The following is a 1,153,433-nucleotide window of genomic DNA, read 5'->3' on the forward strand; positions in this document are numbered from 1 at the left end:
GAGACCGTGTCTGATTGGCCACCGAGTGACCAGCGCATTATGTGATTGGACACAATGCCCTTGGAGACAGCGGCTGATTGGATGGGAGGAGACCGATTTGTTGATTGGATGGGAATTTTAAGGGAAGCTGGTCGGTGATTGGACGCAACCGCCTTAGAGAGCACAGTTGATTGGCTGCCAAATAATCGGGCACAAAAAATTAACAAATAGGAAAACAATAAAATCGGTATTTCAATTTAAATCGGAAGAATGTCATGCCTAATCTGTAGCAAAGATACTAGTATCCGCTCTAGTATCTTTGATCTGCAGTTCCTTCCTATTGTAGAAGAACCCTGGCCCAAAACAACTCCATTCCCTCCACATTCCCTCCTAGCCCACTGAGTTATTCCAGCACTCTGTGTTTTTTATTTAACTCTGAAATTGAAGATAGACATAAAGCTGGAGTTACTCGGTTGGACCGGCAGCGACTCTGGAGACACGACCTTTCTTCAGACTGAACTGAACTCTCGTCGGTGAGAGTACTTGCGCTTGTCTGAAGAAGGGTCTCGATCCAAAATGCCACCCAATCCCAAGCCGCTGCCCGTCCCGCTGAGCCGCCTCAGCCCCCCGTGTCCACTTTCAACTCTAGAGCTAAACAAAAAACACAGAGTGCTGAAGGAACTCAGCGGGCCAGACAATACCCGCGGAGGGAATGGACCAGGAGCCGCCATGGGCCAGGGCCCCCCCCCTAACAGGAAGGAACCGCAGATGGTGCCATCCCCGCAAAACGCCAAATAATTCTGGGAATGCTGAGGTGAGAGGGTGAGAGAGAGGGAGTATGAGAGCGAGAGGCAGATGAGATGGGGAGTGGGAAAGAGTAAGTAAAGTATCCTTTATTGTCATTGCGCGCGAGAGAGAGAGAGGGAGGGAGGGAGAAAGTGAAAGACAGAGATATGGCAAGAGAGGGAGAGAGAACGAGAGATGGAGGGGGAGAGAGAGAGAGAGAGAAATGGAGGGGGAGACAAGAGAGGGACACACACACATACACACACAGATAGATAGATACAGAGATAGATAGAGGGATAGATACATAGATAGAGGGATAGATAGATAGATAGATAGATAGATAGATAGATAGATAGAGAGAGAGAGAGAGAGAGATAATAAAATAACGTGGGTGAATGACTTTACCTGCACACCAGGAATAAGCCCATGCTCGCGGTCAGGAGCCCTCAATGACAGTCAGTTAAGAAATTCTCCCATTAATTTTATTCAAAGGAACGCAGCGTCATTAATACTTGGTCAAAACACAATTACATTTACTGAGGAATTTGGATCGATGTATTGATGACACATTGTATAACTACGTGTTAACTACTGGCTGTTAACAAGTGCTAACAGTGTTAGTTAACAAATCGTTTTCGTCTCATGGCTGGTGCAGCGGTGACTCATTGTAACAATTATTCATGGTAGTTTTTCTTTTAAATCCGTATTTAACAACTCTGACTCCTAGTACAGAAATTGGACATAAACTGGAAACTGAAAAGTAGGGGAATGCCGTCCCCCTGCGTACCGCCCCATTTCCACCACTGGTATGTTATATGCTAACAGAGTATCATGTGTCATAATGCGCTACAGAGTCAAGTGATGCTGAATGCATTGAATATTATGCAGTAAATTTATCAATGTTCGATATACAAATTTTCACTATGCCATTTATTTCTTGAAGCACATCTTTAATTCACAGAGGTATTTTTCACTCTCAGCGCCCCTCTCTGTTGTAGAATATATTTTACTTACTTGCATGTAATGCAGTTTATCCAGCGTTGACTACTTACAAAATTTCAGATAAATAAACAATTTCCACAGCAGCATCACGTGCATTTTACGAAACGACTTTGCAAATTATTTAACAACCTCATTATGCATTTACAATGTTAGCCCGCCAAATTTCGCACAAATGTAGATGTAAAACAAACACATCAACATCGTGGAGTTGTGGTCGGCGGAGCTTCCAGCCGCAGTGGCGCTGACATTATCATCGTGGAACCTGGGATTTTTCGCCGAGGTCGCCAGTGTTGGAGCTCCGCCCAGCGTGGCCTATGGACTTCGGGAGCCGTGGTCTCCGGTAGGAAGTGGCCGTTTCGGAACTCCAAACCGCTGAGAGTGTTCTTCCAATGCCGGAGATCCATCATTCTGGCGAGAGGGCCTGAAATATCGGGCTGCCGTAGTGGCGACTGCGGAGGCTTCAATAGGCCCCGACCACAGGTGAACAATGAGGAAGAGGACTGAACTTTGTTGCCTTCCCTCACAGTGGGGAATGTTGATCCCGCTGTGGGGGGATGTTTTTTTATGTTTAATGTTAAATTCTATAGTGTTGTGTTTGTCTTATTTGTGTGCTGCATGGTAACTCAAATTTCACTGCGCCAATTGTTGTATGTGACAATAAATGTCCTTTGTCCTTTGTCACTGCATGATGGGCCTTTTCTTAATGAATATATTATATAAATTTGCTTGATGACAGATTGAAAGTTATTCCGACATTAAGGAAGTAAACATTTCTCAATAGGGGCTATTTCTCAAGGATTTATCATTATATTCTGTCTAAAAAGGCTCTCGGCATCCATCAAAATATATTATACAGTACAGGTTCAGCAGAATAAAGAAGAGATCAGACACAATATAGCAGACAGGTATGATTGCAGGTTAATCTTTAAAGGAGAGCAGTCCATATCAGATTACTTATGTATAAAAGACAAGGCATTACATCTGAATATGTCAGAGGAAATCTACACATGGAGATGACAGCTCCACGCAGCCATGACATAACAGTGTTCATTTCCTACAGATCAACAAGAATTAATTCCCTGCTATGTTAGTGGCCATCAAAGTGATTATATCTTGAATTTCTATTCCACCACGTACATCTAAACAACTGCAGACGCATCTGTTAACTCTCATAAGCAATGATCTATCTTTTCCATTGTAAACGGCAGCATTGTGAGAGAATGTTGTAATCTGTTTGAAATCCCCAAAGTGGGTTACTGCCAACACATACATATTCCTGCTCTTAATGTCACTTCTTTCAACAAAAGAAAGCAATTTAACTCCATGAAACTGCATCTGCACGGTAAATATAGATGTAGGATTCCACACGTTACTGCTGCTGCTCGAAAAGTTGTTTTGTTTATATTATTTTACATGCTATTGAAAAAAATAATGTTTAACTGGGAAACATGAGCTCCCCAACACGACTTCTAAATTCAAAATTAATATAGCGCATGATGCCACCAACAGAATATAAGCACGACAAAACAAACTTTTAGTTTCATTTATCGATCAGTCAGTTTTTGCAGTACAAATTAGGCAAGGTATTCTGGATGAGGAAGGGACCTGACCCAAAACACCGCATATCCTACAATGATGCTGCCTGACACGCTGAGTTACTTTGTGTTCATTTTTTGGTAATTAAAATGATTATTTTTGTGTACCCTTCGTGTATCCTAGATTAAAGTATCCAGCAGCCAAGACACACAAAAAGTCAAGGGCATATAAAATGATGAGAAGAGTAAGAAGAAGAGAATGCTGCCAACCACACCCAATTGAGGTGTCTATGCAGCCAATCATTCATTCATTAGAAGGCTAAAACATGAACTTAAAGTGCCTAAAAACCAATGCACAACACCGATCAGCACATGATCTCAAACCTCCATAATAAAAGCAATCAACTCAACCCGCATACAGGTTTAGATCAAAACATAAAGTTTCGCTCAATCCTCTCATCCTGTTTTCATCCAAAATTATCCACCATTTCACATATCACTATCAATGAACTCAAATGCTTCCTGCAGCCATCAGGCTAATAAACACTACAACCTCAAATAAGCTCTCAATTACAATAGACTATTATTGTTATTATTGCACTACTATTGTTTGTTTTTTGTGTGTACGTATGTGTGCGTGTATGTGTATATATGTGTATGAATATATATATGTGTGAAATATATATATATATATAATATATATATATATATATGCTGTATATGTGCGTGTGTATATATACACACTGAAATTTTGTTTCTCTTGTTTATTATATTGTTTACAGTGTACTATGTACCTGGGGCAAGATGGCGGCGCGACCGGAGTTCGCAGCGACCTCTCCCAGTGAAAGTTCAGTGTATTCGTGGATTTTTGGAGCGAGTGGTGTGTACGAAGAGTGTGTGTCGGAGGAGTGTGTGTATGTGCGTAAGTACGAGCGGCAGGTTCTTTTAAAAATCGGCAGCAAGGCTTCTTGTTGCGACCTTACCCTATGGAGCGTCCTGGAGGAGCTGAGACTTCTGCGTCGCGTAGGCCCACAGAGGTGCGCAGGCCCACGGAGGCGCGCAGGCCCATGGAGAGCCGCTGCACCCGCACCCGCACCTGGAACAGCGCTGGTGGGGAAACATCGCAAGCGGTGTAGTAGAGGGCAGAAGCGGGGGAAACACGCAGGAGCCTACGCTAGGCTAAACGCTAACCCTCACAAACCGGCAGTGCCTACAGTCATGCTGGCAAATGTCCGCTCCCTCGACAACAAGATGGACTACCTCAGAGCGTGGAGAGCCTCCCAACGAAGTGTGAAGAACTGCTGTGTCTACATCCTAACGGAGACCTGGCTGAATCAGAACATCACAGACGCTGCGATCCAGTTGGAGGGACTTATGCTATACAGAGCTAATAGAGTAGCTTCGCTAGCTGGCAAGGCAAGGGGAGGGGGACTGGCTGTGTATCTGAACAGATCATGGTGCCGGGATGCTGTGGTGATTTCCACTTACTGCTCACCCCACGTGGAGCTAATGACTGTGAAATGCCGACCTAACAGCAGTCTTCATAACGGCTGTCTATGTACCACCGAGCGCGGACGTGAAGGATGCTATGACAGTGCTCTACAACAACATCAGTGAGCAGCAGAGGGAACATCCAGATGCTTTCTTCATGGCAGCTGGGGATTTCAACCAGGCAAGTCTTACATCTGTTCTGCCTAAATTCTACCAGCATGTGAACATTGCAACCAGGGGGAAGAACAAACTAGATCTGGTGTACACCAACATTAAAGATGCATATAAAGCAGCCCCCCTCCCCCATATCGGCAACTCTGACCACTTAGCGGTCATGCTCACACCTGCATACAGACCCAGGGTGAAACAGGACAGGCCAACGGTCAAAGAAGTCAGAACATGGCCACAGGAAGCTACGGCAGCACTACAAGACTGTTTTGAAACCACACAGTGGGCCATTTTCAGAGAGGCAGCAACAGATGACAGTGGCATCAACCTCCAAGAATATACAGAATCCGTCATCGCATACATCAATAAATGTATTGAGGATGTAATGGTGGTAAAAATCATCAGGAGGCGTGCCAATCAGAAACCTTGGCTAACTGGGGAAGTGTGTTCCCTACTGAGAATCCAGAATGCGGCATTCAAATCTGGGGACAACGCAGCATACAAACTGGCAAGGGGTAACCTATCCCGGGGGATCAGGGAAGCGAAGAGGCTGTATGGACAAAAACTCAATAGCCACTTCGCAAATGACAAAGACACACGTCGCTTGTGGCAGGGATTTCATACCATCACTGACTACAAGCCCCCCCCGCTGCGGATATGCCAAAACAACCACTCCCTACCAGATGAACTGAACGAGTTCTATGCACGGTTTGAGGTTAAAAACAGCACCCAGACACGTGCACTACTGCCATCTCCCAGTGACCAGTCGCTCAGGCTGTCCGCAGCCGGAGTTAAAAAGGCCTTTGCCAGCGTCAATCCACGCAAAGCTGCAGGGCCGGACAACATTCCTGGATGCGTTTTAAGAGACTGTGCTGAGCAACTGAAAGATGTCTTCACAGACATTTTTAACATCTCACTCAGCCAGGCAGTAGTGCCCAACTGTCTTAAGAGTGCCACCATCGTCCCTGTCCCGAAGAAACCAAACCCAGCCTGCCATAATGACTTTCGACCAGTGGCCCTAACACCCATTGTAATGAAGTGTTTTGAGCGACTAGTTATGCAGCACATCAAAAATAGTCTACCTGCCGACCTAGACCCACTGCAGTTCGCCTACAGAGCCAACCGATCCACAGAGGACGCAGTCTCAACAACACTGAACCTCGTATTGTCACATCTCGATCGGAAAAATACCTATGCCAGGATCCTCTTCATAGACTTCAGCTCTGCTTTCAATACAATCATTCTGCAGCAGCTGGTGGAGAAGTTGGAGCTATTGGGGGTTGATGCTGGCACATGCAACTGGGTCCTGAATTTTCTGTCGCAACGGCAGCAGACAGTCAGGGTGGGCAGTAGGACATCAAAAACCATAGCCGTGAGCACTGGCTCACCCCAAGGCTGTGTCCTAAGCCCCCTGCTGTTTAGTCTGCTGACACACGACTGTACTGCCAGACTCAATAACAACTTCATCAACAAGTTCACTGATGACACAACAGTGGTGGGTCTCATCAGTGACAATGATGAATCGGTGTATAGGATGGAGGTGGAGCTGCTCACAGGTTGGTGCAAATCCCACAACCTCATTCTTAACGTGGGAAAAACTAAGGAGATGGTGGTTGACTTCAGGAGGGCGGGGAAACAACACCATACACCTCTGCACATCGACGGAGCTGATGTGGAAAGGGTCAGCAGCATGAAGTTCCTAGGACTACATCTGTCTGATGACCTGACGTCCACGGCCAACACCACAGCTCTGGTCAAGAGAGCCCAGCAGCGACTACACCCTCTCCGAAGACTACGTAAAGCAGGCCTCCTCACTACACACCTACGGACTTTTTATAGGGGGACTGTCGAGAGCACATTGACCTATGGCATCACTTCCTGGTTCGGGAGCTGCAAGGCGTACGAACGGCACCAACTAGACAGGATAGTGAAGACCGCCAGCAGGATTATTGGTGCTCCACTCCCCTTCCTGCTGGACATATACAGGAAGAGATGTATCAGCAGAGCCATCTCCATCATCAAAGACCCTTACCACCCATTGCATGACATTTTCTCCATCCTGCCATCTGGGAAGAGGTACAGGAGCATTAGCTGCAAAACCAGCAGGATGCTCCTCAGCTTCTTCCCACAGGCTATAAGACTGCTAAATGGACTTTGCCCCCTGCCAAGTATCGCGCACAAACCCCCAACCTGGACACACTGCAGCAGAGCCACTGTTGTGCCGCTGCCGGTCGGAACGCCTGTTGAATGTTTAGTAGAGTGTTAAATTTGTTCATGATACATGTATTTTTTATTTCTATTTATTTTTCATGCACACTGAATGGACACTGGTTGAGCAACGTTTTTCTGTTTCCTCTGGGTATGCGAATACTCAGGAAATGACAATAAAGATATACAATACAATACAATACAATACAATGTTTACATATTCTGTTGTGCTGCAGTAAGTAAAAATGTCATTGTTCTATCTGGGACATACGACAATAAAACACTTTTGACTTGAAATGTTATAACCTGCTGATGCAGGCCATTCTGCACCAGGAGAAAGCTTCCGACTTCTTGGCTTTTGCCTCAAGATCATAATCTCCACAATCCATTCTTTTTCACTCTCCAATCTCTATTTTTTTGTCTTATATTATATGCAGCTTTCTCTTACAAACATATGATGGAGTAGGAGTATAATGTATTGCATTTGCCCAAGTGTCCTGTCCAACTTTTGTTTTAGTTGTTTTCTGCATTTCATGGGCCACAGAACAAATGCATTAATGCTGCAGTAATCCAGAATGCCTTCCTGAAACATGGGGATAACTGTGCTTTTGCAAAATACATCAACACGTCAAGTTGATGTGCATTCTTCATCACATTTTTTTGCCAACATTTTATTTTGGGAGGGCTTTCAACAAGCAAATGATGATTGACAACAATCAGTATAGTTGGAGCAGCTACACGTCCATTTATTTGATGTTGTTAAAGTGGCAAATACTATAATCCTCGCATGCTTTACACGAGCATTATCAAACAAAAATTAATGTAATTTAAATGGTTTGATATCAAATTATGGAAAGCTCATTCATGTGTGTAGTTTTAAGGAGAGTCGTAAATAAGTAAAAAGAGGAGTTGTGGCAGAAAGATTAACAGAAGAGATTAGGATCTTGCCAGTGATGAAACAATCACATTTGCGCATGCTTATAGGCCATTCTCACAGGGCGACTTGACGCAAGATGTAACCAGAGTGAAGTGGTCGTGGTCTAGCACGATATCACACGATATAACGGGGGGTAGATAAAGAGTTCCCACGGTACTCGGCATTTCTGTTATTTGTGCGAGTGACTTGTCCGTCTCCCGAGCTTTTCCGTTAAATCTTGAATGAACATTGTGAACTGTGAAGTGTCACGTGGCACAAATGATGTCACTTTTTTTTTCACACACTATAAATATCCTCCCTTGGTTGAATTGGCTCATTTGGAGACATGCCTGTACTAATGCCGTGACTTTACTGCAGAAAGATGCCACATTACTTAGACGATGTTAGTTGCGCCCAAGTTTAAATTTCCAACGTGTGTTTCAGAGTAAAGAGTCAGCGCAGAATCCTTGATAATCAAAAACTGTCTGAATCAACAAGTTAGACACAAAATGCTGGAGTAACTCAGCGGGCCAAGCAGCATTTCTGGAGAAAAGGAATAGATTCCATTTTTGGTCGGGACCCTTCTTCGGGATGATTGTAGGGGGGAACTAGAAGCAAGAAAAGACCGGGACTAATCAGAGCCAACAACAGATGACCTCAGCAGGGTATTTTGAGGAGGGGTCCCGACCCAAAATTCCGCCTAACCCTTTCCTCCAGAGATGCTGCCTGACCCACTGAATCACTCCAGCACGTTATGTCTATATTTGCTTCCCTGATAGGCCAATTGTTGGCTAGGGATAGTGTGATCCCAAGAAGGAACCATCGTTGCAAACCTTGGACTGGTTAACCGACATTTACTGCATGGGGGGGGGGGGGGGGGGGGGGGGGGGGGGGGGGGGTGGGGTTGCAGGAGGAGGGTAGGCGGGGGAGAGACAGAGAGTGTAAGTTACCTAAAATTAAATGTTTCATAGTGAACACAGACACAAAATGTTGGAGCAACTCAATGGGTCAGGCAACATATCTGGAGAAAATGAACAGATGGCGTTTGTGTCTATCTTCGGTAAAAACCAGCATCCGCAGTTCCTTCCTGCACAATGGATCTCAATGTCAGTCTCTGACTCCCATTGGCAGGCCATTCGGCCCACAGCCCGCCCAGCGATGACTAACCCATGTCACAGGGGGATGGTATGAAGGCGGAGTTAGACAGAGCTTGATTAATGTTACGGATGGGGAATGGGCCATAATATGGCCAGGGAAACGCTGTTATTCATGACGCCCCCTCCGCCCTTTCCCAGCTGTTCTCAATCACACCCCTGGCCACACAAAAATTTATACTTTAAGAAGGAATACACGGAACATTTAAACTCAGAACGCTTCTAACAGAGTGAGCCATGTGAGCACTTTGATCATTCTCCCTGTATTTGCATTTAACAAAATAGTCGGAAAAAAATGTTTAAAAGTGTTCATACTTTTTGCTAGGCCTAATTGGACCTTACCTCTGCGAAAATAGTCTGATATTCGTAGGTGAAATGTCACCAACAATAATTGATTCTATTATTAATTGACTAATAATTGACTCTATTAGTGGAAAGATGCAATTCTGATCTAATATTATCAATGCCTCTGTCTTTGGAAGCAACACCAGCAATTTATTAAATCTGACTACATGCGGCACAGTGGTAGAGTTGCTGCCTCACAGCCCCAGAGAACGGGGTTCGATCCTGAGCATGGGTGCAGTCTGTATGGAGTTTGTATGTTCTTCCTTGACCGCGTGGGTTTTCTCCGAGTGCACCGGTTTCCTCTCACACTCCAGAGATTACAGGTTTGTAAGTTAATCGGCTTCTGTAACATTGTAAAATTGTCCCTGGAGTGTATAAGAATAGGTGGTCGGCGCGGACTCGGTGGGCCGAAGGGCCTGTTTCCGCGCTATATCTCTAAAATCTGAAGTTAGGTAATGTCTAAAGGAACTGCAGATGCTGGTTAATATGCACAAAAGGACACAAAATGTTGGTGTAACTCAGCAGGTAGGTCAGATTTGGGAAGAAAAACATAAAAAGCTGGAGTAAGTCAGCGGGTCAGGCAGCATCTCTGGAAAAATAGAATAGGTGGCGATTCGAATCGGAACCCTTCTTCAGACATCCTAATCGGAATTGAGTCTGAAGATGTGTCTCGTCCCGAAACATCACCTATATTTCTCCAGAGATGCTGCTTGACTTGCTGAGTTACTCCAGCTTTTTGTGTCCGTCTTTGGTTTAAACCAGCATGTGCAGTTCACTCCTTACACGGGTCTCTGGAGAACATTGATTGGTAGCGTTCCGGACCCTGCTTCGGAAAGGCATCGATCGCTAGTCAGTGAGGACTCCGAGCTGTATCTATCAAAGAAGTACGTGAAAAATTTCTCACGGACCATAAAAATGCGGGACCTTTCAGTAAAGTCCCTTTTAAAGATTATAGTTATTTTCTTAACATAACTCATGAATACCTTGATGTCCATATGCGGTTACAAATCTTTATTTTTTAAATTCAATCCCACAGAAGACAATTTTTACTCACCTTCTGTCCCCTTTGTCCAGCTTCCGGGTTTGCAGGAGTTCCCACGGTAAACGCAAGAGTTATTACGGATATTGCACTGTCCACTACGTCCATATAATGTTGCAATGTTCAACCACAAGTGTACAAGTCACTCTTGGAGAAATTCAAGCTTGCTTGAATTTTCTCCCGAGTCACCAAGTTAGCGCCACGGTGGTCCACGGTGGTCCACGAATGCCGTATGGTTATCGCACGCGGTTCCCACGATGTTCAACTCTGGTTAACTCTTGCGTCAAGTCGCCCCGTGAGAATGGCCTATTAGGAGGATACAGTTGTTGAAATACTGATAGTTTGGAAGGTTATAGGGAATGTCGCTGAGCTAGTCCCTGTTCATAGGGCCCAGCGGAACATAGCCTGGAAGGGGGAAGTCACTGAGCTTTTTCATTTTTCAGCTTGAAATTGTACAATCTGGTGCATCCTGTAGCAAGTCTTTTAACTTACACTTGAATGCAATATTTATGCTTTAAATTGGATTAGCTATGAATAAGGTTAGGCTAAATTACATTCCTAATTACATTCCACAGTAGAGCCAGGTTCTGATCAACAGGTGCAGCACATGAATGATCTTAATGCATTCATGTATGGAAATCAGATGATAATCAAGCACTTGGCCCATGTTGATCAACCTGGGTCTCATTGCACACCTGGTACTACTCCTGACCCTGACTCCAGTTGCATATCTTCTCTCATTCCTGACCCCGAGTTCAGCCTTACACCTGGCCTATTCTACCTTGAACATAGCTGCTTACCTGCTTAGGTTCCCAGGGTTGAACACTCCCATTGTCCCAGCTTTGACAGCACACAAAGTACTATTCCAGACCTTGACTCGGGATGCACACTTGGCCTTGTTCCTAGCCCCTCTCCACTGACAATATATCTGGCCCACACATAAAGCCCCATATCTGACCCCCTGGACTTAACCTGTATCTCATGCAGTAATCTTTTATGGGGCACTTCACGGACCAAATTTTGTATAACCAAATTTGCTACATCCATTGGCTTCCTTGTTATCTAACATGCTAGTTACTTTGTCAAAGAAGTCATGAATTGGTTGAACACAATTTCTCATCCATAAAATTACACTCACTCAGCTGTATAAGTATTCTGTTACCATTTTCCTAACAAACTGTCCTGAAGTGATTTTCACCCCCAATATTTTCAGTATTTTGCTGTCTTCCTCTCAGCTGGGACTTTTCCAAAATGCAAAATCCTATAACAATATATATTTAAGCAATAATATTCTATTTAATGTGATCTTGAGAGTACATAATATTTTCTGTGGTATTCATAACACAACAATGATAAAAAAGAAGGTACACAAAAATGCTAGAGAAACTCAGCAGGTGCAGCAGCATCTATGGAGTGAAGGAGATAGGTAACGTTTCGGGCCGAAACCCCTTCTTCAGACTGATAGGGGGTGGCGAGGAGAAGGAAGGGAAAAGGGAGGAGGATGAGCCCAAGGGCTGGGGGATGGGAGGAGACAGCTCAAGGGCTAGGGAAGGAGAGGAGACATCAAGGGCTAACAAAATTGGGAGAATTCAATGTTCATGTCCGCTGGATGCAGGTTCCCCAAGCGGAATACAATGATAAAAAAGATCTTTGTTTTGATTGCACCTACCAACATGTATACATTATTATATTACATTTAATATGTACCAAGGGCAAATTTTTGTTCCAATGCTCCCCATTCCCAATTAATTTTACATTGAAGTGATTGAATTCCAAGTGAAGTTTAAATGGCATCAGAAAAATAAAACCTCCGGAAAGGATGATATTCATTACATGGTTGGTTGGAGTCAGTATCAGCACAATTACTATATTAAACTTTGAATCTTCAGATGTCCTGATTCAAGCTAAAACTAAAGACAAATAATAACCTCCTCACACATTCCCCTGCAAGTATCCTTGTCACTCTTTTAAAATATGCCCCTTCTTTGAACAAGCTCTTAAACATCGCATCTGAATCCGTTTCCGTCTTATTACACTCCTTGAGGATGTTTATCTACGTGTTCAATTAATAAAACAACAAGATTGGGGACATTTCTATTCAACCTGTCAAAGGGATTTGCGGGGGGGAGGGGTTTTAGAACTAGTCAGTGAGGTAAACAAACATAATAGTTGAGTGGCAAATGACAATAGTGCTACCTTCCCAATATTTAACTGAAGGAAATAATGGGCTATCGAGGCTGTATGTTGTGATAGACAGCCTGACACCTTGCATGTTATTTTAATATTACACTTATCCCATCCTCCTGGATTTTCCAGATTCATAAATTAAGGTTTTGTCAACTAATTACAAATCAGGCTAATTACAAATCAATAAAAATAGCCAACTCTGAAACACGAAGCGCTGACCATTGAGATCCAGACATCACGATCAACTGGCCTCAGTTCCCCGCTCACATCTGACAGTGCTCTCTGTCTGAACCAGAGGCTGAGGAGCATTTTTGGAAGTGGGGAGACTGAGTAGTCATGCATCACTGGCCTTGGGGGTACCCAGTGAGGCAGTGGAGCAACCTAGTGGGGGGAGGGTGTGGGAGGGGGGGGTGACCCTCCTCCCACAGTAGGGACTTTTTGAAATTTGATGTCTTAAAATCATGTTTTAGTGCATTGTAGATGTGTGATTTCAATGTTTTTTGTTTGAAGTATTTTTAAGAGGTAACTTTTATAGAGGTAACTTTTTCCACAAAGGGTGGTGAGTGTATGGAACAAGCTGTCAGAGTAGGTAGTTGAGGCAGGGACTATCCCAACATTTAAGAAACAGTTAGACTGATACATGGATAGGACAGGTTTGGAGATATGTGGACCAAAAATCAGGTAGCGTAGCTGGGACATGTTGGTGTGTCTGGGCTAGTTGGGTGGAAGGGCTTGTTTTCACACTGTATAACTACATTATACCTCCACCATGCATGAATGCTTCAGAATCAAGTGGTCGAGTTTTATTGCCATATGCATAGAAACAAATAGGTGCAGGAATAGGCCATTCGGCCCTTTGAGCCAGCACTGCCATTCAATATGATCATGGGTGTTCATCTAAAATCAGTACTTCTTTCCTGTTTTTTCCCCATATCCCTTGATTTTGCTAGCCCCAAAGCTAAATGTAAGTCTCTCTTGAAAACATCCAGTGAATTGGCCTCCACTGCCTTCTGTGGCAGAGAATTTCACAGATTCACAACTCTCTGGGTGAAGAACGTTTGTCCTCATCTCAGTCCTAAATGGCCTACCCCTTATTCTTAAACTGTGTGACCCTTGGTTCTGAACTCCCACAACATCGGGAACATTTTACCTGCAGTTACAGTAAGTGAAAATCTAGCAGGCAAGCTGGATGCTTTCTCCAACCACCTCCATTTGAAGGCCACTAGCTTCCACCTCTTCTACCCAGTACTTGGTACCTACTTCCAGCAGCCACTGATTGTCCTCCAGGATGCACCAAGCCGCAGCCTGGTCCATGCTGATCACCAGGCCGATTCGGTGCAGAGACTCTCAAGGCAGCTGCGCAATGCTTCCGACGCCTCCGACGGCCCGGGACTCTTGCACTGAGACTGCTCCATGGCCGGAGCTGCAGCGAGCGACTCGCAAGCCCAGCAATCACTCACCAGCCCCGGCACCCCGTCTGCATCTGCCCTTGCTGCTGCTGCTGCTTCTGCTTCCATCCCTCCCTCCCACCCTCTGCCTCGGCTCTCCAACACCCTCAACCAGGTTGCTCAGAGCACAGCAGTGCCTCGTCCAAAGCCGGAGACATTGAAACATGTCTAGCCAAAAAAGTGGGGGGGGGCTGCAGCCCCCCCGTTTCCACTGCCCATGTATCTCCCTCCTGCCGCTCGCTGACCTCACTCATGTCAGCCGCTTCCCGCAAATCCTTAAATTCCGACTGCCGCCGGATGACACTCATTCACTGCCCGGTCCGTGTCTTTCAATGTAAATTTGCATGGCAACATAGTTTGGAGGTGTGTGATGGTTCGGTCAAGTGAGAATAACAGAGATTAAGAATGCTGCTGTCTTGTCAACAGATGCGCACACAAGCAGTTGATATTAGTTTTGAAATTCTCATTGATTACAGAATTTGTTACGACAGAGCGTGAGAAATTTGTGATCAGCGTGAGAGCATGAGAATTGGGCAAAATGCATGAGTCTCACGCTCAATGCGTGAGAGTTGGTAGCTCTGATATGGTGCAAATTTATCAGAATAACTGGTACAAAAATGGTAACATTCATAGGTCGCACGGAGAATGCTTCTGACCCCTTGAAAATAAAATGTAATAAAATTGTATTTAAAAATTGTTTATAGAGTCATACAGCATGGAAACAGGCCTTTCAGCCCACTTGCCCATACAGACCAACATGCCCTATCTGCACTAGTCCCACTTGCCAGCATTTGGCCCATATCCTTATAAACCTATCCCTACCCATGTACCTGTCCAAATGTCTCTATCTGCACTTCACACTGCCTTGGTGAGGCCACTAGCATAAATAAGAATCAGTCTCACCCTGGCCACTCCCTCTTCTCCCCTCCCTCATCAGGCAAGAGGTGCAGAAGTTTAAAAACTCATACTCCAGATTCAGGGACAGTTTCTTCCCAGTTGTTATCAGGCAACTGGGAAGAAACTCATCCTCTCACCAGCTTGAGTGTGGTCCTGGCCTCCCATCATCTTGAAGACCTTTAAACTATCTTTAATTGTATTTTATGAGACTTTACGTTGCACTAAATCATACCCCCTGTATCTGTACATTGTGGACGGCTTGATTGTAATCAGGTCTTGATTGTAATCAGTCTTTTCATTGACTGGATGGCACCAAACCAAAGGCTTTTAGTGTACCGAGGTGCACGTGACAATAATAAGCTGAAGTAAACTAAACATTGTGATTGTACCTGCCTCAACCACCTCCTCTGGCAGTTCGTTCCATATACCCACTACTCTTTAGGTTAAAAAAAAAGTTGCCCCTGAGGTTGTTCTTAAATCTCTCCCTCCTCACCTTATACATATGTCCTCTGTTTCTTGATTCTCCTACTCTGGGTAAAAGATTCTGTGCATTTACTCCATCTATTCTCGTCAAGATCTTATATACCTCTATTAAACCACCCCTCAACCCCCTGCTCTTAAGAAATAAAGTCCTGGCTTATCAACCTTTCCCTATTGCTCAGACCCATGAGTCCTGGCAATATCCTTGTAAATCATTTCTGCACTTTTTCCAGCTTAACACCTTATTTTCTCCAGCAGAGTGACCAAAACTGAACGCAATATTCCAAATGTGGCTTCACCAATGCCTTGTACAACTGAAACATAACTTCCCAACTTCTATACTTGAGCTGGCACTGTGTCATTTCTGAAATCCTACATCTTTGGCCAAGTTCTTGGTTCACTCCGAATCTGGCTTTTGTCAAATTTTGTTTGACATTTCTAAACCATCCTACTGTATTGAAAGCATTGCAATACATTACACATTGTTAAAATCTTTTTTTTTTCACCAGTGAATTTATTGCCTGGCTTGAATCAGAATACTATATACATTAAATTTTGTTTCACAACACTTATTAAGTGTAGTTCTGGATCCAATTGTGGAATGGCTATGTCAACAAGGAATTGTTTGATGTGAGAATATGGTCATGATAACGTGCTTCAGGAAATAAAAATGCAGAAAAAAAAAGGTTTTACTTTGTCTATTTTTTATCGAGGAATATTTTTTGAATTTCTGATGATGATAGCTGTGGATGATGATAGGATTGGTCCTCGAGTATGTGCTAAATTGGAGGATGGATGGCTCAGTACAACAGCATTAAATAGAAATGTAGAAAATATATTGGGAACAGGTCCTTGGGGAGAGAATTTGCAGGCCAGCTGGTTAGAGTTCAGGACCAGCATGTTCCAATAAGGATGAAAGAAAGGATAGCAAAGATCAGGAACATTGGATGACAGAAGATATTGCAAAATGTATTCGCAAAGAAAAGGAAGAATATTAATATTTGGAAAGCTGAAATTGGGCAAACCACTTGAAGAATATAAAGTACGCAGGAAAGAACTTAAATGAAGAATATCAAGATCTAAAAGAGGCCATAAAATGTTCATGGCAAATGAGATTAAGGAGAATCCCAAGGCATGTTATATGTTTATGAGGAGCAAGAGGGTAGCAAGAAAAAGGATAGGTTCATTCAAGGACTAAGTTGGGAATTTATGTGTGGAGCTAGAGGGCAGTCCTGAATGAGTGTTTCACGTTGGTTTTCACCAAAGAGAAGGACATGGATAATAGTGAGATTCGGGAGAGGTATGTTAACATTCTAGAGCATGTTGATATTTAGAAGGGGGAGGTGTTGTGTCTCTTAAAAATCATTAAGGTGGTTAAATCTCCAGGGCCTAACAGAATCACACAATACAGAGGGAGGTAAGGGGGGAGATTACAGGTGCCTTAACAGAGATGTTTGTGTCTTCTTGGACCCCAGATGAGGTGCCAAAGGACTGGAAAATAGCCATTATTTTCAAACTATGACGGGTCCTGACCTAAAACTTCATCTGTGCTTTACCTTCCACAGATGCTGCCTGACCTGCTGAGTTTGTCTAGCACTTTATATATTTTGCTCAAGATTCCTGCATCTGCAGTCTCCTGGGTCTCCATTGATGTATTGAGTCCTGTATACATAGATGGATGAATGAATGAATGATTGAATGAATAAGTTTATTGGCCAAGTAAGTATACATTCAAGGAATTTGCCTTGGTGCTCCGCTCGCAAGTAACAACATGACATACAGTAACAATTAAGAATGACACATAAAACATTAAACATTAATAATAAAACATGACTGTTTAAACATGTGAATGAAATAAAATACCAGGGCAAAATGAGGCTACAAACTTTTGGTTTATTGAGTAGAGCTACTACTCGTGGAAAAAAGCTGTTTTTATGTCTGGCTGTGGCGGCTTTGACTGTCCAGAGTCGCCTTCCAGAGGGAACTGTTTCAAAGAGTTTGTTGCTAGGGTGAGAGGAATCAGAGATGATCTTACCCGCTTGCTTCCTGGCCCTTGCAGTGTACAGTTCTTCAATGGGGGGAAGGTTGCAGCCAACAACCTCCTCAGCTAATTGGACGATTTGCTGCAGCCTCCGGATGTCGTGCTTGATGGCTGAGCCAAACCAGAGCATGATGGAGAAGGTGAGGACAGACTCTACAATGTCAGTACAGAATTGGACCATCATTACCTGTGGCAGATTGTGTTCCCTCAGCTGCCACATGAAGTACATCCTCTGTTGGGCCTTTTTTTCTGTGGAGCCGATGGTGGCCCCTATTTCAAATCCTTGGAGATGATGGTTCCAAGGAACTTAAAATACTCCACAGATGTGACTGTGGTGTTGTTACTATGCTGGTATAACTTCTTTACATCGGAGAGACCAAGCACAGGCTTGGCGATCGCTTCACCCAACACCTCCACTCAGTTTGCAATAACCAACCTGATCTCCCAGAGGCTCAGCACTTCAACTCCCACTCCCATTCCGAATTTGACCTTTTTGGCCTGGGCCTCCTCCATTGCCAGAGTGAGGCACCTCATATTTTGCTTGGGTAGTTTACACTTTTTCCCAAACCCTCCCCACATCAGTCTGAAGAAGGGTCTCGACCCAAAACGTTACCTATTCCTGCTCTCCACAGATGCAGCCTCACCCGCTGAGTTTCTCCAGCATTTTTATCTACCTGTGGTGTTGTTGATGGTGAGTGGGGGGAGGGGAGGGGGAGCTCTCCTAAAGTCTACTATCAATTTCACTGTCTTAAGAGCATTGAGCTCCAGGTTGTTACGAAGGCACCAGGATGCCAGCTGTCACTTCCTGTCTGTAGGCAGATTCCTCCTCATCCTGGATCAGTCCAATCATGGTTTTGCCATCCGCAAACTTCAGAAGCTTGACAGAGGAGTCGTTGGTGTAGAGCGAGTAAAGGAGAGGAGAGAGTACACAGCCTTGCAGTGCTCCTATGCTGAGGGTCTGCGGGTCCGAGATGTGCTTTCCCAGCTGCTTCCTGTCTGTCAGGAAGTTGGTGATCCACTGACAGAGGGGTTCAGGCACAGCCAACTTGGAGAGTTTGGAGTGTAGTAGTTCTGGCAAAATGGTGTTGAATGCAGAGCTAAATTCAACAAACAAAATCCTTGCATAGTTCCGCTGGCGGTCTACATGCTGGAGGATGACGTGCAGGCCTGGTTGCCTGTGCCATCCACTGATTTATTGGCCCAGTATGCAAACTGCAGTGTCCAGCAGGGTGTTTGTGATATTTTTCAGCTTGGCCAGCACAAGTCTTTCAAGGGTCTTCATGACTATAGAAGTCAGTGCAACAGGCCTGTAGATTTTCAGCTTTCTGTCTTCTGAACAGCATTGCCTGCTGTTTGATGTTGCTACATGTGCAGTTGCCTCAAGGACATGGAGAATGAAAACAGAACAGGCTGGAGCAAGCTGTGCACACACAGATACCCAAACACATTTACTGATTGAAGTTCATATCCAATTTTTTGTTTAGGACATGAAAACAAGATGTTATGCAATAGACTTTTCCAGTCTTTGCACATGAAGATTAGAACTTCCCCAGTCAATGTTAGGAAGTAAATGAATAATTTCTTCAAAGCTCTTTTGAACTTTGGTTAGGCTACATTTGGGGTATTGCATGCATTTCTGGTTGCCCCATTACAGGGAAGACATGGAAGCTTCAGAGAGGGTGCAGAGGAGGTTTGCCAGAATGCTGACTGGACCAGAGGGTTTCAACTGCAGGAAGAGGTTGGATAAGCTTGAATTGTTTTCACTGAAATATTGGAGGTTGAGGGGAGACTTAATAGAAATATATACAGTGCATTCAGAAAGTATTCAGACCCCTTCATTTTTTACACATTGTGTTACATTACAGCCTTATTTTAAAATAGATTAAATGCATTTATTTTATCATCAATCTACACACAATAACCCAGAATGAAGCACTGAAAACAGGTGTTTCGACATTTTTGCAAAGTAATTAAAAATAAATAACTGAAATATCACATTTACATCAGTATTCAGACCCTATGCTATGACACTCAAAATTGAGCTTAGGTTCATCCTGATTCCATTGATTATCCTTGAGATGTTTCTACAGCTTGAATGGAGTCCACCAGTGGTAAATTAAATTGATTGGACATGATTTGGAGAGGCACATACCTGTCTATATAATGTCCCACAGTTGACAGTGCATGTCAACCAAGCTATGAAGACGAAGGAATTGTCCGTAGACCTCCGAGACAGGATTGTGTCGAGGCACAGGTCTGGGGAAGGGTATAAAACAATTTCTGCAGCATTGCAGGTCCTGAAGAGCACAGTGGTCTCCGTCATTCTTAAATGGAAGAACTTAGAAACCACAAGGACTGTTCATAGACCTGGCCGCCCGGCCAAACTGAGCAATCAGGGGAGAAGGGCCTTGGTCAGGGAGGTAACCAAGAACCCGATGGTCACTCTGACAGAGTTCCACAGTTCCTCTGTGGAGATGGGAGAACCTTCTGAAAGGACAACTGTATCTGCGGCACTCCACCAATCAGGCCTTTATGGTAGAGTGGCCAGACGGAAGCCACTCCTCAGTAAAAGGCACATGACAGCCCGCTTGGAGTTTGCCAAAAGTGTTGTTTTCTCTGGTGCTCTAGTCTGATGAAACCAAGATTGAACTCTTTGGCCTGAATGCCAAGCGTCACGTCTGGAGGAAACCAGGCATCGCTCATCACCTGGCCAATACCATACCTATGGTGAAGCATGGTGGTGGCAGCATCATGCTGCGGAGATGTTTTTCAGCGGCAGGAACTGGGAGACTTGATGAAAACCTGCTCTAGAGCATTCTGGACCTCAAACTGGCGTGGAGGTACACCTTCCAACAGGACAATGACCCTAAGCACACAGCCAAGACAATGCAGGAGTGGCTTCATGACAAATCTGTGAGTGTCCTTGAGTGGCCCATCCAGAGCCCGGACTTGAACCAAATCGAACATTCTGGAGGGAACTGAAAATAGCTGTGTATCGACGCTCCCCATCCAACCTGATAGAGTTTGAGAGGATCTGCAGATAAGAATGGGAGAATTATCCAAATACAGGTGTGCCAAGCTTGTAGCTTGTAGAAGACTTGAGGCTGTAATTGCTGCCAAAGGTGTCTCAACAAAGTACTGAGTAAAGGGTCTGAATACTTATGTCAATGTGATATTTCAGTTATTTCTTTATAATTATTTTTCTAAACACCTGTTTTTGCTTTTTTATTATGAATTTTTAATTTTTATTATTGTAAATTGATGATAGAAAAAATGAATTTAATTCATTTTAGAATAAGACTAACGTAACGAAATGTGGAAAAAGTGAAGAGGTCTGAATACTTTATGAATGCACGGTATGATTATGAGTTGCATAGATCGGATAGACAGTCAGAACCTTTTTCCCAGGGTGGAAATGTCCAACACTAGATGGCGTGGCTATAAGGTGATGGGGGGGAATGTTTAATGGAGATGTGCTGGGTAATTTCTTTACACAGAGGTTGGTCAAGGCCTGGAACACATTGCCAGGGGTGGTGGTGGTGGCAGATACGATAGTGGCCTTTAAAAGGGCTGTAGATAGGCACATGGAAGTAGAGGGATATGGATCATGTGCAGCCAGATGAGATCAATTCAGCAAAGCTGAACTGCGTGGCACAAACATTTGGGGCCGAAAGTCCCGTTCCTGTGCTACACTTTTCTATGTTCTATGTATGCTTAATTAGAGAATTTTTAGAAAGTTGGTTTTGGCACTTTAAATTACTGCAACAAATAGAATTCACTTGAATTCACTAGAAATACAGCAATAATACATTTGTCAGTGTTGGGTTAAACTTGTTTTCTTTCTGTTTAAATTTTATTTTTGAAGGTGAATTTTTAGATTCCCACTTTGTTCATTTTTGATTATTTAATCAAATACTTTCAGTTACCATATTGCACGCATAGCAATTATTGGTGTGTTTTTAGAGGTCTTTTGGAAGAATCAATTTATTAAAACACACAACTTGAATGAAATTAACAATGTAGGAAGAGGCTGAAATCTACTTTAGAAATAACATGAGAAAGCGCTTGATAAAATACATCTCTTGATGCTCCTGAGCACACCATCACTGATGTAACCTGGGTCATTGAGTGTTTTTGGTCTTTCAACATCAGACACTCTCACCCAGGCGAACCAGCCATGGTTGATCAGACCACGACTTGTGTTCAGGTGGCATTTTCTCCTCCCCATAGACCTCCTCTCCTGATCCAGAGCCATCTCAAGGCTTTCTCTGCTGCCTCTGTGGTGTTCTTGATGGCTCTTCTCCTCTCCATTCCATTGATGCCCAGGGCACTCAAGGCTTTGTAGAGCGATTGCCCTGCAAAACCTCTACAGCCAATCTCGATGGGCATACACCTTGCCTTCCAGCCCTGCTTACGGCAGTCTATGACCAACTTTTTGTACTTGGTCTTCGTCCTCTCATGGGCCTCCTCCAGACGGTCCTCCCACGGCACTGTCAGTTCCAATAAGATGATGTTTTTGATCGCCTCTGAGACCAGGAGGATGTCTGGCCTCAGGGTGGTCGTGGCAATGTGCCGTGGGAACTAGGTCTACAGAAAGCTGCCAGCCCTGCACAGTCGCCAGGATTCTTGATGGATTCCTGGCAGCTGCACTCCGGCCTTCACGAAGGTGATCATCTGGGTGGTGGGGCGTGCTCATCTGCAGCTGCTGATTCCCATGCTGATGGCTTCTGCAATGTGATTAAGAACCTGTTCATGACGCCAGCCTTAGGTCAGCAGCTCGGGATGTGTTCCAACGTCCCCTTGCCCGAGCATTGCAGGCAATCTGGAGATTCTGCTTTGCCCCAGATGAAGAGGCTTGATGGGCTGGATAGGACGTCATACACTGCCTGGACCAGGAACTTGATAAGCTGTGGTTCAGCTTGCCAGAGCTTAGTCCATGTGACTTTTTGGTTCATGGCCTGCTCCCACCTTGTACAGGCCCCCTGTTGCCTCAAGCCAACCGGTCTGTTGGCCCTCTCCTCCTCCACCGCTGCCCACTTCCTCCTGGACCAGTCTGTGCATCTCCTTCCCCATGGCTTTGTCAAACTGGTGAGTAGCGAAGGTTCCCAGACCAGCTCTTCCCCAAGTCACGGCTCCCACCAGGACTCTGTGGCTTGCAGCATGGCTTCGCCGGCTCTCCACATCCTCCTAGTTTTCACCTCCACCCCTGCCTGAGCCACCTTGGGGTCGCTGAAGTCCCTGTACAGCGTCACCTCTCTGGCCCGAGTCACCTGAAATCACCTCGGGGTGGCTGGAACTGCCCAGGAGCCTTAGCAGCATTGCCCTTTACGGAAATAACTCCACATCTGCATTTCATACTCATATTTGGTTGTCTATTACCATTAGTCATTAGCCTTTGATCCGTCAAATTGGGGTGTTCATCCTTCCCCCCCTCTCGGGCACCCATGGGGGTATGTTTCCATGAGTTTATCTAGTTAATAAATAATGATAAAGTAGAACAACTCATTACAGAGAATGTACCAACATACAAGCAATCACTTTTAAGCTGTTTAGTAAAGTAATTAACTTGCTAATGAAGTAATGTATCCTGCCCAAATTGCTCAATATACATTCTTAAATGTACTGCAAAAATCAATGCAGAACCTTAAAAAAATTAAATTCAAGTGCTAAGATAAATATTTCTAAACAAACCACAATAATTAGTCACGCCAAGTCGGGCTTTTACTTCCCAATTTATTATTGTGGCTGCTTAGAAGGTTTCAATCTATGGTTGAAAATCCAGATTTTAATTTTGCATTAAAATAGCATAGGGCAGACCATTGTATGATCACATTCATCATTGAGCTGCCATTTATTCTCCCTGGCTTTACACTTAAACCGATTTTTATCTCCTTAATTACAAACCAAATCACACTGAAAATTGACATGTTACTGGACAAATCGAGCTGGATCTGTACCTCTGCCAGCTATGGGCCCCACCTTTACTGGGCCAAAGGTGGAGGGAGTTTTGAGATCTGAATTGAGTTTTTAAGACTTCCAGGGAGACTTTGGAGGTATCAGAGAAAATTCATTCCTCTACTAGGGAGTATTTTATTAACAAGGGTGAGTTAATTCCACTTCCACTTAGGTCATGAGATGGTAGATAATAATAATAATAATAATAATAATAATAATAATAATAATAATAATAATAATAATAATAATAATAATAATAATAATAATACACTTTATTGTCATTGCAAACACCTACAACAAAATTTCAGGTGCACTGCCTGAGCCGAGCTCCAACGTATGTTAAATAATAACGACAATGAAAACAGCAAAAATGGCAAGAAAAATATTGTCAGGTCAGAATGTTGTGGTGTGTGATTTGATGGACCTGTAACGCTTTCCTGAGGGCAGAAGGGCAAACAAGTGATGTTTAAAAGCAAGGGGCGGGGGGGGGAGGGAGAAAGGGGAAGGGGGGATTGTGAGGGTTACCATGTTCATTGCTGTTGACCTGTGGCCTGGCAATGGATGAGGCCTAGGACTGAGAGGTCAGTATGGGAATGGGAAGGTGTATATAAGCAAACTGTACAATCTGAAGTTCAAGATAATCTTTAATCGGTACACATAATATAGCGGTACAGCAGATTGTTAGTTGCTAGTTCATCGTTACCGCTTCCAAGACTGACCAGTATAGGAAGTGGGTGTTAGTATGAATCATACAGTAAGGTGGGGTTAGTGATGCTATTTCTACTATGATTGGTTCACATGCAATAACCAATCTACAGAAGAGAAAATGGTTAGCAACCAGGAGATCCAGTAACCTTGACGGACCGAGTGCAAATGTTCAGCGAAAAGGTACCAATGATTCCAATTAACAGTAAAAATATCTATGGCAACAAAATATAACCACTAGAGCTATTAATACCCTTAACTGAACTACAGGTGCACAACCTTTTATCCGAAAGCCTTGGGACCAGACACTTTTCGTAATTCAGAATTTTTCGGCTTTCGGAATGGAAGATTTTTAGCGTAGATTTTAACGGCTGGCGCAGTGGTAGAGTGCTCGGCTCATATCCGCAAGGTCGCGAGTTTGCGCCTCGATCCCGGCAGTTACTCGATCGCGAGTTTGAGCTTCAATGTAGTTTTTTCTTGCAGAATATGAGAGAATATGGAGGGTTAGGCTGGGATCATTCTCTGCGAGATGATCTTAGTGCGGGAGACAAGTGTAGGAGAGGTGTACTGACTGTGTGGGCAGAACTTTTGAAGTGATTGCCCACCATTCTCAAAGCCGCTGTGTCTCCCTGTCCCTCCAACTCCAGAGGAATCCGCTCCTCGATGGGCCGCTACGGCGACAAGTGGCAGTTCGCCCACAGCCCGAGCTGTGGCCCCTCATCCACAACCCGGGTTCCTCTGGAGTTGGAGCGGGGCTGGGCTAGAGTTGTTGCTGGCTGTGAGTCTCTGGGATCTCCGTGCTTGCAGTGGGCCTGGGGGTCGGTGTCCCGATGAGGGGGCACAGCTCGGGCTGTGGGCGAACTGCCACTTGTCGCTGTGGCGGCCCATCAGGGAACGGCTTCTGGTGGTCATGACGTCTCTCAGCTCCTGTCCAGGGGGATGGCCGGAGATGTCAGGACCAACAAGAACCCGCTCCCCGATGGGCCGCTACAGCGACAAGTGGCAGTTCGCCCACAGCCCGAGCTGCGTCCCCTCATCCGCAACCCGGGTTCCTCTGGAGTTGGAGCGGGGCTGGGCTAGAGTTGCTGCTGGCTGTGAATCTCTGGGATCTCCGTGCTTGCAGTCAGTGTCCCGTTGGTCCTGACGTCTCCGGCCACCCCCTAGAATGGAGCTGAGACTGGGAACTGTACCGCCCTTGCCCCCTCCCTCTGCAACTGCAAACAACCCCACAGTTCCCAGTCTCAGCTCCTGTACAGGGGGGTGGCCGGAGACGTCACAGCCCGAGCTGCGCCCCCTCATCCGCAACCCCAAGACCAAGACGTACTTTGCACACCATCAGCTTCTGTCCCTACGGGGAGCGTGTTCCTCTGTAGTTGGAGCGGGGCTGGGCTGCTGCTGGCTGTGGGTCTCTGGGATCTCCGTGCTTGCAGTGGGCCTGGGGACCGGTGTCCTGTTGGTCCTGACGTCTCCGGTGACTGGCACTGACCTGCTGGCAACTCCGACGTGAAGACAGTGCAAAGCCCCCGCGCCGGAGCAATGGGCGGGGAGCTGGAGAGGGGAGGGAAGGGGTCACACACATGGCCGGGAAGCAGAGGGGTGTAGGTGGGGTGAAACTGAAGGGAGCGCCAATCTGCTGCTACCTGCCCGCTGAGTTAAAACGTTCCCACGCAAGACTGTGTATCGTGAGTCTACCGTGGGAACTTTTTTAACTCAGCGGGCAGGCAGCAGCAGATTGTCAATTATTAACCCTCCCGCGCAATATACCCTCACCTTCTCTTTTATGAATGGGGATTTAGTTCCCCTTTCTTCGAGGACCGACCGGAGGTTCCGCTGTCACCTCTGCGGGCCGCCCTCGGTGAACGTCTTCAAGGACCTTTTTTCAAGGACCGAAAAAATGTCGCTATTCGGAGCTTTTCATTATTTGGAACTTCGGATAAAAGGTTGTGCACCTGTACTACTAAATATGGGATATAATTCTAACCCATGAATGGATGTTAACATTTAATGCCCAGTTCCATGCTTTTTCTAATATAGTCTTTTTATGTAATGCCTCTTCCATTGATTATTCATGGATTATGTCTTAGCCTTGTTTTATTATTGCCCTCCAATCAGTATGCAGTGTTGGAATAATGAGTAGCTCTGTAGCCCCAATACCGCTTTAACGCATTGTCGCTGTCACTCTTCCTGATTGTTAGGTCAATCTTTCCAGTTATTTCTTCTCTTGGAATGGTTAGTGTCTGTCTTTGATTGAGATTGGCCATGTGAGCCCTTGGATGTTCAAGTTGTGTCCCGGCAGGGAACAATTCTCGGCCAGGTGCAATACAGTTCAGGGTATGACAACAATGGGCTGATGTTGCCACATAATATTTGCCTTGTGAAAATGCAATGCTGGTGAAAGAGGCATTAGTTTTCATATCCACCATATATCAACAGTCAATATAAAGTGTGCAATCACTATTCCGATAATGTATTATCCTTGAGATCTTTGACAGGTCTGGTCTTCCTGGTTAACTAGTGTTCAAGCTAATGGATAAGTGCAGAGTGCTGCTTTTTGGGAAGTCAAAGCAGGGCAGGACCTTCACAGTGAGAGTTCGATTTAGCTCTTAAGGCTAAAGGAATCAAGGGATATGGGGAAAAAACAGGAATGAGGTCATGATTTTGGATGATCAGCCATGATCATATTGATTGGCGGTGCTGGCTCGAAGGGCCTAATGGTTTGCTCCTGCACCTTTCTATGTTTTAATTATTCTAATGGAGTGTTGTGGAGGAGAGCGACAGTGCAGATACATATTTCCTTGAAAGTGGTGTCACAAGTAGACTCTGTGGTCAAGAAGGCTTTCAGCACTCTGGCCTTCGTCAGTCAGAGTATAGAAGTTGGGAGTGCTATAGCAATATTCAAAATACACTTGGACAGCTACAGGGATAGAAAATGTTGAGAGGAATCTTAGTAGAGTTGGACCAAAGGGCCTCTTTCCGTGCACATTACTCTGTGATGTTAGCTCCTCTATGTGGACTGATTGTTCTGCCGTTAATGGACTGATGGCATTTCCTGTCATAGTTTCTGTTTTAAATAAGAGAATATGTATGGTTAGATACTTTGGCTAGGAAGTTATACTATTAGACCCTACAACTTATCTTTATATTTGACTGGGTGGATCTCAATATTTTTTCATTTTATATGGTTCTACTTTGCATGATAATTGTAAAGACCTGACAAAGCTTTAATAATTATCCGAGTGAAGACTCAATTACTTATAGCATTGTTGGTTGCTTCAAGGCCTTCAATAAATTATTGTGGGTATCACCCTCTCCCTCAACATCATTCAATGGATCATATGCGGATATGGTGAATTCTGGTGATATGCTTGCTTCTTTTTTTGATAATTAAATGTTATAAATTGCACATGCAGAGAAAAAAAATTCCCAACGTAAAAAAAGATTTTTCAGTGCTCCTTTTTAAATACATTAATTACGCAGTTTAGTTTAGTTTAGTTTATTATTGCCACATGGACCAAGATACAGTGGAAAGCTTTTTGTTGCATGCTATCTGGTCAGTTAAAAGACTACACAGATGCTCCCCGATTTACGATGCTTCGACTTACAATATCTCAACTTTATAACGGTGCAAAGGCTCGGCAATGGCAGCGAACCGCCCGTCACTCCCGGTCATGTGATCGCATTATTTTAAATGCATTTGCGACTTGCGATATTTTCAGTTTACAATGGGTTTACCGGAACGTAACCCCATTGCAGGTTGAGGAGCAGCTGTACATGATTACAATCAAGTCATCCACAGTGTACAGATACTGGATAAATTATATAACATTTGTATAACATTGTATAACATTTAGTCAAATAAATTCCAATTAAAGATAGTTCAAAGGTCTCCAACGAGGTAGATGGGAGGTCAGGACTACTGTTTAGCTGATGAGGTACGGTTCAGTTGCCTGATAACAACTGTGAATAAATGGTCACTGAATCTGGAGGTATACGTTTTCAAACTTCTGAATCTCTTGCCTGATGGGAGAGGGGAGAAGAGGAAGTGCCAGGATTGCTGACATTGAGGGAGAGGTTGTTGTCATGGCACCAGGTTTATGACGTTCTCAATCGCCTTTCTTATTCTCACTAGACCTTATTTGATATCTGGCCCACTATGGTTGTGTCATCTGCAGAGTTATGAATTTAGTTGGATTGGTATTTGGCCACACTATCATGGGTGTATAAACAGTCTAGAAGGGTTCTGATAATGCATCCTTGCGGGGCACCACTGTTGAAGATTATCATAGAGGATGATTTGTCACCTATCGTCACTGGTTGTAGTTGATCATTCCAAATTATTACCTCACCTTAGCCTTCAATTATACCTATCTAAAATTCATGCACAAATTTGTCATTGATTTGTCACAAATGTACCCATGATCTTTTGACTTCAGCATGTTTGTTTAAAAATCATTTTCTCAATGGACAATGTGTCAGTGCCTTGATAATTTAAATAGCTCACTTTCTCCACAGTCACATATATAATTTCATGGTAAGCTGTTGTCACTTAACTATATGTCTGAATCCTCAGCACAAATTTGCTATTTGCTTGTTGCCTCACTTGCACCATTTACACACTCATTGCACTATCCTAGACTTATGCCAAATGTATCATCTAATGATCGCCTTTTGAGCTTGAGCTTTAAGGTGATCTTCAACTAATTTGGAGATCCAGGAATATATTTCTGGAGTCCTCAACCAGGTAAAACATGTTTTCATTATTATTTTCAATGTCTTCTATTATTAAGTCTTTCATTAGAGATTCTAGTAATTTCCCTACATTGGCCATTTGTAGCTCTTTTTTAAACAGCATGGTCATTCCAGTAAAAAGGAACAACTCCAGTTCAATAGATTTTTTGGAAGTTGTTAACAAGATCATTCATTATCACTATTACTACCTTTTCCAAAAAATCTCTGTGGTTCAATTGGGCCTTGTCATTAAACAGAAGGAAACTTTCATCAGTTACTGGTTTCACCCACTCGTTTATTATTTTGTTTTACAAATACGTATTTTTTAGTTCCTGATTTTCACAAAATACATAGTTTTCTGGTATATTTTGGAAACTGCTTTGTGGAGATACAAAGTAGTTGTTAAATTTCATTGCCATTTCATGTTCTCTATTATAAATTCCCCTTTCTCTATTGGTAGGGAATCTACCTTTGGCCTTGTTAATCTTTTCCTTTCCATTCACAAAGCCAGCATTCTTGTACAAGAAATTAAAAAATAGGTAGAACTTCACACAGCTTGAGGTCTCTTTGGAAAAACTGAAAACATTTTAGAAAGACTTCTCCTTAAATTGTTAATTGAATTATTTAACTCCTTTAAGTAACGTGAAGTTGAGAAAGGATGTTTTTTTCTTATCTCCTGGATTATTAGTGATTTAATTTTTTTGTCCTCCCAATAAAGTTTATGATTCCTTGTTATTTGAAAAAAAACGTTGGCTGAGGAATTATGAGAGGAATTAACGTAATAAAAAAAACTGACTTTCAGACAATGTAGACATGTAATACTTTAATGAATTTAGAATTACCACTGAACAATACCAAACATATTAATTCATGTTGTGTGATCGAGAACAATTTCTTATCTGTGGCAGAATTAAAACTCCTTCTGTTGAAGCTTCATTGATTTAAAACCAGACACTGTAACATTGAATTTTGACTTCAAGGCCAAATTTTGTCTTTAATTTCCCTTGGCCATCAAGAAATCCATACATTACAATCTTTAATCTTTATTTTCTAATTCATCCCAAAACTGGACATACTGACAAAAAAAATGGGAAAAACTTCACATGCAATTTAGGCCATCTCGGCCCTACAAGTCCATGCCGAACAAAAATTTTTTTTTCCCCTTAGTCCCACCTGCCTGCACTTATTAGCCAAGTATGTTTTGCAACATACGAGGAATTTGATTTGCCATACAGAGAAAGGTTGAACAAGTTAGGGCTTTATTCTTTGGAGCGCAGAAGGTTAAGAGGGGACTTGATAGAGGTCTTTAAAATGATGAGAGGGATAGACAGAGTTGACGTGGATAAGCTTTTCCCACTGAGAGTAGGGAAGATTCAAACAAGGGGACATGACTTGAGAATTAAGGGACTGAAGTTTAGGGGTAACATGAGGGGGAACTTCTTTACTCCGAGAGTGGTGGCTGTGTGGAATGAGCTTCCAGTGAAGGTGGTGGAGGCAGGTTTGTTTTTATCATTTAAAAATAAATTGGATAGTTATATGGACGGGAAAGGAATAGAGGGTTATGGTCTGAGCGCAGGTATATGGGACTAGGGGAGAATACGTGTTCGGCACGGACTAGAAGGGTCGAGATGGCCTATTTCCATGCTGTAATTGTTATGGTCATATATGGTTATGGTCATACCAATAAAAAGCAACAAGACACAGACAATACATTTTAACATAAACATCCACCACAGTGACTCCTCCACATTCCTCCTTGTGATGGAAGGTGAAACAAAAAGTTAAATCCCTTCCCTTCTTTGTCTCACACAATCGGGGGCCTTGAGCCTTCCGATGACGGGACGATCTTAGCTCCCATAGCCGGCGGTCGGTTCATCCGTGTCGGGGCGATCAAGCTCCCGCATCGGGTGAGATCTCAGCTCCCCAGCATTGGGCAATCACACCCCGGGTCAGGGCTAGTCGAACCTCATGCAACTTTGGAGCTTCCCGACATCAGTCTCTACCCGAGACTGCGAGCTCCTCGATGGTGAAATCCGCAGGACGCAGTTGGATCATTGATCCCAGGCTAGGGATCGCAGGCTCTGTTGGTAAGTCCACGGCCCCGCAGTGGAGCTCAAAGTCAGTCTCGAGCAAGACTGCCAGCTCCATGATGTTAGGCCGCAGAGCGACCGGAGATACGACCCGGAAAACAATCACATCTCCGGCAAGGTAAGAGATTGAAAAAATTTCCCCCGACCCCCGACCCCCGACCCCCGACCCCGACCCCAGCCACCACCCCACCCACCCCCCACATAAAACAAACAAGAGAACATTAACACAAACTTTTTAAAACGCACTAAAAGTAACAAAAAAGACAAAAAGACAGACAGACCTTTGGCGAGGCTGCCATCGCTGATGGTGCCACCTGGTGATTGATTAGGAGACTAAAAATTTGTCAACTTTGAGGAATATCTGAGGTAGCAAGGCTATTAAATATTCATATTGTTCAAATCAGTTTAAAACCAAAAACAGACACAAAGCTCGCAAAAAGAGTAAAACATACTCATTCAAAAATGAACATTTCGATCAAGTCAAGCCTGAAACAATGCCCAATCTTCAATAAAAAACAGATACTTATTAAAATGTGCGCTTTTATGCATACACAAATTAGAATGAAATATTACTTTCCTGGGTTAAACATGACAATTTAAAGCACAGTAATGCACAGTTCAAATGCCAAGAGTGTTTAATTGACATGCACTGTGTCTGGAACAATGAAATTCTTATTTGCTACAACTTCATCAGCACATTAATGCAACACTGCAATAAATATGCAATGAAAAATAATACGATAAATTATCAGTTACATTAGGTAACCATACCATAATGGTGCAAGCCAAAGAGCATGGTGCAATTATTTACAAAGTTGAGGTAAGATTGTAGTTAGGGTTGTGTAGATTGGATCAAATGCTGGTTGAAGGGAAGCTGAACCTGGACCTAGTGTTCTCGGGCTTCTGTATTTCTCGACGATGATAGCAGTGAGGTGAGAGTGTTGTCTTCGATATTAGCTGACTTCCTGTAGATGCCTTTAATAGTGGGGAAGTCAATACCAATGATGGACCAGGCATTGTCCACCACTTTCTGCAGCCTCTTTCATTTTGGGGCTTCTGGATTACCAAACCCAGCTGTTTGAATTGAATAACCTTTAATAATCCTTTACAGGAAATTACAGTGCCACAACAGCTTCAAGACAGACATAACACCACACATTTCCTCAGATAGCTTCAATACTTAATAAGTTAAAATACAATGAATGAATACTAAAAAAAAATCCAAAATTATTTTTGTGCATTATAAAACCTTATAGCAGCTGGTATACAAGACTTCCTATATCTCTCCGTTTTGCACATTGGTGCAATCAGTCTCTGACTGAAGATGCTGCTCTTGATCACCTTCAGGGCGTGGAGTGGGTGAGTGGGGTTGGTCATTATTGAACCCAGTTTGTTCAGAGTTCTGGCCTCTGCCACCTGCTGGACCGTTAGTTGCTCAGCCCCGACCACTGAGCCGGCCTTCCTGATCAGCTTGTCCAGTCTGTTTTTGTCCGCTATGCGGGCGCCTTCTCCCCAACAGGCCACAGCAAAAAACAGAGCACTGGCCACCACTGAATGGTAGACACTGCACAGTAGGGGTTGGCAGATGTTGAATGACCTTAGCCTCCTTAAGAAATACAGTCGACTTTGTCCCTTCCTGTACACCGCCTCCATATGACTCTTCCAGTCCAGCTCACTGTCAAGCTGCACACCAAGGTACCTGTGGTTGGCGACCACCTCCACCTCAGTGCCCCTGATGGTGATTGGTGTTGGTTGAGTCCTCCTCCTCCCCCTCCTGAAATCCACAACTATCTCCTTCGTTTTTGTGGTGTTGAGATGGAGGTTATTGTGTGCACTCCACTCCACAAAGTTGTTAATTGTGTCTCTATACTCCTCCTCATTGCCCCCTTTGATGAGGCCGACAACAGCTGTGTCATCTGAAAATTTCTGCAAAAAGCAGCTGTTGGTGTTATATTGGCAATCCGCTGTGTAGATGGTGAACAGGAATGGAGCCAGCACAGTTCCTTGTGGAGCCCCTGTGCTGCTCAGGATGGTGCTTGAGACATTGTTCTGTAGGCGCACGTACTGTGGTCTGAGGAAAAGGTAATCCAAACACCACAGTACCAGTAATGGATCCACCTTCATCTTCTCCATCTTCTCCCCTAGCAGTCGGGGCTGAATTGTGTTAAAGGCGCTTGAGAAGTCAAAGAATGTAATTCTTACAGATGCATCAGGGATGTCCAGATGTGTGTACGCCCTCTGCAGCATGTAAATAAGGGCATCATCGACACTGATGTTGGGCTGATATGCAAACTGTAAAGGATCCATTTGAGTTGACACACTAGTCCTGATGTAGGAGAGGACAAGTCTCTCAAATGTCTTCATAATATGTGAAGTGAGCGCTACTGGTCTGTAGTCATTGTGGTGAGTGGGATGGGTCTTCTTTGGGACAGGTACCAGGCAAGATGTTTTCCACAGCCTTGGGACCTTCTGTAGACGCAAGCTCAGGTTGAACAGGTGTGTTAGAATACCACACAGCTCTGAAGAGCAAGTCTTCAGTAGCCTTGGGCTGGTGTCATCGGGCCCCACTGCTTTCCCTGGCTTCAGTCTGTCCAGCATCATCTTGACCTGAGCAGTATGAAGAGTCATAGGTGGGACTGGTGGTGGAGTAGGAGGTGGGAAGAGGGGACTCCGTGCAGGTGACATCTCAGGAGTGTTGGAGAGACTGTGATATAACAAGTCAATATGCTATCCACTGTACATGTAGTAGTTCCATAGCGTATTCGGCAACATGCCAAATTTCCTCAAACTTCTTAGAAAATAGAGGCTTTGATGAGCTTTGTGATGGCTTCAATGTGTTGGGCCCAGTAACCTGAATCTGTTGACTCCCTCCACTGCCCTCCCGTCAATCTGGACAGGTTCATCAACCTTTGGCTTTCCCTCCTAATAGCTTAAGGAAACCTTTAAATTTTAAGGCTTCAAAGCAAAGGATTCTGGAAGTTTACATATATTCAAACACCCCTGGTGCCTTCAAGGTTCAATATCCAATCTACTCACAGTGCCAGACACCTGGGTTCAATCCTGACCCCAGACCCCATTCTTCCTGTGACTGCGTGGGCCTCCTCCGGGTGCTCCGATTGCCATGGCAGCTCCATGCAGGGTGAATCCTGCCACTGCACCTGGTCTGCATTTCCTTCTCCAAATCCCAAAGTTAGTACATTAGATTTTTTATAGACATGGGTTTTTTTTGCCTTTGAGAATTTCCCTTTTTTAACATGTAGAAAAACCTGGAGAATTGAATGCAAAGAAAGGTGAAGGAAAAGATGTAAACTTCTACCAGATTAATTCATTTCTTCACTGAAATCTCCATGCAGTTTGGGCCACTTGGCAAAACAGAAACTTAGCCTGATAGTGGAATTACCATCCCAAGTCAGAATGGCCTCATAAACCTGCTTTGTGTAGCATGCATCACCAAACATTGTCATATCTGGCTGTTACTTCTTCGCCTTAACCTGTTATCCAGTGAATGCCACCGTGCTCTGAAAGATTATTGTCTAGTGTTTATTTACATATTCTTCTAACATTTCCATCTACACTCTGCCTACTCATCTTAACTTTCAAATTACCCCAAAGATTCCCAGTGACCTTCTGGGTGTCATTTAAAGAAGCAATATCAAAAAAGCTAAAACTCCACAAGGAGTTTAAACATTGGTTTAAGTGACAACTCTGTTCTTTGTTGTTCTACAAACAATACAACATAGCTCCACTTGTTACTCAGCCCCCACCTGGGTCACCACCGTAAGATTTTCCATTTGTAGTTCTATTTTTTTCCAAAATTCAATTTAATGTAACTGAGATGACTTGTTGGTAATAATAATACACCTTTTTGGCTGAAGATACATAAATTATAAGTGCAACATATTTTTTTAAAAACCTAGATCCTGTACAAAGAAGGAAAACATAACAAAGATGAGTCAAACTCTGTTCCTCGATACCACAGAGACTTGCCTTTTGAATGACAGTAGAGTGGTCTTTTTCCCCCTGCTGCATTCTGTTTTTCTGACAATTGAGCTATTGTATCCCTTCACTCAATTGTTCATCTTTAGATTTTATACTGATCTGGGTCTTGTACTTTGTCATAAGTAACTTTGAATTCATAATATGAAATTTAATTCCCCAATTTTTTTCTCTAACTTCAAAGACCATTTCTTACGGTACATTCCTTGCAGATTTAATTACCCCATATTCTGCACTCTGGCCCTTTCAGTCTGCCAATTTTGACCATATTCCTGCTTCAGCACATTCTTTGTAGTTAACATAGTTTTAATTTTGTTGCCAATCATTCTTGCTTCTTTACCCTACACCGTGTCAATATGCTTTACATATGCTTTAACAATCTTTTGAAATGTTATGTCATTAAAAAATTAAATTGATATATATCAGAAATATGTAGGAAAGGACTGTAAATGCTGGTTTAAATCAAATGTAGACACAAAATGCTGGAGTAACTCCGTGGGACAGGCAGCATCCCTGGAGAGAAGGAATGGGTGATATTTCGGGTCGAGACTCTTCTTCAGACTATCATATATCAGAAATATATCGACAAGCTTGTTTATTTAAGATGCTACATGTTACCTCTTTTAAGTTACTACTACACTGCCCTACCTTCAGAAACATCTTTGAAGAACTATAGCGTCTTTCTCTGGCTATAATAGTGATGATTCATAAAGATAAGTATCAGGAAGTTTGGGTTCTCCCTACACACATGGATGGAATGCTGAATTCCCAAACATCCTGACAGCTGGTTGTGAAAATGCAGCAATTCATCAACGCTTATACTGGGAGGGGAAATCTTCTTGAATAAAAATTGAGTTCTCCTTCTCTGATTTCAAATGGGAACACGGCTGCAAGGGATTACGAATCATAATTTTAGTTTATTTTTAAAATGTGGGTGTTTTTAAATGATTTTATGTTGTGGAATGGGGCATTTACTCAGCTTGTTCATATTGCTGACATTGTAGGAGAGGTTGTTGTTTTGACACAATGCCAATAAGCTCTCCATTTCCTTCCTGTACTTTGTCTCATCATTATTCATGGTTTGGCTTGCCCCAGAGGTGTCATCTGCAAGCATGTAAATAGAGTCAGAGCATAATATGGCCACACAGATATGAGTGTATAGCAAGTGGTCATAAGGAAGTGAAAATGCATCCTTGTGAGGCACAGGACACATTGTTGATGTTAATTGCACCCAGGAACTTGCAGCGCAACCATCTCCACTGCAGCACCATTGATGCAGACTGGAGCATGTACTCCACCCCTCCTGAAGTCGATGACCAGCTCCGAAATTTTGCTGACATTGAGATCTATCTCCTTCCTGTATTTGGCCTGTCATTGTTTGACCTCTAGTCCACTATGGTGGTGTCATCTGCAAATCTGTAAATAAACTTAGACCGGACTCTTTAACTTGGACAAGTGTGAAGTTTTGGACTTTGCAAAGTTAAACCAAGGCAGGACATACACAATGAATGGCAATTACTTTTCCATGTGTTGTTAAATAATGAGTTCCCGTGGTTCGAGTAATGTTGTTCCCTGAAAGTGGCAACACAGATGGGTATGGTTGTGAATAAATCATGTGGCATATTTGCCTGCATTGTGTACAAGTGTTGAGATATAATGTTACAGTTGCACAAATGTTGGATACACTGCACTTGGAGTACTGTGTGCAGCTCTGGTCACCACACAACAGGAAAGATGTGATTAGGATGAAAAGAAGATCCTGACAAATTCACAGGAATGGTGTTTGGATTGGAGGCCTTGACTTATGAGAGCCTGGAGAGGTTAGATGTGTTTCCCCTGAGAGAAGGCTATGCAATGACATGACATAGGATATACATTTATGAAATAAATAGGATAGCCAACATTTGTTTCTCATGGTAGGGTGTCTAAAACGAGATACAGGTGAGAGGCAGGGGTTTTAGAATGGATTGAATGGGAACGGGTACATACATTTCCTATTTCATGCACATATAGAGTTCCAATTGTTCCAATTATGGGAGGCTCATGAATGAACAGAGGTCATAGAAACATAGAAACATAGAAATTAGGTGCAGGAGTAGGCCATTCGGCCCTTAAAGCCTGCACCGCCATTCAATATGATCATGGCTGATCATCCAACTCAGTATCCTGTACCTGCCTTCTCTCCATACCCCCTGATCCGTTTAGCCACAAGGGCCACATCTAACTCCCCCTTAAATATAGCCAATGAACTGGCCTCAACTACCTTCTGTGGCAGAGAATTCCAGAGATTCACCACTCTCTGTGTGAAAAATGTTTTTCTCATCTCGATGCTAAAAGGTCAAGGCCATTTTATAAAAGCTTGCATTTCCTAGAAATGAGGTTAATAGTTTAAACCCTGAAACAATTAGACAAAATAGTTCCTTCGTTCTTTGATTCCACAATATGGAACGCAGCCGCTGTAGTACCTTCAATATTGAAAAACCATCCTGTTTATTTGATTCTAGTTATAATGACAGTTTTTACAACGTTCTCAAAGTCGAACTTCAATAGCCATTAATTATCGGAGACGATTTGGAGGTATAGCCTAATGCACTCACGACAGCAAAGATGAATCTTCCAGATGTCGTTTCTTGATTAATTGTTTTTTTATTGAAGTAATACAAAACAAAGAAATAACTCATAACTTTCCGTTCTTAATCGCTGTACCATTTACCATATAAATCACATAAAAGCTTCTTCTTATAAACGTATGTTGTCTCGTGACGTGTGTGTCGTGATGGAACCGGAAGGTTCCAACCGGACCGGAATCCGACCGGAAGGCACTGCAGAGGGTGGGTGAAAATTGCCCAACGCATCACCGGTTCCACGCTCCCCTCCATTGAGTCTGTCCAAAGCAAGCGCTGTCTGCGGAGGGCGCTCAGCATCGCCAAGGACTGCTCTCACCCCAACCATGGACTGTTTACCCTCCTACCATCCGGGAGGCGCTACAGGTCTCTCCGTTGCCGAACCAGCAGGTCAAGGAACAGCTTCTTTCCGGCGGCTGTCACCTCTACTGCCAATCCCCCAACGTACCTCGGTGACTGCCAATCCCCCCCCCCCCCCCGGACACTTATTATTTATTTTTTATTCAAATCGTTTGCTATGTCGCTCTTCAAGGGAGATGCTAAATGCATTTCGTTGTCTCTGTACTGTACACTGACAATGACAATTAAATTGAATCTGAATCTGAATCTGAATGAAGGTAGAAAACTGTTTCCCCTCATTCTCCAAATTCGCTAAACTGAAATTTCTAATCTGCGAGTCTGCACCAGACTCCTCCAACAAAGGAACACACCCCTACTACGTATCAAATCCCACCTACAAAAGTACAGGCAGATAAAAACTAAAACTAAAAATATCAGGCATGATAATAATACTGACTTAAGCTTAATACACTAGTAATGGCAAAGATTCAATGAGTTGTCATTAGCTTTCATGTAGCAAGGGCTTAACAGAGTTATAGAGAGAGCATGGAAAGAGGAGCTTTGGCCCATCAAGTCAGTGTCATCCATCATGCATTGCACTAATCCGATTTTACTCCACCCACATCCAGTCAACTTCCTTCTGATTCCCACTCACCTACACAGTTGGGAAAATTTGCAATCCAAATTGCCTACCAACCTTCCCTTTCTGTGCTGTGGAAGAAAACTGAAGCACCCAGGGGAAATTTAGGCAGTTATGAGGAGATTGTGTAAATTCCAGACAATATGTCAGGCAGCTGCCCTCCAAGCTGCACTACAATGCTTTGAATTATATTGTGGACCTAACCTGGAATATCTCCTGCTTTCTTCACAGCCTTAAAGGCCTGTCCCACTTAGGCAACTTTTTAGGCGAGTGCAGGAGACTCTACACTTGCCTCATGATCACCACATGTTCGCTGGTGGTCTCTGGTGAGTCTTCTTCATGGTCACGAGGAGTTCCGCATTCTGGGAACTAGTCTGGTCCTCAGTATGTTGGAAATCTTTCTGCGACCAAAAAAGTGGTCGCCATGGAGAAAATCGATACTTTTGTAGTCGTAGGTGCAGTGGTATTGGGGTCGCCATGCAGTTGTAGGTAGTTGAGGTAGCCATAGGTAGTTTTAGTTAATGCTGACTGGGAATTTTCATTGGCTCATTGGGGGGAAAAAAAATAAGCACGAGTTTTCAGAACCAAGGAAAACTGACCCTCTCTCCCTGTCTCTGCCCCTCTGCTCTCTGCCCCTCTCTCCTCCCTGCCCTCTCTCTCTACCACCCCCCCCCCCTCCCACCCCGTCCCTCTCTAGATGCACCTGCGAGGTTGGAGCTATGCGTCAGTGGATAGGAAAAGGAGGGGGTAAAAGGAGCCAATGAATAATATTAATATAATATCAAGGGGGATGGTTAATGTTTGTGTGTGTGGGGGGGTGGTTAGTGTGTGTAGGGGGGGGGGGGGGGGGTGGTTAGTGTGTGTGTGTGTTGCCGCAGGCCTCCCCCCCCCCCCCCCCCCCCCCCACCCGCAACTGCGTGTTGTGGGGACGGGTCCCAACGGGTCCCCCTTGGTCTAGTAAAACATAAAATTCCTGATTATAAATTACCAATTTCATCTATACTTTCCAAAATCTTAAATACAAACAAAATATTGAACATGTTATAATGCATTTTATGAACATTAGTGTTCTCTCAATGTGCTTGCTTTCCATATTAGTTTAACATGCTGTACATGGTCCCTTTGTGCCTATCACAGCAATGGGGGAGGCACATGCTTGAACCGTAATTCCACAAAGAGCTCACACCCAAGAAAGTGCAGATTTAAACTACTGATCTCCAAAAAGAATAGCTACAGTCTGGGAAAGCAGACTGTGGGAATGAATGAAAGCTCTGCCTGAGAATTAATGGTGAGAGGAGAAATCCTGACATCCTGAGAGAGGATGGGACGTCCAATTACCATAAAGCCTATTGGGATTTGCACGGGAAATGGCAGACAAAGATGTTGAGATCTGTTGGATGTAGATGATGTTGCCTTGAGCAAAAGCGCCTGGACCTGATGGTATACCCGGTCGTGTTCTAAAAACCTGTGCAGACCAACTGGCTGGAGTTTTTACGGACATTTTCAACCTCTTACTTCTGAGGTCTGAGGTTCCCACCTGCTTTAAAAGGGCATCAATTATACCAGTGCCCAAGAAGAGTAAGGTGACGTGCATCAATGACTATCGACCAGTGGCGATAACGCTTGTGGTGATGAAGTGCTTTGAGAGGTTGATCATGGTGCAAATCAACTCCTACCTCGACAAAAACCTGGACCCACTGCAGTTCGCTTACCGCCACAACAGATCAACGGTGGATGCGATCTCGCTGGCCCTCCTCTCCGCTCTGGACCACTTGGACAACAAAAACACATATGTCAGCCTGTTATTAATTGATTACAGCTCGGCATTTAATACCATCATCCCCTCCAAGCTGGTTACCAAACTTGCAAAACTGGGTCTCTGCGCATCCATCTGCAATTGGATCCTCGACTTCCTCATTCACGGACCACAGTCTGTGCGTATTGGTGGAAATGTGTCAGCCTCGATAACAATCAGCACGGGAGCACCTCAAGGATGTGTGCTCAGCCCCATGCTGTACTCACTCTATACCCATGACTACGGTCATGGTGCGAACTCCATCATCAAGTTCACTGATGAAACCACTGTTGTGGGGCATATCACTGACGGGTGAGTCTGAGTATAGAAGAGAGATCGAGCGACTGTCCATATGGTGCCAGCACAATAACCTGGCCCTCAACACCAGCAAAACAAAGAAACTGATTGTGGACTCTGGAAGGAGTAGGATGTGGACCCACGGTCACGTTTATATCAACGGGTCGAGGGTTGAAAGGGTCAAGAGCTTCAAATTATTGGCCGTGCACATCTCTGAAGATCTTTCCTGGTCCGAGAACACTGATGCAATTATTAAGAATGCACATCAGCACCTCTACTTCCTGAGAAGATTACGGAGAGTCGGTTTGTCAAGGAGGACTCTCTCTAACTTCTACAGGTATACAGTAGAGAGCAAGCTGACCGGTTGCATCATGGCTTGGTTCGGCAACTTGAACGCCCTGGAGAGGAAAAGACTACAAAAAGTAGAAAACACTGCCCAGTCTATCATGTGCTGTGACCTCCCTTCCATTGAGGGGATCTATCTCAGTCGCTGCCTCAAAAAGGCTGGCAGTATCATCAAGGACCCACACCATCCTGGCCACACACTCTTCTCCCCGCTAACTTCAGGTAGAAGGTACAGGAGCCTGAAGACTGCAACAACTAGGTTCAGGAATAGCTACTTCCCAACAGCCATCAGGCTATTAAACTTGGCTCGGACAAAACTCTGAACATTAATAGCCCATTATCTGTTATTTTCATTTGATCACTTTATTTATTCATGTGTGTATATATTTATATAATGGTATATGGACACACTGATCTGTTCTGTAATCATACCTACTATGTTCTGTTGAGCGGAAGCAAAGCAAGATTTTCATTGTCCTATCAGCGACACATGACAATAAACTCTCTTGAATCTTGAATCTTGAATCTTGTATAAATACCAGAGCCCTCCTCATCAGTCCTTGAAAAAAAACAGTTCACTCCTTTACGGTTGCTGTAGAGTTCAGTGAAGCACCTCTCCGCTCCTGCAGATTTTTGCTGAAATCGACAAGCTACAGTCTCACAATTGACCGAACTGATGGGATCAGTCTCAGAATCCACAGAGTCACAATGATGTTGTGGCAAAACAACCAGCAATGACAAAACAACAAGAAAGTGTAGATCCTACATTTCAGATAAAATGCCACTCTGCTAAGGGACGGAACGATAATGAATAAACCGAAAATAATTTCACGCTCGGTAAATCTGAACCTGACAGCCCATGAGGAAGAGAAATCCGCCATTCTGCTGATGGGCCAAGTAACTTTTGGACTGGGCAGACAAAAGAGTCAGGTTAGTGAGGTGTGCCCATGACACTACTGTCTTACCTGATCAATGTTTGTGTTACTGTTTGGCTGCAAGGGGTCTATCTAAATAGGAGGGAGAGGAATGAGCAATGGCTGTTACTGAATGCCAGAAAGGATTGCTGGTATATTTGTGACCATAAAATTAAAGCAATAATTTGTGAATTAGTTTCTCACCTTCACATAGCTAATGATGGTGTGGTGCCCCTTTCTCCATTACAGTATATTTGAAAGTGTATAGCATTTTGATGTGAAACTAGTGTTACCTTCTGCCAAGTACCTTCTCTCCTTCAGGATCACCTCTCCTCAATCTCATGTAGACTGTCTAAATCCGAGAGCATGCTTTTTTGCCTGTCCTGCCTATCGTGTTACCGCGAACACAAAGCACCACTTTGTGCAATTCATTGCTACGCAGGTCCCTTTAAAGGCTGGAGTCACAAGGCCATGACAATATAGTTACATATAGTCAGTTGCACAAAATTACTTTGAAACATAATCTCAAAATGTGCCATGCCAAATATAGCAGTGTTTGGATAAAATAAAGTGCCTGTGCTGTGCAGGACATTTTCGAGTCAAGATTTTCAATTTGTCGGCATGTCTGCTTTAGCAGTTTGTGGGACTGATAAAGATTCCAAGGCAATATCTGAAATAATGATTATAATCATTTGATTATGACCTGCCTAATATTCTTACATGAATCAACATCAATACCAAATAGAATTAGTTGCTCATTCATTCCAATTCTATTTTTGGAAACCTGCTGCTTACAAGAGTGCTTCTGTGTTTACTTATTTAAACAGCATAAACTACAGTAACTTGTATCTGAAGTACTTCTGGATGTTTCTTAGATACAGAATGACGTAAATACAGAAGTGTATGAAGGAATTTCCCTATCTCAGCATTTGGATCATTTCAATTATGTGATATTAAATCAAAAAAATAATTGCATAATCATTGACAAAAGATTCCCTGTAGGCTGCACCAGACACTTTGAAATATAAAACATCTATAAATCTCATAGTTGATAACTATGAGTGTCAAATCAAAGGTGAACTATCCATGTCTGGATGAGTCTGATCTCAGTTGATTTTAAGAGACCTGATCATGAATGTGATGTGGGAAATGACATAACCTGACACTTTATAAACTGTTATCCCCTACTTTCAATTTCTCCATCTCTGCTGCATCTGCTCCCAAGCTGAGCCTTTCCATTCTAGGACATTCGATATGTCCTCTTTCTTTAGGTAAATGTGGTTTCACCCCTGCTGCCATAGATAGATCCCTCAATACGTCTTTTCTGTGTCCCGCAGTTCTGCTCTTGCTCTCCTTCCTCCCAGACGGAACAAGGATTCCCCTGGATCTCACTATTCACTCCACTAGCCCCTGCATCCAACAAATTATTCTCTGACATTTCTGCCACCTTCAACGTGATCCCACCACCAGTCACATCTTCCCATCCCCACCCTTTTCCGCCAGCTGCAGAGATCGCTCCCCCCTCAACTCCTTGGTTTACTCATTCCTTCCCACCCACTGTTCGTTGGGTGAAAACGAGCAGCTGATGCGACGGGTGGAGGAGGGATAGACAGAGAGGGAATGCCGGGGTTATTTGAAGTGAGAGAAATCACTATTCATACCACTGGGCTGTAACATGCCCAAGCGAAATATGAAATGCTGTTCCCCCAATTTGCATTTAGCCTCACTCTGACTGGAGGAGACATCGGACAGAAAGGTCAGTGTGGGAATGGGAAGTGTCTGGCAACTGGGAGATCAGGTAGGTCCAGGTAGCAACCAGGAGAGTCGCGATCCGAAACATCACCCATTCCTTTTCTCCAGAGATGCTGTCTGACCCTCTGAGTTACTCCAGCTTTTGGTGTCTATCGTCGAGGTGAACCAGCATCTGCAGTTCATTCCTACACAACAGAACAGTACGAGGAGCGGTTAATGTTAGAGGCTGCTCACTAACCTCACTATGTCCTCTCTAGCAATAAATAAATATAATTTGGTTATCGTATTATTGACTACAACCACCCGTTTAAAATGACTGCTCTTTAAATCTCAACCACTGGATATTTGCCTGGAAACATATTGCATGTTTTCGTTCAGTGAGATAATTCAATTTTAATAGACTGACGTGTTAAATCCGGCGCCACTTCACAACAAACTAAACAACCTATAATTTAGGATTGATAATAAAATCCCCAAGACTATTTCACATATATAATTCCAGCACAACTTCACACTGAGCTATCCGTGATGTTTAAAGGGGCTGGCATCTGCCCTGATCCGTTGTTCGGATAAAACACTGTTTGAAATAATTTGAAATTTTGAAATTAATTCTTGTAGCCTAATGTACACTTTGGGCTAAGATTTGATCCCTGCACAAAGCACAATGTAACGGAATGTAATCTCGATTAGCATTCTGAGACTCTCTATATAATGGAAATGATCACATTCAGCCCTTCGAGCCAGCATTGCCATTTTCCTCCACATATCCCCTGATTCCGTAACCCTAAGATATTTAAACATGGGAGGCTTTTTATAGTGAAAAAAAAACTGCATGGCGTCATTTTTACCACGTGATGATTTTTCCACACGTCGGTAGTCGTTGTTGGCTCAAGAGTAACTTGGGAGAGGAACTTGGTAACTCGGGAGAGGAACTTGAAACATCACAGAAATGAGAAGTAAACGGCAAACATAGCCATACCCGTGGGAACTCGGTTAAACTCTTGAACATAAACTTGGAATCTCTTACACAACCACGAGTCTGATTTTTTCTTTCACTCGGGGTCACTCGTGGGTCAACTCGCACCGCGAGAAAGGGGCTTAATACGGGACAAAAACAGGCTCATCAGCCCACGGGTCTGTGCTGAACATGAAGCACCCATTTACACTCCATTCTACCACTATTACCATTTTATTCTCCCCACCTTCGCACAGTTTACAAACCCATTTCCAAAATACCCATTCTCCAGATAGCAAGATGTAGAAATTGTAAGATGTGCCAAGAAATAGGATCTTTTGCATCTGATTTTTTTTTTTTTTTGCATTAGTCACATATAAAATGTATTCTCTGGTTACTTTGAATTGTTAGCACATATTTACTGTTGAAACTTCACTCAATGGGAAACTGGGCCAAGTACTCCATGTCAGTATTTGCAGGTTTCGATTTTCTGTCATATTTTACTTACATGATGAGGTTGTCAATGAAAACAGATCAAAAAGGTTGCAACTTACAACCTTTGTGATCAAGTCACAATAAAATGAAGAGTAAATCACCCAGAAAACAGTGCTACTCGTGCATGGTTTGATTATAACGATGCCTGGCTGATTTTTGTGGATAGAACACAAAACAAAGTTTTTCACTCCATGTTGGTACACATGACAATAATAAGCCAATACCAATACCAAAATGCAAATTTAGGAAATGGTTTTATACATAAAAATGCAATCCCTGTCATTTTCTTTGAAAAAAAGTTATCAGATCTTCCCTGCTGATGGGTAGACCACAGATCGGAGATTTTGCCCAGGGCGAAGGTGAGGGGTCTGTGGTCCGTAAAGGCGGTAAACGCCTGGACCTCGAGAAAATACAGAAAATGTCTTATAGCCAGGTACAACACCAGGAGCTCACGGTCGAATGCACTGTAATTGCATTCGGGAGCGCGCAGCTGGCGGCTAAAAAAGGCTAGCGGCTGCCAGCGGCCGACCACGAGCTGCTCCAGGATGCCGCCCATAACAGCGTCCGAGGCGTCCATGGTGAGAGCTGTGGGAGCGGTGGACCAACATGATAGCATTGGCCAGGGCTGCCTTGGCTCCCTCGATCGCTGCGTCTGCCTCCGAGGACCACACGAGGGGATCTTATTGAAACATAATATTATTAAGGGATTGGACATGCTAGTGGCAGGAAACATGTTCCCGATGTTGGGGGTGTCCAGAACCAGGGGCCACAGTTTAAGAATAAGGGGTAGACCATTTAGAATGGAGATGAGGAAAAACATTTTCTCCCAGAGAGTTGTGAATCTGTGGAATTCTCTGCTTCAAAAGGCAGTGGAGGCCAATTCTCTGGATGTTTTCAAGAGAGTGTTAGATTGAGCGCTTAAAGATAGCAGAGTCAGGGGATATGGTGAGAGGGCAGGAACGGGTACTGAATATGGATGATCAGCCATGATCACAGTGAAAGGCGGTGTTGGCTCGAAGGGCCAAATGGCATACTACTGCACCTATTGCCTTTGAAGGAACTGCAGATGCGGGTTTAAACAAAAAATCTGGAGTAACTCAGCAGGACAGGCAGCATCTCTGGAGAGAAGGAATGGGTGACGTTTCGGATAGAGACCCTTCTTCCTCGTTTCGGGTCAAGATACCGAGGTATACTGAGGTATACCTCGAAGATAGACACGAAAGGCTGGAGTAACTCATCGGGATAGACAGCATTTCTGGAGAGAAGGAACTGGTGACATTTCGAGTCAAGACCCTTCTTCAGACCCACTCCTCTCCAGAGATGCTGCCTCTCCTGCTGAGTTACTCCAGCTTTTTGTGTCTATCTTTGGTTTAAACTAGCATCAGTGCCTTCCTACACCTTACTAAAATCTATGTGGTACAAAGCCAAGTTAATTTTCCTAATTAACCCATTCTCTTCCAAATTAAAGTAAATATTATCCTGAAGAATCCTCTCCAAGACAAGCTTCCCTACCACTGACATGAGGCTCGCCGGCCCTGGATTTTCTCTACTTTCCTTAAATTAAGGAACAAGATTAGTTATTCTCCAGTCCTCTGCGATCTCACCGATGGCTAGAGAAGCCACCTGCCTTTGTCTCTTTTTAAAACGGAACTCACTGTTAAAGTTGAAGGTTTCAATATGTTTCTGTTCTGTCGGAGCTTTAGTCAGAAGCCAGGTCTGATTGATGTAGAATGAGGGAGGTAAAGCTGGCAAAAAACAAAAAGCAAAAAATGCTGCTTGTGGCAACAGCCTGTGGATAGAGAAACAAAATCAGTATTTTAGGTTGATGAATTTAGTTAGAGTAGTGATGAAAGGTCAATTATATGATCTGAACTGTGTTCTTCTCTCACCACAGAAGCTGCCTCAACTGCTGAGTATCTCCAGTGTATTCTGTTTCCAACTGATAATTATGAACATATTCAGATTTTACTAAGGCTACCAACTCATACAGAGAGTTAAGAATGTCAACTCAGATATCCTTGGCTTTCTAAATGTGGGATAATCCCAGATAGCTGTGACACCTTGTGGAATGGAGCACCAGGGTGCTGTGGATGTGCCAGTTTCAATCAAAACCAACAATTCCAGTCAATAAGCAGTCACAGTATTTGTTGGCAAGAGCATTTTCTGTAGCCCTTCGGATGATTATTCAGTGTGCTCTTCCTGTCTCTGAAATCTCACAGGTCATTATTAATACAATTGGTTGACCTTCTAAGCTACAATAAGTAAATAAGTGCCGAAGGCTTGGTAGAGTCTGAACATTTCCCTAAATGTATGCTGCAGGGTCAGTTAATGCTAATTTTCTTCCTTGGAGGCTGCATGGAACATACTAATTCTACAATATAATACAAATATTGGTAGATCTCCTGCCTTGCAGTTAAATAATCACTGCATCCATTATTCTTCAATGATATATACAGATAGGATTAAAAAGACACTTAACTGTCTGCTCCTGCTAGGAACTTACGAGAAATAGTTTCTATCCCTGTTTAAGATCAATATCCATTTCTGTCCTCAGTCTCCTCGATTGTGAGTGAGGATAAACGCAAATTGGAGGAACAGCATCTCATATTTTGCCTGGGCAGCTTACAGCCCAGTGGTATGATTATTGATTTCTCTCATTTCAGGTATCCCCGGCATTCCCTCTCTATCCCTCCCCCACCCATGTCGCACTAGGTTCTCATTTTCACCCAACAAACAGCTCACAATGGCCTGTTTCCTTTACTGTAATGGTATGACACAAAAGTTGCCGCTGATCGTCATTGGTAAAGAAGGTACATCATTGTTACTTTTTTGTATATTTTTCATTCATTGTTCTTTACCTCTCCACATCATCTTCTATATCTCTCATTTCCCTTATCCCTAATCAGTCTGAAGAAGGGTATCGACCCGAAAGGTCACCCATTCTTTCTCTCCAGAGATGCTGCCTGTCCCGCTGTTATTCCACCTTTTTGTGTCTATCCTTGGGTTAAACCAGCATCTGTAGTTCTTTCTTGCACAATATTCCTTTCAGGTTATGTACCTTAAAAGATAGAGTATTCATCCTTGACAATCTCTTTTCTCGTCGTGGTTTGTAGCTGGTCAGTCAGTCACAGACAGTAAATTAAATAGCCTAAGATAGACACAAAGAGCTAGAGTAACTCAATGGGACAGGCAGCATCTCTAGTGATGTTTTTGGTCAAGACCCTTCCTCAGACTGGTTAGGGATAAGGGAAACGAGAGATAGAGACGCTGTTTTTCGTGTTCTTTTTCTAGGTCTGCACAAAATTTGAGAGTCTTTAATTTACAACAGAAGTCTTTAATGCTTTACTCAATGCTGGCAGCAAGACAAGTCAAAATGGCTGCACACTCACACACTGTCTACAGAAAGGTTAAACTATATACAAAACATCTCCCTTTGTCCTGTGCAGTGCCACCTGCTGCACAGGAGGAGCAATGGGTCCTCCCACCACACACAGTCCACCAAACATCACATTCCCCCTTTCCAGTTTGAACGTCTCCATTTAGCTGGACCTTGCTTCATTCTTTATTTCCAGCCTCTTTTGCGTTTCACAACTCTTGCTAACGGCTCAGAATCAACACTTTTCCTCAGTTCTCCTTTGAAGAGATATCAGTATTTGCTTTATCTGTTTGCTGTTCCTTCTCCACTTGACTGTAGTTTTTCTCGGCGGGCGTCAGCGTTTTGGATGCGAACGCAATTGCTTCTTCCTTGCCGTTTGGCGCCGTTTGTGAGATTACTGCTCCAAGACCAGACAGCGATGCATCGGCGGCCAGCGAGATTGGCTTTGATGGGTCATAGTGGACCAAATGCTTCTTCTGGGCGAGCATCTCCATCAACCTGGTGAATGCATGGTCACAGTCTTTGGACCAGTGCCATTTGACGTCCTGTTTTCGCAGTTTATTCTCGCACTTGATATGATATGATATGATATGCCATTTATTGTCACTATACATGTACAGTGAAACTGAAAGCTGCTCGTACTCAGTGCATACATACAATTTAGCACAAAAAACAAGAAACAGAAAAAAAACAAAAAACGGAAGAGAGATGGGGGGGGTGAAATAGGTGCACAAATTCTGCGGCGCTACATTCATATATACATATATACAGATGGAAGTCCGTGTTGGGCAGTGTAGTCAGTGCATGTGTGAATTTGAATTTATAGTAGATATAATTCTCGGAAAGCAACTATTCCTGAGTCTGTTTGTCCTGGATTTGATGCACCTATAGCGCCTTCCAGAGGGCAGCAGGTCGAACAGTCCAAACGCAGGATGGGAGCTGTCTTTGATGATCTTCTTTGCCCTGCTAAGGCAGCGGGAGGTGTAGATGTCCATCAGGGAGGGGAGAGGGCAGCCAATGATCCTCTGCGCTGTCCTGGTTACCCTCTGAAGCCTCTCCCTGTCTGCCATGGTGCAGCTGCCATACCATGCTGTAATGCAGTATGTCAGCAGGCTCTCGATGGACGAGCGGTAGAAGGTCAGCAGCAGGTTAGAGTCCAGGTTGTGCTTCCTGAGGACCCTCAGGAAGTGCAGCCGCTGCTGAGCCTTCTTGATGACCGCTGTCGTGTTGTCCGTCCAGGAGATGTCAGCAGCGATATGGACACCGAGAAACCGGAAGGTGTTGACCCTCTCCACACACTCGCCGTTGATGTGTAGGGGGGCTAAGTCGGTGCTGTGCCTCCTGAAGTCGACAATGAGCTCTTTTGTTTTCCTGGTGTTCAGAGCCAGATTGTTTTCTGAGCACCAGGTTGTCAACTTCAGGACTTCCTCTCTGTAGGCTGCCTCGTCTCCCTTCGAAATAAGTCCGACCACAGTAGTGTCGTCAGCAAATTTGACGATGCGGTTGTTGTTGTGGGCCGGACTACAGTCGTAGGTGTAGAGACAGTATAAGAGGGGGCTTAGCACACAGCCCTGTGGGGAACCGGTACTCAACCTGCGAGTGGAGGAGAGGTGGGGGGCCGAGTCTCACAGTCTGGGGCCGGTTGGTGAGGAAATCCTTTATCCAGGCACATGTGACAGTGGGGAGGCCGAGAGTGACCAGTTTACCTATGAGAATGTCCGGAATGATTGTATTAAAGGCTGAACTAAAATCCACAAAGAGCATCCGGACGTAGCTCTGCCCCTGCTCCAGATGGCTCAGCACAGAGTGGAGAGCTACGGTGATGGCGTCTTTTGTGGATCTGTTTTTGCGATAGGCGAATTGGTGGGGGTCGAGGTCTGGTGGTAGATAGTCCTTGATGTGCTGGAGGACCAACCTCTCGAAGCACTTCGTGATTACCGGAGTGAGGGCCACAGGACGGTAGTCATTAAGGCTGGTGATGGTAGACTTCTTCGGCACAGGGACGATTGTGGCTGATTTTAGGCAGGACGGAATAACTGCCTGGGCCAGGGAGAGGTTGAAAATTCTGGTGAAGATGGCAGTGAGCTGGTGGGCGCACGCTTTGAGCACCTTACCAGGTACTCCATCTGGGCCGGTAGCCTTCTTGGGGTTCACTGCCAGGAGCACCCGTCTGACATCGTGCTCCGTTACAGTGAGTGGAGTAGTACAGGAGCTAGGTGGGGGTCGAAACAGGGCTGTAGCAGGTGAGTGCTGCTGTTGTGATGTTTCAAAGCGGGAGAAGAAGCAATTTAGCTCTTCTGCCAGCGGCGCACTCAGGTCTTCTGACTTTGTGGCACAGCCTCTGTAGTTGGTAATGTCTTGTATGCCCCGCCATACCTCCCGTGTATTATTGCTGGACAAGTGGGACTCTATGCTCCTCTTATGGTCCGCCTTGGCTTTTTTAATACCACTTTTCAGATCGGCTCGAGCAGCCCTGTACAGAGCTCTGTCACCTGACCTGAAGGCAGCATCACGGGCTCTGAGGAGTGTGCGGACCTGGCTGGACATCCAGGGTTTCTGGTTTGGGAAAACCCGTATATTTTTGTCTACAGTCACATTTCCGATGCAGAACTTGATATAGTCCAGCACCGATTCTGTGAGAGTTTCCAGATCCTGGTGTTCGAATATGTCCCAGTCTGTCTGTGTAAAGCAGTCCTGTAGATTGGAGAGTGCATTTTCAGGCCAGGTTGTAACAGATCTTATGGTGGGCCTGGCACTGCGTCTGAGGGGGGTGTAGGCTGGAGAGAGCAGGAGGGAGAGATGATCTGACTGGCCGAGTTGGGGGAGGGGGATGGCTCTATACGCGTGCTTGATATTGGTGTAGACATGATCCAGCGTGTTCACCCCTCTAGTAGAACACTTGACATGTTGGTAGAATTTCGGCAGTACAGTCTTCAAGTTGGCCTTATTAAAGTCCCCTGCGATTATGTGAACACCTTCGGGGTGATCCCGCTGCTGTTCGTTAATGGTGTTCAGCAGGAGAGAGAGCGCCTTGTTTACATTGGCGTCAGGTGGAATATACACAGCCGTGACAATCACGACTGTTAGTTCTCTCGGTAGAAAAAAAGGCCGGCATCTTACAGACATGTACTCGAGGTCAGGGGAACAATGATTGGCTATGATTGTCCCGTTGTTGCTCCAATTCTCATGCACGTCTATACAGAGACCCCCTCCCCTGCTCTTACCGGAGTCTATAGTCCTGTCCCCGTGGAGCAGAAAGCGACCTGCTAGCTGCATGCTAGCATCAGGTATCCCCGGGTGAAGCCAGGTTTCGGTGATGATCATAATACAGCAGTCGCGGACATATCGATTTCCGGCGAGTTGTACTTCCAGGTCATCCATTTTGTGAACCAGTGATCTGGCGTTGGAGAGATACAGGCTCGGTAGAGGTGGCTTGTGTGGTCGATTCCTTAGCCTTAGCAAAGCTCCAGACCTGCGGCCTCGCTTCTGCTTCCTCTCCCTCCTCCGTCTGCGCCGCCTCCTAGACCCGACAACAATCCACGGGGACCCCGGTGGTCTTGCTATGTCGCCCGGGATGTTATACTTGCGATGGAAGACACCCGAAACCGCAGTCTGGCGCTGGTCACCGATATCCGCGATATCCACGAGGTTCTGTCGGGAGTAGCGGGTGTAGCGGGTGTTCGCAGAACCGACTGCAAAGACGTACACGGACAACACAACGTACACAAACAACAAAAAAGAGCACCGAGTCCGGGAGCCGTGAGCCGCTGCGACCGTGCGCGCCGCCATCTTGGACCCATTTCCTTGTTGACCATGTTGCAATCCGTGGTCGATGACAATGCCATAATTTATCTATCGTAGATCAAGGCATTCATGTCAAGCTTGAAAGCATGGATCCAGTCGATGGCGCACAGGGATGTACCTTCTTTACCAACGACGATCAGCGGCAACTTTTGTGTCATACCATTACAGGAAACGGCAACAGTGCATTTGCCTTTTGTGGGAATGGACTGTCGCCGTATCTGAAAAGGCGGATGTTGGCCGGTTTCAATTTTGGCGATCCGATCCTCTCCCAGATGCCCTGACCCACGAGCGCACAGCCGCACCAGTGTCCACCTGGTACTGTAGATCGACATTCGAGACCCACAGCGAAATCCTCATCTTGTCGGCGATCGTAGACACACTGAGCACTTCTATAGGAATGGTCTCCCTGATTTGGTCGACTGTGTTTTGTGCTTTCTTGCCCTTTCTCAGCTTTCCTACGGATTGACACACTGCCTGGAGATGACCTTTTCAATAACATGCATAACAAACGGACTAGATATACGGGCACTCGCAGTGATGATGAGCAGTCGAGCTGCACCGGTAGCAGGGTTTCGATCCACCCCCCTCAGGGGAACGGCTCTTCTGAAACTGTCCACCTTCTCCGGATTTGTTCTGGGTCGATCAACTGGTATCTGGCATTGCGGACGAGTCTGACGAACTGTATGCACCTCCTGAGGGAGCTTCAACGCTGTTTTGTCGGCCATTTTGTGCAGTTCTTTACTTAGCAGCTCGGCCATCTCAGCACACTGCAGCACATTCTTCAATGAGGCGTTCGATTCCTTGAGAATCGCCTGCTGGATGAATGTGTGCATGCAGCCCATGACCAGTCTATCCTGCAACGCATTGTCTTGGCACTTTTTGCAGCATTGAGTTTTAAAATCACATGCCTTTGCCTTGGTGCGAAGTTTGGCAAGAAATTTGGTGATCGATTGCCCTTCCTGTTGCACCGTCTGGTAGAAATCAAGGTGAGCTGCAAGGAAATTTCGACTTTCTTTGAAATGCAGCTGCAAAGCCGTTGTGATTTCAGCATATGAAACTTCAGTTACTTCTTCTGTAAGTAAATTTTGAAGCAGTGCAAGAGTTTCTGGAGACATTGATGAACACAAGAGAGCCTCCTTCCTCTGGTCAGTCATAATTGCCATACTTTCAAAATAAAACTCAGCTCGCATTAAATACGACAACCACCTTTCTCGCTCAGGATCGAAACGATCGAATTGCCGAGACATGTTGGTTTGAGTACTCTACAGATTTTTGTTTTAATCGAAAAATAGGCTCTTATCTGGGTCTTTTGAGCAATCTGAAGTATCCCACTCCTGCCACCACTTTTGTGTTCTTTTTCTAGGTCTGCACAAAACTTGAGAGTCTTTAATTTACAACAGAAGTCTTTCATGCTTTACTCAATGCTGGCAGCAAGACAAGTCAAAATGGCAGCACACTCACACACTGTCTACAGACAGAAAAGAACTATATACAAACATCTCCCTTTGTCCTGTGCAGCGCCACCTGCTGCATGGGAGTAGCAACGGGTCCTCCCACCCCACACAGTCCACCAAACATCACAATGATGTGGAGAGATAAAGAAGAATGAAAGAGAGGAACGATAAAGGAAACAGGCTGTTTCTAGGGTGAAAATGAGAAGCTCATGCGACTTGGGTGGGGGAGGGACAGGGAGCCAGCATTTGCAGTTCCTTCTTACACAAATTAAATCGTGTTCCACTAAAAATTGGTGTTATCATTGAGCATCCCATTAGTGCACATGGTTTATTTTAATGTGTGCAGTCATTAAAATCTATCAAGTGAACTGCAGAAGAGTGTACTTGTTATGCTATTCTTCTTAATTAGCATTTGTGTTCGAAGATCTTCAAACTTCCTTTCGGTTTTAGTCCCATTATCCTGAAAAAGGAGCAGTTTATGAGCACCACGATGAGAAAAAAATTTTTATCTTTAATTTAGCATTGTGTTCATCTTTGTGCTCCCTAAATATTAATGATGAAGTTGCTCCTCACTTCACAAATGGTGAATGATGACAGAATCATTATTTGCTGAAAGAATCATTTGAAATTAAATGTTTAATCAACTTGACGCCAGATATTCAGGGTCACAACGATGGTGCGATATCAGAGATCTGATATGCGATATCAGTTAACATTCTGCTATAGATCCTAGTTCACACGTTTACAAAATGTAAATTCATGAGGAAATAAATATTAATAAAGTTGATGAATATGACAACAAATTGTGCCATTATTTTTGTAATTAAAAAATGAATTGAAATAGAGCACAACTTTAATTAAAACCAAGTGAAGTTTTGTCGAAGGATTAAAGTTCCCAGTGGATAATAATCCAAGCATATTTTCAGCAGTCAAGTTTCAATTATTTTTCTTTGGAACATGTTAAAATTGTGTTTGCATAGCTACATTTGTAATTCATTAAACGTTTTTAGCATAAATGCTGTAGAAACATATGATATTACTTGATTAATGAAACGCTTGGAAATGTATCCATGGTTAGTAGTACGATATTGGTCGTGCGGGTGTGTTGTAATCTGCCTCCAAGATTCAGTTCCTTCCTCTCCGTGGCGGGGAATATATGGCTAACTAGGTTGTGCCATGCATTTAGTATAAGCAAATAAATAAGGTTTACAAAGGCAGCTGTTAAGTTGTACATCAATTAATTAATATCTCATTTATTCAGTTTTAGACAGACACCTATCTGATAATTCTTTTGTAAAATTCTGAAGTACAAAACTGAACTACAATAATAGGATTAAACCTAAACAGAAATATTTCAAATTGAAGTTGTTCAAACTACTATAAAATGGCAAAACATTTGACATTGCATAGCTAAATTTGATTCCATCAATGCAGAAAAGTAAAACCACAAACTCAGACTACTAACTGAGAATTATCGATATAAGTAAGCAGAATATAATAAAGCTTCCTCCAATTCAGTACAAAATAAATTAATATTTGGGAAATGGTATGAGGCAGGGATATTGTATAACAGGCCCACTTTTGTATCAGTCATACTACCGGAAAAATGTGCCTTACTGATTATAACTCATCTTATCTAGAAATTGGAAATTAGTAACAACAAAGCCAAATGCAGTGACTAGTGGGGTGCCACAAGAATCAGTGATGGGACCCTAGTTATTTACAATATATATATATATACAATTTAGACAAAGGAATTAAAAAATGTAACATCTTCAAGTTTGCGAATGACACAAAGGTGGGTGGCAGTGTGAGCTGCGAGGAGGATGCTATGAGGCTGCAGGGCAACTTGGATAGGTTGCGTGAGTGGGTAGATGCATGGCAGTATAATGTGGATAAATGTGAGATTATCCACTTTGGTGGCAAGAATAAGAAGAATCTGAATGTCAGATTAGGAAAAGATGCAATGAGACCTGGGTGTGCTTGTACATCAGTCACTGAAAGTAAGCATGCAGGTACAGCAGGCAGCGAAGAAAGCAAATGGCATATTTGCCTTCATAGCGAGAGGATTTGAGTATAGGAGCAAGGGGGTCCTACTGCAGTTGTACAGAGCCCTCGTGAAACCACACCTGGAGTATTGTGTGCAGTTTTGGTCTCCTAATTTGAGGAAGGACATTCTTGCTATTGAGGGAGTGCAGCATAGGTTTACCAGGTTAATTCCCGAGATGGCGGGATTGACATATGATAGAAACATAGAAACATAGAAATTAGGTGCAGGAGTAGGCTATTCGGCCCTTCGAGCCTGCACCGCCATTCAATATGATCATGGCTGATCATCCAACTCAGTATCCTGTACCTGCAGTCACTCCATACCCCCTGATCCCTTTAGCCACAAGGGCCACATCTAACTCCCTCTTAAATATAGCCAATGAACTGGCCTCAACTACCTTCTGCGGGAGAGAATTCCAGAGATTCACCACTCTCTGTGTGAAAAAAGTTTTCCTCATCTCGGTCCTAAAAGATTTCCCCTTTAACCTTAAACTGTGACCCCTTGTTCTGGACTTCTCCAACATCGAGAACAATCTTCCTGCATCTAGCCTGTCCAACCCCTTAAGAATTTTGTAAGTTTCTATAAGATCCCCCCTCAATCTCTTCTAAATTCTAGCGAGTACAAGCCGAGTCTATCCAGTCTTTCTTCATATGAAAGTCCTGACATCCCAGGAATCAGTCTGGTGAACCTTCTCTGTACTCCCTCTATGGCAAGAATGTCTTTCCTCAGATTAGGAGACCAAAACTGTACGCAATACTCCAGGTGTGGTCTCACCAAGACCATGTACAACTGTAGTAGAACCTCCCTGCTCCTATACTCAAAACATGGATTGACTGAGCCTATATTCCCTGGAATTTAGAAGGATGAGAGGGATTCTTATAGAAACATATCAAATTATTAAGGGATTGGATAGACCAGATGCAAGAAAAATGGTCTTGAGGTGGGATGGATCCAGAACCAGGGGTCACAGTTTTAGATAGACAAAAATGCTGGAGAAACTCAGCGGGTGCAGCAGCATCTATGGAGCGAAGGAAATAGGAAAGGTTTAGGGCCGAAATCTTTCTTCAGTCTGAAGAAGGGTTTTGGCCCGATACGACGCCTATTCCTTCGCTCCATAGATGCTGCTGCACCCACTGAGTTTCTCCAGCATTTTTGTCTACCTTCAATTTTCTAGCATCTGCAGTTCCTTCTTAAACAAAACGTCATGGTTTAAGAATGAGGTGTAGGCCTCATTCAGGACTGAGATGAGGAAAAACCTTTACACCCTGAGAGTTGGGATTCTGTGGAATTTTCTGCCACAGGAGGCCAATTCACAGGTTGTTTTCAAGAGATAGTTAGATAAACAGTGCATTCAGAAAGTATTCAGACCCCTTCACTTTTTGCATAGTAATTAAAACGAAATAACTGAAATATCACATTTACATAAGGATTCAAACCTTTGCTATGACATGTCTGTGAATGTCCTTGTGTGGCCCAGCCAGAGCCCGGACTTGAACCCAATCGAACATCTTTGGAGGACCTGAAAACAGCTATGCATTGATGCTCCCAGAGCTGGATTTACCACTAGGCTTCATAGGCTGAAGCCTAGGGACTCAAAATCTAGGGGGCCTCCGGCCAAGGCAGGACTCGAAATTAACGGTTGCCCGGGTGCCAATGGCCACCTAACATCCCGCCGGGCAACCTAAAAGTTGTGTAATTTAGCCTGGCTTGGCAAGCACCCGGGACACCTGCCATTCATTGCAATGCGTAAAAAGAGTTGAGATAATGTATTATAATTTTGCTGCATATCATGTCTTGATTGGTGAATTGGTTTAGTTTATTATTTTATTTGAAGCAGAAATAATATGTGAATGCTTCATTGAGCATAATTCCGACTGGTAACTACACACTTCGTCCGAGCACATTATCGCACGCATCATGCAAGTATTAAATGACCACCTAAACTGTCATTTGGCAACCTAAAAAGCTGCCACGGTTGCCCGGTCGACAACAGAGGAAGAAAAGTTAAGTGAGAGCCCTGCAAAGTGTATAATATTTTTGACTGTCATAGGCCTTTCTTACATATGCTGTCACAACGCACTGTAATCTCTAAACAACCCTTCAGTCATTTTCCTTGCCCTACATTTCAGAATAATATTGTTTTAAGCCGATAACTCGACATTAGCACTCGCAATAAATAAATAAATAAATAGCGCAGCTTTCCAGACCCTTATTTCATTGGCCCCGCTCGGCTGCAAAACAGTGTCAATCTGGTGGACTCTTCCATCTTCCTGCAGTTGTGGGGGTGGGGGATTGGGAGGGGCCTCACAAGTGGAACAGCCTAGGGCCTCTCTTCATCTAAATTCGGCACTGGATGCTCCCCATCCAACCTGACAGAGCTTGAGAGGATCTGCAGTGCAGAATGGGAGAAATTACCCAAATACAGTTGTGCCTAGCTTGTAGCGTCATACCCAAGAAGACTTGAGGCTTTAATCACTGCGAAATGTGCCTCAACAAAGTACTGAGTAAAGGGTCTGAATACTTATGTAAATGTGATATTTCAGTTATTTCTTTTTATTTACTTTGCAAATATTTCTAAACACATGTTTTCGCATTTTTCATTTATTGTGTGTAGATTGATGATGGGAAAAAAATAATTTAATCTATTTTAGGATAAGGTTGTAACGTAACAAAATGTGGAAAAAGTGAAGGGGACTGAATACTTTCTGAATGCACTATAGCTCTTAGGGCTGACAGAATTAAATGATATGGTGAGAAAGTAGGAACGGGGGACTGATTTTGGATGATCAACCATTATCATATTGAATATACTTGCTCGAAGGACCGAATGGCCTACTCCTGCACCCATTTTCAAGTGTCTATGTTTCTATGAAATATACCATACAGTTGATATTGGATGGTATGAAATGGGTGGTATTACAAATAGTGAAGATGGTTGTGGAAAAATTGCAGCATGATCTTGATTGGTTTCCCTGGTGGGCTGAGGAATGGTTGATGGAATTTAATACGGAGAAATGTGAGGAGCTGCACTTTGGGAAGTCTAACATGGGCAGGAACTGCACAGTGAATGGTAGTGCTCTATGGAGTATTGGAGAGCAGAGGGATCTAGGATTCCATGTACAAAGTTCCTTGAAGGTGAAGTCACAGGTAGATAGGGTGGTCAAAAAGGCTTTTGGCACATTGGCCTTTGTCAGTCAGAGTATTGAGTATAGAAGTTGGGAGGTCATGTTGCAGTTACATAAGACATTGGTGAGGCTGCATTTATAGTATCATGTTCAGTTCTGGACACCAGGTTACACTAAATATGTTGTCAAGCTGGAAAGAGTACAAAGAAGATTTACGAGGATGTTTCCTGGATTTGAGGGTCTGAACTATAGGAAAAGGGTGAGTAGTCTGGGACTCTATTCCTTGGAATGCAGGAGGATGAGGGGTGATCTTATAGAAGTGTATAAAATCATAAGAATAGATCGGGTAGACACAGAGCCTCTTGCCCAGAATAGGGGAATCGAGGACTAGAAAACGTAGGCTTAAGGGCCTGTCCCACTTGGGTGCCATTTGCACGTTATTTACGCAACATCATTTACACGTCACGACGCACGACGTGCACGTTGTGACGCGCGCATGGCGTGCATTAACCGCGCATGGTGCGTGGTAACGTAGGCAGTGACGCGCGGTCGCGCACGCCACCCCAGGATTTTGGGATTCACAAAATCTTCGCGCGCCACCTGTGTGACGCGCAAATGACGCCCAAGTAGGACCCAAGGTGAAGAGGAAAAGATTTAATAGGAATCTGGGGTAATTTTTTCACACAAATGGTGGTGGGTGTATGGAACATGCTGCCAGAGAAAGTTTAAAAATATATATTCAAGAAGTAAGAAATGTTGGTTTTTATTAATTTACAATTTTTAATAATGGAAAACTGAATCTGTGATGGATCTTTAATTGTTTTTGAATGTTAGAAACAGCCAATCTATTTGATACTTTCCCTCCCTCTGTCATGCCAGGTGATCTGCTCAGTGTCAACTTCACCATGGAAGTTTATCTGTCATGTAGCAATGTTACAAAATTTTGAGATTTAAAAAATCAAGTCTGCAATTTATCCCATCAGATAAAGCATAACAATAAGTTTAATTTGACACTTAATTCACTTTCATATCTCAAGTAATAAAAAAGTTATGGCCATTTTCATACTCGGAAATTAGCATCTTGTTCCCTATTCATTTTCTATGGACATAACAAAAAAGCTGTGATCGTGGACAGTCAAAAGCCCATAACCTTCTTAAAAATTAAGAGAACTGAATGAAATTTTCAGTTATCATAGATTGAAGCATTCTGAAACAAATATAAAATAATCTTACTTGGATGACCTGAAATTAAAGCATATAATTAGTTAGTTACCCAATTGTAGCTAATTTCAAACTTCAATTACTAGATCTAAACATCTATCGATTTCGTAATAAATGATTAACATTTTTAAATAGCCCAAGTGTCCAAATAATATTCACAAATAATTCACAATAAAACATGATTTTTAAATCTCATTTACATCAATGTATAGGCCAAATGGAAGGAATTTAGTGTTGTATGCTGTAAATTAAAGTCAATTTAAATCAGCTTTCTAGTGGGTTCCTGTGAACGCGCTGGTTTATAACGTTCACATTGCGCTAGATTTGTGCCCTCAAATGCCCAGAAAAATACTGCGGGATATAAAGAGCCCAAAATGAACTACTCGCTATAGAAAACTTTAAATACAGGGTTATATACAAGCCCCATTTAATGTAAAAATAAGGTACATACCTTTAATTGTTTGCTTTATAAAACCCTGGGGCTGCGAGAGGTTGCGGGTTGAGAGAGTGATTTTTAAACTACTATAACTATTATACAAGGCCATAAAAACTAATAATACCTTTTGCGACGGGGTCTTTCAGCGATTTTCCGTTAATGATTTACTAGGCTGAACATTTTCGATTGCAACAGCCTAGTAAAAATCGCGTTTTAAACCCGCCCCCTCTAAACAGTGCCAAAATTGCGCACACGGGGTAGGGCAGATGCTCAGCCACGATTCAGGTAGGTTTTGTAACATACCTATGTCATGTACTGCAGGTGAAAGAAGTTGGCGTAGGAATGAAGCCAGTCAGTACAAATTCTTGGCCATTAAGAAAATAAAGAGAATTGAGAAGTGGAAAGTTTAGGAAAGGAAACTAAAATAAATTAGATTCTTGTATCTGAAGGCATAGAACAATTAATATCAAAGCTGCACCAGAGGCCAAAATTAAAGCGTGCAGTTGCCTTTGGGCATTGTTGAGCTGAAGGAGGTTACAGAGAATATAAGAACAAGTCAATAGAAAGTTTCTGAACACAGATTATAGTTTCAGTATCCAATGCAGGATTCTAGGATTTGGTTGTACTGGAATAAGTATCGCACCAGACCTCATTAGGTTTAATGGGAGGGTGGGATGAAGAAAGATGAGAGGTTCTACTAGAATGTATTGGAATGGTTAGCCTTAGAGCTCAGCGACTTCAGTAACAAATCAACTGATCAAAGAGTGCAAAGTTATGTTACAGTGTTAGAAATAGGCAATCATTTTGATATCAAGCATCACAAGGGATGAAAACAGTCTATTTCGTTTTCAGTATAGGATCGGCTCAATAGCTTCGGAATGGAAGTTTTGGTACATCAGGAAACAAAAGCACAGTCTGGAGAGAAGAGAATGCAGGAGTGATAAATCCATTCCACGAAGAAGCTGGTGATATATACCAATATTTTGCTTGATGTCTAAGTTGTCAAAGGGCCATGAAGGTTTCTGAATGTCCCTGACATTTAGGGATGCACAGAAACCTGTCATTGTTGGTAGGCCAGATGCAGGGAAGATATTTGCACTGGCTTGGAAATTCAGCACTACTGGGTCACAGTATCAGGATAATGGGTAAGTCGATTGGTACTGAGAAGAGGGAAAACATCTTCAATCAGAGGATTGTGAACTTGTGAAATATGTTATCACAGAAGGAGGCCAGGGCACTGAATCCATTTGAGAAGGTTAGATAGATAGATTTCTAAACAGGCATCAACAGGTTTGGAGAAAGAGCAGGATATTCAAACAAGGGGACTACTTGAAAATTAAGGGACAGAAGTTTAGGGGTAACATGAGGGGCAACTTCTTTACTCAGAGAGTGGTAGCTGTGTGGAATGAGCTTCCAGTGAAGGTGGTGGAGGCAGGTTTGTTTTTATCATTTAAAAATAAATTGGATAGTTATATGGACGGGAGAGGAATGGAGGGTTATGGTCTGAGCGCAGGTATATGGAACTAGGGGAGAATACGTGTTCGGCACGGACTAGAAGGGTCGAGATGGCCTGTTTCCGTGCTGTAATGGTTATATGGTTATATGGTTATATGATATGGTACTGAGATAGAGGATCAGAAATGACTGTTTAAATGACAGAGGGGAAGTGAAGGGGCACGTCTTAATCCTGCTCTTATTTTGTTCTGTTTCAATGATAGCAAACATTTTTTTAATTAAATCAATTTAATTAATTAATTATGATGAAATTACAAAATAAAATTGCATTAAACTACTTCAAAGAAAAACTTTGCTTTGATTCAAGAAATGCTCATGCCTCTCTCTCTCTCTCATAGCAAATTATTTCCAGGTAAAATAACACTACGCAAAGCAATTATAAACATATTAATAAAAGTTCATTTTTCAAGAATAACATGTAAACAAATGTACTAATGCTTTATGTATAAAAGTGACATAACAATACCAAATTGCAAAACTCACGTCCCCATTAATTCCTACACCAGCACCAAAGCAACCATTGGTGGAGCAATAAAACCGATATTTTTCAATCTGCTATCTAATATGACCAGCGACAGTAGAAAAGTGGAATGAATATTTCATTAAAGTAATCATAAGCCCTTTGCAGATGTGTTGAGGTGTTTGTGTGCATCTGCGTATTTGCATATATATATTGGATTTACTAAACTAAGTGCGACCCGTTGGGTCCCATGTTCACACGGGAGGGCTGGTCCCCCAACGCAATATTCCACCTCTCCACTAATTCCAATATTAGGGGGGGGGGGAGAGCTTTCTGGAGCGCTAGTATGGTATTGTGGGCTGAAGGGACTGGTTTCCAGAGGGCTAGTATGGACATTGTGGCCCAAATGGATTCTGGGGTGACAGCTCAGTCACTCAGACCTGATGTGCTGCAGCTAACTCACGGCTGATGGGCGAGCAGTTGACTCACGGCTATTCCTTGAAATTCCATTTCAAGCAGGGTACAAGGCCACCAAATTCAAATGCGTTTTCCTACCATTTCAAGCAGGGTACAAGGCCACCGACTTCAAGTGCAGTTTCTTACCACTTCAAACAGGATCCAAGTCCACCACACTCAAGTGCAGGTTCATGCCACTTCAAGCAGGGTGCAAGGCCACCAAATTCAAATGCAGTTTCATACCATTTCAAGCAAGGTGAAACCACCATGAAACCACACAAAACACACACCACACTCACAGTCAGTAGACATTCAGTGTGTTCAGTTGATTCACAGCTCAGACAGAGTTGTGACCTCTCCCTTCCCCATTTTGCAGAGACTAAGCCACACCCACACTTCCGGGTTTTATAATCCCTCCCCCTCCCACCAGAAGGGGCATGGCCTTCATGGCGTGATTAACTGTAGAGAGATTCTCAACATTTTTTTTAAAACACTAATTCTAACACTAACACTCCCTTCCCCATTGATGCAGAAGACTCAGCTGCACCTGATGAGCGGAGGGGTTTGATAAGATGGCCCTCCTCACAGCCATAAGTGCATGGCGTTTTATCTAAATTAACAATATAGAGATTCTCAGGACATTTTGCATACCACCACCAACAGCACTTTTGCAGTGCATTGATTCAAAGAATTACCACCACCACAGATTTGCGGAGGGGCATTTTAAAAGATGGCCCAAAATCACAGCCATTTGCAGTGCAGCATTTCAAAGCAGTTACCACCACCAACAGCCATTTGCAGTACAGCATTTCAAAGCAGTTACCACCACCAACAGCCATTTGCAGTGCAGCATTTCAAAGCAGTTACCACCACCAACAGCCATTTGGAGTGCAGCATTTCAAAGCAGTTACCACCATCAACAACCATTTGCAGTGCAGCATTTCGAGTAGACATGTGTTCAGTCTTATTCACAGCTCAGAGAGACGTTACCCTCTCGCTTCCTCCATCTTGCAGAAACTGAGTGATACTTCTGGGTTTTATAGTCCCTCCCACCAGCAGGGACAGCAGGGAGAATGTCAACATTTAAAAAAAATTAATAACTGTTTTATATTTCATCGATGGGAAAAATCCTCTTGTCCTGCACAGCGGAGGGGGACTCTGAGTAAGTGGCAGCGTTTTTTTTTTTAAATCATGAAACAGAAAAACCGGAAGTGGTCAAGATCTTACTTTTCGCAATATAGATATTTGATTTGATTTGATTTGATTCAATTTATTGTCATTGCCTTCAATTAAGAGCAACGAATTTCTCTTTCCCTTCCAGTCATTCAAAAAATTAAATAAAAAAAAACACAAAAACACAGGACACAACACAAACATCCCTACAGCGGCACCAAAGTTCCCCACTGTGAGGGAAGGAACCAAAGTCCAGTCAACCTCCTCACTGACGTTCCCCAATGTTCACCCGTGGTCGGGGCCTCCCGAGCCCTCTGTAGTCACCGCTACAAGCGGCCCGATGTTCAGCTCCAAGAGGCAATCCCAGGTAAGGCCTCGCCCGCTCCACAATGTATCGAGGGAGGGGGGGTGAGGACGCGACTTGGATAATAGCCGCATCCTCGCCAGGAAGCGACTGAAGGATGGTTTCCCCCTTACCCTACCCGCTTCCTCCAAATAAAATATTGAAAAAAAATTAAAAAGCACACTGTAACCATAACAAAAAATAAAAAAGACAACCAGACTGTGGTCGGAGGCAGTCAGTAACAGCGCCACCGGATGTCCAATCTATATATATATATTGGAAATTTATATATATACTATTTATATATATATTGGATAGGTCAATAACCAGAGACAACTGGATGCTGTCCTAAATTAGACTAAGTGAAAAGTGCAATGCTAGCATTATCAACTTACTCTCAGCAGGCTATTACATGAATCAGCAGGCTAACTTTAAATTCCAGTCAAATACTCAGTTATTTATGCTCCCTTTTAGTTTGCCCATTTCAATCATTGAAGACATTTCTGGGGTGCATCTTTCTGGCTGTAGTTCCAATCATAACATACTTTTAGCGATTGAAGTCTCGCCCTTCTATACATGCACTGCTGGACACACAGATCTGAGACTTACTGAGTGACAGACAGCAATGCATCCATCAATGTTCTGTGGGGCATTACTGCTGTGATCTCTTACCAGATTAGTCCTATCATAGGATCAGCAACCCCAATAGGAATTCCATGCTTGTGGATTAAAAGGCAAAGCAGAATATTTTAAAATAATTTTACTTGTTTAATTGCCTTTTTTTTTATGTTTTGTAAGTATTTATTTATAAGAGATACATGAATGTTTGAAAAAAGTATAAACTGACAAAGCTTAAGTACTAATAAAGCTCTGCTAATCCACCTAGGCTATCCCAGTGGTCTTTGATGTAGACATTCAAGCACGTAATACCTTTCTTTTCGTGTCATGTGTCGGAAAATTGGTAGTCATAAGTGAATTGGCAATAAGACTACTTCTGGGTTATTTTGCACCAGTCCAACTATTCAACTGGACACGTCATTCCCCATGGCTTGCTCCTTTTATAGCAAACATGGGAGATGAGACAGAGGAAGTGCGTTGGACAGGTTATTCTGAGAGTGCAAATTTGTGAGCTCAGTTGGACTACTAAGTTTTAATACATGGTGCTGGTTTTGGGCCCTGTAAATCTTATATTCAAATTCCATCTTTTTTCCATCAACTAATCTCACCCCAAATATGGTACCAATGGTCCACTCATTCCACCCCCATCCAGACAGAGAAAAAGACTGAAAGATGTATTCAAATCCTTGAAGAAATACAACACCTCCACTGACTCTTAGGAATCTCAGGCCTTTGCAGCTAAAAGTGAAGGAGGATTCAGGATGACAGTAACAACCTACAAGCCATATACTGGGAGCACACAGACGCTCTGTGCAAGTAGTGGAATGAGTGCACTATCTTACAAAATACCAACCTTCCAAGTCACTAAGTCTGCAAGAACTGAATTCCAAATGTGGAATAAAACAGTTATATGGATGATTTATATGATCAGCCAAGACAAATTAGAATCTGAGAGTTAAATTTACAAGATAATAAAACTACACATTAAAATCTTTCACAGTTTTGTGAAAAGAATATAATTAGTGAAGCCATATTAAAATCCCATAGTCAGAAGGGGGGAAATTATTATATGGAACAATTAATAGAAATAAATGAAACAAACAGAGTACTAAAATAAGTGGTTTTGGATGCAATATAATTTTCTTTAATTTTATAGATTACTAGACTAAGTGGGACCCGTTGGGTCCCATGTTCACACGGGAGGGCTGGTCCCCCGACGCAATATTCCACCTCTCCACCACTTCCAATATTGGTGGCCAGTGGGGGGTGGGGGGGGGGGGCTTTCTGGCGCGCTGGTATGGGTTCTTGGGGTGGCAGCTCAGTCCCTCAAGCCTGATCTGCTGGCAGCTCACTCACGGCTGGTGGGATGGCAGTTGACTCATGACTACTCCTTGAAATTCCATTCCAAGCAGGGTGCAATTAGTGCCTTTCAACTTCAAGCCAAAGCACCCAATCCACCATTTGCAGTAAGTAATGCCTTTCAACTTCATGCCACCATTTGCAGTAAGTGGTGTATTTCAACTTCAAGCCACACCCAAGCCATCATTTGCAGTAAGTAGTGCCTTTCAACATCAAGCCAAAGCAACCAAGTCACCATTTGCAGTAAGTAGTGCCTTTCAACTTCAAGCCAAAGCACCCAAGCCACCATTTGCAGTAAATAGTGCCTTTCAACTTTGTCAAAGCACCCAAGCCATCATTTGCAGTTATTGCCTTTCAACTTCAAGCCAAAGCACCCAAGCTACAATTTGTAATAAGTAGTGCCTTTCAACTTCAAGCCAAAGCACCCAAACCACCATTTGCAGTAAGTAGTGCCTTTCAACTTCAAGGCAAAGCACCCAAGCCACCATTTGTAGTAAGTAGTGCCTTTCAACTTCAAGCCAAAGCACCCAAGCCACCATTTGCAGTAAGTAGTGCCTTTCAACTTCATGCCACCATATGCAGTAAGTAGTGCCCTTCAACTTCAAGCTAAAGCACCCACGCCACCATTTGCAGTAAGTAGTCCCTTTCAATTTCAAGCCAAAGTACCCACGCCACCATTTGCAGTAAGTAGTGCCTTTAAAACTTCAAGCCAAAGCACCCAATCCACCATTTGGAGTCAGTAGTGCCTTTTCTACTTCAAGCCAAAGATCCCAAGCCACCATTTGCAGTAAGTAGTGCCTTTCACCTTCAAGCCAAAGCACCCAAGCCACAATTTGCAGTAAGTAGTGCTTTTCAACTTCAAGCCAAAGCTCCCAAGGCACCATTTGCAGTAAGTAGTGCCTTTCAACTTAATGCCAAAGCACCCAAGATGCAATTTGCAGTGCTGTGCCTTTCAACAATGCCACACCCAAGCCACCATTTGCAGTAAGTAGTGCCTTTCAACTTCATGCCACCATTTGCAGTAAGTGGTGTCTTTCAACTTCAAGCCAATGCACCCAAGCCACCATTTGCAGTAAGTAGTGCCTTTCATGCCACCATTTGCAGTAATAGTGCCTTTCAACTTCAAGCCAAAGCTACCAAGCCACCATTTGCACTAAGTAGTGCCTTTCAACTTCATAACAAAGCACCCAAGCCACCATTTGCACTAAGTAGTGCATTTCAACTTCAAGCCAAAGCACCCAAGCCACCATTTGCAGTAAGTAGTGCCTTTCAACTTCAAGCCACCATTTGCAGTAAGTAGTGCCTTTCAACTTCAAGCCAATGCACCCACACCACCATGTGTAGTAAGTAATGCCTTTTAACTTCAACCCATTTAACCCAATCCACCATTTGCAGTAAGTAGTGCCTTTCAACTTCAAGCCACACCCAAGCCACCATTAGCAGTAAGAGGTGCCTTTCAACTTCTAGCCAAAGAAACCAAGCCACCATTTGAAGTAAGTAGTGCCTTTCAACTTCAAGCCAAATCTCCCAAGCCACCATTTGCAGTAAGTAGTGCCTTTCAACTTCATGCCACCATTTGCAGCAAGTAGTGCCTTTCAACTTAATGCTAAAGCACTCAAGCTACAATTTGCAGAAAGTAGTGCCTTTCAACTTCAAGCCAAAGCACCCAAGCCAGCATTTGCAGGAAGTAGTGCCTTTCAACTTCAAGCCAAAGCACCCAAGCCACCATTTGCAGTAAGTAGTGTATTTCAACTTCAAGCCAAAGCACCCAAGCTAGCATTTGCAGGACGTAGTGCCTTTCAACCTCATGCCAAAGTACGCAAGCCACCATTTGCAGTAAGTAGTGCCTTTCAACTTCAAGCCAAAGCTCTCAAGCCACCATTTGCAGTAAGTAGTGCCTTTCAACTTCAAACCAAAGCATCCAAGCCACCATTTGCAGTAAGTAGTGCCTTTCAACTTCATGCCACCATTTGCAGTAAGTAGTGCCTTTCAACTTCAAGCCATTGCCCCCAAGCCACCATTTGCATTAAGTAGTGCCTTTCAACTTCAAGCCAAAGCACCCAAGCCACCATTTGCCGTAAGTACTGCCTGTCAACCTCATGTCACCATTTGCAGTAAGTAGTGCCTTTTTAACTTCAAGCCAAAGCATCCAAGCCACCATTTGCAGTAAGTAGTGCCTTTCAACCTCAAGCCAAAGCAACCAAGCCACCATTTGCAGTAAGTAGTGCCTTTCAACTACAAGCCAAAGCACCCAAGCCACCATTTGCAGTAAGTAGTGCCTTTCAACTTCAAGCCACCATTTGCAGTAAGTAGTGCCTTTCAACTTCAAGCCATTGCACCCACGCCACCATGTGTAGCAAGTAATGCCTTTTAACTTCAAGCCATTTAACCCAATCCACCATTTGCAGTATGTAGTGCCTTTCAACTTCAAGCACACCCAAGCCACACCCAAGCCACCATTAGCAGTAAGAGGTGCCTTTCAACTTCAAGCCAAAGAAACCAAGCCAGCATTTGCAGTAAGTAGTGCCTTTCAACTTCAAGCCAAAGCTCCCAAGCCACCATTTGCTGCAAGTAGTGCCTTTCAACTTCATGCCACCATTTGCAGAAAGTAGTGCCTTTCAACTTCAAGCCAACGCAACCAAGCCACCATTTGCAGTAAGTAGTGCGTTTCAAAATCAAGCCAACGCTCCCAAGCCACCATTTGCAGAAAGTAGTGCCTTTCAACTTCAAGCCAAAGCTCCCAAGCCACCATTTGCAGTAAATAGTGCCTTTCAACTTCATGCCACCATTTGCAGTAAGTAGTGCCTTTCAACTTCAAGCCAACGCAACCAAGCCACCATTTGCAGTAAATAGTGCCTTTCAACTTCATGCCAAAGCACCCAAACAACCTTTGCAGGCATTGCCTTTTTACTTCAAACAAACCATATTTTCATTTTCAAACCACATTAAGGGTACTCACAGTTATCTAAACATTTGTTCAGTGTTATTCAGAGCTCAGAGAGACGTGACCCTTGGCTTCATCCATCTTGAAGAGACTGAGTGAGGCAAACTGGTTTTATAGTCCCTCCCCTTCCCTCCAGCAGGGGCAGCAGAGAGAATGGTGATTTTTTTTAAAACATTAAAATCTCTCCGATTTGTCATTGTTGGGAAAAATCCTCTGCTCGTTTAAGGCGGTGGGGGGTTCTGAGTGAGGTGGCCAAAAATGACGGCCGTAGGTGGCGGCGTTCTGTCGGAAATCGCAGCACAGTGGGCCAAAAGCGGTCAAGATCAGAGTTTTAGTAATATAGATGGAACTGTTCCTGCAGATAAAAGTATGGAAAATTAAAAACAGAATGAAGAGAGAAAACATGGAACTACATATTTAACATTTTAAATGGAAAGGAGGGGAAATTGGTTGTCCCAGAGAGTTGTGAAACTGTGGAAGGTAGATAAAATTCTAGACTAAGGCATCGGACAGAATGGCAAAAGAGCAGGACTGTTATATTGAGAGAGTGAGTCAACTATGATAATATTGAATGGCAGAGCAGACCCTAGACCCAAATAGATTTCGCCTGCTCCTATATTCCATGTGCCCAACTTTTATGTTATTCAGGGCAATACTGGTAGTGGTCTGACCTCTTTGTCTCTTGATTCTCATTTTAAATTTCATACTCAAGTTTCTGGAGTTTGGACATGTGACATAAGTAAGAGCATGAACAATGCCTGAACTTTGCCGGTGACATATCTTCCTTATTTTATGTGAATCTGTCATCCCCTGTGGAAATGAACAAAAAACAAATAACTCAAGCCAATTGTGGAAAATTAGATGTCCTTCAGTCATTTATGTAATTGAATGAATGAATGCATGAATCTCTTTATTGTCATTGCACATGGTACAACGAAATTTAAAAGTCAATCCCACGGTGCGATTCACAAGAGTAATTTTAAATATATAAGAAAAGGTAAAAATATATACTTAGATTTACAGATACAAAATTACAGATAGCAGCTGAGGTAGAACCATTCAGTTGAATGTGAGTGTTATTTCTTATTTTGCATTGTTAAGTTCACGTATGGCTATGGGGTAGAAGCTGTCTCTGAGTCTGTTTGTGTGAGTTTTGAAAGACCTGTACCGTCTGCCAGAGAGCAGCAGGTGGAACAGGTTGTGTCCAGGGTGGGAAGGGTCCTTCAGGATGTTGGCTGCCCTGCCAAGGCAGCGAGAGCTGAAGATGTCCTTCAGGGAGGGCAGTGGGCAACCAGTGATTTTTTGTGCGGTGTTGATGACCCTTTGAAGGGCTCTCCTGTCCACTGCAGAGCAGCTGGCATACCATGTGGTTATACAGTATGCCAGCACACTCTCGATGGAGCAGCGGTAGAAGGACATCAGCAGCTTCTCCTCCAGGTTGTTTTTCCTGAGGACCCTCAGAAAGTAGAGTCACTGCTGGGCCTTCTTGACTGCTGTGGTGGTGTTTGTAGTCCAGGAGAGATCCTCCGTAATTTGTGTGCTCAGGAATCTGAAGTCTGAGACCCTTTCCACACAGTCCCCATTGATGAATAGGGGTTTGGGGGCTGCACTGTTCTTACGGAAGTCTATGATAATTGCCTTTGTTTTTGTGGTGTTTAGGATGAGGTTGTTGTCTGAACAGCCGCTGCCAGTCTTTGGACTTCCTCCCTGTAGGCTGTCTCACCTCCCCCTGAGATACGTCCAACCACAGTCGTGTCATCCGCAAACTTGACGATGGTGTTGGTGGAGTGGGCGGGGGCACAATCATGGGTGTAGAGGGCGTAGAGGAGGGGGCTCAACACACAGCCCTGTGGGGAGCCGGTGCTGAGTGTGATGGGAGTGGAGAGGTGATGGCCCAGTCTGACGGTCTGGGGGCGGTTAGACAGAAAGTCCTTGATCCAGGCAGATGGGTTGGGAGAGTCTTAAATCCATGAGTTTGGTGACCAGTCTGCTGGGGATGATGGCATTGAAGGCGGAGATAAAGTCAATGAAAAGCATCCTCACATAGCTCCCCTGGTGTTCGAGGTGGGTCAGTGCAGTGTGAAGAGCAGTGGCGATAGCATCCTCAGTGGACCTATTTGCTCTGTAGGCAAACTGGTGTGGATCGAAGGTGGGCGGGAGGTTGGCTTTGATGTGCTGCTGGACCAGCCTCTCGAAACACTTCATGATGACTGGTGTGAGAGCGACCGGTCGGTAGTCATTAAGGCCGCTGATAACAAGCTTTTTTGGTAGTGGGATTATTGTGGCAGACTTCAGGCACGGTGGGATGATGGATTTGGACAGGAACAGGTTGAAGATTTTCGTGAAGACCTCGGAGAGTTGGTCTGCACATTCCTTCAGAACCCTTCCTGTCACGCCATCCGGGCCGGCAGCCTTCCTCGGGTTCACCGCCCTGAGCACCCGCCTCACTTCATGCTCCTGCACAGTGAGGGTGTAGTTGTTGTTGTTAGGGGCTGGTGGGAGAATGGTGACGAGCTCTTCTGGTTCTGCCTCGAAGCGAGCAAAGAAGCAGTTCAGCTCCTCTGCCAGTGATTCGTCGCCGTCGGCCGTCGTGCTGTTGCTGGGCTTGAAGTTGGTGATGTGCTTGATGCCCTGCCACACCCGCCGTGGATCGTTGTTGTTAAAGTGGTCCTCTATCTTCCTCTTGTGGGTCGCTTTGGCATCCCTGATGCCTTTCTTCAGGTTGGCTCTAGCAGCGCTGTACAGGGCTCTGTCGCCAGACCTGAAGGCGGTGTTGCGGTCCGTGGATGTGTACTCCTCCAAGTCCTGATTTCCAAAAATGTCTCAGTTTGTCCTTTCAAAGCAGTAATTGACGTTCATCTAGGAGGTCACATATAGGAGCTCAAGTTTATGCAACAGGATAGCTACCATTTAAAAAGAGGCTGGCTCTGCCCTGATCAATAATGACTTTACATTTGAAACCAAAAAAAAATCCAGATGCTGTACAAATAAAAAAAAAAATGAAAATTGATGGAAATACTCAACTGGTGTCACATCTGTGGGGAAAGAAACAATGGACATTTCAGGTCAACCTCTTTCATAGGAGGAACTTCCAAGCAAAGGATTCATAGTTGAGTGTTTCTATTATTATGTTGTTTATACCTCTTGTTTGATGAACAGTGAATTAGTGTTCAATGCACTTCACAGGTCTGATATTGTTTGAGAAAAGAGGAATCATTTAACATCTAATCTAGATCTGACTTAGATAACGTATCTTGTAACTGTGGCCTTCAGCACTCCCTATCTTATCTGGTTAAAGTCACTGATTTTAAACATGAATACAAAAATAAATGTATAAATGTATAAACTTTAATCACAATTCTCCAAGACAATACTTCTATAAAATCTGTGATCTGCAGCTCCAAATCTTATCTTGATAATGAAGCTATTTTTTAAATTGAGATTAATCATTTTCCAATTTTCAACATCTCTTCGAAAGCCTATCCCCCTTTATGGCATATAAATTAAATCACAGAACATTGGCACATTAGGTTACATAATACACAGGCATGCCTGACAGGGTTTATGCATCGGTTGTGCAGCTAATGATGGCAATTCCTGTACAAAGCAATTTTTAAGATATAAATCTCAGGCCCCTGTATGATAGAACCAAATAAAGCAGGTCTCTCGTCCTTTGCAGCCCATCAAAAGGGGCACACTTACTCTAAAAAGTGGTACAGTGCTGCTTCAGGTAGTGCAGTTGACTGACCTCTCTAATATCATGGGTTCAGTTCTGCATGAATGGAATATGCATTTAGTTTAGTATAGAGATACATTTCAGAAACAGGCCCAGAGTCCATGCTGACCAATGATCCTCACACATTAACACTATCCTACGCACACTAGGGACAATTTGCATTTATACTTTGTGTGCTCTGTGTGCTCTAGTTACCATCAACAATACTTATCTTTTAACCCCTCTGACAGCAATATATACACACAATCAGATTGACCAATGCTGTCTTGATGAAGTATGTGTCATTCAATGGGTAGACTTCCAGCCCATTGACTTGACTAATCTTCTTGTGGAATTTGCTCATCCTGAGGAAAATATTAACAGCTGGTGGAGGTTGCTGGGGCAGGCAGCATCTGTGGAGTGATGTTTTGGGCTGAGATCCTTCTTTAGACTGATGGTCCCAACCCAAAATGTTATCCACTTCCCTCCACTGATGCAGCCTGTCTAGCCGTGTTTCTCTAGCAGTTTATTTTTTGCTCAAGATTATAGTCTTTTGTGGTTCCAATAGCATTGTAAGAAAGGTGGATGAGCTTAGAGTCTGGATAGACACCTGGAAGTATGATGTTGTGGCGATCAGTGAAACGTGGTTGCAGGAGGGCTGTGATTGGAAACTAAATATTCCAGGATTTCGTTGCTTCAGGTGTGATAGAATTGGAGGGGCAAGAGGTGGAGGTGTTGCATTGCTAGTCAGGGAAGATATTACAGCAGTGCTTTGGCAGGATAGATTGGAGGGCTCATCTAGGGAGGCTATTTGGGTGGAATTGAGAAGTGGGAAAGGTGTAGCAACACTTATAGGGGTGTATTATAGACCGCCAAACGGGGAACGAGAATTGGAAGAGCAAATATGTAAGGAGATAGCAGAGATTAGTAGTAAGCACAAGGTAGTGATTGTGGGAGATTTCAACTTTCCACACATAGACTGGGAAACACATTCTGTAAATGGGCTGGATGGGTTGGAGTTTGTAAAATGTGTGCAGGATAGTTTTTGCAGCAATACATAGATGTACCTACTAGAGGAGGGGCAGTGCTGGACCTCCTGTTAGGAAATGAGACTGGACAGGTGGCGGAGGTAAGCGTTGGGGAGCACTTCGGGTCCAGTGATCACAATACCATTAGTTTCAATATAACTATGGAGAGGGTCAGAACTGGACCTAGGGTTGAGATTTTTGATTGGAGAAAGGCTAACTTTGATGCGATGCGAGATGATTTAAAAGGAGTGAACTGGGACATTTTGTTTTATGGGAAAGATGTAGAAGAGAAATGGAGGACATTTAAAGGGGAAATTTTAAGAGTACAGAATCTTTATGTTCCTGTTCGGTTGAAAGGAAACAGTAAAAATTGGAAAGAGCCCTGGTTTTCAAGGGAAATTGGACATCTTGTTCGGAAAAAGAGGGAGATCTACAATAATTATAGGCAGCATGAAGTAAATGAGGTGCTTGAGGAGTATAAGGAATGTAAAAAGAATCTTAAGAAATAAATTAGAAAAGCTAAAAGAAGATATGAGGTTGCTTTGGCAAGTAAGGTGAAAGTCAATCCAAAGGGTTTCTACAGCTATATTAATAGCAAAAGGATAAGGAGGGATAAAATTGGTCCATTGGAGAGACAGAGTGGACAGCTATCTGCAGAGCCAAAAGAGATGGGGGAGATATTGAACAATTGTTTTTCTTCGGTATTCACCAAGGAGAAGGATATTGAATTATGTGAGGTAAGGGAAACTAGTAGAGTAGCTATGGATACTATGAGGTTCAAAGTAAAAGAAGTACTGACACTTTTGAAAAATATAAAAGTGGATAAGTCTCCAGGTCCTGACAGGATATTCCCTAGGACATTGAGGGAAGTTAGTGTAGAAATAGCCGGGGCTATGACAGAAATATTTCAAATGTCATTAGAAACGGGAATAGTCCCCGAGGATTGGCGTACTGCGCATGTTGTTCCATTGTTTAAAAAGGGTTCTAAGAGTAAACCTAGCAATTATAGACCTGTTAGTTTGACTTCAGTGGTGGGCAAATTAATGGAAAAGATACTTAGAGACAATATATATAAGCATCTAGATAAACAGGGTCTGATTAGGAACAGTCAACATGGATTTGTGCCTGGAAGGTCATGTTTGACTAATCTTCTTGAATTTTTTGAAGAGGTTACTAGGGAATTTGACGAGGGTAAAGCAGTGGATGTTGTCTATATGGACTTTAGTAACGCCTTTGACAAGGTTCCTCATGGAAGGTTGGTTAAGAAGGTTCAACTGTTGGGTATAAATGCAGGAATAGCAAGATGGATTCAACAGTGGCTGAATGGGAGAAGCCAGAGGGTAATGGTGGATGGCTGTTTATCGGGTTGGAGGCAGGTGACTAGTGGGGTGCCTCAGGGATCTGTGTTGGGTCCTTTGTTGTTTGTCATGTACATCAATGATCTGGATGAAGGTGTGGTAAATTGGATTAGTAAGTATGCAGATGATACCAAGATAGTTGTGGATAATGAAGAGGATTTCCAAAGTCTACAGAGTGATTTAGGCCATTTGGAAAAATGGGCTGAAAGATGGCAGATGGAGTTTAATGCTGATAAACGTGAGGTGCTACACCTTGGCAGGACAAATCAAAATAGGACGTACATGGTAAATGGTAGGGAATTGAAGAATACAGTTGAACAGAGGGATCTGGGTATAACCGTGCATAATTCCTTGAAGGTGGAATCTCATATAGATAGGGTGGTAAAGAAAGCTTTTGGGATGCTAGACTTTATAAATCAGAGCATTGAGTATAGAAGCTGAGATGTAATGTTAAAATTGTACAAGGCATTGGTGAGACCAAATCTGGAGTATGGTGTACAATTTTGGTCCCCCAATTATAGGAAGGATGTCAACAAAATAGAGAGAGTACAGAGGAGATTTACTAGAATGTTGCCTGGGTTTCAACAACTAAGTTACAGAGATAGGTTGAATAAGTTAGGTATTTATTCTCTGGAGCGCAGAAGGTTAAGGGGGGACCTGATAGAGGTCTTTAAAATGATGAGAGGGATAGACAGAGTTGATGTGGACAAGCTTTTCCCTTTGAGAATAGGGAAGATTCAAACAAGAGGACATGACTTCAGAATTAAGGGACAGAAGTTTAGGGGTAATATGAGGGGGAACTTCTTTACGCAGAGAGTGGTGGCGGTGTGGAATGAGCTCCCAGTGGAACTGGTGGAGGCAGGTTCATTGGTATCATTTAAAAATAAATTGGATAGGCATATGGATGAGAAGGGAATGGAGGGTTATGGTACGAGTGCAGGCAGGTGGGACTAAGGGGAAAAAAATTTGTTCGGCATGGACTTGTAGGGTCGAGATGGCCTGTTTCCGTGCTGTAATTGTTATATGGTTATATGGTTCCATCTTGCTCATCTTCTTAGATTTAGATTAGCTGTTCTATGCCATGTCTCACAGTTTGCTGCACACTGCAGTGTTAGTAACGTTGCTGACATCCCATCCTCTAATTTTCCTGATAAGGATTTTGTTTTGTGAGCTTGTGGTTATGCAATAATGCCCATTTAAAGTTCGTGCAGATTTGTTTTATTTACAAGCCCTTTCAAGTTCTCTTTATGAATTTTAAGGCCATAATTTAGAATTGCCAAGAAGTTTCACTGATAAAATGTCTTGGCCAAATTACTCGTTAAAAAATATGTGATGGGCACATGATAGGTAGCTAGACTGAGCATAGGTCCCTGCTAACAGATTTCCTCAGGGCTACGATGTTAAGGTCAATGATTTCAACTCAAAATACCATAAAAAGCAACAGTGCAACATCATGTCCATAACATAACAATATTAATGCTCATGAAGCCTGTATAGGTTCTCCAAGAACAGTGTTTTGTTACATAGTTTTAGATGCTTTGAGACAAATTTCAATTGGTTGAACACAAACTCAAAACCGATGCTAGGGTCGGGTGAGCGAGCGTATGGAAGGGCAGTGGGATATATCTCCACTTCTTTCACTCCTTCGTTAGTTCTGCAGGGTTTTCCTTCTTTCTTTTTTGTGTTTTTCTTGAAATTCTTTCTTTTCTTTCTCTTTTCTTCTTTCTTTCCCTTTTTTTCTTTTTCTTTTTTACGATCTAGTTATTAGTTCATAAAATGTTAAAACTGAAGCAATATAAAAATTGTATAACTGTTATGTCGATCATTCTCTCTTTGTACAATTGCTTCTAATAAAAATAAGTATTAAAAAAAAATTAAATGAACAATAAACCTATTGAATAACACCTCATTGAATAACGTCTCATAAACATCACAAATGTTATATGTTCGAAAAGGAGTAGGATGAAGTAGTGGTGGCGCCATCGAGTGTGGCTGCCTTGCCTGCAGCTGTCTGTCCTTTCATTCATTTTGTTATTTTTAGTCTGTTTTAAAGTTTGTTTTTCGAGGTCTTTTAGTCTTTTTTATGTGGGGGAGGGGGGGAAGGGATTCAAAGTAATATTAGCAAATTTGCAGATGACACAAAGCTGGGTGGCAGTGTGAACTGCGTGGAAGATGCTATGAGAATGCAGGGTGACTTGGACAGGTTGGGTGAGTGGGTGAGCAGATGCATGGCAGATAAATGTGAGGTTATCTTTTGGTAGCAAAAGCAGGAAGGCAGATTATTATCTAAATGGTGTCAAGTTGGGAAAAGGGGAAGTACAACGGAATCTGGGGGTCCTTGTTCATCAGTCAATGAAAGCAAGCATGCAGTTACAGCATGCAGTGAAGAAAGCGAATGACATGTTGACCTTCATAACAAGAGGAGTTGAGCATACGCGCAAATAGGTCCTTCTGCAGTTGTATAGGGCCCTAGTGAGACCACACCTGGAGTATTGTGTGCAGTTTTGGTCACCTAATATGAGGAAGGACATTTTTGCTATTCAGGGAGGGCAGCGTAGGTTTAGAAGGTTAATTCCCGGGATGGCAGGACTGTCATAAACTGAGAGAATGGAGCAGCTGGGCTTGTATACTCTGAAGTTTAGAAGGATGAGAGGGTATCTTATTGAAACATATAAGATTATTAAGGGTTTGGACACGCTAGAGGCAGGAAACATGTTCCCGATGTTGGGGGAGTCCAGAACCAGGGGCCACAGTTTAAGAATAAGGGGTAAGCGATATACAATGGAGACGAGGAAACACTTTTAAACATGGCACTGACGTGCAAATATGCCCTAAAGGAGATGCTTTTTCACACAGAGAGTTGTGAGTCTGTGGAATTCGCTGGTTCTCTGGATACTTTCAAGCGAGAGCTAGATAGGGCTCTTAAAGATAGCGGAGTCAGGGGATATGGGATGAAGGCAGGAACTGATTGGGGGTGATCAGCCATGATCACGTCGAATGGCCGAATGGCCTACTCCTGCACCTATTGTCCATTGTCTATTGTCAGACATACACATACACAAACATATACATACATGCATATATCCATACATAAGCCACATACATACATACATATGCATGCACGCAAACATACATATATACAGTTTATAAACAATTATCCAAATTATATGTACAACGCGAATATCACACTGTGTCAATAAACTAAAACTTAACCGTCATCACAGCCCTTCCTCATTCTTATACCTCTGGAAAATAATTTGTTTGCACTTCTGAAACTGTGCTTTGCTTGACTTCTGCATCCAAATCATTCCACAATTTCACCCCGCAGATTGAAATACACATACTTTTCATAGTTGTATGAAGACAAAGTTTCTTTAAATTAAACTTTCCTCTCAAATTATAATCACCCTCCCTGTTAAAGAACATTTTTTTGTGTATATTACCTGGTAGTAAGTCATGTCTTGCTTTATACATTATTTGTGCTATTCATTTCTACTAGATCCATAAATTTCAAGGCATTTGACTTTAAAAACAGAGAGTTGGTGTGTGCATGAAATCCAACATTATTAACTATTCTTATGGGATTTTTTGCAGTATGCATAATGGATGTAGGGTGCTTTTGTAAGTGTTACCCCATACCTCCGCACAGTAATTTAGATAGGGCAGTACAAGTGAACACTAAACAATGTACAGCACATTGTGATTCAGAATGTGCCTTGTTCTTCCCAGGGCTGCAATGCTCCTTGCCAGCTTTGCTCGTACATGTTTTATATGAGGTTTCCAGCAGATTTTGTGTTTTAATATCGCACCTAGAAATGTATTTTTATATACTCTTTCTATATCAACATCATCTATCCTCAATTGTGCCTGAGTGTTTATTTTACAATTTCCAAACTACATAATCATTGTTTTGTTCAAATTTAATGATAATTTGTTTCTGTCAAACCACCTTTTTAATGTTCTCATTTCTGATGTGATCTCCTCCAAAAGTTGCTGTAAATTCTCCCCAGAACAAAATATATCAGGTCAAGTCAAGTTTATTCGTCACATACACATACGAGATGTGCAGTGAAATGAAAAGTGGCAATGCTCGCGGACTTTGTGCAAATAAACAACAACCAAACAAACTACAAACAGAATGGAACAGAATCACATATTATTTTACATATTAAATATTGTGGGCGGAAGGAAAAGGGAAAAAAACAGCACTTTTTAAAAAAAGCAATAGAGTGGTACAGTAAAAGTTAGTCCCTGGTGAGATAGGAGTTTACAGTCCTAATGGCCTCAGGTACGAAACTCCTTCTCAACCTCTCTGTTCTCACAGCATGGCAACGGATGCGTTTGCCTAACCTTGGCAGCTGGAATAGTCCATTGCAGGGGTGGAAGGGGTCTCCCATGATTTTATTAGCTCTGGAGTTGCACCTCCTGATGCATAGTTCTTGCAGGGGGGCGAGTGAAGTTCCCATAGTGTTTGTTCGGCCAAACGCACTGCTCTCTGCAGAGCCTTCTTGTTCTGGGCAGAGCATTTCCCAAACCAGATGGTAATATTTCCGGACAAGATGCTTTCCACAGCCACTGAGTAGAAGCACTGGAGGACCCTCGGAGACACTCTGAATTTCCTCAATTGCCTGAGGTGGTAAAGACGCTGCCTTGCCTTACTCACAAGTGCTGCGGCGTGTGATGACCATGTCATATCCTCAGAGATGTGGACTCACAGATATTTAAAACAGCTCACCCTATCCACAATATCCCCATTTATCCTCAATGGTGTGTACGTCCTCGGATGTTGTGCCCTCCTAAAGTCCACGATCAGCTCCTTAGTTTTTTTGATGTTCGAGAGGAGGCTGTTGTCCTGGCACCAGAGTGCTAGATCAGCCACCTCCTCCCGGTAGGCCTTCTCATCGTTGCCTGAGATCAGGCCCACCACCACAGTGTGATCAGCAAACTTGATTATTGAGTTGGAGCTGAACCTAGCCACACAGTCATGTGTGTACAGGGAGTACAATAGGGGGCTGAGCACGCAACCCTGGGGTGATCCTGTGCTCAGGGTGAGGGACTTCGATGTATTCCCTCCCATCTTCACTACCTGGGGCCTGGAGGTGAGATAGTCCAGGGCCCAGGCACACAGGGGGGTGTTGAGCCCTAATTCCAGTAGCTTCTCGGCCAATCTGGTGGGGACTATCGTGTTGAAGGATGAACTGAAGTCTATGGACAGCATCCTCAGGTAGCCCCCCTTCTGGCTGTCAAGATGAGAGAGAGCGGTGTGCAAAACCTGGGAGACCGCATCGTCCGTGGATCTGTTCGGACGATATGCGAACTGTAACAGGTCCATGTTGCGAGGGAGGAAGGAGCAGATGTGTTTCTTCACCAGCCTCTCAAAGCATTTCATGACTACCGAGGTAAGGGCCACCGGACGCTAATCATTCAGACAGGCTGGGGAGGCATATCAGTATCGTCCACAAATTTAAAAAAAATCAATATTTTTGATACTCTACAAATATTATTTATATACAGAATGAACAATTTAGATCCTAATACTGACCCCAGAGGTACTCCACAGCAATATCCAAGCATGTTGATATACAGGGCCGGCTCTAGGCCGATTGGACCGATGTTTCCAAATTGGGCCCCGCGCCCAAGGGGGGCCCCGCGTTAATTTCCCGTATTTCATATGGAAATACAATTCGCTTGGGACGACAGATAGCACAATGGGCTAAGAGTTCGGCTGGCGACCGGAGGGTAGCCGGTTCAAATCCCGCTTGGAGTGCATACTGTCGTTGTGTCCTTGGGCAAGACACTTCACCCACCTTTGCCTGTAATGGAATGTTACGGCGGCAGGCGCGGGCACACCGCGACGCCCTGTGTCTCCCTTTCAAGGGAGATGCTAAAAATGCATTTCGTTGTCTCTGTACTGTACACTGACAATGACAATAAATTGAATCATTTCATTTCAATGCATTTCGTTGTCTCTGTACTGTACACTGACAATGACAATAAATTGAATCATCATCATTTCAAATAAAGATGAAAAAAAATAATTCGCCATATGGATTTTTACAAAACTTACATGATTTTTTACATAGAATACAGGCGCTGTACGCTATCAGACACAAACGATGTGTTAACGACTGTAGCACTTGTGTTAACAAGTCGTTATCCAATGCGTCATCAATGCATAGATCCGCATTCCTCAGTAAATGTGTAATTGTGTTTTAGAAGAAGTATTAATGACGCTGCGTTCCTTTGAATACAATTCTTGCGGCGTCATTAACACTTCTTCAAAACATAATTTTGAAGAAGTGTTAATGACGCCCCCTACACATCAACGGCGAGTTTGTGGAGAGGGTCAACACCTTCCGGTTTCTCGGCGTCCATATCGCTGCTGATATCTCCTGGACAGACAACACGACAACGGTCATCAAGAAGGCTCAGCAGCGGCTGCACTTCCTGAGGGTCCTCAGGAAGCACAAACTGGACTCTAACCTGCTGCTGACCTTCTACCGCTCGTCCATCGAGAGCCTGCTGACATACTGCATTACAGCATGGTATGGCAGCTGCACCATGGCAGACAGGGAGAGGCTTCAGAGGGTAACTAGGACAGCGCAGAAGATCATTGGTTGCCCTCTCCCCTCCCTGATGGATATCTACACCTCCCGCTGCCTTAGCAGGGCAAAGAATATCATCAAAGACAGCTCCCATCCTGCGTTTGACCTGCTGCCCTCTGGAAGGCGCTATAGGTGCATCAAATCCAGGACAAATAGACTCAGGAATAGTTGCTTTCTGAAAATTATAACTATTCTTAATTCAAATTCACACATGCACTGACTTCACAGCCCAACACCCGGACTTCCATCTGTATATATGTATATAGCGCCGCAGAATTGTGCACCTATCCCCCCCCCTTCTCCCTTCTGTTTTTGTTTTTCTGTTTCTTGTTTTTTGTACTAAATTATATGTATGCACTGAGTACGAGCAGCTTTTAATTTCATTGTACATGTATAGTGACAATAAATGGCATATCATATCATATCATATCATAATTGCATTTTACTGAGGAATGTAGATTGATGCATTAATGACACATTGAATTTCTTAAAACTCACCATCATGAACAAAGATCTTATAGCTCCGCTATAGGCTCTTTGATCATGAGTAAGAACTTCTTCTTGGTCTGCAGCAGGTTAGTCATTCAATTTACCTACCGACCCACGTTGTGTCTCTCTGTCTTTCGCTCTCTCCCTCCCTCTATCTCCCGTGAGCTCTATCTCTCCCGTGCGCTCTATCTCTCTCCCGTTCCCCACCTCTCTTTCTTGCTCTCTCTGCATTCCCGGAATCATTGACGTTTTGCGGTAGACAAAAATGCTGGAGAAACGTATCGGGCGAGGCAGCATCCACGTAGCGAAGTAAATATGCAACGTTTCGGGTCGAAACCCTTCTTCAGACCCGGCTATTTCCTTCGCTCCATAGATGCTGCCTAACACCCGCTGAGTTTCTCCAGCATTTTTGTCTACATTCGATTTTCCAGCATCTAAAGTTCTTTCTTCGACGTTTTGCGGTGATGGCTGCATCTGCGGTTCCTTTTTGTTTGGGGGGGGGGGGGGGGGGGGGGGGGAGTCCTGGCACGTGGCGGCTCCTGATAAGTGATATGTTCCCTACGCGGGTGCTGCCTTGCCCGCTGAGTTCCTCCAACACTCTGTGTTTTTTGTTTGGCTCTGAAGTTGAAGGTGGACCCCCCTGTGTCTACCTTCAACTCCCTGCCTGTGGTGGCTCAGCGGGACGGGCAGGGGCTCTGGGGAGAGGATTGCGGTTCTGGTCGAGACCCTTCTTCAGACAATCACAAGTACTCTCACCGACGAGAGTTCAGTTCAGTCTGAAGAAGGGTCTTCTCTCCAGAGTCGATGCATTGCCTGGCCTGCTGAGCTAGTCCAGCTTTTGTCTATCTTCAATTTCCAAGTTAGATAAACTTTTTCTCAAAATTCTCAAAATGTTGTAACATTGCTGGAAAATGTACCTGCATCTTGAAGAGCTGGTCATAGACTGCCATAAGCAGGGCTGGAAGGCAAGGTGTATGCCCATCGAGGTTGGCTGCAGAGGTTTTGCAGGGCAATCGCTCTACAAAGCCTTGAGTGCACTGGGCATCAACGGAGTGGCAAGAAGAAGAGCCATCAAGAACACCACAGAGGCAGCGGAGAAGGCCTCGAGATGTCTCTGGATCAGGAGAGAAGGTCCATGGGGAGGAGCGAATCTCACGTGAACACAAGTCGTGGTCTGATCAACCACAGCTGGGTCGCCTGGGCGAGGGTGTCTGATGTTGAACGACCCGAAACACCCAATGACCCCAGGTTACATCACTGATGATGTGTTCAGGAGCACCAATAGATGTATTTTTATCAATCTTTTAATTCGATTAGCGCCACATATGTTGATCTGTTTGATCTGAAACCATACTGACTGCCAGTCAGCAATTTGTGCTTCTCAATGAATTTGTGTAGTCTTTCAGCAAATTGTCTTGGAAAATTGGGAAATATGGAAACAGGCCTTTAATTTGTGAAGTGGTGTCTATCCCCAGTTTTATATAAAGGTATAACTTTTGCAATTTTCATTTTGCTTGGGAATTTACCAGTTAGAAACGATGTTCCAGATGTGCGTCAGTTGTTTTGGAATATCATCGATGACTTTCTTGACTATTGTCATGTCAATTTCATTCCAGTCAGTAAAGTTTTGTTCTTACATTTATTTACAATATTCATGATATTGTTTTCTTCTACTGCTCTAAAAAAAGTGAGCTTGGATTTTTTTCTCCATAATTATCATCAGTCCCCTCTTTGGGTGTCTCTGGATCATTGATTTTTTCTGCCAATTTTTGTCCCATTGTTGAAACCACTAACCACATCATCCATATTATTTATGGTCTTATCTTTATCGATGAAATTACTGAGGGTAAATTGAGTTTCAAGATCCATTTCTAATAATACTGTTTAACACACTCCATATACCTTTAATGTTTAAGAAGGAACAGCAGATGCTGGAAAATCGAAGGCAGACAAAAATGCTGGGGAAACTCAGCGGGTGAGGCAGCACCTATGGCACGACGGAAATAGGCAACGTTTCGGCTCGAGACCCTTCTTCAGACTGAAGGAGGGTCTCGACCCGAAACGCCGCCTATTTTCTTCGCTCCATAGATGCTGCCTCACCCGCTGGCTTTCTCCAGCATTTTTGACTACCATATGCCTTCAATGTTGTTTTTATTTTTATCTAATACTAGACCAAGCGCGGACCCATTGGGTCCACCTCCCCCAACGCAATATTCCACCACTCACCCATACACGAAGCAGTATTCAGTAAAAATGGCGATTCCAGCCCTGCAAGTCACCCCCAACTGCACAGGTGCGGCCGAGGGGCCCGCACTGCGCAGGCGCGAATGCCATGTTCAACTGCGCATGCGCGGAAACTGGGCATGGCAACCCTCCCCCAAACATGGACCCGTTGGGTCCCCAATGCAATATTCCACCACTCACCCATAGCCTCCAACTGCGCAGGCGTAGCTGACGGGCCCCCATTGTGATGCCAGAGAACCCCGTTGTGAGGCGAGTCAAAATGATGATCACAAAATGACGGCGGGCCCGGCAACCCTCCCTCAACTATGCAGGTGCGACCGGCAAGTTGGAGCGCGACTGCCAATTAATTAAGTGAATAGAGGACCCATGGAGCCATTTGTAAAATAGAATGAAACCTACCCATGGAGCCTTTGGGTCCTTGCTGTGAGGCCAGGCAAGTACATGCAAAAAAAAAGGCGATCTGAAAACCGGCAAAGGCCCCAACTGCGAAAGCGCGGATACCAGGCCCACTGCGCATGCACGGGGAGATGGCATCATTTTGCATCACTGCTGCATCACTGGCACCATTTTCAATTGTGACGTGGCTGACAGGTCTTCCCCAACTGCGCAGGCACGGCCGGCAAGTGGGAGCGCTGTATAAAGTTAATTTGAGTTTTAAATGTCAATAACATGTACAAATATAGCATCAATCTGAACAAAACTTGGCTAATGCACATCGCAGGACAATAGTGAGTAAGGTGGGGCAAAAATTGTAGAGCTAGCGTGTACATTTTTGGAAGAGTTTTGGGAACAAACAAGCAAACGAGATGAGAGTTTAAGTAATATATGCATCTCACACAAAGGGTGGTGGGTGTATGGAACAAGCTGCCTGAGGAGGTAGTTGAGGCTGGGACTATCCCAATGTTTAAGAACAGTTAGACATGTACATGGATAGGACAAGTTTGGAGGGATATGGACCTAGCGCAGGCGGGTGGGACTAGTGTCGCTGGGACATGTTGACCGGTGTGCGCAAGTTGGGCTGCAGGGCCTGGTTCCACACTGTATCACTCTATGACTCTATGACCTAGGTTCAAAAACTATAATCTCTTATGGCAAGGAGACAAGACTATGTGTATGATTCTAGGCATGGTCTCCCTGGAACTCTATATATGCAGCAAGCCCTTTAGTTTTACATTCCCAATAAACTAGTTTATCTACAAGCATATTTCCTTGTGGACAGGAAACAATGCAGCAAAACGCCTGTATATAATTGATTCCGTCCTGACCCCCTTTAATTTTTTTTTTAATCAATTAGCAAGACTAAAGGAAAATCCTTCCATCTTTTACTGGATAAAAAAATATATAGATTTGCCGAGGACTACCAAAGGGTTGGAGCACTAGAAAGGCAAGATTTTTTCTTTAATTTTCCAGCAGAAAATGAAAAAAATATGGTTCTAACTTACAATGCATAAATTTCACGACAAGGACGTTTTTTTTTTCTTTTGCATTTTGATTTAGTTAACAAAGAATTGATCAGTAATAAGCTTGGTTTGCTCTAGTTTAACATACACAAACTGGTGTTTGGTTATATGCTTAGGGAAATTAAACTAGGAATTAAGAGCTTCAGTACTATAACCATGATATCCATTTAATCTCTAAATCAGCTTTAATCAATACAAATGTCTTTGAACAATATTACTCTCGAGAGGAACAAACACTGTGCAAGAGTCAGGGTGTGAAACCAATGACCGTTTGGAAGTTAAAGTGATATAAAGCTGATCTAAGTTCACAGATGATTGCAGTTAGAAGCCAGAACTGGTTTAATATTTCTCAGCAGGAGCATTTTGATTAACCCAGTTGGGGATAAGTTTTGGATGAATGCGACTGTTGAACAATTTTTCATTTTTTGATTTTAAGTATAAAATGAAAGTATGAATGAAAATAAACTGAAATAAATTGCTTTAGAGCTTGATAAGTAAAAAACAATTTAAAACAAACTGATGCAAACAATAATATTAAATGCATTATGTGACCATATATTAAACTGATAATATGATACCAAAGTAAAAAATACAAAAGTTACTGGACAGACTCCACAGACTTTAAAAATATGTGCTGATAAAATGGCTTTAGAGAAATACTGGTTTAATCTGTGGTAATGGAGCAATCATAACATGATTCTTCCAGCAAAAATCAAATAGCTGGAGGAACTCAGAGGTCATCTGAAGCATCATCTTGTCCAATTTCCTTCCATAGATGCTACCTAACCCATTGAGTTCCTTCAGCCATTTGTTTATTGCTCGTTTCCAGGATCTGCAGTCTCTTTGTCTCCATGATTCTTCCAGTCTGGTTCCTTGAGAAACGACCTCATGTCTTGACATGTTTCCTTCACAATGGCATAGTTGAACAGCTGGGGAAAAAACATGTGCTCAAAACTTCTAAAAACAAGTCATTAGTAGGAATATGTTGAGAAATCTACAGTTACTGTGCTAAAACCAGCAATATATTTCATAATAAGACTCCAACGATGATGCAGGTTTATTTAGTTTAGTTTAGTTTAAATATTCAACATGGAAACAGGCCCCTTGGCCCACCGAGTACATGCAGACCAGTGATTCCCACACATTAACACTATTCTGTGCCCGCTAGAGATAATTTAAAATCTTACCAAAACCAATTAACCTATGAACCTACATGTCTTTGGAATGTGGGAGGAAACCAGAGCACCCTGAGAAAACCCATGCAGGTCACGGGGAGAACGTGCAGACTCCGTACAGCCAAGCACCATGGCCAGGATCAAACCCAGGTCTCTGGTGCTATAAGGCAGCAACTCTACTGCTGCGCCACCATGACGCCCTATGCTATGTATTTTATGCTATATATTTTTAAATTGTATAAAAGCAGCCGAGCTTCCTTCTTTTAAGGCCTGCATTCCCGTTTATGGTCCACATTGTTTCACTGTGGCTTATCAATATGGTGGCAGTATTATCAAATCTGAATGATGATGTCACTACGGCATATCCATCTTATGCACACTGTGCACCATAAGATCCCAATCACTTTTACAGTTGATATTCTCAGAAATCAATCCCACGCTGCATAAAAATCATACAGTAGAAATGAATTTAGTCAGAATTTTGAACCTGTTCAGAAAGTTTTATTCGGAATAATTTCCCTAATATTTATAACATCCTATTAACATATTGTTTTCATAATTCACAAGTTCAGCCAGACCCACTGGATTAAATATTTTACAACAAAGATGACTTCAAGAAACAAAGGAACACACCTGTTTTGACAAGTGAATAAGAGGTATTTGTCAAGATGTGCACAAATTAAAAGACAGTGCCCAGCTTGTAGAAACAAATCATGGAAATTTACCTTTGTGTGTGATTTATAAAGATTAATCTTTAACCAGGACTATTGCATGATCTCCAATCTCTTTTTGATAATTTTGATTAGATAATTAAATCTGACTACATTTAAATAAATGAAGGGGTTCCTGCAGTGAATGATCATAGAAAAGAATGAGTGGTACAAACATACAGCAGTGTGAGAATAAACAAATCATGGGTACTCCTTGAGCCAAATGTATTGATAGTCATGATAACATGGATGCAAAAATTCCCTTAATTGATTGAAATTTATTTTCTGTTGATTAAGTTAATTGGTATTTAACTTATGGGTCTTTATAGTCTTACATGCTTACACAAGCACACACACGTGGTCGTGTGAGTCACCAGTTTCAAGTTCCTGGGGAAATGTGTTTCTGATGGTCTATCCTGGGCCCAGCACGTTGATACAATCATAAAGGAAGCCTCTCCTTTCACAGAAGTTTGAGAAGATTTGCCATGTCATTATTTACTATATTGGACTTCTACAAGTGTTGAGAGCATACTGATTAGTTGCTTCAAGGTCTGGTTCAAAAATTCAAATGTCCAGGAACAAAGAAGGCTTCAGAAAGGCTGCAGAAAGCCCGGAAAACACTTGCCAGCCCAGCAAACACTCACCAGCCCCGGTAAAACACTCGCCAGCCCCGGCTCCCTGTCCGCATCTGTCCCTGCCACTGCTTCTGCTTCTGCTTCCATCCCTCCCTCAGCCATGGCTCTCCAAAACCCGTGGCCCATGCAATTGATATGAGTTTTGAAATTTTCGTTGTGAGAGCGTGAGAATTTGGCGAAATGCGTGATTCTCACGCTCATTGGGTGAGAGTTGGCAGTTCTGACTCAGTCAATACTCTCTTCTTGCTGCTACCATCAGTAAGCTTTTGAGAACTGTCACCATGAAATTCAGAAACATCATCCTTCCTCCAATCATTAAGTTCTTGAACCACCCTGCATACGCCAAATAAAGGGCCTGTCCCGCTAACGTGACTTTTCAGCGACTGTCTTCGACCTTCAAGCTCGAGGGCACTCGCCTGAAAAACCTTGAGCTGGATTGACCGTCAGCGATGAAACCGCGAGCTGGGTCAACCATCAACGCACACACACACACACACAAACACATCACAAAGCTGGGGGCCAGGGAAAGCGGGGGAGCGCTGTCTGAAATTCACACCCGCGATGAACAGGAAGGTAAAAGACGGCTGGCACAGTCTATGATAAGTCCTTTCGCGAGCTGGCGAGGGGGGGGGAAAGAGAAGGGGAGAGAGGGGGAGAGAAGGGGAGAAAAGGGGGGGAGAAGCGGGGGAGAAAGGGGGGAGAAAGAGTGGTGGCACTTTTAAGAAGCCAGACAACTATTAATAAAGTAAAGCGGGCATTTACCGGTCGGTTTTCCTTGGTCCTGAAAACTCCACTGAGCCAATTAAAATGCCCGGTCAGCAAAGGAGGTTGCTATGGCTACCTCGACTGCCTATAACTACATAGTGACCCCAGTCCACTGCACTATGAGTTCAAAAGAACCATGCCGACCAATTTTTACTTGCTGAAAAATTTTCAGCATGCTGAAAACTTTTCCTCAACCAAACTGAGGCCGTGAGTATGTGGGAACTTCCCTCGAGCATGAAGGAGAGTTACAGTGACCTCCTAGGACCTCCTAGGACCACAAGTCGACCATGCTGCGGGTTTGAGTCGTGTGCAAACTCTTCTAAACTCGCAAATTAGGTTGCCGCAGTGGGACAGGCCCTTAACAACTCATCGTCAGCAACGAACCACAACTGACTTTACATAACTGTGGTTGCTCTACTGTGCTTTACACTATCATGATTTAGAATAACAGATATTTCTCATATATATTTTGTTTGTTGTAGTTAACATGCCTGTAATGCTGCAGCAGGCTCAGTACATCATGGACTTTTTGGGTGTTTATTTTGGTGTTTACAAATTACTATGTTTACTTATCTGAGGTACTGCTGCAAATAAGAATGTCTTTTGTTCCATTTTGAGACGTGGCAATAAAACTCTTGATTCTTACCTTCTTATCCAGTGCATATGACAAACAAACAACTTGACTCTTGACCAACACACACAAACATGCTATCTATACAGAACCATGGAGTATAGAAACAGCCCCATCAAGTGCAAACTAATCATCAATATTGGTTTATACTACCCCTATACCAATTTGATTTTTTCTGTTCTCCACATTTGCATCAGTTCCCTCCAGATTCTGCCACTCATATGCATACAAGGGGCAAGTTACAGTGGCCAAATAACTTGCCAATTTGGCTACATTTGGAAAGTAAGAGAAAATTGTGCATCTGAAACAAACCACTCATTCACATTGGAGCATCAGCAAACTCAAGGCAGAGAGCATTATATTGAACCCAAGTCACCAGAACTGTGAGGCAGCAGCTCTTCTAGCTATGTCATGGTGTAATCCTAATCTAATCTTGATGATTAGTATGATTAATCAACTCACAGACTTTGTGACAACTATGCAATACATAAACCTTTATCACAGTTGCTGGCCTGCAGCATCCAATGTTCCAGAATTTATTCTCAGCATGCATTTTTGAAAGCATCCGGCAGTATTATATGTGTTTAACATTGGATAAGCCACATAGATTCCACCGTATAGTGCCGCCAGCAATCGCAGCCTTGCCAACGGTCGGTCTGTCTGTCTTTTTGTATTTTTTGTTATATTTAGTGTGTTTTAAAAAGTTTGTGTTAATGTTCTCTGGTTTGTTTTATGTGGGGTGGGGATGGGGTTGGGGGAAACTTTTTTTCAATCTCTTACCTTGCCGGAGATGCGATTGTTTTCAGGATCATATCTCCGGTCGCTCTGCGGCCTAACTTGATGGATCTGACGGCCTTGCTCGAGACGGACTTTGAGCCCCACCGCGAGCGTACCATCGAAGCCTACCATCTCTTCCCTGGGATCGACGCTCCAACTGTGGCCTGCGGATTTCACCATCGAGGAACTCACAGTCTTGGGTAGAGGCTGATGTCGGGAAGCTTCAAAGTCTCTGGAGGTTTGACCAGCCCTGACCTAGGGTCCGATCTCGCCCGGCGCAGGGGAGCTGAGATCCCCCCGATGCGGGAGCTTGATCATTCCGATGCGTAGGGCCCGACCGCCGGCTGCGGGAGCCAAGATCGCCCCGTCAACGGAAGGTTCGAGGCCCCCGACCGCAGGAGAACAAAGAAGGGACGGGATTGACCGTTTTCTTTCGCCTTCCATCACAGTAAGGGACGTAGAGGAGTCACTGTGGTGGATGTTTATGTTAAAATGGATTTTGTGTGTTTTGTTGCTTTTTATTGGTATGACTGTATGGCAAATCAAAATCCTCATATGTTGCAAAACATTCTTGGCTAATAAAGTGTGATTATGATTAGAGGCTACTTATTCCTGAATCGATCAATCAACGGTTTCCACATTAACATTGCCCCCTAATTAGAATCTTTTGAAGCTGCAACATGATTATTGGAGGTTTGATTATATCCCAAATATATTAATTGAATAAAAGAACACATGACCATTATCTGGTTGAAAGGTAACAGTACACAAATTGTCAAGAATTTGGCTTCATCTTGACCTAAATGCCAAACATCTGAAAAACATTAACAGGAAAGAATGTCGAGATTCAGATAATCCAGTGATTCATGGGCCCAAGCAGCAGCTGCCTAAGAAAGTCACACTATTCTAATTCCATGTCCCAATTGACTAAAGTAATCTTTAACGATTTAGCATTGCACACGGTATTAAAATGTCATTAAACATCAGGCATTAATGTCATGTGATATACTCAGTTTTTAAATGACGCAACTCTTTCTGGAGAAATATCCTCCATTGGAGGAGCTTCACCAGGCTTTCATTGGTTGCAATATCTCACTTTTAAATGACCCCTGCTCTCATTGGGCACATGACAGGACTACATGGGCATCCCAGGTAGTTTAATCACCCACCAGGTGTTAGGTGTCAAATAGTTGTAGCAATTCAACAATGGACAGTTCGTATATTTACATTCAAATTTTTGTGTTAAGTTTGGGTAATTAAAATGAATAGTCCCATCTGATTTTGTTGTACAGATTGTCAAAACCTACTATTTTCTCCATATCCCACCTCACATTTTGACACTGATACAATATATCATAACAGTGCCTCATTCCTTCTAGTTCATCATTCAAAGATATTAATACTTTGACAACATTTGACAGGGCCCTAGTTCATTTGTATTTGACAACCAGACATTCAGCGGTGTTACTTGGAAGCCATTAAAAGCAGGAATCTATGTGAATTCCCCAGTCGTGAAGAAGACACTGACCTATTGTTGAGCTGCTGCAGCTGTCCAGACAGACCAGATTTGATTTGCAAATCTCTTGGTTCACAAACCAAACTCTGCATGAACACTTAACAAATCACCAGTTAGCTCAACTTATTTCAAGAAGAATCACAAATATATTTGTGGTCTAGACTGTACTGAGTGGCTTATTTCAAATGATTTACGTAATTTTCATTTGAATTATTCGTTATGATAAGCATTGTTGGTTCTTCCTTATTTCTTCCATTTGACCTGCATTGTTGGCGATTCTGACTTTCTAACAACAGCTGTTGCTGCTGCCAAGATTTGTTTAGTTACAAGTTCAGACTGATGTTAATCCAAAGTAAAATGAGTTGAATGAACAAACCCAGTTTTGTCAAATGACTATTGTTATTTAGCCACTGTTAGTCTAGTAAAAAAACATGTTTTAAAATAAATACTGTAGACCCTCATTATAACGGGCCATTCGGGGTGGGGGGTGAATGGTGTCTGTCATTGCCAATTATACATTATAACCGAGCAAGGTATTGTCATTGTATGTAGTTGAAACAGAATAGCAGATGATGGTTAATGCACAAAAGGACACAAAGTGCTGGAGTAACTCAGCAGGTCACTGGCGAACATGGATAGATGACATCTATACCCATTTCAGACTGATTTACTGCTGAGTTATTTCAATACTTTGTGTCATTTCATCTTACAACTAGGCGCCATGCTGCTGGTCTGCACAAGCGAGCCCTTCTTCACCAGTTGACATTGGCTTTTGTCACGTCTTACATTGTGGTCCCTGGTAGTCAGCTCTTTCTTCAGCTGCTGCCAATGACAGGACGTGCTCGAGCACCATGTGGCTCCCTCCCCACTCACCTGCCGCTGCTTCCAAGGTGGAGTATGTCGGCGACTCTGGTGGGGGGAGGTGGATAAAAAGGATAAGGAGGAAATGTTGCCTTAAACCATGGCTGTGGAGGCGGGGGTGTACATTTGGAAATTGTCACCAGTGTGTAAAATAGTGCAAGTGTGTGGGGTGATTGCTGGTCGGCACAGACACACAGTAAGCCAAATGACCCGTTTCCACACTGCCTCTCTAAAATCTACAGTCTAAATTTGAAAGTCACCTATCCTTTTTCTCCAGAGATGGCGCTGACCTGCTGAATTACTCCAGCATTTCGTGTCTATTTTTAACATACTTCATTGTCTTGCATATGAAATTGAGTCATGGTCATGTGAGGAGACAGACTATCTGCAAAAAAAATGTAGACACAAGAAATGGCAGAATCTGTTTGCAAAGCTGTCCTTTTAATTTCAAACTGATTACTGCGTTCAATGGATATTAGAGCAGATATTCTGAAGACTTTTCTTGTTTTTAAATATGGCTGCTACTTCCACATAGTTTTATAACCCTTGAATAATCCTTAACAATGTTTGTGAAAATCAATCACAATTGTGAAGATCAATCATATAACCATATAACCATATAACAATTACAGCACGGAAACAGGCCATCTCGGCCCTACAAGTCCATGCCGAACAACTTTGTTTCCCCTTAGTCCCACCTGCCTGCACTCATCAATCAATTTAAGGGATTCTGAAAAAGGACCTTTGATTTGGCCTGACATTTTTCTCTCCACAAAATGTTGCCTTGAACCATTGAACCATTCCAGCACTTACTGTTCTTATTATTGTTATTTGTAGTTTTGTTGATTGTGACTTTGAAGTGAAGAAAATTCATTCCTACAAATCTTCTATTGTTTCCCATTGGCCAATATTCCACGTCAATTGTAGGTTATCAATTCTGTACAAGCCAACGTCATAATTTCTGGGAGTTTGTTAATGTTCTCCTGATTGTTTTTCTTTCACAGCAAAGCTGCCACTGAATGAAACCCCCCTGCTTCTTCCCAATTGTTATTGGTTTATCCACCACTGACTAAAGCTAGCTACATGGTACTACAATCAATAACACATCAATATCTATTATTTTGCCCATAATGAGCAAAATTATTTGGAAAGGCAGGACAACACTATGAAATGTTGGCATAGTTAATAAAAACAAATTAAGGAATATTGAATGAGACTGCAGTCTCATGGTAAATGAGAAATACATTCTTTATTTAACCATTTGATTCAAGCAACTTTGTGTGCTATCAATCAAGAAATTCCCAGTATCATTGATCTTTGAAGCCAGCAGCAGATGGCAGTAATGAGATGCCACCCCTCCCCCACCTTCCACCCAGCATTCAGGAAAGATTTGCAAACACGGCAGATTTGCAGGTGGTGGGTGGTGTAGAGAGGTGAAGCAACAGAGCTGATATGGCATTGTAGGTAGGGTAAAGTGAACTGACAATCTTTTTTTCACCCAGAGAGTTGTGAATCTGTGGAATTATCTGCCACAGAAGACAGTGGAGGCCAATTCACTGGATGTCAAAGTCAAAGTCAAAGTCAAAGTCAAATTTATTTGTCACATGCACCCGAAGGTGCAGTGAAAAGAATTTGCCAGCAGCGATTCACTTAAAAAAAGAACACACAATACACAATAGAATTTAATACAAACATCCACCACAGCATTCTTCACTGTGGTGGAAGGCAATAAAGTTCAGTCAGTCCTCCTCCTTTGTTCACCCGTGGTCGTGGCCATAAACCCTCCGTAGTCGCCGCTACGGACGGCCCGATGTACAGGCCGTTTCGTTGGGATGATCAAACCTCAGACGTCGGGACGATCGAACACACTCCACAGCTTGGAGTGCCCAAATCGGCACTTTCCTACTGGAGACCGCGGCTTCAGGATGTTATAGGCCCCAGGCTGGCGGTCAGAGCTCTTCTCCGGCGATCCCCGGCAAGGGATCCCAGACTCTGGATGGTAAGTCCACGCCTTGCCCGCGGCTTGAAGCTCCGCAGACCACAGCCCCATTGTGCCAAAGTCACCAGGCCAGCGATCAGAGCACTCCTTTCTGGCAACCCACAGCAAGGGTTTGCCCGCTCCGCGATGGAAAAGTCCACGCTGTGCCCGCGGTTGAAGCTCTTGGGCCCGACTCCGGGAAAGGCCGCTCCGATCCAAGCTGTTAGGCCGTGAGAGGCGAGGCAGAGAAGGGTGACTGAATAACGGTTTCCCCCTTTTCCCCCCCACACCACCTCTCACACAAGACACATCGAGAAACACCGGAAATGTATTAAAGGGAGGGTTAGATATAGCTCTTAGGGCTAATGGAATCAAGGGATAGTTAGAGATTGGTAGATATTGTGGGGATTACAGAGACATGGCTGTAGGAGGATCTGGGAACTGCATATTCAAGATTCAAAATTCAAGAGATTCAAGAGATTCAAGATTCAAGACAGTTTATTGTCTATTTAGGGTCATACGTCCAAGATTCAAGATTCTGTTGGTGAAGATTCAAGATTCAAGACTGACGATTTTCACTGTGGAGAGATAGTTTATTGTCTATTTAGGCTCATACGTCCTATAGAAAGGACAGGCAGGTGGGCAGAGGAGGTAGGGTAGCTCTGTTGGTGAGGGACGAAATTCAGTCCCTTGCGAGGGGTGACATAGGGACTGACGATGTACAGTCGCTGTGGAGAGAATTGAGGAATTCTAAAGGTAAGAAGACACTAATAGGAGTTATCAACTGTCCCCCAAACAGTAGCCTGGATATAGGGTGCAAGTTGCATCAGGAGTTAAAATTGGCATGTAACAAAGGTAATGCCACTGTGGTTAAGGGAGATTTCAATATGCAAGTGGACTGGGAAAATCAGGTTGGTTCTAGACCCTAAGAAAGGAAGTTTGTAGAGTACCTCCGAGATGGATTCTTAGAGCAGCCTGTACTGGAGCCTACCAGAGTGAAGGCAATTCTGGATTTAGTGTTGTCTAATGAACCAGATTTAATAAAGGGATCTCAAGGTAAAGGAACCACTAGGAGGTAGTGACCATAATATGATAAGTTTTAATCTGCAATTTGAGAGGGAGAAGGTTAAATCAGATGTGTCAGTGTTGCAGTTCAACAAAGGGGACTATGGAGACATGAGAGAAGAGCTGGCCTGGGGGGACTGGAAAAGGATCCTAGCAGGAATGACAGTGGAACAGCAATGGCAGGAATTTCAGGGCATAATCCAGAAGATGCAGGATCAGTTCATTCCAAAGAGGAAGAAATATTGGCTGACAAGGGAAGTTAGGGATGGAATAACAGTGGCTGACAAGGTAAGTTAGGGATGGAATGAAACTAAAGGAAAAGGTGTATAACATAGCAAGGAGTAGCGGGAAGCCACAGGATTAGGAAACTTTCGAAGGACAACAGAAGGTAACAAAAAGAGCAATACGGGGTGAAAGGATAAAGTACGAGGGTAAGCTGGCCAAGAATATAAAGAAGGATAGTAAAAGCTTATTTAGGTATGTTAAGAGAAAAAGATTAGTAAAGACAAATGTGCGTCCCTTGAAGGCAGAAACAGGTGAAATTATTATGGGGAACAAGGAAATGGCAGAAGAGTTGAACAGGTACTTTGGTTCTGTCTTCACTAAGAAAGACACAAACAATCTCCCAGATATACTAGAGGACAGAGGATCTAGGGAGACAGAGGAACTGGAAAAAAAATTGCATTAGGCGAGAAATAGTATTGGGTAGACTGATGGGACTGAAGGCTGATAAATCCCCAGGGCCTGATGGTCTGTATCCCAGGGTACTCAAGGAGGTGGCTCTAGAAATTGTGGATGCATTAGTGATCATTTTCCAATGTTCTTTTGATTCAGGATCAGTTCCTGTGGATTGGAGGGTAGCTAATGTTATCCCACTTTTCAAGAAAGGAGCGAGAGATAAAACGGGGAATTATAGACCAGTTAGCCTGACAACGGTGGTGGTGAAGTTGCTGGAGTCAATTATTAAAGAAGTATTAACGGCGCATTTGGATAGCAGTAAAACGATCGGTGCAAGTCAGCATGGATTTATGAAGGAGAAATCCTGCTTGACTAATCTACTGGAATTTTTTGAGGATGTGACAATTAAAATCGATGAAGGAAAGCCAGTGGATGTAGTGTATCTGGACTTTCAGAAAGCCTTTGATAAAGTCCCACAGGAGATTTATGGGCAAAATTAGAGCACATGGTATTGGGGGTGGGGTAATGACATGGATAGAGAATTGGTTGTCAGACAGGAAACATAGAGTAGGAATAAACGGGTGCATGTCGGAATGGCAGGCATTGGCGAGTGGAGTGCCGTAAGGCTCGGCGCTGGGGCCACAACTATTTATAATATATATTAATGATTTAGATGATGGGATTAAAAGTAACATTAGCAAATTTGCAGATTACACAAAACTGGGTGGCAGTGTGAACTGCGAATAGGATGCTAGGAGGTTGCAGGGTGACTTGGACAGGTTGAGTGAGGGCAGATGCATGGCAGATGCAGTATAATGTAGATAAATGTGAGGTTATCCACTTTGACGGCAAGAACAAGGAGGAAAATTATCATCTCAATGGTGTCAGATTAGGAAAAAGGAAAGTGCAACGAGATCTGGTACACCAGTCACTGAAAGTAAACATGCAGGTTCAGCAGGCAGTGAAGAAATGTAATGGCATCTTGGCCATAATGAGAGGATTTGAGTATGGGAGCAAAGAGGTCCTTCTGCAGATGGACAGGGCCCTGTTGAGACCACATGTAGAGTATTGTGTGCAGTTTTGGTCTTCTAATTTGAGGAAGGACATCCTTATGATTGAAGCAATGCAGCGTAGGTTCACGAGGTTAATTCCTGGGATGGCGGGACTGTCATATGAGGAAAGATTGGAAAGACTGGGCTTGTATTCACTGGAATTTAGAAGGATGCAAGGGGACCTTATAGAAATATTTAAAATTATAAAAGGACTGGACAAGCTAGATGCAGGAAAAATGGTCCTAATGTTGGGAGAGTCCAGAACCAGGGGCCACAGTCTAAGAATAAAGGGAAGGCCATTTAATACTGAGATGAGAAAAAACGTTTCCACCCAGAGTGTTGTGAATTTGTGGAATTCTCTGCCACAGAAGGCAGTGGAGGCCAATTCACTGGACAAATTTAAAAGAGAGTTAGATAGAGCTCTGGGGGCTAGCGGAATCAAGAGATATGGGGAGAAGGCAGGCATGGGTTACTGATTGTGGTTGATCAGCCATGATCACAATGAATGGTGATGCAGGCTCGAAGGGCCAAATGGCCTTCTCCTGCACCTATTTTCTATGTTTTTATGTTTCTACGATATGGGGTAAAAAGCAGGAACAGGGTACTGATTCTGGATGATCAGCCATGATCATATTGAATGGTGGTGCTGGTTCGAAAGGTCGAATGGCCTACTCCTGCACCTACTTAATATCTTACTATGTTTCTAATCTTGAATTAAAATATGATGAGGAGATCAAAGGACGAGCAGGGTACTTTACCAATCAACAGAGAATGGTAAGGAGAGAATGCAGGGCCGAAAGATGTAATTGGTTAGATCAGCAATCAAGAGAGAGTTTAAATGATGAAGACAGATTGCAAAGAAAAAAAACAGAAACATTGCTGTCAACTTCAGATAGAATGCCAAATGAAATATCAAGGCTAGAATGGGATTGTTAAACCCTTTAAGAAAAATAGATAGGCGTGACCATGGGGCTTAAGTAGAGAATAGGCCAATAGTTGGGAGTTATGCATTATCATAAATGATTAAGGAACAAAAATATTAAAAAGAGGAAATTGGATCAGAGAGAACGTACAGCAAAAGGTTTGGGATATGGTTGGAGTTGGGGAGGGGAAATTGGCAGCTTATAGTAGCAGAAGCTTTATATGACGGGGAAACAGTCTTCCTATTAATAACTCAGAAGCAGCATTACAGAAACTCAGTCTAATAGAAACATAGAAAAATAGGTGCAGGAGTAGGCCATTCGGCCCTTCGAGCCTGCACCGCCATTCAATATGATCATGGCTGATCATTCAACTCAGTATCCTGTACCTGCAATCTCTCCATACCCCCTGATCCCTTTAGCCACAAGGGCCACATCTAACTCCCTCTTAAATATAGCCAATGAACTGGCCTCAGCTACCTTCTGCAGGAGAGAATTCCAGAGATTCACCACTCTCTGTGTGAAAAATGTTTTCCTCATCTCGGTCCTAAAAGATTTCCCCTTTATCCTTAAACTATGACCCCTTGTTCTGGACTTCCCCAACATCAGGAACAATCTTCCTGCATCTAGCCTGTCCAACCCCTTAAGAATTTTGTAAGTTTCTATAAGATCCCCCCTTAATTTTCTAAATTCTAGCGAGTACAAACCGAGTCTATCCAGTCTTTCTTCATATGAAAGTCCTGACATCCCAGGAATCAGTCTGGTGAACCGTCTCTGTACTCCCTCTATGGCAAGAATGTCCTTCCTCAGATTAGGAGACCAAAACTGTACGCAATACTCCAGGTGTGGTCTCACCAAGACCCTGTACAACTGCAGTAGAACCTCCCTGCTCCTATACTCAAATCCTTTTGCTATGAATATCATAGCCTAATGCTAATATCAGCCTAATGCATTTGTCCGCTTCCTCGTTTAGCTGTAGGTAGTCTGAACTCTGAAAACCAAGATACCCAGTATTAAATATAAATCAAGGACTCAAATGCAGTTTTGGACCATAATTTAAATATTCCCTCAAAAGCAGAGACATGTTACATAAACTACCCCCATGAAAATGAGGGCAAACATGTACATGACAGAATGAGCTCACATTACATGAATTGAAATTTCTTATCCCGTCATCCAAGCCTCTTCTGTGAAGGTGGGTGAATGTTTATCCTTTTCTTTCCCTTGCTAAGTGAATCCTTATCATTATTTAAAAGAAATATGATAATGTGTAAATACCATTAGAATTTATTTTTTCGCTTTGAAGCACACAAACAATTACAGTGATATTTGACAAATGGACAAAGGCAGCAGCTCTATTGTGCACAACATCAAAGATGACGAGGGAAGTAGTGGGAAAATGGGCCTAATGTGGGCAAATGGGATTAGCTTGGCATTACTGTCGGCATGAACAAGATGGGCCAGAAAGGCCATTTCTGTGCTTTACATTTCTATGATTCTGTGAGGCAAATAACCAGGTAGTCTTTTCTTATGTCCATTGTGGGAGGAATTTTAACCAGAATATCAGATTAAACGCTCTTCCCTCCTTTGCTTTCGGTCATGGGATATGAGGTTTCATTCCATTCACAGTTATAAATGTCTATAGGCTGGATTACCTACGATTAATTTCTATATTATCAGATATAATGTTTGTGATACAACTATCCGTAATCTTATGTTCTGGATTTGGGCTGAGGGCTTGATAAACTGACCCCCAAAGCCAATGGGTTGGTGGAGTGGAAGATAATCCTGCTCTCACATTGAGAAGTAGAAATTACTTGTGCAACATTTATAATTCTAAAGGACCTTGATCACAAAGTATGACATTGTACCATTGTACCATCAGCTGTTTAGTTGCAAATTCTTACCCTTAATAAAGGGGAGTAGCCGGTTTGAAGAGGCAGGGACAGAGTTACCAAGTGATATGTGGATACAGGTGGGGTGAATTGGCAATCACCAATTGGGTGGGGAGAGGAAATGTGGACTTGGCAACAGCGGTTTATGTGATAAGTGGAGAACAAAAAGTTGCAAGTAATGGAATCTGATTGAAAAGGAAGGTGAAGAATGGAACTGAACCTGGGGTGGTGGCAGATAGAAATAGCAGAGGGTGAGTACGGGGTGTATTGTGGGAAGAGCGTGAATCCATAAATCTATCCTGGTACATCCCTTTTATTGTTGGCCAAAGCCAATTCCAATTGCCATTTAGCTCAGGTGGAGGATGAGCTAAGGACATTAGAACTGAATGAGCTTATACTTGAGATCCAAGACTAATCATGCTACAGGTGCTGTAATGTAGCCAGGTTGCTGCACTACTGCTACAGAGAACAGTTGAAGTTGCTGGGAAGCCACTCAGCAAGTTAGCTAAATATTTAGCTGAAATTAAGCATGTGTGCCTATCTGTTGATAATTCCACTGTTGCATATTTATCCATGTAGTTTCAGAAAACTGATTACTTACAGTATAACTATAGGCTTGATATGTTAGAGAGCCAAGCAACATCTTCAGATCTGTTTTACAGAATTAAAGCAATACATGCCTTCTTAATTTCTAAGGTCATCTGATTCTGCATAGATCTCTGAACCAACCTAACTTTGGCAGGTTAAGTTGCAAACATAACCGCGTTTATAAAGTCTATAACTTACATGCTTCCCATTTTTTTACAAACAGGGCAGTGCAGAAAATTACTTATTTGCACTGCAAAACTGGGATCCTTATTTGTATAAATAAGCCATTAGGGCATTTGAAATTTCATTCATCAAAATTCTGTTTCAATATAGAGCAATGTAGAGCAAGTATCTCTATTGAGATTCTAAAGATAGGTTTAATTGGGTAGTGCTCAGAAACATCAACACTCCAGGCCATGTAATCTGCAGCGTTTATTTCCACTTGTTGTCAATGACATTGAGTTCAAGCAAGTATCCAACATGAAAATGCTATTGTGACATTAAGAAGAAACAAACACAATCACAGTTTAGTATCTCAGAATGCATCTTAAGCATGTTACAGGAATTGACTTTTAGTGAGACAAACATATTTTCAAATAACAATGGTGTGTTTATTGTTTGCTTCACACAGAAAGATTTGTTAATAAAATGGCTGTTCTATTAAGGAGTACACCAGGACCTTGCATTACAATCCTGATACTGACTCCCATGGCTAAGCATGGCTGAAATAAATGCAGAGCATTATTAGTTTTATTCAGACATCCCTAATGACAATTGGTGCAGGTTAATAAGGAGTATAATACTTATTAAAGTATTGTCTTTGAAGTTTGCCAGTGCTGGGCAAAATAAGTGCCAGACCTGTTCTCAGTTCTTTTGACACCACTTTCAGTGAGGCAGCCTGTGCAAATTGGGCTTCTGGAGCTTGCGCAATGCTTCTAAACATTTGATCATCATACCGTTACCAGAAAAATTTTAATGAGCCTTAAATTGTGGTTCCAGTTGTGCCTCAATGCTTTTGTTTCCGGCGCCCACACTGAAGTTCAATAATTATTCTAAACCTTAAATGGAGCTGAAGCCAATTTGTCCCCCAACGATCTTGCTAACAGTGGTACTGTGGGGATAATAAGGCAAACCAGCTTTGATTCAGAGCAATGCACGCATATAATTCATTATTTACAAATCATAATATGCATTTACCCCTCCGATACAAATTGACAAAGCACACTCCCTACAATTTCTTGTAGTTGTAGGAACCAAACCTCAAACGGATAATTATATGCTTTTTGAAGGAATTTATTTACTCTAATGGATTTTTTCTTAATTCTTCCATATTTTATCTTGGTTTTCAAGTTAATACAGTTATACGTTTACAGAAACGTGGAGAACTGAGCATGTAGCAAATTTTGAAGGATGACTGAATAAAGAATATTTAGCAATGAAAGCTGAAAATGCTGGCAACATTCAACAGGGAAGGTCGTTTTTTGTGACAAGAGAAACAGTGTTAACATTTCAGGTTGAAGACCTTTCTTCAGAACTATGAAAGTGAGAAAACAAGTTAATATTTTCTTTCCACAGATGCAGCCTAACCTGCTGAGTATTTCCAGCTTTTTTTGTTCATTATTTCAGATCTCCGGCGTCTGTAGTTTTTTGATTTGTAAGTATATTTCGGAGATGTGCATGCACAGGACATTATAATTCCAACAACAAAACTTGAACATGGAAATTCCATGTGCCCTTTATCAGACCTTTCTGTATCATTGCAATGATCTTAATTTCCTGCAGAAGGAAAGAGACAGTGAGTGGCATTAATTATGGTCTTGCTCTTTTGTTATCAGTATAGCTGGCTGATTTAATTATTCTTGTGTTGACTTATCGTAAACTTTTTTTGAGCTGGCATAATATAATTGTTATGTCAATATTGATGTAATTTAATCAGTGTATTCACTTTGTGTAGTTATTTATTATGAATGATAATTTCATATACTGGCTATTCTGGCAAGAATGAAGTTTTATATTAGTTAATGATATTTTCTCGCTTGCTGCCATTGCCTTGATTATTATTTTCTATTCTATTATAAAGCTCATTATTTGGCCATGACTGTGTTCCAGTTTGCAAGATGAGATTTTAATTTATGTAATATTGATTAGAATTTGAAAACTAATCTAAATAGTCAACGAGGGACAAGGAGCGGCAATCATTGAAATCTGTGTATTCAGACAGACATAAATTTGAAGAACCTGAAAAAGTTATTTGTTCATTTCCCACCACAGATGCTGCTTGACTTGCTCAGTTCCTCCAACAGTTTGATTTTTTTTCTCTTTATTTAGACCGATTTTTAGTTGATTTAGCTTCTCTTTATTTGGTTTAATTGATAAACGTCACTTTCTTTTTAAAATTGCTTCAACAGGGCTGGCTGACAAGAAAAATAGACATGGCATCACTCTGGATGATGCCGATACAACCTCTTGGACAAACAAACCTGGAGCAGGAGCCATGCTGTCACGTGGAAATTTGCACGTTGCTCTGATCGCTTTAGCCATTTTAATCCTTTTTTGGTAACTTAATTGCACTTCAATTCTGCCGTATACCTTATAGCTCACTTCTAGCTCAATTCTAGAACCATAGTAACACAAAATAATGTAACAGTTTATACAGTCACAGAGTCATACAGTGTGAAAACAGGCCCTTTGGCCCAACTTGCCTACACTGGCCAACGTGTCCAAGCTGCCTGTATTTGTCCCATAACCCTCCAATCCCTGTCCTATTCATGTACGTGTCCAACTGTTTCTTAAATGGTGGGATAATGCCTGCCTCAACTACCTCCACTGGCAGCTCATTCAATTCTGTTCTTCCACCACCCTTTGTGTAAAGAAGTTACCTCTCAGATTCTTATTAAATCTTTTCCCCTTCACCTTAAACTTATGTCCTTTGGTCCTAGATTTCTCTACTCTGGGCATCTACCTGATCTTTCCTCTCATCATTTTATACACCACTATAAGATCACCCCTCATCCTCCTGAGTCCCGAGGAATACAATCCCAGCCTACTCAACTTCTCCCTATAGCTCAGACCCTCCAGTCCTGACAACATCCTCATAAATCTTCTCTGTACCCTTTCCAGCTTGACAACATATTTCCTATAACTGGCGCCCAGAACTGAACACAATACTCTAAATGCAGCCTCATCAACATCTTATACAACTGCAACATGATCTTCCAACTTCTATTCTCAATACTCTGACAGATGAACGCCAATGTGCCAAAAGCCTTCCACCATCAAGGAACCATGCACCTGCACTCCTAGATCACTCTGCTCTAAAACACTCCAGCACTAGAGTCCCACCATTTAGTGCCAATGATGGACACTCACTTTTGAAATATTATTTTCTTTGATTATTTAGTTATTCAGAATGTGATGCAAAGAAGATATGGTAGAACTATGTAATTTTATTACAGTGCTTTAAAATATTGATTGTTACAAAGCTTCTTTTCATAATTATTGCTGTAGTGGATTAAAAATGTGGGACCCATTCCTGCTTAAAATAAATGAAATTTAATGCGTATGATTTCACATCACTATCTTCTTCACCCAAGTGCAACTGCCTGGATCAATTAAATTGAAATTTAGCTTTAGTTCCTAAACTCATTTTAGAATTTGTCTGCAGCATTACCTCTGTTCGCTCTTATTGACATTCCATGGATTTTTCATCTCCTTTTAGAACATTAAAAAAAACCGTAGTATATAGAAACTGGCCCTTCGGCCCACAATGTCTCTTCTGACTAACATGTCATATTTCTGCTCACAAATTGCTTTTCTCCTTTGATTGGTCTTCTTTTGTAACACTGCCCTTTGAATTGATACCCACTGCATTGGCAGCTTTTCATGCACGTCCTCTGTTCATCAATTTCTTTCTTTGATTGGTATGGAGCATGCTATCTCAATGGGAAGCTAGTTTAATGTGAGTTCCGAATGAAGTGCAATATAAATGTCCAGACTTGATCAACTGGGAAAGTGAGTAAAGAAAAAGCAGATGGAATTTAATGCAGACAAATGCAAAAAATGATGCATTTAAGGAAGTTAAACCAGGGTAAGATATTCACAGTCGAGGGCAGGTACCTGAGGAGTATTGGTAAACAGAGAAACCTTGGGGTACAAGTACATAGTTTTCTGAAAATAGGTAAGATGACGAAGAAGGCATGTTACATACCTGCCTTCATCATACAATGCATCAATACAAGAGTTGGGATATCATGTTATACAAAATGTTGGTTAGGCCGCATGGAGTCTAGTAGCCACACTACAGGAAAAATGTGAATCGGCTAAACAGCATGCAGAAAAATTCACAACGATGTAGCCTAGCTTGGAGGGTTTGAGTTATAAGGAGAAATTGGAAAGGTTGGGTCTGCTTTCCATGGCGCAAATGAGCCTATGAGTGACATAGAGGTTTCAAAAATTATGGTGCAATATAAGGGGTATCAAAAACTGGATGGTATAGATTTAAAGTGAGAGGGAAGAGTTTTAAAGGGGATTATTTTCACACAATATATTTGTATTGGGATGTGCTTCAGAGGAGATGGTGGCGGCAGGAACAGAAACAACATTCATGAGACGTGTTGCTAGGTACTTGAATGAGCACAGCATAGAGGGATATGCTGATGAGTGGGATTAGTATAGAAATATAGACCATTTACGGGCTGATGAGTGGGATTAGTATAGACATAATGGTCAGTATAGATGTGGTCGGCCAAAGGGTCTGTGTCCATGCTGCACAATTCTATGACACAAGAAACCATTACTTAAACAATATAGCTGGAATGGAATATACAAGATTCAAAAAATCATATGACCCCCCAAGGACATATGAAAGATACTAGAGATCAGAAACAAAAACATTTTGAAGGATACTAGAGATCAGAAGCAAAATGAAGATGCTGCAAATGCTCAGCAGGCCAGGCAGTATCTGTGAAGATAGAGACAGTTAACGATTCATGTGGCATTAGATCAGTATTTTTTGAAGCATGACTAGCATTCAACATAGCAGCCAAATAATACCCAACAAAGCCCTAGAAGCTAATATGACAATACACATATTTGTCGTACAGAGCATGAAAACACTTCAATCTTCAAGGAATTCTTAGCCAATCCTAATTTGAGTGCTGTATATGAATGAATTTGAAGTATGCTCATAATTAACATATTTCTTAAAATCAGTGAGATAACGTTAAATGAGGCAAAAACCCCTTTTGTTCATCTAAAACCCAATGTAACAGGTCCTCACCGCCAGTTGCGGCCTTTGCACAATTTCAGACCGCCATCTTTTTTTCCTTCCACATAATGGGGACAAAACGGCTCCATGGGTAAGTTCCCTTCCATTTTACAGCTGCTCCGGACCCGCTGGAAGGGAAAGGAGCGGCACCAGGCCCGTGGGCAGGGAGAGCGCAGGGAGGGACAGGAGCGGGAACCGGGACAAGGAGTTGTAGCTGGTGCAGGGTCCGAGTGCGCGGAGAGGCCGTGCCCACAGGGGAGGGAGAGCGTGGGGAGGGAAAGGAGCGGCACCCGTCACGGCCTCGGCCGCTCCCTCCCATTCCCCAGGCTCCGCGCCGCTCGGCCCATCCCCCATCACAGCCCCAGCCTCAAGTACAATTTCATCACCGACGTAGAAGAGAAAACGGGGCCGGCGGTGTTTTTCAGCGAGATCCTGAGGAGGTGAGGAGGGAGAGTGGAGGCATTGAGGGAGAAGAGGTGGTAGGGAGGGAGATGAAGGGGGAGTGGGGGAGATAGGGAATGGGGGATAGAAGGCTAGGAGGGCAGTGGGGGAGGTGAGGAGGTAGAGTGGGGGAGTGGATAGGAGGGAGATCAGGAGTGCGGGAGCAGGGGGATAGAGGGAGAGGAGGGGTGTATGGAGGGTGTATGGAGGGTGACTGAGGGTAGGGGAATGCATTTCCTGTAAACTACTGCAGCCTAATGATGCAGGAAGCTCCCCCCGGCCACCGACAGCCCCCTCCTGAAGCCGTCCCACAGGCAATGATGGTTCAGCTTTATACTGCCATCATAGAGTCTGTCCTCACTGTCTCCATCATGGTCTGGTTTGGCTCAGCCACCAAGGATGACATCCAGAGGCTGCAGCGCATCGTTCGATCAGCCGAGCATCATCTCGCAGCGCACCATTCAATCAGCCATTGATGAGGGAAGGTTGGCAGCAAACTTCCCCCCATCAACGAACTGTACACTGCAAGGGCTAGGAAGCAAGCAGGTAAGATCATCTCTGACACCTTTCTCCCTGGTTACAAACTTTTTGAAACACTTCCCTCTGGAAGGCGACTCCGGACTGTCAAAGCCTCTATAGCCAGACATGAAAACAGCTTTTTTCCACAAGCAGTAGCTCTACTCAACAGCCAAATATCTGTAGCCTCCATTTGCTCTGGTATTTTATTTAATTCTTCACGTGTTTAAATTATAATGTTTTATTTTTAATTGTCTACTGTATATCATGTCGTTATTTGCGAGAAAAGCACCAAGGCAAATTCCTTGTATGTATACATACTTGGCTAATAAAATGTATTCAATTCAATTCAATTCAATTCAAAATATTGAACCAGACTGAATTATATACCATAATGTGTGGAAGCTACAGTTACCTAGTTATAACTATGCCATATGTGCTGTTAACTCCTTTAATCACTTTAAATAATAATTATAATGTTCAAGCCAGTAACTTCTAATGTGGAAAATGGAAACTGTTTTTGATGATATGCAGTTTTCTACTGTTGAGTGATAAAAATATTCAAGAAACAAGCATTAAGGATTGCTCAGGATTCTGAAGAGCGTTGATACAATTTGTGCTTGTACGAATAGATGTGCAGAGTGCAAACAGGGCTGATTCTGCTGTGAAATTAGTTCTAGTTAATTATGAAAACATATCTTGGTGTCTGATATATTATGAGAATGTCATGTTTATCATAATTCAATGATGGGTCTTCGGAACATTTTTGTTTAGAACTATTTGTTCAGATCTTTCTGAATGAACCAAAGGACAAAGGCCAAAGGACAAAGGCTTAGGACAAAGATTGGTATTAAAAATGTGAATTGTTCATAATTTAAAACGTGTATCTGACTAAAATAATCTCTGCGTTATAGCTCAAATTCGTCTGTGACGAAACTGGCCTAATAGAGTATTTTACACTTGTGGAGAATGTGCACAAGATGTACAATCTTGAAATATGTTGGATTTTACTAACTTCTTAATTATGTTAATGAATACAAGTAGAGCACAGTATGTTGGTATTTAGAGAGATCTGAAAGGTTACAATGGAACAAGCAAGAAGGTAAAACTAAGGACAAGGTCAAGATCAACCATGATATTATTGAATGATGAAGCAGACTGAAGACCATTCTTGCTCCTACTTTCTCCATATTCTTCTTTTCAAACTGGTTAAAATGAATAAAATGGTTAAAAAATATTCATCACATTTAACGAAACAAATGCCAAGATTGGGATGAGAAACCAAATTTACTTTTCAGGCCAATTGGAAATGGTGTCCTATTTATTCCGAAATATTAACATCAGCAAGTCCTCTGTCCCATTAGGTCTAACTTGTCTAACCTGTTCAAGATTAACAAATTTATTCACGTTCCATATTTTCACTATATCTGGATGACACATTTTCATTTGAATTTCCCATTTAATTTCTCTTAGATTGGTGACCTGTGAGACAGCAGCATTCCAAGATATTTTTCTCAGTTTCTTGGTCTCAGCATGCCAAGCAATCTTCATGTTCTACAGAGAAGTATATCTGACTTTACCTATTCTGACAAATTGTAAATGCAGTCCTACTCAAATATTCATCAGGAAAAGGCTGAGTAAAACAATTGACAAAATAACAATTGATTTTTGTGGAAATCATTTCCAATGTTTCTCAGTAAATAATTTTCCGATCGTTACTTAATGCATGTAAATTTGTTCATTTTAACACACTCTTTGGTCCTTTGTGAACAATAGAATTAAAATATTTGATTCTCCCTACATTTTTGATCCAGCCAGAAATTTTTGGAACTGGATCATGTACTCCTACCCTGGACTCTCTTCATTGTCAATGACAATGCTGTCAGCCTGCTTAATTCTAATGAATAGATATGTACTGTAATGCCTGTAAATTTGCCAAGTGTCCAATTCCTTCAGGGGCACAGGGTTCTACTCTTGTGTTAACTTCTAGATGAATAACTATGAACATTTCAGCCCATATAACTTTTATGCATTGAAAAGGAACAGTAGAGTTATAAATTCCTTAAAATATGTCAAATATCTTTCTGCTTAAAGCAAGGAAAAAATAAGTCATTTTCCATCTTGAGAATTTAGCGAGCGTATGTGTAAGATTATTACCTCAAGAGTACATTCATTTTCTGTTCATATGGCATTCCCTGAGCAGGAACAGATGCACATCGGGTTGATCTCAGCTTTGATTTTCAGCATTAAATTTTTATTTTATGGTTCCATGTATACAACAAGAAGAATCACATAAACAGAAGTATAACTAGATTGCACTCAATCATAAACAGAATTCTCGTGGGATAAGCAATGTGTTAAAAACATACTGCTAAGACAGAACACTTTTTTCCAATAAAAGGAAAATTGATACAGAAAGTTGTGATAATGATGCATGTATTAAATGGTTTTAGTGAAATGCTGAAATCTTTAGCATTTGGATTTCCCATGAGACCAGTTCAGTAATGCTCTAACCAAAACAAATATTCAACTTTCTGTCAAATGTTTCATACTTGTAAACCAACCACATCCTCACAAAAATGCAGATTGTTTTCTTAAAGCCTTCCATTAGTGCTGTGAATCGGAAACCTAGACCTGACAGCAGATGCAGCAAGGATACAGGAAGGAATCCCAGAATGATCATGGCAGAGGCACTTCATGTTTTGTTTATAACTGAGCAATAAGTTGCAGATACCTGCTGAATATGGCAAAAGAGTCTGTAGTTTTAAAAGGATTTAAACTGGGGGCAGGTGGATATCCTGGGAGAGAAAGGGTTGGAAATGTGATGGAGTGAGTGGGGGTTACAATTAGAAGATGAGGAGGATTAATTGGGAGGGGCGGGGAATGTGTTCAAGACAAACAAAGAAGCCCAATGGAGGACAGTAATGACCTCTGCGCCAACCTCAGTATGTTTTTACAGTATCCCTTTGATGGGTACATTTAAGTTATGTATAATTAATTATGTACATTTAAGTTATGTAAATAATTACAGGAAAGTATTGGCCTTTTGGCCGATTCTTAGGGAACACAACAAATGAGTGCTTAATCTTAAATACGTTCTTCAATCCCTGTATTTGTGTATGCAAACCAAAGCCTTATCCAGCGCTCACTGGCTATTAGGGGAAGTGACTCAAAATCTGCTGATATTCTATGGTAACCCAACCGAGTAATCAAAGAGACATTCGCCTGGAATCATTCTGCAATTAATATTATCTTCCCCCACCTCCACCAAATCTCAGTAGCGAAGCTCTAAGACTTCTCCATCCAGTGAAATAATGGGTCGCCACTACTTCACAGGACAACCCCTGATGATCAAAATATCTAATGCTCATGTGGAAATAACTGCATGCAAATATGGAGAAAAATGTACAGTCCAGAATATGGGGTACCACAGGAATCCACAAAGTGTCATCAGCAGCCACAACATTGTCCTCTGAATAAAATTACAATCATACAAAATTAATAAACTAGATGAACTCAAATAAATGCGAGAATCGCTATTTGCAAAGGGGAAAGGAGTTATTCCTGTTTCAGGTTAAAAAAAAACCCATTATTTTTTGCCTTATATGATTATAGGCTGTAGAATTTACACACTTATGGTGTAAAAGCAGCTCTTGAGCCTCAAATAACAAATGGGTTATTTGGGCCCCAGAAGAATAAATATTTTTCTTTTGTACACCTAGTAAAAGCATCAGAGAATTAAAAATCAATCAAATGAAAAGTCAAGAGAATCATAATATGTGATTTCTTCCTAGTGATGTGACCTCTTTATAGCCTTGTACAACACTTTAAACAAAGACAGCTGACATCTCTCATTTTGTCTCTGGGAGGAATTATTTAATATTTCCCACAAGTATGGACCTCTTTTACAGTTTATCATAATGTATATAATTTACATTATTGCAACTTGAAATGTGCATAACTAAAAAATAATCAGTTAACTTAGCCTGAATCTACCACATTGTGAAAGAAAATACAGTTAATTGAGTGAATGGTGATAAAAGCAATCATCCTTATCTATATATTACTATAACAAGGTTTTTCACATTTCTCACAAAATATATTGAATGAACAGTAAAGCTGACAATTCTGCCACAGGCTTAATAGACCTTAATTCCCTACAGTGCCTCACTCTACAGCAGGACGTAACAATCAGATTATTTTGTGTGCTTTTTATAACCGTCATATTGCACCCAAACACAATTTATTGAGCATGTACCCTCATGCAAGGCAGATAGTACTTCACTGGATTGAAAACTGGTTTTGTTTTCCATCTCTTTTGAATGATAAAGCCATTGAAATGGTTTCACATTTGTAAATTATTTACCCACTAATGGACACATGGATCACAGTCTAACCAAATTGAGCAATGGTTGGTTGATGATGAATGGGTCAGATCAAAGGTTCCACCCATCAATCATTCAACCCTTTCAAACTAGCACAATATTACTTATACATCAGATTCATAAATAAGACTAAAATCCAACTACCCCTGCACTTCTGAAATAGAAGCTGAGTTTAAAAGGAAGCAATATGCAGTCCTAATAAAATACCTTTGATAAATTTAACAACACTTATTTACAATATTTTCTTGCCAGTAGTAATGTCTTCCAGTAGACAAGTGACCTGTAATCTCTGACTCAGAAAGCAGGTAACAAAATCATGTAACACTGGGTGTTAAAAGAAACAACCAAAGAAACTGGGATCATTGAACTAAAAGTGATCTAAAGGTAGTTAATGACCCAAACTTTTTCCAGTGTTACTTCTGAGTTAACTTTACGATATATACTAGACCAAGTGCAGACCCGTTGGGTCTGTTCCCCCAACGTGCGGTTGTGGGGGGGGAGGCGGCATGCAGTGTCACACACTAACTATCCCCCCCTCCCCTGCACTCACGCTAATTACCCCCCTTGATATTATATTAATATTATTCATTTGCTCTTTTTACCCCATAACCACCCTATCTACTGACGCATAGCCCCCAACTTGCAGTCACATCTAGAGAGGGGGGGGCGGGGGTAGAAAGTTAGGGCAGAGAGAGAAGGGGCAGAGACAGAGAGAGACAGAGACACAGAGAGAGGGGCAAGAGGGATAGGGGGGTGGTGGAGAGAGAGAGGGTGAGAGTGAGGGGGAGAGAGAGAGGGGGGTGAGGGGGAGAGGGGGGGAGCAGGGAAGGGGGGGAAGAGGGTAGGGGGTGTGGAGGGGAGGGGGTTTAGGGGGGGAGAGGGGGGGGGAGGGGAGGGGGGAGGAGGAGGGGGAAGAGGAGAGGGGGAAGAGGAGAGGGGAGGGAGAGGGAGGGAGGAGAGGGAGGAGGGAGGAAGAGGGGGGGAGAGGAGAGGGGGGAGAGGGGGGGGGAGGGGAGAGGAGGGGGGGGAGAGGAGGGGGGGGAGAGGAGAGGGGAGAGGGAGGGGGAGAGGGGGGGGGGGGAGAGGGGGGGGGAGGGGAGGAGAAGAGGGGAAGAAGGAGAGGAGGAGGGGAGGGGGAGAGAGAGAAGGGAGAGGAGAGAGAGGGAAGGAGGAGAGGGGAGGAGAGAGGAGGAAAGGGAAGAAGAGAGGAGGAAAGGGGAAGGGAGGGGAGGAGAGAGGAGGAGAAGGGAGGAGAGAGGGGGGGGGGACAGGAGAGAGGAGGGGGGAGAGGGGGAAGGGGGGGAGAGAGGAGAGAGGGGGGGGAGAGGAGAAGGACAACCAGAGGAGAGGGGGGAGAGGAGAGGGAGGGGAGAGGAGAGGGGGGAAGAGGAGAGGGAGGGAGAGGAGAGGGAGGGAGAGGAGAGGGAGGGAGAGGGAGGGGGGGGAGAGGAGAGGGGGGAGAGGAGAGAGGGGGGGGGGAGAGGGGGGAGGGGGGGGAGAGGAGGAGAGGGGGGGGGAGAGAGGAGGGGGAGGGGAGGGAGGGGGGGAGGAGGAGGGAGGGAGAGGAGAGGGGGGGGAGAGGAGCGGGGAGGGGGGGAGCGGGGGGAGGAGGGGAGGGGGAGAGAGGGGGGGGGAAAGGAGGGGGGAGAGAGGGAGAGGGGGAGGGGAGCGGGGGAGGGGAAAGAGGAGAGGGGGAGAGGAGGAAGGGGAGAGGAGAAGGGGGGAGAGAAGGGGGAAGGGGGGAGAGGAGGGGGAGAGGAGAGGGGGGGGGAGAGAGGAGGGGGGGAGAGGACAGAGGGGTAGAGGAGAGGGAGAGGGAGGGGGAGGGGGAGAGAGGGAGAGGGAGGGGAGAGGAGAGGGGGAGGGAGGGGGAGAGGGGGGAGAGGGGGAGAGGGGGAGAGGGGGAGAGGGGAGGAGAGGGGAGGAGAGGGGAGGAGAGGGGAGGAGAGGGGAGGAGAGGGGAGGAGAGGGAGGGGAGAGAGGGGAGGAGAGGGAGAGAGGGAGAGAGGGAGAGAGGGAGAGAGGGCCTTTTTACTTCAACCCAAATCCAAACAACCATTTGCAGGCAGTGTCTTTTTTACCTCTAACCATATTTTCATTTTCAAACCAGATTAAGGGTACTCACAGTGCTGTAGATATTTGTTCAGTGTCATTCAGAGCTCAGAGTGACAGAGACTAATTGACAGAGCTCCATCTTGCAGAGATTAATTGAGGCACACCACTTCCTGGTTTTATAGTCCTTCCCTCCCCCCTGCCGCCAGTGGGGGCAGCGGAGAGAATGGGGTATTTTGTAAAAACATTAATATCTCTGTCATTATTCATCGACGGGAAAAATCCTTGGCACACATGCGGCGGAGGGGGGCTCTGAGCGAGGTAGCCAAAAATGACGGCCGTAGGTGGGCGGCGTTCTCTTGGAAATCGCAGCACAGAAGGCCAAAAGCGGTCAAGAACAGAGATTTAGTAATATAGATTGCAGCAATGGGACAGGTTTGGAGGGATATGGGCCAAGCGCAGGCAGGTGGGACGAGTAGCTGGGACATGTTGGCAAGTTGGGCTAAAGAGCCTGTTTCCACACTGTATCACTCTATTACTCTATGACTAATCAGAATTGACCTGCTCACTAACTTTCTCTTCTCCTGATTTCTTGAATAATCCAGATATGTGGGGAAATTGTTATGAAAGAAACAGATGTATAGGAGCACTAACAAAACTGGTTTTGTTCTAAATGGAAAGTGGGTGACATTTAATATGATTTTTGACAAATTGCAATTCAGAATTTCTGCTGTTTTTAACCCAGTGTAGCAGCTGTTATAAGTAAAAATCTAAGCTGAGGTTCAACCCAGGAAGGGATGAGGCAAAATGAGCACATATTTAAGAGACCATTAGTTTTAATACTTCTTGCAGTTGTGTGATGGAATGTTCCCATTCTTTTTATTGTGGAGAGTAGATAGTTGATAACTTATAGCATAAAGAATATTTTCATTCTATTTTCTCATAGTTAAACGTGTCATCAGAGAAATGCAGGAGCTTTCGATAAGATCCCAGGCAGACACATCCAGAAAAGGAGAGCTTTGTAAAATCATGACGTGTTCAAGGCAGTTACCAAAATTATCTGGCTGGGCTGGAGGGACTTGGGCAGGATGGATGTTGAACAATAATGGGACTGGGATCAATGTCTAATTGTGGAAATTCACATGTGTAGTTGAGAAGACATTTAACTAAATTGGAAAGGAGTGAGAACATTACATACTTCTTGGGTATGTGCAAAAAAGCATTAGGTGGAAACAGGCTGTTGAAGACAGTAAGGAAGACAAATATTGTTTAGATTGCATGTGGATAAATGCACTAAACGTCTTATGAAATGTTAGTGAGCTATAGGCACAAATCATCTTATGGAACTATCACACAATGGTGACTTCATAAGAAAATGTGTGGAGGAGTGTGTTCCTGCAAAACCATCCGAGTGTTCCCCAACCAGAGGCATTGGACGACCCAGGAGGTCTGCATTCCTCTGAGCACCAGATCTCGGGCATTACGGTCTGGCGATGCAAAGTCATACATGAAGTCCAGGTACGACCATGATAAGGCCATCAAAGAGGATAAAAGAGACTTTTGCTCTAATCTGGAGGATGATGCGGATTTTCGACAGCTGTGGCAGGGCTTGCATGCCATCACTTCCTACAAGGAGATATCAGGGGACAGCTCAAGTAACAGCAAAGTATCCCTCCCAGATGACCTCAATGCATATTATGTTGGCTTCAAGAGGGAGATTGCTGATGTGCCTTCCCAGGCCACCATAGCCCCCGAGCTGCCAAAGGATAGTGGAACAAGGAGGGATCTCCTCCCAGCAACACCACCAGCTTTGCCATAGGAGATCTCTCTCCTGAGGGAGTCTGCACTATTTCCTGAGCCTAGAAATAGTGCTGTAATTAACAAAAGCTGTGGGCATGAGGGATCAGGGCAAAGGACTGTGAACCCCGAAAGGACAATGGAGATAAAACTGGCATCTTTAAACGTGCGCAGTGTGAAGAACACTGAGCAATGTGTCAATGCCTTTTGATACCAGGCCAAAGTCAATGCCTTTCCAAAAATGTGAAAGGACAGGTGAGGTAGAAGTCAAAAGAGAGTCTTTCAAGTAGTGATGACTCGTAAAATATATGTTATTTATTTTAACGTAAGATGTAGGGTGCATTTTAAGATTGACGGAAATGACATTTAGTCTCATCCATAAATTTCACCGCCTTTAATGTCACATTGCATCATGCCTTTGCGTCAATTTTGGTGTAGTCATAATAATCAGAAAAATTAGGTTTCAACTTGACGAAGAAAGTTGTTACTGAAGCATTTTTTTCCAATTTCATTTTAATTTATTTTTTAATTTATTAGAAGCAGTGTACAAAAATATAACCAGTGACATATGACATAATAGAGTTATTGTACAGCTTCAATTTTAATTTTTAGCTAAAATTAAGAGAAAAGAGAGTGAAAAGCAAGAGAGAGAAAAAGTGGATGTGCAAGGACAGAACCCATAGACTACCAAATTGGTGTAGCCAAAGAGTGAGTAAGTAAAATAAATCAGAAAGACGTAGAGAAATAAAAAGATGATATACCTGACTCGCATTGTGTTGCACCCTACTATCCGTGTAATAAATCAATGAATGGTGTCCATGCCTTCGAAAAATGCTCTGGTTTTTCTGCTAAGACAAGTCTAATATTTCCAAGATGTAGCGTCTCAGACATGTTTGTAATCCACATTGTAAGAGTATGGGCAGATGTATGTTTCCAAAATTTTAGTATTCGTTTTTTCGCCATTATCAGACCATAATTGAGGAAACGTCTTTGAAATATTGGTAGCTCAGAGCAAGCTTCTGATGTTCCTAGAATAATCAGTTCCGTGTCGGGGTCCAATTTTGTTTTTAATGTTTTTGAGAGAATTTGAAAAATTTCTCTCCAAAAGTTATGTAATTTTATGCAAGAGGCGAAGGAATGTGTTATAGTTGCTTCTTGAAGGAGACATTTGTCACAAATAGGAGATACATTTGGAAAGATTATATTCAGTTTAGACTTTGAATAATAAAGTCTATGCAGTATTTTAAATGTAATTAACGAATGTCTAACGTTAATCGAACAATTGTGCATATATAAAAGGTTTTCTTCCCATCTGTCTTTTAGAATTTTTAGGCCTACTTCCTCTTCCCAGTCTCTTCGAATTGCTTCTGATGATGGGATTTCTATTTAGAATATAGAATAGTTTCTTTATTGTCATTGTAACATGAACCATGTACAACGAAATTTAAAAATGTCAGCCAATCAGTGCACCATTCAAACATTTCTAAAAGCTAACGATACAAGATAAAATATTAAAAGATAAACAACTAAAATAAATATCATGAAAATAGCATGCATAAACACCCAACCCTCCATCCTTCTGTCGATTTCACAGTGTACCACAGTCCCTTAGTATGTATCGCCCCTGCGTTACTTGGCGGCTACATTTAGTGCTTTTATAGCAGTGGGGTAAAAACTGATTTTTAGTCTGTTCGTCCTTGTCCTTGTAGATCTGTACCGTCTGCCTGACGGCAACAGTTCAAACAGGGAGTGTCCGGGGTGGAAAATGTCCTTTATGATACTCTGGGATTTTTTGATGCAGCGGGAACTGTGTAAGTCCTCCAAGGTAAGGAGAGGGCAGCCGACAATCCTCTGGGCGTTGTCAATGGCCCTCTGGAGCGCTTTCCTCTGAGCCGCTGTGCAGCTGGTGTACCACACGCATACACAGTATGTTAGTATGCTCTCAATGGAGCACCGATAAAAGGACAGCAGCAGTCTCTGAGTGATGCTATTCTTCCTGAGCACCCTCAGGAAGTTTTAGAAGGGTTTATACAAATATGATGTTAAATTGTTTGACTCTGAATTTCTTTTCATACATTCATCTATTATATCTGGTAGCAAAGTTTGGTAGTCTTGGGTATATGATTTCAGATAGTCTCGAATTTGAAGATATCTGAAATATTGATTACCTTTCAGGTGATATTTCGACTGTAATTCCTGAAATGAGAGAAGATTTCCCATTTCGAAAAAATCTCCAAGTTTTTTGATTCCTAGTCTTTCCCAATATGTAAATGATTTATCTATAATAGATGGCTTGAACAAAGGGTTATTGGCTATTGGTGAAAGAAGATATACATTTCTTAATTTAAAAGTTGATTTTACTTGTCTCCAGATGCGTAAAGTGCTGTGAATAATCAGATTTTTATCATATAGTGTGTTCTTCAAATTTGTTGGAGAGAAAAGAATTGTGCCTATATTAAAAGGCAAGCAATCTTCTCTCTCCATTATTAACTGTTGGCACGAGTTGGCCAGCCAGTAAATTACATTTTTAATATTCGTTGCCCAGTATTAGTATAAGAAGTTGGCGAGAGGCAAACTGCCTGTTTCTTTGGGTTTACATAGATGCCGTTTATGAATTATATGTGTTTTATAATCCCAGATGAAGTTTGTAATCAGAGAATCAAGATTTTTGAAAAACATTTTAGGAAGATATTCAGTATTGATTGAAATAAATGCAGAATTTGTGGGAGGAAGATCATCTCTATAGCATTTATTCTGCTATTAGACGCAACGGAAGTGTTTGCCAAAATTGAATAAGAGCGTTTAATTTAGTAATTAAAGGCGGGAAGTTTGCATTGAATAAGGTTTATTTTCTGGTTACCTGAACACCCAGATATTTGAATTTTTCTGTAGCTATTCTGAAAGGGAATTTTAAAAGATGTGTTGGCTCTTCAGGTTTTATTGACATCATTTCACTTTTGTTCCAGTTTATTCTATCTTGAAAAGGAGTCGAATTTCTCTATAAGATTTAATATATTTGGAATACTAGCTTGAAAATTGGTGATATATAATAATACATCTGAATATAATGATATTTTATTATTGGAGTATTTAGAATTATAGCCGTGAATGTTCGGATGTACTCTTATACTTTCCGCCAGAGGTTCAATCGCATGGGCAAATCCGATTCAGATACAGCACAGAGACAACAAAAATCAGTTAGCATCTCCCTAGAAGAGCGACAAAGAATATGAGCAATAAATAAATATATTTACGTGCATTCAGTCATAATAGTGCAATTATTTTTTCCTGCTGGAAGGATTGGCAATCACCGAGGTGCAGTGTTGAGTAATGTAACAGCTACAGGGAAGAAGCTGTTCCTGGACCTGCTGGTCCGGCTTCCTGGACCTGCTGGGGTGATAATGCACATCCCTGTCTATTGCCCCTGGCTAACTGGAATTTAGGAGAAAGTAAATGGTTAGTCATTATTCTGGCAGTCGGCATATCATATAACAGTTTGATCCATGATATAATATTTCCTCCCATCTGAAATTTTTGCAGTACTGTAAAAATATATTTCCATTCTACTTGGTCAAATGCTTTTTCTGCATTTAATGAATTAATTGATGTCTTTTTCTTTGGTTCTGTGTGAGTACATTATGTTAAAAAGGCGTCTCAAATTATTAACTGAATGTCTATTGGGTATAAACCCCGTTTGATCTGAGTGTATTAATTTATTAACGTATTTACTTAATCTTCTTGCCAAAGTTTTCGCTAATATTTTCTGATCCGTATTTAACAGAGCGATTTTTCTGTATGATCCTGGGTCTTCTAGATCTTTATCTTTTTGGGGTACAAGTGTGATAGTTGATTCAGCTAGTGTTTGTGGTAGTGTCTGTTCTTTAGATGCGTATGTATAAAGGTTGTATAAAAGCGGAAAAATTACCTCATTTTATAAAATTCGTTACCAAACCCGTCTGGTCCTGGTGTTTTGTCATTCTTCAATGAATTAATTGTCTCTTCTATTTATTTAATTGAAATCTGTGCTCCTAATTCCTCTTGTTCCAGCGGACTAAGTGTTGGAAGTTTACAGTTATCAAGAAAGTTTGTAATTTTTTTGCCTTTCTGTTGATGTTTTGGATGTATATAAATTTTGATAAAATTGGGCAAATCTTTCATTAATGTCTTTTGGAAGTGTTAACAATTCACCTTTATCTGATTTTTTGGATAGTATGGGCCTTTTCAACTTTTCCTAACTGGCATGCTAAAAGTTTGTGTGGTTTGTCGCCGGATTCGAAATTTTCCTGTTTTGTAATTTGAAATAATCTGATAACTCTTGCAGATAGAATTTGATTTAGCTTAAATTTTAATATTGCTATCTTGTTATGTTTATCTATAGTCGGATCAATCGCGTTTTCTAAGTCACGTTGTCTTATCTGTAATTGCAATTGTTCCGTCCTGTTCCTTTTATTTTGATATGCTTGATATGAAATGATAGAACCTCGAATAAAAGCCTTAAAAGAGTCCCATAATAATGAGGGTGAAATACCTGGGGTATCATTGGTCTTAAAAAAAAGTTCCATCTGTTGTTTTAAATATTTGCAACAATCTGGATTATTTAGTATTTGAGGGATAAACCTCCAGAACGATTTTTTATTAAACATTCCTTTTAGTTTTAAGGAGAAGGTTAGCAGAGAATGATCGGAAATAGTACTATTATGGTATTTGGTATTAATTGTGAAAGATATTAATTTAGTGTCCACTAGAAAATAGTCAATACGTGTATAGGTTTTATGTACTGATGAGTAAAAGGAGTATTCTCTTCTGGATGGGTTAGCAATCCTCCATACGTCTGTTATATTTGTATTTCTTTTTTTTTAATTCTTTTTTTTTAATTTATTATTATTATTTTTTTAATGTTTTGTTTATTTTATTATAAGTTAATACAGTACAAAACAGTACAGTGGAACCTAATTTTAGGTGCCAACTATGTCATACCGTAATCGATTCTATGTACAACCTCTACTTTTAAGTTTTGAGAAGGGAAGTAAGACAAGAAAAAGAAAACAATAGAAAGGGGAAAAAAGAGGAAAAATAGATGGTAGAGAATAGAAAAAACATAAAGTGTTTATATATAAAATAAAAGAAAAAGTATAAAGTAGAAATAGGAGAGAAGGCCCCTTAAAAGAGAGATTTTCAAATCTTTATTCGGAGATGTAAATCTATCCACGGCATGAACTGAAATCAGCAATCTTTATGGTACCGCTGCATCACATGATTCCAAAAAGTCGATGAAAGGAGACCAACTCCTTAAGAATTGGTCATATTTATCTATTAGTTGGAGTCTCATTTCTTCAAGGCGTGCTATGTCCATCATATTCCTAATCCACATTTTAACAGTTGGTATGGTTGTATTTTTCCAAAATTTAAGTATCAATTTCTTTCCAATTATTAACCCATAATTTAAAAATACGTTTTGGTCTTTATTTAAATTGATATCTTCTACTATTATTCCAAATATAATCCATTCTGTTTTAGGTTCTATTGTGGACTTAAAAAGCTTTGTAAATATATCAACTATATCGCTCCAAAATTTATTCAACTTTGTACATCCTACAAATGAATGTGTTATATTAGCGTTTTGAAACAAACATTTATCGCATCTGGGAGAGATGTTTGGATAAAATTTGTTCAACCTCGTTTTTGAATAATATAGTCTATGTAATAATTTGAATTGAATTAAATTATGTCTTGCATTAATAGAACAATTATGTGTGATCTGGGACATTTTGTTTTATGGGAAAGATGTAGAAGAGAAATGGATGACATTTAAAGGGGAAATTTTAAGAGTACAGAATCTTCATGTTCCTGTTCAGTTGAAAGGAAACAGTAAAAATTGGAAAGAGCCCTGGTTTTCAAGGGAAATTGGACATCTTGTTCGGAAAAAGAGGGAGATCTACAATAATTATAGGCAGCATGAAGTAAATGAGGTGAAAGTCAATCCAAAGGGTTTCTACAGCTATATTAATAGCAAAAGGATAACGAGGGATAAAATTGGTCCATTGGAGAGACAGAGTGGACAGCTATCTGCAGAGCCAAAAGAGATGGGGGGAGATATCGAACAATTTTTTTTCTTCGGTATTCACCAAGGAGAAGGATATTGAATTATGTGAGGTAAGGGAAACTAGTAGAGTAGCTATGGATACTATGAGGTTCAAAGTAAAAGAAGTACTGACACTTTTGAAAAATATAAAAGTGGATAAGTCTCCAGGTCCTGACAGGATATTCCCTAGGACATTGAGGGAAGTTAGTGTAGAAATAGCCGGGGCTATGACAGAAATATTTCAAATGTCATTAGAAACGGGAATAGTTCCCGAGGATTGGCGTACTGCGCATGTTGTTCCATTGTTTAAAAAGGGTTCTAAGAGTAAACCTAGCAATTATAGACCTGTTAGTTTGACTTCAGTGGTGGGCAAATTAATGGAAAAGATACTTAGAGACAATATATATAAGCATCTAGATAAACATGGTCTGATTAGGAACAGTCAACATGGATTTGTGCCTGGAAGGTCATGTTTGACTAATCTTCTTGAATTTTTTGAAGAGGTTACTAGGGAAATTGACGAGGGTAAAGCAGTGGATGTTGTCTATATGGACTTTAGTAAGGCCTTTGACAAGGTTCCTCATGGAAGGTGGTTAAGAAGGTTCAACTGATGGGTATAAATGCAGGAATAGCAAGATGGATTCAACAGTGGCTGAATGGGAGAAGCCAGAGGGTAATGGTGGATGGCTGTTTATCGGGTTGGAGGCAGGTGACTAGTGGGGTGCCTCAGGGATCTGTGTTGGGTCCTTTGTTGTTTGTCATGTACATCAATGATCTGGATGAAGGTGTGGTAAATTGGATTAGTAAGTATGCAGATGATACTAAGATAGGGGGTGTTGTGGATAATGAAGAGGATTTCCAAAGTCTACAGAGTGATTTAGGCCATTTGGAAAAATGGGCTGAAAGATGGCAGATGGAGTTTAATGCTGATAAATGTGAGGTGCTACACCTTGGCAGGACAAATCAAAATAGGACGTACATGGTAAATGGTAGGGAATTGAAGAATACAGTTGAACTGAGGGATCTGGGTATAACCGTGCATAGTTCCTTGAAGGTGGAATCTCATATAGATATGGTGGTAAAGAAAGCTTTTGGTATGCTAGCCTTTATAAATCAGAGCATTGAGTATAGAAGCTGGGATGTAATGTTAAAATTGTACAAGGCATTGGTGAGACCAAATCTGGAGTATGGGGTACAATTTTGGTCGCCAAATTATAGGAAGGATGTCAACAAAATAGAGAGAGTACAGAGGAGATTTACTAGAATGTTGCCTGGGTTTCAACAACTAAGTTACAGAGATAGGTTGAATAAGTTAGGTCTTTATTCTCTGGAGCGCAGAAGGTTAAGGGGGGACCTGATAGAGGTCTTTAAAATGATGAGAGGGATAGACAGAGTTGATGTGGACAAGCTTTTCCCTTTGAGAATAGGGAAGATTCAAACAAGGGGACATGACTTCAGAATTAAGGGACAGAAGTTTAGGGGTAATATGAGGGGGAACTTCTTTACGCAGAGAGTGGTGGCGGTGTGGAATGAGCTCCCAGTGGAAGTGGTGGAGGCAGGTTCATTGGTATCATTTAAAAATAAATTGGATAGACATATGGATGAGAAGGGAATGGAGGGTTATGGTACGAGTGCAGGCAGGTGGGACTAAGGGGAAAAAAATTTGTTCGGCATGGACTTGTAGGGCCGAGATGGCCTGTTTCCATGCTGTAATTGTTATATGGTTATATGGTTATATGGTGTGTTCATCAGATACTTTTCCCATTATATTTGTAATTCTTATGTACGTATTTAAGAGTTCACTGGATTTTGATTTTGTATTATATCTCTTTTGTTGAGCAAATTTATTGAGGTATTGATCCAAAACACAATTGAAATCTCCCCCAATTATTAGGTTTTGCTGGGTGGAATCTGAAATTATGTTCAAGATTTTATTAAAAAAATTGTGGGTTGTCAAAGTTAGGAGCATAAATATTTACCATAGTAAGGTGGGTAGTATATATCTTCACAGAGACTATGACATACCTCCCATCTTTGTCTGCAATGGTGTTTTTATGTTTAAATGGTATGCCCTTACGGATTATAATTGCAGTGCCTCTGGATTTGGAGAGTTAGGAGGAGTGATATATTTGACCGATCCAATTGGTCTTCAGCCTGGTCTGAGCTTGAGCTTTAAGATGCGTTTCCTGTAAAAAATATTATGTCAGCATTAATTGATTTTAATTGGGCAAGAATCTTACCCCTTTTAATTGGCTCGTTAGCGCTCCTAATATTCCAGCTACAAAAAGTAATTCCTCCAGTTTTCTTCAGAGGGTCGTCTTGCATTATACCTTACATGGGTTCCCTTGTTTCAGATGGTGCAACACAATAACTCAACCTTCTGGGTGTTGGGTGGGTGCCCCCAATTTCAGAACTTTAAGGTGCCATATAAAGAAAAAGCGAAAAAGGTGCTAAATAACATAAATGATACAAAAAAGCAGTATTTAAGTATTCTGTGTGAAACACCCACTGGTGGGAAAATTTGTGTGATCTACCATAAGTTTAAATCTTATTTAGCTCCTCCCCTTACAAACTAATATTATAGAAAAGAAAAAACAGGCCAGAACCGGATATTATGTGCACAGAAAAAACAACAGAACATGTACTGTAAGTAGTTCACCTAATAGGTTGGACTAAGTAGGTATTTATTATTTAAATGCTGTATTTAAATTAAAGGAAAACGTTTTTTTACTTATTAATAATCCTGTGTTAAACAGAGGATTACATTTCTAAGAGGATTACATTTCTTAACTAGGTCTAACTAAGTGGGTATTTACTATTTAAATACCTGATTTTAATTAACAAAATATCATACTTATTGGTATTCGTATCTTAAACTCATACTCGAATGAAAACCATCTGGCTTGAAGGGGTTAACTGAAAACTGAAATCTCCGGCCTGCCTGCCCGCACAGCGAGTCTCACTCTCTCTCTCTCACTGACTCCTCCCATCTACAAGCTCCGACGCCTCTCTCTCGCTTTGGCCTGGCAGTTTCTGGAAGCTCCAACCTGCCCCCACGAATAGATATTAAACATATTTTTGATATATACCGATACAATGAACATTGGCTAGAGGTCATAAATCTAGAAGCTATTCAGTATTAGCTTTAAAGAGGAACGGATTGGTATTAGGTTATAACATTAGGTTTTAGGTTAACAATTAATAATGGTTTAGTACGATTGTTAGTTTTTTATGTGTTAATGATAAAATTATTTATATAATTTGTTAGTAGATTATTACATTCCCATCGGTTTAATTTGTTTTCTATGCTGCATAATTCATGAGTCTTGAACCTTTTTTTAGTAAACACGAGGGCCTCAGCTTACATTCCAATGATAAACTGGTCTAGACATAAGCACGTGCGAGTTTGTCGGCCATCTTATTTGAAACTTTTATATATCTTTTTATGTAAAAAAACATATTCTCTCAAACTACCCCCTTATAAATATATATAAAAGGTGTACATTAAACAAGCGGTTTAGCTCACGGGTTCAGTAACCTTGAAGCTTACAAACTCCACCTCACTGACTACAAAGATGCCCTCATTGCTGCAAAATCTGCCTACCTCTCTTCCATATTCACCGATCCCTGCCTAAACCACAGAACGCTCTTCTCCACATTGGGCAACCTCCTCAAGCCTCGAGCCAACACTCTCCCTACCTCTACTCTGGATCTCTGCAACTCATTCCTCCACTTTTTCGCTGATAAAATCAGCACCATCTATCAATCTTTATCCCCTGTACCCGACACCCCAGCATCTACTCCACCACCTACCAAGGCCCCTCGTTTCAACATCTCCACTGACCTCCTTACCCCTCCTCCACACTGCTTCCTCTCCCAGTTTGACCTGGTCACCCCTATTGAAATCTCCAAACTCATCAGCTCTTCCAAACCCACTACCTGCTCCCTCGACCCTCTCCCCACTCCCCTGCTGAAGTCCTGCCTCCCCGTTCTCTGCCCCTACCTCACTAATCTCTTCAACTCCTCATTGTCCCAAGGAATTGTCCCCTCCGCTTTCAAAACTGCTGCTGTTACACCAATCTTAAAGAAACCTGGTCTTGATCCCTCCTCTCTCATTAACTACCGCCCAATCTTAAACCTCCCCTTTTTTTCAAAAACCCTGGAGCGTATAGTTGTGTCGCAACTTCATTCCCACCTCCTTGCGTATAACCTACTTGAACTCCTCCAATCTGGCTTTCGCCCCCTCCATAGCACAGAAACTGCTCTCCTCAAAGTCCTCAACGACCTCCTCACCTCTGCTGACACTGGTTCCCTCAACATCCTCATCCTCCTCAACCTGAGCGCAGCCTTCGATACAGTAAACCATAACATCCTGCTCACCAGACTCAAAGACCTCGGCATTGAAGGCTTTGCACTCAGCTGGCTCCGTTCCTACCTTTCCAACAGATCCCACCATCTCTCTCCACAACCACACCTCTGCTACAGCCACAGTCACTCAAGGCGTTCCCCAAGGCTCTGTACTCGGCCCCCTCCTCTTCATCATCTACATCCTCCCCCTTGGTCGGATGCTCCGCCACTTCAACCTGGACTTCCACTGTTACACTGACGACACCCAGATCTACCGCGGCACCAAATCCCCCCCACAACCCCCCCCCCCTCTCCCATATCAACTCCTGTTTGTCAGCTATAAAAACCTGGATGCAACATAATTTCCTCAAACTCAACAGCGATCAGACAGAATTCCTCCTCATAGGCTCCAAAGTCACACTCAGCAAAATCAATAACCCCACTCTCACCATCGACGGCACCACTGTCTCCCCATCTCCCCAGGCCCGCAACCTTGGCGTGATCTTTGATTCCACCCTCTCCCTTGAGCCTCACATCCGCCATGTCATTAAAACCTCCTCTTTCATCTCCGCAACATCGCCAAACTCAGACCCTCTCTCACACCTCCCACTGCTGAAAGACTCATCCATGCCTTCATTTCCTCCCGACTGGACTACTGCAACTCACTTCTCCTTAGCATCAGTTCCACCTACATCAACCGACTCCAACTGGTCCAGAACGCAGCCGCCCGACATCACCCATACCAAATCCTGGCATCACATCACTCCAGTCCTCAAACATCTTCACTGGCTTCCCATCTCCCACCGGATTAACTACAAAATCCTGATCCTCACCTACAAAGCCCTCCACCATCTGGCCCCCCCATATCTCACTGACCTCCTCTCCCCCTACCAACCCTCACGGTCCCTCAGATCCACATCAGCCGGTCTCCTCTCCATCCACAAGTCCAACCTCCGCAGTTTTGGGGGCAGAGCCTTCTCCAGGGCAGCTCCCAGGCTCTGGAACTCCCTCCCCCAACTGATCCGCAATTCCGTGTCCCTCACCATCTTCCAGTCCCGCCTCAAGACCCATCTTTTCACCTCTGCCTATCCTTAGCCCCACGTCCCCCTCCCTTTTCATCTGTGCATTAATTGCCTCATATTGTGTTTTGTATTGAATTCTGTATTTACTTTGTGTACTAGTCATGTCTCTACTATTTATTTCATTCCCCTTACATGTTTTTCCTCTACCTGCTAAACTTTTGTAAGGTGTCCTTGAGACTCTTGAAAGGCGCCCATAAACAAAATTTATTATTATTATTATTATTATTATTATTATTATTATTATTACTAGTATGCATTCAGTAGACTTGCTAATCAAACAGAGCCGTGGCATTCTACTTATCTTTTACCATGCTTTTTTTAAAGTCCTGGGCATATTTGAATGTGGCTTCTGGGTCAATAGATAAATGCTTGAGCCTTCATATGTGACCCTCAGTTTGGCGGGATACATTATTCCATATCTCAGGTTTGGAATGTCTCTAAGAATCAGATGAGTCTTCGTAAAAAGGGCACTTTTCTTCACCACCTCTGCTGGATAATCTCTGAAGCATCTTATGTTTTCTCCTTCAAACATCAGGTTTTTCCAATTGTCACTTTCTTCATGATGTCTTCAAGAACTGCTATGTCATTAAATTTCAGGATAATCTGTCTTGGTGAAGCTCCAATCCCTGAGCGTGCTCTCTGAACTCGATGTGCTACATCAACTTTAGGTCTCTCAGACAGATTGAATACCTGTTGAAGTAAGTTGGCTGTCTTTTCCAGTTTCCTTCCCTTCTTTCACTCCAACAATTCTTAAGTTTTGGCATCTGGACCGGGCTTCAAGATCTAGGCATTTGTCAGTCATTCTGGCCAGTTGCCCAGAAACACGGTCTAGGTCTTCCTTCATTCTTTGCATTGTATCAGACATGTCCGTAGTTGTGGCTTCCAGATCTTTAATAGCTTTGTTTTGTTTTTTTGAAGTGAGGAGAACACGCTCCAACTTTTTGCTGAGATCTTCTTCAACCCGTTTGATTTATTCTTGTAAATCGGCATTTACTTCTTCAATGCGATCATGTAGAATATCGATTTTTTCACAAATGTCCTTATTCCCAACATCGATTCTTTTTTTCTAACTTTCTCAGCTGAGTAGTCAGCTGATTAATCCGAATCTCACCAAAGTCCTTTGCCATAGTTTGTCTTAAAGATTGTACTTGTTCTTTTATATTTTCATCCATAGTAGCAATAAATCCTTCTCCTTCACATTCCTCCTCAGATTCTTCAGGGGTTGTTTTCTATGACTCTTGAAGGACCAGCAGTCTGGTTCTTGGTCTTGTCTGCAGTACAGCCGGTAAATTCCATTTGTTCATTTAAAAATACCGGTATCCCGTCGGTGTGCGGCGATTTCTGATGACGGCACTCACGCAACGTCAGGTATCTGCTGGTGAGTATTTATGAATCAGTCCCGTTTTTCCTTTCAGGCTTTATAGCACTTTTTAACGCATTTCAGGAGCGGAGCTAAAGCGGGCGCCTGCTTCCTACTCCATGGCGCCACCGAAAGTCCAATTTATTTTCATTAATAGATATCTAAGGACTAATTGACATGGTACTAGGTGACATGCTAAATTTGTGTTAGGACCTCACTATTGTGGGCCATATATTGTTGGATATTGTTGGTAGTGACCAAAACAGATATTTAAACTGCAGTTAAAAAAATATACTGTCGAAAACAAAAGTTGAAGACAATGACTAATTTGGAAATCTGAAACTGTCAGATTATTCACACCAATAACAACAGCAGAGCCCAGTTTGGCCAGGATTCTTTGCATCATGCTGGGGTAACTGTGGATTGACCTAATTGATCCTGCATCATCTGACCTGGCACAGAACCCAAGATCCTATCAATTTCAGGGGGGATCAAGAGGGAGAGTGATGTAAATTTTATTTTGTTAAAGTACTTTGCTTCCTCGTTGCATTGACTTGTAGAGCAGATATTGCTTGTGAAACAACATCTTTTTTCACCAGCCACTTTCTGTTTTCTTCCCCTAAAAAGGGATATTATAACCATATAATAACCATATAACAATTACAGCACGGAAACAGGCCATCTCGACCCTTCTAGTCCGTGCCGAAGACATAATCTCCCCTAGTCCCATATACCTGCGCTCAGACCATAACCCTCCATTCCCTTCCCATCCATATAACTATCCAATTTATTTTTAAATGATAAAAACGAACCTGCCTCCACCACCTTCACTGGAAGCTCATTCCACACAGCTACCACTCTCTGAGTAAAGAAGTTCCCCCTCATGTTACCCCTAAACTTCAGTCCCTTAATTCTCATGTCATGTCCCCTTGTTTGAATCTTCCCTACTCGCAGTGGGAAAAGCTTTTCCACGTCAACTCTGTCTATCCCTCTCATCAATTTAAAAACCTCTATCAGTCCCCCCTTAACCTTCTGCGCTCCAAAGAATAAAGCCCTAACTTGTTCAACCTTTCTCTGTAACTTAGTTGCTGAAACCCAGGCAACATTCTAGTAAATCTCCTCTGTACTCTCTCTATTTTGTTGACATCCTTCCTATAATTAAGCGACCAAAATTGTACACCATACTCCAGAATTGGCCTCACCAATGCCTTGTACAATTTTAACATTACATCCCAACTTCTATACTCAATGCTCTGATTTATAAAGGCCAGCACACCAAAAGCTTTCTTTACCACCCTATCTGCATGAGATTCCACTTTCAGGGAACTGTGCACAGTTATTCCCAGATCCCTCTGTTCACCTACATTCTTCAATTCCCTACCATTTACCATGTACGTCCTATTTTGATTTGTCCTGCCAAGATGTAGCACCTCACACTTATCAGCATTAAACTCCATCTGCCATCTTTCAGCCCACTCTTCCAACTGGCATAAATCTCTCTGTAGACTTTGAAACTCTACTTCATTACCCGCAACCCCACCTATCTTAGTATCATCTGCATACTTACTAATCCAATTTACCACACCATCATCCAGATCATTGATGTACATGACAAACTACAGTGGACTCAACACAGATCCCTGTGGCACCCCACTCATCACTGGCCTCCAACCTGACAAACAACCATCCACCATTACTCTCTGGCATCTCCCATTCAGCCACTGTTGAATCCATCTTGCTACTCCACCATTAATACCCAACTATTGAACCTTCTTAACCAACCTTCCATGAGGAACCTTGTCAAAGGCCTTACTGAAGTCCATATACACAACATCCACTGCTTTACCCTCATCAATTTCCCGAGTAACATCTTCAAAAAATTCAAGAAGATTAGTTAAACATGACCTTCCAGGCACAAATCCATGTTGACTGTTCCTAATCAGACCCTGTTTATCCAGATGCTTATATATATTATCTCTAAGTATTCTTTCCATTAATTTGCCCACCACTGACGTCAAACTAACAGGTCTATAATTGCTAGGTTTATTCTTAGACCCCTTTTTAAACAATGGAACAACATGCGCAGTACGCCAATCCTCCGGCACTATTCCCGTTTCTAATGACATTTGAAATATTTCTGCCATAGCCCCTGCTATTTCTACACTAACTTCCCTCAATGTTCTAGGGAATATCCTGTCCAGACTTGGAGACTTATCCACTTTTTTTTAGAACAATATTCTGCAAAAAATTGTTGGATGATAGCCCTCAAAGTATTCCAGCTTTCAGTAAATGTGGATACCTCAACCACTGTGGCGCTTATTAAAATTTTAGTAATTAAATTGGACAGAATATTGATTCTTCTGGCCTGTGTCAGAACCAAGATTAATGGCAGAGGTTTATTTGGGTTGAAGACCCAATTAATTCATAAAGACATACACCCATTAAGCAAATGTATAGAATAAAAAATAAAGGCATAAATTATTTCTGCAATTAAATGTGAGGAAGGTACTGTATAAAGGATTAAATAAATTCCAGCTGTCATATTGTAAAACATTAAGTAAGGTCAGGAGAACCAAATTCAACATATTTCACATACTTCCTTAGAAAAATACCAGGTCTAATGGTGTCATTTATTATTGTATATCATTTTTATTTTCCCCCTCAGTGATTTAATTTCTCTCATGCTTATTCATGGAGATTCCATCACTTTGTTACTCAGCATTTTCTTCCAGACTTCATGTGTGGTCTAACTGACTTTTTCCTTCCCATTTTATTTTTATATCCATGCTTTCTTTTAATATACCATTCTTCATTTCAAGAATTCAAACCCAAATGCATTTAATTATTTTCTTACCTAGAATATTCCTGCAATATCCTCCCCATGGATACAGACAATCCACTGACCGTCTGGAGCAGACACCCGCAAAGCAACGCTGCCAGTGGGCACCAGAGCAATCTACCTTGTGCAACAATTGACTGAGATAGCTAATTTCGGATCAGATCCAAGAAAAAAGTAAAATAAAAAATGGAGGGCATTCATAAAAGCATAGAAACATAGAAAGTCGGTGCAGGAGTAGGCCATTCGGCCCTTCGAGCCAGCACCGTCATTCAATATGATCATGGCTGATCATCCAAAATAAGTACCCCGTTCCTGCTTTTTCCTCATATCCCTTGATTCCATTAGCCCTAAGAGCTATATCTAACTCTCTCTTGAAAACATCCAGTGAATTGGCCTCCATTGCCTTCTGTGGTAGAGAATTCCACAGATTCACAACTCTCTGGGTGAAAATGTTTTTCCTCATCTCAGTCCTAAATAGCCTACCCCTTATTTTTAATAAACCGTGACCCCTGGTTCTGGACTCCCCCAATATCGGGAACATTCTTTAAGGTTATGTCGGTTTGCTGCATCTGTTAAAGGGGACATTTATTCCAGGTATTTTCATCACAAGATATGCTTACAAGCATTTTGATTTCAGGGTTAGGGTCGGGATCATCATCTTAATCTGTTCTCTTTGTAATTTGCCTTACTATTTTTTCCACAATGCGTAATGAGTGGACAATTTAACCGGACATTGCATATTTTGCCATATTTTATGCGTTTAAGGATATCTAAAGTGAAACTGGTGTTTCTACTGGAAAATGTACTGAACATTTCTGTCCAAATTTGCCTGCAAACAGGTCATGACACAAAGACCATACCAATCCTGAGACATAGAACATAGAACAATATACGACAAGAACAGGACCTTCAGCCCACAATGTCTGTGTTGATCCATGATGCTAAGTCTATCACTTATCTACCTTCACATAACGTAGAGCCACAAGAGATGGGGGAGATATTAAACAATTTATTTTCTTCGGTATTCACCAAAGAAAAGGATATTGAATTATGTGAGGTAAGGGAAATTAGTAGAGTAGCTATGGATACTATGAGTTTCAAAGTAAAAGAAGTACTGACACTTTTGAAAAATATAAAAGTGGATAAGTCTCCAGGTCCTGACAGGATATTCCCTAGGACATTGAGGGAAGTTAGTGTAGAAATAGCCGGGGCTATGACAGAAATATTTCAAATGTCATTAGAAAAGGGAATAGTCCCCGAGGATTGGCGTACTGCGCATGTTGTTCCATTGTTTAAAAAGGGTTCTAAGAGTAAACCTAGCAATTATAGACCTGTTAGTTTGACTTCAGTGGTGGGCAAATTAATGGAAAAGATGCTTAGAGATAATATATATAAGCATCTGGATAAACAGGGTCTGATTAGGAACAGTCAACATGGATTTGTGCCTGGAAGGTCATGTTTGACTAATCTTCTTGAATTTTTTGAAGAGGTTACTAGGGAAATTGACGAGGGTAAAGCAGTGGATGTTGTCTATATGGACTTTAGTAAGGCCTTTGACAAGGTTCCTCATGGAAGGTTGGTTAAGAAGGTTAAACTGTTGGGTATAAATGCAGGAATAGCAAGATGGATTCAACAGTGGCTGAATGGGAGAAGCCAGAGGGTAATGGTGGATGGCTGTTTATCGGGTTGGAAGCAGGTGACTAGTGGGGTGCCTCAGGGATCTGTGTTGGGTCCTTTGTTGTTTGTCTTGTACATCAATGATCTGGATGAAGGGGTGGTAAATTGGATTAGTAAGTATGCAGATGATACCAAGATAGGGGGTGTTGTGGATAATGAAGAGGATTTCCAAAGTCTACAGAGTGATTTAGGCCATTTGGAAAAATGGGCTGAAAGATGGCAGATGGTGTTTAATGCTGATAAATGTGAGGTGCTACACCTTGGCAGGACAAATCAAAATAGGACGTACATGGTAAATGGTAGGGAATTGAAGAATACAGTTGAACAGAGGGATCTGGGTATAACCGTGCATAGTTCCTTGAAGGTGGAATCTCATATAGATAGGGTGGTAAAGAAAGCTTTTGGTATGCTAGCATTTATAAATCAGAGCATTGAGTATAGAAGCTGGGATGTAATGTTAAAATTGTACAAGGCATTGGTGAGACCAAATCTGGAGTATGGTGTACAATTTTGGTCGCCCAATTATAGGAAGGATGTCAACAAAATAGAGAGAGTACAGAGGAGATTTACTAGAATGTTGCCTGGGTTTCAACAACTAAGTTACAGAGATAGGTTGAATAAGTTAGGTCTTTATTCTCTGGAGCGCAGAAGGTTAAGGGGGGACCTGATAGAGGTCTTTAAAATGATGAGAGGTATAGACAGAGTTGATGTGGACAAGCTTTTCCCTTTGAGAATAGGGAAGATTCAAACAAGAGGACAAGACTTCAGAATTAAGGGACAGAAGTTTAGGGGTAATATGAGGGGGAACTTCTTTACGCAGAGAGTGGTGGCGGTGTGGAATGAGCTCCCAGTGGAAGTGGTGGAGGCAGGTTCATTGGTATCATTTAAAAATAAATTGGATAGGCATATGGATGAGAAGGGAATGGAGGGTTATGGTATGAGTGCAGGCAGGTGGGACTAGGGGAAAAAAAATTTGTTCTGCATGGACTTGTAGGGCCGAGATGGCCTGTTTCCGTGCTGTAATTGTTATATGAAATTGTATTTGGTTCACAATAGATGGAGCAATATGTTTAGTTGTGGTTTCCTTATTTAGAAAATGATATATTTGCCATAGAGGGAGTGCAATTACTGATTACTGGGATAACGGGACTCCCACATGAGGAGAGATCTTTGCTCCTGAGCTCAAATTGTCTCGCTACAATGATCAACGTACCATCTGCCTTCTGTGTGTGCCTGCTATATCTGCAGATTTGCCCTTAGTGATTGGTGTACAAAAACATGCAAATCTGTTTTGTACATCATCACTTCCCAATTTAACAACACTTACATAATGCATTATCTTTGTGTTTTTCCTGCCAAAGTGGATTCATTTCACATTTATCCATCTAATACTGGATCTTCCAGGTTTCTGCCTCTTGCTCAATCTATCCATGTCACCTTGAATCCTCTGCATCCTCGTCACAGTTCACACTCCCTCCTAGTTTAATGGCATTGACAAACTTCAATATGTTATATTTTATTTGCTTATCCAAATGAATAATGCGTAATATAAAGTAACTGAAGTGAAAGCACTGATCCCTGCAGTACTCCACTAGTTATTATCTACCATCCGAAGACAAAGATCTCTTCATTCCTCCCAGAGACCCAAGAAAGTAGATGTTGGAAGATTGAGCAAAAAAACAAATCGCTGGACGAACCCAGCAGTCCAAGCAGCATCTGTGGAGGGAAAGGATAGGTGCCTTTACGGTTAGGACTGAAGAAGGGTCCTGACCCAAAATGTCTGCAGCCTATTCTCTCCACAGATGCTGCCTGATTTTCTTCAGTGTTAATTTTCTTCAGTGTTTTCATTTTTGCTGGTTATTCCTACTGTTTCCTGTCTGTCAGCCAGTTTTCAGTATATGCTAATTACCTATCCCCCTAATTATTATGCTCTGTAAAGCTACACACTGAATTTGCATGTAGAACGTCATTAAAGTCTCTCTGGAAATTTAAGTACTTCATTGGGTATTGTCATATGTTTATTATTGTCAAGGTACAGTGAAAGGAATGTTTGCCTGATGTCCAGTGAAATTTTGCAATACATGAGTGGAATATACAGTATGTTCCTTTGTTTTCTGTTTCACTTGCTTCACACACAAAACTAGTCGTATTTTTCAAGCACCATTTCTTTCTCAGAAATCTATGTTGTCTGATCTCTTTGATATTTTCAAAATGTTCTGTTATTTCTATATTAGCATTTCTTTTTAAATTGCAGATTTCCAGCATATGCAATTTTCCAATGGAAAAAAACCTTCTTAGACATGTATATTAACATTTCCTTGGAGACTATTGAGGGTGGGTCCATTCCCTTTTGCGCAATGTACAACTCTTTTTCTTGGCAGTGCAAATTCATGTGAACTACTGTCCAATTGTTATATTTTAGCAGTCCAGTATGGGTGTATCCTTTCATTACTAGTCTGCTGTACATCTGTTTTCCATGTCAGTCCAAACAGAGAGTGCAATTCCCTAATGGACCATCTGTTATTTGCAATATTTGTGTATTGTGTGTTCCTTGAGCTAAAGCTTTAAGGGCCTGTCCCACTGCATGAGGTAATTCAAGAGTTCTCCGGGTTCTCCCCTGATTCATGCTTGTGTAATGTACGTAGGGGCTCGTACGAGTAAAAAGTAACCAATTTTTTCATCACGAGTATTTTTTTACTCGTGGAAATTTTTCACAGTGTTGAATAAAAGGCACGAGTTTATCAGATTTCCCGAGTACCTACCGTTACTCGTATGAGCCGCTACGTGACATCCATGGGCTCCTACGTACCCGCTACGTACATTACACGAGTTCGAATCAGGGGAGAACTCGGGAGAACTCTTGAATTACCTTGTACAGTGGGACAGGCCCTTTAGAATTTCCTGTTTGGAATTCTAAGTTTGTTGGTTTTCTACTGTTAATATTATAGTCATCATGAGATAAATAATATTTGCTGCAGGCATGACCAGGAGTCCTGAAAACATTGTTAGAGTTCAGATCATGAGACTGCTGGAAAAGTACTAAGAGGGTGGATCCAATTGTCATGCCCACTAACTCCATTGATGCAAACAGGCATAAATTCTGCTGAGGGTTTGTGGATTCAGAGTTAAAATTACCATACAATTCTGTGGGGATATTAGAGATGACTCTAAAACTGGTCTAGAACTTGGAGGGGGGGGGGGGGGAGTTAATTAATGACACTATCACCATTACTAAAGAAAGAGGAACTCATTAATTTTGAATGAGGTTCACTTAAAGCAAGCCAGGCTCAGTTTCCTGCCTAGGGCTTTCAACTAACAAAGCTTGGATTAATGCTCAGCTGAGGGGAAAGTATGAAGAGAATATTGAAATCAATTGAACAGCATTATGAAAATCAACTGATTTGCTGGAAATAAGTGAACTCCTGCCAACCAGAAATTAATCTTTATTCACCACCACAGATTGATTGAGAATGGAGCTGCTGCCAATTGCACTCAACTCTCCACTAACTTCAAGGAAATCAGAATGATTGGAGATGAACATAACCAACATGCTCCTTTGGCACCAAAGCCAAATTCCACCATTAGTGTTTTTATTGACAATATAGTTACTGTGAAAAATTATGACAAGTTAAATTTAGAGATCCCTTGTCTGAATGCGCAAAGCATGAAACATTCATAAAAAGTTGCATACATCAATGACACAAATAAAGACAAATGGATTTGGTTTAATAACCATTACAAATACATGGTTGCATGGTGACCAGGACTGAGAGATAAATACTTCAGGATGTTAAGAAAGCCTATATAAAATGAAAACGGTAAGAGCAACCTAAATATAAAGAATTACTAGACTAAGTGGGACCCGTTGGGTCCCAGCATCACACGGGAGGGCTGGTCACCAAGCCAATATTCCACCTCTCCACCAATTCCAATATTGCTCGCCAGTGGGGCTTTCTGTTATGCTAGTATGGGTGTTGTGGGCCGAAGGTACTGGTTTTCAGAGGGCTAGTATAGACATTGTGGGCTGAATGGATTCTTGGGCTGGCAGCCAACTGCTGCAACGATTCTAAAAGCCAAGCCAAGGCAAACAATTTGGCAGCAGCCACCCGACAACCAAAATTCATTATGTGAACACAAACTTTTTTTATAAGGCAAGGCAAACAATTGGGCTGCAGAGACCTGACAACCAAAATTCATTTTGTGAACACAAACTTGTTAAAAAATGCGAGGCAAACAATTGGGCTGCAGACACCGGACAACCAAAATTCATTTTGTGAAAACAAACTTGTCAAAAAGGCGAGGCAAACAATTGGGCTGCAGACAGCTGACAACCAAAATTCATTTTGTGAACACAAACTTGTGAAACAGGCGAGGCAAACAATTGGACTGCAGACAGCCGACAACCAAAATTCATTTTGTGAACACAAACTTGTGAAAAAGGCGAGGCAAACAATTGGGCTGCAGACAGCCGACAACCAAAATTCATTTTGTGACACACACTTGTTAAAAAGAGCGAGGCAAATAATTGGGCTGCAGACACCCGACAACCAAAATTCATTTTGTGAAAACAAACTTGTCAAAAAGGCGAGGCAAGCAATTGGGCTGCAGACAGCCGACAACCAAAATTGATTTGGCAGAGAATGAGTGAGGCACGACACTACCTGGTTTTATAGTCCCTTCCCCTGCCGCGAGCGGGGGCAGCAGAGAGAATGGGGAATTTTGTATAAACATAAATATCTCTCTCATTTTTCATCGACGGAAAAAAATCCTCTGCACTCATATGGCGGAGGGGGGCTCTGAGCAAGGTGGCCAAAAATGACAGCCGTAGGTGGCGGCGTTCTCTCGGAAATCGCAGCACAGTCGGCCAAAATCGGTCAAGATCAGAGATTTAGTAATATCGATATGAGTGTTGGTAAGGACATATCCTGATTCAGAAAATTATGAAATAGTACCAGTCTGTTGTGACTTGTGAACTGAGGCACTCGCTGGCTGAAGCTGGTAGATATAGAAGGTCTTTAATCCTCATATACAACCGTTATTGGTAAGTTTATTTTATGTTTTCTATACCATTTTGAAGATCAGGTGTTTGTACACCTTGTTTGGGAGCCGCAGTTGAATAAGGTTTAAGTGTAATTAAAGTAATTGGAAACCATTTGAAAGTCATTTGAAAACATTCCAGGAAAGGTATAGAGGATATGGGCCAAACACTGGCATATGGTACTTGCTAAGATGGGGCATCTTTGTTGGCATGGATGAGTTGGGCTGATGGCCGGTTTCTGTGATATATGATTCCTTGACATCAACGATGGAAGCATCAACTATCTACTTTAGGCATTATCTTACTGTTTGACTACCTCCTGCCACTGCACGCCTACTGCTCTACTATATCTTCCCCATTGGGTCGTGGAAGGCTATTATCCAGCAGTGAATGAAACATTTCTGCTGCAAGTCGAACATCTGTGATCTTGTGAATCAGTTTTCCTCTCGCCATTGGACATGTCCCTCTATCCTATTAGAAACACACAACACAGACAAATAAATATAATTACCCTCTAATATTTGTCTCATTGATTTAACTCATTTGTCCTTACCTCACCTTCCACAAATATTTTCATTGTCCATCCTTCTCTTCCCACCACCACGTCTGCAACTTAAAGCCACCATTTTAATCTCACTTCAGGACGAGTCTTTGACCTGAAATGATAACTCCATATATTTTTTCACAAATGTTGCTTCACCTGCTGAGTGTCTCTAGCATTTTCTGTTTCTATGTCAGATTACCAGCTTTTATAATTATCTCTGGCAGGAGAAATATTGTTGGAAAGGTTACATGTTTCTGTGTTGTTCCCGTGAATAACTAAACAAATAAGCCACTCAGAACATATAAAATATGCCATGTTAAAGTAAGTTCATAAATCTTGCATGTTAATTTGAAAGCGTAATTACACTATTTTCTTTTTTAATTTGCTGTTAATTATATTTTATTAACAGGCTGCATTGGGAGTTGTCGTCCTGCTCATTTGACCCTTTTCAGTGTATTTTTTATTTCCTGTGTCTAATTTTAAATGAACTATCACTATCTTGAGGCTCTGGCTATTATGACACAGAAAAATATATTCTATTGAATAATATTGATACTAAGTTGTGCAAATAAATAGTCCCGCACATCTCCTTTAAACGTTCTCCCTCTCACCTTAAAGCTAAGCCCCCTAGTCCTTAACATTTTTACACTGTGAAAAAGGTCTGACTGTGTGGAGTTAGATAGAGCTCAAATATAGCGGAGTCAGGGGATATGGAGAGAAGGCAGGAACGGGTTACTGAATGTGGATGATCAGCCATGATCACAGTGAATGGCAGTGCTGGTTCGAAGGGGTGAATTACTGCACCTATTGTCTATTGTCTATCTGAGCTTCTCATAATTATATATATTTCTATCAGATCTCCCTTCAACTTCAAAAGCTCTAAAAAAATGATCCTAGTTTGTCCAATTTCTCCTCTAATACCCTCTAATCCAGGAAGCATTCTGATGAAATACTTTTGCATCCACATCAAAGCATATACCATCAAAGTGTATTATCTACTGCCGCCAAATGCCTCAGATGATAAGAGATTAAAGAATTAACATTTTTAAGAAAGATTGAAATAACATTACATCCACACAATCAGACTAAACATATTAAAACTATCCAATTACATTTACTTACCTTTTAGTGAAAATCAACAACCCCATTCAAATAAATGGACCTCATTAGATGTGTTAGCTATGGCTGGCATAGACTTCATATCTGGCGTATCAGCACAGGACACTGGAATGACCCTATATCAATGGCAGGTCCAGAGGTAGGACACGAGATCAGATGCATGTCTGACTTCGAACATAGTGATGCATGTAAAGCAACAGAATTTGCTGATGCACATACTGTAGCGATGCATAGCTTCCAAATGGATACCATCAGCACGTGGCTATAAAGCTAACTTAGCGGCTTTATAGCTAGCAACATTTGATAAAATGAATAAAAAGCTGTGTCCAACATCCATTCAGAAGCTCAGAGATATTAACCATGTGACAACTCTTAAGTAGTCAGTAAGCTTACAGCTAGAAAAGTCTGGCTTACAAGCCATTAGCCATATTTTGTTATGCATAGCAATGGAACAACATTACTACCTCTGCATTGGCATTTCTTAGTGTTTGACCATCTCGCAACACATCGTCTAACATATATTCTTATCTGTGCAATTCTTAATACAAAGTACTTCAAATGCCTTGGAAATAAAACAATAACAGAGACATGCAAAAAGAGTTAAATGTGTGTCTGAACTTCTTTACTGTCTTTATTGAGAACCTAAAATGGGTGTATGCTTGCAGTGGTTTACAAATCCAGGCAATGTTTTACACAATCAACGCATAGGACAGACTCCAAACAAAGTCATGAAGATGTAATCAATTTAAAAAAGCGTTGGCTCCTGAAATAGAATGGCTGTAGGGTTTTGCTTATAGGATGGAGCCAGAGCAGATCCGAGAAACACACAATTGGGTAGTGTGGAGACACTATTTTCAATTAACAGCAGCAAATTAACATTCTATTATTCAATTAACATTCTATTAACATTCAGCACCACAATATACTAGCATTCCACCCTTACTATCAAGCTACCCCTCATTCCATCAGTACTATCAAGCTAGGGGGTCAGACCTGGTTCAATGAGCAATGCAGGACATGCTAAGACTAATTCCAGACAGCTAAAAATGATGTGCCAATTCGAATGTAGAACTGCTTGTGATAAAGAGCAAAAACATAAAATAGATTGAAAAAAATACACAAAATGTCAATCAATCAATCAATCTATCCATTTTTATTCATCACATACACAATAAAGTACAGCGAAATGAACTTGCCAGCAGTAGTACAATCAAAAAAGAACACACAATACACAATAAAATTTAACACAAATATCCACCACAGCATTCTTCACTGTGATGGACGGCACAAAGTACAGTCAGTCCTCCTCCATTTTTCCCCCGTGGTCGGGGACATAAACCTCCGCAGTCGCCGCTGTACAGGCCCTCTCGCCGGGATGGTAAGTCCCGAATCGGCGCTTTCCTACCGGAGACCGCGGTCTCAGGCGGTTGTAGGCCGCTGGCTGGCTGTCGGAGCTCTTCGCTGGCTGTCCCCAGTGAGGGAACCCAGGGTCCAGATGGTAAGTCCATGCCGCTCCTGCGGCTAGAAGCTCCGCAGACCGCGGCTTCAGGACATTGTAGGCTGCAGGCCAGCGGTCGTAGCTCTTTTCCGTGGATCCCCGGCAAGGGATCCCGCTCCGGATGTTAAGTCCATGCCACGGCCGTGGCTAGAAGTTCCGCAGTCTGCGGCTTCAGGATGTTATCGGCCGTGAGCCGGTGATCGGAGCTCTTCTCCTAACGAGGGGTCCCAGGCTCCGGACGACATGCCCACGGCTAGAAGCTCCACAGACCATGGCTTCAGGATGTTATAAGCCATGGGCCAGCTATCAGAGTACTCCCTTCTGGCGACCCCAGCAAGGGCTCGCCCGCTCCACGATGAGAAGTCCACGCTGCGCCCGCTGCAGAAACTCCGGGTCCGACTCCAGGAAAGGCCGCACCAATCCATAGTGTTAGGCTGCGAGGGAGGCAACATGGAAAAAGTTGCCTCTCCATGGAGGAGCTGACCAAAAGCGGTTCCCCCCCTTACCCCCCCCCCACCACCCCCCACACAAGACACACTAAGTGACATTAAAACATACTGAAAAAAACAAAAAAAGTAGAAATGACGAACAGACTGCTGGCAGGGCAGCCGACTCGCAGTGCCCCCACCGAGTTAGTCCACCAAGTGCAGGACTAACTCAGCAGGTCAGGCAGCATCCTGGAGAACATGAATGGGTAATGTTTCGGGTTGGGACCCTTCTTCAGATGTGACCAAAAGGTTGAGGAGGGCAGAGCTGTAAATGTTATATATACGGATTTCAGCAAAGTATTCAACAAGGTTCCACATGATACGCTGCTCTGAACGGTTAGATTGCATGGGATCCAAGGGGAGATAGCTGAATGGATTGAAAATTGGCGGAATGGAAGGAAGCAGAGGGTGATTGTGGAAGGTTGTCTCTCGGACTGAAGGCTTGTGACTAGTGGTGTGCCTCAGGGTTCGGTGTTGGGCCCATTACTGTTTGTCATCTGTATGATTTCGATGAGAATGCACATGGCAAGATTAGCAAGTTTACAAATGATACAAAAGTGGGTGGTATTGTAGATAGTGGTTGGATCTCAAAAATTACAGCAGGATCTTGATCAGTTCACCAGATGGGCTGAGGAATGGTTGATGGAATTTAATACAGAGAAATGTGAGGTGTTGCATTTTGGAAAGTCTAACATGGGCACAACCTACACAGTGAATGGTAGAGCTCTGTAAAATGTTGTTGAGCAGAGGGATCTAGGAGTGCATGTACAAAGTTCCTTGAAGGTGGCATCACAGGTAGATAGGATGGGCCAAAAGGCTTTTGACACATTGGCTTTTATCAGTCAGAGCATTGAGTATAGAAGTTTGGAGGTCATGTTGCAGTTATATACAGTAAGACGTTGATGAGGCCGCATTAAGAGTATTGTGTTCAGTTCTGGGCACCATATTATAGGAAAGATGTTGTTAAGTTGGAAAGGGTGCAGAGAAGATTTACAAGGATGTTGCCAGGATTTGAGGGTCTGAACTGTAGGGAGAGGTTTAGCAGGCTGGGACCGTATACCCTGGAGTGCAGGAGGATGAGGAGTGATCACATAGAGGTGTATAAAATCATGAGAGGAATACATCGGGTGGATACACAGAGCCTCTTGCCCAGAGTGGGGGCAACCAGAGGGCATTGGTTTTAGATGAAGGGGGAAAGATTGTATACGAATCTGAGGGGTAGCCTTTTCATGCAAAGGATGGTGGGTGTACGGAATGAGCTGCCGGAGGAGGTAGTTGAGGCAGGGATTATCGCAGTGTTTAAGAAGCACTTAGACAAATACATGGCTAGGATAGGTTTAGAGGGAAATGGGCCAAAAGCAGGCGTGGGATTAGTTTGGATGGGACATGTTTGTCGGTGTAGGCAAGTTGGGCTGAAGGGCCTGTTTCCAAACTGTGTCACTCCATAACTGTACCAGCTGTCTTTCACATGTCCAGTTCTCTTCTTCAGAGGATTTAGGAATCAGCTCACATCATGTCTCTCAACAGTCTCTTTATTCATTTTCTTCATAAAGTAGTTAAATACAAACTGGCTTGTATCCTCCGCATTTCCATCTACTCCCTCCTGTAGTAAACATGATTATTTTACACAGTTACATTCCTCTTGTTATTCCACTAAGAATGTGTGAACCGCAGTTAAAACTCCCCCAAGCAATTTCTTCAAATCTAATAGTTTCAGTTTCTGCAGCCTCTCATAATTCATATGCTTAATCCCACTTATTAATTTAATCGTCCTGAGCAGCCCCATCTCCATTGCCTTTCTTATTATTGTAATCCATGCTGTGCACAGCAATATCAAACTCGATCACTTCCACACAATCTACAATTGCATTGCTACCACATGCTACGATGAAGGCATTTCCACTTTAGTCTTTCACCTTGTGAGGAGCAAAATACTACTGTGCAACTTCTAACATGCATATCTTACATTTATTATTCTTTGGCAATTTCATGAATTCACAAATTTCCACATTATACTGCAATTGTCATTCAACAGCTTAGCAGTTGCTGACACACTGTTAAAATCAATTTTGTTCTCTCCAAACATCTCTTCATCTGGACCACTTTCAAATAGCTGTACCTTTAATTGGCACTGGAGTGGTGCAGATTATGTTTGTCATTATTCATCATGCACCACAGAATTAAAGTATCTGATGCCTCAGATACAAGTTAGTGTGATTGTAGTTTTGCGATTGAACATGGAAACAGGCTCCTTGGTCCATTGAGTTCACACCAACCACTGATCACCCATTTTCATTGTTTCTATATTATCCCACCTTCTCCTGAGACACTAGGGACAATTTTACAGATACCAATTATCCTACAACCCCTTTGGGAGTGCCTGGAGGAAACCTATGTGGTCACATGGACAAAGTGTAAACTGCACGGACAGCATCTGTGGTCAGGCTCAAACCAGGGTCTCTGGCACTGTCAAACTGCAGTTCTATGAGCTGCATCACAGAGCTATCCCACACTTTCAAGACTGCAAATGTTCATATTCAAAAAGGTGTTTCCTGTTCCTTCTCCTCAAGGAAGGTTGCCCACTGGGATCAGATATAATTATGAGCACAATTTTCATCTATGTGAAGGGTGGGGAAAAGGTGTTACAGTACTTGTGTGCTGGGCAGGTAAGGGGTGGGTGATGGGGGCAACATCCAGGCACTTGTGTAGTAGGTCAGGTTATGGGGTCCATGGTAGCTGTTGGATGGTGAATGGTGGATGAAAATCAATATCAATTTAAAGGCCTCAGAAGTGTGAGCTGAACAGTAGCACCAGTTTCTGGGGATTGGAGGTTTAAATGCAGAATGTAGGTGAGGTGAGGCCAATAAATTCTCTCCTTGTTCTGAAATCAGTGTGTTTGCTAAACAAATGTTTACCATTAAATGTTGGCAGTCAGGTAATAAAATATAAAATACTTTATTTCTTTATTCCTTTATTACTTAGAGCTCAGGAGACTTATAGATATGTACAAAAATTGTGAGCAGTTTTTTTTTTAATCAAAATCTTTTTTATTTAGTTTTCAAGACATAACAAAGTGCAAAGTTGTCCATTTGTTACAGACAGAGTGTACGAAAAGAATAAATAAAAACCAACTTATGCCAACATATAACAAGACAACAACAATAAAAGAAACACGAGATACCTAAAATAATCCCTCCCCAGTCACTGCCAGTGAGCATATGCAAATATCAGCCTGTCACAATAATAATCCACGATAAGTGAATGGATAGACTGTTAAGCTGTTAAACTGTACTTGATGATCAAGCATTTACAAAACCTGCAATGCATTTAACAAAAGGTCCCCACGTTTTCTGAAACCTTCCATTTGAATGCTGAAGCGAGTACCTGATTTTCTCGATCTTTAAGCAGGACATGATATCTGTCAGACATTGTGTATGAGTGGGCGGGGTAGGTTCCGTCCACCTGAGCAGGATTGTTCGCCGAGCCAGAAGAGAAGCAAAAGATATAGTGCGGCGTTTATCTGCAGTTAATCTAACCTCCTCACCAGTGACCCCAAAAAGAGCAATTAGAGGCTTTGGTTCCAATTTGATGTTTAACACCTGGGATAATGTATGAAAGACCTCTCGCCAGAACTTATTAAGTCTGGGGCATGACCAATACGTATGGATAACAGAGGCTTCAGAAATTTTACATTTAACACAGAATGGACTAACCTCAGGGTAAAAAGTAGATAATTTGGCTTTTGAGATAGGAGCCCTATGTACCACTTTGAATTGGATCAGACAGTGACGAGCACATAGAGAGGTGGAATTAACCAATTTAAGAATGGAACTCCATGTATCTTCCGAGAGAGAGAAGCCCAAGTCTTCCTCCCATGCTGCCTTGAGCGCCTTAGATCCAATATCCTGCCATATAAAGCTGAGCCAAGTCTATTCTGAGATGGGTTTAAAGAAAGAACTGTATCAACAAGGGTTGTGTCTGTTGGCATAGAAGAGCTGGGCAGTTTATAGAACACATAATGTCGTGTTTGCAGTTATCGAAAAAAATCTGACTGGAAGATTTGTTGCTTAATTGTTCAAATGATGCTGCAGTGTTACCCATAAACAGGTCCTTGAAGCACACAATACCCTTCCTATGCCATTCTTTAAAGACATGGTCCTGAGTTGATGGTTTAAAAAGGTGGTTTGATGCAATAGGGCTCAGTAGAGAAAATTTATGCAACCCAAAACATTGCCTGAATTGAACCCATATCCTCAAAGAGTGTTTCAAAGAAATCATATGTATGAATTCATTTGCAGGATAAATGACTCTAAACATGTAATTATTGTTGCCTTGTCAAACATAAGGGTTAGCATTGCAAGTGCACAACCTTTTATCCGAAAGCCTTGGGACCAGACACTTGTCGGATTTTGGACATTTTCGGATTTCCGAATGGAAGATTTTTAGCGTAGATTAGGTAGGTAGCGCGGGCGGCTTGAAAAGTCTGGAGCGGTTGCCTCCTCCCCGGAGACCGGGGAATCATTGTAAATCATTGCTTAAATGTTAGTCAGTTAGTTTGGAGGGATTTTATGTGGTGGGGGGTGGGGGGTAAAGGGGGAAACTTTGATTCTTAGTCCCCTACCTGGTCGGCGACTCCCAACATCGCGGAGCTGGGGGGCTCCGTCTGGCCGCGGGCGGAGCCGGTTGGAGCTCCGACCCCGGCAACTCTACCCCTGGCTGCGAGGCGCTCCAAATCCAGCGCCGCCCGCGGCCGGACGCCCGCAGCCCCAGCTCCGCGAATGTTGGGAGTCGGCGGCCACAGCGCTCCGGAGCTTACCGCACGGCGACCCGGTAAGGCATTGCCCGCTCCCCGCTGGTATCCCAGCGCTGCGACGCCGCCGACTCCCAACATTCGCGGAGCTGGGGCTGCGGGCATCCGGCCGCGGGCGGCGGTGGATTTGGAGCGCCTCGCAGCCAGGGGTAGAGTTGCCGGGGTCGGAGCTACAACCGGCGCCGCCCGCGGCCGGACGCCCGCAGCCCCAGCTGGGAGTTGGCGGCCACAGCGCTGCGGAGCTTACTGCACGGCGACCCGGTAAGGCATTGACCACTCCCCGCCTCTCTGACCAGGTAGGGGACTAAGAATTAAAGTTTACCCCTTCACCCCCCCTTCACATAAAAGCCCTCCAAACTAACTGACTAACATTTAAGCAATGGTTTACAGATGTTTAAGTGTCTCCCCGGTCTCCGGGGAGGAGGCAGCCGCTACAGTAGTACAGACCTGGGTTGACCGTGGGTCGTTTCGGGTCAAGTTTGGCGCCAAATGCGAGATTTGGTGTGCAGACGACATCCTGGAAAAAATGGCCGGTTTTCGGAGTTTTTCGGTTTCCGGAACTCCGGATAAAAGGTTGTGCACCTGTACATGCTATGAATCCCAGGTGTGGAGACACAGGTATTGTTGTCTTGTTGTAGGACATTGATCATTCTTTTAATCTGGATTTTGAATTCATGTATTGTGGGGTTTTTTTGGGGGTTTTTTTTAATATATAATTTATGATGCATTTAGAAGTGATATACTAAGATTTTATATGTATTTTATGATATTTTTTTTTAATATGCAATGCATTTTTATGTAATGTTGCCCCTTGTCTGGAACTCGATTCCGTAATAAAGTTTATTAATATTATTATTATTTAACCACTGGATTTTTTACAGATTTAATTGAGGGGAGTGGAAGTGAGGAACCAAGTAGTACAGATATGAACATATTATCATCTGTGTGTAATTCCATGGCTGCCCAGTCAGGGCAATCGGGCTGGCTGTGAAAGAAAGACCAAAATACAAGGCAGCGCAGGTTAGCAGCCCAATAATAAAAGCAAAGGTTTGGGAGAGCCAGGTCACCAGCAGTCTTGGTTTTTTGAAGGTGGGCCTTACTAAGACGGGGTCGCTTACCTCTCCATATATAGGAGGAAATAACCAAGTCAAGATGGTCAAAGAAGGACCTGGGGATAAAAACCGGTAAGGCCTGAAAAAGGTACAAACATTTTGGTTTTATTATCTTTGAATAGATCCTTGTGTTTCCTTGTAATGAAATGCCCAAGTATGAGAGCTTGTTTTTTTCAATTTTGAATGGCAAGTTGGTAAGATCCAAGGGTTGTACTTCACAGTTAATGGGAAACAGTTCACTTTTTCCAAGATTTATCTTATAACCTGAAAATTGACCAAAATTATTGAGTAGTTACATAGCAGAATGCAGAGTGGTGCCTGAGTTTGAGACAAAAAGCAAAAGGTCGTCAGCATATAGTGAGACCTTATGCTGTGTACTGCCCCTCCAAATACGGGCTATGTCCTCACAGCTGCGAAAGGCCATGGCAAAAGGTTCGATGGCCAAGTCAAAAAGCATGGGGCTCAGAGGACACCCCTGGCGGGTTCCACGATGCTTCGAACAACTTGGACAACTGGGAATTAGTCCGAACTGAAGCTGTGGGATGCGAGAATAGTAACCTGATCCATGAAATAAAGTTTGTCCGAAAACCAAATTTGTCCAGAACAGCCCATAGATAGACCCACTCAATGTAATCAAATGGTTTTTCTGCATCAATAGATATGACACACTCAGGAACATCCTCAGAAGCAGAGTAGACAATATCTAATAATCGATGTATGTTAAAGAAGGAATGTCTGCTCTTAACAAAGCCGGTTTGGTCCTCAGATATAACAGTAGGGAGGACATTCTCTAGTCTACGAGCTAGACCCTTAGCTAATATGTTAGCATCCGTGTTTAGAAGGGAGACGAGTCTGTAGGAGGCGCATTCGGTTGGATCTTTACCTTTTTTGGCGATAAGAGTAATACAGGCTTCGGCAAAGGATGGAGGAAGAGAAACCTTGTCTGTAGGATTCAGATAGAACAGAACACAACTGTGGGGAAAGGAGTAGAGAGAACTTTTTAAAAACTCTGCCGGGAAGCCGTCAGGGCCTGGATATTTGCCTGATTGCATTGAAGAAATGGCTGAAGCTATTTCTGCCTGTGACATCCAATCATTTCCTAAAATGTAATGAGAGTTTGGAAATATTTAGACATAGAAACATAGAAACATAGAAATTAGGTGCAGGAGTAGGCCATTCGGCTCTTCGAGCCTGCACCGCCATTCAATATGATCATGGCTGATCATCCAACTCAGTACCCCGTACCTGCCTTCTCTCCATACCCCCTGATCCCCTTAGCCAGAAGGGCCACATCTAACTCCCTCTTAAATATAGCCAATGAACTGGCCTCAACTACCCACTGTGGCAGAGAGTTCCAGAGATTCACCACTCTCTGTGTGAAAAAAGTTCTTCTCATCTCGGTTTTAAAGGATTTCCCCCTTATCCTTAAGCTGTGACCCCTTGTCCTGGACTTCCCCAACATCGGGAACAATCTTCCTGCATCTAGCCTGTCCAACCCCTTAAGAATTTTGTTAGTTTCTAAAAGTTCCCCTCTCAATCTCCTAAATTCTAGAGAGTATAAACCAAGTCTATCCTGTCTTTCTTCATAAGACAGTCCTGACATCCCAGGAATCAGTCTGGTGAACCTTCTCTGCACTCCCTCTATGGCAATAATGTCCTTCCTCAGATTTGGAGACCAAATCTGTACGCAATACTCCAGGTGTGGTCTCACCAAGACCCTGTACAACTGCAGTAGAACCTCCCTGCTCCTATACTCAAATCCTTTTGCAATGAAAGCTAACATACCATTCGCTTTCTTTACTGCCTGCTGCATCTGCATGCCTACCTTCAATGACTGGTGTACCATGACACCCAGGTCTCGCTGCATCTCCCCCTTTCCCAATCTGCCATCATTTAGATAATAGTCTGCTTTCCCGTTTTTGCCACCAAAATGGATAACCTCACATTTATCCACATTATACTGCATCTGCCAAACATTTGCCCACTCACCCAGCCTATCCAAGTCACCTTGCAGTCTCCTAGCATCCTCCTCACAGCTAACACTGCCCCCCAGCTTAGTGTCATCCGCAAACTTGGAGATATTGCCTTCAATTCCCTCATCCAGATCATTAATATATATTGTAAATAGCTGGGGTCCAGCACTGAGCCTTGCGGTACCCCACTAGTCACTGCCTGCCATTGTGAAAAGGACCCGTTTACTCCTACTCTTTGCTTCCTGTTTGCCAGCCAGTTCTCTATCCACATCAATACTGAACCCCCAATGCCGTGTGCTTTAAGTTTGTAGACTGCTCAGAAAGTCATGCATTACCTTATGATCTGGTTGAGATTCTGAAGTATAAAGCTGGGAATAAAAGTCTCTGAAAGCATCATTAATTTGCAAGTGATCCGAAGTGAACTGGCCTTTTAGCATGCATATTTTAGAAATATTCTGTCTCGCTTTAGCACCTTTAAGTTGATTTGAAAATAATTTGTCCGTTTTATCTCCATATGTATAAAACATGGCTTTATTTTTTTAAAGTATGTGTTCAATTGAGTGAGTAGTGAGTAGGTCAAATTTGGTTTTGAGTTCCAATCGTCTTTTATAAAGAGTTGGATTTTGAGTTTGCGCATATTGCTTGTTAATTTCTCCAATTTGATGAGCAAGATCTAAACGGTCTTTACTGGATTTCCGCTTCATTTGAGCAGTGTAAGATATGATTTGCCCCCTAAGGTAAGCCTTAAGGGCATCCCATACTATCAGGCTAGAGGTTTCAGGGGATATATTAGTGGGAAAAAAGGCTATCTCTCTTTCCATAAACTCTACAAACTTATCATCCGAGAGCAAAGTTGAATTGAATCGCCACTGCCTACTCTTTTGAGGGAGATCTGGAAGGGACAAGGCCAGAGCAATAGGGGCAGAATAACAGAATACTCTCGTAGTCACAGGAATGAACCAGGGGTACAAGTTGGTTATCAAGAATGAAATAGTCAATTCTAGAATACGTTTGATGGACATGTGAGAAAAATGAGTATTCCTTATCTTGTGGCTGTAAAGAGCACCACACATCACAGACACTGTACTGGGAGAGAAAGCCTTGGATGAAACAAGCTGATGTACTTACAGTACTGGGGTTAGTAGAGGATCGGTCTAAAAGAGGATCTAACCAACAATTGAAATCACCACCGAGTATAAGAGTATGTGTTCAGGTCTGGAAGTAATGAAAATAACTGCTCGAAAAAGCCTACATCGTCTACATTAGGGGCATACACTTTGACAAATACTACCAGTGTATTGTATAATTTTCCAGTCACAATTACATACCAACCAAACTTGTCTGAGATCACATTATGTGGCTCAAAGGAAATGTTCTGGCTGATAAGGATTGAAACTGGCTTTAGCCTGAAAGGAAGCGTGGAACCCCTGCCCCACCCAACCTGACAAGAGACGGCCATTGTCTGAGCAACGGATATGAGTTTCTTGTACGAAGGCTATTTCTGTTTTGAGTTGTTTAAGATGTGAAAAAACCTTTCTTCTTTTAACAGGATGGTTTAAACCTTTGACATTCCAGCTTACTAGCTTTATGTAACCACATAACTACATTCTAACTACGTAACTACATAACTACATTCTCTGCCACAGATGATAGTTGAGGCCAGTTCATTGGCTATATTTAAGAGGGAGTTAGATGTGGCCCTTGTGGCTAAAGGGATCAGGGGATATGGAGGGGGTATGGAGAGAAGGCAGGGATGGGATACTGAGTTGGATGATCAGCCATGATCATATCGAATGGCGGTGCTGGCTCAAAGGGCCGAATGGCCTTCTACTGCACCTATTTTCTATGTTTCTATGTTTCTATGTGTCTATCCATGCATAATAAATAAAAATGTTAAGTTGTAATGTAAATACAATGAACCTAATGGCCGGCTGAAAACGAAGCAACAGGTTAGTGCAGATTGAAAATGACTAGTGTGTAATGATGTGTTTATATAAATTGCTAAAATATTACTGGCAGTGAGCAGTTTTGAGCCCCATATTCAACGAAGAATATGCTAGTGTTGGAGAAGGTCCAGAGGAGGTTTACGAGAATGATCCCAGGGATGATTGGGTTAACATATAATGAGCGTTTCACGGCACTGAGCCTGTACTCGCTGGAGTTTAGAAGGATGAGGAAGGACTTCATTAAAACCTACCAAATATTGAAAGGATAGTGTGGAATCTGGAGAGAATATTTCCACCAGTGGGAGAGTCTAGGACCAGAGGTCATAGCCTCAAAATAAAAGGAGATGAGTAGGAATTTCTTTAGTCAGAGGTGAACCTGTGGAATTGATTGACACAGAAGGCTGTGGTCGTGTTTATTTCTAAGGTGGAGATTGATAGAATCTTGATTAGTATGGGTGTCAAGGGTTATGGGGAGAAGGCGGGATAATGGGGTTGAGGGAGAAAGATAGATCAGCCAAGATTGAATGGTAAGTAGACTTAATGCACCGAATGGCCTCATTCTGCCCCTGCAACTTATGAAAATCGTGAGGCGCAGAGATAAAATGAATGCCTGCGGTTGTTTTTCCCCCAAGGAACGGGAATCAAAAATTAGAGAGTTTAATACAGGGGTCAGTAACCTACGGCCCCTGGGCCAAATGCGGCCCATAACCCGAAATCTTCCAGCCCGCAGGCGGATTTTTTTTCCCGTAATCATCCAGCCCGCCGGGCGCCCTGAGCAGCAGCCAAAAGATCCGAGCAGCGGCCGAAAGCCCCGACTAGTGGCCAGGTTCCCCAACTAGTGGCCGAGCTCTGGTTGTACCGCATCCTGCGCAAATCCACTGGCAGGACCGCAGACCTTCTGTGAACACGTTTAAAAATAACTGCAGATGCTGGAAAAATCAAAGGTAGACAAAAATGCTGGAGTAACTCAACAGGAGAGACATGCAAGGATTGCATGAGGCTGCCTCACCCGCTGAGTTTCTCCAGCATTTTCATCTACCTTCTGTGAACACGTGATTTGATGCCTGCCATCCTGGGCGGGATGGGGGCGGGATCCATGTGTACACGTGATAGATGTGGCCCTCCATCTGCTCACAGACATGCATCCCGGCCCCTATGCAGAACAAGGTTGCCGACCCCTGGTTTAACATAAGACGGAACCAATTTAAAAGGGCCCGAGCGGCATTTTCAGGCAAAACAATTAAAAAAATTAACTGGTTATACCAACTACAAATCATTTCACAGTATGGAGTGAGTTTTGGAGGTGGGTGTGGTTCTGGGTTGGTAAAGAGTGGAGATTATTGGTTAGGAGGGCACGTAGAAAGGTTTGGCTATGTAATGATGCAGCATTTGGTTTTAACACACCTAACCTTACCCCATATTCCAATCAATAAATATAAAATGCCTTAAAGTGCAGCGACTGTGGTGCTAATGGTGCAGTGGCAGCAACTGTGGCAACTTGGTTGGCAGCAGTGTGATGATGGTGGCTTCCACATTGGCAGTAGCTGTGGTGGCAGTAGTGGTGGCATCAACTGTGGTGTGATGGCAGCAGCAGCACTGTTGGCAGTGACTGTGGTGGTTATGGTGGCAGCGGCAGTGGCAGGAGCAGCTGGGGAGGCGTTGGCAGCCCAGCATGGAAGTGAAATCTGTTATATAGAAGTCTGTAAAATTGAGGGTTTGCTGCACCTTCTGCACCATTCAGGTCAATGTACAGGAGAATCTGGATGCCAAGTCCATTGTTGCATGAAAGAAGAAACACAGCTAGTGGGAAAGAAAACATATGGTGTACTTGCCTTCATCATCGGGACATTGAGCAAAAGAGGTAGGAAGTCATGTTGCAGCTTTATGACGGGTTAGTTCACAGTTGGAATGTTGTTTGCAGTTCTGATTGTACTATTACAGGAAAATGGGTAGATTTTGGATAAGGTGCTTTATAGACAATAGACTATAGTCAATAGGTGCCGGTGTAGGACATTTGGTCCTTTGAAGCAGCACCGCCATTCACTGTGATCTTGGATGAACATCCAGAATCAGTACGCCATCGTGCTATTTTCATGATATTTATTTTAGTTGTTTATCTTTTAATATTTTATCTTGTATGTATCGTTAGCTTTTAGAAATGTTTGAATGGTGCACTGACTGGCTGACATTTTTTAATTTTGTTGTACATGGTTCATGTTACAATGACAATAAAGAAACTATTCTATTCTATTCTATCTCTGCCTTCTCCCCATATCCCATAACTCTGCTATCTTTAAGAGCTTTATCTAACTCCCTCTTAAAAGCATCCAGGGAATTGGCCTCTACAGCCTTCTGAGGCAGAGAATTCCACTGATTCACAACTCTCTGTGTGAAAAAGGTTTTTCCTCGACTCCGTTCTACATGGCTTACCACTTATTCTTAAACTGTGGCCTCTGGTTCAGGATGCCCCCAACATCAGGAAAATGTTTTCTGCCTCCAGCTTGTCCAAGCCCTTAATAATCTTATATGTTTCAATAAGTTCACCTCTCATCCTTCTAAATTCCAGAGTATACAAGCCCAGCCACTCCATTCTATCAAATATGACAGTCCCGCCATCCCTGGAATTAACCTCGTGAACCTGCGCTGCACCCTCAATAGCAAGAATGTCCTTCCTCAAATATGGGGACCAAAACTGCACACAATGCTCCAGGTGTGGTCTCACCAGGGCCCTGTACAATTGCAGAAGGACATCTTTGTTCCTATACTCAACTCCTCCTGTTATGAAGGCCAACATGCCATTCGCTTTCTTCACTGCCTGCTGTACCTGCATGCTTACTTTCAGTGACTAATGAACAGATCTCGTTGTACTTCCCCTTTTCCCAATTTGACACCATTCAGATAATAATCTGCCTTCCTGTCTTTGCCACCAAAGAGTGGATAACTTCACATTTATCCACATTAAACTGCATCTGCCATGTATCTGCCCACTCACCCAACCTGTCCAAAGCACCCTGCAACCTCATAGCATCATCCTCACAGTTCACTGTTCATACAGCTTTGTGTCATCTGCAAATGTGCTAATGTTACTTTTAATCCTTTGAACTAAATAATTAATGCATATTGTAAATAGGTGCGGTAGGGTTTCTGCCTTACAGTGCCAGAGACCCAGGTTTGATCCTGACTACGAGTGCTGTCTATATGGATGATGTACATTCTCTGTGTGACCACATGGGTTTTTTTTCCAGCAGCTCAGGTTTCCTCCCACACTCCAAAGAGATACAGGTATGTAGTTAACTGGCTGCTGTAAATTGTCTCTCATGTGTAGGAAAGAATTAGTGCATGTTGTAGATTAGTGGCTCATGCTATGAGTCATGCATTTGTAGTTAAGCCCACTAGATGGTTACCGTCGCGGTCTGCTGCATTCCGTTAGTCTTAAAGTGAACTCGCAAGTGAGAACTTGTGTTGCTTGTTCCTAATAAACTCTATATAACCTGACATGGTGTGAGGCCATTGTTATTACAAGGACTACAAGTCAACATGGTGTCAGAGTTTACGAGCTCATCCTTCGATTGATTATATTGGTTTTATCTTGGGGTTTTTTTTTTACTACGATTATGGTTGCTGCTCCCAGGAACCCAGAGGTCTTGGTGTTTGATGCAGACCTTGCAGACCGATGGCGTGTGTTCGAAGAAGATTTCTCAATTTACATTGATGCAGCGTATCCAGCTGCTGCCCCTGCTCTTCGTGCATCAATTCTCCTTAACTTAACAGGCACTGAAGCTGCTCAATGTGCCAGAAGATTTCACTATGCACTGGCTGGATTGGATGCTAATGGTGTACAGATTCCAGCAGAGTCTGACCATGATCCTGAATGCCTCCTACGTAAATTCCGACAACTATGTGAGTTACAAATTAATGTGAGAATTGAACGACATCAATTTTTCTCAATGCATCAAAAACAAGGAGAACTGATTGAGCTATATGTCAGTGCACTGAAGCATGTCACTAGTCGATGCAATTTTAGAGAAATTCAAGATAGCTTGATAAAAGACCGCTTAATACATGGCATATTGAATGAAAAACTATGCGATGAGTTGTGATGAGAAGTTGACCTGACTTTAGAAGCTGTCAAAAACCGCTGTAGTATAGCTGAGTTAACCAATGCCCACATTAAAACACTAACACCTTCTGCTGCTCGTGAAGTCAATGCAGCCAGTGTGTCTAATCAAATTACTGCTCGCCCGTTTCAGGGGCCCGTTAACAGCCCAAGATGGATTGCTGATTACTTTAATTGTGGCGGTTCACACAGTGCGAATGGTGCCCTGCATTTGGAAAACTGCAGGTTTTGCAATAAAATAAATCATTTTGCGAAATGCTGCAGATCACGAAACAACAGATTTCAAACGTGACAGTCTGTCAACACGTTAAACCAGGATGAATATACTAGCTCCCAGTTCGCACACACAGATGGTGACAGCACATAGATTAATGTGAATGCTTTGACTGGTTCAACGTCCAAGCTGGATCCAAAGGGCGGACTGCTCATTAATGGCAAAACTCTTTATCTTAAAGTTGATAGCGGGGCTCGCTGTAACACTATTTCACTGGCTGTCTTCCAACAGCTACTAAACATAGAAACTCTAACTCAGCCGACTGCATCACTTATCTCTTTTAATGATGCAGCATTGCACCCTATCGGCTAAGTAAAGTTACGTTGCCATCTCAACGCGCGTGACCACATCCTGGAATTCTACGTGGTATGCGAGAAGGTGGTTTTACACATCACATTTTAACACAATACAAGAATTTGTTTAACGACGAGCTGGGCAGGTTGCCTGTGAGATACACGATTACTATTGACCCTGAGGCGATCCTAGTTGTCCGTCCAGCTCACAGGACTCCCCATGCTATGCGGGATCGTGTACAAAGTGAACTTAACAAAATGGTGGCTCATGGTGTGATTACTCCCGTAACTGAACCCTCAGACTGGGTCTCCTCAATGGTTATCACTACTAAGAAGAATAAAGATGAGATACGGATTTGTATTAACCCCAAGGACTTGAATACAGCAATTAAGAGACCATATTATCCATTGCATTCGGTGGAAGAGATTGTGGCGCAGATGGCCGATGCAACTGTATTCACAGTGCTAGATGCCAAGAGTTCATTCTGGCAGATTCCACTGGAACATAAATCCTCCAAGCTGACAACTTTCAGTACTCCGTTCGGATGATATAAATTTTTGAGAAGGTATAAGTTCTGCCAGTGAAGTGTTTCAACAATCTATGGAGCAATTGTTTGCCGGATACCCATGCTCCATCGTAGTGGATGAATCCTCATTGATGGGGAAATGATCGAGGAACAAGACGTCAATCCAACAAAAGTATTGAAGCGTGCCGAGGCCATCCATCTCAAACTTAATCCCAAAAAATGCAGATTCAGAGTGAATGAAGTAAAATACCTATATACCATATATTTACCAAGGACGGCCTGAAAACTGATCCAGCGAAAACCAGTGCTATTAATGAACTTCCAGCACCCACAGATGTGCCCAGCTTTCAGCGGTTCCTTGGCATGGCAAACTATTTGAGCAGATTCATTCCAGATTTCAGCGAAAAATCAACCCCATTGCACCATCTCACACACAAAGACTCTGCTTGGACCTGGCATGAACAACAACAGATGGCGTTTGACACTCTAAAATGGCAGATGTCGGCCACACCTACTCTAGCGTACTTTGATCTTAGACTGCCGTTTAAACTTACACGTGACGCCTCACAACATGGCCTGGGCACTGCATGCCTTCAAAATGATGGGCACGGCAATAAGCCTGTCGCCTATGCCTCACGCACCATGTCTGACGCAGAACAACGATACGCCCAAGTCGAAAAGAGTTGTTAGCGGTTGTTTTCGCCCTGCAAAAAGTTCAACAATTTCATCTTTGATCGCACTATTACAATTGAAACCGACCACCAACCACTTATCAGCATTTTCAGTAAACCCATTCATAACTCTCCAGTGCGCATACAACGGATGTTACTACAACTTCAAAAATATGACATCGTCCTCACATACAAACGTGGAAAGGATATGCACCTGGCAGACACTCTTTCACGTGCACCTCGGAAGACCTGCGAGGATCTACCCTCGCAGGATGATGACATTATCGTGATGTCCGTATCCTTCATCCCTTCATCTTGGATGGAGGACCTGGTTGCCCACAGTGCCACTGACAAGACCCTACGGTCGCTAACTTCTGTCATTAAGCGGGGCTGGCCAGACAAGCACTACAACGTTCCATTGTCAGTCCAACCTTTCTTCCCTGTTCGGGACGAATAACTGCTACTAAAGACGGAATTTTTTTAAAAGGACACAAGGCCGTAGTTCCTGTTTCGCTGCATCAATGGTATTTTGACACTGTTCATGCAGGACACCCAGGTGCTGAAGCCACTGTCTCATGGGCAAAAAGCATGTTTTACTCGTCTGGCATGGTCAAATACATCAATGAAAATGTGGCAGCATGTGCTGTGTGCAATAGCATGGCTCCACATCAAAAAAAGCAACCACTTCTGCCACATCCTGTACCTGCGCTCCCATGGTCTGCAGTGGCAGCTGATTTATATGAATGACACGGCAAGCAGTACCTGGTGCTCGTGGATTCGTATTCAGGATGGTTCAACATTGATTTTCTCAGCAGCCCACTTCCAGCGGAATGATTTTGAAATTATCTCATGATTTTTCCATCCATGGATCTCCAGGAAAGCTGTTGACTGGCAATGGCAGCCAGTTCACCAGCCAACAATTCAGAGAGTTTGCCAGACGCTGGAATGTTCACCACATTACCAGCAGCCCTGAGTTTCCACAGTCTACCAGGCTGGCTGAACGGGCTGTCAGAAGTGCAAAACAACTCATGGAGCGCTCTCACAGGGCCAAATCTAACATATTACTGGATTTGCTCAACTTACGCAACATTTCCCATTACCCTGCCTTGGGTTCACCTGCTCAACGATTATTGTCAAGGCAGACCCGTACCCCGTTGCACGTAGCAGAGCAAACGTTAATAGTAAGATTAAACGAGAACTTACCAGTTTGAAGTTTGATCTTTATTTTATGAGGAGTTACGATGAGGGATTACGTGAAGACCCCGTCCAGCACGCATGCGCAACATTCTTCAAAGCAGCGGTGTGAAGTCACAGACAACAGTGGATGAAATAAACATAGTAAGATAAGAAGAACTAGGATACCAGTTGACCTTTATGATAGAGGGCGGGAGCGGAGGGCACGTAATCCCTCATCGTAACTCCTCATAAAATAAAGATCAAACTTCAAACTGGTAAGTTCTCGTTTAATCTTACTATTTTACTTCGGTCACGTGAGTGACTACGTGAAGATTTTAAAGATCTGTGATTTCATGCCGTGGAACGAGTCCATGCTTCACTCACTGCCTTAGTTGACCAGGGGAGGAAGTATGTTATCATATTCAGACATGAATAATGACAATAGTAACCTCCCTTACCCGGGAGGAACTATGAACAGAACTTAACATAGAGTTTGTAAATACCCCCCCATCTGGCAATGGGTTAGTACTAAATGTGTGGAAAATTGCTAGATTGACCATCCTGCAACTGCTAGGATGTGGTCCCGCTAACTTCCATAACCCTGCTGCTGAGGTTGTTACAGCCTTGGTGGAGTGATTTGAAATGTCAGTATTTACTACTGTATAAGTCAGACCCATGACCACCTGAAGATGGTCGGAAGTGATACGTTCTTTTGAGGGTAGATGTAACTAACAATATTGCTAGTTCAGAGTCTCTAGGCTCTAGTGATCTAACATTGTGGTGTAGATGTGTGACCATACATAATCGAAGGTTCATGGGATATGTGAACATCTAGTTTGAGATCTGGTGCCCCTGGTCTATACTGCTTGACTAAGTCAAAACATAAGTGTTATTTAGTCTGCAGATATAATCATCCTATCCAGTCAACGTTTATGTAATGACTAGACCCGTAGTGCTGCATGCAGAGCTATGAGCATAACCGCTTATAAGTGAGTTAGTCCAAGGACAGGGATGTAGCTGGAGCCCTTCAGCGAAGCGACGTAGCACAACGTTAACACCCCGTATCTCTGCGTCCCTAGGCCTGGGAGTGTTCGAGTTGCAGATTTTCTTCATAATCTAGAGCTCAGAGGGTGACCCCTCCAGAGTGGATTCTACTCCTTTCAGCCAGTTTGATGAAGCACTTAGGTATGGTAGACGACACTTAAGACATCATGATTTGTCAAGCCCTCATATGAGCCTGAACTACAAGACGTCAGTCATCCATGCCGAATATGTAATATAATTGTAAAAACTAATACCTCCCATCTCCTTATGAGGAAATATTGATATTTTTTGGTGCTATCCCTGCGATCTGCAGCGAGCACGTTCATGGTTTTTTTAACAACTCCAGATGCAGGAACAGTCTTCTCAATCTCTGTAATACAAAGAATTGATTATATCATGCTGAGGACGGTTTTCCACATCACGGCTAGACCAATACTTGTGTCTATAATAACCATATATGGTTCTATCATTCCCCACATTAGTGGGAACCATGGCTGGCTAAGCCCGGCAGGCACTATAAAAATGCCTGAGGCGAGAACTTGCTGAATTTTGCAGACCCGTCTGTTGAGGCAGAAATGGACGAAAACATAAAAGAACATTCCTCCTTAGTGTAGCTAGAATGTAACGAACGCTACCGATCTGCCACATATTTTCCACTGGTGATTGAGCTTGGATGCAAGTTTCTTGGTCTTTAATGTTCACAATGTATTTTAATACTTTGCGATCCAACACCCATATTGTGTACCGTAATGAGTTTGGGTAAACTATCACCAGATATTTTGACTTGTTTGCACCTATGTAAATAACATTTGCCACCACCGAAGTGTATCAACTTGGACTAGAGCATGCAGATTAGGCATATTCGCATAAACCTTTAATCCCCAGAATGCACCAAGTGTCTATAGGTAGTTGATACCATGTAACTGAGGAATTGGTAACTCTACCATCCACATCTGTAACTAGATGGCATGAGCAATTTCACATCCTGAACAACAGCATCAGTTTGTAATTTAATTAAAGATTTACTGATTTAGTGGAATAGCATAGAGCTGGTAACAATGACCACATGGTACTTGAGTGCTTACTTCTTTTGCATGCTGTATAGTTCTGATTGTGCAAAGGCCTAAATAGCACAGCTGTAAGCCAATTATACTTGATGAACAGAAGGTTGCTTGATCAGTATTGTTACGGGCTTCAATTAATTCCAATCCCTTACCTCAGGGCGGAGTCCCAGACGATTAAATAGAGTTAAAGGTAATCCCAATCATCAATAAATTCAGTTGGTATCAACTTAAATTTATCTGGACAGATGAGAACCCAATTTCTCAAATGGGTTTTGTGGCTGATACAGCTAATTTAGCAAAAATACAATGTTTAATCTCATCCAGATAGTTCTTAACAATATTTTTAAAACTCTGAGCAGCCGAAGCACTCATTTTGTAAATAACCTGGGAACTGAAGTTAGCCTATTTTGCAATGTTTTAACTGTATCATTGCCCCATCCAGTTATATTTCAGATATTTCCGGTGCCCTGTGAATGAAGCTGACCCCATGGGAATTATTAGTCATGAAGTTTCAATGTCTATACAGCACATGCGAGTTGGGCTTGTTGATAATAAACAGGCCTCATTTGTCATAATAGCGAGCCTGCCTAAAGAGGCAACTCCAGCCATATTCCTAGACTGTCTCGCTTGTACTGTGCAGTTTAAACTATCTCTTCCAACCTTCTTGTCCACAACCCCACGTTTCGGAAAGAAGCAGACCCACCTACCATCATGGTTACCGGTGGCTTTATGGTAAGCCCAAAAGGCCCCCGATGCGGGTTCGAATTCCATCCTTGATTGGGTCGTAGGGCTGCTGGTGTATGTGGACCCATGTGGACCCATGGTAACTCCCAGCCGGCACCTGTTCCTCGGACATGCTTCGAATTCAGAGTCAGTTGCCATCTGACTCATCGCACTCACCTTCGCAGAAGGGAGTTTTGTAGGCAGCCCTGAAAAAGGTGCTGCCACAGGCTCTCGAGGAGACCTGCGCTGATATGGCCCTCCCTGGCCAATTAGGATGGGTAAAACGTCCGAGGACGAACCCATGTCTGAGGGTCCCTCCTGGCCTGACTTCAGTCTAGGCCTTTCAGTCTCCTGTTTTAGCTCTTACCCTCCTCGGGCAGCCGGAGTCTGAATTCGCCGCCGGCTACCCGCTCTTCTGCGGTCCTAGCCGTGTCTTCCACACGGTCCCTGTAGCTGGGGTGTCCCCCAAGCACGGTTCTACCCACGGTCTTCCACACGGTCCCCGTGGCTGAGGTTTCCCCCACGCACGGATCTACCCGCAGCTTTTGCACGGTCCCCGTAGCTGAGGTTTCCCCCCAAGCACGGTTCTACCCGTGTTCTTCGCAAGGTCCCTGTAGCTTGGTTATCCGCAGTCTTCCCACGGTCCCTGAAGCTGGGTTTTCCGTGGTCTTCCCATGGCCCCCGAGGCTGGGTTATCCGTAGTCTTCCTGAGGTCCCTGAAACTGGGTTATCCCCAGTCTTCCCACGGTCCCTGAAGCTGGGTGATCCGTGGTCCTCCCATGGCCCCTGAGGCTGGGTTATCGGCCGTCTTCCCGCGGTCCCTGGAACTAGGTTATCCGTGGTTTTCCCACGGTCCACGAGGCTGGGTTATCCCCATTCTTCCCACGGTCCTTGAAGCTGGGTTATTTGTGGACTTCCCACAGTCCCTGAAGCTGGGTTACCCGTGGTTTTCCCGTGGCCTCCAAAGTCGGGTACCCGTGGTCTTCCCCGCGGTTTCGGAGACTGGGTTACCCGCGGTCTTCCCCTGGTCCCGGAAGGCAGGTTACCTGCAGGCTTCTGAGGATCCATGCTCCCCACAGCCAGGCTTCTTCCTGCCGTCAGCATTCCCCACGGCCCTTGTAATTGGGACCTAAAATGCTGGCAAAACTCAGCGGGTGCAGCAGCATCTATGGAACCTTGTAGCAGGGATCCTTGCGGTGTCGGGAGCCAGGATTTCCCCTTTGAATGCTCCCTCGGTTTGGGGCTTCCCCCGAGCCGGCATGGCTTAGTAAACGGGTTTTCCCCGCGATTCTGTGGTCGGCTTCGGATATCCCCGCGGGCCCTGATAAAGGGCTTCCCCGCGATTCTGTGGTCGGCTTTGGATATCCCCGCGATTCGCAGCCGGGATTCCCTCCCCCCCCCCGGCGGTCCCTGTAGAAGGAGCCGGGTGGCAAGTTAAAAAACTTACCGTCAGGTCCTAGCTGTTGTAAGCAGCGCTCCAACAGCCTGTCGTTTTGCACAATGCGAGAGACGATATGACGCACATGCGTGCTGGACGAGGTCTTCATGTAGTCACTCACGTGACTCCGAAGTAAAATCCCACATGTCTTTCATAGAAACATAGAAACATAAAAAATAGGGGCAGGAGTAGGCCATTCAGCCCTTCGAGCCTGCACCGCCATTAAATATGATCATGGCTGATCATCCAACTCAGTATCCCGTACTTGCCTTCACTACCTTTCCTCCTGATCCCCTTAGCCACAAGGGCCACATCTAACTCCCTCTTAAATATAGCCAGTGAACTGGCCTCAACTAACTTCTGTGGCAGAGAATTCCAGAGATTCACCATTCTCTGTGTGTAAAATGTTTTTCTCATCTCGGTACTAAAAGACTTCCCCCTTATCCTTAAACTGTGAGCCCTTGTTCTGGACTTCCCCAACATCGGGAACAATCTTCCTGCATCTAGCATGTCCAACCCCTTAAGAATTTTGTACGTTTCTATAAGATCACCCCTCAATCTTCTAAATTCTAGTGAGTACAAGCCGCATCTATCCAGTCTTTCTTCATATGAAAGTCCTGACATCCCAGGAATCAGTCTGGTGAACCTTCTCTGTACTCCCTCTATGGCAAGAATGTCTTTCCTCAGATTAGGAGACCAAAACTGTACGCAATACTCCAGGTGTGGTCTCACCAAGACCCTGTACAACTGTGTAACGTTCCACACTCCATAGGGAGGGTTCTGGTGAAAGCCGATGATTGGTGGAAGCAGACTAGAGGAAGCAGCTGATTGGGTGCAACCTCAGGTTAGCATTTCTGCTTTCTGGTTAAAGTTAGAGTGCTTTAGTAAAGGTACAGTGAGCTAAGGGTACAGTGCTTTAGTAAAGGTACAGTGCTTTTTGTTTATATAATAAAGGTGCAGTTTAAAGGTCAAGAGGGAGCAGCTGTTGTGAGTCAGATACCTGCTGATTTCTCCCAGCAGTTTCTATTGTATTATACTTGTATCGGATCCAGGGTAAGCCGGGAGAATGACAGCCAGAGCAGTGTACTGTTCGGGATGTCAGATGTGGGAGGTCATGGTGTCCGATGGCCCTCCAGACGTCCACATCTGCACCAGGTGCAGCGAGATGGGGCTCCTAAGGGACCGTCTTAGGATCCTGGAGCAGCAGCTCGATGACCTCTATCTGGTCAGGGAGAGTGAGGAGGTCATAGAGGGGAGTTATAGGGAGGTGGTCACTCCAAAACCACGGGAGAGAGACATGTGGGTCACGCTAAGGAAGGGCAAGTGGCAGAGGCAGGGACGAGTGAGTACTCCAATGTCGGTACAGTTTGGAAATAAGTACTCCTGTTTGAGTACGGATGGGGGTGACAGCCTGCCCGGGGGTAGCGAGAGCGGACGGTCCTCCAGCACAGAGACCGGCCCTGCTGCTCCTGAAGGTAGGGACAAAAAGAAGAGGGCAATAGTAATTGGGAACTATTGTTAGGGGGTCGGATAGGCGATTTTGTGGACGCAGTCGGGAGACCAGGATGGTGGTCTGCCTCCCTGGTGCCAAGGTCTCGGACGTGTCTCAACGCATCCAAGATATCCTGAAATCAGAGGGAGAGGAGCCTGAGGTCGTGGTACATATAGGTACCAATGACATAGGTAAAAAAAGGGAAGAGGTCCTGAAGGGAGGATTTAGGGAGTTGGGAGGAGAGTTAAGGAAAAGGACCAAAATGGTAACAATATCAGGATTACTGCCTGTGCCACGCGACAGTGAGAGTAAGAATGGAGCGAGGTGGAGGATAAATGCATGGCTGAAAGACTGGTGCAGAGGGCAGGGATTCAAGTTTCTGGATCATTGGGACTTCTTTTGGGGAAGGTGGGACCTGTACAGAAAGGATGGGTTGCACTTGAACCCGAGGGGGACCAATATCCTGGCGGGGAAATTTGCAAAGGCTACTGGGGAGACTTTAAACTAGAATGGTTGGGGCGAGGGACTCAAATAGAGAAAGCTAGTAGACAGAATGGGAGGCAGGAAGCAGAAAAGGGAAGCACTCGGGCACAAGAGGAGAAAGAAAAAAAAGGAAATAAACAGAGAATAAGAGGCGGGGGGTTTCTTAAATGTGCATGTTTTAATGCTAGGAGCATTGTAAGAAAGGTGGATGAGCTTAGAGTCTGGATAGACACCTGGAAGTATGATGTTGTGGCGATCAGTGAAACATGGTTGCAGGAGGGCTGTGATTGGAAACTAAATATTCCAGAATTCCGTTGCTTCAGGTGTGATAGAATTGGAGGGGCAAGAGGTGGAGGTGTTGCATTGCTAGTCAGGGAAGATATTACAGCAGTGCTTTGGCAGGATAGATTGGAGGGCTCATCTAGGGAGGCTATTTGGGTGGAACTGAGAAGTGGGAAAGGGGTAGCAACACATAGGGGTGTATTATAGACCGCCAAATGGGGAACGAGAATTGGAAGAGCAAATATGTAAGGAGATAGCAGATATTAGTAGTAAGCACAAGGTAGTGATTGTGGGAGATTTCAACTTTCCACACATAGACTGGGAAACACATTCTGTAAATGGGCTGGATGGTTTGAAGTTTGTAAAATGTGTGCAGGATAGTTTTTTGCAGCAATACATAGAGGTACCTACTAGAGGAGGGGCAGTGTTGGACCTCCTGTTAGGAAATGAGATGGGACAGGTGGCGGAGGTATGCGTTGGGGAGCACGTCGGTTCCAGTGATCACAATACCATTAGTTTCAATATAATTATGGAGAGGGTCAGAACTGGACCTAGGGTTGAGATTTTTGATTGGAGAAAGGCTAACTTTGATGAGATGCAAAATGAACTGGGACATTTTGTTTTATGGGAAGTATGTAGAAAAGAAATGGAGGACATTTAAAGGGGAAACTTTAAGAGTACAGAATCTTTATGTTCCTGTTCAGTTGAAAGGAAACAGTAAAAATTGGAAAGACCCTGGTTTTCACGGGAAATTGGACATCTTGTTCGAAAAAAGAGGGAGATCTACAATAATTATAGGCAGCATGAAGTAAATGAGGTGATTGAGGAGTATAAGGAATGTAAAAAGAATCTTAAGAAAGAAATTAGAAAAGCTAAAAGAAGACATGAGGTTGCTTTGGCAAGTAAGGTGAAAGTCAATCCAAAGGGTTTCTACAGCTATATTAATAGCAAAAGGATAACGAGGGATAACATTGGTCCATTGGAGAGACAGAGTGGACAGCTATCTGCAGAGCCAAAAGAGATGGGGGAGATATTGAACAATTTATTTTCTTCGGTATTCACTAAGGAGAAGGATATTGAATTATGTGAGGTAAGGGAAACTAGTAGAGTAGCTCTGGATACTATGAGTTTCAAAGTAAAATTACTGACACTTTTGAAAAATATAAAAGTGGATAAGTCTCCAGGTCCTGACAGGATATTCCCTAGGACATTGAGGGAAGTTAGTGTAGAAATAGCCGTGGCTATGACAGAAATATTTCAAAAGTCATTAGAAACGGGAATAGTCCCCGAGGATTGGCGTTCTGCACATGTTGTTCCATTGTTTAAAAAAGGTTCTAAGAGTAAACCTAGCAATTATAGGCCTGTTAGTTTGACTTCAATGGTGGGCAAATTAATGGAAAAGATACTTAGAGATAATATATATAAGCATCTGGATAAACAGGGTCTGATTAGGAACAGTCAGCATGGATTTGTGCCTGGAAGGTCATGTTTGACTAATCTTCTTGAATTTTTTGAAGAGGTTACTAGGGAAATTGACAAGGGTAAAGCAGTGGGTGTTGTCTATATGGACTTTAGTAAGGCCTTTGACAAGGTTCCTCATGGAAGGTTGGTTAAGAAGGTTCAACTGTTGGGTATAAATGCAGGAGTAGCAAGATGGATTCAACAGTGGCTGAATGGGGGAAGCCAGAGGGTAATTGTGGATGGTTGTTTGTCGGGTTGGAGGCAGGTGACTAGTGGGGTGCCTCAGGGATCGTTGTTGGGTCCTTTATTGTTTGTCATGTACATCAATGTTCTGGATGAAGGTGTGGTAAATTGGATTAGTAAGTATGCAGGTGATACCAAGATAGGGGGTGTTGTGGATAATGAAGAGGATTTCCAAAGTCTACAGAGTGATTTGGGCCATTTGGAAGAATGGGCTGAAATATGGCAGATGGAGTTTATTGCTGATAAATGCGAGGTGCTACACCTTGGCAGGACAAATCAAAATAGGACGTACATGGTAAATGGTAGGGAATTGAAGAATACAGTTGAACAGAGGGATCTGGGAATAACCGTGTATAGTTCCTTGAAGGTGGAATCTCATATAGATAGGGTGGTAAAGAAAGCTTTTGGTATGGTTTCAACAACTAAGTTACAGAGAAATGTTGAATAAGTTAGGTCTTTATTCTCTGGAGCGTAGAAGGTTAAGGGGGAACTTGATAGAGGTCTTTAAAATGATGAGAGGGATAGACAGAGTTGATGTGGATCAGCTTTTCCCTTTGAGAATAGGGAAGATTCAAACAAGAGGACATGACTTCAGAATTAAGGGACAGAAGTTTAGGGGTTACATTAGGGGTAACTCCTTTACTCACAGAGTGGTAGTGGTGTGGAATGAGCTTACAGTGGAAGTGGTGGAGGCAGGTTCGTTGGTATCATTTAAAAATAAATTGGATAGGCATATGGATGAGAAGGGAATGGAGGGTTAAAGGGCTATCTCACGGTGCGACCTGAAGCAAGACCTAACAAGAGTTTAACATCGTGGGAACCTTCTGCGATAGCAGTACGGCATTCGTGGACCACCGAGGACCTCCGTGGCGCTGACGGCAGGCAGTCGTGTGACTTGGTAAGGTCGGGAGAAAATTCAAACATTTTTGAATGTCTCCAAGAGTGTCTTGAGCAGCTTTGCAACATTGTATGAGTGCAGATGCCAGTGCGATATCCGTGCGATATCCGTAATGACTCTTGCGAGTACCGTGGGAACTCCTGCAAACAGCAAACCCGGAAGTTTGACAGAAGGGACATAAGGTGAGGTTAAATAAATATATTTTTTACTATCAGATTGATGTCTGCAACTCTTCATTAACACATCACTACAAGAGGGATGTCTCTAATGTTATAATCCCTCTCATGCTGAAACACAAAATAGTTGGAGGTGAAATAATCACATTTTTATTCTTTTTCATTTTTGAGTGTTGCTGAGCTATTGTACTCTCACTTGCTGAGCTAATGTACTCCAGAAGTTTGTGTCTCTTTTTGTCTGAAAGCAGTTTCTAACTGGAGGAACTCCGCGGGCCAGGCAGCATCTACAGAGGGAAATTGACAGGCGAGCCTTTCCTCAAGCTGCCTTATCTCTCTACACCCCCCCCCAACTGCCACCCACACACACAAATGCTGGAGAAACTCAGCGGGTGCAGCAGCATCTATGGAACGAAGGAAATAGGCAACGTTTCGGCCCGAAAAGTTGCCTATTTCTTGTGCATGTGTCGGAAGGAACAGCAGATGCCGGTTTAAAGAGAATGAGTAACTCGACGGCAGGCAGCATCTTTTGGGAGAAGGAATGGGTGACATTTCGGGTCGAGACCCTTCTGATATGCTGCTTGTCCCGCTGAGCTACATGTTGTGTCTATCTTCGTTTTAATCCAGCATCTGCAGATCCTTCCTGGCCGAACCCGATTGAAAGATGAGAGGCTGGGCGATAGAAATCATTAATTGAATTAAATAACTAGATACCTGTCTAATCGTATCTACAGGATTGGACAGGCTAGATGGAGGAAGAATGTTCCCGATGTTGGGGGAGTCCAGAACCAGGGTCCCAGTTTTACAGTCTACCGTGGGAACTCTTTAATTACAGCGGGAAACCTTCAGTTTCCCAGGGGGTCGGGACGGGACTGGAGTTGGGAGGGAAAGGTGGGGGAGTCGAGGGAGAGGAGGGGGAGACAGATGGGGGTGTCTTCATTTAGTGGCAGTGGGTGTCTGTCACTGAAACAGGCAGGTGAGATTTCACATTCACCTTGTGTGTGCCTCTCTCTCTCTCTCTCTCCCTCCCTCCCTCCCTCCCTCTCACACAGGCATGAATGGATGAACTCTGCGGGCCAGGCAGCATCTACGGAGGGAAATGGACAGGCGACCCATTCTTCAGGCTGCCTTATGTCTCTCTGTCCCCCAACTCCCACCCACACACGCGAATGCTGGAGAAACTCAGCGGGTGCAGCAGCATCTATGGAACGAAGGAAATAGACAAAGTTTCGGCCCCGCTGCACCCGCTGAACCCGCTGATTTTCTCCAGCATTCGTGTGTGTGGGTGGGAGTTGGGTGGAGGGGAGGTGGGGGGGGGGGGGGGGGAGAGTCATAAGGCAGCCTGAAAGAATGGGTCGCCTGTCCATTTCCCTCCGTAGATGCTGCCTGGCCCGCGGAGTTCATCCATTCATGCCTGTGTGAGAGGGAGGGAGGGAGGGAGAGAGAGAGAGAGGCACACACAAGGTGAATGTGAAATCTCACCTGCCTGTTTCAGTGACAGACACCCACCGCCACTAAATGAAGACACCCCCATCTGTCTCCCCCTCCTCTCCCTCGACTCCCCCACCCTTCCCTCCCAACTCCAGTCCCGTCCCAAGTTCGGTCTGTGAAACGCAACACGCCAGCCCCGACAACCAGCCCGGTGGTCAGTCCTTTGAAGATAGACACCAGTTGCTTGGAGCAACTCAGCGGGACAGGCAGCATCTCTGGAGAGAAGGAACGGGTGGTGTTTCGGGTCGAGAGCCTTCTTCAGACTGAAAGTTTCACCTCTCAGTAGATCATAAAATAACACAATCATCACGGTCAATGTGAGACACAGTCTTTATTCATATTTGACAAAATAAAAAGACGACTTCTTGCACATATTGAGAGAAGGTGCATCACACCAAACAACATTTGTCTAAAAAAACACAGATTATTCTTCAGCTCATTAAAGAGCTCGGGTGAAAAAAACCAATATAGTGTGTGACAACAAAGTAACATCATTTGTGCCACGTGATTAACTACACTACAGTCCACGATGTTCATTCACGATTAACGGGAAAGATCGGGAGACAGACAAGTCACTCGCAAAAATGACAGAATTGCAGAGTACCGTGGGAACTCTTTATCTACCTCCAGCTATATCGTGCGGAACTCTTACTGGACCACGACCACTTCACTCGGGTGACATCTTGCATCAGGTCGCACCGTGAGATCTAGCCATTATGGTATGAGTGCAGGCAGGTGGGACTAAGGGAAAAAAGTTGTTCGGCACGGATTTGTAGGGCCGAGATGGCCTGTTTCCATGCTGTAATTGTTATATGTTATATGTTAGTAGAACCTCCCTGCTCCTATACTCAAATCCTTTTGCTATGAATGCTAACATACCATTCACTTTCTTCACTGCCTGCTGCACCTGCATGCCTACTTTCAATGACTGGTGTACCATGACACACAGGTCTCATTGCATCTCCCCTTTTCCTAATCGGCCACCATTCAGAACCATTTCATTCTGAAGAGGATCAATCCAGGTTGCAACAGAAGCGTGATGTTCAAAAGAAATGGTTTGATAAGACGAGTAGGCCTCTGCCACCATTGACCAAAGTTCAGGTGGTCCGCTTACAGACTGACAAAGGCCATGACCGTATTGTGGTGATTTCTGGTCTCGCTTCGGAGCCATGCTCGTACATTGGTAGAGCCGATGGGGGCACCTACCAATGAAACAGACAACATCTTCTGCCTGTGTTGAAGCCAATCCCTCCTCATTATTATCTGGATCGTACAAGTTCATTTTAATCTACATCTAGTGACCCTCGCATTCTCTTGCCTGCACAACAATCCATGCCTGTGACCGTTCCTCTGTCTGTTCCATCTTCGCCTGTGCCACTGTCTCCTGCTTTGATTCCAGAGGCGTTGGCCCACTCCCCCATGGCGGTGAAATCACCAGCTCTGTCCCCGGAGAAAAAGAATGGAGATGACCTCTATCGTGTTTGCAGGCCGGTCATCATGTATCTGGACTATGTTTGATTTTACATATGTCTGTCATCAGTTGTGATATTTGCTTTGCTTAATTAGGGGTGTACATTGTTATTGATTCTTTAAGAGGGGGGATGTAGATTAGTGGCTCATGCTATGAGTCATGCATTTGTAGTTACGCCCACTAGCTTGTTAGCGTCGCGTTCTGCCGCATTCTGTTAGTCTTAAAGTGAACTCTCAAGTGAGAACTTGTGTTGCTTGTTCCTAATAAACTCTATATAACCTGACATGGTGTGTGGCCAATATTATTACAAGGACTACAAGTCAACACATGGGTAATCACTGATTGTTGTGGACTCGGTGGGTCAAAGGGCCTGTTTCCACAATGTATCTCTAAACTATACTAAACTAACGAGTTGTCAGTGCCTGAATCGGGTTGTCAGGGGTAGTGATGGAGGCAAATATTATATCTTTTGTATAAGTACATGAATATGCAGCGATTGGAGGGATTATGAAGCACATGCAGGCAGAAGGAATTTGATTCATATGGCATCATGTTTAGTACTGAAAGGTTTGGTTATGTGGTGTATTGTTCTGTGTTCTCTGCTTCAACTCTTTTGCTCCAAAGAAAACAATTTCTCCAGTCTGACGTCTGCAACTCTCCTCAGCATCTTGACATCCTTTCTCAAGACAGTTGATCAGAACTGTACGTAATATTAGAGGCCTGACCCGAGCTTCATAAATGTTCAGCATACCTTGCATTTCGACATAATAATATATTTTAATGTATTCTTGTTTTGGTCAAAGATTGAATGTTCTGTTGCAATAAGCACTTGCCATTTATTTGGTGCATTCAAATGAGAAAAAATACCCTAAGGTGCTTCACATTGGAATGAAAATTGACACACATTTAAAATGAATCGCTGACTAGATTCGTAGATTTTCGGAAGAGATTTTAAGATGGGCAAATAGGATGTTTGAACTTTGGTGCAATTTGAAGTTAAAGGATCCATATGAAATTGCTTTTGCCTCAGTGCAATTGTTATAACAATCTCAGACAGGTTTCTTCAACTTAGCCAATCAGCCTGGAGCATCAAAGATTTAAATAGATCAGAGAGAATCATTATCATTGTCAGGAACCTCCTGTTGAAATTTACAAGAGCAGACTCAATCGCTTCTTATGATTGAGAAATTCAGCTTGCAACTATTGGAAATCTGCAGACTATCATTATTCAAATCTGCTGTTCAATGAATGTGTGTATCATTTTACAATAAATCATACATATATTGATAAATATATTTTCTTGCATCAAGTAAGCTGAGAGATGTCAATTATGGCCATATGATAAAATCAACGAACCAAAGTATGCCACTGTGAATTTTTTGTTTGTAATTTTCATTTGTACAAATATTTGTTTATTTTTGAAAAAGAGAATCTGGTCCATGAAGAATAAATTTACCTGTGTAAAAAAATTGGGATGTGAATGATACATAAATGAATTACAGCAGGTAGAATCGGGCACTGGAGGAATGTATTGTTAGGACAAAGATTTCAACGTTAATGTGCTGGAAACTGGGAGACAATGCAAGTTGGCAAGAATTGAAGTAAAGGATGAAGGGAGCTTTGTGTGAGTTCCAGAATTTCAACTAGATTGGTGTTTATGGAGGACAAAATATAGGAAGCCTGTGAAAAGTATGAAATTGAACTTTGGCTATAATATGAATGATATAAAGGCCTGAATGGATAATATGGTAGTAAATAGGGATGTGATGTTTACATTTGTTTAGAGCTGGGTCAATATTAATAGTCAATGTAGGTTCTATATGAGGAGCGATGTTTGTGAAATCAGGGCAGAGGTTTAGAACAGACTGCCAGCAAGATTTCTGGAGAAACCATTGGTATATCTTTAGATCATATTGCCAAGCAGTATAATGTAAATTAAGAAATAAATAATGCTCAGCATATAACTTCAGGGTATACTGAAACTAATAAAATTGGGTTAGGAGGAAAGTCTATTGTTAGTGATGCACAGACAGCGGTGAAGCAATTAGGATTGCAACATGCCAGGACAACCACACAGTGAATAACTAATAGATAGCATAATTCAATTGTTTTTTTTAGATGGCATGGAAAGCTACAAGAGATAAAGAAACATGCTGCAAATGCTTTGGTCAAGGAACAGCTATGGAGTGAGAAACAGAATTAAAGTTTCATGTCAACAATCTTTCATTAGGAGACGAGAACGTGGTGCTCTAATCTGGAACAAAAGATAAACTGTTGGAGGAACACATCAGCTCCAGAAGCATCCATGGTGCCCTGACTTCATCTTACCCTTCCCCATCATTTATTCTCTCTCTCCTCTTGTCTCTATCTATCATGCACCACCTGTCATCTGTCAACTCCTGAGCTGGAGGGGAGACTAGACTAAGTGGGGACCTGTTGGGTCACAGGTTCACACGGGACACCCAACGCAATATTCAGCCTCTCCACCAATCCAAATATTGGGGGTCGGGGGGGGGGGGTTGTGGGTCAAGTCAAGTCAAGCACAGTAAGTGCAGGGCCAACAATCCATGTCAAGTCAAGTCAATCCATGTCAAGTCAATCCATTTCAAGTCAAGTTAAGTCAATCAATTTCAAGTCAAGTCATGTCAAGTCAATCCATTTCAAGTAAATCAATTTCAAGTCAAATGTCATTACATTTCCATTTTGCATTGCAGTTTCAAGCACAGGGCAGGCCAAACAACTAATTGCATTGTCATTTCATTTCCATTTTGCATTGCAGTTTCAAGCACAGGGCAGGCCAAACAACTCGTTGCATTTTCATTAGGGACTAACAAATCATTTATTGCAAGTACATTGCAGACTCACAGTTCAGTTGATTCACAGCTTAGAATAACAGTTGTGGCCTCTCCCTTTGCGATCTTCCAGAGTGACTGACTCACATCCAGGCATCCGGGGTTTCATAGTCCTGCCCCCCCCCCCAGAAGTGGCGTTACCTTCATTATGGTGATTGACAGGCAAGAGGACCAATCAGCTGATCTCAAGATTTTTTAATCATTCATAACATTTTTAGTTTTCATTGATCGGAAAAATCCTTGGGGCTGCCACAGCGGAGGGGACTGTGAGTAAGATTGCCAAAAATCATAGCAATATATGGGTAGCATATTTTTCTAAAATCAATTAACAGCGCAGACAGGAAGTGGTCAAGATGAGACTTTTAGTTATATAGATGTTAGGTAGGCTTTAACTTTATTCCTTGCAGTGCTTAGAAGTGATCTTGTAGAGGTGTAAAAGATCATGAAGGAAATTTATAGGGTGAATGCACGGAGTCTTTCACCCAGTGGGGAAATCAAGAACCACAGGACAAAGGTTTAAGGTGAGAGGGGAAAGATTTAATAGGAACATGATGGGCAACCTTTTTCACACAGCGGTGAGTATAAGGAAGGGGCTGCCAGAGGAGATGGTTGCGGCAGGTACTATAAGAATATTTTAAAGGCATTTGGACAGATATGTGGATAGGAAATGTTTAGAGGGATATGGGTCAAATACGGGAAGGTGGAACGAGTGTAGATGGTGCATCCTGGTTGGCATGAACGTTGAGCTGAAGGGCCTGTTACCGTGTTCTACAACTCTATGATTGTAAACAAGCAATGATTAACATCTAAAGAAATAAAACAAAGCTTACATGTTATGTATATTCCTTTTTAATATTTAACAAAAACTCAACAGGAAGCGTACTCCACCTGTGGTTATCAAGAGGTTAAAAGCACCATTAGATTCAAGGAAATACTTTAACTGTTGCTGATAAAAATCTGGAAGCCTAACGAAAGGGAAAATATCAGAATTCTGCAAAATGATGATGAAGGAATTGATGAGGATAGGGAAATTAGAATAGTCTAAGCTGGGAGAAACATAATAACAAACTGTACGAGTGTCGATAGACTTGTAGAAATTAAAGATTAGCTAATGTTAACATGAACCCCTTATTGATTGAGAGGACAATTTACAGTGGATAAGGAAATGGCAGAGAAAATAAGCACATATTTTGAATCTATCGTTTTATATGTATGAACACACAGAAAATCCTGTGGAAATAGTGCAAACATACAAGTCTAGAATAAAAAAAGACATGAAGGAAATTAATATGTGAAAGATTAGTATTAGAGAAATTAATGGGGCTGAAAGGCAATAACCCCCTTAATGACCTACATACTTGGGTTTTGAAAGAAGTTGCCTTCTTCCAAAATCCATACATTCTGGAATATTTCCATGGATTTAGGGTAACATATTTAACTCCACAGTTAAAAGAGGGAGAACGAAAATAGGAAACTGTACACCAGTGAATCTGACAGTTGGATAGTAAAAACACAGGAATCAATTATTCAGGTAGTTGCAACAGGGCCACTTGGAGATAACAGGATTGGTCAGAATCAACATGAATGTGTTGAATTGAAAACATTTGACAAATCAGTTTTTCTCAGCTTGTAACCAGTGAAATCGATTAGGGCCAATCAAATCGATTTCAAGCATTGTTTTCACTCGAGCGGGTTCTATGTTACCTCCTTCGCTCCATAGATTCTCATCCAGTTTCTCCCGAAGCTCCATAATGCTGCTGCACCCCTAGTTTCTCCAGCTTTTTTGTGTAACCTTCGATTTCAAGCATTCACTCGAGTTCTATGTTATCCTGCCTTCTCATCCACTCCCGAAGGAAACCTATGTGGTGATAGAGGGAACATGTACTTGTACTCGGTGTCTACTGGTCCATGTCCATATCCACTGCCCTATCTTCATCAATTTTGCAAGGTGTCCTGTACGGCTGCCAGTCCTGCCACTGTCCGTTTTTCACTTCTTTTCACTTCTTTTTTTATTATTTTTAGTACATTAAAAGTGTGTAGTTGGGGGGTCTAATCTTTTTATGTGTGGGTGGTGGGGGGAAGGGGGAAACTGCTTTTTCAAGTCCCTACCTTGTCGGAGAAGCTGCTTTCCTCCGAGCAGCAACTTCGACCCGTCCTCTTGGCCTACCGGCAGGGCCTGGAGCGGCGTTTCCTGATGGGACCAGCCAGAACCTTGGCTTCAGCGGCGGCACAGCGCTGGAGCGCTATTGCGGAGCGGACGATGCTTTGCCTGGGTCGCCGCACTGGAACACCGGTATGCTGGGGACCGCCGATAAAAAAACATCACGGAGCTGCGGGTCTGTGGAGCGGCCAGCTGCGGGGGGCAGCGCTGACTTTAACATCGCGGAGCCTGGGATCTCTCGCTGAGATCGCCAGTGGTGGAGTTCCATCCAGCGCGGCCTGTTGGCTTGGAAGTCGCAGTCTCCGATAAGGTTGCGGCAGTTCCTGGCACCCCATGCCGCTGAGAGTGTTCTCCCGATGTCGGAGCACCATCACCCAGCGAGAATGGCCTGGAACACCGGGCCTACGTAGCAGCGACTGTGGAGGCCTCAATAGATCCGACCATGGGTGGACACAGGGATGGGACTGGACTTAGTGCCTTTCCTCATAATGGGAAGCATTGTGGGGGGATGTTTTTATGTTTTAATGTTAAACTTCTTCTTTATTGCTATGTTGTATTTTTATTAGTGTGCTGCAAGGACATCTGAATTTCCCCTGAATAAGGGGATTAATAAAGTATTTATAATAATAATAATAATAATTATTATTATTATTATTATTATTATTATTAATAATAATAATAATAATTATTATTATTATTATTTTCTTAGTTACCTCCTCAAAAAACTTAAGCAAGCTAATCCTCCGAGTTAGTTCCTGCCTTGCCAAGTGACCATGTGTCATGGTTCTGAGAACCTTCATCAACTTTCTTACAACTTGTTGCAGATTTTCAGTCAAGAGTCACCTGCATATAATTTTCAGCCTTAGCCCAAATGACCTTTTTGAAAAAGCTACTAAGATTTCTGGTCATACTGTAAAAAATTTACTTTGACTATCAAGTAGGTCGCTTTGTTCAATGTGTATGTTACCAAAAGAGGCTCAGTCATTCATGGTTCATGAGTGCTTTCTTTGTACATGAGAGTCACTTGAAACAGCTGAGTATCAGAAACTCTGTTGAAAAACTACTCTACCAAAGAATTTAACTACTTCACTATTGGATTAACTCTACTTGGTACAATCATTGTCTATTTGGATTACTGTAGCTGTGGACAAAAAAGCATACCAATGCCTCTACTTCCTCAGCTGATGAAGGAACTTCAGCATGTTTCCAAAGACGTTTACCAAAATCTACAGATGCACAGTCGGAAGCATACTATTGGGTTGCATCATCGTTTATTTTGGAAACAGCATTCCCAACGCTGCAAAAAATTAGAGTTGTGGATGTAACCCAAAAAATTAGAGTTGTGGATGTAGCCCAGTCTATCACAGAGGCCAGCCTTCCCACCACCAACTCCGCCTTTACTTCACAATGCCTCTGGAAATCAAGGATATTTTTCACCCCAATCATTGCTTCTTCCCCCCTCATCAGACAGAAGATCCAAAAGCTTAAAAGTACGTGCCTCCAGATTCAGGAACAGCTTCTTCCTCCCTGCAGCATGGTGGCGCAATGGTATGGTGCTGCCTTACAGCACCAGAGAACCGGGTTCGATCCTGACTAAGAGTACTGCCTGTATGGATTTTGTACTTTTTCCCCATGACCTGTGTGGGTTTTTCCCTGGGTTCATCCCACACTCCAAAGACGTACAGGTTTGGACTGTTCGACCTGCTGCCCTCTGGAAGGCGCTATAGGTGCATCAAATCCAGGACAAACAGACTCAGGAATAGTTGCTTTCCGAGAATTATATCTACTATAAATTCAAATTCACACATGCACTGACTACACCGCCCAACACGGACTTCCATCTGTATATATGTATATATGTATGTAGCGCCGCAGAATTTGTGCACCTATTCCACCCCCCCCAATCTCCCTTCTGTTTTTTGTTTTTTCTGTTTCTTGTTTTTTGTGCTAAATTGTATGTATGCACTGAGTACGAGCAGCTTTCAGTTTCACTGTACATGTATAGTGACAATAAATGGCATATCTATCTAGACTAATTGGCTTGTCCCTAATGTGTGTAAGATAATGTTACTGTGCAGGGATCGATGGTCGGTGTGGACTCGATGGGCCAAAGGGCCTGTAGTCTCTCTCATCATCAAATTTAGGGCAGCACGGTGGCGCAGCAGTGGTGTTGCTGTCTTACAGCTTCAGGGACCCAGGTTCAATCCTGACTACGGGTGCTTATCCACACGGAGTTTATATGCTTTCCCTGGGACCTGCTTTGGTTTTCTCCAGGATCTCCGGTTTCCTCCCAAACTGCAATGACGTATAGGTTCCGTAGGTTAAATTGCTTGGGATAATTGTAAATTTGTGTGTAGGATAGTGTTAATGTGCGGGTATTACTAGTCGGCGCGGACTAGGTGGGCTGAAGGGTCTGTTTCCGCGCTGTATATTTAAACTGAAATTAAACCTGTCGGATGTGATGGAAGAAGTTTATCTGCCCCCCTCATTGACCATCTGCACCCAGGGATTTTTCAGTGTTAATAATCTTAAATATCTTACACCACTCTCATTTTTTATGTCCATAATCAAATGGTATTTATAATAGGCAATGAATATGATATTGCCCGGTTGACACCTTGCTGAAAATTCTGACCGACGCATCATATTAAAAATTGAATTATGATAAAAAATATGACTAGCACTGAGTGTATTGTAAGTGACATACTCATTGGAAATTACTGACATGCAAACTGAAATTCATGTCTAGATTTGCCACTTGGGAGCAGTTCATCTGCTATAATGTATCATGCATAGTGTAAATGGAATATTGCCAAGAGAAATACAATGAACATTACCACCTGGTAGGTTCCTAATTTTGATAGTCCTCCCAGGAACAAATGAGTATTATAATTAAGAATTTAGCTAAATTAATTTATTTTTCTACATTTTCCTTTGAATATTAATTTATTGTATTGATAATTTATTACCGATGAATGCCCATTTGATGTTGACATACTTTAGTCCCTGGGAGAAATCCCAAGAATAGAAACTTGCAAAGTGAAAGTTCACATTCTATTTCTCAGTGTTTGTATGACAATCTATAATATATTACCAACAATTAAATGAAAATGTTTCTGTTTATTTTGTAAAAGGAAAGGGGGTGAAGATCATGTGTATTCAACTTTGACTGTTGAAAGTGAACAGTTTATCTTTACAGCATGATTAGCCACATCTGTCAATGTAGCAGGACTGTTAGGCGTTATGTGTTGCAGGAGCAACACAGCTTGCAAATACTTTTTACTATACTGATGTGTCCTTTTTTTAAACAGTGACATCTATTTAAAACAGGCCAGGGTTTAGACAAAAAGGATTGTTTGATTTAATCAATGTTATCTGAGCATGGATCTTTTCTCTTCCAACACCACAATGTCAATATCTTACTTGAAACCTGATTCCATTCAAATCACTACCATCCTAGTTTGGATTCATGGTTCCCAACCGATCCTGGTAAAAATGGTCATGCTTATGTCCCTGGTCAATTCGTCCCTTCCCACCCAAACCACCACCTCTCCGGGCACTTTTCCTTGCAATCGCAGGAAATGCTTGTAGCTTTACCTCCACCCTCGACTCCATCCAAGGACCCAAGCAGTCTTTCCAGGTGAGGCAGAGGTTCACCTGCACCTCCTCCAACCTCATCTACTGCATCCGCTATTCCAGGTGTCAACTTCTCTACATCGGTGAGACCAAGCGCAGGCTCGGCGATCACTTCGCCCAACACCTCCGTTCAGTTCACACTAACTAACCTGATCTCCCAGTGGCTCAGCACTTCAACTCCCCCTCCCATTCCGAATCTGACCTTTCTGTCCTGGGCCTCCTCCATTGCCAGAGTGAGGCCCAGCGTAAATTGGAAGAACAGCGCCTCATATTTTGCTTAGGTAGTTTACACCCCAGCGGTATGAACATTGACCTCTAATTTTAGATAGTCCTTGCTTTCTCCCTCCTTCCCCTCCCCCTTCCCAGCTTTCCCACAAGCCTACTGTCTCCGCCTCTTCCTTTCTTTATCCCGCTCCCCCCCGACATCAGTCTGAAGAATGGTCTCGACCCGAAACGTTGCCTATTCCTTCTCTCCATAGATGCTGCCTCACCCACTGAGTTCCTCCTGCATTTTGTCTCCCTTTGATTTTTCCAGCATCTGCGATTCTTTCTTAAAAATGCTTATGTTTAAATCCTTTCATGGTCTCAACCCTCCATATCAATCCTGACACAGGATTTTAACCTAAACAATCAAGAATTATGCTAATAATCCTTGTGCCTAATGCTGTAAATAGTTTGATCTTAAAACCAAGCCATCTCCGCATGAGGGTAGACCAACCAGAGGCAGTGGCACAGTGACATACAAATGCAAGGAAATGATTTTGAGCATGTTTCATGTCCATGTTTACTGCAGTCTCACGGTATGGGTCAAACATAGGCATCCACTCTCAACATGCAAGTCCCCACTTCATGCAACAAAGACAAAACAAATTCTAGGTAGGGCACTTCAAAGTATGGTTCCGGGGTACTGCAAATGGACAAGTTGGCTGTGCCTTGAAGAACATAACTGCTGGATTGGAACTGTGGCAGCTCACTTGACCTCATCCTCACTAATCTACATTTTAACGTTGCAACTGTCCGTTGCACCTTGGTAGGAGTGATCACAGCACAAGTTTGTGTTGAGATAGTTCTATCAGTATACTGACACATGTCAATGTGCTGTTTCATAGTAATATTGGGGTAGACTCAGCAAAACAGTCAATATCACAGCGTGATAGAATAAATGAGCACACAACAACCGATCGGATCAGCGCTCTGCTCTATCTACTTAGTAATAATGGGGCACAATGAAACAGCTAACTTAAGGAAAGGCTCCAAGACTGTGTAAATCAAGCGCATGATTGCTCAAGCACCTGCAACCACTTTAAGCTGCGTGTTGAAATCCATCTCAGATTCCTCCTGAAATCTCCACTGTTACGAAGTCAGTCTTCAGCCAATTCAATTCAAGTGATGTTTAGGTCATTCAATCCACACTTTTATTTTCGTAATTGCTGCGCTGAATCTGCACAAAATTATTGGAACAATAATGCATTTCTTCATTATAGGTAACAATAGAAAGCACAAGCAATTTTAACACCATAATCACTCAAGCTTAAAAGCCTTTGAATCTCGTGCTACTCACAATACGGAATCCACCATGCAAAAATATTACAACCATCTTTATCCCAAATAACTCGCATTTTTATCCCATATAATTCACTGATCTAGATTTTACAACTGAGAAACAGTTCAGTGCATCAAGGACAAATGCAGTATTTTTTTTCATTAGATTTGCTAATTCAATGCAATATTAGTTCTTAATACAGCATTTACTTCAACAAAATGTTTTTGAAATAGAGTCATAGAGTGATAGAGTGTGGAAACCAGCCCTTCGGCCCAACTTGCCCACACTGGCCAACATGTCCCAGCTATACTATCCCACCTGCCTGCGCATGGTCCATATCCCTCCAAACTTGTCCTATCCCTGAACCTGTTTAACTGTTTCTTAAATGTTGGGATAGTCCCAGCATCAACTACCTCCTATGGCAGCTTGTTCCATACACACACCACCGTTTGAGTGCAAAAGTTACCCCTCAGAGTCCAATTAAATATTTTCCCCTTCACTTTAAATCTATGTCCTCTGGTCCTCAATTTCCCTAATCTGGTCAAGAGAACCTGTGTATCTACCAGATCTATTCCTCTCATGAATTTATGCACCTCTATAAGATCACCCTTCATCCTCCTGCGCTCCAAGGAATAGAGACCCAACCTACTCAACCTCTCCCTATAACTCACACCCTCTAGTCCTGGCAACATCCTGATAAATCTTCTCTGAACCCTTTCAAGCTTTCCTATAATGTGGTGGCTAGAACTGAACATAATACTCTAAATGCTGTCTCACCAATGTCTTACACAACTGCAACATGACCTCCCAACTTCTATACTAAATACTCTGATGAAGGCCAATGTGCCAAAAGCTTTTTTGACCACCTTATCTACCTGCGACTCGATCTTCAAGGAACCATGCACCGGCACTCCTAGATCTCCTAGCTCTACAACACTCCCCAGAGGCCAACCATTCATGATGCAGGTCCTGCCCTTGTCCGATGTCCCAAAATGCAACACCTCACACTTCTCTGTATTAAATTCCATCAACCATTCCTCAGCCCACCTGGCCGATTGATCCAGATCCTGCTGCAATCTTTCACAACCATCTTCACTATCTGCAAAACCACCTACTTTTGAATGATCAGCAAACTTGCTAATCTTGCCCTGTATGTTCTCATCCAAATCATTAATGTAGATGACAAACAGTAATGGGCCCAGCACTAAACCCTGAGGCACACCATTAGTCCAGTCCGAAAAGCAACCATTCTCCATTGCCCTCTGCTTCCTCCCATGAAGCCAATTTGCTATCCATTCAGCTATCTCTCCTTGGATCCCATGTGATCTAACCTTACAGAGCAGCCTACCATGCGGAACCTTGTTGAATGTCTTACTGAAATCCATATATACAACATCTGCAGCTCTGCCATCATCGACGTTTTTGGACACGTCTTCAAAAAACGTAATCAGATTTGTGAGACATGACCTCCCACGTACAATACCATGCTCACATTCCCAAATCAGCCCTTGCCCATCCAAATGCCTGTATAACCTATCCCTCAGAATAGTAACTTTCCAACTACAGATGCAGGGGCTGTCCTACTGCAGCGACCTAATCCGTGAGTTCTGGCGAGTTTGCCCTCGACTCATACTCGCAGAATGGTCGACACGAGGTCCTATGAGATCTTTGTAACTCTCCTTCATACTCTCCTCACGTACTCGAGGCCTCAGCTAGGTCGTGGTGCATTTTTCAACATATTGAAAAATGCCTGCGAGTAAAAAATGGCCGCCATGGAAAAAATCAATACTTTTTTACTCATAGGTTTAGTCGTAGTAGGTTAATAGCATGTTATTCATAGGTAATCGAGGGTAGTCGAAGGTAATCGAATGTAGTCAAAGGTAGTTGTAGATAGTCTTCAAAATAGTCAAAGGGTGGTCGAAGGAGATCGAAGGAGGTCATTCGTCTTCACTCTCCACTATTCGGAGTCCAATTTTCCTGATGCTAGTCGAAGCTAGTCTTCAACATAGTCGAAGGAGATCGAAGGTGGTCTTCTACATAGTCGAAGGAGGTCTTCAACATGACATTTTTTCAAACTCTCCTAAATTCTTCTAAACTTGCGTTTTAGGTCGCCACAGTGGGACAGCCCTTTTAAGCATTTTCCTTGAAACCCTTCTTGAATTGAGACACATTTGCCACCTTCCAGTCTTCCGGCACTTCTGTTTTTAAGGACGACTAGTAAATTTTTTTATGGACGACTCACAAATTTTTTTAAGGACAACTCAGAAATTTATTTTCATAGTTTAGAATCATAGTCTCTTTGTGTTTAGAATCCTAGTTTCTTTGTGTGAATTTTAAATTACATTTTATATCCAATATGTTGTTAAGTTTTTTATGTGAAATTATTAAAATCGATATCTTACCATTTACATTAGGAAACAGACCTATAGATTCATTAACTAATGTGTCATACCCATTTCTCCTCTACCACCTATTTTCCTTCCTGTGGCTTCACTATTCACAGTTCTTCTGTCCTTACCTCACACGTTTTGTCATTTAATTTCTCGCCTTTGTCCAATCATGTGCCCGTTAGAAACCCCCCCCCCACACATGTGGCAACAAAATAATGATGGTTGATGACACGGAAAATTGTTTAATGACTCAGTGGGACAAAGATCAGCTGGAAAGTTGGATCAAGCAGTGACATATAGAATTTGATCCAGACAGGCATCAGATAATGCATTTTGGGATATGATATACGGTTAGAACATACAGAGTAAATGGCTAGGAGCACAGAGAGACTGTGAAGTTGAATTCCATAGCACCCTGAAAGTGGCAATGCAGATGGTCAAGGTAGTGAACAGTGCACACAGTGCTAAAGTAACTCAGCGGGTCAGGCAGCATCTCTGGAGAACATGGATAGGTGACGTATGAGGTCTGACCTCTTCTTCAGACTGATTGCGGTGTGGGGGGCGTGAGGAGAGAAAACTGAAAAGAAGGAGGGGCAGGCAGGCAGGCAGGCGAGTTGCATGTGGGTTCAATTGAGTGGGGACTTTGATAGGGAGTTGATTGGACAAAGGCCAAAGATGAAGACACAAAAGGTGTGAGGTGAGTGAAAAATACATTTGGCATGCTTGCCTTCATAGCTTGTCGCATTGAGTATAGTGTTGACTATACTTTAGACTTTAGAGATATAGCGCGGAAACAGGCCCTTCAGTCCACTGAGTCAGCGTCCACCAGCAATCATCCCACACACTAACACAATCCCACATACTAGGTACAATATACAATCTACAGAAGTTTATCTATATTACTAAAACTAAGATCTTGACCGCTTTCTGACTTTCTGCTTCGTGATTTCCAAATGAATGCCGCCACTTTCGGCTGTCATTTTTGGCCATCTCGCTCAGAGTCCCCCTCCGCTGGATTGGACCAGAGGATTTTTCCCATTGATGAAAAATCAGAGAGTTATTAATGTTTTACAAAATGTCGCCATTCTTGCTGCTGAATGGTTATAAAACCCGGAAGTGTCATGCCTCACACAGTCTCTGTGAGACGGAGGAAGCAAGATGGTCACGGCTCTCTGAGATGCGAATAACACTGAATGCACGTATACTCGACGGTGAGTCCCCTTGATGTGGTTGCAAAGTGTTTGGCAAATTGTCTAGGCTTTTAAAGACAATTTCAGAAAATGTGTTTGTTGCTTGCAAAGTGTTTGCCAAATTGTCTTGACTTTTAAAGACTTTTCAGAAAATGTGTTGGCTGCTTGCAAACTGTTTTCCAAATTGGCTTGGCTTTTAAAAACTCTTCAGAAAATGTGTTGGCTGTTAGCAAAGTGTTTGCCAAATTGGCTTGGCTTTTAAAGACTCTTCAGAAAATGTGTTGGCTGCTTGCAAAGTGTTTGCCAAATTGGCTTGGCATTTAAAGACTCTTCAGAAAATGTGTTGGCTGTTTGCAAAGTGTTTGCCAAATTGGCTTGGCTTTTAAAGTGCTTGCAACAGTTTTCGGATGGATAAAGCCCGAATAAACATTTTATTAGATCAGGACTGTGTTTAATTGCAAAATTGGCGCTCATCCCGTGACATCCGCTTAGTGGCAAGATGGCGCCGATGACGTCATTTCCGGTTAGCAGCCAGATTGCGCTGAGTGCGTCATTTCCAGTTCATAGCAAGATGGCACTGACTGCAAAGGGCACAGAGAGAAGACGTCATTGAATAATTCAAAAGAGCTTACTGCTCTGTCTATGGTGAGTATGTTTGTTGGACGTTATTTAAAGCACGTTTTTGCTTCAGCAGCAGCCTTGACAGGAGGATTTAAACGTTTCAATAATTCGGTTTACACACTGTATGTTCATCACGTTCTGAAGTTACTTGGCATTTTAGTATTGGTTGTGTGTGAGTGAATCTGTGTGTGTGTGTGTGTGTGTGTTTGTGAGTGAGTCTGTGTGTGTGTGGCTGTGAGTGTGTGTGTGTGTGTGAGTGTGTGTGTGTGTGCGTGTGTGTGTGTGTGTGCGTGTGTGTGTGAGTGTGTGTGAGTATGTGTGTATCTGTGTGTGTGAGTGTGTGTGTGTGAGTGTGTGTGTGAGTGTGTGTGTGTGTGTGTGTGTGTGTGGGTGTGTGTGTGTGTGTGTGTGTGTGTGTGTGTGTGTGTGTGTGTGTGTGTGTCTGTCTGTATGTGCCTGTGTGTGTGAGTGAGTCTGTGTGTGACTGTGTGTCTGAGAGTCTGTGTGTGTGTATAGGGGGGTTGCACGTAAGGTCTCCGGGTGAAAGGCCTTGATGAACGGAACTGCTTAACCCATCTGGAGGACATTGCGGCTTCTGGTATATGTTGTTAATACACGAAACGCATACTTTCCTGCCTGTTAAAAAACGCCAAAATGGTGAATATTTGTGCTGTAAATATTTGTGGAAGTCAGGGTAACCGTGAGAGACATCTATCCTACTTCAGAATTCCAAACGTGAAGAGAAATGGAGGTAAAGAGAAGCGAGAGCTGCAAGGACAACAGCAAAAGTGCTTGGCGAACATTGGCCATGCAGATATTGAGATTGAAAATTTTGGGAATTATCTTGATTCCTTTGGTTTCAGAAGTGATAAATCTGGCTGTAAAATTTTTAAATCGCCCATGGTTCTGAAGTGGGTTTTTACATGCAAACAGAAAACGCTTCTGAAGGTAAATTTACCATTAAAAAATCTCCAGACTAATGAATGGTGTATGGAAAAGTAAGTTTTCTATCATTATGCTGTTGAGATGTATATTTTGTCAAATAATAAAATGTCCTGACAGCTTAAACACCCACTCGCTTTCAATAGGATATTGTCAATTTGCTAAGGTTGATTATGTCCAATTAACAGCTAACAATTATGCCATTCCTTGGCTTGTATTTGAGTAAAATGTAATTCAAAACCCACGTACAGTTTGCGATTTTCTTTTAAGGATACTGCCAGCCCACCAGCTGTGAGTGACAGAACTACCAGCTCACCAGCCGTGAGTGTCTACACTGACAGCCCACCAGCCATGAGGAAGTGAACTGCCAATCCACCAGCTATAAGTGACTGAACTGCCTGCCCACCAGCCGTGACTAAGTGAACAGCCAGCCCACCAGCCATGACTAAGTGAACTGCCAGCCCACCAGCTGTCAGTGACTGAACTGCCAGCCCACCAGCCGTGAGTGACTGCACTGCCAGCCCAACGACCGTGAGTAAGTGAACTGCCAGCCCACCAGCTGTAAGTGACTGAACTGCCAGCCCACCAGCTATGAGTGACTGCACTGCCAGCCGACCAGCCATGAGTAAGGGAGTATGGGGCCATGAGGGAGGAGCTGGCCAAAGTTGACTGGAAAGATACACTAGCAGGGATGACAGTGGAACAAAAATGTCAGGTGTTTCTAGGAATAATATAGAAGGTGCAGATCAGTTCATTCCTGGAGGAAGAAAGATTCCAAGGGGAGAAAGGGACGGCAATGGCTGACAAAGGATATCAGGGACAGTATAAAAATTAAAGCAAAGAAGTACAATGTAGCAAAGATGAGCGGGAAGCAAGAGGATTGGGTAATGTTTAAAGAACAACAGAAGATAACCAAAAAGACAATACGGGCAGAAAAGATGAGGTATGAAGATAAGCTAGCCAAGAATATAAACATAGAAACATAGAAAATAGGTGCAGGAGTAGGTCATTCAGCCCTTTGAGCCTGCACCGCCATTCAATATGATCATGGCTGATCATCCAACTCAGTATCCCGTACCTGCCTTCTCTCCATACCCCCTGATCCCCTGAGCCACAAGGGCCACACCTAACTACCTCTTAAATATAGCCAATGAACTGGCCTCAACTACCTTCTGTGGCAGAGAATTCCACAGATTCACCACTCTCTGTGTGAAAAAAGTTTTTCTCATCTCAGTCCTAAAAGACTTCCCCCTTATCCTTAAACTGTGACCCCTTGTTCTAGACTTCCCCAACATCGGGAACAATCTTCCTGCATCTAGCCTGTCCAACCCCTTAAGAATGTTGTAAGTTTCAATAAGATCCCCCCTCAATCTTCTAAATTCTAGCGAGTACAAACCGAGTCTATCCAATCTTTCTTCATATGAAAGTCCTGCCATCCCAGGAATCAGTCTGGTGAACCTTCTCTGTACTCCTTCTATGGCAAGAATGTCTTTCCTCAGATTAGGAGACCAAAACTGTACGCAATAGTACGCTTTAAGTTTGCATACTAATCTCTCATATGGGACCTTGTCGAAAGCCTTCTGAAAGTCCAGATATAACACATCCACTGGTTCTCCCTTATCCACTCTACTAGTTACATCCTCGAAAAATTCTATAAGATTCGTCAGACATGATTTACCTTTCATAAATCCATGCTGAATTTGTCCAATGATTTCACCACTTTCTAAATGTGCTGCTATCCCATCTTTAATCACCGACTCTAGCATTTTCCCCACTACCGATGTTAGACTAACTGATCTGTAATTCCTCGTTTTCTCTCTCCCTCCGTTTTTAAAAAGTGGGGTTACATTAGCTACCCTCCAATCCTCAGGAACTACTCCAGAATCTAAAGAGTTTTGAAAAATTATCACTAATACATCCACTATTTCTGATGCTACTTCCTTAAATACTCTAGGATGCATCCTATCTGGCCCTGGGGATTTATCGGCCTTTAATCCATTCAATTTACCTAACACCACTTCTCGGCTAACCTGGATTTCACTCAGTTCCATCATATTTGACCCCCGGTCCCCTGTTATTTCCGGTAGATTATTTATGTCTTCCTCAGTGAAGACAGAACCAAAGTAGTTATTCAATTGGTCTGCCATGTCCTTGTTCCCCAGGATCAATTCACCTGTTTTCTAACTGCAAGGGACCTACATTTGTTTTAACTAATCTTTTTCTCTTCACATATCTATAAAAACTTTTGCAGTCAGCTTTTATGTTCCCTGCCAGTTTTCTTTCATAATCTATTTTCCCTTTCCTAATTTTACTTCGGAGTCACGTGAGTGACTACGTGAAGAACCCGCCTCAGCACGCATGCGCGGCATTACGTTTCAGCAGGCAACAGCGGCAGGCGGGAGTTAGGCTGGGGAAAAAAACAGCATTTGCAGTTCCTTCCCAGCCCTCCCGCTACAACCCTGAAAGGAAGCTAGGTAAGTCTTACCTTCAGGTCAACAGCGACTCGTGTCTGTTTGTTGCTCCAGGAGGAGCAAAACAGCAGAAGAAGCGGCCCCCGTTGGACTCCGGGGAAGGAGTGTTCCGTTCCGCAGAAGGGGGAAAGACGCCACCAGGACCACACACGCTGCGGTCCACGGACAGAGAGCTGCGCCGGTTCCATTCCAGACGTAAGCGGCCCCCGTTGACTCCAGGTAAGGAGTATTTTTCCGTTAGGAGTATTTCCATTTTACGGAAGGGGGAGAGCGCCATCAGGACCGCACACGCTGCAGTCCATGGACAGGGAGCTGCGCCAGTACCAGTCCAGACGCAAGCGACCCCCGTTGGACTCCAGGTAAGGAGTATTTCCGTTTTATGAAAGGGGGAGAGCACCACCAGGACCGCACATGCTGCGGTCCACGGACAGGGAGCTGCGCCGGTACCAGTCCAGACGCAAGCGACCCCCGTTGGACTCCAGGTAAGGAGTGTTCCGTTCGCGGAAGGGGGGGGAAGATGCCACCAGGACCACACACGCTGCGGTCCACAGACAGGGAGCTGTGCCGGGTTCCAGTCTAGAAAACACGGGAGTCAGGCGCTCCCGCTAAAGAATGTACTCTGGGGTCGGTTTAACTGGCAAAGGAGAGTTCTTTACTTGTTCCAACAGCCAAGAAGAAAGAACAGAACAAGACTCTCCAAGAAACCTGTCCCCAGCTCGGCTCCAGCAGACAGGCGTCTCATCACAGGGGGACAGAGGGCGGTAGGACCGCCAACCCGGCGCTCCGCCATCCCCGACACCGAGCCGAGCCCAGTTCCACTAGCGCCTGAGCAGCGGACTGGATGTCAACAATCCGGCCGGTGGTTCCGATTCGTTGGACGGGGACGTCTCACCGCCCGTTTAGGGCAGAGACAGCCGCCTGAGCCACATGGAACGGCTCGTGGAGCATAAGCTCCAGCGAGACTTGCTTATGGGGAGCAGTTTCGCAGAGGGAGTTCAGGCACTCCCTCCACAGTGCCTCATGCACTGGCCATTGCTCCTTCCTCATATAAGGACAGCTTTGGCGACCAGAGCTGGGCTGGTCAAGAAGAGGGGCACTGGCTGAACGCATGAGCTACAGGAACAGGAAGAGCTGCTGGGTGTGGCCGCTATGTGGTTTCACCACGAGCGAAATGGCTTCAGTTTCAACTGATGGCCAGCCTACTACCTGTCTTTTCCAAAAAACCTCTCCAAGACAGGTAGCCATGAGGCGTTGGATTTATCACGCCACCCCTAAATTGCATTTACTCAAAGTGCCCGCCATTATTGGGGGATACATTGAGCAGCGCATTTAACCTAAATGTTTTTTAAACATGCATTTGATACCTGACGTCGGCTATCATGTCCACCTGCTCATTCCAGAAGGGCAGGGTAGTATGGCAAAACACCTGACCCAAATGTTCAACGGTATACCCTATAACTTCTCTAGTGAAGTCACAAACCTGCCCTCAATCTAAAAAATTAACAGGATTATGAGAATGCCGACCTCACAAGCATAGAACCTGCTACCTGGCATTTACCAAACCAGACCTAAAAAACTGAACGAAGTGTTCAAACTATTCGGCACAAGAGGGCAGAGTCTGGAATGAGCACCACACAGAATACCAGACAGCAGTACCTCTCCGCGTCCACCAGCGGCGTCTACCCCAAGGTACTGGTGAAAGCTCGGGGCCTGCATGCCAAACCCGTAGGTTTTAGACCACGGCCCAGAGCAGGCCCCAGGGAAAATGTGCCACCCCCAACAAACATCAGCCCTACAAGAATAAGGAACCGGAAACCAAAGAAAACAGCAATAAAGACAGATAAGTATGGTTCCTACCACCACATAAAGGTGAAGGGTTGTACTAACAAGGGGTGGGTGAATCACACCTGGTTAGGAAGCTATCACTTTGGGAGTTATATACAATATCTTGCCACCAATCTAGCAAGCACCCCAAGGGGTCTACCCTCCCGCGATGGTGAATGTCACACCATCATTGATAAACCACTTAAGTATTCACCAGGTATACCCATTCATGGGATTTGTAACTACTACCATGGGACCAAGGATACTTTATGGTAGACATCAACCTTGAGATGCATACTATTCAGTACCTTCTCATATAAGTTTCGGATATACCGCAATTACCTGGATGAATTAACCATGATGAGCATTGCGGCATTTAAGTCTAAGCTATCCAGTATCAACCAGCCCTGACACTTAAGAAACATCCGTCATGGTATGTCTATATATTAACGACACACTATCCTGTGATACAGCGTTAGTTGCATTAGATACTAACTTATTTAGCGGGCATTGCCATATATCCAGATATTACGTGACCATCCACAACTTGTCATCTGGTATTCATTAAGACTATCAGTTTTGGTAACATTAACCACCAATCAACTACGTGGCTAAGTATTGGGTAGTAGCAGCATTACCAGCTACTGAACATTGTACCTTTCCTATGAGCTGAGATACTAGTGTTCAAAACTTATCCACACCTGTGATATGGGGGCATATGGATTAATCTGGAGTGTTATCATGGAATTATCGGCAGGAAGGATTATGGTTGTACTCTTCCACCTGTTTTGAGTAACATCTTATGTGTCCTGATGTGTTACTGAGCTTGTAATACTTAGTGCCTAGGCAAATTGACTTAAACATGTTATATATTAACTTAATTCATTCTAGTGAAGCATTTGCTCAGTAACCCACCAAATTTGCATGTTCATTTACAAGTTAACAATATCACAGTGGTGGCATATACCAAACCACTTGGGCAGGGCACATCGATATTAGGTGACAATTTATTAACAATTGGTAACCGTATGTCGTCAAACATATTTGACCATCAGTAACCTCACCTATCAGGTGAGCTAAATACTGTAAACATACATTTAAACCAAAAATATTTGCTGGAATTACTAAGCAATATGGACACCAGATGTCAATTCCTTATATCCAATCAAATCACCGCGTATTAACTTACGTCACATGAAACCAATTTCAAGGCGGCGGCTATGGAGACATTCCCACGTATTGAAGGGTGGGGGGAAATCTAATCTCTAATTTCTCCTTTCCTTCTACCTCTTCAATAGGTACTACGGCTTCATCAGTCGGGTACTACGCAAATTACAGTGGACCAAGTCCGCATGCATGGTTCCCAGTGATCCTCGATATGGTCATTAAAAGGATTGCAAAATTGGGAAGACCACTGCTGTGTTTGGATCAGCAGCACTATCAACCTGATGACAGCATTCCGTCGCATATCCTAAGGAACATACCTAAGGAACATCAAGAAATGGGACACTGTTTTTTTCCAAAACATGAATAACACATTCAACTACAACAAAACTGTACTGGAGCGCCTGGCAGGTCTTCACCACAATGAAGGAAATGTTCTGTCAGCCTACTCAACTTGGGTACCGCTCACTGGTGATCAGATACAGGAGAGGTATATTCAGTCCATTCCCCAGAAATAGGTACACCCAAATTGGTGTGTCAGTGAAACCCTGACGTACCTTAGGGGATGATCACCAGCCAGGTTACTCACCCTGGAACAGCCTACCCTGAAGATGGACATGCTGGTGGCCTTACATCAACACAAAGAGCCAGTTCTCCCATCTACTGCGATGGGACAACATGGTTATGACACCAGATAGTGTCACATTCCCATTCAAGGGTTGGCCAAACAGAACAGACCAGGAACATCAGGTCCAGTCATGAAATTCCGGGCATACCCACCTGAACCACGTTTTATGTGTCATGACCCACTCAAAGATCTACATCGACACAGTAAAGAATACCGAGGGAGAGGAAAAAGCCTTATGGGTCAGCCACAATAAACCTCTTGGTCGGGTGACGAGCTAAACTATCTCTAGTAGCTCAAGCAGGTACTGAGAATTGCTGGAGAAAATACTAACGTGTATAAGTCTTATTCCACCAGGACAGCTCCCACGTCAGTGACTAGAGAATGGAAGATCCTATGGACCTCATCCTGGCTACTGCAGGTTGGTCCAGGGAGTATACGTTCCAAACAATTTTTAACAAACCACTGACAGAACCTGTATCGTTTGCAGAAAAATAATCTGCAAAAAATATATAATTTAAGCCCGGGGGAGCAATTGATCTTGTTGTTGTTAATAACACCATTATTGTTTTACAAACAGATTCATGGTTGATTACGATAACATCTTCCTCCCTCGAATTACTTCGGCAGCGAGTGAAGTATGAACTGTTACACGGTTTGAAATCACAGAACTTTGAAGTCTTCACGTAGTCACTCACGTGACTCCGAAGTAAAATATTAAGATTAAACGAGAACTTACCAGTTCGAAGTTTGATCTGTATTTTATGAGGAGTTACGATGAGGGATTACGTGCCCTCCGCTCCCACCCTCATTATATAGATCAAACTAGCAAACTGATGTCTCCTTGTCTTACTATGTTTACTTCAAATAACTGTGTCTATCTGTGATTCCACACCGCTGCTTTGAAGTATGCCGCGCATGCGTGCTGAGGCGGGTTCTTCACGTAATCCCTCACCGTAACTCCTCATAAAATACAGATCAAACTTCGAACTGGTAAGTTCTCGTTTAATCTTACTATTAATCCCTTTGTCCTCCTCTGCTGGACGCTGAATTTCTCCCAGTCCTCTGGTAGGCTGCTTTTTCTGGCTAATTTGTATGCTTCATCTTTTGTTTTGATACTATCCCTGATTTCCTTTGTTATCCACGGATGCACTACCTTCCCTGATTTATTCTTTTGCCAAACTGGGATGAACAATTTTTGTAGTTCATCCATGCAGTCTTTCAATGCCTTCCATTGCCTATCCACCGTCAACCCTTTAAGAATCAATTGCCAGTCTATCTTGGCCAATTCACGTCTCATACCCTCAAAGTTACCTTTCTTTAAGTTCAGAACCTTTGTTTCTGAAATAATTATGTCACTCTCCATCCTAATGAAGAACTCAACCATATTATGGTCACTCTTGCCCAAGGGGCCACGCACAACAAGGCTGTTAACTAACTCTTCCTCATTACTCAATGCCCAGTCTAGAATAGCCTGCTTTCTCATTGGTTCCTCTACATGTTAGTTTAGAAAACTATCCCGCATCCATTCCAAGAAATCTTCTTCCTCAGCACCCCTGCCAATTTGATTCACCCAATCTATTTGTAGATTGAAGTCGCCCATTATAACTGTTTTACCTTTGTTGCATGCATTTCTAATTTCCTGTTTGATGCCATCCCCAACTCCACAACTACTGTTAGATGGCCTGTACACAACTCCCACTAGCGGTTTCTGCCCCTTAGTGTTTCGCAGCTCTACCCATATATATTCCACATCCTCCAAGCTAATGTCCTTCCTTTCTATTGTGTTAATCTCCTCTCTAACCAGCAATGCTACCCCACCTCCTTTTCATGTCTGTCTATCCCTCCTGAATATTGAATAAAGCAGGATAGTAAAAACGTCTTTAGGTATGTGAAGAGGAAAAAATTAGTTAAGACCAAAATTGGATCCTTGAAGTCCGAAAAAGGTGATTTTATTATGGGGAACAAGGAAATGGCAGATGAGTTGAACAGGTACTTTGGATCTGTCTTCACTAAGGAGGGCACAAACAATCTTCCTGATATAGTAGTGGCCAGAGGATCTGGGTTGACAAAGGAAATAAAGGAAATCCACATTAGGCAGGAAATGGTGCTGGATAGACTGATGGGACAGAAGGCTGATAAATCCCTAGGGCCTGATGATCTGCATCCCAGGGTACTTAAGGAAGTGGCTCTAGAAATTGTGGATGCATTGGTGATAATTTTCCAATGTTCTATAGACTCAGGATCAGTTCCTGTGGATTAGAGGGTAGCTAATGTTATCCCACTTTTTAAGAAAGGCGGGAGATAGAAAACTGGGAATTATAAACCAGTTAGCCTGACATCGATGGAGGGGAAGATGCTGGAGTCAATTATAATAGATGAGATGGCCGCACATTTGGATAGCAGTAACATGATCGGTCCAAATCAGCAAGGATTTACGAAGAGGAAATCATGCTTGACTAATCTCCTGGAATTTTTTGAAGATGCATCTAGGAAAATGGACAAGGGAAAGCCAGTGGGTGTAGTGTACCTGGACTTTCAGAAAGCATTTGATAAGGTCCCACATAGGGGATTACTGGGCAAAATTAAGGCACATGGTATTGGGGGTAGAGTGCTGACATGAATGGACAAGTGGTTGACAGATGACTATCTAAATGGTGTCAAGTTGGGAAAAGGGGAAGTACAACGGGATCTGGGGGTCCTTGTACAACAGTCTATGAAAGTAAGCATACAGATACAGCAGGCAGTAAAGAAAACGAATGACATGTTAGCCTTTATAACAAGAGGAATCAAAAACAGGAGTAAAGAGGTCCTTCTGCAGTTGTACAGAGCCCTAGTGAGACCACACCTGGAGTATTGTGTGCAGTTTTGGTCCCCTAATTTGAGGAAGGACATTCTTGCTATTGAGGGAGTGCAGCATAGGTTTACAAGGTTAATTCCTGGGATAGCAGGACTGTCATATGCTGAGAGAATGGAGCAGCTGGGCTTGTACACCCTGGAGTTTAGAAGGACGAGAGGAGATCTCATAGAAACATAGAAAATGGGTGCAGGAGGAGGCCATTCGGCCCTTCGAGCCAGCACCATCATTCATTGTGATCATGGCTGATCGTCCCCTATCAATAACTCGTGCCTGCCTTCTCCCCATATCCTTTGAATCCACTAGCCCCTAGAGCTCTATCTAACTCTCTCTTAAATCCATCCAGTATAGAAACATAGAAACATATAAGATTGTAAAGGGCTTGGACAGGCTAGAGGCAGGAAACATGTTCCCGATGTTGGGGGAGTCCAGCACCAGGGGCCACAGTTTATGAATAAGGAGTAAACCATTTAGAACGGAGACGAGGAAACACTTTTTCTCACAGAAAATGGTGAGTCTGTGGAATTCTCTGCCTCAGAGGGCAGTGGAGGCAAGTTCTCTGGATGCTTTCAAGAGAGAGCTGGATAGGGCTCTTAAAAATAGCGGAGTCAGGGGGAGAAGGCAGGAACGGGGTACTGAATGGGGATGACCAGCCATGTTCACATTGAATGGCGGTGCTGGCTCAAAGGGCCAAATGGCCTACTCCTGCACCTATTGTCTATTGTCTAAGTGAACTGCCAGACCACCAGCCGTAAGTGACTGAACTGCCAGCCCAATAATCTATTCATTCCATCCTCTTCCCCTTCTCTCTCACAGTCTGGCACCTGTTTTGGGCAGAATTTCTGGCAGTTTCTCAGCTGCCAGCCTGCCAGGTCCGAGTGACTGTACTGCCAGGCCTCAGTGACTGAGCTGCCTGGCCTCAGTGACTGACCTGCCAGCCCAAAAATCCATTCGGCCCACAATATCCATACTAGCCCTCTGGAAAGCAGCCCCTTCGGCCCACAACACCCATTCTAGCGCAACAGAGCCCCCCCCCCCCCCACGCAGACCCCCCCCCCACTGGCCAGCAATATTGGATTTGGTGGAGGTGGAATATTGCGTTGGGTGACCAGACCTCCCGTGTGATGCTGGGACCCACTTAGTCTAGTTAACCTATAAACCTGTACATTTTTGGAGTGTGTAAGGAAACCAGAGCATCCAGAGGAAATCTACATGGTCACAAAGAGAACATACAAACACCACACATTCCGCACCTGTAGTCAGGAACGAACCCGGGTCTCTGGCGCAGTGAGGCAGCAACTCTACTGCTGCACCACTGTGCCCCCCAGCCCATGCATTCAGCCATTGATCAGTAACATTCCCTTGAAATGGATGAGAGATATTTGTATTGCTATATGCCTCCTTAAACAATGGCAGCAGAGATCACATCCAAATGCCACAGCTGCAAGAACTTGATAGGACACCAAATGAGAATACTGCATTGAAACCAACATCACAGGTTTGTAAGTGGCTCAAAGACATCATGTAATGTCTCACCAAAAACATACAGATTTTGACAAGGAATGCTTTAGTAAAAGTAAAAACCAGTTACTGGTGACAGCATTGTACAATTTGGTGACAGAAAGTGATTTGATCTTATATCAACTCTAAATGTGGTTTTGCTTCTTCGATGGCATTATAAGTGAGTAAGTTAATCTCACTTGCTTTTGGGAAATGCTACACCAATCACTGTTGATGAAATATAGTGTGTGATGAAGCTTGAAAGGAACAGATTTTGGATGAATCTGAATGGACATTGTAAATGAAAAAAAACTGGAAATAGAAATGAAAGGAGAGAATGCTGGAAACACTCAGCAAGTCAGGCAGCATTTGTTAAAAGAGAAGAAGGTCAATATTCCAGGTTAACAACCCGTTTTTCTGGTCCATCCAGGTGCATGTTCTTCAAGGTGAGACTCCAGGATGTTGTGTTGCCTCCCTGGTGCCAGGATCCAGGACGTCTCGGAGCGGCTGCACGGCATCTTCAAAAGTGAGGGGGAGCAGCCGGAGGTTGTTGTACATGTTGGCACAAATGATATAGGTCGGAAGAAGAAGGAGGTTCTGCAACAAGAAATTGTGGAATTGGGGAAGACTGAAAAGCAGGACCTGCTGGGTAGCAATCTCAGGATTGCTTTCCCTACCTTGTGCCAGTGAAGGTAAGAATAGGAAGATAGCGGAAATTAATGTGTGGCTGAGGAGTTGGTGTAGGGGGCAGGGATTCAGATTTCTGGAGGCAGGGGTGACCTGTATAAAAGGGACGGGTTGCACATAAACTGGAGGGGGACCAACATCCTAGCGGGAAGGTTTGCTAATGCTACACGGGAAGGTTCAAACTAGAATGCCAGGGGGGGTAGGATCTCGTGTAGGACAGAGGCACGTGAGAGTCTAGAAGTTGGTACGGAGGATGGTGTGGGATAGGTTAGTGGACAGAATCGGCCGGTGAAAGGCGGAGAGCGAAGAAGGAGGGTTGGTTTAAACTGCACGTATTTTAATGTAAGGGGCCTGATGGTAAGGCAAATGAGCTTAGGGCATGGATAGGTACGAGCGACTGGGACGTTGTAGCCATGACTGAAACCTGGTTAAAGGAGGGACAGGATCTGCAGCTCAATGTTCCGGAGTACAGGAGCTTCAGGAGAGGAGGGGCGAGGGAAAAAGAGGAGGGGGTTGCATTGTTGGTTAAGGAGGATGTCATGGCTGTATTCAGAGGTGACATTACTGACGATTCGTCTAGTGAGGCTATATGGTTGGAGCTGAGGAACAAGAAAGGGACAGACCCCCGAATAACCAACAGGAATTAGAAGAACAAATGTGCTGGGAGATTGCAGACAGCTGCAGGTCAAATAAGGTTGTTGTAGCAGGGGATTTTAACTTTCCCAATATAGATTTGGAAAATCACAGCATGAAGAGTTCAGATAGGGTGCAATTCCTCAAAAGTGTTCAGGGGTATTTTCTTAAGCAGAATGTGGAGGCCCCCACACATGAGAGGGCAACTCTGGATCTACTATTGGGAAATTGGAAAGGGTAAGTTAATGAAGTGTGTGTGGAGGAGCCTCAGAAATCCAATAGTATAGAATGGTGACAAGATAAATCCAATCCAGAGCCAGTAGCCAATAAATTGTGATTGGTCTCACTGTTGCAATGACAATACAGACATCAGAAGCATCATCCATGCTTTTGGTTTTGCTGTTCAAGGAATGTCTGTCATTTAAGTCAGTGCTGGAAGAACAACCTTGGTGACAACAATGGGGAGAGGCCTATTTGAAGCATGTTGTTACACTGCTCCAATATTTTTTTTTGCAGAGGCTTAAAGAAAACACCTGGAGGAGAATGTGGCTGTCAAAGCATGATCTTAGATCTATTACTATACAGATTGTTATGCCAAATGGGCTGCCATGTTACCAGTTTGGCTATAATTTCCAATGAGACCATGACGTTATGGAATCTTTTTCTTGATCAAATAAAACAAAGACAATTAGCAGCTGCAGGATAAATATTCAATGCAATGCAAGTAGACTGTTAATCACCATTGTGACCTCACTGAACAGCCTTCCTGGTTGTATTGTTCTGATATCTATGGGTGTACTTGACTATTCGTCCTTATTTGGGCCATTGAAGGAGTGCCAACAGGCTTGGTAAATGGGAAGGGGCTGGTGGTTAAAGCAGCATTCAATCTGATGAGATTATTCAATATACAGCAGGTGTTGGACATTAAAACTGACAGCAGCAGTGTATGGACAATGAGGAATGACAAGCTTCACAATGACGAACATGCAAGCATTCATATCAGGCCTCTCAATTCTGTTCTACTAATTAATACGATAATTGTTGCTCTGATTGTAACGGCATTCCCTCTTATTCACGGTTTATCAAGTATCTATTTGCCTCAGCGTTAAAGCTTTGCTTCCACAACTCTGAGAAAGACAGTTTAAGATTGACAAGCTCCTGGCTGTATGAGGGAGCAAGGCAACTTCACCTTTGCTCACTTTCTAAACAGCATTCCTCTTTAAATAAGGAGACTAATACTGCACAAAGAACAATGTGATCCTGCAAATGTCCTATGTAACCCTAGCATAACCTACTTACTTTGTATTCAATTTACCTAGCAATTAGTGATAACATTCTATTAGCTATCCCAATTACTGTCCACTATCCCAATTACTTGCATATTATCCTTTTGTGAATCAGGTAATAGGAAGCATGGATTCCGCCACATCTCAGAGCAATGTAGTTTCTCATCATATAGGCGATATGATTTATTTATATTTCCTGCCAAATAAGCGATTTTCCCTTTTTCTCACCAGCTTCACTCATTCAATTAAGTATTCTGTTCTAAGTAAACCCTTGATGTATTGTTTGGCTAATATTGATTGGGAAATGAATTGGAAACTTTTTGTTTTGATCTTTAAGAAATCCCTTGTAAACTCTCTCTCTCTCTGTTTGAATGCTGAGGAGTCTATCATGTACTAGCCTTCTTCTTTCTCCAGTGGAGTCCATGTGGCTTAATTAATTAATTTCTCAGGAATCACTTTCCGTCAAAGCAGCTGTACTTATTTGACCCGTCTCATTATGTTGAACTAACATATATTTCAAGCGTACCCACCCACACTGCTCACTCCTCCTGGCTAGTCAGGCTACCGTTCCAAATGGGCACAATTCCGATTCCTGGAAAGAATGCCTATTCTCTGCAACCTTATAAAAAATGGGTTAAATCACGATAATATGGTTGTTTTTATTGATTAATATGCATATCACCATGTGATGTCAGGGAGTCAGGTGGTCGAGCTTGGGATAGAAAGGGAGTAACTGTAATGGTGTGGCTGTGAGTTTGTGTGCAGGGAAAGAAAGAAGTGGTTAGCAGTGTCTCTGTCAGTAAGTGAGACCTGATGGCTGGATGGAACCAGTTATAACTCTCATTTCACAATGTTTCAAAAATGGATCCACTCCGTCTTTAATATCCCCAGTTCTCTGGTTCTTCTTGCAATGCTGCATAATCTTTGCAATGTTGCTTCTTGCTATCAGCTTTGATACCACATGCTGTCAGACATGCCCTGAATACCATCAGAACTCCTATATGACACAGGGCTCCTTGCGGCTCTCATCAGTGTTTTAAGATCCTAATCTGAAAATTTGGATGCATATTACATATTACCACACATCTTTCTTTCCAACTTCTCTTTCAAACATGTGTTTTCCAACAAAAGTCACTGAATGATTAAACAAATTCTGCATGTTTTGTGTGCAACACCTTTGAGTGCTGGAATCCTGAGGTTGCAGCTGTTCACCTAAGTGTTAGGAGCTGCACAAGCATGGATAGGATGTTTTTCAGGCATATCTGTAACCAAACACGGCATTATTTAAAAACTAAATGTATCTCTGCCATTGCATAAGAATCTTAATAGAAGATTACAACCCTTCAGCAATTTTTAAGACCAGCACTTTGCTTAACACAATTGTAAGATTCCGATTTCAAAGAAAGCGAATTTCTCAATCAATTTACCAGTCAAAGTGTGCTCCATCTGGTGGTGTGTCTATGAACAGTTAAAAACTATCCTGGATCAACTCTGTCAGTAACAAATGAGAGTGGAATTAAAGTCTTTAATTCTCTCACACTGAAGTAACCGGACTTTATGAAGGTTTGTTTACCTACCATGTCTGGATATTCTTCATTCATGCTTCTCCTTAAAACTATTTCACACCCCATCTCCACAACAGCAAAAAAATAAAGTCTGAGGGAACATCTCTGAAGAGAAGGAATGGGTGACATTTTGGGTCGAGACCCTTCTTCACACGCCTCCCTCGACTCTGTCCAGGGATCCCGACAGTCCTTTCAAGCCAGGCAGAGGTTCACTTGTACCTCCTCCAACCTCATTTACTGCATCCATTGTTCAAGATGTGGATTCTTGTACATCGGCGAGATCAGGTAGGTTCAGGCAGGCTGAGCGAAGGTGTTGTTCCCAGTCTGTGTATGGTCTCGCCGATGTACAAGAGTCAACATCTTGAACAACGGATACAGTAAATGAGGTTCCCTGGACAGAGTCGAGGGAGGAGTCTGAAGAAGGGTCCCGACTCGAAACATCACCCATTCCTTCTGTTCAGAGATGCTGCCTGTCCCGCTGAGTTACTCCAGCTTTTCGTGCCTATCTTCGGTTTAAACCAGCATCTGCAGTTCCTTCTTACACAAGTTCTGAGGGAAACTCTGCATCAAATAATGCAGATATTTGAAGGGCTTAATATTATCAACTTAAGCTGTTTACATATCTGCTCTAAATGTTTTGGTAAGCAGTTGGTGTAGGTGGCACATTGTAAACTCAGTTTTGTATCTTTGAATTTAGAGACCAAACCACTGAGAAATCTAGAATGTTAGCATTTCCTTTTCTTCTGGGAATCTCCTGTTAACCCTCTAATCATAGGAACATTCTTCAATCATAAATTCAGAGGACACATATCCATATGGCTAGAGGAAAATCCTAGCTCTCTAAATATGAGTGTGAAAAAGGTTACTGTTAGAATTTAATTCAATAACATTAGTCATCCTACCTCAGTAGAATGTTTCTAAGCGATGATTCATTCATCTTCCAATGAATATTCGATAGGAGATTGGCAATAAGGGGAAACAAACATTTAAATCAATAATTGCCAAAACAGGGATCTGAGAGTAAAAGCCCTGTCCCACTGTACGAGTTCATTCAAAGAGTTCTCCCGAGTTTGCTCTGATTCGAACTCGGAGATTTAAGGTAATGGCCGCTTGTCGGTACTCGGGGCTCTCATGGACATTTTTCAACATTTCAATGAGTCTTCCCGTGCTTACCTGCCGTTAGTGAGTCTTCCCGAGTACCTGCTGGTAGCGTTACGAGCTGCTAAGACGTACCCGCTACGTTCATTCTCTGTGCTTACCACGAGTTTGATTTTTTTAAAAGCTCGAATGAACTCGCATCGTGGGACAGGGCCATTATAGTCATATAGTTATACAGCACAGAAACAGGCCCTTTGGCCCAACTCATCCACATTGATCAAGTTGTCCACTTGAACTAATCCCACACGCCTGTGCTGGCCCCATATCCCTTCAACCCTTTCTTATCCATGTACCTGCATAAATGTATTTTAAACATTGTAATTATACCCACCTCCACAGCTTCCCCAGACAGCTCATTCCATATAACTACCACTCTGTGTAAAGAGGGTGCTCCTCATGTCCCCTTTAAATCTTTCCTCTATCACTTAAACCTCTGCCCTTCTGTTTTAGACACTATTATCCTGGGGAAAAGACTACATCCAATCACCTTATCTCAAGATTTTATATACTTCATTAAGGTCTCCATCATCATTAGTAACAATTCCCAAGAAAATATCCTGTTCCTCAAAATAATTGACATTCTAGGAGCTAAATTCAATTTTCCATAATCCTTAGTTAATCTATCAGTGCTATCAGAGTTTAACACTCTTTGCCAACATTACTATAGACTGTGTCTCCCCCTCTTTCCACACCAAGTTAAAAGATAGAAACAATGTACAAAGTATAACAATGTCATTTATTTACAGTCTTTCATGGAGCTTGTGTGTACTTATTGTTCTATATTTAAAGAGGTTAACAAATAGAAGCAATGTACAAAGTATAATAATGTCATTTATTTACATTTTTCTTAGAGCTTGTGCACATTTTGTAAAGTTCAAAATTTACAGGGGCACAACAGAATACAGCTGCAATAAGAAAATAATTTAATTCACTTCGTCACTACACATTAATAGCTTTAATTATCATAATTAACATGGTTTAAACCCTTGCTATAAAATGGCGTTTCCTCCAATTTATCAGCAAAAACACTACAAAAATGCCATCAATATAATGGTCTGGCATAGTCACTTTATTATCAATATCAAAATTTGGGACTAATTCAGCTTCAGCAAGGAGTGTAAAAGAACACACTGTGCTAAGGATACCTGAATATGAGGGGTTAACTAATAAAGCTAATAAATATGGTTAGTTGAATTCCAAATGACAAAGGCCGTGTACTGTTAACACAATAACCAATCAGATCAAAATTGTAATCCTACTCATGAACAGATATATATAATTAATCAATAAATGGCAGGTGAAGGCTCTATGAACATAATCATCGTTAATGATAAAGTACAACAGAAGGAATCCTGAAACTTTATAAAGATCGGTTAGCCACATCTAAAGTCTTGCATTCAAATTGGGTCATCACACTTTTGTAAGGATATGGAGGCTAGGGATGGTGTAGCCAAGATATATTTGGAATGGTTCCAGTGAGAAAGATTTCATCCCTAAAAGCTGAAGGGTTCTTGAGCAAAACACTAAATATTGGAGTAAGTCAGCAAGTCAGGCAGCATCTGTGGTGGGAATAGATAGGTGACGTTTTGGGTCAGGATCCTTCTTCAGACCAACAACTGAAGGGTTTTGTCAGGGCCATCAAGCACCAGGCCTAGCATAGATGATGCAAAATTATACACAGAATAACTGAATTCTAGAGCCATAAAAAGATAAATAAAAAATCAGCATAACTGTTGCTTCAGGGAGACCTAGCAAAATTAAAAATGGAAATCAGGGGGAACCTTATCCCGAAGCATCATGACTTTTAGAGCTACAACACAGACACAAGTCCTTGAACCCATTTCATCCACACTGACCTTCAAGATTTCACCAATGGGGGCAATCATTTCAACCAAGTAAACCAATGCAGGAGTTTCTCACAACAAATTTGGAAGCCCAGTGGTCTTCAACTCTTTTATTGGTGGCCTATGTTCCTAAAGATAGAACTCAATTTTTGCTGATGTTGACACCATGTCAGTTCCACTCTAGAGATAATAACCAGCCTCTACCCTCAAGCAGGATAATCTAGACAATGTTCAGATATAAATAATAAGTGGCAATTAACATTTGCACTATAGGCATTAACAATTTCCAACAAGAGATTCTAATGACTTCCCTCTCATATTCAATGATGATATCACTGTTAATTCCCATAAAAAGCATAACCCTCAAGTTACCAGTGATCTGAAAATAACTGGAACTGCAGAATAATACCAAGGTAAGTGACTAAGCAGTTAAGTGACTAAGTATCCTGTAAGAGTGGTGAACCTCTGGAACTCTCTGCCGCAGAGGGTAGTCGAGGCCAGTTCATTGGCTATATTTAAGAGGGAGTTAGATGTGGCCCTTGTGGCTAAGGGGATCAGAGGGTACTAGACCAAGTGCAGACCCGTTGGGTCTGCTCCCCCAATGGTGTGATTCCCCCAACCCAATATTCCACCATGCACCCATCTCCTCCAATGGAACTGAAGCCGTTGCCAAATGTAAGTTTCCAGCACTCCCCTGCCTCCCTCAATTGCACCTCCCCTGCCTGCTGCAGCAGTGAAAAGTTCAGTGTTCCTGTCTTGCAACATTGTTTCGAAGTGTGTTGGAAGCTGATAGGAAGGAGCAGCCGTCAACGAATCAAAAGGCAGGAAGGGATCCGTACTGCAGGCGGACCTCGGATGGATTTGAGTTTTATATATATATAGATGGAGAGAAGGCAGGTATAGGATACTGAGTTGGATGATCAGCCATGATCATATTGAATGGCGGTGCAGGCTCGAAGGGCCGAATGGCCTACTCCTGCACCTAATTTCTATGTTTCTATGTAATATGCAATTCACCTCTAGACCCAAAACCTTCCCATAGGTCTGAAGACACAAGCTCTAATAACACCCAAGCAACTTCACATCAAGGACCAAGCAGCCCATGAAATTGTCACAATACAATAAATATCCACTTACAATCAGTATCCACTCCCACTATGAATTCCATTTGCAGTGTATACCATCAAAATGATCGATCACAGCAGATCACTCAGGTTTCTTGGTTTGCGCCTCCCAGGTCTATAATTTTTGCCTGATAGAAGCACTAGAACAGCAGATGAATTTGTACCATAACCTAAAATTTCTGCCATCACAGACTTAGAAATTCATTACTATTTCTTCATTATCATTTACCTGGATAGCACACAAAACAAAGATTTTCACTGTATCTCGGTACATGTGACAATCATAAACTAATACCAGACATGAAGAAATGGCACAGAAACTGACCCTTTAGTTCACAAAAACCATGCCAAACTTTTGGTCGACCCATGCTAACCCCATTTGTCTGCATGAGTACTGTACACCGCTAAGCTTTGCCTATTTAAGTGTTTTAATAGTTTAGTTCAGTTTAGTTTAGTTTGGAGATACAGCACAGGAACAGGCCCTTCGGCCCACCGGGTCCGCGCTGACCAGCGATCCCCGCACATTAACACTATCCTACACACACCAGGGACAATTTTACATTAACACCGTCAATTAACCGACAAACCTGTATGTCTTTGGAGTGTTAAATGCCCTCTTAAACATTGTCATTGTATCTGATTTCACCATCTCCTTTGACAGCACATTTCTGATATCAACCATTGTGTGTTAAATCTTATCCCTCAGATCCCCTTTAAAACTTCTTTCCCTCAATTTACACCACTGCCCTCTTATTTTTTTGATGCTTCTCGCATGGGAAAAAAGGTTTTGACTATCTATTCTAGTTATGCCTCTCACAATTTTATATACTCCCACCGCTTTACCTCTCAGCATCCTTCCCTCGAAAGAAACCAAGCCCACGAGAACAGAAAAGTATGTTATATTGAAAATTATATTGCAATCTATACGAACACAAGAGCATACACATTTGTCTCAAAAATCTTTGGTATAGCTCTATCTTTCTCAGTGCTACTATTCTGGTGATGTTACATTTATTTCTGTCTGAATCTTGATATTTATGGTGGCATTTGGAATACTGGCACTACGTTTCAGCCCGGGATTAAGTCGGTGACAAGGTCATCAGGCAATATTTCAGAAATTATGCACATCAAGGTCCATGGAAACACTCATCCATCTTTACAAAATACGTCACTAATGCAGACCACATACAGATTTGGGACGATCTCCAGATCAACACATGACAAAGACCAGGGCCGGATTTAGATGAAGAGAGGCCCTAGGCTATTCCACTTGTGAGGCCCCTCCCAATCCCCCACCCCCACAACGAGAGGAAGATGGAAGAGTCCACCAGATTGACACCGATGTGCAGCCGAGCGTGGCCAATGAGATAAGAGCTGGAAAGCTGCGCTTTTTATTTATTGCCAGTGCTAGTGTCGAGTTATCGGCTTAAAACACTATTATTCTGAAATGGAGGGCAAGGAAAATTACTGAAGTGTTGTTTAGAGACTACAGTGCATTGTGACAGCATATGTAAGAAAGGCCTATGACAGTGTCAAAAATATTATACAATAATATGTGGGTCTCAAAATGAGGCAAATAGTCTGAAGTTTGAGAAGCACTATACTTTAATTCCTCCCGGTTCAGGGGAAGACGAAACCAGGAAAAGATGGCACCCAAACCCTGCCTTTTATACCCTCCGGCTAAGGACCGCCTCCGGACTGCGCCACTCCTGTGCCGAGGGGTTCGGCAGTATAATGGCACGACCCTTAGGAGCCGCCACAGGACCCCCCCCCAGAACCAGAGGCACAAAACGCACCGGCGGGCGCACGACCCGGCCGGCCCGCGTGCGGAAGTCAGCAGATCCCGGGGCTTGCGGGGGCGTAGGTGGAGGGACAGGTCGAGGGACCGGCGGGAGGACAGGTGGAGGGAGTCGTGAGGGGGGGGCGCCCTCGGGGCCGAGGTTGAGCAACCAGCACCGGCTGGTCAATGTCCAGGTGCGCCGGCTTTAGACGGTCAATCGACACGGCCTCCGGCCGGCCCCCCATGTCCAGGACAAAAGTCGACTGCCCGTGTTCCAGCACCCAGAACGGGCCCTCGTACAGCCTCTGGAGTGGCGTCCGGTGGGCATCACGGCGCAGGAAGACGTATGGGCAGTCCGTGAGGGCCATTGGCACGTGTGGGCGAAATGTCCCATGGCGGGACGTTGGGACGGGTGCGAGCCTGCCAACTCGCTCGCGAAGGCGTTGAAGGGTGGAGGAGGGCGTTTCCTGCTGCTCCGGCGCCGACGGCACGAACTCCCCGGGCACTGTGAGTGTCGACCCATACACCAGCTCCGCCGATGATGAGGCCAAGTCCTCTTTGGGAGCGGTCCGGATGCCCAGCATGACCCACGGCAACTCGTCCATCCAGTCCGGGCCGGTGAGTCGTGCCTTCAATGCCGCCTTCAGCTGCCGGTGGAACCTCTCCACCAGACCGTTAGCCTGCGGGTGGTAAGCCGTGGTGTGGTGCAGCTGCACCCCCAGCAAGCGAGGTGAACTGTGGCCCCCGGTCGGAGGAGATGTCCGCCGGCACCCCCGAAGCGAGCAATCCAGTGCGCGGACAACGCACGAGCACACGTAGCCGATGAGGTGTCAGCCAACGGAATGGCCTCCGGCCACCGCGTGAAGCGGTCCACCATGGTCAAAAGGTGGGTGATGCCCCCTGGACGGTACTCCAGAGGCCGTACGAGGGCCCGTTCCGGGTGCTGGAACACGGGCAGTCGACTTTTGTCCTGGACATGGGGGGCCGGCCGGAGGCCGTGTCGATTGACCGTTTAAAGCCGGCGCACCTGGACATTGACCAGCCGGTGCTGGTTGCTCGACCTCGGCCCCGAGGGCGCCCCCCCTCACGACTCCCTCCACCTGTCCTCCCGCCGGTCCCTCGACCTGTCCCTCCACCTACGCCCCCGCAAGCCCCGGGATCTGCTGACTTCCGAATGCGGGCCGGCCGGGTCGTGCGCCCGCCGGTGCGTTTTGTGCCTCTGGTTCTGGGGGGGGTTCTGTGGCGGCTCCTAAGGGTCGTGCCATTATACTGCCGAACCCCTCGGCACAGGAGTGGCGCAGTCCGGAGGCGGTCCTTAGCCGGAGGGTATTAAAGGCAGGGTTTGGGTGCCATCTTTTCCTGGTTTCGTCTTCCCCTGAACCGAGAGGAATTAAAGTATAGTGCTTCTCAAACTTCAGACTATTTGCCTCATTTTGAGACCCACGCACTACACCAGGCCCGTACGAAGCTTTTCAAAAAAGGGGGGTGGAATGGCAGGATTACAAACATTTTATGTGAAATAAGTGCACGCAGCACATATCACAAGCGTGAAACTCAAAGACCCTTGCGGTCGGGTTCCAGGGCAGCGGGCCCTGGAAGTTCTGGGGTTATAGTCACTCTCTGGTGCATTCTGAGCCTTATTTTGGAGCATTTGTGCACCAGATTTATGACCAATATTTCAGAAATAATTTTGGTTGAGTCAAGAGTAATGAGTGATTGGGCTCATTGTTGTATACATTTTTTTAAATCAAGAATTGAAGCTGTTGTAATCAAGTTGTACTGTAAAATATTATGTAAAATGTTACAAAGGAGGATGCAAACACTGCAAATAAAATACTGTAAGTTTTTGCAGTAAATAAAACCTTTTTTTTTGTGTGTTGATTTGATTGCCTGTTACTGTTAGTGTGTTAGTGTGTGCACATTAAAAATATGATACAAAATGAAAGTACAAAACTATGGAATTCATATTTATTCTTTAACATTTTTTTTATCCGGTGTCTTTTATGTACACACCAAAGGAGTTGCAATGGAATTTCATTGCACAGATGTTTGTGCAATGACATTAAACGTGTTCTATTCTATTCTATATTTTCAGTGTTGTTATCGAGGAAAAGAAAGCAGTTCCAATTATTTTATATTATTCATATGGAGGAGAAAATATAATTGCTCTAAAACCTACCTTAATTTTGCAAATTCACAAAAGAAAATCCCCTTTTCCATCTCCCCCTCCTCCTTCCCCTCCCTCTCCCTCCACCTCTCTCCCTCCCCATTTATCTCTCCTTCCGTCCCCCTCTCTCTCTCCCCCCTCCTCCTCCCGCTCTCTGTTTCGCCTCCCCCTGTCTTTCTCTCTCTCTTTGTCTTTCTCCCTCTCTCTCAACCCCCACTTTCCCACTCTCACATCCCCCCTTCTCTCTCCCTCTCTCTCTCCCCCTCTCTATCCCTCCCACACAGCGAGGCTCTGACTCCGCACCGCAGATGCCGCAGACACCGCAGCCCCACCACCCTACCCCCTGCCTGGAGAAACGGGCACTCCTGCAACGCAATATTCCACTACTTGCCTGGATTAGACACCTAGGATCTTTAGTAGTTACGAGGCATCGAGGTGATTTTGTGGAATGCAAATGGAGATCTGAACCCACTTTGTTGCACCGGACCCCAATAAGCACCAAAACAAACAGTGTCATTATGAAGAAGTTGCCTTTTAGGGGCATACAGACATCTGGCACAAGAAGCTGGCTTCAAACCAGAGTAATGTGAAGCTGCTGTGCTGACTTTACAATGGGAGAGGAAGTGATCAGTACTATCACATAGGATTCAGATGTGGAATATGAAAATGGATCATATATTGAGTGCTGAGGAAGATTCATTGAAATATTAGAGAAACAAGAGAATGGAAATGCTGAAATCCCCAGCAACAAACAAACTGTTGGAGGAAATTAGTGGGTCAAGTAGCACCTACGGAGGGAAATGGACAGACCCTTCGGCATCCCAACTTGCAATGTCCTCTGTCCATATTTCTCAGTCTGAAGAAGGATCCCGATGCAAAATGCGTCAATCCATTACCCCCATAGATATTGCCTAACCTGCTGCATCCAGTTCTTTAATTGTTCAATGGTGCTTTCCTTGTCACATGTGCGACTGCATAGTGTAACTCTTTTTGCATGTTTACACGTGCAGGTGCCACCATGTTTGGGTCTCATTTCCAAAGTCAAAAGTCCGGTACGCCCACAGACTTCATCTACTGGAGCAGCTCCCAATCCAGGTAAGCCCCAGTCTCCTGCAGGCCCTTCCTCCGTCGCCTTCGAATGGATCAGTCTGCAAACCAACATCCCTCTCCTCGCCTGGCCATCTTTGTGTCCCGGGGTGCCTCCTGCAGCCAACCTTGAAGGCGCTGGAGGCATTAGCCCGGTTCACGCTTCTGCCGGCCCTTGCTCCTCGTGGCCGATGTCACCAGGGGCTCCCTCCTCATCGATTCTCCGATCTTTGGGGGATGAGTAGTGTCCGGGCCTGGCTGCTTCCCTCGACAGCACGCAATCGGCCGAGCCTTCGGAATCTCCGGATGAGTTCCCATTTCCGCAGCAAAGGCACCTCGGGAAGGCTTCTACTGTGCGGCACCCCGGGAAGGCACTTTGTGTTTCACTCAAAATTACATTATCTGCAGCTCCTTGTGGCCCGATTTCCTCCAGCAGTTACTATATATTTCATGAAGGTAATGCTGGGCATAACATCTGGCATGCTGACAAATTGCAAGAGATTTGAAGGAGCACAGAATACTTCATCTCCAACCTTGTACAGGCAATCATGTAGATCATTATTTCCACTCTGGAAATGGTATTCATACCTCTGCGAGCCAGAGTTCATGCATTCATAGATTGAGCTGGTTTCTGTTTCCATGTGGTTTATAAACAAGTTATTCAACATCTTCATGCTTCTATCATGTTTTCATTAATTGAATAAGAATTCTGCTTCCTGTAACCAGAGCAAATTGGTAGAGTCATATAGAGTTAGCATGGAAACAAGCTCTTTGGCCAACATGTCAATGCCAACCAATTTACCCACTAGGCTAGTCCCATTTGCTTGCATCTGTTTCATAACCCTTTAATGGCCCATTTGTTTCATACTTCTTTTACTATCCGTATACACCTGTCCAAATGTCTTTTAAGCATCATAATCGTACCCACCTCTACCATTTCCTCTGGGGCTAGTTTCATATACCTCCACTATCTGTGTAAGAGTGAAAATTGACTCTCTTCATCGTAAACCTATTCCCTAGAGGTTTAACCCACCTCTTGGGAAAAAATGACTGTGGCCATCCATCTTATCAATGCCCATCACAATTTCAGGTCATCCTTCATCCTCCTTCTGCAGTTGTACTAGTGAGACCACACCTGGAGTATTGTGTGCAGTTTTGGTCTCCAAATTTGAGGAAGGACATTCTTGCTTTTGAGGGAGAGAAGCGTAGGTTCACGAGGTTAATTCCCAGGATGGCGGGACTGTCATATGTTGATAGAATGGAACTGCTGGGCGTGTATACTCTGGAATTTAGAAGGATGAGAGGGTATCTTATTGAAACATATAAGATTATCACGGGTTTGGACAGAGTAGATACAGGAAAAATGTTCCCGATATTGGTAGAGTCCAGAACTAGGGGCCACAGTTCAAGAATAAGGGGTTAGCCATTTGGAACGGAGATGAGGAAAAACCTTTTCACACAGAGGGTTGTGAATCTATGGAATTCTCTGCCTCAGAAGCCTGCAGGGGCCAATTATCAGTATGCTTTCAAGAGAGAGTTCGATAAAGCTCTATAAGATATCAGAATAAGGGGATATGGGGAAAACGCAGGATTGGGGTACTGGGTGTGGATGATCAGCCATGATTACAGTGAATGGCAGTGCTGGCTCGAAGGGCTGAATGGCCTACTCCTGCACCTATTGGCTATTGTCTATTCACTCCGGGCGAAACAGTACCAACCAATCCAGTTTCTGTCAAGCCCTCCGTTCCTTGTGAATGTTATCTGCACCCTCTTTGGCTGAATCACATTCTTTCTACACTATGGTGGCCAAACTGTACACAATACTCAAATGTGGTCTCACCAACATATTTTACAGCTGTACAATGACAGCCTTACACTCAGTGCCCTGATTGATAAAGGCAAGTGTGCCATATGCTCTCTTTACCACCCTGTTTAACTGTGTGGCTGACTTCATGGAACTCTGTACTTTGCTATTATGAGAGAATAGGGACTACTCGCTAGGGGTGGTTTGGTCCTCCTTGGGACCAAGATGAATCCCCTCCCCCCAGGAATAGACAGTTGGGACTTGGGAGTATATTTTCCCCCTAAGTATACTGAAAGTAACAAGAAGAACATTGGCCATAGGGAACAGGCCAGGAGTTAGCACAGAGATTCAGTGGCTTTAACTGCAGTTGTGCCATCTGGGTCAAGCTTTGGCCTAGGGCGATTGCCGTTGGACTGTGGATTCCACACATGCTAAATTTACTCAGGCAAATGTTCCTTGTGTTCATTCATCATGGATATTTCCTATTTCTCTGAACAGCAGGTCAACTCTTCCATTCCCAGAAAAATTAAAATTTAGGTCTAGATTTCATTTTGGACCATATGAGTCATGAGATTGCAAATATATGCTCAATGTGAAATATTGCAAAGCATATTTAACATTTTTCATTATCATTTATAAAAATTATCTCTACAAGCATTCAGGTGGGGATTCAAAATTAGCATAAGAGAGAAGTGCAGCTCAGTTGGGCAAAAATAAGAAGTTTCTTAGTGCAAGAACCTAAAAAAGATGAAAGTTTTAACTGCTGCACTTTTTGCTAACATTTCTGATGCTGGATATTAACGGTTGACATAATAATACAATTAGCATTTTGCACTCCCCTGCTTAAAATTTCATTAACATCATATGCAAGTTGCGTTAAGAGTAAAGCAATGCTCCTTTGATGGAAATGATACATTAAATTATGTAGGCCTGTAGGAGAGGTATAGAAATACCTTGATGGTAGCTTCTGTAAGCAATCAATGCAGACTAATGATGCCATGTTGCCATGTAGATTTGATAACCTACATGACAAGCAATGATACACAAGCTAATCATTGCAGCTTAAAGGTGCAATTCTATCACCAATGCTTTCAGCAGGACGAAGCTCACTCAGTGAGCATCTAGGTAATTACAAGTGCATGATTTCTGGTCACAATATAAAGAACAAAAATAATCTGCACCTCTGGGGAATGGAGAGAGAAGTAAATTAAAAGATTTCCTTTCTACAATCAGGAGAATTAAAAAAGGCACATACAACAACAGGAAAATCATTGTTAAAAACAATCTATTGGATTTCTTGCAGGCATATAGATGTGTGAGAAGTGAGATGGCACAGCAATCTTTACTGTCTCTACTGAGCAGCAAAAGCTAGGATCAGCAATTATTGGGTCAAGCAGAGGAATATGGTGAGTGCATCTGTTGGAAATTTGACTGACCTTTGTTGAAAATAATCCCATTCTGAATGAATTGTTCCCTCTGCAATTCCTGTTCACTCCTTCATTTTTCATGGACCACATACTTAAATGTAGAACTGTTCTTTTTTGAGTTAGGTATTGCTGGAATCCTTTCTTTTTTTTGAGAGGGGGGATGAGGAGTGGCAGAATGGAACTCACAGTAAGAAAAGGGGGAGGTATAAGCAAAAGAGTCAGTAGCACTACCTGCACGTGCAACAAAGTGGGCAAACTGGAGCTGCAACAGACTACATAGAGGGAAAGGGTTTGATGGCAGGAGATTCTACCCTCCACAAAGAAAAATCTTCCTACTTGTCCAATTCCATTGTAGGGTACTTGGTGTTAAATGTTCGCCCTATTACGCTGTCTGCTGATGTTGCTTAGCCTGCTTAATCCTTCCAGCATTATGCTTTTGTTTTGTATATCTTTTACAAACAGATTTGTGAAAATAATAAAGATATGAAATTATATAGGACATTGGTGAGACTACAGCTGGATGTCCTATATAGGTCCGGTCTTCCTACTTAAGGAAGGATATTTGCCATAAAGCAGTAAAAAAAAAAAGATTCACCACACTGATTCCTGGGATAAATAGATAATCCTATAAAGAGAGATTAAGCAGACCGGATATGTATTCTCTAAATATTAGATCGGAGTGATCTCATTGAAACATACAATATTTGTATGCAGCTGGACAGGATGAATGCAAAAATAATATTTCCCCTGGCTGGAGTGTCTAGAGCAGTGGACACTGTCTCAAAATAAGAAATTGGCCTACCAGGAACAGAGATTTCACTTGCTACTTGTTTTCTTCTAGTCTATCTATGTTCTCTTGCAATCCGTTAGTGAAATCATTTTTCATCTATTTATCAAATTTAGTATAACCATATAAACCATATAACAATTACAGCACGGAAACAGGCCATCTCGGCCCTACAAGTCCATGCCGAACAAATTTTTTTCCCCTTAGTCCCACCTGCCTGCACTCGTACCATAACCCTCCATTCCCTTCTCATCCATATGCCTATCCAATTTATTTTTAAATGATACCAATGAACCTGCCTCCACCACTTCCACTGGGAGCTCATTCCACACTGCCACCACTCTCTGCGTAAAGAAGTTCCCCCTCATATTACCCCTAAACTTCTGTCCCTTAATTCTGAAGTCATGTCCTCTTGTTTGAATCTTCCCTATTCTCAAAGGGAAAAGCTTGTCCACATCAACTCTGTCTATCCCTCTCATCATTTTAAAGACCTCTATCAGGTCCCCCCTTAACCTTCTGCGCTCCAGAGAATAAAGACCTAACTTATTCAACCTATCTCTGTAACTTAGTTGTTGAAACCCAGGCAACATTCTAGTAAATCTCCTCTGTACTCTTTCTATTTTGTTGACATCCTTCCTATAATTTGGCGACCAAAATTGTACCCCATACTCCAGATTTGGTCTCACCAATGCCTTGTACAATTTTAACATTACATCCCAGCTTCTATACTCAATACTCTGATTTATAAAGGCTAGCATACCAAAAGCTTTCTTTACCACCCTATCTATATGAGATTCCACCTTCAAGGAACTATGCACGGTTATACCCAGATCCCTCTGTTCAACTGTATTCTTCAATTCCCTACCATTTACCATGTACGTCCTATTTTGATTTGTCCTGCCAAGGTGTAGCACCTCACATTTATCAGCATTAAACTCCATCTGCCATCTTTCAGCCCATTTTTCCAAATGGCCTAAATCACTCTGTAGACTTTGGAAATCCTCTTCATTATCCACAACACCCCCTATCTTGGTATCATCTGCATACTTACTAATCCAATTTACCACACCTTCATCCAGATCATTGATGTACATGACAAACAACAAAGGACCCAACACAGATCCCTGAGGCACCCCACTAGTCACCTGCCTCCAACCCGATAAACAGCCATCCACCATTACCCTCTGGCTTCTCCCATTCAGCCACTGTTGAATCCATCTTGCTATTCCTGCATTTATACCCAACAGTTGAACCTTCTTAACCAACCTTCCATGAGGAACCTTGTCAAAGGCCTTACTAAAGTCCATATAGACAACATCCACTGCTTTACCCTCGTCAATTTCCCTAGTAACCTCTTCAAAAAATTCAAGAAGATTAGTCAAACATGACCTTCCAGGCACAAATCCATGTTGACTGTTCCTAATCAGACCCTGTTTATCTAGATGCTTATATATATTGTCTCTAAGTATCTTTTCCATTAATTTGCCCACCACTGAAGTCAAACTAACAGGTCTATAATTGCTAGGTTTACTCTTAGAACCCTTTTTAAACAATGGAACATGCGCAGTACGCCAATCCTCGGGGACTATTCCCGTTTCTAATGACATTTGAAATATTTCTGTCATAGCCCCGGCTATTTCTACACTAACTTCCCTCAATGTCCTAGGGAATATCCTGTCAGGACCTGGAGACTTATCCACTTTTATATTTTTCAAAAGTGTCAGTACTTCTTTTACTTTGAACCTCATAGTATCCATAGCTACTCTACTAGTTTCCCTTACCTCACATAATTCAATATCCTTCTCCTTGGTGAATACCGAAGAAAAAAAATTGTTCAATATCTCCCCCATCTCTTTTGGCTCTGCAGATAGCTGTCCACTCTGTCTCTCCAATGGACCAATTTTATCCCTCGTTATCCTTTTGCTATTAATATAGCTGTAGAAACCCTTTGGATTGACTTTCACCTTACTTGCCAAAGCAACCTCATATCTTCTTTTAGCTTTTCTAATTTCTTTCTTAAGATTCTTTTTACATTCCTTATACCCCTACTTATTGTAGATCTCCCTCTTTTTCCGAACAAGATGTCCAATTTCCCTTGAAAACCATGGCTCTTTCCAATTTTTACTGTTTCCTTTCAACCGAACAGGAACATAAAGATTCTGTACTCTTAAAATTTCCCCTTTAAATGTCCTCCATTTCTCTTCTACATCTTTCCCATAAAACAAAATGTCCCAGTTCACTCCTTTTAAATCATCTCGCATCGCATCGAAGTTAGCCTTTCTCCAATCAAAAATCTCAACCCTAGGTCCAGTTCTGACCCTCTCCATAATTATCTTGAAACTAATGGTATTGTGATCACTGGACCCGAAGTGCTCCCCAACGCATACCTCCGCCACCTGTCCCATCTCATTTCCTAACAGGAGGTCCAGCACTGCCCCTCCTCTAGTAGGTACCTCTATGTATTGCTGTAAAAAAAACTATCCTGCACACATTTTACAAACTCCAACCCATCCAGCCCATTTACAGAATGTGTTTCCCAGTCTATGTGTGGAAAGTTGAAATCTCCCACAATCACTACCTTGTGCTTACTACTAATATCTGCTATCTCCTTACATATTTGCTCTTCCAATTCTCGTTCCCCGTTTGGCGGTCTATAATACACCCCTATAAGAGTTGCTACACCTTTCCCACTTCTCAATTCCACCCAAATAGCCTCCCTAGATGAGCCCTCCAATCTATCCTGCCAAAGCACTGCTGTAATATCTTCCCTGACTAGCAATGCAACACCTCCACCTCTTGCCCCTCCAATTCTATCACACCTGAAGCAGCGAAATCCTGGAATATTTAGTTTCCAATCACTGCCCTTCACTGATCGCCACAACATCATACTTCCAGGTGTCTATCCAGACTCTAAGCTCATCAACCTTTCTTACAATGCTCCTAGCAATAAAATATGCACATTTAAGAAAACCCCCGTCTCTTATTCTCTGTTTATTTCCTTTTTTTTCTTTCTCCTCTTGTGTCCGAGTGCTTCCCATTTCTGCTTCCTGCCTCCCATTCTGTCTACTACCTTTCGCTATTTGAGTCCCTCGCCCCAACCATTCTAGTTTAAAGTCTAGTTTAAAGTATCATCTAGAAATTCTAGAATTTTACGCCGGACCATTTCAAGGCCTTTATTATACAATTAAAATAAATCATGATCCTAGTTAACTGCCAGTTAACCATCCTTCAGTCCAAACGATATATTTATTCCAATTTACTTTCCAATCTGCCCGTAATCTCTTTTTTTACATGGGGAGTCATTCTGCCATTCACTTTTCTTTTGTAGGATTTGTTAAATGTCTTCTGAAATATCATGTATGATGAATCTACTGCATGTATTGACTTCTTCTATTAACTCAAAGATTTAACCATATGTGTCAAACATAATTTGTTTTTAACAAAAATATAATTGTTCAACTTTGCTAATTCAAACCTCTATGCCCCCACCCCGTCTATTATTTCTGAAATCTAACTGCCCAGTCCTTATACAAAATTCTGACTGAGGTTTTCTCATTTATCTTTTTCTAAACCTCTGGCACATCCCCTGTATTTTGGGGCAAATATAAATTTCCCGTCCCACTTCCATCACCAACGTAGGATGATTTCCTGTTGTCTAATGTGATTTATTTCCTTAAAGTATAACCAGCCTCTTCAATAGCTTCTCCTTATCAATTTTCACTCACCATTAACTTTGCTATGTTGGCTTCCATTCAAAATTTGACAAATCGTCTTCCTTTGTCAGCATCAATACAATACAATACAAAGTATTCATCAATAATTCCAGTTAATTTCCACATTTATACCTAGATTACTTCTTGGTCCTTACTGGCCCACTGCATTTTTCTTACAATTCACATGTCCATGAAAGACCTTGCTCTCTTAGCTGGCATTCTAGTATCATATTTTCTCTTTGCCCTCTTCCCTCAGTTTACCAGAGTCATCATGGGTTTCTCTTGAATTATTCATTTCACTTGCTTTCTCCCAGTTCACCAAACTGAAATGGTATCTCTACTCATCTTTCCATGATTGCTGCTGAACCTGCTCAATATCTCCAACATTTCTTGTTTTTATTTATGCAATCCTTGAGCCATAACAGTTTTATGTGCCAAATGTTCATCTACTGTCAATTGATTTATTAGGTCTACTTGGCCGATCTCGCTCCTCAGAGCCAGATCTAACAATGGACCTCTGCATAATGGACGAAAAGCCTACGTACAAAACATAGAAACATAGAAAATAGGTGCAGGTGGAGGCCATTTGGCCCTTCGAGCCAGCACCGCCATTCATTGTCATCATGGCTGATCGTCCCCTATCAATAACCTGTGCCTACCTTCTCCCCATACCCCTTGAGTCCACTAGCCCCTAGAGCTCTATCTAACTCTCTCTTAAATCCATCCAATGACTTGACCTCCACTGCCCTCTGTGGAAGGGAATTCCACAAATTCACAACTCTCTGGGTGAAAAAGTTTTGTCTCACCTGTCTTAAATGACCCCCCCCTCCCCCTTATTCTAAGACTGTGGCCCCTGGTTCTGGACTCGCCCAACATTGGGAACATTTTTCCTGCATCTAGCTTGTCCAGTCCTTTTATAATTTTAAATGTTTCTATAAGATCCCCCCTCAACCTTCTAAACTCCAGTGAATACAGCCTAGTCTTTTCAATCTTTCCTCATATGACAGTGCCGCCATCCCAGGGGTCAATCTCGTGAACCTACGCTGCACTGCCTCAATCACAAGGATGTCCGTCATCAAATTAGGAGAACAAAACTGTATACAATACTCCAGATGTGGTTTCACCAGAGCCCTGTAACTGCAGAAGAACCTTGTAGATGGCTTATGCATGCAACCTATAATGTAGCTACCTCAACACCACTAACCACGCCCAGCCATATCAGTATAACTGTGATATCCTCCCCTTGTTCCTTCCTTTTGGTTCCAGTAAGCCTGAAGACTAGATGCAGTCAGTGCTGGGACGTGTGTGACATGTGCTTTAATAAAAGACTCAGTAAAGGTCACAGTGTGTCAGACTGGACTCCTTTACATGGTGTCAGAAGTGGGATACGAACCCACGCCTCCAGTTCAAGGACTTCCTTTTCGGCACCAGGTTCACTGTCGAGACGGATCATCAACCCTTGGTGACGATCCTCAACAAGCCAATCCACATTGCTCCAGCCAGACTACAGCGAATGATGCTACAGCTCCAGTGGTTCGACTTTCAGATCGTTTACAAGAGGGGCACTGAGATGCATGTGGCTGATGCGCTGTCCAGGGCCCCCCGGTCCTCCTGTGACAGACATCCCTACGAACAGGAGGACCTGCAGGTACTCAACGTCAACTTTGTTCCTTCGAAGCAGCTTCAGTGCCTGGTTGAGCACACCGCAATCGACCCCGACCTGCAACAGCTCGCATCTGTCATCCAGCGCGGGTGGCCAAGCAAACGGACTTCGTTGCCAGCTGGTGTCCACCCTTTCTTTCTGGTTCGCGATGAACTGGTGCTCCGGGACGGAATAATCATCAAGGGTCACAAGGTGGTCGTCCCTGCCTCCCTGTACGACTCGTACTACACCGCTGCCCACATGGGGCATCCCGGAGCTGATGCCACTGTCTCACATGCCCAAGAACAATACTATTGGCCTGGCATGGCAAAGTACATTAAGGCCCGTGTAGCCTCCTGTCCTGATTGCAACACTCTTGCCCCACATCAGCAGCGCCAGCCGCTTCTGCAGCAGCCTGCTCCTGCCATGCCCTGGTCATCGTTAGCTGCGGACATATTTGAATGGCGTGGCAAGCAGTACCTAGTGTTGGTCGATTCCTACTCGAACTGGTTCGAGGTAGACCTTCTCCCTGCTATCACCTCTGAAATGGTCATCAGTAGCTACGCCGACACTTCGCCACTTTTGGGTCCCCGGTCCGCTTACAGACCGACAGCGGCCGTCAGTTCACCAGTGCAGAATTTAAAGCCTTCGCTGTGAAGTAGAACTTCACTCACTACACCAGCAGCCCTGAATACCCGCAGAGCAACGACCTGGCTGAGCGTGCTGTCCGCAGTGCCAAGAACTTGCTTGAGCAGTCTCGTCTCTCCAATGTTTACTTCTACCAGGGTCTGTTAAACCTTCGTAACATTTCCAGGGACAGCACCATGCGATCCCCTGCCCAACGTCTAATGTCCCGCGTTCTTCGCCCACCGATGACGATCACCCAGCAATCCCTAGTGCCCAAGGTCCTCCAGCCTGCTGCCGTCCAGCAACGGATTGCTCAAAGGCACGAAGCACAGCGCTGCTCTCACGACAAGTCCTGCCGCCCTCTATCACCACTACTGCCTGGCCAGGTCGTCCGCATGCAGACAGCCACCAGATTCTCCCGACTTGCAACCGTGGTTGCGGTGGACAGTTCACCGCGGTCCTACTTGGTGGACTTTGAGGGGACTATCTACCGCCGTAGCCGTTGGCCAGCACCTGTTGGCCGTTAACGAGCCTAAGCCTCCTCCTCCTCCGCCCGCTTTCTCCTTCCCGGCTGTTCCTGCTCCTCCTCCTCTTCTTTCGGGTGGGGAGGGTGAGGGTGCCATGCGCACTCGCTCAGGTCGGATTGTCAAACCTCCAGACCGTTACGGTGATTTCGTTTAAATTTGCAGGTTTTGTATAACCACCTTGCCAACGTCATGACTTCAATTTTTAATTTTCTAAGGGAAGGGATGTAGATGGTTTATGCATGCAACCTATAATGTAGCTACCTCAATACCACTAACCACGCCCAGCCATATCAGTATAACTGTGATATCCTCCCCTTCTTCCTCCCTTTTGGTTCCAGTACGCCTGAAGACTAGATGCAGTCAGTGCTGGGACGTGTGTGACATGTGCTTTAATAAAAGACTCAGTAAAGGTCACAGTGTGTCAGACTGGACTCCTTTACAAACCTCTTTACTCCTGTACTGAAATTCTCTTGTAGTGAAGGCCACCATTCCATTAGCTTTCTTCACTGGCTGCTGTACCTGCACACCAACTTTCAGTGACCGGTGTACAGGACGCCCAGGTCTCGCTGCACCTCCCCCTTACCTAACCTAACCCCATTGAGATAATAATCTGCCCCCTTGTTTTTGCCGCTAAAGTGGATAACCTCACATTTATCTATATTATACTGCATCTGCCACGCATCTGCCCACTCACTCAACCTGTCCAGGTCACCCTGCAACCTCCTAACATCCTCTTCACAGTTCACACTGCCACCCAGCTTTGTGTCATCCGCAAACTTGCTAGTGTTACTCCTAATTCCCTCTTCCAAATCATTAATATATATGGTAAACAGTTGCGGCCCCAACACCGAGCCTTGTGGCACTCCTCTCACCATTGCCTGCCATTCTGATAAGGACGTGTTCACTCCTACTCTTTGCTTCCAGTCTGCCAACCAATTTTCTATCCATGTCAACACCATGTGCTCTAATTTTAGTCACCAGTCTCCCGTGCAGGACCTTATCAAAGGCTTTCTGAAAATCTAGATATACTACATCCACTGGCACCTCTTCATCCATTTTACTTGTCACATCCTCAAAAAATTCTAGAAGATTAGTCAAGCATGATTTCCCTTTCATAAATCCATGTTGACTTGGACTAATCCTTTTACTGCTATCCAGATGCCCCATTATTACCTCTTTAATAATTGACTCCAGCATCTTTCCCACCACCGAACTAACTGGTCTGTAATTCCCCGTTTTCCCTCTCGCTCCTTTCTTGAAAAGTGGAATAACATTAGCTATCCTCCAGTCCACAGGAACTGATCCTGAATCTATTGAACATTGGAAAACGTTCACCAATGCGTCCACAATTTCTAGAGCCACCTCCCTGAGGACCCTGGCATGCAGACCATCAGGCCCAGGGGATTTATCATCCCTCAGTCCCATTAGCCTACCCAATACTATTTCTCGCCTAATGAAAATTTCTTTCAGTTCCTCTACCCCCTTAGATCCTCTGTCCTCCAGTACCTCTGGGAGATTGTTTGATTGCCTTCAAGGGACCCACATTTGACTTTGCTACTCTTTTTCCCTTAACATATCTAAAGAAGCTTTTACTGTCCTTCTTTATATTCCTGGCCAGCTTCCCTTCGTACTTCATCTTTTCAGCCCGTATTGCCCGTTTTGTTTCCTTCTGTTGTCCAATGAAAGTTTCCCAATTCTCTCACTTCCGGCTACTCTTTGCTGTGTTATACATCTTTTCTTTTAGTTTTATTCTATCCCTAACTTCTCTTGGCAGCCACGGTTGCCTCCTACTCCCCTTAGAATCTTTCGTCCTTTTTGGAATGAAATGATCCTGCGCCTTCCGGATTATGCCCAGAAATTCCTGCCATTGCTGTTCCACCGTCATTCCTGCTAGAATTCCTTTCCAGTCTACCTTGGCCAGCTCCCCTCTCATGCCTTCATAGTCCCCTTTGTTCAACTGCATCACTGACACTTCCGATTTAACCTTCTCCTTCTCAAATTGCAGATTAAATCTAATCATATTATGATCACTACCTCCAAGCGGTTCCTTTATCTCGAGTTCTCTTATCATATCTGGTTCATTGGACAACACTAAATCCAGAATTGCCTTATTGTAATGGAGGTCGGCTCCATTACAAGCTGCTCTAAGAATCCATCTCGGAGGTATTCTACAAACTCTCTTTCTTGGGATCCTGAACCAACCTGATTTTCCCAGTCTACCTGCATATTGAAATCCTCCATCACCATAGTGGCATTACCTTTGTTACATGCCAGTTTTAACTCCTGCTGCAACCTATACCCTACATCCGGGCTACTATTTGGGGGTCTATATATAACACCAATTAGTGTCTTCTTGCCTTTACACTTCCTCAACTCAATCCCCAGTGACTTTACCTCATCAGTCCCCATGTCTTCCCTCGCAAGGGACTGAATTCCGTCCCTCACCAGCAGAGCTACCCCCCCTCCTCTGCCCACATGCCTGTCCTTTCTATAGGATGTATAACCCTGAATATTAAGTTCCCAGGCCCGATCCTCCTGCAGCCACGTCTCAGTAATCCCCACAATGTCATATCTACCAACCTCTAACTGAGCCTCAAGCTCATCTACTTTACTTCTTATACTTCGCGCATTCATATACAATACTTTTAATTCCTTACGCATCTCACCTTTCACATCGATCCCTATTACATTTGGCCATAATCTCCTATCCCTTTGTGAGCTTCCTTTCCCATTAAATCTGGGGTTATTAACTATCCCTTTATTCTCTTTCCCTTTAACTCCATCCTCGACTATCCTTTTTGACACCCCACCCCCCTTATTCAGTTTAAAACCACCCGTGTAGCAGTGGCAAACCTGCCTGCCAGAATGCTGGTCCCCCACCTGTTAAGATGCAATCCGTTCCTTTTGTACAGTTCCCCCTTACTCCAAAACAGATCCCAGTGATCTAAGAATCTAAATCCCTGCCCCCTGCACCAGTTCCTCAGCCACACATTCAGGTCCCATATCGCCCTGTTCCTGCTCTCCCCAGCACGAGGAACTGGAAGCCAACTGGAGATAACCACCCTGGAGGTCCTGCTTTTCAGCATTTTTCCGAGCTCTCTAAAGTCACGCTGCAGAATATTAATCTCCTTCTTTCCGACATTGTTTGTGCCGACATGCACTACCACTTCCAGCTGTTCACCACCCTTGAGGATTTTCTGCACTCTGCCCATGACATCCTGGATCCTGGCACCAGGGAGGCAGCACACCATCCTCGAATCCCATCTGATGCCTCAGAAACCCCTGTCCGTACCTCTCACAATGGAGTCTCCAACTACAATGGCGTTGCCTGACGTTGGCCTCTTTGGTTTTGGCTCAACAGCCCTTTTTGCTTCGCAAGCCAGTCCGCCGCTCAGTGTGATAACGTCTTCTGTCCTGACAGCTTCTAAGTGGGTGAACCTGGTCACAAGAGGTACAACACCTGGGGACGTTTGCATTCCATGTTTCCCTTCTTTTCTCACCGTCACCCACCTTCTTTCTTCCAGTACCTTAGGTGTAACAATCTTACTGTAGGACTTGTCGATGAACATACATACATGTCAATGAAGCTCCCCTGAACATATTTCAGAAATCCTTCCACTTTTGTTCTTTGCTTTTAATATAATCCAAATCACATCCTCCTTCTGTCGATTTCACAGTTAACCACCTCCTCTAATCCTGTAAATCGCCCCTGCGTTCGCTGGCGGCTACATTTAGGTGCTTTTATAGCAGTGGGGGTAAAAACTGTTATTTTAGTCTGTTTTCGTGCCCCTGGTCCTTGTAGATCGTGAACCGTCTGCCTATATTGTCTGCCCATTTTAATCCAATATTTTCAAGGAAAAAATATTTTTGAATTGTGCCCATTTAGATCCAATATTTTCAAGGAAAAAAAATATTTTTGAATAGCTTGAACTCAACCAGCATTTATAATTAAAGCTTGGTAGGTGTCAGCAACGACAGATGCTGCTAAATCAATATACTGGTTAATCAAGAGTCAGCCTTGGTACTTCCTTGACAAGTTCTAATGCTGGCCTCCACACCCTCTTAAATGTCAGTTATTGAAATGTTCCAGTTTGTGAGATAACTAAACATTTACTGTAATTTGTTTTAACCTTCTTAATTGTAACCTCTGGAGTAAATAGATGCCAAGGTTGAGAGTATATTTTGTAGCAAGAACTTTACTTCAACTGTTCATTAGAATAAATTTACCCAGGTTGGAATAAAATTGCACATCGCCATGAATGATATAAAGTATTGCAGGAAGTGTGTGATGGCACATTCCAAACAAAAGACTTCTAATATATTTTAGAGAACACACACAATTTATGGTGTTTAAAGACGTGAATCAACTACATTTTAAAGTGTAAATAGACACAAAAATCTGGTGTAACATATGACAGGCAGCATCTCTGGAGAGAAGGAATGGGTGACGTTTCGGGTCTCAACCCAAAACGTGACCCATTCCTTCTCTCCAGAGATGCTGCCTGTCCCGCTGAGTTACTTCAGCTATTTGTGTCTATCTTCAGTTTAAAACAGCTACTGCAGTTCCTTCCTAACATTAAAAAGTGAACTTGTTTGAAATATATAGTTTAAAAGGGTCTCGACACAAAACCTCACCCATTAATTCTCTCCAGAGATGCTGCCTGTCCTGCTGAGTTACTCCAGCTTTTTGTGTCTATCTGTAGTTTAACATTGTTCCTTTCATTGATTTATGGGTCAAAAAAGAAAAGTTCCTCAATGCTATTTAGTGATCCCTACTGGAAAAAGCTTGTGTGGTGTCAAACAAGAGCAGAATTGGCATAATCCGATCAGAAATGTTGGAATCACTCAGTATATCAGGCAACATTAACAGATATACTTATTTTGGGTCGATAGTTTTTCATTCAAATGGGAAGATCTTACTTATGAACAGTTTTTAAGCATGTGCAGACACAGTCGGAAGTTTGCTGGTTCAAGCCACACTCCAAGAAATGGGCAGATTATTTAGGCTGAAACTTTTGGACCATTTTGGTGTGAGGTGCGATCTTTTGGATGAAAATTTTAACTGAACCACCACATGCATTTGTAAAGTGAATATGAATACTCTCATATCCCCTTATCAAACAATTTAACCATTGCTATGCACCCACTATTTAGTGCCACGTGAGAATACATCCCCCCCCCCCCTCCAAAAAGAAAATATATTTTCAATTGCTATCTGTGCAACTTTCATATGATGTTTACCTACAAACTGACCGACACTGCATTTTTTTTTAAATGTTGCGCTGTGAATTATTTTAGAACATTGGGGAATGTGAAAGAAACACTGCAAATTCTTCCTTATTAAAAAAAATGGCAATGTTGATTTCTCAAAAGTGACTTGTTGTTGACAATTCTTTGTGACATGCTTTGTTTAGAATAGTGATAAATCTTTTAGCTGCAAAGCATAGTCCTTTTTCCTAACATGAGGAAGCCTGTTTTATATCTGCTTTACCACTAATCTCTTAAGGTCAAAATTGTGCTCATAAGCCTCAATCATTCTTGCATTTGTGGTCACCCCAATATCTGTGGGTTGCTATGTCCAGGTATACTTAAACCTCATATGATCTACTACTTCCAGCTACCATACTTTGTTCAGTAGACCACAATTAATCAGAAGTGAGAAAAAAAAATTTTTAAATACCCCTGATTTTTCTCCTGGGTTGGTCATAGCATTGGCTTATTTCCTGATGAATCAAGAACAATTCCATTGGTTTGAAAAATTGGAAAAAGTAGTAGAATAAAAAGGAGAAAGAAAAAGAAAGTGACCAAATTCATGTTTTATTTAAAAAAAATCTCTAACAACAAATTGGTAGCTATAAGAGGAAGGCAATTGCTTCAATTGGTCCCTTTCTGGGCCAAAGAGATCGAGTTTATTTTCGGAAACATTGATTTTGCATTAAATCGTATTAGGTTAAGTTTCAGCTTTAATTTTCTGTGGAATGTTTAATGACAATTAATGTGCCATTGCAATAACAATTGAAGATTACTATATGATTGAGAGAGCTATTATTTTTGCAAGGCCAAATCATGTTGGTACCAGTTTCAGTTTTATACATTCCTAATGGCAGGGAACATTACTGCATTGCTTTATTTTTCTGTACCAGTCCAACTCTATATCTCTGTGTTTCACCTCCTCTATTCTTGTAAGCATCAGGAAAGGCAACTCCTTTTCAGTCAATGCATTCAGATTCAACATCAAGTTATATGGGTCTGAAGAAGGATCCCAACCTGAAACGTCACCTATCGATGTTTTCTAGGGATGCTGCCTCACCAGCTGAGTTACTGCAGCACTTTTCACCTTTTTTTGTAAACCAGCATTTGCAGATCCTTGTTTCTTCAAGTTATACATTTTCAATTAATGGACCAGATATTGTTAGTCCCAACCCAATGTCCAGATTCAGCATATGGCATGCCCACACACCTGCACATCCGAGCTGAATGCAAAGAGCTAATCAGTGTCACTCTACACTCGAGTCAAACAGAAAGTTCTGAATGCTGACTGGGCTGTGCACAGTATAGTGTAGAAAACTGCTTCACGAATATCCATTACTGGGTGTAACAGAGGACAGCTGGAGAGGGAGCTTTGCCTTCTGTCGAAAATATCACTCATTTTAATAGTTTTTAATTTCTCTGATATTCACAGATTTTTTATGCTTTTCCTGTTGAAGTAATTAAAAATAAAATTAAAAACATGTTCTCAACTCCAAGGGCAAAGGTTTAATCCAGGTTTTCCTTCCACATTTCAAAGATATGCTGGTAGGTTAATTAATTAACTGCAGTGAACTACCCCTCGTACTGGTAAAAGGTCAAAAGGATTAAAGAACAGTTGATACACATTTGAGAGAATAAGTTGCAATGATACAGAAGAAAAGGGGAGAATAGGACAGATTGATCAGGAAACTTGGGATATGTTTGTGTAGGACTCTGTCCAAGTTATGAAACAGGCATTAGAATGTTGCGATAACATCACTTTGCAGAGTAAGGGAGCTAATGCCTTGTATGATGAAACAGTCAAGTCTGGTGGCAACAAGACTTGGATGATGGGTGAGTAGCTGAAGTATGGACTGAGTTGGTGAGGTTATATAGGTTGAACCAGGAGTTCCTAGAGATGGCACAGCTATGTGCTTTGAATCTCCTCTCGGGTTCATGTATAACATCAGTTCTGAGTAGTCTGGTTTAGTTTGCTAAAGAGCGGTTTGAAGACAGGAAATGCAGAATATAGATTTTAAGCAATTGCTTCAGTCTTCCCATTATTCAGTTGGAGAAAAATTCTGCTCATCCAGTACTACAAGCAGTTTGATATCTCAGAATATGTGGAGGTTTATGGGAGGCAGTGGCCAAAGTAGAAAAACACTTTATCTAATGTTATCATGTATATCACAATTAAAGCTGGACATATTTATGTGAGGCACTGGCAAGGATGACCTGGCATTACTAGTGAACTTATACAACTTATGGATGGTGATGGCGAAGAAGAGCATGTAAACAAGAAATAGAAAGGTAGATCTAAGGAGAACATTTGAGAATATTGCATTATGTATCAAACATTACAAGCTGGACATATTTTAATTTGCAGGTTATTTTTGGAATCTTGTGGCTGTCACATGAAAAACTTCAAAGAAACTGTGGCAGTGTGTGGTACATTTCTGAAGGGTGCTACATGTGCAGAGGTGGTGCAAGCCAGGGAGAGCATTCATGTAGTGGAGCTGTTATGCAGACTGGTGCTGGTCAACAATGTGCCCAATGTAGAGTAACATGGAGTGATGTGTTGCTCTGGGTGTGTGGTGTGAGAGGAGCAGCAAGTTAATGGAATTATTGGAGTTTACAGAATAAAATGTCAGTCTGTACCTTCTCCACACCTAATGGAATCTGAGATATTGTCTCCGATAGACACAACATGCTAGAGTAGCAGCAGGTCAGGCAGCATCTCTGGAGAAAATGAAAGTCTGAAGAAGGGTCCCGATCTAAAATATCACATATCCATCCCCTCCAGAGATGCTGCCTGACTAGTTGAGTTACTCCGGCGTTTGTGTCTGAATTGTTATAAAGAAAATAGTAAAAGGTTATTTTTTATTACATTGCCTCGGATGTTGGCCTCCATGGAACTCCCTGTTGGAACCACTCTGTGTTAGCTCCCCAACATGACCAACTCTTCCACAATTTCCACGGTTGACCACTAAGGAAGAGGAAGCAGGAATAAGCAGAGGCAGTCAAGAGTGATGAAATGAGAAAAGGAAGAGAGAAAGTGGGAAAAGGAACTGAAAAAGAGAAAGGGAAACAGAAGGAGAATGCAGAATACAGATGAGAGATAAACAGAGAGAGGCATATGCATGGAGAATTTAAAATCTCCATGACAATGAGCCCCTTTGCTTGAAAACTTGGACTGAGGCTGGTTTTGCTGTCTGTTACATGGCCCTGGATGAGGGCAGCAATTCCCAGCCCCCCCCCCCCCTTCATTCTTGTTTTTCTCTCCTGCCTTTATGATCTCCCCCATCTCTTGCTTCCCTCCTCTCCTCTTTATTATCCAACCTATTTCCATGTTTCCTTCTTATGATCTATCCTTTTCAACTCTCTACCTGCCTTACTTCATCCTTATTCCTCCTCACCTCCACCATCTCTATTTCATCGTCCCCATCTCTTAATTTCCCCCACAGCACATTTCCCTCTGTACCTTCCATTTATCCTCCCTACTGTACCATTCACTTCCCTTTCTTTGCATCAAGTGCTTTTTCTTCACTTCAAAACATTGTCACACCTAACCCTTTTAACATCCACATTCCTCTGCCTCACATTTTCCCACATCGTCTTATCCTCTCCTCCCCCTTCTCTCCCTCGTTTTTTTTTTATCCCATCCCGTTTGCCTAATCCTCACTCGTGTCAACAAGACTCCTTTGGTCACAGTCTCAATTCTGAGACAATAAGTCAAAGGTTATAATTGAATAATGTCCACGCAGTTATTCATTCATTCAACTTATTCATGCATTCAATAATTTTAGTCGCAGTTTTGGAAGAGCTATTCTTGCTGATAGTCCAAAAGATTTAAAAAGATTCCAAAGCAGATGTAAAAGGACACACCCCTCTGATGTGGTAGCTTTTCTAAGCTAACACCAATCATTCATCCAAATGCTTTTAGTAGGATCCTGCAATAGGCAAAGTGACTGCTGACTGTGCCTGCACAGCAGTAGATTTTGCACTTCAAACACATTCATTACATGTGAAATGAGATGTGGAAAGGCACTAAACCACTACCAGTTTACTTTTGAGAAATGGGTGACATTTTAAAATAAACATTGTAATTATCTTCCACAGCAGTTCTGGAGTGGGGGTGGGGTGGAGAGAACAGCTCTGTGTTCACAGGCCGCTGCTGCTGGGCAGTCATGCATTAAATAGCGCAGCAGGTCTTTAGCAGTTCCATGAACTACGTTTACTCACTTGCTACCAGTTCATCCGCCGTCCCCTTTAAATATGTGGTTCGTAAATGTAACTTTAAATCCAGATAGCAAGCGAAACTGTTTGCAGGGAAATATTGACGCGGGCCAGATTTACCTGACAGGAATACATCGTGTATAGAAGAAATGATTAGGGATTTGACGTGCTTCTCATTTCCTTCCCCGGCGAATCACACACGATGATCCAGTCCGGGCTTTGCCTTGCACCATGCTCCTTTGGTCTGAGAACATCCAGAGACGGAGGGGTTTTTATTCCGGGATCTCTCTATTACTCTGAGGTCTTAGTCTCAGCCTGTCCGAGTGAACTTCACAGACCGAGCACACATTGGGATTTCATGCACACACAGGATCCATGAGGGTGGCCTCTGGTCGCAGTTCTGCATTATCCAGACTATATCGGTCGAGGAGATATAGAGGACTTCTTGCCTTTTTTTTCTAAGCAAACCGTTCTCAGACAATATATACATGCACAAACACCGTAACCAACGGCCGGGGGGCATATAGTGGAGATCAGCGAGCGCTGCCTGGAGAAATCGCCTTCGTCTCTCGGAACTGTTTGGACTTTACCAGGGAGTTCGTCAGGGTTTGGGCTGGGAAAAAAAAAAAGTGGATTTTCAAGATTAATCTGCACACACCATGTCCTGGATTATTGCTGTTGTGGCGGGGCTTTTCAGCTTGACTGTGCTTTATGATTCGGTTGTGGCTGATGCGAAGGGTCGAACCTGTTCTGAGGTGAGACAAGCGTACGGTGCGAAGGGATTCAGCCTCAGTAACATCCCCTACCAAGAGATCTCGGGTAAGGACACTTTAAACCTCAACAGTAGCTCCACGAGAGCGCGGCCAATTTGCGCACTCGGAATGGTCCAGACTGCTTCTTAAGGTGCATTTCAAGTTGGAGCTTTGTTCAGTGTTTAGCCGAGGTTAATCATTGTTGAATAATGCAGGAGGTGTAAGACATCCGCTTTCACTACCTGGGGTCCCGAAGGTTCGAATGATCCAAGTTAACTGAAAAGACTCGTTTAAATCTGAATTACAACATGGGAAAAAAAACAATACATTTTTACAGCGGTAGGAATGCTTTTCCAGATCACGGCGTGGTTAAAAAAAAGCACTTCCCAGTCAACAACTTTTATTTTTCAATTTATTAGATCAAGGAAAGGAATCACCCTTTAATATGCTATTAAATCTCAAAACCAAAGCTGAGCATATGTAATAAAGAGCTTTTTTTTTTGCCATTACTGGAGGGCATCGCTGCTGTAATCTAATACTTCAAAATGCATACAACCTTGCTACTTAGTGATTAACTGGAATTAGTTTTATTGAAAAGGTCCTCGGGATATTATTACACACAAAGATTGAACAATGCACATATTTTTATGTTGTAGTTTGGGACACATAATGTGCCGATAGACCCATTATGAGCTGATCAGAAAGTACCAAAGGTAACATTCTCCGAGAGCAAATATCCCCCCCCCCTCCGATCTTCATTGTCCAGTAAAAAACAGTAGTAGTTACAACAAAGTACTAAATATGCAATTTTGTCCAATGGTCAGAGGCTTAGCATATAAATACATAATTGTCACAGTGAAATTCATATGCGCATATGCAGAAACGATGTTTGTTGGTTGTCTCTGAGGAGTCTGAACTTGCATCCAACATGCTTAATACACAAATGCAAAGCAGGAAATTTGTATTTACACTTGTTGAGAATTGAATTTCCTCTCTTATTTAAACCTGATTACAGTTCAAAGGTTTAACATAAGTCTGGCTTAAATTAGAAGCGATGCTTCTACGATTAGAGCTGGATTTGGAAGGGAAGTAAATTATCTCATTTAATGAGCATTGCAACAGAAGTTAAATAATATAAATCAAACCAGAATGCCTTACATTTTGATCAATAATTTTTTTATATAGAAAACTATTTGTGTTTTTAACTTTAGTCATTGAACAACAAACACAAGTATCATACAATAAATTTCTCAATTGCCTTCTAAATATATTGCATAAATTAAGTCGTACTCTTAAGGTTTATTTATTTTTTACTTCCCAGGCTTATTTTCTAATTTTGATCAGAATTTATTTGTAATAGTTTTAGTAGAATCTCGTGAAAATGCAATGTTGTTACATTTTCTTAGAACGTCTGTGGATCTGTGCCATTCATATTTCCAGAGGCAGAATAATCTTAATGGTTGTGAAGCTGCTTTCCCTTTCCATCGGTTTCATTCACCATGTACTCAGACTATTAAAATGTTGGCACTGAAGATGTTTATTCATCATGTTGATAGCTTTCCAAATATGAGCTCAGAAAACAAATTATATCCAACTGTTGTAGGTGGAATAATTATTGTTTATAGTCAAGGGTGATTGAGGTTTATGGGGATCAGGCAGGAAAGTGTTTCTGTCAAAGATCAGATCAGCTATGATCTTACTGACAGGTAGAGGAGGCTTGAGGGTCCACAACACCTCTTTTTGCTATTGCATTTGCTTTTTGGTGCTTGGACCTTTTGGACAGTATTTGTGAAAATCTAAGCAATGCTTGTTTTATATACATGTTTGCATGCAATACAGGCAATATAAGTTCATTTTATTATATTAAAATAAAGGAAATACAGAAAACTTAAACGTAAACATACAACAAGGAAACAGACCCCACAGCCCAATTCATCAATGCTGGCTTAGATGCCCTATCCAACTGGTCCCATTTGCGTGCAATTGGCCCATATCACATTAACCATTTCATATCCATATACCTGTTCAAATGTATTTTAAAAGTTGTTATTGCACCTGCATAAAACGAGTTCCTATGACAGCTTGCTCCATATACTCACCATTCTCATGTGAAAATGTTGCCCACCGGTTCTTATTAAATCTTTCCCCTCTCAACTTAAACCTATGTTCTTTAGTTTTTGATCCCCCTACCCTTCGAAAAATAATTTGTGCATTCACCTTGTCTGATCTGCTCTTGATTTTTATAGTTGTAGTGAGTAATGTCAAATGTTCCTAATTTTGGTTTGGGCTTGTGTGTAGATATTGGAGTTCACCATTTTTTAGCGTGCTGAATGTGCTGATAGCCACTTTGACAAGAAAAATTGAACAGAAACGTACTAACAATACAAAGGCATTTTTCACACTGATTCGTGCATGAAAGTTGGATCTGTGCATTTCCTGTCAGGAACATATTGCAAAGCTCTTGCAGAACATCAACTAAGTGCAAGATTTTTAAAGAACTCCTTTCCTTGGCAGCCACAAACCAGCTGCAGAAAATCTTGCAAGGTGAGGGAAAACATGAAAGGAGAAGCAGTAATCTCCAATGTGCGTGGCCATCTCCAATCCTCTGAGTTCTGTGTCTGGAGTTTCTCCACAGCTATGGACTGATCAGAGATGCTGCGATCATCGAGATAACATTCAGCGATGCTTGAGCATGTGGATTGAACCTGGAAAAGGGCTTGGGAGGCCAAAAGTGAAAGATCAGTCACATCAGCATTTAATTTACATCTTTTTATTTGATCTGCCTTTGTTTCTTTTTTCACTGTTCAATAAACAAAGGTCATATTGTTTGTACCTTTTATACACCAGTTTAATTTGATTAGTGACTGCACATATGATGACAATGTTAGCTGCATTATGCACAATTATGTATCAAAAGGAGAGGCACATGCTTCCAATTAACAGACAATCATCTACTGTATCTTTGGAATCATCGTTAAGAAATACATCTTACCTATAAATGTCCATTTGATGAAAAAATGTCCACACTTCTTAGGACTTTAATAGATTCCTTTTCTGGTTCATTACAGGTAACATTCATAAACCTGTTCACAAGATTTTTACCGAAAACACAATTTGACCTTCAATCTGTATGATGAAAGTGGCAGATAAAATATAGGTCAGAAGTATCACTGGAGTGTCTTAAACATCATGATTCCCCATGCTAATCCAGGCTGCGTAAATTATTTGCGTTAAGTGGCTGTTTCCTGGTGGTAAATAGAGAACTGAGCAGTTATCATGTTTTAATTATAAGTATTTAATTAATGGAACTGTACAGAGCTAGTCGAGCGGGGGAAGGAGGAGGAAGGGGGAGGGGGGGGGGGAGGGGGAGGGGAGGAAGGTGGGAGGGGGGGGGGGAGGAAGGTGGGGAGGGGAAGGGGTTGGGGAGGAACATCTCCAGGACTGCTTGGAGCCTGATGGTATAACCGGCCGCGTTCTAAAAACCTGTGAGGACCAACTGTCTGGAGTTATTATAGATATTTTCAACCTCTCACTTCTGAGGTCTGAGGATCCCACCTGCTTTAAAAGGGCATCAATTATACCAGTGCCCAAGAAGAGTAAGGTGACGTGCCTCAATGACTATCGACCAGTGGCACTAACGTCTGTTAGTGAAGTGCTTTGAGAGGTTGGTTATGGTGCACATCAACTCCTACCTCGACAAGAACCTCGACCAACTACAGTTCGCATACCACCACAACGGGTCAACGGTAGATGCGATTTCACTGGCTTTCCACTCCGCACTGGACCACTTGGACAATAAAAACACCTACGTCAAGTTGTTGTTTATAGACTATGGCTTGCCGTTTAATACCATCATCCCTTCCAAGTTGGTTACCAATGGGCACGCTGAGGGAGTTCCGGGACCGCTGGGCTCCGCAGGGTGTTGAATGTATCGTCAATAAGGATTGTAACATAGTTGTATAGTAGTTTATTATGGATATATGTTTGTATTGTATTATGGTGGTGGATTCTGGCTTGTTTTATTGTAGTGTAAATATTATTTTTTAATAATTGAATACATTTTTGATAACAAAAAATTACGAAGCTCACGGAACTGGGCCTCTGTGCATCCCTCTGCAATTGGATCCTCGACTTCCTCATCCACAGACCACAGTCTGTTCGAATTGGAGGAACCAATTCATCTTCAGTAACAATTAGTACGGGAGCACCTCAAGGCTGCGTGCTCAGCCCCGTGCTTTACTCACTCCATATTCATGACTGCGTAGCCGGTCATAGGGCGAATGCCAACATCAAGTTCGCCGATGACACCACTGTGGTTGGCCAAATCACAGATTGGGACGAGTCAGAGTTTAGAAGTGAGATCGACCGACTGACCAAATGGTGCCAGCACAACAACCTGGGTCTCAACAGTAAGACCAAGGAACTGATTGTGGACTTTAGTAGGGGAAGGACCTGTTTATATCCTGTTTATATCAAGGGGACGATTGTGGAGATTGTCAATAACTTCAAATTCCTTGGCATGCATATATCAGAAGATTTTTCCTGAATCCAGCACAACGATGCAATTGTAAAGAAGGCACATCAGCGACTCTACTTCCTAAGAGGATTACGGAGATTCAGCATGTCGAAGAGGATTCTCCTAAACTTCTACAGGTGCACGGTAGAGAGCATTCTGACTGTTTGCATCGTGGCCTGGTTCAGCAACTTGCACGTTCAGGAGCGAAAAAGACGACAAAAGTTGTGACCACTGCCCAGTCCATCACTGGCTTTGACCTCCCCACCGTCGAAGGCATCTATCGTAGTCGCTGCCTCAAAAAGGCAGCCAAAATGATCAAGGACCCACACCATCCTGGCCACACATTTATCTCACCACTGCCATCAGGAAGAAGGTACAGGAGCCTGAAGATTAATGTCCAGGTTCAGGAACAGCTTCTTCCCCACAGCCATCAGGCTATTAAACACAACAAATAAGCTATGAGCTCTGAACTTCAAAAGACTATATTATTATTTGTTATTTCCACTATATTTGTTATTTATTGAACTTTTTCTTTTTTCCCCCGATATATACAATGTTTACATATTCACATATTCTGTTGTTCTGCAGCAAGTTAGAATTTCATTGTCCCGTCCGGGACGTATGACAATAAAACACTCTGGACTCTCTTGACTCTGGATAGGATCTGCGGATAGACACAAAATGCTGAACTAATTCCGTGTGGCAGGCAGCCTCTCTGCAGCAAAGGAATAGGTGACTCTTCGGATCTAGACCCTTCTTCAGATCCTGGGGATCTGCGGAATTTTTATTTGATGACACCAATGTTCAAGAGGAAAATAAAATGTTCAGGCGTTTTTGGAACACTCGATTGGTGAATCTATTCTGGCATTTCCTGTGCATTCTATGGATCAGATTTGTTTCTGAATAGTTTAATCCAGCAAAACAAAAATCAAAAGATTAACATATTCTGAAGACCAACCAATTATAAAATTATAACAGTACTGTGACAACAGTATTTTTTACTGAGTGGACCCTAGTTCAATTTCTGCATGGGCATCATAGGGAGGGGGGGGGGGGGGGGGGGTGCATCAAGGGAGATACTATATATTGGGGTCCAACATCCCATAGCCACCAAAACCTGCAAGAGATTTCAGCATGAACTGTTTTATAGCACCCAACATTTTTATCATGTTTTCTGATAGGTTGCGTCACTGAAGGTAGAACAGATTAATATGTCTGCTTCCATTTTCTTTCCTTGGATGATTGGTGAAACATTTACTTGCACCCTCTATCCGCAAAGCCGCCTTGTATTATGAGCTAATAATGCCACAGAAAGGACAGCAGGGCAACTGGGTCCATGGCAAACCAATGGTGTACAAGGCAAACTCTCCTTTTAACCAATGATGTACAACTGAATGGTTCTGTATCAAACTCAGATTCCCAAAAGAGTAAATGGCCTGTCCCACGAGCATGCGGCTGCATGCCGCAAGCGCGAACAAACCGGAAGCGGGGGCTGCGCGGAGGTCGAGTGATCCCCGTACAGGGCCTGTCCACCAGCATGGGACTGCATGCGGCGAGCGCGACCAAACCGGAAGCGGGGGCCGCGCGGAGGTCGAGTGATCCCGTATAAGTTGACGTGAAGTTCAAGCGAAGTCTGCGGGGAGTTCGCGCGTGATGTACGCCGTCAAGATGCTGCGTACGCCGTCGAGACGCTGCTCACGCCTGTCGTGGCGGTGCGTACAGCCTCAATGCGGCTGCGGGCCGGCAGGCCGTTGCCGCGCGGAATTTTGGACAGTGTCAGTTTTTCGGAGCCCCACGCGATGTCGGGACCAGCTCCGCACAACTCCATACGCATGCTCTTGGTACCGGCCCTTTAGAGGGGAAAGAAACATGAAATAGAACTGAAACAAGAAAAACTCTGAAAAAATTAACATTTCACACTTCAATCAATTTACGATATTTTGGCCACAGAGATTGATTAGCATTGTATTGGCAATGGTCACATTATTAAAAGGAAGCTTACACTATTAATTATGAGCCTTGATTTTATGTGGTGAGTTTAATGGTCAATTAAAATGTAAACAGAACAAGTTTCTGAAAATAATGGAGAGACTGAGGATGAGATGCCTTTTGCATGAAGTAGATGAGACACTTAAAATCAATCAGCAAATTGTAGAGATTAGAAACAGACAGTATATGTTTTGCAGGTTTTTTTGCACCTCTCCTGAACTGTCTGTTAGAACCCACTGTCATTATTTCTATAGCCCCCACCCCCTCAGGCGAATAATCAATCTACACAACGTTTCTGTCAATGATGTCAGTGCAGTCTTAAACATTTTAAAAAATGGCAACAGCAGTTTGAGGCCATTAATTTTTTGATTTATAATCATCTATTGTAATGTTGCTCATGGTAGCAAAATCAGTAAGGAGCATCAATGGGAACTTTGTCTCTTCAGCTGAATAAAACATTTAGAAAGATTTTCCCTTTTAAAAAAACTTTTAAGACCCAGAATTTCCTTTTTATGTTAAAATGATTTCCAACAATTTTATTGAATTTGTATTTTCTAGAAAGGTATTATAATTTGTACATGCTGGTCTTCATTGGTCAGTGGATATTGTAAAAATAGAGAACTGGTTATTAAAAATCAAACATATTAAACATTGGTTTCATTTGTATTCACAAACTATGCCTATGAGAAACATGTAAAAAATATTGTACGGAAAGGTTGTGAAAGAGGCAGTTTACTTCAAAACAAACTGACTCATTCACAACCTTTGTACAGTAGTACTGGAGTAACTTAGCAGGTCAGGCAGCATTAGTGGAGAGAAATGGATCGACAACTTTCTGGGCCGGGTTCCATCTTTAAAACTGGAAGATAGATCGAAAGAGGATGTAGGGCAAGAGCTGGGGAGTGATGGGTGGATCCAGCTAAGGAATGGTTGATTCTATTGTTGGTCTGTTCATTTCCCTCCATAGGTTCTGGCTATTTCCCCCAGCAGTTTTTTCTTTGTTCAGGACTCCAGCACTTGCAGTCTCTCATGACCCTGTTTTGAGTTTTATTGAGAACTATTTCAATGTAAATGAATTTTTTTTAATCGAATCATCATGTGGTCTGCATCGGCTGAGATAGAATTGTTAAAATCTACAGATAATGACATAATCAAAAACACTCACATTCCAGTCAGCCTCTCTCCTCTCCTCTCCAAACGGGCAGAAGATACAAAAACCTGAAACTACACACCACCAGATTCAGGAACAGCATCTTATCTGCTGTTTATCACTCTTCAGCAGACCTCTTGTATTCTTGCTCTCCCAATCTACCCTGTTGCAGCCCTTTGTCTGAAATTTCTCTGCAGTTATAACAATATACCTATATTCTGCACTGTACATGGACTGTACATGCACTATTTTTCTCTTTTTGCACTACATGTTGCACTTGTACATAAGATGACTGTACTTGTACATTCTATGATTTGGCTAGATATCATGCAAAACAATTATTTTCAATATTTCTAGCTAAACTTGGCAAACATAAATCAAATTACAAACACTAATTAGCAGATCTCTGGACTAATTAATTATTAATTCCAGAATTTAAGCCAAAAATTAGAAAATGCTCAAATTCCAGTAGTAATACATTCATTGTTAAAATATGGAGAAATGCGAGAAGTTTGCTAACAGCATATATCTTAGTATAATAAAGACAAAAAATTGTATATTTGCAGACAATAAAAAATAAGAATATTTTTACTAATATTTCACCTTAATTTGGGTCACCCTTTTGTTTACCTGGAGTCTTGTATACATTATTTTTCCAACAGTTGTTTTCTCTAAAGTTGCATTAATTCAAATTCCATCTATTAAAATATATTAAGTTTGATAGTGTATCTATTTCATGTATTGAAATAAAACATAATGTACAATGAAGGTTGTCTTGTAAAAATATTATAATTTAATAATTCTGTAACATTATCAATATAAATCCTGTGGCAATCTAGAATTTATAATGTAAAATTGGGAAGATGGAGAGAATTGAAAAGGATTTTCAGAAATGACCCCCTAAATAACAGCATTGTATAGAATACCTATATAAAATAATGTAGTTCACAATTTTCCAGTTTTAGGGGGCATGAATTTTTTTAATATCTTGAGAATGTGGTTAAAAAGTCATTGGCTAATCTGCTGCTGGGCCAGAAGGAGGCCCTATTGTGTAGCTGGCAACTGAGCTACTGTGTCAGTTTATGGGAAATAATTTCAAACCAGAACAGATTTATAGTGAACTAGACCAAGTACTCCCCCAACGCAGCTGTCCCCTACTTATAGCCCCCACGGGAGGTGTGGGGGGCAGAGGGGGGAGGGGGGGGGGGGGGGGGGGGGGCAGAGAGGGAGGGAGGTAGGGTTTGAGGGGTGAGGGGGTAGAGTTTGAGGGGTGGGGGGGGCGTCGTCACAGGGGAGGGCTGGTTCCCGAATGCAATATTCCCTTGCTCCCAGCTAGCGGCTCCCGGCTCCCTGCTGCAGGCTCCCCCCAATGCACCTGTCCCCGACCCGTAGCCCCCCACAGGAGTCTGGCTCCAGGCAGGGCCTGAGTACGGGGGGGGGAGGGGTCATCACTTGCAGCGTGAGCAAGAAGATAGCGGGCTGTTTTTTCAAAGTCTTTTCAGATTTGTGAACATTTTCATTAATAACTGGAGAAATAAAGCATGAATTTTTTCAGCTAATGCGATTTTGGACTCCAGTGGTAAAATCTATACCGGAATATGTAAACATTTAACCTTTAGTGCGTCATTTTTTCGAGAAGATGTGATTTTCCACAAACAAACACACACACAGCCAAGATCAGATGTTTAATAGGTACTAGACCAACCCATTGGGCCACGTCCCCTCAACGCGCGGTTGTGGGGGGGGGGGTGAGGTGGGCGGCCTGCACTGTCACACACACACCAACCACCCCTTACTCACATTGGAGTGGGAGGAGGGTGAGGAGAGGGGGGAAGGGGTGGAGTGGGGGAGATGGGGGGGGGGGGAAAGGGAGGGGGGCAGATGGGGCAGAGGGAAGGGAGAGAGAGAGAAGAGGGGGGAGAGACTGGGGGAAGGGGGGGGAGAGAGAGGGGGGGGGGAGAGCCAGGGGGGAGAGATAATGGGATAGAGGGGGGAGGGGAGGGGGAAGAGGGAGGGAGGGGGGGGGAGAGAGTAGAGGGTAGTAGAGGAGGGGGGGGAGAGAGGGGGGAGGGAGGAGATCTGAGGGGGGGGGAGAGGGGGAGGGGGGAGAGAAGGGGGGGGGAGGGGGGGGGGAGCTGGGCGAGGGAGCGGGCTGTGAAAAGCAAGCGGGCTGTGAGCAGGCGACGTCACTCGCAGCGCGTGAACACAAAATGCAGCCATTGTGACGTCATCACCTCATCAGCCAAAGCCAGCCGAATTTCTAAGATTTGACATTTTTGAACATTTTGTTTAATAACTGGAGAAATAATGCATGACTTTTTCAAATAAGACAATTTTTGACTTCACAGGTTAAATCTCTACCGTTAGATAAATCTCTGAAATGTTACCGTTAGAGCGTCGTTTTTTCGAGCAGTATGATTATACACACCCACACTCACACACCCACACATATCCAAGATCAGAGTTTTAGAAGTAAATAGATGTGATATGCAGAGAATGATGTTGTTCCAAATATCAGAAGTCTTAATATTTTGATGATTATTGTTGATCGAAAATATTATTGTACAAAGATTACTTCCACTGCTAACATTAAATATTTTTGGATATAATGGTACCATAATACAGAATAGTGAATGTTAATGTGAATGTCTGTTTTATGGAAATATTTAGTTGATAATTTTGCCATTTATAAGCTAGTTAATACCTCTTAAAGTTATTTTAAATGATAGATGCAATGTTACAGAAATTATGTTCAATCTTTTGAATATTAGTTTAATAATATTAATTGCAAAAACAAGATGAGAAGGACTGGGGGGAAACTTTATAATGCAAATAATCCTTTGCAAATTGTAAATTGAACAGAGGATGCCCTGTTTAAAATTGTCATTTAGGTTTTCTGACAATTTAGTCAAACAAAATGATAATTGAAGAAAGACATAAAGTACTGGAGCAACTCTACCGTGTTGCCACTATGCCACTTTATATTTCTGCAAGGTGATAATTGTGATTTCTCCTAGTATCAATGAGCGCAGAGATTGTGGCATCTAATTTCACAACCTCCGGGAAATTGATAAAAGTAAATTCAAATACACTAATAAGCATACCTATATATTTTTCCACTTTATATATACTTTAAACGAACTGTAAATGGAGATTCTGTGCAAACTTCTTGAAGATTTTCCTGTGAAATGGCAATAATACCTTACTTAATTTGTAGAATACTTGAAAAACTGGGAAGTGTGAATATCAGTATGACAAAATCCCTTTTCTTGGTTGGTAATAAGGTAAACATTTTAGTTTTGCTAATATAAGGGTTGTACGTGGCCTGTTGAAATGGTCAGAAAGTTTTTGGTAATGATTGTTCAGTGTTCAATGTCATTCGCACTTTCTTAAGGAATGTCTCGGCCTTGTTGCAAGGAGTCATTGACTCTTAAAGTTGTAAGTAAAATTTCCCACGCAAGTGCTAGACTACAACCCTGCTAGAATAGTCTAATCACTCACTCTTGACATTCAGTAATATTTCCATTGCTCAGTTCTCCACTATACTGGGGGATTACCATTGATCTGAAATTAATTTGGACCAGTTGCACAAGTACTTTGACTTGATTCTTCAAAGCTTTTCTATCAGAAATGTCAGGAGTGTGAAGAAAGACTCTTCACTTGCCTGGCACATGTAGCTCGAGCAATAATCAAGAAGCTTAGTACCACCCAGAACCAAGTGAATTGATGAGAGCAGGGCAGTACGGCCTATGATGAGGTCCCACATTGTAGGCTAATCTGGAAGGATATTAGGTGATATCCAAAGTGAGGTAGTTATTTGGATTCAAGTTGGTGGAAAGAGTCCAAAGTGTAATTGCGGAAGTTTGGTAGCAATGTTACAAAATTTTGAGATTTAAAAAATCAAGTCTGCAATTTATCTTATCAGATAAATCATAAAAATAAGTTTTATTTCACACCTAATTCACTTTTATATCTTCAGTATTAAAAAAGTTATGGCCATTTTCATACTCGTAGATTAGCATCTTGTTCCCTATTGCTTTTCCATTGAGCACAAAAGCTGTGATCGAGGTCAGTCCGGTAGGCGGCGCGACTCTGGTCAGCAGCGGCCTCTGCAGCCTGTCCGCGTTTTTATTATTTTTTTGTCTGTGTTTTTATGTAGTTTTTGTTATTTTATGTTGGGGGTGTGTGTGGGGGGGGGGGGGGGGGGGGGTGGGGAGTGGGGGGGGGGGGGAACTTTTGAATCTCTCCCTGCACTGGAGACCCGACCTTTGCTCGTCGGGTCTCAGCTGTCGTTGGGGCCGCAACGAGGAGCGGCCTCCAACAGGAAGAAGCCGGGGACTCAGGTGCCGACTCACCTCACCGTCGCGGAGCTGGCCGAGACCGGAGCGGGTGGAGGAGCGCTGCCGCTGCCGCTGCTGCTGCTACTGGAGAGTCGGAGGCTGCTCCCTGGAGGGAGACCGCTTTTCGGGGCTCCTGCAACGCCGACTTCTCCCGCCCGAGTTGCGGGGTCGAAGAGCTCCTGGAGCGGGGCCTAGCACCACTGCCCCGCGCGGCTGGAATGGCCGCGGGACTTTGCGAGCGCACACCGGGGGCTCCAACATCAAGACCCGGTGTGCGACCTCGCACCACCCGGCGTGGCTTTAATGGCCGCTGGACAATCGCCATCGCCAGCCGGGGGCTTTGACTTTGACTCTGACATCGGGGGGGAGAGAGTGCCGTGGAGAGATAAGTTTATTTGGCCTTCCATCACAGCAATGTGATGGATGTTTATGTAAAATGTAATTATGTTGTGTCTGGGGTCTATTTGTGTGTAATGTATGGCTGCAGAAACGGCATTTCATTTGGACCTCCAGGGGTCCAAATGACAATTAAATATACTCTTGATACTCTTATCAAAAGCCCATAACTTTCTTAAAAATTAAGAGAACTGAATGAAATTTGCAGTTATTATAGATTGAAGCATTCTGAAACAAATATGAAACATCTTACTTGGATGACCTGAAATTAAAGCATATAATTAGTTAATTACCTAATTATAGCTAATTACAAAATTGACCGTTGTGACGGAAATAGTAATAAACACCCAGACTGCCTTGAAAATTCAAAAATGTGATATTCTCAAGATCAGAACTTTAATATTATTGTATAATATGCTGCAAGTCCGTAACAGATAGGTAAATAAATTACAATTTCTAGCAATAGACCAGGTCTTTATGGAGAAGATCAGTTGCTAACTGGTACATTGGCATATCATAATCAATAGCATCATCATACTCCTCAGATTGTAACCAATAAGCAACTCTGTACACCTTGTTTTTCCTCAACTTTTTAATTTTGGCATTGTAAACTACACATTTTTGCTCTTCAAACCACACATGACATGGCTTTCTGCCCACTACTTTCCCATTAACAATGTCCTGTAGATTCAATTTCTTAAGAAAATGATTTTTTTTTTTTAATAGCCTAAGTATCCAAATAACAAACTAATCCCATTCACACAAGGATTCACAATATAACATGATTTTTAAATCTCACTGTCATGAATTTATATCCCAGATGGAAGGAATTTAATGTTTAATTCCCATAAATTAATCGAGAAACATCCACCCAAAATATAATCAAATTATTGTTTTTTGCACAATACATGTGACTTGAACTGTTGTGAATATTTAGTTTAAAAAATAATGATCAAGGAGAGAGAGAATAACGCAAAATATAGACAATATTGGCTTATCTAAAAAAAACGGGCATTTTAATCATCTTGCTTCTGGAAAGTGATCGATTGGAACGTTGCATTTGCGGTGAATTTGAACACCATATCGGCAGGAAAAACACTGCCGGTTCGTATGGGGCCCAAATCACATTTTCGCTTATAGAGGATTGATAAAAGTCATCCCAAGAAGCAAGTTTATATGTAAAATAAACGACTTACACCGTGTTTTGTCCCGTACTTGAGATCCGTCACGTTGTAGGCGTTGAGGGCGTTTGAAGTCACTTTTTATTTTAATCCAAAGATTTGGGCAGGAAAATTGTCGCGATTTAAAAACAAAATAGAGCTTGAAATATAGCGTGAAAATCTGCCTCCGACAGTCTGGAGAAAACGGCATTTTAATCCCGCCCCCCCCCCCCCCCTCAAAGACGCCAAAGTCGCGCACATGGCCTGTGGCAGAACTGCAGCGCCGCTGAAGGTAAGTTTTGTAACATCGCTAAGTTTGGTTTTCTGTTTGGGGACCCAGAACTAGTGGTGTGCCACAGGATCTGTGCTGGGTCCACTGCTGTTTGTTATTTACATTAATGATTTGGGTCACATTTAATGTTAACCTTGTTAGTAAATTTGCAGATGGACACAAATGCTGTCTGTCCCGCTGAGTTACTCCAGCATTTTGTGTCTATCTTTGATTTAAACCAGCATCTGCAGTTCTTTTCTACACATAGTAAATTTGCATATTACACCAACATTAGTCGTAGGTTAAACAGTGGGGAAGGATATCTAAATTTACAACAGTATCTGGATCAGATGGGAAGTTTGGCCAAGTAAAGTCAAATGGAATTTTAATTCCGCCAAATGTGAGATGTTGCACTTTGGTATGTCAAACCAGGCCAGTACTTGTGTGGTAAATGGTAGAGCCCTGTCGTGAAACAGGGTGTTGTGAAACAGGGAGACCTCGGAGTACCAGGACATATTCTGAGAAAATGGCAAATCAGTTGAAAAGGGTATTTGATACTTTCTGGGATTATGTCCAGGTACTCCTAGATCTCTCTGTTCCACAACACTGTTTCACAACAGGGCTTTTTCATTTACCTTGAAAGTACATGCCTTCTTTGGGAAGGGTATTAAATAAAGTTGGGACATCAAGTCATTGGTGAGATTACACTTGGACTGTGTGCAATTCTAGTCATCCAGGTATAGGAAGTATGTCATTAAGTTGCAAAGGGTGCAGAATAGATTCATCAGGATATTCCATGGCCTTGCCGAGCTTGAGATATAGGGAGGGATTGGATAGGCTGAGAGTTCTTTCTTGGAATGTAGAAGGCTGAAGAGTGATCTTATTGAAGGATACAAAATAATGAGTAGCATGGATAAAATGAACACAGTCTTTTTCCCAGGGTAGAAAATTCTAAAACCAGAGGCCATAGGGTTGTGAGAGGGGAGCAATTTAAGAGGAACCTTAGTCGCAACTTTTTCTCACGGAGGGGAGTACACATCTGGAATGAGCTGCCAGTGGAAGCTATGGACGTGGACGCAATTTCAAAGGATACTTGGACAAAGATTTGGGCAGGAAGGGTTCTAAGGGAATACGGGCCAAATTAAGGCAGATGGGACGTGTGGAAGGCCAACTTAGTTGGCAGAGACAAGTAGGATCAAAGGGCCTGTTTACATGCTGCATAGTTGTATGTTCCAAATGGCTAACCATATTTGTAGATGTTTGCTCTTGGGATGCAAGCATTGCTAATAAGAATTATTTCCAACCCTGTCTGAATAAAATATGCGGCGGTGAATCTTCACTTCGTGTTGCTGCCTTCCTTATTTTAACAAAGTCCCTATAATGGTGTAAATGTCATGGTAAAAGTAAGATCCCTAATGCATCTTTTTATTTTGTCTCATTGATTGATTGATTCTTCTGTATTAAATGTACTGAAATTCACAAGTAAGCCCTATGGACTGCTTCTCCTTCAATGTGCTTGCCTAAAACATGGTCATTTTCATTGAAACCTTCAATGTTCACTGCTGAGAAAGACTCACAGCGCTGGAGTAACAATGGGTCAGGCAGCACCTCTGGAGAACATGGATAGGTGACATTTCAGCTCGGGTCCTTTCTTCTGAGACTGAAGAAGGGTCCTGATCCAAAATGTCGCCTGCCATGTTCTCTAGAGATGCTGCCTGACCCACAAGTTACTCCAGCATTATGTATCTTTATTTGTAAACCAGCATCTGCAGTTCCTTGTTTCTTCCGTATTCACTGCTATCCTGTATGCAATCATTTCCTTGCCTTCCATTCACTCAGCAGGTCAAACTAGGAATTAAATACTAATTGTTAAATGGGGCATATCCAAGATGTTTTGTTATCTGAACCCCTGCTGATTAGTGTCCTGTGATTTAGTATAAATATAATAAATACAAAAAGTTTGTTTTAGTTTAGTACTGTGAAAAACTTAAATGTGTTCCTATTTCATGAATGAAAGATAGGGCTTTTAGTTGTGCATGCTTCTCACCATCTACAAGAATGCAATTGCTAATATATAGCACCACAGTAACAATTTGATGCCTTACAGCTTTTATGTCCCAGTTGTCAAAATAATTGAAAATGTCCAAATGTGATAAGGTTCACGCAGAGAAAGCCAGGATGTTTTTTTTACAGGAAGTAGGACTTGCTTATAAATTAAATTGACAAAGTTATTTAGTTACTGGAAGAAGGACAGCAGTCCAGAAAACTACTCACATTTCACTGGCAGAGGTGTTTTTTGTAAAGAATCCATTTCCCATTGTCATTACCTCCCTGGTGTAAATTGGTTGTGCTGAATAAGTAAAGTGGAGGTGGTGAAATCACACTTTTAGAGAGACTTTTTCCCACTGTCCATTTTCTGATTATTGGGTTGATGCATTTCCAATTTCTGTCCCTCAATATATTTAACATTTTGAGGAAAGTGTTTCTAAACTAAGCCGTTTCTTTACTTAGAAATAAGTCATCAGATTTCTGAAGAAGGGTCTCGACCCGAAACGTCACCTATTCCTTTGCTCCATAGATGCTGCCTCACCCGCTGAGTTTCTCCAGGGTTTTTGTCTACCTTCGATTTTTCCAGCATCTGCAGCTCTTTCTTAAACAGCACAATATACATCTATTACTTCATCAGAATATTACTTATTCTTCATCAGTTTCCTTCTTTGTGAAGACAAACCATGGTGTTACACAGTATTGAAATAGCTATCTATAAATTATAACAATCCTGTTGTACAAAGATATTCATTCAGCTTTGGTCAAAATGTTAATTGACGCATCAACCTTTAAATCTAGAAGTCTGCTAAATTCAAGCCATATGGGCCTGTCCCACTTAGGCAACTTTTTAGGTGACTGCAGGAGACTATGCAGTCGCCACATGTTCGAGGGTGGTTGCCAGGGAGTCGCCTTCATGATCGTGAGGAGTTCCCGCATTCTGGGGACTAATTGCGGCCTCATTATGGTCACTACGAATTTTTCAACATGTTGAAAAATTAGTGGTGACTTGAATGAAGCCGCCACAGAGAGTAGCGAGAATTCTCGTGCCGTAGGTCGGTCGCCAGGAGGTACTAGTGGGTTGCCAGGAGGTTGAAAGTTCTCGTAGGTTCTCGTAGTTTTGTAGCCGGTGTTGACCCGTGAATTTCATAGGCTCATTGGGGGGAAAAAACGTAAGCAGTGGTTTTCAGAACCAAGGATAACTGTCTGGTAATGTTAAATGTCCGCTGAGCTTCACAACCATGTATCTCTGGTTTCTTAACAGGAACAGCTCCTTCCCCACAGCCATCAAGCTATTAAACACAACAAATAAGCTATGAGCTCTGAACTGCAAAAGACTATATTATTATTTGTTATTTGCACTATATTTGTTATTTATTGAACTTTTTCTTTTTTTCCCCGTTATATACAATGTTTACATATTCACATATTCTATTGTGCTGCAGCAAATAAGAATTTCATAACGAAGGAATGGGGTGTGAAAGGTGATTAGTTTTGGAGTCAGATAGAAGTGGGAATGAAGTTATTCTTAAGTATAGATGTCAGAGATTTTAAGTTCATGTATCTTGTCTCAGAAGATATTAGAGAGAATAGGGAATAGGCAGGGGACATCATCCTTGATGATATTTCCATGATGGAACGCATCATGGAAGGTCACTTTATTTTTCTACAATGATGGTTTCCTTATTAAATGGAGCCTCCAGCTTTTTTTGGAAGATTCCCTTGGTATCCCTGATGGTCTTGTTGATTTCATATTTGGCTGCAGAGCGGAATCATCCTTCTTGAAAACCTTTATTATGGACGTTAGCACATAGTTAGTCTCCCTGTTCATCCAAGGTCTAGTTAGGATAGCCCCTAATTGGCTTTGTTGGAACAAAGTCGTCATCACATTTCTTAATGAAACCACTGATGACTGAGGTATACTCACTCAGGCTGGGTGAAATGGACTTGAATGTATTTCTGTCCTCTGACTCAAGACAGTCCTGAAGTAAACCATCAACTATCTCAAACCACTGATGATTTACTCTTTTAGTTGGTCGTTGCATTTTAGCCTGTGTCTCTAAGCTGGCAAGAGCAGCACCAACAGATAATCAAACAGGTCAAAATAAGGGCAAGGATTGGAGCTATAGGTATACTTGATGATGGCGTAGCAGTGTTAACACCCTGCAAGGGGCAGGAGACATGCTAAAGGTGTTTGACATTCCAGAAGTTGGCTTGATTGAAGTAACTGGAGATGATGAATGGGGCATCGGTGTTTGCTGACTTAGGAGAGTTGAGGATCAAATGTAATTTGTTCATGTCAGCTTGGCATTGACTTGTGGTAGTATGTGGATTGCCAACAATATGATAGAGGTGAATTCTCTCTGTAGATAAAATGGACAGCTTTTTATGATCAGGCATTTCAGGTCAGGTGGAGCTGAAATGAGCCAAGACTGTCACATTGGTGTACCACAAAATGTATTGGAAGGAACTGCAGATCTGGTTTATACCGAAGATATACATAAAATGCTAGAGTAACTCAGTGGGTCAGGCAGCATCTCTGGAGAATAGGAATAGATGATGTTTCTGGTCGAGACCCTTCTTCAGACAGCAAAATGCAGTCAGATTCAGTCGAAGTCTTTCTCTTTTCATTCTTCCCCAAGGTATTTCTATGATAGTGATTATGTAAGTAAATAGTTTGTTCTTGTTTTCATTCCGTTAAATTTTTAATAAAACTTTAGTTTTTTTCCCAATGTCATTTCCTCTCTTCCACTTCTACTTGCTTCTAGTCTTCACCAATAAATCTAAATCCTCATTGAGCTTTGATTATAGTCTCAATTAGATATTGGTTGAAGCAATCCTGATTACCAGATCATGGCTGCTTGCTGATTAGTTTTAGAGATACAGCATGGAAACAGGCCCTTTAGCCAACCGTCCACAACGACCATTGATCACACATTCACACTAGTTCTATGTTATCCCACTTTCTCATCTAATCGTTAAACATGAGGAACATTTACAGAGGCCAATTAACCTACAAACCTCCATGTCCTTGGAATTGGGTTACTTGCCGTCATAAATCCAGTACATTAATCAAATTTAAAAATGCTACACAATTGGGAGAAACACGAGGACAGGAGGAGACAATCTGCTTAATGGCAGAATGTTGAACAATAATGTAATGGATATAATGTTTACAAATTAAATTTTAATGCATTTAAATGACACTGAACTACCTGAGAAAGCAGTTTAAGGACTGCAAATCTTAGTGTGTTTCTGAATCCCTGTTGAGACTAATTGAAGCAAGACATGAATAGAGCTGTCATTGCAGCTGTTGGACATCTACATTGTATGTGTGATAGTAGCCCATGTGTACAAAGTCTATGCTGCACATCCTGTTCCCTTGGGAAATGCTGAAACATATTTGGATGTCAGACTATTTGGAATCATCAAATTATTTTTTGAAGTTAAATGCAAAGAAAGCAACTGGTTAACAATATAGTGCTACTTTCTTTAATATTCCCAGAGGTTTACGTTTGCATATTGTCCAATCAAACTGGCATGCAACATGCTGACAGTCATGTACAATTTGGGACTTTTTAGTTGGTAGTATTGCATAGTGTTTCTTATTCTTCTGTTTGCTCACTAATATTTGTGAGCAAACCGCCATTCAATGTGATCATGGCTGATCATCCCCAATCAGTACCTCGTTCCTGCTTTCTCCCCATATCCCCATGACTCCGCTATTTTTAAGAGCCCTATCTAGCTCTCTCTTGAAAGCATCCAGAGAACCCGCCTCCACTGCCCTCTGGGCAGTGAATTCCACAGACTCACCACTCTCTGTGAGAAAAAGTGTTTCCTCGTCTCAGTTCTAAATGGCTTACTCCTTATTCTTAAACTGTGGCCCCTGGTTCTGGACTCCCCCAACATCGGGAACATGTTTCCTGCCTCTAGCGTGTCCAAGCCCTTAACAATCTTATATGTTTCAATGGGATACCCTCTCATCCTTCTAAATTCCAGAGTGTACAAGCCCAGCTGCTCCATTCTCTCAGCATATGACAGTCCCGCCATTCTGGGAATTAACCATGTAAATCTACGCTGCACTCCCTCAATAGCAAGATTGTCCTTCCTCAAATTAGGGGACCAAAACTGCACACAATACTCCAGGTGTAGTCTCACTAGGGCTCTGTACAACTGTGAAAGGACCTCTGTGCTCCTTTATTCGATTCCTCTTGTTATAAAGGCCAACATGCCAACTGTTCGATATTTGTGTTTGTATATAATAATTTCAGACGAAGGCCGCTGGACATGATTAAGAGGGCTTGCATTATTCATGTTTATCAAGGCCAGACCTTGACTGCCAATTAGAATACTGGATGAATAGATTGTCATTTTCGGAAAATAGCCTTTTTCTCAGGAAACAATGTCATGGATAAGCTAAATATTCTACACAATCTGATCTGCAATACAAAACTATGGAATTAACACTATATTTAAATGTCATGGTTCGGACATCTATAATTATTGTCAAATTCAAGTAAAACAGCAAACAATAATATTTTGCTTTTCATGTTTCCTTCATGGTTTATAAAATCAAAACAATATCAAAAATATAAATTTTCCTTCCATTCAAATATTCTCATCCAGAGGCTTGTCATTGTCATTGTCTTTAATGTGAAATGTGAAGATAGTTTAATCTCTTTTGAAACTTATTATTATGAAATTATAAATTATAAATTATGACATTTTTGCATCTTTTGTATTTCTTGAATATGTCTGCAAAATATTTTATGTAACCAGAAGATTTTGTTTTGCTTAAACACAGTAACTATATTCAGTCCAACATTTAGTGGCAGAATTTGCTGATCTTACAGCTCTTAAATTAGTTGTGTTCAATATTTCACTTATGTGCTTTATTATAGATCCATGCCCAATATAAATTAAACACAGCTGTCTCAGCCACCATATATAAACATATAAGCAACAGCAATGTTTCACTTTTTATGTGTGCATGTATGTGTATATATCTATTTACATATAGATGTAGATGTCCAACTAAACCGGAAAGAATAATTCTGAGGGTGGCGGATAGGATCAGCGTATGGGGGGGGGGGGGGGGGGGGGGGGGGGGGGGGGGGGGGGGTGCAGAAGAGGATCAAAGTTCCTGAGTGAGGCAAAGAACCATAATTTTTTACCTTGTCTCTTTGGTCTTATTTCAACACGACGATACACAAATAAGTCACTCAGATGAGGTATCAGGCAGTAAACAAAATGTTATCTTTAATGAAGTGGAGTTTTTTTTTTAAAGGGGGAGGGGCTGTCCCACTGCGGCGACCTAATCTGAGAGTTTATAAGAGTTTGCCCTTGATTCAAACTCGCAGCATGGAAGTGGCGGCGCTGTTAACAGCTGCGGCTCGCCTGCAGTCCGTCTGTCTTTACTTTTTTCTGTTGTTTTTTTTTGTCTTGTTTTGGTTAAGTTTTAGTTTGTTGGGTTGTGTTAGAGGGGGTGAAACATGTTCTCTGTCTCTTCCTTCGGGGGAATGCGACTTTTTCGTGTAGTATCCCCCTTCTTTGCCTCCGTCTGCGCTGAGGCCTAATGGCGGAGCTGGCGGTCTCCAACCTGCGACCGACCCCGAGGCTCCGGAGGCAGAGCCAGCCAGGACTTACCAACGAGAGGCTGGCTATCTTCGGGGTAAGGCAGCGGTGGCCCGACTTGCTGGTGCGGCGTTCTGGCTTTCAGCGGCTGCCTGGAGCTGATGCAGCGGGGCTCGGAGCTGAGACTGCGGGACCCGGAGCTGGGGCTGCAGCCTGGAGCTGGGGCAGCTGCCCGGAGCAGAGACTGCGGGACCTGGAACGGCGACTGCGGGACCTGGAACGGCGACTGCGGGACCCAGAGCTGGGGCAGCGGCCTGGAGCTGGGGCGGCTGCCCGGAGCTGGGGTGGCGGCCTGGAGCGGAGACTGCGAGACCTGGAACGGCGACTACGGGACCCGGAGCTGGGCGGCGGCCCGGAACGGAGACTGCGGGACCCGGAGCTGGGGCGGCGGGACCTGGAACGGAGACTGCAGGACCCGGAGCTGGGGCAGCGGCCTGGAGCGGGGGCGGCGGCCCGGAGCTGAGGCTGTGGCAGGCCGTTTCGGAGCGGAGACGGCGTTCCGGCTTTCGGCGGCGGCGACATCACCACGGAGGTCCGCTGGTCTGGGGAGCGGCATCTTCAGCCTGGATCGATCTCCTCAGCGCAGAGGGAAAACAAGGAGGGAAGAGACGGAGACTAAGACTTTGCCTCCATCACAGTGAGGATGTGCTTGGTGAACTCACTGTGGTGGATGTTTAATTTGTTTACTTTGTGTTTATTGTATGTTTTGTTATTATTGATTCTGTGTATGACTGCAGGCAACATAATTTCGTTCAGACCGAAAGGTCACGTCAGTGGAACAGGCCCTTAAATGGGAATGAAGTGTTCATACATGTGGATGGAAATTCAATTGCACAATATTGTTTTTTTTCATTAATGCAATTCAAAACTTTTATTCTTTCTGGAGTGCAATGCAATTACACAATCTCTGGTTCATTTTGCATCACTTTGGAAGTTTGACTGACCACTTCTGGAATGCCTTTATATTGGGGCACATCGGATAGCAACACATAAAATTATTAAGGAATGGGACAGGCTAAATGCAGGGAACATGTTCCCGATGTTGGGGGAGTCCAGAACCAGGGGCCACAGTTTAAGAATTAGGGGGAGGCCATTTAAAACTGAGATGAGGAAAACGTATTCACCCAGAGAGTTGTGATTTTGTGGAATTCTCTGCCTCAGAAGGCAGTGGAGGACGATTCACTGGATGCATTCAAAAGAGATAGAGCTCTAGGGGCTAGCAGAATCAAGAGATATGGGTAGAAAGCAGGAACATGGTACTGATTGTGGATAATCTGCCATGATCACATTGAATGGTGGTACTGGCTCGAAGAGCTGAATGACCTACTCCTGGACCTATTGTCTGTGTATCTATGTACCTTGTGCAACACGTCTTGGATTTGAAATGTTATATTTCTTTAGTAAACATGGTTTCCCCTCCCTACTGCCATTGATGGATCCATCAGCTACATCTCTGTGTCCTGTAATTCTGCTCCTCCCCCCTCCCTCTCCAGACAGAACAAGGATAGAGTTCTCCTAATTCTCACCTTTCACCCCACCTTTCACCCCACTCCAACACATTATTTTCCAACATTACTGCCACCTCCAAAGTTTTCCCAGTCGTATTTTCCCCATCCCCACCTTTCTCTGCCTTCTGCAAAGACCGCTCCCTCCGCAACTCCTTGGTTTACTCATCCACACAGACCACCCCACCCTCCCAGGCACATTACTGTGCAACTGCAGCAAATGTACCACCTGTCCATATAACTCCTCCCTCCATCCAGGGACCCCAGTAGTCCTTTCAGGTGAAACAGAGGTACCCCAAACCTGATCTACTGCTTTTGGTGTTCCCAATGTGGCCTCTTTCACATTGGCAAGAGCAAGTGTAGACTCGGCAACTTGCGCTTGTTCTGCCAAGGCCTGTTGGATCTCTCGGTTGTTAACCATTTTAACTCTCCTTCCCATTCCCATACTGATCTTTCTGTTCTGGGCCTCCTCCATTGCCAGTTTGAGGCCACACGCAAACTGGTGGAAGCCAACAGCTTGTGCATTGAATTATTTAATGTTAGCTAACTAACCTACAAACAACCCCTGCTTTCCTAGTGCCCTCCCCATCCATCATTGTTTCCCACCAGGACGCACCCATTTCTTCCCTTTCTCCTCCCCTGGTACATTTATTCTTTCCTCTGGCTTATGTCTGTGTGGCCAGGTACAGTTAAGTACAGTGCCCACGTGATCATTAAGTTTGTTGATACCACTGTAGTCAGCCAAATAAAGAACATTGATGAGACAGAGTACAGAAAAGAGATTGGGAACCACTTGTCATGGTGTCAGAACAAGAACCTAACTCTTAACATCAGCAACCAAAAATAATTTGTGAGCCTCAGGAAGCAGTGAGGTAGTGGTTAAATGCAACCTTGCTTCATCATCAGAGCTGTTGTAGAAATGATTAACCAATTATCGAGGCATCCATGTTAGCAGCAACCTAAATGACCCTCTTGCAATGATGTGGTGATGTACAGTAGAAAGCGCATCAGCATATTTACTTTCTTAGGCATCTGAGAAGATTCAACATGTCCACAAGAGTTTTATTAAACTTCTGGAGATGCACTATAGAAAGTATACTGATACGATGCATCTCTGCCTGCTATGGCAACTGCTCTGCTCTTGACTATCTAAACCTGCATGGAGTAGTGAACAAAGTCCATTACAGACGTATCACTTTATTCCTTCCAGTCCATCTTCACTGTGTGTTGCATCAGAAAGACTGGAATAATTGTCAATGATCTCTGCCACCCTGGCCATTTCCTTTGTTCTCTTCTATTTTCTGGGAGAAGGTGAAGGAGCTTGATAGTTCGATGTTCAGACTTAAGATCAGTTTCTTCCTCACTGCAATCAGACTCCTGAAACAGCTACACACTTTACACCTCCCTCCTGGAGGTGCTGCCACATACTGTTAATCTTAACTCTATTTTATTCTGTTACTGCGCATTGGTTTTAATATGCGCGACTTCAGATTGCACTATAATCTTTCCACAGTTCTGATATTTTGCATTTGTCTTTGGATTTATTGATGTATCTATCATTACCATGTATACTATTTACTCTGTGAACTTCATGCAAACAAGGGGTTTTGGTGAACTTTGGTGGATTTGACAATTAACGTCTGATTAAATGCCTCTCCAACTAGAATATCTCTTACAGCAGCAACATTCCAGTCCACATTGCACCTCCCTTCTTCGACAGTGGTTTTGGTTGTGATGTTTTCCGTTAGTGTCAATGGAAACAATGTACTGGCAACTTGCATTTTACGCAGCGATTACACGCTTGAAAAGCAGCCCGTAAATCAAAAAGCTTGTAAATCAAACACACATCAGGCACCACTCGCAACAATGCTGCCATACTGTGCCAGGCATAATAAATGTGAGTATTATTCCGAAAATAGGAGTGCGTAAATTATATTTTGGTAGTTATTAGACAAGCGCATTATTTTTAAAAAAAAGCGTAAATCAAGTGTTCGTAAACCGAGAGGTGCCTGTATTGTAATTTAATTATTAGCCAAGTATTTATTCAATCAGTAACACTAGTGAAGGAGACAGACATGGCAGTTTAAAAGCTATCGTGGATTGGAGTTTTAGATACTGGTGGCAACAGTTGTGAATCATGCTTCAATGTACCAAATTTTGCATAGGGATAACAGTCGCATATGAATTATGATCAGAATCTGTTCACTGTATGTGTATCTGGAGGGCATTAGACATCTTCCATACTCCAGGAATAAAGATTAGGTTGTCTTTTCATGGGGAATCAACTGAGCTGGGACACATTGCTACTCTTTGTATAAAAAAATCTAGATTTTGAACCTCGCATAATAAGCGGAATAACCTTGTGCTGCAAATTGATCTGCTCTGGAAGTATGAGAGACAGCAATATTATGGAAACATTATAAATTAGCAACCTATTCATATTTACTTTATAAAATCTAAGCCTTTTGCTGCCTTTGTGGAATGAAACTACTCGCACGGCCTGCCATTGCATGCGGAAAAATCCAGATGCTTTCATTTGGAGTATGAATTGCACAGGTATGTAGTAGTCAGCTGAGGCTTGGATAGAATTGATAGACTAACATAACTTTGACAGAAGTTGAAATTGTGATGATAAATTGTATTTTATGACATTCACAACTATAGCAGAAGAAATTAATCTTTAGTTTCCTGTCGAGAGATATGACACCAGAAGCTGAGAATGAAGAGGATGATGCAGAGTGGCCGTGTGCTTAAATTATTGAACTGTTACTTCAGAGGCTTGGAATGACAAACCAATGAGTTCACTTCTCACAATGGCAGCTCTGTGATTTATTTCAGTTAATTAAATAATAAGCTGGAATTTTAATGAAAATGCTGCTTTGAAAAATAGACGACCTGATCATTGTTCTAAAAACCCACCTCCTTCACTGCTTCTCTGGTATTTTAATAGGTCAAGAGCCGAGTGTTTAATAAGCAGCTGAACAAGCTCATTAATGCAAATGCACAGATAAAATATAACAATCAAAAACATTTAATAAAATTAAATACTGTAATACTGGGTAGCCATAATATTGCAAAGAAAAGTCGTTAGTGCAACCAAAGACACGGTCCATAGAAATTAATAGTTGTTGAGGTTAGTGTTGTGCAGTATTCTGAGAACCTGATGAATATTGTTGAACCTGGTGGTTACGGTTTTCGGGCTCCTGTACCATTTTTCCTAATGGTAGGAGCGAAATGAGAGCTTGGCCAATGTGGTGTGGGTCATCAGAGATAAGCACTTCCAGGAACATGAATTTATTAACTCTCAAATGTTTGTATTTAATCTTAGAGATACAAATGAGAAATACTCTCAAATAGTTTCCCAATTGGGAAATGCTGGCATTTCCTAAGATCTTATGCAATCAGTGAACTTCATCGTTTCAGATATGTAAAGATTACAAATGCTTTCTACTGATTTTGATCACCATGAATATTTCCATGTATACAATGAATCATTTATTCAGGTGGCATGGAAGAGTGGACCTGGAGGTACCAAGCAAAATTTGGTTGGAATATGACAAATTCTTTGTAGTTGTCATCTTCTCTATATGCAGTCTTCATCATTGAGGATGACTTGTTCCTGCAATGATTTGAAGAGTGGCAGGAGTCTGAATAAGAATACTTTTAAAGTGAGACAGCCATTGAACATGGACAAGAACAAGGTCTTGGCCTAATGATGAGGTCCAACGCCATCCGAGACCAGGATATGCTGCATTGACAATGTTCACACAGTTGCATGCAAGGATGTATAACACACCTTGATCACACATTAGGGGAACCAAGAACCAAAGGTCATAGCTTTAAACTGAGAGGGGAATGATTAATAGGAACCTGAGGTGCAACCTTTTCATACAGCAGGTGGTGGGTACATGGTATGAAATGCCAAAGGAGGTATTTGAGATGGGGATTATAACACAACGTTTATGGAGTCATACAGTATGGAAACAAGCACTCTAGTCCGACTTGCCCATGGGACCAAGATGCCACGTCTACACTAGTCCCACCTGCCTGTGTCTGGCCAATATCCCTCTAAACCTTTCCTATACATGTACGTCCAAATATGTTTTTAAATGTGATGTTAAAAAACATTTGGACCGGACATAACCTCTAAACCCATGGAACAAATGTCTCTAACGTTGCGTCTAAAGCCACTGATATTCTGCCTCCACTGTCTCTTGCCCAAAAAATCATGTCTCATGTTCAAGTCCAAAGCTAATGGGAATAGCTTAATCTCATAAAGTTCTTCAACCAAGTAGGCATGTGAATCCCACTGCTCTTAAAACCACATGGCCTCAAATACTAAACCCATGCAGTCATTAAACTAGTCTCTGCCATGCTGTCATAAAGTCTGCTGTACTAAAACACATGTGGACATCTTGGAAGTATGCTTTCACTAAATTTACTATTGATCCTGAAAATCAAAAGCACTCCAAATAAGACCATGTTGCAAAAATCCAAACACAAGAAGGGTCTCGACCCGAAACGTCACCTGTTCCTTTTCTCCAGAGATGCTGTTTGACCCGCTGAGTTACTTCAACATTTTGTGTCTCTCTTTGGTGTAAACCAGCATCTACAGTTCCTTCCTATCTCCCCCTGAAACCCAACAACCGATCAAATCTACTCAGCCTTATGCACTGCCTCGAGGATATAAAGTGTTGGATGGCGCAGAACTTCCTCCAACTAAACAAGAGCAAGTCTGAGGTCATCCTACTCGGCCCCTCGGACTCCATCAAAACGATAGCAGGCAGTCTTGGAAGCCTAACCTCCTTACTCAAACCGCACGTCAAAAACCTTGGAGTGATATTTGACTCCGTATTGAAGTTTGACAAACAAGTCAATGCTGTGGTAAAAGCTAGCTTCTTCCAGCTTCGCACGATAGGTAAAAGCAAACCATTCCTCCAATTCGACGACCTTGAACAAATCATCCAAGCATTCATCTCCCGCCTTGATGACTGCAACTCCCCATACACTGGCATCAGCCAATCATCCCTGTCCCGCCTGTAATTGGTCCAAAACGCCGCAGCGAGACTTCTGACGGGTAGCCGTAAAAGGGACCACATCACCCCGATTCTGGCCTCTCTCCACTGGCTCCCAGTATGGTACAGAATCATCTTCAAACTCCTCCTATATGTATACAAAGCCCTTAACGGGCTTGCCCCCACCTAAAATTCTTCTAACCCACCATTCTACCTCCAGGTCCCTCAGGTCGGCTGACTTGGGGCTACTGACTATCCCGCGGTCCAGGTTTAAGCTCGGGTGACCGCACTATTGCGGTTGCAGCACCTAGACTGCGGACCAGAATCCCTCTTCTCATCAGAACTGCCCCCTCCATCGACTCCTTTAAGTCTAGACTTAAAACCTATTTCTACTCACAAGCGTTTCTTGAGGTCCTCTGAGGGAGCGCTGTATGTATGTTTTTATGTATGTATTGTTAGATCTGTGTACCATTGTATGTAGCACGTTAGTACCTGCACTGATGTAAAGCACTTTGGTCAACGAGAGTTGTTTTTAAATGTGCTATAGAAATAAAATTGACTTGACTTGACTTGATAATATTGACAGGGACTTTCCCAGTGTAAGAGGCTTAGACAAGGAATAATTTGTTAGGTGTACTCAAGAGAATTTCTTGAAAGAATATGTGGATCGTCCAACTCAAGAAGGGACCATACTGGGCCTTGTACCTCAAACAAAACCCCCCTCCCCCACACACCCACCCAACACACACAATCCCCCCACAACCTCAACCCGACAACCCCCCCCACAACAAATCCCCCCACAACTCCCCCCCGCCCCCACAACAACCCCCCTGCCCCACGACTCCACCCCTGCCCCCACAACTCCACCCCCTGCCCCCACAAGCCCCCCCCCGCTCCCACACACACCGCCGCCCCCCACAACCTGCCACCATATATCCCTCCCCCCACTCATACACCGCTCCACCCCACAACTCCTCCGCCCCCCCCCACCCCCCCTGCACACACACCCTCCTCCCACACACACATTCATTCTCCCCCCCCCCCCCCCCCAGCCGTACCTCCCCAGTCACATCCCTCCTCCCCCCTCCCAAACCTCTCCTGCCCACAAACACTCCTCCCCGGCACACACCCCCCTCCCCCACACCCTTCCACCACACCACACTCTTCATCCCCCCCCCCCCATCCTACGTCTCCTCGTCCACACACACCCCTCCTCCCCTCCCACCCCACACCCCCCTGCCACTCACCCCACTTCTCTCCCCCCTCCCCTCCCACACATGAAGAGGAGGGGGAGGGAGTGCTCGGGTATGGGTTGCGTTGGGGACCCAAGCCGCCCGTGTGACTGGGACCCAACGGGTCCCACATAGTCTAGTGCAGATTAAAAACAATGTGTAGCAATGGAAAAAGTAGGACAACTTAAGGATAATGAGGGAATTTGTGCCTGGATGTACTTAAGGTACGGAACAAGTACTTTACATCTATATTCACCAAGGAGAAGGACATGGATGACAGTGAGATTAGTGCAGGATATACTAATATGCTTTGGCAGTTTAAGATCAAGAAGGAATTGGTGTTGGGTCTCTTGAAAATAATTAAATTGGATAGGATCCCCGGGCCTGATGGAATCTATTCCTGGTTATTGAGAGATTGCAGGGGCCTTGGCGAAGAATTTTGTAAGGTTTCCAGCCATAGGCAAGGTCCTGGAGAATAGTCCACGTTGTCCTTTCCTTGAATAATGGAAATGAGGATAATCCAGGAAATTGTAGGCCAATGAGCCATCTATCACCCATCAATGCCTATCTCACCCCTGTTGTTATATTTTTACTGTGTGCCTTTCCTCTACACTCTGGCCTGATGCATGGTCTCAACTCTAATGTTGACCAGCCACTTTCCTCCAAAGATGCTGTCTGATCCTTTAAAAGATGGGAGGATAGAAGGAGAGAGAGAATCGGGGTAGGACCTGAGATATGTGTATACTTTGGCCGCGGGGGTGTTCAGAGGACATGTGTGGGAGGATGTTAATTCTATCCTGCAGAGCCTGATCCCTTCCATTTCGGACCATCTTACTGTTGGATGAGGACCTTGCTCTGTCAAAATTATGTGACAGCTGATGTGCAGCTGCAGCCAACATTAGAAAGATTTGCACACAGGCATATTCCACTTCTCAAAACTGGAGTGGAAGTAAGTCATCCGTGATCCTGAGGGAATATCTAAGAAGACTGTTAAAAAAACTGAATATTTCTTAGCATCTGCTGAAACGTTTCTGCAATTTCAAGTTTGCTGTAATTACCAGTGAGGATTAATTTATAGATATCAAAGTGCAAATTAATTATTTCTGCGGAATTAATCTTGTACCTTAAACTGCGGAGATGAAAATCAATGCTCCATATTTAGTGTTCATTATAAATATTCATATTTGTGATTTAATCTTAGCCTTAAAAAAAAACCTGATGTGTGTCCAACATTAATATTAATTAAACATGATTAACAGCTTTTTGTCAGCAATTCAGGAAGAAGCTGCAGTACCTGGATCATTTCAGATATCCAGTATTTGAGGATAACAGTCACACAATAACCTACATTACTGCTATGAAAATAAATCACCAGTCAAACAATTGTTTTCACAATCACAATGTTTCTTGTGCTTGATAGGTGCAGGCACAATGTTTACATCTACCAAGGGCAAAAAGTGATTTTAGCATTGCAATACACTTGGATGTGATTTGTGCAATCCATTCCTTCTGCAAATTCTTGTAAGGCAAGAGATCAAGGAAGATATTTGTGCCAAACGCTCTTCAATTTTTGATGATGAGCAACGCCCACCTATGGTGCAACATATTCAAAGTCGTACTACAAGATGTGCATAATTTCTAAAAATATATAGACACACTTTACACATTGCACACTGTGTACTTTGCATTCCTTGTTTAAAAACTAACATCCAAATAATAATGCGCAATGCGTTTTGAATTATTGCTATCGATTTGCTATTTACATCCATTCGATATCCATCCATCCACCCATATAACTATAAAACTGATCTTGGATGTGTATTTATTTATTTATTTTTTGTGTGTGATCACATCTTTTTGAAAAACTGACGCGGTAACGGTAACATTTTAACATATTTCGATAGAGATTTATCCCGTGGAGTCCAAAATCACCTCCTCTGAAAAATTCATGCTTTATTTCTTGAGTTCTTAATCAAAATGAAAAAAATCTGAAAAAACTTTGAATCTAAACGAGATGGTCTCGCTGATGACATCACAATGGCTCTGCATGCTGCAATCTTAGGTCTGCGTGCTGCCGTCTTGGACCTGCACGCTGCAAGTGACCTCCCCCCACCTCTCCCACCTCCCCACATCTCCCTCCTCCCCCCATTATTCAAAAGACGCAGCACTCTCACCTTTCCCCCTCCTCTCCCCCCTCTTCTCCCCCTCCCTCTCCCCCCTCCTCTCTCTCTCCCCCCCTCCTCTCCCCCCCCCCCCCCTCCCCCCTCCCTCCTCTCCCCCCCCCCCTCCTCTCCCCCCCCAAAAGACGCATCTCCCCCTCTCCCCTCCCTCTCCCCTCTCCCCTATCCCTCCTCTCCCCCCCCCCCCCTTCTCCCCCCCCCCTTTTTCCTCCCTCTCCCCCCCCCCCCCGTTATTCAAAAGACGCTTGGGGGTTGCTGTCTCTTGGGCCTCGCTTTCTCTCGGCTCCTCGATTGGCTCCGCTCTCTCCCCCAGCCTCTCTCCCCCAGCCTCTCTCTCCCCCGGCCTCTCTTCCCCAGCCTCTCGTCTCCCCCCCTCCCCCACCCACTCCCTCCCCTCCCCTCTCCCCTCCCCTCTCCTACCCACTCCCGGCCTCTGACCCCCCCCCCCCCTTCCCCCCCATTTTGTAAAAGGAGCGATTGAACAATATTAATATAATATAAAGGGGGGTGGTTTGTGTGTGTGTGTGTGATGCCGCAGGCCGTCCCTCCACTTCCCCCCCCCCCCCCCCACCGCAACCGCAACCCGCACGTGGTCTAGTATAATACGAAAATTCTCATCTTGATTCTATCTATCTATCTATCTATCTATCTATCTATCTATCTATCTATCTATCTATCTATCTATCTATCTATCTATCTATCTGTCTATCTGTCTATCTGTCTGTCTGTCTGTCTGTCTGTCTGTCTGTCTGTCTGTTTGTCTGTCTGTCTGTCTATCTATCTATCTATCTTTATTTGTTTGTTGTCCCAAATGATCTGGGACCAACGCCAAAATGGTACATGGTTTTTGCACCACCTTCAAGATACAAGGGAGTTTATTGTCATGTGTCCCAGGTAGGGCAATGGAATTCTTGATTTGCTTCATCAACAGTATATAGTAGGCATGAATAAATACAGAACAGATCTGTGTGACCATGTACCATTGAATATATACATGGACTGGGCAGTGTTTACAACTTTTTGTAGTCTTTTCCACTCCTGGGCGCTCAAGTTGCCGAACCAAGCCACGATGCAACCGGTCAGCATACTCTCTACTGTGCACCTGTAGAAGTTCGAGTGAGTCCTCCTTGACATACCGACTCTCCGTAATCTTCTCAGGAAGTAGAGGCGCTGATGTGCTTTCTTTATAATTGCATCAGTGTTCTCGGACCAGGAGAGGTCTGCAGAGATATGCACGCCCAGGAATTTGAATCTCTTGACCCTCTCTACCATCGACCCGTTTATATAAACGGGACTATGGGTCCCCATCCTACCCCTTCCAAAGTCCACAATCAGTTCCTTGGTTTTGCTGGTGTTGAGAGCCAGGTTATTGTGCTGGCACCATTTGGTCAAACGGTCGATCTATACTCTGACTCATCTCCATCAGTGATTCGTCCCACAACAGTGGTGACGTCAGCGAACTTGATGATGGACTTCGCACTATGACCGGCTACGCAGTCATGAATATAGAGTGAGTACAGCAAGGTGGCTGAGCAGGCAGCCTTGAGGTGCTCCTGCGCTGATTGTTATCGAGGCTGACACATTTCCACCAATACGGACAGACTGGTCTCTTGAACGAGGAAGTCGAGGATCCAATTGCAGAGGGATGCACAGAGATCCAGTTCTGAGAGTTTGGTAACCAGCTTGGAGGGGATGATTGTATTAAATACCGAGTTTTTGTTGTCCAACTGGTCCAGAGCGGATTGGCGAGCCAGCGAGATCGCATCCATCGTTGGTCTGTTGTGGTGGTAAGCGAACTGCAGTGCGTCCAGGGTTTTGTCGAGGTAGGAGTTGGTCTGTGCCATGATCAACCTGTCACCTTACTCATCTTTGTCCTGCGGTCGTTCCTATAAAGTTTTGTTCAGATTGATGTTATATTTCACAAGAAACTTTACATTTTTTAACTTTAAAATGTCAAGATTTGCGAATAAATTCTTCATTCTGCAGCTATATCTTCAACTATGACTTCACTATGCTACATTGTTGCAATCTCGGCACACTATGTCCTGCCAGGCTGCCAGCACTAGAAAGTGCAATGGCAAGCTACAATGTTGCTATCTCTTTTTATTTTAAATCCTGGCAGCATGGAGGGAGGGTGCATTTTTAAAAATATTTTAAGTCACAGTACACTGAATTTTGAATGAGGCAAACTGAGCAGCCCCTGTGCAGTTGGGGGCTATGGGTGAGTGGTGGAATCTTGCGTTGGGTGGCATGGGTTGCGTTGGGGGAAACAGGTGAGTGGTGTGCAATATTGCCTTGGGGAACGGGTTGCATTGGGGGACCAGGTCTCCCGTGGAGGCTATGGGTGAGTGGTGGAATCTTGCGTTGGGGAAACAGGTTGCATTGGGCAAACGGGTGAGTGGAGTGCAATATTGCCTTTGGGAATGGGTTGTGCTGGGGGACCAGGCCTCCCATGGGGGCTGTGGGTGAGTGGTGCAATATTGCATTGGGGGACCAGGCCTCCCGTGTGACAGGGACTCAACGGGTCCCAGTTGGTCTAGGAACTATTAAAAATCTGATCTTGTATGTGGATGTGTGTGTGTGTGTTTATTTGTTAATGTGTGATCACATCTTCTGGAGAAAACGACGAGCTTATCTGAAAATTTCAGGCTTTATTTCTCGAGTTATTAATGAAAATGTTCAAAAATGGTTTTTACTTTAAAATCATTCCTCAGAGCTTCCAACATGTTTTGATACAAAGTTGCAAGACAGGAATACTGCCAGCAACACTCTGAACTTTTCAGCTCAATGGCATCTCACAGCAAGTGCACGCGACATTTGCAACAATGTTGCCATCATAGCTCCTGGCAGGAGAGGAGGGGGAGGGTCAATTGGTATTACAATTGGGGATTGATATATATTTTTTCAACTCAAGTGCTGGGTGAAGCTCACAAACTATCATTTTTGCTTAGGAGTGCTCGAATCTTACCTTCGGCAACGGGTTGAGTTGGAGGACCACACCTCCCATGGGGGCTAAGGGTAGGGGATGGGTGCATTGGGGAAGCAGACCCAACGGGTCTGCACTTGGTCTCGTGTAATATAAAACTATACAGTTGCATCACCAACAGCATTTTGGGTATCCACACACCGCAAGGACTGAAGCAATTCACAAAGTCAGCTCTCCACCACCTTATCAAGGGTAGTCAAGTATGGGTAATTATATGGTGGCTCAGCTAGCATAGCTCTAATGTTGAATTAATTAAACAATGTAATTCATTATTTACCAAACCATATATATTTAGTAAATGATTATAAATTTAGCTAAACATGGATCAACTTTTTCAAATTCACTCAACTATAATGTTGCAGTATAAACCAGAACCATAAATGTAACAGTACGTCCCTGGAACAGGTCGACCCAATAAATGATTTCAAATACCTTTTATATATAACGAATCCAACAAACTGCTTTAAATTTAACCATTCATGGGTGTGAATAAAATGTCACACACATTTGACTTGTAAGGGTAAATTTTAATCCCATCATCAAATGGATTGACAGTAATCACTGCATCAAAAGGCGTCATCAATGACCACTCTACCCTGACCACACTCTCATTTCATTTCTACCGTCGGAAAGAAGGTATAGGAGCCTGAAAACTGTAATGTCCAGGTTCAGAAGCAGCTTCTTCCCTACAGCCTTCAGGCTATGAAACACTGCAACCTTCAAATAAACTCCAAACTGAATAGATTTAGTGCATTGTTTTTGTCTTTTCACTAATATTGTTTGTTTATGTTCTTTAATGAACTTTATTTGTTGTTTATTGTGCTGCAGCAAGTAAGAATTTCATTTTTCCGTTTCGGGACATATGACAATATAACCCACCTGACCATCTTGACTTCTGAGCCTTTTCATAGACCAATGCACCATGAGGATGGTACATTGGTGCTGCTGATTATACAGCTATCTTCTGTCTAGTGCCCTGGGTTTGATACTAGTCTGCTTATGGTATCCTATATTGCACGTCTCCTCTTCATTGTTCTAATGAATTCCAGCAAAGGTGACTCTAACACTCCTGTACATTATTATCTCATATCATCAAAATGAAGTACTAAGCCCACATCTAAACTGGTTGTTTCTGAAGAATTTGAAAAACTCCCGTAACTAAAACAAAACTGGATTGTTCAGTGCTCCAAACATAAACTGCTCTGCATTCCTTGTCACCTTGAGGCTTTCACCCTTACCATCCCCTTTCCATTCCTTTTGTGGTGGCCTCTGCAGTCTTTTCCACAAGGGACATCATCTATCACTGACATTTGCCACTCGCTCCCTGTAGTGAAATAAACCCTTGTAAGCAGTCTCTCGAATTGCCAGCACTACAAATCCCTGTATTTTGCAAACGACTTGTATATTCTTTAATATTCATAAAGTTGTACAATACAGAAATTAGCCCTTTCAACCCTCCTCGTCTGTGTCGACTATGATATCTATCTGTTCTATTTGATTGCATTTGCCTATATCCATCTTTGCCTTTCCTATCTTTTCTTGTAGAAGGTATGTTCTTCACTAGCACTCCTAAGTTCACCATGCTTTGACATTTAGGACCACTATCTTTGTGTTTGCTATTGTTCAATTCCACCAAAAGCTTTCAGCTCCACAATATTTAACTTTTAGCGAGTGTGAAAAAGGGACCTGTCCCAATTTTCCAGAGATAATGTCGGACTGCTGAGTTACTCAGGCAGTATTGCTTTTTATGCTGATCATGATATTTTCAACTGATAAGGAAGGGACTAATGCACTATTGGTAACTCTTGCAAGTAAACATATCTAATTCCATCTGTTTGCTCAATAAAGCCAGCACATGATTCATTGGGAAAATGCAGGAATCTGTATTAAGATGATACTAACCAAACATTTCAAAGATTAGGCAATCGAGTAGAGTCAGTGTGGACTATGATGGGGAAATAGTGTGAAAGATTTGTGTGAATTATTTGAGGATATACTAAAAACATGGTGGATTTAGATTTTCGGAAGGCATTTGACAATTAGAGTTCACTGCACAAGAATTCTGTGGGGTTGGGACTAATATATCGTAGTGGATAAGGAATGGCTGATCAATCGAAAATAGAAAGTTGGGAGAAATTGATTATTTTCAGATGGATGAAGATCATGGGTGGGGACAACTATTTATGTAAGAAGTAACTGCAAATGCTGGTTTAAACCGAAGATAGGTACAAAAAGCTGGAGTAACTCAGCGGGGCAGGCAGCATCTCTGAAGAGAAGGAATGGGTGACGTTTCGGGTCGAGACCCTTCTTCAGACTGGTAGGGATAAGGGAAATGAGAGATATAGACGATGATTTGGAGAGACCAGAACAATGAATGAAAGATATGCATAAAGGAAACAATAAAGGAAACAGGCCATTGTTATCTGTTTATGAAGGAACTGCAGATACTGGAAAATCAAAGGAACACAAAAGTGCTGGAGAAACTTAGCGTGTGCTGCAGCATCTATGGATCGAAGGAAATAGGCAACGTTTCGGCCCGAGACAATGCCTATTTCCTTCACTCCATAGATGCTGCCAGCACTTTTGTCAGGCCATTGTTATCTGTTTGTAGGGTGAAAATTAGAAGCTAGTGCGAGGTGGGTGGGGGAGAGATAAAGAGAGAGGGAATACCGGGGCTACCTAAAGTGAGAGAAATCAATATTCATACCACTGGGCTGTAAGCTGCCCAAGCGAAATATGAAATGCTGTTCCTCCAATTTGCATTTAGCCTCACTCTGACAATGGAGGAGGCTTAGGACAGAGAGATCTGTGTAGGAATGGGAAGGAAGTATCCAGCAACCGGGAGATCAGGTTTTATAACTCAACTATTTATAATCTATATTGAATATTTGAATGTAGGGACAGAATATAGTAGCCAAATTTACTGACGAGTCAGAAATAGGCGCATTAGCAAGTTGTGAGGAATATACAAAGCATGCAAAGGAATATAGGGTAGGCTAAATGAGTGAGCATTAAGTCAGCAAATTGACCATAATGTGGAAACATTTGTGGTTATTCATTTTGGAATAATGAAGTGAGATGATGGAATATTGTGGTACAAAGGCATTCTAGTACATGAAAAACAATGTTAGAATCAAATACAGCATGTAATTAGTAATTTAGTGTAATTTAGTTTAGTTTAGAGATACAGCATGGAAACAGGCCCTTCGGCCCACCAAGTCCGCGGTGACCAGCGATCCCCGTACACTAACACTATCGTACACACTAGGGAAAATTTACAATCTTTATCGCAACTAATTCACCTACAAATCTGTGCGCCTTTGGAGTGTAGGAGGAAACCCAAGCACCCGGGGAAATCTCATGCGGTCACTGGGAGAACGTACAAACTCTGTACAAACAGCACCTGGAGTCAGGATCTCACGTGTATCTCTGGTGCTGTATGGCAACATCTCTCCTGCTGTGCCACCGTGCACCACCATGTAATCTACTGAAATATTGGCCTTTATTTCAAGGGTTTTGGTATATCCCAGTAGCAACATTTTAATGCAAAGCATTAATGAGTCCGAACCTGGAGTAGTACACACAGTTTTGGTCTCTAATATAGGAAGGATGTCTTTGCAATGAAGACAGAACAGAGAAGGTTCTTCAGGATGAAGACATTAACGTACAAAGGAAGTTTGAGTTGGGTGCACAATAATCTGAATATGGAAGAATGGCAGGTGATCATATTAAACATAGAAGATTCTGTGAGGAATTGTCAGGGTGAATGCTGAGTGAATGTCTTCCCTTGTGGAGGTACCATGAATTCTGGCATTGTTTCAGAATAAAGAATTTCCACCTTTAAGGGTGGAAATATTTTTCGTCTGAGTATTATAAATATTTGAAAATTTCTAACGAATAACAAACTGCTGGGGAAACTCCATGGCTCGAGCAAAATCTGTGGGTAAAATGAATAGTTAACATTTTGGTTCAGCACCTCTCAGGGAGAGGAACATCTTCCAGTATGTCCTGTCTGGAGACAGTTAAAATGTTGCACAGTTTTGAATGAGCATTTCAAGATGATACCTTTCACCCAACCCAGCCACACACAGATGCTACTTATCCTAGTGAGTTCGTCCACCAGTTGCTTTTTGCTCCAGATTCTAGCATCTGTTGTCTCTTGTCGCTCTTTAAAATTCTCTGCCCAAAAGGACTGTGTAAGAGGAGTAATGTAATAGATTCCAGGTGAGGATTGACAGAAACTTAATCTACATGGGAGTCAAAAGGTGCTGACTGGTCTTGACCTACTCTATTGTCTTTTAATGACCGTACGTCCTTACAGTATTCCATTGGGAACACTCTACACTTTTTTGTCCTTACAACTACAGAAAATCAGCACTAATATCAGTACTATTGTATGTCTCGGGGTCAGGCATATCTGTGCAGTATGCCCTGTCCCGTGACATTGAAAAGACTGGGCAATTTTGAATGGGCATTTCAAGGTAATATGCCTTCCATAACACCCAGAGGAGGCATGCTGCCTTGGACAACCATGCAACTTTCAGCTGCCTCTCCTCTGGCACTCGTGTGACCCACAGTTTTCTCTCTCTGTGGGTGTGTTTCAAAGTAAAATGTTTAGAATAATGTCTTGTTTGACGGTGCCCATTCTATAACCAGAGAAATATAGAAAATAGGTGTAGGAGTAGGCCATTCAGCCCTTCAAGTCAGAACCGCCATTCAATATGATCATGGCTGATCATCTTAAATCAGTACCCCGTTCCTGCTCCCCCCTCCCCCCCATATCCCTTGCTTCCTTAGCCCTAAGAGCTAAATCTTTGATGCTTTGATGGCACTGATAAAGTTTGAAAGTTGCAAAACCTCAGAATGTACTTGACTGAAATATGCTATCAGAATTCTCACAGTACCTTTCTAAGGAGACATGGCTAATTACGCTTACAGACAGTAAAGTTTTGAGCATCGGTGGTCCTTCTGTTCATCTTCTGCTTTTCATGATCCATCCATTTCTCTGTTTGTTGTCCTCATTTGGGACCACAACAATATTCATATTAGGTTCAGATTACTTTATTGTCATATGTGGGCTGAGGAATGGCTAATAGAATTTAATGCAGATAAGTATGAGGCGTTGCGTTTTGTACAGGATATTCGCAGTGCACGGTAAGAATGTTGTCGAGCAGAGGGATTGGAGAATGTTGTAGAGCAGAGGGATTGGGGAATATGGGTACATAGCCCCTGAAAATTGAGTCACAGGTAGATGGGGTGGTAAAGAAGACTTTTGGTGCATTAACCATCGGTCAGAGTACTGAGTATAAAAGTTGGAGTGTTATGTTACTGTTGTACAAGATATTGGTGAGACCGTATTTGCAGTATTGTGTTCCGTTTTGGTTACTCTGCTCTAGGCAGGATGTCATTTAAGTTGGATAGAGCAGAGAAGATTTACGAGGATGTTGCCAGTACTCAAGGACCTGAGCTGGAGGGAAAGGTTGGGCAGGCTAGGATTGTATTGCTTGGAGCACAGGAGGCTGAGGGATGATCTTATAGAGATGTATAAAATTACAAAGGGAATAGTTAGGATGAATGCATAGAATCTTTTACGCAGGATAGTGGAATCAAAAACCGGAGGACAAAGGTTTGATGTGAGATGGGAAAGGTTAAATACAAATCAGAGGGGCAACTTTTTCACAAGATGTAGTGTATGTGGAACGAGCTGCTAGAGGAGGTAGTTGAGGCAGGTACTACAACAGTATGAAAAAGACACTTTAAAAAATATAAAAAACACAGTACCCTAGATGGAAGGACTGTTCAGAAGGCTGATAATAGATGCTTGGAGTGTAGGTGGACTCAATGGTAGGAAGTCTGGTCTTTGTGATGGACTGGGCTAAATCTCCAACTCTCTGTAATTTCTTGCGGTCTTGGCCAGAGCTGTTCCCAAACCAAGCTTGGATTCAACATGATAATAGGCTTTCTATGGTGCATCTGTAGACGTTTGTAAGAATCATTGGAGATATGCCAAATATCCTCAGTCTCCTCAGGAAGTAGAGTCGTTGGTATACCTATTTGGCTGTCACAAACATAAATCATCTTAATTGTATACAACTCAGATTTTTCACCCATTTCTTCTGCCACGATAGTCTCCAGCCTTTTTTGTGAGTTTGGGAACATGCAATAGACTGAAAACCCCACAATGAGGGGCAGAATAGGAGTTGGAGACCCTGTAAATTTGGGAGGCACACGCAAGGGTGGAGGACAGATGCAGGAGACAGAGGCCCGGGGGTTTAGTGACAAGCCGCACTTTCAACTCCTCTCATTGTCCAAGTCCCTCGATATTCTTCCCAAATTCTGCACTTCAGCTCAACGATTTCAAATAATCAGTAAAATGATGAGAGGGATAGACAGAGTTGACGTGGATAAGCTTTTCCCACTGAGAGCAGGGAAGATTCAAACAAGAGGACATGACTTGAGAATTAAGAGACAGAAGTTTAGGGGTAACATGAGGGGGAACTTCTTTACTCAGAGAGTGGTAGCTGTGTGGAATGAGCTTCCAGTGAAGGTGGTGGAGGCAGGTTCGATTTTATCATTTAAAAATAAATTGGATAGTTATATGGACGGGAAAGGAATGGAGGGTTATGGTCTGAGTGCAGGTAGATGGGACTAGGGGAGAATACGTGTTTGGCACGGACTAGAAGGGCCGAGATGGCCTGTTTCCGTACTGTAATTGTAATATGGTTTATATTATATCAGTGTGGTTGATCCATGACAGATCGTTGGTGATATTGCCTCCATAATCTCATACCAATGGGGAAAAAGCTGGTCTTGAATCTGGTGGTACCGGCTTTCAAGCTTTTGCCCAACAGGAGAGGGAAGCAGAGAGAATGACTGGGGTGCGTGGTCCTTGATTATGTTGGTTGCTTTCCCGAGCCAGTGTTCAAAGATGAAGTCAAGGTAGAAAGGCCATGTCAGAATTCCATCTACCTGTATATGGCAATTATGCCTTTCTCTGAGGTTCTTTCACATTTCTTTGGACACATCAACAGGAGAGGGAAATGTGTTTGTCTCAGCGCCTGAGTTGAAGATTTTAAGAAGCTAACTCACAAAAAGCACAGAAAGTGGAAATCATTTTCTGAGTTATAACTTGAAATATCTTACACTGATGATCTTGTGACCTATAAATATTGAGTTTCTTCTTTGGGTTGTGAGGGTTAGCTAGTAGTACTGGTCTGTTGTATGATTGTTTGATGTAAATGACTGGATATTTTGCTCTGAATACATAGTTACAGTGCAAACATTTGAAATTATACTGTAACAGCCAGAATAATATAAAATCTTCAGATCATTCCAAGCAAAGAGATTGAAATTTATGCTCTAAACCCGAAATGCAAAGCTTGGGTAGTTTATGAACATCATCTTTACATTAATAAATGTTCCTAACTTGGGTTACAAAATAGAATATACAGATTGTTAAAGTATCTCCAGTGAACAATAGGGAATGCCTGTGGTAGAGTGGGAGAGAGATTAAATGACAACAGGACTGATTAGTGCCAGGTAGTGATGAGTTAGCAGTGTAATAAAATCCTAGAAGTGAAAATGTACACCAGTTAACTGAAGCTACTAAATGAGTTTGGAGGAATGCTGGAAGTACTGATTATTTGAAATCGTTGAGCAGAAGTGCAGAATTTGGGAAGAATGTCGAGGGACCTGGACAATGAGAGGAGTTGATTGTGCGGCTTGTCACTAAACCCCCGGGCCCCAACTCCTGCATCTGTCCTTCACCCTTGTGTGTGCCTCCCAAATTTACAGGGTCTCCAACTCCTGTGCTGCCCCTCGATGTGGGGTTTTCAGTCTATTGCATGTTCCCAAACTCACAAAAAAGGTTGGAGACTATCGTGGCAGAAGAAATGGGTGAAAGATCTGAGTTGTATACAATTAAGATGATTTATGTTTGGTAGTGCGCTCTGACATGAGAAACATCAGTGCACAATGGTATTGACAGATTTTTGTGCCATTACAGAGAAGCATCAGACTAAGAAGGAGATATTTATTTTATAACCTGAATAAAATGATTCTTTGTGTTGGTTAACGGAATCTAACTGACGCTTATTAAGTATATCATGTACAAATATACCAGTTCAGAGCCATTCTCCCAAATATATTGAATGGGTTACAGTGTTAATATTGGGATTATTTCATGTCGTTTATGGCTGATTTAAATAGATTAGTTTTGGTGACACTTCCCAATTTCCTCAAGCTTTTCTGTGAAGCAGCTAAAGTATAATAGGATTAAATTGCTGCTTGCTTGTTTTGTTAATCTAACCATTGGATAGTTTAACTGTTGACATCTGTGTCTATTATATTGGTTGTTTAAATATTTAAAGTCATAAAATACCCACATAATGATATGGGTCCTTCGGCCCAGCTCGTCTTTGCTGACCACTAAACACCTATTTACACAAAACTTATATGAACTTATTTTCTTTTATTCTCCCTGCGTTCTGATCAACTCCATTTTCCTTCACCTTACCCAGATTCTACTTATCATCTGCTCACTAGGGTCAATTTACAGTGGCCATTTAACCAACCAAACTGGTAGTGGCTGGTGGCTGGAGATTTTAACAAATCAAATCTCAAGAAGGTCATGCCGAACTTCAACCAACACATCACATGTGCCACCAGCGGGGAAAGAACATTGGACCACTGCTATACGCCATTCCGGAAGGGCTACAAGGCCATTTCACTCCCTCCCCTAGGAAATTCTGACCACACTGCCATTTTCCTGTTGCCGAAGTATAAACAGAAGATAGTTCAGGAAGCGGCAGTGATGAGGGACGTAAAGCGGTGGTCCGACCAGTCAGAGGCCATGCTGCAAGATGCACTGAGCGATGTCGACTGGAATATGTTCCAAGCAAGTTCCAGTGACGTCAGTGAGTTCGCGGAAGCAGTCACGGACTTCATCGCAACAATAACCGACAACATCGTCCCCACGGTAAGGGTAGGCACCTTTCCGAACCAAAAACCCTGGGTGGACAGGTCCGTTTGTGTTGCCTTGAATGCTCGCACCGCTGCCTACAACTGGCCTGGCATCCGGAAACATGGACGTCTACAAGGTAGAGTCCTACTGACTGCGAAGCGTGGTGAAGGGAGGTACAGGGACAAGATGGAGTCACAGATGGAGCAGCAGGACACCAGACGCCTGTGGCAGGGGCTATGGACTGTAACCAACTACCGGAGCACCCCCCCCCCCCCCCCCATCCACAAGTGCTGGCACCTCCCTAGTTGATGACTTCAACTACATTTACAATCGTTTCGAGACGGGCAACATCACCCCAGGTCTGCCGACTAACGACAATACGTCAGCGGGCTGGCTTTCGAAGCTGAAGGGAGAAATGTGCACATATTCTCGTTGTCCGAGCACGACGTGAGGAAGTGAACACGAGGAGAGCTGCAGGCCCCGATGGTATCTTGGGGTGAGTACTTAAGTACTTAAGTCCTGTGCTATGCAGCTAGCTCCGGTATTCAACCTCTCCCTGGACAAGTCCATGGTCCCTGCCTGCTTCAAAAGATCCATCATTGTACTGGTACCTAAAAATGCCTCCCCAGCCTGGCTGAATGTCTATCGTCCGGTGGCCCTCACCTCGGCAGTCATGAAATGCTTTGAGAGGCCGGTGAAGAAACACATCTGCGCCTTCCTCCCTCGCAACATGGACCGGTACAATTTGCATACCGTCCGAACAGATCCACGGACGATGCGCCCTCCCAGGTTCTGCACACCGCTCTAACCATATAACAATTACAGCACGGAAACAGGCCATCTCGGCCCTACAAGTCCGTGCCATGCTCTCTCATCTTGACAGCCAGAAGGCTGTTCATAGGCTTCAGTTCAGCCTTCAACACCAATGTTCCCACCAGACTGGCCGAGAAGCTACTGGATTTGGGGCTCAACACCCCCCTGTGTGCCTGGGACTTCCTCTCTGCCAGGCCCCAGGTAGTCAAGATGGGGGGAAATACATCGAAGTCCCTCATCCTGAGCACAACATCCCCCCAGGGTTGCGTCCTCAGCCCCCTACTGTACTCCCTGTACGCACTTGACTGTGTGGCTAGGTTCAGCCAACTGGATAATCAAGTTTGCTGATGACATTGTGGGAGTGGGTCTGATCTCAGACAACGATTAAAAGGCCTACCGGGAGGAGGTGGCTGATCTGGCACTCTAGTGTCAGGACAACAGCCTCCTCTTGAACATCAAAAAAACGAAGGAGCTGATCATAGACTTTAGGAGGGCATATCCGAGGAGGTACACTCCATTGAGGATAAATGGGGATACTGCGGATAGGGTGAGCTGTTTTAAATAACTGGGAGTCCACATCTATGAGGATATGACATGGACATCACACGCCACAGCACTCGTGAGTAGGGCAAGGCAGCGCCTTTACCACCTCAGGCAATTGAGGAAATTCTGAGTGTCTCTGAGGATCCTCCAGTGCTTCTACTCAGCGGCTGTGGAAAGCATCTTGTCCGGAAATATCACGATTTGGTTTGGGAACTGCTCTGCCCAGGCTCTGCAGAGAATAGTGCGTTCGGCCGAACGCACTATGGGAACTTCACTCTGCAGGATTTATACATCAGTAGGTGTAATTCCAGAGCCAATAAGATCATGGGAGACCCCTTCGACCTCTGCAATGGACTGTTCCAGCTGCTATGATCAGGCAAACGCCTCCGTTGCCATGCTGTGAGAACGGAGAGGTTGAGAAGGAGTCTCTTCCCAGAGACAAACTCCTACCTCACCAGGGACTAACTTTACTATACCATTCTACTGTTTTTTTTTTTTTTTAATTGCTGTTTTTTCCCTTTTTCCTTCCTCCCACAATATGCAATATGTAAAAGAATATGTGATTCTGTTCCATTCTGTTGTAGTTTGTTGTTTGTTTGTTTGTTTTTTGCACAAAGTCTGCGAGCATTGCCACTTTTCATTTCACTGCACATCTCGTATGTGTATGTAACGAATAAACTTGACTTGACTTGACTTGACTTGCACATATTAGGGATGTGGGCGGAAACCAGAGCACCTAAAGGAAACATGTGTGATCACAGAGAATGTAAACTCCATACAGAAAGCACCTTAGGTCAAGATTGAACTTCACTCTCTAGAGCTCTAAGTCAGCAGATCTGCTAGCTGAACCACGGTGTTGCCCAGTTGTTGTAATTTTTGGATGATCTTCAATTTTATGCCCTGTTCAGCTATAACAGCAACACTTGAATGTGCTGGGTTGACCATTTCAATGTAGTGGCAGTGGTAGATATTGAGCAAGTGAACCATAGCAAATCAAACCAGGTCTCCACTCTATTAGTCTGCTACAGGGTGGTGCCCTGGATATAGGTCATTACCTAAATGTCAGAAATTAATTTATGATTTCCTGCACTAAATCCTGAAATTGTAGTAAACTCAGCTTCTAAGTTCAACCACTTTAAAATTAGTGGAACTGAATTTTGGATATTTAGTTTAGGTGTCCAGGTATAAATTTATCTTATTGATTGGAAAGGAATAATATTTAGCATTGAATGGCTGGACAAGGATGTTAAATGAATAGTGTTATAATTTGCACCACACTGGGCCACAAATGGTGGGAAATGCATCCAGTAAAATGTCAAATATACAGCTTTTACACCAAAAACTCTCAGGTTTGGGGTCATTGTGTGAATTCAGAGATCCCAGGCTTGCTGGCTGAGCGCCTGGGGTAATTTTCAGCTGTGTTCCAACATTGGACTCTGGTAGTTGCGCTGGAATATCTACTGTTCAGCATGTGCCAAGTTGGAGTTGGAACAGGAGAAACAAGCTCATGCACTTGATGGATAGAAGAGCCTGGAGGTAGGAAAATAAGTAAGGGTAATTTACATTGTTGGAAGTAAAGGACCTGTCTCACTTTCACGGCCTAATTCACGACCTCTGCCAAGTTTGCCCTTGACTCATACTCGCAGCATGGTCATCACGAGGTCATAAGAGGTCGTAGGTAGGGGGTAGCAGGCCGTAATGCCTGTCATAGGTTCTCATGGCATCAAGTGGGTCGGGGCGTTTTTTAGTAGCATGATGAAAAATGTCTACGAGTAAAAAAGGTCGTGAATTAGGTTGTGGAAGTGGGTCAGGCCCTTAACAATACTCGTTTACTGTTTTTTTATTGTGTAAAAGTGCTTTAAATTTGTGTAATATTTTAAAAGTGTTGATTAATATTTGTTTAAATGGTTTCATATAATTTTATTGGATTTAAAACATTTCTAAATGGACAATCAAGACTGTTGATTGAACATCTTTGGCAACTTTGCCAATTGTGAAATATATTTCCGTTGTTGTCATCGGTGAGTTTGAAAGCAAGCAAGCTTTAATAGTGCCATCGTTTCCCCTCCTGCCCCTTGAGGCCCTTCTCCTACCAATCAATCTCATCCTGGACATCTCGTATTCCATCGTGTCCCGCGAGAACACTCTGTAAATGTACAGGCTATAAGAAACGAGAGATGGAGAAAAGCTGTCTGACACCCTTTAGTTGAGAGTTAAAAGGTCTAGCGAGCCACAATGATCACAATCCAGTTATAAGATATGCTCCAAATAATCAACACAGTTGAGTCAGGAGCTGTTAAAATGAAATGCGTTGAACACAAAGAACAGTGCTGGGAAGATTTTTAATCTGTGTGTGGGTTGTGGCTCGTTTTGAATGTGTTATTCCATTGAAGCTGCTTTCTCCACGTGGTTAAACCATGCAAGGTATGTGTTTGGTCGCCAGGAATGTACTTTTGAATGTATCACTTTGTAACATTGTATACAACTACAGACAGGAGACGGGAAGAGGGCTAAGCATTGTGTACACACAGGCCACCTGGGAATGGGCAGTGTGAAGCATGATCCGAGATGGAAGAGAAAGCAGAAATTACCATTGTTAATGCAGCAGGATTTTATTTTAAAACTAAATCCTCTCAGTCACCAAGTATACTGCAGTCAATGAAGATTACCTGTTCAATCAGCAGATGGATACTGAGACAGGAGCTGCAGTCATGCAAAAATGTTCAAGTGCAGCACCAGAAGTCAAGCTTCAGTGGATCGTAAGCGGGTTGAAGAGTTGTGTGTGCATGCAAGATTCAGTGTCTGGCATAGAGGGAGAGAGAGTAAAGAATGTGTATCTTTGTGTCAGGCTCGGATAATCTGTCTACCTTAAGTAAAGGAATTTCACCACATAGTAAACAGTAGGTCAGTAGTTTTTAATAGTAAGATTAAACGAGAACTTACCAGTTTGAAGTTTGATCTTGATTTTATGAGGAGTCACGATGAGCGATTACGTGAAGAAGAGCCTGTGTCTGCGTGCGCGTCAATCTTCAAAGCAGTGGTGTTAAATCACAGATAAAAAGAAGACCTGAGAATAGTAAGATTGTGAAGAAACTAGAACTTCCATATGATGGTATGAGGGTGGGAGCGGTGGGCACGTAATCGCTCATCGTAACTCCTCATAAAATCAAGATCAAACTTCAAACTGATAAGTTCTCGTTTAATCTTACTAATTTACTTCGGAGTCACGTGAGTGACTATGTGAAGATTCCAAAGCTGTGATTTTACGCCGGTTACGAATCCAGGCGTCACACACTGAATGGATTGACCATGGATGCATGTAATCATTAAAGCATTCAGACATTACGTAGTTAAGTAAAGACACTGGTGCTTTAAATGAAAGAAAAGTTTAAAAAAAATAGTTACCCCTCCCAACCTTGGGGGGAAACGAAGGGACAGAACTTAAAATGGTACGTGCAAACACCCCCAGTCCGGTTATGGGTTTGTTATAAAACCGGTGGACCATTATTTCATTCGTCCATCCTGCAGCCACTAGGATGCCGCAAGGGGGACATCCATAGCTATTGCTGCCGACGCAGATGTAGCCCTGGTGGAGTGAGATTTAACCATATAAATGTTTACTCCTGCTACCGCCATTACCTCTTTCGACCATCTGGAGATGGTTTGAGTTGACACCTTTTGGTGTGTTTTTTTTTATGGCTGATGAGGACCGATTGTTCTGAGCCTCTGAGGTTCTCCGTAACTCTCAGATAGTGGTGTTAGTATGTTACCACCCACACAACCGTTGGTCCTCTGGATATGCCAAGAACTGGATCTCCATCCCTGGCATTCCTGGCCTGCTCTGTTTTATCAGGTTCCTGATTAGGAATGTTATGTTGTTCATATTGGTGGTCATGTAGTCCAACCGTAGCTTTTGCAGTGTCTGGACTCTTTGTCAGCATACCACCTTCAGGGTTAGTTATAGGCGGTCCCCACTGTCAAAGTAGGGTTAGTACCACACTCACATCCCATGTGTTTGTGTACCTTGGCCTTGGAGGTCTTAAATTGTAAATTCCCTTCATGAATTTTGTTGTAAAGGGGTGCGTTCCTATCGGACCGTGCCCTGCTTCCGGCATCAGATAGGAGGAGAGTGCTCCTCTGGCACTATAGATTGCACTATAACTTTGTTTATAGTTATAGTACAGAGTTGATAGGAAACTCCAAGACATCCGTTATCCGAACTGTACAGCAAGGGCTAGCAAATCTGGGAGAATTCAACGTTCATGCCATCCGGACGCAAGCGTTTGGTTGCTTGCGTCCAGATGGCATGAACGTTGAATTCTCCCAGTTTTGCTAACTCTTGCTGTCTCCTCCCCTTCCTTAACCCTCGAGCTGTCTCCTCCTATCCCCCCGCCCTCGGGCTCCTCCTCCTCCCTTTTTCCTTCCTTCCCCCCCCCCCCCCCCACCCCATCAGTCTGAAGAAGGGTCTTGGCCCGAAACGTCGCCTATTTCCTTCATTCCATAGATGCTGCTGCACCCGCTGCGTTTCTCCAGCATTTTTGTGTACCTTGGAACCTATATATGTTGTGCAGTAAAAAATAATCACGTTGTTATCTGTTTTTTAAAACCAGATCTGAAATTAGATGTTATTGTCATTTTGATCAAAACACAAGAGTAAAATTACCAACATGTAACTGGTCCACAATCCCTTGTTTCAGTAAACCCAGACCCACCTACCTCCATGGCTACCGGTGGTCTTGTGGTAAGCCCAAAGGCCCCTGATGCGGGTTCGTTTTCTCTCCTTGATTGGGAGTAGGACTGGTAGGGAGTGTGGATTCCATGTTTCTCCTGACCTCTGCTTGGGTCTTGGTCTGAAAACCTCATCATACTGAGCCTGCCTTGTAGGACAATTCTGGCCATAATTCTGAGTCTGCCTTGAAAGACGACTCTGATCATATTTCCGTGCCCAGCTTTCAAGCTACCACAGGCTTCAGTGAACTGCTTACCCCCTATGGAGGTGTGGGGTGTGTTGTCGCCTACTGATGAAGTTTTGCTTGTTGTTGGTACCTTGATTGGTCCGACAGCTTTTTCTTCCTTCTTCTGGTCTTACCTGAAGAGAGGATTCGGCGGCTGGTTTCTCCAAAGTCACCCTCATAACGCTGTTCCCTTGCCGGCATTTGTGCGGATATTCTGCCAATGCTGTCTCTTGAGGCCATATGCATCAGCTTCAGTATGTTCATACTTTAATTCGAGATCAATTACCTACTGATCACTCACACTCCCCTCCACTGAGAGTGAGATTTGTAGGCAGCCCTGAAAACAGGTGCTGCCGCAGGCCCCTGAGGATACCTGCGCTGACATGGCCCCTCCAGCGGGCCTAAATGAGATTCTTGCTTTGGGTCAGACTGAAACTGACCATGAATGCTCCTCTCCTCAGAGCAGGAGACATTTGCTAGATCTCTATCCAGGGAAGCACCCAGTGGAACCTGGATGATTGCAGAAGTATTTATTTTCTTTTGTGCTTATTATTTATTTTATGTAAAGCACTTTGGTGTCAATGCAAGTTAACTTAAACAGTGCTATATAAGTAAAAGTTACTTACTTGCTTCCTTTCTTCTGCTTGTCCCTGGGAAGGTTTCCCCCACCCTGCTTTTGTACTCTGATTCAGAGTGGTTTCTTCCATATGTACTTCCCCCTCCAATGGGGAAGACATTGGGCTGCCCCATTGTGCGAGGCTCCCGGCACGGTACTGCAGTAGGCCCGGGCTGACACCTTTAGAGCAGGTCATTGTTGGAGCAACTTCTCCAAAAAGTTGCTCCTATGTGGGAGAGTCGTCCTCAGATGTTCTCTGTTGAGGGAGGGTATCCCTTTACCCCCCCCCCCCCCGGACTCATCTGAGTCAACGGGTTGGTTTGACTTGCGGGTGGTTTTTCCCATACTGCAGGACCACCAAAGGAGCTCCTCCTCCTGCAACAAGATTCCTGCCGGTTCTGCTGGCGCTAAATGTCGGGAAACAAGACCGTCGCCCGCTACTGGGAATGCTGCGGTCTTCGGCAGCCGACTTCCCCGCGGACCGTCACCTCGACATCTGGGCCCTGAAACTAAAAAAAGCTTCAAGCCCAAAAAAACGCAGGTAAGCGATTCAACTTCCCTTACCTGCCCATCCTGACGGACTGAGAGGACACAGTGCCTGCCAGTCCGTCGCGCGTTTGCGTTCAGACGTAATGACGCGCACGCAGATGGACGGCCCTTCCTCACGTAGTCACTCACGTGACTCCGAAGTAAAATTACACTGGTATCTCACAGATTGAATTTTGTTATAATTTATATCGCCGTGTCCTTTAAAAGGGCGAAAGGTGACATTTCAAGTAGGGGATTAGAGCAATAAATGAAATCAATGATGTGAGTTACAATTTTTTTAAATTATTGATTTTCAATTTGAGTTTTGTTTAGCAAAACATTGCAACTGATTTCAACAGATCTAACTTGGGAAATAAGAGTTACACTGTTGTACATTTCTTGGTTTTAGTGCACTGACATCAACAATTTATATGCGTATAGAATTTTGAATGCTTTGAAACTCATTCATTGTTGGTAACACTAAACACCATGCTTTTTGTCCATTCTGCATACACTAGGCTTCTGTTTTCAGCAGAGTAAATGGTTGGGAGCATATTTCATCCTTTCAACACCGGTGGAGTTTTTTTTTCCATTTAATTTATCCACAAATTCAGGCTCTTGCACTCTTTCAAACTAATAGTGTGATCTCAATTAGCTCTCCAGAGTACTTTTTCCTGAGCTTCAACAATGTTTCAGCACTACTGTTGTTTATTGTTTGTTTTTTAGCGTGTGTGTATATATAATATGTATAGATGTGTGTACTTGTGAGTATGTGTATATATACACACTAAACATTTTGTTCTTTCATTTATTATATTGTTTACAGTGTACTATGTTTGCATATTCTGTTGTGCTGCAGTAAGCAAGAATTTCATTGTTCTATCTGGGACATATGACAATAAAACACTTTTGACTCGCGACTTGACTTGACTTGACTTGACTTGACCAGTATTTGAGATGTTTGCACATGACTAAGGAGGTTGTTGTTGAAATCTGTCAACTGCTGCAATCAAAATCTCACCCACAGAACTGTACAAAGCCTGTATTGTCAGTGGCTGTCAAGGTGATTGTGGTTGTGAATTTATAAGCATCAGGCTTTTCTTGTAAAATTCTGCTGGAGATATTAGCGACATACTGCTGCACAAGCGAGGCATGTGAAGCTTTCTCAGCAAAGAGAGATAACTTACCTGTAATTTTATTCCCTTTTGCGAGAGACACGATGGCAGAGACATACCTTTATTTGGAACATTGTGAGCAGTATTGGGCCCCATATCTGAGGATCTGCAGGTGTCAGTGAGGGTCCAAAGGAGGTTTATGAAAGATATTGGGGATGATTAGGTAAATGGATGAGGATCATTTGATGGGTCTGGGCCTGTACTCGCTGGTGTTAGGAAGGATATGGTGGGAAATCATTGAAACCTAGCTCATGAAAGGCCCAAATAGAGAGGACGTGGAAAAGATGTTTCCAGTAATGGGAGAGTCTAGAATCGGGGCACAGCCACGGAGTAAAAGGACACACTTTTTACAATAGAGATGAGGAGGAATTTCTTTAACCAGAAGATTGTGATTCCGTGGAATTCATTGCCACCGATGGCCGTGGAGGCCGCCATTGGGTATTTTTAAAGAAGAGTTTGATAGGTTCTTGATTAGTAAGGACATCAAAGGTTAAGCAGAAAAGGCAGGAATATGGGATTGAGAGGGAAAAATTGACCAGCCATGATTGAGTGGCAGAGTAGGCTTGATGTGCTGAATGGCCTAATTCTGGTGCTATGGTGTGTCTGCAAGACAAAATTTATGAACATTAAATTGGCCAACATCAATGATCTTATGATTCTGGGAGTAAATCCATATTCTGATTGAAATCCTGGTAATAGACCTCTGAAAATATGGCAGCAATCAAGACTTCTTATGTGGCAGCCAGAAACTGTGTTGCTAATAGATGTTCTGTAATGAAATTTGGAACACTGTATTGTGTGTGATTTCTCCGTGAACACTGATATCAAATTGTTTAAGAAAGAACTACAGATGCTGGAATAATCGAAGGTAGACAAAAATGCTGGAGAAACTCAGCGGGTGAGGCAGCATCTATGGAGCGAAGGAATGGGTGACGTTTAGGGTTGTGACCCTTCTTCAGACTGATGTGGGGGTGGGGGGAGTGGGAAGAAGAAAGGAAGATGCGGATACAGTGGACTGTGGGGGAGCTGGGAAGGGGAGGGGAAGGAAGGAAAAAACAAGGACTACCTGAAATTGGAGACGTCAATGTTCATACTGCTGGGGTGTAAACTAGCCAAGCAAAATATGAGGTGCTGCATCTCCAATTTGCAGTGGGACGCACTCTGGCCATGGAGGAGGCCCAAGACAGAAAGGTTGGATTCGGAATTGGAGGGAGAGTTGAAGTGCTGAGCCACTGGGAGATCAGGTTGGTTAATGCGAACTGTGCGGAGGTGTTGTGCGAAGCGATCGGCAAGCCTGCACTTGGTCTCACCGGTGTAGACCAGTTGACACCTAGAGCAGCCGATGAAATAGATGAGGTTGGAGGAGGTGCAGGTGAACCTCTGCCTCACCTTGAAAGACTGCTTAGGTCCTTGGATGGAGTCAAAGGGGGAGGTAAAGTGACAAGTGTAGCATTTCCTGCGATTGCAAGGGAAAGTACCAGGGGAGGGGGTGGTTTGGGTGGGAGGGGACAAATTGACCAGGGAGTTACGGAGGGAGCGGTCTCTGCGGAAAGTCGAAAGGGGAGGAGATGGGAAGATGTGGCCAGTGGTGGGATCCCGTTGGATGTGGCGAAAATGTCGGAGGATTATCTGTTGTATGTGACGGCTGGTAGGGTGGAAGGTGAGGACAAGGGGTACTCTGCCCTTGTTATGAGCGGGGGGATGGGGAGTGAGAGCGGAGCTGCGGGATATAGAAGAGACCCTGGTGAGAGCCTCATCTATAGTCGAAGAGGGGAACCCCCATTCCCTAAAGAATCAGGACATCTCCGATGCCCTGGTTTGGAACACCTCATCCTGGGTGCAGATGCAGCATAGACGGAGGAATTGGGAGTAGGGGATAGAGTTCTTACAGGAAGCAGGGTGGGAAGAAGTGTAGTCCAGATAGCCATGGGAGTCAGTGGGTTTGTAGTAGATGTCGGTCAGTAGTCTGTTACCTGCGATGAAGATAGTGAGGTCTAGAAATGGTAGGGAGATGCATTGAGTGCCGGATGGAAGTTAGTGGTGAAATGGATGAAGTCAGTAAGTTCTGCATGGGTGCAGGAGGTGGCACCAATGTAGTCGTTAATGTAGCGGAGGTAGAGTTCGGGGATAGGGCCACGGTGTGCCTCCAACAAGGATTGTTCGACGTACCCTACAAAGAGCAGGAATAGCTGGGGCCCATGTGCGTGCCCATAGCTACGCCTTGGGTTTGGAGGAAATGGGAGGAGTCAAAGGAAAAGTTATTGAGGGTAAGGACCAGCTCCGCTAGGTGGAGAAGAGTATTGGTAGACGGGGATTGGTTGGTTCTGCGGTTGAGGAAGAAACGGAGGGCTTTAAGACCCTCCTGGTGGGGGATGGAGGTATAGAATGACTGGACATCCATGGTGAAGATGAGGGAATGGGGGCCTGGAAAACAGAAGTCATGGAGGAGACAAAGAGCATGTGTGGTGTCTTGGACATAGGCAGGGAGGGATTTGACCAGGGGGGATAGAATGGAGTCGAGGTATGTGGAAATAAGTTTGGTGGGAATTTATGCTTTTTGGCTGGCTTCCCACAGTGCGTTTTTCAGTGTCGGGTAATATATGGGTGATTTGGCTGCTCTGGTTGAATAGCTGGTCTTTCTATGTTTCTATGTTTCTATGGTGGTGTGTGCAAAGTATGGACTGTGAAATAGTAGAGATGTTTGCAACCATGCTGAATGTGGGAGGATTAGAGGAAGCAAATGAATGTTAAATACAAATGAATTGAATACAAATGTATTGCGGAGACAGGTTGGGATGTATTAATGGGTATGATTTGTGCTTGTGGAACAGTTGGTAAAATGTGACACTCTGATGTAGTCACTGATCTTGACCACCGACTGCTATGTGGTCATTAAACAAGTTCCGACTCTACCATGAAATCAGATAATTACACGTTGACATGTAACATTTGCTTGGTTATGACTGCTGGATGTCCACTATGAGAAACCATTTACTGTTTTTCCAGTTTTAACAATAATTCTCTGGGTAGAAAATCCATAAAACAAGAAAGCCCAAGGTGAAGATGAATTAAATGAATTCAGTTTGCTTTATGTGAGTGCTGTCTGAATCTATTGTGAACTTTATGTACTTCACCTTCAAGCCATTATATCCAGCACATTATTTTATTAGTTGCACATTGGTCCTTGCTGGAATTTTGTATAGACCACGGTGTGTTGGCATAACTCAGCGGGTCAGGCAGCATCTGGCGTGGTGACAGGAATGGGTGACATTTTGGGTCTGGACTAATCTTCAGTCTGGATAGGCAACGTTTTGGGTCCTTTGACCCTTCTTCCCACTGAACTTCTCCAGCATGTTGCATTTTAGCGCCTGTGCTTTATCACTTTGACGGTGAATGCAGCACTCTCCTCCTCATCACGCCCACACTAGCAGGTTTTCTTTTCACCAAAATGGGTTGATTGGAGTTCAACCAATGGAGGAGTAAGTTACATTCAAAAGATGGACACTGTTTTGGATCAGTTTAGTTATGTGTTGCAACATCTTCGCCATGTTAACCCTTGAAGCTTTATTTTTGTCACCGGTAAATTTTTAATTCCGCTGTGTTCTTCATCCCCCACCTACCTCACCCCAAAACGCAGATAATACTGAAAGGCTTTGTGATCTCCAAACAGAGTCTTGTGTATGATTGTTTTTGCTTTGAATTGAATGGTGATACCTACTTGAGCTTGTTTTCAATGCAGGTGAAATATGATTATTGCTTCAATACAATGTATGTACAATGTGTGATATATCTGTGTTAACACCTTTCCTTGACAATTTTTAGAGCGTAACTCAGAATTTTTTAAGCGGCTCATTTGAACGGAATTTCAACTGCCGTTCCAACAGATTAAAAGCTTCACTTCTATTTCATAAAGCTCGTCAACTGTAATTATTACAGTTCTGATATGATCGCCCATGAAGCTTGCTGGAGCAATAGATGTCATGGTGTGATTGATAATTCTGCATTATTCATATATGTTGGTAAATTGATTTCGTTGCATGAACAATTCCTTTGATGAAGATCCTGATGTCAATATTTGGAAACAATCCTAGTTTTGGTCTAAAGTCAGTTTTATTCTCATTTGTATACATCCGTCGTTTTAAATACCTGTTTATGCTATTTTAAGTTTATTTAACGTCTTGATTATCCTTAGAACCTGTTCTTTCATATCTACCTGATAAGCAGTGCTTTGGTTTATAAAATTCCTACATTTGTTTCTAAATCTTTCCCAGGTCTCATACTTTCTTATCACTGGAATATCATTCAACCCTATAATTTTCTAAGATGTCTCATAGAGTCATAGAATCACAGAACTATATGGCACAGAAACAGGTCCTTCGGCCACCTTTTCCATGCCAACTAAGTTGGTATTTTGGTCTCAACCCTTTGTCCTGCATTTGGCCTATATCGCTTGAAACCGTTCCTATCCATAAATCTATCCAAATGTTTTTTATAATTGTAACCGCTTCTCCTCTCTCCAATTCTAGCCTTTTAATCATGTTTGTATTTAATTGATCCCATGTTTTGCTTCACGTGCTGCATTTTCTCCACTTCTCTACCCATTTTTCATCCTTTAAAAAAATATATATTTATTTTTATTAGCTGTGTACAAAAGTATAAACCGCGCCATATGACATAATACATTTATTGTACAGCTTCAATTTAAATTTTAGCTAAGATGAAATAGAAAAAGAGAGAAAGAGCAAGAAAGAAGGAAAATGAAAGAGAAAGTGAATGTGTAAGAATAGAACCCGTAAACTACCAAATGAGTGTAGTCGAGAGTGGGTACGTAATAGAAATAGGAAAAACGTAAAGAAATAAAAAGACAAAAACAGAAAAAAAAAAGTGTTGATATACCTGCTTCATTTCTCTCCCCACCCATCACCCAGTCCGTAAATCGGTTTAATTCCGAAGTTGTGTTGAACCATACTATCCTTGTAATGAATCAATGAATGGAATCCATGTCTTCGAAAATTGCTCTGATTTTCCTGCTAAGACAAGTCTCATATCTTCAAGATGTAGCGTCTCAGACATGTTTGTAATCTGCATTTTAAGAGTTGGGGCAGATGTATTTTTCCAAAATTTAAGTATACATTTTTTCGTCGTTATCAGGACATAATTAAAGAAACGTCTTTGAAATATTGATAGCTCAGGGCAGGCTTATGCTGTTCCGAAAATAATCAGTTCGGTATGGGGGTCCAGATTTGTTTTGAATGTTTTTGAGAAAATTTCAAAAATTCCTTTCCAAAAGTTATATAGTTTTATGCAAGAGGCAAAGGAATGTGTTGTAGTTGCTTCTTGAAGGAGACATTTGTCACAAATAGGAGATACATTTGAAAAAGTCTTATTCAGTTTAGTCTTTGAATAGTAGAGTCTGTGCAGTGTTTTGAATTGGATTAAAATGTGTCTAAAATTAATCGAACAATTATGTATATATAAAATAAATTTTACCCATATGTCTTTGGAAATTTTTAGGCCCAATTCCTTTTCCCATTCTCTTCTAATTGCGACTGACGATGGAATTTCTATATTTAGAAGGGTATTATACAAGTATGATGTTAGATTGTTTGACTGAGTTTCTATTCATATCTTCGTCTTATATATCTGGCAGCAGAGTTTGGTAATCATGGGTATATGTTTTAAAATAATCTCGAATTTGAATATATCTAAAATATTACCTTTCAGACTGTATTTCGACTGTAATTTCTGAAATGACAGGAGATTTTCCATCCCGTACAGGTCTTCAAGCTATTGAATTCCTAGTATTTCCCAATAAATTAACGTTGTATTGATAATGACGGGTTATTAGCTATTGGTGAATGAAGAGATACATTTCTTTGTTTAAGAGTTGATTTTACTTGTCTCCAGATCCGTAAAGTGCTGTGAATAATCGGATTTTTATCATATAGTGTGTTCTTCAACTTTGTCAGATAAGTACATAGTCTATTACATCATTACTGTCTTACATTTTTAAAATGATAACATTGACAGTTATTATTACATTGTCTCCAATATTTTTTACATTTTTCTTCGTTTTTTTTTTATAACTAGATAGAACTAAAAGGATAGGTGAAATAGAGGGAAAGAAGAGGGAAAGAGAGGGGGAAAATAAAAAAAAAAAATAAAAAAAAAAAAAAAAAAAAAAAAAAAAAAAAAAAAAAAAAGGAGAGAGGGGGGAAAAAGGTAATTAAGGAAGAATGGAAAAGTTTGTTTAAGTTTAAAGACATCATTCGAGATATGTTCGTATATTTCAAAGTGTAGTATTTCATCCAATCTTTAGTCCGGGTGCTAGTCAGGTTCCTGTGCTGAACTATTCTGACCCTTTAAGTACTCAATAAAAGGAGACCATGTTCCAACGAATAATTCCTGTTTGTCCAACAGGGCAAGTCTAATTCTTTCCACGTTTAAGGTCTCCGTCATTTCTATAATCCACATTCTGATTGTGGGGGCCGTAGGGCCTTTCCAAAATTTTAGGATTAATTTTTTTCCTATTATTAAACTGTAATCGATAAAGTTTCTTTGTGTTATTCTAAGTGTTTGATTTAATTCTAATATTCCGAGTATTATTAATTTTGAGTTTGGTTCCAGTTGTGTTTTGGTTACTTTGGATATTATACTAAAAATATTTACCCAAAAATTTTTAATTTTTGTACAGCTTGTAAACATGTGCGATAACGTAGCTTCTGAATGTTGACATTTATCACATATAGGTGAGATATGTTGAAAAATTTTATGTAATTTTGTTTTGGCGTAATGTAACCTATGTATTACTTTAAATTGTATTAGAGAGTGTCTGGCGTTTAGTGAACACTGATGTATGTATTGTAAACTTTCTTCCCAAGTGTCTTTCGTTATTACCTGATTTAATTCTTTTTCCCATGCTTGTCTGTGTAAGTCCGTCATAGGGATGTCACTGTCTAATAAGATATTATATATAAAAGATATTAATTTTTCTGTATTAGGATGCTTATTCCAACATTCGTCAAGAATCTCTGGGTTTCTATTTCGAAAGTTTTTAGAATTTGATTTAACATAATTTCTAAGTTGAAGATATCTGAAATAATCATTCCCTCGAAGTCCATAAACCTGTTGCAACTCCTGAAATGTCAAAAAAGAGCCTTCCTTGTAAAGGTGTCCCATATTTTTAATTCCATTATTCTTCCATTGTGTAAAACCCCCGTCTAAACATGAAGGCTTAAACAATGAATTATTCACGATTGGAAGAGAAAGAGATAAGTTATCTAATTTTAATGTATTTTTTAATTGTTTCCAAATTTTTATAGCACTAAATATTATAGGGTTTTCCCTGTAAATTTTCTTGTTTAATTTGGACGTAGCAAATAATATCGAACCAATGTCATAAGGCATACAATCTTCCTTTTCCATTTTTAACCAGTCTGGTTGCTGGTCTATTTCTCCCAACCAGAAGTTCATATTTTTAATATTAACTGCCCAGAAATAAAACAAAAAGTTAGGTAAAACCAAGCCTCCATTATTTTTTGATTTACACAAGTGTCTTTTGCTTATCCTATGATTCTTATAATCCCAGATAAAATCATTAACAATAGAGTCCAATTTTTTAAAGAAGTTTTTTGCCAGGTATATCGGAATCGTCTGAAAAAGGTATAATATTTGTGGTAAAAAAATCATTTTTATGGCATTAATTTTGCCAACCATTGAGATAGGTAATGTTTTCCAGTATTGGATATTCTTATGTAATTTATTCAATAATGGAGGGAAATTCGCTTTAAATAATGATGTATATATCTTAGTTACGTAGATACCTAGATATTTAAATTTTTCATTTACTACTTTAAATGGGAATAGTTGTATTATCTGTTTGTTATGTTCCCTTATTGGCATAATTTCACTTTTATTCCAATTTATTTTGTATCCTGACAGTGCACCAAATTGGTTTATTAGTTTTAATAGGTTTGGGATACTAATTTCTGGTTTAGTGATGTAAATTAATACGTCATCTGCATATAAAGAAATTTTATTCACTGTGTCTTTAGTGTTATACCCATATATTTCCGGATGCCCCCTAATTCTTTCTGCAAGTGGCTCAATTGCAAGTGCAAATAGTAATGGAGATAACGGGCATCCTTGTCTACAACCTCTAGATAGACTGAATTTAGATGAAAGTCTTTGGTTGGTAAGTATTCTAGCCGTAGGATTTGTGTATAGTAGTTTTATCCATGTGCAAAATTTCTCCCCTAGCTGCATCTTTTCCATCACCGAAAATAAATAAGGCCATTCGACCTGATCAAATGCTTTTTCAGCGTCAAGTGAGATTATTGCTAAATCTTCATTAATAATTCTCTTGGTATATATAATATTAAATAATCTTCTTAGATTATAATATGAATACCGTTTCTGAATAAAGCCTGTTTGGTCAGGGGGTATTAATTTATTTATCACTGTACTTAATCTACGTGCTAGTATTTTAGTTAGTATTTTCTGGTCTGTGTTCAGAAGTGCAATTGCTCTGTATGATCCCGGATCTTCCGGATCTTTATCGGCTTTAGGAATAAGCGTTATTATAGACTCATTTAAGGTGTCTGGGAGTTTCTGTTGAGTGTAAATGTAATCATATAGTCTTTGCAAGCGTGGGCTCAGCAGATCATGAAATTTTTTGTAAAATTCTGAACCTAGACCGTCTGGCCCTATTGCCTTACCATTTTTTAGAGAGCCAATAGACTCCTCAATATCCTTTATCGTAATTTCCCTTTCTAATAATTCTCTATCATTTGCATCTAAACCTTTTAAATTACATTTTATTAAAAAATCTGCTATTCCTTCTGGTTGTGCTACCGTTTTAGTTGAATAAAGGTTATGATAGTATTGTAGAAATCTATCATTTATATCTTTGGGCATTTTTAATAATTCTCCTGTCTCTGTTCTAATTTTATGAATTATTTTTTCCCCTTCCATTTTTCGCAACTGGCGTGCTAATAGTTTTTGTGGCTTGTCTCCAAATTCAAACTGTAATTGTTTAGTTTTTTGGTAAAGTTTTATTACTTGTTCTGAGTACATTTTATTTAATTTATATTTCAGTACAGCAATTTTATTATGTTTTAACGTAGATGGCGTTCTCGCGTTTTCTATATCTAGTAACTTAATTTCACTTTCCAGTGCTTGTTGTTTAATCCTGTTTTCTTTATTATAAAATGCTTGTGCAGAGATTAATGTACCTCGAGCATACGCTTTAAACGTCTCCCACATAAGGGAAGCAGGTGTGTCAGGGTTGTCATTTACCTCAAAAAATATTTGGATTTGTTTAGTAATATATTCCTGGCATGATCTTTCATTCAAGATTTGTGGGTTAAGTCTCCAATATGTTTGTTTCTCGGACATTCCATTTAATTTAATCATAAATGTTACTGGTGCGTGATCTGAAATTATGATGTTGTGATATTTTGAATTATAAATAAATGGAATAAACGTAGAGTCAACTAAAAAGTAATCTATTCTTGAGTATGATTTGTGTACTGGTGAATAAAATGAATATTCCCGTCCGGTTGGGTTTTCTATTCTCCAGATATCCTTAATATTAGTGGTATTAATAAATGAATTTAAAAATACACTTGAATTGGATTTTGTTTTTTTTTGCCTTGATGATCTATCTAAGTATGGGTCTAATGTACAATTGAAGTCTCCTCCGATTATTAATTTGTATTGTGCAAATTCAGGAATTTTATCAAATGTTTTGTTGAAAAAAGTGGGGTTATCGAAGTTAGGCCCATAAACATTTAGGAGGATCACTTTTTCTCCATTTAACTCTCCAACCACTATTATATATCTGCCATCCATATCCACTATTATTGAAGAGGACACAAAAGGTATTCCTTTACGAATTACTATTGCTACTCCTCTTGACTTGTGGGAGAAAGAGGAATGATATGATTCGGCGATCCACTTAGCTTTAAGTCTATGTTGAGATTGCTTTTTAAGATGTGTCTCTTGAAGAAATATTATATCTGTTTTAATTAGATTTAGGTGTGCCAAAACTTTACTTCTCTTAATTGGTTCATTGATTCCCTTGACATTCCAACTACAAAATGTTATTCCCTGACCCCTTCTTGTCATGTTAGCATCTTGCATATTGCATCTGAGGTGGTCTATAACCGGGCAGAAGGAACAACACATAGAATCTGACCCTGCTCCCAAACCTCAGATAGATGAATTTAAATTCGAATACATCATTCTTCCGATCATATCTCCTTGCCTTGGTCTTGTTTTTCCATTCAAACCTTGAGTTAGAAAAATATTTGAAGAAAGAAAAGTGATAGGATTGGTTAGTGTAGGGTGAGGAAAAAAGAACTACATCTACGATTGGTGTAGTTAGTGATAGCCACACTAACGTGGCTAGAATTCTAAGGACTTCCGTAGCCTTTGTAAAATGAAAAAATTCCCAGCTCCGTGCCCGAGGAAAAGGAAAGGAAAAAAAAAAAAAAAAAAAAAAAAAAAAAGGGGGAAGGAAATTATATTTAACATTCAATAAACTTCTTATGGGAGTATCAAATTTATTTACCTAGTCATACTTATACCCACACAATATATATGCTCCTACCTACGTATACGCTTATATGTGTATGTATACATACCCACATGCCTATTAGTATCAACACGTAACCCTGTAAAAAAGGTTCAAGCCACCAAAATGATTTTAAATTGAAAAATAGAGCGAAAAAAAGAAAAGGAAATCCGTCTATCTTAGTTATGATATAGGTTAATTTACCTCTAACATATCTTTCTATGTACTATATTATATAATTCCTTTCTTCATTTATCAAAGACTATTAAGTGTTGATCATTGTTATCCATCTTATACCGTATTAACTTTTATAAGAATTAATAATGTTAATAATATTAGTGGAAATAAAGATATTTAATAAGTATTAGTTGTTACCTATATAGTTTGATATGAATTTATATATAATAGCAGTGATTAGTAACCGAAGAAAAGCCCAAACAAAAAAGAGAAAAAAGAGGGAAAAACCCTCGAAAGATCGCAGTTTTTATCCAATGTCCTCCATCATTTTCGGTTTCCAAGTGTCTTTAAAGTTCTTGAACGAATTTTAAAGGTCCTTTTAGATCTGGCGGTCATCGTAGACCATGTCTCCTAAGGAGTGATGTAGATTCTTCAATCTGGAGGTGTGTTACCGACTTCCTTGGCGAATTCGAGTGATTTTTCATGGTCTGTAAAAAATAACTCATTGGCATTGTAGGTGACTCTTAGTCTTGCGGGATAGAGTAGGCTGTATTTCAGATCCGGTACACTCTTCAATATTCTTTTGGTCTCATTGAACAGCATTCTTTTCTTGAAGACCTCTGTCGAGTAATCTCGGTATATGCTAAATCTCACGCCTTCAAAAAGAAGTTGACCGCTCCGAACACTTTTCTTCATTATCTCATCCAATTCATGATCCTGTAGGACTTTTACGATTATTTGTCTTGGGTGGGCAACATCTTGCGTACGACGTCGCTGTGCTCTATGGGCACGACCGAGTAGAGGTTTGTGATCCAGTTTTAAGACTGTATGTAGAAGGTCTGCCACGAAATCCCGAGTGCCCATTTCCCTCTCGCTTCCTTCTTTCACCCCTACAATTCTTAGATTCTTACGTCTTTGACGCCCTTCCAGATCAATACATTTATCATTTAGTTTGCTCACCATACTTGTGAGACGTTGGTTTTCAATAAGGAGCTGACTTACTGTTTCTGCACTTGTCGCCGCACATTTCTCAAGCTCGGTTATCGCTATTCTGTGTTGATTAAGTTCGTGGCGGATAGGGTCCATCTCTGTTTGAACCTTTGTTTCCAACGAAACGAGTCTAGTTTCCACCGCTTCCATCTGGTTTTTGACCTCTTCCTCCCTCGTCCGCTTCCAGTTTTCAAACATTTGTTCAACTGTGGCATGTATTTCTGCTTTAAGATCTACCTTGAAGGTGTCTAATTTCTCTCCAAAAATCTTCAGTTCAGCAGCCAAAAAGAGTCTCAGATCATCCATTTCCGATTTTCTCCCTTTGGGTTTCTTTGGAAGTTCTTCTTGGGCCATCACTGAAACTGAGGCCGAGGCTTCTGTGGGGCCTTCTTCTTCCATCTGGGGTCTTCCTTTACCCGATTTTTTTCCCCCGCGGGGGGGGGGGGGGGGTGGTATCGACGTATCTTGAGTCGCAGGCCTGATGACGTCACGCAGGCTGCCGTTTCGGATTACGATCGCTGCAGGTAGGTCCCGTTTTCTCCCGTTTTTTCCCTTCCTCGAGTCGGAGCTGGTTGGCGCTGGACTTTAGGTCTCCATAGCGCCACCGGAAGTCTATGGCATTTATTCTGCCTATTAGAGAGATCGGAAGTGTTTTCCAGAATTGAATAAGAGCGCTTAATTTAGTAACTAAAGGCGGGAAGTTTGCATTGAATAAAGATGTATATTTTCTGGTTACCTGAACACCCAGATATTTAAATTTTTCTGTAGCAATTCTGAAAGGGAATTTTAAAAGCTGTATCGGCTCTTGAGGTTTTATTGCCATAATTTCACTTTTGTTCCAGTTTATTCTATATCCTGAGAAGGAACCGAATTCCACTATAAGATTTACTATATTTGGAATACTAACTTGGGAATTGGTGATATATAATAATACATCATCTGCATATAATGATATTTTATTATTGGGGTGTTTAGTATTATAGCCATGAATGTTCAGATGTACTCTTCTACTTTCCGCTAAGGGTTTCATCCTTTAATTCACTTTTAAAATAATTATTTGATCAAGCTTTGGGCCATCTGCTCCAATATCTCCTTAAGTGGCTCATTATTAGATTTTATTTGACAATCCATCATATGTAATATTGGTACAGCAATTGTTCCTTCAATGCTTTTACCGATTTGGGTGTTATTGAATGTGAGAAACCATTTCTGGTGCTGCAAGTGTGTTGAAGAGATATTTTTAGGTGGTGGCTATTGGCAAGAAAATAACTAAAGGAAGTCTGCTTGCTTTATATGTTAGCAAATGAATAAAGTGATTGGAACACAACAGGTACTGGACATCTTGGAGAATTATTGGGTTATTTTGGTATCATTGGTATAATTTATTAAAATAAATGATATTCCAGTAATCGCTTGTTAACATTCACCTGGTCAATGCAAGTAAAAAGGTACAATGTGTAGCAGATAAGTATGATCTCACCCATAGAGATTGTGGAAAAAAATTGAGTGGTTACATCAAATGTATACTTTAGATTGGCAACATTTGGAGTATGATGTGCAGTCCTGGTCGCCCCATTACAGGAAGGATGTAAAGGCTTTGGTGTAGATGCAGAAGAGGTTTACCAGAATGCTGCCTAATTGGAGGGTATTAGCTATAAGGAGATGTTGGACAAACTTGGATTGTTTTCTCTGCCGCGATGGAAGCTGAGGGGAGATCTGATGGAAGTAGAAAAGATTATGTAGGAATGTTACAAAATTTTGAGATTTAAAAAATCAAGCCTGTAATTTATCCCATCAGATAAAGCATAAAAAGAACTTTAATTTGACACCTAATTCGCTTTCATATCTTCAGTATTAAAAAGGTTATGGTCATTTTCATACATGGAAATTAGCATCTTGTTCCCTATTGCTTTTCCATTAACTTAACACAAAAGCTGTGATCGAGGACAGTCAATTGACATAAAAGCCCACACTTTTAAAAAATAAGAGAGCTGAATGAAATTTTCAGTTATTATACATTGAAGCATTCTGAAACAAATATGATACATCTTACTTGGATGACCTGAAATTAAAGCATATAATTAGTTAGTTACCTAATTGTAGACAATTACAAGAGTTGACTGTTGTGACGGAAATAGTAATAGACATTCGGACTGCCTTGTAATTTCAAAAATGTGAAATCTCAAGATCAGAACTTTAATATTATTGTAACGTTAAAACAAATAGTAAAGACCCAACAAAAAATTCACATTTATCAGATTCATCAAATCAATTAAATTAATCTAAAGTTAATTACTAGATCTAAACATCTATCCCATTCTTAAGAAAAGGCTAAAAATATTTTTTAAATAGCCAAAGTATCCAAATAACAAACTGATCCCATTCACAGAAGAGTTCACAATATACATGATTTTTAAATTGCACATTGTCATGAATTTCTATGCCAATGGAAGGAATTGAAAGTTTTACTATTGGTTTATAACACTGCTGCGGACAAGTCATTTTACACAGACATTTATTCAAAATCCACAAACATCCACTCTCAAGATAATCAAAATCATTATTTTTTGCACAATCATGTCATAACAATATCAAAATTATCTAGATTTTGAGTTATTGTCTATTCATGATCAATATTTTCATACTAAACCTGACTAAAAACTAAAAACTATGTACTGTGGAAGTTTTCAATCAGATATTTAGTATGAAAATATTGATCATGGATAGACAATAACACAAAATATAGATGTTAGATGGTCTTATGACATGATTGTGCAAAAAAATAATGAATTTGATTATCTTGAGAGTGGATTGTGATAGATCGAAATGTGGCCGTTGCCATGATTTAAGCCCCACGATATCGGCAGGCAAGACACGGCCGCTATCAGGCCCTAAATAACATATTTCGAATCATCAGATTAAAATGAAACCACATCAAAAAGCAAGGTAAGATGTTAAATAAACAACATAACTTTTGTTTTGTCCTGATGTGGAAGTCCTTGATGTTGATTTGGATCCGTGATGTTGAAGGCGTTAGAAGTCGCGTTTAACTTCAATCCAGCGATGCAATCGACCAGCAACTTATTTAAAAAACGGGAATGGAAGCGCAAAATATATCTTTCTCATCAACTTGTAGTCCGAGCAAATACCTCTCCGCCAACCAATACAAACCTGCATTTTAATCCCCCCCCCCCAGCCTTCGAAATCGCACGCACAGGTAGTGGCAGATCTGGAGCGCCGCTGATGGTAGGTTTTGTAACAACGCCATTATAAGAGGCAGAAATAGGGTTGACAGTCAAAACCTATTTCCCAGGGAGGAAATATCAAAGACCAGAGGCCATAGTTTTAATAGAGCTTTAATATAGCTTTAATAGAATAATAAAAGGGGCAACGTATAAAGAAGAAGTGCGGGCCTTTTGTAAAAACGGACTATGGTCCGTGTGTGAGTGCACTCCAGGGTGGAGGCAGATACAATGGTGGCATTTAAGATATTTTTAGATAGGCACATGGATATGCAAGAATGGAAGGATATGAATCACATACAAGCAGAGGAGAATAGTTTATCAGATACCGTGTTCAGCATGGACATGGTCGGACATAGAGTCTGTTCCTGTGCTGTACTGTTCTATGTTCGATATTCCAAAATATTAAAATCAATATTCAGTCCTAAGTGGTTTCAACTCTTTCATGTATCATCAAGTGAAAACAAGAGATGCTGAGTCATGGTATCAGGAGAGAGATTTGCTAAATTTAAGGACATTGAATACCATGCTTGTAGCAGAATACTGAATGCAGGGAAGGATCCCTTCTAATTAAGTTTCCCATGATCACATACTGAGAGAAAACGTGCTTGGTGATTCAATTGAGAATGTATGCATTCAAACATGTAAAGTGATCCTAACCTTTGGATTTCCTGCCAAATAATCCACACAAACAGGCGATTCAATTACTTATTCTTTGATGTTGAAAGATCTATGCCGAAAAATATTGTCCATTTAACTATGTGTGATTTTGTTGCCTTCTTAATGACAAATTTGAATATATGTTCATTAAAATAATACTTTTGTGTCTCTTTTTTTTGCATGAATATAATTGTTGTATAATGAATCAGTTGTAGAGAAATTGATATTTAAAATACGGAAATGTAACTGTCAGTAACTGACAAATAAGTTTATTTTATTTTTGTCACGTGTACCGAGGTACAGTGTAAGGCTTTTGTTATGTGTTATCAAATAAATCACTATACATGCCTTCAATCAAGCCGTCCACAGTGTACAGATATAGGATGAAGGGTACAACATTCAGTGCAAGGTATACAGTCCGATACTGTCCAATTTTACTTCGGAGTCACGTGTGACTACGTGAAGAACCCCGCCAGGACGCATGCGTGTCATATTGCTACGCGCATTGCGAAACGTCAGGCGCGGTGGAACGACGTTCCCCCGCAGCGGCAGTTTAAAAGCCGGAACCTGCAGGTAAGATTTACTCTGCGGTTTTATTTCTGTTTCCTATACCAATTTACAGGTGGGGAACATGGACAAATCGAAGAAGACGAGGGCTGCGACAAAGCTGGGGAGGGAGGACCGCGGAGTAGCGGGCAACCAGCAGCAGCCAGCGGCACCTAAATCACCGATAGTGGGATCAGCTGTGCCCGATGTCGCCTCCGCACCGGCCACATCCACGCGGCCGGGCGGTAAGGCTAGACAAAAAACAAACAAGGTCGTGGACTCAGAGGAGTCTGACTTTGAACAACCACGGGCGGCCAGCGACCGTGAGCGCTGGAGCCGGATGGAGCGGTGTGTGGAGCATTTGCTCCAACGTGACAGGCTCCGGGAGATGGAGTCGGGTCACAGTGGGCTCTATGGCAAACCCACAGCAGTACCTCTTGAAGGGCTGCACAGTGCTTCTACCTCATCAGAGGGAGCACTGCGGGTCAGTTCTGGGCTGACCTAGAAGAGGGGTACCGCAGAAGAAAAGTCAAGTGTGCAGGGGGTGCAGGAACGAGAAAACCTACTGGACATGGTGTCCAACTTTATACAGCCAGACCAGACTGGCCAAAACCTGGAGTAAAAGCTAGCTGCCAGTATAGACTATATGTCTCTCAACCAGTTACAAGAACAGGCTGTACTGGACACCACATCAAGACACCTGGCACCGGGCAACTGCATATCCCTGAATGTTCCAGAAGTAAACACCTGTATATGGAAACACATTGGAATAGGAGTCAGAAGTATGGATGTCAAACTACAAAAAGTATTGAAACTCCTAACAGCAGGGATAACTGCATTTGCCCGCACAGTGGGTGACAAGGACATGTCCCAGGACCAACAAGATGCACTGGCACTACTTTGTAATACTCAATATGAGATAAATAACATCAGGAAGAGTGCCATCCAACCCACATTGAATCCAAAATTTGCGGGTCTGTGCAAACCTGGGAACATAAAACCACCGATACTGCTATTTGGAGGCAACCTATCAAAGCAAGTCAAGGAGCTCGATGAGGAAGCAAAAACCCTGGGACTAATAAAAGGGACTCCATCAAAAACCCACTACAGCCATAGACAGCACCCCTACGCACCCACCAGTAGAGCAAGACTGACTGGTGAAAGCTCGAAGGCCCGGTACACTAAACATGAGTCTTTTTTAGGCCATGGCCCAGGCCGGCCTTCTTGGAAGATACGCGGACTTCCAACGCAAACCAAACCACAAATCCAGACACCAGCGCATCAACATCAGCGAATAACTTACAGGAAGAAGTAAACCTGCCACTGGTAACTACGGAGGTAGGTGGGTCTGGTTCCCTACAAAATACAGGGAGCATGGAGGTTGGGGGGAGATTACACTCCTTTTTGAATGCATGGAGCATGTTAACAACCGATATTTACATTTTAAGCAGTATCCAGGGATATACGATATAATTTATACACAAGTACAGCACTCCAGTTCAACATATACCGAACCGAATGTTCGTACTTTCTGGTAAAGAAAAATCAGAGGCACAAGCTGAACTGGAACGGCTTTACGCAAAAGGTGTAATTGAAAAAACCCAACACGAACCACTAGAATTCATGTCCAATATATTTACCAAAAACAAAAAAGATGGTGGTTGTCGCATCATCATAGATCTGACCAAATTGAATACATTTGTACAATATATTCATTTCAAAATGGAAACCTTTGTTACTGCTAAACAATTAATTTCCAAAGGTTACTTCATGGCCAGCATCGATTTAAAAGATGCTTACTATTCAGTGCCTATACGAGGTGACCACAGATGTTACTTAAAATTCAACTGGATGGGACAGCACTGGCAGTATAAAGCACTACCAAATGGGTTAACATCAGCCCCCAGGCTGTTCACAAAAATTTTGAAACCAGCCCTAGGATTTCTACGGAAACGAAAACACATGGTCATGGCATATCTAGATGACATACTTATTGTGGGCAAAACTTTGGAATTGGCCAAACAAACTGTAACAGCCACAAAACAGTTATTTGAAAAACTGGGGTTTATTATCCATCCAGTTAAATCTAAATTAATGCCTTCCACTACTATGGACTATTTGGTGTTCACCATTGACTCTGTTCACATGTCGGTGACTTTGCCTAAGGGAAAGGCAACAGAATTAATAGAGGCTTGCAATAACCTCATTGACATCAGCAAACCATCCATCAGATTGGTAGCAAAAGCAATTGGCAAAATGGTGGCTGCTTTTCCAGCCACACAATTTGGACCTTTACATTACCAAAACCTACAGAGAGCAAAAATGCAAGCACTCAAAATCAATGCAGGTCACTTTGACAGACCTATGAAGCTACCAATCAAAGCTAAAATGGAACTAAAATGGTGGATAGATAACATCTGGCTTTGTTCCAATCCAATCATTGTCAGTAACCCTTCTATGGTACTACAAACTGATGCCAGTGCACTTGGGTGGGGTGCGAGCAATTCCATCACCAGCTGTGGAGGTAGATGGACTGCTCAGGAGGCATCATTATTACTCACACTGGGCATAAACTACCTAGAAATGTTGGGTGCATTCCATGGCCTAAAGTCATATTGTACTGGGTCATATCACCAGCATGTTAGACTACAGATAGACAATACCACCGTGGTAGCATACATCAACCACATGGGTGGAAACAAATCGACACCATGTGACAATCTGGCTAATACAATTTGGCAATGGTGTATCCAGAGAAACATTTGGATATCAGCTACTTACCTACCAGGAAGACTAAATTTAGTGGCTGACACCAGGTCACGCAAATTTAATGAAAACATCGAATGGATGTTGAATGAAAAAGTATTTGCTGATATTACAGCACGATACGGAACACCAGATATCGATCTATTCGCATCCAGACTTAATCACCAGTTATCAAATTATGTTTCATGGGAACCAGACCCTGGGGCAGCGGCGACAGATGCATTTTTGCTGCATTGGGGGAAATTGTTTATTTACGCATTCCCTCCTTTCTGCCTCATCAGTCAGGTATTAAGGAAAATACAGCAAGACTCTGCGTCTGGTATTTTGGTAGTACCCGATTGGCCTACTCAACCATGGTTCCCAGTGGTACTAAACATGGTATTAGAACCATGTATCACCATCCCACATAGACCAGATTTATTGCTTCATCCCGTAACAAGGGATAGCCACCCATGCCAATAAACATTTGAATTTACTAATTTGTAGAGTTTAAAAACACCACTACTACAACTGGGACTGACGGACTGAACAGTGAACATGATCTCGGTGGCCCAAAGACAGTCCACCAAAAACCAGTATCTGGTCTATATCAGGAAGTGGGAGATGTACTGCCACAAAAACAACATCACCTACAGAGATATGAACATCCCGTCTGTTCTGGAATATCTGGCAGGCCTCCACTATGATGAGGGGCTCAGTTATAGTGCCATCAACTGCGCCAGAAGTGCCCTATCGACTTACCTATGGCAAGGAACAGAGCGTCACTCTGTTGGGACTCACCCACTGGTAACAAAACTTATGAGGGTAATTTTTAATACCAATCCCCCAAGAACCAGGTACTCCCAAATATGGGATGTAAGTATTGTCCTGAAGATGCTCAGGAATTGGTCTCCAGCAATAGCTCTATCCCTACATAGACTGACATTAAAAACAGTCATGCTAATGGCATTAGTCACGGCACAAAGGGTACAGTCATTACATAAATTAAGACTGGACAACATGACTGCTACATCTGAAAATATCACTTTTCATATTTATGAATTAGTAAAGCAGAACAGACAGGGATCAGCAGGCCGCAACATAGAATTTAGGTCATACCCAACAGATGACCGTCTCTGTATAGTAAGAAATCTGTCGTTATACATGGAGAAAATGAAAATCATCAGAGGCAATGAGAAGGCACTCTTAGTCAGCCATAAGCAACCACACAAAAGAGTGACGGTCCAGACCATCTCAAGATGGCTAAAACAGGTGCTAACTCAGGCTGGGGTGGATACTAATATTTTTTAATCTCATTCCACCAGGGCTGCAGCTACATCGGCAGCAATACAGTTAGATGTACCTATGGACCAAATCCTCAAGGTTTTACAATAAACCAGTCATGAAAACTGGAACATTTGCAGAAACAATTTTAAGTTCTGTCATTTAATTTACCCCATAAATAGGGGTTAGAATTTTGTGTTAATAAATTTTATGAATTTCAATGTCGAATTCATGTCCAAATTATGTTGACACAATTCCTCCCACAGTTATCAAGGCAGATGTGATGCATGGACTCGTTCCCGCGGCATGAAATCACAGAGCTTTAAAATCTTCACGTAGTCACTCATGTGACTCCGAAGTAAAATAGTAAGATTAAACGAGAACTTACCAGTTTGAAGTTTGATCGTTATTTTATGAGGAGTAACGTTGAGGGATTACGTGCCCTCCGCTCCCACCCTTGATCATATACTCAACTGGTATCTCTTCTCTAATCTTACTATGTTTAGTCATTACGGTTATCTGTGATTTCACACCGCTGCTTTGAAGAATGACACGCATGCGTCGTGGCGGGGTTCTTCAAGGTAATCCCCCAACGTTACTCCTCATAAAATAACGATCAAACTTCAAACTGGTAAGTTCTTGTTTAATCTTACTATTAATAATGGTTCAAAGGTCTCCAATGCGGTAAATGGGAGGTCAGGATTGGACTCTATCTGATGAGAGGATGGTTCAGTTGTCCGAAATAATTTTGAAAGAAACTGACCTTGAACCTGGAGATGTGCATTTTCAAGCTTCTGTAACTCTTGCCTGATGGGAGAGGGGAGAGAACAGGGAGTGACCGGGGTGAGACTGGTCCTTAATTATGCTGGTGGCCTTGCCAAGGCAACGTGAAGTACAGCAGCAGTCAATGGAAGGTAGGTTGCTTTGCGTGATGGCCGGTGCCATGTCCATAAGTCTCTGCAATTTCTTGCAGTCATGTATGGAGCTGTTCCCAAACCGATGCATCCCAATAAAATGCTTTCTACCTCGCATCTGTAGAAGTTGGTGAGGCTTGTTGGGGATTGCCAAACTTCCATTGGTGTGTTTGCTTGGCCATTACTTTGATGTTTTTGTGCTCCAGGACAGATTGTAGTTGGATTGGTATTTAGCTGCACAATAATAAGTGTAGTATAGTGGTGGACTCTAAATGCATCCTTGCGTTGCACCAGTGTTGATGGTTATTGTAGAAGATGATTTATCATCTATCCTTGCCTGTTGGTCAGGAAGTCAAAGGTTCAGTTGCAGAGGGGATTGCTGACTTGGTTGGAGATGAGCTTGGTTGGGATAATAATATTGAAACCAGAGCTACAGTCTATGAATAGGTATCTGACGTGGGTTCCCTTTTTATTCATTAGTGAAACAGCTTCACCAATATTCTGCTGGAATTATTAAAGCATAAGTTGGATTGTAAAGTAAATACTAATTCTTTTTCTCATATTTTCAGTGAGGTAATATATTTGCAGGCTGAAGCTTGGCTCATGAAATCAGCACAGCCTTCTGCATGATTTATGTTACTTCAAAAATTTACTTACTTCCACTTTGACAGTCAGAAGGAAAACTTCAGTTCAGTTTAGTTTAAAATATTTATCCAAAGTAAATGACTTCAATGTTTAAATTGAAAGTAAATGGAACCCGGTTAGTTTTTCCTTGCAAAGCAAAATTAGGAAGGCAAAGGGGAATTATAAAATTAAATCATCAAGGAACTTGAAATGGAAGGTTAAATTTGTTTACAGGTTCTTTGAAGTCAGGAAGGGAATACAGACATCAAGCACCTCTGAAGGTAAAATCACAGGCAGTTAGAATGAAATGGCAGATATTACATCATAATTTTGAGACATGGATTGAATTACCCATTTTAAAAAATGGGAAAATATTTAATAATTGACTAAAATAAGATGTGGTGCCAAAGGACTAGTGAATGACATGCAAAAAATTGAATTTTAAAGTGAGGTGGGACATATTTGGGAACGCCAGGCTAGGCACTGTAAGAAAATAATTGAAAACAGACTCAAAGCCAAAGTGGAGAAAGACACATCAAGAAAACAAAAGTGGTTTTTGAAAGGGTTGTGCTTACTGATTGAATTGATTTATTTGGAAAGACAAACGATTAAGTACAAAATCAGTGTAATATGTCAGTACCAGCTTCAACATTGTAGCCTTTAATGGAATAATTATTAAAGTCTTGAGTATCTGGAGAAACTGTTAAATGGATGGTAATCTGGCTAGTTGGAAATAATGGTTGAAATAAATATTAGGTACCGAGAGTGGCATAAGATCGGTCGGGTTCCTGCGAATCAACATTATGAACATACTTTACATTTAATAATCCTAATTTTCTAAAACATTTTCTGAATTAAAGGAATAACCAATACTGAGCAGGACTGAAACAAACTCTGAAGGACATATTAGTGATCTTACAGAATGAGCACATCCTTGACAATTGAACACTCATATATACACATTCGAGGAATTACAAATGTGTAAGTATAGGTGGTCACTTATTAAAAAAATAAGAAACTGAATTTTTTGAGCAAGAGGATATGAGATTAGAAGTACAAAACTCACTTGAACTTGAAGTATGGATCAATACAGCTATAAAAAAAACCTCTAGAGGGATAACACTGTTAAGACGTTAAGCTAAACTTTTATTGAACCTTGATCAGAAAGCATCTTATTTGCCACAGAAATAGAATATCAAGACACTGATTAAGTCATAAAAAAGATTTGTATGGATGATATAACAACTAAACCAACTCAAAAGACTGAAGATTTGATCTATTGAGCATTGAAGGCTGAGATGACGTGATAATAATCCATAAAATAAGGGGATTGCTTCTGTTTTGCCCTCCCACTTGTCCCCATGAGGAATCCACTGCTAGAATTCTATTTGTGATAAATACCAGGAAATGTTGACTACAACTTATAGGGCTCATGTTTCCCCCATAATAATTATGGTTGTCCATAATGATGTCTGTTTTGCAGTTAACTGCTGTTGGTTATCCACAAATTCCAGGCCATTGTAACAAGGTATTTCTAATTTTGTTTTTCTTTTTTCAATGGAGACACAAGGTTGAGACCCTTCTTCAGACTGATGAAGTAGAGGGACAAAGGCTTGAAAAAAGTGGTGAAGGCTGGGGCAAAGCCTGGCAAGTGATAGTTGGTGATGTAAGAAATTCAGCTGATAGATTCTTGTTTTAATGTGGGCAGCTGAGTTCTTTGGGTCTCAGGAAACCCAATAACTATGAATAGATGAGGACAATTTAGAAGAATGATTGTGTGTCTTTGCAACACTCCCTGTAGCCCAGAAAAACAGGAGTATTTCCTGTCAGGTTTTTCAACTCCCTGCAAACAGATTTATTTCTCTCCCACCTCTAGTTACTGTGGTGTATTCCAGAATCCTATCCTTCCAAGTGCAAACAAATCCAAACATCTGGTTAAGAACCACGGAAGCAATTGAGGTAAATAATAGAGATCTAATTAATGGGAAGCCAGAATAGCATACAGAGGAAGACACAAATTGCTGGAGTAACTTAGCGGGTCAGGCTGCATCTCTGGAGAACTTGGATAGGTGACGCTTCAAGTTGGAACCCTTTTTCAAAAGGATCCTGATTGGAACGTCACTTATCCATGTTCTCCAAAGATACTGTCTGACTCACTGAGTTACTCCAGTACTATGTATCCTTTTTTGTTAAACAGCATCTGCAGTTCCTTGCATCTCCTTAGCATATAAAGAAACTATGAGTAAGACTGATTGTTAGTTGATTGAGGAAAGATGAAAGAGATTTTGAGTGGAGCACAAATGCAGACATGGATTGCTGAGGATGAATAGACTGTTTCTGTACTATGTTTTGTAGAGATGAAGGGCCTGTTTCTGTGCTGTGCTGTTCTAAGTTGTTTATAACTTTACCAGGGCTGCCAACTCTCACACATTGAGCGTGAGAACCACGCATTTGGCCAAATTCTCATGCGCTCACGCTGATCACAAATTTCTCTCGCTCTGTCATGAGAAATTCTGTGATCAAAGAGAGTTCAAAACATATCAACTGCATGGGCCGCGGGTGTTGGAGAGCCGGGGCTGAGGGAGAGAAGGAAGCGCCATCGGGGGCAGATGCGGACGGGGAGCCTGGGCTAGTGAATGTTTGCCGTGCTGGTGAGTCGCTCGCTGCAGCTCCGGCCATGGAGCAGCCAAAAGATACTAGAGGAGCTCCTCTAGTATCTTTGGAGCAGCCTCAGTGCAAGAGTCCCGGGCCGCCAGAGGCATCGGAAGCATGGCACCGCTGCCATTAAAGTGCCTGCCGAATCAGCCCAGGTGACCAGCATGGATCAGGCTGCGGCTCGGTGCATCCTGGAAGACCGGGCAGTGAATGAGTGTTGCCCAGCGCAGCAAGTAAGGCTATGTCCTGCTCCCGGCAGCAGTCGGAATTTAAGGATTTGTGGGAAGAGGCTGACATGAGCGAGGTGGGCGAGCAACAGGAGAGAGGTACATGGGCCGCGGAACCGGGGTGGCTGACCCATTTTTGGCTAGACATGTTCCAATATCTCCGGCTGTGTACGAGGCGCTGCTGTGCTCTGAGCAACCTGGTCCTGGGTGTTGGAGAGCCGGGACGCAGGTAGGGATGGAAGTAGAGGCGGGGCAGATGCGGACGGGGAGCCGGGGCTGGCGAGTCGTTTGCTGCAGCTCTGGCCGTGGAGCAGCCTCAGTGCAAGGGTCCGGGACCGTCTGAGGCGTCTGATGCGTTGCGCCGCTGCCGTGAGAGTCTCTGTGCCAAATTTGCTCTGGAGACCGGCATGGATCAGGCCGTGGCTCGGTGCATGCTGGAGGACAACCAGTGGCTGCTGGAAGTAAGTACCAAGCACTGGGTAGAAACGGTGGAAGGTAGTGGTCTTCAAATGGGGGTGGTTGGAGAAAGCATCCTGCTTGCCTGCTAGATTTCCACTTACTGTAACTGCAGGAAAAATGTTCCTGGTTGGGGGAGTCCAGAACCAGGGGTCAGAGTTTAAGAATATAGGGTAGGCCAGTTAGGAATGAGATGAGGATAAACTTTCATCACCCAGAGAGTTATGAATCTGTGGAATTCTCTGCCACAGAAGACAGTGGAGGCCAATTCACTGGATATTTTCAAGAGAGAGTTACATTTTGCTCTTGGTGCTAGCTAAATCAAGGGATATGGGGAAAAAACATGAAAGAGGTACTGATTTTAGATGAACAGTTATGATCATGTTGAATGGCAGTGCTGGCTCGAAGGGCCGAATGGGCTATTCCTGCACCTATTTTTCTATGTTTCTATGCTTTGGTATATGGCAATAAAACTCGACCACTTGATTTTGAAGCATGGTATAATGTAGTCATAGAGTGATACAACGTGAAAACAGGCCCTTCAGCGCAACCTGCCCACACCCGCCAACATGTCCCAGCTACACAACCTGCTTTTGGTCCATATCCCTCCAAACCTGTCCTAGCCACGTATCAGTCTAACTGTTTCTTAAATGTTGGGATAGTCCCTGCCTCAACTACTTCCTCTGGCAGCTTGTTCCATACACCCGCCATCCTTTGTGTGGAAAAAGTTACCCCTTAAAAAGTAACCTCTTAAAAATACTTTAAACAAAAATCATTGAAATCATACTTCTACAATTCACTAAAACATAATTTTAATACATCAAATTTCAAAAAGCCCCCCTTCCCACACCCTCCCACCACTCGGTCACTCCACTGCCTCGCCAGATTCCCCCAAGGCCAGTGATCACTCAGCTCCCCCACTTTCAAAAACACTCCGTGACCCCTGGATCAGACGGAGAGCACTGCCAGATGTGAGCGGGGAACTGAGGACAGTTGTCCGTAATGTCTGGATCCCAATGCTCAGCGATTTGTGTTTCGGAGTTGGCTAATGTTATTGATTTGTAATTAGCCTGATTTGTAATTAGTTGACAAAACCTCTATTTATTAATCCGGAATATCCAAGGAGATGGGATAAGTGTAATATTAAAATGACATGCAAGGTGTCAGGCTGTGTGCCACAACATACAACCCCAATAACCCATTATTTGTTTGGAGAGTGGTGAATCTCTGGAATTCTCTCCCGCAGAAGGTAGTTGAGGCCAGTTCATTGGTTATATTTAAGAGGGAGTTAGATGTGGCCCTTGTGGCTAAAGGGATCGGGGGGTATGGAGAGAAGGCAGGTACAGGATACTGAGTTGGATGATCAACCATGATCATATTGAATGGCGGTGCAGGCTTGAAGGGCCGAATGGCCTACTCCTGCACCTATTTTCTATGTTTCTATGTTTCTATTTCCTTCAGTTAAATATTGGGAAGGTAGCACTATTGTCATTTGCCTCTCAAATATTATGTTTGTTTACCTCACTGACTATTTCTAAACACCCTCCCCTCCCAAATTCCTTTGACAGGTTGAATAGAAAAGTCCCCAATCACGTTGTTTTATTAATTGAACACGTAGTTGAACATCCTCAAGGAGTGTTATCAGATGGAAACTGATTCAGATGCGATGTTTAAGAGCTTGTTCAAAGAAGGGGCATATTTTGAAGGAGTGACAGAGATACTTGCAGGGGAATATGTGAGGAGGTTATTATTTGTCTTTAGTTTTAGCTTGAACCAGGACATCTGAAGATTCAAAGTTTAATATTGTAATTGTGCTGATACTGACTCCAACCAACCATGTAATGAATATAATCCATTCTGGAGGTTTTATTTTTCTGATGCCATTTAAACTTCATTTGGATTTCAATCACTTCAATTTAAAAGTAATTGGAAATGGGGAGCATTGGAACAAAAATTTGCCCTCGGTACACATTAACTGTAATATAATAAGGTATGCATGTTGGTAGGCGTAATCAAAACAAAGATCTCGTTATCATTGTTGTGTTATGAATACCACAGAAAATATTATGTACTCTCAAGATCATATGTATTAGAATAATATTGCGTAAATACTGTATATAGTTATTGGACTTTGCATTTCGGAAAGTCCCAGCTGAGAGGAAAACAGCAAGATACTGAAAATATTGGGGGTGAAAATGACCAGGACAGTTTGTTAAGAAAATGAAGGAAATGGTAACAGATTATATACAGCTGAGTGAGTATAATTTTATGGATGAGAAATTGTGTTCAACCAATTGATGACTTCTTTGACAAAATAACTAGCATGTTAGATAACAAGGAAGCCAATGGATGTAGCAGATTTTGTTATACAAATTTGGTCTGTGAAGTGCCCCATAAACGATTCCCGCATTAGATAAGCACCTGTGGACTTGAATAGGTTGTCCAGGGGGTCAGATATGGGGCTTTATGTGTGGGCCTGATATATTGTCAGAGCAGAGGGGCGAGGAGCAAGGCCAAGTGTGCATCCAGAATCAAGGTCTGTAATAGTACTAGGTGTGCAGTCAAAGCTGGGACAATGGGAGTGTCCAGCACTGGGAACCTAAGCAGGTAAGCAGCTATGATCAGGATAGAAATAGGGGGTCAGGTGTAAGGTCAGGAATGATAGAAGGTGTGCAAATGAAGTCAGGGTCAGGAGTAGTACCAGGTGTGCAGTGAGACCCAGGTTGGTCAACATGGGCCAAGTGCTTGATTATTATCTGATTTCCATACACGTATACACTAAGATCATTCATGTGCTGCACCTGTTGATCTGAGCCTGGCTGTACTGTGGAATGTAATTAGGAATGTAATTTAGCCTAACCTTATTCATAGCTAATCCAATTTAAAGCATAAATATTGCATGCAAGTGTAAGTTAAAAGACTCGCTACAGTATGCACCAGATTGCACAATTTCAAGCTGAAAAATGCAAAAGCTCTGTACCAATGGGAGGATGGACACCCCCCTCCCACACCCCCCCCCCTCCCACACCCCCCCATGCCCCCTCCCACACCCACCACCACTCCCCCCTCTGTCGCTACGTCCCTCAGGCTGTTCCCTCGCAATTTCTCACTCCCAACTCTCACCCAATGTTGGCAGCCCTGATTTTACATTCTTAAATAGTTTGACCAGTGCTTCCAGGATTGTCACATCATGATTCATTTTACCTTCAAAGTGCACCATCCTGTAACTGAAGGCATGAAAAAGAGCCTTTTCTTCCAATGCAACATTATTTACAGAGCTAAAATAACAGTCATGATCCTGTGACATGGACTGGCGGGAGGAAGAGTGGCTCTTTTACAGTTCAGTGAGCTAAATTTATGTCATATCATGGTGCATTATTTCACATTACTTACAGACCACAATTTCAAGATGAAAAATGCAAAAGCTCCATACCATGGGAGGGGGCACACCAGCCTCCCACTTTATTTGTCCCTTTGATTTTGACAGGGAAACAGTTATTTCCTTTTTACTCCAGCATGCTCCTTATGCAGTATTTATGATAATCTAATAATATGCATTGCTGGGAAAATAATGAATCTCTAACAAACGTGGCGAACTGCGAAAACATGTACACCGTGCTTATTTTTCTCTCTTGCTGTGCAGTGGATATGTAATATATTTACACCAATCTCTCTGCCTCACTATCTGTTTATCTTTGCAGTCCATTTGCAGCAAAGAAGTGCAGATTCAGTGACATCCTTTACTCAAAAGGAAATGTTAAAAATGTTAAATGTTTTGAATGTCTAAGCCTAGATGAATCTCATGCCTAGAAATTTGATTTATCTGCGTCTATTTTTTTTACAAATATTGTGCAACAATGCCCCCAACATCCATTTTAAATGTGTTTATAATTCTACTATCTCTTTTTACATAAAAGAGCCATATAAATGAAAGTAATTATTTTATACTATCTACGCTGAAAATTCAACTTGTGCAATACAGCAAATATTGCAGAAATCTGATAGGTAGAAAGGTCACGAAAAAGAAACATTGCAGCAATATCATGTCTATCGTTTTTGTCAAATTAAGAGTGTGAGATGTGTACATACAAAGAACGTTTACTGCATTATGTTGAGCAAATATTTTAACATTTTTTTCTGCTGTTTTCTCTGATTTTGCTATATATAATTTCTGAATGAATCGAGGTATCAGTTGCAAAATTTTCTTAACTAAATGATTGTATTTCTAATAAGTGGAAATCATTTTGAGAGTTTGTCTGGAAATTCTATAGCTTACTATTTCACATCATATGCAATTGAACAGCTTTTTCTCCCTCCGAATGAAAATTATTATTTTTTTCAACTACCTCGATTTATTACACTCAGAGAATTTGATTTTTTCCAGGTTGGTCCTTCTACCCCAAAATAGTTAATGTGTCAGGGCATGTGGGATGATATAATTTCCTTTGCATGCGTATGCTTTGCAGGATAAATCAGATTTTACTGCAGTGCCGGACAAGGACACCCACCAGTAAACTAATTATTTAGCTTCATCCTTCGCTACAATCCTACACAGTAGCAGTCCCAACACTGATGCCTTTCACCCCCACCTTTGTGATGTCCATCTGGTGCTGTCACACATCATTCAAGACCCATTTTTTTGCATTTATTCCAATGGACCTGAATCCTAACCCAATCCTATTTTTTTCTTATACCACCCCTCCCATCCCCACTTACACATGACCATCTGACATTCTCAATACCCATCACTACCTCTGCCCCCCCAATATTTATTTGAAGAGTCCCTGGTGTTAGGTGGCTATCTGCAGATAATATCACAATCTTTAAAGAATGATTGATAAATAAACACTGCGACAATATACAAATAGTTTTGAACAATGGACATTTTTGGACTTGAATTGATGTAGTACATATTTAAAAAAACAGATTTTCATCGCAATGCAATCTATCACCCTGTAAAGAGAACAAAGTATTAAAAACATTTTATTTGTGATGCCTTTGAAAAAAAATTAATTGATTAGGATATGTGTTTCAAATACTTGTGTATGGCAATTCAACTGTGTCATTCATTCACTGTCTGACTTAAAATAAATGATTAATGATTTTGTTTGAAAGGTTCGCACAAGAATGTAAAGTGGGCCCACTATCCAGCAGCTAAGAATAGTTCAGTAGTGCTGCCTTTCAGATTGTTGCTTATTATTTGTTTGAGCTGAATAAACTTAGCAAGATGAGCGGGGTTATTACATGAAAGGAGGCATAAGGGTGAAAATCCTTGAAAAAACTTGAATCCGAGAGTTACCCTGATCTCTGCAGTGATTCAATATTTCACTCTTATTGACAATCGCATCCTTTTGCAATTATACTGGATGCTGGTAAGATCACATCTGAAATATTGTGCACAGATTTGGTCTTCCTACCGAAGGAAGGATATACTTGTGATAGATGGAATGCGTCAAAGGTTCACTATTTTCTCGGACAGTGTTTTTCCTGTAAGGAGAGATTAAACAGACTTGGTCTGTATTTTCTTGAGTTCACAAGAATGAAATATGATCTCTGTGAAAAAGCCAAAATACTTGCAGGGTTTGACAAGCAAGAGGTAGAGTTAATGTTTACCCTGGCTGGGGTGCTTAGATACTAGGGACATAGTCCCAAAGTAAGAGGTTAGCCATCGTAGTCAATAGTCATATTTACTGAAAAAAGAGCAATGACATTCTTACTACAGCAGCATAACAGACCTGTAAAAAAGATGCACATATATATATATATATATATATATATATAATAAACAAAAATTCAATAAACTAATAACACCAATAGTAGAGCAAAATAACACCCCAAAGTGCAACCAAAGATTGCTTAATATGTAATGTTCAAGAGTTTAGTTTATTATTGTCATGTGTACCGAGATATAGTGAAATGCTATATGCATGGTATCCAGTCAAAGAAAAGACCGTACATGATTACAATCAAGCTGTCCACAATGTACAGACAAAGGGTACAACAATCAGTGCAAGATAAAGTCCAATAGTGTCTGATTAAAGATGGTTCAAAGGTCTCCACTGAGGTAGATGAGAGATCAGGATTGCACTCTTAACTGGTGAGAGGCCTGTTAACAGCTGGGAATAAACAGTCCCTGAACCTATACAGTGGCTTGCAAAAGTATTCATACCCCTTGAACTTTTCCACATTTTGTTACGTTACAACCACAAACGTAAATGTATTTTATTGGGATTTTATGTGATAGACCAACACAAAGTGGCGCATAATTGTGAAGTGGAAGGAAAATGATACATGGTTTTCAATTTTTTTTACATATAAAAAACTGAAAAGTGTGGCGTGCAAAAGTATTCAGCCCCCTTTACTCTGATACCCCTAAATAAAATCCAGTGCAACCAATTGCCTTCAGAAGTCACCTAATTAGTAAATAGAGTCCACGTGTGTGTAATCTAATCTCAGTATAAATACAGCTGTTCTATAAAGGCCTCAGAGGTTTGTTAGAGAACATTAGTGAACAAGCAGCATCATGAAGCCCAAAGAACACACCAGACAGGTCAGGGATAAAGTTGTGGAGAAGTTTAAAGCAGGGTTAGGTTATAAAAAAATATCCCAAGCTTTGAACATCTCACGGAGCACTGTTCAATCCATCATCCGAAAATGGAAAGAGTATGGCACAACTGCAAACTACCAAGACATGGCCGTCCACCTAAACTGACAGGCCGGGCAAGGAGAGCATTGATCAGAGAAGCAACCAAGAGGCCCATGGTAACTCTGGAGGAGCTGCAGAGATCCACAGCTCAGGTGGGAGAATCTGTCCACAGAACAACTATTAGTCGTGCACTCCACAAATCGGGCCTTTATGGAAGATTGGCAAGAAGAAAGCCATTGTTGAAAAAAAGCCATAAGAAGTCCTGTTTGCAGTTTGCCACAAGCCATGTGGGGGACACAGCAAACATGTGGAGGAATGTGCTCTGGTCAGAGGAGACCAAAATTGAAGTTTTTGGCCTAAATGCAAAACGCTATGTGTGGCGGAAAACTAACACTGCACATCACCCTGAACACACCATCCCCACTGTGAAACATGGTGGTGGCAGCATCATGCTGTGGGGATGCTTTTCTTCAACAGGGACAGGGAAGCTGGTCAGAGTTGATGGGAAGATGGATGGAGCCAAATACAGGGCAATCTTGGAAGAAAACCTGTTAGAGTCTGCAAAAGACTTGAGACTGGGGTTGAGGTTCACCTTCCAGCAGGTCAACGACCCTAAACATACAGCCAGAGCTACAATGGAATGGTTTAGATCAAAGCATATTCATGTGTCAGAATGGCCCAGTCAAAGTCCAGACCTAAATCTAATTGAGAATCTCTGGCAAGACTTGAAAATTGCTGTTCACAGACGCTCTCCATCCAACCCTTTACTCCCACGATGTACTGCGGAGCCGAACGTCTGGCGGGCTGAGAGCTAAGAGGGACCCGGCGGAGGACCTCCAAGAGCCATATGCGGCGGCAATTCTAGTTCACCGCTGCGAGAAGATCAGACTACAAAGAACTTTTGAAACATTGGCGGCGCCAGAAATGTGTACTGTGTAGGTGAAGTTTGCTGTAAGATTTTACTGGATTGTATGCAAAAGCAAAGAATTTCACTGTATGTCGGTACACGTGACAATAAAATATAATTGAATCATTGGGTACGCGTTTTAGACAATAGGTGCAGGAGTAGGCTATTCAGCCCTTCGAGCCAGCACCGCCATTCAATGTGATCATGGCTGATCATCCCCAATCAGTACCCCGTTCCTGCCTTCTCCCCATTTCCCCTGACTCCACTATCTTTAAGAGCCCTAAGAGCTCTTGAAAGTTTCCAGAGAACCGGCCTCCACCAGAGAATTCCACAGACTCACAAATCTCTGTGTGAAAAAGTGTTTCCTCATGTCCGTTCTAAAACACCTTATTCTTAAACTGTGGCCCCTGGTTCTGGACTCCCCCAACATCGGGACCATGTTTCCTGCCTCTAGCATGTCCAAACTCTTTATAGTCTTATATGTTTCAATAAGAAACCCTCTCATCCTTCTAAACTCCAGAGTATACAAGCCCAGCCGCTCCATTCTCTCAGCATATGACATTCCCGCCATCCCGGGAATAAACCTTGTAAACCTATGCTGCACTCCCTCAATAGCAAGAATGTCCTTCCTCAAATTTGGAGACCAAAACTGCACACAATATTCCAGGTGCGGTCTCACTAGGGCCCTATACAACTGCAGAAGGACCTCTTTGCTCCTATACTCAACTCTGCTTGTTATGAAGGCCAACATGCCATTTGCTTTCTTCACTGCCTGCTGTACCTGCATGCTTACTTTCAGTGACTGATGAACAAGGAACCCCAGATCCCGTTGTACTTCCCCTTTTCCCAACTTGACACTATTTGGATAATAATCTGCCTTCCTGTTTTTGCTGCCAAAATGGATAACCTCACATTTATCCACATTAAACTGCATCTGCCACTCACCCAATCTGTCCAAGTCACCCTGCATTCTCATAGCAACTCCTCAATTCATTTCACTGCACCTTCGGGTGCATGTGACGAATAAAATTGACTTTGACTTTGACAGTTCACACTGCCACCCAGCTTTGTGTCATCTGCAAATTTGCTAATGTCACTTTGAATCCCTTCATCCAAATCATTGACGTATATAGTAAATAGCTGCGGTCCCGGCACCAAGCCTTGCAGCACCCCACTAGTCATTGTCTGCCATTCTGAAAGGGAACCGTTAATCCCTACTCTCTGTTTCCTGTCTGCCAACCAATTTTCTATCCATGTCAGTACTCTACACTCAATACCATGTGCCCTAATTTTGCCCACTAATCTCCTAATGTGGGACCTTATCAAATGCCAAGGTTTAGCTTTGTAGCTCTTTCTTGATGGGGAGGGGAGAACAGGGAGTGATCAGGGTGAGACTGGTCCTAAATTGTGCTAGTGGCCTTGCCGAGACAAACTGAAGTGTAGATGGAGTCAATAGAAGGGCGGTTGGTTTGCATGATGGTCTGGGCTACGCCCACAACTGCAATTTCTTGTGTTCTTGGATGGAGCTGTTCCCAAACCGTGCTGTGATGCATCCCAAAATAAAATGCTTTCTACGACACATCTGCAGAATTTGGTAAGGGTTGTTGGGGACATGCCAAACTTCCTCAGGTTCTAAGGAAGTTGAAGTGTTGATGTGCTTTCTTGGCCATAGCTTCGCTGTGGCTGGTCCAGAACAAATTTCTGGTGATACTTATTCCTAGGTACTTGAAATGTTTGACCATCTCTACTTTGGTACCATCAATGTATGTGTGTGTGTGTGTACTGCATCTATTCCTGAAGTCAATCACAATTTCCTATGACCTGCTAACATAGAAACATAGAAACATAGAAATTAGGTGCAGGAGTAGGCCATTCGGCCCTTCGAGCCTGCACCGCCATTTAATATGATCATGGCTGATCATCCAACTCAGTATCCCGTACTTGCCTTCTCTCCATACCCTCTGATCCCTTTGGCCACAAGGGCCACATCTAACTCCCTCTTAAATATAGCCAATGAACTGGCCTCAACTACCCTCTGTGGCAGAGAGTTCCAGAGATTCACCACTCTCTGTGTGAAAAAAGTTCTCCTCATCTCGGTTTTAAAGGATTTCCCCCTTATCCTTAAGCTGTGACCCCTTGTCCTGGACTTCCCCAACATCGGAAACAATCTTCCTGCATCTAGCCTGTCCAACCCCTTAAGAATTTTGTAAGTTTCTATAAGATCCCCTCTCAATCTCCTAAACTCTAAGGAGAAAGTTTGTCTTGGCACCAGGTTATGAAGTTCTCAATCTTCTTTCTGTACTGACTCATCATCATTTGATATCCAGCCCACTACGGTGGTATCATCTGTGAACTTAGAAATTGAAGTGGTTTGGTATATGGCTGTACAGTTATGAGTATATAAGGAGAATAGTAGGGGGTGGAGAATTTATCCTTGTGGGGAACCAATGTTGTAGATTATTGATGAGAATGATTTATAACCTATCCTCACTCATTGCAGTCTGTTTGTCAGGAAGTAGATGATCCAGTTGCAGGGATGACTGCTGACTCCAAGTTCTACGAGTTTGGAGATGAGCTTGGTTGGGATAATGAAAGCAGAGCTGGAGTCTATGTATAGGAGTTTGATATACCTAGGTCTCCTTATCCAGGTGGTTCAAGGCTGAATTTAAGGCCAGGAAGATGGCATCATCCGTGGACCTGTTGTGGTAGGCAAACTGCAGATACCCTGAATATAGACTGCCTCAAAGCATAGGATGTCATCTGTTTTTGCAGATCAGCACTGATGGCCTGTACTAGATCTTCCGCTTGTTTTTATTAGTAGGCAACAAGTAAAAGCACAGCTGGATTATCAGATTTCCCTGAATGTGGCCAGGGAATGGAGGGGTAGGCGTTTGATGGAACCTGATGTATGTTGGGAAGAGGCTACTCTTGAACCAAGTGGTCACTATTTTCAGACATATATTCTTGAGAACATAGCTAGGGAAATCTGGGTCTATGATGTTGGCTGACTTTTTGATGCAGTATCTCCTACAGATCCCTTCAAAGTGGGGATGTCAGTACCTGTGATGGACCAGGCAGTGTCTACCACGCTCTGTAATCCCATTCATTCCTAGGTGTTCAAGTTGCAGAAGCAGACTGTGACACAACCAGTCAGTATGCTCTCCACTGTACACCTGTAGAAGTTCAAAAGTGTATTCATCTACATACTGATTCTCCTCAATCTTCCAAGGTAGTAGAGGCATTGATAGGCTATTTTTATGATTGCATCAATTTTCTGGGTCCAAGACAGATCCACGGAGATATGCACGCATTAGGAACTCTCTCCACACTGACCCATCGATGAAAATGGGTTTATTGATCCTTAGCTTTCCATCACTTCCTTGGTGTTACTGATGTTGAGAGTAAGGTTGTTGTTCTGGCATCGTTCAATCATACAATCGATCTCCCTCCTATACCATGACTCTTCATTATCTGCAAATTGTCCAACGACGGTCATGTCATCACCAAATTTAAAGTTGGAGTTGGACCTGTGTTTGGCTACAAAGTCATGAGTATAGAGTAAGTAGAGCAGGGGCTGAGCGCACAGGTTTGAAGTGCCCCACTGCTGATAGAGGAAGTCGAGGATCCAGTTACAAAGGGATACACAGAGACCCAGGTCTCTGAGCTAGGTAGAAAGATTGGAGTGGTTGAATGCTGATCTGTAGTCTATTTGTGTTTTTATTGTCCAAGTGGTCCTGTTCTCATCAATGGGACAATGGTGCAGAGGGTCAATAACTTCAAATTCCTGGGCATGCATATTTTCGAAGATCTTATAAAGAAGGCAGATCAGTGACTCTACTTCATGAGAATATTACGGAGATTCGGCATGTCGAAGAGGATTCTCCTAAACTTCTACAGGTGCATGGTAGAGAGCATCTGACTGGTTGTATCGTGGCCTGGTTAGGCAACTTGAACGTCCAGGAGAGAAAAAGACTACAAAAGGTTGTGACCACTGCTCAGTCCATCACCGGCTTTGACCTTCCCACCATCTATGGGATCTATCGTAGTCGCTGCTTCAAAAAGGCAGCCAAAATCATCAAAGACTCACACCATCCTGGCCACACACTCATTTCACCATTGCCATCAGGAAGAAGGTACAGGAGCCTGAAAACTGTAACGTCCAGGTTCAGGAACAGCTTCTTCCCTACAGCCATTAAACACAACAACGAATAAGTTCTGAGCTCTGAACTGCAAAAGACTATATTATTATTGCACTATATTTGTTATTCATTGATCTTTTTTTCTCTTCCCCCGTTATGTACTATGTTTACATATTCACATATTCTGTTGTGCTGCAGCAAGTAAGAATTACATTTTGACAATAAAACACACTTGACTCTTGACTCTCTTGCAAAGTGGGGAGCCGGCGAGATCGCATTCCCTGTCGATCTATTATAGCAGCAGGCAAATTGTTGTTGGTACAGTTTCTTGCTGACGTGGGAGGTGATATGTACCATAACCAGGCACGTGCCATGAGTAATTACTTAGGATAGGCAGTCAGTCGGCGTTAAAAAAAAATCTGAAACCGTGCATGCGCAGATTGGTCTCTTCTCCGTAAAATAAAAAATAAAAATAAAGAAAGTAACAATTGTGGAGGGTGATGGCAGGTGGATAGATGGTGGGAAAAATATGAGCACACTGGCCAAATTGAATCAAGTTGTGATCTTATTGAATAACAATAATGATGAATGAATGAATGAATAAGTTATACTAACACTAATTCAAGGAACCAATTGGGGGGAGAACTCCTTTCAATTGGCGTGTGGAGAGTCTGGCCAGGGGTAAAGTTGCGGGGAGGGCAGGAGCATTGAGAAGGAGGGGATCGGGGATCATGCTAGTAACCCACTCACTCACCGCTGCCGCGGCGCTCCGGGCGTGGAGCCACCGCATTGCGGCCTGGAGGGTAGCAGCTCTGGTGGCAAGCAGCTCTCCGTCTGAACATCTCTCACCTGCCGCTCGCCGGCTTCGCTCATGTCAGCCGCTTTCCGCAAATCCTTAAATTCCCACAGCCAAGTAACCTCAATTGGTCCCTTGATCGCGTTGTCGGAATTTAAGGACTTGCGGAGAGCACTGCCAGAGGTGAGCGGGGGCCTGTAGAAGGGGCTGTCCGGTCCCGGCGGCCGCTCGCAGCCACCCGAGCTACTTCTCCCCCCGGCCACAATTCGGTGGCTCCACGCCCAGAGCATCGCAAGTGGGTTACTGGCATGATTCCCGACCCCCTCCTTCTCAACACTCCTGCCCTCCCCGCAACTTTACCCTGGGCCACTCACCACAGGCTGTGAAAGGAACTCTTCAGCTCTTCCTGTCATTGACGGCTTGAAGCAGCGCCGACGGCACGTGTGCTGCACATACATTTGCGTGTTACAAGTACAGCGGATGATAGGCACGGAGAATTATGCCCACCTAAGAGATCGACCTCTTAGATAGGCATGATTCTCCCATGCCATTACTATTGATATTTAATAATTAACATTTTTTCATTTTAGTCGGGGTAGGCAGTGCCTACCTTGCCTACCCTGGCGGTACATGCCTGACCATAACTAACCTCTCAAAATACTTATTTGCCACAGACATAAGTTTCTCATATTTTCTTGCTCTTCTTAGGCACCAATATCATTAATGTCCTTTTAATGAGGGGGGGAGGGGGGGGGGGGGGACCTCAGACCTCATTAATGAAATATTGAAAATGCCCACTAAAACTAGCCAATTAGTCCACACAGATATCAAAATTACATGGATCAGTTCTGAATCCAAACTACCAAGACATCATGGATCCCATACATTTTAATCTTCTGTATCAACCTACCATAAGGGATGTTGCCAAATGCTTTACTGAAGGTCATGCAGACAACATCCACTAGGCTATTTACACCAATAACCTTTGACACTAGTGGAATCAAGGAATATGGGGAGAAGGCAGGCACGGGTTTTTGATTGGGGACGATCAGCCATGATCACAATGAATGGCGGTGCTGGCTTGAAGGGCCGAATGACCACCTCCTGCACCTATTTTCTATGTTTCTATCACACCACCTCAAAACATTAAATAGTCTGTAATGCAAGATCTACCCTGCACAAAGCTGATCCCTAAGCAATCAAGGCCCCACTCTTCTGGCATTTTAAGTTAGTTTAATTAGTAAGCTTAGTTTAGTTTAGAGATAAAGCGTGGAACCAGGCACTTCAGCCCACTGAGACCTGGCTGACCGAAGAGCACCCGTACACCAGGGGCAATTTACATAAATCAAATAGCCAACAAACTTGCACGTCTCAAATGTGGGGGGAAACCGGAGGACCCGGAGAAAACCCACAGGGTCACGGAGAACATACAAACTCCATACACACACCAATAGTAGTTTCTGGTGCTCTAAGGCCGCAACTCTACCATTGCACCATTGTTATCTCCTCACATGGGCCAGAGTTGATTGTTCCTATGGATGTTTTTCTTGTCTCTGCTGAATTAATGGGGCTCCAGTTTATCAGTTTATCCCGGCTTTCACGTTGGGGGCTGTTCATGACTAAACAGATCCACACACTTCAAAGTCTTGCTTGTAAAGTTTCAAGCTGTGCTTTTCTGCATTTTTTTTCAGAAAAATGTATTTCATCATTAGCTACATTTTGTAGGAAGATAACTGCTGTGCCACCTTAAATAAACTATTATCATTTACACCAAAAAGCATTTTGAACATGCTGCCTGAGTAAATACTTGCATATAGCCCTATCAGCCAAGAGCCTATCTATGCTGCACAATTTTAAATGTGCTGTAATGTAATTTCGATTCAGCTTAGTTTGTCATACACTAAAGTGCAATAAAATTCCTTGTTCACACAAAGCTGACATAGTAAACAGTATGCATGTAGTAATAATAGTTACAACAATAAATACAGTGATGAGTGCAACACTTCAGAATGGTGCATAGATTGTAGCACAAAATCTGAATAAAACAAAATAATATTAAAATACAATAACTTTGTCCCATTTCTCTATTTTGTTAACAGTAAGACTATGTGGCATCTCACAAAAAAGGGTGTGAAAGAGGTGATTGGATCAAGTGTCAAAAAGAAATGAGGAAGAAGTTGTTCTTGCGTCTGGTATTTCATGTTCTAGTAACTTCTTTCAGAAGATAGGAGAGAGAAAAAGGAATGGCCAGGATGGCAGAAATTCTTGATGATACATCCAATCTTTATGATGCAATGCACCATGAAGGTGGTGGACTGGATGGAAGGAAGTGACATGTTGAAACTTAAAAGTCATTAACATAATAGGTAATGCCATTTACCCATAAAATTGGATTCATGGGAATACTGGAATGGAACAAAACTATATATCTCTGAAATCTTCAAATGTGCGCTGTCTAAAGTTTAGGTTAAGGGCCTGTCCCACCAGCATGCGACTTCATGCGGCAAGCGCGACCTAACGTGGTCACTTGAGCCGTACGGCCTTGCGGGGCCGGTCCCACTTCGATCGCCGGAGCCGTATGGAGTTGTGCGGGGCTGGTCCCGACATCGCGCGGGGCTCCGAAAAACTGACACTGTTCAAAAATTCCGCGCGGCAACGGCCTACCGGCCCGCAGTCAATTTGAGGCCGTATGCACCGCCTCGATGGGCATGCGCAGCGTCTTGACGCCGTACGCAGCATCTTGACACTGCGCATGCCCGTCGGACTTTGCTTGAACTTCACGTCACTCATTCGACCTCCGCACGGCCCCCGCTTCCGGTTTGGTCGCGCTCGCCGCATGCAGGAGCATGCTGGTGGGACTGGCCTTGTACGGGGATCACTCGACCTCCGCGCGGCCCCCGCTTCCGGTTTGGTCATGCTTGCCGCATGCAGGTCGCATGCTCGTGGGACAGGCCCTTTACTTGTAGCAAAAAAATCTGCAGGTACTGGAAATCTGAAAAAAATAGAAAAAATTAGACAAAATATGTGAACTTATTTCTCGGTTACTAATCTGGGAATCAATGTGCTCTGCTTTCAATTTTTCATATTTCTATTATTTCCTTAGGCACAGAAGGAGATCATTTAATCCATCACGTCTACACTGGGTCACAGAACAGTCCCCATTCCCCCACTAATTTTCTCTAACCTAATCTCCCAAGTTTCATGTGACCCTCTCAGAGTTTGCCACCTATCTTTATTAGAGGCAATTTCCAGGTACCAATTAACCTACTTACCCACATGTTTTTGGGAAATGGGAAGAAAGAAAATCTCTCAGAGGAAATGCCTGTAGTCATGGAGAATATAGAAACTCAACACGGACATCAAAGGAAGTCAGGATTGAACCTGAGTCACTGGAGCTGTCAGGCAGCTGCTCCTCTGAAGTCACTTGGGGGGGGTTGCAAAATATCAAGGAATGCTCATGATAGCTGCACATCATATGTTAAGCATTGCACTTTATTCTAGACTGACCGTTCTTTCATAAATGAAATCTAATTTAATTAGCCTAACTCAAATCTGTGTTTGAGAAGTAAGGGTGTTTCCACCTTTTTTGCATTCTTTTAAATTCAAAGCACGAATAAGTTCTCTTTAACATATTGTTCCATTCAGAGATATGCACATCTCTGATCACTTCCATAAATCCCTCACACTTCCAGCCACAGTTGCTTCTGCGTTTATTCCTTGAAAATCCATCTGGATTCACAACTTGCAAATGTTTAGACCTCTCTTTATCAAGAGCTTCAGTAACTGCCAATTTGTGCACTACATTTTCAACTCCATGCTTAAAATCCTGACCCAAGTAAATCCTTTCTCTGATTATTTCATCCAGTTCAGCTTACTTGAAGTTCCTACCCCCCAGACTTTTATAGATAAACATTTAGTTTCCACTTGGTATGGCATTAAGGTGACAAAAACTGCTAGGAATATATAAAATCAATCAAAGGTAGACAAAAAAAAAGTTGGAGTAACTCAGCCGGTCAGACAGCTTCTCTGGAAAAAAAGTATAGGTGATGTTTCGAGTCGAGACCCTTCGTCAGTCCTTCTTTAGGTCTGAGGAAGGGTCTTGACCCAAAACACCACCTATTCCTTTTCTCCAGAGATGCTGTCTGACCCACTGAGTTACTGCAGCTTTTTGTCTCTACAGTTTAAACCAGCATCTGCAGTTCCTTCCTACATATAAAATGAATCACCTTGTTGATAATCCTCGTTGCCTTTTTCCCACATGTACAGTATAAAGGATCGAGTTTGGAAGGATGTGCAGTGTAAAAGGCAATGTTATTGTTTACCTTGCCTTAAATGCACTATCACCATACATCTATATATTCTTGCTGAGCCTGATATTTGGCTGCAATCCCAAATATACTCGGTTGCTGTAACAAACACAATTTTGCAGCCCCAAAAAAATACAATGACAAAATATGAGCCAAATTCATAAATCAATTTCTGAAACTTGCATACATATTTGTTTTATCCAATGGATCAATGTGCACTTCCATTTGTAAGCTGATCTTCTATATCATTTACAGGCATTGTGGTAAGAACAAGAGTGCCGAGGAAATCAGTGCATGATTTGGCAATGTGGCCCCTGAGTGCGCTATTGTATTCAATAGTATCTTTGCTGCATTTGTACATCAACACCACTACTATTTCCTGCTGTAAATGTGAGAATTTATTTCACGATGTTTGGAAGGGCTGAAGATTATGCAGGATGACTGACCATGTGAAAGTGAGCATAGTACACGTATGACTGTTTTAGTGAGAAATGGTGATTGATTTGAAGAATAAATCAGACAAGAAAAACCCAGATGTTTCTAAGGGACACAAATGGGATTTTAAATTTTAATTGTTGAATATGACTAGCTTCAATTAATTATCTTTATCAATATTAATATCAGGAAATTACTATTACTACATGCATCAAATGACCATGGTAAACAATGTACATGTATAATGGCATTTTCTTGAAACAAATACATAATAAAACAACAGTTAGTACAGTCTGAAGAAGGGTTTTGGCCCGAAATGTTGCCTATTTCCTTCGCTCCATAGATGCTGCTGCACCCGATGAGTTTCTACAGCTTTTTTGTGTACCTTCGATTTTCCAGCATCTGCAGTTCCTTCTTAAACAGTTAGTAACAAATCTGTCACGAAGAACTGTAAGGACTATTCCTCCCAAAATTAAAGCAATCACATGATACAAAATAATTTCTCTTATTTCAATTGGGTATCAACAAAAAAGCATCTGGGTCAATGCAAAATGTAGAATATAAGATTTAAGAGTTCAAGAGAGTTTTATTGTCATGTGTCCCTGATAGGACAATGAAATTCTTGCTTTGCTTTAGCACACCAGAACATAGTAGGCACGAATACTGAACACATCAGTGTGTCCATATACCATTGCAGAAATATATATACACATGAATAATTAAACTGATAAAGTGCAAATAAACAGTTTATTGGCTATTAATGTTCAGAGTTTTGTCTGACCCGAGTTTAATAGCCTGATGGCTGGGGGGAAGAAGCTGTTCCTGAACCTGGTCGTTGTAATCTTCAGGCTCCTGTACGTTCTACTTGAAGGTAGTGGGGAGATGAGTGTGTGGCCAGGATGGTGTGGGTCATTGATGATGCTGCCAGCCTTTTTGAGGCAGCGATTGCGATAGATCTCCTCGATGCAAGGGAGGTCAGAGTTGATGATGGACTGGGCAGTGTTTACCACATTTTGTCGTCTTTTCCGCTCCAGGGCGCTCAAGTTTCCAAACCAAGCCACGATGCAACCAGTCAGCATGCTCTCTACTGTGCACCTGTAGAAGTTAGAGAGAGTCCTCCTTGACATACCGACTCACCGTAATCTTCTCAGGAAGTAGAGGTGCTAATGAGCTTTCTTTATAATTGCATCAGTGTTCTCGGACCAGGAAAGATCTTCAGAGATATGCACGCCCAGGAATTTGAAGCTGTACCTTGTACCCAAAATGGCAAGGATTACTGGTCTTAATGACTGCATGCTTGTCGCACTGACCTCTAGTCATGAAGACCCTTGAAAGGCTTGTGCTGGCCAAGCTGAAAAATATCACATTCCCCCTGCCTGACCCTCTGCAGTTTGCATATTGGGCCAATAGATCTGTGGATGACGCAGTCAATCTGAGCCTGCACTTCATCCTCCAGCACCTAGACCGCCAGGGGACCTATGCGAGGATTTTGTTTGTTGATTTTAGCTCTGCATTCAACACCATTGTGCCAGAGCTACTACACCAAACTTTCGGAGTTGACTGTGCCTGAACCCCTCTGTCAGTGAATCACCAGCTTATGACAGACAGGAAGCAGCATGTGCGGCTGGGAAAGCATATCTCGGACCTGCAAACGCTCATCATAGGAGCACCGCAAGATGCGTACCCTCCCCTCTCCTCTACTCTCACTACACCAATGACTGTACCTCCACAGACACCCGTGTCAAGCTTCTCAAGTTTGCGGACAACACAACCCTGATTTGACTGATCCAGGATGGGGATCTCTGTACTCTTCAGTTTGACATCTTTCCTATAAAATGGTGCCCAGAACTGAACACAATATTCTAAATGCGGTCTCACCAACGTCTTATACAACTGCAACATGACCTCCCAACTTCTATACTCAATACTCTGACTGATGAAGGCCAATGTGCCAAAATACTTTTTTGACCACCTGATGTACCTGCGACTCGACCTTCAAGGAACCATGCAACCATCAACCATTCATCTGCTCACCTGGCTAATCGATCCAGAATCTGCTGCAATCTTTCACATCCATCTTCATTATCTGCAAAACCACTCACTTCTGTCTCATCAGCAAACTTGCTATACTTGCCCTGTTCTGTGACATTTCACAGAGTGCTGGAGTAACTCAGCGGGTCAGGCTGAGTATAGAATTTGGGAGGTCATGTTGCAGTTGCATAAGAAGTTGGTGAGGCCGCATTCAGAGTATTGTATTCAGTTCTGGGCACCATGTTATAGGAAAGATGTCATCAAATTGTAAAAGGTACAGTGAAGATTTATGCGGATGTTGTTAGGACTAGAGGGCCAGAGCTAAAGTTGAGGTTGAGTAGACTGGGACTCTACTTCACGGAGCACAGGAGGATGAGGGATGATCTAATAGAGATGTATAAAATTATGATTTGAATAGATATGGTTGAGTCTTTTGCCCAGAGTAGGTGAATTGAGGAGCAGAGGACATAAGTTTAAGGTGAAGGGGAAAAGATTTAATAGGAATCTGAGGGGTATATTTTTCACACAAAGGGTGGTAGGTGTATGGAACAAGCTGCCAGAGGAGATAGTTGAGGCAGGAACTATTGCAACATTTAAGAAACTGTTAGACAGGTACATGGATTGGACAGGTTTGGATATGGATCAAACGTGGGCAGGTGGGACTAGTGTAAATGGGACATGCTGAGCCTGTTTCCACAATTTATCGCTCTATGACTCTATCTATCTTTCCCTCTCAAACCCATTCTCCTGCCTTCTCCCCATTACCTCTGACACCTGTATCAATCAAGAATCTATCAATCTTCTCCTGAAAAATGTCCATTGACTTGGCGTCCACAGCTGCCTGTGGCAATGAATTCCACAGTTCACCGCCCTCTGACTTAAGAAATTGCTGCTCATCTCTTTCCTAAAGGGATGTCTTTTAATTCTGAGGCTGTGGCCACTGGTCCTAGACTCTCCCACTAGTGGAAACAGCCTCTCCACATCCACTCCATCCAGGTTTTTACCAGACTGGGACAGACGGCAACAGCTTCACACAGTGTCCCGAAGCTTGTGTCCTGTCCTGCATCACCCAAGGCAGCAGAAACGTTATAGGAGAGGGCAAGCACCGTAACAATGTAGCTCACGATGGTTTGGGTAACATTCAGGAAAGTCTATGCATGTCACATCATGAATATTACTGAAGAAGGGTCTTGACCCAAAATATAATCTATATATAATTTATACCTTTCCTCCAGAGATGCTGCCTGACTCACTGAGTCACTCCAGCACTCTGTGAAACATCACCTATTCATATTCTCCACAGATGCTGCCTGACCCACTGAGTTACTCCAGCACTTTGTGACTATTTTCCCTTCACCCATCTGCCCAAGCCCACTCGCCCCCCTCCTTTCCTATGTTCCTTTCCACCCATAAACCTCTCTCTGCCTTTACATTTCACTCCTCTTTCAAATCTGCTCTAATCTACATGCATTTTTCTTCTTAACTTTTTAGTAATAGAATGATGCAGTGTGGAAACAGGCCCTTCAGCCTAACGTGCCCACACCGACCAACATGTCCCATCTGCACGAGTCCCACTCACACGCGTTTGGCCCATATCCATCAAAACCTGTCCTGTCCATGTACGTGTCCAAATGTCTCTTAAACATTAGGATAGTCCCAGCCTTAAATACCTCCTCTGGCAGCTCGTTCCATACACCCACCACCCTTTGTGTGAAAAAGCTACCTCTCAGATTCCTGTTAATTTCTGAAATGTTGGTCATAAATTTGATGCAAAAATGCTCCAAAATAAGGCTTAGAATGCATCAGAGAGCATCTAAAACCCTGAACCCCTGGACCCCGACTTCACGCTTCGTGCTCGTGATGTGCGCAGCGCGCACATTATTTCACATTAAATTTTTTGTAACCCTGTCATACCACCACCCTTTTTGAAAAGCTTGTTTTTATGTCATATATGAACTACCTGATCTTGCTTTTGTCAGCCAAGTCATTCATGTACATTGCAAACAGCATTGGTTCCAGTATTGTTCCTATAGGCATTCAATCTCAAGAACAACTCTCTACCATCACCCACAGACTACAATTGTCAACCCAATTTTGGTATTGGTTTATTATTGTCACATGTACCGAGATACATTGAAACGCTTTTTGTATGCATGCTATCCATTTTGCCTCCCGATGGGCTGAAATTATGTGGGACCTTATCAAAGGGTTTATTAAAATCCATGTAAATCATATCTACTGCATTGTTCTCATTGATACTGATTTTTACCCCCCTCAAAGGATTCAATCAAATTGATCTGACAGGATATGCCCTTGACAAAGTCATGTTAATGGTCTCTGATTTGTCTCTACTTTTCCAAGTAATCATTAATCCTCTCCGTCTTCCTACCATATCTTGCCCACCATTGATGTTAGGCTCACGTCTGCAGTTAGCAGATAATTCCCTGCTGCCTTTTGTGAAAAGGGGAATCATATTTACTGTCCTCCATTCATTTGGTGCCTTGTTTGTGTCCAGCAAAGATCTGAAAATCTTACCAGATTGTCAGCAATCTTTTTACTTGCCTCCCATAGCAGCCAAGGATAAATCCTATCTGATCCTGAGTATTCATGGATTCATGACATTTAAGACTGCAATGGCATTCAGTAAAGATGTTCTTTATGGTGACCTATATTGATCTTTCACCTCTTCCTTCACTGAACACTCCAACTGCAAATTCTATTTCCTTTGTGAATTATGTGAAAAGTATTATTTTCAGACCTCACCGTAGGGCTGCACATATTGGTCCAGCTGTTCCGAATGCAGGGCTGCCAACATTGGGTGAAAGTTGGGAGTTCGAAATTGCGAAAAACCAAAGCCCGAGGGAGCATAGCGACCGGGGGGGTGGAAGGAGGGTGTCCCTCTCCCACTGGTACGGAACATTTGCATTTTTCAGCTTGAAATTGTGCAATAAGGTACATACTGTCTTTTAACTTACACTTGAATGCAATATGTATGCTTTAAATTGGATTGGAGCGTTTTTGAAAGGGGGGAGGCTGTGCGATCACTGATCACTGGCCTTGGGGGTACCCAGTGAGGGAGTGGAGCAACCGAGTGGGGAGAGGGTGTGGAAGAAGGGTGTCCCCTCTCCCAGGGTAGGAACCTTTTGAAATTTAATGTATTAAAATCATGTTTTAGTGCACTGTAGAAGTATGATTTCAATGTTTTTTGTATGAAGTATTTTTAAGAGACAACCTTTTAAGGGGTAACTTTATCCACACAAAGGGTGATGAGTGTATGGAACAAGCTGCCAGAGGAGATAGTTGAGGCAGGGACCATCCCAACATTTAAGAAAAAGTTAGACTGATACATGAATAGGACAGGTTTGGACGTATGGACCAAAAGCAGGCAGCGTAGCTGGGCCATGTTGGCGGGTGTGGGCAAGTTGCACCGAAGGGCCTGTTTTCACACTGTATCACTCTATGATTACATTATACCTCCACCATGCATGAATGCTTCAAAATCAAGTGATCGAGTTTTATTGCCATATACTCAAGCATAGAAACATAGAAAATAGGTGCAGGAATAGGCCATCGGCCCTTCGAGCCAGCACTGCCATTCAATATGATCATGGCTATTCATCTAAAATCAGTACCTCTTTCCTGTTTTTTCCCCATATCCCTTGATGTCGTTAGCCCCAAGAACTAAATGTAACTCTTTCTTGAAAACATCCAGTGAATTGGCCTGCACTGCCTTCTGTGGCAGAGAATTCCACAGATTCACAACTCTCTGCGTGAAGAAAGTTTGTTCTCATCTCAGTCCTAACTGGCCCCCCCTTTATTCTTAAACTGTGACCCATGGTTCTGAACGCCCCCAACATCGGGAACATTTTTCCTGCAGTTACAGTAAGTGAGCAGGCAAGCAGGATCCTTTCACCAACCACCCCCATTTGAAGTCCACTATCTTCCACCGTTTCTACCCAGTGCTTGGTACTTACTTCCAGCAGCGACTGGTTGTCCTGCAGGATGCACCGAGCCGCAGCCTGTTCCATGCCGGTCACCTGGACAAATTCGGCACAGAGACTCTCACGGCAGCGGCGCAACGCTTCGACGCCTCCGACGGCCTGGGACTCTTGCACTGAGGCTGCTCCATGGCCGGAGCTGCAGTGAGCGACTCGCCAGCCCGGCAAACACTCGCCAGCCCCGCTCCCCGTCCGCATCTGTCCCCGCCACTGCTTCTGCTTCCAACACCCGCGGCCCATGCAGTTGATATAGTTTTGAAATTTTCGTTTATCACAGAATTTCTCACAACAGAGCAAGAGAAATTTGTGATCAGCGTGAGAATTTGGTGAAATGCGTGATTCTCACGCTCAATGCATGGGAGTTGGCAGCCCTGCCTCTCTATCCCCTCTCTCTCCTCTCTCCCCCTCTCTCTCCCCCTCTCTCTCCCCTCTCTCCTCTCCCCCCTCTCTCTCTCCCTCTCTCTCTCTCTCTCTCTCTCTCTCTCTCTCTCTCTCTCCCCCTCTCTCTTTCTCTCCCCTCTCTCTCTCCCTCCCTCCTCTCTCTCTCCCCCTCTCTCTCCCCTCTCTCTCTCTCCCCTCTCTCTTCCGCTCTCTCTCTCCTCTCAACCCCCCTCTCTCTCCCCCCTCCCCCTCTCCTCTCTCCCTATTTCTCCCCTCTCTCTCTCTCTCACCTTCCCTCTCTCCCCCTCTCTCTCTCTCTCTCTCTCTCCCTCCTTCTTTCCCTCTCTCTGTCTCTCTCCCTCTCTCTCTTACTCTCCCTCTCTCTCTCTCTCTCTCTCTCTCTCTCCCTCCCCCCTCTCTCTCTTTCCCCCTCTCTACCTCTCTCTCTCTCTCCCTCTCTCTATCACTCTCCCTCTCTCTCTCCTCTCTCTCTCTCTCCCCCTCTCTCCCCCCCTCTCCCCCTCTCTCTCCCCCCTCTCTCTCTCCCCTCTCTCCACCTCTCTCCCCCTCTCCCTCTCCTCTCCTCTCTCTCTTCTCTCCCTCTCTCTCTCCCTCCTCTCTCACTCTCCCCCCTCTCTCTCATCCCCTCTCCTCTCCCCCCCTCTCCCTCTCTCTCTCCCCTAACTCTCTCTTTCCCCTAACTCTCTCTCTCCTCTCCTCTCTTTCCCCTAACTCTCTCTCTTCTCCTCTCTCTCTCTCTCTCCCCTAACTCTCTCTCCCCCTCTCTCACCCTCTCTCTCTCTCTCCCCTCTCTCCCCCTCTCTCTCTCTCCCCCCTCTCTCCCCATCTCTCTCTCTCTCTCTCTCCCTCTCTCTCTCTCCCTCTCTCTCTCTCCCTCTCTCTCTCCCCCTCTCTCTCTGTCTCTCTCCCCTCTCTCTCTCCTCTCTCTTCTCCCCCCCTCTCCCTCTCTTCCACCTTTCTTCCCTCTCCTATCCCCCCCACCTCTCCCTCTCCCCCTGGCTCTCTCTCCCCTCTCTCTTTCTCCTCTGTCTCTCTCTCCTCTTTCTCTTTGCTCCCCACCCCTCTCTTTCTCTTCTCTCTCCCCTCTCTCTCTCCCCTCTCCCTCTCCCCATCTCTCTCTCCCCATCTCTCTCTCTCTCCCTCTCTCCTCTCTCTCTCTCTCTCCTCTCTCTCCCCGTCTCTCTCTCCCCCCCCTCTCTCTCTCTCTCCCCTCTCCCTCTCCCTCCCCCCCCTCCCTCTTCTCTCTCTCCATTCACGCCCCTCTCAGTCTCTCCCCTCACTCCCCCCCACTGTCTCCCTGTCTCCTTCCCCTCTCTCTCTCTCCACCTCCCTTTGAGAGTCTGTCCCTTCGGCATAGAGACTCTCGCGGCAGCGACGCAACGCTTCCGACGGCTCCGCGACCCGGGACACTCGCACTGTCCAGAGTGCTCCATGGCCAGAGCTGCAGCGAACGACTCATGAGCCCCGCGAACACTCGACAGCGGCGCAAACACTCACCAGTCCCGGCTCCCCGCATCTGTTCCTGCTGCTGGTTCTGCTCCCATCCCTCCCGCAGCCCCTGCTCTCCAACACCAGCGGACCATGCAGTTTGTCCGAGTTTTGAAATTTTCGTTGATCACAAAATTTCTCACCACTGAGCGTGAGAAATTTCTGATCAGCGTGAGGGCGTGAGAGTTTGCTTGAGGGCGTGAGTCTCACGTTCAAAGCGTGAGAGTTGGCAGCCCTGCGAATGTGCCCTACCTTTTCTCTAGTTTTTCCTCTTGCTCAAAATCTACTTACGAATTGCCTACGAATTTCCCTTGACCCTGCCTGCCAGTAATATATTTTGTGACTCCATTTATCCTCCGTAATTTCTTTTTTAAGTGCCTCCCCACACTAATAGCACACATATCTGGCTTCCCCCATCAGTAGTTCCCTATACATGTTGTTTTCTTCATTTTTCTTATCCTAACCCTCAATATCCCATCACATCCATTTTGAAATGTTTAAGAGCTGGGCACGTCATCCAGTCCATCAAGTCTTTATTTGAATAACATTGAAAAAGCAGGATATTGTATTTGAATCTGTACTCTACTACTTGTAACATTGCAAATGAGTTTGGTTTCTTTCTGTGCACTTCTGTTTAATGGATTCATGACATATTTGGGTTGGAGCCAGGGAGTTGATTAAAGCATCGGGCAATATCCAAGTGCTCCATTTAGCTAGGGTCACATTAGTTCAAAGGATTTTCAGCCATAAGTAACAGTTAATAGTAGGCAGCATGTTAAAGTACTTTTGTATCAAATGTGGAGTCCATGGAGGGCAGAACTCTTAGTAGGTGATTACGGTTGCTGCATTGCAGATCTTCTCAGGTGCCAATGTAGCCTAATCTGCCTTTTTAGTGCACCAGATAAACTATTTTGATGTTTTTTATTGAAATGACGGGATCAACCAAAGGGATTATCTTTGAAATTAATCCTTTCCGTTGAAATCAAGCCAGTTCTTTTCCAGATGTGATCACAATACTTAGTTTATACTAAATGTTCCTGCAGATTGTGGGCTGGAATAGGCCTGGGAAATATACCTCCTCCTCTTGCTAGAAACTTCATTCTAATAAAGCATTTACTCAATAAATAAATAAAGCTTCTTATGAATTTCTTTCTTTCCCAAAGACGAATTTTGAATCATTATTCAAACATATATACATTATTTAAATGTACATCCTGAATTATTTCTAATTCTCTTAAAAATCAGACTTTTAACTCTTTATTCCAGTTCTATTTACAAGGAATTAGTAGCCAGTCACATCAGTCTCAACTGTTAATATTTTATTTTATCCCTGAACCAACATTGGCATAAACAAGTTATATGGTCATTACCATATCACACAAGTCATATCTGTAAGAATTCATACAAATCAACCCTCTCCCTTTATCTCACTATCTCCTCATTTTCCCCTTATGTTGGCCTTCCCACGGCCTTATCAGTTGTAATCTTTTTTTTCCTTAGAATGATTCACTCAATCACTTTGGCTTTTCCTCTCACGTGCTCGATAGGTAGTTCATACTCCAACCTCCATCCACTCAAAATTGGCCCTCCTTAAAGTTGACTGCTTCTGGCTAGAGTCCTCTCATGTTCAATGTTTTACTCCCTTCCTATCTCTTTTCCTTTAAAGGTGATTTTGAAAAAGAGGAGAAAAAAAAGTGGGTGAAAAAGGTGCTTTTTTGTTTTTCTTTCCCAGTATTTCTTCTTCCTCCCAGTATCTAGAAGGAATTCTTGAGAAGAAATTGATTGGACTTTGAATTACAAAGTCTTGAGCTGCTTTGAGCAACTTGCTGCTGGAACAGTCATATTGATGTTCAATTGGCAGGCAGCACCAAAGATCCCATAGCACGCAAGACAGATCACTCGACGAAAAAGACGTAGTACGGTCATGGGCAGATTCATGGTAATTTTCGGTCCCATTTCCGTAACCGGCTTCTGTCTCCACACCAAAGATCCCATAGCGGAGCAAAGAAACTAGTGCGGAGACGGAAGCCGGTTACGGAAATAGAAATGAGACAGAAACATCCTTGTAAAACTAAAAGTTATTTGGTAAAAATCTTCTCCTCATAGTCAGAATTATAATTTATTAACACAAACTGTTCCCCCGCAACGTTGATTACACTGCGAGTCGGGTCGGGTTACTTAAATGGATGAAAAAAAGGTCCACGTTCCGCTCTGTTGCGTACTACATGTCAGCCCATTGGATTTAGAAGGAGTGGTCTATCTTGCTTGCTATAGGATCTTTGGGCAGCACATCAGAATGTTGATTGACTTTGGAACTTGGAAAATCAGCTGATCAGGAAACTACCGGGTAGCATTGATTGAAGAGGGAGGGTTTTGGAAGGATTTTCAGGGATGAAGAGTGAAAAACTGGACACAGATATGTCTAGAACTTTCTTTGTCTGCACTACATAATATGTTTTACTTTTATCTTTCAAAGTCTCCATGGGTTACCTGCCAAATTTTGATGTGCAATACAGTTAAAATTAAATCATGATTTCCATATATTTATACGATTCCAGGCTAAGGCACATTGGAACGTCAATGAGTGGAATAAATATCAATATTAAAACTGTAGCAGATGGGAACAGAGCTGTAAATATACCACTTTATTTCAGCTGTGTAGGAATGAACTGCAGATGCTAGTTTAAACCGAAGATAGACACAAAATGCTGGAGGAACTCAGTGGGACAGGCAGCATCTCTGGAGGGGAATGGGTGACGATCCTTCTTCAGCGTTTTTTCAGGCAGTTTGATGAAGGGTCTCGACCCGAAACATCACCTATTCCTTCTCTCCAGAGATGCTGCCTGTCCTGCTGAGTTACTCCAGCATTTTGTGTCTATCCTTCCGTTATTTCAGCTCTCTTGTAGCAGTTGTGGCAGGCAGAAAGACTTTGACTTCAATGCTTATCATTCTTCTTTCTTCTTTTCTCGCTCTCTATTTTTCTTCCCCTCCTGAACTAGGTTCCTTTCCCTCTTCACATTATGAAATCTTTGAAGTCCTCTGATATCACACATGGTCCTCCTAATACTTTGCACCTCTACTCAAATTCAAAGTTTATGGAGAGCTTGAGAGCTTCCATTAATAATGTTGTTGATTACAATGGATGACATTGAAATAATATTAAATTATTGTGAAATCTATGCTTATAATATTTTAAACCATTTTGAAATATGCACAATTTCAATTGCTTAGAAATAGAGAATATTTTGAATTTGGGTGGTCAGATTTTCCCGTTTTGGTGTGTTGTGGTATCAAGATTAAATAGCAGGTGTTAGTTGATGTTCATATGAATTTTCAACACCTTAAGGAATAGTTTTTTTTTTACCAGAAATAGTTATTATTCAATATAGGATCATGTTTAGAGATACAGTGTGGAAACGGGTAATTTGTCCCACAGACTCCAGGCTTACCAGTGTTCCCCATACATTAGTTCTATCTAACACTAGAGACAATTTACCAAAGCCAATTTAACTACAAGTCTGCACATCTTTGTAATGTGGGAGGAAACTGGAACACCCGGAGAAAACCCACGCGGTCACTGGGAGACTCCTACAGATCGCACCCGTGGTCAGGATTGAACCCGGATCTCTGGTGCTGTAAGGCAGCAACTTTAACCCTACGCCACAGTGTCGTCCAATCGCTGCTACTAATGTGGTTTCAGTATAATTATCCTAGTAACTATGGGAGTACATTTGTTAATGGTACTTCAGCTTGGCTAGATTGTATTTATGTATAACTAGACTAAGTGGGACCCGTTGGGTCTCAGTCACATGGGAGGCCAGGTCACCCAACGCAACCCATTCCCCAACGCAATATTCCACCACTCACCCGTTTCCCCCAAGCAACCCGTTCCCCCAATGCAATATTCCACCACTCACACATAGGGGCGGCTGCACAGGGGCGGCTGATGGGTTCCCGTTGCGACGCCCCTGATCCCCTCTCCTCCCCTCTCATCCCCCCCCCCCCCAATCTGCCTCTTGGCCTTCCCCCCCCCCATGCACTCACTCCATTCCCCCTTAACCCCCCCCCCCCCCACCCCATCCACTCTTAGCGGCTCTCCAGCGGCGTAGCCATTCCCGCCCATTGGGTTCCCATTGTGAGGTAGAACACGTAGGTATTACTGCGCAAGGAAAAGAGATTTATTAAAGGTTGAAATGTGAATAACTCTTAAAATATAACAACAGTTTATACGTTAAAGATGAGATTTATACAGTTCATTCTTTCTTGTTGCGTCTCTTGTTGCCAGGGGAGGGGGGCGGCTTCAGGTGGGGGCTGTCGGGGGCTGATGGGGGGGGGGGGGGGGAAGCGCTGCCGTGGCCTAACACTGTCTACCCCAGCCTCTGCCATGGCCTACCGCTGCTGTGGGACCTGTGGGGAGCATCCTGCAGCTGGGAACGGGGACGGCTTCAGCTTCAGGTGGGGGCTAGTGAGGGGTGGGGGAGCGTACTGCAGCTGGGGATAGGACAGCATCAGGGGGGGCCTTTTGGGAGCCGTGGCCTATCGCTGCCGTGGTCTACCTCTGCCCTGGCCTACCGCTTGTGTGGCAGGATGGTTGTGGGGGCGGGAGGGAGAGAGCTCGGAGAAAAGATGGCGGTTGTGGGGGGAGGGGGGCAGGACCCAGTGAGGGGGACCAGAGGGGAAGGGGATGGAGCGAACTCGCAGCAGTTGCTGGTCGCTGAACTGCTGGTCGCTGGACCGCTGGTCGTTTTCCTCCATCGGGATCAAATTCTCCGCTTTCCGTTTGGCGACATTTGCCACGCCGGGCTGGGCCGTTTCCGGTCCCTCTGAAAATTGTGTCCGGTTGGAAACCTCCGCCGGCCATCCACAGCTCCAGTAAAGACCACATGGTGCTTAAAGGGGCGGACCGTTCCGCGGAATAACCTGAGAAAAGACCAATCCACGCAGCGCTGAATGGCAGGAGAGGAGATCGATCTGCGCAAGTGCGGTTTTTAAGATTTTTAAACCTTGCTGACGTTTACATTACACCGATCGCAATGAAACGTTGCAATTGCAGCGCAGAAGAACGGTGAGTAAGCTGGCGAAAAATTATAGCGCTATCGCGTAATGTTTTTCCGCAAATAGAATGACCGCGCAACCGGAAGATAAAAGGATCAGAGTTTTAGTTATGTATATATATTGTCTGATTTGATTGGTTAGCATGCAAAACAAAGCTTTTCATACAATCTCAGTACACATGCAATAATAAAGCTAAACCTCGAGGAGTTAAAATGATTAGTAAGTGAGCATGGCAATTTTTCCATTGATTATACCTTCACATGCCTTTTCTGGCCGTAGGTTTGCCTGTCGTTAATTTGCCATAAATCCAGTTTTAACATTGGTCTTCTGTATGTTCTGCTCAGTCAGGTAACAGTACTTCTCTTCATTAATCAAGTTTAAGCTTTTCCTAACATTTGAACCTTTCTGATGCTTTAGCTGTGACTTTTGCCATTTCTCATTGAAAAACAGACCAAAAGTTGTGGATGTACTGTAAATGTCTCTTTATCACACCTTTAATCAAGAAATAGACAAAATGTTGTTTGCTCTGGGTAATCTAAAAATAAATTGTGGCATGGATTAAGGAGTTGTTTCGACCAATAGATTCGCCCATTGATATGGATGAACAGTCTCAGCCTTTCATGCAATTTAATGGTCTAGACTGGGCAGCAAGCGGGCTGTCAGCATAGAGGATTCCTGAACAGGGATTCAGTTTTACAGCTAATATAACTATGTTTGTTTACTCTTTATGTTTTGAGAATGTTACTAGTTAGTTCATACAATGCTAAAACTATGGGTGCTATAATGGAAGAAAGATGGAGGGAAAAGATGGAAAGGAATTAGGGAAATACTTAGCAAACAAAGCACATCAATCATGGATATTTAATCTCTACCAAAATTAACTCGCCTGCAGATATGGATAAAAGGGATAGGTAATGAAGTTGCTATAATATATACAGAACCGTGTTCTAACTCTGCAAGGGAAAACGTACTTCTGGGTTTGTTAGTGGGAATGCACCAGAGTAGAAATGAGAAATAAAAGTGGGGTGGGCATCTGAAGCAAAATCTGGGGGCATAAGGACAATGATTCAGAAGAACTTAGTATGAAAATAAACAGGGTTATGCATTGAAGTAAGACTATTTTTGAGGACACCAGAATGGAACCTGGTAAATCAAATAAACAACATACTTGCAGACAGTGAGTTGAAAAGTAATGGGTTAATAGGGGCTAATCTGATAATAATAATAATAATAATAATTATTATAATATCTTTTATTGTCATTGCACAAAAGCGCAATGAGATTTGGTGTGCAGCCATCCGATGTCATAACATAAATAACTAATAAAATTTAGATTTAGATACCCCGAGAACATGGATTGTAAAATAACAGTAAAATAGTCAAAACAGTTCAAACAGACAAAAGTGCAGATGTGTCTGTGCGACGTGACCATCCGAGGGGGACAGTCCAGGGGGAGTGGGGGGCACTCAGCAGGGCCGGTTCAGAGCCGCTATAGCTCTGGGAATGAAGCTGTTCCTGAGTCTGGAGGTTCGGGCGTAGAAGGCCTTGTAACGTCTGCTTTGTAGCGTAGTAACGTAGAAGGCCTTGTAACGCCGTTAATAGGGTTCAGGAAAATATATAACAATAATAAAACAATAATAAAAAAACAAATAGTGGTAAGTGCCTTGTGTATCTAAAGATATAAATGGAAAATTGTACTTATGGTAGGGTATTTATACCAAGCATGGTAAACTCTCATTTATCTGGTATTTCTGCATCTGAAATTCTCATGGAACCAGCCAAAAATAAACTGAATAGTGTAAAATAAGCATGGCAACAATTCTTTTCATTTATTTATGTTTATACATAAGGGCAGTGCAGTTTTAGGCTAATCAGCAACAACATTCTCTTAAATATTTGGGACTACTTTTGATGCTGTCATTCATTTCATATATTTTTGCTGCATTTTACATTACAGGCTTAACATATAGATTTTCGGTGTAAAACTGAGTTAAGCAGGTGATAAATTGTTGGTAATTTATTGAAAGGTTTAAACGTAAAATGTTAATATGTAATGTAAGTAACATTTTAAGCAAGTCTCATGCCAATGTAATCCCCCAAACCCCCCAAATGCCAGTGGCTGAGAACGTATGCTACATTAATGGCAAAAGATAAGGTAACAAGAGAAAAACCTTTTTATAAAATACAAAATCAGGGAAGTTATATCTGTAGCATCTCTATAAAACATTGGTCGGTCTACAACGAGAGTATTGTATCCAATTATGGTCACCCAACTTTGGGAAAGATGTGAAGATAAAGACAGGAACATTTGCCATAATGATTCCATAAATGAGAGAGTTCAACAATAAGATAAAAATGGAAGAACTGGAGATGTTTGTTCGTTGGAGCAAAGAAGATTGAAGGGAGACTTTGGAGAGATGTATAAGATCATAAATGGTAGATTAGAGGGGCGCTATTTCTGCTCGCAAATTATTTAATGGCTTGTGAACACAAAAATCCAATTTTGGACAAAATATACAAGAGGGGTTGAGAAAAGTCTTTTACACAGTCACAGCTGGTAGAGTTGTTGCCTCACGGTGCCAGAGACTTGAGTTTGATTCTTACCTCGGGTGCTGTCTGTGTTGAGTTTGCATGTTCTCCCTATGTCTGCGTGGGTTTCTTCCGGATGCTCCGATTTGTTCTTGCATTCCAAAGACATAAGGGTTTGTAGATCAGTTGGCTGCTGTAAATTCCCCGAGTGACGCGAAAATGAGATAACAGAACGAGTATGAACGAGTGATCAATGGTTGGCATAGAGTCGTTGGGCTGAGGCCTTTTTGCATGCTGTATATCTAAGTATATATAAATGCATTAGAAGTTTTAATGATCTTGGAATTTATTGCTTGTAATAGAGGTAGACACGATGCTCTCAAACAGCATTTTGCTGGGAGATCATAAACAGTAGGGGAATGGGACTGATAGGATTTCTCTTTTGGAAGTTAGAGATATCCTATCAACCGCATCACGATCTGTGCCATAGCAATTCCATTATGCTATATAATAGCCTTAGAGCCATACGGCATGGAAACAGTCCTTTCGGCCCACACCGACCAACATGTCCTTTCCACACAAGTCCCACCTGCCTGCGTTTGGCCCATATTCCTCGAACCTTTTCCTATCCATGTACCTGTCTAAATGTTTCTTAAATGTTGCATTAGTACTTGCCTCAACTACCTCCTATGGCAACTCATTCCATACACCCACCACCATTTGTGTAAAAAGTAAACCCTTGGGCTCCTGTTAAATCTTTCCCCTCCTCACTTTAAACCTATGTCCTCTGGTTCTTGATTCCCCTATTCTGGGCAAGAAAAACTGTGCATCTATCCAATCTATTCTTCTCATGAATTAGTACGCCTCTATATGACCGCCCCTCATCTTTTTGTGCTCCAAGGCTGCTCAACCTCTCCCGATAGCTCAGGCCCTCAAGTCCTGGTAACATCCTCGCAAATCTTCTCCATACAGCTTGATCTCTACAGCTTGACAACGTCTTTCCTATAAAAATGTGCCCAAAACTGAACACGATTTGAACACGAACACTCTAAATGTGGCCTCATACAACTGGAACAATTTTATCTTTGCTTTTCCCAAAGTACTGTAATACAAATACTGTATTTGGCAGAATCTTGGGGTATGCTGAAGGAATCTTGTGTGATTTGAGACATATGGGTTTATAATGAAATAAAAATGCATTTCATCATCTTATCAGTCTTTAAATGTTCTTCATATCTATTTGCCTATGTTATTTTGAGGAAATATTAACCCATTTAACACTAGTGTTTCACAGTGTGCATGCCCATCTAAACAGAAGACCGATGCGTAAATCTATTTCAGTCATGCATAATTCTGATTGTGTGACAATGCCTAATCCACCATTGTTTAAAATCTGTCAAATCTTGCGAGAACCGGGTATGTTGCACCACTTTCTCTGTTGAGCTTCACCTTTCAGCATGAATATAATTTCCAGTTTAGTATGCTAAATGTTCAAGCTGATATCGGCATGAGGAAAGAAAGGAGCACAAGAATTTTGTGAACAATGGGTTTAGCAGCAGCTAAAAATCTTGTAATTCAGCACATTCTGTGTGTGGGATTTGTGATAGAATCTATGGATATAAGGAGCAGGAACAGGCCAATCAGCCCCAAATGCTTACCCTGCCTTTCACTGTTCATAACTGATTCAACATTGTCCTCAACACAATTTCACCTTGCCTCTTGAAATAAAAAGTTAAGGAAGCAATTGATAAGGGTTCGACAGGGTAGATGCAGGAAGATTGTTACCGATGTTGGGGAAGTCCAGAACAAGGGGTCACAGTTTAAGGATAAGGGGGAAATCTTTTAGGACCGAGATGAGAAAAACATTTTTCACACAGAGAGTGGTGAATCTCTGGAATTCTCTGCCACAGGAGGTAGTTGAGGCCAGTTCATTGGCTATATTTAAGAGGGAGTTAGATGTGGCCCTTGTGGCTAAAGGGATCAGGCGGTATGGAGAGAAGGCAGGTACAGGATACTGAGTTGGATGATCAGCCATGATCATATTGAATGGCGTGCAGGCTCGAAGGGCCGAATGGCCTAATCCTGCACCTATTTTCTATGTTTCTATGTATCTATAATTAAAAGATTAATTATAGTGTCATGAAATCCAGCCTCTTCTTCTGACGAATGTGTGTATCTGATTCATTGCCACATGGAGGTAATTGGACATACGCAGTGATGTCCACTAGTATGTGATGCTTACAAGGAAGACATTTCCATGATTTTGGTCCATGGGGAATGTTCAGTACTTAGCCACGGCAATTTATGCAAGCACAGGCCTTCACTCCGCATATGACATGAACATTATAATTACTTAACTGGGACTGACCTAAGCAACCCCGTCATGTAGACTGCAACACCCTCTTTCACTGGTAAAATACCCACTTTGTGCATTCTCGTGATTCCCCAAAATTGGGAACAAAACTTACAATTAAGGTCCTGATTACTTCCTCCTGTTCCCCACCAGTTGCTATCTCGAGCAACTGATTGTGACTAAGGTGATAATCTAACCTGGATCTGCAACCTCACCACCTTCCACCCTGCACTCTGTGATGGTGAAGTATTTGAAGAAATGTTTTGGACTTCATGTCCTACAGAATCTTGCAGTAGTGTCTTCAAAAACTCTATTCCGTTGATTGGGTTAAAAATCTCCATGCAACCTTTGCTGCAGACAAATTAAATTCAACAGTTGTGGTCATTCCCTTTATAGCCAGGGGAGTTTTGTGAGGCATTGCATTGCAATAATCGTTTCACTAAAGACTGCTTCTGCTGTTTGATGTGATTCCTAGGCTGGATTGTGCATTTTCATCTCTGCCTGCCACTTAACTTGCGTGGTAGCCACAATGTCTGTCCCAGGAAATATTGATGATCATGCTAAGCTACTGGCTGAGTTCAGAAGGTAGAACCAATGATGAAATCCACACCCCATCCCAATCATTGGTGTGCATGAGATGCCATGAGACTCTTGTGTGCTGATGCCATAACTCACACTGTAATTGACAAGGAAATCCATGGTGCTATCTGGTTTTATTTAATTGGTTGATGAAAATATCCCAACCTAGATCCACAACCCAAACTGATGCTTGGTAATGCAGGTAAGTAATTAAATACGTGATGAATGTTCCCATAATTCAATTCACTGCTGAATCCCCAAGCCATGCCCCTCCCCAAACCTTTTTCCCTCTGCGCTCACCATAAGGTCACTTATTGTGCAAGTAACTTCAGCTTCTTTCTGCCTTCTAGTGCTCAGCAGTGATGTTCTGATAAAAATCTGACTTGTGGACTGCTTGCCATCAATATGGCCAGGAGCCTCCAACTATTTCCATATGAAATGTCCTTTAAACTTACCATTGTAAACTAAGGGGCTGGGTTGAGCTTCCAGCCGACAATGCTCGTTCTGGCCGACCTTTGTGATGACACTAATGAGATGGCACTCTGCAGGGTCTTTCCATTTAGGGTTGAGGTGGATTCACCGTCAGCACATTTGCTCTGGTAGATCCAAAAATTCATACTTGCTTCAGGACTGGTGGCTTGTTGCTGATGGCAGGCTTTTGTTTCATAGATGTGTAATGATCACAAAGAAAAAAACATTGTTTTTACTTCAACAGTGTTGGTTCCTTGCATAATATGTATATATGATATGTTTATAATGTTCTATCCTCTTAACTACTGCTTTCTTATGGCTTGTACTGCTCAGTAACAATATGGAACAATGTAACTGGATGGATCAATGTCATCTGTTACTTTAGTTAAGTGAGGATTGAGTTATTTATTGTGATCACCCACTCTGTTTGCTTTTAAACCACATAACTTTCCATAATTCAGTATATGTTAACGTTGTGTATTTCATTAAATGAACCTTAATCAAGTTAAAATCAGTCCGATCTTGCCAAAATAGATCAAATTGAGAAGACATTATGATTTTTCTATTTCTGACTTTGACTTGTTCAGGAATAATTCGCAAATATCATACCCTGGGAATTAGTTTAGCATCCAATTTTGAGGCTATTCGCATACACCTTGTACAACTTATGGATTAGATTGTACTACATTTGGAAAATACTGCAAAGATTTATGCATCCGTAGGGAAGGAACAGCACAATTCCATAAGACAAAACCACCTTCAGGCATCTTGCAAATGAACAGCCACTTATGGTCAATTTCATGTTGAGCTGTTAGATTGATTCTGAGCTAGATAGATAAATAAAGTGGAAATTCTTCTGACAGGTAGAATAACTATTTTTAGTTTAGATGTTCAGATCACAAGTTAATTATCATGCAGATAACTGCTAAAATTATTCATTGATGCATGGTCATTAACTAATAATTTGAGCCAATACTTGCATTCGGAACAGCCTCCATAATAACAGTGCAACATTTCATCTGTAGTATATACTGTTATTTGACCTTTCCTTAAGTTATTGCAATAGGCAGGATCATGCTGAGGTTTGCTGATAGTTCCAATGGGATATTCAGTTGTTGAGGGTGAAATAAACCTTTGACTTCATGCTCATGCTGATAAAAGTACGTCCATGATTTACTGACAGATTTAGAAGACTGAATTTGTCAGTCCACTCTGCTGCTGAACTCTCCTGAGAATCCAGCGGTGGGCGTAGTTTTGCTGGGATGCCCCATCTTTATCTTTGGGATGTGCTTCCTGCTCCTGTACCTGACTCCATTGCCATCAGAGATAATTACAGGGTAAAGATTTAGGAGACATAAGAAAATATGTTATTTTAAATGGATTTTCTTTATCTTCTTTATGTGTTTTAATGTATTTAATTACATTTTCTTAAATAGTTCCTTTATGTTGTTTATGCATTTCCCTCAATATTAGTGCCAGTTAAACCAGGGGTCGGTAACCTTGTTCTGCCCATGTCTGTGAGCGGATGGTGGGCCACATCTATCGCCATAGTTAGTAAATGGAGCTAATAATAATACATACAAACTAAACTTTGACATAATTTATATATTTAAGCAACATTACGTCTATTGAACATATCAGTTTGAGAACCTGGTATTTAAACTACCCTCACCCCTCTCTTTCCTAAACTTAACCCTTGTTATCCTCTTCCCCCTTCCCCCTTTCACTCTTTCTCCTCCCCCTCTCTCCTCCCCTTCTTTCTTCCCACTCTCTCTTCCCCCTCCTCCCCCTCTCTCTCTCCTCCTCTCTTCCCCCACTCTACACCTGTCCTCCCCTCCTCCCCTCTGCTCCATCCCTCTCTCCTCTCTCCTCTGCCTCTACCTCTCCTACCCCCTCTCTCCTCCACCTCCCCCCCTTTCTCCATCTATCCACTCTCCTGTCCCCTCCTCTCTCGTTGCCTTTCCCCCATTCCCTCTCCCTCTCCTCCCCTCTCTCCCTTCCCCCCATCCTCTCCAAGGTCCAGTCCCGTCCATTTACCGCTGGATTCCTGTCTGCCGCGTCCACATGAACCAACTGCCAGCAGAGCCGCCATCTTTCAGGAGGTCAGCCCTGACCCTGACTCTCCCCCGGTTGAAGCACGGGGACGGGTGGTTCCAGGGCACGCTGAGCACCAGGCACCGCAGCGGCTGCAACTGCACTTTTAAATCAGTGGAACCACGCCCACCAATCCATCTAACCTTTTGCCCGTTCGTGGAATTATAGCTGTTCCGATTTTTTGTATCAGCAAACAGGATTGCTAGGAGCATTAAAGTAAATCTTTATGTTGCTGGCCAACAATATGAAACAGTCTAAAGAAGTCTAGATGACGGGGAAAAAAAACACCTGCGGGCCGGATGATTTCGGGTTATGGGCCGGATCCGGCACATGGACCGTAAGTTGCCGACCCCTGGTTTAAACAGTCGATAAATCAATAGCTGTAAATCCTCCCTCCCAACTTTGCCTGTTGACAAAGTCTGTCCTGGGGAATTGGTACCATGCTGTACCAGCTGAGGGCCGGTCACCATCCACACTTTACAGATGGACGTCAGTATTTGGAAGACCAACAGGCCTTGATAACGATGAGTGAAGGCAGAGCTTAGGGAACTGGGTTAATACAATTCGGCTTGTGAAAATGTGACCAGATAAAAAAAATATTCTAAGGGCAGTTAACCAACCCTAACCGCCTTTGGTGCTTAATTGAAAATGGGTTTTTTTCTGAAATGAGGCCGGAGTGGAGATGTTTGCTAATACTTACACAGTATTCAATAATCTTTGCAAGTGTTTGGGAAATCGAGCCTATCTGTTCCTGCCTGCAGCAAAACTTGGACAACATTCAGGGTAGGCTGATGTACCAAGTGCTATTTGTGCCACTTTGGTGTCCAATGGAGTTCATCTCTAACAAGATAGAGAATAACCACACGTCAAGAGTCAAGAGTCAATTTAATTGACCAGGCTGAGTCACTCACCATTAAACTGAGGATTTCCACTGGCCAGAAGCTCAACCGAATGTCACAAATGGTCCCAAATGCAGGACTGTGGTTGGGTATCTTCAAGCAAATGACACTATCGAATGCCCAGACCCTTTTCATCATCACGACTATCAACATGTACCTTTCAAAGTCTCTTACCATCCCGATTGTGAAATATGTTGACAGTCCTTATTATTTGGTCTACAATGTGGAACTCCCAACCCAGTATCATTGTGGGAATAGCTTCACTGAAGTGACCGTTCTAAGAAAGTTGATCCCCAGTTCAAAACTATTAAGAGATAAGCAATCGCTGTTGAATTTGCACAACAAGGAGTTCCAAATAAATCATCAACACCCATGCTGCAACACCAGGCAGCAACAGCCAGTCAATCTTTCACAGCAAAAATGAGGACACTTTTTCTGGAGATTTTACTGTTGCTGGTTTGTTGCACAAATAAATATCAGATCACAACTTGGGGTTATTCATAACCTGGGTACAGCCTGTATAACTAGCACCTACTTTCCTTAAGCATTGAAAATTGCTTTAGTAAGCTTATGCAAATCCACTGTACTTGAGCTCAAATGTTACCTAAATACTAACTGTTGCATGTATAGCTGCTCGTAGAAATGCCAAGCGATTCTTCAGAAACTCCACCAAAAAAGACAAATAAATGTTAGAATGACATTGCAAAAGGTTCTGAAATTATCATCCCACTAAAAGATATCTGGAATTTAGGATCAAATAATTAGTCCTTGTTTTGTTGCTGCAGCTTAATTTACAATAGCATAATCAATGACTGTAAACTCAAACTTGTTCTTCCATGCTAAGCGTTTCTTGGTTGAACCAATGAAATGATTTAACTGATTTAACCATCAGTGACACAGTGTATATTTTACTTGCCAATTGTACAACCCATCTTTCACTGCATTATGCTCAACATCGATTGGGGAGTTGATAAGTAAAATATTTTATTTGCCTTTATTGGGATTCATGTATTTCTCACGTTAGATTTCTCCTATTTCTAAATGCACAGAAGAAGGCCATTTTGTTCATTGAGCCTATGCCCAAAGGAATTTCACCCATCTTATTTTCCTGTTACTCATTCTCTCATGTCAATAAACTGATTATCTTGCCATGCCCTTGGTTTGATGACTATTTACAGTAGCCAATTAAACTACCAGTAAACCTTTGAGTTTGGGAGGAATCCAGAGCACTTGGGAGATTTGTGCAATCAAAGGGAGAAACACCTGGACTGTGGAGTGTGCAAACTCCACACAGGTTGCTCCTGATGCCAGGAATTGACGGGTTACTGTGGTTGCAATAGCCGCCTATTATTCTGGCACAGAAGATTTTCACACAGGTTTTCAAATTGGTTATTAATCTTAGTGTCTCCTCACTTCCTTAATGAGGGTGAAGCATTTTATTTTGGTCATATGTCCAAAGACTGAGGGGAAGTGGAGAATTTTTACTTTAACTTCCAATGCCGATTTGAAAAAAATTACCAGTACATTCCATTGCCTAGTGCATTAGCGGTTTTTATTCTTTTGTGTGGCTAATTGATGCTTGCTTTTCTTATCTTACCTGGATACAATATTTTACCTGGATACTGCAAGCATCAGTTCACAGCCACAGACCAAGATAACTGTACCAACGATGTATGGTTTGTAGGAACAATATATATTCAAATGTTCTTGTTTGGTGAAAAAAAAAATCAAGAGATGACATTCCTTTCTGTTTTCTTTATGCAGTTTTGTTTGTTGTATCCCGTTTGCTGTGAATTATCTTGCACTCAATCCTTTGGTATCATGACCATATGGTGTGGAAGGCAGCCATTCAGCCCATTCAGCCTATGCTGGCTTACAGTCTTCCAATTCCTGACCATTTTTCTCCTGAAACTCATTCTCCCACCATTTTGTTCTATTCACCCAGGTTTTACCACCCACCTTAATTTATAGTCGAACCATTTACAGTGACCAGTTAATTTAGTTTATTTTAGTTTAGTTTAGAGATACAGCATGGAAACAGGCCCTCCGGCCCACCGTGTCCACATGGACCAGTGATGCCCGCACATTAACACTACACTACACACACTAGCACCAATTTTACATTTACACTAAGCCAATCACTGGAGCTGTGAGACAACAGCTGTGCCTTCCTGCTCTTTTCACAGTCTTTTCTGATCACACTGTTCTTTTACCCCCAATTGTGAGAATTTCTGCACCATTAAGAATAATAACCATTGGGGCACTAGGTTTGAAACAATTTCTTTCCCAGGCGAGAGTACGTGTTTCTATCACACTTTTGGGCTGTACATTCCAAGTTTAATCACTCTCGATGAAGAAGTCCTCCCTCAAATTCCCTCTATTTCTCCAACCCTTATCTTAAACCAATGCCATCTAATTAGATGCATTTAGTTAATGGAAAACATTCATTGTCTACCTATATATGCCACTCAATGTTTGATATGTCAATTAGGTCCTTCCATATCTCTATTCCAAAGAAAACAGAAATAGCCTTAATTGTCTTACCTCGCAGTTGAAACGCCCCATCCCAGGCAAAATCATGGTGAATGTCCTCTGCATCCTCTGCAGTGCAACAACAATGCATCACGTTTGATTGTTTTAGGAATCAATTTGGGGACAAGTTTGTCAAATTTCCCCAGATCTTTTAGACCAGTTTCTCATGTGGGATCTTGTCACAGGCCTTATTGAACTCAGGTCAATGAACTCCATCCAGCACACTACTGTAAATCAATTTGTTCAGTAGCCAATCGTCTTTTCCTCAACTGTGCCCACCTTTTTGTGCTGCTGTTATAACTTTTAACATTCCTGATATGCACAGATCAAATTCCTAAATGATTATCCTTCAGTTATAGGTTGGCTAGGCCATTCTGTGGATCCTTGATCCAACGTCTTCACTCTTCCTTGCAATCCAAGAATAACGTGCAATGTGGTGAATCTTGAAATGGGACCCGATAGCAAAGAATTCAACATATCTGTAACTTCCTTGAGCAATGAGATTGATATTTCCACCAGCCTACAAAAATAGTTGCATTTGATACTTTCCTCCATCATTGCAAAACGTACTATGTTCTGATGTGCAAGTCTGCTCTAGTAATATTTAAGAGTCTGTTTATCTGAGCATGTTTTGTTTCATTACCACGACAAGGTTTAACGTGCAATTCTTTAATGATCGCATTTCCTCACATTCACATTTATTGCACTCAATTGAAATTTTGTGTGGGCAAACAGAAATAATTCAATGACAACCTGGCATCATCATCACATCGGAGCAGCCTGGGGATAAAAAAACTGACTAGAAAATGGGCTAGCAGCGATCAAAACCAGGAAATCGAATACACTAAAGTGGTAAATCACCTTGGCTGATAATTTACATGTGAAAGAAATAATCGTACATGTTCAATATTTGAATGATTTTTACTCATAGTATTGTTTTAAACTGGAATTATTAAATTGTGTTTTATTATCATATTGTTTTTCCTGACAATCTTAAGTATTAACTGGTTGATGGTTAAAGGCATCAAAAGAACCAGTTGTGCTTTCCTCTAAACCTGAGCAAAGTTCTCTGAGTGTTCTGGCAGTTTTTGTTGGTGTATTTTTCCAATAAAATGAAATTTTCCAGAAGTATGGGAAATGGTATTTTGTGTATTAAATGTATGAAGCATATAATAAAGCTTTGGCATATTTTTTGGGGGTGGGGAGAGAAAACAATTGTTACAAGAGATTGATACAGGACTTCCACAGACCACAAAGGAATGTGCTATTGATCTGATCAATCACAACCACATCTTGAATGATGAATGTCGCACAAAGAACAAAGACTTTTACATTTCAAAATACATTTTACATTTTCAAAATGTATTTGGAATTTTTAAGCAACAAGTAAATTTATTTAAAAAGGTGTAAACAGCAGGATTTGATGGAAAATGTTCTTCAATTTATCCAAATATATTTTATTTGTGGCACCAGATAAAAATGGATACTTTGTAAACCATTTAAAATATTATCTGCATTACTATAACAGCACATTTAAAATATGAAAGTACCTGTTATTCTTCCAAGTCTGTTATTTATACAACTACAGTGTCCATTAGTTTGACTTATTTATCTGCATTGGATAAAGAAAATAAATTTCATTTATATTCTTTCAACAACTTAAAGGTATTTACTTTGCAGATTCCATAGGGACATTGGCAATGTAGTGGACCTTTGTGGGAAATACTCACTACCCTCACCAAATAACAGAACCCCATCACAGGAATTTGTTGGCTGACGTTTATCCCCAAGAACTCACGAAACCCATAGCTTACAAATTCTCTACACAATTCAGCTATTATTCATTTAAGCTTTGTTGATGCTACCCGGTGATGGTTCCTGTAACTTATCTTTTCAAGGCTACTGCTCGATTTAGGTTGATTTTCAAGTAATGGTACTTCAACATAAATGTATTTGGCTACACAATGGGGATGTACATATGTATAAAACAAGGACTAGTGCAGTGATACAGGATTGACTGGCATGCATCCCGATTGTAAACCAGTGATATTGGGCAGGAGCTGAGCAAGGGTGACCCATCAAAAACACACTGCTAGTGGGGCTATCAATATCCCATTTTGGAGAAAGGAGAGTGAAAGTCAAGGGAGAGACTTCCCCAAAGTATAATCCAGTATCTAAAAGCCCATTTACAAGAGGAATGGGAGGAACCCCTCTCTGCTCCCCTTAAAGTTCCAGGATTCTAATGGGCTTGCTTTAAATTCCATACACATCTGAATACAATATTAGCATGCACGATAAAATCCACTAACTCCACCCTCTTAAATGAAGTAGAATTAAAGCCAGCTTGTATCACCATATAATTATTGGCAGTGACCCCACATGGTTATTCCTGTGAAGTCGGAAAGGGGATTTTAAATTGTGAAATAGATTTCCAAACATAGCTTGGATAATTAGCACTTTATCACAGCAGCATAGTTTGGTTTCATTTCAATGTAGTCATGGAAAGAGTGACAAAAGGAAAATATATGTCTTATTGACCAGATGAATGAAACCAAAAGCCCCAAAATGAATCAAACTACACCCTGATAATTTTAAGTCTATGTATTTGATGCAGGCATATTATTGCACTATGATGTTCCCAGTTTCCCACCTCACCTGTCTTGCGCACAATCAGTACATTAGAGTCTTACAGCGTGGAAACAGGCCCTTCAGCCCAACTTTCCTACACCAGCCAACAGGTACCATCAAGATTTATTCCCACCTGCCTGTGTTTGGCCCATATCCCTCTACACCTGTCCTATTCATGTACTTGTCTAAATGTTTCTTAAACGTTACGAACCTGTACCTGCCTCAACTACTTCCTCCGGCTGCTCATTCCAAACAACCTTTGTGTGAAAAAGATACCCTTCAGATTCCTATTAAATCTTTCCCCCTCACCTTAAACCTATGTCCCCTGGTTTTGATTCCCCTATTCTGTGCAATCTGCAGATTTTCTTACAGTGTACAACATCTATTCCTCTCATGATTTTGTACACTGTACGATCACTCCTCATCTTCCTGAGCTCCAAGGAATAGAGTCCCAGCCTGCTCAACCACTCCCTATAGCTCAGCCCTCGAATCCAGGCAACATCCTTGTAAATCTTCACTGCACCCTTTCCAGCTTGACAACGCCTCTCCAATAACATGGTGCCAAAAACTGAACACAATACTGAATCAAATACAGTTTTCTAATAATACACTACATCCCAGGGGGAATATGCAAACTTCATGCACAAAGTACTGGAGATCATGATTGATCCCAGGTTGCTAGAACTGTGAGGGAACAGCTTTGCTTGTGGCATCACTGCACGTCCAGTTTCTTTCTAGTGAAGGATCGCAGATCCAAAATGTTATTTTTCCATTTCTAAAAACGATAACTGTCTCTTATCTCAACTACTTTTACCCTCTGCTTTATAATCCAATTTTTGAATCACTGACCTCACCCCCGTTTTCAAATTCTGTTTTCTTCCCCCAGCCTGATGCCTTTGTAATAATTTCCTTAAAATTCAGCACATTTGATCCTTCTGTGCCTAATCTGAATGCTAGTCTTCTCCAGAGCCAGTGGAAGGTGGGGTGGACACTCCACAACAGTAATGGCTGCAACATTAAAATAATATACAAATTACACTGGAAAGAATGTGTTTGGAGTTTAGAGACACAGCTTGGAAACAGGCCCTTCAACCCACCGAGTCCCCGCTGTTCAGCCATCACCCCTGTACACTAGCAGTATTCTACACACTAGGGCCAATTTACAATTTTTACCAAAGCCAATTTCCTTACAAACCTGTACGTCTTAGGAGTGTGGAAGGAAACTGGAGCATCTGGAGAAAACCCACGCAGTTACAGGAAGAACATGCAAACATCGTACAGACAACATCCATAGTCGGGATCGACCCCGAGTCTCTGGCGCTGTAAGGCAGCAACTCTACTGCTGTAACTCTGTGCCGCCCATTAAGATGGTACAGCCTTAGCCTTTCAATATCCATGCTCCAACAATGGTTTTAGTTCGGAAATATAAATATTCACATGGGAATCATTAAAGAGCATCAGCATTGAAGATCTAGCCACTGCGATGATGGGGGATTTCAATACGCAGGTAGACTGGGAAAATCAGGTTGGTTCAGGACCTCAAGAAAGAGAGTTTGTAGAGTAAATAAGTAAGTAAGTAAGTTTATTGGCCAAGTATTCACGTACAAGGAATTTGCTTTGGTGCTCCGCCCACAAGTAACAACATGACATACAGTGACAGTTTAGAATGACTCTGAAAACACTAAACATTAATAATAATAAGACATTAATGATAAAACACCATTGATCAAGCATTTGAACCAACAAAATACCAGATGAAAAAGAGGCTACAGATTTTTGGCTGTTGAGTAGAGCAACTACTCATGGATAAAAACTGTTTTTATGTCTGGCTGTGGCAGCTTTGACAGTCCGGAGTCACCTTCCAGAGGGAAGTTGTAAACACGAGCCAAAGTCATTGTGTGGTTTGAACACATCTTTAATAAACACTTGGCAGCACTAGGACAACTGGTTGTCAATACACAAAAAAGCTGGAGAAACTCAGCGGGTGCAGCAGCATCTATGGAGCGAAGGAAATAGGGGCCTATTTCCTTCGCTCCATAGATGCTGCTGCACCCGCTGAGTTTCTCCAGCTTTTTTGTGTAACCTTCGATTCTCCAGCATCTGCAGTTCCCTCTTAAACACTGTGTATACGCCACTGCGTTATCTCTTCAAGATATGCCTACCTTGAAGAAGTTCTCCTCTTCTCTCCGGAGCCTATTTCCTTCGCTCCATAGATGCTGCTGCACCCGCTGAGTTTCTCCAGCTTTTTTGTGTAACCTGGTTGTCAATACATCCTAGCTGCTCTAACTCAAGTACTCAAGGGGTGTTGTGGAGTTAGTGGTAGTGGCCTGTGTGTGATTGGCTCACATGCACTATCAATCTACATCCTTCCCCCTTGGGATTAAGTGTGGAAAGTGCACCCATGCCATGGAGTTAAACATACTCGCCATATCTGTCTGGTGGTCTGCTAACACGTCCCGAGCGCGTGCGGACCCAACCCTCCCCTCCCTCTCCTGAAAGATGGGACGGAGATCCAGGAGGCGAGAATGACGCGGGAGAGAGGCTTGCGGGGATTAAATGGGGAAACATGCGGTAGGTGAGGCCCCGTGGTTAGTTGAGACCAAGGGACGAGGAGGGGTGTAAGACATGTGGGGACGGGTAGGAGACATCGCAGAAGGCAGCTGGAACTGGACCAGTGGAGCATAGGGACCAGCAGGCAGTGGGCGGGGTTCCCTCACAGCAAGCAGGTGTTGTCGACTTCTCCGGTAAACCGCTCCCTCACAGTCCACCATGTATAATCGAGGTTCGTCAGTCGTGCTGACAACAGTTTCTGTAGTGTAGTTATCACGTTCGCCTCACATGCGAAAGGTCCCCAGTTCGATCCTGGGCAGGAACACCATACCCTCGTCATTGCGAGATGAATACTTCAAAGAGGCACACAGCGGTCACCCAGGGGCCGATTCCACACTGTAACGCGCTCGTGGTCTGTTCTACTGGCCAGGGATGGCCGAGTACATCCGGGACCGCATAGCCTCCTGTCCCATTTGCAACAACCTTGTGCCTCATCAGCAGCGGCAGCCCCTTCTGCATCAACCTCAACCAGCACTGCCCTGGATGTCGCTGGCAGCAGACATTTTCAAATGGTTCGGAAAGCACTATCTCGTTCTGGTCCCATATCCCTGACTGGGTTGTTTGAATCAGGTTTGGGTTTTGTGTCCATTGAAAAATTAAAACTATTTTTGAACTTGAACCTGGTTTTTGAATTATGTTATGCGGCTCTGAAGTACCTGCATTCGGGAGTCGTAACAACAGCACACATTTTTAAAATATGAGAAAAACCTCAAATTTTCCAAATAGTAAATTGTCCAATCAAAGCACATTTGACATTGCGTCGGACGCCGATTGACCAATCACGCTCTTTGTTTCATGGTACTAGGCAGCGAGCACTCTGGGATCAGAGCTGACTCCGAATAACATCAAAACAATAGCAAGGTTTTGAAGGAATAAAGGTAATGCTAACCTTGCTGATAATTTTGTTTTACAATTGATTTATTTTTGTAAAGTTATGATGTGAACTGTTAAATAAAAATGTAGAGCTAGGTATAGGATTAGGGTCAGTCAGTCAGTCGGTCGGGCTGTCGGTCGGGCTGTCGGTTGGCCGGTGAGTGCTGTGAAGGGTCGGTCGAGTTGTCGGGCCGGCCCGTGGATGCTGTGAAGGGTCGGTCGGGCTGTCGGTTGGCCGATGTTGCAGCGAGCAGGCGGATGGACTGACGGATCCGGCACTATGGGGGTGCTGTAGGCGGCCCGGGTAGTATGGAGGGCAGTGCTGCTCCCCACCATCATCACCATGACGATCCAGAAGGACATGCTGGCCAAGGTGGACGCACTGAACGGCCACACTTACTGAGCCCGCAGCCAGTCCCAAAGTGGCGGCAGTTCAGGAAGGATGGTGAGTTAGGGTTAGGGTTAGGCTAGTAATTATATATAATTACTGTCATAATCACGTCATATATATAGAGAGAGGGGGGGGTACAGAGGGGGGGGGGAGAGGAAAGGGGGGGGGGGGGGGTGTACTGAGAGGGGAGGGGGAGAGGTGGGGAGCAGGGAGGGGGAGGGAGGGTGGAGGGAAGGGGGTAGGGGTGTGTGGAGGGGAGGGGGTTTAGGGGAGGAATGGGGGGGGAGGGGATGGAGGGGGGGGGGGGGGAGAGGAAAAGGGGAGAGGAGAGAGAGAGAGGGGGGAGAGGAGCGGGAGAGGAGAGGAGAGGGGGAGAGGAGAGGAGAGAGGGGGGGGGAGGAGAGGGGGAGAGGAGGGGGGGAGGGGGAGAGGGAGGGGAGAGGAGAGGGGGGGAGAGGAGGGGGGGGAGAGGAGAGAGGGGGGGGGGAGAGGAGAGGAGAGGGGGGGGGGGGGAGAGGAGAGGGGGGGGGGGGGAGAACCTAAAAAACATTTTAGAACCAAAAAAAGACACATTCTGCAAGCATTGTAGAACCAAAAGAGACACTTTTTGCAAACATTTTAGAACCAATAAACACTTTTTGCAAAACATTTTAGAACCAATAGACACATTCTGCAAGCGTTTTAGAACCACTAAGAACACAAACATTTGAGTAGACATGTGTTCAGTGTTACAGCTCAGAGAAACGTGACCCTCTGCCTTCCTCCAGCTTGCAGACACTGATTGAGGCACACCATGTCCTGGTTTTATAGTCCCTCCCCCCTGCCGCTAGTCCCTACCCCATGCCGCCAGCAGGGGCAGCAGAGAGAATGGTAAATTTTGTAAAATCATTAATATCTCTGTCATTTTTCATCGACGGGAAAAATCCTCAGCACACATATACGGCGATGGAGGGCTCTGTGCAAGGTGGCTAAAAATGACGGCCGTAGGTGGCGGCGTTCTCTCGGAAATCGCAGCACAGATGGCCAAAACCGGTCAAGAACAGACTTTTAGTAATATATAGAGGGAGGGAGGGGATGGAGGGGAGAGAGAGAGGGGGGAGAGAGGGCGGGATGAGCAGAGAGGGGGGGAGGAGAGAGGGGTGAGAGGGAGGGAGAGGGGGGAGAGAGAGGGAGAGGGGGGTGTCCTGAGGGGGGGTGAGGGGGGGGAGCAGGGAGGGGGAGGGTGGGTGGAGGGAAGGGGGCAGGGGTGTGTGGAGGGGAGGGTGGGTTAGGGTAGGGACGGTGGGGGAGGGGATGGGAGGGGAGGAGGTGGAGAAAAAGAGGGGAGAGAGGGAGAGGAGAGGGGGGGGAGAAGGGAGGGAGAGGAGAGAGGGGAGGAGGAGAGGAGGGGGAGGGGGGAGGAGAGAGGGGGAGGAGGGGAGGGGGAGAGGGGGGAGAGAGGGGGAGGGGGAGGGGGTGAGAGAGAAGGGGGGAGAGAAAGGGGGGAGAGAAAGGGGGTGGGGTGTGAGAGGGGGGCGAGGGTGAGGGCGAGAGGTGGGGAGCAGGGAGGGTGGAGGTAGGGGTGTGTGGTGGGGGAAGTGAGTTTAGGGGAGGGACGGTGGGGGAGGAGATGGATGGAGGGGGAGGGCGAGGGGAGAGGGGGGAGGGGAGAGAGGGGGAGGGGGAGAGAGGGGAGGGGGGGGGAGGAGAGGGGGAGGGGAGGAGGGGGGGGGGGGGGGAGAGGAGGGGGGGAGTGGGGGGGAGGAGGGGGGGGGAGGGGGAGGGGGAGGGGGGAGGGAGAGGGGGGGAGGGGAGGGGGGGGGGAGGGGGGGGGAGGGAGAGGGGAGGAGGGGGGGGAGGGAGGGGGAGGGGGGGAGAGGGGGGGAGGGAGAGGGGAGGAGGGAGGGGAGAGGGGGGGAGAGGGAGGGAGAGAGAGAGAGAGAGAGAGAGAGAGAGACAGGGGGGGAGCGAGAGAGAGAAAGAAGAGAAGGATAGGGAGGGAGAGAGAGGTGGGGAGAGAGAGAAACCCAAACCCCTCAAACAACCATTTGCAGGCAATGCTTTTTCATTTCAAACTGACCATATTTTATTTTCAAACCACATTAAGGGTACTTACTCACAGGTATGAAGAAATGTGTTCAGTGTCATTCAGAGCTCAGAGTGCCCTCCATGCTGCAGAGTAATTGAGGCACACCACTTGCAGAGACTGATTGAGGCACCTCACTTCCTGGTTTTATAGTCCCTCCCCCTCAGGAGGGGCAGCAGTGAGAATGGGGAATTGTGTAAAAACATTAATATCTCTGTCATTTTTCTTCGACGGGAAAAATCCTCGGCACACATGCGGTGGAGGGGGGCTCTGAGCAAGTTGGCCAAAACTGACGGCCGTAGGTGGCGCCGTTCTCTCGGAAATCGCAGCACTAAAGCGGTCAAGAACAGAGATTTAGTAATATAGATATGTGGTATAATAATATATGGTTTAAATAGATAGCTGCTCAGAATTAGACTCCCCATGGAGTAATATGAGTATTAAACACTAGATGGCATTTACTTTTTCGATCTCCTTTTCTAATTAGCGTAACTAATTAATGTGCAACTTTTGGCACTGACAAGTTATGACTTCCTTCTCAATTACTTTTTATCTGCATCTGTGCAAAATTTCAAGTAGTTCCCAGACATGGTTAAATTCTAGACACATTTTCGATGCTCGGCCCACAGCCTATGGCATTTAAGAGGCTTGTAGATAGACACATGCATATGCTGGTAATGGAGGGATATGCGTCATGTGAAAGCAGAGATTATTTTGTGTTGGCATCATATTTAGCAAAGACATTGTGGGTCAAAGTGCCTGTTCCTGTGCTGTTCTGTGTTTTATGTTCTAAATGGATCAGTGTTTCTAGATTCCCCATTTAAAACAAAATCATCCGTATGTGAGCTTCGTCTGCAAGGTCAGCATTTATTGGATTTCTAATTGGCCTTGAGAAGGTGGTGAGGTGTGACCTTCTTGAATCACTGCTGTCCTTTTCCCACATTGGGACAGCGCAGTTGAATTGTTGCCTTACAGCGCCAGAGACGCTAGTTCAATCCCGACTACAGGTGCTCTCTGTACGGAGTTTGTCCCTTCTCCCTGTGAGCGTGAGAGTTTTCCCTGGATGCACCTGTTTCCTCCCGCATTCTAAAAATATGCAGGTTTGGAGGTTAATTGGCCTATGTAAATTGTCCCTCATGAGTAGGCTAGAGCTAATGTACGGGGATCGCTGGTAAACGCGATTCAATGAGCCTAAGGGCTTGTTTCCAACCTGTATGTTTAAACTAAAATTAAACTAAAGCAATTGGTCATGGATTTTCAGCTTTTAGATCCAGTGGTAAAGGGGGAAAGGTAATATATCTCTAACAGAGATATGTACAATTTAAAAGGTAACCTGGAAGTTGTTGGACATTCTGTGGTCTGGTCATTTCAGTGGCTTTTCCTAAAAATTGTTTTAACAAACAATGGCAAGAGATGAAGAGGAGATTACCCGTGCCCCTGGTTGATACTCACATCATGATACATCATGGGTCTTAGTTGATCCTGATACCATGACACTTCATGGGTCTTGGCTGAAGTTGAGAACTACCCATGCAACGCTATCCTACTTATATGCTCTTGCACCACTATCTCTGGTAGGTCTGTCCTATTAGATTAGTGAGATTAGATTTACCCGAGGATGTTGTGGTGGAGTTTGTCACATTGTAAGGTTTAATTCTGTGATGTTGTCAGGCCGTTGCTTCATTGGCCTATGGAACTTTTTTCTCAATTTACAGTATACCTCAGTCCCCCAATGTTTATGAGGAGTATTTGGGGTGATTTTATTTTGTCAGAATTCAATGCCTCGGCCAGCGACAATTAGTCCCACTGGTTTTATCCTTTTTTCCTGTTGGACATAGCAGTCGTGATAAAGCCTAATGACAATTTCAGAGGGCAGTTAAAATCAACTTCAGTGCTGCGACTACAGTGTCTTGTTTAATGCAGAATGACGGAAAAATAGCAGCTCAACTGCCCTAAAGGTTTAGTGATTGAGGTATGCAATCCAAGAGATCCAAGAGACTGCAATGCTGGAATCTGGAGCAATAAACAATCTGCTGGAGGAACTCAGTGGGTTGAGCAGTGTCTGTGGGGGTGGGGGGGAGGGAGGGAGAGAGGAGTTGTCAATTTAGGTTGAAACCCTACCTGAGGACTGAGGCTGTAGCCCAGGAGAATGTAATTAGCAGCCATGTCGCTGAGCAGAATTGAAATGTAAAGTAAATTAAATTATGTACAAATCCTATTTTAACATGCCAAAAATAAAGGGATTGGAATTTTCTGAGGTGATACTGCTTATTTGGTGTGCAACAACAGTAAAACAATCGGATCATTTGATTTTGGAAAAAAAAACTAACGTAACTTTGGATTTAATATAGTGAGCCTGTCCTGTGGAGTGCGGTTTACATTCCTGGCAATCAGGTTTTACTTAGTTCCCTTTGCTGACTTTTAAGAATCAGATTGTTTTGTAGAAGCACTTTCATTTATAATTTCTACATATACTAAGAGGGTTGAAAGTTTGAGTTTTTGTTAAAAAAGTAGAAAAGCACTGAGAAGGCATTGAAGGCCTGCTGAACTTAAAAATTCCCACTTTCAGAAATATGCGATGCAGTGAATGTTTGGAATAAATGTTACAGTAAGATTGATTCATTCAGTTCTTGAAAAGTTGTATGTCACAGTAATTGCTGTGCTTCAGGCTCACATAGTCGATCTGTTTTATTTTCCGTGTGTTTATCTAAATATATCTTTCAATCTTAAATAAATACAGAAAATAATTGAATGAATGGAAGTTTATAGTTATTTATGTGCTAAGGTATAAAGCTCAAGAGGACAGATTTTCTTCATGCACAACTTGTTATGGTTTAAATGATAAGTGCGTTATAGGAATACAAGTCTTTCACTCTTTGCACAGCAAATATAGTTGTGTTCTCCGTCCATGTAAAGAAACCCTACTTTTGCGCTGAATCGTACACTTTATGCCATGTTAATTATGTATTCTGTTCACGTTACATGTTCCTTCAATAATTAAAATTATACAAATTAAACCAAACTCTGTTTATATGCAGATTAAAGAAAGTTTCAGTTGCACTGCAGCAATTTTGATGTGCCAATTTTCATCTACAGTGTCATGATCAAAGATTTTTTTTCCTGGTGCTTTTAATTAGTTTGTCTTCCTAAGAATGAGGGCGGCACAGTGGTGCCCTGGTAGAGTGGCTACCTTATAGCGCCAGATACCCGTGTTTAATTTTGACTGGTGCTGTCTGCACCGAGTTTGTACGTTCTCCCTGTGACTGCATGGGTTTTCTCCAAGTGTCCTAGTCTCATCCCACACTCCAAAGACGTACAGGTTTGTAGGTTAATTGGTTTCTGTAAATTATAAAATGTCCCTAGTGTGTAGGATAGTGTACAGGGTTATCGTTGTCAGGTTTGGCTTGGTGCATATAAGGGTCTGTTTGCACATTGTATCTCTAAAGTAAAGGCTGGTAGCCCTGTCTCACGGTGCGACTCCACCCACGAGTGGAAGAAAAGATCAAACTCGTGGTTGTCTACGAAATTCCAAGTTTATGTTCACGAGTTTAAACGAGTTCCCACGTGTATGTCTAAGTTTGCCGTTTAATTCTCATTTCTGCAATGTACCAGGTTCCTCTCCCGAGTTACTCTTGAGCCGACAACTACTACCGATGTGTGGAAAAATCATCACATGGTAAAAATGATGCCATGCAGTTTTTTTTTCTCACTATAAAAGACCTCCCATGTTTAAATTTCTTAGGGTTACGGAATCAAGGGATATGGGGAGAAAGCAGAAACGAGGTACTGATTTTGGATGATCAGCCATGATCACATTGAATGGCAATGCTGGCTCGAAGGGATGAATGGCCTACTCCTGCACCTATTTGCTATGTGTTCATACCGTTTAAATGTTTTGACATGAGTTTCAGGATTCCAGCACCTGTTTTTTCTAAATCCCTTTCCCTCTATTTCTCTTGGGCTTTTCCACTCTTTCCCCAACTCCTATCTACTCCATCTGCCAGTCCATCTGAGTGTAGATATGAAGTTCTTCTTGGCTGTCTACCTGAAGGACTGTCACCTTCTCCTGATGTGTCGGTGAGTGGTCGAATGGGGCTCAGGTTGGAAATTGATGTGAATGCGGGCAGATATGAGTTTGAGGTGAATGAGCGTTTGACGGCTGGCTCAGTGGGCCGAAGGGCCTGTTTCCGCCCTTTGGGACATTTTCATCAGGTGTGTGCGCTGTCATACGCGAAGCTTCGCTATTTGTAAAGGTTTCTTGTATAATGTACTTTTTTAAACTCACTGAACCCAAGTTTTGGGATTTTTCTATATATAGGCTAACGGTTAGTACATTTCTCACCCCTGTTTATTCATCGCTCGGCAGACTGTATTTCGGGGATCTCGCCTCACACTTGATTCATTGGCCACGTTATCATATCCTGCACTGTTTTATCTGTGACTGCGGATGGTAGCGAATGACCTCAAAGGATATTTCCCTTTGTGTTGGCAATGTTTTGCAATTGGTTTATTTTTCACATAAAGGGAATTTATTTTTGAGAGTGGGTGTGGATCATTTCATTTTCAAATAATCTTATTCAAACAAGAGATGGACACAAAAAGCTCCGGGTCAGACGGCATCTCCGGAGAAAAGGAATAGGCGACGCTTCGGGTCGAGACTATTTTTCCTCGATGCTGCATGACCCGCTGAGCTACTCCAGCTTTTTGTGCCTGTCTTCGGTGTAAACCACCATCTGCAGTTCCTTCCTACACTTATTCAAACAGGAATGTATTCACTCACCTTTTTTTACTCACCTTTTTTCTCTCTGTCCAGCTGCTGAGTTAACTCAATGGGTCACGCAACAATTCTGGATAAAAGGAATCGGTGATGTTTGAAGGAAGGAAGTTTGGAAGGAAGGAATTGCAGATGTTAGTTTAAACCAAGGATAGACACAAAATGCTCGCGTAACTCCACGGGCCAGGCAACATCTCTTGAGAAAAGGAGTAGGCGAAGTTTCGGGACGGGACCCTTCTTCAGGCTAAGACCCAGCCTGAAGAACGATCTCGACCCGAAACATCACCTATTTCTTTTCTCCAGAGATGCTGCCTGACCAGCTGAGTTAGTCCAGATTTTTGTGTCTGTCTTTGGTTTAAACTAGTATCTGCAATTCCTTCCTTCAAATTTTTAGAGCAGTTTGTTTCAAGAAACAATCCTTCCAAAATTGCTCACACTTGTTGCATTTGCCTCTTTAACTTGAGATGAACCACATTAAGATTGCATCTGTGAAAGGCTTCTCGCTTTTCCAACGAAAACCAGGACAACTCAATGAAGCTGCATCAACTCAACATTGTCCTGCATTGAATGTTTGGTTTGATTGAGCTGCATCACTAAAACTGATCCGTGCCCTTCCCCTGGAGTTAGTAATACTAAAGGCCATGCTGTGCTAAGGCAACGGGTGTCCATTTGAACTGCATTTGTTCAAGGTCTGGCATCAATCATTGAAAGGCATTACTCACTGAAAATGAATTGTTAGATCACTGCAAATCTTTCCATTAAAGTCTGACTAATCTTCAACATTTCACTTCTAGCACCCAGGCCAAACCCACGAGTTACTCACGAGTCACTACGGTAAACCCACGGGCTACTACGGTATTACAACGAGTTTAAAAGTTTCACATTTTTCCTTCAAGAGTAAATTTGACTAGTGGAAATCTTTCAACATGTTGAAAAATTTTCACGAGTTAACAAGTTTCCCGAGTACCTGCCGTTAGCGTTACGAGTCGTTAAGTTACATCCACGAGTTCCGACGTTCCTGCTACGTTAATTCTACGTGATTACCACAAGTTTGATTTGTTTTTAACTCGGTATCACTCGTGGGTGGACTCGCACCGTGAGACAGGGGTTTTAGAGATTTATTTTCCACTCATTGCTCTTTCATTTGTTTTATTAAATACATTTTCCTTCCTTGTGGCTTTCTGTTCTTCTCTATTTTCCACAGACCTCACAACAGAACATCCCTCCTTCTAACTGATAATTAACCAATTATTCACTAGTGTTGCTAATGTTACTGTAACAGGATACTCCTCTTGTTGCCCCATCTCCACTATATCTGTTTTTTGAAATGGGTTTTTCCGCTCAGGACATCTGAAAAGTTCTCCTTTTTCAGAAAACATGGTTTCCACTCTACACCAGGCCGCGGTGTTTGAACCGGTCCGTTTGCGGGGTTCGGTGAGCCACGGGACTGGTTGTACCATTGCCCGGTGGGGTATCGCCTCAGCGCAGAGGGAGAAGAGGAGGGAAGAGACTGCAGCCCTAAGATTTTTGCCTCCACCACAGTGAGGAGGTGCTTGGAGGACTCACTGTGGTGGATGTTAATTTGTGCTTATTGTTGTTTATTATTGTATTATTGTATGTATGACTGCAGGCACGAAATTTCGTTCAGACCGTAAGGTCTGAATGACAAGAAAGAAAATTCTAATTCTAATTCTGTGGTTGATGAAATCCTCACCTACATCTCCTCCATTTCCCATTCTTCTGCTCTCATCCCCCACCTCCCCCAGACAGAAGTAGTGTTCCCTTGGTCCTAGTCATTTCTGTCAGCTGCAATGTCATCTCATCGCCTCTTCTTCTCATCCTTTCAGCTTTCTTCAGGGAACACTCTCTGGTGAGACCCTAGTTTGCTCATTCCCTCCATCCCGAAGCACTTTCCTCTGCAACCATCGGAGGAACAATACTTGTTGCTACACCTCCTCCCTCATCTCCATTCAGAGATTTAAACAGCCATTCCAAGTGTGGTGGAGATTCATGTGGACCTCCTCCACCCTTGTCTGCAACATTCTATTCTCTCGATGTGGTCTCCACTGTTGATGCCAAGCGCAGACTATGTGACTGCTTTGCCGAGCACCTGTGCGCTGTCTACCATGGCCATATAGAACTGGTTGCAAATGATGTTAGTTCCTCTCCACATTTATATGTTCTTGGACTCCCCCACTGCCAAGGTGAGACCAAATGCAAAGTAGGGGAACAATGTCTCATATTGTGTCAAAATAGTGTAAAACCTGATGGCATGAATATTGAATTCTCCAGTTTCAAATCACCTACAAAGTTCGATCCTGACGTTGGGTGCCATCTGTGCGGAGTTTGCATGTTCTCCCTGTGACAGCCTGGATTTTCTCTGGGTGATCTGGTTTCCTCACACATCCAAAAGACGTGTGGGTTTGTAGGTTAGGTGGCCTATGTAAAAATTACCACTAACATGTAAGGAGTGGATGGGAAAATGAAATAACGTAGAACTAGTGTGAATGGATGATTGATGGTTGGTGTGGATGATGGACTGAAGGGCTGTTCTCTAAACTAAACTAAACTTTGTCTTCAATATCAAGAAAACACTTGGTTTAAAATAACAGGACTAAAAGGCAAAAATATCTCATTTGAATTGACTGCCAGGTCTAAAATCTCTACAAAAAGATGGTTGCAGGGGGGAATGAATGCACTAGCTGTCAATATTTCCTTTATCCCAAATAAAATGGAAAAGTCAAAATGTAATGCAGCCATTCGTGAAGATAGGAAAATAAGTTACAGGGCTGACAGTCCTATTAACATGGTTTCAGTTATCAAAGTAATGCTGGATATCATTTGTACCCCAAAGCAGTGCCTTTGGGGTACAAAACTCGATGTTGTTGCAGATTCCTCTGTTGCCTCTAACTACATCTTTTTTAGCGATGGGCATGGTTTTTGCTACATAGGGAGATTATTATCAACCTATTCTACACCCATCAGTATGGTAGGCAAGACGATATTTTTTGCAGGGTACAGTCTTAAATCATTCTGAGCCCATGATATTTACTATCTCTTCAAAAGTCTGCTATCTCCAAATCCCGTTTTGTATTGGCCCTGTAAATGATTGAATTACGAGTAAGTGTAGTTATGCCCCGTAGTTACTGATGTGCATTGGAGGCATCAAATCCCAAAGTACAGCAGCAAATATAACTCAACTTATCCTTCCACAGATATTGCCTGACCTGTTGTGTCGTACTGTTTTTAACCTCCCAACATCAGTACTCAATACTCTTGACTGATAAAGGGTAATGTGCCGGTAGTCTTTTTGACCACCCTATCTAGCTGTGATGCCATTTTCAGGGAACTATGTACCTGCACTCCTAGGTCCCTCTGCACTACAACACTCCCCAGAGCCTTCCCATTCACTGTATTGGGCCTGCCCATGTTAGACTTCCAAAATGGTAAAATCTTGCATTTCTCTGTATTAAATTCCATCAACCACTCCTCAGCCCATCTGGCCAACCGATCAAGATCCTGCTGCAATTTTTGACAACTTCAGGGCTACCAGCTCTCAAGCAATCTCTCACACCCTCACGCTGATCAGAAATTTGTCACGCTCTGTGGTGAGAAATTCTGTGATCAACGAAAATGTCAAAACTCGGATAAACTGCATGGTCCGCGGGGTGTTGGAGAGCCGGGGCTGAGGGAGGGATGGGATCAGAACCAGCGGCGGGAACAGATGTGAGGAGCCGGGACTGGCGAGTGTTTGCCGGGGCTGTCGAGTGTTTGCGGGGCTGGCGAGTCGCTCGAGAGAGAGAGGGAGAGAGAGAGAGAGAGAGAGAGAGAGAGAGAGAGAGAGAGAGAGAGAGAGAGAGAGAGAGAGAGAGAGAGAGAGAGAGAGAGAGGGAGAGAGAGAGGGGGAGGGAGAGAGAGAGGGAGAGAGAGAGAGAGAGAGAGAGAGGGAGAGTGATAGAGAGAGGGAGAGAGAGAGAGGGAGAGAGAGGATGGAGAGAGAGAGAGGGGAGAGAGGGGAGGGAGAGAGAGGGGGGAGAGAGAGGGGAGGGAGAAGAGAGGGGAGAGAGAGAGGGGAAGAGAGAGAGGAGAGAGAGTTAGGGGAAGAGAGGAGGGAGAGAGAGGAGAGAGAGAGGAGAGAGGGAGAGGGGGGGAGAGAGGAGAGAGTGAGAGAGGGTGACAGAGAAAGAGGAGAGGGAGAGGGAAAGAGACGGAGAAGAGGGCAGAGAGGGGGGGAGAGAGAGAGGGGAAGAGAATAGAGAGAGGGGGGGAGAGAGATAGAGAGATGAGGAGGAGAGGGAGAGTGGAGGAGAGAGAGAGGGGGAGAGAGGGGGAGAGAGGAGAGAGAGAGGGGGAGAGAGAGGGGGGATGAGAGGAGACAGAGCCCTCCAGTGGTGATCACAACAGGAGAGAGGGGAAGAGAGAGAGAGAGAGAGGGAGAGAGGGGGACAGAGAGGAGAGGGGGGTGAAGAGAGAGAGAGGGGAGGGAGAGAGTGGGGGAGAGGGGGATGGAGAGAGAGAGGGGGAGAGAGGAGTGAGAGGGAGAGGGGGATAGAGAGGCAGGGCTGCCAACTCCCATGCATTGAGCGTGAGAATCACGCATTTCACCAAATTCTCACGCTGATCACAAATTTCTCTTGCTCTGTTGTGAGAAATTCTGTGATAAACGAAAATTTCAAAACTCATATCAACTGCATGGGCCGCGGGTGTTGGAAGCAGAAGCAGCGGCGGGGACAGATGCGGACGGGGAGCGGGGCTGGCGAGTGTTTGCCGGGCTGGCAAGTCGCACACTGCAGCTCCAGCCATGGAGCAGCCTCAGTGCAAGAGTCCCGGGCCGTCGGAGGCCTCGAAGCGTTGCGCCGCTGCTGTGAGAGTCTCTGTGCCGAATTTACCCAGGTGACCGGCATGGAACAGGCTGCGGCTCGGTGCATCCTGGAGGACAACCAGTGGCTGCTGGAAGTAAGTACCAAGCACTGGGTAGAAACGGTGGAAGATAGTGGACTTCAAATGGGGGTGGTTGGTGAAAGCATCCTGCTTGCCTGCTAGATTTTCACTTAGGAAAATCTGCAGGAAAAATGTTCCCAATTTTGGGGGCGTTCAGAACCAGGGGTCACAGTTTAAGAATAAAGAGGGGGCCAGTTAGGACTGAGATGAGAACAAACTTTCTTCACGCAGAGAGTTGTGAATCTGTGGAATTCTCTGCCACAGAAGGCAGTGCAGGTCAATTCACTGGATGTTTTCAAGAGAGAGTTACATTTAGTTCTTGGGGCTAACGACATCAAGGGATATGGGGAAAAAACAGGAAAGAGGTACTGATTTTAGATGAATAGCCATGATCATATTGAATGGCAGTGCTGGCTCGAAGGGCTGATGGCCTATTCCTGCACCTATTTTCTAAGTTTCTATGCTTCAGTATATGGCAATAAAACTCGATCACTTGATTTTGAAGCATTCATGCATGGTGGAGGTATAATGTAGTCATAGAGTGATACAGTGTGAAAACAGGCCCTTCGGCGCAACTTGCCCACACCCGCCAACATGTCCCAGCTACGCCACCTGCTTTTGGTCCATACCTCCAAACCTGTCCTATTCATGTATCAGTCTAACTTTTTCTTAAATGTTGGGATGGTCCCTGCCTCAACTACCTTCTCTGGCAGCTTGTTCCATACACCCATCACCCTTTGTGTGGATAAAGTTACCCCTTAAAAAGGTTACCTCTTAAAAATGCTTCATACAAAAAAACATTGAAATTATACTTCTACAGTGCACTAAAACATGATTTTAATACATCACATTTCAAAAAGTTCCTATCCTGGGAGGGGGGACACCCTTCTTCCACACCCTCTCCCCACTTGGTTGCTCCACTCCCTCACCGGGTACCCCCAAGGCCAGTGATCAGTGATCGCTCAGCCTCCCCCCTTTCAAAAACGCTCCAATCCAATTTAAATCCAATATTGCATTCAAGTGTAAGTTAAAAGACTTGCTACAGTATGCACCATATTGCACAATTTCAAGCTGAAAAATGCAAATTTTCCGTACCAATGGGAGGGGGACGATGGTCCTCCTCCTTCCCCCCCCCCCTGCTCTGCTATGCTCCCTCGGAATTTCTCACTCCCAACTCTCACCCAATGTTGGCAGCCCTGCAACTTGTTGTTGCAATGTACAAAATGCAACAGCCAGTTTGTAAATGTGCAATTTCAGAAACAGTATGGTGATGATGATCAGATATTTGTTTCTGTAATGATAATTGAGAGGATGAATTTTGGCTAGGAAACCAGAAATGAATTCTCTGCTCTTTCTTTAAATAATGCTGTAGGATCTTTTGTACTTACCTGAGAGAATAGGCATAGATTCAGTTTTATTTCGAAGGCTGTAACAATAACAGTGCTGAACTCCCTTCTTTGTATTGCACTGGACTGTCAGGCAAACTATTTGTTTTCCGGTACTGAAATGGGATAATAATTAACCTAAAGTTCTCCAACTCAGAGCTGAGAATGAGAATTTTTGACAACTTTCTCCTTTCGTTTTTTTAACACAGAAGTTTGGGTCAGATGTTAAAAAACGTTTTAATTGAAACTGAATCCTGCTTGACTATGTTTTTGCGCAAACTAGGCGTAGCATTGGTTTGAGGTTTCCATTATTTATTAAAGGGTTTTATTGAAACTATAAATGTTCAGTTGAAGTAATTGCCAGTTTCCAACTTCTTTGCTTCAATTCCACTTAAGACCGGAATGTCTCTGTCTCTGTCTCCAACCCGTGACACCCTCAGATGGTTCCCAAATGGGTGTGACAAACTAATCCTCCAATATGCGCTCCAGATTTATTTATTCTCAGTTTGCAGCCTTTAAGAAGATTTCTCAAGATTGGATTGAGCAAATAAGGAGAAAATGTTCTTCCTGTCAGGGGGATCATTAACCAGAGGAGGCAAATTTAAGACAATAAACAAAAGGACTGGTGGGGCAATGAGGAGATTTATTGTTTAACTACTAAGCTGATCTGATCCATGATTCAGTGCTTGAAATAATGGTAGAACAAATTCATTTGAAACTTTCAATAGGGAGTAGAATAGGGGTCCCGGGGAAAATGGAGGAGGGCTGGCCAAATGTTGTGCCTTCCACCACAGTGATGAATGCTGTGGTGGATCTTTGTGTTACATTTTTATTGTGTTTTTGTGCGTTTTTTTTTCAATTGTACAGCTGCTGGCAAATTCATTTAACTTGCACGAATAAAACTGATTGCATTGATTGTACTTTAAAAGGAAAGCAAAGGAGGGCTATATTGAAGGAATTGGGAATTGGGACCTATGAGATGCCTCTTTTGGAGCTGAATGATTTTATGACTGACTATTTAAGCAGCAACTAAAACTACATAAAACCAAATGTTTGTCAAACAGCCTAAAATGAGTACAAACAATTTAAAGTTAATTCTAACTATGAAATCTAAAGTTTAGATTTTGGTCGCCCAATTATAGGAAGGATGTCAACAAAATAGAGCGAGTACAGAGGAGATTTACTAGAATGTTGCCTGGGTTTCAACAACTAAGTTACAGAGAAAGGTTGAATAAGTTAGGTCTTTATTCTCTGGAGCACAGAAGGTTAAGGGGGGACTTGATAGAGGTCTTTAAAATGATGAGAGGGATAGACAGAGTTGATGTGGATCAGCTTTTTCCTTTGAGAATAGGGAAGATTCAAACAAGAGGACATGACTTCAGAATTAAGGGACAGAAGTTTAGGGGTAACATGAGGGGGAACTTCTTTACTCAGAGAGTGGTAGCGGTGTGGAATGAGCTTCCAGTGGAAGTGGTGGAGGCAGGTTCGTTGGTATCATTTAAAAATAAATTGGATAGGCATATGGATGAGAAGGGAATGGAGGGTTATGGTATGAGTGCAGGCAGGTGGGACTAAGGGAAAAAAAGTTGTTCGGCATGGACTTGTAGGGCCGAGATGGCCTGTTTCCGTGCTGTAATTGTTATATGGTTATATGGTTAGATGTCTCAGACTTGACATCAGATTTCTCTTGTTTGCTGGACGTAAGTGGATAAGAATATGCTAAAAAAAAAATAGAATGTCAGCTTGAAACTTCAATTTTCAATTTAATTGTTAACATAAAAACTGTGACATTTGTTTGAAAAGATCAAAAAAATCAATTCAAATTATTTCTGGAGATTTTATTCAACAAAGTTTAGTGGGAAAGTTGCGGCAACCCATTGGAATAAACTAGTCTTTTGATAATGCTCCTAATTTTCAACAGGACATTAAACAAAATTATTGCTGTTAGTGATTAATTAGTGATTAATTAAGTAGGATGCTTCCATATGTACGGGTGTCAGAGGTTTATGGGCAGAAGGCAGGGGAATGGGGTTAGGAGGGTGAGATAGATCAGCCATGATTGAATGACAGAGTAGACTTGATGGGCCGAATGGCCTAATTCTACTATCACATGATCTTATGATTTGCTGAACTACTATTCCAATACACAAGATAGAATCAGAACTGCAGAGGTTTTGAAAACTGAAGGGCCCTGGCCTAAAATATCATCGATCCCTGTTCTCCAGAGAAACTACCTAACCCACTGAGTTACTCTGTGCCTTTTTCTGGCGAATTTAAATGTAGGTAATTAACTAAACCTGGATTTAAAAAAAAACATTAGTAATGTGAACAATGAAGCTACTAATATATTGTTATAAAAGCACATCTGATTCATTAATGCTCTCTGGGAAGGAAATCTGCAATTTTGGCCCATTTTTACATATTATTGATGTAAGAAAATCCACAGATGTAAGTGACTTTTAACTGCCTTCTCAGTTCAGGGCAATTAAGGGATAGACTGAGTTCTGTCAGCAATTCCCACCCCCCCATGAAATAATTATAAAATCACATTTGTAACCAAGCTTCATTATATCAGAGTAGTACTATTCACCAGGATCAACATGAAGGCAGTTCTCAAAATAGTATTGAATTGAAAATAATTAAGAGCTAAGTGTGTATAACTGGAGAGAGATCTTCAAATACATCTTTCTAAAATTTGAGCATGGTTTGCCCACAATAGCACAACTAAAATTAATTGTTGGTTCAGATACAGAAAGACATCTCCTATATGATACAGTAAATTAGACAAAGTAAATCAACATTAATTGTACTGAATACCATTGATTCCCACTGCCTTATTCTGGATAAATATGGAAGGACTTGGTGCTTCTTATGGCAGTGTTATTATTTTTGTATCATGTTGTGGAAATATTAGAATTTTCATTTATCTATACCCAGCATAAATAGAATAGGGAATAATAGCCACTGTTAACGATTCATCATGAGCACTATAATGTGAGGTGTTCTCTGGAAGAGAAATCTCCCACTACACATTACACACTACACATTATCATTACAATGTATTTCAGAGAATGTTTGTAATATGGTCAACTATGAACTTTGAAGTGGATAGAACCTGTTGCAGTGTTGTTCTTAGGATGCCTTTGGAGATGTTAGAAGAGCTGATCAGTGATAGAATGTTAATTGAGAAACTGAATGTGTAATTTCACTACATGCAATTTAATTTAAGGTTGAAGAGAATACATATGCAGTTGCTTCCCCTTTCCATGCTCTCTTTTATTGCATGTGATTGATGTATGTTACCTTAAAATAAATTGGTTGCTTTGGTACTGATTGAAAACAAAATTCACTCTTTGTAATGTAATTTCAGATTTTCTTTAAACTTAAAGAAAGTTAAGTTTTGCCATGCCTTATATAGGTGTATAAAATAATGAGAGCAATAGATCAGGTAGAGACAGAGTCAGAGTCTCTTGCCCAGAGTAGGTGAATCGAGAACCAGAGGATATAGGTTTAAGGTGAAGGGGAAAAGATTTAATAGGAATCTGAGGGGAAACCTTTTCACACAAAGGGTGGTGGGTATATGGAACAAGCTGCCAGAGGACGTAGTTGAGGCAGGTGGAACTAGTATAGCTGGGACATGATGACCGGTGTGGATAAATTGGGCCGAGCGGCCTGTTTCCACGATAGATCACTCTATGACTATGACTCTATGACTCAATCCAAATGCTAGCCAATAAGGGAAATGGGGCTGCATATTCTTGGTAAATGGCTATAAGATAAATAAGTGAGTAGTGCTTTTTGTGGCATTTGTTGAAGGAAAAATGTAGGCTAAACATCTGAAAGCAACAAGTTGGTCAAGTGCTGACTCGAGATCTTTACCATTTTCCATTTGGTTTAACCAAAAATAGAGACGTAGACCTCAATTTCTAGTTTCCCACAGCACAGCACAGCATGACTGAATTTTAAAAGCAAGTAATTGCCTGGTAGGTGCTTTTGATCCTGAATTTGTGAGGCTTGGGCAAATTTACGTTATTTTTAGTTAAATCCTATCTCTATTCCAGCACATTATATTCACACAACAGCCCAATGTGTTATGAATGTGTTCTGCAGTACAATTGTCCAGAGAGGAACATTAAGTGTCAGCTCTCAAGGTCTGGTTGAACCCAGATATATATGTTCACACTGTTGCGTTGTAGTTTACAAAATAGCAGAAAATAAGATGGTGTTCTTCTAGTTTTGCATTACGCCTTTTACTAAGCCTGAAGAAGGCCGAGCACAGATGGGCATGCAATCAAGACATCAAGATGGCCATTGGAGACAGAGTACAGGTGTTGTGTAAAACAGTTGCCTAGTCTATGCTTGGCCTCGCCAATTTAGAGGAAGCCACCTTGAAAGCACCAAATGCCATAGAGTCATGCAGCATGGAAAAAGGACATTTGGTACAGCGTACCTATTGCATCAATTTATCTATCCAAATGTGTTTTAACTGCTTTTATAGTTTCTACCTCAACTACCTCTTCTGGCATCTCTTTACAAATACCCGCTCCTTCTGTGTGAAAAGGTTGCCTCTCAGATTCCTATTAAATATTTCCCCTCTCACCTGGTTCTTGATTCCCCTACACTGGGTAAATGATTCTGTGCATCTACTCTCCAATTTCCCTCATGACTTTGTACACCTCCGTAAGATCACCTCATCTCCCATGCTCCAAGGAATTCAGTCCTAGCCTGCCCAACCTCTCCCTATAGCTCATGCCCTCAAGTCCTGGCAATATCCACTAAAATCTTCTCTGCATTATTTCCAGCTTAACATCTTTCCTATAGCTAGGTGACCGAATACACAATACACCAACAGTGGCCTCAGCAGCATTTTGTACAGCTGAAAAAGATGTAAAAGTTGAAAGATGAAAAAGAGAGGTGGAGGGGGGGGGGGGGGGGGGGGGGGGGGAGGACAATGTTTAGCAAGTGGATGTGGTTCTGTGAATGTATCAGGCACTAGTGAGGCCACGTATTGGAACATGGTGAGTAGTTCTGGTTTCCATATCTTCCATATCTGACAAAGGATGCGCTGGACATGGAGAGGGTCCAGAAGAGATTTACAAAAATGATTCTGGGGATAATTAGCTTTAATTGAAGCATTTGAAGGCTATGGGCCTGTACTCACTGAAGTTTAAACATTTGAGTGGGGATCTCACTGAAACCTACCCAATAATGAAAAGCCTAGATAACATGGATCTAAATATTTTTCCAGTAATAGGAGAGTCTACAACTTGAGGGCACAGCCTCAGAATAAAATGACATACCTTCAGAATGAGGAGGAAGTTCTATAGTCAGATGTGTGATGATCTGTGGAATCCATTGTCACAGTAGGTTGTGGAGGCCATGTTATTGGGTATTTCTAAAGCAAAATTGATATATTCTTAAAGGTAGACACAAAATGCTGGAGTAATTCAGTATGCCAATCAGCATCTCTGGAGAAAATGGATAGGTGATGTTTCAGGTCAGGACCCTTCTTCAGACTGATTGTGTGTGTGTGGGGGGGGGGGGGGGGGGGGTGCAGATAGTGGGATAAATGATTGCGCACCTTTCATGTGAGGAGAGGTCACAGGAAAGATGAGTATTACTTCAAATTGGAGAATTCGACCTTATGGTTGGAAGATAGTGCAAGTTTGTAGGATAATTGGCCTTGTAAAATTGGTCCTAATGTGTTGGATAGAACTAGTGTATGGGTGATTGCTGCTCGGTGTAGACTTGCTGGGCCGAAGGGCCTGTTTCCAAGCTCCAACTCAAAACTAAGCTCTCCAAACTAATTTCACAACCATTACCGTTCAGCATAGCCATTTGAACTTCATAATCAGGACCATGAAAGATGATGTTTATGGTGTTATCCTATCTTGTTTTAGACAATAGACAATAGGTGCAGGATTAGGTCATTCGGCCTTTCAAGCCAGCACCGCCATTCAATGTGATCATGGCTGATCATCCCCAATCAGTACCCCGTTCCTGCGTTCTCCCCATATCCCCTGACTCTGCTATTTTTAAGACCCCTATCTAGCTCTCCCTTGAAAGCATCCAGAGAACCCGTCTCCACCGCCCTCTGAGGCAGAGAGGCCTAGGTCTAGAGTATTCCACGGTTTGGCGTTCAATCCTTGGGCAGAGTCAAGCGCCATGTCCACAGTAGAGTTGGCAGTGATGAGCCAACTAATGGAAAATAATGCAGCGATGGTGTAATTTTACTAATTACACTATAATTACAGCTGACATTAAGATCTCAGCCTGATGCCTTGGCAATCTAGTGAAAGTTTTGATTTTTATTATTTCGTTTATTTCTGCAAAGCATTTCATTAATCTAATTATAACTATTAACTGATTTGACTTTGTGGTACTAAGGCTTTTAAATTTATTTTTCATGATATCATGAGTCCCTAGTTAAAACAAACTCTAACAATAAGCACATGGTTCACATGGGAGAGAAAACAAATCCAGATTCTGTCAGTGCTGGGTATTTAGGAGCCATAAAAACTTTGATCCCACTTTGAGAAATTGTAACGTATGAAAGGAAATGACCTGGATATTTATGATGTCATCTATCTCAGTGTGGTTTTAAAAAGGTCTTCTGACAGGTGGATGAGCAAAATCCCTCTCAGAATGAATCGGACAGAGGATAATGCTGATGTGAAAATCTTTTGATTTTAAATTGATTAAATGCTCATTTGCTATTGTTGACCTCTGGTTAAAAAAAAAATTGAGATGTTTTTTATAGATGTTCTTTGGATGAAAGCAGAAATAAGGACACTTGAAAACAAATAACATTATTTACCAAAGAAAAGGATGAGCTGTGCTGAATTCATGTGTTACTATTCCCTTATGGATCAGATGACCTGCTTTAAACTATGGTTGTTCAGTTCGCAGATGAACAAAGTAATTCATTGAAAATGGAAAAGAATTGGAAACCCATGATAGAATTAAGTCAAGATGTGATACATCATGAGGCAGAGCATTTTTAACCTTTGACCATTGTTCGATGATTATAACTCAAGTTCATGGGAGGTAAAAACAATGATCCCTATATTCTAGTGACTGGTGAGCCTTAATGTCAGCTTTGCCCTAGACCAGATCTCTGGACAAAATCTATCTGGAGAAGGTCCGAGTTTTTCTCAAGCATTTGCAAGCATTCCAAAACAAACACATTAAAATTTGAAAAAATAAGTTTTTTATTTATTAAAAACACGCATGATAGACACCTCATAATTCACTATAATTCGCTATAATTTAATCTCTCCACTCTACACACAGTAGCAGCAGTTTATCACATCTGCAGAATGCACCTAAGCAACTCACCAAGACTCCTTAAAGCCCTGTCCCACTGTACTAGTTCATTCAAGAGTTCTCCCGAGTTTGGCCCAGTTTCGAACTCGGAGGTTTACGATAATGGCCGCTTGTAAGTACTCGGGGCTCTCGTGGACATTTTTCAACATGTTGAAAAATCTTCACGAGTCTTCCTGAGCTTACCGCATTCCCTAAATACCTGCCGTTAGCGTACCGAGCCGCAAATAGATGTCCTCGAGATCCGACGGATCCGCTACGTTCATTCTACGTGCTTACCACGAGTTCGATTTTTTTTTAAACTCGGGAGAGCACTTGAATGAACTCGTACAGTGGGACAGGGCTATTAGACAGCACCTTCCAAACCCATGACCTCTAACAACTAAAAGGGCAGGGGAAATATATTATCGTTGGTTCAGAATCTTGGAACAGGATTTGTGGGTGTACACATGCATCAGTGTACACTGCTGCAGGTCAAGATGGGAACTCACCACCACCTTCTCAAGGGTAAATAGGAATAGGCAATTAAATGTTGACTCATCTTGCACGGCTCACATCCTTTGAATTAATATGAATATATATTTTAAAAGCATTCTGAAGCACTTAGAAACAAGGAAGAAGTTAAGCAGGCTAATGCCACTATCCCACTTAGGAAACCTGAACGGAAACCTCTGGTGACCTTCTGCCCCACCCAAGGGTTACCGTGAGGTTCCCGAAGGTTTTGGTCACTTTCCCTAATGGTCGAAAGTGGTTTCCGCGTAGTCGAGGCTTCTTCTATGTTCCTGCGATTATTTCAACAAAATCAAAACCGGCCTCGACTAAAAATAGGTTGCCGTTTGATCTAAGCCAGTGGAGTGGGGTCGCTGTTTACTTACAGGCCGTCAAAGGGAATCTCCTTTGCTGACCGGCCATTTTGATTGGCTCTCTCCTCTTCTCTCCCCTTCTCCCCTTCTTCTCTCCCCTTCTCTCCCCTTCTTCCCCCATCTCTCCCCTTCTCTCCCCTTCTCTCCCCTTCTCTCCCCCCCTCCCGTGCTCTCTAAAGGACTTACCGTGCTCTGTGGCAGCCGTTTACCTTCCTCTTCATCACGCAGACAGCGCTCCTCCGCTGTCCCTGGCGCCCCCACCTTTGCGATGTGTGTGTGTGTGTGTGTGTGTGTGTGTGTGTGTGTGTGTGTGTGTGTGTGTGTGTGTGTGTGTGTGTGTGTGTGTGTGTGTGTGTGTGTGTGTGTGTGTGTGTGTGTGTGTGTGTGTGTGTGTGTGTGTGTGTGTGTGTGTGTGTGTGTGTGTGTGTGTGTGTGTGTGTGTGTGTGTGTGTGTGTGTGTGTGTGTGTGTGGTCGGTAGCAAAGATCCTACAGGTCAGTAGATGCAGCTCACACTTCGGTCGAAGCTTTCCAGGCGAGTGACCAAAACCTCTGGTGACTCATGGAAACCTTGGATGGGGCGCAAGTTCACCAGAGGTTTCTGTTCAGGTTTCCTAAGTGGGACAGGGGCATAAGACTTTATTTGTTGGATTGTAGGAGGATGAGGGGTGATCTTATAGTTGTATAAGATTACAAGGGGTTTTGATAGGGTAAATGCACAGAATCTTTTACCCAGAGTAGGGGAATCAAGAATTAGACATTGGTTTAAGATGAGGCAGGAAAGATTAAATAGGAACCTGGAGGATGACTTTTTTCCACAAACGGTAGTGGGTGTATGAAACGAGATGCCAGAGCAGGTAGTTGAGGCAGGTACTATTATAACATTTAAAAGCCATTTGGACAGGTACATGGGTTCAAACACAGGTGGGTGGGACTAGTATAGTTGGGACATGTTGGTCAGCATAGGCATGTTGGGCTGAAGGGCCTATTTCTGTATGACTACATTGAAAATAATTAAATGTATTTAAATCAACCCAATTAAATTGAATAGGAAGTCATCAGCTTACACTAATGCTGTGATTGAAAGCTATTTCTTCCCATTAGGAGGAATGCACCTACTGAACTTTCATCACAGCAACTAGGAGTGAATTCAGCGGCAGCTTTCCTGGCCTGAGAGAGGGGAATCTATGGAAAGTTGCCAGAGAGGAGAGCTGGACATTGTGCTGAGTAATGCAGGAGTTCAGGGTTTCTGCCTTCTACGCAGCTATTAAAATCTGGTGTGCATTTCAATTCAGTCGTCATTTCACTGATATTGGAGGCTGATGTAGCATTTATACACACATTTAGGATTGAATTATCTCACTCTCCCTAGTGTCAACCCTCAGACGGCAACTTCTGGAATGTCAGGATGTACATTGCCGGAGCTGCCAACATTGGGTGAGAGTTGAGAGTGAGAAATTGCGAGAGAGTGTAGCGACCGAGGGTGTGAGGAGGGTGTGTCCCCTCCCACGATAGGGAGCTTTCGCATTTTTCAGCTTGAAATTGCGCAATCTGGTGCATACTGTAGCGAGTCTTTTAACTTGAATGCAACATTTACGCTTTAAATTGGAAAAGGTATGAATAAGGTTAGGCTAAATTACATTCCTAATTACATTCCACAGTGGAGCCAGGCTCTGATCAACAGGTGCAGCACATGAATGACTATATTCATGTATGGAAATCAGATTATAATTCATGCTGTTATGCATATGTATATAGAGAAAAAAACAGAGAAACAAGGCAAGATTCGACTTCCATCACTGTTCTGCACATATAAATCAATCAACCTTACTCTTTGACTATAGAAACAAGACGAAAATAATGCCACATATTCAATCGTATATGGTTCAATGAAATTAAGATATATATGTAAAACATATACAGGTGCACAACCTTTTATCCGAAAGCCTTGGGACCAGACACTTGTTGGATTTCGGACATTTTCGGATTTCAGAATGGAAGGTTTTTAGCGTAGATTAGGTAGGTAGCGCGGGCGGCTTGAAAAGTCTGGAGCAGCTGCCTCCTCCCCGGAGACCGGGAGAATCATTGCATAAATGTTAGTCAGTTAGTTTGGAGGGATTTTATGTGGTGGTGGTGGAGTAGGGGTGAAGGGGGAAACTTTAATTCTTAGTCCCCTACCTGGTCGGCGACTCCCAACCTCGCGGAGCGTCGCTGGATTTGGAGCCGCGGAGCTGGGGGCTCCGTCCGGCCGCGGGCGGCGCCGGTTGGAGCTCCGACCCCGGCAACTCTACCCCTGGCTGCGCGGCTCCAAATCCAGCGACGCTCCGCGATGTTGTGTGTCGGCGGCCATAGCGCTCCGGAGCTTGCCGCACGGCGACCCGGTAAGGCATTGCCCGCTCCCCGCTGGTATCCCAGCGCTGCGACGCCGCCGACTCCCGACATTCGCGGAGCTGGGGCGTCCGGCCGCGGGCCGCGCTGGATTTGGAGCGCCTCGCAGCCAGGGGTAGAGTTGCTGGGGTCGGAGCTACAACTGGCGCCGCCCGCAGCCCCACCGGCCACAGCGCTGCGGAGCTTACTGCACGGCGACCCGGTAAGGCATTGACCGCTCCCCGCCTCTCCGACCAGGTAGGGGACTAAGAATTAAAGTTTACCCCTTCACCCCCCTTCACATAAAAGCCCTCCAAACTAACTGACTAACATTTAAGCAATGATTTACAGATGTTTAAGGGTCTCCCGGTCTCCAGGGAGGAGGCAGCCGCTACAGTAGTACAGACCTGGGTTGACCGTGGGTCGTTTTGGGTCAAGTTTGGCGCCAAACGCGAGCTTTGGTGCGCAGACGACATCTGGAAAAAATGGCCGGTTTTCGGAGCTTTTCGGTTTCTGGAACTCCGGATAAAAGGTTGTGCACCTGTATATGGAAACAGGCCCTTCAGTCCAGCAAGTCCACACCGACCTGCAATCTATCATACACCAGTTCCATCCTACACACCAGGGACAATTTAAAGAAGCCAATTAACCTACAAACCTGCACTTCTTTCGGATGTGGGAGAAAGCGAAATATCCAGAGAAAACCCATGTGGTAGTAAGGCAGCAACTCCACCGCTGCGCCACCGCGCCACCCCATTAAATTATTTTTTCTTTAACATATTTATGATGGTGTCATGTCAATAAAGATGAACACATGATTCTGATTTCTGCCCTTAGTTGGATAACACACAACTCCAGTCATTGTGTTTTATGTCTGGTTTTCGACCTCTTCAGTCTGAAGGCCTCGACCCGAAACATCACCCATTCTTTCTCTCCAGAGATGCTGTCTGTCCTGCTGAGTTTTTCTAGTTTTTTACTCTCTTCAGTTCAGTTTAAACCGGCATCTGCAGTTCCTTGCTACACTCTTTGTTAAGCAAAACAGGTCCTATTCTCCTAATATTTTTCACCTCAACTAAGTTTATTCTTCACCTTCATTGCTGCAGAGAATACAATCCCAGTTATCAAATCTTTCTTCAAAGTGAAATAAATTCCAGCCCTGCCAACATCTTCATAAATCGCCCCTGGATCCTCTTGTTTGACAGCCCTGCTTTAAACCAATGCCCTCTAGTTCTTGAATCACATATCCTGGGAAAAATACTATGCATTCACCTTATATATTGTATGCCCCTCATGGTTTTTACTCACCTCTAAAACAATTTTTGCTTTACTTTGAACTTCCAGCACCTGCAGATTTTTGAGCGTGAGAAATTTGTGATCAGCATGAGAGCGTGAGAATTTTGTGAAATGCGTGACTCTCACGCTCAAAGCGTGAGAGTTGTCAGGACTGAATTTGAATACTGCAATTGCTCAAAATTTTTACCTCTATCTTAAACCTTCCCAAACAGAAGTGTAACATTTCCACATTGTATTAGCCATGTGTTTAGCAATGGATCAAACTTGACGTAATCAGAGTCTATCAACTTTGCTGCAGGCTCAAATCCAGCTTCAGTTCCCAGTAGACTTCTGTTAGTAATATGTATATGGAGGGAACAGCTTTGGTTGAAGATGTTTAATTTTTTTAAATCATTTTTGTCCTCAGCGTCTAATATAAGTAATGTCGTTGGGTTCTTGTCAGCTAATATCTTTTGGATCTCCTGCTCTGTTTTCCTTGAAAAGGTTACACGAAATCCTTTAAAGTTTAAATTAAATGTTTTATCTTTGTTCATCAAAAAAATACCACCCTACAGATAAATGTAAAAAATTGCTGTGTTAATTTTTAAACGTTAAACCAAGGCGGTCAGAATGACTCAGGTGGATAGAGTTATACAACACGGAAACAGGTCCTTTGATCCGACTCATCCATGCCAACTAAGATGCCCCATCGAAGCTAGTCCCATTTACCAGCATTTGGCCCATGTTCTTCTAACCATTCTATGCATGTATCTGTCCAAATATCACATAAATGCTGTTAGTTTACCTGTCTACAACCAGGTGCCTGCTGATACAAGCCCAGCACTGATTCCTGAGGCATGCCAATAGTCACAGGTCTCCTGTCTGAAAACAACCTTTCACATCCATTCTCTGTCTCCAATCATGAAGTCATGGAGCTGGGGCAGCGGCAGCAGCGACCCGGCCTTGGAGCTGGGGCAGCGGCGACCCAGCCTCGGAGCTGGCACAGCGGCAACCCAGCCTCGGAGCTGGGGCAGTGTTCCGGCAGGAACGGCCACCCGATTCGACCGCGGGCCCAGTGGACGTCATCGTCGGGAGCTCGCAGGTCACAGGTTGGTGACCTGTTCTCCGGAGCCTCCGCAACAACAGCTGTGTCCGCTGGACTGGAGGGCTGCAGCTTCGGCAGCTTCGACCACCCCGGGCCACGGAGTTGAACCTGCCCGTTCGCGGAGCTCAGATTCAGCCGCGGAACTGACATTACTTACCATCGCCCGGCGGGGTCATTACAACTGAAGCCTGGATCGCCTTGGCGCAGAGGGAGAATAAGAAGGGATGAGACAAAGACTTAAGACTTTTGCCTTCCATCACAGTGCGGAGGTGCCTGGTGAACTCATTTGGTGGATGTGTGGTGGATGTTAATTTGTGTTTATTGTGTGTTTTTGTCATTTTTACTATATGTAGGACTGCAAGGCAAGAAAATTTTGTTCAGACCACAAGGTCTGAATGATAATAAAGGCGACTAATTATTCAAATAAAACTAATTATTCAAATATTTCTGTACCCAGGTGGCTAGCTCTCCCTGGACTACAGTTTAAGAATAAGGGATAAGCCATTTAGAACGGAGATGAGGGAACACTTCTTCACACAAAGAGTTGTGAGTCGGTGGAATTCTCTGCCTCAGAGGACCGTGGAGGCCGGTTCTCTGGATACTTTCAAGAGAGAGCTAGACAGGGCTCTTAAAGATAGCAGTCAGGGGATATGGGGAGAAGGCAAGAACGGGGTACTGATTAGGGATGATCAGCCATGATCACATTGAATGGCGGTGCTGGCTTGAAGGGCCAAATGGCCTACTCCTGTACCTATTGTCTATTGTCTATTCAGTCCATATGATCTAACCTTCCAAAATGCCTACCGTGTGGAATCATATTGAAGGCTGAAGTCCATATAGACTATGGCTTAAGCCTTGCCGTTGTGGACCTTCTTGATTACTCCTTCAAAAAACCTCAATCAGGTGTCACTACTCCTGGGTCACGATCTCCCATGCACAAAACCATGCTATAAACCATGGTCTTTCCAAATGCAAATCTTTTCCTTCAGATTCCTCTCCAAGAACTTTCCAATCACAGATGTTATAGATACACAGATAATAGGTACAGGAGCAGGCCATTTGTCTCTTTGAGCCCCCACCGCCATTCAATGAGATCATGGCTGATCGTCCACAATCAGTACCCCATTCCTCCCTTCTCCCCAAAGGATTTGAGTATAGGAGCAGGGAGGTTCTACTGCAGTTGTACAGGGTCTTGGTGAGACCACACCTGGAGTATTGCTTACAGTTTTGGTCTCCTAATCTGAGGAAATACATTCTTGCCATAGAGGGAGTACAGAGAAGGTTCACCAGACTGATTCCTGGGATGTCAGGACTTTCATATGAAGAAAGACTGGATAGACTCGGCTTGTACTAGCTAGAATTTAGAAGATTGAGGGGGGATCTTATAGAAACTTACAAAATTCTTAAGGGGTTGGACAGGCTAGATGCAGGAAGATTGTTCCCGATGTTGGGGAAGTCCAGAACAAGAGGTCACAGTTTAAGGATAAGGGAGAAATCTTTTAGGACCAAGATGAGGAAACCATTTTTCACACAGAGAGAGTGGTGAATCTCTGGAATTCTCTGCCACAGAAGGTAGTTGAGGCCAGTTCATTGGCTATATTTAAGAGGGAGTTAGATGTGGCCCTTGTGGTTAAAGGGATCAGGGGGTATGGAGAGAAGGCAGGTACAGGATACTGAGTTGGATGATCAGCCATGATCATATTGAATAGCGGTGCAGGCTCGAAGGGCCGAATGGCCTACTCCTGAACCTATTTTCTATGTTTCTATATCCCTTTATTCCACTAGTCCTAAAAGCTCTATCTAAAGCTCCTATCCCACTCACAAATTCTCCTGAGTTTTCCCCTTGATTAAAACTTGGGAAATGTCCGTAGTGAGTCCGTAGGAGGCCGTAGGAGTCTGTAGATATTTCATAGCGGCTCGTAATGCCAGCCGTAGGTACTCGGGGCATCAGGTAAGTTGGGATGTTTTTTCAACATGTTGACAAATGTCCACGAGTAAAAAAAATAACCCCGAGTTCCTACGGCTGGCATCTCTGAGTTTGAATCAAGGGGAAAACACAGGAGAATTTGTGAGTAACTCGGGAAAGTGAGACAGGGGCTTTACTCTCTTTTGAATGCATCCAGTTAATCGTCTTCCACTGCCTTCTGAGGCAGAGAATTCCACAAATTCACAACTCTCTCGGTGAAAAAGTTTTTTCTCATCTCAGTTCTAAATGGCCTACTCCTTATTCTTGGCTTTCGTTCCCAGATTTTTCATAGCAGACCTTTTTAAACAGAGGCACAAAATTAGCAATCTTCCAGTCGGGTAGTTGGGTAGAGAGTACATTAACAAGCTTGCTTTAAAGGTGGAGGCGAAGTGGTAGAGCTTGATGATACAGGCATAAATATGGAGGCAAACCAAGATTGCAATGTCTTTCACTAAATGTTGCATCACCGGAGGAAGTAATGGAGACAGTGCAGAACATGTGCAGTAACAAGCATAAAGTAGCCATTGTACAGCAACTACTTAGTTAATGCAGGAGGAAGGTGAAGTATTGTCGTTGATGTTGTTTGTATCAATGGTAAGATTTGGGAACATAACAAAAGACACAATCATAGAATCTCTGCAGCACAGAAAGGAGCCGGTCAAGTGGATAATGACTATGAGAGAACAATGCAGTCAATCCCATTCAGTGGCCCTTTCTATATAATCCTGTATTGTTTTTAACCTCAAGTGTTTGTGAAATATATTGATAAGAGCAAAGATTGAACCTACAGCATCTTCCAGGGTGTGAATTTCTGATCAGACCACTTGCTGCATAGACATTTTTTCCTCATTTCACCCATGGCTGTGTTCCATTCACCCTAAATCTCTGCCTTTTGAATCTTGACCATTCCACTGATAGAAGATGTTTCTTTTTTATTCAGTTTGCCCAGATTCTTGATGATTTTGAATGATTTCAAATCATCTCACGATAAAACATCGAACGCCGAAAAGTGTAGCTCAGAAACTGACCTGTTGCCCCACAATATCTGTGCCGAAAATGTTGCCAAGATAAACGAATCCTATTTGCCTGCTTGTGATTTATATTTCCTGCATTTCCCTAATCCTATTTGCCAGTATAAAAGCCTCTTAAATGCAACTGTCATAACTCCCTCCATCACCACCCTTGGCAGCGCGTTCCAGGCACTCACCAAGTGCAAAGGAAGAATTGCCCTGCACATCTCATTTAAACTTTGCATTTCCATCTTAAAGCTCTGCCCTCAGGTCTGACATTTTCACCCTGGTAAAAAGGTTCTTACTGTCAATTTTACCTTGGCCTCTCATAATATATACTTCTATTAGGTTTCGCCACAACCTCTGGTGTTCCAGTGAAAACTATCCAAATCTGTCCAACCTCTCTCTATAGTTAATACCGTCTAATCCAGCAATGCATATAGCACTCCAAATGCGTCCTATCTAATGTATTATAAAGCTGCATTATCAACCACTTAAAGTGCAACACTTATTTGGATTAGACTCTATTTGGCACTTCTCCGCACATTTCTGCAGCTGTTGTTCTTAACTCTCAGAGAAAAATAGCAGATTCTTGAATCTCTCCTCATCATTAAAATTCTTCAGAATCTTTCTTCTGCATTTTTCTACAAGATGGATGGTATCTTAGAAGGGGAAGATGGTTATCAAAAATTACAGCAGGATCTTGATCAGCTGGGTAAGTGGACTGAGGAATGGTTAATGGAGTTTAATGCAGATAAGTTCCAAGTGTTGCATTTTGTCAAGTCAATCCAGTGCAGGACTTTCACAGTGAAGGGCAGGGCCCCGAAGAGTATTGTAGAGCAGAGGGATCTCGCAGTGCAGGTACATATCTCCCTGAAAGTGACAATACAGGTAGATAAGGTGGTCAAGAAGGCCTTGGTCATTTCTTGGATCAAATAACACTATTATGATATCAAGAACAATCACATTTACTTCAGCTTTGGAGTTTAGCTCTTTGGTTGGTTTAAGTTTGGATTAAGGCTGTCATGAATTCTACAACACAGTGATCCTGGCAAAAACCAAGCTGGCGTCAGTGAGCAAGTGATTGCTTATGCGCTGTACACATATTGCAGGCTCTGTTGTGTTTGCAGGCACAAATATCTAATTCAGTTGCATGAAAATTCATATCCTGCAGCACCATTTTTGGTAATGATTTATAACATTAGATTGAGTTTAAACAAGAACATTACAAATTATCTCCTTTGGGCATTCGCATTTCTCACTGTTTCAAGTTTCAAAGGAGGTTAACATCCTCCTGGGGACACTGATCTGTTAAATTGTAATTAGAAAATCTCTCCTAGGGTCATTTATAAATATACCTCAAAAGTTAAAATAGATTTTAAGTTATTGCAAAATTGACATCCTACTCCTGATATTTAACCAATATTTCATTGATGGATGTAGATTCCCCGTGTTTAAAAGACACACTAAAACTCCAATGTTATAGATTTTTCTCATTTGCAGGTACTCATTGCCACCTACGTTCTATGCAGGTTTTCTCAATTTGCACATTCTTCTTATAAATGTACGGCTCTTTTTTCTTTTTGTTCATAAATTTGCACATTTTAACTGGAATATTACTCATGGAGTTGAGACTACATTTTTCTGGACCCAGAGGGACTGTATTATGGAAATACTCTACTGAGAAAAGTACTTGCTTCAAGATATAAATTATTTACAAATTTTGTTGACGAAAAGCAATAACAAACAAGAAGATATTTCACGGGTTTATTCGAAGGATCCTGTTTCCTCCAAATGTATTGTGAAGAAACAAAATCTTGCACGTTTTTCTTTACCCTGCAAGAATTCCACAAAGGAAATTCTTCCTCTCTTTCTTATTCTTGAGTTAGTGATGCAGAACCAAATGGTCTGTTTGAGATCAGCTTAGGTGCTGTGGGAAACAGACGGAAGGAAAAGATCTTGTCTCTAGGGTACCTTTTGACAAATCATTAAAAGCTGTGTGTTACCTTTATAACCACACGTTCTCTTTTGATTGCACTCTGGCCACTTAGACAAGGTCATTACTTTTCCAGTGGCAATATATGAGAATGTTATAACATACTGACTTGATTTGCAACGTGGTAAAATAAAATACATCACTTGCAGACTTCTTTTCTTCCTTTTGAAGTCTTAGCAATAGACCATTTTGACAGCAAATGGGGTTCAGCAAACTTGCAAAATGATTTGTTGATGTCATTGATTCTAGTAACACATTTATCTTCCTGCTGAGTGTGTAATAAATATTCTTGCTGTTATATGCGACCTGTTTATTTTCATATATATAGCAATATAATCCATAATGTGTGAGATCTCGCATATTGTGCAAGTCCATGTTGGCCTTTAAAAATGTTGCTGAGATGTATTATTCTCATTGGATGAATATTTACATCTTAACCCTTTTTCTAAAATCTCTAATTCCGTTGTTTTATTTATAAGGAGTTATGAGGCATAAACTTTGTCATAAGTTCTTAATTTAATGCTGTCAGATTGTGTACATGTACTATTGAAACTAGTTTAGTTTAGTTTATTGTCACGTGTACTGAGGTACAGTTAAAAGCTTTTGATGCATGCTAACCAGTCAGCAGAAAGACAACACATGAGTCATCCACTGTGATAAAAGGAATAACATTTAGTGCAAGATAAAGCCTAGTAAAGTCCAATTAAATATAGTCCGAGGCTCACCAATAAGGTAAATAGCAGCTCAGCACTACTCTCTAGTTGTTGGTAAGGATGGTTCAGTTGCATGATAACAGCTGGGAGTAAACTGTCCCTGAAAGTGGTTTGCCTATTCACACTTCTATAACTTTTACCTGATGGGAGAGGGGAGAAGAGAGGGTGACCAAGGTGAGACTCATCCTTGGTCACCCTCGTGCTGGTGGCCTTGCTGAGGCAGCATGAGGTATAAATGGAGTCTAACAAGGGGATGTTGATTTGTGTGATGGTCTGGGCTGTGTCCACAATTCTCTAGAATTTCTTACTGTCTTAATGGAGCCGTTCCTAAACCATGCTGTGATGCATCCTGATAAAATGCTTTCTATGGCACATTCTGTAGAAGTTGGTGAGAGTTGTTGGGGACATGCTGAACTTTTTAAGCCTTCTAAGGAAGTAGAGGCATTGGTGTACTTTTTTTGTCATTGCTTCGATGTGGGTGGTCCATGACAAAATGCTGCCGATATTTACTCCTATGATTTTGAAGCTCTCAACCATCTCTACTTTGACACCATCAGTGCATACCGGGGAAACTTTGCTTCCTGAAGTTGATCACTATCTCCTTTGTTTTGCTAACACTAAGGGAAAGGTCATAAGGTTCTCAATCTCCTTCCTGTACTCCATCTTGTTATTATTTGTCAATTGTGTCATCTGTGAATTTGTAAATTTTTGTATTTGGCCCAACTCTGTGAATTCTTGTGATGCAGAATTCATTACGGAAATAACGGTTCAAAGGTTCTTTATTAGTCGCATACACCAATTGGTGTAGTGAAATGCGTTATAAAGAAATTTAAACATAAAAAAACATCCCCCCACAATGGTTCCCACTGTGAGGGAAGGAACAAAGTCCAATCCCCATGACCATGTCCACCCATAGTCAGGCCTATTGAGGCCTCCGCAGTCGCCTTTACGGAGGCCCGATGTTCCAGGTCATTCTCGCTGGATGATGGTGCTTCGGCGTCGGGAGAATCCTCACAGCGGCATGGAAAACCTGGAACGGCCGCTTCCTTACCGGAGAACGCGGCTTCCGAAGCCGCGCTGGATGGAGCTCCACCACTGGCGATCTCGACGAGAGATCCCAGGCTCCTGATGTAAAGTTCAGTGCCGCCGCTCGCAGCTGGCCGCTCCACAGACCCGTAGCTCCACGATGTTTTTATCGGCGGTCCCAGCATACCGGAGTTCCAGCGCGGCGACCCGGGCAAGGCATCGCCCACTCCGCGATGGAGCTCCAGCGATGTGCCACCACCAAAGCCGAGGTTCTGGCCGGTGGTAGGCCGCGAGGACGGGTCGAAGGTGCTGTTCGGAGAAAATACGCCTCTCCGACCAGGTAGGGACCCTGAAAAGCAGTTTCCCCCTTCCCCCCCCCCCCCCCCCCCCCCCCCCACATAAAAACGACTAGAGCTCCAAAAACAAAACACTCAACTCACTAAAAATGAAAAAAAGAGGTGAAAAAATGGACAGATGCAGGCTGGGTAGCCATACCCATACAGGACGGCAATATACAATACAACACAGAAATAAAAAAATAAAAAAATAAGGACATTGATTGATACAAAAACAATTCACGACTATCAATTCCCAACCTCAGGATTGATAAAACTGTTGACATATTTTGTTTCAAAAGCTAAAAATTTGCAAAGCCTATTCAAATATCTGTACTACATTTGCTGATACCTCTGGGTACTCTGATTGTTGTTGCATTACCTCATGTCCTGGGATGATTGAATGGATTGAATGGCATTCATGCTTTTGATGTTTAATTCCTGTTATGCTTTCTACTTGATATCAGCAAGGGATTTGGGTATTATTGGCACCTGGTAAAATCTAACTTTAATGTCAGAGTACAAGGTCATGCCTGAGGTTGTGATTTGATAGTCGTGAGTTGTTTCTGTAATTGAAAACCTGTGATTAGCAGTGATTTGAAGGAATTGTCACTGGGATATGAACTGGATGCAAATGTAGGCTAATTAGTACATTTTCAGATGACATTAGAGGTGGTGTTAATCGTGAAGATGATAGTGAAGACACAAGGAACTGTACATGCTGGTTTACAATAAAAGACACAAATTTAGCAAGTCAATAACCTTCATTTACGAAGAACCGCTGCATTACTCCAGCACTTTGTGAAGGGGATAGTCCTATTTACACCATGACATTGTCTAATTGGCAAAGAGGACAAAGCCACGGCAGATTAAATTCAATTCAGAAAAATACATGGTGGCGCACTTTGGAAAGACTAATAAGACTATGATATACATAATGAATGGCTGGAATAACGTGAGAAAGCTGTGAGATGTTTGCAGAGTAGTATATGCGTTTTGGTGTGTAATACGAATGTTGTGTGTCATGACTGATAGGGATTGTTGTTACTTATGGGAGTTCAGTAGATTAATTCTTGGAATGGGGGTGAGATTGCCACATGAGGAGAGATTAAACAGACTGTGCATACATTCCCAAGTTTAGACGGATGAGGAGTGATCTCACTGACACATACAATATTCTTATGGGACATTGTAGAAGCGGGGATATTTTCCCTTCCCAGGCATTAAAACCAGATGTAACTGTCTTAAAATAAGCTTGGTCATTCAGGACTGAAATTAGAAATTTCTTTACCTATAGGATAATGAATTTTTGGAATTCTTCACCAGCGAGGGCTGTGTGGGGCCTCAGTCATTAAGTACAACAAAGACAGATGGCAATAGATTTTATGGACATTATGGCAATCAAAGGATGTGGCATAAATACAGGAATGTAGCACCTTAGTAAAAGATCCGACATAATCTAACTGATTATGATGATGCAGGTGCAGGAGGAAAATATCTTAGGGTCATAAGGAATAGGAGTAGAATTAGGCCATGCGGCCCATCAAGTCTACACCATTCAATCATGGCTGATATATCTCTCCCTCTTAACACCATTCTCCTGGCTTCTCCCCATAACCTCTGACACCTGTACTAATTAAGAATCTATCTATGCCGTAAAAAATATCCACTGACTTGGCCTCCACAGCCTTCTGTAGCAAAGATTCTACAGATTCACCACTCTCTGACTAAAGACATTTCTCTTTACCTCCTTCATAAAAGAACGTCCTTAAATTCTGAGGCTATGACCTCTAGTCCAAAGCTCTTCCACTAGTGGAAGCATACACATCCAGAGGATGGTTGTAAGGAACTGCAGATGCTGGTTTACAAAAATATACAAAGTGCTGGAGTAACTCAGCAGTTCAGGCAATACCTTTGGAGGACATGGATAGGTGACGTTTCTCGTCAGGACCTTCTTCAGACTGAATATGGGGTGGAGGAGAGAAGGATATAGCCTGGGAGGTGTTCAGTGGACACAGGTGAGAGGAGGGACTTTTGACAGGCAAATGATGGACAAAGGCCAGAGATGATAAGACTGAATGTGCGAGGCAAAAGGATTAAAGAGTTGCAAATTGCCAAGTTAAAGGAAGGAATGAAGGTGGAAGGGGCGGGGAAGGAGAGAAATGGGTGCGAGTCCATTTGGGGCACAGGGTGGAGGAGAAGGGGGGAAGGGCGTTAAGGGGGAAGAAAGAAGAGGGGAGGGTTTTGTAGTTACCTTAAAACTGAGAATTCAATGTACACACTGTTGAGATGTAAACAATACAAGTGGAATATGAGGTGTTGTTCCTCCAGTTTGTATGTGGCATCACATTGGCAATGGAGGACACCAAGGAAAAAAAATCAGTATGAGAATGGGAAAAGGAGTTAAAATGATTAGCAACCGAGAGATCCCGTAGCCCATGGCAGTCCAAGTGCAAGTGTTTGCTGAAACGGTCGCCAAGTCTACGCTTGGTCTTGCCAATGTACAAGAGGCTACGTCGAGATGCAGTAGATGTGGTTAGAGGAGGTGTATGTGCGGGATCGTGCAATTGTCCATTTGGAACAAGGACTGTTTAACGTAACCAACAAAAAGTGCCCATGGCTATATCTTTAACTTGGAGAAAGTGAGGGAAGTCCAAGGAGTGAAGAGTGAAGACAAGTGCTGCCAGGCGGAGTAGAGTGTTTATAGAAGGAAATTGATTGAGTCTCTGTTCAAGGAAGAAGCGGAGGGCCTTGAGAGCTTCCTGGTGGGGATGGAGGTGTAAATGGACTGGATGTCCATGGTAAAGATGAGGCAATGGGGACCTGGAAACAAAATTAATGAAGATTTGAAGGGTGTCTGAGATGTCTTGGGTGTAGGTCGGAAGGGACTGGACAAGGAGGGGTAGGATGGAACTAAGGTATTTTGAGATAGGTTCAGTTGGAAACAATGGGTCTTCCAAGGCAATCCTATTTGTGGATTTTGTGAAGGAGATAGAAGCGGGCAGAGTGGTGCTGGGGAACAATAAAATTGGAAGCTGTGAAGGGAGAGATGGCCAGTGGTGTTGGGATCGGAAACAGTCTTTGAGGTGATGGTCTGCTGTTTGTCTGTGGGGTCATGATCAAAGGGTTGTTTTGACGAGGTATCGAGAGCTGGTGCCTGGTTGTAGCATGGTAGAGGTCAGCCTGCCAGATGACAACAATACCTGGTGTTTAAGAAGGAACTGCAGATGCTGGAGAATCGAAGGTTACACAAAAAAGCTGGAGAAACTCAGCGGGTGCAGCAGCATCTATGGAGCGAAGGAAATAGGCAGCGTTTCGGGCCGAAACCCTTCTTCAGACTGATCGGGGGCGGGGGTGGGCGGGGACAAGAAAGGAAAAAGGAGGAGGAGCCCGAAGGCTGGGGGATGGGAGGAGACAGCAGGGGGACTGAGGAAGGGGAGGAGACAGCAAGGACTAACAAAATTGGGAGAATTCGATGTTCATGCCCCCGGGATGCAGACTCCCCAAACGGAATATGAGGTGCTGTTCCTCCAATTTCCGGTGCTGCTCGCTGTGGCCATGGAGGAGACCCAGGACAGAGAGGTCGGAGACGGAGTGGGAGGGGGAGTTGAAGTGCTAAGCCACCGGGAGGTCAGCTTGGTTATTGCGGACCGAGCGGAGGTGTTCGGCGAAACGATCGCCCAACCTCCGCTTGGTCTCACCAATATAGATCTGCTGACATCTAGAGCAGCGGACGCAATAGATGAGGTTGGAAGAGATGCAGGTAAACCTCTGTCGCATCTGGAACGATTGCTTGGGTCCTTGAACGGAGTCGAGGGGGGAGGTAAAGGGACAAGTGTTGCATCTCTTGCGGTTGCAAGGGAAAGTGCCCGGGGAGGGGGTGGTACGAGAGGGAAGGGAAGAATTGACAAGGGAGTTATGGAGGGAGCGGTCTTTGCGGAAGGCAGATATGGGGGGAGATGGGAAGATGTGGCGAGTGGTGGGGTCACGTTGGAGGTGGCGAAACTGACGGAGGATTACAACAATACCTCCCTTGTCATCGGGTTTCATAGTAATGTTGGGATTATTGCTGAGTGAGTGGAAGGCTGTGCATATAGAGAGGGCGAGATTGGAGTGGGTAAGGGGAGTGAAAAAAGCATGATAGTTGCTGAGGACTTCTCTCTCTCTCTGTATCTTACCCTATCTTTTTTTCAAATAATTTTATTGTCTTGTAATTTTTGTCCTGCTATGTGCTTACAAAACATTTCTTCATAATAGGGTGCATAAAATTGCAACATTTTAATTGTCCAAACTTTTCTGATGAGCCAAACATTTGTAAAAATGGTTCTAGTAGGATGTGCTCCAGATTAGGGAGTAAAGGGCCTGTCCCACTGTACGAGGTAATTCAAGAGCTCTCCCGAGTTTTAAAAAAATGAAACTCGTGGTAAGTACATAGAATGTACGTAGCAGCTACGTCGGAGCTCGCGGATGTCTCGCAGTGACTCGTAATGCTAACGACAGGTACTCGGGAAACGCGGTAACTCATTAAGTTTTTTTCAGCACTGTGAAAAATGTCCACGATAGCCCCGAGTACCTACGAACGGCTATTACCGTAATTACATAGAAACACAGTAATTCTCCGAGTTCGAATCAGGGGACACTCGGGAGAACTCTTGAATTACCTCGTACAGTGGGACAGGCCCTTTAGATAATTTAAAGCTTTTCAAAAGCTTTGTGCCTGAATCTGTTCCTTCCTCCAGAATATAATGTGCAGGAAACCAAATTCTGGTCAGATTCGATATTTATAGGAAAATCTGATTTTGCAAATGTTATCTGCCACTTGAGACTGGCATTTATAAGACATGGATGTTTCTAACCGTTGACATTTTTAAATTCACATATTTTAAAATCTATTGTTATGAATATTATTGAGAATAGCCAAGACTCAAATTTGTCCCAGAACATTAAAGTAGGATTGTTTCAATCAAACAATGGAATCATTATAACATTGTGAAGCTGCGATCTCCAGTAGGAAGCGGCCGATTCGGGACCTCCAAGCCGTGGAGTGTCCATCCGTCCCGACGTCGGAGTTTCGAGCGGCAACTGTCGTGGTTGGGGCCATGGGTGAACAAAGGAGGAGGACTGACTGAACGTTATTGCCTTCCACCACAGTGAAGAATGTTGATTCCACTGTGGTGGATGGTCATGTTGTATTCTATTGTGTATTGTGCTCTTTTTGATTGTGTGGCTGCATGGTAAATCAAATGCCACTGTACCTTAATTGGTGCATGTGACAATAAATGTGAACTTGAACTTGAAGTAATGTCTTGTGTTGATGGAGGATGTAACGGTTTTGGCCACAAATGGAAAAAACACTTATGGCAAAGACACATTCCGTCCCTGAACGTCACCACTTCATAATTTTGTTGTTTGTTTATAAAATCATTCCAAACCATTCCTTACTGCAAATAGACCTATGGATATCATTGCATTTCCATGTCATAGAATCATAGATTAGATTAGATTAGATTAGATCCTTTAATAATCCTTTACAGGAAATTACAGTGCCACAACAGCTTCAAGACAGACATAACACCACACATTTCCTCTGATAGCTTCCATACTTAATAAGTTAAAATACAATGAATGAATACTAAAAAAAAATGCAAAATTATTTTTGTGCATTATAAAACCTTATAGCAGCTGGTATACAAGACTTCCTATATCTCTCAGTTTTGCACATTGGTGCAATCAGTCTCTGACTGAAGATGCTGCTCTTGATCACCTTCAGGGCGTGGAGTGGGTGAGTGGGGTTGGTCATTATTGAACCCAGTTTGTTCAGAGTTCTGGCCTCTGCCACCTGCTGGACCGTTAGTTGCTCAGCCCCGACCACTGAGCCGGCCTTCCTGATCAGCTTGTCCAGTCTGTTTTTGTCCGCTATGCGGGCGCCTTCTCCCCAACAGGCCACAGCAAAAAACAGAGCACTGGCCACCACTGAATGGTAGACACTGCACAGTAGGGGTTGGCAGATGTTGAATGACCTTAGCCTCCTTAAGAAATACAGTCGACTTTGTCCCTTCCTGTACACCGCCTCCATATGACTCTTCCAGTCCAGCTCACTGTCAAGCTGCACACCAAGGTACCTGTGGTTGGCGACCACCTCCACCTCAGTGCCCCTGATGGTGATTGGTGTTGGTTGAGTCCTCCTCCTCCCCCTCCTGAAATCTCCTTCGTTTTTGTGGTGTTGAGATGGAGGTTATTGTGTGCACTCCTCTCCACAAAGTTGTTTATTGTATCTCTATACTCCTCCTCATTGCCCCCTTTGATGAGGCCGACAACAGCTGTGTCATCTGAAAATCTCTGCAAAAAGCAGCTGTTGGTGTTGAATTGGAAATCCGCTGTGTAGATGGTGAACAGGAATGGAGCCAGCACAGTTCCTTGTGATACAGTGTGGAAACAGGCCCTTGAGCCCAACTCACCCACACCGGCCAACAATGTCCCAGCTACCCTAGTCCCACTTGCCTGCAATTGGTCCAAACCTGCCCTTCCATGCACCAGTCCAACTGTTTCTTAAACAATGGGATAGTCTCGCCTCAACTACTTCCTCTAGCAGCTTGTCCAATACACCTACCCCTCGGATTTCTATTAAATCTTTTCCCCTTCACCTTGAACCTATGTCCTCTGGTCCTCGATACCCCTACTCTGGGTAAAAGGCTCTGTGCATCTACCCGATCTATTCCTATCATGATTATGTATACCTCTATAAGATCTCCCCTCATCCTTCTATGCTCCATGGAATAGAGACCCAGCCTACTCAACCCCTCCCTATAGCTCACACCCTCTAGTCCTGGCAACATCCTTGTAAATCTTTTCTGAACCCTTTCAAGCTTGACAATATCTTTCCGATAACATGGTGCCCAGAACACAATATTCTATATGCGCTCACCAACGTCTTATACAACTGCAACATGACCTCCCAACTTCTATACTCAATACTCTGACTAATGAAGGCCAAAGTTCCAAAAGCCTTTTTGACCACCTTATCTACCTGTGACTCAACCTTTGAGGAACCAAGCACTTGTACTCCAAGATCCCTCTGCTCTACAACACTATCCAGAGGCCTACCATTTACTGTGTAGGTCCTGCCCTTATTCGACATACCAAAATGCAACACCTCACACTTCTGTATTAAATTCCATCAACCATTCCTCTGCCCATCTCGCCAATCGATTCAGATCCTGCTGCAATCTTTCACAACCATCGTCACTATCTGCAAAACCACTAACTTTTGTATCATCAGCAAACTTGCTAATCTTGCCCTGTATGTTCTCATCCAAATCATTGATTGATTCAAATAATCAATCAGATTTGTGAGCCACATACAAAACCATGCCCTAAACAGCCGCTGGACCGTCCAAATGCCTGTATATCCTAATTTTCAAAATACTCTCCTGTAACTTACCAACGACAGATGTTAAGCTCATCGGCCTATAGTTCCCAGCATTTTCCCTGCAGCCCTTCTAGAAAAGAGGCACAACATTTGCCACCCTTCAATCCTCTGGCATCTCTCCTGTATTTAAGGACGACTCATACATTTCAACCAGGGCTCCCGTAATTTCCCCTCTAGTTTCTCGCAATGTTCTCGGATATATCTGATCAGGCCCCGGATATTTGCCTGCCTTCAAACATGACATACCTTCAGGACTTCCTCGACAGTAACCCTGACCAAAGATGCTATAGCGGAGCAAGATAGTCTACTCCGCGAAAAAGCCGTAATGGGTGATGGGTAATCTTAAGCGCCATTTCCGTAACCGGCTTCCGTCATGGCAATCTCAAATCAAATTGCCAATGTAGGCGACCCGAGCTGTCTTTCTTCACGTTCCCCATGAAAAACGATCTTTGGTCAGAACGACTGTTATCGACTGGTGCTGATATATTGAGAATCCGAACCAGTGTGTGTTTTAACTTGTTTGGCACATAGGACCGCCTGTCTAAATGACACCAACGCTATAGTATCTTTGAACTATGCCAAGCAATTGATGTCAAGGGCTTAAACGTGTTTCCACACCCTCGGGGAGATTCTGCTATATCAGGCTGAGAGATTAAAGGATAGACACAAAAAGCAGAGAGCCGGGCGGCATTTCTGGACAAAAGGAATAGATGCCATTTCAGGTCAAGACCCTTCTTCAGACTGAGTCAGGGGAAAGAGGAACTCAAGCCACCCCCCACTTCCCTTCTGACACGGACACAAAACGATTGCCAGCCCCCTTTTTCTTGTTAAACATCTATTTCCTTTTGGTCCCTCTCCCCGACCCACCAAAGGGGCGTGGCCTTCATGGCGTGATTGACAGGAGAGAGAATCTCAACATTTTTAAAACACTAATAACTCTTTTATTTTTCATCGATTGGAAAAATCCTCGGCACATGATGAGCGGAGGGGGACTCTGATAAGATGGCCAAACATCACAGCCGTACATGGTAGCGTTTTTTCTAAAATCAATATAAAATGCAAACAGGAAGTGGTCAAGATTAGATTTTTAATTATATAGAAGGCAAGGCAACTTTAATTAGGGAAGGCAGCTTTATTTAGGCAATGCAACTTTAATTAGGCAAGGCAACTTTAATTAGGGAACACAGCTTTAGCATTTCCAAACCAAATGCAACACAGCTTTAGCATTGCCAAACCAAAGGCAACACAGCTTTAGCATTTCCAAACCAAAGGCAACACAGCTTTAGCATTTCCAAACCAAAGGCATTTCCAAACCAAAGGCAACCCAGCTTTAGCATTTCCAAACCAAAGGCAACACAGCTTTGGCATTTCCAAACTATATTTTCAAACCACATTAAGGGCACTGACAGGTCAGTAAAACCACACTCACAGTTTAGTAGACATGTGTTCAGTGTTATTCACAGCTCAGACTGATAGACGTGACCTTCTCGCTTCCCCATCTTGCAAAGACTGATTGAGGCACTCAACACTTCGGGGTTTTATAGTCCCTCTGGAAGGGGCGTGGCCTTCAGGAGAGAGAATCTCAATATTTTTTAAACACTAATACCTCTTTTATTTTTAATCGATGGGAAAAATCCTCTTGTCCTGCGCTGCGGAGGGGGACTCTGAGTAAGATGGGCCAAAAATCACAGCCATAAGTGGCAGCGTTTTTTCTAAAATCAATATACAGAACAACAGGAAGTGGTCAAGATCAGACTTTTAGTAATATAGATAATAAATTTTAATGGCCTTTTTCCTACCGGTCAGTTTTGCATGATCCTGAAAACTCCGATGAGCCAATCAAAATGCCCATCAGCCTATGGCTGCCTGTAACTAAATAGCGACCACACTCCACTGCACTACGAGTTCAAAAGAACCATGCCGACCTAATTTTACTCGCGAAAATTTATCAGCATGCGGAAAAAATTTCCGTGACCTAGCTGTGGCCACGAGTATTCGGGAACTTCCCTCGAGCATGAAGGAGAGTTCCAGTGACCTCATAGGACCTCCTAGGACCACGTGTTGACCATGCTGCGAGTTTGAAGGTCGAAGACACTCTTCTAAACTCGCAGATTAGGTTGCCCAAGTGGGACAGCCCCTTAAACCTTAATTCTGCAGAAAGTAACATTTATTCATGTCCCAAAGTTTGTTGAGCATTTAGTGGATCAACAAATTCATTAGATAACAATTTTGTCCCTGAATCAGATATGTTGTGAGTCTAAATTCCACAAGAAATTTGAATGTTATCAACTAAACAGTGGCTTAACGAAGTACCATATTTTGGTTAAAATGTCTTCTCCGATCAATACAAAGATTTCAAGGCATTAATTATCCTAGTGTTGAAGCCAATAGGATATTGTTTACCCCTCAGTCAACAACAGGGAATACAGGTTCACAGGCCATTATCACTTTACTGTCTGTGCCATTGTTGTGAACAAATTGCCTGCCATGTTTCAACAATGCAACGTCAAGTACGATTCAAGATTGCTTCATTGGCTGTAAGATCCTGAAGGGTGCTATATAAATGCAAGTCTTTCTGTCTTTCAACATATTAGAAGGGTAGTAAAATAATCTCTCAGCATTTCCAGCTGAACTGAAATCATTAAGGAAGCAGCCAGCCTGCAGCGATAATCCTGACCTATGACCTCCTCTGGTGAAGGTTACATTTTTTCAGGTCTCCTGGGAAAGAGTCACTGTGCTGGGCAGATTGGATTATCAGGTGTATTAGAGATGGTTCAATGAGCTGTCCAGTGTGGGATAGTGACTCATTTGGGAAACTGCAGTAGCACAGCTATTTTATTATTATGTTTGCTTTGAAGGCCTAATGGTTTAAGCTTGTCTGCCTTCTGTCCTACGTATTTATCTCTGTGACTTTATTCAGTGGGATAGCTGGAATGTAACCAATGCTAATTTGTTCACCTTCAGTTTGTGCTGGATTTAACAGTTTAGAATTACAACAGCCTGATTCCTGTTGTCCCAGGATGCATTTTGAAGTGGTGTGGCTGTTTTCTAGACCTGGAAACTAAGTTAATGACGATTTGAAGGGTGTCTAAGGTATCTTGGGTGTAGATCGGAAGGGACGGGACAAGGGGGGAATAGGTATTTTCTTATCTTTCACAGGGACAGGGTCTTTCCACGTACAATTATGTTTTTTCTTACTTTAAAATATTATCCTTCACCTATATTATTAGGCAGAACGCCTTTTCAATTTTAATTTAGATCTTTTCTGAAAACTTCCTTCAAACATTCTGCAAGTTTCCAAATCTATTCTTCAATTATCATAGAGTATTTTCCTTTCTATTTTTAATTGTACGTACGACCCATGACCGGGAGCGGCAGTAAGCCACTTGGCTCCACAAATCTGCTCTACCACTTAGCCTGGTTACAGCTAACCTGATTGTAACGCATCCTTATCTCTGTGTCTCCCTCTCCCCTGACTCTCAGTCTGAAGAAGGGTCTCGACTCTCCAAAACGCCACCCATTCCTTCAATCCAGAGATGCTGCCAGTTCCACTGAATTTCTCCAGCATTTTGTGTCTGTCATTGGTGTAAATGTGTGTGCTGGGGGGTAGGTTGCATCTGAGGAGCAGAGACCTTTTAGATCTTATCGACCTTTGAGGATCTGTTTCTGGGGTCAGGAACCTGGGTGACCTCCGTCCCGTTAACAATGGGGGTGTGGGGCCTCTGGACTTCCTGAAGTCTACACCTAAGGGCCAGGTTGTTGTCAGCGCACCATGCTGCTAAGTGCTGGACCTCCTCCCCTGTAGGCCAGCTCATCGTTGTTGGAGGTCAATCACCGTTGACCAATGATTCTGGCAGGCAGGTTCATGCTAGGGGGCTGCCCTACAGGGTGTTGAAGAGGGTGCTTTAAACTAAATAGCGGGGGGAAGGGGTTGACAAATTGTGAGTATAAAGATGGAGTTAAAGCGGTAGGAAAAGGAAAAGTTACAAAAGACTCCCGAATTAATGGGAAGGAAAGTTTGAGAAGGGATAAGAGAGTAAGGGACAACTGCTTGGGCCAATGAAGATGTGTGACGTCTGTCAGCTGCACAGACCTGTACAAAAGGGGTTACACCTTGAATACCTAAAGTTAAACTAAATAGCGGGGGGAAGTGTGTGAGTATAAAGATGAGTTAAAGGAAAAGGAAAAGTTACAAAAGACTCCCGAATTAATGGGAAGGAAAGTTTGAGAAGGGATAAGAGAGTAAGGTCAGGGCCAATAGTGTGTGAAGGGAGGTGAATATCAAAGTCAAAGTGTGGTATATGAATGCGCGAAGTATAAGAAATAAAGTGGACGAGCTTAAGGCTCAGTTATAAATTGGCAAGTATGATGTTGTTGGATTACAGAGTCATGGCTGCAAGAGGGCCAGGGCTGGGAACTGAATATTCAGAGGTATACGTCCTATCGAAAAGACAGACAGGTGGGCAGAGGGGGTGGGGTAGCTCTGTTGGGAAGGAATTAAATTTAGTCCCTTGCGAGGGGTGACATAGAATCAGGAGACGTAGAGTCAGTATGGATAGAACTGTGGAATTGTAAGGGTTAAAATACCCTAATGGGAGTTATCTACAGGCCCCCAAACAGTAGCCTGGATACAGGGTGCAAGTTGAATCAAGAGTTAAAATTGGCATGTCGCAAAGGTAATGCTACAGTGGTTTTGGGAGATTTCAACATGCAGGTAGACTGATAAAATCAGGTTGGTAATGGACCCCAAGAAAGGAAGTTTGTGGAGTGCCTCCGAGATGGATTCTTAGAGCAGCTTGTACTGGAGCCTAACAGGGAGAAGGCAATTCTGGATTTAGTGTTGTGTAACAAACTGGATTTGATAAGGGAACTCAAGGTAAAGGAGCCATTAGGAGGTAGTGACCATAATATGATGTTTTAATCTACAATTTGAGAGGGAGAAGAGAAAATCGGAAATGTCAGTATTACAGTTGAGTAAAGAGAACTATGGAAGCATGAGGGAGGAGATGGCCAAAGTTGACTGGAAAGATACACTAGCAGGGATGACAGTGGAACAACAATGGCAGGTATTTCTCGGAATAAAACAGGGTGCAGGATCAGTTCATTCTAAAGAGGAAGAAAGATTCTAAGGAGAGTAAGAGGTGACCGTGGCTGACAAGGGAAGTCAAAGACAGTATAAAAATAAAAGAGAAGTATAACATAGTAAAGATGAACAGGAAGCCAGAGGATTGGGAAATTTTTAAAGAGCAACAGAAGATAACAAATAAGGCAATACAGGGAGAAAAGATGAGGTACAAAGATAAGCTAGCCTAGAATATAAAGGAGGATAGTAAAAACTTCTTTAGGTATGTGAAGTGGAAAAAATGAGTTAAGACCAAAGTTTGACCGTTGACGAATGATACAGGTGATTTTATTATGGGGAACAACAAGATCTGGGTGTCCTTGTTCATCAGTCACTGAAGGTAAGCATGCAGGTATAGCAAGCAGTGAAGAAAGCTAATTGCCTGTTGGCCTTTATAACAAGAGGAGTTGAGTATAGGAGCAAAGAGGTCCTTCTGAAGTTGTACAGGGCCCTAGTGAGACCACACCTAGAGTATTGTGTACAGTTTAGGTCTCCAAATTTGAGGAAGGACATTCTTTCTATTGAGGGAGTGCAGCGTAGGTTCATGAGGTTAATTCCCGAGATGGCAGAACTGTCATATGTTGAAAGAATGGAGCGACTGGGCATATACACTGGAATTTAGAAGGATGAGAGGAGATCTTATTGAAACATAAGATTATTACGGGATTAGACACGCAAGAGGCAGGAAACATGTTCCCGATGTTGGGGGAGTCCAGAACTAGGGGCCACAGTTTAAGAATAATGGGTAGGCCGAAGGCCTGAATGGCCTACTCCTGCACCTATTGTCTATTGTCTATAACACATAATCCTCTGAAATTTTTCACCACCTCCAACGGGATCCACCACAAGCCACATTTTCTCATCTCCACCTCTTTCCGCCTTCCGCAGACACTGTTCCCTCAGCAACTCCATGGTTAACTCATCCCTTCCCATCCAAAGCACCCCCTCCCCAGGTACCTTCCCTTGCAACCGCCAAAGATGCAACACCTGTTGCTATACCTCTTCCCTCGACTCTGTCCAGGGACCCTGACAGTCCTTTCAGGTTTGGCAGAGGTTTATTTGCATTTCCTCCATCCTCATCTACTGCATCCGTTGTTCTAGATGTGAACTCTTATACATTGGCGAGAGCAAACACAAACTGGGCAATTGGTTCACGGAACACCTTCGCTCAGCCCGTGTGAACCAACCTGATCTCCCGGTTGCTGGACCCTTTAATTCTTCTTCCTATTCCTACACAGACCTTTCTGTCCTCGGTCTCCTCCATTGTCAGAGTGATGCTAAATGTAAATTGGAGAAACAGCATCTCATATTTCACTTGGGCAGCGGTATGAGTATTGATTTCTCTCACCAGGTGGCCCCAGCATTCCCTCTCTCTCTATCCCTCCCCAACCCATCGCATTAGCGTCTCATTTTCACCCTACAAACAGCTTACAATGGTCTGTTTCCTTTATCATCATTAATTTTTTGCATATCCTTCATTCATTTTTCTTTATCTCTCCACATCACTGTCTATATCTCTCGTTTCCCTTATCCCCAACCAGTCTGAGGAAGGGTCTCAGCCCAAAACATCACCCATTCCTTCGCTCCAGAGATGCTGCCTGTCCCGCTGAGTTACTCCATCTTTTTGTGTCTATAATGTAGGAATGCCTAGATGTGACCTTTGCAAAAAAAATCAATACTTCTATTACACTCAATTGCTTTCTTATCTATATTCTCCCAATCTTCAGCAAAATAACAGATAAGTCATGAATATCAAGCAATCCCTATCTATGATGCCATGTTTATAAATAGTCTGATCAGACCTGCAGAAACGTTTGTTGCCCAAGCTTATCAAAGGCTTAGATAATAAAAAATATGCAGAATGTAAATGCCTTGAAAAGCAAAAAGAGCAGCCCCATCGCCCTCCCCCCTTGACATCCAGGCATTTTCTGGCCAGCTGGGAGGCCAAGGGAAAACTCCACACTTGAAGTTATGCCTGTAACAAATGAGGATGATAGTGATGATTGTGTCTGACTACATTCTATCTCTGTCCCGTCCACTCCCCTGACATCAATCTGAAGAAGGGTCTCAATCCAAAACGTCACCCATTTGTTCTCTCCAGAGATGTTGCCTGTTCCGCTGAGTAACTCCAGCATTTGTGATCTACCTTCGATTTAAACCAGCATCTGCAGGTCTTTTCTGCACATGATAGCGATAGTTGGTCAGTCTTTGACTGATCATGTTCAGCTCTTTTATCATTGTATTCATCTTTTCAGTAAGGTCAAGTCGAATGAGTATCCATGATTACACCATGCTCAGGAATAATGTAACATTTTTCATTATAAGGAGTTTGCACGTTCTCCCTGTGACTGTGTGGGTTTCTTCTGAGTGCTGACGTTTTGTCCTACATCCTAAAGACTTGCTGGTTTATAGGGTAATTGGCATCTGTAAATTGCCCCAAGTGAGTCGGGCGTGGATGCGAAAGTGGGATAACATTAGTGTGAACAATTAGTGTGAACGGTGATTGATGGTCAACAAAGACTCAGTGAGCTATAGGGCCTGTTTCCATGCTGTATCTTTCAATTTATAAATTCAATAAAAAGGCCAATGTCAGTCTATTGCAAGACCAACATAATGTCCATGCTTTGTTTCACAGTGCCAGGGAAGATTCGTGGCATCTAAGTGCCAGATTGTATCTGCATTGATTAAAATAAACAACATCCAACTTCCTTTAAATGGCCATGGGTCATCGTAGCATCTTAGGATGGAAGAGGTGAGGGTCACCAACTGACAAGAAGCTTTAATGGTTCAGCCATCATTGTCCAGTCTAGACATGTTATTTATTGCCATACGCTTAGGCACGGAGAAGCACAGGTGCAATGAAATGTTATTTGGGAAGTAAAATCAGTTGGATCAGTACAAGAAATAAACAAGGAAAGCATTAAATAGTGAGAATAATTTATTGTAACGCCAAACTTCATAAAGATTGACAAATCAAAACAGAAAAGACATTCATGTGCCTACGTTCATGGAATGATTTGGTAAAGTATCTTTGGACAACATGGAAGACCTAACTACAGAGAAGTAGAGATAGGGAATTACAGGATGGTGCGCCTCATGCCAGTGATAGGGAAGCTATTGGAAACAGAAACACAAATCAAAACAGAAAAGACATTCATGTGCCTACGTTCATGGAATGATTTGGTAAAGTATCTTTGGACAACATGGAAGACCTAACTACAGAGAAGTAGAGATAGGGAATTACAGGATGGTGCGCCTCATGCCAGTGATAGGGAAGCTATTGGAGAATATTCGTTGGGATATGATTTACTCCCATTTGGAATGGAATTGAGTGTAAGAATGAGGAAATCATGATGCAGCATTCTCAGATTTTTGTTTTGCCACATTTGGCGTGTTATATGCAGTTCTGGTAGCCCCGTTATAGAAAACATGGGGACATTTTGGAGAGGGTGTAGAAGAGGTTTACCAAAATGCTGCCTGGATTTGGAGATATTAGCTACAAGGAGAGTTTGGACAAACTTGGATTATTTTCTCTGGTACACGGAAGGTTGAGGATGGACGTGATAGAAGTATATAAAATTATGAGAAACATAGATATTGATCACGTACAAGAAGAGAATATTAGTTTAATAGACAATAGGTACAGGAGTAGGCCTTTAGGCCCTTCAAGCCAGCACCGCCATTCCCTGTGATCATGGCTGATTATCCACAATCGGTACCTCGTTCCTGCCTTCTCCCCATATCCCTTGACTCCGCTACCTTTAACTTAGCATCATGTTCAGCACAGGTATTTTAGGCCGAACAGCCTGTTTCTGCAAAGTACTGTTCTGTGTCCTATGATATAATTTCACATTTATTTTGAGAATGACAATCTTAGCATTCCAATGTACGATGTTACCCTTAAAGCTAATTACATTTGTATGAAGGAAGAATTGGGAAAATAGGACTGCAAATTGTAAGTTAGACAAATAATAGTTGAAGAAATACTTCTTCAAGAAATTAAAAAAACCCCATCATAATTCTCAATGAAGATGCATCCTATTGTGACGTTGAGCGGCACAATGGCCCAGCTGATTCTTCATTGCTCCAATGACCTCTCTCGATTCTGACCTGCAGTGCAGTCTGTGTGGAAATGTTTTCCCCATGAATTCATAGGTTTTATTTGGATGCCCTGATTTCCCAAAAAATTGCAGATTGTTAGGTTAGTACTTTGCTGTAAATTAACCCTTGGTTGTAGGTTGGAGATAGAACATTGAAGGAGCTGATGGGAATGTTGGGAAAATAAAATGTGTTAGCTTAGGTATCCTAAAACTGGCGATGGTCAATACAGACTTGGTGAGATGAAGGGTCTTTTCCCACCAGGTGACAAAGACTAGGGCAAAGTTAAAACAAATATTATTGTGAAAGAAAAATTACTAGTAAGCTTGATGGCATGCATCCAAAGATTATAAAATAAATGGCTACATACAGTGAGGATGGATTGATTTTTAACATTCAATATATGGTAGATTCTAGAATGATCCCTGTTGACAGGAAAACCTCAACCGTTGCTGTTCAAGTAAGTAAGGAGACCCAAGATCTATTGTTGAGATACTGCTAAAATTCATAATTATTGAAAGTACTAACAGAACATGTTGAAAACAATAATACAGTTTTGAAGAGTGAGCATTTAAGGATAATCTTGTTTGATAAATTTATTGGATAACTATAGGGTGGATGACGAGATCCAGTGGAATTAGAGAGTTTGGATTTGCAAAAGGCATTCATGAAGGTGCAACGTAGAAGGTTGCTCCATCAGATTTTAATAGAAAATAATGGAAAGACACGTAATTTAGTTAATGTTTTTATTGATGCATTGCTATTTAATTTAGTTTAGAGATACAGGACGGAAACAGGCCCTTCAGCCCACCGAGTCCGCATCGACCAGCGATCCCCGCACATTAACATTACCCTACATGCACTAGGGACAATTTACACTTATACCAAGGCAATTAACCTACAAACCCATACGTCTTTGGTGTGTCGGAGGAAACAGAAGATCTCGGAGAAAACTCACGCGAACACGGGGAGAATGTACGAACTCTGTACAGACAGCACCCGTGGTCGGGACCGAACCCGGGTCTCCGGCGTTGCAAGCACTGTCAGGCAGCAACTCTACCATTGCGCCACCGTGCAGATGGATTATTCTTTGGAGTGAAATTTTAAACTGAGGCAGATGAATCTAAAATGTTCCTTGTTATTGTCTGAGAGCTATGGTCTCTCGTATTTGGACAATATTTATCCCTTAGCCACAAAAGCAAGTTATCTGGTCATTTTCATATTGTGTTTGTGGGAGCTTACCAGGCATAAATTGGCTGCCACGTATTTCACAGAACATCTGTGACAATATTTAAGAAGTAATTCACAAGCACCTTCGAATGGCTGGGGATTGATCATTATATGAATTTGCTGTATGTATCACTTGTATTTTAATGGAGAGTGGTTGCAAAAACTGACTTGAGCATTTATCTCTGGTTTGATATTTCATAAGTGTCTCAATTAATTAACTGCTTTGTGAAAAATTCCCAGTTAGCCATTTGAGAGCATAGCGAGAGGGTGTTTTATAACTGTCACCATATCCTTGGCATTAAACTTATCGGTTTGTTATTTTATTACCAGATCCTTGCTGAAGGACACGTAACTTAATGAGTGTGCAGCTTTGCTCCTGCAATAAATAGCTTGCAGAAACTTGGATAACAGCTGGCTAAATGTAGGTTTGGGAGAGTGAAGACAATACAAAGATATTCACACTGAATACTCTCTATTGTTTCTACATTTTCTTATGAATTTACCTGGCAGGCAGGTTGGAGCAGGTCCCTCATGAGCCCACTTTAAAGTTACAAAGTCCAATTTTAATACTAGGCACCAGAAACATTATTTAAATAAAATAATGTAATGGTTCAAAAACATTATTTTTCATTGTTCCGTTTCAAACACTCTGATAATGCAGTTATATTCTGTTGTGTTAAAGGCATTAACACAATGTGCACTAAACTGTAATCATTCCCAAAATGTGACAGTTTTTCAATGACTTTGATTATGAGAAACATGTAGACAATGGGCCAGGTTGTGGTTGATTCAGCTTGCACCTCGTACATGCCCCCTGAAATTCCCAAGGCCATAGTAATCTTTCGAAGCCACATTGAGTGGGGGGGGGGGGGGGGGGGGGCACACAGCAGTGACTGTTGCATCAAATGGAGCTGTCCGTGATTGGTGACCAGGCCTCCACTCACACATCCTTCTGGCTTTAGCACAGATTGCACTGTCAAAAATATTTGCACCTTTCCCCACATGTCTCTCATAATCAAATTAACTTAACCCTGTTGAATTTTAGGAAAGGTTAAAGTTTAGTGCACATGGTGGATGGGTTAATGCCTTTAATACAGCAGAATATATCTGTATTATCAGAGTGTTTGAAGCAGAACAATGAAAAGGAATGTTTTTGGATTGTTAGGTTATAGATGCAGGTTTTAAGGAGGAAAGAGGGGAGGAGAGAATTTGGGAGGTTATTCCAGATTTTGACATGTTGCCAATTGCTTGGAAGAAAGTACGTAAATAAGCAGCAGCAAGATTATGCAAGAATTAGGAAACAGGAAAGAACATTTTAAAATTAAATCAATATTTGATGGGAAGCCATGTGAGAGGACCACAGATTTGAATGAGTGGAGCAGTCCCTGAGGAGTTTAAAGCATCAACAATATCAGCTCATATAAGAAACAAATTGCAAAGTCAGTAAAACGTTAGTGGGGTCCAAGTTGGAGAAGATTGTGCAAGTGATTTATTTAATGAGAACCACCTGATTTCCACCAGGTGAATTACGTTAGAATCAACTCTATTATCCTTTTGTTATTCTTTTCAACGATCAGGGATTTATCAATCACTCTAAACTACTCCTTGTCACTTCATTCAAAATTTGAAAATGCTTACCATTGTTTTATATAAGGCATACATGTTTTTTTGTTGTCTTCTCTAGTTCTAGTTACACTTTAATTAAATAATGCGACAATATTCTCAGAAGATAATCCTAATGTTGGTGTTGGCAGTATTCTGGGATTTTTAATCTTCATCTGTTTAATAAAGGATTGATGAGAACTCTGTTAAACTATGTAATTGCTATCGTGTCTTGTCCTATACTGCAGTTTTGGTTCAATTTTTATGGACAGGACAGATGGTGCATTGGTGTCACTATTGCCGATAGTGTCATGAATTTGGCCAGCACATACTTTGCACGGGAAAAGGACATTTTCAATGCCTACACTGAGGGATTAGGTGACAAACTCTCATCCTGAACTGCACTTAGCCTCATACACACACAATATTGTTTCCGCCAACATTCACTCGTCTATTCAGAGGTTTAGGACTGGGTGTTCCCTCAGGTAAAGCAGTGACAGAGATAAATGTGTTAACAGCTGAAAGAGAGTCTCCTGCTGAATGAAGCTCACCAGTTGCAGCTGAACATAATCCCAACATCCCTCGTCATTTTGGCAATCAAGCATTTAAGAAAACTCAGTACATTCCTCTGGAAGAACAGCTTTCAAAATAACAAGCTTAGAAATTCTGTTTGATAACACTATTTTTAGTTGTAAGGACATATAACATACAATTCAACTTTAGTTCTGTGCTGTAGTGTCAGGGCTCAATGCAATGTTGCGATTTCTAGTGCATTATTGCTTTTGGAACATTGGAAGAAAACCTGGAGCACGGTCTCAGGAGTGACCGTTGCCATTGTTCCAGGACAGGAACAAAAATCACCTGGAGGAAATTTGTATTAAATTACCTGAGTACAAGCTTGAGAAGTTTAGAATAAGGTTGTTGTTTCAAAAGGAGTTCAAGGATAGCTGTTTTCTTTGTTTCACTGAAACATAGCTTAACCTAAACTTATCTGACCCCATCATATACCACCTGAGGGTTTCTCCATTCATTTTATGGACCATTGAGCATTCTCAGGCAAGAGGAAATGCAGCATGCTTTGATCAACACTCCATGGTTCATCAACCTGATGGTCTTAGCTCAATTATATTCTGTTGACTGGGAATCATTGAGAATAAAATGGTATCCTTTTCATCTACCGAGGGAATTCATCTCTGCCATCATGCCTGTGGTTAACATACACTTCATGTCAACACCAAGATAGCACTGGATGTATTGTATTTGGCCATCAACTCTCTTGACACAACAAACCTTAATGCCCTAGATAGACACAAAACGCTGGAGTAACTCAGAGGAGCAGGCAGCATCTCTCGATAAGAAACATCTCTAGGGAACATGGATAGATAAAGTTTTGGATTGGGACCCTTCCTCCGGAGAGGGTCCCGACTTGTAACATCCATGTTCTCCAGAGATGTTGCCGTACCTGCAGAGTTACTGCAGCATTTTGTCTCTTTCCTCAGTAAACCAGCATCTACAATTCCTTGTTTCTATAATTTCACAGAAATGTTTGTGATGGGCAGTGTATGTATAAGATACGTTACAATTGAGGGATGCTTGATTTCTAGATTCTAATCTGGAGTAAAATGCTTAGTATGAAATATATGCAAATGGAGATGATGAGGGAAACTGGCAAGATTTCCATGAAATCGCCATTTGGCTGGGTTTGTGTAATGTAACAGATAAACTTTAGGATGCTACAGATTACTGCCGCCCATCCACGATCCATGTTCTTTTAAAAGCTTATTTTCATGTTGAATCCTCAGCCACTTGATATTATGTCTAAGGTCTCTGCTCCAAACCTTGGATTGAACTATCCTTATTAATAACATCATTGCACAGGAACAGGGTCTTGGTCCCACAATATTAGTGCCGAACATGATGTTGAGCTGAGCTGATCTCATCTGCCCTGCATTTCCATGTGCCTATCCAAAAGTCTCTTAAATGCCACTATCATATCTACCTCTAGCACCATTCCTGGCATTGCGTTCCAGGCCCCCACTACTTTCTATGTAAAAGACTTGCGTTGCACATCTCCATTAACCTTTCCCTTTCTCACCTTATACCTGTGCCCTCTAATGTTGGACAATTCCACCATGGGAAATGTTTCTGTTTAATGTAAACCTATGACTCATAATTTTATATATCAAATCTTCTATTAAATCTCCACTCAACCTCCAACATTCCAGAGAAAGTAATCCAAGTCCATTTATCCTCTCCCTGTAGCTAAAACCATATTATCCATCCTCCAGTTTTCCAGGCTGTCAGCACAGTTGTTTATGTCTATCTCTTTAATATTGACATGTGTTACATTCCGGACGGCAGAATGAATAACAACTTACACGCTGGTTGCCTGGATCATGAGAGAGAGAGCCAACATTCCCTGCTTATATTGAACACCAACTTATTAACTTATACATGAATATTACATTACACTGCTCTCCTTTTTTTAGGTATTAAATCTTAAGTACTCAGTTACAATTTTGTTGTTGTGATACTTGATTTAAACCAGTATTTATGAAATCTTAAATGATAAACATAATATATTTAGTTTACATATCTACACATTTTCGTTTTACTTATAAAGTAAGTTACTTAACTTGCAAACCTAACCTGACTATTGGTTTACAAATCCTGCCTGATCGTCTAACAGTACAGGTGTAACAGGTTTAGCTGTTGACTCAACTGTAGGCTTGTTTGGCTCTGTTTTAGTACCCTGACTTTGACCAGAGGAATCTGTTTCTTTGTCTGTACTAACTGAACTTTGTATTTCAATCTCAGTGGTCTCTTCCAACTCACTTTCAGATAAAAAGCTCAGGGAATAGGACTTAGCACTCACAAACTCTATCCCATCCTCATCATCAATTTTGTTATATTCCGGACGGCAGAATGAATAACAACTTACACACTGGTTGCCTGGATCACGAGAGAGAGATTTATTACCCAACATTCCCTGCTTATATTGAACACCAATTCATTAAGATATACATGAATATCTATGAATACATTACATCATGTTAAATTTCAAACAAGTTATTGCAAACAAACAGGTATTCCTGCATATATTGTCTCCCATCAGAAGGATTAAAATGAAATGGTGAGTCAAATGAATCAACATCATTATGGCAAATACAGCTGTTTTCTATTTGGCATACACAGTTGTGAAATATCATCTAAGATCAGAATTAAAACTATTCAATTTCTCTACCTGGATCTTGTATTTTAATTTTATATATTCAATATGTCAATGGTAAGTCAATTCCAATGGCATTGTACTTACTTGAATTAACTGTAAGCATATTATCTTGTGCTTAGACTTTCACCTTCACAATTTGTTGTTGTCATTTTATAATTTGCAGCTATATTACATTCAGCTAAATTAGACAAAGGAATATTAATTTCTTGAAGATGGTATAAATTTAAAATGTAGATTTTATTTATGGAAATTCATAAAAAATCTCCATAATAAATGTCCAGAATTATGAAACTCACTTTGGACAGCAGGGTGAAGTGTCATTTTGAAAATGGTATATTATCCTTATGATGATCAAGTAACACCTACTAAATTTGCATGTCAAATTTAAAGCTATGTGTAGGCACTTAAAATAATATTCAATTGCCTAAACATAAATATTTATTTTTCCTACATCAGACTTTAGGATTTGAATTTGACGTGCTGCAAGTAAAGGCATTGTGAAATATTTAATATTAATACATTGCATTTATGTAAAGAACTTCCAAAGGCGTTTTTGTTCAAGAGCATGAATAATAAAAGAAATGAACAAAAATTTGCAGTGTGTAACCTCGAATTAATGAAATGTTCAGTCAGGAACTGAACAATGCAAAGCTTAATGGCACGGTTCTCCCAGTTGCTGCAGCTTACTACCTGGGAGACTCAAAACAGCAGTACAGGAGGAATGGAATTGTTCATGGGTCATATGTTTAACATCCCTGAACTCAATGCTGTGGTTTTCTCGGAAATACACACTGATGACTGCTATGTCCTTGAGAAGTAAACCATCCTTGTGGTGATCATGCAAAATCTGCTAATAACATTGAAATGCTGCAGATGCCAGAATGCAAATGAGTCATTTGCTGTGGAACAGTTTAAAAAACTAGCTTTTTCTTAAGTACAGACTGAATTATTTTCTCTGCAAAATGTATCCAATTTTAAGTAACTGAATCCTCTGTTATGGCAATTAAAATATTTGGCCTAAGCCAAGTAGATCAAAATAAGAGTGAAGGATAATGCAGGTGGGTGTCAGGAAGCTTGGATGATGAGAGAAATTTAGGCTCTGGTCAAGAGTAAGAAGGAGGCATCAGGCAGATATAGGCAGCTAGGGTCAAGTGCATCCTTGGAGGAGTTTCGGGAACTGAGGAGTTGGCTAAAAAAGGAAATGAGGAGGGCAAAAAGGGGGTAGGATATGACGCTGGCAGTTAATATTAAGGATAACGCCGAGCTTTTATAAGTACATAAAGATAAAACGGTTATCCAGAGAGAAAATGGGGCCCCTCAGAAATCAAAGCAGTCAATTCTATGGGGAGCCACAGGAAATGGCCAAAATCCCCAATGAGTATTTGTCATCTGTTTTAACTGTGGAGAAATGTCCAAAGTCTGTGGAATTATTCTTTGAATATTTATAAGAAGTAGATGGATACTTGATAATCAAGGGGAAAAGGGTAATTGGGATGAATGGGGATGCACATTTAAGGTTGCAAACAGATTATAGTGACTCTTATATGAAATAAATACACAAAATACTGGAGTAACTCAGCGAGTCATGGGCCTGTCCCACTGTACGAGCTAATTCAAGAGTTCAAGATTCAAACTCGGAGAATTACGGTAATAGCCGCTCGTAGGTACTCGGGGCCCTCGTGGACATTTTTTAACGTTGAAAAATCTTCATGAGTCTTCACGAGCTTACCGCATTTCCCGAGTACCTGCTGTTAGCGTTACGAGTCGTTAAGAGACGTCCCAAACCCCGACGTACCCGCTACATACATTCAACGTGCTTACCACGAGTTTGATTTTTGTTTAAACTCGGGAGAGCTCTTGAATTACCTCGTACAGTGGGACAGGCCCTTCAGGCAGCGTCTCTGGAGGACGATAAGTGACGTTTCAGGTAATGATCCTTCTTCAACTAATTGTGGTGGGGGGTGGGGGGAGAAAAAGCTGGAAAAAATATAGGGGTGGTCCAAAGTCAAGCAATTGATATGGTGGATGGGTTGTGGTGTGATGCAGTGTGGGGGGAGGGGGTGTGTGGTGGGTGTGTGTGTGGGGGGGGGGGGGGGGGGGGGGATATAGGTGGGCACATGGGTAGACAAATGGGCAGAGATGAAAATAAGGCAAAAGGTTGTAACATAAGAATAGAAGAAGAGTGAAAGCTGAGGTACGGGAAGGGATATAGGTGGAACTGAAAGGGAGACGGGATATTGGGCAAAATGGGCACACATCTGGGTGGGGCATGAAAGAAAGGGGGGAAAAAGGCTGCCTCTAGACGAATACAGCAATGTGAGATGTTGTATTTTAGGAAGACTGTGGGGAGTGTTGTAGAGCAGAGGGATCTAGGGGTGAAGGTACATAGTTCATTGAATGTGGTACCACAGGCAGATAGAATGGTCAAAAATGGTACATGGTATTGGGGGTAGAGTGCTGACATGGATAGAAAATTGGTTGGCAGACAGGAATCAAAGAGTAGGGATTAACGGATCCATTTCAGAATGGCAGGCAGTGACTAGTGGGGTACCGCAAGGCTCGGTGCTGGGATCGCAGCTATTTACAACGTACATCACTGATTTAGATGAAGGGATTTAAAGTAACATTAGCAAATTTGCAGATGACAAAAAGCTCGGTGGCAGTGTGAACAGTGAGGAGGATGCTATGAGAATGCAGGGTAACTTGGACAGGTTGGGTGAGTGGGCAGATGCATGGCAGATGTGGTTTAATGTGGATACATGTGAGGTTATCCACTTTGGTAGCAAAACCAGGAAGGCAGATTATTATCTAAATGGTGTCAAGTTGGGAAAACGGGATCTGGGGGTCCTTGTTCATCAGTCAATGAAAGTAAGCATACAGGTACAGCAGGCAGTGAAGAAAGCCAAAATTATATGTTGGCCTTCATAACACGAGGAGTTGAGTATAGGCCTCCGACGGCCCGGGACTCTTGCACTGAAGCTGCTCCATGGCCGGAGCTGCAGCGAGCCACCCGCCAGCCCGCTAACACTCGCCAGCCCCGCAAACACTCGCCAGTCCCGCTCCCAGCATCTGTCCCCGCCCGCTGCTTCCATCCCTCCCTCATCCCCGGCTCTCCAACACCCGTGGCCCATGCAGTTTATCTGAGTTTTGAAATTTTCGTTGATCACAGAATTTCTCACGACAGAGCGTGAGAAATTTGTGATCAGCGTGAGAGTGTGAGGATTTGCCCAAATGCGTTATTCTCATGCTCAAAGCGTGAGAGTTGACAGCCCTGCACATATTCCTCCACTCTTTTCCCTTCCAATAACTTGTCCGATCACTTTTTCAAGATTGTAATAGCGTTTGCTTCCACTACGTTCTCTGGCAGCTCATTCCAAGTATCTACCTGCCTCTGTGTGGAAAAACCTTCCCTTTAGATCTCCTTAAAATTTCTCCCCTTTCACCTTTAACCTGTGCCCCTCCAGTTCTGAACTCTACTGCCCTGGGGAAAAAATTCTGACAATCAATTCTTTCTACACACTTCATAATTTGTGAACTTTTGTTAACTTCTTTAAGGTCACCTCTCAGCCTACTACATTCCTGTGAGAATGTCAGTGGGAATGAGAGATCCAATTTCTAGGCCTCTGATTATCCGGATCGACTTTACCTTGTTTTCCTGTTTGGCTCATAAAAGCTAGTGAAACATTATTCAGAGATGCTGTCTTATAAGTAAAAATTAATACATTCTATTAGTAAGATTTGGAGATGCCTTCATTCATTCCACCTGGAAGATCCTTTTGGTATTTTATGGGAATTAATGATATAAAATATATTTTTTACTAAATTCTCAAATTTGAACAAATACCTTTGGTATGTTAATGTACTTTCTGAGAATTGATAATTTTTATAAATTTACAGAGTAAATGCTCAGTTGTAACTGGAGTTTATTTGTACTATGTACTAAAGTATATGTTCTCGTTGGTCTTTGGTTTTGCTTTTCTAAGTTGAACTATCAAGACTATGTTTTTGCTCTGGTATTTTATTCACATGCTTAATCAATAATGTTTTATTATTAACATTTTGTGTTTTATGCGTCATTCCTAACTGTCACTATATGTCATTGTCCCTTGCGGGTGGAGCACCAAGGCAAATTCCTTGTATGTGAATACTTGGCCAATAAACTTATTCTTCACATCTTTACTTCTCTTCTACCAAGAATAAAGTTAGTCTCCAACCCATGATACTAGTCCTTTCAGTCAGCAGCTAAAATACAAGATTATGACCAGTCTAGACATTCTCTTTCTTCTCTGGTCCCAATGGTGGGAAGAAATTGATGCCGTTCTACCTGTACAATTTTCTGTGCCAGGAGAGCAAACCGTTAGCACTTAATATATATCACGCCATTTGTCATGAGCAAATATTCACTCGACTAGAGTTAAATTCTTTGTAACAAAGGGGAGTGAAGAGAGGTTTAAATGAGATATAAATAAAACTATGAATAAGAAAGACCAGTTTTCCTTTTATAGAGATAGTTTACTTTGCAGTTAGATTCAAAATAATTGGTGGAAAACTTAGAGCGACATTAAGGAAATATGTTTTAATGTCATGAATGTAGCCACCTGTAACTACTGTCTAAAAGAGTGGTACTAAAAGCTCCATCTTGATGTGTCATAATCTACAAAAATTTGAAGTGAATGTTGAATAATGGAATTAGTCTCAATAACTTTCTTTATGTCGCATGGAGACATGAATGGTTGCTATTTGCGTCATAAATTTTAATGTGATATTATACATAGCACATGTTCTTAAAATCTCATTTCTATCCAAGGAATTCTCCTTGCCTGCAAAAGTGAACATGTGTTTTTTATGTTACTTGACAGCTAGCACAATATTAGTTTTAGTTTTATTGGTAGTGTGGAAAACTGGCCCTATGGCCCATCAAGTCCGTGCCGACCAACAATCACTTGTACACTAGTTCTATTCTACAAACTAGGGACAATTTTCAGAAGCCAATTAACCTACAAACCTATATGTCTTTGGAATGTGGGAGAAAACCAGAGCACCAAGAGAAACCCCACGTGGTCACAGGGAGAACGTACAAACTCCATACAGTTAACACCCGTAGTCCGGATTGAACCCGGGTCTCTGACACTGTAAGGCAGTAACACTTCCACTGCACCATTGTGCCACCAACAATTCTTAATCATTCTTTCACCAGAGCAACAAATGTTTAATGAATAATTTTCACGAATCAATATTATGTTGATAAATAATCCAAAGAATGGAAATGAATCAATAATTAGAAACATAGAAACATAGAAAATAGGTGCAGAAGGAGGCCATTCATCCCTTCGAGCCAGCACCGCCACTCATTGTGTTCATGGCTGATCGTCCCCAATCGATCGTCCCATGCCTGCCCTCTCCCCATATCCCTTGATTCCAGTAGCCCCGAGACCTCTATCTAACTCTCTTAAATCCATCCAGTGATTTGGCCTCCACTGCCCTCTGTGGCAGGGAATTCCACAAATTCTATGATATGAGTGTCTAAAGCTGTGACATAGAAACTCATTCAGAATGGCAATCCTGTCACACTTCTCATCCTTGCAACATACTACCATTTTTTTTAAATTTATCATTTTACCAATGTTCTTAACATTGTTCCTTTTTATTGGAATCTTGTTGGTATTAGAATGTGGCAGGGGATTGTGCTATATAGCATTTTAAGATTTATGGTTCAGAAAACCATTAAAACTATATCCAGGAGAAAACCTGTCTGTTGTCGCTGCATTAGCTTAACTGTTAAAGGACTGGAGTAGGTTTGTTCTCCAATCAACCTGTCAGGAAATATTGAAGGAAGAAGTGGTCTGAGCAGGATATGTTGATTGTCCATGATGAAAATACATGTAGCTTTCGGTACCCACTGGAGATATCATGTTTAACTAAACCTCATTGCTGGTCACAGCTAAATACTGCCACCAACACACAAAGGAAAGAATGAATAATTAACAAATAATGCAAATGTTAATGAATTTCTTTATTGTTGTAATTTCACATGTAAAATGCTGAAATAAATAGTGAAAGGCAAGTCATCAGCCACACAAGAATGTTTTAATGTTCCTGTACATATTATTTGGTTCTGTGTTGACCACTTATTTTTAACTAAGCACAATTAACATGACAGAAGCTTGCAGCTGTGGAGATGGCTTTCTTTCAGCCATGAAAGAGACTTGTAACTGCAGGTAGACAACATTGCTGGAGGAACTCAACGGGTGAGGCAGCATCTATGGAGAGAAGGAATAGGCGACATTTCAGGTCGAGACCCTTCTTCAGACTGATATAGTGGGGGGGGGCGTGAAAAAGAAAGGAAGGCCTGTGGGAGAACAGGGAAGGGGAGAGGAAGGAGGAAGAAAGCAAGGACCATCTGAAATTAGAGAAGTCAATGTTCATATCACTGGGGTGTAAACTACCCAAGCGAAATATTAGGTGCTTTTCCTCAAATTGTCGCTGGGCCTTACTCTGGCAATGGAGGAGGCCCAGGCCAGAAAGGTCGGATTCGGAATGGGAGGGCGAGTTGAAGTGCTGGGAGATCAGGTTGGTTGTTGTGAATTAAGCGGAGCTGTTGTGCGAAGCGATCGCTGAGCCTGCGCTTGGTTTCGCCGATGTAGAGAAGTTGACACCTGGAAACAGCGGATGCAGTAGAGTTAAATAAGTTCACTAAGGAAGACATAAAAAATCTTCCAGATGTACTAGTGGCCAGAGGATCTGGGGTGACGGAGGAACTGAAGGAAATACACTTCAGGCAGGAAATGGTGTTGGGTAAACTGATGGGACTGAAGGCTGATAAATCCCCAGGGCCTGATGATCTGCATCCCAGGGTACTTAAGGAAGTGGCTCTAGAAATTGTGGATGCAATTGTGGATGCATTGGTGATCATTTCCAATGTTCTATAGATTCAGGATCAGTTCCTGTAGATTGGAGGGTAGCTAATGTTATCCCACTTTTTAAGAAAGGCGGGGAGAGAAAACAGGGAATTATAGACCAGTTAGCCAGACATCGGTGGTGGGGAAGATGTTGGAGTCAATCATAAAAGATGAAATAGGGGCACATTTGGATAGCAGTAACAGGATCAGTCTGAGTCAGCATGGATTTACGAAGGGGAAATCATGCTTGACTAATCTTTTGGATTTTTTTGAGGATGTAACTAGGAAAATGGACAAGGGAGAGCCAGTGGATGTAGTGTACCTGAACTTTCATAAAGCATTCAATAAGGTCCAACATAGGTAATTTTGTTAGATGTGGCCAGTTGTAGGATCCCTTTGGAGGTGGCGAAAATGTTGGAGGATTATATTTTGTATGCGACGGCTGATAGCAGGCAGCATAAAACAGATATTGATATTGATATTGATAGGGTGGAAGGTGAGGACAAGGGGGACTTTGTCCTTATTACGAGTAGGAAGAGTGGAGCTGTGGGATATAGAGGAGACCTTGGTGAGAGCATCATCTATAATAAAAGAGGGGAACCCCCATTCCCTAAAGAATGGCGACATCTCTGATGAAGAATGGGAACTCCTCATCCTGGGTGCAGGTGCGGCGTAGACGGAGCAATTGGGAGTAGGGGATAGAGTCCTTACAGTAAGCAGGGTGGGAAGAAGTGTAGTTCAGATAGATGTGGGAGTCAGTGGGTTTGTAATAGATGTTGCCTGTGATGGAGATGGTGAGGTCTAGAAACGGTAGGGAGATGTCGGAAATGGTCCAGGTGAATTTGAGTGCAGGATAGAAATTAGTGGTGAAATGGATGGTCAGTGAGTTCTGCATGGATGCAGGAGGCAGCACTGTAACTGCGGGTGTTACTTTCAGTAAAGTGAATTAATTGTTGAATGAGCGGCAACTTTATTAACATTGGGTTATTTTATTTACATCAGTTGACTTTCAGAGGTTTGATTTTTCTTTCTTTGCTGATGAGATTTAAGGTTACTGATCAACCATTTCTTATACTTTAAGGCAAAAATAGATTTGCATATGTCCTAAAAAAAGTGGCCAAGAGCTGCAATGGGTAAAGATCCATTGTTCAAAGGAGTATTTGAGTTAGAAACATAGAAACATAGAAAATAGGTGCAGGAGGAGGCCATTCGGCCCTTCAAGCCAGCACCGTCATTCATTGTGATCATGGCTGATCGTCCCCTATCAATAACCCGTGCTTGCCTTCTCCCCATATCCCTTGACTTCACTAGCCCCTAGTTATAAAGGCAGGTTTAAAAAAACAGCTGGCCCATTGAATAAACTTCTTGTCTTGGCATCATGTAAATTTCACACATCATTTCACCATGCCCATCCTCTAAAGCTATCAAAAAGGATCTAGGAACAGACAGAAGAATGCAGAAAAATGTAGCTTTAATTCTTTAACTCCCTAAAACATGTAAAAAATGTAGCTCGAATTCTTTAACTCCCCAAAATATGGTTAATTTTACTTCGGAGTCACGTGAGTGACTACGTGAAGAACCCGCTCAGCACGCATGCGTGGCATTATGTTCAGCAATGCAACAGCGGCGCATCGTGAGTCAGGCGCTCCCGCTATGGGGTGAAAGAACGGACCGTCAGGTAAGCTCTGAGGTCGGGTTTTTCTTTCACAGGGAGCCTTCTGCTTTCAGGCAGAGAAGAAAGGCTCTAGAACAAACCTGTCCCACAAACCACGGAAGAGTGGGGGGGGGGGGCAGCAACAAGGCGGTAGGACCGCTTACTCGGCGCTCCACTATCCCCCGACACCGCGCTGGTAGTAAGCCACGGAAGAGGCGTCCGACTGGTGGCTTCGACTTGTCGAACGGGGACGTCTCTCCACCCGCACGGGGGGAAGACAGCAGCCTGAAAAGACCTGTTCCCCGCTCGACTCCACGGAGGAGCGTTCCATCTGGGGGGGGCAGCAACAGGTGGTAGGACCGCTTACCGGGCGTTCCACTATTCCCCGACACCGCGTCCGAGCCAGCCCGCTAGCGCCTGAGCAGCGGGCTGGAGGGAAAGCTAGCAGAAAGAGCGTCCAGCCGGTGGCTTCCGACTTGTCGGACGGGGACGTCTCGCCCCCCGCCCGGGGGAGAGACAGCCGCCTGAGCCGTATGGAGCGGCTCTTGGAGCAGGAGCTCCAGCGAGACGCGCTTCGTGAGGGGCGCTCTCGCAGGGGGGAGTTCAGGCACTCCCTCCACAGTGCCTTCTGCACTGTACATTGCTTCCTCCTTACCCGAGGGTAGCTTTGGTGACCAGGACTGGGCTGGTCAAGAAGAGGGGACGATGGCTGAAGATCTCGGGAGTATGCAAGGGGTGCAGGAACAAGAAGAGCTGCTAGGTGTGGTGGACCGCTACGTTGCAACCCCACGTGCAGGAGGCCATTAAAGGCCAAACCAGCGGCCAGCGGTCTCATGAGGGCAGGCCCGGGATGAGCAAACCAAAAACAATAATTCCTAAGCAGCAGCACCCATTCGTGTCCATCAGTCGACGTCTACCATATGGGACTGGTGAAAGCTCGGGGTCTGCATTCTATCACCGAAAGTCTTCTTTAGACCAGGGCCCAGAGCGGACCCCATGGAAAATGCGCCACCCCCCAACATCACCGCCACGTCAGATGACGTGCAAGACTCGTTGGACTGGCAGAAAACAGAACAACACCCATAACCATGGAGGTAGGTGGCTCTGGTTCCTACCAGCATATAGAAAATAGGAGCTTAATACTAACAGGGGGGAGATTACACCTGTTTTAAGAAACACGGGAGTCTATCACGACTGATCAGTATATACTCAATTGCATTAGTGGATAAAAAATACAATTCATACTAGGAATATTGCCACCAGTTCAACATTCACCCCAGAGGGTATTTTTCCTTCTCCGTTAGAGAAATGAGAAGCTGAACTGGTGAGACTAATTACAAAGGGTATCATGGGAAAACATGAACCCTTGGAATTCGTATCAAATATATTCACTAAACCAAAAAAAGATGGTGTATGTCGCATCATCATTGACTTAATTTCACTGAATATGTTTGTTAAGTATATACATTTCAAAATGGAAACGGTTGTTACTGCCAAACAACTAATTTCCAAAGGATACTTCATGGCAAGCATTGATCTTAAAGATGTTTACTATTTAGTACCATTCACAAGGATCATCGCAGATACCTGAAATTTACCTGGATGGGGCAGCTATGGCAGTTAAAGCATTACCCAATGGGTCACATCAGCCATAGATTATTCACCAAGATACCAAAACCGGCTCTGACAATATTCAGAAGACAAAAACATATTGTCATGGCATATCTTGATGATATCTTAAATAATAGGCAAGACCATGGAATTGACCATGTTAGCTGTATCAGCTACCAAAGAGTTATTCGAAACCCTGGGATTGTCTTACATCCAGATAAATCTAAGTTGAAGCCATCCACAATCATGGACTACTTGGGCTTCACAATTAATTCAGTCTATGTGACTGTAACATTGCCAAGAGACAAAACAGTTGAATTGGCACAATCATGCAACAATTTAATGGTCAACGAACGACCAACTATTCGACAAGTAGCAGAGTAATTGGGAAAATGGTAGCAGCATTTCCGGCTACACAATTTGGACCTTTGCGCTGTCAAAACTTACAAAGAGCAAAGGTACAGGCACCAAAATGACATACAGGTCATTATGATCGTGTCATGAAGTTACCCACTGAAGCAATATCAGAACTACAGTGGTGGGCAAAAAACGTTTGGTTTTCATAGTTTTCAGCCCTATTATCATCACTAACCCTACGTTAATTATCCAAACAGATGCCAGTGCTCAAAGCTGGGGAGCAACTAACTCCATATCCAGCACAGGTGGTAGATGGACTAACCCAGAGTCATCATTACCACTTACACTGGGCATTAATTATCTAGAGATGTTGGGTGACTTTTATGGTTTCAAAGCATATGCATCAAATATGCATCATTTGCATGTACGGTTACAAATAGATAATACTAGGGTGGTGGCCTACATTAACCATATGGGCGACATAAAATTGGTATCATGCGACAAGTTGGTCAACACAATTTGGCAATGGTGTGTCGAAAGACATATTTGGCTATCAGCAACTTACCTCCCAGGTAGCTAAATACAGTGGCAGACACCAGGTCACGGAAATTTAATGCCAACATCGAATGGATGTTAAACTGCAAAAAATTTGCAAAAGTTATCAAGCAATATGGCACGCCAGATATCGATTTATTTGCATCAAGGCTAAATCACCAGGTACCTATGTATGTCGCTTGGGAACCAGACCCTGAGGCAGCAGTGGTAGATGCGTTCGCGCTGGATTGGGGAAATTCTTCTTCTATGCATTTCCTCCCTTCTGCCTCATCAGTCGGGGACTACGCACAATACAAATGGACTCTGCTTCAGGTATTTTGATAGCACCCGACTGGCCTACGCAGCCATGGTTCCCAATACTCCATGACGTGGTTGGTGAAACTCCGATGGTATTCCCCAGTGACCCAGAATTATTAACACCCAGTGTCGGGCACAAGCCACCCGTGCCATGAAAAAATCAAACTCCTGGGTTGCAGATTCTGCACAAACCACTTCTGGGACTGGGATTATCAGAACAAACCACCGACACCATGTCAGCATCCCTCCGAACATCCACTAAAAACGACACTTGTCCAGCATCAAACAATGGGAGAAGTACTGCTTGGATACAGGGACCACCTACTCAACCACTACAGTTACCAATGTACTGGAATTCCTGGTGAACCTTCAGCACGATGAAGAACTCAGCTACAGAGCCATCAACACAGCTAGAAGTGCCCTGTCTGTCTATTTAAAACCAGCTCCAGGACAACAGACCATGGGGTCCCACCCGCTGGTGGTCAAACTAATGAAGGGTATTTACAACTCTAACCCCCTAGACCAAGGTACACCCATATATGGGATGTCAGTGTGGTCCTGACATACCTCAGGGGATGGCCACCAGCCAGATCCCTCAACCTGGAACAATCAATGCTCAAAACACTCGTGTTGATGGCACTTGTATCTGCACAGAGGGTCCAGTCACTACACTTATTGCGACTGGACAGCATGCTCACAGCTTCAGACCAGATCTCTGTCGTTATCCAGGGACTGATCAAACAGAGCAGACCAGGAACACCTAATCCAGTCGTGGAATTCCGGGCTTACCCGCCAGAACCATGGTTATGTGCCATGACCCACCGACTGTCCTACATAGACACAACCAAAAATATTCGAGGGGGATGAAAAGCCTTGTGGGTCAGTCATAAAAAACCTTATGGTCGGGTGACGAGCCAAACCATTTTGAGATGGCTCAAGCAGGTGCTAAAAGCTGCTGGGATAAACACTAACATGTACAAATCTCACTCCACCAGGGCAGCCAAAAGAATGGATGTACCTTTAGACCACATCCTGGCTACAGCAGGATGGTCGTGGGGAAAGACCTTTCAGAAATTTTATAATAAGCCGTTGGCAAAACCTGCTTTATTTGCAGAACATTTTTTACAGACTGCAAATATTTAATTTAAGCCCGGGGAGCAATTTAATTTCTTGTTGTTATTGTTAAAAAATACCATTGTGTTTTACTACAAACAGATTCATTGGTTGATTACGATAACACACTTCCTCCCTCAAGGACTTCGGCAGTGAGTGAAGTAATAACTGTTACACGGTTTGAAATCACAGAGCTTTGTGACTCCGAAGTAAAATAGTAAGATTAAACGAGAACTTACCAGTTTGAAGTTTGATCTGTATTTTATGAGGAGTTACGATGAGGGATTACGTGCCCTCCGCTCACACCCTCATTAATATGGGTCAAAATGTTAAATTGTAGCCGCATCATTTCCTGGGGGAAGCTCAGAAGTATGTATACAAGGGGTCAGCCATGCTATTCTATGAAAACTAATAGTAAGATTAAACGAGAACTTACCAGTTTGAAGTTTGATCTGTATTTTATGAGGAGTTACGATGAGGGATTACGTGAAGAACCCGCTCAGCACGCATGTGCGGCATACTTCAAAGCAGCGGTGTGGAATCACAGATAGACACAGTTATTGAAGTAAACATTGTAAAGAAAAGTAAAATGTCTCCTTTTCTTTACTATGTTTACTTCAATAACTGTGTCTATCTTTTCATAGAACAGCATGGCTGACCCCTTGTATACATACTTCTGAGCTTCCCCCAGGAAATGATGCGGCTACAATTTGAGCATTTCAATAAATCTGCACACAGAGCAGGTGCCATCAACACATCCAGAGGTTATAGACTTGTTAAATAATGCAATATCTCTTCACCTTACCCTAACTGCGACAGCACGGTGGCTCAGCGGTAGAGTTGCTGCCTTAAGGGGCTGTCCCACTGCGGCGATCTAATCTGAGAGTTTAGAAGAGTTTGCCCTCGACTAAAACTCGCAGCATGGTCGACACGTGGTCCTAGGAGGTCCTATGAGGTCACTGGAACTCTCCGTCATGCTCGAGGGAAGTTCCCGCATACTCGCGGCCTCAGTTTGGTCGAGGAAATATTTTCAGCATGTTGAAACATTTTCTGCGAGTAAAAATTGGTCGGCATGGTTCTTTTGAACTCGTAGTGCAGTGGAGTGGGGTCGCTATGCAGTTATAGGCAGTCGAGGGCAGCCGTAGGCAATCTCCTTCGCTGACCAGGCATTTTAATTGGTTCATTGAAGTTTTCAGGACCAAGGCAAACCGACCGGTAATTTAAATGCCCGCTAAACTTTATTATAATTTGTTTGGCTTCTTGAAAGTGTCTCCACTCCCACCCCCCCCCCCCCCCCTCCCCTTCTCTCTCCCCTCTCCCCCTGCGCTCTCTAAAGGACTTACCGTACATTGTGCAGCAATCTTTTACCTTCCTGCTCATCGCGGGTGTGAATTTCAGACTGCGCTCCCCCACTTTCCCTGGTCCCCGCCTTGGCGATGTGTTTGTGTGTGCGGTCGGCCGATCCAGCTCGTGGCTTCATCGCTGACGGTCGATCCAGCTCCAGGCGAGTGCCCTCGAGCTTCAAGGTCGAAGACAGTCGCTGTACAGGCCCTTGGCAGTGCAAGAGACCCAGGTTCTATCCTGACTAGAGGTGCTAGTCTGTACGGAGTTTGTACGTTCTCTCCACGACCTGCGTGGGTTTTTTCCAGGAGCTCCGGTTTCCTCGCACATGCCAAAGACGTACAGGTTTGTAGGCTAATTGGCTTGGTTAAAATATTAAATTGTCCTTGTGTGTGCAGGATAGTGTTAGCGTGCGGGGATCGCAGGTTGGCATGGACTGGTTGGGTCAAGGGGCCTGTTTCCACGCAGTATCTCTAAAAACTAAAAACTAAAACTGAAACTGAGTGATTTAGTTTAAGTTAGAGACACAGCATGGAAACAGGCCCTTCGGCCCATTGAGTCTGCATTGAGTGGTCTCTGTACACTAACTCTATCCTGCACACGAGGGAGAATTTACAGAAGCCAATTAACCTACGAACTTGCACATATTTAGAATGTAGGAGTAAACTGGAGCTTGTTCCTGATGGAGAATTAGGAGGGAGGAATGGATGGGTTTCCTGTGGCCACCTTCATAATTGTATCGAACAAGTTCGCTGTTGCAAATTTTGACCAGGTATTAGTTCTGAATAGGTACATTGATTTTCTGAATAGGTACATTGATTTAATTAATTATGGGTCTGGCTTTGCCTTCCTTCATTATCTAATTTTAACAACATCATTATGGGATAATAATATATAAATGAAATTAATAATGCATAATGATAACATTTGAGAATATTGTTCAAGGGGATAAAAGTAATATTATGCCGAATTAGTGTAGGACACCAATTTTCCGTTTAGATACTAGATCTATATTATAATAGTGGATTGTTACAACTGTGTGTATACATGCATGTGTGTGAGAGACAACATTTCAGTTGGAGTTTATCGGACACAGCATCATGAACATTGGTGGAATAGGTGTGGTGGGATCATGAATGGCAATATCCTGAGAGAAAAAAGCTGATCCTAGCTGTTGCCAGTATGTATCTTGGACAGATTGTAGTACCCGTGTGTTATCCTGCAAACCTGTTAAACCCTGGTATCCATACCCATTCTGGCTCTTTTATTGTCAATTTCAAATATGGAGTGGCCATTTGTGCTGCATTGTAAGGTTAGCTATCAGCAAGATGCTAATATTTAGATATGCACGTGTACTGATGGTGTTGTTCACCATTCCTATGCTGGGCAGAGCATGGTGGCGCAGCGGTAGAGTTGCTGCCTTACAGCGAATGCAGCGCCGGAGACCCGGGTTCGATCCTGACTACAAGTGCTGTCTTTACGGCGTTTGTACATTCTCCCCGTAATCTGCATGGGTTTTCTCCGAGATCTTCGGTTTCCTCCCACACTTCAAAGATGTACAGGTTTGTAGGTTAATTGGCTTGATAAATGTAAAAATTGTCCCTCGTGGGTGTAGGATAGTGTTAATGTACGAGAATCACTGGTCAGCGGGGACCAGGTGGGCCGAAGGCCCTATTTCCACGCTGTATCTCTAAACTAAACTAAACTAAACTAAAAAGATGTGTCCCTTGCTGTTCAAAGTTGGTGGTGGACCAGCATAATTGCTAAAATTGCAGGAAAGCTTTTCCCATCAGGCTTCTTCATTTGACCCCCTCAAAGTTCTCTGCAGGAATATATGTGCATCATGGCGTTTTGTGGAGCTGGCATCTTATCATTTCCTTTCATCCTCATCAAAGACTTGTCATGCACGTTGCTCATGTTTGTTGGGTCCCTAAATTAACTTCTGAAATATGCTAAGTATCAGTTTCCGATTGAAGGAATGTTAAATCAAGTGACAATGTATCTATCTCTCCTTGCTCTGCTGCCATCATCTGGCCAGCCATCAGATTTTGGATGTCTGAAAGACGAAAATTACAGCGGTAGGTTTGTGATGCAGGGAAAGGGTAAAAGAAGAGGTGATAACTATCACAATCAGCAGAAGAAATAACTGCAGAGGGACATTCAGGTAGACCTTACAACCCGAACAATCTGGGTTGATCCTGATCTCCAGTCCAATCTCCAAGAAAGAACTGCAGATGCTGGAAAAATCGAAGGTGCTGGAGAAACTCAGTGGGTGAGGCAGCATCTATGGAGCGAAGGAATAGGTGACGTTTCGGGTCAAGACCCTTCTTCAGACTGATGGGCGGGAAGAAGAAAGGAAGAGGCGGAGAGAGTTGGCTGTGGGAGAGCTGGGAAGGAGAGGGGATGGAGGGAAAAAGCAAGGACTATCTGAAATTGGAGACGTCAATGTTCATACCGTTGGGGTGTAAACTACCCAAGCAAAATATGAGGTGCTGTTCCTCCAATTTGCAGTGGGACTTCATTCTGGCCAAGTAATCAATCTGATTAGGTTGGTTACTTGGATGGAGTCGAGGGGGGAGGTAAAGCGACAAGTGTAGCATTTCATGCGGTTGTGAGGGAAAGTTCCAGGGGAGGGGGTGGTTTGAGTGGGATGGGACGAATTGACCAGGGAGTTACGGAGGGAGCAGTCTCTGCGGAAAGCCAAAAGGAGAGGAGATGGGAAGATGTGGCCAGAGGAGGGATCCCGATGGAGTTGGCGGATAGTTTCACCCCAGCTTTACACCCCATCTTTATACATAGTATGAACATTGACTTCTCCAATTTCAGGTAGTCCTTGCTTTCTCCCTCCTTCCCCTCCCCTTCCCAGCTCTCCCACAGCCCAGTGTCTCCGCCTCTTCCTTTCTTCATCCCTTCCCCCCCACCTCCACATCAGTCTGAAGAAGGGTCTCGACCTGAAACATCACTATTCCTTCACTCCATAGATGCTGTCTCACCCACTGAGTTTCTCCAGCATTTTTGTCTACCTCCAGTCCTATCTTTGTTTCCTCTGGTGCACTCGTTCCATCTAAATCCCAAAGGCATGCTTATTGTTATTTGTTGAACCATACAGGTTAATTGACCACTGTAATTTGGTCAGAGTGGAGGTGGTACGTGAGATAGAACTGGTGCTAGGTGCTAAAGTTCACTAAAACAGAACACATTAGTCAAATATCATCAGAAGCATTGATCCTTTATTACGCATGCAGGAGTGGGAGAGTTAAACCAGTATGCTTGCATTCTGCTAGTCTCGTGCAGACCCACTCACTGACAGTGTCAAAGCAGCATATTTATACTCAGAATAAGAGGGGCCTCAAGGGTGATCACGAGTTCAGTTACACAACGGCCTTACAAGTCAGATGACAATTACCTAATACCAACAGTCCTGCATATGGTCATTAGATCAGTTACCGAAAATATCACAATTTCCCTATGATCAGCTCCAACATGCCCATATGCAGACCTGTCTACCTTCTGCACTTCTCTGTTCTCATGACGCTCCCTTATTTTCAATAGACAATAGACAATAGGTGCAATTGTGGCCATTCGGCACCTTCGAGCCAGCACTGCCATTCAATGTGATCATGGCTGATCATTCCCAATCAGTACCCCGTTCCTGCCTTCTCCCCATACCCCCTGACTCTGCTATTTTTAAGAGCCCTATCTAGCTCTCTCTTGAAAGCATCCAGAGAACCTGCCTCCACCACCCTCTGAGGCAGAGAATTCCACAGACTCACCACTCTCTGTGAGAAAAAGTGTTTCCTCGTCTCCGTTCTAAATGGCTTACTTCTTATTCTTAAACTGTGGTCCCTGGTTCTGGACTCCCCCAACATCAGGAACATGTTTCCTTAACCTAGCGTGTCCAAACCCTTAACAATCTTATATGTTTCAATGAGATCCACTCTCATCCTTCTAAACTCCAGAGTGTACAAGCACAGCTGCTCCATTCTCTCAGCTTATGATAGACCCGCTATCCCTTTAATTAACCTTGTAAACCTACGCTGCACTCCCTCAATAGCAAGAATGTCCTTCCTCAAATTAGGGGATCAAAACTGCACACAATACTCCAGGTGTCGTCTCACTAGGGCTCTGTAAAACTGCAGAAGGACCTCTTTGCTCCTATATTCGATTCCTCTTGATATAAAGGCCAACATGAAATTCGCTTTCTTCACTGCCTGCTGTACCTGCATGCTTACTTTCATAGGTACACAAAAAGTCTGAAGAAGGGTTTTGGCCTGAAACGTTGCCTATCTCCTTCGTTCCATAGATGCTGCTGCACCCGCTGAGTTTCGCCAGCATTTTTGTGTATCTTCGATTTTCCACCAGTTCCTTCTTAAATGCTTACTTTCATAGACTGATGTACAAGGACACCCAGATCCCGTTGTACTTCCCCTTTTCCCAACATGATGCCATTTAGATAGTAATCTGACTTCCTGTTTTTTGCTACCAAAGTGGATAACCTCACATTTATCCGCATTAAACTAATCTGCCATGCATCTGCCCACTCCCCAACCTGTCCAAGTCACTTTGCATTCTCATAGCATCCTCCTCACAGTTCACACTGCCACCCAGCTTTGTGTCATCTGCAAATTTGCTAATGTTACTTGGAATCCCTTCATCCAAATAATTGATGTATATTGTAAATAGCTGTGGTCCCAGCACCGGGCCTTGCGGTACCCCACTAGTCACTGCCTGCCATTCTGAAATGGATCCATTAATCCCTACTCTTTGTTTCCTGTCTGCCAACTACTTCTCTGTCCATGTCAGCACTCTACCCCCAATACCATGTGCCCTATAGAACATTGGAAAATTATCACAAATGCATCCACGATTTCTAGATCCACTTCCTTAAGTACCCTAGGATGCAGACCATCAGGCCCTGGGGATTTATCAGCCTTCAGTCCCATCAGTCTATCAGTTTCCTATCAGTTCCCTGTCCTTTGTCCAGATGTTCTCTCTCATGGTTTAACGGTGCCCCTAATTTAGCCGATAGCTAGCAGCTACCCCGCAGCTAGCAGCATGAGGTAAACCTTGCAAATATCTTATAGTTCTACCATTTAGTTATGCAATGTTTCAACACTTAGCTCCTGCTCATGTACGCATAAAGCCTTGACCCCCCCCCCCTTTTTTTCCTTCACACAGGGAAGTACATAGAAGAGGGGATGATCTGAGAGCCAACGTAGACTTAATGGTCTTTTTGGCCTTCTGTAAAAAAAATTGGAATATTTAAAAAATGAATAAACCAGAAGACAGCATAGCTGTGAAGGAACTAGGGCTATGAAGATGTGGCTGACCTTCCATTGTGAGTTTATAATGACCAGTCTAGTTGGAGTGAGCACACTCTCCTCAGCTGTGTCTGCCCCTTGATGATTCTCTAATATGCCTCCACATTGATTTGCAAGAGCTAGCAGTGTTTGTTGACGAGGTCCAAGTGGTATTTTGCAGTGTTCATATCACATTGGAATTACTGGTGTTCAATACAACTTGGAATTGTCTAAAGGTATTGAGAATGTGGTGGGATATAAATTACAAGTGCCGGTTCTATCTGATGATTGATGGTGAATGAGTGAGTGAGTGAGTGAGTGAGTGAGTGAGTGAGTGAGTGAGTGAGTGAGTGAGTGAGTGAGTGAGTGAGTGAGTGAGTGGGAGATTGGTGAATTCAGTAACGGCAGAATTTTGTGACTGGTATGTGAAAGGCATGTCATGTTTTACAAAACACATTGGCATAAACTATTGTAGGAGCAGATAATAGAAATTCCAGACAAAGGCAGGCAGCTTTTCAAGACTGTCTCCAAGTCTAGGAATGTGAGATAATATTCTGATCTCTACTGAAGTTGATCTAGGACAGAATTCAAGAGAAAATTTTTCAAACTGGATTGCCAGCCTGAATCGCATCATACTCATGACTGTGAAATATTCAGACCATTTAATAGTAATGGCCGTAACTGTTCAATTCAAAAATATATTAAAAGTAATCCTGTCACTTGAGGAACGTTATATTGTTATGCTTCTAACAATTTATGATTACCTTTTCTACAGTAACATAGATTTGCCTGCATATGCCTCAGAATTCACACCGCTTCTCTTCTTATCTTGCAGCCTTTTGTCTCCTTTACATCTCTGTTCTTTGCCCACCCATCTTCCAAACACCCCTCCCCCTCCCCAATCTGCCAATCACTCCCCCATCACCTCTATTTACTTTTTACTTGCCTGGCTTTGATCTGTCCCCATCTCTCTTCCAGCTTCCTCCCCCTCTGAAGATGCCCAAGATTCCGGCATCTGTAGTTCCTTGGGTCTACCTATTATACTTAACTATGTTTGAGGTCTTTTGATATGCTTGCACAACGTTGATGTGAGGGTGTGATCATGCAGCCAACATAATCAAAAAACCATTTCAACCAGGAACAACTGGCCTTCTTGTGTACTTTATGGAAGTTATTTTTGATTGGTTCCAAAGGAATTATGCATGTTCATTTCAAAATGTACGGTTAGAGAATTTATCACAATTGACAAAGTCCTTCTTTAACCAAGGGTAACCAGACATTACTTATGTTTAAATACATTTTACAATACGGAGGAGTCTGGATTACAGCTGCAAATAGATATTTGGATCAATTTCCACTTAAACCCCTGTCTCACGGTGCGAGTTGACCCACGAGGTACCACGAGTTTAAAACAAATTTAACTCGTGGTAACTACGTATAATTAACGTAGCGGGAACGTCGGAACTCGTGGATGCAACTTAGCGACTCGTGGCGCTAACGGCAGGTCCCCATGAAACTTGTACTGCTGAAGTTAAAAATTGAAACATTTAAACTCGTTTTAAGAACGTAGTGGCCCGTGCGTTTACCTTAGTGCCTCGTGAGTCTACTGTGGGAACTCTTTAACTCAGCGGGCAGGCAGCATCTCTGGAGAGAAGGAATGGGTGACGGGATGACATTTTCATATTTCTGCTGCGTCTTTGTGTAACTACAGCACTGCGTGTACACATTTTGTCAACCAGCATCTGCCCTTTTGTTGTGTGTTATTATTTGTATCCATAGCGGGGGGGGGGGGGGGGAGGGGAGGGGAGGGGGAGACAGATGGGGGTGTCTTCATTCACTGGCGGCGGGTGCCTGTCACTGAAACAGGCAGGTGAGATTTCACATCCACCTTGTGTGTGTGTGTCTCTCTCTCCCTCCCTCCCTCTCACACAGGCTGAGAGACTCTGCCTCTGTGAGTGTACATCTCTTTCCCCCCCTCTCCCACGCACAGTACGACCGAGGTACTGTGCTCAGTCCATCTGTGTCTCCCACATACACAGTAAAACTCTGCTTTGTGTGTGTATATACGTCTCCTTTCTCCCACCCCTTCTCTCTTTCTCCCCCCACACACAATAAGACCGATGTATTCTGCTTAGTCTCTCTTCCCTCCCACACACACAGATAGACCGAGGTCCTGTGCGCTCTTTCTCTCCCCCACAGTCACGCCGAAGTACACCACACACTGCCTCTCTCTCTCTCTCTCTCTCTCTCTCTCTCTCTCTCTCTCTCTCTCTCTCTCTCTCTCTCTCTCTCTCTCTCTCTCTCTCTCTCTCTCTCTCTCTCTCTCTCTCTCTCTCTCTCTCTCTCTCTCTCTCTCTCTCAAAGTCTCTCTCTCTCCCCCCCCCCCTTCCTACACAATCAGAAGTCCACACTGTCTCTGTGTCTCTCTCTCCCCTAAAAACGCACACAGACTGAGGTACACACTGCCTGTTGTTGTGTGTGTGTGTGTGTCTGCCTCTCTCTCCCACACACACAGTTAAAGGTACTCCACGCTGCATGTGTGTGTGTGTGTGTCTCTCTCTCTCTCCTCTCTCTCTCTGTCCCACACCCACACACAGACAGTCAGTCAGTCAGAGGAACTCCACACTGTGTGTGTGTGTGCGCGCGCCTCTGTCTCTCCCTATCACAGTCAGTGAGGTACTCCCCCCGCAGTCTCTCCACGGCCACTCCACGGGCAGGGTGCATCTCGGATCCGATTCAGATTCAGATTCAGATTCAGATTCAATTTTAATTGTCATTGTCAGTGTACAGTACAGAGACAACGAAATGCATTTAGCATCTCCCTTGAAGAGCGACATAGCAAACGATTTGAATAAAAAATAAATAATAAGTGTCCGGGGGGGGGGGGGTGATTGGCAGTCACCGAGGTACGTTGTTTAGTAGAGTGACAGCCGCCGGAAAGAAGCTGTTCCTCGACCTGCTGGTTCGGCAACGGAGAGACCTGTAGCGCCTCCCGGATGGTAGGAGGGTAAACAGTCCATGGTTGGGTTGAGAGCAGTCCTTGGCGATGCTGAGCGCCCTCCGCAGACAGCGCTTGCTTTGGACAGACTCAATGGAGGGGAGCGTGGAACCGGTGATGCGTTGGGCAATTTTCACCACCCTCTGCAGTGCCTTCCGGTCGGAGACAGAGCAGGTGCCATACCATACTGTGATGCAGTTGGTAAGGATGCTCTCGATGGTGCAGCGGTAGAAGTTCACCAGGATCTGAGGAGACAGATGGACCTTCTTCAGTCTCCTCAGGAAGAAGAGACGCTGATGAGCCTTCTTGATCAGAGTAGAGGTATTGAGGGTCCAAGAGAGGTCATCGGAGATGTTGACTCCCAGGAACCTGAAGCTAGAAACACGTTCCACCTCCGTCCCGTTAATGTGGATGGGGGTGTGTGTGCCGCCTCTGGACTTCCTGAAGTCTACAATGAGCTCCTTGGTCTTCTTGGAGTTAAGGGCCAGGTTGTTGTCAGCGCACCATGCTGCTAAGTGCTGGACCTCCTCCCTGTAGGCCAGCTCATCGTTGTTGCTGATGAGGCCAATCACCGTTGTATCATCTGCATACTTGATGATGGTGTTAGTACCATGTACAGGTGTGCAGTCATAGGTGAAGAGGGAGTAGAGGGGGGGGCTCAGCACACAGCCCTGAGGAACGCCGGTGTTCAGGGTGAGGGTTGAAGAGGTGTGCTTGTCTAACCTCACAGACTGGGGTCTGTTGGTTAGAAAGGCCAGTATCCAGTTGCAGAGGGAGGGGTCGATGCCCAGGTTACTGAGTTTGGGGATCAGTTTTGATGGAATAATGGTGTTGAATGCTGAGCTGTAATCGATGAACAGCATTCTTACATAAGTGTCTCTGTTGTCAAGGTGGGAGAGGGCGGAGTGAAGTGCCGTTGAGATGGCATCCTCCGTACTCCTGTTCTTGCGGTAGGCAAACTGATAGGGATCCAGTGTGGGGGGTAGGCAGCTTTTGAGGTGTGCCAGGACCAGCCTCTCGAAGCACTTGGTGATGATGGGGGTAAGTGCAACTGGGCGGAAGTCGTTGAGGCTTGCCACAGTGGAGTGTTTTGGCACTGGCACGATGGAGGTGGCTTTAAGGCAAGTGGGGACAACTGCTTGGGCAAGTGACAGGTTGAAGATGTCAGTCCAGACGTCTGTCAGCTGCGCAGCACAGGCACTGAGCACGCGCCCGGGGATGCCGTCAGGGCCAGCAGCCTTACGTGCATTAGTCCTACTCAGTGCCACGTACACGTCGTAGGGGGTGAGTGTGAGGGGTTGGTGATCGGCAGGTAGCACAGCCTTGATGGCTGTCTCTAGATTGTCCCTGTCGAAGCGGCCATAGAAGTGATTCAGCTCCTCAAGGAAGGAGGCGTCGCTGGATGTGGGGGTGATGTTGGATGGCCTGTAGTCCGTGATGGCCTGGATGCCTTGCCACATGCGTCGGGGGTCGGAGTTGTTGTTGAAGTGCTCCTCAATCCTGAGCTTATGGCAGTGCTTGGCCTTCCTGATGCCCCTCTTCAGGTTAGCCCTGGATGAACTGTAGGCTCGAGCATCGCCTGACCTGAAAGCGGTGTCCCGTGCTTTCAGCAGTAGCCTGACCTCGCTGTTCATCCATGGCTTCTGATTCGGGTATATAGTCACCTGTTTGAGGGAGGTGACACTATTGATGGTGGAGTTTATAAAGTCCAGAACAGAGGATGTATAGGAATCAATGTCCGTGTGAGAGTCAAGGGTGGCCTGGGCTGCAAACGCCTTCCAGTCAGTGTTTCCAAAACACTGCTGAAGTGTGAAGTCCGCTTCCTCTGACCAGACTTTAACTGTCCTTACAGTTGGTTTAACCCGTCTGATGAGTGGGGAGTACTTAGGGAGCAGGAACAATGAGACGTGATCAGACTGACCAAGGTGGGGGAGGGGGATGGCTTTGTAAGCTTCAGCCATGTTGGTGTAGACTTTGTCCAGTGTCTTGTCTACTCTAGTGGGGGAGGATACATGTTGGTGGAATTTGGGGAGTACAGTCTTCAGGTTGGAGTGATTGAAGTCACCCGCAACAATGAAGGCTGCCTCGGGGTTGTGAGTCTGTTGTTTGCTAATGGCAGTATGCAGCTCTTTCATTGCAAGCTTGGCATTAGCATCAGGAGGGATATAGGCTGCAGTCACAACAGTGGAGGTGAACTCTCTGGGCAGATAGAACGGTCTGCATCTAACCAAGAGGAATTCAAGGTTAGCTGAGCAGTGACTCTCGATGATGGTGGAGTCCGTGCACCATGCTTTGTTTACATAAATGCACAGACCCCCCCCTCTGGTCTTACCAGAGTCTGATGTCCTGTCCGCTCGGAGTAAATGACGCCCCGATAGCTGGATGGCGCTGTCAGGAACGTCAGTGTTGAGCCAAGTTTCAGTGAAGATCAAGATGTTGCAGTCCTTGATCCGGTTGTGGGAGGTGATCCTTAGCCGGAGTTCATCCATTTTGTTTGCCAGTGAGCGCACGTTGGCGAGGAAAAGGCTAGGAATCGCTGCCCTGTGTGGGGCTAGCTCTAACCTGGCCTTTAACCCACCTCTGCGTCCCCGGCGGTGTTTTCGTACCCGTCGCCGTCTGTTGGTGCTTCTGGTGGGCCGAGCTGGCTTGGTGCGCGCTGGTGTTCTGCCGCTCCGTTGCTCCGCGTCTGCGTTACTCCGCAGGCGGTCTTCAGCCCCGCGGCTCTGCTGATGGTCTCCAGCCCCGGGGCTTACCTGGCGTTCTCCAGCTCCACGGGTCGGGTGGTGATCTCCAGCTCCACGGGTCGGGTGGTGGTCTCCAGCTCCACGGGTCGGGTGGTGGTCCAGCTCTCCAGCTCAGGCTGCCCAGGCAGTTATAAATGACTCCGGTGGCGGGCTCCATGCACAGTTCCTCCTGGCCGGCTGGGAGCGGCAAAGGAGGGCAGGGGGAACTTGGCCACCAGCAGGGCAGTCTCGGCTCTCCGCATACAACATGTTGTCGGAGCAAGGCGGTGGCGTGGTGTCCATGCAGTCCGAGTCTCGCTGGATCCTCGTAATCCTCTGCCTCTGTCAAATGGGTGAGTTTAACCTGACCCCCCCCCCAACCTCCCTCCACCTCAACTCACGCCTGGGCACCAAAGCAGCTCAGGAGGCGAACCCTGAGCTCCGTCTCCCAACAATCTGATGTGCACATACGTCCACATTCAAAGATTTCAACTCCCGTCTCCCCGCAGTGTATAGACATGGCAATAAATTCCATTAAAATATATCAAACCTGTTTCAAACAAATCATAAGTATAACTGCTCTGGCGCTGGACGGTGCGCATTTTCCCTTTGTAGGTCACATCAATAGATGTGGCCGCACTGAATTCTATCTTTCAATCAAAGCCGCAGGATGGAGATGTCTTCTGTAACACTGTTGCTTATTAAAACAGACCTTCATTCAGGGTTGGCTCAAGAGTAACTCGGGAGACGAACATGGAACATCGCAGAAATGACAAGTAAACGGCAAACTTGTCATACCCGTGGGAACTCAGTTAAATTCTTGATCATACACTTCGAATCTCACACACACACCATGAGTCTTTCATTCGGGGTACCTCATCGGTCAGCTCGCATCGTGAGACAGGGCTATTATGAATAGGATTATACAAAGCATTGTTTTAGTCTAGTTTAATTTATGAGCCTGTCCCATTTACGCCATATGTTCGCAGGTAGTTGTCGGGGAGTCGCTTTCATGGTCATGAGTATTTCCCGCATTCTCGGAACTAGTCGCGGCTTCATTCTGGTCGCCACTAATCTTTCAACATGAATTAAGCCACCATGGAGAGGAGCGAGAATTCCTGTGTTGTAGGTGCAGTGGTAGTGGATTGCCAGGAGGTTGAAGATTGTCATAGGTTGTCGTAGGTTGTTGCTGGTGTTGACCGGTGTATTTCATTGGCTCATTGGGAAAAAAATAACGTGAACAGTAGTTTTCAGAACCAAGCATAACCGACCGGTAATGTTATTGTCCGCCGAGCTTCACAGCCGTGTATCTCTGGCATCTTAAAAGTTGTCTCCGCTTCTTCTCCCCCCCCCTTCTCTCCCTCTCCACCACCACCTCTCCCCCCCCCCCTCCCCCCTTTTAAAGGATTTAAGTGACTCTTTCCGTGCACTGTGCTTTCACCATCTTAATTACAGCGGCAACCTTCCTGTTGATCATTGTGTGTGTCTGTATCACATTGGCTTTGCACCGTGAATTTCACAGACAGCGCTCTACCCGCTTGCCCTGTCCCCCTGCATAACTGGCTGGTGAAGGAAGCGATGTGTGTGTGTGTTACACTGACAGTCGGCGTTCCAGTCGCCATTTTTGCAGCAACCTGCTACGACTTGACAGTCGCCGGCAGTTGCCTGAAAAATCATCTGAGTGGGACAGGCCCATTAGAGATACAGCTTGAAAACAGGCACTTCGGCCCACTGAGTCCACGCTGATCACCCGATCACACTAGTTCTATCCTACACATTAGGGACAATTTGCAGAAGCCAATTAACCTACAAACCTGGGTAGACACAAAATGCTGGAAAAGCTCAGCGGGACAGGCAGCATCTCTAGAGAGAAGGAATGGGTGGCGTTTCGGGTCGAGACCCTTCTACAGACCTGAAACATCACCCATTCCTTCTCTCCAAGGATGCTGCCTGTCCCTCTAAGTTACTCCAGCATTTTGTGTGTACCTTCTGTCGTTCTTTCCTACACAACCTACAAATCTGCTCATCTTTGGAATGTGTGAGGAAACCGGAGCACCTGGAGAAAATCCATGAGGTCACAGGGAAAATCTACAAACTCTGTACAGATAACACATGTAAGGATTGATCGTGGGTCTTGGGCACTGTAAGGCAGCAACTCTAGCACTGTGGCACTGTGCTACCCAGTATACTTCGTTCCATGGCATAACTATGATCTCTGTTTTGTACACAAAAGTTGTATTCATATCCCAGTGACCCGAGGATCTCTTAAATAAGTTTAATGAGACTGAAATACTTTTTAATAATTTAAATCTTTTTATTTGAATTTTGAATTTGACAGCAATTTGCATACATACAATGATAACAGACAGTGATAGTCAGGACATAATTGTACAACAGTATGTAAACGACCCTCAAAACCCTTACCCTTACCCACCCTCGCCACCCGGGGACAAACAACACTCACATACGTACACATCCACACAAATACGATAAGATAAACAAAATGAAAAAAAAAAAGTGTGGGGCGGGGGGGGGGGGGGTTGAGGGGATAGCAGCTGCAATAAGACAGAGCAGTGATAGAGGGCACTCAGTCCTCTTCCGAGTCCAGAAACAAGTTAAGAGAGTTAACAAGTTCCAAGAAAGGGTTCCATGTATCTAGGAATGTCTTGGTAGAGCCTTTGAGAGAGAACCTAAGTTTTTCAAGCTTTATGTTGTAGAGCACCTCCTTGATCCAGCGGGCGTGTGTCGGGGGACAGGTAAGCCTCCAGTTAAGCAAAATCAGTCTCTGGGCTAACAAGGTTGTAAAAGCCAGGACCCGCTTCAACGCAACAGAGAGGTTGGTGTTGGGAGGAATACCAAAAATAGCTGACAGTGGATTTGGAGGAATAGTCTGGCCATAGGCTCTGCTTTGCACGTCGAAAGCACTCCTCCAAAAGGTTGCTAGCTTAGGGCAAGACCAAAACATATGGCTATGGTTGGCAGGGGATTGATTGCATCTGTTGCAGGTGTCTTTAACAGCGGGGTATATTCTAGATAATCTTGCGTTTGTGTAGTGGACTTTGTGAAGGACTTTGCATTGGATTAGGCCATGACGGGCACATATGGAGGAAGAATGTATCAAATCTAAGGCAGCTCTGTTAGTTTCGTATTCAGCTCGCCCTCCCATACAGCTTTTAATGAAGTATGAGGTTTCAATATAACCAACCCTAACAAGTTGTACAAAAAAGAGATGCATTTCTTCCGGTTGGGATCTAGAGCTAGGATGGACTCGGTCAGGGTTTCAGGGGGACGATTTGGGAAATGGGGGAATGTCTTCTTCACAAAATCCCTAATCTGGAAGAAACGAAAAAGGTGGGAGTTTGGGAGGCTATAGTTGGACGAAAGCTCCGCAAAAGACGAAAAAATGCCATCCTTGTATAGGTTTTTGATACTACTGATGCCATTACTATGCCAGGTTTTGAATGCGGAGTCTGTACTTGAAGGTTTAAAGATGTGATTTTTAAGCAGTGGGGTCAAGATGGAAGGGCCTTGTAAACCAAAGTCTTTCCTAAGTTGACTCCATATCTTGAGCGAGAGGGACGCAATTGGGCCTGCACCCGCAGATGTTATAGAAAGGGAGAGTTGAGAGCATAGGACAGACCGCAACGGGAGATGTGAACTCGCCTTTTCCATGTGTACCCAGGTCGGTAGGTGGTCGCAATCATCATTCATCCAGTACAGGAATTTTTGCAAGTTAGCAGCCCAGTAGTATCGCCTAAGGTCAGGAAGTGCCAAACCGCCGTCACTATTAGGAGACTGTAGTACCGTCTTTCGAATTCTGGCCGGTTTGCTACCCCATAAAAATTTAGATATTCTCCTTTCTAATTTATCAAAAAAAGATTTAGTGATAAATATAGGAAAATGCTGGAAAAGGTACAGGAATTTGGGTAGGACGACCATCTTGACCAGATTTATCCGGGCCGTGAGGGATAACGGTAAAACTGACCAGCGGTCAAAGTCTCTTTCAGCTTTCTCAACCAGAGGCAGGAAGTTTGTGCGGAACATATCAAATATAGGTATTGTGATAAAAACGGCGAGGTAGCGAAATCCGTCCTCCGCCCATTTAAATGAGGTTAAAGAGCAAGGGAGCTGCTTAGCCAATGAGTGAATCAGTAATAGTTCACTTTTTTGGTAGTTAAGTTTATAACCAGAGTATGCACCAAACCGTTCTAAAATATTCGTAATCACAGGGAGAGAGCTGACTTGATTCGAAATGTACAGGAGAAGGTCATCCGCATACAATGAGACTTTATGAATTGTGTCAAACCGTGTGATACCTTTAAAGCCCTTCTCTGAGCGTAACCAAACCGCCAAGGGCTCTATCGCAACAGCAAACAGAAGTGGTGATAACGGGCAACCCTGCCTGGTACCTCTCCGAAGGGGGAAGTGGGGCGACAGTGTGTCGTTTGTTTGTACTGAGGCCACCGGGGACGAGTATAATAGACTGACCCAATGAATGAAACTATTGCCGAGGCCAAACCTGTCCATCGCCTCGTATAGGTACTTCCACTTGACCCTGTCGAAAGCTTTTTCGGCGTCGAGGGAGACCACTATCTCCGGGGTCTCACTACTTGGTGAATGGATGATGTTAAGGAGACGCCTAGTATTGTGGGAGGACTGTCGGCCTGGCATAAACCCTGTTTGATCTAACGAGATAATAAAGGGCATCACTTGTTGAAGACGGAGCGCAAGAACTTTAGAGAGGATTTTGAGGTCCACATTCAAGAGTGAAATTGGTCTATAGCTACTACAAAGCAGGGGATCTTTCTCCTTTTTAAGAATTAGGGAGATAGTAGCCCACGACAAGGTGGGCGGTAGGCGACGATGTAAAAATGCCTCATTGTACATATCTCTCAGGACTGGTGCGAGGAGAGCAGAGAAAGCTTTGTAATATTCTACAGTGAAGCCATCAGGGCCGGGCGACTTTCCGCTTTGCAGTGATGTGATGGCTGCTTGGACCTCAGTGACAGTTATGGGACCACCCAAGACTCTCGTGGCTTCATCGTCAATTCGGGGAAACGTCATACTACGGAACATGTCATCTGCAGTGGGAGGACAATCGGAAGCGTATAGCTCAGCGTAAAATTTAGCAAATGCTTCATTAATTCTAAGAGGATCGGTATGAATCTCCCCTAAGCTGGATCTAATGGCTGGAATTAGCCGTGAAGTCGCCTCGGTTCTGGCCTGATGGGCCAAAAGCTTCCCAGCTTTATCCCCAGATTCAAAAAAGTGTTGCCTAGATTTAAGCAGTCGTAGCTTGGCTTTATTAGTAGACATGAGGTCAAAGTCTGTTTGTAACCTAAGGCGTTCTTTATAAAAATTAGGGTCTGGGTCAGATGCGTATTTATCATCAATGTCCTTTATTTTTCGTAACAGGTCTGCCGTTTGGGACGTCTCGGCTCTTTTCAGGTTGGAGACAAAAGAGATAAGTTGGCCCCTAATATAAGCTTTTGAAGCTTCCCAGAGTATACCTCTTGCTATGTCCGGCGAGTCATTCAGCTCAAAATATAAAATGATTTGAGAGTGCAGGAATTGCTTGTAGTGAGCCTCTGCTAGTAATGAGGAGTTGAACCTCCACTGTTTAAAGGGGTTAGTTCGTTTACGAAAGTGAAGATCGAGGGAAGTCGCAGCGTGATCTGATATCACGATACTATGATACTCGCTGGATTTGATTTTGGAGAGCAGTCTGTTATCTAAGAGGAAGAAGTCTATACGGGTATAGGTACGGTGCACGTGGGGAAAAATGAAAATAATTAAATCGTGGGAAATGTATGTCTCCATGGGTCAGTGAGCCCAAGTTGTTTGGTAAAAGCATGCAAAGTCCTACCTGATTTAGTTAAAGTGGAGGCTTTGTTCGAAGATCTGTCCAGTATAGGGTCTTGGACCAGATTAAAATCTCCACCCACAATGATGTGGTAATTTTCAATGTTTGGGAGAGATGTAAAAAATGTGGTTACAAATGAGCTGTCATCCCAGTTGGGACCGTAAATACTGGCCAATATGACAGGTGTGTCTTGCAGTTTGCCAGAAACCATGACAAAGCGGCCAGCAGGGTCTTCCACCGTTTTCTGTGGTTCGAACATAACGTTTTTACGAATCAGGATAGCAGTACCCCTAGCCCTATAATTAAATTTTGAATGAAATAAGTGGCTAATCCAGCCTCTCTTAAACCATGTTACCTCTCTGTTGCGAAGGTGTGTCTCTTGAATAAAAAATATATCGCCCTTAAGGTATTGCAAGTGGGCCAAGATCTTATCAGTCTTAGTAGGACCCCCCACTCCCCTCACGTTCCACAAGACAAATCTAAGAGTGTGTTGGCCATATTTCGCTATATCCAAACGAGTGGGCAGAGCGCTGTAATACTTCAAATTGAGATGGAAGAGCACATCGAAGCCAGCTGCTTAGAGTGGGGGTGTGGGTGGTAAAAGGAAAAATAAATAAATAAATAAATAAATAAATAAATAGAAATTAAAAAAAATAAATAAATAAAATACAAATTAAAAAATAAAATAAAATGAGAAAAAAGAAGAAGAAAAAAAAAAAAAGATACATACATACGTATACACACAACAAACAGTCGGGACACATATCACTTAACCATCTTTCAAACCTGAGTCCCCGGACCTGAGATCCCCAATGTCCCAACCGAACCTTGAGTGCCCATTGCACCAAGGTATGTTGTCCTCGCATCCACATGGAGTAGTCCGATCTTAACTCCCAATATTTCCACATCCCAAAGCAGCAAAGTCGCTCAATATCAGTAAAGTAACATAACATGAAATAAATATAGTAATGATAACAATCATAATAATAATTTGAGAAATTGAAAATAGAAAATAGAAATAAAGTGAAGTAACCCTAAATGAATAGATACAAAGTTAAAATAATAGCCTTGGTAGTTGTACTACCAATGACATTGCTAACACTAATGGTAATAATAGTAGTGATGATAGTAATAATATAACAAGACAAATTAACAAAATGGTGATACTAAATAAGTAAGCCAACGTATAAGTGAAACAGGAATAGCTTCCTTTGGTATAACATAGTATAAGTTAAAGTTGGTAAGGTATTAGGCTTAACAAGGCTGCTAGCGTAGCCATGATGGTGCTGGTCGTCGAGTCTTCAATATTTTGCTCCTCTTTCTTTCTTCTGCCTGCCATCTTTGCGATGTGGAGGAGTGCTGTCGATGGTGTTAAATATTTATGGTAGTTTTAAAACTTAGGCTGAGCTGTAATAACAGTTGAAGGTTAACAGATTGGGAGCTTGGAAAAAGTGCGACTACTACAGCTTGTTGCTCCGCCTCCTCCTCCTGAAATACTTTTTTGGACTGTAATCGCCGATGTAATATAGGGAAATATTAACTAATTTGCACACAGCAAGTTTCCACAAAAAGCTGAGAAATATTGGAGAGTTTGCAGTTGTGGAGACAATTAAGTTGTCAGTATCTGTGCATGACAATAACTTCCGAGATCCATACATCCACAAGGAAGAAACATTAGCATCCAACATTGCCTATTTTAAATGAAAAATCACAGATACAATCAAAATAGAATGTGTGATATGATTTGATTTTCCGTGCACTAACAAAATGTTAAGTGCACTTTTCAAGGTATACAAGGTAATAATAACAGGATGGGAGATTTATCGTCCTTCATGGTGCCTCCTCAACCGTGATGCTGACCATCCACGAGACACCTGCATGAACTGTCCAAAGTTCCCCTGTCTTCATGACTTTCTCCACTGTTAATGGTGGAGAAATAGTCATTGAGTTCCTTGAACATCTCCTGCAGCTCCACACATATTTTTAGAGTCGTATGGCATGGAAACAGATTTCTTCGGCCCAACTAATCCATTCTGACCCAACTCATCCATGCTGACCTAAGACAATCAAAGCTATTCCCATTTGCCTGCTTTTGGCCCATATCCCACAAAAACATTTCTATCCATACACCTGTCCAAATGTCTTCTAAGCATTATAATTGTACAACCTTCTCTTGTAGCTCATGTCCTTATAACTACCTCCTGTGTGGAAAAAGCTGCCCCTCAGGATTCTCTTAAATCTTTTCCCTCTCATCTTAAATCTAAGCCCTTACGTTTTAAACTGCCTTAATTTGGGAAAACGATGACAGCCATGTGCTTTATAAATGATGGAAAGGCATGGAGTATCAGGAGTGTATCAAATACCACAGGATAGCCAGCCTCTGACCTCCTCTTGCAACTGGACATGTATGTGGTTAGTCCAGTTGAGATTCAGGTCTATGACGACCATGAGGATATTGATTGTGGTGTCCAGGTGATAATAATGCTGAGGATTTGTGGTTAGTTTCTCTCTTGTTGGAGAAAATGATTGCTTGGCATTTTAATGGAACAAATTTTACTTGTGAGCATTTGGCTGGGCCATTTACAGCTGATTTGTGAATGGAAGAGGACATAGTGCAATGGTCTATGAGCATCTCCTCTTCTCTCTCGGTGGGGGTGCTGCGAGATGGCTGCCCTGCCAGCAGTGTGTTAGTCAATTCTACTTTTTTTTGTTTTTTTTAGTTTGTCCAAATGTTTGTTTTAATGTCTCTCAGTGTGTCTTGTGTGGGGGGTGGTGAGGGGTGGTAAGGGGGAACCGCTTTCGGAGAGGCGACTTTTTCCATGTCGCCTCCCTCGCACCCTAACACGAAGGATTGGTGCGGCCTTTCCCGGCGACGGGCCAGGAGCTTCAGCAGTGGGCGCAGTGTGACCTTTGCATCGCGGAGCGGGCGAGCCCTCGCCAGGGGTCACCAGAAGGGAGTGCTCCGATCGCTGGCCCGCAGCAGCCTGAAGCCGACAGCCTGAAACCTGAAGCCAATCTGTGGAGAATGCAGTTGGCACGGCGCCCGGAGCCTGCGATCCCTCGTTATGGAGCCCGGAGAAGAAGAGCTCCGACCGCCAGCCCGCGGCCTACATCATCTAGAAGCCGTGGATTGCGGTGCTTCGAGCTGCGGGCGCGGCGGGGACTTACCATCCGGAGCGGGATCCCTCGCTGGGGATCCCTGGAGAAGAGCTCCGACCGCCGGCCTGCGGCCTACGTCATCTTCAAGCCGCGGTCTCCGGTAGGGAAGCACCGATTCGGGACTTACCTTGCCTGTACATCTGGCCGCCCGCAGCGGCGACTGCGGAGGTTTATGGTCCTGACCACGGAAAAAATGGACGAGGACTGACTAAACATTGTGCCTTCCACCATAGTGATGAATGCTGTGGTGGATGTTTTTGTGTTAATTTTTTTATTGTGCATCGTGTGTTCCTTTTTATTGTTCTGCTGCTGGCAAGTTCATTTCACTGCACTTCATTGTGTATGTCACGAATAAATCTGACTATGACTATAAAGAAGGAAAGTCATTGATGAAGATTGGACTTGGACTCAACTTTAAGGAACTCCTGCAGTGATGTTTAGGAAAAGAACTGCAGATACTGATTTAAATTGAAGGTAGACACAAAATGCTGGAGTAACTCAGGCAGCATCTCTGGAGAGAAGGAATGGGTAACGTTTCGGGTCGAGACCATTCTTGAGTCTGAAGAAGGTTCTCGACCCGAAACGTCACCCATTCTTTCTCTTCAGAGATGCTGCCTGTCCTGCAGTGATGCACTGAGGTTGAATTGAGTGACCCGCCCAACAGCCATGGTTATTTTGGGATGTATCTAGCAGATTGGACATGCTGTTGCCATCAGTGATAGCTGCCTCGCCAACGTTCTGTCTGTCTTTTCGTCTCTTTTATTTTTAGTGTGTTTTAAAAGTTTGTGTTAATGTATATATGGGAGGTGAGGGAGGGGGTCGGGGGAAACTTTTTGTCAATCTCTTACCTTGCCGGAGTTGCAATTGTTTTCCGGATCGTATCTCTGGACGCTCTGCGGCCTAACATCATGGAGCTGGAGGCCTTGGTCAGGACTAACTTTGAGCCCCACGGCAGGGACATGGACTTAGCATCGGAGCCTGGGATGCCTGACCTGGGATCGACCCTCCAACTGCGGCCTGCGGATTCCACCACCGAGGAACTCGCAGTCTCGGGTAGAGGCTGATGTCGGGAAACTCCAAAGTCTCAGAAGGTTCGACCAGCCCCGACCTGGGGCCGAGCTGACATCTCCCCGATGCAGGAGTTTGATTGCCCCGATGTGGAGGGCCCGACCGCCAGCTACGATCGTCCCGTCAACGGAAGGCTCGAGGCCCCCGACCGCGGGAGAACAAAGAAGGGAAGAGATTTCACTTTTTTTTTCGCCTTCCATCACAGTTAGGAATGTGGAGGAGTCACTGTGGTGGATGTTTATGTTAAAATGTATTTTGTGTGACTTGTTGCTTTTTATTGGTATGACTATGGCAAATCAAATTTCTCGTATGTTGCAAAATATACTTGGCTAATAAAGTAAGATTATAATTGTGATTATGATGATTACATCTGATGTTTTGGATGTTCAGAAGTTGTTAAACAGGCTTGGGGCAAATGTAATTGTGGATAATATATGAATGTGGATTGAGAGTTGAATAACAGATATAAAACAAAAAATAGGAATAAATGGGCTCTTCTCAGCGACTGTGACTTGTTGGGCATCATGGACTCATAACCAAAGTGCCTGGGTCCTAACCATTAACTATATATATAAACAATTTTACATAGTGCAACTAAGTACAACATTTTAAACTTTTCTCATGACATGAAGCTGAGTGGGAATGTTTCTGCGATGAGAATGCCCTTAGGTTACAAGGGGAGGCAGATAAGCTAATTCAGTGGGAAACTGCTACCAGGCTGTGAGGTTATAGATTGTCTCAATGTAATTCTACCCGAGGTTAAACTTGTTTATATCTTTTTCATCAAAAAGAACTAAGCACTCTGTTTTAGAAAAAAATAAATCTTGCATGTACCCTGCTATGCACCATTAGAATTTTTGTGTCAACACGACTTTCCTTACCTATTCGTACTCTGAAGTTCTTTAAAACTGTGTGTGGGTACATTTGATTGTAAACCGAGAGGAAGGTTTATCTAAATGAACCCTATATTGAAGAAATTTGATTGTTTTGTGTCTGTTTCGCAGACAAATTGTGCAAAAACTTACTTAACCTACTAACAATCACTCTGTGGTGTAATTACAAAAATGGCCCAAACACATCCGTGCATTATTCACATTGCTACATTTGAGATATTATTGGCATTGATTGCTAACGATGCACACAATGTTAACTTCTTGCATACCGGTTTAAATTGGAGCTCAAAAGTGCAACACATCACTGTGGTGGACCAGTCTTAATGAAATGGGGAGAGGGAGGGGGGGGGGGGGGGGGGGGGGGGGGGGGGGGGGGGGGGGGGGGGATTTGTGCTGCTTTTTATGGTGATTTAAAGGGATGCTTTGCTAAATGGGAGACTGCCAGTAGCTTCAGGGCTCTGCTGCTCAAACATCTTCCAAAATCCCCAGAGTGTGCAGAAACATTTTAACAGTTGTTAAGATATTGCATCCACTATTTCTGAATTAGCCAGAAAAAGCAGCATACCGGAGGACTGGGAGAAATTCAGAGACCAGCAGAGGAGGACGAAGGGCTTAATTAGGAAAGGAAAAATGGATTATGAAAGAAAGCTGGCAGGGAACATAAAAACTGACTGCAAAAGATTTTATAGATATGTAAAAAGAAAGAGATTAGTTAAAACAAATGTAGGTCCCTTGCAGTCTGAAACAGGTGAGTTGATCATGGGGAACAAGGATATGGCGGACCAATTGAATAACTACTTTGGTTCCGTCTTCACAAAGGAAGACATAAATAATCTGCCGGAAATAGCAGGGGACCGCGGGTCAAAGGAGTTGGAGGAATTGAGTGAAATCCAGGTTAGTCGGGAAGTGGTGTTGGGTAAATTGAATGGATTAAAGGCTGATAAATCCCCAGGGCCAGATAGGCTGCATCCCAGAGTACTTAAGGAAGTAGCTCCTGAAATAGCGGATGCATTAGTATTAATCTTTCAAAACTCTTTAGATTCTGGAGTAGTTCCAGAGGATTGGCGGGTAGCAAATGTAACCCCACTTTTTAAGAAGGGAGGGAGAGAGAAAAAGGGGAATTACAGACCAGTTATTCTAACATCGGTAGTGGGGAAACTGCTAGAGTCAGTTATTAAAGATGGGATAGCAGCACATTTGGAAAGTGGTGAAATCATTGGACAAAGTCAGCATGGATTTACGAAAGGTAAATCATGTCTGACGAATCTTATAGAATTTTTCGAGGATGTAACTAGTAGCGTGGATAGGGGAGAACCAGTGGATGTGGTGTATCTGGACTTCCAGAAGGCTTTCGACAAGGTCCCACATAAGAGATTAGTATACAAACTTAAAGCACACGGCATTGGGGGTTCAGTATTGATGTGGATAGAGAACTGGCTGGCAAACAGGAAGCAAAGAATCGGAGTAAATGGGTCCTTTTCACAATAGCAGGCAGTGACTAGTGGGGTATCGCAAGGCTCAGTGCTGGGACCCCAGCTATTTACAATATATATTAATGATCTGGATGAGGGAATTGAAGGCAATATCTCCAAGTTTGCGGATGACACTAAGCTGGGGGGCAGTGTTAGCTGTGAGGAGGATGCTAGGAGGCTGCAAGGTGACTTGGATAGGCTGGGTGAGTGGGCAAATGTTTGGCAGATGCAGTATAATGTGGATAAATGTGAGGTTATCCATTTTGGTGGCAAAAACGGGAAAGCAGACTTATCTAAATGGTGGCCGATTGGGAAAGGGGGAGATGCAGCAAGACCTGGGTGTCATGGTACATCAGTCATTGAAGGTAGGCATGCAGGTGCAGCAGGCAGTAAAGAAAGCGAATGGTATGTTGGCTTTCATAGCAAAAGGATTTGAGTATAGGATCGGGAAGGTTCTACTGCAGTTGTACAGGGTCTTGGTGAGACCACACCTGGAGTATTGCGTACAGTTTTGGTCTCCAAATCTGAGGAAGGACATTATTGCCATAGAGGGAGTGCAGAGAAGGTTCACCAGACTGATTCCTGGGATGTCAGGACTGTCTTATGAAGAAAGACTGGATAGACTTGGTTTATACTCTCTAGAATTTAGGAGATTGAGAGGGGATCTTATAGAAACTTACAAAATTCTTAAGGGGTTGGACAGGCTAGATGCAGGAAGATTGTTCCCGATGTTGGGGAAGTCCAGGACAAGGGGTCACAGCTTAAGGATAAGGGGGACATCCTTTAAAACCGAGATGAGAAGAACGTTTTTCACACAGAGAGTGGTGAATCTCTGGAACTCTCTGCCACAGAGGGTAGTTGAGGCCAGTTCATTGGCTATATTTAAGAGGGAGTTAGATGTGGCCCCTGTGGCTAAGGGGAGCAGAGGGTATGGCGAGAAGGCAGGTACGGGATACTAAGTTGTATGATCAGCCATGATCATATTGAATGGCGGTGCAGGCTCGAAGGGCCGAATGGCCTACTCCTGCACCTAATTTCTATGTTTCTATGTTTCTATATTCAATAGATGGCTCAGTGCTTACACTGCCAGTAGCAACCTATTAGTAACCATTCAGTCTTGCAGGGTCTGCAGTGATGCCTGAAACTGTCACATATGTGTCACTTATCGCTGAGGATGTAATTTAATCTAAATGAATACACTTTTAAACAATGCTAATGCATTCAGAATTGTTTATACCAAAAAAGTCAAAAAGAATGCAATAATCAAAAATCATCATGTTTGAGACAGAATCTGACTGCCCTCATGCTTTTCCATTTTACTAACTTGTACATGGGCATTTAGCAAATGTTGCACTGTTCCTTCAGTAGCTGTAGTTTGGTTTTCGGAATTCTACTCTCTTTCCCTTTGAGATAATGTACTGCAGATGCCTGTGATGGTTGATAAAAACCTATTGCCCTTAATGGACTGGCTATCGCCTGCTGATTAACTTCAATTGAAGGAACAGTTTGAATGGATGAATGTGGGGCACGGTTCAGCATACAGAGATCCCGACATCATCTGGGTTCCCAGAAAACGAATGGGCCGTGTTGCAATTTTCCGTTATGTAAAACCATGTTATCTCTGCATGAGTCTTAAAACACGAGTTGAACAAAAATGGTGTCAATCGGAGATTGCCCTTTAACCCCTTAACATCATTCCAAAACCACAAGCATTTCTTCCTCGTGAAGCAGCAATTCACTTGATATCTTTCAATTTAGTGTACTGCTTTTGGTCCTCGTGATGTGGTGTGTTTGAGAAACCAAATGCAAATGCAAGAGAATATCCATTCAGTTAGAAAGGGTAACCTTGGCCTTCCATTACCCTGTCACTTTAATTCTTCACTATATTCCTCTTTTGACCTATTTTTTAACCAATTAAGCCTAATATAAGCCCTAATAACAGTATTTCCAATTCTGTACATTTTACAGTGTAGCTTATTATTGAAATCAACAATTTAAGTGAGTCAGCTCTTCTGGTCTGTATCAGATTGTTCTAACAGGAGGTCATTTTCATCAACCTGGAACAGTACCTATTTCTATCTTTACCAGTGGTCATCCAATCTGCAGTCAGTTTCTGCGGTGTAGTTGAGTTGCTGAGTATTTCCATAAATCTGTTTTGTTTGCATTTCCAGCAATGTTTTTTTGCATTTCTAGCAATGTGCATTTATCATTCCAGCATTTTCATTTATATGTTTCCTTTATGTTTTCTCTTCCTGCCTCTACTTTCCTTTGATTTCTTTTTACTCACCCTCCAACCAGATCATTTGAATTAATAAATCTTAAGCAACCTCACTTAGCCAGCATTAGATTATCTCGCATTCTTGAACTCCCTTTGTTCTTTTGTTGGTCGCTCGCTCTGTTTTCCAATTTCCTCCTTCTCGAAAACTCAAAAAAAGTTTGATTTCCAAGTTATGATGAAAAACAATCAGGAAACATTGACATTGTTTCTCTCTCTACAGAAGCTACTTGACTGCCAAGTATGTGCAGCAGCTGCGTTCTTTGTTTTTTTGTAGGAAGAAACTGCAGATGCTGGCTTACACCGAAGATAGACCCAAAATTCTGGAGAAATATAGCAGGACAGGCAGCATCTCTGGAGAGAAGAAATGGGTGATGTTTTTGGTATAGATACTTCTTCAGACTGAGAGTCAGGGGAGAGGGGAACTGTTTCTCCAATATTTTATGTGGGGCCATGATCACAATGAATTGCGGTGCTGGCTCGAAGGGCTGAATGGCCTCCTCCTGCACCTATTTTCTATGTTTCTATGTCTATGTTTATTCAGCGTATGATCAACTTGTGTCAATAAATCCTGAACCATGGTAACATATATGCTTAACTATGCACACTACAGCAAGCATGTTTTCTGTGATGGACCGAAAATTACCATGACATGGCCATAGAATGAGCCGTTATTGCTATTGGTACAGAAACACGCTCGCTTCCCACATAATCTATCTATAACAAAATATACAGGTTGCAAGGAAATTTCTATAGGCATCTTATGATAATAGCTGTTTAAACCGACTATACCCATCTGACAGGTTAAACATTGCACTAACTGACAAGAGATGGCCAAAGGACATGACTGCAGCAAATGTTCTTTTGGTAATATGTTTAAAGGTGTCAAAACGCCACATTACCGGACATTCGGATTGGATGTACATGTTGTGAACAGCAATGAAGCTACCCAGTTTGTACATACCAGATTAAAAAAAAATTATTGATAAACGCTGTTTCCACCATTCCCACTTCAGAATTAATGTTAAAATTTCAACTGAAATATCTCCTGACCAAATTTGTGATGTATATGATCGACTTTAGAAATAAAACCTGGATAAATCCAACGTATAGTTGTGAATGTTGCTCATTAAATAACTACAGTACTGATACTACATATTAAGAGCATTGATTTGCCGTTAAAATTAATTCTGTAAAAACGTGTGAACGTTAGCAGTGACAATCGAACACTGCAGTTTTAATGTTTCACGTGTTCACAATTTAATTAATCCATCTTTATGGATTAAATCAAATAATAACATTGGGAATTAAAGCACATTTGATTGCATTCCGTTATCAAACATAGTCAATGTTCGCTCTGAAGACATTTCCAGCACAGTAGGGTCAGGGAGGGGGGTGTGTGTGAATCAGTGCAGGGTGGATAGATGGCAGGGGGTGGGGGGTTTAGAAAGCAATCGGTATGGAATGGGTGGATTGAGGCAGGTGAACGTGTTGGTTGGAGTAGGTAAAATTGTGAGGGGAGAGCACGGGTGATGTCAGTGGTGTTGAATGGGGGGGTTCAGTACGGGATGGATGGGGGTAGACAAAAGTGCTGGAGATACTCAGCGGGTGAGGCAGCATCTATGGTGCGAAGGCAATGTTTCGGGTCGAGTCCCTTCTTCAGATTGTTCCTCCCATTCTTCTTGAATGGGAGGATCAGTACAGGATGGATGGGGGGGGGGGGGGGGGGTGGGAGGGGGTGGGGGTGGGGGGGGGGGGGGGGGGGGGGGGGGGGGGGGGGGGGGTCTGTGCAGGATGAATGGGAGATCACTGCAGGATGAATGATGGGAAGGTGCAGAGTAAATGGAGGGTGGGTCAGTACGGGATGAATGCGTGGATTAGTGCAGGATGGATGGGGGATCAGTACAGGTTGGATGGGGAGCAGTGCGGGATGGATGGGAGGGGGGTCAGTACAGGATGAATTGGGGGACCAGTGTAGGATGGATGGTGGGGGTGGCGGGAGAATCAATGCGAGGTGGATAGGGTGATCAGCGCAGGATGAATAGATGGGGGGGGGGGGGGGGGTAGATGGGGAGGGGAGCACAGGGGATGTCAGTGAGGACTGAATAAAAGTGGGATTGGGGATCAGTGCGGGATGGAGAGGGGTCCCAGTATAAAGGGTGGAGGGAGGCATACAAGAGAGAGAGAGAGAGGGGGGGGGGGGGGGGCGAGGTGGGGAGGAAGGAAGGTCAGCGCTCCTCGGACAACTGCCTTGGCCATTGGGATCTCCTCGCCACCGCCATCAGCCAACAGCAAGGTGCGGGGCCGAGCGGTGCAGCTCAACGATCCTATAGCTATAGGATCTTTGATGCAGCTGCTTCAGAAAGGTCGGAGTGAATGACGGGCCCTGCACAGTGGCAGCAGCGGCCGCGACAGCGGCTCCATCTCCTCCTCCTTCCCCTCCCTCCCTCATCCCTACCTCAGCGTGCAGGAGGGTTTGTTTTGAAAGCGCCGTTAGCGGATTTGCAAGCAGCGGCCCTTATCAGGACGGGCGGAGTGCAGGAGGAGGAGGAGATGGAGCCGCTGCCGCCGCCGCTGCTGCTGCTGTGCGGGGCCCGTCATTCGCTCTGACCCTTCATCACCCCGCACCTGGTATCTTTGCCCCGCAATACAGCCGTCGCCGACACGAAACGTCACATTCCTTTTCTCCAGAGATGCTGCCTGACCCGCGGAGTTACTCCAGTTTTTTTGTGTCTATCTTCGGTATAAACCAGTATCTGCGTGCCAAGCCGGGCAAAATGACTCGGCGTTTAGGTTGCCTGGCGGCACTTTGGGGGGGGGGGGGGGGGGGGGGGGGGGGTCAATGGCACCCGGGCAACTGCTAATTTCAAGCCCTACACTGTTGTTGGACGAATTACAGATGGTGACGAGTCAGAGTATAAAAGTGAGATCGACCAATTGACCAAATGGTGCAAGTACAATAACCTGGCTCTCAACATCAGTAAAACCAAGCAACTGATTGTGGACTTTGGATGGGGAAGGATGAGGACCCACAATCCTGTTTATATCAATGGGTCGATGGTGGAGAGGGTCAAAAACGTCAATTCCTGGGTGTGCATATTTCCGAAGATCTTTCCTGGATCTAGCATGCTGATGCAATTATAAAGAAGGCACAGCGCCTCTACTCCCTGAGAAGACTATGGAGATTCAGTATGTCAAAGAGGATTCTCTTGAACTTCTACTGGTGCACGGTATAGAGCATACTGACTGGTTGCATTGTGGCCTGGTTCAGCAACTTGAATGTACAGGAGCGGAAAAGACTGCAAAATGTTGTGAACTTTGCGAAAAGTCACAGTCCATCACCGGCTCTGACCTTCCCACCATCGAAGTCGCAACTTCAAAAAGGCAGCCAACATCATCAAAGACCCACACCATCCTGTCCACACACTCATTTCACCATTGCCATCGGGAAAAAGGTACAGGAGCCTGAAAACGACCAGGTTCAAGAACAGCTTCTTCCCTACAGCCATCAGGCTACTAAACACGACAAAAAATAAGCTCTGAACTTCGACAGACTATTATTTTCTCCGTTATGTACTATGTTTACATATTCTGTTGTGCTGCAGCAAGCGAGAATTTAATTGTCCTATCTGGGACATATGACAATAAACACTCTTGACTACAGTTGATAGATGACAAAAACATAATTGGCAATATAAAATAAGAAAACAAGAATGAATTATTGTAATCTTGAACTTGTCATTAAATGGTAATCTACACTTCATTCTTATTCCAAGTATTTTCATCATCATTCTTTATTTTCCCCAACTTAATTCTTAGCCCGTCTGAGCATGACATGCTTGAAATTCAATTAAGAATTTGGTGAAGGGAAACATCTGCAAGCATTTAGAGAAAGTAGATAACCTTCAGTCTCCTTTAACTTACTGGTGTATACAACCTCACGGAAAACAATGCTGAGTTTCTCCCACCATGATATCACTGTGTGTAGTCAAGTGCTCAAATATGCCAATTTAGTAACATTTAATATAGATTAAATTTGAGCATATTATTCTGTGGATTTTTGAATTTTAAACTGATGGCATCATCCCATATCGTAAAAGACTCTTGTAAATATATGATTTAGACGTTACAGGTCGGAGGGTAATTATACTGACAAGAACATTAGTCTTGTGTGCTTTGACATTTTCAAATTAATTGGGCCAGACTTTTCTGAATACACCCTAATATTTGATCATAGACAGTGTATGATGTAGGCTAACTCAGCCATGGAAGCATTGAAATTATCATAATCAACTTACTTTGCAGCAGGTTATTCCTCGATCATTCTGATAATTCAGTTACAACTTGACAGTTTCAAATAAATCATCAAATATTCTTGGTTGTTTTATTTTGCATGTGCCCATTACTTTACCAGCTTGTTTCGTCTTTAGATCACTTGGTTCAGAAATTAAAATTCCAAGCTCAAAGTGCTTTTTCACATCATAGAATCTTACTGAACAAGATAAGGCATTCAGACCATTATATCTGGCACACAAGATACACAGTGCTGGAGGAACTCAGTGGAACACAGCATCTGTGGAGAGAATGGTCAGATGACAGATGGGTTGGGCTCCTTTTTCAGTCTGAAGAAGGAGCTCGACCTGGGATGTAATTTGTCCATTCCTTCCGCAGATGCTGCCTGATTCGCTGAATTCCTGCCACACTTTTTGTTTTGCTCAAGATTTCAGCATCTGCAGTCTCTTGCATTTCCATATTGCCCTAACATGGCTTCAGGGAAAGCTAGCAAAGTGGATACAGAATTGACCATGGAAGGAAGCAGAGGGTGTGGTGGAAGGGTGTTATTTGGACAGGAAACCTGTGATGATTGGTGTGCCTCAGGGATTGGTGCTGGGCCCATTGTTGCTTGTGATTTATATCAACGATTTGGATGAGAATGTACAAGGCATGATTAGTAACTTTGCAGATGACACTAAAGTGGGTGGTATCGTAGATGGTGAAGATGGTTTTCAAAAATTATACCAGACTCTTGTTCAGCTGGACAAGTGGGCTGAGGAATAGCTAATGTAGTTTAATACAGATAAGTGCAAGGTATTGCATTTTGGGAAGTTAAACCAGGCAGGACCTTCACGGTGAATGGTAAAGCCCTGGGGAGTGTTGTAGAGCAGAACGATCTAGGAGTACAGGTACAGCTGCTCCTCGACCTACGGTGGGGTTACGTTCCGATAAACCCATCGTAAGCCGAAAATATCGCAAGTCGAAAACGCATTTAATACATTGCGATCACGTGACCAGAAGCGACGTGCGGCTCGCTGCTGTTGCCGAGCTTTTGCCGATTGCAAAGTCGAAATATCGTAAGTCGAAATATCGTAAATCGGGGAGCACCTGTACATAGCTCCATGAAAGTGGCATCACCGGTAGATCGTGTGGTCAAGATGCTTGGATGCTTTTGGAAAATTAGCCTTCATCAGTCAAAATATTTGAGTGTACAGGTTGGGAAGTTATGTTACAGCTGTACAAGACATTGGTAAGGTTATACTTGGTACTATGGTCAGTTTTTGGTCACCCTGTGATAGGAAGAATGTCTTTAAGCTGGAAAAAAATGCAGAGAAGATTTACGAAAATATTGCCAGCACTTCAGGGGCTGAGCTATTTGAAGAGGTTGGGTGAACGAGACCAGGACTGAGCTGCCAGCACCACCATACTCCGCTGTGGTCCTGGACTTCCTTGTCACAGCAAATATAACATATCGCGTGAGTTCACCCTACTGTGTCAGTGCGCTCACTACTGAATCCAACGTCATCCCTGACGCCATTAGGGATATAGGCCAAACGTGTGGAAATGGGACTAGCTTGGCTGAAGGGCCTGGTTCCATGCTGTATGACTGTGACTGGGTTTCCAGATATATGGGACAACACTGCTACAAGCTGTTCACCACATCAACATTTATTGGAGTGACACAGGCATATGGGAACACAATTCCTCTGCTGAGAATTAATTTCTTTTGGCACATTTTTCCTTTGATAAATGTGTTGCCAAAGTCTCAATTCAGTTGTTTTGAACCTTTAGAGGGGTTGAAATTCAATTAGTCATGACTTTTCTTACATCAGAATTAGAGGAAGGAAAACATCTGCAAGAGTAGGTCACCTTCAGTCAGCTTATTAGTGTCTCAAACTCAATGGGATTTGATAGTAATTGAGTTTTTCCTACCATAGTACCTGTTCTGAGGGCAGTATTCAGTCACACAAGTTTATTAAAATTTAATGTGGATTAAAATTGTATTGTGTAGTGCTGTAGTAACTCAGCCAGCATCATGTCAGACAACATCTGTGGAGAAAAGGAATAGGTAACGTTTCAGGTTGAGACCCTTCTTTAGATTGCTATTGTATTCACTAATTCAGGCGTTTTGAGGTATAAGTTGGTGGTATTGCATGTTTGGGCATTGCAGCTAGGAGGTTAGGTTGTTTATCTAAATTTCATTACAATGGTTCATATAGTTTGTTTTATGCTAGTTTGTTGACAAATTAAAATGTGTGTTTACAAATGATTGGAGATGTCAGTTGGCATACGTTTGTGAAAATCTTTTTTTCTAACTACACACACATTTTCCACAAAATTTGGAAGGAATTATTTGCTTTTAATTGAAAGTAAAAGTTATTTTTGTTGAAATAGTCTAATATTTATCGGAGATGATTTTTGACATAGTATTGAGACACAACTATTATTTTAAGATTGGTAAGCTGGGGTCTTCAGCTGAAGTATACTAGCTTTAATATAAGCCAATACCATGACAAATGAATGTGTCAGCTTGAACTTTGCCCACCTGCGGGCCTAATAATGGGCTGATTGCCACATTAAATACCCGCTTGCCCTTCCAAGATGCTGCACAGGATTTTACTGGTTTACCATTTGACCTAATGCCCTTTTCTAACATTGATTAGCTGTTTGGGAATAAACACAGCATTGATTTCTCACCTCAGTGCTGCCTCGAGGTAACATCATCCAGCAAACATTGCATTTGATTTCCATATATAAACTTGCAGCACTTAGCTCTTGCCATTTCCTTTGTTGACCCTCTGCTGTTTCTGGAAATTGTCCAATATGTCATGCAAGATGCACCTACAGCTCCTCCATTTAATAATTCTGCTCCTATCACTTATGAATTTATGAACTTAATTTGAGAGATGGCAAATACAATGGCAGCATTCATTTTGAGAGGACTAGAATATACAGTAAAAGCAAGAATGAAATGCTGAGGATTATAAGGCGCTGCTCAGACCATATATTGTGAGCAGTTTTTATCAACATATCTGAGGAAGGATGTGATGGCATTATAGAGGGTCCAAAGGAGGTTTAGTAGAATGATCCCGGAGATGATTTAGTCAGAGGGTGGTGAATCTGTGGAATTCATTGCTACTGAAGGCAGTGCAGGCCAAGTCAATAGATATTTTGAAGGCAGAGATAGATAAATTCTTGATTACTACAGGTGTCAGTGACTATGGGGGGGAAGGCAGGAGAAAGGGGTTAGGCGGTAGATCAGCCATGGTTGAATGGTGGAGTAGACTAATTCTGCGCCTATCACTTATGAACTTATGATTGGGTTAATGGATGAGCGGTGTTTGAAGGCTCTAGACCTGTACTGACTGAAATTTAGATGGATTAGAGGACATCTCATCGAAGCCAATCGAATAATGAAAGGCTTAGATAGAGTGGATGTGGAGAGGATGTCACCAGAAGTAGGAGAGTTAAGGACCAAAGGGCAAAGCCACTGAATAAAATAATGTACCTTTTGAATGTAGATGAGGAGAAATTTCCTGAATCTGAATCTGTGAAATTCATTGCCGTGGTGACAGTGAAGGCCTAGTCATTGGGTGTTTTTAAAGCAGAGATTGATAGATTCTTGATTATCACGGGTGTCAAAGATTATGGGGAGAAGGCAGGAGAATGGGGTTGCGAGGAAAAAATAGATCAGCCATGATCGAATGGCGGAGCAGACTTGATGGGCCAAATAGTCTAATTCTACTCCTATGTCCTATGAACCTCTGAATATTGAATTTTCTTCCACCACAATTACAAGCTGCCTCTGAGTCACTGACTTCAACCTTCTTCCTGAAAATTTACTGAAAATAAATCATATAGTGTTATATTCTGGATGGTAGAATGAATAACAACTTACACGCTGGTTGCTTGGATCACGAGAGAGAGATTTATTACCCAACATTCCCTGCTTATATTGAACACCAACTCATTAACATATACATGAATATGTATGAATACATTACACTGCTTCCCTTTTTTTAAGTATTAAATCTAAGTACTCAGTTACTATTTTGTTCTTGTGATACTTGATATAAAACAGTATTTATGAAATCTTAAATGAAAAACATAATATATATTTTTAAATATCTACACATTTTCGTTTTACTTATACAGTAAGTTATTTAACTTACAAACCTAAGCTGACTACTGGTTTACGGATCCTGCCTGATCGTCTAACAGTAACAGGTGTAACAGGTTTAAGTGTTGACTCAACTGTAGGCTTGTTTGGCTCTGTTTTAGTACCCTGACTTTGACCAGAGGAATCTGTTTCTTTGTCTGTACTAACTGAACCAGGCCGGAAATCGCTATCAAAATATGGAGGGAACCGGGGAACAGGGGGGGGACACAATTTCTTGGCGGCCGCGCGCGTATGTGCACACTCACATACACGCGAGGATTCGGAGGCTCAATCCAGTGCAAAATGCAGCTCAACTCTGCCTGGCTCGCCGGGTTAACCTACAGCCCTGCCTGGACTGATGGGACACCAGCGCTGCTTCTCTGCGCTGGCCACAAACCTGGGCCATAATTCCCGCAGTCCCACCCCCACTGTCTCGCGGTAAGCAGAGATTTTAAAATCGGGATTTCAAAAATCCTGGGGGGGATGGTCCCCCACCGCTCTAAACAGGTGGGGGGGGGGGGGACGTGTCCCCCCTGCCCCCCGCCCCCCCGGGATTTCCGCCCCTGAACTGAACTTTGTGTTTCAATCACAGTGGTCTCTTCAAACTCACTTTCAGATAAAAACTCAGGGATTAGGACTTCATGCAGAGTTTTTGGTTCATCTTTGGCTGGAATCATTTGATCAACATGAACACTTTTGTTCCTATCTTCAACTTCAGCTAAGTATCTTTTTGTTCCACATACTTCCACTATTTTCACAACATCCCATTTGTCTCAACTGGACGTGTTGGGAGGACTGAGCACACAAACCTACTCATCTGGCTTGAAGTACCTCTCCTTTTTGTGGGAGTCAAAATGACTTTTTGGCTTTACTGTTTTTGCTCAACTCTCAAGGCCAAATTGGGTTGAACTGGACAGGTGTATTCTTAGCCTTCTCTTCATCAACAGTCCTGCAGTTGAGTAACCTGTTGTTGTTTGTTGTGTAGTTCTGTACTTCAGTCAAACAATGTTTCATGCTGAGCTTTGAACTACCCTGAAAAACCTGTTTCTTGAGAGCATCTTTGACAACTCTAACAGACCTTGCAGCCGCCCCGTTGGAGGCTGGATGGTATGGGGGAACAAGTGTGTGTTTTACACCATTCCGCTGCATGAACTCTTTGGACCGTTCTGAACGAAACTGAGGCCCGTTATCAGAAACAAGTTCTTCTGGTAAACCATGGCATGCAAAAATTGATCTCAACTCATCTATGGTACACTCAGTAGTAATGCTTCACCCCATATGTTTAACCTCAATCCATTTGGAATGAGTATCTACAAGTACCAGAAAGTGATCATTACCCTTTTCAGAAAAATCTACATGAACTCTCTGAAAAGGTCTACTTGGTCATGACCAGGGTTGCAGTGGTGTTTTTGGTGGTTTACTCCGGCAATTTTGGCAGACACTACATTTGCTCACCAGTGACTCAATGTCACTGTTAATACCAGGCCAATACATAAAACTTCTGGCAATTGACTTCATGCTTACTATGCCAGGATGTTCGACATGAAGTTCATTCATAATTTTGTTTCTCAAAGACTCTGGTCCAACTACTCTGTAACCACACTTAATGCATCCCTGCTCACATGATAATTCATGGCGTTGATTATGGAAAGGTTTCAGCTCTGAGTTTAGATCTGAGTTCAATCCACTATCAATTTCAGTCCAACCGTTCAATGACTGTTCATAGAACCACTTCAGCACAGTCTTTCTCTGTTTCTGCTGCAATTTCTGTTGCAGTCACTGGAAAGTCTTCATCTACCACTTGCAGTATGTAGATTGAGTTCTCACTTCCCACGTCAGAGTTCTCATTGGGCAACCGGGACAACGCATCTGCAACTGTGTTGCACTTGGTGCTTCTGAACTCAACCTTGTAGTCATACTGGGACAGCAAAATCGCCCAGCGCCGCACCCTTAATGCCGCCATGGAAAGTATAGCTGACTTGCGACCAAGTATCACCAGTAGTGGCTTGTGATCAGTCACCAGGGTGAATGGTCTGCCGAGAAGAAACTGATGGAATTTCTTGATTCCGAACACTATGCTGAGTGCTTCCTTTTCTATCTGTGCATAATTACGCTCACTCGGTGATAGGGTGCGGGATGCAAAAGCAATAGGGTTTTCTTGCCCATCATTCATTATGTGGGAGATCACTACACCTACACCATAACTTGAAGCATCACAAGCAAGTTTCATCTCGCATGTCATATCGTAGTGAATAAGGAATTTGTCACTTGTCAAGTTTTCCTTGTAGATGACATATGCACGTTGCTGTTCCTTTCCCCACATCCATTTCACATCTTTTTGTAGCAGATGATGAAGTGGCTTTTGCACAGTTGTTAAATCTGGAAGGAATCGTGCATAGAACTGCACCATCCCAAGGAATGATCGTAGCTCTGACACATTGTTGGGTTTTGGAGCATTCACTATTGCTTCAACTTTCGCTTTCACAGGGCGAAGTCTGTTGGCATCTACTTTGAGTCCAAGGTAGACCACCTCTGACTGTGCAAATGCACATTTACTTTGACGCAGTTTGACATTGTGGCAGTTCAGTCGTGTGAGAACTTGCTCAAGGATTTCCAGATGTTCTACCTTGCCCTCTGTGAATATCAGTAGGTCATCCTGGTTGCACACACAGAGCGGAATGCCTTGTAATATTCGGTCCTTGACAGACTGAACATTTTTCGGGGAGGTTTCACACCATAGGGCAGCTTTGTAGATGAATACAAGCCCTTATGTGTGTTGATAGTCAATTACTGCTGACTTTCCTTGTCGATATTGAGTTGGATGTAAGCGTGAGGCAAATCCAGTTTAGTGAAGACTCTTCTAGGTTCTGCGTACAGATTTTGCGAGGTTGGTAACGGATATTGTTCATCATCAATGGCTTGGTTGATTGTGACTTTGTAGTCACCACATAGTTGAACAGTTTTGTCGGCCTTGGGTATGGCCACAATTGGCGTTGCCCAGTTACTCTGGTCTGTCTTCATGAGTACTCCATTCCACTCTAATCCGTCAAGTTCTTCCTCCACTTGTTGCTTTAGTGCATATGGTACAGGTCTTGGTCGACAATACACAGGTTTCACATCTTGCTTAAGTCGAATGTGTGCAGAGTACTCTGTTATTCCCGTGTCACTGTCAGCAAAAATGTTTGCGTGTTTGCTTATGACGTTTCCAAGACGTGATTTGGACAAATCGAAGCTGAAAATGTTCTTCCAGTCTAACTCTATTCTACTCAGTCAATTTTTTCCAAGGAGGGTCGGTTTATTTCTGTAGCTGGCCACTATGATGGGCAGTGTTACTGACTGACCATGATGCTGAACTTTACAGTTCATTTGTCTCCAAATTTTCGCCCGAGTAGGTACTCAGCTTGACTTTACTCTCAAACAATGGTATCATGTGGGAACTTTGTTTCATACAGGTCTCTGCTCATGACCGAACAATCTACTGCCATGTCAATACACATATCGATTAACTGTTCATTTATCAATAGTTTAGTTCAAAAGTCCATGCCTTGGCTGGTTGTAGGCTTACCGATGTTGGTTGCGTAAATGGTGTACAACCCAAGTTCATTTCCATCTGGGTTCACCTCCAAGTTGTGAACTCCTCTCTGGTGTTATTGCTTGATTCCTGCAGATTGTTGGTTTCCTGTTTTAAGCTTGGCCCGACATGCTGAGGCGATATGGCCTTTCTTCTGGCAGTTATAGCACTTGGCCATTTTGGACAGACAAAATTGGGATGAGTGATTACCGTTGCAACGATAACAAGTGGCTGAACTCGGTTCTCCACCATACTTTGGTTTTGGTTTAGCTCCTCTTGGTTTGGCCATGTGACTGTAAACGGCCACTGCAGACCGTGGTGGATGAAACACGTGAACATTCTTTGATGCCATCTCCATTGCGGTAGCAATCGTGCATGCTTTCTCGAATGTAAGGAGTGTTCATGAGTTTGGACTGAATTCGTTCATCCACCAGACCACAAACAAATCTGTCACGTAGTGCGCGTCCGAGAAAGGTTCCAAAGTTACAGTGCAAAGTTACGTTTTTCAAGGCACTAATGTACTCATTGATTGTCTCATTCTGTTTCTGGTTTCTGGTGCCAAATTTATCGCTTTCTGCAATTTCCAGAGGCTTTGGGTTGAAGTGCTCCTCCAACTTCTTCACAATGTCATTGAATGACACGTCTTTTGCCTTTATGGGCGCAAGGAGATTCACGAGTGTGCCGTACACTTCAGGACCGATCTCCGTAAGCAGAATCGCTTTCATGCGTTCGCAAACGGCCTTATTTGTTTCAGTCAGTATCTCTCCTTCACCACTAAACTCCATTATGTGTTTGCCGTGAAAAACATGTTCGCTGTCTCCATATAGAAGCTGAACGGCTCTCTACTCTTGTCAAAATTGCCAAGGTTTCCGATGTAGCCCGGGGACGCTGCCATCGTGTTGTTCTCTTTTTTTGTTTAAAGTCCCTTCCAAAACCTCGATTTCCCTGTCTGTTCTGGTGTAACAATTCACCTAAAACCTAGCTGTACAAAGGCTATTCAGCTTGAGGAACTCGACAAAAAAAAGCTTGCCAAGATCACGAGAGAGAGATTTATTACCCAACATTTCCCTGCTTATATGGAACACCAACTCATTAACATGTGCATGAATATGTATGAATACATTACATATGGCTTTCAAGTTTGTTGTTGTGTTTCACTCCCAGCTGGCATTTAGATCACATGTGCATGACATCGCTTAAGAATACTTATTTCATTGTAATCCTCAATTTTGCCCTTGTCTCAGTTAATTTGATGCTAAGCTCCACCTGTGAGTTTTATCACTTGCAGAAATGACTATAGCAAAATGTCCCAAGATGTTCTCCCTCGGTCCTATCTATAAATATGAGATCACCACCTACACCATAATCCATGATACTTTGGTTTAGTAGCATTTATTATATGAACTCTGTCCATCTGAAATCAACAAGAAAAATGAAACAAAATGTGTAGGAATTGCAGATGCTGGTTAACACCAAAGATAGATGCAAAACACTAGAGTAACACTGCGGGTCAGGCAGCATCTCTGGAGAAACCTCGGTGATGTTTCAGGCAAAACCCTTCTTAGGTCTCGGAGATCTTTGTTATGGGTATGTTTCTATGGTTATCTTTGTCTGGATAAGGATCGAGAGGAGGGTGAGGCCAGATAGAGCAACACAAGCTACTGGAGGAGTGAGGGCAGGAGGCTGAGTAAGCTATCTTCCCTACAACGTCCAGGAATTTCTTTCTGCTCTGCTAGCCCTCCACCTAGACTCTTGTTGCTGCTTCAGAAAGTCCACCAAAATGTCCCCTTCATGGCTGATGCTTCTGCGGCTGGCTTCAGGCTGCAAAATCAATGTATTCAGTGGAACTGGTTTTAAGGAGCACATATGTTCTGCTTAATGAATATTGCATTTAATCACCATTTGAGTGCAAAACCTGCAGGTATCTCATTTGCCAATTCCTGACCAGTTCAAATTATGGCAATCAACTGTTGGAATCCAGACTTTGTAACAGGATTTTCATAGCACAAGAGGTATATCTTAGCACAACACCTTTTGACAAAAATAAAAACATATGAATGGGAACAATGGTTTGAATATTGCTTTCCTACCAGCTTTCCTACCATTTCTAACTATACTGCTAGTTGCTGGAGCTGAACAGATCTATGCTGTTAAATGTTATCGGAGAAGAAGAAAACCTTTTTTTTACCCATGCATTACGGTGTCAGAAGTAGAACTCAATGTTACGGAGCTGCAAAAATAGAATGAGGCTTGGCAGTAATGGAGAGACTTTCACATGTCTCATTAAGAACACCTCTAGAGACTTTCCCTTTTAGTAGTTTAGTAGACATAGTGAGCTCTCAGTTGCTAATTTTTCTGTATCTTACTATGTTAGTTCTCCCAAAGATTGCAAGGTCAGGACTTGAAGTAAATGGATTTTCCCAAAGGTGCATTTAATGGAGAGACTTAATTAATTATCTGTGTGTTTGGATTACTTTCATTCTTTAATTGACCTGAAACATTGGGAACAAAAGACTTAGGATGTTGATTTACTGAGAGGAAAGCAGAGTGACTTACTGCTTTGGTTATTGCATTTGGCTTGTACTGTGTAACAAATTGTGGGGAAATACTCTGAGTACCATTAATGTAGGGAATGTTAATAATCCATTTGTGTGTTTTATTTGTCGTTTTAAAAACTTCATCTAATTATCGTCCAGGCAAATGTGAAAGAGGGAAGTAGGCATTGTTCAGACAAGTCCATTGGTTAGGCTGAAACAATAGACACAATGGAGTCCACTCACAAAATCCTGTTTTGAATTACACTTCACCCTGCTATTTTAATTTTTTCTCAAATACCAAGATTTATTTCTTCCAACTCCCTCATTATATTTCAGCTATCCTGTGGATATTATCTTGGAAGTAGAATCTCCAACTGCTGGTCAGAAGAAACCTGCACCCATAGCAAGGTCTAAGGTTGGAGTTGATGACAGGCCCCAGAGTACAAGTTCACAAACGATTTCCACTGCAAAGGACAGCTAAATACTTCATGCGAGTTGCAGAAGACGGCTGAATGATATTTTCAATGAAATGTTTGGTGCCATTGGATGTTTACCAAAAATCCTGCATCCCAGACCATGAGTGACCTAGCTACATTCTTGGTCAGACTGTGTTTTAGATGATCAATGCTTCAGTTTTCATGCAGCATGAGCAGAAGACACCTAATATCACAGTCTCCCAGAGTTCAGATTCTGCCATACAAACCTCTGCCATGTTACATTAATTTTGTTACAGCTTGCAGGGGGTTATTGTAATTATAGATTGTTCCAATCTGATTTCTATGATTTCTAATAGATTACTAGGATTACTGAAGGACTGTATGTCGGGAGCTACAGGTGACCGCAAAGAGTCTGACCCTGATGTTTATTTGGGATGTCAAAATCTGCCATTGTATACCTGCCATTTTGCAATGATTTCATGCTTGCTGCCAGCCAGCCAGTGTAGATTGCTTCTAACTTGGTGAGAGCACCATAAGATCAGAGCTGCTTCAAGATCATCTGCATTTATCTCAATTGAACTTTGCAGCCATAGATAGCACCAGAATTGGGAATGAGATACAGAAGATATACACTAGAGCAATGCATACGCTAATCACTTTGTTTCAATGGAACATTTTGTTTGGAATGTTTTATTTTGGGTTAACATCAGCTTTTCAATCAAGACAATACAACATTGGTGCAGTCAACAGCAATAAATGGTGATAATTAGTCTGAAGAAGGGTCTCGATCCAAAACGTCACCCATTCCTCCTCTGCAGTGATCCTGCCTGTCCTGCTGAGTTATTCCAGCATTTTCTGTCTATCTTTGTGATATTGATCTAAATGGGGAGAGATTGCAAATGAGGTCAATGGAAACTAGGTATTTTCATGCATGAATTGCAAAGTGATAGCAGACACTTCCAACAAGTGGTTAAGAAGCCAAATGATGTAGAGTAAAGGGCCTGTCCCACTTGGGCGTCATTTGCGCGTCATTTACGCGACATCATTTACGCGGCATGACACACGACGCGCATGTGATGCGTGCATGGTGCACATTACGCGCGCATGGTGTGGGGCGACGTAGGCAGTGATGCGCGGTTGTGCGCAGTGCCCAGGATTTTGGGATGTACAAAATCTTCGCGCACCATCTGCATGACGCGCAAATGACGCCCAAGTGGGACAGGCCCTTCACTTTCCTTGTGTTAAACATTATGGAAACAAGCCATTTCATTCAACTCATCCATGCTGATCAAGATGTTTACCTGTGCTAGTCCCATTTTTCTGCATTTGGCCTATATCCCTCTAAACCTTTCCATTCCATGTACCTCACTAATCATTTGCATGTTGTAATTATACCCGTATCTAACATTTCCTCTGGCAGTTCACAGCCACCTCCCTCTGTGTGGAAAAACTTGATCCCTCAGGTCTCATTTAAACCTTTGCCTTCTCATCTTAAACTATGCACTCTAGTTTTGGCCTTCTCTAACCGATGAAAGGATTATGATAATCCACCTTATCTGAGATTTGAGAAGGAGAAGGTTAAATCGAAGGAGAAGGAGCAATTTGAGAAGGAGAAGGTTAAATCGGAAGTGTCAGTGATGCAGTTGAACAAAGGGGACTATGAAGGCATGAAAGGGGAGCTGGTCAAGGTAGACTGGAAAGGGATCTTAGCAGGAATGATGGTGGAACAGCAATGGCAGGTTTTCTAGGCATAATCCGGAAGACGCTGGATCATTTAATTCCAAAAATGAAGAAAGGTTCTAAGGGAAGTAGGAGGCAACTGTGGCTGACAAGAGAAGTTAGGGATAGAATAAAACTAAAATAAAAGATGTATAACACAGCAAAGTGTAGCCGGAAGCCAAAGGATTGGGAAACTTTCATAGGACAACAGAAGGAAACAAAACGGACAATACGGGCTGAAAAGATGAAGTACGAGGGGAACTTGGCCAGGAATATAAAGAAGGACAGTAAAAGCTTATTTTGATATGTTTAAGGGGAAAAGAATAGCAAAGTCAAATGTGGGTCCCTTGAAGGCAGACACGGGTGAAATTATTATGGGGAACAAGGAAATGGCAGAAGAGTTGAACAGGTACTTCGGATCTGTCTTCACTCAGGAAGACACAAACAATCTCCCAGAAGTACTGGAGGACAGAGGATCTAAGGGGGTAGAGGAACTGAAATAAATTTTCATTAGGCGAGAAATAGTATTGGGTATGCTAATGGGATTGAAGGATGATAAATCCCCTGGACCTGATGGTCTGCATCCCAGGGTCCTCAGGGTGGCGGCTCTAGAAATAGTGGACGCATTGGTGATCATTTTCCAATGTTCAATAGATTCAGCATCAGTTCCTGTGGACTGGGGGTTAGCTAATGTTATCCCACCGTTCAGGAAAGGAGCGAGAGAGAAAACGAGAAATTACAGACCAGTTAGCCTGACTTCGGTAGTGGGAAAGATGCTGGAGTCAATTATTAAAGAGGTAATAATGGGGCATTAGGATAGCAGTAAAAGGATTAGTCCAAGTCAGCATGAATTTATGAAAGGAAAATCATGCTTGACTAATCATTTGGAATTTTATGAGGATGTGACAAGTAAAATGGATGAAGGGAAGCCGGTGGATGTAGTGTATCTAGACTTTCAAAAAGCTTTTGATAAGGTCCCGCACTGGAGACTGGTGACTAAAATTAGAGCACATGGTATTGGGAGTCGGGTGTTGACATGGATAGAAAATTGGTTGGCAGACCAGAAGCAAAGTGTAGGAGTGAACGGGTCCTTTTCAGAATGGCAGGCAGGGGAGAGTGGAGTGTCACAAGGCTCGGTGTTGGGGCCACAACTGTTTAATATATGTATTAATGATTAGAGATATGAGATATGCCATTTATTGTCACTATACATGTACAGTGAAACTGAAAGCTGCTCGTACTCAGTGCATACATACAATTTAGCACAACAAAGAAAAGAAACAGAAAAAAAACAAAAAGCAGAAGGGAGATGGGGGGGGGGGACATATATACATATATCATATATACATATATACAGATGGAAGTCCGTGTTGGGCGGTGTAGTCAGTGCATGTGTGAATTTGAATTTATGGTAGATATAATTCTCGGAAAGCAACTATTCCTGAGTCTGTTTGTCCTGGATTTGATGCACCTATAGCGCCTTCCAGAGGGCAGCAGGTCGAACAGTCCAAACGCAGGATGGGAGCTGTCTTTGATGATCTTCTTTGCCCTGCTAAGGCAGCGGGAGGTGTAGATGTCCATCAGGGAGGGGAGAGGGCAGCCAATGATCCTCTGCGCTGTCCTGGTTACCCTCTGAAGCCTCTCCCTGTCTGCCATGGTGCAGCTGCCATACCATGCTGTAATGCAGTATGTCAGCAGGCTCTCGATGGACGAGCGGTAGAAGGTCAGCAGCAGGTTAGAGTCCAGGTTGTGCTTCCTGAGGACCCTCAGGAAGTGCAGCCGCTGCTGAGCCTTCTTGATGACCGCTGTCGTGTTGTCCGTCCAGGAGATGTCGGCAGCGATGTGGACACCGAGAAACCGGAAGGTGTTGACCCTCTCCACACACTCGCCGTTGATGTGTAGGGGGGCTAAGTCGGTGCTGTGCCTCCTGAAGTCGACAATGAGCTCTTTTGTTTTCCTGGTGTTCAGAGCCAGATTGTTTTCTGAGCACCAGGTTGTCAACTTCAGGACTTCCTCTCTGTAGGCTGCCTCGTCTCCCTTCGAAATAAGTCCGACCACAGTAGTGTCGTCAGCAAATTTGACGATGCGGTTGTTGTTGAGGGCCGGTCTACAGTCGTAGGTGTAGAGACAGTATAAGAGGGGGCTTAGCACACAGCCCTGTGGGGAACCGGTACTCAACCTGCGAGTGGAGGAGAGGTGGGGGCCGAGTCTCACAGTCTGGGGCCGGTTGGTGAGGAAATCCTTTATCCAGGCACATGTGACAGTGGGGAGGCCGAGAGTGACCAGTTTACCAATGAGAGGAAGAGGGAGAGGAAGAGGGAATTAGGAGCAACACTAGCAAGTTTGTGGATGGCACAAAGCTGAGTGGCAGTGTGACCTGTGAAGAGGATGTTAGGAGGTTGCAAGGTGACCTGGACAGGTTGAGTGAGTGGGCAGATGCATGGCAGATGCAGTATAATATAGATAAATATGAGGTTATCCACTTTGGCAGCAAAAACAAGGGGGCAGATTATTATCTTAATGGGGTTAGGTTAGGTAAGGGGGAGGTACAGCGAGACCTGGGTGTTCTTGTACACCAGTTACTGAAAGTTGGTGTGCAGGTACAGCAGGCAGTTAAGAAAGCTAATGGAATGTTGGCCTTCATAACAAGAGGATTTCAGTATAGGAGTAAAGAGGTTCTTCTGCAGTTGTATAGGGCTCTGGTAAGACCACATCTGGAGTATCGTGTACAGTTTTGGTCTCCTAATTTGAGGAAGGAGATTGTTGTGATTGAAGCAGTGCAGCGTAGGTTCACGAGATTGATCCCTGGGATGGCGGGACTGTCACATGAGGAAAGATTGAAAAGACTAGGCTTTTATTCACTGGAGTTTAGAAGGATGAGGGGACGTCTTATAGAAACATATAAAATTATAAAAGGACTGGACAAGCTAGATGCAGGAAAATGTTCCCAATGTTGGGCGAGTCCAGAACCAGGGGCCACAGTCTTAGAATAAAGGGGAGGCCATTTAAGACTGAGGTGAGAAAAATCTTTTTCACCCAGAGAGTTGTTAATTTATAGAATACACTGCCACAGAGGGCAGTGGAGGCCAAATCACTGGATAGATTTAAGAGAGAGTTAGATAGAGCTCTAGGGGCTGGTGGAATCAAGGGATATGGGGAGTTATTGATTGGGGTCGATCAGCCATCATCACAATGAATGGCGGTGCTGGCTCGAAGGGCCGAATGACCTCCTCCTGCACCTTTTTTCTATGTTTCTATCTATACCCCGTATTAATTTATAAATCCCAATAAGGTCACCCTCCAATTTCCATTGCTCCAGGGATAACTGTCCCAGCCTATTCCATTTCTCCTAATATCTCATGCTCGTCAGTGCCAACATCCACCTGTCTGGTGAACACAAAGGTGCTACATGCCACCTTCACCATTCTGCCAAACTGTGTTGTCACTTTCGGGGAAATAGGCACATGTAGGGGTTTGTTCCCGATGTTGGGGAAGTCCAGAACAAGTGGTCACAGTTTAAGGATAAAGGGGAAATCTTTTAGGACTGAGATGAGATGAGAAAAGATGAGTGAGATGAGAAAAACATTTTTTACACAGAGAGTGGTGAATCTCTGGAATTCTCTGCCACATAATGTAGTTGAGGCCAGTTCATTGGCTATATTTAAATGGGAGTTAGATGTGGTCCTTGTGGCTAAAGGGATCAGGGGGTATGAAGAGAAAGCAGGTACGGGATACTGAGTTGGATGATCAGCCATGATCATGTTGAATGGTGGTGCAGGCTCGAAGGGCCGAATGGCCTATGCTTGCACCTATTTTCTATGTTTCTATATACTTCTTGATGCCTCTGTTGTTCAGCAGTCCATAGGCCCTGCATCACTGTGTGTGGACTGTCTTGTTTTAACTTCTCACTTCACACTTGTGTAAGTTAAGTTCCATGTGCCATTCTGTTGCCCACTTTTGCTGTGGCTCTAGACCCTGTTGTAATGTAAAACAACCGTCTTTACTGATTGCTGTTTGGTGTTATCAGTAACATTATTAATCATGCTGCCTACATTTGCATCCAAATTGTTAATATAGATGATACACAGATATATCAGCCTTTATTAAGAAGGGGATCTTATGAATAGGAAGGATTTGTTGCAGATGTAGTGTTTTGGTGAGGCCACACCTGGAATAATACACAGAGTTTTGGTCCCTTTATCTAAAAAAATATATAGTAACATCGGAGGCAATCCAAAGGAGATTCACCAGGCTAATTCCTGGGATGAGGGGATTGTCCTTTGATAATAAATGTCCTTTGTCCTTTGTCCATTGTCCTTATCCCATCAAGATGGTTTAGTTCTGAATTCTTCGCATTGAGAAGAATGTGGAATGATCTTATTCAAATATATAAAATCCTAAGGGGGACTAACAGGGTAGATGTTGAATTGTGTCCTCTAGTGGGAGAGTCATAAACAAAGCGACAGAGCTGTGAAATAAAGGGCTGGTCCTTTAAAACTGTGGTGCATAGAGATTTATTCTCTCAGAGGTTAGGGAATTCCTGGACTCCTCTGTCGGCAAGAAGAGTAGAGGCCAGATCATTAGATATATTTAAGGTGGCAATGGATAAAAGGTCGAGAAATTGAAGGTTATGGGGAACCAGCACAAAAGGAGATCAGCCATGATTATATTGAATGGTGGGCAGGGCTAAAGGGGCCAATTGACCTACTTCTACTCTCTTGTGTTCCTATGACAGCATGGAGAAGTCGACTTGCTTTACAAATTTGCAACCTTGCTCAACTTGGCTTTCAATGGCAAGATGGAATGAAATGAAATGAATTAGTTATTTTAGAACCTTCGATTTGTGGAATGGCAAACCAAAAGATGTTATAAAAATCATCAGCTCCATTGAATAACAAGGGTAGATTAATAGATTCTGTTGTCGGAGATGGTTATTGCCTGACATTTTTTTAATTGTTAATTCATCGAATCAGGAATAACTTGAGTCATATTATACAGAGCCTGTGTAATATACAGAGCCTGTATAATATAGGTCAAGCTGCTGGAAGTAGTAGGAGGAACACCGAAGTTGAGGCTGATGTCTGTTGACTGCGACAGCCAAAACGGAAACTTCAAAGCTTGTCAAGGACTACATTGTCTCTGGCTGAAGATGTTACTTTTCTGATGGGAGCAACTCAAATGAGCAGATCACAGACACTACAGAGTTTCACCACCCCCTGTAGCAACATTGCACCTACTTTTAATTGTGCAGGCTGTTACGCTAGCAATTCATTATTTAAAGTTGATACAGGCAATGCAATAGGACAGCTTGCACTGATAGCAGACAGCACCATCTGTAATTTACAAGCACACATTGGATCTTGCATTGGAACACATGTTTGCATCTGTCCTTTATTTGTGAATGCATCCATAAACATGTTTGCAAATGAAGACTCTACCTTATAACATAATAAGCAAGGAGTAGGCCATTCAGCCCCTCATGCCTACTCCACTATTCACTATGATTATGGTTGATCTTTCTATCTCCGAGCCACCGGACATGCTCATATAAAACATACAACATTGACGATCATAGAACTGGAACGTGCCCTTCAGTCTACAATGTTTGCACCAAACATGATAACAATTAAACTGAACTCACCTGTCTGTACATGCTACATATCACTCCATTTTTTGCACTTCTAAGCCTTTTAAACGCCACAATCGCATCAGCGTCCACCACCACCCTGGCAATGGGTTCCGGACCCCCAGCATTGCCCTGTACATCTCCATTAAACATTTCCCCTCTCACCTTATAGCTATCCTCTCTAGTGTTTGACGTTTCCACCCTGGAAAAAAAGATTTTGACTGTCCAATCTGTCTATGCCTCTCATAATTTTATATATTTTAATTTTTTTACTCCCTAAATACCCAAAGATTCTGGGTGATTAAATCTCATTGCAACCCATCTTTGAATGGCTAACCCTTGTTTTTCACATTTCAACAAAGAAAGCCACCCATGGATCTCTCCTGTCAATCGCTCCTCTTGCTTCAATGAAATCATATATAATTCTTCCACATGTTAGAGAATTTAGGGTCAATCTTCTTAGTTTCTCCTCAAAGTAAATTGGAATAAATGTAGGAATCCTTCATTGTACCTTCCCTTGCTCATCTGTATGTTTCTTCTATAATAATTATATTCTTCCTAGAATAGAGGGATAAAACCTGAACACAATATTGCAGATGTGGTAATTTCAGAGTCCCATGTAATTTTAGTAAGGTATCCTTACTATTATACGCCAATCCTCTTGCAGTAAAGACCAACATAACATTGTCTCATTCCTAGTTGTGTGCATTGCCTGCACATTAACTTTCAGTGACTTGTGTACCAATGATTTTTCTGAGTTCTGACACATTGCCCATATCTATTTTCTAGTTACAATCACACAAGACTAATAGTTTTGTTAAAGGTGATTTCTCTTTCATGAGTCCATCTTCGTACTGCTCAATCATACTTTATTTTCCATGTGCCCAGTTGCCACAAGTTAATATTTTCTGTCCTAAACCTGCACTTCCCCCTTCAGCTTGGTGAGCTTAAGCTGCAGAGATATCTCTAGGCTGGGAAGAGCAGTGCAGCCAAACAAGAAAGGACAAGGCAGAAGCTTCCATCACATCCATCAGGAAATAGTGAGGGAGATCACAGCAACCCGGGACTCTGCCAACACATGTTCCTTATCACTAACAATGGTCCATACTCACCGTACTTACTGGGGCAGGCCCACAATATGGGGCATCCCCATCGCTTGCCGTGGCCCACCAAATAATATTATCACAGACAGTCTCTCTGCACAGATCCATGGTGAGATTGATTGCTGGATTCATAACAGGTTTTCAGCATTGCAGCAAGGAGGACAGTGGTTTGCACTAGTGTTTTTGCACAGCTGCACTCTTAGTCATGCATTACTCCATGTGTATGTATGGCTACTTTTAAGGGTGATTCCATTTACACACTCATTTCTGGAAGGTATCAGTTTATAATCCTCTTTGCTTTAATTCCATCCTTTTTATTTGTGGGAGGACTACAGTTCACATTGGGTTTTTCATGCAGTATTTCTATTGTAAACTATGTATTTAAATATTATCCATTGCTTATCTTCTGTCAAACCTTTTTAATATAGTTTCCAAATTTACTACATGCAAGTCATGTCTGAAACCTTTAGGTTATTTAAGTTAGATTTAAGACCCTGTTTTGGGATTAAATTAAATCAATTTTGATCTTAATGTAAAATTCCATAATACTGTGATCATCAAAAGGCCCCTTAACAACAAGATTATTAATTAATGTTTACTCATTCCACAATACCAAACCTAAAACAGCTTGTTTGTTTTGATTGTATAAAATGTATTGCACACTTCACATTAATTGAAAACGATTTAGGAAAATAGCAACATCAGAATTATTTAACGACTCATGTTTATGTTTCCACGTTAGATGCACATTAACACTTACAAATTTTCATTGACTGGAGTATCATAGTCTGAAACTAATGTTCTTAAATTTTTTTGGTTTAACAGTACTCGTGTGTCATTGACATGAATTAGCACACTGAGTGCAGCTGCTCCCTAACTTTTAACATTTTGCTGAGATGCAGAAGCTAGTGGTGAACCATTGAATAAATGCACAACTACTCTTGTGTCAGTGTTGCTGCTGCATCTTAAACATATGCTGGTGTGAAACTGGTACCTGTACACACTGTTTGTGATACAGTTCGCTGGAATAGCGTATTGTGCTTGCAGTCAGACAGATTTCAAGAATATGCATAAATATTGTTTATATTTGTTTTGAATGTAGTCCAGGAAGGCTTCAGAAGATGCCAGTTAAAATGACAGGATGATTTGATTGTGATGTTGTTGATGAAGTCTTGCAGTTCCAAAGGCGTCTTTATGCGTATGTACCAACATTGGGTTTTTTTTAGTAAGAAGACAAATTATTTTAAAGGCAAAAGACCAAGTTCTCAGGCGCTGGACAGATTTGATAAACAGTCATCATGGATGTTGAAGCAGAGAACTGTAGATGCTTGTTAATATATTAAAAAAAACACAAAGTGCTAGAGTAACTCAGTAGGTCAGGCAGCATCTCTGGAGAACATGGATAGGTGATGTTTCGGGTCGAGATCCTTCTTATTACTGAGTTACTCCAGCTCTTTGTGTCCTTTAGTCCACCATGGATTTTAGTCAATGCTAAATTACTAGAGAAAATAATTGAATAAGGATACTCTTGGTTTACCTCCCACATCATTGCCTAGGATTTTCATGCCACCTGGGTGAGCTTCAGCAGAACCCTTTTAGAATAACTTTGCCAGGATGTAGGTAGCTTCAAAAGCATCAAATAAACTCAACATTTCAAAATCTTTATTGATGCCCAACTCTCAATTCTGTCTTGAGTAGATGCTTGCACATCTTGTGAACAAAGTGATACTAACAACTTCACATGAGATTATATTTCACACAGCTGCTTAAATTCTTACCAATCATAAGTATCGATTCAGGTTTGCTGATTAAATCCATCGGTGTTCCTTGGCCTCTTCAACTTTAATTTATTTTCAAGTTTTATTTACCGCATCTATTCCTTCCATTCATTTTAGACATTTAGATCTGAACTCGTTGCATTTTTTGATTTTCCTAATCAAAACCAGTTTAGTTCTGAATCTCCCAGTTAATTGGACCTGAAATTTTCTCATTTATATCCTACCACTTGTATTACCTTCCCTGTTGGGCAGTTGTCATTTTGAAATGTTAAAGTGAGCAAAACTTAAAAGTACTACTTCAAAATTGACCTCACAAGTAACCTACTTAAAGTTAGAATGCACTATTTTGACTTCGAATTAAATGCAATAAAGATACAAATCAGCAGTTGATTAGTACTGCTAATGGTTTCAGTTAAATCTTGAATGGTAATAGCACAGGATGAAGTGATTTGGTCCCTTTGAGTCTTTGTTGGCTCTCTGCAAGAACAATGCATCTAGACTTACTCCCCTCTCTTTCTCCTGAGACCTGCATTTTTTTTCATCAATTCCTTTTTGAAAGCTATAATTAAATCTGTCTCCATCATCTGGTGAGGCAATGCAGCCCAGATGCTGATCACTTATGATAGTCAAAAATCCTAAATGAGTCTTTAAATCACAGACATTTTCCTTCCAGCTGTTCTGTTTAGTTCTCACCAGCATTTTTCTCCTTAAGCCTTTTGCAGATTCCTCATAATGTTCCTCATCCAGGATCTCCTCACAGGTTCTCATCACAGGAACTATTTTAGTATTTTAGTAAACCTTTGCTGTGACCTCAAGATCTATGACCAGAATTGTTTTATAAAGATTCATCCTAATGGCCATTTTTAAAACCGTGTTTCTGATGTATGAGTATCTGGATCTTGAATTATTTGGAAGTTTATAATATATGATTCTGTTTCATGACTAGTTGTAAGGCAGCAGTTCCAACATAGACATTAGTCTGCAAATATTCAGATATAAAGTCAATTGGACTGTGAGAACATTTTCCACATCTGAAGTCAATGCTGGTTCACCTATGGTTTAAATCATGCAACATTTTAATGTTGTAGTTTCTGAGTGACTTGCTAAACTATCTCGGAGGGCAATCAAGAACTGATGAGCACATTTGCTAGAACAGCCTTTAGGGCCTGTCCCACTTTCACAACCTAATTCGCAACCTTTTTTACTCGTGGACATTTTACATCAGGCTAGAAAAACGCCCCAGCCTGCTTGATGCCACGAGTACCTACGACTAGTATCACGACCTACCTACTACCTACCTACAACCTCCTACGACATTGTGACGACCATGCTGCGAGTATGAGTCATGGGTAAACTCGGCAGAGGTTGTGAATTAGGTTGTGAATGTGGGACAGGCCCTTTAGTCTTCAGACTTTCATATTAGTTAGAGAGAAAAATGCACACAGGATTTTTTAAGTATCTGTCCATTTGTTGTCTGAGTTGCCCGCTTCCTACATCCTTAAGATGTCTGATGACCAAACCCCAAAACATCTTAACACGCAGCTCTTGGCCTTGCCAAGAAATCCATAAACTAGTAATCCTTTCTACAAATATTTGGCCTGTCATGAAGCACTTTTGATTTCCCATGTGTTAGGATATGAGGACATTTACAAGAAGAGATTAGATGGGCTGAGGATACAAGTAACTGCAGACGCTGGAATTTTGAGCAAAATATGAAATACTTTCTCTTTAGTTTTAGTTTAGAGATATAGCATGGAAACAGGCCCTTCAGGCCATCAAGTCCACACCAACCATTGATCACCCATTAACTCTAGTTCTATGTTATCCCACTTTCACACCCACTCCCTAACACTAGGGGCAATATATATAGGCCAATTAACCTACAAACCCACACGTCTTTGGGACGTGAGTGGAGTACTCAGAGGACACCCTCGTGGTCAGCAGCTCTACCAGCTCCACTGTGTTGCCCTGCTTACTATCACGGTGTCAGGTTATTATCCTGACACCATGTTTGTTAGGTATTTATCTCCTTATACTCCATTTTGTTATTATTCGAGATTCGTAACTTGTAGTTGTGGTAAAGCAGGATTTGATCTCACAATCTTGAGTGTTGAAGGAGTATAAATCGGAGGCTGAGAACACATCCTTGTTGGGTACTGGTGATGAGAATGAATGTGGAGAATGTATTGTCACCTAACCTCACTGATTGTGGTCTATGGGTCAGAAAGCCGAAGACAATGACAGAGGGGAGTGTTGACTCTTAGGTCCAGGATGCTGGAGATGTTTTGGATGGGATTATGGTGTTTGTGGTAGAACCACAGTCAATAAATAGGAGTCTGAAGTAAGTTTCCTTGTAATCAATGTGTTCCAGAACTGAGTGTAGAGCCGGGGTGAATGCAAATGCTGAGGATCTATTGCAATGGTAGGCAAAATGCAGTGGATCACGGCTGTCTGGGAGGCAGATGTTAATATGTAACATCTGCAGTCTCTCAAAGCACTTCATGTTGGTAGAAATCAAAGCAACTGGATAGTGATCATGAAGACACACTATCTTGCCTTTCTTTGGCGTTGGGATGATACTGGTTGCTTTGTAGCGGGTGGGGACTTCAGAATAGTGTAGGGAGAAGTTAAAGTGTTCTGCAAATACTCTGACAGCTGGACTGTGCAGGTCCAGAAGACACAACCAGGGATTCCATACGCGTTCTGCGGATTCACTCAGGAAGGCCGATCTTTCATCTGCCACAGGCACACCCATTGTTATTACACCCGAGGCTAATGACTGGCGAGTTATAGGCATTGGGGAGCAGATTATTAGTATTTGCTGCTTGACAGCGTGATGATACCATATTCATCATCACTTTGATAAGTGAGAGCATATTAACTGAGTGGAAATTAGCCAAACTTAAATTATCTTGTTTTTTTATGGAAAGGAAATACCTGGGCAATTATCCATATTGTGTGCAGATAGCAGCATTGTAACTATGCTGGAACAGCTGCAAGCCTTCGCTGCTACTGAGTTCTTGGCTGGTTCCATAGGCTTTGTTCAATCTTGTGACTTCAGCTGTTTCTTAATGTCATATGGAGTGAAAATTGAATTGGCTGAAAATTGTCTCTCTAATGGTAAGTAAGTAAGTAAGTAAGTAAGTTTGTTTATTGGCCAAGTATTCACATACAAGGAATTTGCCTTGGTGCTCCACCCACAAGTAACAACATGACATACAGTGACTGTTACGAATGGCTCAGAAAACACTGAACATTAATAATAATAAAACATTAATGATAAAACACCATTGATCAAACATGTGAACCAACAAAATACCAGATCAAAGAGAGGCTACAGATTTTTGGCTGTTGAATAGAGCAACTACTCGTGGATAAAAACTGTTTTTATGCCTGGCTGTGGCAGCTTTGACAGTCCGGAGTCGCCTTCCAGAGGGAAGTGATTCAAAGAGATTGTGGCCAGGGTGAGAGGGGTCGGAGATGATCTTGCCCGCTCGCTTCCTGGCCCTTGCAGTGTACAGTTCATCAATGGAGGGAAGGTTGCAGCCAATAATCTTCTCTGCTGATCGGACGATTCGCTGCAGCCTCCAGGTGTCGTGCTTGGTGGCTGAGCCAAACCAGACCATGATGGAGAAGGTGAGAACAGACTCTACGATGGCCGTGTAGAATTGGACCATCATTGCCTGTGGCAGATTGTGCTTCCTCAGCTGCCGCAGGAAGTACATCCTCTGTTGTGCCTTTTTGACTGTGGAGTCGATGGTAGCCCCCCACTTAAGGTCTTTGGAGATGATGGTTCCCAGGAACTTAAAAGACTCCACAGATGTGACTGTGGTGTTGTTGATGGTGAGTGGCGTGAGTGGAGGGGGGGCTCTCCTAAAGTTAACAATCAATTCCACTGTCTTAAGAGCATTGAGCTCTAGGTTGTTGCTACAGCACCAGGACGCCAGCTGTGACACTTCCTGTCTGTAGGCAGATTCCACCCCATCCTGGATCAGTCCAATCAGGGTTGTGTCGTCCGCAAACTTGAGAAGCTTGACAGAGGTGTCTGTGGAGGTGCAGTTGTTGGTGTAGAGAGAGGAGAGGAGAGAGTACGCAGCCTTGCGGTGCTCCTATGCTGAGTGTTTGTTTGTCCGAGATGTGCTTTCCCAGCCTCACACGCTGCTTCCTGTCTGTCAGGAAGTTGGTCATCCACTGACAAAAGTGTTCAGGCACAGTCAACTCGGAAAGTTTGGAGTGTAGTAGCTCTGGCACAATGGTGTTGAATGCAGAGCTAAAATCAACAAACAGGATCCTCGCATAGATCCCCTGGCGGTCTAGGTGCTGTAGAATGAAGTGCAGGCCCCGGTAGACTGCATCATCCACAGATCTATTGGCCCAATATGCAAACTGCAGAGGGTCCAGCAGGGAGTTTGTGATATTTTTAGGGGGGGATTAGCAAATAAGAAAATATCCAGATTTGTATTGTGTTTTCAGTATGGAAAGGAGATTTATAGGTTTTCAGTCATTTAATGAAGTTGCTTTAACTACTGAGCACATTAGAGATAAATATGTTAATTGCTCATATTCTCACCCAGCTTTGTGAATTTTTGAAGACACAATAAGGGCCCTCCTCCACACTCACTCACAACTAGCAAGGAAAAGCTTGGATGTGCACATTAATGATCTATTGAAAGAGAGGTAATAATGAATGAAATGTGCACGAGTGCCCTTGTTTGCCTCACTAAATTATTGAGTATCTCTTTTCCTGCTAGTGATAACTCCATGGAAAATTGAATATTTCACAACAGAAACTCTCACATAAGCACTTAATACACTTAATTATTGTATTAACTGTTGATTGTATGTCTTTGCCATGAATTATTGCAGATGGCAAAGTGAAGGTGACAGGCCACAATTTGTTCTGTTGAGCATTTGCAAAGGATGTATGGCTATTCTTATGAAATCTGCTGCTTTTACAAACTTTCATTTCAATCTCTGAAGTTTGCAAATGTTTCAAGTGCCCTTGAGCATGATCTATTTGTTTTCTCTGTCATCTTTTGCATGAAAGCACTTTATTTTATTCAATAAATGTAGAAAACACGTTTGTTTTTTTCGGAGATAGACACAAAAAGCTGGAGTAACTCAACGGGACAGGCAGCATCTTTGGAGTGAAGCAATGGGTGACGTTTCGGATTCCTTCTCTCCAGAGATACTGCCTGTTCCGCCGAGTTACTCCAGATTTTTGTGTCTATCTTCGGTTTAAACCAGCATCTGTAGTTCCTTACTACACGTTTGTTTTTTTTCTCTCTGAGATAATTTTTTAAGTCCATTGGATGAGATGAAGAGCAGCTTACTTATTGGTTTACCATTAAGAATCTGGAATATTTCAGATCCTTAGAGATGCAACAATTTCCCTGCACTCTTGACGATACTAACTGCTAACTGCACCCCTATCTGCACTCAAGCCCTTTACAGCATCTTGAAAACTATCTTTTGTTAATTTTTCTGTTCAGTTGCATTGATAGCTTCAAGATGAAATTATTCACTTGATGCCTTACAAATGAAAAGCGTTAACTAAAATGGAATGCTAGCTGGCCACTTCTTTATCCCTGGCATTCAGTGCAAATGTTATGATCTAATGTATTATTTTACTTGAGAATAAATTTAACATGGTTGTGAGGCCTATGCAGCAATTTTTGTATCTTCAATGACAGGACGGGGCTGTATTTCCTGGTGCAAGCCACATTATATCCCTTTAGTCAAGAAATTAAGAGAGAACCTGAGACTTAAGAAATCTAAGCAAGGTGTCTATTGACCTTCTCAGGTACAAATAATATATTGGCTCACGAAGGCAAGAAGCTAAAGTTTTAAAGGTGAATTTTTCAGGAACCAATTTTGTTGTAGAAATTAAATATGTAAGCAGAGTAGATGAGACAAATTATATTACCAAATTTCAGGTCTAGCTTCTCATGTCACAAAATGTATATGGGATATGGGTCCGACAGAGAGTGGTGAATCTCTGGAACTCTCTGCCACAGAGGGTAGTTGAGGCCAGTTCATTGGCTATATTTAAGAGGTAGTTAGATGTGGCCCTTGTGGCTAAGGGGATCAGGGGGTATGGAGAGAAGGCAGGTACGGGATACTGAGTTGGATGATCAGCCATGATCATATTGAATGGCGGTGCAGGCTCGAAGGGCCGAATGGCCTACTCCTGCACCTAATTTCTATGTTTCTATGTTTCTATGACATGGGTAAATAGGACTAGCTTTGATGGGGCATCTTGGTTGGCATGGACAAATTGAGTCTAAGGGCCTGTTTCTATGCTATGTGACTCCGTGACTAAGGAGAGAGTGGGAGATGATGGGAGAAATGTTTGCACACTGGGGTGGGGGAATGGTGCGCACAGCAAAAATAGGGGGGGGGTATTACTTAAAATTGGGGAGTTCATTGTACCATAGGACTCTCCAATTTTAAGCAGTACCCTGACTCTCTTTCCCATGTGCCTCCCCAGCCTGATGTGCACACATTTTGACACAATCCCCCAGCTATCCTGCTCCCATTCTGCTCCAATCTGCTCAATTTCCGTATATTTGACCTCCTCTCCTTATTTGACACCCTTTTGTCTCCTTTTCACCTCTTGCGTTTGTCACTTACTCCACCCAAACACCCCTCATCTGTATCCACCTATCATTGACAAAACTCTTGACACAGCCCTGCCTCTCTTTTCCAGCCTTTCGAAGACAAATCTGCAATGGATTAGTTAAAATTCCAACTATTATTATACCTTCTAACACAGTCATTTCACTTAATAATTTAAACCATGTATTTGAATAGAAATGGCATAGGTTTTAAACTGAAAAATCAGAATAATCCTCTGGGAGGACTGATCTGTTTAACATGGTCAACAGAGAAGAATCATAATAATAAAATGAAACTGCCACGCATTCTGCCCTTTCAAACACTGCACACTTTTTTTAATTTGTGAGCGTAAAAAGGGCACGTTATACTCATAGTTCTTTAAAATTTCACTGGAATAATGGGCTCTTTTGAGGGAATGTCTGAAATTCCAGTGAAAAAGAAGTTAATTGTTTTTTAAAAAAAACATTAAACAAGACCGGAGGAGATAGTACAATTTAAAGATCCGTTATAATCAAATTCCTGGGTTGAGGTTTCATTTATTTTTAAAAATCCAAATTTTCTTTGTGGTTTGGAGGGGGGAGGTGAGTTTACCCGCCCCCCCCCCCCCCCCCCCCCCCACCATGACATGGTTATGGGCTCCAGGGAGTAATGCCACCCCCAACGTGAGGTTTAATTTCAAAAAAAAATTGCGGTTGTCATTGTAGGGGGTGGGGGGAAGTGGAATAGGGGAGAGGTTTAATTTACAAAAAAATCGAGTTTTTTCATTGTGGGGGTGGGATGGGGGAAGGTGAGTGTGCACGGCCCTCCCCCCCCCCCCCCCCCCCCCCCCCCCCCCCCCCCACGTGGGGACAATTGATTGGCTCTGGGGTGCGCCGACTGAGGTTAGGGGAAAGGAGAGGGAGGGAGAGATGAGGGAGGGAGTAGGGCCGTGGAGGAGGAGAAATGCTTTTTAAACATTGTGTTCAGTGGGTGAGTGAGATAAGGGAGAGGTGAGGAGTGGGGGAGCAGGGAGATAGATGTAGAGGACGGGGTAGGAAGGGGAGAGGGGTTATCGAGGGAGGGAGTGAATGAGGGCAGGGGAAAGGAGATGTAGAGAGAGGTGAGGGAGGGTGTGGAGGACGAAGAGAGGGGAGAGAAATGAGAGGTTGAAGGGGAGGGAGTGTTGGGGGATGAGAGAAATGAGCCGCACCTGCGCAGTTGGGGGTTATGGGTGAGTGGTGGAATATTGCGTTGGGCGAACGGGTTGAGTTCAGGAAACGGGTGAATGGTGGAAACAGGTTGCATGGGGGAACGGGTGAGTGGTGGAATATTGCATTGTGGGAACGGGGCCCAACGGGTCCCACGGTCTAGTTTCCATTAAAATTCTCATTGGATGCCTAATTTTCTTGCCATGAAATAACTAATTTTGTCTTCAATGTCTTCAGGGGAGCACCTGCAGATATGTGCACAAGGTTATACATGCTGCACTTCGGAAATGGAGGACAGGTTGAGCCAGCAGAGCAAACTGGAGTTTGAAAATATGGTGGAAGAAACAAGTCATTTTCTCCGCACAACATTTGTTTCCAGACATAAGAAGTTTGATGGTGAGTGCATTGATTTATTTTGACACCCTCTTTTGACACTCACATATGTTTTTCGTTGGACACGTGCACATTTTAGACATTATTTTCGTGTAAGAATCAGATGGAATTTGGAAATGTTTTTCAATCTAAGTTTCTTTGTTATCCCATACCACGACATAACTGTCAACAATAACTGTCAACAGGCATGAGATTATTTCAAGCTTTATTTAACTCATGGTCATGATGAGAGTAGACATTGCTCCTGGAAACCTGCTCTTCACAAAGTCGTTGCTTTCTATTGTGGTATAAATATACCTTTGTTGCAGACTCTGCACATTACAAAGGACATTAATGGTTGCTAGTGAATCGCCAAATGTTAATGCAATTGAGGAGGTAAGGCAAAGAAATGTCAAAATACTGTCTATGATTAACTCAATTTGCTTCTAAAATACATTGACTAAGATCATAACAGTATGTGAAACTATAAAATATGTGAATGGTGGAGCCCACTGTACATTAAATGTCTTGTGATTTGTATTCGCACTGAAATCAAGTTATGGATTAAGTGCTTAAAATCATACTGCAGCTGCATATAGAGTAGTAAGCGAGTATGCTTCTAAATGTGTATGATATATATGTATAGAACCTATAAGAATTACAAAACAAACACAGGCTTGTAATTATTTGTGCAAGTGAACATAGATTTCTAAGGTTGCTTAACCATCACTTGGAGCAAAGTCCCCCCCAAAAAAACTGAAACCAGTCTTAACGCACCTCAATAAATGTTATCTCTGTAGCAGAGCAATTGCTACAACTAGACCTATTAAATGTAATTTTCAGGAATACAAAATTGGATACGTAATGTTTAATGATAGACAAATTCTAGGGTTTTGATAATGCTTTAATGAGATGTACAACCACGTATGTGGGTCCATCTGAATATGGAGAACCTGCTTAACGTTCTGAAACAGATGTCCAAGCAAAACAGGAGCTTTCTTGCTGGTATGACGTAGCTGAAACAATTTTATTATTTTCTGAGAAACCTTACTTCATTTCCTTCAGTCTGGAGAGTGCAAATACATGGTTGTTCAAAGCTGGAAAATCCACACCATTTCCACAAACATTGCCATCTGTATATCAAGTTTTATTCATGAGCAGTGTTAATGTGGAGAACAGTTAATTTACAGGGACCACATATTGATAAATACCTAATAATTACAATTAGCTCACTCGTTACTAATTGACAACACTGCTTCTTTTCTGAAGTTAGAAAATCCATATAACATTTATTCAGAATTGTATGTTTTTGTATCTCTTATGAATCTCCAGGTGTTTTGTAATCTTCCTCATGCATTGATTTACGAAGTAACTAAAATATTAAAGGAGGAATTAAGGGAATGACAACTGGAATATTGCTTTAGAAGTCCTATCAGGCACAGCATGCTGGTAACCACAATAGCCAGCCAATATATCTTTCATTCTGGTATTCATGCTAAGCAAAATATCAACTTATATATAGGGAGCAGAACATGAGAAATGATAATATGCCAGTCAACAGAATCAAATGTCATAAGGCACCTACAATTGGCAGCCAATACTCGGATCTTCATCTCACTCCAGCAATCAAATAATTAACAAAAACCTATTTCAAATGATTTCATTGTTTCCTTTGTTCAAGACATTGGTGTACATTATATATTGTCCATTAAAATGACAGAATCCTGGATCTGATCTGATATTAAAATTACATTGTAACATAAACTCAAAGCCCTCATATATAAAATGGAACTGGCTTTGACAAAGAAGAGAAAGGACCAATAATATTTGATGTTGGCTTGCTAGATCTGATTTCAAAGGTTTAAAGTATCTGCATGTAATGCCTTATCCAAAGGACAAATGGCTAGAAATATTCTCATGACTCAAAGGGTGCATTCAACTGTAATACATGAGGCTCCTACTGCAGTATTTTAAGGCACACAAGGTATAAACTTCATGCAGGATAGAACAGTGAGCATGATAATAAGGCACTTTTCCTTTGTCATTACCTAACATGCAAAGTAACTTTAATTTGTCAGCTTTCAAATTATGTTGGACATGATGGATAGAGGGGGTAGGTGAAAAGAGGACTAGTGTATAAAGACATTTGGACCTGAGGGAGAGATAGGGACTTATAGGGCCAGGTCACAGTGTCAGCATTTATTAGTTGGGACTGGAGGTGATTACAGTCAGAAGCTGGATGGAGGGGGAGATGAGAGTGAGTTGGGGCTCAGTGCTGGGGCATAAAGGAGGGCTGTGTAGATGTATGTAAGGTAAGTTAATTTTTTGAAAGATAATGTACCTGAAGTAGGATGCATGTTTTTTAACTACAGTGTCAAGCACATTTGACAATTCCACTTTAATTGATATGCCTTATCTTTGTGAAAACCTATTTGCATGAGTGGTTCTTGTAACTCAAGGCCAAGTACAGGCACTCCCTGACTTTCATAAAGCTGACGTTCTGTGAACCCTTACGTAAGTCAGATTTTACGTAAGTCAGAATCACCAACTCTGCATCTGTTTCTACCCTTTGCCAAAATAAATCACTGACAGTATTACTTGTCTCGGCAGTGTCCGGCTGTGTCTGAAGCACTTTCTACGGCACATGACCTTCTGGGTAAACAATGGTGCATTGCTGGCTTGCTTCCGATGTAAACTTGAGTGATTGTACAGTGTTGTGGAAATTATAAACAGCCTTGATTGCACTAATGACTGTACAGAATTGTTTACATATGTGCGAGTGTACTTACATTGCCTTTTAGTGTAAGTTAGGGAATGTCTCTACTTGCAAAAGAATGTTTAAGTGAGTTGAATCTAAATATGTGATGACCCATATTAGGTACCATGGCATGTGTCCAAGTGGTGCCATGCACCCTGCCTACAAAGGACCTGTGGGAAGTGCATTATACAGTGGTCCCTTTGGTAAAATTGCATATGAGAAATAAAACATGAAATGCTTATTTGAATTTCTTGGGTAACATGTTCATTGGTGCAGTTGGCCTCAGTACAAATATTAATCTGGATAAAATTCATTTGTCTAGTGCTTGTTTTGAACCTACAGTTTTTTGACTTGACAGATAGTGTTACCACCAAATTGATTCTTCGACTTGGTTCTTCAAATTAAAGGAATGCTCTTAAAAATGACAACTTTCTAAAGTCATGTCCCATAAAATAGTTTGAAATCATGTGGGTATTTTGAAAGAGAGATGGTGCTGCGTGAAAAGGTCCAGGATTTATGGCTGGTGGCTGTTTTGTTGATCGGCATTGTGTAGCCATTGAACCTGTAATATTAAAATCAGGAAATACAGATTAAACTAATATTTCATTATATGTAGAACAATGATAAATTCAATTTGAAATGGTGATCCAACAGTTTTAATTAAACGAGAAAAGAGAAAGGAAAGTATATTACACTTCTGTTGAAACCCATGAAATGCTGGAAATAGACTACAGCTGACCAAACTCTACAATGAAATATGTTTATGTGGGCTTATTTCCCAGTCTCATGTTTGTCATTTGCGAGTTATCTAATTTTTGTTGCTAATGAAGACATGAATAAAGTGGCTGATGCTTATTGGACATTCAAACAATTTTGACTGATGCACAAAGTAGGGGGCATGAAGAAGGATCCTTATTCAAAATGTCACCTATCCAAGTTCTCCAGAAATGCTGCCCGAGGCACTGTTACTCCAACACGTTGTGTCTTCTTTTGACTGATGCACCTTTGCACTGAACGTTCAATTCATCATTCTGGAGGTTGCTATTACAATTCAACAGAAATTAGGTCTGTATACCCAACAAATGACACATTTCAAGAATCATATATGCAACAATATTAATTAATGGTACTCAATACTTGTTTTTTTCTTTATTTTTTATGGGAGTCTACTGGTGTAACCCTGTAGGACTTCGGTAAGGCTGCATTTAGAATATTGCATGCATTTCTGGTCTCCCCATTATAGGAAAGATGTGGAGGCTTTGGAGAGGGTGCAGAGGAGGTTTAGTAGAATGCTGCCTGGATTAGAGGGTTTCAGCTACAGGGATACACTTGGATTAATTTCTTGGAAATGTCGGTGGTTGTGGGGAGACGATAGCGGTATTTAAAATTATGAGAGGTATAGATAGGGTAGACAGTCGGAACCTTTTTCCCCCACTGTGGAAATGTCCAACAATAGAGGGCATAGATATAAGGTGAGATGGAAAAAGTTTAATATAGATATGCAGGGCAAGGTTTTAACCCAGAGAATGGAACACATTGCCAGAGGTTGTGATGGAGGCAGATACAAAGTTGCCATTTAAGGGACTTTTAGCTAGGCACATGGAAGTGTAGGGAATAGAGGGATATGGATCATGTACAGGCAGATGTGAACAGTTGAACTTGGCATCATGTTTAGCATAAACATTGTGGATCTAAGGGCATGTTCCTGTGCTGTACTGCACTATGTTGTATGCAGCATAAGTAATGAATATCACTAACCCGAAACATTAATTTTGTTCCTCTCTGTGCAAATTTGCCTGACCTGCTGATTATCGTTTTTAATTCTGATTTTCAGCGTCTGTAGTATTTTGCTTCTAACATTAATGTTGCTCCTTGTTAGCGTTTCCTAGTAAATGTCACTGAGCCATTACAAAATCCCTAGCATAGTTGTTTGCTCTTCAAATGATACTCGCATGGTTGTGGTAATGTTCAACTTTCTAAATCAAATATAGGGGGTTTGTGGTTGGGGTAAAAAGCTACTAGAAAATGAAATGAAAGTTCTCAATGTTGATGTGTTGTCAGTGATACTTTTAATGGTGGTTTGAATCCTTGATACTGTTTCAAATTTCAACAATTTCCCTTACCAAGAATGACAAAGAAAGTTTTAACATGAAGAATCTAGAATACTTCCTTGGAATATCTGTGTACTATTTAATGTTGAGCAAAAAAACATCACACGGGGCTCCGAAAAACTGACATTGTTCAAAAATTCCTCGCGGCAACGGCCTTCCGGCCCGCAGACGCATTGTGGCAGTACGCACCGCCTTGACGTCGTACGCACTGTCCCGACGCTGTAAGCAGCGTCTTGACGGCGTACGCCTAGCGCGATCTTCTCACGGATTCGCTCGAACTTCACGTCAACTCGTACGGTATCACTCGACCTCCGCGCGGCTCCCGCTTCCGGTTTGGTCGCGCTCACTGCATGCAGTCGCATGCTGGTGGGACAGGCCCTGTATGGGGATCAATCGACCAGCGCGCGGCCCCCGCTTCCGGTTTTGTCGCGCTCACCACATGCAGTCGCATGCTGGTGGGACAGGCCCTGTACGGGGATCAATTGACCTCCGCGCGGCTCCCGCTTCCGGTTTGGTCGCGCTCACCACATGCAGTCGCATGCTGGTGGGACAGGCCCTGTACGGGGATCAATCGACCACCGCGCGGCCCCCGCGTCCGATTTGGTCGCGCTTGCCGCATGCAGTTGCATGCTCGTGGGACAGGCCCTTAAGGATTCACTAGACTGATCCAATAAAAGCATCCAAAATGAGCATGATATTTGTTGTCAGTATTCAGATTTCCGGAGCCATTAGAATATCTACTTACTAATACTTTTACATAATTTGACTTGACTGCTATGTTTGAAAACACTGCAATTTGTAAATTATTTCACTAAATAGTACCAGACTTTGTTGAGTCTGTTTTTTAAAGTTATGTGCCAATTGGTTTTGATTCCAGGATGACAAAAGGAAATAGAATGGAATCAGTAATAATACAAAGCCATAGTGTCAGATGTAGAGTTCCCTAACTCTGGTGGGACAATGCATGTAATAATAATAATAATAATAATAATAATACATTTTATTTATGGGCGCCTTTCAAGAGCCTCAAGGACACCTTACAAACATATAGCAGGTAGAGGAAAAACATGTAAGGGGAATGAAATAAATAGTAGAGACATGACTAGTACACAAAGTAAATACAGAATTCAATACAAAACACAGTATGAGGCAATTAATGCACAGATGAAAAGGGAGGGGGACGTGGGGCTAAGGATAGGCAGAGGTGAAGAGATGGGTCTTGAGGCGGGACTGGAAGATGGTGAGGGACACGGAATTGCGGATCAGTTGGGGGAGGGAGTTCCAGAGCCTGGGAGCTGCCCTGGAGAAGGCTCTGTCCCCAAAACTGCGGAGGTTGGACTTGTGGATGGAGAGGAGACCGGCTGATGTGGATCTGAGGGGCCGTGAGGGTTGGTAGGGGGAGAGGAGGTCAGTGAGATATGGGGGGGCCAGATGGTGGAGGGCTTTGTAGGTGAGGATCAGGATTTTGTAGATGATCCGGTGGGGGATGGGAAGCCAGTGAAGTTGTTTGAGGACTGGAGTGATGTGATGCCAGGATTTGGTATGGGTGGAGTCGGGCAGCTGCGTTCTGGACCAGTTGGAGTCGGTTGATGTAGGTGGAGCTGATGCCAAGGAGAAGTGAGTTGCAATAGTCCAGTCGGGAGGAGATGAGAGAGGGTCTGAGTTTGGCGATGTTGCGGAGATGAAAGAAGGAGGTTTTAATGACATGGCGGATGTGAGGCTCAAGGGAGAGGGTGGAATCAAAGATCACGCCAGGGTTGCGGGCCTGGGGAGATGGAGAGACAGTGGTGCCGTCGATGGTGAGAGTGGGGTTATTGATTTTGTTGAGTGTGGCTTTGGAGCCTATGAGGAGGAATTCTGTCTTATTGCTGTTGAGTTTGAGGAAATTATGTTGCATCCAGGTTTTTATAGCTGACAAACAGGAGTTGATATGGGAGAGGGGGGGTTGTGGGGGGATTTGGTGCCGAGGTAGATCTGGGTGTCATCAACGTAACAGTGGAAGTCCAGATTGAAGTGGAGGAGTATCTGACCAAGGGGGAGGATGTAGATGATGAAGAGGAGGGGGCCGAGTACGGAGCCTTGGGGAACGCCTTGAGTGATTGGGGCTGTAGCAGAGGTGTGGTTGTGGAGAGAGATGAAGTGGGATCTGTTGGAAAGGTAGGAACGTAGTTTATTTCTCGCTCTGCAGATATGCTACTTGACATGCTAAGTGTTTTCAGATTTTTCTGTTTCATGGTAGCATGATATTACCTATCATACCAAAATAACTTTTCTCTTTTCTATACTCTTGAGATTTCTAGAACAATCCATTATTTTACGCAAATCCCATCAGCTTTTATATACTGTGGATTACTAGCTACGTCAAATTCTATTTAAAAATACAGATAAATGGTAGGCCTCTATGTGGTGTTGTAGAGCAGAGGGATCTAGGAGTACAAGTGCATGGTTCCATGAAGGTCAAGTCGCAGATAGATAAGGTGGTCAAAAAGGCTTTTGGCACTTTGGCCTTCATCACTCAAGAAAATGTTCAGAAATGATTTACGAGGATGTTGCCAGGGCTAGAGGGTGTGAGCTATAGGGAGAGGTTGAGTAGGCTGGGTCTCTATTCCATGGAACGTAGGAGGATGAGGGGAGACCTTATATAGGTATACAAAATCATGAGAGGAATAGATCAGGTAGATGCACAGAGTCTTTTACCCAGAGTAGGGGAATCGAGGACCAGAGGACACAGGTTCAAGGTGAAGGGCAAAAGATTAAATAGGAATCCGAGGGGTAACTTTTTCACACAGAGGGTGGTGGGTGTATGGAACAAGCTGCCAGAGGAAGTAGTTGAGGCTGGGACTACCCCATCGTTTAAGAAACAGTTGGACAGGTACATGGATAGGACAGGTTTGGAGGGTTATGGACCAAGCGCTGGCAAGTAGGACTAGGGTAGCTGGGACATTGTTGGCCGGTGTGGGTGAGTTGGGCCGAATGGCCTGTTTCCACACTGTTTTAATCTATGACTCTATGACTCTAATAAGAGACATTTCAATGTGTCTCTAGACAAAGCATGTTGGTGCAAGGACTATGTAAAAAAGGACAAACTTTGCCACCATCTTACTTGAAACTTTCATTGCCAAGTCACAACTGTGCTATGGTGTGATCATCTAAGATCTGTTTTTTACAGTTTGCGCATGGTATTGTGCAGAACAGAATCAGGCTTTTTGGCTCACTGAATTATCTGCAGAAGTTTAATTCACCCACATTTGGTCTAATCGTGCTGTCATTTTTTTGGATCAACCTTCCAGTTAAAGTCATCAGCGCCATGTAGAGGTGCCCCACAGACATGTCCAACAACAGCCTGACATAGAATCATATCTAATAAATAATATGCCAGACTCCTTCAACACATTCACTTGGCATGTCTTGCTCCATAGACTCAATATGGTGTACAGGGATATACAGGAAGGATAGAATAGCGTTTGGACTTTCCAATGTTGAGCCCAGACACCATGAAATATCAGGGAGTGGGCAGGGCCAAAGATGTCCTGGTTCGGTTGCCCCTAGGGCTGGCCAAGCTCACCATCCATAAGTCACGGAGCCAGGCGGAAGAGACACAGATGCTTGCCCCTTTACCGGGGTTACTTCTGAGCCCGGGTGGTGTTAGGAACATGGATGTATAGTAGATCTTCAGTATATTGTAAGTATTGTGACATAGCTGTTTGGAAATATGGTGTCTGAAAGATGTGGTGATTTTGTAATATGGTGGTGGGCGTGACACCACAGTTTTGTTTTGTATCGTGATAGTAATTAAATAAATTATTATTTATACAAAAAAAAATACCGTGGAATCTCATTGCATTTGGTCAAACATCAGGAAAGAAACATCTTTCTCATTAACATCTACCTGTTCTCTCTCAGCTGATGAATCAATGCTTCTTCATGTTGAATTGTTGCAGATGCAATTGTCCAAGATAGCATTGGGAGAAGTGATCACTATGTGGTCCTTGTGGAGATGATGTCTTGTTTTCACAACCTCACTGTCCTTGCTGACATTGAGGCAGAGATTATTGTCCTTACACCATGTTATTACATTCGCTATCTCCTTTGTGTACTCTGTATCATCATTGTTTGTGATCTGACACCACATTGGTGTCAACTGCAAACTTGTAGATGGAGTTAGAGTCAAATTTGGCCAAACATTTAAAGTTATAGAGTCATCGAGTGATACAGTGTGGAATCAGGCCCTTTGGCCCAACTTGCCCATACCGGCCAACATGTCCCAGCTACACTATTCCCCCCAGTCTGCGTTTGGTCCATATCCCACCAAACCTGTCCTATTCATGCACCTATCTAACTATTTTTTAAACATTGGGATAGTCCCAGCTTCAATTACCTCCTCTGACAGCTTGTTCCATACACCCACCACCACGAATGCCCTAAACATTTGTGAATGTTTAGAGAGTATAGTAGGGGACTGAGAACGCCTCTTTGTGGAGCACTGGTGTGGATAAATATTAAGGAGGAGGTGTTGTCACCTATCCTCACTGATTGCAGCTGTGGGCCAGTAAGTCAAAGATCCTGTGGCAGAGGGGTGATTCCTGTGCTGATTCATAGATCTAGGAGGTTGGAGATGTGTTTGGATGGGATTATGGTGTTGAAGGCAGATAAATAGGAGTCCTTGTCTAGGTTTTCGAGATGAGTTTAGGGTCAGTGAGATGGCATCTGATGTGGACCTTTTGTGATGGTAAGCAAATTGCAGTGGATCAAGGATGCTGGGAACCTGGAGTTAATGTGAGGCATCACCAGTCTCTCAAAGCACTTCATGATGGTGGATGTCAGAACTGGATGCTAGTGATTAAGGAACACTATTTTTTAGTAGCAGAATGATAGTACTCTTTGTGAAGCAAATGGGGACCTCAGAATGGAATAGTGAGAGGTCTGTTAATACCTCTGCCAGCTGAACTGTGGTCACGGCCAGGAACTCCATTGGACCAGTTGCTTTCCGCTGATTTACTCTCAGGAAACCCGTTACTATGCCATCCACAGTAACCGTTGGTACAGACACTCCCAAGACTGGTGGGGCAAGTGGCATTCCTCCAGACTCTTCTGTACAAAGGAGGTGGAGAATGTATTGAGTAAAGGGGCTGTCCCACTGCGGCGACCTAATCTGCGAGTTTAGACGAGTTTGCCCTCGACTCAAATTCGCAGCATGGTCGACACATGGTCCTAGGAGGTCCTATGAGGTCACTGGAACTCTCCTTCATGCTCGAGGAAAGTTACTGAATACTCGCTAGGTTGCAGAGAATTTTTCAGCATGTTGAAACATTTTCCGCAAGTAAAATTTGGTCGGCATGGTTCTTTTTAACTCGTACTGCAGTGGAGTGGGGTCCTAGTTAGTTACAAGCAGTCAAGGGCAGCCGTAGGCAATCTCCATCGCTGACCGGGCATTTTGATTGGCTCATTGGAGTTTTCAGGACCAAGGAAAACTGACCGTTAGGTAAAATGCCCGCTAAACTGAATTATACTTCATAAAAGTGTCTCCATTCCTTCTTCCTCCCTCCTTCTCCCCCCTCTCTCTCCTTCTCTCTCCTTCTCTCCCCTTCTCTCCCCTTCTCTCCCCTTCTCTCCCCTTCTCTCCCCCTTCTTTCCCCCCACCCGCGCACTCTGAAGGACTTACCGTACACTGTGCAGCCGTCTTTTACCTTCCTCTTCATCGCGGGTCTGAATTTCAGACCATGCTCCCCCGCTTTCCCTGGCCCCCGTCTTTGCAATGTGTTTGTGTGTGTGTGTGCGGTCGGTCGATCCAGCTCGCGGTTTCAAAGCTGACGGTCGATCCAGCAAGAGGTTTACCAGGCGAGTGCCCTTTAGCTTGAAGGTCAAAGACACTCTTCTTAACTCTGGGATTAGGCCGCCGCTGTGGGAGGGACCCACAGTTGCTAGTGATACTGCTCTCCTTCGCTTTGTAGCCCGTTATGTTGTAGCCTGTTATTGCAAGCCTTGCCTCACTCCATAGGTACCCGTGTCAATGCCTCCGGCCTGCAGCAGGGTCTGGAATTCTCTTCTGGCATCCTTAATGGCTCTCAAAGGTCCTAGATGGATTTTTTGTACCGCTCTGTATCATTTCACTCAAATGCTGCAGGCTTGCATTTCACTTGGATTTGGGACCGGACCTCATTGTTCATCTAGCAGGGAAAGGAAGGATGGTAGTTACCAAAAATTGGAGAATTTAATGTTCATACCATTGGGTTGTATCAAACGGAATATGAAGTGTTGTTCCTCAAGTTTGCTTGGGGCCTCAGTCTGCCAATGGGTGGAGGCCCAGGACAGAAAGGTCACTATTGGAATGGGAAGAGAAGTTAAATGCTTAGCAACCAGAAGATGTAGTAGGCCTTGGCAGACTGAGTAGATGTTTGGCGACACAGTCGCCGAGTTTGCGCTTGGTTTCACCGATGTACAGGAGACCTCATCCGGAATGCTGGATGCAGTAGATGAGGCTGGAAGAGGTGTGTGTGAACCTCTGTCTCACCTAGAAGGATTGTTGGGGTTCCTGGAAGGGGAGGAGGGAGAGGTGTTACATCTCCTGCGGTTGCAGGGGAAAGTACCTGGGGATAGGGTGGTTTGGGTAGGAAGGGATCCAAAGGGGCATACCTGTTGTTGAAGGGAATGGGCCCCAGGGCATTCCTGCACTCAGCTTTTTCCATTACCTGGAGGTCACCCATCCATTTAAGGCCAGCATCTTGGGTGTTTAAAGATAACCAATTGGGTTTATTTCCCTCTTACCAGTAATGAACATATTTTTTAAAATGTGTGCCTTTGCTGGTATTGCAGGCTTTACCTTTGTTTTGACTGCAGGACTTGTGGACGCTACGTGGCAGCTCTGGCATTTTCAATTCCCTCAATACCCAGATGGTGCAGCGAATCACGCAGGTCAATGTTTGGTATCCAGTCAGCAATCACCATGCTTTCATTCAGCAGCAGTTCTTTGCAGCTGGTATTTGCGTCATCAGTTTAACCTCCTTTGGGTTCTTCACAGCAGTTTAGGAGAGCAGCTGGAAACTAATGTCAAAGTGAGTTGATTTGCAAGGCAATTGTTTAAATCTTCCGAAAATGGCTCTGGAACATTGGCGTGATCTTTAGCAGAGGATAGTGATACACTGTAATCACATAGCATTAGATTGGAAATATTGCAACTGAGCTGGCACTGGGCCAAGGGATGGAAAGCTTCAGAGGTTCCTGTGCAGCTGGCAGTCTTTTTACTCTAATGTTGCTTGAGCAAGTTTGCTTGCTCCTGAGTACTTGGCATCGTGTGGTGCATGCAAACTATTTTTTTTCTGACAATGTTGCTTTATTTAGATGTTTAGATTGAAGTAACATCTTTTCGCATTTTGAGTGAACATGGTGTGAACTATCTGCAGGAAGTTGGAAGGGTCAGAGAGGGGGAATGACTTTTTATGTAAATAATGTCCTTCCCAGGTCACAGGAGACACATCTGCACTATCGATTACAGTAACAGAGCCAGTCTTCATCTATTTGCTGATTTGTCTGCTGGAGAGGTTTTGCTTTGATCTATATTTCAGGTCTCTTGGGCTTCTGTGGCAGAAGATTAGATCTATTGACAGGCCAAAATGGAATGTGTGGGCCAGCTGTTGATCTTTGTAAGGATTCAAAAGGCAGCCTAATTCTGAAATATGGCATCTGTCATTTGTTTTTTCCTTGCAAGACTTCATTCTGTTTACTAATTTGCATGCACTTCTTCTGTTGAGATTTGACGTTATCCTTCGGCAAATATGGTAATGTGATAATTAACAAGTGTCTGAGAAAGGTGTTACCAGAAATATAACCTCAATAAACTTACTCGTGGCTCAATGCACTTCTGATGAAGGACCAATGCCTAGCATATTAATTTGTAATTCAAAAACCATTTTGCAGATGCTGCTATCCTGAAATTTAAGCAGAAAATGTCAAAGGTATTCAGCTGGTCAGACAACATGTGGGGAGAGAGAAATTTAGATAAAGTTTCAGGTTAATGACTCTTTATTGATGATGAGAATGTTGTTTATCGCCATAGACGCTGCCTGATCTGCTGAGTAATTTCAACATTTTCTATTTATTTCTTAATATATGAACTAGTTTTCCACAAATTTGCTGTTTGATCTGCTGAGTTCTTGCAAGACTTTGATCAAGCGATATCGTGAGCCTTTCTAAAATAAGGACAATAAGTCCTGTTATTGTGTGTATATTTGTTGTGTTGGTACTTTGTGCACGTAAAACTTCAGCAGGTAAGAATTTCATTGTTTCAGTCCAAGTACATATGACAATGAAATACTCTTGACTCTTGGAAATCTGCAGATGGGGAACAGAAGTGGGGTTTGGAGAATCCCAGGAGCCTGATCTAGGATTCTGCTGAATAAAACTTGTTACTTCGATCTTTCAGTTCCCCACGAGTATGTCAGCCAAAGTAACAAGGGGCAAGAGAAGAGGAAATAAATCTGAAGACTTGAAAATAAGTGATTAGGTGTAACCAAATTTAATCCTGCTTTCAAAACCATAGCAATGGGCTTGCCTGAAGTTACTTTTTCCATTACATCGACATAACCATTGATCTGTTAAAATAATGTACGTTTAGAGAAAATAGTTGTATGCTGGAATAACATTGAGTAGGAGTTTCTGATTAAAGCAGCTGTTATTTCCTTTTATTCTCCCACCAGTGCCACTCTCCAAAGATGTATCCGCTCTTGGTAAATGTTGGATAAACTTCAAATGTAGTTTAATGAATGTATGCAAAACATTGTCAATTTTTCGTGTACATTTCTGCACCAATATTTCAAATTAATTCCTTTGGCTATGTTTCTTTTAGTTACAATAATGAATACAAAGAGGGCATCACAGTAATTACAACTGAAATACTCTCAATAGTTAATCAGGAGGTTGTGGTTAAAGTTCTGCTTGAGAAGTCAGAGCACATGATCTATACGGACACTCGAACACTTTGGGGCGGCATAGTGGCACAGCAGTAGAGTTGCTACCTTACAGCGCCAGAGACCCGGGTTTGATCCTGACCATGGGTGCTGTCTATACGGAGTTTGTACATTTCCCCGTGACCTGTGTGGGCGTTTCCTGGGTGCTGTCAACACTCCAAAGACGCGCTGGTTTGTAGGTTAATTGGCTTTGGTAAACTTGTAAATTGTCCCGAGGGTGTAGGATAGTGTTAGTGTATGGGGATCGCCTGTCGGCACGGACTCAATGGGCCGAAGGACCTGTTTCCAATCTGTATCTCTAGCTAAACTAAACGCAACTGTAAGAGGAGAAATGTCTTGTTTGAGAGAAGGTGCTGAAGTGAAGCCTCTCCACTTCTTTCAGGTAGATTAAAACATTTCCATGACACAAATTTGATGAACAGCAGTGAAACTCTTAAGACAGATTTTATATCCTTCAAGCAGTACCAAAATGGACTAAAAAGGACACCAAGTGGATTAACAGTAGGTCAGGAAGCGCTTCTGAAGAACATAGATATGTGATGTTTCAGTTCAGACTGAATGTTGGGGGAGGAGACGGAAAAGGGGCGAGGCAGGACAAAGTGTCGTATGTAATAGGTCGACACAGGCAAGGGTTTTTTTTAATCACAGGTAGATAGAACTAAGGCCAGAGATGATAACATTAAGTAAGTATTAGTAAGTATGCAGATGATACTAAGATAGGTGGGGTTGTGGATAATGAAGAGGATTTTCAAAGTCTACAGAGAGATTTATGCCAGTTGCAAGAGTGGGCTGAAAGATGGCAGATGGAGTTTAATGCTGATAAGTGTGAGGTGCTACATCTTGGCAGCACAAATCAAAATAGGACGTACATGGTAAATGGTAGGGAATTGAGGAATGCAGGTGAACAGAGGGATCTGGGAATAACTGTGCACAGTTCCCTGAAAGTGGAATCTCATGTAGATAGGGTGGTAAAGAAAGCTTTTGGTGTGCTGGCCTTTATAAATCCGAGCATTGAGTATAGAAGTTGGGATGTAATATTAAAATTGTACAAGGCATTGGTGAGGCCAATTCTGGAGTATGGTGTACAATTTTGGTCGCCTAATTATAGGAAGGACGTCAACAAAATAGAGAGAGTACAGAGGTGATTTACTAGAATGTTGCCTGGGTTTCAGCAACTAAGTTACAGAGAAAGGTTGAACAAGTTAGGGCTTTATTCTTTGGAGTGCAGAAGGTTAAGGGGGGACTTGATAGAGGTCTTTAAAATGATGAGAGGGATAGACAGAGTTGACGTGGATAAGCTTTTCCCACTGAGAGTAGGGAAGATTCAAACAAGGGGACATGACTTGAGAACTAAGGGACTGAAGTTTAGAGGTAACATGAGGGGGAACTTCTTTACTCAGAGAGTGGTAGCTATGTGGAATGAGCTTCCAGTGAAGGTGGTGGAGGCAGGTTCGTTTTTATCATTTAAAAATAAATTGGATAGTTATATGGATGGGAAAGGAATGGAGGGTTATGGTCTGAGCGCAGGTATATGGGACTAGGGGAGAATACGTGTTCGGCACGGACTAGAAGGGTCGAGATGGCCTGTTTCCGTGCTGTAATTGTTGTATGTATGGTTATATGGTTATAAGTGTGAGACTGAGTGCAGATTGTGAAGCCAGGAGCAGGAAAGTAGCAGGAGGAGGTGGGGGTGGTGGAAGATAGAGATAGGTGGGAGTCCAGATGGGGCACAAGATATATCTTTGTGATATTCCTTCCGGTTAGTTTGCAACCCAACGGTATGCATGTTGAATGCTCCAATGTTAGGTAACCCCTTGACTCGATGTGCAAACTGCAGATGCTGGTTAGTACACAATAGGACACAAAGAGCTGGAATATCTCAGCATCTCTGGAGAACATGGAAAGGTGACGTTTCGGGTCAAGACTCTTCTTCAGACTCATTTTTGTCGGGTGGAAGGGGGGGTGGGGGAGGAGAGAGAAGAAAGCTGGAAAAGGGGAGAGGCAGAACAAAACATTGCAGGCAATAGATTGAAACAAGTGAGTGGGATTCTTGACAGGCAGATGGTTGGAACAAAGGTCAGAGATAAGAACAATAATTGTGAGACAGGTTGAAGAGTTGTAAATTGCAAAGCCAGAGGGAGGAAAGTAGGGAAGGGGGGTGGGGGGGATGGAGGGGAGGGTTCAGGTGGGAATCCAGGTGGAGCACAATGGGGGTTAGTTTGCATTTACCTAAAATTGGAGAATTCAACATGAGTGATGCAGACATGGCAAATACATTGAGGTTGTGTTCATTGCTATAAGGATGAAAAGCAAGGGAAATCGAATGAAGATGATTGTCAAAATAACCAAAAGTTTTACAAGGAAAATTGTTTTTACCAAGTGAATGGTTAGAATGTCAAATGTACGGACTGCCCTGGCTGCTGAGGAAACGGTCTCAATTGCAAAATTCCAAAGGGAGCTAGGTAAGTATCTGAAAGGAAAGAACTCACAACGTTGCCTTAGGTAGTCGAATGGGAGTAGTGAAATTGCTTATTGGGACATGAAGGGTTGAGTTGCCTCGTTCTGTGCCATAACCATCTATTGATTTTTATGATTCTTTGAAACTTAATGTGTGGCTCCGTTCCCAGACTGTCCTCTCTCTCCAGACTGAAGTCGCATAGAAAGGTTATGAACCATATCAATAACTGGAATATAATGTCCCTATTTTCCCTGTAATGCTGAAAATAGATGGTAATGCGAACTTTAATGTTCTGTAGCTCCGCTGATAAGTGATAATAGATCCATTAATAATAGAGGACACAGTATGTGCCTTTACCATATAGCAGACAATGGTGATTAACATACAGTACTCGACAAATAACTGTTTGATTTGGAAGTCACCATTAGTCATAACAAACTGAATTGGGATGCCATAATTGCAGTTGAGCTTCTTTCAATTAACATTGAGTGATAATCGATATTCATTAAATATGTGTTTGATTCTTTTGAAGCTCAAATTGCAATTTAAAGATTGGAATTTAAAGTAATGTAGTTTCATTTTTCTCATGTTGAAAGATTATCGGGTTATCACTTACGATCTGAGAGTCTCCAATGAATATAAAGCATGTATAACATTTCAAATTTCCTGGATTCACATTGATAATAACAAACATTTGCTGCCAAAGGCTCTTGCGGACTAATTAAATAAAGGCATGCCACAAAATCTCTTAGAATTGTAATAATTAAATATTCTTTGGTGAAATTATATTGCTGTGAAGCTATCTACTTTGTGTCAGGATTTGTAACCCTTCTCCAATGCAAGCATTACAATTATTTAAATGGTGATCTCTACAATTATTCTTATAAATCAGATAATATGGAAAGACCATTACTGAGGTGTTTAATTATGCTCGAACAAGAGTGAAACTTGTGAACTCAAGTGATTATTAATATTAGACCATTCAATTTTCCATTTGTAAATTTGCACTAGATAGTTAAAACATACCAGGTTTTAGTGCCTGTGAACATTTCTTTACTGACAAAAGAATATATTATGAGCACATCACGTTATGGCTTTGCTTTATGTGTTTCTTCTTCCAGAAATGCATAAGGCAAAACTATAACATGATGTTATGTGAAGTTGGTTAAGCAAGCATGAAGTTGAGTGGATCACTTTGTTTATTCTACTTTATTTTCATGACAATCATATTTTTGTGTTGCAATATGTTTCCATTAATGTTTTCATTTTATAATAATATTTTTTGTTTGTTTTAAATCTATTTGAATAGTTTTCAACATGACTACCAGGTATACTGAAACAAGCTGTTTGTGCCTGCTTGCCTCTTAGATACTGTTTGGCTGCTCCAATGCTGCAGGAGGAGAGCTTCTAGCTTCTCTAGCCTAGTACACAAGCAGTGGGTGAATAAGGGCCAGACCTAATGAGTCCAGGTAGTGGACCGGTTTCATAATGATTTGAGCCGTTAGATACTAAACTAAGTGGTGTGATGTATGTTTATAGCTTGCTGAGGATACCTTAAAGGGCCTGTCCCACGTAGGCAAATTTTCAGCGGATGCCCTCGACTGTCAAGTTCGTGGCACTCGCCTGAAAAACCGGGAACTGGAACGGCGACTGTCAGAATGAAAGCAACACACACACACACACACACACACACACACACACACACACACACACACACACACACACACGGCAATCGGGGGGAGTGCTAAAATTCACAAGGTGCAAAGCCAAGGTGAACAGGAAGGTTAAGACGGCTAGCACAGTGTACGGTAAGTCCTTTAAAAGAGGGGGAGGGGAAAAGGGGGGAGAAGGAGTGAGACACATTTAAGAAGCTAGACAACTTTTAATAAGCCAGAAATACACAGTTGTGAAGTTCGGCGGACTGCAAATGGTGGTTGGTTTGAAATAAAGCACTTGATTAAAAGTCTAAACTTGACAACTTCCTGTTTGCACTGTATATTGATTTTAGATAAAACACTACCACTTACGGCTGTGATTTGTGGCCATCTTACACAGTCCCCCTTCGCTCATCAGGTGCAGAGGATTCTTCCCATCAATGAAAAATAAAAGTGTTATTAGTGTTTAAAAAATGTTGAGAATCTCTCTCCTGTCAATCATGCCATGAAGGCCACGCCCCATCCAGTGGGAGGAGAGAGGGATCATAAAACCAGGAAGTGTGGGTGTGGCTCAGTATCTGCAAGATGGGGGAGGGAGAGGTCATGACTCTCTCTGAGCTGTGAATCAACTGAACACACTGAATGTCTACTGAACCGTGAGTGTGGTGTTTATGTGGCGTTTATGTGGCGTTTATGTGGTGTTTTGTGTGGTGTTTTGTGTGGTTTTGTGATGGTTTCATGATGGTTTCACCCTGCTTGAAATGGTGTGAATCTGCATTTGAATTTGGTGGCCTTGCACCCTGCATGAAATGGTATGAAACTGCATTTGACTTTGGTGGCCTTGCACCCTGCTTGAAATGGTATGAAACTGCACTTTAGTTTGGTGGCCTTGCACCCTGCTTGAAGTGGTAGGAAACTGCACTTGAATTTGGTGGACATGGACCCTGCTTGAAGTGGAAGGAAACTGCACTTGAGTTTGGTGGATTTGGACCCTGCTTGAAGTGGAAGGAAACTGCACTTGAGTTTGGTGGCTTTGGACCCTGCTTGAAGTGGTATGAAACTGCACTTGAGTTTGATGGATTTGCACCCTGCTTGAAGTGGTACGAAACTGCACTTGAATTTTGTGGCCTTGCACCCTGCTTGAAATGGTAGGAAACTGCATTTGAATTTGGTGGCCTTGCACCCTGATTGAAATAGAATTTCAAGGAATAGCCGTGAGTCAACTGCCAAGCCATCAGCCGTGAGTGAGCTGCCAGCTGATCAGCTCAATAATCCATTTGGCCCACAATGTCCATACTAGCCCTCTGAAAACCAGTCCCATCAGCCCACAACACCCATACTAGTGCTTCATAAAGCCTCCCTCCCCCACTCCCACTGGCCACCAATATTGGAATTGGTGGAGAGGTGGTATATTGTGTTAGTTGACCAGCCCTCCTGTGTGAACATGGGTTCCACTTAGTCTAGTTCCAATTATATTCCTGTAATTTCACTTTTCCCTTAAATCCTTATCTATTAGCTTACTAATGGCTGAAGTTTAGTTTTATTTAAGTGAAAGCTGCTAAACAAATATTGCAAGAAAATCACATTGCAGGTTTCATATTTGAGAAAGATGTATAATTTGTGTCAGATCACCCATTGAACCCATTGAATTTCTGCAAAAATCCTGAAAAATCATTCCCATTTTGTATACAGCTTAATGAATAGAAGGCCTTGATGCATGTGACTCCCAGCAAATCTAGTTACATGCATGTCTTTAGCATTCGACTGAGCCTTCATCATGGTAAAACTATTGTCATCGCAGAAGGCTTTGGTGCATGTATTGTACATCAATCGCCATTTTCCAGTCTGCTGATTTGTGTAAGCATTAATGAAGTGGTTTTATACCAGTGAGATAACTAGAATCAGTATTTCAGACTTTTTCAGGATCAAACAATGTTTTAATTGATCCTCACAAACATCCGAGAAATGTCACTGTTTATAGACGCTTTGCTATAACTACTGTGTAAATTCAAAGTTTCCCGAAGGTCAGTGCAGGGAGATAGGATGGTAAAGAGGGCATAAGGTGTGCTAGAGTGTATAAGCTGAGGCAGGAGTATAAGAAAAGGGATGATATAGTATGGGTTTATAAAACTTTGGAATATAGAACAATATAGCATAGGAATGGGCCCTTTGAACCACCAAGTCCACCCCAACCAGAGATCACGCAATACACTAACACTATCGTACACACTAGGGACGATTTACAATTTAATTGAAACCAATTAACCCACAAACCTGTACATCGTTAAAGTGTGGGAAGAAACTGGAGCACCCGGGGAAAATGGTCACAGAGGGAACGTTGAAACACCGTACAGACATAACCGTAGTCGGGATCGAACCAGAGTCTCTGGTGCTGAAAGGTAGCAACTCCACTGCTGCGCCACTGTGCATTCCCCAACCTCATCTGCGTGTACTTATACCATGTCCCTCAATTCCCTGCACTTCTATGTGGTTATCTGAAATCCTCTTAAATGCCACTATCATAGTTGCCTCCACCACCTCTGGCAAAGTGATCCAAGGCCTCACTATTTGGTATGAAAGAAAAACTAGCCCCGCACATCTCCATTAAACTTTCCCCCTCTCACCCTGGGAAAAAGGTTTAATGAGGCCATATCTGGAATATTGTATGTCGTTTTGGTCACCACAGTATGTAAAGGATGTGAGTATAATGGAGAGGATGCAGAGAAGAATCACTAGGAAGTTGCTTGAGATAGAGTGTCTTTGTAATGAGGAGAGACTGGATACGCTGGGTTTGTTTCCCTTGGAACAGAAAAATCTGAGGGGACGATAGAGATATACAAAATTATCAAAAGCATAGATTGTACAGTTGTACTCATTTCCCCATTGTCTATGTGTATAAATGCTGAAGACATTAAAGTTTAGAGGGGATATTTGGAAGCTTTTTTTTCATGCAGATAATGGTTGTAATTTGGAATGCACTGCCTGAGGAGATGGTGGAGGCGGAGACTACAATAAAACTCTAAAAAAGCACTTGAATCACCAGGCATATAATGCTGGTAAATGGGATTAGTGTAGATGGATTCTTAATGGTCTGCATTATCAGAATGAACCAAAGGCCTGTTTCTGTGCTGCATGAATCAATGATTCTGATGTAAGGTGATGAGTTCATTGTTGAAAAAAACCCTGGTGTGCCTCACAGGGAAATCATATGAGAATATGGAAACTGATCCAAAAACCAGAGATACGTGGATGGGTAAGTCCTAAGAAGAGATTGAAGAGTTGGATATCCTCTGTGGTAATTATTTGCCTCAAATTGTCATCTGGAATTGCCTAAACAGAAAGTTGGCATAGCCCTGCAGCAGTTAGTGGTGTTATGTCACAGTGCCAGGGCTGTAAGCTCATGAGTTCCCGAATGAGTCTCCAAATCAGTACCACAGGTGCTTCCTGAGTGTCATGACGTTTGCATGTTCTCTGCAATTGTGCTTGTTTTACTTCAGGTGCTTTGATTCCCACCCAAAACCCCATATCTTACGGTTATGCTTGCAGGATAATTAGCTACAGTACATTACCCTTTAGTGTAAATTAATGGTAAAAGAAAATCAGCAGGGAATTTATGGTGCTATGTGAGAGAAGTAAGTTGCAGGGATAGGAGGAAATAAGGAGTGTCAATAATGTAATTGCTCTGCTGGGAATTGGCAATGACCCAATGGGCTGACTGGCCTCTTTCTGAGTCATTATAAGCACAATATTAAAAGAAAAAGATGGCTGTTATGATTTGTGTTGCTCAAACTATCACATTTCGACTACCAATTCAAACATTTGGAACAGCGCAAGCAGCAGTGACACACTTGGTTAGAATTTCAATCACATGGCACTCTTTATTTCAGTTATAAATAATTGGAAGTCATGTTTTCCTAGAACAAATGCAAAAACAAAAGGTCATTCCAGGCTTGGTTTGTATTACTCCAGATATTTATCCGGACACTTCCAGGCATTAGTTGACCCCAAGCTCCAACACAAGTCCTTCATCTATTACACATGGCATAAATCATTTCTGTGTAACCCCATTTTTGAAGCATATTAGGGGAATGTGAACTAAATTGTCCATGAGGAAATGTTGTTAGTCATTCCCATATCAACCATGTGTTGGTAATATAGTGTTCCATTTGTTTCCCCTCTTTCTACATTGCAGCATCTTATTCTCTAACCTCATCCACCACCACTTCTCATCCTCGCTCACTCGTTCTAAGTACTATCAATTTGCTCATGACACTCAGATTCATTCTCCAAGTCAGTGAAAGGTCTGATCTCCCAAGGGCCCTTCAATTTTCCTTGTGAACCCGAGGCCTCAGCTGTTGTTTATTTGCATTCCAACAGCTTAAATTGTTACTCATCCCAAGTTTCCAAATGCTGCCCATGTCCATGACCACTAAGCTCATTCCATCCAAAACCTTCTGTCTGTCATGATCACGTTACAGTAATTCTGGACAATCCCCACCCAAACCTTTCATCAGAGGCCCTGATCTTTCTAGGTGATTCCCTGCTACAACACGGGTCGCTATAATTTCAAGTAATTCACTCCCTCTGCATTTGTCCCCCACCTTTAGTTCAAACCTTTCCAGGTAATCCCCCAGTCCACTCAATGACAATGTTCTAATCATTCCAAGCACTCTCCCCTTGCAATGGATTCTAGTCGTGTATCCCTAATTTCCCAACACTGTCAAATCGTTCCAAACTTTTCAACCACTGCCCTGGTTCCTACTATTGATTACGTCCTGATCCCTTCAACTCGTCTCACTGCACACCAGAGCCTAATCACTCTTCTCCCATATCTTAATCATAAGTTTATTATCGTGATCAATAGTACTTTTATTATTATATTTATACAATACAATCATACAACGTGGATTCCTGTCAATCCAAAGTGTCCCATTAGCCCTTTTTTTGGAAAGATACAAATTGTTCCAACAAATCACTACTGAGCCCTCCCACTGAGATCCCAAACTTACCCCTTTGATGTCAGATTGTTTAATGGAGTGGAATTCCTCCTCACCAAACCTCAAGTCTTTGGTGTATTGGCTATCTTGATGTATTTTACAAAGGAACAAGAAGCATTTGATCATTTCACATAGTTAACTTGTTTACACACTGAAGTGAACATCAGTGCATTAGAATATTAACATTGTACAGCAGGGGTTTTGTTAATTTCAAAGATAGATTATTAAAGCAAATGCTCAGACTATTGGCACCATTGTCCTCCTCAACACCCCTCTCTTGGTACAGTACCAGCCAAACTCTGATATTCATGCCTAATCAAACGGTTTTGTCTTAAAATGTGAATGGTCAAGAGTCAAGAGAGTCAAGAGTCAATTTAATTGTCATTTGGACCCCTGGAGGTCCAAACAAAATGCCGTTTCTGCAGCCATACATTACACACAAATAGACCCCAGACACAACATAATTACATTTAACATAAACATCCATCACATAGCTGTGATGGAAGGCCAAATAAACTTATCTCTCCACTGCACTCTCCCCCCCCCCCGATGTCAGAGTCAAAGTCATAGCCCCCGGCTGGCGATGGCGATTGTCCCGCGGCCATTAAAGCCACGCCGGGTGGTGCGAGGTCGCACACCGGGTCTTGGTGTTGGAGCCCCCGGTGTGCGCTCGCAGAGTCCGCGGCCATTCCAGCCGCGCGGGGCAGTGATGTAGGCCCCGCTCCAGGAGCTCTTCAACCCCGCAACTCGGGCGGGAGAAGTCGCCGTTGCAGGAGCCCCGAAAAGCGGTCTCCCTCCAGGGAGCCGCGGGCTCCCGGTGCCGTCGTCCACAGACCCGTCGTTGGAGCCTCCGACTCTCCGGTAGCAGCAGCAGCAGCAGCAGCAGCGGCAGCAGCAACGCTCCTCCACCGCTCCACCCGCTCCGGACTCGGCCAGCTCCGCGACGGCAACGGTGAGTCGGCACCTGAGTCCCCGGCTTCTTCCTGTTGGAGGCCGCTCCTCGTTGCGGCCTCAACGACACCTGAGACCCGACGAGAAAAGGTCGGGTCTCCAGTGCAGGGAGAGATTCAAAAAGTTTCCCCGCCCCCCCCCCCACACACACACCCCAACATAAAATAACAAAAACTACATAAAAACACAGACAAAAAATAATAAAAACGCGGACAGGCTGCAGAGGCCGCTGCTGGCCAGAGCCGCGCCGCCTACCGTCCGAATGGGAGACTTGACTTAAATCACTGGATGCTTTAAAATAAAATTAGAAATAAAACAAAACAGATTCTAACATAGCGCATGACAAAATTCCACAGAGTTCGTGATTATTATGTTTGGCTAAGCAAAAGATACTTTTGTGGCTTTTGTTGATTCATAACAATTGGGCGTTGGCTGCCTGTAAGATAACCAAAAACTGTTCTCACCATATTTTAATTATGTATCGTGTGTTGTTTTTCATTTAAAATTGAAAACAAATGTTGTGTTCACTGTAATTTGATGCTGTTAACAAAATTGTAACAGTTCCTGTATATGATAAAGAACATACTGACTGTTGTATCATGGCCTGGTTCAATAAGGATCCAATAAGGATCAAAGGAGTCCCCAGAGAGTGGTAAACATTGCCTGGTCTATCATGGGTGCTAAAACCCCCACAGTCAAATGTGAGGCGCTACCTCTCAAATGCAGCCAATAATGTCAGAAACCCACACTCTCTCACAATACTACCATTAGGAAGAAGAGCCTGAAAATAATGACCTCCAGGTTCAAATACAACTTCCTCACAGCACTTTTCATCCTTTTAAATACTGCACAACGCTAACCATTATCTTCACAATTATGATTGTGTATGAACTTCATATTGACTTCATTATGGAAATCCTTCCTCCTTTATAAAGTTAGCTAGTGAATAAAGAACTTGGATTTTCTCCTATGATTTTAATTTTTACATCCGCATGATGACTGTAATATCCTCAGCATTTGTACTGAACATTTATAAGCTTTCATACTTTCTCAGAGCATGTCAACCAGGAAACATTTAATGCATTGTATATTTTTAATTGCATATTCAAGTATTAATAACTTTGTGTTACTTACAGGAACCTTTATTTACTTCCTCGGTTTGTATGGAGTGTAACTGAGTAAATTATATCACTCTCAATTTTTTTTAAAGGAGGTAAAAAAAGACTAGGTATGGTGAAGCTGGTAGACAGGATGGTGAATAAAGCATTTGGCCTGTTGCCTTCATCAGGTGGGTTTTTAGTGCAGGATAATTGATCATGTTACAGCTGTACAGGTCATTGGTAAAGCCACACTTGGGAGTAATCTGTAAAGTTCTGGCCAACCTGCTAAAAAGACTTGCAAAATGTTAGCAGGTCAGGAGGGTTTGAGTTATAAGGACAAGCTGGAAAGGCTGGGTCTATTTTTTCCCAGAGCACAGAGGGTTGAAGGGTGACCCTATAAATGAACATAAAATCATGAATACATAGATAGATAAGATGAACTGGAGACATAGTTCGAAGGTGAAAGAGGGAAGAGAGGCTGTTTATTTATGCAATGAGTGGTATGTATACGGAATGAGCTGCCAGAGGAAGATGTAGAGGAAAGTACAATTATGACATTTAGAAGATGCCTGGACATGTCCAAGGACAAGGGAGGTTTGGAGGAATGTGAGAAATTTCTCTGGACACCTGCAGGTACGGCATACAAACATAATGTACACACAATGTGCATGGAGTATATAACTCTCCTTGTAGCATTCGTTTTGAGCACCCAAATACTCCCCCCTGCCCCTCTCCACATCTTGAAATTGTATCATGTTTATGTATATGGAAAACAATGTGGGCCACCCTCAGAACAGCAGATTTTAATCGCCACATTGTGTGCATCGGTAGTGATCCTGTGGGACATGCCAGTTAACCAATAAAAAAGGTAAAAGGCCCCAAAACATTGCACACTTGCCAGAGGAACCTGGAGAAAGGGGAGAGGCACTCTTGTTCTGATTAGAAATATAATTATAATTAGATTCCTTTATTGTCATTCAGACCCTTCGGTCTGAACGAAATTATGTTGCCTGCGGTCATACACAGAATCAATAATAACAAAACGTACAATAAACACAAATTAAACATCCACCACAGTGCGTTCACCAAGCATATCCTCACTGTGATGGAGGCAAAGTCTTAGTCTCCGTCTCTTCCCTCCTTGTTCTCCCTCTGCGCTGAGGCGATTGATCCAGGCCGAAGATGCCGTCCTCCAGTTCAGCGGACCTCCGTGGTGATGTCGCCGCCGCTGAAAGCCGGAACGCCGTCTCCGAGACGGCCCGCCACAGCATCAGCTCCGGGCCGCTGCCCCAGCTCCGGGCCTCCACCCCCGCTCCAGGCCGCCGCCCCAGCTCCGGTTTCCGCCGCCCCAGCTCCGGGCCGCCGCCCCAGCTCCGGGTCCCGCAGCCACCGCCCCAGCTCCGGGTCCTGCAGTCACCACTCCAGGTCCCGCAGTCTCCGCTCCGGGCAGCCGCCCCAGCTCCGGGCAGCCGCCCCAGCTCCGGGCCGCCGCCCCAGCTCCGGGTCCCGCAGTCTCGGCTCCGAGCCCCGCTCCGTCAGCTCCAGGCCGCCACCGAAAGCCAAAAAGCTGCACCAGCAAGTCGGGCACACCGCTGCCTTAGCCCCGAAGACGGCCAGCCTCTCGTTGGTAAGTCCTGGCTGGCTCTGCCTCCGGAGCCTCGGGGTCGGTCACAGGTTGGAGGCCGCCAGCTCCGCCATTAGGCCTCAGCGCAGACGGAGGCAGAAAAGGGGGATACGACACGAAAAAGTCGCATTCCCCCGAAGGAAGAGACAGAGAACATGTTTCACCCCCTCTAACACAACCCAACAAACTAAAACTTAACCAAAACAAGACAAAAACAACAGAAAAAAGTAAAGACAGACAGACTGCAGGCGAGCCGCAGCTGTTAACAGCGCCGCCACTTCCGGAATAATATCCTAATGCCTTCCAGGAATTTCAGGGAGGTGCACTCTAACCTCCAACATTTTGTGGACAATGCAGCCAAAGGCAGAGCTGAACCTCCTGCAGGTTGAGGTCCAGCTTTGCCCTTGTGCTTGGTCTACTCTCCTGTAGGTCACAGTGAGCTTCTTAGCATCCAGATCTTCCTTACGCAATCTCTGATATGTGCCAAATTTCCCAGTTTGCCTTTCTGTGCACTCCCTAAACTTATCCACCTTTGTCCTCGGGTGGAAAATTGGTGTGTGATCTCACCCTCCTGGACATTAGGATATGGCCTGTTTGCTGTCCACTTAGTTCATAATTAGTTAAAACCTTTGCCTCTGTTGTGCCCACCAGATTCCCCAAAGTATCAGTGTAGAAATCGCTTTTGTAATGAGGAGGCAATGACGTAATGCTTTGAGCTGAAGTCTGGACATCACAACAGGCATTTAGTTTCACAGGTATGTTGAATTGACAGAGCCGAATGCTGACTGTAAAGTCAGTGGGCTACACAGTTTAAAGAAACAAAGGTGATTGCATGAGATACATGCTTTCCAACAGGGCCAACACAAGGAAATGTTCGAAGTACACACCAGGTCAGGCAGCATCTGTGGTCTCAACATGACATGTTAACTCGTGTTTCTTCATTACATAGATGCAGTCTGACCTGCTAAATGTTTTCAGCATTTTTCAGTTTTTATTTCAGATTTCCAGCATATGTAGTTTGTTGATTTTCAGGACTAAATAAATAGGCGTGGTTCTCCCACACAGTTATTTCTTTAGTGGAGGAATTTCAAGGCTGTGCCCTTTTATTGTTTTTAGCAGAGCTTGGCTCACTTATCCTAGCAACAGAATTGTTCAGAATTTTATTGGGCCTTTGATGCTGCCAAAATGTTAACAGTCTATTACGTATTGAAAATATGAAACAGCTTTCAGATAGATACCAGCTCCCTAAAAATCCAAACTAAAGCAACTAAATGAACTACCACGTATCGAAGACCTATGGATAAACACAGTAATTTGTATTTTGGCAATTTTACTCCTGTTATTCTTTATCACATCCACTGTTTCATTAATCTCAGCATTTTACAAACAAAAGAATCGCTTTACCTGCTCAATGTCGCAGTAAATTTATTTATGAGCCAATAAATTGCCATTCTCGACATTGTATTGTGTTTTGCTAATTATATTTGATTAGGACTTAAATATAATCTCACACTCATGGAGCTTATCAAATGTGTATCCAACAAAATTCACAAGATGTTTCTGATTTAATGCCTTGCCTCTTCCTTCAGTTACCTCTGAGACATTAATGTTGCCAATTTCTTTGGGTAAAATCAAATCAGCATGTCGGGTCTTTGCACCACAATCTACAACAGATTTGTGACATCATCTTAATTGGCACTGTTCTGACATCATCTTAATTGGCACTGTTCTGACATCATCTTAATTGGCACAGTTCCTATGTGACAACAAAGGCATTCTGCTGATACACAGGTCTAGAATGCTGGCAATGGCAAAGTGGTGAACCCTTCACCAGGGCTAATGGGAAAGCAAAAATTGTATCAATGATATAAAAACTAGCATGGTAAAAGTTGATCCCCGCCACATGCAGAAGCAATACTAGCCACCAGTAACAGCTTGCCATCGCCCGAGTCCAACATTCCTTTCAGACAATTATAGTTAAACAAACTCCATTGTCCTATTATCATTCACATTGAATGTACACATCCTTCTTTGGGTTGCCATATTCAAAAGTTGTTTTCATTTTCAGTGAAATATGTGGGAAGGAACTGCAGATACTGGTTTAAACCAAAGATAGACACAAAAAAAACAGAGTTTTCCGGGTCTGAAGAAGGATCACAACCCAAAACGTCACAGCGGGCCAGGCAGCATCTCTGGAGAGAAGGAATGGGTGACGTTTTTGGGTAGAAACTCTTCTTCAGACTGATTTAGGGGAGGGGGTGGGACAAAGATAGAATGTAGTCAGAGAGAGTAAGATCAATGGGAAAACTAGGAATGGGAAGGGGATGGAGAGAGAAAGCAAGGACTATCTGAAGTTAAAGAAGTCAATGTTCATACCGCTGTGGTGTAAGCTACCCAAGCGAAATATGAGGTGCTGTTCCTCCAATTTGTGCTTGGGTAGCTCTGACAATGGAGGTGGCCCAGGACAGAAAGGTCAGATTGGGAATGGGATGCTGAGCCATCAATGACAATAATGCAATGTTGACTCCGGTATGGGAATGTCATACAGCTTGTGTTTAACTGAACCAAAGTTAAAAATGTAAAATTCAATTAATTTTGTTACAAACTTGTAAAAGGCACAAAATTACTTGCTATTTTCATCCCTTTTATTTGGGAATTATTAGATACATTAATAAACAATTCTATTTATTTTGAACAGTATATTCTGTATCAGTGCAGACACTGTATGACAATTTCACATTTAATTGACTTCTAGCATTTCATGAACTGTGATCCTGAATGGATTCGATCTCTGCAGATTTGTCAGGATTGAAATTAACATTTTAAGTATAAATGCCACTTTCTCACAGTCATTTGTTAATTAAAGTTTTTGACGAAAGCTTTACAGAAAGAATATGCAAAATGTAACCAAACATCTGCTGGATGTAACCAAAATTAAATGGATTTATTATATATCACATTGACTGCATGAGGCACATGTTTCAATGAATGTTGTGAAACTAGTTCCTTTCGAAAGTCTTATTACCCATATTTGGTAACACATAATTTCAGTTTTAAGGTGTTGTTTTCTCTTTCAAAGTTTATTACACCGTCTTCTGTCATGTGCAGTCAATTTGACTGTGCTAGAAAGAATTTACTTTTTCCAAAGTATCTGAAATATAAAGATTGCCTTTCTCCTTTAAACATGTTCGTTTAATATTTTTTAATATGCATCTGCATGTTTCCATCAATGCCTCAAGTTAACGGTTTCTCTTCGAAACTGCACATACCATTTACATCTGCATCCACTATCCTGTGATCAATTGGCAGACCATTTTGTTTCCCATCCTTGTGGTGGGCTCTGGTTCCACACATATTTCTGGGAGATTTTAAATATTCAATGTTAATTTTCATGTTAAGTCCCAAAGTATCCCAGATGATTTTGTAGCTTGATTTACCTTAAAAATATTTTTGACTACATACAAGACATTTCAACAACAAAAAATATGTATTGCATTTTAGCCTCACTCTCTATACCTTATCCTGTTTTCCAGACATTCATTTATTTCCACTTCATTTCTTTCATGTTTCTCCATGTGTCACTTTGCTTTTCTTCTGTTCATTTTCAATGCCCATTTTCTTCCTTTTTCTCGAGTTCTCTCCTTTCCACATCTTTACCATACCCCCTTTTGCTTATTTCTCCCTACGTCTTCTTCCTCTCCCCTATTTCATGTCCTTGTCCCTCTGCAATTCGTTTAACCTTTTTCTCTTGTTCATTTGTATTCCCCTTCTCTCATTCATCTCCCTCTTTCCCCATTCTATATTAAATTTTGATTCCCCACAGTCTACCAGCATCTAGTCTTTTACTAGCATCGGCCTACTTGATCTTCATATTAGGTCATCACATATTATGGTTTTGTATTTCAAGAGGTACTGTATCAATGGGCCTGCTGAGTCCATACCAATATCAAACCGTTACACTAGTTTCACTTTTTATTCTCCCTATATTGCTGCCAATTCCTGCCCAGCTTCTGGCACTCGGCCTACTTGTGAAAAACGTCTTATAGTGGTTAATTTTCTTTAGGATGTTGGAGGAAACCGGAGAGCCCGAAGGAAATCAACACAGTCAAAGGAATAAATGCAAACTAACCACAACATTGGAGGTCAAAATTAAACCTAAGTTGCTGTAGCTGTGAGGCTGGAACACTACAAGCTATGTTCATAAGTTATAGATGCAGAATTAGGCCATTCACCCCATCAAGTGTACTCAGCCATGCAATCATTGCTGATTTATCTTTCCCTTTGTACAGCATGGGAATAGGTCCTTCTGCCCATCACGACCATATCCATCTTTCCTCTTCAAGTGCCTCTTTAAATCTCTTAAACATGTATTTCTGATCACAACCTCATCGGTAGTTAATTCTACAATTCCATCTGGCACAAATTCCAGATATTAACCATTCTAAGTGTACTGACCCCTCAAATCCACTGAAACATTTTTCACATACTAAACTGTGCCCGTTTGTTTTTGATGCCCCTACATTGGAAAAAGATTCTGATTATTATCTTCTCTATCTAAGCCTCTCGTATGTTTATATACCACAGTCTCCTTCACTTCAGGGAAAACAAGTCCAGCCTATCCAATCTCACTCCACAACTAAAGTCCTTGAATCCAGGTGACATTTTGGTGAATCTCTTCCGTACCCTTTTTTCTTCTTATGTCTGCTGACTTTTTTGTTCTTTGAATTATGGCATAGAACATCACACATATTCCAATTGAAACCTCACTTCTCCCCAAATTTCAGATAGCTGCCGAATACGATATTTGTGCTTTTCAAAGTATCGACTTGGTTCGTCCCGACTTTCTCTGTTACAATGTCTAATTTGTTGTCTGTTTTGATTTTTGGGAGCCATGATCCATTTCTATTAGCTTTACAATAGGTATAGATAAAGGCAGAGCAGGACCACAAATTGAAATTCTGCATTGGGGCAAGGCAAACTTTGATGGTATTTAGGCACAAACGTGCTAAAGTTGATTGGAGTAGAGTGTTTATAGGCAAAGAAACATCTGGAAAGTGGGATGCTTTTAAAAGTGTGATAACAGGGGTTCAAGGCATGCGGTTAGAGTGAAGGGTAAGGCAGTTTGGAGTAAGGAGGTTTGAAAAAAAATGGCTGTAGTTGGTGGAAACTTGACAACTTCCTGTTTGCACTGAATATTGATTTTAGATAAAACGCTACCACTTATGGCTGTGATTTTTGGCCATCTTAATCAGATTCCTCGCCACTCATCAGGTGCAGAGGATTAGGCCCATCAATGAAAAATAAAAGTGTTATTAGTGTTTAAAAAAATGTTGAGAATCTCTCTCCTGTCAATCATTCCATGAAGGCCACGCCGCTTCCAATTGGAGGGGGAGGGATTATAAAACCCGTAAGTGTGGGTGTGGCTCAGTCTCTGCAAGATGGGGGAGAGAGATGTGGTTTGAAAATGAAAATATGGTTGCTTTGAAATGCTGCACTGCAAAAAAAATGGCTGTTGTTGGTGGTGGTAACTGCTTTGAAAGGCTGCACTGCAAAACAAAATGGCTGTTGTTGGTGGTGGTAACTGCTTTGAAAGGCTGCACTGCAAAAAAAATGGCTGTTGTTGGTGGTGGTAACTGCTTTGAAAGGCTGCACTGCAAAAAAAAAATGGCTGTTGTTGGTGGTGGTAACTGCTTTGAAAGGCTGCACTGCAAAAAAAAGGCTGTTTTTGGTGGAAACTTGACAACTTCCTGTTTGCACTGAATATTGATTTTAGATAAAACGCTACCACTTACGGCTCGGATTTTTGACCATCTTACTCAGTTCCTCGCCACTCATCAGGTGCAGAGGATTCTTCACATCAATGCAAAATAAAAATGTTCTGTGTTTAAAAAAATGTTGTGAATCTCTCCTGTCAATCATGCCATGAAGGCCACACCCCTTCCAGTTGGAGGGGGAGGGATTATAAAACCCGTAAGTGTGTGTGTGGCTCAGTCTCTGCAAGATGGGGGAGAGAGAGTTCACGACTCTGTCTGAGCTGTGAATCAACTGAACAGACTGAATGTCTACTGAACTGTGAGTGTGGTGTTTTGTGTGGTTTTATAGTGGTTTTATGGTGGTTTCATCCTGCTTGAAATGGTATGAAACTGCATTTGAATGTGGTGGCCTTGCACCCTGCTTGAAATGGTATTAAACTGCACTTCAATTTGGTTGTCATGCACCCTGCATGGAGTGGTATGAAACTGCACTTGAATTTAGTGGCCTTGCACCCTGCTTGAAATGGTATGAAACGGCACTAGCACTTGGTGTTGCACCCTGCTTGAATTGACATGAAACTGCACTTGAATTTGGTGACCTTGCACCCTGGTTGAAGTGGCAGGAAACTGCGCTTGAATTTGGTGGCCTTGTAACATACTAGAGGGCATGTACGATAACAACATTTAAAAAATATTCGAGCAGGTACATGGACAGGAAAGATTTAGAGGAATATGCACCAAACGCAGGCAGGTAGGACAAGGGTAGATTGGGCATTTTGGTCAACCTGGGCAAGTTGGGCAAAAGGGACTGTTTCCATGTTGTATGGTTCTATACTTGAGAAAGTGTTTACAGCCTTTTTCAATTTGAATATATACTTTTCCTACATTTCCTGCATGAAATGACAAGAAACTGCACTTGAGTTTGGTGTCCCTGCACCCTGCTTGAAGTGTTAGGAAACTGCACTTGAATTTGCTGGCCTTGCTCCCTGCTTGAAGTGGTAGGAAACTGCACCTGAATTTGGTGGCCTTGCACCCTGCTTGAAGTGGTATGAAACTAGAATTGAATTTGGTGGCCTTGCACCCTGCTTGAAGTGGTAAGAAATTGGACTTGAATTTGGTGGCCATGCACCCTGCTTGAAATGGTGGGAAACTGCATTTGAATTTGGTTGCCTTGCACCGTGCTTGAAATGGAATTTCAAGGAATAGCCATGAGTCAATTGCTAGCCCACCAGCCGTTAGTGAGCTGCCAGCACATCAGGCTTGAGTGACTGAGATGCCACCCCAAGAATCCATTTGGCCTACAATGTCCATACTAACCAGTCCTTTCAGCCCACAGTACCCATACTAGCGCTCCAGAAAGCGCCCCCCCGCACCCCCCACAGGCCACCAGTATTGGAATCGGTGGAGAGGTGGAATAATGTGTTGGGGGACCAGCCCTCCCGTGTGAACATGGGACCCAACGGGTCCCAATTAGTCTAGTAACATCCTAGAGGCATGTAAGATAACAACATTTAAAAAATATTCGGGCAGATACATGGACAGGAAAGATTTAGAGGAATATGGACCAAACGCAGGCAGGTAGGACAAGGGTAGATTGGGCATTTTGGCCAGCCTGGGCAAGTTGGGCAAAAGGGACTGTTTCCATGCTGTATGATTCTATACTTGAGAAAGTGTTTACAGCCTTTTTCAATTTGAATATATACTTTTCCTACATTCTGGGTCTGAATTCTGGAATTACCTGCCAAACAAAGGAAATCCCTTCACCATGAGGATTCAGAGTGCAGCTCTCCTGAAAATTATCAAGAATAAATTAGGTAAAGAAATAGATTTTACCCTTGACTGCATTGACCAAACAGCAAACGTTACCGAAAAGCCCTTGGAGCAATAGTACTTTGATGAGGGTGGCTACCATTGAAATCTTAAGAGCAAACTTCATGTCTATTTTACTTAAACTGATTTTGTTTAAATCACAACTCAGACAGATATTGCCACATAGATTGTTAAACATTAAGCCAAAACTATTTGCTGCAAAGTGAAAGATATTGCAGGATTTTTCTGATCTTTGGGGAAATTACTGGCTTGGTGTGTAACCACATTACATTCAAAAGTTAACATATTTCCCAGCATTCTATTACTTGTATTTTCTAGTTACATCTGGAATGCTCCAGTTGCTAACTGGGGACGAATGATAGCTTTAAAGTTAATTGAAAGCATCTTTCGACTGGAATGAGACCACGGTTAGTTCACATGATTTCTTTTGAGAATCTTCTCCTGGGATCGTGCACAGATGGTCAAGAGAAGCCATCTTACTATGGGAATGGAATGTATTGTATGTAATAAAGACCCCAATAGGAAATGAGTTGACATGTTTCAAGTTATGGTTGTATTTCATTATGTATTCTGTGTAAAGAATCTTTTTGTCTTGCAATTGTGTCTAACCAAGATAAGGTTCATAGTTGCGAGTGAATGCATAAGTTGATGTTTAGAGTCTGGCTGCATGAAAAAGTAGACGGTGTTGTTTCAGAAAAATAATTCAGTTGGCCAAAGTTAGGAATAATCTATTACGAATATTGAACGGTTTAACATTGTACTGATTGCTGTCCCACAGAGTTTGCTAAAGTACAGCCCTAGAGATATGGTTTCATTTTTATTTTCTAAGCATTTACAAGTCTGTAAAATTGCATTAATACACAGGAGAGTTAAACAACTCTGCAAAATTTTGATACTAAGGGTCCGATGTTGGGGAAGTCCAGGACAAGCGGTCACAGCTTAAGGATAGAGGGGAAATGCTTTAGGACCGAGATGAGAAAAACATTTTTCACACAGAGTGGTGAATCTCTGGAACTCTCTGCCACAGAAGGTAGTTGAGGCCAGTTCATTGGCTATATTTAAGAGGGAGTTAGATGTGGCCCTTGGGGCTAAAGGGATCAGGGAGTATGGAGAGAAGGCAGGTACGGGATACTGAGTTGGATGATCAGCCATGATCATATTGAATGGCGGTGCAGGCTCGAAGGGCCGAATGGCCTATTCCTGCACCTATTTTCTATGTTTCCATGTTTCTATATTTTAATAGTAAGCTGCAACAAAATTTAATACTAAGATTTACCATTGGAATGTAAAAATGGGAGAAGTTTAAAGGATCAACAAAATTGTGCAAGTGGCTCAGTTCAGAGAATGTTCTTAATATGAATAATTCTGGGCTCTCTTCAAGGATATAAGAATAAATCTATTTGAACACTTCAGAACAGAATTTCAAAGATATAGCTTTAGTATGTTGTCGTTAGGTAAGGGTGCACATTCGGTTTGAGTCAATGCACTGATACAGGTGCACAACCTTTTATCCGAAGATCCAAATAACAAAAACCTCCGAATAGCGGACATTTTTTCAGTCCTTGAAGAAAGGTCCTTGAAAACGTTCACCGAGGGCAGCCCGCAGAGGTGACAGAGGAACCTCCGGTCGGTCCTCGAAGAAAGGGGAACTAAATCCCCATTCATAAAAGAGAAGGTGAGGGTATATTGCGCGGGAGGGTTAATAATTGACAATATGCTGCTGTCTGCCCGCTAAGTTAAAAAAGTTCCCACGGTAGACTCACGATACACAGTCTTGCGTGGGAACTTATTAACTCAGCGGGCAGGGAGCAGCAGATTGTCGCTCCCTTCAGTTTCACCCCACCTACACCCCTCTGCTTCCCGGCCATGTGTGTGACCCCTTCCCTCCCCTCTCCAGCTCCCTGTCCATTGCACCGGCGTGGGGGCTTTGCACTGTCTTCAAGTCGGCGATGCCAGCATACAGTGCCAGTCACCGGACACGTCAGGACCAACGGGACACCGACCCCCAGGCCCACTGCAAGCACGGAGATCCCAGAGACCCACAGCCAGCAGCAGCCCAGCCCCGTTCCAACTCCAGAGGAAAACTGCAAACTAGCGGGAGACATCAGGACCACCAGAAGCCGCTCCCCGATGGGCCGCTACGGCGACAAGTGGCAGTTCGCCCACAGCCCGAGCTGTGCCCCCTCATCGCGACACCGACCCCCAGGTCCACTGCAAGCACGGAGATCCCAGATCAGCAACTCCAGCCCAGCCCCGCTCCAACTCCAGAGGAACACGCTCCCCGTAGGGGCAGAAGCTGATGGTGTGCAAGGTACGTCTTGTTCTTGGGGTGGCGCAGCTCGGGCTGTGGGCGGACTGCCACTTGTTTAGCCGTAGCGGCCCATCGGGGAGCGGATTCCTCTGGAGTTGGAGGGGGAGGGGGGTATTGTGCTGTTCGATCACCCCCTGCTATCCCAGGGACAGGGAGACAGGACGTTCACCTAGGGCGGCCCGCCGAGGTGACAGCGGAACCTCCGGTCAGTCCTTGGCGAAAGGGGAACTAAATCCCCATTCATAAAAGAGAAGGTGAGGGTACATTGCGTGGGAGAGTAGGAATCCCAAGACAAAGTTGAGTGAGCGTTCACCGAGGGTGGCCCGCAGAGGTGACAGCGGAACCTCCGGTCGGTCCTGGAAGAAAGGGGAACTAAATCCCCTTCATAAAAGAGAAGTGGAGGGTATATTGCCCGGGAGGGTATATCGCCTACCTGGAAGAAACCGGAACATTTTTCCAGGATGTCGTCTGCACACCAAAGCTCGCGTTTGGCGCCAAACGCACGTCGCCTCTGCTGCACACGGATATAAGAGTGTGAAAATGTCGCCTTAGGCCGCCTAAGGGCATGTAGCCCCGCTAGGGTGACATGAGTGCGAGAGGTGATTCAATGCTGCGGTCACATTTACAAATTCAGGAATTCATTCAACACACTGCATTTCATACAGACATTTATTCTGCAAGAAAAAACTACATTGAAGACTCAAACTCGCGACCGAGGAACTGCCGGGATCAAGGCGCAAACTCGCGACCTTGCGGATATGAGCCAAGCACTCTACCACTGAGCCAGCCATTAAAATCTACGCTAAAAAAATTCCATTCCGAAGACGACAAATTCCAAATTACGAAAAGTGTCTGGTCCCAAGGCTGTTGGATAAAAGGTTGTGCACCTGTACCTATCTTCACATAAGGCCCAGATCTTGTGCAAGTTAGAATAAACTCATAGGATCATCAAGGTATTTCACTCCCTGTGTTCCACCGATATTGAGAATGGAAATGGGAGTAATAACAGATTGGAGGAGTGTGGAAATGATAATTGAGAAAGGGACCTTGACAGAGAAAGTGGTTGTCAGGAGAGAGAGAGAATGCTGATGATGAGAAGAAAGACTTGGAAGATAGGTAGAGTTGGCCCCTGTAAATATTGCTGGAGCAGCTTTCCAGTTAAGAACTTGTTTCATGGTATGAAGTCCACATCTTTATTAGACGTACTATAAATGCCAGGATTCAAACAAGTGACAGTATTGGTTATTGTACAAAGGAGATGTCTTTGCAATGTATTTGCACAGCTATCCTTGCACACAAAGTTCCTGATTGCATTAATTGACTGGGTCTCAGATTAAATTTCATGATTTAGCCTAATAAATATTGGACTATCTGTTAGATTCTGTAGCTCAATTCCTTTTGGTCAGTCTCTCTGGCACAGAAAATGAACAATCACGAACGTGATATCTTATTTCACTAGTTTTGAATTCTTCAGTGAGATTCTGGGAATGTCAAGTTATAATTTTATCATACACTTCTTTTGCTCTCGTTCCCTCCAACTCTTTCTGTGTGCAATTGGGAGATACTTTGGTTGCTATGTTCTGTTTTCCATTGCTGTGTTGTTTGAACTTGCAGCATTCTTTTCATTTGTTTCATTCCAATTTCAATAGTTTTGTTTCTGTAATTCCCCCATATCTTATGTCGCCAGAAAACCATTTGTTCTCAAACTGAGGAGTGGGCAGTTGCAACTGACTCAATATCTCTGGCATCTCCTAAATGTTACTTAGGAGATATCTGGTTTTACTCTTGGTTTGGTTCCCTGCACTTAAAACATAATGCTGTTGACTTGGCTTATTTCATGCTCTAATTTCTTCACTTGATCTTTGAAATTATTCGAACATTACAATAACAGTCATCCTACTTCTCACATTTTGACCATTCATGATTGTAGTCAGATATTTTCTATCATTATTTCTTTATAGAGGAAACCAATTGGCCCTTGTGTCCATGCTAGCATTCTGTTAAAGCTTTTATGTTTGTTTATATATTTCAATTTAATGAAAATAAAATATTTGAGGAATTGAATTAAACAGTGGCTTCAGGAACAATTTTGTGGATTGAAAATGTCCTGAAATGTGGTAATAATTTGGCTATTTGATTTTCGACATTCCTTCTCTGTTTTCCCCATCCGTGCTCAATAGATTTAAACCACAGATATGCACAGAGAATGCACAGTTCCAACAATCTTGTTTAGATTTGAAAGCAGACCATTTCTTGTGCTGCAGAATGGAGAATCTGAGCTATCCTCAAATTGCTAAGTGTGATCTTGAAGTAGCCCACTCAACTGTGCCAAAAAAAAGCAAAATTTGTGCAGCAGGATGGTGCAAGCTTAAATGTATGATTGATGACCTCTGACCCTTGGGGGAAAAAAAACTCTACCTCTTTGTTGGGTGGTTACTGTCGGAGTGCTCTTTCATAATCACTCTTCTGGATCTTTGCCCAAGAGCAAGCCCATGGAGTTATTGACTGCCTGTTGCAAGTCCACGACCAAACTGACTCCCAACTAACAGGGAAGTATACAGCAGAACAAAGGGGATTTCTGATCAATCCCGACCATTACATATTTTTTAAATTAAAAAAGAAACATTTTAAAACAGTATAAGTAAAAGCACATTAAGTATCTTAAATTTACTTAATATTAAATGTAAGTGTAAATTAGATCTTATTACTACATTTAATTGTTTTCCCTTTCAGCTAAAAAGAATGCTGTCCTTGCATCTGGTCTTTCCTTTGCACAGTACTAATAGGCAGAGTTTTAAGTGAGGAGAGTGAGTAATCTGTAGAAGGTCATGCTCCTCCATTGGACCTCATGTAGCTTCAAATATCAGAGCACAGCTGATAAATTCAGAGTGATTAATCAAGGAGAGGTTCAGCTGATTTCTGGTGATTTCCCAGTTCCACGTGAGGTCTTGTGTATAAAATCATGACAGGAATAGATTGGGTGGACGCACAGAGACTATTGCCCAGAGAGTGGGAATCGAGAACCAGAGGGCATAGGTTTAAGGTGAAGTGGGAAAGACTTTATAGGAATTTGAATGAATGAATTGTTTATTGGCCAAGTATTCACATACAAGGAATTTGCCTTGGTGCTCCCACCACAAGTGACAACATGACATACAGTGACAGTTGGAAATGACACATAAAATATAAAAAAATAATAATAAAACATTATTGATTAAACATGAGAATTAAATAAAATGCCAGAGCAAAAGGAGGCTACAGATTTTTGGTTATTGAGTAGAGCTACTACTCGTGGAAAATGCTGTTTTTATGTCTGGCTGTGGCAGCTTTGACAGCCCGGAGTCGCCTTCCAGAGGGAAGTGATTCAAAGAGTTTGTGGCCAGGGTGAGAGGGGTCAGAGATGATCTTGCCCGGTAACCTTTTCAATATAAAGGGTGGTGTGTGTAAGGAAATAGCTGCCAGAGGAGGTAGCTAGGGCTGGGACTATCGCAACATTTATGAAGCAATTAACAAGTACATGGATAGGATAGGTTTTAGAGGGATATGGGTCAAACTCGGGCAGATGGACGTGATGGTTGCTGTGGGCGAAAGGCCTGTTTCCACGCTGTAAAACTCTTTTCAATGTAATATTTCAGATTTTAAAATGTTTTTGAATATTCTTCAGTTCCACTGCCCAGGTCAATCATTTAACCTGCCAGTTTGTGCAATTCTTCTAAACAAATGTTGATTATAATGAGAGCAGAAAAGAAACTGCTTGAGGAACTACTTGGGTCCAGTCAAGTCAGGGGAGTTTATTGTCACGTGTCCCAGATAGGACAATGAAATTCTTGCATGCTGCAGCACAACAGAGTATTGTAAGCATAAATACAGAACAGTTCCGTGTGTCTATATAGCATAGACTATAGATATAGATATAGATATAGATAAAGTGCAATAATCTGTCATAGTTCAGAGTTTGTTTGATGGTGAGTTTAATAGCCTGGTGGCTGCGGGGGAAGGTGCTGTTCCTGAACCTGGATGTACCAGATTTCAGGCTCCTGTACCTTCTACCTGATGGCAAAGGAGAGGTGAGTGTGTGGCCAGGATGGTGTGGGTCCTTGATGATGTTGGCAACCTTTTTGAGGCAACGACTGTGATAGATCCTTTCGATGGTGGGGAGGTCAGAGCCAATGAAGGACTGGGCAGTGGTTACAACTTTCTGTATTCTTTTCTGCTCCTGCTGGCACGCCGGCTGGGCTTTGTGATCTGCTGCACGCTAAGTCCAGCACCCCATCCAACTCATGAACCGATGATCGGCCATGAGAAGGAGGGATGGTGGTGTTGGCGGTAAGCGAAGGTCCGAAGGTAGAACAGCTGACCTATGGGGCCATTGGCGAGGCACTGCTGCTGCACTCTATGGGCTGCACTACGTCGGGACGGGTGAGGGGGGGCCTGACGCAACACTCCTATTTCTAAATGGCGTCAAGTTGGGAAAAGTCAATGGGATTATGGGGGGTCCTTGTACATCAGTCCATGAAAGTAAGCATGCAGGTACAGCAGGCAGTGAAGAAAATCGAATGGCATGTTGGCCTTTATTACAAGAGGAATCGAATATAGGAGCAAAGAGGTCCTTCTGCAGTTGTACAGAGCCCTAGTGAGACCGCATCTGGAGTATTGTGTGCAGTTTTAGTCTCCTAATTTGAGGAAGGACATTCATGCTATTGAGGGAGTGCAGTGTAGGTTTACAAGGTTAATTCCCGGGATGAAACTGTCAATGCTGGACATTGGTTGAAATAATCAATATATTGTTGATCCTAGAGGCCGGAAAATGTTTTTGAGAACCGGGGTATGTACCAACTGACTCAATATCTCTGGCATCTCTAAATGTTACTTAGGATATCTGGTTTTTACTCTTGGTTTGGTTTCCCTGCACTTAAAACATAATGTTGACTTGCTTATTTCATGCTCTAATTTCTTCACTTGATCTTTGAAATTATTTGAACATTACAATAACAGTCATCCTACTTCTCACATTTTGACCATTCATGATTGTAGTCAGATATTTTCTATCATTATTTCTTTATAGAGGAAACCAATTGGCCCTTGTGTCCATGCTAGCATTCTGTTAAAGCTTTTATGTTTGTTTATATATTTCAATTTAATGAAAATAAAATATTTGAGGAATTGAATTAAACAGTGGCTTCAGGAACAATTTTGTGGATTGAAAATGTCCTGAAATGTGGTAATAATTTGGCTATTTGATTTTCGACATTCCTTCTCTGTTTTCCCCATCCGTGCTCAATAGATTTAAACCACAGATATGCACAGAGAATGCACAGTTCCAACAATCTTGTTTAGATTTGAAAGCAGACCATTTCTTGTACTGCAGAATGGAGAATCTATGAGCTATCCTCAAATTGCTAAGTGTGATCTTGAAGTAGCCCACTCAACTGTGCCAAAAAAAAGCAAAATTTGTGCAGCAGGATGGTGCAAGCTTAAATGTATGATTGATGACCTCTGACCCTTGGGGGAAAAAAAACTCTACCTCTTTGTTGGGTGGTTACTGTCGGAGTGCTCTTTCATAATCACTCTTCTGGATCTTTGCCCAAGAGCAAGCCCATGGAGTTATTGACTGCCTGTTGCAAGTCCACGACCAAACTGACTCCCAACTAACAGGGAAGTATACAGCAGAACAAAGGGGATTTCTAATTTATCACTTACATTTAATATTAAGTAAATTTAAGATACTTAAAAAAGAAACATTTTAAAACATTAAGTAAAAGCACATTAAGTATCTTAAATTAACTTAATATTAATTGTAAGTGTAAATTAGATCTTATTAATACATTTAATTGTTTTCCCTTTCAGCTAAAAAGAATGCTGTCCTTGCATCTGGTCTTTCCTTTGCACAGTACTAATAGGCAGAGTTTTAAGTGAGGAGAGTGAGTAATCTGTAGAAGGTCATGCTCCTCCATTGGACCTCATGTAGCTTCAAATATCAGAGCACAGCTGATAAATTCAGAGTGATTAATCAAGGAGAGGTTCAGCTGATTTCTGGTGATTTCCCAGTTCCACGTGAGGTCTTGTGTATAAAATCATGACAGGAATAGATTGGGTGGACGCACAGAGACTATTGCCCAGAGAGTGGGAATCGAGAACCAGAGGGCATAGGTTTAAGGTGAAGTGGGAAAGACTTTATAGGAATTTGAATGAATGAATTGTTTATTGGCCAAGTATTCACATACAAGGAATTTGCCTTGGTGCTCCCACCACAAGTGACAACATGACATACAGTGACAGTTGGAAATGACACATAAAATATAAAAAAATAATAATAAAACATTATTGATTAAACATGAGAATTAAATAAAATGCCAGAGCAAAAGGAGGCTACAGATTTTTGGTTATTGAGTAGAGCTACTACTCGTGGAAAAATGCTGTTTTTATGTCTGGCTGTGGCAGCTTTGACAGCCCGGAGTCGCCTTCCAGAGGGAAGTGATTCAAAGAGTTTGTGGCCAGGGTGAGAGGGGTCAGAGATGATCTTGCCCGGTAACCTTTTCAATATAAAGGGTGGTGTGTGTAAGGAAATAGCTGCCAGAGGAGGTAGCTAGGGCTGGGACTATCGCAACATTTATGAAGCAATTAAACAAGTACATGGATAGGATAGGTTTAGAGGGATATGGGTCAAACTCGGGCAGATAGGACGTGATGGTTGCTGTGGGCGAAAGGCCTGTTTCCACGCTGTAAAACTCTTTTCAAATGTAATATTTCAGATTTTAAATGTTTTTGAATATTCTTCAGTTCCACTGCCCAGGTCAATCATTTAACCTGCCAGTTTGTGCAATTCTTCTAAACAAATGTTGATTATAATGAGAGCAGAAAAGAAACTGCTTGAGGAACTACTTGGGTCCAGTCAAGTCAGGGGAGTTTATTGTCACGTGTCCCAGATAGGACAATGAAATTCTTGCATGCTGCAGCACAACAGAGTATTGTAAGCATAAATACAGAACAGTTCCGTGTGTCTATATAGCATAGACTATAGATATAGATATAGATATAGATAAAGTGCAATAATCTGTCATAGTTCAGAGTTTGTTTGATGGTGAGTTTAATAGCCTGGTGGCTGCGGGGGAAGGTGCTGTTCCTGAACCTGGATGTACCAGATTTCAGGCTCCTGTACCTTCTACCTGATGGCAAAGGAGAGGTGAGTGTGTGGCCAGGATGGTGTGGGTCCTTGATGATGTTGGCAACCTTTTTGAGGCAACGACTGTGATAGATCCTTTCGATGGTGGGGAGGTCAGAGCCAATGAAGGACTGGGCAGTGGTTACAACTTTCTGTATTCTTTTCTGCTCCTGCTGGCACGCCGGCTGGGCTTTGTGATCTGCTGCACGCTAAGTCCAGCACCCCATCCAACTCATGAACCGATGATCGGCCATGAGAAGGAGGGATGGTGGTGTTGGCGGTAAGCGAAGGTCCGAAGGTCGAACAGCTGACCTATGGGGCCATTGGCGAGGCACTGCTGCTGCACTCTATGGGCTGCACTACGTCGGGACGGGTGAGGCGGGGCCTGACGCAACACTCCTATTTCTAAATGGCGTCAAGTTGGGAAAAGGGGAAGCACAATGGGATCTGGGGGTCCTTGTACATCAGTCCATGAAAGTAAGCATGCAGGTACAGCAGGCAGTGAAGAAATCGAATGGCATGTTGGCCTTTATTACAAGAGGAATCGAATATAGGAGCAAAGAGGTCCTTCTGCAGTTGTACAGAGCCCTAGTGAGACCGCATCTGGAGTATTGTGTGCAGTTTTAGTCTCCTAATTTGAGGAAGGACATTCATGCTATTGAGGGAGTGCAGTGTAGGTTTACAAGGTTAATTCCCGGGATGACGGGACTGTCATATGCTGAGAGAATGGAGCAGCTGGGCTTGTACACTCTGGAGTTTAGAAGGATGAGAGGGTATCTCATTGAAACATATAAGATTGTTAAGGGCTTGGACATGCTAGAGGCAGGAAACATGTTCCCGATATTGGGGGAGTCCAGAACCAGGGGCTACAGTTTAAGAATTTAGAATAAATTCACAGTAAGCCATTTAGAATGGAGACGAGGAAACACTTTTTCTCACAGAGAGTGGTGAGTCTGTGGAATTCTCTGCCTCAGAGGGCGGTGGAGTGAAGTTCTCTGAATGCTTTCAAGAGAGAGCTAGATAGGGCTCTTAAAAATAGCAGGCAGTGGATTTGGGGAGAAGGCAGGAACAGGGTACTGATTGGGGATGATCTGCTATGATCACATTGAATGGCGGTGCTGGCTCGAAGGGCCAAATGGCCCACTCCTGCACCTATTGTCTATTGACCCGACAGTCCCCTCGACCTGAGTAATAGCAGTCAAATACGGGACAAGGGCGGTCCCGTATGGGACTAATTAATTTATCCAAAATACGGTATGTTCCGTCTAATACAGGACAGTTGGCAACCCTAGTGCTGCCTGAGCCATTGAGTTAATCGAGTTTGTTTTTCTGCCAATGATTCCGTGAGCACAATGATTTCATGATTCTCTCGTGTCCTGATATATTTAGTGTTATGTCACTTTATCTCAATGTGACAATGTGACAATTGGAATTAGTTGATGCTTTTCTATACTGTTGTACTGAAATATTATTATGTCACGATATATACAGCGCAGGTAGCGATCAATGTGTTGTATCGGAGTGATTAGCTATCTTTGAAAATATAAAAGACAGAATCTGGAATAAAAATACAAAATATTGGAAACAGCAGGTCTGTGGAAAGATAAACTGAATATTTCCGGTTGAGCTAGTCAAATGAGGGGGAAAAATAATTGTTTAAAGCTGCAGATAGCCTGGTAGAGGGATGGATAGGATAACGGAAATATCTCTGTTTGGGTGAGGGCAGGGTTGCTGAGGTGATTTAAATGCTTCCCCCACCATATGGTTAATAGATTAATGAGGTTAGATAGAAATGGAGAAAATAAACAAAAGGAGATGGAAACATATGAAATGTATTCTTCACAGCTATGATTGGGCACCTGCACCATCCTATAAATAACTAGAGAGCGGGCACGAGCTACTATCTACCACTCGGACTCACGGGCTATCTTTAATCAGTCTTTACTGGACTTCAAGAAGATTCAAGATTCAAGAGAATTCAAGAGAGATTCAAGATTCAAGAGAGTTAATTGTCATGTGTCCCAGATAGGACAATGAAATTCTTGCTTTGCTTCAGCACAACAGAAAAAAAGGTAGGCAAAAATAAATACAGAACAGAACTGATCAGTGCGACCATATACCAATGAATATATATATATATAAATATAAACAGCCAAAGTGAAATGGGCTATTAATGATCAGAGTTTTGTTTGAGTGAATGTTATAGCCTGATGGCTGTGGGGAAGTAGCTATTCCTGAACCTGGATGTTGCATATTTCAGGCTCCTGTACCTTCTACCCGATGGCAGCGGGGAGATGAGTGAGTGGCCAGGATGGTGTGGGCCCTTGATGATGCTGGCAGCCTTTTTGAGGCAGCAACTGCGATAGATCCCCTCGATGGTAGGGAGGTCAGAGCCGCTGATGATCTGGGCAGTGTTTACATCTTGTTGCAGTCTTTTCCGCTCCTGGGCTCTCAAGTTGCCAAACCAAGACACGATGCAACCGGTCAGCATTCTCTCTACTGTGTACCTGGGGTAGAAGTTAGAGAGAGTACTCCTTGACATACCAACTCTCCTTAATCCTCTCAGGAAGTAGTGGCGCTGGTGTGCTTTCTTTATAATTGCATCCGTGTTCTCAGACCAGGAGAGATCTTCAGAGATATGCATGACTTTATCTTGCAGTAACATTATTCCCTTTATCATCTGGACGCCATGGATGACTTGATTGCAATCATGCATATATATATATATATATATATATTGTGCATCTATACACATGACAATAAACTAACTAAATTAAATTAAAAAATGTTAACTGACTATGCCATTGTTGTTGGAGGAATTGCAGATGATGGTGTCTCAGAGTACAGGAGGGAGATCGATTGACGACCAATTGGTGCCAGAATAACAACCTTGCTCTCAATGTCAATACAACCAAGGAACTGAGTGTTGACTTTGGAAGAGTTACAACTTACAAATTACGTTATAGGAGTAGAATTAGACCTTTCGGCCCATCGAGTCTACTCCGCCATTCAATCATGGCTGATCTCTGCTTCCTAATCCAATTTCCTGCCTTCTCCCCATAACCCTTGACACCTATTCTATTCAAGAATTTGTCTATCTCTGCCTTAAAAATATCCACTGAGGAAAGTCGATGGTGGTATGCAGTGGGTGCTCTTAATGGGTGCTCTTAATGTGGTCTCGTTTGTAATGGAGATACCAATCATAGTCATATACGGAGATACCAATCCGTCTATCCATTTTCTTGCACAGAATGGTTCAATGGTACTCTATTGCCACATGCAGCTGAGTACAGTGAAATTCCTTTTTCACATGCAATTTAATAAAAATCTTACTAGACATAAGCACATGATTCGAGTGGGGGCGCTGTCCTGAACGGCTGCCTGTCCTGCAGTTGTCTGTTTTTTTTCACTTTTTATTATTTTTAGTACGTTAAAGATTCAGATTCAGATTCAATTTTAATTGTCATTGTCAGTGTACAGTACAGAGACAACTAAAGTGTTTAGTTGGGGGTCTAATCTTTTTATGTGTGGGGGGTGGTGGGGGGGAAGGGGGAAAGTGCTTTTTCAAGTCCCTACCTGGTCGGAGAGGCTGCCTTCCTCCGAGCAGCACCTTCGACCTGTCCTCGCGGCCTACCAGCGGGTCCTGGAGCGACGTTTCCTGAGGGGACGTGGCCAGAACCTCGGCTTTGGGTCGCCGCACTGGAACTCCAGTATGCTGGGACCACCGATAATAACATCGTGGAGCCGCGGTTCTGTGGAGCGGCCAGCTGCGGCGCTGAACTTTACGTCCCGGAGCCTGGAATCTCTCGCCAAGATCGCCAGTGTGTGAAGCTCCGTTCGGCACGGTCTGTTGGCTTGGAAGCCGTGGTCTCCAGTAGGAGGACGGCCGTTCCTGGCACCCCAAGCCGCTGAGGGTTCTCCCGACGCCGGAGTACCATCACCCGGCGAGAACGGCTGGGAACATCGGGCCCCGTAACGGCGACTGTGGAGGCCTCATAGGCCCGACTTTGGGTGGACAAGAGGATGGGGACTGGACTTTGTGCCTTCCCCCACAGTGGGAACCATTGTGGGGGGATGTTTTTATGTTTTAATGTTAAACTTCTTGAATGCTATGTTGTATTTTTATTAGTGTGCTGCAAGGACATCTGAATTTCCCCTGAATAAGGGGATTAATAAAGTAATATCTAATCTAATCTAATCTAATAAATTGGGTGACCATTTTGTAGATTACGTGTAGTTATTCCGCAATGGTGACTGGGAGAAACAGCACTTCATCTTTTGTCTGGGCATGTGGCCGATTTTGGGTTGAATATCATAATGGACAATTTTGAGTGTCGGTATTTTTTGTTTGTATCGGAACTAACAATTCTGTTGTATGATTCTACCAAACTGAAGAAAACCTGACCTAAAACATCGTCTATCCATTTTCTTGCACAGAATGGTTCAATGGTACTCTATTGCCACATGTAGCTGAGTACAGTGAAATTCCTTTTTCACATGCAATTTAATAAAAATCTTACTAAACATAAGCACAATTATACTTGAGCAAATGGATGTAAGAATAATAAATTACACTGAGGTAGTACACCAAGAGTCACATTGTATATTGGTGTTGGCTCGGGGGCCAATAGCCTAATTCAGCACCTATTGTCTATTGTTTCTGGCACCATTTTGTATCCTTCAAGCTTCAAAATGGAGTGTTAACTTAGACCCAATGCCCATTGTCTGGGTGGCATTGGGTCGGAGTTGCAGGCATTGAACTGGCGATGCTATCAGTGTCCTCCATCGCTGCTCCGTCACTCCATGCACTGCAGGCCGTATCCAATCTTTGTACTTGGCCTCAGTGGGGCCTCCAGCAGTGCCTCATTATCTTGATCTGCGGCTACTGCATGTCCTCTAGTGGTCACTCCCCAATACATTGATCCGAATTTGTTGACCCGCGAACATGCTGTCCCTCGCCACACATGATCACCACTCTGTACTGCGGCACCTCCCACAGCCAGCCTCAGAACAGCCAGTGTGCCTTCAACGCGTGGAAGGTGAACCCCAGTCCACTCACTGGCACCATTGCTCTCTTCTATTCACCACTGCCACCATCTTGAAGGAATGCTGTCTGGCCTGCTGTTCCACCAGCAGTTTGTCTTTGTCATAAACTTCCAGCATCTGTAGTCTCTTGTGTTTTACTTGTAATGTTACATTTTTTTTTTTCTATCGTAACTAAATAATTTGTTGTGCATTTTGTTTGTTTTCCTTAGGCAGATTACATCTCTGTCATAGGCAGAGTACACCATTGTAATTGTAATTGTAATTGTAATTGTAATTGTAAATCTTTATTGTCATTTCCTGAGTATTCGCATACTCAGAGGAAACAAAAAAACGTTTCTCAACCAGTGTCCATTCAGTTTTCGTTACAAAATAAATAGCAATTAAAATTAAAATACATGTCATGAACAATTTAACCCTCTAATAACATTCAATAACATTCAACAGCCGTTCCGACCGGCAGCGGCACAACAGTGGCTCTGCTGCAGTGTGGGGGGTTTGTGCGCGATACTTGGCAGGGGGGAAAGTTCATTTAACAGTCTTATAGCCTGTGGGAAGAAGCTGAGGAGCATCCTGCTGGTTTTGCAGCTGATGCTCCTGTACCTCTTCCCAGATGGGAGGATGGTGAAAAAGTCATGCGATGGGTGGTAAGGGTCTTTGATGATGGAGATGGCTCTGTTGATGCATCTCTTCTTGTATATGTCCAGCAGGAAGGGGAGTGGAGCACCAATAATCCTGCTTGCGGTCTTCACTATCCTGTCCAGTTGGTGCCGTTCGTACGCCTTGCAGCTCCCGAACCAGGAAGTGATGCCGTATGTCAGTGTGCTCTCGACAGTCCCCCTGTAAAAAGTCCGTAGATGTGTGGTGGGGAGGCCTGCTTTCCGTAGTCTTCGGAGGGGGTGAAGTCGCTGCTGGGCTCTCTTGACCAGAGCTGTGGTGTTGGCCGTGGACGTCAGGTCATCAGACAGGTGTAGTCCTAAGAACTTCATGCTGCTGACCCTTTCCACATCAGCTCCGTCGATGTGCAGAGGTGCATGGTGATGTTTCCCCGCCCTCCTGAAGTCAACCACCATCTCCTTAGTTTTTCCCACGTTAAGAATGAGGTTGTGGGATTTGCACCAACCTGTGAGCAGCTCCACCTCCATCCTGTAATAATAAGACATTAATGATAAAACACCATTGATCAAGCATGTGAACCAAGAAAATATCTTCTACAATCCTGGCTTTATTTCTTTCCATCCGGGAGATTGATTGACTGATTGAAGGATAGAGCATGAAAACAGGCCCATTCAACCCACCATGGGTTGGTGATCTTTGGTACCGACCAAAGATCACCCGTTCACACCAGTTAGATTTAGCTCTTAGGGCTAAAGGAATCAAGGGATATGGGGAAAAATCAGGAACAGGGTACTGATTTTAGATGATCAGCCATGGCCGAATGGCCCACTCCTGCACCTATATTTCTATGTTTATCTATTATCCCACTTTCCGTTCTACTCCCTACATACAAGGGGCAATTGACAGAGGTCAATTAACCTGCAAACTACCATGTTTTGGGATGTGAGGAAAACCAGAGCACCCAGAGGAAATCCATGTGGTTACAGGGAGAAAGGCAGGTAGGGGTACTGCTTGGGGATGATCAGCCATGATCACATTGAACGGCAGTGCTGGCTCGAAGGGCCCAATGGCCTACTCCTGCACCAATTGTCTATTGTCAAATTCCAAACGAACATCACACAAGCCCAGAGTTGAATCTGGGTTTCTGGACTGTGAGACAGTAGTTCTACCAGCTGCATCACTGTGTAAGATGTTTCAAATGAAATGATTAAAAGGATCAAGTTGACCAGCTTTTAAAATATCTTCTTTTAATGCTCTTTAAATTGTACCTGTGAAATATTTTCCTTAAATAGACACGAGTTCTGGTATAATGGAATAAATGCACTACAAAATGCAAAAATTTAATTCATAAGATAACATATTTGATTTGCTCGTTTTTTTTTATTTTTTACCTTTATGTTCAAGTTCAAGTGAGTTTATTGTCATGGCTTAGTTAAAATAAAAACAGAACTGTTAAATATTTGAAACAGAGGTGTATGTGTTGGTTCGCAGTGGTGCTCAAATAGATGTAAAATTATAAAGTTCCAATGTTTGATCTTGTATTAAAGTGTCGTGTTTAACATACTTTGTTTATAATGCTGGTGGATGGTTTGTGTCTGAGGTTCCAAAAAATGCAGCTGTACACTTTAGTCTTGCAGCACATTCCATTCATGTATCTGACAACACTGATTACTTTTCTTTGAAGAGATCTTATTCTATAATCTTCAAAGTCATTATTCCCCATTCAGTTTAAACTGTTTCTTGAATTTCAAGTATCTATTCTTTTTACACAGTGGGAAAATGTTAATCAGAACTTGTATGAATGTATTTTTAGAGGTAACGTATTGGTTCTCTTCGTTTATGTTACAATGCTTTTACATTGCACTGAATCATTGAATCACTCAACATATGTCTTCAATTGGAAATGTTCAAATGTTCGTAATATTGATCCTGAATAATAATTATTTTAAGACCGCAAACCTTTTAAGGATAACTTTATGTGATTATTTGCTCTCTGTGTTGCAAAAACATATATAGCAAGTTCAGGAGCAATGTGCGGCTGGTCAGAGTCGCAGCACAGTATCAGGCCCTTCAGCCCAACCTGCCCGTGCCGACCAAGCTATCCCATCTACAATAGTCCCGCCAGTCTGCGTTTGTCCCATATCCCTCTCATCCTTTCCAGTTTATATACCAGTCCTTGAATGTATACATTAAGAGCGGAACTCACTATCAAAACATGGAGGGGACGGGGGACACAATTCTTTTGGCGGCCACGTGCGCATGCGCACACTCATGCGCGCGCGAGGCTTCAGAGGCTCAATCCAGCATTAAATGCAGCTCAACTCTGCGTGACTCGCCGGGTTAACTACAGCCCTGTCTGGATTGACGGATACCAGCGCTGCTTCTCTGCGCTGGCCATATTCCCCACAAGTCCAGGAAGGGTTGTAAGCTCACATGGTGGGACAGGCAGCGTTGAGCTGGGTTTAGCGCTGTTTCTCTGCATTGGCTGTGAGCCTGTGGGCACAGCTCCCGTCTGACTGCCGACCAAAGATACTATGGCGGAGGATCTTTGCTGCCGACCTCTCTGGCCACCACTGGGGGGGGGGGGGGGGTACTTGGGAGGAGACAGGACAGCGCCAGAGACCCGGCCGGGATCGATCCTGGCTGCAGATGAAGCGCAGGTTTGTGCCACGTCTCCCTCCTCCAATCACCGCACTCTATCCTAAGTCCCACCCCCCTCTCCACTCCTCCCTCCTCCAATCATCGTGCTGAATCATGTCCCGCCCCCATTGCCTCCTGACCGACGTCTCTCTCCTCCAATCGGCGCCCTCGATCATCAGTCCCACCCCCACTGTCTTGCGGAAAGCAGAGATTTCACCGGATTTTAAAATCTGGATTACAAAAACTTGGGGGGGATGTCCCCCACCTCTCAAAACATGGAGGGGACGTGTCCCCTCTGGCCCCCCCGGGTTTTCCGCCCCTGGTATACACCTATACTTAACCTCCTGATGCCCAATGTCTAATGGTCTCAGCACTTAGCAGTAACTGAAAGCATTAACGAGGGCAAGGCAGTAGACGTTGTCTAAATAGAATTTAGCATTGATCAATTGGGTGAAACCGCCTGTTTCCATGGTGTATGACTCAATTACACATGCTTTTGAAACAAAACTCCAGTATTACTTTGTTGTAGAGTGATTGTGGTATGTGAACTGCAAAACTCCCCTTGAAAAAAATCATTTGTTCTCTTCACCCACATGCAGGAGGTTTGCTTGGCAATTAATTTGACCTGTCGAAAAGGCAGACTTTTTGACCATTTTTTTCCAATATCTAGGATATTACCAATTTAAAATAATGTTCTGGTGTTTTGAAATAGCATTTGAGGCATTAAGTACATTGAAACTGCACGAATGAGTCCTGTAGGTAAATGGACCGACAGTTAGCACAGTGTCTGTAACACAATCATTCATGTAGTCATCAGAAACTAAAAATAGTTCCAGTCTTTCACATATCGTTTCCCGATGGATGTGTCATTTGCACACATCCAGATTGTGAATGTTTTAGAGTCTGGTGCCAACTATCAGAACCGGGTGATCAATGTGATCTCTTTGGGTAATTAACAAGTCAATTAGTTCCTATAACAATGACAGGGAGGTCAAATGTTTCCAGCTGCACTAAACCATACTGCAGGTAAAAGCCAACCAATATGCGCCTAGAAGGTGACAGTGAAACATTATATCTGCTGCAATTATAATCAACTGAGGGTACTAATGAATTTCACATTTTGAAAAAGTAATCCATCTTTTACATTTTAGTTTAGTTTAAAGATACAGCACAGAAACAGGCCCTTTGGCCCACCGAGTCCGCCTCGACCATCGATCTCTGAACACTAACACTATCCTTCACACACGAGGGACAATTTACCAGGCCAATTTGCCTACAAACTTCTGCATATTTGGAGTGTGGGAGGAAACCGGAGCTCCCGGGGAAAACCCATGCAGGTCACGGAGAAAACGTACAAACTCATAGTCATATACCCATAGTCAGGATCGAACCCGGGTCCCTGGCACTGTAAGGCAGCAGCTCTATGGCTGCAGCCCTGTACCGCTCTTACAGCCTAGAGTTGCTGCCGTACCATGTCAAAAATGTTCTATCCTGACTATGGGTGCAGTCTGTACGGAGTTTGTATGTTCTTCCCGTGACCGCATGGGTTTCACCAGGTGCTCCAGTTTCTGCCCACACTCCAATGACGTACAGGTTTGTAGGTTAATTGGCTTTGGTAATGAATATAAATTGTCCCTGGTGTGTAGGATAGCGCTAGAGTACAAGGATCGATGGTTGGCGCGGAGCCAGTGCGTCAAAGGGCCTGTTTCTGCGCTGTATCTCTAAACTAAACTAAATTTTGACTATAGTACAACTGGACCCAAGATTGAATCTACCCAATTTGTTTTATTTCTTCATCCATAACTTTGTTTCCAGAATTATTGAGAATCAACTGGAAAGGTGCTCAAGCTGCCAGTATTTTAGGTATTGAATGTGTTTCCACAAAGACTCTTGCAGTTAGGTAAATCTCTAATCCTCAAGTAATTTACTATGTTCAGTCCTGGGAAGGATAAGATGACCTTGATGGAGGCTCAGCACAAATTCTCTTGCACGATACTAAAAGGATTATGCTGCTCTGCACAGAGAAAGATTAAACAGTGAACTAATTGAGGTGCTTTATATAAATAATTTAATGTAATTATAACAATTGAAATGATTAATATTTTTGGTTGGGGAATCTGGAATATTCAGGCATAATCGTAAAATTAGAATGATCCAGTTCAGGGATGATGTCAATAAACGTTTGTTCATATTAAGAAAATGGGACTCAGCAGACCTACTTATAGAGGAGAAGATAAAGTATTAGATATAGAAAGAAAACTAAAAATAAGTCAATGGTAGGAAGTAATCAAATGAAACTTGAAAGGATGAGGCCATACCATACTGGGAAATGGCAGGAGTTCTGTAATTGCTACCATGTTTCTGCACAAATGCTACCCGCTTTGGGATTCCCAATGAATATGTATACCCAACTTTGTTGCACTTTAGTGGCAGAATCTCCCATGGAATCTACATCGTAAACAGTTTCCCAGCACTGGGATTCCAATCTATTTATTTAAATAGAGAGATACCCATGGTAGGCATTCCTTTAATCAATTGGGATAGCTAAATGTTTTAATTGTCTTTAAGTGTTTTAATATTTTTTATGGTATATATTTTAATAATTGTGAATTTATACTTTGTTAATTTTAATGACATTGGACCTAATGCTTAGTTTTAAATGAAGTAGAGAGCAAACTGCTGATGCATTAGTCATAATTTTCCAGAATACATTTGGATATTTGACAATGTTCCTCCACTAAATATTAACAAGATAGAGAAGGAATTTATAAGATTATTATTCGTTGCATAACATTTGTGTACACAATCTATAACTGTCAATTCTAAGTATTCTCAGGATGTGCACTACATCCGCAGTTTACATTTATATTTGCTGTGGCTCGAAGGCAGGAGTGGGGATAAATAGGTACCATGCTGCAGGAAAGGTTAAGAGTGTAATCATTGGTTTCACCATGAAAAGGAGTCAAGTTCCAGATATCAGAAGCACTGGGGAAATTAGAGACAAAGTGAGAAATCCTAAAGTTATGATAATGTACATCTAGTGTATAAGCATGTATTATGCTTGGCATGTATCTGAATGGTGTACACTGAATGTTTGTACCAAAATTGATCTTCGATTTGATGAGAGTACATGAATGTTCATGGACAGAACCCTTTGTGTCAGGATGCCATGTAAGTATGTTTGTGTTGTACCAAGTATGTGTTTTATTGACAGAACTTTTGGATAGAGGTGAAGGAAGTCCATTATAGAAATAAAAATAAACACAAATGAAGAGAATGCAAGAATATTAACTCACTGCAGATTTAACAGGAATTTGAAATTGCAAAGTAGTGATCAGCCTGAGAGAATGATCATGAAGAGGGATGGAATCTGTGAAGAAATAGCATAGTTAGCATGAGGGATGAAGACATTATAAACAGTTTTTTTCCATATTAATTGGACAGTTGAGAGTTATTTAAGAATAGATATCAAGATATTTGGAAGAATAGATAATTAATATGGAATTAATATGGAATGACAAATAGCAAATACAAATCAGTCAAAGTCTTGTCTGATGAATGTGGCTTCCAGATATGGAATGACAAATAGCAAATACAAATCAGTCAAAGTCTTGTCTGATGAATGTGGCTTCCAGGAGAAACGAGAAAGTGTCAGAAAAGGCAGTACCATGTTGAATGAAAGCTCAGAAGAGAGTTTAGGGAATCACACATTGGGAGGAGTAGTGCTTTACGTTTTTCCGTTTCATAGATACAATGAGATTGTGGAAAAATGTAAAGTGAAACTAGAGGAAAAACTGCAAGCCAACCAAATTCAGGCTTTGGATAGAAATTGCACAACAGTTGCCTTTTAATAATCTTTCTGAAATGCGGATGGCAGTGCGGCAAAATATTTTGCTTAATGTGAGGCTGGTATTCCAGATTAGTTCAATGGCACACGTGCATTTACTGGGGAATGTATCAATATCAATGTGTGTACAGATGCACTTTGTACAGATACACAGAAACAGTTGTACACTCCCTCGGGGGAGTGTTTGCTAGTGCTGTTGGATAGGATTTAAACTAATGTGGCAGGGGGGTGGGAGCATGGGCAGAGAGACAGAGGGGTGTAAAAAGAGGGTAGAAGCAATAGGTAGTAAGGTGAAAAGTAAAAGGGGCAGGCAGACAAATCCAGGGCAAAAATCAAAAAGGGCCACTTTTCAACAATTGTATAAAGGGTAAGAGGGTTGTAAAAACAAGCCTGAAGGCTTTGTGTCTCAATGCAAGGAGCATTCGTAATAAGGTGGATGAGTTGAATGTGCAGATAGTTATTAATGAATATGATATAGTTGGGATCACGGAGACATGGCTGCAGGGTGACCAAGGCTGGGAGCTGAACATCCCGGGATATTCAATATTCAGGAGGGGTAGACAGAATGGAAAAGGAGGTGGGTTGCGTTGCTGGTTAGAGAGGAGATTAACGCAATAGAAAGGAAGGACATTAGCTTGGAGGATGTGGAATCAATATGGGTAGAGCTGCGAAACACTAAGGGGCAGAAAACGCTAGTGGGAGTTGTGTACAGGCCATCTAACAGTAGTAGTGAAGTTGGGGATGGCATCAAACAGGGAATTAGGCATGTGTGCAACAGAGGTAATACAATTATAATGGGTGACATCAATCTACATATAGATTGGGTGAATCAAATTGGCAGGGGTGCTGAGGAAGAGGATTTCTTGGAATGTATGCGGGATAATTTTCTAAACCAACATGTAGAGGAACCAACAAGAGAGCAGGCTATTCTAGACTGGGTATTGAGTAATGTGGAAGGGTTAGTTAGCAGTCTTGTTGTGCATGGCCCCTTGGGCAAGAGTGACCATAATATGGTTGAGTTCTTCATTAGGATGGAGAGTGACATTGTTAATTCAGAAACGATGGTTCTGAACTTAAAGAAAGATAACTTTGAGGGTATGAGACGGGAATTGGCCAAGATAGACAGGCAATTGATTCTTAAAGGGTTGACGCTGGAAATGCAATGGAAGGCATTTAAAGACTGCATGGATGAACTACAACAGTTGTTCATCCCAGTTTGGCCAAAGAATAAATCAGGGAAGGTAGTGCATCCATGGATAACAAGGGATATCAGGGATAGTATCAAAACAAAAGATGAAGCATACAAATTAGCCCAAAGAAAAGCAGCCTACCAGAGGACTGGGAGAAATTCAGAGTCCAGCAGAGGAGGACAAAGGGCTTAATTAGGAAAGGGAAATGAGATTATGAAAGAAAACTGGCAAGGAACATAAAAATTGACTGCAAAAGTTTTTATAGATATGCGAAGAGAAAAAGATTAGTTAAAACAAATGTAGATCCCTTGCAGTCAGAAACAGGTGAATTGATCATGGGGAACAAGGACAAGGCAGACCAATTGAATAACTCCTTTGGTTCTGTCTTCACTAAGGAAGACATAAATAATCTGCTGTAAATAAATAGCAGGGGACTGGGGGTCAAATGAGATGGAGGAACTGAGTGAAATCCAGGTTAGTCGGGAAGTGGTGTTAGGTAAATTGACTGGATTAAAGGCCGATAAATCCCCAGGACCAGATAGGCTGCATCCCAGAATACTTAAGGAAATTGTCCCAGAAATAGTGGATGCATTAGTGATAATTTTTCAAAACTTTTTAGATTCTGGAGCTAATGCAAGGATCTGAGTGTCTGAGGATTGGAGGGCAGCTTAATGTAACCCCACTTTTTAAAAAGGGAGGGAGAGAGAAAACGGGGAATTACAGACCAGTTAGTCTAACATCGGTAGTGGGGAAAATGCTAGTCAGTTATTAAAGATGGAATAGCAGCACATTTGGAAAGTGTTGAAACCATTGGACAAAGTCAGCATGGATTTATGAAAGGTAAATCATGTCTGACGAATATTATAGAATTTTTGGAGTATGTAACTAGTAGAGTGGATAAAGGAGAACCAGTGGATGTGTTATATCTGGACTTTCAGAAGGCTTTCGACAAGGTCCCACATAAGAGATTAGTATGCAAACTTAAAGCACACAGTATTGGGGGTTCGGTATTGATGTGGATAGAGAACTGGCTGGCAGACAGGAAGCAAAGAGTAGGAGTAGATGGGTCCATTTCATAATTGCAGGCAGTGACTAATGGGGTACCGCAAGGCTGAGTGCTGGGACCCCAGCTATATACAATATATATTAATGATTTGGACGAGGGAATTGAATGCAACATCTCCAAGTTTGCGGATGACACGAAGCTGGGGGGCAGTGTTAGCCGTGAGGAGGATGCTAGGAGACTGCAAGGTGACTTGGATAGGTTGGGTGAGTGGGCAAATGCATGGCAGATGCAGTATAATGTGGATACATGTGAGGTTATCCACTTTGGTGGCAAAAACAGGAAAGTAAACTATTATCAGAATGGTGGCCGATTAGGAAAAGGGGAGATGCAACGAGACCTGGGTGTCATGGTACACCAGCCATTGAAAGTAGGCATGCAGGTGCAGCAGGCAGTGAAGAAAGCGAATGGTATGTTAGCATTCATAGCAAAAGGATTTGGGTATAGGAGCAGGGAGGTTCTACTGCAGTTGTACAGGGCCTTGGTGAGACCACACCTGGGGTATTGTGTACAGTTTTGGTCTCCTAATCTGAGGAAAGACATTCTTGCCATAGAGGGAGCACAGAGAATGTTCACCAGACTGTTTTCTGTGATGGCAGGACTTTCATATGAAGAAAGACTGGATAGACTCAGCTTGTACTCGCTAGAATTTAGAAGATTGAGGGGGGGATCTTATAGAAACTTACAAAATTCTTAAGGGGTTGGACAGGCTAGATGCAGGAAGATTGTTCCCGATGTTGGAGAAGTCCAGAACAGGGGGTCACAGTTGAAGGATAAGGGGGAAATCTTTTAGGACCAAGATGAGAAAAACATTTTTCACACAGAGAGTGGTGAATCTGTGGAATTCTCTGCCAGAGAAAGTAGTTGAGGCCAGTTCATTGGCTATATTTAAGAGGGAGTTAGATGTGGCCCTTGTGGCTAAAAGGATCAGGGGGTGTGGAGAGAAGGCAGGTACAGGATACTGAGTTGGATGATCAGCCATGATCATATTAAATGGCGGTGCAGGCCCGAAGGGCCGAAAGGCCTACTCCGGCACCTATTTTCTATTTTTCTATGTTTCTCTATGAGTTACATCACTTGGCTTGCAAAAATTATTTCCAATTGAACAACAATAAATCTGAAACCAGTTAATCAATCAGTCTGAATTTACTTTAAAGGCAATATGAAAAAATCTTGTTTATAGCACAAAATATCAGAATAAGCCTGTGACCGGAAACTTGTTTTTATTTTACTTGGAACGAACAGAGTTGTTCTCAGTAAAGGAATTGCTTTAAGAAATATGCCCAATATATCTAAATGTTGCAAAACATCCAGTAACATGTCTAATGGTAAACAAGAAACATGTGGAGGTGATAGCTCTGGGCTCTTTGAATGTGCTGCCAACAGCTAGCACTTGCAGGTCAGAAATCCAGTGTGGTGCACAGTTCAGAGCTCTTTTCAAATTGTTCCAAGAATAAGTTTCAACACTCAGCTCAGTTGAAGACCAGCCATACCATACACCCCCACCCCATTGCAATACACCATTTAATGTTTCCCACCAGCCATCAAGATATGCTCTCTAATGGAGTTTACTGAATCAATGTCAAAAGTTGCTGAATTATGTTCACATTTGAGCTGTGTTCTCTTGTCCAGTGGGAGTTGGTTGTTGCTGGTCAAAGTTATTTCACCTAAAACCCTTCAGAGCCATCAGCTAAATTGCTTGCATGTGTCTGGACTGAACCCAAGGAAAAGTCAGAAAGATTTAATGATAAGATTCATTCTTTGACGACCCATCCCTTTCGTTGTTCCTTTTGCTAATTCTCATTTACAGATTTTATGTGAAGTTTTCATAAGGTTGACACCATTCAGAGGTAGACAAAAGTGCTGGAGAAACTCAGTGGGTGCAGCAGCATCTATGGAGCGAAGGAAATAGGCAATGTTTCGGGCCAAAACCCTTCTTCAGACAAATAAGTCAATGGTAGGAAGTAATCAAATAAAACTTGAAAGGATGAGGCCATACCATACTGGGAAATGGCAGGAGTTCTGTGATTGCTACCATGTTTCTGCACAAATGCTACCCACTTTGGGATTCCCAATGAACATGTATTCCCAACTTTGTCGCACTTTAGTGGCAGAACCTCCCATGGAATCTACATCGCAAACAGTTTCCCAGCATTGGGATTCCCAATGAATCTGACACCATTCAGATTCTATTCCCAAAAGTGGAAACATTTATCAGGCCATATTTTTGAGGCAACTGTTAATAATGTTAATAATGTAACATGGATTGAATGGGATAGTTCTGGAAAATGAATGCGAGAATCACAATTAACTACTCAGTGATCAGGTAATATTCCTGGGAGGGATATGCTATCTTTCAGGAGAGAAGTTAGTCACCTCCCCTTGAGTATTGATTTTTAATTGAAACTGTTTGGGCCGTGTTTTTGGGTCTACTCTGTTAATTACGTCACATGGAAAAACATGGAAACTTCTGGAATACGAGTGCTGGAACCATGAATAACTCCTGCATTGCCGCAGTGATGAGTAATTTTTTTGAGAAAGATTTGTCACCTTCAAGGAGAATGATTAATCACCTTTACATGGAATATCATTACCTTTATAGAATGCTCCAAAAACAACACCTTGGTTGAGTGATTGACTGGAATTGTATTTGGAGCAGACCATTTGGTTTAACTGGATATTTGAGGAGCAACATGCTGGCTCTTTACTTCATTGCCTCAAGCACAAAAATATCTATTGTTTTTTGGTGATCAGTATTTGAGCAAGTATATAGTCAACCAAGGAAATGGCGTTAGTCCATCAAGTCTCCTAAGTTGCCTTTATTCCCTTACCTTCATCCTTAGTTACATTACTACCCATTAATTCGATGTGTGCATCTTTTGCATTTTACAAGGTTTGATAAACACTGAATTTATCTGTTTTTCACTGGTTTTTCACACATTTTTCCAGACTGTTTCCTGAATTTCTGTGCTGCCATATCATAATCCATGTCACTAGTTTGGTATCACCTGCAAATGTGACCATTTTGCATCTGCACTCTTCTGAAGACCAGTTCCCGGGCATTCTGGTCTGGAGATGCAGAGGACTACAAGAAGTCCAGATACGACCTTGGTAAGGGCATCAAAAAGGCCAAAAGGGACCTCTGCTCCAAGCTGGAGGATGAGAAGGATGTTCGGCAACTGTGGCAGGGCTTGAATGCCATCACCTCCTACAAGGCGAAATCAGGAGGCAGCTCAATTGTCAGCGAAGCATCTCTCCCTGACAAGCTCAATGCGGTTTACGCACGCTTTGCTAGGGAGAACACTGATGTGGCTACCTGAGCCCCCATTCGCCATGATGGTATTTCAGTCAGTCACAGAGGCCAACGTCAGAAGATCCTTCAGGGGGGTTAACATTCGAAAAGCACTTGGACCTGAATAAAGGGGAGGTAATTTAAGACTGAGGTGAGAAAAAATGTTTTCACCCAGAGAGTTGTGAATTCATGGAATTCCCTGCCACAAAGGGCAGTGGAGGCCAAATCACTGGATGGATTTAGATAGAGAGAGTTAGATAGAGCTCTAGGGGCTAGTGGAGTCGAGGGATATGGGGAGAAGGCAGGCAGGTTATTGATAGGGGACGATCAGCCATGATCACAATGAATGGCGGTGCTGGCTCGAAGGGCCGAATGGCCCCCTCCTGCACCTATTTTCTATGTTTCTATGAATGACAACACTTGTTCAAGGGACCAATTGTGGGGAGAGTTCCTTTCACAGCGTGTGGAGAGTTTGTGCCAGGGGTAAAGTTGTGGGGAGGGCAGGAGTGTTGAGAAGGAGGGGGTCAGGGATAATGCCAGTAATTCACTCACTCACCGCTGCTGCAGCATTCCGGGCGCGGAGCCACCGCATTGTGACCGGGGATAGAAGTAGCTCGGGTAGCTGCGAGCGCCCGCTGGCACCCGACAGCAGAACTGGCCGCCACTTCAGCGCCTTCTGCCGGCCCGCTCACCTTTGGCAGTGCACTCTGTCTGAACACCTCTCACCTGCCGCTCGCCGACTTTGCTCATGTCATCCGCTTCCCGCAAATCCTTAAATTCCCATAGCCGAGTAACCTCAACCGCGCTGTCGGAATTTAAGAATTTGCGGGAAGTGGCTGACATGAGTGAGGTCGGCGAGCGGCAGGAGCGAGGTTTTTAGATGGAGATATGCCAGAGGTGAGCGGGGGCCGGCAGAAGGCACTGAGGTGGTGGCTGGTTCCACTGTCCAGCCCGGCAGCCGCTCACAACACCCGAGCTGCTCCCCCCCCCCCCCCCCCCCCCCCCCCCCCCCCCCCCCCCCCCACCTCAATGCGATGGCTCCGTGCACGGAGCGTCGCAAGTGGATTACTGGCAGGATTCAGATCCCCTCCTTCACAACGCTCCTACCCTCCCCGCAACTTTACCCCGGGCCAGACTCCGCAAACGCTGTGAATGGAACTCTCCCCTCCCCCACCCCGGGAAATACGGTATTAAAAAACATATAGCACCAAGAAATGTACTTATCACAATATTGGTACACAAACTCCATTCTTCTCTCTTTGTTTCCTAAGATACTCTTAAGATCTTGGCAATCCATATTTGAAAAACCCTCCAAGAAACTGCGCATGCGCAGTACAGCAAAGGCAGAATTTCAGCTGCCTCCAGCCCCGCTTGTCATTGACGGCTTGAAGCAGCGATGACGACATGTGGGCTGCACAGACCTTCGCGTGTTGCAAGTGCGGCGGATGAAAGGCACGGAGAATTATTCCTACCTAAGAGATCGATCTCTTAGATGGGCATAATTCTCCCAAGCCTTTACTATTTATATTTAGTAATTACCATTTTATAATTTTAGTCATGGTATGCAGTGCCTACCTTGCCTACCCTGACGGCACGTGCCTGACATAGTGCGAACTCCATCATCATGTTCGCCGACGACACCACTGTTGTGGGATGAATCACTGATGGTGACGAGTCAGAGTATAGAAGTGAGATCGACTGATTGACCAAATAGTGCCAGCACAATAACCTGGCTCTCAACACCAGCAAAACCAAGGAACTGATTGTGAACTTTAGAAGAGGGATGGATAGGGTGCCTGGAATCCTGTTTAACTATCTTCGGGATGTTTTGGAAAGGTGTTACTCGGGAAATTCCTAGGCGTGCATATTTCTGGATCTTTTCTGGTCCCATGGACGCTGATGCAGGCCTTTAAAGAAAGTTCCTCAGCGCCTCTACTTGCTGAGACGATTACGGAGAGTCAGTATGTCAAAGAGGACTCTCTCACTTCTACAGGTGCACAGTGGAGAGCATGCTGACTGGTTGCATCGTGCCTTGGTTTGGTCAACTTGAGCGTCCAGGAGCAGAAAAGACTACAAAAAGTAGTAAACACTGCCCAGTCCATCATCGGTCCTGACCTCCCCACCAACGAAGGGATCTATTGCAGTCGTTGCCTCAAAAAGGTTGACAGCATCATCAAGGACTCACACCATCCTGGCCACACACTCATCTCTCAGCTGCCATCAGGTAGAAGGTACAGAAGCCTGAAATCTGGTACATCCAGGTTCAGGAACAGCACCTTCCCCACAGCCGTCAGGCTATTAAACTCGTCATCAAACAAACTCTGAACTCTAAAAGCCTATTGCACTTTATCTGTTTATTTATGTGTGTATACATATATATGGTCTAAGCTATATAGACACACTGAACTGTCCTGTATTTATGCCTTCAATACTCTGTTGTGCTGCAGCAAGCAAGAATTTCATTGTCCTATCTGGGACACATAACAATATACTCTCTTGACTCTTGAGATTTTAAATCCTAAACATAACAATCAAGTGTCCCTGAGGTATGACATGCTGGTCCTTCCTTCAATAGACAAATCCCTCTAATAATTCTTCTTTTCTTCGGAGAACCCTGAACTGCCCAGCTTTGAACTTAATTAATAGCCTATGATTGTAACTTCTATCCAAATCATTTAATTTGAGAAACATTGTCAATTTGCGGCTCAGTTGAGTAATAATGTAGAGAAGTTATAAATATCGAACATGGAATACAGCACATGAACAATCACCCACAATGTCTGCACATGTCGGTGCCAAATTACACTAATCCATGCCTCCTGTGTATGATATTTAAGTATACATAAGAAATAAATCATGAGGGCAAATGGGGGCATGAAGTTTAGGGGTTTCAGGGGGAGTTTAATCTCAAGATCCCTAGGTACATCAATGCTGTTAAGTGGTCCTGGTGGAGGCTGTATCGTTTTTGCACTTTCATTTGATCTGGAAAGATTCAGATTCAGATTCAGGGATTGGAGGGTTAATGGTCATGAGTCAGTGTACAGTACAGAGGGGACGAAATGCATTCGGCATCTCCCTTGAAGAGTCGAGATAGCAAAAGATTCCGTGCTGTAAAAAAATAAGTGTCCGGGGGGGGGGTGGTTATTGGCAGTCACCGAGGTACGTTGTTGAGTAGAGTGACAGCCGCTGGAAAGAAGCTGTTCCTCGACCTGCTGGTTCGGCAACGGAGAGACCTGTAGCGCCTCCCGGATGGTAGGATGGTAAACAGTCCATGGTTGGGGTGAGAGCAGTCCTTGGCGATGCTGAGCGCCCTCCGCAGGCAGCGCTTGCTTTGGACAGACTCAATGGAGGGGAGCATGGAACCGGTGATGCGTTGGGCAATTTTCACCACCCTCTGCAATGCCTTCCGGTTGGAGACAGAGCAGTTGCCATACCATACTGTGATGCAGTTGGTAAGGATGCTCTCGATGGTGCAGCGGTAGAAGTTCACCAGGATCTGAGGAGACAGATGGACCTTCTTCAGTCTCCTCAGGAAGAAGAGACGCTGATGAGCCTTCTTGATCTGAGTAGAGGTATTGTGGGTCCAAGAGAGGTCATCGGAGATGTTGACTTCCAGGAACCTGAAGCTAGAAACACGTTCCACCTCCGTCCCGTTAATGTGGATGGGGGTGTGCGTGCCGCCTCTGGACTTCCTGAAGTCTACAATGATCTCCTTGGTCTTCTTGGAGTTAAGGGCCAGGTTGTTGTCAGCGCACCATGCTGCTAAGCGCTGGACCTCCTCCCTGTACACCAACTCCTTGTTGTTGCCGATGAGGCCCATCACCGTTGTATCATCTGAATACTTGATGATGGTGTTAGTACCATGTACAGGTGTGTTCAGGAACAGCAGAGGGAGTAAAGGAGGGGGCTCAGCACACAGCCCGAGGAACGCCGGTGTTCAGGGTGAGGGTTGAAGAGGTGTGCTTGTCTAACCTCACAGACTGGGGTCTGTTGGTTAGAAAGTCCAGTATCCAGTTGCAGAGGGAGGGGTCGATGCCCAGGTTACCGAGTTTGGTGATCAGTTTTGATGGAATAATGGTGTTGAATCCTGAGCTGTAATCGATGGGACACAGCATTCTTCTCTAAGACTCTCTGAGATTTTCGAGGTGGGAGAGGGCGGAGCCCTGAATGACATGCCTTGAGATGGCAAATCCTCCGTACTCTTCTTTTCTTGCGGACCCTAGGAAGCTGCCCAGCTTCCACTGTAATTAATAGCCTATGATTGTAACTTCTATCCAGGATCATTTAATTTGAGAAACACTTGTCATGATGGGGGTAGTTGAATACTGGGCGAGAAGTCGTTGAGGCTTCGCACATGGAATACAGTTTTGGCACACCCACAATGTCTGCACATGTCAAGTGGGGACAACTTACACTAATCCATGCCTCAGGTTGAAGATATTTCAGTCCAGACGTCTGTCAGCTGAGGCAGCACAGGCCCTGAAATAAACGCCCGGGGAGGCCGTCAATCTCAGCATCCCTACGTGCATTAATCCTACTCAGTGCCACGTACACATCGTAGGGGGTGAGTGTGACTTTCATTTGATCTCCAAAAGTTCAACACCTCAAGATTGCATAGATTAAACTCCATCTGCCATTTCTCAGCCCATATCTGTAAATCATATCTCTCCTGCTTTATCCTTTGACAGCCTGTCCATAGCACCACCAATTCTTGTGTCATAGAGCCATAGAGTCATGCAGCATAGAAACAGGCCCTTCAGTCCAACTTTCCCATTGTGAACAAGATGCCCCATCTACTCTATCCCACCCCGCCTGTGTTTCACCCATCTCCCTCTAAACTTTTCCTATCTATGTACCTATCCAAATGTCTCCCAAATGTTGCCTTAGTACCTGATTCAAGCCCATCTTATGGCAACTCGCCCCATATACCCAACATCCTTTGCATGCAAACTTACTAAAGGACCTATCTACATTTTGTCCAAGTCATTTAAATACATCACAAACAAAGAGGTCCAACCACTGAAATACCCAGTAGAGCACCACTGGTCATTGACCTCAAGCCAACTTCCACATGTTCTGTTCTCACTGGGTGAGCTAGTTCTGCATCCAAACTGCCAACTCACTGTGGATCCCATGCATCTTAATTATTTGATCAGCCGACCGTGAGGGACCTTCATAAATGCCTCACTAAAGTCCACCTAGACAACATCCACTGGCCTTTCCTCATCAGTGACCTTCTTCGCCTTCTCAAAAATCTCAATCTAGTGGATAAGACGTGACCTGCCCCACACATAGCCTTCCTGACACAAAGTGCTGGAGTATCTCAGCTGGTCAAGCAGTATCCCTGGAGAATATTGACAGGTGATGTTTTGGGTCAGGACAATTTTCCAGGAATGCTGCCTGACCACAAAGTTACTCCAGAACTTTGTGTCTTTTTTCGTAAGCCAGTATCTGCAGTTCCTTGTATCTACAAAGCCTGCCAGGCTGTTCAGCCCATTATTTATCAAAGGCTAATAAATCCTATCCCCTAGAATAATTTCCAATACCTTCCCACCATGATGTGGGACCCACTAACCTACAATTTATTGAATTATCGATGTATCCCTTCTTAACCAAAGGAATAAGATTTGCTACTCTGCAGTCCTCCAGAACCTTGCCCATGGCTAGCGAGGGTACTAAGATATTCATCAAGGTCCCAGCAATCTCCTCTCTTGGCACTAGCATACTTCATTTAAATGGAGATCAGTGAGAAAATATTCAGAATACAGTGAACAATATTGGTTTTGTTATTTTAAATGTATATATTTATTTATTGGAAGTATTGCGAAGAATGTTCCCTGTGCTAATACTAGAAGGGATAGGTTGTCTTATGAGGAAATGTTTGACAGGTTAGTGTTGTGCCTGTTGACGTTTAGATGAGTGTTGGCTTGATTGGAACGCATTGATTGGACTTTGCAAGGTGGATGTGAGAGCATATTTTGACTGTGGGAAAATTTGGGACTATGAGTAATCATCTTAAAAGTAAGGGACTGCCCATATAAATCCTAGATGAGACAAAAACATTTCTGTCAAAGGTTGTGATTTTTTTTGAAACTCAATTCCTCAAAGGAGCAGTGGAAACAGTTTATAAATTCATAAGTCATAGGAGCAGAATTAGGCCATGTAGCCCATAATGTCTGCTTTGCCATTCAATCACGGCTGATCTATCCCTCTCACCCCATTCTCCTGCCTTCTCCTCGTAACCTTTGACACCCGTACCAATTAAAAACCTGTCAATCTACACTTTAAAAATACCCAGCAACGGCCTCCACAGCCATCTGTATTCCACAGAATCACTACAAGAAATACCTCCATCTCCTTTCTAAACATACATCCTTTTATGCTGAGGCTGTGCCCTCTGGTACTAGACTCAAGTACGAGTGGAAACATCCTTTCCACATACATTCTGTCCAGGCCTTTCACTGTTCGATAATTTGATATTCAACATCATTACATTCCCTGCTTTTATATTCTGGTCCTCTCAAAATGAATGCTAACTTTGTATTTGCATTCCTTACTACTTATTCAACTTGCAAATTAACATTTTGGGAATCCTATACCAGCACCTCCAATTTCTGAATCCTCTCTCCATTTAGAAAATATTCTGTGCCTTTATTTCTACAATCAAAATGCTTGACTGCACACTTTGTTACGCTATATTCCACATGTTACCTCTTTGCCCACTCTTCCAATCCTTCTGAGGACTCCCTGCTTCCTCTGCTGTACCTGCCCCTTCACCTACCTTCATATCATCTGGATATCTGGCCACAGAGTCAATAATTCCATCATCCAAATCATTGATATACAACATGAAGAGTAGTGGACACTATACTGACCCCTGCGACACACTACTAGCCATTGGCAGCCAACCAAAAAAAGCCCCCTTTATTCCTACTCTTTGCCTACTGCCATCCAGCCAACCTGCTACTCATGCTTGTTTCTTCCCATTAATACCATGGGTTCTAATTTCGTTCAGCAACCTCATGTGTAGCACCTTATCAAAAGGCTTCTGAAAATCCAGGTAAACAGCATCCACTGACTTCTTTGCCTATCCTGCCAATTACTTCCTCAAAGAATTCCAACAGATTTGTCAGACAAGATCTCCCCTTCATAAAACCATGCTGACTTCAGCCTATTTTATCATGTAAAATCCAAGTAGTTGGAAACCTGATTCTTAATGATCTCTAAAATGCTATCATCCACTGGAGTCAGCTATAGCGTCCTCACTATTGCCTCGCTCTCTTTTTGAACAGCGGTGTAACATTTGCAATTTTGCAGTCGTCTGGAACCACTCCTGACTCTAGTAAATCTTGAAAAATAACTACTAATGCCTCCACAATCTCTGAAGCTACCTCTTTCAGAACCATGGGGTATTGTCGATCTGGACCTGGTGACTTATCTACCTTTGGATCCTTCCGTTTCACAAGCACCCTCTCCTTTGTAATAGCAACTCCACTAACTTCTGCTCCCTACCTCTCTTGAATTTCTGGCATAATGCTGGTGTCTTCCATTGTGAAGACTGATGAAAATACATTCAATTCATTCACAATTACTTTATTCCCCGGGGTCATTTTCCAAATGTTCAAGGTCAACTCACCTCTCTTTTATTCTTTATATATCTGAAGAAATGTTGCTATCTTTTTTAATATTGGCTAGCTTATTTCTCCCCATATTGCCTTTTTAGTTACCTTCTGTTGGTTTTTAAAACTTCCCAATCCTCTAACGTCCTACTGAACTTTGTAATTTTTTTTTATGCTCATTTTGACTTCCTTTGTTAGTCACAGTCACCTCTTTCTCCCCTTAGAATCTTTCTTCGGATTAGGGATGAAAAGATCCCATTTCTTCTGAATTACTCCTAGAAACTCCAGCCATTGCTGTTCCACCTCCATTCCTGCTAAGGTCCCTTTCCAATCAACTTTGGCCAGCTCCTCCCTCTGTAATTACCTTTACTCAACAGTAATACCAACAGTATTTTGAGCATTTTTTAATTGAATAAATCTTCATAAACAAGAATTTGAAAGGTCGCCGTTGGTAGACGGCAAAGAAGAGGTGAGATATCCGTTGGATCAACCATGATGTTATGAAATGACGTTGTTGGGTCGAGTTGAGTTGCTTAAACCTGATCTTAATTCATATGTTTATAAGCAATTATTTCCTTATTCTGAAATTAGAGGTTTTAGCAACATTTCAACTGTCAGTGGCAGGCTATATCACTTCCTTTCTTGGCACAGGAGCCTTTTTTTCCAGGCATAAATTGAAATCCTTATAATTGTTACGAGCTGGAAATTAGTTTCAATAATTTTGGCAGGATTCAAATTGTGAACATGCCATAAATGGAACTTTGAGGAAAGAGCTTCACAAGCAGAAGAATATAGCTGAAGATTATTTGATTGTGCTAGAAGGTGGTAGTGGAGATTATGAACATTTTAATTTTATAAAATTACCAGCCCAAGCAGGACCCGTTGTACCCAGTTCCCCCAAGGCAGTAATCCACCACACACCCGGGGGCGGCATCGGAGGAGAGTTTTGTGTTTTTTTTTTAAAAACATTGTGGGGCAGCGAATTAATGGACTCAACTGGGGGGGGGTGTGTGTGTGTGGGGGGGGGGGGGGGGGGGGGTTGGAGGAGGAAAGGTCTGGAATCCTTTTCAAATTTTTTTTGTTTTAAAACGCCAATTAATCCTTCCCACATGAACCCCCCCCCCCCGCAAGAAATATTCTGGAAATGAAACCACTCCCCTGTTCCACATCCCCCACACACACCAACCCCCCCACTCACACCCCCACACACTAAAGCCCCCACACACTAACTCCCCACACACACTAACTCCCCCACACACTACCCCCCCCCACACACTAACCCCCCCACCACACACCCCCCCCCACACCAACACCCCCACACACACCCCCCCCACACACTAACCCCCCCACACACTAACCCCCCCACACACTACCCCCCCACACTAACCCCCCACCCCCCCACACACTAACCCCCCCCCCCACACACACAACCCCCCCACACACACTAACCACCCACACACTAATCACCCCCCACATACACTAACCCCCCACACACACTAACCCCCCCACACACTACCCCCCCCCACACACACTAACCCCCCCACACACACACACTAACCCCCCACACACTAACACTACCCCCCCACACACTAACCCCCCACACACTAACCCCCCCACACACTAACCCCCCCCCACACACTAACCCCCTACATACTATCACAAACACACCCTAACCCCCCCACACACTAACCCCCCACACACTAAACCCTCCCACACACTAACCCCCCAACACACTAACCCCCTACACACTAACCCCCACCACACACTAACCCCCCACACCCCCCCCACACACTAACCCCCCACACACTAACCCCCCCACACACTAACCCCCCCCCCACACACCCACCACACCCCCCCCCACACACCACACACTAACCCCCCCACACACTAACCCCCCACACACTACCCCCCCCCACACACTAACCCCCCCACACACTAACCCCCCCACCACTAACCCCCACACACTAACACCCCACACACACTAACCCCCCACACACTAACCCCCCCCCCACCCCCCCCCCACACACACACACTACCCCCCCACACACTAACCCCACACACTAACCCCCCACACCCTAACCCCCCACACTAACCCCCCCCACACACTAACCCCCCACACACTACCCCCCCACACACTAACCCCCCACACACTAACCCCCCCCCACTAACCCCCCCCACACACTAACCCCCACACACCTCACACACACACCCCCCCCACACACACACTCCCCCCCCCTAATCCCACCACACACACACTAACCCCGCCCCCACACACACACACCCCACACACACACACACACACACACACACACACACACACACACACACACACACACACACACACACACACACACACACACACCACACACACACACACACACACACACTAAACCCCCCCCACACATACACTTACCCCCCCCCCCCCCCTCCACACACACACACTGATCACACGCTTATCCCATTGTGATGTCATTGGCAGCTTATGTAAATGAAATCCCATTGTAATTGGAAAACTGCAAGATCCCATTGTGAGGCCATAGCTTCTAACTGCCAGAATCTCCGATCCAACTTTTGAATATCAGTAACTCTGAACAAAACTTGACACGGCCGACCACAGGACAAAGGTGAGTAAGGTGGGTGGCAGCTAAGATCCTATTGTGATGTCATTGTCGGATTGCGGAATGTTCACAACAGCGTATGTAAATGAGATGCCATTGCGATTGGAGCACTGTGAGATGCCATTGTGACGTCATAGCTGCAACTGCCAGAAAACTCTCACAGCACAGTCACAGTTATTCTTTTTAAAGTGGGCTTTTTTAAATCGTTTAAATGTCAATAACTTGTGAAATATAACATCAATTGGAATTAAACTTTATTCAAACGACCACGGGACAAAGGTGAGTAAACCCTCCCCCCCCACACCCAAACCCCACCACATTCAGTAACCCCCCCCCCCCCCATAAACACTAACCCCATATCTGTTAGGGAAGGGGAATGGGGGGGGGGGGGGGGAGAGAAGGGGGGGGGGGGGGGGGAAGGAGGAAAAAGGGGGGGGGAGAGGGAGAGGGCGGACCTGAACTCGGTGAACGGGTGGCTCGGACGGGGGCTACTGTGAATGGGCAGCGAGTCTCGGCAGCTCTCGCGTGACGATTCCCCGTGTCCCTGCGATCAACGGAGGAATTGAGCCATTCAAAATTCAGAAGCAGCCGGTGGCCTCCGATGACCGGCTGTAACCTGCTGTGACCTCTGGTGATGTCCCGATCTGCAGAGCATTTTGAGAACGGGAGGTTGTAGTGGGAGGGGGGGGTCCAGCTGCGGGAGGTGTGGCGCGAGCGTACTTGGGCTGGGCGCGGGGCTTTAGTCCACAGCGGCGGGGGGGCAGGGCTTGGAGGCAGGTGGGCCTCGATTGGTGGGAATGTGGGCATTGTGACGTCAGCAGCTCAAGCGGCGATTATATTTTTTTTTTAAGTGAGTTTTGTGATCAATTTTATTCAAAATCTAGGGAAATAATTGACCAAGGAGTGGATTTCTGAACTCGTAAGATAAATGCCTACCGAAATTGTAAAAATCTCCGTGTTTTGGGGTCTGGTTTTTGAGGAGAAACATTGCAAATGCAAAATGCCGTACACCCACACACACACAGAGTTTTAATAGTTTATGGATGGATAGATAGATATGTCTTTTTAGTAAAAATGATAAAACAAAGTGGCACAGTGGCGCTGCTGCTTGACATCACCAGCGACCCAGGTTCAATCCTGACCACAGGTACTATCTATGTAGAATTTGAACTTTCTTTCTGTGACCACGTTGGTTATCTCTGAGTGCTCTGGTTTTCTTCCACATTCCGAAGAGTGCATGTTTGCAAGTAAAAAGGCCTATGTTAATTGTCCCTAGTGCGTAGGATGCAAAAAGTGGGATAACATGGAACTAATGTACGGGTGATTAATGGTCAGCGTGGACTCAGTGAGCCTGAAGGACCTATTTCCACGCTACATCTCTGAAACCAAAAACTCAAAGAAAGTGGTGAAGGAACTCTGCAGTCAGGCAGCATAGAAACATAGAAAATAGGTGCAGGAGGAGGCCATTCGGCCCTTCGAGCCAGCACCGCCATTTATTGTCACCATAAAAGGAGAAGGCAAGTGTTGCAAATTGTGGAATCTGAAGAGAAAGGAAGTGGGGAGTGAAATGGAGAACCAGAGGGTGGGGTAATGGGTACAAAAAGGGAGAAGAAAATGTTGGAGCCGGAACAGAGATTGTCTTTTAAGAATAAGGGGTAAGTTTTTCAGAACGGAGACGAGGAAATACTTTTTCTCACAGTTGTGAGTCTGTGGAATTCTCTGCCTCAGAGGGTGGTGGAGGCCAGTTCTCTGGATACTTTCGAGAGAGAGCTAGATAGGGCTCTTAAAGTTAGCGGAGTCAGGGTATATGGGGAGAAGGCAAGAACAGGGTACTGATTGGGGATGATCTGCCATGATCAGCCAGTGCTGGCTGAAAGGGCCGAATGGCCTACTCCTGCACCTATTGTCTATTTTCTATTTTCTGAAGAAGAGTCTCGACCCGAAACGTCGCCCATTCCTTCTCTCCAGAGATGCTGCCTCACCCGCTGAGTTGCTCCAGCATTTTGTGTCTACCTTCGATTTAAACCATCATCTGCAGTTCTTTCTTATACTGATGCATGGAGGATCCTGGAATGGAAATCAAAGGCCTAGCAATCCACTCAGTGAGTCTTATCTTTTTTATTAAACATTATATTAATTCAATATTAAATTTTGTCATATGCAAATGTGGTATTGCACGATCCAATCTCCAGACATTGCAATCTTGCAAAGAATTATGTAAATAACGATTTTTCACCGACTATCTTGGCTCTTCAAGAGGTTGAGATCCAAAATCTCAACAATCCGTGTGAGTGGAATTGGTCTCTCGAGTAAAAGAGGCCCTGCGGAGCAACAAGCTGGAGTAGTCGCACTTTTTCCAAGCTCCCAATCTGTTAACCTTCAACTGTTATTACAGCTCAGCCTAAGTTTTAAAACTACCATAAATATTTAACACCATCGACAGCACTCCTCCACATCGCAAAGATGGCAGGCAGAAGAAAGAAAGAGGAGCAAAATATTGAAGACTCGACGACCAGCACCATCATGGCTACGCTAGCAGCCTTGTTAACAGAGCACAAGGCATCGCTACTGGCAGAATTCAACGCAGCGTTCACCAAACTGGAAACGAAGCTGGACAATATCCAGACCACTATTCTAGATCAACAACAGCGTCTTTCATCATTAGAGACATTTGCCGATACCACCAGCCAAGACATGCGAGCTATGGAGACAATGCTAACTACGGTCATCGAAGAGAACGCCAAGCTAAAGTCTAAGCTTATCGACCTGGAAGGCAGGAGTCGCCGAAATAACGTAAGGATAGTCGGCCTCCCCGAGAACATCGAAGGCCCCCAAACAACAGCTTTTTTCTCTCAACTCCTGCTCGAGACACTTGGCGAACGCACACTGGAATCAGCCCCGGAGCTAGACCGAGCCCACCGCACGCTAGCAGCCAAGCCAAGCCCTGGTGGGAAACCCAGAGCAGTTGTGATTTGCTTCCATAGATTCCAGACCCGCGAGTTGGTGGTGCGTGAGGCTCGGAGGCAGAGGGGTAAGCTGAAGTACAAAGATATCCCGATCCACATTTTTGAAGACTACTGTCCCGAGATAGTTGAACAACGTTCTGCATATCGAGACGTCATGAAGGAGCTGTACAACCTGGGTCTCAAACCCTCCCTTCATTATCCGGCCAAGCTGTTCATCATGGCCGGGGAAGGAAAGAGGTGACGGTTAACATCTCCCGAGGACGTTCAGGATTTCATTTCATCTTACCGTCGATGCAGACTGGGACCCACAGATGACTGACTCTGCTCGGTACGTTTACATCCGAATGGCACAGGGATTCAGTTAATCTACGGTTACATTATGGGCTAACTTTAGCTTGACTGCCCTTAGCAATTAGCCACTGCTAGCGCTCGGCCTTGCTGTTATACTAGACCCCTGTCTTGAAACGTATGAGGCCGGTAAGAAATCACCACGTTCATGACTATGTCTTACCAACTTTTCCTTTTAATGTTTATGTGTAATCATACTTGAAAGGCTCTTCCCCTGCACATGCTATAAAATAGGGCTCAAGGGACCCACATTGTGGTTCGTGATTTGATCTCTGCCTTCTTGCTTTTAGCAGCTGGCCAGCATTTGAATGGTTTGTTTACACTAGTCTTCATAGCGGACTGTCTGGGGCTGATAAGAACTCATTATAGTCAAGGCTGCGTTACACCAATTAGCTCTTACAGCGTTTTTGTTTAACAATACTTAATTGATGTTCTGCCCTGCGCCTTAATCCAAGAATCCAGTTTGCAACTTGCTAATCTCTCCAATGCTAACTCTTTCTTTATACCTTACCAACTTTAAGTTATACTATGTTATACCAAAGGAAGCTATTCCTGTTTCACTTATACGTTGGCTTACTCATTTAGTATCACCATTTTGTTAATTTGTCTTGTTGTATTATTACTATCATCACTACTATTATTACCATTAGTGTTAGCAATGTCATTGGTAGTACAACTACCAAGGCTATTATTTTAACTTTGTATCTATTCATTTAGGTTTACTTCACTTTATTTCTATTTTCTATTTCTCAAATTATTATTATCATTGTTATCATTACTATATTTATTTCATTTTATGTTACTTTACTGATATTGAGCGACTTTGCTGCTTTGGGATGTGGAAATATTGGGAGTTAAGATCGGACTACTCCATGCGGATGCGAGGACAACGTACCTTGGTGCAATGGGCACTCAAGGTTCGGTTGGGACATTGGGGATCTCAGGTCCGGGGACTCAGGTTTGAAAGATGGTTAAGTGATATGTGTCACGACTGTTTGTTGTGTGTATACGTATGTATGTATCTTTTTTTTCTTCTTTTTTTCTCATTTTATTTTATTTTTTTTAATTTCTTTATTTATTTATTTTTCCTTTTACCACCCACACCCCCACTCTCGGCAGCTGGCTTCGATGCGCTCTTCCATCTCAATTTGCAGTATTACAGCGCTCTGCCCACTCGTTTGGATATAGCTAAATATGGCCAACACAAACGACACTTAGATTTGTCTCGTGGAACGTGAGGGGAGTGGGGGGTCCTACTAAGACTGATAAGATCTTGGCCCACTTGCAATACCTTAAGGGCGATATATTTTTTATTCAAGAGACACACCTTCGCAACAGAGAGGTAACACGGCTTAAGAGAGGCTGGATTAGCCACTTATTTCATTCAAAATTTAATTATAGGGCTAGGGGTACTGCTATCCTGATTCGTAAAAACGTTATGTTCGAACCACAGAAAACGGTGGAAGACCCTGCTGGCCGCTTTGTCATGGTTTCTGGCAAACTGCAAGACACACCTGTCATATTGGCCAGTATTTACGGTCCCAACTGGGATGACAGCTCATTTGTAACCACATTTTTTACATCTCTCCCAAACATTGAAAATTACCACATCATTGTGGGTGGAGATTTTTATCTGGTCCAAGACCCTATACTGGACAGATCTTCGAACAAAGCCTCCACTTTAACTAAATCAGGTAGGACTTTGCATGCTTTTACCAAACAACTTGGGCTCACTGACCCATGGAGACATACATTTCCCACGACTAAATTATTTTCATTTTTTCCCCACGTGCACCGTACCTATACCCGTATAGACTTCTTCCTCTTAGATAACAGACTGCTCTCCAAAATCAAATCCAGCGAGTATCATAGTATCGTGATATCAGATCACGCTGCGACTTCCCTCGATCTTCACTTTCGTAAACGAACTAACCCCTTTAAACAGTGGAGGTTCAACTCCTCATTACTAGCAGAGGCTCACTACAAGCAATTCCTGCACTCTCAAATCATTTTATATTTTGAGCTGAATGACTCGCCGGACATAGCAAGAGGTATACTCTGGGAAGCTTCAAAAGCTTATATTAGGGGCCAACTTATCTCTTTTGTCTCCAACCTGAAAAGAGCCGAGACGTCCCAAATGGCAGACCTGTTACGAAAAATAAAGGACATTGATGATAAATACGCATCTGACCCAGACCCTAATTTTTATAAAGAACGCCTTAGGTTACAAACAGACTTTGACCTCATGTCTACTAATAAAGCCAAGCTACGACTGCTTAAATCTAGGCAACACTTTTTTGAATCTGGGGATAAAGCTGGGAAGCTTTTGGCCCATCAGGCCAGAACCAAGGCGACTTCACGGCTAATTCCAACCATTAGATCCAGCTTAGGGGAGATTCATAACGATCCTCTTAGAATTAATGAAGCATTTGCTAAATTTTACGCTGAGCTATACGCTTCCGATTGTCCTCCCACTGCAGATGACATGTTCCGTAGTATGACGTTTCCCCGAATTGACGATGAAGCCACGAGAGTCTTGGGTGGTCCCATAACTGTCACTGAGGTCCAAGCAGCCATCACATCGCTGCAAAGCGGAAAGTCGCCCGGCCCTGACGGCTTCACTGTAGAATATTACAAAGCTTTCTCTGCTCTCCTCGCACCAGTCCTGAGAGATATGTACAATGAGGTGTTTTTACATCGTCGCCTACCGCCCACCTTGTCGTGGGCTACTATCTCCCTAATTCTTAAAAAGGAGAAAGATCCCCTGCTTTGTAGTAGCTATAGACCAATTTCACTCTTGAATGTGGACCTCAAAATCCTCTCTAAAGTTCTTGCGCTCCGTCTTCAACAAGTGATGCCCTTTATTATCTCGTTAGATCAAACAGGGTTTATGCCAGGCCGACAGTCCTCCCACAATACTAGGCGTCTCCTTAACATCATCCATTCACCAAGTAGTGAGACCCCGGAGATAGTGGTCTCCCTCGACGCCGAAAAAGCTTTCGACAGGGTCAAGTGGAAGTACCTATACGAGGCGATGGACAGGTTTGGCCTCGGCAATAGTGTAATTCATTGGGTCAGTCTATTATACTCGTCCCCGGTGGCCTCAGTACAAACAAACGACACACTGTCGCCCCACTTCCCCCTTCGGAGAGGTACCAGGCAGGGTTGCCCGTTATCACCACTTCTGTTTGCTGTCGCGATAGAGCCCTTGGCGGTTTGGTTACGCTCAGAGAAGGGCTTTAAAGGTATCACACGGTTTGACACAATTCATAAAGTCTCATTGTATGCGGATGACCTGCTCCTGTACATCTCGAATCCAGTCAGCTCTCTCCCTGTGATTACGAATATTTTAGAACGGTTTGGTGCGTACTCTGGTTATAAACTTAACTACCAAAAAAGTGAACTATTACCGATTAACTCATCGGCTAAGCAGCTCCCTCGCTCTTTAACCTCATTTAAATGGGCGGAGGACGGATTTCGCTACCTCGGCGTTTTTATCACAATACCTATATTTGATATGTTCCGCACAAACTTCCTGCCTCTGGTTGAGAAAGCTGAAAGAGACTTTGACCGCTGGTCAGTTTTACCGTTATCCCTCGCGGCCCGGATAAATCTGGTCAAGATGGTCGTCCTACCCAAATTCCTGTACCTTTTCCAGCATTTTCCTATATTTATCACTAAATCTTTTTTTGATAAATTAGAAAGGAGAATATCTAAATTTTTATGGGGTAGCAAACCGGCCAGAATTCGAAAGACGGTACTACAGTCTCCTAAGAGTGACGGCGGTTTGGCACTTCCTGACTTTAGGCGATACTACTGGGCTGCTAACTTGCAAAAAATCCTGTACTGGATGAATGATGATTGCGACCACCTACCGACCTGGGTACACATGGAAAAGGCGAGTTCACATCTCCCGTTGCGGTCTGTCCTATGCTCTCAACTCCCCCTTTCTATAACATCTGCGGGTGCAGGCCCAATTGCGTCCCTCTCGCTCAAGATATGGAGTCAACTTAGGAAAAACTTTGGTTTACAAGGCCCTTCCATCTTGACCCCACTGCTTAAAAATCACATCTTTAAACCTTCAAGTACAGACTCCGCATTCAAAACCTGGCATAGTAATGGCATCAGTAGTATCAAAAACCTATACAAGGATGGCATTTTTTCGTCTTTTGCGGAGCTTTCGTCCAACTATAGCCTCCCAAACTCCCACCTTTTTCGTTTTTTCCAGATTAGGGATTTTGTGAAGAAGATATTCCCCCATTTCCCAAATCGTCCCCCTGAAACCCTGACCGATTCCATCCTAGCTCTAGATCCCAACCGGAAGAAATGCATCTCTTTTTTGTACAACTTGTTAGGGTCGGTTATATTGAAACCTCATACCTCATTAAAAGCTGTATGGGAGGGCGAGCTGAATACGAAACTGTTAACAGACCAGCAATGGGACTCTGCCTTGGATTTGATCCATTCTTCCTCCATATGTGCCCGTCATGGCCTAATCCAATGCAAAGTCCTTCACAAAGTCCACTACACAAACGCAAGATTATCTAGAATATACCCCGCTGTTAAAGACACCTGCAACAGATGCAATCAATCCCCTGCCAACCATAGTCATATGTTTTGGTCTTGCCCTAAGCTAGCAACCTTTTGGAGGAGTGCTTTCGACGTGCTAAGCAGAGCCTATGGCCAGACTATTCCTCCAAACCCACTGTCAGCTATTTTTGGTATTCCTCCCAACACCAACCTCTCTGTTGCGTTGAAGCGGGTCCTGGCTTTTACAACCTTGTTAGCCCGGAGACTGATTTTGCTTAACTGGAGGCTTACCTGTCCCCCGACACATGCCCGCTGGATCAAGGAGGTGCTCTACAACTTAAAGCTTGAAAAACTTAGGTTCTCTCTCAAAGAGAGTGGTGAATCTCTGGAACTCTCTGCACAGAGGGTAGCCGAGGCCAGTTCATTGGCTATATTTAAGAGGGAGTTAGATGTGGCCCTTGTGGCTAAGGGGATCAGAGGGTATGGAGAGAAGGCAGGTACGGGATACTGAGTTGGATGATCAGCCATGATCATATTGAATGGCGGTGCAGGTTCGAAGGGCCGAACGGCCTACTCCTGCACCTAATTTCTATGTTTCTATGTTTCTAAAGGCTCTACCAAGTCATTCCTAGATACATGGAACTATTTCCTTGAACTTGTTAACTCTCTTAACTTGTTTCCGGACTCGGAGGAGGACTGAGTGCCCTCTAACGCTGCTCTGTCTTATTGCAGCTGCTATCCCCCACCCCCCCCCCCCCCCCCCCCCCCCCCCCCCCCCACTTTTTTTTTTTTTTTTTTTTTTTTTCCATTTTGTTTATCTTATCGTATTTGTGTGGATGTGTACGTATGTGAGTGTTGTTTGTCCCCGGGTGGAGAGGGTGGGTAAGGGTAAGGGTAAGGGTTTTGAGGGTCGTTTACATACTGTTGTACAATTATGTCCTAACTATCACTGTCTGTTATCATTGTATGTATGCAAATTGCTGTTAAATTCAAAATTCAAATAAAAATATTTAAATTAAATTGCAAAACAGGCTTTGCTGGCACCGTAATCCTAAAATAGAATCTTTAACACTTTAAATGTCAATCCTCCTGGAATATGTTGTAATAACCGCCTGTCAAATTTTCTTGGTTTGAAGTATGTGGTAAAGATGATCAAATCCCACTCCGCTAGTTCAATGCCCTTGCACCAGTTTAATCTTCACAACCGCAAAACAAAAAACAAAAATGTTCATTTTTATGAATGGTTGGAGTAAGGGATGCATTTTCTTTTCTAAGACCAAAACTTCCTGTGCTTCCTGTTCCAGAACCTACTCATCCAATTCCAAAAAGGCCAGTAAAGCCTATAAAGTGAGATTGGACAGACTTGGAATGTTTTTTCTGGAATGGTTGAGGTGATATTAGATACAAAGTAGGAACATAAGGTTATAAATTTAAGTTGAGAGGGACAGAGTTTAAAGGTGATGTGTGAGGCAAGACTTTTACACAGATAGTGCTGGTGGAGGCAGATGCATTGGGGACTTTTAGATATGCACATAGATATGCAGGGAATGGAGGGATATAAATCACATTCAGTTAGAGGTGATTAGTTTAACCTGGCATCATGATCGGCATGGATTTTATGGGCTGAAGACCCTTTTCGTGTGCTATACTGTTCTATGTTTCTTAATTATTGTATCCCATATTCCCATGCCCTTCCTGACCCTACCATAATTTCTGACATTGTGTTATTACATTCGTATTTCCCATTTAGGTTACCTCAGTTCATTCCTCAGTGATGTGATGACAGTGGCACATTCCAGACACTGAGTAGACTTTCCATGTTGGTATAACAACCTTAGCTATTCCCACTCTTATTTACTTTGCATGTATGCAGTCTAGTATATGAGTTCTTGATATACTTAATACTTTCAAAACATTTGTTACATTTTTGTGGTGATTCTTTATATAATCATAGGAATGTGCAACACAGCAGGTTCAAAGAAAGGCAATTTCATTTATCCCCACTCACCAGTCTGGTGCACAATCTTGCATATTGGGATTCTTTTTAATTCTGTTTAAGGTTTCTCCCATTCTTTCAGACAGAATTCCTTGATGCAAACATCATTGTTCCCTCATCTCTATAGAAATTATCTTAAATCTGTGCCTTCTGGTATTTGTTTGATCTCCCGAGGAAAATAGGTCCCACCTATTTATTCTTTCTCGGTCTCTCATTATTTTATAATCTGAATTAAATCACTTGTACGTCTCTTCAGTCTTGAAGAAACAATTGCTTCATAGCCAGTCTATCTTCATAATATTCTAGCCTTGGCATCATCAAAGTGAATCTTTTGCATCTCCTTTCTAGCATACTGTTGGGCTGCATCACATCTTGGTTTGAAAACGGCTCTGTCCAAGACTAAGAAACTGCAGAGAGTTGTAGATATAGCCCAGTCCATCACACAGACTAGACTTCCCACCATTGATTCCAGCTAAACTTCTTCTCCCTGCTCCTGTCTGCCAGAACGTACAGGAGCTTGAAAGCACGCACCACCAGACTTAGGAATAGCTTCTTCTTCTCCATCATCAGACTTCTGAGTGGTCATTTTATACACACCTTTACCACATTGAGGACATTGGACATTGTTTATGGAACCGATCTGCTACAACACTGAACTATATTCTGCACTCTGTCTTCCTTTTGCACTTTCTATTCTACTTGAGTTTGAACAGATTGCGTCACCATACCTCGGACCTTGTGATGATTCCTAAACCTAGCACTACAATATCCACCCTGTACTGTGGTGAACACGTTACACAGGGTTCCACAGGGCTGCCAACATTGGGTGATAGTTGTCCCCCCCTCCCATAGGATGGAGCATTTGCATTTTTGAGTTTGAAATTGTGCAATCTGGTGCATACTGTAGAGAGTCTTTTAACTTACATTTGAATGCAATATTTATGCTTTAAATTGGATTAGCTATGAATAAGGTTAGGCTAAATTGCGTTCCTAATTACATTCCACAGTAGGCTCTGATTCACAGGTGCAGCACATGAATGATCTTAGTATATTCATGTATGGAAATCAGATTATAATCAAACACTTGGCCCATGTTGACCAACCTGGATCTCACTGCAAACTTGGTACTACTCCTGACCCTGCCTCCAGTTGCATACCTTCTCCCATTCATGAACCTGAGTTCAGCCTTACACCTGGCCCACTATTCTACCCTGATCATAGCTGCTTACCTGCTTAGGTTCCCAGTGCTGAACACTCTGGACATCACGGACAACTGGCCTCAGTTCCCCGCTCACATCTGGCAGTGTTCTCTGTCTGAACCAGGGACCGCGGAGTGTTTTTGAAAGTGCGGGGGGCTGAGCGATCATGCATCACTGGCCTTGGGGATACCCGGAGAGGGAATGAGCAACTGAGTGGGAGGGGGGTGTTCCTCCTCCCATGGTAGGGACCATTTGAAATTTGATGTATTAAAATCATGTTTTAGTGCATTATAGATGTATGATTTCAATGTTTTTTGTTTGAAGTATTTTTAAGAGGTAACTTTTTAAGAGGTAGCTTTTCCAACACAAAGGGTGGTGGGAATATGGAACAAGCTGCCAGAGGAGGTAGTTTAGGCAGGGACTATCCCAACATTTAAGAAACAGTTAGACTGATACATGGACAGGACAGGTTCGGAGGGATAGGGACCAAAAGCAGGTAGTGTAGCTGGAACATATTGACGGGTGGGGGCAAGTTGCGCCAAAGGGCCTGTTTTCACACTTGTATCACTACATTATACCTCCACCATGCATGAATGCTTCAAAATCAAGTGGTCGAGTTTTATTGCCATATACTCAAGCATAGAAACATAGAAAATAGGTGCAGGAGTAGGCCATTCGACCCTTCGAGCCTGCTCCGCCATTCAATATGATCATGGCTGATCATCCAACTCAGTATCCCATACCTGCCTTCTCTCCATACCCCCTGATCCCCTTAGCCACAAGGGCCATATCTAACTCCCTCTTAAATATAGCCAATGAACTGGCCTCAACTACCTTCTGTGGCAGAGAATTCCAGAGACTCACCACTCGCTGTGTGAAGAAGTGTGTTTTTAAAGCAAATGCAACCTTAAACATCTCATGAGAAAACACTGAGTTGTGAGCCAGCTTGAGCATGATCCAGCTCATTAATATATTCATTACAAATGTGTTACCAGGGTGACATGAGCACTCCCACCGGATGACATTATCTCTCGCTTCTTATTACAAACTCCTAATTGAAACCAATTTAAATGATTTGTCTATGGAGGTCACTGTAGGGTTTTCCTTTATACAAGTCATTGAAAGTTAACATGCAGGTGAACATCAATTAAAATAGGGTGTTGACAATCATCACACGTCACATATTATTGAGTCTGAACACTTATGTTGTTGAGTAAGTAAAAGACGAGTTGCTCAAAGTTTAAGATGGTATTCAAACTATTCCATGTACTGTAGTTGTAGATTCTACATTTTGTTTTTAATATACCTGATACAAAATCTTTTAAATAAATAGTGACTGCAGGATGGACACTCAGAGAATAAATATTCAAATCCAGATCCACAGCTCATAGGGTTGTCACCTCACAGTGCCGGAGACGCAGGTTCAACCCTGACCTCCAATACAAATCCAATGCACAGGAATACAACTTTCTCCGGAAGTTGTGAATCTTATATGTACTCGACAGAGCTGATGAGGTTGAGTTATTCAAGGCTTAGCGAGAGGGATTCTGGGTCTCTTCAGGTGATTGTGCTGGGAGGAATGGTCCAGGTTACGAGCAGGGAAGTGGATCAGGAAGTCAAATCAAATCAACTATGACATTATTGAATGGCAATATTGAGGGCCTGGTGGCCGATTCACACTCCAATTTATTTGTCCTTCTGGAACATTGAGCAAGCTGGTGCGATGGAAAATGGAAGCTTGAGACTCTATTGATCGTTTTTCAGAGAAAGGTTCCACCTGTGCTTGACATGCGTTTCATAGTCACAGAATCATACAGCCTGGAAACAGGTCCTATAGCCAATCTCATCCACGCTGACCAAGATGCTCCATCTAAGCTAGTCCCATTTGCCTGCATTTGGCCAATATCTCTCTAAACCTTCCTATTTATATATCTAAGTGTCTTTTAAATGCTTTTATAGTATCTGCCTCAACTACCTCCTCTGGCAGCTTGTTATATATATCCAACACCCTTTGAGTTTTTCTCAACTTCACAGCCATTTTAGTAACATCAACAACTTAATAATATTGTGTTGGAAGGAACTGCAGATGCTGGTTTAAACCAAAGATAGTCACAAAATGCCTGAGTAACTCAGTGGGACAGGCAGCATCTCTGGAGAGAAAGAGTGGGTCACATTTTGGGTCAAGACCATTCTTCACGTTTTAGAATATGAATCCAGTGGAGCAATGGTTAAAGGTTTGATTAAATACAAGCACCTGGTATAATAAAAATGGAAGGAGCCAGAGTAGCTTTGCCTTTCATAACTGGTTAGATCTTTTGCTCCACAATTTATTGCCTCAGGTTATATAATCTGGCGAGAACAAATCAAGAGAGATGGATTACTTACCAAAGGTGAGGCATTTCTCACACAAAATTTTGTTTCATCTGAAAACTTTCCCTTGACCCCTATCCTAAACATATATAAATAAGGACTAATATTTGAATGGGAAGAACATTCCCTACTTTATTTGGATTGGCAGGTATGGTGATATATAACCTTGTTTAGGTTTAAGTGGAAGAAACATTCCCGTCCCTGTTTTAGTTGGCGAATTCAACAATGTCAAAGTGTATTATATTTTAGTAGAGTGAAGCAATCATTTCTTTATATTTTTTGGCAGCTGTGCTTAACAGAAATGCATTTCATTTCGCTATTAGTCGGTAAGCAATCCTTACTTGTTCAATTGAATGAATTTACCAAAAACAAATGAAAAGAGAGTGGATTTCTTTGAAAAGGGTGTGGAAAGAAAGAGTAGAAAATGTGTTTCTGTGGTGTGGGATAATCCTTCAGAGAGATTTTGAAAATGTACTTTTCTCTGATTCAGCTCAATTTCCATCGTGACTTACTGAACAAATTTAGGGTTGCTGAACAAACGCTGGCCTAATTGGAGCTATGTGAAATTTATAAGGATATAATACCAATGGTACTTGTACCAGATTGCTCCGTCCTTTTTTTCCACTTTTTTGAATCACAATCAAAACTATATCATGTAAGATAAATAATAGGTCCCAATTCATCAATACCAGAAAAACTCTTATCATAATATAAGTAAAATATGAACCGTTCCCGTGTAAAACAGCCACTTGTTGAAGAATAACATTGTTGAAACACGAGAAATATACAAAACATGACTTTTATGCAATTGTAAAGTACTTTACAATACTTTTTCTAAGAACGTATAAGAAGTAGGTTCGGGAGATGAGTATCACGCCCTTTGTGACGGAACTGCCACAATTCCCCAAGAATATAGAATTTAAAAGGCTCACACCCTCTAAGTGAAAATGTTCTTCTCTTCTGATCCCTATGGCCTACCCTTTTTTCTCAATTGTGTTTTCAGATGCCAGCCCCCTCAATCAGCCTGGAATCTAGCTTTCCAAATAGTTTAATAATTTTGTTAGGTTTCAATGAGATCTCACATTCTTCTAAATTTTGAAGAGCACAGTTCCAGTCTACTCAATCTCTCTTCATACTGCAAGTCCCTGGCAGTCGTCTAAAGAGTCGCCTAAATGGGACAGGCTCATTATGGCGCCAATTCAGTGAATCTATGCTGATTTTTATGCAAGAAAATGAAACTTGTAGTTTTAGTTTTGTGTTAATGATACAGCGTGGAAACAGACCTTTCGGCCCACCGGGTCCACGCCGCACACCGATCATCTGCATACTGTTTCTATTCTAGACATTAGGGACAATTTACAGAAGTAAAATAACCCACAAACCTGCATGTCATGAAACGTCATGGAATGTGGGAGGATATCATAGCAGCCGGAGAAAACCCGCATGGCACAGATTTGTAGCGGCACCTAGTGGTGGGGCTGGGAAGTCAGAACCCTCGTATTTGGTCGGTATGGTCACGTGACCATGAGGGTTCGTTCGCGAGCATTTAGTCATTTATCAGCGCAAAATTTTGTTTTTGTTTTGTGAATAAAAACTATTTCACTCAACCTGCCTAGTCTCGCTTCAGATTCAAACATATTCATTCCATAAAATTAAAATAAATACCAGAAGAAGCTATAAAAGCATGGCTACGCATCAATAGTTTGAGTCATAGAGTCATACAACATGGAAACTAGCTATTCAGCTAGCATGTCCATGCCAATCAAGACGCCCCATTTAAGCTTGGCCTGCATTTGGCTCTTATCTTTTTTTTAATCTCCTATCCATGTACCTGTCCATGTGTCTTTTAATGCTGTTAGAATACCTGTCTCAACTACCTCCTTGGGCAGCTTATTCAATATATCCACCACCCTCTGAGTGAAAAAGGTACCCCTCAGGTTTGTATTAAATCTTTCCCCCTAACCTTAAACATTGGTCTTTTTTCCCCCTAACCTTAAACATTGGTTTCTTTATTCTCCAAATCTGGGAAAAAGATTGTAAATTCACCTTATCTATTTCCCGCATGGTTTTATACATTCTATAAGATCATCCCTCAGCCTCATCTGCTTCAAGGAATAACGTTCGAACCTACCCGACCACTCCCAGTAACTTAGCATCTTAAGTCCTGCTAATATCCTCATAAATCTCCTCTTCACTCCTTCCGGCTTAATAACATTCTATCTATAGAAGGGTGACTAACACTGAACACAGTACTCCATGTGTCCACACCAACATCTTGTACAACCACAACATAACGTCCCAACCTCTATACCCAATACCCTGACTGATGAAGGTCAATATACCAAAAGCCTTTGTAACCACCTGTTATACCTCTGATGCTACTTTCTGGGATGTATGTACCTGTACTCGTGAATCACTCTGCTCTACAACACTTCCCAAGGCTCTACCATTCCTTGTGAAGGCCCTGCCTTGGTTTGACTTTCCAGAATGCAACATCTCACTCTGCTAGTCATTCTTCAGCCTACTTTCCCAGCTGATTAAGAGCCTGCTATAAATTTAAATAAACATCTTTACTATCTACTTTACTTTAGTGCCATCTGCAAATTTACTAATAATGCCTTGAACATTCCATCTAAAGTAGCAATACCAACCACAAACAGCAATGACCCCTGAGGTACTTTACTTGTCACAGGCCTCCAATCTAAAAACACCTACCACAATCCTCTGCTTCCTTCCATGAAGCCAATTCTGTATCCAGTCTTCCAGATCTCCCTGCATTCCATGTGATCTATCCTTCCAAAGCCGGAAACCTTAACAAAGGCCTTGTTGAAATTCATATAGATAACATCTACGGCATTGCCCAAGTGCATATAGACAACAGCTATGGCCTTGCCCTTTTCAACCTTTTTGGTTACCTCTTCTAAAAAACAAATTCGTAAAACACAATCTCCCAAATACAAAACCATGCTGGCTATCTTTAATCAACCCCTTTCCATCCAAATGCATATATATCTTATCTCTCATAATCTCCTGCAGTAACTTGTCTCCACAGATGTTAGTTTCACTGATCTACCGTTCTCAGGCTTTTCCTTACAGCCCTTCTTATAGAGAGGCACAACAGTAGCCATCTTACAGTCATCTGGCACCTCACCCTGTCTAACGATGGCTCATATATCTCACACAGGGCTCCTGCAATTTCTTCTCTAGCTTCCCACAACGTAATTGGATGTATCCAATTGGGCCCGGGAAAGTTATCAACCATATGCCCTAGGATGGCCAGTACCTCTTTGACTGTAATATGGACTTTCAAGACATTTCCATTAACTGTCCCTAGCATTTCTGTTTTTTCTCCACGGTAAAAACCAAGAAATACTTATTGAGGTCACTGACCATCTCCTGCAGCTCTTTACTAGATTAAACACAACAGTTTATAATGAGAAAAAAGCTAATGGATTCAGAAAGCAACAAAACAAAACATTGAGAGATAAAAGATAGAATGAGAATAATTTACCAAATATTAAAAAAATGTACAAACATTATTAAGTTCAGCAAAAACTGGAAAATGAGCATACAGAATTCCCCATTTACTTTTTGCTAGCAATGATCTTTCTAGTGTTAAAAAAAATACCTGTTATTTCCAGCAATCAATTAGCATCCTCTGCTAATTCCCAGCATTAAATCAACAGTTTTTTTTAATGGAAAAGCAAAGTAAACATGTGCAATTGTATTGAAGAATGACTGTTCTCAAAATTGACGAGATCTTTGATGATAATGTTGAAGGCACAAATAAATATTGACCTCAACAGAAACACTAAAGTCTACATGCCGCTTTTGTCAATGTTTGATTATGTTCCTGGCACATACTCAACAGGTTTAAATTGGTTTGCCGATAACAGAAAATATTGATATGAAATGCTGATATTCCACTCGCCTTTGGTCATGCACATTGTTTTTCATTCACTCACAGGACTTGGGTGTCAATGGCAAAGCCAGCACTCATCAAGTATTCTTAAATTGTCCTCAGAAAGTAACGGTGAACCCCCTTTCTGAAACATCCCTACAATATTATCAAACATTTAGTTCCAAGATTATCATAGGATGCCAATGAAAGAATAGTTATATATTGCTAAGAGGGAGCGGTCACAAAATTAGGAAGTTTGTTGAAACATTGAGTTTCTGCAGAAAATGGTGTGGATGGTATACAAGTTAATTGTCTGGTGAGCAGCAACTTTCAACAAGATTGTCATAGAATGTTAATGTATGCTGGTTAGACATTCTGTTGGGCATAGTCAAACCCAAGTGTGTTAATACTTAAAATTGTTCACCACTTATTGACCTAGAATAGCTTTTGTTCAGGCAGGCAATTATATTTTCCCCAAGGCACAGAAGAACGTCATTCGGCCCATCGAGTCTATGCCAATCACAATAATTTTATTCATCTACTAATTTGCCCTGTAACCTACTCTCCACATTGGTGTCAACTCCTTCCAGATTCTACCACTCACCTACATTCGAGGGGCAACTCATAGTGGCTACTTTATCCGTGGGAGGAAAGCAGAGCACTTAGGAGAAACCTACCTGGCACAGGGAGAATGTGAAAAGTCTACACAAACAGCTTTGTGGATCAGGTGACTGGCGCAGTGAGATAGCAACCCTACTAACTGTGTTACTGTGCTTTTTAATGAGATACGGGTTGCTTCATAATCTGAAGAATTTCAAATTAAAATGAACATCGTCATCAGTGCTTTATGCTGAATGCAAGATCCTTCCATTGGGAGTTGCAGGTCTCCAAATAGTTTGTCCTTGGACATTCTTGCAGTGTTAAATTATGTCCTGCGGTGATTGACCTCCAATTGCACGCTTTCTTTGTGATGTGTATAACTGCATCATATGAGTGTTTACCCCCTGATTTCCATCAAATTTCACTTACATTATTTTTGTCCCATTCAGTCAAAAATAACTTCAATATCAGGCATTACTGCTCCCATATCTTTAAAATCCAGTATTTGTCTACATTCATAATGAAGTCTAGAGAAGGGGTGAAAGTAACTTAAATATTTTGCCGATATAGTTATATTTTTAATATTGCCAGTTGTACTAATTGCATCAGCCACTTTTTTTTCTGGCACAGTGTACCTGCCAGCATCTACTTGCTTTCACTTTGGTCTGAAACCAAGTACCCCTGGCAGGATCCAATTTAAGTGACATAGAATAAGTTATTGTTGAGTAAGTACTGCTTGGTTGTGCTGCTGGCACCTTTCCTAGATTTTGCTGAAGATTGAAGGCAATTCGGTAGGATTATAGTTGCCCACTTGGATTTAGAAACATAGAAACATAGAAATTAGGTGCAGGAGTAGGCCATTTGGCCCTTCGAGCCTGCACCGCCATTCAATATGATCATGGCTGATCATCCAACTCAGTATCCTGTACCTGCCTTCTCTCCATACCCTCTGATCCCCTTAGCCACAAGGGCCACATCTAACTCCCTCTTAAATATAGCCAATGAACTGGCCTCAACTACCCTCTGTGGCAGAGAGTTCCAGAGATTCACCACTCTCTGTGTGAAAAAGGTTTTTCTCATCTCGGTTTTAAAGGATTTCCCCCTTATCCTTAAGCTGTGACCCCTTGTCCTGGACTTCCCCAACATCGGGAACAATCTTCCTGCATCTAGCCTGTCCAACCCCTTAAGAATTTTGTAAGTTTCTATAAGATCTCCTCTCGATCTCCTAAATTCTAGAGAGTATAAACCAAGTCTATCCAGTCTTTCTTCATAAGACAGTCCTGACATCCCAGGAATCAGTCTGGTGAACCTTCTCTGCGCTCCCTCTATGGCAATAATGTCCTTCCTCAGATTTGGAGACCAAAACTGTACGCAATACTCCAGGTGTGGTCTCACCAAGACCCCGTACAACTGCAGTAGAACCTCCCTGCTCCTATACTCAAATCCTTTTGCTATGAAAGCTAACATACCATTCGCTTTCTTCACTGCTTGCTGCACCTGCATGCCTACTTTCAATGACTGGTGTACCATGACACCCTGGTCTCGCTGCATTTCCCCTTTTCCTAATCGGCCACCATTTAGATAAAAGTCTGCTTTCCTGTTTTTGCCACCAAAATGGATAACCTCACATTTATCTACATTATACTGCATCTGCCAAACATTTGCCCACTCACCCAGCCTATCCAAGTCACCTTGCAGTCTCCTAGCATCTTCCTCACAGCTAACACTGCCCCCCAGCTTAGTGTCATCCGCAAACTTGGAGATATCGCCTTCAATTCCCTCATCTAGACCATTAATATATATTGTAAATAGCTGAGGTCCCAGCACTGAGCCTTGCGGTACCCCACTAGTCACTGCCCGCCATTGTGAAAAGGACCCGTTTACTCCGACTATTTGCTTCCTGTTTGCCAGCCAGTTCTCTATCCACATCAATACTGAACCCCCAAAGCCGTGTGCTTTAAGTTTGTATACTAATCTCTTATGTGGGACCTTGTCGAAAGCCTTCTGGAAGTCTAGATACACCACATCCACTGGTTCTCCCCTATCCACGCTACTAGTTACATCCTCAAAAAATTTTATAAGATTCGTCAGACATGATTTACCTTTCGTAAATCCATGCTGACTTTGTCCAATGATTTCACCACTTTCCAAATGTGCTGCTATCCCATCTTTAATAACTGACTCTAGCAGTTTCCCCAATACCGAAGTTAGACTAACTGGTCTGCAATTCCCCGTTTTCGCTCTCCCTCCCTTCTTAAAACGTGGGGTTACGTTTGCTACCCGCCAATCCTCAGGAACTACTCCAGAATCTAAAGAGTTTTGAAAGATTATTACTAATGCATCCACTATTTCTGGAGCTACTTCCTTAAGTACTCTGGGATGCAGCTTTGTCTTTGCCTTGCTTTGGACAGAGAGCGCTTATCAGGCAGCAATCTGGATAAGAAATGATGCACCCGTCCTGGAAAAGCTTGGCAAGAGGGACCACTGTTATTCAGCATAATTAATCAGCACAGTATCTACAAAGTTGTCAGAGCCTATAGCTTTTGTTGTGCCCAGTACTCAGAGGGACATTTCTTGATATTGTGTGGAGTGAATCAAATTGACTGAAGGCCAACTCCAGTGTTGTGGCATCTTCAGGTGGGTGTATTAAAGGATCATACACTTATCTTTTCTGACTGGAGATGTTTTGTTGTCAGATAGCACAGAAACAGGCCCTTTGGCCCAACTTGCCCATGCCAATCAAGATGTCCCATCTAAACTAGTTTTATTGATTCAAATTTTGTTGACATGCTATGAGCCACCTTAATGAGCACAGGCACTTTTAAGAGGATTCCACCTCCATTAATAGTTTATTTTGGGGTACCTCTCTTCACTGTGGCCTACTTGGATTATCACCCATTTCTTCCTTTCTTTACCACCGACACTCCTTTCTCTGGCTTCACAATTCACACCTCTTCTATACTTATCTCACACCATTTTGCCTTTTCATCCCTATCCTTTGTCTAACCATCTACGATCAAACTCCTCCTTCATCTGAATCCATCTATCACTTGCCAAGCTTTGTCCCCACTTCTCTTCCAGCTTACCCCTCCCCATTACAATCAGTTTGTAGAAGGGTCCCGACCCAAAATGTATCCTATTCACGTTCTCCAGAGATGCCGCCTCATTGCTGAGTTACTCCAACAATGTGCATCCTTTCTGGTAAATAATCTATAGTTCCTCATGTGTACATTAATACAATCAAGCTGAACTCAACTAGAGTAAAGAAAAAGGTACAAAGTGCAGAATATAGTTCTCAGTATTGTAACATTACTAGTCAGTCGCTTGCTTTTCAAGATATGCACCATGAATTAGAGATAAATGTAATTGTCACATGGACGAAGATGGCAAATGAAACACAAACTGCCATGTGGTTGTTCATTGGAAGGAAATCTGCAGGTTGCAGAATGATATCAGTGAACCAATAAGCCGGTTGGGAGGAAAGGAAGTAGAATTCAATCCAAGGAATATAGAACAAAAGATCAAGAACAGCACCGCATAAGAACAGGTCCTTTGGCCCACAATGTCTGTGCCGACATGATGCCAGGTTAAACTAATCGCCTTTCCCTGCATGTGATACATATCCTTTCATTCTCTGCACAGCCATGTGCTTATCTAAAAGCTGCTTAAAGGCCACTATCACATCTGCCTCACCAGGTACCAATCACATACTCTATGTAAAAGAAAACCTGCTCCATACATCTCCTTTAAATTTTCCTCCTCTCTTAGAACTATATCCTCCAATCTTTGACATTCCCATTCTGGGTAAAAGGTTCTGACTGTCTACCCTATCTATGCCTCTCATAATTTTACGTACTAATTTCAGGTGTGTTCCATCAACTTCCAGTGCTCCAAAGAAAACATTGCATGTTTATCCAACCTCTCCTTCTCATTAATATCCTCTAATTCAAGCAACATCGTGGTGAACTGCTTTTGCACCTTTTCCAAAGCCTCCACATCCTTGCTGTAATGGAGCCTTTAGACTTTATAGATACAGCGTGGAAAGATGCCCTTCGGCCAACTGAGTCTGCGCCGACCAGTGATCACCCTGTACACTAACACTATCCTACACACTATGGACAATTTACAATTTTACCAAATCCAATTAATCTCCAAACCTGTCTTTGGAGAAACCGGAGCACCCAGAGAAAACCCACGCTAACACAGCATACAAAGTCCATACAGACAGCACAGATAGTCAGGATCGACCCCGTGTCTCTGGGGCTGTAAGGCAGCTACTCTACTGCTGCACCATTGTGCTGCCCTGAGCCATCAGAACTGTATGCAATACTTCAATGTGGCCTAACCAAAGTCCTATAAAATTGCAACATGACTTCTTGACTCCTACACAATGACGCTCCTCTTCAATGATGGCAAACGTACCATAACCTTTTTTTACCATCCTATTTATGTGATGCTACTTTCAGGAGTTATGGCCTTGAACCCAAAGATCTCTTTGCATTCTAAGTCACTGTGGAACCCATGTACAGTATCTCAATCTTTTGGAACAACCTGCCATGCGGGACTTTGTTATATGCCTTACCAAAATCCATATAGATAACATCTATTGCCCAATCGTTATGAGATATTAACTCTGTTTCGCTCTTCATGAGTTTTCATAGCCTGACTGCTTGGTATTACCAGAATTTTCTGTTTGCCAAATTTTAATTTTCCACCTTCCACAGTATCCTACTTTTATAAGATAACCTACTTTCTTTCTCATGTAATATGTAGGTATGTTAACGAGGCAAATGAGCTTTGGTAAATTTCATGCAAGAATGATGTAAGTGATTGAGAAAATTCACAAGATGTAATGTTATTTTGGCATAAAACCAACATTTCATAATGAACAAACCTTGTAGGGGGGGGGGATCTGTGCATTTCTGTAATGCTTATACATTCCATGAAAATTCAAGTTTTCTTAGCATATCACCAGAGCTGCTGAATTCCTCCATAACAATGAAAATAATAATAATAAATGGCATGATGGTGGTTATGCTCACTAAAAGTTAAAAGTCAAACTCGATCATGATTACGTGACAATTACAGAACTATAGGTCCTAACTAATTAGAATATCTACCCTTTGTAGACAATAGACAATAAGTGCTGGAGTAGGCCATTCGGCCCTTCGAGCCATCACCGCCATCCAATGTGATCATGGCTGATCATTCACAAACAGCACCCCGTTCCTGCCTTCTCCCCATATCCCTTGACTCCGCTATCTTTAAGAGCTCTAACTCTCTCGAAAGCATCCTGCGATTCAGCCTCTACTGCCTGAGGCAGAGAATTCCACAGATTCCGTTTTATAGTTGCAGTTTTCTATCAGGGAATTTGAGTTGGCTTAAGGCCGGCCCAGAATACAGACATCACCCGTAGTCAGGATCAAACCCGGGTCTCTGGTGCTGTAAGGCAGCAACTCTACTGCTGCACCATTGTGCCACCCTGATGTTCTGTCCAAATGGATAGTTGCTGTTTGGGGACCTATAAACTATATCCATTAGTCTTTTTATTTTTGTCCCATTGATTCTATGACTTGCGTTCTTCAGAAAAAAAAATCACTCTTCACAGCTGCCATTATATCATCTTTTATTATCTTGGTTGAATTTTGAACCTCCATTCTTACAATATCTCCTTGTTCTATTTTGTCTATAATTTCTAAATGTCAAATACACTGTACTGTTTGGTTCTCCATGTTTCTTTTGCTATAGTTGCTCATATTCATCCTCCACTCAATATAACTAAACTGATTGTTATGAAGCTGTGAGGGGTTGCTAAGTATAAATTGGTTGTGAGATCTTTGATGGATACAATAATTATACTTCAGAAAATAGTTGACTTCAAAGCATAGTGAACGATTCTGTAAGTGGTGACAGAGTTGAATAGATATTAGATTTTCCCCTTGGGTTGGTTCACCACTGCTGCTGTAGACCCAGTGTTTCAGCTTTGTCTCTTATGATGTATTCAGTTTTATAGCTACGTAAATATCAGCGGTATTGACGTTCTCCACTAAGAATACATTCTGATTATAATCTCAGTGTTTCATCCAACTAGAGTTCAGCAAGGCTAATTACTAATTTATTCATTTGAGGATTAGCAGTAATTGACAATACATTTTCTTGCTCATACTTTATCTGATGTGAAATAGTGGAATGCGATTGAGTCATGTTAGCACAAGTGAACAGTCCCAGCATGAAGTTAATTTCAGTAGATCAGCTATAAGCCAGTTCGGTATTCCTACTGTGCATGCATGGTCATAGGCCGCTCGGGCTAAACAATCACGGCTGTCGTGCCGCTGCATGGGTGCAGACCTGCGTCTCGTCCCTATCCAGCCGCCACTGGGCCGACCTGTCCCCGCCCCCTCCTGAGTGTCCCGTCCGGGATGGCCCTAGGGGCGGAACCGGGGAGCGTCCGGGATGGCCCTATCTCGGCTCTGCCTGTCCCGGCGGGACGCTGGCCATCGCAGCGGCGGCCTAGGCCCGCAGGCGGCACGGAAAAGAAGCACCAACTCCAGCTCAACCCCGCCTGTCCCACCGGCGGGACAGGCAGAGTCGAGCTGGGGCCGGCGCCTCCCCTCCGCGCTGCCTGTGGGCCTGGGCCGACTCTCCCGTCCGCGGATTTCTGGATAGAAGACCCTCCTTCATACTTCCTACACATTAGACTTTTGCGCTGTGGTTGGGATGGATGGGAGTGGGGATTTCCTCGGGTGCAAGGAACAAATGACCTAAAGTTTGCATTGAGTGAATTGAGTGTTCTTAACGTCCTCGCCGTTTTGCGAGAGTGGTTGGATCCCGGCTTCAGCTCAACCAACGTCAGTCACATTATCCGGACAGGCGGCTGGGGATCAGGAGCTGATGTGTGGCATCGGCGATGGCCTGGAATCCTAGTCGGCCGCCGCCGAGCAACGGGATCGAGGAGGCAGCACCCGACTCGGGGAGTAGAGGTGTCAGTTCTTCCAGTTGCGAGCGGCAGCACCAGCTACTGCAGGCCGCTCACCTGTTGGGTGCTGATTCCTCGATCCCGGGATCCAACCACTCTCACAGAACGCCAGTGTACGACGAGAACGGTAAGAACACTCAGTTCACTCAATGCGGACTGTAGGTCATTTGTTCCTTGCGCCCACGGAAATCCCCAGCGAGATCGAGACGAGGGGGTACTGAAGTTGCATTCTCTCGATTGAGGACATTTTCTCGACTACCCTAGAAGCAACGAGCCATGGCTTTTCCAGTGGTTGTCTGTCTAACTGACACCTCTCTTCCCCCACCTCACACCGTCTCTTCCTGTCTCCCCCTGTCTCCCACTCGCATCTGCCCCCACTCTCTCACTTCTACACCCTGCTCTCCCCCGCTACCAGGCACCCCGTTCTCTTTTTTTAATTCTCAAATGACGTTTGAAAAATCCCATGATTCTTTGCGTTTTTTCGGAGTACCGAACTGGCTTATTCTTAGAACTCTCATTTCCTCCATGCTGGCATTAGAAACTCTCCCGTACATCAGTAAACAAGCAAGGGAGTTATGAACACCTCCACACTAACTGCCATGTAATAGAAACTCTTAGGCACGCTCCACATTGATTCCAATAATCTTTCATGTTCAGAAGGTATGTTGCTTTTAAAATCTGCACCAGAGACCTGGGTCTTGGCCCTCATCAGCTGTTGATGGATACAATTTCATTTTCCAGCCATCTGCTTCCTGCTTCTCTCATGCTAGCTCCAGCTGCTCTTGCTCAGCTGTGCACTATTTCACCCAGTACACTCTTCTTGTATTTATTTTCTTACTCTCCCATAGCATCTGTACCTCTGTAATTCTTTGACAGAGTATGATTGAGTGACACAATTAGCTGCAAGGTGTTGAGTTGGTGCTGTTCACTGTTCATAACAGCAGATCAGCTAAAACAGAGGGGATGTAATATTGCTAACACATCCTCATCCAAAGCTTAAAGATGTTTTGGCTATAGTGTTTCTGCGCCATCAGTTCACAAATGTCCTTGTGGAAAGAAAATCTGCTGCCTTCACCTCATCTAGTCTATTTTTTACTCCATAGCCAGAATAATGCAGTTGACGTAACTGGTAAGGAAAACTGCCATGCTACTGTAAATTATAATGGAAAACAATTATAATGAATTCAGATGGACCACCCAGCACGAACTATAAACTAAACTCCGCAAAGCATACCACACCTATTAAGTCCTCCTAAGTAATTTCCAAGGAAGGTGCCAAAATTGGGAGCTGAACCACGTCAAACCAGTTGGACTATTTAATTGGATATTGGACTTACAGACATTCCAAAATCCTGATCTTTATCTCAGGCCACTTTTTGTCCCATAGGCAAGGCAGATCTGTCTACCAGCGATGATGTTGCTATCATTTAGTGTAAAATGCAAAGTCCATTGAAATGATAGTCCTGGAAGTCCTTGATGCTGTCAAACACAGACACCCGGAAATCTCATGTTGATTAGCACCAATTGTCCACCTCCAAATGATGAATCAATCCACTTCCATTTCAAGGTTTCAAGGTTATTTTATTGTCACGTGTACCAATTAAGGTGCAGTGAAATTCGAATTACCATACAGCCATACTAAAAACAAGCGACAAGGCACATAACTACATAAAAGTTAACATAAATATCCACCACAATGGACTCCCCACGATCGTCACTGTGATGGAATGCAATAAAGTCCAATTCTCTTTTTCTTTTATTCACCTGCGGTCGGGACAATCGAACCATCCGCAGTCGGGGCGATCGAAGCTCCCGCGTCGGGGCAGTCGAAGCTCCTGCGGCCTGGAGTTCCCAAAGTTGGTCTCTATCCAGAGATTGTGAGCTCCACGATGTTAAAGTCCACAGGCACCCGCGGTGGAGCCCCAAAATCAATCCCGATAGTAATCGTGAACTCCGTGATGTTAAGTCCACAGGCTCCTGCAGTGGGCATCTCGAGGTCAGTCTCCAGGAAAGGCCACCAACTCCTCGATGTTAGGTCGCAGTACAAACGGAGTTACGACGTGGAGAAAATCGCATCTCTGTCGAGGTACAAGATTAGAAATCGTTTCCCCCAATTCCCCCACCCCCCCACATAAAACAAGCTGCAGAACACTAAAAACATACATTTAACACATACAAACATACAACAAAGAAGGAAGGGACAGACAGACTGTTGACGAGGCAGCCATTTCTGGCACTACCCGGAGGTCATTTTACACTCAAAAAGGACAAAATTCTGAAGGAAGCAAGAATATAGAATATAATCTGGATGGGCCACTTCTTTATCTATATTACTATAAGTCTGAACTTGACCACTTCCTGTATATTGATTTTAGAAAAAACGCTGCCACTTACGGCTGCGATTTTTGGCCATCTTACTCAAAGACCCCCTGTGCTGTGCAGGACTAGAGGATTTTTCCCATCGATGAAAAATAAAAGAGTCATTAGTGTTTAAAAAATGTTGAGATTCTCTCTCCTGAAGGTCACGCCCCTTCCGGAGGAACTATAAAACCCGGAAGTGTTGAGTGCCTCAGTCAGTCTCTGCAAGATGGGGGAGCGAGAGGGTCGCGTCTCTCAGTCTGAGCTGTGAATAACACTGAACACATGTCTACTAAACTGTGAATGGTTTTACTGACCTGTCAGTGCCCTTAATGTGGTTTGAAAATATAGCTTGGAAATGCTAAATCTGTGTTGCTTTTGGTTTGGAAATGCTAAAGCTGTGTTGCCTTGGGTTTGGAAATGCTAAGGCTGTGTTGCCTAATTAAAGTTGCCTTGCCTAATTAAAGTTGCCTTGCCAAATTAAAGTTGCCTTGCCTAATTAAAGTTGCCTTGTCTTCTATATAATTAAAAGTCTAATCTTGACCACTTCCTGTTTGCGTTTTATATTGATTTTAGAAACAACGCTACCACATACGGCTGTAATATTTGGCCATCTTACTCAGTGTCCCACTCTGCTCATCAGGTGCTGAGGAATCTTACCATCGATGAAAAATGAATGAGTTATTACTGTTTAAAAAATGTTGAGATTCTCCTGTCAATCATGCCATGAAGGCCACATCCCTTCTCGTGGGAGGGGGGGGGGGAGGGACTATAAAGCCCAGAAGTGTGGGCATGGCTCAGTCTCTGCAAGATGGAGGAGGGAGAGGTCACAACTCGCTGTCTTTAGTGGCCTTGCACCCTGCTTGAAATGGTATGAAACTGCATTTGAATTTGGTGGCCTTGCACCCTGTTTGAAGTGGTAAGAAACTGCACATGAATTTGGTGGCCTTGCACCCTGTTTGAAATGGAATTTCAAGGAATAGCCGTGTCACCTGCCAGCCCACCAGCCGTGGGTGAGTGAGCTGCCAGCACAACAGGCTTGAGTGACTGAGCCGCCAGCCCAAGAATCCATTCGGCCCACAATGTCCATACTAGCCCTCTGGAAACCAGTCCCTTCAGCCCCTCCCCCACCAATATTGGAATTGGTGGAGAGCTGGAATATTGCGTTGGGGGACCAGCCCTCCCGTGTGATGCTACTAGCCATTTAGTCTAGTACATCTTTAAAAATGGTTCAGTGCACCACACCTAGCTGATGGTCAACTCCTTATGTTGCTGCCTAACTGGCTCTAATCAACAGAATGTATTTGGAATATTGCATGCAGTTCTGATTGTATCCTATTACAGAAAAGATGTAGGGGTACAATTGTGCTGAATACCAGCACATGGGTACTAAAGCATCTGGAACCATCTTCGGCAAGAAGTATTAATAACATAATCCATCCTGGCCCCTTATCTACCATTTTCTACCATTTTCAGCTAATCCAATTCCCTTAGTATTCATTAAAACATTGAACATAATTGTTAATCAAAATCTATTGATCTCATCTATGGAGATAATACCTGATATTTCTGAGACACAAATGCGATTTGCCATATCATAAGCTCATAAGGTCATAGGGAATAGGAGTAGAATACTTTTGTATCAGGACAATTTCCCATTTCATCAAATGACGTAGCTCTGCTAGAAGAACTGGAAGCACAGCTAGTTTTCTATTCCATGATGACTGTCAACATATGGTCTAGGTATTATTCTTACTGCATTCTGTGCTCTCAGCATGAATGAACTCAGATGAAAACAGTTTTCTGTAATGCAGGGCATCTTGGAAGGAGGCGGACATGGCACGTCTCTTCTGGCTGATGTTGGTTACAAATGATTCGCCCACATCCATGCTGAGCTCTGCCTGCAAGAAAGGGAATGCCACTGGAGCCACTGTGAGCTGTTTGTTATTAAACTAGTGTTCGTACTCTTACTTAATAGTGGTAGAGTGAGGGATTATTTGGTCCATCATTCAACTTTACAGATTATAGCTTTGACATTCTATTTTGCTGCTTCGACTGGCCCATGGCACTTCATGAATGCTAGGTTTGACTGCCAGATCAGTTCTGTATCTGCGGCATTTATACAACACCACACAATGGTATACGTAAAGAGTCATAGAGTCATACAGCTAAGAAACAGGCCTTTCGTCCCAACTTGCCCATGCTAACCAAGGTGCCCCATCCCATCTGCCTGCATTTTAACCCATATCCCTCCAAACTGTTCACGTCCATGTACCTGTCCAAGTGTCTTTTAAATGTAGGCAGGACTTTCCGCACAACTGTGTGTTGCCATAACTGCAATGGACAGATACATTTCCAGACGGTTATTTGGTGAGGATAAAGACAAAAATGAAATACTGCAGATGTGCATAGAAAGGTTAGAGCAGGAGTGAGGATGATGTCAGGTAGATTATTCCCTTGTAGACACAAGAGATGCAGTTGCTGGAAGCTGGAGCAACAAGCAATCTGCTGGTGGTGTGACCTAGCAGGTGGAGCAACATCTGTAGTGTGGAAATAAAATGTCAACATGTGTTTTATTCACTAGTTGGCTCTGACACAGTCTGGTAACTGGGTCCCTCAGACACTCTCAGCGTCAGTGCAAGGAAATAACGTTATCGGATGGACATTGAACCCCTCTACCTAAAGTGTGCCCTGTACCCTTGCTATTCTCACCTGTATTTTGTTCAATGTGGAATAGTTCTGATACTGTCAAATTAAAAATGAACTAACGTTTAAAATAAAGTTAAACATGCATTCCATTACTCATGAGCCATAAAAACTTTAATAAGATAATATGAATCAGAAGCAGAAATGCCCATTATCCCCACGTCTGTAGTCATAAATATCACAGTAATCCTGCACCTCATCACAGTCCTTTGGAAACCTGAATATCAAACAGCACTGAGCAGTACTGCACAGGAACAGGTCCTTCAGCCCACCATGTCTATGTTGAACATGATGCCAGACTAGAATCTAAACTAGACTCATCTGCCTGCATATGGTCTGTATCATAAGTTTTGTTCCGATCGGTGGAATAGTACAAAATTTATGAAGGCTTAAAAATCGGTTAAAAAAAGCCTCTTCCGGCACCCACTGTCAATCACCGGCGGCGAGGAGAATAAAGCTGAAGGAACGGAGTGAGCAGAGGGTGTTGAGCAAGTGCGGAATGAGCAGCTCTGCTCTGCGATGACCAGCACGACGAGCTGGGAGTGGAACTGGGAGCCGTTGAGTGAAGCCGGATCTGGACCGGGAGCCGCTGAGTGAAGCCGGATCTGGACTGGGAGCCGCTATCGGTTGCCGGAAGCTGAAGGTGCACGTTGAGCAGAGTGTGGGGTGAGCAGAGTGCGAACTGCGTCAGCAGCGATGCGACTGCACCACCCACAGCCACCCCCCCCCCCCCACCCACCCCCCTCCCCCGCCCAAACACCCCTCTCCCTCCCCCTCAAACCACCTTCCTCCCCATCCCCCCTCCCCCACACTACGCCTCCCCTCCTCCCCCACATCCCCCCTTCCCCTGGGTGCAGGATGCTCCCCCCTCCCCCACTGGCCCCCGACCGCCCCCCGCCTAAAGAACACAACTAGAGACGCAACACATACACACCTCCCTTCCCATCCCCTGCCACACCCCTCCTCCCCACAACCCCTCCCCCCCCACTGCACGCTCCCCCCCCTCCCCACCTCCAACCCTCTGCCCACACACACCCACTCCTCCCGTCCCACTGCACAACCCGTCATTCCTCCTCCCCCCACACATGAAGACGAAGGGGGGGGGGGGGGGGAGTGCTGAGGATGAGGGGAAATGAGCCATGCCTGCGCAGTTAGGGGCTATGGGTGAGTGGTGGAATATTGCGTTGGAGGAACGGGTTGCGTTGCGGGAACGGGTGAGTGGGGGAAAATTGCATTGGGGAATGGGTTGCGTTGGGGGACCAGGCTTCCCGTGTGACTGGGACCCAATGGGTCCTACTTAGTCTAGTTAGTATTATTTCTGCTTCCATCACCTACCCTGGCAGTGCTTTCCAGGCACTTAGCACTCTCTGTTTGTAAAAATATGCCTTGCAACTAAGCTTTAAAATGTGATTATCTACTCCAACTACGCCTCTCATAATTTGACATATTTCTAGCCGGTCACCCCTCTGACCCCGACACATTCGATACAATATCCATGTTTGTCCGATCTCTTTAAAGCGAATAAACTTAATTCCAGGCAACATCCTGGTCAACCTCTTCTGCACCTTCCACAGATTCCCCACATCCTTCCTATAGTGTGATGATGATCTACATACGATGTCCAAATGTGGTCTAGCAAAATGTATATTCAGCTGCAACATGATTTCTCTATTTTTATATGCAATGCCCCGTTTCGGGATCGCAGGATTGCCGCACATCTTCTTCACCATCTATACATAACTAAAACTCTGATCTTGTTATCTTCCGGTTTGTGCGGTCTTTCTATTTGCGCAAAAACAGTTTGCGACAGCGCTATGATTTTTCGCCAGTTCACTCACCGTTCTCCTATGCTGCAATTGCACTAAGTTGCATTCCGATCGGTTGAATGTCGCAAAAATTAGCGAGGTTTAAAAATTCTTAAAAACCGTGCGTGCGCAGATCGATCTCTTCTGCCGTTCAGTGCCGCGCAGATTAGTCTCTTCCCTGTCACTCACCGGGACGGTCCACCCCATCCTGCACCATCGCTTCTTTACTGGAGCTGAGGATGGCCGGTGGAGGTTTACAACCGGACACAATTTTCGGAGGGCCCGAAGCAGCCCAGCCCCAAGGAGCCCAGCGTGGGAGACTCAGTGTCGGAGACCCGAACCAGCCCAGCATCGAAGACCCTGCCCAGCCCAGTGCAGGAGACCTAGCCCAGCCCAGCCCTGAGTCAGAGACCCAGCCCAGGCCAGCGTCGGAGACCCAGCCCAGCCCAGCGTCGGAGCCCCAGCCCAGCCCGGAGTCGGAGATGTCGCCAATACAGCCAAACGGAAGGCGGAGACTCTGATTCCAGCGGAGGAGAATGACCAGCGACCAGCGCCCGTTGTGAGTCTCCATTGCACTGCCAATTCCAGCCACTAGCCCTCTGGTCCCCCTCACTGGCTGCTACTCCCCTTCCCCGTGATGCCCAACTCTCGCCCATGGCTCTTCCCATCTTTTCTCCATGCCCCCGACTCCCCCCGCCCGCCCCCACCCCCAAACTCCCCCCCGCCCCCACCCACCCCCCCACTCCACCAGCCACCCCACACATCCCCCGACCCCACATCACCCCCGCCCCACACTTCCCTGCCCCCACACCGCCCCCGACCCCCCATCCACCCCCCCCCCCCCACGCCAGCCCCCCACAACCTCCCCCCCCCACACTTCCCTGTTCCCACCTACAGTACTCCCCTGCCCCCCGCCCCCCCCACTACCCCCCACCGACAATCTCCCCGCCCACACACCCCCACAATCCCCCACCCCCACACTGCCCCCACACCCCGCCTGCCCCTCCACGCCTCCTCCCACGCCACACCCCCCTCCCCCTGCCCCCCACCACCATCTCCCCGCCTTACCTCCCCATCTACACAACACCCTCCTCCCCTCTCACCAGACACCGCCCCTCCCCTCTCACCCCACACCCCTCCTCGCCTCACACCCCACACCCCCCCCCTCCCCCACCATGCTCCCCACTTCCCTCTCCTCCTCCCCTCATCCCCTCCCACACATGAAGAGGAGGGGGAGGGAGTGCTCGCAGATGAGGGGAAATGAGCCGCGCCTGCGCAGTTAGGGACTATGGGTGAGTGGTGGAATATTGCCTTGTGGAATGGGTTGCGTTGGGGGGGGACCGGGCCTCCCGTGTGACTGGGACCCAACAGGTCCCACTTAGTCTAGTGCTTTACTAAAGTCCATGTGAACAACATTTACACCTCTAACTTTATCAATCACCCCCATAACTTCCTCAAAAATTGCCGTCAAACTTATTAGACAGGACCTCCTATCTAATGCTGACTATCCCAAATATATCCAAGTTTTCCCAAATCAAAGAAAGTTCTGCTTTAGAATTTTCACCAAAAATTTCCCTACCACTGATGTAAGGCTCACCAGCCTAGAATTTCATTGAATAACGTCGGCTATTCTCCAGTCTTCTGGGATTTTCCCTGCCGCTAAAGTGGATACAGAAATCTGTGATTAGTCCCCACCAATTCCTTCCCTTGATATCCTGAGTATGATCGAAGAGATCCCATTGGGACCTTGGGATTGATCTACTTTAATGTTTTTCAAGACATCCGTGGTTTCCTCTTTATATTGGCATGGTCTTGAATAAGAATATAACTCTCCTGAATCTCAGTATCCATGTCCTTCTCCATGGTGAATACGGATTCAAACTACTCATTTAAGGATCACACCCATTTCCTTTCATTGCATCCATAAAAACCCTCCTTTGTTTTTGATTTACCCCTTCCATCGCTGCACTCTTGCTCCTAATATACAGAGAAATTGCCTTTGGGATTATACTTAATTTGAGCAGTGTGCTTTTGACAATCTTAATTTCCACTGTTTTCTTTTACAGGCACAAATTACTTTCACTTACTACATTTGTTATGTGCTGCAGTGAAAACAGTTTTGAACTATTTTTTTAATTGATTCATTCATAACAACACTTTGTCCTGTTGTTATTTCTGTGAGATCAATACTTCTTGTTTGATACTCTCTTCTGCAATTGTAGAAGTTCTTTCTGAAAGGGAGTTTCAGAGTCTGTGATCTCAGCCAAATTGCCAATGTTGAAATGATTAAAATTGAGGATGCATAAGAAACTGAAATTAGAGAGTACCCAGATCTCAGAGAGGCATGGGACAAACGGAACTTACAAAAACAGGGAGGGGCGAGACTTTGGAGGAATTTGGAAACAAGGATGAGAATTTTATAGTTGTGGTTTTGGCAGAAGAGAAACAATATAGGTCAGTAAACACTGTGGTGATAGATGAACATATGGTTTTCATGCTGAAAGGGATAGTTGCCAGAACCATTAAAATATAACAAGCAAAATCATGAAACAAAATAATTTAGCAATAAAGAACCCCAATATACGGAGCACAATGGATAGTGATTTATTTAAAATTGTCCTTCATTTTCTGCGTAATGCCATGTGCGGTTAAAAAAAACAGTGAGAACGAACTTCAGTTGAAATGGGCATTTAATCAAGCTAAACTTGGAATATTGCCTCGAGAGTCCGGGGTTACCTAACTCATACCACTAGCTTGTATCACCAGCATAAAGCTGAGTCTCATGTTGCGAGTTGACACAAGAGGTACCCCGAGTGAAAGACTCGTGGTTGTGTACGAGATTGCAGGTGTATGATCAAGAGTTTAACCGAGTTCCCACGGGTATGACAAGTTTGCCGTTTACTTGTAATTTCTGCGATGTTCCAAGTTCGTCTCCCGAGTTACTCTTGAGCCAATCCTGATTGAAGGTTTGTTTTAATAAGCAACAGTGTTATGTTTTAATAAGCAACAGTGTTAAAGAAGACCTCTCCATCCTGTGGCTTTGTTTTAAAGATAGAATTCAGCGCGGCCGCATCTATTGATGTGACCTACAAAGGGAAAATGCGTACCATCCAGTGCCAGAGCAGTTATACTTATGATTTGTTTGAAACACACAGGTTTGATAGGTTTTAATTGAATTACTGCCATGTCTACACACTGCAGGGAGACGGGAGATTAAATCTTTGAATGTGGACGGATGTGCACAACAGATTGTTGTGAGACGGAGCTCAGGCTTCGTCTCCTGAGTTGCTTTGGTGCCCAGGCGTGAGTTGAGGTGGAGAGAGGTTGGGGGGCGTCATTAATCTGTCGGAGACGTCAGGACCAACGGGACACCGACCCCCAGGCCCACCAGGCCCACTGCAAGCACGGAGAACCCAGAGACCCACAGCCAACAGCAACTCCAGCCCAGCCCCGCTCCAACTCCAGAGGAACTCGCTCCCCGATGGGCCGATACGGCGACAAGTGGCAGTTCGCCCACAGCCCAAGCTGCGCCCCCTCATCCGCCACCTCAAGAACAAGACGTACCTTGCATACCATCAGCTTCTGCCCCTACGGGGAGCGAGTTCCTCTGGAGTTGGAACGGGGCTGGGCTGGAGTTGCTGCTGACTGTGGGTCTCTGGGTTCTCCGTGTTTGCAGTGGGCCTGGTGGGCCTGCGTGTCGGTGTCCCGTTGGTCCTGACGTCTCCGGCCACCCCCCTAAACAGGAGCTGAGACTGGGAACTGTACCGCCCTTTCCCCCTCCCTCTGCAACTGCAAACAACCCCACTCTCCTGCTCACCTAACCCCCTAACCCCCCCCCCCCCACCTTTCCCTCCCAACTCCAGTCCCGTCCCGACCACCTGGGAAACTGAAGGGAGCAACTTCCCCAGGGCGACTGGCACGGACCTGTTGGCATCACCGACGTGAAGACAGTGCAGAGCCCCCGCGCCGGTGCAATGGGCGGGGAGCTGGAGAGGGGAGGGAAGGGGTCACACACATGGCCGGGAAGCAGAGGGGTGTAGGTGGGGGGGGGGGGGTGACAGATAGGGCCAACAATGAGTGGAGAAAGACAGAAACACCGACGTGCAAAGGAGACCTACAACAGTGCATGATCTCTCTCGCGTTATGGCAGGTGATTGTCGCTGGGAAACTGAAGGGAACCACAATCTGCTGCTGCCTGCCCGCTGAGTTAAAGAGTTCCCATGGAAGACTCACGATACACTAAGGTAAACGCACGGGCCACTACGTTATTACAACGAGTTAAAATGTTTCAATTCTTAGCCACAAAAGTAAAATTGACTTGTGGAAAATTTCAAACATGAGTCGACAAGTTACATGAGTTCCATACGTTAATCGTACGTTATTACCACGAGTTTTAACTCGGGTTACCTCTTGTGTCAACTCGCAACGTGAGACTCAGCTATTACCTAGAATTGTTACAAAATAGGAAGACAGTTAGCACTTTGAGTATCTGCTATATCTTCGACATAAACCAGCATCTGCCGTTCCTGCCTACACAATGTAATTATTATATTGCCCCTACTCTTACCATATGGTGTGCAAATTATATTCCGTCAATTACTTTTGAAAACTGATTCTATTGTACCACCTTTAGTGGCAGTGACTTCAAGATAATGATCACAAATTTATTGTCACATTCCCCCTTATAATTTACCAAATTCTGGAACCATTCACAACTCTTCAAGTATCTCTCTTTATTTTATTTAAATACGTCATGATTTTGTACACCTCTGCATCAGCCCACTTCAAACTTTTTGCTCTGAAGACGAAGTAGCACATCTCCATTCTTACCTGAAATTCCTGTCAGGGAGCTGACAATTAAATCTTTTATTTTCCAGAGATTTTACGTATCCTTACTGAAAATAGTTGACCAGAATTAGATACAATTTGCCATTTGTGGTCTATCCACTATTTATTGGAGACCAATTAATATTTCCTTACTTTTGTACTCAGTGCCTTTATTTATGAACGGCAGGGAAGCATATGGATTATGTGCTCAGTGTGGCCTACCTGCTTCGCATTGTCAATCATGCCTCCAGGTTTTGAGCAATTTAAAAAATGTTTGCTCTTCATTCCTAAATCATAAATAAATATTTAAAACATCTGGGATAGTTGTAGCACTAATCCTTGAGTAACACCACTATGTATAATCCTCTACAGGAAACATAATTATTTTGTTCAGTTCTCCACTTTTGTCAGACTAATTGCTCATGATGCTGCCACCAATACATTCTATTTTTTGTGGCTGAATTTTGTTACCCAGACTTTTATAAGGAACTTATCGAAAACGTAATGGAAACCCATACCAACCCCTACTTCCGCTGTATTCATTGCATCAACTTTGCCTGCTACTTTATAAACAAACTCAGTCCGGTTGGCCAGCCATCATTTGGCTGTGCAGGTTCAACTTTATTAACTTAGGAAGTCTATTATTAATTTATTTGATAAATGTTTCTAAAAGGTTCCCCGCAATGTTTAAACTAACCAATCAGTACTTGTAAGGCATGTACTTGCACTTGAAAATGTTAGGCATTGCATGTGCTTTAGTCTCCAACATTTCTCGAGCCTGTTTCAATTCTCTCTTTCTACATTCCCCCAATTTCATCAGTAGCTGATATTAATTTGGATACGTTTATTTATTTTACCATATCCTCCCCATATCCTTGCTACCTACCTGTCGACTCAAATATTGGCATTATCCTCCTCCTTTCTAGTCTTATTATGTCACTCAGCCAATCCCTCCATCATTATGTGTAGATCACTTTCCTACTCCTGAATCAGTTGCATTATGCCACTTTCTTTATGTTTGCTTCTCAGGTGCGTATAGCCTTGTTTTGGGTTCCATTTTAATTTAACTGCCATGCTATTCTCATGCTCACTGTTTGTCCATCTCAGTATTCTTTTACAACTCTCCTCTCAGTTTGATGTATTCAGCCTGCTTCTCACTTGAAATATTCACGGAATAAAAGTATATACATCATTCATCCATCCTTTGTCATATTCCCATTTTTTTTCCAAGAAGCCCTGTGCTTTGGATTCTCTACATAGCTCCTTCTCTTATTTCCCACTGATATTTCCCTCCTGTCTCTTTTGCACCATGTGGCATTTTCTTAACTCTAACCCAGTGAATTCTATACTATCCTTAACCCCTCAAGAACACTCTCATTGTCAGCATGGTAATATCTTCAATCATTGGAGGTTGATAGAAAATCTTTGTCTTAAATCTTTACAGATGTACAAAATATTGGTTAGCCATACTTGGAGCATTGTGTACTACAGGGAGATGTGATATATAGATTGTAAAAGAGATTTGTGAGGTTGCTGCCTTATCTGAAACAAGCTGTCGAAAGAGGTAATGGAGGTAGAGAATTGTGCAGCGTAGAAACATTGCCTCGATGCTGTGGTAGACACAAATACATTTGCAATTGCTCAGTTTGAGTAACTCACTTAGACACTTTGGTTGATTCATGTTACTGAGCAATGACAACGTTTGAAAATAATTTGGACATGTCTTGGATAAAAAGGTGCATGGATTGAGTGCTAGCTTATAGGCAGCAATCAGAAAATAAGAATTGTGTGCAGTTTTGGTTGCCTAGCAAAAGGAAGTGTGTTATTAAACTGGGAAGGGTGCAGAAAAAAAATCACAGGCATGTTACCAGGACTTGAACAGCTCAAATTTCAAGGAAAAACTGGATAGACTGAGGTTTTTTTCCTCAAGACCACTGGAAGCCGAGGTTAATGACCATAGACTTTTTCCCAGGGTCAATCGAGCAATCTAAAACTAGAAGGCATAGGTTTAAGGTGAGAGAGGATTAATTTAAAGGGACCCGGGGGGCAGCTTTTTCACACAGATTGTGGCAGATATTTGAATGAGATCCCAGAGTTTTCAAAGTCATTTGGACAGATACATGTTTATGTCATAGGAGCAGAATTAGACGATTCGGCCCATTGAGTCTACTCCGCCGTTCAATCATCACTGATCTATCTTTCCCTCGCAACCCTATTCTCCTGCCTTCCCCTTGTAGGTGCAGGTGCCAGGGATTTAGATTTCTATATCACTGGAATCTCTTCTGGGGCAGGGATCGATCTGTATAAAAAGAATGGGTTGCACCTTAATTGGAAGGGGACTGACATTCTTGCAGGCAGGTTTGCCAGTGCTACACAGGTGGGTTTAAACTAAAAAGTGGGGAGTGGGTAGGTGGAATCAACAACGTGGAAGTATAAGCGTGTAGTTAACGGGAAAGAGACGGTATGAATGGTCATGTTTAAACTAGCAGGGCAGGGGGTGGACCCAATGCAAGGAGACTGAGGGCCATAAAAGGAGGACTGAAGCAAAAGGTGGAAGGAAGAAAAACTAACCTGAAAGTTTTGCGCCTTAATGAGAGGAGCATTCAAAATAAGGTGGATGAATTGAATTATGGAGACTTTGCTCCAGGGTGACCAAGGCTGGGAGCTAAACATGCAGGGGTATTCGATATTCAGGAAGGATAGTCAGAAAGGAAGAGGAGGTGGGGTGGCATTGCTGGTAAAAGAGGAGATTAATGCAATAGCAAGGAGAGACATTAGCTTGGATGCTGTAGAATTGGTATGGGTAGAACTGCGAAATAGCCAAGGGCAGAAAATGCCTGTTGTACACAGACCACCAAATGAGGGAGGTTGGGGATAGCATCAAGCAGGAAATTAGGGATGTGTGTAGCAAAGGTACAGTGGTTGTCATGGGTGACTTTAATCTACATATAGATTAGGCCAACCAAATTGATAAGTGCTGAGAAGGAGGATTTCCTGGAATGTATACTGGAACATATTTTAAACCAATATGTAGAGGAACCGACTAGAGGGCAGGCCATCTTGTTGTGCATGACCCCTTGGGCAACACTGGCCATAATGTGGTGGAATTTTGCATTAGGATGGAGAGTGGCATGATTAATTCAGAGACTAGGGTCCTGAACTTGAATAAAGGAGACTCTGAAGGTATGAGATGGGAATTGGCCGGGATAGACTGGCAAATTATACTTAAAAGGTTGACGGTAGAGATGCAATGGCAATGATTTAAAGACTGCATGAATGAACTCCAGAAATTGTTCAAAAAATTTGTGGTGTATCTAGTCTGGCAAAAAAAGAAAACTGGGAAGCGGCTCAGCCGTGGATGACGAGGGGAGTTGTGGATAGTGTTAAATCAAAGAAAGAGGCATATAAATTGGCCAGGAGAAGCAGCAAACCAGAGGACTGGGAGAAATTTAGAACTCAACAGAGGAGGACAAAAGGGTTAATTAAGAGTTGGGGTGGGGGGGAGAGCATTAAATAATGCTTGCAGGGAATATAAAAACTGACTGTAAAAGTTTCTTTAGTTATGTAAAAAGGAAAGAATTTGTGAAGACGAATGTAGATCCCTTACAGTCAGAGATAGGTGAATTTATAACGGGAAACAATGAAATGGCAGAGCAGTTAAACAAGTACTTTGGTTCTGTCTTCACTAAGGAAGACACAATCTTCCGGAAATACTAGGGGACCGAGTATCTAGTGGGAGGGAGGAACTGAAGGGAACCCACAATAGTCAGAAAATGGTGTTAGGTAAACTATTGGGACTAAAGGCAGATAATTCCCCAGGGCCTGATGGTTTGCATCCCAGAGTACTCAAGGAGGTGGCCCTAGAAATCATGGATGCATTGGTGATCATTTTCCAATGTTCTCTCGACTCTGGATCAGTTGCTGTGGACTGGCGGGTAGCCAATGTAACTACACTTTTTAAGAAAGGAGGGAGAGAGAAAACATGGAATTATAGACCAGTTAGCCTTACATCGGTAGTGGAGAAGATGCTGGAGTCGATTATTAAAGATGTTATAGCAGCACATTTGGAAAGCAGTGCCCCGGGATCAGTCAAGGTCAGCATGGATTTATGAAGGGGAAATCATGCTTGACTAATCTTTTGGAATTTTTTGAGGATGTAATAAGTAGAATGGATAAGGGAAAGCCAGTGGATGTGGTGTATCTAGGCTTTCAAAAAACCTTTGACAAGTTTCCACACAAGAGATTAGTGTGCAAATTTAGAGCACATGGTATTGGGATAGGGTATGGACGTGGCTAGAGAACTGGTTGGCAGACAGGAAACAAAGAGTAGGAATTAACGGGTCCTTTTCAGAATAGCAGGCAGTGACAAGTTGGGTGCCGCAAGGCTCGGAGCTGGGACCACAGTTGTTTACAATATATATTAACAAATTTAAACAAAGGAATTAAATGTAACACCTCTAAGTTTGCAGATGACACAAAGCTGGGTGGCAGTGTGAGCTGCAAGGAGGATGGTATGATGCCGCAGGGTGACGGATAGGTTGGGTGAGTGGGCAGAAGCATGGTAGATGCAGTATAATGTGGATAAATGTGAGGTTATCTACTTTAGTGGAAGAACAGATTATCATCTGAATAGTGTCAGATTAGGAGAACGGGAGGTGCAACGAGACCTGAGTGTGCTTGTACATCAGTCACTGAAAGTAAGCATGCAGGTACAGCAGGCAGTGAAGAAAGCTAATGGTATGTTGGCCTTCATTGCGAGAGGATTTGAGTTTAGGAGTAAGGAGGTCCTACTGCAGTTGTACAGAGCACTGGTGAGACCGCACCTAGATTATTGTTTGCAATTTCGGTCTCCTAATTTGAGGAAGGACATTATTGCTATTGAGGGAGTGCAGCGTAGGTTCATCAGGTTAATTTCCGGGATGGCGGGACTGACATATGATGAAAGAATGGGCCGACTGGGCTTGTATTCACTGGAACTTAGAAGGATGAGAGGAAATTATAGAAACATATAAAAAGGACAGGGTAGATGCAGGAAAAATGTTCCCGATGTTAGGGGAGTCCAGAACCACGGGTCACAGTTTAAGAATAAGGTGTAGGCCATTTAAGACAGATGAGGAAAACCTTTTTCACCCAGAGAGTTGTGAATCTGTGGAATTCTCTGCCACAGAAGGCAGTGGAGGCCAATTCACTGGATGTTTTCAAGAGAAAGTTATATTTAGCTCTTAGGGCTAAGAGAATCAAGGGATATGGGGGAATATGCCAGAATGGGGTACTGATTTTGGATGATCAGCCATGATCATATTGAATGGCGGTGCTGGCTCAAAGGGCCGAATGGCCTACTCCTGCACGTATTTTTCATGTTTCTATGTAATCTTTGACATTCTTACTAATCAAGAACCTGTCGAACCCACGTTAAAAGGACCGAAAGACCGTCTTCACGGACATCTGTTCCACAGATTCATCTTCATCTGACTAAAGAAATTCCTTCTCATCATCTTTCTAAAGGTATATCTTTTTATTCTGAGGCTGTGCCCTCTGATTTGAGATTCTCCCACTAGTGGAAACATCCTCTTTGCATCCACTCTATCCAGGCCTTTCATCATTTGGTAAGTTTCAATGAGGTCCCCCAATGATACTTCTAAACTCCAGCGAGTACAGCCCAGAGACTTCAAAGGCTCATCAACACAATTATCCCCAGGATCGTTCTCGTAAACCTCCTGTGAACCCTTTCCAATGCCAGATTCAGATTCAGATTCAGATTTACATTTATTGTCAAATGCACCAATTAAGGTACAGTGATATTTGAGTTACCATGCAGCCATGCAAATTAAATAAAACAACACAATTAAAAAAAACGATAGAACTTAACATAAACATTGACCACAGTGAAAACTGTGATGGAAGGCAATAACGTTCAGTTAGTCATTCTCCTTTTGTCAGCACATCCCTCCTCAGATATCGGGACCAAAATTGCTCACAATATTCCAAATGCAGTCTGACCAGTGGCTTATAAAGCCTCAGCATTCCATCCCTGCTTTTATATTCTGGTCTTGAAATGAATACTAACATTGCTTTACTTAAGCTGGGAAGGGTGCAGGGTACCATTCCTTACTACCAATTCAACTTGCAAATTAACCTTTTGGGAATCCTGCACCAGCACTCCCAAGTCCTTTGCACCTCCAATTTCTGAATCCTCCCCATGTGTAAAAATGGTTTAGAAGGATATTGGCCAAACACAGACAGATGGCATTTGTCAGGTAGTTCAGGTCGTCAACCTGGTTGGTATGAACACGCATGGCCAAAGGGCTTATTTCTGTGGTGTATTACTCAGAGGCTATGAATTAAACTCTTGATTCTAATTGGGTAGGAAGGAACTGCAGATGCTGGTTTCAACTGAAAATCAGCCTGAAGAAGGGTCTCGACCCAAAATGACACCCATTCCTTATTTCCAGAGATGCTGCCTGTCCCGCTGAGTTACTCCAGCATTTTGTGTCTATCTTAATTCTAATTACCTACAAAACTGATGTTTGTGCACCCATCTTGTCAATGTAACTTATAAATGACCAAACATCTGCACAACATGTTGGCAGTGATTCCTGACCAGATAAATATGACCAATTCTTAAGGAGTTGGTCTCCTTTCATCGACTTTTTGGAATCATGTGATGCAGCGGTACCGTAAAGATTGCTGATTTCAGTTCATGACGCGGATAGATGTACATCTCCGAATACAGATTTGAAAAATTCTCTTTTAAGGGGCCTTCTCTTCTATTTCTACTTTCCACTTTCTCTCTTCCTTTTTTATTTTTTATATACACACTTCACGTTTTTCTACTCTCTACCATCTATTTTTCCACTTTTTCCTCTTTCTATTGTTTTCTTTTTCTTGTCTTGCTTACTTCCTTCTCATAACATAAAACTAGAGGTTGTACATAGAATGGATTACGGTATTACATAGTTGGCACCTAAAATTAGGTTCCACTGTACTGTTTTGTGCTGTATTAACTTCTAATAAAATAAACAAAAAAAAAAAAAACAAAAAAAAATGACCAAACATCTGCGCAACATGTTGGCAGTGATTCCTGATTATGGTTCAACGTTTGACTCTTGGAATCCATAAAATTCCGCAGATTTCTCAGCAAAAACACTACCTACCGAGCCTGTGGAATCCAGTGAATGCATTCATTGGGGAAGAATGGTGCAAGATTGAAAAGCATGTATCATTTCAGCTTAATTAATTACATTTTGTAATTAATTCAGCTGAATGATATAGCATGTATCATTTTCAGCTTATTGAATTACATTTTGTTTTATTTTCAGCTGTTTCAGTTGGTCTAAAAAAATGAAGGGACTGTGAAAGTATGAATAGTTGATGAATGTTTGACAGCTAATAAACCAGAGGTTAGCTCTGAACAATTCTTGAAGTGCATTTATGGTGGGAACTTGTTATTTTCCATCAGAATCCCCTGTGCAGATTGGTGTCCTGCTAATCAGCCGGAAGCTGTCTTCCAGAGGAAGTTTGAGCCATGGTTCCCATTGAATGTAAGACAGGTTTGCTGCAGGTGCCAATTTAGACAATTGCCAGCAGACTCACTGCATGGTAATTGTAGTCTCCGTCCACTGGGGTTGTTGTCAAGGACTAGTTTGTTGTGGTTCTGTCCTCTGCCTGAACTTGCGATAAACTTATATACTTTTGCTGACTGATTCTCAGTTTACTGGATTGCTGACTATTTTACAATATAGGTGAGCAATTATGGTTGGTATTAGATTTTAAATTGGCACAGTGGCACAGCTGCCTCACAGTGCCAGAGACCCTGGTTCAATCCTGACCTTGGGTGCTCTTTGCGTGGAGTTTGCACATTCTCCCTGTGACCGTGTGGGTTTCCTCTGGGTGCTCCGGTTTCCTCCCACGTCCCAAAGACTTGCGGGTTTCTAAATTATTTGGCATCTGTAAATCGTCCCTAGTGTGAAAGGAGTGGGTGCAAATATGGGATAACAGAACTAGTGTGAACTAGTGATCGATGGTCCGCATGGACTTGGTGGGCTGAAGTTCCTATTTCCGTGCTTTATCTCGAAATGAAAATATTTCATCTTTAAAATAGACATATATTACCTCCGCATATCTTAACCTAATTATCTCCCGCTGCTTGTCAAGTGACATACATACTATTGCAACAACCTCTGTAACTAATTATACTGTGGCTTTAAAAGGCTTCACTGGGTACTGTCAGACTACTTTACAGAAATAACAGATGAAAAACTATTCCTTTTCTCCTGGAAAGCAGTGCTTAGAACAACTTTAACCATTTTCTATTCAGAATGGTTGTTTCTTTATTTCTCTATTTAGGTAAACGATCCATAACTGACTATTTTTCAATCTTAATTGGTCAATTACCTGGGCAGATCCCACAAACTTTTTTCTCTCTATAAAAAGTTAAAGCTCCAGTCGGGTCATAACAAATCATATCCACACGGCACTCAGAACTTTATTCATCTCATGTAATAATATCTTCAGAAGCCAAATTAAAATAAGTTACAGATTGTCCCTTCACCCCAGCCCAGAGCATGAGATGCTATGCTTTGGTTACTTTTTCCATGATGGTTGACTCAATAAACTAATAGGAAGCATCAGTGGTAATTAGTTCAATGTGTCTTGAATAAAATGTAGCCCTGTGAGAAAAGCATTATTTCCACAAAATTATTTCTAATCTTTCAATTTACCAGAGGAAGATAATTTGAGGCAAAAATGACAGAGGCACAGGAAGGAGGTTGGTGGAAGATTAGTGAAGGCCAGAGAGGATATTGGTCAAATGTAGGATGGTATAATGGTATAAAAGATTGGAATAAGGTACATTGGTCAGGTGCTTGAGAGATCGAGGGTTGGAATTGATTAAGAGGATATATTCAGGGGAGAGGATTGCAGGAGATTACATTTTGGATGTGTGCTTAGTCAAAAGTTGTTGCAAGATTTGGAATGTTGTCAGGAGGAGCTAGAGACAATATTGGTGTGGGCTTTTGCAAATTCTGGGTTACTGGGGTGATTTGTTTAGTTTAGAGATACAGCGCAGAAACAGGCCCTTCAGCCCACCAAGTCTGCGCCGACCAGTGATCCCTGCACATTATCACTACCCTACACACACTAAGGAATTTTTTTACATTTAAACCAAGCCAATTATCCTTCAAACCTGTACGTCTTTGGAGTGTGGGAGGAAACCGAAGATCTCGGAGAAAACCAACGCGGTCACGGGGAGAACGTACAAACTCCATACAGATAGCACCCGTAGTCGGGATTGAACCCGGGTCTCTGGCGCTGAAAACGCTGTAAGGCAGCAACTCGACCGCTGCGCCGCTGTGATGTAGGCCCAAGAAGCTGGAGTGATAAGTCTGGTGAAGGGGGCTGAGACCAAGGAAGACAAGGGAGGGAGATAGTAGGAAATTATGTGATTTGAGTAAAATTCATTGTTTGTGGGATACAGTTTTGGGAACAGAAATGAATGGATGTGCTAAAGCAGAGGGCAGTGGGGTGACGTGGGATTGAAAAGCAGCGATTAGGAAAGGGCACGGGGTGGGGGGAGATCAATGGGTGAGGTTTGGGTAAAGAAGGGATAATGGTGAGAGAACAATGGATGGGTTTGGAAGAGGAACAGAGGTAGGGAGAGATCAGTGGGTGATCTTGGAGGAAGGGATAAAGGTGAGATTAATGTGTGAGGTTTGGGAAAAGAGAGGATAGTGGGTAAGAGACATTAATGGGTGGGATTAGGGGGAAGTGGGTGGGGTGAAAGATTAATGATGGATTCTGGAGGAAGGCGTAGAGGTGAGGTGAGATCAATGGATGGAGTTTAGGGGAGAGGGACAAAAGTGAGAAGAGATCAATGATCAGGTTTGGGAAGAGGGGAAATTGGAGTCCGAGATGAAGAGAAATTTTTGATGTCTTTCTTAATAATCACATGCTCCGAAGGAGGGGGACTTTGGTGGGAGAAGACAGGTGGTGAGTTGGCTAATGGAGGAGATTACAGGGAATCGTGGAGGAAATTATGGAAAAGACTTGGGTCTCCATGCAAGTACAAACTGCTGGAGGAACTCAGCAAGTCAAGTAGCAGATGGGAAATAAACAGAAAATGTTTTGGGTTGGGACACTGAGAAATAAGTGATATGTGTTAACACAAAAGACTTAGTCGCATTTATAAATCAGGTTTCTGGTTGTATTTCATTAGCATATTGAATAACAAGTTCCTATTCTTGGAAAATAGTTTAGTTATTCAAAGCATTTTAAAGGAAGAGAAAACTGTTATATTTCACAGCATAAAAAAATGTGTATTAGAATTGATGGAGGTAAAAATTGCAATTGATCTGGAATTGAATAGGCATAGCCTTGGAGGGACTGTGTCAGATGCTCTTTTTTTCCCCACGAGTGCATTTTTTCAAAGAAATACAGCTGAATTCACAACTCAGCACATTGAAAATTGCACTTTCAATCCCAGATTTTGGTAGCTCCACTGTGCTGAGGTTTCAGGCATTCAACAAATAAAACATTTATACAGCTGTAATATAAACGTGGCATTGCAGCAAAGGTTTTCATCTGCGCTGTTCCAGGAAATGAGCCCATCTGAAATTTGCCAACGCGTTAATGACACATCTTTAATCATCCTGAAATTCAGCAAATGGAATTCTATTTGATATTACCTTGGCAGTGGAATCAAATGTGCAGCTAAATGATGGAATATGTTTTCTCCCACTAAAAATATTTCCACTTTTAAACCTCACAAGGGTGGTATTCAGCAGTCAAGTGCCTCAGTGTTCATTCTTACTCCTGCTGTTTTGTTCAGAACCTTAGTGCAGAAGATTGGAAGGCCAAACTAAACTTGAGACTGTGCTTTCATTGCCTGCACACAGCAAAAGCATTTTATAACTTCAAAGTATGTCCAATGAGAAGCAAAAATAAGGAAAGGGGCTTTATTGATTCAAATTCTCTTACACAGTGCTGTATTAATATTTTTACTGGAAATCATATGTCCCATTATTTGATAATGAAGATACAGCCTGTAGCTCCAATTTTCTTGAACTATAAATACAACTGTGGTAATTTTATATGTATTTTTCAAAAAGCAATAAGCCTTGTTTCACCTTTAAATCCTATTCTTGCTTCTTTGGCTGCTAGATTTAGTTTATTCATTTAGTGGGGTAGTGGGGGGGGGGGAGATATCTTATATCGGAGCTTAAGACCAGGAGTATTCATGTAAGGTTGGAGGCGGATCAGTTTGTTCATCTCATAAAATGCTGAAACTAACTTTTATGAAGTGTGGGAGCCTGTTTCCAATCCCCACTCCTTTCACTCCAGGGCTTTTTTAGTTTAGTTTAGAGATGCAGTGCGGAAACAGGCCCTTCGGTCCACTGACTCCAAGCTGACCAGCAATCCCTGCACATTAACAATATCCTACACACACTTGAGACGATTTATAATTATAACCTATTTATAATTTGTAGGTTATAACGATTTATAATCTACAAACCTGTATGTCTTTGGAGTGTGGGAGGAAACGGGAGGTCCTGGCAAAATCCCTCGCAGGTCGCAGTGAGAACATACAAACTCCGTACAGACAGCACCCGTATTCAGGATCGAACCCGGATCGCTAGCGCGGTACGGCAGCAACTCTAGTGCTGCATCACCGTGCCACCTGGCTATTGTGTTGCCAAGTTTCCTAATCACTTTACCTCAAATTGGTCCCCCACTGCCATATAATTAAGTTATTGTATGTAGCTACAGCTCTGAACTGTCAATTCAGTGACATATTTGAACCCCATCATGCAGTTGAACAGTTGAAAGTCAAACATTTAATGAAAATCTATAATCACAAATAAAATGCAAATCTCACTGGTGCTAGCCATGAAACTACTGAATTATAGAAACATAGAAACATAGAAATTAGGTGCAGGAGTAGGCCATTCGGCCCTTCGAGCCTGCACCGCCATTCAATATGATCATGGCTGATCATCCAACTCAGTATCCCGTACCTGCCTTCTCTCCATACCCCCTGATCCCCTTAGCCACAAGGGCCACATCTAACTCCCTCTTAAATATAGCCAATGAACTGGCCTCAACTACCCTCTGTGGCATAGAGTTCCAGAGATTCACCACTCTCTGTGTGAAAAAAGTTCTTCTCATCTCGGTTTTAAAGGATTTCCCCTTTATCCTTAAGCTGTGACCCCTTGTCCTGGACTTCCCTAACATCGGGAACAATCTTCCTGCATCTAGCCTGTCCAACCCCTTAAGAATTTTGTAAGTTTCTATAAGATCCCCTCTCAATCTTCTAAATTCTAGAGAGTATAAACCAAGTCTATCCAGTCTTTCTTCATAAGACAGTCCTGACATCCCAGGAATCAGTCTGGTGAACCGTCTCTGCACTCCCTCTATGGCAATAATGTCCTTCCTCAGATTTGGAGACCAAAACTGTACGCAATACTCCAGGTGTGGTCTCACCAAGACCCTGTACAACTGCAGTAGAACCTCTCTGCTCCTATACTCAAATCCTTTTGCAATGAAAGCTAACATACCATTCGCTTTCTTTACTGCCTGCTGCACCTGCATGCCTACCTCAACGACTGGTGTACCATGACACCCAGGTCTCGCTGCATCTCCCCCTTTCCCAATCGGCCACCATTTAGATAATAATTAGATTATGGTAAAATCTATCCAGTCCACTCACATCCTTCGGGGAATAAATCCTAATTGGCCTTGCCTATATGTGACTCCAGACCTCACAATGTGTTTGGCTCTTAAATTCCCGCCCTCCTCAATTCAGGGCTAATTAGGAATGAATAGTGCAAATGCTGGCACTACCAGAGATGTCCATATCATTTTTTTTTTGAAGCACAAGAGAATTGAACCTGCTTTCTTTTTCTGAGAAATTTATTTTGCGTTTATTCACTGTGGGTCTCTCCTACTCACTGGAAACAAATTTCATGACTGATATTTGCTTTTCGGCACTTATGCTGTATGGGGGAAAAATGCAACACCAATCATTGAATGAGGCGTGTTAAATACATCCTTAGTAAGGAGCATTACTATCTGATTTCCCATTATCTGTGGCTTCATGAATCAATATACTAATGTTACTGGTATCACAACCAAATCAGTGACCAGTTGACATACTGTTAAAGGAACAAGATTAACTGTAGATTTGAACTGCCTAATTATTTTGATGTATAACCTCAAGCACGCCATAACAGCTGTATGGCGTGCTTGAAATTGATTACTTTTGATATGCAATTCATTACACACATTCTGTGTTGAATGCTTTATGCATGCATACGATAACACTAAGACTGTTGATTAATGGAAACTTTCAATTGTACCTTGCAGACCTTCATTTGACAGAATCTAATAGGTACCAGTACCAGAATATGAGATATTGCCATGAAGTTGTGTGCTTCTCTCTCTGATAAAATGGGTATTAGATATCACAGGACAGTTTTCCATGCACTTTTTCAGTTGGAGAACTCTGTTGGAGCTGGCTGTTCCTAATTTCATCTGACCATTCAGCATCCTTTTTAATGCAGGCATTGAAATTGCCCTGGTGGATCAGTTTGTCTTTTTCTGAGACACAAGCTAGCCAGGGTTTTTTGTCGTTGAGAATTGAAATGCTTCTTAACCTTACCTACAGTTTCCAGGATTGGTGCATAGTCTTGATAACATAGAAACATAGAAAATAGGTGCAGGAGGAGGCCAAGTCAAGTCAAGTTTATTCGTCACATACACATACGAGATGTGCAGTGAAATGGAAAGTGGCAATGCTCGCTGATTTTGTGCAAAAAACAAACAAATCAAACAAACAAACTCCAAACAGAACGAGCCTGCACCCGCAATTCATTGTGACCATGGCTGTTCATCCACAAACAGTAATCCGTGCCTGCCTTCTACCCATATCCCTTGATTCCGCTAGCCCCTATAGCTCTATCTAACGTTAGTGTGTTGGATCTGTGTTGGAGTCAAAGAGTCATACAGTGTGGAAACAGGCTCTTCAGCCCAACTTGCCTACACCGACCAACATCTCCCATCTACACTAGTCCCACCTGCCTGTATTTGGCTCATATCCCTCTAAACATGTCCGATCCATGTACCTGTCTTAATGTTTCTTAAACATTGCAATAGTACCTGCCTCAACTACCTCCGGCAGCTCGTTCCACACACCCACCACCCTTTTTAGTGAAAGTTACCCCTCAGGTTCCTATTAAATCTTTAAAGCATAGCATACGCATTCTTTACCATCCTATCTACTTGTGCTGCCGCCCTCAGTGAGTTGTGAACTTGGGCTTCAAGTCCAACATCAATGCTGTTAAGGGGTTCGCCATTAACTGTATGTTCTCCCCTTACATTCAACATCCCAAAGTGCAACACCTGACACTTGCTCGGATTAAATTCTATCTGCTACTTCACCGCCTATTTCTCCAGCTGCTCTATATTCCAGAGTATCTTCTGACAGCCTTCCGTACAGTCTGCAACTACTCCAATGTTAGTGTTGTCAACAAAAATACTTACAAATCCATCTACATTTATGTCCAAATTATGTCAGTGGTTTAACGGAAGCCTAATCTTCTCGGATACTTTCTTAACCCTTGCATCAGTGGGAAGAGACCACGTCAAGTTGCAGGTGATATGGATACCAAAGAACCTGAAGCTGTGGACTATCTCCACATCAGCTCTGTTGATGGGGGCAGGGATCATAACTTCATAAGTTCATAAATCGTAGGAGCAGAATTAGGCCATTCGTTGCATTGAGTTACCATCCTCTGATATAAAGAAATCCCTCTTCATTGTCTTCTTTCAAAAGCTCCTTCTTTATTCTGTGGCTATGCACTCTGGTCCTGGTCTCGTGGAAACACCCTCTCCACATCCACTCAATCGAGGCCTTTCACTATACGGTAAGTTTCAATGAGGTCCCCCTCATAATTTTAAACTCCAGCGAGTACAGGCTGAGTGCTGTCAAACGCTCATCATACGTTAACCCAATCATCCCCGGGATCATTCTCATAAACCTGCTCTGGATCCCCTCCAGTGCCAGCGCATTCTTCCGTCTGACCAGTGCCTTATAAAGCCTCAGCATTACATCCCTGTTATACTCTAGTCCTCTCAGGAAAAAAAAATGCTAACACTGCATTTGCCTTCTTGACTACTGATTCAACTTGCAAATTAACTTTTTGGGAATCCTGCACCAGCACTCCAAAGTCCCTCTACACCTCTGATTTCTGACTTCTCTCCCCATTGAAAAAATAGTCTACATCTTTATTCCTCCTACCAAAATGCATGACCGCTCAGTTTGCTACACTGTATTCCATCTGCCACTTCTTCCACACTCTCTCAAACTGTCCAGGTCCTTCTGCAGGTTTCCTGGAGGTGCCAGGTAACAGGAGAGTGGGTGTAACAGCAAGAGAGAGGGGGGCAGATGCCAGTGCGAGACAGGGGAGAGCGCGCACAGACCCGCTCCTCATCCGCAGCCCAGGTCGAGCCCGTGTCCCCAGGCTTCCAAAATGCTACCTGCCCCTTCACCTATCTACGTATCATCTGCATATTTGTCCACAAAGCCAGACTTATGTGTTCACCTTCCCGCCCCCAGCACTTTCTTAGGTCAGCAATTCTGTCTATATCAATGGAGTTGACATTAATGACTGGTTTGTTGTTATAAGACCATTCCTGATCCCTTTTGAGATGAAGAAGGAGCTGGTGTTGGGTATCTTAAGGTAGATAAAGCCATAAATGTTGATAAATGTAGATAAAATCATTAATGTAGACAAATCCCAGGGCATGATGGGATCTATCCCAGGTTATCGACAGAGGCAAAACAGGAGATTTATTGGCCCTTGATGAAGATCTTTGTATCTAAATCAATGTCCTGGAGGATTGGAGAGTAGCCCACATTGTTCCTTTTCCAGGAAATTATAGGCCGGCAAGCTTTATGCCCTATGAATGAGCATTTTGGAGACAGGTGAGATGACTGGGATGGATTTGCCAGCTGTTGTACAGTTGTAGGGCTACACGTACCTTCTGGAACTGTGTAGCAATGGCACATTTCAGCATACCTTCAGCCAATAAACTTACTTACTAACTTATTTTGAGGTGCGTCTCCACCACACCGTGCCCTCAATGTCCAGCAGTGGAAGGACCCGAGATTGTCACCCTCCCCCACAGAGCCTTGGTGTTGGCTACACCAAGCTTCAATGTGTCCCTCAGCACGTACTCCTGCACATTCAAAAAGTATGTCCTCCTTGACAGAAACAGGAGCCTGGTGTGGTGTGACTGAACGATTGATCCCAGGTGAATGGAACACAAATAGAGGCCGAATTGGTGCAAATTCCCTGCTATTTGCAATGCAAAGCATCCGTGTAGTCATGTGCTATTTAGATTGACATTGAAGTAACTTTGCCAAGAGCAAATAAAGCAATTACCAGCCAGAGTCTGGAAAGGCTGGAACACCTTGACAAGGTGACAGTGAAAAATGATCCATGCATGGAAATAAATTGTTTCATTCTGTGCAATAAAGTCAACAAGTACGGGACATTAGATTTTTTTACATACCTGCTCCTTAATTGAGTAATCACAATTCTACAATAAATCGTTTCCTTTCTGCTCAGTTGATTAGTCAGCAGAGTTCTTTAACGTACCCTAATAAGACCACAACGCCAATTCAATTTATCTCTGCACATTTCTTTATTAAAATACTGAACGTACATATAAATTATTACTACTCTTCATTTTTTAAGCCAACTGCATTTTTTTCCACAAGGCCTTAAAAAATGCCTTAGGGTGAAAACCTGTCATATAAAATTGATCACTAACCCCATTAGGACCTTGGACCATACATACTTCAAATTGAAATTTCAGACCACATGCAAGCATACACGCATGGTGTTGTGCAGTACATGTTTGACATTGTTGCTACCAAATAAGACTGCACACAGCAAAAAAGCAGTGGAGGTCATGCACAGAAATAATGCCCATATACTGTAGGTAGCAGAGGGTCTCTCCCTGTGCATCTGATCTTACCGTCAATTTGTTAGGAAATCTTACAGTAGACATGATGAAATTCTTGATGCACCTGGTTTCTGCTCTATCGTCAGATGAGGGCTTCATATCCTGGAGGACTGAACACTCCAGCTCTCTCTACATGTCCAGCACTGCATATTCACCGCAGATATTTCGGCAGCTTTCCACATTGTAGCAGCTGGGATTTGGTGCGTTGAGAGCTTTATCCATAAGCATACGAGTGTGAGGGTTCATTATCAGCTTCCAAAATTGTGTGATTAAAGTGAACACAAATCAATTAATAAATCAACACAGATCCACCACTGGATGGCATTTCTGTGCATATTCTCAAGAAAATGTGAATTTCAAGGCATATTCTTCGTTGTTAAAAATTATACAATATGTGAAGGTTATAAAATATGGTAGAAACCACAAAATAGAATCATAGAATCATAGAAAATCTAGGACACAGAAGGAAGCTATCCATTCCATTGTCTGACTTGCCATTAACTATATACTTTCCCCATGTATTTGACCTATCACATACAACGGCACATATTTGTTTGGATTAAACACCATCTGCCATTTCTCCGCCCTTCTCTGTAACTGATCTATATCCAGCTGTATCCTTTGGCAGCCTTCCTCACTATCTGCAACTCCATCAATTTTGGTGTTGTCTGTAAAGTTACTAACTGATGTAAACTACCAAGTCATTGTGGATCGCATGGAGATTGTGTGATCTAGGATTTAATTAATCCACATAACGCAGAATAATTTCCCATTCCAGAAGTCCAAAGATGAGAACAAGAAAGATGTAGTGATTAAAGTGGCTAGATGCAGGAAATTGTTCCCGATGTTGGGGAATTCAGGACAAGGGGTCACAGCTTAAAGATAAGGGAGAAATCCTTTAAAACCGAGATGAGAAGAACTTTTTTCACACAGAGAGTGGTGAATCTCTGGAACTCTCTGCCACAGAGGGTAGTTGAGGCCAGTTCATTGGCTATATTTAAGAGGGAGTTAGATGTGGCCCTTGTGGCCAAGGGGATCAAAGGGTATGGAGAGAAGGCAGGTACGGGATAAGTTTGGATGATAAGCCACGATCATATTGAATGGCGGTGGGCCGAAGGGCCGAATGGGATGTTTCTATGTTTCTATGTATTCAGGATGCTGGAGAAACTCAGCGGGTGCAGCAGCATCTATGGAGCGAAGAAAATAGGCGACGTTTCGGGCCGAAACCCTTCTTCAGACTGATGGGGGGGGGGAGGGGAGAAGGAAGGAAAAAGGGGAGGAGGAGGAGCCTGAGGGCGGGGGGATGGGAGGAGACTGCTCGAGGGTTAAGGAAGGGGAGGATGTATTCAGGAGTTCTGCTCAGATATAATGATATATTTTAGATTTTCTTGAAAATAAACAGATTCGATTTTCTTTTCCACTTTTGCCAAATATGTTAATTAATCAAATCACATTCGTAATTCAATGCATCTGTGCATATCTCACATAGTGCCGAGTGAATAATAGCAAATGATTGATAAATTGTTAGTATGAAGTTCAAGAAATATAAAACTTAAATTACATTACTCATTTATACCTTTCCTTCACTAACGTATGTACAGCTTTGTTTAGTGTCCGTGAACAGTTTTCAATAAGATTTCTCATTTTATTTTAACTAAATGCATGATGTATCTTTTTTTAAATTTGGTGTGAATTATGTTTGATGGTTTTGTATTTTCTCAAAAGGAAGTTGCAATGTGTTTCTCCTTGGCTCTACATTCATTTGTGACATGAAATTACATGAGATTAATTTGCACATCCATGGCCACTGATAACAGAAGTGGCCCTGTGCAATCTTCAGGGCCCAGTCTGACTTGGCTGATTTCTGATCCATAGAAGTTTGATGTAGTTTAGAGATACGATATGGAAAAAGGCCCTTCGGCCCAACGTGTCCGCACCAACCAACGACCCCCGCACATTAACACTACCCTACACACACTAGGGACAATTTACACTTATACCAAGCCAATTGACCGATAAACGTGTACGCCCTTGGAATGTGGGAGGAAATTGAAGATCTCGGAGAACACCCACACAGTCATGGGGAGAACGTACAGCCAACACCCATAATTGAGATCGAACATGGGTCTCTGACCATGCAAGCGCTGTAAGGCAGCAATTCTGCTGTGCTTTAATTTGCACTTGCTCCTTATGCCTTCCTATTAATAAATTCAATCGTCAAGTGATTATGATCACATCTCCCAATATCCCACTCAAACCATTTTTACAATGCCAGCTCCTGCAAGCCTTGATTGTAACCACTGTGAGCCTTGTCTGGTCCTTTGACAGCATTTCAATAGACTTTGGATCTTATGTACAACTGAATGCTGCTGTGGGGACCTCATATACACCAATGACAAGTCTCTCCTCTGCACACTTCATTCATGAAGTGTGGAAGTTTCTAGGTTATTTTCTGACATGCTAACTTGAGGACCACTCTATTCCCTTGAATCAAGCAAGTTGTCTCACTTAAGCAAGTTGCCTCAGCAATCAGGTCGCTCAATTTCTCAGATTAACACATAAAAGGAGTAATTTTCTTGTGTCATTTTACTGTGCAGAGCTTGACTAACATTTTTTCCCCCACAAAGCAACAATAATTAAAAGAAGCATTTGAGAAAAGTTGAAATGTGCTGTAGAAATGTACATTTGTTCTTTAATTTATTCTACTGGATATAGAGGAAATTAGAAAAACTCCTGATGTATACACTTGGACAGCAGAACCATGTGAATTGTTTCAATTTTTGGGATGAGAAACGCCCAGTTCAGATCCCAGACCTGCATCCAAATTTCTGACAGAACAGTCACTTATCTGAATTAAGCTTTTCCCCACACACCAACTGGTACTGAATAACTATTTATTCAGCTGATTTGTTTTTGGAAAGAGGGAATGATGTGAATTAATGCTGAAATAAATACAGGTCTGGAATTCTGTATGTTGGGTTGGTCCCCTGATTAATATGACATTTGGATTTGGATTTTTACAACTGAGCCAGGTTTTTCAAATATTTAACTCACAATTGTAAAAGCACTGATATTTAAAATACAGATGACATTGCAAAAAAAAAAAACATGCCATATTATTCCATGTTATTAACAATATTCCATATTAAGTCAAACTTATTTAGTAAATATGATAGATATTTATTTTTTCATAATTCTCTGATAAAAGGGAAGATTTCATATCCCATATATGCCCAAATTGTTAAAACACAATGCTCTGCACTGCCATCTGTAATATATTTGAGATACCAATTTTAATAACATGTCAAATTTAATTTTAATTAAAAAATTTAAATGTGTGTATATATATATATCCAAATCTACCCTCCCTAACTTCAGTCTAATTATTTTTTTCTGCTTTGCCCCAATTAAGTATCTTCCAACATCCCAATCTATCCCAGTTCATCTTAATTCACCTTTTCTATCCCCTCCCCCATCTTCTTCCATCTGCCCCTCACCCCTCCCTTATCTGCTTCTACCTTTTACCTGTACCAGCCTCTGTCTCTACACTGATGATAGATACAAAAAGTTGGAGTAACTCAGCAGGGCAGGCAGCATCTCTGGAGAGAAGGAATGGGTGACATTTCGGGTTGAGATCCTTCTTCTGTCTCTACACGTCTCCCTTTCCTCCCCCACATAGCTCCATCTACCTGTTTTCTTTTTCTATGTTATGCTTGCATCACTGACCAGCCTCTGGCTCAGTCATCTCCCTTACCTCTTTATACTGTCTATCTTCCCTCTTGAGTTGCACTACCCTAGTTATCCTCCTGTTTTTAATGAATGTATAGAAATCCTTGAGATCCTCTTTAATCTGACTTTCCAATAGTATTTCATGGCTTCTTCTGGCCCTCCTGACTTCTTGTTTGAGTTATTTCCTGCTTTCTTTATATTCCACAAAGGCCCTGCCTGATTTTACCTTCCTGAGCATTAAGTATGCTGCCTTTTCCTTTTTAAGAACATGGAACATAGAAAAGTACAGCACAGGAATAATCCCTTTGGCCCACAATATCTGTGCTAAACATGATGTCAAGCTGATGCCAAGCTAAACTAATCTCATCTGCCTGCTCATGATTCACACCCCTCGATTCCCTGCACATCCATGTGCTCATCTAAAAGCCTGTTAAACACAACTATCATAAGTGCCTGCACCACCACCCTCGGCAGCATATTCCAGGCGCCCACAACACTCTTTGTCACAAACTTATCCTGCGCATCTCGTTTAAACTTTGCCCATTTCACTTTAAAGTTATGCCTGATAGTCTGACATTTCCACCCTGGGGAAAAAAAGGTTCTGTCTGCCTCTTAGGGCCTGCAGAGAAAATAATTCAAGACTGTCCAACCGCTCCTTATAACTAATATCATCTAATCCAGCCATCATTCTAGTAAACCTAGACAAAGTGCTGGAGAAACTCAGCGGGTGCAGCAGCTGGGTGTAAACTATGCCCAACACCTCCGCTCAGTTCGCAACAACCAACCTAATCTCCCAGTGGCTCAGCACTTCAACTGCCCCTCCCATTCCAAATCCAACCTTTCTGTCCTGGGCCTCCTCCATGGCCAGAGTGAGTCCTACTGCAAATTGGAGGAACAGCACCTCATATTTCGCTTGGGTAGTTTACACCCCAGCGATATGAACATTGACTTCTCCAATTTCAGGTAGTCCTTGCTTTCTCCCTCCTTCCCCTCCCCTTCCCAGCTCTTCCACAAGCCTACTGTCTCCGCCTCTTCCTTTTCTTCTCTCCCCCCCCCCCCAACATCACTGAAGAAGGGTCTCGACCCGGAACATCACCCATTCCTTCGCTCCATATATGCTGCCACACCATTGAGTTTCTCCAGCTTTTTGTCTACCTTCAGCTTATCTTTAAGTCATTTGTTCTCCTCGCATATTTCAGAGAGAAATCCAAAAGCTCATAAGTTCTGGGGAATGTTGAAAGCACTTGTGTGGAAGCCTGTGACTTACAGAACAAAGAGTTTATTCTCTCTCTCTCTACACTCATAAATAAGGATGGGTGAACATCATGTATAAACCCATAGAATTGATGCCAAATGTCTTGCTATAAAAATTATGGGATTTTCAAATGATATTAAAAATGTCTACATATCCTCCCTCTTGAATATTTTCAAATCTAATAGGAAACAAAAATATTTTCAATGCTATAACCAACATGAAAAAAAATCTGATTCTTTGTTAAAAAAACTAGTTGCAATATTTGCATTAAAATTTCTCATGCAAACAAATGTTAGATCTTTAAAATTGGCGTTTTCTCCTAATTTTATCTAAGATTCCTATTATGGTTCAAAAGAAATAAACCGTCTCATTTTAAGGCGCTCTTTTTATATATTGGGCAAATTAAATAATAAGGGTTTTATCCTATGTGTAGGAGGACTCAGATCCTTCATTTACTACCCCCCATTTTTACTACTGCCCACTTAGTCATCAAGACCTTTATGCAGCAGCAGATTTAATTGCTGAACAGTAGAAATTTATCCTTGGTCATATTTAATGGAATGAATTCCAGAAGCAGAGCAGAGTGCTTTGACTGCAGATGACTGTGGATAATATCTACTCCCTGTAAGTTTGATATTGCATAACCCAAAGGTCAGACACAACAGCAGCCCATTCTTCCTTTGTTCAAAGCACTAAAATGTTCCTGTCTCATTAGAACATGCCAAACAGTCCGAAGTGATGTAAACATAGAAACATAGAAAATAGGTGCAGGAGTAGGCCATTCAGCCCTTCGAGCCTGCACCGCCATTCAATATGGTTATGGCTGATCATCCAACTCAGTTTCCTGTACCTGCCTTCTCTCCATACCCCCTGATCCCTTTAGCCACAAGGGCCACATCTAACTCCCTCTTAAATATAGCCAATGAACTGGCCTCAACTACCTTCTGTGGCAGAGAATTCCAGAAATTCACCACTCTCTGTGTGAAAAATGTTTTTCTCATCTCGGTCCTAAAAGATTTCCCCCTTATCCTTAAACTGTGACCCCTTGTTCTGGACTTCCCTAACATCGGGAACAATCTTCCTGCATCTAGCCTGTCAAACCCCTTAAGAATTTTGTAAGTTTCTTTAAGATCCCCCCTCAATCTTCTAAATTCTAGCGAGTACAAGCTGAGTTTATCCAGTCTTTCTTCATATGAAAGTCCTGACATCCCAGGAATTAGTCTGGTGAACCTTCTCTGTACTCCCTCTATGGCAAGAATGTCCTTCCTCATATTAGGAGACCAAAACTGTACGCAATACTCCAGGTGAGGTCTCACCAAGACCCTGTACAACTGCAGTAGAACCTCCCTGCTCCTATACTCAAATCCTTTTGCTATGAATGCTGACGTACCATTCGCTTTCTTCATTGCCTGCTGCACCTGCATGCCTACTTTCAATTACTGGTGTACCATGACACCCAGGTCTCGTTGCATCTCCCCTTTTCCTAATGTACTAGACCTCTGCAATCTACTTCCTTAACTGCAAAAGAACACAGTTACAGCACAACTAGTCACTTAAGGCCATAAATTAAGTTTAACTTTACAGGTTTAACACCATGAAATCATGTGTTTAATGTAATGAAAAGGAGAATATTGAAAATACTCAGCAGGGCAGTCAGCATCTATGGAGAGATAAACAGTTAATGCTTCATGCGATAGAGTCATAATCATACAGCATGGAAGCAGGCCCTTCTGCCCAATTTGCCCATGTCGACCAAGATGTCCCATCTACACCTGCCCACGTTTGGCCCATAACCCTCTAAATGTTTCCTATCCATGTACCTGTCCTAATGTATTTTAAATTATGTTATGCCTCAACTATCTCCTCAGGCCATTTGTTCCATTTACCCACCACCATCTATGTAAATAAGTTGCCCCTTAGTTTCTTATTAAATCTTTCACCTCTCACATTAAACCTATGATCTCTGGTTCTTGAATCTCCTACTCTCTGCGTAAAACACTCTGTGCATCTACCCTACCTATTCTCCTCATTATATTATACACCTTGATAGGATAACCCCTATCCTGCTGTGCTGAATAAAGTGCTAGCCTGCCTGACCTCCCCCTACAGCTCCAACCCTGAAGTCCTGGCAACATCCTTGTAAATCTTCCCGGCACTCTTTCCAGCTCAACATCTTTTCTAAAGCAGTGTGGCAAACTTAACCCAATACTCCAAATGTGTCCTTGCCAATATCCTGTAACAACTGTCACCTAAACATCTCAACTTCTCTACTCAATGCCCTGACTGATGAAGGCCAAAGTGCCGAATTTCAAGGAACTGCACCTGAAATGACTTTTCAACAAATATTTTAAAAGTTATAGATGATAAGAACAAAAGAAAGGTGAAGGAACGAGCAATACGATGGAAAGCTCGTTCCTTCACCTTTCATATCATAGTCATACATCGTGGAAACAGGCCCTTCTGCCCACCTTGCCCTCACTGACAAACATGCCCCATCTACACTAGTCCCATCTGCCTAAGTTTGGCCTGTATCCTTCTAAACCTTAATCATCCATGTACCTATCCAAATGGATTTTAAACATTGCGATAGTACCTATCTCAACTACCTTCTCTGGTAGCTTGTTCCATATACCCACTACCCTTTATGTAATAAAAAGGTTTCCCCTCAGGTTCCTATTAAATCTCTCCCCCCCCCAACCTCCTCACCCTCACCTTTAACCTAGATCCTCTGGTCCTTGGTTCCACTACTCTGGGTAAAAGACTACATATTTACCCAATCTATCATGTAGGATCACCCCTGATCCTCCTACATTTGAAGGAATAAACTTCTAGCCTGCTTAACTTCTCCTTATGGTCCTTGAATCCTGGCAACATCCTCATAAACCTTCATTGCACTCTTTCCAGCTTAGCAATATCTTTCCTGTAACAGGATGACCAAAACTGAACACAATACTCTAAACAAAGCCTCATCGGATGTCTTAAACAACTGTAACATGACTTCCCAATGTTTATACTCAATATTCTGACTGATGAAAGCCAATGTGCTGAAAGCCTTCTTGACCACCATATCTACCTGCGACACCACTTTCAAGGAACTATGTACCTGCCCTCTTGGATCCCTCTGCTCTGAGGAACTCCCCAGAACCCCGCCATTCACTGTATAGGTCCTGCCCTGGTTTGATTTCCTAAAATGCAACACTTCACTCTTTGTATTAAACTCAATTAACCATTCCTCTGCCCATCTGCCCAACTGATCAAGATCCTGCTGCAATTTTTGACAACTATCGTCACTATCTACAATACTACCCACTTTAATGTCATCAGCAAACTTACCCATTGTGCCTTGGATGTTCGCAATCATTGCTATAGATGACAAACACCAAACTTTGGTACACCACTAGTCACAAGTCTCCAGTAAAAAAAAAACTCTCACCATTTCCATCTTTTCCCTTCCACGAAGGCAATGTTCTATCCAGTCAGCTAACTCTCCTTGGATCCCATGCAATCTAACATTCAAGAGCATTATGCCATGTGGAACTTTGTAAAATGCCTTGATGAAATCCATATATACAATGTCGACTGCTCTGCCCACATCATCCTTTGTTTTTGATAGCTTCAAAAACCTCAGATTCATGAGACACTCTCCCACATACAAAACCGTGTTGACTTTCCCTAATCAGCCCCTGCCCATTAAAATGCATGAGCAGTAAACCCTGGTGAATCTCTGGAACTCTCTTACAAAGTTGAGGCCAGTTCAGCATATTAAACCCTTGCCCTTTATAAGGGGATCAGGGGGATGGAGACAATGCAGGGGATATGAGTTGGTGTCAGCCTGTTATTACCGATTGCACCTAATTTCCGCTACAATGGACCACAATGGGGGAAAGACCGATTGTTACAATATGTACAATACTAATGGAATAACAGCCGATGAGCATGCACAGTACAATATTCAGTAAATAACTCAAAACACACAATACCTTGGGATGCCAGAGTGGTGGCGCAGTAGAGTTGCTACCTTACAGCAACAGAAACCCCGAGTTGAATCCTGACCTTGAGTGCTCCCTGCGATAGTGAGAGTTTCCTCTGGGCGCTTGGGTTCCCTCCCGCATTGTGGAGGCGTGGTTTGGTTGGCTGCTGTGGGTTGAATGAGTTCTGTGGGTTGCTGATTCTATCCTGAACACTGAGTTGTCTCTAGTATGTGGGGTGGAGCTGATGTGTCAGGGAGAGGTGGGTGAGGTCCATGCGGTCGCAGGGGGTGCTCGGGGTTGAGCCCAGGTTTCTGGCGATGTAGGGTAGCGGCTCACAGAGGCCAGTTGGCTGCAGGTCTTCACGTCTTTGTGGGATGAAGGGTGGGGGGGGGGGGGAAGCACCCGGGGGAGACATACATTCTCACAATGTATTTGGCTTTGCAATGTGGGAGGAACCACAGTGTCAAGATGCGAGCCAGGCATGGGTCGCCAGGTCATTCAATTCACATTCAGTTTACATTTAATATTTGTTTTATTTCATTTTCTGGCACTTCATGGTGCTTTAGGATTGTCGTTTCTGTGTTGGTCCAGGAAAATGGATAATCCACAAAGGGTCTGGAATCGAGGGTGCCAGAAAATCAGTGTTCAACCCGGATTGCAAAACAATCCCAACATCCTTAATGTAACCAAGGCAATTCGTATTTCATAATTTATTTGGAGTTTGCAGGTTAGTTAGAATAGTCTCTGACATCGATCCAACTCTTAGAAAGTGCCGACCCTGAAAGGTGTTGTACAAAGTGCTGTACATATGTGCTCTATGATTCACTCTTTAACACATTTCCTCCCATAATCAACCATGATTTAAACATTAAGCAAGTAAAGCACATACTTTTCATGAAGATCTCATAGTTCTGAAGTAGGGCCTGAAGTGGTACATGAATGTAGTCTATCACTTCCTGAAACGTGGGCAAGCCAACATTATGGACATCCAAACACCTGCACAACTTCATCTTCCCCACGAAAGGAAAAGTTGGAGAATCCTCTTTCGTAGAGAATAAGGACCTCTCCAATTCTCTGTGAGTGACAAACTGTCATATATGACAGAGATAAAACACAACAACCTTAAATGTTTCTCAGATTAGGAAGTTGATTGTGACAATAACCATGACCTACTTACCTGTAGTTGGGGGTTTTCCCACAGGTTGTCATGTGCTTCAGTGTTGACAGGCATGGGGAATCTGAGCCTGTGGAGAAATTGCTCCCTATGTGTCTATATAAGGGAATGTTCCTTATAAACACTATGAAGAAAGAGCCTTTCAATATTTGGCTTTCTCTTTTGGGGTCCCAAGTTTGCCTATTATGCCTGAGATGTCTGCGATGCCACTCCCAACCAAATACATAGCCACGGAGATCAACATGGAAGCATCCATTGTACATAACTGTCAAATTCCTAAGTGGCAGTGGAGGTAAATAGCAATGTCTGTGGTCAACAGTTGTTTAAGCTTGAGGAATCTGTCTGTAGAGAGTTCTGCGGCTGTCACTGAAAATTTGATCTTTCTGTGAATGCTGGAGAGGAAGAACGTTATTGACCCGAAACGTCGCCAATTCCTTCTCTCCATAGATGCTGCCTCACCCGCTGAGTTACTCCAGCATTTTGTGTCTAATTTTGATTTTATTAGCATCTGCAGTTCTTTCTTAAACATTATTGATGTTTGGACTTCTGCTCCAAACTGGAGGACGAGACAGATGTTCGGCAACTGTGGCGGGGCCTGAATGCAATCACCTCCTACAAGGTGAAATCAGGAGGCAGCTCGAATGTCGGCGAAACATCACTCCCTGATGAGCTCAATGCGTTTTACGCACGCTTTGATAGGGAGAACACCGATGTGCTTTCCCAAGCCCCCATTTGCTGTGATGGTATTTCAGTCTCAGTCACAGAGGCCGACGTCAGGGAATCCTTCAGAGGGGTGAACCCTCAAAATGCGACTGGACCTGATGGTTTACCTGGTCGTGTTCTAAAAACCTGTGCGGACCAACTGGCTGGAGTTTTTACGGACATTTTCAACCTTTCACCTCTGAGGTCTGAGGTTCCCACCAGCTTCAAAAGGGCATCAATTATACCAGTGCCCAAGAAGAGTAAGGTGACGTGCCTCAATGACTATTGACCTGTGGCACTAACACCTGTGGTGATGAAGTGCTTTGAGAGGTTGATCATGGCGCAAATCAACTCCTACCTCGACAAAAACCTGGTTCCACTGCAGTTGGCTTACCGCCACAACAGATCAACGGTGGATGTGATCTCGCTGGCCCTCCACTCCGTTCTGGACCATTTCGACAACAAAAACTCATATTCATTGATTACAGCTCGGCATTTAATACAATCATCCCCTCCAAGCTGTTTACCAAACTCGCAGAACTGGGTCTCTGCGCATCCCTCAGCAATTGGATCCTCGACTTCCTCATTCTCAGACCACAGTCTGTTCGTATTGGTGGAAATGTGTCAGACTCGATAACAATCAGCATGGGAGCACCTCAACGCTGCGTGCTCAGCCCCCTGCTGTACTCACTCTATACTCATATTGCGTAGCCGGTCTAGTGCGAACTCCATCATCAAGTTCGCTGATGACACCACTGTTGTGGGACGTATCACTGATGGGGATGAGTCAGAGTATAGAAGAGATATCAAGCAACTGTCCATATGGTGCCAGCACAATAACCTGGCCCTCAACACCAGCAAAACCTAGGAACTGATTGTGGACTTTGGAAGGAGTAGGTTGGGGACCCACAGTCCCGTTTATATCAATGGGTCGATGGTTGAAAGGGTCAAGAGCTTCAAATTCCTGGGCGTGCACATCTCTGAAGATCTTTCCTGGTCTGAGAACACTGATACAATTATTAAGAAAGCACATCAGCGCCTCTACTTCCTGAGAAGATTGCGGAGAGTCGGTTGGTCAAGGAGGACTCTCTCTAACTTCTACAGGTGCACAGTAGAGATGCAAGCTGACCGGTTGCATCGTGGTTTGGTTCGGCAACTTGAGCACCCTGGAGTGGAAAAGACTGCAGAAAGTAGTAAACACTGCCCAGTCCATCATTAGCTCTGACCTCCCTTCCATCGAGGGGATCTATCGCAGTCGCTGCCTCAAAAAGGCTGGCAGTATCATCAAGGACTCGCACCATCCTGGCCACACACTCATCAGGTAGAAGGTACAGAAGCCTGAAAACTGCAATGACCAGGTTCAGGAATAGCTACTTCCCCACAGCAATCAGGCTATTAAACTTGGCTCGGACAAAACTCTGAACATTAATAGCCCATTTTCTGTTATTTGCACTTTATCAGTTTATTTATTCATGTGTGCATATATTTATATAATGGCATATGGACACACTGATCTGTTTTGTAGTCAATGCCTACTATGTTCTATTGTGCTGAAGCAAAGCAAGAATTTCATTGTCCTATCAGGGACACATGACAAAAAACTCACTTGAACTTGAACTTGAACTTGAACTTGATACTGCTTAGTTTGCCAAATTACAGTTATTCAGATATCAGATTTTTACTTCCAGCATTTTAAACAGCAATGAACCTCACTCTATGTATATTCCACACAGAAAATGCATAGCCATGTAAGGGCATATGGTCATATCAAGTACCCAGTCAACAGACGGAATGGATAAAAATGGAGAAAGAGGATTGTTCTCCGTGCGATTTAGGAGCGATCCTCTTCTCCCCGATAAAACTGAATAACACATTATATAAGAAGAATCCAATTATACATAATACAATACGAATTTGGAAACAAATAAAATTAACTTTAAAATTAAGAAACCTATCAGTGCTAACACCAATAGTGAATAATCCATTATTTAAACCATCTCTTATGGATAAAACATACAGACAATGGGAAATATTGGGAATTAAAAAGGTAGGCGACATGTACGAAATGGAAGGTACACAAAAAAGCTGGAGAAACTCAGCGGGTGCAGCAGCATCTATGGAGCGAAGGAAATAGGCAATGTTTCGGGCTGAAACCCTTCTACGAAATGGAAATCTGTTATCATTTCAACAATTACAATTAAAATTTAAACTGAATAACAACCAATATTTTAAATATCTACAGATGTGACTTTATGAAGAAATGTATACACAGATTTCAAAGTATAATTTTAGATCCATTGGAAGAAGCAATGAATATTAAGGCGGACTCACAAAAATTAATATCATATTTATACAATAGTATTTTAAATAGAGAATTACCATCAACAGAGGCAACTAGTGAAGACTGGGAAAAAGAATTAACGATAAAAATTTCGAAAGAAACATGGGAAAAGTATTTGATATATATACATAAATGTTCGATTAATGCTAGACACAATTTAATTCAATTTAAAATACTACATAGATTATATTATTCAAAAACTAGGCTGAATAAATTCTACCCAAATATCTCTCCCATCTGTGATAAATGTCTTTCTCAAAATGCCAATATTACACATTCTTTTGTTTCTTGCACAAAACTTCATAAATTTTGGTGTGATATTTTTGATATATTCACAAATCTATTTAAGATAAAAATGGAACCTAATACTGAAAAGATTATATTTGGAGTAATGGGAGACGGGAACAAATTAAACATATCCCAAAACTCATTTTTTAATTATGGGTTAATAACAGCAAAAAAACTCATACTTAAATTTTGGAAAAATGCTACTATACCAACGCTTAAAATGTGGATTAGTAATATGTTGGACACAGCACACCTGGAAGAAATGAGACTCCTCCTAATAGATAAACAAGACCAATTCTTAACGAGTTGGTCTCCATTTATTGATTTCTTGGATTCATGTGGTGTAACAGTATCGTAAAAATTAAATATTTCAGGTGCGGGTGAAAGATGATCAACAACATAAAAACGCATCTCCTTGCGTCTATTTGAGAATCTCCCTCCTGCTCTCTTTCCTCGCTTATCTCTTTTCCTCACTATATCTTTTCCTTTTTTATTTACACACACTACACTTTTCTCTATTCTTTACTATCTTTTTTTTTCTTATTTCTCTCTTTAAATAAAATTAAAAATGAAGTTGTACAGAGAATGTATTATGTTAACATATATTAGGCACCTGTAAAAAGGTACCACTGTATTGTACTTCTAATTTTTTTTAAATAAATAATTTTTTTTTAAAAAGCACCCAGTCAAACCTTTGGAGTAGCATGATGCAATCCAGAGGGGGAATTTAAATAGCAAGTGGCTAGAAGTTCAGACTCTTGCTTGCCGTCTGAATGAAACTGTTCCACAAATAAGCCACCCAGTTTTCTAATTCAACTCGCACTAATACCATCAAAATCCATTCAAAGAAAATACTGTGCAGGTCTCAGTGATTCTTTTTTTTAAATGGCTCAAATTGCAATTAAACTTCTGAAAAAGAATACTTACATACATCATGCATCTGAAAATCTGCTCATTATTTGAACAATGCTCATGAGGAAGCTTAATTGCAGAAAACTCATGAGTGATCTCTGCCACTTGAAATGTGGTTTGTTGGAAGGGCAGAGGAGCGTTCAGTGAAATGCCTGAAAGGATTAAGGCATGTGTGCTGCATGAATTCATTTATGCTCTGTTTACATAAATCCTCAAGGCCAGTACATGTTACAGTATGAATTACAGCAGCTGTAAAATTGTTAAAAGTTTTCATCAGACATGACATTGAAAAAACAAGTTGAAATAAAACTGCAGCAGAAAGGTGTTGCTGTTCATACAGTGTTTATTAAGGCAAGCAGCATGAGATACCTATAATGAAAACAAATAGGATAATTCAACATTTACAGACTCCACACTGTTTATATTAACGAGAGTGAGAGGTAAGATTTCCCTCATGGAGTTTTGCCAGAAAATTTGCGAAGCAATGAATTTTTTTTAAACTTACAGTGAAGAAAGGCATTTGGCATTGCTAGGTTTCAGGAAAGGCCTGAAGCAAGGGACAATCAGGATTTGGGCCTCTCATTGCTTCATTTTGTCTCTGTTGATAGGATAAACTTCAACTCCCTGCACCAGTGGAAATGGGATACCAGCACTGTTAACATAGTTGATGAACGTCTTGCTTCACCATTCCCCCCTGATTGACTTTGACTACTATATTAAACCATTTATATTTGACATTTGAGTAAGCAGAAGCTTCATGATTGCATGCAGAGATCCGTTACTGTTATTAACATCTGATGAAATGTTAATACACCAGAAACAAGCCCCTGCAAGTATTTAGATCAAACTTCTTTGATTATGTCAGTTATTTGAATTCCCACTGTTGAGGGCATCTTTGTGTGATTGATTATTTTTTGAACTTTGATTATTGTACCTTAATACCTTTAATAAGTATAGAGCACATTACGCAACCTCCTCATTTAGTTCACTAAAGATAAGATGAATGAATGGGAATTTATCTCTTGTTGAGGATGGTGAATGTGACAATGTTTCCATACAAACAAAGACACTTGGAGAATGTAGGTAGGTAACATTTCGGGCCAAAATTCTTCTTCAGACAGTCTGACAAACAATCTGAAGAAGGGTCCAACCCAAAACATCACTTTTCAATTTCTATAGAGATGCTACATGACCCGCTGAGTTACTCCAGTATTTGTGTCTTTTTTGTATACCAGCATCTTGTTTCTAAAGATTCCATAAAAGTCTGGGAACTATAGGCCAGTGAGTCTAACATCTGTGGTCAGAAAGTTACTAGAGAGTATTCTGAGGGATAGGATATAACTACATTTAGATAGCAAGGGCTGGTTAGTGATTTTATGTGGTTTTGTGTGTGTGAGATCATGTGTCACTGATCTGATAAAATGGTTTGAAGATGTAGCCAAAAAGATTGATGAGGGCAGATCTATAGGCATTGTATATATAGATCTCAGCAAGGCATTTGACAAGGTTCTGCATGGTAGGCTGCTCTAGAAGGTTAGATCACATGGGATGCATGGAGAGGTAACTGACTGGAATAGAAAATTGGCTTCATGGAAGTAAGCTGAGGCTGATGGTGGAAGGCTGTTTTCATTCTGGAGGCCTGTGACGAGTGGTGTTCCACACAGTTCTGTGCCGGGCACATTAGTGTTTGTCATCTACATTAATGATTTGGATGTGAACGTACAAGGTATGATTAGTAAATTTGCAGATGACACTAAAGTGTAAATAGGGAAGATATTTGTCAAAAACTGCAACAGGATCTTGATCGTTTGGGCAGGTGGGCTGTGGAATGGCTAATGAAGTTTAATATAGGTATGTGCGAGGTGTTGTATTTTGCAAAGTCTTACCAGGGCAGGACCAACACAGTGAATGGCAGGGCTCTGGTGTGCGTTGTGGAGCAGAGGGATCTAGGAGTGAAGATACATAGTTGGTTGAAAGTGGTGTCAAAGTTAGATAGGGTGATCAAGAAGGCTTTCAGCACATTGGCCTTCATTAGTCAGAGTATTGAGTATAGAATTTGGGAGGTTATGTTGCAGCTGTACAAGGCATTAAGGAAGCCACATTTTGAGTATTGTGTTCATTTATGGTCAGCCTGTTATAGGAAAGATAATAGGAAATATGTTGTTAAGCTGGAAAGGGCACAGAAAAGATTTAAGAGGATGTGGCCAGGACTCAATGGCCTGAGCTATAGGGAGAGGTTGAGCAGGTTAACACTTTATTCCTTGGAGCACAGGAGGATGAGGGGTGATTTTTTTTAGAGGTGTATAAGATCATGAGAGGAATAGATATGGTAAATGTGCACTTTTATCCAGTTGGGGAATCAATAACCAGAGGTTTAAAGTGAGGGGGGAAGATTTAATAGGAACCTGAAAAGCAATTTTTTTTACTCAAAGGGTGCGAGGCACATGGAACAACCTGCCGTAGGAGGTAGTTGGGGCAGGTACTAACGAAACGTTTAAAAACATTTGGACAGATGCATGGATAGAATTGGTTCAGAACGATACGGCAGCACAGTGGCACCGCGGTAGAGTTGCTGCTTTACAGCACTTTCAGTGCCAGAGACGCGGGTTCGATCCCAACTACGAGTAATGTCTGTACGGAGTTTGTACGTTCTCTCCATGACCGTATGGGTTTTCTCTGAGATCTTTGGTTTTCTCTCACACTTCAAGGATGTACAGGTTTGTAGGTATGAATGTAAATTGTCCCCAGTGTGTGTAGGATAGTGTTAATATGCGATGATTGCTGGTCAGTGCAGACTCGGAGGGCCAAAGGGCCTGTATCCACACTGTGTGACTCTTTGACTATGAGTGTTCCTCTAAACTAAGCTAAACGCAGGCTAGCAAGGATGGGGCATGTTGATTGGCCTGCGCAAGTTGGTCCGTAGGGCCTGTTTCCACACTGTGTGACTCTTTGACTATGAGAGTTCCTTTGAACACCGATGATTGATAAGAGACTTTCAGCACTGAGAGCAATGCCTTTCTCAGTTTTGGAATGCATGACTTGTATGATGACAATTGATCGTGAAATGTGTTTTAACTGGTTTAAGAGGAGCTTCATGTGAAATGTCGCCAATCTCCAAAGCCAATCTTTTTAGGGAGTGAGCCATCCCAAATTGAGTGCAATATAATGAGAAAATAATAAGACACATTCATGTTGGGCAGAGTATCATGGGGCAGAACAATCATGTGGATAGAAATCTTCATCAGGTTGGAGAGGGAGAGAGTTGATTCTGAGATTTGAATTCTAAATCTAAATCAAGGACACTGTGGGAAAGTTGCATCATTTGCCTATGATAGGTTGTGGAATGTTACCTCAAGGATCGGCAGTGTAAAGGCAATGACAAACATTTAAAGAGTGCATGAATGAATAGCAAGCATAATGAAACGTATTTCAAAAAGAATTAGAAATAATATTGGATCAAAGTTGGAAAAGTATAAAAACGCTAGATAAAATTGCAAACTTGAGGATTTGGTGCAGTTTATAAATGAGTAAACATAAAAACATAGAAAATAGGTGCAGGAGTAGGCCATTCGGCCCTTCGAACCTTCACCGCCATTCAATATGATCATGGCTGATCATCCAACTCAGTATCTTGCACCTGCTTTCTCTCCATACACCCTGATCCATTTAGCCACAAGGGCCACATCTAACTCCCTCTTAAATATAGCCAATGAACTGGCCTCAACTACATTCTATGGAAGAGAATTCCAGAGATTCACCACTCTCTGTGTAAAACTTTTTTTTCTCATCTCAGTCCTAAAAGATCTCCCCTTTATCCTTAAACTGTGACCCCTTGTTCTGGACTTCACCAACATTGGGAACAATCTTCCTGCATCTAGCCTGTCGAACCCTTTAAGAATTTTGTATGTTTCTATAAGATCCCCCCTCAATCTTCTAAATTCTAGCGAGTACAAGCCGAGTCTATCCAGTCTTTCTTCATATGAAAGTCCTGACATCCCAGTAATCAGTCTGGTGAACCTTCTCTGGACTCCCTCTATGGCAAGAATGTCCTTCCTCAGATTAGGAGACCAAAACTGTACGCAATACTCCGGGTGTGGTCTCACCAAGACTCTGTACAACTGCAGTAGAACCTCCCTGCTCCTATACTCAAATCCTTTTGCTATGAATGCTAACATACCATTCGCTTTCTTCACTGCCTGCTACACCTGCATGCCTACTTTCAATGACTGGTGTACCATGACACCCAGGTCTCGTTGCATCTCCCCTTTTCCTAATCGGCCACCATTCAGGTAATAGTCTACTTTCCTGTTTTTGCCACCAAAGTGGATAACCTCACATTTATCCACATTATAGTACATCTGCCATGCATTTGCCCACTCACCCAGCCTATCCAAGACATCTTGCAGCTTCCTAGCATCCTCCTCACAGCTAACACTGCCCAGCTTTGTGTCATCCGCAAACTTGGAGATGTTGCATTCAATTCTCTCGTCCAAATCATTAATGTATATTGTAAATAGCTGGGGTCCCAGCACTGAGCCTTGCGGTACCCCATTAGTCACTGCCTGCCATTCTGAAAAGGACCCGTTAACTCCTACTCTTTGCTTCCTGTCTGCCAGCCAGTTATCTATCCACATCAATACTGAACCCCCAATACCGTGTGCTTTAAGTTTGTATACTAATCTCTTATGTGGGACCTTGTCGAAAGCCTTCTGAAAGTCTGAAAGGAAAAGAAAGAATTGATCAGGAAGAAGAGTATTAAGAGTAAGAGAACATGTGAGTAAGAGAGTATGCTGAGAACATCTTCTTTAGTTGTATGAAGTAAAAAATGAAAATGCATGTTCCTTACAGTCAGAAAGAGAAGAATTTATAATGTAGAACAAAGACATAGCTAACCAATTATATTTATGCATTGATTATCTTTTAACAAAGGAGGATACCAATAAATTCTGGGAAATGTTGTGAAATATAGGATTGAATAAAAGGAACTAAATAAAATTATTCATTATAGAGAAGTGATGTTTTGGAAATTGAAGAAATTGAAGGAATTAAAGATCAATATATCCCCAGCACTCAGTAATTTGTACTTAACAAAATGGCCCAAAAAAGCTAGAAACCCAGTTTCAGTGCAAACCTTGGGTATTACAGCATATGTAAAGTTTGCATATTCTCCCTGGAATAGCATGGGTTTCTTTTGGCTGCTCCAATATCTTCCATTTTCCCAAGGATGTGCAGATAATCCATCCATCACCTGCTTTAAGAACACCACTATCATCAAGGTGCCAAAGAAAAGCAAGGTAGTGTGCAGTAAATATCCACTATCATGAAGTGCTTCAAGAGGTTGGTCTTGGGGCACATCAACTCCAGCCTCCCAGACAGCCTTGATCCACTCCAATCACCTACCACCACATCAGGCCCAAGGCAGCCATCATCTCCCGGGCCCTACACTCTTCCCTGGAACATCTGGATAACAAAGATACAGACATCAGATTTCCAGTTTCTACAGCATAATCCAAACCAAACTCATCTCCAACCTCCTGGCCCCAGGGGTCAGCAAACCTCTCTACAACCGGGTGTTCGACGTCCTGACCCAAGGGCCACAGTCAGTGAGAAGAGGTGACAAAACATCCTCCATGATCATTTTCAACATTTTGTCTCAAAGCCTCAAATTCTCACATCCACCACTTCCACTGATAGATTAGGGATGAATTGGAGTGGAATTGTATCTCAGTCCATAGAGGTGTCAGTTAGGTTAGGAGTGCGAGATCAAGAAGCCGTGCTCTTGTTCAATCAGCAATGTTGGGGCAAGAGGGCATGCAGCAGTGGTGGTGTTGTTTGAAGGTCAGAAGTGAGAAATTTAGTTTCCTGAAAGGCAATTAATGAACATATCTATTATTTACAGCCCTAATTTACCAGAGTAATTTCTTGTAAGGTTTTTATCTTAGGGGTCTATTCACAAAACAAGAGGGCAAGCAGCAGTGCGACTTGGACAGTTATGCCATGATCTTAATAATTGACCGTGATCTTAATAATTGAATAATAACCCGTCTGAAGAAGAGTTTCGGCCCGGAACGTTGCCTATTTATTTCCCTCCAGAGATGCTGCCGCACCCACTTAGTTTCTCCAGCACTTTTGTCTCCCTTTAATAATTGATGGAATAGGTCTTGTGTCTGTATGATATGCAAATCTTTGCTTATATTTCTACTGTACATTGTATTTGATTTGTACTGTCCCAAAACTAAAATATTGAGATCAGGAGCTCAACCGTGAGAGAAATGCCTGCATGGAGCTGGTTCCAATCATTCAATATTTTTGTGTATTGTGGCTCACTCCCACTGCGCAGCAACAGACATTCTCCGTAATACAATAGGTTGTATGATAGTTAATAGTTTGCAGACCCTTCAGTTGATTATACTCCAGCAATCCACTCAACTGCTGCAGTATTTCTTGATAGGATTAGTATGCATGTTTTGCTTTTCTTTTCCTTGCTTGAAAATAAAATTGTTAATTAAAAAAAATTCTGTCATTGTACAAAAAGCATGAACTGGGGTGTGTGTGTTGCACAATACACATAAACCATGTATGTCATGGGTTAGGGTTTAGATAATACCTGGATTATGGGATATTAGCTACAGAGAGAGATTGGACAGACTTGGATTGTTTTCTCTGGCATGTCGGAGGTTGCGGGGAGACCTGATGTATGTGCAGTATATTATGAGAAGCATAGATAGGGTAGATCATCAGAACCTTTTTCCCAGGATGTAAAAATCAAATACTAGAGGTCATAGCTACAGGGTGAGTGGGGCAAAGTTTAAAGAAGATATGCAGGGCAAGGTTTTTACACAGAGGGTGGTAAGTGCCACAAAAACGTGCCAGAGGTGGTGGTTGAGGCAGATACAATAGTGGCATTTAAGGGACTTTTGGTTAGGCTTATGGATATGCAGGGAATGGAGGAATATGGATTATGAGCAGGCAGATAAGAGTTGGTCCTGGAATCATGTTCAGCATAGACATTGTGGGCCACAGCGCATGTTCTTGTGCTGGACTGTTCTAAGTTCTATGTGAGATAACTTCTTGATAGAGAATTAAATGGAAAATATGGATCATTTATGGATAAATAGAGGCATTGCTATCGCTTCAGATTCCAACTCCTACTATGATTGTCTTGCATTTTCCACTGTCAAAGAGCACAGGAAACTATGATAACGTTGGCTTGTTTTATGGTACATTCTTAAGGCAGATATCTCATGTGGTCAGAGTGCCTAGGATTTTATCATCAAAATCTGATTCATTAATTTAGCTTCAGTCTCCACAGATGCTACTTGTCCTGCTGATGCCTTCCTACAATTTCTGGTGTTGGTTTAAATTTGCAGGGTCTGCAGTTGTAGCTTACCAATAAAATGTTGTTATTTTGATTGTGGGAGACCTATGATGATGAAGTGGTTCTGTGCTCAATTATGAATTGGTACTGCAAGGATATATCACCGCAGTACACTGCTTTCATATTTCACTGCGATGTGCCAATTTATTTTTGTCTGTCATTCATGAGCTGTCTTTTTGTCATGGAGCAGATGTGACGATTGACATATTGTGCCTGTGCTGCTGCAACAATGGGAATTTCCCCAAAGCGAAATAGTTGCAGGCTTACAGAAGAGATTAGTATTGTTTAGTTTAGTTGAGAGATACAGTGTAGAAACAGACCCTTCAGCCCACCAAGTCCATGCTGACCAGCGAATACCAATACTGTATTCTATGTTATCATAATTATAGATCCTAAACATTGGGGGTAATTAACCTACAAACGTGCACATCTGTGGAAATGTGGAAGGAAACCGCAGCACCCGGAGAATGCCCACGCAGTCACAGGAGGAACGTGCAAATTTTGTAAAGGTAGCACCCTCTGTAAAGATTGAACCAAGATAGACACAAAAAGCCGGGGTAACTAGGTGGGACAGGCAGCATCTCTGGAGAGAAGGAATGGGTGGCGTTTCGGGTCGAGACCTCTGGTGCTGTGAGGCAGCAACTCTACTGCTGTGCTTAATGGATCTCTTTGATTACTGGAATCAGAGGCTGGCACAGAACATGTTCTGATTTCAGAAGATTTGTGAGCTCATGGGACTGCAAAGAGCTCTATTAAGTTTGTACCAGAGAATAAACTACTTAAAACAAAATGATGAAATAGAATATTTATTTGTAGTAAAGTGACCAGATATAATCAATGAACCGTATCTTAATGCAAAGGAAAAAAATAATGTGATAGGCTGATGTTTTGTGTATGATCTTACATCAAAATTGATGTTTAACAAGTTGTCAAATTCTCACTAGAGTGTGCTTTTCCACAATTCTGTATTGATACAGTGGAATATAGTCAAAGCAATTCTGTTTATTTTCATTTGGTACATTTATTCCAGGTAAATAGATCATAGAACATAGAAACAGAGCACAGAAATAAGCTTTTTCAGCAGACCTTGTCCATGTCAATGGTAATCCAATTTGCATGAATTTGGCCCATATCCTTCGATTCATTCTAATCCAATTACCTGTTCTGCCTTTCCAATGTAATTATATCTGGTCCCCTGCTACCTTCTCTGGCAGGTCATGACCAAATATTCACCACTTTCTGTGTGAAAAACCTAAACGGCCTGCCCCAGTTGGCGATTTTTTTCGGCGACTGCCAGCGTCATATCAGGGTCGCCAAAAGATTTTGAACATTTCAAACTCCAGCAGTGACAAAAAAATGTTGGGACACTTGAAAAAACTTCAATATGTCATCACACCGCGTCATGCCGCATCACGCCGCAGATTTTCCGGTGACCTGATACGTCAGTCAATGGTGCTGGCAGTTGCCGAAAAAATCGGCAAGTGGGACAGGCCCTTAACTCTCACATCTCCTTTAAATGTATCCCCTTTCACCTTATACCTGTTGCCTTTAGTTCCTAACTCCCCTTCCCTGGAAAAGAAAACTGACTCTATACCCTGTCTACGTTCCTCATCATTTTATAAACATTTACATGGTTACACCATCAGCCGCCTATATTGCAATTAGAATAAAACCCAGCCTACTAATTTATTTTATGACTGCATCCTCCATTCCCAACAACATCCTGATGAATCTCTTCTTTACCCTCTCTATTACTACCACATCCTTCCTGTCAGGAGTAACTATGATCGCGGAGTGGGTTTTATTGTTGTCTCGCTGCAGTAAACCCACGGGTTTTAGTGTTCTGAATACTCTAAATGTGCTTTAAGCAATGTTTTGTCTCAAACAAACAAGAAATTTAAAAAAATGTTCAAAAATATCTAGTTTGAATTGAAACGGGTTTCTCCAAAATGAAAAACCAAAAGAACTGATGAAAGTGAAAAATGCTGGAAACACACAACAGATCACCGAGCCTTTGTGGAGAGAGAATCAGAGAAAATGGTTTAATTCAATGACATTTCACCAATAATGCATAAAACAACAAGGAAACATGCCTCTCATCCCATCAAATCTGCATTGATCAACAAGAACCCATCTTACAAAAGCCATTTTATTTCTTCCACATTTCCATCAACTCTTTCCCGCACCCCCCCCCAACCATGATTTAACTAATCATCCACGCACTCAGAATAATTTAGTGACCAGATACCATATCATAGAAATTGTAATTGTAGTTCCAAACTTAATGTTGATAAGCAAAGATGTATATTGTCCAGGAGCGTGTAGGAAGGAACTGCAGATGCTGGTTTAAACCAAAGATAGACACAAAATGCTGGAGTACCGAAAATGCTGGGAATTATAGGCTGTGACCTTGGTAAGGCAGCATATTTGGAGAGAAGGATTGGGTGATGTTTCGGGTTGAGACCCTTCTTCACACAGGGTCTGAATATTTATGGAGGTGTCACATTTTCAACAGTATTGATTTTATTGGTGCAAGCCCTTTATCCTATTCTCTCACCTACTTTTTTAGTGCCCCATCTAAACTTGTCCCATCTGCACGTGTTTGGTCCATAAACCTCCAAATCATTCCTATTCATGTACCTATCCCAATGTCTTTTAAGTATTGTTATAGTATCTGCCTCAAATACCTCCCTTGGCATCTCGTTCTATCTACCCACTAACCTCTATGTGAAAAGGTTGCCCCTCAAGTTCTTACTAAATCTTTCCCCTCTCACCATATACCTCCTCTGATTCTTAATTCCCCAACTCTTGAGTAAAATACTGTTACCCTGTATATTCCCCCCTCATGATCTCATACCCCTCTATATGATCCCACCTCAGATTCCTGCACTCCAAGGCTGAATGGCGTAGCCAGCCAAACCTCTCCCTATAGCTCAGCCAAGTCTTGGCAATATCCTCCTAAATCGTGCAAAACTAGTGGAAATTGCGGCAGCCCTGGTTTAAATTTATGAGTCGTCCTTAAATACAGGAGAGTTGCCGGAGGACTGGAGGGTGGCAAATGTTGTACCACTTTTCAATAAGGGCAGCAGGGAAAATGCTGGGAATTATAGGCTGTGACCTTGGTAAGTTACTGGAGAGTATTCTGAGGGATACTGATAGGATATACAGGCATTTGGATGGGCAAGGGCTGATTAGGGATAGTCAGCATGGTTTTGTACGTGGGAGGTCGTGTCTCACAAATCTGATTGATTTTTTTGAAGACGTGACCAAAAAGATTGATGAGGGCAAAACTGTAGATGTGTACATGGACTTCAGTTCGACAAGGTAGGCTGCCCTGGAAGGTTAGATCGCATGGGATCCATGGAAGGAAGCAGAGGGTAATGGTGGAAGGTTGTTTCTCAGAATGGAGGCCTGTGACTAGTGGTGTGCCACAGGGTTCAGTACTGGGCACGTTAATGTTTGTCATCTACATCAATGATTTGGATGAGAGCATGCAGATGATACAAAAGTGAGTGGTTTTGCAGACAGTGAAGATGGTTGTTAATGTTTGCAGCAGGATCTGGGTTGATTGGCAAGGTGGGCAGAGGAATGATTGATGGAATTTAATACAGAAAAGTGTGAGGTGTTGCATTTCGGGATGTTGATCTGGGGCAGGACCTACACAGTAAATGGTAGGCCTCTGGGTAGTGTTGTAGAGCAGAGGGATCTTGGAGTACAGGTGAATGGTTCCTTGAAGGTTGAGTCGCAGGTAGATAAGGTGGTCAAAAAGGCTTTTGGCACTTTGGCGTTCATTAGTCAGAGTATTGAGTATAGAAGTTGGGAGGACATGTTGCAGTTGTATAAGATGTTGGTGAGACCGCATTTAGAATATTGTGTTCAGTTTGGGCACCATGTTATAGGAAATATATTGTCAAGCTTGAAAGGGTTCAGAAAGGATTTACGAGGATTTTGCCAGGACTAGAGGGTGTGAGCTATAGGGCGAGGTTGAGTAGGCTGGGTCTCTAGTCCATGGAATGCAGGAGGATGATGGGAGATCTTATAGATGCACACAAAATCATGAGAGGAATAGATCGGGTAGATGCACAGAGTATTTTGCCCAGAGTAGGGGAATCGTGGTCCCGAGGACATAGATTCAAGGTGAAGGGGAAAAGATTTAATAGGAATCTGAAGGGTAACTTTTTCACACAAAGTGCGACATTGTTGGCCGGAGTTGGGCCGAAGGGCCTGGTCTCACTCTGTATCACTCTATGACATTATGACTTTATAAATCTTCTCTGCACTATTTCTTGTTTAACAACATCCTCGCTGTGGTAGGTGAGCAAAACTGAACACAGTATTCCATATGTTCCCTCTCTAATACAGTGAAAAGCATTTGTTGCGTGATTACAATCAATCTATATACAGTGTATAGATACATAAGGGAATAACGTTTAGCGCAAGGTAAAGACAGTAAAATCCAATCAAGGGCAGTCCGAGAATGTCCTTGATCGGATTGTAGTTCAGCACTGCTTTCTGGTTGAGGTAGGATGATTCAGTTGCCTGATAGCAGCTGGGAAGAAACTGTCCTTGAAACTGGTGGTGTGCGTTTCACACTTCTATAACTTTTTCCTGATGGGAGAGGGGAGAAGAGGAAGTGGCCAGGGTGTGACTCGTCCTTCATTATGCTGCTGGCCTTGCCGAGGCAGCGTGGGGTATAAATGGAGTCAATAGAAGGCAGGTTGGTTTGTGTGATGGTCTGAGCTGCTTCCACAATTTGCTAAAAATTCTTGCTGTCTTGGATTCAAGATTCAAGAGAGTTTATTGTCATGTGTCCCAGATAGGACAATGAAATTCTTGCTTTGCTTCAGCACAACAGAATATGGTAGGCATGAATACAGAACAGATCAGTGTGTTCATATATTATTATATACATATATACACACATGAATAAATAAACAGATAAAGTGCAAATAAACAGATAATGGGCTATTAATGTTCAGAGTTTTGTATGAGTTAAGTTTAATAGCTTGATGGCTGTGGGGAAGTAGCTATTCCTGAACCTGGACGTTGCAGTCTTCAGGCTCCTGTACCTTCTACCTGAAGGTAGTGGGGAGATGAGTGTGTGGCCAGGATGGTGTGGGTCCTTGATGATGCTGCCAGCCTTTTTGAGGCAGCGACTGCGATAGATCCCCTCGATAGTAGGGAGGTCAGAGCCGATGATGGGCAGTGTTTACTACTTTTTGTAGTCTTTTCCGCTCCTGGCACTCAAGTTGCCAAACCAAGCCACGATGCAACCGGTCAGCATGCTCTCTACTGTGCACCTGTAGAAGTTTGAGAGAGTCCCCCTTGACATACCGACTCTCCGTAATCTTCTCAGGAAGTAGAGGCACTGATGAGCTTTCTTTATAATTGCATCAGTGTTCTCGGACCAGGAGAGATCTTCAGAGACGTGCACGCCCAGGAATTTGAAGCTCTTGTCCACCATCGACCCGTTGATGTAAACAGGACTGTGGGTCCCCATCCTACCCCTTCCAAAGTCCACAATCAGTTCCTTGGATTTTTTTGGGTGTTGAGGGCCAGATTATTGTGCTGGCACCATTTGGTCAGTCGGTCGATCACACTTCTGTACTCTGACTCGTCTCCATCAGTGATACGTCCCACAAAAGTAGTGTCGTCGGCGAACTTGATGATGGAGTTTGCCCTATGACCGGCCACGCAGTCATGAGTATAGAGTGAGTACAGCCGGGGGCTGAGCACGCAGCCTTGAGGTGCTCCCGTGCTGATTGTTATCGAGGCTGACACCTTTCCACCAATTCGAACAGTCTGTGGTCTGTGAATGGGGAAGTCGAGGATCCAATTGCAGAGGGATGCGCAGAGACCCAGTTCTGCGAGTTTGGTAACCAGCTAGGAGGGGATGATTGTATTAAATGCCGAGCTGGAATCACTGAATAACAGCCTGACAAGGTGGAATGCATCCTGATAAAATGCTTTCTATAGAAATATTAACAGTTCCTCTCTCTCCGAATGCTACCTGCCCTTCTGAGTGCTTATATCACTGACTGTTTTGGTGTTCAGATTTCCAGAATCTACAGTTTATCACTTTTTAATTAGTATTATAATTCTTCATATTAATTCTTGTGGGTTTTAAAATGTAACCATTTTTCACTTAACACTGAATTTTACAGCAGTTATTGTGACTCCATTCATGGCCCGATGAAGGGAGATGGGACGCATAAAACATGATTAAATTGGTGTCCTCTGATAAAAATAATGGGCCTGTCAATTAGACCCCTTTATTCCATCAGAGGACACCAATTGAAGTGTAGGTGCACAGGTCCACAAGGTCACCAGGGGAATGGAGGTAGAAATAGAAGAATGTCTGCATAAATGTGAAAGCTTCTGTGCTTACAGGTGCACAAACAAAATACTGTTGGAAATGTGAAGTGAAAACAGAAAATGCTGGAATTAATCTGTTGGAAACAAGCAGCATTTGTGAAAAGAGTAAACTTTGTCAATCCGGGTTGATGGCCTTACATCAGAATGCTGTTTGAAAACGGGACACACAATTAAAATGATAAACAACTAGAAGCTCAGGTTCATGATTGAATGGAGGTGTCCAGGAAATCATTGAAAACTATTCAAAATAATCAGAAGGAATTCCGATCTTTTTAAGTAAAGCAGGTCACATTGAACCTTTAATAAACCTTGTTAATAAACCACTTGTTCGGAGAAGGTCCAAAAGAGATTTTCCTAAATGATTTCAGGAATGAGGGACTTTAATTATGCAGCCTGACTGGAGGTACTGAAGTTACACTCATAGGTTGCAAGGGGATCTTGCAGAGCTACTTGAAATCTTGAAGAATATAGACCCAACAGGTTGAGAAAAATTGCTCCCATTGGTGCGAAGGGGTGCAGAAGTGAACCTGATCTGGTGGCCATGGAATGAAGGTGATTAGGAAACGGGTCAAAGGTGATGTGAGAAAAATCTTTCTTATACAGCAAGTCGTTTGGGACTGAAATACATTGCCAGATTCATTTGTGACGTTCGAAAGGGGGGTGGGATACACTATCCACAGTTAACAAAAAAATCAGATGGTATTAAAGTTATAGATATTTTTAAAAGGTTATCAAAGTTAGAGTTGATCCTACAGAATATGTCTGAGGAATTAATAAAGAGATGACAGATGAGAAAAACACTATTTTGAAAGCAGCATCCCAAAAATAGGGATGCATAAGGGGAATTGGGAAGGAAGAATGCAAGAAAATTACAATTATCAGGAAGGTGGTACTGAGCAAACTGTTGGAACCATGGGATAACATGTGAGTACATTTTAACGGGTCTTAAAAGTAGTCAGTGTAATAGTTGAGTATTAATTTTACTTTTGCAAATTTCCCCAGACTAAGAGAGGCTCCATTGGATTGGAAACTAGTAAAGATAATCCCTTTTATTCAAAAAGAGCAAAAGACAGAAAGCAGGAATTTATGTTGTATGGTTCAATGAACCACATTTAGATTTCCAAAAATGATGTTGATAAGGTGTGTTATCAAAAGTTATTATTACAAATAAAGGGTCATGATGTAAAATGTAATACATTGGCATGAATAGAAATTGGCTGGCTGCAGGAAAATGCCTAAATGTGCCTTTTTAATCGCACACGATGTAATGAATAATGTCCCATAGGGATCACTGCTGCGACCTCAACTTTTTACAATTTCCAAGAATGACTATGATGAAGGAATCAAAAGAACTAAATATTTGCTAATGGCACAGTGATAATTAGAAATCCCAAGTGATAAGGAGGCCACACAGAGGGATATAAATAGTTTTAATGAATGGTTTAACGATCTGGTAAATGGAGTTAAAGGCCAAGAGTAATAAAATTATAGTGAAGTTTCTTGGCAGCCTTCTGGTGAAGACCAGTGGAAGGCTTTTGAATGTTTTTTAAGGCAGAGGTAGATTACTGGGATAGACAGCACCATGGTCTTGAAGTTACAGTCAGGTCAACCAGGATTTTATTGAAGGGTTGCATGACCTACTTCTACATCTTATGTTTGTGCAATAATGCTTCTGTGAAAGGAGGAGGTAAAATGATGTTCTTTTAATGAACGTAGCGTCAGGCTGGTTCAAAGAGTCATTTATTCAGTGGTGACACGTTAGGTTGGTGCGCTAACTATATTACGTTGTTGCTGTAGCTGAGCGAGGTTGTTCTCTCGGGCTCAGCTACCGGTTGACTCCTCAAGGTCTCGAGGTGAAAGACCTTTAGTACCAGGACACTCCCTCTAGCCCATGACGTCACGTGCCCGCCCTCGTATCTTCTGACGAGGGTTCGAGCATGAGTGGCCCGTGTTTAGGCTGACGCCACAACATTTTCATTCAATTTAGTGAATGTTTAGGGAGGATCTGAACTGACCTGAATTGGTGTTACATGTCCAATATCTTATTACATCCATTTCAGTTTTTGAGTATCATGCTCGCAACACAAAGAGAAGGTAGAAGAATTGCAGTCATGATAGCTATGACAGCTAGCAAGGTTACTGTAGATACTGGCCAATAGCTGAACCTCAGAATTAGAGATGGAGATGGCGAGGCAGGGGAGTGGTTAGAGGTGGACCATGTAAAGGTAAATAGTAAGATTAAACGAAAACTTACCAGTTTGAAGTTTGATCTTTATTTTATGAGGAGTAACATTGAGGGATTACGTGAAGACCCTGACAGTATGCATGCGTGTCAATCTTCAAAGCAGCGGTGTGAAATCACAGACAACAGTAAATGAACTGAACATAGTAAGATTAGAGAAATAGGATACCAGTTGAACTTTATGATCGAGGGTGGGCGTGGAGGGCACGTAATCCCTCAACGTTACTCCTCATAAAATAAAGATCAAACTTCAAACTGGTAAGTTCTCGTTTAATCTTACTATTTTACTTCAGAGTCACGTGAGTGACTACGTGAAGATTTTAAAGCTCTGTGATTTCATGCCGTGGAACGAGTCCAGGCGTCACACACTGCATCAGTAGGCCAATGATGAGTGAACATTAAGAATGCACTCAGACATGACATAGATATAGACATGTTGATGCTATTAATGAGCAATAGTGGCAATAGTAACCTCCCTCAACCTGGAGGAAGTATGTTGGCAAATACCCCTGATCTGGCAATAGGTTTATTCTGAATATTTGGACAGATCAATAGTTTGCCATCCTGCAACCGCTAGGATGTGGTCCATCCCTGCTGCTGAGGTATAGCGGTCCTGGTGGAGTGAGACTCAATGTCAATGTACACTCCTGTATATGCCAGACCCATATAACCATCTGGAGAAGGTTCGTAGTGATTCCTTCTAACGAGGTTTTATGTAACTAAAAATATTGCTGTCAGACCTATAAGGCTCTTAGGAACCTTGACATACTAGTGTAGATGTGTGATCACACGCAACCCAAGGTCCATGGGATATGCAACATCTAGTTTGGTCTTGTGTCCCTGTCTAATCTGCTTGACTTAATCATAAACAAAACATGTTATTATAGCCCGCAGATATGATCATCCTATTCATTGTAGCAATGACTGGACCCGTAGTGCTGTAGTCAGCGCCATGGCATAATCACTAGTACGTGAGTATGACCATGGACAGGGATGTTGCTGGTGCCCATCGGCGAAGTGACGTAGTACAATGTTAACAACCCATATCTCTGCGTCCCTATGCCTGGGAGGTTTTAAGTTGATGATACCTTCATATTCTAGATGTCAGAGGGTGAGACCGGACAGAGTGGTTTATGCCAAATGATGAGGAGGTATTTCAGGCACAGTAATGGAATATTAACTTAATGTTATAATCCCATAAAACCGAATTTCAAAGTGTCAGTCATCCGTGCCGTGTTAAACGTAAGGAAGCATAAACAATGCTTCCTATCTCCTATGCAGATTTCAGCTATTTGGTGCTATCCCTGCAATCTGTAGTGAGCACTCCTAATGCTTATGGTGTGACAACCCGAGCCGCAGGAACGATCTCTCAGAGTCTGTAAGTCTATGAATTGATTATTTCATGCAGAGGATGGTTTTGACATCACAACTGAGCCAGCCTGGAAGCAAGCATCTCAATAGTTAGTGTTCCATTGATCCACAATGTCATTGAATACTTTGTGATCACACATTCATTCTGTATTGTCATTGAATTTGCATAATAATACACCAGTGCTGAATGCGGTTTGGTAAAACTATCACCGGATACTTTGATTTGATTGTACCTTTGTGATTAACATATACCACCACCAAAGTGTATCACCATGGACTTGTGCATGCAGTTTATGCATATCCACACACCCTATAATGCACAGAAGGCACCTGGTGTCCATTGGCAGTTGATACCATGACTGAACACTTGATAACTCATGCTAATCCCATCCGCCTCTGTAACTAGAGATTATATTAGTAAATTACCCATTTTTGGGCAATAGCATCAGTTTGGAAATGACTGAAAAATTACTAGGTTTTAGTGGAGAAAAGCTGTTCATCATTGTAACTTTGATAGTTTCAGCTAAAAATAGCAGAGGTCTAATTTTTTGTCTCAGAGCTGATCCCAGACAAGTAAACGGATGATTGTATCCCAATAATCAATAGTTCCAGTTGGTATCAACTTAAATTAAATTTAACTGGACGGGTGTGAACCAATTTCTCAAATATAGCTATGTTGCTAATAAGGCTAATGTTCAATATCATCCAGGTTGGCCATGCCACTTATTTGTTAGCTCTGTGCAGTCGAAGCATTGATAATAGTGATTTGGTAAATAATCTAGAAACTGGAGTTAGCCCATTTTGCAACGCCTCTGAGTGTATCATTGTCTCATCCAGTTAAATTTCAAATATCTTCAACCCTGTGAGTGGATAAACTAATCTTATGTTATCCCAAAACCAGTGTAAATATTCAAACCAGTATCCGTGATAGGAGACATCATCGATGTGGTTCCATACCTTTATCCGTATGGGAGGACTTATGCAACCCAACCCAGGAACTGCCTCAAACATATGTGCATGATTTTGCACCTGCTCCTGGGAGGTAGAGGAGTACGGGGTTGGCACATCTTCCAGGAAGGCCATTCTGGGCTGTGGCCTAAAAAAGACCTTTGTCCTGGTTGTACAGCCTTCAAGCTTTCACCAGCTTCAGTTCATCGTGGTTTGCTGGTGGGTGCGTGGGGGTGCTGCCGCCGAAGATGTGAGGTCTTGCGTGATGATGTGGCCTTCCTGAACCCGACGGCCACTCGTCGAGCTCCTGCTGCAGGTAGTGTTGTTCCTGCACCCCCTGCACACTTGTGGTATCTTCAGCCAGTCTTCAGAGTAAGCCCAGAAGTGACTCCTAATGCTCCCTTCTGTCGAGGGAAATGCATTATGCAGCCCTCAATAAGGTGCTGCCATGGGCGTCCTAGGACCCCATGGTGACTAGACTCCATATGTCACATTGGAGCTTTGCTCCATCAACCGCTCCATGCGGGATATGCGATCATAGTTGCTCCCGCCGGCGGTGATTCTTCACAGCCCGACTCGTCCGAGTCTTCGGCCTGTCCGACTTCTGCTTGGCCTCCCACCAGTCTGTGGTGTCGATTCCGACTGCAGGTGCCAGGTCGGAGACTGCTGATCAATAGCGATCCAGGTGCAGTCTACCGCTGCTGACTGCCCGCAATTCCACGGTCCTCCGCAATCAGTCTGGATGCGGTCCATTCCTGTAACATATTCTCACAAAATAGCACAAAACGACCTTTGAGTAAGGAATTTACCTGCATGTCCTTTTTAAACCTTCTGCTGCGGGGCAACGCTCCTCCCGAGCCTGGTCTCGTGGTCGTAGTTTGTTACAGCTGGGGTTCCCTCTGTGGTCCGTGTAGAAAGGCTTCCATTGCGAGTTATTTCTCCCTCGAGCTTTTCTCTGCGGTCCCTTATAGCAGGGCTTCTCCGCGATGTTTTCCAGTCGGGGCTTCCTCCCCCTCGAAGGCGAATCCACCGCTCCCCGTGTTCCGCGGGCTCTGGAGCGGTTCTGCAGGTGCCACCGGCACCAATATGAAGCCGCTGGCTCTGCCGCCAGCGGATCGAAAGCGAATCCACCGCCGCCCGCTCCCCGTATTTCACGGTCTCCCTAGCAGGTTCTCCACCAATATGAAGCCGCTGGTCAGCGGCTCAAAGTGGATTCACCGTCGCTCGCTACCCGCATTCCGCGGTCTTCCGAGCGTCTAGGTCCGTGGGCGGAATTCCCCGTGATCAGGGTTCCCTGAAGTTCGTGACTGGGGTCTCCCCTCCGTCCCGACTTCGCCCCGGACTTTTAGCAGGACCTCTAAATAGAGGTTCCTGCAAGAAGATTTAAACCTGAAAGTTTTTTAAAAAACTTACCTCAGGTCTGTTGCTGGCAGGAGAATCATGTTCACCCTGCCAGTCATAACGCAATGCGATAGACGACAGGACACGCATGCGTACTGGCGGGGTCTTCACGTAGTCACTCATGTGACTCCGAAGTAAAATAGAGATTGGTAATTGAAAGTGAAATAAACTTTCCAACATTGAGCAGAGCTTGATGGAGTTATCAGTGTACAGATAAAAAAGGGTGAAAGAAAGGACTTGAGTATGATTGAAACAAACATTGTTTTGTCATTTTTTATATTTATAAATGACTTGAACGGAACTATAGATGGTTTGGTTAGTAAGTTTACAGACTTCCCAAAATTTGCCAGAATTGCACATCATGAAGAACACTGTCAAAGAGTACAGCAGAATATAGATTGGTTATAAATATGGGTGGAGAAATAGCAGGTGGGCAAGTGGGAGAGGTTGGACTTTGAGAGGTCGGATGTTAGGAGAAAGTATGTTGTTTATGGCAAAACCCTTAATACCTGTGATGCAGGGAGGGATCTGCATCAGGAGGGCACATCATCCGAGGACGTACACTCCATTGAGGATAAATGGGGATCCTGTGGATAGGGTGAACTGTTTTAAATATCTGGGAGTCCACATCTCTGAGGATATGACATGGGCATCACACGCCTCGGCACTCGTGAGTAAGGCAAGGCAGCGCCTTTACCACCTCAGGCAATTGAGGAAATTCAGAGTGTCTCTGAGGACCCTCCAGTTCTTCTACGCAGCGGCGGTGGAAAGCATCTTGTTCGGGAACATTACCATCTGGTTTGGGAATTGCTCTGCCAAGGACAAGAAGGCTCTGCAGAGAGTAGTGCGTTCGGCCGAACGCACTATGGGAACTTCACTCACCCCCCTGCAGGAACTATACAACAGGAGGTGCAACTCCAGAGCAAATAAAATCATGGGAGACCCCTTCCACCCCTGCAACGGACTGTTCCAGCTGCTACGGTCAGGCAAACGCTTCCGTTGCCATGCGGTGAGAACGGAGAGGTTGAGAAGGAGTTTCTTCCCAGAGGCAATTCGGACTGTAAACGCCTATCTCACCAGGGACTAACTCTACTGAACGTTTTTCCTTCCATTATTTATTATGCACAAGAATATGTGTGTTATGATTGTGTTTATAATTTGTTTTGTTGTTTTGTTGTTTGTCTTTTGCACAAAAGTCCGCGAGCATTGCCACTTTCATTTCACTGCACATCTCGTATGTGTATGTGACAAATAAACTTGACTTGACTTGACTTGACTTGACAATCCAAGTCCATTTCTCCCTGAAAGTATCACGTAGATAGACTGGTTTTAAAGATACAGTGTGGAACCAGGCCCTTCGGCCCACAATCTGCACTGACCAGCAATCACCCAGTATATTAACACTATCCTACACAATAGGGACAATTTTACAACTTACCTAAGCCAATTAACCAACACACCTGTACGTTTATGGAGTGTGGGAGGAAACCGGTGCACCCGGATGAAAACCACAGGCAGAAAGTTCAAACTCTATACAGACAGCACCTGTAGTCAGTATTGAACATGGGTCTCTGGCGCTGTAAGGCAGCAACTCTGCCACAGTATCACTGTGCCATACCTGGAGAACTGATATACCTGTCTTCATCGGAGGGGGCATTGAGTATATGAATCAGGAAATCATGTTGTAACTTTATAAAACTTTGGTTAGGCTGCATTTAGAATATTGTGTGCAGTTCTGGTTGCCCCATTACAGAGAGACCTGATGGAAGTCTATAAATGTATGAGATGCTAAGATGAAGTGGACAGTTGGAATCTATTCCTCAGGAAATGTCAAGTATTAGAGGCCATCATTTTAAGGTGAGGGAGGGAAAGTTTAAAGGATATGGGCGGGGCATTTAAAAAAAAAATCAGAGTGGTAGATGCCAGGAACATGGTGCCAGGGGTGGTGGAGGAAGCAGACATGATTGTAATGTTTAAGAGGCTTAGGTCAAAGGGCCTGCTCCTGAGCCACACTATTCTGTATTCTATGTTCTTGATGAGGCAGGAAGCCAAGGTTACCAAGTTCTCACATGTGCTTCCATTGGCAACATCTATTATTTGAAGGAACTGGCATGATTCAAAGGAAACATTGTTCAATATTTACCCACATTTAGGTCTGTGGAGGGAAATAACGGTTCTTGTATTTCAAAACCCAATCTCTCCTCCAATTGCTGGAGAGTCACCTCCCTCCTCTTCCAAGAATATGAATGGCACTGTGCATGGATGTGATTGAATCCAGGTGCTTTGGCCTGGAAGTATGCTATTCAGAATGCAAAGTCTGCAGGTTCTGGTGGAGACAGTGATCCACGTGTATCATGGCTACATGTTGCTTTACAGCAATTCAGAGAAATGATAAAGGAGTAGGAATTATAGATTAAGAGAGGATTTTTGGAGCGCAAATCCGAAGGTCCCTGAATGGTGCAGTGATGATTAAGAATGCAAAAGGGATGCATGTCTTTCTGAAATCCATTCATGGTAAACAAAAACGACCTTTCTCCCTCAAAGATTAATAGAAGCAGACACAGAAATGACAATTGGTAGAAGGATTCTAGGAAACGTAATCTCAATTATTTGGGCTGTATTTCTGCTGTGGAAGTAATCTAGTAATCGGTGGTTACACAAGGATGTACAGTTAAACATGGAAAACTGGAGGTTGTCAAGAAATTTAATTATAATCTTATCTCTCATTACCTTTACATGTTAGTATTGGAGATATAATAAAAAAATTATTTAGTTATTTTTAAGTCTTTCACCTCCTTGTAGTATCTTCTTTCCATCGTTCTATTTTGCTCCCTGTGAACTGCATGTATTAATTTATGTTTCCTAATTTAAATTCTGCAGTGCTTGTCAATTAGATTGGACAGGAGATTGCTGTCATTCTTTACATTGATTCTTACTTTCCATGGCTGAAATTTATTTCCAACTGTGATGCGTTATCTATACATAATTAAAACTCTGATCTTGTTATCTTCTGGTTTGGCGGTCATTCTATTTGCGCAAAAACGGTTCGCGAACGCGCTACAATTTTTTGCCAGTTCACTCACCGTTCTCATATGCTGCGACTGCACCAAGTTTCGTTCTGATCGGTTGAATGTTGTCAAAGTTAGCGAGGTTTAAAAATCTTAAAAAACGCACGTGCGCCGTCGACTGATGCTCCTCGGGGCACGCAAGACTGGAGAGTCGCGGCAACCTCGAGATTCTGGGAGGAGAGGGGACAGAGGGAGAGGAGGGGAGTAGGGAGGTAGAGGTGAGGGATGGATTTGGGGAGGGGAGGGAAAAGAAGGCGGAGGTGAGGAGGGAGAATGGGGTAGGAGGGGGACTAGAGGGAGAGGTGGGGGGGAGTAGTAGGGGGGAATGTGGGGAAGGTAGGGAATAGGGAATAAAGGGAGAGGAGGGCAGTGGGGGAGATGAGGAGGGTTAGTGGGGGGATAGGGTGTGAGGAGTGGGGGAGATGGGGGTAGAGGGATAGGATGGTAGGAAGGGGAGGAGTTATGGAGTGAGGGAGAGAGTGACTGAGGGTAGGGGAAAGGAGAGAAAGAGAGAGGTGAGGGAGGGATTGGGGAGGGGAGGAGGAGAAGGGAAATACGAGGGAGGGTGGAGGAAGGGGAGAGAGTGCTAGGGTTGAGGAGAAATGAGCTGCGCCTGTGCAGTTGGAGGCTATGGGTGAGTGGTGGAATATTGTGTTGGGGGACCAAGCCTCCTGTGTGACAGGGACCCAACGGGTCCCACTTAGTCCAGTCTATTATAAAATCTATGGCAAAATGTAAATATAATGAGTAGCTGGCATTATTTGTCACCAAGAACAATGTTTTCTTGATTATCTTATAAGTAAACAGAATTCTCTAATGTACCTCGAAATGGCCCTTGGACAGAGCATGTATGAATATGTATATTTTTAATTTGTTATGTGCAGTACCTAAATAATTCTCTAAGACTCCCTATACATATTTGCAATTTATAATTGTTATCTATTTCTGTGCAAAAAGTGTTGTTGTGACCCATTTCTTTGTTGAGAGCTTATTTTTATGTACTATCTATTGCCTTCCCACTCATAACCATAGATACTAGTTGACGTTTGTGAATAAATTTACATTTCATTTTTTGGACTGAAGTTCATTGAGGTTATTGGTCAGCCTCACTGCAAACACTAGTTCACCACCTGATACCAGGTTGAAAGGATTTGCCTCTCATAATTTTCGTCCATTTGTGTACAACCCTCAGTTAATAAGATTGAGTTCCAGCTGAGATAAGGAATGAAATGTAATCTGTGTCTTCAGTGGGAGTGGTTTATTGAGTGAAAGAGAGTGATTATGAGAGCCTTTTACTTTAACAGCAATCTGATGAACGTTTAGAATGGTGGAACCAGATATAATCACTACATTTAAGAGCCATTTAGATAAATACTTAAATAGCCAAGGCATTGGAAGCATGCGGACCTGTTTTCGGAGGCAAATCGAATAGTAGAGATGGGCAAAAATGTAAGCATAGATGTGGTTGGCTGAAGGACCCATTTGTGTGTTGTATAACTCTATAACCTCATGGGAACAATTGCTATAGTCATGCAGCATGGAGAAAGACTCTTTGGTCTCGCATGTCATTGCTGGCCATCAAGTACCCATTTCTGTCAATCCTCATTTTCAGCACTTAGTTTGTGGTCTTCTATGCTTTGTGATTCATGTTCCCATCTAATGTTATGAGAATATCTGCTTCCATCATCCACTGAAGATCCAGATTCAACCATTCACTGGGAGAAAAAAAAATCCTCCTCTAAATATCTTATCCCTTAAACGTATATTTCCTTCAGCTTTATATATAGCCATGGTAAAGAACGTACTTACTATGTATACTACTTACCTCAAAGTGTTATGTCACTCTAACAGATCCTTCCTCAGCCTCCTCTGCTCAATGCCAAGTAAACCCAGTCTATCCATTGCTTCCTCATAACTGAAATGCCCCATCCCTAGCAACATCCTGGCAAATCAATGCTATGATGTCCTTCCTATAGTGTGGCAACGAGAATTGCAGGCAGTATGGCAGCTGTGGCCTAACCAATCTTGTCATATATCATCATATGTATGTATCTGTGTAAAACTGTGTGTGTGTGTGTGTGTGTGTGTGTGTGTGTGTGTGTGTGTGTGTGTGTGTGTGTGTGTGTGTGTGTGTGTGTGTGTGTGTGTGTGTGTGTGTGTGTGTGTGTGTTATTTGGCTGTCAGATTTTGGTGTGTGGGTGTCAGATTTGTCCTTTGATTCCTTGGTCCGCCAAAACCACACGCAAAAACTCCGAGATGTTTTCCATTTCACTAGCGAATTTGCTTTTACATTCATTCAGGCAGTCCTCAAAACATTTGGACATTTTTAGGTACCCCCCCCCCATTCACTCATTTTGTCGCCTCCTGCTGGCTAGCGACCATCACGGCTGCTGATGCCCGGCTCTGCTCAAAAAACGCCGACATTTTTCCCAACGGCTGGTGCCCGGCCCGGCTCTGTCACGCTGCCTCAAGCCAAACATCGGATGTTCAAACGCTGTTTTTCACCCTCGGGCGAAAAGCATCGGTGGAACAGCCGCGTTCCCCCCTCTCCCCTCTAATCTCTCTCTCTCTCTCCCTCCCTCTATCTCTCTCCCTCCCTCTATCTCTCTCTCTCCCCATCTCTCTTTCTCACTCCCTTTCTCTCTCTCCCCCTCCCTCTCTCCCTCTCTCTCTCCCCCTTCCTCTCCCCTCCCTCCTCTCTCCCACCTCCCCCTCCCTCTCTCCCTCTCCCCTCTCCCGGTCTCCCTCTCTCTCTCTCACCCTTCTCCCTCTCTCCCTCTCTGTCCCCTCCCTCTCTGTACCCTCTCTCTCTGCCCCCTCTCTCTCTGCCCCTCTCATCGCTACCCCCTCCCTCTCTGCATCCCTCCCTCTCTCCCTCCTCCCTCCCTCCCCCCCCTCCTCCCTCCCCCCTCTCTCCCCAACCCTCTCTCCCCTTCCACCCGTCACCCCACCCCTCCCTCCCCATTCTTCCCCTTCTCTCCCCCCTCCCCCACACATCTCCCTTCCCCATCCCCATCCCTCTCTCTCACTTCCCCATCCCCTCTCTCCAACCCCCCCCACCACTCACATCACCTCCCCCCTCTCCTCCCCTTCCCCCAATCCCCCCCATCCTCCATCCCCTCCCCCCCCTTCTACCACCCCCTTCCCTTACCCCTGTCACCCCCTTCACCCTCCCCGCTCTCCTCCCTTCCCCATCCTCTTCCCCTCTCTCTCCCTTCCCCCCCCTCCTCCCCTCCCCTCCCCATTCCCTCTCCCCCCTCCCTCCTCTCCTCACCCTCTCTCCTCACCCCTCTCTCCTCACCGATCTCTCCTCCCCCACTCTCCTCAACCCTCTCTCGTCACCACTCCTCACCCTTCCTCTCCTCTCTCCTCTCTCCTCTCTCTCCCTCTCCCCCTCTCTCCCCTCTCCCCTCTCCCCTCCCCTCCCCTCTCTCCTCACCCCTCTCTCTCTCCCCCCTCTCTCCCCCATTCCCTATTCTCTTCACCCCTCTCTCCCCCATTCCCTATTCTCCTCACCCTCTCTCCTCACCCTCTACTCACCGCTCCCTCATCACCCCTCTCTCCTCTCCCCCTCTCCCCCATCTCCTCCCTCTCTCCTCCACTACCTCCCCCACCTCCTCCCTCCCCCCTCTCTCTGCCCAACCCTCTCTCGCTTCATCTCTCTCCCCCTTCCACCCGTTACCCCCCACCCCTCCCTCCCCACTCCTCACCCCTCTCTCCTCACCCCTCTCTCCTCACTCCTCTCTCTGGTTAGTGCATGTGTATGGGGGGTGTAGTGGTTAGTGTGTGTGTGGCGCCACAACCTCCCATCCCCCCCACAGCCCCCCCCCCCCCGTAACGGAATGGACGTGACCCTCTCCCCTCCCCTTCCCCTCCCTCCTTCCTCTCCCCACTCTCTCCCCCATTCCCCCCCCCTCCCCTTCTCCCCTGCCCTCCTCCCCCTCTGCCCCCCCCCCCCCCCCCCCCATCCATCTCCCCTCTTCCAACCCCCCTCCTCCTCCTCTACCCACTACCATTTTATCATATTGGAACATGTTTGAAGTTTTTCTAAAATGTATATGGGCTACATCAGCAGCAGTGCCCTCATGAATACATATTCTGTCTCTACAAAAAATATAATCCAATTAGCCAGGCTGATGTTCCCCTAATATTTTGATTAATCTGTGCCTTTCCAAGTGTAGATTAATTTGGTTCCTTGAAATATTTCCCAATAACCTCCCTACCACTGACATTAGACTCGCAAGTTTGTAATTACCTGGATTATTCCTGCCGGCATTCTTAAATAAAGGTCGCACATTTGCTTTTCTCCAGCTATCTGCTACTAGCAAAGGTTTAAAAATAACTGTTGGGACCCCAGTATCCTCTCCCTTGCCATTCATAACAGCATGGAATACATCTCATCAATCCCTCGGGCTTTATCTACCTTTTATTCTGCTTAGACATCTCATGTGTCCTGTTAGCTTTTTGCAGGATAAATAACATTTATCCTTTGCTGGATAAACCATATTTATCCGGCAAAAATCTGACAGCATCAGATTTGGTGTCTGTTTTGAACTTCTCATGGGAGTTTTTTTAAATCTTCCAGTGAGTATATTTCAACTGATTTCATTACAAAGTATAATTAGTTGGGGTGGAAATGGCCATCTGATCAGATTTTGTCTGTTTCCTGTCACATAAGCTAACAAAAGAATTCTTAAAGGAGTTCAATGTTATCAAAGCAACTGCTTTTCAGATGAATGCTGATGATGTTCATTGAAATTCTACCGATGCTCAGAGCAACATCAGCACCTTCCTCTCTTGTACCATTTGCAAAGTTGTAGAATCCCTTTTGAAATGTTAGCCCTTAACATTAAATCAAGGCCTGACTCTTTCGTTTGTAGGTGTAGAAGATCACCTTTCACTGTCGGCAGAAGTACTGAATACCCCTGGTGTTTAGGCCAACAACTCACTGTCAACATTACTACCAAAAATTGAAATAAAGCAGTACAATAGCATGGCAGTCATGTAATTGGATTTGTAATCCAAAAGCCTGGATTAATGGTCCAGATACTTGATCTAAAATCCCCAAATTGCCAATGAGAACTTTAAATTCAGTTGAATTATCTGGTATTTAAAAAGAAAAGGTATCTGCAGCGGTGACTGTGTAGTTGGAAAAGCACATTGTCGCCACAAATACTTAGAGAAATGGTTCCTTGATCTCCTGCTGCAGCTTTGGCAATACCTTGACGTAAAAGCACATGTTGCTGACATTTGGTTGGGAATCAGAAGAAACTCCAGGACACTCATTGGCATTTATTTGAAATACACCATTTTTGTAAAGTAAAACAACCTTAAGAACTTTTCAGACCTAATTGTATGAAATTGTGACACATTTCATATAATTAGTGGTTTTGCAAATGAGTTCAGATACAGCAGGGAAACAGACGATTCAGCCTAACAAGTCCACACCGACCATCGATCGCCCATTCATAGTTGTTCTATGTTATTCCACTTTCTCATCCACTCCCTTTACACGAGGGGCAGTTTAAAGAAACCCAATTAACCTGCAAACCCTCACACCTCGTCTAATGGTGCTCCAATGGTCCAATCCAAAGACACTTTATTGTCACATGTAGCTCGGTACAGTGAAATGCTTTGTTTTGCATATAACCCAGTAAAAACATACAGCAGACCTCACCTTGGCAGTACACAAGTATCGCATGTTTTGGCACCGACAAAGCATGCCGCACGTGTGGAAATATTCTCTCACAGGAAGAATGTACAAACTCCATACAAACATAGAAACATAGAAAATAGGAGCAGGAGCCGTCCATTCGCCCCTTCCAGCCAGCACCGCCATTCAATATGATCATGGCCGATCATCCAAAATCAATACCCTGGTCCTGCTTTTTCCCCATATCTCTTGATTCCGTTAGCCTTAAGAGCTATATCTAATTCTTTCTTGAAAACATCCAGTGAATTATCCTCCACTGCCTTCTGTGGCAGAGAATTCCACAGATTCACAACTCTCTGGGTGAAAACGTTTTTCCTCATCTCAGTCCTAAATGGCCTACCCCTTATTCTTAAACTGTGACCCCTGGTTCTGGACTCCCCCAATATCGGGCACATATTTTCTGCATTTCGCCCCATAGTCGAGATCGATCCAGGGGCATTGACGCTGTAAGGCAGAAACTCTACCCCTGTGCCATTGTGTTGAGAGGTACATGTATAGGAAATGTTTAGAGGGATCAGGGACAAACACAAGCAAATGGCACCAGCTTGTATAGATATCTTGGTCAACATGGATAAGTTGGGCCAATGGGTCTATTTTCTTGTCGCACTAAAGATCCCTGTTCCAAATGTAGTCATGCCTCTGGCCAAATATTCATGTACAGCTGCCTCAATGACATCCAGTATGTCCAGCCCACTAGAAGCAGGACAAATCCTATCCAGCAATTTCCTGCTAATCAGTCTGCTTTTAAAAATCAGCAAAGTGATCCACAAATGTTATCAATAAATATTTTAATTTAATCTATTTCTCCTAAAACCTACTCACAGGTGTTTAGTTCAGATTCATCCAGTTTTACTTGATTCCGGATTAATTTTCATCTTTGATCCAACTATATCTGCTCTAGACATCAGGACAGTATTTTAGCAAATGTAGCATCAAAGAGCTTCACTAAAACTGAAGTCAGGTCTAATTGAAATGAAACTCCACAGGCAAAAGACATACTTGACATCCAGGAAGATGGCTGTTCCAGTAGTTTATTCATCTCAGTATCAATTCGTTGCTGCAGGAGTCCCTCAGGCAAAAAGTCCAATAGTCCAACAACTTCAATCGTTTTCTCTCTGTCATAAGATTATGAGTGATGATATTCATCAATATATTTAATTCTATTCACAACAATCCAAAATAAAGCAGCCTATGTATGCATTCACCGGGGGGGGGGGCTGCAATGTTTTAATAAGGATTAGTGGCACTTAACGTGCACACCTCACTGTAACAAGGATACAACTGTCTCCAACATCATAATCACTGAATTTCTTACCAATCAACATACTGGGGCTTACCAGAAAAACAACGGGAACAGCTACAAAAAAAAAATATAAACACCAAAGGTATAAGAGACAGATTAGAGATTAAGTAGACACAAAATGCTGAAATAACTCAATGGGACAGGCAGTATATCTCTGGATACAAGGAATGGGTGATGTTTCGGGTAGAGACCCTTCTTCAGAGATGCTGCCTGTCCCACTGACTTACTACAGCATTTTGTGTCTATTTTAGTCTGAAGAATTGTTTGCCAGAAATATCCAGCTGAGTTACACCAGCATTTTGTGTCAATGTTCATATAGTTAGATTGTAAGCTCCTCAAATAGAATATGAGGTGATGTTTGTCCAATTAGTATGTGGCCTTTCTCTGGCAATGGAAGAGGTCCCGGATGGAAAAGTCAGTATGGGAATTGGAAGAAGAGTTTAAATGATTAGCAACTGGGAGATCCAGTAGGCATTGGCGGACCGAACACCTGTTCGTTGAAATGGTTGCCAAGTCTACACTTGGTGTCACTGATGTAAAGGAGGACATGTCGGGAGCACCAAATGCAACAGATGAGGTAAGAGGAGGTGCATGTGAACCTCTATCTCACCTGGAAGGACTGCTGGAGTCTTGATGGATGTGAGGCAGGAGCCATAGGGATAGGTGTTACATTTTCTGCTGTTGCATGTGATAGTACCTGAGGAGGGGGTGGTATGACTGGGAAGGGATGAGTGAAATCATTTGTGCAGAAAGCGGTCTTTGCAGAATGCTGTGGGGATGGGAAGATGTGACTGGTGGTGTCGCGTTGATGGTGGCGGAAATGCTGGATAATAATGTATCAGATGCTGAGGCTGGTGGGATGAAAAATGAGGACCAGGGGAACTCTATCCTTGTTGCATCTTGGGGGAGGGGAAGCAAGAGCAGAACTAAGTGACACAGAGGAGATGCAGGTGATGGACCCATAACAGCAACCTTTGCTAAAGAAGGAGGACATCTCCGATAACCAAGAATGGAAAGCCTCATCGTGGGAGCAGATGTGGCAGAGACAGGGAAATTGAGAATTAGAGAAAGTGTCGATGAGAATCACGGTGGGTGGATGTGCAGTCCTGATAGCTGTGGATCGGTGGATTTGTAGTAGACATCAGTCGATAATTGATTCCCTGTGATGGAGACAGAGAGTTGAAGAAAGGGGAGGGAAGTGTCAGAGCTAGTCCAAGTGAATTTGAGGGCATTATAGAAGTTAGTGATAAAGTTAATGAAATCAATGAGTTCTACACGAGTGCAGAACAGCAGTCCTAATGCAGTTGTTGATGTAGTGGAGATAGAGGTAGGGGATGGTGCCAGTGTATGTTTGGAACAAGGATTGTTCAACATAACCAACAAAAAGCAGGCATTGTTGCGGCTCAGGCAAGTTCCCAGAGTTGCATCTTTAAATCGAAGTGTAAGGAATCATAAGAGAAGTTGTTGAGGAGAGGACAAGTTCTACCAAGCGGAGGGAGGGGAGTGTTGGTAGAGTTAAGATTGGCATAGGGGTATGAGAAGCAGGACCTAGTGACATCAGTATTGAACTACCCTGTTGGAAGGAGGGAGCAATAGGACCCAAGAGATCAGTCAACACGAGGTAGCTGGTTAATTTATTTTTGGCTGATTTGCACATCATAAACAGGTATCAGATCATGGGTCGGATTTATAGGCTCGCGTTTCTGCAATGAAAGCAGAATATTTTCAGGTCTTCAACCTGAAATGTAACTCTTGTATCTCTTTTCAAAAATGTTGACCGACCTGAAGTGGGTTTCCAGCATTTTTTTGTTTTTATTTCAGATATCCAATGTCCGCAGTTTTTAAATTTTTCATCTGGCTTCTAGTTTTTTTTCAGTTAGATTACGTGCCTTTTCATTTCATCATCAAAATGTTTCTCTTGAACACCACGGTTAGCTCTAAACCAGATACATGATTATTGGAATGGAATACTTTATTGTCACAGTGGAATTCTTTGCTTGCATACCCAATACCCAATGCAAATAGTGGCCACCTATGGCACTGCCAAAGTTACAAAGCACGCCGGCTTCTCCTTTTAATTCCCCCCCCCCCCCCCCCCCCCCCCCCAGGTTCCCCCCATGCCGAGTTCCCATTGTTCTTTATTCTCCCTCCCTCCCTCCCCATTGTCCATTGTTCTTAATCTCTCCCCACCCCCACTCACGGCAGTCACCCCCACTACTATGTTCAAGATTTTTCTTTGTTTCTCCAAATACTGAAAGCACAGAAGATCTGGATGCATCAAAGCTGAACACACTGCACAGAAGTAAACGCATTGCATGACATTTGAAACTTGAAAAGTGGAATACCTAAGGGATTTGAATCCAAACAATTTACCTCTAGCTATCTTCTTTAGATAGCAACATTTTTTTTTTGTGGTTTGTATGAAAGAGATCAACACAGTTTTGAGGATGTTTCCTGTCATTTACTGAGAAACCGCAATAGGGTTTCAAAAACTCAGGATTTAAACTGAATGTCATGCTTTACACGATACAAACTGTAATTAAATGTGGTAGAAAAGCATGAAATACAGATATAAAAAAAATAGAATATCTCACTGGTGATAATGGTCATAGAGTTAATGAAAAAATGCACTTCACAGGAATGAAATACAAGTAAAAATTGTTTTTACTAATTGAGTGCATACTGAAAGAAAGAAAGTTCCACCTATGCAAGGTGTCACTAATTTGGAAAAAACCTTTGTCAAGGAAGGGTTTAATAACTCTGAAGAATGGATTAAAATAGAATGAAATAATTAAAAAACACAAAAAACCATTGAAAGAATGTAAATTTACTTTAAATTAGCTCTGAGCTCTAGAAATTAATAAGAAAGATTAAAATTAAAGCAAGCTAAATAAAAAATGACATTTATCTGCACCGTTCCATCAAGATTAGACTGGAGGCAATTTACAGAATCCCCAAATCATGAATGGTTACAGCATGGAAGGGGACTAGTTGGGCAATTGATTTCTCCTAGTTCACTGTAAGAGAATGTCTACACAGTTCACTATAAAACCATGACATAGCAGCAGAGTTAGGTCATTCGGCCCATTGAGACTACCATTCAATCATGGCTAATCTATTTATCCCATTCAACTCCATTCTCCTGCCTTCTCCCTGTAAGCTTTGATGCTCTTGCTAACCAAGAACCGATCAATCTCTGCTCTAAAAATACCCAATGTCCACAGATCCACCACAACACTGGCAAAATAAATTCCTCTTTGTCTTCGTTCTAAAGGTACGTCCTTTTATTCTGCGGCTGTACCTTCTGGTTCTTGACTCTACTATTACTAGAAACATACTTTACACATCCACTCTATCTAGGCCTTTCATTATTCAATATGTTTTAAATGAATTCCCCCCTCAATCTTCTAAACTCCAGCGAGCATAGGCCTAGAGCCTTCAAATGCTTCTCTTATGTTAACCTTATTATCCCCAGTATTATTCTTGTAAACCCCTTCATGACATTCTCCAAAGCCAGCACGTCCTTCTTCAGATATGGGGCTCAAAACATTTCACAAAAATTCAAATGTGACTTCCCTGCCTTATAAAGCCTCAGCATTACATCCTTACTTTTATATTTTACTAGACCAAGTGGGACCTGTTAGGTCCCTGTCACACGGGACTCCTGGTCCCCCAACACAATATTCAACGACACACCCATAGCCCCCACGGGAGCCCTTGTGCCCCAATGCAACCCTTTCCCCTTACTTCAACACAACCCGTTCCCCCAACACAATATTCCAGCACTCACCCATAGCCAACAACTGCGCAGGGGCTGCTATTTTTTGCCATATTCAGCCTCCCTAGCAGAGGTCAGTGGATAGCAACAATATTGAGAGCAGGGCTAAGCACAGGAAATAAGCAAAAGACAGTTGTTTTTTTCCAAGTTTTTAGAGATTTGTGAGCATTTTCATAAATAACTCGAGAAATAATGCATTAAATTTTCAGATAAGGTGAATTTTGACCACGGCGTAACTCTCTATCGGAATATGTAAACATTTCACCATTAGCGCGTCGTGTTTTCGAGGAGATGTGAAATGCACATGAACATCACACACACAAATGCATACACATCCAATATCAGAATTTTATAATTATACTGGACCGAGTGGGACCCATTGGGTCCTTGTCACACAGGAGGCCTGGTCCCCCAATGCAACCCGTTCCCCAATGCAATATTCCATCACTCACCCATAGCCCCCACGGGAAGCCTGGTCCCCAAACACAACCGGTTCCCCTTTCTCCAACACAACCCGTTCCCCCAACTCACCCATAGCCGACAACTGCGCAAGTGGTGTTCATTTCGCCTTATTCAGCCCCCCTCATTTTTAAACTTTAAAAAAAATGCATTTGTACTTGCTAGCTAGCAGAACTCAGTGTACTTGGATAGTAACAATGTTGCGAGCATGGCTAAGCACAGGGTATAAGCGAAAGAGGTGTTTTTTCCCCCAAGTTTTTAGAGATTTGTGAACATTTTCATAAATAACTCAAGAAATAATGCATGAAATTTTCAGATAAGGTGATTTTTGACCATGGCGTAAATCTCTATCGGAATATGTAAAGTTGTCACCGTTAGCACATTGTGTTTTCTAGATGTGAAATGCACACGAACATCACACACACACGCACAAATACATACACATCCAAGATACTACACCGCCCTTGATATTATATTAATATTATTAATTGACTGCTTTTAACCCATCCCCACCCTATCTTGAGGGGCAGAGAGAGGGGCAGAGAACGAGAGAGAGAGGGAGAGGGGGAAGAGGGAGAGGGGGTAGAGAGGGGGGGAGAGGGGTGAGCAGAGGGGGGAGGGGGGGAGGAGAGGGGGAGGGGGAGGAGGGGGGGTGAGAGAGGGAGAGACGGAGAGGAGGAGCGAGAGGGGGAGGAAGGAGGGAGGGAGGGGGGGGAGGGGGGGGGAGGGGGAGGGGGGGGGGGAGGGAGAGAGAGAGAGAGAGAGAGGGGGGGAGGGAGGGGAGAGTGGGAGTAGGGAGAGAGGGGGGAGTGGGGGAGGGGGAGAAGAAGGGGGTGGAGGGGGAAGAGGAGTGGGGGAGGAGGGGGAGAGGAGGGGGGTAGTGGGGGAGGGGGGGGGGAGGGGAGAGAGAGAGGAGAGAGGGCGAACTTGAAACTCGGCGAGCGGGCAGAGTGGACGGGGCCGACTACGAGCGGGTGGTGGAGAGGAGTGGATTTCTGAACTCATAAGGTAAATCCCTACCGAAATATGTATAAATCTCCCCGTTTTCGAGGATATACATTTCACAGACAAAATGATGCACACACACACACACACACACACACACACACACACACACACACACACACACACACACACACACACACACACACACACACACACACACACACACACACACACACACACACACACACACACACACACACACAGTTTTAAAAACACATAGATACACACACACACATTGATAGATAGATAGATTCCCTTTGAAATGAATGCAAGCATTACATTTGCCTTCCTTACCGCTGACTCAACCTGCAGATTAACCTTTCAGGAATCCTGCACCGGCACTCCGAAGTCTGTTTGGACCTTTGATTTCTAAATCCTCTCCCCATTTAGAAAGGTGTCATGACCACACACTTTGCAATGCTGCATTCCATTTGATACTTATTTTCCCACTTTCCCAACCTGTCCCAAGTCCTTCTGCAGACTCCCTGCTTTATCAACACTACCTACCCCTCAACCTATCTTTGTATCATCCGCAAACTTAGCCACAAAACCATCAATTTCATCATCCAGATCATTAACATATAATGTGAAAAGTAGCGGACCCAACACCAACATCACTAGTCAATGGCAAACAACCAGAAAAGCCCCCAGTTATTTCCACTCTTTGGCTTCTGCCATTCACCCAATCTTCTGTACATGCTGGTACCTTGGCTCCTAAAATGCCTTCTGAAAGTCCATGGAGGCAACATCCACTGATTCTCCTTTGGTTATCTTGCTTGTTATCTCCTCAAAAAACTCCAGTAGGATCTCTCTTTAATAAAACCATACTGACTTCGGCCTATCAAGTACCCTGCAACATCATCCCTAATAATGGAATTTAAAATATTACCAACCACAGAAGTCAGACTAACCAGCATATAATTTCTTTTTTTTTTGCTTTGCTCCCTTCTCAAACAGTGCAGTTACATTTGCGACTTCCCCTCCTCTGGAACCATTCCTGACCCTATTTATTCTTGAAAGATCACTACCCACAATCTCAACAGCTACCTTGTTTCAGAACCCTGCAGTGTAGTACACCTAGTCCAGGTGACTTATCCACCTTCAGCCCTATGTCTCCATGTTTTGTGCCATCTGGAAATCTGGAAAATCTGTATTGTACACCCCAGTTCAAACAGTGATCCTGCTACTGACAGCTGGGGGCATTCCTTGTACTTTTCCTTAGAATGAGAAATATAACTGTTCACTTCTATTGTTCGATTCCTGTTGTAGGGCTTCAATCTTGGCAACACACCTTTTAAAATGCAATATATACTAAATCATCTACATCTCCTTGGTGATTCTCTGCCATTTCTTCAAAAAACTCCTTTAAACATGGCTTGTCTTTGACATCCATGCTGACTTTCTCTAATCATTCCCTATGTGAGTGCTAATTTTGTCCCTGATTAATGCTTTTAGAACATGCTCCTTAACCAAGGTCAAACCAACTGGTTTGTAATTAATAGGTGACACTGACCCACATTTTCGAACAAGGCTGTAATGTTTGCAATTTTCCAGCCCACAGTCAACACCTCTGAGTCGAGAGATAATTGAAAGATCATGGCCTGTGCCTCTACAATTTCTTACTTACTTCCCTTAATTCCTATCTATCTGAGCTGCATGTATTGCCTACTTTAATTTCAGCAACCCTTTCTAGTATCTCCTTATAAAATATTTAACTTATCTACAATCTCAATTAAGGTCCAGCTATGTCTTCTTCCTTGTTGAATACTAATATAATTAATTAAATACCTCAGTAATGCTCTGGCCCTCCATGAGTATATTTCTTTTTTCTCATAGGGGCCCCGTATATCCTGTAACAATTATTTTCCTATTTGCATGCCTGAAGAATATTATTGCATTCCATGTATTTTCTCATGATCTCCCTTTGCCCCTTTTACTTCTTTTTTCATTGTTTTTGGAAGTTCATGTAATCAGCCTAGTTCTCACTCATGTGCTTTTAAAAATGCTGTGTTTTATTTTTTCTTCATCAATGGAGCTCTGGATTTAATTTTCTTACCCTTCCCCCTCGTGGGAAATTGTGAGAAATAATCAGTCAAAACAGATTCCAGATTTCAAAGGTAAATCGTAATTCTCTGCAGGAACTGAAAACCATTTTCACACAAAACTCTCATTCTTTGTTCTAACTTCACAATAAAGCTTTGCAGGATTACATGGATGTTTTCATAAAATCATCCACCTTATAGCAGGAAAGGAGGTCATTTTGTCCAATAAACCACTAATGCATACCTTTTTATTTTCTAAACTGAATGCAGATGAAATGAAGTGACCAAAGACCTCCTCCCTCTTTCTCAATAGCTTGGGAATTTTTCAGTTATTCCCATTTTATCACCACATCTTTATCAGGATTTTCATGCCTAATTCTTGGCTAGCATCCTCCGCCACAGATCTTTTTCTTTTAATTTTATGGATATAGTCAATAGCACATTCCTTGGGGAATCTTTTGTTTTTTTATTGTGTTGAACTTTAGAAGATGTTTTTTTTTTGAAATGTCTGCCAAACTTATGCTTATGCTTAATTTACTGTAATGAATAAGAAGAGCCTGCAAGGAATCTCAGTTTCTTCATTTTTGCTTGTAAGTTAGGCACTAGCACATCTCTGTTGTGGCTCAAGTCCAATGATGTTATCGTAAGTGTAGAAAACCTAAAATTGCATTTCTTACAATACAATACAATACAATACAATACAATACAATACAATACATACAATACAATTTATTTGTCGTTTGGACCCTGTTGAGGTCCAAACGAAATGTCGTTTCTGCAGTCATACATACAAAATGAAAACGACCTTAGACACAACACAATTTACACAAACATCCTTCACAGCGCATCTTCTCCTCGCTGTGAAGGAAGGCAAAAAAAAAACGTATCTCTCCCCTGCACTCCCCTCTCCCCCCCATGTCAGAGTCAAAGACAGAGTCAAAGCCCCCAGCGTGCGATGTTAAATGTCCCACAGCCATTAAAGCCACACTGGGTGATGCAAGGCCAAGCACCGGGTCTTGGTGTTGGAGCCCGGCGGGCTCTTGGTGTTGGAGCCCCGGCGGGCTCTTGGTGTTGGAGCCCCCGGCGGGCGCTCACAAAGTCCCGCGGCAATTCCAAGCCGCGCGGGGCAGGGATGTAAGGCTCCGCTCCAGGTAATCTTCAACCCCGCAACTCGGGCAGGAGAAGTCGCCGATGCGGAAGCCCCGAAAAGTGGTCTCCAAACAGGGACCCGCGGGCTCCCGGTATTTCCGTCCACAGACCTGCGGTAGGAGCTTCCGAAACTCCGGGGGTCGGGCCACAGCAGCGCTCCACCACAGCTCCACCCGCTCCGGCCTCGGCCAGCTCCATGAAGGTGAGTCGTCCGCAGCTCCGCGGCTGGAGCCCCAGGTCGTTCCTGCTGGAGGCCGCTCCACGTAGCAGCCCCAACGACAACGGAGACCCGACAAAGAAAAGGTCGGGTCTCCCGTGCAGAGGAAAGAATTTAGAGTTTCCCCCACCCCCCTCCCCCCACACACATACCCCGACAAAAAATAATTAAAAACTACATTTAAACGAAACAGAAAATAATAAAAAAAACAGACGGACTGCAGAGGCCGCTGCCGATGAGAGTCGCGCCGCCCACCGATCACCAAGTTATGGTTTGCTTGCATTGTATGCATTTAAAATTACTGCACAACTATTTTGGAGTTTTCATGTCTTTTCTTTTCTTGTTTGTCAGGTGGACCTTGGTATAAAAAGTTTTTTTTTATCCAAAAGTGAAATACCACAGATGTTGGAAATCTGAAATAAAATTTAGAGTGTGCACTGAAAAGCATTGAATTATATGAATCAATTAATGGAATCTGTAATTTGCTGCTTCCTGGGTAGTGGGGCAGAATGGGGGTGAAATGGCAGGGGATTGCCCCCTTTCTGAATGCCTGCAATCTTTTTATTTTCTCCCAGTCTTCCAAGATATTATGGTTCAAGTCAAGAATGAAGATTTTTAAGAGTAGGATGTGAACACCACTGGTTCCATTCTCATATGACAACATTTGCATTGTCATTAATACTTCTACCTCTTAGAAAGCAATGGCAAATAAGAAATAATACAGACTTGACAAATAAGAGATAATAAAGAAATAATAAAGACACTGCAGAGCATTGGGAAGAGATACAGCACAGAAATATTTCCTTCAGTGCAATGAGACTGTGCTAACACATACAGTAAACCACCCATTTACACTGATACATAGAACATAGAACAGTTCAGCACAAGAACAAGCCCTTTGGTCCACAATGTCTATGCCAATCATGATGCCAAGACCATAACTTATCTTCCTAAACATACCTATATCCCTCTATTCCTTGCAGATCCATATGTTTATCCAAAGGTGTCTCAAGTGCCACTAACGGATTTGCTTCAACCAGGCCCTCACCACCATCTGTATAAAAAATGCCTTACACATCTCCATTAAACTTTGTCCCTCTCACCTTAATGCTATGACCTCTAGTATTTGATGTTTCCATCCTAGGAAGAAGACTGTGACTGTCTACCCGATATTTGTCTCTCATAATTTTATATACTTATCAAATCTCCCCGCAACCTCAGGCGTTCCAGAGAAAACAATCCAACTCTGTCCAACTTCTCCCCGTAGTTAATACCCCCTAATCCAGGCATAATTCTGGTGAACCTCCTCTGCACCCTTTCAAAGTCTCCAAATACTCTCTGTAAGGGGGCGACCAGAATCGCCCACAATACTCCAAATGTGACATAACAAAAGTCCTTTAAAGCCACATTCGTGACTTCCTGACCTGGTGAGCCGCTGCAGCAGATGCTTACTGGTGAGTAGCCGAGGCCGGTGCCCCCGCGGGTCGAAGCCTGCGGTCGGTGGAATCAGCGAGGTCGGAGCCCCCACGGGTCGGAGCCCCCCGCAGGTTGAAACCCATAGCCGGCGGAGTCAGCTGTGTCCACGGCCAAGGTCGGAGCTTGTGCCTGACGGAACTCATGGCTGACAGAACCTTGGTCAGCAGAGCCTGCGACAATTCAGGCCCCGTGGCTGGGGCCTGAATTGTGGCCACAGAGGCATCCAGAGAGGACCTGGCAGCGATAGTGGAGCGGTCGGTGCAGCAGTCGATGATGGCGCCGACCGACAGACAAAGATGCACCATGTGGAAGTGAGGACGCCTTTCTGAGGAAAGGACCAAAGGAGGACCCAGCGTGGGGGACCGTCGTGAGGGAGGGGGGCTGGGGGAGAGGGAGAACAAAGGGGACCTGGCGCAGATACTGTGTATACTTTGTAACTGTCAGCACCCTTACATGGCAACAATTTGATCTTAAAGATTACAAGGATTTTAGTAAGGCATTTAATAAAGTCCCTCATGGTAATGTGATCCAGAGGATTAAAATGTATAGGATTAATAATGAAGAAACAAGGAACTGCAGATGCTGGTTTACCAAGGAAAGAGACAAAATGCTGCAGTAACAGAAAGTTTTCATTCATTCATTCATTCATTCATTCATAACAACGGGTCAGGCAGCATCCCGGGAGAACATAAATATCTATCTATGACTAGATATCATGATACCTCTCCGTGTTCAACAGGCTGCCTGACTCACTGAGCTATTTCAGCATTTTGTGCCATTCCAAGAATATTAATGACTCCAGCGTATGGATTTGGAACTGGCTTACTAATAGATGACAGAAAGGTTGTGGTGGAATGGCAATATTCAGGCTGGAGGTCTGTGACCAGTGGAGTTTTACAGGAATCTGTAATGGGACCGCTCATAGGGGCTAAGGGAATGAAGGGATATGGGAAAAAGCCGGAACGGGGTACTGAATTTGGATGATCAGCCAAAATCATATTGAATGGCGGTGCTGGCTCGAAGGCCCAAATGACCTATTCCTGCACCTATTTTCTATGTTTCTATGCTGCTTGTGACCTATATAACTAACTTGGATGGAAATATAGACGGGTGATTACAAAAATTGCAGGTGACATCAAGATTGTTGTAATTGCTGATTGCTGATTCAGACTGCACCACAATCAGTCTGAAGAAGGGTGCTGACCCAAAATGTCATCTATCCATTTTCTCCGGAGATGCTGCCTGGCCCAGTGTGTTACTCCAGCATTTTGTGACTAGGAATGTGTGGTTCCTCAGTGATTCTAATCACAACAGTGTTGCTAAATATGAATTTGGCACCATTGTGTGTTTTACTGCAAATAATAGAGATAAATTAAGACAATGTAGAAATTAGTTTTGAAAAAAACTTAGTAATTACTGAATTAATTAAGCTGTGGACAGGCCAATTTCTCGTTGTCACGTTGATCATTGACATTGTGGTACCTATCTAATCATCTGATTATTATTTTGACAAGCCACTGCCGTCTGAGTGACAGTAAGCCATATTCTGAATTATTCTTCAGCGTACTTGGCGTAATTGGTTCTGTACAGGATCATATAGCCTCTGCCTGTATCTGTCATAGCTGTCAGTTGGGATAAGAAGAAGCCACTGGTTGACACTATCCAGCAGATGAGTAGCTGATATGTGCCCAGCTGAAACTGCTCCGATAGGCAATTGACTCATGCTGTTACTCCAGAGTTGCAAGGAACCTGTGCAGACTTCAAATATACATCATGATAAAAATGCTATGGGCATCGGCTTATTTTTTTTTTTTCTGTAATTTAGGTTAAATAATCTTTAACTGCTATGAGGCAATTTGAGAAAGCAAACAAGGCTGTACCACTCACTGAAATACTCTGATCAGAATGGGTACAATAAAACGATCACAAATTTCAGGTGTAACATTTTAGCTTTGGAAAACAAGTCTCTTTGAATCAGATTTGTTTTAATAAGAGACTTTTATAATATTGATATAATATAAACATTCTGCTGTTGTTGCTGTATAATTCAGAATATTTTAAACTCTGTAACATAATTGAATCTAAATTTAAAATAGCCATAATGCATTGATAAATCTGTTTCTATTGAAGGAAATGTGATAAAGATAAGAAATGTGGTTCCAGGTTTTAAGATCAAGACTGCAAAAGGGGAGGATTTTCCAAAATAAGTTTAAAGGCAACATATCTTCAAATAAGGATATGTTTCTGACTCAACCACATCTCCCTCTTAACAGTCAGACCCTCCTCAAGATTGCTCAACTATGATTCCTCATCCCAGGGGTCACTGCCATGTAGTCAGGGACTACCTTTTGCTGTGACCTTGTTTTCTCTCTCTCCAAATTACCTCTATTACACCTTTCCTCAAAATTTATAAAAATGTGGTATTCCTTCTCTATTACACTTCCATTTGCTTATGGAATTACATGAAATCAGCGTCATCTTGGTTTATGTCAGGAAATTAAACTGACCAGCCCATGCTACAGTCCACACATCAATGACTGAAAATGAACTGCATATCTGCATATCCCACAAATCTATTTATCTGCCCTGCTACTTTCTTGTGGCTACCTATCCTGCTCTCAATTGTTTGCCAATACTAGCACATCATCCCACCTGGTCCTTCTTCTATCCAGAATACAACCTGCAAAGGTTAACTTCCGGTTCTGCACTGTCACCTCTGAAGTTCCCTAAGAATAGAGTCATAGAGTCGTCCATGCCGACCAAGATACCCCATCTACGCTAGCACTTTTTTCCCAGATTTGGTCCATATCCCTCAAAACCTTTCCTATCCATATACTTGTCCAAGTGTCTTTTAAATGTTGTTATTGTACCTGCCTCAACTACCTCCTTTGGTAGCTCATTTCATATACCCACCACCTCTCTGAAAAAGTAGCCCTTCCAGTTCCTATTAAATCTTTCCCCTCTCACCTTAAACCTATATCCTCTGCTTCGTGATTCCCCTATCCTGGATAAAAGACTTTGTGCATTCAACCTATCAGTTCCCCTCATGATTTGCAGCACGTCTACGTCCCACTTTGTCCGATGACAGCATTCCTCACTGTCTGCAACTCCTCCAATTTTTGGTGTTATCTGCAAATCTACTCACTAACCCATCCACATTTACCTCGAGGTCATTTATATATATATCACAAACAGCACAGGTCCCAGCACAGATCTTTGCAGAGCTCCACTGGACACAAACCTCCAGCCAGAATATCCACCTACTACCATAACCCTCTGTCTTCTATGAATAAGCCAATTATGAATCCGTACACCCAAGTTATCGTGAATCACGTAGTCTAAATCTTCCGATCAATCTACCAGGGACCTCATCAAAAGACTTAGTAAGTCTTTAGTAAATGTATACAACATCCACTGCCCTACAATCATCAAACTCCTTTGTCACCTCCTCATAAAACTCAATCAAGTTAGCGAGATGTGACCTGCCATGTACAAAACCATACTGACCATCCCTAATGTTGAGAGTTTTGAGAGGAAGTTACTACTGCTTCAACAGGTCCATGGACGAGGCCATCTCCCTGGCCCCACACTCAGCCCTGGAACACCTGGATAGGAGAGACACCAATGTCAGACTATGCCTGTGCCCATGGCTAGTATCCTATCTTCCTTAGTTTGTCCAAATAACAGATGAGGAGATAAGCACTTTCAGATAAATTCATGTTTAAGCTTCACCAACTCATTACTTGCTGAAGTATGTTGCCACAGGCCAGGAAGAGTTTGATTTTGAAATTCTTACCCCCATTTTCAATATATTATGTGGCCTTGTGCACATTATCTCTTTACCTTCCAGCCGTATAACTGTTCAAAATATTACTACTATACTATGGATGAAGTAAGTGCTTATTTCAGATCAGTGCCAATTTCTCTTTCTGCTGATGAAACATTTTCGGTGTTGGTGAAGCACATTTGATTATTTAAAGGCCTGGATAAAGTGGATGTGGAGAGGATGTCTCCATTAGTGGGAGAGTCTACGATCAGAGGCCATAGCCACAGAATAAAATGATGTATCTTTATAAAGGAGTTGAGGAGGAATTTCTTTAATCAGAGGATGGTGAATCTGTGGAATTCATTGCCACAGAAGGCTGTGGAGGCCAAGTCAATGGATATTTTTAAGGTGGAGATTGATAGATTCTTGATTAGTACAGGTGTTCGGGGTTAAGGGGAAAAGACAGCAGAATGGGGTCGAGGTGGAGAGATAGATCAGCCATGTTTGAGTGGCGCAGTAGACTTGATGGGCAGAATGGCATCATACTGTGCCTACAACTTATGAACTTATTCGCATCCTTATTATTACAACCCATTTAAAAGTCCTCAAAATGTCAATCGTGTTTTTTTCTGACAAATCATTAAACAATTTTAAGATCTCACATGTAAAGTTAAGAAAATGGAGCTTTGAATTTTAAGTTGTCATTTCATTTTTGCTCTATATAGTTGAAACTAAGAATATAGGCCCGGATGTTGTCGGTAAATGTATTGGTCTGTAAAGTCTACATATGCATAACCAAATGTAGAAATCCTGAACTCTCTGAACAGTGGAGGATACCATCTGTTTCACCACTGTCTGTCACTGAGCAGTCAGTTTTTGAATCTTCTGTCAGATTAGACCTGCTGTGGGGTCTGCAAATCCATTCATGCCCATTAATATGTAAGATCGGTGAAGGATAAATTATTTTGAATTTCAGCTTTCTTTAATGTTCCTCATTACTTAAGCATATTTTCTGATATTTTAATAATTTTAAATGTTAAAAGAGATGCAATTCCTATCAGTAGGTTTTAAGCTTTAATGAACACCAGAGATATTCAATTCATTTAAAACTGCAATCAATTTGATGGTCGATGAAGCTGGGGTTGGGGGTTCTTCACCACTAATTTTATATTGAAGTCACGTGAGTGACTACGTGAAGAGCCCGACAGTCCACATGCGCGTCAATACGTCGTGAGGTTTGGCTGGGGGGAACGTAGGTCTCCCCAGCGATAAGTTTAAAAACCTTTCAGGTAAGTGCAAATGTGCACAGGGAGTGTTTTGTGTGATTTAACTCCAACGTGTCTCTAGGTCTTTTACTATGGAAAAACGTAGGTCAAAACCCTAAGACGGGCCGCTGTGAAACCAACAGCAGAAGACCGCGGCAGTGCGGGAAGCCGGCGGCCGTCCATTTCTACCTCAGAGTCGCTGGCAGCCCCAGTCTGCACAGCTAGCTCTGATTCGGCTCCTAAAAGGAGCAGCTTGGCAGCCCCGAAGGGGGGAAAAGCCAAAGCAAAATCGATGAGACAAGTCCTGTTGGACGATTCAGGCCAGGAGGATACGCTCCCACATCTGTGACAGATGTGATTGGCTGCTTGTCTCAGTTGGAGCATCTAATGGAAAAAAAATGCTGGCACATAATATGCTCCGTGCTCCGGAGGCATGCACAGGCAGTTCGACTCAAATGCCTGTGGCAACTCCTGGTTCAGGGTTGCTATATTCCTCCCACTTGGACGAGGGGAGTGTCGGAGATCAGTATGGAGCTGACTCCGAATATGAATATGTGCCTGAGTCTCATGCTGTAATGCATGATGTGCGTGAATCGCATGTCAGTTGCCCACTCTTGCCTATAAATTTGCTGTTCCCTCGGGGACAAGCAAGCCGCTTCAAGAGGAGTTGGCTAGCAACATCAGCTACCTCACATCTCACCAGCTGAAGGAAGAGATTATGGTGGAAACGGCTGGGAGATATCCCAGTCCTGAGAATTGCAAGACCTTGAATGTGCCCATAGTTAACGCCATCATTTGGTAAAACATCGGGTCCTGTACGAGATCCAGAGAAATGAAGCTACAACGGATCCTGAGGCTATTGTCCGCAGGTATCACGGCCTTTGCTAGGTCGGTGGAAGAGGTTCAGCTGTCGGAAGCTCAGCAGGATGCAATAGCACTGCTGTGCAATGCTCATTTTGAGAGCAACTGCTTCCGAAAAGATGGCATTAAGCCAGAATTGAATCCCAAATTCGCACATTTATGCAGGCCCAGCAATATTCAGCCTCCTAAATTCCTCTTCGGAGAAGATTTGAGTAAGCGGGTCAAGGACCTGCAGGAGGAATTAAAGGCTGCTGGCATGATCAAGGCATCCTATATGGGCAAGACTCCCCTCCTCCGGCGTTATCACACCTACGCCTCAACCAGCAGGAAGCGGTTCTCTGAGGCTGGTGGGAATTTCAGATGTGCTCAGTTTCAACCCAGTCACAGGTCTTTTTTAGGCCATAGGGATAGGTGTTACATTTTCTGCTGTTGCAAGGGATAGTACCTGGGGAGGGGGTGTTATGACTGGGAAGGGATGAGTGAAATCAGTTGTGGAGAGAGCAGTCTTTGCAGAATGCTGTGGAGATGGGAAGATGTGACTGGTGGTGTTGCGCTGATGGTGGCGGAAATGCTGGATAATAATGTATCAGACAGTATAGCTCGTTATGGAACACCTGATATTGATTTGTTCGCCTCCAGACTAAATCACCAATTACCACGATATGTAGCATAGCAACCAGACCCAGGGGCGGAGGCTATAGAGGCATTCTCTATAGACTGGGGGAGAGTGTTTTTCTATGCTTTCCCTCCATACTGCCTCATTGGACGATGCTTGCAAAAGATAATGCAAGACAATGCATCAGGTATTTTAGTAGTGCCTAACTGGCCTACACAACCATGGTTCCCTTTACTGAAAGGATTATTAAAGGAACCACCCATGGTTGTTCATAGGTATAAACATATGCTAAGTCAGCCCGTTTCTCGGGAACCTCATCCTCTACATGACCGAATCGACCTGTTCATTTGCAGAACCTGAGAAGAACTTTTGTGGGGCTCGGATTATCTGACCGGACGGTGGATGTAATTACTGCAGCTTGGCATGATGGCACTAAGAAGCAGTACATCTCATATATTAAACAATGGGAGAACTTTTGTGTCAAAACGCATACAAATTACTTTACGGCAGATATAGCCGATGTATTGGAATTTCTTTCAACCTTATATTTTGGGAAAAAGTTAAGTTATAGCGTTATTAACACTGCTCATAGTGCTTTGTCGTCATATTTAGTGCTGGGGTCTGGACACCATTCTGTGGGTTCTCACCCACTGGTATCCAAATTCATGAAGGGTATTTTTAACAGAAACCCTCCTAGGCCCAGATATCGGGAGGTATGAAACGTTAATATAGTATTAAGACTGCTTTGCAGTTGGGCACCGGCTGCACCATTATCTTTGCCCCAGCTCACCTACAAACTGGTCATGCTCATGGCGCTCGTTTCAACGCAATGAGTTCAGTCTATACAGAAATTGAGGCTGGATAATGCAGTTATATCTGATAATAAAGTAACCTTTTATATAGATTAATTAATTAAGCAGAGCAGATCAGGTGCGCTAGGCTTTAAGTTGGAGCCCTTGGCGTATCCACCAGATCGCAGATTATGTGTGGTTACCTATATTAAAGAATACATAAATATTACAAAAGACCTTAGAGGCATCAGTTATAAAAAAAAACACATCAAAAGGTAACAGTGCAGACCATTTCTAGATGGTTAAGATGCGTATTAGCAGACGCGGGAATGGATGCTGATGTATTTAAATCTCACTCTACCAGGGCTGCAGCTACTTAGGCAGCGAGTAATATGGAAGTTCCGCTGGATCACATTCTTGTGACAGCAGGATGGGCCGATGAGCGAACATTTCAGACATTTTATAATAAACCAATTACCAGGCCTGGTCTATTTGCTAGCAGAATTTTAAGTTGTGTTAATTGAATCAACTGGTTATCCCTGATATGAAGGGACTGTTTTTACCATTAAAGCATGGATATGTTTGAAAATTAACATCATGTTTTCAATGAAGTATGTTTCTTTCAACCATGTTTGGTCGATTGGAGCAGTGTGTCTGCATGGAGACTGGTTCACTGCATGAAACCACAGAGCTTTGAAGGCTTCACCTAGTCGCTCACGTGACTTCGATATAAAATAGAAAGATTAAACGAGAACTTACCGTTTGAAGTTTGATCTTTATTTTATGAGGTTGAAGTGAGGGAATACGTGCCTTCCACTCCCAACCCTACTTCTCATAAAGATAATTCTGTAATTCTAAGGTCGTTAATCTTTCTATAGCTTGTTCAGCAACTAGTCTGTGGTTTCATACAGCTGCTCTGAAGATTGACGCGCATGCGGACTGGTGGGCTCTTCACGTATTCCCTCACTTCAACTTCTCATAAAATAAAGATCAAACTTCAAACGGTAAGTTCTTGTTTAATCTTTCTATTAAAGATGTCAGTGAATTTTGGTGGGGGGAATTGGACAGAGGTGAATTATTTAGGGTTTCCCCCATTGTGCTCCTTAATGCCCTGTGATTGCTTAAGCCACACCACGGCTGCTTGTTTTACATCAGTCCAAGGTACGTCCTCCATATCCAGACCAAGTAGGTATGGGAATCAAAATCCAAATCCAAAACCAACAGATGCTGGGAATATGAGGTGATAACAGGAATGCTGAAAACAATCAACATCTGTGGAAAGAGAAACAGAGTTAATGTTCATGCTGGAAGACCCATCATTAGAGATCATAGATTGGGATGAGTAACTGTGGACAGGAATTGTGGTCAGCAGGCCAAAGCCATTAAAAATGCCAATCACATAATGGACTATTGAGTTGCAAAGGCAAAAAGCAGAACAGCTTCCAGCCAACTTCTTAACTGCATAATACAAACTAAAATCCTATTTACAATTCGTCCTTTCTTTACTTATCTGGCAGAGAATAGAAAGTTATAATGCATATGCAATGTCCTGTCTAATGTAAACAACCATAATATCTAATGTTGAAAGGAAGCATTACCATTGGAAAAAGGCTTACTCAGTTGGATGAAGAAGTGATGCGGATGGGTAATATTGCCTTGGGAAATGAAGGTCTTCCAATACCAATAATTGCAAACTCTTATCCTGCACTCAATCTAAGGAAGTGATTAGAGTATTTATTTATTATTCCTGAACGTTAGATTTGATGTCTAAGATGAAATTTCACTGCAATTCTTATTTGGATATGACTCTTAAGATAGTGACTTCCTTACAGTTAATTGCAAACAAATTAAATATTAATAATAGATACAGAAAGTGCTGGAAAAACTTAGAAGGTGTGACAGAATCTGTAAAAAGAAAAACACTTGTGATAAATTTCAGATCCAAGACCCTTCATCTGAAATTTGAAAGGTTGAAAATGGCTGGCAGAGAAGGTGTGATGGTGGAGTGGCGAGGTCTGTGTTTTTCTGAAATCTAAGAGATATGGGATGGCATGTGGCGGTGTTGCCAGTTGAAAGTGGATGATGAAGGAGTGTTCATCATAACTGATCATTCTGAGGGAGAAACATGAAAATGGAGGTGAGAGAATCCTATGAGATCCAAAATACTGCAGAAGCTAGAAATGAAATAATGCTTGAAACACTCACCAGATCAGGCAGCATTGTGGAAGCAGAAAAAAATGTTAGAGGTCAATTAACTTTCATCAGAAACTACCTGTGTCATCATCTCAATGAATTCCAACCTGACGTAGCATGATATGACCTCTTATATTGACCTGGCTGAAGAAAGAACCCGACCTGAAAGTGGCCTATTAATGTTCTCCAGAGCAGTGGCTGACACACTTTGTGTTTTTGCTCAAGATTCAAGCTTCTGCAGTTCTATGTGTTTGTGCCAAGTTCTGTGCAAGGATACCAGGGTAAAAGTGACCATAAACTTTAGCTTATTTGTACAATAAATGTGCCTCAGGGATCTGTGTTGGGCCCATTGTTATTTGTGATTTATATCTATGATTTGAGTGACAATGTACAAGGCAGGATTAGTAAGGTTGCAGATGACACTAAAGTGGGTGGTATTGGAGATAGCGAAGGTGCTATCAAAGATTAGAGCTGGATCTTGATCAGTTGGGCAAGTGGACTGAGGAACGGTTAATGGAGTTTAATGCAGATGAATGCAAGGTGTTGCATTTTGGGAAGTTGAACCTTGTCAGGACCCTCACAGTGACTGGCAGGGCTCTGGGGAGTGTTTGTAGACCAGAGGGATCTAGAAGCCCAGGTACATAATTCCTTGAAAGTGGCATTGCAGGTAGATAGGGTGGTCAAGAAGGCTTTTGGCACATTTGCCTTCACCAATCACTGTATTGAGTAGAGATTGGGATGTTAAGTTCCAGTTGGACAAGACATTGGTGAGGCCACATTTGAAGTATTGTGTTCAGTTCACTCTGAGTGTGTTTGATTCCTGTCAAGAATACTTCTGTCAGGAATGTTTCAGTCAGGAACCAGGCTAACTGTAATATGTTGAGAGTGGAAGTAAAGAGAAAAGTAAGATTAGCAACAAAAGGTGAGAATAGAATGGCAGGTAATTCACTTCTGACATATAAATTTTAAACCAACAATGGAAGGAAGGGTGCAACCTATTGGAGACAAAGAAGATAAAGTGGCTGGACATACACTGAGATTAAGTAGCAAAGCAGGTGAAACCTTTGGCTTAATAAATTAGGTAATTAGTATGAACCACTGACCCTAAATAATAGAAACATGGAAAGAAAGAAAGTAGGTGCAGGAGTAGGGCATTCAACCCTTCGAGCCAGCACCGCCATTCAATATGATCATGGCTGATCATCCAGAATCAGTACCCCGTTCCTGCGTTTTCCACATATCCCTTGATTCCGTTAGCCCTAAGAGCTAAATCTAACTCTCCCTTAAATACATCCAGTGAATTGGCCACTGCCTTTTGTGGCAGAGAATTCCACAGATTCACAACTGTCCGGGTGAAAAAGCTTTTCCTCATCTCAGTCTTAAATGGCCTGCCCGGCATTCTTAAACTGTGACCCGTGGTTCTGGATTCCCCAATCATCGGGACCATCTTTCCTGCATCTAGCCTGTCCAATCCCTTAAGAATGTTATATGTTTCTACAAGATCCCCTCTCATCTTTCTAAATTCCAGTGAATATAAGCTCAGTCGATCCATTTTTACATCATATGTCAGTCCCGCCATCCCTGTAATTAACCTGGTGAACCTACGCTGCACTAGAAATGCTCTAGTTAGCTCACGACCAGTGAATTCATTTCTTGTCATGGCATCTTTGGAAAGATGTGAAGATCTGTTTCCAGTGTTGACAGATTTTAACTGCAATGTTAGTTTGGATAAGGAGTTGTAGTCTACTTTAGAGTAAAGAAGATTGATAGGAAATTTGACGTCTCAGGACAAGATTAACATAGTTTGGGCAAAAGTAAACAAGTTTAGTTTTTTAAAATATAGATTTGAGAATTTTGGCTGAAGGTGCAGGGGGAATGTGAGAAAGGACATTTCTACAGACGTGGGGATCCCATCGCAAGTGAGGAGTAATAATTACCTAAGGAAATTGAGTATTCATTGGAGGGAAAGAAATACAGGAGTAGATTTGAATAGAGGAATAGAACTGACTAGCTTTCTTCCAATTGATAGGTAGGTGATGCCAGACGGTACCCTCTCATTGCCCTCAATTAGCCTATGCAAAGAGAAAATTAATTACTCCTAGAGATAAATTTCAACTTTGCCACTTTTTTCAAATATTCATTCTTGATTGAATTTTACTTGCATTAAAAAGATAATTTGTAGTAGTTGCGTTTACCTCTGATGGTGAACCTTTTCATGGCAATTTTTTTGGAAAGCTATGTTTGGAAAGAAGATCAATGTTTACTTTTTTTCTCATGAACCCTACTGTTGTGTTACACGATCCGGAAAACAATCGCAGCTCCAGCAAGGTACGAGTGCTAAAAAGTCTCCCCGACCCCCTCCTCTTCCCCCCACTTAAAACAAACCAGAGAGCATTTACACAAACTTTTAAAACACACTAAAAATAACAAAAGAAGACGGAAAAAAACAGACAGACTGTTGGCAAGGCTGCCAATCATGCGGCACCCCTGGTGGTACTGCTAATTGTGTACTGAATATAAATATGCAAAGATCATTATTTCTCAGTTTCTCAATCAAGCCTCTCTCTTTTTCAATGAATTGTTCTTTCAAAACTGTAAAATATATTCATGGAACAAAGTGCATTGAATCCATTCCTTAACATATTGAACAATGTTCACCCACTCCCATTCATTTTCTATGCTTTTCCTTTGGTTTCTTAAAAAAGGGAGCTATTGTGGCGGCTCCTAAGGGTCGAGCCATTATACTGCCGAACCCCTCGGCACAGGAGTGGTGCAGTCCGGAGGCGGCCCTCAGCCGGAGGGTTTAAAAGGCAGGGTTTGGGTGCCATCTTCCTCTGGTTTCGTCTTCCCTTCAACCGGGAGGAATAAAATAAAGGTGCTTCTCAAACACTGGACCGTGCCTCCTTTTGAGACCCACGCACCACATTGGTGACCCCTACGCTCCATTGGCGTCATAATGGATACACGACAAAGCCCTACCTCCTCACACGCCAGCCCGGTCCGGGCTCTAGACGCAGTTGCCGTTAAGCTGCCCAACTTCTGGACCACCCGGCCGCTCATCTGGTTCCAGCAGGCAGAGGCCCAGTTCAACCTGCGGGGCATCACAGTCGATGCCACCCGCTTCTATTACCTGGTGGGAGCCCTCGACCAGGATGCGGTTGAAGAGGTAACGGACTTCCTCGCAGCCCCCCCGGCCAGGTTATACTTCCAGTTTGAATTTCATGTCACTTTTGGTGCGAAATGATGCAAGAAGCAATTAGGAATCCCACTGGTTTATATTTTAGCAATGGCAATTATGATTTTATATCAGATGTCATTGTCAAATTCTGATGATGTCCATGTTTTACGAGCATTGCACCTGGAAGCATTTTATGTGGTAAGAGGTATGTTGAGCAGAGTTTTGGGGTAGGAGATTGCAACCGTCATGTGGTCCGCCCTGTTTCGACGAATGCAATCAACCTGGTGTGCACAATCAATCAAGATCAAATAGAACAAGTTGTCCTGCAACTTTAGGCTGCGTATGCCATACGCAAGAAGAAGAAGCAGAGTTTTTTTAGTTTTTTAGTTTTAGTTTTAGAGATACAATGTAGAAACAGGCCCTTCGGCCCACCGTGTCCGCACCGACCAGTGATCCCCGCACATTAACACTATCCCATATACACTAGGGACAATTTACACATACACCATGCCAATTAACCTACATACCTGTACGTCTTTGGAGTGTGGGAGGAAACCGAAAATTTCAGAATAACCCACGCAGTCATGGGGAGAACGTACAAACTCTGCTCAGACAGCACCCGTAGTTGGGATCAAACCCGCGTCTCTGGCACTGCAAGGCAGCCAATCTACCGCTGCGCCACCGTGAGTTCTTCTTACTCCTGGATTGTTCAATGACTTAAAATGGTGTTGAGAACCGGGGCCAGTAGTGAGAGGAGAGCCATTTTTACAACTCTTAGTTCCATGTGATTGGTTTAAAATATGTATAAAATGCAGAGATAGACAATAACTGGGTCTGCTGATGCCTATTATGTCAGCATTATCTCGCTATTACTTTATATGAATCTCATGAATGGCCTTGGGGAATTCTGAGATTGCTAAATTCCAGACATTTGTCATGACAAGTATTAGGAAAGAGCTGATCAGCCAAATGAAGTTCACTGGAGAAGCTAGTATTGTTCCCCCTGGAGCAGAGGAGGTTACGAGGAGACATGATAAATTTGTGAGGGGAATAGATAGGGTTGACTGCATGGGAGAGTAGATTAAAGTGGAGGAAATACATTTTGATCTCTGAAACAAAGAAGACGGCAAAAAAAAGATATTAGTGCAAAACAAATTCAGAGAAAAATAAAGGCCATAAAAGTGCAAGAAATGATCCGTAATGTTCCGTTATCAAGGTAGGATTAAGATTCCACGGGTTGGTTTAGTAACCTAGTGGTTGTAGGAAACTAGATGTAGTTGAACCTGGTGGTATGGGAAAACTGGTATTTGTACCTCCTGCCTGATGCAGACAGTGATAAGACTGCATTACGATGCCTTAAGATACAATGGACCAGTCGAACCTTGAAGAAGAACTGTGCATCTTCTCTAGCCACAGGCAATGTCCTGGAGAACTGGCAAGTTGTTAATGTTGTTCTTTCAGGGACAGTTAGCATGGCTTTGTATGCGGTAGGTCATGTCTTACTAACTTGATCATGTTTTTTGAGCAGGTGATGAAGGTGAGCGAGGAGGGTAGGGCAGGAGTTGGTGTCTATGTGGATTTTAGCAAAGCATTTGATAAAGTCATGACCATTTGACAAAGCCAATTAATGACATGACCCTTAACAGCATTGATGTACAGAAGGATCTTGGGGTCTAAGTCCATAACTCTCTGAACGTCATAAAGAAGGCATATAGTCTGCTTGCTTTCATAGGTAGGGGGCTTTGAGTATAAAGGCCAGGAAGTCATAAGGCAGCTTTATAGGACTTTTGTTAGTCCGCATTTGGAGTTTTACATGCAGTTAAGGTGAATGAGACCTAGTTTAAAGGAGCAGGGCACGTTTTTCACACAGAGGATGGTGAGTGGCTGGAACATGCTTCAGGGGATGGTGGGTAAGGCAGAAACAATACTGGCATTTAAGAGACTTTAGGATAGGCATATGGGTATGTAAGGAAAGGAGGGTTATTGATGACGTGCAGACACATAAGAGTTGGTCTTGGCTTCGTGTTCGGTACAGACATTGTGGGCTGATGGGCCTGTTTTTCTGATGTTCAGTTCTATGTTCTTTTTTCCATGCCTGGATGGTGGAGTCAACGCTGCTGTCATTCATAAAGTTCTCCAGCTGGTGAAAGGGTGACTGTAGCATTGTGAAGGGCTGAGTGGCCCGTGAATAGTAGCTCGGTGGAAAGTGGTGATACCTGAGGGTCCAGCCTGACAAGCTTCTGACAACTCAGAAAGCCTATTCCATTTTGATTAAATGCAACTAATGACAAGACATTCAGAAACAGTTGAAGAAAAAATAAAACATTGTTTAAAATTATTAAAAACAATAAATCTATTTAAAACCACAGTTAACATATGAGTTTGTTTAACTTCTATGCTGACAGATGGGTTCTGTCAAATTAGCAGCGAATAACCATCATTAGGGTTGGTGCACATCCAGTCAGTGCACAACATTTCCCCACGTTTAAAGAAATGTTTTCAAGGGTCACCAGGTCCAATTTCCTTCTCTATATACTGGCTCCATATAATCAGTATTTTAGGATTTGGATGCTACACGTGTGCCTCTCATCTTCAGCCTCCTCTGCATCTATTTGTGATGCTTGCCATATGGAACTAATTACAACAATTGGTCTCAGACAATCTGTACTTTGGAAATGTAAAAAATAGTCGAAGGTGCTGAGCATGCACTGTTTGGACATGGAATTATAATGCAATGCGGCTAATCCTGAATATTCCTATTTTGTAAAAACACTGCAGTGGTATCCTCACTAGAAATGTATTGATTCAAGTATTCAGTCCAATACCTCCTTCTCAAGATGATTAAGGAAGGACCATAAGAAAATTAAAAAACAAGAAGTGGAGCAGGATAAGTGCATTTGTCCCCGCCAGCTTGCTTTATCATTGTTCAAGGTTAATTTTATTTTGGCCACAGCTCCATTTTCTTGATTGTCCTCCATAACTCTTATATCCCCTACAGATCACGACTTCTTCTACTATCTTGGCCTTGGAATTGTTCTTTGAAATAGTTACTTTGCCATGCTAACCATGTCCCATGAATAAAAGAATTTCAGGTTCAGATTAGTCTAGATTTAGATTGTTTTATTGTTTTATACAACACTAGGTTCAATAAAATTCCACATTCACATGAAGTTCATAGAGTGAACAATATGCAAGTACTAATGATAAATACAACACTAAATCCAACGATGAGTACAAAACAGCAGAATGGTGCAAAATTGTAATGTAATCGGAAGTAATCCAAAAAAATACTAACATATCAAAAAGGAATAACCAAAGTTATGAGTAAAGGTGCATGGCAGCACCACCGGGAAAGGAATGTGAAAGAAATGACTGGTCCAGGAGTCAGATAGTTGTGGGGAAGAAACTGTTCTGAACATGTGGGTTTTCAAGCACCTGTATCTTCTGCCTTCCCGCTCAAAGCACCATGAAGATAGACTGGATGTGAGGAAATCACGAGCCTGCGATGGACTGGACTCATTTCACTACTCTCAGCAGAGTGCTTCTGATGTTTTATTTTTATTTCAGATTTTGATAATTTTCATTTTCACTACAAGAAGTTGGATCTTCAATAGGTGTAATTTGATCAGAAAACGGTTGCACATATTAAATTGATTTTCAATTGCATAGTGCTGAAAACGTAGACCTATGTAATCCATTATTGGATTTTAAAGTAGGATGGTGTTCTGGGTCCATGACAGTCAATTTAATTTATTTGAAGGGACTGTGAAAAGTGAACAAAAATTAGTTGATTTACACTATGGTGTAGCCAAAATCTATTTTATGCTTGCCCATAAATAAACTAATTGGTGCTGTTGGATATTTGTTTTAGAATATAACATGACAGAACATCTGTAATGAGATTTTTTTTATAGCTGAACTGTGATTATACATTGCAATATTCTCCTTTAAAATATAAATATTATAGCACCAATTTTTTAATTTTAAAATTTATTATTTGTAGATCTGCGGTGAGTATCTGTTCAAAATGTTGAAATGCTAAAGCAAACTGCTTCAAGCAGCTGGTTTGTCAATATCAATTGAGTTGCCTGAAATCATATTCCTATAACTGTTCCATCACCTCATCTGTTACCTTTGGAATATATATTTTGGATTTGTCAATATTTTCAACTCTAGAGCAATTGTGATGTTTTCTCACAAAATACAATTGATCAATTTGCTTAGCTATGACATAATCAAAAAGTGTTAAGTACCTGTAATATGCTGGAGAGACTTGGAGATGTGTATGCCAAATATTAGCTTTTCAACTATATCATCAAAGCGAAATGCGTATTTTGTTCATCTGTATTAAATGTGCTTCGTCTCAAAGAATGAGATAAATCAGAGGCAGGCGGGAAGCTGTCAGAACCAATCGTATATTGGAGAGCAGATCTAGAAGTTGTCAGAATGAATCAATCACATTTTTTTTCCTTGTGTTAATAGCCACATTTGAACTTGAAGCAAAAATGTTTTAAGATCAGCTGCTGGTTGATGAGAGTTGCAGTGATAGATAAAATGATTTACAGTTTCTTATTAACTATTGGGTGGCACAAGCCATGGATGCCTCTCCAACAGTCTAGTCTGTCTGTCCTTTCCTTCTTTGTTCTTTTAATAGTATGTGTTGAATGTACTATCGGGGCAAACTTTTTTTAATCTCTTACCTCGCCGGAGATGCAATATATTTCCGTATCGTATCTTTGTCCGCTCTGCGGCATAACATCGAGGAGTTGGCGGCCTTTGCTGGAGACCGACTTCAGGAGCTCCAAGTGGCAGGACCATCAACCGCCCCGATGTGGGAGCTTCGATCGCCCTGACGCACGCGCTTCAATGGACGGTTCGACTGCCCTGACCGCTGATAATAAAGTGGACGAAGATTGGACTTTATTGCCTTCCATCACAGTGAGGAATGGGGGGAATCCGCTGTGCTGGATGTTTATGTTAACTTTTATGTAATTGTGTGTCTTGTTACTTTTTTTTGTATGGCTGTATGGTAATTCGAATATCAATGTACCTTAATTAGTACACATGACAATAAAAGACCTTTGAAACCTTTGAACTATTGTATGTCAACATACAAAAAGAACTACTTGGGGTATGAAAAACTGCTTTACAATTAAAATCTGTTTATTTCAGGACCGATTACACTAAATTAGATTAGATGGTCAAAAGTGAAGAACGTTATCTAAGAAGACAACAGAATTTTGATCAACTGTTAAATAGTAGCAGAATAGCAGATGGATTTTAATTCAGATAAATGTGATGTGTTGCATTTTAGTAAGACGAACCGAGGCAGAATTTGCACAGTAAATATTGGTGCCCCAGGGAATGATGTAGAACAGAGATTCCGAGGAGTGCAAGTACATACTTCCATGAAAGTGGCAACATAGGTAGACAGGGTGGTGAAGAAGGTCTTTGGTTTTCTTACCTCCAATAATCAGTGTACTGTACGTGTACATTTACCACATCTCTGTCTTAAGTGGACAACCTTTTTTGTTTAGCCATGACACCTAATTCAAGATTATCCCACAAGAGGAAATATTCCTCTAGCCCATATTTGCACTGTCAAGCCCCTTCAGAGTTCTATATGGTCCAAACACGGCCAGTCTCACTCTTCTAATCTCCAGCAAATACAAGCTTAGCCTGTCTGACCATTTGCTGGTATGCATGCCACTTACAGTGATGACTCTTTGCTGGTATCATATATACACTTAATGCCAACACGTCTTGTGAAATGCCAGTTTTACATTTGCTTGGTGAAATTCAGTGATGTTGGGGCAAAGCACACCTGTTGTTAATTACTCAGCAACAAGCCAGGTCTTCATATTACTGCTTACCCTGCGAACATTTTCATGTTCATTTTTGGTAGACTCTCAGGAACAAGATGCCTCTGTGTCATTTAAAGGGACACTCGCATTTTAATCCAGGAATTCTTCAGTCTGCTACACACTCATCTGAAGGCTGCTTCTCAATCTGATACCTGTTCCTAATCACCACTGAGCCAAGGGTTTGCTCATTTCTTATTTCAGAGTTTGTACACTATGTACAATGGACGTTTGTGTGGTGCTGCCACTCATTTCCCTTGGAAGGCTCGGAGTTGGACCAAAGGTGTCAGTGGGGTAGCTGATATGAACATTGACCCCAAGGGAGCAGGTGTGGAAAGGTTCGCTACTAAAGGAATCAACAAGGCTTTACACATCTATCTCAACCCTCTGAGAAGCAACACCTGTGCTGGCTAAAGTTTGCCATGACAGTCATCACAGACTTAAGGTTTGGGATAGGGGATGCTTTAGTGAGCGTGCAGTGGATGTGATGTACACTGATAGGACAGCAACTGTCACATTTTGGACTTTCCAAGAGAGCCCTGACTTTCTGGGTCCTGGACTATAAACTAAGCAAATATACCTGAGCATAACCTCTTTTAATGTGGGACACGATCAAACAAATAAGAACAGAAGTCAAACACTCAACTTCTTGATAACATTGTGGTTAATCTGATAACCACAACTCTCCATCTCTATCTCCTTATCATCAAGAATCTCTCAATCTCTGACATTAAAAGAATCGAAGGCTGCCTCCAGTGGCGGACTGGCCAGGGTGTCAGCTTGCTCGATGGCATGTGGGCCCCTGATGAAGTGGGCCCCCTATATCAAGTGGGCCCCTGATGAAGTGGGTCCCCTTTGTCTCCTGGCAACCAATATTTTTAGACCCAGTCCGCCACTGGCTGCCTCCACCAACTATTGAGGAAAAGAGCTTCTCATGCCTAGTAGGGTAACGACAATTGTCTCATCTCTATGTGAAATGGTAAAACATCTTATTGTCAAGAAAACAGTGACTTTGAGTTCCATATTGTCTCATAAAAGGAAAACTTGCTATATCCTCTATTGTAGGTTTGTATTAATCGTCTTCTATTCATCTATTCTCCTGGAGAAATGAGCCTACTGTCCATTCTTTCCTCAGAAGCCAACCTGCCCTTTCCAGGTATCCATCTAGTCCACCTTATTACAAAGTCTCTGAATTGTTTCCAATATATTGACAACATTCCTTAAATACATATGTGCAGCATACACAATTTTCCTAAGAGTCTCAAAAATGATATACAAAACTCATACATTAAACTGACAATTTGTTGATTGAAAAATGTTATTCAGAAACATTCAAGGTCCTGGCTAACTTTACTGTTTTTTGAGCCAATTTTCCTGTCCCTGGAGACATCATTAGAATTGGTGCTGCTGAGAAGCTTGAACTATTCCATATTTTTCAGCTGTATGTCATTAATAAAGATGTTTGGTGGAATGAAGTGCCATATGAAACAAGCCCCCATCCTCCTGAGATTAATGATGAGGCCAAAAAGCAGAAATGTTTCAGAAAATCTGTTAATAATGATCAAATGTTTGGTATATCTGTGTATTTGGGCCATTCCCACAGTTGGTTGGAAAGAGGTCCTCAGACATGAAAGAGCGAGTCACTAAGTTGGTAATGAATGTATAAGTTATGGATAAAGGGAGAAAAATAACAAATTGAACAGCATAGGGACAGGTTCCATTTAAAACCAAATAGAATGATCCTTAATAGAGAATACTTGCCCACTCGTGTGATTATAGAACTGATGAGTGACTTGGTTCTCAACCTACTTTTCTATGAGCTGGAAAAGAGGTTGTTCTACCTTTGAAATTATTTTGCCTGAGACTTAGAAACTTGGAAGTATTTTCATTGCTCTCATGCATGCACCTCTTCCTTTTGCTGTATTATGGACCTGCTTTTTCCCTGTTGGGTTGGCAGAGAGTGGTGGGAATGAGGAAAACCTGTGGCTGCTGAAATTGTGTGGGGGTAACCACAGGTACTACGTCATTTGTCAGTTGAAAGCCAATCTGCTGAGAATATGTCCTCCCTGCCTTTACCACTGTCCACTGTATTTCAAGAATATGCATTAAAATGAACATTTTGGTGAAAAACTGAAGAGACTGGATATCTAAAATAGCTTGGGATATCTATTCAGCAAATTCCTCAGTTCTAAATGAGAGGTAGAGACATCACTCCTCCTGAAGTAAAGTCACTTCAGTAATGCTGTAGAGAGAGAGGGAAAGGAAAACTTTGAAATATAATATAGAATACTAACCAGTGCTTGGAGTAACGTGCTAGGAGAAATGTTCATTGGGAATAATTGAATGAGTGCATATACCTCTTGTTTCATCATGTAGATCTTTGACATTTAGATTGTTGTAACAACGAGCAGAATGGAATCTTCCTCTTAAATCCTGCGCTAATTTTACGGTAAATTAAATATTCGTATGTGGCTGAATGCTTTTACAAATGCATTTCTTTTATTAAAAAAAACCTTTAACTTATATATTCCTTCATTGGTTAAAATGTAGTCAGAGTAGAATAGGTTTCATATTGTTAATCTGACATAGAACAGTACAGCATTGGAACGATGTTTGTGATGCCATATTAAATTGATCTCTACTGCCTGCATGTGGTCCATATCACTCCATAACCTGCATATCGATATGCCTATCTATGTTTTTTAAATGCCACTATCGAATCTGCTTCCACCAATTCCCCTTACTCCCCTGAAAATGCCTTCCAGGCACCTCCTACTCTCTGTGTTAAAAAAATATACCCCGCACATCTCTTTTTAACTTTCCTCCTCTGATCTTAAAACTATGGCCACTAGTATTTGATATTTCCACTCTTGGAAAATGGTCCTGACTGTCAACCCCATGGTAATTTTAGAAACTTTAATCACGTCTCCCCTCATCTTCCGACGCTCCAGAGAAAACAACCCAAGTTTGACCAACCTCACCTTATAGCTAATATGCTATGATTGAAGCATCATCCTGATGAACCTCTTCTGGAAGCTCCCCAAAATCTCCACATCCTTGTAACCAGGCGACCAGAACTGTACACAATACTCCAAAGTTGACCAAAGTTTCACAAAACTGTCACGATTTTCTGACTCTTGTACTCACTGCCCCTGCCGATGAAAGCAAGCAAAATATATGCCCCCTTTATCTACTTGTGTTGCTATCTTCAGGGAACTATGAACTTGAACCCCAAGATCTTTATGCATTGTACTATCTTTAGCATGAGCAGGCACCTAATGGAGAAGACATTGTTATAGAAATGCCTTTATTTTGAAATTCTCACTTGTATTCTATAATTGCTTTTCCCCTCTCTATCTCTGCTTCCTTCTTGAGCCCTGGAGCACACCAAGATACCTGAGCTCTTCCAATTCTATTCTCTGGACTCCTGGTTTCAACTGTACATTATTGATGACCAAATCTTTGCATTCCTGACCATATTTGTCTCTCTGTCTCTTTTAAGATTTCTAAGTGCATTCCTGCTTGACCAAATATTTGTTGAAGCTTTGACTGATAATTACATATTTGAAATAGTGTTGGACATTAGAGGCACTATGTAATTGCAAATTGTTATTGTCTTCTGTTGATTCACTCTGTCAGATTACCAGTAGTTATTATGCCACAAGGAAGACTATTTAGCCATTCAGATTCATGGTTGTCTCCAAACAGAGCAATTGCAACTGTCGCCTTGCAACTTATTCTCTCTCACATACTGTATCCATCAACTCCTCAGCACCCAAGGCCAGGAACTAATCCAGGTTCCGAGTCCTCTGAAACAGCCATGCCAAAGGCTGCACCACCATGTCCTCCCTCATAAGGAATAGGAGTAGAATTAGTCAAATCTACTCCACCATTCAATCATGGCTGATCTGTCTCTACCTCCTAACCCCATTCTCCTGCCTTCTCCCCATAACCTCTGACACATGTACGAATCAAGAATCTATCTATCTCTCCCTTAAAGAACATCCACTGATATTTCAGTTCTTCTGAAAGTTTACATTTCTATTGTCAGATTTGAGAAAATACTTAGAATGTCCTCAGCTGTTGTGGGAAAACAGATGTTGTGATTGGCTACTTCCTGCTGAGTGAAGTGTGCTTGTTGCTTTAATGCATGGATCTTGCTGTTCAAATTAATTCAAACTCATCAGTAAATATCCCAAAGACAGTCTTTGGTAACACAGGACTAGCAACTACATTTTTGTTATCAATGGAGTCCTCAGCGATTCTGTATATATTTTAAAAACATTTATCTCTTTGAATGCTTTTTATTAGCCTGTCAAAACTAAGAAAATAAATGAATAGCATTTGGTTAGTGCATTTCAGCTTTGTATCTCAAATCAGAGAAACATCAAGGAAACAAGATCTTCAGCCCATCCAGTCCACGCAGATTGTCAATCATCCATTAGCACTAGTTCTATGCTATCCACTTTCTCATCCACTCCCTATGCCCTAGGGACAATTTAATTCATAAATGTCAATTAACCTACAAACCTGCACATCTTTGGGATGTGAGAGGCACCAGAGCAGCTGGAGGACACCCAAGCAGAACATGTAAACTCTATACGGGCAGCATCCAAGGTTAGGAGAATCTGGATCTCTGGCGCTGGGAGGCAGCGGCTCTGCCAGCTGTGCCATTGTGCCACCCCCTTTGATTATGATTTATTAGATTATGGTTTATTTTTGTTTATCGTCACTAGCAAATGCGTTCTTGGACATGCATAGGTAAATCAAGGATGTGTAATGCTAGCATTTCCGACACGTTTATAGTTATTTAAATTGAAGGTCTTTTTGAACCTGAAAGGCTGAAATATTTATTTCCTGTATCACCTGATGAAAAATACCATTGTTTTTATTGCATTTCATCTCCCTCTGCCTATTACAGGAGATGAATACCTCTTAATTAATGGTTAGCAAGCAAAGAACAGGACCATGTTATACTCCAGGGTATAGTGAAGATTAGCATATAATGATTTTTTTTTAAACTTCTCTTAACGGAATTGAATTTGACTTTTGGATGAACCTCTATTGGGTTCAGAAAATTTTAATATGATCTTTATTATGAGTTAATTAGTTTTCACTATTGGTTGAGAACACTAATAATCTATTGAATACTACTGCATTGCAATGCAATTCCAGGTGATTAGTATGGACTTCAATCTTAATAATATTAATTAAGTTAAAATAAATATTGTTCGAAAGACAAAAATAAGAAAAAAATGTTTTTGGGAATATACTGAAAAATCAAGATAAAATAAAAAACATTCCTATATCATGCTTGTGATTAATGTACCAAATCAAGTTGAGTAAAATCAAGTTTATTGTCATACGCACAAGTGCACTCAGATATAGGTACATTGAAAATCTTGCTTACAGCTGGCCAAGCACCTTGATAGCAACGTCATCACAGATTTATTAGTGCTAGACCTTTCTAAAGCATTTGATGTCATCCCACACCAGAGACTGCTTCGGAAGCTTGACTTCCATGATATTCGTTCCAACACAAAACGATGGATTTCCAGTTTCCTAACAAAACGTATTCAGCGCGTGTGTGTGAATGGAAATAGTTCGATTGGCGTCCAGGGGTAAGTGGTACACCTCAGGGCACAGTACTTGGCCCACATCTGTTTTTGCTTTACATAAATGACATCCATGGAAAAGTCACAAGTACGACCAGACTATTCCCAGATGGATCTCGATAGTATGGTTGAGTGGTCACAACAATGGGGCATGCAGTTCAACCCTTCCAAATGGGAAACCATGCATATCACCAGAAAGAGGAATCCAGGCAAAACATCTTACAATATACTTGGCGCCACCCTTGAAGAATCCAAACAAACCAAGTATCTTGGCATCAATTTGCAGAGCGATCTGTGTTGGAATGGTCAGACTCATCATGCAACGGTGAAAGCAACAGGTGTCCTAAATTTTCTGAGACGCAACTTTCATCATTGTTCAACTTCTGTCAAGGAGAAGCTATAATGTTCAAGAAGGAACTGCAGATGCTGGAAAATCGAAGGTAGACAAAAATGCTGGAGAAACTCAGCGGGTGCGGCAGCATCTATGGAGCGAAGGAAATAGGCAACGTTTCGGGCCAAAACCCTTCTTCAGACTGATGCAGGGTGGGGGGCAGGAAGAAGAAAGGAAAAGGAGGAGCCAGAGGACTGAGGGAGAGTGGAGAAGGGGAGAAGACAGCAAGGGCTACCGGAAATTGGAGAAGTCAATGTTCAGGCCAGTGGGGTGCAGACTGCCCAAGCGGAATATGAGGTGCAGCTCCTCCAATTTCCGGTGGTGCTCACTCTGGCAATGGAGGAGGCCCAGGACAGAAAGGTCGGATTCGGAATTGGAGGGGGAGTTGAACTGCTGAACCACCAGGAGGCCAGGTTGGTTATTGCGGACCGAGCTGAGGTGTTCGGCGAAACGATCGCCAAGCCTACGCTTGGACTCACCGATGTAGATCAGCTGACATCTAGAGCAGCGGATGCAATAGATGAGGTTGGAGGAGGTGCAGGTGAACCTCTGTCGCAACTAGAACGACTGCTTGGGTCCTTGAATGGAGTTGAGGGGGGAGGTAAAGCGACACGTGTAGCATCTCTTGCAGTTGCAAGGGAAAGTGCCCGGGGAGGGGTGGTGCGGGTGGGAAGGGAAGAATTGACCAGGGAGTTACGGAGGGAGCGGTCTTTGCGGAAAGTAGACGGGGGGAGATGGGAAGATGTGGCGAGTGGTTGGGTCACGTTGGAGGTGGAAAAAATGATGGAGGACTATTTGTTGTATGTGACGGCAAGTGGGGTGGAAGGTGAAGACTAGGGGAACTCTGCCCTTGTTCCGAGTGGGGGGGGATGGGGAGAGAGAGCAGTGTTGCGGGGTATTGAAGAGACCCTGGTGAGAGCCTCATCTATGGTAGGGGAGGGGAACCCCCGTTCCCTGAAGAATTATTAAATTCCCCCCTCCCCCCTCGACTACATTCAAGGATTGGAGTCGAGGGGGGAGGTAAAGCAACAAGTGGCAGCTCGATTTGTTACTATGAGAGAGAAGCGAGTGTTACCAACCTTCTCAATTCACTGGGGTGGAACCCTCTCAAAGAGAGACGTGAAGCTCACCATTTGACCTGCTTTTACAAAAGGATAAATGGCCAGCTCGACATAGATTACAAAACCCACATCAAATCCAAACTAATTAGGAGCAGATGAGGGCATTCAATCCAATTTGAGATACCAAGACAGATGTGCACAGCAAATCATTCTTCCCCCGCACAATTAAAGCATGGAATAGTCTTCACCCTACCATAGTTACCCGACCAGATGCAACAACATTTAAGTTAATACTTTTTTTCCCCAAGAACCCTTTCTGGCTTAAGTCCTCCCTCCACCAGCTCCAGTTTAAATTCCATTTGGAATATTTTGGAGGACCAGGAAACCAAGAACCAAGTACAGTAGCATCACAGGCACGATGACTCTCACAATACACAGACACATAAATTATCCATACATTCGACATGAGAATGATAAGAAAAAGACTGCCAAAAAAGTATTTAGCACAGAAATACATAATTAGGGAACAAGTCCATGGTGGTGCAAGAGTTGGCCCATAATGTCCCGCTGCGAGATAAGATTAGGATTAGTTGGATTGATTCAAGACCTGATAGGTGTTGAAAAGTAACTGTCCTTGAAACTGGTAGTGTGGGACTTCAGCCATCTATATCTCCCAACTGAAGCAGTGAGATGAGGGCATGGTCTGATGGTGGGGATCCTTGATGATAGATGTTGTTGCCTTGCAGCAGTGCCTCATGTCGATCTTTCAATGGTTGAGAGTTCACGACTCTGCAGCCTCATGCATCCTGTGTGTTGGAATTGCCATACCAGGCCATGATGTATCTAATCATTATACTTTTTACAGTGCATCTGTAGAGATTTGTTAGAATATTCAGTTGAGTTTCTTTAAACTTCTAAGAAAGGAATGTGCTGGCAAGCCTTCTTTGTGATTACATCTATGAGCTGGGTCCAGGACAGGTCATTTGAGTTGCTAGCACCAGGATTTCAAAGACACAAACTGTCTACCGCCAACTCATCAATGAAAACTGGCACATGGCCTCCCGAGCCCAATTTTCTGAAACATAGAAACATAGAAAATAGGTGCAGGAGTAGGCCATTCAGCCCTTCGAGCCTGCACCGCCATTCAATATGATCATGGCTGATCATCCAACTCAGTATCCTGTACCTGCCTTCTCTCCATTCCTGGTGACGATTAGATCTTTAGTTTTGTTGATGTTGAATGAGAGGTTATTGTTGTGGCACCACTTAACCAGGTACTCTATCTCTCTCATAAACTGACTCATTGCCTGTAATTCAGCCATCAACAGTGATGTTATTGTAACATTTATATGGCTTTTGAGTTGTACTTAACGGCACATTCATAGAGTCATAGAGTGATACAGTGTGGAAACAGACCCTTTGGTCCAACTTGCCCACACCGTCCAACATGTCCCAGTTACACTAGATCCACCTGCCCATAGTTGGCCCATATCCTTCCAAAGCTGTCCTATCCATATACCTGTCTAGCTGTTTCCCATTGGTGTAAAGAGAGTAGAGCTGGGAGCTAACCACACAGCTCTGAGGTGCATTTATGTTGATGGACAGTAAAGAGGAGACATTGTTACGGATCTGCATGGATGTGGGTCGGCCAATGAAGAAGTCAAGGTCTTGGAGCTTGTTGATACGTTTGGAGGGGATGATAATGTTGAATGCTGAGCTGTAGCTGATGAAAAGCAACCAAACATATGTGTAAGAAGGAACTGCAGATGCTGGTTTAAACCGAAGATAGACACAAAAAGCTGTAGTAACAGGCAGCATCTCTGGAGAGAAGGTATGGGTGACGTTTCGGGTCAATACCCTTCTTCAGATGGTGCCTGTCCCGCTCAGTTATTCCAGCCTTTTGAGTCTAACAACCAAGCACCTTTTATCCAGATGGTCCTTTTATCCAGATGGCCCAGAACAGTGTGTTGAGTCAATGATATAGCATCTGCTGTTAATCTGTTGTGGTGATAGGCAAATTGAAATGGCTCCAGGTCATTTCTGAGGCAGGAGTTGATGCGTGCCATAACAAACCCTTTTGTTATGGTAATGTAATTACTACTGGGCCATGTTCATTGAAGCAGGTCACCATGCTTTTCTTGTGTTCTTGATAGATCCCTTTGACCCATCCTATCTACATGACAGTATTATCCACGTTTGCAAATAGTTATTGAATTAAAGATTAAACCAATTTCTTAAATTTTATTCCCTAAAATCCCAGTCAAAAAATGGAATTGGTTAAGAGATTGGTGCATTGTTTTTTTTTTTCAATTCAATTCAACTTTAATGTCATCGCACAAATACAAATATGAGTACAACGAAATGCAGTTTTGCGTCAGTCCGTAGTAGTTGTGCATAAAGAAATAAAAAAAATAGAAAGAGAGAAGATACAGAATAATCAAAAAATACAGAATAATTAAACAATGGGGACGGAGGGACCGGAGAAATCTATCGGCGGGACTCCGAGTTCAGCAATGTGATTGTATTGTTGTAGAAGCTGTTCCTCATCCTACTAGTATGTGACCTGAGGCTCCTGTACCGCCTCTCTGATGGGAGGAGGGCAAACAGTCCATGGTTGGGGTGTGAGGGGTCTTTGATGATCTTCCCAGCCCGTCTCAGACACCGTTTTCGGTGGAGGGCATCCATGGCAGGGAGCAGGGCACCGATGATGTGCTGCGCGGTTTTCACCACCCGTTGTAGTGCCTTCCTGTCCGCAGCAGTGCAGCTGCTGTACCATACCGTGAAGCAGGTGGTCAGGATACTCTCTATGGTACAGCGGTAAAAGTTGGTCAGGATCCGGGGGGGACAGGTGGGCTTTCTTGAGCCTCCTCAGGAAGTAAAGGCGCTGCTGTGCCTTTTTGATCAGCTTGGAGGTGTTGAGGGACCAGGACAAATCCTCCGAGATATGTACTCCGAGGAATTTATAGCTGGAGACGCGCTCCACCTCAGTCCCGTTTATATGGATGGGGGTATGACTGCCTCCTCTGGTCTGCCTGAAGTCAACAATAATCTCCTTCGTCTTCTTGGAGTTGAGGACGAGGTTATTGTTGGCACACCAGGCTGTCAGGTGCTGGATCTCCTCCCTGTAGGCTGACTCATTGTTGTCGCTGATCAGTCCTACTACTGTTCACCTTCAAGATTATCATTGTTTCAACTGCTGTGAAAGAAACCTCGACAACCCCATTTCAAAGTTACATTCTGAATTAAATAACATATCTCTGATGAACTGCCCATTCTGAATATGTCTGGTATTCCTTGGCACAAGTTTTTGTATTTTCTCTAAATGGAATGGATTGTGTTAATTTGCTGCTACAATTTCTAAATTCTTGCACCTACCATTGGTTACGATAGAGCTAATGAAGGTTACTGGGGAGAAAGAATCCAGGAAGTGACAACATACTTCACAGAATATAACATGATTGACTTGACTTGCATTGCTCTCAAAGAAGGAACAATTTGTCTGCTGATAGAGATTTTATTGTAAATGGTGGGTACTATCCCAATAACGGGCCAATGTTAGAGAGTGAATGTTTAGGATGGAGCACTTCATGTTAGAGAACTGAGCTGCAGAATGGTTTAAGACTTTTTTAGCTTTGCTGGAGTGGCAACCTGCAAGCAAGTGAGACATGTCACAATAAGGACTTCTGCCTTGTTTATGATGAAATATTTTTGGGAATCCAGGAGAAGCTGGCTGAACCCCAACTTGTTCTTTGACTCTTTTCATCTATTGAAGGCATTCCTATTAAGTTTCAAGTTAATGATGAACTCTTGGATGTTAACAGCTGGGAACTCGATGAAGGTGGTGCCATGTTCATCTGGAAGTAGTTAGATACTCTTTTTGTTGGCCATGTACTCACATAGCATGTTTACCTCATTCACAATGTGCAAAAGAAATGTTAAAATCTAGGAAAGCACTGAAAAAAATAAAAGATTATTTTAATAATTTTCATCATATGATTTAAAGAAATCCCATCATGCAAGGAATATCTGAGGGAAATGAAAGGACTGCTGCACCCCAAAAGTCCATAGGCATATTAAAAATGGAATTACCAGTGGTGTGTATTTGGGTGATGTCTTTCATTGAAGAATGAAATCTGTAAAACTTGATTCTGTGATTACCTACAAGAATAAAAAATAAACAGGTCTATTGTGAAGCTGCAAAACATTATCAGTCTGATCAATCACATTGTAAGTTATCTTTAAGTGTAAATTAAATGTAAATTATAGTACAAATATGTGGTTTGGGGCTTGATCTATAACACAGAGAATTAACTTATATTTACGCATTTCCACCAAGACCATATTAATTAGTAAGTAAAATTGGTTGGTCATATAATCATTAAATTATCATTTTTTTCTGATGTGATATAATTGATCTATTTCAAACCTGCATTTGTTGCAAAGAAAATATTACTGGATAAAGACCTGCCATCTTAATTCCCATTCTTAAAATCCTTGCTTCAGCAATTAGCCGTGCAGTGTGAGTTAATCGTAAAAATTGACAGATCTTTTCATTTTCTTGATTTCGTAAAGGATTTCTTTCCCTTGTTAAATACATTTTACTGTAAAAATAAAGCAGTTTTCTTTGTTAATCTTAATACTTGATGATTGGTTGTTAAACTGCTCCTGTAGCCCAAACATTTTTTCAGGTTAATATGTTTGGAATAAATTGTATATGTGCTTGTGATGTAAATTAACCTGTGGCTTCTTTGAGTGCAAGGTTTTTTTTCCAGGATAAGTGTTCTGTCTGCAGGTTAATTTAATTCCCAGTGCAAGCTATTTGCATCTAAATGTTAGTGCTTCGTGTAATTCGATGGAGGTTGAAGTACAATTGACTGGAACCTTTTTCTCTGGTAAGAGTCCCATGACACCATGGCATCCAAACTCATTATTTGATTCAAGCAGATGGGTTATTCTGTTCTCAGTTGGGTTTAATTCTATCTATGGTTGACTATTCCATATTCAAAACACGCATTGGTAATGACCCTTTCTCATCTTTTCTGCTGGGTTATTGTGTTGTGTCATTCACTTCATTAGATCTTTGAACAGCTCATGATATTTCGCATCCACATTATATTGTATTCTGCGTATTACAGCCGAGTAAGCATTATTAACATTTTGTGCTCTAAACTAAATGCCACAGGGAATTCAACCAGTACATAGATGCGTACTTCAAGATCTGCCTTCTGTAAGAACCTCATGCTGTGAGGTGATTGGATAGGTTTTTTCATCTGGGACAGGCACAATGAGCTAAATGCCCTCTAAATGCTGTCCCTTAATTCTGAAGTCATGTCCTCTTGTTTGAATCTTCCCTATTCTCAAAGGGAAAAGATTGTCCACATCAACTCTGTCTATCCCTCTCATCATTTTAAAGACCTCTACCAAGTCCCCCCCTTAACCTTCTGCGCTCCAGAGAATAAAGACCTAACTTATTCAACCTATCTCTGTAACTTAGTTGTTGAAACCCAGGCAACATTCTAGTAAATCTCCTCTGTACTCTCTCTATTTTGTTGACATCCTTCCTATAATTGGGCGACCAAAATTGTACACCATACTCCAGATTTGGTCTCACCCAATGCCTTGTACAATTTTAACATTACATCCCAGCTTCTATACTCAATGCTCTGATTTATAAAGGCTAGCATACCAAAAGCTTTCTTTACCACCCTATCTATATGAGATTCCACCTTCAAGGAACTATGCACGGTTATACCCAGATCCCTCTGTTCAACTGTATTCTTCAATTCCCTACCATTTACCATGTACGTCCTATTTTGATTTGTCCTGCCAAGGTGTAGCACCTCACATTTATCAGCATTAAACTCCATCTGCCATCTTTCAGCCCATTTTTCCAAATGGCCTAAATCACTCTGTAGACTTTGGAAATCCTCTTCATTATCCACAACACCCCCTATCTTGGTATCATCTGCATACTTACTAATCCAATTTACCACACCTTCATCCAGATCATTGATGTACATGACAAACAACAAAGGACCCAACACAGATCCCTGAGGCACCCCACTAGTCACCTGCCTCCAACCCGATAAACAGCCATCCACCATTACCCTCTGGCTTCTCCCATTCAGCCACTGTTGAATCCATCTTGCTATTCCTGCATTTATACCCAACAGTTGAACCTTCTTAACCAACCTTCCATGAGGAACCTTGTCAAAGGCCTTGCTAAAGTCCATATAGACAACATCCACTGCTTTACCCTCGTCAATTTCCCTAGTAACCTCTTCAAAAAATTCAAGAAGATTAGTCAAACATGACCTTCCAGGCACAAATCCATGTTGACGGTTCCTAATCAGAACCTTGTTTATCTAGATGCTTATATATATTATCTCTAAGTATCTTTTCCATTAATTTGCCCACCACTGAAGTCAAACTAACAGGCCTATAATTGCTAGGTTTACTCTTAGAACCCTTTTTAAACAATGGAACAACATGCGCAGTACGCCAATCCTCAGGGACTATTCCCGTTTCTAATGACATTTGAAATATTTCTGTCATAGCCCCGGCTATTTCTACACTAACTTCCCTCAATGTCCTAGGGAATATCCTGTCAGGACCTGGAGACTTATCCACTTTTATATTTTTCAAAAGTGTCAGTACTTCTTTTACTTTGAACCTCATAGTATCCATAGCTACTCTACTAGTTTCCCTTACCTCACATAATTCAATATCCTTCTCCTTGGTGAATACCGAAGAAAAAAAATTGTTCAATATCTCCCCCATCTCTTTTGGCTCTGCAGATAACTGTCCACTCTGTCTCTCCAATGGACCAATTTTATCCCTCGTTATCCTTTTCCTATTAATATAGCTGTAGAAACCCTTTGGATTGACTTTCACCTTACTTGCCAAAGCAACCTCATATCTTCTTTTAGCTTTTCTAATTTCTTTCTTAAGATTCTTTTTACATTCCTTATACTCCTCAAGCACCTCATTTACTTCATGCTGCCTATAATTATTGTAGATCTCCCGATTTTTCCGAACAAGATGTCCAATTTCCCTTGAAAACCAGGGCCCTTTCCAATTTTTACTGTTTCCTTTCAACCGAACAGGAACATAAAGATTCTGTACTCTTAAAATTTCCCCTTTAAATGTCCTCCATTTCTCTTCTACATCTTTCCCATAAAACAAAATGTCCCAGTTCACTCCTTTTAAATCATCTCGCATCTCATCAAAGCTAGCCTTTCTCCAATCAAAAATCTCAACCCTAGGTCCAGTTCTGACCCTCTCCATAATTATATTGAATTATATTGGGCATTTCCTCCAAAATAATTCCGTTAGATCATTTTTATATAATGGCCTCAAATTACCAAACCAATTTGGTGCTGTACCAGACACCTCCCATCCAGTGGGTTTTGTAGCTTAAAGTAAGCATGTCAGTATCCGAGAGGGAGGATTGAATATTTTTTGAGTGAAGAATGTTTCCTATAATTTGTTCAACTGAAAATTGGAGGCAGGAACCACATGTGGAGCCCTTGAGTCCAGTGATTTCATGAGGGTCCCGGTAGAATATATATCAGTACAAGCATTCTTAGAGCACAGATCCATCCACACAGTAAAAAAAAGAAAAGCTTCAAACAAATTTCCAGCTGTGGACTACTGTATGAACTTTTATTCACTCAAAGCAACAATGCGTGCCTATTCTGGCTGAGTTGAGGTTTTCGGCCCGGCTTGCGAATGACCCTGGAAAGGCCACGAAAACCTCAGGGGAGTGAGCTTAAGATCAATCCACATTCCGGAAGCATACATTAGTTATTTATGTTGGGACATTCATCAGGGATTCCAATGTAAAATGGATATTTTTTGTGACATTGTTAATAACATCTGGAATAGAATTCATGTCAGGTAATTAATTTTTTGAAAAATAGAAGACCCAATTCTAATTCCTATCCAGTTGTAATTTAGTGGGGGAGAAATAAATGCATCCCCATTGCCTGACATTGTCATTGTAAAGTGCGGATATTTGAATGGTCATTATGTTTCTTGTCAATTTTATTTCAAGCTTACTATTATTCGCTATTAAAGTAAATACATTTTCTTATATTATAAGCGTACTGCTTAGCTGTCATTGTTTAACAATCAGACACATTTACATTGACCTCGATTCCCTGACTGAGATACAAAGGGTAGGTGATGGCTAGCTCAGAGGATGAGGTGATGGGTATGTCTTTTGGAATGACATACTGAAAGAGACATGCCACCACCTTAATTGGGTGCATTTTGCCATCAAGAATGCTCACCAAGCATCTCACTAATTTCTCTTTTGCCTCATACCAGCATTTGAAGACAATCAGTGTCTGCTGTAAAAGTCATTGAAGATGTGCCTGATGTACGTGACCTCTTTATTATCTTGTCAAATCTCACCATCACAACAAGCAAATAACAGGATGAAATGCCACATCAGCTGAAAAGCAAGGCTTCCAGAGCTGTTTTTTCTGGCAAAGGAAACTTCAGATATAAATTCACAGTCCCATTTCTCACATGTGAGGGCATGCAACGAGATCTCAGCCACATTTTGAATGATCTCCTTTAAGAACAAAGACAAATTCAGTTGGCCTCGCTACAAGGAACTAACATTTGGCAGCCTTTGGAAATTCATCACCATTCTTTACCTATTACATAATGGCATACATACACAAGCTTAACCAATGGATCCTCGATCAACCCATCCTAGTGCAGATGGTGTCAAGCATTGGCATTTCATCACCCCAACTCTTTCCATAGTCTTTCTCACCAGATTATTGCACCTTTCCTTCAACAACTTTCCCAATAAGTGGAGCGACAGACTGAGAAACTGTTCAATATCGTCTCCAGAAACAAACTGAATCTGGCCTCAGCCATTGAAATACTCAGATTATGCTTGTGTATGTCTCAGAAGCCTCAGTACAAGTTGATCTACTCACAGAGGCATGGGAGCAAAATAGGCCTTGCAGCAAATATAAACAATATAGTGGATCTCTACCAATGCCGGCACTCTCTCAAAGTCCAGCATGAAGGCTACAATCACATTCAGCTGGGTCTATCAGACATACCATATCTACACACCAACAACATGCACTCCACTCTGACTTCTGTCGCAGAAAAAAATTACCAGGAGGACAGGAAATGTTCTCAGAGTCCTCTTGAAAAATCATGACATTTTTGCTGACATTAGAATCCCTGGCCAATGCATGGGTGGGTCGACGGATATATCTCCTCTCTTTTCTTCTTTCTTTATTTTCTCTCTCTCCTTCGTCTCTTTTTAATTTAATGTTCTGTTTGGAAAATGTTAAAATCGAAGCTGTTCACAAAGTTGTAACATTGTCAAGTTTTTCGTACTATTGCTTCCAATAAAATAAATATATTTTTTTAAATCCCAGGCCAGACTCTGCTCAAAAGGGAGAAGGGCATGGGAACCAAACCATCTCCACTAACAGGGGAATGCTTAGGAAAAAGAAGGTTCGCCCACCACCTACACACGGTTCGCATTAACCAACCTGATCTCCCGGTGGCTCAGCACTTCAACTCCCCCTCCCATTGCAAATCCGACCTTTCTGTCCTGGGCCTCCTCCATGGCCAGAGTGAGTCCCACTGTAAATTGGAGGAGCAGCACCTCATAGTTTGCTTGGGTAGTACCCAAGCAAACTACCAAGACTATGTTCATATCACCCCAGCGATATGAACATTGACTTCTCCAATTTCAGGTAGTCCTTGCTTTGTCCCTCCTTCCCCTCCCCTTTCCAGCTCTCTCCCCAGCCCATTGTCTCTGCATCTTCCTTTTTCTTCTTCCCGCGCCCCCCCCCCCCGCCATACCCACATCAGTCTGAAGAAGGGTCTCGACCCGAATCGTCACCCGCTGAAATTCTCCAGCATTTTTGTTTACTTTAACAAATTAAACTAATCCTACCGTTCCATATTCCTCTATTCACTGAATTTTCATGTGACTATCTAATAGTCCCTTAGATGCCACTTTTCCTATTCAAAAACACTTGCGTTTAGAAGGATGAAGTTGGTTCTCATTGACGCTTACCAAATAATGAAAGGCCTCGATAGAGTGGATGTGGAGAGGATTTTTTCAGTAGTGGGTGAGTCCAAGACAAGAAGCCACAGCCTCAGAATAAAATTACATATCTTTAGAATGGAGCTAAGAAGAATTTTCTTTCGCTGGAAGATGGTGAATCTGAAGAATTTGCTGTCATGGACAGCTATGGAGGCCAACCCTTTGGGTATTTTTAAAGTGGAGATTAATAGGTTCTTGATAAGTAAGGAGGTCAAAGGTTACAGGAAGAAGGCAGGAGAACGGGGTTGAGAGGAGTAAACTTGATAGGCTGAATTGCCTAATTCTGCTCCAATGTCTTATGACCTTATGAACTCTCATCCTGGTGTTAACGAAAAGTAAAATAGCGTGTCTTACTGACTATCGTCCAGTGGCTATGCCATCTGCCATAATGAAGTACTTGGAGAGACTAGTGATGTTAGTTCCGCAAACGATGGAGGGGAGTCTCCTATCAAAACTAAATCAAAGATTTTTTTTTGGGCTACAGAGAAGCAATTGTGGAGTCCACAACCAAATCTTGGCTGCAGTTGTCTTGTTTACCAATGAAGAATCTAGCAAGCTGAGTTTAACCATGTGCTTTTCGCCCAGAGGTTTGGAGAATTAATGTGAATGGGTGTGGAGCCTAAAAGTCAAAGAAAACATGTGCAGTCTGTCATTCTGGGTGAACGAGCTTCATTGTCACTAAATGAGTGTGGTTTTAATTTTTTAGTCATCTGCATATTGCATCAGACTGCAATGTATTCTTTAAACAAAAGAAACAGAAATGAAAAATAAAATTTATGTTAAAATCAAAACTAATTCTATTTAACTTCAGTTTTGCTTCTAACATTACATCATTCATGATTTCACATTAAGTAAAATATTTATTTCAGCAACTCCATTTCACGAGAAGACAAAGCTGCAGGGCGATTTTTGTGAGTGCTGATGTATAAATTTTGCAACCATGGGCCTAGCAACCTTTAATCCACGAGATGCTTCAGGAATTATGTGGTCAGGCTATAAGTCATATTCACCACAATCAGCTGTTCAACATAAGCAGACACCAACAAAGTACTACTCGGTTTGTGTCGTGTCTATTTTGAGTACATTGGCGATAAATCTTGGGGACAAAAATCTAAGTCTTGAGTTATAGCTATTTTCAAAAGGGCAACAGATCATGGTAATGTTGTCATTGTGATGTCAGTAATGTATTAATGGCCTGTGTTAGAAATCTTTCTACTGTCTCCACATACGTAGAGTCATGGAACTATACGGCATGGAAACACCCCCTTTGCCCCCACCTTGTCCATACAGACCAAGTTAGAATTCTGGGCTGGTCTCATTTGTCTGCATTTGACCCAGATCCCTCAGAACCCTCCTGTCTATATATTAGTCCATATGCCTTTTGAAAGTCATAATTGCATAAGCTAAAATGTCAGATACTGGGCAGCAGAGAGGAAATTAAAATCATGTCTCTTGAAATGTTGAGCTTTTATAATTGTTAGATCATCCCCAGGCTGCCTTACTGAGGGCATCAAATGAAGCTATATTGTTCCTTTACAAATAACGGAGTGGCTACAGAGCAGCAATAATGATAACCTTGGCAGAATCTATTCTCTTTGACTGTCTCAGGGCTTATGACCTCCAAAACAATGCTATGTACAGTATTGGATGAAATACAGTACTCTTCTGTTTAAAACATGTTCATGATGTCTACCATTTCACTCAGCCTGCATCAGTCCATTGCACATTCTGAGAACCTCCCATGTCAATCGATCAGGAGCCTTGTCCTGCACAAAATATGCAACAGATTAGACCACAAACATGGAATGTTGCTCAATAACTATATTATAAAGTTATTGACGTTGCGATGTTGCGACCATTAGACCAATGTTGCGACCATTAGACAAAAGCTATCTGAAAAGCAAGACATAAATTGTACTGTAAAGCGTGATCTCACTCCAAGCCGATTATATTGGATATATTATACTACATTTTATTGGATAGATTGTGAAAAGAAATAGATCATAGTAATGCTTCAGATAAGAATTTGACATCAATGTTATTAAATAATTTCAAATATTTCCTGCAGAGCTTTCATTATAGCTCAGTAGTCTATATTGAAGAAGATGCATCATTTAAACACAGAAAGAGGACTGTAGTTACAATCTGACTCAGTACAATGCTCTGCTTTAGAATTTGGAGGGTTTTGAAGACATTGTGATAGTTCGCTTCATGACTTAACTAACAGTGACAGCTGTTCAGAATGGAATATTCCAAATTTCTTGACAAAATAAATCACAAATTCAAACCTTGGTTTCAGCTGTGTTGACTTGTAAAACTGTAGAAGCAAGACATTTGATTCGATTTTGCCCAGATTTTCCCCTAGAATGTCAATAACAAGCTATTTGGAGCAATCAAAATAAATAAAACAAACGCACTTACCTTCTGCATAGTTGAAGCCAAGAATTCCTATTGAAATGAATAGGGCCTGTGATTCTGCACCAGGTCTGACCTGGATCCACTCCACAAATGCCGCATGTAATCTACTTTTATGTTGTTATTTTTAAGTTTTGCATTTATAATGGGCTCATGGAACTAATGTGTATGGGGTTAGCTAAACCCTGGACTTTCCAAAGGGAATTTCCAACCAGAATTTCCAACACATTTTTTAATGTGCACTTGCGGATTAACGAAATGTTCCTGAAGCTTATTAATATCCTCGTCTTCTACCATGTTCTTGGCAATACCATCTTTCTTTCGTTTCCTTCTACATGATCTCATTGACTGCATACTGGCATGCATGCTCTGTACATATCGTGAGCCCCCCTATAATGCCATACAGTATACAGAGCCGCCAACTCTCACGCATTGAGCGTGAGACTCACGCATTTCGCCCAATTTTCACGCTCTCACACTGTTCATAGAATTTCTCACGCTCTGTCGTGAGAAATTCTGTGATGAACGAGAATTTAAAAACTATCAACTGCTTGTATGAGCGTCTGTTGACAAGACAGTAACATTCTTATTCTCTGTAATTCTCACGACCAAACTGTCACACACCTCCAAACCATGTCCCCATGCAAATTTATATTGAAAGACATGGAGCAGGCAGTGAATGAGTGTCACCCAGTGCAGCAAGTAAGGCCATGTCCTGCTCCTGGCGGCAGTTGGAATTTAAGGATTTGCGGGAAGCGGCTGACATGAGTTAGGCCGGCGAGCGGCAGGATCGGCGTGGTTGCGGGGGCTACAAACCCCCCACTTTTTTGGCTAGACGTGTTTCACCTGTCTCCGGCTTTGGACAAGGCGCTGCTATGCTCTGAGCAACCTGGTTGTGGGTGTTGGAGAGCCGGGGCGGAGGGAGGGATGGAAGCAGAAGCAGCGGCGGTGTCAGATGCGGACAGGGAGCCGCGGCTGACGAGTGTTTGCCAGGCAGGCGAGTCGCTCGCAGCAGCTCCGGTCATGGAGCAGCCTCAGTGCAAGAGTCCCAGGCTGTCGGAGGCATTGAGAACCATCATCTCCAAGGACCTTAAGTGGGGGGCTACCATCGACTCCACAGTCAAAAAGGCACAACAGAGGATGTATTTCCTGTAGCAGCTGAGGAAGCACAATCTACCACAGGCAATGATGGCCCAATTCTATACGACCATCGTAGAGTCTGTCCTCCTCTTCTGCATCATGGTCTGGTTTGGCTCAGCCACCAAGCACGACACCCGGAGGCTGCAGCGAATCGTCCGATCAGCTGAGAAGGTTATTGGCTGCAACCTTCCCTCCATTGACGAACTGTACACTGCAAGAGCCAGGAAGCGAGTGGGTAAGATCATCTCTGACCCCTCTCACCCTGGCCACAAACTCTTTGAATCACTTCCCTCTGGAAGGCGACTCCGGAATGTCAAAGCTGCCACAGCCAGACATAAAAACAAGCTTTTTTCCACGAGTAGTAGCTCTACTCAATAACCAATAATCTGTAGCCTCCTTTTGCTCTGGTATTTCATTTAATTCACATGCATATTCAATAATGTTTTATTATTAATGTTCAATGTTTTATGTATCATTGTATGTCATTGTATGTCATGTTGTCACTTGCGGGTGGAGCACCAAGGCAAATTCCTTGTATGTGAATACTTGGCCAATAAACGGATTCATTCACTCATCATTCATTCATTTAACCTGTCCTATCCATGTATCAGTCTAATTGTTTCTTAAATGTTGGGATAGTCTCTGCCTCAGCTACCTCCTCTGGCAGCTTGTTCCATACACCCACCACCCTTTGTGTAGGAAAAGTTACCCCTTAAAAAGTTAACCTCTTAAAAATACTTCAAAGAAAATACACTGAAATCATACTTCTACGCACTAAAACATGATTTTAATACATCAAATTTCAAAAAGTCCCTACCCTGGGAGGCCGGGTACCCCCAAGGCCAGTAATCAGTGATCGCTCAGACCCACCACTTTCAAAAACGCTCCTCAGCCCCTGGTTCAGACGGAAAGCACTGCCAGATGTGAACGGGGAACTGAGGCCAGTTGGCTGTGATGTCCGGATCCCAATGCTCAGCGCTTCGTGTTTCGGAGTTGGCTAATATTATTGATTTGTAATTAGCCTGATTTGTAATTAGTTGACAAAACCTTAATTTATTAATCCGGTATATCCAGGGTGATGGGATAAGTGTAATATTAAAATGACATGCAAGGCGTCCGGCTGTCTGTCACAACATACAGCCCCGATAACCCATAATTTCCTTCAGTTAAATATTGGGAAGGTAGCATTCTTGTAATTTGCCACTATACTATTATATTTTGTTTACCTCACTGACAATTTCTAACCCACCCAAACCCCCCCCCCCCCCCCCCCCCCCCCCCCCCCTCCCACCTCCAGATTCCTTTGACAGGTTGAATAGAAATGTCCCCAATCTCATTGTTTTATTAATTGAATACGTAGATGAATATCCTCAAGGAGTGTAATCAGATGGAAACTGATTCAGATGCGATGTTTAAGAGCTTGTTCAAAGAAGAGGCATATTTTAAAGGAGTGACAGAGATAATTGCAGGGGAATGTGTGAGGAGGTTATTATTTGTCTTTAGTTTTAGCTTGAACCAGGACATCTGAAGATTCAAAGTTTGATATAGTAATTGTGCTGATACTGACTCCAACCAACCACGTAATTAATATCATCCATTCTGGAGGTTTTATTTTTTTGATGCCATTTAAACTTCACTTGGATTTCAATCACTTCAATGTAAAAGTAATTGGGAATGGGGAGCATTGGAACACAAATTTGTCCTCGGTACACATTAACTGTAATATAATAATGTATGCATGTTACACAAAAAAGCTGGAGAAACTCAGCGGGTGCAGTAGTTGTACATAAAGAGAAAAAGCGAAGGAAATAGGCAACGTTTCGGGCCGAAACCCTTCTTCAATGTGCACCATGTTGGTAGGTGCAATCAAAACAAAGATCTTTTTTATCATTGTTGTGTTATGAATACCACAGAAAATAATGTGTACTCTCAAGATCACATTAAATAGAATATTATTGCTTAAATATATATATTGTTATTGGACTTTGCATTTCGGAAAAGTCCCAGCTGAGAGGAAGACAGCAAAATACTGAAAATATTGGGGGTGAAAATGACTTCAGGACAGTTTGTTAGGAAAATGAAGGAAATTGTAACAGAATACATATACAGCTGAGTGATTATAATTTTATGGATAAGAAATTGTGTTCAACCAATTGATGACTTATTTGACTAAGTAACTAGCATGTTAGATAACAAGGAAGCCAATGGATGTAGCAAATTTTGTTATACAAAATTTGGTCTGTGAAGTGCCCGATAAAATATTACCGCATTAGATAAGCACCTGTGGACTTGAACGTAATAGGTTAAGTCTAGGGGGTCAGATATGGGGATTTATGTGTGGGTCAGATATATTGTCAATGCAGAGGGGCTAGGAGCAAGGCCAAATGTGCATCCAGATGCCGAGCAGCCCGCAGGAAGGGACATCGCCTTCGCCCTGATGGACAGATGAGGAGACCAATCGGCGTGTCGCTAACAGACAGAAGAGAACAATCTGCGCCTACGTGGTTTCTAAGATTTTTAAATCTTAATAACTTTTAAACTATACTATTAATCGGAACAAAACTTGTTGCACTTGAGCACAGGAGAATGGTGAGTAAGGTGGCGAAAAATCGTAGCACTATCGCGTACCGTTTTTGCGCAAATAGAAAAAACACGCAAACCAGAAGAGCACCAGATCATGTATAGAAGTAGATTCTCAACCAAGATAGATTGTTTTGCAGTGGATTTTGATGGAGAATGCCATTGAGATTCATGTTGCTCGGTCAACAGAGAGTTAAAATTTACAATGAGATTATTACATGAAAGTTGAAGTTCATTTCAATTCATAATATGGAGTCATTGACTCATTCAACACAGAGTGGCTCTTCGGCCTCACTTACAGTATCTGTGTGAACCAACATGTCCCCTTTGCCAGCATTTGAACTGTGTTGCTCTAAACCTTTCATAACCATGCTTCTGTCCAAATGTTTTTTAAAAATGTTGTTACTTTACTTGTTTCACCTACTTTTTATGGCTGCTTGATCCATAAATGCATTACCGTCCATGTGAAAATGTTGCCCCTCAGATTCCTATTAAACCTTTACCCCATCAGCTTAAAGTTATGCACCTTTGTTCTTGTTTTCCCCTAACCTGGGAGATTATTGAATTGATTGGAGGTGGTTTCTGTAATGGTACTGACATTACCAAGCAAGTGTAGATGCACACATGAAGACTGGACTTGCAAATCTTGTGAAGGAGCAGTGTTCACAGAACCATTAAGTTCTGAATTTCTGTGATTAATTGCATATGTGGAGTTGCCAGTGTGTAACTGTCATTTCTACTGAGTAATAACAGTAAACAATAAGGGTTTCATCAATAAAGCAACTGCAAGCTCTGAGCCAGTCAAAATACAATCAATTGAAAGCTTCCTTTGCACGAGGGCTTCATTTGTTTCTCCCTCCAATCCATATTTTTTCCTCAGTACTGTGGGTTGGTTATAAGTAGAGTAAACATTATAGTAAAGAACTTATTCAATAGATTTCCTTTCATTATTACCTAATACTAGTGGTAGATTTGTTCGCTAATGTGTCTGACAACGTATAGCTCGCTGTTGGCATCTGTCGTCGTCCAACATGTTGACAGAATTGGTCACCCGACGCGTCACAGAGTGCATCGTGTCATCGTTTCCGGGGATCGCCACGAGGAGGCTTCCCAGTGGTAGATGATCCCCAGTGGTAGATGATTTATGCATTGCCAACAAGTCAGCTTAATACTGCATCACCGTTCGTTTGATCCCACTTTTTCACACCGAGAACAACATTCACGAATGCAGACCAGCTTTTCCAAATGATTAAAGAATCCTGTTGATTTTAATTCCAGAATTTTTGCATGGTTTCTCAGGTACTTTTCTCTCTTTCAACATCCAGCATTCATGAATATCACGAAAGACATATACAATGCCCTGGAAGTCCAAGGATCTGTGCTTTAGAGCAGGGTTGTTCTTAACTACTGTAACAAACTTCTCTGTGGTGAGGTTCTAAAGTCAGGTTGAAAAAGGGAAAGGAAGTTGAACAGTTTCCCAATAGGAGACATCCATTGAGAAACCCTTGGTATTTTCAGAACAGTGTGTTGAAAATTCATTTGCCGAGAAACTGTGAACACACACAAGAATAACACAGTTGCAGAAGGACAACAGTTATTGTGCTCTTTCTCACCTTATGAAAATTTAGTTATGGATTGTTGCAGGTCAAATTGGGCCAGTTGGGCCTGTGAGTGGGGCCTGTGATAGTAGTGGTAGGTAAGTTACTGGAGAAGATTCTGAGGGCCAAGATTTACCATCATTTGTACCTTCCGTGTGTCCGAAAACATATAGCGTTTTTAATTTTTTCTATGGATGTACGGAAACTTATTTTTTTTTTCTCTATGTAAAGCACTTTGGGTTCAACGGGAGTTGATTTAAACATGCTATATAAATAAAATTTACTTACCTACTTTTGCCCAGTGGTAGAGGGGAGAACCGGGAATGATTAGGGTGTGAGTTATATTGAATTATGTTGGCTGCTTTCTCAAGGCAGTATGGAGGACAGTACAGATGGAGGAACGGTGTTTGCAACTCTGCAACTTCTTGCAGTCTTGAGTAGAATAATTACCACACTAAACTGTCATTGGTGGCATGTTGCATTTAGTAAACTTTCTAAGGAAATAGAGTAATTGGTGTGCTTTATTGGCTTTTGTATTAATGTGATTGGACCAAGAAAAATTGTTGGTGATATTTACACCAAGGAACTTGAAACCTGGTGGACATTCACAAATTGGGTCAAAAGGCCTTTTTCCTTGATGCTATGATACTGACAAAATTGTCTAATCTGAAACCAACTCCCACAATGCAAGTTAAGTGATCCTTTATCTTCAGTCAAACCGGAAGGAAGAGATAGTTGGTTTATTTTAGACATCCAAAATGTGCTTTTCTTATCTCTTCACCAGATCACATGCGTTCTGTGAATAATCGTAGTTAGCATTTCTGCCGCTATGTCACATGCATGTATACATCGAGCCCAAAAATGTTACATGAATCAGCAGAATAAAATATTTTAATTGAGATTCACTCTGCTGTTTTGCACCACCTATGCACTGCATCTTCACATGTCAGTCCTTTGCATATCTTTGTCCATTTTGACTTTATGGTTTATTCTGTATTGCCAGTGAAAAATACTGGAGTTGAAGAATACAGCCTATATTTGCATACTGTATTTATTTGACTAATGGCATCTAAATGATAGCTAATTCATTTTCACCATCCCAAAATAAAATTCAATAAACGTACAGCCTAAAAAATGTATTGGTCCATCACTGATTTACTTCATTAATAATATTTTAATTAAACACTAGATACACATACTTTAGGGCATGTGCCTGACTACCCAATGGACATCTATAATGCAACACATTTCTAATCCACACAACATATAATCATCCAAATCAATATTAATTAACTTAAGTCATATAAAATTATTAATGAAGGCATCGTTCTTTCAAAGTAGTTTTTCATCTGAATCTGTATGTGAAACCCATCCGAGAGAACTTTTGTGCAATCCATATTAGTAATCAACATCATTTGAACAGCATTGAAATGTATGCTTTTTTCTCTCTAGTTTCTAGATTTATGAGCAATTTCCATTCTTCCTCTCTCTATTTAAAAAATAAAACCACAGTTTTTTTAAAACAAATGCAATAACCAAAATCTGCAGAATATTACATGCAACATAAAAGCAGTAATATATTTCATGTTCTTTTGGAGGTCAAAAAAACAACAAAAAATAAATCAAAAAAGATGATGCTGGAGACAGTGCCTAGCCCACTTCTGCTTTAGAAGCTTGCTGTTTGTGGAAGAACAAAAACAAGCTAACTATCCTCAATTCTTGACAGCGATAGTTGCACCATCTAGTCCCATATCCAGAGAAATCAATAATATCTTCGGTCTGCATGATACATTGAGGTTCTGACAAAATATTTTCTTATTTTGATAAAACTACATTTCTGGAGGTTTAAGGGAATCATTTTCAGTAGCAATATAGTAAAAGAAGAGAGATTGCACAGTGTGTGGCATCATTCAAGCTTTCCCTTTATTTTTACCTTAACAATGTGATTTATCTTTGCAATCGGCATTACATGTTTTAAGTTGGTCTTCTATATAACTCTGCATTAGTTACGGTAATAGAATGGAGTTAATGGAGCTCTTCCAATTTAGACTGACCAGGCTCAGAACATTTTGTGGCCAATAAGTCAAATTCCCAGACAACCCCTTCAGTTTTTAGAGGTTTTCGCTTGCTGGGTATAATTCTGTAAGTTTGAACTGACCTTTGTTACCTGGCAGTCAGTACCACAAACGTAGCCTGGATGTAAATGCTGACAGGTTGTCTAATCATAAGAGTATCACAATTCTCAGATCCTCTCTTCAACCCAAGCATACACACACAGATGTTTGCCAACATCGATCACTGCATGATGAAAGAATCTTGTCACATTAATTTCCTTGCCAAAAACAAGCTCAATTGATTCAGCACAGATGCAAAGTAAAACTAAGTCATGCTCATAGCAAGACAGTTGTATGCAAAATAATTGATTTATTCGTTTGGGGAACAGCAAAAATTCAATTGAAATTGCCGTATCAGGCCAATTGAACCAAATGATTTAAAATATAAGAATGGGGAGGACTCCGAGATAAAATACAATGCACACTCCACGGTTGTGAGACACATGTTAATTGATTGTATAATCCATTTTTAAATAATTGCTCCCGAATGTTTGTGGTACTGATGACCTTCAACTACATTTGTTTAAGTTATAATTTTTTATCATAATAAAATTGAACATGTTAATTCCTATATTTCATGAGAATGCTAGATTACTACTGATGGAGCTTTTGTTTACCATAGTGATCAGTTTTACAATGTGTAATGCTCACTTTTGGTGTATATGCATTACATTTGACACAGTATACTTACAAATTTGATAAGCACAGATAAGCTCATTCCTCTGGACAGGGGCCATTCCTTTACACTCTTCACTATTGAGGTGGAGGAAACAAATAGGAATTGGGACTGGCTGGCCAGAAGGGCTTCAGGAGTTGGGTTGAAGCAAAAGTGGGGTCACAAGTGAGAAGGTGACAGTTAGTGTTAATGTGAGTTTTCATCTGCAGTGAGTAACCACAGTTAGGCACAAGATTATCACTGAAGGTCTCACATGTATGACAAAGGGCTGAATGTGTTTGTAAGTGGCTCATGCTCATGTGCTCCTTGCATGCATAAATATAGGTCATGTAGATAGCATGGGGCATGCTTTGCATGCTATTGTCTCCACTGTGCATGTCAGACACTTCTAACCATCGGAACATGGAGATATTGAAGGAAAATTAAAGATTTTGCAATCAATTCAGTAAGTTGACTGCATTGGTTTGGGATATTATTGTACTGAGACAAATTGGAAAACCTTTGTTTTGTGTGCTTTCCAGGCAAATCATATCATACATGAGTACATTGGGTAGTGCAAATGTGCAGAATATAGTGTTAGAGCTACGGAGAAAGTGCAAATTAAACAAAAAGGGCAAGGCAGGCTACAAAGTAGATGGGAACTTAGTGGATTTATCCTAAATGTATGAAAGGGTCATTTGAAAAGCCTACTCACAGAGGGAGGAACCTGGTTTTGAATCTGGGGGTATGTGCTTTCAAACATTTGCAACTTATGCCCAAGCGGGGAGAGGACAAGAGAGAATGAGTAGCATATGACAATGTTAGCTGTTGTCCCGAGGTAGCATGAAGTATGGATGGAGTCGATAAGGGGGATGGGGTGAGGAGAGAATTGTGAATTTAATTTGCGTGATGAATTTGAGTATGTTGACATTTCTCTGTAATTTCATGTGGCCTTCAGCACAGTGAGCACCATACTAAGCTGTGAGGCATTCAGATAGCCACTTTGGTGCATCTGTAGGAAATGGTAAGAATTGTTGTATATAGTCCAAATTTCCTCAGCCTTCTGTGATGGTGTACTTTCTTGGCATGGTGTCAATGTGGGTTGGACCAAACCAAATTTTTGGTGATATTTACTCTGGAACTTGAAGCTCTCAACCATCTCCACTACAGCACTATTGATAGATTTTCTTTAATGAAACAAATTTCTTTCATGGACATTTGTTCACCGATTCTTCATTCATTGGTGCTTATACACATTGCACTATGCTTGAAACATCAGCCATATTATCTATATAACTAAAAGTCTCATCTTGACCACTTCCTGTTTGCGCTGTATATTGATTTTAGAAAAAACGCTACCATATATCGCTATGATTTGTGGCCACCTTACTCACAGTCCTCCTCCGCTGAGGCAGCCTCGAGGATTTTTCCGATCGATGAAAAATAAAAAAGTCATGAGTGTTTAAAAAATCTTGAGCAGCTGATTACCCTCTCGCCTGTCATTCACCACAATGAAGGTAACGCTCCTTCCGGGGGAGCAGGACTATAAAACCCCGGGTGCCTGGACGTGACTCAATCATTCTGGAAGATTGCGAGGGAGAGTCCACAACTGTGATTCTAAGCTATGAATCAACTGAACTGTGAATCTGCAATGTACTTGCAATAAATGATTTGTTAGCCCTTAATGACAATGTAATGAGTTGTTTTTCAGTCTCTGGGCCATATCTGTACCATGTACAGCATCACCGAGATGACTAGGTTCCTGTCTGTCTTCGAGTGATCGCTGCTCCTGGATTCTCAATTTCTGTTTCATCTTGCATATCTGCTCCAACCAACTCTTGACATATGTTCTGGCTATTGCAAACTGGATACTCCTTCATTTCTTCCTCCGTCCTACCCCACCCTAGACGTTCTACTGGTTCCACTGTTTGCAACCTTGTGTCGTGTCTCATCGTCAGCACATCTTCCCCAGCCAACAATGGGCCATTATGGAACTTTGTAAAGGTCGGTTCTGACCCGAAACGTCGCCTATTATTTTTCTGCCTGACCCGGTGAATTACTCCAACATTTTTGTGTCTATCTTCGGTATGAAGCAGCAGTTGCAGTTCCTTCCCTTCGAACTTGTTGCATTTGAAAATGACTCCAGAAGCCAGTTCAAATCCGTTGCTGATGCTGATCACTCTGTGGACTGACCAGGAGTCCGAGCAGTCAAATCATCCATGCAATCTTTCACAATTTGGTGAACTCTCAGGCTGGGAAATCTGCCTCAGCTACATCTGGTACAATCACGGCAGTGCTGTGTGACTCCATGACTCCATTCAAGAGAGACGGGATATCAAGCAAGGTGCTTGTCAGGTCTTTCCCACCCCCACCAATTTTCCAACTTTCTCCCCCCTACTATATTTATTCTGAAATAGGGTCCTGATGCAAAACGCAGTCATCCATTCTCTCTAGAGATACTGCCTGGCCTGCTGAGTTACTACGGCAGTTTGTGTTTTTTTTTACATTTAGTTTTAACTAGATTAAGTGGAACCTGCTAGTACAGGTGTTGTGCGCCAAATGGACTGCAGCTAGGGAAGGGGACAGCTTCAAGCTGGGGCCGGTGGGAGTGTTCTGTCGCCGGTGGCGGGTGACGGCTTCGGCGAGGGCATGTGCGGGGTAAGCTCTGCTGTGGCCTGCCGCTACCTCTGCTGCTACCTACCCTTGCTGTTGCCTACCCCTGCCGTTGCCTACCCGTGCCATTGGCACAGGTGTGGCCTATTGCAGTCATGGCCTACTGCTGTCGTGGCCTGTTGCTGCCGTGCTGGCGGGGAATGGTGGGGAGCATCCTGCAGCTTGGGTCAGGCCGACTCCTGGCCCCGGCCCCCGCCTCACTCAACGGCTCCCGGCCCTGCTCCGGCCGCACTCAGTGGCTCCCGGCTGCACTCAGCGGATCCCAGATCCGGTTCCGTCCTCACTCAGCGGCTCCTGGCCCCGGCCTCACTCGGCGGCTCCTGGCTCGTCATGGTGCTCTCCGCAGCCGCAGCACCCACCTGCTCTCTACTCTCCGCTCCTTCAGCTTTATTTTCCTCGACGCCGGTGAATGACAGCGGTTGCCGGAAGGGGCATCGCCGTCCCAGCGAATGACAGGAGAGAAGACCAATCTACTGACAGGAGGGGAAACCAATCTGCGCGTTTTTTATGATTTTGAACCTTAATAACTTTGATAATATTCCACCGATCGGAACAAAACTCGGTGTACGCAGCACAGGAGAATGACGAGTAGGTTGGTGAAAAATTGTAGTGCTATCGGGTACCAATTTTACGTAAATGTAAAAAACAACGCAAGCCGCAAGAGGATAAGATGAGAGTTTTACTGATGTATAGATGATCTCAATTGATTTTTAGTGTATCGGCCTTAGCTTTTTCAATGTAAAATATAATTTCTAAATTCTTCTGGATTTATTTTACTTGTGCTGAGCTTTGTTGAATATTCATTTACAAATAGCACACGGACAGCATTGAGTCTGGGAATGGAGTCTCACCGGTCCTCAAACTGAAATCTGAATGTCCAGCCAGCTGACTGAGAACAAAGATTTATGGTAAAGAATAAACCTAAGTAAGAAGAGGGTGGTTGGAGTCTGGAATTTGGAGTATCCAGATCAGCAATTGAATCATCAAGACACAGAGGCAACAAACCAAATGCTGATAAATGTAATTAATCATGTCACTGGTAGACATATAGACAGAGTGAGATAAAGGGTTTGTTTCTGTGTGACTCTATGACTCCATGATGTAGATCATTGAGAGAGATGAAAATCAATTCTCAATTCACGATCTTGAATCAAAGTTAAAGGCAGGTTTTGACTCTAAGTAGGTTATTGTTCTTTTAAACTTACCATTTAGATATGATATTTCTTATTCAATTAAATGTTAATTTCACTATTAGAAAATCAAATAATGGCCTGAAAATTTGAACAAAAGATATATTATGCAGATTCATTTTTTGAGCAATTTCAAAATTATGGGTTTGTGGGAAGATAAATTGCCATTTGTGAAAAGGATCAAAGGAACTGTACCAGCTTTTGAAGAACAATGCTGATCTTTCTCTATAAATTATTATTTTCTATTGGCACTTTCCCGGAGTGTGTACACGTGCGAGAACACCAAGTATGGAAATAATTAAATTGCTCAGATACTTTGATAAAGTGCGTCTCTACAGAACAATTACATAAGAAACAGGAATGTGGAAAACAAAACAGAAATAGAAAAATGACTCCGTCAATTTCAGAAGACGTGAGGCATTGGTAAATTTCACAGGGATGTTCAGGGAAGAACTGGGGATCTTCGGGATATATTTTCCATATTTTCTAACATTATTTAAAGCAGATAAAAGGAGGAACAGGATCTCCCATTCTCTCAGAACGACATGAGATCTTTGATCACCCCGACGCGGGACTTCGACCGCCGGCTGTGGGAGGTTCGATCGCCTCGACGGATGGTTAAACTGTCCCAACCGCGGGAGAAATAAAGATTATACTTTGTTGCCTTCCTTCACAGTGAGGAAGGTGGGATATCCGCTGTGGTGGATGTTTATGTTAACTTTTATGTATTTGTGTGTCTTGATGCTTACTTTTTCATATGGCTGTATGGTCATTCGCATATCACTGTCCCTTAATTGTTACGTGACAATAAAAGACCTTTGAAACCTTTGAATCCAGCGGCTCTCGAAGGAAGGTGTACACAGCACTGAAAGGTAGTTTAGTTTAGAGATACCACATAGCGAAAACAGGCCCTTCAGCTCATCGAGTACACACCAACGAGCACATTAACACTATCCTACACACACAAGGGACAGTTTACAGTTATAGCAAGCCAATTGACCTACAAACCTGTACCTCCTTGGAGTGTGGGAGGAAACCGAAGATCTCGGATAAAACCACGCGGTCAAGGGGAGAATGTACAAACTCCGTACAGACAGCATCCATAGTCAGGATCGAACCCGGGTATCTGGCGCTGTGAGTCAACAACTCTACCGCTGCGCCACACTGCTGCCCCTCCACCCAGCCGTCTCTTGGTATATCTTGCAAAATCACTGGACGCAGTTTCCAAAGTTCTAAGAATCAATGGCCACAGATGCCACCCTCGTTAAATCAGCAAGATATGTTAATCTGAGGGACCTGAGTTATATAAGGGATTCAGATGTACCTTCTTTCTTGCTTTTATGCAGTAGACATAAGCAGTTGTCACTTATCTGTTATTACTGTTGCTCTGAGCAAGAGCGGAACTCGCTATCAAAACATGGAGGGGATGGGGGACACAATATTTTGGCGGCCGCGCGCGCATGTGCACACAAACACGCGCGCAAGGCTTCGGAGTTCAATCCAGCGCTAAATGCAGCTCAACTCTGCCTGTCTCACTGGGTTAACTACAGCCGTGTCTGGACTGACGGGACACCAGCGCTGTTTCTCCACGCGGGCCATATTTCCCGCAAGCCCAGGCAGGTTAACCTGGCGGGACAGGCAGATTTGAGCTGGGTATAGTGCTGTTTCTCTGTGCTGGCTGTGGGCCTGGAGGCACAGCTGGGGACACAGCTCGCATCTGACTGCCGACCTCTCTGGCCACTCGGGACAGCGCCGGAGACCCGACCAGGATCGATCCTGCCTGCGGATGAGGAGCAGGTCTGTGCCACGTCTCCTCCTCCAATTGCTGCACTCTATCCTCAGTCCCACCCCACCCCACCCCACCCCACTCCTCCCTCCTCCAATCATCGCGCCCTCAATCAGCAGTCCCACCCCCACTGTCTCGCAGAAAGAGGAGATTTTAAAATATGGATCACAAAATTCTTGGGGGGGATGTCACCCACCTCTCAAAACATGTGGGGGACGTGCTTCTGGCCTCTGGCCCACCCGGGTTTTCCACCCTTGGCTCTGAGTATGAAGATTGTAAGATCAACTTTATAGGAGAAATACATAATTAGTGGCGTGACCCTTAGGAGAATTCATGTATAGTGGGATCTTGGGGGTTCAAGTCCATAACTTGCTAAAAGTGGCACCACTAGCAGATAGAGTGGCTTATGGTATGCTTGGTTTTGTAGGTCCGGGCATTGATTATAAGAGCCAGGAGGTTTTGATGCAGCTTTGTAAGGCTTTGATTAGGCTGCATTTGGAGTATTGCAATTAGAGTGCAGTTCTGGTAGCCCCATTACAGGAAGGATATGGAGGCTTTGGAAAGGGTACAGAGGAGGTTTACCAGGATGATGGCTGAAGTAAGGGGTATTAGCTTTAGGGAAAAGTTGGATAGACTTGGATTGTTTTCTCTCGAATGCCAGAGGTTGTAGGGATACCTGATAGTATATACAAGTATGAGAGGCTTAGATTGGGTTAACAATCAGAGCCTTTTTGCTAGGATGGGGGAAAAAGCAATAAATAGAGGTCATAGCTTTAAGGTGAGGTGGACAAAGTTTAAAGGAAACGTGTGGGGAAAGATGTTCTACAGAAGGTGATGAGCACCTGAATTTCAGTTGCTCCTTAAAACTACTCCAACTACACAATCCAAATCATTAAAAGACAGCTCACCATGCTCACCATGCTCACCATGCTCACCATGCTCCTTCTCAAGTGGAATTAGAGCTGAACCATGAATGCTCTTCTTGACAGTATTCAGGGCCGGATTTACATTTAAGCTTCACAAGCTTAAGCCTGGGTCCTCGAGATCTAATGGGGCCTCGGCAGGGCAGAATTTACCTATAGGCTTCATAGGCTGAAGCTTAGGGCCTCTAAATCTAGGGGGCCACCAGCCAAGGTGTTTTTTTTTCCAGAGTAAAAAAAATCCCCTGAAAAAAAAGATTGGAGCGCTATCAGCGTTTCAACTTTGACGGAAATGACCCAAAATTCTGGTTCCGGCCCGCTGGAAGTCTTGGGGGAAAAAATTGCGACCATCCGCACCTGCGCAGTTCGGGGAAGCGGGTGACGCAAAATGATGCTGTCTCTCCATGCATGCGCAGTGGGCCTGGGCGGGATCAGATCTCCATTTGTACTCCACACAATCACCTCGATGCCTCGTGTCTACCAAAAATCCTAGGTGTCTACTCCAGGTAAGTAGTGGAATATTGTGTTGCGGGAGTGCCCGTTTTTCAGGCAGTGGTTACGGTGTCTGCGTTGCGGAATTGGAGCCTTTCTGCGTGGGAGGGAGAGAGGGGGGGAGGGAGAGATAGAAAGGGGGATGTGAGAGGGGGAAAGGGGGGGAGTTGAGACAGAGGGGTGAGAGAGAGGGAGGGGAGGGGGGAGGGGAGAGAGGGGGAGGGGGGGCAGGGGGGAGAGAAATATGGGGAGGGAGAGAGAGGTGAAGGGAGAGGGAGGGGGAAGGAGAGTGAGAGGGAAGGAGGAGGGGAAAAAGGGAAAGGGGGATTATCTTTAGTGAGATTGCAAAATTAAGGTAGGTTTTCGAGCAATTATATTTTCTCCTACATGTGAATATCAAACAATTGGAACTGCTTTCTTTTCCTTGATAACAATACTGAAAAATATGAATTCCGTAGTTTGCGACTTTCATTTTGCATCATTTTTATAGTGTGCACACACTAACAGTAAAAGGCAATCAAATCAACACATAAAACATTTTCTAAAAAAAAGGTTTATAGTATTTTATTTTCAGTGTATGCATGCTCCTTTATAACATTTTACATAACATTTTACAATACAACTTGATTATTAAAACAAGGACTTCAATTCTTGATTTAAAAAAAAGTATACAACAATGATCCCAATCATCCCATTCCAGGCAATCTTGACAAGCAAAATTATTTCTGAAATATTGGTCATAGATTTGGTGCAAAAATGCGACCTCGGCCGCAAGGGTCTTTGAGCTTTGCGCTTGTGATATGCGCTACGTGCACTTATTTCACATAACATTTTTGTAATCCTGCCATGCCAACCCCTTTTTGAAAAACTTCGTACGGGACTGGTGTATAATATTTTTTACTGTCATAGGCCTTTCTTACATATGCTGTCACAACGCACTGTAGCCTCTAATCAACACTTCAGTAATTTTCCTTGCCCTCCATTTCAGAATAATAGTGTTTTAAGCCGATAACTCGACACTAGCACTGGCAATAAATAAAAAGTGCAGCTTTCCAGCCTTATCTCATTGGCCATGCTCGGCTGCACATCAGTGCCAATCTGGTGGACTCTTCCATCTTCCTCTCGTCATGGCGGTGGGGGATTGGGAGGGGGCTCACAAGTGGAATCCCCTAGGGCCTCTCTTCATCTTTATCCAGCCCTGCCAGTAATGCCCCTAATCCAAAGGATGAATAAAGACAAAATTATTTGGGGGATAGGGACAGTTTTGCTTTTTGCAGTGTAGCTATGACCATGAGAAAGCAGGTCAACCTACCTGAATTTTATTCATGTGAATTACATTGACATCTAGTGCAGTTCTATAATTGGGAGCATTGGAGTGCTCAAGCTGCCTTGCCAGATTACCTCCCAGCAACAAAGTATAAGTTTCCCTTTGAATTCCCTGTAATTGAACCGATTTTGTTGAAGATTGCTGAGAGTCTTTTTGTAACTTGGTCGATGGTGTTTGTGCAGTGTTCAATTATAGACTCACGGTAGTTAAGCCTTTAGAGAAACCATGCTCTCTTGACAAATGTTGCAGTGGTTATATAAATAATTGTACTGTGAATTCCTTCTAATCACAAGTATTGGAATATGTAAAATGTATTAGTTCCTATTCTGTACAAATTCTGAGAACAGGAAACTAAAAAATAAACAAATGACACCAAATAGATTTAGACAGCAATATTCCAGTGTGTTTCAAATAATTTCTGAAAAATATTTTGAGAAAAAGAGACTTGCTTCTAATAACAACACTGGCAGTTGTTTGCCTGCTTTGATTGAGGCAATTTGATCTATTCAAACAACCTTGAACCAAGCCTGTTATCATATCATATACTTATTAAAACTCTGATCTTGTTAATATGTATATGTGTGTGTGTATGTGGTTGTCTTTACAACTTTGCAAAAAACTACGCGGTAATGATAACATTTTCACATATTCCGGTTGACATTTTTCCCGTCGAGGCCGGGAACATTTCATGCTTTATTTCTCGACATTATTGATTAAAGTTTAAAAACATGAAAACTTTTAAATTAACGGCTTGAGTTGGAGGATCACGTCTCCCATGGGGGCTAGGGGTAGGGAACAGGTGTGTTGGGGGAGCAGCCGGGTCCAACGGGTCTGCACTTGGTATAGTTTATTATTGATATTAACACTTTCTGGAAGTGCTGACAAGCTGCTTAACCTGAATCGTTCTTACTGCTTTAGGTAAGGAATCAAATTCCATCCAAATTGGTCTGCTCTCAGTAAGTTAATGGGGAATGTAAAGATCAAAGTAGCTTATCTTTCTAATGTAATTGTGTGCAAGTAATTGCTGTATCAAATGTGGTCATATGACAGGAATAATTAGAAAAACATTTTTAGAACAATTTTTTGGATTACAATAACATCCCCATTAATCAGAAAGTCAGGATCAAATGGATTTAGATGATGCAAGCCATCTAGGTTCAGAGATCAATCAACACTGTAAAAATGTAGTATGGAAAGTTAAACTTTATCCTTGAAAAACTACTAGCATTTGTTGTTCAGCATTACCTGAGAAACTAACTGCTCCCAAATAGAAAGATTAAACGAGAACTTACCGTTAGAAGTTTGATCTTTATTTTATGAGAAGTTGCAGTGAGGGATTATGTGAAGAAGCCCGCCAGTCCGCATGCGCGTCAATCTTTATGGCAGCTGTATGAAACCACAGAAAAGTTGCTGACCTAAGATATAGAAAGATTAACGAGCTTAAACTACCGAATGGTCTTTATGATAAGTAGGATTGGGAGTGGAGAGCACGTAATCCCTCACTTCAACATCTCATAAAATAAGATCAAACTTCAAACGGTAGGTTCTCGTTTAATCTTTCCATTTTATTTCGAAGTCACGTCAGTGACTATGTGAAGACTTCAAAGCTCTGTGCTTTCATGCAGTAAGCAATTAGCGAGAAACACTTAAAAAGTTAAACCATTAATGGTAGAAAAAACATGGGTTATTAATGCCATGGTGCTAACTTGCATGCATGGCCATTGTTCTTAACCGGACCATAGTCCCAATAGACTTTTGAGTTAGACAATAACTCATGCAACACTGTGCAGAATTCTATCTGCAAATATCCAGACATATTCAACCAAATTTTATAATTATTAACAGGCACTATGTAAGCCTCTTGCTGTATGATAAAAGGGAAAATATCCATTCTATTGGCTGCTAATGAGCCATCAGCAATATCTTGAGACTATTGAATAACAATAAAGAAACTATCTTTCATCTCATAGGTACTAGCAAGCTCAGTGCACTTGTATACCTAATGACACCCCCAATCTCTGCTCTGGTGGGTATGCTGTCAACTTCAAATGTACGCAATCATGCCCATTTTGCTTATGAGATCATTCCCCTAACAAGCTACCCTAATGTCAGTTATGACCCAGAGACCGAGCCAGAGATTGAGTAAAGACTGTGTGCTTTGTGCTGAGATCAGTTGCTGAAAGCATAATCATCTTAAAAAATACTGCTCCCATTAGGAATAGAGTAGAAGAATATTTGCATAATAATTTACTGATATACATCAGACACTACAATGAGTGTAGGCTATTAGAGTGGTCATATAAAAGACACCCTGCGTAATGTTAGTGAACAGCGGGTGAATAACCAATCATTTATTGTCCCACTTATGGTATTATAGAGAAAGACAAAGCAGCACAATCAATGTCACTTGTGCCATCACATAAATGCTTCTCTAGGCTCAAACTGAAACCCACACAAACCTCTGTTACTTCCTTTTAAAAATAACTCACATATTTTGTTCACAAGCTTCCCATACAATCGTTCCCATATAACCTGATTCGGCATGCACCATGTTACTGTAATCTTGAGAAGTATCAGAAATATACCCCTCTAGTCCTTGGCCAGACCACTCATCCTCGGATGAGAAGTCACTGATTCCACTCGGAACCCCCTTTCCTCTATTGACCATACGGATGGAACATTTCTGGCTTCTCTTGCCACGGAAGATGCATTATCTAGTTATTCATACATTCCGCTGATAACATATAATCAGAACCTTATGACTAGAGCTGAAAACACAGTCTCCCTTCTCCTCCAGGAACTGCTAGGTGCAGCTCAGGCGGCTGTCTCTCTCTGCTTTGGTAGAGACATGTCCCCCTCCGACGAATCGGAGACGACCGGCCGTTTGGCTTCCTGGCCGCTTTCCCAGTCCGCCGTGTAGGCTCTGGCGAGACTGGCTTGGCTCGGTCTCAGGGATAGCGAAAACGCTCTGCGAGCGACGCTGCCGCCGGTTGCTGCCCCGCTGGTAGAGTTGCAGCGGGCAGTTTCTCTTTGCGAGTTTTTTGCGTTGAGTTCCTGAAATCTGTAATAAAACACAACTGCAAACTCACCTTTCCAACGTGAGAACGGAAAAAAAACTCCTCCCGGAGTCCAAGGGGCCGCTTGCACGCCCTGCGGGGAACAAGCAGACGCAAAGGGGCTGTAACAGTAAAGGTAAGTACTTACCTAAACTTAGATTTTCTCTCGTTTCTTCGGGAGCCCTGACTCCCGGCTGCCGCTTTGCATGTCTGAAACGTAATAATGCCGCAATGCGTGACTCCGAAGTAAAATCAGAACCTTATGACTAGAGCTGAAAACACAGTCTCCCTTTGATGTGGGAAAACAAGTTCCCTGTCAACTCTTGACTATAAGAGTCACCATGAATACTCAGAGTTCTTCCTCAGTGGAAATTAGTATAATGCAAGCCTGAATCAGGAATTGCCTCGCACTCCTTTGACTCAAACCACTTGTCCGAGTCGGCAGAGTGCACAACGCAATCTCTTCGACCCGCCACTCAATCAGGAATACTGGTATTGAGAGCCTACGGATTATTATAAATACATTAATGATTCACAACATGAACCTGCAGGTCAGATACAAAATATATTACATGCCAGACCAGCTTCCTGCTGGTAACTACCTTTCCCAGAGAGGATGGCAATGATGATTCCAATGAACTGGCAACTCTACTAACCGAGGAGAAAATAAGCCATGTGTTGAGGAAGACTTCAACTACTTCATTCTACTGAGCAGTCTGATAACCTCAATCACAGATGATGAGGCAGTGCATCCCTGGTCAATATGACCCATATGGCCAACCAGTTCCATGATGGTCAACCCTGAACCAGGGTATCCAAACTGTTCCTACTTGGAACTTACAGAGGTTACTATGCAAGGCAGCCTGCCAATGTCTCTACATCAACCTGATCTATCCCAGTGACAGTGAAAAAACACTAGACAGCCCATGTTACCAGTAAACCCAAACCTGTGCCGACAGGCTGCTCCATTTCGGAGTTTTACGGAGGTTAATAAAGAGACCTTACCTGCCAGCGTCTCTGACCCTGGGTCGATTTGCTTTTTTGGAGCTTCAGCGAGGATCCATTTGCAGACCCTGTCTGTCATGCTTGTAATTTCTTCAGCTGGTGTGATGTTAAATAGCTGATGCCTCTGGCCAACTACTCTTGTAGTGGCTTGCCCGGCCCCCGAGGGAACAGCAAATTTAGAGGCAAGAGCAGGCAGCTCTTCCTTATGTGACTCTTGTACATCATGCATTAAAGCATGGGATTCAGGCACATAGTCATGTTCGGAGTCAGTTCCATAATGATCTCTGACGCTCCCTTAGAGTCGGAGAAATAGTGCACCCCGAACCAGGCGTTGCCACATGCGTATGACTTGAACTGCCTGTGCATGCTTCCGTAACACGGAGCATATTTTGTGACACCATCTCCGATAGTCTTTTGAGTAGGAAGAATATTCCAACCCTGAACCAGCGGTAGCTACAGGCATATGACTTGAACTGATTGTGCATGCCCCCGTAACACGGAGCATATTATATGGCACCATCTCCACCACTCCTTTCATCCGAGTGGGAGGAATATTGCAATCCTGAACCAGGAGCTGCCTCAGGCATATGATTCAAACTGCCTGTACATGCTTCCGTTAACACGGAGCATTTCTCGTGCCACCACCTGATTCATCACATGTTCCAATTGAGACAAACAACCAATCACATCTGGCATCCCACAGGACTTGTCCCACAGGACTTGTCCCACAGACTTGGCTTGGACTTTTCCCCAACTTGGGGTTGTCAAGCTGCTCCCTCTAGGAGCCGAACAGGGACTAGCTGTGCAGATCGGTGCTCTGTTGGTATGATCATTATACTTACTAGACAGGTTGCACCTGCTGGTGACTCACCTGAGTCCTTGCTCCCTTCTGCAGCCCCAACGGAGTATTTCAGGGAGGAAATGGAGCGCCTCTGGTCCCCATATGACTCGGATGAGGCGGCATTATAATCAAAGTCACCTCTTCCCGATAGTCTACTAGACAGAGTGGGAGAAATACTGCAACCCTGCCAGGCGTTAACACAGATCGTATGATTTAAACAGAAGCATAGCCCCATTGGATCAAAGATTCTACTGCTTTGTTGATATCCACATGGTTGTGGATAGAAACATAGAAACATAGAAACATAGAAATTAGGTGCAGGAGTAGGCCATTCGGCCCTTCGAGCCTGCACCGCCATTCAATATGATCATGGCTGATCATCCAACTCAGTATCCTGTACCTGCCTTCTCTCCATACCCTCTGATCCCCTTAGCCACAAGGCCCACATCTAACTCCCTTTTAAATATAGCCAATGAACTGGCCTCGACTACCCTCTGCGGCAGAGAGTTCCAGAGATTCACCACTCTCTGTGTGAAAAAAGTTCTTCTCATCTCGGTTTTAAAGGATTTCCCCCTTATCCTTAAGCTGTGACCCCTTGTCCTGGACTTCCCCAACATCGGGAGCAATCGTCCTGCATCTAGCCTGTCCAACCCCTTAAGAATTTTGTAAGTTTCTATAAGATCCCCTCTCAATCTCCTAAATTCTAGAGAGTATAAACCAAGTCTATCCAGCCTTTCTTCATAAGACAGTCCTGACATCCCAGGAATCAGTCTGGTGAACCTTCTCTGTACCCCCTCTATGGCAATAATGTCCTTCCTCAGATTTGGAGACCAAAACTGTACGCAATACTCCAGGTGTGGCCTCACCAAGACCCTGTACAACTGCAGTAGAACCTCCCTGCTCCTATACTCAAATCCTTTTGCTATGAAAGCTAATACCATTTGCTTTCTTCACTGCCTGCTGCACCTGCATGCCTACTTTTAATGACTGGTGTACCATGACACCCAGGTCTCGCTGCATCTCCCCTTTTTCTAGTCGGCCACCATTTAGATAATAGTCTGCTTTCCTGTTTTTGCCACCAAAATGAATAACCTCACATTTATCCACATTATACTGCATCTGCCAAACATTTGCCCACTTACCCAGCTTATCCAAGTCACCTTGCAGTCTCCTAGCATCCTCCTCACAGCTAAACACTGCCCCCCAGCTTAGTGTCATCCGCAAACTTGGAGATATTGCCTTCAATTCCCTCATCCAGATCATTAATATATATTGTAAATAGCTGGGGTCCCAGCACTGAGCCTTGCGGTACCCCACTAGTCACTGCCTGCCATTGTGAAAAGGACCCGTTTACTCCTACTCTTTGCTTCCTGTTTGCCAGCCAGTTCTCTATCCACATCAATACTGAACCCCCAATGCTGTGTACTTTAAGTTTGTATACTAATCTCTTATGTGGGACCTTGTCGAAAACCTTCTGGAAGTCCAGATACACCACATCCACTGAAGGATCTCCAATAATCCCCCTACTGAGCGGAAATTATCACGACGCAACTCTGCACTAGATATTGCTCCACAGGTGTCTAATAGACACAGCTGAAAAAATGCTTCCCAAGCCAGGAGCTCTTTTCTGGAGCCTCAATGGAGTTCTTCCGAACAGCCACCCCCTCCAGTGGAGCCCCATTCTGTGCCGTAATGGCAAGTCAAATTTTTACTACACCATATGGTGTATGAAGTAAATGTCCTATCTGCTGCGATAGTCACAAACGTGACCGAACAGCAACCGCTATTAAAACTGTCAGCTCTATTTTTACCTTAATCAGTTCTTCAGATTTTGACTTAAATTAAAGAACTATGTGTAATATAACGAAATGCCCATACGAATAGAGCACACACCATGTGCTGGTCTCCAGCGTATGCTGCCTCAACAGCATTTCTATGTTAAAAAATGTATAGGCGTTATGGCAGCTAAGGTTACCTAACGTCCCTGGCCGCGGCTAACACCGGCCGCTGTTAACTTTAGCAACGATACGAAACCTAGCCGCGGCTATATTTAAACACCATCTGCTGCTAATGTTAGCAGCGAGCTCCCGAGCCGCGCCGGCAACACCAACTCCTGATGGAATCTCCATAGTGGCTTAAAATCCAGCCGCCTGCTCCCGTATTAGGCTCAAAGCCGGCAGGCAATAATGAACCCGAGCTCCTATGGAGCTTCCACGGCGGCCTCCGAAATCGGCCGCCTGCTCCCGTTCGGAGCTCCAATGGCGGCAGCCGCCAAGAGCAGCCGCCTCCATCAGCTACTCTGGGACGTAAAATTACTTACCTGGCAGAGCAGTTGCGAAACTGCTCCGACTCGCCGCATTGCATCTCACGTATTGACGCACATGCGGATTGGCGGGCTCTTCACATAGTCACTCACGTGACTTCGAAATAAAACCATATTTTTATTTGTAACTTTTGGCCTGCATTGTATGATCCAAATGGAATGAAGGAAAGGTAATGGCTATGCATAGGAAAGAACCATGCTAGACCATGTCAACCACACTCAGTATTCTATTGAAGGTGCTTAAGGAAACTCTTAGTGTGGTATTGTCAATTGATCTGTTCAACATTTTACTGCTTGTTTTACTTTCAGAATAATAGATTTGTTAATTTTATAATCTGGACAATGTCTGGAAACACACACAGTAATTTGATTGGAGGCTGTCACAAAATTCATGATGTACCTCACCACAGGATCCTTGGTCTCGGTTTGCTTTTGAGGCCAAGACTGTGCGGCAGGCATGTGAAGGCATCAATATAGTGTCTCTGCAAAATCCTGAAACTTCATGACAGCATACATAAACCAAAGCCAGCGTTCATCTCCTACCCATCTTGTTGGTCCTATCCTCCTGCCCCAACAGTAAAAACGTTTGCAGGTCTCACATTGTTCTCAATCGTCACCTCAGTACCTACAGAAGTGAACTCAACGCAAATCATCATCTTCAATCTCATAGGAATGTCTCAGAAGGGAAAACTACAGCCATACATTATACATCTAAGCATATGAATGAAAGCCAGTTCACCATGCCAGATTCCAGGTGAACAATCCCATTTGTCTTTTTCCCCTTATCTTTGTTTCACTGTGATTTACTCTCGTGCATATGCCCATCAACTCTCCTTTCATTTTAATTGTCATTTATGAATTCAAGAAGGTAAGTTGTAGTAACCAATAAAACTACCAGAATTCCTTGGAGATGTGGAAGGAATTTGAAGTATATCTAGAAAACCATGAGAGAATGTACAAATTCATGCAATCAATATCAAACCTGGATCTCTATAAGAGCTGCGAGATACATTGTGCTATTTAATGCAAATGAACAAAGCACTGCCAACAACCTGTTACTATCTCCACTACCTCCCTCCCATTACCGCTTCCATCTGCATCAATCCCTCCTCACCTGGATTCATGTGTTGTTTACTAGTTCCTAACTCACCCCTCCCTCTCACCCCTTTATACTGATTTTCTTCACTTTACCCTCTCAGTCTTGATGCAGGATCTTGACCTGAAACGTCAACTATTCTCTTGCCTCCACAGATGATGGTGACCTGGTCAGTTCCTCCAGCAATATATTTTTTGCTCCCAATGCCAGCAGCTGCAGTCTCTTGTGTCTCCACAGTCAATAAAATAGTCCATATAAATTTGCCCATTTAGCCTATGTGCAGCTCACCAAAGAACACGCTTATTAATAATTAGAAATTGATTATGCCAGAAACATATTAATCAATGTGAGCTATCTTAGGTTCCACTACATTCTAGTATGCCACCACAATACCCTTCACATCGCATGACTACAACATGTTATGTGTGATTCACACCATGAATATTATTCTACAAACGAAGCTGAGTTACTCCAGCATTTTAGTTGACTCACTGAGTTACTCCAGCACTTTGTGTCTTTTTTTTGTAAACGAGCATCTGCAGTTACTTGTGGCTGCATTGTCCATAGGTAAACAGATACTCATCGCAACACTGTTGTAGAGAGTTTTTTTTATGTGATACCCTTCAGTTTTGTATATTGCATTAATTTAACAAGACGGTTTTTCAAATGATTGATATTTAAATATTTCAACTATTAGTATGTAATTAAGATTGCTAGATCTTTATATTAAAAATGAATTCATTATTTTCTTGTTTTTACAGAGTTTTTCAGAGAACTCTTGGAAAATTCAGAGAAGTCTTTCAATGAAATGTTTATAAAGACTTATGGCCAACTCTACATGAAGAATTCCGAGGTGTTCCAAGATCTCTTCACAGAACTAAAACGGTACTACATAGGTGGCAATGTAAACCTGGAAGAATTGCTCAATGATTTTTGGGCCCATTTGCTGGAACGAATGTTCAAGCTGGTAAACCCCCAATACCATTTCACAGAGGACTACCTTGAATGCATCAGCAAATACACTGAACAGCTCAAGCCATTTGGAGACGTGCCTCGAAAGCTAAAAATACAGGTGACAAGGGCCTTTATTGCAGCTCGGACCTTTGTGCAGGGGTTGACTGTTGGCAGAGAAGTTGCCAACAGAGTATCAAAGGTAAGAAATGTATTCCTCTCAATTAAAATTGAGCACACTATTTGGTTTAAGTACACATTTTGGCACAGATGAAAGAAAAGTTAAAAATGACTGTTTTCAGCACCAAATTTGGAAATGTTGCATCATGGTTCAACCCATTGAGCCCAAATAGTCCATTGTTCATCCTTCATAAGCAGATTTCTGATATCACCTTTATTCATCCTGTTCCGATATATCTATTGGAAGATAAAAGAAGGTGCTTCTTAATATAATATAGCAATAGAGCAATGTTCACTTTACGTATTTAATTTTAAATGATCAATATTACTTTTTTTGTTGAGGCTGATAATATTGAATCATCATTACAGCATAATTTATATAAAGATTAATTCCAACTCGATTGCCTTGTCAAGAATGATGTGAATTGCTTACAATGGGAGATTTTGTAAAAAGATTGCAGAAGCATTTTATGTTTATTTTAGTTTAGTTTAGTTTAGAAATACAGCATAGAAACACCCCACTGAGTCCATGCCAACCTGTATACTGAACAAAGGTATTTCAATACTTCTCAATTAAGCTCAAATTATTATATTTTAAATCACAGTTATTGCATTGAAATTTGCAATAAGTTAATTTTGCTGGTAAATATTTGCTTAGTGGCCTCAACTGGATGACACAGTTGGTAATTCTCTTCTGTAACCTTGCCTTAGGTTAAACAGATTCAGAGCAATTAAACTTAAAATCTAGGGCGGGAGACCTGATATGAAAAGCTTCATAGAACCATATAACTGGAAATGTTATGGCAATTCATCCCTTTGAATGTTCATAGTAGGGCAATCCCGTCAATCCCATTAAATCTTCATTTCCCAATGCACCCCAAATTATTCTCGCCAAATTGGCTGTCCGCACGAAACTGCTGCTAATCAATTAAAGATTTTTCATATTTTTGATAAAAAGCATTAACGTACCTAGGCTTCCTATTAAAGAAGAGGTAGATGGCCCCATTTGAATGAATGAACCTCCACTAAATGTGGCAGACATAGCCAGAATAAAGCTAAGGGGCCAGATATAAAGTGTGTCTGCCACCTTGAATCAGAAACTTAAGGAATTTGAACTATGTGCAGACATCGAACTGCAGAATATGCCATAAGTAGTCATCTGGCCGGTCTCTGTGGACATTTGGCTGAGCATCATAGCATTCTGACCTATTGAACCATATTGTTCAATAAGTACAAGTTGCTTACTTGCCTACAACTATTACAATCTATTTTCATTTCAGGAACAATAATATTTCACTTCTTCCTTCAAAATAATATTTTTGTTTCTGGTTGTTTTCTAAATCTCTTAACTTGGATGATCCATTTTAAAACTCAAACCCAGTAATTGCATCTCACTTTTTGACATTGTTCAAAGTTGCGTCTCCTTTCCATGAATGTACATTTATTATATATTCGTGTAGTTGATTACTTTGATCATGTAATGCTTTTTACTACTGATTTGGATTTTTACACGTGATACTGCTGTTGTGGTTGCTGATAATTTTGTTGTTGTTTCTGTCGTTGCTGTTAATGCTCTCTGTTTTATCAGTTCAGGTGTAGTCCATAGGTGGATTCTGTTCTATTTCATTTGCAGGATCATTTCAACCACAGCCTTAAAGGGCTTTCTCATGGTGCGACCTGAGGCAAGACTTAACAAGAGTTTAACATCGTGGGAACCTCCTGGGATAACAGTACGGCATTCGTGGACCACCGAGGACCTCCGTGGCACTAACGGCAGGTAATCGTGTAACTTGTTAAGGTCGGGAGAAAATTCAAACATTTTTGAATTTCTCCAAGAGTGACTTGAGCAGCGTTGCAACATTGTATGAACGCAGATGCCAGTGCGATATCCGTAATGACTTTTGCGGGTACCGTGGGAACTCCTGCGAACGGTAATATGGGTTGAGCACAACACCGGCTGAAAGGAGGCCATCGAGAAGCAGATGTACGCCTTTGAAAATTTTTTGGCATTGGGTTCTTTAAATGTTTTATGTAATTTATGTTTTTATGTGTCTTGAGTTCTATGTGCAAACCCTTTCCAGTTCCAGGTATCAGAGTGTTGGAAGCAGGATGCCAGAGGCCACTCAGCCACTCTAGCCTGCCCCCACCCCCCCACACACACTTACCGGGCGCAGGTGGGCATAGGGGAGTCAGAAGACGTCTGCCATGGTGCAAGTCATCTGGAACTTGGTCATCTGCTCATTGCCAGACCAGTGGAAAACCCCACTGACCGAGGAGTCTAGTAGGGAGGTATTCCTCATCAGCAGAGGGACCGCACAGTAAAGCAAAGCAAGATTCCAGCTGTGATAGTTTACAGTCAACTGTTCTCCCTCTACCCCCCATCTCTCCCCCTCGCTCACTTCCCCACTCCCACCCACCTCCCTCCCTCTCTCCAGGGTGGGGGAGAGGGATGGGATCGGGGGTTGGGGCTCTACTCCCACAGGTGGTGCTCGGACAGCTGCTGACACATCAAGGCACGTGGAGGGGGTGTGAGCGTTGGAGAGGGAGGGGAGGGGGGCACTGACCTGTAGCCATCGCTCGGACAGCTGCCGGCACACCAGGGCCACATCGGCCACGTGGGTGGGGTAACGTTGCTGCCAGTGGTCTACGCTGGCCATCCGCTCGCACCCCTGCACTGCCCGAAGAGGATGGTGAGCGAGGGGTAGAGGGAGAACAGTTGACTGTAAACTATCACAGCTGGAATCTTGCTTTGCTTTACTGTGCGGTCCCTCTGCTGATGAGGAATACCTCCCTACTGGACTCCTCGGTCAGTGGGGTTTTCCACTGGTCTGGCAATGAGCAGATGACCAAGTTCCAAATGGCTTGCACCATGGCAGACGTCTTCAGACTCCCCAATGCCCACCTGCGCCCAGTAAGTGTGTGTAGGTGGGGGGGGGGGCAGGCTAGAGTGGCTGAGTGGCCTCTGGCATCCTGCTTCCAACGCTCTGATACCTGGAACTGAAAAGGATTTGCACATAGAACTCAAGACACATAAAAACATAAATTACATAAAACATTTGAAAAAGCCAATGCCAAAACATTTTTAAAGGCGTACATCTGCTTCTCGATGGCCTCCTTTCAGCCGGTGTTGTGCTCAACCCATATTACCGTTCGCAGGAGTTCCCACGGAACCCGCAAGAGTCATTACGGATATCGCACGGATATCACACTGGCATCTGCGTTCATACAATGTTGCAACGCTGCTCAAGTCACTCTTGGAGAAATTCAAAAATGTTTGAATTTTCTCCCGACCTTAACAAGTTACACGACTACCTGCCGTTAGCGCCACGGAGGTCCTCGGTGGTCCACGAATGCCGTACTGTTATCGCAGGAGGTTCCCACGATGTTAAACTCTTGTTAAGTCTTGCCTCAGGTCGCACCGTGAGAAAGAGCCATTAGGGTATAAATTTTACCAATAACATGGGCACTGGGATGTGAAGCTTGATGACTGATAACATAATTAGACAATTATTTGAACAGTACACGTTCATCACTTCGCCTCAGCGTGTTTCAGCAAAAATAATGAAAAAAGTAAATTAGGTTTACAGAGACTGTAAGTAGATAGGTCTCATGCTTTCTTGACAGTGTTCATGCAGAGCATTATTAGTTATATCATCCTGGCTTACTCCAAACTTTACAACCTCACATTTATTTGCATCCATTAATACAGGTACCACTCTTTCTATGTTGCTGTATCCTGCTCCGCTGATGTGAGTGATTTAGATACAAATGTTATAAATAAAGCCACCTTGTGCTGGGACAATTTCAAGCCTTTAAAAACAACATCTTCCTGTTAGATGAAAGAGATGTTCTTTTTGATTCAGTATGACAGGCTTATCTTGGTGAACACCTTTTCGATTTGTTAAAACTCATTTCATGACATAGTGACCACTGGTATTCACCACCTTCATTCATTAGTTTGCTCTGGTTTGTTATCTGATCTAACATATAAGCAACGAAAGAAGTGATGTAATAGATTGGGCACAGAAAGTATTAGCTGAGGTCTTTTTTTGTGTTAGTTTAACTCTATCTTGTGTTTATATTATTTCAAAGAATTTAGTTTCTTTCTACTCTCCAATGTATTTGTCAGCATTTAATGAACCCAGCCTTTCTTATCCATTCCACAACTCATGGAAGAGACTATCACGGGCTCTGTCATCCATTCTATGGGTTGATGTAATCTACTAAGCCAACAGCTCTCTTACATTTTCTGTTAGTCTAACTTACTTTTTGCTGAAACACTCCAAGTCCCTAAGGGCGGCATGGTCTCGCAGCAATAGCGTTGTTGCCTTACAGTGCCAGAGACCCTATGGGTGTTGTCTGTATGGGGTTTGTACGTTCTCCCCGTGACCATGTGGGTTTCTCCCGAGATCCTCAATTCCTCCCACACTCAAAAAACGTACAGGTGTGTAGGTTAATTGGTTTGGTATCAATGTAAAATTGTTCCTAGTGTGTGTTGGATAGTGTTAGTGCACGGGGATCGCTGGTCAGTGCGGTCTCGGTGGGCAAGCAATATCTCTAAAACTAAAGCTAAGACTTGAACAATAAAATGTGTACTGTCCAAATCATGAGTTGAATATTTTCATTAATCAATCAATCAATCAATCAATCAACCTTTATTGTCATCTTGCAAGCAACAAGTACAGTGCAAAATGAAAAGACGTTTCCCAGTGAATAGCGGAGCCTCGCACATGAAATTTAAAACACTTCTCACATAATAACACTAAAAAAAACAATCCAGTCCCTGATGGAACAGAATAAATAGTTAAAATCAGGTAAAAAACACAATGTTAAAAACAGTAAACCAATCATAAAAAAAATGTCCGGGGCCGCTGATTTGAGTGGCCAGTGCCAGTTATTAAAGTGTCCGTGCCAGCCGCAGAGTCAAGTCAAGTCAAGTGACTGTGAGTGCAGAGTGACTGTTTAGCAGCCTCACAGCCTGTGGTAGGAAGCTGTTTAGCAGCCTCGTAGTCCGGGCTTTGATGCTTCGATATCTCTTGCCTGATGGCAAGAGATCCAGGTGTGTGTGGAGGGGGTGCAGTTATTCCTCACCAAGCTTCACATTTGAGTATTCATATTCAGCTTTGGGTTTACTGAAAACACTGGCCCCCACCAGCAATGCAGATTTTTGATTAGTTTGATTTCATTCTTTTGAATCTAAGCTTATGTTTGGGAGTCCATGACAACTGTTCCCTCATCACAAAACAGCAGTGAAATTTGCCTGACCTGCTCACAGCCAAATCAATAGGCTAGGATATTCTGACCCAATTCTTGGAGTTCCCTTTCAAGCTTTATCTTCAATTAGATTAGTAATTTACTTGGGGCAGTACTGATCACTGTTTCATTTGGGGGGGGGGGGGGGGGGGGGGGGGGGTTGAGAATGATTTTGCATTAAAGTACCTGTACTCTAATACTCAACAATTTCATCCAAAAGCACTTTGATATGGTATATTTTGATTAGACCTGGTTTGTTTCTTTATGCTTTCAGTTTCCAAACAGCATGTTTATTGAAGGTAGACACAAAATGCTGGAGTAACAGCGGGACAGGCAGCATCTCTGGAGAGAAGGAATAGGTGACGTTTCGAGTCAAGACCCTTCTTCAAACTGAAGGAGTTTTGTGTCTACCTTTGATTTAAACCAACATCTGCAGTTCTTTCCTACACATGCATGTTTATTGAGATCAGTTATAGATCTTCACAACCTCACAACTCAGAATGGCAGGTCCCATTTATCCCAACATCTCTGACTTTATTATCACTACTTTCAATACCCTGTTCTTGTTAGGTTCCTTGGTAATGCTGAGTTATTGTTTCAATTATTTTGTTTCATAATCTGATAGTTTATCCCATTCACTCTTTGGAATATGCTGACTCTCTTTGGAATAAATTAACTTAGATATTTATGCTTTGAATAATTTCCAAATTATTTTGATGTTTGATAATAATTTAATGTCCAATGATTTTTTGCCAAGAAAATCCTTGGCACTGAATAATACGCTAAAACGTTATTGTGTGGTAGCACAAACACTACTTTCGTTGTGGACGTAGCTGGCAAAATTTAGTAACATTCCAGTCTTAATGTATTTGGTGGTACAGAATTAACGATTCCTTCATCTGCTTTACCATTGGGGATTCAGAGCAAGTCATTTGGGAGTTGGTATCAGAATCAGGACCGATTTGATAATCAGTGGTTATGAGGCGATTGAGAATTGATTGGCGAGTCAGGACCATTAAATGTTGAAGGTCTCTTGCTTGGTGCACAAGGAGGAATTTCATAGTTTGTCACTTGCAAGTTACAGTTACATCTCCTAGTTGCCTCAGAGTTGAACCATTTTAGAGAAATAGCCAGTCTTCTGAAAAGTTGTTGAATGATTAAAACAACTGTTAACCTCATTCTGTAGTTTACAGTATAATAACATTCTCACTAAATTAACATAATTCAATTCTATGATAAACATCTAGCAGTTTGTCAATATGTTTCTTATAAAAGTATAGGGAACATTGTACAGTACTTGTAGCTTTAATTTATACCAGGCCAATTCCTAAATTTTGGATGTCATCCTAGTACTGGTAGCTAAAAGTTTAGTTATATAAACTTGGATATTAGCTTGAATGTAGCAATATGGAACATGTTCACTTGATACTAAAAAACAGATTGTAGGCATAAAATGCCACTTTGAATGTAGAACATAACCATCCGTGTAAACAGTCTGGTTGACAATGTGCTTTTCATTCTACAGTTGTGGTACATCATTGAAGTGTTTTCATACAATTGATATAGTAATCATTGTAAGCAGTAGCTACTTAGAAACAGAATATGTAGAGAACTACAACCTGACCATATTTTCCATTCCCCTGTTGCTGGATTAATGCTACACTTCTTCCCTTTTAACTTCAGTATCACGCACTGATCTTTGCTTCAGCTGTGGTTTTGCAACTTTCTTCCCAAACTATTTTGGTTTCATGCATCTTTCCAAGTGTTTCCAACATTCTCTCTGTGGTTATATCTACGCCTCTCTTTTGCACTATCTAGGCTGAATTGTCTCATTCTGTTTCTATTTTTCTATGTTTCTAAGTTTCCAACCTGACATTCACCTGTAGCATAGAACTGAAATTATTTTACGTTAGTAGCCTTACAAATATGTGGCAGATTCCATCATTTATGCTAAGAAAGAAACCCTAAAGCTTATTGGGGCATATTTTGCTTTCTGCTTTGGGTAAAGTCTACTGGTGTATACAGTGGTTAGACTCACATAGTACACCTTTGATTGGATCAGTGGCACAGGCAGGCAACATTTCTACACTGAGAACACAAGAGACTGCAGATGTTGGAAACTGGTGCAAAAAATATATTGCTGAATAAACCCAGTGGGTTAAGCAGCATCCGAGGTGGGAAATGAACAGAGTTTTGGGTTAGGACACTTCTTTAGATTCATGGAATGGGGGGCCACGGAAGGCTGGTAAAGAGAGGTAGGGATGGAGCAAAACCTGACAAGTGATAGGTGGATTCAGGTGATGAGGGGTGATTGCCAGATGGGTGGAGATAGTGTCAAAGGCTAGAGATGAAATGGAGACAAAAGGATGGCAAATATGGAAGGAAGAGGAGGAGTGAAATATAAAGCCAGAGGGACAGATAGTTTAGTTTAAATTACTGTCATGTGTACTAAGGTACAATGAAAAGCTTTTGTTGTATGCTTTCCAATCAAAGAAAAGACTATACATGATTGCAATCAAGCCAAATACATTTAGTGCAAGATAAAGTCTGATTGAAGATAATTCAAAGGTCTCTAATGAGGTAGATGAGAGGTCAGAACAACACTCTGGATGGTGTGAAGACGGTTCAGTTGTCTGATAACAGCTATTGGTGGAAGTGAATAGGAGGAAGGAGAAGAGGGAGAATAACAGAAATAACAGGGGACTCGGGCTAGGGAGTGGTTGGGACATGAGAAAAAGGAGAAATGAACAGGGTGATGGGGGTAGTGGCAAAAAGATGTGCACACCGGCAGTAGGAGTTGCACTATGTTGTAAGTAATCTGTATACTTATACCTTTTTTGGTATAAAGAAAGTTAGTTGATTATAGAGTGCAACATGATTATGATGATAGAAAGGTCAAATCACATAGCTCTGGAAATTTGATCAGGCATTAATGATTGCAAACAGCTGTTGTTACACCAAAAGCATAATTTGTACATCAGAACAGCATCAAAGGACATAATTCATGCTATTAAGAGATGTGCTTGTCATTTGTGCTGAACCATTATTTTTCAACAGCATTGGTTGTTGAATAGGTTTCAGTCCAAAGTTAGGAACCCCATGCAAGTAAGTTCCCTCATTTACACTCTTCCTTTTGGAAAAGGACATGCCCTCCACTAAATCCAAAAATGTCATCCATTGATCTCATGATCACCATCAATTTTGGCCCTCACGCTAGACTTTGGTTTCTACACTTAATCTCTCATCAATCCCACTCCATAGTCACCACTTTTGGCTTCCCAGCTTCCCAGCTTCCCAAATGCTCAATCCCTCAAGCATCTGCTGTAATGCCTAAGTCAAAACCTTGATACAAGTGGTCAGATCAAGTCCCCAGCACAATTGCTGGCCCACTGTCCCTCAAGACAGTTCAAACCTGGACGTGGGCCTCGTCATAGACTTCCTTTGCATCTTCGGCAATGCCAAAATATGTGACCAAGGTAATTAATTTACATCCAGTGTCTTGCACCTTGCATGATGCTGATTTTTACTGTAGTGGTTTTGTGCACCACTATGGTGCAGCTATTAGCACTGCTGCCGCTACATAGTTCCTGAGCCTGAAGTATGATATTGACATTGAGTGTTGTCTGTGTGGAGTTTTGCACATTTTCTCTGTAACCATGTGGATGTCCTTTGGGTGGTCATAAGGGCATAAGTGACAGGAGCAGAATTGGGTATTTTGGCCCATCAAGTCTACTCCTTCATTCAATCATGGCTGACCTATCTCTCCCTCCTAACCCCATTCTCCTACCTTTTCTCCATAACCCCTGACAACTGTACTAATCAAGAACCTTTCTATCACTGCCTTAAAAATATCCATTGACTTGGCCACAGCCTTCTGTGGCAAATAATTCCACAGATTCATGCCCTGTGATATGGTTTCCTTCTGCATCCAAAAGATATATGGGTTGGTGAGTCAATTGGCCACGTTAAGATGTCTGATGTAAGCAAGTGAGAGGTAGAAACTTGGAAGAATTTATGAGAATATGGAGAGAATAAAAATGGGATTGATAAGATTGGTGCAAATGGGAGATTGATGATCAGCACCAATTTGCAGGGCAGAAGAGCCTATTTCCATGCTACATCTCTCTATAGCCCCATGACTGGTCATTAGTTCACCCACATCAATGAATTTCTAGGCTATCATAAAATGTCTGTTATGTTTTGAAAAGTTTGTAAACTCAGATTATCTATTCAAATTGAACTTCCAGACTACCAAAATGAAAATCTACCTGTCGTGTTTCAATATGTATAGTTGGAATATTATGCACTTGTGTTCCTCAGCTATTTATTTGTCAACATAGAGACTTCCTAATTTTTATTAGGTGTGCTAGTTATTTGTAATAATTAAGAAATCTATATAGACCAATGTGAACACAGATTGCAAGAAATACTTCAAGATATAGTCCGCAATTCATAAGAGAGAGAGGGAAGAGTGATATTGCTGTTAATGCAAGGCCTCCAAAGCAAATGTCAATTAAGAAGCTCCATAACAAGCAGAAATGGGCAGATTTATTTTCAACGGCTTTGTGGATGCTCTTGGCAAAGTGGTGTTCAAATGCAACTTGGACAATTTAAATGTACCAGCTCTTCCTTTCCATTACTATAACTCATATTGAAGACTTTTAGATGGGAAATAATTGAGCCCCGAACTAGTATAATATAGCCTTTTGACAGCCATTAATTTCACCAGAAATGTGTTGCCTGGACTGTTTTCAAAGCCTTGCAAATGCATTCAAGATACTATATTCAAAGGAATCATTGAGAAAGTGAGCCTTATTGTTTGTAGCCAGTAATGAACGCAGTGTTATCACAGCCTGAGCAGTCAGATTCTAAAAAGTGAGAAATGCTGCTCATTTGTTAAAGTAAGTCCTTTTAAATCATGACTTCATAGCCAGTCATAATATACCACACATTATATTTTATGATGCCTTCACTCAATCAATCTTTTGCAGAAAGTGACGTTCATTGTACCATTGTAGACTTAATGGAGTAGATGAGTAGAGCTAATGACAATCTTTTAAAGAATATATGTTGTAATTAAAAGTATGCTCATCTAAGCAAAGAATGTTAATGTGTGGAATATTAAATGTTTTTGCATTTGCGTAAAGCCTCATGTTATTCAAATCTGTGGTAATTATACGCTATCAGACATGAAAGTTAAAACAAATGTACTTTGAAAGCAAGCCTATGATTAAAAATATCCGTGCATGCATCACAGAAAAAAGGTCATTTAGCCTGTTGAGTCATATGAGATTTATGTAAGAGCAAACCAAATAACCCCATTCCCTACATAGCACTGTAACTTATTTTCATGGATGTACATAACCAGTTCATGTTTTAATAATACAGTTGAATGCATCTCTACTGCTATTCTTGCCACTGCATTCCAGAACCTAACCTAACCTCATATGGATTTTTTGATAATCATTTTCATTCTCTTTTAACTTTCCACCAATGCAAGCAGCTTGTCTTAACCTGTTACTATCTCTTTACCACCTCCTCAACTACTTCTTCCCAGTGGCCAGGAGCTGATCCCCTATTTGCAATGCCATTTCCCTCCATTGTAAGGCACAATGGACGTGATCCCCAGTACACAACAATTCCATGAAATATGCAGGGGACACCATTCCTATTTGAAACAGATGAAGAAGGATGGTGGAGCATTCTTCTCAAATTTGGTTGCTTGCAGAAATTTATTTCCATTCTTTGGCTGCATCATGTGTCTAGTCAACTGATCCACCACAGACTCAATTTCAGTTCAAGGAGCTGGGAAAGAAGTTAAGGCAGGTCAAAGCATGGCAGTTGATAGGTGGATACAGATGACGGGGTGGTGTTGTTCAGCAGATATGTGGACAAAGGATAGAGATTAAAAGAAGACAAAAGTGTGTCAGGTAAGAAGAAAAGAGGAGTGAAATATAGCCAGAGGTAGTCTACCAGGCCACAGTGAAGTAATCCCTCCTGCATGCTTTCAATATTTGTTTACTTGCAGCACATACCTGAAAGGATCTGCAGAAGTACCAAACAGCACATTTTTTGAAATACAATTCACATCTATTGTCAGGAAAAGTGAACACCTTAGAGCTCATAGAACTGGAGTGGAAATGAGGGATTATCAATAGAGAGAAAATAAATTGGGCAACAGACTGGACCACCTCAGAAGCCTCAATCAGTGACATGCTTGACATAATGAGGGATGTATACACAGCAGGTAGGGATACTTTAGCCTGCAAATGTGATGAGTGAAGGCAGAGGCTCAGTCTCCTCTATGCTGGAACATCAAGTGGAGAAACTTTTCATTGCTGCTCAGTAGACTTGGTGGCATGCTCTTCCCATAGCTTTCAAAGTACCAAACACCCTAGTTTCTGCTCTTCATGATGATTACACCAAATATTGCTGAAGGATTTTTCAGTTGGCAGTTCACAAATGTATCTGACAGACAAGCAAATGAAACGCTCAGTTTAAAATTTCCAACAGCAGATAGTATCTTCAGATTAATTCCTGATTCATATATGTCTCTGAATTTATCCCTCAACCTCAGATATTATGATTTACGGTTTTCTTTATTTGGAAAAGATATACAGTATATGGAAGGCTAGATAGATGTGCTCAGCAAAGCCAATTGTTGGGTGTTAGGCAGACATTGATCTCACACTATTCATAGTAATCATGGAAGAATTTATCATATTTTGAATCAAGTACACTCAAGTGAAAATATTAGCCGTTTAAGCACAGAACTCAAAGACTAATCGTGTCAATGTTTCCAGTTCCAGGTATGATACACTGCTCGGCCTGTACTATATTTGATGCTTGTCCATATCTGAACAAGCCAATAAGTGGAATTACTAAACCAAAAATTATTAATAACACTTTGGGGTGGTCGAAGCTACTGCAGCTTGGAGCTCCCGCAGTCGGTCTCTAACCGGGGACCACAAGCTCAGCGATGATAAAGTCTGCAGGCTCCCACGGTTGGCGCTCCAAGGAATGGCTGCCTTGCCAACATCTGTTTCGTCCTTTTCCTTCTTTGTTGTTTTTAGTATGTTTTAGTGTCCTTTAGCTTGTTTTATGTGGGGGGTGGGGGAAATTGTTTTAATCCCTTACCTCGACGGACATGCGTATCGTATCTCCGTCCGCACTGCGGACTAACATCATGGAACTGGCGGCCTCTGCTGGAAACCGACTTCGGGAGCTCAACCTACGGGAGCCTGCGGACTTACCATCGTGCAGCTGGCGATCCCTTTGCCAGGGATCGACCTCGGAGCGCCAACCGCAGGAGCCGGCAGACTTTAACATCGCTGACCTCATGGTCCCTGATTAGGGACCGACTGCGGGAGCTCCAAGCCGCAGGAGCTTCGACTGCCCCGTCGCGGGAACTTTGATCGCCCCAACGCAGGAGCTTCAATCGCCCCGACTGCGGATGGTTCGACTCCCCTGATCGTGGAAAATAAAGAGGGAAAAAGATTAGACTTTATTGCCCTCCATCACAGTGAGAAATGTAGGGAATCCGCTGTGTTGGATGTTTATGTTAACTTTTCATGTAATTGTGTGTCTTGTTGCTTTTTTTTAGTATGGCTGTATGGTGATCGAGTTTCACTGTACCTTAATTGGTGCTTGTGACAATAAACTGATCTTGAAGCCTGGAAACACAGATTTGAGCTACTGACCTAGTTGCAATACTTCATTTTTTAATGAGTTGCTGAGAGAGGCAGCTTTAACTTGGTGGCCGATATATTGTTCAGCTAGGAGTTCAAAAGGTCTTTGGGTACACAGGAGCTGAAGAGCTTTAGGTGATGAAACCTCCTTAATGTATTCTCATGTTGTCAATTAGGTCCAAGTTTGCTGTTGTTTGTAAAATTTTAGAGAATACTTAGTCATAATATTTTTGTTTAATGCCTTTTCAGTTTCAATACCAATTAATTGTTGGTTTATTATTAGCCTGTACTGTCACTATCGTCATTTTTGCTTGTTAAGAATGATTAAAACAGTGAATTTTAATGAAAAATTAATGTCCAGTAATCATTTTGCAAGGGGCATGAAGTATGTCTTTGAGTTATGGACTTCCATTTATACACCAAAAATTAATTATAGTTTCTACTGTTTACAAACCAAACAGTAAGTCATTAGCCAATGACAACTTGGCTTTATTTAGTGACCATAACATAGTAAAATGTTTCAACCAGTTCACAGAAACAATAAAAAACAAACCTGAAACTGACCCTCACGAGGAGCAATTAGGAAAGACGTATGGTTGTAGAGGTACATATCAAGGTAAGTTAAAGAGGAACAGGCAGCACGGTGGCATAGTGGAAGAGATACTGCCTTACAGCACCAGAGAATCGGGTTCGATCGTGACCATGGGTGCTTGTCTGTCGTGAGTTTGTGCATTCTCCTCGTGACCGCGTGGGTTTGTAGGTTAATTGGTATAAATGTGAAATTGTCCCTCTTGTGTGTAGGATAGTGTCAATGTTCAGGGATCGCTGGTCGGTGGGATGTAGGGCCTATTTCTGCGCTGTGGCTCTAAGACAAACTAAAAAATGGTATGATGCGAGGAGGGTGTGTGGGAAGTCAAAGATCAGATCCAAGATACCCTGTAGCTGAAAATTCAGCCACCCACTTTCGGGTGGGTTTGTGATGTAGAAATCGCTGAGATTTTATGGGAAGAATAAGGCATTGGAAGATTCAAAAAGTAGGGAAGACGTTGAAATCTGAAGCATTATCAAACTAAGAGCCAGCATGATAAGTCAAACCTTGTCTAAGTTGTGATTTTGTAATAGCTTTCAGGTACATCTTCACAGTTGTACACGGAATGGTTTTATAGATACATATAGTTACATGCTGCTGACAGTGTTCGGAATGAAGATTATAAAAAGGAAAAAGAAACAAGAGTATTTGTTGCAAGCATATATCTTCCATAATTCAACTTTGTTCAAGTGACACAAGCTTTATTTTTAAAAAAATCATTTTATACATTCTGATAACATGGGTTACACTGGTTACAATTTACTTCACGTACAGAATGTCACTCAACTGTAGCATGTTATTACTAAAACCAAAGAATGGTACAAGTACAGGGTTGGTTAATGGGAAGTGAAGTGCCATCTGTTCAAACTCAAAAGCTGCTAAAAGATTAAGTCAGCCAGCTGGGGAAAAGTGCTTCAGGAAGATTGAATTGTAGTTCTGACATCAATGTGATTGATTGGTTATCTTTGCTGTGGCTTAACAATCGATATGTTGTTCAAAAATAAACAATGTGAATATCACAACTGTTCAAAGCACCACTTCCCACCATTTAGCAAAGGCAGTGTCCAGCCTGGAACTAAGTAATCCATTTTCAGCAAATAATTTGTCACTCTTAGGAGGTAGAAAGGCATCACAATTAGGTTGCTTCTTCCAGTATACGTCAGCCAAGAGATACACTAACTTCACTGATTTCTCCTCAACAATCTCTGGTTGTAACATTTTCAGAAAAAAAAACACTCTGGGGAAAAAAAAGTAATGGTCTAAGAGCAATTTGTATTGCAAAATGGTTGCAGTTAAAGGCTTTTAATTTTATAGTTTAGAACTACAGCATGGAAACAGGCCCTTCAGCCCACCGAATCTACACCGACCATTCTATATTATCACACTTTCTCAGCCATTCCCTACACTCCTAGGGGCAATTTATATAGGCCCATTAATCTACAAACCTACACGCCTTTGGGATGTGTAAGGGAACCGGAGCACTGGAGGACACCCACTCAGTCACAGGGAGAATGTGTAATCTCCACACAGACAACATCCAAGATCAGGATCGAATCCAGGTCTCTCGTGCTTTGAGGAAGTGGCTCTACCAGCTGCGCCACTGTACTACCCTTTTGATAAAGTGGCATAGATTATCAGCAAACAAGGCAGTGGCAGCATGGATTTGTGCCCCTGGTTTCCTGAAGATTGTGTATGAAGAAAGTATTACCCAGGGCAGGGGCAGAAGAGACGGGAATAAAACAGATATGCTCAAAGTTATCCACACACCCACTGACCAGTTTATCTTACAACTAGCAAGCACCAGGGGTTATCAGCGGCTGAGGTTGTTTAAGAAGAGCCTGGCTACCCAAACAGGCCAAAGGGTTCCAATTATTTCCTTTGAGTTCTGGTCAGGTTGCATATCAAAAGAATGACAAGTTTTCAGGTTAAGCCAAATCCAGCTGGTTTGATTATTTTTTAATGGTAATAAGAGTTAATACTCTAAGATTTTATAGGACTAAGTATCCATGAATTACTGGGGGAGTGCAGGTAGCCGAGGAAGCCGTGTTTGCTTTTCAATATGTGGCTTCGCAGACTAGCTTGTGTAAGTTAATAATGCCTCTCACCACCCCCATTGGATTTAGAAACATAGAAACATAGAAATTAGGTGCAGGAGTAGGCCATTCGGCCCTTCGAGCCTGCACCGCCATTCAATATGATCATGGCTGATCATCCAACTCAGTATCCCGTACCTGCCTTCTCTCCATACCCTCTGATCCCCTTAGCCACAAGGGCCACATCTAACGCCCTCTTAAATATAGCCTATGAACTGGCCTCAACTACCCTCTGTGGCAGAGAGTTCCAGAGATTCACCACTCTCTGTGTGAAATTTTTTTTTCTCATCTCGGTTTTAAAGGATTTCCCCCTTATCCTTAAGCTGTGACCCCTTGTCCTGGACTTCCCCAACATCGGGAACAATCTTCCTGTATCTAGTCTGTCCAACCCCTTAAGAATTTTGTACGTTTCTATAAGATCCCCTCTCAATCTCCTAAATTCTAGAGAGCGTAAACCAAGTCTATCCAGTCTTTCTTCATAAGACAGTCCTGACATCCCGGGAATCAGTCTGGTGAACCTTCTCTGCACTACCTCTATGGCAATAATATCCTTCCTCAGATTTGGAGACCAAAACTGTACGCAATACTCCAGGTGTGGTCTCACCAAGACCCTGTACAACTGCAGTAGAACCTCCCTGCTCCTATATTCAAATCCTTTTGCTATGAAAGCTAACATACCATATAACCATATAACCATATAACAATTACAGCACAGAAACAGGCCATCTCGGCCCTACAAGTCCATGCCGAACAAAATTTTTTTTTCCCCCTTAGTCCCACCTGCCTGCAATAGGTTTCTTCACTGCCTGCTGCACCTGCATGCCTACTTTCAATGACTGGTGTACCATGACACCCAGGTCTCGCTGCATCTCCCCTTTTCCTAATCGGCCACCATTTAGATAAAAGTCTGCTTTCCTGTTTTGCATTTCATACAAACATGCCGTGTTACCTCGTAGTTACTCCTGGAGCAGAAAGCATTTTATTCTGTGTAATTGGCATTTCTGATAGAATTTATGAACTTTAAATAAAAAATGTTTCTTCTGATGCAAACAGAATTTAATGTTGGATATGTGAAGATGCCACTTCTGTCTGTTCTGCCACTCGATAAAACATTATAGCTAATCCTTCACCTCACCATTCCCTTAATGGCCCAAACGCCTGTAAAAATGCAACTAGTAAGAATTTCATTGTTCCATTTCATATCGATGCATATGACAAACGAACTTAAAACTATTGATCTCTTATCTTGAATATGCTCAGCGATTTGACCCTCTAAAGGGCTGAGAATTCTTAGAGAAGAAACAACTTCTCACCAGTTCTAAATGGCCATCCCTCAATTTGATTTATTCCAGGCACCCTAGAACATCTACATGATCAAAGCCATTTATTATTCTGGTTAAGATTGCTTTGGAGAGGGCGAAGAGAAGATTCACCAGGATGTTGCTTGACGTGGAAAATTTCAGTTAGGATTGGAGACTCCGGGTTTGTTTTCCACAAAGCAGAGAAAACTGAGAGGGACCCGATCAATCTAGACAAAATTATAAAGGCCATAAGAGGCCATTGCAGAGGTGTCTTAACCTGGAGGACATAAGTTTAGGGTAAGGGTTAAGGGTTCAGAGGGAATCTGAGGAAGAACATTTTCATCCAGAAACTGCTTGATGGGACAGTGGAGACAGGTACTCACACAACATTGAGATGTAACCAGGTGAGCACTTGCATTTCCAAGGCATAGAAGGCAATGGACAGTGCTGATATATGGGATTATTATAGATAGGAACTTGGTGGTTGGCATGGACATTGAGGACTGAATGGCATATTTCTGCACTGTATGACTGGCTGTATGACAGTAATTTTGTAGTTATCACCTAGATATATTATTTTGTCCTCTTGTACAAATTATTGAACAACTGGGACCCACTAATCTCTATGGAATGCCATTATTCACAGAGGATGCAGTCAGAGAATGCCTTGGTGACTGCCAAATAGATATATAAGAGCAGCATACAGCTCAGTGGACCCCTAAGGGCATCCGGCTTTCCTACCAATATTTGGTTCTGAATACTGAAAGGGGTGAAAAAATTCCCAAGGGAAGTCTGATAAGAAGCACATCAGCTACAGGGAAGGAAGAGAACATTAAAAGAGTAGTAGTTACAGAAGATTAGATAGTTAGGTGCTTCTGGGTTACAGATGTGATTCTAGGAAAGTGTGTCACCTCCTTGGTGCCATTAAGGATGTCACTAGAGACACAAGAAATTGCAGGTACTGGAATCTTAATCAAACACAAAATGCCAGAGAAATTCATCAGGTCAGGCAACATGAGTGGAAGGAATGGATAGGCAATGTTTAAACATTGCCATGTCCATTCCCTTCACAAATATTACCTGACCTGCTAAGTTCTTCCAGCACTTTGTGTTTGATAACAATGTCACTGAGCATTGTGGAAGGAGAAAATTAACAATAAGATATCATGGTACATATTGGTACCTTAAATAAAGATCAAAAATTGAATGTTCTACCTGCATTTTAATGAATTAGAAAGAAGTTAAGAAGTTAAGAATCAGAACCACAAAGTAATATCAAAATGTATTCTAATGCCAGCATGGAGAGAAATAGGATGATAGTGCAGGTGAATGTGGGGCTGGACAGATGATGCAGGAGAGAGTGTTTTAGTTTCCTGGGTTATTGGGACCAGTTCTGAGGAAGATCGGATCTTTTCCTGCCAGTTGGATTGCACATCAACTAACCGGAACAATATTATCACATGTTGGTTTGCAAATTCTATTGAGGTTGCTGGGAGATCAGCAAAGATTGAAATATGAGAAAAGGTGATGTGAATAAAGCAGACAAGGGCTCTAAGACATGAAAATATGAGGAAATTAAGAAAATATGAAATAACTATTCTGAAAATGTGTTCATATTATCAGTTATAGGGCTTACATCTTGATCGGAAAAATACTTATGCCAGGATCCTGTTCATAGACTTCAGCTCTGCTTTTAACACAATCATTCCGCAGCAGCTGTTGGAGAAGTTGGAGCTATTGGGGGTTGATGCTGGCACATGTAACTGGGTCCTGAACTTTCTATCGGAATGGCAGCAGACAGTCAAGGTGGGCAGTAGGACATCAAAAACCATACCCGTGAGCACTGGCTCACCCCAAGGCTGTGTCCTAAGCCCCCTGCTGTTTAGTTTGCTTACACACGACTGTACTGCTAGACTCAACAACAACTTCATCAACAAGTTCGCTGATGACACAACAGTGGTGGGTCTCATCAGTGACAATGATGAGTCGGCGTACAGGATGGAGGTGGAGCTGCTCACAGGATGGTGCAAATCCCACAACCTAATTCTCAACGTGGGAAAAACTAAGGAGATGGTGGTTGACTTCAGGAGGGCGGGAAAACAACACCATACACCTCTGCACATCGACGGAGCTGATGTGGAATGGGTCAGCAGCGTGAAGTTCCTAGGACTCCACCTGTCAGATGACCTGACGTCCACGTCCAACACCACAGCACTGGTCAAGAGAGCCCAGCAGCGAATACACCCTCTCCGAAGACTACGGAAAGCAGGTCTCCCCACTACACACCTACGAACTTTTTATAGGGGGACAATCGAGAGCACATTAATCTACGGCATCACTTCCTGGTTCAGGAACTGCAAGGCGTACGAACGGCACCAACTAGACAGGATTGTGAAGACCGCCAGCAGGATTATTGGTGCTCCACTCCCTTTCCTGCTGGACATATACAGGAAGAGATGTATCAGCAGAGCCATCTCCATCATCAAAGAACCCTACCACCCATCACATCACATATTCTCCATCCTGCCATCTGGGAAGAGGTACAGGAGCAAAACCAGCAGGATGCTCCTCAGCTTCTTCCCGCAGGCTATAAGACTGATAAACGGACTTTGCCCCCTGCCAAAGTATCGCGCACCAACCACCAACCTGGACACACTGCAGCAGAGCCACTGTCGTGCCGCTGCCAATCGGAACGCCTGTTGATGTTTAGTAGAGAGTAGTGTTTAATTTGTTCATGATATATGTATTTTTATTTCTATTTATTTTTTACTGCACACTGAATGGACACTGGTTGAGCAACGTTTTTTTGTTTCCTCTGGGTATGTGAGTACCCAGGAAAATGACAATAAAGATATACTATACTATACTATACTATACTATACTATACTATACTACTATACTATACAGAAGGCGAGTAGTATGAGAAGGGGAGGTGGCAATGTAGGTGAAGATACAATATAAATTATCAAAAAGTGATGACATGCTGGAAGGATCATCAGATTAAATTATCTGTTGACCCAAAGTACAAAAATGGGGGGTCGCACTTGAGATTGTTCTTTATACCTCTAAATAATCTGAGCAAGATAGAAGAGCAATTGTGTGAGCAAATTACTCCATTCTATTACTGCAAGGAGAGAAGCCACCCTCAAAGGATCTTCGAATAGATGAAATTTATGAACAAAAGGGGAACTATCACTTTACTTCTTAACAGCAAGATATAGAGGAGTAGATAGGTGGGTAAACCGGGGTGTAAAAATTAGAGGGTAGTAGCAGCAAAGGGTTTAATCTTCTGCAATTAGGGAACTTGAAGTTAAGGTGCCATTAGGAGGTAGTGACCATAATATGGTAAGTTTTAATTTGAAATTTGAGAGGGAGAAGGGTAAATCAGAGGTGGCTGTGTTACAGTTGAACAAAGGGGACTATGGAGGCATGAGGGAAGAGCTGGCCAAAGTTGACTGGAAAGATACCCTAGCAGGGATGACAGTGGAACAACACAGCAACTATTTCTGGGAATAATACAGAAGGTGCAGGATCAGTTCATTCCAAAGATGTAAAAAGATTTCAAGGGGAATAAGGGGCGACCGTGGCTGACAAAGGAAGTCAGGTACAGTCTAAAAATAAGAGAGAAGTACAACATAGCAAAGATGAGCGGGAAGCCAGAGGATTGGGTAATGTTTATGAGCAACTGAAGATGACTAAAGGTGAATTTATTATGGGGAACAAGGAAATGGCAGATGAGTTGAACAGGTACTTTGGATCCGTCTTCACTAAGGAAGACACAAACAATCTTCCTGATGTACTAGTGGCCAGAGGATCTGGGGTGACAAAGGAACTGATGGAAATCAACATTAGGCAGGAAATGGTATTGGGTAGACTGATGGGACTGAAGGCTGATAAATTCCCAGGGCCTGATGGTCTGCATCCCAGGGTACTTAAGGAAGTGGCTCTAGATATCGTGGACGCATTGGTGATCATTTACCAATGTTCTATAGATTCAGGATCAGTTCCTGTGGATTGGAGTGTAGCTAATGTTATCCCATTTTTTAAGAAAGGCGGGAGAGAGAACACAGGGAATTATAGACCAGTTAGCCTGACATTGGTGGTGGGGAAGATGCTGGAGTCAATCATAAAAGATGAAATAGCGGCACATTGGGATAGCAGTAACAGGATCGGTCTGAGTCAGCATGGACTTGCGAAGGGGAAATCATGCTTGACTAATCTTCTGGAATTTTTTGAGGATGTAACGAGGAAAATGGACAATGGAGAGCCAGTGCATGTAGAGTACCTGGACTTTCAGAAAGCATTTGATGAGGTCCCACATAGGAGATTACTGGGCAAAATTAAGGCACATGGTATTGGGGTAGAGTGCTGACATGGATAGAAAATTGGTTGGCAGACAAGAAACAAAGAGCAGGGATTAACGGGTCCCTTTCAGAATGGCAGGCAGTGACTAGTGGTGTACCGCAAGGCTCTGTGCTGAGACCGCAGCTATTTACAATATATATTAATGATTTAGATGAAGGGAGAAAATTACAGGGCCTCTGAACAAAATGTTCAAAACTTTATTAGTACAGAAGATGTGCCAGATGACTGGAGCTTAGCAAATATGGTGACTTTATTGAAGAAGAGATATAGAGATAAACCATGCAATTGCAAGGTAATGAGTCTAACATTAGCGGTAAACAAATTATTGGAAATTATTCTGAGTGATCAGATTAATCTGCACTTAGAGGTACATGGAATTGATCTGCAAAAGACTACATAGCTTTGTTGTCAGTCCTCTTGGGCTAATTCAATTACATTTTTCAAGGAAATAAAAATGAGTAAAGATGAGAGTGGTGTCATTGAAGTTGTCTACTTGGAAAGACTTTTGATAAGGCCTTTGATGAGATCTCACACAGGAGACTCATCCAAAATATCAAAGCACATGAATCCATGGTAATTTGGCAAATTAAATTCAAAATTGGCTTGGTGGAAGAAGTGTGATAATCCAAGGTCAGTTTTTTGATTGGAATCCTGTGATCAAGATTCCTGTCACAAGAATATTTTCTGGAGTCCTTGGACCTTATTATGAACATTAGCAATCTGGATGTGAGTACAGGAGGTATGATAAGAAATGTTACAGACACCATGAAGATTGGTATTGCTGATAGTGAGGAAGGTAGCCTGTGGAATGATAGTGCTGAGTTAGAATAGAATAGAATAGTTTCTTTATTGTCATTGTAACATGAACCATGTACAACAAAATTTAAAAATGTCAGCCAGTCAGTGCACCATTCAATCATTTCTAAAAGCTAACGATACATACAAGATAAAATATTAAAAGATAAACAACTAAAATAAATATCATGAAAATAGAACGCATAAACACCCAACCCTCCATCCTTCTGTCGATTTCACAATGTACCACAGTCCCTTAGTCTGTATCGCCCCTGTGTTCCTTGGCAGCTACATTTAGTTCTTTTATAGCAGTGGGGTAAAAACTGTTTTTTAGTCTGTTCGTCCTTGTCCTTGTAGATCTGTACCGTCTGCCTGACGGCAACAGTTCAAACAGGGAGTGTCCGGGGTGGGAAATGTCCTTTATAATACTCTGGGATTTTTTGATGCAGCGGGAACTGTGTAAGTCCTCCAAGGTAAGGAGAGGGCAGCCGACAATCCTCTGGGCGTTGTCAATGGCCCTCTGAAGCGCTTTCCTCTGAGCCGCTGTGCAGCTGGTGTACCACACGCATACACAGCATGTTAGTATGCTCTCCTAGTAATAAGGACAGAGAAATTGCAAATGGAATTAAATCCTGAAAAATGTGAGCTCATGCATTTGTTAACTGACAATGTGAATCTTACCCTCACTTCCTGGAGAGATGGAAGATAGAACATAGAACAGTACTACACAGGATCAGACCCTTTAGCCTTTAGTATTCAGTGCCAATTATGACATAAATCTAACCTAATCGTATCTGCTTTTATTTCCTGCCTTTCTCAAACGTTCCTATTATATCTATTTCTACCGCTTCCCCAATCAGCATATTATAGGCACCTATCACCTTCTGAATGGTCAGTCTTTTTTCCAGGTTAGGGGAGTCAAAAATGAAAGTAGCTAGATTGAAGGAGAGGTGAAAGATTTAAAAGGGGCCTGAGCAGTCCATACAATTGCAATGTTTAAAAGTATTTGGACAGGCACATTGATAGAAAATGTATAGTAGGATATGGGTCAAACATAGGCAAATGGGACTAGCTTGGATTGACATCTTGGTTGGCATGGATGAGTTGGGCCAAAGGGCCTATGACCATGCTCTATGACTGTGTCTCTATATTTCTATAAAGTGGCTTTTAGATAGGCACATGGGCGTGCAGGGAATAGAGGGATATGGATCATGTACAAGCAAATAAGATTAATTTAATTTGGTATAATGTTCGGCACAAGCATTGTGGGCCAAAGACCCTGTTCCTGTGCTGTACTGTTCTATGTTTTATGTTCTATCACTTCCTGGAATGATTCTTCAGTGTGGAGCCTCACTATAAATGTCAGCTTCGGGTTAGATTGGATACTGAAAGGCCTTGAGCTCAGGTTAGGTTTTGATATTTAGTAATGAATGGAATAGTCTATTTTCTCCGATGCCATTGTTCTATGAATTTAATCTACTGTCTCCAATCCATTCCTTGGGCTCTCTGCTTAATTTTCACCATTTGCTAATTTACATATAACTCAGGCTAGATCCATAAAATCTGAGTGTTGCAATTGAATTTTGACCTTCGCCTCGAAAAATAATGCAGTAGAACCTCCTTAGTCACTGTTTTCTATGCCACTAAGATGCACTCCCTTCCGATCCAAGTTTTGCCTGTAGTTTGCCAAGTTTGTCCTTAACCCTGGCTTCAAGGTTGGCAATACAACACATTCTTTGTAAGCCGCCAAAAAACATACTCTTCCACTTGATTATTTCAACTTCAGTCACAAATCAGCTCTGAGCACTACCACAGAGTAGAGCCAGTAAGGCAGGTGGGATATCAAATGATAATTCTTATGTGCGTAGAAGCAGTGGATTCGGACGTGCTTCGTGGAATGTTAACATCAGAGAACCCTATACACTCCAAGCTCCATTCAGCCATACCATGACAGATTTTGAACAACAGCATACATCTGAAGTGGCAGCACGATATGTGTGATGTGCTGCCAGGCATTCCAGCTTCACTGTGCACACATCTCGCGGGATCAGAAGTGTCAGTCATGCACGTGAATGGCATGATATTGCAGGTTTTTTGTGATAATTCCTTGGTCTATGAATGGCTGGTTGCTGAAGGAGACAGGTAGGTCAGGGAATGTGCTTATAGTGGACCTGGAATAAGAGGTCTATCTTTGCACCGTTTTCCCTTCCACACCTCAATTAGAGGTCCACATGCTGTTTGGTATCATTCTGGCTGAATATGACTGCGCAGGTGAGAGGCTAAGGAGGGGCCCAAACAGACTGTTGTTGCCGCTGCTGAGGTAGCACATGGGCTGCCTTGGCAAAGGCAGTTTGCTGCACTCACAGAATGGCTTTAACAGCTTGTGAACTCCTGCCTCTAGGCTCACTGCCAGTCAAAGTTCCAGTGTTAGTGAATATTAATCGTTTTTTTATATTCACAAACAATATGCAACATTCAGGACCTGCTAAATTAATATTATTGAAATAAATTACTTTTCAAACAATACCTACTGCACTAAAAATATTTCCATACTTGAAATCAATTAAAAAAAAAAGAAATATGAGTAATATTACACAGCTCCCCATGTTGTTCTCGCAGTAACATTAATTTGGATGGGTGAGATCAAACTTGAAATAGGAGTAATGAGCAAAATTCTCACAATGAGAACTGGGAAACCTATGGAACGTTGTGCTGCTGTGTTGGTCTCCATGAGGAGTCCAAGCCACTGCCATTGTTAGACTGATGCCAGTGATTTGGGGCCTCCATGGGGAAAACCCCGGGCACTGACTTCAAACATTTGCAAGATAGATCTGTTTGAGGTAGGCAAAGCAAGAAGGCTTTGAATATCAAACTCTTAGTTGAATGAGTAGTCCAAGGGGATATTTGCATTTTATTTTATGTTGTCTTTAATGTTCTATATGTATATCAGCAAGTGGATTTGGATGGAAGTAATAAACACTGATTTATCCTTGCAGCATCCCTCCAAAATAGCTATTGTGGGGGTGAATTGAGGCGCAAAGGATGGCACACTGGATGGCACAATGTTGCTTTCCTACTGATGTTCATGATGTATTTAGTTACTGATCTTGGGTTCCCTTTGTTGAGACCCTCTGGCAGAGAGGTTTACTGGAATGCTGTCTTGATTAAAAGGTAATAGCTGTAAGGAAAGGTTGGCCAAAACTGGATTGTTTTCTCTGGACCATCGGAGGCTGTGGGGAGATGGGCATTTGGGTTGAAGGGTCTGTTCTGTGCTATATGACTGTCAATCTATTAGATAGCATAGCTTTGAGGAGCAAGGGACAAAATTGAAAAGAGATGTGCAGGCAGAAGAGATTAGATTAACTTGGCATCATGTTTGACCACAGACATTGTGGTGTTGTGTTGTGTATGCCCATAATCAATTCTCCTCTAAACACTGGAACTTGTTGGTCCAATAGATGCCCATCCAGTCTGCTGAGGTTAAGAACAGCCTTGCCCTTGAAAGAAGAAGGAGGATTGTTCATGAGTGAATGATCTGTGCACTGTGTGCCTTGCATTTTTGAGTAGCTGGATGTTTACCTACATTGTGAAGTGTGTGTGAGAATACTAGAGGAGTGAAGTATGTGGATGCAGTGGTGCACTTATTGGTAGATGGGACTTCTTTCTATTTCCACTGATCTGGACTATAACTGTGAGGTCATCCAATTAAATGAAACATGCACCAGGTTAAAGGGAGAAATCAATTGTGCCTGTTCAGCACTGTCCGGATTAATCTCAAGCATCTTCCAGTTTCTTATATCAAACTGAATTGTGACAAGATTTTACTTTCGCACTGATTCTTTAAAAAATATTTCTACTATGGAGATTAACTTGGCCTTGACCCCAGCTGAACTCCTTCAATTGAAAGGAAATAGATAATTAACAGGTAAAGAAATGGAAATAGGAGTTGACATTGGGCCTTTAGTTCATTTTCCACTATTTGTCTAGCTGGTCTATCATCTCATCATCTGTTTCTTATGCTAATCCCATGTCCTCAGAGTTCTTTAAAATCAAAAATGTTCTGCCTTGACACTACTGAGCAACTGAGCTTCCTTTACACCCTTGGCGAATACATTTTCTTTAGCTCTGTTTTGAAGCCAACACCTCATTTCGAGAACCCTGGAGAAATAAACATCTACACAGCCAAGTCAAAAATAAATTGGAAACCGGCCCTTTGGCCCATCAAGTCCATGCTGTCCATCACATTCACACGAGTTCTAGGTTATCCAACTTTGCTCTCCGTTTGAAAGAACCAGGTATATTCAAAAAAAAAATTCTGTCATGTCATGTCAGGCAGTTTTAAGTACTGATAGATATCATTGCATTTTGATCAAAAAATAATTTATTTGAGAAGTGTAACTATTGTAATTAACAATAAATGCATCTGAATACATTTCAAACCAATAAAATGCTTGAAAGGCTAAAATAAACATGAGCTAAACCTCTAGATATTTGTAATGCATTTGTAATATGGTTCCTGCTGTCTACAATCCTGCATGACTACGAGTTTGGCATTGAGAATTCTTTATTATCATTTTGTCAGCTAAATTTCGATCATATCAGCTTCATACGTCTGCTGCATTTCTATCTCTACGATAACATATTCTTTTATTTGTTTTCATTTTTCATTACTTTTTATGTTTTGCTTTTCCAATTTAGGATTGCATAATATGACTAGGGAAATGGTCTTATCTCCCCTTATTTTGTAGAAACAAGTCTGAAGAAGGGTCTCGACCCGAAGCGGCACCTATCCATGTTCTCTAGGGATGCTGCCTGACCCGCTGAGTTACTCCAGAACTGTGTCTTTTTCCCTTATTTTATCTTGACTATCAGACTCAAATGATCACAAGGATTATATTTCCAAGGAAGTTTCCTCACATCAACTAATCCTAATTTCAGAGCGATGTGGCTATAGTTCGATTGGTTAATTAATCGTGCTTCAGCACAGAGAAGTCTGTCCATTCAAAGAGCAAAAACAGATGATCTCAATCAATGGCAATGAAGTTGTCTTAATTTTCAAATGCTACAGATTAACTTTGTAACCCTAAGATATCTGTTTTCTATGAGAATTATCATATCAAAAGAGGCCAGATCATTTGGATTTGTATTCCATGGAGTTCAGAAGAATGAGAGGTTACCTTACTGTAACATAAAAGATCCTAAGGGAGTTTGACAGGATGACTGGTGAGCCAGAACAAGGGGTCACAGTTTAAGGATTCCAGAACAAGGGTCACAGTTTAAGGATAAGGGGGAAATCTTTTAGGACTGAGATGAGGAAAACATTTTTCACACAGAGTGGTGAATCTCTGAAATTCTCTGCCACAGAAGGTAGTTGAGGCCAGTTCATTGGCTATATTTAAGAGGGAGTTAGATGTGGCCCCTGTGGCTAAAGGGGTCAGGGGGTATGGAGAGAAGGCAGGTACAGGATACTGAGTTGGATGATCAGCCATGATCATATTGAATGGTGGTGCAGGCTCGAAGGGCCGAATGGCCTACTCCTGCACCTATTTTCTATGTTTCTATGTGTTCACTAACGGGAGGGTTGCAAACACAGACACATGGTTACAAAATTCAGGTCATTTAAAGCAGAAATGAATTCTTCTTTAATAATGCAGTGAATCTCTGGAATTCTCAGCCCTCTTGGGTGGCGGAGGCCAGATATGTTTAAGGTGGAGAAAGATAATTGTTCGAAAAATCAAGGAATTGAGCATTTTAAGGAACTGACACAGAAGAGGCCTGCATATATCAAACATAATATTGATTTGTGATGAAGGCTTGAGGGACTCGATGGCCTACTTCTGCTCCTAATTTACAATGTTCTTGTATTTTACAGCAACTGTTATGTTATCCAGACTGCCCAATCTCAATAATATAGTCAAAGAGAGCAAGGTTAGTTAGCGAACAGGACAAAGAAAGAGGAAAAACCTATGGTTTCTGTATGTAGTTTAGTGTAGGAGTCTTAACGGGTAAGGTGAATGATTTCAGGTACTGGATTAGCTCAGACTGGGATATTATAGCCATAATCAAAACAGGGCGAGAGAAGGGCAGTATTGGCAGCTTAATTATCCAGGTTCAGATTCCACAGGCATGATAGAGATGTAGATAAAAGGCCTTTATGCCTACGCGACTCAAGTGCTCATTTCCAGACAATATTAAAGTGCTGTCAACAACCCACCTTCAACAACTGTCTCAGGCACTTAACACACTCTAGGTGAAACATGTTTTTCCCTCAATCCCCCTGAATCCCTCTGACCTGTTAAGTTCCCCAAGCACTTAGATTTTTGGTCAACAGTCCAGCATCTACGGTTTCTTGTGTCTCACGGAGAACACAGCTTCCTGCAGTGGTGGACTGGCCAGGGTGTCAGCTTGCCTGATGGCAAGTGGGCCCCTGATGAAGTGGGCTCCCTATATCAAGTGGGCCCCTGATGAAGTGGGCCCCCTTTGTCTCCTGGCAACCAATATTTTTACACCCAGTCCGCCACTGGCTTCCTGTGTCTCTGCTGACTACTGAAGAAAACCTCTGATCTTGGTTCTTTCACTTGTGATTGGTTTCCACTAACCACCATATGAATTTTAGTTTTTGTTTGTTTGAGGATTCAGCATGGAAACAGGTTCTTCAGCTCACCGAGCCCACAACCCATCAATCACTCATTCACACGTTCTAAGTTATTCCACTTTCTCATCCACTCCTTACACTCAGAGGGCAATTTTGCAGAGCCCAATTAAACTACAAACCCGCATGTCCTTAGGATGTGGGAAGAAACCAGTACCTGGAGGAAACCCACATGCTCCCAGGGGAAAGTAAGCACCAAGGCATTACTCTAAATTAGGATTAAATCCGGTTCTCTGGCACTGTGAGGAAACAGCTCAACCAGCTGCGCCACCGTGCCATCCAAATTTCCGGATAAATTCCATCGAAATCCCCCTGCCCCCAATATTTCTGTCAACATAAGAACTGCAGATTCTGGTTTACAAAAAATGACACAAAGTACTGGAGTTGGACAAGAAACATAGAACAGTACAGCACACAATGTTTGTGCCGAACATGATGACTAGCTGAATTGATCTCATCTGCCTGCATATGATTTCTAGTTCTCTATTCCCTGCATTTCCATGCCTATCTAAAAACTATTTTAAATGTCACTATTGTATCTGCTTCCAACAACATCCCTGGCAATGCATTCCAGGACCCCACCACCCTCTATGAAAAAAAACATGCCCCACGCATATCAATTAAACCTTCCTCCTCTCACCTTTTATCAATACCATTTATCATTGGACAGTCCCACACTAACCGTCTAGCCTATCTTTGCCTCTCATCATTTTATAAACTTCTATCAGTCTTCAATCTTCCAGAGAAAACAATCCAAGTCTATCCAACCTCTCCCTGTAGCTGAAACCCTCTAATCAAGGCATAATTCTGGTAAACCTCATCTGCACCCTCTCCATAGCTTCTATATCTTTTGTGTAATGGGGAAATCAGAATGGCATGTAATTCTCCAAATGCAGCCTAACCGAAGTCCTATAGAGATTTATTGACTGTTATATTTCATGCCCCTAGCAATGAAGGCAAGTATACCCTATGCCTTCTTTACCACCATATCTACTTGTGTTGTCACCTTTAGTGAGCTATTAACTTGGACTCTAAAACCCCTCTACAGATCAATGATGTCCTCTGTATGAGAATCTCCCAAACAATAATTATTTATAGTTCTGAATCATGTTACCTATTTTTTTATTTTATCTGTTAAATTAAACAAAGATTGTTTGCAGATTTGAAAGAAAGTATTGTTGCATGTGGCAGTGAAAGTGAATTCTGTGCATTGTCAAGTGGTATTTTGGTTTCTTGCGAATGACTTTCGGCATCAGAAATATTTTACTATTCGATTTTTCTGCTCTAATGTGAAACAGTTTCTAAACGAATGTCACTGAGATTAAATGTAATGTTGATTTATGATTAAATTCTAGGCAGATAATGCCTTGATTGGGCAAAAATAGAGTGAAAGATGAAGGGATTGGGATCACCACTTTGAGTAGGGAGTTTCCCACTGCAGACTTTAATGACCATATTACCAATGCAAAACACAGTTGAAAAAAGGGATTCACAGGCTGCCAGTTTGGATATACTTTTTCTGGATGATGGTGTGTGATAGTTGCAGCCCTGATAAGTAATGAGGCTGGTTGGCTTTTATGTTTGGCTTTTGGTATTAAACATTTTCTTTAACATTTCACTTTTCACAACTGTCAGACATCCCAAAGAGCATCACAACAAAAAGAAGAAATATAGTCATAGTTATAACTAAAGCCTCGACATGATCCCTTTATTTTATGATTAACTTCAAAAAGTTGAAGCCAATAGAATGAAGGACGTTTTCTTAATAGTGGTGGTGTGAACAAAATCAATTGTGTTCATGGGATGGGGATGTTTAAACTAAGAAAGTACTCTGTAGGCTAATGTCTGTTTTAAAGCTGTTAATAGTGGTGGTATTGTGCAGATCCTTTGATATCCAGCCACTGTTTTTGCTCAGCTATCAGCTTTCATTCTTCAGTTAAACCCCCTTTTCACGGGGCGACTTGACGCAAGAGGTAACCAGAGTTTAACATCGTGGGAACCTCGTGCGATAACAGTACGGCATTCGTGGACCACCGTGGCGCTAACGGCAGGTAATCGTGTAACTTGGGTACTCGGGAGAAAATTCAAACATGTTTGAATATGTCCAAGAGTGACTTGTACACTTGTGGTTGAGCATTGCAACATTTTATGAACGTAGTGGCCAGTGCGATATCCGTAGTAACTCTTGCGGTTACCGTGGGTACTCCTGCAAACGGTGAACCCGGAAGTTGGATAGAGTGAATCCAGCCAGTTTGCTATTTACATACAAATCTAATAAAACTAGCTAACAAGCATTTCATTAATGTCAGTGTGTCTCTTTTTGTCTGAAAGCAGTTTCTAACTGGAGGAACTCCGCGGGCCAGGCAGCATCTACGGAGGGAAATTGACAGGCGAGCCTTTCCTCAGGCTGCCTTATCTCTCTACCCCCCCCCCCCCCCCCCCAACTCCCACCCACACACACAAATGCTGGAGAAACTCAGCGGGTGCAGCAGCATCTATGGAACGAAGGAAATAGGCAAGTTTCGGCCCGAAAAGTTGCTTATTTCTTGTGTATGTGTCGGAAGGAACAGCAGATGCCGGTTTAAAGAGAATGAGTTCGACGGCAGGCAGCATCTTTGGGGAGAAGGAATGGGTGACATTTCGGGTCGAGACCCTTCTGATATGCTGCTTGTCCCGCTGAGCTACATGTTGTGTCTATCTTCGTTTTAATCCAGCATCTGCAGTTCCTTCCTGGCCGAACCCGATTGAAAGATGAGAGGCTGGGCGATAGAAATCATTAATTGAATTAAATAACTAGATGCCTGTCTAATCGTATCTACAGGATTGTACAGGCTAGATGGAGGAAGAATGTTCCCGATGTTGGGGGAGTCCAGAACCAGGGTCCCAGTTTTACAGTCTACCGTGGGAACTATTTAATTACAGCGGGAAACCTTCAGTTTCCCAGGGGGTCGGGACGGGACTGGAGTTGGGAGGGAAAGGTGGGGGAGTCGAGGGAGAGGAGGGGGAGACAGATGGGGGTGTCTTCATTTAGTGGCGGTGGGTGTCTGTCACTGAAACAGGCAGGTAAGATTTCGCATCCACCTTGTGTGTGCCTCTCCCTCCCTCCCTCTCACACAGGCATGAATGGAGGAACTCCGCGGGCCAGGCCGCATTTACGGAGGGAAATGGACAGGCGACCCATTCTTCAGGCTGCCTTATGTCTCTCTGTCCCCCAACTCCCACCCACACACGCGAATGCTGGAGAAACTCCGCGGGTGCAGCAGCATCTATGGAACGAAGGAAATAGACGACGTTTCGGCCCCGCTGCACCCACTGAGTTTCTCCAGCATTCGTGTGTGTGGGTGGGAGTTGGGGTGGGGGGGGGGGGGGGGGGGGGGGGGGAGAGACATAAATAACACAATCATCACGGTCAATGTGAGACACAGTCTTTATTCATATTTGAGAGAGAGAGAAAGACGACTTCTTGCACATATTGAGAGAAGGTGCATCACACCAAACAACATTTGTCTAAAAAAACACAGATTATTCTTCAGCTCATTAAAGAGCTTGGGTGAAAAAAAACAATTTAGTGTGTGACAACAAAGTAACATCATTTGTGCCACGTGATTAACTACACTACAGTCCACGGTGCTCATTCACGATTAATGGGAAAGATCGGGAGACGGACAAGTCACTCGCAAAAATGACAGAATTGCCGAGTACCGTGGGAACTCTTTACTCTACCCCCGTTATATCGTGTGATATCGTGCTAGACCACGACCACTCCACTCTGGCTACATCTTGCGTCAAGTCGCCCTGTGAAAACTAGCCATTAGGACAGGGTTTATTTGGATGGACTGAGCCAGAGTTGGGCTGAGCCACTTTGATCCTGAACACTGGCCTGATTTCACTGGCTCACCAATTTCCCTTAAAGTTGTGCAGTCTGTCACACACAATGCTTTCCTGCCCCCCTGTGCCTCTCCTTATTTGTCTCCCCTTGCACTTCCTCCTTGCACTACTCCATTGCTGCCCCTCTCTCCTTCTCTGTAACTTTCTTCTGGACCAAGCACCTGGAACAAAGAATCAGTGTGTGAGGGAGTGAGCAGGTAACATTGGCAGCGTTGAATCAGTAATTTCTGCAAATTTGCAATTTAGGCAGGACATTAACCATGACTGATGGACCAGATTAAGGGTTTAGATCTTAAACCATGTTCACACGGGAGGGCTGCCAGCACATCAGGCTCCCTCAAGCCTGATGTGCTGGCAGCTCACTCATGGCTGGTGGGCTGGCAGTTGACTCACGGTTATTCCTTGAAATTCCATTTCAAGCAGAGTGCAAGGCCACCAAATTCAAATCCATTTTCCTACCATTTCAAGCAGGGTGCAAGGCCACCAAATTCAAATGCAGTTTCATACCATTTCATGCAGGGTGTAACAACACCACATTTAAATGCAGTTTCATACCATTTCATGCAGGGTGCAAGGCCACCACATTCAAATGCAGTTTCTTACCTCTTTGAGCAGGGTGCAAGGCCACCAAATTCAAATGCAGTTTCATACCATTTCATGCAGGGTGTAACAACACCACATTCAAATGCAGTTTCATACCATTTCAAGCAGGGTGAAACCACCATAAAACCACCATAAAACCACACAAAACACCATACTCACCTCCAAACATGTCCTATCCATGTATCAGTCTAACTGTTTCTTAAATGTTGGGATGGTCCCTGCCTCAACTACCTCCTCAGGCAGCTTGTTTCATATACCCACCACCCTTTGTTTGGAAAAAGTTACCACTTAAAAAGATACCTCTTAAAAATACTTCATACCAAAAACATTGAAATCATACTTCTACAATGCACTAAAACATGATTTAAATCCATCAGATTTCAAAATGTCCCTACCCTGGGAGGGGGGACACCCCCCTTCCACACCCTTTCCCCACTCGTTTGCTCCACTCCCTCACCGGGTACCCCCAAGGCCAGTGCTCAGTGATCGCTCAGCCTCACCACTTTCAAAAATGCTCCGCGGCCCCTGGTTCAGACGGAGAACACTGCCAGATGTGAGCGGTGAACTGAGGCCAGTTGTCCGTGATGTCTGGATTCCAATGCTCAGCGCTTCATGTTTCGGAGTTGGCTAATGTTATAGATTTGTAATTAGCCTGATTTGTAATTTGTTGACAAAACCTTAAATTTATTAATCCGGTGTAATATTAAAATGACATGCAAGGTGTCAGGCTGCCTGTCCCAACACACAGCCCCGATAACCCATTATTTCCTTCAGTTAAATATTGGGAAGGTAGCACTATTGTAATTTGCCACTCAACTATTATATTTGTTTACCTCACTAACTATTGTGTTCAGCCAATTGATGACTTCTTTGACAAAGTAACTAGCATGTTCGATAACAAGGAAGCCAATGGATGTAGTAAATGTTGTTATACTGGGAACCTAAGCAGGTAAGCAGCTATGATCAGGGTAGAATAGGGGTCCATGTGTAAGGCTGTACTCAGGGTCAGGAATGAGAGAATGTAGGCAACTGGAGTCAAAGTCAGGAGTAGTTCCAGGTGTGCAGTGAGACCCAGGTTGGTCAACATGGGCCGAGTGTTTTTAATTATAATCTGATTTCCATGCATGAATATACTAAAATCAGTCATGTGCTGCACGTGTTGATTAGTGTCTGGCCTACTGTGGAATGTAATTAGGAATGTAATTTAGTCTAACCTTATTCAAAGCTATTTAAAGCATAAATATTGCATTCAAGTGTAAGTTAAAAGACTCGCTACAGTATGCACCATATAGCACAATTTCAAGTTGAAAAATGCAAAAGCTCCGTACCAATGGGAGGGGGGACACCCTCCTTCCAGAACCTCCCACCACCCCCCGGTCGCTAATCTCCCTCGGGCTTGGGTCTCTCGCAATTTCTCACTCCCAACTGTCACCCAATGTTGGCAGCCCTGCTATACATGCATTAAAAATGTTTTGAGATTAAGTGATCTACAGCTGCAGACTTGTCTGTACTCCTGATTCAAATGCAAACAGCAGAAAACAAGAAGTCTCATGAAAAAGCAAACCTTAATTACTGAAAGATTAATTGAAAAGAGTTGCATGTGGAGAAACGTAGAGCTATCTGTTTATGTTGCAATAATTCAGTAGGTTAACACATCCACATGATTGTTAAAAACATGCAAAATGGTTACACAATGTGAGATGTAATTAGGAAGGGTCATAAAATCCATCGCATAAGTCATAACCATGAAAATAGTTTTCTATATATCTTTTATTGATGCTCGCTTGAAATCTGTGCAATTTAAAAATAATTTTAAACATGGGAGCCTGGAAACTGGATCAAATACCAGTTGATTTTTTATGCGTTAATCATGCATAAAAGCAATTAAAAGCTGGATATTGCAATATACTTGTAAACAACACCTTTTGGGAGACCAAATGCCATGACCAACACGATACAGTGATAAATCTATGAGCTAGAAAGATTGCGCTCAGCTTCCTCAGCTTTGAAACCAATTTGCAGTCATTCCACAGTTGCTGAACACCACTACAACAAGAGCCATGCAAACAACAGAGCTATGACAGAAAAACATGGCTGTTTCTTACAGAATATAGAACATAGGTGTACAGCACTACAGCACAAGAACAGACCCTTCGGCCCCTTATGTCTGTGCTCAACATTGTGCTATCTACCTGCACATATAACTCATATCCCTCCAAATCCTGCATATCCATATGGCTATTCAAAAGTCTTTGAAATGCTAGTAAGTACCTGCTTCAACCAACACCCCCCAGCAGCGTGGTCCAGCTCCTCACCACCATAAATAAACTTAAACTTGCCCCGCACATCTTTAAACTTTGCCCCTTTCACCTTAAATCTATACCCTCTTGTATTTGATTTTTCCATCCTGGGAAAAGGAATCTAATGGTCAAAAAGATTCTGATTATTTCAAAACTTCTGGTGCTTTGGTCAGTCTTGGAGTACAGTTTGAAATCCAGGTGCTGAGATGTATTTATTGTGTTCTGCATGTGGTATGGCGTAGTTGACTAAAGACCACAGTTAATTGCAGAACAAGAGTTGCGTGCATACCAAAGGGACATGAAATGCAGGCTGAAGAAGGATAAGATTAAGGGGAACGTGGGGGTGGATGGGGGGGTGGGGAGTGAGTAAATTAACCTCTGAAAGTTACTGAAGAATATTTATAATTTCATCTCCTGACAAATGGAGCAAGAGGCAATGACTGCAGGGGGAAATGTGAATCTCTGATGATGTTTTCATTTTAAAGATGGCCAAATCAAATTTTGAATTTGAATTTGATTCCTTTATTGTCATTCAGACCTTTCGGTCTGAACAAAATTTTGTTGCCTGCAGTCATACACAATAATAATAAATAACAAAACAAACAATAAACACAAATTAACATCCACCACAATGAGTTCACCAAGCACCTCCTCACTGTGATGGAGGCAAAAGTTTTAGTCTTGGTCTCTTCCCTCCTTGTTCTCCCTCTGCGCTGAGGCGATCCAGGCCGAAGATGCTGCCCTCCAGTCCAGCGGACCTCCGTGGTGATGTTGCCGCTGCCGAAAGCTGGAACGCCGCCTCAGCGAGTCGCGCCACCGCTGCCTCAGCTCCGAGTCCTGCAGCCTCAGCTCCGAGTCCCGCTGCATCAGCTCCGAGTCCCGCTGCCTCAGCTCCGAGTCGGGCCGCTGCCGAAAGCTGGAACGCCGCCTCAGCGAGTCGCGCCACCGCTGCCTCAGCTCCGAGTCCCGCTGCATCAGCTCCGAGTCCCACAGCCTCAGATCCGGGCCGCTGCCAGCTGGCCACTGCAAAGCTGGAACGCCCCATCAGCGAGTCAGGCCACCACTGCCTCGGCCCCGAAGTCGGCTAGCCTCGCGTTGTAAGTCCTGGCTGGCTCTGCCTCCAGAGCCTCGAGGTCGGTCACAGGTTGGAGACCACCAGCTCCGCCATTAGGCCTCAGCGCAGACGGATGCAGAGAAGTGGGATACAACAAGAAAAAGTTGCATTCCCCCGAAGGGAGACAAAAAAAAACATGTTTTTCACCCCCCCCCCCCCATAACACAACCTAATAAACTAAAATTTAGCTAAAACAAGACAAAAAAAACAACAAAAAAAGGTAAAAACAGACGGACTGCAAGCGAGTCGCAGCTGTTGACAGCGCCGCCACTCCATTTCAAGATTAATTCAATATTACCCTTCATATACCACAATCATTAATGTCAACATAGTTCACCAATGTAAGGAAGTGAATGCAGAAAACACCCATCAGGTCAGGCAATATTTATGGAGAGAAACAAAGTCAACATTCAACATCTTTGACCTATAATTGACCATGAGCACCCGCAAGACACACAGTAATCCTTCACATCTTACTTAGCAAGACTGTCAGTCTGTCAAATCACATCACTGACCCAATTATTAAAGAGGCTCCCTGTGACTGTGCTTGGTTGCATGTTGCACTCCTGACATACCTTGCAAGGATGTGAGATTTATTTCTGCATACACTGAATGAATGAAGTTTCTCACAGTCGGAGGAGTTAAATGGGCCCGTATATTGTGCTAAGCTCTTCCTATAGTGACCCTAGGTTAGTATCTTCACTCCATCCGCTCCAGCCATATGGTGCTATAAATCCCTATGCTGAGAGTAGTACATGTAAACATTAAATTCATCAGAAGTCAGCCATCCCAAACCTGCTCTGCCATGTAAGATTATTGCTGATCTGATTGTAACCTCAAATCTGCATTCTCGTTTGAATGATGGACTTGTTCAGTCATATGTTGATTTGCATACAATTAAAATTTTGTGTAGCAATAAAATAGTAAGATTAAACGAGAACTTACCAGTTTGAAGTTTTGTTCTGTATTTTATGAGGAGTTACGATGAGGGATTACGTGAAGAGCCCGCTCAGCACGCATGCGCGGCATACTTCAAAGCAGCGGTGTGGAATTACAGATAGACACAGTTATTGAAATAAACATAGTAAAGACAAGGAGACATCAGTTATCAGTTTGACCCATATTATTGAGGGTGGGAGCGGAGGGCACGTAATCCCTCATCGTAACTCCTCATAAAATACAGATCAAACTTCAAACTGCTAAATTCTCGTTTAATCTTACTATTTTACTTTGGAGTCACAAAGCTCTGTGATTTCAAACCATGTAACAGTTATTACTTCACTCACTGCCGAAGTCCTTGAGGGAGGAAGTGTGTTATCGTAACCAACCAATGAATCTGTTTGTAGAAAAACACAATGGTATTTTTTAACAATAACAACAAGAAATTAAATTGCTCCCCGGGCTTAAATTAAATATTTGCAGTCTGTAAAAAAAATTCTGCAAATAAAGCAGGTTTTGCCAACGTCTTATTATAAAATTTCTGAATGGTCTTTCCCCACGACCATCCTGCTGTAGCCAGGATGTGGTCTATAGGCACGTCCATTCTTTTGGCCGTCGACGTGGATGCTGCCCTGGTGGAGTGAGATTTGTACATGTTAGTGTTTATCCCAGCAGCTTTTAGCACCTGCTTGAGCCATCTCAAAATGGTTTGGCTCGTCACCCAACCATAAGGTTTTTTATGACTGACCCACAAGGCTTTTCATCTCCCTCGAATATTTTTGGTTGTGTCTATGTAGGACAGTCGGTGGGTCATGGCACATAACCGTGGTTCTGGCGGGTAAGCCCGGAATTCCATGACTGGATTAGGTGTTCCTGGTCTGCTCTGTTTGATCAGTCCCTGGATAACGACAGATATCTGGTCTAGAGCTGTGAGCATGCTGTCCAGTCGCAATAGGTGTAGTGACTGGACCCTCTGTGCAGATACAAGTGCCATCAACATGAGTGTTTTGAGCATAGATTGTTCCAGGTTGAGGGATCTGGCTGGTGGCCATCCCCTGAGGTATGTCAGGACCACACTGACATCCCATATATGGGTGTACATTGGTCTAGGGGGTTAGAGTTGTAAATACCCTTCATTAGTTTGACCACCAATGGGTGGGACCCCATGGCCTGTTGTCCTGGAGCTGGTTTTAAATAGACAGGCAGGGCACTTCTAGCTGTGTTAATGGCTCTGTAGCTCAGTCCTTCATCGTGGTGAAGGTTCACCAGGAATTCCAGTACGTTGGTAACTGTAGTGGTTGAGTAGGTGGTCCCTGTATCCAAGCAGTACTTCTCCCATTTTTTGATGCTGGACAAGTGCTGTTTTTAGTGGATGTTCGGAGGGATGCTGACATGGTGTCGACGGTTTGTTCTGATAATCCCAGTCCCAGAAGTGGTATGTGCAGAATCTGCAACCCAGGAGTTTGTTTTTTTCATGGCACGGGTGGCTTGTGCCCGACACTGGGTGTTAATAACTCTGGGTCACTGGGGAATACCATCGGAGTTTCAACAACCATGTCATGGAGTATTGGGAACCATGGCTGCGTAGGCCAGTCGGGTGTTATCAAAATACCTGAAGCAGAGTCCATTTGTATTGTGCGTAGTCCCCGACTGATGAGGCAGAAGGGAGGAAATGCATAGAAGAAGAATTTCCCCAATCCAGCGCGAACGCATCTACCGCTGCTGCCTCAGGGTCTGGTTCCCAAGCGACATACATAGGTACGCCATTGTAGTGGGATACTCCATTGTGAGAGGTACAGACAGGGATTTCTGCGGCAACAGACGGGATGCGAGGAGGGTGTGCTGCCTTCCTGGTGCCAAGATCCAGGATGTCACAGACAGAGTGCAGAAAATCCTCAAGGGCGAAGGTGAACATCCGCATGTCGGAAGTGGTAGTGCATGTCGGCACAAACGATGTCGGAAAGAAGGGGATGAATATTCTGCAGCGTGACTTTAGAAAGCTCGGAAAAATGCTGAAAAGCAGGACCTCCAGGGTTGTTATCTCCGGTTTGCTTCCAGTTCTCGTGCTGGCGAGAGCAGGAACATGGAGATACGGGACCTGAACGTGTGGCTGAGGAACTGGTGCACGGGGCAGGGATTTAGATTCTTAGATCACTGGGATCTGTTTTGGGGTAAGGGGGAACTGTACAAAAGGGACGGATTGCATCTTAACAGGTGTGGGACCAGCATTCTGGCAGGCAGGTTTGCCACTGCTACACGGGTGGTTTTAAACTGAATAAGTGGGGTGGGGTGTCGAATGGGATAGTGGAGGATGGAGTTAAAGGGAAAGGGTTTCTTAAATGTGTGAGCGTAGAGACAGAGGGGTGTGAAATGAGGGTAGAAGCAATAGGTAGCAAGGTGAAAAGTAAAAGTGGCAGGCTGGCAAATCCAGGGCAAAAATCAAAAAGGGCCACTTTTCAGCATAATAGTATAAGGGGTAAGAGTGTTGTAAAAACAAGCCTGAAGGCTTTGTGTCTCAATGCAAGGAGCATTCGTAATAAGGTGGATGAGTTGAATGTGCAGATAGCTATTAATGACTATGATATAGTTGGGATCACAGAGACATGGCTCCAGGGTGACCAAGGCTGGGAGCTGAACATCCAGGGATATTCAATATTCAGGAGGGATAGACAGAAAGGGAAAGGAGGTGGGGTAGCGTTGCTGGTTAGAGAGCAGATTAACGCAATAGAAAGGAAGGACATTAGCTTTGAGGATGTGGAATCAATATGGGTAGAGCTGCGAAACACTAAGGGGCAGAAAACGCTAGTGGGAGTTGTGTACAGGCCACCTAACAGTAGTAGTGGAGTTGGGGATGGCATCAAACAGGAAATTAGAAATGCGTGCAACAAAGGTAAAACAGTTATAATGGGTGACTTCAATCTACATATAGATTGGGTGAATCAAATTGGCAAGGGTGCTGAGGAAGAGGATTTCTTGGAATGTATGCGGGATAGTTTTCTAAACCAACATGTAGAGGAACCAACGAGAGAGCAGGCTATTCTAGACTGGGTATTGAGTAATGAGGAAGGGTTAGTTAGCAGTCTTGTTGTGCGAGGCCCCTTGAGTAACCATAATATGGTTGAGTTCTTCATTAGGATGGAGAGTGACATCGTTAATTCAGAAACAAGGGTCCTGAACTTAAAGAAAGGTAACTTTGAGGGTATGAGACGTGAATTGGCCAAGATAGACTGGCGATTGATTCTTAATGGGTTGACGGTGGATATGCAATGGAAGGCATTTAAAGACTGCATGGATGAACTACAACAATTGTTCATCCCAGTTTGGCAAAAAAATAAATCAGGGAAGGTAGTGTATCCGTGGATAACAAGGGAAATCAGGGATAGTATCAAAACATAAGATGAAACGTACAAATTAGCCAGAAAAAGCAGCCTACCAGAGGACTGGGAGAAATTCAGAGACCAGCAGAGGAGGACAAATGGCTTAATTAGGAAAGGGAAAATAGATTATGAAAGAAAACTGGCAGGGAACATAAAAACTGACTGCAAAAGCTTTTATAGATATGTGAAGAGAAAAAGATTTGTTAAAACAAATGTAGGTCCCTTGCAGTCAGAAATGGGTGAATTGATCATGGGGAACAAGGACATGGCAGACCAATTGAATAACTACTTTGGTTCTGTCTTCACTAAGGAAGACATAAATAATCTGCCGGAAATAGCAGGGGACCGGGGGTCAAATGAGGTGGGGGAACTGAGTGAAATCCAGGTTAGCCGGGAAGTGGTGTTAGGTAAATTGAATGGATTAAAGGCCGATAAATCCCCAGGGCCAGATAGGCTCCATCCCAGAGTACTTAAGGAAGTAGCCCCAGAAATAGTGGATGCATTAGTGATAATTTTTCAAAACTCTTTAGATTCTGGAGTAGTTCCTGAGGATTGGAGGGTAGCTAATGTAACCCCACTTTTTAAAAAGGGAGGGAGAGAGAAAACAGGGAATTACAGACCAGTTAGTCTAACGTCGGTAGTGGGGAAACTGCTAGAATCAGTTATTAAGGATGGGATAGCAGCACATTTGGAAAGTGGTGAAATCATTGGACAAAGTCAGCATGGATTTATGAAAGGTAAATCATGTCTGACGAATCTTATAGAATTTTTCGAGGATGTAACTAGTAGAGTGGATAGGGGAGAACCAGTGGATGTGGTGTATCTGGACTTTCAGAAGGCATTCGACAAGGTCCCACATAAGAGATTAGTATACAAACTTAAAGCACACGGTATTGGGGGTTCAGTATTGATGTGGATAGAGAACTGGTTGGCAGACAGGAAGCAAAGAGTAGGAGTGAACGGGTCCTTTTCACAATGGCAGGCTGTGACTAGTGGGGTACCGCAAGGCTCAGTTCTGGGACCCCAGCTATTTACGATATATATTAATGATTTGGACGAGGGAATTGAATGCAACATCTCCAAGTTTGCGGATGACACGAAGCTGGGGGGCAGTGTTAGCTGTGAGGAGGATGCTAGGAGGCTGCAAGGTGACTTGGATAGGCTGGGTGAGTGGGCAAATGCATGGCAGATGCAGTATAATGTGGATAAATGTGAGGTTATCCACTTTGGTGGCAAAAACAGGAAAGTAGATTATTATCTGAATGGTGGCCGATTAGGAAAGAGGGAGATGCAACGAGACCTGGGTGTCATGGTGCACCAGTCATTAAAAGTAGGCATGCAGGTGCAGCAGGCAGTAAAGACGGTGAATGGTATGTTAGCATTCATAGCAAAAGGATTTGAGTATAGAAGCAGGGAGGTTCTCCTGCAATTGTACAGGGTCTTGGTGAGACCACACCTGGAGTATTGCGTACAGTTTTGGTCTCCTAATCTGAGGAAAGACATTCTTGCCATAGAGGGAGTACAGACAAGGTTCACCAGACTTATTCCTGGGATGTCAGGACTTTCGTATGAAGAAAGACTGGATGGACTCATTTTGTACGTGCTAGAATTTAGAAGATTGAGGGGGGATCTTATAGAAACTTACAAAATTCTTAAGGCTAGATGCAGGAAGATTGTTCCCGATGTTGGGGAAGTCCAGAACAAGGGGTCATAGTTTAATGATAAGGGGGAAATCTTTTAGGACCGAGATGAGGAAAACTTTTTTCACACAGAGAGTGGTGAATCTCTGGAATTCTCTGCCGCAGAAGGTAGTTGAGGCCAGTTCTTTGGCTATATTTAAGAGGGAGTTAGATGTGGCCCTTGTGGCTAAAGGGATCAGGGGTATGGAGAGAAGGCAGGAACAGGATACTGAGTTGGATGATCACCCATGATCATATTGAATGGCGGTGCAGGCTCGAAGGGCCGAATGGCCTACTCCTGCACCTATTTTCTATGTTTCTATGTACCTGGTATTTTAGCCTTGATGCAAATAAATCGATATCTGGCGTGCCATATTGCTTGATAACTTTTGCAAATTTTTTGGAGTTTAACATCCATTCGATGTTGTCATTAAATTTACGTGACCTGGTGTCTGCCACTGTATTTAGCTTACCTGGCATGTAAGTTGCTGATAGCCAAATATGTCTTTCGACACAAAATTGCCAAATTGTGTTGACCAACTTGTCGCATGATACCAATTTTATGCCGCCCATATGGTTAATGTAGGCCACCATAGGTATTATCTATTTGTAACCGTACATGTAAGTGATGCATATTTGATGCATATGCTTTTAAACCATAAAAGTCACCCAACATCTCTAGATAATTAATGCCCAGTGTAAGTGGTAATGATGACTCTGGTTTAGTCCATCTACCACCTGTGCTGGATATAGAGTTAGTTGCTCCCCAGCCTTGAGCACTGGCATCTGTTTGGATAACTAACGTAGGGTTAGTGATGATAATAGGGCTGAAAACTATGCCAAACGTTTTTTGCCCACCACTGTAGTTCTGATATCGCTTCAGTGGGTAACTTCATGACACAATCATAATGACCTGTATGTCGTTTTGGTGCCTGTACCTTTGCTCTTTGTAAGTTTTGACAGTGCAAAGGTCCAAATTGTGTAGCTGGAAATGCTGCTACCATTTTCCCAATTACTACTGTCGAATAGTTGGTCGTTCGTTGACCATTAAATTGTTGCATAATTGTGCCAATTCAACTGTTTTGTCTCTTGGCAATGTTACTGTCACGTAGACTGAATTAATTGTGAAGCCCAAGTAGTCCATGATTGTGGATGGCTTCAACTTAGATTTATCTGGATGTAAGACAATCCCAGGATTTCGAACTGTTTGGTAGCTGATACAGCTATCATAGTCAATTCCATGGTCTTGCCTACTATTAAGATATCATCAAGGTATGCCATGACAATATGTTTTTGTCTTCTTAATATTGCCAGAGCTGGTTTTAGTATCTTGGTGAATAATCTTGGGCTGATGTGAACCCATTGGGTAACGCTTTAAACTGCCATAGCTGCCCCATCCAGGTAAATTTCAGGTGTCTGCGATGATCCTTGTGAATGGTACTGAATAGTAAACATCTTTAAGATCAATGCTTGCCATGAAGTACCCTTTGGAAATTAGTTGTTTGGCAGTAACAACCGTTTCCATTTTGAAATGTATATACTTAACAAACATATTTAGTGAAGTTAAGTCAATGATGATGCAACATCCACCATCTTTTTTGGGTTTAGTGAATATATTTGATACGAATTCCAAGGGTTCATGTTTTCCCATGATACCCTTTGTAATTAGTCTCACCAGTTCAGCTTGTCCCTCTCGTTTCTCTAACGGAGAGGGAAAATACCCTCTGGGGTGAATGTTGAACTGGTGGCAATTTTTCTAGTATGAATTGTATTTTGTATCCACTAATACCATTGAGTGTATACTGATCACTCGTGATAGACTCCCGTGCTTCTTTAAACAGGTGTAATCTCCCCCCCGTTAGTATTAAGCACCTATTTTCTATACGCTGGTAGGAACCAGACCCACCTACCTCCATGGTTATGGGTATTCTTCTGTTTCCTGCTGGTCCAACGAGTCTTGCACGTTGTCTGACGTGGCGGGGATGTTGGGGGGTGGCGCATTTTCCATGGGGTCCGCTCTGGGCCCTGGTCTAAAGAAGACTTCCGGTGATAGAATGCGGACCCCGAGCTTTCACCAATCCCATATGGTAGACGTCGACTGATGGACGCGATGGGGTGCTACTGCTTAGGAATGATTGTTTTTGGTTTGCTCGTCCCGAGGCCTGTCCTCATGAGACCGAAAGTTTTTTAAAGCCTCTTCCATATCCTTCATATGCTTTGTGAGGTTTTTGTCAAGGAGCAGTGGGTCTGGCTCAGTGGCTGGGGTTTTGCACAACCCCGCAAATTTAGGATTTTATGGCAGGTCTTATGATTTGTTTACGAAGGTTGTGGTCATATCCGTATTTGTCCACGGAACGAGCAAACGATGTAATGGTTGACGTCAGGAGCCTGAGGATCAGCTGCAGTTTTAGCTCCTGGTTCCGAATATTTGCCCCAATGTGCCCCCAGTTTTGGCTACAGCCTGCACTTTAAGGGACTCACAGTTCTGTGGAGCTGTATACATTTCTAAGGCCTCATAGACCACCTGCTCCTGTAGGGGCCTGTTGGAGAGGTGGTTAATGCTGGTCGCTGATTTGGCCTTTAACGGCCTCCTGCACGTGGGGCTGCCACGTAGCGGTCCACCACACCTAGCAGCTCTTCCTGTTCCTGCACCCCTTGCATACTCCCGACTTCTTCAGCCAGCGTCCCCACTTCTTGACCAGCCCATTCCTGGTCACCAAAGCTACCCTCGGGCAAGGAGGAAACAATGGACAGTGCACAAGACACTGTGGAGGGAGTGCCTGAACTCCCCCTGCAAGAGCGCCCCTCACGAAGCGCGTCTCGCTGGAGCTCCTGCTCCAGGAGCCGCTCCATGCGGCTCAGGCGGCTGTCTCCCCTCCCCGTGCGGGTGGAGAGACGTCCCCGTCCGACAAGTCGGAAGCCACCGGCCGGACCCTTCTTCGGTAGCTTTACTTGCAGCCCGCTGCTCAGGCGCTAGCAGGACTGGGTTCGGCACAGTGTCGGGGAATAGCAGAGCGCCGGGTAAGCGGGAGCGCCTGACTCCTGATGCAGCCGCTGTTACACTGCTGAATGCAATGCCGCGCATGCGTGCTGAGCGGGCTCTTCACGTAGTCACTCACGTGACTCCGAAGTAAAATTAAGCAATACCTTTGGTTCTATTTGCAACCAAATATAAATTTGAATGTACACGAGAACATGAGCAGGCCATTCAGTCCTCTTGAGCCTGGTGGGTAATTTAGCAAGTTCAGGGCTCATCTCCTTGTAACCTCAATTCTGAATTTCTCTCTACCTAAAGTAGTCTGATATCCTTCGCATAGCAATACTTTATCTATTTATGCCTCAAGAATATTCAAGCACTTTGGCTCACTGGTCTTTAATAAACAGAGTTCAAAAGATTCATTAGACCTGAGGAAAAACAGCTTTTTATCCATCTAAATGGCAACCCATTATTTTCATCCTCTCATTCCCTAGCTTTACATTCTTCCACAAGAGGATACCTTCACACCACAACCATCTTCAGGAAGGGTCAAGTGGTCCTTTGAGAGCTGATGCACATCTGTAACAAAAGCAGAGCTCAAAGTACTCAACAGTTTAAGCAGTATCTATGGTGAAATAAATGGCTAACCTTTTAGGCCAGACACCTTTCAGAGCCTTCTGTCATTGGTGTGCAGACTACTGCATCTTGAATGTGGTTCTGTCAAGAACTATGCAGGTCCAATTTAAGAGCCTGTAATGGATGTAAACAACCCTGCCACTGTTCTGAATACTTCTTGGTAAATGTCATTGTATTTCATTGAGGTCCTCATTTATGTTAGCAGAAAACTTACAGGTGGTTTAGTGCTAAAATTATTAAGCTTTGATTCCACAAACACTTTGATATTTAAACATTTTCATACTTATTTCCTTGTAGCTTTTTGTAAACATACATCTTCCATTTCGTTCTCCAAATCATTTACAATTAGCAAATATTAGGGGAAATACTTTTATGAAAAATGTCAAATACATACCCAACACTTTAAAGACGGGAGCACTGGTGTGTTCTTCCACAGGCTTTCAAAGTGATGTTGCATGTCCTTCATTATTCCCCATCAATGTCATATTTTAATGAAATAAAATGACTTACAATTTGGCTTAATGATGCTGGAAGAATATTAGCCATCATCAGGCTAAACATGGTGCTATAAAAGCAACATTAATGACACATTTTAAAAAATGGTGATTATGCAAAATATAATAAGAGATTGTTCACATAATACATGGTTGAACCTTGAAGTAGCTGTTGTTGATTAATTTTAATGTTTTGCAAGACTATAAAAGTCAAGACATTTGTCTGGGTACTAACAGCAACTTCAATTCCTAAAATAATTAATTGTGTGACACGATAAACGGTACAATAGTCACACAAAAGGGAAACAGACCCATTTGCCTCTGTTTCCATGCCGGCCATCAAGTATCTATCCAAACTAATCTCATTTCCCAGCACTCTACCCATTGCTTTCTATGCCAAGTGATTCAAATGTTCATCTAAATACTATTCAAACATTGCTTCTCTTCTTCTTACATATGGCGTGCACAGCCTAAAGTTGTAGGTCAACTTGTTCTATTTGATCTTGTTTCTGCATTTCGGGTTGATTGCATTAGTCAAAACAGGGTGAACCACGTGCAGGTTGCAATTTCCCACCCCTTCAAACATAGCAAGAATACCTATCTACAAAATCCATAAAATATTCCTCAAATCCTTAAACCATGCTCTGTTTTCCTCAATGCACTAAATGATAAACCTAAAACTAAATATGCATCTCTGTCAAGGGGAAGAGTTGTTTGCCATATACATTACTGGTGTATCTCATACTTTTACATCCCATTCAGGTCCACACTCAGTCTCCCCTGCAAGAAGGAAAGTAATGCTTTAACCCATGTAAATGAAGAGCAGATCTATACCCTATACTCTAGCTGTGGCCTAATTAATGTTTTATAATGTATCATGACCTGCTGTTATGTTCAATGATCCATCAAATGAATATTCTGCGTGTTTTCCCAGTCATTTTTTCTCTCTGCATTGTTAATACCAAGATCCCACTGTTCCTCAATGCTTCGTAAACCTTACATATGCTTAATTTTTCTTTTGCACTAAGTTGTAATATCTCTTGTATTGGCAAGGTTGCCCAAGCTTACTATCTTTACCTTACATCTTTACCGGAACATGCTAGTTCGAAACTGTTCTTTAATAGCACCGAAAAATAGTCACTCCAAATCCACTTTCTTTATAAATTTCATGCCAAATGCTGTTGTAATTAGCATTCCTTCAATTTAGCACTTTCACACAATTAGCGACCCCCTTCTCCCCCAGTTTCGCCCTTTAGTTTAGTTTAAAGATACAGCATGGAAACAGACCTTCGGCCCACTAAGATCATTGATCACCCGTTCGCACTAGTTCTCTATTATCCCAGTTTCCCATTCACTCCCTGTACATTCGGGGAAAATTTACAGGGATAAATTAACCTACAGACCCACATGTCTTTGGGATGTCTGAGTAAACCAGAGCGCCCGAAGGAAAACCGCACGGTCTTAAGGACAATGTGCAAACTCCACACAGAAAGCATCCGAGGTCAGGATCAAACCCATCTCTTGCGCTGTGAGGCAGCAGCTCCACCAGCCGTGCCACCCTCCCTCCCCTCCACTGTGCTGCCCAAGCACGAGTCTTACCCTTATCTATAGCTGGCTTAAAACTTAGAGAATTATGGTTACTATTCTCAAAATGATTCCCCGCTGATACTTTGATCACCTCGCCATTTGTTGGCGAATGCCATGTTTTTGATTGATGGATAATGAAGGAAAATTCATATCGTGTGGTCATGTCGGGTTGGTATAAACCCTGGAAAAGAGGTCTGGGGTAATGATGCTTGTGCGCACTTGCTACTCTCATCCTTTGGCACCTTTCAAGCCAATGGGTGAAGTTTCAGTTTGAGACCCTGCTCCAGACCAATTCTGACTGATTCAGTCTGAAGAAGGATCTTGACCCAAAATGTCACATATTCCTTCTCTCCAGGATGCTGCCTGTCCCGCTGAGTTACTCTAGCGTTTTGTGTCTATCTTCGATGCGTATCGATAGCTGCCGAGTATTCGGAATAACCCATGGTACTGTTAAATTGGCCTAACTATCACAATCCTCAGAAATGTTTGTCAATTGCATGATCCAGACAATTGATCTTACTTTCTTAAAATACATCAGGTGTTTTTGGTTAATTTGATAAGTTGTTGGTGCCTTGAGTACACATTTTCTTTTAAAACTTTGGCAGCATAACATCAATGACAAAAATTGTGTTTCCTTTGATGCCACGGTATTTATGGGACTAGTCCAGTAGTTTCTAGAGCTGTTGATGATTACAATGGTAGATAGAAATGTCTCAGGAAGGACACCAACAAAATAAATAATCGCTAGATTTCAGTCAGACTGAAAGAATAGATCAATTTTTTATGATTTTAAATTCAGCCCAGCTAACGTAATGGAATTTTCTTTTTTGCTGGTCATCTCATCTCGGAGCCAGTTCCTAATGAATGTTCAAGCTCAAGTCCAGTTCAAGTTACATTTATTGTCACATGCACCCTTGGTACAGTGAGATTTGAATTACCATACAGCCATACAAATAAAAATAACACAATACAAAATAGGATTTAACATGAACATCCCCCACAGCAGAATCAACATTTCCCACTGTGAGGGAAGGCAATAAAGTTCAGTCATCTTCCTCTTGTTCACCCGTGGTCGGGGCCTTTGAGCCCACCGATATTCGGGCCCTCTCGCGGGATGATCGGAACTCCGACGTTGGAACTTCTATAAGCCACTTCTTACTGGAGACCGTGGCTCCCGAAGTCCACAGGGCGAGCTGGGTGAAAAAAGGCGGGAAATGCTGCGCCATTCCAGATGGTAGGCCGCGAGGGGGCGGGGGCGAAGGTGAGACTTGGAGAAAAGACGCATCTTCGACCAGGAAGTGACTGGGAAACAGTTTCCCCTCTTCCCCCTCCCCACCCCCCACATAAAGACTAAGAAATCTTTTAAAACATACTATTGACACACTAAAAAATAACAAAAGGGTGAAATGACAGACAGACTGCTGGCGAGGCTGCTGCGCGCGGCGCCACCCGATGACATTAGTCGGTGACTAATGGAGGTCTTTGGTAAAATAATTGCCGTTTATATTAAGTTAAATGATTAAACTAAACCCAAGTTTGTAAAAGGCATCGAAAATAAATAAAGTCATTTGAGTGGAGAAATAATTTTATGGCTTGAATAAAGGCGGATTTCTGGGACGGATTTTCAGGGAAATTTGCACCATACCAATATCATATAAGACATAGGAGCAGAATTAGGCCACTCAGCCCATCGAGTTTGCTCTGCCATTTGACCAATCTATTTTTCCCTCTCAAAAAAACCCAGTGCCGGATTTAGATGAAGAGAGGCCCTAAGCTGTTCCACTTGTGAGGCCCCCAATGACCGGACAGCCATGGCGGCCAAATCTCCCACAATTCAAAGCGAGGGAGAAAGTGCCCAGCGCCAACCAGTTGCCGTTGCAGTGCGCATGCGCAGGGCAGCCGATGATGTGCTGGCCGTGGTTGTGCGCATGTGCAAGGCGGCCTGCCGTGCCGGCGGATGAGGAGCGAGCGGAGCCCGGCGGCCCGGACACGGATAGCGGGGGGAGATGGAGAGAGTGAATAGAGAGGGGGGCCGCCCAGAGTTGAACGGTAGGTTTTCTGCCTTGGCCAGAGGCCCCCCTAGACTTCGAGGCCCATCAATTTTTTTCGGGGGGCCCCCTAGAAAGTGGGGGCCCTAAGCTATAGCTTGTTTAGCTTATACGTAAATCCGGCACTGCTCAACCCCATTCCCCTGACCATCCCATAACCTTTGTCACCCCTGCTAATCAAGGCAAGCTCACCATACGTTTTCTTTCCCAACCTATCTACTTGTGTTGCCACCTTTATTGAGCTATGAATTTGGACTCCAAGATCCCTCCGCGCTTCAGTGCTGTTATGGATCTTGCCATTAACTGTATACTCTCTCCTTACATTCAACCTTCTAAAGTGCAACACCTCACACTCAGACAATGCTCAACAGGTCCCACGTCCTTCTGATCGAGGCTCTGCAGTAATGTAGGGTGATGAGAAAAATTCATATACCCAACCACATAACCAGAAATTGAAAGACTAAATCAGCAAATGCTGAAATAAATACAGAAAATGATGGAAACGGGTTAGGTGGAAAAAGAAACCTGAAAAGTTAACATATTTCTATTTCCACGAATATTCCTGACCTCCATGGTATTTACATCATTTTCTGTGTTCATTTCAGTTCGAGATTGCCTTTAGGTTTACAAAAGCCACCGGAGAAAACTGCTTGATAATAGCACTCTTGACTGGTGCAACTCATTTTGTAGGTCTCCCTTTGATTGGCCTCCAAAGGTTGATGAATCTGTCATACAGGCACCTTGCAAATTAAATGTTTTCTCATCATTGAAAATACAGATACACAGTCCCTGAAGCCTGCTTATTGTGTCAGGGCATTGCTGAATTCATCCTTGTGGCTACATATAGGAACTGTTAATAGAACAACCTTAGCTGTCTGATGAAAGCCAGAGACTACTTGGTACTCTGAATGATCTCTCTTGGGCACATTTGTTCGCAAACTCAGCATTTATTCTTGATGCCCTAACTAATTTTGTGCTGTGCTGAAGATATATTCCCGATGAATTAGCTATCATTATTATTGTGCCATTGTTTTCATTACCTAACTATGGTCAATTCCTTTTAATAATTTTGAGGATGTATTATTTTTATAACAGGCTACAGAAATCTCTCGCAGAACAGAATGAATACAACAGAACTATGTGCGCTGCACTGCCTAGTGCATTGAGATGTCAGTGCAGTTAAAATCCTAAGACAAAGTAGATATTTCATTTTATTTGTCATCAGATTGTGAGCAATGCTACCAGGACTGCACTTATTACCCATCCCTAAACTATTGTTAGGTCACCTCCGTGGGCATTAAGGATCAAACACAGAATCAGACTGAAATCATGTCTAAGACAGACTGGGCATAGGTGGCAGATTCTTTTCCCTGAAGAATTTTAGAGTCTGTTGGATCTTTAAAACAATCTGACATCTGCCATGATCATCTATAAATTAATAGTTTTTTAGCCTAGGAATTCTATTGTGTGGCATGATGCTTTTATACAGTTTCATTTAATGTGCTCAGCATGCATACTATCATTCCAGAAATGGTAATGCAGTCTTCTGTGTATACACTATAATTAAACATGCAAACTGGTGCATAATGGTGCCATTAATTAACATGCAACCTCGCAATTCTCTTAGTGTGCAACTTGTGAACAATGTGAGCAGGGAAATTTAGTTTTAGTTTTCGAGCTACGGCATGGAAACAGGCACTTCGGCCCACCGAGTCCACGCCGACCAGCGATCCCCGCACATTAACTCTAACCTACACACACTAGGGACAATTTACATATACACCAAGACAATTAACCTACATACCGGTACATCTTTGGAATGTGGAAGGAAACCGCAGATCTCGGAGAAAAAGCTCACACAGTCACGGGGGGGAACGTAGAAACTCCGTACAGACGGCACCCATAGTCAGGATCGAGCCTGGGTCTCCGGCGCTGTATGCCCAGGAAGGCAGCAACTGGGCCGCAGTGCCACCATACCGCCGTAAGGGGGATAATAAACTGGGTTTGTGTAAATATAGGTACTTAATGATTTGCATGAACTTTTGGACTGAGAACTGTTTGTGCACTCTCTCTCTCCCTCCCCCTCTGCATCTCTCTCTCCCTGCCCCTCACCCACTCTCTTTTCTTTCATTCTCTCTTCTTCTCTCTGTCTTGCTCACTCTCTTTCCCTCTTTATCCTCTCTCTTTCTCTTCCTCCCTCCCTTCCTCCTTCCCTCCCTCCCTTTCTACCACCCTTACTTCCTCCCTTCTTCCACCTATCAATGTGCTTCAATGTGGCTGAACCACGACAGATTGTTGGAGATATTTACACCAAGTAACTTGAAACTCTCAATTGTTTCCACTTCGGCATTATTTTTAGTGATTGGCACATGTACTCCACCATGCATGGGACCCGTGTGTTTGTGTGACAAAGTAGATTTCTTATTTGTAGGAACAAAATGCAGATGCTGGTATAATTTGAAGGTAGACACAAAATGCTGGAGTAACTCAGTGGGACAGGCAGCATCTCTGGAGAGAAGGAATAGGTGACGTTTTAGGTCGAGACTCTAAACGTCACCCATTCCTTCTCTGCAGAGATGCTGCCTGTTCCACTGAGTTACTCTAGCATTTTGTGCCTATCTTAGATTTGTTATTTATTTAGCTCAGTGGCAGAGTGGTAGGGTTGAGGCCCTACAGCGCCAGAGACCTAGGTTCCATCCTGACTACTGGGGTACGTTCCCTGCAACCGCATGGGTTTTCACCAGGTGCTCCGGGTTCCTTCCACACTCCTAATGTGTGTAGGTTTGTAGGTTAATTGACTTCAGTAAATAGTTAAAACAGACAGGTTTTTGCATATTAATGCCTTTCAGTGGTAGAAGACTGAAATAACCCAGATCATACCGAGAAGGCCTTTGACAGACAGCTAAGCCACATTCCCCGAGTTAGCTGGCTGTCAAATTTATCAAAAAACAAAAATCAAAATTCAGAAACATTCCAAAATGATAAAAAAAATAATTAAATGTATTTAAAAAGTATTTAAGAAAACAATTGAAACAAATAAAACATTTCATCCTTAAACATTTAAAATATTTCCAATAAGAAATTTGAAAAATTTATAAACACGATACGTAATCACTTGCAAGCTGGGCTGGAATCAACTTGACATAAGTTATTTTAATGTATTCGGCATCGGTCTGCCTGCTTGGAATAGTTGCTGAACAAGACAACAAGTTCAAGACTTACACATAAATAAACATCTATGTAAATATCCCCAAACTTGCTAGCCCGTGCAGAGGGAAATATTTGCAGACTATGGGAAAACATCTGGAACTTCCCCATATATATCAGCTTAATGGTCTTGTTATACTTACCCCAAGATGGCTGCTTCAAAGCCATTCATGTAGTCTAATTTTTCTCTACATTTACTCGAAGGACTATTTTTATGCAGGCACATTTAGTTTCATTGTCCACATACCTGTGGCTTGGAGACAAGTGGAACTTTGGTCTCTGGCCCCAGTATTTACTTAGGACATCAAAGGGACTGGCAGAGAAGATATCCCAATGGCAAATCTGGAAGTTAGGCCGTCCCAGACTCCATACCACATTTATCAACGGGATAATCTTTAAAAAATTGCAGCAATGTTTCCATCTTACAAGTCAAGCTGCCAAAAAAAAGAGCAAGGTCACTACATCCACGGGCTCCCCTTCATCCATTTTACTTGTCACATGCTCAAAAAATTCCAGAAGATTAGTCAAGCATGATTTTCCTTTCATAAATCCATGCTGACTTGGACTAATCCTTTTATTGCTATACAAATGCCCCATTATTATCTTTTTAATAATTGACTCCAGCATCTCTCCCACCACCGAAGTCAGGCTAACTGGTCTGTAATACCCCGTTTTCTCTCTCGCTCCTTTCTTGAAAAGTGGAATAACATTAGCTATCCTCCAGTCCACAGGAACTGACCCTGAATCTATTGAACATTGGAAAATGCTCACCAATGCATCCACTATTTCTTGAGACACCTCCCTGAGGACCCTGGGATGCAGACCATCAGGCCCAGGGGATTTATCATCCTTCAGTGCCATTAGCCTACCCAATACTATTTCTTGCCTAATGAAAAATTATTTCAGTTCCTCTACCCCCTTAGATCCTCTGTCCTCCAGTACTTCTGGGAGATTGTTTGTGTCTTCCTTAGTGAAGACAGATCCGAAGTACCTGTTCAACTCTTCTGCCATTTCCTTGTTCCCCATAATAATTTCACCCGTGTCTGCCTTCAAGGGACCCACATTTGACTTTGCTATTCTTTTTTCCTTAACTTATCTAAATAAGCTTTTACTGTCCTTCTTTACATTCCTGGCCAGCTTCCCTTCGTACTTATGTTGTCCTATGAAAGTTTCCCAATCCTCTGTCTTCCGGGTACACTTTGCTGTGTTATACATCTTTTATTTTAGTTTTATTCTATCCCTAACTTCTCTTGTTAGCCACAGTTGCCTCCTACTCTCCTTAGAATCTTTCTTCCTTTTTGGAATTAAATGATCCTGCATCTTCCGGATTATGCCCAGAAATTCCTGCCATTGCTGTTCCACCGTCATTCCTTCTAGGATCCCTTTCCAGTCTACCTTGGCCATCTCCTCCCTCATGCCTTCATGCCTTTGTTCAACTGCATCACTGACACTTCCGATTTAACCTTCTCCTTCTCAAATTGCAGATTAAAACTAATCATATTATGATCACTACCTCCAAGTGGTTCCTTTACCTCGAGTTCTCTTATCAAATTTGGTTCATTGTACAACACTAAATCCAGAATTGCCTTTTCTCTGGTCGGCTCCATTACAAGCTGCTCTAAGAATCCATCTCGGAGGCATTCTACAAACTCTCTTTCTTGGGGTCCTGAACCAACCTGATTTTCCCAGTCTACCTGCATATTGAAATCCCCCATCACCACAGTGGCATTACCTTTGTTACATGCCAGTTTTAACTCCTGCTGCAACTTATACCCTACATCCGGGCTACTATTTGGGGGTCTGTAGATAACACCAATTAGTGTCTTCTTGCCTTTGCAATTCCTCAGCTCAATCCACTGTGACTCTACCTTGTCAGTCTATGTCTTCCCTTGCAAGGGACTGAATTCCATCCCGTTCCTCCTGCAGCCACGTCTCAGTAATCCCCACAATGTCATATCTACCAACCTCTAACTGAGCCTCAAGCTCATCTACTTTACTTCTTAAACTTTGCGCATTCATATACAATATTTTTAATTCCTCATGCCTCACCTTTCACATCGATCCCTATTGCACTTGGCCATACTCTCCTATCCCTTTGTGAGCTTTCTTTCCCGTTAATTCTGGGGTCATTAACTATCCCTTTACTCCCTTTCCCTTTAACTCCAATCTTGACTATCCCATTTGACCCCCCCTGCCCCCTTATTTATTTTAACACAACATCTGTAGCAGTGGAAAACCTGCCTGCAAGAATGTCAGTCCCCACCTGCAATCCATCCCTTTTGTACAGTTCCCCCTTACTCCAAAACAGACCTCAGTGGTCTAAGAATCTAAATCCCTGCCTTTTGAAATAGAGTTCTACTGTCTAACATGCTTGACATATTGGTGCCTTGTATTCTTTGCTAATATATATTATTTGTTTATTTTGCAAATGTTTAAGTATGCAATTAATAATCAATTGTGTTAGTAACTGTTAAGTATGTGAATTAAATGCCCTTTGGCTATACATCCTGCATTTTACTCCTGGATTAGTACTCCACTGGAACAGTTGTTGAAATAGCAAATGGAACAGAATGAATGTTATTAATATCACAGGCTTGGGATCTAACTTGCATAAATTTGAATATATATAAAATGCAGCAACCTCAAAAAATATCTCATTTATTACTCTAAACTTGCCGCACCAGAGCTTTGCCACGTTGGAAACCAAAGTATATATTTTGGTAAATGATTTGCATCATTTATGTTTTTCAGTATTTTATTAGGATATTGCAAAACAATTTGTAGCCAGTGAACATATGTGTTTGGGTAATCATGACATCTGGAGATCCAAATAGGCTTCTCTAATCATCTGTGTTCCACACTTGTAACCAGTTATATGAGTAGAGCAGCTTGTCGGGGACTTTGAGTTAGATCATTAATGAGCTTAAAAGCTGCCTCACTATTAGAGAAAAAAAATGGATCATCACTTTCCTGAAAGTCATAAAACTGCAAATTTCCTGGAATGTATGTCCTCACATATGTTTCTCACTGGTTTAATGCGGAGACCCTCAAATTTCTGTTTCATTTCTGATCAATTAGCTACTTAATTGCGATGCTAAAACTGATGTGAGAAACATTCATAACAACTTTATTCTTGATATTTCACTCTAGCCTGAAAGTGTTTTTAATGAAAATATTTGCTGGTCACACCCACTAGTCATCAAAGTCGGCTTCCACCAAGTTTGTTCATTCATAGTAGTTTGTGGCATTGTGTGCAGATCAGGCACCCTAATGCCCCTGTCCCACTTAGGAAACCTGAACAGAAACCTCTGGAGACTTTGTGCCCCACCAAAGGTTTCCGTGCGGTTCCCGGTGGTTGCACGTGGTTGCCGGAGGTTGCAGGTAGTGGAAGCAGGTAGGGAGACTGACAAAAACCTTCGGAACCTCCGGGAACTGCACGGAAACCTTGGATGGGGCGCAAAGTCTCCAGAGGTTTCCATTCAGGTTTCCTAAGTGGGACAGGGGCATTAGTCACCTGAGTCTGATTATGGCCTGGAGCGACCACCAGTTAGTTAACGATGACTGAGAAACCACCCATTCTCTTGCTGCTGCAAACAGGTTACATTTCATTTTAATTTGTTTAAATTTAGTAAATTGGTCTCCCCTGCAGCATAGGACAAATGACCACTCGTGAAAACCCGTGTGTTCCCGACCAGCTGAAGTAATTTGTTAATTGAAAACAATATGACCAGCAATCAGTTGTACACTAGAGCATGCTGCTCTGTTCTGACTTTTAAATTTCACTACGTTAGCTCTGATATCTTATAAATGCAACCATACTACCCTAATTGTGCAAACCAATTTTGATCTCAATGTTCAAAGTGATTAAAATAGGATAGCTCTAAAGGTTGTAAGTGAATAATAGTAGAACTGAAAAATACCTTACTTTATGTTGCAACTTCGCCCTTCTGAGAACCTTTATACTTTACATTTTTGTATTTTACATTTCCAATCCAGCAAAATCATGTGCTTCTTCATTTCACACCTTAATTTGTTTCATTGTGCGGATTGAGTGGCAATTTTACATTGGGATTACAGTGATGGATTAAGAATTTTTATTTTATCTATACCTTGGCAAACTCAACATAGATACAAATATGGTGCAGAAAAAAACTGCACAAGACCTTCAATCTGCTCTGCCATTGAATAAAATCATGGCTGATCTGATTGTAACTTCTTTTTTTTTATTTATTTATTTATTTATTTATTATTTAAATTAGAAGTACAGTAAATTACAATAATACACATCACATATATCTTAATACATTTGTTGTACCACTTCGTTTTTCGAGCTTTAAAAAAGATAGAAATAAAAGAAGTAAGGAAAGTGAGCAAGAATCGTGAAGGTGCAGGAAAGTGTTGGGAAAAGAAAGCCCCTTAGGGAAGAAGTTAGAGAAGGAAGTAAAGAAAGAAAATTAGACCCTAGAAAGAAAAGAAAAAAAAGGAAAAACAATCGCTCTCTTGTAACACAAAACTCTGCAAACAAGGATATACCAACTGTATTTTTTTTTTTAACTTTATTTTATACCCCCGGTTACCAGATCCTGGTACCATTTATATTTTAAATTACTATTGCACCTTATACTTGTAATAGTTCCATAAATGCAGACCACGTCTTTTGGAAGTGCTTTGCCCGCTAGGAGGAGTCTCATCTCTTCCAAGTGTAGTGTTTCGAACATGTTTGAAATCCACATTTTCATTGTGGCATTGGAGCATTTTTCCAAAATTTGAGTATAAGCTTTTTTCCCATTATTAGCCCGTAATTAAGTAAGTTCTTTTGAAACACGTTTAATTCGGGGTTACCTTCCGATATTCCAAAAATGATCCATTCTGCTTTTGGTACAAGTTTTATTTTAAATAATTTTGTGAAGATTTCAAATATTTTGTTCCAGAATTTTTGGATTTTTATACAAAAAACAAAAGAGTGCGTATGGTAGCTTCTTGTGACTGACATTTATCACAAATTGGTGAGACATTGGGGAAAAGTTTATTTATTTTAGTTGTTGAATAATATAGTCTATGTAATGTTTTGTATTGAATTAGAGTATGTCGTACGTTGATCGAACATTTATGCACATATAGTAAGTGTTTATCCCAGCTCTTTTGAAATTTTTATAGCTAGTTCTTGTTCCCAGTCTCTTCTAATACCATTGGTTGTAGGTATTTCTATATTTAAAATAATGTTGTATAAGTATGATATTAGATTTGCTGATTCAACCTTTGTCTTCATGGCTTCATCCAATAAGTCTGGGGACATGTTATGATAGTCTTTTGTGTATTTTTTCAGATAGTCACGGATTTGAAGATATTTAAAATATTGATTATTTTTCAAATTATATTTCAGTTGTAATTGTTGAAATGATAATAATTTTCCTAATTCATACAAGTCTCCGAGCGTTTTGATTCCCATTCTTTCCCATTGTGTAAATGATTTATCTATAATTGAAGGTTTAAACGACGGGTTATTAACTATTGGCATTAAAAGAGATAGATGTCTTAATTTTAGATTCTGTTTTATTTGTTTCCAAGTTCTAATTGTGCTATGTATCATTGGATTTTTATTATAATTTTTGTTATTCAGATTCATTGGTGAGAGGAGAGTCGCTCCTGTATTACACAGAGAGCAGTCCTCTCTCTCCATTACAATCCAGTCCACCTGCTGGGCAGAGTTGTCCAGCAGGTGAATCATATTTTTAATATTTACTGCCCAATTATAGTACATAAAGTTAGGGAGCGCTAGACCACCCATCTCTTTTGGTTTACTAAGGTGTGCTCTTTGAATTCTGTGGGATTTATAATCCCATATAAAATTTGTAATGTCTGAGTTTTTGAATGTTTGAAAAACTTTTTTGGAAGATATATTGGAATTGATTGAAAGAAATATAGGATTTGTGGTAAAAAGATCATTTTTATAGCATTTATTCGACCTAGTAAAGACATCGGGAGCGTTTTCCAGAATTTGATTAGATTATTTAGTTTCTTAAGTAAGGGGCTATAATTGGCGTTAAACATAGCGTGATAGTTTCTAGTGATTTCAATTCCTAAATATTTAAATTTTTCTGTGGCTATTTTAAAGGGGAATTTCAAGAGATGTGTTGAGTCTTTTGGTTTTATCAACATAATTTCACTTTTGTTCCAGTTTACTCTGCATCCTGAGAAAGATCCAAAGTCCTCAATTAGATTTAATATGTTTGGTATACTGATTTGGGGTTTTGTGATATACAGTAATACATCGTCTGCATATAAGGATATTTTGTTATTTGAATATTTTGTATTATAACCGTAAATACCCGGGTGTGTTCTAATTTTTTCAGCTAAAGGTTCAATTACCAGAGCGAATAACAGCGGTGACAATGAACATCCTTGTCTGTTGCCCCTTGTTAATTGGAATTTCGTAGATAGTATATTATTAGTTAATATTCTAGCCATGGGTTTGTTATATAATAATTTTATCCATTGCGATGAAGCTCTCTCCCATTTGAAATTTTTGCAATACTTTAATCATATAATCCCATTCTACTTGATCAAACGCTTTTTCTGCGTCCAATGAAATGATAGATAACTCTTGTTCTTGAGGTTTGTGAGAGTGCATTATGTTAAGCAGACGTCTCAGGTTATTAAATGAATGTCTCTTAGGTATAAATCCCGTTTGATCATTTATTAATTTACTAACATATTGACTTAGTCTTCTAGCTAGTGTTTTCGCTAATATTTTTTGATCCGTATTTAACAAAGCAATAGCTCTATATGAGCCTGGTTCTTCTATATCTTTATCTTTTTTAAGTATTAATGTGATAGTTGATTCTGCTAGTGTTTCAGGTAAAATTTGTTCTTTAAAAGCGTATGTATACATTTTCTGTAGACGTGGTGTAACTATGTCGTAAAAACATTTATAAAATTCATTACTGAATCCGTCTGGTCCTGGTGTTTTTCCATTCTTAAGTGTGTTTATTGTGTCTTCTATTTCCTTAGATGTAATTTGTGCTCCCAATTCCTCTTGTTCCTTCAGTTCTAGTTTTGGAAGGTTACAATTGTCCAAAAATTCTGAAACTTTATTATTGTCTATTAGCGTTTTTGATGTGTATAAATTCTGATAAAATTGAGCAAATCTTTTATTGATATCATAGGTGTAATGTTAATAATTCCCTCTATCTGATTTAATCTTTGAAATTGCATGATCTTTTTCCCGTTTGTTCAGTTGGCGTGCCAAAAGTTTATGGGGTTTATCCCCAAATTCGAAATGTTCTTGTTTTGTAATTTGGAATAATCTTATAACCTTCTCTGATAATAATTTATTTAGCTTAAATTTCAGTATTAAAATTTTATTATGTTTTTCCATAGTTGGATCTTTAACATTATCTATATCTAGTTGTCTGATTTGTTCTTCTAATTGTCTTTGTTCATTCTTATTCTTTTTTTTTTGAAAAGCTTGATACGAGATAATGACTCCTCTAATAAATGCTTTAAAGGATTCCCATAATAAAGTGGACGATATATCTGGTGTATCGTTTGTCTCAAAAAATAGGTCCATCTGTTTTTTTAGATATATACTCCGTTGTGGGTCTTTCAAAATTTGCGAGTTAAACCACCAGAACGATTAGTTCGTATACATTCCTTCTAATTTTAGAACAAAAGTTAGCGGGGAGTGATCTGAAATCGTATTGGTGTGATATTTAGGGTTCATAGTATAAGGGATTAGTTTTGTATCCACTAGGAAGTAGTCTATACGTGAGTATGTTTTGTGTACCATTGAATAAAACGAGTATTCCCTTCCAGTTGGATTCGCGATCCTCCAAACGTCTGCTATATTTGTATTTTTGATATATGAATTTAAGAGCTCAATTTTTAGATTTCATATTACCTCTTTGTTTTTGCATCGATTTATCTATGTACGGATCTAAAACACAGTTGAAGTCTCCTCCAAGTGGTGGTTGGTCTTTGAATTACTGCTGTTAGTGCTTGGCCTCCCTCTGCTCATTGTGGACTGACATGAAGTGTTCTAAGCCATCCCGGATGTCATAAGTCATTGAAGACATTATATTTTTTTCTAATCAAGGAGTCTGAACCAACCTCTTAGCTCATGCTTACAGTATCTTACCCAGTTCTTGCGAGTGTCAAGTTAAGTTATGGAATGCCTTCTTCATTCCTGAATATCAAAGAAAAGCACAGATTTTAGGTGGGGAATGTTGAGCTTCAACATTTCCTGTTTATGCCTTCTGCAACTGATGAACCTCAGCAATTTGAGTGAAAATATAATTATCCTCAACAACACAGAAATCCCTATGCCACATTTGGCCTCTCCAATCTTGCTCTGACTGCAATAGACAGACTTTGAAGAGTGCTTGCACACTCAAGCTTCATTGAGATAGTTGATAGATCATTGTTACATTTTGTGGTGCCTCAAGCTAGTGGTTAACTGGAGGAAGATAGCATTTTTGCCCTCTCATGTCAGATCAGCAAGATATTCTTTTTGGCATGAATAGCTGCATCCAAAGACAAGGAGAGAGGGTAATCCGAGACCAGAACAAGTGTGCATATGATTCTGAGATCCCACCTAAGAACCTTATAGCTTCAAAACACAGTAAAGGCAGCTATGAATACACAATGAAATGCTAAGAACATTAACATGTCTACCTGAAAGCAAAAATGAAACTTCAAGGGACGTGAAAGAGTCAACCTTCAATCTTATTCATGACTTTGCGTGGTAGCTGGAAATGAGCTTTTCCACTGTAGAAGTGGTAGCCAACTGATTTCAAAACACAGAACCAAGCATAAGTGCATATCAAAGGCAACCTGTTGAATTCCAGAGCTACTCAAGCTCATCTCCAAGGCCTCCATCATCCAACCTGCATGGAACTCACTGAGTTTAGCCCCTAAGCCCCCAGCTTTTTATGAATCTCGAAGGACCACTCCTCAAATTCAGTACCAATTGAGCTCAGCATGGCCTCAGACATGTCTGTGCAGGATTTTGTGTCAGTGACAATGGTGGTCTTTGGGAAGGAGGTTGCTCGATATTTTTCCAGGACAGGATACTGTGTGTGATTGGGAAGGGAATTTGCAGAGAGGATTCTGCTGTTTGAACCGTTGGTTTCACAGTTTTAATGAATGTAGTTACCAAATATGAGTTGCATACTTACGCCTTTTGCAGACTGTAAATGGAGAAGGAATTTCAGTAGTACCAATACATCGAATAGCTACAAATTCGATGGCATTTTCAATAATTGCTGGTACTCTATCTACCAGTACAGTGAGCCAAAAGCCATTCACTTGGCTCTTATTTCTGACATTACTTAAGCATTGACCTCTCTTGTAAAGAAAAGGAAAGCCTATTCATGAACATATTACAGTATATGTGAGTGATGTGCTACTTTTGATGATGGTATTACAGCTGATGATGTTTTTTTTTAAATGGGAGTGAAGAAAGTGTGAGCTTGATAGTAGGGTTAAGAATGAGAGGGTATGGTAGTCAGATAGGAGTCCTAATTGATAAGAGATTATTATTCATTGTGTCATGTGAGTGTTGAACACAGTGGTGTAACAGTGGAGTTGCTGCCTTACACTGTCAAGGGCCTGTCCCACTGTACGAGATAATTCAAGAGCTCTCCCGAGTTTAAAAAAAAATCAAACTCGTGGTAAGTACGTAGAATGTAGGTAGCGGGTACGTCGGAGCTCGGGACATCTCTTAGCAGCTCGTAACACTAACGGCAGGTACGCGGGAAACGCGATAAGCTCATGAAGATTTTTCAACATGTTAAAAAATGTCCACGAGAGCCCCGAGTACCTAGAAGCGGCTATTACCGTAATTTTCCGAGTTCGAATCAGAGGAAACTCGGGAGAACTCTTGAATTACCTCGTACAGTGGGACGGGCCCTTGACAGTGTAAGGCAGCAACTCCACTGTTACACCACTGTGTTCAACACTCACATGACACAATGAATAATAATCTCTTATCAATTAGGACTCCTATCTGACTACCATACCCTCTCATTCTTAACCCTGGGTGGGACAGGCCCTTCAGAGACCCGGGTTTGATCCTGACTTTCTGTACAGAGTGCTTTAAGTACAGAGTTTGTACGTTCTCCCTGTGACCATGTGGATTTTCTATGGGTGCTCTAGTTTCCTCCAATATTCCAAAGACTGGCCCACACTTGTAACCAGTTGTGGTCAGAGCGGACACGGGGAGTCGAAGGACCTCTTTCCACGCTGTATCTCTAAACTAAACTAAACTATGTGATAGAGATGCTTCCTCCCAAAGTCAGGCACCAAGGTTCGATCCGGAACCTCGAGTGCTATCTTTATAGAGTTTGTATGTTCTCCCTGTGATCGAGAGGGATTTTTACGGGTGATCTAATTATCTCTCGCATTCCAAGACGTGCAGGTTTCAGATTTCAGATCAGATCAGATTCAAACTTTATTGTCATTGTGCAGTGTACAGTACAGAAACAACGAAATGCAGTTAGCATCTCCCTGGAAGAGCAACATAGAATATGAGCAATAAATAAATATATTTACGTGCATACAGTCATAGTAGTGCAATTTTTTTTTTGGGGGAAGGAGTGTCCGGGGGAGGGGGGGGGGGTGATTGGCAATCACCGAGGTACAGTGTTGAGTAATGTAACAGCTGCAGGGAAGAAGCTGTTCCTGGACCTGCTGGTCCGGCAACGGAGAGACCTGTAGCGCCTCCCGGATGGTAGGAGGGTAAACAGTCTGTGGTTGGGGTGAGAGCAGTCCTTGACGATGCTGAGCGCCCTTCGCAGACAACGCTTGCTTTGGACAGACTCAATGGAGGGGAGTGAGGAACCGGTGATGCGTTGGGCAATTTTCACCACCCTCTGCAGTGCTTTCCGGTCGGAGACAGAGCAGTTGCCATACCATACTGTGATACAGTTGGTAAGGATGCTCTCGATGGTGCAGCGGTAGAAGTTCACCAGAATCTGAGGAGACAGATGGACCTTCTTTAGTCTCCTCAGGAAGAAGAGACACTGGTGAGCCTTCTTGACCAGAGTTGAGGTATTGTGGGTCCAAGAGAGGTCATCGGAGATGTTGATCCCCAGGAACCTGAAGCGGGAAACACGTTCCACCTCCGTCCCGTGGATGTGGATGGGGGTGTGCATGCCGCCCCTAGACTTTCTGAAGTCTACAATGAGCTCCTTGGTCTTCTTGGAGTTAAGGACCAGGTTATTGTCAGCGTACCATGCTGCTAGGAGCTGGACCTCATCCCTATAGGCCGACTCATCGTTGTTGCTGCTGACGCCAATCACCGTTGTATCATCTGCATACTTGATGATGGTGTTAGTACCATGTACAGGTGAGCAGTTGTAGGTGAAGAGGGAGTAGAGGAGGGGGCTCAGCACAAAGCCCTGTGGAACGCCGGTATTCAGGGTGACGGTTGAAGAGGTGTGCTTGTCTAACCTAACAGACTGGGGTCTGTTGGTTAGAAAGTCCAATATCCAGTTGCAGAGGGAGGGATCGATGCCCAGGTCACCGAGTTTGGTGATCAGTTTAGAGGGTATAATGGTGTTGAATGCTGAGCTGTAATCGATGAACAGCATTCTTAGGTAAGTGTCTCTGTTGTCGAGGTGGGAGAGGGCGGAGTGAAGTGCCGTTGAGATGGCATCCTCCGTACTCCTGTTCTTGCGGTAGGCAAACTGATAGGGATCCAATGTGGGGGGTAGGCAGCCTTTGAGGTGTGCCAGGACCAGCCTCTCGAAGCACTTGGTGGTGATGGGAGTAAGTGCAACTGGGCGGAAGTCGTCGAGGCTTGCCGCAGTGGAGTGTTTTGGCACAGGCACGATGGAGGTGGTTTTAAGGCACGTGGGGACAACTGCTTGGGCAAGTGACAGGTTGAAGATGTCAGTCCAGACGTCTGTCAGCTGCGCAGCACAGGCCCTGAGGACGTGCCCGGGGATGCCGTCAGGGCCAGCAGCCTTACGTGCATTAGTCCTACTCAGTGCCACGTACACGTCGTAGGGGGTGAGTGTGAGGGGCTGGTGATCGGCAGGGAGCACAGCCTTGATGGCTGTCTCTAGATTGTCCCTGTCGAAGCTGCCATAGAAGTGGTTAAGCTCCTCAAGGAAGGAGGCGTTGCTGGATGTGGAAGTGGTGTTGGTGGGTCTATAGTCCGTGATGGCCTGGATGCCTTGCCATATGCGTCGGGGGTCGGAGTTGTTGTTGAAATGCTCCTCAATCCTTAGCTTATTGCAGTGCTTGGCCTTCTTGATGCCCCTCTTCAGGTTAGCCCTGGATGAACTGTAGGTTCGGGCATCGCCTGACCTGAAAGCGGTGCCCTGTGCTTTCAGCAGTAGCCTGACCTCGCTGATCATCCATGGCTTCTGATTCGGGAATATGGTCACCTGTTTGAGGGAGGTGACACTGTTGATGGTGGAGTTTATAAAGTCCAGAACAGAGGATGTATAGGAATCAATGTCCGTGTGGGAGTCAAGGGTGGCCTGGGCTGCAAACGCCTTCCAGTCAGTTTTTCCAAAACACTGCTGAAGTGTGGAGTCCGCCTCCTCTGACCAGACTTTAACTGTCCTCACAGTGGGTTTAACCCACTGTGAGGACAAGGTTTGTAGGTTAATTAATGTCTGTAAATTTCCTTCAATGTGTAGGACATAGAACTAGTGTACAGGTGATTGATTGTCAGTGTGGATTCATGCCAAAGGGCCTGTTTCCACGCTGAATTTCTAAACTCTGAAATGTATAAGACTATTTTTTCAGTGGTTGAGAGATGGAATTTAACACTGTATTCACTGATCTTTAAAAGTCATTAAACCTTTTACAACCACAATTTGTGTCACTGTGTTCTTATTCCTCGTCTTTAGTGAAGACTCAATGAATTGACCTGCGATGATGGAAGAGAACTTCAAATTCCTGATCATAAATCTCTGGTATTTCCTCTTCTCCCCTCTACCAGGGCCAGCCTTAAGCCGATTGGACCGATTGGGTCCCACGCCTAAGGGGGGCCCGGTTAATTTTCTGTATTTCATACCGAAATACAAATTTGCTTTGTTAAATAAAGATTTAAAAAAATACATTCGGCATACGGATTTCTTTAAAAAACGACAATGGATAACAACCGCTGCACGGCCATCAGACACAAACGATTTGTTAACTACTACTGTAACACTTGTTAACAGCCAGTAGTTAACAAGTAGTTATACAATGTGTCATCAATGCATCGATCCACATTCCTCAGTAAATGTAATTGAGTTTTGAACAAGTATTAATGATGCCTTCCTTTGAATACAATTCATGCGGCGTCATTAATACTTGTTCAAAACACAATTGCATTTACTGAGGAATGGAGATCCTTGCAACATTCTGTATGTCTGATAGATATTGTGAAATGGAAATCAGAAATTACCACGAGTTTTGATTTTTTTTAAACTCGGGAGAGCTCTTGGGTGAACTCGCACAGTGAGACAGGGCTTCACACCTGCTGAGTTTCTCCAACATTTTTGTCTACCTTCGATTTTCCAGCATCTGCAGTTCCTTCTTAGATGTTTTGCGGTGACAGCTTCATCTGCGGTTCCTTTTTGTTGGGGGAGGGAGGGGAAGTCCTGGCCCAATGGCGGCTCCTGATAAGTGAAATGATCCCTCCGCGGATGCTGCCTTGCCCGCTGTGTTCCTCCAGCACTCTGTTTTTTGTTTGGCTCTGAAGTTGAAGGTGGACCCCCCTGTGTCTACCTTCAACTCACTATCTGTGGTGGCTCAGCGGGACGGGCAGGGGTTCTGGGAAGAGGGTTGCATTTCTGGTTGAGACCCTTCTTCAGACAATCACAAGTATTCTCACTGGCGAGAGTTCAGTTCAGTCTGAAGAAGGGTCTTCCCTCCAGAGTCGCTGAGCTGCCTCTGCTGAGCTACTCCAGGTTTTGTCTATCTTCAATTTCAGAGTTAGATAAAATTTCTCATGGGGGGCTTATAGCGTCAGGGCCCCCACCCCCTTGCTTCCCAACCTCAGCCTCACGGACCTTAGCGTACCCCTAGTTCCTAAAACCCATTTCCATCACTGATCTGGCATATAAATTCATGACAGTGAGATTTAAAAATCATGTTATATTCTTGTGTGAATGGGATTTGTTTGTTATTTGGATACTTAGGCTATTTTTAAAAATTATCCATTTCTTAAGAAATGGAATCTACAGGACATTCTTAATGGGAAAGTAGTGGGCAGAAAGGCATGTCATGCATGGTTTGAAGAGCAAAAACTTGTAATTTACAATGCCAAAATTGAAAAGTTGAGGAAAAACAAGGTGTACAGAGTTGTTTATTGGTTACAATCTGAGGAGTATGATGATGCTACTGATTATGGTATGCTAATGTACCAGCTAGCAACTGATCATCTCCATAAAGACCTGGTCTATTGCTAGAAATTGTAATTGATTTACCTATCTGTTACGGACTTACAGCATATAATACAATAATATTAAAGTTCTGCTTGAGAATATCACATTTTTGAATTTTTAAGGCAGTCTGGGTGTTTATTACTATTTCCGTCAGGTCAATTTTGTAATTAGCTACAATTAGGTAATTAACTAATTATATGCTTTAATTTCAGGTCATCCAAGTAAGATGTTTTATATTTGTTTCAGAATGCTTCAATCTATATCTGACCTAAATGCGACTCCAGACCCCCCAATATGTTGACTCTGAAGTAAATTAAGCACAATTAGGAATGGATAATAAATGCTGGCATGGCATCGAATTTCACACCCTGTTTCAGTAAGAAAAACCTAATCTTCAACATTAATTCCATCTCATCATACTGTTGAAATTAAATTGCTTAACAATGTAGGCCACGGACATGTTTGTAGTGCGTGGGTCTCAAATGAGACAAGTAGTCCGCAGTTTGAGAAGCACTATACTTTATTTCCTCCCGGTTCAGGGGAAGACGAAACCAGGCAAAGATGGCACCCAAACCCTGCCTTTTATACCGTCCGGCTAAGGACCGCCTCCGGACTGCACCACTCCTGTGCCGAGGGGTTCGGCAGTATAATGGGACGACCCTTAGGAGCCGCCACAGGACCCCCCCCCAGAACCAGAGGCACAAAACGCACCGGCGGGCGCACGACCCGGCCGGCCCGCGTGCGGAAGACAGCAGATCCCGGGGCTTGCGGGGGCGTAGGTGGAGGGACAGGTTGAGGGGCCGGCGGGAGGACAGGTGGAGTGACAGGTGGAGGGAGTCGTGAGGGGGGACGCCCTCGGGGCCGAGGTTGAGCAACCAGCACCGGCTGGTCAATGTCCAGGTGCGCCGGCTTTAAACGGGCAATCGACACGGCCTCTGGCCGGCCCCCCATGTCCAGGACAAAAGTCGACTGCCCGTGTTCCAGCACCCGGAACGGGCCCTCGTACGGCCTCTGAAGTGGCGTCCGGTGGGCATCACGGCGCAGGAAGACGTATGGGCAGTCCGTGAGGGCCATTGGCACGTGTGGGCGAAATGACCCATGGCGGGATGTCGGGACGGGTGCGAGCCTGCCAACTCGCTCACGAAGGCGTTGAAGGGTGGAGGAGGGCGTTTCCTGCTGCTCCGGCGCCGACGGCACGAACTCCCCGGGCACTGTGAGTGTCGACCCGTAAACCAGCTCCGCCGATGATGAGGCCAAGTCCTCTTTGGGAGCGGTCCGGATGCCCAGCATGACCCACGGCAACTCGTCCATCCAGTCCGGGCCGGTGAGCCGTGCCTTCAATGCCGCCTTCAGCTGCCGGTGGAACCTCTCCACCAGACCGTTAGCCTGCGGGTGGTAAGCCGTGGTGTGGTGCAGCTGCACCCCCAGCAAGCGAGCCATGGCTGACCACAGCTCGGAGGTGAACTGTGGCCCCCGGTCGGAGGAGATGTGCGCCGGCACCCCGAAGCGAGCAATCCAGTGCGCGGACAACGCACGAGCACACGTAGCCGATGAGGTGTCAGCCAACGGAATGGCCTCCGGCCACCGTGTGAAGCGGTCCACCATGGTCAAAAGGTGGGTGATGCCCCGGGACGGTGGAAGGGGCCCCACAATGTCCACGTGGAGATGGTCGAACCGCCGGTGAGGTAGACCGAACTCCTGGAGAGGTGCGCGGACATGGCGCTGGATCTTTGCTGTCTGGCACGGGATGCAGGTGCGAGCCCAATGGGCAACTTGCTTGCGCAGACCGTGCCACATGAAGCGAGCTGCCACCAGTGCCCGAAGATCAGCAAACGAGGCGTCGGTGAGTTGTAACCGAATGTAGGCCGGCAGCAGATGCAGGTAAGTGTATTCAAACAACAGGCACGGCGTGTGCCCGTCTAATAACGCCACCATTTCCTTTAGGAGGGTAGATGGCCGCCGGTCGCCCAGGCCCCCCATATGCAGGATCCTACCTGCCCGCTCCATCCTACTTAGTCCATAAATTTGGAGCAGGAGCTGTTTCAGGCCGAGATATTTATCATTGTCCGGGGGGGCTGCGAGGAAGTCCGATACTTCTTCCACCGCATCCTGGTCGAGGGCTCCCACCAGGTAATAGAAGCGGGTGGCATCGACCGTGATGCCCCGCAGGTTGAACTGGGCCTCCGCCTGCTGGAACCAGATGAGCGGCCGTGTGGTCCAGAAGCTGGGCAGTTTCACGGAGACCGGGCTGGCGTGTGAGGAGGTAGGGCTTTGTTCGGTCTCCATCATGATGCCAATGGAGCGTCGGGGGTCACCAATGTAGTGCGTGGGTCTCAAATGAGACAAGTAGTCCGCAGTTTGAGAAGCACTATACTTTATTTCCTCCCGGTTCAGGGGAAGACGAAACCAGGCAAAGATGGCACCCAAACCCTGCCTTTTATACCGTCCGGCTAAGGACCGCCTCCGGACTGCACCACTCCTGTGCCGAGGGGTTCGGCAGTATAATGGGACGACCCTTAGGAGCCGCCACATGTTTATTTTAAAAATACAAATGAATTAAAACAGGTATTCCACAGGTTTGAGTTTTAAGTTATTTCCTTGTAGAAAGTCATATAAATAGGTGAGATGGCAGAGAAAAATATAATATTTGTCAAATTGATTTTGACTCTGCTCCCTTGCCATATTTTTATGTTTTGAAATGCATCATCAGGGTGCCACAGTGGTGCAGCGGTAGAGTTGCTGCCTTACAGCGCCAGAGACCTGGGTTTCAAGGTCTACCTTGGGATTCCTGCAAACGTATATTAACAGAAGAAGAGCAAAATGAGATACTGTGTATTTTGCTAAATTAGTTTTTTTTATATTTGCTGCAGATTCAGTGTTTGTAAGTAACTAAGAATGACCATTTTTAGTTACTTACAAACATTGAATGTAATGTTGTGGAACCACAACATTCTGCCTTTTGATTTTGATGCCATTATTATAAAAAATGATTCCAGTTATTTTTTATTCAACAAGTGTGTTTCAGTGATCTTTCAAATGATCAATTCTTCTGAGTGTTATTTAATATTATTTCAATAATGCAATTTGATCACTAACAATATCAATTGTATATAGAGAGCATGAATTTATTTGTAAAACAACAAACTATCCCTTTATTCCCACATTGATTACTTCTTTCAAAATGGGTATTTACCTTTAAATTTTAGAGTATGTTTTTATTGGTAATCTGATCCAGTTTTGCAGATGAAACTGAATATTTGGTAACTACAGTAGGCATCTGGCTTCCCAGACAAGGTACATTTCCCATCATAACTGTAATGGAATCACCAGTATTGACAATGTCATGATTTCAAATTCGTGAGATAAAGCTTTTATATTTTCAATTTTTTTTTTGACATTTATTTATTGAAAAGTGTCATTTCTTTTAAATATTCTGAGCAACAACTCTGAAAATAAGTAGATTATAATGCTGAATGTGTACTTTTAGTTCAAAATATTAAGTAGACAGGTTTTGGTTTGCAGTCAAACATAGCACCATGGCTGAATCATCGTAGATGATGGAATTTCAAAATTTTCCAATTTATTTAATCCAGTAAAAAAGTATCACGTAACGAATATAAATGAAAAATAAAATTGCTGGATGTGGTCAAAAGTACCCATTATTGTAGAGAACATTACACAGAATGTGCAGAGAGAAATACACAGTTAACATTTCAGGTCAATTGTCTTTCATATAATTGTGCCAAAATTGCAGTACCTGCAAATTATTGGAAAACCTCCCAAAATACTGATTACTGGAGCTGATATGATGAGAGATAATGACTTTGAGAGAGCCTAAGAAACTAATGCCGTTTCATTTTTCACAAATTGAGATTTGACCTTATGAATATTCCAACCAATTCTGTATTATTTTTAATTTAAGGTTTCCTTGCATTCCACCTTTATTATAACTTTATTATAGTTAGAATTAGATGGGGAGTGGGAATATTTGTCCTACTAATTAGCAGTGACTGTTCATTATATACACTCCCTTAGAGTGCTAACTGAAGGAGTTTTGCTGTGAAGGACTTAACCAATTTGGATTTAACCAAAGAAAACATTAATTTATGAATCATTCCCTTTAATCTCATCAAATGAAAACACCCATCCCACATAGCCCACTCGAGGCTATGGGCTGACAACTATTTTTCATCTCTCTTTTATACTATAAAACCATTCCCAATAGAAGTACAAGTGCACAACCTTTTATCCGAAAGCCTTGGGAACAGACACTTTTCGTAATTCGGAATTTTTCGGCTTTCGGATTGGAAGATTTTTAGCGTAGATTTTAACGGCTGGCTCAGTTGTAGAGTGCTCGGCTCATATCCGCAAGGTCGCGAATTTGCGCCTCGATCCCGGCAGTTACTCGATAGCGAGTTTGAGTCTTCAATGTAGTTTTTTCTTGCAGAATAGGAGAGAATAGGGAGGGTTAGGCTGGGATTATTCTCTGCGAGATAATCTTAGTGCGGGAAACAAGTATAGGAGAGGTGTACTGACTGTGTGGGCAGAACTTTGGAAGTGATTGCCCACCATTCTCAAAAGTCGCTGTATCTCCCTGTTGCTCCAACTCCAGAGGAATCCGCTCCCCGATGGGCCACTACGGCGACAAGTGGCAGTTCGCCCACAGCCCGAGCTGCGCCACCCCAAGAACAAGGCGTACCTTGCACACCATCAGCTTCTGTCCCTACAGGGAGCGTGTTCCTCTGGAGTTGGAGCGGGGCTGGGCTGGAGTTGCTGATCTGGGATCTCCATGCTTGCAGTGGGCCTGGGGGTCGGTGTCCCGATGAGGGGGCGCAGCTCGGGCTGTGGGCGAACTGCCACTTGTCGCCGTAGCGGCCCATCGAGGAGCGGCTTCTGGTGGTCCTGACGTCTTCGGCCACCCCCCTGTACAGGACCTGAGACTGGGAACTGTACCGCCCTTGCAGGTGGGCAGGAGAGTGGGGTTGTTTGCAGTTGCAGAGGGAGGGGGCAAGGGCGGTACAGTTCCCAGTCTCAGCTCCTGTCCAGGGGGGTGGCCGGAGACGTCAGGACCAACAGGAACCCACTCCCCGATGGGCCGCTACAGCGACAAGTGGCAGTTCGCCCACAGCCCGAGCTGCGCCGCCTCAGCCGCAACCCGGGTTCCTCTGGAGTTGGAACGGGGCTGGGCTAGAGTTGTTGCTGGCTGTGAGTCTCCGGGATCTCCGTGCTTGCAGTCGGTGTCCAGTTGGTCCTGACGTCTCCGGCCACCCCCCTGGACAGGAGCTGAGACTGAACTGTACCGCCCTTGCCTCCTCCCTCTGCAACTGCAAACAACCGCACTCTCCTGCTCACCTGCAAGGCCGGTACAGTTCCCAGTCTCAGCTCCTGTACAGGGGGGTGGCCGGAGATGTCACAGCCCGAGCTGCGCCCCCTCATCTGCAACCCGAGGAACAAGACGTAACTTGCACACCATCAGCTTCTGTCCCTACGGGAAGCGTGTTCCTCTGGAGTTGGAACGGGGCTGGGCTGCTGCTGGCTGTGGGTCTCTGGGATCTCCGTGCTTGCAGTGGGCCTGGGGGTCAGTGTCCCATTGGTCCTGACGTCTCCGGTGACTGGCATTGTATGCTGGCATCGCCGACGTGAAGACAGTGCAAAGCCCCCGCGCTGGTGCAATGGGTGGGGAACTGTAGAGGGGAAGGAAGGGGTCACACACATGGTCGGGAAGCAGAAGGGTGTAGGTGGGGTGAAACTGAAGGGAGCGACAATCTGCTGCTGCGAGCCAGCTGAGTTAAAACGTTCCCACGCAAGACTCACGATACACTGTGTATCGTGAGTCTACTGTGGGAACTTTTTAACTCAGCGGGCAGGCAGCAACAGATTGTCAATTATTAACCCTCCCGCGCAATATACCCTCACCTCTTTTATGAATGGGGATTTAGTTCCCCTTTATTTGAGGACCGACCGGAGGTTCCACTGTCACCTCTGCTGGCCGCCCTCGGTAAACGTCTTCAAGGACCTTTCTTCAAGGACTGAAAAAATGTCCGCTATTCGGAGCTTTTCGTTATTTGGATCTTCGGATAAAAGGTTGTGCACCTGTACATCCATAATTGGGCCATTTCCATTGCTTTGAGTTTGTACCAATTACTCCGCATTGCTGATGTATCAAGACCAAGTTTGCATTAATCCTTGTGCACAGTCAATTTAAAGACACATTCCAGATTTTATCACAGTGCCAGCATTTTGTCCTACACAGAACCACCAATAACCAGGACTCAGCCAGTCGGAAGAGGGCTCTGCCCGAGCCGGCTGCCTGCCCCTTTACAGGGGTTACGTCCGCGCCCGGGTGGTACTGCAGAGTGACTACGCGATGTCCACAGGCACCCTGAGATATCGAGGGGGGTTGAGTGTTTCCTGGACAAGGATTGTAATATAACAACTGTAATATAGTTGTTTAGTAGTTTACTTGGTATATTTGTTTTGTCTTGTACTATGGTGGTGGGTTCTGTTTTGTTTTATTCTGCTGTAAATACTATTTTAATGTTTGAATATTAAAAAAACAAAACATTTAAAAAATAAATAAATAAAATAACCAGGACTCAACTGCAGACCCAATGTAGTGAGTGCTACCAGCAACAGTAATTTAGTTTTACCAGGTTGTTAAATCAAGTCAATAAAAATCCACTGGTGCTGTGAGCATCAGAATCAGAATCGGAATCAGATTTTATTCGCCAAGTGTGTTTTACAACATACAAGGAATTTCAATGGTCAGTGAGGCTGCTTCTACCAATCATGTGGTTGCTTCTACCAATGGTCCTGTTATGAAATGTATCCCTTGTGCAATTGATTGATTGATTGATTGATTGATTGATTGATTGATTGATTGATAGATACCACATGGAAACAGGCCCTTCGGCCCACAAAGTTCCGCCAACCACCGATCACTCGTTCACACTAATTCAATTTTATCCCACATTCACATTCACTCCCTACACACGTGGCAATTTACAGAGGCTGATTAGCCTGCAAATCCACCCTTCTATAGAATGTGTGAGGAGAGTGGAGCACCCAGCAGAAACTCACACAGTACTGGAAGAAACAAGCAAACTCAGACAGCACCCGTGGTGTGGATGGACCTCAGTCTCTGGTGCTGTGAGGCAGATCACTGCCAAGTTATTATATACAAAATCATGGGCACCAGGACTGCAAGTTCAATATTTAAAGGGTCTTTGCAGTTTTTGGAAAGGTCACTCCTAAAAGTAAATGGGGCACCAAAAACTATAGTACTTGATTTTAAAAGTTATTTCTTATGTAATATTTAAGATCAGTAGGAGAATATTATTGGTTCATCATATATTAAAGTTAGCTACTCCATCTATGTCCACAAAAGAACTGACTTAATACAAAGTGGTTTGCTGGGCTTATTAGAAACTCAGGGAATGGTAGTCATCGTCATTTTACTGCCTGAATCATTAAAGCTTTACAATGTAGCTGTAATACTAGTGTAAGCTAGTTAAATAAGGAATTGTACCCAGTAGTACTCATGATTATCGGAAGAGACATTTGGGTCATGCATCTTTAGATGGCTGCCGTATTTTGTCATATACATTTTTTATAGGGTCAGTTAAAGCAGAGCGGATTGAGTGAGATTTAAAGAATGTGGTTTAAAAGGTGAACCAAATTATTTTTTCTAAGGCTATCTTATTCTCTCATAAAATACATGCTTACGATCTGCTTAATGTAAAGTGTCATAAAGGGCAGTTTTAATAAGACTGAGTAATGTTTAAAGTATGAAATCAATACTAAGTCAGTGCCCTGGGTATAGGCTTTGCCCATGGGATCCTTGCAGTGATGTTGTACTTAGTTCCTCACTACCAACTGTTCATAACTAAACCTGCTTTTATCCTTCAATTCCGCAATGGGATCCATCAACAAAAGGAATGAAAGGCAATCAATGAGTATTCACCGTTCTAGAGGGGTTATTTTAAAGTCAGGGGAGTGAATGACAGTGGAATTATTCCATGACCACACAATTTCAGGCTGTGTATTCGTCAAAGCTACAAAATGTCACAAAATGTCATAACTTGACATTGCTAATGGCAAATCAGAAATAACAGTGGTTAGGCTGCTGAACTGCTTAAATTAGTATAGATTTTTCACAATTTGTTCTTCAGGAGTATTAGTGCTTCCCCTCAGAGAATCACTTTTCGGTTATCTACAGAAGCTTAGGCTCACTAGACATATAGTCATCGTACGAGAGGTGCAGAATTGCTGCTAATTTGTCTGTCACTCCAGCTGCCTAAAGCAAAAAAACCAATGGAGCCTGAATTACACATCTAAGTAACAATAATTAACCTACTAAAATACACAATATTTTTCAAGTTTTGTTTGAAAGATTGTGTCCAAATATCAATCTGGAAAAATACCACTAAAGTGTCTCCCTCGGTGTTATCTTTAGACACTGAGTTTGTAGCTAGAACGGCATAGAAACATAGAAACATAGAAAATAAGTGCAGCCGTAGGCCATTCGGCCCTTCGAGCCCGCATCGCCATTCAATATGATCATGGCTGATTATCCAACTCAGTATCCTGTACCTGCCTTCTCTCCATACCCCCTGATCCCTTTAGCCACAAGGGCCACATCTAACTTATATATAAGCATATCGATAAACAGGGTCTGATTAGGAACAGTCAACATGGATTTGTGCCTGGAAGGTCATGTTTGACTAATCTTCTTGAATTTTTTGAAGAGGTTACTAGGGAAATTGACGAGGGTAAAGCAGTGGATGTTGTCTATATGGACTTTAGTAAGGCCTTTGACAAGGTTCCTCATGGAAGGTTGGTTAAGAAGGTTCAACTGTTGGGTATAAATGCAGGAATAGCAAGATGGATTCAACAGTGGCTGAATGGGAGAAGCCAGAGGGTAATGGTGGATGGCTGTTTATCGGGTTGGAGGCAGGTGACTAGTGGGGTGCCTCAGGGATCTGTGTTGGGTCCTTTGTTGTTTGTCATGTACATCAATGATCTGGATGAAGGCGTGGTAAATTGGATTAGTAAGTATGCAGATGATACCAAGATAGGGGGTGTTGTGGATAATGAAGAGGATTTCCAAAGTCTACAGAGTGATTTAGGCCATTTGGAAAAATGGGCTGAAAGATGGCAGATGGAGTTTAATGCTGATAAATGTGAGGTGCTACACCTTGGCAGGACAAATCAAAATAGGACGTACATGGTAAATGGTAGGGAAGTGAAGAATACAGTTGAACAGAGGGATCTGGGTATAACCGTGCATAGTTCCTTGAAGGTGGAATCTCATATAGATAGGGTGTAAAGAAAGCTTTTGGTATGCTAGCCTTTATAAATCAGAGCATTGAGTATAGAAGCTGGGATGTAATGTTAAAATTGTACAAGGCATTGGTGAGACCAAATCTGGAGTATGGTGTACAATTTTGGTCGCCCAATTATAGGAAGGATGTCAACAAAATAGAGAGAGTACAGAGGAGATTTACTAGAATGTTGCCTGGGTTTCAACAACTAAGTTAAAGAGATAGGCTGAATAAGTTAGGTCTTTATTCTCTGGAGCGCAGAAGGTTAAGGGGGGACCTGATAGAGGTCTTTAAAATGATGAGAGGGATAGACAGAGTTGATGTGGACAAGCTTTTCCCTTTGAGAGTAGGGAAGATTCAAACAAGAGGACATGACTTCAGAATTAAGGGACAGAAGTTTAGGGGTAATATGAGGGGGAACTTCTTTACGCAGAGAGTGGTGGCGGTGTGGAATGAGCTCCCAGTGGAAGTGGTGGAGGCAGGTTCATTGGTATCATTTAAAAATAAATTGGATAGGCATATGGATGAGAAGGGAATGGAGGGTTATGGTACGAGTGCAGGCAGGTGGGACTAAGGGGGAAAAAAAATTGTTCGGCATGGACTTGTAGGGCTGAGATGGCCTGTTTCCGTGCTGTAATTGTTATATGGTTATATGGTTAACTCCCTCTTAAATATAGCCAATGAACTGGCCTCAACTACCTTCTGTGGCAGAGAATTCCACAGATTCACCACTCTGTGAATTTTTTTTTTCTCATCTCAGTCCTAAAAGATTTCCTCCTTATCCTCCTTATCCTTAAACTGTGACCCCTTGTTCTGGACTTCCCCAACATCGGGAACAATCTTCCTGAATCTAGCCTGTCCAACCTCTTAAGAATTTTGTAAGTTTCTAGTATCCTACAACGAGATAACTTTACCAATGTCTCCACAGCTGGGACTGGTCGCATTCCAGTGCTAAACCTTACGTTTGATAAGGCCAAGATGAGGTCATTTTCATAGTAATTAATTCGGTAAATAAATTTATACATAAGATTTCTTAAGACAGTTTGTAAAGTATTGACTCCTGCAGCCAGAAACATTTTACTTGCACTACACCATCCAGCCATCTAGGTTTCTTAAGTAATATTCTCATGGCATCATTATAAGCTACTTTAAGTCTCTGAAAGCTTGATTTTCTGTAGTTTGACCACGTGTGTGCAGTATAGAGTGGTGCAGAATATGTGTTGAACAGGGACATCTTCACTCCATCTGTACACGCACTAAACTTGCGTAAGAAAATGTTTGCTTGTGCATACATCATACGGCGTTGCCTATAAATATCCTCATCATCTGTCATTTGTTCGGCAATAAAATGTCCAAGATATTTTACCCTATCACAGACACTAAGATTATTATCAGACAATTTAAAATCAGGAAATGTTAGACATTTATCCTCTTTGGTTCTATGGAGCGTAATAGCACACTGAACAGTATCTATACTATTACTAAAACTCTCATCTTGACTACTTCCGGTTTGCTTTTTTTAAATTTGCACAAAAACGGTACCCTTCATCGCTAGGATTTTTTCGCCATCTTACTCACTGTTCTCCTCTTCTCCAAGCGCACCAAGTTTTGTGTTGAAGATTGTGGTAGATTACAAAAGTTATGAAGGTTAAAAAAATCGTGAGATCAGCAGATTGGACTTCTCGCCTGTGTCATTCATCCGGCACCCGCTGGAGAATAAAATCCCAGAGGCGGGGCTGAGTCCACAACTGCTGATTAAGTCCACAAGAGTGTAGTCGGGAAAGACGTATGTGGAGTCGGGAAAGTCGCTGTGTGGAGTCGGGAAAGTCGCTGGTGGCCGCTGAGTGGAGTCCCTCCCCCCCCACACCCTGCACACCCCCCCCCTTCCTTCCTTCCCCCATTCTCCCCTTCCCCCCTTCCCACTTCCCCATCCCCCCTCCCCCTCCACCACACACACAGCCCCTTTCCCTCCCCCCCTGCCCCATCCCCACACACCCATAACCCATTTACCCCTCCCCCGTTCCTCACCCCACACCACCCCACCATACCACCCCACCCCTACCCACCCCAGCCCCCTCCCACACACCACCGCCCTCCCGCCCACCCCCCTCCCCCCACCACCCCCCTCCCCCACACCACTACACCCTCCCCCACACCACCATCATCAATATAGAGATTAAAATGAACTGGGGACAAAATTCTCCCTTGTCTGACACCATTGCTAACCCCAAATGGGACTGAGACCCTATTGCCCCATTTTACTTGCATAGTCTGGTGGGCATACCAGTAAGCCAGAATTCTCACAATGTATTTAGGCACCTCTCTTTGACTCATTTTGACAAACAGCTTTCTGTGATCAAACATGATCAAAGGCTTTGGAAGCATCAATAAAGCACGTAATAATTTATGAGTTTTTGCCTTGATATTTGGTCACAATTTTCTTTAAGGCATCTAAGCAGGTCAGTGCCATGTTTAGCTTTAAAACCAAACTGGTTATCTGTGGAGTTAACAAACTCATTTAATATATCTAGATAGTATGCTGGCTAATGCTATGGGCCTGTAATCATTTAGGCTGCCTACTTTACCAGCTTTGTCCTTAATGACTGGCACCAACAGAATCATAAAGCCAGTAAAACAAATAGCAAGTAGAAGAGCTCTCCTCAAACTGGCATATTTAAGATGTTCAACAGAAATATGATCTAAGCCACTTGCTTTGTTGTCGGACAGCTTGTTCATAGCTTGATATACCTCATGTGAATGAATCATCATTGAATCATTACTCTCAAAATTGTCCACCCATCACAAATCACTTTGGACACAGTTGAATAGAGTACTATAATGCTATCGCCATAACTCCGCGATATTAGCTGTCCGGAGATTCCATCTACAGTAATCTCCTTTATTTGAGTTGCCGACCCAGGCTGTGATGCAATCAGTCAATATACTCTACCGTACAACTGCAGAAGTTCTATGGAGCATAGAGAATTTGATGAGCTTCTCTTGTGCTTGTATCAATGTGTTGAGCCCATCTTCAGAGATATGTACACACAGAAACATGAAGCTGTTGTATCGCGCTACCACCATCCTACCAATGAAGACTAGTTCATGAATTCTTGGTTTCTCTCTTCTTGGGCCAACAATTAATTCCTTGGTCTTGCTGATGTTGAGAGAAAGATTGTTGTTCTGACATCATTCAATCCAATATTCAAACTCTTTCTTATATTCTGACTGTTAACTGTTAACATCATTAACTGTTATTCATCCACCAACGGCAGTATTGTTGGCGAATTTAAAGATGGAGTTAGAACTCTGTCTGGCTACACAGTCATGGGTGTTGAATAAATAGAGCAGGGGACTGAGAACACAACCTTGAAGTGACCCTTTGCTGCTGATCATCAAGGAGAGATTATTGTTGCCAATTCGTATTGATTGCGGTCTGTCAATGAGGAAGTCGAGTATCCAGTGCATAGGGATGTTGAGACCCAATTGCCTGAATTTGATATCAACTTTTGAGGGGATGATGGCATAGAATACCAAGTTATAATCCATGAACATCAGTCTGGCGTACATGTGCTTATTATCTAAGTGGTCCAGTGTAGAATAGAGAGCGAACAAGATCGCATCCTCTGTTGATCAATTGTGGTGGCAGGCAAATTGAAGAGGGTCCAGGTTCTTGCTCCGGCAGCAGTTGATATGCTTCATAACCAACCTCTCAAAGCACTTCTTCACCACGGAAGGTAGAGAAAAATGCTGAAGAAACTCAGCGGGTGAGGCAGCATCTATAGAGCAAAGGAATAGGTGATGTTTCGGGTCGAGACCCTTCTTCAGACTGATGTGGAGGTGGGCAGGGCGGGAAGAAGAAAGGAAGAGGCAGAGACAGTAGGCTGTGGGAGAGCTGGAAAGGGAAGGGGAAGTAGGGAGAAAGCAAGGACTACCTGAAATTGGAGAATGTTAGTTCCATCAGTTGGTAGCCATGGAGGCATGTCATCTTATTCTTCTTGTGCCGCAATATTATTAAGGTCCTCTTAAAACATTTGTGAACCTCGTACCATTGTAATAAGAGTTTGAAGATGTTTGCAAAATCTCCAGCCAGTTGGTCCATGTTATTCATTAATTTGTCAGAAATCTTAAATTGTATATTTCCTGTTAAAATCTCGGTAAGATTTATCTAAATTTTCTAGTCATTCCTTATTGTTCATCTAATGCTGAAATATATATATATAAGATGAGGACTGTGGTACTCACAATGTGTTCACTTGAAATGTAATTTCTGTTGGGAATGTGAGAAATTTCACCGACAAAGAAATGTTAGAAGATTGAAGATTGGCTGAATGGCAGAGGCAAAGAGTGGAAATAAAGGGGGATTTTTCTGATTTGGCCTTTGGTGACCACTGGTTTTCTGCAGGGGTTGGTGTTGGTTCTGTTACTTTTCACATTGTATATTAATGATTTGGATGATGGAAGTGATAGCTTTGTGACCAGGTTTGCAGATGATACGAAGGTAGGTGGAGGGGCAGGTAATGTAGAGGAAGTAGGGAGTTTGCAGAAGGAATTGGACAGGTTAGGAAAGTGGGCATAGAAGTGGCAGATGGAATACAGCATAGCAAAGTGCGCGACCATGGTAGTAGGAATAAAGATGTAGACTATTTTCTAGGTGAGGAGAAGATTCAGAAATCCGAGGAGAAAAGGAACTTGGGAGTGTTTATGCAGGATTCCCAAAAGGTTAATTTGCAGGTTGACCTGGTAGTAAGGAAGGCACATGGAATGTTAGTATTTATTTTGAGAAGATTAGAACATAAAAGCAGGATTGCTATGCTGGGACGTATGCGCTGATTAGTTCACATTTGGAGTATTGTGAGTGGTTTTGGGCTCCAAAGCTGGAGGGGGATTGTGCTGGCTTTAGAGTGGGTCCAGAGGAAGCTTACGAGAATGATTTCAGGAATGATTGGGTTAATGTATGATGAGAGTTTGATGCCTATAGGCCTGTACCCGCTCTAGTTCAGAAGGATGAACAGGGATCTCATTGAAACCTACCGAACAATGAAAGGCCTGGATAGAGTGGATGTGAAGTGGATGTTTGAGAGAGTCAAGGACTAGAGGGCACAGCCTCAGAATAAAAGGAGGTATATTTAGAAAGAAGATGAAGAGGATTTTTTTAGCCACTGGGTAGTGAATCTGCGGAAATCATTGTCCATAGACTGCTGTGGAGGTATTTGGGTATTTGGGTATTTTTAAATCGGAAATTGATATGTTATTGATTAGTAAGGGTGTCAAAGGTTATGGGGAGAAAGCAGGAGAATGGGGTTGAGAGGGAAAGATGGATCAGCCATGATTGAATGGCGCAGTAGATTTAATGGGCCGAATGGCTCCTCGAACCTATGCACTTATGAACTCATGTTGTAATTTTCTGAGAAGGAATAGGCATGCATTAAATAAAAAGACTTCAGGATTTGTATTAGTCATTTTAGGAAAGGAAGAGATTGAATGATGTGCAGCATTCTGGTGATTATCACTGCCCTCTTATCCATTTAATTTATTGCATTCCTGCAGTTGAAGGCAAATTAGCACTGTAAATGGTACAGATTAATAACAGGATGAATATCATGTCACCAATACGAATGAGGTTGGTTCATACCTGAGATTAAAAACATTTACCAGCGATGGTAGCCTTGCTGTGCTGAGAACATCAAGTACTTCTACCATTCCTTACATGGTTGCAAGTTGATTTGATGCCAAGTATCTTTTGGCATTCCGTCTCTAACAAAAAATAAGACACGTAAGCATTGAAATTGGATCATGTGGCACAACATTTATATAGCTGGCTACGTTGCACCTCTTGGTTTAACAAGGCTTCCAGATTTGTCAAATAATTTATAAATAATTATTGTTTTATTCAAAACAATAAAAACATAAAGTTAGGGAAACAAATTAATATATTGCAAAAACATTTAAATGTTTTATTGTATTTTTATGTTAATTAAATTAAATTAATGTAAATTAGCTGTCTCCAACTGTCTCTTTTGAAAGAAGTAAGTGGTGATCCTGTACCTGCAATATGTTCAACCGCAAGACAGAGTCCCCAGTGTAAGTGCAGAGGAATTCAGCACTACCCTGCAATCCTGCAATAGAGCACTTGAAATTACAACATCAAGCAATTGGCAGGTAGTCTGCGATTCGTACATTTGTGAACTAACTGATAATTACGGGGAGGAAATGCCGGCATTTCTCCCCAAGATGTGGACCATTACATTACTCTCTAAAACTTGACTCTCCTTCTTATTGAGAACAAAAAAATCAACTTGTGAAAAAAATGTGCAACTGGTATGAAAACTGCCAAGATTAGACAGATCATATCATGGGACGCTGAGATGTGAAAATTCTGCTGTGGTCTTCTTCTTGCATTTGAGGCAGCAGAAGTCTGCAGCAGGGTGATGCCATCCGGTTCAACATCCGTAGTTGCCCACCCTAAAAAGAGCGCAACGAGGTTGGCGCCAAGCTGCGGCGCTGCTGCTGCCTCTGTTTGTTGTCGTTCGCCTGAATGAAGTCAGTTGACAGGGCTCACCACATGGAGGTCAACAACATGAGCCTCGATTTCCCAAATCACTAGGGAAATTTTGCACATGATATTTCATCACGTTTCTTACTGAATGCCTTTCTTTATACTCCTTTGCTAATTTTGTTAAAAAAAGTAATGTGTTACAACTGCATTTGTGATGTCTGGTACGAATGACTACATGGCCATCTAACTAAGTCAATTCATTTGTGATCTCTTGTGCTATTTTTTGGGTAAGTGTGAAAAATGCATGGCACGCATAGTTTTATAACAGCAATAGATCAGTGAACAGCTTGCCTGAACTAATTAAGGGGGAATTGCAAGAAACATTTGTATGGCTTATGTGAATATACACAGTGAAGATTGCATTGTTTATGATCGGGGAATCAAGTGAAGCTTAAGGCATTTGGAATTAACAAAGTTGACAAAATAGGGAGGAAAGTTTAAGGAATGGTGGTTGATATCACAATAAAACAACTAAAGAAGCAAACATGGGGAAATAAAAGCACAAGTTGATGCCTAGTTTAACTAGCTGGGACCACTGTCATTATCAAAGCCCTTCATAAAATTAGGCTCTGCAACTAGATTCTATTTTCCACTGCCAGTATCTGGAATCCTATTGAAGGAATCACAGGATGATTAAAACCAATAGATACCCCCAGGAATCTGTCAATTAGTATTCTGTTTGGCTGGCTACAGATTCCTCATAAAACTGAGTAGGCTATAATTTGCTTGGAGAATAGTAATTGAATTATGCTATCTGGCATGCAGCTTCATAGTATTGAAACCACTGCCACCCAGACCCCTATACAACTCATTCATTGTCTGCTTCTACTAAACAACTGATGAGGCCATAATTTACAGGTTATTATGTTATTCTTCCAAACCGGAGGTTTCTCACCTTGCTTCTTATAGCAATGATGAGAACTTGAAGAGTCATGGCAAGAGTATTTTATTGTTATACTGGACCAAGTGGGACCGTGGGGTTGGGGGGGGGGGGGGGGGGGGGGTTGGCCTGCACGTCATACACACACTAACCACCCCCACACACACAGGGAGGGGGGGGGGAGGGGGAGGGAGGGGGGGGGGGAGTGGGGGGGGGGGGGGGGGGGGGGGGATGGGGAGGGGGGGGTGGGGTGGGGGGGGGGGGGGGGGAGGGGGGAGGGGGGGGGGGGGGAGGGGAGGAGAAGGGGAGAAGGAGGGACAGGAGAAGAGAGGGGGAGAGAGGGAGAGACGTGGTGTTATCTCTCCCTCTCCCCCTCTCCCTGGGGGGAGAGAGAGAGAGAGAGAGAAGGAGAGAGGGGGGGAGGGAGAGAGAGAGAGGGAGAGAAAGAGAGAGAGAGAGACGGAGAGAGAGAGGGGGAGAGAGGGAAGGAGGGGGAGAGAGAGGGTGTGAGTGGGAAAGAAAGAGAGAGGCGAGAGAGAGAAGGAGAGAGAGAGAGAGGAGAGGGGGAGAGAGTAGAGGGGAGAGAGGAGGAGGGGGAGAGAGAGGAGGGGGGAGGGGGGGAGGGGGAGGGAGGAGAGGGGAGGGGGAGACAGGGGGAGAAGAGGGCCGCCAGCAGCAGTCGCCACCCGGCGCGGCCTACGGACTTTGGAGCCGCCGACTCCGGTAGGAGGGGGCCGACTCTGTGCCCACGCCACTGAGGACGTCCCGTAGTATCTTGAATCTTGAATCTTGAAGAGGGGGGAGAGGAGGCGAGCGGGCTGCGAAGCCCACGGCGAACGGGCTGCGGGGCCCACGGCGAGCAGACTGCGGGGGGCACGGTAAGCAGGTGGGACCACGGTGGGCGGGGGGGCAATAAAAAGACTGCGAGTCAATAGGGGTGACGTCACTCGCCGCGTGTGGAAAACGATGCGGAGCAGATCCATTATGATGTCATCAGCTCGTTTATTTTCAAAGAAATTTCAGATTTGTGAACATTTAAAAAAATAACTCAAGACATAAAGCTCAATATTTTCATGTAAGCTGATTTTTGACTTCACAGGACAAAACTACAGGAACATGTAAAAATGTTACAGTTCGAGCGTCGTTTTTTCGAGCAGTATGATTCCACACCCACACACACACACACACACACACAAACCCACACACACACACACACACACACACACACACGATCAGAGTTTTATAAGTATATTGATGTATCGAAGTGGAAAAATGAAATCCTTACTACTGTGACCAAGCAGCACAACAGATATGCAAAAATATGACTCTGTAAACCCCATAAAATACAAAACAAATGTGTAGGAAGGAACCAAAGATAGACACAAAATGCTGGAGTAACTCACAGGACTGGCAGCATCACTGGAGAGAAGGAATGGGTGACGTTTCAGGTTGAGACCCTTCTTCAGAAAGTCACGGGAAAGGGAAATGAGAGATATAGACGGTGATGTAGAGAGAAAAAGAACAAATGAATGAAAGATATGTAAAAAAGTAACAATGATAAACAAACGAAAAGCTGGTGTGACTTGGGTGGGGGAGGGATGGAGAGAGAGGGAATGCACGGGTTACTTGAAGATAGAGAAATCAATATTTATTATACCCTTGGGTTGTAAGCTGCCTAAGCAAAATATGTGATACTGTTCTTCCAATTTGCATTTAGTCTCACTCTGTCAATGGGGGTGGCCTAGGACAGAAATGTCAGTGTGGGAATGGGAAGAGGAATTAAAGTGTTTAGCAACCGGGATATCAGGTAGGTTCAGGCAGATTGAGCGAAGGTGTTCAGCAAAACGATTGCCCAGGCTACGTTTGGTCTTGCCGATCAGCGGTTTCCTTTCACATTCCAAAGATGTGCAGGTTTCTAGGTTAATTCTGTAAATTTTTGTTTTCATCGTTCCTTCTCAAGGAGCCATAGATAACCCATCCAAGTCAGATTTTCGTAGCATACGGTCCATCGCCTTGGTTCCTAACAATCTGTATAGGTTCCAAAGCCTTCAAAACATTAATTCCGATAAGTAGATCAACACTAGAATTTATTTCAGATATCTTGACATCCTTCAGGTAAGGCCATTGCTTCAAGCCTTCATGTCTTGGTATAGTTCCATGTGTAAACAGATATCGGTATAAAATTACCTTCGTCGAAACTGGATATCTCCATACTCGTAATGTAATGACTCATGCTCTCTTTTTCTTTAGTCATGATACGTAATCGAATCTTAGTCTCTACTCCTGTGATATTCAATCTTCTCGTCAAGTTTTCAGTGCAAAAGGTAGTCGAACTTCCGTGATCCAGAAAAGCATATGTTTGCAACACTGTATTCGTCTTGCTGTTCCTTACCTGTACTGGTAATATAGAAAAATCACAAGCTTCAACCCCTGCCCCAATATGAGCAGTTACTTGAGGCGAGGTGATAGCATAACTAGTAGTTGGCTTCTCATCCTGTTCTGTTTGCTCCGGTTCATCTTCTTCTATTTGCTCTGGTCGCTCTTCTTCAGTGTGCAGTGCTTCAGGATGGTATTGCTTGCACTCATAACAAATTATAGGACTCTTACAGTCTCTCACCATATGTCCCTTTTTCAAACAGCCAAAACAGATTCCCTTCTCCTTCAAGAAATCCATCGTCTTCATATTCTTTCATCCTGAATCTTCAACACCATCTTATGATGTGACCAACTTCATCACATAACAAACAAAATACTATTTGCTTGCTAGTAGATACATTTATTTTCATTCCATCTGTCTTTTCCACAGGTCTGGTTGTGACAGCAAAACTACTTCTCATAGGTTCTGATATTTCTTCAGTTTTGATAAAAGAAGAACCTTTGATAGTTGCAAGTGGTTTGTAATCTTCAATAGTCCAGTGTGGTTCTAACATGTTCCGTACTTCCCTGTCCAAGAATTCCACCAGGTCTGGTAGCCTGGCTACTTGGTTCCTTTCATCTCTAATTTTGCTGTTTCATCTCCACTTTTTTCTCAGTCTTCTGGGCAACTTGCTCATAATGATTCTAGTATTACCTGGAAGATTCATTTCTTCCATGTGGCCGAGATTTCTCAACGAGCTACAACAATTTCTCAGAAATATTGCATAATTACTCAATGCCTCCCAATCTTCCAGTTTGATTTCTTTCCAAGCATGGGCCTTCTCCATGTATGCATTAGTAATCCTCTGTTCATCACCAAAACGTTATTTAAGTAATCTTCTCACCTTTTTATAGCCATGGCTGCCTTGCTCTTTCTGACAACTTTCTACAAGTACTTTCACACTTCCACTTGTGTACTTCACCAGAAATCGTAAACGCTCCTTTTCATCCGTAACTTTTGTTTCTAATATTTCTTCTAATGCCCTTACGAAAGCTTCATACTGCAAAGGATCTCCACCATACGTAGGAATTTCTGGTGGTGGTAGAATGAGAGAAGTATTTTGAGAAGCAATTATCTCGTTGAATTCAGTTTGCCTATTCAACAGTGCCAATAATCCATCCTGATAACTCTGGCTTGGCTCCACCTGTTGATAAACAGGCCTTTGTGATTCAAATTGGCTTGCTCGAGCCTGTGGACCAGGCCTCAAAATAGCGTGGTCTGCTTTTGGTTTGTCTCGAGCATCCACAGACGCTCCAATAGTAGTTGGTTTCGATCTAGCACTCATTTGCTGAGATGAAGTTTTACCCATCTTACTCTGTTCCAATGGGTTTTCAAAGCCTAGAAATCCGATGGACCTTGATTGTGGAATTGATCCAACTGCTAATTCACTTCGAGCAGTCTTTCTTCTTGGTCCAGAGCTAATCGTTCTCGATGATCTATAGCTACATTTTGAACCCTCACTTTCCAATAGCTTGTTCTTTGTTCTAGCCACCGCCATCTTTGTGTCTATTTCCAGTTGTTCCTTTTGTCTTCTCAGCTTCTCATTCTGTTGCGTCATCTCTTCTTTGCGTCATCTCTTCTTGCTGTCGCATCATCTGTCGCGTCATCTGTTCTTGTTCTTCCTCAATCTCATGTTTCTTCTTCATGGCATCTGTCTCTATTGAGAGAGCAGCTAGTTCAGCTTTAACTCCCAATTGAGCAGAAGCCCTCGAAACCGAACTGGCTGTTAAACCAGATCTGTGGCTTGATCCTCGTGAAGATATATTGGAGATATTATCTCGTCGTGTAATTTCATCTTTCATTCTGGCACCTTGTTGCTTCGCGTTTCCAGCTACTAAGCTCATAAGTTGTGGTATAATTTCAGATAACCACTTCTCTGCCTTTTTCATGAAACCATTAAATATCTTCAGCCTGTATTCCCACCACAGGGTGTGTCTTCTGCATTCTTCCTGAGATGGATGTGAACACAGCAGTAGATGTTGTTTCTTGCAAACCTCCTGGTAAAGGTTCCATAGTTGGCTCATATTAGATTTCACCTTGATCACGTTCTGTTATGATTCCATTTGTTTCTTCTGTTTCTCAATTAATCTGTTAACCTGTATCCATAATTCGTTTCTCACTCTCAGTTTCTCTCAAGCAGGCACCTAGTGAAATATCTGTTTCTTCTCGATACACGAGTTCTCTGTAGCTATCAATGAATTTGTTAACTTGTTCCCATATCAAGTTTTCCTTTTTTTGGGTTTCTTGTCTGGTTGTCTGGCTGGTCATGGTTCATCTGGCATGGCACATTCTTCATCTTCTGGATCCATGATTTTAAAGAGGTCTTGGCAGATCGCCAAGTCTTTCAATTAATCGAACAGAGTGTCCTGCTAGTAGCTCGGGTTTTGTTTTGTCAACATTTCCATCAAAACCATAACATACTGATAATGTAGAGAACATTGCTCCAACATCCATGGGCTAAAAGATGACGATAATTCAAATGGAATGCGCTTATCAAAAGATTCAAAACAATCCAAGTTCGGTCCGGCTGGAATCTCCATACAGACTGGAAAAACACATTCTGAGTCTCTGTTACATTAGTTGTTTAAAATTAAAGCTTGCAGCTACAAATTCAAAGAAATATAATCAATTTCTACTCACAAATCCTGTGACACATCTTAAGATAAGTCACGATGCTGTTGATAGACCTCAAGGCTTCCTCTGGCCGAGATCTATTATCTTCAGTTCCTCCTGGATCCAGTCTCCTCTGGCTAAGCCTCTCTGAGATCTTAGCCTGGCTTCTGTCCCAATCTCTGGGACTGGTATTCATCCCTGTGATGGAGGTCTCCATCGACTTATTCTTCTGTCCCTCTCTCTGGGACTGATATTTAACCCCCCCTGCCGGAGGTTCCCTTTGACTTAATGTAGCAGCAGATTTTCATATCTTTAGAGAAATTAATTCCCCAGCCGCTAAATGGATGAGCATGGTTAAGGGAAATATCTTCGATAAGCATGCGAGCTCTCTCGCAAACCACACCCACAATATAACGAACAGTCTAAAATTTAAAGGCACATGCCATCATCAATGACATGCAAAACAAACCAAATGGCCACTACAATTAGTCAAGCATGATTTCCCTTTCATAAATGCATGTTAACTTGGACTAATCATTTTACTGCTATCCAAATGCCCCATTATTACCTCTTTAATAATTGATTCCAGCATCTCTCCCACCACCGAAATTAGGCTACCTGGTCTGTAATTCCCCGATTTCTCTCACCCCTTTCTTGAAAAGTGGGATAACATTAGCTATCCTCCAATCCACAGGAACTGATCCTGAATCTATTGAACATTAGAAAATGATCGCCAATGCGTCCACTATTTCTAGAGCCACCTCCCTGGGATGCACACCATCAGGCCCAGGGGATTTATCATCCTTCAGTCCATTAGCCTACCCAATACTATTTCTCATCTAATGAAAATGTATTTCAGTTCCTCTACCCCCTTATATCATCTGTGCTCAAGTACATCTGGGAATTTTTTGTATCTTCCTTAGTGAAGACAGATCTGAAGTACCTGTTCAACTCTCTGCCATTTCCTTGTTACCCATAATAATTTCACCCATGTCTGCCTTCAAGGGACCCACATTTGACTTTGCTACTCTTTTTCCCTTAACATATCTAAAGAAGCTTTTACTGTCCTTCTTTATATTCCTGGCCAGCTTGCCCTCGTACTTCACCTTTTCAGCCCGTATTGCCCGTTTTGTTTCCTTCTGTTGTCCTATGAAAGTTTCCCAATCCTCTGGCTTCCGGCTACTCTTTGTTGTGTTATACATCTTTTCTTTTAGTTTTATTCTATCCCTAACTTCTCTTGTCAGCCACGGTTGCCTCCTACTCCCCTTAGAATCTTTCATCCTTTTTGGAATGAAATGATCCTGCTTCTTCCGGATTATGCCCAGAAATTCCTGCCATTGCTGTTCCACCACCATTCCTGCTAGGATCCCTTTCCAGTCTATCTTGGCCAGCTCCTCACTCATGCCTTCATTGTCCCCTTTATTCAACTGCATCACTGACACTTCCGATTTCACTGCCACTTACAGAGACAACAAAATGCATTTAGCATCTCCCTTGAAGAGCGACATAGCAAACGATTTAACCTTCTCCTTCTCAAATTGCCATGCACGGTGCATGAGCTGATGAGCTTTCCAGCTCATTAATATTTAATTTCACTGATCTATTCAATCATTGGCTAGGAATGCCAGCTGACTCATTTGAAAATCATTCCTTTTAACTTGGTTTCCCATAGTGAACCTGTAGTTATTTGTAGATAGACACAAAATGCTAGAGTAACTCAGCAGGTCAGGCAACATTTCTGGAGAGAAGGAATGGGTGACGTTTCAGGTCGAGACCCTTCATCAGACATATATATATATTTGGATTTTTTGAACTATAACTTTGAAAATGAAACTAACGGTTGGAAGAAACCATGAATAAATATTGCAAACATACCATCATTGGTAACACTGAAATTAAGTCATCATGAGAAGCCTTAATAGAAGCGCAAGATCTTTCTTTAAATATCTGCTTCATCTGAGTTAATAATGAATAGCACTAAGGCATCCTTAATCTTGCACTATTAATTTTCACCGTGAATCTTGTTCTTTGAATCGTTGGAGCTAATAGATAATGGAAGTATCTGATAAGGACCTTGAGTTGGGATCAGATTGCACTGATTGTAGGATCTTGCAGTGTTATTTGGTGATTATTTGTTCTAATTGTTAATTGTAAATCAGAACGGTGCAGTTCAAAAGTACCTTTTACTGTTTATTCTCAACGCCTGGCCATCATCTCCCCTGCTACCACCAGGACGAAGCGACAAGAGGCATTGGAGACCAAGTCATGAAATATATTCAAGAAGGGATTATAGGAAATAGGGAAAACCTGGGAGCTGAGCAGCACAGTGGTGCAGTGGGAGAGCTGCTACCTCAGAGCAACAGAGACCCGGGTTCGATCCTCACTACAGATGTTATCTGTGCAGAGTGTGCACATCCTCCCTGTGCCTGTGTGGATTTTCTCTTGGTGCTCTGGTTTCCTCCCACACTCCAAAGACGTGCAGGTTTGTAGGCTAATTGGCTTCTGTAAATTGTTCCTAGTGTGTAAGGCATACAACTAGTGTCAATGAGTGATCAATGGTCAGCGTGGAATCGATGGGCCGAAGGGGGCGTTTTCATGCTGTTTCTCTAAAATAAGCTAAGCTAAAGATACTGAGATGGATAATCAGCCATAATTTTGTTGAATGGTGGAGCATTCTTGAATTGCCTTATCCTGCTCCTTTATGGTTTTACTTCCTACAGACTGTCTGCTCATAGAAGAAAAGATGGTGGCAATTAAATTAATTTTCTTCTTCTTTAAACTCACTAGGTCATTCCAGCATTAGGGTGCATCCGTGCTCTGATGAAGATGATGTACTGTCCCTACTGCCGTGGAGTCCCCACAGTGAAACCTTGCAGCAACTACTGCCTTAACGTAATGAAGGGCTGCCTGGCTAATCAGGCTGATTTGGACACAGAATGGAATCTTTTTATTGGTAAGAGAAAATATTATAATTATCAATAAATCAAAATAATCACATTGATTAGGTGTCATTGTTATTAAAGAGATCTTGCTGGACATCCAGGCAGGAACTCTTCCAGTTGATAAAGTCAACCCAGCTGTCTTCAACTGCTTTGTAGTGATCTCACTTCTATCATAAGAAAAGAAATGGTTCAATTGTATGGTGTTTAGTTCTATTTGTAATTCCTAAAAAAAGAAGCAGCCTGTGAATACAGCAGAATCTTAATAGTATGCAGGCATGGTCTAATAAATCCAAAAGAAAACGTAGCACATAAGTACCAGGTTTTCAAGAGAGTATCTACTCACTTCTCATTAATGTTCAAATAACATGGCCTTCAAATAAATTCTCCACCACCAATATCCTGGGGTCAGCATCGGCCAGGAATTTTACTGGCTGCAAATTCAATGCTAAGTTTTATGTAGCAAGCGTCTCACCTCCTCATTCTCTAAGCTTTTTACTATGTGTGCATTATTTATGTGTGAATCTTGCTTTTCTCTAATTAGCAATAAAGGAATGGAATTATGATCAGGGTTTTTTGATATAAACCAGTAATATTTTAATATCAGTAGCAAAATAATTGGAAAACATAAGGGTACATGAGTTTTGGATGCATTGAACGGAATACTTTGAACTGTGTTCTAACAGTGAATTTGGTCCCTTTTCAAACTATCATGGAAAGCAACATTATACACCTATTAATATTTTATAGATATAGGGACAAAATAAGATGGATGTCACCCAAATGACTGTTCAAACCTTCTCAAGCTTTGGTTACCTTCTTGATAAAAAGTAGTTGAGGCAGTTGCAAAGGTTTTTGCTGATGGACCACGAATGGAAGATTGCATCTATGGGTATTTGGTGAGGACATAACTCCAGTTGACCTCTATTATCAAATAGTATGTCAACCGTCACACTTGAAAACTGGCAACTTGAATATTCCAATGAAGAGTCCACAACATTTAAAGGGGAGATATGATCTATTTTGTCTTGTGCCCAGACCTGATTTTTTATTCTCTCTGATCTCCATCCACTGTTCACTTGCCAGAGCCCCAATGCAGCAGCTGATCAACCTTGTTTTGGTCCTCAGAGGCAGGTGCTCCTGTCACATTTGCTAGATGTCAATAGGGACTTTGTGCCCAATATTGTGGTTGCATTAATAGGACCCAGTCTGCACTAAATTGCAGCAAGATGGAAAGTAGTGTTTGTACATCAGGGCTTGGTGATAGGGCCATCATTGCACATGTTTATATGAATGATTTTAACCAAGAAAATAATTAACATTAACATTAATAGTCACAGATAATACATGACATTGAGGAAGGAAGTTAAAAAAAAAACATATTGAGAAGAAATTAGGAAACTCGGCAGTTAGTGACAGATTCTATATTTCATTAGCAGAAAGCCTGTACACTTTCACTTTTCAAGCTAAATTCCAGATCGTAGAATCAGTGCTTTATTTTGCACCAATTCCATTAGCAGAGAGCCCTTGAAAATAAAAGATGTAGATGATTATGCATGGAAGGTCTCAACTATTTTGTTCATGTTCCTGGCTACATATGTTTACTGCTGCTTGTTCTGATGGGAATGCTATTAACACCATGTAAATATTCCCAGAAGTGTTGGGCAGAAATGAATTTGTATCAGAAAAGTAGCAAACAGATGTCGCAGTCCAACTCTGGTCCCTCATCACTATTTACAAAAAACATCGATTCCAAATAAATGACAAATTTATTATCCTTTCCATTCGTGCGAAAATATAATGTAAAATTGCTTCTGATCATTTTTGGGATTTCCTCAACGAAAAACAACAGAAAAAATATTTTAAAATTCAGCCAGGAAATACAAACTCATAAACATGGTTCAGTACTTTATTTTGATTATCCTCTTTCCATAACTAAAGCCCTAAAATCCAGGTAACACTCTGATGGATCTCCTCTGCACTCTCCCCAAGGCAACCACTTCCTTCCTAATGTGTGATGACCTGAACTGCACAGTGCTCCAAGTATAACATAACCATCATAACTAACAAGTTGCAGCATTATAATCCACCATTCAGTGTCCTGACCTATTTTGCAATACATGCCTTCTTTACTACCCTTGCTACCTGCTGTTGCCACTTTTAACTATTAATTGACAAATACCAAGATGCCTCTGTTCATCAATATTTGTGAGCACCCTACCATTTACCCCTGTTTAAGAGGGAACTGCAGATGCTGGGGAATCGAAGGTTACACAAAAAAAAAAAAAAAAAAAGCTGGAGAAACTCAGCGGGGGCAGCAGCATCTATGGAGCGAAGGAAATAGGCAACGTTTCGGGCCAAAACCCTTCTTCAGACTGATGGGGGGCGGGGGTGGGTGGGGACAAGAAAGGGAAAAGGAGGAGGAGCCCGAAGGCTGGGGGATGGGAGGAGACAGCAGGGGGGCTGAGGAAGGGGAGGAGACAGCAAGGACTAACAAAATTGGGAGAATTCGATGTTCATGCCCCGGGGTGCAGACTCCCCAAACAGAATATGAGGTGCTGTTCCTCCAATTTCCGGTAGACTCCCCAAACGGAATATGTTTGGGGAGTCTGCACCCCGGGGGCATGAACATCGAATTCTCCCAATTTTGTTAGTCCTTGCTGTCTCCTCCCCTTCCTCAGCCCCCCTGCTGTCTCCTCCCATCCCCCAGCCTTCGGGCTCCTCCTCCTTTTCCCTTTCTTGTCCCCACCCACCCCCGCCCCCGATCAGTCTGAAGAAGGGTTTCGGCCCAAAACGTTGCCTATTTCCTTCGCTCCATAGATGCTGCTGCACCCGCTGAGTTTCTCCAGCTTTTTTTTGTGTAACCATTTACCCCTATTTGACTTATCAAAATACATAACCTCTGGTTACATTCCATATAACATAGAAAGGTACAGCACAGGAACAAGTCCTTCAGCACACAAAGTCTGCGCTGAAACTAATGCGAAGATAAACTAATGTCATCTACCTGCACATGATCCATATCCTTCCATTCGTTGGATATCCATGTGCCTAGCTAAAAGCCTCTTAAATGTCATTATCATATCTGATTCCACCATCACCTCAGGCAGCACATTCCAGCCACCCACCACCTTCTGTGTAAAAAGAACCCCGCATATCTCCTCCAAACTTTGCCCCTCTCAACTTAAAGCTATGCACTCTATTTTTTACATTTCCACTGTAGGAAAAAGATTCTACCCTATCTATGACTCATACTTTTATATACTTCTATCCGGTCTCCCCTCATCCTCCAGAGCTCTAGAGTAAACAATTCCCCCTACTCTTGGCAGCATTCTTATAAACCTCTTCGACACCCTCTTCAAAGCCTTCACCTTCTTGTAATAGGGCAACCAAAATTACACACCAAAAGTACACCGCCACAGACCCTCTCCACTTGCCTGGCCACTCCCAGGCCAAGCCTGATGGTGTTGACCCTCATCACCTCTCCGGCTGCTCACGCTGCGCAAAGCCATGCTGACTGTTCCTAATAGACCTGTCCCACTTAGGCGACATTTTAGGTGACTGCAGGAGACGATGCAGTCGCCACATGGTTGGCACGTGTTCGCAGGTGGTTGTCGGAGAGTCGCCTTCAAGGTTGTGAGGAGTTCCCGCATTCTGGGTGTCGTGTCATTATGGTCGCCGTGAATTTTTCAACATGTTGAAAGCCAACCAGAATGAAGTCGCCATGGAGAGTAGCGAGAATTCTCGTGCCGTAGGTGGGTCGCCAGGAGGATCTAGTGGGTTGCCAGGAGGTTGAAGGTTATCGTAGGTTCTCGTAGGTTGTAGCTGGTGCTGACCGGTGAATTTCATTGGTTCTTTGGAAAAAAAATGTGAGCAGTAGATTTTCGAACCAAGGATAACCGACCGGTAATGTTAATGTCCGCCGAGCTTCACAGCCATGTATCTCTGGCTTCTTCTCCCCCCCAAATACAGCGCCAACCATCCTGTTTATCGCGGGGTGTGTCTGTATCACCTTGGCTTTACACTGTGTGAATTTCACTCAGACAGCGCTCTTCCCGCTTGCCCTGCCCCCCGCCTGCATAACAGGCTGGTGAAGGAACTTGACAGTCGCCTGAAAAATCGCCTAAGTGCGACAGGCCCATAATTAGCCCATTCCCTTCAAAATGGGAGTAAATCCTTCCCGAAGAATCCTCTGCAACAGTTGCCCTACCACTGATGCGAAGCACTCCGACCTATAATTCCCAGTTTTTTCTCTACTTCCCTTCTTAAACAAAGAAATAATGGTGCCTTCCCTCAGGCCCTCTGTGACCTTGTCCGCGGCTGGAGAAGTTGCAAAGATCCTGGTCAAGGTACATGTAATCTCCTTATTTGCTTCTCAAAATCACCTAGGATAGATACCATCATGTCCTAGGGATTTACAGTATCTACCTTAATGCCTACTCCTGCTTCATTTCAAACTGTCTTTGCATATTACGGTTCTCCACACTGATCTCTCTGTTCTCCATTCCCTTCTCCTTTGTGAATACAGATGCAGAGTATACCTTTAGTACTGCCTACAAAAAAACCATATAAACATAGAAAATAGGTACAGGAGGAGGCTATTCGGCCCTTCGAGCCAGCACCGCCATTCATTGTGATCATGGCTGATCGTCCCCAATCAATAACCCGTGCCTGCCTTCTCCCTTGACTCTGACATCCTCTGACTCTAAGCACAAATTCCATCCTTTATCCTTGAGCAGGCTGACCTTCCCCCTGGTTATCCACTTGTTTTTAATTTGTATAAAAAGCCTTGATATTTGCTTTAGTCCAACTCATCAAATATATTTCACATTCAAGTTCACATTTATTGTTACATGCACCAATTAAAGTACAGGGATATTTGAGTTCCCATACAGCCATACAAGTAAAAAGAACACAATACATGATAGAGTTTAACTTAAACATCCATCACAGTGGAATCAACATTCCTCACTGTGAAGGAAGGCGATAACGTTCAGTCAATCTTCCTCCTTTGTACACCCGTGGTCGAGGCCTTGGCCCCTTTTGACCCTTCCAATTGACTGCATATCCTTTCCTACTTCCTTTACATTCCTTAAAGCCCTGTCAGATTTCATTTAAGTCTTACCTACACTTCCTTTTTCTTTACAATCTCTTTGATCATCCAAGGTTCCCCTACCTCACCTTGCTATCTTTATCGCTCCTCCTTACTGGAACATGCTCCTCCTGAATTTCGATCAACTGACTTTTAAATGACTCCATCTACCACTATACCGCCCAATCTTCCATCTGATCTATATTCTGCTATAATCTACGACAACCTTCTATGCAATTCACAACATCATAACTACTGTGTCATTCACACACTTACTAATCATATCTGCTACACTTCCATCCAAAACGTAATAACAAGGAATTACTGATGCTCGTTTATACCAAAGATAGACACAAAATGCTGGAGTAACTCAGTGGATCAGGCTGCATCTCTGGAGAACATGGATAGGTGACAGTCTATCCAACCTCTATCCAAAGGTTTATCCAACCTCTGCTTGTAACTGAGACCCTCTAGTCCAGGCAGCATTTTGGTAAACCTCCTCTGCACCCTCTCTAAAGCCTCCACATCCTTCCTGTAATGGGTTGACCAGAACTGCACGCAAAACTCCAAATGCAGCCGTACAAAAGTCTTATAGAGCTACTTCATGAATATTTATAGATTTTTTGGGGTTCTTTGTAATTGCATTTGCTAAAGATATTTCCTAGCCCCTTTTTGCCCTCCTAATTTCTTTTTATGTTCTTTCCTACATACTCTATATTCTTCAAGAGACTCCCTTGTTTTTAATTGCCTATACCTGCCATATGTCTCTTTCTGTTTTCCTGATCAACTTTCAATATTCTTCATCATCCAATGTGCCCTAATCTTGTCATATTTGCAATTCACCCTTACGAGAACATGCTGGCCCTGAACATTTATAATTCTCTTGTAAAAGGCTCACACTTGGAGTACAAATCCTTAGATCCTCGAAGACAACAACATAGAAAATATGTTTAGCAAGATAGATGGTATATTAGCCTTCATTAATCAGGGATTAGTGATTAACCCCTGATTAGAAAATAAGTTTATGCAACTTTATAAAACTTTAGTTGGACCTCAGCTGGAGTACTACGTGCTCTAACCACCACACGATAGGAAGGATGTGATATCGCTAGTGAGGGTGCAGAGGAGATTCACTAGGTTGTTGTCTGTAATGGAACTGTTAAGTTAAGAGAAGAGCTAGGTCTGTGCTCTGTGGAATACAGGGGTTAAGAGGGGTCATATTGACATACAAAATAGGGATGATAAACTGAGGCTTTATAACACATCGGTCAGACTGCATTTAGAGAATTGTGAGCCGTTATGGGCCCAATATCTGAGGAAGGATGTGCTGCCGTTGGAATGATTGGGTTAACATATGATGAGCATTTGACGGCACTGGGTCTGTACTCGCTGAAGTTTAGAAGGATAAGGATCATTGAAACGTATTGAATAGTGAAAATCCTGAATAGAGTGGATGTGGAGAGGATATTTCCACTAGTGGGAGAGTCTGGGACCAGAGGCCATAGCCTCAGAATAAAAGGATGTATCTTTAGAAAGGAGATAACAAGTTTCTTTGGTCGGAAGGTGGTAAATCTGTGGAATTAATTGCCACAGATGGCTGTGGAACCCGTCATTTGGGTTTTTGTGAGGTGCAGATTGACAGATTCTTGATTAGTGAGGGTGTTAGGGGATGTGGGGAGAATGCAGGTGAATGGCATTGGGAGGGAAATATAGATCGGATATGATTGAATGGCATAGACGTGACGAGTCGAATGACCTACTTCTGTCCCTTTAACTTATATACAACATTATGAGGGGTATAGATAGGAATGGACTGCAGAAATATTTTCCCATTAATGGAAGAGATTTAGAATGGTACCTTCTTCCACCAGACATTTGGATTGCATTGCCTGAGAGAGAGGTTGAAGTAAAGTCAGTAATTAAGAAGTGTCTAGAGGAACACTTCAATCTCAGGCATAGAAGGCGAATGGCCAAGTGCTGGGAAATGGAATTAATATGGATGGGTTCCCATTGATCAGCTTGGACAAGTTGGGCCGAATAGCCTGTTTTATTACAATTTTATGACTCTAAGTAATGACACTTGAGCAGTAGTATGCAGTTGTATTTCCTGGCCCATTGTCTTCAGCGCCAACTGCGCTGCACAAATTGAACACTTCAGCACCACAAATCTATCATTAAACTGTGATTGCACTCTTTATACCACAGTTCATCATCTAGCAGTTCTGTCACTTGTATTTTGCATTTGAAGAATGGTAATAATAGTAATGAGTTACAGATTTATTCATTTTGGAGATTTCTAAGCTGCAACAGTAATGAAATTAATATATCATGGAAAAATAATTATGGATGAATTGCTCAGGTATTATAGCAAGCAATTAAGAAGGCAAATAGTATATTGTCTTTGTTTTAAGGGGTTAGAATGGAAGGAATGTAGCACAAAATAAGAAAATCCTGCTGATATTTTACAAGACTTTCATATGAGCACAATGTACACCTCTGATCACTTGGTGTCTTGCAGATAAACTACTGGATTGATTTCTGTCTTTTCCTTTGAGGAGGAATTGGCCTAAATCAGGGTTGTCCACATTGTGCTTTCCTTGGAAATGTATTGTAGCAATGTTACAACATTTTGAGATTTTGAGATTTTAAAAATCAAGTCTGCAATTAATCCCGTCAGATAAAGCATAAAAAGAAGCTTAATTTGACACCTAATTCACTTTCATATCTTCTTTATTAAAAAAGTTATGGCAATTTTCATACTCGGGAATTGACATCTTGTTCCCTATTGCTTTTCCATTGATTTAACACAAAAGCTGCGATCGAGTCAAAAGCCCATAACTTTCTTAAAAATTAAGAGAACTTAAAGAAATTTTCAGTTATTATAGATTGAAGCATTCTGAAACAAATATGAAACAATCTTACTTGGATGAACTGAAATTAAAGCATATAATTAGTTAGTTACCCAATTGTAGCTAATTACATAATTCAATTAGTAGATTTAAACATTTCTTAAGAAATGATCACCATTTTTAAATAGCCTAAGTGTCCAAATAACATACACACAGGAATTCACAGTATAACATGATTTTTAAATCTCATTGTCATGGATTTATAGGCCAAATGGAAGGAATTTTGTGTTTAATACCTGCAAATTAATGCCCATTTAAATCATCTTGCGAGTGGGTTTTTCTGGAACGCGATCATTTGGAACATTGCGGTTGCGGTAAATCATCCCCAATCAGTACCCCGTTCCTGCCTTCTCCCCATATCCCCTGACTCGGCCATCTTTAAGAGCTTTCTCTTAAAAGTATCAAGCTCTCTCTTAAAAGTATCCAGAGAACCGGCCTCCACCGCCCTCCAAGGCAGAGAATTCCACAGACTTACAACTTTATATCTCCGTCTCCATTTATGAAAGGGTATACAGAACGCTTAACGTTTTAGCTTGGATGTCATTTATTTGCTGGGGTGAAAGATTTAATAGGAACCTGAGGGGCAGCTTTTTTTACACAAAGGGTGGCAGGTATATGGAACGAGCTGCCAGAGGAGGTAATTGAAGCAGGTTAAAGCACATTTGGACAGGTTCATGGATAAGATGGGTTTTAATGGATATGGGCCAAACGCAGGGAGGGGGGGACTAGTGTAGGTCGGCACGAGCAAGTTGGGCCGAAGGGCCTGTTTCCATGCTGTCTGACGATGATTCTATTTTATTTCTCATTCTTACAGGTTGGGATGATGTGTGGTAGGAGTAGAGCAGACTGCAACATACTGATCCAAATGCCAAACAATGAAGACAGTATATAAATCAGATTTTAGCACTGTGCAAATGAAAATAGGGTGTGCCTAGGGTAAATAATAACTGCAACCATTTCAAGTTTAAAAAAAAATCTGCAATAGATTGCAATCTGAAACAAAAACACAAAGTGCTGGAAAAACTCAGCAGTTCAGGCAGTATTTGTGAAAAGTGAAACAATTTTCAGGTCAAAATTCATCATCAGAAGGTTTCGATCTGTTTGATATGGTTGTTGATCTTGAGAGGATTTTTTTTGGTCAGTCATGTATCCTGGAAGCTCAGATCTTCATTCTATAGAATCCACTTAGCCAGTCATCTTCACTGGACAAGGCCACCCAGATGATGGAAACAAGGATTGCTCACCACTTATGTAGTCTCACACACACTCAGGTGAATCTAGATGTCTGGTGCTTTTATTTAGATAAATTGTTCATTGCAAGTCAATGTTGTAGACATGATGACCTCATCCATCCAGGCAAACGAATACTGAGCATTCCAATACTCTGGTTTTCTTTTACAAGTAGGATGTTCATTCAATCAGCAGGCCAATGTGCACATTTCACTCTTGGTAATGCAGGTACTATTGGTTGTAGACTTTAAATCTGCACAGATTGAGTTAAATGCCTTGACTGCCTAACAAGATAAATGAAGATCAATCAATCATAATCATTTACTCTTGACACCAGTATTCAGATGGTCACTTAAATCTTTAAGGTCGTTAGGCACACAAGGGTGGGATCTGCTATGAAGAGTAGCTATAGATGTTGATCTGCGTATGCTTGCAAAAAAACACAGACCTAATGAACGAGGTTCCTCTTTCTTCTTCACAACTAAATGATTGTCTTTCTTCAGAAATGATTCCTGAACAAACATACATTCAAGAGTTTTATCATCAAATCTAATCATTCTTCACTGAAGACCAAGCATAGCTGAGGCCAGGTGTTTTTGCCACTGCAATAAAGAATTTAGTTAAAGCTCATGAAGCTTTGTTTACAGCATTGAGACATTTGGATAAGGGCTTTGTTAAGATATAACTATATCTGAACATGACCGGACCAAGATTACCTTTGCATTATTAATTTTTCCACCATCATCATTTGGTTGCAAAAAATGAATCAAAAATAATATGATCAAAGTAACCTTACTTAATGTTTTAGTGATGAATTAATGATTGAATTTAATGTTAGCAGAAGCTCTGTGTTGAAATATTTTAGTGACCCCTTGGTGAATAATTTGCTTAAATCACCTCTCACGGACCTTCCATCCCAACCACACTCCACTCTTATGGCTACAGCTAACCTGTTAGTAGGCCTCTCCCTTTCAATTGTATGCACAGCATGTAGATGTCTGTGATAGAAGCTCATTGTTAGTTGTCCCTCCATAAATCTGAAAGCTGGGATGAGTCGTGTAGAATAAACTGAGAATAAAGATAATCTCTCATCCACCTACACTCTAAGAAATAAAGTCCTAGCCTGCTCAACCTCTCCCCAGAGCTCAGGCCCTTGAGTTCTGGCAACATCCTTATAATTCATCTCTGCACCCATTCCAGCTTAACAACAATAACAGGATGACCAAATCTCAACACAATACTCGAAGTGCTGGTATAATTCAACGGGTCAGGCAGCATCTCTGGAAAACAAGGATAAGTGACACTTTGGGTCAGGACCCTTCTTCAGACTATTTACAGTACGGGATGGGGGTGGGATGGGTGGACAGTAATGTGGAAGAGAGATGAAGGTAGGACAAGGCCTGGCAAGTGATAGATGGATACAGGTGAGGGGGGTGTTTGATTGCTAAATAGTTGGACAAAGGCCAGACATGAAGAAAAAAAATGTGAAATAAGGAAGGAAGCATTGTGAATTGTGAAGCCAGAGCTAGGAATGTGTATGGGGACTTTTCTCTATTTCTTGCATTCTCTGTTTTCATACCAGCCAGAATGTGTGTGACTGCTATCAAGTTGTCACGAGGAGTGCGGCTTTAGAGGCTAAAGCCCAGCTGTGACTGCAACATGGCTAACAGCTGGCAGCTGCTTAAACTTGCCAATGAACTCAGAATCCATGCTTTTTCCAGATATGGAAGTGTGTGCCTGGTACAATGTGACTGTGTGGTTGTGGTGTCATCACAGTTTTATGCATTTATTGCAATCAATGATCAGAATATTTTTCCATGAAGCAGAATTGCCATGGGGCATCGCACCATGAAGATTTAATGCTCTTAAGCCAGTGTTCATGAATTTCAACACAATGCTATAGAAAACATGCCATTGAGCTGTAAGGTGTATGTAAAGAAGATTTATGAGGATGTTGTCAGGACACAAGTGCCTGAGCTATTGGCGAGGTTAGGCAGACAAGGAATTTATTCCTTGGAGTCAGTAGGGGGCCGGAGGGTGTTTTCGAGGTGGAAAACATCATGAGGTGAATAGATAGGGTGTATGCATGGAATCATGGGGGAAATCAAGAACTAGAGGACATAAGTTTAAGGCGAAAGGACAAAGATTTAATTAGAACTTCAGAGAAAACTTTTTCACACAGAGGGTTATAAGTATATGGAATGAGCTGCCAGAGGAAGTAGTTGAAGCAATAACAACGACAAAAACAACATTTAAAAGACATTTGGACAGGTACATGGATATGAAAGGTTTAGATCGATAGGGGCCAACGTGGATCCAAGGTTCTGTTTCTGTACTGTATGACCGACCAAACACTCTAATATTTCATCTTGTATCTCATATTTTCCAAACTGTGCCCAGGGGCGTTTCAAATGCAAAACCTGGTCTCAGGTTTTAATCAGTGTGGCAGGGTAAAGGGATAAATCACCTTGAATGGTGATTATGCAAACTTTTTCAGCTGATTGAAGAACAGCATGGCCAACGAATACACGCTTAATAAAGAAATCCAAGGAAGGGAAAGACACGTAACTGCACAAGGGTGAGCGCTGATGAAACATTTTTGCAGTTTGTACAATTGCAAACGCTAAAGCTATATATATTATTTGCAGCCTATAAAAATATAATTGTTTCTCCTGGTCTTTCAACTATTAGGCTGGTTGTTTCTGACTGCCAGTTATCTCAATGTGACCTCCATTCAAGTTGCATTAAGAATTCTTACCGGACAGTGCCTAAGGAATTATAATGATGGATAAACAGAATTACTTTATATATATATACTGCTAAACTCAGCAGGCTTTTGCCTCATTATTTAAGGGGGCAGAATATTAAAGGTTGTCGACATGGCATGCATCCTTTTAATAGATTGATTTGACTGCTCTTTTCAAAGGCCTCGGTAGTTTGGCAAATATACAAAAATAGAATAGATTAGCAGAAGTTAAGTATTAACAGGGCTGGATTAATAATGCTTGCTCCTACAATTTACCAGTGCCATCGGCCACATTCCCAAATGCTACACCTCTTCACCCCTGGTGGATCCATCAAAACATAACTATGCAATACTGAGCTTTATGAAATAACCCCTGAATATTTACACTTTGTATTGATAAGAATACATCATAACATGTCCCTGCCTAGGTTTCCTAGACATTGTTCCATCTGCTAACCTACCACTTGCAGGATTCAACCAGAACTAAGATAAAGACCCATTACTACTTTTGACAGCAGGCAAAGCTCCACCCCTGTTTACCATTGCAAATAACATCTGTGTCAAAGGGTGTTGAAATATTAATATGAAACACTAACTCAGTTTCCCTTTCCATTGGCACTGTTATATTTGATTTTTATTTTTATTGTGGAAATGATAACATATTTTAAATCTCTTTGACATTCTAAGACTGTTATAATCAACATCGAAGAAAACAATTTAAAAATGGACATTGAGCTTTATAGTTAGATAATTAAAAACATTAATTTAAAATAGCCCAAACAATTTTTTGGCTTTGGCTCATAGTTGGCTCATAATTCATCCTCTATCAAATTAAGGACCTGTCCCATTGACGCAACCTTTCAGCGACTGTCTCAGACCTTCAAGCTCGAGGGCACTCGCCTGAAAAACCTCAAGCTGGATCGACCGTCAGCGATGAAACCACGAACTGTATCGACCGACCGCACACATACACACACAAACAAACACATCGCAAAGGCGGGGGCCAGGGAAAGCGGAGGAGCGCTGTCTGAAATTCACACCCACGATGAACAGGAAGGAAGGGGGGGGGGAGAGAGAGAGAAGGGGGGGGGGAGAGAGAGAGAAGGGGGGTAAGAGGGGGATAAGAGGGGGAGGAGGAGAGAGGAGCGGGGAGGGGAGAGAGAGGGGGGAGAGGGAGAGAGAGAGGGGGGGGGGGGGGGAGGGAGGGGGGGGAGAGGGGGGGGGGGGGGGAAGAGTGGAGAAGAGAGAGAGAGAAGGGGGGGGAGAGAGAGAGAGAGAAGGGGGGGGAGGAGATAGAAATAGATAGGAGAGGGGGAGGAAGGGGAGAGAGGGGAGAGAAGGAGGGGAGAGAGAGAAGGGGGGGGGGGAGAGAGAGGAGGGGGGGGGGGAGAGAGAGAAGGGGGGGGGAGAGAGAGAGAGAGGGGGGGGAGAGAGAGAAGGGGGGGGGGGGGAGAGAGAGAAGGGGGGGGAGAGAGAGGGAAGGGGGGGGAGAGAGAGAAGGGGGGGGGGAGAGAGGCGAAGGGGGGGGGGGAGAGAGAGAAGGGGGGGAGAGAGAGGGGGGGAGGGAGAGAGAGAGAAGGGGGGGGGAGAGAGAGAAGGGGGGGGGAGAGAGAAGGGGGGAGAGGAGAGAAGGGGGGGGAGAGAGAGAAGGGGGGGAGAGAGAGAAGGGGGGGGAGAGAGAGAAGGGGGGGGGAGAGAGAGGAGGGGGGGAGGGAAGGGGAGGGAGAGAAGAGAGAAAGAGAGAGGGAGAGAGAGAGAGCGAGAGAGAGCGAGAGAGAGAGGGGGGGAGAGGAGAGGGGGGCGAGAGAGAGAAGGGGGGGAGAGAGAGAAGGGGGGAGGGGGGAGAGGGGGGGAGAGAAGAGGGAGAGAGAGAGAAGGGGGGGGAGAGAGAGAGAAAGAGGGGGGGGAGAGAGAGGGGGGGGAGAGAGAGCAGGGGGGGGAGAGCAGAGAAGGGGGGGGAGAGAGAGAAGGGGGGGAGAGAGAGAAGGGGGGGAGAGAGAGAAGGGGGGGGAGGAGAGAAGGGGGGAGAGAGAAGGGGGGGGAGAGAGAGGGGGGGGGAGAGAGGAGAGAGAAGGGGGGGGGAGAGAGAAGGGGGGGAGAGAGAAGGGGGGGAGAGAGAGAAGGGGGGGAGAGAGAAGGGGGCGGAGAGAGAGGGGGGGGGGAGGGGGGGAGAGAGAGAGAGAGAGAGAGAGAGAGAGAGAGAGAGAGAGAGAGAGAGAGGGGGGGAGATAGAGAGAGAGAAGGGGGGGGGGAGAGAGGAGAGGGGGAGGGAGAGAGAAGGGGGGGGGAGAGAAGGGGGGAGAGAGAAGGGGGGGGAGAGAGAAGGGGGGAGGAGAGAGAAGGGGGGGAGAGAGAGAGGGGGGGGAGAGAGAAGGGGGGGAGAGAGAAGGGGGGGGGCGAGAGAAGAGGGGGGGGGAGAGAGAAGGGGGGGGAGGGAGAGAAGGGGGGGAGAGAGAAGGAGGGGCGAGAAGAGGAGGGGAGAGGAGAGGAGAGGAGAGAGAAGGGGGGGAGAGAGAAGGGGGGGAGAGAGAAGGGGGGGGAGGAGAGAAGGGGGGGGAGAGAGAAGGGGGGGAGAGAGAAGGGGGGAGAGGGAGAGAGAAGGGGGGGGGAGAGAGGGAGCGAGAAGAGAGGGGGGGGGGGAGAGAGAAGGGGGGGGGGAGAGAGAGAGACGGGGGGGGGAGAGGAGCGGGGGGGGGGAGAGGAGAGGGGGGGCGAGAAGAAGGGGGGGGAGAGAGAAGGGGGGGGAGAGAGAGAGCGGGGGGGGGAGAGAGAAAGGGGGGGGGAGAGAGAGAAGGGGGGGGGGAGACGAGAAGGGGGGGGGGAGAGAAGGGGGGGGAGAGAGAAGGGGGGGGAGAGAGGGAAGAGGGGGGGGGGGAGAGAAGGGGGGGGAGAGAGAAGAGAGAGGGGGGGAGAGAAGGGGGGGGAGAGAAGGGGGGGGGAGAGAGAAGGGGGGGGAGACTGGAAGGGGGGGAGAGAGGGGGGGGGGGAGAAGGGGGGGGGAGAGACGGGGGGGGAGAGAGAAGGGGGGGAGAGAGAAAGGGGGGAGAGAGAAGGGGGGGAGAGAGAGGGGGGGGGGAGACGAGAAGGGGGGGGGGAGAGAAGGGGGGGGAGAGAAGGGGAGAAGAAGGGCGGGGGGGGGGAGAGATTGGTGGGGGGAGACAATTTAAGAAGCCAGACAACATAATAAAGTTTAACCGGAGAGAAGGGGGGGGGGGAGAGAAGAAATTTTCCTCGATCAAACTGAGGCTGCGAGTATGCGGGAACTTCCCTCGAGCATGAAGAGAGTTCCGGTGACCTCATAGGACCTCCTAGGACCACGTGTCGACCGTGCTGCGGGTTTGAGTCGAGGGCAAATATTTCTAAACTCGCAGATTAGGTCGCCGCAGTGGGGCAGCCCCTTTATTGCTGGGAAATTTTAGCAAGAGTGTGGTTCTCCCTTGGACCAGATTATCCAAAACTTTGTCAGTGCTGATGCCACCACCTAAGAAGGACTTATCTCCATCACTTGCATTTCTCTGAATATATCTCTCACAGGGTGGTGGATATATAGAATCAACTGCCAGAGGGTGTAGTTAAGGCAGGTGCAATAATAACAACATTTAAAAGACACATTGGACAAGTACATGCAAAGCAGATGTTTAGAGGGATATGGACCTAATATGATCAAATAGCTTAGATCGGGCATCTTGGTCAAGTTGGGCCGAGGGGCTTTGTCCGTGCTGTATGACTCTATGACCCTACTTTCCAGCACTGGAATGGGCCTATATTACCAGTATCATCTTCCAAATGGCTATCCAGGACTGTTGGTTTCCTGTATGCTACACTGGTAGACGCTTCAGGGTAAATATGGCTGATCATCTTAATATAGACTTACCAGCTCTCAAGTTGGGATATCTGTTAGCTTAGTCTATGTCGTAAGCAGACATGTCCGATTGAAATGAATGGAGAGGTTGTCTGCTGGGATGAAGGTCTCTGTAATGTTACTATGGGGGCTATCAACTGACCAAATAGATTATCACTACAATAGTGGAAATGGAGTTCTCTTCACTCTGTATTTCTTTGCTGTTTCGTGCAGTCAATTGGGCAGACCTAGAAATGTGCAAAGCATTTTTGCCTGCATCTGCACTAAACTTGTCACAAATTTGTCCGTCATAGGTGTCTTTCAAGTTCACCGGTTGCTATTGATGTGTGGCATTCAGCCTCTGGCAATGACCATACTCACGGATGAATGGAAGCAATCTCAGTAAAAGGTTCAGATGCCTTGGGATCATTCCAGGCTTGAAAAGGAAATCCCTACAATAATTCATGGGGGAAGTCACACCGTTTTATTGGCTGGTGCCTGAAAGCAGCAGGTTGGGTAAATGTGTGCTTTGTGAGGATTGCACATTCCAAATGATTCTGAGCGTTATTGATTACACATTTTGTAGGCACAAAATAACAACTTAGAAATAGATGGCAATTTCCACAGATATCTACTCCATAAATGCAGCTGACACAAAACCATATCCAAGGAATCATACATGTTGGTGTATGATATCATAGAGAGCAATCGTGATGAATCCTTCTTTAGTTTTTATTTCATCTGCTTTTGTACACATTGCCATTCTTCGTTTAGAAGGCCTGGAGCCTTGACTCTAAATTCACACAAATGTTGGCAATGTGCACATGTGGCTAGTCAGTCGCTTTATACTCAGGTGATCAACCAACAGTTAGTATTCTTAATCAATGATTCTGCTGTTTGGAATGATCTGGAAGAGCATGGTGCAACACAGCAAACTATGATCAAGACGGGGTGGTCAGTTGTAGGCTATATGATGCTGGCAATGCAGGGTTCAGCCCTTGCTACGCCACATACAGGATGCTGGAGGAGGAAACTAAGATGGAAATAGGGGAGGAGGAAATGTATACTCACTTTCTGAGTAGTCTATCTGGAGAGAATTCATGGTGATAACAAGAAACAACTCCAATTCCACCATCAGCACAATTTATCTTCCCTTTGTTCCTGAACATCACACTGTTTACTTCAATCTAGAAATAAACACGATCCAAAACTGAAATGTCTGAAGAAGGGTCGCAACCCGAAATGTCACCCATTTCTTCTCTCCAGAGATGCTGCCTGTCCCACTGAGTTACTCCAGCTTTTTGTGTCTATATTCGGTTTAAACCAGCATCTGCAGTTCATTCTTACACAAATATCCAAGACTCAATGGGCTGAGTCACCTCCTGTATAGTAAGAAAATATGATGTATAAAACTAAATTTAAAAATTGGTTGGCAAATAAAATACACATTAACTGATTTATGTGCCCGTTATGACATTTTTCTGTTTTGTCAGTCAGACTGCTTCTGCATAGTGCTCCCCAGTGGCTGTAATATTGCAGGTGGAAAGCTTATGATTTTCAGCGGAGAAGCTTGCAGACTTTAATCCTGATCTTAAACAGCTCTGCATGGTTTCCTTGGGGGTGGATGGCAGATTAGCAAGATTATGCAGAGGGGACAGAGCCAAAATCATGAACACTGTTGTCCTACTGTGAACAACAGATTCCATCTCAACTATACCGCAGTGTCACTTCCAGTTAACATCCCAACGGTCCTAGCCAGTATGGCAATGTCAGAGCTACATGCATAAAGCCTGAGCTGAGCAGCTAGATCGTGCCTGGCTCATCTTATGTTCCAATGAAAGCTGAGAAATTGGCCATTGGATGCTACACCATGGCTGGTTCTCCAAAGGTGTTGCTGGAATTCCATGTTATTTCATGCTAAAAAATATGGACCTAAAACTTTGTGCTAAGATTGTCCAGTAAATTGTAGTTTTCAAGATCCCTGTAGCAGAATACGTGACCTTGCATTCTGCGAGCTGGCATCAACAATAGCATTTTTCTTTGTCCAGGCTGCTGCTTGTTTGTGCCTGTTGACTCACAGTAAGCAGTTACATCTTTAATCTAACCTGCACCTAATGTGCAGTATCAGCATCCGAGCTGTGAAATTTAAGTAAATTGACTGTGTGTATGCATCTCTTGTTTTACCACTGCTGCTGGGCTAAGTTGTAGGTTTTGTTAACCTGAAATGGGAAAGGTAAGCAAATAAGGCACTAGTGACGGCACGGGGAAAGGAAAGCATATGCTTATATTTCATGCTGTCTGTATAAATAAGCAACCCACTGAGATAAGTATATTTTGTAAAACCAAGCGCACTACTTTTAGGGCTATCCAATGTATCCTTTGATGCATCATTTTTTAATGTTTTAAGTATTTTTTTTTAAGTTCCGTCACACTGTTATTGTATTATCCAACACCTTATTCAAGTGGTTGAATACCATCCAAGACAAACACAGAATTCCATCCACCACTTTACACATTCATCACCGCAGGCTCGGTGATTGCAGTTTGTACCATCTCAAGTTGACTGCAATATATTGCAGTTATTTACCAAGGTTATTCTGAGCACACCTTGCAATCCACATCCTCAACCAATTGAAAGGAGGAAGGAAAATCACAACTTGTAAGTTGCCCTGAAGTTCAAATACATCATTACTGTGGGCAAATATTTCATCACTACTTTACTATTTGTAGCAATGTTACAAAATTTTGAGATCTAAAAAATCAAGTCTGCAATTTATCCCATCAGATAAAGCATAAAAAGAAGTTTAATTTGACACCTAATTCACTTTCATATCTCAAGTATTTAAAAGGTTATGGCCATTTTCATACTCGGAAATTAGCATCTTGTTCCCTATTGATTTTCTATGGACATAACAAAAAAGCTGTGATCGTGGACAGTCAAAAGCCCATAACCTTCTTAAAAATTAAGAGAACTGAATGAAATTTTCAGTTATCATAGATTGAAGCATTCTGAAATAAATATAAAGCAATCTTACTTGGATGATCTGAAGTTAAAGCATATAATTAGTTAGTTACCCAACTGTAGCTAATTCCAAACTTCAATTACTAGATCTATACATCTATCCATTTCTTAAGAAATGATTAACATTTTTAAATAGCCTAAGTGTCCAAATAATATTCACAAAGAATTCACAATAAAACATGATTTTTAAATCTCATTTACATTCATTTATAGGCCAAATGGAAGGAATTTAGTATTCAATTGCTGTAAATTAATGGCCATTTAAATCAACTTTCGAGTGGGATGCTGTGGAACGCGCTGGTTTAGAACGTTCACATTGCGATAGATTTGTGCCCCCAAATGCCCAGAAAAATACTGCGGGATATAATGGGGCCCCAAATTAGCTACTCGCAACATAAAACTTTGTATAAAGGGATCTTAAGAAGCGCTTTTTAATGTAAAAATAACCTACCTTCCGTTGTCCCCTGTATAAGACCCGACCCGTTGTCAGCGGTCGCGGGTTTAGAGGTTAATTTATAACTTACTGTAATAATTAAATAAACCCGTAAAATGTAAAAATAGCCCCAGCGAGCGAAACTTCAAGCGATTTTTCGTCACCTACTAACTAGGTTGAACAAGCTCGATTTGAACAGCCTAGGGAAAATCGAGTTTTAAACCCGCCACCCTCTAAACGGTGCCATAATCACACACATGGGCAGGGAAAGATCTGCAGCGAAGCTTAAGGTAGGTTTTGCAACATACCTACTATTTGGTGCTTCAAAAATATTATTTAATAGTATGTTTGATTCTTTTCATCAGAACAACAGGCATAGTTCAGAAAAGTGGCTCACCACTAGGTCAAGTTAGAGGTAGGCAAAAAATATTGACTTTCCAGCGATAACCACAAATAAAATAAAACATCTAATTTGCATTCAGCAGGGTCCATTCAAATCCGTTTCAAAGGCTAAGTATCAGCACTGATATGTGCAGATAGACGGAACTTTACATAACAATCACTTAAAAGACTGCAGGTTTGATCACAAAACAGTGGTTGCTCATTTAATGCCCCACCTGATATTCAGTTCCAAAATCCTGAAGAGAATTTAGACACATAAAATAGAATAGGCACAGGTGATGCTGCAAGTTTTATTTTTGCACCAATGTTCAGATTTATACCCAATTATGTGTCCACAATTGTTTCCATTCAAATAAAAAAACAAAGTGCTGGAGGACCAAAGTGTGCGGAACGGTGGAGCAGTGGTAGAGTTGCTGCCTCACAGTGCCAGAGACCCGGGCTTAACACTGACGAAAGGGCCTGTCCCGAGAGCATGCGACCTGCATGTGGCAAGCATGACCTAAACGGCCGGTCCCACCAGCATGCACCTGCATGCGGCAAGCGCGACCTAACGTGGTCGCTTGAGCCGTACGGCCTCGCGGGGCCGGTCCCACTTTGATCGGCAAAGCCATTTGGAGTTGTGCGGAGCTGGTCCCGACATCGCGCGGGGCTCTGAAAAACTGATCCTGTTTAACAATTCTGCGCGGCAACAGCCTGCCGGCCCGCAGCCGCCTCGACACCGTGTCACTCACTCGACCTCCGCGCGGCTCCCGCTTCTGGTTTGGTCGTGCTTGCCGCATGCCGTACGACTCTGGTTTGGTCGCGCTTGCCGCATGCAGGCGCATGCTGGTGGGACCAGCCCTTTAGGTCGCGCTTGCCGCATGCAGGTCAAACGCTCGTGGGACAGGCCCTTAAGGGTGCTTGTCTGTACAGAGTTTGTACGTTCCCCCGTGAGGATTTTCTCCGGGATGTCTCGTCCCGTCCCACACTCCTAAGACATTCAGGTTTGTAGGTTGATTGGATTAGTGTAATTGTAAATTGGCCCTTGTGTATGTGGAGGATAGTGTTAGGGATAGGGATCACTGGTCGGCACACACTTGGTGGGCCAAAGGGCCAGTTTTCATGCTGTATCTCTCAACTAAACTAAATTAAACTAAACCTCAGTGGGTCAGGCAGCATCTGGGGAGAGGGAATGGAGTGGGGTGTTGGGTCAGGACCCTTCTTTGGACTGATTGAAGCAGCAGGGTGAAAGCTGAAAAAGTGAGATGGGGGTGGGACAGAACCTGGTAAGTGATTTCTTTCCATAGAAATATCAGTTTAGATCGTAAGCCCTTGTCCAGATTTAAGGATTGAATTCAACACTTTCTAAATCACAGACAAAAGCTCCATAATCAAGTCCAGCATGCATAAAAGATAGAACATAACACAGTATAGCATAAGAACAGGCCCTTCGGCCCACAATGTCGGAGCCGAACTTGATGCCGACCATCTCGTATCTACCTGCACATAATCTATATCCCTACATTTTCTGCATATCCATACGCATATGGAAAAGTCTCTTAAATGTCACTACTGAATGCCACTATCTTACCATCACCAAGCAGCGCTTTCCAAGCCCCCATTATGCGTTAAAAAAACGACTGCACATCTCCTCAAACACATCATTACATGCCTCAACCAATGAAACCAAGTATACCGTATGTCTTCTTTATCACTATGCACTTATGTTGCCACTTTCAGGGTGTTTTGAACTTGGAGATCATCCTGTTACTGCAATTTCTTTGATTGCATTCCCAATTTGCTTTATTCTCCACTTTAGTCCAAGATTTCCATTGAACAGCAGAGCACAGAAACAGGTTCTATGGCCCACTGGTTTTCTACCCATTCTGCCATTTGAGATTTATTTTATCCCTTAATAATAGCGTTTTAGTTTAGTTTAGAGATATGTCACGGAAACAGGCCCTTCAGCCCATCAAGTCCACACTGACGAGCGATCTCCGCATGCCAACACTATACTACACACACCAGGGTCAATATTACAACTTTACTGTCATACATACTGCCTACAGACTTGTATGTCTTTGGACTGTTTCATAAAGATACATTGAATTTGTACCATCAATCCTTATAGGAATATTAAAAGGAACAAAATGAATTACTCTTGAGAAATTTCAACATACACATACCATCAAATCTCCAAAATACACCCCAGATTTTTTAATTCTATCTTCTACCAATTACTCTCCTTGTTTGGCTGCAATTCCTTTAATAAATCATCCCTTACAATTTGTTATTTTTGGCATTAAGTCTCTCTTAAAAACCAGCAGAGTTCTTTGTATTCAATTATTGATGAGCTTTTTGTTCCTAAATAATGCATATTTCACAGCCAATTAGAAATAAATCTCTTTATTCCACCCAGTGCCTCCATTTGCTTGTTCAGCGATATGGGATTACGGATGTAAACTAAATATTCTATCATTCCAATAGTATAATGATTGTCATGACATCAAGGTATACCTTTAAAAATATATATTTACTAAATATAACCTGTATACCAATCTCATATTTTGTGCTGCTTACTGTATTAAACTTAAAATTTAAAAGAGAATTTGAATGCATGGTATTCCAAATTGGAAAATCACCAATTGCAAAGATCACTTACCAAAATGCACTGATAGCATTTCTTCCATTGCCTTACTTTACCTCCAACCAATAGCTACGTTTTAAAGCCAATAGGCCCAATTATTTATTACTATACAAGAATGCATTAACTATACAAGGTGCAGGTGTAACATGTGAAAGCCAGGATTGCTGCACTGAAGTGCATCTGAACTAATGGTTCGCATGAAAGAGCTTCCCCTGCAGGGATGATCAATGTAATTACAGCTGCCAACCTGTACTTGAAACATGTTGAAGCGTTGCAGGGCTATTTGGTAACAAGGCAGGAAAAAGATAATACAAAAAAATTGCATATCATACATCAAATCAGATTAATCGAATACAATGAATGTATAGTACGGTCAGATTTGAGATCATAAACAAGTTCCAGGTACATGAATTAATCAGCTTTCAATTACAATTACTGTTTCTAGGCTTCCAATCAAAATAATTGGATGTCATTACATGAAAGAAACACCCAGGGTTCCAGTAAAGAAGCAATTAATTTCTTAAAATCTGTTATGATTCATTTTCTTTTCTTTTTCAAGGAGGCGATGCAAGCCATTAGGGAACTTAAGCAAATAAAATCAGCCTAAATTGCAAGTCATATTGAAGAAAACACTACATTTATTATGATTAGTTTGAAAATCTAATAGTTCCAGTCCATTATATGGCTTTAATAGCTTTACTTTATCACCTTTTTGTATTTGAAGTAATTAATTAATCTGCTTGAATGAGTCTTTTAAGCAAGGCCAAGAAAAAAAAAAGATTCAAGAACCAGAGGATGTAGGTTTAAGGTGATATGGGGAAAGACACCATAGGAGAAACTTTTTTTTTTTTTACACACAAAGGGTGGTAGGTGGATGGAACGAGGAGGTAGTTGAGGCAGGTATTATCATAATGTTTAAGTAACATCTAGACAGGTACATGCGTAGGGTAGGTTTAGAGGGATATGGGCCAAATCCAGGCAGGCAGATCTATAAATCTTGCTTCAAATATCTTATTGTACACAAATGAAGTAAAGTTTTCACACTGTGGACACAAAAGTAAGAATTCTACTGTGGTATTTCTATTTTCATTGGCAAATGTTTTCTGTAATCTGAGTGAAGTTGCCACTTGTTGAAATAATGTCTTAAACCAATATGGAAATGAATAAGCAAGGATGTTCAGATGTAATCATGAAATGACTGCCAACTTTTTGAAGGCAGGTGATTGAATGTCACGGAGACTTGGTGCGAGATACATCAATGACACCCATCCACTGGCACTGACTTCCGGGAGACTGCAGCTTTAGTGCTGATGTCATCATGCACACAGAGCAGTCATTGATTGCAGCCTCCCCTTCTATGCAGCTATAATTGATAAGTGGACTGGAGCCTGGTATGTGGTTCAACTGCAGACTGTGGTTGGGAGTTAAGCAGAGCTGTCAATCATTGCTGAGTAGAGAGCACCTTGCTAGAGCAACCAGCTGTCGAGCATCAGACTGACAGCAGAACAAACAATCTGGCCCATTGTGTTTGAGTGGCATGTAAATGCTTAAGCATGCCACAAGAAGTTGAAGGTTGTTTTCTTTGGATAATATGATCTGCTAAATCCTGCCAGACAAATTTTCAGGTATTGAAAACAAATAGGTATAGAAACACATTTCTGAAGGTTTTAAATGGGGTTGCAGATCTTAAAATTCACATTTTGTTATTTTTGTTCTCAATTGTTCTTGGGTCTCATTTCTTCGCTCTCTGTGCCAGAGTTGAATTTCTTGAATCCAACCACTCCACATTTGCTTAAGCCCTTGTCTTGTGAATTTCAACCGGATGGTAATGAGACACACATTTGGTGTTAGCTAACCTGCAATTTACAGCTGTTATTTTATTGCAAGTATAATAGAAGATTAATAAAACAGAACAGCAGAGGAACAGACTCATCAGCTCACGATCTATATGGCAACCATGATGGCAATTTAAAATAATCAAGTGTATTTTTATTACTCCCATTTGCCGCCTGTTCATGCACCCGTCTAAAAAAACACTCAAACATTACTGTCATATCTGCTTCAACCATTTCCACTGGCAGCATGTTCCAAGTACCAACACTCTGTTAAAACAAAACATTATTCTAGATTAGATTAGATTAGATCCTTTATTTGTCATTCAGACCTTTCGGTCTGAACCAAATGTCGTTGCCTGCAGCCATACATATAATAATAAACAACAAAACACACAATAAACACAAATTAACATCCACCACAGTGAGTTCACCAGGCACCTCCTCACCGTGATGGAGGCAAAAGTCTTAAGGTTACTGTCTCTTCCCTCCTCATTCTCCCTCTGCGCTGAGACGATATGTTGTTACCCCACCGGGCGATGGTTGTCAGTCCCGCGGTTCAACCGAGCTCCGCGAACGGGCCAGTTCAAGCTCCGCGGCCCAGGGTGGTCGAAGCTGCCGCCCTCCAGTCCAGCGGACGCAGCTGTTGCCGCGGGAGCTCCGGAAAACAGGCACCAGCCTGTGACCTGCGAGCTCCCGACGATGTCGTCCACTGGCCCGTGGCCGAGCCCCGGTTTCATGTCGCCGCCGCTGGAACGCCGCCTCAGCCACTGGAGCACCATCACAGCCCCGAGCCGGGCCGCCCTCACCGGAGCGCCGTCCCAGCCCCGAGCCGGGCCGCCCTCACCGGAGCGCCGTCTCAGCCCCGAGCCGGGCCGCCCTCACCGGAGCACCGTCCCAGCCCCGTGCCGGGCCGCCCTCATCGGAACGCCGTCCCAGCCCCACGCCGGGCCGCCCTCACCGGAGCGCCGTCCCAGCCCCGCGCCGGGCCGTCCTCACCGGAGCGCCGTCCCAGCCCCGCGCCGGGCCGCCCTCACCGGAGCGCCGTCTCAGCCCCGTGCCGGGCCATCCTCACCGGAGCGCCGTCCCAATCCCACGCCGGGCCGCCCTCACCGGAGCGCCGTCCCAGCCCTGTGCCGGGCCGCCCTCACCGGAGCGCCGTCTCAGCCCCGAGTCGTGCCGCTGCCACTGGGACGCCGCCACAGCTCCGAATTCAGCCAGCCTCACGTTGGTGAGTCCTGGCTGGCTCTGCCTCCGGAGCCTCGAGGCCGGTCGCAGGTTGGAGGCCGCCAGCTCCGCTATTAGGCCTCAGCGCAGACGGAGGCAGAGAAGGGGGGGATACGACAGAAGAGTCGCATTCCCCCGAAGGGAGAGACAGAAAACCATGTTTCAGCCCCCTCCCACACATAACACAACCTAATAACCAAAAATGTAACTAAAACAAGACAAAAAAAACAACAAAAAAAGTAAAGACAGACGGACTGCAGGCGAGCCGCAGCCGTTCAACAGCGCCGCCACTTCCCATCCCCTTTACAATTTCCCCCTCATACCTTAAAGCAAAGTCGTCAGTATTTGATATTTCCACTCTGGCAAAACGGCTGATCCATCTATGAATCTTATAATTTTTATACTTCTACCAGCTTGCTCCAGAGCCTGCAATGTTACAGGGAAAATAATCCAAGTTTGTACAACCTCTCCTTATACCCAATACTCTCCAATCCCAGCAACATACTGGTGACCTTCTGCACTCTCAAAACCCTCCAGATCCTTTCTATAATGAGTGGACCAGAACTGCAAACAATATGCCAATTATGGCCTTAGCAAACTTTTTTTACAGCTGCATAACATCCAGACTTATATCCTCAGTGCCGTGACCAATGACGGCAAGTATGCCCTATCCACATACATTAACACAATCTGCTTGTGCTGCTGCTCTCAGGGAGCTATGGATTTGTACTTTAATGCTCAATAAGGTTCTGCCCTATGTTCCGCTTTCATTTGATCTCCAGAAGTGCACCACCTCAGTATCAGGATTAAACCCCATCTGTTATACCTCTGCCCATATGTCCAACTGATTTATATCTGGTTGTATACTTTGACAACCTTCCTTACTATCACCAACTCCACCAAATGTTGCTAAACTGCAAATTAATTAATCATTACACCAACTCTGTCCCTCACCATCAGAATACATGTCTAAGGACACTGGCAATCTCAGGCTTGTCTTACCAGCTTAGTCCTCATCTTCAAAATGGGAGGCTTATTCCTGCAGTTCACCCTTGCCTAAAAAGGCAGTTCTGACAGTAGAGGTTTCTTCCTGACAGCTCATATTTGGGCATGAAGAGGCAACACTCACAGTCTCGGGACTGTCCAGCAGCCAGTCTTTGCATCTGTGTGTGTGTGGGCACAGTCCCTCATTGTCTGTTTGTAGGAACAAATTCTGGCCTCTCGGGCTTGCCCAGGCACTCCGTCTTAACCTCAGGTACAGGACTGGCTGTTTAGGGCTTCTTTCCCAGTAATCGAGTATTGACCACAAAGTAGTGCTGGTGGTCTTGGGTTCATATCAATGGCTCAGTCGTCTTCAAACCTGCAACATTTGACCTCAACTAGAAGGGAGGCACCACTATGTCTCCCACCTTCAAGTCTGTCCTTCTAGCTGGAATGCCTGGGTTTAATAGGGAGTAGGCTGACATGGTTCAAGTGGCCAACCAATTGGACAATGATGTTGAGGATTGGCCTTTCCTGGCTTGTCAGCCAGTGATAGGGACCGGAGCAACATTAAAGGGAGAGGACACTGTCAAAATATATGTGTACATATCACAAAAAACAGAGGTCCATTTCTCTGTTCTCTTAACATGAAACATGGTTGAAAAATTCCAAATATAAACGTAGTTTCTTCCTCATTCTTTCCGAAATTCAAACCAAGCAAAGATTTTATTGTAGGTACACAAAAATGCTGGAGAAACTCAGCGGGTGCAGCAGTATCTATGGAGCGAAGGAAATAGGCAACGTTTCGGACCAAAACCCTTCTTCAGACTGATGGGGGGTGGGGGGGGAGAAGGAAGGAAAAAGGGAGGAGGAGGAGCCCGAGGGCGGGGGGATGGGAGGAGACAGCTCGAGGGTTAAGGAAGGGGAGGAGACAGTAAGGGCTAGCAAAACTGGGAGAATTCAACGTTCATGCCATCCGGACGCAAGCAACCCAGGCGGAATATGAGGTGCTGTTCCTCCAATTTCCGGTGTTGCTCACTCTGGCAATGGAGGAGACCCAGGACAGAGAGGTCGGATTGGGATCTATTTAATTTACCAGTAAGGCTGACATTTATTGTCATGTGCACAGATACTTTGTGGTACAGGAACAATGAAAATCTTGCTTGTAGCAGCATATTAGGATATTGACTCAAACAACGCACAAAAGCATAAATTATACATAAATTAACTAAGACAGTAAAAAGAAATAGACTGCAACAAAATACGATGAAACTCTGATTAGCTGGCAAAGGTAATTTCCCAATACAAAATCTAGTATGGGTCCTTCCCTGGTTGGACTATCTTCATAACGTTTCAAGTATCTCTCCTAGATAGACCTAACAGATTCTGTCTATCTAAGCTAACAGCAATAAGAGAGTGCCAGTCAATTTTGGGCAAATTATGGTCACTCATTGCAACGGATGCTGCGATTAAATATTTACCTGTTCCTCCATCTCCAGTTATACCATAGGTTGTTGTGAGGCCTATAATAGATTAAAGCAGAGATGGCTAATTAAATGCTGTGAGACCTTTTAATGCAAGCAGCAAATAAAAAGTTAAGTCTAGGGCACTTGGTTGGGTTTGGATACTTCTTCAATTCTCTCAAGTGGGGGTTCCCTCTGTTTTGTAACCCTTTGATAATCTATTGTCTTGCTGCAATAACTCATGTAGGTCAGTGTATCATTTTATCACCCATTGATTGTCAAGTTTGGCCTTTGATGTACATTATTAACATCATCAAACAAATTGATAATCATTGATGATTGTAGTATTTACAATATCAATACCCTAAACAATTTAGTATCTTAGTCTCCAATTCTGTATCTTCTGATACTTTTCTAGGTCAGTAAAGTTGAAAACAAAATAATTCTGCTTCCTACTTGTTAATGTTATGATGTTTTCATTTTGTGACAAGAATTTCAGGAAGATCTATTTAATTTACCAGTAAGGCTGACATTTATTTTACCCACAGTCTTTCATGAGACATTCTGCCTTATGGGCTGTCCAACTTAGGCAATTTTCAAGCTACTGCCGGCGACTGTCAAGTCGTAGCAAGTCACTGAAAAACTGGCAACTGGAACAACGACTGTCAGAGTGGAACACACACACACACATACACACATCACTTCCTTCACCTTCCTTATGCAGGCGGTGGAGAGGGCAAACTGGGGGAGCGCTGTCTGAGTGAAATTCACACAGCGTAAAGCCAATGGGATACAGACACACATCACAATGAACAGGAAGGTTGGCGCTGTAATTAAGACGGTGAATGCACAGTGTACGGGTCACTTAAGTCCTTTAAAAGTGGGGGAGAGGGGGTGGAGAGGGGGGAGAAAGGGTGGGGAGAAGGAGTGGAGCCAACGTTTAACAGCCAGAAATACATGGCTGTGAAGCTCTGCGGACATTAACATTACCGGTTGGTTACCCTCGGTTCGGAAAATTATTGTTTACGTTTTCTTTTCCCAATGAGCCAATGAAATCACCGGTCAGCACCGGCGACAACCTACGACCCACTACCACTGCACCTACGTCATGAGAATTCTCGCTATTCTCCATGGCATCAAAATGCTGGTCGCCACTAATTTTTCAACGTTGAAAAATTAGCAGCGACCAGAATGAATCCGCGACTAGTTGCGAGAATGCCAGAACTACTCACCACCATGCAGACGACACCCTGGCAACCTCCGGCGAACATGTGGCGACCTTGTGGCGACCTCATAGTCTCCTGTAGTCACTTAAAAAGTTGCGTAAGTGGGACAGGTCTATTAATAGCGATGTTACAATACCTACTTTCAGCGGCGTTGCAGTTCTGCCACTGGCCGTGTGCACGACTTTGGCGCCTTTGAGGGGGGTGGGGGCGGGATTAAAATGCCATTTTCTCCTGCCTGTCCGAGGTATATTTTCTTGGGCTGCTAGTTGATGCAGAAAAATCGTTCCGACTTCCATTCTTGGAAGTTTTATTTTTAAATCGCGGGACAATTTAATCCCTGGAGTAAAATAAAAAGCTACTTCTAACACCGTCAACGCCTACAACGGGATGGATCTCACGTAGGGGACAAAACAAACTGCAAGTGGTTTATTTTACATATAAACTTGCTTCTTAGGATGACTTTAATCAAAATTTCCTTGCTGATAATGTGATTTTGACCCCATACGAACCGGCAGTGTTTTTCCTGCTGATATGGGGTTCAAATTCACTGCAACCGCAATGTTCCAATCGATCGCATTCCACAAAAACCCACTCGCAAGATAATTAAAATCCCCATTAATTTACGGGAAAAACATTAAGTTCCTTCCATTTGGCCTATAAATTCATGACAATGAGATTTAAAAATCATGTTATATTGTGAATTCTTGTGTGAATGTTATTTGAGCTATTTAAAAATGTTAACCAACCTTTTCTTAAAAAATGGATAGATGTTTAGATCTAGTAATTGAATTTTGTAATTAGCTACAATTAGGTAACTAACTAATTATATGCTTTAATTTATGTCATGCAAGTAAGATTGTTTCATATTTGTTTCAGAATGCTTCAATCTATAATAACAGAAAATTTCATTCAGTTCTCTTAATTTTTAAGAAAGTTATGGGCTTTTGACTGTCCTTGATCACAGCTTTTGAGTCAATGGAAAAGCAATAGGGAACAAGATGCTAATTTCAGAGTATGAAAATGGCCATCTTTTTTAATACTGAAGATATGAAAGTGAATTATATGTCAAATTAAACTTATTTTTATGTTTTATCGGATTGGATAAATTGCAGACTTGATTTTTAAAATCTCAAAATTTTGTACCATTGCTACCATTAGTTTTAGTAAAAAGAGAACAATAGTTTAAGTATGACAAAAGTGCTGGAGAAACTCAGCGGGTGAGGCAGCATCTATGGAACGAAGGAAATAAGCAACGTTTCGGGCCAAAACCCTTCCTCATCAGTCTGAAGAAGGGTTTCGGCCCGAAATGTTGCCTATTCCCTTCGCTCCATAGATGCTGCCTCACCCGCTGAGTTTCTCCAGCACTTTTGTCTACCTTCGATTTTCCAGCATCTGCAGTTCCTTCTTAAATAAATAGTTTAAGTATGTTTTCTCTAAAGCTTCAATTATATGTCACCTGGAACTTCTGCAAACTCCTGTTCAGCCCATCACCTTCTTGTAAAATAATATTTGGATTTTATTCTTGAGTCATTTTATTTTTTGCAAGATTACTGGCTCTATTTCTTTATGGAAACACGATGGAAAACTCCAGAGATAAACGAACAATGAAAATCTTCGTTGCGGCATCATAGGCACAGTGACAGACAACATGCAGGAACATAAATTACACATACATTATCCTAGACAATGAAAAGAAAAAAACTGTGCAAAAAGACATTAGTGTTAAATAATATATTTCTGAATGGCAGTTTGTCTCGTTAGAAAACACTTTTGAAATTATGGCCAGAACCACACACATTAGCATAAAGTTCATCTAGAGCTCTTATCTAACATTTACATTGATTATCTATACTGTGCTCATTAATCTGTTTTTTTAATTTTTATTTCATGCATTGTCTGGACTCTTTCTCTTCTGTCCTTACTTCGTGTTATCTCCTTTTATTATTCAGCATTGTCCATTATTTGTGATTATTCTTTTATACAACTATACACTTTTTATAATTATATAACATATCATGTTATCCTTTTATACAGTTATACAAGTATGGTCCATGGCTCAATATACTGTAATTAGCCCAATAACTTTGCACGGTTCCATGTAAATCAATTGTCAGGTTAGACAGCTGATTAACACATTTGTAGATGGTGTGATGCAAACGGTAGTATTTTGATGTTTTCATTAAAATGTCATTTGCCTGAAGGTGTATAATCATTTAATCATAAATAATGGAAATCAGGTGTAGCTGTTTCTGTTATTTTGACTCAATTGATCACAAGGTTGAAAGTCCTGATTTGTGGCCATAAACCATTCCTATACTCAATGCTGGTGACTTACAGCCTTCATAGAAGCTACCAGACAGTGGTCAGGTGTGAAAACCAAGACAAATTGATTTTATCATTTCTCTAATGGGATTTTGCAAATTAAGATATTTTCCTTTCATTGAAAATAATTGAAATCATCTGGTTTATAATGTTCAATGATATGGATCTCTCTCTTCATTAGGAAAGCAAATGAGAAATCCCAGAAGTAGTTGTGCAACTAAATACCTAAAATAAATCATATTATTTTGCCTGTTTAGTTTAATATGTATTTAGAATAATTTAATCTTTCTGATATTACTGACCATAAACACAGTTCTATGTTTCTTTGATGCACTTAAAATATAAATGATTATAATATTTTAGTATGCTTTAAATATCTAAATGCATGTGTTTAGTTTAGTTTGGTGATATATAAATCCAATATATTTATGGTCTGATTTTGGCAGTTGTTTGTCTCCACTCAGTATCTCAATAAAGCATTTTGCAGCTTGAAATATACAGATTCTGTGGAAAAAAATCTGATGTCAAATGTTGATATCTTGAAATTAATAAAGCTGGTTGGATAGTGAATAGCATAAAATATGCACTCGGTCTAAATTAACACATACATCCATATCTCCTACTCTTCACATACGGTAAGTATAATTCAAAAGCACTTCCAGAGAATAACCTCCTGATAAAATTCATTGAAGTACATGTAGGCATTGCAAATTTAGTGATTTTGCTGTTGTATTCAACATCAACTGGTTATGAAATTATTCCCCAGAGTTATATACATGTCAAGTTTTAATGGATTTTATTGGGAAAAGGTACTTGGAATAATTTGCATCATTACATCATAGTGGCTTATGAAAGTTTACTGCACAAAACACCTTCTGAATAAATAAAGCTACGTATGCTTATAGAGAAATCCAGACAGTTATTTGCATTGATCAATATAGATGGTTAGATTTATTTGAAGAACTTCATAATTAGATCCAACAAAAGCATCCCATATGTAGTGGAGCCAACTCATGTATGAATCATTAGGAATAGGAAGGAGGCTGCATGCTAGATGATTGTGCGACTTTATACTTGCAGACAGGAATTGCTAAACGTAATCACTACCATCTTCCTTGATTCTATCACACACTTCAGGATTAAATTAAGGCATCATCGAACCGTTATACTTAAAAATACTACCTTCAATATATTTGTAATTTCTGTCTAATGCTGACTTATTTGCTTTTGCTGCTCCATGGCTGATTTATAACATGGTGTCTGAGAGCTAACAAACAGAAGTGAGAGATAAACCACAAAACTACATCACCTGGCCTAATTGGTTCACACTGGTTTTGTCCTCTATACGAGCAACAATGTTGATTAGCAAAAGGACACAAATTGCTGGAATAACTCAGCCGGTCAGACAACATATTTGGGGAACACGTAGAGGTGATATTTCGGATCAAGACCCTTCTTCAGACTGAAGGGTCTATGTTTCTTTGTTTCCACAATGTTCATTTGGCTCATCTGGTCCACAAATTCCTTTAATCCACTTAACCTCAGCCTACCATTTTCAAAACATGATGTGATATTGTTTTACACACAGCTCAGGAATAAGCCCTTCAACAAATATTATCTGCACATAACATGATCCCAGTCTAAACTAATCCTATCTACGAATGAATGAATGAATGAATGAATGTATGAATGAATGAATTAAGTTTATTGGCCAAGTATTCACATACAAGGAATTTGCCTTGGTGCTCCTCCCGCAAGTGACAACGACATACAGTGACAGTTAAGAATGACACATAAAACATTAAACATCAATAATAAAACATTGATTAAACATGTGAATTAAATAAAATACCAGAGCAACAGGAGGCTACAGATTCTTGGTTATTGAGTAGAGCTACTACTCGTAGAAAAAAGCTGTTTTTATGTCTGGCTGTGGCAGCTTTGACAGTCCAGAGTCACCTTCCAGAGGGAAGTGATTCAAAGAGTTTGTGGCCAGGGTGAGAGGGATCAGAGATGATCATGCCCGCTCACTTCCTGGCCCTTGCAGTGTACAGTTCATCAATGGAGGGAAGGTTACAGCCAATAATCTTCTCTGCTGATCGGACGATTTGCTGCAGCCTCTGGATGTCGTGCTTGATGGCTGAGCCAAAGCAGACCATGATGGAGAAGGTGAGGACAGACTCTATGATGGCCGTACACAAGGTCTACACAAGGTCCACACCCCTCTTTTGTCTGCCTGGTTATGTGTATATCTAAATGCTTATTTAACATTCCTAATGTATCTGCTTTACCACTTCCCCTGGCAACATGTTCCAGGTGTTTCCCATTCCCTGTCAAAAACTTTTGCCTTGTAAGTCTCTGTTAAACTTTGTTGCTCTCACCTATGCTGTTTTAATATTTGATACCTGCCCTGGGAGAAAGTTTCTAACTATTTACCCTGTCTAGGCATCTCATAAATATATATTACAATCAGGTCATTTCTCAGCCTACACACTCCAGAGAAAACCATTCGAGTTTGCCCAACCTCTCCTTATAGTCAATGCTCTTCAATACATTCAGGTGAACATTTTCTGCACCCTTGCAGAAGCCACTACATCCTTCCTGTAATGTGGCAAACAGAAATACAACCAATACTACAAATGTTAGATGTGGCCCTTGTGGCCCTTGTGGCCAAGGGGATCAGAGGGTATGGAGAGAAGGCAGGTACGGGATACTGAGTTGGATGATCAGCCATGATCATATTGAATGGCGGTGCAGGCTCGAAGGGCCGAATGGCCTACTCCTGCACCTAATTTCTATGTTTCTAAATGTAACCTATCAAAGTTTTACACAGCTGCAACATGATTTCCAAATTGCTATCCTTATCTTTCACCTTCACAGGAATATGTTGATGTTGAATTCTAACCAGGTGGTCTTTAAAAGACTCCCATATGTCAAAGGGGATTCACCCAATAACAGTGTTCCTAGTCTACTCTCCCCAGTTTCTGTCAAATACAGTTGTAATTTATCAACATCCAAGTTAACACTTCCGCCAGGGAACGGTCTTATCCATTTCCATAGCTATCATAAAATAGACACAAAATGCTGGAGTAACTGAGTGGGGCAGGTAGCACAGAAGAGAAGGAATGGGTGATGTTTCTGGTCGAGACCACTATCTTAAACTCTGCCATAAGCATTACCTTTTCCTTAATCCCTTTACTTCCTGGCCTACTGCTTTGAACTGCTTTTGAACTGCTTTGAACACCCTCGGTCAGTCCACCTTCGCCTAGGCGATCTCCTAGTTGCCAAACATGCCTGTTTTCATGTTATCTTGACGTGTGGCATTCAACCTTTTGTTGGAGCTTTCCTTCCCCGCTGCTCCACCCTTGCCCCCCATACTCCACAGTCACAACAGGGATAGAGTCCCTCTAGCCCTCACATTTCAACCATGACTCATCGCATACAGCACATAATCCTCCGACATTCTCACCACCCCCAACGGGATCCTACCACTAGTCACATCTTCCCATCACCACCTAATTTCACTTTCCGCAAAGATCATTCCTTCCACAACTCCATGCTTAACTCATCCCTTCCCACCTAAACCACCCACTTCCGAGGTACTTTCCCCTGCAACCACAGGAGATGCAACACCTGTCCCTATACCTCTTCCCTCGACTCTGTCCATGAACCCAGACAAGTGATGCAGAGGATCACTTGCGCATCCTCCAACCTCATTTATATGTATCAGCTGTTGTAGGTGTTGACGAGCGAGACCAAGCACAGGCTGCGCGATTGTTTTGCTGAACACCTTCCCTCAGTCCGCATTGGCCTACGCAATTACCCCGTTGCCAAACAATTTAACTCCCCTTCCCATTCCCACTCTGACCTTTCTGTCCTGGGCCTCCTCCACAGTTAGAATGTGGCCAAATTCAAATTGGAAAAACTACACCTCGTATTTTCCTTGGGTAGCTCACAACCCAGTGGTATGCATTTTGATTTATCTAACTTCAAATAAGCCTTGGATCCCCTCTCTCTCTGTCCATACCCCACCCTAATCATCCTACTAGTTTCTCTGTCATTCTGCTGAGTATCATTGTATGCATCACTCGTTATCATCTTCTCCACAGCCAACAATAGACCATTGTGGGCTCCACCTTTCCTTGATCGTTGTTGCTGGTTTTGATTTGTCATTTGGCATACCTTTCATTTATTTATTCTTTGTACTTTTCCGTTTCCCTCTCCCCTGACAGACTCAAGGAGTGTCTTGGCCCAAAACGTTACCATTTACACCCTAATCAACTCTGTATATTCCTATTGATTAACTGGAAGGTGATACACATATTGGAGTATCAATCTAAATCACAATCTAATCAACTTTCGGCCAAAAAGAATCCTCTTAAATAATTATAGATTTGTAGATAATAAGACAGACTCCTCTGCCTTGTTATCTGGGCACCTCCACGAACAAGAGAATCCATCTAAATTGGTGACACTGTGATAAAAAGATGGGAGGAAATAGCCCGGGACATCTCACTTTTGAACCAGGAATCTATCAAGCCTCAGAGTATCATAACAACATGGATGAGTAGGCTGTTGACTGGCATCTTCCAAGAGAAGTCATTGGAAAAAAATAATAGTGCTGTCAAATAGAACAGTAAGCCCGAGAACTGGCAAAAATTCTAAATTCAATAAAGGAGGACAAAAACTTGATAAGGAAAAGAAACTAGAATTCAGAAGTGATCCGTTGAGAAACATATAAACATATTGTCAAATCTTCTATTGGTTTCAGAGAAGAAAAAGTAAATAGCAGCAGCTCATGTGGTCCCTTGCAAAGACAGAGGAAATTATAACGTGCCGAAGAAAATAGCAGAGAAAATAAAGGAATATTTACTGTCGGTATTTATGGGGGAAGACAAAGAAAACCTTTCAGAAATAGTGGAGAACAAGTTAAGAATGAATGAGAAGCTGAAACAAATTAGCATTAAAGAATAAGAATTAAAGGAAACATTGGGGCTGACAGTTGCTGAAACCTTAGAGCCTGATGAAATGCTTCCAGTGGTTTTGAAAGAGATAGGTATCAACATAACAGTTCCATTTAATCAAAATGCCACGTATTCTGGAATTGTTCTCATATTTTAGAAGGTTGAAAATATGATCCTATTATTTACAAAGGGAGGGAAAAAAGTAGGAAATTACTTTTGTTACGCTGACATAATTGGTAGGGCATGCTAAAATGTATTATTAAAGAAGTGATATCTGGATCGTTTAAAATAATAATAGGATTGAGCAGAGATGATATGAATTTATGAAAGGGAAAGCATGTTAAATCTGTTTAGCGGTATAACTGAGGGGTAACTGCAGGATTAGTGTAGAGGCCCCCCCTGGGTAATATACTGATGTCTATTACTCAACCTTATGTCGGAAAATGCGCAAAAATAACTCAATTTGGCGACCATACCTTGTAATGAATGGCATCATAAGCACATACTATAAGACTGTTGAGAAAGAACACTTACTTGAAGAGGAAAGACAGAAAAAAATAGTTATGTCATGTATGTAAAATTTTTGAATTAAATAGTATTTTGAGAGCTCGTTCATATGTACAGGTATGCATGTTTGGCATTCGTAACCCAATGATTGTCTGTATTTTGACCTTCACAAGGCCTTGGTGAAGGTGCCATATGTGAAGCTTTAAAATGAAATAAGAACATCTGGGATGGAGGTAATATATTGGTCAACCCCTCTCGGTAGCTAATGCCCCCCTAATCTAGGTATCACTCTGGTAAACCTACTCTGCACCCTTTCCAAAGCCTTCCCATTTTTCCTGTAATGGGACGACCAGAACTACATGCAGTACTCCAAATGTGGCATCACCAAAGCCTTATAAAACTTCATCATATGTCTCCCCTTCTTCCTATTGCAAATAATCCCTCATTTAAACCGTTTATTTTAGATGTGGTGTTTGTTCAATGGAAGAACCTGGGAATCAATACTGTGGGAGACCTCTATAAGAAGGGTAGTCGCTCCACTTTTCAAGAACTACAGGAGAAATATGACTTGAATGCCAATAATAATGTTTTTAGACTTCAAATCAGAGATTACGTGAAAACATATGAACAAGACTGTCCTCTTATGGGTCCAGATATATTAGACGATTGTTTGAATAGACATGCCGATACAAGTGAGTTGATAACTTACATTTATAACACCTTTCTAAATATTGTCACCCCACCCTCTGAGATTTATTGGGAGGACGAGCTGGGTTTACCCATTTCGAAAGATAAATGGAAAGCCTACAATACCTACACTACTGTTCTTTAAATGCCAGGCATTGCCTGGTACAATTTAAAGTATTGCATAGGTTATACTACTCAAACACCAAATCGAACAAGATTTTCCCAACTGTCTCTCCTCTTTGTGATAAACGTCACTTTCAAGAAGCCACCTTCTCATTCTTTTATATCCTGTATAAAAATACAGAACTTATGGACGGAAATATTCAATATTATTTCTAAAACACTTAAAACTCAATTGGAGCCAGATTCAAAACTAATAATATTAGGAATGTCAGACGGCTGCCCTAATCTAACGATATTTCAAAGACACTTCCTTGACTATGGTTTAATAACTGCGAAAAAACATATGCTTAAATTATGGAAAAAGATAACAGTCCCCACAGTGAAGATGTGGATTGCAGAAATGACTGAGACACTACATCTAGAAAAAATAAGGCTTGTCTTGACTGACAAACCAGATCAATTTTCAAAAATATAGTCTCCTTTTATTGAATTTCATCAACAACATAATGGTTGAACACAAACTCAAAACCGACGCTAGGGTCGGGTGAACTGGCGTATGGAAGGGCAGTGGGATATATCTCCGCTTCTTTCACTCCTTCGTTAGTTCTGGGGTTTTCCTTTTTCCTTTTTCATGTTTTTTGTCTATCGTCAGTTTAAACCAGCATCTGCAGTTTCATCCTACATAAATGTGTTGCCATTTTCAGGGAGTCATTGACTTGGACGCCAAGATCCATCTGTACATCAATGCTTTTTAAGGGTCATGCCATTCATTTTATATTTCCCCCTTATATTTGACCTCCCACCGAGCAACAGCTCACACTTGCTTGGATTGAACTCCATCTGCCATTTCTCCGGCCATTTCTGTAGTTGATCGATATCCCACTGTATACATTGACAGCCTTCATCAAGACGGCGACTCCAGCAATCTTGGAGTCATTTACAAACTTACTAAGCAACCCATCTACATATACATCCATGTCATTTATATATATCACAACACAGAGGTCTCTGCACAGATCCCTGTGGAACTTCACTGGTCACAGATCTCCAGCCTGAATATTGTCCTTCCACCACAACCCTCTGCTTCCATCACTAAAGGCAGTTTCAAACACATACGACCTAATTACTGCTAATCCCATGCACCTTAAACTTCTGGATCAGTCTGCCATGGGGGATTATCAAACACTTATCCTTACGAAATCCATGTATATCTAAATCCATGTAGACAACATCCACTGCCTTATTCTCATTGATCACCTTCATCACTTCCTAAAAATACTCGGATCAAGTTAGCAAGACATGATTTGCTGCATACAAAGCCAGGCTGTTCCAAACTAATCTTTTCTCTTCCACATGGAAGATAAAGCTAGAATCCTCTCCAATACTTTCCCTGCCACTGATGTGACACATACCAGCCTATAATTCCCTAGATTCTCTCAACGTCCCTACTTAAACAAAGTAACAATATTAGCTACTCTCTAGTCCTCCGGGGCCTCACCTGTGGCTGGAGAAGAAGCATAGATCTTCATTAATGCTCCTGCAATCCCCTTTCTTGTCTCTCTCAATAACCTGGCTGAAATCCCATCAGTTCCTCGGAATGTATCCACTTTAATGCTCTTAAAGTGGACTTACACCTTCGGGACATGAACCCTCATCCCACTCACCGGCACCATCCCTCTCCCCCAACGGTCATTTTGAAAGCAAGAGGTGAAATGGAGCAGAGGGTATCAGATAAGAAAAGAAGAGGAGGAGTGAAATCTAAAGCTGATGGATGGTAAATGTGTGGAAGGCCACTGGGGAAGGTGAAAGAGGGGGTTTAAAAGGGAAATGGGAGAAGTGGGGTAGGGAGGCGTGTGAGATGAGCGGAAGCAGGAGCAAAATAAGCAGGGTGGGGGTATGATGAAGACAAGGGCGGATGATGAGAAGAGAGTTCTGGGGTTTACTTGGAGAAAATAAGAGCACTGAATACTGAATGAGGCTATGGGATCAGACAATATCGCAGCTGTAGTACTAAAAGATTGTACTCCAGCACCTCCAGACAAACTGTTCCAATGCAATTACACCGTTGACATCAACCCAACAACGTGAAAAATTGTTCATGTATGTCATGTTCACTGAGAGCTCAATAAATCTTATTAGGCTAATTAATACCCAATCAGATTATTCTCAATCATCAGCAAAATGATGAAAAATGTCCTTGACAGGCCTCCAGATTGGTACTTAGTCACTAATAGGGTGCCTAAATAGCTGAATTCTAGAGAAGAGATGAGTGTAACTAGCCTTGACAATATTTGACTGAGTGTGGCATCAAAGAGCCCTGCTAAAACTGAAATTAATGGTTGTCAGAAAATATTGCACAAGCCGGAATTGCACCTTAAACAGAAGATTCATATGGTTATTGAAGGTCAAACACCACTACAGTAATTCATAAAAACATTGAAAACATAGAAAATAGATGCAGGAGTAGGCCATTCGACCCTGATCATCCAAACTCAGTTCCCCGTTCTGGCTTTTTTCCCCATATCCCTTCATTCCCTTCGCCCTAGGAGCTAAATCTAACTCTCTTGAACACATCCAGTGAATTGGCCTCCACTGTCTTCTGTGGCAGAGAATTCCACAGATTCACAACTCTCTGGGTGAAAAAGATTTTCCTCATCTCTGTCCTAAATGGCCTATCCCTTATTCTTAAACTGTGACCCCTGGTTCTGGACTCCCACAACATCGGGAACATTTTTTCCTGCATCTACCCTGTCCAATCCTCTAAGAATTTTATATGTTTCTGTAAGATCCACTCACATCCTTCTAAATTCCAGCCCAGTCGATCCATCAGTCCTGCCATCCTGGGAATTAACCTGGTAAACCTAAGCTGCACTCAATAGCAATAATGTCCTTCCTCAAATTAGGATACCAAAATTGCACACAATACTCCAGGTGCAGTCTCACCAGGGCCCTGTACAACTGCGGTAGGACCTCCTTGCTCCAAAACTCAAATCCTCTCACAATGAAGGCCACAATTGGCTTTCTTCACTGCCTGCTGTACCTGCATGCTTACTTTAAGTGACTGATGTACAAGCACACCCAGGTCTCGTTGCACCTCCCCTTCTCCTAAATTAACACCATTCAGATAATAATCTGCCTTCCTGTTCTTGCCCCCAAAGTGGATAACTTCACATTTATCCAATTTATACTTCATCTGCCATGCTTCTGCCCACTCGCCCAACCTATTCAAATCACCCTGCAGCCTCATACCATCCTCCTCGCAGCTCACACTGCCACCCAGCTTTATGTCATCCACTTGGAATGAAATCGTACCATGGGACAGGGCTATTAGATGAATAAATCCATTGCCATAGGCCATGAATTCCTAGAACCAGCAATGACCCTGATGTTATAGGATTAAAAATTGGGAATGATCCTGATTAATGTAAAATCCCACTGTTATGTAACGTAATCCAATTGTGTACACACTTAGAGATGTTACATTCAATTCCCTCGTCTAAATCGTTGATATATATTGTTAACAACTGGGGTCCCAGCACCGAGCATTACGGACCCCACTAGTCACTGCCTTCCATTCTTAAAATGGACCCGTTAATTCTCACTCTTTGCTTCCTGTCTGCCATTAGTTCTCTATCCATGTCAATACCCTACCCTCAATACCATGTGTTTCTTAACCTTGGGGTCGGGACTCTCATTCGGGGCTTTACCGGGGGACATGTAGGGGTCATAAATAACATATCCATTTGTTGAGCCATTTTTAGGAACCTAACAAAGGTACATACAACATATAGTATTTTGTTCGCGTATGCATGTACGTATAAAGGGGGCTTATGCCAAAAAGGTTACGAACTACTGCACTAATCTCTTGTGTAGGACCTTGTCGTGCTGGGGATGCGACGGTTTCAGGTGGGGGCCGGCGGGAGCGTTCTGTAGCCAGGGGACGTGGCGGCTTCGGGCAGGTAGTGCCCTGTAGCCAGGGGAGGGGGTGGCTTCAGGCAGGGCCTGTCAGCGGCCGGTTGGGGCGGCCGTGGCCTACGGCTACCATGGCCCACCCCTGCCGCTGCCTACCCCTGCTGAGGCCTACCACTCTGTGGCGGGGTTGGGTGTTTGGCTTCAGGGGGGGGGGGGAGCGTGGGGAGCGGGGGAGGGGTGGCTTGGGGGGGGTGGGTGTATGTGTGGGTGGGATTGGTGCCTACCCCTGGGAGAGGGGTGTTTGGCCGGGGGGGGGGGGGGGGGAAGTGGGGTGGGGAGGGAGGGTTTTGGGGGTGGAATGTGGGGGGGGGGTGGGCAGTGGAATGGGGGGGGGGGTGGAGTGGGGGTGGGGGGTTGGGGGGGTGGGGAGGAGGTGTATGGGGGAGGAGCGTGTGTGTGTGTTGGGAGGGGGGGAGGGGTATTTGTGGGAGGGGAGTGTGTCGGCAGGGGGGTTACGGCCTCACTCAGCGGCTCCGGCTTCAGTCATAGTCTGGCCCCGGCTCCCGGCCACACTCACCGGCTCCCGACCGCACTCACTCAGCGGCCACACTCACCAACCGGCTCCTGGCCGCATGCACTCACTCACGGGCTCCCGGCTGCACTCACTGACCGGCCGCATGCACTCACTCACGGGCTCCCGGCTTATCACAATGGCCAACACAGCTTGCTCTCCACACTCTGCTCACTCCGCTCCTTCAGCTTTATTCTCCTTGCCGCCGGTGATTGACAACGGTTGCAGGAAAGGGTGGTTTTCACGATATTTAAACCTTCATAACTTTTGTAATATTCTACCGATCAGAATAAAACTTGGAGCACTTGCAGCACACGAGAACGGCGAGTAATGTGGCAAAAAATCATAGCGCTATCGCGTACTGTTTTTGCGCAGATTTAAAAACAATGCAAACCAGAAGAGGACAAGACGAGTATTTTAGTTAAGTATAGAATAATTTCTCATTATTGCACAATATAAATGTTGTTGCAAGATTAATGTGATTTTTACAGTTTAAATAAGCACGATATATAAGCATATATAAGTGATAAGCAATAAGCACGTTCTATGAGTATTGAAGCTGGGATGTAATGTTAAAATTGTACAAGGCATTGGTGAGACCAAATCTGGAGTATGGTGTACAATTTTGCCCAATTATAGGAAGGATGTCAACAAAGTAGAGAGAGTACAGAGGAGATTTACTAGAATGTTGCCTGGGTTTCAACAACTAAGTTACAGAGATAGGTTGAATAAGTTAGGTCTTTGTTCTCTGGAGCGCAGAAGGTTAAGGGGGGACTTGATAGAGGTCTTTAAAATGATGAGAGGGATAGATAGAGTTGATGTGGACAAGCTTTTCCCTTTGAGAATAGGGAAGATTCAAACAAGAGGACATGACTTCAGAATTAAGGGACAGAAGTTTAGGGGTAATATGAGGGGGAACTTCTTTACTCAGAGAGTGGTAGCAGTGTGGAATGAGCTTCCAGTGGAAGTGGTGGAGGCAGGTTCATTGGTATCATTTAACAATAAATTGGATAGGCATATGGATGAGAAGGGAATGGAGGGTTATGGTATGAGTGCAGGCAGGTGGGACTAAGGGAAAAAAAGTTGTTCAGCACGGACTTGTAGGGCCGAGATGGCCTGTTTCCATGCTGTAATTGTTATATGGTTATATGGTTATATGATATAATTGATTTTAGTTGATGCTACACCAAACATTACAACTCCTCCATCCAGAGAACTTCCCACATCTCAATTAGCCTGATACCTCTTGATTACGATCTGAATCTGAATGATTTAAATCCAAATTAATTGTAATTATACTAGAATGACCAAGTTCAGACCTAAAGTTTTTTGTGTTTCGTGGTTGCTAAAAGTTGGTTAATGTATTGTGTACTGATGAATATTATTGTGATTCTATTGTGGAATATTTCACCCTAGCAGTTCCTCATCTCTGTATTTCCAGAACCACCTGCACAGATTGCCATCTGTATAACTGATATATACATTTACTTATAATGATGTTTGCAGTATGTCTTTGGGAAATTGATTCAATATAAAACTCTATATACATTACAATGAAGTTTTTATCTATTATCTCAATAATGCAAATGTACATGTGTAGCAATTTTTCATTGTAATAATTCCTTGAACCAAATTGATCTAATTCAGTGTGAAATGTAATTCTAAAAAGTGAAAACAAAATTAATATTATCTGTACAAATAGACCACAGCCTGTTTCTAACCAGTTTCAATATTTACTTATACTGCTGTCATTAAGTCATTCAGATTAGTTGTATTTCTGCCCACATCTATTCTATTACGCATTTTATGTACTGTTTCCAAAGCCTTAGCAATTCCTCAAGTTTGATGTACGGAATGCAAGCAGTTACAAACAGAAAATGCTGGAAACAACTGGCCAGACATCAACTGTGGAAGGAGTTCATGTTACAGATCGAAGACCCTTCATCAGAAATGGGAAAGAGAGAAAGCAAATTAGGTGTATGTTCACAGGCAAATACTGATAGACAATACACGGCGGCTTTGCTAGGGTCTCTCAGATCTCATAAAAATAAAATTCCCATTAAAACTTTCATCATTCAGGTATCCTCCTACATACTTAAAAGCACCATATTACCTCCACTTCACCAACTTAGGCAGCCCCTGATCACAAATCATTTGTATCCCAGGACTTTTTGCTCCTGATTCTATTTTGTTTCGTCCCCATTTTCTGGCTCCACCCTCCTTTGGATTCTGTCAATCCCATTCCCCTACCAACCCACCCCTCCCCCTATCCCTGCACAACATATTAATATCTCAATTTTGATTCCTTTTCACATGAGCTAGTTTCAATCTTTCATTGTTGCTGCAACACAACATCGTTAAAATCAATCCACATTTCATGTTTTTCCCTTTTCACATGAGCTAGTTTCAATCTTTCATTGTTGCTACAACAAAGCACATCACCCAATCCCTGGCCTCAACTCAAGACCTGTGACAGATGAACCCCTCAACTCCTGTGGAATTGGACTACCAACAGATGCTTTGTGCAACGGGTGTATTGTCAGGGCTTACAATAATTTCTACGCAACAATAATTTATCTACAGTGCCATAAAAGCAAAATCCCTTTTCAAAGCTCTGCTGAAGGCCAGTGGGTAAAGGTATTAGCCAGTTTGCTACTGAGCCTGCCTACTACAAATGCCTGGTTTAATTAATCCCTTTTATAAACTGAGATGGCAGTCAAGCCCTTGATTGTAATAGCCTCAGGGTTCATGTGCATGTAATAGGAATAGCTAAGTCCCAGGTCTTATCACCATCCAGCAAATGTTACGGTAGCATTTCTAACTTTAGATGTTGGTTGAAGACAGTATTGGATTTACTTTTAACATCTTTGCAGAAAGAATGACAACTAGATTTCCAGAGCTCTGCTGCTGTCTGTGCAATGCTACAGAAGTAGTCATGCCTTGACCGCAAATTGGAAAGAAAGTGGAAAGGCATGTTCTTTTTAGTGGCTTGGAAATTTTACTTTCTACTTTGTTAACATTAACATAAGTTTAGGAAAGTAAGGTTTGTTTGAAAAGGGAATATGATTGGTGTGGAATCCAGTATGGCTGAAACAGATCTACCACAATTTCCTGTCAAACAATTATTTTGGTAATATCCTGTTTTTTGCAGAGTTTGGCTGTGTTGGATGGGATAAATTGCAGCTGCAGTATGAGTGGGCATCCACTCATTTACAACAGCCATCTTCTCGCTGTGACTTTTTAAAATTAACTTGTCAAAATGGAGCTGAAGATTCAAAGCAGTGTGGCTGAAGCCTGTAACTAATAATAAACCAGAGAGCAATCATCCTACACTATTTGTCTGCCCTGGATACTGACAGTGGAGTGACCTCTAGCGTTGGTATGAATACATAGAACTTGCTCAGAATTAAAAATAACAACAAATCTGAACTAGATGCACAGAAATGGGAAGAAAGATCTTTCCAGTAATGTGATAGTGAGGATCAAGATGATGATGTTTCAGATCAATGAACAGAAACACCAAGATGCAAGAAACTGTGGATGCTGGAATCATGAGCAAAACAACAAAGCGCTGGGGTATCCCAGCAGGTCCAGCAGCCTCTCTGGAGGACATGGATAGCTAATGTTTTGAGACTGTATCCAAATCCGAAACAAAGCCTATCCGTTCGCTCCAGAGATGCTGCCTGACCCCTGAGTTACTCCAGCATTTTATGTTTTGAATAGAAATACAATACAGGAACAGGGATAAACATCTGCTCCACAATTCAATATGATCCTGATCCATTCACTATTTCAATACCATTGTGACCATAAGCATCTGCTCATTTGGTTTGCCTTGAAAATGGCTGATTTATTCCTATACAATCTCACTTTCTGAATAAGGAATTGGTGTGTAATAAATTAGAGAAACCAGTCTGAAGAAGGGTCCCAAGCCAAAATGTCCTATCCATGTTCTCCAAGGATGCTGAGCTACACCAACACTTTTTTGTAAACCAGCATCTGCAGTTCCTTGTTTCTGTGAACTAAATACATAATTGTCTACTCCAACAAATCTCTGAAAACAAAGACAGAATTAATTGAATCTCTTATATCACTCACATCATTTTAAAGACTTTGCGTGTATTTTCAATTCAGTTCAAAATCATTTAATGGAGAGTCATAGTCTTACAGCGTGGAGGCAGGCCATTTGGTGCATCTGGCCAACATGTCCCATCTACATGAGTCCCACCTGCCTGCATTTAGCCCATACCCCTATAAATATGTCATATCCATGTATCTGTTTAAAATGTTTCTTAAACATTGCGGTCGTACCTGCCTCATCTACCTCCTCTGGTAGCTCATTCCATCCACCCATCACCCTTCTAATGATCATGTGCTGAGCCTTCCAGGGAATTTGTGGAGTTAGCACATTCTTCCTGTGATTATAGACACAATGAACTGCAGAGGCTGGTTAACAAAAAAAGACACAAAGTGCTGGAGTAACTCAGTGGGTCAGGCAGTATCTGAAGAACATGGGTCGGCGATTCACTTTCATGCTGACGTTTATGTCCTGGGACTCTTCCAATGCCAGAATCATGCCACATGCAAACTGAGGGAACAGCACCTCATATTCTGAAGAAGGGTTTTGGCCCGAAACGTTGCCTATTTCCTTCGCTCCATAGATGCTGCTGCACCCGCTGAGTTTCTCCAGCATTTTTGTGTACCTTTGATTTTCCAGCATCTGCAGTTCCTTCTTAAGCACCTCATATTCTGTTTGGATAGCTTTCAAGTTATTGGTATGAACCTTGAATTCTCCAATTTTAGGTAACCAACCTACAAACACTCCCACTTCCTTTCTCCCTTCACTCTTTCTTTTTCTCTCCACCCCCTCTCTTCCATGTGCTCCATCTGAATGTGCACCCATTTGTCATTTGCTTTCCCCCCCCCCGTCCCCTTCCACCTCTATTCCTTTCTCTGGTTTCACAATTCATGCATTTTGTATCCTCTTTTCTCACACTTTTTGTCTTTTCATCACTGACTGTCCAACTATCTTCCAATGAAAAGCTCCATCATCTGTATCCACTTATACTTCTCAGACTTTGTCCTGCCCCCACCTCTCTTCCAGGTTTTTCTTCCTCCCCCTACTACATTCTGTCCATAGGATGATACCAACATGAAATGTTGCCTATTCATGTTCTTCATAGACACTGTTATTCTAGTATTTTCTGCCCCTCCCTATAATTATGTAGGTTTCCTCCAGGTGCTCTGGTTTCTTTCCACACCCCAAAGACATGCTGGTAGATTAAATGGCCACTGTAAATTGCCTTGAGTGAATGTGAGCAACAGGAGAACTGGCAGGATGAGGGGGGATAGTGGGGATGAGAGGTGGGGAGGACATTAGAATGTGAGAGAAAATTGGTAGCAAAGAAATAAATCAGTATGTGGAACTGACGGGTTAACTCTGAGAGCAGATAATTGCCCATTCCCCTGTTATATAAAACTAAAATGTGAAGTGAGTCATTTTGCTAAAGAGGATTTGGCCCTGAAATGAACAGAAAGGAGTTAATATCCAGTGAAAGATGTAACATCACCAATATGTGTTTCAGAGATCAATGCAAACAGAATGGAAAGTTACAAAAAATGATGCAAATTTGAAGATTAGTATTGATAAACTTTGCAAATTTGTAAATGTTAAATTAGTTTCAGATTTGCTTTTGAAGCAGAAGCAATACAATGCATGTAAATAAGTTTTGATGTCAATGGCAACATATGCAGTATGATTAAATGTTTTATAATGTGCAGATTTGAAGTCTAAGAAGAACCTCAAATATACGACATACATTTTGGAATTAAAAAATTTTCTCTGGAGAACACGTATCAGGTCGGGATCCTTCTTCAGATTGATTGAAGTATCTCGACCAGAAATGTCACCTATCCATGTTCTCCAGAGATGCTGACTGACTCAGTGAGTTACTCCCCTAATTTGCAGCTGTTTTTAGTAAACCAGCATCTGCAGTTCCTCGTTGATACCTTTTGGAGCTATCAAGTTTCCCCACATGTCACTTTGCGCTTTATTGCAGTTATAACGCACAAGGATATAAACACCTCATCTTCCACCACAACCATTCTCATCGAGACTACTCGCAAGCTTTCCACTTAAACCTCCAACAAAGTCAATCCTTCCACTTTCAACCATTTGACTGTCAGGCCACAAGTGCTGTTCCATAAATTTTAAAATAGTCTTGAATAAGGGTAAGTCTGGATTTTGGGGGAAAATATTAAAATGAGGTAGGGCAAATTACAACACTATCAGGTAGAAGCTAGAAGAGTAAATTGGGAGCTGCTGTTGTTGGGTAAGTCCATATCTGACATGTGGGAGTCATTTAAAGTCAAGCTGATCAGAGTTCAGGATGTATGCTCCAGGAAGAAGGAGGGACATGATGCAGGAAATATGGATGATCGTCTTGTTGTGTCGCTACACTTTTCCAAGCCACTGCATAATGCAGGCTCTGGCACATGGGTTGAAGACCCTGGGATCGTCCGGTTTGCAGGGCTCTGGGAGGAGGGGGCACATTAGTGCTAGGAAAGTTAGTGGTAGAAAAGATGTTCATGCATTTGGAAAAGAATGGGCTAATTCTGGAAGGTCATCATGGCTTCGTCTTTGGCAGGTCAAGTCTTACACATTTGATTGAGATATTTGAGGAAGTGACAAAAGTGATTGACAAGAGTAGGGCAGTGATGTTGGCTTCATGAACTTTCACAAGCCAATTGATAACGTCCCTCATGGTAGGCTGATCCAGAGGATTGAGATGTGTGGGATCCACAGTGACGTGGTGGATTGGAATCAGTACCCATAATATAATGGTTGTGGTGGGGGGGGGTATTCTAGCTGGGGGTCTATGACCAGTGGTGTCCAGCAGGGATCAGTTGTTTGTGATGGGCCTGTAATGGGCCTGTCCCACTTAGGCGACTATAGGTGACTAGGCTGTTGCCACATGGTCGCTGGGGTGTCGCCTGTATGGTCGTGAGTAGTCTCCTCAGTCGCCCAAAGAATCGTAGCATTTTTCTGGTCGCTGCTGGATTTTGAATGTTCAAAACTTTTCGGCGACAGTTGGCTTGACGCCAATGAGCTTAGCTTGACTTCTTCTGATGAAGGTGGTGTCGTAGGTTGTCGCCAGGATGACGTAGGTTGTCGCCGGTGCTGACTTCAGTGAATTCCATTGGCAACTATCCGTCAACCGGTGACAGGTACCGGCGACTGAATTGTCTTAAGTTGTCTTCAATTGTTGCCGACAAGGTCGTACCTTGTCGAAACTTGTCGCGGGTGGACGTAGGTTGTCGTAGATGTTGTCTAGGTGGATGTCCTAATGGGTCACCAGTTGTCTGTTGCTTGCCATAGCTTGACGTTGACTAAGTGATAGATTGTTGCAGACATTGTCGTAGACATTGTCGTAGGGGGGTCCAGTCGCCGTTTTTTCAGCGACCTGCTACGACTATGACAGTCGCCGGTAAAAATAGCCGAGGTGGGACAGGCCCATCAACCGCTGCGACGCCATGCTGCCCAAAAAAAGATAACATTTTAAAGAAGGTGTATGTATGCTTGCCTTTTGTGGCATTGAGTAAAAGAGTCATGTTGAACTTTAATATGTAGGAAATGAAGTGATGTGGAGCACATACAGGTGGAAAGAATTAGTTTATTTGACATCATGTTGGTCTGAGATATTGTAGACTGAACACCTTTTGCTGTGCTCCACTGTTCTATGTTCTATATACTTTCCTTGGCCAATTTTTTATTTCTGACCTGGTAAATTATAAGAATATGTTTTCTTCCACACCTAGGTTAAATAATTTTTTGGTTACCTAGTTGGCTTTTGAACTAATTTTGTATTGTCTACTTATGAAAAATGAATTGCTTGGGTCAGCAAAGCTATGATCAGTGGGGAAAGGTAACAAGTTCATTTATAAAATTGACATTAAAATGATAATCATGCATTTGAACAGATGAAGCTGTATATGCTTTTAGTTTAAAATATAATAAATAAAACAAAATTGACCAACCATCATTTCAAAATCAATATGATTTTGATGAATTTGTTAATGGGCATCAATCTCATACCTTTGCTGTGAACCAGTGGAAAAACTTATCTTTATTTACCAGCATTCATCACATGCAAGATCCTTGGCTATTGGTCATATACAACGCCCACATATTTGTCAGTGTCACAGAGTTCGGAACCAGGGATGAATTTGCCATTCTTCAATATAGCTGGGGAATATGCAATTGCAGAAGATATAATTGTGAAACCTTTTACCCTTAATCTTTAAAAGATCAAATGCTGGGAAATGCACTGATATTTCATCATTTTCCTTTTAATGGAAATTAAGATTGTGCTGGTTCTCCCAGTAGGTTGTGTGCATTTTACATGATTTTGATATGGCACCTATGTGACTGGCGAAATAGTGTTATACCTCATTTACTCAAGCTTAGCCTGTTTCCCTGGGATGTGAATTGAAGCAACAGAGTCAGTGGTCCAGTTACTAATATGTTTATGCTTTTTAAATTAGTTTAGTTTTAGTTTAGAGATACAGCACGGAACCAAGCCCTTCGGCCCACCAAGTCCATGTTAACCAGCGATCCCCGCACATTAACATTGGCCTACACAATCACTAGGGACAATTTTTCCATTTATCATGCCAATTTATCTACATACCTGTGCTTCTTTGGAGTGTGGAAGAAAACCGAAGATCTCGAAGAAAACCCACGCGGTCGCGGGGAGAACGTACAACCTCCGTACAGACAGCACCTGTAGTCGGGATCGAACCAGGGTCTGTGGTGCTGCAAGTGGTTAAGACAGCAACTCTACCACTGCGTCACCGTGCTACCCATTTAATTTAATTTTTTCATTTAAAACTGTAACAGATAAATAGCTAACATAGACATAACTCAAATTAATAAGTTTTGTTGTCATCCTGATGAATCCAAACTGCACGTGCATGTATCTAGTGACAAATGGAATGAGCCTTGAGGTATTAAAATAATGTAACGTGGCATATAAAATGTGTTACGGACAGTTCTATTATTTTTCAGTGCAAATGATCAATTATTCTCAATACCAAGATGAAAACTCTTTCACACAGAGAGCTTTATTTTACAGTTGTAAAGGAGTCCAAAGTATGCTGTAGATGTGTTTCAGAATTAAAAATGATTTAGAGAGATACAGCAAGGAAACAGACCCTTCGGCCCACTGAGTCCATGCCGACCATCGATCACCTGTTCACACTAGTCCATGTTATCCCACTTTCTCATCCATATCCTACACATTAGGGCCAATTTTTTTACAGTGGTCAATTAACCTACAAAACCATATGACTTTGAGATATTAGGTCACAAGACAAAGTCGATGAATTAGCCCATTTCACCCGTCAAATCGACTCTGCCACTCAATCTATTTTTCCCTCTGAATCCCATTCTCCTGCCTTTGATCTGTAACGTTTGACACCTTCATTAATCAAGAACCTGCCGATTTCCGCTTTAAAAATACCCAATGACTGGGTTTCCACTGCTGTCTGAGGCAATGAATTCCACAGCTTTACCAACATCTGGCATAAGCAAATACAGGCCCTGACCCCTCAAACTCTCCAAATATGTTAACCCAATCATCCCTGGAATTATTCTCGTAAACCTCCTCTGGACCCTCTCCAATGGCAGTATATCCTTCTTCAGATATGGAACCTAAAATTACTCAGAATATTGCAAATGCGGTTTGACCAATGCCTTACCAAGCCTCGGCATTAAATCCTTGTTTTTATGTCCTAGTTCTCATGAAATGGATGTTAACATTGCATTTGTCTTCCTTACTACTGATTCAACCTGCAAATTAACTTATTAGAAATCCTGCACCAGCACTCCCAGGTCAAGAACATCTGATTTCTGAATCCTCGCCCTATTTAGAAATTAGTCTACACCCTTAATTCCTACTACCTAAGTGTATGACAGTGCACTTTGCTACACTGCATTCCATCTGCTACTTATTTGCCATTCTTCCATCCTGTCTAAGTCCTTCTGCAGACACCCAGCTTCATCTATTCTACCTGCCACTCTTTCTTCGTATAATCTGCAAACTTGGCCACAAAGTCATCAATTCCATCATCCAAATCATTAATAATACAATATGAAAATTAGCAGACCCAACACCGCTCCCTGTGGAACACCATTAGTCACCAGCATCCAACTAGAAAATGCCCCCTTCATTCCCAATCTTCCCCTTCTGCCATTCAGCCAATGTTCTATCCATGTTAGTATCTTTCCTTTAACACCATGCACTCTTGTTTTTGCAGCCTCACGTGCAGCACCTTATCAAAGGAAGGGTGGGAGAAAAGTGCAGATGCAGTGTAATGGAATGGGGAATGGGTTTCCAATGCAGGTGTGGAAGGTGGGGGCAACACAACAGAGTCTAGAACATTGGAGTTAGGAAATGAAGGGGATGGGAATGGTTAGCACCGAGACAGGGCACAGAGACAATCAAATGTGATGTCAAGGGTGTGGTGGTTTGCAATGTGAGACAGAAGTTGTGAATAGGAATTGAGTTATGATGGAAGGGCCTGTTACTGCATTAAAGTTCAATCTAAAAGCCTGGGTGCCTGAGATCATCCATATGTGCATGTGAGTGTGTGCATATGGACAAGTATCAATAAGATTGTGTAACTAATATGAATAGCTTTAATAAAAGTTACCCACGTGCATTGATGTTGTGTCACCGTGCTAATGTCCTTGTAACAGAACCTGGTCTCCAATCACTTCACTCTCGGCCAAAGCTTTGCTCCGCCAAGCTTATATGCTAGCTGGTATACTGGGAGCCATGTTAAGGTCACGGAAAGTGTGGAATTGAAGCGTATCATGGGTTCCCTGAGAAAACAAACACTAACGTGCAGACGTAGATAACTAACATGTGCAAATCTATCGAAAAATGTATCCAGATGCCTGCCTGTTGACATATCTGCACACTTCATCCAGATATCATGACCATAATATAATTGTCTAAAAGGACATATTTCAGCAACAGAGAATACATTTGGAAGCAGCATTTAAATCACGTAAGCTTAACTCTATTCACAAACTCTTCTGCTTATCTTCCTTTATCCACTTCTATCATTGATATGATTCCATTTCAAATGGAGACATGTACTTCTCCCCCGACCATTTTCCTATCCTACCTATTAACCTTATTATCTGGAATATTTTATTCCAAGTTCTGAGTTGCCAAATTTCTGTAATGGTACCATGTCATACTTTCCATGTTTAATTAGCACTTGAAACGTATTCCATTATTCCATGCTTTCATCTCTGGAGTATTTCTGATGGAATTATTAAATATTTACAATAAAATTCTAATGGTGGGCCATTTCAAAAAAATTGCATTAATATAAGTACTCACTGGTTGTTCAAAATTTCAAGTTATTCTCAGATCATTTTTGTTTTCATTTCCTGGCAATGATACAGTATACAAGTCTGCTTTGAGCTCTTCTGAGTGCTGGATCTTCCACAGACATCATAACATCAAATAGTAATTCACTATCATTGCCTGTTTTCAAATTCTGCGCACTTGGCTTTCTGTCAGTTTTAAAATGTGCCTGACTTTAGTAAATCTCCATGGACCCTATTCAATAATTCTGATCCAGACATGTTGATGCCTTTCAGTCTTTATGAATTTTTAGGTTTGTTTGTGGTCTTTTTAATCTCAACTGATCTTTCACATAGAAGCTCTAACTGGCAAGCATTATTTACATGGGAACTAATGGAAAATTGTCAGTGTATTGCCTGAGCTTTTCTCATAAATCTTGTCTATGCCAGTTTTAAAGTGGCAGTTGCCTCCATCGCCTCAAATTGTCAGGTAATCAACATTAAGATGGAGATATAAGGAACATTCCATTCATGCCCTCCTTAACTGAGGATGGGAAATTATGTGAGCAATATTAGTTTGGGTTTTCTCCCAACAGTCCAAACTGTGTTTGCTGCAAAATGTAGAGGATATTTCTCAATAAAATTGTATAAACTGTCCATCATGAGCCCCTTTAAATTTGAAAAATAATACACAAACAGATTGAACTGCATAACATTTTTATAATTTGTTCTACTTATTAATGTATTACTGCTGTATTAATGTCATCAGATAGTCAAATAGTCTGGAACCAACATTCATGACCATTACATTTTTCAAGTTTCAAATGCATCGATGCTTCAAACAGCAAAGAATATTTTGTGCAATCTGCATGCACTGCCGATGCACATGCATATATAGTTTAGTTTATTGTCATGTGTACCGAGGTTCACTGAAAAGTTTTTCAGTCAAATAAATTATTACAATCGAGCCGTTCACGGTGTAGAGATCAAGAAAAAGGGTGCAAATATTTAGTGCAATATGAAGTCCGATTAAAGATAAGTACAAAAGCCTCCAATGAGGTAGATGGCTGGTCAGGATTGCAGGTTGTGCGAGGACGATTCAGTTGCCTGATAACAGCTGAAAAGAATCTGTCCCTGAATCTGGAGGTATGCATTTTCAAACTTCTGTACACCTTGCTTGATGGGAGAGGGAGTGACCGGGGTGAGACTGGTATGCTGTTGGCCTTGTCAAGACAGCGTGAAGTGTAGATGGAGTCAATGGAAGGGCTGTTGGTTTGTGTGATGGTCTGGGTTACATCCACAACTTGTGGTCTTGGATGGAGATGTTCCCAAACGTAGCTGTAATACATCTCAATAAAATGGTTTCTACGGCGCACATATATAAATTGGTGGGGGTTGTTGGAGACATGCTGAACTTCCTAAGCCTTCTGAAGTAGAGGCGTTGGTGTGCTTTCTTGGCCATTCTTTGATGTGGCTGATCTAGGACAAATTGCTGGTGATATTTGAAACTTTTAAACATCTCTACTTTGGCACTATCGATGTATATTGGGGTGTGTGAACTACTCTGCTTCCTGGAGTCAATCACAGTTGTCTTGGCACCAGGTTACGAGATTCTCAATCTCCTTTCTGAACTCCGTCTCTTCATTATTTGATATCTGGCCCACTACGGTGGTGTCGTTTGTGAACGTGTAAACTGAGTTGAATTGGTATTTGGCAGTACAGTCTTGAGTAAAGTAGGAGGCTGATAACGCATCCTTGTGGGGCCCCAGTGTTGATGATTATCAAGGATAATTTGTCACCTATGAGGAAGTTGAAGATCCAGTTGCAGAGGGGAGTATGACTCCAAGTTCCACGAGTTTGGAGATGAGCTTGGATGATAGAACAGATATTTATTTATTTATATATATTATATATATAGTGAGAAATTATAATACTTTCATTTATTAACCCCTGACTGAAAGCAGATTTCTTCCAGAAGGCAGTCAACGTAAATTTACTTTAAATTCAGTGTATGTTGGTCTTTCATTTGAAGATATGTGAAAGATTCTTACATATTGATGATAAACAAAAGTTGTGTTTCACTAAAATGAAATATGTAAGCATGGATGCTCTATTTTACCCAATGGGTCTACTATTGAATATGAAGCAGTTTCAAGTACAGTGGTTCCCATGTTCCTCAGGGTTTATAGGAAGAGAAATTAACAGTTTTACGAACATATGGCTTTATGGTTTTCAACAATGATTAAAGTTGGAATGGGGTTTAAGGATCTTCTGTAGGCATAGAGACTGCGTACCTTAAGCTTCAGTAAAGATTAGGGAATGGAGGAGTTTGGTGTGTCCACTGAGGTTAGGATCACACAGTGAAAGTTGGTAACATGGGTTGAGTTTAAGGGATGGGGGCAGGAAGGAAGGAATGGGAAATTAGTCGACTAAGGCCCGGTTTGATTGGACTTTTGGAGAAGAGAATTGTCTGTGGTAAATTCATGACCTTTAATTGATCAAATGTTGAGCCCTGAGCCTTTTAGTGTAGGAAACTATGGTGAAGTTAGGACTTTAATGAGTTGGGCCTTAAATATTGCTGATTGTCAGATCATACCATTGCAAGGTGAAAGTGTTAAGGCAGATCATTGGTTCTGAGGAGTGAGATCAGCATAGTGGCTGTGTGACTACTGCCTGAAAGGTGAAATGTAGTGAGTTATAATTCAGCAATGCTGCAGTTAAACAAGCCTGTTCCAAGAATGATTAACAATGATTGCTCTCCAGCTAATATTTTCTAAAGCAATTCAAAATGTACCGTATTTTAAGAATTAGGTGGTTACGTTTATAAAGTAAGCAGTGCAAAATGATCTTATAAGATTCAGGTCAAACTTTACCCTGAATTTAGCACAGGGATCAAATTCCTGCACAAACTAAGCAAAGCTCAGCACAGCAGCTCATTGCTTTCAGTTCAGAAAATGTAACTTTGCAGGGATTCCCAGAGGTTACCAGTTACAGTATAAACATTCATATGTTCAAAGTGATTTAAAAAACACCACTAATCTCCAATGAGCTCATAAATCTGCTTCAGTCAAAGAAAAAGCGTTATGTGTAAGAAGGGACTGCAGATGTTGGTTTAAATCGAAGATAGATACAAAAAGCCAGAGTAACTCAGCGGGATAGGCAGCATCTAGGATGGGTGACGTTTCGGGTCTGAAGACAGTCTGAAGAAGGGTCTCGACCTGAAACATCACCCATTCCTTCCCTCCAGAGATGCTGCCTGTCCTGCTGAGTTATTCCAGCCTTTTGTGTCTCTGTTCAAAGCATTAATTGCCGTCTAAGCACATTCCAAAGTTCATGATGTGATGGTGCCATATTATCAGCGAGAGTCAAGGATTCATTCAAATAATTATATCCTTTAGAATTTGCTTTTTGCTCCATGAGCATCAGCAAAGATTTTAGCAAATTAAGAAAATGCTGTACTGCAAACTATACGATGAATCTGAGTCCTAATACTGAGTCTGATCATAAAATACAAAAATTACAAAATTCTTAAGGGGTTGGACAGGCTAGATGCAGGAAGATTGTTCCCGATGTTGGGGAAGTCCAGGACAAGGGGGTCACAGCTTAAGGATAAGGGGGAAATCCTTTAAAACCGAGATGAGAAGAACTTTTTTCACACAGAGAGTGGTGAATCTCTGGAACTCTCTGCCACAGAGGGTAGTTGAGGCCAGTTCATTGGCTATATCTAAGAGGGAGTTAGATGTGGCCCTTGTGGCTAAGGGGATCAGGGGGTATGGAGAGAAGGCAGGTACGGGATACTGAGTTGGATGATCAGCCATGATCATATTGAATGGCGGTGCAGGCTCGAAGGGCCAAATGGCCTACTCCTGCACCTAATTTCTATGTTTCTATGTTTCTATACCAAGCAGTTTGAGGATGATCAACTCTTTGTACACTGTGCAGCCATCTTTTACCTTCCTATTCATTGTAGGTGTGAATTTCAGACAGCGCTTCCCCGCTTTTCCTGGCCCCCACCTTTGCGATGTGTGTGTGTGGGTGTGTGTGTGTGCGTGCGTGCGTGCGTGCGTGCGTGCGTGCGTGCGTGCGTGTGTGGGTGTGTGTGTGTGCGCGGTCGGTCGATCCAGCTCGCGGTTTCATCGCTGACGGTCGATCCAGCTCGAGGTTTTCCAGCTTGAAGGTCAAACTCTTCTGAATTCGCGGATTAGGTCGCCGCAGTGGGACAGCCCCTTTAGACGACGATGTTATTTATGTACGTTAATCCCATTGTCTGTGTTTGGCCCCTCTCCCACTACGATTTTCCTATCTAAGTACCTGTACAAATATCCCTTAATTATTATAATTGCCACTACCACAACTAGTTGTAGCTTGTTCCAAATAGCCATCCTCGGTGTTGAAAAACATGCCCCTTTATCCCATTTTCACCTTAAACCTGTACTTTTTAATGGCAGATTTCCCTGTAGATATCCTGGGAAAAAGACGCAGACTAGCTATTCTGTTAATGCCTTTCATAATTTTATAAATTATCAATCCGCCTCATATGTTCCATTGAAAATAAAGTTTTCAATTGCATTTCTCCTAATAACAACAGCCTTCCATTTCTGGCAACATCCTAGGAAACAATTTCCGGTAGCCCTCATTGTCTCCTCCCCTTCTCAGCTCTCCTTGAGCCCTCTGGCTCCTCCTCTTCCTTTCTTCTTCCCGCTCCACCTCCCCGCCACCCTACATCAGTCTGAAGAAGGGTTTCGGCCCGAAACGTTGCCTATTTCCTTCGCTCAATAGATGCTGCCGCACCCGCTGAGTTTCTCCAGCACTATTGTCTACCCAATTGTGTCAGTAGGGTCTAAACAATTTTTAATTAGGCTGCAATATGCTGTCCCAATTCTTATACTCAATCTTATAAAGGCATGCATAGCAAAATACATCATCTGAATGGTGTCAAGTTGGGAAAAGGGAAAGTACAAAGAGATCTTGGGGGTCCTTGTTCATCAGTCACTGAAAGTGAGCATGCAAGTACAGCAGGCAGTGAAGAAAGCTAATGGCATGTTGGCCTTCATAACAAGAGGAGTAGAGTATAGGAGCAAAGAGGTCCTTCTGCAGTTGTACAGGGTCCTAGTTAGACCACACCTGGAGTATTGTGTGCAGTTTTAGCCTCCAAATTTGAGGAAGGACATTCTTGTTATTGAGGGAGTGCAGCGTAGGTTTACGAGGTTAATTCCCGGGATGGCAGGACTGTAATATGTTGATAGAATGGAGCGGCTGGGCTTGTATACTCTGGAATTTAGAAGGATAAGAGGGGTTTGTATTGAAACAAATAAGTTTATTGAGGGATTGGACATGCTAGAGGCAGGAAACATGTTCCCGAAGTTGGGGGAGTCCAGAACCAGGGGGCACATTTTAAGAATAAGTTAGATAGAGCTCTTAAAGACAGCGGAGTCAGGGGATATGGTGAGGAGGCAGGAACGGGATACTGAATGTGGAAGATCAGCCCTGATCACAGTGAATGGCTGTGCTGGCTCGAAGGGCCGAATGGCATACTCCTGCACCTATCGTCTATTGTCTTTTGACTTCTCCATTACCCTATCTACCCCTGTGTCCATTATCATGGAGATATGGACATGCACCCCAAAATGTATTTGTACAATAATTCTGCTAAGATCCCTGGCCATTTGCTCCTTATGTCTTACCAGAATTTGATCTCCCAAAATGCATGATGTCACACTTGTCTGGATTAAATTCCATTTGGCTCCACTCTGCACAACTTTCCAGCCAATTTGTGGGATGTTGTATCCTGAGACAACCTTCATTGTCATCTATGTTTCTACCTATTTTCATGTTATCTGCAAACTTACTCATTAAACCACCTATGCTCTCGGGTCCCAGGATCAATCTTTGCAGTACATCACTTGGTATCGATCTCCTGTCAGAAAATCATTTATCCACCACTACCATCAAGCTAATATGCATCAATTTATGGCTGCCTGTTGAAGAAAAGATGAGGCAATGTTTCCTCGGCAGGTCTTGAATTTGAAATTCAAACAAATTGTAGATGCTGGAAATCTGAAATAAAAAAATCAGACAATGCTGAATATCTCAGACCCAAAACAGTAACTGCTTCCCTTTCCATAGATGCTACCTGACCTGCTCAGTGTTTCTAGCGTGTTTGTTTTATTGTTCTTTTGGCAAATATAGCGGAACCTGCAGGAAACTGGTTGCCTGGCTGTGAACAGTCTGAAGAAGTGTCTCGACCTGAAACGTCACTCAATCCTTCTCCCCAGAGATGCTGCCTGTCCCGCTGAGTTACTCCAGCTTTTTGTCTATCGACTGTATATCCTGTCCCCTTCTCGAGCTCTTAAGCCCCATTTCCATAAAATATTTCCCCAGGAATTGTGAGGAAAGAGAGATAGAGGTTTCGCAAAAAGACACTCTGCTAGAGGACCTCACTGGTTCAGGCAGCATCTATGGAGGCAGGCAGGTGGTCGATGTTTTAAGGGCTTGCCCCTCTTGGGCGACCTAATCTACGAGTTCTGGCGAGTTTGCCCTCGACTCATACTCGCAACATGGTCGACACGAGGTCATAGGAGGTCTTCGTAACTCTCTTTCATGCTCGATGGTGGTCTCCGCGTACTTGATCCTCAGCTAGGTCCCAGCGTTTTTTCAATATGTTAAAAAATGCCCCAGAATAAAAAACGGTCGCCATGGAAAAAATCAATACTTTTTTTACTCGTAGGTTTAGACGTAGTAGGTCATAGTAGGTCGGCATGTTAGTCGTAGGTAATCAAGGGTAGTCGAAGGTAGTCATAGATAGTCTTCATCATAGTCGAAGGGAGGTCGAAGGAGATCGAAGGAGGTCGTCTTCACTCTCCACTATTCGGTGTCCAGAAGCGACAGATAGCACAATGGGCTAAGAGTTCGGCTGGCGACCGGAAGGTAGCCGGTTCAAATCCCGCTTGGAGTGCATACTGTCGTTGTGTCCTTGGGCAAGACACTTCACCCACCTTTGCCTGTAATGGAATGTAATTACGGCGGCAGGCGCGGGCACACCGCGACGCCCTGTGTCTCCCTTTCAAGGGAGATGCTAAAAATGCATTTAGTTGTCTCTGTACTGTACACTGGACACATGCCACTTGAGGATGTCATTTCATTTTTTTTTTTTTTTTTCATCAGAATTCATGATCAGAAAATGGTCGTAGTAGACTAGTCTGAGCTAGTCTTCAACATTCCGTCAACATGTCATTTTTTCTCTCTGCTAAACCCTTCCACTCACCAATTAGGTGATGCCACTTTAGGATGTCACCCTGCATCAGAATTAATGATCAAAAATGTTAGACCTGATAAGTTCCGTATTCTCTTGCGATGCCATTTTAAGTGATGCTAATTCTCCGCAAGCAATTGCTATCAATTATTCTATTGGCTTTTCCTTTTCTTTTGTGGAATAATAAAAAGAATGTTAATCATCTTTTAAAGTATTGTAGAAGAGAAAAATAAAAAATGAACTGGTAAAAAGGATGAAATTGTATTTTAGATTTTAGATTTCTTACTATTTGCAAGTTGCTGATGAGTTACTCCAGCCTTTTGCATCTGTCTTCGGTTTAAACCAGCATCTGCAGTTTCTCCGTACACATAGACACAGGCAAACTACTTCTGATTTTTTTTGGTGCCACTGTGTGTGATTTATTGTAGCAGCACATGCAAAAATGAAATAAACAAATTTGTGAAAATCAATAAACTGCAGATGCTGGAAATCTGAAATTAAAACAAAATTGTTGGCAAACAAAGATGGTTCGCTTTCCACAGATAACCATAACCATAATCAATGTTTCCAGCATTTTCTGCTTTATTTGCTTTCGGCTTTATTTTGATCAGTATTTTTATTTCTCTCCTGTCATTCAATTTTTAGAACCTGCCTTTAACTAGTCCAGTTTATTGGCTGCATGGATAAATAAGTGCCCATTACAGAAACTAGGAGATAGATGAAAGCATTATGAATGCCTTGATAATTTAATTTTTCCCCCTGTGAGCAGTTAGAAACCATTGTGTATTCTCCAGGTTCAGAACTTGATGGAGGCTTTCTCTGTTTATTGTAACAACTACATGAATTGACTTCCAAACACATCCTTTGAAATATGTGAGGGGCACTTGGCTATACATGTTATTGAGAGTGAATTAATACTTACTAGTAACTGGAATAGCTTTCTGTGAAGATAGTTGTATTATTCAGGAGGCAGAAACACATTTCACAATTATACACCCATATGTCTATTTCTCGTGTTCGCATTTGTCCGCAGATATGATGTGATGGGATGGGGGTAGGTTAATAAAGATTATGAAGTAATGTTCAGTTTTTGAGAAGAAGTATCTTTATGCATTTTTTTCAGAGAAAGTAACACTGAGCTAAATTTTGATGTGAAGTCTGTAGTTCTGGACCACAATTCTGATTGCCAATACTGTGTGAGACAAATAGATTAAAGTAAATTAATCCAAACATTACCGTTTGATGCATCATATGTACTGTATTCACGTTATGAGATGAACCAGCATACTGATTCATATCTGACCTCATGAAATCAGGTTTAGGGCACCTACAAAAAGATTGAAAGGCATGATTGCAAGAGATAAGAATATCAATTGGAAGTGATGAGGAGGTGGGTGAGACTGTAAACTATTACACCATAACCAAAAACAGAGCTAACAATGGCCTGAACTAGAATAAGCATTATGTACATTGTAAGAATGTCCATGAAGGCAAGCTGGCCAACAGTGTCTTCCATTTATAATTGTCTGAGTGAACATTTATGTATCATACTATCATCAACTGGAATGGTAAATTGGCTAGAATTGTAATATCATTCAGTACACAAGCATTGTTCTTCTATTAGTTTACAGTTTAGAGATACAGCGTGGAAATAGGTCCTTTGAGACCACGCCAATCAACACTAGTTCTATGCTTTCCCATCCTGGCTAGGGGAAATTTACAGAAGTCAATGAAGTAACAACTTTCACGTCTTTGGAATGTGGTGGGAAACCAAAGCATCTGTAGAAAGCCCAGGCGGTCACAGGAGAACGTGCAAAGCCAGCACAGACAGCAGCCATAGTCAAAATCGAACCCGGCTCTTTGGCCCTGCTGGCTCTCCCGCCTGGTTCATCTCCCCTGCCGTTAACCCATTGCAATGCTTGTTTCAACTTTATTTTCTAGTTTTCTTTTTAAGTCTACGCCATTCAAGTCTACGCCATTCAATCATGGCTGATCTATATCTCCCTCCTAACCCCATTCTCCTGTCTTCTCCGCATATCCCCTAACACCGGTACTAATCAAGAATCTATCTATCTCTGCCTTAAAAATATCCATTGACATCTTCCACAGCCTTTTGTGGCAAAGAATTCCACAGATTCAACACCCTCTGATGAAAGAAATTCCTCCTCATCTCCTTCCTAAAGGAACGTCCGTTAATTCTGGGGCTATGACCTCTCGTCCCAGACTCTCCCACTAGTGGAAACATTCTCTCCCCATCCTGTCTATCCAAGCCTTTAACAATTTGGTTCTTTTCAATGAGGTCCCCCCTCATTCTTCTAAACACCAGTAAGCACAGGCCCAGTGCCATCAAACGCACATCATATGTTAACCCACTCATTCCTGGGGTCATTCCTGTAAACCTCCTCTGGACCCTCCAAATGCCCAAAATTGCTCACAATACTCCAAATGAGGCCTGACCTCTTATAGAGCGTCAGATTTTATCCCTGCTCCTATATCCCTATCTGACAATGCAGTCCATTCCAGCAAAGGAATTTGTAATTATAATTGATCTGCAGGCCAATTTCTTCTTACTCATTTATCAGCATTGCTAAAAATGTTATTATAGTCAAAGTAATTACTTACACAGTTTATTTTGTGTTAAAGAGAAAAATAGGCTGGACAATTCTTCTGTTGGATTGTTCATTGAATTTCTTCAATTGCATATTCTAACTTGCAATAAACTTCCTATGTATAAATATTTCAGTTAAACGAAAATGATTGACTGTGACAGTGCCACCAGTCACTGGAGATAAAATTGGCCCTCATTTCACATTTGTCTTATGCTTTAAAAATGTCATCCATGGTAAGCAGCACACAATATGAAACATATGGATGTAATGTTTGTAATGAATCCAGTACACGCACGTCTCCTTGTCACCAGAGCCTGTGATGTCACTCTGGAGTTCAAATGGTGTGGCTAAAATTCTCTCCTCTTTCATTAATTAGAACAAAGGACCACCCATCAATTATTTTCAAAAAGATAATGGTTGTTCAAATTTATATCTCCTGGCTGTCGCCACATTATCACAATTGTGTGCTTGCCATTTCAAGTTGAAAAAGTTATATGGTGGTTGTTGAAGTACTTTCATAACTTAAAGAATTCAGCCTTAACCAGTTGCTCACAAAATAACTGTATCAACAGGCTTTGTTTTTGCTTTTGATTTGATTTGTTTTATTATTGTCAAGCGTTCTGACGTAGAGTGAAAAGATTTGTTTTGTGTGCAATCTAGAGAAATCAAGCCATTCATAAATACAATCAAACCATACATGAGTTCGACAGCGCAAAAAGAGAAAGGAAGCAGAGTGCAGAATAAAGTGTTACAGTTACAAAGAGAGTGCGGATACAAAAAGTTCAAAGTCCACAATGAGGTAGATTAGGAGATCGTGAATACATCTTTAGCATATTATAGGTCCATTCAAGATTCTGATAACAGTGGGGGAGAAACTGTTCTTGAATCTGGTGGTACATTTCAATGCTTTAAGCTTTTGTATCATGTGCTCGGTGGGAGAGGGGAAAATGACAGAAATGGGAATGGTCAGTGGTCCTTGATTATGTTGGGTATTCTCCCTGGGCAGTTTGAAGTGTAGATGAAGTTAGTGGAGGGGGCGGGGGGAGGTCAAGGGTGCATGATGGAACGGCCTGTGTCCATGACTCTCTGTAGTGTCTTGTGGTCTTGGTCAGAGCAGCTACCACACCAAAGCTGTGATGCATCCCAATAGGATACTTTCTGTGGCGCATCTGTAGAAATTGAAGAGAGTCATTGGACGTCAGCCAAATTTCCTTATTCTTCTGAGTAAGTACTACCCATTGAATCAGTGTAGTCCAACGGTGGACCATAGCACGAATGGGGGAAGTGATGTCCTTCCAGGGTAGCACATGTTGTTAGAGAGGAAATGAGAAAGAATAACTCTCACTGGCCCGCTATGGGGCTCAGAAACCTGTATTCTTATTTGAAAATCAGAAACTAATGTTTGGGATAAGAAATAGATTGATTACCTCAATATCAGGGGGAATCCAAGATGGGAAATAAAAAGTGATAATTTTCATGATGGCATCTTCCCTAAGATTGATCAAAGTAAGCACACATTTCTGTCAGTGTACCTCATGCCAAATCTCACAATTGAAATTAAATGTTTGAGATGTTCCAGCTGAACAATTTGTTCTTGACCAAAGACACTACAATGGTTATTGCCCAATATTGTGGCAGTTATCACAATACCTTCACTCTGTGCCTGTCTGTTGGATCAGCTACAGTTTGTTTAAGTTAGTGATTCAGCCACAATGCCCTCAGTTTCTTCCTCGACTGCAGAACCAGCCAATTTCCTACTACTAACACTCTCCTCCACCTAGCTGGTCCTCACCCTTAACAACTTCTGAATTCCAATAGGATACAATAGGCATACAAGACAATGCTACGCATTAAATCGGTACAGTCACTCTACACCTCTATCCATCACCCAGGAAGGCCTTAAACCACCCTGTTTCTTCCTCGACCGCAGAACCAGCTAATTTCCCTCCAGTAAAGGGCCTGTCCCACTTACACAATTTTTTTGGTGACTTGCCGGCACCCGTCATAGTCACAGCAGGGCGCCGAACATTTTCAAAATGTATAAAATCTAGCGGCGACCAGAAAAAGGTACGACTCTTTGGGTGACTACTCACGAACATACAGGCATCACCGTGAAAAATGTGAACATTTTCGGCGACCTGCAGCGACTGATGGGGGTTGGCAAGTCGCCGAAAAAGTTGCGTAAGTGGGACAGGTCCTTAACACTCTCCTCCACCTAGCTGATCCTCATCCTTAACAACTACTGCTTCGACTCCTCCCACTTGAGTCTGAAGAAGGGTCTCTACCCGAAACGTCGCCCATTCTTTCACTCCAGGGATGCTGCCTGTCCCGCAGAGTTACTCTAGCATTCGGTGTCTATCTTTGGTTTAAACCAGCATCTGAAGTTCCTTCCTACAAAGCTGAAGGCATTTGTACATTTCAAAGGTTTCAGCCAGTCTGCTGCCTTATTCATAGTATCAACCAGGAGAATCCTCTGAGTAAATTATTTTTAAAAGAATACTGGAGTCAAGTGGCTGGATTTTATACAGCCAATTGCCAGGTAACAACAGACCCCACCCCCACCCCCAAAAAAATGTTGTCAGTCCATCTTTAAACATTACTTTGAAAAGTTACAAACAATATGCAAATTTACCAAATTTACTCCTCAAGTCACCTTTAAATCTTTCCCCACTCACTTTAAAAGTATGTCTTCTCGTTTTTGGCTCCTAATCTGGGATAATGACTGTGACCATCCAGTTTATAACAGCGGAAAGATACTAGGACTCCCAAGGATTGACCCCATATATTCATGTACGTTTTTTTGTGCTAGATTTGACACCATCCTGAACTTTTCATCTCAACGTTAATGTTCATATGTGTTACGAGCAGAATGGGACCATTCAGCCCATCAAGTCTACTCCAACATTCAATCATGGCTGCTCTATCTCTCCCTCCTAACCCCATTTTCCTAAACTGAATGAATTAATAATGAATGAATAAGTTTATTGGCCAAGTATGTACACATACAAGGAATTTGCCTTGGTACTCCGCTCTTGCAAGTAACAACATGACATACATTAACAATTAAGAATGACACATAAAACATTTAACATTAATAATAAAACATTATAGTTTAAACACGTGAATGAAATAAAATATAGAGCAAAATTAGGCTACAGACATTTGGTTATTGAGCAGAGCTACTACTCGTTGGAAAAAAACTGTTTTTATGTCTGGCTGTGGCGGTTTTGACAGTCCGGAGTTGCCTTCCAGAGGGAAGTGCTTCAAAAAGTTTGTGACCAGAGTGAGAGAGGTCTGAGATGATCTTACCCGCTCGCTTCCTAGCCCTTGCAGTGTACAGTTCGCCAATGGGGGGAAGGTTGCGCCAACAACCTTCTCAGCTGATCGGACGAGTCGCTGCAGCCTCTGGATGTCGTGCTTGGTGGCTGAGCCAAACCAGACCATGATGGAATTGGTAGGGACAGACTCTACGATGGCCGTATAAAATTGGACTGTCATTGCCTGTGGAAGATTGTGCTTCCTCAGTGGCCGCAGGAAGTACATCCACTGTTGTGTCTTTCTGACTGTGGAGTGGCCCCCCGTTTAAGGTCTTTGGAGATGATGGTTCCCAGGAACTTAAAAGACTCCACAGATGTGACTGTGATGTTGTTGATGGTGAGTGGGGTGAGGGGAGGGGGAGCTCTCCTAAAGTCTACAATCAATTCCACTGTCTTAAGAGCATTGAGCTCCAGGTTGTTGCGATGCCACCAGAACGCCAGCTGTGACATCAAAGGTTAACTTCTCCCCATAACCCGTGACACCTACTCATTAAGATGTGCATGAAGGAACTGTAGATGCTGGGTTAAACCAAAGATAGACACAAAAAGCTGGAGTAATGGATGGATGGAGTCTGTCGAGACCTTTCTCTGACAGTTCTTCAGACAGTCTGAAGAAAGGTCTCAACCCAAAACGTTACCCATTCCTTCTCTCCAGAGATGCTGCCTGTCCCACTGAGTTACTCCAGCTTTTTGTGTCTGTCTACTAATCAAGAATCTATCGCTGCCTTAAAAATATTAATTGACTTGGCCTCCACAGACTTTTGTGGCAATGATTTCCACAGATTCACCACCCTCTGACAAAATAAATTCCTCCTCATCTTCCTAAAGGAACGTCTTTTAATTGAGGCTATAACGTCTGGTCCTAGACTCTCCCACTAATGGAAAGATTCCCTCCACATCCACTCTAACAAAGGACTCACTATTCGGTAAGTTTCTATGAGGTCCCTCCTCATCCTTCTCATTTCCAAGTAATGATACTTAAGCTCCTCGATCTAACACAATCAAAACACTATGGTATCAAAGGAAAACAAGGTGTGTGTGTGTTCATGTATGTACATATACATACATGCACATGGAAACAAAGAAACAATAATAAAGGTCAAACCAATGCCACCAAGTCTATGTAGTTCAGAGCCTATTTGGAGCCTGTAGTGTTTAATAGCCAGATGGCTGTAGGAAATAAGCTGTTCCTGAACCTGGACGTTGCAGTTTTCAGGCTCCCATATCTTCTTCCCGATGGCAGGAGTGAAATAAATGTGTGGACAGGGTGAAGTGGGTCTCTGATAGTGCTGGCTGCCTTTTTGAGGCAGCGACTCCAGTAAATCCCTTCAATGGTGGGGACGTCAATACCTGTGAATGGGCCAGTCGGCAACATTCCCTGACGGACATCTGGCTGTGCTGTGAGGCCAACAGTTTTGAGCAAACCAAAGAGTATATTCCATCATGTCACTGATCTTCCAGCACCACTTGAATGTGTCCCTGGGAACCAAATGTGTCCCTGGGAACAGCGAGTAAATCAGTGAGTCCCCAGTAATTGAGTTGCTTGGGATGAACTGTGACAAAGTCCGTTGCATCATTCTGCAGCCTATCTTCATAAATCCATTCTTTGTGAAGAGATGGGCAACCGTCTCCTCTCTATAGCAGTCGTTCCTAGGGCAGTGTGTATGGGTAGTAAGATTTAGTCGCTACAGAAAGGATCTGGCTGGGAGGGCTGTTCTCACCATCTCAGGGCGGCATGGTGGCGCAGCAGTAGAGTTGCTGCCTTACAGCGCTTAAAACGCCAGAGACCCGGGTTCGATCCTGGCTACGGGTGCTGTCTCTACAAAGTTTGTGCGTTCTCCCCGTGACCTGCTTTGGTTTTCTCCAAGAATTTTTGGCTTCCTCCCACATTCCAAAGACATACAGGTGTGTAGATTAATTGGCTTGGTATAAATGTAAAAATTGTCCCTAGAGTAGGATAGTGTGTTAATGTGCAGGATCGCTGGTCGGTGCAGACTTGGTGAGCCGAAGGCCTGTTTCCACGCTGGGTCCACGCTCAACTAAACTAAACTAAACCAACCAACTGAGGTCTTGGTGCTTGATAGTGAGCTCCGGTGACGAGGCATTTCACAAGAAAAACTGAGCAGTCTGCTCAGGGAACCATGCCACAGGGTCCATCGAGTCCTTGTCCACCAGTGCCTGCAGGATGTCAAAATGTTCTGCCTACAGCTTCTAGCAAGTTGCTCTATTTTCTCAGTGTTCTGATTTTAAATCGAAAAATCACACCCATGACAATTTGTCTGATCTAAATCTTCCTTCTCATTGCACCATCCTCATCTTGTTTGCTTGATACAAGATCATGATAAGGTTTGATTTTATTTGCATTTTAGATATTGTTAACATTTTTTTTCTGACATTTACAACCAAAAGCCTGTTTTGGACTGACTCAGCCATACCAGATGTGTAGGAAGCAACTGCAGATGCTGGTTTAAACCGAAGATAGACACAAGTACTTGAGTAACTCAGCGGGACAGGCAGCATCTCTGGAGAGAAGGAACGGGTGACGTTTCGGCTCGAACCATTTCTGGGTCTTGACCCGAAACATCATTCATTCCTTCGCTTAGGAGATGCTGCCTGTCCCGCTGAGTTACTTCAGTATTTGTGTCTATCTTCAGCCGACCCAGAGCCATCTTGTTATCTATGAGATGACTTGTAACTTTGCTGACATAGTCACATAGCAGAGTCCAGAAGAAAGGCTTATGTTTGTTTAAGCAAATTCTACAGGATTTTCATTCCATCCCACAGCCTGTTTGGAATGTTCAGCACAGACACTAGCATCCTCTCAGCTCCTTGGGTTCAAGTTAATTTCTGCTCAGTTTTCATTCCTTGCTGAAGGTTGGCTGCAAATATCTTTTAGCTTTGATCTTTTATCACTTCTCAAGCTCTGGGTACTGTGTGGATGAGGCCAGCATTGCCCTTAGCACGTGTTCCTTGAATCGCTTCACTTTCGTCACTGAAATAGCAGCTCCACTGACTGTGCTAAATGGCACATTCTGTTCTTAAAGGAACATGTATTCTTGTACATTCAGACCCTATTTTGTTAATAGAAAATGATCTTCAGTTTCCAGGGCTCGAAATTAACGGTTGCCCGGGTGCCACTGACCACTCAAAGCGCCGCCGGGCAACCTAAACACCGAGTCATTTTGCCCGGCTTGGCAACCAGATACTGGTCTGTACCGAAGACAGACACAAAAAACTCCGTGGGTCAGGCAGCATCTGGAGAAAAGGAACGCAACGTTTTGAGTCTGCGGTGACGGCTGTGTTGCGTGGGAATGATACTAGGTGAGGAAGGGTCGGAGCGAATGACGGGCTCCATCTCCTCTTCCTCCAGCCCCCCCACCCGCCCTGATAGCGGCCGCTGCTTGCAAATCCGCTAATGGCGCTTTCAATACAAACCCTCCCGCACGCCGAGGCCGGGAGGAGGGAGGGAGGGGGAGGCCTCGACGTGTGGGAGGGTTTGTATTGAAAGCGTTGTTAGCGGAATTGCAAGCGGCGGTCCTTATCAGGGCGGGCGGGGTGCGGGAGGAGGAGGTGATAGAGCCGCTGTCGTGGCCGCTGCTGCCACTGTGTGGGACCCGTCATTCGCTCCGACCCTTCTGAAGCAGCTGCACCATAGATCCTATAGCTATAGGACCTTTGAGCTGCACTGCTCGGCCCCGCACCTTGCTGTTGGCTGGCGAAGGAGGAAGGCGGTGACGAGGAGTTCCCAACGGCCAAGGCAGCGGGGCGATGTTGTCCTAGGAGCGCTGACCCTCCTTCCTCCATACCTCGCCCCCCTTCTTTATCTCTCTCTCTCTCGTGCGCCCCCTCCACCCCGTCCCCCCTTATCCTGTGACCCTTCCTCTCCATCCCGCACTGATCCCCATTCACACCTCTTCAGTCCTCACAGACATACCTTGTTCTCCCCTCCCCCCCCCAATCTATTCATATTGCGCTGATCACCCTATCCACCTCGCATTAATTCTCCTGCTACCCCCCACCCCCCCCCCCCCCCCCCCCCCCCCCCCCCCCCATCCATCCTACACTGGTCCCCCAATTCATCCTGTATTTACCCCCTTTCCCATCCATCCTGCACTTCTCCATCCATCCTGTACTGATCCCCCATCCATCCTGTACTAATCCACGCATTCATCCCATACTGACCCACCCTCCATTTACCCTGCACCTTCCCCTCATTCATCCTGTAGTAATCCCCCATCCATCCTGCACAGACTCTCCGATCCACACTATACTGAACCACCCATTCATCCTGTACTGATTTTCCCATTCATCCTGCGCTGATCCCCCCCCCCCGCCCCAATCCATCCTGTACTGATCCTCCCATTCAAGAAGAATGGGGGGAACAGTCTGAAGAAGGGTCTCGACCCGAAACATCGCCTATTTCCTTCGCTCCATAGATGCTGCCTCACCCGCTGAGTTTCTCCAGCACTTTTGTCTACCCCCATCCATCCCGTACTGAACCCCCCCATTCAACACCACTGACATCCCCCGTGCTCTCCCCTCACAATTTTACCTACTCCAACCAACACGTACTAATTCACCTGCCTCAATCCATCCATTCTGCACCGACTGCCTTCTAACCTCCCCCTCTGCCATCTATCCACCCCGCACTGATTCACACACAACCCCCTCCCTGACCCTATTAGCCTGTAAATGTCTTCAGAGCGAAAATTGACTATGTTTGATAATGGAATGCAATTAAATGTGTTTTAATTCCCATGATTTGTTTTAATCCATAAAGATGGATTAATTAAATTGTGAACACGTGAAACATTAAAACCGCAGTGTTCGATTGTCACTGCTGCCGTTGACATGTTATTACAGAATTCATTTTAACGGTAAATCAATGCTCTTAATATGGAGTATCAGTACTGTAGTTATTTAATGAGCAACATTCACAACTATACGTACGCATATATGTTACCATGGTCCAGGATTTATTGACACAGGTTGATCATACGCTGAATAATCCAACCACATTTTTGTTTAGAAGTGGAATGAACTAATAGAAATTGCATTCATTGCAATGTGTAAAAAGAGTTGAGATACTGTCTTATAATTTTGCTGCATGTCATTGTGGGATATATCATGTCTTGATTGGTGAATATGTTTAGTTAATGACTTTATTTGAAGCAGAAATAATATGTGAATGCTTCATTGAGTATAATTTCGACTGGTAACTACGCACTTCATCCGAGCACATTATCGCACGCATCATGCAAGCCATCTTAAATGACCACCTAAACTGTCATTTGGCAATCTAAAAAGCTGCCAAGGTTGCCCGGCTGGCAACAGGGAAAAAAATGTTAAGCGAGAGCCCTGGTTTCATTTAGACATAAACATATCCTGTACAGCACAGGGAACAGGCACTTTGTACAGGTGTCCACTTGCCTTTTCAGATTAAATCGTCTCCTAGTATTGGCATATGACATACAAACATCACCAGTATAAAACACCAGCATGGTGCAAGTGTTTTCATTATTTGTTAAACAATGCCAATTGAATAATTTGATTTTTTTTCCTCTGGTTGATAACTTGGACAATAACTAGACGAGTCTAATAATATGCTCTGCCTTTCATGGACCATTGTATATCCATTTGATAGTCAAGAGATTTGGGTTATATGATAATGGCAAATGTAGCTCTTTGACAACTGATATTACCTTGGTCCTCTTGTGTATGCAGATATATTGAAAAAATCAGAGGTTGTACATGAATTTGGAATTGTCTTTATGCTTATGTGCATTTACAAATAAAGTTTTTTTTAACAAATATCCAATTGCAAATAATTATTTTCAACACATAATGGATAATCAATATGTTCTGATTTTGTTAACCTGAAAAAAACACTCACCTTAATATGGTAATTGTATCTTTCAATGTCCTCATTTTATAGACTCCTTCAATCTCAATCCTAAACTTCTACAATCAGCACTTAGAACTGAGATGCCCATTTCTGTGACTAACATTTTAAAACGAAGAAGTTTTAGCATTGTTAATTTTAACCTGTTGTACTTTTTTTGATAGATGCAATGCTATTAGTAGTAGAAAGGTTGGAAGGGCCTTTCCACATTGAGGAAGTAATGGATCCAATTGATGTGAAGATTTCTGACGCCATCATGAATATGCAAGAGAATAGTATGCAAGTGTCAGCTAAGGTGAACACTTTAATTTATTTTGTATATTAATATTCTGTGAGAATTGGCTTTCTGCCATCTTTGCATCTGCAAAAGGGTCTCAGTAGCAAATCTAGTGTAAACATAAAATGTCGAATTCTTTCACTTTTAATTCCACACATATTAAATGCACAAGTCTGCATTGAAAATACAAAGGGGCAGAAATATATTCCTGGCAAAATGCTGAATATATTATTGCATGCATTTGTGAGATATTACTCTATTTCCGAAACTCAGCCTCATTGAAGATGATGGTACAGGTGCACAACCTTTTATCCGGTGTTCCGGAAACCGAAAAACTCCGAAAAAGGCCATTTTTTCCAGGATGTCGTCGGCACACCAAAGCTCGCGTTTGGCGCCAAACTTGACCCGAAACGACCCACGGTCAACCCAGGTCTGTACTACTGTAGCGGCTGCCTCCTCCCCGGAGACCGGGGAGACACTTAAACATCTGTAAATCATTGCTTAAATGTTAGTCAGTTAGTTTGGAGGGCTTTTATGTGAAGGGGGGGTTGAAGGGGTAAACTTTAATTCTTAGTCCCCTACCTGGTCGGAGAGATGGGGAGCGGTCAATGCCTTACCGGGTCGCCGTGCAGTAAGCTCCGCAGCGCTGTGGCCGCCAACTCCCAGCTGGGGCTGCGGGCGACGCCGGTTGTAGCTCCGACCCCGGCAACTCTACCCCTGGCTGCGAGGCGCTCCAAATCCAGCGCCGCCCGCGGCCGGACGCCCGCAGCCCCAGCTCCGCAAATGTTGGGAGTCGGTGGCGTCACAGCGCTGGGATACCAGCGGGAAGCGGGCAATGCCTTACCGGGTCGCTGTGCGGTAATCTCCAGGGCGCTGAGGCCGCCTTCTCCCAACATTCGCGGAGCTGGGGCTGCGGGCGTCCGACCGCGGGCGGCGCTGGATTTAGAGCGCCTCGCAGCCAGGGGTAGAGTTGCCGGGGTCGGAGCTACAACCGGCGCCACCCGCAGCCGGACGGAGCCCCCAGCTCCGCGATGTTGGGAGTCGCCGACCAGGTAGGGGACTAAGAATTAAAGTTTCCCCCTTCACCCACCCACCACATAAAATCCCTCCAAACTAACTGACTAACATTTATGCAATGATTTACAATGATTCCCCGGTCTCTGGGGAGGAGGCAGTCGCTCCAGACTTTTCAAGACGCCCGCGCTACCTACCTAATCTACGCTAAAAATCTTCCATTCGGAAATCCAAAAATGTCCGAAATCCGACAAGTGTCTGGTCCCAAGGCTTTCGGATAAAAGGTTGTGCACCTGTACTAAATTTCAAAAGCATGTGACTAAGAATCATTTTATACTTCAAAGTGAAAGAAAGAATCAGTCAATGTGGCCAAGATGGAAAAATATTGGACAAAACAGCAGCACATTTTGAGCGTGTTATTGGAAGTGCAGGCGCAGTAATCTTTTTATATAAGAAGGAACTGCAGATGCTGATTTAAACTGTAGACACAAAAAGCTGGAGTAACTTTCTTTCTTTATTTATTTTTCCTATCTATAAATATAAATAAATAATTAGAGGCAATGTTAATATGTAACCGATAAAGGAGGATCCCAGCTACTTTGGTAACTGGGTCCCTGGAAACCTGGATATTTAATATGTAACTGTTAAACAAAGCCTGGACTGGTTTGGACTACGATATCCAGATGCCTCTAATAAAAATGTATTTAAAAAAAAAAAGCTGGAGTAACTCAGCAGGACAGGCAGCATCACTGGAGAGAAAGAATGGGTGATGTTTCAGGTCGAGAACTTTCTTCAGACAGAAGATGGGTTTCGACCCGAAACTTCACCCATTCCTTCTCTCCAGAGATGTTGTCTGTCCCGCTGAGTTACTCCCGCCTTTTGGGTCTATCTTCGCAGTAATCCTTTTGCCAGGCTTGAAAAGCCCTAGAAAGTGTAAATAGAAAATCATGATGTTTAAGCTTAGATGGTGTCCCTGACAGGCTGGGTAAAAATTGGCAGACACATGAAGGCGACTCAGTGTTCCTTCCCATCCCTAGTGGGATCCTTGAATTTTGACAGTACTGCAGTTGGAGCCATGCAACAGAGTCATAGAGCTGACATAATGGACACAGGCCCATCTTATCCATGCCGACAAAGTTGGCATACTGGGTGAGACCTATTGTCTACATTTGGCCTTCAGCCCTTTCAAACATTCCTATCTATTCATCAGTCCAAATTTATTGTAGCGGTCGTAATTGTATCAGCTTCTACTGATTCCTATGGCAGCTCATTCCAGATATAGACCACCCACTAAATGAAACAAAATTCCCTTTTGATCCCTCTTATATCTTTCCCTTCTCACCTTAAGCCTATATCATAATAATTATAGAAACATCTACCTTGGGGAAAAAAGAATGAGTGTTTAGATTATCCATGTCCTTCCTGATCTTCTACATCGCAATAAGATTCCTATCCTCCTAAGATAAAAGGCCCAGGCTATCTAATGTATCCTTATAAACCAAGCCTGCCAACCCAGGTAACATCCTGGTGAATCTGTTCTGCACACTTTTCAAGTTAATTACATCCTTCCTTTTGCTCAGCCACCAGAACTGCACAAAGTACTCCTAGTGTGGTCTAAAGAATTACTTGTAAGGCTTCATATTGATATGTCAACCTTTGCACTCAATATTCTTCCAAATGAAGGGACCTGGCTCACCACTTCTAAGAAACCATCCATCCACCTGTCCTCCCAGATCCCTCCGTTCTGCAACAATCGCCATGGCTCTACCATTTACTGCTTAAATCCAGCTCTGGGTTGACAGACCAAGTGCAGCACCTCACACTTGTCTGAGTTAAATTTAATTTGCTATTCCTTGGTCTAGCTTCCAACCTGAACTGGATCTTATTGGAAACTTAGATATCCTTCCTCATTGTCCACTATACCACCAATTTTGGTATCATCTGCTGATTAAAAGCTTGACACATTAAGGTGTCTTGGTATATAGCTTATAAGGTTTCTGACTAGAAAGCCTATCAGGATTGGGTGTTCAGAAGTCTCATTAGAACTGCACAAACTCTGTTCCTTTAACCATCCCTCTGTATGGAGAGACATACGGCTGAAATTGCAACAGATTGTAATCTCACTGCCATTTCTGATCTTCAGATACATTTTGGGTTATAAATCCATGCCCTCATTAAGATAATCTATTTCCATATCCATAAAATTATTCCAGTCCCATCTCTGTCTTAGTTTATCCGATGCTGAAATCCCCATCTCTGTCTTTATTACCTCAAGAGTTGACTGTTCCATTGTAGGTTTCACTCCTAGCTGTCTTCGTCATTCAGTTCTCTGTAACTTTAAGATCATGCAAAACATCGATGCTCAAGTCCATACTGGCACCAAATGCCATTTGTCTTTGACCCTAATTGTGACAACAAGTTATATTTTGTATTCAAGTCAAACAAAATAACATCTTCACACCTTGGGCTGTAGCAGAGGGCATTTCATAAGATACTTATGCTGTGCCTTGGAGAGACCTGCAGTCTCTGTGAAAACTCTTTCATTATTGCCATTGCCTGAAATCAATCTGTATCTCAGGTCCTTTCCCCACTGTCTACTGTATGCTGGGACTATAGCTGTCATTGCATTCGAGTCCCAAGTTGAAGAAGTCTGCCCATCTTCATATTATCTTTTAATTTTTCAATCCACTTACAGGGAAAACCAGGTGACTGTAAATGTCTCACTATTATTGAATAGTCCATTATCACCTTAAAGATGAAGAAACTGGTACATATCATAGTCAATGCATAGTAATTATAAGGTTACACAAAAAAGCTGGAGAAACTCAGCGGGTGCAGCAGCATCTATGGAGCGAAGGAAATAGGCAACGTTTCGGGGCCGAAACGTTGCCTATTTCCTTCGCTCCATAGATGCTGCTGCACCCGCTGAGTTTCTCCAGCTTTTTTGTGTAACCTTCGATTCTCCAGCATCTGCAGTTCCCTCTTAAACATAGTAATTATAATGCAGAAGCTGAATTAATGTGCATGAGACTCATTTCGATCCTGATCCCATGGCATTAAAAGTGAATGAATAGGTTTAGGTGAATGACCAGACACAGGTTTGATGGAAACAAAGCTATTCCTTGCCTGGCACTGTGAAAATGTTGTTAATAACCTGCCCTCGGGGGTTCAACAAGCAGTTAGTCATAAAGCTTCAGCGAAGCAAACGTAGCTACAAAGTCTCCTTTAATCTTGGTGAGACAAGGTTTGACATTTCATGACTGTCTATTGGGGCTTATCTCACACTGATGTTACAAATGGTACTATCACTGGCAAATGCATATAAAGGCTCCAACGATAAGGGAACAGCACTACTTTAAAATTCCAATGCTGCTAGAACATAAAAGATGACAAGATATTAACAAGATGAAATTTGGAAATAAATTTGAGTCTGGGATTGTTACAACCCATCACCCATGTTTTGCTGACCTACATTAGCTTCAGTAAAACAAATCCTCAGTATTAATGTTTCATTCCTGCCATCACACATCCCTACACAGCTTTTGAAATCTCTTCCAAACTTACTATTATTTTGAGTTTGCTGCTTCACTCAAATTTAAAGCTTTGTTCCATTGTAGATATGTGAAGATATATAAACATGAATAGTTGTAGTTGTGATTCTATGGTATTGGCAGGTTTAAATGATCTTATCATTGCGCTTGAAGTTACAGAAATGTTGTTCCCATTGCTAATTAGTTGAAATGGAGGCTCATTAAAGATTCCTGCTGACTATGCCATCTATACCCCTCATGATTTTATATGAATCATATCTCCACTGCTCCATGGAAGACAGATTTACCCTCTCCAGATGCACAATAATAATTTCCAGTGGCCAACTTGACTAAGATGTAGCAATGCACCAGAATAAGTTTCTTTGGAACCTTATTTCCAGAAGCTGCCTGTTGAGCCAGAAAAAAAACAGTTTAAAGATTTGGGACAGGCTTTGGCAAATTAATTAATGAGAGTCTATATCACGTAGTAATCACATGATTATCTGGAAATGGGCTGGGTGAATTATTGTTTATAATTTTTGTGTGAGGTATATCTCTGAGTAGTATATTAATTTGTTGTTGTAGAACAAACACACAAAGGTACTGCTTATTTAATGAAGAGATTTATTCCCGTGCCTAAGGAGGGTCATGCTCTAGTGTTGATTGAACAGAAATAGAAAAAAAATTATTATTAAGCATTGGGTCTAGATTTTGGTTGCTCAGTGATGAGATTGGAAGTGCAGATTGGTAGCTCAGCTGTGCCTTGCAGGAAAATAAAATATTCAGAATGAGAGTTATCGGAATGCACCTGTTATGAAGCTGTTTGAAATCAGAGTAGCAATAGAGGTCGAATAATCGTTGTTTTTAAATTGCAGCAGGAAGTGAATTGAGCTTGGAAAATTCATCAGAACTTTGAATCTCAAAACACATTATATCATACAGGATTCCACTCCCAAAAGCATTTTGCTCACTTCAAGTACTTATCTCATTCTCTGTTGAATGCCATAATTAATTTGTCTCCACTAAACCTAAGTGCATTACAAACTCTCGCATCACTTTGTGTTTAAACGCAAATCCTCATGTCATTTCTGCTCATTTGCCAATCACCTGCAAATATTCCGATAATCTTGACCCTTCTTCTGATAGAAACAATTTTGTCTTCCAGCTCCTGTGAAATCCCTGCCTCTCACCCCTTTATAATGGCTATCATCCCTCTGCAAATGTGGAGAGACATAAAATTAAGTCTGTACCAGTATTGAGTACACGTTGACCATAATGCAAAGTCAGTTGCACAACTACTTTGTGCGAAACCTTTGAATGGTTATTAAGAACTAAAAAGAACCACACATTCCTGACATTCTTAAAATTAACTATTGAAGACTATTCATAAGGTCTTAAGGAATAGGAGTAGAATTAGGCCATTCGGTCCATCAAGACTACTCTGCCATTCAATCATGGCTGATCTATCTCTCTCCCCCCCTAATCTCATTCTTCTGCCTTCTCTCCATGACCTCTGACACCTGTACTAATCAAGAATTGGTCTATCTCTGCCTTAAAAATATCCACTGATGGCCTCCACAGCCTTCTGTGGCATAGCATTCCACAGTTACACCACTCTCTGACTAAAGAAATGTATCCTCACCTTAATTCATTCCAATTAAAAACAGACAACACAAGAAACACTCAGTAGGTCAGGCAAAATCTAGTTCCACAGATTTCCAGATCAAAGGCTTCTAAGTGCAAAAGGCTTAGATGGCCAGAGAGTTTCCTGAAACAGAAAATAGATTATCCAACTCAAGAATGGATCATACTAAACCTTGTGGAGGGAAACGGGCCTGGCCAGGTGACTGGTGCATCAGTGGAAGGGCATTTTGTGAACAGTGATCGCAACTACATTATTTCTAAGATAGTTATGAATAAGGATAAGTCTGGATCTTAGGCGAAGGTACTAAACTAGGGTATGGCTGATTACAGCTTTATTGGGCAGGAGTTTGTGGTAGTAAATTGGGGCACAGTTGTTATTAGGTAAGTTCACATTTGGCATGTGGGAGTCATTTACAAAAACAGCTGATCTGAGTTCAGGAACGGCATGTTCCAGAAAATAGAAAGAATAAGCATGGCAAGGTAAAGAATTCGTGAAGACCAAAGAGGTTACAAATTTGGTGAAAAAGAAAAAAAGCAAGCATATGTTAGGCTTAAAAACATGAATTCGTACATAACCCTCGAGAAATATAAAGCAAACAGTAAAGAACTAAAGCAGGCAATTAGAAGGGCCAAAAGATGCCATGAAATGTCATTAAAGAATTGGATTAAAGAAAATCCCAAGGCGTTATATGTTAAAAAACAAGAGGGTAACAGGAAGAACAGAGCAGGCTCAAGGATGCAGCAGGGATTTTATGCTTGGAATCAGAAGATGTATGTGAGATATTAAACACGTACTTTACTTCTTTATTCATCAAAGAGCAGGACATGGAGAACAGTGAGATCTGTGTGGCAGATATGCTAATACAGTTTGAGATAAAGAAGGGGGTGGTGTTAAGGATTGTGAAGACCATTAAGGTGAACAAAGTGCCAGAGCTTGATGAGATCTATCCCAGATTTAGAAAGGCAAGTGAGAAAGTTATTTGGGGCTTGACCAAGAACGTTGGTTCATGTCTAGCGCAAGGATGGTGCCAGAAGGCAGGAGAGTAGTCAATGTTGTTTCTTTGGGTCTATGAGTTGGTGGGGGCGCTGCCCTGCCAGCTGCGTGTTAATTTAATGTTTTCAACGTTTTTTGTTTTTTTTAGTGTGTCCAAATGTTTGTTTTAGTGTCTCTCAGTATGTCTTGTGTTGGGGGTGGTGAGGGGGGGAAGGGGAGAACCGATTTTGGTCGCCTCCTCGACGGAGATGTGACTTTTTCCATGTAGCCTCCCTCGTGGCCTAACAGCATGGATTGGAGCGGCCTTTCCCGGAGTCGGGTCCGGAGTTTCAGCAGCGGGCGCAGTGTGGACTTTTCATCGTGGAGCGGGCAAGCCCTTGTCGGGGGGTCACCAATAGGGAGTGCTCCGATCGCTGGCCTGCAGACTGTTACATCCTGAAGCCGCGGTTTGCGGAGTTTCTAGCCGCGGGCGCGTCGTCTGGAGCCTGGGATCCCTCACCGAGGATATCTGGAGAAGAACCGACCGCCGACCTGCGGCCTATAACATCCTGAGGCCGCGGTCTGCAGAGCTTCTAGCCGCGGGCGCGGCGTGCACTTACCATCTGGAGCCTGGGATCCCTCGCCGGGTATAGCCAGTGAAGAGCTCCGACCGCCGGCCTGCGGCCTACAACATCCTGAAGCTGCGGTCTCTGGTGAGAAAGTGCCAATTCGGGACCTCCAAGCCACGGAGTGTGTTCGACTGTCCCGACGAGAGGGCCTGTACATCCGGCCGTCTGTAGCGGCGACTGCGGGGGGTTTTATGGCCCGACCACGGGTGAACAAGGAGGAGGACTGACTGAACTTTGTGCCTTCCACCACAGTGAAGAATGCTGTGGTGGATGTTTGTGTTAAATCTTATTGTGTATTGTGTGTTCTTTTTTAATTGTACCGCTGCTGGCAAATTCATTTCACAGCACATTCGGGTGTATGTGATGAATAAAATTGACTAATGACTATTGACTATTGTAATAAGCGAGGTGGAGATAACCCAGTAAATTCTAGGGCAGTGAGTTGCACGATACTGGAGGGGAGCTATTGGAAAGGATTCTTTAGGATAGGATTTGCTTTCATTTGGAAGAGGATGGGCTAATTAGGGGCAGTCAACATGGCATTGTATGGGGCAGGTCATGATTTACAAACCTGATTGGTTTTTTTTGAGGAGATGATGAAGATGATCAAAGAGGGTAGGGCAGTTGATGCTGGCTGTATGGCTTTTAGTTAAGCATTTAATAAAACCCCTTGTGATAATCAGTAGAATAAGATGCAGCAAGATGTTCTGTCTCAGCAGAAATGACAGAAAATTAAACACGAAAACAGAAACTCATCATGGAAATCACACAAGCACTTCTAGGTTTGCACAAACTTCCTCATGAGCTGACAATTGTGCTTACCGTAGATCCTGAGTTGCGAGATGATTGCATTATCATTCCACAGTCACTAACGGAGTACATTTGAGATATTGCCATGAAGACCATCAAGGAATTAGGGCAGAACAGTGGCGCTGGTTTGCAGCCTTACAGCCCCAGAAACCTGGGTTCAATCCTGACCTCAGGTGCTGTCTGTACAGAGTTTACATGTTACATAGAAACATAGAAACATAGAAAATAGGTGCAGGGGGGGGCCATTCGGCCCTTCGAGCCAGCACCGCCATTCATTGTGATCATGGCTGATCGTCCCCTATCAATAACCCGTGCCTGCCTTCTCCCCATATCCCTTGACTCCACTAGCCCCTAGAGCTCTATCTAACTCTCTCTTAAACCCATCCAGTGACTTGGCCTCCACTGCCCTCTGTGGCAGGGATTTCCATAAATTCACAACTCTGGGTGAAAACGTTTTTTCTCACCTCAGCCTTAAATGACCTCCCCTTTATTGTAAGACACAATGTTCTCCCTGTGGCCGCATGGGTTTTCTCTGGGTGCTCTGGTTTCCTCCTGCACTCCAAAGACGTAAAGGTTTGCAGGTTGATTGGCTTTGGTAAAATTGGAAATTATCCCTAGTGTGTAGGATAGAACTAGTGTACGTAGTGATTGCTAGTTGGCGTGGACTCGGTGGGCCGATGGGCCTGTTTCTGCACTGTATCTCAAAAGTGTAAGGAATCATGAAAATTAAACATTTGTTATGATTCCCTCAAGCAGATTGTTTAGTTGAACATTATATGAACACAACCTACTGTGCCAAGCAATACAAATATCAGAACCACCCAGAGAGAGCCCTTGATTAGCATTAGTATTGACATTGAAGGTCTGTAATCTTGCATTTGCTTGTAACTTGATGAATATAGTAAATACCCATTGTAGAAATTGTCAGTTTTACATCTCTGAAAGATCATTCTAAGATTTCATCACAATGTTACATTCTTACATCGTTTGATGTTCTGAAATTAATGATCCTATCTGATATTTTGAACAAGCAAATGTAGGTAATTTGGTCCATAACGTCAAAGTCAACTTGCAGGAAATCAATCCCATTTGTCCCAGGCACCCTCATTATTACTCCCTCAAAATTCTGTCCATATACCTGTCCATTCCATTCTGATTCTTTTTGCTTCAACAAAGAGTAATTTACAGCATTCAATTAGTATTAGCTTATCTTTGGGATGTGGTAGGAAACTGGAGCACTGGGCACAAGCATGTGCAGTCAGAGTCACAGAGTCACAGAGTTAGTGTGAGGCCGGTAATGTAATTGTATGGCTAAGGGCGTGTTTCAATGGCGATAACTCTAAGATTCAAATCAAAATTATTTGAACCATGATTGAACAGTGAGAATGAGATGATTCACTCTATGCACCTTTCCACAAGGGAAAACGAACAATTAAAGTCAGAACTCACTGATAACAAAAGAGGCAGAGAGCAAAATTCAGCAAGAAAAAATGATGCCAGGCTTGGTGACAGAATTAAAAACCAGACTGATTACAGTAAGAACTGGATGGAAGAACTCTAAAGAGGATATAGAAGCAATAAGTATCTCTGTGTAAGGTGTTGAAAGCAGCAGAGCAGTAGACAAACGTATTTAAAAGAGTACAGCTTTCTGTAGACACATGAAGTAGAATGGCAAGGAAATCCTGATTAAACTTTCAAAACTAGTATATTGCGTCCAGTTCTAGATGCCTAAAGTTGTGACGGACTTAGAAAGAGTGCACTAGATATTTACTTTAAATTATTCCAGGATTTAGAGACTTCAGTTATGTGGATAGCTTAGAAATTTGGAAGCTGAATGAGGTTCTAGTTATAAAGGAGTTTAAAATCATGAGGGTTCCAGTAATTCCATTGAAGGAAGGACATAGAATGATTGACAAAATAACTGAGTGGTGTCTAGAATGAACCACCGCAGCCCAATTAAATGGTGACATTGTATAAGTGATGAAAATCTGAAAAAACAAATTCGAGGGCTGTGGGAGGAAATCAGGGGATCGGTGCCAGTTGGATTGCTGGACTAAATATGCCAAATGCCCTCTTTCCATGCTGTAACATTTATCTGATTCTGAATGCATATTGCCTCTTTAAGTAGACCAAATGGATTTCCTTAAGACAGTGTATGGTTCTCAGTATGTCCAATATTTTGATATCTTTGTTAAGAAACCAGCTGTTGTTCTGTGCTGTGGTCTGCAGTGAGTTTGACTAATTAGCAACAGATGCAAGGCCCACATAGTCATAGGTTACAGGAATTAGAATTCAAAGTTAATATTTTAGCTCTGGATTCAAAAGAACAGCTAACGTCTTGATCTTTCCCTGTGTGTCCCAAAGATGAAATTAAAATGATTTACTTTTAATGAGATGTTTAATGGGAACAGAAACAAGTCACTGAAGCTGCTCCACTTATCTGATGTTCCTGTAATGGTAAACTTAATTAGGTTACATAAGATTCAAACATTTTAATGTGTTTAATATTGCAGGTTTTTCAAGGATGTGGGCAGCCTAAACCAAGGCCAGCTGGACGTTCAACACGTTCCGTTTCAGATAATTTTAATATAAGGTTTAGGCCCTACAGTCCAGAGGAACGCCCGACAACTGCAGCTGGCACAAGCTTGGACAGATTGGTGAGTATTCACACACCTTTACTTTCTACATCCTCCCATATCTTGCATCAACTGAAATAAGCATGTCTAATGCATCTCTTAAAGGTCCATCAAAAAATCTAATTTTAAAAAGACTAAGAAATAAAATGTGAAAATAGACAATAGTGTCATTCCCACACCCTCAATATAATTTGGAACCTTAAAAGGGTGTTGCAATAGGATCAAAGTAGAACGACACAGTGAAATAATGCCCTGGCTTTCATTTCTCCCATATGTAGGTAGACCTCAGTCTAGTTGCTAGATCTCGTGCTGGAAAATTGTGTTTTGGTCAGGGTCAAATGATGAAATCCTTTTCATCCTATCTCCAGATTACTGCTCTCATCAACAGACTAGGAGATATTAAACTGAACCTCCACTCAGGGAAAATGATTCAGTGTTTCAAACTACTTTTTTCCAGCCCTTTGGAAATCTTGAAACTTACAAATTTCCTCCTTTAAGCTGATGCTTCCATACACTCTGGCTATTCAATATATTCTAAGTAGTAGTACTACGTTTTGCAAAATCAGACACACTATGCTGAGCATACTTTATACAAGCATTTCACTAAGAGTAAATGAAATACAAGCCCTAAGACAATTACCATAGAGAACACTCCAAAGAAGGAATTCTTTGCCACAGAAGGCCGTGGAGGCCGTCAATTGATATTTCTGAGGCAGAGATAGATAGATTCCTGATTAGTATAGGTACCAGTTGTTATGGAGAGAAGGCAGGAGAATGGGGTTAGGAGGAACAGATAGATCAGCCATGATTAAATGGCAGAGTAGACGATGGGCTGAATGGCCTAATTCTGCTCCTATCACCATGACCTTATGAGCACTATTCCACTATTCCCAAGAAATGAGCTTGATAATTATACAGGTGGAAGGGAAATTGTTAACGGCAGAACATAGTTCCTCATGAGCAACGTTTAACTGGCAACAGTGTAAAGACCTGTAATTATTACTGTTGATATTTATATTGTAAATTAGTTTGAATAGTCTTGATCTTGATTTACACATATTATAGTACCATTTATTTAAAAAAAGTTATGGTGATAATAAAATATTATAATGATTATTGATTAAATGAAAATAATTGATTACATTGATTTCCAATTGTATGCTTTGGGGTTATTATTTGATCTGAAATAACTCGATGATGATAATCCATCAATATATACCTTGTATTTTTAAGTTAACAAATTGTTGTGAACCCATTTGATGTGATTATTATCTCATAATGATTTTTGAGTATTAATGGGTTTTACATTTTTGGTATAGCTATTAAACTATTTGCTTAATTTTGAATTGAGCTATTTTTGGTGCATTAAACCATAGTTGGGTATAGCATTCGTTTTTCAATCATTTATAAGGTACAAGTCAGGAGTGTGAAGGAATATTCGCTATTCATCTGATTGAGCAAACTCCAACAGCTCTGAAGAAGTTCAACACTACACTGGTCAAAGGAGCCATCCTGCACAATCATTCCCTCCAGTCCCTGCATGTCATTTCTGTAGTGTGAACTATGGACAAATTGCATCACAGTTGTTTGCCTAGAACGAGGCTAATCTATTAGCACCTCGTAAGTCTGAGATCAATGCTATCAAGAAGGAGAAGGGCATCAGCCAAAGATTCTACATCAGGTTGCGCACCATTTAAATTTAGAAACATATCACAGGTCTTTCATTGATTCTAATTTTGTATCCCCCATGCAATGTAGTGTGGGAGTACTTTCACCAGAAGGGACGCAGTGGATCAGGAAGATGGCTCATTGCCTCTTCCTGCGGTGAATCAAAGATAAGCAATGAAAGCTTATCTTACCAGCAATAACTAAACCTTGGAAAATAAGTCTTACAAAACAGTGTCAAATCAGATCTCTCTAAGATATTGTAAAATTAATTAAAACAAGTGTGCATATTGTTCATGTGTTTTCCACCTCAAAAATGCATTGAATGATGATCTGTAGAAATCCTTGTAGAAATATAGGAGCAATATCATTGTAACGCAACTTCTCCCTCTTCATTGTGCAGCGCTCAGAATAGATCGACAGCCATTAAAGGTGTGGTCCTCATGGCAGCCAGATAGCAGTGTCACAGTTCTTCATGCTGTGGGAAGAGGGTCTTTCTAGTTGTGCCTTTCAGGGTCTCCTCTCCAGGGATTAGCTAACTCCTCAGAAACACTTGCCATATCCAGCTCCATGTTTATGCTATTTGTGTGGTAATTATTTAGCCTAATTTTCCTACGAGTTACTTGCTTCAAACAGCAGTTGTTAAATTAAGCCCTAGAGTGTGGATGATCAGTCTCCAATGAGTTCTAGAAGTGTCCTGCATGAACTTTTAGATGGCACATTTTGTTCTTTGATGTTTAGTGTGTGAATGTTCAGCAGCATTCATTTTTTGGGCCTAAGAACATCAATTTATGTTATAAAGAATTCAAACATGTAATGCATGATAATTAATGTCATGGAAAAGTTTGGGATCTACTACCATTGATTGGAACTGGATGCTCGTTGGCTAATTTCATGATTGGCACAATTTTACACAGAAATTATAACTAACAAAATTTGCTCTGAATAAAATCAAATTTGGATCATGTAGTACTGAGAAAAATCAGGGCTCTGTGATCCAATTTCTAAGCAGTTATGTCTTGGCAAGAAAAAATGACCTACTTTCTGCCACTCACATAAAATCATAATGATTGTGTTAACATTGGGGTGGCAGACAGCTTTGACGGACAGCACCTAGTTAAGAAAGTTCTCCCCACGACCTCATCCTGATTTTAATTGGGCTTTATTGTTCAGCTCCCGTTTATGTCAAATTTTTGAAACATCTTTAGGTTCATGTCATGTCAATGCTTGTGTCCCAGTGTATCTTCATTTACTTGATAACACAATTGACATTCACCTGCATAAAATGAAGCCTAAAATTGGACTTGAGGTAACATTGCCACAAGCCCTATATCATGCCAATGATGTGGTCCTGCGAAGTGAATATAGGGAGTTTGGCAAAAGTTTAAAAAGTAGAACCCCGAGGGTGATGATCGTCAGATTACACATGTAAGTGAGAGTACAAATAGGTAGATTGGAGAGGTTAATGCATGGCTCAAGAGCTCATGCCGACGGCAGGGATTCCAATTTTTAGACTATTGGTATCTCTTCTGTTGCATAGGAGACCTGTACAAGTGGGATGGGTTGCATCTGAGCTGGAGGTGAACCAATATCCTCACTGTGAAATTGGTACGTTGTTATTTAGCACCAAAGCTGCAGTATTGTCTGGATCAAAGCCTTTCACATCCAATGTACTCAACTATTTCTTGCTATCACATTTAGAGAGCCAAATTACTCAGTTATGAACAAATTGTAAGAGAACTCGGGGAAGGATTGATGTGGGTTCATGAACTGCATTTTGGCACGTTATTGAAAGTGAATTTGGCTTTCATGGTTTGAGTTCACGCTAGATCCACCATTGGTTGAGAAAGGGTGTGTTTACATCCTACTCTAATAGATATTGTATTATCTACCACAAACTGTGACATTGGGAAGTAAAGGTGTACTGTGCAATTTTCCATCCATTGTGGAATCATTCAGCAAATGCTACTACTTTTTGCAAATCAGATGCTGCTTGACCTGCTGAGTTCCAACAGTTGTTTGGTTTTCGCTCCAGATTCCAGCATCTACAGTCTCTTGTGTCTCATTCAGGAATCATCTACATTGTGTTATGCAACTATTTCATGTAATAATGTTAAGATCTATTGAGCTTCAAAATGTATATATACTAGTGAGTCAGTTTGGAGTTGAATTTAAAGATACAGTAAGGAAACAGAACCTTGGGCCCATCAAGTCCACACCAACCTTTGATCACCCATCAACACTAAGCTATCCCACTGCCTCCACATTAGGGGCAATTTTACAGAGGAAAATTAACCTACAAACTCATATGTCTTTGGTATGTGGGAAGAAAATGGAGCACCCAGAGGAAACCCACACAGTTACAGGGGAATGTGCAAATTCCACTCAGACAGCACCCGAGATCAGGAATGGGCCCGTGTCACTGGCACTGTGACACAGCAGCTCTATTGTGCTGCCCCATTCTTGGGTTGGAGAACAGTTTACTCTTTTAAAACTAAACAATCAGAGAGTTCCTGATGATGATGTTGCTATTCATTCTTGAGATATTCCAACAAAGGCAAGATTGGCTTATACTGTCCATCCAAAATGATTATTTTTGTAATGTGAAACCTCTTACTTTTACATTCTCTTGGAGAAAACTACTTTCCCCAGGACCAGGATAGGGCAGGATAGGGGAAGGGCAGAGATGTCACCTTTAGGATACCCTCATTGTCGAGGTATATAGAGGCTCTGGATACAATTACGAAAAAGGTATTTGTCAAGCATATGTCAACGTGGACTTTAGCAAGGCCTTTGACAAAGTCCGGCATAGTAGGGATTCAGGGCAAGCTAGCTAATTGGATAGGAAATTGGTTTGGTGATAGGAGGCAGAGGAATGCTAGTGAAGATTAGAGGCCTATGACCAGTGGTGTGCTGTGGTGATCCATCATGGGCCCCTGTGGGGTTCGCCAAATACATCGATAATTGGATGATATTTTAGATGGTATAGATTGTAAGTGTTTGGATAACACCATAATCTATGGTAACAATGTGTGAACAATGAAGAAGGTTATCTATGATAATATTAGGATCTAGATTAACAAGGAAAGTGGGACAAGGATAGGCAAATGGAATTAAACTCCAACGGTGTCACGTGGACTGACTCTTCTGGGTCATCCTTCTCCCCACTTCTTCAGATGCAAAAACAGTCAGCCGTCAGCAGTGGTCTTATCTTTCTACCCATATACCCACACGAGTTCTGAGCCAGCCAAGCTCTCCTTATGTTGTCTCCACCTTTGGGCATTTTTCCCTGGTAAGGAGTCATCACCACCTAGTGTCAACACCATCTCTGGTTTCCAACATTCCTTCTCCTCATGGATTCTGCATGCCAGCCTTCTTATTACTACTGCCCAAGCAACATCAACCGTCTTGATCTCCACTCCCCTTGCCCACCCCCTCGGAGTGCCAGCCCTCCAATCACTCAGCGACAATCCCATTGTTATTAAACCTGCCGACAAGGGAGGTGCCGTTGTTGTCTGGCAGGTTTAATAACGTGCTGAGGCCAGGCGCCAGATCTTGGACATGTTCTCATGTGGTTTTCAGCAAGCCATTTGATATGTTCCAGCTGCTCCCAAGATGAGGCGTTCCATCTAAGATATCCGAGATGCCTTCATTCTTTAGAAAACGTGGTTTCCCCTCTCTGGGAATGATGGATCCCTCATTCTGCCATAATGTATACTGCTTTTTTTTAACCCAGAATGGCAGTGAGTTTAATGTCATGAACTCAGACTAATCATAATGTGTTGCAAAAATCTTGAATATACGTGAATAACAATATGTCAGGAGTATGATTTTGTTCCAGCAATGATGTCAACTATATCTATACCCTATTCATTTGGATTAGGTGTAAGAACAGCCTGGACATCTCAACAGAGATATTTTATGAAACCAGATATTCAAACACAGCTTTATCTTGTGATAGACAAAAATGCTGGAGAAACTTTGAGGGTGAGGCAGCAGTATTGGAGCGAAGGAAATAGGCAACGTTTTGGGTCGAAACCATTCTTATCTTTTGATGTTCAGTTATGCATTCTGCAATATTGAAGAGTGTATATCTATGATTCAGCTAAGTCTTCAGGACTCCAGTTGGAAATGCAGAAGAAATTCTTCACAAAAAATCTATTTTTCTTTATTTTCCATCCATGTCCTTCCTCTGGCTCTCCAGAGGATTCTCTGGAAGGCAACACAGCTAAGCTTTAACATTCCAATTCATCATAGTCATCTGCCTTTGCCTTTTAATGTTGGTTTTTGTTTATTTATTGAACTTATTTTTTTCTATTTATTGTTATCTATTGAGTACTGTGTTTACAGGCCTGTTATGTTCCTGCAAGTAATAATTTCATTGTTCCATTTTGGCACATATTACAATGAAACAATCTTAACTCCTTCTCTCTCATGACGATGTCAGTCTATCCACTTCTAAAATTCCACCAGCTCCTCCATGTTCAAGAACCATGCATTAAATATGTTTAAAAGCAATGTTTTTCATTAATATTAATACTGATACTGTTTCTCTGTTTATAATTTTATTTTATGAATAATAGACAATTGACAATAGGTGCAGGAGTAGGCCATTCGGCTCTTCGAGCCAGCACAGCCATTCATTGTGATCATGGCTGATCATCCACTTTCAGTACCCCTTTCCTGCCTTGTCCCCATTTCCCCTGAATCCGCTATCTTTAAGATCTTTACCCAACTCTCTTGAAAGCATACGGAATCGGCCTCCACTGCCTTCTGAGGCAGAAAATTCCACAGATTCACAACCCTCTGTGTAAAAACGTTTTTCCTCGTCGCCGCTGGACTTTCAACACGTTGGAAATTTTCGGCGACCTGCAATGATCTATGACGGATGCCGGCAGTCACCAAAAAAGTTGCGTATGTGGGACAGGCCCATAATTATCTTTTATTCGTCCATCATGTTCACATTATTCATTCACACGTAAGATGGAGTATTGACAGGTCTGCAATATGATTTCCATCATACACTGCCAGATTACTCCTTGTGTTAATCAACCTTCGCTGAGTGAAAAAGGAGATGGAGAGCACTGGAATGAATTTAGATTTTTTTGTGCAACAGGCTTAATGATGTAATTAAGATTCAGGAGACACGAATTACTCATACAAAATTGGCCAAAGCCATACACAAGAGGTCTTAACGAGAAAGCAGCCGTCATAATCAAGTGTGTTTACCTCAGGGAAGCAGCCAGTAACATAAAGGACCTATTTCATCCCGGTCATTCCCTCTTCTCCCTTCAGACAGAAGTTACAAGAGCTTGAATGGAACTAACACTAGATTCAGAAATAGCTCTTCCCCACTTTTATCAGACTAGGGAATGTCTTCTTACAAGGTTGTAGTCCCTGGCTCTCAATTCACCTCATTATCCCCTTTTCGTATGTGAACAAGTTTATCTGTAACTGTAATGTATAACACTGCACTCTGGCATTTTCTCTTTGCTCTATTTGTTTTGTTAGATTTGAAAGGAAAGCATGAAAACAAAGCTATTCAAGTTATCCTAGTACATGTGTCAATAATAAACAAATGCCAATTCCAAAGTTAGATTTTAATAGATGATACATGGCAGTAAAATTCATGCAGAAAACCTGAATAGTTAAATTACAATTTTTTTAGCAGCAACCAAGGATTCACGAGGAATTCTTAGATTTAAATTAATACTGTACTTTTTTTTTAATTTTCTAGCATAAACTTTCTGCATTATGCTCCCTTTTTGGAAACATTACATTTAATTCCTTCATCAAAGTGATTAATATAGATATTAATTAACAGGCTCCAGCAAGTACTGTACGAGTTTATTGAAGTGCTCTCCCGAGTTTAATAAAAAATTAAAAAAATTAAAGTTTAATAAAAAATTAAACTTGTGGTAAGCGCGTAAAATGAACGTAGCGGTTACATCGGAGCTCGGGTACGTCTCTTAGCGGCTCGTAACACTAACGGCAGGTACTCGGGAAATGCGGTAAGCTCTGGAAGACTCGTGAAGATTTTTCAACATGTTGAAAAATGTCCACAAGAGCCCCGAGTACCAACGAGCGGCCATTACCGTAAATCTCCGAGTTCGAATCAGGGCAAACTCCGGAGAACTCCTTGAATGAACCCGTACATAAGGCACTCCACTGTTTATAATAAAATAATCATTTACCCTTACACTGTCTTTAGTCTATTAACCAATTCCCGATCCATAGAACAAGTACCCACTTTCCTCATCTCTACCGATGAGATAAAATGTGCAAAATTGATGCAGCACCCGATCGACTGTCTTCTGAAATCCAAATTACTTCCATTGGTTCCATTTTATGTTACCTGCTGGTTGGATGCTCCAACATGACTTTTCTATAAAACAATGTTTTACTCTGTATACTAGTGTTATATCGTTCTGAGTGCTTTGGCATTATTCCCCACTAGGATTCCTACATTTTCCTGGTGGCTGATGTTAGGACAACTGGCCTGCTGTACCTTTAAGTCCGTTTACTCCCTTCCCCTTGATTAAGTAGGAGCATTACATTTACCACTTCCCAATCCGCTGGAATGAGTCCAGAGCTAGAGAATTTTAGAAGATGACAGTCAAAGCATTCACAACAAAAATAAAAGTTTGTAGATTCTGGAAATCTGAAATGAGAAAGAAATGTTCGAGGGATATGGACAGGAAAATAGGACTAGCTCAGATGGGACCTCGTGGTCAGCATGGAGAAGTTGGGCTGAAGAGCCTGTTTCCGTGCTCTATGATTCAATGACTAATCAATAGGTAGGAGCATCGGGAGAGAGATTAATTAAGTTAACATTTATGGTCATTGATCACATCATAATTATTCCAAAGCCACCTCTTTTAGATATGGGACATACCATATTTATATGTTATAATCTTAATAGCTTATTGACATCGGTTGGCTTGGTACTGTTTTTCTTAATGATTTTACAAGTTTCATGCTCCATGCTCTATCTGCCCGTTATCTATATAACTAAAAATCTCATCTTGACCACTTCCTGTCTGCGCTGTATATTGATTTTAGAAAAAACACTACCATATATCGCTGATTTTTGGCCCTTACTCACAGCCCTCTTACGCTGAGGCAGCCCCTAGGATTTTTCTGATCGATGAAAAATAAAAAAGTTATGAATGTTTTAAAAATCTTGAGATCAGCTGATTGGTCCTCTCGCCTGTCAATCACCATGATGAAGGTAACGCCCCTTCCGGTGGGTGGGGGGGGGGGGGGAATCAGGCAGGACTATAAAACCCCGGATGCCTGGACATGAGTCAGTCACTCTGGAAGATAGCGAGGGAGAGGCCACAACTGTAATTCTGGTGTGAGTCAACTAAACTGTGAGTCTACTGAACTGTGAGTCTGCAATGTACTTGCAATAAATGATTTGTTAGCCCTTAATGGAAATAAAATGAGTTGTTTGGCCTGCCCTGTGCTTGAAACTGAAATGGCAATGGAAATGAAATGAAATGAAAATGAGATGAGTTGTTTGGCCTGCCCTGTGCTTGAAACTGAAATGACAATGGAAATGAAATGAAATGAAAATGAGATTAGTTATTTGGCCTGCCCTGTGCTTGAAACTGAAACGGCAATGGCAATGGAAATGAAATGAAATTAAATTAAAATTAAATGTGTTGTTTGGCCTGCCCTGTGCTTGAAATTGAAATGGAAATGGAACTGAAATGAAATTAGTTGTTTGGCCTGCCTAAAACCACTCATTTCAGCCCACAAGGCCCCTATTAGCCGAGAAACTAGTCCCGTTTGCCCAAAATGCCCGTATTAGCCCAGGTAGAGCATTTTGGCCCAAAAGGCCAGTGCCACGCCAGGTAAAGTCCAGAAAAAGTGCCTTTCACTGAGATTTCACTCAGATTTCTTTTACAATACAAAACAATACAATACCTTTATTTGTCATTTGAACCTCACATGAGGTTCAAACGAAATGTAGTTTCTGCAGCCATACAATAAAAGAACCAAAACACACACCAACACTAGTCACATAAACATCCATCACAGTGGCTCTCCTCCTCACTGTGATGGAAGGCAAAGTTCTTGTCTCTCCCCTGCATTCCATTTCCCTCCCGAAGTCGAGGTCAAAGCCCCCGGCGGGCGCTAGTCCGCGGCAAATTAAGGCCGCGCCGGGCATTGTAGGGCCCCCCTCCAGGTCACTCTCAACCCCGCAATTCGGGCGGGAGAAGTCGCCACTGCCGGTGCCCCGCAAAGCAGCCTCCCACCGGGGATCCGCGAGCTCCCGGTGTTCCATCCATCGGAGCCGGGCCACAGCAACGCGCCACCGCCGCTCTCCATGCCCCGAAGCCGGCCAGCTCCACGGAGGTAAGTCCGCAGCAGCTCCACAACAGCTCCACAACAGCTCCGCAGGCTCAACAGCCGCTCCACGGCGCTAGGCCCCAACGGCAACGGAGACCCGACAGGGAAAAAGGTCGGGTCTCAGGGAAGAGATTTTTCCCCCAAAGAGTTACACTTAAAAAAAAAAAAAAAAAAAAAAACCCATCAAGCCTGTACTACCCACAGGACTGGATGACACCCAAAGAGTTCCGAGCCCATCCATCATCCCTTCGTCAGTAAGTATTCCCCTTGCAAGTATTAGACCTCACCCCAGTATTTTTCTCATAGGCTCCCTGTGAGTTTCAGGCCAGGAAGACTTTCCTCCTTCATTGCTGTGATCTGCAGAAATAGATGAAAGATGTCTAAAATTGATTCTCCATCCTCTCCCCCTGAGCCCAGCCCACCAGGCCTGAGTGACTGAGCTGCCAGCCCACCAGGCCTGAGTGACTGAGCTGCCAGCCCACCAGGCCTGAGTGACTGAGCTGCCAGCCCACCAGGCCTGAGTGACTGAGCTGCCAGCCCACCACGCCTGAGTGACAGCTGCCAGCCCACCAGGCCTGAGCGACTGAGCTGCCAGATTAAGAATCCATTCGGCCCACATTAATGGATGGGATTTATATAGCGCCTTTCTAGATACTCAAGGCGCTTTACATCGCATTATTCATTCACTCCTCAGTCACACTCCGTGGTGGTGAGCTACTTCTGTAGCCACAGCTGCCCTGCGGCAGACTGACGGAAGCGTGGCTGCTAATCTGCGCCTACGGCCCCTCCGACCACCACCAATCACTCACACACATTCACACAAAGGCAAAGGTAGGTGAAGTGTCTTGCCCAAGGACACCACGACAGTATGCACTCCAAGCGGGATTCGAACCGGCTACCTTCCGGTCACCAGCTGAACACTTAGCCCATTGCGCCATCTGTGGGCCAATGTGCATACTAGCCCTCTGGAAGCCAGTCTCTTCGACCCACAACACCCATACTAGCGTTCCAGAAAGCCCTCCCCCCTCCCCCGTCTCCCTGACTGGCCATCAATATTGGAATTGGTGGAGAGGTGGAATATTGCATTGGGGGACCAGCCCTCCTGTGTGAACACTTAGTCTAGTCTACTACTATTTTTCTGCTATAGATGTTATTGAACACAAATACAAAGTATTTAACTTCTCCAGATATTTCCTTATCCGATTATTAGTTTTAGTCTCACAGTTTCCAAGTGAACAACATGGCTTTCATTGCCGTTATTAATATTGTTAAGAATTGCTGGCTGGTTTCTAAAATTCTTTTATTCCTTGTGCCTGCCTCAAACCATCACAATTTAAAAAGATTTTCCTTTCAATCTAGCACGATCTTCAGCTTATTAACGAGTTGGATCATCTCCTGTATTCATTACTTCTTGAAAGAGAAATAATGACTATTGAGAAGTGATATCACAATCATAATGAAATATAGCTCAGAAACAGACAGTTTAGCCCATTCTACTTTAGGCAGGATGTTAAGAACACATTTATATGAATCATTCCCTAAACCATTTTATTCTTCTTATATTCCCATTAACTCTCTTAAATATTCTACCACTCATCTACATGCTTGGGGCATTCTTTGCGATGTGGGAGGAAACAGAACCACCCAGAGGAAATCAACAACCATCAGGGGTGGAACGGTGGCACTGTGGTAGAGTTGCTGCCTTACAGCTCTTATAGTTCTAGAGACCCGGGTTCGATCCTGGTAACGGGTGCTTATCTGAACAGAGTTTATACGTTTTCCCCGTGATCTGCATTGGTTTAACCATATAATCATATAACAATTACAGCACGGAAACAGGCCATCTCGGCCCTACAAGTCCGTGCCGAACACTTATTTTCCCCTAGTCCCATCTACCTGCACTCAGACCATAACCTTCCATTCCTTTCCCATCCATATACCTATCCAATTTATTTTTAAATGATAAAATCGAACCTGCCTCCACCACTTCCACTGGAAGCTCATTCCACACAGCTACCACTCTGAGTAAAGAAGTTCCCCCTCATGTTACCCCTAAACTTCTGTCCCTTAATTCTCAAGTCATGTCCTCTTGTTTGAATCTTCCCTACTCTCAAAGGGAAAAGCTTTTCCACGTCAACTCTGTCTATCCCTCTCATCATTTTAAAGACCTCTATCAAGTCCCCCCTTAACCTTCTGCGCTCCAAAGAATAAAGACCTAACTTGTTCAACCTTTCTCTGTAACTTAGTTGCTGAAACCCAGTCAACATTCTAATAAATCTCCTCTGTACTCTCTCTATTTTGTTGACATCCTTCCTATAATTGGGCGACCAAAATTGTACACCATACTCCAGAATTGGTCTCACCAATGCCATGTACAATTTTAACATTACATCCAAACTTCTATACTCAATGCTCTGATTTATAAAGGCTAGCATACCAAAAGCTTTCTTTACCACCCTATCTACATGAGATTCCACCTTCAGGGAACTATGCACAGTTATTCCTAGATCCCTCTGTTCAACTGCATTCCTCAATTCGCTACCATTTACCATGGACGTCCTATTTTGATTTGTCCTGCCAAGATGTAGCACCTCACACTTATCAGCATTAAACTCCATCTGCCATCTTTCAGCCCATTCTTCCAAATGGCCTAAATCTCTCTGTAGACTTTGGAAATCTACTTCATTATCCACAACACCACCTATCTTAGTATCATCTGCATACTTAGTAAACCAATTTACCACACCGTCATCCAGATCATTGATGTACATGACAAACAACAGTGGACCCAACACAGATCCCTGAGGCACCCCACTAGTCACCTGCCTCCAACCTGACAAACAGCCATCTACCATTACTCTCTGGCATCTCCCATTCAGCCACTGTTGAATCCATCTTGCTACTCCTGCATTAATACCCAACAATTGAACCTTCTTAACCAACCTTCCATGAGGAACCTTGTCAAAGGCCTTACTAAAGTCCATATATACAACATCCACTGCTTTACCCTTATCAATTTCCCTAGTAACCTCTTCAAAAAATTCAAGAAGATTAGTCAAACATGACTTTCCAGGCACAAATCCATGTTGACTCTTCCTAATCAGATCCTGTTTATCCAGATGCTTATATATATTATCTCTAAGTATCTTTTGCATTAATTTTCCCACCACTGAAGTCAAACTAACATGTCTATAATTGCTAGGTTTACTCTTAGAACCCTTTTTAAACAATGGAACAACATGCGCAGTACACCAATCCTCGGGCACTATTCCCATTTCTAATGACATTTGAAATATTTCTGTCATAGCCCATGCTATTTCTACACTAACTTCCCTCAATGTCCTAGGGAATATCCTGTCAGGACCTGGAGACTTATCCACTTTTATATTTTTCAGTACTTCTTTTTCTTTGAATCTCATAGTATCCATAGCTACGCTACTTGTTTCCCTTACCTCACATAATTCAATATCCTTCTCCTTGGTGAATACCTAAGAAAATAAATTGTTCAATATCTCTCCCATCTCTTTTGGCTCTGCAGATAGCTGTCCACTCTGTCTCTCTAATGGACCAATTTTATCCCTCGTTATCCTTTTGCTATTAATATAGCTGTAGAAACCATTTGGATTTACTTTCACCTTACTTGTCAAAGCAACCTTATATCTTCTTTTAGCTTTTCTAATTTATTTCTTAAGATTCTTTTTACATTCTTTATACTCCTCAAGCACCTCATTTACTCCATGCTGCCTATAATTATTGTAAATCTCTCTCTTTTTCCGAACCGTGTCCAATTTCCCTTGAAAACCATGGCTCTTTCCAATTTTTACTATTTCCTTTCAACCGAACAGGGACATAAAGATTCTGTACTCTTAACATTTCCCCTTTAAATGTCCTCCATTTCTCGTCTACATCCTTCCCATAAAACAAAATGTCCCAATTCACTCCTTTTAAATCCTTTCGCATCTCATCAAAGTTAGCCTTTTTCCAATCAAAAATCTCAACCCTAGGTCCAGTTCTGACCCTCTCCATAATTATATTGAAACTAATGGTATTGTGATCACTGGACACGAAATGCTCCCCAACGCATACCTCCGCCACCTGACCTGTCTCATTTCCTAACAGGAGGTCCAGCACTGCCCCTTCTCTAGTAGGTACCTCTATGTATTGCTGCAAAAAACGATCCTGCACACATTTTACAAACTCCAAACCATCCAGCCCGTTTACAGAATGCGTCTCCCAGTCTATGTGTGGGAAAATTGAAATCCCCCACAATCACTACCTTGTGCTTACTACTAATATCTGCTATCTCCTTACATATTTGCTCTTCCATTTCTCGCTCCCCATTTGGCGGTCTATAATACACCCCGAGGAGTGTTGCTACACCTTTCCCACTTCTCAGTTCCACCCAAATAGCCTCCCTAGATGAGCCCTCCAATCTATCCTGCCAAAGCACTGCTGTAATATCTTCCCTGACAAGCAATGCAACACCTCCACCTCTTGCCCCTCCAATTCTATCACACCTGAAACAACGAAATCCTGGAATATTTAGTTTCCAATCACAGCCCTCCTGCAACCATGTTTCACTGATCGCCACAACATCATACTTCCAGGTGTCAATCCAGGCTCTAAGCTCATCCACCTTTCTTACAATGCTCCTAGCATTAAAATATACACATTTAAGAAACCCCTCTGTTTATTTTATTTTTCTTCTTTCTCCCCTAGATTTTGGGTTTGAGTGCTTCCCTTCTCTGCCTCCTGCCTCACACTCTGTCTACTAGCTTTCTCGATTTGAGTCCCTCTCCCCAACCATTCTAGTTTAAAGTCTCCCCAGTAGCCTTTGCAAATCTCCCCGCCAGGATATTGGTCCCCCTCGGGTTCAAGTGCAACCCGTCCTTTCTGTACAGGTCACACCTTCCCCAAAAGAAGTTGGAATGATCCAGAAACTTGAATCCCTGCCCACTGCACCAGTCCTTCAGCCACGCATTTATCCTCCACCTCGCTCCATTCCTACTCTCACTGTCGCGTGGCACAGGCAGTAATCCTGAGATTGTTACTTTTTTGGTCCTTTTCCTTAACTCTCCTCCCAACTCCCTAAATTCTCCCTTCAGGACCTCTTCTCTTTTTTTACCTATGTCATTGGTACCTATATGTACCACGACCTCAGGCTCCTCTCCCTCTGATTTCAGGATATCTTGGACGCGTTGAGACACGTCCGAGACCCTGGCACCAGGGAGGCAGACTACCATCCTGGTCTCCTGACTGCGTCCACAGAATCGCCTATCCGACCCCCTGACTATAGAGTCCCCAATTACTATTGCCCTCCTCTTCTTTCCCCTACCTTTCTGAGCAACAGGGCCGGTCTCTGTGCCGGAGGCCTGGCCACTGCTGCTACCCCCAGGCAGGCTGTCCCCTCCAACCGTACTCAACAACTATCTGCATCATTGACTGACTTATCAGGTCACCAAAAAAGTTGTGGCGTGATGACGTATTGACGAGCAGTGTTTCCACAAGTGTCGCAACATTTTTTTTGTTGCCGCTGGATTTTGAAATGTTAAAAATCTTTCGGCGACACTGATACATCAGTCAATGACGCCGGCAGTCACCGAAAAAATTGGCAAGTGGGACTGGCCCTTTAATGTGTGGGAATCGTTGGTTGATGCAGAATCTGTAGGCCGAAGGGCCTGTTTCTGCACTGTATCTAAACTAAACAATCATAGGGAGAAGGTGCAAACTTTACACAGACAAAACATAAGGTCAGATATGTCCCTGATCACTGGAGCTGTGTGTGGCAGCAGTTTTATTAGCTGTGTCACTGTGCTGCCTACTGTGATGTGTTGAAAATGATTGAAATATTTCTTTGAACATCTGCCACTGTTTACCTACATTTTTACATACCTTTTAATCCAATTTGCCAATCTATCTCAGCCATCATTTCTACGTATTTATGAGTCTAGTTTTAGATTTAAATTCATCATGTTAAACTGGGTGTGAAATTCACTTAACCCATAAAATCCTTCTGCAAGAGATTACTAATTTATTCAGCCTCATTATACCTGACCAAATTCAAAATAAGCTATTACCTGGTTGGGTACAATGTATAAAGGCATATCAAAAACACATAAAAAGTGGTGCCAATGCTGCCTCTACTAAATCCTCCAGTTCCATTGGCAGGATTGATGAGCCATGTCAGCGTCCTTACTCAGGTCAACGTCCTTAGCACTGAGATTCTAATCACACTCAACTACTTTTGATTTATCGGTTATGTTGTCCACATGCCTGATGCCAGACACTGAAGCAACTACTCTACTCCAAGCTTTATTATAGCAAGCAATTGCAGGACAGAGAAAATATTTCAAGGACATCTTCAAAACATCCTTGAGAAAACATAACATCCACTCCAGCCTAAAATGTGTGAGCACTTCAAATCTCTGTGGCAGAAGCACACGAAAGGCAAGCATAAGCAGCAGAAGAATCAACAAGGACCAAATGAATCCATCTAGCTGCCCTCTCAAGGTCCAACTGTCCTCCTTTGACCAATGTCTCTTGCATTGTCACCCACATGACTCAACTTTGAAACCTACAGAATTGAGATGAAAGTAAATCATCCATAATTTGAAAAAGAAAAGTGGTTCCAAAGATTCAAGATTCAAGATTCAATTTAATTGTCATTTGTACCCCTTGAGGTCCAAACGAAATGCCGTTTCTGCAGCCATACATTACAAACAAATAGACCCAAGACACAACATAATTTACATAAACATCCATCACATCGCTGTGATGGAAGGCCAAAAAAAACTTCTCTCCACTGCACTCTCCCCCCACCGATGTCAGAGTCAAAGTCAAAGCCCCCGGCTGGCGATGGCGATTGTCCCGCGGCCATTAAAGCCACACCGGGTGGTGCGAGGTCGCACATTGGGTCTTGGTGTTAGAGCCCCCGGCGTGCGCTCGCAGAGTCCCGCGGCCATTCCAAGCCGTGCGGGGCGGTGATGTCAGGCCCCGCTCCAAGAGCTCTTCAACCCCGCAACTCGGGCGGGAGAAGTCGCCGTTGCGGGAGCCCTGAAAAGCGGTCTCCCTCCAGGGACCCGCGGGCTCCCGGTGCCGCCGTCCGCCAGACCCGCAGTTGCAGCCTCCGAATCTCCGGAGGTCGGGCCGCAGCAGCAGCAGCGCTCCACCACCGCTCCGGACTCGTCCAGCTCCGCGATGGTGAGGTGAGTCGTCGGCACCAGAGTCCCCGGTCTTCTCCTGTTGGAGGCCACTCCTCGTTGCAGCCCCAACGACAACGGAGACCCGACAGAAAAGGTCGGGTCTCCCGTGCAGGGAGAGATTTAAAAGTTACCCCCTCCCTCCCTACCCCCCCCCACCCCCACCCCCCCACAGACACCCCCCAACAAAAAATGACAAAAACTACATAGAAACATAGACAAAAAATAATAAAAACGCGGACAGGCTGCAGAGGCCGCTGCTGACGAGAGTCACGCCGCCTACCGGAGCTTGTGGTTAGAATGCATTCCATGAATTCACTCCCAGACTATTGTTCCCACTTCGATTTGTCTAGTTTGTAAAGGCACTTGTGGGTACCTTCTATCTTTCTTAGAGACCCTATATTTTTTTTTTTGAACTGATGATCAGTCCAATGGTTCCACTGTTTACTATATTTGCTTATAATGCAAACCGATTCCACTTCCTGTTTCTCTGAGCAAATAACACTTCTTGTCATTATCCTAATGTTATGCATTATTAAACCACTTCATACTTCATTCTGCCTATCATTCCAGAATGTTGTTACCTGTTGTATCACTTCCCAGCCATGGTGTCTTTGTGGCCGCATCAACATATATATACCATTAGTTCAAATTGAATGAGATTCATTGTTGGACACATGGAAAAAGGCCTTTTGCCCATCCAAGTTCTTGCCAACAAACACCCATTTTGTTCTCCCCATATTCACATCGACTTCGCACTCCAATGTTCTATCCCAACATAAACTAGAGGTAATTTTCAGAGGAAAGCAGAGAAAGAAAGTGTACCCAGAGGAAATGCTCAGTCACAGACAGAAGGTGCAAAACTTCATCCAGACAGCGCTGTAATTCAGGATTAAACCTGGAACTGTGAGACAGCAAATTTACCAGCTGCATCACTGTGCTGACATTTATTTATATTCTAGTTATTAGATCATCACTTCATTCATTCATTCAGATAACAAAGCCTTTATTTAAACGTTTTACATTTTTTCCCTGCTTTGAATCTATTTCCTGCTGCACCTCTACCAATAATTGTTCTGAGCCTTTCTCTACACCCTGCCTATCATTACCTACATCACACTGTTAATACTTTGTTCCTTCTCTTTAAATCTTTACATATTCCCTCCATGAACACTACCTCCTCCTCCCCAGTATTTAGTACAAAACCAAGTTATTAAATTTGCCAGGGTACACAAAAATGCTTTAGAAACTCACCGGATGCAGCAGCATCTATGGAGCGAAGGAAATAGGCAACGTTTCCGGCCGAAACGTTGCCTATTTCCTTCGCTCCATAGATGCTGCTGCACCCGCTGAGTTTCTTCAGCATTTTTGTGCACCTTCGATTTTCCAGCATCTGCAGTTCCTTCTTAAACATATTAAATTTGCCAGATCACTGGTCCCAAGCCAATTAGAGTAGTCCCTCCCAACATGGAAACCCCAGGCTCCCACACCTGCCTTTCAGCCACATGTTCAAGCCTCAACTTAGTTTGAACTTCTGCCAATTGACAGAAGGCTCAGAATGTAATCCAGTGATATTACTTTTGTGTTTATGTTTGTTCACAGACTCTAGCTGTTCATATTCCCTCTGCAAAACCTGTTTCACAGTCCTGCCTGTGTTAGGTCCTGAGATATCCATAACCCTGGCATTAGGTGGCCAACATACCCATTTCTTTCGAGAATAGCACAAAAAACAAGGATACATAAATAAATATACCACAGCACTGATTTCGCACCCCAGCTACCACTTAGAAGTTTAGGTAATACAATGGCTTGCAAAAGTTTTCATACCACTTGAACTTTTCCACATTTTGTCACGTTACAACCACAAACGTAAATGTATTTGATTGGGATTTTATGTGATAGACCAACACAAAGTGGTGCATAATTGTGAAATGGAAGGAAAATGATACATGGTTTTCAAATTTTTTTACAAATAAAAAACTGAAAAGTGTGGCATGCAAAAGTATTCAGCCCCCCTGAGTCAATACACTGTAGAACCACCTTTCCATGCAATTACAGCTGCAAGTCTTTTGGGCTATGTCTCTACCAGCTTTGCACATTTAGAGACTGAATTTTTTGCCCATTCTTCTTTGCAAAATTGCTCAAGCTCAGTCAGATTGGATGGAGAGCGTCTGTGAACAGCAATTTTCAAATCTTGCCAGAGATTCTCAATTGCATTTAGGTCTGGACTTTGACTGGACCATTCTAACACATGAATATGCTTTGATCTAAACCATTCCATTGTAGCTCTGGCTGTATGTTTAGGGTCGTTGTCCTGCTGGAAGGTGAACCTCCGCCCCAGTCTCAAGTCTTCTGCAGACTAACAGGTTTTCTTCCAAGATTGCCCTGTATTTGGCTCCATCCATCTTCCCAACAACTCTGATCAGCTTCAATGTCCCTGCTGAAGAAAAGCATCCCTCAGGATGATGCTGCCACCACCATGTTTCACAGTGGGGATGATGTGTTCAGGGTGATGTGCAGTGTTAGTTTTCCGCCACACATAGCGTTTTGCATTTAGGCCAAAAACTTCAATTTTGGTCTCATCTGACCAGAGCACATTCCTCCACATGTTTGCTGTGTCCCCCACATGGCTTGTGGCAAACTGCAGATGGGACTTCTTATGGCTTTTTTTCACCAATGTCTTTCTTCTTGCCACTCTTCCATAAAGGCCCGATTTGTGGAGTGCACGACTAACAGTTGTCCTGTGGACAGATTCTCCCACCTGAGCTGTGGATCTCTGCAGCTCCTCCAGAGTCACCATGGGCCTCTTGGCTGCTTCTCTGATCAATGCTCTCCTTGCCCGGCCTGTCAGTTTAGGTGGAAGGCCATGTCTTGGTAGGTTTGTGCCATACTCTTTCCATTTTCGGATGATGGATTGAACAGTGCTCCGTGAGATGTTCAAAGCTTGGGATATTTTTTTATAACCTAACCCTGCTTTAAACCTCCACAACTTTATCCCTGACCTGTCTGGTGTGTTCCTTGGGCTTCATGATGCTGTTTGTTCACTAATGTTCTCTAACAAACCTCTGAGGCCTTCACAGAACAGCTGTATTTATACTGAGATTAGATTACACACAAGTGGACTCTATTTACTAATTAGGTGACTTCTGAAGGCAATTGGTTGCACTGGATTTTATTTAGGCGTATCAGAGTAAAGGGGGCTGAATACTTTTGCATGCCACACTTTTCAGTTTTTTATTTGTAAAAAAATGTGAAAACCATGTATCATTTTTCTTCCACTTCACAATTATGTGCCACTTTGTGTTGGTCTATCACATAAAATCCCAATAAAATACATTTACGTTTGTGGTTGTAACGTGATAAAATGTGGAAAAGTTCAAGGGGTATGAATACTTTTGCAAGCCACTGTAGGTGCAGAATTAGGCCATTCGGCCCATCAAGTCTACTCCGCCATACAACCATGGCTAATCTATGTCTCCCTCTCAACCCCATTGTCCTGCCTTCTCCCCATAACTCCTGACACCCGTACTATTCAAGAATCAATTATCTCTGCTTTATAAATATCCACTGACGGAGAGTATATTGGGAACCAAGTGAATGATATCACAGTAAAGGGGAGGTGCAATGCATTAGAGGTGCCCAAGTTACCTTCATGAACCATGAAGCATAAGGTAGAAAGCAAGAAGAGCTAGAAGTATGATACAAGATATGCAGTGCAACACAGAAAGAAAGCACCGTGACTTGACAAGATATGTCAAGGTGCGAGCTCTATGACCCAGTGAAATGGAGAAACAAGGAACTGCAGAGGCTAGAATCTTGAGCAAAACACAAAGTACTGGAGTAATTCCGTGGGTCAGGGCTGAAAAAGGATCCCGGCCCAAAAGGTCGTCTATTCATGTCCTCCAGAGACGCTGACTGATCCACTGTCAATGACAAACATGTTCACACCAAAGAGAAGATCACACAACATAGTGAGGCATGAAGTAAAAGGATCTGCTACAAACTATGAAACGACCTATAATTGCCAACCAGTACAACAGACATGAGCATGCCTGGAGTAAAGGACTAAAGGGAAATTACAGCTGAATCATGCACAATGTACCATAAAGATAGCGATTTTTCTACATATGACTGTGCGCTTCCCGTTCCCTTGTAGAAGTGTGCTTTATTTAAAATAATCTGCATTGTGCTGGTCAATTTCCAAGAAAGGTTCTTGCCCACAAGTATAGCCATGTGGGTTTTTTTTTTTAAATCATTGCAAGCTCTCTATAGAGAAATATCCTCTGCCTAACCCAGCCCAAAAGGAATGCTGACTCATGGGAACCTGACGCAGGGGAGGCTGACACAGGCAGAAGGTTAGAGGGCAAGATGAGGTGTTGGCACCAGTAGCTTGTCGGTTTGATGATGAATTATTGAAAATATGATTCATTTCTCTGTGTAGAAAGGAACTGCAGATGCTGGTTTACACCAAAGATAGACATAAAATGCTGGAGTAACTCAGCAGGACAGGCAGCAACGGGAGAGAGGGAATGGGTGATGTTTCTGGTCGAGACCCTTCTTCAGATTTCTTTCTCTCTCTCTAGAGATGCTGCCTGACGGGTTGAGTATTTCTAGCTATTTTCCGTTCTTATTTCAGGATTGCTGCTATGATTTGTTTTCAGTAGACGATTTGCATCTCGAGTGGTGAAGGAAAGTTAATGTGCAGGTTTTTTTTTTAGAGGTGGCTCCACATGCAAGAACACAGGTGAGGAATGACAATAGGAAAGCATGGAGAAGGCCATTGCAGATGGATGGTTGTGTCAAACTGAATGCTCAATGTGGGGTAGTATATCTTCATCTTTAAATTGGTAATGATGCCAATTTAGAAGACCAGCATGTCTGGTCTGGAAGAGGTCTGCACTTCTACCCCAGCCAGCATTGAAATCTCTTCAGATAGACACAAAAGGCTGGAGTAACTCAGCGGGACAGGCAGCATCTCTGGAGAGAAGGAATGGGTGACATTTCAGGTTGAGGTCCTTCTTCAGAGCCAAAACGTTACCCATTCCTTCTCTCCAGAGATGCTGCCTGTCCCGATGAGTTACTTCAGCTTTTTGTATCTATCTTCGGTTTAAACCAGCATCTGCAGTTCCTTCCTACACATTGAAATCTCTGTTTTTCTGAACTGTGGATTGACTCTGGACTGGAGGGATCCCTGGATGGATAGGGGGCAGCTGTGGATGAAAGTACCTGGGAGGGGATTGTTTGGGTGGGAAGGGATGAATGAACCATGTTGTTGCGAATGGTGTGGTCTCTGCAGAAAGTGGAAAGGAATGGAAAGCTGTGACTGAATAGAATAGTAGAATAGTTTCTTTATTGTCATTGTAACATGAACCATGTACAACGAAATTAAAAAATGTCAGCCAGTCAGTGTACCATTCAAACATTTCTAAAAGCTAACGATACATACAAGGTAAAATATTAAAAGATAAACAACTAAAATAAATATCACGAAAATAGCACGCATAAACACCCAACCCTCCATCCTTCTGTCGACTGGTGATAGGATTGCATGGAAGGTAGTGGAAATGTCAGATTAAATATTGTTAACAATTAAATATTGTTTTGCTGCATTGACTTTTATTTGGAGCTATGTTCATGTGCTGCCTGATGATTGTTAATGCGGAAACATTAATTGACCCAAATGGATGGTTGCTATAGAGGAGAAGTAGCATAGGTTCCACATCGCAGAACATAGAAAGACTGTACAGATGTCCATGTCAAAGTGATTGAGGACTGATTTTCACATTTCTATCCGGATAATTATCTTCAAACATTTAATTTTAGATATCACAGATTTCACGGTAGGTTTTGCAAATATTTAAATAGTTCTCCATGAATAGTCTTACCTTTGGGAAACTTGTGCGCTAAATAGTAGGAGAATTGGGTCACGTTACAATATGTTCAAAAGTCTTCTGTAAAATTGGGGAGATTTGGATTGTCAGCATTTGAAAATATTTCATATAATATGGATAATAAAAGGATACCCAGTGGATTTTTTGTTTATTTGCTATTCCTTAAATAAATGTGCAGCTTCTAATCAGGGCTGTGGAGTCAATACCGAAAACACATGACTCCGACTCCTTGATTTCTTGTGTATCCGACTCCGACCTCGACCCCGACCCCTAGGTATAATAATTCTAAATCTGCTATGATGACATTACACAAGATGGCATTTCATAAGAACTACATGAATCATCAGGCTACTTTTTAAACCCACGTTCTTAAAGTTTTGAGTCTAATGGTTGTAGCTACTGTATGCTATTGTGGATTTTTTATTGTTTATTCTTGGGGAAAAAAACATAATTCATAATGCCAAAAGAAAAAAAATACATATAGGACAATGACAAAATTAAAATTCCATTGAATTAAATTAAAATTATCAAAGCATTACTCCAAAATGTATTAAACTAAGGCCACAGGTATGAGCTAAATTATGACAACAAAAAAATCTCGTGAAATAAAAATTAAAACTAAATGCATAGGTAGTTAAGTTTGTTACAAAAGTACATACCTAAAATGTATTAATAACGCCCTTAGGAACAGAATTGCTTCTGCCAGATCTCTTTCATTGAAGTCCTTAAATCTTATTGAATTATTTTCAGTGCGGAGAACAGTCTCTCCACGCTGACCGGAGTGGGTGGTATGGCTGTTACTATCATAGCTACAAATTTTACTATTTCTGTATAAGCAGGGATGACTTCTTGTACTGTAGGTTTAGATGAGCGATCATATTTCTCTACTTTTTTAAATCCACCAAGAAAATTGTGCTCAAATTCCATTCGTTTCATGTCAAAAGGCTGTCTTCTCACATTTAAACGGGAACGCTTTGCTCTCAACTGTTCAATTTTATCTAAAAATAGTGGGACCTGTTGGGTCCCAGCATCACTCAGGAGGGCTGGGCACCCAACACAATATTCCACCTCTGCATCAATTCCAATATTGCTGGTCAGTGGGGGGAGGGCACTTTCTGTTGCGCTAGTATGAGTGTTGTGGGGCGAAGGTACTGGTTTCCAGAGGGCTAGTATGGAGTTTGTGGGCCAAATGGATTTTTGGGCTGGCAGCTCAGTCACTGAGGCCTGGCAGTACAGTCACTCGGACCTGGCAGTATGGCGGCTAAGAAACTGCCAGAAATTGTGCCCAAAACAGGTGACAGACAGTAAGAGAGAGAAGGGGGAGAGGGTGGACTTAATGGATTATTGGGCTGGCAGTTCACTAACTCACGGCTCGTGGGCTGGCAGTGCAGTCACTCACGCCTGGTACACTGGCAGTTCACTCAGTCACCCCACCTACCTTCACCCCCCCCCCCCACTCTGCTCCTTGCCATTCCCCTCCCACCCACACATTCAGTGCATCTCCCCACAACTTTGTCTCTGTACTGTACACTGACAATGACAATTAAAATTGAATTTGAATCACAACCCCCCCCCCCCCATGCACTCTTAGTGGCTCTCCCACTGAGCAGCCATTCCTGCCTATTAGATTCTATTGTAATGAAATAACACATGGGCATTAAAAGTGCAAAAAGGTTTTATTAAAGTTTAAAATGTGAATGACTCTAAAAATATAAGAACAATTTAAATGTTAAAGATGAGAATTATTAAAGTTCTTTCTTGTTGTGTTCTGCTGCTCACTGCCTTCTGATGACTATTTCCTGTTGATAAGAAGAGAAAATCTGAGAATGTATCTCAAAGTCATCATTCAACGAAGCACACTTTTAATGACAACATTCTTGGTCGATGTTCCATCCTTCAGGAAAACTTTGACATTTCCCTTCATCTTTCCTCGGCTAAGAGCCACATATAGTTGTCCATGCTGAAATACCGGTTTGTCGAGGTAGATCAACACCTTCTGCATTGTTTGTCCTTGTGCTTTATGGATCATCATGGCAAAACTTGATTGAATGGGGAATTGGGTCCGCTGAAGGGGAATGTCTTCATCTTCTGTCAAAATAAGTGCTATCCTAGGAATGAGAACAATGTCACCTTTGAAGGCTCCCATGTTGATTCTAACAACGATCAGATTATTGTGTAGCTCTTCCACAATCATCCTCGTTCCATTGCATAGCTTTGGTGGCTCCAAGTTTCTCATTAATATGATTGGAGATCCTTTTTACAACTCCAATTTGTGTGGTGGCAATCCAGAGAGCCCGAGTGAATCGAGGAATTCTGTTGGGAAGTGAGTATCATGAGTTCCCTCAGTGACAGCATTGAAAGAAAGGTACTCCTTAACGATTCCAGGGAAGCATTTGATGTATGTAGAATTGATGTTTCTCATGGTTTTGTTGTGAGGAACCAAGATACAATTGTTGGAGAATAATTCTGCAGTATTGTCAAATGTGGGATAGATGAAATGAATACAATCCTCCAGTGTTTCTGCCGATAGAAGCAGGTCTTGGGGGATTTTAATTTCATCGTCTTCATTCTTTAAAATCTTGTCTTCTCCGACTTTCAACAAAAATTTAGCCTTCTCCCTCTGTCAATCGCATATTTGTGTCCAATTGAAACTTGGTGAAAAGTCTCCACAAGTAGGATTTCTTGATGCAGGCATTTTCAACATCAGCATAATTTCCCCTTTTCACCACAGCAAGGAGTTGTCGAAAATCACCACAACAAACAATAAGAATGCCGCCAAAAGGCTTAGTGTTGCTGCAGACATCTTGAAGAGTTCTGTCCACCACTTCAAAGCAGTTCTTCCACCAGGCATTAACGTAGCTGCTATCCCAGACGATGCTACAGCAATAGCCACATCACCTTGACCTCTAACTTTGGAGAGGATCAACTTGGTGATAAATGTTTTTCCTGTTCCTCCTGATGCATCAATGAAAAACATTGAAGGGAGATTCCTTTTCAAGGAGTTGCACACCTGGTCATACACTACTCTCTGCCCATCATTCAGCAGAGGCTCATTCTGCTCAACAAACTGCTGTTGTTCATTTTTATCATATTGCAATTCCTGCAGCAATTCTGGATTGTCACCATCAAGGTGCATCCTTCCATTTCTTGGTTGTGGCAAATTAAAGAATTCCATTGTCTTGTTGTAATTCTCCAGCTTTTCATGAATATAGAACAGAGCCTGATCATGATGCTTCTCTTCAATCACGATATTAGGATCATTCATTGTTCTCCGATCTTTTTCAAGGTAATCTTCAGACATTGAATCCCTGAAGTGATCCCATAATTGTCGAGCATCGTTGATCTCAGTATTCGTCAACAAAATAACAAACAAATCTCTCATTGCACTGGGGAGTCTTGTGTTCTCAGCATCTTCCATTGTTTGTTGCCAATGGTCGTCAGTTTACAACAAACCTCTTTGTCTGCAGACGTCTTTGAAGAAAGGATACATTTGTCCATCATGCGTTTTCAATGAATCAAAGGATACTGGCCCTTTTATGTGATGCAGAAGCAGTCTCAAGTAATAGAGGTCACCAGATTTTGGAGACACGGTATACACTTGTCCCAGAACGTTACATTAAAAAATACCTGGATGATCTTGCACTCTCTTGCCGACCTTCCTTCTTTGCCATCTCTTGTTCTTCCATGTGTAAAATCGGGGAACATCAGCGTAGTTGAGTGTTCTTGGAAATGGCTCCAGAGAAGACAATGCCATGAATTCAGTTAAGGTCGTTCTCCCCATGTGACCATTGGTCCCGTGTTCAGCAGCATGGACTCTGAGAACAACTCGTTGTTGTCCTGGTAAATGTACCTGGAGTCGAAAGACCGCGGGGTGTCTCTCATGAGTCGTAAATCCAAGGATTAATGCCACTGCTTCTGATGGACCAATGTATCTGCCAGTCAAGTACTGTGAAATTTTGTCATCCCTGTTCACTCTAAAAGATGCTTGATCACTTCCCTTCATGGTGTACTTGATGACATATTTGACTGACTTTATAGAGCAGCATATCTCAACGTTGATGTGACATTTGAACATCTTCAATAGTTGAGCATTATAGGGCACCACCCAATCAGAAGTGATAGGTCGATGCTGGCCTCCTTCTTGATATCCCTGAAATCCTCCCATGTCTGGAGATCTTCTCCTGTATAGAGCGTATGAATTACGTCCACACCTTGTGCTGGCGATAAATGGTTTTGGGAATCTCTTACTGCATTTTCCTTTCTTCCAACATGAGTTTGGCGGCGCGACACACCCGTTGCAGCGGCCCCTACAGCCTGTCTGTCTTTTTTTTATTTTTTGTCTAGTTAAATGTAGTGCTTGGTGTTTTTTAATAGTATTTTTAAATGTGTAAATGTGGGGGGGGGGGGGGGGGGGGGGGGGGGGGGGGGCGGGGGGGGAAACTGTTTAAATCTCTTCCCTGTCCGGGAGACCCGACTTTTTCCCTGTCGGGTCTCGGCTGTCGTTGGGGCCTAGCACCGTGGAGCAGCCTCCAACCTGAACGACCCGGGGGCTCCAGTCCCGGAGACTGCGGAGCTGCGGAGCTGCGGACTCACCATCGTAGGGGGTGGCCGGCCTCGGAGCGTGGGGAGCGGCGGTGACTCGCTGCTGCGACTCGACTCCTGGGGCTCGGAGGCTCCAGCAACGCAGCCGCAGGTCCGGTGGACTGGGACATCGGGAGCTCGCGGGTCCGGGGGGAGAGACCGCTTCCCGGAGCTCCCACAACGCGACTTCTCCAGCCGGTGTCACGGGGTTGGAACAACCCGGACCGGGACAGTACATCGCCCGGCACGGCTTCATGGCCGTGGGACTCACCAATGCCCGTGGGGGTTCCAACCTTGGACTTTCAGACCGGGAGCGGGGCCGTAAATCGCCCCGCGCGGCCTAAAATGGCCGTGGGACTCATCATCGCCCGCCTGGGGGCTTGGACATCGGGAGAGACACGGAGAACAGGGGAGAGAAAAGACTTGCCTTCCATCACAGTGGCTTCACTGTGATGGATGTTTGTGTGAATTTAATTATGTGTATGTCTGTAAGACAGTGTCTTTGTTTGTATGGCTGTGGAAACAACATTTCGTTTGAGTCTCACTGGGGCTCAAATGATAATAAATTTGTATTGTATTGTATTGTATGAAGAGGCGTGGTTGCAGAACGGTCTATGAATCATGTGCTTGAGTACCAATTCACACAGCTCAGGATCCACTTGCGGGTCTGGTATTTCAGCTTGCACAAATGTGTCAAAATCATTTGGTCTTGGCTTAGTTGCTTCGTCAAGCCACAGCAGACAGTGCAAATGAGGCAGGCCTCTTTTCTGATATTCCACAGTGGAGACAAAAGCTATACAGTTGCCAAAGAGGCCATGTGGTCCAGTGACGTACTTGAAGAATATCTTCCTTTTCAGATCAAATACTCTTGCAATCAAGTCTGGTCTATCACACGGCTCCTGACTGTCAAAGAGGGACTGTTGGATCTCGCTCCAGTTCGGATTGCAAGTCATGGTAATGAAGAATTAAGCATTGCCATACTTCCGAACATACATCATGGCATCCTGGCATCGTTCCATCATGTATCTTGGTCCACCGATAAATGTCGAAGAGAGGATGATGCGCCTTCCGATGTTTTCCAAATCATCATTGTCGTTTAATGCATCCATAAGGCCTTTGTAAGTTGTTGATCTCAACGATGCTTGATTCAGATGAAAATAATTAAATCTCTCCACCTCAATCTTGGCTGCCATATCAACGACATATTGTTGAAAGAGTCGTCCTCCTCTCAAAAGGTGATTGAATTCATTATCACGATTCATGATCCTATAGGCATAATATCGCATTGCTGACAATTTCCTGTGATTTCTCATTTGGAGTTGGTAAGCCATCCATCATCTCCATGTGGAAAGAAAAGGATGTATTGAAAACTATCATACGACCTATGAGACTCTGAAATGGTTTGCAGGCCTCCTCTTTCTTTCAAGACAATGTGCCGTGATGTTGCTTGAGGGTCATTATCTTTTGGTATTATGACAGCAACTTCGTTGGCAATTTGTGCATTAAACCGTCTTTCATGTTCCAAAGCTGGCCGGTGATTTGGATCTATGATGATTGATGCCTCTGGTAAACCTCAAATTCTTTCCTTTGCCATTGTAAGTGTTTCAATGTAAGGGTTGTTTTGTCTTATCAAGCGTTCAAGCATTGCAACAACTTCCCTTTGAATACCAGCATTTTGCAGGATACCCATTCGCAATTCAATGCTATCTTGGGGGTCCATGAAATAGATCTGCAAGAATCGACTTTGTTGGTCTGGGTCGGGCATCAACGAACCTATGTAATGATGAACCTGGCCTTGAATGATAACTGAAGGATTCCATCCGGGTAGCACCACTTCCTTGGCACCGAATGACGTCAGTTGTATTGTCTAATATGCCTTCTGAACTCCTTTGCTTGTGCAGTGTCAACAGTATACAATCTCATGAGTTCATCAGGCAGTGCGTGCACAGGAGCAATGTTCACTTGACCATTCATGCAGCAAAAGTGTGTGGTTTCTGCAGGGAAACGGTTCGTTCGACAGTGAGGGCAAACCTTTGTCATTTGTCCAACATCAGAAGAAAGATTTCTCCTTACCAGTTGTGTATTTTGTCTTGTTGTATCTCTGGCCTGCTGTTCAACCAGTCTGTTAGTTTTTTTATCTCCTGTCTCTTGAAGCCTTCTTCTTTGCGATCTTTCTCGTTCATGCTTAAGACGCAAACTTTCTCTTTGTGGTGTGTCTGCTGCTGCATTGTGGTCTTTCTTGTTGATCATACAACCAAAAATGTTTGTATCTCTTCATCCCTTCTCTGTGCTCTTTCTTGTCGATCCTTGATATGCTCACTTCTTCGTGGCATCTCTTCATCACCCCATGTGCTTTGCGTTCTTTCTCGTTGATCCTCAAAATGTTCAGTTCTTTTTGGTTGCGCCTCTTGATCCTTTCTTCTTTGTCTGCTTTCTCGGTCATCTGCGCGACGTTGAGATGTTTTTTCTTCGGTCTCTCCTTCCCTTCTCAGTCTTGTTGCATCTCGATGTTCCACTGCCCGCTGCGTTGACCATCCTGCAGTCCTTTTTGTCCCTTTTCCTGACATGAAAAAGCAGCCTAAAGACAATTTCAGTTGTTAACACTGAAGAATTTGTGCAAAATTTTTTTTTGAGGTGGGTGCTGTCAGGGTGGGATGGGGGGTGGTAAACATCATGCAGCCAAGAGAGGAGGGACAGCTTCAGGCGGGGGCTCTCGTGAGCTGATGAGAAGGGGAGGGTGTCCTCATGCAGGGGATGAGGGCGGCTTCAGTCGGGGGTGCATCCTATAGCCAGGCGGAGGGCAGCATCTTGAGGTGGGGGGGACAGTGAGCTATATTAAACGAAACTATATTATTTCTCACACACACACACACATATATATTCACACACACACATATATATTCACACACACACATATATATTCACACACACACACACACACATATATATTCACACACACACACACACACACACATATATATTCACACACACACATATATATTCACACACACACTCACATATATTCACACACATACTCATGACCTGTGGACTCACTCACTGCCTTGGGATTAACTCATGGCCTTTGGACTGACTGACTCACGGCTTGTGGACTGACTGATGCCCGACTTCTGGAGTCACATCCGACTTATGTAAACTGAAAACTGTAACATCTACATTGTGGAACAGCTTCTTCCTGACAGCCACCACGCTATTAAACATAACAAATAAGCTCTGAACTACGAAACTATATTATTTCTCTCTCACACACACACACACATATATATTCACACACACACATATTCACACACACACACACTCACACACACACACATATTCACACACACACATATTCACACACACACATATTCACACACATACTCACATATATATTCACACACACCCACACTCACATATATATTCACACACACACTCACATATATTCACACACACACTCACATATGTTCACACACATATATATTCACAAACACACTCACACATATATATTCACACACACACACACAATTGCAGCTTTTGCTGAAACACAATGCCGCTGTGGCTACAACAAACTGTAGAATTTTTCAACATCTCGTGCACTCTATGGGCAGCGCCATCTTGCCTCCGACCGGAAATGACGTCATCGCCGCCGGCTTACCAATCACCGGAAATTACTTCATCACCGCCATCTTGCAACCGCCAAAATCACAAAATGAGCGCCAATTTTAAATTTAAACACAGTTCTGGTCCAAATAAAAAGCTTTATTCGTGCTTTATTCGCCTGAAAACGTTGCAACAAATCCATTTCAATTTACATGAACATTTCAAAGACAATCCAGACATCATGCTTTAGTCACCTGAAAACAGGTGCAACCATTTTAAAACCCAAGAGAAACAAATTTGCAAACGCTTTATAACAATAACAAATGCTTTTTATTTTCAATACACATTTCAAAGACAATATAGATAGACAAATTTACAAATGCATTTCATGTTCAATACACATTTCAAAGACAATATAGATAGACAAATTTGCACATGCATTTTATGTTCAATACACATTTCAAAGACAATATAGATAGACAAATTTGCAAATGCATTTCATGTTCAATACACATTTCAAAGACAAACAGAGTTGACGTGGAAAAGCTTTTCCCACAGAGAGTAGGGAAGATTCAAACAAGGGGACATGACTTGAGAATTAAGGGACTGAAGTTTAGGGGTAACATGAGGGGGAATTTCTTTACTCAGAGAGTGGTAGCTGTGTGGAATGAGCTTCCAGTGAAGGTGGTGGAGGCAGGTTTGTTTTTATCATTTAAAAATAAATTGGATAGTTATATGGATGGGAAGGGAATGGAGGGTTATGGTCTGAGCGCAGGTATATGGAACTAGGGGAGATTATGTGTTCGGCACGGACTAGAAGGGTCGAGATGGCCTGTTTCCGTGCTGTAATTGTTATATGGTTATATGGTTATTAATATAGATAGACAAATTTACAAACTCTTTCCAACAAAATGACAAGAAACTTCAGACCATGGTGAATGGTGAACAACATACATATCAATTGGCTGAAAAAGCATATGCAGGGACTCACCTTGGAGTAGAGCTACAGCTCAGAGAGCCGTGACCCTTTCACTTCGTGGTCTACACCAATATGGCTGAAGCTTACAAAGCCATCCCCCTCCCCCACCTTGGTCAGTCTGATCACGTCTCATTGTTCCTGCTCCCTAAGTACTCCCCACTCATCAGACGGGTTAAACCAACTGTAAGGACAGTTAAAGTCTGGTCAGAGGAAGCGGACTTCACACTTCAGCAGTGTTTTGGAAACACTGACTGGAAGGCGTTTGCAGCCCAGGCCACCCTTGACTCTCACACGGACATTGATTCCTATACATCCTCTGTTCTGGACTTTATAAACTCCACCATCAATAGTGTCACCTCCCTCAAACAGGTGACCATATACCCGAATCAGAAGCCATGGATGAACAGCGAGGTCAGGCTACTGCTGAAAGCACGGGACACCGCTTTCAGGTCAGGCGATGCTCGAGCCTACAGTTCATCCAGGGCTAACCTGAAGAGGGGCATCAGGAAGGCCAAGCACTGCCATAAGCTCAGGATTGAGGAGCACTTCAACAACAACTCCGACCCCCGACGCATGTGGCAAGGCATCCAGGCCATCACGGACTACAGACCCTCCAACATCACCCCCACATCCAGCGACGCCTCCTTCCTTGAGGAGCTGAATCACTTCTATGGCCGCTTCGACAGGGACAATCTAGAGACAGCCATCAAGGCTGTGCTACCTGCCGATCACCAACCCCTCACACTCACCCCCTACGACGTGTACGTGGCACTGAGTAGGACTAATGCACGTAAGGCTGCTGGCCCTGACGGCATCCCCGGGCGCGTGCTCAGTGCCTGTGCTGCGCAGCTGACAGACGTCTGGACTGACATCTTCAACCTGTCACTTGCCCAAGCAGTTGTCCCCACTTGCCTTAAAGCCACCTCCATCGTGCCAGTGCCCAAAACACTCCACTGCGGCAAGCCTCAACGACTTCCGCCCAGTTGCACTTACCCCCATCATCACCAAGTGCTTCGAGAGGCTGGTCCTGGCACACCTCAAAAGCTGCCTACCCCCCACACTGGATCCCTATCAGTTTGCCTACCGCAAGAACAGGAGTACGGAGGATGCCATCTCAACGGCACTTCACTCCGCCCTCTCCCACCTTGACAACAGAGACACTTATGTAAGAATGCTGTTCATCGATTACAGCTCAGCATTCAACACCATTATTCCATCAAAACTGATCACCAAACTCGGTAACCTGGGCATCGACCCCTCCCTCTGCAACTGGATACTGGACTTTCTAACCAACAGACCCCAGTCTGTGAGGTTAGACAAGCACACCTCTTCAACCCTCACCCTGAACACCGGCGTTCCTCAGGGCTGTGTGCTGAGCCCCCTCCTCTACTCCCTCTTCACCTATGACTGCACACCTGTACATGGTACTAACACCATCATCAAGTATGCAGATGATACAACGGTGATTGGCCTCATCAGCAACAACGATGAGCTGGCCTACAGGGAGGAGGTCCAGCACTTAGCAGCATGGTGCGCTGACAACAACCTGGCCCTTAACTCCAAGAAGACCAAGGAGCTCATTGTAGACTTCAGGAAGTCCAGAGGCGGCACGCACACCCCCATCCACATTAACGGGACGGAGGTGGAACGTGTTTCTAGCTTCAGGTTCCTGGGAGTCAACATCTCCGATGACCTCTCTTGGACCCACAATACCTCTACTCTGATCAAGAAGGCTCATCAGCGTCTCTTCTTCCTGAGAAGACTGAAGAAGGTCCATCTGTCTCCTCAGATCCTGGTGAACTTCTACTGCTGCACCATCGAGAGCATCCTTACCAACTGCATCACAGTATGGTATGGCAACTGCTCTGTCTCCGACCGGAAGGCTTTGCAGAGGGTGGTGAAAATTGCCCAACGCATCACCGGTTCCACGCTCCCCTCCATTGAGTCTGTCCAAAGCAAGCGCTGTCTGCGGAGGGCGCTCAGCATCGCCAAGGACTGCTCTCACCCCAACCATGGACTGTTTACCCTCCTACCATCCGGGAGGCGCTACAGGTCTCTCCGTTGCCGAACCAGCAGGTCGAGGAACAGCTTCTTTCCGGCCGCTGTCACTCTACTAAACAACGTACCTCGGTGACTGCCAATCACCCCCCCCCCCGGACACTTATTATTTATTTTTTTTAATTCAAAATCGTTTGCTATGTCGCTCTTCAAAGGAGATGCTAAATGCATTTCGTTGTCTCTGTACTGTACACTGACAATGACAATTAAAATTGAATCTGAATCTGAATCTGAAGGAAGTGGTTGAAGCAGGACACTTCCGGGTTTTATAGTCCCTCCCTCCCCCTGCTGCCAGCGGGGGCAGCAGAGAGAATGGGGAATGTTGTAAAAACATGAATATCTCTGTCATATTTCATCGATGGGAAAAATCCTCGGCACACATGCGGCAGAGGGGGGCTCTGAGCGAGGTGGTCAAAAATGACGGTCGTAGGTGGCGGCATTCTCTCGGAAATCGCAGCACAGATCGCCAAATGCGGTCAAGAACAGAGTTTTAGTAATATAGATTTTGCAAAATCTGACCGTCATTTGAAGAGGATGAGGATTTTGGTACTTCCATCTTCATTTTGTGGTTTAAAAAGTGTTTTTTTTTTTGATTTACATAGTCTCTGAAATTTATATTGAGGTCAGAGTCGGAGTCGGGCCTTTTTTAACAACTCTGACATCACCAAAATTGTACCGACTCGACGACTCCGACTAATTCCACAGCCCTGCTTCTAATCCACAAAAGGGGATTTGAGAATGAGGACCTGAGAAGAAAATCAATCTGTGGTACTATATGCAGTGATCTACAGTGATCGCTGCCGGCTTTTTGACATGATCCAACTACAGGATATATCTCAAAGCACTGGAAAAATACCACTGATGTGCTGTCTCCACGCAATCTTCCAAATTCACTGGAAGGATAAGTGAACAAATATCGGTGTACACATCGTTTGAACAAGCATGAGTACATACAGAGACTGCATCGTTGCATGTCTGACACTAGACTCCTGTAACATTCTGAGCTCATAGAGGAGATTGCCAGGCAGGCAGAAAGAAAATTAAGATGTATTCAAAGCCTCCATGAATCCTCATTCTCCTCTGGAAACCTTTGACAAGGCATGATGAGCAAGGAAAGATGGAGTAGGAAAGGCTAATTCCAACAGAGTCATTGGCTTCACAGAAAGCTTGGAGTGCAGCTTCATCATAATAAACATACTTACTCAACAGAATGACAAGCACATGCATTCATGGCAACATTTCCAGCACCTATTACATTATATCTCTTAATCCAGGAACCTAGAAGATTATCTGTACTGTGACGGGCACCAATACCTGCTGGCTTGGCCACCACCTAATCCACTTTGCCATCTCCATCAACCTGGCCCCAAAGCATCAACAGAAACATTGCCTCAAGGAGATGTTGCTCCTATCTGCAGTATCTCTAGCAACCTATCAATTACCACCCTTCAGCTAATGTTATTTTTACATCTGTCATCAGTGGCACCTGTGAAATGATGCTTGTCTTCTCTGTCAAGAAAATATGGTTTAAGGAGACCAGGGAGCTAATTAACACAAGTAGATGGAGCAGTAAAGAAAGCATATAGTACACTTGCAGCATTTAGAAAGTTATGATGCAGTTTTATAGGACTTTGATTTAGAGTATCATGTGCAGTTCTGGTCGCCTCATTACAGGAAAGAACGGAGTTTTTGGAAAGGGTGCACAGGAGGTTTACTGGAATGATGCCTGGATTAACGGGTTTTAGCAGCAAGGAGAGGTTGGACAGACTTGGATTGTTTTCTCTGAATGCAAGAGGTTGAGGAGAATACCTGATAGAAGTATGTCAAATTATAGTCAGTCAGAACCTTTTATCCCAGGATTGAAAAAACAAATACTAGAGGGCATAGCTTTAAGATGAGAGGGGAAAGGTGTAAAGGAGATGTGGAAGGGCAAGATTTTTGCACAAAGGGTGGTAAGTGCTTAGAACACACTGCCTGGGGTGGTGGTTGAGGCAGATACAATAGTGGCTTTTAATAGACTTTTGGATAGGCACATGCATATGCAGGGAATGGAGGGATTTGGATTATGTGCAGGCAGATAAGAGCTAGTCTTGGCATCATCTTCAGTACAGACATTGTGGGGTGAAGGGCCTGTTCCTCTACTGCACTGTTCTATGTTAACTGCAAACATTAGTTCCAGGATTGATTCTCTGACTTTTCCCTCAACAGTTTTTTAGTTTTAGTTTTAGAGGTACTGCGTCGAAACAAGCCCTTCGGCCCACCACATCCACTAGTGATCCCCACACACTAACACTATCCGACATACATACTAGGGACAATTTACAACTTTACCAGGCCAATTAGCCCAAATACCTGTACGTCTTTGGAGTGTGGGGGGAAACCGGAGATCCCAAAGAAAACCCAGGCAGGTCACGTGGAGAACGTACAAACTCCATACAGTCAGCAACCGTAGTCGGGATGAAACCCAGGTTTCTGGCAAGCAACTCCATCGCTGTGTAACCATGCCACCCCTTCTTTGGACACCAGAAATCAGAGGTCCAGCAGTAAACCCCCACCTGAAATACAGACAGTAGATGGATAGAGCATAGGAGGCACAACATCTTGCGAACATGTGCCAGTTTTCCGTGCTATAAAAATTATCCTGGCTATTAGAGCTATAGAGTCCATCTCATTGAGAATTAGAAATAGGACAGAGCAACAGACAATACCACGAGGTAGACAAATTGCTGGAGAAACTCAGCAGGTACGTCTACCTTCGATTTTCCAGCATCTGCAGTTCCTTCTTGAACAGACAATACCACAATAAGCAATAACACAAGTAGAGTGGTAAAGCAGGCATATAGTGTGCTTCGCTTCATCAGTCGGGCATTAAGTATAAATGTTAGGAAATCATTTCGCAGTTTTATGAGACTTTGGCTACGCAGTTCATGTCGGCACATTACAGAAAGGATGTTGAGGCTTTGGAGATGGTGCAGAATACATTTTCCAGGATGCTGTCTGGATTAGAGGGCATCAGCTACATGAAATGGTTGGACAAACTTGGTTTGTTTCTTCTGATGTGCTGGAGACTGAGGGAAGACGATAGAAGTTTGTAACATTTTGCAAAGCATAGATAGAGTTAACAGTCAGAACCTTTTTTAAGGAAGAAAATGTCAATTATAGATGTCAGAGGGGGAAAATTTAAAGGAGATGTGTGGAGCATGTTTTTTTTACACAGATTGGTAGTTGCCTGGAATGTGCTACTAGGGGTAATGATGGAATATAATACTATAGTGTCATTTAAGAGACTGTTAGATAAGGCACGTGAAATGATATAGATTAACCACCAGAAGAAGGATTAGTTTAAATACAATACAATACAAATTAATTGTCATTTGAGCCCCAGTGAGACTCAAACGAAATTTAGTTTACACAGCCATACAAACAAAGACAATGTCCTACAGACATACACACAATTAAATTCACACAAACATCCATCACAGTGAACCCACTGTGATGGAAGGCAAAGTCTTTTCTCTCCCCTGCTCTCAATTTCTCTCCTGATGTCCAAGCCCCAGGCGGGTGATGATAAGTCCCACGGCCATTTTAGGCCTCGCGGGGCGATTTACGGCCCTGCTCCCGGTCTGAAAGTACAAGGTTGGAAGCCCTTGGGCGATGGTGAGTCCCACAGCCATGAAGCCACGCCGGGCGATGTACGGTCCTGGTCCGGGTCGTTCCAACCCCGCAACACGGGCTGGAGAAGTCGCGTTGCGGGAGCTCTGGGAAGCGGTCTCTCTCTCCCCCCAGACCCGCGAGCTCCCGATGTCCCAAATTGGCATCATGTTCGGCACAGACCTTGTAGGCCGAAGGACCTGTTCCTGTTATTGTTCTATACAATTTGATGTATTCTATATTAAAACTCTCTGGAAGAAATACCTCAAAGACCTTTCTATCTGATATTCTGTCCGCCGTCCCACAGAGTACATTCTAAGTCACCCTTTCTGACCAACAGGAAGTCAAGAAGGCCATATATAACTCAAAGAAAGACATCAGGAGCAGTTCACTGAAATGCTAAACTTTGGTGATGAAAAATGTAAAACAAATCCACAGCCTCATCTCCACACCTGAGAAGGGGAGGGTCGCTAGAGGCATTAGAGAAGCCATAATATTAACCTCCAAGAAAGGAGGCAAGAAAGGAGGCAAAATTGGTAACTACAACTCCTGCAGTCTGCCACAGGGAAAGTGTCTGCCAGGGTCTTCCTCAATAGCCTTCTGACAGTGACTGAAGTTAACATGATTTTCACTGTGCCTGCAAAAAAACTGCAGGGAGCAGTATCAGCCACTCTGCCTGGCCTTTTCTCACCTCCCCAAAGTCTTTGACACCTTCAGTGAGGCACCTCAAATGTTGCTGCACTCTGAAACATCTTCTTCTTAAGTTTCCAACATAGTGGCATGAACCTAACCAAAGTATCTATAACAAAACCATTCGTAGAGAAGACTAATGTCAAATAAGGCTACATCACTTCCCCAAAACTTTTCTCAATATTTCTTGCAACAATGTTATATCTCACTTCAAACAAACCTCCCAATTAAGTGGAACTCTTCTTCAGAATTTGGAAGCTGTTCAATCTACAGCAACTGCAGTCTAGAGCCAAGGATATCCAAATGCCGGTAGCTGATCTGAAGTACTCAGGCAAAGCTTACATTGTGCATGCTTGGAGGCCCAGCCTCAAGCCACCATCAACATTTTTACTGAAGCATTCACAGGATAGGTCTTACACAGCTTGGGAGGGGATGGGAGAGGCAATCAATTGCCAATTGTGACAGATGTTAAAGATTAGTTAATGCTGCCCCCTAGTGATTATATAAAAAAGCTATCTGAATGGTGCAACTCAAACTGAATTGAAACCAAAAACCATTTAATCTTCAGCACTACTTATATGGATTTGATTTGTAGAGCAATTTTTATAAAGATTTATTAAAGTGTTTCCTTTAGAGAAATAAATTACCGCAGTTACAAAAGCAAATTAGAAGAAAATTATACCTGAAAGAAGAATGTATCATTCAGTTACACAATTACAAGTTTCAGCATCTGCTATGTGCGAGGTGTGAGGCCAGATTGTATCAGGGGAAATCTTAGGCTTTTTTGGTTTGTGCCACAGTGAATGGAATTAATCAGGTTACTACATTAGTCCTTCATTGAGCTGCTGATTTTAAATAGAGATTCCACATTGATCAGGGACAAAAAGTCACAAAATTACCAGGGCATTTTAATATAAAATGGATTTTTACATGGTGTATTGTCTGCTGTTATTAACTAGTATAAAGTCCATTTCAATTTTATTTTTCTGCATACATGTATCCCACTCTCTCAAGGCAGCTCAGCTGTCGTTTCCATGGCAGCTGTCACATTGCTCTCACATGTTACCCATTCAGGCCCATGGCAGCCAAGGTAACAACAGTTCATGGGTGAAAATATTTCTGGATGGGTCAACTTCTTGACAATTCCTGAGATTCCTGATAAACCTGATCTACGGAGAGTTGAGTTAATTGACCTTCTCAGAGAATTTACTTCTGTAGCATTCTCTTCAGAAATCCATTCTTTCAAAGAATGGAAAACTTAGGAGGTGGGGCAAATTGGACACGTGAACAAATTCCTGCAGAGTGTGGTCACAGCTGAGTCTCTGCACAAAGGCCATGTTAAATATATAGCCCAGAATTCCATCTCACTACTTTCTGCATTTTCAGCACACACATTGACAGCTACCACGTTGTAATACTAAACAAATTAATTTTCTACAAGTGTTGCAACCTTAATGTTCTGCTTGTAATTTGCCAGGAAACATGAGAAGGTATTTATCTCTGCCTTTCTTCACAATTACTCATCTGTTCTCTCCTTTTCTCATCATGCTATTTTCAATACTTTAAACTCTAATTTGTTTATTTAGAAATAATGAAATAAGTGAAGAAATAAATGTAAAATAAAGTGACATTCATTCCAGAATATGTGGTTCAAACAAATGAGAATTCTGATGCAGCAGTGGAGTTGAGGGACAAATGCCCAGAGTAGGGGAATCGAGAACCAGAGGACATAGGTTTAAAGTGAGGGTGCAGAGATTTAAGGGGAACTGAGAGGAAACTTTTTCACACAAGGGGTGGTGGGTGTACGGATTGGGGTGCCAGTGGAGGTAGTTGATGCAGGTACTATCGTGATGTTTAAGAAACATTTAGACAGGTAAGTGAATAGGACAGAATTAGTGGTCATCGCAGCAATGTGGGAGGAGTGCAGATGGGACATGTTGGCCAGTGTGGGGAAGTTGGGCCAAAATGGCCTGTTTTCACGCTGTAAGACTCTATGACTCTTATGTCACCTCATGGAGGTATGGCGGACCAGAATTATGCTGCAGGCAATAGTTGTAAACATTCATAGTCAAAGCAACAAATCTAGACAGTACGGTCACGGGGATAGATGTAATGATCCAGATAGGATTGCAGAGCACTGGCAGTATTACAGATATGTGTGTGTGTGAAATTCAAATCCAAAGGAGAGGTAAACAGTTAAATGTACTTATCAAAGATTGCATGTTGAGGAGACCAAGAAATTGCCGTATGATAAGGAGCCAAGGTTGTGATGTAGCCATATGGCAGTGAATGAGAATGTGATATTCCCAGAACAAATGAAGTACATTCCACAGCACAATAAGAACATTCAGGGCATTCTTTGAAAGTCATAGATTCGCTGTGCTGTCCAAATACGTGTTGTCCATACGAGTTGGGTATTTTCAGTTGCATGCAGTTAAGCTTCTTCTTGCGTATGGCGTGCACAGCCTAAAGTTGTAGGTCAAGGGTAGACATCCAGGCCAGGACAGCATCAGTTACTGGGTGGATAGCTTTGATACCACCAGGGAAAGCCTCAGTGGGCAGTCATTCACTATGTGTGGGATGGTCTGGTCTGGATGTCCACATTCGCAAGGAGATTGCGACCTTCACGTGGTCCACCCTGTTTCGACCAATGCAATCAACCCGACATGCACAAACAAATAGATGCAGTTAAGTGAAGAAACAGGTTTGGCATCTCGTGGGAAACAGAATCGGCCAAGTCCACCATAACGTTTAAGAACAGATCCGCAGAGCAAGCAACAAGCTGGCCAGATAATTAGACCAGGGTGAGATGCCCAAGACAAAAAAGACAGTCTGAGTCCAGGGCCAGCGAAAAGTAACCCATTATCAGTAGCCTGTGAAAGGCATGAATTTGACACTGACTTAGCTTTCTCAGAATAATTGAACTATTCACAAACCTCAGTTCAGTGGAAGAGTATGTAATTTCTCTGAACAATATGTGAGAGCCAATTCACAAACATTTCAAAGACACAATGGTTCTGACATTACGAGGATCCTCAAAGGAGAGAAGTGCAGGATTTTGTATAAGGATAATATCAATTAAGCCTGTCACATACAATACTAGTGGAGATGAGATGTGCAATTTCTGCAGAAGTGCTCAAGACTTGTTGTTTATTGAATTATTGAATTGCTTGAATTGTAGACTTGGTTGGATGTATTAATATACAACTGTAACATAGAAGCAATTCAAAAGCTCTAAGTATCCTCATGAGAGATGTTACGGCAGGTATGGCCTTACTAATGCGAGTTGAATACAAAACAGCTGAAGTGTGGCAAGGGAGACTTTAATAGTCAAGATTAACTAGAATGGTTGTCATGGGAGATGACGGTGATTTCAAAAGTGACAGCAGAATAAAAGGGAAAGACCACTGTTTACAAGGAGTTAGTCACAGGGTGGAGCAAAGGAAATGCATGTAGATGGTGAACGTTACGAAGCAAGCAGCATTGAGTTTGTTGTAATTGAGTTCATGGTATGCAGTATGCACCAAATACAGTGTATAATTGTTACCACTGCAGCTTTGAAGAATTATTAATGTAGAAAATGCATGAAAAATATAGTGGTCAGGCAGTTTGTGGAAAAAAATCATTTTGACCCATGCTAATCTTGAACCATTCATTCATCCAATTCGAATTTGCATGTGGATCAGGTAGCAATCCAGGGATTAATATTTTTCTGACTCATCATTATTAATTAGAACTCTAACTGCACAGACTCTTTCATCTGAATTCCCTTTGTCATGCTGATGATTTTGGTTCCCACATGGACCAAAACTGTCTTATTCCAAATTCATCTCTAGCCTTGAGAAGGTCTTTTTTAACCCTGGAATCTGGCTACTAATGCAAACTTTGGGCCATGATCATGTCTTTCGACAAAGGAAAAAAATATCCCCTATCACCGCCTATCAAAACTCCCCAGTTTGAATGGCTACATAATGTTATTGTCACTTTGCTTATACTTTCCACGGTCTTTGGTCTCATCTACACAGACTACAAAAATTGTATACCTGGTGGATTGGTACAAGGGCAGAAGTTCCTGCATAGATTTTCTTGATCCTTAAACCGTGTAACTTATATTTGCACCCTCTTATCCCCTTGACTGACCAATTCTGTATTCTTAATCTAAGGAGTGTAATGCCCCTGTCCCACTTAGGAAACCTGAACGGAAACCTCTGGTGACCTTGCGCCCCACCCAAGGTTTCCATGAGTCGCCAGAGGTTTTGGTCACTCACCTGGAAAGCTTCGACCGAAGCGTGAACTGCATCTACTGACCAAAGATCCTACAGGATCTTTGCAAACGACCACACACACACACACACACACACACACACACACACACACACACACACACACACACACACACACACACACACACACACACACACACACACACACACACACACACACACACACACACACACACACACACACACACACACAAACACATCGTGAATTTGGGGGACAGGGACAGCGGAGGAGCGCTGTCTGCGCGATGAAGAGGAAGGTAAACGGCTGCCACAGAGCACGGTAAGTTCTTTAGAGAGCACGGGAGGGAGGGAGAGATGGGGAAATAAGGGGAGAGAAGGACAGAGAAGGGGAGAGAGAAGGGGAAGAGAAGGGGGGAGAAGGGGAAAGAAGGGAAGAAAGAAGGGGAGAGAAGGGGGGGAAGGGGAGAGAAGGGGGAAAAGGAGTGGAGACAGTAATAAGAAGTTTAATAATAATAATAATAATAATAATAATAATAATAATAATAAGTTTAAGAAGTTTAATAAAGTTAGCGGGCATTTTACCTTCCGGCGGATCTTCTAGGTCCTGAAAACCAAAGGTCCTAATGGCTGGTCAGCGAAGGAGATTGCCTTCGACTGCCTGTAAATAAATGGCGATCCCACTCCACTGGCTTCGACCAAACGGCAACCTATTTTTAGTCGAAGCCGGTTTTCAATTTGTTGAAATAATCGCAGCAACATAGAAGAAGCCTCGACTACGTGGAAACCACTTTCGACCATTAGGGAGAGTGACCAAAACCTCCGGGAACCATTGGGAACCTCACAGAAACCTTGGGTGGTGCGCAAGGTCACCAGAGATTTCCATTCAGGTTTCCTAAGTGGGACAGGGGCTTTACTGCCTCCTGGAACAAAATAGCAAGGTAACTATTCTTTAGACTTTAGAGATATAGTGAGGTAACAGGCACTTTAGGCTACCTAGTCTACGGCGACCTGTGATCACCCCATACACTAGCACTATCCCACACCCTAGGGACAATTTATAATTTTTATTGAAACCAAAATTAGTACAAACCATGTTTGGAGTGTGGGAGGAAAGTAGAGCACCCAGAGAAAAATCACAGGGAGAACGTACAAACTCCGTACAGAGAGCACCCATAGTCAGGATCAACCCCAGGTCTCTGACGCTGTAAGTAGCAACTCTACAGCTGCGCCACTGTGCCACCTGGGAGTTACACCACCATCCTCTGTCTTCAATCACTAGAACTGTACATGGTGCTTCAAATGACACCTCAAAAAGGCATTACGTATAACAGACAAATATCTTCTGCATTCCAATCCTATGGTTGAAAGACCCATCTACAATTTACCTGCCTGAATCATAATTTCTGATCCACTCTGTATAAAACAAAGCTGTAATAATGGGAGGAAGATTGAAAGTTCCCCTTAGAAACCCGGAATGGTTGATGAACAACATTGTCAGCAGGTGGCGTTCTTTACTGAAGGGAGCCATGGAAATCCTCCAGGGCTGCAGCCAGGCATTCTCAGCAAGAAATGTAAACCAAGGACTGGAAATACCCACAGACAGAAAATCAGAGTAAACAGTAAAGATCATTGACCGGATTCATTATCTCTGTTTCTCGCTAACGTATGAGCTTTTCCAACATTTTCTGTTTTTCACTCCTGGCATGAATTTGCATGGAAGATCAAAAAGGCATTTGGACAGGTACAGGGATGGGAAAGGTTTAGAGGGATATGGATCAGGCAAGTGAGACTAGTGTAGATGGGGCATCTTGCTCGGCATGGGCAAGTTGGGCCGGAGGGTCTTTTATGACTCCACTCTATGACTCTATTTCTGTGACAATTTCCGAATGCCTGCTCATTGAAAAGCATGCCTTCTGGGTCTCCCCACACCCCTCGGCCTGCATTCTCGCCGATTATGATACTTTCTTTAGACAACAGTTAGCAGCAAACTGTGAGATATGGCAGAGATCAGCAATAGAAGCCTGGACTGATCCTGACTTCATGAAGGGAGGGTCTGTAATCAAGGTACACGTGAGGTTGTATTTAGGTTGCAGGAGGTCCCAGATATCAGTGGCTGTTCATGAACAAACGAGAACGACTTTTGCAACAGCAGTGTGGTTTAAAACATGACTACAGTTTAATTTTGCACATGGTATAATTTGGGAGAGTACAATATCAGAACAAAAATGCCTGGAAAACAGGCATCCTGCTAAAAAATGAGGAAAGAAATTTCCACGTGAGTGCAATTGCACCCAATCACATGTGCAGAATTGATCTGTTCCAAGTATACCTGTCTTTCAACAGGACAATGACTGAAAAAAACTATTTAAACCTTTGCCTGAAAAACTATTTAAACCTTTTTAGGCGAATTGCTTTTTCTGATGCAATTATTTTTTATCCCAAAACCCAGACTCCGCACATTGAAGAGTAAATAGTATAGTGACTGTATGAAAAAGAAGATTCGTTCTGGTACTTATGGATAGGAGGAGGAGAGAAATTGAGGCTGTGGCCAGAAAAAAATAGTCATGGGACAGGTATTGGCAGCTGGGACCAAGTGTCCAGCATGAGCTGGCAAGGTCCTCAGGGAGTAGTTCTCCTCTGTTTATGCCGTGGAGAAAGGCATGAAGACTGGGGAACTTGGGACAGTTAATGAAAGTGTATTGAGGACAGCATGTATGATGGTCGAGCCGGTGCCGAATGTCCTAAGGCATATGATGGTAGATACATCTCCCCAGCCTGATCAGATATATCCCAGGACGCTGTGGGAAGCTATAGAATAAATTGCAGGCTCCCTGACATGAACCATCACCAGATGCGAGAGAGGTGTTGGAAGACTGGAAGGTGGCTAATGTTGTGCTTCTATTTAAGAAGGGCTGCAAGCCCGGTGATTATTGATCAGTGAGACTAACATCTATGGTAGGCAAGTTACTGGAGAGTATTATGAACGATAAGATATATAGACATTTAGACAGACAGGAGATGATTAGGATCTGATGTTGCAGAGATGGGAGGATTATTTAAACCAAAGGAAATATCTCTGCTAAAATGATGTGGCATTGCCATGGAAATAAGCTGCTGAGTCAACTATTTGGTTGATGGCCTAATGAGGAAAGTTAGTGAGTGACAACACAAAGAAAGGAAATGAAAATGCAAAGGGCAGTTGTGAAAACTGGTGGAGGTAGAGAGCTTGCTTTGGAAGGAGAAAGGTTGAAACCAGAAGTGTGGGAAACAGATGAGATGTGGTTCAGGGCTCTGTCAGTTATGGTAGAGGAGAAGCCATGGTTCACGAAGAACGAAAACATTTCAGAGGCACCTCTTTGCATAGTTCCATCATTGGAGTCAATATAACAGGTACAACAGAGGCGGCACTGTGGCACAGCGCCTGCAGCGCCGGAGACACGGGTTCGATCTTGACTATGAGTGGGTGGGTTTTCTTCGAGATCTTCGGTTTCCTCCCACACTTCAAAGACGTACAGGTTTGTAGGTTAATTGGCTTGGTGTATGTGTAAATTGTCCCTAGTGTTAATTTGCGGGGATCACTGGTCGGCGCGGACTCAGTGGGCCGAAGGACCTGGTTCTGCGCTGTATCGCTAAACTAAACTAAACTAAAGATAAGAACTGGGAGATTCCTTACAGGAGGCAGGATGGGAGGACGTATGGTTAAGAAAGCTGTGATAATCTGTGGGCAAGCAATGGATGTTTGCCACTATCCCAGCCCCTGAGATGAAGACAGGGAGAAGACAAGCCTCTGATCTCTCTCCACAGACCTGCCCGACCTGCATGAGTGTTTGCAGTATCTTTGTACCATTTTCTGATCTCCAGCATTGTTCCAATTTCCAAAAAGTACTACATTTTGAGATGAGTAATTGTTTGCTTGAACTTTCCATTTCATATCTGTTAAGTAAACCTTTCTTTATAAAGTGAGCAGAATCTTTACTGAATTTCATTGTTTCATGCTGCATTTCTAAACTAAACTAAATAAAAAGGTTGAACTGAATAAAATTATAATAACAAAGTTCTCTGAAAGAATAATTTAAATACAATTTCCCCACATTACTTTCAAATGATTTGAATCAGTTAACATGGTGCCAAAGGGAATAATTATCAGTTTAGATGAAAAGCAAACTGTTAAAAACCTGCCTGTTTTATTCCTTTAAAATTTCCAGTTTCTTTACATCGCTCTATTTCAATCACCTTGATAACTGAATTTCTCTTTACTCTCTTTACATCCAAGGTTCCTGATATTAAGGAGAAACTGAAGATGGTGAAGAAGTTCTGGTCCACTCTGCCTTACACACTCTGTAATATTGATAAAGTGACATCTAGTGTGTCTGATGAAGAAGAATGCTGGAATGGACACACCAAAGGCAGGTGAGATGTAGTGGAGAACACCTTCCCTTCTTATTAGCATTAAGAAATGGCATCTGGCATTTGATTCCTCCTAATTTACAAACAGATTGCATTAGGGGTTGTTGGCAGCTGCTGAACATTGCTAGTGTAAGGATGGTGTTGGGAATTGTCAAATGTGCAATGTTACTACAATAAATCTTGGGTGAGCCAACTAGATTCACCTTGAAAATGCTTGGTGATGACAATGTTATTTCAGGAAAATAATGCGATTCAAGTTACAACTCCTTGTTTCTTTCAGCCATTTATTCCCTATTTTAACTCGGTGATTGAGCCAAAATAAACTTCAAGTTAATTCGCAACTTACACAATCTACCATGCCCCATCTACACTAGTCCCACCTGCCTGCTTTTGGCCCAACTATTATTATTATTGCACAATATTTGTTTCTTTATTGGGTATATGTGCATGTGTAGATATATACACTGAACTTTTTCTCCCGTTATGTACTCTGTATGCATATTCTGTTGTGCTGCAGTAAGTAAGAATTTCACTGTCCTATCTGGGACACATGAAAATACATGGGTGAAATGTCTCTAGCTCCATTAGTACACTTGTAATGAAATCCCAGCTGATTCAAATGCTTCAAGATGGTGGAGAGGACTAAAGAACTGTAAAATAATTAAGGGTAAGAAGAAGGAGGACACACAACCAATGCTCTGCACAACAATCTAGTCAGCTCCATTGCACCATTGCTTCCCTTTGGTCCTGCAACTAATTTTCTTTCAGATGCCATTATAATTCCTTTTTGAAGCCACGATCATATATATATATAGGTTATTAACACATACCATCAGTGAGCTCCAGTTCATATCTACTCTCTATATCTACATGTTTTTCTGCTCATACAGTCAGCAGAAAGACTATACATCATGACTGCAATTGAGCCATCCACAGTGTACAGATACAGGATAACTGGAATAACATTTAGTGCAAGATAAAGTCCAGTAGAGTCCAACTAAAGATATTCCGAGGGTCCCCAATGAGGTAGATGGTGGCTCAGGACCGCTCTCTAGTTGGTGATAAGATGGTGCCGTTGCCTGATAATAGCTGGAAAGAAATTGTCCCAGAATCTGCAGGTATGCAGGGAAGGAAGCAGACTGCTGCCCAGATAGCTAAAATGAGATCAGGATAGCCAACACCTTTCACTCATCACTTTGAAGCCCATCATTATATTGTACACTTCAAAATAATCTCAGATTTTCATGCCTGTTTTTTATTGACGATAGTATAAAACAGTTAAAAACAAGTTAGCTGGAATAAAAGAGTAAAGTGATTTCATGGTCCTTGATTGTTATAACTTGTTTCATCCTTAATCTGCTTCAACAACCTCTTTAATTTTTATAATCTTTTTAATGTGCACTGACATGGTGATGGATGGTTGTGAATAGCATTTGTAGTTTTATCTGTAATTAGAACCCTGTTTTACAATGTTATATAAATGTGTGTTTAATTAAGTTTGTTTAAATATATTATATTAACAATAAATTAAGGTGCAAACTTTCTGAAAACATTACCATTTTCTATATTAAATATCATGGGAAGAAGGTACAGGAGCCTGAAAACTGTAACGTCCAGATACAGGAACAGCTTCTTCCCTTCAGCCATCAGGCTATTAAACGCGACAACAGATAAGCTCTGGACTACAATAGACTATTATTATTATTGCACTATAATTGTTTGTTTATTGAGTATGTGTGTATATATATACTGTTATGTACTATGTTTACATATTCTGTTCTGCTGCAGCAATTAAGAATTTCATTGTTCTACCTGGGATATAGGACAATAAAACACTCTTGACTTGTCTCTTGACAACGAGCAGCAGATTTACCATTGTAACATATTTTGTTAAGTCAATGATATATGTAATAATATTCCATCTAAATTGTTTGATAATAGTGGAGATGTGAACATTTATTTGATATAATGACCCCATTTCTTCTGATTTGACTTTTCCAGAGAGTAGGCTGCATTTTTAATCAAATAAAATAATACCATAAGAATACTGGTTCATTATAACCAAATTATAACATTTCGATTTATTAATAAATACAATATTTAAATTATATTTTCATTCCATAAAGAGGAATTAGCGTTCGAACTAATGTGGTTGGTCACTAGTTAATCAAAGTGCTCTGTAATCTTGAGTGATATTTTACGGTAATTTAAATCTGCAGGTACTTGCCTGAAGTTATGAATGACGGTCTGACTAATCAGATTAACAACCCAGAAGTAGAGGTGGATATCACTAGACCGGACACAATGATTCGCCAGCAAATCATGGCGCTTCGAGTGATGACTAACAAACTAAGAAATGCTTATAATGGAAATGATGTAAACTTCCAAGATTCAGGTAAGCATAATCTTCTCACAAACAAGAGTAAATGAGAGGTTTTATGGTAAATGGGAACCTTCAAGTTTCTATTGTCAACTGGGCGGCCACTGTGGCGCAGCGGTAGAGTTGCTGCCTAACAGCACTTGCAGCGCCGGAAACCCTACGGGTGCTGACTGTATGGAATTTGTACGTTCTACCCGTAACGGGTGGATTTTCTCAGAGATGTTCGTTTTCCTCCCACACTCCAAAGATGTACAGGTTTGCAGGTTAATTGGCTTGGTGTATGTGTAAATTGTAGCTAGTGTGTGCAGGATAGTGTTAATGTGCAGGGATCGCTGGTCGGTGCGGACTTGGTGGGCTGAAGGGCCTGTTTCCACACTGCATCTCTAAAACTAAAACTAATAACTCCTTGCTCTTTTCAAGGGTTCCAAAGACTATGTAATGCATATGTGTAATAAATAGAGGTTTTAAAAAAAATTGAATTGAAAGATACAATGTGGAAACTGACTCGTCAGCCACCATGTGCACACCGGCCATCAAACACCCTTCACACTAGTACTACTTCTTCTTTCGTGTGGCGTGCGCAGCCTAAAGTTGTAGGCCAACTTGTTCTATTTGATCTTCCATTTGTGCACGTCGAGTTGATTGCATTAGTCGAAACAGGGCGGACCACGTGAAGGTTGCAATCTTCCACCCCACTAGTTCTACGATACCCCACCATCATGTCCACCACTTAAACCAAACCTGTATTTGAATGGAACCGCATGTTCCAAATATGAAGTCTGTTGAGATCACGTATTCCAACACTCAATATACACCAATATTCCAATAAATGGATTTTAAAGCAGTATTTACAGTGCATTCAAAAAGTATTCAGACACCTTCACTTTTTCCACATTTTGTTACGTTACAGCCTTATTTTAAAATTGATTAAATTCATGTTTTAATCATCGATCTACACACAATACCCTAAGATGAAGAAGCGAAGATAGGTGTTGAGAAATTTTTGCAAAGTAATTAAAAAGAAATAACTGAAATATCACATTTACATAAGTATTCAAACCCTTTGCTATGACACTCAAAATTGAGCTTAGGTTCATCCGGTTTCCATTGATTATCCTTGAGATGTTTCTACAAATTGATTGGAGTCCACCAGTGGTAAATTAAATTGATTGGACATGATTTGGAAAGGCACACACCTGTCTATATAAGGTCCCACAGTTGATAGTGCATGTGGGAACAAAAACCAAGCCATGAAGACAAAGGAATTGTCCGTAGACCTCTGATACAGGATTGTGTCGAGAAACAGATCTGGGGAAGGGTATAAAACAATTTGTGCAGCATTGCAGGTCCTGAAGAGCACAGTGACCTCCGTCATTCTTAAATGAAAGAACTTTGGAACCACAAGAACTCTTCATAGAGCTGGCCGCCCAGCCAAACTGAGCAATTGGGGGAGAAGGGCCTTGGTCAGGGAGGTGACCAAGAACCCGATGGTCACTCTGACAGAGCTCCAGAGTTCCTCTGTGGAGATGGGAGAACCTTCCAGAAGGACAACTGTATCTGCAGCACTCCACCAATCAGGCCTTTATGGTCGAGTGGCCAGATGGAAGCCACTTCTCAGTAAAAGGCACATGACAGCCTGCTTGATACACCTAAAGGATTCCCAGACCATGAGAAACAGGATTCTCTGACCACGTGAAACCAAGATTGAACTCTTTGGCCTAAATGTCAAGCGTCACATCTGGAGGAAACCATGCACCGCTCATCACGTGCCAATACCATACCTACGGTGAAACATGTTGGTGGCAGCATCATGCTGTGGGGATGTTTTTCAGCAGCAGGAACTGGGAGACTAGTCAGGATCGAGGGAAAGATGAACGGAGCAAAGTACAGAGGACCTCAAACTGGGGCTGAGATACACCTTCCAACAGGACATCGACCCTAAGCACACAGCCAAGACAACGCAGGAGTGGCTTTGTGACAAGTCTGTGAATGTCCTTGAGTGGCCCAGCCAGACCCCAGACTTGAACCCGATCGAACATCTCTGAAGGGACCTAAAAATAGCTGTGCATCGACGCTCCCCATCCAACCTGACAGAGCTTGAGTGGATCTACAGGGAAGAATGGGAGAAATCACCCAAATACAGGTGTGCCAAGCTTGTAGCGTCATACCCAAGAAGACTTGAGGTTGCAATTGCTGCCAAAGTTGCCTGAACAAAGTTCTGAGTAAACGGTCTGAATACTTATGTAAATGTGATATTTCAGTTATTTATTTTAAATTACTTTGCAAATTAGTTTCTAAACATCTGTTTTCATTTTTTTATTATGAGGTATCTGTATAGATTGATGATTAAAAAAATAATGTCATCCATTTTAGAATAAGTGTAACATAACAAAATGTGGAAAACATGAAGGGGTCTGCATACTTTCTGAATGCACTTAGTATTTTCAGTGGGGATCTGGATCTAGGTGGCAGGGGAATGTGAAGGAGTGGAAGATCATAAATTCACTGGGGAAGATATATGGCTGCATTTCTATGACATTGAGAATGTGCTGCTATGAACTGAAAAATAAGCAAATACAATACCTCCCTGGGCCGAGAAACTAGGTGTTAACGTACACCTATGTCTGAGGAACCTAACAGAACTTGTCTGGAATAGAACAGAGACGGAGCTTCCTGGTAATATTTGCAACTGGATTGAAGTTATAGAGTCAAAGAATGATAGGACAACATCGATCAGTCCACCTTGTCCATGCCGACCAAGTTGGTATTCGACACTGATCCCATTTGCCTGCATTTAGCCCATATCTCTCTAAACCATTCAAATTATCTTTTGAATGGTGTAATTGTATCCACTTCCTCTTGTGTCTTCCTCTGGCAGCTCGTTCCAGATACGAATTATCATCTGAGTGAAAACATTGCTGCTGTGATCCCTCTTAAATTTCTCCTTGCGTATCTTATGCCTATGCCCTCTAGTTTTTTAATCTCCTACCCTGGGGGAAAAAAGACCATTCACTTTATCAATATCCCTCATAATTTTGCACACCTCAACAGGTTCACCCCTCAGCCTATCCAACCTCGCCCTGTAACATAAGCCTTCAAGTCCAGGTAATATCCTGGTGGATCTCTTTGATAACATTTTCAACAATTACATCTTTATTGTAGCTGGCTGACCAGAACTGCACATATTATTCTAAGATGGTTTCACTAATGACGTGTACACCTGCACATGATGTTCAAACTTTTGTACTCAATACCCTTCCCAATGAAGATAAGCATGCTATATATCTTTGCCACGCAATTCCACTTATTCACCACTTTTAGGGAACCATGTGCCTATAATCCAAGGTAGACAAAAATGCTGGAGAAACTCAGCGGGTGCAGCAGCATCTATGGAGCGAAGGAAATAGGCAAGGTTTCAGGCCGAAACCCTTCTTCAGACTGATGGAGGGGGAGGGGGGTGGGTAGAAGAAAGGAAAAAGGTAGAGGAGGAGCCCAAGGGCTGAGAGAAACCTGAGAAGGGGAGGAGACAGCAAGGGCTATCGGAATTGGGAGAATTCAATGTTTATACCACTAGGGTGCAGACTGCCCAAGCGGAATATGAGATGCTATTCCTCCAATTTCCGGTGGTGCTCACTCTGGCCATGGAGGAGGCCCAGGACAGAGAGGTCGGACACGGAATGGGAGGGGGAGTTGAAGTGCTGAGCCACCAGGAGGTCAGGTTGGTTAAAGCGGACCGAGCGGAGGTGTTCGGCGAAACGTTCGCCAAGCCTACTCTTGGTCTCACCGATGTTGATCAGCTGACATCTAGAGCAATGAGTGCAATAGATGAGATTGGTGGAGATGCAGGTTTTATAGTGGATGTCGGTCAGAAATCTATCACCTGCGATGGAGATAGTGAGGTCAAGAAAAGGTAGGGAAGTGTCGGAAATGGTCCAGGTGTAGTGGGTGGGTGCAGGAGGTAGCACCAAAACAATCGTCGATGTAGCGGAGTTAGAGGTCGGGGATGGGGCCCTGGTACGCCTCGACAAAGAGGCAGGCATGGCTGGGGCCCATGCGCATGCCCATAGCTAAGCCTTGTATTTGGAGGCAATGGGAGGAGTCAAATGAGAAGTTATTGAGGGTAAGGACCAACTCCGCTAGGCGGAGGAGAGTATCAGTGGATGGGTATAGGTTGCTTCTCCGGTCAAGGAAGAACCGGAGGGCTTTGAGACCATCCTGGTGGGGGATGGAGGTATAGAGTGACTGGACGTCCATGGTGAAGATGAGGGAATGGGGGCCTAGAGAATGGAATGCTCGGAGACGACGGAGAGTGTCTGAGGTGTCTTGAACATAGGTAGGGGGGGATTTAACCAAGGTGGATAGGATGGAGTCAAGGAATGTGGAAATGAGTTTGGTAGGGCACGAACAGCCAGAGACAATGGGTCTACCGGGACAGTCAGGTTTGTGGATTTTGGGGAGAAGATATAATTGGGCCGTGCGGGGCTGGGGAACGATGAGGTTGGAGGCTCGGGGTGGCAGGGTGCCGGAGTTAATGAAGTTGGTGATGGTGCTAGAGATAGTGGCCTGGTGCTCGTCAGTGGGGTCATGGTCCAGGGGTAAGTAGGAGGAGGTGTCTGAGAGTTGGCGCGTGGCCTCAGCATTGTAGAGATCGACGCGCCAGACTAACCCCTTGTCGGTGGGTTTGATAACCCAGTCTGGGTTGTTGCGGATGGCAGTACGTTCAGGGAAGGAGAGATTGGAGTAGGACAGGGGAGTGGAGAAGTCGAGGCGGTTGATGTCGCGACGGCAGTTTTGGATAAAAAGTTCTAAAGCCGGAAGGCCATGAGGGGAGGTCCACGATGAGGAGGAAATGGTGAATGCAGCAAATATAATTTTCCAATATCTTAACAGTACCCCAAAACAGAAAACATTGAGAAATATTTAAATCTATATTCAAGAACAAAAGCAGAAAAGACACGCAAAGCAATCTAATCAATCTTAAACTCAATTTTGGAATATATCAAGAGTTAATACTTTGCGCACATTTGTGGGGTAATTGAAGATTGTGGGTTGATGTGCCATTATTTCCTTTTAAAGTTAAGAAGAAGCAAGTTAAGGGTTTCCTAATCAGATGAGGTATCCTGCTGTTGATAAGTACCTCAATTTATGCAATGCCTTTCACAACCTCGGGGCAACATAAAACACTCTACAGCAATAAGGCAATTTTTGAGGAGTAATAGTGATCATAATGTAAAGAATACAGCAGCCAGTTTGGGCACAGTGAGCCCCTATAAACTAGTATTCTAATTGTGACCAGGTAATCATTTTTTGTGATGTTGGTTCGGGATTAAATATTGAACGTCTTCAAGGGTAGTTTTCTTTCCCTAGTTCAAAACTGTACTATAGGATAATTCGATACACCTTAAAGTGTAGATGTAGTTTAGTTTAGTTTAGTCTAGTTTAGAGATATAGCATGGAAACAGGCCCTTCAGCCCACCAGCGATCCCCATACATTAATACTACCCTGCGCACACTAGGGAGGATTTTACATTTATACCAAGTCAATTTACCTACATACCTCTATGTCTTTGGAGTGTGGGAGGAAAGTGACCTTGGAGAAAACCCACGTAGTCACGGGAAGAACGTACAAATTCCGTACAGACAGCACCCATTGTCAGGAACGAACCCGGGTCTCTGGTGCTGCAAGCGCTGTAAGGCAGCTACTCTGCCACCGTGTGGCTCTAGTTAACATTTTCACTCGGAGGTTGGTAGGTATATAGAATGAGCTACCAGAGGAGGTAGTGGAGACAGGTACTACAACAGAATTTAAGAGACACTTGTGCTGGCACATGGATAGGAAAGGTTTAAAGGGATAGGAGCCATAGCTGATACTGCATGTTCACATGGTGTGATTTAATTGGCTAAATCAGATGCACCATAGTGTTAAAAGCAAGATCAGTCCTCCAAATTAGGATGGCAAGAGAGTTCTGGAAGTTGGTGTTGGGTTGGTGTGTATTGGAGTAGGTAAGGGGTGAGTCCATAACAATCCTATAAAAGGAAAATTCATATTTTAAATCGCTTCTTCAGTTTCACAAATCTAGAATCTGGCCCCTTCTCCACTGTCGGAGCTGATGTGATTAACTGATCAGGTGCTTTCCTTAGTAGCTGGAATTGCTGACTATATCAGGAGATAACATAGTCAGCAATTTCACACCATGCTCTTTAAGAAAAAACAAAGTGCTGGAGGAACTCAATTGGCATCTGTGTAGGGAGATGGATAGATGATGTTTCTGGTCGGGGCCCTTCTTCAGACTGTAGTTTTTTAGGAAGTTGTTCTGATTAAATAGTTAATTTTAACTAGATCCTTTTTTCTTTTCAGTTGAAGAGGCAAGTGGCTCGGGCAGTGGTAGTGGCTGCATCGATGAAATGTGTCCTCAGGACTTGGACTTCTCAACCACTGAGGCTCCACCAGGGCCCAAGAAGAATGAGCCTATAGGCTCCGCAGCAGTCGGACCCTGCCTGCATTGGCTGACCATATTTGGCACCTTTCTACTCCTGGTACTACAAAGACAGTGGAGATAATCAGTGGCATGCAATAGAGACACTAAAGGACAAGCACCATTTTCCTTTTGGATATGTCCATCAAACACACAGCTCCATCTTGGAACCGTACCAGTTTTAAAGCAGAAAGGAATACTGCAGCCTGCTGCCATTTTACCCAAAGACACCAGGTGCCATTCAGGTACAGTCTACCAGTGCAAGATTGCTTTATCCTCACTCAGACCTCACATAAAAAGAAACGGTTACTTGACTGTCATTGGGATTATTTCCAGATTCATCTTCCTTTCTGCTTATGTTATGCATCAAATAATAATGACCTTCTATAAAGAAATTTGGTTTAAGTAAGATTTTAATATCTACGTTCTACCTTTACAGTTACCACAAAGTTAAAATATGCTGCAAAATGTCCTGGATAATATGTTTATCTATCGTATCTCTACAGTGACTTATCAATGAACAATGAAGTTCAGTTACGGCAGTAGCTAAATGATTCATGAATGCTGGTAGTTTAATAGCACAGTTCGCCTCATCCATCTAATAACTGTATTCAGTTGTCCCCGTAGAAAACATGAACAAAGAAGATTGGTGGTCATGTGCATTTAAAATTAGCTATAAACAATGGGAATATTTGGAGTATTGTGGAACGTACAGAACAAGCAACTACACAAACATTAGTCATCACAATTGCGCACAGGTGAAAGATATATGTTTTCGAATGAAGACCGATAGGATTTACTAATGTATAAGTAATAAGAAGATGAGTCATGCTGTTAATCACAACAGAAGAAAGATTCAGGAAGATTATGAGCTCTGACCTTCGTGTTGAAGTGTATGATTAGCTTCTCTTACCTGAATTTTTGCTACTGATTTTGATTGTGAGAAGGGTCATACTAGTGTGCCTAATTTTCCCACATGCTCCTCCATTTGCTTGTTGCTCCATGTCTTCTTAATAAGATCCCTAAAAGGTTAGAATCCTGCAAAGTGCTAGGATAAGCCATTTGAGAAACTCCAAAAAGAAAGTGAATCTATAATTTTATTTTCAATTTTTCATTCTGGCACTAGTCATCTGTTGCTACATCAAAACATAAATAATTCAAAGTATTAGCTCAGGGTTCAAATGTGATTGCATTATCTGCATGTTATTATATCACCAATGCTCAGCACAAGGACAGCCCCGGAACATTTAAATTGTTGAAACACCAGTTTTCAATGCAATTGTGAATGGCTATTGTGTGCACCACTCCCATCGAACAAGAGTGCCTGACATTTGCATGGGTTTATTCTACATTCTGTGACAGAGGTACATCTGTAATAATGAGTAGACAACTTCAGTACCTATTATGTGGTCGGAATAAGAATTCTGGAGCTATGAAGTCACGGCATTAAAGATAAAAATAAAAATGTATGCCCTTCAGTACTTTGAACACATTATGGAGCGTTCACAATGTTCCTGATGTGAAGTTGATAACCTAGCTTGGGGAAAATGTGCTGAACCAAAGAACATTTTTAAAGTCAGATTATTCTGAACATAATTGCATTTTACTTACTTCAAAAACAAATTAAAGATGGTGCAATTAAGTGGTATTTTTGTGGGTAAACTATGATCATTAATTCATTAATCTCCTGAATGCATCTGCAGTCATTCTCCTGGAACAATTCTGGATATATTTTATGGAGCTCCATTATTGTGCTATGAAATTTAAGAATAAAATGAAACAGGGCATTTCACTCATTGTACCTGCACCATACATTTAAAGTTTTCCATTATTTCCACTCCTTTCTTTCCCAATAGCCCTGCACATATTTATTGTCCGAGTACAATTCTATTCTGAAGTTACTATTGATGTTTGTCCCATTACCCTTTTGGATAGTCTATTCCTAATTATTAAAACTAATTTTCACCAGCTTTGTCAGTTACATTAAATCTTTGTTCCATCAGTACAGACCTTGCTGTGAGTGGAAAGAGTAAACAGAAATTTCATTGAATTAATGAAACCAAATTTCAAAAGCACAATGTATCACATATATATCCCACTATAACATGATTAATGCTATCAGACTAAGCATTCAGCACGTATGACCAAGGGTAAATTTCTACCCTAGTTTTGCCATATATTTACTGTCAAAATCTTTCACAATATTGAACTTTTAATAAGCATTTTTTCCAGCCATGGAGCAAATGGATTTAAATATTGTGATTCAAACAATGCTTCTATTTTTAAAAAAAAGCTATATAATCCTATTATTCAAATACATAAATACAGTAAATCATACTTGCAGCCTAAATTTGGATGGCATCATAGTTGGGTACAGTTCAATCATGGGTGGATGAGGCCAAGAACATAATTGGTATAATAGCCTATTACATACTTAGTTACTAAATTCTATCTTTAAAACATAGCCAAAAGGGAAAAATTACCTGGTAAATCCAGTGAGATGGATACTTTTGGGTGTGGATTTCCTTCTGTGCATTGGATTCAGTGATTTAATTGGATTTATTTAAAGCAGTCATATTCCAAATTTGACAATAAAATGATTTGGAAATGCCCATCTCCTGTGAGACTTGCAATTAAAAAAAATCAAATATCGGGTGACAAATTGAATTCCAATTAACACTTTATGATAAATTGAACAATTGAATCAAAACTAAGGCTGGAAAGAGTAATAGCTTGGTGAATATACAATAATATATGAAGTGGAATTTTGGAAAAAGAACCATCCAATTTTTAAGATTGATTACTAGAACATTGAGAACAAATCAAGAAATAATAGTAGGCAAATGTTTCCTAAACTGTTTTTCTTTCCTGTGCTCTTGGAAATGTAGAATGGCAGCAAGTTTAAGCATTATGTGGGATAAAAGTTTAGAAATTTATCAGCAATCACTTGTTGTATTCCATTTATATCCTTTATTAATATCCATTATTATTTAACAATAAGCAAATGACATTCCATATCCTAAGTTTTTTTTTAATGGAAACAACTTTTTAATGGAAATACCTTTTTAAATTGACTTAATTAGACATACTTCTGATTTATTTAAAAATAAAAATTAACCTTTTATTGAATTTTTTTTGCATTCTTAAAACATGGACCATAAAATAGTACAGCACAGTTATGGGCCCTTCAGCCCCCAATGTTTGTGTTGAACATGATGCCAAATTAAACTCATCTCATGTGCCTCCACATGATCTATATCCCATCTACTCTCTGCATTTCCATATGCCTGTCCAAAACCCTCTTAAACACCACTACCATTCCCCCTACCACCTCTGGCAATGCCGTCCAGGCCCCCAGCACTCTCTGTGTAAAAATCTTGCCCTGCACATCTCCATTAAAGTTTTCTCTTCTCACTTTATTCCATCTAATATTGGACATTTTCCACCTTGGGAAAAAGATTCTGACTCTCTACCCTATCTATGCCTCTCATAATTGTATACACTTAATCATAGAGACATTTGTGTAAACGTGTTGTCCCTCAGGTTCTTATTAAATCTTTCCTCATCACCTTAAAGCTAGGTCCTCTGGTTCTTGATCCCCTACTCTGGCTAAAAGACTCTGTACATTTGCCCTATCTATTCCCCTGATGATCTCATACTCATCGATAAGATCACTCCTCATCCTCCTGCTCTCCAAGGAATAAAGTCCTAACCTGCTCCACTTCTCCCTTTAGCCCAGGCCCTCAAGTCCTGGCAACATGATCATATATCTTCTCTACACTCTTTCCAGCTTAACAACATATTTCCTATAACAGGGTGACCAAAACTGACCACAACACTCCAAATGTGGCCTAACTAATGTTTTGTACAGCTATAACCTAACCTTCCAACTTCTATACTCAATACTCTGATGGTGAAGGCCAATGTGCCAATGTGCCAATGGCCTTCTCGACCATCCTATCTACCCGTGACTCCACTTTCAAGGAATTATGTACCTGCACTCCTAAATCCCTCTGCTGTACAACACTCACCAGCACTCTACCATTCACTATGTAGGTCTTCCCCTGTTAAATTTCCCAAAATGCAACACCTCACACTTATCTTGGCTATCATTGCTATCTACAATACCACCCACTTTAGTGTCATCTGCAAACATACTAATCATGCCTTGTATGTTTTCATCCAAACCATTGATATAGATGACAAACAACAATGGGCCCAGCACCGAAGCCTGATGTACACTACTAGTTAAAGGCCTCCAGTCCGAAAAACATCCTTCCACCATCACCATCTTTCTTTCATGAAGCCAATTTCCTACCCAGGTGGCTAGCTCTCATTGGATGCCATGATCCAACCTTCCAGAGCAATCTACCAAGCTGAATCTGGTCAAATGCCTTGCTGAAATCCACATATACAAGCACAACTCTCCCCTCATCAACTTTTTTGGTTACATCTCCAAAAAACTCAATCAAGGTTCATGAGACATGATCTCTTATGTACAAAACTGAGCTGACTTTCCCTAATCAGCCCCTGTCTATCTAAATTCATGTATATCTTATCAGCCAGAGTACTCTCTAGTAACTTTCCGACCACAGATGTTACGACACACTGGCCTGTAGATTTGAGGCTTTCTCTTGTAGCCCTTTGTAAAGAAGACCACAACATTTTCCACCCTCTTGTCTTCAATAGAGGAACATCATTTGCCACCATCCAGTCTTCAAGTCTTTCCTCAATGTTCCAGAGAAAACAATCCAGGTCTGTCTAGCCTCTCCCTGTTGCTGAAACCCTCTATTTCAGGCAGCATTCTGTTAAACTTCATCTACACTATCTCCAAAGCCACATCTTTCCAGTAATGGGGAAACCAGAACTACACGCAATACTCTAAATGATCTTCTGAGATCAATGGGAGCATTGATCCATGGTGTCTAGTTTAGTTTGGTTTATAGATAACCACACACTAACGCTATCCTACACAGACTAGGGACAATTTACACTTATACCAAGTCAATCAATCTACAAACCTGTACGTCTTTGGAGTGTGGGAGGAAACCGGAGATCCCGGAGAAAACCCACGCAGGTCACGGGGAAAAGGTACAAATTCCATATAGACAGCACCCATAGTCAGAATCGAACCCGGGTCTCTGGCGCTATGAGGTAGCAAATCTATTGCTGTGCCACTGTATCCACGTTTCGATTTTCTAGTATACAGTTTTTATATTTTCATCAGCACAGAATAATTTAAATTGTTTTTAAGAGCAGGCTAAGTTCTCATTTGCACAGAACAGAAGTTTGATGGTTCCATTGTTTTTGTGACCACTCATGAAAACTGCTGGGCACACCACTTCACTATTATTAACATACAATTTTCTATTTATTTTAGGGGCAAAAAGTAGTGTTAATATGTCTTTGTATATGAACACACACAGAAAGATTCTTTATTATTTGTAGCAAAAGCAGAACAAATTATGAGCAGGTTTTCAATTTCAACAAAATCTTTACTACAGTTTATTGCCATTCAAGATCTAACTTAAAATTCATTAATATGAGGGAAATTGGCTGTCCTATATTCAAATATGTGTAATGTCTATGTCCAAATTAGCTATTGAAATAAATAGCCTGGTTTTGTACCCAAAAACAATTATAATATTGAAAAACTAACAGAAAGACCGATAAATCAAACAGACCTGAAAGGAATTAATATGTAAGGTGGAAGTAGCATTTTTACTGTACAAGTTATTCCTTAGGTAACACCTGTTCTGAGAATCCATTATCTACACTAGCTATTTGTTTTTTTCATTACTTATGGTTAAAGGTTTGTCAAAGCATTAATTGTGAAGGATGTAGTCTTTATTCCTTCAAATGAAGACACCAACAGTAAACATAATGTTCTTCACTTTGCAACAAAGTAATGGAATGTGATGGTTTCAAAGGCGACACAGGTTGATTGGGCTCATGAATGCTGTGCTATCCTTTTGGATTTTTGTAAAGCGTTCTGTGAGAACAAAAATCAATGTTGAGACCAAAGCCTTTGAACTTTCATCCTTCAGTATATTAGGCTCAACATATAAAGTCAAATGTGTATGTCTTTACACGCTATGCAGGTAGTGGTATAGTCTGAGAACATAGTGCAATTTTTAGTTATTTCACATTGTCATTAGCGGTAAAATACCTCTCTTCACTTTTCTCATTGATAAAGTTGATATGAGTAGGAAGCTCTTTTCCGTGCCTTATACTCAAATCAATGTTTTCAGTAATTTTGTTTTTAACTAATAATGTTCTGCCATATTACTAAATACAAATGTTTTGACATAAACTTGCTTGTAATCTCCATTTGGTCACATATTAGCCTTAATTTTCTAAATACTTCCTTGAACACTCAGGAAGATTGATATTTATCAAGATCTATAATATTTCTAAAATTAAAGTTTAGTATGCATTGTATTACATCATCATCAACTAATCATGATGCAGAAACTAGGTCATATGATCTATAGTTATTCTATGATGGTGAGTGAACAGCCTTAGGTTGATGATGTTTTAATTTGTTTACAGTGCACAAACTGTCATATGACCATGTAACATTATGTGATATGATATGTTATTTTCTGGTATCAAATAGTCAAATAAAGGATCCTATCATTTCAATTTGTGTCATGTAATGGGTGTGCAATTTCGTTTTACCTTTCTATCCTGTGGTTTATTTGTTCATGCATTTTGTGTTATAGTTTAATGACAGACGGGTTCTTAGACTTCATTATTGGTAAGACTTCTTCTTCTTGCGTATGGCGTGCACAGCCTAAAGTTGTTGGACAACTTGTTCTATTTGATTTTATTTGATTGTGCACGCCAGGTTGATTGCATTCGACGAAACAGGGCGGACCACGTGAAGGTTGCAATCTTCCACCCCATTGGTAAACATAGAAACATAGAAATTAGGTGCAGGAGTAGGCCATTCGGCCCTTCGAGCCTGCACCGCCATTCAATATGATCATGGCTGATCATCCAACTCAGTATCCCGTACCTGCCCTCTCTCCATACCCTCTGATCCCCTTAGCCACAAGGGCCACATCTAACTCCCTCTTAAATATAGCCAATGAACTGGCCTCGACTACCCTCTGTGGCAGAGAGTTCCAGAGATTCACCACTCTCTGTGTGAAAAAAGTTCTTCTCATCTCGGTTTTAAAGGATTTCCCCCTTATCCTTAAGCTGTGACCCCTTGTCCTGGACTTCCCCAACATCGGGAACAATCTTCCTGCATCTAGCCTGTCCAACCCCTTAAGAATTTTCTAAGTTTCTATAAGATCCCCTCTCAATCTCCTAAATTCTAGAGAGTATAAACCAAGTCTATCCAGTCTTTCTTCATAAGACAGTCCTGACATCCCAGGAATCAGTGTGGTGAACCTTCTCTGCACTCCCTCTATGGCAATAATGTCCTTCCTCAGATTTGGAGACCAAAACTGTACGCAATACTCCAGGTGTGGTCTCACCAAGACCCTGTACAACTGCAGTAGACCTCCCTGCTCCTATACTCAAATCCTTTTGCTATGAAAGCTAAGACGGAGACCATGCTTTCATTATTTTCTCCACAACCTTTGCTCCCCTTCTTGTACCATTCCTACCTCATACTCTCTTCAAGTTTATTTTTTGCAATACATTCACCGCCTACTGCCTTGACCCGTAGCCAACTGCAGGTAAGTCATAATCTTATTGAAGTGTGGTACAGGTTCAATGGTCAATCTTCCCTGAATGTACAAGTTACATATGACCATGGCAGAAAACTATGACAGTTAATGCCATCGAGTGAGGCAGCTGACATACTTTGTTCAGTCTGCTGTGGATGGCATATTTCAATACTCATATGGACTTAATAAGTGGTTCACAGGGGACAAAGATAGACTTTGACAGCTTTGAGAGTTCCAGCTTAAGCATAGATATAGGTTGAAAAATGATCATAACACATGTTGTAGAATGTTACAGTTTAGCGCCACCTCTCATCTACCTGATCTACTGTTTGTCACCTCTTTCTTGGCCATAACAGCCACAGTGTGCATTATTTGACAAAGTCTCATAGGCTTTTGTCTTTCTTGTGTTAGACTTACTTCCTTGGCATAGGAGGGTGGACACATGTCCAGCCCTTGCACCTACTGACGTTAAAGGCAACCTCATGTCCCCTTAAAAAATATACAGGCCATACCCAGATAACAAACATGTTCCGGACAGGTCCCTAAGTCATTTTTGTCCATCGGACGTAAGATCATAAAAAATCACTTAACATGGTAGCAATGAGTGAGAAACAGAGTCTCCACAGTCTTATGCTGCAACAGTCTGCTGACTCTCACTGGCATTTGGTTCCTGCACTGACCATGACATGTCTGGTCTCTGATGCCAATGTCTGCTGTGGGTCTGGGCTGCAAGTCTGGCTGCTGTCTATGACCACGTCTGGAGTTTGTACCTAAACTGTGGGTCTTGGCTGCTGTCTGTGTCTGCGCCTGGTATTTGTATCCAAACAGAGGGTGTGTCTGGGGTCTGGGCTATAAATCTGGCTGCTGTCTGTGTCAAGGCTGAGTCTGATGTTTGTCTCCAGACTGTAGGTCTGTTTGGTGTCTGGGTCTGTTTGGAGACTGATTTCCTGTAAGTCTGGCTGTGTCTGAGTCTGGAGACAGTGTGCAGTCTGTGCATCTGGGGTCAGGGCTGTAAATCTGCCTACTCCCTATCAGAATCTGAAGGTTGTGCTCAGACTGTGTGTCTGGCTGCTGTCTGTCTGGGATGTGACTGGAGTTTGTATCCAGACTGGGTGTGTATGGGGTCAGGGATGTGTCTGGCTGCTGTCTGTGTCTGGGATGAGTATGGTGTTTGTATCCAGACTGTGGATCTACAGTATCTGGTGTCTGTGCTGTAAGTCTGGCTGCTGCCTCTGCCTGGAGTTTGTGTCTAGGCTGTGTGTCCTTCCACTGTCTGGGTCAGTCTGGTGAATGGGCTGTGGGCCTGTCTGTCTCTGGGTGGGGGGGTCAGTCTGTCTCTGTCTTGTAGTTTAGTGTCTGCCACAGATGGCTGTGGAGGCCAAGTCATTGGGTATATTTAAGGTGAGCTTGACAAGATTATTGCTTAGCACAGGGGTCAGGGGTTACGGGGAGAAGGCAGGAGAATGGGTTTGGGATGGAGGAATCAGCCATGATTGAATGGCGCATGAGACTCGATGGACCGAATGGCCTACTTCTACTCATATCACTTATGAATCCTTCTACAATAATGCAAAAATATTATAGGAGCTTTTTTGCAGGGTACCCACAAATCAGGCATTCATAACACCGGGGTGGCTTGTAATTGTTTTCTATACTTGGCCAGGAAAAGGGACACCAGAATTTCATGGAACGACTGTAAAGGAATGTGGAAACATAACTGCCCCCATTGTAAGAGCCACCATTGTAAGTGCCACTGTTAATCCTGGCTAAATTGGAGCAGCTAGGACCAAAATGGGGTAACGTTTCAAGGTTGCTGGAAGATTTGGTCGACTTGGAGTTGCTCTCTGCAGAGCTGGGACAAGCTGCGATGAGATGCCAGAGTGTCTGGAGCTTAGACACAATTTGCAAGCAAAGAATGGGAATATCTGAAACCCTATCAATTAGGTGCAAAATGCATAGAATGGATTGATTAACTGCAAACCAGACATACACCTTGTAAATAATTGTATATAATATTGCAGAGTTTGACTTTGGCAAGTGTTGATTGGATGAGGTGTTGAGCCTTGTCTGGGTTTTCTGTTAATCAGGGTAAATGTTTCTTAGTTGGCTTCCTCTCGAAGTCCGTTTTGAATACAATGTTGTATCATTGGGGTTAGGGGAATTCCTGTTATGTATGGGGTTAAGCAAAATCTGTAATTAGGTTATTAAGAGACCACCCCAATGTGGTTTGGCCCCTCGAGGTCCCGGGACCTATAAAAGTCCACTATTATGAGGCTCTGCGTCGATCTTCTGGGAGAGCGCTTTGTTCTGCGTGAACATCTGGAGTGTCACTGTCTGAGCGAGGCCTAGAGGGCTTCCACAGGCAGATACGAGAATCGAACCCGCGGTGGGATAGGTACAGTGGTTGAACTGTGACGCGCTTTTGGTAAAATAAAATTTAGTTGTTTCAAGTGCTTGATTCAGTGTTTTTACTGAAACTAGACCAGGGGGAAGCTTAGAAATGAGCAATTATCACCACCATTGTGCATTTTGAACACAGCAAAATGTTTTATCGTCTGTATTGATACAAATACATCGATAGATGCTCCTGAACACATCATCAGTGATGTAACCTGGGGTCATTGGGTGTTTTGGGTCTTTCAACATCAGACACCCTCACCCAGGCGACCCAGCCATGGTTGATCAGACCACGACTTGTGTTCAGGTGGCATTCGCTCCTCCCCATGGACCTCTCCTGATCCAAAGCCATCTCAAGGCCTTCTCCGCTGCCTCTGTGGTGTTCTTGATGGCCCTTCTTCTCGCCACTCCGTTGATGCCCAGTGCACTCAAGGCTTTGTAGAGCGATTGCCCTGCAAAACCTCTGCAGCCAACCTCGATGGGCATACACCTTGCCTTCCAGCCCTTCCAGCTAGATAGTTCTATTTTTTATCTCAAACATGTCTGTGTACATGCGCACTTCTGCAAATGTAAAATCTCTAAATTAGATTATTACAACATAACCAATCCTATAATCAAAATAAGGGTCAACTCAATGGAGATAACTATCAGAGAGAAAATGCATTGTTTTGACCATAAAAATAGGTTTGGCATTTGTAATTGTGAGATTGTTTGGTGCACGATGTTTCTTTGTGTAGGAGGTAAGTGAACTAAGGATTATGAGGGCAATGGTGATGGAGAGGATTGTGGTAAAAATCAATGCTCACTGAGACATTGTTTCTCTGAGACATTGAGACACTCTGATCAAAGGTTTCACAGATATTTTATTGTCATGTTTACCAATTAAGGTACAGTGATATATGAATTTCCATACAGCCAAACTAAAACAAAGCAACAAGACACACAACTATATCAAAGTTAACATAAACATCTACCACAGCAGATTCCCCACATTCCTCACCGTGATGGAAGGCAATAAAGTCCAATCTACTTCCTCTTTATTCTCCCGCGGTCGGGGCATTCGAACTATCCATTGGAGCGGTCGAATCTCCTGTGGCTTGGAACTCTTGAATTCGGTCTCTAACCAGAGTCCATGCGCTCCACAATGTTAAAGTCCACAGGCTCCCACGGTTGGAGCTACCGAAGTCGGTCTCCAACAAAGGCCGCCAATTCCTCGATATTAGGCCGCAGTGCGGACGGAGATACAATACTGAAAAAAAAATCACATTTCCGTCGAGGTAAGAGATTAAAAAAAGTTTCCACCAACCCCCACCCCCCCACATAAGACAAGCTAAAGAACACCAAAAGCATACATTTAACACAAACTATTAAAACAACAAAGAAGGAAGGGACAGACAGACTGTTGTCGAGGTTGCCATTGCAGGCGCCACACGGTGTATCAGAGATATTGACTGATACATGTACGGATCTGTAACTTCACAGGTGAAAACACTAGTGGGCTTGTTAATTTCAAGAAACTCTTTCACATCCTTCAGCAGTTTGTAAATAAGCACGTTTCCCAAGCTGTTTCCATTTTTGTATTCTCTAAGTCTATTATCTCAATGGGGTTAGGTTAGGCGAGGGGGATTTGCAGCGAGACCTGGGTGTCCTTGTACACCAGTCACTGAAAGTTGGCTTACAGGTACAGCAGTGAAGAAAGCTAATGCAATGTTTGGCCTTCATAACATGAGGATTTCAGTATAGGATGTGATAGGAGTAAACAATGTGATAGGAGTAAACAGGTTCTTCTGGAGTTGTATCGGGCTCTGGTGAGACCACATCTGGAGTATTGTGTCCAGTTTTGGTCTCCTAATTTGAGGAAGGACATCCTTGTGATTGAGGCAGTGCAGCGTAGGTTCACGAGATTGATCCCTGGGATGGCGGGACTGTCAAATGAGGAAAGATTGAAAAGATTAGGCTTGTATTCACTGGAGTTTAGAAGGATGAAGGGGTATCTTATAGAAACATATAAAATTATAAAAGGACTGGACAAGCTAGATACAGGAAAAATGTTCCCAATGTTGGGCAAGTCCAGAACCAGGGGCCACAGTCTTAGAATAAAGAGGAAGCCATTTAAGACTGACATGTGAAAACACTTTTTCACCCAGAGAGTTGTGAATTTGTGGAATTCCCTGCCACAGAGGGCAGTGGAGGCCAAGTCACTGGGGACGATCAGCCATGATCACAATGAATGGCGGTGCTGGCTCGAAGGGCCGAATGGCCTCCTCCTGCACCTATTTTCTATGTTTCTAAGTCCCAGACTGAGCCAGAAATCCTGAATCCTAGCCCCCCCCCCCCCCCCCCCCCCCCCCCCCCCCCCCCCCCCCCCCCCCCCAACTCTAACCCACTCTTATCTGCATGGCCACTGACCTGGTTGACACACATACCTCTTTGGTCAATTGTTCTAACAACTCTCCTGATCCACTCTCTGAATCATTTCTCAATATGATCCCCTTCTCACCCTCTGTCTCTGCACACAGTACGGAAACATTTCTCTTCTTGTAAGATGTGTAGCTCCTGGAATTATTCATGTTGTTGAATGATCTTAACACACTGCTCACTATTCGTACTTTCCTTAGTGGACACAACTAAATCAATCCATCCAATTCCATTTAAATCATCTTAATGACACAGGATTCTCCCAATGTGATCTTTCTTCATTTGTTGTATTTGTACAAACAGTAAAACAGTCTATTACCAAGGTAAAGCTGTTGATAAGTGGTGAATTCATTATGTGAAACAGAGCCTGAACTGCTTTCAGCCAACCTAAACTCTCCCTTTGGGAAGTGTCAAGTCAATTGATATTTTTAAGGAGGATATTGGCAGATTCTTGATGAGTAAAGAGTGTCAGGGGTTATGGGGAGAAGGAAAGAGAATCACATCCTGCAGAATGAACATACCGCTGCTCTAGCTGCCATCTCTACTACATTAGACAAAGGAAGATGGACTGCAACCTATCTCACCGTCACACTCACACCAAAGCCTCTACATGTATCATGGTCTACACTCTCCATGTTCTCCAGAGATGCTGCCTGACCCTCTGAATTGCTCAGCACCTTGTGTCTTTATTATCCTCTACATTTACCCTCCACAAAGCCTCTTGAGCTGAAGCTTCAACACTTACCCATCACATGGCTGCTCACAACAGGCCACTCTGCTAGTGTCTGTCTTCCTGTTTACACACCCACTGGGAGCGTTCACTCTGGGATGTTAACTGCTTTCAACTGCTCCAGCACAGGATATAGGAAGTATAAGAAGTATGTCATTTAGTAACATAACATGACTGTAAAATTATACATTCTGTATTCGTTGGCCTGAATCATGATTTTAAAACACTTTCAATAAAATAAATGAAGAGTACCTGAAGAGCGATAATCTGCAAAGTTGTGGCAGGTCGGAAATTAAAAAAATGAAATAAAAAAGGCAAAGGGGATGGATGAAGATATTGAAAAAGAAATTCAAGGAATCCCAAGGATGTTCTTAAATTTGTCAAGGCAAATTGGATAAAACAGATAATAAAATAGCACAGGAAAATAGGAGTATAAGAAGCAGCCTTATCTATATTACTAAAACTCTGTTCTTGACCGGTTTTGGCGATCTGTGCTGTGATTTCCGAGAGAACACCACCACCTACGGCCGCCATTTTTGGCCACCTTGCTCAGCGCCCCCCTCCGCCGTATGTGTGCCGAGGATTTTTCCATACTAGCACTCCAGAAAGCCCCCCCACCCCACCCAACCCACTGACCAGCAATATTGGAATTGGTGGAGAGGTAGAATATTGAGTTGGGGGACCAGCCCTCCCAACGGGTCCCACTTAGTCTAGTTTACAATAAAACTGAAAAGATGAAAACAATTAAAAGTAAGCAAATGGGCTGAAATCTATCATTATTAAAATGTTTAGCTTCCTTTTATTATTTCTGCACTCCCGTCAAAGATTCTCACTTGCATGAGATTGATATTCCTCTGCATGTGAAAATGGGATTAAAACATCTGCAGAGGAGTCCTGCGTGCTTTAAGCCTATGGAGTAGTGACACCCTATTATATCCAATATGCTGGCCTTCTGACACCCTATTATATCACACATCCTGGCCTTTTGGAAACACATGCATTAACTGTTAACAGTAAAGTCTTGCATGACGCATGGCAGAAGCTCTTCAACCAGTTATGTCACATTAGAGTAACTTTCCCTTGTCTTAGTGTTAAATTGGTCATTGTGTGCCTTTGGAAACAAACACCCATCAGGGATTATGGAGGTCTAGAGTCCCCAACTAAAGATTCAGTGCTTATCTTCAAACTCAACAACTGCAGGGATGTCAATCTTGATTGAAGGTGTAGACACAAAGAAATGTAGGTTCTTTTGATTCTCTTGAATCTTTAGGAAAATACAAAGTGCTGGAGTAATTCAGTGGGGCTGGCAGCACCTGTGGAGGTGACTTTTCAGGTCAGGAACCATTATCAGACTGAAGGTGTCACTGCTTCATATGCGACGTTGTCAAGAACCTTGCACTAAATAAGGATGCATAGCACTGGAACAGACCTTCACGATTACAGTGAGTACAATATCTGGAACTGCCAGAGATGCCAGCATTGTGCCCATAAACATAGATGGTAGGGTGGCCTTCAAGTAAGACTGAAGCTCAGGGGACAACGTAGCATCCTACTGGCCAAAGAACTGTCCCTAGAACACAGGGTGGAGGACTTTAGGGCAAGGCTACATTACCAAAGAGACATGAGGGAATGTCGTGAGCTCTGTTTCACAGCTCTTCTATAGTTCTTCAGACTCAGCCCTCCAATCCGAATGCTTCTACTTTCATCCTATGGACCAGATTGTGGCATCAGGGAAAGGGAGAGGTGGTGGCATCTGCCTCACTGTAAACTCTTTATGGTGTTCAGATATAGTGGTCCTGTGCAACTCCTGCTCTCCGCACCTGGAATATCTAGCAGTGAAGTGCTATTCCTGCTACCTCCTCAGGGAATTCACCTCCATCATCATGACCACAGTCTATATCCCCGAAGCAGCTACTACTGAAGGAGTCTGCACACCATAGTCAACAAACACCAACAAACCAATGCCTTTCCCATGATGGCCGGGGAATTCAACAAGGACAATTTGAAGAAGTCACTTTTTACAATGTACCTTTAGAAAGCTTTTCACGATATCTCAGTACACATGACAATAATAAACTAAACTAATTAAACTAACTAGAAATCAGATGAGTAGGAATTTATTTAGCCAGAGGGTGGTGAATCTGTGGGATTCATTGCCTCGGAGGCAAAGTCATTGGGTAATTTAAAGAGGAGATTGACAGGTTCTTGATTGGTAAGGGTGTCAAAGATTATGGAGAGCAAGGCAGAAGAATGGGGTTGAGAGAGAAAAATAGATCATCCATGATTTCATGGCGGAGTAAGCCTAATTCTGGTCCTTTGACATTAATTTATGAACTAACTACCACCGCCACCTGTCCAGACATTAGAGGATCTACTACTCTCAACCATTTCTACTCCAGCATTAAAGCTGCTTATCGCTCCATTCCTCAACCTCATTTTGGGAAATCAGATGCCTGAGCGACGTTCAAGGACTTGATAATGGAACAGAATTAATCCATCACTGTTGTTACTGACTTCATAAGCAGGGGAGCATCACCGAAACCATTTGAGTGCTCCCCAACTAGAAGCCTTCCTCTCCAACTCAATCAGACCTTTCTTGTAATGTGGGGAATTGAACCTTAAGCTGTGATTTAACTAGATTTGTGCGCAGCTCATGTGTAATCTCCCTACTCTCATATTCCAGCTCTTGACCATTGAAGAAAAGAATCCCATGTGCCTTTTTCACCATTTATTGACGGACTCTGCTTCCTTCAATGAATATTGAACATACCCATCAAGGTCTCTTTGTTCTATACCTTACTATATTCTGCCATATCTTGACGCATCATTTAGCGCTCTGGGTCAAATTCCAATATCTTCCCCTTTTTGCCCTGCTAATTTCATTCTTAAATATGCTCCTCAGTTCCCGAAACTCCTCCAGTGATACAAATTAATACTTGTCCCATGACTCCTTTTTTCTGACTAAAGCCTTTTTCTCCTGTCATCCAGCCTTCCTTACTCCCAGCTGTTTTGTACATCATTCTAACAGGAACATGCATCCCACTTTTGAAAGCATCCCACTTTCCAGACGTTCCTTTGCCTGCCATCAACCCATTGCAATCAACTTGAGCGAGTTCCTATCTAATACCGTCTACGTTTGCCTTGCCCCAATTCAGAATTTTAACTGAACACCGCTCCATATTTATCCTAAAGCTAATAGAGTAGTGGTCGCTAATCCCAAAAGGCTCACCCTTAAACACATCAGTCACTTGTCCTTCGCAATTTCCTGAGAGTTCGAGTGCGAGAATTTAAAACGTAGCTGTTGGATTGTTGGGGTCAGTCAATCTCAGATCAGAGAGCATTACCCTATCCTGTGTAGGGCCCTGAAGAAATTTTCCTGAGCATATTTGACCAATTCACCCCATCTAAACCTTTAGCATTATGGCAATCCCAGCCTTTTAGGGGAAGTTAAAATCCCCTACAATGACAACCCTCTTAGACCTGCAGCTAGCTGTAATCTCCTTGCATATTTGCTCTTCTAAATCCAGTTGACTATGTGGTGGTGTGTAGTTCATTCCAAACAAGGTGATCATCCCCTTTTTATTTCTCAGTTCCCCCATATAGTCTCACTGGCCAAACCATCAGTATAGACAGCTCGAACTACTGCCATGACATCCTCATAAATCAATAAAGCAACACCCCTCTCCTCTTCTACCCCCCCTCCCCTCCTCTCTTGTAGCACCTTTATCCTGGAACATTAGAAACAAAGAACTGCAGATGCTGTGATAGCAAAGATTCAGATGCTGTGACACAAAGTGCTTGAGCAACTCAGCAGGTTCGGCTAGCATCTGTGGAGAAAAAGGATGGGTGATGTTTCTGGTTCACGTCAGATTCACCGGTTTGATTCCTGGGATGGCAAATGTTATGTAGAGAAATACATGGCCATTCCTGCCAGTCCTTTTGTCATTCAATATAATCATGGCTAATCATCCACAAATTATTTTGGTGTAAGAGAATATTTTTTACTTACTGTACAAAATTGCCACTTCCCTTGAGAATTAACTTTTCACCTAATGCTGGAATGAACTAAACAGACCAGACATTCTGGTTCAGTTGGGGAGCAATTAAATAAGCCGCTGTTTCTTTTCAAGTTCTACTTCATCAAGTAACATTTGACTCAGCATGTCAATTAAAATAATTATTCCAATCTTCCCTCGTGGGTCTGATCATGTTTGAGTCAAAGCCAAAAGTGTCCTTGCTCACTTTGTTCCATTTCCTCAGAAGGCCTGGTGCTCCAAAAGCCTGCCCTTTCTCAACTTGCAAACCCCATCTCCTCTCAGTGTCCCTCTGGACCATGCAAAGAGACTGGGTGCATTGCACCCCTATTCAATGGAGCATTATACAATGAAAGGGAATTATTTAGAAACCTACAACATTTTGAAAGGCCCAGACAGACTAGATACTGGAAGGATGTTGCTGTTGGCTGAAGAGACTAAACCATGGATTTACCAGCCTCCAGATGTGCCATTTTGAATCAAGATAAAGGAGGTTGTGAACCTGTGGAATTTTCATCCGCATAAGGCAGTGGAGGCCATTAATAAATATATTCGAGGTAGATATATTTCATAATATTAAATAGATCAATATGGTATAAAGGCAGGCACAGGGTACTGAAGTAGGTATACTGTTTTTAATTGTATTCATGGTTAGCGCATGCTCCAGAGCTGAATAGCTTGGTCCTGGTCTTGATTCTATGTTTCTAGCATATTCCCGTTGAGATATTCCTGAAGACCCGTTGATGCACATCTATAATATTGTGATTGAAAACTGAGAAATTGTAGAAGCAGTTCCCGATTTAATCAACCACTAATCCCTTGTCTGCAGAACGGTAACCTTTTGGTAATGTGGAGTTACAGCACAAGTTACTGCTAACTCTAACTGCAGTCTGTGACACAGTACAGTAGCAGAGCGGGTGAACTGTAGTATTATATGAGTGTAGCGTTCTCATATTCTCTCTGGGACTTCTGCGAGTTTCCTCTCACTCCCAGACTTGCATTTTGGTTGGTTGCTGTATATTGTCCACTGGTGTACAGTTGAGTGCTAGAACATAGAAATGATTGATGGGAATGTGGTAAAAATAGTTTTTATAGGTCTTCTTCTATGTTGTTAAGAAATATGGTAACATAGTAAATTAAAAGCAATAGAAATCATTCAAGTTACATTGTAGACCTTGTGACTGGAAATATGGGAGGAAACTCGTGACAAACAAACATTCAAAGAAACATTTTTGGAATATTCCAGAACAGGCCATCAGATAAAACATCCAGCCAATCAGCAGAATAGTTGAGGGATAATAACTATAGATTGTTTATTTTAAAATATAGATCATGAATTGGAAATAAAATGTAACATTTCCACCATATTGAATCAACATTTTCAATTTGAAAGCACTTCAAAAATGAAAGATCCAAGCGATTTACAGATCAGTAAATAAAAGAAAAAAAATCCCACAAATTCCAGCAGTGATATCCAAAATGTCTAAGAATATATTATCATTGATGGCAGATCATATAAATCAAGTACATATGGAATATAAATGTAATTGCTGTAGAAGATGAAACAATTTCATGCGATGATTTTATCATTATTTTGGAACATTCAAATTAATTGAATCTAATTTTAATCTGAGTACACAGGCAATAAGAAGCTAATTTGTCAGTTCAATCATAGCACTACAAGCAGATAAATTGAAATGTCTAAAACATTATTGGTCATGCTTTGATGTAATACATTTAAATCACCCTTGAAGTAACATAATTATGGCAATAATAGTTATATCAAGCATGAGCTAAATTTCTTCAGTATACATTTTGTTGGAAAACTTTGAATTCAACAAGTATTCAAAACCTCGATTTCTTCTTTGGCGTGGAATTATTATCAGCATGACAGTCAAAAAGACAAGACCCACGAAGATTCCACTGAAGGTCACACCAAGTATTGTACTCAAGGAAGTTTGAGGTTCTGTAGAATCCATGAAACAAGTTAATATTTATTCTCATGGCAATACAAAAGTAAAACTGTCAGATTATTCATCTTTAAATATAGTCATTTATCACACAGTTAGATGTAAAAATTAATTTCCACTCCAATGTGTTTTCCCCAAGCCAAATAACCTAAGCATTAGGCAGCAAGTGGCTTTCTTTACCAAGCGTGAAGCAGGTATTAGGTCTTTAGCATAAGCAGTTAAGGTGACTAATGCCTTCTTTGGGTCACTCTGTACGACACATGGAGCACTTGCCACAAAGTTGTTTACAAAAAAATACTACCTTTAGAATCATAGTCATACAGCTCGGAAACAGGCCCTTCAGCCCAACTTGCCCACATTGACCAACATGTCCCATCTATACTAGTTTCATTTACCTGCGTTTGACCCACAACACTCCAAATCTGTCTTAACCATGTACCTGTCTGATTACTTCTTAAATATTGTGATAGTCCCTGCCTCAACTACCTCCTCTGGCAGATCGTTCATTACACCCACCACTGTTTGTGTGACCCCCTCAGAAACCTTTCCCCCTTCAACTTAAATCTATGCCCTTGGGTTCTTGATTCCCTTACTTTGGGCAAGAGACTGTGTGTGTCTACCCGATCTATTCTTCTCATGATTTTATGCACCTCCATAAGATCACTCCTCATCCTGCTGCTCTCCAGGGAATAGAGTACCAGCCTACTCAATCTATCCCTATAGCTCAGACCCTCGAGTCCTGCCAACATCCTTGTTTTCTCTGCACCCTTTCCAACCCAACAACATATTTCCTGTAACATGCTGCCCAGAGCTGAACCTTCTTGACCACCCCATCTTCCTGTGATGTCACCTTCAAGGAACTATGGACCTGCATTCTTCCCAGGGCCCTACCATTCACTCTGTAGGTCCTGCCCATGTTAGTGACTCCAGTATTTTGTGTCTATCCTGGGCTAATTTATGTGCTATATGACTGATTATGCTATATTTAGCATAATCAGTCATGGAGAGAGGGGAGGGGGGGAGGGGGGGAGAGAGAGGGGAGGGGGGGGGGAAGGGAGGAGGGGGGGGGGGGGGGGAGAGAGGGGGGGGGGGGGGGAGAAGAGGGGACAGAGGGGGGAGGGGGGGGGGGAGAGAGGGGGGGGGGAGGGGAGGGAAGGGGGGAGGGGGAGGGGGGGGGGGGGGGGGGGGGGGGGGGGGGGGGGGGGGGGGAGAGAGGGGGGGGGGGAGGAGAGGGGAGGGGGGGGGGGGGGGGGGGAGGGGGGAAGAGAGGGGGGGGGTGAGTTTAATAGATATATATGGCTCCCAACATTTAAAATATACAAAATATTTCAAATTATTTGCATTCATTTTCATAATTACATTCATTAAAAATATATATCCAAACTGAGAAGTCATTAAAAACATGATTCAATGCAATATTTTTCTTGATTGGCAAAATAATGAACTTATGGAACAAAATATTTTAAAACATACCTGATAACTCAATTTCATATGAATATCCAAGCTCACTGGAAAGTACAAAGAGCTCCTCATTAGTCATAGATGGGTAAAACGGCACCATGTTAAATTGCCTGTTGTGGCCAATAGGTGCCATCTCTTCAGGCCACACACTGACGGAGGGACTGTTTTGTTTCATCCACTCATCAAAAATAGCATCCGTAAAGGTATGAAGCACCTATTACAATGTAAAACATTGATACCAATAAACTTTATCTCTCGGCTGTCGTCAGTATTTCCTGGATTATCTATACTTCCCTTAAACAAAAGAACAATTTTAATTACTCGTTAATCCTCCTGGATCTCACCCATGGCTCGAGATGAAACAAAGATCTTTGTGAAGCCCCCTTTAAGCTCTCGCTTCCCTCTTTCATTAACCTGGGATACATTCCATCAGTCACTGGGGATCCAACACCATCTCCTTCTTGATCTCAACCTGCCTTAGTATATTAGTATCTCCCTCATTCATCTCCCTAGCCTCCATCTTCTTTTCCTTACAAACTCAGATGCAAAGTACTTGTTTAGTTAATGGCATACATCCTCTGGCTCCAAGCATTAATGCCTCCTTTATCTCAATCTTACCTTCTCCTTACTTACCCTCTTGTATAATTTGGATTTTCATTAATCCAAATCTCCAATGTGATGTCATGACCCTTTTAGGCCGTTCCAATTGCCTGCTTGCTTTATAATCCTCAAATGTCCTTTCTGATTTCATCTTTCTGCAGCTTACACATGCTTCACTTTTCTTTTTGACCAAAGTTAGAACCTTTCTTGTCATTCAAGGTTCCACTACCTTGCCTCCTTACTGGAACAATTGATTTTTTATTAAATGCTCTTAAATGCAAACTCAATAAGATAGAATTTTCAACCCTTGCAACACAAATATTCTCATTGAGCCTCACATTATTTTCTCGTCTTCCATGATAGCAGAGTAATCTGGCAATTTTGATCAAAAGGCACTAGAAATGTAGTCAGTTTTCTGGATTAAGAGGAGAGCAAAGATCACTCAACACTTTAATTTCAGTTTTGTCAACTTCCCCATAAACTTCCCCAAGTTTGACAACTAATCATATTTAATAATTCAGAAGTCATACAACAGTTATAGGTGTACCATATTAACAGTAATGTACCTATCCCTATGAATCTAATTTACCAGCATTTGGTAGTAGCCTTCTATGCTTTGGTGATTAAAGTGCTCATCTATATACAGCTTAAGTGTTGTGAGAGTCCTGCTGCCACCAGCCCCTCTAAGTAGTGCTTTCAAGATTTCAAGCATCTTCTGGGTGGAAACCTTCTTCAGGTCTCTTTTGCACTTTTCATCCCTCACCCTAAATCTATACCTTTTAGTTTCAGATATACTGTATCTGCAATGAGGAAACTGTCTTACTCTTCACCCTGCACATCTCTCAATTTTGTACACATCTAACAAGGACCTATTTAGCCGCCTCTGCTCCAAAGACAACCAACCAAACCGTGTTCAATCTTCCATCGTAATTAAACCAGTCCAGCCAAGCAATATATTGGTGCATCACCTCTGCAACTTTTCCAGAGCAATCACATCATTCCTGTAGTGTGTGGAGCAGAACAGTACACAGTACTCCAGTGGTTACCCAATGAATGTTTTACCCAATTGTAGTATAAGCTTCCCGTTCTCAATAAATGCCATGTCTCTGTTTTCCATCATTTGTCTAATCTAAAATCTATTAACATCCAGGGTTCCTTGGAATTACTGCACTTGCCTTTCACACGAAGGGGAATATGTTGGCCTGAACTAATTTTCAGATTTAAAACATTTGTTAGATCAATATGAATTTTTTTAGTCAATGCAGCTCCAACCATTTTGAAGGAAGGAACAAGGCTATTGGAATTACAGTCCGTTGATTTGGTAAAATCATTGCAGTTCAATCATTCTAGGTAAGATACAAACATACCACAAAAAGTGGATCATTTGCTGCAGAGTGCGCAAGTGCATTTGTTCCATTTAAAAAATAATGAACCAGGTTATGAAGACTCTGAAACTCATTAGATTTGGTTTCCCCATCTGGTGCAGCAAACCCCTCAAGCGAATTTCTGAAAGAAAAAGGGAGGTAGTTATGTTCCAGTTTTACACAGCTTTTGTATTAAATTTAGCAAATCAAAAGGGAGTAGAAATTCCCATTAATTTTGAGTATTTATAAAGGTAACAAATTAAATCTTGAGAAAACTGCACCTCTGCTCGATATAACAACTGCTCGGCTCCCGACTGCCTGAACCTGCCAAGAGTGGCGAACACAGCCAAGCCCATCACAGGCTCTTCACTTCCATCCAGTCCATCTGCACAGTGCATTGCATCAGGAAGGCCGGCAGTATTATCAGAAATTCCTGCCACCCTGGCCATTCCCTTTATTCTCTTCTAATTCCAGGAGATGATATAGCAGCTTGCATGCTCAGACGTCCAGATTTAAGAACATCGTCTTACCCATTGTGATTAGACTCTTTCGCATCCTTTTAACAGAGGTGCTGCCACATCCTCTTACAATTAACTCTACCTCATTTTGTTATTTCACTATTGTGCTCAAGTACTTCAGATTACATTAGAATAAGGCACCATTCTAGTGTATTGCACTCAATGTTGGATTTATCATTACTGAATGTATACTGTTAACTCTGTGACCTTCATGTGAACAAGGAATTTCATTGCACACTAGAGTGCATGACAATAAACTAACCTAACCAATGCATTCTCATTTCATTAATGAAGAGGGGAGAGGAGGAAGAACATTTGTGCAAAAATAATGAATTCTATATTACAAATCTGCATTGACACAGTAAGTTTTAGTTTTGCAAATAAAAACTTTGAAAGCTGGTTTTAAGAATCATACAGTTTTTCCAATTGCGTCATAACAGATTTTCATAATGGTATTAATTGGCTTCCTGCAGTGCGCCTAACCTACAACATGCAACCGAGGGCAAAAAAGCAAGCTTTGAAAAGGAGGATTTTTTTCCCCTTAGTCCCATTTTATTTTTACGTAGACAAAAATATTGGAGAAACTCAGCGGGTAAAGAGTTCCCAGCATCTAAATGGAGAGAAGGAATAGGAATCTTCCCTATTCTCAAAGGGAAAAGCTTGTCCACATCAACTCTGTCTATCCCTCTCATCATTTTAAAGACCTCTATCAGGTCCCCCCTTAACCTTCTGCGCTCCAGAGAATAAAGACCTAACTTATTCAATAAAGACCTAACTTATTCGTATTTACGTTTACGTTTTACGTAGACAAAAATATTGAAGAAACTCAGCGGGTGAGGCAGCATCAATGGAGAGAAGGAATAGGCGATGTTCCGGGTAGAGACCCTTCTTCAGACTGATGTCAGGGGGGGGGGGGGGGGGGGTTGGAAAGAACCCCCCCCCCCCCCCCCAACATTAGTCTGAAGCAGGGTCTCGACCTGAAACATCTCCTATTCCTTCTCTCCATAGATGCTGCCTCACCCACTGAGTAACTTCAGCATTTTTGTCTAACTTCAATGTTTTCAGCATCTGCAGTTCTTTCTTATTTGATTTTATTTTTATACATCTAGAAGCCATAAATGATAGCAGAGTAATCTGGCAATTTTGATCAAAAGGCATTAGAAATGTAGTCAGTTTTCTGGATTAAGATGAGAGCAAAGATCACTCAACACTTTAATTTCAGTTTTGTCAACTGCTTATCTTTAGTAAATAATGTATTAATTAAGGATCATTGCAATAGTTACTGTACAATATTTATATTTACTCATTCCAAAAATTATCATTCTCACAAAGTTCAATTCAAACAGGATATCAAAATAAGGCATTTCAAGACCACATTAATAGTTTGTGGTTCTTTATCTCTTTCAGTTCTGCATGAGTAATAAAGGAGTCAATATTACCTTCATTCATCCAGCTATTTCAAATGATACCAAGCATTTAAAACCATATTAAATTCCACTGAATATTTAGAAATAAATTTGGATATGTCTGGGTCTCACTTCTATACACATTGGAATGCATCCATACCTATCACTATAAGTATCATCAGGAAAAATATATTAAATACTGAAAGCTCTTTACATTACATATGGAGATTGGACAGAATGGATCTGCCCTCTAATCTTCAAATTAATAAAACTTCTTGTGTGCGGAAAATGGTTTTAATCAATGGAAAGACCCCACATGCATGTTGAGGCAAATGCAGTTATGGGCAGTGATGTATCGGGCGTACACCTACTGTATGTTACACATAACATGATTTTCCTCAAAAAGTTACTTAAAAACACTGTTGCCATAAAGTTTAGATGACGATATTTTGATGATTATGATTATCCTACATGCCAGTCACCAACATACAATTAAATAGTTACAGAAAGCATCCATTGGAACAAGCCATGAACACCCTGGGAGAAACGTTCTAATTTTTCCCCAGTCTCTGCCTCTCATAATATTATATACTTCTATCAAGTCTGCCCTTAACCTCTGACATTCCAGAGAAAATAATCCAAGTCTACCCAACCTCACCCTGTAGCCGAAACCCTCCAATCCAGGCAGCATCCTGGTCAACCTTCTGTGCATCCTCTCCAAAGCCACCACATAATTCCTGGTATGGGGCAAGCAGAACCACCCAATACAAAATAAAAATCTTAATATCTTCTGCCATTTGAGTTTATTTTTTATTCTGCAATGTTGTTTCTTACCTCTTTAGTTCGGCTATATTTTTTGGGGGAAGTAAAGGTTTAGCTCCTCAGCAGTCATGGAGTTATTGAGCCAGCCCGTTCATCAGACTGAGTCTACACCAACCTTTAAGCACTGTTTCAACTAATCCTGCACTAGTCCATTTTATTCTCCACAGTTGGATATTTTCTGTGGAACGTCCGAGCTTGAGGGGACACCCAAATGAAGTAAGAGGTAAGAAATGAAGTATATAAAATTATGAGAGGCATACATGTAGTAAAGAGAAACGTTTTCCTACATTTGAAATGTCAAAGACTACAGGTCATAGCTTTAAGATGCGAGGGGCAAAAGTTTAAAAAGTGTAAAATGACTCTGGTTTCATTCATAGATTTTCTTCATGATCTTACAGCTCTGCACGCTTGTCAGTAGTTGTGAGGATTGTGCCCACAATCATTCCTGTCAAATACGTGAACAGATATTTTGGACCACATTTTTGAGTCCTAATTGGCACCTGAATAACAAGTACGTCATGACCACAGATAACCTTAGGAATCATGAGCACATTTTCCTGATAAACTTTTGAATTCACGAGCCTCTGTGCCCTGGGTTTCTTCTGCTTTCCTCAAGTAAGTCTATTTTCATTAAGTTCTTTATTAAGTACTGTAAAGCCAGTTAATACTCATCTCTCACTTCAGGCTTAAGTTTCCAATATATTACCTGAAGCTGAAGTTAGAATTCTGGAAATAAGGTGGAGAATCAAAGTCTTTCACAGATAAACAATGGTAGATATCCTCCATGGTTGGTAACTGAACATTGGTCATTTCCATGAACCCTCTCCTGATCGGACCCTCATTTGTTCCATTACAAAGAGTAACAAAGCGATTATAATCATCCAAGCTATAGATTTGCATGAAAAAGCACAAAATAGAATATTAGAACATAATAATACATCCTTACTATAAGCCAGCGTTAATGTTGCTGAACCAGTATTCCAGAGGCCTGGAGTAATCAAATGGAGACAAATCCCATTTTAGCAGCTGGAAATTTTAACTTCAATGTTAACATAAATACATTTAAACAAACAAAAATAAAATCTGGTGATGGTCACCGTATACGTACTGGATTGTTATAACAATCCATTTGTTTCAATAATGCATTTCAGGGAAGAAGGTCTTCCATTGTAACCCCAATCTAATTAATATACTGTTGTCAATGATGTGGACAATGTATAACTAACTATCCATTACAATAGCCAAATCAGCTATTCAAAACATTGCAAATGTCCTATTGTTTGCAAATGTTTCAAATGTACCTTCACCACATGAACTGCCATGGCCCACTGGTTTCTTGGGGATAACTCAACAGGAAATAATCCCACATTTTAATTTCATTAAGGCATTAAAAATACTGCAGTAAAATTCACGTATTTTGGAGAAGTAGGCTTGAAAGGTCACGGATCAGCAATTCAGTATTCCAACATAATGGTGCTACGTATTTCAACCTTACAGTAGCACAGTGCTACAACATTTGCAAATTTACCTGCAGCAGATATGTTTTGTCCTGCTGTTTTGTTTAAAATGGGGAACTATGTGTATAGAAATAGAAGAGCCATGGACCTTCGGCCTATCGTCCATGCCAACTATCAGACAAATGTTTACACAAATTCCATTTTATTCTCCCTACATTCTTATCAGAGAAGGAAAGGCTTTCCATTAATCAAACCTGCTTACGTGTGGAATGACAGGCTAAACGGGTCTGTTTTAATGCAAAGAAACTGACTAGTAAGGCGGATTATGTTGAGAGTGGGAATCAGCACCCAGGAACAGAATAATGTTGCTAAAACACAGACATGGCTGAAAGAATGGCAGAATTAACAACTCAACATTTCAGGGGAATAGATCTCTAGGCATGGCAGGGTAAGGAGGCATAAGAGCAGAGGTGACACTGCAATTTTGATAAAGGAATTCCATTACTGCAGTAATAAGAGAGTTATCCTGGAAGGTTGTTCAAATTAGATCATATGGATAGAGTTTAGAAATATAAAGGGGGCAGCCAGTTTGTTAAAGCCTGTGACCAGTGGAACATTGCAGGAACAGTACGGTGATTCTGACTGTTTCTTTTGTACGTTAATGATTTAGATATGAGAATAGGAATTTGATGTTAGTTTTCAGGCATATCCTGGCAAGACAATATCCAACGCCAAGATCCTGTCTGGCACTGGCCTTCCCAGCATGTACACGCTATTCGGGCAGCGCAGACTGCGGTGGCTGGGCCATGTCCACCACAAGGAGGATGGCTGTATTCCAAAATACATCCTCTATGGAGAGCTGACATCTGGGAGGAGAACCATCGGCCGCCCCCAGCTACATTGCAAGGATGTCTGCAAGAGAGATATGAAGGCGCTCAACATCGATTGCGGAGTCCTGGAAGAGCCTTGCAGCTGACCGCACGAGGTGGAGAGGTACCCTGAACCAACATCTCAAAACGGGTGAAGAGAAACTGTTGAACGCAGCAGCAGACAAGCGGGCACGCAGGAAGAAGCGCAGCAACTTAAACAGACCAGAGACCACACACAAATGTGATCTTTGCGACAGCGACTGTCACTCCCGCACTGGTCTCTTCAGCCACAAGCGACGCTGCTCTAGCCAAGGTTTGGAGCAAGCAGCCAACAACTAGGATGCATCACCCATGGTCAGTCATGACTGAGGGGGGCCTACAGAGTTTTCAGATGACACGAAAATTGTTGGTTTTATTGATAATGAGGATAGTCATTGACTACCTGATGATATTGATCAGGTGGTGAGGTGACCAGATCCTGAAGGTGAACAGAGGTACTTTGGGACTAGTAAGCGTATTACATACACAGTGATTGGTAGGGCTTAGGGAACACTGGGGAACAAAAAGGATTTTGTTGTGTGATACAAGTTTTAGATTCTCGCATTTAGCATCTTTCCTGATTTCAGGATCTTCCAAAATACAGCCAGTGATTTAATTCTAAGATATTCAACATTAAAAATTATGTTTAATGCAGAATTCTAATGCGATTTGCAATATTCAATTACTAACCTGTCGCATACAATCTCCCATCGCGAGAACCTAGAGCTCTGATTTATTAATGACTGTTCATCAAGACGTTGGGATCCCAACAAAGAATCTGTACACACATCGCAATCCTTATTTCCTGTGGCAAAATTCCAGTATGGAATGTTTAATGCAGAATTCTAATGCGATTTGCAATATTCAATTACTAACCTGTCGCATACAATCTCCCATCGCGAGAACCTAGAGCTCTGATTTATTAATGACTGTTCATCAAGACGTTGGGATCCCAACAAAGAATCTGTACACACATCGCAATCCTTATTTCCTGTGGCAAAATTCCAGTATGGAAGTGCAAATGATTCATTTCCTATGAGTTCCTGTATGGGGAAAAAGAGAAAGACACAGAAATGCCTATTTCAGGCTTTGAATGGATATAAGATAGCCAAGGGTGATAGTGTGATGCAGTTGCTTCACAGCTCCAATGACTTGGCTCATTCATGATCTTCATGTGACCTCATAGGGTCTCCATTGGGTGTTGAAATTTCCTTTCACATACGAAGAAGTGTTGGTTCGTAGGTTAATTGAAAACTACAAATTACTCCCCAGTATAAATGGGTGGGTAGGAGAATCAGTGTGAAGTAGATGGGCAAGTGAGAGAGAATAGGTGACAGTGGAATGTGGGGGAATGCGATGCTCTGGCATGGGCTCAAGGAAATGAATGACCTTCTCTTTTGTCATAAAAAATAAAAATATTGTTGTTCGTCACTCGTTCGAGTAAGACGATAAAGACCTCATCATTAATGTTGAAGCATATTGAGATGACTGATTAGACCAATCAAGGCTCCAGTGTTCCTTCCACAGAGGTAAGAGAGAGAGAGATAGAGATGCTGTGGCATCAATGGCAATTACTATCACTATCAATGACAATTACTACATTTATCTCTGCTTCCTCTATTCTAGCTTTTTATGAGAGTACGCCAAACAGGCCAACCCGATCCTTGTTGTTCCCAGTGATGTATGTCACAGTCATACAGTATCGAAACAGGTCCTTTGACCAAACTCAACCATGGTGCCCATCAACGCGTCCCATTTGCCAACATTCATTTGGCTCATACGACTAAAACGTTCCTATCCACATACCTGTGCAAATGCTCCTTCAATGTTGTTATTGTGCTTGCAATGTTGAAACTCTCAAGGGAAGTTCTAAGAGAGTCTTTGAAATTCTTTAGCTTGCCCTAACTCAGCACTCCATAAAGCAGCTGCTTTTGTAATCTGTCATCAGACATTCTTCTGACATGTCTTGCCCACCTGATCTGTAATTCTACCAGCAATGTATTGATGGTGGGAAGGTTTGCCTGGATGGAATCAGTGTGTCTGTGATCTGGTCTTGCCCTTTGATGTAAAGTATTATGTGTGACGAGTCACATGTAAGTGGTTATGCTATCTGGCTACGCTGTCTGGAATGTCTACTGTACACTGTCTATGTCTCAAAAGTATAGAGTAAAATGACAACAACAACAACAACAAGATATGCTTGGTCTTCAGATTTGTTCCTACGATTCACGTCTCAGTCTTCCAGAAGCCAAGCTGGCTTTCCAGTTTAGTTTATAGATACAGCATGGAAACAGGCCCTGCGGCCCATCGAGTCTGTGCCAACCAGCGATCACCCGTGCACTAGATCTATTTGACACACTATGGGCAATTTACAGAAGCCAATTAACCTACAAATCTGCAAAATGTGGGCGGTAACCAGAGCACCTGGAGAAAACCCACGTGGTCACAGGGAGAACTACAAACTTCGTACAGAGAGCACCCATGGTCAGGATCGAACCTGGGTCTCTGGCACTGCAAGGCAGCAACTCTACCGCTGCGTGTCTATGCTACCCAGTATTGAACTCAAATTGAAATATGTTCACTTAAGCACATTCAAATAGTATTCTGATGAAAAGGTCATAAGAATAACAATAATTTATAAGTAATGGGACCAGAGATAAAAAAAATATATACAAAATCATACATTGTCTATCCATTGTGGGCCGAAGGGCCTGTTCCTTTGCTGCACTGTTCTCTCACAAAGATGACAATTCCTACTTTTTGCAGAGAACTCTATCCTCCCTTCATTTATAACATTCAATTCACAGTTAATGAACCCATGCGTAACATAAAACAATGCACCATAATATTTAAACCAAACCAGATTATAAAATACCAACTTGTAAATCTCTCTCCAGTAACATCAAATGGTATCGATGCCAAGTAAGGAAAGATGGACCTCGATGTGAAAAATCAATACCTTTAAATGGTCGACCAGGTCCTGCGAGAATAAAAACACTGCAGCATTACATTTGTTAAAAGAAAATAAGTTCATAAGTCATAGGAGCAGAATTAAGCCCGTTGGCTCATTGAGTCTACTACGCCATTCAATCATGGCTGATCTATCTTTCCTTCTCAACCTCATCCACCTGCCTTCTCCCCAAGAGAGAAATCATTATTACATAAAGTGAAGAGCAGCAGACCCCACTGATCTCTGTGGAACACAACTAGTCACTGGCATCCAACCAGAAAAAGACCCCGTTATTCCCACTCTTTGCCTTCTGCTATTCAGCCAGCCTTCTATTCATGCACGTGTGTAGTTATTGATTTCTTGGAGTCATGTGGTGCTACAGTATCGTGAAAATTAAAAGTTTCAGGTATGGGTGAAAGACGATCTAGAACATAAAAAATCATCTCCTTGTGGCGATTGAATAAACTCCCTCCTGCTTTCCCTCCTCACTTATTTCTTTTCTTCACTATTTTCTTTTTCCGCCTTTTGCTCATGCACACTAGCCTATCCCTCACTCTTTACTACTTCTTTTTCCTTTTTCTCTTCTTACTTTTCTCTTTATAAAAAAAAATTAAAAAAAGGAAGTTGTACAGAGAATGTAATAGGTTAACATAATTTTGGGAACCTGTAAAAAGGTACCACTGTATTGTACTTACTTCTAATAAATAAAATTATTTAAAAAATAAATTAAAATAAAAAAATGCACGTGTGTAGGAAGGAACTACAGATGCTAGTTTACACCGAAGATAGACACAAAATACTGAAGTAGCTCAGCAGGACGGATAGCATTTCTGGAAGGCACAACATTCTGGAGTAACTCAGAGAGACAGAAAATGCTGATTTCCCAGTTGCCCGATATTTTAATTCTCCTTCCCATTCCCACTGACCTTTCTGGCCTGGGCTTCCTCCACTTTCAGAGTGAGGCCATACGCAAATTGGAGGAAAACCACCTCATATTTCGCTCGGACAGCTAACAACCCAGTGGTATGAATATTGATTTCACTAATTTCAGGTAGCTGGTGCATTCCCTCTTTCCGCCCACTTCTCCACCCTATTTGTCCAACTGGTTCTACTGTTTGCATCCATATATCTCTTAATTATTACCCTTCCACAGCCAACCATCGACCATTGTGGGTTCCACCTATGCGAGCTCTGATTTGTTCTGAACCTTTTCATACCTCTAGTTTCCCTCTCCCCCAACTTAGTCTGAGGAAATGATCTCAACCCGAAACGTCACCTATTCCCTTTCTACAGAGATTCGGCCTGATCCGCTGAGTTGTTCCAGCATTTTGTCTCTATCTTCTATTCATGCTAGTCTCCCCTCTAATACCAAGAGCTCTCATCTTGTTTAGCAGCCTCATGTGCAACACTTTATCAAAGGCCTTCTGAAAATACAACTAAACAATATCCACTGACGCTCCTTTGTCTATCCTGCTATTTACTTCCGCAAAGAATTCCAACAGATTTGTCAGGTTAGATCTCCCCGTCACAAAACCATGCTGACTTTGACCTATTTTATCATGTGCTTCCAAGTACTCAAAACCTCACCCTGAAAAATGGACTCTAAAATTTTACTAACGACTAATGTCAGGCTTACTAACCTATATGTTTTAAGAAGGAACTGCAGATGCTGGAAAATCGAAGGTAGACAAAAATGAATGAAGGAAGTCTTCCTTCATTCCATAGATGCTGCCTCACCTGCTGAGTTTCTCCAGCATTTTTGTCTAACTAGCCTATAGTTTCCTCTTTTTTGCCTCAGCTCCATCTTGAACAATGGAGTAACATTTCCAATTTTCCATTCCTCTGGGACGTTATATTCCACAACGTGCTGGGATATAGAGAAAATGCAAGTAAATGGAGTTGAGGTCCTGGTTAGTGAAGATCAAAGTGAATGGCAAAACCCAGTTATTCTTGTTCTGATATTCACAATAATCAATTACAATAAAACTGGTTTTCATAGAGCATGTTTTAATTGTGACCACACAATAGAGATATTTTGTCATAGTTACAATGTGCATAGTTGAATGTGCTAGTATGCTATGAGAAGATACAGATGAATTACTCATTTTAAGTGGCAACTAGATTATTCATTTATTTCATTATAATACAGATAATATCAAGGAAAACTTTGGGCACAAAAGCAAATATACAAAGAGTAAACTAACCTAGTAGTGTGTCTCTTGTAGAATAGTAATGAAGCCACACAAAATAATTATATATTGATATGTTTGCAACTTGTGGCTGAGTTCCATTTGGCCCCAGCAAACTCAGCCAGTGTTGGGTTGCAATGACATAATCTGGATGGATTGTCGTTTTAGCTTTATCTAAAGCATCCAAGAACTGCTCCTGCTCCGTTGGGGTTAATGAAAGAATATTTTTTCTGATCACTGGTGGTTTTCTCAGGTTACAGTTCAAACCAGCCCATCCAAATTTGCACCCTCCGCAGTTGTATCCGGCATAATTTCCTATTTAAGTGAAACGGAAAGATTCGCTGCTTACTGAAAATTATGAGCTCATTAACAACAGTACAGATCTGTTCAACTGGTGGAAAAATGACTTTATGGCTCTAATGTTATCAACTCTGCTCAACAATGATCCACCCATTTAAAACAAGACATTACAATCATTTAAAACAAAACCGGGAAATGCTTGAAACGATCAGCTGGTTCGGCCACATCTATGAAAGGAAAGAAACAGAGTCAATTACTTTATCAGATTTGGAAATAATTCGAAATTAAATATGCTTTAGGTTGCAGAGAAAGGAAAGAGGTGGAGAGAACAGGGAACATTTCTGACAGAATAGAGACCAAAAGAGACAGACACAGATGGCAGCTGAAGAGCTTCTTAATTGACTGACATTTAAGAAGTTTTTGTGTCTGTCTGACTGAAGTGGAAATTGAAGGACTGGGAAGAGAAGAAAAAAGTCATAGAAAATATCTCAATTACTGAATCTGAAATTAAAGAGACTACTGGAAATGTTAAATGAATCAAGCAGGATCCGTGCAGACAGAAAAATGGAAGTTGATGGCCTTTGATCAGAATTGGCCAATTTAGTTATCGGAAATGTTTTAATTCTGTGTGGATTCAGTATTCAATCCTAAGAACCAAGGTGGAAGACAGGATACCATTTCAGAATTTTGTGTAATTTTATGAATGCCTATCATATGGGAATGGAATTAAAGACAGTTAAGTAGAATAGAAATTAAAAATGACAAGCAACTGTAAGCTCAGAATGACCTTTGCCTATCACTTCAATTATCCATCCCATTCCCATATGATAGGCATTTGCAGCACTGTATTTAATGTTAGAGTTTCAGCCATTGCAGTGCTTTGTATCTCACTTCCAGCATTAATTCTTTTTTTTTCTACATTTCCCCCTCCTTATAATTCATACAATCATAAAATAGTTACAGCATCAAAGGAGAGTATTTTTAAACTTAGCAATTCTTGCTACAACATAGAATCATTAATCTCTGTCTTTGTTGTACCAAACCCTACTGCTAGTTTACATCAAGATTCCAACCATATACTGTGTCAAAAGGTTTTTCCTCACATTACTCCTGAAAATCTATTCCATTTTATTTGATGCCTGTTCTCAATCCCTCTAACAATGGGAACAGTCTCCCACTATCCACTCTGTCCAGATCCCTCATCATTTTACATACCTTTTAATCCCTTTACAGCCATTACCTTCTTTGTCAGAAGTCCTAGCTTCCCAAACATATCCCAATATCTATAGCTCATCACACAAAGAAACATTCTCATAAATAATAATAATAATAATAAATTTTATTTATGGGCGCCTTTCAAGAGTCTCAAGGACACCTTACAAAAATTTAGCAGGTAGAGGAAAAACATGCAATGGGGAATGAAATAAATAGTAGAGACATGACTAGTACACAAAGTAAATACAGAATTCAATACAAAACACAGTATGAGGCAATTAATGCACAGATGAAAAGGGACGGCACGTGGGGCTAAGGATAGGCAGAGGTGAAGAGATGGGTCTTGAGGCGGGACTGGAAGATGGTGAGGGACACGGAATAGCGGATCAGTTGGGGGAGGGAGTTCCAGAGCCTGGGAGCTGCCCTGGAGAAGGCTCTGTCCCCAAAACTGCGGAGGTTGGACGTGGATGGAGAGGAGACCAGCTGATGTGGATCTGAGGGACCGTGAGGGTTGGTAGTGGGAGAGGAGGTCAGTGAGATATGGGGGAAGGCAGATGGTGGAGGGCTTTGTAGGTGAGGATCAAATAACACCCTCTACTGTCTTCACATACTTTGTATAACACTGCAAATTAGACCACAATACTCCAGCTAAGTCTGAACAGTGTTTCAAAAACATTCAGGACAAGTTCCCTCTTTTATATTGTATGGCTGTGTTGATAAACCCCGCAATTGTACATGTCTTATTAAGCATTCTCAATCTATACTATAACTTCAGTAACATGGAAACAAACTCAAATCTAATTTTCAATAATAGCTGGAAAGAAGCTGTTCTTGAATCTGGTTATACGTGCTTTCACGCTTTCCAACCTTCTCCCAAGGGTAAAAGAAACAAAATGAGAGGATGTGTTAACAATAGAGAATGCAGAAGAGGTTCACCTAGGCGTTGTATGGAATACAGGGATGGAGTGAAGGAGAAATTGGATATGCAGTGACAATTCTTCATGGAACATAGGAGGCTGAGGAGGGACCTTGTGGGGGTTTACAACATTATGAGAGGGTATAAGTATGACCGATAGTCAGATTGTTTTTCACATGGTTAAAAGTATTCAAAATTAAGGCATAGGTGAGATGAGATGAGAGGAGAGAAATGTAAAGGTAGTCCGAGGGGGATGTTTGTCCATACAGAAAGGTGGTGGCTATTTGGAATGAGCTGCCAGAGAAGGCAGTGAAATCAGATAACACTACATTTAAAAGGCATTTGGACATGGAAGGTGTTTAGAGGCCTAATCATGAACAGTATGGACAAAGTGGGCCCTGCCCTGCCCACTTTGGTGCTGTACTTTCCCCTGATTTCAAGTATAACGGTGAGAACTTTGATAGGTGTAGGAAGGAACTGCAGGTGCTGGTTTACACCGAAGATAGACACAAAATGGTGGAGTAACTTTTTTTTGTAAACTCGCATCTGCAGTTCCTTGTTTCTCCGGGCCGGTTTATATCAGTTTTACTTCTGTTAGGCAGGTATGATCATTGATAGACTACATCAAGATATGTAACAATACGCTGGCCAATTAACCACAGAGCAAAGGTGGCAGTACCTCTGTAGTCTAGGTACAACATCCAGGTAAGAATATAGTTAGTGCAATGAATACAAAATAGTTACATCGGCGATCGGCGATGTAATTATACCACCAAGCCGATGAAAAGATTAAGCTATTTGCACGAAATCTAATGAGTAAACATTTCTTTCATGTTACACTTAGCAAGATAAATTATATAATCTGTTGATTCACGATGACAAGTATAACTATAAAATTTCTAAACAATCGATGTATAAATTGATTGATGTCCATTGAAACACATTTTACAGCAGATAAAGTAACAGAGAAAGATAAACAAGGTTGTCAGAACTCAGGAAGATAGACGTATCAGGAAATCCTGAATAAGGTTCAGGATGGTAAGATTAACATTAAACACAATGAACCAGAGTGGCTGGTTTACAAAGACACAAAGTGCTGGAGTAATTCAGTGTGCCAGGCAGCATCTCTGGAGAACATGGCTATGCGACATTTAAAATTCGTTTTGGAAGCATGACTAATAGATAAGCAGAAATATGAAACCCCATTACCGGTACATCTGCAGGTCCGATTAAAGAATTTGAGCGGCCACCTCTCTCGATCGTCCACGTTTCGCAAGTTATAAGGGCCACTCCAGGGTTTGTTGATGACCTGCACATCAGCGCATATGCCCCGATTGGATTCAGCCCCGCAGAGCACCGCCGAATCGGAGCCGTGGGAAGGGCAGCATTGTTTGGATTGCAAAGCAGGTACCGTGGCACACGCACGGGGAAACTGAGAGGCAACTAGCTGGAAACCTCCCAAAATCACCCACAGCCAGAGAGATGCACACATTGTGTGGCAATGCATCTGACATACACTTAACGACTGCGAAATGTCTTCGCTCGTACTTTCAGTCTCTTTCAAAGTGAGGACACGTGTAAAGTCATCAGTTAAATCTCTCTGGAATGTGCATACCCAGCGGTCACCAATAATGCACGAGACGAGTCTCATGATTTGCACATGATTTGGGCCCCTTTTGCCGATAGCACATTTTCATTAACTTGAAACGATGTAGTACTTCTGATTCTGATAACCTTATGATTAGAAATAATTACTTGGATTTCAGAATTCACAAAGTCCTTTCCCTTTTGTGCAAAGGACACAGATGAAGCTCTCGAAGTCGCGTTCACACCACGGCTAATATGATTGTTGACACTTTCCAAACCTTCGCGGTTCTGTATTGGTTTGAAAAACTAAACCGGTAAATGAGCACAGTGGAAAAGTTCAGTGATCAGTGGCCCAGAATTATTCGCCACTGATCCATGAAAACCTCTGCCTTTGGGAATTCGCAGTTAAGTACTGGCCTGTTTCAAAATAGCCCTGCAAGTTGAGGCTTTTTCTGTTTCATCTTTGTTTGGACACAGTGAGAAACATCAACTGATACCCAGGGCTGTTCTTCAATTCCTGCAAGTTACAGGACTGTATGTAAGAATTTAGTTCAAACTTTGACCTGTGGAGGAGGGCAGTAATACGCTTAGCAGCGTCTACACTGCCGGAATTCTATAAGAAGAAGTAGAACAGCCCTGCGTCGTGTTTCTAAATGCGGGCTTTTCAGAAATATAGAGGAATTAATCATATATATCTATTAGCAATGTTACAACATTTTGAGATTTTAAAAATCAAGTTTGCAATTTATCCCATCAGATAAAGCATAAAAAGAAGTTTAATTTGACACCTAATTCACTTTCATATCTTCAGTATTAAAAAGGTTATGGCCATTTTCACACTCGGAAATTAGCATCTTGTTTCCTATTGCTTTCCCATTGACTTAACACAAAAGCTGTGATCGACGACAGTCAAAAAAGTGCCTAACTTCCTTAAAAATTAAGAGAACTGAAATAAATTTTCAGTTATTATAGATTGAAGCATTCTGAAACAAATATGAAACAATCTTACTTGGATGACCTGAAATTAAAGCATAATTAGTTAGTTACCCCATTGTAGCTAATTACAAAATTCAATTACTAGATCTAAACATCTATCCATTTCTTAAGAAAAGATTGACATTTTTAAATAGCATAAGTGTCCAAATAACATTCACACAAGAATTCACAATATAACATGATTTTTAAATCTCCCTGTCACGAATTTATAGGCCAAATGGAAGGAATATAGTGTTTAATTCCCATCTTGCGTGTGGGATTTTGTGGAACGCGATCAATTGGAATGTTACAGTTGCGGTGAATTTAAACCCCATATCAGCAGGAAAAATACTGCCGGTTCGTATCCAAAATCACCTTTTCGCAACATGAAATGTGGATCCTAAGAAAGCACGTTTATATCAAAAATAAACAGCGTTCCTTTAGCTGTCCCGTATCTGAAATCCGTCGCCGTTGTTGCCGTTCACAGCATTAGAAGCTAATTTTTATTTTTATTTATCACAGACCGGCAGTCGGAACAAATCTTCAGCATAAGCTCGCACCCCGAGAAAATAAAACGCCAGCAGGCGCGAAAACCGCGTTTTAACCCCGCCCCCCCTCAAAGGCGCCAAAGTCGCGCACACGTTCAGTGACAGAACTACAGCGCCACTGAAGGTAAGTTTTGTAACATACCTATATCTATTAAAACTCTGTGTGTGTGGGTGTGTGGGTGTCATTTTGCATGTGAAACGTATCTCTTCAAAAAACAGACGCCGAAACAAGAAAATGTTTACATATTTCAGTAGAGATTTTCCTTACGAGTTTAGAATTCCGCTCCTCTGCACCGTTGGTACATTATTTTCCTCATTTTTTAATTAAAATTGTTGGCCAATCTGACCTTTTTTTAAAATCTGACTGCTGCCTTGCTGCTGACGTTACAATAACAGTGACATTTTTACATCTTCTGGTAGAAAAATTCCTTATGATTTCAATTTGGTCGATTATTTCCAGAGATATTTACTAAAATTTATCACCAAACTGACATTTAAAAAAAATATTAAGGTTGCCCAGCTGCTGACCTCACAATGCCTTTGTACCTCCGGCTCTAACCCTCCAGCCTGGCTGCTCTCCCGCCCCGCCCCCCTCACCCTTTACACCTGGCTCAACTGCCTCATTGCCCTGCCCGGCCCCTTTCCACCCTCCCCTCCACCACACCCCTACCCCCTTCCCTCCACCCCATCCCCTCCCCACCCCTCCCCCCTCTCCCCACCTTCCCTTCCCCCCTGCCTTCTCCTCTCTCTCTCCCCCTCTCTCTCACCCCCTCCTCCCCACCCTATCTCCCTTTGTCACTTGCCCTTCTGTCTCTGCCCCCTTCTCTCTGTCTCTCTCCCATTCTCTCTCTGCCCTCACTCTCTACCCCCCCCCCCCCCCTCTGTAGACGCGCCTGCGAGTTGGGGGCTATGCGTTGGTGGATAGGGCGGTTATGGGGTAAAAGGAGAAAAGTAATAATATTAATATATCAAAGGGGGTAGTTAGCGTGTGTGCGGGGGGTAGTTAGTGTGTGTGGCTCCGCATGCCGCCCCCCCCCATCCCCCCCTCCCCCGCCACCACACATTGGGGGAACAGACCCAACGGGGCTGCACTTGGTCTAGTAAATATTAAAATTGAAATGCAAAAAAAAAAAAAAAAAAAAAAGCAAAATGATCGGATTTACAGCCATTGCTGCCAGTGGGACACAGTCACCGTGGGGCTCCCATGTATTAACGGATAGGCAGGGAATGGAGGGATATGGATAACATGCAGGCAGAGGACATTTGTTTAAATTGGCACCATGTTCTGTACGGACATTGTGGGCTGGCATTGTGGGCCGAAGAGCCTGTTCCTGTGGTGTGCTGATCTATAGAGAGAGATGTAGATAGAAAGAACCACATATGCTGGTTTACAGAAAAGACACAAAGTGCAGGAATAACTCAGCAGTTAGGCAGCTGGAATAATTCGGTTGGTCCTGATCCAAAACATCACCTATCCATGATCTCCAAAGATGCTGCCTGACCCACTGAATGTCTGATCCAGCACTTTATGGCTGTACTGATCTATGTTCTATGTTAAAGATGAAAGTTTAAATTCCAATCAATACACCACTTAAAATAACAGATATTTCCTGGTTAAAAATAATGTAAATAACGTGAAATTAAGGTTTAAAGGATCAGATAGATCACAGGCATAGATCAGTACAGACACAAAGAGCTGCAGTAACTCAGCGGGACAAGCAATAAAAATCAATTACTTATTTCACAGATATCAATCAGAAACAAATTAAATAGTTTCCAATTCCAGTTTTCTCATAGCTAAATATTTTAACTATCTAAATACTTAACCATCGATTTAACCATCTGTCTAGTATAGGGGGATTGCACATAAGGTCATCGGGTCAAAGGGTGTGACGCACGGACCAGCTCAATCCATGTGGATGACATGGCAGCTTCCGACATATACTGTTAATACATGAAACGCGTAATTTCTTACCCGTTTAAAACCGATGAAAAGGTAATTTTTTGCACTGTAAATAATTGTGGAAATCGGGGTAAGCGTGAGAGACATTTATCCTACTTCAGAATAGCAAAAGTGAGGAGAAATTATGGTAGAGAGAAACGAGAGCTGAAAGGACAACAACAGCTAAAGTGCTTGGCGGACATTGACTGTGCAGATATCAAGATTGAAAATATTGGGAATTATCACATTTGCTCACTGCATTTCATCAACAATAAGGCATTATTTGTGTTTTTTCTTGATTCCTTTGGTATCTAAAAAGTTTCAGAAGTGATAAATCTGGCTGTAAAATTTTAAAATCGCCCATGGTTCTGAAGTGGGTTTGTACATGCAAAATGAAAACGCTTCTGAAGCTAAATTTGTGTAATGAACTGGATTTGATTAGGGACCTTAAGGCGAAGGAACCCCGAGGAGGTAGTGACCATATTATGATAAATTTCAACTTGCTGTTTGAGAGGGAGAAGATGAAATCGGATGTGTTGGTATTACTGTTGACTAAAAGTAACTATAGAGGCATGTTGAAGGAGCTGGCTAAAGTTGACTGGTGAGGGACCCTTAGGAAGGAACTGCAGATGCTGGCCTACACTGAAGATAGAGAAAAAATGCTGGAGTAACTCAGTGGAACAGGCAGCATCTCTGGATAGACAAAATGGGTGACATTTATTTTGCTGCGCTGGCTCGAAGGGCTGAATGGCCTACTCCTGCACCTATTGTCTATTTCCTATTGAGACCCTTCTTCGGACCCTTGCGGGAATGATGGTGGAGCAGCAATGGTGGGGGTTTCTGGGAGTAATTCAGCAGATGCAGTGTCTTGTGATGCCAAAGGGGATGAGAAATTCTAAGGGGAGAATGAGGTGACCGTGGCTGACAAAGGAAGTCAGACAACATAAAAATAAATGAGAAGGCATATAATATTGCTAATATTAGTGGAAAGCAAGAGGATGGGAAACTCTTAAAAAAACAACAGAAAGCACCCAAAAAAACAATGGGGCGAAAAGATGAAATAAGAAGATAAGCTATTACTAAAAAAGAGGATACCAAAGGTTTCTACAGATATATAAAGAGTTAAAGAGAGGTAAGAGTGGATATTGGACTGCTGCAAGATGATGCTAGAGAAGTAATAATGGGGAATAAAGAAATGGCAGATGAATTGAATACATTTTGTGTCAGTCTTCACCATGGAAGACACCAGCAACATGCCTGCAATTCTTGAGTTGGGGGGCAGAAATTAGTGGAGTTGTTATTACTGAGGAGAAGGTGTTTGAGACGCTGAAAGCTCCGAAGATGGATAAGTCACTTGAACCAGATGGACTACACCACAAGTTTCTGAAAGAGGTAGCTTCAGAAATTGGGGAGGCATTAGTAGTGATCTTTCAAGAATCACAAGAAGTCAGGAACAGTCCCAGAGGACTGAAACATTGCAAATGTTACTCCACTGTTTAACAAGGGAGGCAAAAGGGGAAACTATAGGCCGGTTAGCCTGACCTCAGAAGTTAGTAAGATTATAGATTCCATTATTAAGGATGTGGTTTCTGTGTACTTACCACATAATAAAATAGGCCAAAGTCAGCTTGACTTTGTGAAGGGGATATCTTGTCTGACAGATCTGTTGGAGTTCTTTGAGGAAATAATAGCAGGTTAGACTCAAAAAGCTGGAGTAACTCAACGGGATAGGCAGCATCTCTGGAGAGAAGGAATGGATGACATTTCGGGTCGAGACCCTTCTTCAGACAGAAAGGATCTGCAGTTCCTTACTTTAAACCAGCATCTGCAGTTCCTTCCTACACAGTCAGTGGATGTTGTTTACTTGGATTTTCAGACCTTTGATAAGGTACTGCATATGTGGCTACTAAACAAGATAAGAGCCTATGGTATTAGAGGGAAGATACTAGCATGGATAGAAAATTTGCTGAATGGCAGAAGGCAGAGTGGGTCTTTTTGTGGTTGGCTGTCGGTGACCAGTGGTGTTCTGCAGGGATTGGAGTTGGGTTCGCTACTTTTCACGTTGTATTTTAATGATTTGGATGAAGGAATTGATGGCTTTGTGGCCAAGTTTGCAGATGAAATGAAGATAGGTGGAGTGGCAGGTAGTGTAATAAAGGAAGCAGGGTGTTTGCAGAACGACTTGGACAGGTTTGGAGAGTGGAAGGCCAAATATTTAGATATTTTAAAAGTGGAGATTGATAGGTTCTTGATTAGTAAGGGTGTCAAAGGTTACAGGGGGAAGGCAGAAGAATAGGGTTAAGAGGGAAAGATAGAAAAGCCATGAGAGACTCAAAGTAGGTATGTTACAAAACCTACCTGAATCGTGGCTGAGCATCTGCCCTACCCCGTGTGCGCGATTTTGGCGCTGTTTAGAGGGGGCGGGTTTAAAACGCGATTTTTACTAGGCTGTTGCAATCGAAAATGTTCAGCCTAGTAAATCATTAACAGAAAATCGCTGAAAGACCCCGTCGCAAAAGGTATTATTAGTTTTTATGGCCTTGTAAAATAATTATAGTAGTTTAAAAATCACTCTCTAAACTCGCAACCTCTCGCAGCCCCAGGGTTTTATAAAGCAAACAATTAAAGGTATGTACCTTATTTTTACATTAAATGGGGCTTGTATATAACCCTGTATATAAAGTTTTCTATAGCTCTTTATATCCCGCAGTATTTTCCTGGGCGTTTGAGGGCACAAATCCAGCGCTCAACCAAGAACGTTCTAAACCAGCGCGTTCACAGGAACCCACTAGAAAGCCGATTTAAATTGACTTTAATTTACAGCAATTGAACACTAAATTCCTTCCATTTGGCCTATAAATTGATGTAAATGAGATTTAAAAATCATGTTTTATTGTGAATTATTTGTGAATATTATTTGGACACTTGGACTATTTAAAAATGTTAATCATTTATTAAGAAATGGATAGATGTTTAGATCTAGTAATTGAAGTTTGAAATTAGCTACAATTGGGTAACTAACTAATTATATGCTTTAATTTCAGGTCATCCAAGTAAGATTATTTTATATTTGTTTCAGAATGCTTCAATCTATGATAACTGAAAATTTCATTCAGTTCTCTTAATTTTTAAGAAGGTTATGGGCTTTTGACAGCACACGATCACAGCTTTTTTGTTATGTCCATAGAAAATCAATAGGGAACAAGATGCTAATTTCCGGGTATGAAAATGGCCATAACGTTTCTATTACTTGAGATATGAAAGTGAATTAGGTGTCAAATTAAACTTATTGTTATGCTTTATCTGGTGGGATAAATTGCAGACTTGATTTTTTAAATCTCAAAATTTTGTAACATTGCTACTCAAAGGGCCAAACGGCCTAATTCTACTCCTATGTCATGAACTTATCTTGGATGGGAGGAAGGATATGGATCATGTGCAGGAGATTAGTTTAATCTGGCATCATGTGCGACACGGATATTGTGGGCCGAAGTGCTGTTCCCATGTTATACTGTTCTATGTTCTATCTCAATGACGGAGGGTGGTAGGTTAATTGGCCACTGAAGATTGTGTAGGTGTATATGAGTGATGGAATCAGGGGCAGTTGGGGGAGTGGGGGCAATCAAATTCTTCCCCTAGAATCACTGTATAGTGATTAGTGTGGGATTCATGTTTAGTTTACTTTGTCTAGAGAAACAACAAGGAAATATGTCCTACGGTCCACTAAATCCACATCGACCATCACTAACTTCATACTAGTTCTATGTTATCCCTCTTTTATGTTCACTTCCCACACACAAGGAGCAATCTATAAAGCCCAATTAACTTACAAACACGCACATTTTTGGGACATGGGAGGAAACCAGAAGGAGACTCGCACGATCACAGGGATAACATGCAAATTCCACACAGACAACATCCGAGGTCAGGATTGAACCCAGGTCTCTGGCGCTGTAAGGCAGCAGGTCGACTAGCTGCACCACTCTGTTGCCCTAATGTGAAGTGATGTTTCCTGCTCGTCCACAATTTGGTGGACCAAAGGGTCTGTATAACTCTCTATGTATAATCCTATGAATAATATATAATGGAAACCCAAGAGACTGCAGATGCTGTGATATGAGTGGTGTTTTTAGCTGCACTACCTCCAACTAAATGGGAAACATTTAATGACACTCCTGGGTTTTTCCTACGAGTTGGTGGAGATCGTGGGAAGTCAGGAAATGAATTATTCACTGCAGACAACCCAGCCTCTGGCACACAGCAAGAGCAAGACAGAGAAAAATGTGGGCAGAAAACTACCTGAGAGGCAAAACGTGTGGGGTCAGTTTGACTTTAATAACTTCAGACAGAGTGGCAAAGGAAGGTTCAATTTAGAGCAAATTTCTGTTGTATTCACAATTTCCAAACCATAGAATGATTTGGTTGAAATGAATGTCAGCAATTCAATCCAATAATCACATGCCTCGAGTTGAATACGATCGTGAATATCTCAGAAAATTTTGAAAATTGTAAACAATAGTTGTTCAGGTTTGTAACAGCGACCTTCACGTGGTCGGTCGACCCCGTTTTGACTAATGCAATCAACCCGACGTACACAAACAAGATCAATAGAACAAGTTGATCTATAACTTTAGGCTGTGCACGTCATACGCAAGAAGACAGCAAGACATTAATGAAAGATGACCTTGGGATCAAACTGAATACAGAAACGATTCATTGCAATAACCTGTGACTTAGGAGCCTCGAGGTTTAACCTTCCTAATTCTGCGAACACTGAGATGTAGTCAGAAGTAAACAAGTTAACTTAAAACAAATCACATTACCGATCTGAGCAATGTAGTTTGCACATACTCCTCGTGAGCATGTGTTTCTCTGGGTGCTCTGATTTCCTTCCACATGCCCAAATACGTGCAGATTGGTAGGATAATAGGTTACTCCAAATTGCCTTTTGCATGTTGATAAATGAGGTGAGTAAAGCCCCTGTCCCACTTAGGAGACCTAAACAGCAACCTCTGGTGACCTTGCACGTCACCCAAAAAAAAATAAAAAAAATAGGGTGAGTTGACCTGCAACCTCCTACCACTTCCCACGCATATGTTGAAAACCTTCCTCGACTATGAAGAAAACCGGCTTCGACTAGACCTGCGAGTAAAAAATGATCGATTTTTAAAACGGCAACCTATTTTTAGTCGAGGCCGGTTTTAATCATGATGAAAAAATAGCAGCAATCTAGATGAAGCCTCGACCACGCGGAAACCACTTTCGACTATAATGGAGAGTGACCAAAACCTCTGGTGACCTTATGCAAACCTTGGGTGGCGGGCAAGATTACCAGAGGTTGCTGTTTAGACCTCCTAAGTGGGACAGGAGTGTTATAGAGCGTAGAGTCATACAGTGTGGAAACAGGCCATTTGGCCCAATGCCCACACCAACCAACATGTCCCATCTACACTAGTTCCACTTGCCTGCATTTGGTCCATATCACTCTAAATCAGGCCTATCCATGTACCGTCTAATTATTTTGTAAATGTTGCGATAGTCCCTGCCTCAAATACTTCCTCCAGCAGCTTGTTCCATACACCCACCACCCTTTGTGTGGAAAACGTTACACCTCAGATTCCTATAAAATTGTTCCCCTTTCACCTTGATTCTCAATTCCCCTACTCTGGGCAAAAGATTCTGCATCTAGCTGATCTATTCCAAGGAGAAGGATATTGAATTATGTGAGGTAAGGGAAACTAGTAGAGTAGCTATGGATACTATGAGTTTCAAAGTAAAAGAAGTACTGACACTTTTGAAAAATATAAAAGTGGATAAGTCTCCATGTCCTGACAGGATATTCCCTAGGACATTGAGGGAAGTTAGTGTAGAAATAGCCGGGGCTATGACAGAAATATTTCAAATGTCATTAGAAACGGGAATAGTCCCCGAGGATTGGCGTACTGCGCATGTTGTTCCATTGTTTAAAAAGGGTTCTAAGAGTAAACCTAGTAATTATAGACCTGTTAGTTTGACTTCAGTGGTGGGCAAATTAATGGAAAAGATACTTAGAGATAATATACATAAGCATCTGGATAAACAGGGTCTGATTAGGAACAGTTAACATGGATTTGTGCCTGGAAGGTCATGTTTGACTAATCTTCTTGAATTTTTTGAAGAGGTTACTAGGGAAATTGACGAGGGTAAAGCAGTGGATGTTGTCTATATGGACTTTAGTAAGGCCTTTGACAAGGTTCCTCATGGCAGGTTGGTTAAGAAGGTTCAACTGTTGGGTATAAATGCAGTAGTAGCAAGATGGATTCAACAGTGGCTGAATGGGAGACGCCAGAGAGTAATGGTGGATGGCTGTTTGTCGGGTTGGAGGCAGGTGACTAGTGGGGTGCCTCAGGGATCTCTGTTGGGTCCTTTGTTGTTTGTCATGTACATCAATGATCTGGATGAAGGTGTGGTAAATTGCAGATGATACCAAGATAGGGGGTGTTGTGGATAATGAAGAGGATTTCCAAAGTCTACAGAGTGATTTAGGCCATTTAGAAGAATGGGCTGAAAGATGGCAGACGGAGTTTAATGCTGATAAATGTGAGGTGCTACACCTTGGCAGGACAAATCAAAATAGGATGTACATGGTAAATGGTAGGGAATTGAAGAATACAGTTGAACAGAGGGATCTGGGAATAACCGTGCATAGTTCCTTGAGGTTGGAATCTCATATAGATAAGGTGGTAAAGAAAGCTTTTGGTATGCTAGCCCTTATAAATCAGAGCATTGAGTATAGAAGCTGGGATGTAATGTTAAAATTGTACAAGGCATTGGTGAGACCAAATCTGGATTATGGTGTACAATTTTGGTCGCCCAATTATAGGAAGGATGTCAACAAAATAGAGAGAGTACAGAGGAGATTTACTAGAATGTTGCCTGGGTTTCAACAACTAAGTTACAGAGAAAGGTTGAATAAGTTAGGTCTTTATTCTCTGGAGCGCAGAAGGTTAAGGGGCGATTTGATAGAGGTCTTTAAAATGATGAGAGGGATAGACAGAGTTGATGTGGACAAGCTTTTCCCTTTGAGAATAGGGAAGATTCAAACAAGAGGACATGACTTCAGAATTAAAGGACAGAAGTTTAGGGGTAACATGAGGTGGATCTTCTTTACTCAGAGAGTGGTAGCAGTGTGGAATGAGCTTCCGGTGGAGGCAGTTTCGTTGGTATCATTTAAAAATTAATTGGATAGGCATATGGATGAGAAGGGAATGGAGAGTTTTGGTATGAGTGCAGGCAGGTGGGAATAAGGGAAAATAATTGTTCGGCACGGACTTGTAGGGCCGAGATGGCCTGTTTCCGTGCTGTAATTGTTATATGGTTATATGGTTATTCCTCTCATGATTTTATATACTTCTATAAGATCACCCCTCATCCTCCTGTGCTCCAGGGAATGGTGTCCCAGCCTGCTCATCCTCTCCCTTTAGCCGAGACCTTAGGGTCCTGGCACCATCCTTGTAAATCTTCTCTGCACCCTTTCCAACTTGACAATATCTATCTTCTCTATATTACTAAAAGTCTGTTCTTGACCGGTTTTGGCCATCTGTGCTACGATTTCCGAGAGAACACCGCAACCTATGGCCGTCATTTATGGCCACCTTGCTCAGAGCCCCCCTCCGCCGCATGTCTGCCGAGGATTTTTCACGTTGATTACAAATGACAGAGATATTAATGTTTTTACAAAATTCCCCATTCTCTCTGCTTCCCCCGCTGGCGGCAGGGAGGGAGGGACTATAAAACCAGGAATTGGTGTGCCACACAGTCTCTTCAAGATGGAGGAAGGCAAATGGTCACGTTTCTCTGAGCTGTGAATAACACTGAACACATTGGTTCTAAAGCTTGCAAAAAAATGTCTATTGGTTCTAAAGCTTGCAACAAAATGTCTATTGGTTCTAAAGCTTGCAAAAAAATGTCTATTGGTTCTAAAGCTTGCAAAAAAATTTCTCTATTGGTTCTAAAGCTTCCGGTGTCTGATTGTGGCGTCTAAAGCTTGGCGGTGGCGACAAAAAATCCGGGGTTCTCGGCCGCAAAAAAAATGACATATTGGTTCTAAAGCGTGGGCACAGATTGATGTCTGTTTTCTAAAAGCCGTTGCAAAAACTGCGTCCGCTGGACTTGGTTCTAAAGCTTCGACAAAAACCTATGGGGCCGCTTGCAAAACTTGAATTGGTTCGGGACTGACAAACCATCGCCTATTGGGTTCTAAGCTTGCAAAAAAAAGAGGGAGAAGAGGAGGGAAAGACAGCAAAAAAAAAGACTTTTGCCTCCAGCTTGCACATGTCTATTGGTTCTGCTTGCAACTCACTGTCTATTGGTTCTAAGCTTGCAAAAAATGTGTGGTGTCTATTATTATTTCTAAAGCTTGCAAAAAAACGTCGTGTCTATTGGTTGTCTAAAGCTTGCTTGCAAAAAAGTGTCTATTGGTTCTAAAGCTTTCAAAAAATGTCTATTGGTTCTAAAGCTTGCAAAAAAATGTCTATTGGTTCTAAAGCTTGCAAAAAAATGTCTATTGGTTCTAAAGCTTGCAAAAAAAATGTCTATTGGTTCTAAAGCTTGCAAAAAATGTCTATTGGTTCTAAAGCTTGCAAAAAGTGTCTCTATTGGTTCTAAAGCTTGCAAAAAATGTCTATTGGTTCTAAAGCTTGCAAAAAATGTCTATAGGTTCTAAAGCTTGCAAAAAATGTCTATTGGTTCTAAAGCTTGCAAAAAATGTCTATTGGTTCTAAAGCTTGCAAAAATATGTCTATTGGTTCTAAAGCTTCTCTATTGTGTCTCTATTGGTTCTAAAGCTTGCAAAAAAAATGTCTATTGGTTCTAAAGCTTGCAAAAATGTGTCTATTGGTTCTAAAGCTTGCAAAAAAATGTCTATTGGTTCTAAAGCTTGCAAAAAAAAAGTGTCTATTGGTTCTAAAGCTTGCAAAAAAATGTCTATTGGTTCTAAAGCTTGCAAAAAAATGTCTATTGGTTCTAAAGCTTGCAAAAAAGTGTCTCTATTGGTTCTAAAGCTTGCAAAAAAATGTCTATTGGTTCTAAAGCTTGCAAAATATGTCTATTGGTTCTAAAGCTTGCAAAAAAAATGTCTATTTGTTGTCTCTATTGGTTCTAAAGCTTGCAAAAAAAATGTCTATTTGTTCTAAAGCTTGCAAAAAAAATGTCTATTGGTTCAAAAGCTTGCAAAAAAAAATGTCTATTGGTTCTAAAGCTTGCAAAAAAAGTGTCTATTGGTTCTAAAGCTTGCAAAAAAGTGTCTCTATTGGTTCTAAAGCTTGCAAAAAAATGTCTATTGGTTCTAAAGCTTGCAAAAAAATGTCTATTGGTTCTAAAGCTTGCAAAAAAATGTCTATTGGTTCTAAAGCTTGCAAAAAAAAGTGTCTATTGGTTCTAAAGCTTGCAAAAAAATGTCTATTGGTTCTAAAGCTTGCAAAAATATGTCTATTGGTTCTAAAGCTTGCAAAAAAATATCTATTGGTTCTAAAGCTTGCAAAAAATGTCTATTGGTTCTAAAGCTTGCAAAAAAAAAATGTCTATTGGTTCTAAAGCTGCAAAAAAAAAATGTCTATTGGTTCAAAAGCTTGCAAGAAAAATGTCTATTGGTTCTAAAGCTTGCAAAAAAGTGTATATTGGTTCTAAAGCTTGCAAAAAATGTCTATTGGTTCTAAAGCTTGCAAAAAATGTCTATTGGTTCTAAAGCTTGCAAAAAAAATGTCTATTGGTTCTAAAGCTTGCAAAAAATGTCTATTGGTTCTAAAGCTTGCAAAAAAAGGTGTCTATTGGTTCTAAAGCTTGCAAAACAATGTCTATTGGTTCTAAAGCTTGTTGAAAGACACCACTTACTGCATACGGTGGCATGAAGTTGAAAGGCACTACTTACTGCAAATGGTGGCTTGGGAGCTCTGGCTTGAAGTTGAAAGGCACCACTTCCTGCAAATGATGGCTTGGGTGTGGCTTGAAGTTGAAAGGCACTACTTATTGCAAATGGGGGGCATGGGTGCATTGGCTTGGTTGAAAGGCACTACTTACTGCAAATGGTGGCTTGGGTGATTTGGCTTGCAGTTGAAAGGCAGTACTTACTGCAAATGGTGGCTTGGGTGTAATGGCTTGAAGTTGAAAGGCATTACTGCAAATGGTGGCATGAAGTTGAAAGGCACTACTTACTGCAAATGGTGGCTTGGGAGCTTTGACTTAAAGTTGAAAGGCAATACTTACTGCAAATGATGGCCTGGGTGTGGCTTGAAGTTGAAAGACACTACCTACTGCAGATGGTGGCTTGGGTGCAATGGCTTGAAGTTAAAATGTATTACTTACTGCAAAAGAGGGTGTGGGTGCATTGGCTTGAAGTTGAAAGGCAGTACTTACTGCAAATGGTGGCATGAGGTTGAAAGGCATTACTTACTGCAAATTTAAGCTTGGGCGCTTTGGCATTGTTGAAAGGCACTACTTACTGCAAATGGTGGCTTGGGAGCTTTGAAGTTGAAAGGCACTACTTACTGCAAATGATGGGTGTGGCTTGAAGTTGAAAGACACCACTTACTGCAAATGATGGCTTGGGTGTGGTTTGAAGTTGAAAGGCACCATTTACTGCAAATGGTGGCTTGGGTGCTTTGGCTTGAAGTTAAAAGGCACTACTGTAAATGCACTTACTTCCTGTTTGCACTGTATATTGATTTTAGATAAAACGCTACCACTTACGGCTGTGATTTTTGGCCATCTTACTCAGTCCCCCTCCGCTGAGCAGGTGCAGAGAATTCTTCCCATCAATTAAAAATATAAGTGTTATTAGTTGTTTTTTTAATGTTGAGAATCTCTCTCCTGTCAATCACTCCATGAAAGCCACACCTTTTCCGGTGGGGGGGGGAAGGGGTTATAAAACCCGGAAATGTGGTTGTGGCTCAGTCTCTGCAGGATGGAGGAGTGAGAGGTCACGGCTCGCTGTCATTAGTGGCCTTGCATCCTACTTCAAATGGTATGAAACTGCACTTGAATTTGGTGGCCTTGCACCCTGCTAGAAGTGGTAAGAAACTGCACTTGAATTTGGTGGCCTTATACCCTGCTTGAAATAGAATTTCAAGGATTAGCCGTGAGTCAACTACCAGCCCACCTGCCGTGAGTGAGCGAGTTGCCAGCGCAACAGGCTTGATTGACTGAGACGCCAGCCCAAGAATCCATTTGGCGCACAATTTGCATACTAGCCCTCTGGAAACCAGTCCCTTCAGTGGATCATTCACAAACATGTACCTGTCCAATGATCTTTTAAATTATGTTACAGCACCTGCCTCAAGCGCCTCGTCTGGCAGTTCATTCCATATATGCACCATTCTCCGAGTCAAAAGGTTGACTCTTAGGTCTCCATTAAATCATGCCCTCTCACCTTAAACCTGTATCCTCTCATTCTTGTTTTCCCTACCCCGAGTATAATACTCTGTGCATTCACCCTATCCATTCCTCTTTTGATTTTATACGCCTCTATAAGATCATCCCTCCGCCTTCTGCATTCCAAGGTATAAAGTCCTAGCCTGCCCATCATTCCCCTATAGCTCGAACCCTCGAGTCCTTATTCTTAAAACTTCTGGAGTTGTGATCACTATCCTAAAAATATTCTTCCATTGAAATACCAGTCACCTAGCCATCCTCGTTTCCAAGCATAAGGTGCTCTCTCTGAGTGGTCCCTATGTGAGTTGAACTATCCACATACAGTTTTAGATAAATCTAACCGATTCTGCCTAGTCTAAGCAATTTGCACTAAGCAATTCCCAGTCAATATTAGTTTTAGTTTTAAGTTTAGTTTAGAGGTACAGCATGGAAACAGGCCTTTTGGTCCACCGAGTCCACGCCGACCAGCGAATATCCAAACACCCGCTCTAAGTTTTCCCACGTGTATCCAAGCACTAGTGGCAATTTACAGCAGTCAATTAACATACAAACCTGCACGTCGTTTGAACGTGGGAGGAAACCAGAGCGCCCGGAGAAAACACATCCGGTCACAGGGAGAATATTCAAACTCCCCACAAACAGCACCCATAGTCATGATGGAACCTGGGTCTCCGGCGCTGTAAGGCAGCAGCTCTACCGCAGCGCCACTGTGCCGCACACATTGGGGAAGTTAAAGTCGCCCACTATGAAAACAAATAATAACAATCCACTGTGAGCAATTGATAATTATAATAATATAAATGTTATTATATTATTAAAAAATTAAAGTACAAAATTTATAACTATTTTTGCAACCAACCACCATCAAAATAATCAAAAATAGAATAAAGTCCGACTAAAGACCTTGATCTAATAAATGCAGATTAGTAATCTGGGCAATAAATGATTTGTAATTCTGAATAATGAGGAAATCCAAAACATTCTTATTCTCTGAGAACCAAGTGCAGATTACAACTCTGAAACAGCTAACCATGACAAACTTATGTTTGTCCATAACAGCTACTTCTAAGCGGTGATATTTATTAGACTTCTCAAGATACACAGCCCCCAATGACCCGATCTTGTCTTCAAAACAAAGATACGTTTAACATGCAGCTTTATTATCCCGAATAAAGACGCATCAGGAATCCATGTTCTCCCTGAACTGTCTACAGAATGTGGGTCCCTACACACTCCAAAGACAGCTTCCCTAATCGTATTGCATAACGGTTCTAAAACCTTAATACAGCTTTTACCTAGAAGATTAAATAAATGAAATAGGCATTAAAAAAAAAACTGATGATGGAAATCCGAGGTAAAAACAGAAAATCGTGTTAACACTCAACAGATCAGGCAGTATCCGTGGAAAGAAAAACAGCTTATCTTTTCAGGTTAAAGAGTTTTGACAAAATATTTTTAACACGCAATGTTTTTCTTTCATTATCTAAAGATGAGACCTTATGGTGTTTTCTGATTTTATTCTGTTGAGGGAACACATTTGATGAATAAGAAACCAAGATCCAAGTTATGTTTTCTCATATATATATATTGACACAGAAGGAGGTCCTTTGCCAATCTCTACTGAAGAATCCTATTACTTCCATTCCCTACCTCCTCATTTCCCTGTGTCCCTATATTTTATTTTCACTCACATATCCAATCCCATTACCTCCCCATTGTTCTTTTGCCACTTTCCTACACTAAAGGATAATTTAAAGCAGCCAATGAACTCACCAGCACAAATTTGAGGTGTGGAGCAAAATGGAGCATCCAGAAGAAACACACTTGATCACAGGGAGAATGTGCAAAATCTACACACACAGCAACATGGTGGGCAGCATGGTGGCACCAGGGACCTGGGTTTGATCCTGACTAGGGATGCTGTACGGAGTTTGTACATTCTCCCCGTGACCACTTATAGGTCACTGGACCAGGAGCTCCAGTTTCCTGCTACATTCCAAAGACATACAGGTTTGTAGATTACTTGGCTTCTGTAAATTGTCCCTAATGTGCAGGATAGCGCTAGTGTACGGGATGATTGCTGATCGGTGTGGACTTGCTGGGCAGATGGGCGTTTTTCCGTGCTGTATCCCTAAACTAAACTAAGCCTGTAGGTCCCTGTTCTTAGGCAGTAATATTAACTCCTGTATCATTTATTCATGAATCCCTTTACACAGTTATAAGGAGTGAGCATGGATAAAATCAAGAACAGGATGATAAATACAAGCATATATTTTATTGACTCATAATGGAATCACATTATTACCCAGCAATTTATGTAGTGAATATCAATAGATTTTAAAATGAACAGACGATTCATAGTGCATATATTTGACAAGATCTGTTTACTGACTCACCTCCTGGTGACATATTTGGCCTGTTGCTAATTGTGATTTCCCACAGCTGGGATAATAGAAGGCCAGACATGAGAAAGAAAGGATAAGAATCTTTTGCCCAGACACCTTAATATTCAGGAGTGAAAAATTACTTGAAAAAATTACTTTCCTGAAATTATTTTGATAATTATCAGTTTAAAATGTTAGATAGACAATAGACAACAGGTGCAGGAGTAGGCCAATCGGCCTTTTGAGCAAGCACCATCATTCAATGTGATCATGGCTGATCATCCCCAATCAGTATCCCATTCCTGCCTTCTCCCCATATCCCCTGACTCCGCTATCTTTTTATTTTTTTTATTTTTTTATTTTATTTTTATTAGAAGTACAATAAGTTGCAGTAATACACACCACATATATCTCATTACATTTGTTGTACCCCTTCATTTTTTGAACTTTAAAAAAGATAGAAATAAAAGAAGTAAGGAAAGTGAGAAAGAGTCGTGAAGGTGCAAGAAAGTGTTGGGAAAAGAAAGCCCATTAGAAAAGGAGTTAGAGAAGAAAGTTAAGAAATAGACCCTAGAAAAGAAAGAAAGAAAAACAATCGCTCTATTATTTTTTTTAAAAACTCCGCAAAAAGGGATATACCAACCGCTATCTTTAAGACCCCAATCTAGCTCTCTCTTGAAAGTATCCAGAGAACCCACCTGCACTGAGGCAGAGAATCCCAGACTCACAACTCTCGGTGAGAAAAAGTGTTTCCTCGAAATAAACCATTTAATAAAGGTGTTACGCGTAAATCTTCAAGTTAATATTATCCCTGTCCAAAAATGATGCAACTAAAATAATTCTATATTTATTATTGGCGGAAAAAAGAAAATCAATGCTAAATGCCTTCAAAAATTGAACAGGAGCATTACTTGGTTGGCATTTCACATATGTTTATTTGAGTGTTTCAGTTTCCTCCTACAAAGACTGGTTGATCGGCCTCTATGTGTGTGGATGGTAAAATAAATGAAGGGAGTTTATGGGGCTGAGAGAAGAGAACAGGTTATTGCAAAATAAGTGGGAGAAGGGGCAATGAGCTTAGGCAGACGCAATGGGTGGTATGATTTCCTATATGACTATGACTCTTTGCTCTCCACCACTTCAAGAACGTAAAATCCTTTGCCCCCACCACCTTATCTTTACTATGGATGTCTAATCCATTTACACCTCGATTCTTCATTAGGAATACCTCAGTATGTCTTCCTAAAACCAAGACCCAACCAGCTCCCCTCAACCCTGGGCTTTATAGGAAAAGGTTAGATAGAATGGGATTTTTTTTCTTTGGAGCATAAGAAGGGTGATTTTATTGAGGTGTACAAGATCATGAGGGGCATGGATAAAGTGAATCTTTTTTGCCAGGTGGAGGATTCTAGAACTAAAGGTTTAGGGTGAGAGGGGAGAGATGTAAGAGGAAACTCAGGGGCATCTTTTTCCCCTCGGAGGGCAGTCCGTACCTGGAATAAGCTCCAGAGGAAGCTTTAGAAGCAGATATAATTCGGACTTTCAAAAGACATTTGGACAGATACATGGAGAGGAAGGATTTAGAGGACAATGGGTTAAATGCAGGCATATGAGACTAGCCCAGAACACGAATAGGCCAAAATGCCTGTTTTGTGCTGTATAACCCCATGACTACATGATAAGAAAACAAATTACGAAAATATTTGTAGACAACCCTTATATCGTATTGTACACAAAAAGGCTGGAGAAACTCAGCGGGTGCAGCAGCATCTATGGAGCGAAGGAAATAGGCAACATTTCGGGCCAAAACCCTTATATCGTATTTACTGCACCCTAGTCCCAATGACATTCATACTCAAAAAAGAAATGTGGGACTGGCCAAGTATAGGGAGCTGAAGGAGTGGTCTATTTTCTTTCCTGAAATACATTATTTATCCAGTTTACATGATTATATTAGTTTGAATTCAATTTTACTATCCACAAATCACCAGGTTCTTAATACAGCGATTTGAATACTTAAATATTGCCACACATGAAATAAATCCTCTTATATTTGAAAGAGGTGAACTAACTTTACAAATTACAGTACTTTGGCATTAGCCACTTTTGTGTTCTTCGTGACAAATTAAAAGATCCATTTGTAGCTGCTAACGAGGTAGAATTGCTGACATCTAAATAAACATTATAAATGCTGGCATCCTTTTTGAAGCGCTGATGATGGAAAGGGAGCCAATGCGTATTCTGCATCTGACCAGTTGTTGAAGTTTGTTTCGTACCATTTAACTAAAGGGGAAAATAGAGCAACAGCAGAGTTACTGAACTTTGTAAAATAAATTGTACATGCATCTGCTGGACTATTTCAGTACATAGTACAACAAAGACCAAAACTGAACTAGATTCAGGAAAAAAGGTTACTTTCAAACAATTCCAACATATTTATCTCAGAGATCAAAAAACTTCCAATAATTTTCTTCATGAATGTATATCTCACATGACAACAAATCTGCTGATAAATTTCAGTAGTATCAACATAAAATAAAACAAGCACTTTATTAACTGTAGATTAGAGTGGGGCATGCAGCTGTGAGGAAAGGCATGCCATTTCTTTCAACTAATGTATTTTATCCAAAGGATCAAATCGTCATTTAATGCTTTTAATCCATGCATTTTTGGGGTTGCATGCATGGCATTTATTTAGCTTAAAAGTCCTTAATTACTCTTGAGAAGGTGGTGGGAAGACATAAAGAACTACTGTATGTGTGGGAAATCGTATCTCACAAATTTGAGTTTCTTGAAAAGGTAGCCAAGAAGATTGACGGGGGAAGGAGAACAGATGCTGTCTATTAAGCTCTCATTAAGGTATTTTATCGGCAATGACATAGTTCTGGAATTTAGAAAGATGGGGGGGGGCGGTGATGGGACTTCATTTCAACATACCGAATAGTGAATGGCCTGGATTGAGTAGTCTATCCATACTAACTCCACATCTCCTGTTTCAATGTCACCCCTTGCAAGGGACTGAATTTCATTCCTCTTGCAGCCATGTCTCTGTAATTCCCACAACATCATACTTGCCAATTTCTAACTGAGCCACAAGCTCGTCCACTTTATTTCTTATACTTGGCGCATTCATATACAGCACTTTGACCTCCGTATTCAATTCCCCCTTCGCACCGTTCGCAATTGGCCCTGACCTTACTCTTTTATCCCTTCTCGATCTTTCCTTCCCATTAATTCAAGAATCTTTTGTATTTTTTCCTGTAGTGACATCCCCTTCAACTCCATCTTTATACTCCCAATTTGTCAACCCCCCCCCCATTATTTAGATTAAACCCACACATTAGATAATATGAACCCACACAAATAGATAATATGAAAAGTATTTGTGGCGTTTTCACATCTTGCTATACTGGTCCACGGCCAGTATGCATGTTTGTTGACTTCTGAATGAGTTCTGCATGTACATGTGTAAGTAAAGTTGTGTAGTACAAAACTTAGTCATGAATCTCCTGACTAATCATGTCTCTTCTGATTCCCATTACATTGGATAATTTTAATCAGTACTTGACATTCCAATTTTCTGTTATAATCGTGTGACTGTATGAATTAGTTCAATATACTTGCACCATTTTCTTTTGCATTGTAACATTGTAATGGACATGCTTACAGAACCATATTTGAATTAATGTATAATTGACTTTATTATTTGGTGCAGTAATATCATACTTTTATAATAATATATTAAATAGAGAATCACCCTCAACAGAAGCATTAAGGGAAGATTGGGAACAAGAGCTAATGACAAAGATCTCTAAGGATAGATGGGAAAAATATTTGATGAATACACATAATTGTTCTATTAATGCAAGACATAATTTAATTCAATTCAAATTATTACATAGACTATATTATTCAAAAACGAGGTTGAATAAATGTTATCCAAACGTCTCTCCCAGATGCGATAAATGTTTGTTTCAAAACGCTAATATAACACACTCATTTGTTGGATGTACAAAGTTGAATAAATTTTGGAGCGATATATTTGATATATTTACAAAGATTTTCAAGTCAAGAATAGAACCCAAAACGGAATGGATTATATTTGGAATAATAGGAGAAGATACCAATTTAAATAAAGATCAAAATGTTTTTTTTAATTATGGGTTAATAATTGGAAAGAAATTGATACTTAAATTTTGGAAAAATACAACCACACCAACTGTTAAAATGTGGATTAGGAATATGATGGACATAGCACGCCTTGAAGAAATGAGACTCCGACTAATAGATAAATATGACCAATTCTTAAAGAGTTGGTCTCCTTTCATCGACTTTTTGGAATCATGTGATGCAGCGGTGCCGTAAGGATTGCTGATTTCAGTTCATGACGCGGATAGAGCTACATCTCCGAATACAGATTTGAAAAATTCTCTTTTAAGGGGCCTTCTCTTCTATTTCTACTTTCCTCTTTCTCTCTTCCTTTTTTTTTTTTTTTTTTATATACACACTTCACGTTTTTCTACTCTCTACCATCTATTTCTCCACTTTTTCCCCTTTCTATTGCTTTCTTTTTCTTGTTCTGCTTACTTCTTTCTTATAACATAAAACTAGAGGTTGTACATAGAATGGATTACGTTATTACATAGTTGGCACCTAAAATTAGGTGCCACTGTACTGTTTTGTGATGTATTAACTTCTAATAAAATAAATTTAAAAAAAAATAAAAAAAAAAATTATTTGGTGCAGGTTTTTAAGTTGTTTGGCTCCAGTGGGTAAGAAAGCAGCCAGTAAAGACTTCAAAAGTAATCCCAAAAGTAGTGGTACTTAAGATAAGAGAATGCTGGCAATTCCATGCAGTGCTGTTGCCATTTCACCATGTAATCCAGCCTGACCAAGTTTATGCTTTTGCAGAATGCCTTAATGTTCTCATAGTTAGTGTTTTTTTCTGTTCAGTAGCAGCCTTTAGATTTGTGGTATTGCATTAGGTGTAGTTGATTGCTTCCAGAGCTCGAGGGAAGTGGTGGGCAAGTTGGAACGAAGGACCTGTTTACACACTGTATCACTCTATGACTCTATTGAGGTTTTGGGTTCACAGGAGAAAGATGATGTAGGAACAATAGGATAAAGCACAGTGACGTAGTGAAAGTTGAGAAAAGGTAGAGGGATTTCTTCAAGGAGCTGGCCATGGCTATTGCTGCTCCTCACAATGTTGTATATCAGAGAAAATGCCAACCCAATCAATGTGGTGACATAATTTCCAAATCTTATTGCCCCATTGCGTTAAGCGACTAAAAATAAAAGTTCAGAAAATGTGTTTATTTATCACCCTCCTCCCTCCCATAAATTCTATAAGAATTAATATTACCCCTAGATCAAACGTTTGGGGGGTGATTTGTGAATTCTGTAAGGGTGGATTTCCAGAACCTGAATGGCTTCAACACGGGAATTGTTTGGACAGGTTCCTGAGAGCGGCAACACAATTAGACAGGGTGGTGAATAGGGCATATGACATCAGTTGGGGCAAGGAGTACAAGCTGCACAGGATGTTGGCAAAACCACATGTTTTACATACAAAGAGTGGTGGGTATATGGTACATGTTGCCAGAGAAGTGCTTGCAGTGGTTGTATTATATTTGAAAGGCATTGAACAGATAAATGGATAAGAATGTTTCTGAAGTGTATGGGTCAGATGCAAGCGATTAGCATTATCTCAGGTAGGTACCTTGCTAGGCATAGACAAGTTGGGCAGAAGGACACATATATTGCTGCGTAGCTCTAGGACACTGTGGTCCGACGTGGGAAGGAATTCCCAGAGTGTTCCACTTGCGGGATTTTGCTCAACCCCTACCTATCTTTACCAGCTGTCTCCCTTCTACTCTCAGTTTGAAGAGGGGTCCCGACTCAAAATGTCACCTGTTCATTTCCCTCCACAAATGTTGCCTGACCTGCTAAGTTCCTTCAGAACTGATCTAAATCCCAGCATGCGTCTCCCAAGGTGTTGGTGGTAGAGAAATCCAGCAACAAGAATGGTTGGGCCCAAGACTTTGCCCTGGGGAACGCTGGCCATTATATCCTGCAGCATTTGTCCCAACCACTATCATCAGCACTTGAAGGGAAACATGCAGGTGGTAGTGTTCCAATGTGTCATTCTTGATAATAGGTGATAAACTGAGGGTTTGGAAGATGCTGACACAAGGAACAGCAAATGTTGGTTAACAAAATAAAATATAGCAGGAGTAATTCAGTGAGTGAGGCAACATCTCTGGAAGACATGGATACTTGATGTTGCGGGTCAAGGCCCTTCTTCAGACTGATTGTAGAAGAGAGAGTTGGAAAAGAGTTTGAGTGGGACAAAGTCTGGCAAATGCTAGGTGAGGGGAGGTTGATTGGCAGATGGGTAGACAAATGCTAGAGACAAAAAGGAAACGGGGGCAGGACAGTAGGAGAAATGGATGTGCACTAGGAAAGACGGGGGGGGGGGGGGGGGGGGGGGGGGGGTTTACCTAAAATACTTCATTGAATGAGTGGACTACAGTTATGCACAGTACTACAGGTATGTTCTTGCCAGTATTGAACGCTTTGGACTTGTCCTTTGAGCTCATGTCCTGGGTGATCCCACCCTTAAAAATATACATGTTCCAGGAGTTTCCTTATCTGGCTAGTGATTTAATTGCCCAATTTAAAAGTCTGAATGTTACTCAAATGTGAGAATTGGCTTTAATTTATTCTTGTTATATTGTATCCTGACACATTGGAATGTTTTACGGTCAAGAATAATCTTTATTTTTTTTAACAAGGGAACAAAAAGGTGCATGGCAGGTTTGCTTCCTTTTACGCATCAATCAAACATAGATACATAGACAACAGGTGCAGGAGTAGGCTATTCGACCGTTGGAGCCAGCACCGCTATTCAATGTGATCATGGCTGATCATCCACAACCAATACCCCGTCCTGCCTTCTCCCCATATCCCTTGATTCCGCTAGCCCTAAGAGCTCTAACTCTCTTTTGAATGCATCCAGTGAATTGGCCCCCACTGCCTTCTGAGGCAGAGAATTCCACAAATTCACAACTCTCTGTGTGAAAAAGTTTTTCCTGATCTCAGTTCTAAATGGCCTACCCCTTATGATTGAACTGTGGCCCCTGGTTCTGGACTCCCCCATCATCGGGAACGTGTTTTCTACATCTAGTGTTGAGGCCAGTTCATTGGCTATATTGAAGAGGGAGTTAGATGTGGCCCTTCTGGCTAAGGGGATCAGGGGGTATGGATAGAAGGCAGGTACAGGATACTGAGTTGGATGATCAGCCATGATCATATTGAATGGTGGTGCAGGCTTGAAGGTCCGAATGGTCTACTCCTGCACCTATTTTCTATGTTTCTATGTCTGGTGTGTCCAATCCCTTAATAACTTTATGTTTCTATAATATCTCCTCTCATCCTTTTCAACTCCAGTGAATACAAGCCCAGTCGCTCCATTCTTTCAACCTGGGGATTAAAGTGGACACTGAGCTTAGATTTGACTGTCAGGTAAGGGCTGTTGTTAAATCTGGTTTTTTCCATCTGAGGCAGCTGGCAAAAATAAAGCCGATTTTGTCAAGGCAGCACTTTGAGACGGTAATCCACGCCTTTGTTACCACCCGGCTGGATTACTGCAATGCACTGTATCTGGGGGTTAGTCGGTCCTCCATCGCCCGTCTCCAGATGGTACAGAATGCAGCTGTTCGTCTCTTGACTGGCACACGAAAGCATGATCATGTTTCTCACCTTTTGGCCTCTCTCCACTGGCTGCCTATTCAGTATAGGATTCGTTTTAAAATTCTTTTATTTACTTTTAAATCCCTAAGTGGTCTTGCCCCGTCCTACCTATCTGAGCTTCTTCACCCTTATTCGCCCTCCCGCTCTCTCAGGTCAGATGATCAGCTGCTCCTGATTGAGCCAAAGACTAAGCGGAAGCTCAGAGGGGACCGTGCCTTTGCTGTGTCGGCTCCGAGATTGTGGAATGAATTGCCTCTGCACGTTAAACAGGCCCCTTCTCTAGCTGTTTTTAAATCACTCCTGAAGACATATCTATTCTCCATGGCCTTTGTAGACCAGTGAGGTGTTGAATTGTTTATTAACTTTATTTGCTTGGTTTTGCTGCGTTGTTCGTACTTGTGTTTTATGTTTTTTTTTTAATTTATTGTTTGGATTTTTGTATGTAATTTATGCGCCTCGTGTTAGTTGTATGTTCTGTTGTTCTGCCTGTTTTATGATGTCTTGCTTGTTTTCTTTTTTCTGTACAGCACTTTGGTCAGCTTTGGTTGTTTTTAAGGTGCTTAACAAATAAAGTTATTATTATTATTATTATTATTATTATGACAGTCCCGCCATCCTGGGAATTAACCTCGTGAACCTACGCTGCGCCCCCTCAATAGCAAAAATGTTCTTCCTCAAATTAGGAGACCAAAACTGCACACAATCTCCAGGTGTGGTCTCACCAGGGCCCTGTACAACTGCAGAAGGACCTACTTGCTCCTATACTCAACTCATCTTGTTATGAAGGCCGACATGCCAGTAGCTTTCTTCACTGCCTGCTGTACCTTCATACTTACTTTCACTGACTGATGTACAAGGACACCAGGGTCTCTTTGTACTTCCCATTTTCCTAACCTGACTCCATTCAGATAATAATCTGCCTTGCTGTTCTTGCCACCAAAGTGGACATTTATCCACATTATCTTGCATCTGCCATGCATCTGCCCACTCATCCAACCTGTCATCTAACGTAAAAAGGCAATGCGGGGAGAAAAGATGAGGTACGAAGATAAGCTAGCCAAGAATATAAAGCAGGATAGTAAAAGCTTCTTTTGGTATGTGAAGAGAAAAAAATTAGTTAAGACCAAAGTTGGACCCTTGAAGACCAAAAAAGGTGAATTTATTATGGGGAACAGGAAATGGCAGATGAGTTGAACAGGCGCTTTTGATCTGTCTTCACTAAGGAGGACACAAGCAATCTTCCTGATATAGTAGTGGCCAGAGGATCTGGGGTGACAGAGGAACTGAAGGAAATCCACATTAGGCAGGAAATGGTGTTGGATAGACTGATGGGAATGAAGGCTGATAAATCCCCGGGTCCTGATGGTCTGCATCCCAGGGTACTTAAGGAAGTGTCTCTAGAAATCGTGGATGCATTAGTGATAATTTTCCAATGTTCTATAGACTCAGGATCAGTTCCTGTGGATTAGAGGGTAGCTAATGTTATCCCACCTATTAGGAAAGGCGGGAGCGAGAAAACAGGGAATTATAGACCAGTTAGCCTGACATCGGTGGTGGGGAAGATGCTGGAGTCAATTATAAAAGATGGGATAGCCGAACATTTGGATAACAGTAACAGGATCGGTCCGAGTCAGCATGGATTTGCGAATGGGAAATCATGCTTGACTAATCTTCTGGAATTTTTTTGAAGATGTAACTAGGAAAATGGACAAGGGAGAGCCAGTGGATGTAGTGTACCTGGACTTTTGGAAAACATTTGATAAGGTTACAAATAGGAAATTAGTGGGCACAATTAGGGCACATGTTATTGGGGGTAGAGTGCTGACATGGATAGAGAAGTGGTTGGCAGACAGGAAACAAAGAGTAGGGATTAATGGGTCCCTTTCAGAATGGCAGGCAGTGGGGTACAGTAAGGCTCGGTGCTGGGACCGCAGCTATTTATAATATACATCAATGATTTGGATGAAGGGATTCAAAGTAACATTAGCAAATATGCAGATGAAACAAAGCTGGGTGGCAGTGTGAACTGTGAGGTGGATGCTATGAGAATGCAGGGTGACTTGGACAGGTTGGGGGAGTGGGCAGATGCATGGCAGATTAAGTTTAATGCGGATAAATGTGAGGTTCTCCACTTTGGTAGCAAAAACAGGAAGGCAGATTACTATCTAAATGGCATCAAGTTGGGAAAAGTGGAAGTACAACGGGATCTAGGGGCAATTGTACATCATTCTATGAAAGTAAGCATGCAGTTAGAGCAGGCAGTGAAGAAACCGAATGGCATGTTGGCCTTTATAACACGAGGACTCGAATATAGGAGCAAAGGGGTCCTTCTGCAGTTGTCCAGAGTCCTAGTGTGTCCACACCTGGAGTATTGTGTGCAGTTTTATTCCCCTAATTTGAGGAAGGACATTCTTGCTATTGAGGGAGTGCAGCGTAGGTTTACAAGGTTAATCCCCGGGATGGCAAGACTGTCATATGCTCAGAGAATGGAGCAGTTGGGCTTGTACACTCTGGAGTTTGGGAGGATGAGAGGAATCTCATTGAAGCATATTAAGCAGAAGCGAGGCCGCAGGTCCGGGGCTTTGCTAAGGCTAAGGAATCGACCACACAAGCCACCTCTACCGAGCCTGTATCTCTCCAACGCCAGATCCCTGGTTCACAAAATGGATGACCTGGAAGTACAACTCGCCGGAAATCGATATGTCCGCGACTGCTGTGTTATGATCATCACCGAAACCTGGCTTCACCCGGGGATACCTGATGCTAGCATGCAGCTAGCAGGTCGCTTTCTGCTCCGCGGGGACAGGACTATAGACTCCGGTAAGAGCAGGGGAGGGGGTCTCTGTATATACGTGCATGAGAATTGGTGCAACAACGGGACAATCATAGACAAACATTGTTCCCCTGACCTCGAGTACATGTCTGTAAGATGCCGGCCTTTTTTTCTACCGAGAGAACTAACAGTCGTGATTGTCACGGCTGTGTATATTCCACCTGATGCCAATGTAAACAAGGCGCTCTCTCTCCTGCTGAACACCATTAACGAACAGCAGCGGGATCACCCCGAAGGTGTTCACATAATCGCAGGGGACTTTAATAAGGCCAACTTGAAGACTGTACTGCCGAAATTCTACCAACATGTCAAGTGTTCTACTAGAGGGGTGAACACGCTGGATCATGTCTACACCAATATCAAGCACGCGTATAGAGCCATCCCCCTCCCCCAACTCGGCCAGTCAGATCATCTCTCCTGCTCTCTCCAGCCTACACCCCCCTCAGACGCAGTGCCAGGCCCACCATAAGATCTGTTACAACCTGGCCTGAAAATGCACTCTCCAATCTACAGGACTGCTTTACACAGACAAACTGGGACATATTCGAACACCAGGATCTGGAAACTCTCACAGAATCGGTGCTGGACTATATCAAGTTCTGCATCGGAAATGTGACTGTAGACAAAAACATACGGGTTTTCCCAAACCAGAAACCCTGGATGTCCAGCCAGGTCCGCACACTCCTCAGAGCCCGCGATGCTGCCTTCAGGTCAGGTGACAGAGCTCTGTACAGGGCTGCTCGAGCCGATCTGAAAAGTGGTATTAAAAAAGCCAAGGCGGACCATAAGAGGAGCATAGAGTCCCACTTGTCCAGCAATAATACACGGGAGGTATGGCGGGGCATACAAGACATTACCAACTACAGAGGCTGTGCCACAAAGTCAGAAGACCTGAGTGCGCCGCTGGCAGAAAAGCTAAATTGCTTCTTCTCCCGCTTTGAAACATCACAACAGCAGCACTCACCTGCTACAGCCCTGTTTCGACCCCCACCTAGCTCCTGTACTACTCCACTCACTGTAACGGAGCACGATGTCAGACGGGTGCTCCTGGCAGTGAACCCCAAGAAGGCTACCGGCCCAGATGGAGTACCTGGTAAGGTGCTCAAAGCGTGCGCCCACCAGCTCACTGCCATCTTCACCAGAATTTTCAACCTCTCCCTGGCCCAGGCAGTTATTCCGTCCTGCCTAAAATCAGCCACAATCGTCCCTGTGCCGAAGAAGTCTACCATCACCAGCCTTAATGACTACCGTCCTGTGGCCCTCACTCCGGTAATCACGAAGTGCTTCGAGAGGTTGGTCCTCCAGCACATCAAGGACTATCTACCACCAGACCTCGACCCCCACCAATTCGCCTATCGCCAAAACAGATCCACAGAAGACGCCATCACCGTAGCTCTCCACTCTGTGCTGAGCCATCTGGAGCAGGGGCAGAGCTACGTCCGGATGCTCTTTGTGGATTTTAGTTCAGCCTTTAATACAATCATTCCGGACATTCTTATAGGTAAACTGGTCACTCTCGGCCTCCCCACTGTCACATGTGCCTGGATAAAGGATTTCCTCACCAACCGGCCCCAGACTGTGAGACTCGGCCCCCACCTCTCCTCCACTCGCAGGTTGAGTACCGGTTCCCCACAGGGCTGTGTGCTAAGCCCCCTCTTATACTGTCTCTACACCTACGACTGTAGTCCGGCCCACAACAACAACCGCATCGTCAAATTTGCTGACGACACTACTGTGGTCGGACTTATTTCGAAGGGAGACGAGGCAGCCTACAGAGAGGAAGTCCTGAAATTGACAACCTGGTGCTCAGAAAACAATCTGGCTCTGAACACCAGGAAAACAAAAGAGCTCATTGTCGACTTCAGGAGGCACAGCACCGACTTAGCCCCCCTACACATCAACGGCGAGTGTGTGGAGAGGGTCAACACCTTCCGGTTTCTCGGTGTCCATATCGCTGCTGACATCTCCTGGACGGACAACACGACAGCGGTCATCAAGAAGGCTCAGCAGCGGCTGCACTTCCTGAGGGTCCTCAGGAAGCACAACCTGGACTCTAACCTGCTGCTGACCTTCTACCGCTCGTCCATCGAGAGCCTGCTGACATACTGCATTACAGCATGGTATGGCAGCTGCACCATGGCAGACAGGGAGAGGCTTCAGAGGGTAACCAGGACAGCGCAGAGGATCATTGGCTGCCCTCTCCCCTCCCTGATGGACATCTACACCTCCCGCTGCCTTAGCAGGGCAAAGAAGATCATCAAAGACAGCTCCCATCCTGCGTTTGGACTGTTCGACCTGCTGCCCTCTGGAAGGCGCTATAGGTGCATCAAATCCAGGACAAACAGACTCAGGAACAGTTGCTTTCCGAGAATTATATCTACCATAAATTCAAATTCACACATGCACTGACTACACCACCCAACACGGACTTCCATCTGTATATATGTATATATGATATATGTATATATGTCCCCCCCCCCCATCTCCCTTCTGTTTTTTGTTTTTTTTCTGTTTCTTGTTTTTTGTGCTAAATTGTATTTATGCACTGAGTACGAGCAGCTTTCAGTTTCACTGTACATGTATAGTGACAATAAATGGCATATCTATATCTATATCTATGAGTGTTAAGGGCTTGGACACACTAGAGGCAAGAAACATGTTCCCGATGTTGGGGGAGTCCAGAACCAGGGGTCACAGTTTAAGAATAAGGGGTAAGCCATTTAGAATGGAGACGAGGAAACATTTTTTCTCACAGAGAGTGGTGAGTCTGTGGAATTCTCTGCCTGATTGGGTGGTGGAGGCAGGTTCTCTGGATGCATTCAAGAGAGAGCTAGATAGGGCTCTTAAAAATAGCAGAGTCAGAGGATATGGGGAGAAGGCAGGAACGGGGTACTGATTAGGGATGATCAGCCATGATCACATTGAATGGCTGTGCTGGCTCGAAGGGCCGAATAGCCTACTCCTGCATCTATTGTTTATTCTCCCCCTTTAAGTCGATCCTTATACTCCCAATTTGTCAATTCCTCCCCCCCCCAGCTATTTAGTTTAAACCCACCTGTGTAGCATTAGCAAACCTGCCTGTCAGACTATTGGTCCCCCTCCAGTTAAGGTGTAACCCGTCCCTTTTGTACAGGTCACCCCTACCCCTTTCCAATAATAGAAAAATACCTCAAATACCTCAGCCATGGCTCATGCCAATATAAGTGAAATTAAATACCAAATGTTATGTACTAATTGCTCGATTTTTGATTTAGAAAACTTGGACCTGTAAAAAATGTTTTAATCATACTTGTCTTTCTAATTCCCTCTTCCCAAGATACTTTGGGTTTCCATCCAAGTCTATGCAGCTTTTTTGAATTCATTGGATATCGCAGGTCATTAGAAGGTCTAGAGGACAAAATAAATATTAATAAAATGCAAGGAGAAGCATATAATTAGTGCACAAAACATTGTTAATCACATTTCTAAATTAAAACAGATTACTGCAATGAAGGAAGATAACTTGAATGTTTCAAATATGAATTATTCAAAATATTATCATGTGCATTTTTTTCTAGGAATCTTTTCTCACAATTCTCACATAAATTAGTTTATGCATGTGTAATTGCAACTACATAAGATAATAAAATCCAAAGAAATAGGAAAAGGAGAAGGCCACAAAACCATCCAGCCTGCCCCACCATTGAAAAAAACCAGGACTGATTTCCTTGGTGTCAATTCTATACCCCCAACCCTCCCCCACACCCAATCCAGCCTGATGAATTGGCACCGAGGAATCTGAAAAAAAAAAACATGCTGTGGGTTCAATGCCAGTCAGGATTAGTGGCTGCTGTGACCCCAGATAATACTGGTCCCTCTTTTACCAAATGTCAAAAAAATACACCAGAAGAAATAAAATTGTAAGTTCTCTGAGAGACTGAAAAGGTTGGTGATCTATCATTAAAAGGGGAAAAATCAGGCAGAATTCATGCATGAATAAAAAAATGTTCACCCCTTTTCCAATTTTTCTGCTAATTAATATAAAGCCTGGCTTCCTGGTTTTTGACCACTGAAGTAGGTCCTTTTGATTTATTCTATCTAGGCTCCACCCACAAGCCCTTACATTTCCACGATATGGAAGGCCAAATGAGTCAATCATGCTCAATCCCTAGAAGGCATCTAGCAAGGTGGAGTTGCTGCTTATTGCGTTTGGGACTCAGGCAGCAAATATGAAGAGAGAAATGCCCTATCAGGTTGATAACTTGCCAGACAATAATGAGTAGTTTCTTCTCTATTTCAATTATTGTTGTATCAACATTTCAAATGCTGGAAAAATGGTTGAATGAAAGGGATACAAGGAAAAGAAAAAATGGGATTAGGAACAGCAGCACAGGAAATATTAAATTCATACTGAAAAACTATAGAATAATTGATTCCCATTCTCGCATTGTGATAAAGAAGCTATTGTCTAATAAAAGCAATTAGTGATTTGCAAACCCAGCCAACTACTAGGAAAGCTGTAGTGGTATAGGACTCTGGGAGTCATAACTCTGAAATTACCTAACTCTTCTCTTTTTTCATGGACATCGATTTATCAGATTGTTTTATGTTCTTTGATGTAATTATGACAGCAATGGAATAAGAATTACCCTGAATATTTTCCACAAGAATTTGCTGAATTTTTTTAGGGAATTGAAAAAAATAAATGCTCAATTATTGATAAAGATTATTGATTTCAAGCATTAGCACCAACCTGTCACTGACATGATCAATCCAAAGTTCAAGTTCAGATTCTGAAGCAATTTCTTTAATCTGAAAATTTAAACAATGTTTAAACCAGAGAAAGAATAAACAGAAAACATAAGACTATATTTTTCTTGCAAGTTCAATAGAATTTGTGGTCTGAATTGTCTAGTTAATAATTTGACAATTCAGAACAATCATTTGGTTGCGTTTTGACAAGAATTGCATAACAAAACATGCTCGTCATTACGAAAACAAGGAATTGCCAGTCAAGGGAAGAGCAGTCTACCTGGTTCATCTGCCAACTTGATGGAATGATATCAATAGGTGCAGGAGTAGGTCATTCAGCCCTTCGAGCCAGCACCGCCATTCAATGTGATCATGGCTGATCATCCCCAAACAGTACCCCATTCCTGCCTTCTCCCCACATCCCCTGACTCTGCTATCATTAAGAGCCCTATCACAAGAAATAATAATGGGATCTATCCCAGGTTATTGAGAGAGGCAAATGAGGAGAGCTGGGGACTTCATGGTGTTCTTTACAACGTCTCTAGCCATTGGCGAGTCCCAGACGACTGGAGAATAGCCAGTGTTGTTCTCCTTTGTTTAAAACGGCCAATAGGGATAATTTAACAAATAATGGGACGGTGAACATTACTTCATTGGGAGGGAAGCTACTGATGAGGATTTTTAGGAATATGAGTTATTGGCATTTGAAAATGCACACTTACTAGGGATAATTAGCATGACATTGTGCAGGATGGTCATGTTTTATAAAGATGACAGGTGAAGATGACAGGTGAAGTTAGGGCAATGGATGTTGGCTAAATGGAGACAACATGTAAGGCATTCGGCAATGTGCTTCATGGTAGGCTGAACCAGATTCTGATGCCTGTAATCCATGGTGACTTGGTAGATTGGATTCAAAATTGGTTGGGCCAAAGAAGACAGATGGTAGTGGTCAGGTGGAGATAGAAGACTGTTGGAGCGGTCTTTGTCAGACTGGTGATGTGTATCAGCCGTGTGCCGCAGAGTTTAATGGTAGGTCCCCTGTTGATGTATATTGGACAAAAATGTAAATGTGTTGATTACTAAGTTTGCAGATGAAAACAAAAATTGGGAGAGTAGTGCATTGTGAAAAAGATTGTCATATGAAACAACAGGTATCCAATCCCAACCAACAGATCAATTGTGGATATGGATGCAGAAATACAATTGCAAATGAACAAGTGTGAGGTGTTGCAGCTTGGAAGATCAAATGTTAGGTATACAGTAAACAGCAACGCCTTTCAGAGGAAATATTGGGGTACAAGTTCATTGGTCCTTGAAGGTGGCATCACATGGACAGGATGGTAAAGAAGGCATATGGCATTCTTATTTTCATCAGGAAGGCTATTGTGTATAAGAGTCAGGAGGCAGCTGTATAAGATTATGGTTAGACTTATTTGAAGTATTATGTGCAGGTCATTAGTTCAAGAATACAAAAAGACTGAAACCATATGAAACGTGACTACAAATGAACATTCAAACTAGATTTACTACCGAGATGAAATGGCTTTGGTTGAGACCCAAAACGTCACCTATTCCTTTTCTCCAGGGATGCTGTCTGAGCCGCTGAGTTATTCCAGCTTTTTGCGTCTATCTATGACTTATTGTATGAAGGAACAGGCTCTAGGGATAATTTGCACATTAATGTTTGTGCTTTAAGATTGAGGCGTACTAAGCAAAAACTAATGTAGGAGAGCAGGCAAACATTGATGGCTGAATGCAAGTTGGGAATCCGAGTTTTGTTTACAGGTAAGAAAGAGGGGAGCCCATGGAGGAATCCATTATATAATCATCAGTGACCTGGGGTGGGAGCAGGAATAGAAGCCCTGCTGACAGTGTTTGGAGAGAGGGAATGTAATCAGGAGACTATCACCTCGTCTGACTAGATGATGGAGTGCATTTGTGTCGGAGGAGAATAACAGTATGCAGCAAAGGCTGAAGGCAGTTTGAGAAAATGGAGAAAACCTTGTTCTCAATCACATTTGGCACAGGATGTCTATTGTATCTTTGCCAGAAGAGCTATTTTTTAGACACTATGCACATAAATTGCTACAAACATCTGGGGGGTTGGCAACAATTGTGTAGACAATGTCCTGCTAATACTTTAGTACCAAATTCTCATTTTCCAAGAACACTCTTCCATGTACCTTCCTCAACCCCAGAATGATATTATTGGGAGACATTGATCCTCCTGGGTGACTTCAATAGGTCAGAATGGTTCCAATCATCCGCTAAGGATGGACCAGGGAAAGTTGACACCAGCACAGTACACCTCCTCACAGAATGTTTGGAACAGAGTCATGCCACAATCATTGCAACTTGTCAGATATTTAAGCATAAGAACTTTGAGCACGCTCCTTCATTTGATAAGGTCATCTTTGACCCTGTATCTTGTCACTTTCCCACTAGGACTCATTACCCTCCAATCTCTGACATTCTGAACTCAACAACTGAACACCCAGAGCACTCAGAGGCAAACAAACAAGATCAATAATGAAGAATATCATTTGGGAAATTCAGCAATCTATCTCAATGTAACTTACCAGGTGAACTAACTCTTTGGCAAGTTGAAAAATTGACAACTCAAAATTTGTGCCCATATTGTACACCTCACCAGGTTCACCCTTTTCAAGGATTGTGAGGAACGCCTCAGCAGCATCTGTGGCATAGAGAAAATGGCGTGCTTGAATTCCTGTTCCATGAATACAGCTGAAAGTTGAAAAGAAATGAATATTGATTTCCAAAAATGAAATTAATATGAATTTACCTCAAAATGTTAATATTTACTGATTATGTACAAAGATCACATCCTCAAAATGAATCCTATATAAAGTTTAAAGAAACATATTCCTGGCAAATTTTCCTCAGCTGGTTTCATAAGTAGCATCTTTGATATGAAGGGTAACAGAGTTTGTAGAAACAGGCCCTTTGGACCAGTCTATACCAACCAACATGGCATTAAATTCAGATCTCTCTGTCTCTTGTTCATTCAAGTACCTATCCAATACCTCAAGTGTTGTTACTGTCCTTGCCTCCACCATTTCCTCTGGCAGACTGTTCCAGATACTAACTGCTCTTTGTATGAAAGATACACTCCACGGATCCACTTTCATTCTCCCCCTTCAACTGAAACCTGCGCCTTCTAGTTCTTAAAACACCTGTACCATGGGAAACAGTTTCAGGCCACTCAGGAAACTGCAGATGCTGGAATCCTGAGCAAAGAACAAAGTGCTGCAGGAAATCAGTGCATCAGGCTGCATCTGGGGAGGTAATGGACAGGCGTGTTTTGGTTCACAATCTCTATTCAGACACAAAATCAGGAATCAGATTCTAGCTATCTACATCTCTCATAATTTTACATACTTCTATAATGTTACCCCACGGTCTCTTTTGCTTTAGGGAAAATTGACCCAGCCTGTCCAATCACTCTTTATAACTCAAGCCTTTTAACCCAGGATTATGGCAGCACAGCAGTGCATTTGGCGGTGCTGCTGCCTCACATCACCAGAGACCCAGGTTCGATCCTGACCATGTGTGCTATCTTTGAAGAGTTTGCACATGCTCCCTGTGACTCTTTGACACAGGGTAGGAGAATCAAAAAACAGAGGACATAGGTTTAAGGTGAGGGGGAAAGATTTAATAACAAACTGAGGGGCAACTCTTTTACTCAGAGGGCGGTGGGAATATAGAATGCGCCGCCTGAGGAAGTAATTGAGACAGGTACAATAACAACATTTAAAAGACACTTGGACAAGTACATGGACAGGAAATGTTAGGAGTTATATGGACCAAATGCGTATAAACGAGACTAACTTAGGTGGGGCATCATGGTTGGGATGGGCGAGTCGGTCCAAAGAGCCTGTATCCATGTTGTATGGCTCTATGGCTGCCTGGGCTTCCTCCAGATCCTACTACATCCAAAAGATATGTGGGTTTGTAGGTTTATTGGCTTCTGTAAATTGCCCCAAGTGTGTGGTGAGTAGATGTGAAAGTGGGATAACATAGAACTAGTGAGAATGGATGATCAATAGTTGGAGTGGAGTCAATGGGCTGAAGGGCCTGTTTCCATGCTGCATCTTTCAACCAATCAACAGCAAAATACTCAACAGAATATGATGCTCTTGTAGCGGCATCTGGTGGTAGCTTGGGGCATCACGAACCCTCGCTATTGGCTGGTGCGGTCGCGTAATCGTGGGAGTGCTTTCGCAGGTTTTTGTAAAGCATTCATTGAAGCTCCACCCTGTTAGAAGGAGCTTCGTATTTTTAGCTGTTCTAAACGCTGTTGTGTAAATCGCTTTATTATCGTTTAAAATAAAGAATCTTACTTTACTCAATCGACTCAACTCGCCAAAGCGGTGACGCGTCAGTCCGATCATTTATTTGGACTTCGATCATGCAAGCCGCCACTAACCCCGACGCCCAGCCGCCCCAGCAAAATGCCGTGAGCCCAAAACTGCCCGTTTTCTGGGCGGAGCAGCCTCAAGTGTGGTTCACTCACATTGAGGCCCAATTTCAACTTAAAAATATCGTCGCTGATTAAATTTTGGAAAACACTTCCTTTATCATTATTAGGTAGAATAAATGCAATAAAAATGATCTTCATACCACAATTACTATACCTATTTCAGTCTATACTGGTATATATACCAAAATATATATTTTTTAAAATTAGACTCTAATATTACTAATTTTATTTAGGACTATAGATCACATAGAATTACAAAAAAACACTTATGTAAACCAAAAGAGGTCGGAGGACTTTCATTTCCGAATTTTATGTATTATTACTGGGCAGTGCATATTAAGAATATAATTTATTGGCTGGATAGTTTTTTTTTTTTGTTGTTGTTTTTTTTTGTTTTTTGTTTTTAATCAACTTGATTTTAATATTAATAAATGTATTGTGATTTTATGTCCTGTAAGGTGTCCTTGGGTGTCCAGAAAGGCGCCAGCAAATAAAATGCATTATTATTACCCAACAGACATAATGGATAAAAATGGAGAAAGAGGATTGTCATCCTTGTAATATAGGAACCATCCTCTTCTCCCCGAAAAAAAACTGAATAACACAATATATAAGAAGAACCCAATTATATATGGTACAATAAGAATTTGGAAACAAATAAAATTATCTTTAAAACTAAGAAATTTATCATTGTTAATTCCAATAGCGAATAACCCTTTATTTAAACCATCTCTTATTGATAAAACATATAACCAATGGGAATGTCTCGGAATTAGAAGGATCGGGGATATGTACGAAATGGGAAACCTACTATCATTCCAACAATTACAATTAAAATTTAAACTAAAAAACAACCGATATTTTAAATATCTTCAGATTTGCGATTTCATGAAAAAATATATACAAGGATATCAAAAAATAACTCCTGAATTATTGGAAGAAGCAATGAATATTGAAGCTGACACAAAATTTAATATCATATTTATATAATAGTATTCTAAATATAGACCTACCATCGACAGAGGTACTTAGAGAAGAGTGGGAATGGGAACTAATGATAAAAATTACGAAGGTTACATGGGAAAAGTATCTGATATATATTCACAAATGTTCGATTAATGTAAGACATAATCTAATTCAATTTAAAATTTTACATAGATTATATTATTCAAAAACAAGATTGAACAAATTTTATCCAAATATATCCCCTATTAAATGTCTATCCCAAAACGCAATTATAACACACTCCTTAGTTTCCTGCATAAAACTTTATAGATTTTGGAGTGATATTTTCAAAATATTTACAAAATTATTCTAGATAAGAATGGAACCTAATACTGAAATGATTATATTTGGAGTAATGGAAGATGGGAATAAATTGAACTCATCTCAAAATTTATTTTTTAACTATGGTTTAATAATAGCAAAAAAATTAACACTTAAATTTTGGAAAAATACATCAATACCAACGCTTAAAATGTGGATTGCAAATATGTTGGACACCGCACATCTAGAGGAAATGCGATTCCTCCTAATGGATAAATCAGACCAATTCATAACGAGTTGGTCTCCATTTGCCATCTTCTTGGAATCATATGGTGCAACACAATTGTAAAAACTAACTGTTTCAGGACTGGACGAGGGTTGGTGATGATGAAAGTTACGTCTCAGAAAGTTTAGGACACCTGTTGCTTTCACCGTTGCATGATGAGTCTGACCATTCCAATGCAGATCATTCTGCAATTTGATGCCAAGATGCTTGGTTTGTTTGGATTCTTCAAGGGTGGCACCAAGTATATTGTAAGATGTTTAGCCTGGATTCCTCTTTCTGGTGACACGCATGGTTTCACATTTGGAAGGGTTGAACTGCATGCCCCATTGTTGTAACCACTCAAAACATAGTATTGAGATCCTTTTGGAGATCATCTTCATCATCAGCTGACTTAATTGGATGGTACAGCAAACAACCATCAGCATCATTTAAGAAGCAATATGGTTTGGAAGGATATGTGCCAAATGTAAGCAAGTGGGACGTAAAGATGGGATATGTTGGTCGGTGTAGGCAATTTCAGCCAAAGGGCCTGTTCCAAAGCTGTATGATTCTATGACTATCAAATTTGAGACAATGTCAGAATTTCTGCCTAAATTTACAGAAAATTGTGGGTTCAAATATCATACCAGAGCACATTATCCAACCAATAATTCTGTATATTGTCAATTATAAATCAAAGCCCATCTGCTCTTTTCAGTGAGCACAAAATATGAAATATATATATCAAAACAAGATGAACAGCCACAACCCATGTATACACAAGGAACCACGGGTGCTGGTTTACAAACAAAGACCCTAAAGTGCTGGAGTAACTGAGGGTTAGGCAGCATCCCCTGGAGAACATGAATAGGTGATGTTTCTGAAGAAGGGTCCAGACCTGAAATGTCACCTATCCATGTTCTCTAGAGGTGCTACCTGACGCACAGAGTTACTCCAGCAATCGGTGTCTTTTTTTTAAGCTCAAACCAATGAACATTTACTTTCACACAATAACGAATCTCAAACCAACTTACCACTTTTGGTTACGTTGTAATAAAGCAATGAATTTTGGAATAACCTAAAGAAAATTAAAGAAACAGATCACATCCAAACTGTTCATCTATTGCAAATACAAGATTACACATTTTTAAAGCCCTCCTACACATCTATGATTAAGGTTACACCTTAACTGGAGGGGGACCGACATTCTGGCAGGCCGGTTTGCTAGGCCCACACGTGTGGGTTTAAACTAAATAATGGGGGGGAGGGATTGACAAATTTTGAGTACAAAGAAGGAGTTGAAGGGGAAGTGAGTTCAGGAAAAGTTATAAAAGACTCCCGAATTAATGGAAGGAAAGTTCGAGAAGGGATAAGAGAGGAAGGTCAGGGCCAATTGCGAGCGGTGCGTGGGGTGAATTGAATACAGAGGTCAAATTGCTGTATATGAATGCGCGAAGTATAAGAAATAAAGTGGACGAGCTTGAGACTCAGTTAGAAATTGGCAAGTATGATGTTGTGGGAATTACAGAGACATGGCTGCAAGAGGACCAGGTCTGGGAACTGAATATTCAACGGTATACCTCCTATCGAAAAGACAGACAGGTGGGCAGAGGGGTGGGGTAGCTTTGTTGGTGAGGAATGAAATTCAGTCCCTTGCAAGGGGTGACATTGAAATAGGAGACGTGGCGTCAGTATGGAGAGAACTAAGGAATTGTAAGGGTAAAAAGACCCTAATGGGACTTATCTACAGCCCCCCAAACAGTAGCCTGGATAGGGTGCAAGTTGAATCAGGAGTTAAAATTGGCATGTAGTAAAGTTAATGCTACGGTTGTTATGGAAGATTTCAACATGCAGGTAGACTGGGAAAATCAAGTTGGTACTGGACCCCAAGAAAGGGAGTTTGTGGAGTGCCTCCAAGATGCCTTAGAGCAGCTTGTATTGGAGCCTACCAGGGAGAAGGCAATTCTGGATTTAGTGTTATGCAATGAACCGGATTTGATAAAGGAACGAGGTTAAGGAGCCATTAGGAGGTAGTGACCATAATACGGTCAGGTTTAATCTACAATTGGAGAGGGAGAAGGGTAAATTGGAGGTGTCAGTGTTACAATTGAATAAAGGGGACTATGGAGCCATGAGGGAGGAGCTGGCCAAAGTTGACTGGAAAGATACCCAAGCAGGGATGATAGTTGGGTAACAATGGCAGGTATTTCTGGGAATAATATAGAAGGTGCAGGATCGGTTCATTCCAACGAGGAAGAAAGATTCCAAGGGGAGTAAGGGGCAACCGTGGCTGACAAGGAACGTCAGGGAAAGTATAAAAATTAGAGAATACAAGTACAACGTAGCAAAGATGAGCGGGAGAGAGAAAACAGGGAATTATAGACCAGTTAGCCTGACATTGGTGTCATAAAGAAGAATGGAATAATTTACTAATAATACAACATTGGAGATAGATTTGAGAATTATTAACATATAAGACAGGAAACAAAGAGTAGGGATTAACGGGTCCCTTCGGAATGGCAGGCAGTGACCAGTGGGGTACCACAAGGCTCGGTGATGGGACAGCAGCCATTTACAATATACATTAATGATTTGGATGAAGGGATTCAAAGTAACATTACTAAATTTGCAGATGACATAAAGCTGGGTGGCAGTGTGAATTGTGAGGATGCTATGAGAATGCAGGGTGACTTGGACAGGTTGGGTGAGTAGACAGATTCATGGCAGATGCAGTTTAATGTGGATAAATGTGAGGTTATCCACTTTGGTAGCAAAAACAGGAAGCCAGATTATTATCTAAATGGTGTCAAGTTGGGAAAAGGGGAAGTACAACGGGATCTGGGGGTCCTTGGTCATCAGTCTATGAAAGTAATTATGCACGTACAGCAGGCAGTGAAGCGAATGGCATGTTGGCCTTCATAACAAGAGGAGTTGAGTATAGGAGCAAAGAGGTCCTTCTGCAGTTGTATAGGGGCCCTAGTGAGACTATACCTGGAGTATTGTGGGCAGTTTTGGTCCCCTAATTTGAGGAAGGACATTCTTGCTATTGAGGGAGCCCAGCGTAGGTTCACCAGGATGGCGGGACTGTCATATACTGAGAGAATGGAGCGGCTGGGCTTGTATACTCATGAGTTTAGAAGGATGAGAGGATATCTATTGAAACATATAAGATTATTAAAGGATTGGACATGCAAGAGGCAGGAAACATGTTCCCGATGTTGGGAGAGTCCAGAACCAGGGGCCACAGATTAAGAATAAGGGGTAAACGGAGATGAGGAAACACTTTTTCACACAGAGCGTTGTAAGTCTGTGGAATTCTCTGCCTCAGAGGGTGGTGGGGGCCAGTTCTGTGGATACTCTCAAGAGAATGCTAGATAGGGCTCTTAAAGATAGCGGAGTCAGGGGATATGGGGAGAAGGTAGGAACGGGATACTGATTGGGGATGATCAGCCATGATCACATTGAATGCGGTGCTGGCTCGAAGGGCCGAATGGCCTACTCCTGCCCCTATTGTCTATTGATACAGAAAACATAAAACAGTGCAGCATAGGAACAGGCCCTTTGACCCACAAATTTTGTGCCAGCTTTGATGTCGCTTTGAATTAATCCCAACTATTTGCACATGGTCATAATCCTTCCATTTTCTGCCTATTCATGTATGTCAAAATCCTACTTAGACGTCATTATCGTATCTGGTTGCAAACCTCCTCCTCTGTGGGTTCTAGGCATCTCCCACTGAGAGTCATACAGCACAGAAACAGGCCATTTGGCCCAATGCTGACCAAGATGCTCATCTAACTTAGTACCATTTGCCTATGTTTGACCCATATCCTCCCTGTGTACCTATACAAATGATTTTTAAATGTACCTGCCTTGACCAGTTTCTCTGGCAACTCTTTCCACACCACCTTCTGTCAGAAGAAGTTGCCCCTCAGGTTCCAATTAAATCTTTCCCCCCTCACCTTAAACCTAAACCCTCTAGTTCTTGATTTCCCTACCCTGGGAAAAAGACTATGTGCATTCATCCTAACTATGCCCCTTATGATTTTATACACCTTTATAAAGTCATCCCTCACACGATTGTGACCTAAACTCAGCACAATACTACATGAGCAGCCAATTTTTTTACAACTGTAACATAACGTTCCAAATTCTATACTGCATGCCCGTGCTGATGAAAGTTAGCGTACCAAAAGCCTTTTACACCAACATGTCTATCTGCAACACCACTTTCAGTGAATTTGTATTCTTTGGACCTTCTGTTCCATAACACTCCCCAGGGCCCTGCCATTCATTGTGAAAGTCCTAACCTGGTTTGTCTTCCCAAAATGCATCATCTCTCACCTACCTGTACTAAACTCCAATTGCTGTTCCTTGATCCACTTACCGGGCTGATCAAACCAGTCAGAACTACAATACATTTGAACAAATCCATGGATATCTTGTAGGGGGCGCTGCTCTGGCAGCAGCCATGTCAGCAGTGCGTCAGGTTTTTTCCAACTTTTTCTTATTTTTTAGTATGTTTTAAAGTATGTATTTTGTGTTTCTTTGTGTGTTTTGTATGGGGGGTGGGGGGGGGGGGGGTAAGGGGGAAGCCGCTTCGGTCGCCTCCTCCATGGAGAGGCGACTTTTTTCCAGGTCACCTCCCCCGTGGCCTATCATCAAGGATCTGCGCGGCCTTTCCCGGAGATGCGCCCAGGGCTTCAGCGGCGGGCGCAGCGTGAACTCTCGGCGTGGAGCGGGTGAGCCCTCGCTGGGGCTCGCTGGAGGGGAGCGCTCCGTTTCGCTGGCCCAGGGAAGCCGGCAGCTTGAAGTCGCAGCCTGAAGTCGCGGTCTGCAGAGCTCCAGCTGGTGCGGCGCCTCGTGGGGGACCCGGGGGAAGAAGAAACCATCACTGCCGGCCCGCGGCCAACTTCTACCGCGGGGCCAGCATGGACTTACCAACACCCCTGGAGGGGAGCTTCGACCGCCGGCCGCTGCAGTCTACGGTGCTTCTGGCTGCGGCAGAGACTTTAAATCTCGACCGCCGGCCTGCGGCCTACAACAACTTAAAGCCGCGGTCTCCGGTGAGGAAGAGCCGATCCTGGACTGACTCTGGACTCTGGTCCTGTCCACGGGGGGGGGGAAATGGAGGAGGACTGGCCAAATGTTTGTGCCTTCCACCACAGTGATGAATGCTGTGGTGGATGTTTGTGTTACATTTTTTTATTGTGGTTGTGTGTTCTTTATTATTGTATCGCTGCTGACAACCCAAAATTCCACCAGCCTGGCTGTGTGGTCATTAAAATACAATACAATACAATACAATACAATATGAGAGGTTTAAAGGGAATGGGTTAAACGCAGGCAAATAGGACTAGCTTAGATGGGACATCTGGGTCAGCATGGAAGAGTTAGGGCGAAGGGGCTGTGTCTGTGCTGTAACACTCTACAACTGCCAGTAGTGGGCTGCATTGTATTTATAATTTCAACAACGTCAAGAGTTTCTCATCAATTATCTTCAGCGTTGTTTAAATTGTTTAGCTATTCCAAGAAGTACAATGCATTGCAGACTTTGCCAAGTTAAATAACTTACTTTTTCTGGATACTGATGTGGTCCATAAACATTACTACTTCTGGTCACAATAACAGGAAACTATAAATGAAATAATAGAAAGTAATTGTGATCGTGCATTTCCTTAACAAGAATTTCATATATTTATACAGTCCTTGTATAAGAAGAAAATTTCGCAAATATAAAAGTTACTCTGGATGCCAAGGCCTAAATATGCAAGGGAAGCAAAGAACAATTCAAAACATATAAATTGATAATCCTCTAGTTGGGGGCCAACACATATATCCAGCAATAAATAAGATGCCAGAGACTGTCGCATTAACAATGATAATAATCATAAGGTGGATAAGAGTGACTGGGAAGGCTGAGTAGTAACAGTAGCAAAGGACAGGTGAATAGCTATTAATGAAAAAGGCTGGTAGTGATTGGTGGTGAAGGAAGGGGAGAACAATGATTGGAATAGAGATGGCGGTTAGAGTAACAGAAAAAGGATGTGCATTTTGATGGCACAATTGACCAGAAGAGAAGCAGTGATTGCACTTTTTCAAACCTCTTGAAAATCTATGTGCATAATATTATCCTTTACCCATTCTGAACTCATTTAAAACCCAGAGTATATGCCGTTAACAAACTTGTGTTAATTGTCATTTTCTATTTTTCGAAGACTTTTTCATCCATCTTCAAGGCAATCAATGCTTTTGCTTACAATCTCATCCAAAATGTTGATCTCCAGATAGAAATGAATGGAAATGGAAACTTTAATTAAGCTCAAATGTCTTAAATAGGAGCTGAATTGATAATCCTCTAAAAGTTACAATTGTTACCATTATAACAATACAGGTCCTCCCTAGCAAACACCTAACTTATGTACAGTCTGTATAAATGAGCGAGCATCTGGGATTTGCAGTTGTTGCAGAGCTCCAGGCATCTTTCGCCTTTGAAACTCAGTTCACAGCTGTGTTTCTGACGTGAACTCTTCAGGTTATGAACAATTCTCAGGAATGGAACACAGCCATAACCAGAGGTGAACCTATACTAATACTATTGCCAGGGTCCAGATGATGCTGAACAGAACCGGCTTTGTTTACTCATTTAATTGGAAGCAAGCTGAAGACTTCCAGGCACAAACTGTCAAAGGTGAAAGTACTGGACTTGAAGAGCACAGTCGTCTTGAGATTCCCCAGCACTTACACAATGCGGAGATCATGCCAAGAATGCAATGGTAATTGTGTGGCCGCAGATTAGAAGGCAAAGGTGTGCTTTCGTTCAGTTAAAAAAATCTTGTTCAGTTTAATGTATTTAATTATTTCTACTTGTTTGAATGCATTAGATAACTTTGCATTAATTTGTTCTAAATATAATCGTTTTTTAATATTTAAATTATCTTGTTTTAATTCAGCGATATTTAGAAAATCATGAAATGTTTCCACAGCTTCTACTGCTAACAAAGCTGGGGTGGGGTAGTGCTTTGCTGGCTGTCAAAACTGCTAAATATAGCTCTTTTGTTGATTGCCAGAAGTCCTGTCACTAAATAGATATGGGCCTGTCCTACTAACGCGACTTTTCAGCGACTATCTTCGACCTTCAAGCTCGAGAGCACTCGCCTGATAAATCACGAGCCGAATCGACCGTCAGCGATAAAACCGCGAGCTGGATCAACCGTCTACACGCACACACAAACACATCGCTAAGGCGGGGGCCAGGGAAAGCGGGGGAGCGCTGTGTGAAATTCACACCCGCGATGAACAGGAAGGTAAAAGATGGCTGGCACAGTTATGGTAAGTCCTTTGGAGAGCACGGAGGGGGTGAGGGGGATAGAAGGGAAGAGAGGGGGCATGCTTTCAGCATGCTGAAAAAAACGCCGCAACCTGGCTGAGGCCTCGAGTACGTGGGGACTACACTCGACAATGAAGGAGAGTTACAAATACCTCCTAGGATTTCCTAGGACCTCGTGTCGACCATGCTGCGAGTATGAATCGAGGGCAAACTCTTCTAAACTCGCGAATTAGGTTGGGACAGTGGGACAGGCCCTATACCGTTGAAATTCAAAGTGCTTTGGGCCAGCATGACTAACCCCCTAAATCTCAACCTAGTAGGTACAGGTATGGAAAGATAGAAGGTGGAGATTCCATGCAAAGTCATTATGCAAGCAAGATATGGCACAACATGTGCAGCATGTGAAATTACTTATTCAAAGTCTGTCAGCCAGAAATCAGAAAACAAAAATCAGTCAAAAATAAGGTTCATGATGAATTTAAAGTACGAGTCAAAAATATTTGTAAGCATAGCAGAAATCCATAAGAGTATATTCTGACAACATATAAAACGTACCCTGAAATGTTCCCAATAGGACAAAACTATACATTCAGCTGCTGCTTTTGTTGCTGCATAAGGATTTGTGGGACATCTGGGTGATGTTTCATTGAATTCCTATATAAAAGAAGACAAAACACATTTACTGGATGTACAATTGGGACATGATATTGTAAAACTATTTTTAAAAAAAGCTTCAAGATGCATATCTCTGAATATCTGTCCTAGACCCAGCACATTGAGGCAATCAGAATGAAAGCTCATGAATGCCTTTACATCCTAAAAAGTTTGGGAAGATTCAGTAGGTCAACAAATACTCCATCAATACTTTTACAGGTGTACAGTAGAGAGCACAAGGATAGACACAAAATGATGGAGTAACTCAGCAGGTCAGGCAGCATCTCTGGAGAAAACGGATAGGTGACTTTTCGGGTCGGGACGTTTCTTCAGACTGATTGTAGGAGGAAAAGTGGGTAAAATACTGGAAGAGAAAAGAGGCAGGCAACAGAGGGTCTCATGCGAGGAGGTTCCCTGATAGGCAGATTGTTGGTCAAAGACTAGAGAAACGGGTGCGAGCCCAAGAGGGATACATTGTTATGAAATGTGAAGCTAGTTAACAGATTTTTAATGAGGGTGGGGGGGGGGGGGGGGGGGAAGAGAGAGGGAAACTGGTGCCAGATCAGCCAGGGTTTAGGGACAGGGAGTGGGCACAGAAAAGTAAGTGCAGGGGAGGGAAGAGGCCGGTGGAAGAAAGGGGACGGGGAAGGGAGGTGTTTGAATACGTTACCTAAAATTGGAGAGTTTAATGCTCATATCATTTAGTTTTAGGCTACCCAAGTGAAATTGGGGGGTGCTGTTCTTCCAGTTTTCATGTGGCCTCACTCTGGCAATGAAGAAGGCCCAGGACAGAAAGGTCAGTACAGGATTGGGAATTAAAGTTTATAGCAACTGGGAGATCCAGTAGGCTCTGGCAGATCGAGCACAATTGTTGGGCAAAGCGGTCGCCAAGTGCCAATTGACTCTCGCCAATATACAGAGTCTACATCAGGAACACCGGATGTGTTAATTAGTTTTTTTTGCCGGGCATGATTCGTCGTGCCTCTTTTCACTTCCAGTGTTTCTCTCTCTATATATAAATAAATATCTATCTAAATCTATATATATATATATATCTATATATATATATCTATATATATATTGAGTGGATATGTGTGTGTATATACACACTGATGTTTTCTTCTCTCTCTATATATATATATAGGGTACTATGTTTACATATTCTGTTGTGCTGCTGTAAGTAAGGAATTTATTGTTCTATCTGGGACGTGAGGGAATAAAACACTCTTGACTTGCATCGCTAATGTGTAGGATATAACTAGTGTACGGGTCGGCGTGGACAGTGGGCCGAAGGGCCCGTTTCCACGCTGTATTTTTAAATTAAACTAAATACACTAGAGGGAGTCTAAAGAAGGGTCTCTACCCAAAACCTCACCCAATTTCTTCTATGCAGATGCTGGTTGCTCCATGGAGTTTCCCCCGCACAATTAAAGCATGGAATAGTCTTCACCCTACCATAGTTACCCAACCAGATGATTTAAGGTAGCTATTTTTTCCCCAAGAACCCTTTTTTGCTTAAGTCCAAGTCAAGAGTCAAGAGAGTTTTATTGTCATGTGTCCCAGATATGACAGTGAAATTCTTGCTTGCTGCAGCACAACAGAATATGTAAACATAATACAGAACAGGAGATAAAAGTTCAGTGTGTCTATATACCATAGACCATATATAAATAAACAGATAAAGTGCAATAGGCTTTTATTGTTCAGTGTTTGGTGGTGGACGCTCCATCATCTGCAGTTTAAATTACATTTGGAATATTTTTGGAGGACCAGGAAACCAAGAAGCAAGAGTTACTCCAGGGAGTTACTCCAGCTCCAGGGAGTGATTCTGCGATAGTTTTCAGCTGTCGCGGTGAGGCGGCGGCCGATGATTTGCTGGCCGTGGTTGTGCGCATGTGCAGGGGGAGGATGTGCAGGCCATGGTAGTGCGCATGTGCAAGGCGGCGGGCTGTGCCGGCGGATGAGGAGTGACCGGAGGGCAGAATCCCGGCAGCCCGGACACGAATGGGCGGGCGGAGACGGAGAGAGATAGAGAGGGGGGCCCGCTCAGAGTTGAGCGGCAGGTGTCCCGGATGCTTGCCAAGCCGGGCAAAATAACACGGCTTTTAGGTTGCCTGGCGGGACTTTAGGACGCTATTAGCACCCGGGCAACCGTTAATTTCGAGCCCTAATTTATCTGTGTGCATTAGATTTACTTGTCTTAATGACTACAGGCCTGTCGCACTGACCTCTTTAGTCACAAAGACACTCGAAAGGCTTGTGCTGGCCAAGCTGAATAATATCACAAACTCCCTGCTGGACCCTCTGCAGTTTGCATATCGGGCCAATAGATCTGTGGATGATGCAGTCAATCTGGGCCTGCACTTCATCCTAGACTGACTGCCAGGGAAACTATGCGAGGATCCCGTTTGTTGATTTTAGCTCTGCATTCAACATCATTGTGCCAGAGCTAATACACTCCAAAATTTCCGAGTTGACTGTGCCTGAACCCCTTTGTCAGTGGATCACCAACTTCTTGACAGACAGGAAGCAGCATGTGAGGCTGTGAGAGCACATTTCGGACCCACACTCAGCATAGGAGCACCGCAAGGCTGCGTACTCTCTCCTCTTCTCTACTCTCTCTACACCAACGACTGCATCTCCACAGACACCTCTGTCAAGCTTCTCAAGTTTGCGGATGACACAACCCTGATTGGACTGATCCAGGATGGGGAGGAATCTGCCTACAGACAGGAAGTGTCACAGCTGGCATCCTGGTGCCGTAGTAAAAACCTAGAGCTCAATGCTCTTAAGACAGTGGAATTGATTGTAAACTTTAGGATAGCTACCCCTCCACTCAGCCCACTCACCATCATCAACACCACAGTCACATCTGTGGAGTATTTTAATTTCCTGGGAACCATCATCTCCAAGGACCTTAACTGAGGGGCTACCATCGACTTCACAGTCAAAAAGGCACAACACAACTGCGGCAACTGAGGAAGCATAATCTGTCACAGGCAATGATGGCCCAATTCTACACGGCCATCATAGAGTCTGTTCTCACTTTCTCCATCATGGTCTGGTTTGGCTCAGCCACCAAGTACGACACCTGGAGGCTGCAGCGAATCGTCCGATCAGCAGAGAAGATTATTGGTTGCAACCTTCCCTCCATTGATGAACTGTAGACTGCAAGGGCCAGGAAGCGAGCAAGCAAGATCATCTCTGACCCCTCTCACCCTGGCCACAAACCATTTAAATCACTTCCCTCTGGAAGGCGACTCCGGACTGTCAAAGCTGGCACAGCCAGACATAAAAACAGTTCTTATCCACGAGTAGTTGCTCTACTCAACAGCCAAAAATCTGTAGCCTCCCTTTGATCTGGTATTTTGTTGGTTCACATGCTTGATCGATGGTGTTTTATCATTAATGTTTTATTATTATTAATGTTTAGTGTTTTCCGAGTCATTTGTAACTGTCACTGTATGTCATGTTGTTACTTGTGGGCGGAGCACCAAGGCAAATTCCTTGTAGGTGAATACTTGGGCAATAAACTTACTTACTTACTTAAGCTGCAACGTCAACATTTTATTTACCCATTCCCAGTACATAAACAGTCTTGACTATCTTGAAATGTTTTTGATGGTTTGCATAGTTATACTTAGCTATACTTAACTATACTTAGTAATGCTTAGTTATACTTATTCAATGCGTCAAAGCATATTCCTTAATTACCACGTAACTCACAATGTCTCCAGAAGTAATAGGACTGAAAGTTTCAAAAAGGATGAGACTAATGTCAGGCAAAATGGGGGGCCATTTCGAGAAGAGGAGTGGTGAATACTGAATTAATTGTGTTATATTTGACTATGCACAGTATATTGAACAAGGTGGAGGCTTTTGTGGCGTAGTTAAAAATTGATAGGTACAACTTTGTGATGCCACAGAGACGTGGCTGAAAGATGATCAGAGCTGGGAGCTGAACATTCAAGGATACACATACTATCAAAAAGACTGGCAGGTGGGCAGAAGGGGCAGGGTGGGTCTGCTGGTAAGGAATGAAATGCAATCCATAGCAAGAGATGACATAGGATCAGGAGATGTAGAATCCTCGAAGGATGAGTTAGGAAACTGCAAGTGAAAAGGCACTGATGGGAGTTATTGTATATACAGACGGCTGGATAGATGTAGGGTACAAATCAGGAGATACAATTGGCATATAAGAAAGGCAATGTTACAGTGGTCATGGGGGATTTCAAAATGCAGATAGACTGGGAAAGTTAAGTTGGATCTGGTTCCCAAGAAAATGAATTTGCAGTGGGCCTACGAGATGGTTTCTTAGAGCAATGTGTAGTCAAGCTTACTAGGGAAAAGGTCATTCTGGATTTGGTATTGTGTAATGAACCAGATGTGATTACAGAGCTTACGGTAAAATAACCCCTAGAAGGTAGTGACCATAATATGATATAATTCAACCTGCAGTTTGAGAAGGAGAAGAGGAAATCAGAAGTATCCGTATTACTGTTGAGTAAAGGTAAGTACAGAGACATGAAGGAGGAACTGGCTAAAGTTGATTGGAAAGGGACCCTAGCTGGAATGATGGTGGAGCAGCAATGGCAGGAGTTTCTAGGAGTAATTAGGAAGATGCAGGATCTTTTCATGCCAAAGGGGAAGAAAGATTCTAAGGGAATAAAAAGGGGACCATGGCTGACAAAGAAAGTCAAAAGCCAACATTAAAGTAAAAGAGAAGGTATATAAAGATGAAAAGATTAGTTGGATGCTAGAGGATTGGGAAGCTTATAAAAACCAACAAAAGATAACTAAAAAGGCAATAAGGGGAGAAAAGATGAAATATGAAGGTAAGCCAGCCAATAATATAAAAGAGGACACCTAAAGTTTCTTCAGATATATAAACAGTAAAAGAGAGGCAAAAGTAAGCATTGGACCACTGGAAAATGAAGTAGTAATAGAGAAAAAAGAAATAGCATGCAAGTTCAATAAGTCATTTGTGTCAATCTTCACAGCGGAAGATTTCAGCAAAATGCCAGAAATTCCCATTGCGAAGCAAAAGAGGGGAAAGTATAGGCCGGTTAACCCAACTTCAGTATTTATTAAGATTTTAGACTCCCATTAGTAAAGATTAGGTTTTTGAGTACATAGAAGCATATGATAAAATAGGCTGAGGTCAGCATGGTTTTGTGAAGGAGAGATCTTGCATGTGAAATCTATTGGAATTCTTTGAGGAAGTGAATATCAGGATAGACAAAGGAGAGTCAGTGGATGTTGTTTATTTGGATTTTCAGAAGGCCTTTGATAAGGTGCCACACATGAGGCTGCTAAACAAGATGGGAGCCCATGGTAGTAAAGGAAGGATACTAGCAGGGGTAGAAGATTTGTTGACGGGTAGAGGGCAAAGAGTGGAAATAAAGGGGGCCTTTTCTGGTTGGCTGCCGGTGACTAGTGATATTCCACATGGGTTGGTGTTGGGTCTTTTCACATTACTTTTAATGATTTGAATGATGGACTAGACAATAGATAATAGGTGTAGGAGTAGGCCTTTCGAGCCAGCACTGCTATTCAAAGTGATCATGGCTGATCATCCCCAATCAGTACCCCATTCCTGACTTCTCCCCATATCCGCTATCTTTAAGTGCCCTATCTTGCTCTCTCTTGAAAAGTATCCAGAGAACCGGCCTCCACCACCCTCCGAGGCAGAGAATTCCACAGACTCACAACTCTTTGTTTGAAAAAGTCTTTCCTCATCTCCATTCTAAATGGCTTACCCCTTATTCTTAAACTGGGGCCCCTGGTTCTGGACTCCCCCAACATCGGGAACATGTTTCCTGCCTCTAGCGTGTCCAAACCCTTAATAATCTTATATGTTTAAATAAGATCCCCTTAATAATTTTATATGTGCTAATACTAGAATATAAAAGCGGGAATATAATGCGTATGCTTTATAGGTCACTGGTCAGACTGCCTTTGGGGTATCGTGCACAGTTTTAGGCCCCACCCCTGAGGAAGTGACGTGTTGGTTTGGAAGGGTTCCCGATGAGGTTCACGAGAATGATCCCGAGGATGATTGGATTAACGTATGATGAATGTTTGACGGCTCTGGGCCTATACTCGCTGCAGTTTTAAAGGATGAGGAGGGATCTCATTGAAACTTACTGAATAGTGAAAAGCCTGGATAGATTAGTGTGGAGAGGATAGGACCAGAGGGCATAGCCACGGAATAAAAGTATGTACCTTTAGAAAGGAGATGAGGAAACATTTATTTAGCCAGAAGGTTGTGAATCTGCAGCTATGGATGTCAAGTTTTAGGGTATTTTTAAAGTGGAGATTGATAGGTTCTTGATTAGTAAGGGTGTGCAAGGTTACAAGGAGAAGTCAGGAGAATGGGGTTGAGAGGAAAAGATAGATCAGCCGGTATTTAACGGTAGAGCAGACCCAGTCAGCCATATGGCCTAATTCTGCTCATATGTCTTCTGAACAATCTCTAGTCTCACCCCAAATGGAGACAAAATGCTCAATCATAAGAATCAATGAATCTATATTTATGAAGAGTCATAGAAATTAGGTGCAGGAGTAGGCCATTGGTGCAGTTTGTCCTTGGCAATTCTCTGTGCTTTCTTCAGACAGCGGGGGATGAACAGTTCTTGTACCGAGGGTAGGGAGACGCCAATGATAGAAACACAGACACATAGAAAATAGGTGCAGGAGTAGAGGCCATTCGGCCCTTCGAGCCTGCACCGCCATTCAATATGATCATGGCTGATCATCTAACTCAGTATCCCGTACCTGCCTTCTCTCCATACCCTGTGATCCCCTTAGCCACAAGGGCCACATCTAACTCCCTCTTAAATATAGCCAATGAACTGGACTCAACTACGCTTCTGTGGCAGAGAGTTCCAGAGATTCACCACTCTGTTTGAAAAAAGTTCTTCTCATCTCGGTTTTAAAGGATTTCCTCCTTATCCTTAAGCTGTGACCCCTTGTCATGGACTTCCCCAACATCGGGAACAATCTTCCTGCATCTAGCCTGTCCAACCCCTTAAGAATTTTGTAAGTTTCTATAAGATGGTCCCCTCTCAATCTCCTAAATTCTAGAGAGTATAAACCAAGTCTATCCAGTCTTTCTTCATAAGACAGTCCTGACATCCCAGGAATCAGTCTGGTGAACCTTCTCTGCACTCCCTCTATGGCAATAATGTCCTTCCTCAGATTTGGAGACCAAAACGGTACGCAATACCACGCAATACTCCAGGTGGTCTCACCAAGACCCTGTACAACTGCAGTAGAACCTCCCTGCTCCTATACTCAAATCCTTTTGCTATGAAAGCCAACATACCATTCGCTTTCTTTACTGCCTGCTGCACCTGCATGCCTACCTTCAATGACTGGTGTACCATGACACCCAGGTCTCGCTGCATCTCCCCCTTTCCCAATCGGCCACCATTTAGATAATAGTCTGCTTTCCCGTTTTTGCCACCAAAATGGATAACCTCACATTTATCCACATTATACTGCATCTGCCAAACATTTGCCCGCTCACCCAGCCTATCCAAGTCACCTTGCAGTCTCCTAGCATCCTCCTCACAGCTAACACTGCCCCCCAGCTTAGTGTCATCCGCAAACTTGGAGATATTGCCTTCAAACATTACACTTAGCTATTTCTAAACTGAATATTAGACATATGATTAAATATTTCAAAACATCTGATATGTATTCTCATAACTAATGAAAACACATATAATTGTCTATTGATCTTTGTCTATTGATCTTTTTGCTCTATCTCATATAGCTACAATTGCACTGTTATTTCTGAGGTAAATCCTATGGAAATCATCTTTAACAGTGATAAAGCTCAGCAATCCCACTACAATACAAATCAAAGCTCTGCTGCCCCCCTTCATAACCGCGGGCGGCACGGTAGAGTTGCTGCCTTGCCGTGCCAGAGGCAGCCGAGCCAGGTTCAATCCGGACTACAGGTGCTGCCTGTACAGAGTTTGTATATTCTCCATGTGAAGGCGTAGATTTTCTCCGGGTTCTCCAGTTTCCTACCACACTACAAAGACGTACAGGTTTGTAGGTTAATTGGCTTCTGTAATTGTAAAAATTGGCTCTAGTGTGTCGGATAGTGCTAATGCATGGTGATTGCTAGTTGGCTTGGATTTGGCAGGCCCAGTGGCCTGTTTTTCCACTGTATGTCTAAAGTAAAGTCTAAAGTAAAGTTAAACAGCTAATAGCAGATGGAGGTTCGCCAGAAAGGATTTTAACAGTTCAATGCCATGGCTCATCACTGATTTTTGTGCAATAATGAGTGGGATTAAATTGCAGTAAGGTCCCATGATCTGAGTACAAAACAAAAAGAAACATCTGTTCATCAGTTACCTCTTCAACACTTCCTCCATAGACTTCATCAGTACTAACATGAATGAATTTTTCAACATTAGCCTGATAAGCAGCTTTCACTAGGATTTCTGTACCATAAATATTCACGTTTTTGAATTCTGAGGAGCACCAAAATGACTTATCTGGGGGACAGAAAATCAAAACAAATTAATGTACCAGCAGCATGGAAGTCTTGATCATATAACAACAATATAAAATGAAAGTTCAAATTATTTATGTGCTAATATATTTTTCTTTGAACACCCAAATACACAAATCCTAATCCGATTTAGATGTGGTCAAGTACCTCAAAATCATTTGTTTACATGTGATCTTATTGCCTGATCTATAGTTATAATAACATTTGTAGAGAGACATCAGTTATTTTCCTATGGGAAGGGAATCAAGAACGCGAGTTTAAGGTGAGGAACCTGAGGAACAACTTTTTCTCACAGAGGGGGTTAGTACGTATATGGAACGAGCTGCCAGATGAAGTATTGAGACAGGTACAATGACAACATTTAAAAGACATTTTGACATGTACGTTGATAGAAATTATTTAAAGGGATATGGAACAAGTGTGAGCAAATGGGAATAGCTTGGATGGAGATCTTGGTTGGCATGAACAAGTTGGCTAAAGGGCTTGTTTCCATGCTGTATGACTCTATGACATACGGTAAGACTTGGACAGAATATAGACCAATGGATTTATTTCCAGGTAAAACTATCTGATTATACAAAAGTATGTGAAAAAAGATCCTTAAATTGGGATAATTTGAAAATCTGCTGAATCAATTTGGCTTTGAGGCGGGGACAGAAAAAAAAGCCAAATTAAATTCCGATATTTTGTTGATAATATTTTCAGATAATCTGTGCAAGATACAGCAAGAAAACAGATCCTTTGGCCCACCAAGTCCATTCCGACCATCAATTACCCATTTGCCCCTGTTCTATGTAATTCTATTTTCTCATCCACTCCCTAAATACTATACAAGCTACATATAAGCCAATTAATTTACAAATCCGCATATCTTTGGGATGTGGGAGGAAACCGGAGCAATCAGAAGAAACCCACAGGGTCACAGGGAGAACAAGCAAACTCCATACAAACAGCACCTGAGGTCAGGATTGAACCCGGGTCTCTGGCACTGAGAGACAGCGGGTCTACCAGCTGCACCACTGTGCCGCCTTATGATCAAAAGGGATTTTGATTCTGTGTTAAAATTCTAGGCAAAAGAATAAAAAGAGGCACAACACCATCACACCGGACAACACCATCTAAATTTACTTGCTGCTCTGATAGCATCACTTTACCTGTAAGCTTCCTGACTGCTCTTTGTGGCAGAAGTCTACACCAGTATGATCTGTAACCCATATTGGTATATTCCTCAGAAACTCAGCGGGTGCAGCAGCATCCATGGAGCGAAGGAAATAGGCAACGTTTCGGGCCGAAACCCTTCTTCAGACTTGCCTTTATCAAGAAAGACAAATCCAAGAATATCCTCCCCTTTAATGATAGTGGAGCCCATCATAAACTCTAATGATGATTTTGAAGTGCTCGCAATCACGTTCAGCAAAGTTAAAAAGAGTATTATGCAATTGTGCTTCAAAGTACATTAACTTAAGTATAAAAAATTTGTTTCACATTGGACTTCATAACTAAGAGCGTATTAACATAGTAAAATTGAACGACGTGTGGATAAAGCCAAAATTCTTCAAATTTATGTATAAAATGAATTTGTAATAGGAAGCAATATACTGAAAATATTTTTTACTGAAATGCCTTACCAACGTGAGTCTGTGCTGCAAAATGTAGAACTATTTGAATGTTTTCAGTTCCAAACAATTGCTTCATAAAATATTCGTCACAAATATCACCCTACAAATAAGAAATCATATTTATTTATTTACATGCTTACAATAAAAGTCCTGCACTTATGTTTCATTAAAGTGTTAAGTATTGAATGTCATTTAAAATACACCAACAAATGTTACAAAAGAAAATAAACGGAAATTTACAAACAGATAAAATGACCTACAAAGTGAAATATGCAGCATCTTTGTGTTTTAAAAACATATAACTCTTGTTGATCCTGAGTTTCTCATGCAGCTATGGAGAGAGATGTGGAAAAAAATAAATTCTGGTTTATTTCAAACCGCTTCACTAGTTTTCAGATGGAAGGTAGACAAAAATCCTGGAGAAACTCAGCGGGTGAGGCAGCATCTCACCCGCTGAGTTTCTCCAGCATTTTTGTCCACCTTCGATTTTTCCAGCATCTGCAGCTCTTTCTTAAACATTACGTTTTCAATGGAAGTGTGTTTTGACAAAATGGTGAACATTTATTCCTCACCCTTGCTTTTAAAAGTAGCTAATCAAAGCAGTGAATTAAGATTATAGAGATAATTTTTCTTCCATTTCATCATGTTTGCTTGCTAGAGTGGATTAAAAAGATGCCAGGATGCTTCCTGAAAAGCGAGAGTTCAACCAACTTCACCAAAACAAGTTAGCTCTCATGCTTGAAGTTTACATGATTTTATAGTGTGTGAATTGGCTGCCTTTCAGGAGTGAAGTTAGGAAATATTTAACTTCAAGTGAAGTTAGGATACAAGTATTAATAGAAATTTATAACAATCTTCCACAACGGCGATTGAAACTTAAGACAATAGTTACTTTTCAAAATCCCAAATTGATAATGTTTTGGACAACTGGAAATATTAGAACATAAGATTATTTGGAATTGTGTAACTACTGAAGGGTAGATACGTATCCCTGTTTATGTTTCATAAACAAGAATACATTTCAAATGTGGTTTACTGAGATAAAGGTATTCAAATAAATATGTAATATCTTTCCAACTATTCTAAAAATTAGATCAATAATGCTGGATTTCTTCCAGTGGTATTGTTCAAACCAACCTTGCCTGGTTGGAAACACTATAATACAATGGCTGGAATTCCTGTAGAACATTTATTTATGAAATGGTAAATCTCCACACGATGGCAGCAACATAACAATCAATGTCTAATATAAAGGATAATAATGACAGCATTCTGAATTTCAAGGATTGCCATTTTTCAAAATTCAAGATTAAATCCTTACATCACCCTTAAAAACAGTGCAAACATTACATTTAGAACTACAGGAAAGATGCAATTAATGCAATGGTGGAATGCAAGAGGGCATGCAGAACAGATTAATGAGGATGTTTGAGTATAAGCAAAGATTGAATAAGCTGGATCTATTTTCCCTAAGGCAAAGGAGGATGAGAGGTGAGGTAATGGAGGTCACGGTTGAACACCGATTTTCTAGCAAGCTCGGTTCCAGAGCATTTCTGGGTTTTCCGTTTTTCTGGACCAACAGAGGTCACATGATATTGAAACGACAATACAAACCTGGCCCACTAAAGGGCTTGTCCCACTTTCACGACCTAATTCATGACCTCTGCCGAGTTTGCCCTTGACTCATACTCGCAGCATGGTCGTCACGAGGTCGTAGGAGGTCGTAGGTAGGTCGTAGCAGGCCGTGATGCTAGTCGTAGGTACTCGTGGCATCAAGTAGGTCGGGGCGTAGGCCCACGAGTAAAAAAGGTTGTGAAAGTGGGGCAGGCCCTCAATAACGCCCCTCTTGTGTCTCTAAAGCACCATGGAGCACCAGAAACTTAAAACAAATATAAAATGTAAAATTAATGTGAATAGAATGACCTGCCGAACCATCCGTGGCACCCACCATCTCCCCTGCCGTTTAGAGCCCCGTCTTCCAACCCCACTCCCGACTCCCGACCAGCGAGCCCTTCTTCACCCACTGCAATAATACGGCTGTTGTTATAGCTCACATTGTAGCCCCTGGGGACATCGTTTCTTCACGTCGCCGTCTCATGATACGGTTCTTATAAGACTTTGGTTGGGCCACATTTGGAGTGCATTGTGCAGTTCTAGTCGCTCCATTCCAAGAAGAATGTGGAGTCTTTGGAGCGGATGTAGAGGTGGTTTATCAGAATTCTGCCTGAATTAGAGGATTTCAAATACAAGGCAAAGTTGGATGAACTTGCATTGTTTTCTATGGAATGTCAGAGGTTGAGGGGAGACTTGAAGTATTTAAAATCATGAGAGGCGAAAATAGGGTAGACAGTAATTTCCTCAGATGGAAATGTCCAACTAGAGGGCATAGCTATAAGGTGAGAGGGGGAAATTTTAATGGAGATATGCAGGACAAGTTTATTATTTTTATGCAGTGGTGAGGAAAGCATTGTTAGATGTGATGGTGGTGTCAGATACATTAGTAGCATTTAAGAGTCTTTTTGATAGGCACATTGAAGTGCAAGGAATAGACGGATATGGATCATGTATGGGCAGATGAGGTCAGTTTAACTTGGCATAATATTTGGTGCAAACATTGTTGGCCGAAGGGCCCGTTCCAGTGCTGTACTGTTATATCTTCCAATATGAAGCTTAACAGCTTAACACTGATTTACATACCTGTATAAATTTGTAGTTTTTTCTGTTGGAAACTGCTTTCAAATTCTTTAGGCTTGCACAGTAATCAAGCTGCAGTGGGGGGAAAGTAATTAAAGAAATTGGAATAAAATAGTTGACTCGAATTACCACAGCATGACATTCACACCAGGTTGCGCTAACCAGCTATCCACATAACCCCTCAATAGACAGAGCTAGCATCAACATCCAGAACACAAAGTCATGAATGAAGGAGGTATAGCGAGACACGTGTTGTTAAACAAAGTGATCTTTATTAAGTTGAATAAAGGACAGCTCACACTCATCAGTCAGAAGAAGGGGTTTGGCCCGAAACGTTGCCTATTTCCTTCGCTCCATGGATGCTGCTGCGCCCGCTGAGTTTCTCCAGCATTTTTGTGTACCCACAACTCCCACTCGACTGGTGAGGATTCACCCAAAGTTCTATATATATCACCGGGCACACCCTTAAACTAGGTTTGGCGGGACTTCTTTCTGCCAAACCTAGTCACGAGACCCTGCCAGTCCTAGGGCTGAGGGTTCGCCCAATAAGTGGCCTATCCACTGGGAGGCGTCACAGGACCCTCCCAGAACAAGAGGCACAAAACGAGGCGGCCGGACCGTGTACACACATCCCCCCGACAAACCGCTAAAGGCGAATCGGAAGTGGCCAGGACCACGGGCGACGAGGCTGGGCCACCTGCACAGGTTCACTAATGTCCAAATCGTCCGTCTTCAGACGAGCCACCGACAGTTTCGCGCCAACCTCCCATGTCCAAAACAAAAGTGCTAAGTCCATGCTGCAGCACCCGGAAAGGACCCTCATACGGACGCTGCAGCAGCGGCCGGGGAGTGACGTGGTGCAGGAACACATACAAACAGTCCTGAAGAGCAGGGGGAACATGGGAACAAAGCACCCCATGGCAAGATGCTGGGACAGGAGAAAGAGTGCTCACCTTCTCCCGCAAACGGGCCAACACAGACGAAGGTGGCTCTTGCAACCTACGGGCCGCTGGAACGAAATCCCCTGGAACTGTAAGTGGAGCACCATAAACCAATTCCACAAAGGAAGATGCCAAATCCTCCTTCGGGGCGGTACGAATCTCCAGCAAAACCCACAGAAACTCGTCCATCCACTCCGGGCCCGTGAGTCATGTCTTCAGAGCGGCCTTGAGATGACGGTGGAACCGCTCCACCAAACCGTTGGATTGGGTTGATAGGCCGTGGTTTGGTGGAGCTGAGCCCCCAACAGGCGGACCATAGCAGACCACAGCTCAGAGGTGAACTGAGCCCCGACCGAACCAACGAAATGTCCACCGGGACACCAAAACGGGCGATCCAGTGGGTAGCGGGGGCACGGGCGCACGTCACAGCAGAAGTATCAGCCAGTGGAATTACCTCCAGCCACCCCGTGAAACGATCAACCACCATTAGGAGATACGAGACACCCAGGGACGGGAGCAGTGGACCCACAATATACACATGAATGTGATCGAACTGCCGTTGAGGCACAGCAAAATCCTGAACAGGCTCCCTGACGTGCCGCTGAATCTTAGATGTCTGACATGGAATGCACGCCCGGGCCCAATGACCAAGTTGCTTACACAAGCCATGCCACATGAAACGAGCCGCCACCAACGCAATCGTTGCTCGGATGGAAGGGTGAGCTAACCCGTGGATGAGGTCGACTTTTTTTTTTTTTTGTGTCCAAATGTTTGTTTTAGTGTCTCTTGGTATGTCTCTCGGTATGTCTTGTGTGGGGGGTGGTGGGGAGGGACCATTTTCGGTCGCCTCCTCGATGGAGAGGCGACTTTTTCTGTCGCCTCCCTTGCGGCATAACAGCTTGGATTAGAGTGGCCTTTCAATAGACAATAGACAATAGGTGCAGGGGTAGGCCATTCGGCCAGAGCCAGCAACACCATTTAATGTGATCATGGCTAATCATCCTCAATCAGTACCCCATTCCTGCCTTCTCCCCATATCACCCGACTCAGCTATTTTTAAGAGCCCTATCTAACTCTCTCCTGAAAGCATCCAGAGAATCTGCCTCCACCGCCATCTGAGGCAGAGAATTCCACAGACATAACTCTCTGTGAGAAAAAGTGTTTCCTCGTCTCGTTCTAAATGGCTTACTCCTTATTCTTAAACTGTGACCCCTGGTTCTGGACTCCCCCAACATCGGGAACATGTTTCCTGCCTCTAGCATGTCCAAACCCTTTACAATCTTCTCTGTTTCAATGAGATCTCCTCTCGTCCTTCTAAACTCCAGAGTGTAAAAGCCCAGCCGCTCCATTCTCTCAGCATATGACAGTCCCGCCATCCCGGGAATTAACTTTGTAAACCTACGCTACACTCCCTCAATAGCAAGAACATCCTTCCTCAAATTAGGGGACCAAAACTGTACACAATACTCCAGATGTGGTCTCACTAGGGTTCTGTACAACTGCAGAAGGACCTATTTGCTCCTATATTCAACTATTCTTGTTATAAAGGCCAACATGCCATTCGCTTTCTTCACTGCCTGCTGTGCCTGCATGCTTACTTTCACAGACTGATGAACAAGTACCCCCAGATCCCATTGTACTTCCTCTTTTCCCAACTTGACGCCATTTAGATAGTAATCTGGAGACTTTCCTGGAGTCAGGCCCAAGAGCTTCAGCAGCCGGCGCCACGTGGACTTTTCCATCGCCGGGGATCGCTAGAGAGGAGTGCTCCGATCGTGTGACTGGTGACTTTGACATCATGGGGCTGTGTTCTGCGGAACATCTAACAGCGGGCGTGGCGTGGATTTACCTTCCGGAGCCTGGGATCCTTTGCCGGGGATTGCCAGAGAAGAGCTCCGACTGCTGGCCCGCGGACTACGACATCCTGAAACCACGGTCTGCGGAGCTTCTAACCGCGGGCACGGAATGGACTTTCCATCGCGGAGTCTGGGATCCCTTGCCGGGGATCGCCGGAGAAGCTCCGACCGCCAGCCTGTGGCATATAACACCCTGACGCCGCGGTCTCCGGTGAGAAAGTGCCGATTCGGTGTTCGACCATCCCGACGTCAGAGTTTAGATCATCCCGACGTGAGGGCCTGTACATCGGGCCGTCTGTAGCGGAGACTACAGAGTGTTCAAGGCCCCGACCACGGGTGAACAAGGGAGGAGGACTGGCTGAACATTGTGCCTTCCACCATTGAAGAATGCTGTGGTGAATGTTTGTGTTAAATCTTATTGTGTATTGTGTGCTCTTTTTAAGCGTATCACTGCTGGCAAATTCATTTCACTGCACCTACGGGTGCATGTGACTAATACATTTGACTTTGACACCCGATGGCACCAGATGGCAGGTACGATGGGCTGCTGCTGACCGGTGGACATATCGCATAGGACTGTAGCACCAGCAGAACCAAACGACATGTCTTCCAACACCAAGTCGGAAATCGCAGTATGGTCGGTGGGCATGTCTCCATCCTCCAGCTGAGCAGCCACCAAGGAGGAATAGTCAATACCCAGGGCCACATCCAGGAAGGCACCGATGGTGGGCCGGGACAATGCATCAGCGACCCGGTTACTTTTACCCTCGATATGACAGATGCTGGTAGTGAACTCCGAGATATATGCCAGCTGACGCTGTTGCGGGGAGGACCAGGGATCTGACACCTTCGCAAATGCAAAGGAGAGGGGCTTGTGATCGGTAAAGGGAGTAAAATCCCGGCACTCAAGGAAATAGCGAAAGTGTCTCACAGCCAAGTATAGTGCAAGGAGCGCCCGGTCAAATACACTGTGCGTCAGCACCACTGGGTTAAGTTGCCAGCTGAAAAAGGCTAGGGGCCGCCAGCAGCCCTCGAACAACTGTTCCAGCACACCACCCACAGCGCAGTTAGAGGCGTCAACCATCAGGGTGGTCGGGGCATCAGCCCCCGGGTGGATCAGCATCGTAGCCCATGCCATCGTCTCCTTCACATCATCGAAAGCGGCCACAGCCTCATCGTTCCCTAGAATGTCCCGCTGCTTGCCGGCCAGTAACTGAAACAATGGCCGCATGATCCGGGCTGCCGCGGGCACGAACCGATGGTAAAAACTCATCTTACCCATGAATTCCTGGATTCCTCGCACCGTGGAGGCCTTGGGAACTGGCGAATGGCCTCTACCTTATCCGGGAGCAGGACTGCACTGTGATGACCCAGGAAATCAATCGAATTTAGTCCGAACTGACACTTGTCCAGATTGATGGCCAGGCCATGCTTGCTGAGCCGCTGGCAGAGTAATCGGAGGTGGGCCCAATGCTCCTGGCGAGAACGACTGGCAAAAGTCCAAGCCATGCCCCATCGTGTCCATCAGGCACTGAAAAGCCTGCGCAGCATTCTTCAGGCCAACAGGCATACGGGGGGATTCCAAAATGAGTGATGATGGCAGTCTTAGGCATGTCCGGTCGCACAGAAATCTGATGATAACCCTGTACCAGGTCGACCTTTGAAAAAAACCTGGCCCCGGCCAGATGGGCGGAAAAGTCCTAAATGTGTGGGATAGGGTATTGATCCGCAGTCGTGGCGTCATTCTGGCGTTGGTAATTTCCGCAAGGCCTAGAGCCCCCGGAGACCTTGGGAACCATGTGTAGCGGAGAAGCCCACGGGCTGTCGGAGCGCTGTACAATTCCCAAGGCCTCCATCTGGCAGAACTCCGCCTTAGCAATAGGGAGCTTGTCGGGAGGAAGCCAGCGCGCACGTGCGTGGAGCAGCGGACCTGAAGTGAGGATGTTATGCACCACATCGTGTTTAGGGCTGACCGAATGAAATTAGGGGGTCAAAAGGTGGGGAAATTCTGCCAATATCTGGAGCATAAATATTGTCCATGGAAGACATCGGGCCACGTTGGGGCGTAGCGGATGCGGCATGGCATAAGGAGATCGACTTAAACGTCGCAGCATGAACAAGGCGCTGCCTCCTCTCATCCACCAACAGGGATTGAGCGCAGAGAAAATCGGCTCCCAGCAACAGTTGGGAGACGTCGGCAACTATGAACGGCCACATAAAAGGAGCCAAAGATGAGCAGGACCATGCGAAACCCATACGTCCGTATGGAGCTGCCATTTGCTGCGGTTAACAAGGGCCCCTGCTTTTCACAACAAGTATCAACCCCCGATGGGGGCAAAACATTAACCTCCGCCCCCATATCAACAAGGAACCGTCGTCCTGAATGTCGGTCCCAAGCGTAGAGGCGATGTATCTGGCCGACCGCTGCAGCGATTACTGGTGGTTCTCCCGGAAACGAGCAGAATGGGTGGTATTGATGGGCCGCGAAACTCCAGCGTTGATGGCAGTAACACCACTTCCCTTTACATGCTCCTCCTGGGACCAGCGGCGCAGCCGAGCTACCGGTGGATACAGGGCCTGGTCGCTGAGCCTTCCAAGGCACTGCCGGCACCCGATCAAACAAACCGCTGCCCTGCTGATTGGACTGCCACAGCTCGTCCGCACGCTCCTCTAGCTCCAGGGAGTCTTCAAAATTCTCACCCGTGAGGAGCAGGCGGATGCCATCCGGCATCTGCTCTAGAAAGTTCAAACAGGAGACAGGGCTAATGACCATCCATCAGAGTGAGCATTTCGCTCATGAGCACCGACGGTTTGTGATCGCCGAGCCCGCCCATGTGCATGCGCTGTGCTGCTCGATCCAGGCAGTGCAAGTAGATAAGGGACCAGGCGACCGGCCGTCTCCTGATCCAGCGCGCCGACCACATAATAGTACCGGGTGTCATCAGCCGTGATGCGGCAAATGTGGAACTGGGCCTCAGCCTGCTGAAACCACACTTGGGGCTGTAATGTCCAGAACATGGCAGCTTAAGAGCGACAGCGTTTTGCTGGGATGGATCGGGGGCAACTTCGGGTTGAGCGTTGGCTGCTTCCATTTTTCAAATCCAAAATAACAGTTTTGGATCGTCGGGGTCACCAATATAGAGAGACACGTGTTGTTAAACAAAGTGATCTTTATTAAGTTGAACAATGGACAGCTCACACGCGACTGGGGAGGGTTCTCCCAAAGTTCTATATATATCACCGGGCACACCCCTGAGTCACGTGACGACTTCTTCCTGCCAAACCTTGTCACGTGACCCTGCCAGTACGAGGACCAAGGGTTCACCCAATAAGTGGCCTAACGACCGGGTGGCACCACAGAGGTGTGACGCTAGAGCTGGGACTTCAAGCACAGACCAGCTGCGAGGCCAGACAGGGTGTCAGGAACTTGTAAGGGTTTGCAGCCAGAAGGAGAATATAGAGTGCTTGACAAGATGACATGTTTAAAATTGTTATATCCATGGACGGAGAGCTGCTGTTTATCATTGTAGGTTCAGTTTCATCAAGTCGAGAGTGTTTAATTCTCATATGGTACAATGAAATTCTTACAGGTTTATAAACACAATACTCACTGGATAGCATAATAAACAAAACAAAAAAAGTTCAATTGTAATTATGCTCCTAAAGCTTACCCCATTAGTCTAGTTCAGTGAAACACTGAGTCAAGCACTGGATCAACTAAACTCTTTATTATCACTCACAAACAAATACCTATACGATACCTAACCAACACCATGGGTCTGATGCTTGTCTCTACTCGTCCAAGGCCTTCAGCCTCGTGCGAATAGACACCTCCAGACGGTCAACACAGTCCCAAGTGCACCTCCAGAAGATTGGCCTCGATCCATGTGGTGAGCCCTCTTTTATACTGTATTAGACCCGTGGCGTGTAAATACATGGCGGGAAGGGGGGAGGCAACCCCTACAAGCCAATCACAAATAAAGATAATATAATACATTTATTGACAGCTCACTAACCTAATCACAAAATACCCCATTACATTGTTTCCTCAGAAGGTTCTAGTTGGAAGACAGTTCACCAGAGTAAAGAAACATTTCCCCAGATAATATAAACAATATGAGCAAGGCTCCATACTTTGACCAATCACAAGATAACAGTGCAAATGCTCTGCAACATAATTAACAATACTTTACAACACCCCATTCTGTAACCAATCCTGAGCATGCATTTGCAACCCAGCTCAACTTTTTCTGCAAAACCCTCACACATATTAACAATTGAGGGGACATCTGGACATCACAGTTAACCCTGTGATGTTTTTTGGTCTCACATCTGAGGAGGGATGTGCTGGCATTGGGAGGGCCCAGAGGAGGTTTATTAGAATAATCCCCGGGGTTAATGTACGATGACTCTGGCTCTGCACTTGCTGGAGTTAAGAGGATGAGGGGAGAACTCATTGAAACTTACCGTATAATGAAAGGCCTGGATAGAATGGATGTTGAGAGGATGTTTCCACTAGTGAGAGTCTATTACCAGATGGCATAGGCTCAGAAAAAAAGCACACGCAAGAACTGGTTCTTGATTACTGAGGGTGTCAAAGGTTACGGAGAGAAGGCAGGAGAATGGGGCTGGGAGGGAAAATTAGATCAGCCATGATTGAATGGCAGAGTAGACTTAATGGGCTGAATTGCCTCATTCTGGACATGGTGGATATCAGTACCTGTGATGGACCAGGCAGAGGCCACCACTTTTGTAATCTCTTTCACTCCTGGGTATTCGAGTTGAGATTTTTTTGTTATCCAAGGAAAGACTGTGTCCTCATTCTTACAAGTACCGATGACAATGCTCTACAACTTCATAGTTTTCACCAGACTTACCTTGTCTAAATTTATGATCAAATAATCTGGATATCTTTCCAACAGGCAAATAATCACATGCGATGCACTTCAAAAGAAAAACAAATTGGATCACTCACTTAATAAAAATGTATCTGGGATTTGTATATTTCAATCATTCTCGTACTAAAGAGAAACTTGTATTATAGTTTAGTGATGTAAACGCCATCCAATACAGACAAATCAATTGACATTTTGTTTTGAAATCAAATACTTATTAATGCAATAATTTAGTGCAGCTGAATATTTAATTATTAGACTTGAAGCTAAATAAGATTTTCATTTGAACCCCATATTTTAAATTTACTTGGTCATTGGAAGACTTATATAGCATGGAAAATGCCCTTTAACCTAACTTGTCCAAACCAAACTGAGCTTGTCCCATTTACTTGCATGTTACCCATACCTCTCCTACTCACGTACCTGTTTAAATGTCTTTTAAGCATTATGATTATACCCACTTTTACAGCTTCCTCTGACAGCTTATTCAAATACACCCATCTCTCACTGTGTGGAAAAAGCTGCCCTGCCTTTAATTCCTTCTTCTCTCACCTTAAATATCTGCCCTCAAGTTTTAGTCCCCTATGTTGGGAAAAGTCTGTGACCATTCACTTTATCTTTGCACCTCATCATTTCATGTACTTCGATAAGGATGCCAATTAGCCTCCTATGCTTTACAAAAAAAAGGGCAGGCCTTTCGAGCCTCACAAATCGAGCCCTTCAGTCCTGGTGACGTCCTTCACAAAATGTGTAGGAAAGAACTGCAGATCTGGTTTAGATCAATCGTAGACACAAAATGCTGGGGTAACTCAGCAGAACATACAGCATCTCTGGAAAGAAGGAATGGGTGACGTTTCGGGTCGAGACCCTTCTTCAGACAGATGTCTCGCCCCAAAACGTCACCCATTCCTTATCTCCAGAGATGCTGCCTGTCCCACTGAGTTACTCCAGCATTTTGTGTCTAATGTCCTTCACAATACTTTTCTACATAATTTCTAGCACCAAAATTTGTCCCATTGCTCAGTGAACAGAACTGCACACAATACTCTAAGTACAATCTCATGAATGTTGAATCATTATGCTTCAGATCCTGTATGTACTCGGTGCCCTAACTAATGGATGCAAGTGGGCCAAATGCCTTATTCATCACCTTGTGTCTCCACTTTCAGGGAACTTTATACCTGTACCCCTAGGTCCCTCCGTTCTGCAACACTCACCACGGCCCTTTCATTGACTGCAAATCCTGCTCTGGTTTATTTTCCAAAAGTGCAACACCTTGTACTTGGCCTAGTTTAATTCCCTCAGCACTATTTGGCCTAGATCCTGTTCTAATCTTACATAACCTTCACCATTGTCCAGTACACCACCAATCTTGGTATAATTCACAAACTTTATCGGCATCTGTTAAAAACATTGGCATTCAAATCATTAATTTAGATGACAAACAGTGGAATCAGCACTGATCCCTATGGCACACCACTTGTCACAGGCCTCTAATCTATAAAACAACCACCCACTTACTCCTTCCACCAAACCAATTTTGTATCCAATTGGCTAGTTCATCCCAGATCATAGGATACCTAATCTTCTGGACCAGCCTACCATGCAAGACCTTGTCAAATGCCTTATTGAAGTTTATGTAGACAACATCACCCAACATGCTCTAATGAACCACTTCAAAAGATGCAATGAAACCTATGAGACACAATTTCCCATGCACAAAGTCATGTTAACCATCCCTAAGTCCTTGGCTATCAAATTTATGGTAGATCCCGTCTCTCAGAATCCTCTCCAGTAACTCTCTGATATTCGACTCACCAACCTGTAGCTACCTGGCCTGTCCTTGCACCCCATTTTAAAATAAAGCTACAGCATTAATCACCTCCAGTCGTCTGCTTCCTAACCCATGGCAAAAAATAATGCAAATATTTCTGCTACAATCCTTGCAATTTCTACCCTAGTTTCCAACAATGAATTAGAACACACTTGCTTAGGTCCGGGGATTTATCCATTATAATATGCTTTATGATTGCACCTCCGCCTTCGTAATGTGGATATGTTCCAAGACATTTCCTTTTTCCTAGCTTCCATGACAATTTCATCAATTTATCAGTGGTCAATACTTCACAAATTTAATCACCATCACAAATTGTCAATCTATAAGGTTAGATTGCATCCCTCCAAGGCGAGCTAGCCAATTGCATTCAAGACCAAATAATCTAGAGCTGGAGGATCTCTCTGCATCAGGAAACATATGTGGAGGGAATGGACAGACTATGTTTCAGATCAGGATCCCTTTTTAGATTGCTGGATTGAGGCAGAGCAAGTAAGTGATAGGTGGATACAGGTGATGGGTTGATTGGTAGATGGGTCGAGTTAGTGACAATAGCTGGAGGACAAAAGAAGACAATAAGATGTTAGATAAGGAAAGGAGTGAAGGCCTTTTTGATCATCCTATCTGAGGAAGGACATTATTGCCATAGAGGGAGTGCAGAGAAGGTTCACGAGACTGATTCCTGGGATGTCAGGACTGTCTTATGAAGAAAGACTGGATAGACTTGGTTTATACTCTCTAGAATTTAGGAGATTGAGAGGGGATCTTATAGAAACTTACAAAATTCTTAAGGGGATGGACAAGCTAGATGCAGGAATATTGCTCATGATGTTGGGGAAGTCCAGGACAAGGGGTCACAGCTTAAGGATAAGGGGGAAATCCTTTAAAACCGCGATTAGAAAAACTTTTTTCACACAGAGAGTGGTGAATCTCTGGAACTCTCTGCCACAGAGGGTAGTTGAGGCCAGTTCATTGGCTATATTTAAGAGGGAGTTTGATGTGGCCCTTGTGGCTAAGGGGATCAGGGGGTATGGAGAGAAGGCAGGTACGGGATACTGAGTTGGATGATCAGCCATGATCATATTGAATGGCGGTGCAGGCTCAAAGGGCCGAATGGCCTATTCCTGCACCTAATTTCTATGTTTCTATGTATCTACATGTCACGCCACTTTCAAGGAACTGTGTATTTGCAATCCCAGCTCCTTCTGCCCTACCACACTCCCCAGAGCCCTGCCATTCACTGTGCAGGTCCTGTCCTGGTTAGACATCCCAAAATGCACCAACTCGCCTTTCTCTGTATTAAATACCATCAACCATTCGTAAGCCCACCTGCCCAACCAATGAAGATACTGTTGTAATTTTTGACAACTATCTTCAACAGCACTCACTTGAGTATCATCTGCAAACAAGCTAATCATGCCTTTTACATTCTCATCCAAATCATTGAGTTTGATGACAAACAGCAATGGGCCCAGCACCATACCCTGAGGCATACCACCAGTCACAGGTCTCCAGTCCAAAAAACAACCTTCCACCATCACCCACTGTTTCCTTCCATCAAGCCAATTTTCTATCCAGTTAGCTATCTCTCCTTGGATCCCATACAATCTAACCTTCCAGTGCAGTCCACCATGCAAAAACTTTTCAAATGGCTTGCTGAAATCCATATATACAACTTCTCCAGCTCTTCAGCCAAAAGCCTTCATCAACCTTTTTGGGCACATCTTCAAAGGATTCGATCAGATTCGTGAGACGGGATCTCCAATATACAAAACTGTGCTGACTATTCCTAATCAGCCATTGTCCATTTAAATGCATATATATCTTATCCCTCCAGTAACTTTCTGACCACAGATGTTAGGCCCTCTGGCCAGTAGTTCCCTGAACTTGACAACACAGGGCAATAGGTTGGTGAAGAAAACATGTAATATGCTTGGCTTTATTGGCTTGGACAAATAATGTGGGATGTTACGTTGCAACTCCACATAACAGTGGTCAGGCCACACTCAGGGTATTGGCTGGAGTTCTGGTCACCACACTATAGGTCGGACATGATTGTGATGGGAGTGAGGGCAGAGGAGATTCAATGGGATATTGCCTGGATTGGGGACATTTAGAAGTTGAGAGAGAATGGAATAACAGGGCTTTTATTCCCCCGCAGCGAAGAAGACTGAAGGATGACCTGATAGAAATATATAAGATTATGAAGCGCATTGTAGTCAAGTCAAAAACCTTTTTCACTAGGCTTTTCACTATTAAGCTGGAAAGAGGGCAAAGATTGAAAAGATTGTTGCCAGGACAGGAAAGCCTGAACAATAGGAAGAGGTTGGGCAGGGTAGGACTTTATTCCTTGGAGCACAAAACGCTGATGGGTGACCTTATAGAGATAAATAAAATCATGAGGGGAATAGATAGGGTGAATGCACAGTCTTTAACACGTGGTAGGGGAAAACAAGCACTAAATGATATAGGTTTAAGGTGAAAAGAGAAAGGTTTAACAGGAACCCAGGAGGCAACCTTTTCAAAAGGTGATGATTATATGGAACAAGCTGTCAGAGGAAGTAGTCAAAGCAGGTACAACAAATTAAAAAAAACATTTAGGTACATGGATAGGAAGGTTTAGAGGGATATGGGACAAACATGGCCAATTAAGACTCTCTTGGATGATACATCTTTGTTTGCACGGATGAGAAGGGGCCTGTTTCTGTGTTCCCTGTTTCGCTATGATCAACTTGGTCAATTATGTTTATCTTCAGCAATCACTCTGGATCAAGGATGGCTTGCTTTTAATCTAATCATGTGGATTATTAGGTAGTTGAAGAGGTATTTATGGGAACCACAGACTCTACCACATGTGGGGCAGCTGGTGTTGAACCAAGCTGATGGGTGGCAGTGTGGGAAGTGAGGCACTCCTGCCATAATTTTCAGCTTCTACACGTTTCCAACTAATTCCAACTTTTGGTTCCCAGAACTTTCCGGCATGCTCATTCAACATTTCCATCGTCAAATATTCCACAAACTGATGGAGATCTTTCACTTTTTCCAAGTTTAAAAACCTTGGAGTATTTTCCTTGTCTTCCTGGTAAATGACGACAACCAGTTTGTCAAAGGTACACAAAAAAAGCTGGAGAAAATCAGCGGGTGCAGCAGCATCTATGGGGCGAAGGAAATGGGTAACGTTTCGGGCCGAAACCCTTCTTCCTATAAATTCATAGATGCTGCTGCACCCGCTGAGTTTCTCCAGCTTTTTTGTGTACCTTCGATTTTCCAGCATCTGCAGTTCCTTCTTGAAAAACCAGTTTGTCAATTTCCGTGTAATACCATACACGTCCCAGTCTGAAGAAGAGTATCGGTATCGACCCGAAACGTCGCCCATTCCTTCTCTCCAGAGATGCTGCCTGTCCCGCTGAGTTTTACTCCAGCTTTATGTTACTATCTAATCCCAGTGACTCCCGTGTCAGACCAATACCGATTCTATAGCAGCCCAAGTGCCCCTCTGCCAGCATTTGTGTCATTCTGATGCTCCTGCTTTCACGGTAGCTAGATGTTGCTGGTGTGTCAGCTATCCCATATTACTCGCATACCCCTCCCCACACTGCCAGAGTATCCGATACCTACATAAAGCCGGCACCGCCCGTCACCAGCAGCCGCTTGTGGAAGGTGGAAGGGGTCGCGCCGGCTCCCCTGGCAACGTCGGACATCCTCCTCCACCGCAGCCTGGACCGCCGTAAAGTGTACACGTTCAGGACTTAAACATCACATTCCAACCAACACCCCAAATTCAGATGCTTGTGAAACACATGCAGTACACAATTAACGACTCATTTTACAAAATCAATAACGACATTGTTTTGCAACGATGCGATTTATTCTATTCCAACATTTGATGGGCTGATCTTTACCACAGTGTTATTCAAGAGCACTTTGCGACACCGTTGACACGTTGGAGAGTCCGCCTCCGCCGCGAGGGTGGGTGGCGTCGCTATACAGCTGTGACAGGAGGGTGACAGGAGGTGGCAGAGTTAAGGTGTTTTAATAAGCAACCGAAGCAATGAAGCTTCTAATCCTGTCCACTTTTGCAGCGGTGCTGGTGTTGATGTGTGATGGGAAAACGGTGACTGGATTTTTCAGCAGCGATATGGCGAGACAGAGTGGAGCACAGCAAGTTGCTAAGTTTCTGTTTCATGGTAGGCACTGATATAATTAATTGTAAGCATTTGTTGCAAACATTTTGCAAATCGTTTTGGTACTTTGTTAGCATTTTTTAGGTCATTTGTTGGTTTAAAATATGAACAGCAGTCCGCTATTATCGATATTGACTTAACTGCATTTTATCAGCCTAGGTACGACTACTTTTAATAACTTACGGCACTGGAAATATGAAATGACAACAGGTAATTGACGCGTGGCTGGTGTTTAGCAGCGAATTCTCCTTAGTGGCGTAACTTGGGTTGGGAACACCCAATACGATAGGCTGGGTTGTGTCTATGGGCGGGTGCGTCGGCATTGCCAACGCATCATGACTCCAGAACTACTATTATCTCCAAATCGTTCGTCTCAGAAGGAGATGAGAACTGAACATGGTAAATTGGGATCCCGAATTTGAAAAACAAATCAAAATCGATGTCCAATACTACGAGGGAAGGGGAAACTGTCGGAGAAGAATGTAAAGTGGATGCAAAGAGGCTCTAACTTTATTTGAAAGTGATCAGTAGCAGCTGGTGGAGCTGCCTCATAGGGCCAGAGTCCTAGGTTCAATACTGACCTTGGATCATGTCTGTGTGGAATTTGCATGTACTCTATGACTGTGTAGGTTTTCTTTGCTTGCTCTGGTATCCTCCCACATCCACATCCACCCTAATACAGACTGGGACATACACGGGGCAAGAGGATTAGACGGGGCAGAATTTGTATTGGGGTACGAGCCTGGCCAGGTGACTTGTGTTGCGATAGAAAAATAATTTTGAGATGGTGGTCACAACTCCATAAATGTTAAAGTAGTCTTGAATAGGGATAGGTCTGGATGTTGGGGGAAGGAACTTAATTGGGGGAAAAGCAGATTACAATGTCATTAGGCAGGAGCTAAGGAGGGTAGATAGGAATAAGTTGTTATTGGATAAGTTCACAAAGGACATGTGGGTGTTGTGTAAAGGCCAGCTGATCAAAGTGCAGGATCAGCATGTACCAGTAAGAAGAAAGGATAAGGATGGAAAGGTAAGGGAACTATGGATGACCAAGGAAATTATTAACTGCCAGGAAGAAAAAGGAAGCATATGTCAGGTTTAAGAAGGCGGCATCAAACGGGGCTTATGAGGAATATAAAGTGAGTCGGAAAGAACTCAAGCTGATGATTAGAAGTACCAGAAGGTGCCATGGAATGTAATTTGGCAAGTTGGATTAAGGCAAATCCCAAGGTGTTTCATACGTACATTAAAAATAAGAGGTGACAGGAAAAGATAGGTAGACACAAAATGCTGGAGTAACTCAGCGGGTAAGGCAGCATCTCTGGAGAGAAGGAATGGGCGACGTTTCGGGTCAAGACCCTTCTTCAGACTGATGTCAGGGGAGGGGGCGGGGCAGAGATAGAATGTAGTCGGAGACAGTAAGATTGGTGGGAGAACTTGGAAGGAGAAGGAGAGAGAAAGCGATGTCTATCTGAAGTTGGAGAAGTCAATGTTCATACCGCTGGGGTGTAAACTACCCAAGCGAAATATGAGGTGTTGTTCCTCCAATTTGCGTTGGGCCTCACTCTGACAATGGAGGAGGCCCAGGACAGTAAGGTCAGATTGGGAATGGGCGGGGGAGTTGAAGTGCTGAGCCATCGGGTGATCAGATAGGTTAAGATGGACTGAGCGGAGTTGTTCAGTGAAATGATCGCCAAGCCTGCGCTTGGTCTCGCCGATGTAGAGAAGTTGACACCTGGAACAGCGGATACAGTAGATGAGGTTGGAGGAGGTGCAAGTGAACCTCTGCCTCACCTGGAAATACTGTTTGGGTCTTTGGATGGAGTCGAGAAGGCAGGTAAAGGGATAGGTGTTGCATCTCCTGTGGTTGCAGGAGAAAGTACCTGGGGAGGGGGTGGTTTGGGTGGGAAGGGACAAGTTGACCAGGGAGTTTCGGAGGGAACGGTCTCTGTGGAAAGCAGAAAAGGGTGGAGATGCGAAGATGTGGCCAGTAGTGAGATTCCGTTGAAGGTGGTGAAAATGTTGGAGGATTATATGCTGTACTAGACTAAGTGAGACCCGTTGGCTCCCATGTTCACACGGGAGGGCTGGTCCCCCGACGCAATATTCCACCTCTCCACCAATTCCGGTATTGGTGGCCAGTGGGGGGGGGGGGCTTTCTGGAGAGCTGGTATGGATTCTTGGGGTGGCAGCTCAGTCCCTCAAGCCTGCTCTGCTGGCAGCTCACTCACGGCTGGTGGGCTGGCAATTGACTCGTAACTATTCCTTGAAATTCCTTTTCAAGCAGGGTGCAAGGCCACCAAATTCAAATCCATGTTCCTACCATTTCAAGCAGGGTGCATGGCCACCAAATTCAAGTGCAGTTTCTTACCACTTTGAGCAGGGTGCAAGGCCACCGAATTCGTGCAGTTTCCAACCACTTCAAGCAGGGTGCAAGGCCACCAAATTCAAGTGCAGTTTCATACCATTTCATGCAGGGTGAAACCACCATAAAACCACATAAAACATCAAACTCACAGTTCAGTAGACATTCAGTGTGTTCAGTTGATTCACAGCTCAGACAGAGTCGTGACCTCTCCCTCCCCCATCATGCAGAGACTGAGCCACACCCACACTTCCGGGTTTTATAACCCCTCCCCTTCCCACCGGAAATGGTGTGGCTTTCATGGCGTGATTGACGGGAGATAAATTCTCAACATTTTTTAAACACTAATAACACTTTTATTTTTCTTTGATGGGAACAATTCTCTGCACCTGCTCAGCAGAGGGGGACTGAGTAAGATGGCCAAAAATCACAGCCGTAAGTGGTAGCGTTTTATCAAAAATCAATGTAGAGTGCTAACGGGAAGTAAGTGCATTTGCAGTAGTGCCTTTTAACTTCAAGCCAAAGCACCCAAGCCGCCATTTGCAGTAAGTAGTGCCTTTTAACTTCATGCCACCATTTGCAGTGAGTAGTGCCTTTCAACTTCAAGCCAAAGCACCCAAGCCGCCATTTGCAGTAAGTAGTGCCTTTCAACTTCAAGCCATAGCACCCAAGCCACCATTTGCTGTAAGTAGTGCCTTTCAACTTCAAGCCAAAGCAACCAAGCCACCACTTGCCGTAAGTAGTGCCTTTCAACTTCAAGCCAAAGCACCCAAGCCACCATTTGCGGTAAGCAGTGCCTTTCAACGTCATGCCACCATTTGCAGTGAGTAGTGCCTTTCAACTTCAAGCCAATGCACCCAAGCCACCATTTGCAATAAGTAGTGCCTTTCAACTTCAAGCCAAAGCACCCAAGCCACCATTTGCAGTAAGTAGTGTCTTTCAACTTCGTGCCACCATTTGCAGTAAGTAGTGCCTTTGAACTTCAAGCCAAAGCACCCAAGCCGCCATTTGTATTAAGAAGTGCCTTTCAAATTCAAGCCAAAGCACCCAAGCCAACATTTGCAGTAAGTAATGCCTTTCAACTTCAAGCCAAAGCACCCAAGCCACCATTTGCAGTAAGTAGTGCCTTTCAACTTCGTGCCACCATTTGCAGTGAGTAGTGCCTTTGAACTTCAAGCCAAAGCACCCAAGCCGCCATTTGTAGTAAGTAGTGCCTTTCAAATTCAAGCCAAAGCACCCAAGCCAACATTTGCAGTAAGTAATGCCTTTCAACTTCAAGCCATAGCACCCAAGCCACCATTTGCTGTAAGTAGTGCCTTTCAACTTCAAGCCAAAGCACCCAAGCCACCATTTGCAGTAGGCAGTAGCCTTTCAACTTCATGCCACCATTTGCAGTTAGTGCTTTTCAACTTCAAGCCAAAGTACCCGCCACCATTTGCAGTAAGTAGTGCCTTTCAACTTCAAGCCAAAGCACCCAAGCCACCATTTGCAGTAAGTAGTGCCTTTCAACTTCAAGCCAAAGCACCCAAGCCACCATTTGCAGTAAGTAGTGCCTTTCAACTTCAAGCCAAAGCTCGCAAGCCACCATTTGCAGTAAGTGGAGCCTTTCAACTTCAAACCAAAACACCCGCCACTATTTGCAGTAAGTAGTGCCTTTCAACATCAATCCAAAGCACCCAAGCCAGAATTTGCAGTAAGTAGTGCCTTTCAATTTGCACCCAAAGGATTTGCAGTAAGTAGTGCCTTTCAACTTCATGCCACCATTTGCAGTAAGTAGTGCCTTTCAACTTCAAGCCAAAGCACCCAAGCACCCATTTGCAGTAAGTAGTGCCTTTCAACTTCAAGCCAAAGCACCCAAACAACCATTTGCAGGCAGTGCCTTTTTACTTCAAACAAACCATATTTTCATTTTCAAACCACATTAAGGGGACTCACAGTTGTGTAGACATTTGTTCAGTGTTATTCAGAGCTCAGAGAGACATGACCCCTGGCTTCATCCACCTTGCAGGGACTGAGTGAGGCACACCACTTTCTGGTTTTATAGTCCTTCCCCCCTCCCTCCAGCAGGGGCAGCAGAGAGAATAGTGATTTAAAAAAAAAACATTAATATCTCTCTGATTTGTCAACAATGGGAAAAATCCTCCGCACCCGTAAGGCGGAATGGGGTTCAGAAGCCGTGAGTCAGTTAGTAGTGTCCAGAAGCCGTCAGTAGTGAGTACAGAAGCCATGAGTCAGTGAGTAGTGAGTACAGAAGCCATGAGTCAATGAGTGGTGAGTCCAGAACCTATAAGTCGGCGAGTAGTGAGTCCAGAAGCCGTGAGTCAGTGAGTGAGCCCAGAAGCCGTGAGTCAGTGAGTGCGCCCAGAAGCCGTGAGTCAGTGAGTGAGTCCAGAAGCCATCCGTACCAGAGGCGGCCCGGTGTGCGGAGGCGGCCCGGCGTGCGGAGCCTGGCCAACTGCTGCAAAATCGAGATCCTGGGAAAGTGAGGAGTGAGTGTGGGGGGATTGAGGGGGCCGGGCCCCCTCACACACCCCCCCCCCACACCCCCAGTAGGCCGCGACAGCGGTAGGCCACGCCAGCGCTCTCCTCCCCCCCCCCCCCCCCCAACTGGCTGAAGCCGTCCTCCTCCCCCAGCTACAGAACGCTCCCTCCGGCTCCCACCTGAAGCCTCCCCGTCCCCAGCAGCAGGACTAGTCCAAGGAAAGTCCATCCGGCCCACAATGTGCATTTAGCACTCTGGCCACCAGTCCCATCAGCCCACAACACCTATACTAGTCCTCCAGAAAGCCTCCCCCCCCCCCCCCCCCCCCACACTGGCCCCACCTGAAGCCCCTCCCCATCCCTAGTTGCAGGACGCTTCCCCCCCCACTGGCCCCCTCCTGAAGCCGGTGGGGAGCGGCAGCGGATGGCCATGGTAGCAGAGGGCCATGGCAGCGACAGGCCGCCGCAGCAGTAGGCCATGCCAGCGGCAGGCAGTGGCAGGCCAGAGTCACGGTTGGTCACTGCAGTGGTAGGCCATGGCAGCACTCCCTTGCACCCCCGTCCCTCACTGGCCCCTGACAGCCCGCCTGAAGCCATCCCCCGTCCCGCTGCAGTACGCTCTTCCCCCCCCCCCCCCCCCCCCCCCCCCCCCCCCCCCACCAACCCCAGTCTGAAGCCGCCCCCCTCCCTCGGCTGCAGGATACTCCCCCCTCCCCCCCCCCCCCCCCCCCCTCAGCGACCCCTGCCTGAAGCCGTCCCTGTCCCCATTCAGTCAAGTTTTGCAATGACGATCTATAAAGCGCAAGGACAAACCAATGAGAAAGTGTTGATATACCTCGAGAAACCGGTATTTCAGCATGGACAACTATATGTGGCTCTTAGCTGTGGAAAGATGAAGGAAACTCAAAGTTTTCCTGAAGGATGGAACATCGACCAAGAGTGTTGTCACTAAACGCGTGCTTGGTTGAACGATGACTACTGAGGTAAGTTCTCAGATTTTCCTCAAGTTAAGATTTGACCATTCAATAATGTCTCTATATTAAAATTATGTGTCCTTTTTTAATCAACAGCAAAGAGACATCAGTGAGCAACAGAACGCAACAAGAGACAACAAAAAAGAATTGAATGAAATACCTCATCTTTAACATTTAAATTGTTGTTGTAGCGGTACCAAACGTGGTGAACAAACAGTTGACTTATTCAGACGTTACATGTTGGTGTACATGCAAGTTTGGTCCTCTAACATACTAAGTCATTGCTGCTGCTGCTGCTAAGCGAGGGTGTTGCCTCGAGCTCAGCTACCTGTACACTCTTGATCTCAAGATGAGATCTGCTTATGTAGCAGGACACTCCCCTTAACCCATGACATCACGTGACAGCTCTTGTAACCACTGACGAGGGTTCGACCGTAAGTGGTCTGACCATCAGCTGACGCCACAGGACCCCCCCCCCCCCCCCAGAACCGGAGAAGAAAACGAGCAAGCCAATGAAAGCGGCAGCCAGAATTTGTAAACCCACAGGCGAAAAGGGATAGAATGCGCTAACCTTCTACAAGAAGGTGTGCAAGCATGGTCGAGGGCAGCTCCTGCTCTGTGTCGGAACACCCCAGCCCTGGGTCAGGATGGTGGGGCCCGCGAGCGCAGTCGACGGTCTGGCTGTGGGCCATCTCGGCCGTATGCCGAGTGGTGCGAGGAGACCAATGCAAAAGCCGCAGGATTGTCAAGACACAGTCGCATCTCATCAACCGGCAGGGGATCGTGTCCTGAGAAACACGGCACCCAGGAACGGCTGGGAGACGTCAGCAACAATGCAAACCAAAGAACAAAGAATAAACTAATAGCTAAACCCGGCGAGGTCATTACAGTGTAAAAAAGTGAAAAGAAACAAAACAAACTACAGTGAGCAAACAAGTCCAAAGTGGTTGGAAACTAAGTTCAAATTGTTCAATGTCTGATGTGAAGCTGTGCTGGAAGCTGGAAAACTGGAGGTTACAGTGACACCCAAAGATCCTATAGCAGAGCAAGATAGTGCACTCTTGCGAAAATCAACGGGCTGACATGTAGTACGCAACGGAGCGTCAGCCTTTTCGTCGGCCATTTCAGTAAACCCAACCTGACTTTGTATATCCCTCCCGCAGTGTAATCAGCGTTGCGGGGGAACATTTTGTGTATGTGATATAGTGTTAGATTCATGATTCATATTTCTGTTACTTTTGTTAATGATTAATATGTTAATAAATTATAATTCTAGTAAGAGAGCTGCTAAGAGTGGATGGGGGGGGGGGGGGGGGGTTCTGATGGGGGAATGGGGAGTGAGTGTGTGGGGGGGGGGGGTCAAGAGTGTCACAACGGGAACACACATAATCCCTTCTTTCTGTATCTGATTTTACCCATCTATTTTTGCTCTGTTTATCAATGTAAGCTAAATGTTATAAGAGATTATAGGAAATATTATGATGGTGTTGGAGGCCGGTTCTCTGGATACTTTCAAGAGAGAGCTTGATAGGGTTCTTAAAGATAGCGGAGTCAAGGGATATGGGGAGAAGACAGGAACGGGGTACTGATTGTGGATGTTCAGCCATGATCACATTGAATGGTGGTGCTGGCTCGAAGGGCCGAATGGCCTACTCCTGCACCTATTGTCTACTTTCTATTAAAAATGTGTAACATCTCTGCTATGAGGACATTTGGTTATTAATAGGCCTTACAGTGTGAACATATTTCATCTTCAGGTGTAAATGGTTTACTAAGCTGTCAAATAGACAACAGAACAGTGGCCATTGGAAAAGGTGCCAAGCTTTACCTCTTCCATGAACAAGTCTGGTTAAAGCTACAGGAGAAAATCAAAGAGGTGAACTGTTTACTGAAGTTCTCTGATGCCCACGTGACAAGTAAGAGACTTTATAATGGTATATTTCAAGATTTCAGATGGAGAATTTGTCGATTTCGTTAACTTTATCAGTAACTTCCACCCTGCCCTCAGATTCACTTGGACCATCGCTTTCACCTCCCTACCCTTGTGATCTCTCCATCCCCTTCATGGGGGACAGACTATGGACTGACATCTACTACAAACCTACCGACTCCCACAGTTATCTGAACGACGCTTCCTCCCTCACTGCCTTTTGCAAAGATGCTGTGCCCTGCTTTCAATTTCTCCATCTTTGCCGCATGTGCTCCCAAATTGACGCTTTCCATTATAGACATCCAAGATGTTCTCGTTCCTTAGTAAATGTGGTTTTTCCCCTGGTGTCATCGATAGATTTCTCACCCGCATCTCCACCGTGTCCTGTAGTTCTACCGTCCACCGACATTTCTGTCACCTCTAGCAGTCACATCCCACTAGCAGTCACATCTTCCTGTCCCCACCTCTTTCCACCTTCTGCAGAGACCGCTCCCACTGTGACTCCTTGATTCATTCTTTCCCACAAAAACCACCCCCTCCCCAGGTACTTTCCCTTGCAACTGCAAGAGATGCAACACCTGCCCCTAGACTTCATCCCTTGCCTAAATCCAGGGATCCCAACAGTCCTTCCAGGTGGGACAGAGGTTTCTGTACACCTCCTCTACTGCATCCAGTAGTCCCAATGTAGCCTCCTTTACATCGGCAAGAACAAGCGTAGACTAAGTGACTGTTTTGCGGAACACTTGCATTTGGTCCATCTACTAGATCTCCTAGTTGCTAACTATTTTAACTCTTTTCCATTCCCATATTGACCCTTCTGTCATGGGCCTCCTCCATTGCCAGAGGAGGACACAGGCAAACTGAAAGAACAGCATCTCCTATTCTGCTTGGGTAGCATTCAACACAGTGGTATGAACATTGAATTCTCCAATGTGTGGTAACTACAAACCCTCCCCCCCCCCCCCCCCTCTTCGTCCTCAACTACCATGCCCCCCCCTCTCTCCCTTGTGTGCCACCTGAATTATCTCCTATTTTTCCTCTCCTCCCCTACCATCTATGTTCCCTCCTCTAGTTTCACAATTCTCAACGCTTCAATCCTTTTGTTTCACCTATTACCCTCCTCTCCCAACCTAATACTTCACCTATCCATGTTCTCTAGAAATGCTGCCTGACATGCTGAGTTACTCCTGCACTTTGTATCCTTCTAAGGATATCCTTGATTCATGACTGCTTTTGTAAATCCAGATTAATCTATTCCATGAGATTAATTAATACTTTAGACTGGTACAGGGCTACTATACCAACCTTATTCTATTGCCATAGAATCACACAACATGGAAACCTTCTTTTGGCTCAGTGAGTCTGCACTGACATAAACATAGAAAATAGGTGCAGGAGTAGACCATTCGGCCCTTCGAGCCTGCACCGCCAATCAATATGATCATGGCTGATCATCCAACTCAGTATCCTGTACCTGCTTTCTCTCCATACCCCCTGATCCCTTTAGCCACAAGGGCCACATCTAACTCCCTCTTAAATATAGCCAATGAACTGGCCTCAACTACATTCTGTGGCAGAGAATTCACCACTGTGTAACAAATGTTTTTCTCATCTCAGTCCTAAAAGATTTCCCCTTTATCCTTAAACTGTGACCCCTTGTTCTGGACTTCCCCAACATCGGGAACAATCTTCCTGCATCTAGCCTGTCCAACCCCTTAAGAATGTTGTAAGTTTCTATAAGATCCCCCCCTGAATCTTCTAAATTCTAGCGAGTACAGCCAAGACCCTGTACAATTGCAATAGAACCTCCCTGCTCCTATACTCAAATCCTTTTGATATGAATGCTAACATACCATTCTCTTTCTTCACTGCCTGCTGCACCTGCATGCCTACTTTCAATGACTGGTGTACCATGACACCCAGGTCTCGTTGCATCTCCCCATTTCCTAATCGGCCACCATTCAGGTAATAGTCTACTTTCCTGTTTTTGCCACCTCACATTTATCCACATTATACTGCATCTGCCATGCATTTGCCCACTCACCCAGCCTATCCAAGTCATCTTGCAGCCTCCTGGCATCCTCCTCACAGCTAACACTGCCCCCTAGCTTCGTGTCATCCGCAAACTTAGATGTTGCATTCAATTCCCTCGTCCAAATCATTAATATATATTGTAAATAGCTGGGGTCCCAGCACTGAGCCTTGCGGTACCCCACTAGTCACTGCCTGCCATTCTGAAAAGGACCCGTTAACTTCTACTCTTTGCTTCCTGTCTGCCAGCCAGTTCTCTATCCACATCAAAACTGAATCCCCAATACCGTGTGCTTTAAGTTTGTATACTAATCTCTTATGTGGGACCTTGTCGAAAGCCTTCTGAAAGTCCAGATATAACACATCCACTGGTTCTCCCTTATCCACTCTACTAGTTACATCCTTGAAAAATTCTACAAGATTCGTCAGACATGATTTACCTTTCATAAATCCATGCTGACTTTGTCCAATGATTTCACCACCTTGAAGCACTCATTGTCATTAATCCCACAATAATCAAATTTGGCCACTCACCTGCAAATTAAGTCCAATTATCCCTCCATCACTTTTGGATGCGTGAGGAAACTGGAACACCCAGAGGAATCCCACGCTGTCAAAAGGCGAATGTGCAAAGTCAGTACTGACAGTTTCAGAAGGTAGAAACTGAAACAGAAACACAAAAGACTGCAGATGCTGTAATCTGGAACAAAAAAACAAACTGCTGAAAAAACTCACTGCCTGCATCTGTGGAGGCAAAGTGATGGTCAATATTTAGGGTTGAAGCCCTGCACCAGGACTGCATGTGAAGCGGTTATCCACTCTTCCACCAATATCATTACCCATTCCCATATTTCAATGGCATATTGCAACCCCAGCCCGACACAGCCCTCAATCTTTCTCTGAGCTGCTTTCCCCCCACCACCCTGTGAGGCATCTCTGCATTACCCTCTTCATACCTCATGCCTTGTCCTTGCCAGTTTATTTTAGAGATAGTGCACGGAAACAGCCCGAGTGTGCACCAACCAATGATACCCACACATTAACACAATCCTACACACACTAGGGACATTTATACCAAGCCACTTAACCTTTAAACCTGTACGCCTTTGGAGTGTGGGAGGAAATCGAAGATCTCAGAAAAAATCCACATGGTCACGGGGAGAACGTACAAACTCTGTACACATAGCACCTGTAGTCGCGATTGAATTTTGGGCAAGCAAGCAAGTTTATTTATATAGCACATTTCAGCAAAAAAGCAATTCAAAGTGCTTTACACAAAGCATTAAAAAGCAATCAAAAGCAATTAAAAACAGTCATTAAAAAGAATAGAAAATAAAAATAAGCTAAAATAGAATAAGACGCATAAAATATAAGATAAATCCTAATGACGAGCAAGATACATCATAATGACGAGCACTTCTTATAATGCCTCCACTTCCATGTCTATTTCTTTAGCAAGGAGAAATCAGCCCGTTCTGAAGACTCCTTCTCTATATTAAAAACAGTCCTGATCCAGGATCTCGAGCTGAAATGTTTAACCCTAACTTTGTCCTCCGAGATGTTGACTGACCCGATGAGATCCTGCCGGTTGTTTTTCTTGTGCCAGTACTGATGTGCCAGGTTACTGGAGCTTTGAAGTAATGGTTCTAACCATTGTGTCGCCCTTAAAAGCAAATAAGTTAGAAGAGGATAGGGAGAAAGAGAAAGTGTGTTATTTGATATATTTATACATAAAATATACTAATTTCTGAGTAAAACAAGAAACAGCATTTGAATCAATTTAAATTAAGCTTAAAAATAACCTTTTCTATAATTCATAGAAATCTACTTCAAATGCAATTGATTTGCTTTTCTCAAGCTCCTTTGTGATATCCATTGTCTGAGATTCATGTTTTACCATTATTGGTTAAGTTAAATTTCCTTCTGACCTCTTTGATTTTGAAATTAAATTTGAAACACTAAAACCCCTTTCTCACGGGGCGACTTGACGCAAGAGTTAACCAGAGTTGAACATCGTGGGAACCTCTTGCGATAACCGTACGGCATTCGTGGACCACCGTGGCGCTAACGGCAGGTACTCGTGTAACTTGGTGACTCGGGAGAAAATTCAAACAAGCTTGAATTTCTCCAAGAGTGACTTGTACACTTGTGGTTGAACATTGAAACATTATATGCACGTAGTGGTCAGTGCGATATCCGTACTGACTCTTGCGTGTTCCGTGGGAACTCCTGCGAACGGTGAACCCGGAAGCTGGACAGAGGGGACAGAAGGTGAGTAAAAATTGTCTTCTGTGGGATTAAATTTAAAAAATAAAGATTTGCATCCGCATATGGACATCAACTTATTCATGAGTTATGTTAATGAGATTCAAGAAAATAACTATAATCTTTAAAAGGGACTTTACTGAAAGGTCCCGCATTTTTATGGTCCATGAGAAATTTTTCACATGTACTTCTTTGAGAGATACAGCTCGGAGTCCTCGCCGACCAGCGATCGATGCCTTTCCGAAGCAGGGTCCGGAACGCTACCAATCAATGTTCTCCAGAGACCCGTGTAAAGCAGTGAACTGCACATGCTGGTTTAAAACGAAGACAGACACAAAAAGCTGGAGTAACTCAGCGAGTCAAGCAGCATCTCTGGAGAAAAATATGTTATGTTTCGGGACGAGACACATCTTCAGACTCAATTCCGATTAGGATGTCTGAAGAAGGGTTCCGATTCGAATCGCCACCTATTCCTTTTCTCCAGAGATGCTGCTTGGCCCGCTGAGTTACTCCAGCATTGTGTGTCTAACTTGTTGATTCAGTTTTTGATTATCAAGGATTCTGCGCTGACTCTTTACTCTGAAACACACGTTGGAAATTTAAACTTGGGCGCAACTAACATCGTCTTACTACCGTGGGAACTCTTTAACTCAGCGGGCAGGCAGCAGTTAATTGTTGCTCCCTTCAGTTTCCCAGGGGGTCGGGACGGGACTGGAGTATGGAGGGAAAGGTGTGGGAGTCAAGGGAGAGGAGGGGGAGACAGATGGGGGTGTCTTCATTTACTGGCGGCGGGTATCTGTCACTGAAACAGGCAGGTGAGATTTCAAATCCACCTTTTGTGTGCCTCTCTCTCTCTCCCTCGCTCCCTCTCACACAGGCTGAGAGACTCTGCCTTTGTGAGTGTACGTCTCTTTCTCCCCCTCTCCCACACACAGTAAGACTGCGGTACTGTGCTCAGTCCATCTGTGTCTCCCACATACACAGTAAAACTCTGCTTTGTGTGTGTATATACGTCTCCCCTCATTTCTCTCTCTCCCCCCCCACCCCTCTCTTTCTCCCCCTCTCCCACCTCTCTCTTTCTCCCCCCACACACAATAAGACCGATGTATTCTGCTTAGTCTCTCTTCGCTCCCACACACACAGATAGACCAAGGTCATGTGCGCTCTTCCGCCAGTCACCCCGAAGTACATCACACTGCCTCGGTGTCTCTCTCTCTGTCTCTCTCCCCCTCTCTCCTAAGTAATGTGGCATCTTCCTGCAGTAAAGTCACGGCATTAGTACAGGCATGTCTCCAAATGAGCCAATTCAACCAAGGGAGGATATTTATAGTGTGTGAAAAGAAAAAGTGACATCATTTGTGCCACGTGATGATTTAATTACACTTGGCAGTTTACAATGTTCATTCAAGATTTAACGGGAAAGCTCAGGAGACGGACAAGTCACTCGCACAAATAACACAAATGCCGAGTACCGTGGGAACTCTTTGTCTACCCCCCCGTTATATCGTGTGATATCGTGCAAGACCACGACCACTCTGGTTACATCTTGCGTCAAGTCGCCCCGTGAGAAAGGCCTATTAATTACTGTTATTCAAGAGCTGTTGTGAACAGCTAATTGCTCCAACATAGAATATGCGTGTCAAGTTGTCTTTCATTTCCCAACAATAATACTTGGCCTGTCAAGAGACTATTTTTAAGCCATGATTTAAAGAGCATTGTTTAAAATGTTACAAAAGAAAATAAAAGGCCGGCATCTTTTCATGAAACAAAAGATATTCAGCCTTTGATGTCATGAAATTGACAAACCTATTTAACAGCATTTCAAAGCTCCTGTGATCGAGGCAATTCGTAATTCTATATAATTAAGTATTAAATTATTATGACTATTATTATGAAGCAAATTCAGCTTGAACTGAACAAAGCAAAATACTAGAGTCCTAAAATGTTAAAAAAAAACAAAAACCTTTAGCACCATTCTGTAATGAAATTAATGCTGGCTATTCAAGGTTCCATTTTGTACGAAATGTGACAGCAACGACGTGATTGTTTCCTTCTGCGATGTTAAATATTTTATCAGATAAATTTTAATTATATTTTTTAAGATTAAGCTACACGGAAGTATAACAATGAAATTATCTTTCAACAGTTTGTCAAGCTAATGGTTATCCATCTGGTATTATGGAACAGAGCATAGAATAGTATTTTAGCACAGCACAGGAACAGGTCCTTTGGCCCAGAATGTCTGTGCCAACCATGTTGCCAAACTAAACTAATCCCATCTGCTTGCATATGGTACATGTTCCTCGATTCCGGGCCTGTTCATGTGCATGTCAAAAATGCTTTTTAATCACTGCTATCGTATATGCTTCCTCCCCAGGCAGCATGTTCCAGATACCTAGCAGTCGTTGTATCAAATAAAAACTTTTAAACTTTTAAAATTGTCTCCTTTTATCAACAAGAAATAGTCATCAAGAGGCAGTGAGCAACAGAACACAACAAGTGACACAACAAACTTTTAATCTTTTCCCCTCTCACTGTAAAGCCATGCCTTCCAGTATTTTACCTTTCCAGCCTGGGAAAAGACTCTGACTATCTACCCTATCTATGTCTCTTATAATTTTATATAATGCTATCGTCGCCCCTTGGCTTCTGACGCTCCTGACGAAACAACCCAAGTTTGTCCAATCTCTACTGAAGCCAATATTCTCTAATTCAGGCAAAGTCCTGGAAAACCTTTCTGCACTCTTTCAAAATTCTCTATATCCTTCCGGTGATGCAATGATCAGAACTGCACACAATACTGCAAATTTAGTCTAACTAAGGTTTTATGCAGCTGCAACAGGATGGCAACTTTTATACTCAAGGCCCCGACCCATTAATCAAACCTGGACATTTGCATACTTTACTACTCATTCCACTTGCGTTGCCACTTCCAGGGAGCCACTAGACTAAGTGGGATCCGTTGGGTCCCAGCATCACACGGGAGGGCTGGTCCCCCAACGCAATATTCCAACTCTATTCCTATTGCTCGCCAGTGGGGCAGGGGGTTTCTGTTGCGCTAGTATGGGTGTTGCAGGCCGAAGGTACTGGTTTCCAGAGGGCTAGTATAGACATTGTGGGCTGAATGGATTCTTGGGCAGGCAGCTCAGTCACTGAGGCCTGGCAGTACAGTCACTCGGACCTGCCAGGCTGGCAGCTGAGAAACTGCCAGAAATTGTGGCCAAAACAGGTGACAGACTGTGAGAGAGAAGGGGGAGAGGGTGGACTTAATGGATTATTGGGCTGGCAGTTCAGTCACTTACGGCTGGTGGGCTGGCAGTTCACTTACTCACGGCTCGTGGGCTGGCAGTGCAGTCACTCACGCCTGGTACGCTGGCCGTTCACTCAGTCACCCCTCCTCCCTTCACACCCCCACTCTGCTGCTTGCCATTCCCCTCCGCCTCCATGCATTCAGTGCATCTCCCCCCCCCCAACCTCCCACAATGCACTCTTAGTGGCTCTCCCACAGAGCAGCCATTTCTGCCCATTAGGTTCCCATTGTGATGAAGAGCACACAGGCATTAAAAGTGCAAAAAGGATTTATTAAAGTTTGAAATGTGAATGATTCTTAAAATATAAGAACAATTTAAATGTTAAAGATGAGAATTAAGTTCTTTCTTGTTGTGTCTCTTGTGGTGTTCTGTTGCTCACTGCCTCTTGATGACTATTTCTTGTTGATAAAAGGAGACAATTTTAATATAGAGAGATTCAGCGGTCAAATTTTAAGAAAGAAAATCTGAGAATTTATCTCGGAAGTCATCATTCAACGAAGCACGCTTTTAATGACAACATTCTTGGTCGATGTTCCATCCTTCAGGAAAACTTTGACATTTCCCTTCATCTTTCCTCGGCTAAGAGCCACATATAGTTGTCCATGCTGAAATACCGGTTTGTTGAGGTAGATCAATATCTTCTGCATTGTTTGTCCTTGTGCTTTATGGATCGTCATAGCAAAACTTGATTGAATGGTGAATTGGGTCCGCTGAACGTGAATGTCATCACCTTCTGTCAAAATGAGTGCTATCCTAGGAATGAGAACAATGTTATCTTTGATGGCTCCCATGTTGATTCTTGCAATGATCAGATTATTGTATAGTTCTTCCACAATCATCCTCGTTCCATTGCATAGCTTTGGCGGCTCCAAGTTTCTCATTAATATGAGAAAACGTCACCCTCTCGCTGCTTGCCACGAGCCGGAAATGACGCACTCAGCGCCAGCATGCTGCTATACAGAAATAACATCATCGGCGCCATCTTGCAACTAAGCGAAAATCACAAAATGAGCGCCAATTTTGAAATTAAACGCAGTTCTGATCTAATAAAACGTTTATTCACCTCATCCATCCGAAAACTGTTTGAAAGCAAGCCCTTTAAAAAGCAAGTCAAATGGGCAAAAACACTTAGCAAGCCAACAAAACACATTTGTTTGCTGAAAGCACTTTAAAAAGCCAGCCAATTGGGCAAAAACACTTAGCAAGCCAACGAAACACATTTGTTTGCTGAAATCACTTTTAAAAAGCCAGCCAATTGGGCAAAAACACTTAGCAAGCCAACAAAACACATTTGTTTGCTGAAAGCACTTTAAATTGGGCAAAAACACTTAGCAAGCCAACAAAGCACATTTGTTTGCTGAAAACCACATCCGCGGAATTTACTGTGGAGTAGACGTGCGTTCAGTGTTATTCGCAGCTCAGAGAGCCGTGACCCTCTCGTTTCCTCCGTCTGGCAGAGACTGAGTGAGGCACGACACTTCTGGGATTTATAGCCCCTACCCCCTGCTGCCAGCGGGGGCAGCAGAGAGAATGGTGAATTTTTGTTAAACATTAATATCTCTCTGATTTTTCATTGATGGGAAAAATCCTCCGGCCCAGTCCGGCGGAGGGGGGATCTGACCGAGGCCAAAAATGACGGCCGTAGGTTGCGGCGTTCTCTCGCAAATCACAGCACAGTGAGTCAAAAGCGGTCAAGATCTTAGTTTTAGTAATATAGATGGACTTGCCTCCCAAGAACCCCCTGTAGGAACTGTTCCTAAAGATCCTGCCATTTACCTCGTTATTTCCTCTAAAATTAAAAGTCATTTTCTGGATTAACTTCATCTGCCGTTTCCATATCCATCTTCCTCACTATCCTCAACTTCAATTTTTGTGTCATCTTCAAAATGACCCAATTGACAATAAAAAATAGGTGCAGGAGTAGGCCATTCGGCCCTTCAAGCCAGCACCGCCATTCACAGTGATCATGGCTGATCATCCACAATCAGTACCCCGTTCCTGCCTTCTCTCCATATCCCTTGACTCCGCTATCTTTAAGAGCTCTATCTAACTCTCTCTTGAAAGCATCCAGAGAATTGACCTACACTGCCTTCTGAGGCAGAGAATTCCACAGATTTAACCATATAACCATATACCAATTACAGCACGGAAACAGGCCATCTCTGCCCTACAAGTCCGTGCCGAACAACTTTTTTTCCCTTAGTCCCACCTGCCTGCACTCATACCATAACCCTCCATTCTCTTCTCATCCATATGCTTATCCAATTTATTTTTAAATTATGCCAACGAACATGCCGCCACCACTTCCACTGGAAGCTCATTCCACACCGCTACCACTCTCTGAGTAAAGAAGTTCCCCCTCATGTTACCCTTAAACTTCTGTCCCTTAATTCTGAAGTCATGTCCTCTTGTTTGAATCTTCCATATTCTCAAAGGGAAAAGCTTGTCCACATCATAGAAACATAGAAACATAGAAATTAGGTGCAGGAGTAGGCCATTCGGCCCTTCGAGCCTGCACCGCCATTCAATATGATCATGGCTGATCATCCAACTCATTATCCCGTACCTGCCTTCTCTCCATACCCCCTGATCCCCTTAGCCACAAGGGCCACATCTAACTCCCTCTTAAATATAGCCAATGAACTGGCCTCAACTACCCTCTGTGGCAGAGAGTTCCAGAGATTCACCACTCTCTGCGTGAAAAAAGTTCTTCTCATCTCGGTTTTAAAGGATTTCCCCTTTATCCTTAAGCTGTGACCCCTTGTCCTGGACTTCCCTAACATCGGGAACAATCTTCCTGCATCTAGCCTGTCCAACCCCTTAAGAATTTTGTAAGTTTCTATAAGATCCCCTCTCAATCTTCTAAATTCTAGAGAGTATAAACCAAGTCTATCCAGTCTTTCTTCATAAGACAGTCCTGACATCCCAGGAATCAGTCTGGTGAACCGTCTCTGCACTCCCTCTATGGCAATAATGTCCTTCCTCAGATTTGGAGACCAAAACTGTACGCAATACTCCAGGTGTGGTCTCACCAAGACCCTGTACAACTGCAGTAGAACCTCTCTGCTCCTATACTCAAATCCTTTTGCAATGAAAGCTAACATACCATTCGCTTTCTTTACTGCCTGCTGCACCTGCATGCCTACCTTCAATGACTGGTGTACCATGACACCCAGGTCTCGCTGCATCTCCCCCTTTCCCAATCGGCCACCATTTAGATAATAGTCTGCTTTCCTGTTTTTAGCACCAAATGGATAACCTCACATTTATCCACATTATACTGCATCTGCCAAACATTTGCCCACTCACCCAGCCTATCCAAGTCACCCTGCAGTCTGCTAGCATCCTCCTCACAGCTAACACTGCCCCCCAGCTTAGTGTCATCCGCAAACTTGGAGATATTGCCTTCAATTCCCTCATCCAGATCATTAATATATATTGTAAATAGCTGGGGTCCCAGTACTGAGCCTTGGGGTACCCCACTAGTCACTGCCTGCCATTGTGAAAAGGACCCGTTTACTCCTACTCTTTGCTTCCTGTTTGCCAGCCAGTTCTCTATCCACATCAATACTGAACCCCCAATGCCTTGTGCTTTAAGTTTGTATACTAATTTCTTATGTGGGACCTTGTCGAAAGCCTTCTGGAAGTCCAGATACACCACATCCACTGGTTCTCCCCTATCCACGCTACTAGTTACATCCTCGAAAAATTCTATAAGATTCGCCAGACATGATTTACCTTTCGTAAATCCATGCTGACTTTGTCCAATGATTTCACCACTTTCCAAATGTGCTGCTATCCCATCTTTAATAACTGACTCTAGGAGTTTCCCCACTACCGATGTTAGACTAACTGGTCTGTAATTCCCCATTTTCTCTCTCCCTCCCTTCTTAAAAAGTGGGGTTACGTTTGCTACCCGCCAATCTTCAGGAACTACTCCAGAATCTAAAGAGTTTTGAAAGATTATTACTAATGCATCCACTATTTCTGGAGCTACTTCCTTAAGTACTCTGGGATGCAGCCTATCTGGCCCTGGGGATTTATCGGCCTTTAATCCATTCAATTTACCCAACACCACTTCCCGGCTAACCTGGATTTCACTCAATTCCTCCAACTCCTTTGACCCGCGGTCCCCTGCTATTTCCGGCAAATTATTTATGTCTTCCTTAGTGAAGACGGAACCAAAGTAGTTATTCAATTGGTCCGCCATATCCTTGTTCCCCATGATCAACTCCCCTGTTTCTGACTGCAAGGGACCTACATTTGTTTTAACTAATCTCTTTCTTTTCACATATCTATAAAAACTTTTGCAGTCAGTTTTTATGTTCCCTGCCAGTTTTCTTTCATAATTTATTTTTCCTTTCCTAATTAAGCCCTTTGTCCTCCTCTGCTGGTCTTTGAATTTCTCCCAGTCCTCCGGTATGCTGCTTTTTCTGGCTAATTTGTACGCATCATCCTTCGCTTTGATACTATCCCTGATTTCCCTTGTTATCCATGGATGTACTACCTTCCCTGATTTATTCTCAACATCAACTCTGTCTATCCCTCTCATAATTTTAAAGACCTCTATCAAGTCCCCCCTTAACCTTCTGCGCTCCAGAGAGTAAAGACCTAACTTATTCAACCTATCTCTGTAACTTAATTGTTGAAACCCAGGCAACATTCTAGTAAATCTCCTCTGTACTCTCTCTATTTTGTTGACATCCTTCCTATAATTGGGCGACCAAAATTGTACACCATACTCCAGATTTGGTCTCACCAATGCCTTGTACAATTTTAACATTACACCCCAGCTTCTATACTCAATGCTCTGATTTATAAAGGCTAGCATACCAAAAGCTTTCTTTACCACCTTATCTATATGAGATTCCACCTTCAAGGAACTATGCACGGTTATACCCAGATCCCTCTGTTCAACTGTATTCTTCAATTCCCTACCATTTACCATGTACGTCATATTTTGATTTGTCCTGCCAAAGTGTAGCACCTCACATTTATCAGCATTAAACTCCATCTGCCATCTTTCAGCCCATTTTTCCATATGGCTTAAATCACTCTGTAGACTTTGGAAATCCTCTTCATTATCCACAACACCCCAACTCTCCGTGTCACAAAGTTTTTCCTCATCTCCGTTCTAAATGGCTTACCCCTTATTCTTAAACTGTGGCCCCTGGTTCTGGACTCTCTTATAATCGGGAACATGTTTCCTGCCTCTAGCGTGTCCAAACCCTAAATAATCTTATATGTTTCAATAAGATATCCTCTCATCCTTCTAAATTCCAGAGTATACAAGACCAGCCGCTCCATTCTATCAACATATGACAGTCCCGCCATCCCGGGTATTAACATCAGCCAACCAACATTGTTGTCGAAAACATTTACATTGTTGGTGACACAGTGGCAAAGCTAGTTAAGCCACTGCCTCACTGAGCCAGAGACTCGGTTCAATCCTAACTTTTGGTGTTCTCTGTGTGGAGTTTGCATGTTTTACCTGTGACCTCCTGGAGTTACCTCTGAGTGTTCTGGGTTTCTCCCATATCCCAATGAATTGTGGTTTGCTATGTTAATTGATCACAATAAATTGCCCCTAAATTTTTGGTAAATAATAGAATCTTGAGAGGAGGAGGAGTTTTGAAGATAGTGAAGAGAGAAGTTTAAAAAAATGGATTAATGTAAGATGGGAGATCATTGGTCAATGGGCTGAAGGACTTATTTCCTTGCTGCAACATCTCTGCAATTCTAATTATTAGAGAGATGTTAATTAAAGTTTCCTCTCACAGAATCAGCGAATATCCCCATGAGGATTCTGGTCTAAATCCTTTGATGCCTCACCTCAGTGGTTCCTGCATTGATCCTTGTGGGCCAGCACTGGTTAACAACCTCCAGTCAGAATAATACCCCTCCATCACTGCCGACTGTCTCTGATGACCAAGTCAATTTTGAATCCAATCCACCAAGTCCGCGTGTGCTTTAATCTTCTGGATCAGCCTATTATGAGAGGCCTTGTTGAATGCATTACTAAGTTCCATGAATACCATATCGTCTACCCTCTGGATTAGGGTTGCTACATTACTCTATCCATGATGAAAACACACCTAATGTTCTACGGACAGGGTGACAGACTGTGGGGAGAAGGGTCTGGTATAGTCCCTCCTCGAGTTGGACTATCAACATACTGTTTAGAAAACCTCCTTGGATACACCTGGCAAATTCACCCCCGTTGAATCCTCTTGCCCTGAGTAAGTCCCAGTCAGTATTGAGGAAGTTAAAGTCACCCAGTACAACGTTCTTGCATCCTTCCATAATCTGTCTACAAATCTGACTATCTCCCGCTAGTTAGAGGGTGACCTATAATATAATCCCGTTAGAGCAATTGCTCCTTTGTTAATTTTGACCTTAACCCATAATGTGTCAGTAGACGTCCCCTTCAGTATATCCTCTCTGAGTACTATTGTGATATTCATCCTGATTAGTAAAGCAGCAACTCCATCGTGTTTACCCCGTCTTCACACACCCCCCCCTCCGTCTCATTTGAAACATTGAAACCCAGGCACGTTGAGCTGAAAGTCACGTAGCTCATGCACCAAAGTTTCCGTAAAGGCCACAACATCATAATCCCAAGCATTGATCCAGTTCATCTGCTTTACCCACAATACTCCTTGGATTGAAGTAAGCACACTTCAGCCCTTCCTTATGAGGTTAGGAGGGAGAGATAGATCAGCCATGATTGAATGGCAGACTTGATGGGCCGAATGGCCTCATTCTTATCCTATTACTCATGACCAGTGACCACTTCCTGCTTGTCTTTCCTTTGATACTTGTCATAATCTCCATTTTCTCATCAGCCCTTCCATTTGTTGACCTGCTGCTCTGGTTCCCACCCCCCTGCCATTCTAGTTTAAACCTTCCTGAGTAGCACTAGCAAACCTCCCTGCAAGGATGTTGGTACCTCTCTGAAGGAATATAAGGGCAATAAATCTTTTAAGTTGGGTCATAGGGAGCTCTTTTTCGTTTTCTCTCTTCATTTTTTATCTTGTCATCCCTTGTTGTGCAAAATAATAATAGGATTAGGACCCGTTTACAAGCCAGAAAAATTGTGATGGCTGAAGCCGAGACAAAAGAGACTCCAGAGATTCAAATCGGGAAGAAAAAAAAGAATGCTGGATGAACTCAACAGATCAAAAAACATCTTGGGTCTAGACCTGATGTAGGATCCTGACCCAAACGTGGCCTTGCACTATTTGTATTCTGCCTTTTAAACATGAAGCAAGATTTGCTCTGCACTGTACTGAAAGGTATGTTTTCAGTGCGGTGTAGGCATCAAAAACATTGTTCAGAAATCTACTAGTGATTTATATGATGCGCTGTCTGCATGGATTCAAGGTAAGAGTCCTGACTGGATTAAAGAGCCAGAAATAATAATAGCTTTAATCAGTCTGAAGAAGGGTTTTGGCCCGAAACGTTGCCTATTTCCTTCGCTCCATAGATGCTGCTGCACCCGCTGAGTTTCTCCAGCATTTTTGTGTATCTTCGATTTTCCAGCATCTGCAGTTCCTTCTTCCCACAATAGCTTTAATCTCCCAGCAGACGCCAGTTGAGCAGGTGTGTAAACTCATAGCAAATGTAGTGGATTGTTACCAATAAATCATGTTATCTTCCCAGATATCTAACACTGATCATTAGAATCTTTTGGATATTATCACATTCATCTTGCTTTGTGAAGTGTTTAGATAAAGTTCTGCATTGTTTTTTATGCCCTTAATGTGATCTGAGTGCTCAAGTTATTTACCTTTATCAGAAATGTAATTTTAGATGCATGTAGATACATGTATTCAGATAATTGTAAATGTTTAAAAGATACTCTTCCCCCTTCTCTCTCTTTTCCCCCGCTTCCCCCTTGCTCCCCCGCTCCACCCTTCCTACCACCTCACTCCCTCCCTGTTTTCCCACTCTTCCTCTCTCTTCCACCCCACCTATAAATAATTCATATTTATTTAATCCAGTGCACGCATTGATTGATGGAATATAACAGTCATTTCTTTCCCCAGTTTCATTGAATGATGTGGAAAACAATCAAACCCTTGCTCCATTTACACACCCTGAGGCTTATTACATTGTGTATGCTGATAAATACACATGCTTAGAAAATGAAGATAAAAGAGATAATGACAGCTTTGGTGCAGAGACCATTAAGTTTAAACTTGTGTTACTGAACCCAGACGCAGCTAACAATCCACTAGATCACTTCAGTGCAGAAGAGTCTGGTAAGTAGCTGTACTCTCCTATTTTTTAACTATATTCTTTACTGTACTAAGAGTCCTCATTGTTAACTCTTTATCTGGATTTCCAAGAGGCATTAAATAAGTCACCACATAAATGTTTGTCACAAAACTCGAGTGGCATAGTGGTACAGCTAGTCGAGTGCTGCCTTGTAGCACCTGAGCCCTGGGTTCAATCATGTCCTTCGTTGCTATCTGTGTGGAGTTCGCACATTCTCCCTGTGACTGTAATTTCCTCTGGTCCTTCAGTTTCCTCCCACATCCCTAAGAGCTGCAAGTTGGTGTGTTTATTGGTTATTGTACATTGTCCCAAATGAGTTATAAAATCTGGGAAGAGTTGATGAAAATGTAGGGAAAACAATTTTTTTAAATGGGATGAATGTTGGATTAGTGCAAATGGCCAGTTGATAGTTGGTGTGAACTCCGTGGGTCATGGCCCTGATTCTGTTCTGTATGACTGTAAAATAAGGACTCGTGATGGGAATAATGTACGTTTAGTACATAAAGGATTGGTCGAGGTCAGGAAATTGAGAGCAGGTTAATTTTATTTGTCATGTTAGCAAGTTGTTATTAATTGGGTTTGATAGAAATCAGCAATAAGTCCTCAGCTATTCATAATCTTTACAAATCAGTAGTTTACAGCCCAAAGCCAGGCAAGTAAATTAACTATTGGGGGGGTGGGGGTGGGGGGGGGGGACACTACAAAGTAATACGAACTGGTTATGCAATTGGGCAAAAAAAAACAAATACTTAAGAAACTGTGAGCATTTTGGTGGAAAAACAGTAAAACAATATTTAAACATTTTTACTATCTACTCTTCGGTCACAGTTGGATGCTCTTAAATAATATTTTTAAATGACTGCATCAGGATTGTGAAGAGTGTTGCACATGGCTAGACCTACATCTCTGGTAGCACTGTTTCTCCTGCAGGTACCAAATGAAAGGCAGAGTCCTTGTAAATCAATTGTACTGGAATTGAATGTGTAAGTTATTCATGCTAGTATGAAATGGCACAAATTGCAGCTGAATTTTCTCTCGTACTAAAAGCAGTGTCCATTCAGCATCAAAAATGGCAATAAGCAATAAAGGACTACATCCCCTCCATGGTCCGTGTGAGGGCTTGTACAATATTTAAAGATATTTGGACAGGAAAGGTGTTGAGTGGTATGGGCCTGTTGCAGGTAAAAGGGATCAGCTTTGATAGGTATTATGATTGGCAAATTATGATGTGTGCCAAAAGGGTTCATTTCTGTGCTGTACAGTTCTATGTACTTGGAATTTTGACACCCTTGGCGTGATTTTACAACCTTTCTATTATTTTGTTACAATATGGATTTCTTGCACAAGGTGGCACTGTGGCACTGAGTTGTGAAGATTGTGAATTATTGATTACAGTCTACACCAGCACAGCTTGCTAACAGTCTTTAAGGTAGGCATAACAGTCTTACTCTGTACAGTGTTTCCCTTATCTGGAAGGAAACATGGCTGATTATTTTGGTGTGGAATAGCCATCTTCCTGTATAATCATCAGAGTAGCTGGAGAGTAGCCTGGAATCCTTAAGCCAGCCCAAATACCATAAAGGAAGTACTAAGGTTCATAATTATGGAGCAAATGGAAAACTTTGAAGCCAATCGCCTAGCATCAGGATCATTTTGTGCTGCAAAACTGTGGCCATAGGCCTTATCACCTTGGGTGCAACTTTGCCTGCAAACCTGTTCGATGCTTGATGCTCGGTGCCGTAGTTTTTGTGCTCATGAGGCTGACAATATCTCAATTTCCTCCAGAGTCAGGTTCTTCTTGGTTTCTTGGTCCTCCAAAATATTCCAAATGGAATTTAAACTGGAGGTGTACAGATGTAGAGTTATCCTTAATGAACATTGGGTCTGGAGGAGAAGAGACGGGATGGAGAGTGGGATCCAGGGAGAGCTACATCTCTGTCACTGTATTGCTCAGCATGGATTTGCCTCCCACCACACAGAACATGACCGTTCAATCTTTTGAGTTTGTGAAGCCTAAAAAAGTGTTTTCCTGTTTTCCACCACTTGAACTGCAGCCCTGCAGGTCATGACTGTTCAAGTGCATATTCAAATGCTATTTTTTCTAATATGATGAGGATTCATGCCTCTGCATGTTTGAAAAAACATACTGATATATAAAGAATCTTGAATAAATCTTTCTTTGGAGTATTCTGTGCAGTTCTGTTCACCTTATTGCAGGAAGCATGTGGGGACTTTGTAGAGGTTGCAGAAGATGATACCAGATTGCTGCCTGGATTAAAAGAGCATTGACTATAAGGAAAGTCATAGTCATAGAGAGTCGTAGAGTCATACACTATGGATATGGCCCTTTGGCCCAACTTGCCCCCACTAACTAAGATGTCCCACCTGCCTGCGATTGGCCCATATCTCTCTGAAACTGTCCTATCCATGTACCTGTTGAGATGTTTCTTAAACATTGTGATAGTACCTGCCTCTACTACCTCCTCCAGCAGCTTGTTCCATACACCCACCACTGTTTGTGTGAAAAAGTTACCCCTCGGGCTCCTATTAATTCTTTCCCCCCTTACGTGAAACTTGCTTCCTCTAGTTCTCAATTCCCCTACTTTGGGCAAGATACTCTGTGCATCTACCCAATCTATTCCTCTCATGATTTTGTACAACTCTATCAGATCACCCCTCATCCTCTTGCGCTCCAAGGAATAAACTCCTAGTCTGCTCAATCTCTCCCTATAGCTCCGGCCCTCGAGTCCTGGCAACACCCTCGTAAATCTTTTCTGCACCCTTTCCAGCTTGACAACAGAACAATGCAAACAGATAAGAGAACACCTACTCTGTTTGGTGCCAAAAATTGACAATCTTTCTGAGTCCAAGGATTTATAGACAATTTGTGCACTAGATTGTTTCATGTTCCTCAAGAACAGTAATAAAACTTGCACCCAGGTTTTATAGATTGTAATATCCAGTATAAATAAATGTTAATCTACCTGAAATTGGGGTGGTTTCATAGATTCTTTGGACCTTGGAGTTCCTGTGAGCAGAAATGAGGTGTGTGGTAGTTAATCTTAGGCCAAATTGAATTTCATGTTGAGTCAGAGATGTAGATTGATGGAGCAATGGTTGAGTTAGCAATGAGGAATTAAAAACTTTCTTGAAATTAAATAGTGATATCAGAAAAAGGAACTGAATGGGGAACTAATCATAAGACCAGTCCGAAGACAGGCTGGAAGATATGAAAAGAAAGTGGAATAGACTGTAAAAAACAAATCTTGGGTTGGCATTGGTGAATGCTGACTGAGGCTTTAAAGTCAGGTATGCATGGAGGTATTGATCAGGTTAGGAACAGGGAAGGTGATTGTAGATCAGCAGAGGAGCAGAATCACAGGTTTTATTTCGATTATTTTGCCATTTTTATTTGCAATAACAGGATTTATTAAATCTCTGGCATTTTTAAATCTACATGTTATTAGTAATCTGCTTGATTTTGAAACTCAGATTAATTATTTTCATAGGGTTACACGAGTTCTACTTCCTCCTGGTATTGGCTTACTTCCTAGTCGCCTGCATATATGCTCAACCAATCTGGCAATCAATAAAGAAAGGTGGACCGATTAATACAATACTGAAGGTTTTGTCTGTTGGATTGTTCCTACAGGCTAGTGCAGCACTCACTAACTATATGCACCTGTCTAGGTAATGCAATTTTAATTTATGACTTGTATAACTTACATTTTCTTGCTTTTGTGTGTTTGTAAGCTATGCAATTTGTTTTGAAAATTGTGTGCAGTACACGGAGTTACATTCAAAGGAAACATAAAATAAAAGTGGGCTAAGGAAAATTGAACTAAAGTAGATGACATTTCAAGTTATATTTTTAAGATAGTTGATTATGTGGTTTTGAATTAAATGAATAAATCATTCAATACATAAAACTACAACACTACGTTGTAAGATGTATGTTAATGTTTATTTGGTTTTTCTTTGGGAAATATTTTCATAACACCTTCCTACAAAAATGCATGTGATTAAAATGAAAAATCACTGTTTTTCCCTAAAAACAGCTACACATCATCTACTTTTTTTCAGATACTCAGTGGATGGAATTGGAGTTCCTTTACTAGGAGGTTTGGCTGAATGTAAGATCAAAACTTCCTCTGAATATTTCAGATATTCCAGCTAACTTGACTCTTAATAAACACTGATCTTGTAATAGAATTCCAGCCTACCATTTTTTAATTTACGGAAGTACAATACAGAGCATGCATCTATGTACATTTAAATTGGATGTAAAGAAAATTATAATATATATAAAATATATCGTACATAAATGCAATTCTATATATTTACTGATTAGTAGATGTTCATTTTATGATTGCTCAGCATGATGAACATTACATGCCTTGCATATTCCTGTTATGTTTACTGACTAAACACATAGCCATAAATGTTAATATTTAAATATTGTGTATATTTTGATTTTATTGAGCTTATTAAAGAGGGAGAAATACATACCAGTGAACTTTACATCAGTGGTGGGGATATTACAGCAAGGGATTGAGGAACAGGATTTATATGCACTTGGAGACTGATCAGTGCTAGTCAGCAAGACTGTTTTCTTGGGATCATATCTCACAAGTTTGATTGTTTTTTGAGGAGGTGACTGAGGATTGACAAGTCAGGGTGATGGACTTTGGCAAGGTTTGACAACATCCTGCATAGTTGGATGGTCCAAAAGTTTAGAATACATGGGATCCAGGATGAGAAAACAAATTGGATGCAAGATTAGTTTTGTGGTAGGAGGCAGTGGTTGGTAGTGGAGGGTTGCTTTTCAGATTGAAGACCTGTGACATTTGATGTGCTGCAGAGATGAGTGAGTATATTATTGTTTGTCGTATGTATTAATGATCTGGAAGGGAATGTATGTGGCTTGATTACTAAGTTTGCAGATGACATGAAAATCAGTGGTAGAGTGGAAATAAGGTTGGCAAGATTATAACAGGATATAGATCAACAAGAAAAGTGGGGGAGGGAAGAGCTGATGGAATTTAACTGTGACAAATGTAAAGTTAAGCATTTTAATAAGTTAAACCAGTCCAGAACATACCCAGTGAATGGGAGGGCCATGGGCAATGCTGCAGAACAGAGAGACTTTGGGGTACAAGTATATAGATTTCTGAAAGTGGTTACACAGGTAGACAGGGTGTTGAAGGTGGCAAATGGTATGCTTTCCTTCACCTGTCAGGGCACTGAATACAACAGCTGGGACCTCATGGTACAGCTGTTCTAGACGATAGTGAGATATAACTGTGTACAGTTATGGTTGCTATATTGGAAGGCTGTGATTCAGCTAGAGAGGGTGCAGAAAAGATTAAGAGAAATGCTGCCTGGAGTAATTGTGATGTATGAGATTTTAAATGAGAGTGAAAAGATTTAGCGGGGATCCTGAGGGACAGGTTTTTAACACGGGGGGTGGTGGATATATAGAACAAGCTGCCTGAGGTGGTAGAGGCAAGTACAATTACCTCATTTAAAATGCACTCAGACAGGTACATGGATGGGAAAGATTTAGAGGGATACTAGACGGTGGGACCCATTGGGTCCCAGCATCACACGGGAGGGCTGGTCACCCAATGCAATATTCCACCTTTCCAGCAATTCCAATATTGCTCCCCAGTGGGGGGGGGGGGGTGGGGGGGGGGGAGCTTTCTTTTGCGCTAGTATGGGTGTTGTGGACCGAAGTACTGGTTTCCAGAGGGCTAATATCGAGTTTGTGGGCCGAATGGATTCTTGGGCTGGCAGCTCAGTCACTGAGGCCAGGCAGCTCAGTCACTGAGGCCAGGCAGCTCAGTCACTGAGACCTGGCAGTACAGTCACTCGGACCTGCCAGGCCGGCAGCTGAGAAACTGCCAGAAATTCTGCCCAAAACAGGTGACTGTGAGCGAGAAGGGGGAGAGGATGGACTGAATGGATTATTGGGCTGGCATTTCAAGCACTTACAGCTGGTGGGCTGGCAGTTCACTTACTCATGGCTCGTGGGATGGCAGTGCAGTCACTCATGCCTGGTACGCTGGCAGTTCACTCAGACACCCCTCCTCCCTTCACCCCCCCCCCCCACTCTGCTCCTTGCCATTCCCCTCCCCCCCACACATTCAGTGCATCTCCCCACAACCTCCCCCCATGCACTCTTAGTGGCTCTCCCACAGAGCAGCCATTACTGCTTATTAGGTTCCCATTGTGATGAAGAATACACAGGCATCAAAAGTGCAAAAAGGATTTATTAAAGTTTAAAATGTGAATTACTTAAAATATATGAACAATTTAAATGTTAAAGATGAGAATTATTAAGTTCTTTCTTGTTGTGTCTCTTGTTGTGTTCTGCTGCTCACTGCCTCTTGATGACTATTTCCTGTTGATAAAAAGAGACAATTTTAATATAGAGAAATTCAGCGGTCAAATTTTAAGAAAGAAAATCTGAGAATTTATCTCAGAAGTCATCATTCAACAAAGCACACTTTTAATGACAACATTCTTGGTCGATGTTCCATCCTTCAGGAAAACTTTGACATTTCCCTTCATCTTTCCTCGGCTAAGAGCCACATATAGTTGTCCATGCTGAAATACCGGTTTGCCGAGGTAGATCAACACCTTCTGCATTGTTTGTCCTTGTGCTTTATGGATCGTCATATCAAAACTTGATTGAATGAGGAATTGGGTCCGCTGAAGGGGAGTGTCTTCACCTTCTGTCAAAATGAGTGCTATCCTAGGAATGAGAACAATGTCATCTTTGAAGGCTCCCATGTTGATTCTTGCAACGATCAGATTATTGTGTAGCTCTTCCACAATCATCCTCGTTCCATTGCATAGCTTTGGTGGCTCCAAGTTTCTCATTAATATGATTGAAGATCCTTTTTTCAACTCCAATTTGTGTGGTGGTAATCCAGAGAGCTCGAGTGAATCAAGGAATTCTGTTGGGAAGTGAGTATCATGAGTTCCGTCAGTGACAGCATTGAAAGAAAAGTACTCCTTACCGATTCCAGGGAAGCGTCTGATGTATGTAGAATTGATGCTTCTCACAGTATCGTTGTGAGGAACCAAGATACAATTGTTGGAGAATAATTCTACAGGATTATCAAATGTGGGATAGATGAAATCAATACAATCCTCCAGTGTTTCTGATGCTAGAAGCATGTCTTGTGGTATTTCAATTTCATCATCTTCATTCTATAAAATCTTGTCTTCTCCAACTTTCAACAAAAATTGAGAATAGTCGCCTTTTCCCTCTGTCAATCAGATATTTGTGTCCAATTGAAACTTGGTGAAATGTCTCCACAAGTAGGATTTCTTGATGCAGGCATTTTCAACATCAGCATAATTTCCCCTTTTCACCACAGCAAGTAGTTGTCGAAAATCGCCACAACAAACGATAAGAATGCCGCCAAAAGGCTTAGTGTTGCTGCAGACATCTTGAAGAGTTCTGTCCACCACTTCAAAGCTTTCTCGCCTAATCATTGGACATTTATCCCAAACAATGACTTTCACTTGCCTCATGAAATGTGCCGTCTTAGCGTTCTTCTCGATGTTGCAGAATGTATCCTCGGCCACTTGGGTATCTTGAATCGACAATGGGCAGTTCTTCCACCAGGCATTAATGTAGCTGCTATCTCAGAGGATGCTACAGGAATAGCCACATCACCTTGACCTCTAAGTTTGGAGAGGATCAAATTGGTGATAAATGTTTTTTCCTGTTCCTCCTGGTGAATCAATGAAAAACATTGAAGGGAGATTCCTTTTCAAGGAGTTGCACACCTGGTCATACACTGCTCTCTGCTCATTCAGCAGAGGCTCTTCCTCCTCAACAAACTGCTGTTGTTCATTTCTATCGTATTGCAATTCCTGCAGCAATTCTGGATTGTCACCATCAAGGTGCATCCTTCCATTTCTTGGTTGTGGCAAATTAAAGAATTCCATTGTTTTGTTGTAATTCTCAAGCTTGTCTTAAATATACAACAGAGCCTGATCATGATGCTTCTCTTCAATCATGATATTAGGATCATTCATTGTTCTCCTTTTTCAAGGTAATCTTCAGACATTGAATTCATGAAGTGATCCCATAATTGTCGAGGATCGTTGATCTCAGTATTCGTCAACAAAACAACAAACAAATCTCACACACACACACACACACACACACACACACACACACACACACACACACACACACTACTAAAATGCCAAGTAACTTCAGAACGTGTTGAATATACAGTGTGTAAAATGAATGTTTAAAGCCAACTGTAGAGGCTGCTACTGCTGAAGCAAAAACGTGCTTTAAATAACGTCCAACAAACACACTTACCATAGACAGAGCAGTCAGCTCTCTTGAATTATTCAACGGCGCCATCTTCACGTTACCCTCTTGCTGCTTGCCACGAACCGGAAATGAGGCACTCAGCGCCAGCATGCCCCTAACCGGAAATGGCCTCATGGGCGCCATCTTGCAACTAAGCGAAGATCACAGAATGAGTGCCAGTTTTGAATTTAAACTCAGTCCGGATCTAATAAAATGTTTATTCACTTTATCCATCGGAAAACTGTTGCAAGAAAGCCCTTTAAAGCCAACCCAACTGGGCAAAAACACTTAGCAAACGAACAAAACATATTCGTTTGCTGAAAGCACTTTAGAAAGCCAGTCAATTGGGCAAAATCACTTAGCAAGCCAACAAAACACATTTGTGTGCTGAAAGCACTTTAAAAAGCCAGCCAATTGGGCAAAAACACTTAGCAAGCCAACAAAACGCATTTGCTGAAAACTATATCCCGGGGACTCACAGTGGAGTAGACGTGCGTTCAGTGTTATTCGCAGCTCAGAGAGCCGTGACCCTCTCGCTTCATCCGTCTGACAGAGACTGAGTGAGGCACAACACTTCCGGGTTTTATAGTCCCTCCCCCCTGCCGCTAGCGGTGGCAGCAGAGAGAATGGCGATTTTTTTAAAAACATTAATATCTCTCTGATTTTTCATCGATGGGAAAAACCCTCCAGTCCAGTCTGGCGGACGGGGACTCTGAATGAGGTGGCCAAAAATGACGGCTGTAGGTGGCGGCGTTCTCTCGGAATTCACAGCACGGCGAGTCAAAAGCAGTCAAGATCTTAGTTTTAGTAATATAGATATGGGCATATATATGCAGGCAAATGTAATTAGCATAGATAGGTTGGCATGGATGAGTTGTGCCAAAGAGCCAGTATTCCATGCTGTATAACGCAATCAATCTGAATTCAAATTAAATAGAGTCACAGCATTTCTTCAATGCAGAAGGAGGCTATTTAGCCTGTTGTGTCTCTGCTGGTCGGATAGGAGCTTGATCTTACCTGCTATGATTAGGTCAATGGTCTTGCAGGCTCTTCAAAGCAAGTAGTAATGATTGTAAAAATATTCTGATCGAAAAACTTCCACTCCTTTTTTGAGGAAACTGAAGAATTTATATTTCAAAGATACTTTAAGGGGGGGATGGTTGATTTTTAGGGCCGTGTGGGCAGGATTGGTGGTGTTTAACTAGGAGAACTGACAATGTACAGCGAGCGGGCTGTAATCCACTGACTTTTGCATTTAACTCCAAAGCATTCGGCTGTGTGCGAGCAATCACTTCAGGAGAAATGGGTTGTCAATTTTAATACGTCAGTGATTCAATTTGAGCTATGTTAAACTGCCTTTTCAAATTTAACTGTGATTCCACGAGTTTCCCACGCTTCTTGGGACTTGCTAATGAAATCAAAATGAGAACACAGCAGCAATTGAAGGCTAAAGAATTGGCAGGGAAATATGCCAATAAGTAGTAAAGTCTCACAGCTGCTTCTGTTGAAAGGCTTTGTTCACAATAGTCACGCTGAGAGGTTACTCTGACTACTTTGGAGTTACTTTGACAACTTCAGAGATAACATTGACACATTTGAAGCTTATTTGTCTACCTCAAAATTGTATATCTCATCTCCACTTTGAATCCCAAATGCTTCAGATCATCATTGGTGCCAATTGTGCTACGTTACTTAATTAGACCAGATGCGGTCTAAGGTGAATAGTAGCATTGATGAGAGCCAGAGCGTAGGGACTGCTTCAAACTCCTGTATTCAGATCTACATCTCGTTAGGAGTGAGTGGATCAGCATAGTTAAACTTCAAGGGGACCATAGTTAAGCTTCACTCACGCTATAAGAGCAAAGGATAAAATTCCTCTGACTATCTGAACACAAAAAGGCAAAGGTGTTCAGGGTTTCGTACTAGATAATGGTAGACATTTGCAGTTGAATATCTCTGCCAAATACTTAGAGGCTACACTCACTCAACAACTCTAAAAATCACTTTTGGCCTGTGATTTTTCCAATACCGTGTTAGAATTAATTGTAGAACCTAACAGACGAGCACTCATAGCCATATCACTCACTGAGTGACTGATATCTTCTTTGCCAAGTTGAAGCAATGATTTCAACATTTTCTGAGAGGATGCCAATTAGAACAAGTGGGCAAAAGCTGGCCTCCTGTGGATATCTAGTAGTGTTGACTGCAGTGTACCCTGGTGAACCAAAATTATTCACTAATGACATGTGGAACGATCATTAATTCAGTCTTTAGGTGCCCTTTAAAAACTTTGATATCCAAGATGTCTATTTGGATAATTGCTAATTGTGAGATGACTGTTGGTTCCCTTTGGTTTCTGGCACTCCTTCATTTTTCTCTACAAGGAGGTAACTAAGGAACCTATGAGCAAAAGTAGATGAATGTACAGAAAGCATTTGACTGTAATGAATAGATGTGGTGTTGCAGAGAGATGAGAGTGCATGGCGGCAGTAGCTGGATTGGGGAAGTTTGACAGAAAGATTTGGATGAATCTGCAAGGAATTTACTGTGGGGAATGATGAGCAGTAGTGAGATTGAAGACTCTTTGTAATGGGGTGTAGGTGATATGCTGAATAGGATTAAACGGAAGAGCCATTGCATTGGGCTTTCCTGAAATGCATAGATTATTAAAATGTTTTTGAATGGTGGCTGAAGGACATAAGGCAAAGAGTGGGAATAAAGGGAGCTTTTGCTAGTTGGCTGCCAGTGACTAGTGGTGTTCCAGGAGAATGGGGTGGAGATCAGCCATGATTGAATGGTGGAGTAGACTCAATGGGCCGGATGGCCTAATTCTACTCCTATGACTTACAAACTTATATACAGTTTTGAATCCATGAGCCTTGTCACCACAACCAGCCAAGTGGCAACTTTCAACCATGCCTCCTTGGTTTCATGACCAGTCGGCAGTCTTTTACCTATTTTTGGGAGAGAGTATCTCCCTTCATTATTGTGTTCACTCAGCCTCTAGTCGAGTGAGATGCCCCAAAAATGCACAGGCTTTGCCTAAAAAGACTATACCATTAGCACTAACAAACTTCCCTGTGAGGAAATTGGTTTAGGTGCAACCCATCCCTTTTGTACAAATCCCACCTGCCTTGGAACAGACCCCAATGACTCGTATATCTGAAGCCCCTCCTCTCGTACTGGCTCCTTATCTATGTATTCAACTGCACTCTCTTTTTTGGCTTCACTAGGGCACCCACTCTACTTTTCACCTTCCTCACGTAAGCAGCACCAGAAATTATTTGTATATTGTCTAGTGTAGCATGCCTGAATGTCTCAAAGGTCAGATTAAATTGTAGAGCAAATGTGAGCTTCAGACACAATACAACCTCATTTTATAAGGTTTAAATTTAGAAATAGGGAAGCATTGTTATACTTATACAGGGTACTGATGAGACCACACCAGGAGTTTTGTGTAGAAATTCGGTCCCCTTATTTAAGATGGAATATGTCAACATTTGAGGCAATTCAAATGCAAAGCCCCAAAGTACCTATGTGTGGTCCTCGATCGCACGTTATCATATCGCCAACATGTTGAGAAAACCAAGGCAAAGGTCAACACCCGGAACAATCTCATCGGAAAATTGGGAAACAGCTCATTTGGAAGTGACCCAACCAATCCGCACTGCAGCCCTGGCGCTCTGTTTCTCATTGGCAGAATATGTAAGCCCCGTCTGGAGCTGCTCTAAACATGCACACAAGGTGGACTACATTGAACACTGCTTGCAGGAAAACCACAGGATGCCTGAAGCCGACAAAGGTTGCACATCTGTACGAGCTGGCTGGCATCGACAAACCATCTCGAAGATGTGATCAGGCAGCTGCAGTAGAATGCTTCAATGCGGACACAGAATCCCGTCACCCCTTGCACATCACCAACATGCCAAGAAACGCTTGAAGAGTCGGAACAGCATCATGGAACTAGAGCCAACCGTGCCAGGCACCAAAACCAGACAACAGATGGCACCAGGACACCACCTGCCTTATACTACCTGGAAAGCCCTAAACTGCCTCCACACTGGAGTGGGACGTTGCAGACTCAACCTGAAGAAGTGGGACTTCTCGGACTCTATGACGTGCAACTGTGGAGAGGTACAGACAACGGCCCACCTACTGACTTGCGGCGGAGAGGCATGCACTGCGGACGATCTCCACAGAGGCACAAATGTGGCACTGGCTGGCAAAGCGAAGGCAGAATGCCGTCTGGCACATGAGCGAACAAATTTAAAAGAGATTCATAAGGCTAATTCCTGTGATGAGAGTGTTGTCCTATCAGGAGCGTTTAATGAAATTAGATATACTTTAGCTTTTGGGAGAATGAGAGGTGATCTTATTGAAACATACGATCTTTAGGGGGTGAATGTGAAGATGTTTCCATGAGTGTGAGAATCTCAAATGAGTTGACAAAATTGGAGCATGGTCCGTTAAAACAGAGGTACATGGGAATCCCCAGAATTTTGGAGAATTTGTGAAATTCTCTATCCCAGTATGTTATGGAGGGTCGGATATTGGACGTATTTAGGAAGAATATTTTTGGAAAGATCAAGGTACTGAACATTATGTGGATCCGACATAAGAGGAAATGAGGCCTTGAGCAGATCAGCCCATGATCCTGTTGAATGGCTGGCCAAGATTTGAGAGGCTGAAAGGCCTATTCCTGCTCCTGTTTACTTTTTTCTAACTGTGGAAAATATGGGCTAGTTTTGGCTGGAACTTGCTACTCAAATTATAGGTCCTATGCTGACGAAATCAATTAAGCCAATGAATAACAAAGTTCACACTGCAAATGGATATTAGCTGATATTTTGATACCATCTGGAATTTTAATTGTGATCCATGTGACTGCTGTGAGATGGCAAATACATCTAAGCCCCCGACAATATCTATTAGCAGATTGTAATTACTACAACATTCAATATTACATATGGAACTAAAAAAAAATTTCAGTAGAGAGTCAAAAGTAATATGTATGAGTTGATGTATGTGATGTGACTTAAAATATCGCCACAAGGAGTAATTCTCTCCCTCTGTTTGTTTTAGACATTATTTTACACATGTGGTTTTAATTTTTTTAATTGGTGGTACACTTTATTTTATTATTTGTTGAAGCTATAGATTCTTAAATTCCAAATTTCCATTAAATTGATGGAGACGGTAAAATAACAGATCTGTTGATTCTTTCCCTTAACAGTATGTGATATGATCTCGCAAAATCAGATGCTGTACATGCTTCTGAGTCTATGTATGGGATGGAGTCTTGCTAGAATGGGAAGAACCCAAAGTAGGCTTCTGGAGTGGGACTCAACCCCTATATCAACTGCAATAGCAATTGTAGCCGTTATTACTCAGGTCAGTGCAGTTGCTACATCACTGCTCCATATAATCAACGTCTTTCAACATTTGATGATTATTTAACAGCCATGAAAATAATTAGTAAACCGCCAAAGAGAGAAAATTGCACAAATCTGTTACAATCCAGGGATCGAATTAAAAACTGTGAAAACCTATTCATGAACTAATTTCCATGACTGTAGTTTATCTTTTCAATGTCATGTTCCTCTGTCCTACTGCGCATTCACCTTCTCATACTCTTTTAAAGAGATCTCATATTGTTCTGTGCAGTTGGCACTATATAAACGTCAACTGTTATTGTTACAATCTAGGATATGTTGGGTTGCTCATTGAAAGGAATGATTGACAAGGAAGCAAGAGGTGGAGGAGTTGCACTACTGATTAGGGAGACCTTCATGGCGTCAGTCAGAGAGGACATACTGGGGAGTTTGTCCGCTTTGGAGGTATGGGTGTAATTTATAAATAGGAAGGGTCCAAGTGCTTAGTTTAGTTTAGAGATACAGCGCGGAAACAGGCCCTTCGGCCCACCGTGTCCGCGCCAACCAGCGATCCGTGCACATTAACACTATCCTACACCCACTAGGGACACATTTACCAAGCCAATTAACCTACAAATCTATACATCTTTGGAGTGGGGGTGGAAACCGGAGGTCTCGGAGAAAACCCACGGGGAGAACTCTGTACAGACAGCACCCGTAGTCGGGATCAAACCCCGGTCTCCAGCACTGCATTCGTAGTACAGCAGCAACTCTACCGCTGCTCAACTGTGACCGCTCTAATGGAATTGTGCTAAAGGTCCCCAATAGCATACAGGAGATAGAAGAACAGATTTGTAGGTTACAAAACAAAAATATTTATAGTGTCATAAACAATATCTATAAATAAATGAAACCATATGTGTCCGAATAGGAACAGGAAGAAGCCAAAGCTTACTAATTCCCACCCCTTATTCAACTGCTTGTAATTATCTTCATTACATAACACTAAATCCAGAATTGGTAGGCTCCAATAGAAGCTGTTCTAGGAATCCATCACAAAGGCACTCTACAAAGTCCCTTTATTGGGGTCCAGTACCAACCTGATTTTCCCAGTCTACCTGCATGTTGAAATCTCCCATAACAACCACAGCATTACTTTTGCTACATGCCAATTTTAACTCATGATTCAACTTGCCCCCTATGTCCAGGCTACTGTTTGGGGGCCTGTCCCTTTAGGGTATTTTTACCCTTACAATTCCTTAGTTCTATCCATACTGACTCCACATCTCCTGTTTCAATGTCACCCCTTGCAAGGGACTGAATTTCATTCCTCACCAACAGGGCAACCCCACCCCCTCTGCCCACCTGTCTGTCTTTTCGAAAGGAGGTATACCCTTGAATATTCAGTTCCCAGCCCTGGCCCTCTTGCAGCCATGTCTCAGTAAATTCCCACGACATCATACTTGCCAGTTTCTAACTGAGCCTCAAGCTCGTCCACTTTATTCCTTATACTGCATAAATGCTGCATTCATATACAGCACTTTGACCTCCATATTCACTTCCCCCCTCACACCGCTCGCAATTGGTCCTGACCTTACTCTGTTGTCCATTCTTGAGCTTTCCTTCCCATTAATTCGAGAATCTTTTGCAATTTTTCCTGTAGTCACTTCCCCTTCAACTCCATCTTTATACTCCCAATTTGGCAATCCCTCTGCCCCACTATTTAGTTTAAACCCACACGTGTAGCCTTAGCAAATCTGCCTGCCAGAATGTTGGTCCCCCTCCAGTTAAGGTGGAACCAGTCCCTTTTGTACAGGTCACCCCTACCCGAGAAGAGATCCCAGTGGTCTATAAATCTAATTCCTTGCTCCCTACTCCAGCCCCTCAGCCACACATTCAGATCCCCTATCTCCCTGTTCCTGTCCTCACTAGCACGAGGTACTGGAAGCAATCCAGAGATAACCACCCTAGAAGTCCTGCTTTTCAGTTTTCTTCTTCCCAACTCTCTGAAATCATGTTGGAGAACCTCCTTCCTCGTCTTCCCGATGTCGTTTGTGCCTACGTGCACAACTACTGCCGGCTGTTCACCTTCTCTCTCGAGGATGTTCTGAATTTGGCTCGTGACATCCTGAACCCTGGCACCAGGGAGGCAACAGACCATCCTCGCATCTCGTCTGCCGCCTCAGAATCTCCTGTCCGCTCCTCGGACAATGGAGTCACCCACCAATTTGTCGGTCTCGCCAGTCGAGTCCCATCTCCAGGGTTGGAGCCACCGACATGTCTGCCACTCGGACTGGAAACATCGTCTCCCCGGACAGTTCCCAAGACGGCGTACCTGTTTTCATTAGGCACAGCCACCTGGGTCTTCCGCACTACATGATTTCCACCCTTTCTCTCCGTCACACTCCTTGGTTCTTCCCGTATCCTCGGCGTGACTACCTCACTGTAGGTTCTGTCCAGGAAACTCTCGTTTTCCCGGATGGCCCTGAGGTCATCCAGCTGCTTCTCCAGTGCCCCAACATGGTTCTTTAGGAGCTGAAGCTGGACGCACTTGCCACAGTTGTAGCAGCTAGAGGCTACATCCGTGTCCCTGGGCTTCTGCAAGCCTCACTGTCTCATCTACCCCATCATGTGTTCACCGTGTTCCGTCCTCTCAAGCTTTATGCGTAGCCTCCTCTCCTCGCCGAAGACTCTCGAGCCAAAGACTCACACTTTACTCTCAAGGCCGCTCCCTAAGAGCCGTCTTGCTTATATTGACTGATAAATTGCCTAATTTACCAATTTACAAACCAAACTCCTCAGTTTTAAACTGTTTTCCCCCTCTGACTCGCTTCTAGCTCTCCTCCCACTCGGACTGGAGCCAATCACTGCTTTTTCCTGCCTCTCTTTGCTGCTGTTTCTTCAAAATCCACGGGAGCTCTGAGTTAAGTCTGTCTGTGCTTTGCATCTCTTTTTAATCTATTTTCCCCCTCTGACTCACTTCTAACTCTCCTCCCACTCTGGCTACAGCCAATCACTGCATTTTCCTGCTTCTCTTTGCTGCTGTTTCTTCAAAATCCACGGGAGCTCTGAGTTAAGTCTGTCTGTACTTTGTCTCTCTTTTTAAACTGTTTTCCCCATCTGACATTTCTAACTCTCCTCCCACTCGGGCTAGAGTCAATCACTGCTTTTTCCTGCTTCTCGTTGCTGCTGTTTCTTCAAAATCCACGGGAGCTCTGAGTTACGTCTGTCTGTACTTTGTCTCTCTTTTTAAACTGTTTTCCCCATCTGACATTTCTAACTCTCCTCCCACTCGGGCTAGAGTCAATCACTGCTTTTTCCTGCTTCTCGTTGCTGCTGTTTCTTCAAAATCCACGGGAGCTCTGAGTCAGGCAGTCCTGATGCAGCTTTAGGACTTTTGTTCGACCACATTTGGAGTAATGTGTGCAGTTCTGGTTTCCCTACGACAGGAAGGATGTAGAGGCTGTGGAAAGGGTGCAGAGGAGGTTTATCAGAATGATGCCTGAATTAAGGTGTATTAGCTATAGAGAGATTGGACAGACAGATTTTTTTCTCTGGAACGACGGAGGTTGTGGGGTCCTGACAGAAGTTTATAAAATTATGAGAGACAGAGATAGTGTAGACAGTGAGAATCTTTTTCCCAGGATGGAAAAATCAAATACTAGAGGACATATTTTAAGGGACATAACTTTGCCACAAAGTTGAAAGGAGACGTGTGGGGATAGTTTTTTTACACAGCAGGTGATGAATGCCTGGAGTGCGCTGCTGGGCGTAGTGGTTGTAGGAATGGGCTAATCAGGGATACCCAGCATGGTTTTGTGCATGGCAGGTCATGTCTCATTAGATTGATTTTTTTGCAGAGGTGGCTAAGGAGATCGATGAAGGTAGGGTGATGGATATTGTATCCATGGATTTTAGTAGGGCTTTCGATAAAGTCCCTTGTTGTAGGCTTATCCACAATATTAATAAGTACAGGATTCATGACTTGGTCGTATGCATTCAGAACTGGCTGCATAGAATAGAGGGTTGTGGTGGAAAGTAGCTATTCTGGCTGGAGGTCTGTGACCAGTGGGGTTCCGCAGGAATCTGTTGGGACCTCTCTGCTGTTTGTGATATATAAATGACCTGGATGTAAATGTATAGGAAGGAACTGCAGATGCTGGTTTAAACCAAAGATAGACACAAAAAGCTGGAGTAACTTAGCGAGTCAGGCAGCATCTAAGGAAAAAAGGAATAGGTGAAGAAGAAGGGTCTCTACCCGAAATGTCTACTATTCCTTTTCTCCAGGGATGCTGCCTGACCTGCTGAGTTACTCGAACTTTTTATGTCTATAGACATAAATGTTGATGGGTTGGTGCGTAAGTTTGCTGACAACATCAAAAGTGGAGGAGTAGCGGACAGTGACGAATGCTGTCAGAAGATACAGTGAGATATTGACCGGCTGCAGAAATGGGTGGAGAAATGGCAGATGGAGCTTAACCTGAGCAAGTTGGAGGTGATCCACTTTGTTAGTTTGAATGCAAGGAGTGAGTATGCAGTTAATGGCAAGACCCTTAACAGCATTGATGTGGTGTATCTGGACTTCCAGAAGGCTTTCGACAAGGTCCCACATAAGAGATTAGTATACAAACTTAAAGCACAAGGCATTGGGGGTTCAGTATTGATGTGGATAGAGAACATAAAAACTGACTGCAAAAGTTTTTATAGATATGTGAAAAGAAAGAGATTATTTAAAACAAATGTAGGTCCCTTGCAGTCAGAAACAGGTGAGTTGATCATGGGGAACAAGGATATGGCGGACCAATTGAATAACTACTTTGGTTCCGTCTTCACTAAGGAAGACATAAATAATTTGCCGGAAATAGCAGGGGACCGCGGGTCAAAGGAGTTGGAGGAATTGAGTGAAATCCAGGTTAGCCGGGAAGTGATGTTGGGTAAATTGAATAGATTAAAGGCCGATAAATCCCCAGGGCCAGATAGGCTGCATCCCAGAGTACTTAAGGAAGTAGCTCCAGAAATAGTGGATGCATTAGTAATAATCTTTCAAAACTCTTTAGATTCTGGAGTAGTTCCTGAAGATTGGCGGGTAGCAAACGTAACCCCACTTTTTAAGAAGGGAGGGAGAGAGAAAATGGGGAATTACAGACCAGTTAGTCTAACATCGGTAGTGGGGAAACTGCTAGAGTCAGTTATTAAAGATGGGATAGCAGCACATTTGGAAAGTGGTGAAATCATTGGCCAAAGTCAGCATGGATTTACGAAAGGTAAATCATGTCTGACGAATCTTATAGAATTTTTCGAGGATGTAACTAGTAGCGTGGATAGGGGAGAACCAGTGGATGTGGTGTATCTGGACTTCCAGAAGGCTTTCGACAAGGTCCCACATAAGAGATTAGTATACAAACTTAAAGCACAAGGCATGGGGGGTTCAGTATTGATGTGGATAGAGAACTGGCTGGCAACAGGAAGCAAAGAGTAGGAGTAAACGGGTCCTTTTCACAATGGCAGGCAGTGACTAGTGGGGTACCCCAAGTCTCAGTACTGGGACCCCAGCTATTTACAATATATATTAATGATCTGGATGAGGGAATTGAAGGCAATATCTCCAAGTTTGCGGATGGCACTAAGCTGGGGGGCAGTGTTAGCTGTGAGGAGGATGCTAGGAGACTGCAGGGTGACTTGGATAGGCTGGGTGAGTGGGCAAATGTTTGGCAGATGCAGTATAATGTGGATAAATGTGAGGTTATCCATTTTGGTGGCAAAAACAGGAAAGCAGACTATTATCTAAATGGTGGCCGCTTGGGAAAGGGGGAGATGCAGCGAGACCTGGGTGTCATGGTACACCAGTCATTGAAGGTAGGCATGCAGGTGCAGCAGGCAGTAAAGAAAGCGAATGGTATGTTAGCTTTCATTGCAAAAGGATTTGAGTATAGGAGCAGAGAGGTTCTACTGCAGTTGTACAGGGTCTTGGTGAGACCACACCTGGAGTATTGCGTACAGTTTTGGTCTCCAAATCTGAGGAAGGACATTATTGCCATAGAGGGAGTGCAGAGACGGTTCACCAGACTGATTCCTGGGATGTCAGGACTGTCTTATGAAGAAAGACTGGATAGACTTGGTTTATACTCTCTAGAATTTAGAAGATTGAGAGGGGATCTTATAGAAACTTACAAAATTCTTAAGGGGTTGGACAGGCTAGATGCAGGAAGATTGTTCCCGATGTTAGGGAAGTCCAGGACAAGGGGTCACAGCTTAAGGATAAAGGGAAATCTTTTAAAACCGAGATGAGAAGAACTTTTTTCATGCAGAGAGTGGTGAATCTCTGGAACTCTCTGCCACAGAGGGTAGTTGAGGCCAGTTCATTGGCTATATTTAAGAGGGAGTTAGATGTGGCCCTTGTGGCTAAGGGGATCAGGGGGTATGGAGAGAAGGCAGGTACGGGATACTGAGTTGGATGATCAGCCATGATCATATTGAATGGCGGTGCAGGCTCGAAGGGCCGAATGGCCTACTCCTGCACCCTAATTTCTATGTTTCTATGTTTCTATGTAGAGGGATCTTGGAGTCCTAGTTCATAGCTTACTTAAGGTGCAGCACATATAGATAGGGTGGTCAAGAAGGCGTATGGTATGCTTGTCTCTTTGCTAAGGGTCTTGAATCTAAGAGTCAGGGAGTCGAAGGTGTAAGAGTTTGAAAACTGTAACGTCCAGGTTCAATAACTACTTCTTCATAACAACCGTCAGGCTGTTGAACACGAGTAACTGCAACTAAACTCCAAACTACGGACTGCCTTAGTTGCACTAGGGACTTCAGGCTTTGACGTATATTGGGTTTTCTATTTATTGAACTTTTTGTTTTGTTCATATTAATCTATTATCACTTCTTATCTATCTACAAACCTGTTGTGCTGCTGCGTAATCATTTCATTGTTCCACGTTTAAGTACATATAACAATCCTTTAACACTCTTGTGTGCTACCCCTCTCCCCCCCTGCCACCTCTCCCTGCCCCCTCTCTCTCCTCTCCCTTCTAACTTCCCTCCGGCACCCCCTCCCCCTGGACCCCCTCCCCCTCCCCCCCCCCCCCCTCCCCCCTCTCCCCCTCCCCCCCACCCCTCTCCTCTCCCCTCCCCTCTTCCCTCCCCTCCCCCCCCCCCCCCCTCCCCCCCCCTCTCTCCCCCTCTCCCAAATCATATATTGCTCTGTCATTGAAAGGAATTCCTGGACTTGCACTGACGTTTTGGCATTGTGGTCCACGTCACTGGAGGCTGCTGCTACTACTATGGTTGGAAGAGATGAACTGGAACCATAAATGCCAGAGCTCAACATGAACCCAGGCATGGTAGGACTGCAGCAGGAGACATTGACAAGCTTATCAGGGAATAACATACCCATAGGAACTATAGCTCCAGTCTGATGTCCACTGTGCAGTCAAGAATCAAGACTGTTTTATGGTCATATGTCCCAGATAGAGCAATGAAATTCTTGCGGCAACTACAACAGCAGTGACTACAAGGTTAAGGTTAACCAAAATCTGTGCTCTTCCACACTCTTAGCTACAGACTTGCATATATGCTTGGACTGTGCTGACATTTCAACACTAGTCCTCTATCACATTTAGCCAGCTTGTCAGAGGATTATTCCAGGCGGCTGCCTTTGATATATGCCATATCTCACAATATGTAATTCACCACAGCATTTCTGGATTCACTGATGCTGCATGTTCCAGACAAAAAAAAAATTTACATTTTCTTTAGCCTTGAAAATTGGGCAGACAAGGAGCAGTGGTTTGCCATCATGTCTGGTTCCTCAAGGTTTAAGTGCTCATGGATTACTCTTATGTCCTACTTCATAACCCAGAAATTATAGCAAATATTAAGGGCTTTCGCTCGTTGTTCACATTATGGTTCATTTGAGAGATGCTCTCTTACATGACATACGAAAACTGTCCATACAGATCACATGGCTTGTCCAGTGAAACAGTGCCCATAGAATCATTACCTTGATGCTGTCCAGGTCAGCCCTGTCCAATGTTTCCAGACTTGACACCAGTCCTGTCGATTGACTGCAGAGACCCATGACTGACTGCAGAGATCACGCGTGGAAACACTGGAGTTGCTTGATGTGTAAAGCTCCAGGTCCAACATCCTTACAGAGAAATTGTGAGTACAACTTCTTTGTACACTTTGATCTTGGTTGGCAGCTGTTTCTGTGGTTCATCCCGAGAGTTCAGGAACCAAGTGACTGACCACCTTGTTGATTCAAACCGCTATTTCCATGTTGAAAGGGCTATCGGAAAGATGACACTTCCCAGGTGTCTGAAGTGATTGACTTTCTTCAGCCGAATGGCATGGAAGTTTATCCTGAAAGTATCTGTCACAGCACGTGCAGCATATTGATGCAAGACTGCAGTCTTGGTGAGACTGATTCCAAGACCAAAGATTCATGAGGTTTTGGCAAACTTGTCAAAGATGACAATAAGGTCAAACTCCTTAAGGATTTTCCTTAAGGATATTGTCATCAGTGCCTCTCAGATCGTCCTTGCCTTCTGTTTCTGGAGATCGAAGAGCGAGACGCCCAGCCTCTTTCTGAAGTATCCTCCTCTTTCAAGGTTCAGGACGTGCGGAAAAACAGGTTGAACAGGATCGGAACAAGTGCACAGCCCTGAAAATGTCAAATAATTTGGAGTGTTGTAGCTAGAGAGGATGAGATCCAGCATATCATCATGGAAAGGGTGAATGATGGGAAGAAATGTCTGGGGATAGCCAAGCTTTCCAAGAGTGCCCAGAGTGTTTCCCTGTCGAAGCTCTTTGCCAGATCGATGAAGACATCGTAGAGGTCTATGTGCTGCTCAAAGCATTTCTCCTGGAATGTTTTACTGAGGGGACCAAGTTTAAATGGCATTCGGAGCCTCTAGCAGTGTTTTTGCTGATATCAGGTGCTTGAGAATTACCCACGCATGGATCTTCCCAACAATGTCTCAGTAGTTGCCACAATGTACTTTGTTGCATTTATTTATTGAAGAGGGAGATAAATGTACCTCACAAAAATGTTGTGGCATTGCCTTTTCCTTCCAAGTGCTTGTTAGGATATCATACAATGCACCTAAAGTCTGGCAATAGTTTAGCAGGAAGACTGTCCAGGCCCAATGCCTTTCCAGAGCTGGTCTGCGTAATTGCTTTCTCAATCTCATCCAGAGATGGATGTTGATCAAGGCCATTCAGAGTTGATTAATGTGAGAATATTCCAGGCCTGCAGGATCAACAGTATAGGTACCCTCACTACTCAGGGTTCACTATTTGTCATACCTCCACATTTCTTTCCCCGCCTTCCATTCTTATCAGACCACCATTTTCACCCTTTTGCCTCGCCACTGATGTCCACCTTTACTCGATGTGACTCATCTGCCAATCAATCCTTCTTAATCTGAATCTACCCACCACTTTCTGCTCTTACCTACCCTTTCTCCTCGCCACTTACTTCCAGCTGTCTCCCCTCCACTACAACAGTCTGAAGAAAGGCCACAACTGGAAATGTCATCTGTCCACAGAAGCCAACTGACCCACTGGGTTCCTCTTGCCGTTAGGTTTTGGCTCAGGATTCCAGCATCTGCAGCCTATTCTGTCCCCATTATCCTGTCCTCACTCTTAGGTTTGCATCAACTTCATTAACGAACCATGTCTCACTGAGAGGACATGGAATAACTATACTAATATTTTGTTTCAACATTCACCTCCTTCACGGAGAGGCGACTTTTTCCATGTCGCCTCCCTCGCAGCCAAACGGCATGGATTGGAGCGGCCTTTCCCAGAGTCGGGCCCAGAGCATCGGCAGCAGGCGCAGCATGGACTTTACATCGCTGAGTGGACGAACCCTTGCCAGGGGTCGCCAGAGAGGAGTGCTCCCTCCGAATGCAGTTCTGGTGACTTTGGCATCATAGGATTGTGATCTGCGGAGCTTCTAGCTGCGGGCATGGCATGGACTTACCATCAGGAGCTTGGAATCCCTCACCGGGGATCGCCGGAGAAGAGCACGGACCACAGGCCTGCGGCCTATAACATCCTGAAGCCGCGGTCTCTGGTATGAAAGTGCCGATTCGCGACCTCCAAGCCGTGGAGTATGTTCGACTGTCCAGACTTCAGAATTTTAATCATCCCGAAAAGAGGGCCTGTACATCCGGCCGTCTGTAGCGGCGACTGCGGAAGGTTTATGACCCCGATCACGGGTAAACAAGGAGGAGACTGGCTGAACTTTGTTGCCTTCCATCACAGTGAAAAATGCTGTGGTGGATGTTTGTGTTAAATTTTATTGTGTATTGTGTGTTCTTTTTAAGTGTATTGCTGCTGGCAAATTCATTTCACTGCACCTTCGGGTGCATGTGATGAATAAAATTGACTTTGACTTTGTCCAAAACTGAACACAATACTCTAAATGTGGCCTCATCAACATCTTTGACAACTGCAATATGACCTCCCAACTTCTATACTCAATGCACTGACTTCTGAAGAACAATAGGTGAATGTTTACATCTACACCACTTTAAGGCAAAGTGTACTAGATCGTACCTGCTACATTTGGAAAACCTCAAATTTTCTGTTAATCTGGTACACTCAGCTTCTTGATTCCTTCACCAATGTTCTCCTTTTCCTTATCTAAACCCATTAAGATTAATACGTGCATGGAAAGTGCCTCATCATTTTTTTTGAAGAAGTGAACAAAAGGATTGAAGGGGGTTGGTGGTAGAGATTGTCTGCATGGACTTTAGCAAGGCTTTTAACATGGGTCCTGCATTGCAAACTGATCTGGAAGTTGGGATCACAGGGTCCAGGGTGAACTAGACAATTAGATGCAAAAATGCTTTGTTGGAAGGAGTCAGAGGATAGTAGTGGAAGTTTGTTTATGGGATTAGAGGATTTTAATCTGTAGAAATCAGTAAAGGCTCCCTGGTGCTTGTCATTATATAAATGATTTAGATAAGAATGTAGTTGGCATGATTATTAAGTTTGTCAATGACATCAAAATTGGTGGGATGATAGATTAGGTTATCTAAGGTTCAATTGGAAAAGTGGGGAAACGAATGACAGATGGAATTTCAGCTCAGACGTAAGTGGAATGATGCATTTTGCTGTCAATGGCAGGGCCCTGGGGAATGTTATAGAACAGAGTGACCTATGGGTGCAAGTACATGGTTTCCTGATAGTGCTGACTGAAGTAGAAAAGGTGCTAAACAAATATTAAAAACAGAAGGATCATATTTGATGTAAATGCGCCCAGTCTTTTTCCCAGGGTAGGGAAGTTAGAAGACATAGGTTCGAATTGAGATAGGAAAGACTTAAAGTGGACCTGAGGGGCAGAATTTTCACACAGTGAAGGTAAGAAACGAGCTGTCAGGGGAAGTAGTAGAGATAGGTATAGCTACAACATTTAAAACACATTTAGACAGCTACATGGATCGAAAGGTTATGGACTAAACACAAGCAGGAAGGAGCCTTAGCCAGTATGGACGAGTTGAGCTGAAGAGCCTGTTTCTGTGCTGTCCGTCTCTAGGACTCCAACACATCTATGTCTGAAGAAAGGTCTCGACCCGAAAAAAATCCTCTTTGTCTCCTGAGATGCTGCATGGCTTGCTGAGTTACTCCAGCTTTTTGTGTCTATCAAATCTGTCAACTTTTTCTACTCTAAGACGGGCCTCATCTCTAGAAGAACACTAGAAACGTCTTTATCTTCAACATTGTTTTTACATTTTCAGTAAATATCGCACTAACTATTCTCCTTGTTCACTTTTTACAGGGTATTTTATTGCTTTGGGAACAGTTTGAAGATATTGATCATCATAGCTACCATGCATTTAATAGTATGGCAAGTCTGCTACTCATGGCTTTACGGGTGTGTCTGGTCTTGCTCCTAACCTCCAGTCTTTACAAGATCATTACCATGGAAAGAAGTGTGCTCAAGAGAAATTTCTACATCAGATTTGCTAAAGTAAGTATGAGTTCTTTTGATCTGCGACTGGCCTAATTTTTTAACATCATGTTCCATTTAAATCCACCAAAGTAATAATTTGTGATGAAAATCATTAATAAATATTTATGAATAATGCAATATATTCCTTTGCTTAAATTAGGAATATCATAAATATTAGCAATGTTACAACATTTTGAGATTTAAAAAATCAAGTCTGCAATGTATCCCATCAGATAAAGCATAAAATGAAGTTTAATTTGACACCTAATTCACTTTCATATCTTCAGTATTAAAAAGTTGTGGCCATTTTCATACTCGGAAATTAGCATTTTTTGTCCCTATTGCTTTTCCATTGACTTAACACAAAAGCTGTGATCGAGGACAGTCAAAAGCCCATAACTTTCTTAAAAATTAAGAGAACTGAAAGAAATGTTCAGTTATTATGGATTGAAGCATTCTGAAACAAATATGAAACAATCTTACTTGGATGACCTGAAATTAAAGCATATAATTAGTTAGTTACCCAATTGTAGCTGATTACATAATTCAAACTAGATCTAAACGTCTATCCATTTCTTAAGAAAAGATCAACATTTTTAAATAGCCTAATTGTCCAAATAACATACAGTTCTGCTGCTGCCCGTGTGCGCGACTGGCGCCTTTGAGAGGGGGGCGGGTTTAAAATGCGATTTTTCTGCAGCCTATTCAAATCGATCTCTGTTAGGCTATTTAGTTGCTAAAGAAAAATTGCTTCGACTGCCATTTTATTAAGTTTAGTAAAATTAGCGCTGGATCACTTAATTGTTGGAGTAAAATTAAATTAATCTTCAAATGCCGTCAACGCTGACAACGGGACAAATCTCACGTAGGGGACATGGCAAGGTATGCCGTTTATTTTTTCATATATTGCTTCTTAGGATGCCTTTGATCAAAATTTCAAGTTGCGAAAATGTCATTATGTAAATATACGATCCGGCAGTATTTTCCCTGCCGATATGGGGTTTAAATTTACTGCAACCGCAACGTTCCAAACCAGCGCGTTCCACAAAATCCCACTCGCAAGATGATTTAAATGCCCATTAATTTGCAGGTATTAAACACTAAATTCCTTCCATTTGGCCTATAAATTAATGACGATGAGATTTAAAAATCATGTTATATTGTGAATTCTTGTGTGTGTGTTATTTGGACACTTAGGCTATTTAAAATGTTGATCTTTTCTTAAGAAATAGATAGATGTTTAGATCTAGTAATTGAATTATGTAATTAGCTACAATTGGGTAACTAACTAATTATATGCTTTAATTTCAGGTCATCCAAGTAAGATTGTTTCATATTTGTTTCAGAATGCTTCAATCTATAACAACTGAAAATTTCATTCAGTTCTCTTAATTTTTAAGAAAGTTATGGGCTTTTGACAGTCCTTGATCACAGATTTTGTGTTAAGTCAATGGAAAAGCAATAGGGAACAAGATGCTAATTTCCGAGTATGAAAATGGCCATAACCTTTTTAATACTGAAGATATGAAAGTGAATTAGGTGTTAAATTAAACTTCTTTTTTACTCTTTATCTGATGGGATAAATTGCAGACTTGATTTTTAAATCTCAAAATTTTGTAACATTGCTACTTTAAGTGAGGTTGAATACAAAATCAAGAAAGACATTAAGGAGTTGTTTTCCTAGTCTACTCTACCATTAGAAATCTAATGTGAAGGTAGTATGTATCAGAACATTTGATTCAAAAGTCAATATGTAAGATTTGCACTATTCCTTTTTTATCCCAATTGTTTCCTACCAAGTAAAAATGCATGCATTCTGGTTCATTCCAAAAATGGTTCATTCTGTCAAGACTGAACACAAAACAGTACAGCATAGAAACGGGCCCTTGGGACCACAGTGTTTGTGCTGAATATGATCTTGCCTGTCTTCACATGATCCATATCCCTCTGTTCCCTGCACTCCATCTGCCTGACCTTAAACACCACAATTATATCTGCTTCCACCACTACCCATGGCAATGTGTTCGAAGCACCCACTCTTTTGTCATCTCCTCATAAAACGAATTCAAGTTAGTGAGACATCATCTACCATGCATAAAACCATGCTAGCTATCACTAATTAGCCCATTCTCTTCCAAATGGGTGAAAATCCTATCTCAAAGAATTCTCTCCAATGAGGCTTACCAGCCAATCATTCCCTGGATTTTCTCTACTTCCTTTCATAACTCAAGGAACAACACTGGCCTTGATTTAGGCCTTGGGGACTTATCCACCTTAATGTTCATGACATGGTGAGGCACCACCTCCTTCACGATCTCAAACTGCCTTAGCGTAGTTGTATTGTCCACACTGATCTCACTGTCCTCCAAGTCCTCAGTGAATACAGATGCAAAATACTTGTTAAGTAACTCACCTACATCCTCTGACTCCAAGCATCACTCTTTTTTTTGAGCAGTCCTAACTTCTTCCTGGTCACCCTCTTATTATGTACTTATAAAAAGCCTTGAGATTTTCCTTAATCCAACTCGCCACAGACAGTTCATGGCCCCTTCTGGCCCTTCTAATTCCCAGCTTGCGTTCTTTCCTACTCTCTTTACATTCGTCATAATCCCTGTTTGATGCCATCGTCTTAAACATGACTCAAGGGCCTGTCCCACATGGGGATTTTTTCGGCGACTGCTGGCATCATTGACTGACGTATCAAGTCACGGAAAAAGTCGCGACGGGACGCGGCGTGATGACGTATTGACGCGCGGTGTTTCCTCAGGTGTCGTAAGATTTTTTTTGTCGCTGCTAGATTTTGAAATGTTCAAAATCTTTCGGCGACACTGATACGTTAGTCAATGACGCTGGCAGTCGCCGAAAAAATCGGCAAGTGGGACTGGCCCTAAAGGCTTTTTCGTCCTGACCAAGTTTACAACCTCCTTGGTCATCCAAGGTTCCCTTACCTTCCTGTCTTTACATCTCCTTGTTGGAACATGCTGATCCTGCACTTTGATCAGCCGGCCTTTAAACGATTCCCATATGCCCTCCATGGCATAACCCAAATCAGAGAATCTCTTTAGCACATCATGACAAGAACAAAAAAAGTTAATTGGGTTGATTAATTACAGGTATGCAAAAATAATTTCTAATGGAATAAACACAAAAAAATAAAATGTGAGCTTAATCCACTGCCCCCACCCCCCTACTCAGTAGTTTATTGACAATGCAGGTACGAATCAAAAATAAACTGTGACTTTTCAGTTCTTGATATTACAACTCATGAGTGTTGAAGCCAAGACTGGTAGTTTCTCATGTAAATTGTAATTGAAGAAACATTCAATAATTTCTTGATTCTTGGCCTTACTATATGTTGGTAAAGGGTTTTTATGGACCAATAACCAACACAAGGAATCTTTCTTTTTAATATACCAGGGCTGCATTCTTTGGTTGCTCTGCCATCCAGTCTTTGTAGCTGCAACATTAGTTTTTGCAGAATACCAACGAGAGAAGGTATGTAATTTGCATGACTGAATGTAGTTTTTCTTTCAGAATCTGTCACAGATTTTAGTTACAAAACATTGTTTTATTTTGACTAAATCTGCAATAATGTCATATTATCAATGCGGGATATCTCAATGACTACAGGTGCCACCTCCTGCACCCACCCACAACTGACTGACTTCATCCGCTTCACCACTAACTTCCATCTGGCACTCAAATACACCTGGACCATTTCCGACGCTTCCCTACCATTCCTTGACCTCACTATCTCCATCACACGTGATAGACTTCTGACCGACATCCACTATAAACCCACTGACTCCCACAGCTAACTTGACTACTCTTCCTCCCACTGTGCTTCCTGTAAGGTCTCCATCCCCTATTCCCAATTCCTCCGTCTACGCCGCATCTGCTCCCAGGATGAGGTGTTCCACACCAGGGCATCGCAAATGTCCTCATTCGTCAGGGAACAGGGGTTGCCCTCCCCTACTATAGATGAGGCTCGCACCAGGGTCTCCTCCATGCCCCGTAACACTGCTCTCTCTCCCCATCCCCCCACTCGCAACAAGGGCAGAGTCCCCCTGGTCCTCACCTTTGACCCCACTAGCCGGCACATACAACAAATAGTCCTCCGTCAGTTTTGCCACCTCCAACGTGACCCCACCACTCACCACATCTTCCCATCTCCCCTCCTGTCTGCCTTCCGTAAAGACCGCACCCTCCATAACTCCCTTGTCAATTCATCCCTTCCCTCCAGCTCCACCCCTTCCCGGGGCACTTTCCCTTGCAACCGCAAGAGATGCTACACTTATCGCTTTACCTCCCCCCTCGATTCCATTCAAGGACCCAGCAGTCATTCCAGGTACAACAGAGGTTCACCAGCACCTCCTCCAACCTCATCTATTGCATCCGCTGCTCTAGATGTCAGCTGATCTATATCGGTGAGACTAAGCGTAGGCTTGGCGATCGTTTCGCCGAACACCTCCGCTCGGTCTGCATTAACCAACTGACCTCCCGGTGGCTCAGCACTTCAACTCCCCCTCCCATTCCGTATCCGACCTCTCTGTCCTGGGCCTCCTTAACAGCCAGAGTGAGCAACACCGGAAATTGGAGGAACAGCACCTCATATGGGGAGTCTGCATCCTGGTGGCATGAACATTGAATTCTCACAATTCTGTTAACCCTTGCTGTCTCCTCCTCTTCCTACCTCTCCCTCAGCCCTTGGGCTCCACCTCCTCCTTTTTCCTTTCTTCTCCCCACCTCCCCCCACCCCATATCAGTCTGAAGAAAGGTTTCGGCCCGAAACGTTGCCTATCTCCTTCGCTCCCTAGATGCTGCTGCACCCGCTGAGTTTCTCCAGCATTTTTGTGTACCTTCCAGCAAAGACAATTTTCTTAAAATGTATTAATGTTGATTTAGCATGTTATATCTTTAAAGTAGGCATCAGCCTTAAGTAAAATAATTGTAATTTCTTCCCAGATTATTGTTGTTGCTGTCACTTTCTGTCAGTCTGTCGCCATGGCCATCTTGTATAGACTCTTCCTTTCTCGAAGTCTTTACTGGGAGGTTTCATCGCTTTCTTCAGTTATATTGCCTCTCACTATGTCGTCTGGACACAGATGTCACTACCAATCCTAGCGTTCCAAGCATAGCTAAAGAAAGATTCTCTATTTGTAATATGTAGCAAAACTATTGTGTTAAGTAACATTTTATTGCAAGTTGATATATGCCAAAACAATCCAGTCTAAGTCATTTATAAATACCTGTACTAATTTATGTCAAATGCTCTTGAATCAATGAATTCAGAATATTGGAACGAATTCTTAAAGAGCATACTGCCATTTATGTGATAAATAGAATCATCCATGTGCTTTAGGGAAAAAAGTGATTTAATTGGGTATGTTTACATCATAGTTCATTTCTGTAAAATAATTGGTGAAACACAAAACATATAAACTTAATGCATGAATATTATTGATTTATTTACATTATGTATTTTTGTAATATTTACAATGTACTTTTATGTATTTAACATGTTATATTGTCAAAGCTAACGTATTTATACCGGAAATTGTACCATCTCATTCCATAGGAAAATTAAAACACAAATACACAAATCAACTAAATATGATCAAAATCTGTTGTTGAGATTCATGGTCCATAAGTCCTAGAAAAATGTAATTTAAAACAAAATGTTTTATTCCCTCACCCAAAGTCACTGCTCAAAACCACCACCACTGCACCAGCAAAAGGACAGTTTATTCTTTCAATGGTGCTGTGTGGTCATATGCTCATAGGGTGGGGAATATTTTCATATTTCTGTAATATAAATTATTTTGTGTTGAAGTCCTCCGTCTTGTGGCCTTGTTGGCAAACGATCTAACTTCTCAGTTATACTAGTGGGTTATTCAGAATCATAACCGACAGGGTATTTTAAAGGGGAAAATTAACCAGAATAAGCTTAAATTTAAGATAAACATTATTTTTAATTCTAACAATAAAATTGATCATTGATAATTGAAGTAAAAGATGAATTTCCATATTAAAACATGTCAGTGTGTCATTAATATCAGCAGGGTCCCCAGAGTGAAAAATCATAAAACACTACCAGCACAGATTTTCACGGTGTGGCTGAAGGCTCATAATCATGGATGTAGATTTGCACATTGGCACCTGATGTGTGAACATGGGCACAGGTTCAATTTTCACCTTGGGTACACTGAACATTGATATCATTGTGATGTTTAAATAATTGTGCAGATTAGACACAGTTGAGATTTCTAATTTGGCTGCTTGCTCAGGATGGATGATGATCCCCAACACTTAGATGATCTATTTTCTAACTGACTATTTCTTTAAAAAATTCGTTTGTAATTAAAATTTTCATATCATGACGCAGACAAAATCTTCACTCTCTCAACTGACATTTTAAGCCATTCTTTTCTTGCAGTGCAATGTTTATGTATTGTTCCAGGCCTACATTCTTTAATATGCATGGTCAATTAAAAGTGGGTTGGGTGTGGAATTAAATCCACAACCAGTCAATAAAGTGTTTACATGAAGGCACACGTGCATCTTATTCTTGTGTTAAATCACAGATTGTTCCTTTATGGGGAAAAAAGGATGCATTTGCTGTGTTTCACACAAGGAAATGAAGTATGACACAACTGTACTGTAATAATGATTTTTTTTAGCATGCACAGCTTTATTATAAAGGTACTTTCCTTTTGCAAAGAACCATTTCTTTCAAGCACTTTTTTCATAAATTCGAGGTTGCATTTTGTGTTACCATTCAATTTGCCCTGATTTGCAATTCAGGGCAGGTTCTACATTGTCTTATTCTTCATATTTAAGAAATCTGTTAATTAAATATGTGTACATTTCAATTGTAATTCCAGTCATTGTTAATATTTAAGAAGATGAATAAAGGCTTGTGCATCAGTTCTCTGTTTAATTAATTAACTAATTCAATGTAATCATCATCAAATATAGCCTTGTGATCGATGCTGTTAATAATGACAAATTAAAAATCAACACTCTTGCAAATAGATAAAGCCACTGAAACCTCAACAACAGTATTTCTCAAGTACTGAAAGCATCGATGGAACCATCTGTTACTTTGACAAATTAAGAAACAATAATAATTCTTTAGCAGATCATTTTCGATAGCATATATTCTATACTTTAAATTGAATACCCAGTCAACGAATGGTACTCAGTAGTAAAGCTACATAAGGACATAGTAGATCTAACCAAACCAACCATGGATAAGAAAGGTTAAGAGAGATATGGGCCAAACACAGGCAGGTGGGACTGGTGTAGATAGAGCATCTTGGCTCGGAACCTTCTATGTTTCAAGAGACCATCAGTCATTCTGATTTTTCCTAGTGCCATTTAATACGGTTGAAACCTCAATCCATGACTTAACCCAAACATCACTATACCACAGCCAGGCTGATCTCATACTATTGTACAACTCAAGTTTGTGCCTGTTCACTCACTTTCGACCGCTGTGATTGCTTGCTATTTTGTTCCCAAATAAATAAATCCCCCAGCATTACATTTTGCACAGTTGAATTTTCAAATTCTTCCCAAACACACCCTTTCCTAGTTCTGCAACCTCATTCTAAATGCTAAAAAATGTGCATGTTAAAAAATCATTCAGTCTGAGTATCTGGTCTGCCCAGTTTTGACCATCCTGAAATTTAGTTTCTCCACCATTGATGTCTGGGCTTCACCAACCTAAAGACATTCCAGAGTTCTAGAATTTCCTATTTAAACTTGCACAATTATTTCCTCTCTCGTCCTCCTTTAAGACACACCTTTAAAAACTACAGGCTTTTGCTCATCTGCTATGGTATCTCCTTACATGGCTTAGTGTCAAATTAAGTTTGGTATGACACTTGGAAGCACATTGGAACATTATCTGAACTACCTATGATAAATAAATGATGCTGAAAGTCAAAGGCAATTCCATTGTTATTTGGATTTGAATATTATAGGCCCTTGCACCTTCATTCAGGTGACACAAATTAATAAAGTTTGTCTAAAGATGGATGCCAAATCGTTCGTAGAGGGAAACTACTAAAATAGCAAGCCCTGTTGAAAGGAAAATGTACTTAGAAAATGTAATGGTAGAAATTTATGATCATTTATTCAACAAAATATTCACCACCAAAGTCAAAATGACATGCAAAAAACAATGTTATACAAAATCTTGAACTCTGAAATATGAATGGAAAATGTTAGAAATATTTGACAACAATCTGAAGAGAGAAAACTGAGAGGAGTGTCTTTTGCAAATGCCTGAAATTGCTTCACAACCCTATTTTACTAAGTTGGTTAAGGGAGGCATGTTTTATGGATTCCTGAAAACCCAGCAATCGACCTTAAATGTCTCCTTCAATGTGAAGATCAGGATATTCTCAGGATAGCGAGGTTAGTTTAATGATTGATATGATTAACATTTCAAGTTTTGAAGGAGGCAGAAGGGTAATGATGGAAGGTTGCTTCTCAGACAAGAGGCCTGTGACTGTTGGTGTGCCTCAGGGTTCTGTGCTGGACCCATTACTGTTTGTCATCTATATCAATGATTTGGATGAGAATGTACATGATAAGATTAGCAAGTTTGCAGATGATACAAAAGTGGGTGGTATTGCAGATAGTGAAGCTGGTTGTCAAAAAATGAAGCAGGATCTTGATCGGTTGGCCAGGTGGATGGAATTTAATATAGAAAAATGTGAGGTGTTGCATTTGGAAAGTCTAACATGGGAAGGAATTGCACAGTCAATGGTTGGCTCTGGGGAGCATTGTAGAGCAGAAGGATCTAGGAATGCAGGTGTTCCTTCCTTGAAGGTGTTGTTACGGGTAAATGGGGTGGTCAAAAAGGCTTTTGGCACATTGGCCTTTCATCAGAGTATTGAGTAAATAAGTTGGGAGGTCATGTTGCAGACGTATAAGACGTTGGTGAGGCCGCATTTAGAGCATTCTGTTCAGTTTTGGGCACCATGTTATAGGAAAGATATTGTCAAGCTGGAAAGGACGTTGGCAGGACTCGAGGACTTGAACTATAGGGAGAGGTTGAGCAGGCTAGGACTCTATTCCATGGAGCCCAGGAGAATGAAGGGTGATCTTATAAAGGTGTACAAAATCATGACAGGAAGCGATCGGGTAGACGCACAAGTCTCTTGCCCAGAAAAAATTGAGAACCAGTGGGCATAGATTTAAGGTGAAGGGGGAAAGATTTTATAGTTATCTGAGGGGTAACTTTTTCACGCTAAGGGTGATGGGTGCATGGAACAAATTGCCGGAGGAGGTAATTGAGGCAAGGACAATCGCAATGTTTAAGAAGCAGGTCCATGGATAGTACAAGTTTAGAGGGATATGGGCCAAGTGCAGGCAAGTGGGACTAGTGTAGATGGGATATGTTGTTTGGTGTGGGCAAGTTGGGCCAAAGGGCCTTTTTCCACCTGTATGCCTCTGACTGTTGATAACAGATATTTATTTATTTGAAGAGGTTTTTTTTAATGCAAGCATACACAATTTAAACAGGGTAGAAGGTAACAAATAAGATGGTGTCAGGAGGCAGATTTTCTTGGTTCTGAGGACACAGGTAGCAGACCACATACAATATTCCATCAGTGGGCTACCAGTCTTTTATAAAGTTGCACTAAGACCTTCCTACTCCTATATTCTAAGCCCCAACTAATGAATGCCAGCATCCCATATCTTTCTCACCACTTCTGAAGCTCGGTCTGACCTAGAAATATTGGAGAATGGTGTGTAAGAAGAAACTGCAGATGCTGATTTACACCAAAGATAGTCATAAAATGCTGGAGTAACTCAACGAGACAGGCAGCATCTCTGGGAATGGGTGACATTTTGGATCAATTAGATTGAGTCGAGCTCTACAGCATGAAAACAGGCCCTTCAGGCCACCTTGTCCATGCTGACCAAATTGGTATAATTGGCTAGTTCCATTTGCCTGCATTTGGCCCATATCTGTCTAAACACTTCCTATTCATATATCCATCCAAATGTTTCCTGCATCTGCCTGAATTACCTCCTCCTGCATCTGCCTGAATTACCTCCTCCTGCTCGTTCCATATACCTACCCCTCAGATTTGTATAAAAATGTTGCGAAAGAGCAGCTGACAACCAGGGAAAAAGACCTAGTGATGGCCTGGAGAGACTGCTGACCGGAGGGAATAGACCCCACCGGGGCTGACATGGGCTAGCTCCTCATGCCAGCAGGATCCATCGCTAATCAGCGTTTTGGATCCACCCTTATATTGCTACGGAAGGAATCGACTATGAATAAGAGAACTAGCACAGCAATTGACAGCGCGGCAGCCCCGGCAGGACATAAGCTACGAAGCTGCAACTGTGGCTGGGAAAAGATAACATCAGAGAAGGGTCTCAAGATCCACCAAGGCAGGGAAAATTGCCTGGGAGAGCTTGGTGTTGGGCCTCGCATAGACCACTACCTTCCAAGAGGTAGGCCAAATCAGTCGAGTGACGACCAATGGCAGGATACCCACCACAGTCCACAGGGTATCAGCACCCCAGGCGAAGCTCAACCAGGTACTGTCCCACCAAACGACACTAGTCCAGAGCCCAACCAGCCACAGTCAGCTGTAGAGAGGAAGATGGAAGGAAAAAAGCAGAATGGAGTAGTCACTGGCTGTGGCTGAAGAGAAAAGATGCTGTCTGGGCTGCCATGTGACCATCTAGAGGCTAACCATAAGACTCACACCCAGGGCTGATCACCCTGCGGTGGGCCTGCCTCGACTGAGGGTGTCTTGGGATAAAAAGCCGAAACACCCAGTGACGTTGAGGTACACAACTGAAGATGTGGCTGATTGGTAGCAAAATCACCTAGTGGTCATCCCCAAGAATACCGAGTGTCAGTTGTGGTGAAGAACCTTAGGGATTGTAACATCCAGTCCTACTAATCAATATCTTTCCCCCCTCACCTTAAACCTATGTCTTCTGAGTCACAAAGATTAATATCATACCGATATAACAGTATTTTAAACAGAGAATTACCATCAACAGAGGCAATTAGAGAAGACTGGGAAAAATAATTAATGACAAAAATCTCAAATGAAACATGGGAAAAGTATTTGATATCTATATTACTAAAACTCTGATCTTGACCGCTTTTGGCCCACTGCGCTGCGATTTCCGACAGAACGCTGCCACCTACGGCCGTCATTTTTGGCCACCTCGCTCTGAGCCCCCTTCCACCTTACGGGTGCGGAGGATATTTCCCATTGATAACAAATCAGAGAGATATTAATTTTTTTTTACGAATCACCATTTTCTCTGCTGCCCCTGCTGGAGGGAGGGGGGGGGGACTATAAAACCAGGAAGTGGTGTGCCTCACTCAGTCTCTGCAAGGTGGATGAAGCCAAGGGTCACGTCGCTCTGAGCTCTGAATAACACTGAACAAATGTCTACACAACTGTGAGTTCCCTTAAGTGGTTTGAAATTGAAAATATGGTTTGTTTGAAGTAAAAAGGCACTGCCTGCAAATGGTTGTTTGGGTGCTTTGGCTTGAAGTTGAAAGGCACTACTTACTGCGAATGGTGGCTTGGGTGCTTTGGCTTGAAGTTGAAAGGCACTACTTACTGCAAATGGTGGCTTGGGTGCTTTGGCTTGAAGTTGAAAGGCACTCCTTATTGCAAATGGTGGCGGGTGCTTTGGCTTGAAGGCACTATATATTCATTTTTGATAATACGCTACCACTTACGGCTGTGATTTTAGGCCATCTTACTCAGTCCCCCTCCGCTGAGCAGGTGCAGAGAATTCTTCCCATCAATGAAAACTAAAAGTGTTATTAGTGTTTAAAAAATGTTGAGAATTTCTCTCCTGTCAATCACGCCATGAAAGCCACACCTTTTCCGGTGGGATGGGGAGGGGTCATAAAACCTGGAAGTGTGGGTGTGGCTCAGTCTCTGCATGATGGGAGAGGGAGAGGTCACGACTGTCTGAGCTGTGAATCAACTGAACACACTGAATGTCTACTGAACTGTGAATTTGATGTTTTATGGTGGTTTTACCCTGCATGAAGTGGTAAGAAACTGCACTTGAATTTGGTGCCCTTGCACCCTGCTTGAAGTGGTTGGAAACTGCACTTGAATTTGGTGGCCTTGCACCCTGCTTGAAGTGGTAGGAACATGGATTTGAGTTTGGTGGCCTTGCACCCTGCTTGAAAAGGAATTTCAGGGAATACTCATGAGTCAATTGCCAGCCCACCAGCCGTGAGTGAGCTGCCAGCTGATCAGGCTTGAGGGACTGAGCTGCCACCCCAAGAACCCATACCAGCACTCCAGAAAGCCCCCCCCACTGGCCACCAATATTGGAATTGGTGGAGAGGTGGAATATTGCGTCGGGGGACCAGCCCTCCCGTGTGAACGTGGGATCCAACGGGTCCCACTTAGTCTAGTATATACATAAAAGTTCGATTAACGCTAGACACAATTAAATCAACTTAAAATATTACATAGATTATATTATTCGAAAATTAGGTTGAATAAATTTTATCCAAATATCTCACCCATCTGTGATAAATGTCTTTCTCAAAAGTTACAAGTTTCTTGTACAAAACATCATAAATTTTGGTGTGATATATTTGATATATTCACAAAGCTATTTAAGATAAAAATGGAACCGAATACTGAAATTATTATATTTGGAGTAAGGGGAGACAGGAATAAATTAAATAAACCCCAAAACTCATTCTTTAATTATGGGTTAATAATAGCAAAAAAAACATATACTTAAATTTTGGAAAAATGTTAATACACCAACAGTTAAAATGTGGATCAGTAATATGTTGGACACAGCACATTTGGAAAAAATGAGACGCCTCCTAATAGACAAACAAGACCAATTCTTAATGAGTTGGTCTCCATTATTGATTTCTTGGAGTCATGTGGTGCAACAGTATCGTAAAAATTAAAAGTTTCAGGTAAAAAGACGACCTAGAATATAAAAAATCACCTCCTTGTTGCGATTGGATAAACTCCCTCCTGCTTTCCTTCCTCACATTTATTTTCTTCACTATTTCCTTTTTCTGCTTCTTACTCACGCACACTAGTCTATCCTTCACTCTTTACTACCTCTTTTTCTTTTTCTCTTCTTACTTTTCTCTTTAAAAAAAAAAAGGAAGTTGTACAGAGAATGTAATATGTTAACATAATTTTGGGAACCTGTAAAAAGGTACCACTGTATTGTACTTACTTCTAATAAATTAAAAACAAAACAAAAAAAAACCTTTGTCTTCTGGTTCTTGATTCCACTATGGATAAAAGACTGTACATGCACCTTTCTATTCCTCTCATTATCTTATACACCTCTATAAGATCATCCCTCATCCTCCTGTGCTCCACGGAATAAAATCCTAGCCTGCTCAAACACTCCACATAGTTCAGGCTTTTGAGTCTGGCAAAATCCTTGCAAATCTTCTTTGCACCCTTTCCAGCTTAAACACATCTTTCCTATAACTGGGTGATCAAAACTGAACACATTAGTTTAAATGTGCCTCACCAATGTATTTTACAATTGTAACATAACCTCATAAATTCTATACTCAATACTCTGACTGATTTAGTTTAGTTTAGTTTGGAGACACAGCGTGGAAACAGGCTCTTCGGTCCACCGCGTCCCCGCCGACCAGCAATCCCTGCACATTAACACTATTCTACATACACAAGGAACAATTTACAATTTTACCAATTCAATTAACCTACAAATCTGTATGTCTTTGGAGTGTGGGAGGAAACCGGAGCATCCTGGGAAAACGTACAAACTCCATATGGACAGCACCCATGGTCATGTTCAAATCTGGTCTCTGATGCTGTAAGGCAAAAACACTACCACTGTACCACCCTACACCCTAACTGATGAAGGCCAATGTGCCAAGCCTTCTTGATCACCACATATACAGTACCTGTTACGCTATTTTCTAATAACTATGTACAGTACCTACACTGCTTGATCCCTCAAGTCTATAGCTTGCCATTCACCATGTAGGTCCTGCTCTGGTTAGACTTTCCATAATGGAACACCTCGCACGTATCTGTACTAAACACCATCAACCATTCATCAGCCCACCTGCCCAATTGATCAAGATCCTGCTGAACTTCTTGACAACCATCTTCACTATTTTCAATACCATCCACTTGTGGCACCTACAGCCCAAACAAAAGATAGTGCAAGTTAGTCATAGTCGCACAGCATGAAAACAGGCCCTTTGGCCTAACTTGCCGATGCCAACCAATATGCCCCTTTTTCACTGGTCCTACATGACTGCGTTTGGCCCATATCCCTCTAAAACCTTTTCAATCCATACACTTGTCAAAATATCTTTAAAATGTTGTTATAATATCTGCCACAACTACCTCCTCTAGCAAATCATTCCATATACCCACCACCCTTTGTGTGAATAAATTGCCTCTCAGATTCCTATTAAATCGTTCCCCTCTCACCTTAAGATTACTGATTATTCCCCTCTCACTTTAAGATTACAGATTATTCCAGAGCCAGTAAAAGAATCTCAACCCTTCCCACCTTCCTGGGACTCAAACAGTCTTTTCAATTGTATTGCCAATTAATTCATTTAGTTTACTTGTGTTTAGTTTAATTTAGAGATACTGCGTGGAAACAGGCTCTTCGGCCCATCGAGTCCGTACCGACAACCGATCCCCACACATTAACACTATCCTACACACGCTAGAGACAATTTTACATTTTTACCAAGGCAATTAACCTACATACCTGTATGTCTTTGGAGTGTGGGAGGAAACCGAAGATCCCAGAGAAAACCCACGCAGTCACGGGAAGAAGGTACAAACTCCGTACAGACAGCACCCGTAGTCAGGATTGAACCGGAGTCTATGGCGCTGTAAGCGCTGTAAGGCAGCAACTCTACCACTGCGCCACTGTGGAAAGACTACATGATTACAATCGAGCCATCCACAGTGCACAGATACATGCTAAAGAGAATGACATTTCGTGCAAGATAAAGTACAGTAAAGTCCGATTAAAAGTAGCCCGAAGGTCTTCAGTGAGGTAGATTGTAGCTCAGGACCACTCTATGGTTGTTGATAGGATGGTTCAGTTGCCTGGTAACAGCTGGGGAGTAACTGTCCTTGAAGCTGTAGGTGTGTGTTTTCACATTTCTATATCCCTTACTTGATGGGAGAGGGGAGAAGTGGGAGTGACCAGGCTAAGACGCGTCCTAGATTTATTTCTTCCAATGTAGTGCACAGCATTTGGTACTCAAAATGTGGTCTCCTCTATTTTGGGGAAGCGAAAGGCAGATTGGGTGACCCTTCTGTGAAGTTCTTTACAATAGATTGTTTCCAATTGCATGTCACATCAATTTTTCACCATCCTCCTATTTTGAACCTGTTTATTGTGGCCTCCTTCACTGTTCATGGCCCAGTGCAAGTTTGAAGAAACATTTCTCATCTCCCCGTTGGGCACATTGCAGTTCTTGGAACTCATTATTGCATTCAACAACTTCTGGTGAGTTGCTTCTTATGTTTTGATCAGAGATGGTCAGTTCTGCTGTACATTTAACCAGATGTGAATGGATTCAGTTTTCAGAGCAATGACTCTGACCTACATTTCACATCTTTGCCATTTCCGTTTATTTATTTCTCTCCTATGCACCCTAATTTATCTTATCGAACTGTAAATACTCAAGTCACTGGTGTAAGTAATTGGACCTGTTGAATAAATGTACCATTGGCTAATGACAGATACCATCCATGCATGAAGTCCTTGGATTATGAAATTTAAGGCAAAATACACGTAAAATAAACTTTATTAAAAAAAAACTGCCATTCATATTTGCATATTTTTATAAGCTAGTGGTCTAGCAAATAGTATTATTTAGTTTATCTGATATCCAAAAGGTTGAATTCATTATAAAGAAATTGAAAACAGTTGGTATCACAGCCATTCTAATTCTGAAATTTGTTAGCTATGGACTGTTTTATCTGAAAATGTGGCCATTCTACAAAATTGGATTTCCAGTTATAACACCAGGAAAAAGGAGGTCAAATTAAAGAACATTGCTCACAGTATCTGCAAAGATTTGTTTCCATTATGTGAAAATACATAGGTTTGTACTTTAAAAATCAAAAGAAAAATACTTGGCGACAGATTATGTATATTCAAAAATAAATATGTTAAAACCATCACTAATGGGCTTGTAGTGCAAATCGCATCATTTTATCTTTCATTCTGCATTCCTCCTCTTAGCTAAAAGTGCATCCATGATATGAATTCAGCATATTCAGAATATTCCGCGTGAAATTAAATGTTTGACAGAGTGAGAAAAATATACAGGCTCTCCTGATGCCTTAAAAATAGTAATTTATGCATATGTCTAAGGAAAGAAAATCATTTGCAATGAACTGACCCTCAAAGTGTGAATTTTGTTCACTGTTCTCTCTAATCAAATACTGTATCTTCATTTTCAGTTCTCTGCTAAGCAGCCTTGTAGATAACCAAAGTGCCAAAAATAAGAGGAAAAAAAGCTCAGTGGGTGCGTTCCCATTGCACTTTTTACCCGAGGCAATAGGTAGAATTTAACGGATTCCGCTGAACATATGTTTTTCCCAGATAAGTAAACAGTGTGTGTCGGAAATGAAAAGCATTTGCAATTTAATGACATTACATCTTGGAGCTTATCCTGGCGTGCTGCGAGGCGAAAAGCAGAGAGGGAGAGACAGCGAGAAAGAGAATGAGTTTTACCTGTCCTCCTTTCTCGGGAAGGCGTTATGCTTTAATAAATTAACTAGAGGATTGTTTAAAATATAAATAGTATGGAGAAGTGGAACAATATTACGAGCTGTTTAAATTTAAAAATAAATAAATAAAATGCAGACACTAACTACACTTTAGTGAGTATCAATATACATTCATTACCATTTTATCTCATTTGGAGTATTTTAACAAACAAAATATTGCCGCAGTTACAAAACAATTCTTGCACAGCCACTTATGGATCTGCATTTACTACCTCACTCGCCTGTGTCAGACATGGATAAGATTGAAAGGAAATGTTAACGTCCGAGCGGTTTAATCACGGCGCGCTCCCAAGAAAAGTATGGCAGTGTGTTGTTTCCTGAAGTGTCAACGAATTATTTATTCTGACGGCATTTGCACAGATTTGGTTAAACCAAATGTATTAAGTCAATTGAAACAGAGAAACTTTTAATTAGGGGCAAATTACTAACAGAATCCTAGCGTGTGAGGATTACTGTACAGAACCAGCTTTTCACCTTCCAAGCCAGTAATAGATTGCCATTCTCGTTATGTGGAATTCCAGTGTTGTGCATTTTAATATTTCGGATTACTTAGTCCATGTAGTAGGGTCCAGCTCTATATAAGATTGCCCGCAGTTTATGTAATCTAGATGAAAATAGAAACCGAAATTACTCTTCATTTGAAAATTAAGTGCTGTATATTGCTGCAGGGATGCAGGGTACACAATGATTTCAAATACAAACCAGAGAGTGTTTTCATCCTCAGTAGCTGTCAAATATTACAAATGAAAATCATTTGGATTCCCACTAGCTAGTTTTCATTAGTCAAGAGAAAACTCCAAAGCTTTCTCAAATTGGCACTAATTGGACAATTTGGGAAAAGCCACACAGGAAGAAATAGGCAATATCATATTGTCAACATTGATGGCAATGAGGTGTGGATACATTTTGGTTTGATTTGTGAAGCCTGTGTATCTGATCGGAATGGCAGAGTATCCATTCCCTTGCATTGTTCATTATGTATATACAAAAAAGAAAAGAGAAAAGAGAAAATCAACATTTATTTCAAAATATTAACTGCTAAACATGCATCCTAATTCATAAACTGCTACATTGTAAAATTATTCTGAATGTCATGTCGGCTTTTTAAACACCAGAAAAATACCATTGCTTTCCATACCCTGGGTGTGTTCTGTGCATAGTCAGTTACTGAGTGAATTTCTTGGTCTTTTTTTTAACATTCCATGTTTAATATATTTATCGTTTAAACATTCCCAATAATCCATTGAAATTGATGGTTTAATTAGAAAAGAATCAACTTTAAAAGTATATTATTTTGCATTATTGATGCCTAACTGTCAAGAGATTGAGATTCTTCTCACTCAGTTCTAAACAGCCCGTGAAGGCAATGCCCCAAATTTATCCTGGCTGGTAAGGTAGAGTTTCAGCTGGATAAATCTCAGCAATCCATCACTGCTTTCTGCAAAAAGGAAATTTTACTTTGCACCTGATACATTTTTAACAAGATCTGGGATGTTCTGGTGCTTTGAAGCATTAACATCTCGGAAAATAAGAACAAGACATTCTAGAAATAATCAGCATGTCAGGCAGCATCTGGATGGTAGAAAATTAAGCACTGTTTATTCTTCATGTGGTTTTCAACATCTGCATTTTGGAGTTTTAGGCTGACATATCCTGCCTTGATACAGACAAAGAAAGAAAAAATGAAGCCAAAAATGCTTGTGCAATAATTTGATATCATTCCAATATCTATGGAAAAGCAGTTTCCAAAAAAAGAAAACAAGCTCAAACAGCAGTTCTGTTTTGAATTTTGCTGCTGCACAAGATTGATATTGCAGGAAGAGTAGATAAAGCACAGAACAGAAATCTGCTCCATTAAAGGTTAAATGGCTCTTGCTGTGTGATTTAACTTGCAGTTTTATCTGTACTTTTCACTACTTGTCTACAACTATGAACAAACTGCAACTCATCAATGGGTTAAAGTGTTTATCTCTACAGACAAAGCAGAGAAATTATCAAAGAAAATATTAAATGTATGTTTAAAATTGTATTTATTGGAGATTTTTAATCAAAGCCCCTTCTCAGGGTGAATCAGCATTTTGCAGAGAATTGCAAGAGTAATAGGGATTATAGTTGCAGGGGATTTCAAGTTCCGGAGTATTAACAGGGATCACTTCAGTGCTCAAGACATAGAAGGAGAAAAGTATTAAATTGTTTCCAGGAGAGCTTTTAGAAACAGTACATAGATAGACCAATTACACAAGGGGCAGTCTGAGGGAATGTAGCCAGGTAAGATTTCGTAGATAGTAACCATAAATCTGTAAGTTTCAACAGTCTTGGAAATGAATGCATGGTTTGGAAATTAAGATTCTGAATTGGGGAAAGACCAATTTCAATATTGTGAGACAGAACATGGCAAAAATAAACTGGTAGATTTGCATTAACCTGTGGGAGCCATTCAAAAGTGAAATGTTCAGTGCTCAGAGCTATGCTTATAAAACTCTCATCTTGTCCTCTTCCGGTTTGTGTTGTTTTTAAATTTGCACAAAAACGGTACCCAATAGCACTACGATTTTTCGCCACCTTACTCGCCATTCTCCTGTGCAGCAAGTGTTCCGATCAGTGAAATATTACAAAAGTTATTGGTCTTCTCTCCTATCATTTGCCGGGATGGCGACGCCCATTCCGGCACCTGCTGTCATGTCGGCTTTTCAAACACCGACGGCAAGAATAAAGTTGAAGGAGCAGACTGTGGGCAGGGGCTGCGTTCGTGGGCGGGGGCTGAGTTCGCGGGCGAGCGGAGGCTGCTGAGTGCGACAGGTGCCGGGGATGGGAGCCGCTGAGTGAGTCCAGAGCCAGGTTGTGGCGTCGGTGAGTGCAGCGGAGCCAGGAGCCGCTGAGCCCACACACCCCCCTCCCGCCTCCCCCCCTTCCCACCCCCACCCACCTCCCCTACCACACACACACCTCTCCCCTCTCCCCCCCCCATATACCCCCCCCCCCCACACCCCCCTCCCCCCAAGCACCCCGCCCCACAAACCCCCCTCCCCCCATATGCCTCCTGCCCACACACACCCCCACTCCCTCCACACCTACCCCCCCCCTGCTCCCACATGACCCCCCCCCCCCCCCATACCTCTTCCTCCACCCCCCTTCCCCCCATGCACCCCCCCTCCCCCCCATCCCACCTCCTCACCCCCCCCCTCCCCCACCCCCCCCCCACCCCCCCCTGCCTCCCCCCCCCCCCCCACCCTTCCCCCCCTCCCCCTCCCCCCCCTTTCTACTCCTCCCCCCCTCCTCCTCCCCCTCTCCTCCCCCCTCCCCCCCAACCCCCCCCCACCCCCCCCCTCCTCCCCCCCACCACCTGCCCCCCACCGCCTCCACCCCACACCCACACCCCCACAACCCTCCCAGCACCCCCCCCCCCACAACCCTCCCACCCCACTTCCACCCCAAATAAAAGATCAACCATAATTTTATGAATGGCACAAAATGCCTTCTTTTCTTTACGTACTTTGATTCTCCACCAAAAATAGCGCACTAAATCAACATCTACACTTAAGTGCTCATGAAATCTAAGGGAATGGGACTGACAAAAGTGATCTGAGCGCTGTCATAGACTCAACAAACTGTCCTAAGGAAAATTTTAAAAATATAAGATGGTTTTCCCATGTCAGTGTGCACTAGTATTTTTCATTATGACTTAGTTGGTGGCATCTTTGCCTGGCAGACAGTTGTGGAATTACGATACACTTACTTGATTTTAGATTTTGAATTAATTGCCAATAATATAGCTGAAGCACAGTGGTATCCAAAGAAGGTGTTTTGCTGTTTAAGGTGCTGTCAAATTGTGCAAAATATTACATTGAGATCCTGTCTGCTACCAGAAATGGCTATAAAATACTCCATCATCTTACGAAGATGAGCAGGAAAGTTATCCTGGTTGCTTGGCCAATATGGGACTAGGGGAGATTACGTGTTCGGCACGGACTAGAAGGGTCGAGATGGCCTGTTTCCATGCTGTAATTGTTATATGGTTATATGGTTATTGTATGTATGCGTCAATATTGTGGCAAGGTGGCGCAGTGGTAGAGTTGCTGCCTCACAGCGCCAGGGACCCAGATTTGATCCTGACTATGGATGCAGTCTGCACGGAGTTTGAACATTCTCCCTGTGACCTCCGTGGGTTTTCTCTGGGAGCTCCAGTTTCCTCCCACACCCCAAAGACGTACAGGTTTGTAGGTTAATTGACTTGGTAAAATTGTACATTGTCCCTAGTGTGTGTAGGATAGTGTTGGTGTGCGGGGATCACTGGTTGGCATGGACCCGGTGTTCCGGAGGACCTGGTACTGCGCTATATCTGTAAAATAAACTAAATAAACATCAGTAAATTACATATATTGTAGTTATTGCCACAATTTTGAAAGTTTGAAAGCCACAACTCAACAGTCATATTTCCTTAGGTACACAAAAATGATGGAGAAACTCAGCAGGTGCTCTCTTCGGTGTCATATTCTCTCCGGAGTCATGTTTCCTTTATTTTTAACAATCCAATATATCCATCATTGGGAACATCCTGAGGTATTGAGAAAAGCTCCTCCATATTTGTTATATTCATAATTGAAGTGCATACCCTATTTTTTGCCAAAACACCATCCCTTATAGGTGTTGCATTTTGCAAAGCCTAACAAGAGCAGGACCTACACAGTGGAAGGCAGGTCCTTGGGGAGTGTTGTAGAGCAGAGGATTTAGGATTGCAAGTACATAATTCCTTGAACAGGTAGTTAGGATGGTCAAAAAAGCTTTTGGCACATTGGCCTTCATCAGTCAGAGTATTGAATATAGAAGTTTGGAGGTCATGTTACAGTTGTATAAGACATTGCTGAGGCCACATTTAGAGTATTGTGTTCAGTTTTGGTCACCATGTTATAGGAAAGATGTTGTCAAGCTGGAAAGGGTGCAGAGAAGATTTGCGAGGATGTTGGCAGTACTCAAGGGCCTGAGCCTTTCCTTTAGGGAGAGGTTGATTCCTAGGACTTTATTCCTTGGAGCGCAGGAGGATGTGGGTGAATAAGATCATGAGTGGAATAGATCAGGCAAATGCATGCAGTCTTTTGCCCAGAGTAGGGGAATCAAGAACCAGAGGACGTAGGTTTAAGGTGTGTTGTATCTACAGAGTTTGCATATTTTCCCTGTGACCACATGGGGTTTCTCTGATGCTCTGGTTATCTCACACATCCCAAAGACATGCAAGTTTGTAGATAATTTGGCCGCTGTTAATTGGCCCTAGTGTGTAGTTTACGGGTGATCGTTGGTCAGTGTAGACTCGCTGGGCCAAAGGGCTTGCTTCCATGCTGTATGTCTATCTCTATCTCTATCTTTCTCATCTCTATCTCTATCTCTATCTCAATTCCATCCACAACTCCTCCGATAATAATACAATCTGATATTTGCATGCATCAAAGCCTTGAATGCACAAACAAATGTGTTAAATAACAATAATCACAACAAGTGCGAGACTGATGACCTCCAAACAGATAAAATCTAATGTAGACAAAAGTGCTGGAGAAACTCAGCGGGTGAGGCGCATCTATGGAGCAAAGGAAATTGGGAACGTTTTGGGCCGAAACCCTTCTTCAGATAAAATCTAATCTTTCATCTTTCTTTCAATCACAGTGACATTATCATTACTGAATCTAACATCAACATGCTTCTACTTCAGTTATTAGAAATGGGTCTTTCTGAGGACTGTGCAGAAGCAAGAGAATAATCAGCTGTTCCTGTCTGGTGTTGTGCACTTTAAAGCTATATCTCTACAAACGGGAGCAGTCAGACCCTTAACATTATTGATGTGCAGAGGGATCTTGGAGTCCAAGTTTATTGCTCACTCAAGGTGGTAGCACAACAAAATAAGGTGTAAAGAAGGTGTATGGTAAGCTTGCCTTCATTGCTAGGGACATTGAGTATAATAGCCAGGAAGTCATGTTGCTGCTCTATAAGACTTTGGTTGTGCAGCATTTGGAGTATTGCATGCAGTCTGGACACCCCAGTACAGGAAGGATGAGATGACTTTGGAGAGGGTGCAGAGTAGGTTTACCAGAATCCATCCTAGATTAAGGAGTTTCAGCTATAAGGAACGTCAGATGTTAAAGTATATAAGATTACTAGACTAAGTGGGACCCGTTGGGTCCCATGTTCACACGGGAGGGCTGGTCCCCTGACGCAATATTCCACCTCTCCACCAACTCCAATATTGGTGGCCAGTGGGGGGGCTTTCTGGAAAGCTGGTATGGGTTCTTGGGGTGGCAGCTCAGTCCCTAAAGCCTGATCTGCTGGCAGCTCACTCATGGCTGGTGGGCTGGCAGATGACTCATGGCTATTCCTTGAAATTGCATTCAAGCAAGGTGGAAGGCCACCAAATTCAACTCCATTTTCCGACCATTTCAAGCAGGGTGCAAGGCCACCGAATTCAAGTGTAGTTTCATACCACTTCAAGCTGGATCCAAGGCCACCAAATTCAAGTGCAGTTTCATACCACTTTCAGCAGAGTGCAAAGCCACCAAATTCAGTGCAGTTTCATACCACTTCAAGCAGGATGCAAGGCCGCCAAATTCAAGTGCAGTTTCATTCCATTTCAAGCAGGGTGCACGGCCACCAAATTCAAGTGCAGTTTCATTCCTTCAAGCAGGGTGCAAGGCCACCAAATTCAAATGCAGCTTCATACCATTTCATGCAGGGTGAAACCACCATAAAACCACACAAAACACCAAATTCACAGTTCAGTAGACATTCAGTGTGTTCAGTTGATTCACAGCTCAAACAGAGTTGTGACCTCTCCCTCCCCATCATGCAGAGACTGTACCGCACCCACACTTCCGGGTTTTATAACCCCACCCCCTCCCACCAGAAAAGGTGTGGCCTTCATGGCATGATAGACAGGAGATTTTTTAAGACAACATTTTTTAAACATTAATAACACTTTTATTTATCATTGATGGGAAGAATTCTCTGCACCTGCTCAGCGGAGGGGGACTGAGTAAGATGGCCAAAAATCACAGCCATAAGTGGCAGCGTTTTATCTAAAATCAATATACAGTGCAAACAGAAAGTAAGTGCATTTGCAGTAGTGCCTTTTAACTTCAAGCCAAAGCACTCAAGTCGCCATTTGCAGTAAGTAGTGCCTTTCAACTTCAAGCCAAAGCACTCAAGCCGCCATTTGCAGCAAGTAGTGCCTTTCAACTTCAAGCCAGAAGCACACAAGCCGCCATTTCGGTAAGTAGTGCCTTTCAACTTCAAGCCAAAGCACCCGCCGCCATTTGCAGCAAGTAATGCCTTTCAACTTCAAGCCAAAGCACCCAAGCCACCATTTGCAGTAAGTAGTGCCTTTCAACTTCAAGCCAAAGCACCCAAGCTGCCATTTGCAGCAAGTAGTACCTTTCAACTTCAAGCCAAAGCACTCAAGCCACCATTTCCAGTAAGTAATGCCTTTCAACTTCAAGCCAAAGCACCCAAGCCACAATTTGTAATAGGTAGTGCCTTTCTACTTCAAGCCAACGCACCCATGCCACCATTTGCAGTAAGTAGTGCCTTTTAACTTCAAGCCAAAGCACCCAAACAATCATTTGCAGGCAGTGCCTTTTTACTTCAAACAAACCATATTTTCATTTTCAAACCACATTAAGGGGATTCACAGTTGAGTAGACATTTGTTCAGTGTTATTCAGAGCTCAGAGAGACATGACCCTTTGGCTTCATCCATCTTGCAGAGACTGAGTGAGGTACACCACTTCCTGGTTTTATAGTCCCTCCCCCTCCTTCCAGCAGGGGCAGCAGAGAGAATTGTGATTATTTTTTTAAACATTAATATCTCTCTGATTTCTCATCGATGGGAAAAATCCTCCAGTCCCAGAAGGCAGAGGGGGGCTTTGAGTGAGGTGGCCAAAAATGACGGACGTAGGTGTCGACGTTCTCTCGGAAATCGCAGCACAGTGGGCCAAAAGCGGTCAAGATCAAACTTTTAGTAATATAGATAGGAGGCATAGATCGGGCAGACAGTCATAAACTTTTTCCCAGGGTGAAAATGTGCAACACTCAAGGACATAGCTATAAGGTGAGAGGGGGAATGTTTAATGGAGATGTGCGAGGCAAGTATTTTACACAGAGAATCGTGAGGGCTTGGAACGCATTGCCATGGATTGTGGTAGAGATAGGCATGATGGTGGCCTTCAAAAGGCTTTTAGGTAGGCACATGGAAGTGCAAGGAATAAAGGGATATGTACTGTGCTGTACTTTTCAATGTTAAACAAGGAACACCTTTCTTTGCTCTTGAGTCTTGATACTACCTAGGTTTGCAGAGGGGACCTTACTTTCTAATTTCATCCAAAAGAAAGCAGAAAACTATGCCACACTTTCTCTGGCCTGCATTGAAAGTCATCTTTAAACCAGTGGATCTGCACTGCTACTGAACATATCAGACACCACTTAGCACAAATTGACGCTTATACTCCCAAGCTATTAATTTTAAATTACTATATTGCACCACAGAAACAATCACACCTCGCATGTACTTAATTGACTGTGAAGTAATTGAGTTTAATTCAAAGCTTCTTCTTTGGGCAATGCCAATGGAGTAGAAAATATTCTTAAAGGTAATTTAAATTAACTATTGGATACAAAATACAAAGTCATGCAATTCATATTTTCACTTGAAAATGAACTATATATTTAAAAAGATAACTAATTGAACTACAGAATTTATAAAAAATTACTAATGTTATTGTCATCATGATATGCTCAATCGGTTTTCAGGACTGATACAAGTGTCCATTAAGTGACACTCCACGAGTGATATTCCATCAACAGCCTTATACAAGTCTTATTTTATGCAACAATTCATCGTTAATTCCAACATAATCTATTAATTATTTCCTGGTCACAGTTTCATTCTGCTTCATGCTCCTTATTATTTATTGTCTTCATGGGATGTGTCAGTCGCTGAAAATGCTGAATTTTTTTGTCCATCGCCATTTCTCCCTGAACTGAGCAGGCAATTAAGTCAACACCACTTTCTGGAATGATATGTGTGAGTCAGAACGGATTTTTCTAACAATCTAGTATGCTCCCAGACTAAACTAATTTAAGTAGTTTTAATCAATGGAATGAAATGCCCCTGGCCTCTTAGGATTCACTCTCACATCACTGATGAACTGATAGATTCAGACAGCTTGCCCCTCTCATCTTAATCTCTGTACTCTCATTCCTCCATATGTGCACAGGTAAAAGAAGACATTTTAGGAAGGACTGTCTGCTTGAATCCTGGAATTCTTGCAAGATTTCACAAGTTTTTGTCTCTTTGTAAATCCACAAAAACTGTTTAGTTTAGAGATACTGCATGGAAACAAGCTCTTCGGCCCACCAAATCCATACCGATCACTTTTACACTAGTTATATGTTATGCATAGTAGGGGCAACTTACAGAAGCCAATTGCATGTCTTTGGAATGTGGGAGGAAACCGGAGCACCCGGAGAAAACCGGGAGAACATGCAAATTCCACGCTGGTAGCACCCAGTCAGGATCAAACCCGGGCCCCTGGTGCGGTGAGGCAGCAGCTCTACTGCTGTGCCAATGTGCCACCCACTAGAATAATTATTGTCATTAGACTATCTGAAAAATAAATTGGGTATTAAAAAAAATAATAACCTTCAAACAAGTAAGCTTACGGGAATTTTTACTTTGACCTCGGGTTCTTTAAAAAAAATCTTGTAAGTATGTCCAGGTAATAGTCTAGGATCTTCATTTCCAAGTTCTATATAATTGACTTCCAATTTGTAACAATGTCATATGTTCTAGAACCTAATCACTTAAAAGATAATGATGAGATTTTTAATATTACCAAAAATAGTTTCAAGTTTTGTATAAGACAGGCGATGCATTTGTTTGTAATCTTCCTCAGCTTCTGTCACTGAAATTGACCATTTGTTTTGGCCTAGAAATTATCACCAGCCAGAGGGCTATTCTGTTGGAATACACAGTTGAGAATGGAATGCACCCATTCATCATCAGTACAAAAGAACACAAAGGAATTAATACCATGATACCATTGTTAGTACCATTAATTTCCTCTTCTTATTGTAGAAACATTTGCAACTTTACCATTGTGTAATCTAGAAAATGATTGCATGTTAAAGTAGTTATGCTCTTTCCTTTGTTAAATAATTAGATTTTTATTCTTTGTTTCAGACTGAAAACATCATTACTACATATTGTTTGGCAAGTCAACTTTATTTGTCATATACACATACAAGATGTACAGTGAAATGAAAGTGGCAATGCCAGCGAGATTGTGCAAAACAACAGAACAAAAAACAGAACCAGTATTTACATTTTAAAAAAAGAGACAACAGAAATTACGCCCTGGTAAATCATGCTGTGGCTTGTGTATTGTTTCTCAAAGTCAGTGCCAATTAATATTTAACCACAGACGGCAGTTAAAACTTAACTTCTTGTTCACTTTGCTGACAATAAGGTTTACCAACTACTACTATTATTATTTGTCGTGATATGTACCATTGTACCAATGTGCTTTGTTCATAATGACTCATTATTTCTGGCTATTAAGAAATGATTATGTAAGTAAACATGTTCTTTTGTTTTCAGGAACCTGAGTGGCAGACAAAAAATACATAAGGATGTTTGATTTCCAAACCCCACTAGGCAAACATAAGCCTTCAACCATGGATTTTCACAACTGTTAAAAAATATATTGAATGGGAGTTTGGAGTGAAGCTTACAGAGACATTTTAAATTTGAACTTTGAGCTACAATGTTATCTTTTAACAATTTTCTCTCCCCACTGATGATTGTATGAATTCTTAGTTATCTTACTTAAGTAGCTATTATTCATGTATGTAATGTGAATAGTCACTATTTGACCATGGAGGTGGTCCAGTCAGAGCTGTTCTCACCCAATATACACACAATCTTTCCTGAGGAGTCATTAAAGAACAAACAGAGGAGGAACTCTCCTAATTTATCCTTTTTTACCTCAGGTTCTCTGAAACCTATTGTGCCGATGCATGGTATGCCTTAAGTGAATTAGGGAAGTGAAATCAACTAATTATTTAGGGAACAGAGAAGGGGCATCATCAGCCATGCCCGTAGTGTGTGCCTGCTGCAAATGAGAATGGCAGGGCTGTTGTCAGGGCTGTTCTAACAGAACAAACAGGTTATACTGGTTTCTAGCTCAATGACTTGTGGCAGATAACAATCTGGTCAGGGAGGAAGGGAGGAGATAGTAACAGCAGCTGGGAGGTGATACATGGAGAGAACAAATGCTGCAGATTGATCTGATAGGAGAGGAAGGCAAAGAATGGAACTGAATGAGTGGTGCTGGCAGATGTGAGCCACAATGGATAGGGAGGGGTAGCAGTGGGTGAAATGGGACTCCCAGCTGACTAACATTCTGCTTTTTGGAAGTGGGCTGGGGGTAAAGTCCTCTTCTTCTTGCGTTTGAGGCAGCAGGTCTGCAGCAGGATGATGCCATCCGGTTCGACATCCGTAGGTGCCCACCCTAAAATGGGCGCATGCTTCGAGTTGGCGCAAAGCTGCTGTCTCTGTTTGTTGTCGTTTGCCTGACCGAGGTCAGTTGACAGGGCTCACCACAGGGAGGTCGACAACATGAGCCCGGTAAGAAGAAGGGGGTGTGAAAAGGGACCAGGGTAGATAGAAGAAGGGAAAAGGGGACAGAGGGAGTGCAGGTTACCTAACATTGGAGAGGCGATGGTCATGCCAGTGGGTTTAGTTTTGTTTTGAAATACAGTACGGAAACAGGCCCTTCGGCCCACCTAGTTCGTACCGACCAGCGATCCCCGCACATTAACACTATCATACACACACTTTGGATAATTTCCATTTATACCAAGCCAATTAACCGACAAACCTGTACGTCTTTGGAGTATGAGAGGAAACCGAAGATCTTGGAGAAAACCCGCGCAGTCACGGGGAGAACGCACATATTCCCTATAGCCAAGCACCCATAGTCGGGATCAAACCTGGGTTTCTGGCACTGTAAGCAATGTAAGGCAGCAACTCTACCGCTGTGCCACTGTGCTGTGGAATAACTAGGCAGAATATGAGGTGCTGTCCCTCATATTTGAATTTGGCCTCCCTTTGACAGTAGAAGAGAATGAGTGCAAACAGATCAGCATGGGAATGGGGAGAGGAAATAAAAAGGCTGGAAACTGGGAGAGCCGTATGGCTACAGTGGACAGAGTGCTGTTATTCGAGTATTTGAAGAAAGTTTGATTAACTATTTACAGAGAATTGTATGTGGATGGGCAGTGTCGTAGTACAGAGGGATCTAGGAGTACAGATGCATAGTTCCCTGAATGTGGATTCACAGGTAGACAGAGTGGTCAAGAAGGCTTTTGGGACATTGGCTTTCATCAGTTATGGTATTGAGCATAGAAGTTGGAACGTTATGTTACAGTTGCACGAGATGTTGGTGAGGCTACACTTGGAGTTACTGTGTTCAGTTTTAGTAATCCTGCTGTAGGAAGGATGTCATTGAACTGAAAAGAGTACAAATAAGATTTATGAGGATGCTGTCAGGACTTGCAAGGCTGAACTATAGGGAGAAGTTAGGCAGGCGAAGATTTTATTCCATGGAGGGTTGAGACTGAGGCATGATTCTATAGCGGTGTATAAAATCATGAGGGGAATAGATAAGGTGAATGCACAGATAGGGTGAATGCACAGGGTAGAGGAAACAAAAACAAAAGAACATATGCTTAAGATGAGAGGAGCAAGATTCAATACGAACCTGAGGAGCAATTTCTTCACTTGGTGATGGTGCATGGAACAAGCTGCCAGCGGAGGTTGATCAGGTAGTTACCATCACAGCATTTAAAAGATACTTGGACAGGTACATAGGTAAGAAAGGTATAGAAGGATATGGTCCAAACATGGGCAAATGGGACTAACTAATGCCCCTGTCCCACTTAGGAAACCTGAACGGAAAGCTCTGGAGACTTTGCGCCCCACCCAAGTTTTCCGTGCGGTTCCCGGAGGTCTCCCTACCTGCTTCCACTACCTGCAACCTCCAGCAACAACCTGCAACCTCCAGCAACAACCTGCAACCTCTAGGAACCGCACGGAAACCTTGGGTGGGGCGCAAAGTCTCCAGAGGTTTCTGTTCAGGTTTCCTAAGGTGGACTGGGGCATTAGATGGGTGTTTTGGTCAACATGGACGAGGCAGGCCGAAGAGCCTGTTCCTGTACAGTATGACTGTATGGCTCTAATTAGTCCATCTGTGCATCTATTTTTGTTAATAGTCAATAATATATTCGCTGCTAAGCTCATCACCATAACCGGCTTGGTTGAGTTCCAGCTGAACTGGGTGAAGCTGATGAAATAATATTAATGGAAGCATAATTACTTTCTCGGGGTTCTTCAATGAGCACACTTTTGCTGCTGTACATTTGAACTCCCCTCCTTGATAAAGTGGGAAGAAACAACATGCTATTTTATAGTGCAGTTTATACAAAACAGTATGTCTCCATAAAGCTACAACATCAATTTTGTGAAGTTATTTTTACAATGCAATTGGAAAGTATAGCCATTTGGGCTCAACAAAGGCACCTCAAACTGTAGTGAGAAAATGACCAGATGAACCAATGTTTCTTGAGGGATAAATGTCAACCAGGTCCCCAGGGAAATCTCTGCTCTTCTTTATGTAGTGACTTGGGCCTTGTACTTGGATCTAACTGAGATCGTAGATGATTTGAAAAAGCAGACTTCCATTAGGTCTTTATTCTCTCAAGGAAGGAAGGGATAGACAGATGCTGGAAAATCGAATAGGGAAGTACACAGAAAAGGGACAGAAGCTGGAGAAACTCAGCAGTGGAAGTGGTGCAGCAGCATTTCTGGATAGGCATATGGATGCGAAGGAAATAAGGGAAAAAAAACATGGTTGTCGAGGGCCGGCCCGATTAACGTTTGCCTGGAAAATTACCAAAAAAGCTGGAGAAACTCGCGGGTGCAGCCTATAGGAAATAGGCTGTTTCGGGCCGGCCCCGTTGCCTAGTTTTCGCTCCAGCTTTTTTGCTGTGAGTTTTTCCAGCTTTAATTCTCCTGATATATATCAACCAAGATCAATGATACAATACACTTTGGCTAGGAGAGCTATCTGCTTGCCCCACTATAATGGCACTGAGTTTGGGATCTGCTTGAGGAGCAGAATGGTGGATCAAGTGCGCAGGAAATAAAGAACGGGATTGTCTTAAGTTGAGCAGTCGTAATAGCAAGCAAGGGGTATGTGGGAGTTATAAGTGGGTTCAGTCATTTGTCCTGCATATTCACTCCTTGTAATCTGCTGATTTACTATCCACAGATTTACAGTGTGATATAGTCAAAGAGTTATACACCATTGAAACAGGCTCTATGGCCCAACCCATCCTTCCGACCAAGTTCCCTAACCGAGCTAGTCCCCCTTGCCTAGCCTGGCCCATATCCTTCCAAATCTTTCCTCTTTATGTACCTCTGCAAGTCTTTTAAGCATTTCATTGCATTTCTATAGGCGCGGTATTGATATATTATTGTCACGTTGTCGAGACACAGTGAAAACTTTGTTTTGTACATATATGAGTACATTTACATAATGCAAAAAGAGAAAATAAACATGAATTCATTCCCTTACTCTGGGTAAAAATCTATTTCCCTCGTTATTTTATACGTCTCCATAAGACTACCCCTGAGCCTCTTGCACTCCAAGGATTAAAGTCCTACCTACCCAAACTTTCCCTATAGCTCAGGCCCTTGAATCATGGCAAAATCTTCATAATCTTCTCCTATCTTCCCTGCTTAATGACATCCTTCCTAAAACAGAATGACTAAACCTGCTTTGGTTTTTCCCTCGGTAATATTTTTTGATTAGTTGGCAGCATTTCTGTCCACTAGCCATTCTAAGTAAAGATGCTCCATTGATTGAATCAAAATTTCTGAAATTCTACTTTGATCAATAGGCACAACATTTGCCGCCAGTCTTCCAGCACCCACAACATTTGCCACCCTCCAGTCTTTCAACCAGGGCTCCTGCAATTTCCTCTCTAGTTTCCCACAATGTGCTTGGGTATATCTAATCAGGCCCTGGAGATTTGACTACCTTCATACATGATAGTACCTTCAGCACTACTTTGATCATAACACTGGCTGCTCTCAAGACACTTGCATTGACTGCCCTAAGTTCCTCTGTCCTCCTCTCTTTCTCCTCGATAAATACAGAGGAGAAATACTCATTGAAGACCTTTCCCGTCTCATGTGGCTCCACAGAGTTGAC

At 42.7% G+C, this 1,153,433-nt stretch overlaps 5 protein-coding genes and 1 non-coding gene across 9 annotated transcripts in view; 4 read left to right on the forward strand and 2 right to left on the reverse strand.

Moving 5' to 3' along the window:
- Positions 1-105,625, forward strand: part of LOC129698001 (glypican-5-like) — a 615,705-nt gene extending 510,080 nt beyond the window's left edge. Inside the window, exon 9 of one of the 2 annotated variants that reach the window (XM_055636809.1) lies at positions 104,194-105,625. In XM_055636809.1, coding sequence (XP_055492784.1) covers positions 104,194-104,345 — 152 coding nt within the window. In that variant the 3' untranslated portion in view covers positions 104,346-105,625. The remainder of the gene's footprint in view (positions 1-104,193) is intronic. The other variant, XM_055636810.1, reaches the window with a different exon arrangement.
- Positions 105,626-230,550: 124,925 nt separating this feature from the next.
- LOC129698002 (glypican-6-like) lies at positions 230,551-968,563 on the forward strand. The gene is made up of 9 exons (XM_055636811.1): positions 230,551-231,395; positions 485,277-485,435; positions 728,582-728,973; positions 821,502-821,667; positions 894,394-894,524; positions 905,620-905,763; positions 952,929-953,065; positions 955,282-955,457; positions 961,801-968,563. Exons 1-9 carry the CDS (start codon positions 231,236-231,238, stop codon positions 962,001-962,003), a joined length of 1,668 nt encoding a protein of 555 aa, XP_055492786.1. The 5' UTR covers positions 230,551-231,235; the 3' UTR covers positions 962,004-968,563.
- trnav-cac (transfer RNA valine (anticodon CAC)) lies at positions 355,531-355,600 on the forward strand. Its single transcript has one exon. It is a non-coding gene; the product is annotated as a tRNA-Val (tRNA).
- An 11,564-nt stretch (positions 968,564-980,127) lies between the features above and the next one.
- On the reverse strand, positions 980,128-999,288 carry dct (dopachrome tautomerase). Its single transcript, XM_055636813.1, has 8 exons — positions 998,465-999,288; positions 994,840-995,139; positions 992,565-992,665; positions 990,562-990,728; positions 988,027-988,206; positions 984,578-984,716; positions 982,623-982,824; positions 980,128-981,145 (listed from the first exon to the last, which is right to left on the reverse strand). Exons 1-8 carry the CDS (start codon positions 998,904-998,906, stop codon positions 980,973-980,975), a joined length of 1,704 nt encoding a protein of 567 aa, XP_055492788.1. The 5' UTR covers positions 998,907-999,288; the 3' UTR covers positions 980,128-980,972.
- Positions 999,289-1,015,968: 16,680 nt separating this feature from the next.
- LOC129698005 (dTDP-D-glucose 4,6-dehydratase-like) lies at positions 1,015,969-1,071,563 on the reverse strand. 2 transcript variants are annotated; one of them, XM_055636816.1, is made up of 13 exons: positions 1,071,426-1,071,563; positions 1,065,956-1,066,022; positions 1,058,285-1,058,353; positions 1,055,597-1,055,687; positions 1,053,809-1,053,951; positions 1,045,337-1,045,435; positions 1,043,027-1,043,086; positions 1,038,486-1,038,529; positions 1,036,431-1,036,514; positions 1,033,999-1,034,164; positions 1,031,418-1,031,476; positions 1,029,975-1,030,072; positions 1,015,969-1,018,380 (listed from the first exon to the last, which is right to left on the reverse strand). In XM_055636816.1, exons 1-13 carry the CDS (start codon positions 1,071,506-1,071,508, stop codon positions 1,018,280-1,018,282), a joined length of 1,164 nt encoding a protein of 387 aa, XP_055492791.1. In that variant the 5' UTR covers positions 1,071,509-1,071,563; the 3' UTR covers positions 1,015,969-1,018,279. The 2 variants fall into 2 exon arrangements, with proteins under 2 accessions (XP_055492791.1, XP_055492792.1); XM_055636817.1 differs by lacking the exon at positions 1,036,431-1,036,514 and having other exon boundaries at positions 1,071,426-1,071,562.
- A 164-nt stretch (positions 1,071,564-1,071,727) lies between these two features.
- gpr180 (G protein-coupled receptor 180) lies at positions 1,071,728-1,128,233 on the forward strand. 2 transcript variants are annotated; one of them, XM_055636814.1, is made up of 9 exons: positions 1,071,739-1,071,994; positions 1,079,569-1,079,727; positions 1,095,397-1,095,612; positions 1,099,138-1,099,318; positions 1,099,712-1,099,761; positions 1,109,206-1,109,363; positions 1,121,133-1,121,324; positions 1,124,724-1,124,801; positions 1,126,272-1,128,233. In XM_055636814.1, the coding sequence occupies exons 1-9, from the start codon at positions 1,071,859-1,071,861 to the stop codon at positions 1,126,428-1,126,430; spliced, it is 1,329 nt and encodes a 442-aa protein (XP_055492789.1). In that variant the 5' UTR covers positions 1,071,739-1,071,858; the 3' UTR covers positions 1,126,431-1,128,233. The 2 variants fall into 2 exon arrangements, with proteins under 2 accessions (XP_055492790.1, XP_055492789.1); XM_055636815.1 differs by lacking the exon at positions 1,095,397-1,095,612 and having other exon boundaries at positions 1,071,728-1,071,994.
- The last annotated feature ends 25,200 nt before the right edge of the window (positions 1,128,234-1,153,433 follow it).

Source organism: Leucoraja erinacea, chromosome 6, assembly GCF_028641065.1.
Source record: "Leucoraja erinacea ecotype New England chromosome 6, Leri_hhj_1, whole genome shotgun sequence".
Taxonomy (NCBI): domain Eukaryota; kingdom Metazoa; phylum Chordata; class Chondrichthyes; order Rajiformes; family Rajidae; genus Leucoraja; species Leucoraja erinaceus.

Excerpts from the sequence above, each read along its gene's own strand:
- LOC129698002 (XM_055636811.1), top strand. The coding sequence starts at position 231,236 with ATGTCCTGGATTATTGCTGTTGTGGCGGGGCTTTTCAGCTTGACTGTG. Across the intron at positions 728,974-821,501 it reads TTGCCAACAGAGTATCAAAG|GTCATTCCAGCATTAGGGTG; the intron begins GTAAGAAATGTA and ends TAAACTCACTAG. Across the intron at positions 953,066-955,281 it reads AATGGACACACCAAAGGCAG|GTACTTGCCTGAAGTTATGA; the intron begins GTGAGATGTAGT and ends TTAAATCTGCAG.
- dct (XM_055636813.1), bottom strand. The coding sequence starts at position 998,906 with ATGAGACTCGTCTCGTGCATTATTGGTGACCGCTGGGTATGCACATTC. Across the intron at positions 992,666-994,839 it reads TACAAGAGACACACTACTAG|GACCTGGTCGACCATTTAAA; the intron begins GTTAGTTTACTC and ends TTATTCTCGCAG. Across the intron at positions 981,146-982,622 it reads ATATGAAATTGAGTTATCAG|AACCTCAAACTTCCTTGAGT; the intron begins GTATGTTTTAAA and ends TGGATTCTACAG.
- LOC129698005 (XM_055636816.1), bottom strand. The coding sequence starts at position 1,071,508 with ATGTCCGACGTTGCCAGGGGAGCCGGCGCGACCCCTTCCACCTTCCAC. Across the intron at positions 1,053,952-1,055,596 it reads TGCAGCACAGACTCACGTTG|ATAAGTCATTTTGGTGCTCC; the intron begins GTAAGGCATTTC and ends TCTGTCCCCCAG. Across the intron at positions 1,045,436-1,053,808 it reads ATGGAGGAAGTGTTGAAGAG|GAATTCAATGAAACATCACC; the intron begins GTAACTGATGAA and ends TCTTTTATATAG.
- gpr180 (XM_055636814.1), top strand. The coding sequence starts at position 1,071,859 with ATGAAGCTTCTAATCCTGTCCACTTTTGCAGCGGTGCTGGTGTTGATG. Across the intron at positions 1,071,995-1,079,568 it reads TGCTAAGTTTCTGTTTCATG|GTGTAAATGGTTTACTAAGC; the intron begins GTAGGCACTGAT and ends TTTCATCTTCAG. Across the intron at positions 1,121,325-1,124,723 it reads TCTACATCAGATTTGCTAAA|GGCTGCATTCTTTGGTTGCT; the intron begins GTAAGTATGAGT and ends TTAATATACCAG.